The 997,868-nt window shown below is 37.4% G+C and overlaps 1 protein-coding gene, 1 long non-coding RNA gene and 1 pseudogene across 4 annotated transcripts; 2 read left to right on the forward strand and 1 right to left on the reverse strand.

Annotated features, from left to right (window-relative positions):
• Positions 1–93,457: 93,457 nt before the first annotated feature.
• Positions 93,458–912,149, reverse strand: GRM8 (glutamate metabotropic receptor 8). 3 transcript variants are annotated; one of them, XM_055115364.1, is made up of 12 exons: positions 911,679–912,149; positions 901,547–902,367; positions 761,692–761,908; positions 560,220–560,355; positions 559,644–559,798; positions 558,331–558,468; positions 425,318–425,518; positions 266,297–266,433; positions 192,264–193,199; positions 110,941–111,187; positions 110,051–110,087; positions 93,458–103,975 (listed from the first exon to the last, which is right to left on the reverse strand). In XM_055115364.1, exons 2-12 carry the CDS (start codon positions 902,054–902,056, stop codon positions 103,903–103,905), a joined length of 2,787 nt encoding a protein of 928 aa, XP_054971339.1. In that variant the 5' UTR covers positions 902,057–902,367; positions 911,679–912,149; the 3' UTR covers positions 93,458–103,902. The 3 variants fall into 3 exon arrangements, with proteins under 3 accessions (XP_054971339.1, XP_057158738.1, XP_057158739.1); XM_057302755.1 differs by lacking the exon at positions 110,051–110,087; XM_057302756.1 differs by lacking the exons at positions 110,051–110,087; positions 911,679–912,149 and adding an exon at positions 911,011–911,147.
• On the forward strand, positions 874,006–888,766 carry LOC130541673 (uncharacterized). The gene is made up of 3 exons (XR_008955750.1): positions 874,006–874,132; positions 878,087–878,220; positions 887,219–888,766. It is a non-coding gene; the product is annotated as an uncharacterized LOC130541673 (long non-coding RNA).
• A 42,289-nt stretch (positions 912,150–954,438) lies between the features above and the next one.
• Positions 954,439–955,145, forward strand: LOC100987705 (PRELI domain containing protein 3B-like; annotated as a pseudogene).
• The last annotated feature ends 42,723 nt before the right edge of the window (positions 955,146–997,868 follow it).

Consider the following 997,868-nt stretch of genomic DNA (forward strand, 5'->3'; position numbering starts at 1 on the left):
ACCTTTCAGGTTTAATTTAATTTTCCTCTCTAGTGTTTTTATTAGACCATCAAAAACCTAAGAATAATTCTATTTTGCTGTCTTCTTCTAGTTTCCTAACATTTATTATTCAAAAACCTACAGAGTATTTCAACTTTCAGAGTTACTGATGCTTTGCTCTATGGCCTTCTAAGATAACGTCACAGAAGATAGATCTGGCATCAGTTACAGTTTCTGCTCATCTTTACAGAACTTTCTAGCTCTGGAGACATCTCTGTGGAACAGAAACCTAGTTGTATGTAGCCTGTTACCTCTAGCTGATGTGTGTGTTGACATAACCTGCCTTTTTTACTGTGGTATTTCCTGTATGTCTGTTAACTGTTTGTTAAGAGGGAAACCTGGCTCCCTTGGCATATTTTTTTCCTGTTTTTCAGGAGCATAAACATAACCACAGTGTTGGCATATTGTCTCTGAGTCTCACTTCAGTTCATCCGGCCAGTGTATATATGTCTCACCTTTACTATTTCTCATTTGTATTCTTCTACCTTTGTAACACCTAGTGAAGATATTCTGATCTAGGTTATGCTCTAAGGTCTTCCCAATGAGGGTCATAAGTGATAAAATGTTGCAAACTTTGGCATGACTTGGTTTACAGATATAATTTCTTGGCTATATGATGCTGCCTAGAGAATCTTAGCACTGGGAAGGGCTAGAAAACATGTGGAAGCAACAGCTTCCTTTTTGTAGCAAAGTGAACAATGAATGGCCTGGGGAGGATGAATGATTTATATAAACTGACATGCTGATTGAAGGCAGAGGTATGAATGAGAGCCCAGGGAGTCAGAGTCACTTCCACCTTTTCCATACAGCCTCCCTTCTCTGGAACTGCCTCTAGTCATTATTTGATGTTTGAAATGATCAACATTCATACTCATGTTTGTGGGAAGACAAGACAAGAGGCAACCTGACTGCCCTAGACAGAACCTGAAAAGATGTTAGAAACATCTTTCCCTACCTGCTGTGTGATCTGAGCATGGCCAGTAGGATAACCCTGTCTGATTCTTGAGAGTGTGAAGCAAAGGAAAGGGTTAGTAAAGAATTTTGTTATGACCCCTGCAGTGGTGTGGAGAGTCCAGCCTGTGGTGGTAGAGGCCGGAGCGTAGCAACAAGATGTTAACTAGGGATGATGCCAGGTGCGGAAGTGACGGCCAGCCATCAGTGACGTCTGGGTAGACATGGCTCTGCCTCGCTTGGCTCTCATGATAGCCTGTGGCCTCCCTGTAGGTTCTGTAAGGCATCCTCCACACTTCCAACGAACTTTTTCTCTGTTTAAGTCAATCAGGGTTTTTTTTTTGTTATTTGTGAGCAACAGAATAGCTATAGAAACCTATTAGGGATGCGGCTGCTGATTTACTTAGCACAAAGGCAATTTCTCTTTCCCCTTGTCTCTTGACAGATCTCTCTTTTTTTATTCAAATTAAATCCCTTGTGTCTATGTCTCAGCACCTGATGCTGTATAAGCACTAAAACAGTAATCGTAGAAAGAAGAATGAAAGGAATAAAGAAATGAAAGAAGGAATGGGTGAGGGGGGAGAACAGAGATACAATTTGGTAGCCTTCAGCATGTTACAGACACTTAAACCCAAGGAACTAGACTATATTACCTAGGGTTAAAGAGTAGACAGGAGTAAAAGGAGCCAAGACCAGATTCTGGGTTAATTCTTATTTATACTTCCAGGTGAGGAAGTAGATCCCATAAAGAAGCCTGAGAAAGGGCAGCCAGTGAGGTCAGAAAAATAAGACTGTAGGATCCCTGAAGCCGAGAAGAAAGAAGTAGACACCTGTGCCAAAGGCCAATGAAAATTCAAATAAGAGAGAACAGAAAAGTAACTATTGTATTTGGCACCACCCAGGTTATTGGTAGCGTTCGTTAGTACATACATTAGTTGTCTTCATTACTGCACCCTCAGTGGAGTGGTGCAAAGAAAGTCTGATCTGAGTGGGTGGAGGAGAGATTAATAGATGAGTAAGTAGGGGCGGCAACTACAGGCAACTCTTTCAAACTATGCTTCCACAAAAGAGAAAATAAGACAGAGCAGAAACCGGAGGGAGCTGAGTCATTGTTAATATGCTCTTAGAGTTAGATCTTTGTTGTTCTAATGCTACCTAAGCCTTCTTCTATTATCACTTCATTGTTGGTGCTCTCCAGTATTTTATGTGCAGACTCTTCATGACTGATTTCACTCATTTTGATTGCTTTGATGAATTCACACACTTAATTCATATACTTCACTGCAGCTGCCTCCTTTCTTCTGAACATAAAAGTCTTATAAGCCCCTCACATATAACAACTGTCTCAAGCCAGGCTCACACTGGCTCTCTCTTTTGTGTGGTCCTTCTCCGGCCCACAGAAAACACTCAAATCCTTTGTGCTGACAAATCCTGGGGGTGGAATGAGAGGACTCCTTCCCAATTCAACAAGTTTTCCTTTATCATGTTGGTCGTAGTTTATCTCTCCACTTTCACATATAGAAATATATCTTGGCATATATATATATGTATATATATGTATATATATATGTGTATATATATGAAAGTTGTCTGTATATATATGTTATATATATTTTATAGTATTTTATAATATAAAATAAAATGTATAAATATAAATATGAATATATAAACTATATAAAATATATAAGCTATTATATATAAAACATAAACTTATACATATATGTTTGTAAGTACATGTTGATATTATAGGATTAATATATATAATAGGACCAAGACTTTAAGTTCATCGAGTCAACCATCTTCAAGAGATACGTATTAAGTTGTACAAGTGGTCCCTATGAAGCATCCCTCAGCAGACGTAAAGTGAGGAGCTAGTATCCTCCATCTGCAACACATCTTTCTTCTTTGTAGTCATATGGGAAGGTATTTATAAAATATTTCACAAGTTATCCTCTAAAATCCTCCCTCCCAACAATCTCTAAAGCTTGTATACCTAAGTTCCTGAGATGTGGGGAAGGTGCTCAAAAGCCAAGAGACCATTTTTAGCTAAAGCCTCAGAAAATGTGTGACTTTGGCACTTAAAAAAAACTTTATTGAGGTATAATTGATAAACAAAACCTTGTACATATTTAATGTATGTGAAACCTTGGTGAGTTTGAACATATGTATACACCTTGAACATGTGTATACATATGATGAGTTTGAACATATGTATGTACCTGTGGCACAATCCCTACAATCATATACTAAATGTATCCAGTTTGAGGTGGTGGGTTTTGGCACTTTGGCATTTCTTTTTTTTTTTCTTTTTTTTTTTTTTTGAGGAGGATGCTCTCCATTGTATCTCAGCACCTCAGCAAACTTGCTTTGAACATTCCCATGTTTTCTGTTTTAGAAAGCTACATTTCCCATTCCTTGGGAGTCTTGGGCCTCCTCTGAGTCTTCAGTGACGGGCAACAGAAACTGGGAGATGAGAAAAAGCTGAGAGATCCGAGCAAACCCAACTCAGTTAGGAGACTCCCTCCTTTTTCAGCCCCCATACCTGATTAGTTAGCAAAGTTGAACATCCGTTTCTGGAACTTATTCCTCCAATCTGTTCCACCCCCCTCTATCTAATTGTTATTGCCTTTCTTCAGGTCTTCAGCTGGACTGCTGACCATTTTGTCTTCCTCCAGCCTCAACCCTCCAAGCCATTTTAATTAGTTTTCAAAATCATACACCTGGATTACCTCTTCGTTGCTTAAACATCCTTTAATAGCATCCCATTGTCTACTGTATGAACTTTAAACTTCTTCACAAATTAGTCTCTAATTATATTGCCAGAATTATCTCCTGCCAGCTTTTTTCTGGTGTATGCTAATCTTCAGTGACATTGAATTGTAGTTTGCACACAGGGGTGACAGCAGGGTACTTATTAAATAGTTGAAAATAAATAAAATCTCTTAAACTATAAAATTATACCACAATGGAAAAGTGCAGTAATATGCTAAATCATCTTAAAGAGACAGCAATCATTCCTAACACATGGGTCCATCATGCCTACAGACTAGCAGAGGAAGCAAATAATTACTGGCAGTGGTAATTGACTGATTCTCATCAGGTGATAGACTTGTTACTTAATGAAGGACATATGGAGTAGAGAAGTCAGGGATTGATCCACTGTGGAGCCTCTCGGTGCCATCATATCTAGTGGTAAACATAACTGGCCAATTGTAGCAACAACTCACCAAGAGCTCTGATTTCTCAAGAATAGAGACCTGAGGAGTAGTGGAGAATTAGTGAACCTTAACAATGATTGATAGAGAAGGAAGATGATAAACATATTTTTCCTGAGGAACTGATGTTGGTATAATCAAATAATCATATAAGCTGCAGGTATAATAGCTTACCCTACTAAAGTTCTTTTTGTAAGTTTCTTTCTTTTCTTTTCTTTTCTTTTCTTTTCTTTTCTTTTCTTTCTTTCTTTCTCTCTCTCTTTCTCTTTCTTTCTTTTTTTCTTTCTATTTCTTTTCCTTGAGTGACTTCCAACTTAAAGAACCACTGACAGGCTAGATTAAATTTAACATGGATCAAAAGTGGATCTGAGTGATGCAAAGCATTTACCTCCTCTACATTTAGGGCCTCAGCCATCATCACTATCGAATGGCTCACAGACTGTCTGATTCATGACTATCTCAGTTGTGTCTCACCTTACATAATTGTTGCCTTGGACCAAGGAACCTACTTTACTGCTGGGAAGTTAGATATAACAGTGATCACATGACCAGATAATCCACTGGTTCTACCATATTTCCCAACTCCCAGAAGCTTCCAGCCTAGTAGAACATTGTAATGTCTCCTTAAAGGCACTGTTGAGGTACTCGCTTGGGGACTGCATGCAATCAGTCAAGAACTACGGTGATTATGAGGTGTTGTGTCCCTGATAAGTGGAAGACATGGGTCTGGAACCAAAGTGTGGAAGTAAGAGGAAATCTTCTCATTATTATTCCTTGTGATTCTCTTGGGACATTTGTGATTTCCTTTCTCACAACTTTAGTTTTTACCAGCTTAGATATTCAGAGACGGATATGCTTCTACCAGGGAACATAGTAAAGGATCTTCTGAACTAAACTTAAGACTACAGCCTGTTCTGAATCACATCCATCTAATGTCCCCATCCTAGGTCTTAAGGCCCTGATTTTAGCACAGAAGACTAACAAAGACTTTGCAAAACCACTAATTTCACAATCCTACCTGAAACCTAGATTTCAATGCATTCTGCCCTATGATTAAAAAGATAAAGGTCACGGTAAATGCTACCCAAAGACCTTCTGGTGTTCATACTGTTCCTTGAATTAGTAGTTGACTCACCTGAGTCTCTCACTTGTTTTTCTTCCCATGTTTCAATGACACTTAACAACAACCAACTGCCTACACAAACCTTACCATTACCATTGATGTCTCAAATACTAGAGGTATTATATAAGCAATGTATTTTCTTCTACTTTTATCTTCTACCTATATCTCAATGCAGATATATATAAAAGAGGCATGAGGGAACCTCTTAATAATTGTGATACTACATCATACCCACTTGCCATCAACAGTGCTGGCATCTCATCTTGATGATCTGACTAAGGGAAACTGGAGCTTAAACTAGCTACAAGGGCTATAGGAACAAGTATAGAATATATTCACTGTTGTCCCACTAAATAAGCAAGGAAGCAGGAGTATTTAAATACCAGCTCCTGAGAGCAATGGCTAAGGGATGCTCACAGGGACCAATAATTCCCCTTTTTAGATTGCTGTATTCACTAGCAAAATGGACTTCAGAAATCAAAGAAGCCTCTCCAACAAAGAATGCAGGTGCTGGTAACTGGCCACTTTTCAGTGAATAGGGCAGGGTATATGGGCAGGGCACCAACAGCATCCACTACTAGAGTCAAACCTAGAAATGTTGAGGTTTTCAAGATATTCTTTGTTAGCTTTCCTCCCAACAAAATCTTAACTTTCATTAACTCTGTTTTAAATTCCAAAATGATTCTTAGCATTTTCTTGATCCCTCCATGAAATGAATTGCTCCATATCTTTATACATGGCATGCACCAGAATGTCCTCCTCTGGTTCTCAGCCTAGGAAACCATTCATCGTTCAAGGGAATTTAGATTTTCCCTCTTGCCAAAACATTATCTGTTTCCCTGGTTCTCTGTTACTAAGTTGCTCTCATCTTTTTACTTTCATAGACTGTTATGCTTATCCCTCTTATATTTCATATCATACTGTATTGTAACCAAGTGTGTCTTCCCAGTTATGCCAGTAGGTTTTTCATGGCCTTACTCCTTGTAGCTTAGCCTAAGGTCTGGTATATACTGAACAGTTATATCGTGAATTAAACACATCCCTTAACCTTAAGAAGTGTAGCTTTTCTCCACCGGTTTAAGTATCTTAATGAAAAGATGAGAAAGCAGGTCTGATCCACAAGCAAGCAAAAATTAATTTTTTGGAAGCCATTTACCAACTCATCATCATATATTATGGCCATTTTTGAAAGAAATCAAATTATAAGAAAAATATAGAGAGAGAATTGGGTTTTTTTGAGAGAAAAATCTGCAAGCAAATTAAGTTCCAGACCAAATGTACTTGTGGGCTTGGTCTTTTAAATAAAAATATAATTAATTAAATTACTGCCTAGTACTGTTCCTATGTTTTGAATGGGAAGAGAATTATAAAGCATTGGCTTTCAAGTGCTCATTAGCCTGGAATGTGAAATGTAGTTGTCATGTGTGGTAAAATACAGAATTAAGCCCTGCTAAGGAAACGTTAGGTGAGAAATTGCTTCTCTAACTGCCCAATTCTAAATATCAAAACCTTTACTTAAATGATCATTTGGGGTTTACCTGTGTTCAGATATGTATCATTAAAAGTAGCTGAAGCTGGTCTTTATACGAAAGAAGTACAGAAACATCTGTAAGGGAAGTGAATCAGTGGGGAAAAAAGATACTCCCTGGCATATATTTTTAAATGGTGGATTGATGTATTAGTCAGAGTTTTACAGAGAAATCAGACCATCAGGAAGTGTCTATACGTGTATGTGTGTGGGGCAAGGTAGTGCAGAGAGAGAGAAACAGAGATTTTAAGCAATTGGCTGACATCACTGTGGGGGCTTGGTAAATCCAACATTTGCAGGGTAGGCCAGCAGGCTGGAGCCCCAGGGAAAAGTTGAGCGTGAGTTTGAAGGCAGTCTGCTGGCAGAATTCCATCTTGCTCAGGGGAGGTGGTCTGTGTTCTATTAAGGATTTTAACTGATTGTATAAGACCCATGACATTATAGAGTAATCTGCTTTACTCAGGTCCACTGATTTAAATGTTAATCTCATCCAACAAACACCTTCACAGAAACATCCAGAATAATGTGTGAACGAATCACTCAGCATCACAGCCCAGTCAAATTGTTACTAAACTTCGGCATCACAATTTTCCATATCACTTTATCTCCTTTTTTTTCTGAACTCCATTTAAATGGCAGCAATGTTTACACATAAAAGGAGAATGAGAAGAGAAGGACATGAAATCAGGAAGACATAAATGGTTATAAGGGTACTGATGGACTCAACAAAGTAAAGGAAGTTAGAATCTCAAAATCCCTGCAGTGATATTGACAAGAAGTGAGCCAGTTTGCCTTGCAGAGCCCCGAGAAAATTGACCCACACTAATGCTGTACATGAGGGAGCTGACTCCCTGCATTCCCTCTCCAGACAAACAACATGATCACAGGTGTATGGTTTATTTTCTGGAGTAATTAAACGGGAACACTCCATAGTCAGGGATGTCAGGCTCACAGGGTACAGCTCAGGGATAAAATAAGGGACGTTCAAGTCTGCATGCTGAATTGTGGGAGCTTTTCCTTTATCACACCTGTTCCCACAACATTGATAGCCAGAAACACTCTGCATGTAGAATATTGAAGAAATCTTTACTGAGGAAAATAAAAAAAAAATTATTTCAGAGAAAAGATCTCTGATCATGAATATTTGGGAATCCCTTCATGAAAAGTTGTGGTGTGAGAGATCTAAATCTTCCTCTCCCAAGACAGGAAGTGACTGGATAATGCCTAACCTTTATAAATCAAGAAATGAAGTATCATTGAGACCCTTTAGAAGAAGGAACCAGAAGTATAGAGGGAAGTCCTTTCAGGGAAGAAGAATTAGGGAATGAGTAAGGAAATATTTGAGTTTTTTAGTACTATGGATCATGTCATGGAAGGACACTGTCATCCAAATTATTACAATAGCTTCCTAACTAGTCTCTCCTCTTCACTGTTCACCCTGTGAAGAAGTGAAGTGAAGAAACCAGAGCCCATTTAAAACATAGGTTGTAGCCCTCAGTTCCTCCTTTGATTCCCCAGCTCACTCGCGTAACAGCTGATGTCCTGACAAGGCCTGAGGAGGCTGTGCAGGATTGCCCCTCCTCCCTCCCACAGCACTCACTCTCCTGAGCTTGTGTCCTACATTCTCCCCAACTCTCCTACTATTTCCCCTTAACTCCAACCTACTGCACTACTTCCCATTTTTAAAACATGCCAGAAGCACTCCTTCCTGAGAGCCCTTTTAGAACATTTTCTCAGCACCTCCAAGAATGCTCACTCTAGATACTCTCCTAGCTCATCTCTTACCTCCTTCATATATTTGTTGAAATGTCACATTTCTCAGTCTTCCTTGACCATCCTATTTAAAATTGCAACTGTCATCCCCTGTTCCCATCCCCTAAAGTCCTTCTTTCTTCACTTTGCTTTTCTTTTAAGATCTGATAACCTGAGTATCTGAGCCCCAACTAGAATATAAGCTCAATCAGAATATGAGTTTTTATGTTTTTGTTTTGTTTATCATTTAATTTCCCAGTATCTAGAAAAATGCCTGACTTATAATAGGAACTCTAACATTTATTTTAAAAATTAAATAAATTTAACACTTTAATCAGAGTTCATAAGATGCATTACTTTGATTTTAATAATAATGTTTTAAAAAGCAGAAAAAATAAATGGTTAAAAAATGACGTTGCTGTAGACAACATATAATTTGGGTGTTCAAGGGAAGAATTTTTGTTATTTTAAAATTGAAATGGAAATTCTTTCAATTTTTAGAATACAACCAATACTTCAGGAAGTTATTGGTGGAACAGGGGGACATTTTTAAAGTAGCCACATTTGATTGGGAATATCTGAACTCGCACTATGAAATGTGATAAAGAATTATGCATGACTATATATGTACCACCTACACACATGCACATAACAAAACTAGTGCCGCTCGTTTCTAGAAACTAGCATATCTTGTTATAGTGCATCTGTTGAATTCCTCATTCATTTAGAATTATTAAAATCTGAAACCAAAATGACTAAAGGACAATGTTTTCATTTTGTTTTCTCACTGAGGCATGCTCCATAGTGTTCATATAACATTTAATCTACAATAAGATAGCTCCAATAAGTTAAAACTTTCCAAAATTCACACAAGTATCAATTTCTACCTACCATTGTGTGAAAAGCATATTTAAATTATTAACTTTATCAGTTGTAGATTTGTCACTCTATCTCTGTTTTAAATGTATTACCAATTAACTGATGCTAAATTATACTAAAAAACAATCATGACTCTTCAAAAAGGAAGAGAATATTTAGTACAGCCATCTGTTAGGAGAAGAATCTCTTTGTAGGCTACAGTTCTCATCAGTGAATGCCATCTTTGGACAACTTGCTTCTACTGTGAGCTGCAACAATGGGATGGGGAATATAGGCTTTCCTGGCTTGTGACATTAAGTGATTTCTTAGTCTGAAATCCTCCAAAGTTATTGCCTTTATAATGTTTCCTATGTCATACTGTGAAATGTAGCCCTCTGTGTTGTAGTTCAAAATTTTGCAATTAATCACCAGGTATGGATTCCACAATTGTTGCTTCATCCCTTAGTTGGAAAAGAGTGAGGCAAGTTTTCTTTCCAGCTTCATATCCTTTTCATTAATGAAGGAACTTGAGTCTACTGCTCAGTAACATGATGGGTTTTGAGGTAAATTCGCTGACCTGAAGCTACCACAAGTATGAAATCTGCAAGGGGTTTCTGAATTTATCTTTTAGAAGAACAGGAACTATTAGACTCTGGAGAAAATAAATAGCAGCTATAGAATGTATGGAGGACTCCAGGTTGGATTAGAGATGTCAGAAATAACTAAGGTGTTCATTTAAGGGCGACTAAGGGAAAATAAAAGGATTTGAGTTGTTTGTCTTGGCTGAAAGCACTTTAAATGGAGAAAAGCAACTACGGCACTTATTTATAAGCTTAGGTAAGGAATTAAATTGAATTTCATTGGGTACTGTGATAGCTCTTTCCATGGACTTAAAGCCTATATTTTATTGTATTTCATTCTGACTGTCTTTTGACCAAATGAGCTTTTCCAGAATAAAGTATTTCAAAGTCGCATCAGCTCTACCTTGCTCTAAAAGATATCTACTGCTGTTTACTACCATAATGAATAGATACATTTTTCATCTACTCAGTGGGAACAGGATCACACTGCTCAGTTTTATAATAATAATTTCATTTATTGCATGCCCATGTGCTATGCACTGTAGATACATTATATCATTTGATATTCACAAACATTTTGAGAAAGAGGCAATGTTTTCTATAGTTTATTAACGAGGTCATAAAGGTTATAGGACTTTCTTGTGGATAGAAAACTGGGAGGTGGCAAAGCTATTGCTTGAAGTCACAACTGTTTGATTGGGGGTGATTAGTACTTAGGAGTAAGACAACCAGGCACGTACATCAGAATCACATGAGAATTTTTCCAAAACACATAGCCCAGGCAACACCACAGATTTACTTAGGACCAGAATAGTTGTACTTTGTAGAGCTGCCTGTGTGGCTAAAAACCTCAGGTCTAAGGGAGGGATCCAAGTTTCATCTCTCCAATGCTGCCATTCACAAATGATGATGAAGGCAGCACTCCAGGCCATGCATATTTACATAGGATACATGCGGGACCTTTGGTTAGGGTTCTACTTGTATTATCATTGTTCAGTGCCTAATGAGCGTTAATTAAGAAACTCATTTCCCTTACCACCGAGGAGTGGGCAGGACAAAAGGGTTGGGGCAAAGTTTTGTTTACTCTATCCAGGAAGGGAACAAACAGAGTGGAGCAAAAGAAAACACACAAAAGAATTTAGAAAAGTCTTTTTTTTCCAAAAAAAAAAAGGTATTAGTTTTTTTCTTGGATAAAGTTCTGCGAGATCAGAAAATGCTAGCATAGGGCAGGCAAAACTGTATGTCTATTACCTTAGGGTAGTTTTCTGGGCCTGAGAATTAAATTTATATAAGATAGATTAACAGGAGAACACCATACAAATTTATACAAGTTTTATGTGATGTGGGAGCCGTTGAAAGAAAATGAAGACCCAAAGATGTAGCAAAACCTAAATGTTTACATAGAAGGTAGAGGTAATTGTGGGAAAATAGGCTATGTGAAAAGGATAAAGACAGATGAGAATTCTTTTAACAGGGTCTGCAATTGTGAATGGGAGTTCACTCATGATTTGGCTCTCTGTTTGTGTGTTATTGGTGTATAAGAATGCTTGTGATTTTTGTACACTGATTTTGTATCCTGAGACTTTGCTGAAGTTGCTTATCAGCTTAAGGAGATTTTGGGCTGAGACAATGGGATTTTCTAGATATACAATCATGTCATCTGCAAACAGGGACAATTTGACTTCCTCTTTTCCTAATTGAATACCCTTTATTACCTTCTCCTGCCTAATTGCCCTGGCCAGAACTTCCAACACTATGTTGAAAAGGAGTGGTGAGAGAGGGCATCCCTGTCTTGTGCCAGTTTTCAAAGGGAATGCTTCCAGTTTTTGCCCATTCAGTATGATATTGGCTGTGGGTTTGTCATAGATAGCTCTTATTATTTTGAGATACGTCCCATCAATACCTAATTTATTGAGAGTTTTTAGCATGAAGGGTTGTTGAATTTTGTCAAAGGCCTTTTCTGCATCCTTTGAGATAATCATGTGGTTTTTGTCTTTGGTTCTGTTTATATGCTGGATTACATTTATTGATTTGCGTATATTGAACCAGTCTTGCCTAGGAATCCAACTTACAAGGGATGCGAAGGACCTCTTCAAGGAGAACTACAAACCACTGCTCAATGAAATAAAAGAGGATACAAACAAATGGAAGAACATTCCATGCTCATGAGTAGGAAGAATCAATATCATGAAAATGCCCATACAGCCCAAGGTAATTTATAGATTCAATGCCATCCCCATCAAGCTACCAATGCCTTTCTTCACAGAATTGGAAAAAACTACTGTAAAGTTCATATGGCACCAAAAAAGAGCCCGCATCGCCAAGTCAATCCTAAGCCAAAAGAACAAAGCTGGAGGCATCATGCTACCTGACTTCAAACTATACTACAAGGCTACAGTAACCAAAACAGCATGGTACTGGTACCAAAACAGAGATATAGATCAATGGAGCAGAACAGAGCCCTCAGAAATAATGCCGCATATCTACAACTATCTGATCTTTGACAAACCTGAGAAAAACAAGCAATGGGGAAAGGATTCCCTATTTAATAAATGGTGCTGGGAAAACTGGCTAGCCATGTATAGAAAGCTGAAACTGGATCCCTTCCTTACACCTTATACAAAAATTAATTCAAGATGGATTAAAGACTTACACATTAGACCTAAAACCATAAAAACCCTAGAAGAAAACCTAGGCATTACCATTCAGGACATAGGCATGGGCAAGGACTTCATGTCTAAAACACCAAAAGCAATGGCAACAGAAGACAAAATTGACAAATGGGATCTAATTAAACTAAAGAGCTTCTGCACAGCAAAAGAGACTACCATCAGAGTGAACAGGCAACCTACAAAATGGGAGAAAATTTTCGCAACCTACTCATCTGACAAAGGGCTAATATCCAGAATCTACAACGAACTCAAACAAATTTACAAGAAAAAAACAAACAACCCCATCAAAAAGTGGGTGAAGGACATGAACAGACACTTCTCAAAAGAAGACATTTATGCAGCCAAAAAACACATGAAAAAATGCTCATCATCACTGGCCATCAGAGAAATGCAAATCAAAACCACAATGAGATACCATCTCACACCAGTTAGAATGGCAATCATTAAAAAGTCAGGAAACAACAGGTGCTGGAGAGGATGTGGAGAAATAGGAACACTTTTACACTGTTGGTAGGACTGTAAACTAGTTCAACCATTGTGGAAGTCAGTGTGGCGATTCCTCAGGGATCTAGAACTAGACATACCATTTGACCCAGCAATCCCATTACTGGGTATATACCCAAAGGATTATAAATCATGCTGCTATAAAGACATATGCACACATATGTTTATTGTGGCACTATTCACAATAGCAAAGACTTGGAACCAACCCAAATGTCCAACAATGATAGACTGGATTAAGAAAATGTGGCACATATACACCATGGAATACTATGCAGCCATAAAAAATGATGAGTTCTTGTCCTTTGTAGGGACATGGATGAAATTGGAAATCATCATTCTCAGTAAACTATCGCAAGGACAAAAAACCAAACACCGCATATTCTCACTCATAGGTAGGAATTGAACAATGAGAACACATGGACACAGGAAGGGGAACATCACACTCTGGGGACTGTTGTGGGGTGGGGGGAGGAGGGAGGGAGAGCATTAGGAGATATACCTAATGCTAGATGACGAGTTAATGGGTGCAGCACACCAGCATGGCACATGTATACATATGTAACTAACCTGCACATTGTGCACATGTACTCTAAAACTTAAAGTATAATAAAATAAAATAAAAAACAGGGTCTGTTTGTAAACAATTTCCTCTGTCTCAACTTCTTATCCTTGACTATAAAAATGTTGCTTTCCTTTGGTATAGAAAGGACATCTTTCATGTGAGAATTTCATTTCCTGCTTTTAAGAAAAAAAAAAGGTCAGAATGTTTTTCTTACATCTGCTGTTTTTCTAGTGCTTTTAGCTCAAAATAGTCTGTATGGAAAGTGCCATATTTGGGGGTGGCATATTCTGCTAACCTTGACTGGTCTGGTACTTCCTTCCTGAAACCATGGCTGTTAATTAAAGTGGCCCTGGATGGGTTGAATAACGTGGTCCCAGATAGCTGCCGATGCCTGAGCCATGGAGAGGGGACTAGCTAGAAGAAGGTCTTGAATCGTCACAGGGAAAGCCATGGAATTGAAATCTCTTGGGCTGGACTGCTGATAATGAAGGAATGGTATTAAAAAATAGTATAAGCGAAAGACACTGGGTAGTCTCTAGTAGTTTCTCCTGGAGAAAACAATTCCAGCCAGAGGCTGTTTATGTATTTATTCATTAATTAAACAAACATTTACTAAGTATTTTCTCTGTACTGGTACTAGGTCCTATGATGCAAAGTTAATTAATCAGCCTGGTTTTTAGGGAGGGGTAATCTAGTGAGTGAAAAAGGCCTTCAAACAAGTAAGTGTAGCCATCCTTTGCATTGCTGATGATTCATCTTGCATTTTGTTTTTTGTGACTTAGAGAGAAACTCTTCTGTCCATTTCTGGAAGTGAGAAATGTATTATGAAGTAACAAAATAGTGCTCACTCCCATCCAGGATGGAAGGCAAATCTTTCTCCTTCTCAAAACTGGACAATTGTGTTTGTGTTCTGAGAGCTAAGGCCTCTTTATGATAATTGATCAAGATTTTGTGGATGAATGATCAACCCCAAGTAAGCGAGGGACAAAAATCAAATTATAGAAGAAAGATACTGGGTCCCAGAGTTCAATGTTTGAGTTCAGTCCCTGTGAAAGCTCAGAGTCTGTCAGGAGTCCCAGGAAGAAATGAATTCAGTGGACTGGGATGGGGGGCACTATTAGGGTCCTATGTGAGTGAATGCCCAGGAGCTAGAGGATGGACTGGGGATGGGTCATTGAGTAACATCAGCTTCACTCACGGGTCATCCAATCACAAGAGCCAACATAATGTCCTGAACACAGCTCAGTCTCTCAACACCCAGTCAAAGCAGTTCTGGGCAAGGAGACTCACAAGACCTAGAGAACAGCGAGGAGTTTTTGAACCTATACTTTAGGGCTAAATTAGGTAGTAAAAGGACCAGTGAAGGGACATAAAGGAGTGGACACCTCTGGGATATATTATTATATATATAACTCCAATATCAGCATTTTCTTTAAGATCGCTTCCCTCTACTATAGAGTTCAAGAATAGGTGATTTAAACAACGGAAATTTATTTTCTCACAGTTCTAGAAGCTAGATCAAGGTGCCAGCCAATCTGGTTTCTGGCAAGGATTTTCTTGGCTTGTAAACATCTCCTTCTCACTGTGTCCTCACGTAACAGAGAGAACAAGCATTTTGGTATATTTTCTTATAAGGGCACTGGTACCATCAAACCAGGGCCCCATTCTTATGACCTCATTTAACCTTTGCCAGCTCCTCACAGGCCCTGTCTCCAAATAGAGTCACATTAGAGGTTAGGGCTTTAACATATGAGTTTGGGGGGAACACCACATTCAGTCCATAACAGTGAGTCTATGGACATTTAATTTAAGGTGTTAATAGAGCCTCAAGTTTCTGGGATCTAGGTTTACATTTGTTTGGGGATTTTTCTGATTTTAATTCTTTGGTTAGCTAAAACAAATACGATTTATAGAGATAAAACTGATTCAGAGTTATAATTTCCAATCAAATACATTTACAAGGATAGAAATTTTTAATTTCATAAATAAGTGATTCCCAAATATAAGACTCGGGCTAGTAGTTCATGTGTTTTATGAGTTCATGATAATGTTTTCTGTTTCCTATTACAAGAATCAGGTATCAACCTGGGTATCAACTTGCTACTCCAGTTGAAAATAGCATATTTACTAAAGATGCTGTCAGCCTTAAGCCTGTTTGTGAGACATTCTTGTGATTACTTCATGCTCATAATGCATGAAGAGTTAACTCTTGGAATTCACAGTTTGGAAAAATCAGCTGTTCAGTCAGGGAGCTGCTTCAGAGAGTTTAATTTATAAATCTTCTAACTCTTTGGTTTTATAATAACTCAATTATTCTTCATGTTTTTCTAAGAACTCCCATTGTATTCAATTTACCTGAAATAGGAACTCTTAATTCTCATCATGTCTGTTTATTATAGTAACTTTAAAAAAATATCTAATATAGAAAATTCCAAGACCTAATAATTCATTAGAAAGTCCTTAATGCCTTACAACACTATCCAATTTATAGCAGGCACCAGTTGAAGATACAAGTAATAGGCAAAGTAAGGCATATAATGTAACAGAAAACATTTTGAGATTTATTTCATTGAAACTATACTAAATAAGTTGTATTTTATACTGTTAGAATTTTGAAATCATCAAAAAGTAGTAAATTGTTTATAGTTTTGCTTTAAATATTAGTCCAGAAGATTTGAAAGGACAAATACATGCAAGGAGATGAATTAGAAGAGTATTGAGCTGGACTGTTCTAGATGTGGCAAGAGCTTGAACCAGGGCAGTAATATCAGGGGTGTATCATGTGTTAGTAGTATCAGACGGCAGTATCCTAGTTGAATATCTGGGAAATACTCATTAAAAATCCAACAAAATGTTTTATTTCCCCATTATTGCCCAGTTCCATTCCAGGCAAACAATAGTTAGACTTGATGAGACATTGAAAGATGGTAGGCTATGACTGGGACTTTTTGAGATCAAGGTAATAAACCTATTGTTATCATTTAAGATATAAAATAATTATTATTTTTGATGTCCCATCACATGTCAAGAAAAGCACTATGTGCTTCAAGTGTTATTCTATGTAATTTATAAAATACTCATAATCACTTGGCAGTTGAATGTTAAATATTGGGATTTGGAAAGTAACTTGGTGCCAGTTTACTGTTTTATTCACTAGATCATGATTTTCCCAGATTTCTTTCTAATCTAAAGTCTAAAGAATATATACCTTCAAAATAGAACCAGATCCCTGACACTAGGGATCTAGCAAAATATACATAGTTATTATGCATAATATTTTAAATTAAAGCACTGAACATGGACAAGGTACATTATTATTAATAATAAAACTATTAATATTTTAAATATAATTTCTAGGAGAAAAATGTGCTATTCAAAAAAGTGTTCTTGCTTTAGTCATAATTATACATATTAAGCATTCAAATCAATTAAAATTAAGTCAATAAAAAGGCAGATGTGTACTCAGATCTGGAAAGATACTAACATCGATCACACATAAAAAAATGTTTGGGTAGAACAAGAATCTGGACCAAAGTTATTTAAACCACAGATTCAAAATTATCCAGGACATTTACTTGCCTCATTTTTTCTCTGTCAGTCAACTTTCTTCCCTCAGACTACATTTTTCAGCCAACTAAAAAACAAGCCTCTCTGGCAGCTTCCACTATCACATTTTCTCTATATCTTGACCAGTGTGGGAAAAAGTTCTTTTCGTCTAGCAAAGTTTAAATAAATAAACACACACATAAATAAACAGTAACAAACTTATATATGGTTTGCCAGGAGGATGAATATGACCAAGGTAAATCATATTTTAAGCTCTGTGTCTGGGGTGATAGGATACCATGATTATCAGTACAATCAGACCATGACTAGAACCAGGGAAAGACAAATGATTTCCCAAAAGAAAAGCTTGTAGGACAGGTGTGGGCACTGGAAAAAAGGTGGTATATGGGACAGTCAATCCAGTTGTGGTCTACTGAATCTCCTACTGAGTTATATTAAACTAGATTATCAATCCTTTCATAAAAATACAGAAAATATTTTATCTTTTATAAGAGCTTAATAAATATTAATATAATTGATGTAAACTGAAGTTAAATCATTTAGATATAAGCAATATGTTCATTGTTAAACAATTAGAAAACTTGGATTTTAAAGGAAATTATTTTAAAAGAGCATATTAAGTAGACACAAACTTAGAGGCTTAAAATAACACAAATTTATTATTTTACAGTTCTGTAGGTGAGATGTTTGATACATGTCCCATTGGGGCAACTCCAAGTGTTTTCAGGGTTACATTTATTTCTGGAGACCAAGGAGAGAATCTGCTTCCTTGTCTTTTCCAGCTTCTAGAGGACACCCACATTCTTTGGCTCATGGCTCATTTTCTTCATCTTGAAAGCCAGTGACATCACACCAGTCTCTTAGCCTTCTTCAGTCACTCCTTTCTCTAATCACCACTGTGTTCTCTGTCTTTAAGCATTTATGTGAACAGAACTTTATTCACATCTGTAAAGTCCCTCTTTCCATGTAGATCTACATATTCACAGGTTTTAGACATCAGGGCATGGATGTTTTCAGGGGCCATTATTCTGTCTACCACAATACAGAACCATGTGACTAGAATGGTAATCATGCTTTTAAAATGATTATATGTATATATATATGATTACACGTGATATTGTTAATGTTGGTTGTCCGAGTGAAAGAAGGGATGACCTAAAAGCGAGAGAGAGACTTTTTCTTGTTTTTTTTTCATTTTTTGTACCTTTTGAATTTTGAATCATTTAAATATTATCATACAAAACCCACATGCTTAAAGGATACAACCAAGTCTCTTTACAAAATATAAAATGAAGATCAGTGTAGATTGATTTTTTTTACAGTCAGAGACTGTGAACCCTAATATTTGATGAAAAATACATGTGGCTCAGGAACCTCCCAGGGGCCTGTGGAGGAGCGCCCAGTGGTGAGTGAGCTAAGGCAGAGTGCTAGAATGTGGTCACCCACACAGGGCAGGAGTAGCAAGGGTTGCCTCATTGATCTGTTCCCGCAGCTAAGGTCTCCCTGTATTTTTATGTTAGCAATTCTACAAGAGCCTGTAGTGAACCTTGCATTACAACCAGCCACAAGAGAAAAATAAAGAGGAGTGCAAAAAATTCTCCTTGTTGTATTAATATTATCCCCTTCAGATTGTCAGCTGGTGGATGTTCCAATTATGAAAGACAGAACACGGAAGCAAAATAAGAAACATCTGTCCCTCTCTCAAGGTTTTATACTTGAAAATATGACTTGGGGACACAGATTGATATATAACAATAAATACAACCAATAGAGAAGTAAAAGTTTTTCTTATGGAGGTTCAGTTAGTTAAAATTAACTAAAGATATTTTTAAAGACTGCATTCCCAACCAAAAATTCATTAAGAAAATGACAAATAATTGAATAGACAATTGAGCAAAGATGCCAACAGGAAACTCACGGATGTGAATACCTAAATAGCTTAAAAACACATAAACCACTCAGCCATACTTGCACTAAAAAGTAAACACAAATCAAAGTAAAAAGAAATATAATTTTATGCTTAATAGATTGGCAAGTTTTAAAATTTAACAATGCAAAGTATTGATACACATTTGTAGAATCTTTAACTTTGCAATGCAATTTGGCAAAAACTAGCAAAGGTGAACATACCCTATGACACAAAAATTCTACCACCAGATATACACTAATGAAACTATCATCCGTCCACAAAAAGGCATATAAGATTGCTCATAGCAGCATTGATTTTTAATAGGAAAATAAGAGGAAAAACTCGAATGACCATCAAAGAGAAAATAGATACTTGAATTACAATACTGTCTCTAATGGAGTACGGTATTACAGTGAAAAATGTATCATCATGAATTAATCTCACAAACAATGGTAATTAGAGAGAAAGCAATCTGCAGAAGAATACATACAACAGGATACCTTATATATTAAATTTTAAAAACGTAAAACAACGTATGTCAACCTTTGTAGTGAAAGATGAACATGGGAATGGTGAACACTAAATGTAGAATAGTTATTTCCCTTGGAGACTGTGGTTATATTAGATGGAAGAGGAAAAGGAGATCAGCAAAGAGTATATTGAGAAATTCAAAAATATTTAAAATATTTTATTTTTAAAGTTTGGTGGTCTTGAGTATTTGTTATATTATTTAAAATATCTAAAATATTTTAAAATGTATTAAAATCTCAATGCCTTCTATTATTGTGTAAAACTTCAGCTCACATTCTGATTACAGTAAAAATCTATATAAACAAATACAGCTCTTTTGCTAAAAAAAGAAAGTGAAACAAATGTATTGAGATATACTGTATCTTTCAGTGAGGGAAAACCTACAAATGGTGACTTAACAAAGACCAAGATAGAAATGTGTTATATATTATGTATTTTAAGTGTATTAACATTTGCATCATATTGAAGTGTTATAATCTTAAAAATTATATAGTTCTGGTGTTATAATCAATAAACAAATCAGTACTAACCCAAAATATTTTTGTAATAATAATTTTTAAAAATGTATAAAATGAACGTCTACAACAGCAATCAAATATCTGAAAAAATATGCATGTCGCTACCTTGAATAGAAATTTGCCTAATTTTCTATTCAATTATTTGTCATTTTTCTTAATGACCAAACTATTTCCCAATGTCCCTTGCAATTAGGCATCACAATGTGGCAGTTCTGGCCAGTGGCTAACAAGCTGAAATAATATGCTCAAATTTATTTTGAGTATATATAAAAGGAACTGCTATCTTGGTCTTTGTTAAGTCACCATTTGTAGGTTTTCCCTCACTGTAAGATACTATTTTTATATCAAATATTTATTATTCTTCTAGACAAAATTTACAATCAAATTACAAGTCCTTCCTCCCTACACCTCCCATCCACTGATCCCTATATAAATTGAAAAATCACATACAATATCTTTGAATTCAGTTTTTCCATCTTACATTTTAGATGATATAGCTCTGTCCCTATTACTATAATTATAATTCAGCAACATTTTATATTTTTATTAAAATGTTTGATACCTCTTTTTCAACTTTAGGAACACATTACAATTTCTATATGCTTATTTATATTTGACATCTCTCAAAGGTGAAGAACATACTAATTATTCTCTTCCATAATTCTGTTTTGTAAATTTCCTATATTCATATTTGAGCTATACAATTTGATTTTTAGCACACAAAAATTCATTGAATGAATTTTCTCTTTTCAATGTGAAATAAAATTCTTTGTTGTTTTTTAATGCATTTTCCCTTGAATTCAATTTTTTCATAAATTATGGTCATTGCCTATACATTTGATTTATAGGTTCCTAATTAGTTTTTGTGTATTCTTTAATTTCCAACCTCTAATTTTCCTAGATTGTGTTTCTTAAGAGCAGCCTATAGTTGAATTTTTAAAAATATGGGGCTATATTACTTTTATACAGATGTTTCCATAACCTATGTGGTTGGTTATTCTCTCACCTATTTTTTTCTCTCTTTTACTATATGAACTATGTTTTGATTCTACAGTTATTTGTAATTCATGCACTTGAAATATTCAAATGATTTCCTTTAAGTTTCTCAAAAACATGATTCATTATATACTTCTCAAGTTAATCAAAAATAAGTCATCTTTTGCTTATTCTCTAAGACTATAAAATTAGAATGCTTTATTTTTATCCCCTACTTTCTACCACCACACTTTTCTCCCTCCCCCAACACAAACTTAGTGTTCTTACAATAGACTGGTCACTTGTACACAAATAATTGCTATTAAATTACATCATATTATACACTTATTTTTAATGGTTCCATTTTTATAACCATAATTAGACCAATTATTTTAACCTTATGTTTAATCAGTTTCAATATTCTCTACCTGCTTTCTATCTCACGGTATTCTTATGCTTGTGCTTTTAATCTTGCTTTTGTTTTGTTGCCTGAAGTGAGTTTTTCCAAGGTCACTGAAGCCATATATTTCTAAAATACTTTATGGCCAGGATTGTCTTCTATTTCTATCTTACATAAAAGCAATTCAAAAGAATATATAATTCTTTGCTCATAATCTTTTCATCATGAATTTAGACTGATCTCTCTTTCTAAACTTTTTTGGTTTTAAACATCTTTAAGAATTCAGTAAAAGGGCCTCTACATAGAAAACAAGTATTCTATTCAAAATAGTAACAGAATTTTATATGGGCTTTTATAATTCAAGAATTGCCTGAAGCTCACGCATTAATCTTCAAGTAAAGAACTTCTTAATAAGACAGTTCTAAGGTACATATGAAACCAATCTTCCAATCCTTATAGGTAAAATATTTTATTTACCTAAATATGTTATTTGTAAGACTTTCTTTTCATCACAATAATTCAGATTTTTTTCTTTGCTTATGTTGGTTCAAAGTTGCCTTTTGATTTTTTTGTTTTTTTTGTTTTTGTTTTTTCCTAGTGCCCTGGGCCCTGGTAAACTGACTTGGCTTATATGAACCATAAATGGCTTTCTTGTCCTCTGGTTTCAAGCTGGATTCTACCTAAGGGAGGCACCAGTAGGAGACAGGAGGGCAGAAGAAAAATGACTCCAGTTTATTTCCCAGGTTTTCTGCCTCCATGCTGTGTTGCTGGAGGTTGACTGCATCCCTCAATGATGGCACATGGCTCTGGACAAGGGTCACTCACCAGACAGCTACTCTCTCTGGGTTCTGAGTGCCATTTCTCCCTTCCCTTCAGGCCTGAGGTGACTAATGTAAGCAACCAGTTCCTCTGATTCTCCCTCCTTCTCATGACTTCCACTACTTAGTCTTCTGTTGGTACATGCTTTCTACTTACTGTATTTTTCTTACCTGTCTTTTAGCTTCTGTCCTCTTCTTTCTTCTTCCTTCCTTCTGTCTGCTTCTTTCTCCATGTGTCTAATAAGGGAGGACAATAACCTTAATTCAATATTTAGCATGGAACAACCTTCTATCCCCCATCATCCTACAAATGGCTGATATGGGAAACAGGCAGCAATCGCTGATACAATGTCATGAAGGACAGGTGAGTAGAGTCCAGATAGGGTAAAACATTTAGTAAGAAATCCCTCACCGGTGCCCTAAAAACATGGTAGAGATCCTGCAGATGAAGGGACTAGAATACATAATTGTCACATAACTCTCCAACTTTTCTAATATATCTGCTTAAATTATTTTGTTTATCTCAACCAGTATTGATCTAGAAGCTCTCACACTGCAGTCTGCTGGTGGATGGTAATGTTACCTCTATTCTTCTAAGATTCCAAACACTCCTCCAATCACTATCCATACTTCATGGATCCACACATGCATACACACAAGCACACATGTTAACCCCAAGCAGAAAGGCCTCCACTCTTCACTTACTCCTGTTCCCTTAATTTTAAAACTTCTTATTTTCTTGTCTCAGGGAACATAACATTTGGGGGCATAACAGGGAGTGAAATGTATGGGATGTATGAGTTTTTCCATTGATTTTACATGGAAACCAGAGGAGAGTTTAAAAAAAATATTTGAGTGGTTTTGTTTGTTTGTTTTTTTCTTTTTGTGATTTGCATTAGGCTTTTACTAATTGTAACTTCAGTGTTTTCATTCCGAACCTTTGGCTCTCTGCCTCAAGAAAATGTATTATTTTTAGTTGGGTTCCTATTCTCCTTCCTCCAAAACAAAACTTGTCCTCATTATTTTCTTTGTTCCATTTTTGATTTCTTTATAACATCAACTCTGTTGCTTGTAGCTGCCAATGAGGATTTCAATTTTTCATCATTTTTTTTAGATATTTTTCACTTTTTTTCTCATCGTTCCCTTTTCTATCTCAGTTATGTCACCTTTGCATCTTATTTTGCTGATTTTTAAATTTCTTCTTAGTTTGGATTTCTGTGGGTGCACAAAATACAATACATGGTAAATATATATATAATAGGTATATAGGTATATATATTTATGGGGTGCATGAGGTATTTTGATACAGCATGCAATATGTAATAAGCACATCATGGAGAATGGGTTATCAATTTATTTTTTGAATTACAAGAAATTCAGTTCCTTTTTTTTTTTTTTTTTTTTTTTTGAGACAGAGTCTCGCCCTGTCACCCAAGCTGGAGTGCAATGGTGTGACCTCGGCTCACTGCAACCTCTGCCTCCCAGGTTCAAGTGATTCTCCTGCCTCAGCCTCCCAATTACACTCTTTAAGTTATTTTAAAATATACAATTAAGTTATTATTGACAATAGCCACTCTGTTATGCTATCAAATAGTAGGTCTTATTCATTCTTTCTACTTTTTTATACCATTAATCAACAGAGAAATGTAAATCCAAACTACAATGAGATATCATTTAGTTGATTTTTAAACAGATTCTCCCATTGTATTTTATCTCAGTAATTCTTCTATGACTTTCTGCTCCAGTTTCATGGTTGCCTCATCTTCATTAACTTACAAGTCCCACTTTTGAAGTTTATTCTAATTACTTCCTAATAACTTTTAGAATTGTTGTACTGGGTAATTCCAAAATTTCACCCATTTTGTTGTTGTTTCTTGTTTACTTTTCTTCAAAGATAGGTGATCTAACCTCAGAATTTGCCAGCTGAGAGGAAATACGGTTTGCATGTGGCCCCCACTCCTTGTCCACTTGGAACCTGATAAAATTGTGTTCTTAGATTTACAGCTGGAGCACAAGTATTATTCTTAATGGCTTGGCAAGTTCTAGTATCTAGCCAGCTGCATCTCCCACAGATCTACTGGACCTTAATGGAGACTTTCTGGGAGTTTCAATTTCCACAATGAGGCAGCAACTGGAGAAATCAGTTTGGCAATCTTGGGCATCAGAGTGTTGTGAGGGAAGGTAACGAAGGGTGACATGGAACTATTCCCTCCAGGTTAGAAGGATGACTACTCAGCTTTCTCACTGGTATTAATATGTTTCTCTGAATTATTGGGCAGAAAGTACGAGAAGACTAAATTGTTTTTTCTATATTACTTGTAGATGGATGGAGAATAGGCAGTCCACAAATTGTTTTTTCTTCAAAGACTTTCTATCACCTGTAGTTAGTACATTCCTCTGAAACTGTAGGCATTTGGTTGGTTTCCAGAGTTAGTTAATATTTGATTTTTGTTTTCTTCATCTTTGGATTTCAAACAAAAAATTGAGGATTTTCAAACAAAGATTGAGATCTGTTAATTACATATCATTTGAACAGGTATTGAACTAAAAAATCAAAAACAGTGTTGGACAAGCAAGGAAAAAATAAATATAATCTATAATTCTTTCTCCTTGCTACCAACCACTTTTATTTAAATTGTATTTGGCTCCTAAAATTGTAATTCTAGAAGAATGGACTTTGAATATGGCCTAGGGCATGGTATCATGTCAGAATAGCTATTGGTTTTTAAAGTGCCACAGTGTAAGTATAGATATAGCCCACTAAAATTGTTGCTACGTGTGTGTCTTATATCTATAATGTATATGTCTGAATGTGTATACATACATGTCTTATATGTCTGAATGTGTATATATACATGTCTTATATGTAAAGGTAATTTTAGCAATTATAAAAATTGCATAAAATTTATGTTGAATAATCTAAAGACACATGTCTCCTTTTTTATCTTATCAGTAACTAGAAGAGTAAACTTGGATAGTTTAATCTGCAGATTTCTCAGTTCCTCTATCTGAAAAATAAAAATACTTTCAAAATTATTTTCCAAAATCATAATCACATAAAATATAGAGAAATCAAAAAGTGATTAACAATTGTAAACTTGAAGTATTGACTTAACAATCATTTATTTGAGATTTTTTTCAGTGATATTATGTACCAATTTCTTATTTATTTGTTTATTGCTTATCTTTCCTGACTGGAACCTAAACTCTTTCACTGTCTTGGTCTTTTTCATGTCCCAAGACCTAAGGACAGCTCTCAGCCCATAATGAGTATTTGTTGAATGAATAAATAAATAAGCCAGCAGGGTGCTGGAAATATAAACATAGTTTATAGTCCTTGAACTGCTGGGTCTCACATTAGCCTTAACTCATGAATTTGAAGTTTAGAACATTTTGTGTACATGTGTTCAAGTGAAAGTTCATAAAGATAGAGTAAAATATGCTAGTTAAGAATGAATTCAAATTTTGAGAAATAATAGGTCCAAGGTACTGTAAACCAAAAAGTATCTGAGACAGATCTTAATTAATTTAGAGATTCATTTTGTCAAGATTAAGGACCATGGCCTGGGAGGCAGCCTCAGGAGGTACTGAGAAAATATGCCCAAGCTGGTTGGGTTTCAGTTTGATTTTATACATCTTAGGGACACATAAGTTACAGACAAAGACATAAATCAATACATGTAAGGTATACATTGGTTCAGCCTGGAAAGGCAGGACATCTAGCAGTGGGTGGGGCATGCACAGGGCTTCCAGGTCATAGGTCGATTCAAAGATTTCCTGATTGGCAATTGGTTGAAAGAGTTAAGCTCTTCCTGAAGAGTTGAAGTCATCCTGAGTTAAGATAAGGTGGAGGGGATTGTGGAAACCAAGGATCTTGTCATATAGATGAAGCCTCCAGGTAGCAGGCTTCAGAGAGAATAGATATGAATGTCTCTTACTGGACCTTAAAAGGTGTCAAAATCTCCCAAAAAGACCTAGTAAGGGAAGAAGATTCTCTACAGAATGTAAATTTCCATCACAAGAGACAGCTTTGCAGGGGCCGTTTCAAAATACATCAAAGAAATATAATTTGGGGTAAAATACATCAACTTCCTTCAGGGTCTGCTATCTGTCATGTGATATTATACCAGAGTCAGATTGAAATTTATCATCTTATTGCTACAAAGAGTCTGTTTCTCAGTCTTCAGATCTCTGTTTTAATGTTAATGCTGACCAGTTGTGTCTAAACTCCAAAGGGAGGAGGGTGTAGTGAGATACCTCCAAGCCCCTCCCTTCCCACCATGCCTGAACTAGTTTTTCAGGTTTTGAGGGGATCTGCTTGGCCAAGAGGGGGTCTATTCAGTTGGTTGGGGGGGCTTAGAATTTTATTTTTGGTTTACAGTACTTAGGCCAACTTCTTTTTTTTCTTGGAATAATTTTACTTCAATATCGGTTTCTTACCTAAAAGTGCTTGGCTACTTTTTATTTAAAAGAAACATGTTTAACTGGTTCTTGCAAAATTCATGTAACATATCTAAGCTACTAATTTCTTAATGCGTATAATTCTGTTATGCTATAGATCTAAGAAAGGATTGAATTTGAATACCAGACTTACTCATTCCACTTTGAGCCTATAGAGTATGTTTTTTATCTGCGTCCAATTCTCCTTAAATGTGAATAGCTTAGCGTCATTATTATGGCAGAGAATTTACAATTGTCCTTCTCCTGTCTCCAAATCTCCAGTTCTTTAAGAGATATTGGCTTGTTATGTATATGAGGGCTTAGCAGTTTGAGGTGAAAAATTTATCTCAAATTTTAACAAAAATCTTTTCTAAATTGATTAAATAAAAATTATGTTATCATCCAAATAAATATTGTAAACCAATGTCTTAGAGCCCAGTTGCTGAGTTCCTCCAACTGACCCCCACAGTTATTCATCTTCTCTAAACCTCAATTTCCTCATCTGCAATTGGAAATACTGTTAATACTCACTTTATAAGTGCTTTTAAGGCTCAAATGAGAAAATGCAGGTAAAGAACTATAACTTATAGTAATTATATTTTCGAGTGCTTAGTTCCTGCCAGGCACTCTTCTAAGGGTATATATTCATTGAATCCTCACAACCCTGTTAAGCAGGTAGTAGTGTACTTTTAGAATCTTCAATTTACACATGACAAACTTAAAGCACAAGGGTTATAGAGTTTGTCCAAGATTAAATAGCAAAGATTAGAATGTGGGCATCTGTAGAGAGCCATTATTCTCTCTACCACACTTACTGAGGATAAAATGCAAAGTAGTTGGTGACTGATTAGGGGAGAATGAAAGGAGAAAAAGGAGTCAAGAATAAATCCTAGCTTTGTAGCTGGTAGAAATAGCTAAGAGGGCTATTACAAGTGTCTAGGTTGCTACACATAGAGCCATGAAGAAAAGGCTGTGGTATGTCAGAGTAAGACACCACTAACTGCCTGTGAAAACTGCAAAAGTTTTCAAAGGAAAAATGGAAATATCTCTTGGTCTTGTAGGGTCACTAGAAGTTTACCAGACAAAGATGTGGGGGAAGGGTACATTAGAAACCACATGGGTAATGCTAAGAAATATAACCCAAAATTTCAATTCCCTATATAATTCTAATTTTCCATTTAATCTGGTTATGTGTGAGCTATGTTAAAATGGGGTTTAGCTGGATCCTGAATTCAAACCCGAAGCAAATAGTGAGCTATTCCAGGAACTATGAGACCAACATTACACATTCCATATGCTCAGTTTCACTACAAATGAGCAGCTTTATGACCTGACTCCCTTGAGAGTCTTCAAATAGAGATTTAATTAGAAAGCATTAGAGAAACCCATCCTGAAATAACAAAGGCAGTATTAGCCATAGGAAGGCATTATCCTGTTGAGAACTTGGAAGATTAACTGCAGGTACTATTAAGTACATGGACAAATGAGAAAGTTATGTCCGAGGGCAATAATCTTGCAATATGACAAGAGGTATTGGTATATGTAAACTTACCTTAGGATGATAAATATTTTTATGATCAGTTTTATTAAAACAGTTTTTTTAGTTTTTCTATTATCACTGGAAATGCATCAGAAAGAAGATTGTAGAAGATATAGTAAAAACAGAAGAGAGCTCTCTGAAAATGATGATTAATTTTTCCCTAATTATGGGTACTTTGTTATAATTAAAAATTTGCATTATATAAATCACCAGTGCTTATGGTAAATATTTATAAATCTGATCTAAGTTTTTTGATTGATAAATGACTGATATAGCTATTGATGATTTAATCCCTATTTTAATACTGTTCATATAGTTTTCTAAGATTATATGATGTCTTCTGAGCCAAGTATTCATTATGTCAACAATTCTAAAATACATATATGCATGAGGTTGTAATAACTATCTATTACAGAGTCATAGATAAGGTCTATTTTGGGAGTAACTGATTTTTGGCTAACAGAGAAAGTGGGAGATAATTCATTGTTTACATCACTTATCATTATATATATGGCGAAACTTGTGTGTGGGCTATACCATTGTTTAATCCTAGTCCTAAATACTTCTTATCAAGAGTTTTTAATTCCTAAGTATATTTACTTGAATGCTTAAGGTTGACATAGCCCATGTTTGAAGTGATAGTGTTTCTTACCCACTGATCTATCAGTAAAAATTTGAATTTGGAAGGAAAGTAATAGAATACATGATAAGAATTAGGGTAAGGGGAAGTGATCCTTAAGATGGATGATAATACTGAAAAGTAAAGAAAAAGAAGAAAGAGGATGAGGGGGAGCAGTCATGTGCACACACACACACACACACACCACACACATATGAGACTTATTAATAATTAGAAGCTACAAATGACATTTCTTATTAAGCAAATACTAGAGCATCTGCTCTTTGCCAGGCACTGAAGATACAGCAGTAAGCATATGTCCCTGTCTTCACAGTGCTTATATTCTAGAGAAGGGAGACAGATGATAAAAGGAGTGTGATGGTTAATACAGAGTGTCAACTTGATTGGATTGAGGGTTACAAAGTATTAATCCTGGGTGTGTTTGTGTGGGTGTTGCCAAAAGAAATTAACATTTGAGTCAGTGGGCTGGGGAAGGCAGATCCACCCTTAATCTGGTAGGCACAATCTAATCAGCTTCCAGAGAATATAAAGCAGGCAGAAAAACATTAAAAGGAGAGACAGGCCTAGCCTCCCAGGCTACATCTTTCTCCTGTGCTAGATGCTTCCTGCCCTCGAACATTGGACTTCAAGTTCATCAGTTTTGGTACTCGAACTGGCAATGCAGGCTCCTCAGCTTGCAGACAGCCTATTGTGGGACCTTGTGATCATGTAAGTTAATAGGATATATATACATATATATATCCTATTAGTTCTGTCCCTCTACGAGAACCCTGACTAATACAAGGAGGAAATTAGTATTATGAGAAAAATAAAGCAGGCTAAGGGTGGTAGAGATGGAAGCTCTCTCTGATAAAGGGACATATAAGCAAAGACAGGAAGTTGTAATTGCAACCCATGAGGATATTTGAGGAAAGGGCATTGTAGGCAGAGAAAATAGCTAAAACAAACATACAAAATAGCTAATACAAACATCCTTTCTTCCAGAGAGAGTAGCAAATCGAGAGTGCTGGAGTGCAGTAAATGATCAGGAGAATGGAAAGAAATGAGGCCACAGTTTATAGGAGGCCAGATGATATAGGGTCTTGTTGATCATTACTAAGGACTTTAGATCTGTGCTGTACAATACTGTGGCCCTCGGCCAAATAGAGCTTGAATGTGGCTAGTGTGATTGAAATGTTAATTGTATTTGAAATAAAGTAATCTCAATTTTAATTTAAAAATTGACACTTGATTCAGTTATTGGCAAACTGTTAAGTATGTTTTAAACAACTTGGGTATATGATACATTTTTCTATTGTAAATTTAATAAAATCCGAACATGAACTCAGGGTTTTCAATTAAAATCCAGTGCCTAAATTGAGATGGGGAAATATAAAGTACAAACATATCAAAGATTTAGTATAAAAGAGAGTTACATATCTCAATTTTTATATTGATTACATGTTAAAATGACAATATATGTATTTTGGTTTTAAGCCATCCTAATAGGGAAATAAGTATTATTAAATGTGTGAGGAATGAATACTGATACATATCTATTGAGAATATACATTAGAAGATTTTTCTGGAAGATTTTTTGGGAATGCAGAGCAAAAATCTAAAACACGAGTACTTATTTATCAAGCAATTTTGCGTGTAGCTTTATGTTATAGAGATATACATATCACAAAAAAGAACATGTTTATTACAATTTATTTAAAATAGCATCAAACTAAATCTCTCCAAATAGAAGAGATATTAAATTAATCATAGTATAATCATACAATGAAATGTTAGGAAGTCATTTAAATTACAAATGTATGTGTGTTAATATGTGAGGGGAGTCATGAATTTTAAGTTAGAGAAGTTAATAATCAAATGGTATATACCTGTAACATATTATTAAAAATTTTATAAAATACAAGTAATGTATGTTTAAATAAGTTCATAGAAACATTTCCCTAGGTTAATTTATATCTATCTTTCTGAAGCGAGGCATAGACCAAAATTTTAACAATGTTTCCTTTTGGATTGTAATAAAACAGGTAATTTTTATTTTCTACATCTCCTTATACTCTAAAATTATGTACATTTTTGCAATATAAGGTTTTTAGGACCACAATGATAATCAGTAATGTAAAAAAACTTTTATTATTTTATTACTGTTTTTGCAGAGTGACTTTGAAAAATATATATATATATATGTTTCGACATCACAGACCATAGGTAAAGTTTAACGGCCTCCTTTTAGTCTTGGAGATGAAATGTTAATAATTGCTGTCACTGGTAATGATCCAATTTTTTATAGTCGAATCAGTTTTAAAACACATTTTGTTAAATAACTTTTGGATCTATGTCAATGAAGTACCAAGGAAACACTTCTAAAATAATAATACATAAGCAATTATGTAAAAATGTAATAGAGGTTACATTTTTAAAATCAACAAGTTACAGGAAAAAAAACTCACAGGTTTTGGTCCAGTAGAATTCCATGGTGTTGAGTTTGACCTTCAGTGAATGAAAGTTCTTCTAGGCTTGAATAGATCCCATTTTATTTATAACCCATTTTGTTAGCTAGTGCTAGTCCTGCTGTCTCAAAGTTTAAAATGAGTAAAATATCATTATGACTTGCTTAGTGAAAAATAAAAGGGAAAAAGTCATTCAAGATCTGGAGGGTTTTACTGAAGATAAGAAGTGGCAGAAATGAGCAGAGAGAGAGCTGGGAAAAGACGTTAATGAGCCCTGCCCAGCAATTTAGATTGATTGGAAAAGTGTGTGCAGGTAAAAATGGAAACAGCTGATGGAGATTCACAAAGGAACCTGAATGTGATAAAGCTGTTAAAACCATTATAAAAACCTGCAAAGGCACCAGGCCAGGGAAGAGTGTTGAGAGTCTCTTTGATAGTCTCTTAGAGCTTGAAGTGAACACTACTAAAGTCACTGAAATTAATAAGGTCTAAAGATCTCTTTTAGACCTAGGAGTCTATACTTCTTTATGTATCAACATATGTGCACATGCTCATCCTCTATCCAACTTAAAAACCTCAATGATTTTACAATACAAAATGCTATTTTTTATTTGCAGTAAAGCTCTTCTATTGTGCTGGTGATATAGGTCAAGGATCATAAATGCAATGATAGGCTACCCATAAAAGAAATACATGTTTTATATACACAAAGCTTATGCAGTGACCTACAACTTAACCCAAATAATGGGACAGTGAGAATGTTTATATTGGAACGTATCTTTTTATTTTCCTTAGGTAAACTCTAATGTCCATCTTCTAGGGAAAATCCTTTGAGATTTTACTTCAACACTCTTGATCTCTTTTACTTTAGTGATCTTGTAAGAAAAATCACTCCCTACGAAACACTTCCAGTGAGTTATACAAACCACATTTACAGTGTAGGACCGTATACAGAATATGTGAATTACACTAAAAACACATCTTAACCTATCACATTATTAAATTATTTTTAAGATAAATAAATGTGATCGTGTAGATTTCAGTCAAACAAGCAAGAAAATTTGATCTAAAAGAGAACATAGTTCAACTGTTGGTCTTGTCTCATGATATATTTTTATTTTTTATTATTTATTTATTAATTTTTTGAGATGGAGCCTTGCTCTGTCCCCCAGGCAGGAGTGCAGTGGCGTGATCTCGGCTCACTGCAACTTCTGTCTCCTGGGTTTGAGCAATTATCTTGCCTCAGCCTCCCGAGTAGCTGGGATTACAGGTGCCTGCCACCACACCTGACTAATTTCTGTATTTTTAGTAGAGACGGGGTTTCACCATGTTGGCCAGGCTGGTCTCAAACTCCGGACCTCATGATCCACCTGCCTCAGCCTCCCAAAGTGCTGGGATTATAGGTGTGAGCCACCGCACCTGGCCTTTTATATTTTTATATGAAGAAGAGAAGGGGGACAGAAGAAGAAAGAAAAAAAAACCCTCAATCTTGACTATGTGTATCATTTGTATGTAAAGTGCAAAATAAACTTGAAGTTTAAAAGTAAAGGAAATACTTGCTACAGTTTTTGTTATGATATGATACTGAATGAGCCATAGCACAATCCTCACACACACACACACACACACACACACACACACACACAAATACCGAAGAGCACTGCAAGACAAGTCAGAATTTTCAGAAAGCCTAAAGAGATGCTTCCATTTTAAGTTTCTGATATTAAAAATTATCCCTGTCCTTGCAAGCTCTATACAGCTGTGAATTCAATTCTATTGCAGAATAACCTTGTTAACTGCTTGAGAGAGTCGGGTCAGAATCCTCACCCATTCCACTATTAACTTTCGCCCTCACCATGACAACTTAGTGCTGGTTAAAAGGGCTCAAAAGACTTGTTACCAGAAAATTAAGCTAATGAATTCTTCATTTTCCAGGTTGAAGTAGTTCCTAATCAGTCCTCTCAACTATGTCCACTCAATCATATTGTTTTAAATAGATTGTCTATCTCACTCAGGAGCAAACGGGAGTTCAAATGAACTATATTCCTGTTCAGATCATTAATAACAATAAATCCACTGCAATATCAGCAACTTGATATAGATTCTTTTAGTGGAGAAGCATCTCACTTTTGACGAAACACATATCAGCAAAAGATTTGTTCAGAGGTAGCCAAAAAGCCAATATCATCAACATTGCATTGCTCAATGTGTTTATTTTATATATACACCCTCTCTATCTTACCCATCTCATTTAGTGCCTTAATTTTAAGCATGGCAAATATATTCTTAGCATCAAATTTACTCAACTTTTCCTCACATTACATTTTACATTTTATTAAATATTATTAACCCATGTAGATTATTTTATTTTTCAACCTCCTCTTCCAAGAATTTCTGAAATAGTCTATTAGAGAGCTGTGCCCTTTTTTTTTTTTTTTTTTTTTTTTTGAGGCTGAGTCTCACACTGTCGCCCAGGCTAGAGTGCAATGCGGCAATCTGGGCTCACTGCAGCCTCCGCCTCTCAGGCCCAAGTGATTCTTCTGCCTCAGCCTCCCAAGTAGCTGGGATTACAGGCACGCACCACCATGACCAGCTAATTTTTTTATTTTTAGTAGAGATGGGGTTTCATCATGTTGCCCAGGCTGGTCTTGAACTCCAGACCTCAAGTGACCCACCTGCCTCAGCCTCCCAAACTGCTGGAATTACAGGTGTGAGCCACTGCACCTGACTGCCTCTTTTTAAATTCCAAATTTTATTTTAGATACAGGGAGTACATGTGTAGATTTGTTATATGGGGAAATTGCATGATGCTGAGTTTTAGAGTACAGATCCCATCATCCAGTTAGTAAGTACAGTACATAATAGGTAGTTTTTTACCACCTGCCCCTCAAGCAGTCCAAGTGTCTATTGTTCCCACATTTATGTCCACGTGTGCTCAATGTTTAGCTCCCACTTATAAGTGAAGACATGTGATATTTGGTTTTCTGTTCTTATATTAATTTGCTTAGGATTAAGGCCTCCAGCTCCATCCATGTTGCTGCAAAGGACATGACTTCATTCTTTGTTATGGCTGTGTAGTATTTCATGATGCTACAGGTATCACATTTTTTAAATCCAATCTACTATTGATGGGCACCTGGGTTTATTCCATGTCTTTGCTATTGTGAATAGCGCAGTGATGAGTATATGAGTGTGTGTGTCTTAACAAAGAAAAAGAGAAGATTCAAATAAGCGCACTCAGAAATGACAAAGGTAATATTACAACTGACCCCATAAAAATATAAAAGATCCTCAGAGACTACTATAAACAACTCTATGCACACAAATGAGAAAATCTAGAGGAACTGAATAAATTCCTGAAAGGACACAATATCCCTGGATTGAATCAAGAAGAGATTGAAACCCTGAATAGACCAATATTAGCTTCTGAAATTGAATCAGTAATAAGTAACCTACCAACCAAAAAAAGTCCTGGACCAGATGGATTCACAGGTGAATTCTCCAGATATACAAAGAAGAAATGATACCACTCCTACTGAAACTATTCCAAAAAATTGAGGAGGAGAGGCTCCTTCCTAACTCATTCTATGAAGCCAGCATCAGCCTGATACCAAAATCTGGCAGAGACACAACAAAAAAATAAAACTTCGGATGCATGTCTTTAATGAACATAGATGCAAAACCCTCGACAAAATACTAGCAAATTGAATCTAGCAGCACATCAAAACTTAATGCATCACAATCAAGTAGGCTTTATTTCCAGAATGCAAGGCTAGTTCAACATACACAAATCAATAAATGCGATTCACCATATAAACAGAATTAGAAGCAAAAACTATTCGATCATCTCAATAGATTTAGGAAAACATTCAATAAAATTTCACATCCCTTCATGATTAAAAACCCCCAACAGAGTAGGCATCACAGGAGCATACTTCAAAATAATAAAAGCCATATGACAAACCCACAGCCAACACCATACTAAATGAGCTCAAACCATTCCGCTTAAAAACTGCAACAAGACAACTTGCCCACTCATACTATGCCTATTCAACATAGTACTGGAAGTCCCAGTCAGGGTAATCAGAAAGAAAAGGTATTTAAATAGGAAAAAAAGAAGTTAAACTATCTTTGCTAACAACATGATTCTACATCTAGAAAATCCTAAAGACTCTGCCAAAAGGCTGCTTCAATTGTTCAACAACTTTAGTAAAGTTTCAGGATACAAAATCAAGTACAAAAATCAGTAGCATGTCTGTACACCACCAAAGTCCAGGCTGAAAGTGAAACCAAAAACACAATCTTGCTTAAAATAGCCACAAAGAAAATGAGATACCTAGGAATACAGCTAACCAAAGTGAAAGATCTTTACAAGAAGAACTACAAAACACGGCTGAAAGAAGTCTGAGGTTACACAAATAAATAGAAAAACATTTCATGCTCATGGATTAGACGAATCAATAACATAAAAATGGCCATACTGCCCAAAACAATTTACAGATTCAATGCTATTTTTACCAAACTACCAATGTCATTTTTCACAGAATTTGAAGAACTATTAGAAAATTCATATAGAACCAAAAAAGAGCCAAATAGCCACAGCAATCCTAAGCAAAAAGAACAAAGTCAGAGGTATCACATTACTTGACGTCAAACTATACCATAAAGCCACAGTAACCAAAACAGCTTGATATTGAGACACAGACACATAGGCCAAGGGAATAGAATAGAAAACTCATAAATAGGCCAGGTGCAATGGCTCATGTCTGTAATCTCACCACTTTGGGAGGCCAAGGCAGGCAGATCACTTGAAGCCAGGAGTTCGAGATCAGCTTGGTCAACGTGGTGAAACCAAGTCTCTACCCAAAACACAAAAATTAGCCTGGCACTGCCTGTAGTCCTAGTTAGTTGGGAGCCTGAGGAATGAGAAAATCGCTTGAACCAGGGAGGCGGAGGTTGCAGTAAGCTGTGATTGAGGTATTGCACTCAAGCCTGGGCAACAGAGTGAGAAAAAGAAAGAAAGAAAGAGAGAGAGAGAGAGAGGAAGAGAGGAAGGAAGGGAGGGAGGGAAAGAGAGAAAGAGAGAAAGAAAGAAAGAAAGAAAGAAAGAAAGAAAGAAAGAAAGAAAGAAAGAAAGAAAGAAAGAAAGAAGAAAGAAAGAAAGAAAGAAAGAAAGAAGAAAGAAAGAGAAAGAAAGAAAATGAAAGAAAGAAAGAAGGAGAAAAGAAAAGAAAAAGAAGAAAGGGCTCACAATTAAAGCTGCACACTTACAACTATCTGATATTCAAAAAGGCCAACAAAAACAAGCAATGGGGAAATGACTCTCTATTCAATAAATAATGCTGGGATAACTGGCTAGTCATATGCAGAAGATTGAAGGTGGATCGCTACCTTTCATCATATACAAAAATTGACTAAAATAGATTAAAGATTTAAATGCAAGACCTCAAACTATTAAAATCCTGGAAGACAACCTAGAGGAATTGGATAAGTTCCTGGAATCACACAATCTCTGAAAACTGAATCAAGAAGTAATTGAAACCCTGAAATTTCAGCTTCTGAAATTGAATCAGTAATAAAGAACCTACCAACCAAAACATCCTGGACCAGATGGATTCACAGCTGAATTCTACCAGATGTACAAAGAAGAAATGATACTAATCCCACTGAAACTATTCTAAAAAATTGAGGAGGAATTGCTCCTTCCTACCTCGTTCTATGAAGCTGGCATCAGCCTGATACCAAAATCTGGCAGAGGCACATAAAAAATAGAAAACTTCAGACTAATCTCTGTGATAAACACAGATGCAAAAACCCTCAAGGCTAATATCTTCTCAATATTGGCCTTGGAAAATAATTTTTGGCTAGGTCTCAAAAGTAATTGCAATAAAAACAACGATTGACAAGTGGGACCTAATTAGACTGAAGAGCTTCTGCACAACAAAAGAAATTATCAACAGAGCAGATAAGCTACAGTATGGGGAAAAAATGTGAACAAACTATACATCTGACAAAGGTCTAACATCCAGAATCAATAGAGAATTCACCAAGCAAATCACAAGCAAAAAAACTCCAAAAACCCCATTAAAAATGGGCAAAGGACATTAACAGACACTTCTCAAAAGAAGACATGCAAGTAGCCAACAAATATACAAAAAATGCTGACCATCACTGATGATTAGAGAAACGTAAAATCAAAACCACAATAAGATGATACCCTCCTCACACCAGTCAGAATAGCTATTATTAAAAAGTCAAAAAACAACAGATGCTGGTGAGGCTGCAGAGAAAGGAGAACGCTTATACATTATTGGTGGAAATGTAAATTAGTACAGCCACTGTGGAAAAGAGTCTGAAGATTTCTCAAATAGTTTAGAACAGAGCTACCATTAGACCCAGCAATATCACTACTGACTATATACCCAGAAGGAAATAAATTATTCTACCAGGACTGTGCCTCTTAAATAAGAATCACTCTTCTGTCTCTTCTGCCTTTATTCTTCCAAATCAATTGCTTTAAGATGACCACAGTCCTCAAATCCCCTTAAACTAATTTTTACTCTAATCTCTAACACTCCCACAGTAGATTCCCCTCCCACTAGATTTAGTAATGTTCCCCATTTACTGCACAAAAGTTTTAATTCTGAGCATAATTTTTTTCCTATATTTAGTAGCCACTAATGGGTTGTATTCTTCAATTACTTGACATCTGCTTACACCCTCCTTGAAAGCTGATTTGCGCCCTCTGCAGTTCAATTGTGGGGTTGGGCCAGCAAATAAACCCATTTATATATATATACATATATATATATTTATTTATATATATATAACACTTTAATATATATAACCAATTTATATATATAACCAATTTTCATATATATATATAACCAATTTTTATATATATAACCAATTTTTATATATATATAAAACCAATTATTTTATATATATATAACCAATTATTATATATATATATATATATAAAACACTTTAAGCTCTAGGGTACATGTACACAACGTGCAAGTTTGTTACATATGTATACATGTGCCAAGTTGGTGTGCTGCACCCATTAACTCGTCATTAAATTTCTAGTCTTTTCCTAGTCTTTTCAGCAGTTTGATGTTTGATGTCTTCTGACTTTCAGTCAGGTAATAGTTTTTCTGAACAGAGTTTTAGGAACTTATTTTCAAGAAACAGTAATATAGAAGATCCAAACTGTTTCACTAACCTACAGGTAATTGACAGTTTAATGTATCTTCCAAATTTTAGGGAAACTCTATGTTCATTTCGAAATATCAACTTCCAAATACTTTCTTCTATCTTTATGTCTAAATATTATTCTAGAAATGTATACATAAGTATAAAATTCCTTTCATATCTATGTATTCTTTGACATATACTGGGAGTATATAGGACTAAAAACATCAAATATATTTAAAAGCAAGTAGTCCACTAAACAAACAACATTTCATTTAAGGCAGACAATATGTTTGCTTTATTAAGAACTACCTACAGGGTAGGGCATGGTGGCTCACGCCTGTAATCCCAGCACTTTGGGAGGCTGAGGCGGGTGGATTACCTGAGGTCGGGAGCTCAAGACCAGCCTGACCAATGTGGAGATATCCCGTCTCTACTAAAAACACAAAATCAGCCAGGCAGGGTGGCTCATGCCTGTAATTCCAGCTACTCGGCAGGCTGAGGCAGGAGAATCACTTGAACATGGAAGGAGGAGGTTGCAGTGAGCTGAGATCACTCCATTGCACTCCAGCCTGGGCAACAAGAGTGAAACTCTGTACCCCCTCCCACCTCCCCACCCCAAAAAACACATACAGTACCTACATATACTTGAATAAATATGATTGGTTATTCAGGCATCTTTTTGAGTATCTAATTAGATATTTAAACCACTTTCTCAAGCATTTCTCTGGAAATCTTACTCATTTCATAATTTCTAAGTATATAGAATTTATTAAAAGCCTAAACTTCCTACAGATATGTGTGCTGCAAGAATATGTGTTGAAGAAGCAGGGCAAGTCTCCAAAATACATATTTCTTTCTTACAGAAAAGAATAGTTTGAGCTGAAGGCAATTGAGAAAAAAAAAGAATAGAAACTATTGTCAACTTAAATAACGAGAGGAAGACTCTCTAAGAAAATATTTATTCAATAATAGGCATTGCAATGGGAATACATGTGCCATAATAAATTATGTGTCTATTCAGAGAAGTAAAGGGAGACAAAGATTTAAAGGAATAATTAGGAGGATTACACAATTGTTTTGAGGTAATTATCCTTGGCTGCAAGGATCAATAACAAGGGTGGTACCAGTTTGAGGTTGGGCAGGGAGTTCCGGGCAGATGTGCTTACACACAAGTATTTTTTATGTAAGGTGGTGATGACCTTTATACAAAGTTATGATTTTTGCAGAGTCTTCTGTGACGTTTTGGTTTTCAAGCATTTGTGCATGAGGACCCTCTCTTCATGGCCTTCCCTGGCTCTGTTTGTCAGGGTTTGTAACACAAGTAACTCCATTTTGATGCTGATAACTTTCACAATATAAAGCTAACTTTTTATTTTGTTTAGTACATAGTTCGAGATTCATGTTACATAGTTTGTCTACTGAATGAAATTCAGTTATAGCTGATATGCTACTTAAAGATGTTTATCGGCTCAGGACAGGATTGTCCATAGTTATAATTCATCCCCTAGATAAAATTTTAGAAGAGTTGAAGATTCCAACCAACCATTATCTTCACATTTCCTCCCTTACTCTGTCCTTCCACGAATGGTTTCAATGCATATAAGACCTATTAATTTATACATTTTTTACATTCAGAAACAATATTTTGGAAAGTTTAAATGCTCTTTGATGTACTGATAACAGTCAACATATTACTTTATAAAATAGGTATGGAATTTTAAAAATGACTAAAGACTTTAGGTAGAACAAGGAAGCTCTATGAGAGAAGTCTAAGGTTTAGTAAAGGGATCTGGGGCTAGGGTAGGAAATAAAGGAGTTTCCCTACATTCTTGAAACTCCACTTGCATAAGAAACTCCACTACATTTGTGCCAAGCCAATCTCAATCCTACAACCTTGGACATAAAGACTTCTTTATAATAATACTTGAGGGAAAGTTGATATGGTTTGGCTACGTTCCCACCCAAATTTCATCTTAAATTGTAGTTCCCATAATCCCCATGTGTTGTGGGTGGGACCCGGTGGGAGATAATTGAGTCATGGGGGAGGTTACTCCCATGCTCTTGTCGTGATAGTGAGTGAGTTCTCACAAGATCTGATGGTTTTATAGGGGACCCTTCCCCCTTTGTTCAGCACTTCTCCTTGCTGCCTACATGTGAAGAAGGACATGTTGGCTTCTCTTTCCACCGTGATTGTAAGTTTCCTGAGGTCTTCCCAGCCATGCAGAACTGTGAGTCAATTAAACCTCTTTCCTTTATAAATTACCCAGTCATAGGTATTTCTTCATAGCAGCTTGATAATGGACAAATACAAAACTGTTTCACTCCAAGTACATCTTTCATATGTCATGGAAAGATACAGATCACTAAACCATGTCATGAATTTTAAACTTGTCAATTTCACCTAATATCAATGTTTTCTTTTGCGAAATGAGGGTAAATATACAGGCATAGAGTATAGGTTCTGGTATTACGAACATTTCATTAATGACTCTAAAGTGCCATGTTACATAAATGTTAGCAAAGCTTTGTTCACATGAATTGAGCATCTTATTAGCCTAGTGTGTATTTGCTTAATTAAGACGGTATTTGTCTTTTTAGAAGTTTTCTTCCTTTTTCTTACTATAAACTAGATCTCATAAACTAGCAGCATGTTCTCAGTAAAATGAAAGCAAAATTCTTACAATGAAAAATGGGAAATAATGGAATAAAAGATAATTACTTTATGCTTCTTTAATGATACAATACATTACTTGTTTTACATGTGTCTGTGCTAACTCATTTCACATTGCTTTCATGAGAGTGTGGAGGAAAAAGTCCAGAGTGAACTCTAGAGTAACTGAAAATGACCAAGTATGAAAACTTAGAATAAATAACATTAAAGATTAGGTGTTGGAGGAAAACTTCTTGAAAAATAAATTTGCTACAGACAGAAAAACTTGAAAGCCTTGTCTGTGTAATCACTGTAGTAAAGACAGAGTTTTAAGATGGAAGAAAGGATAAATCTTGTCAAATTCAGCAAAGTAAAGGTAAACATTTAAAAATCAAATGCTCTTTAAGATTTGTTATTAGGCAGTCATTAGCTTGTTTGTTAAAGATAATTTCAATGGATGGATAGAAAACATGGTTCCAGAATGACTGGGCTTTGAGGTAATGACTTCACAAACTATCTACTTTTTCCTATTTTTAAAATGAAATAAGATGGAAAGAGGATTTTTCAGTTGAAGAAGAGACTTTTTTTCTACCCCAGGCAAAGGCAGGGAGGAGTTGTGAAATGAGGATTATGCCATATTCCCAGAAGGGACTGTGTTGGCTTCATGTGACTGTTACAACAAATTATCACAAGCCTAGTGGTGTAACACAACAGAAATTTGCTCTCTCATAGTTCTGAAGGGCAGAAGTCTGAAATGAGTATTACTGGGCTGATATCCAGGTATCAACAGGCCCATATATCCTTTGGAGGTCCTAGGGGAGATTTTGTTTCTTACCTCTTCTAACTTCTGGTGGCTTTGGGTATTCATTGGCTTGTGGCCTGAGTATTCACATTCTGCCCAGATACACTGTCTCTGTCTCTCTCAATCTGTCTCGTGTGTGTGTGTGTGTGTGTGTGTGTGTGTGTGTGTGTGTGTGTGTGTGTGAGATCTTCCTCTGCCTTTTACAAGGATACAGGTGATTGTATTTAGGGCTGATCTGCATAAAACAGAATAATCTCCCCATCTCAAAATTCTTCATCATGTGTGTGAAGATCCTTTTTTGACAGGTAAAGTTTTAGGGATTATGATGTGAATTTTTTTGCCTTTTTGGGAGGAGAGGGTACATTTTTCAGCTCACCACAGAGATACATATTGAGATTATTCCAATTCCACAAGGAACCATAAATCCTAGGTTTCTGTAATAGAATCTTAGTTGTTTATTTCTCCCATTTTACCCATCTCTCCTCAGCAGCCATTCCTCTTTCCCCTAGTATGAAGAAGGAAGAGAGAAAGATCCTATCTCTGTCTTTTTTTTCTCATTAGGAGAAAATAAATGTGGTAGACACAGAGTCACATCCCTGTTATACAGCTGCCCCCACTCTTTGCTGAAAGAATCCCAGTTTGGTTCTGGAGCTCATGCACCTGGGCCCAGACATTGAACCATGATTGGTCTGAGCCAACCACAGTGCTGCTCTCTTCCCGCTTTCCCAGATTTCATGCAGCCACGTTTGACCAGCGACATGAGCAAGCCTGTGATCGTCCCTCCGGAAAAGGATTGTGCTTTCCTAGTGACAACTTCAGGCTCTGAATGGGCATGTGCAGGAAGGGGACAAAAGAGGTAGGCAAAGAAGAAAGGGCCTGACATTGAATCATTTTCACTTGATTTGCTGCTTTTCACTGATTAACAGTTTTGAAGTTTATGGCTTAAGGGCATATGATCCCATTACTAGCAATGAATTTATTTTGCTTCTTTTTCTAATTGGTATTCGTTTTATTAGGTGTTTCAATTAAGAGACTATAATCTTAGCTTAACACATCTGCATTTAGCCATGATATTCTGCTTTGACTTTAAATAAATGTGTCTGCCATTCTTTATACTGAAGAAAAAAAAAATACGTGTCTGTGTGGCCTTGTATCTCACCCAGCTTTGGAAATCTGCCTATATGAACACATATAATTATGACCTATGATAAAAAAAGATAAAACAATTTGAATTTTGTACCCAAAGGGCTTTTAAAATGTTAGCTCTTGTAAATCTCATTAAAAATCTGAAAAATGGTGCTAAAATTGAATACTGTGCAAACAGAAAGCTGAGTTTCTAAATAATAATATGTTTGAATATTCACAAAGAAATGTGGTCTTAGTTGTCATTTTCAGAAATAAAAGCAAACAATAGTAAACTAAAAGCTTAAATCAAAATTAAATGCTATCATGGAGCAGCATTGGAGAAACCTAGAGGGTATGCAAACATAACTGTCTTCTGGTGTTGCCCTCCCCAAATAGGATCAAAAATTCCAATTATTGTATATTATCTGTCACAGGACAGCAAAGTCCTATTAGTTATGTAGACTGTAGTTGCTGAAATATAAGTGCTCTAGTTTGTATATCTCTGAAGAACCATGTCTAATTGAACATGCCTGTTTTAGTCTCTGTTGCCTTTAAAACAGTAAAAATCGCTGTCCCTAATGGCAAAAAATCAAGTAGTGCTGAAAAAGCAAAACTGAAAGGACTGGCAAAGTCCAGAAATTGCAAGTGAAATTCAAAAGGATTTGCATTTGCTGTGTGAGTTGGCTGATGTAGCAAATCACATTTAATGCTGACAGCTGTTAAAAATAATGATAAATGGACACCAAAATAAGCAGGTAAATGAAGCAAGCAAACCAGAGTCACTGAGTTCCTAATAGATGACAAAAAGCTCTGACATGGGTTAAAATCCTTTGAATGGTAAGAAATGGGGCAGAGAAGGGGGAAATGCAGGAAACGAATTTACAAATCTTCTGAGTTTGAATCCTGAGTGTAAATATTGTTTTAACATTAATATTTTATCTCCCTACTTCTGCCCAAAATTGTGGCTAAAATGAAATTAAAATACAAATCATATGCATTTTTAGATGAAGATGTGTGGATTTATAAACTTCTAGAAAAAAACAAGTCTGAAAGGGAAATTATTCCGCCACATTTTTTAAAACAAGTACTATAGCAAAGGTTTCAAAATAATAAGCAATTGTTGATGTTGTTTTTCACTCTACCCTGAAAATGCTTAATGTTGACCAAAGGTTGTAGAAAGCTCATCTTATAGGTCTTAACATTAAAAGACTATTTCAAGCCTGATTCATATTAAACCACCTGGTCTCAACATTGTTTCTCGTATATATGGCAAAAAGAAAGATATTTGGGGCATTTGGGCATGGGTATGAATGGTTTTATGAGCCAAGTCAGTATTACAATAGGAATAAGCTATAAGCTTTTCCATCAGTATTACAACAGGAATAAGCTATAAGATTTTACATCAGTTCTAAGTAGGTTGTGTTGCCAGGAGAGTGTATCAAATGATGGTTATACATATGCAGAATCATTATTTTAATCAGGTCTATTTAAAAATAGATTCATTGTGGATGATTGCATATTTCTATTTGCTAGGATAAACATCTACAAATAGTCTATGAAAGCACTTTGTAAGCTTCAAGGTAGTTTATCAATATGAAAGAGCATATGCCGCAAATGATTTATTTGTGGCTGCTTCCCACTGGCCAAAAGCAGCATTTTAGTTGCTAAACAAATATTATTGTTTTTCTATATATGTCATGATGTGCAAGTCAGGGAACAATGGCTAGCCTAGCATAGAATAGTAAGATAGGTCAGTTTTTGTCAACAGATAATGGGTAGCCAGTCCAAGATTTGTCTGAGTGTGCAAGGATGGTCACTGTTACTAATAGGTATAAATATAATTTATTTTGTATGTTGATCTTGTATCCAACCACCTTGTCGAACATGTTCATTATAATAATGTTCTATATCTGATATTGTCTTCTATAAAAATAATTTAATCACATGTGATAACAGTTTTGACGACCTTGTGATTTCCTTAACTAATCATGACATCTTTTTTCTTTGTTTAACTTATGTTACTATTGTTTGCTGACACGTCCAGTAAAATATGAAGTAGATGTGGCAACAGTGGGTATCTTTAATTGTCCCTGACTGAATGAGAAAGATTTCAATAGTGAACAGTTTTTTTTGCTGGAGAATATTAGTAAATAATTTAACAAATTAAGGAAATTTTTTTTCTTCCTAAAAGAAAGCGTTCACCTGAAAATAACATACATCATATCCACTCACATTTTATTGACCAAAGGAAGTCACACAGAATCATGTCTAACTTCAGATAGGGTAAGAAAATACAATTTCGCCACGGCCCAGGAAGCAGCTAGGTCAAAAGATTCAGTGAACAAAAATACTGATTCACGTATTTATTAAGAAATAGTGATTATATGGACTGAGAATGTGGAAGTGATGGATATAAGTGAATTTTAACATGTTTGCATATACAAGCAACAATCTGTCAAGTGATTAAAAAATGAAATACGTGACTCTTCCAATATGACCAGTAGGTGATACAGTCAATTACAGTTTTGTGGATGAGTGGGAAAAAACAGGTTTTATTTTTACTGGGGTGGGAGGAAAATCAACTTCATCTGTAAATACAGAAAAGAAAATTAAAATAATGTGGTATAAAACCTTATATCTATTTTTTATTCTTTATTCTCATTGAGGCAAAGAGAGAATCAGATTCATCAAAATTACAGAACGTAACGCTGAAATAATGGATTATATAGTTCTATATATGTTTTCAGTTCACTGCATCTGCTTTTAGTAGTTTAGATACCTAAAGCTCTCTTATGAACTACAAATAAGAGAGAAAACTCTATTTCCTTAAGTAGACACACGAGAACAAAAGATGTATAGAAAAGGAAAACTCCCCCTATTTTGCCAAGGCCAAACAGGTGTCTGTTGGTTGTACCCTTACTTCAAAGTCCACTTTTTCAATGATTCTTTTACAAGGCTCTTGTCAGTTTAAACTTCCTAGCTGTCAGGTACAATGGTGATGTGCTTCATTTAGCTGTGTCAAGCACATCACTTTATTTCAGTTCCCAATAAAATGATTTCAGATGGAAAGGCATGCTTTGGGGAAGACTTCAAACCAATTAAAAAGTGACTTACCTTTTAAAAAGATTCAAATTAAGTTTGACAGAAAGTATGGCATCCTGGACCATTCAGATTGCAATTAACTTTGACAATGTTCAATTAATTACACCTTTCACTGTGATTATACAGAGATGATATTGCATATTAAAATTTTCTGGACGTTAGCAATTCAAAATTTAGGTCTCCTTTATCTCCAGCTGCAGAGGTGTATAATTTGACATTTGTCATAAAAAATATTTGTTCCTCCTATAAAAATCATAGATGGCTCCACATGCTTAAAGGATAAAGACCAAAACTTTGAGTAAATTCAAAACTATTTCATTGTTTAGCTCAAATATTACTTCCTAGTGCCCTAGCCCTATTTTCTACCATATCACCACATAGACAGACACATACCCATATACAGTACCTCTTAATTTTAACTATACTAAACATAAACAAATACTTTCAGAGTATTCTTAGGGCTTCAGTTCTGTTTCTTTATCATTTTTTTAACCTTCCTATAGGGTATTCAAATCAAGCTATAGCCACTCATATTAGCACTGTAACCTACCATCCACAGGGGTAATATCTCCAATAGCATCTACAAAAAATAAAGGTTTTATAAACCAATATCCAGAAAATATCTTGTTTATTTACCCCAACTAAACCACATGCTTATATCTGAAACATTTGCTGTGTTGGAATGTGGATTTTGAGTCTATTCAAATAAATTCACTGTCAGGAACAGAGAATGGCTGTAGTTAAAATCAGGTCCCCACCCTAATATCATGGCTGAGCATGAGGACGAGAGTTTCACCAAAAGTGATACAATTACAGAAACTGAATACTATCATTTTTATGTCTCATTATCTAGTATTTATATATGTTCAACATACATTTGAAGGGTGAAGGAACTGTGGTCCTTTACCTTTTATACTGTACTAATAGTTGAAGTTATGCAAATAAAGAAAAATGGATAAAAGTCATAACACTGAGATTATAAAGAAAACTTAAAATTTGTTTTCCATCATACTTTTCTCTGTATCTGAATGCACCTTTTCCCCATTCTCTTGTCCAGTGCTTTCTTCTTAGGTTCCCTATTCCCATTAACTCTTTCTTCCAGGTAGAAGGTAACTGCTTATAAAATAAATCCAATGAACGCAAAACATTCCCATTTTAACCAGGGTAATCCAGCCCCACTCTAAACACTTTCTAGCATACATAACCCAGTAACCATGTGCCACATTTCAGCTCCACTGAGCCCTCTTCCAGGACCCTTGTGCAATGAACATTTTGTACTCCTATCATGTTTAGGAAAAATAACTGCCTTTCAACTTCTTAGGATCTTATTCCCACCACAATATTTGCATTTCAAAAGAGAAGAAAATGTCAGCTCAATACCCATTTTATATACACTTTATATACTTTTCCATCTGTATGAGGTATACATATATATCTTTAGTTTATTTAACCAAACTTTTCCATCTCACACAGATGGAAATGAAAGAAATAAAATGTCTTTGTTCACAGACAATAACATCTCATAGATAAAAAATCCTAATGATTCTACTAATAAACTACTATAAATTATAAGTGATTTAACAAGTTTGCAGAACATAAAGCCAATATGCAAAAGTCAATTGTGTATTTCTAAACAACTGTATTGGGGTAAATGTCCTCCACATATTTAATGCATACAATTGGATGAGTTTGGACCTGTGATATACCCATGAAACCATCACCACAATCAAGGTGATAGACCTATCAATTACATCCGAAGTTTTCTTTTATCCATTAGGTTTTGTTGTGTTTGATTTTGTGGTAACAACACCTAACATAAGATCTACTGTCTTAAAAAACTTTAAGTGCACAATAGGCACTATGCTGTATACCATATATGTAGAACTAGTTCATCTTGTGTAGGTGAAACTTTATACTAATTGCACAACATTCCCATGTCCCTCTTCCTCCAGCCTTTGGTAACCACCCAACCGTTCTATTCTCTGCTTTTATGAGCAATTGTTTCTTTATAAACTAGCTATAAATAATTGGAGAATGAAAGTATAAATATGCCATTTGTAATACCATCAAAAAATAAAACTATTATGAAGAAACTTAATGACAGATATGCAAAGTACCCTATGAAGAAACTTAAAGACTCACATGCAAAGTCTCTACCCTGAAAATCACAAAATATTGGTGAAAGAAATATTAAAAACAAAAGCAAAAACCTACATAAATGGTAAGCCAACTGGTTCATAGATGGGTAGACTCAATATTGTTAAGATGTTCATTCGTCTAAAATGATTTTTTTGCAATCCCAAGAGCCCATTTTTGGCAGGGTACAATTGAAAACTTGACTCTAAAAGTTTTATGGAAATTCAAAGGGCCTAGAATAGCCAAAAAAATCTTGAAGTTGAAGAACTTGTACCAGCTCATTTCAGAACCTACTCTGTTGGGTCAAGATAGTGTAGTACTGGTGTAAATAAAAATAAATAATAAGTTAGAAAGTTCAGAAACAGACCCACACTTCCACTATCAACTGATTTTCATCAAAGAAGCACAGTTAATTAAATGGAAAAGTGAATGGTGCCATAACAGATTAACCATATTTTAAAAAGTGACCATTGGCCTCTATTTCTAACTGTCTTCAAATTTAAATTCTATATGGATAGATTTAATCATCAATGATATATTATAAGTCTCTAGAATAATTTAAAGAAAATATCAGAGAATGTTTTCACAACATTGGAGTAGCACTAGTTTTCTTAGAAAGTAAAAAAAGCAATAACAATAAAAATAAAAAATTTAAACATTGAACTTTTAAAGTTTAAAATACTTAATCATCAAAAGACAGACTGGTTATCCTGCCTTTTTAAGGATGGTATTATTTTATTGCTGAGCTGGGCAGCTCTGCGCTTACATGTGTGTTGCCTAAAAGTCTGGTACTGACTTTTGGTCACTATAAGGATGGGATATACTAGCAAATAATTATGATACATTATTAAAAGTTTGAAGCACATCTGGAGACACCTACTATTCCCTTGTCTATGTAGTTTATAAATGTATACACTGGAGGTGTTGTCTTGGTTTAATTAGTTACATCACCTGGCTTTAGCTACTTGACAATGGAGTATAAAAGACTCTGCAGCAATTATGCTTTGCCTCTCGTGAAGCTGAGCTATCTCATGCATATCTTGGTAGTTCAAAATCCAAAGAAGAAAAGAACCTGGGGGACTACAGCTCTAAATTTTCAGGTCTATGGTTGTCTGTGCTTTCCCCTGTTGCGCTTTATTGGATGGTAGGAATGGTAACCACAGTTATTTTTTTCCCCATATGATTAACCAGTTGTTATATCATCTTTTGTTGAAAATACTTTGCTTTCTCAACAAAAGGTGATGTAACTACTGGTTAATCATATAGGGAAAAATACTTTTGTTGAAAATACTTTGCTTTCTCAACAAATGGTGATGTAACAACTGGTTACATCACTGGCTCAGCTTCACGAGAGGCAAAGCACAATTGCTGCAGTCTTTTATACTCCACCTCACACCAGTTAGAATGGCGATCATTAAAAAGTCAGGAAACAACAGGTGCTGGAGAGGATGTGGAGAAACAGGAACATTTTTACACTGTTGGTGGGACTGTAAACTAGTTCAACCATTGTGGAAGTCAGTGTGGCAATTCCTCAGGGATCTAGAACTAGAAATATCATTTGACCCAGCCATCCCATTACTGGGTATATACCCAAAGGATTATAAATCATGCTGCTATAAAGACACATGCACACGTATGTTTATTGCGGCACTATTCACAATAGCAAAGACTTGGAACCAACGCAAATGTCCAACAATGATAGGCTGCATTAAGAAAATGTGGCACATATACACCATGGAATACTATGCAGTCATAAAAAATGATGAGTTCATGTCCTTTGTAGGGACATGGATGAAACTGGAAACCATCATTCTCAGTAAACTATCACAAGGACAAAAAACCAAACACCACATGTTCTCCCTCATAGGTGGGAATTGAACAATGAGAACACATGGACACAGGAAGGGGAACATCACACTCTGCGGCCTGTTGTGGGGTGGGGCGAAGGGGGAGGGATAGCATTTGGAAATATAACTAATGTTAAATGACGAGTTACTGGGTTCAGCACACCAACATGGCACATGTATACATATGTAACAAACCTGCACGTTGTGCACATGTACCCTAAAACTTAAAGTATAATAATAAAAAAAGAAAATATTTTGCTTTCCTATCCTTTAGTCTTACTAAAACCTTGCATGTGGTTACCCTATAGAATCTCACGAGTCTTCTTATTTACCCGATCCTGAGTTATACATGCTCTTTCCCTCCTAAACTACTGAATTTCTTGTTTTAAATCTATAATATTCCACGTACTAGATATGAATGTAGTGGCTAGTTGTTTAAATTTCTTAAGCTTTGGTTTTCTCATCAATATAATGAGAGTAATTATAGTACCAACCTCATGGGGCTGTTGTGAGGATTAAATTAGTGATTATAAGTGAGGTGTTTAGAACTGTGCTAAATGGCTACTATTATTATTTATTACAACCATCATCACTGACACTACTACTCCTGCTACTATTACTTCTATTACTACTATAACTACTATTACTACTACCACCATGATCATTATCTAAACATAGATTTGGGAAATGTTCATAGCAGTGTTTGTTGAAGTTGATGCATATGCTTACTGACGTCTTCAATCTGACACCAATTTGTATTTATGCATTAATTTGCCATTAATTTTTAAAATTCAAATAAAATTACATTTTGAACAGAAATTATTATTCAAACTTAATTACTCTAGCAAAGAAAAAATATGTCTCAGCCTTGTCTCATTGACTGTGGACATAAAATACATAAAAGTCCCTGTCTCATATACAAGCAATTCATTCTAGACTTTCATACCTCTATTTCCAGCTTGGTTTATAACCCAACACTATTTTCAGAAGGACAAACTCTGCACGGTTTAAAATGGGAAAAATTGGACCAGAACAGTGGACCAATTTGAAGGGATAAAAGAAAAATTTCCATATCATATCCCAAAAAAAGGTTAAGAATGTGTCAAAAACAAATGTGGTCTAATTCAAAATAATGTTCTAACATTTTTTCAGAAATAGATAATTTAAAATTTAAAAATCAAAGGATAGAAAAATATATTCTGTGTAAACAGTAACCAAAAGAGAGATAGAGTTTTTATACTGATATTAGACAATATAGACTTTATTAATAGAACACGAAATGTTACAAAGGACATTATATAATGAAAAAGGGTCAATTTATCAAGAATATACAAGCATAAATATACATTTCCCAAAAAAGTGCAGTCTCAATATATATGAAGCCCACAAAGACAAAAGACAGAGTTGAAGGGAGAAATAGATAGTCAACAATAATATTTGGGGACTTCAATACTCAACTTTCAATAACAGATAGAACAACTAGACAGAATATCAGAAAAGAAACAGATGATTCAAACAACACTATAAAGCAACTAAACCCAACAAACATTTATAAAACAGTTTCCATGACAGCAGCAGAATCCACAATCTTCTCAAGTGTACATAAAATCTTGTCCAAAACAGATCATATATTAGGCCACATATTTCGATAAATTAGAAAAGATTCCTTATTTATTTTATCTATTATTTATTATATTTATTATTTATTTACCTGACAGCTATGAAATAAAATTAGAAGCCAATACACAATCTAAAGGACATTTGGGAAATTTACAACTATGTGCAAATTAACAACACACTCCTAAACCAGTAAGTTAAAGAAGACATCACAATGGCAATTAAAACATACTTTGAGAGGAATAAAAGAAAAAATCGAACATAACAAAACTTAAGAGGTGCAGCAAAAGCAGTACCTAGAAAGAAATTCCTAATAATCAACTATATTAAAAAGGACATTGCAAATTAATAACTTAACTTTACACCTTTAGAAACCAAGCAAAGAAGGGCAGGTATAGCAAGAAGAAAGATGAAAATAATAAAGACTACAGCAGAGACAAATAGGATGAAGAATAGAAAAACGATACAGAAAATCAACAAAACCAAAAGTTGGTCTTTGAAAAGATTTTTAAAAGGCAATCCTTTAGCTAAACCTCTCAAGAGAAAAGAAATGAGTAAAATTACTAGTCAGGAATGAAAGTGGAGACATTACCATCAACTATAATGAAATTAAAGGATAGTTAAAGAGTACTATAAATATTAAATGCTGGCAAATTTGATAACTTAGATAAAATAGATGAATATCTGAAACACACAGACTATTGACACTGACTCAAACAGAAGCAGGAAACCTGAAAAGACCTATACAAATAGTCATTGATTTTGTGATCGAAAAGCTTTCCAGAAAGAAACATATAGGTCTAGATGACTTTGCTGAATAATTTACCAAAAATTTAAAGATGAATTAACACCAATTTTTCTCTTCCAAAAATAGAAGGGTAAGCAAACACTTCTAAGAAAATACTGACAAACTGTATTCAGCAGAATATTAAAAGCCTTATGCACACTGATCAAGTAGGATTTATCCCAGGAATGCGACAGTGGTTCAACATACAACAATCAACCGATGTAATAAACTTTATTAATGATTTACAGGAAAAAACGAACACAATCATCTCAATGGACACCAAAAAAATAGCAAAATGATAAAATCACTAAACAAGCTAGGAATACAAAGGAACGTTCTCAAAGTGATGAGGGCATATGTGAAACTTCCACAGCTAACATCAGACTTAATGGTGAAACACTAAGTGTTTCACCTGAGATGAGAAATAACAATGATGTCCAGGATCACCACTTCTATTCAACATTGTACTGGAATTCTAGCCAAGATAATTAGATAAAAAATAAATAAAGGTATTCAGACTGAAAATTGATAGATTACATGATCTTACAGGAAAAAAATTTTATTCACAAAAATAAATTTATAGTTAATGAACAAATTATCAAAATGCAGAATACAAGGTCAATATAGAAAATCAGTTGTATTTTCATATACAAGGAGTGCACAACCCAAAAGTGAAATTAAGAAAATAATTATTTTCATAATAAAATACCAAATGATAAAATATTTAGGAGTAATTTAGTCAAAGAAGTGCAAGACTTATAGACTGAAAACTATATAACATTTTTGGAAAGTAGTGAAAAGCCCAAATAAATGGAAAGACATTTCATGTTCATGGGTTAGAAAGCTTAATATTAGTAAGATGACAGATTGATCTACAGGTTTAATGCAATTCCTATCAAAATATCATCTTGTCTTTTTTTGTTTTGAAGAAAGGGACAAAGGACAAACCTCTAAAATTCATACAGAAATACAAAGGATCCAAATTAGCTAAAATGATCTTGAAATAGTGGAGCAAAATTGAGGGACCCATATTTCTTGATTTCAAAATTAATACAAGGCCACGGTAGTCATAAAGTGAAATATTGACATAAGCACAGATATATAGATCAATGTAATTAAATTGAGATATCAGAAATAAACCCATGTATCTGTGTTCAAGTTGATTTAGACAAAGGAACATACCTATTCAATGAGGAAATAATAATTTCTATAACAAATAGTACTGGGAAAACTGGATATCCACATACAGAATAATGAATCTGGATCCCTATCTTACACCATACGTAAAAAATAACTCACAATGAATTAAAGACTGAAACATAAGAGTTAAATCTATAAAAACACTTAGAAAAAAAGTAGATCTTCATGAATTTAGATTAGTCAATCATTTTTTAAATATGGCAGCAGAATGTTAAATGGATTAACAATATGTGGGTGATCTGTACAGCTGGATATTGTTCATCAATAAAAAGAAATAAAGGAAATACTGATACATGCTATATGATATGGATAAACTTTCAAAAGATTATGTGCAGTAAACAAACTAGACACAAAAGACCACATATTATATGATTCCATTTATGTGAAATATCCAGAATAGACATATCCATGGACATGGAAAGTAAATTAGTCATTACCAAGAAATAGGGTGAGGGATTGATTGGGAGGTTTAGGATTTTCTTTGAGCAAAGTTGAAAAGGTTCTGGAATTAGTTAGTGGTGGTGGTTGAACAACATTGTGAATATACTAAAATCCACTGACTTGTACACTTTCGAATTGTTTTTAAAAAGTCCTATTTCCCCTATTAGAATCACAAATCCCCTGAATTGAAATATTCACAGTCTCTTTAGAAGATATACCTCTCTAGAAGTACACTGTTACAATGAAAGATGCTCCTGTGTATGCTGGTCCATTAAGTCCCATTATTGCAAACATAATCAACTGCCTGGAGTAAGACAACCCTATGACAGCTGCTGTGAGGATAGAGAAATGAAGATGTGGTTAGCCCCAGACACATAATCAGTTAACTTCTGCACAAGGAAAAACTAAAGTAAGTGCAGGAATTAAGACAAAATCAAAGTGCTGCAGAAAGCAGCCTCTATAATGGAAGGAGTATTTTAAAGGACCTTGAAATTTGAGTGAAATAAGGAGAGAAGGACATTGAACGTGGAGGCAACAACATAAACAAACATGGGCAAATGACACAGACTGAAGGGTAGGGTACAGAGGACAGATACTGAGATCAAGCAGCGCAGGTGCAACCTCTCAGAATGGACTATGGATTAATGGGACAAGAATCAGCCAAACAATTAATTTAGATTAAGTGTATTATTATTATAACTCTCATTACCTTAATTAAAGAATACAGAATACCTTAACAATAGTTCTATTTCTCTTTTATAACATCAGTCTTATCTCTGGGGCGTGGTGGGGAATGACACTCAGCTGCTAGTGACTGTTAAAGAAAACTAGGATTTTTTTGGATTAAAGAAGCTTACTTTTATGCTGTATTCAAGTACTTTGATAATTAGGATTCTCATCCGTTTTCAGGAGAAATGCATTCAATTATACTTTCAATAGAAAAAATTACAAGCAGCTGGGCTTTCTTACCTCATACTCATCTTAATATTGACAAGACCATATTATAATCTAGGGAAAAAAACAAATTCCGTGCCTAGTATCATTTGTTGCCTTTCTCCACTCCCCAGCTGTCTAATGTTTCAGAAAATTATTTACCTTCAAAATCAGAAGGAAACCAAATGCCTAAACACCTTGAAAGTTACCCTAAGGAGTTATTTTCCTTACATAATGATATTCAACAAGATTGAAGAAAGTTAAAAATGATATGATGCTACATGTAGATGACAAGAATAACTTAACAATGTGAAATGCTAAATTATAAGACAATACAGGACAAAGAAATCCATTGCATGGTCAGTTTGAGCACTGACAATAAATGGAGGGGATGAGTTAAGGCACTGGCAGTATACATGGAAATCAGAAAGTGAAAGTAGGAGATGCCACACAGGTAGTTTAGTAAATGATGGATGTGGGAACAGCAAAGACAATGCAGTCAAGTTTACAAACCACTGTGTTGGGAAAACGGTAAAACTGTTATGTGAAAGAAGATCACAGGAGCAAAGCAGATTTCAGGAAGACAATTTTGATTCTAAACATGCTCAATTTGAGGTATCAATGGGAAATCCATTTATGGATATGCAGCAAGCAGTTGTTAACTGAGGTCTATTGTTCAGGAAATGAATTTGAAGTATTGTTTTAAATTTGAGACACATTAGTACACAGCAACATTTCAGTCTACGATAGTGGAATTGAAGGAATTTTAGGGAAATAATTCAGTAAAAACAATGTCCTTCCTGATTATTTTAAACCACCTTTATATGTGTATGTATCATAAACTTCTTTTTTTTTTTTTTCTTTTTTTTGAGACGGAGTCTCGCTCTGTCGCCCAGGCTGGAGTGCAGTAGCGCTATCTCGGCTCACTCCAAGCTCCGCCTCCAGGGTTCACGCCATTCTCCTGCCTCAGCCTCCCGAGTAGCTGGGACTACGGGCGCCCGTCACCACGCCCGGCTAATTTTTTGTATTTTTAGTAGAGACGGGGTTTCACCATGTTAGCCAGGATGGTCTCGATCTCCTGACCTCGTGATCCGCCCGCCTCGGCCTCCCAAAGTGCTGGGATTACAGGCGTGAGCCACTGCGCCAGGCCATAAACTTCTTAAACAATAACATCAAGTCCTAGAACTGCTGAAACTATTTCAAGCAAAAATCCTAAACACTATTCTAACTGATCTTTCTTACTTTCATTCCCACTCTGTTTTCCCATGGATCCAAGCTAGTGGATCCACATGTCATTTACAAAGTTTTAGTGTAGGCTTGCTTTTCTATATTTGCCAGATGGAAGACATGACATAGAATGCCTCTCTGATTTTCTTCAAAAATTTAACTCTTCCTTCTTCAATGTAATATTTACTACCACATCTCTCTCTCTCTCTTTCTCCCTCCCTCTTTGAAAAAAGCATTTAAAATGTCATTCATTTTATATGACTGATCATTCTCTCTTAACCCACACCAAGCAAGTTTCTGTTTCTAACAATTAATCAAAACTATTGTTGTCAATGTCATGAACAGCACATTGCCAAACCCAAAGGTAAATTCTAAATGTTCATCTTTCTTGACCTTCTTGAAGCACTGGACATGATTCCCTCTTGAAACTTTCTTTGCTTGGTCTCTAGGAGGAACATTTTGATGTTTTCTTTCTAACTCACTGACCTCCCTTTTTCCGTAGCCTTCACTGGATTCTCCATCTCTTCCCAACCAATATTCAGGTTTGAGACCTCTTGTCACCTATTCACTTCTCTATCTACACTCAATCTCTGCTTATTCCCTTCAGATCTATAACTTCAAATACTATTTGTAAACTGATAACTTTCATTTTTACAATTACAAACCTGAATTCCTCCATAGCTCCAAACTTTATTTATTTATTTATTTATTTTGAGATGGAGTTTTGCTCTTGTCGCCCAGGCTGTAGCACAATGGCACAATCTTGGCTCACTGCAACCTCTGCCTCCTGGGCTCAAGCAATTCTCCTGTCTCAGCCTCCCGAGTAGCTGGGATTACAGGCACCTGCCACCATGCCTAGCTAACTTTTTTATATATTTTTAGTAGAGATAGGGTTTCACCATGTTGGCCAGGCTGGTCTCGAACTCCTGACCTCAGGTGATCCACCTGCCTTGGACTCCCAAAATGCTGGAATTACAGGCGTGAGCCACCATGCCTGGCCAAGACTTTTATCTAATATCCTATTTAATATTTTCACTTGCCTGTATAATAAACTGAAATACATTTGAAACCAAACTCCTTGTTCTTCCCCACTACACAAATATATGCTATACTGTTTCTGACTCACTGTCTCTATGTGAACAGATATCATCAACATTTACCCATTTGCTCAGGCCAAAAACTTTGGAATCATCACTCTTGCCTCTTTTATTACATTCACCATCTGCTCCATTAAAGGTTTTTAGCTGTATATTCGAAATTATATTCCCTGATTTGATCTTCTTACCAAATTTGTTGCTTCTATCCTAGCCTAGGTAATCATTATAACAAACTTGGATAACTTGGGTATCATATTCCACCTTGTCTCCCAGCCTCTATTCTTGCCACATTCACTACACTTCTCTCTCTGTGTGTGTCTATCTCTCCTTCTCTCCCCTCTTCTCTCTCAAGAGTTGACTCTATACATAATGTCCAAAAAGGCCCTTCTAGAATTTTCCTCCTAATGGCCATACCATTCCCTGCAAAACATCCTCCCATGGAATTTAGCATAAAAGAAAAAAAAAATCTTACCATGGCCTCAGGCCCTATATACTCCAAATCTAATTTTCAACCACTCTCTCTCACCACCATAACTAGCTTCTCAAAAATGTGAATATACATTCTTATTTTAAGCCTTTGTTTGTCCTACTGCCTAAAAATATCTTCCTCCAGATATTTACGCTAGTCACTCTCTCACTTAATTCAGGTCCAAAATCAGAATATAGTACCAGAAAAAGCCCTACAAGAATACAATCTTTATCCTCTCCCCTTATTCTGTTTTATTTTTCTCCAGAGTATTTATCAATACCTGACATTTTATTGAATTTTTTTTGTCTTTAAAACTTTACGCATCATGAGGGCAGAGAATTCTTTGTTTTGGCTAACACTTTATCACTAATACCCAAAATCATGTCTACCACAGAGAGGACACTCAAGTACTTTTTGAAAAAAAAAAAAAAGCATGAACATAGGGGAGTTATCAATAGTGTGAACTAATAGAAAAGATGAAATGAGGGCACTCCATTTGACTGACAAGAGGCCTTTGATGACTTCAGAGAGGGCAGTGGTGAAATAGAGGAAGAAATTAAGAAAGTTTGAAGGTATTCTTGTGAACATGTTCCCAGAGTACTTGGAAGAGGAGTTTATAATTTTGAACATGCTAACTAGGCTATTTTAGATAAGATAAAATATAATTTGAGAAAAATGAATTCAGTGATTATTTAAATTTATGATTAGTATGTTTATTGTCATGATAGAATATTACATCTGTAACAACACATTAAAACTTGAGATAAACTTTATCTTGAGGATTTCACATGCTAGAAAATCCATTTTTAAAATTATTACAAGCCTCTCTTCAGTGTAAGTTTGGACACTAATCCAAGATATAAAGATAAAAATGTTAGGTCCTTAGCAACATTTTACATAGGCATCCTTGTCCTTAGATACTACACAGATATTTAACCTACTGTTTTTCTTTAATGAAAGTTAGAGTAGTCACCAGCGAGAATTGAGTGGCTCTATGAAAATATCTGCCACCTCAGAAGAGCAGAGCCAACAGTAGAAATTAGTAAATTAGTTGCACAGGAAGTTAAGTATACATAAGAAGGGTACAGATTAGTAGGAACACATAAACTGTACTCATGTGGATAAGTAAGTGTATTCTGACTTATACTGAAGCCTTTTGCATTGTTTTCTGGCCAGTGCATTTCGACATTACAATGAGTCATGAACTTTTCTTTCTATCATGCAAAATGAGCTTTTTCTATAATCTGCAGTTCCATCCACTGTGAATAAATCCCAGGCCCTTGTTGCCGCTACAGGGAGTGGTAATTGTGTTCATAAATACCTTTCTGGGGTGCAGTGGCTCATGTCGGTATTCCCAGCGTTTTGGGAGGCTGAGGCGGGCGGATAACTTGAGGTCAGGAGTTCAAGACCAGCCTGGCCAAAATGGTGAAACCCCATCTCTACTAAAAATACAAAAATAAGCGGGGCGTGGTGGCACACGCCTGTAATCCCAGCTATTTGGGAGGCTGAGGCAGGAGAATTGCTTGAACCCGGGAAGTGGAGGTTGCAGTGAACCGAGATCATTCCACTGAACTCCAGCCTGGGTAACAGAATGAGACTCCATCTCAAAATAAATATATATAGATATAGATATAAATATAAATATATTTAGATATAAATATAAATATATTTAGATATAAATATAAATATATTTAGATATAAATATATATAGGTATAATATATTTATATAGATGTAAATATATATCGATATAAATATAGATATATATTTATACATATGTAAATATATATGTCTATATTTATATATCTATACATATATATATATCTGGGGAGGCAAAACTGACAGTATGAGGGAAAGAGTATGAGGAAAAGGGATATTTATTTGTTACGACACTGTGACTCCTCATCTATCTCATCGATATATTATTACACACACACACACACACACACACAACTACTGTTAGCAAGAACAATCCTAAGTGTTATTATTGCATTAAGCTAAACAAATACTGACTTTTAAAATAAGTGTATTGATGCATGTTTCAAATGAAGTCCAAAGTATGTGACAACTTACCTTTGTTTTGCTCCTTAAAAACAATCATCATGATTTAGTACTGTTTCTTTGGGCCTTTGATTCTCACCACCATCAACTGCTTGGATCTGGAACACTTGAAATAGAGGTATATCTCAAGCAACTTGGTCAGATGAAAGGCATTTTAAGACTATTTCCAATACAAGAGTATTGCTGCACTATTTTTATATCTGCTCGTCAAATAATATTTTGTTTGATCAGGTACTTCAGATCACATTATAAAGAGTATAAAAACTTGTCATTTTGGAATAAAGGAGGCAAATAATATTGTAATTCAATGCAGGCTGACAGGTTTTAGATCAAAGACTGGTTCCCAGCAATTTTTGTAATTAGAAAATATCTATAAACATGAGGCGTGCAATTCTTAATTTGAATTCAGCATGGACCACTTTCTCCTGGTGAGTATAGAAATGTGTCACTTACTTGTAAATGAATAAACATGACTTTGGTAATTTAGTTCTTGCATTAAAGAAAACATGCTGATTATTCTCTTAGAAATTGCTTATATTTTGGTAAGTTCATTTGGTAAGTTCATGGCAATCATGAGAGTCAGGCACCTAGTATGAATTCACTTCTTTTTCCTTTATTGTTACAGACAATGTGCCTAATCCTGGCTTCTTATTATGCATAATTACCACTGATCCCAAGAAGGATCAGAAAAAAACTTTACATCCTTTTTGTGAAGTGGCAAACTCACCACTATAAAAGGGAAAAAGAGTGAAGATCACTACAAAAAACCAATTCGTGTCCCTAAGCCTGATAAAGTTATTCTATTCCCGTCATGTTTTACACATTTGCTTTTCCTGTTGTATTAGAATGAGACTTTAAGACAACATTGTGAAATGTTTCATTGGGAGAGGATTTTTTTTTCTTCCTTATGTGTTCTTTAATCATAATGCATACTTTAGAATTAGGTTAGAGAAAGCAATGCCCTACTTTCTATTTTCTCCATCTGGTAAATATAGTGTCAACAATTTCCTGAGATGCTGCTATCCAGACCAAGTTTTATCTCCTTTTGTAACATGTATGCAAGGTTGCCAAAAGGACATGAACAGTGACAATAATCATCCAAAGTAACTCTTATTGGACATCTAGTATTTAATGTTTTAGGCTAGTGGGAGGAAATAATCTGTAATTAATTCACCTGTAAACAATATACTCATCCTTATTTAAAAAAAAAAAAAACTTAGACAATAGAATATGACCTCAAAAGGATAGTTCGTGATGCCGGGCTGAAGAATTAACTTTTGAGAAGGAAAATATCAGTTGTAGATGACTTTGAGCTTAGGACAGGGGAGGGAATGAAGAAGTTGGGAAAATCAAAAGATTAGGAACGTAAGGGTATCTGGAGAGCATGGCAGCCATGCTGCATAGTTTATGAATCTCCCCAAAACTCTTTGTAAAACAGTCAAGTAATCACATAGCAAAACCCCAAAACCAATGTACAAAATTTACAATGAACTAAATAACAAGATATACTCCATGAACTCCAAAATACAAGTGGGAAAGGGGAAAAAAAAAAAAAGCACTAACAACCACATGTGCGTTGTGTTAGCACCTGTGTGGGACAGAGCAGAAGAAAGCAAAAGTGTGTGAAGAATCTAAGAACCAAAGAATCTCCTAACAGCCAACAACCTGCATTGGAAAGCACATCAGACCAAAAAGAACAGCAGGTTAAACAAGGAGGGGTTTAGACAAGCCTAATAGCTGGTATGCAAAGGGCTCCGTATAGAAGATGAAACCTGAAATAGTCCAGATGCTATGAACTCTCAAAACTGACCAGCCTGGGCTCCCTTCCTACTCAGGCCTGCACACTGGAGTAGGCCTCTGAAAATACTGTTAAAGTGAAGCAAAGTAGGGATAATAGAGACGAAGGAAGAGAAGGTTCAGATAAAAATAGAGAAGATAAAAATCTGAGAGGCAGGAAATCTTAGAAAGTTATTCTGAACGACATCTTTCTGTAAAAGTTCAGGAAAACTACTTTTTCACAAAACAAATGAGCAACAAAAATGAGCAACTTAAAGTCGAATTTATACAAAGTTATTATAAGAACAAAGAAAATAAGGGACATGCAATACAAATGTGAAAAATAATCTAATTTTCAAAATGAGCTAAAAGACATTAAAAAGATACAAATATGAAAGCAATATAACTCAAAATTAGAAAACAAAAGTAAAGTAACATAAATTCAAAGAATTACAAATAAAGAAAAAATACAGAAATTAAGAAGAAATTACAAAGAATGTAAGAGCAAATGAGCCCAACAGATTACTCCAGAGAAATAAAACTGTGAAAAGCAACAAAATCTTAAAAATTATAATGAAATAAAAATATTAAAATGATTCAAGAAAAAGCAACATGTACTGAAGGTAGACTTAAAAAAAGACTTAACCTATGGATAATACGAGTACCAGAAGAAATATCAAAACAAGAGAGAAGAAAATACTAAAAATTATAATTCAAGAAAACTTTCATGAAATTTAAAAAAAGATTAAGAGAAGATTTCAAAATACATATTCTGTACATACCAGACAATATTGGCCCAGATACATAATCTAGTAAAATGACTAGATTTTAGGGAAAAGACAAAAAATGCTTTAGACATGGCAATAATAGATATTGTGGACTATTAGATGGGGGAGTAAAGAAGGAGGCTGTGAGTTGAAAAACTATCTATTCGGTACTATGCTTATTACCTGGGTTCAATATACTTCTGAAACAATCCTACATATGTACCCCCGTATCTAAAATAAAAGCTGAAATTTTTAAAAAACGCTTTAGGAATCTAGGCAAAAAGAGTAAGGTATTAGTGATAGAAAATTTGATCATATGGTAGATCGCAAAAATGGCCCAGTAAGTCTTGTCTCCATATCCCAATGTGAAGTATTTTCTCTCACACTGAGCCTGTGCTTGGCTATGCAACTTCCTTTGGCTAACATTGATATAAGCAAATGTGATTCAGGCAGAAACTTAACAAATACCTGCACAATGAGGTTTGCCATCGCTTACTGCTTTTTGGAACCCTGCAACCACTGTGATGAAGTCTGGATTAGCCTAATGGATGATGAAAGACACATGACTCAGTCACTTTTATCACCCCAGCTGCCAGCTAGCACCAACAGCTAGACACAGGAGTGAGTCTTCCACTGGCCAAATATGGGACAGTTTTAATTCCAATAAGGATAATAATAGTAATAGATTGAAAAAATGGATTGGAAAATGAAAAAATGGGTTGAAACTCATCAAACGTGTTTAAATCTATGAGTTCATAATGCTGCAAGAAAGAAAAAAGAACCGATTAGCTAGTTTCAGAAGGTGATGGGTAACAAATTTACTATTGTAAGAAGTAGGAAATACAAGGAAATAATAAAACATTTATCCTCCCTTACCAATATTATTGAATACCAAGTAATAGTTGGGGAAGGGCCTCTACTTATAGATTTATTTCAATGAATAAATGAAAAATAAGTGACAGTAGAATATGACCATTTTACAACTCCTATCAAATTAATGGATTTGGTCAAAGCATCCACAGCTGCTTATATCACACGAAAGACAACCAAACAGCATGTACCTTCTAATAAAAGAACATGACACAGCTTGTAGTGTTGCCAGAGGGACGAAGCCTGAGTCTAATCAAACCTCTACTCCAGCTGCCAAGTTGTGGGCAATACAGGGGATAGAAGAATATTAAAATACAGGCTAAATGGACCTAATTTTTCAATGAATAAATTGCAGTGAAAAGTAAGGGATGGAGGGAGAAACTACAGAGTAATAGTGACTTAAGAGACACACCCAAAATTCATCAAAACATAAAACAATTATAAAACTAGACAGGAGCAAGACTAAACAGTGTCTAACAATGCACACTTGAGAATGCAACATCAATGACTTAACTTGTTAAACTAGCACACAAATAGTGTGTGCTATTTGCAGGGCTCTGTTCTAGTTACTAGAATAGTAAGGTAATAAAACTCTAAGGAAATGCAAAAAAAGGGACTAAAAGGAAAGAAAGTGGTTACTTTTGTGGTGAGGGATGTTATTCTGATGGTATGAAGCAATAGAGAGCCTTTGAGGGTTCTGGGCATAAATGTATTCCTTTATGCAAATGGTATAATGAGAATTCATTAAGTTATATGTTTGTTTTGTATATTTTTCTGTATCTCTGTTTATTTACATTTTTAAAAAATCTTAAAAAAGAAACTCAATAGATTAGAAAAAGTTACTCTATGGCCAGATCTAGAAATAAATCTGGGAACTTCCTCTTTTGTTTCCTTGACCTTTCTGTCCTGGGTGACATGGCATGGTCTTCATGTAGGAATCCAGAACTGAGCTCTCATTTCCATGGCATGGTCTTCATGTAGGAATCTAGAACTGAGCTCTCATTTCCAGATGTATTCCTGCTTTTGTTTTCTTGCTATATCTCTAATGACCAAAACAGAAACTAATCCATAGTAGGTACTCAATAAATATTTGTTGAATGAATTTTAAAAATCCCGGTTCAAAGTTTTTACACCTCTTATAATTTTAAATCTATAAAGGCATGCTCCTTTAATACCAGTTGAGGAAAAAACTTCTTAGCAAGATTTAAGAAGACCTGGTCCTACACTTTGAAGTCTTCATAAAATACATATTAAGATGCTTTCATGAATGTGTAGTTCTATTTCTCTGAGGTTTCCAGATCATCTGTATTATATTATCTTTTGTTTACTTAGGTTAAAATGACTAAATCATTGCTTTTGTTAAATTTAGGTACATAAATGGAATTATAGCACGAAATGTTCCTGATTCAAAGCTAACTAAATTACAGCTGAAATCCTGGTGAATAGACACAACATGAGGTCACTAAACATCATTAAACCAATGACTGATGTTATGTAATTACCTAATTTTAAAAAGTGAAAATGTCTAATTTATTTTAATTTCTATCATGGGAAGATTCAGAGTCAAAGCAATATTTTTGTTATCAGTTTCCAGTATCACTTCATATTGAAAACTTATACATGGATATGAGTTTTCTTACCCAGGTGGCATTAGAATTATAGCCACTATTTCTAGGCTATTAAAAGTTAATTTTAAAAACAGCAAAAATTAAGACCTTGATTAAACATTAACTTTCCTTTATATTCTCACACTAAAAAATAGACACAAGACAAAATGTAAGAGGTTTCAACTGAAGTGCATACACTCTTTAAAGCCTTGATTATATCCAAAGTTTCCATTTCTCATCTCCTAGAAATAATGGAACAACGGCATAAATGAAAATTAAATGAAAAATATCAAAGCCAATGTCAGAAAGCATCTCTTCATGAAAGATCAGAAACACTTAAAAAAAAAAGAAAAACAAAACTAACAGGCAAGGTTGTTAAAATCACTAGAGCTATTCGAAAAACAATTATAGGAAATGGCATCCTGAGGGGTTAAGGAGATCTAAACACTAACAGAGGATAAACCCCTACAGGTTGAGCCATCCTCACGTATCAAGCTTTTCCTTATTCTTCCAAAAGTTCATTTGGATTGTGTCAGTCCACAGATCAGGTAAATAAATTTTGCTCTCTACAGTGAAAAGCACACAGCATAAGAAAATACTTGAAGCATACCTAAAAAACCTTAAAATGGCTTTAATTACTTACAGGTGCTAAAAGGCAAAGATGGGCTAAATATAAGACTCTGACCTCTTTCAGTTGTTGCTAGCTTTTGAATTTTTTTTGTTTGTTTGTTTGTTTTTAGATTTTAAGTGAACTTTCTCTTGCAATTGATCTCCACCATAAGTGTCCTAAAAAAGACTAGGATCACAGAATGACAGAACTGGGAAGAATCATTCAAGTCCCTGCTGGGTGACTGATCCATTTAGTAAGTTTCAGCTGTCTGCACAAGGGTATGCGACTTACGAGGTAGAATTTTGCATTCGATCTAGGCATCTCCCTAGTGATTTCTTTCTGGGTTATTTGTTTTTGTAGAAAAAAATGTGATCAGAATTCTATTTTGAAAATTATTAATATGCTTTCTTTACCACAGTTTTCTTTAACCTTCACCTAACGCATCCATCTTTCTGGGGCTTCATTAGGTTTCCCTAAGAATATTTAGTGTTAGAAGTAAAGTAATATTTTGCTGTGGGCATTCAAAATAGGATTTTGCAGTATGAGACAATGGCCCTTTTTTTCTTAATGGCCTTGTTTTCTTCCTATCCCTTTTATTGTATTAACACAGAATTTTCCAGTAATGAAATGGTCGGCTGGGACCAAAAGTCACAAGGCCAGTTGATCAAAGAGAAGAGGAAGCTAAGGTGTATGTGAAAGGCAGGGGGAAAATGATAAAACAGCCTATCACTTTCCTAGCCCTCAAGCAGAGTACACTGTGATTAAAAGTCAGATATGAGAGTTTAGGTTTATTTATCACACACACTGGGTTTTGGCTTAAACACAGAGATGTAACAATTAAATAACTGAGGGAAAAGGAAGACCCTTGATTCTACTCTCCATGTAGAACCTGGAGATGATGCCATCTCCCTCAACCTAGCACCAGAGGTTTAGGTGTAGGTTTAAGATACAATAAATTATATCTCCCTCTTCTTCATCCTTCTCTAGCTAAGCCTCAGGTCAGGGAAAGACCCTGCAGCTAATAATACTCTTATCTAACAGCTTGAGGCAAGTATTTTTAAGATCTCTGAGCATCAGTTTCTAGACTGGCAAAATAAAGAGATTGTGCAATATCCTCTTTAATATGTCCTGCAACTTTAAAATCTGATGATGAGTTTAATTCTGTAGCCTTAGTCTGCCATTCAAAAAAATTGTTTCTGCTAAACCTATATATTAATTTTCTTTTGTTTTCTTCTATTACTTGTACTTTCCTGTTAACAAACAATAGGAGTTAGCTGGATATATTGAACTATAGTTTCATTTTGTCAGAAAGAAAAGATTTATAAAGTAATAAAATTACGATTTATAGTAATAAAGCAAACAACGTTTCTTCAAGGATCTTATAAAGTAGAGATGGGTCAACAAATCATATAGGTTGCAGAGAAAAATAAAATACGATCTCAGCAAAAATTATATAGATTAAGAGAAATGTTATAAATGTTGATGCCTGAACATATTTATGCCTTACCATCAGAAATGTTTTTTCCTCTATAAGTTACATATTCTTTCCATTTTGGGGAAATATATCTCACACGAGCTTTTTGACCATAGTAAAAAAAAAAAATGCAAATTGGATTTCTACATTTTCTTAATATTACTTTCCATTCCCATGGAAAAGCAGAGAAATAGGAAAATCAAATACTACTAGATATTGTGTTATTTTTCCCCAGTCTAATACATTGTCTCAAACAGAGCAGCAGCTTTTTTGTTTCTTAAATTCCCCCACGATTGAATTGTCAGGTCTACCTTCTAATCTACTCAAAATAAGTGATATATTTCACCAAAATTCAAAGAGTTTTTTCTGTAAATATCTGATTTGCATTTAATGAGCTATAAGTGCTTGACATTATCATCACAGCAATAAATGACTTTCTTGATGACTACTCAAATGAACTCGCAGGACAGCTGTAAACCTTGGCTCTAATACAAAGGTATAACTCTCATTCTAATAACCTCACTTGTCCTTCTCTTGGTCCTTGGGCTTTCAAGGAGGAGAAAAAGACATAGCTTTCCTGGGGCTGTAGTTATTTGACTCATACTTACTTAACATAGCACTGTTATCCACCGCTTGTCCTGGTCATAGCAAACATTGATAGAGATATACTTAATTGAAAGAACTAAAGGCTAATTAAGATAAATGTACAGACAAAGTAAATGAAAATTTTATGAAGGAGATAAAGTAAGATTTAAACAGGAAAATCAAGGTCACAATATGAGTGGCTATCACTGAATTTATACTAATAAAATGAAGAAAGGGGAAAAATCAGATAATTGAAATGATACATGTTTTATGGGGAAAATCACATCACAAGGACAACTTTTGGATGATCACCAACAAAGGTAGGGCATATGATAGAAAACCTTCAAAAATGAAATATTTAACTCACAGAAAACAAACTATGTCAAGAAAAGTCACTCATGCAAGCAGACTAAAAAAGCTAATTCAATTGTTTGAATGATTAAGAACAATTACAGACAAAAATACTTGCTGTTGAAGAAAACAAGAATATTTCCCTCATGTTATCCAGGTTGGCTCCCTGCATTAATCTAATTTATTAGATTGATTAATCACTTAGCTTTGTTTTTATCAGCACAGCCTTAGTGTCTTAAAGCCTTAAGCCCTGTGGGGTGTTCTTTAGTCTCATCATCTTCAAACTGAATCTTTGAATCAATTAATCTTAGAATGCATACTCATTGTGCTCCATGTACCTGTGTCTCAAAAATAATACCATTTGTGATTAAACATATTTTTTATGTAAATCAGTATACCAAAACTCAACATGATTGTTTTTCAAAAAATGTAGCTGAATAAATAATGATGTTTATTACGCATCAACTAACTACACGCTCACTCTTTCCTTATTTAATGGCCTTTACCAGAAACTGTTCAGCTCAATTTGTTATTTGTCTGTTTAACCAGATATTTCTCTATAACTCATCCGCAACTTCTCCAGGCTTAAAGGATTATTCTTATAATACCTAAATTGCCTAGCATGTTTGGTCAGAGGAAGCCAAGCCTTTGCCACTTCCAACTTTAGAAAAGCTCCACCAAATGCATTTGTGTTTTATGCAGCCTAAAGGTCACTTAGTCCCTTCTTCCTTCTTCTCTGGCTGTCCTCTGTTCTACGGTCAAGTTAGTTTAAATACTCCTGGTCTCCTACACTATTTCATCCTAAAGGAGAACACAAACTCTTGTCTCAGTTGTCCAAAGAAATTCTCAGACCTGGCTATCAATTTTAACAAAAATTCATCAAAATCTTGGGGACAATAGAAAGGTTAAAATAAAAAGTTAACTAAACTGAGAAAAAAATGTATACTCCCAGTCATACCTCCAGATTCTTCTACTGAATGAAGGTGCTCCCAACCCCCAGGCTACTGTCATTTCAAGAGGCCAGTTCACCCACCACATAGGAGTGACCGACCGCCTCAGACTCCCCTGACAGAAGTCAAGACTCTCACCCTCATGAGGTTCCTAGAGAAGAAACAAAAGCTTTCTTCTGTTGCTTTATGCAACTTTGTTGTCTTTATTTCTCTAAAAGTAAACCATCTCAAAATTCAAATTCATCTGAAAGAAAATAAACTTTTCATTGTTATTCACCAGTATTTTTCTTCTCATGCCTCTAATTATTCCCTTTCAGACTGGGGATATTGGCCTTTACATTAGAAAAATTTTTAAAAATCTATGAATGCCATTCTCCTCTTCCTCAAAGATAAGGTACAACTTCCTCTCAAAATTAAGCTAAAAATGTTGTATTCTAGAGAACATGAAACAACAATTGGCAACTCTAAAGCTGCTGTTTTTCCTCTACGCCAACAAAACTACTTGAATCCTCTCCCGCTAAAGTACTGTTAACACATTGGTATGATTTACTAGCTAGTTATTATTTAGTTATTACTAAAATTAATGGTTATGTGAATAAAATCAGCAGAGAATTTCTAAACCAATTGACATGTGAAGTTTATTACTATGTCTGAGTTTATGGGCATTTTGACAGTGTTCTTTCTTAGACTTACATGTCTGAAACTTGGAAAACACAGGATAAACTGGTTTTAGTTGAATATTGCTGGAATATATGGAGCGATTAGTCAGATCACTGACTATCTGACTCTCACCTTTAAAGCACCATATAGGAATTGTGCTAAACATCTTAATTATTTTTAAGAAAGAATCAAAACAGCTCTATATACATAAGACATTGAATATGTATTTAATCTTCTTTCCCCTCAAAAGGAAAAAGAGAAATCATCTACAACTTTTTGTATAAGACAGACAAATGCAATTCTTGTAAAACCTTAGATACTTTTGGAAAAGATCCAAATATGTTGTCTTATTCCCTGGAAATAGCATCATAATCACACAATATTAAAATTTACCATTTACGTGAAGATAAATGAAGTGTGGATGATTCAGTGGCAAAAGGCAGGATTTAATTGGGTCCTAATCTTAAATTTGAAAATAATGTTTGGTTGGAAGTTCTTTTTACAATTAGTAGAGAGTATGATGGCCAAGCTCTCAATATTCCTGAATAAAATATTCATGAATTGTGAGAACCCTGAACAGGTCAGGGGCGAAGATCATGGGACAGTATGTATAGAGCACTTGCTTTCCATATCATGATGATTAGAAATTTCTTACGAATCAGACTGGGAAAATGGAGAGACTAAGATATTAACAACAACAAGAAAATGGTACAAAGAACAATTTATTTTCACAATGAAGAGTTTTCTATGTTTAATTATTTACTCAATACAAATATATACTTTCCAAATATCTATATATTTGTTTTGATTCTCTCCTTTAGTTTATGTTTAAACACAGCCCAACTCAAGCTTTTCTCTTCTAGCAATCTGTAGTTTTATAATTTTTCTCTCTATGGCTAGTCTTTTCATCTCCTGAAACCCAATTTTCTCTTGAAAATATTTATCCAATCCTGCCCAAACCCACTGCCACAATAATAGTTTATTATTTTGTACCATACATGCTGGGATTATAGCTAGTTTGGTGACAGAGAGCAAGCATCAGCCTCCAGTATTCATTTTCTTCATGCACACATTTATTTATTCACTCAAAAAAAGTTCAATGAGTGTGAGTGATGGCACTGTTGGGCTTATTTACTGTACTCAGAAAATAAACATGAAAAGAACAAGAACGTATCTGCTGGAAGGGGGTCATAATTTCCCAAGTAATTCTCACTGTCTAGTTATAACACTTAATACTTACTGGCCTAAGTATTAAAATTTTTCTGCATTAATTAGAGAATACTGACATGGTATCATAAAAGATGCTAACTAGTAAATGGAACAAATTAAATTATTTCTCTTTGATCTTTCTAGAAATTACTATGATCTTCTGCTATGTGGTCATAAATAAAATAGGTTAAAATAGAGAGAGACATGACTGCAAGGAAGCTGTATTCTCTTACAGCAGGTAAAGAAATCAATATTTAATTGAGATGATCAAACTTTCCTGTCGGATTATCACTGATGTCTGTGAAGATATCATCTTTTTTTTTAAATTATTATTACACTTTAAGTTTTAGGGTACATGTGCACAATGTGCAGGTTAGTTACATATGTATACATGTGCCATGCTGGTGCGCTGCACCCAACAACTCGTCATCTAGCATTAGGTATATCTCCCAATGCTATCCCTCCCCCCTCCCCCACCCCACAACAGTCCCCAGAGTGTGATGTTCCCCTTCCTGTGTCCATATGTTCTCATTGTTCAATTCCCTGAGTGAGAATATGTGGTGTTTGGTTTTCTGTTCTTGCGATAGTCTACTGAGAATGACGATTTCCAATTTCATCCATGGCCCTACAAAGGACATGAACTCATCATTTTTTATGGCTGCATAGTATTCCACGGTGTATATGTGCCACATTTTCTTAATCCAGTCTATCATTGTTGGACATTTGGGTTGGTTCCAAGTCTTTGCTATTGTGAATAGTGCCCCAATAAACATACGTGTGCATGTGTCTTTATAGCAGCATGATTTATGGTCCTTTGGGTATATACCCAGTAATGGGATGGCTGGATCAAATGGTATTTCTAGTTCTAGATCCCTGAGGAATTGCCACACTGACTTCCACAATGGTTGAACTAGTTTACAGTCCCACCAACAGTGTAGAAGTGTTCCTATTTCTCCACATCCTCTCCAGTACCTGTTGTTTCCTGCCTTTTTAATGATTGCCATTCTAACTGGTGTGAGATGATATCTCATTGTGGTTTTGATTTGCATTTCCCTGATGGCCAGTGACGGTGAGCATTTTTTCATGTGTTTTTTGGCTGCATAAATGTCTTCTTTTGAGAAGTGTCTGCTCATGTCCTTCACCCACTTTTTGATGGGGTTGTTTGTTTTTTTCTTGTAAATTTGTTTGAGTTCATTGTAGATTCTGGATATTAGCCCTTTGTCAGATGAGTAGGTTGCAAAAATTTTCTCCCATTTTGTGGGTTGCCTGTTCACTCTGATGGTAGTTTCTTTTGCTGTGCAGAAGCTCTTTAGTTTAATTAGATCCCATTTGTCAATTTTGTCTTTTATTGCCATTGCTTTTGGTGTTTTAGACATGAAGTCCTTGCCCATGCCTATGTCCTGAATGGTAATGCCTAGGTTTTCTTCTAGGGTTTTTATGGTTTTAGGTCTAACGTTTAAGTCTTTAATCCATCTTGAATTAATTTGTGTATGAAGTGTAAGGAAGTGATGCAGTTTCAGCTTTCTACATATGGCTAGCCAGTTTTCCCAGCACCATTTATTAAATAGGGAATCCTTTCCCCATTGCTTGTTTTTCTCAGATTTGTCAAAGATCAGATAGTTGTAGATATGTGGTGTTATTTCTGAGGGCTCTGTTCTGTTCCATTGATCTATATCTCTGTTTTGGTACCAGTACCATGCTGTTTTGGTTACCGTAGCCTTGTAGTATAGTTTAAAGTCAGGTAGTGTGATGCCTCCAGCTTTGTTCTTTTGGCTTAGGATTGACTTGGCAATGTGGGCTCTTTTTTGGTTCCATATGAACTTTAAAGTAGTTTTTTCCAATTCTGTGAAGAAAGTCATTGGTAGCTTGATGGGGATGGCATTGAATCTATAAATTACCTTGGGTAGTATGGTCATTTTCACAATATTGATTCTTCCTATTTGTTTGTTCTTGAGCATGAATGTTCTTCCATTTGTTTGTATCCTCTTTTATTTCATTGAGCAGTGGTTTGTAGTTCTCCTTGAAGAGGTCCTTCACATCCCTTGTAAGGTGGATTCCTAGGTATTTTATTTTCCTTGAAGCAATTGTGAATGGGAGTTCACTCATGATTTGGCTCTCTGTTTGTCTGTTATTGGTGTATAAGAATGCTTGTGATTTTTGTACATTGATTTTGTATCCTGAGACTTTGCTGAAGTTGCTTATGAATTGGAATGGCTTACATCTTCTGTGATTTTTAGGATTTCCAGTGAAAATTCTCTATTAGGTCAAAAAATACATTGAGAATTAAGCTAAAAATAGGAGTGAAGTATAATGTCCTGTACTCTGAGCTATGTGACACACGCTTAAAGGTTATTTAAGAAAATAATGTATAAACCTTAATTTGGGAGTCTGATATTGTTTGGCTCTGTGTCCCCACCCAAATCTCATCTTGAAGCTCCCATAATTCCCACAGGTTGTGGGAGGGACCCGGTGGGTGATGACTGAATTATGGGGGCAAGTCTTTCCCATGCTGTTCTTGTGACAGTGACTAGGTCTCATGAGATCTGATGGTGGTAAAAACCGGCGTTTCTCTGCACAAGCTCTCTCTTTTTGCCTGCCACCATCCATGTAAGATATTACTTGCTCCTCTTTGCCTTCTGTCTTGATTGTGAGGCCTCTCCAGCAACATGGAACTGTAAGTCCAAGTAAACCTCTTTCTTTTGTAAATTTCCCAGTCTCAGGTATGTCTTTATTGGCAGCATGAAAATGGACTAATACAGGGTCATATATAATTCTAATTTGAAGGATACTCAGTGTAAAATGGTCAGAATAGAAGAACAGGGACATTGACCATGAATGGAGAAAATCCTGAGAATACCAATGAGGGAGGATGCTACTGGGCAACTTTCCAGGGGCCAGCAGCACCCAGAGAGGTCAGCCAGTTTGTACTGAAAGGTGAGCACCAAGAAATTCATCCCATATAACATCCTATTGTTATTATATTCTTTTGAATGACATCAGTTGTCTAAATTTTACTCCAATAAAATAAAAGTGGGGTGCCAATCATGAATTTATAAAATATTAAATATGTAAACTTAAATCTATGAAAGAGGATGCCCTGGGATCTGGGTACAATATCAAATATAAGTCACTTAGCTATCAAAAACATTGTCTTAGACTATAGCCAGATACTTACTCAGCCTCAAGAGGAGCTGGGTTTTCATGTTACCGGTCAGAATTCATGAGCTCTTGAAATTAGATAGTGTCATCTCATATTGCACTCTCATGTTAAAGAAAATGGGAAGAAAACATAGTGATTACATTCAGTGTGCTCTTCAAAGCCATAAAAGTTTCAACAGTGTTATTTTCACATGTTCATATGAGATAAAGGCTGCTGACATCATGAGTAGCTGCAAAGCACATCAGGTGGAATCCCAGTAAACAAATAAGCAAAGTGGTAAATTTGGATTCTACTTTTGGTTATTTGAGTCAACGTAGCCTGGACAATAAATGCTAATTATATTTGATTATGTGTTAATATTATATTATATATACATATTTGTATACTATTATATCAAATGCAATAATATTTGATTAGGTTGTTCTTATATATTAACAAATATAGTTATATACTTGTTATAATATGAGTAGATATATTAGGTTTGTTTGTGAGACATAAAAATATAAAAGTGGCATAAATAAGATGTATATAAATAAAATCATTTGTAAACATAAGCTCTCCAGGGCTTGAAGGGTAGCCCCACAATGATTTCTCTCTTGTCAATCTGCTATTATTTAAAGATAACTTTCACCTTCTAGTCCAGGCAAGCAGCTCTAACCATTATATCTGGATTGTGCTTTTTTGTTTATTTTTATCTTTGTTTTTGTTTTGCCTTTGAAATAAATTTCTATTTTATTAACAATATTTTCTGCATACAATTGAAGACATAATATTATAAATATTTGTTTACTCAAGAAATTTATTTAATTGTTCATTTAACTCTTTCTAGCCCCTTTTCATAACTTCATTAACCAACAATGTTTTGTTTAAACGTTTTTGTTTTAAAATAATTATAGACTCAGACTCACAGAAAGTAGCAAAAATAGTATAGACAGGTCTTATGTACCTATCATCTACACACACACACACACACACACGTTTCATTTCTCTAGGATAAATAACCGAAAGTGCAAGTGCTGGCTCCTATGGTAAGTATATGTTTAATTTTGCAATGAACTTCCAGACTAATTTATTGATTGGCTTTATCATTTATGTTTCCACAAGCAGTGTAAGAGAGATCCAGTTTCTTCACAACCTTGTCAGTAGTTGACATATATTTTAAATTGTTTAATCATATTAATAGATATGTATGGTGTCTCATAGTCGCTTTCATTTGCATTTCTTAAGGACTAATTGAACATCTTTTACTATGTTTATTTGTCCCTCGAATATTGTCTTTGATAATATATCTGTGAAACACTTTGCTCATTTTTTAATTGTATTACTTGTTTTCTTGCTGTTGGGTGTAGAGAGTTCTTTAAACATTGTGGATATGAGTATTATGCCTGATACACGATTTGCAAATGTTTCCTCTAATCGGTGGCTTGTGTTTTCATTTTTTAGTATAGTCTTTCCCAGAGCAAAAGTATTTAATTTTGATGAAATTTAATATTTTTTTTCTCTTGTGGATCATGACTTGATGCCATGTCTAAGAATTTTTTGCTAACCCTAGGTCATGAAGATTTTCTCCCATATGTTGTTTAAAAAGCTTTATAGTTTTACATTTTATATCTATTTTGAGTTCATTTTGTGTAAAGCACGGGCTTTAGGTCAAAGTTCACTTTTTTTGGAAGTTGATGGCAATTATTTCAGCACTATTTGTTAAAAAGAATCTCTTTCTTCCATTGAATTAGTTTTGCTTATTTGCCAGCAGTCAGCTGGCTGTTTGTGCACATCTGTGTTTTAAACAGCAGGAAGGTAAAAGAGAGAAGAGAAGGTTCACGGCCACACCATTTGCATGGGTAAAATGAAATAGGGTCTTTGTTACAGGTAGGAATATATCCAGCTAAAAACTGAAGTGCCTGTTACCATATAAGAGGAGGATAATGAATATTCAACAACAATTAGAAGTCTTTACCAGAGCAGCTATCATTTCAAATACAACAAAAACACAAAAGTAAAAAATGAAAATGAAAGCACTGCTGATTTTCCTTCTCACCAAGTTCTGGCAGAGAAGTGGAATGGTTAACATCTCTGGGTGCTCAAGGTCTCCAAGTCCTTTCTGCCTGCCTCACTATGCAAACTTTAATATTTAATGCCAAACCTTTCTCTTCCTTCCTTCTTAAACGCTGACTGTAGTATTCTAAACTTGGACTGGTAAACCACCCTTGATTTCTTTCAGGTGCCTCTGCTTCACTCATGGTTCACGATTTATTTCTCAAAATAAATAACTCTGGTTAATTTCAGGGGATTTCTTTTAAGCTAACAACTCTACCCTAATCTGAATATTTTTGGAACTTGAACATTATCTTGATTCAAGTAAAACATCATAATAAAACTACTGAAATGGAAGAGCACAATCCCTTTCCCTGCACATTGAAAGTTATGAGGGAGAAGCGAGTGATGGAAATGAAAAGTAAGGCTGGAGTGAATCTCAAGCCAAGTACACATTCACACCAAGAAATTGCAAACCAAAGCTACTAGGGCAGTTGAGAGAACAGAAACTCACCCTGTCTCACCTGTATTGGTAGTGGCTGTGTATGGCTTAATGTTTAAATGGTGCCCAAGGCATCTTTGACATTTTTTACTCAGATGAGAAACAGCTAAACATCATTAGAAAATTTGCCCTGTTTAATCATATGCTGAACCCCTTCTAGTTCCAGAGGAGGATTAGTCTGGTCGGCATCCAGTTGACTTGGCATCAAGGTGCAGCTGGAATGGGAGCTTGGCTAGAACAGGGAACGAATGTGATCAAAACATGAATCAGGTTTCCTGAGACCCACTGTGTGAAATATTGGCATTCCTGTTACTTTATTATGTCTCTCCTTCTAAAACTGTTAAATTTTGTAATGTAACCTAGGCTTTTACAGAAGTGACAAATAAAAAGCTAAATCGACACTTAGAATGTTCAAGGGTGCTCTGGAATGATGATTGTAGCTCTTTTTGTGGTACTGTTAATATGAATAGTTTAGGTCCCAAATTCTTTTCACATTACAGGAAACTGAGAAACTAGATCAACCAATAATAATTATATAAGCTTCAATGCTGGTTTGTAAAAATATGGCAAAAAATTAACATGCCTGCCAGCATTGGATATTAGATCTTATCAATTCTGATTGCTACAGATGTATGCAAAAAAAATTATTAATGGCAGATGCATTTAAACACATTTATCATTGAGCTTTGACGTATGTTTAACAGTTAACTTTGACTTACATTTCCCGATACTAAAAAGGTAAGGGTTAGGTACAGGGAAACAGCGTAAGTCCTGCATTTGTGGAATGGGAAGTGATTAAGAGAGTGGGTTTTGAAGTCAGGCAACTGAGTACTTGGCAACACTATTTAAAAGATAATGAACTTTAAACGATTTAAAAAAATCGTTCTGTGCCTCAGTTTACTCACGTGTAAATGAAGATAATATAAATACCATATACAGTAGTACAGCAAAGAAGATAATCCATATAAATTGTTTGAAGGATTGTTGAATATTTTATTCATATCACATGCTCCAATATTGCTTGTTACTTATTCATTCATTTCCTTATTCAACAAATATTTAATTGCTAAAGTGCCTACCGTATACTTATGGTTCTAGTAGCTTAGAATTCATTAGTAAATAAAACAGAAGAAAATCTTTGCCTTTGGGAAGCTTTTTTTTAATGTTTGGAGGTAAGCTTTATATCCAACATTTTTGCTTGACTGATTTATGTTAAAATAACTCATGTTTTACTGCAGCTGAAACATTTAAACTTCAACTCACATATTATCAGTAATTATAATCACAATTTTGTCTCTTCAGAGATGGCCCAGAGAAGTTAGTCTCAATTCCATTACTGGCCTGATTCATTAGGAAAATACCCCTCTTACAAAAGAAAGCTTTTATATATTGTATACTTGAAAATTGCTAAAAGAAGAGGTTTTAAATGTCCTAACCACAAAAAAGTACATGAGGTAATCCATATTTTGAATAGCGTGATTTAACCATTCCACAATGTTTACATATATCAAAATAGCATGTTTTACACCATAAATATGTGCAATTTTTGTCAATAAAAAATAAACAAATAGCTGAAATAATATATTGTTTTTAGAAAGAAGGCCTTTAGAAGGGTGGTTGTCTCTGCAGATTTTAACAGACACAGATAGTAACACCAAATTTTATTCCTTAGCCCTTGGCTCTTCAATAACTTGTTTCTTCTTTTAACATGTTTTTAAGGACATTAGGACAATATGTCACAAGCCACATTCCATGCTGTCATTTATCTTATGCTGGATGATAGTAAATAAACTTACAGCTTTTCTTAAATAATTTAAGAATAAATGTCATTTACAGAAGACTTATTTTGATACACTTTAAAATAACTAAAAAAGTATGACTGGATTGTTTTTAAGACAAAGGATAAATGCTTTAGCCCGTTTACCATGATGTGATTATTATACATTGCATGCCTGTATCAAAGTGTCTCAGGTACCCCATAAATATATACACCTACTACGTACCCACAAAAATTAAAAACTAAAAAAAGAAATTAATTTTAAAAGCCCTCAATGTGCAATGTTAGCTACATGTAACTGTTCAAGTGGCCTATTTTTAGAGAAAACTACCTATTGTTTTATTTTTGATAGAAACAAGTTGTTTCTAGAGCTACTTAATTGTACTGGCAAAATTTGGCAACCATGTGATTTTTGGTTTCCATAGTATCATCTTGGTTTTCTTTTAACATATATAAATAATAGAAATATCAAGTTTTTAATTATTTAATTAAAATTACTGTAGCTTTAATGTGTAATATAACGTTCAGAACAACTTTAAAAATTGTTACTTTTTATGAATCGTTTCAATGACCCATTGAAGTGATCAAAACGATTGCCAAGAGACCCCTCTGTCTTTGTTTTTGAGCTGCACACATATTTTGAGATAGGGTAAAAAATACAGAGAAGATCTTTCCATAATGTTTCAATTGCTTCAGGTAGAATAAAATCATTCAAAGATGCTCCTCGCTTTGAGTTATTCTCTTGCCATATCTATTTTACTCACGGATTTTATTCTTCTTTCCTTGCCTCTCCATTGCTTACCCTCCAAATATAATAAGAAATAAGTAATCAAGGATGCTTAGTTAAAAATAGCAATTCATGTCTGGGCGCAGTGGCTCACGCCTGTAATCCCAGGACTTTGGGAGGCCGAGGCGGGTGGATCACGAGGTCAGGAAATCGAGAGCATCCTGGCTAACACAGTGAAACCCCGTCTCTACTAAAAACACAAAAAATTAGCCGGGCTTGGTGGCGGGCGCCTGTAGTCCCAGTTACACGGGAGGCTGAGGCAGGAGAATGGCGTGAACCCAGGAGGAGGAGCTTGCAGTGAGCGGAGATCGTGCTACTGCACTCTAGCCTGGGAGAAAGCAAGAATCCGTCTCAAAAAAAAAAAAAAAAAAAAAAATAGCAATTCATGGGAAAAGTTTCTTGGTCCTCTTATCTCAGACCGCAAAAAGCAGACATATCTATGACATCAATCACATTTAGAATTGATTTGTAAAATGCTCATCTATTTAATTTTTTTCTATCTTAGCGATATGTTAAAGACCACCTACTAAACATCATTCATTCATAATTAATTTGAACATCCATCTCTCCACTGATGGCTTGATGAATCATACTACTGTTCCCAAAAGAAATACAAGGTTTTGCCTTTTACTAGCAAAGCAAAGCAGAATCTACTGAAATCACAATAATCCAATTCATTAATTCAGATACTCTTGATCCAAGACTTGTTTTAACCTGGACCATTTGGATTGGCTGTATCCATAGCTCAGAGGTGATTAGGAACCTGGGAAGCCCTCCGCTTTGAGAGTAAATATTGGTAAGTATTAAAATTGCTTGTAGTCCTAAGATGTTTTGTTTTGGCATTAAGCAAAAGGGATGGGGGATCAGTGGAGTCTCCAATTTGATGCTCATTAAGATTGCCAGAATATTTTCACTGAAATCAGATAATTTAGTATTAAATCAGCCACACCAATCTCCCTGGGTATTTTCTGCTATCATAGACCAACAAGGAATGAGGTGACATGTGGTTGACTTCATTAGGTCAGATTTTGTGGGTTATAGAAACAGAGCTGCCCTCAGCATTCTAGGCTTTTCTTAGTCTAAAAACCCATTTAGAAGGCAAACGGTCAGACAACCCACTGTTACATTTTAACATGAAATGGTTCAGCACAGCAATATTCTCATTTAGGTTTGAAAATATTGTTATTGTTCTGCTGTAAATAACAGCCAAAGAAGAATGTTGATCAAAGTATTTGAGACATCGTTTCCATCTTTTCCTAAATATTCCCCTATTGTCACTGCTCAGTTCAACCCCCAAGCCTGAGAAACAAGTATCTTGTTTGGGGAGTTCATCATATTTAAGTAGGTGAACCTCAACTTTGTTTGCGTCTACCATATAGCTCTTCTTTGTTATCAAGTATTTAATTTGCGATAAGCCTGCAGTTAGGGGTTGAAAATAAATACATTTTAAGCTTATTAGATGTATGTAATTGTGCTTGAATTTGTATCATTTGAAAAACTGAAGTTAAAATGGGCTTTATAAAACCTTTTTCTCTTTGGAAAACGACAAAGCATACCTTTGAAAAGTACTATTGGCAAGTGCAACCAATGTGAAGAAAAACATACAGTCAATTTTACTTGAATTTGCTTTCACCTTGTTATTTGGTGCTATGTTTTTTTCTTTTTTCCTTTTTCCTTTTTTTTTTTTTTTTTTTTGGCCTTCTGCCATTTTTAGGAAACAGTTCATTTTCTTAAATGAAGAAAGAGATTCTGAGAAGCAGAGATTCCGATTCCAAGCAATCTCCAGAATACAATTTCCAGCTACTGGTCTAAAGTATTTGGCACTTTCAGCCAAGAATTTATAATCTTCCATCAGACCCTGCCATTTGAAATAATCATAGTTTTGTTATTTTACTTTGAAAATTGTGCTCTCTGGGACTGCCATTCAAAGAAAAATAAACCAAAAATATAGATAAAACCAATCATTCTGTCATTCCCTGTTCTGCATCTTAGTAGAGATGATGGTGACAGATGAAAATTATTTGAAAGAAGGATTGCTTCTGTATATCAACCCAAACGTAACTTGTTTTGTATTGTCAGATAACAATGCTGACTGGAGTAATGAGAAAATAAACATGGACAGGGGCATCAGTGGAAAAGTCCATCACTCAATTTCTACCAATAATAAATAAATGGAGGAAAAAATATATTCATTACATGGTTGAAAGACCCAAAGCCCATAACATCTAGAAATGCAATTTCCAAACATCCTGTGAGCATTTTTAGAAGCTGTAGCTGAATATCAATATAGTATTTGCTCATCTCCAAAGTCATATTGTTGTTATTTTTTTCTTCCCTGTGTTTCAGTATGGCATACTTCTTTTACTGATCCAGTAAACATAAACCTTGGCAAGGTCGCAGGTCACAGTTACTATAAAATTGACAAGCATATTGAAGAAGAGAGATATTAGTGAAACAAACTATCTATCATGGGGAGAACCACTTATATTGTGGTCAAACTATTTTCAAACTTTCCAAATAAAACAAGTTGTACTATTGGTCGGTTGATACTGTTATCAAACCAAGATCCCCCGTGTTCTTGCAATCATGGTAACAAGATGCACTGAAGTGTTTTGGAATGATCTATGTCAGAAAAAAAGATGATTAAATCACTGAAAATACTGTTTTGCATTTTGAGGATTGTACTCTGGATGTAAATATATAAATTTAGTGAATCTTTTGACTGATTTCACTAGACTGACCAGTTGGTAGTTAGACCAACAATCAAAAATGGGGAAGTCAGCCTTTATGAACTGAACCCAGTCTTCTCGCAAATCTGGCAACTGAGTGATACATGAATGCAGAATACTTAGTAGGCAGAGTCTATCCTTTCTTTTTTTTTAAATAAGGCCTTTCTCCAATGTGAGGTTATATTTTCAGTTCGTACCTAAAATGAAAATATTTTCTCTACTTAGTGTTTCATTTTCCTCAAAATGAAAACACACAACTTTCAGGAAATACATTGGGTATATAACTTTTCCAATCTTAATTCGTTTATTATTGGGAGAGTATCATTCTCAGGATTTCTTTCGAATTCTTGCTGGCTTTATAACATGGAGCAAAGTTTAAAACAATCTTAAGGTGTATAAGCTCTGGAGAAGTCAGCTGAATCGAATAATTAATCAAGATGCCGCTTTTCTGCTCTCTGGCCTCTGTTTGTGAATACTCCCTGCTATCGTGCTCCCCAAGAATTCTACTCTACTTTGAAGTGAGCTGTGTTCCCCCAAAATTTATATGTTGAAGCCTTAAGCCCCTATACCTCCCAAGGGTTCCAGCTTCAATACCATCATATAAGATATTGAAAGGATAATCATTACTATACTTTTATACTATATCTTCATTATACTTTCAATATCCTACATGATGTTATTGAAGATGTGGCCTTTGGGAGGTAATTAGGTTTTCATGTGGTCATGAGAGCCGGGCCGTCATGTTGGGATTAGTTCCCTTATAAAAAGAAACCAGAGAGCTTTTCCTCTGTCCCCTAACTCTGTGAGGACACAAAGAGAAGATAGCCAATTGCAAGCCAGGTAGAAAGCTCTCACTAGAAACCAAATCAGACAGCATTTAAATAGACTTTCTAGCCTCAAGATCTGTGAGAAATAAATGTCTGTTGTTTTAGCCCCCAGGTTATGAGATTTTTCTGTTGTTGTTATAGCAGCCAGAGCAGACGAGGAAAACCTACCACTAATGTTGAAGAAACCCAACATTATGACAGGTAGGACAAGTTCCACCATATCACCTGTATTAAGGTTTTCCCAGGGCACACATGCTTATGGGTATTGCATCTCACCAACAAGCCTGCTAAAAAGTCATTGGCTTCTTGTCTTGTTCTTGCCACAGAGTAGTTCTAGGCCATCAGCGGGACAATTGGAATTGAGAGTATCACAGAATCTCTTTGCGTGTTATTTTCTTAAGGTCTAACATTAAAAGACCACTATGAAAGCACTTTTCAGATTAGATATAAAAGTAATTACTATCAGAAAGATTTCCACCAATGATAGAAAGAAAAACACAATAATTTTTCAGATGAGTTTGCTTTTTTGGGTTTAAAGAAATAAGTCAATTTAATAAGAAATGAACTGTAACCCCTAAATTCCTTTGGATTAATGTCATGTGTTGTGTATAGATTGCAAGGGAATTAAAACTGCATATACACAAGCAGAATTAGACAAGAAAGAACACTCAGAAATGATGCACTTTAAACTCCCTGCTAGAGGTTAAAGGGATTGTAAAACAATCACTTGAGACAGAACTGGGACTCAACCACATCATTGGTCTCAAGTATGCATATTGAAGATATTTATCAGATAAGAATTTTATTAATTCATTTTCCATTAATCTGAAATATATTATAATTTGACCTGCCTTTTATGTAGTTTGGCTTTATGCTCTCTCTTGAAAAGCAAAGCATAAGGAATATTATAGAAAATATGTTTACCCTATTTGAAAGAAGTGTGTTTAACTGCTTTATCACATTAATTCGTTTTACGTAACTAGATGTTGTTACTTAAAGATCATGGAATCATGGGTCATGGTCTGGAAAGATCCTGAAAGTTCATCTGGTTTCGCCATCTGCCTTCTAACCAATGAAACATTCTTCTACTCATTTTGCAGTAAAATATGCTGATTAAAAGAGGTCAGGCTGTACCTGGAAATATCTTGTCAGCAATTACTTTTGTTGTTGTCGTCATTTCTTTGAGTATAGCAAGACTGCATTCTTAATCGAACATATTCTGTAATTTGGATTTTCTCCCAGATTTGATTATCCTGTCTCCCAATTAGTATAATTTGGAGGAGTCTTACTATGCATGTGCCTGCTTGTACTCAATTTTTATGTACAGAATTTGACTCTAACTTCTGTCATTGCTGTATTTTGTCCATTACATTTATAAACTGTAGTCAATTTTTGTTTTATAAATGATCAAGGCATTTTACTTTTTATCTGATATATTCCTGGGCCATGCTGTTAAATTATATTGTATTCTATATAAATGACAAGTAACATAAATCTGACGTGGAAAACGCTTGTCTATTTACAAGATATACGTTAATGAGATTGATTGGGTGTGTGAATTGAGAATTCAGTTTTATGATTTTATAGCCACCCTTTATATGATTATAGATTTAATTTTTCTCAAAAGTGTTAATCTTTACAGGGAAAACTTCCCTTCAATCTTTTCAGAAACAGAGTTGCTGATAAGTAAATGCAGCAATATGGTGCTGCATAATGCTTTACAATCATTCTATTCCAGGTGAGAATCACATAAATTGGACTGGACTGGTAGAGCTCAGAAATGGCCTTCAAACCACATCAGCAAAGAAAACCCACACACATAGACACACACAGCTGCCAGGAGTATCTATGGTATTTGTTAAATGATTTTTGCTTATTATTCTACATATGCAATTAGCTCCATTACTCAGTTAACTCTCCTTCCATGCTCATCAGTCAGCTGGAGAAAACAACCATCGCTAGTCCGTTGACTTCAAGAAAAAAAACTGCTAATGGGAATCCAGAAATTTCCCTCTTTTTCCTCACCCTCTTTTCACAATTATCTTGCAATATGAGGCAAAAAGAAGGTTGCTGAAAAAATGCAATTGTTTTATATGATACATATTTATCTTGTAAACGTAGGGTGTGGGGGAAAGGGACTGCTAGCACCTCAGTCCTCATTGCTCACTATGTTCTAATTGCTCTGACCCGAAGGAAATCTGAGAAAAGGGTTTAGAAAAAATTGAAAGATATGCTGACCTTCCATGCCTATCAGGTGAATGGTTCCTGGTGCATCACTGGGAAAACAAAAAGACAGTACTGTAAATACAATAAGACTGGGGTAAATAGGAATTGCAGGCAGTTAGTTATGCTTGCTTATTTGACTTTGCCCATGATAAGGGTCTTGACTGTAAAATAAAGGAAGGATGCAGAGAGTAGCATAGGGAGTAAGGTTGGTGGGGAAACAGAGTCAGTGGCTCTCTTCGGTGATGATAGGACAGAACTCTGTTCACAGAGAGATTCTGTGATTATAAAGCTGTGTTCCTGAAACTCCTAATGGCCTAGGGTGCAGGATAGTCTCCTTCTGATTGACCTTCAACACAGAAGCATGTGCCCTGTGTTCAGAGATGCTAAGTGGAATCTATACGTCACATTGTCACTTCTGTGATATGTGACTTATTAATATTAAATGATCACCACACCCTCACCTTTAACTCCCTCTCACACCTCCAGCTGTGTGATGTTCTATATCTGCATTGTCCAGTACGGCAGTCACCAGCCACATGTGGCTACTGAGCACTTTAAATGTGGCTAGTACAACTGATGAACTGAATTTTAAATTTTATTTAATTTTAATATCTTAAAATTAAGTAGTCACCTATGGCTTTGCCTTAGAAGTAGCATTGGTTTGGCCAATGTCACAAGCTATACAACTTCAAACAGTTTAGCAGATTTAAAGTTGACCTTACTTTCTTTCTCTCTTGTGCAGGAGTGACAATAAGAAGTGTGCACTGTGAAAATTGACATTCTGAGTACATAAGAGCTGTCAACATCTAGGGGAAGACTGTGACCTTACTTCGTAGCCCTCACTCCTCCCCAAGGGTAAGACCCTCTCTACCCAATGAGATCAGTTGTTACATCAGGTTGAGAATACTGACTTAAAGCAGCAACCGGTAAATGTGGAGCAAAAAGATAATGGTTACAGTTAATATCTTCATTAATGTCTATAGAACCTGAATAGTAAGGGGACAGGCGATCAATGTCTGCTAACTGCAAATGAGAAGGCTTGCTAGCTAGCTCTCTAACACTCTCCAGTGCATACTGTCTTTTATTTCCTCTCACCTCCATTCTAGGACAAGATTAAGATATTTAGAAGCCCTACACACTTAAGGACTATGGTGCTTCATTCATATGTCATCCTTAATGAAAACATTAGAGAGTAAAATAAATGTAAAGATGTTCAGCGAAGTTTGTCCAAAAATACTACTGCCTTAAGCACAATGGTGAGTCTGCCTTGTGGGTAATCGGTGACTTTTCCATCCCCAGTGCTTTTTTTTTTTTGTCACTCCAACAGCTATTACCCTGGTTTGAAGAGATCAAGAGCAGGCATTCCAAATCAGCAACTCCCTCGGGGCATTGAAGTAAATGGTTTCTTTTATTCTACCTCTCAGTCCTTTTCCTCTAACTTTACATCTACCTTCCTCAGTTCTGAACTTTTTTTTTTTTTTGAGATGGAGTCTCACTCTTTCACCCAGGCCCCAGGCTGGAGTGCAGTGGCTTGATCTCTGCTCACTGCAAGCTCTGCTTCCTGGGTTCAAGTGATTCTCCTGCCTCAGCCTCCTGAGTAGCTGGAACTACAGGCATGCACCACCATGCCCAGCTAATTTTTGTGTTTTAAGTAGAGATGGGGTTTCGCCATGTTGGCCAGGATGGTGTCGATCTCTTGACCTCGTGATCCACCCGCCTCTGCCTCCCAAAGTGCTGCGATTACAGGTGTGAGCCACCACGCCCAACCCTCAGTTCTGAATTTAAAACCAAAGACCTGGGATAGACTTTGGAGAAAGTAGGAAGACCTCGTGACCGTAGTTTATGTTGTTCTTTTAAGTATTTGGTCCTTAAATATGAGTAACGCGTCCAAATCACCAGCAGAGCTCCTTAAAAAATACAGACTGCTAAGCCCCATTTCAGAATGGCAGACTGAGGAGTTCTGAGATGAGGCCTGAGAATTTGCACTTCTAATAAGTTTTCAGGTAATACTTAGATACTGATCTGGGAACCTCACTTTGAGAACAAATATTCTAGGTCTTGCTTTGGAATTTAGGTTTCAACTCCAGCCGGTAAGGGTAATGGTTACTTATTTTGTTTCCTTGTCTCAGTTGTGTGTGAGTGCATGTGTATGTGTGTGCACACATGTGTGTATTCCCAGGGAACTCTTAGAGGAGCCGTTGTGCCTGAGGGCAAGATTCTGCATCTTTGCATCCCTTGAACAAATGCCACCTTTAAAATAATCTTTTCAAGGTACCCAAGAACAAGACCCACATATTACTTCTACTTTCTCTTCTCCCTATTTTTAGGTTGTTATTTTTTATTAACCCTACTCTTGGTGATCAAATGACTTTTCATTTTTTGGGTTATATTCCAAGGTTAGGAATATTGGCTGAAATAGAAGCTAGCTAACCAATGGTTTCTGTTTTAACTTAACCTATACAGGATAAGAAAACAGAACTATCTCTCATGCCATCACCATTTTTTCCGTGCCCATGGGAGAGGCAGAGCCTGACTGAGATTGTGGTTGCTATGCCCATGATAAGTCTATACAGCCAAATTTCTCCCTTTTTTTTTTTTTTTTTTTTTTTTGGCATGGAAAAGTAAGGGTTGAACTGGAGATCTGAAGAGTTGTGGAGAAACGGTATGAGGCTGCAAAATACCATTTCTTAAACAGAAAAATTATGTTACGAACTTCACCTACTCCAATGAATGGGCTGCTCATCAGAGTCCCCCATGAAACTTTCTCCAAAGACATGAGCCTGAAAGTCACTTCTAGAGGGTTTGGTTCAATGGGTCTGGTTTCATAAATGAAGGACCTGAGAAGATTGATTTAATACCACACGTACTGTCAAAGTCAGATTTGAAATTCAGTTGCCTGAAACAACCTGTGCTGTTTCCACATCTGCTGCCTCTCTTTAAAGGTTACACTAATGATTCTTCCAAAAGACAGAAAAATCTACCTTCATCCCCTCACTTAAAAATGGCAGCATTGCTATGGCTGAGACTGCAGGGGAAAAGGAATTTTATCGTTTTTCTGATCCTACCAAGATACTAAAATGTTCAAAAACAGGAAGAGTGTATTATTCTCACCTCTTCTATAAGAGCAGTCTGCTTCTGCAAATAGCCCACAGATCTTAGGGCTCCAAAGACACACTTTATAAAAGTCCAGATGTTCACAGACACTCTGCAATCAATTTCAACCTTGGATAATTGCACTCTTTCTATCCAAGGGCAGTTTCAACAGGATATGATATATTTTGTTTTTGTTTGCTGTAAGTACCAATAGCTCAAGAAGTGCTGTTATAATAACCCACTTTATCCCAGCAAGTAGCTGACCTCCAGGGAGCTCAAAACATTTTCTATGAGGTTCATATTAGTTATCAAAATTGAGGTCTTCCGAAGGAAATAGAAAGTCTATTACTTCCATTTTACAGATAAAGTAGTCAAGGCCCAAAGGATGAATGATTTTTTTTTGTATCCTCACAAAATCAAAGCCCTTGCGTTTCTGGGGTCAGGGGTCTGAGATCTAGAAATAAAAACAAGAACAAAACCCTGCTGTATAAAATATCTATCTGGTCATCTCTTAACCTAAAAGGGAGTGGAGTTTTCTTTCTGGCAAATAAATCATAACTTATACTTGATTCATGGAGCAACAAAACATATTTCTTTCTCCTCTCATTTTTTGTTGTTAAGGTTGTTTTAAGTGGGTTTAGCCATGAGAATGTTAACTATTAAATTTTATGAAGTTTAACCTGTATCTTTCTTTTCTGCAGGTATAGTTTGGAGATATTCCAGGTTCTGTTCCGGACCATTACAATAAAGCAAATATCACAATTAATCAATTCACACAGGTTTGTTGGTTTCCTAGTACATATAAAAGTTTTGTTTATACTATATTATAGTATATTGTGTGCAATAGTATTATGTCCAAAACAATGTACGTAACTGAATTTTAAAAAGTCTTTATTATTTAATAATAATAACAATCATCTGAGCTCTCAGCAAGTCACCTTTATGCTGGTGAAGGTTTTTGCTTCAATATTGATGACTGCTGACTAATCAGGGTAGTGGTTGCTGAAGGTTGCTGGGGTGGCTGTGACAATTTCTAAAAATAAGACAGCAATGAAGTTTGCTGCATTGATTGACTCTTCCTTTCATGAAAGATTTCTCTGTAAAATGTGATGCTGTTTGATAGCATTTGACCCACAACAGAATTTATTTCAAAACTAGAGTCAATACTCTCAAACTCTCCTGCTGCTTTATCAACTAAGTTCACTCAATATTCTAAATTCTTTGTTGTCATTTCAACAATGTTCACAACATCTTCACCAGGAGTAGATCCCATTTCAAGAAATCGCTTTTTTTGCTCATCCAAGGAAACAACTCCTTTTTCATTAACGTTTAAAATGACATTGCAGCAATTCTAGTTCTCTTGCTATTTCTGCCACATCTGCAGTTCCTTTCTCCGCTGAAGTCTTGAATCTTCAAAGTCTTTCATGGCAGTTGAAATAAACTTCTTCCAAACACCTGTTAATGTCGATATTTTGAGCTCCTCCCATGAATCATGAATGTTCTTAGTGGCATCTAAAATGATTAATACTTTCCAGAGGGTTTTCAATTTACTTTGCCTAGATCCTTAAGAATAATCACTATAGCAGCTATAGCCTTACAAAAATGTGTTTCTTAAATAATAAGACTTGAAAATCAAAATTACTCCTTGATCCATGGGGTACAGAATGGATGTTGTGTTAGCAGGCATGAAAACAAGTCTTCTGGCACATCTCCATCAGAGCTCTTGGGTGACCAGATGCATTGTCGATGAGTAGCCCACATTTTAAAAGGGATATTTTTCCCTAAGAAGCACATCTCAACAGTGGGCTTAAAATATTCAGTAAACTATGTTGTAAACAGATATGCTGTCATTCAGGCTTTGTTGTTCCATGTATAGACCACAGACTGAGTAGATTTAGCATAATTCTTAAGGGACCTAGGATTTTCAGAATGGCCAATGGCTTTAAATTGGCTTCAATTTAAAGTCGCCAGCTTCATTAGCTCCACATAAGAGAATCAGGCTGTCCTTTGAAATTTTGAAGCCAGGCATTGGCTTTTTTCTGGCTATGAAAGTTCTAGATGGCATCCTCTTCTAATAAGACGGCTGTTTCATCTACACTAAAAATCTTTTGTTTAGTATGGCCACCTCCATTCATTGTCTTAGCCAGGTTGCCTGGATAACTTGCTGCAACTTCCACATCAGTAGTTACTGCATCACCTCACACTTTTATGTTACACAGGTTGTTTTCTCCTTAAATCTCACGAACCAACCTCTGTTAGTCTCACAGTTTTCTTTTGCAGCTTCCTCAGCTCTCTTAGCCTTCCTAGAATTGAAGAGAGTTAGAGCCTTGTTCTGGATCGGGTTTCAGCTTAAGGAAATGTTGTGGCTGGTTTGATCTTCTATCCAGACCACTAAAACTTTGTCTATATTAGCAATAATGTTGCGTTTTCTTACCATTAATGAGTTCACTGAAGCAGCACTTTTAATTCCCTTCAATAACTTACCCTTTGCATTCACAACTTGGCTAACTGTTGGGTGTAAGAGGTCTAGTCTTCAGCCTGTCTCAGCTTTGAATGTGCCTTCCTCACTAAGTTTAATTATTTTTAGTTTTTGATTTAAAGTGTGAGACATGCAATTCTTCCTTTCACTTGAACACTTAGAGGTAATTGTAGGGTTATTAATTGGCCTAATTTCACTATTGTTGTGCGTCAGGGAATAGGGAGGCCTGAGGAAAGGGAGAGAAATGGGGGAACCGGAGGTTGATGGAGCAGTTGCAAGGCACATTTATCAGTTAAGTTGGTCATCCTATGGGTATGGTTTCGTGGCTGCCCAAAACAATTACAGTAGTAACATCAAAGATCATTGATCACAGATCACCATAACAGATGTAATTACAGTAATAATATAAAGCTTGAAGTGTTTTGAGAATTACTAAAATGTGACACAGAGACAGGAAGTGAGCACATGCTGTTGGAAAAATCATGCTGCTAGACTTGCTTGAGGCAGGGTAGCCACAAAACTTCAATTTGTATAAAGCAAAATATCTGTGAAGTGCAATAGAATGAGGTATGCAGCCTGCATAAATAATCAGCTGGATTCAGAAAAATATCCCTGGATTTGGAGCTTTGTGATGGCAAAATGGGACTTGGAAACTACACTACTCCATTAATTTCATCTTTATTCTGTTTTATTTTTGTGGCAATTGTGGTTTTATATAAATACTGATGGTGCATAGGAGAAGGAAGCTACTATAGGTTAAGTCCTTTCTATTTGTTCTGAGCCTCCCAGGTCTATTTCTAACAAAATACTCACAAAACCACTAGGAATTTCCCTGTTTACTCATCTGAGTTCCTGAAGGGCAGAGATTGTTCACTGTATCATTGTATCCCAAATACATAGAAAGGAGGCTTGCAAACAATAAGCAATGGTCTACTTTATTGAACTCTCTAGACCACCCTCTAGCTTCATACACTGTATTGTGTGCTTTGCAGGCTGACACACATGGAAGCCATCAAAAAGCTCTCTTGGGTTCCGCCAATAGAAGGCATCCATAGGAGATCTGAGGGCAGAAGAAGAGTGAGGTTGAGGTAGGTCTTCCTCTAACTTTCTCCTTGTCAGGTTACTATGGGTTAGCACTATCCATCTAGTAAAATCCACAACAATGTTCAAAAACATTTCATGAAGCTTTGTTCAGAAATAACAGGCATGAGCTTAAAAAACAAAAAGAGAAGAAAAGCATACAAAACAAAACAAAAATAGATCATGTCATTTCCAGAAAGCTGAAATTTATATTAGGCTGACAGTCAGAAAACTATTTAATGTGATCTATGTGGTTTGCTGTTAAAGTACAGATCAATGAGATTGCATTTTAAAATAAATTTTAATGTGCTTATATTTGCATTTTCATGTTTGCTTTTTATTTGTCAGTGAATATAGATTTTATACATGTATACCTGAAAGACATGCATCACGCTGGCATATTAGTCATCCTGAGCAGATATTTAAAAAATAGTTTTCTAGAAACATCCTGTAATCTCCCACATTTACCCATGCCAGTCTCTGCTCATGGTATACTTGTTAGAGGACTTGACTTAAGTCCTCTACTATCTAAGATGATTTTTCTTTTCCAGGCTAATTATAGTTGATAGATTTTGAATCCTATTCAATATCACTCTAATAACTGCATGATGAATCTCAAAAGGGACTCACAAATCAAGAGAATCTTAGCGATTAAACATATCCCTATTGTGAAACCCCATAGGATTTTTTGCTTTTCTTCTAACATCTATCACAGTTGAGAAAACAGACGGTGTCTTTTCTCCTTTGTGTTCCTTGCAGCCCCTAGCAGGGTGATTGGCGCATTGTAGGTAAGCAGCACATGATTGCTGGAATAAACTGAAGGGTCATCTAGTCACACCTGATGGTTTAAAACAAGAAATTTCTGCACATTTCTAAGAGACACTCATATAGCTTCTGTCTGAAACCTTGTAACACTGAGAGACAGTTTTAATATGCCTTATAACTTAACCAAATTCAATCCCTCTTCTAAGCAAGCCCAAGCATCTGGTATTAGTTTTCTCTTGACTTAAGTCTTGTCTTCTAATTTAACATGCTTAGTTCTTTCTATTTTTCCTTCAAAACTTTCTATAGTATAATGATTTCAGTTCATGTTCATCTGATTATTCTTGTTTGTTACTATCTCTGTTCAACTATGACTGCCCTCAGATTTGATCAAATTATTGGAGTAACACTCCAGTAATTTAAGAGAGTTCCTTCAATTCATCCATATAACCTAATGGTTCTCAAATTTTATTGAGTACTGGACTCTCACAGGTACTAGTTGAAAATCTAGAGCCTTATACCCTGAAATTCTAATTTAGTAGGTCTAATTCATCAGGTTTTCATAATCTACCTTAAAAACAGGATGTGACAAACTATTTCTATATCTGATCACTATGCTTATTTTAACACTGAATGAGTTCCATTGCCTTTAAAGAGTATTACATCATACTGACCTAAATGCAAAGACAATTGTTAGCACACATAGAAAACAAAGACAGTGGCATGACAAACCACACACCATTATCCAACTATTCAACTAGGGAAGAGGTCCTTCTCAGAGAAGGTTTATTAGGTTCTGACTTTTCAATAGAGAGAGCTTCTGTTGTCTCAATAGGCTTTACTCCATGTAACAGAGAGGCAAAGTGCTGAGAAAAACACATCATGAGCACATAAGTATTTTTTATTTATGCAAAAATGCATTCCACCATTTTTTAAAAAGAGAGAAAGAGGAAAAAAAACAAATTTGGTAACATGAGGAGGAATATGGAACAAGAAGAGAGATGACATTAAACTTAGGTATGCACACAGGTCAACATTTTAAGGATTCTTAAAGAATAATTTGTAATATCCATAAAGTAGACTCATTATATATTACTATATTGCTAATAGTTAGAATCTAATTGATTTTGCATGCCATATTTACTCCCTAGTGACCCATGACATGACAAACTATGTCTTTGTTTGAGATATAAGAGCAAAATATTGGTGGGACGATGATCCCTATTATTCATATGCATGTTTAAATGCAATTCTACCCATTAGGGTGTGGTGCTGGAATGGGGAGAGTTAGATCATAGGAAAGTCTTTTCAAGTTTACCAGACTGAACAGTAAATGTTATTGGTTCTAGACTTTATTAAATAGAGAATGATAAATCACTACTGTATGGAAAAGACTTTTCATTGAGATTAAGAAGAACGCTGAGATAAAGTCTTCATATCATATAGGAACTATAAAGAGTCTTGGTCATTTAAACACTACTGTAATTTCATATTCTGTTAAAATCTTCGTATATTTACATGTAATCATGATGCAGTACAAAGAATTGATCAAAGTTAGGCTAAAAATAATAAGGTTTAACAGAAAAAAATATATACTTATGTTGCACTGTGTATATAAGAGAGTTCCTTCAACTTATCCCTCCAATCGAATGGTTCTCAAATATATTGAGTACTGGACTCTCACAGGTACTAATTTAAAATCTAGAGTCCTACACTCTGAAATTCTAACTCAGTAGAATTCAGCAGGTCTTCAGAATCTACCTTATAAACCACATTCCAATTAATCCTGATGCAAGTGGTTTTCAGACAACTCTTGGAGAAGTACTGGATTATAACTATATTTAAAGCATTTTCATTTTGTAAGTTTTTTGAAATATTTGTGTCCTATGTACCCTCAAAGTGAACTGCTGGGGCCAGTGGTTACTAATCAGAAAAGAGAAGAAGGGCATATTTATGGATTGTCTTTTAAAACTTTTTATTTTGAACTAATTTTAGGCTTATAGATTCATGCACTATCTTAAAAGGCCTAGTTTTAGGTCGTTCTATGATACCGAGCACGATGAAATGATAACATATGTGTCCACCAGAAACATGAGAACTGAGCTCCCTGTTTGCTCATTACCTATCTTGTAAAATGACTTGCCCAAATATATTTATATAGGCTTCTAATATTTTAGTTTAATCAGCACCATCTGTTGGTATATGATATACATGCTTTTTGTATTTTATGCTTCAAAATATAATGCCAGTCAACTTAGTAAGTGGACCAACCATATCATACGTACAGCATTTATATTAATCCTTTAAAATTATACAATTTTAGAACATACCTTAAATATTTGCTGCTAAATTTTCCATTGAAAAGAAGTATCTGTGCTCTATGCAATCATAAATTGATTTTATCCAGCTACGAAAAATTAAAAAGAAAAATTTTAGCATGCGGGTATGCAAGTGACCTGTGCACAACCTTTAAACAAAATATGTCCATTAAAGATTTCAATTCCATAGTATAGCTGAACTTTGTCATTACTACATGTTTAAAGCAATTTTAAATATTTATTTAGCTTAATTCTGCATAAGCCATTTCATCCTGGATTTTAATACTGACCTCAGAACATATACTGATTGAAAGAAGGAATCATTATTATGTATTAATGGTGAAAATTAAGTTAAAATATATTTTAACACACTTGTGAATTTCTAAAGCTGACAGCAATAAGGAATGTACTAAGAAATTATCTCTTTATTTTTCATATTAAATATACCACTTTTTATATTCTGTAGGCAGAATGAGACCCACAAATATGGTAATTGTATCTGAATATTATATAGTCAATATATTTAGAAATTAAGTATGTTGAATCAGCTGAATTCTTCTCTTATTTGTCACTAGTAAAAAGTAATCTCATCAATAAGAGACAGTTGTCACTGTTAATTAAAAATCCCTACTGTGTAAATTGGTATTTAGGTACTTGCTGATAAGAGGTTTCTGCTACAATAGGCTATTACAACTTCATAATAGTTAAGGCCTAACACTGAAACCTTTCTGTGTTCTGTTTCAGTGACCCACTCCATAAAGTCATTGTGGACTATTGTGCTTGTCCAACAGCCTCAGGGCCCCATTAAACATCTATTTCAGATCTCAGATCCTTGCTGGTAAAAGATGCATGATCTGAAATCTTGGCTACAACATAAGATGGGTCTAACAATGTTCACATTTGAAATTTTTCTTTCATGTGACTCAAACGGGGCCTAGCTTTTGCTTCTTAAAAATCATTACCCATGTTAGTATGTGTGTGTATGTGTATGTATGCACGTGTGCACGTGCTGGGGATTGAAGATGACTGGATAGGACCTAGACTGTTAAAACTTTAAAACATCTAGAAAACCTTTTTGGCTAAGTTAGTTGATGTATCCAGTAAAGGCGTCAGCTAAGTATCCAAACACCTTACCTCTCTCCTGTGACCTAGAAGGTTTAGACCTGCCAGAAAAATTTAGCAAGATTATTGCCAAGTCTGTCTTTTTTGCTCTGCCAAGAGTTTCCATTGCAAAAGACTTCGGGAATGTAGACAGTTTCTATTAACACCAATACTAAGGTTGCGGGTCTAGTAAATATTAGGTAATAACAATGTTCAACACGCAGTGGTGATGGTGGGGTCATGTTGTCCAGGAGAGGAGGTGTTAGCCCAGTATTGTGGATTGTTAGGTCCTATTCTTGGCTCAATTACTGGGAAATGATTTGACATTGAGTTTTAATAATCTTTGGCCCTGATCTTTCTGTTTGGAAGACATTATAATAATAATGTGCATTATGAAGTAGTTGATGCACTAGTTACCCAAGAAACTACTTGTGCCTGAAAGAAACAATCACAGCTTGCCATCCTAGGGGTATAACAAGAGCATACTTACAAACAATTTGGATAAATTTCTGAATAAAGTTAAATAAGGCAAATTATATAACTAGGTTAACTTTTGTGAACCTAAGTTGTAAATAAGTCCCTCAAGTAGTATTGTCATTTTTTCTCATTTCTTTCATATTACTTGAAAAATTTTCAATATAATATAACAAATCATGAACTATGAAAAGAAAAAGGCCTACATTCTGTATCTGGTCTTGTGATGTGCATGGGTAACTAAAAACTTCATATTATGGACAAATCAATAAAAATGAAAACTGTCAAATAAAAAGTTGACACTAACTTGAATTTACCCAAAGAATATTCCCCAACCTAAATCTATTTCCCAAAGCCAAGAAGATTTGATAACTGTCCTAGAAACAGGTTGTAATTCATGAAATGCTGACATCAACAACCAAATCGAAGAATTCCAGGAATTTCTTTCACAGGCTTGTACCTAATTTTCCAGTTGAATGGGAGTGTCTCTGTTCTGGCCCCCACAACATTTTGTTGTGACTCTCATTTGGCACATTTTGTCTGAAACTGCAGCTTTGTCCCAGCTGTGCACTTACGTATGCTATGACCTACAGCAAGTTAGCTAATCAATTTTTGCTTCCAGTTCATCATCTACAAATAGGAATAATAATAGCACCTAACCCATAAGGTGAATGTCAGACCTACTCCATAGCACTTAGCAAGGTGTCTGATATATAAGTGCCTGATAATCTTAACTATTATTATTATCCTTATTATAATCGTTATTATTAGATATTATCATCACTCCCAGTTAGTAAGCTCCTTGTACCTCCACACAATAATTAATATATGATTCTTCACATTGCTTTTATTGTAAGAATGAAAAAGTGAATGATTGAATGGATGAAATAATGAATGGGAAAAAAAGGCAAGCACTTGAAAGACAGGGAGCTTATATACCAGAAGACAACATAAAAACTAAAGCAGATCCTGATGGCAGATCTTTGTTCAAAATTTCCACAGTCTGACCATTTCTCATTACCTCCGCTGCTTTGCCCAGTCCAAGTCATGATCATTTATAACCTGGATTATACAAAAATCTTCTAAGGGAAGACTGTGTTCCTGATATTGGCTTCTTTAAGGCTAATCTCACCTCAGATAATTCAGAAAAACTCAATTAAAATTAATACTTACCATGTTACTTTTCTGCTCAAAATCCTGTAATGATTTCCTATCACTAAGGGTGAAATGTGAAGGTCTTTCAATGGCTGACCAGGCCATACAAGATCTTATACTCCACCCCTAACTTCCTTCACCTTTGTTTTGTCTAGACAAGCTGGTGCTTCAGGGGCTGTCTCCTTGATGCTCTTAGCTTGAAATTCTCTTTCCCAAGACACTGCCTAGATTAACCCCTCATCTTTTTAGACCTGTACTCAAATGTCATCTTTCTTAGCCATCCTACCTAACATTTCAACCCTGCCCTTCACTTCACAATTTTACTTCTTATTTTCCTATCCATCATTTTCCCTGATTTATTTTTCTTCTCAGCATTTCTCGCTTTCTAACATACCGTATATTTGTGTATTTATCTTGTTTACTATTCATCTCTTCTACAGAAATATAAATGCCATGATGGCAGCCAATGCTTTTTTCTACTGTTATATTCTCAGCACCTACACAATGTCTGCTACATAGCAGGTACTCAGTACTTTCTGAACAAAATAAATGATTAAACCATTTTAATTATATTGTTTATTACTTAAAATCCAACTGTGACAGCTTCCCCTGGGGCCTTTGATATGCCTCTATGATATCTGTGTGTGCTGGGAATGGAGGGAAGTTTGACATAGAAAAGTAATTGGGGTTGAATTATTGGAAGAGAGGAAAGTAATAGTGAGTCAGAAGATGGAAACTAGGAAAGGGATCTCTGAGTACCTAGAATGTATACTGAAGATATTGGCCACCTGGGTGACATTGGCAAGAGGTAAAAAGAAATTGGAGAACATCATGAGGGGAAAAAAATCCAAAAAACAGAAAAGTCAATAAGCCACATTTCATCTACTTTATAATTTTGCCTTGTGCTGCCTCATTTCTTCTTCCAGGAGGTTAGTAAAGATCTTCAAAGGGAACATTGAGCTCCAGAGCTGCTAAGATTCTGTTCAGAAAACAGGCTCCCTATGGAAAGGGAGTCCCGTGGCCCCACATTCACCATTATCCTGCTCTGCAGAGCTTAGGATGCCAGACAGAAGTAAGGGATAGACAGAGGTTATTAAATTCTAGGATGTCTATGGAAAAGCAGAGCCCCACTAATCATACCTGTTTCCTCTCCCCATCTTCGATTAAGATGGCTTCTTTCATTCTTGCTTCTCCTGCCTAGAAGTTGTCAGGATTTGAAGACTTTGTTAGGAAGGGCCAGGGTTGATAGCCAATGACAAGTAGAAGGAACTCATGGAAAAAAGTAAACTATCCATAGTTTGTCATCTTCAGGGACACTCTTGAAAAGCTGATTTCCCATTTTAGGGGAATATACTACAAAAGAGGAGAGAAAGTATTCACTAGAGATGGCGGTATGTAGGGGACAAAAGGAATAAGTCATACTTTCAAAAATTATTTGTGGAACTGTCAGTGGTGGTACCTGAAGGCAAGTACACTTTTATTCCCAGTTATTCGCCTTATCATTTTACACAATTCAGTTCTGAATTGGAGATACAGTTAAGATTTGAGATAGGAAAGAGTAATTCCAATAGCCCCATACCAGAGCTTCTCCATTACTGACTTATCTTCATGTAATTTTCGGTGTGTTTGTGATCTTTATTATTCCTATGTTGCCAATGTAATGTTTACAGTTATGGAAAGTAAAGCAATAAATTATCACTCATCACAGAAATTATCCAAAATTTAGCAATAGGCAAAAAATATGAATGGCTGTTCTTTCCGTAGAGGGCTTCATTTGAGTCTATCAACAAAGCTACTTTACAACTCTAGGTATAGGGGTTACTTAGTACAGTTTCATTCAGTAGAAATGCAAATAATGTCTGTCCAATGGAACACATAACCTGAAATGTTATGGTTTATTATTATACTGTAGGATACTAAACAAGTTTTGTCTCTAATCCTCTCATTTATCTCAATATTTATTTATATTATATAACATATAGATATATACATATATAGATATAGATACAACTAGCTTCTCAAATGCTCTTTGGACTAGTTTCAAGATCTTATTTCCTCCTTCATTAGGTAATGAGTTGAATAAAATCCTTGACTTGTTCATTTTACTTTTGTTATAAGAGTTGCTTTTAACTTTTACAAAATTATACTTTAACACTGATATTTTTTATTAGCTCTCAAAATTAACCTATATTCTATTGACTTTACCTAATGGGACATAGTCGATTGGCAAGTAGCCTGATAATGCTTACTTTACAACCTGAAACATTACATTCATCATTTGTCTTTCCTGTTTTCTGTAAACGCATCACCCATTCTTCCCATCCAAGTTATTACATGGTTAATTCTTGGTTTTTCACAGGCCTTGATCCATGCTTGTTACTTTATGACTTTGTAACAAGTTATTTGTAAAAATTAATTTTACCATAACCACCTAAGCAGTAGGCAACTAGAAAAAACACTTCATAGTTCAAATTTGTTTATGTCCATCCTTGTCACTCTTAAAACAGATAGATAAATCAAAATAAAATATTAGACTTTACGGTGATAAGAGACTGAGTTCAACAAACAAAAATATTCTGAATGTCCTTTTTTTAAAAAGGTGCCCAAAAGTAACACTACCACTAAAGATTATAATACGAAAAAATTTGAAAAACTATAATAAAATAGTCATAGAAAATAGGTTTTTTAAAAAATAAAATTATGTGCTGTTTTCTCCCACTACCCCTGTAATATGACACTTACCAAGTGGCAGTCTGCAACTTTCTGAGTATTCATAGACAGTAATTTCTTCTTAAGGAAATATTTTATTTTTCTAGCTGTGGGCAAATTTTTCTACACTATTTTCATCTTCATTAAAGGAGAACAATAAAAAATCAAAAAGAATCATTTCTAAAGATCACTGTATACAGTAAAAGTATTCGATAATTCGGTATTCTCACTCATTCTTGCATGCAGTCTCATTGTTACTTCTGGCCATTTCATTCTAGAAGGTGGATGAAAATACAAACAACCAATTTTTTTTTAGGAATTTATTAGGAGAAACTCAAAAATGAAATGATAAAAATTGGTAAGGTTGCATAATAGGATTTAAGAATGTGATTTCTTCCAATTGCTGACTGAATAAAACATCAGTATTGACTAATATAGTTTAGAAAATTGTTAATATTCTTTCTACACTGTCAAGAAATATTGGTAAATAATATATTGTGTTAAAAGGGGAAGAAAACATAAATGACAAAAACTTCTGTTCCTAGTAAGATTTCATATAATATGGTATTTAATTTTCTAAAAAAGCAAAATCTTGTTCTTCTGAAATGCCACATTTTGTGTAAAAATTTATGATAAACACTAAAAATCGAGTTATTAGGTTCCTGTTCATGTTCAAAGAGTCATCCCTCAAGTTTAAATTTATGAGTAGTTTTGTTTAAAAATAAGATTAGTTTGCGGCATATCAATTATCATTGATTTAGACATTTTTAAATATTAACCATTATAAGCTAGAACTATCTTAAAAACTGAGGTCAGATTTGGTCCAAGGTCACACTAACATATCTCTCCTTGTCTACTAGTGACTTTTGCTGCATATTACCTCAGGCTACATTTTTAGCATTCCCTCTGGCATGTTGAGATTAGATAATGACATTTCTTGGCCAGAATAAAACACAAGGTCAATTCTAAAGAATATAATAGTGCATTTTCCCATGCAACTTTGCATTTGTTTATCTATAGTACACAGACAGTTCATTTTAAAGCATGGGACTTATGATCCACTACTGGCACATACTAAATCCCTCCTACAGGATACCTCACCGCCATTGTCCCACCCTATATGACTACCTCTCAAGCCCTCAGCAAAATCCCTGAGAAAATAAACACAGTGGAAGGAAGAATTCTCCAGCTCCTACTGTAAGAGGCTGAGGGAGTTTATCCTCCCACTGCCTGAAAAAGGTGGTAGTTTCATCAGCAGAATGTTTCCCACTGAGATAATGTTACAAGCCATGACTGGTATATGTAAATCCACAAGAGCTATTATTTAACTTTATTGTGAATTAAATAAGATTTTGTTTAACCCCAAACAAGTATCAATTATTTGTTAAAGTACTTAGGAAAAACAACCCCTTGGTAGGTTGATAGTAGGAAGAAGAATTTTGAAATATCATGAATTATGCTTGGTATTTTATTTTTCTTCCTAAAACTTCGACATTTTTCTTAAGTAACAATAATAATAGAAACCCACATTTGGCCTGAGAGCCAGCTTAGCTCTCATAATCACCCTGTCACATGCACTGAACCTGATTAGAGTCAATTAATAAATGAAATTAGTAAATAAAAATATACTTGAGTTTTGCTCTCTGAATGAAATGCAAGGCTTATATAATTCAAGCAATTTTCTCAACAAAACATATAGATGCTTAGTTAAAATGAAGTAAAAAAATCTTATAAACCACAAATGATCTCCAAAATGAAAAAAAATTGTCAACTTAAAAATTAAAATACAATTATAATTACTTCTTGTATGGCTATTGGTACTGACCTACATGGCGCAATATACTTAATATGCAGTAATGGGTTTATTTTGCTTAGTCTAGGTCTTATCTAGAAAGGCACACCTAGAGGTGGATTTAGGATCCTGGTTACAGGATTGCATTATCAGTAATTCAGATGATCTGAAAACTTGAAAATAATGCCCTTACTCCTTGATTTAAATATTATCTACAAACAACCATTATTATTAGGAGAAACTCAACAAAAAGCCAATAGATACACATTTCCGTCTACATGCAGCAATATGTCTTTGTGCTATCTAGGAAATGTCACTGTATGTTGAAGGAACCTGTGCTATGCTACTTCAACCTTCTCTATTAGGTAAAGTAACTGGGTTGAAGCTAGAGAGCACAGACAGCTCTTTATATCTATAAGGAGTGCAATGAGCCATCCAAGCTAACTCAGCAGAGAGAATATTCACTAACAAAATGATTGTGGAGATCCATTGACTTGATGGATGTCTGGGATTGTATGGCATAGAGGAGCCCATGACAAAAATGGTACAGATTTGAAAGCCATTATCAGCTTTCTTTTATCCATTCTGGCATGGTTTATTAATATGAGACAGGCTCCCTGTTTCCTCTCTCTTTAATGATACTGCTCCATGAACCAATGAATGTTTTCATTTGGAAAATAAGAAAGCACTGATATGTTATCTGAACTGTGGCTTCTTTAGTGGTGCCAAGGGAATAAATATGCTAATTCTCTGCTTTGAAGAATGTACTAGGTAAGGCCCATTACTTCACTGATTTCAGTGATTTTTATGCCCAGGTGAGAAAAGGTTAATACTACATACCACAGGATATTTCACTGTGCAAAAGTTTTGATTTAGGAATGTAATGGGGAATTTCAGTGACATGTTTTGACGTACTTTCAAATGGTAATTTTCATACTCTGTTCTCCAAAGTAAAGTTTAATTCATCATTTGTTAATTAACTCAAAGCAATTTACCTCAAACTATTGCTTGATTCTTCATAAAAGAAGCAGTTACTATGAAAAGCTACCACAGAAATCTTGAAATATTCACAAAGTCTTACACAAATAATGCTTTTTAATATAGGAATAAAAGACAGTCTTCCTCATATGCACACAAATGTACAAAAACACATTCCTCAAAGAAATATTTTCTCAGAACATCAGGGCTTTCATAGAAGGAGCTAAAAAACAGCAGAAGTGCCAACTAGAAAGAAGAGTTTTCCCTAGCTTTAAAACTGGAACGAAACAACTCTCAACATTTGCAAAACATTCCTTTATTATTAGAAATAAATTATTTGTATAAAAAATTGCATGCATCAATCATTGCATTTATTTTTAGCACAACCCAGGGCTTCAATCCGGTCAGCCATTACAAGAAACAGACTCACTGTCTTATACAAGTTAAACAATGTGGGACAGGAACGGGAGTTCTCACAATCACAGAAAAATACTTACAAGAATAACATCAGACATTATTTATTTCAACAGCATTTTTTTTTCACGAGCTAACATTAGTTTTCCTTTTGTGATTTTTTTTTTAACTGCTCATGAATAAGCAACACTTTAGCTTGACACTCATTGGTTTTATTGTATAAAACGGGTTTCTTCACTCCCCGTTTATTGATACTTTTGGCTTACGGCTAATTTTTGTTCCTTACAAGACTGACTATTGATTTGATTGATTGTAGTCTACGGAGATCTCCAGGAGTGAATTTTTGCGGTCTCATGTTCATCATTTAAGATCATATACCACATCTCTTCAGATTGTGCCATTTCCCTGTTTCAGATTGAATGATTGCTGTAACTGATATATGTTGTCTTGGTAGAGGAAGCTGTTAAGATAAATGAGGACAAATTAAAATAGTATATAATAATACATCCTTTTGTTAATATGATTTTAAAATTCAAGTCCTGTAATGACTTTTTAATAATATCCAGTTTTTACAGCATGTTACTCATTATTTTTAAACCATTCACAGTCATTCACAGCACAACGACATTTGAGCTCGACAGCAGACTGCATTATATAAAGGTGGTCTATAATGGAGCTGAAAAATTCCTATCGCCCAGTGAACACATAACACAACACAACACATAACACAACACATAATTCACATGTTTGTGGTTTGTTGTGTAAACAAATTTCCTGTACTACCAGTCATGAAAAAGCATAGCACATACAATTATATACAGTACATAGTACTTGATAATGATAACAAATGACTATGCTACTGGTTTAAGTATTTACTACACTATACTTTTTATCATTATTTTAAAGTAGACTTCTTCTACTTATACATTATAAAGTTAACTGTAAAACGGCCTCAGGCAGGTCCTCCAGGGTTATTCCCGAATAAGGCATTGCTATTACAAGAGATGACAGCTCCATGTGTGTTATTGCCCCTTAAGACCTTCCAGTGGAATAAGATATGGAGGTGGAAGTGATATTGATAATCCTGACCCTGGGGAGGCCTAGGCTAGTGTGTGTGTGTGTGTGTGTGTGTGTGTGTGTGTGTGTGTCTTAGTATTTAATACAAGAAGTTTAAAAAGTAAAATGAATAAATAAAAATAGAAAAAAGTCTATCCTTGAGTAAGGGTATAAAGAAAATATTTTTTATAGCTGGACAATGTGTTTGTGTTTTAAGTTTTTATTACAAACAAGTCAAAATTTAAAAAGAATAAAAAGTTCATAAAGTAAAATTTATAGTAAGCTAAAATAGTATATATTGAAAAAGGAAATGTTTAAAATAAATTTAGTGTAGTCTAAGTGTAGAGTTTTTATAATATCTACAGTGGCCAGGTGCAGAGACTCACGTCTGTAATCCCAGCACTTTGGGAGGCCTAGGCAGGTGGATCATGAGGTCAGGAGTTTGAGACAAGCTTGACCAGCATGGTGAAATCTTGTGTCTACTAAAAATACAAAAATTAGCCGAGCATAGTGGCACATGCCTGTAATCCCAATTACTCAGGAGGCTGAGGCAGGAGAATTGCTTGAACCGAGAGGCAGAGGTTGCAGTGAGCCGAGATCGCGCCACTGCACTCCAGCCTGGGCAACAGAGCGAGACTCCATCTCAAAAAAAAAAAAATTTACAGTACTGCCATGTCCTAGGCCTTCACATTCAATCACCACTCATTCACTTAATGATCCAGGGCGACTTCTAGTCCTACAAGCTCCATTCATAGTAACTTCCCTATTTACACATATGCCATTTTTTATCTTGTATACTCTATTTTTACTGTATCTTTACTATGTTTAGATATGTTTAGATATACAAATATCATGGCGTTACAACTGTGTACACTATTCAGGACAGTAACATGCTGTACAGGTTTGTAGCTTAGATAGACTAGGCTACACCATATTGCCTGGGTATGTCGTAGGCTATACCATTTGGTTTGTGTAAGTACACTGTATGATGTTTGCACAAAGACAAAATTGCCTATCAACACATTTCTTAGAACATGTCATCAAGCAATCCATGACTGTAGTAAAAATTAAATGACAGTAGAACCAAAAATGCTGCAGCAATTTTAATCTATCAAAATCAGTAGCCTCATTTATAGTATATAAATATTTACTAGAAAACTAAAAACATAAAAGTGCTAATCTTTAATATTTTGGTAAAATTTTACATGTGCATATATGTAAAATGAAAGAACAGATCAATTATCTGTCCTACAAAATATAAAAAATATTTTTTACTACCTAAGTCAAAGACCTCAATTCTTAGAGGCTGATGTAATGACCAAGAAAGGTAAGTAATTATAATTAGCTGTCCTATGAGAATGAATACATCTTCCACTTAAAATACACAATAATCTTAGACTCTAGAGGTAAACATGCTAAAATATCAAATATATAGAATAGTAAACACGTGAATTGCCAATGCATATTTATGGTTTCTTTTGGTTTCATCAAAAGGAGACAAATGAAGATAAAATTTAAGAAAATAAAGACTCAAATAAAGAAATGTTTAATTGTTCTGTTGCCAACATACTGTAAAGTAAAACTCATTATTGTAAGACCATTACAGAGATATTATGCCAAATTTATACTCATGCCTAAGCTTCTGGAGAATATAAATCTAAATCCAAATAATTCCTTTGTATTGTTGAAAGATGTGATGCAATGAATCTCTGTCCTAAAATTCAAATGTGATGTCCTATTTTTTCATGTAATTCTGGAATGAATAATCGTAAGATAAAAGATATTTTAAAAAGCAAAGAATGTATGCGTTTCAATATATGAATCCAATTCAGGATGAAACAGATTTTTAGAAAATAATTTATTTATTGAACATTGAATAAGACTAGAAATTGTAAAGTTACTCCTCTGAAATAACTGACAATCAGACTCATTCCATCTTAGTGACACTATTGATGGATTAGACAAGTTCTTACCAGAGACCAAGTTCATACAAAGTTCACAACCACTAAAATTAACTCAGATAGCCCTAAGAAGTGCTACTATAGATGTTTTTTTCATTGTTGTTATTTTTTATTTCATTGAATATTATGAACTTCAGGCTAAAAATAGTTGACATATCTGCTTATCTTATCTACATTGCTTATCCTTCTAGGTTATTATTGTGGCACAGTGCAAAGGAAGTAGACTTTAGACCTGGTTTTAAATTACATTCTATTCCCTGCAAAATGTGTGGAAAAAAAAATCATTGGGCCAGGTTACTGGGCCTCAGTTTTATCACTGGTTCAAAACCTACAATACTGCGTTCCTGTAAGGACAAAAGCAGAATAGATTGGGATGGAACAGCTGCAGTCTGGAAGAACCAATATAGAACCAGCCTCCCTCCCTCCCTCCCTCCCTCCTTTCCTCCCTATCTCCCTTCCTTTCTTCCTTCCTTATTTTCTTTTCTTTCCATGAACCATACATGAGACCTAATGGAGTCTTACTTTCTACTTAACCTTTCCAAAAGGTAAAATATTTGTTACATTTGGTTTGGTGTAAAGTGAAACACAATGATTTTTCTATGATCACTCACTTTTACTTTCTATTTTTAATTTATATAATACTCTCGTATGCCTCTAAATTTCCTCTAAGAAAATAAAATCTGTCCTTCGGTTCTGCTTTTGAAGGACTTTCATATAATCTTCACAGACAAGGTGGAGAAAAATTGTCATAAGAGTGATAAAAATGACTGTTAAAAGGGTCATCCAACTTCCTACACTGTTCAATATTTTCAACAATAACTAAAATGTATGAAATAGTTATAAAATTTGTATATAGCTAGAAAAAGAATTATGGTTGAAATAGAGTAGCAAGAGCTGATAGATCTTGAACAATATAGTTTTCAGAAGATGTCCATTCAACAGATGGCAGTTTGGATTAGATCAGTTTTAAGGATCTTTCTAACTTTGGGGCTCTGTAGCTAATTAAAAATTAACATATTATTTTTTGAACTCTTAAACGTGGTTTCTAGAAAGAAAATGGTAGAATTCTATTGAGAATTGAGAAAACAATTCACAAAAGGACAGTAATGCTAATTTTCCTACTGGTTAGAAAAGGAAGTGTAAGGTTCTGGAATCAGATGATTTAGTCAACATGAAAGCAATGATAAGGGACAAACTTTGTGGATGGCAGATACCTCGCAAGAATCTTTATCCCAGAAGTATTATAGAGCAAAATGAATCAGAGATGTACCAATGAGTTCATAGGGAGATGTTTTTCACGGTGGTGATGAATATGCTCATACGAAAATCAGTTTTTGAGCACAGCAACAGTAAATTAATTTCCTTGTGTGCATCACACTGTGTTCATAAGCTAGAGAAAACAAATCTACCTCCAGCAGCAGCTGTTTTCATGAATTATTCATGAACATAGCTTAAAGAATACTATGTACAGCATTTGTTAATTGGGTACATTTGGCAAAATTCATATATATCAACTTTGTTTCTAACTCCCCTTGCACTCTGTTGTGAAATAACACTTGACCTTTTTTAAAAATGTAAACTATAGTCTGCAAATTCAGCAACTAACACGGCACTCATTGGTTTCCCATCCAGCTTCGTATTACTTATATTTATTCTGTGTAGCTTTTGAAACTTTAAAATCTTGAACACAGATCTACCCTTTCATTGTAGGATGGCCATGTAAGTGAACAAAGGTTAAAAATGGTGATCTGGAGTAGGATTGTGGAAGGATGTGTGAAGATGTCACACAACTTTCTCTCCTGAATGAGTATACTGTAATCACTTTACTTCGGCCCAACTTATTCAAATCTAAATTATACTCCTGTAAAAGATCAATGCACTAAAATCTCCAAAGTACAATTAAACATTTTTTTTCAGGCAGTAACTGATATTATCTTGATTTACTTTTTGACTTTACTTCACCTTCTAAATGTAAGCATCTGACTCCTCCAGAATATTATAGGCTTACCCTCCAAATAGGCCTTGTTTTTGCAATCTTTCATTCTTATTTTAGAGAAAATAGAGAAATACATGCAGGCTATATAATTTCCATTTCAACATTAATAGAAAATAACCAAAGGAAAACAGTATCTGTATGAGATTTACTTCAATAATATGAGATTGGTTCTTATCAATACTGAGAATTTTGTTTTTCAGGGCATGTATTTATTCTTTTAAAGTGGTGAAAAAGTTTATTAAATTTTTTCTCCACCACTTTCCAAAGGTGAGTCCGAATGACTGGTATTTATATCACTATAAGTTTGGTTCTTTTATTTGGCAACCATATTTTATAAAGTTTTCCGGATTGCTGCTAAAAAAGAAAAAAAAAAGAGAAAAACAGGTACAACAGTAGACTCTGGTGAGTCATAGTGAGAAGTGCCAGTGTTCAAATTACATCACTGTCCAACAGCAGTTTATTGGCATCCTATAATAGCTTTCAACTTCCTACACTGATGCTGTCAAGGTAGGAAAAAAGGTAAAATTCTGTCCTCAAATTACAAGCATTCTACTTTGATGCCTTTAATGGCAGTTACAGTATACCTTTTGCTAAGAGCCGAAATAGGTTTATCATTAGTAAATTGCTTATCTATACTCAGAGATGATTGTAATGATTTGTTACTAAAGCCCATCCTTACCTTGCTTCGCATATTTCTTACTTCACAAGGTTTCATGTTTGCAGAAAGGTGAATATGTGGAGGGTGTTTGTGAAATTCTTGTAAGGTTCATTTCTCTACACGTGACTAAATTTGGTATTGGTGACCTGAAGATAATCTTTTTAGAACCAATCTGGCTAATGATTCCAGGTAAGCTGATAGTAACTGAAACCAATATGTTTAATTAAGCAATGCTAATTAACTATCACAGGATAGTTCTGTGTATGGTAAATTAGAGTAGACAATGCTTATCTAGAAATCTTGATAGAAAAGAAGGTTTGTAGATGGAATGTAGACCATAAGTTGCTATAATAATTAAACCAAATAAAATTAATTTTTAGTTTTTTCTTATATTTAGTGTCAAAAGTATGGAGAGTAGGGGATACAGACTGCTGGATGAATATGAGAGGAAGAGAATATTTTTGCATAGGATTTTGTCCTTAATGCCTGACCAGGTGTGGTAACTCACACCTGCAATCCTAGCACTTTTGGAGGCTTAGGTGGTAGGATCACTTGAGCCTAGGAGTTAGAGACCAGCCTGGGCAACATAGTGAGACCCTGTCTCTACAAAACAAACAAACAAACAAACAAACAAACAAACAAAATTAGCTGGGCATGACAGCACATGCCTGCAGTCCTAGCTATTTGGAAGGCTGAGGTGGGAGGATCACTTGAACCCAGGAGGTAGAGGCTGCAGTGAGCCTAGATCATACCACTGCACTCCAGTCTGGGCAACAGAGCAAGCTCCTGTTTCAAACAGAAAAAACAAATATTGAATCCCTATGCTATATTCCAAAAGACTGGAAGCCACTCTAATACAAGTACCTTTGCTTTTCTTTCTTTTTTGATTCATCTGTAGAACCTAGTAAGGTAAAGGTTGTAATGTTTACCATACTCAGCTTCCTGGTATTTTACCATACAAATCTTCAAATTATTTGCCACTCTTTCATAGATACCAAGATGGGCTTCAATAGATCAGTTAAATTCTACTGGTTGAGCACAGATTTCTGTGTATTGTTATCATGTGCTTTTTCCTGGGTGGACTGTAGAGAAGAAAATAGGTAAAGAAAAGAAAAATGGAAAGGTGGTTGTAGAAAAGATTCTATTTCCAGGATCATGAGGCTTTTAAAGAAGAACTTTAATTATCTTAATATATCCAAGAAGGGAAGTCAAGGGAAGCCCTCAGGAAGCCCAAGGAAAGGGGACCACGTGGGAGAAACAAGTATTAACTGTGACTTAACTAAACATATTGGCTAACTAGAGTTCTCATTTCCGTAAAGGCACAAATAACATCATTTATTTGTGTAAGATCTGTAGTGATATTCTGTAAGTATCAGTAAACTATTGATACTATAAAAAGCACCCAGTATTGAACAAGAAAAATTGTGGAATTGTTTCTAAGTACTAAAAGATAATTTTTATATGAAGATGATGCTTTCAAATATCAAGCTTTGTAATGCTTCAAAAGAAAGATCTGAATGTCATGCTTTGTAAAAGAGATTTTGTGAGCAAGTTTGTACTCTGTAGAACAGCCACTCATCTTGAGACCATTTGCTTCGAATGGTTTTAAATGTGATGGTGTCATGGTATGTGAGTACCATCATGCCCCTGGAAACATGTAGCACAATCCCCAAGACTAGGAGAAGAATGTTCAACGTACATCTATTAGGAAGTGCTCCCGCTCTTGACCATCGGAAACTCTACAGATGACTTACTGTTGGTTTCAAGACTCTCACAGAGTTCACTTTTCACCTCGCCATTTGGTCTGTCATTTCCTTTTTGGATCAGTTTGCTTTGCATGGTGGCAGCTGTCACCACAGCCTTGAAGCTCCTCTTGCGTTTTTGAACATTCTGTTCTGGATGAAAAATTATAATATAAACCTTGGGCATATAGAGCATGCCCAGAGACACTGAAGCACTTAAACTCATGGAGACAGTAAGTGTTGTTGTCTGGATGTACATCTGAGGGAAGAAAAAAAAAAGAATCACTGTTGGTAAGCCTAACAGTAGGAGATAAAGCAAATAACATACTATTTTCTAAAATTGTTCCAGCTTCTCTGCTAAAGGCACATTAAAAGGCACTTATTGAAATTGTCCTTAATTATAGTCAACCATTCCTGTGTCCTAACCTGCAAATGTAAATGAGTAAGGTTATTTTTTTATTGAACCCAATTTATTAAAATAAAAATACAAACAACCAAGCTGGTGGAGCTTATTTTCCTTTTTAGATTATAAATAAACATACGTAAGGAAGGGGACCAAACCAGTCTGGCAAAATACTAATACTTAATGCCACACAGAACTTCTTTAGAAGGTACTAGTGGGCCAAGTGTTATTGTAGCAGTAAGTTTAACCCAGAAGGTAAGTATATATAGTGAAAATAGAGTGGGAGTGCAACATTCCAGAACATCACTATTACACACCAGTGCTTGAATAATGCTAGCGGTTGCATCTTCACATCATTACATAATTCCAACTACCAAAAATCACAAGCATGTCATAAGGGCTTGATTTTTTTTAACAGTCCCTCTAAAGAACACTTCCAGAAGGTTCTCAGTGATAGCATCATATCGAAATAAGTCAGGTGCTTTTATAAAATATGTAAGATCTCCTCCCTCCAAGATATATGCACTGGGATATGGTCCCGGTCACTGCATTCTGAAATTCTCCCCCTATGCTCATTGCTTGCCCTTATCCCACTGAAATCGACTGCTCTGATACTTACAGAGAGAGCTCTTTCTGGAAGGTTTTTCTTTCTACAAGCTAGAGGTTAAGAATCTGAAAAAAAAACCAAAGCTAAAATCACTGCTTTGGCTTTTTCTTTTTTGGTTATGGTATAGAAACAGAAACAGCAGTATTTCATTCTTTAAAAACAGAAACAAAAACCTTTGATCTGGTTCCACTTTTCATGTCCTGAGCTCAAAATAGAATTTTCCCCAAATAACTTGGGATACTGAGGCCATGGAGAAACCACATCTTAAGACTGTAAAGAGATTCTCCCTTTGTCATATCTACGACCCTCATTAATAGATCTGTTCACTCTATTTACATCTCTGAATATGATCCTGATTAGTTGGATTTTTTAAATATGTTTTAATCTGTTAGTCTTGCTAACATCTATCATACTAGTTAGATCTCATCTGGCAATCCTCAAGACCAAACTAATTGTGTCCTTTTAAATAAAGAATCAAAAAAAAAAACCAAAAAAACTAAAAAACAAAAAAACCATTCGCCCTCAAGGGTAAATAACTGAATCAGCATTATTGTTGCCTTTTCCTAGAGGAGAAGGTTTCTCTTAACAGATGGCAAAACCTTGAGGTAAAGAACTGTCCAAACCATGAGCAGGATGTGAGGCACAAGTTAAGAAACTGTCTTTGGATATAAAATCATACCATGCACATTGCTGAATTTACTGCCCAGTTCATCTACCACTAAGGCTGTCCTTGCATCCTTGCATAAGAGCTCATTGTAAGTGTGGAAAATGCTTTAACGAGATTTACTACAAAGTTTACAAGATTTACTACAATTAAGACCATCCCAATGAAATAGGGATGTGTACGTTTACAGCTTATGTATCTCCTAAGTTTTGCCATCTACTTTTAAGCAACCTATTATTTTAAACATTCCTAAGCTTCCTAAGTATTGGTTAATCTTTTTTGAATTCCTGCTTATTTTCAAGCTAGCATTGCTGCAAAAACCTACATAGAAAATTGACTGCAGAGAGAGGACATAAAGGTAAGAAAAGAATGTGGCAAAGTACAAACCACACCCATACATGTTCCAATGCCAGTCAAATAGAAAACCACCAGTCAGACTCTTTCAAGTCAATTTAGCCTAAAAACAAACAAACAAACAAATCCAACGACGAAACAGCCATAAAATGATGGGGACATCTATACTGATTAGTTGGATTTTTTAAATGTGCCTTAATCTGTTAGTCTTGCTAACATGTATAGTACTAGTCCAAATAGTATAAAAATATTTTTGTAATAAACAGCCTATACATTTTCTGTATTACCAAAAATATAAATAATAGTCTTCTCTTATTTGGAATAATTTCTGCAATATATAGTAAATTTAATCCTGCCAAATATTAGACATGAAGAGGACTTTGGAATGCTAGCTTCCTCGTTAAATAAATTACCGCAGTCTATCCTTTTGGCAAGCCAACTCAATGAAAGATGTAATAAACACAGATATTAGAATTAAATAGTACCATGGTTAGTGTAGCAAGCTCTTCATTAGACGCTATACTTTCAAATTATACCAAAATGCTGATCTTAATTATGTACTTTCTTAAGACAGCTTCTGAAAAATTTTAATGTGAGTTTAATACAGGAAAGGCATCTAACAAAATCCTTAGCAAACTAACAGAAGAATAGAAAACCAAATACCACTTGTTCTCACTTATAAGTGGGAGCTAAATGATAAGAACACATGGAGACATAGAGGGGAACAACACACACTGGGGCCTTTTGGAGGGTGGAGGGTGGGAGGAAGGAGAGGATCAGGAAAAATAATAACAGGTACTAGGCTTAATACATGGGTGATAAAAATAATCTGTACAACAAACCCCCATGGCACAAGTTTACCTATATAACAAACCTGCACTTGTATCCCTGAACTTAAAATAAAAGTTAAAGAAATCCACAAAATCATACCCTAAGTCCACAACCTTACAGTGGCCTAGCATTTGTTACAGGGCCATGGAAGGAATATGTTCCAGTAGACCTGGGTATGAATTCTGAACCACCACTTAAATACATTTCTTTAAAAGATAAAGTTTACAGAGAAACTCTAGAGTTACTTTCTGGGTGATTAAAGTCCCCAAACCAACCTCCCAGGCTACAATCTAAACTAATCAATCTTCCCTGGTTATTGGACAAATATGGTATCTTATTTTCTTCTCTGAACAGTAAGTTCTTATCTATGTCACAGGGTGGGGTTGGGGGTAATACTTTTCTCATAGAGGAGTTACAGGGTAGCATGATATATTTATAAAATTTCTTACAGATACAAGATAGCTCAAGAAACATTCTTTACCTTACAACTTTGCATCTAAAAATATGCTAACAAAGTATCCTCCCAGGAGTATAGGACAAAAGAAGGACTTATTACACACTTATTCAAACCAGTTTTGTTTAGAGAAGAGCTGATAGCCAGGCTCTGACTATACGATGTTGAGGAAAAGGCCTTTGTAATTTCACTTCAATGTAGACAGAATAAAATTTTGTCCAAATGTGAACTCAAGACCATATTTACTGCCTGGGCCACATTCTTAGAATAATATAACAGCTCTTTATCTCAAAGTTACAGCTCATCAGAATGCAGGAGGGGACTGTATTAACTCCCACTAACCCACAAAAATTCAAGAGATGCTAGCAATGATATTGGATATGTCAATAATAATCTTTTCTTTCCCAGCCTTCTCTTACGTGCTCCCTCCTGGCCCTGTCACTCCAAAATACTAACACCCAGAGGATGGGGACCATCTTTTCTATCACACGCACTGATGGCTTGTTACTTCCTCTGCCTCCATGCCCCATGGACATTTTGAACCTGAAGCAGTCAGATGCCCTGAAGCAGATTTAAGCAATCTCTAGATAAGCCAGGGGTGAGCTGTGACAATGGAGCATACTAATATGAAATCTTTTCTGGGACCTATTACAGTTCCCTCTTCAAACTCTGAATAGGTCATTTGTACATATCAAGGTCTACTCAACGTAGGTCATCATGTGGTATCATTAAAGACTCCAGGAAGAGTGAGGAGGGAGGAGATTTTATTTTTCCGGGATAAAGGTCAGTCTTTTGCTTTCAACCAGCTGCCAGTGCACAGACCACCACAGACTCTGATATCCAACCTGGTATTTTTGCAACCCCTTAGTAACTAAGGTAAACTATTATGAAACCTAACACTCAAAGCAACTTTATGCCACGTGATAAGAAACAGACTCAGTATTTATTCCTGACTATTTCTGTTTTGCCCTCGATGGTTTAATCTTACCACTTTGTTTTAGTCACCAGGTTCTGTTTGGCTGCTTTGCATACCGTTTGACCAGCTAGAAAGCTACACTAACACTGACAGCCTGTATTTCTCTGCTTCTGTTTCTACTTCCTCATCTGCGTGTCTGCCAAAGTGAAACTTACACCAAAAAATGGGTTTTCTTTTGCTTTTTAGCAGCCAATGGACTTCAAAATACCATTTACTACTAGAAGTGATTTTTTTTTTAAAGATGAAGAAGTTTATAGAGAAACTGGAGTTGTCCTGTGGGTGGTAACACCCCAAATCAATCTATCATGCAAAAGTCCAAACTCATAAAATTCCCCTAGCAATTGAGAATTGCAAAAACCAGAGGCAACCATTCAGGTTTGCTGACTGAGCCTGAAACCACTACCAAGCTCATATCAAACGTTTTTATTTTGTTCCTGTCTTGTTTACATTAAATATCTTCCTAGTTTCATTGCTTAGTCTTTTTCTCTCTGTCTCTTACTCGCTTGCTGATCATATTAGAATTACACCCTTAAACCAAGACAAGCTTCATGGGTGTGCACTTGTACACAAGACCCTGTAATAGAAGGGCCCCATGCTTGGTTTAATGCACTGCTACGAATGTTTTGAAGTCTGTAATAATTGTTAAAGAAAGACTCCTGCATTTTCATTTCTTACTGGGTTCCACAAATTATATAGCTAGTCCTCTTTTAAAAATCACTTATATACTGACAAATTCCGGGCTTTTCTTAGGAAAGGCATTTGTCTTTTGGGTCACTCCCTTCGGTGTCTGACAGCATCTGAAACTTAACAAGCCTCTGATTCCCAATCTTCATCCCTAAACTTGATCTCCCAGTGGTCTACCCTATCTCATTAATACCGTGCTTCTAGTTCTTGGGAGAGCAGGTGGACAGGGAACTTGAAATTGTCTTTTACTCCTTTTTTATACTCCCACCCTATCTATGACCATATCCTACTGATTCTATCTTCAAAATTTGCTCAGAACTTTCAGAATGTCTCCACTGGTGTTACATTGCTCAGAGCCATCATCATCTCACATTTGGATCAGTACTGTAACTGTCCTAGTGTTCTCTTTCCTGCTGCCCTTGCTCTCTTCTGTTTGAGCATTTGATTGATCCTAACACAGAAGCTAGAATAATCCCATTATTCATAAACTGAATTAGGTCACTCCTACTCTCCAAAGCCTACTCTCCAATGACTTCCCATTGATTGTATCTTGACAATGGTCCACAAGATCCTCTGAGAACTCCTCTGGTTTACTCTTTTTTTACTCATTCCCTTCCACCCATACTGGCTCCCTGGCTGATCTTGGAACATACCAGGCATGCTTCTACTTTCAGACTTTTATATCTGGTGGCTTGCCTCTTCACTGCCTTCAAGTCTTTACTGAAATGCCCCAGCTCAGTGAGACCTTTCCTGAACACACCATTGAAAATTGTAACCCCCAACCTTCTACCAGTATTCCTAGCTTTATCACACTCCTTAGTATCTAACACATTATATCCTAAAAGTCTATATATTTTACTCATTTAATGTATGTGGTACCTATTTCCCCTAGCTAGAATAAAAATTCCATGAATATTGGGAATTTTACCTGTGTTGTTCACGGCTGTAAACTCAGCACTTAGAAAACTGTCTGGATTAAGAAAATGTGGCACATATACACTATGGAATACTATGCAGCCATAAAAAATGATGAGTTCATGTCCTTTGTAGGGACATGGATGAAGCTGGAAACCATCATTCTCAGCAAACTATCACAAGGACAAAAAACCAAACACGGTATGTTCTCACTCATAGGTGGGAATTGAACAATGAGAACACTTGGACACAGGAAGGGGAACATCACACCCCAGGGCCTGTTGTGGGGTGGGGGAAGGGGGGAGGGACAGCATTAGGAGATATACCTAATGTAAATGATGAGTTAATGGGTGCAGCACACCAACATGGCACATGTATACATATGTAACTAACCTGCACGTTGTGCACACGTACCATAAAACTTAAAGTATAATAAAAAAAAAAAAGGAAAGAAAACTGTTTGGATAACAGACATTCTCTATAATCTTTTGAGTTGGTGTGGGTTCATACTCCCAAATTTGGGTTTTAAGGAACATAACTCATGTATTTCCAAGAAGGAAAAAAAAAAGACAGATACTGAAACTACAAAATATCAGAAAACTGGAGGACTGGAGGATTCCATTCTTTTTCATAGCAATCTCTAGGCTGGGAGAGAAATGTAATCTTGGGCAGATAAACATAATGCCCTTTTAAACAGTAAACTTGGTAATAATGGGCCATTTTGCTCTCGATCAGCAATGAACAGTATAATTCAAAGTCAGTCGTTTTCACTTTGGGAATAGGAGAGCTCTAAGATCTGCCCTCAAAACAAGTTAACTGTATAACTGAGGGTCAGGCACTCACACTACTTCTAAGCTTTCATAGACTTAAATCAAAGGATTTAGTGAGACAACATATATAAACACTGGCACAGAGCCTGGGATATATTAATTAATAAGGGATAGCTTTATTGTCATTATTTAACCTTGACAACCTGTTCTCTATTCATCTTCCTTCATTCTCCACATCAGAAACGCTTAACACTACTTCTCTCTCAAAATCAGCTTCAAGACTTTTAGCCTTTATAGCAGAAACACACACACACACACACACACACACACACAAATACAAGCAAAATGGTTTATTCATAAGGAAATATACTTTATGTTTGTGGGAAACTTTAGAGTCACCACAGCAAAGAATTATAGTCCAGTTTAACTCTGGGAAAAATCACCGTCCTGAGTGTTGTGTTTCTCCTGTCAGGTAGAAATCACAGTGCTGCTGACCCGGCAGCAGGTCAGATACATTGCACTGTGTTTTCATTAGTGGAGGTGGAGACCAGTTGTCTGTAATCCATTTGCAGTCACTTATCACATCCCCTTTTGGCTCAGGACACATATTTGCAACATGAAGAGTCAAATCAAAAGCTACGAATAAAGAATTGTGAAGGAAGACTACAGATGCAGAGCAGGGCTTGTTCTCCCTCCTGTGAGGTCTTTCTGAACCCTTAACCTTGGAATGATTGGGAGAGGTGGAAACCAGCTAAAGAGAATGATACAGCATCAACCAACAAGCAGAATATCAGCTTCTCTAATGATAGGCAAGAACCACGTAAGGAAGCTCAAGATCTGTTAAAGAAGGAGAAAATCTATCTGATTTACAATGACTATAATTAAACATAAGTGATCTTTAATATTTGGATTAGTAAATAATTTGTTTTTATTAAAGCCTGATGGAAAATTTAAAAACAGAGTAAATTTTTAAAACTATGGCATTATTAAATAAAATGTGGTCTTTAATTTTCAATTATTATATATGAGAATTATTTACAGAAATATAGTAAATAAGTAAACTGATGTTGCATTTTCTACTGGGATATGTATATGAAAATTAATACAAGGTGTCTACTCTCTCAGTGCTTATTAATTCCTCCTTTACAGGTATTTTTGCTCATGTTTTCCTTCGTGGATTTCTGCTTCCATGGTAACTTTTGGCCCTTTATCACTGCAGCAGCATGGACAGAACTGGGAATAACAGCAATGGGGATGTCTTTAATTATTATCATTTGAACGGATATCAAAATATAATAATATTTTCAGGTAGAAAACAAATAAATAAAAGTATAAATTAGTTTAGAAAGAAGCAAGGAAGAGGAAACAATTGTTTCAGGAACAAAATTTATCTCTGAACTATATTTTAAAGTATCTCTATCTCTATCTATCTGTCTATAGTTCTAGAAGCCAGGAAAAGAGAAAATATGTTGAATCCTATATTTATCACTGCCTAGAGATGGAAGCTTTGCTAGAATTTAAATTTTAGGCTAAATAATAAATTCAGGTTGTGTTATTTAAGGAAAGTTGGTAAAATTATGAAAATGGTTTCAACTGTAGTTTTGCAAAAGGCACTAAATCTTGGTCAGATAGATATTTTCTCTATAACCCTTTTTAAAGACAAAATAATTGATTCAGTAACTCAGTGCAGGTGCTTTTGCAGAGGCACATGATGTTTTAAAAGTGCTATTTTTTTTTCTGGTGATATCCCTTAATATAGTAAGAATCAAGAAAAATGGTGTTATGGGCTGAATTGTGTCTCCTCCAACATTTGTATTTCGAAGGCCTAACCCCCAGTACCTCAGAATGTGACTGCATTTGAAGACGGGGTCTTTAAAGAGGTAATTAAGTTACAATCAGGTCATTTTGGTGGTCCCTAATCCCATATGCCTGATGGGCTTATAAGGAGAAGAAATTAGGACACAAGACACACAGAAGGAAAATCACGTGATAACACAGGGAAAAGATGGCCATCTACAAGCCATAAGCCATGGAGAGAGGCCTCAGAGGAAAATAACCTTGTTGACACCTTGATCTCAGACTTCTAGTATCCAGCACTATGAGGAAATTGATTTCTATTGTTTAAGCCACCCTGTGTGTGATACTTAGTTATACCAGCCCTGGAAAACTAACAGGAATGGGGAGTTGATATCACTGAAAAAGTTCTGAAAGTTCTGTGATAGTAGTTGGTTGTGGTTAAATATACCAATAGAATCTCAAAGATGTCTGATATTGATTAAAACGATGAGTTTAGATACTGTACAATAACTACAACCATAACATCTATCAATTATTGAGGATCAAGTACAGCATTATGCCAAAACTTTTATGCACTTATTTAACCCCTCACACTAATCCTGTAAGGTAGGAATGAATAAGTCTATTTTTGAGAATTACACAGTCACGAAGAAGTCATTTTTGAGACACAGTCACTTTTGAAAAGTCATACAATACATGAAAATAAAGTGTAGATTCAAACTGAGGTTTCTCTAATTTGAAAGCCCATATCCTTACCACACACCATCTGGCCCCCATAAATACACCGAGAAGTGAAAGAGCAGGATTAATGTGACTTGAGTCCTCTCCAAATCAGAGAAGCATCCCTTTTCTAATAGATTTGGGCCAAATTTCTTCTAAATAATAGAGGCACAGTTAAAGCACTTCAATTAATATTTAGTTGTGCATTTAGAGGGTTTCTGCTATTATTAATCAGCTACTTTCTTCATAAATAAAAGCCTCATGTGGATCCTAGAACAGCTCTGGCTTTCTTATAATTACATCTTGTTAAGCTTGACAAAATAATCTAGCTGAGAATATGGGCCTGAAGAGCTGGATAAGTTAATCTTTTAAATGATGTTTAGCATTGAGTTTGCACTGGGTTGGAGCAGAAAAGTCTCTGATGAACCACTGGCCACCAGAAAGAACAGGGATTCCCTACATGCAGAAGACATTGCTGCATAGGCACCATTCCACCTCTATAGCACCAGAGACAGGCTATTGACAATACAGCAGGCAGGCGAAGGTGGATTCAAATACAGATGAACTGACAACCAAGAATTAGCAAATACTTAAGGAGAATCAAGACACCTTACAAAGAGAATAATATAAACATACAAAAATAGATCCAATAGAGCTAAAGAAGGAAGACTGTGGAATTAAAATTATTGTTATCTTAGAGAAGTTTTGAAAAAAAATAACAAATCCATAAAAATATCAAATAAATTCATATAAGCTAACATTTTAATCATTCAAATAAAATCTCAGTAGATGAAGGACTTCTGATTCTGGCTATGGAGGAGTAGCTATAATCAAACCAAACCAACTTCTGAGAATAACTATAAAACAATCATAAAGTTAAGGGAAAAAAAGACTACTTGGAGGCATCAGAGGAGAACCAAGGTAGCCAGGACTCAGGGGACCAAGATCCTAGTAAGGAAAAAGAAAGCACATTGACATATGTCCAGCACTCTCCACTGCCTCTTATTCCCAGGTAACGTACTGATTCTACATAGGAAAGACAGAAATCTTTAGACAGACCTGTCAGCAGTCTCACGGGACTAGGGAGATAAAATCTGGAATTTGGGGTTATCATTGCAATCAGGACTTAAGGACCCACAATTCTAGGGTACTACAGAGAAGTAAACCGGGTATTTTATACCTTTTTTTTCCCTTGAGACTTTGCTGAATCCTAAGTGTAAGAAAGCAGCAAGCTAAAAAAAAAAAAAAAAAAAAAAATCAAACATAATCTAGATTCAGAGAGAATTCAGTTAGAATTCAGGTCCATGGAGGAGAATGATTACTCATAAAATATCAGACATTTAGCCAATATATCTAAAGGGATATTGCTGAGGAGGAAAGGTAAATCAGAAATAGACAAATCCATAAAAACCTGAAACTTATCCTTGAATTATCCCAATCCCAGATTATATCAAGGTGAAATGTCTTGATATATATATTTCAATTGCCGACTAGTAGAAAATTGAAGCTTCTCTAGAAGGAAATAACAATATATATAACATTTACATTTTTAACAAATGTACAATGTCAGGTATTCAATAAAAGATTACCAGCCAGGCATGCATGCTAGGACACAAAAACAAATGACCAAAAACCGTGGGCAAACAACAACAAAAACTAAACAGGTGACAGAAATGGTGCCACAGATGATCAGAACCAGGCTTCTCAGACAAAACTTTAACATAAATGTATTGAAGAAAATACATAATACGATATTTTCATCAAAGGACTGGAATGTGTGTGTGTGTGCGTGTGTGTGTGTGTATTGAAGTCAAAAATTATAGGAGTGAAAAATATAATAATTGAATTGAATAGATGAGTTTAATAACTAATTAGCTACATGGCAGGAAATGACTGATGAATTAAAGATAAATCAGTAAAAAAAATATCCACGGTGAAGGATGGAGACTATAAATATTTTTAAAATTCAGAAAGAAATTATTGGAGATATATAAAACATGATACAAAATTTGAATAAACATGAATCTTAAGTCCTAGAAAGGAAGGAGAGATATAATAGATAAAAAGAAACACTTAAAAGAGACACTGGACAATAATTTTCCAAAACTTATGAAAAATAATCTATTAAATTGTACAGAAAAAAATTACCAGATGGCCACATTCTGGGAAATCCTAAAAAATTTCAAGGATTTAAATACAGGGTATGCTATTTGACTAATGTGAAATCAGATTAGAAAATAGAACTAGGTTGGAAATAAATAACAAAAGAAAATTGCCAACTGTTTGAAAATTAAACAATACATTTCTAAATCACTCATAAGTCAAAAGAAAAACAATGGAAATTAGCAAATATTTTGAACTGAATAATAAGATACAACATATCAAAAGTCATGGGATATAGCTAAAGCAGACACAAAAGAAGAAATCTTGATATGATTATTCATCTCAAAAAACTAAAGAAAAGGGAGAGAAAATTAAATCCAATCAATATAGAAGGAAGGAAATAATAAAGATAAAAGTCAATAAAATAGAACACGAATGTAACATAAAGAAAATCAACAAAGCTAAAAAAAAAATCTTTGGAAAGACTGTAAAATTAAACCACTCACAAGGTTGACCAAGAAAACAAGAAACAAGACATAAATTACCAATAATTTGGTAATTATTCCTAAAAAGGGAAGAAGATGTGATATAAGATTTTAAAAATATGCCAGCAAATTACTTCTAAATGTTGTTAGCCAAAAAAAAAAAATAAAGTGTATGTTTAAAGTTTAAGAGCAACTTAGAAAAAAATGAAAATAGGATCTAAAACTCCTGAACTATCAAATGAAAAAAAATGAGAGAAAACTTGATCAGTTAAAATAATTTCAGAGAAGACAAAAAAAGAAACATGAGAACATAGTAAAAAGAAACCAGAAAACATTAGCAAACATAAATCATTAATTTTCATTATAAACACTAAATTCCCTATTTAAATACAGATATTATCAGGTTTGATTTTAAATTGTATTCTCAAAAGAGAAAAGCATATATAAAGATTACAATAAGCCAAGTTGAAAATACATTTTCTATGCCAGGAAAATGTAAACAAAGAAATCTGGAAAGTAATATTAATATAGGACAAAATAGAATGCAAGATAAAATCATTAAATTATGCAAAGAACATATATACACACATACAATTAATCCATTATCACAATGTATGTAAGCAACGCATTATAGAAATGCAAGGATAGACAAATCCATAACCATCATGAGAGATTTTAATTCATCTTTTCAAAGATAGAAATTTGATTATACAATATATAATTAAGAATAGTTTGAATAAGTCAGTAATAAAATTATCATTTTCACTGCATTATTTTAAAACATAAATGAGCTTCACAGAGATCAATTATGAATTATGTTATCCAGCAACAAAAATAAAATTTTCATAACAAGAAACATGAGACTATATCCTTTCACCTAAAAAGGTAATCAAATTAAAATTATAATTTATAAATAAATATGAGTTTTTATTTGGAAACCAAATATCATCCCTGTAAGTAACTCCTATAAAAACTAAAGTACAAACTATTTAGAAATTGAATAATCATGAAAACAGTATGTATGAAAACTTGTGGATACAACCTAAGTGGTGCTTGAAGGAAAATTTAAAGTCCAAAATGGCAATCTTAGGATGCAGGAAATCTCAAAAATTAATCATGGAACTAGGTAAACTTTAATAGAAAAAAAAAAGTAAACTCAACAGAGAAAGAAGAAAGTATTTGATATAAAAGAAGAAAGCGATAAGACAGAAAACTACAGTACTCATAAACCATATCATATTTGGTAATATGATATGTCCACATAGAAATGAAAAATAAGATGTAAGTACCAGTACAAATTAGTTTTTTTAATTCTAAAAGCAAATTTTGCATAACTTTACACCACTAAATATATACATCTAGAAAAAATGCAAGATTGCCCAGGAAATAGATATTAGAAGTGAGAAAACAAAACAAAACTATATAGAACTAAAACTATGGTGAGTAAATCAGAAAGGTAGTACACGACTGACAGAATGATGATGACCCTGCCTGAGACAGAGCCAGGGTTCTTTTTACTAAACCATGGAGTGAGAACAAGGAAAACAAGGAAAGTATTCACCCCCAGCTCCTATGCTGTTCCCCTACCTCTCATCCTCTGACACTTACATCAGCATTTTTATTTTGCTTTTCATTGTGTATTAGGTAGGGTACAGTCCTTTTCAGAATTAGCGATGCAAGTGCATGGCAAATATAGTGGCAGAGACAGTTTTTCTGATGTTTAATCTCCTCTTCTAATATTTTATAGTGTCTTGCTGCTATTTGAAAGGAAGAAAATAATGGTGGGTATCTTTTCCCAACGTGCTGAAAAAACTAATTACAGTGGCAATGCAGAGGCTCCACTCACCCCTTATCCCTGGGCTATCTCTGGGGAGCCTGGATATTTGCTAAGATTGGCCCCTTTACTAAGGACAGCCCTATGATAAGGAGAGTTGAGGAAGATGTAAAGGGAACTCTATCTGAAAGGGTGGAAAGCATAAGACAACTAACCACTTCCAACTCCGCCTCAAAGACTCAGAACCCTTTCTGTGTTCCACACCTTGATAAATGGTAGCTTTCACAACTCAAGGATCATGACCTGCCATGATTCAGCAATATTTTTACCTGCTCTTGTCATGTCTGCCTAGATCCCGACAGCCCTAGACTTACTACATCTCTGAGACAATCTATAGGGAGATGTTCCTGGGTATAAGAAAATCTTACTGCTAGGACTGGAGCCTCCAGAAGATTCCCATGAAGGTCAAAGTAGCCAGGTTTCAAGAGAGGAAAATTCTCAGGCATGACATTTAGAACTTTCTATAATTGGTCACTATCATGTCTGATATAGATATATGGGTCTGCTTGGATACTAGCTATGGCTGAAGCACTCCAGAAAATTAAAACTTTATCCATACATATGGTGACCTCTCCAAGTCACTATATCTAGCCAAGATGAAGCATGCACTAATATGAGACCAGTAATCTGCTACAGTGTGTACTGATTACACAAATTGGCACTAAGAGCCCCATGTTGAAGATTCAATTATTTGTGGTAATGACAGCTTTCAGGAAAAGACAAAATCATTTCAAATAGGCCAAAACCTTAAAACACCCAGTAATCACAACCTAAGAAACTGTAGGTCTCAAATAACTACCAGTGAAAGGTGGAGAAGGCTTTGACCAGTACTCATAACTCTAGACCACAGACAAAAAGTCCTCTTCTTGCACATTATTCCATAAGCTCTGTGATGTAAAAGAGAGCTTGGTTGTTGCACAATCTTATCTACGGCTGAAAATCCTCACCAGCTTTAGCAGAGGCATTACTCTGAATAAAGCACCTACAGGGCTTTAAGATTATTACCGTGACCAGGTACCTGAAAGAGCTAAATACAAGAGAGTGAAGGACAAAAGCCTTATGTACAATTTTCAATGAGAAACTAGCCCGAAGTCCCTCCCACAACAGTTTGAGACAGCTTCTAGGACCATTTCATGACAGTCATTACCTTGCTGGTAGCCCTGCAACTGACGTAAGTTCTCAGAACAAGAGAGTTGTGAAGTATGAGCCAGAACCAAGAAACTTGTAAGTATATTTTAGAGCCATTAGTCACTCAGAAGCCCTAGGCATCTAAATCTCCTAGGACAGTGAACTCAGACATCATCTGAAATATCCCTCTTTTTGATGAGCATAGTGCCTTATGCTACTAGTTTCATTAACTTCATTGATGTCCTGGGTTCAGATGACCTATTTTGCCCCCACCCAGATCAACTGGACAACCTTCTTAGGTCCTGAATAGTCCTTAGGTCATTAGCAGTCTGACTGAGTCTTCTCTTACTGAAGCCCTGTGTTCTGTTGAGAATAAGGACAGCAGATTACTCCTCTAATCACCAGTCAGCTCCCAAAGTGATGCAGCTCAGACACAATATTCCACTGAACCAACTAGAATACTCCGAATTTTATTGAAAATCACTCAATTCTTTATACATCTCTCACCTGTAAATCCATTTTAGTGTGCTTTGTACTCCTAACCCACAACCACAACTCCTCTCTATCCCCAGCCTCTTCTCCCTGCCTCTGCCCTTGTGGTCTTAACTGAAACTGCTCTTTCCAAGAGAGTTGTTTCCACCCCAGACTTTCAAGTCATGGTTGTCTTTATTTCTTCAATTCATATTCCTCAGGGAAGATGATAAGGTTGGACCATCCTTTATTCCCCTTTGCTGCTTCCAGGTCATTACAGACTTGTCTTTTTCTCCAATATCCTGTCTTTGAAACTGTCTTAACATTCAACTCTACATCCTCTTTCTTTCATCCTTGTTCCCGTATCTGCCATCAGTTGCCTTCATTCATTGGAGGTTTTGGCTCTGGTACCTAGGCTTGCTCTCAATCCCAAATGATGCTGTTATTTCGGATGAATTCTACATCTCATTCTCATGATCACAGCTAGAATCTTCAATACTGTGTTTAGTTTCTTGTAATACATTCTGTAAAATACTTTTGGCTTAATGTATTGTTTTTAGTAAGAGATTGTTTACATTGCGTTGCATTTTCCTTTAAGTTATTTCATTTTTCCCTTAGAATAAATATAAAGAGTTATGTCACATGCTTCAGTGATGTGAGCATTGTTGTCAAGGAGTGACAGGTAACTAAAAATATGTAGAAGGGATGGATATTTCTCACTTCTCATAATGCATGTTTCCTTATGGAAGTGGCTTGCCAGGCAGCCTTTCAAGGTACCAAAATTAATATAAATGTGTACAGGAATCTTTTGCAATAAAACTAGTTATGACTTGTTCCAAGTATATTTTAAAACTGAGGCTGTTAAGTTTTACCACACTTTACTGTGACAGAATGTGAACTTTTCCAAGTGTGAAAATGTAGGTATTAAATAGGGTAACTTGTATTTTCCTCAGTAATAAAAAAGCACATCTAGCTATTATCAGACAAGGTATGTGCAGTTATAATAGCTGTTTTATATATTATGGTGTTAAAAATTTTAATTAAATATTTTATATTCAAAATGAATCTTTATTTCTAGGATTTTTATGGTAATTACCCACATCACAATAACAATATTTACTACAGTTTTCATTGCAAAGGCCCTGTATTTCAGTTAGACAATTAGTTAGATAGATGTTTATGGATGGCATAAAGACAATTATCACATGTAATATTATATGTATAAAATTATATCTCAAATGCCACCAGTCAATTTACCAGCATAATTTTGGAACATAAAACATTTTTAAGTTGGAAGGCCATCTGGATGCTATTATTAAAACTATGTTCCTAAGAGTAGGAGTAAAGAATTATGTGGATAAATTATTCCATTAGTAAATCTGATAGGCTGAGTTCCAAATATGTCCAAACTACTGATGCTTCAGTTTTCAGAATAATTGCACTCAAGTGAAAACTTTAATTGTCGTGGAGGAAATATTGAGTATTCTTTCTTTTGATGTGATACAAAAAATGGTCCTATACTTTTTTTTTTCCTTTTATTATTTTTACCAAGCAACTTTATAAATGTAGCATTTTACCAAGATGACACTCAGGAGAAAAAGACAGACATTTGTAATAGGGAAAAGGGATGTGGCATAGGTAGCTAACAGGACACCAAAATGTGTACTCCTTCTTCCATTGTATTGGTTTGTTTCTGGGGAGTGCCTGGCCAGTCATCGACTGTTCTGACTACATGTAGTGTGGTTATTTGACTGGTTTTCAACCTATATAATGTGAACAAGATGATAAATGTCATAAAAGTGTTTTACAGAATTAATGTGTGTGCACTTTTCCCTAGAAACTCTTACCTCCTGTTGCTGATTATATTATTTATGATGAGGAGACATCAGGGGATGCAAAGCTATAGGATGGAAGACATAGGGGTTCCTGAATCACTCCATGGAAGAAAATTGCCATTCAACCAGGAACTACCTCAGACTACTATGTGAGTGGGAAATAAAATTGTATACTCAGTGCATATACTTTGAATTATTTTCCTACAAGTGGTGGATACGTATCGTATAACTGGTTAGTCAGCCCCTCTGACTAAGGAACAAGTGAAAACTGAGAAGGATGACAGATAATTTCCATGGCTATGGCAGAAAAATGAAATTACAGTATCCTCAAATGGATTGTAACGATTGACCTTGTGCACATTAATACGATGTTCTAACAAAGTGTCTAGTCTATCAAATATAATCCCAAGCCATTAAATTTATTCCTAGGTTCAGTGACCTCGGTCTTTGGTTAGGGAAAGAAAGTACCAAGCTAGGCTTTTTATTAAATTTTCAAGGAAGAATCATTTCAGGTACTTCATATAGCCTTCAGTACCTGAGGGAGTTTATAGGAAAGGAAGTCTATATAACAGCATTTCCAAAAGGAAGTTGGGCTGTCAAGTTAATAGCATAAAATTCCTACGTCAGCAGCTTTGCACTTGTGCCTGATGTACAACTTTCTCTTTTGACCTCTTTCCCTCAGCTAGTTCAAATCTGACACTGCCTGTAACCAACTTCTTTGTCTCTGGAAACAACTATTGCCAATCTCTGAATATCTAAGAAAAAAAATAACTACAAATTTGTCTTCATTTAAATATAGTGTTTATATATATACTTTTTTATTTTTGCCATTATGCTGTGTTTCTACTACATAAAATATAGTTACAGTTTTAAATTGCAGTTTTCTATGATTAAAGAAGTTGAATTGCTTTTCCTATAATTATTGAGCATTTGAGTATCTTCTTCTGAAAGTGATCAAATTTTTTGCCCATTTTCTATTGAGTCATTTATCTTTTTTCTTATCAACTTTAGCTCCTCCATTACATATTATGGATACAAGTTTCTTGTATGTATAATGCAAATATCTTCCACTTCTTTTACTGTGTGGCTTGCCATCTTTTTATAGTTTTTGTCTTGAAATCTATTTTGTCTGATAAACGTATAGCTACCCTTGTTCCATTTTGGTTCCAATTTGCATGGAATGTATTTTACCATTCCTTTATTTTCAGTCTATGCATCTTTATGGTGAAGTGTGTTTCTTGTGGGCAACAGATCATTGGGTCTTGTAGTTTTTTATTATTTTTTATGATTTTTGAATCAATTCTGTCACTCTTTCGATTGAAGATTTTAGCCTATTTACATTCAATGTTACTTTATTGATAAGTAAGGACTTACTCTTGCCATTTTGTTATTTGTTTTCTGATTGTTTTGTGGTCTTCTCTTCCTTCCTTCCTGACTTCCTTTCAGTGGAGGTGATTTTTCTCTGTTGGTATGTTTTAATTTTTTGCTAATTTTTCATTGTTTATCTGTTGTATGCTTTTTGATTTGAGGTTGCCACTAGGCTTGCAAATATCATCTTATTTTTTTAGATTGATGACAGCTATTATTTTAAACTCATGACAATGTAATGCTTATTACATAAACAAATTAATAAGCAAAGAGAAAACTATTAAAAACTCTAAACTTTAACTTTGTCCCCCCACTTTTGAGGTTTTTGTTGTTTCCATGTATATCTTAGTGTATTGTCTATGTCTTGAAAAGTTGTTGTAGTTGTTATTTTTGATCTTCATTTCTTAGTCTTTTTACTCAAGATGGGTAGTTTACACATGACAATTACAGTATTATAATAGTCTGTGTTTTTCTGTGTACTTAATAATACCAGTAAGTTTTGCACTTTCAGATTATTTTTTCCTTACTCTCCTAGCATATTTTTTTTGATAATCAAATTCTCTCAGCTACATATGTTGAAAAAGAATTTCCACAACCCTCCATTGTGACCATTATCATGAATCAGATGAACATATATGACGGGGTCTGTTTCTCAATTCTATTCCATTCCATTGGGCTATTTTTCCATCCTTGTATCAATACCTGCTGCTTTGTTACTGCATAATTTGATAGCAAACCTCAATACTTGGTAGTATATGTCTTCCAACTTAATTTTTTTCTCCAGACTGTCTTTGCTCTTCTTGGTCCTGTATAATTCCATAAAAATTTTAGAGTCAGCTTGCCAGTTTTCGATACACACACACACACACACACACATCCCTACTGGGATTTTGATTAGGATTGCATTAATGTATAGCTCAATCTCGGTATTTGATATCTTTATAAAATTGAATCTTCTGATCCATTAATTTTTATATACTTCCATTTACTTAAGTCCTCTTTAATTTGTTTCTCTACTATTTTGTAGTTTTCGATGTAGAGGTCATTTATTTTGTTAGATATATTTTTAGTTATTTGATATTTATGCTGTTGTAAATTTTATATTTTTATTTTTATGTATTCATTCCTTCTATATAGAAATGTAATTTTGTATATTGATCTTATATTCAGTGAACTTGTTAAACTTATTGATTCTAATAGTTTATCTGTAATTTCTTTTGGAATATCTTCACACAGAATTTATGTCATCTGCAAATATTGAATCTTACCTTTTCTTTCTAAACTTTATGTCTTTTTTCTTTTTATTGTCTTGCACTAGATAGGAACATCAGTACAATATTGAATAACAGAGATTATTTTCAGTGTGAAAAACAACTAGGCATCTTTGCTTTTTTCCCAAATCCAGGAAGAAAACTTTTAGCAATTCACTGTTAAGTATATCTGCTGCATTTTATAAAGCACTTATTACCAGATTAGATAAATTCTCTTATATGCTTAGTTTGCTAATAATGCATTTTAAGTTATAAATGGATATTAATTTAAGTGAAGTTTAGTTAATTTAAGAAAAATTTGCCTTTTTATACTTTTTCGGTCTTCCTGTCAACAAGTGTGTCTTTTATTAAAATCTTGTTCTCAGTCTTTCAGTGGAATCCTGTAATTTCCTTAAAAAAGGTACTTTTTTTTTAGTTAGAATTGTTCTAAAGAATGTAATGGTTCCATTATAAAGAGGGTATTTTTTAACCCATCACACTTTCTAACAGGTTATTGATAGGATATAAGAGAGATGTTGATTTTTTTCATTTAAAATGCATCTGGTCATTGTATTCCTTATTAATGTAAGAAGCATTTATTTGATGTCTGTTGATATTCGAGGAATATGATAGTTGAAAAAAGAAAGATTATTTTTCCTCTTCCTTTTGAAGAAGTAGAATTCTTGATTCTGTATAATGTCCATATTAGTCAGGGTTCTCCAAATACCAATTTCCTATTGATATATGTATATATTATGGAAATTGGCTCACACAGTTACAGAGGCTGAGAATTTCCATGATCTGCCACCTGCAGGCTGGGGAATCAGAAAAGCCAGGGGCATAATTCAAAGTCCAAAGACCTGAGAACCAGGGGAGCCAATGATATAAGTTCTGGTCCGATTCCAAAGGCCTGATGTCCCAGAGCAGAAAAAAATCAGACGCCCCAGCTCAAGAAGAGAGATGGAAGTTTCCCTTCCTGTACCTTTTTGTTCTATTCAGGCCATCAATGGATTGGATGATGCCCACCCACACTGGTGGAGGGGTGGTCTTCTTTACTCAGTCTGCCTATTCAAATGCTAATCTCTTCTGGAAACAAACTCATAAAGATACCCAGAAATAATGCTTCATTGGCTATAAGGCATCCCTTTGCCCAGTTAAGTTGACACAAAAAATTAATCCTCAGGACATACTGCATTGGCTTTGAATTTCTGGGTAAATTCTAAATAAAATTAAGGAATAAACATTCTTTTATTATTATTATTATACTTTAAGTTTGGGTATACATGTGCAGAACATGCAGGTTTGTTACACAGGTATACACCTGCCATGGTGGTTTGCTGCACCCATCAACCCATCATCTACATTAGGTATTTCTCCTAATGCTATCCCTCTCCTAGCCCCCCACCCCCCGACAGGCTTCAGTGTGTGATGTTCCCCTCCCTGTGCCCATGTGTTCTCTTTGTTCAACTTCCACTTATGAGTGAGAACATGCGGTGTTTGGTTTTCTGTTCCTGTGTTAGTTTATTTCGTTGCTGAGTCTTCAAGAATGCCTCTAGAATCTTATCATTATGAATGGCTTTAATTCTTTAAGACAAATTTTCTTCATTAGCAAATGAGAGCATTTTTCTATTACTAGTTTTCACACCGATTTCTTTTCTTTTAAAAAAGAACAGATATCGAAGGCTTCATGCTTTTTTCATATTCCATTTATAGTATCTTAAGGCTTTTATGATTAGACAAAATAACTAGATTTCCTTGTATATTTAATATATTCTCATTGTGACAGTATTTTAATTCTATTGAATTGTTGCTTCCACTATTTTATTTACTCTTTTACATCTGTATTTATAAGTATAGTTAGTCTAGTTCCTTTTAAACAAAGTGTATACTCTTAATAATGCATTACTACAATAACTAACACGTTATGAATTACTATGTGTGCTTAAAACAAAATACTTAGTGTTTATCTCAGCAAAGGGCAGAAAAAATTAAAATGTATTCTGAAAACAAAATAAAATGTGTTTAAGAATTTTTAAAAATTCCATTGCATATAAATATTCAGGCAAAGGCAGGGGCTTTATAAACATGTCAAAGAATGAGGTCAATATATTTGGTTGTGATACTCAATAAACTTCCATTTACCATTCTCAGAACATATCCATGTGGAAATTGGTCTCATGGAAAATTTTTTTTAAATCATTTTCCAGCCATAGATATAGTGGCAAATGATTTAATATAATCAAACTTCAATTTCCTCATCTATAAACCTTTTATAACGATATCATCTCTAATTGTCTCACTAGATAACTATAAAAATAAATAAGATAATGCATATGAAATTGCCTCATAAACCATGAAGCCCATAAAGCACTGTAGGACATTTTGAATATCTGGTGTTGACCATAAAATTTCAATATCTGCCCTTATTGCTTGCCTACAATCCCAGAGAGACAACTGGTGCAAAAAGAATTGAAATGCTGAATAACAAGAAAAAGACAGTGTACCATTGACATAATATTGAAGGTTTTGTGTCCAGCTAAATCTCTGTCTCTCTCCCCTACTATTCTTTTTGATATTAACATGTACATTGATAGTCCACAGGCACTCTCTTGCCTGTCACAAGGTAAGATGTGCCTTTGCTCCTCCTTCACCTTCCACCATGATTGTGATGCCTCCCAAGCCATGTGGAACTATGAATCCATTAAACCTGTTTTTCTTTATAAATTACCCAGTCTCAGATATTTCTTCATAGCACTATGAAAATGGACTAATGTATCATTTTTATATTCGTTTTATATTCATTGTTCTCTCAGCAATATCTCATACATTTAATTATCTCAGTTTCAGTTGATGTCCTAAAACAATTTGGAATGATTTATTTTCCACATTCCAAAATGAAGTGCTAGATTTCCAACTAAAAAGTATTTGCAAAGGAGGTATTTGAAATACACACACACGTACACACATTCATATATGTGTGTGCATGTGTGTGTGTGTGTGTATATATATATATTTGGAGACAGGGTCTCACTCTGTCACCCAGCCTAGAGTGCAGTGGCAGGATCTTGGCTCACTGCAACCTCTACCTCCCACGCTTAAGCGATCCTCTCACCTCAGCCTCCTGAGTAGCTGGGACTACAAGCATAGGCCACCATGCCCGCCTAATTGTTTAATTTTTTGTAGAGATGAGGTTTCACCATGTTGCCCAGGCTGGTCTTGAATTCTTGGGCTCAAATAATTTGCCTGGGATCCCAAAGAGCTGGGATTATGGGCAAGAGCCACCATGCCCAACCTACATGTATTTTTAATCCTTAGCTGAAAACCTGTGTTCATCCTGAAAAGACTTTAAAGAGTCCTAGAGATAGGCCGTGAGTTGAATAGGGAATTTTCTTGAAGGAAGCTACTATGCTGCTATAGCTTTTTCCTTCCTAGGCTTGCAGGGGAGGGTTTTCCTGCCTCATATAAGACTGGTATGTAAGAAATAACAGCACATGAAATGTATCATTCATTCAGCAAAATCAAGTGGGTTTTATCCCTGGGATGTAAAGATGGTTTCATGTACACAAATCAATTAATGTGATACACCACACTTATAGAACAAAGGATAAAAATTATATGATCATCTCAATAGATGCAGAAAAGACATTTGACAAAATTCAACATCCTTTCATGATAAAAATAATTCTCAACAAATTAGGTGGAAAGATCCTCAACATAACAAATGCCATATAAAACAAAATCACAGCTAATGTCATACTTCATGGTGAAAAGCTGATAGCTTTTCCTCTAAGATGAGGAACAAGACAAGGGTGCCTACTTTTGCCATTTCTATTCAACATAGTATTGGGAGTTGTAACCAAAGCAATTATGCAAGAATAAAAAGATAAACGTCATCCTAATCAGAATGAAAGAAGTGAAATGACTAATGTTTACAAATGACATGATTCTACATACAGGAAAATCTAAAAACTATGAAAAAAAATGTTAGCATAAACAAATTCAGTATAGTTGTAGGATACAAAATCAATATATAAAAATCGGTTGAATTTCTATACACTAAATAACAAACCTTCCAATTAAGAAAAAAATTCTATGTGCCATCACATTAAAAAAATAAAATAGATAGACAAAAGTTTAAGGAGGTGGAAGATCTGTGTACTGACAACCATAAGACATTGATGAAAAAATTGAAGAAAGACACAAAAAAGTTGAAAGAGAGTCCATGTTCATGAATTGGAATAATTAATATTGTTAAAATTCTCATACTATCCAACATGATCTACAAATTCAATGTAACGCCTATGAAAATTAAAATGACTTTTAAAAAATAGAAACATGAAAAAATAATCCTAAAATTGTACGGAACCACAGATAACTCCAAATAGCCAAAGTAATCTTGAGAAAGAAGAACAAAGTTGAAGACATCAGACTGCCTGATTAGAAACTACATTACAAAGCTATAGTAATCAAAACAGCATGGTGCTGAATAAAAACAGACTTATAGACCAATGGAACACAATAAAGAGCTCAGAAATAAAGCTACACATATGTAGTCACCTAATCTTTTACAAGGGTTCCAAAAATATGCAATGGGGAAAACATCATCCAACAAATGGTGGTGGGAAAACTGGATATACACAGGAAAAATAATGAAATTGAAGTTTTATCTTATATCATACATAAAAAATAACTCAAAGGGAATGCATTAAATGTATGACCTGAAACCTTAAAACTCTTTGCATAAAACACAGGGAAAAGCTCCTTTATGTTGGTCTTGGCAAAGTTTTTTTATACAACACCAAAAACACCAGCAACAAAAATAAAAATAAACAAACGGGAGTACATCAAATTAAAAAGCTTCTGCCTCCTGTAATCCCAGCAACTCAGGAGGCTGAGGTGGGAGGACAGCTTAAGGACAGGAGTTTGAGACAAACCAAGTTATGTTGTTTTGAGACTGGGCAACATAGCAATACTCATCTCTAAAAATATGAAAATAAAAAGATTAGCCAGGCATGGTGGCATATGCCTGTAGTTCCAGCTAAGAGGCTGAGGTAGGCGGGTTACTTGAGCCCAGGGGTTCGAGGCTATGCAGTGAGCTATGATTGTGCCACTGCACTCTAGCCTGGGTAACAGAAAGAGCCATCTCTAAAAAGTGCTTCTGTGCAGGAAAGGAAACAGCAAATAAAAATACAAATTGTGAAAATAGAGAAAGTATTTGCAAACCATACATCTAATAATGGGTTATGTCCAAAATATGTAAGAAAGTCATATAACTCAATAGCAAAAGAAACCCCTGATTTTAAAATGGGCAAAGGACCTGAATAGACATTTTTTCAAAGAGGATATACAAACGACCAATAGGTATATGAAAAGACACTCAACAATAATAATCACCAAGGAAATGCAAATCAAAACAACAATGACACATTACCTCACAACTGTTAGATTGGCTATTATCCAAAAGAAAAAAATAACAAATGTTGACAAGGATGGGGAGAAAAGGAAAACATTGCACACTGTTTATAGGGATGTAAATTGTTATAGCCATTATGAAAAACATTATGAAGATTCCTCAAAAAATTAAAAAAAAGCTGCCATACAATCTAGCACTTTGGGTATATATCTAAAATGAATGAAATCAGTATCTCAAGGAGATATCTGCACTTCCATATTCATTGCAGCATTATTCACAGTAGCAGAGATATGGAAATAACCTAAGTATCTGTCAGCAGGAAATGAATTTTAAAAGTGAGATATATTCAATTCTTTAATAGAATATTATTCAGCCTTAAAAAGAAAAGAAATTCTAACATATGGTACAACATGGATGAACTTGGAGAACATTATGCTAAGTGAAGTAAGGCAGACATAGAAAAACAAATATTGCATTATCCCACTTATATGTGGAATCTAAAAAAGTTGAACTTATAGAAGCAGAGACTGAAATCTTGCTTGCCAGGAGCTGGTGGGTGGGGGAAATGGGGTAATGTTGGTCAAAGCATACAAAGTTTCAGTTATACAATAAATAAGTTCTGGAGATTTAATGTGGCAGCATGGTGACTGTTTTGTATACTAAAAATTTGTTAAGAGAGTAGATCTTAAGTGTTCTCACCTGACACACAGACACAAAGATAACTATGTGAGGTGATGAATATGTTAATTATCTTTATTGTGGTAATTATTTCCACAGTGTATACATGTATGAAATCATCATGTCAGATATCTTCAATATATATACTTTTTATTTGTCAATTATGTCTCAATAAAGAGACTGAGAAAAGGAGAAGTAAGAGAAAGAAAGAAAGAAAGAAAGAAAGAAAGAAAGAAAGAAAGAAAGAAAAAGAAAGAAAGAAAAAACGAAAAAGAAAGAAAGAAAAGAGGAAGGAAAGAAGGGAGGAAGGGAGGGAGTGATGAAGGGAGGGAGAAAGGAAGGAAAGAAGGAAAGGAGGGAAAAAAGGAAAGAAATTTTAAAAACTTTTCTACCAAGACAATTTATTTAGAGTATTGTGTTACTTTCCTGTGGCTGTTCTAACAAATTCACACAAACTGGGTGGATAGAAGAAACAACAGAAGCTTCTTTTGTTTGTTTTCAAGTCTGGAGACCAAAAGTTCAAAATCAAGGTGTTGGCCATGCAGTTCTGTCTTTCCCTCTTCTAGCTTCTGATGTCTCCAAGCATTCCTTGGTTGGTGGCTGCATAACTTCAATCTCTGCTTCCATGTCCACATGGCCTTCTCTTCTACTCTAAGGACACCTGTCATTGGATTCAAGTCCCATTTGGCTAATTCAGGATGATCACAGAGCAAAATCATTAACTTTAGATCTGCTAAGGCCCCTTTTCCATATAAGATCACATTTACAAGTTCCAGAGGTTAGGAAGTAGGACTATCTTTTTGGGAGACACCATTTAACACACAACAATTATTAATCTCATCTCTTGCTTTATCCTTTCTTGCCTAAATTAATTTTCTTTTCTTTGTTCTGAATGCCACATTTACTTTTTACTTTAATATTCTGATTTTAAGTATGTATGTATATTGTCTTAAATCCATCTTGAGCAAGGTAAAACATAAATATGAGATTATTCTTTAAATATCCAAAGCTGGATCAGAGACATTACTGGCGTGAGATAAGGAAATCAACGATCACTTCTCTGGTCAGTTTCCATTTTTTTCCTGTTTATCTATGATTATTTTTCTCATAATTAGAATAATTAATACCTAAGAGTAAATAATCTATTTAATTTTCATGGTTTTTGTATATTACTTAGACTCAAAATTCAGAATAAAAGCAATATTTTGCATACTGTTTATTACATTAAAAAATGATTTCTCTTAGAAGCTATAAAATTGTCTTCAAAGTAGCCAAATGATATGAGCATGCTAATTGAGAAATCTAGTTATCATTCTCAAAATTCATGCTGGTAATCACTAGAAAGTATTAGGGCTTTGGGATAAGTTAGACCTAGATTTGAAAACTAGGTCGAACACTAAATGGCTGTGCTAATTTTTAGTAAGCTTCTTGCCCTCTCTACTATTGGGGTTCCTAGTTTTCACCTTATGAACTAACACCAAAATATATTTATGATAAAGAATATGAAGAATCAATACTGCCCTAGATCAAAGCAGAAATGTATGATATAATAGCCATTTTTATAATTAAATATGGGTAAATATGTTTTCAAAAGAGGGGTAGGTGGTAATGGGCTAGATATTTTCACATATTTCTCAGAAGATGATCTTTAGTCTCTACATCAATCATGATATTAACTTTCTTTTGCTTGAAATTTTGACAAACCTCAACTACCTTAGCCTTTTATGCTAAAAATCTACACTAGTAAATATATGATAATATTCTGTTCTTCACAAGCAAATGAAATGATCCTAATCTTGTGTTGGTAAACTGAATTACTTTTAATGTAATGGAAGAGAGTTGTGCATTAAGACATTTTTAAATAAAGTTATTGATACAGAATTCATATATCCACTTAAAGTACATAATTCAGAAGTTTTTAGTATATTCACAGAGCTTTGCAACCATAAATGTAATCTAATTTTAGAATATTTTATTCTCCCTGTACCCATTAGCAATACTCTCCATGAGCCTTCCCCTAGCCCTAGGTAATCACTAACCTACTATGTCTCTGTGTATCTGCCTAAATCTGGACATTTTATAAAAATAGCCTCATACTATATGCAATCTTGTGATTGCCTTCTTTCATGTAGCATAATGTTTTCAAGGTTTATCCATTTCATAGCATGTATCAGTACTTAATTTCTTTTGGTTGCCAAATAATATTTCATCATATAGATAAACCACCTTGTGTTTATCCACCAATCAGCTGATGTTTATTTGGGTTGTTTCCAGTTTTTGACTATTTTAAATAATGGTACTATGAACATTAATGTACGAATTTTTATGTGGACTTTCAAACTTTATCATGGAGATTACAGAGAGATAGACAGACAGACAGACAGACAGACAGATAGATAGATAGAACCACTGTGTTATATAGAAACTATACTTAACATTTTGAGGAACTGCCAAATTGTCTTCCAAAGTAGCTCTATCATATTATAATCTCAGCAATATACAAGGTTCCAATTTCTCCACACTTTTAAACACTTGTTGTCTATCTATTTTCATTTATGACATGACCCAGAGGGAAAAAAATCAACCAGAATGTGATGGCAACCCAAGGTGGAATGCAGACTGTGACGAATCAATCTAACCGTATTACAAATAAATTATATAACTAGACTGAAGTGGGTGAAGAAGAAAGGAAATGACCTGAGTAACTGAACAATGGTGTTTTGGGCCAGGCTCAGTGGTGCACGCCTGTAATCCCAGCACTTTGGGAGGCAGAGGCAGACAGATCACATGAGGCCATGAGTTTGAGACCTGCCTGGCCAACATGGTGAAACTCTCTCTCTACGAAAAATACAGAAATTAGCTGGGTGTGCGGGCGCACGCCTGTAGTCCCAGCTACCTGGGAGGTGAAGCACAAGAATTGTGCTAACCTGAGAGGCAGAGGTTGAGGTGAGCTGAAATTGTGCCACTGCACTCCAGTCTGGTTGACAGAGTGAGACTCTGTCTCAATAAATAAATAAATAAATAAATAAATAAATAAATAAATAAAATGGTGTTTTGACTAGCTACTGTAAGGTTAAAGACAAAATCAGTTGTACACAGAAACTATAATTGGTAAATTTGTTTCTCACAGAGCTATGGGTTAGATTTGTAAGCTACTGTATACATATACCAGGGCTTAACAAATAAAGATATATATTGTATATAAAGGGAGCCAAATTTCTCACTGTGTGAGAAAGAAGGTACAATCAAGAAAACAGGAAAAGTTAGAATGACCCTTGTAATGTTGGTTCAAAGTCAGAGGTATCAGTAAAACGCAAGGGCTTTCAACATATATTTATGTGTACGTGTGTATATATATATAAATAGATGCAAAAATAAATAAATAGGTGACTGTGCCCATGGTTTAGTGCATATACCTGTTTTCTAGCTTTGAGAGAGCCTAGAGACAGTGACACCCCAGTAGTAATGGGCACACTTAGCATCCAGATTTTGATTTCTAAACTCCATTCTCCAGCATCCTTGTAGAAGACATTGATCCCAGGGTTGTAGCAGGGAAAATACAAGATGAACCTGGAACATCTTGGGGTACAAAATTAAAGGAAATAATTTTTACGAAAATGATGGGGCATGCCAAAGGTAAACAGGAGCCATCTCAAAGAGCTCTCAAAGGTCAAAGCTAAAAAATTTGAGTGCAAAATATATGATGATCAGATTGGATTATAAACCAATAAATAAAATAAATACTTATGTGTCCAAACTGACATAAATATTTGAATAAATAAATTGAAGAGAAAGGAAAGCTTTTCCCTTAAAGGATAATTCCAATTAGTGAACGAAAAAGGAATAAGGGAAGTAGAAAATAATCACTAGAACATCATAGTAATAATTGCTATAGACAAGATCCAGTTATGGATGACAAATTTAGTGGATATGTTTTAAGAAGAAACACCTATTTGTACAGTTACAAAAATCTCCTCCAAATAAATATTTATCAATTACCAATGAAAAAATCATAACTTCATAATGGAGAAATCTGGAAAAAGCTACCTTAAGCAAATAAGCAAGGTTCATTCACAAGTAATAAAACATATTACTGCATATTAGTACATAAGACATAAGACATCATATCCTTGATATGATACAAAGATAAGAGTGTATTATTTGTGTGACAATCTTCCCAACAGTATATACATTCAATCTAATCAAGAGAAAAGTGAGGGGTACTTCATGAAGTTAACTGACCAGTACTATTCAAATTCTCAAGTTTATTAAATTTGAAGAAAGCCTGAGGAACTGTCACAGATTGAAAAAAACTAAGGAAGCATGGCAACTTAAGATAACGTGGGATCCAGGGTTAGATATTACGACTCAAAGAGGATATTAATGGAAAAATTGTTGAAATCTGAATAAAGTTGGTAGTTTTCTTAGTATGTTAGTTTATTTGTTTTGATCATTTTACTTACCATGGTTATATGCAATGTTCATATTAGGGAAAGCTGGGAGAAGGACGAAGGAGAGCTTTCTGTGTCACTTTTATAACGCTTTTGTAAGTCTAAAAGTATCTCAAATTTAAAAATTAGGGGAAAAACAAATAATCAAACAACTATATTAAGAAATGGGCAAAGGACTTGAATAGACAATTCTTCAAAGAAGATTATGAATGGCTAATAAGCATATAAAATGATGCACAGCATCACTGATAAGTAGGAAAATGCAAATCATAAGTATGAGACACCACCTGATACCCATTAGGATGGCTACTACTATAAAAACGGAAAGCACATGTTGGTGAGAATATGGAGATATTGGAATCTCTGTGCCCTGTTTGTAGTAATATAAAATGGTAACGTTGCTTTGGAAAACAATATGGCAGTTCCTCATAAAATTAAAAATAGAATTACTATATAACCCAGCAATTCCATTTCTGGATATATGCCACAAAGTATTGAAAGCAGGGTCTTGAGGATATATTTGTATGCCCATGTTGACAGTAGCATTATTCATAAGAGATAAAACCTGGAAACAACTTAAGTGTCCACTGACAGATGAATGGAAAAACAAAATGTGGTATAAACATACTATGGAATATTATTCAGCCTCAAAAAGGAAACTCTGACATACACTTCAACATGAATGAATCTGGAAGACATTATGCTAAGTGAAACAAGCAAGTCACAAAAAAGACAAACATGACTCTGCTTATATAAGGTACCTAGAGTACTCAAAATCACAGACACAAAGCAGAATGGTAGATCCAGGGTCTGGGGGGAAGAGGAATTGAGAAGATATTGTTTAATGGGTATAGAATTTCAGTTTTGTAAGATGCAAAGAGTTATAGAGACAAATGGTGGTGCTGATTGCACAACAATATGAATATACTTAGCATCACTGCACTGCATACTTAAAAATGGTTGAGAGTAAATTTTATCTTCTGTGTAACTTTACTACAGTTTAAAAAATAGAAAAAAATTTTAAAGGGGAAAAACATGGCCATGGGCAAATATCTGTGAGATTACAAGTGTGTTCAGGAGTTTAATCTGGTAAATTCTATAAAGGTTTATGTGACAGTCTCATGATTTTGGTTTTTAAACTTTTTTGACAGGGTACCCACACTAAGAAAAACATTTATATCTTATCCAAGATGTTTATGTGTATACTTATTTTAGTTACATATATATATATGTATATGTATAATTTATTTTAGTTACATATATAACTATATTTATTTTGGTTATATAAATATATAACTAAATATATATAATATATATAATTATAAAATAAAATCCTTCCTTCCTTTCCTTCAACTTCCTTCCTTCCTTCCTTCATCATGATGCATTAAAGAGATTTTATGGTCTATTGAAGGGCTGACAAAAACCACCTATGCGTCCCTAACCAAAATTTGAAAAACAACATTTATCTGGTCTAGAGTATATATAAACGTGTTATCTGTTACTCAAATTTTCATATTTCCTCAACACTTATAACTAGACTTGAGCATCAGTCACTACAATGTTTATCACAGGTACTTTATGTATAACTAAAATAAAATTTAATAAAACATACCCTTAGTATTCACTATTCCCTCCCTCCCTCCCTCCCTCCCTCCCTCCCTCCCTCCCTCCCTCCCTCCCTCCCTCCCTCCCTCCCTTCATCATGATGCATTGAAGAGATTTTATGATCTATTGAAGGGCTGACAAAAACCACTAATGCGTCCCTAACCAAAATTTGAAAAACAACATTTATCTGGTCTAGAGTATATATAAACTTGTTACCTGTTACTCAAATTTTCATATTTCCAAAACACTTATAACTAGACTTGTGCAGCAGTCACTACAATGTTTATCACAGGTATTTTATATATAACTAAAATTAAATTTCATAAAACTTACCCTTAGTATTTCCCTCCCTCCCTCCCTCCCTTCCTCCCTCCCTCCCTTCCTCCCTTCCTTCCTTTGCTGGTCGTGATACATTAAAGAGATTTTATGATCTACTGAAGGGCTGACAAAAACCACTAATGCATCCCTATCCAAAATTTGAAAAACAAAATTTATCTGGTCTAGAGTGTAAATAAACATGTTATCTGTTAATCAAATTTCTGTATTTCCAAAACCCTTATAACCAGACTTGAGCATCAGTCACTACAATGTTTATCACAGGTACTTTTGGAAAAGTGCTTTGCTTCAATAATAATTACCCTATCAGAAGGCCTCAATTTATAAAGCATTTAGTTACTCAGCGCTTATGACGTAAATGTCACAGTTCAAGTACTTGATGGAGAAAAATATTAAATGAAGTGCACTTGTTTTGAAGATAATTTCATTTAGCATCTCCAAAGCAGGGCATAATTAAGTTACTCTGTCATACAAAATGATGGAGGCTTTAAATAAGTAACAGCTGGTTACCCCAATGATGGAGAAACTGCAGGGCAGCCTTTGGCAAGGACAGCTGTGCAAACTCAGGCCACGTGGTATGCAAATAGACCTACATTATGACTAAGGAAATAGCTGAAATGGAATGACATCTAGAAAAGCAAAAAAACAAACAAGACTGGGATCCCTTAGCATGCATTTCAATAGCATTAAGATATAGAGATATTAATAAGAAGTCCTCATCTATCATTTCTGTATTCAAATGTGTTTCTCACGTCTAGATGAATTTAAAGTTAGTCATTGCAGGGCAATGAGCACATTCGTAAGAAAGTACCCTCATTTTTAAATGTAACTACTACTTAAATTACTTTACTTACTACTACTTTTACTTACTACTACTTTACTCCAAGCAAGAAATTAAATTCAATTTATTCATATTTTAACATTAGTACAGTGATTTTTTTTTAAAGTTATGCTAAATCTTTATTCCAAAAGTTTTTGTTTCTTTAAAACCTCTTCCACGGAAATCAAATTTGTAACCGTGACCTTAAAATGTGAGAGCTGGCCTTCGTAAAACAAACGTGCTATTAAAAATATTAAATAACTGACCCCATTTTTGGAAAGCTGGGTAAGGCTGTGCTAGCATGGATCTATCGTTAAACTTTTTTTTTTTTTTTGAAAACTTTTTATTGTCACTCGATCTGCATGTAAACAAGGAGGAAAAAGCGAGTCTGACTTATGTACTTGATTTTGTTTACCAGAATTTTGCTTAAGTCATACTACGGACCTTTCTGACTTGAAATCATTTTCGAGTTGGTTATCAGACTAACTCTCCTAACTAGTATTTGTATTAATTATTTTTAAGCAAGCATTTATTATCATTGATTATGCAAGCATTATTGAGCAAGCAAATGCAAATGCAATAAGCATTTTCAAGCATTAACTATGTGTTAAGCACAAGGTCTCTGTCCTGAAGAAGCTTACTAGCCACTAGACAAAATGGACACAGAATCAAGAAATGTCATAATAATATGGGGTAACACATGACCCAGATTTGGAGTTCAGCTACAGTTTCCCAAGGGAAATGAGTACAATCAAGGTCTTAATAGACAAATCATACATAGGCAGCAAAAAAAAAAAAAAAAAAAAGAGGGGGGGCATGAAAGGCTTTCCAGGAGAGGAAAATAGCACAAGCTAAGGCATGAGGGCACTAAATAGCACAGTGGGGTGTGTCCTCGATCCCCATAAGTAATTGCAATATGTGAAATGATGAGTGGTGTCTGGGGATGAAAGCTAGAGGATCTTCATAGGGGCCTTTATGGAAGTGTTAAGGAATGCTAAAGAGCTTGGCCTTTGAAGGGATTTAAAGAAGAATTAAAATCAGATCTCTCTATTATAGTATAGACAGTGGGTACAAGGGAGACAAAACTGAAGACTAAAAAATCTTCAGTGGTTGCCCCTCTGCCAAATTAGCAGTTGTTAACCTTTTTGGCCTGAGAACTAAAACTACAGTCCTAAGCTCCTGGACCCTCCCTTGGCCAAAGGGACCCCAGAGAAACCTTAAAAAACTGAGTTCCTGGCCAAGACAGAATGGGGACATGCCTCATTATACTCCCTCCTTTTTGCAGTTTAAACACAATTGACCAGCATTAATGATAAACTAGAGATGATAACCAACAGAGCGAACTCTTTTCATGGCAATAAGATAACAAATTATAAACATGACCTAAGGCCATGCAAGGCAAGCATTAAGTCACGTACCTCTACACTTGAAGAATAAACTCTATTATAACTGCCACAAGGTTTTTCTTTTTCTAGTAGGTAAACAAGCCCTGGCCTCTAGATAAGCAATATAATTGCAGCTCATTCATCAGACACTGACCAGTTGAACCCCCCGTGCAACAAACCATAGCTACATAGCTCTGATTGACTAAGAGACTAATTTCAGTAACTTTCTCATGGTAAGAGACCACCAACCACTGGGCTCAGTCTGGCCTGCTCTCAGAGGCTGCACATTTGAATGCCTTCATGCTCCCACCTCACCTTTTGACATATAAGACCTAATTGTAATGCATTTAAATGTCGTTTCCACTCCAAAATGAACATGGGACACATGTAACATACATGTTTGTTCAGTATGCATGTGTCAGGACTCCCTTTGTGAATATCCATAAGACCTCCTCAAACCTGTTGAATATGTTTACTTGGCCAACCTTGTCAGCATATGTCCCTGTCCCACTCTCCCCTCCCTCAAAGTGCCTTCTGGTTTCGCCTGAAGGTTACACTTCCCAGCCTGTCAGAATCACCATCTTGAAGGCTGTAACCATTCGTAAGCTACATATATAGATCTCACAATTTTTAAAAATCTTGATAGGGCTCATGACCCCTTTAAAATCTTACAAAATATCGAGGATACCTCAGTGCTTTGTTTTTTGTGAATTACGTCTGTTGATATTTACCATATTTGAAATTAAAACTGAGAAATATTTAAACAATTATGTATTTATTTATAATAACAAAGGTAAGCCCATTATATGTTTAACAAGGAATACATTTTATGAAAATTAAAACTCAATGCTGGTTATGACCCAATAAAGAGATCTTATGATTTACTGAAGGGCTTACAAAGATTACTAATGTGTCCCTATGCAAAACTGGAAAAACAAAATTTGACTAGTCCAGAGTACAGATAACCACAATGTGTTAGCTGTTAATCAAATGTTCATATTTCCAAAACACTTATAACCAGACTTGAGCATCAGTCACCACAAATTTTATCACAGGTACTACAGACTAGTGCTCTGTTTCAACAGTAATTACCATATCAATTTATCAACCTCAAATTATAAAGCATTTAAGTTACTTAGTGTGCATACTTAGTGTTCTTTTCAAAGCAAAGTGTTATTGAGGAGTGGCTTCTTTTTTTACATTTTTGCAAATATCTTTAGTTAGTGGCTTAATAGAAGACAACTAAATTCTCATATTTTCTTCTAGATTCAATCTATAAGTTGTTTTGGTAAAGGTATATAATGAAAACCCCGCTGCAGACACGCAATATGGTTGAAAAATTGAGATGTATTTTAATTTTTCTAAGAGATGGGGTCTGCAATGTTGTCTAGGCTAGATTCAAACTCCTGGGCTCAAGCGGTCCCCCTTCTCAACCTCCCAAGTAGCAGGGACTACAGGCATGTGCCACCACACGAGATGGAAGTAATATTTTAATAACTTTTTCTGATAATTATAGATTTATTTATTTTGATACTACCCTATTACTTGACTGGGGTAGTTTCTGGAAGGTTAATGGCAGTGTAGAAGCCAAAACAATGTCAATGACCTTTCCCTATACTATTATATTAAAATCCATTGGTCAATTTTGCACTTTAAATGGATCTTTCATCTATGCATCTACTTTTTTCATGATGATTTCCTAATATCATACATTTCTCATCTGGTAAACATTCGTACACTGAGCTGACAGATTTTACTATAGAATATAAAAAATACACTTGTTAATATCATCACCAATCTCACCAAAAAAGTATTTAAGAATGGAAATGCTATCAAGCTCATGGTGATGGAATACATTTTCCAAAATTCTACTTTTTGCTTGAAAGCTCACATTTTATCATTGGCAACAAATACTGTCAGTTTGTTTCTTTGAAGTGACAAGCTTACTCCACTCATTTTCAAGGAAATATCCACCATATGTCCAAGTTTGAATAAACATAATTATCTGTCAGTCATTCCTTCAACTAAAAATGGCATTCCATGAAAAAAGCAACTAGATCAGCTTTCAACCTAACCTCATAAGAGCTTTTCCTTGAAGCAACCATCATACTTTAAGGATTAGAAGTTCTTCTTTCTCATCATGTAGAAACCTGGTAAACTGAGATTTAATCAACTTAATAATTTTCCTTGCTTTATCAATAGCATTCAGCTGTAACTGGACAGAAAAAAAAACAAAAAACAGGAAGTTCATGGTAGCGAAGAACAGAATGACTAATAACTGTTTTGGTGGTAGTGCCAACATTCATATTAACACACTAGCAATTCTGCCCACCAGTACTTTTGTGCTAGCAGTGTAGATGTCAACTCAGTGAAAAAGACAAATGATGGTTTAGTATTATGATGAAAATAGGGTTCATCGTTCTTCACAGTCCCTGAAAATGTCTTTGGGTATCCTGGATGTGTTCAGGTCACACTCAGGAAAATGTTATGCTAAAAGCCTCAAGTCTAAATTCTTATGCCTAACATCCATCCACAATCTTGTTCCACTCTATTGATAACCTTGAGTAAAACAGATTTTTTCACTTTTGTAAAACACACCTTTTTCCCCTCTCATCTTCTAATTTCACATTCTTCCCAATATTTACAATATATAAATCATTCAATCTTCCAGGAGCCAGTCCAATTCATCGCCATTCCAGATCTCTGAACTATTTTCTATACTATTGGATATGTACTCACTTATATACTATTTATGATTTTTCTTTGGGAATTAGAATTATCTTCCAAACTAGATTGTCAGACTTCCAGAGGTGAAGATTTTTAGTTCATCTGACTTTGCTATAGTATTCTGCACAGTTATGCATATGATAATGATGATAATATCTTGAATTTTATAAATCTTAATTTTTTAGTGTAGGTCACAAATACACATGTGCCCCTATTGTATTTGTAGGGAAAACATTTAATATTATAAATTATGTTATCATGTCTTCTACTTTGGGTAACTAATATATATCAAATATATACTTAATATATTATAGAATATCAATTTATAAAGCAGTGTATAATTTCAAGCATACAAATATGACAATGCAGCCATATATAGTGGAAAAAACCTAGGCTAGGAAATAGAAGATCTAAATTTAACTGTCCACATAGTATAGACTTAAAGAAGCATATGGATTTAGAGAAGCCACAAAACATATTTGAGTCCCAGTGTCTGCAACAGTGAAATGCTTATCCCCGTTCTGATATTTAAATGACGTATTTTATGAGAAAGTTTTTTTTTGAAACAATGTAGTAATCAAATGCAATCTTTTGGCATAGCTATTACCCTGAGTCCTGCACATTAACTGCAAATCAATATCAGCTATTAACATAACTAGATGCACAGCATGACAATTAAAAGAACTAAAGACACGCAATGGAGACATCTTTGAGAATTAAATCCAAGTACCTTGAGGTATGCAGTACTTGTCATAGAGGATGATTTGAATATTGGCAAAGTACTATGTGTGCACAGATTTCATATATAATCCACATAAAGCAAAGACGCCTTATTACCTGGTATTAGTAGTCTAACTCTGAAAGGTGTAAAGAAAAACAAGACTTTGAAGACGTATTACAGATTTATACAGGATACCACAAAGAAAGATCTTGTAAAAAATCTTTAGACTTTTCTTTTTCCCTTTAAGGTTTTACCCTCATCCACAGCAACCTTCATTTCTCTGAAAGTTATGTGTCATAATTACTTTTATGTGTCAACTTAACTAGACTTAAGGGATGCCCAGATAGCTGGTAAAACATTATTTCTTGGTGTGTGAGTGAGTGTGTTTCCTGAAGAGATGAGCATGCAAAGCAGTAGACAGAATAAAGAAGATCTGTCTTCACCAACTTGGGTGAGCAGCATCCAATCCAGTGAGGGCCCAAATAGAACCAAGAGGCAAAGGAAGAACAAATTCCTCCCCCTCCCCCCCCGAGCCAAGACATCAGAGTTTCTGGTTCTTGGGCCTTTGAACTCTGAGACCAGTTACTCCAAACCCCCCTGTAGTTTTCAGGCCTTCAGCCTCCAACTGGGAGTGACACCATTGCCCACTGGCTTTCCTGGTTCTCAAGCTTGCAGAGAGCAGATGGTGAGACTTCTCAGTTTCCATAACTGCATAAGCAAATTCCCATACTAAATCTCCTCATATATCTATATCTGCGGCCTACTGGTTCTGTTTCTGTGGAGAATTCTGGCTAATACATTACCCTTACCAACATTTGGGTCTTGTTTATTTCATCTTTCTCCTCTTATCCAAGTTCTCTAATATGACCACCTCTTCATTTCAGACAAGCCCTTGGTAAGGGCACATTCCCTGCATGCTGACAACTGCTGTTCTCTTAAAAATGGTAGCATATTCTGCTGAATAAAGCCTTCCATCTTGTTTATAAAATCTTGAAGCCTTAACAGTGGAAAGACTAGCCTTAGAGAGCTTTGGCAATCAATAATCACAGCATCTTGACAAAAAAGGGTATTAATAAGCATGTGTCATTTCTTTTAAAATTAGGTTAGAAGAAATAGATCCTTAGAGAACAAGAACTATGCCAATGGACAAACATTCTAGCCTCCTATTATTCAGATGGATATATAGAGGAGGTGGTCTCCATGTTTCAGAGGTCTTAGGAGAGTGGAGGCCCCATGGACTCTAGACACACCCTTACACACCTCTGCTGCCTCCCCTGTTTCAGTCACAATGTTTCCTCACAGATTCTTCCTCCCAAATAAACTGCCTGCATGCATGTCTATGTCTCAGACTTCTGCTTTCAGGAAAACTCAGACAATCACCGTCTTTTATGCAGCTTACACTACATTGTAGACTTTTCATATAGGTGATCTCTAATTCTAGAATAATCCTAGTAGCCTCCCATTTTAAAAATTGGAAAAGGTAATTTAAAGAGGTTAAGTAATATGTCCAAGGCATAGTAAATTCTTTACAGAATCCTGAATGTGAGTATTATTTTCGAACCATTCAACTCCAAACTCATACTCTTTCTCCTTCTATGGTAATTTTGTCAATAATAGCCAAAATGAATTGAAAACCTTCTATATGATGTACCATTGGAAAGAAAGTTTCAAGTGATCAGTGAAGTTTGTTGAATCTATAATTACCCTATCCACCATGATGTCTGAGGTTGAATGTTTCCAACCAAACTGGCTTATCTTGAAATTTCAAAAATAAGCACTGTTCTACAACTGTTACTAGCATCTTATGGGTTTCATGAAGTTATATACTATTTCACAGAAACATGATTTTCCTCTCCATAGACCCTAGACAGTTTTCTCAATGTAGCCCATCTTCTTTTATTTTAATGAAACTTCATCCAGGACTATTACAAATGTTCAAAAACAGAAGCGTTTTAAAATAGTGTGTCTATTATCTTCATTTTACAGGGAACTACAATGAAATGGATATTGTTTTTGTCATTTACATTTTCATAAAAACTTTATGTGCTTTTTCAAAGAACTTTAGTTTAAGAAAAAGATTATTCACAAATTTACAGTGCTTGCATTTTATAAGTATGCAAATGTAAATGTACAGAACTTAACAACTTTTACAAATTTTCATACCGTTAGAAGTAATGGGGCCTCATACAAACAACAATGAATGGGAAACAAAGACCATGTGAATTCTCCTGATTCTTTTCTTATAGCTTCTGTGAACCTTTAGCCAATTTATTTTATCTTTCTTAGCCACAGGTGTCATGTTTGTAAAACCATGTTAACAATAGGAAAGGCTGTTGAAAGAATAAATGAGATAATATTTGGAAATAACTTTAGCAATACAAGAAAATAATGAATCTGTGGATGTGGAAAGGATCTCACTGTTTCCTGTCTAGCCTTCAATAAATTTCAGAATATTTTAATCATTCATACAGATCATATATATTTCCACAAGACCTGTTTCCTCATTTATTTGTTTGAATCAGTATCTAAATAGGAAAGTGGACTTCAGAGAAGAATAATAAAAAAGCCATCCCTTCTTTCATTGCATAGTATCAATTATGCTCAATTTCCACAAGCCTTAAAAATTCAATGATTACATAATTAACATTTCTGAATAACTTTTATTTTTCTTTGAGGCAGGGTCTCAGTCTGTCACCTAGGCTGGAGTACGGTGGTGCGATCTCAGCTTACTGCAACCTCCTGGGCTCAAATGATCCTCCTGCTTTAGCCTCCCAAGTAGCTGGGATTATAGGCATGCACCACCATGCCTGGATAATTTTTGTATCTTTTTTAGAGACGGGGTTTCGCCACGTTGCCCAGGCTGGTCTCAAACTCCTGGACTCAAGTGATTCACCTGCCTCAGCCTCACAAATTGCTGGGATTACAGGTGTGAGCCACTGCACCTGGCCTATAAGGAACTGTTTATGTGCTAGGAACTGTACTAAGATCTTTACATTATCTTAATTTAATCCCAACACAATCAATGAGTACAGTGTTATTATTCACACTATATACATGAAGAACTTTAAGATAGAAAGGAAATTACTGACTTACACAAGGGCATGGTCACAGGGTGATTGTTAAAGCTGGCCTCCATCTCAGGTTTTCTGTCTCTGAAACTTTGTTCCTACTAATTCACCTCAAGCCAGTTCTTTATTAATATAGTTGGGTCACAGTAACTATCTGGTAACATTTAACTAAATAGAATTGTTTTCATAAAAATTAAGATTCAACCCATATTTCGAACTTAGGTATTTTTATTATTTTGGAATCACTGAGTTAATAGATAAAGATGTAAATAGGTTTATAGATAGGTATTCCTTATATATAGATTTCAAAATTAAGTAATTCTGTCAGATGGACCTCTTTTCCTTGGCAGAGCTGATAGACAATCAAAATGGTAACATAAGCAGAAATCACAAGTCGACACATGATATATGCATTTGAATATTGCCTGGAAAGCCTCTCCAAGTCCATTAAATTATTTTTCCTAGGGTGAATGTAAAACATATCAGTATGGGCACCAGCACATGTGCGAAGGGAAGAAAGCATTGGGAAAGTTTGTTTGTGTATTGATTTTGTTGGATAAAGTTGAGAATTTTTGTTTGTTGAGCTTTGTTTTGTTGAGCTTTGTTTGTTTTTATTAGAGAACAGAGTGGATAAACATTTTCATCTAGTAAAACTGCTCCACTATGAAATCCCTTTTCCCTTTTTATGGTTAATAATCTTAATTGATCTTAATCTATTCAAGGTGGAAAATAGAGGGTAGAAAGCATCCAGCTTTAAGAAAGCAGGGCTATGTTACAAAATGCAATAGCAGGACTAACAGCAGGAGAGACTGGGGGCACTGTCCAGATACAGAGCACAGAGTATCTCACATGTGGTGAGAGAGGGCAGAGTTAGAGCAAAGAAGCAGAGCAGAGGACAGTGACCATGAGGCTTAGGCGGTTCTGGCTCGAAGAAATTGAGTGAAGTTTCTCTCAGACAGAGAAGAGAGTAGCATGTACCAAAAGATTAATAGGGATGTGCTAATGGAGCAATGATCATCTTTCCCTGAAGAACAGATTTTAACACAAGATGGGACTGAGCTGTTGAAAATTCTATGGCAACCACTATGTGAAAAGAAAATGAGTAGCTGTATGCAATAGCACAGGTCTACAGCTGCGCTACCTTTGACTAACGCAGCCTCCCTAAGTAGAACATCTGAAGCTTTGCTCCATCGGTGACTAGCTCTGTGACCTTGACAGAGTCCCGGACCTCTATCAGGGTGCTTTCTCATTTTCTAAGTTGGAATAATAATGGCTACCCTAGAGTTTTCAACTACCAACTCTATATGCAGTTCTCCCTAATCTGTCTTTTACCCAGACATCTATATGGTTCCCTCTGGAAGGGGGAGTAATTTATCTCATCAGTAAGATTAGACAAAGGCACTAGGAATGCATAACTCAGCCCTGCCAAGTTTATGTTTTTGGGATCAGCTGGCTGTAGAAGGCTGTCATGAGGAGCAGCTTCCCTGGCATGACTGGCAGGGGAAGTCACAGCTCTGTGGAGCTGCTTCCTCTCTCTGATAATGAGTCTCAAGAATCACACTCATGGCCACTGGGGAAGCATGGGGTATTAGGAAGCCAGAGTTCAGCTCTCTAATCCAAGCTCTACTTTCCATCACATATTTACCAGTAATGAAGATGACCATTTTCTCATTCATTTATACCTCCATATTAATTGTGCAATTGGTTTAGAGTCTGTAGGGAGACAGCAGCATGATTGTAATTCTCACACACTAACAACTCTTCTGATGCAAGTAGTGTAAATTGTCACCATTTTTTAAAGTTGCAATATCACCATTAGCTCAAATAGATGCACACACTACTTACTATTATGAAAACAAAACATCATTTCAAACAATCTTAGAGAATGTCTGCAAACCACACACAGGTTGTCAGTCATACACTTAATTCTAATGATTTTCAGGTAACTTTAGTAGCCCTATCATCTATCACATGATAAAGACATCCAAAAATTCAAGTCTTGATGTTAATCATTTATATTTTTATCTCTTTAAATAAACAAAAACAGTAAAATATAAGCCCAGAGAAGAAGCATAGTAACTGATTGCAAGCACTTAGAAAATGCTTGAGGAAGACAGGTAAATCTTTGATACTCTACTTATTTTCTTTTTATTTCAAAGAGCTCCTAGTACATTTCTGCATACATTACACACACACACAAAGACAGAAAGTAACAAAACACTTCAAGTCTTCAAAAATAGAATTGTACATTTGAATGCCATAGCCACTGCCACTGTTAAAAATGCAGAATTTCAAATTGCACTTTTCTTGAAAATACATTGATACTCTGCTGGCTTAGTTTACTAAAATCACAAAATACAACGCTTAAGAGTGTACAAAATACATTCCCTTTGAAGAAAACTGAACATTGGAAAATACTATATACTTGGTTAAAATAGATGACTGCTCGTGAATATGTTCAATTAAGTTCAAAGCAAAATAATTTCCTAAGATCACTTATTAATGGACTTCATAATACCAAAAACATTAAATTAAAAATCAATTAAACAAATAAAATGCAACCCTTACATATTAAATAACTGTTTAATCTTTCAAGTGGATATGACCTATTAATAATAGAAGCATTTGCAAACTGTGCAACAGTTCTGGTACAGAGCCAGGTCCAAGGCTAAGAGGTCAGGAAAAAAATAAGAATATGACAGTCCCATGGCATGAAGTTAGGCATCTGAAAACGTGTGTGCTCCAAAACAGAGGTCAGTTAATGGAAAATTTTAGAAGAGAAAGTTGGGTTAGAGCCAGCACAGCAAGCTGAAATCTGCTTTTACCTAACTGGCAAAGTCAGACCAGAAATACAAGCAAGAATAAGAAAGACACAAATATTTTAGAACTAAATGAGGTAAGTAGACTAAAATCCATTAATTGGGGGATGCTACTGAGAAGACTGCAATGATGACAGTACAGCAATCAGAAAAGATGTGACACATCCAGAAGGATCTCAAGGCCTTGATCATTTTTATTCTAATTTTGATATTGAGCTGAACTTGGAGTAGAAACCAACTACCCAGGAACTTAAATGTAGAATTCTAATTGAGATTTCCAGTTTGGGTAAGGGAGTATATGAATACACAGTGCCTGCTGAGTAACAAGTTTTAAATTATTATTTTTCATCTGGTCCTCATCATTAGGGGTATCAAAAGTTTTGTTTGTAAAGACAGCAACTATCTGGTTAAATTCTTATACTGAGAACGAATGTGTAAAGATCAGCTCAGCCTACTCGTGACAATTGTTGTTAATGAATCCATTAACTCATATCTTTCTGCTTCTTAAGCACATATTTAAATATGCATAAATGTGTGTGTGTTTGGGTAATGATAAAAACTCGTTGGCAAGGTGGCTAACGAAAATATCCAATCTCACTAGGCATACGTGCATGCTGATAAAATTGTTTGCACAATAACTGTTGGTAGATTCAAACAACTACTTCAGAGTAGAAGCTCAAAGCCAAATACTTCAAAACTGAAGGGACTGAATTCAGTGGTCTTCTAACTGGATTCCACAGGGCTCCAGAGTCCTGAGCTACTTGATGAATGTTAGGGTGGGGGTAGTAAATAGGACTCTGACCCTCTGAGCTCTGTTTCTTCTATTTTACACTTAGAGTTTCAGAGAGATTTTATTTTGGAAATAATTTTTGCTACTAAAAACAAAAGGAATGCAGAAAGGAAAGGACAGAGAGAAAGGGAGGAAGGAAGGAAGAAAGGGAGACAGTGTGGAAGGAAGGATGGATATACGGAAGAAAGGAAGGAGGTAGGAGGGAAGGAAAGAAGGAAAGGGAAGAAATGAAAGAGAATCTGCAGATTTTATAGATTAGATAAATGAGGTCTACATACATTAAGTGACATTTCACACATTCCTGACACAGGTAGAACTAAAACTCAGTCTTCCTTATTCTTCTATGACAAGAAGTATTGATGGCTCCATTTGTGCTTTTAGAAGAGAAGTTCTCAGATTTTTTGAGCCAAAGGTTTCAATAGTTCCACTACTGTGAAACCAAGACACATCTGTCACTTCCACTTAGATGCTAACAGACTTTTCTGAACGAGGAAATGTTCACTGGAACCATGTTTTTTGCCACCGTTTTTTACTAGAATATCTAATTTGTCAACCTCTCCCTTTGAAGGTAAAATCATCCAGAGGTCAGTTGCACTTAAACTATGATTATCACTCAATAACTCAGTGGCTTTGGACAAGTTCTTCCCTGTCTAATCAGTTGCAGAACTAGTAGGATGGCTGTAGGAGAAATTGGGGTGATGTAGTTAAATCACTTGAGCGTTTCTCAATTGATTTCTCACATTGTTCCTCACAAAAAAGCCTTTTTAGACATTATTTCCTAATCTCCCCCCCACAGGTGAAATTTAAACAGCATACATGCACTGTATACCTCTTAATGTACTGAATGCATATCTGTGCTTTTTTCATAATAAGAGAATGAGTTTTGGATTTTTTTTTTTTTTTTTTTGCTGCTGCTGTGCAAATAACCAATTTTAATCCCTTTGGGGGCAATAATGTTATCATTGAGAAGGTATGAAATAGGCTAATATTTAATACCATACACAAATAGCAAGGGTTGGGCATAGTGATTATGAGCCAATTTCAGCATGTGGATAGAATGCAGAGTACCAGAGAGCCAACATCCCTCCAAAATAAAAGATGTAGCAGATTATAGAAAGATGATGGGGGCACACATGAGAAATACTACTAATTATTACAGTAATGTGTACTGTACTATGCTTTCAACTTTACATTTGCCAATTCATTCATTTTCTTAAAAGCCTTAAAAACTATTTAAATATGAGGAAACTTGGGAGCAAAAACAGTGGATGGAGGGCCATCCTTCAAACCTGGGTATGTCTGTCTCCAAAATTCAGGGTCTTTTCATTAGCACTCTGACATCTAACTTGGCATTTTAAGCTGCAACTGCCTGAAGTTACTAATTTCTAAAGAGGGATTCACTGGCTATTCTTGTCAAATGACTGGCTGTATATGTAGATATATTCGAAATAATATTAGACGGTCCCAGTTGGAACTGCCCTGCCTGGACATTCTCCTTGGCCTGTTGATGTCCTTGCCCCATTTCTGTCATTATAACAACCCAATAATTGGTTTAACCTCTTAAAATTATTCTAGATGGAATGGTTTTTATCCCCTATGAATACATTACAATCTTTCTGTAAATGGTAAATGTAAAACTTAAGGGCCGCATTGCAACGTTGGGTTAAACCCGTATGTACTGATGTATAAATGTGAGTCTTAAATGATAGGCAGTAGTAACCTATGATGCTGAGAGTGCCCTATTATAAAACGGAGGGAGAAATGGGCATCAGTAGATTAGCCATGAAAGACAAGCATTAAAGAGCATTTGTCAGTAGAGTGTAGGTGGGGACCTCTTGATTCTTGAATGGAACATAAAGTGCAAGGGAATAACCGGAGTGCAACAGAAATACATTTTTAGATGAGGGCTAGAAAATCAAGCCTAAGACAAAGAAATCCCTTGACCCTGAAATATCTCCTAGAGAAGAAAAGGATGGATTCTGGAAACTTAAGGAACTCAGACACAAGTCTCCAAGGGTTAGATAATTTCATGATGAGAGGTGGGCTCTGAAGCCATAAAAATTCTTGGAAATTACCAAAAGACATGGGAGAGCTGTGTATACGGAGGGACAGCTTTGCATATTGAAGCTGCAAGTACTTTAAGAAACTCAATTGTTCTGATGTATATTTGTACCTAGAAAACTGTTTCTTATAAAGAAAGGAAAAAAGAAACATCTTGACTGCTCATGAATGTAAACTGTGTGGGATCAAGTAAAGGAAGATAGTATTAAGGGCAAAAGAGAGGCATAATCTCTTTGTCAGGACCATAAAAGCAAGGGTATTAGCCTTTGACCCCTGACCATTAGTGGGGGCCTCAGGAGATTCTGCTTTCTGCAAGAGTACCTGGTTTCCAGGGTACCATTTTAATAGACCTTAGCATGGGAAGCCCCTTGCTGGCATACCATCATAGACAACTGAAAACGGCTCTACAGAAAACACTCACTCACACAGGAGGCAGTAAGTCTCCAGAAAAGTGGGGGGAAATGTACTGTTGGCTGTCTCTATTGCTTTTGTCTGATTAATGAGCTGGCAATTGATGGTAAATATTTTATAGCATAATTTACTTCTTCACTTTTTCCACCTTACTTCTGCCCTGTGCTATACCAATATATTCAAGCTTCATTGGCAGTACCTGTAAAAGACAAGCTCTAATGGACATAATGTAGCTAATGTGTCAAATTAGGACTTTCATTATGTGAAATTTGATTATGGGTCATAAATTACGTATTTATCTTGCATTAACTGATGAAGGTAACTGGTTAATTAGATGAAGTCAAAGTTATTGACCTATAGTGAATCTCTTCTACATTTATTGTTGGCATAAAATAAAATATCATGACAAGAATACAAATGCATATTTATTTTGTTACTAGATATGTAACATTTTTTAAAAATTCCTGGGAGAACAGATGTGAAATTTGGGAGAATCTATGAGAGATTTACTCAGAATTCATATTTATTATCTTTTCCGTTTATGAAGTTGTTGTCTCTCAACAAACCTCTCCAAATTTGAATCTCTCCAAATCCACTCTTCTATATACTCTGTTTGTGGTGCTGGGGGAAGAGTGTCTGCAAACTACATTTTTTTTTATTTTCTTAAGGTTCTATTTTATTTTTAATTAACAAACCACAATGAGATGTCACCTTCTACCTGTTAGATTAGCTATTATCAAAAGATGAAAGAGCTTAAATGTTGGCAAGGATGTGTAGAAAAGGAAACCCTTCTATACTCACTGTTGGTGATATTGTAAATTAGTAAAACCATTTTGGAAAATAGTATAGAGGTTCCTCCAAAAAAAAAAAAAAACTAGAATTATCGTATGATCCAACAATCTTACTACTAGGTATAGACCCAAAGAAAATGACATCGATATGATAAAGGGATGTCTGCACTCCTGTGTTCATTAAAGCATTATTCACAATAGTCAACCTAAGTGTTGTTTCCATTTGAGTATTTCTACACGGTGAAATACTATTCGGCCTTTAAAAAAAAGGGAATGTCTGTTATTTGTGACAACATGGATGAGCTGGGAGATATGTTAAGTTAAATGAGCCAGGCACAGAGAGAAAAATATCATCTGATCTCACTTATGCGTGGAATTTAAAAATGTCATAGAAGACAATCTAAAGAACTCATAGAAGTAGAGAGTAGAATGGTGGTTACCAGAGGCTGGGGGGAGGTGGGTGGATGGAGAAAAAGGAAATGTTGGTCAATTAGATTGGAGACATAAGTTCTAGTGATCTACTGCACAGCAAGGTAATTATAGTTAATAACACTGTATTCTATATATACAATTACTATCTGTTAATTAAAAATAAAACTAAAAACAACAATTGTATATATTTATGGGGTGTGATGTTTTGATATGTGCGTATATACATATATATGTAGAAAGATCAAATCAGGCTAATTAACATATTTATCACCTCAAGTACTTATGATTTCTTTATGATGAAGACATTTAAAGTCCACTCTTTCAGCCATTTTGAAATGTACAATACATTCTTATTAACTATAGTCACCTTGCTGTACAATAGAACATCAAAACCTAGTCTTGCTGTCTTACTGAAATTTTGTGCCCTTTCATCAACATTTCCCCTTTTCCTGTCCTCTCTCCCCTGCCCCCTCAACCTCTGGTAACCACCATTCTACTCTCTATATAAATTCCACTTTCGTAAGTTCCATCTGCAGGTTTCTTCTTGTTAGTTGGATTTCTGCTTTGTTCTTCGAATACAAGGTGCTAGAGGGAGATGGAAGACAGGAGGAGAGAAGGGATTTTTCCCTTCCAGAGTCCCAGCAACAACCCTTAACCCAACAGCAACTTTTGCTTCTGGTCTTCAATTCCTGTCATCCTTCTAAAGGGTCCCATGTACCTCCCCATAAGAACTGGCACAGTTGGCAGCATTCTTCCTCAGAGGACTAAGCTCTACATCTGGTACTTAGAGGAAAGATCAGAGATCAGAACAATATGTTTGGAAAAGAACAGTAGGAAGGAACACAATGCATGAAAAATATTCAGTTAAAATATTCAGTAAGTTTAATATGTAAAAAATACTCAGCACAGTGTTTGGCATGTAGTAATAAATGTGAATAAGTGTGACCAATTATTATACAGCAGAGGGTCAGCTTCTGTTAGTCATCTATGGAGGTTTTCCTTACATAGCTTTTAATGCATTATGATGTACATTAGGAGGTAATGTATCAACCAAAAGGGGGTTTGACTTTTTAATTGCATAATGTCAAATTAACATAGTATGAATGTTTGCTTATTTTGTAGACCATTAAGCTATTTGCTATTTGTTATGCTCTCCCTTAGTCTTTGTTTATCAAATCACGTTTATTTTTTCTGACCCTTTATAAACTATTTTAGAACAGTCCTTTATTCTTATAATTTTTTAGTGCTTTCTATGCTGCTTACATACAATAATAAATGTACTTATTTGAATTATGGTAAGACTTCATACTCATATCATGTATTTTATGAGTGTATTTCCAAAAGTTCTGCATGAATTACTTACGTTTTACAGCAGAACTAGTTACAAAAGTAAATGCTAATACTTCCATTCTACAGATTTTTAAAAATTAAGTACAGAAGTGGAAAATGATTTTTTAAAAGGCAAAGGATAGTCAAAGGAGCAGGGCTTCATTATGGAGGCACATTGAACATTGGCTACCCAAAAATCAACTTTTCGGTTGATTTTTTCAACCATCACATTTTCTGAATTTTCAAACAAAAAATAGTTGGAAGGGGACACAAATGTGTTCATCACATATCAGACTACTCATATGATCCCAGTTGAGAAAAACCAAGACTCCAAAAGATACCTGCACTGAGACTGGTTAACCATGTGAAGCCTTAGAAGCACCGGCAAAGTGGCAGTCAGTGAAGAAGAAAGAGGAAAAGACAATAGAAGAAAAGGGAGAAGGCTGACAGGTCAGCAACAGTGGCAGAGATAATATTTCTTAGAAACAACGGTGAGTAAACAACATTAAATAAGAGCAAATACTTGTCATTGGGGATTTGGGAAAACTTTGAATCAGGCCGGACAAGTTCTAGAGACTTAGCTAACTCTTCAAGAGATCCAAATCTCAAGTCAGAGAGCAGGTTCAGGCAGGGTGGCAGTTGGTGTCTGACAGTATAACTATCAATGAAGGCTGCTACAAGAAGGGAGAATGAGTGTCAGTGGGGTCCAGGAAGAGTCGGGGCAGGTCTGGGCAGGCCAACTGTCAGCAGTACAGATTTTAATCAGCCAGAAGGACCTGGGTGTAGTGGCAGGGTGCCTATTACAGAAATGATCAATGCCTGGTAGATACAGGTGCTCATAGAATGTTTGTAGGGCTTGATATCTTGATATGATTTACTTTTTTAGAGCAAAAACCAGCAGCAAGGTTGGATTGATTACAGTTACCATATGACCTGTTGGGATTAGATATAAACTTTTGGTCCTAATGGAGAAGAACCTGTCATTATAAGGCTAAGTGAGGTTGTCTTTAAATGTTTGGGATGCAAAGGCTAGAAATGTTCATTCTAAGAATGAAACATAAAAAAGAAAAAAAGACTTGTAATTTAGTGATCACTTGAGAATGGAAGAAAATGACAAACAGCTACCTGTCCTTTAATGTTACACCATCTCTACAGTGACAAGCTAAGTATCCACATATATGGTGGCATGTTTGAGAGGTATGCAAGGGCAGCACAATCAAAACAAATGTAGTTTAGAAGCCTCCCTCTAAGATCTGTTTACAGGAGGAGGGGAGAAAGAAGTTTCCAAATCTATCTGCTTAAAGTGTTACAGATAGATCTGATTGCTTAGTTCTCCCTCTAATCCACAAAAGTGTCTGCTATATACGAAAATATACCAATTTTAGAGAAAAATATGAATATTTGCATTTGACTTGAAAAGAAAGTTTGCTAAAATATTTACAGAAGAGGAAAACATTGGTTTATGTACTGAGATTGTTTCAGTAAAACTCTGCAGATACCTGGTGTTTTAAAATAATTATATAGTACAAACTAGAGCTTCTGGTTCTTATTCCTTATGATTTATTCTTGGTAAATGACTTGAGAATGCTTTTAATTCCACCTTAATGGTTATTTAAAACATTTTAAAAATTAGAGGCATAAAAATGCTGCTGAGTGGATGTGTACTTTATAATACATAATTTGGGGTGTCCAATATGGACTCAGAGTTAAAAGAGTAGACATAACTATTAAACATGATCCACAGACATAGGTTGAAGGGACCTTTCTGTTTCTATGGGAACAGTCCCGTGCTCCATATTCCAGCTGGTTCCAGTGGTGCTGTTAAGCAAAGACTCTTCCTGGATGTCAGCACAGGAATGATCATGAGTCTCAAGCCTTTCATCAGGACCTCATTCCTATGGCAAGTGGGATTGGTTCACTGCTAGGGAATGAGACTCAAACAAGATCAACCAAAGTGATTTCCAGGAATGGAGACAGTATTTATCTTCCTACTAGAGTCACTGAAACAGGAGGAAATGATCTGGGATTGCTAGCCTTCATCTTCTCCTGTCATCAAGCAGCAGCATATCTGGATCTGGGGGAATGAGGCTCACATGATTAAAATAAAATAAAATAAAATAAAAAGCAAAAGTACAGCAAAGAGAGGGACAAGATGGAGAAGGCGGTCATGCCAGAGTACACAAATATAAGATGAATATGAGTTGTATCTCTGGAAAAGCCTGATCAGACGTGAGACTGTTTCTGTAACTAATTAGACTAGTATTTCTTTCATAAACCAAAGTTTCGAAAGCAGAATATCCAAATTACTTATATTTTATGAGGATTAGTTTGGGACTATCAAATATTGACATGAGCACAGGACTAAAAGGCTAGGAAAATCTGGCAAGACTTTTTTTCATTGTTGTTAGCAATTGTTTCATTGTCGTTAGCACTTTGTTGTTAGCAAATCTGTTGTTAGCAGATATTGTGGTACTTTATTAATAAATCTGGCATATTTACAAAAAAGGTTTAAAATCTTTTAGCTTAATGTGTACTTCAGAAATATGCATTATATAGTAAAATTTTAAAATAGTCTGTACATTAAAAAATTCTTATAAAGTTAACATCCATGACAGAGATAGTTGCCACTCACCAAATAGCAGTGTGTATTAGGCCCTCCTTCCCCAGGTCTCATGTAGACAGGGGAGTTGTGTAGCTAGGTCACACCAGTGACATCTGAGCAGAAGTGGCATCTATCACTTACGGGCTGAGGCATTCAAGAGCCACTGTTTGATTCTCTAGCTCTCTGCTTTCACCTTCCAGATGGAAGCATTTCTCATTGCCCATTGATCACATGAAGGATGTGGCTCTGGAAGGTCTCCTAATTCACCGCAGTCTTTGCATGAATTAAAACAAACAAAAAAAAACTTCTGTTCTTATGAGCCACTGAGAATTAGGGGTTGTTCTGTTACCCCTTCACTAACAGTCTATCTTCACTAATATTTTCCTTTTTATTGCCCATCTCATTTTTCTCATGGAGTTTGGTTTGATAATATCTGGGTGAGACACTTTCAAAAGCCGTTTTGGAAATGTACACGTGATTTACAGACACTCTATTTTCACAGAATCATATGTCTTTATAATTATCAAATGTTTTATAATGACTGACTAGTCAAGATGTGCATATTACATTTTAACAAGATACAGCCCCTTATTAAATGTAAAAGAAAACATTTTAAAATTCACTATTAGTTTCCTATTCTCATATTAATTCAGTGTTTCATTTGTTATTATAAGTCAAAATGTCCTTCCTTGAAAACATGGACTTTTTCTACTGATTTATTTATTTCCTATTTTCTACATTTATGGTGATAATGTGTATGTATGGTGCCAGTGTACTGATGACTTTGCTGATGACTTTTAACTTTTTATGTATCAATAGACATATAAAATGAGAACTGAAAACCTATCTACTGGGTACTATGCCTATTACGTGAGTGGTGAAATAATCTGTCTACCAAACCCCCATGACACGCAATTTACCTATATAACAAACCTGCACATGTGCCCCTGAACCCAAAATAAAAGTTTTTAAAAATTACATCTTTAATCAATCAATTCACCAGTTATTTTTCAATTTTTCTGCTAAAATCACATATGCTGGTGATAAAAATAAATGAATATATGACATTAATTGATTGCCCCTGAATATTTTTTCCAGTAACATATTTACCAGTGTTTACACAGGATAATCATGATTGGGTGCCCCAAATTTTACAATATTGCTCAGGAAAAGAGCTTCTTGCCCACTAATTTCCAAATAACTAAATTTTTATTACTAACTATAATACAAAATATCAAAATCACAAGTTAACAAGCATGAATAACTGGTAGTGGAGCCAAGTTATAGAGGTTTTTCATTCCAAGAAGGAAAAATGGAGGGCTTCAATTGCGCAGTTGGAGACATTCTTCAGTTTCAAGTGTTCAAAGTGGAATAGTGAACAGAAGAAGCAATTCTTGTCACCAATTAGGCTACATATTGATGGATGCAAGCAAACCTTCACTAGGACTAAAATGGATTTGGTGTATAAGCAGACTTATAGACATATAAAAACCACAACAGTTCTGCGTTCCTTCTTGCAACACCCAAATTTACTTTAGTGTCTTAATTCTGTAGGCTTATAATAAATCTAACCACTAATTAACATGAACACTAATTAGAATGGCCCCAAGTTAATACCTTAAGTATCTTCTCGAATAGACAGACTTTAGCTCTTTCCATGGATTTCTTACAGAATGTATAAATTCATAAGTGTTTTGCCCCCATTTACACATCCCCAATCTAAAAATGGTCCTTACTCAATGAAGGCTAATTCAGACAAGTGGTGGCCAGAGAACTCCTCAGAATCTAGGACAAGAACTGATGTTCCCCAAACTAAATGGAGCAAGAAAGGAGCAATTGCTCTGCAAACTACTTTTACCTGTACATAGTTGAAGGTAAATAAAGTCCTAACAAGGAAAATTGAGGTAAACAAACCTTAGGTCCAGTCTGCCCTTTCTAGATGTCTCCTGCCCCGCCTTATATAATTTTTAGAAGTTTTAATCTGCTTTTTAAGAACAGCTTGTTGAAGTATAATTGTCAAATAAAAACTGCATATATTCAAGGTGTAAAACTTGACATCTTGATATAGATATACGTTTTGAAATGATCACCGCAATTTAGCTAATTAACATATCCATCACCTAACATATTTAATATTTTCTCTTTTTTATTCCTGTGGTGAGAACACTTAAGATCTACGCTCTTAGAAAATTTCAAGTATATAATAGGTGTTGCTAACTATATTCACCATGCTGTACATTAGGGGTCAAGAACTTATCTTGCATAACTGAAACTTCGCATCTTTTGCCCTGTCTCCCCATTCCTCTCCTCCTCCTAGCCCCTGTCAACCACCATGCTACTCTCTGCTTCTTTCAGTCTGACTATTTTCTATTCCACATATAAGTGAGATCATACAGTATTTGTCTTTCTGTGTCTGGCTTATTTTACTTAGCATAGTATCCTCCAGGTTCATCTAACACTGTTGCAAATGGCAGGCTTTTCTTCTTTTTTAAGGCTGGATAAAATTCCACTGCGTATATGTGTATACACACGTATGATTGTGTGTGTGTGTGTGTAGACATGTGTATCTACACACACACACATATATGTCACATTTTGTTTATCCACTCATCCATCAGTGAGCATTTAGGTTTTCCCTACATGACTTTATGATGCTTCTTTCAAATGTACTCCCTACAAAACTCTTACCTTCACGATGTGGACATTAGATCTACTCCCTATTCTGACTGCAAACTTCCAGAAGGGATTATTCTTTCCCAGAAAACCCCTTCCCACCTCTGAAAATTATACTCATCATTTAAGCCTCAATAATTTATTCAATAAACATTTCCTCCCCAGCACCTTGAGAGGCCCAGGCGGGCAGATCACTTGAGATCAGGAGTTTGAGACCAGTCTGGCCAACATGGTAAAACCCTTTCTCCATTAAAAATACAATAATTAGCCAGGCATGGTGGTGCGCACCTGTAACCCCAGCTACTTGAGAGGCTGAAGCACGAGAATCACTTGAGCCCGGGAAACAAAGGTTGCCGAGAGCCGAGATCACACCAGTGCACTCTAGCCTGGGCAACAGAGTAAGACTCTGTCTCAAAAGAAAAAAAAAAGAAAAAGAAAAAAAGAAACATTTCCTCAGCCTCCCTCTGTGCTTCCTCTGCTAGGCAACAGGGTATGTATGTAACTGAAAGGCAACTCTTCCCTTCAAGGTAATAACAATCTAGGGGTGAAGACACAGATGCAAACTGATATGTAAAATAAAATGCAGTAAATTACATAAGCAGGGCATACAAAATATGTCACAGATATGCAAGGAGAGGGAGCTAATTCAATCTAAAGAGGCTCTCAATGAAGCCTTCCAAATCACCTACAGCCAAATAAGTGGTCCTCCTACTTTTACTTTCCGCAAGTAATTTTCTTTGGCAATGTGCTTTCTGATAAAGAAATGATGTCAGAAGCCAGACAGCATGTCTTCAAATCCCAGCTCTGTCACTCACCTATCTTTGTGACCTCAGGCAAATCACCTCCTTTCTGGAGATGTCAATTTCTTTATCTATCTCATTTATAAAATTGAATAAAAATAGCACGTCTTATGGTGTCAGTGTGAGGATGAACTTGTGTCATGAACAGCAGTGTCTGGCACTTAGTAACTACTCAACAAATATTGGCTACAAATATATCATTTTTCTCATCTACAATCAATTAGAGTTTGTTATTAGTATAACTATGACCTGTAATAAATCATAATTTCTTTGGGTGAATTTATCCATATTGCCAAATTGCAAAAAGTAGAGCTTTAATAATTGATTCTTTACTGGTACTTTTTTCTGTCTAAACTCCTGAAGTCTTCTCTTTCTCTGAAATCTAATTTGTGTTTGCCTTTCACTATTGGCAACATTAAAGTATCAACTTCCCTTTGATGAAGGTCCGCAGCCCAGGGCCTGAATGGAACATCTGCTCTTATTAACAATTCCCTCTTTTTCGAGCTTGTCTATTCTTTTAGAGCAACTTGGCCCTAAATACCCCCTAACACCTCATCTTCAACCCTAATTCCCTGTATGGCCCTCCCCCAAGTTTTCCATGACTTCAGTCTGTTCAACAACAACTCCATTTCTATTAGTCCAATCATCTCTGGGGTCTGGGTTCTCTCTCTTCCCATCCCCTCTGTTCATTTCGAAACCCTCTATGTTTCCACTGTTTTACTCAAAGTAATGAGTAAGTACCTGCACTGGCAGGACAAGTATAGAACGTCAACAAGTGAAGATGTTCAATAAACCCTCACCATATTCATTAATTATGATTGAAGAAGTAATCTACACGTCTAACTTCAGCTTCTGGCCTAAATTACATTTTTATACCTTTGTATATTATATTTTTGTATATTATTACCTCAGTTTGTTTTGTGTTGCTATAATAGAATACCACAGACTGGGTAATTTATCAAAACACACACACACTGGCACACACACACACGCACACATACATTGATTTCTCACAGTTCTGGGGGGCTGAAAAATCCAAGATCAAAGTGCTGTTATCTTGTAAAGGTCCTCTTGCTGTGTCATCACATGGTAGAAAGTAGAATGACAAAAGAGAGAGCCCATTCCTAAAAGCCCATTTAAAAATGATATTCCTCCATTCATGAGGATGGAACCTCATGACCTAAACACCTCCCATGAGGCCCCACATCCCAATACTGTTACATTGGCAATTAAATCTCAACATGAGTTTTGGAGGTGACAAACATTCCAACCATGGCAACAATAAATGAATGAGATTTGTTTTAGTGCAGTAAAATTATTTGTTGTATTTTTCAGTAATATTTAGAGAAAAGCTTATTTCAGCAGAAGCAATAAATGTGTTATAAATGATCCTTCCAAACATTTATAATTGTCAAGCACAGCCATCAAATAAGAGTTGAAAGGTAAATTAGTTAGGAAAACTGGGTTGCCTCTCAAATAAATAATCTAGCATGTGTTTTGAAGAATGAATGACGTATATAAGGAAGAGTTTAGAGGAACTTTTCAATCCTAGAATGGCATAAAATATATGAAGCTCTGTCACACTTCATAAATCAGTACTGTTAGTAGATCCATGTCAGCCAACAACTGTGTTTGCAAGTACCAATGTAATTATAAATGGAGGGCATCACTAGGAGTGGTTCTACACAGATCTAACCCAGGTGATTTACATAAAGGTTGTCTCTCCATAACATATACTTGGATGCAGTCACTTACATTTGCTAATTGCTACTGTTTCCTAATTATTCCTGGGAGCAAGAGGGACAAATGATGCCCAGAATAAATTTGAAAAGCATATTGGAACTCTGAAGACAGGGGCAGAAAAGTGAATATTTTAGGATAAACATTTTTAACACCTTTTTCTTCCAAAAACTGTTAAATTTTCAATATGGTTAAAATATCGAAATAGATAGGTTATTGCTGCAAGAGAATGGTTAGCTTCATAGCTAATATCACATAGTGGAATTTTGATTTCTGGGATGTGGCTTATGACACCAGAAAGACAGACACTTGAGGCAATAAAGGTCATTATTTTTGAGATTCAGAAACTATATATTTGTCCAGGTAATGGCTGATATGCACATAAATAAATTGAACATGGAGAGGAGTGATGAATAAAAGCCCACATTCAGTTGTGAAATAAATTACAAATTGAGCACATTATGAAGACAAATACACTGTAGAAAGCACGTTAAAACAAAGTAATAATAAAAGTATTATTACAAATCAGTGAATGATTACTATATCCCAGGCACTTGAAGGTATCTGATTCAATGCCCCAATATCCCTTTGAGGTAGGTAATTATCACCTCCAATTACACAGATTTTTTTAAATGAGGCTTAATTGATTTAAATCTTGCTAAAATTCTCAGAGCTAGCAAATGGTAGAGATAAAATTTGAAATCAGGACCATCTAATTGCACAGTTCATTATGGTACCTAGACATTTAGGAGAAAATATTGGAGAAATGGGCAGGAAAAGTCCTAAATGACCTCAGACACCTCTACACATAGGACATAGGTAATAAATAAAATAAAATTGTGATGATAACAGGTGAGAAATAGAACTTCATAGATGCAAATAAGACTCTGAAAAATAGGACAATTATTCCCATTGTTGTCATTCTGGCAATACCAGAAGAGGAAGCTTTAAGCACATACACACACATGCACACATGATGTCTATTAGAAAGAAAGGTAAAATTGTCTGCAAGTCCAGATGACATGCACCTGTAGCAATACTGAGTTCCCTCTGGGAAGGATATGAATGAGGTATTCCTAACATGATCACAAAGTTGTGGCATGCTTTTAATCTATAGCTGCACATTTCTTTTGGCAGAAAGAAGACTTTTCTAAATTCTTCCCTAAATAATACAGCAATATTTTATGAGCTTTAAAAAAGTATACAAATGACATTGGACACTATCCATGGCTCAGCAGAAGTACACTTTAAAGACACATAGGTTTTAGCCAAAAAAAAAAAAAAAAAGGAACTCAATATGATTTAAGAGTTGATATGGCTTCCAAATAAAAGATGACGTGATCGTAGTATTCATTAAGAGATCTATCTAATCTAGTTCCCTGAGAGAACTGACCTGTGCTAGTCCAATATCTCTTGGCACACTCTGCTTCATTCTTGTCAAAGATTTCAAGAGGGATTTATTGAACATTTAAAATGGAAAAAACCAGCATATCTGAAGGACTTTTGAAGGAAATAAACATGTTTAAAGTGAAAATAAATTTCAAAGAACCATGGTGGCTACCCTCAAATATGTAAAGAATTGATTGATTGCCACGTGGAAGAGGGTTAGAATTTTTTATGGCTCCATTTGGTATATTTAAAAAGAGATATATTTTAACTTGACTTAAGGAGCAACTTAGAGTCACTGCTGCCAACTATGTTATACATTAGCTTGGAAGATAAAGAGCTTGTAGTTACTGGAGGCATTTAGGCATCATCTGAACTGATGCATCGGTTAGCATCACTTTTTAGTGAGTAATTGGACTCAGTGTCTTTTAAGAGCTCTCTCAGTGCTGACACTGTACTCTGCACATATTCCTTCCCTGCCCTCCATGTGACATTGGCACATATTTGTGAAATATTTTGACCAAAATTAGAAGTAAGTCTTTAGAGATAACTAGCTTGAGGGCTTGCAATAGAGCTACATGGAGATTTAACCAGTGGCCTTGGACTCATTAGCACCACATCCTCCAAACCTGGCTCTTACATAGTCATGGTCAAAGTGTGTTGGTGAAGCAGACAGGTAAGAAGCCATCTGAAGATATTCTTACAATTCATACTCATCTATATATTGAGAAGTCTGCCTTTTCTTTTTCTCTATGGAGATATCTATAAGCAGGTAGTGGGTTGTAGGGAGATCAGTACTGCCAGTAGCAGCTATCCCATGGTCTTCACGTAGTTGGGAGACTCACTAAGATGAAGCTCAGTGAAAATTTCAGGGCTGTGCTGTTTATTATGGTCTGCTATGGTATGATCACCCACCACTTCTGGCTTACACCTATGTCAAATTCCAACAGCTGCTGAGGCTGAGTAAGTCATAAATATAATGAACTTTGACATGACTGAAGGAAAGTTAATTTGAATTATGTCATCTCAGCAATACATCTCCTTGAGAATTTTAGAATAAAAACATCCTCAACAAATCTATAGACAACATGGCAATTTTATATACCTCTTGTGGTTTTCAAATCATTCTTCCCTCCAAGGCCAATTGTGATGAAGGTGACTCTATGGGTTATGTCTTTTATTCCATTGGAGGCAAGTTATCATAAGGCTAGTTACCATAGGAAAGTTACCACCAAGGAGATGAAAAGCATGTGCTTCAATGAATGACTGTGTTAACAGTGTGTTAATCAGATCAAGTACTAGGAAAAGTGGGAATTTAAATGTGGCACAAAGGCCAAGGAATGCACCAATGTAAATTTAGAAAACTGTCGAGAAAATATGTATGATTACTGCTGGAAATAATTCTTCAGCCAATTTGGTAAAACTCTAAGTGTTAAAGTGATGAGAGATCCAATGGGAAATCTCTAGAGTTTGGCTGTGAGTTATAAAGTTCATAAGAATGCCAAAAAGGCCAAGGAAAAATAAAAGTAAAATAAATTAGTTGCACAATCATATGTGGGGTTGGATCTAAAGGAAAGTTGAACACATAGAAGACTGAGTTAAAACAAACTTTTAAGTCCTGAAAAGGCAGAGAATTAGCCAGTATAGGAAGCTGAGTCTCAAAATTAAGGATCTTGATAACTCTATGGAAACAAAAAGTTAAGAAAGGCATTGTCTGCATATAGATTAATAACCAGTATTGGAGGATGAGAAACATAGCAATTCAGATCTGTTTCCCTTCTCCCCCAGCAGAGAGGACGAAAATTGGCCATTGTGTATACCTCCCCAGACTCACTGTATACCTCCCCAGAGGAAGTTAGAGAATAAGATTGACCTGATCAACTGGTATATTCAGCTATGGCTGGAAAGAGAGAGTTCCCAGGCAATCCCATTATTAACTGTGCTGGTGGCTACTTTGTGCAGATTCCCTACAGGCTCAGAACAGACCTCCATATTATTCCTTGATAGTTTGATTCAAATGAGATCCCATATTTCCTGGTAGGAGAACATGGTTAACAAGGTGCCGTATGCCAGTCTGAGCCACACTCTCGACACCTGACCTCTCAACAAATGGTGCTGCAGCCTCTTGTGGCCTCCCCGTTATTGCTCACACCATCAATCCCTCTACGGTATAAAACGGAACCATCCAGTATGTGCTCCAAATCCTAGGCTGTGACTCTGCCTGATGCCCCCAGCTTGGGATACAAACTCCACAGACATCATAATCTACAGCTGAAACACAGGTATAAGAGGCTTTGGACATTTCCAGGCTGCCTCAGCACTCCTTCAAAAGCAAAATCAAAGAATAAGAAAATGTTTATCCTGACCATCCAAACCATGCATATAAGGTTGAATGGAAAGATTTGGGAATAGTGCTGAGATGAATGACTTGGAATTGCTACACCTGCTGGAGTTTATTCCACTCCAAAATGTCTTTATTCCATCAGGAAGGGAACTGCCCTGGAAATAGGTGCTGTTGCTGGGGTCATCTCTTAGGCAGGAAAAAATTCAGACACCAACAAAAGCCAGATTATAGCTCATTGTCTGTGACTTGATAGATTGAAGACAGACCATTATTTTCATGGACCACAACACCAAAAGCTACAAATGGCAGAGCCAATATATCCTTTTGTTTCAAAATGTCAATTATAAAAAGCCTAGAGTTTTCCTATCATTGCCAATTTTCTGGATACCTGTATGTTTCAGACAATGGAATTATTTTCTCTGTAGGCTTTTAAAAATAAGTCTTTAAAAATTGGTCTAATATGTTGTACCAAAGTCTGTCAATTAAGAAATAAAGCTCTTGTTTAAAAAAAAAAAAGAGTCATGGAAACAATTTCTAAAATCCATATGCTTTAAAACCTGCAGTAAGATCATATTGTTTAGAATGAATGTGTGTGGCCTTCTTACCTGACCCTTTGGGTATTTTTTTTTTTTTAAGAATCGCAGGACAAGCATGTGTAGTGATAAAAACAGCAAACACTACACGGATATTTCACCAAAGGCTGGTGAAACTCAGGATAGTTAAACTAGATAGCTTTCATTTCCATCACTGGCTCTACCTAATGTTAGTATATTTCTTAAACCAGGACTTCTGAGGAAGTTCAGTGGGGCACTAGCAAATCTGCACTATACAGCTGGAAGAAACTTGTATACATAGCCACTTTCCAGTCTTTGCTAACACCATCAGCACAATGTCAGCTTATTTTCCACTTCCGGTTGCTCTACTGTCTGTTATCATCATGTTGACACAGCGTACATTTCCCTTCATTATCACCTCTCTCCTTACTTTTATACTTGGGTAAGTAGGACTGAAGTCAGGTGAAACCTGTTTTTTAGGTTATGAAATAAAGAGAGATTAGAAATACTGAGAACATGGGTAGTAAGAGATGGAGGACTTAGAGACCTGTTTGTCTATATTAATTCTCCATCAGCCTAGATAGATTAAATACTGATTCCAAATTGATTATAATCAGAGGTGTATACTACCAAACACTGAATTACTCTCTCTTCATAAATGAAACCTGCCTAATGTAGCTTTTTATCGGAGTTCTTTTTAGGTGTTTCAAGAACAAAATTTTAATCATCAGGTTCTAAAATGAAACAAAGTAGAGAGAACAGAGTCAGCCTCATTTGTGCAATCATGCATTTGTTCATTTCTTCAAATAAAATGTCCTGCTTACCTATTATATTGTCAAGCACAGTGCTGGGTACAGGAAACACAGAGATGAGGAAAATAAGTATCCCAGTGCCTATGGAGATGAGCATTTAGTGACTTAAATAGCCCCAGCAAGTCAGCAGATGCTGGAGTTGTGGTCCATCTGTTTTTGTTTCTCCCATTGACTTGCAATTGGGATACCAACAAGAAATCTGATATTACTCCATGTGAAGGACGATGCGTCCAATTTCTATGTGGTTTTATAGGAGCCTAGTTCAATAAAGCTGTAGTGAATGCTTAAAATGAAGCAGTGGGTATGGCTTAAACAATTTGGACTTTGGAGACTTTAGGCTTCAAAACCAAACTTGCATTTAAATCCCAGTTTTACAACTCACAAATTCCATGAAACTGTTTTACTATCAGAAAAATGGGTGAATATTTATGAAATGATCTTTGTATAACTGTGGTCAAAGTATGCATTAGCATGTGTATTCTTCTCTTTCTCTAAGCTTTTACTCAACACCTTGAGGACAGAGAATGCAAAACTATACAAGATCAGGAATACAGGAAGATAACACACGGCAAGAGGAACTTTGAATATGACTTTCAAACATTTTACACCCGAGAAAATATCAATGCTTATAAAATTAAATAAAAAGTGTATATAGAGATGAATAAGAATATATATTTAGATAATACATTTTAGAGAAAAATGTATATCTCTAGGCATTGTTCATTACCATTCTCATTGTACTAATTAAAATTCTAAATATTATTTGGAGGGGTTAATATTTCTGTATCAACCAGATTCTAAGAATTTTTTAGTATTACATTGAATGTTTGATAGGAATTTATTTCTAGAGTTTAAAAATGAGCTAGCAAACTCAATTTGTATTGTAATAGCAATAGTACACTTATTAAATTATTATAATTACATATTGCAATCCTTATAATCTATTTGTTTCTTTAAAATTATTATATGAAAGTCTCCCATATTTATCACACGAGTATCTGATATAAATGTGTGTGTTGGGGGGTATGTAAAATATACAACTTTCATTTGACTTGTATTTTGGATTTTGTTCTTTTGTTTTTGCAATGGCTATATCTTAATCTCATCATATATCATAATTGAAATTGGCTTGCAAATTTTCTTCAAAGTTATATATCTTCATTTACTATACATGTGATCAAATGTGAATTAGGATGCTTAATGCATAGTATATCAGCTAATATGCCATGTTTCAAATTGTACATTCATATCCTTTGAAAAATGTTTAAGATTAAACACATTTTTAAAATCATCATTATTATTATTATAAGATAATCTTAAGGGATTGTATGTCATGTCTAAAAACAGTATAAAATTATGCAAAAAGTCATCTAAATCAATAATGTACACAGTATTTACTTACTGTATAAGTTTCCTATTGCTGTTATAACAAAATTACCAGAAACTCAGCAGCCTAAAACAACACAAAGTTACTGCCCTGCAGTTTTGGAGTCAAAACTTGGCTCCAAATGGGTCTCACCTGGCTGAAATCAAATTAGCAGCAAGATTGCATTGCTTTTGGAGGCCTTAGGGGGGAACCTGTGTTCTCACCTTTTTCAACTTTTAGAGGCTGTTTTCTGCATTCCTTGGCTCATGGCCCCTTCCATCTTCAATGCCAGCAATGACAAGTTGAGTCTTTTTCAGGTCGCACTACTGACTCTTCTGCCTCCCTCTTCCATATCTGAGACACAACCAGATAATTTAGGATAACCTCCTTATTTTAAGGTCAGTTGATTAGCAGCCTTGATTCCATCTATTACTTTAATTCCTTTTTGACATTTAATGTATTATATTCACAGGTTCTGGTGATTAGAATGTTCACAACTTTGGGAGGCCCTTATTCTGCTTAACACAACTATTTACTGTTGAATTTTATGCCATCTATTCAAGGAACACTGGTCTACTTTATATATTTTATTCTAATTTAAGCAATATTTGTACGATTAATGTTTTTATGCCTTAAATGTGTTTGTAGAATTTTATTAAATTCTTATAGCAAGTATTTCAGTATTCCAACTTTTTGTTTGTTGTTTATGATTCATCTTATCAATCTACTCTTATCAACCTAGAATCCAGTTGCTGGATAAAATACAAGACATCCAGTTACATTTTAATTTCAGATAATTATATTTTAGGATGTCACTTTGTAGGACACATTTACACAAAATAATTATCCATTGTTTATCTGAAATTAAAATTTAACATAACATCTGCATTTCTATTTAATAAGTCTAGCAACCCTATCCTAGGAAACTCTGAACATTGTTCCTCTGGAGAACTGAAAAAGAATTTGTGGGATCATCTGTTAAGACCTCTTATGGAGAACTGAGACCCAAATACAACTGCAGTTGATGTTGGAATGGTTTCAAATAGAAGCAGAAGGTATTTCTTTTTCAGAATTTTAAATGACTCAAAATAAACATTTGGCCAACAGAAATCAGAAAGAAGCATTCTGCTATTGCATGAAATTAAACTAAGCAAGCATCTATGTTTTCCTGACAGAAAGTATGCTTCCAGTAGGATAGCAGCAAGAAAGAGACCCCTTTGGTATAATACCTGATTACATGGCACAGCTTTAAATTAGTGTAATATTCTAAGAAAGAGAACATGGAAGGCAATTTGAGAAATAAGCCATGATTTAGGAATTCATAGTATGAGTGGACCAAATAGAAAATACTGTTACTTGTATATATCTTACTTTATCTAAGATATTTAAGATATCTCAAAGTTAATTTCAACTATGGTTGTTTTGCTCCAGAAAATAAATTGTTTATGCTTTTTAATCAAATATTGCAAATATATGAATTCTTTTAAAAAAATATATTTAAAGATTTCTTGACAGACTATGTTATTAGAGCGTGGAGAATAGAAAAAAAGTCTTATAAACAAATCATGTTATAACATATCTCTTTCTACTTAGAAATATTACGGTCATAAAAATAATTTTACTTTAAATACAAAACAATTTAGTAATTGATATTAAATAATTGGGCTCAATTCCATTAAATCACATGAAAATATGAAACATTTTTTGTCTGTTTAGGGCCAGTTTTACACCAGAAGAATACAATGCTTATAGGTACTATAGTTACCGCAGATTTACGTAACAAGAATATAAACTTAACATTTCTCAAGTGACCAAATGCATCAGCAAAAAAGTAGGGACAGCAGAGTTTAGAGAATGCCAAAGGGATTTAGGTTGGTCAGTATGAGTATGGCAAATGAAGACTCGCTATCTCACGTTCATCACCATTACCAACAAACGAGTAAGAAGAAGCAGGAGTCTTAGTCAATATTCAAACCAATCCTGTGTGCTGAGCATTGTTTTTATTCCCATTTTACAGACACGAGCTGAGGCTTAGAGTGGGAATATATGCCACATCACTTAGTACATGCCCAAACCACAATTTGTGTCAAGCATCCAGTCTCTACATCCATGCTTATAAACACTATACCATGCTGCCTCCATGCAATTAAACTGAATGTGATTGAATTGCTCAAGTTGTTATGTTAAATAGTGTAAAGTTTGTAACTATCACACATTGTGATCAGTTAGAATTGATTATATAAAATATTATGTGTGTTGTGAATATGGCCTTTATTTTTCAAAATAATCAAAACTTATTTCAACTTGCACTAATATCTTCATAGAGCTCTTGGATAACGGCATAAGAGTTTGGGGAATTAAGATTCTGGAGAAAAGCACCTGCTTTTGAAGGTTTCAAGTCCAAGGGAAATAATTATTTTAGATAGATTGCCCCATAGGATTTTCAACCAAAGGAAGAGAACTCGTCACCTATATGGTTTCCATATTTGAATTAAGTCTTAAACTATCATGAATTTATTTTTAAGAAAATTACAGCTTTTCTTGTTCCCAATTACAAAAGTACTTTAAAGCGTTGGCTTTTTCTTAGGTTCCATAGGAAGAGTCAAGAGAAAAAGACATACAAGGGAACTTAACTGGTTCTTGTCACCAACACTTTACAATTTGTCATGACAGGACTGCTTAGTAGACACAATGTCCTTCCCTCTTTTTTAGCCATTGAGGCAGAGCAATTTATGATACTACATTAACTGGCAGTATGAGGAAAATGTGGTAGAAGAGGATAAGGAACTCGCTAATGTGAAGCGAAATAAAAAATGAGTTTCTAATAAGAGATTACTTTACACAATAACTTTTCTGGGGTCACATCAGTCTTCCAGCTTGTGGCTTATGTATTTCCATAAGAGGAAAAACATTTTGAATGACAAACAAGAAGTAATGATGAGTAGAATGTGCCACAGAAAAGTTAGGTAATGTTCAACTAGCAAAATCTGATATACTGAGAGGTATCTGCTGTGGGCTATACTTTTATTTTTGCAAATAGAGAGCAAGAAATTTATAAATTAATGTAAAGTACTGAGTACTGGGCATCTTTTTTCTCTTTCTGCCTAAGATAGCTCATAAAACATAAACATATGGTTATCAATAGATACCCCATAGGGCTCTTTGGAAAAGAAATTCAGATTCTGGATCATACGTTTGTATCATGCTATGTTGATGTGAATGCACTTGATTAAGGTTTATGAGACCAATAATCCACCTTAAGTACATTTATCTTCTAAAATGCTTCCTGCATTAATTTGCATCCCTCACTGAATATGCATAATAATCTTCATGTGCATTTGCTTAAAAATTAGGTCATGCCTCTGAGTAGTTGACCATTTCTTATGTAGCTGGCATTTTTTTTCTAAAATAAGAGCATCTTAGAATTAAACAGACCCTTAGAGACTACCTAGTCAAGTTCTCATCTTACTTGAGGTAAGAGGACAAGATTCAGAGAAGATAACTTCCTTAATCAAGTCCACAGATATGTTAATGAGACAAGAATCTCAATTTCTTGTCTACCAGGCCAATCATTTCCTTTACTTTTAACTTTAACTCACTTTTTAGAACACATTAACTCAGAATTGGCTTAAAAATGTTTATCCTTTTTTCTTTTCTTTTTATCAATTTCAACAAAAACCTTGTACTTGAAAACTAGTTGCAAAGCACTTGGATTGTGGGGCTGGCAAGAAGTGAGAGTTGGGAAGAATGCACAAGAATTATAATGATCTCTTCCTGAGGAATCGCTGAATGGAAATACAACCATAGTTGCATAAATAACTGAAGAACAACACACAACACAAATCTGGAAATGTAAAATAATGGACATCCAGATAGAGCACATATGTGTTTAGAACTTGTATTAATAGGGAAGATTTCATGGATTAGTTGATTTCATAAGAAAATTGGTTTCACTGAAATGAAGAGTGGTATAACAAAATGAAAGTGGTATTAACAAAGTTTGGAAAGTTTGGATTTGAGCTAATAGTCAATAGGAATTAATTTTACTTTAAGAACCCTTAATAGCACCACTGAGAGTACACATAGCAATTTTTACTGAGTAACTAAATTATGCCTTTAAAAAAGTCTCTTCTACAGAATTCAAGCTCCACGATGGCAGGCCACTTCTGGCTCAAACAGTGCTGTTAGTATTCAGCAGAATGACGGTGTTAAAACAAAAATGGACTGATTGAGTAACTATAAAAGAAATGACAGTCTACGGCCATACCACCCTGAACATGCCTGATCTCACCTAAAAGAAGTGACAAAGAAGAAGTGTTGTGCAAGAACTTTATGGCAAAAATCTGGAAGTCACTTTCGAGTACAGTGATCAGTGCTTATGTAGCTAGCAATTTTTTTCTAAAATAAGCATCTTACAATTAAACAGATTCCACCCAGATGTGGACTAGAGATTTGACCTTGGAAGTGAGAAGGAAAAAAATAGATCTAGGAGAAATTTCAAACAAACACTATAATTTGTTGACAGAGTCTAAACAGGGTAAAAAGAAGAGAAGTCGGTGTCAACTTCCAAGTCTGGATCTCTGAAAGACAAAGATAATGTTGATATAGAAAGGAGGAAATAAAATAGACACTGAGCATAACAGAGAAACATAAGGTAGGTTTTAAGCCTGACACCTATGGACAAAAGGAGATTTGACCTTGGAAATGAGAAGGAAAAACATAGATCTAGGAGAAATTTCAAACAAACACTGTAATTTGTTGACAGAGTCTAAACAGGGGAAAAAAGAAGAGAAGTCTAAAACGAAGTTTAACTTCTTTTCTCTAAACTTCTAAAAAGAAGGTTTTATTATTCTAAAAAGTTTAGAGAAAAGAAAATGGTTTAAATATAAATAACATGACCTGGTTTTTGGCATGATAGGAAACATTCAATGAATAGTGACCATTTTAAACATGATACATTTGGGGTTTTAGATAGCTTAATTTCACAATTTGGGTTTTGGATTGCTTTCTGATTCCAGTTTTGGATTGTTTTAGTTCACATTTTTGAACACGTAAAAGGGCAGAGATTAAGAAAGCAGTGAGGAAAGCATGAATGCAGCTTTTCTAGCAGGAGATATGTGAATGATGAGAATGTCAAGGGAATAGTGCCTGGGAGAAAGTCCAAAATCAGGGGCAACTTGAACAGAAGGAAGATGAGATAAAGAAGACAAAGAAACAAAAAGATTCAAAGCAATGTGGTTTCCAAGAGTGCAGGGGAGGGGAAGATATAAAATGAGGACATATCATTAGCAATCACCAATCTATGCCTGCGCTATACATAAAAAATATATAAAATAATAAGAGAGGTGGAAATAGGTAATTTGACGGCCTTCTTTGGAGACATGTACGTTATAATCCTATGGTAGTGACTCCCTCTACTCATTGCCAGTCTTCTTGCAATCTTCTATACATATTCTTCTTTTGTATTTCGAATGTAATTATTTCATGCTTGTTATTGTTGGTTCTTAACAATAAATAGGCAGTGTAACCAAGTGTTCGATAAATTGCCATTTGATTGGACATTTTAGCATGGGGAAAATGTTTTGTTGAAGAAAGGACAGCACTACAGTGATAAGCTGCCTGCTGATGTAAACACTTTAAGGGTTTATGACAGGCTCACTATCTACCAATACTATTTTCAATTCAATTCAATTTGAGTAGATGAGGATTTTAGAGAAAGCAGCTGCCAGGAGAAACATATGACATTTAATCTTATCTGAGAACATGAAATCTTCTGCAGAAGCTATAAGTACATACGTGTGTGTAATTTGAGTCTTAGTGTATATTCAAAAAGGTTATAGAGGAAGCTGTATTCTATAGGATTTAAGCCAACAGACAAAAGAAAATACATTTCTTGGTATTTTTCCCAAGATACACTTGACTGAACAAATAACATAGAGAGTCTAAAATCCCAAGTGAAAACATTCAACTGATTGCAATTTTTGAACTATTTTTTTTTCAAAATGGTAACCTTAATTCCTTTTCTAAAATCCCACAAAAACCTACAATTAGTGTGGATGCTATTTGATTGGTTGAAAACTAGTCCCTGTTAACAGGATTCAAAACACTGCCGAAATACAGAACCCTGCGGATTACCTTATGGACTCAATATATTACTTTAAAAAATGATTTTAAAGAAAAACAACAGAATAATTGAAAATTGACTAATTCTGATTTTATATGCAAGGCACTCAAAATTACACAAAACTGAGTTGTGGTAAAGAAAAAAATATTTAGTGAATTTGGTCATGACCATGACAAGTAGTAAAAATAAAGATTACTCTAAAATTTGCCCAAGCACATTGTAATATAAAATCCATTTAACTTTCAAATTTATATAATAAACTGATTATATAATTAAATTGGATGCATCATTTACAAATAATTTGGCTTTTATTTCTAAGGAGTGTGCCTTTTATTTCAACTATCAAAATTCGTTTCCACATTATTTAGCAGATTTGTTTACTCAAAATCATAATCTACCAGATACTCATGCTGTGTATCTTTACTTTTGCTTTTATCCACACAAATTGATTTTTACCCAATTTTCACTATTTTGAGCCCAAATATTCTTCTCCATACTTGTCTAGATGCAGTCGTTAGCCATTTAAAAACTGGTTTGCTCTTTTAGTCCAGACCAGAGAGAAAGCTATGACTCTTCCTTGAAGTCCAACTGGGTAGAAACCTTGTAGCAGCCCCAAAGAAGGTTGCACATTACAAGCACAATCACATGCCATAAACTGCAAACATCTCATTTTCCATTGTCTTCTGTTCCCAATTCAACTTGAAATGAGTCCTCTCCTTTCCACTTCCACCGCCACATGTCAAACCCCCAATATTTCTTGCCTGGATTTCCTCAACAAACTTGTTATTTTATTTTTTCTTATCCACATCCCCTGCAACTCTTCAGACTCTCCACTGGCAGAGAAATTTCCCAAAATATAATGGTACTGAGAACATATTCATGCTCAAAAAGGTTAAATATACTCGAATCCCTAGCAAATGAAGTACAAACATGGCATAAATCCCTTCATAAAATGACTCCCAATTATCTGACTATCCTTATTTTATAGTAATCATATAATTTTTCGCCCACACTGGAAAATACTTTTTCAGTGGAAAAGGTGTGTTATTAACAAGGAAAAAAGGAATATGTGGCCTCCCAATTCTCCTTGTGGCTATCCTAAACTTAAAACAGGTTTTTGGTCACAGGTTTTACAAACAATGCCCAACTTTCCCTTCTCTGAAAGTGTAAACCCACTATTTCTATTGTCTAGAAGGCTGTTTGCATCTGTTTCTTTCCCTCTTTCAGGCCTTTTTAAATTCCCACTTCCTTCATGGACAGTTTCTTCATCCGTTCACCATCCCTGGTCCCAAGACCTCATACTGTGAACTTCACCTCCATTATCTTACTCTGCCTTGACCAGTCACCTCTGTGCTTGGTATTATCCCCCTGACTTGACCCTTAAAACTTTGATGACTTCTTATTCATTTTTGCATTTTTCTGAATACCAAACAAAGGTTTTTGCATAAAGCAAACATTTAATAAATATTTTTGATGAAATGCCACCATCAGCTATAAGCTGACACTTAAATTGTGGCCATTGAAAAGTATGTATTTAGCAATTGTATTAAACCTAAAGAAGAGGATGTTCAAAAAGGATTTTTGTCAACCAAAGATTTTGAGTCATTTTACAAATTCAAAATCATTCATCCATTCCTGCATCAAAGATTTTCTTTAAAAATTTATTATATATCAAAAGCCCCTAATATGAAAATGTACCTTTATGTTGTCTTAGAAAAGTTTTTCTTGAGACTTTCACTTAAATTCTTCTGTATGCAATGATTTATACTTGAATAATCTTACATCTCCTGATCCCATTGTATAGAATTAATGAGTTTGAATGTTTTTTTGTTTTGTTTTTCCTGTTGTGTAAAGAATGCATTCATATCTCGAGTTACCAATTTTAGATAGTATCTATTGGCTACTCACAGAAAAAGATGAGTGATTCAGTGTTTGCACTAGTCCCCTCTCTATTGTCCCTTTTCACAGACCTCTCAATTTTTTTTTTTTTTTTGAAACAGAGTCTCACTCCGTCACCCAGGCTGGAGTGCAGTGGGCATAATCTCAGCTCACTGCAGCCTCCATCTCCCAGGTTCAAGTTATTCTCCTGCCTCAGGCTTCAGAGTAGGTGGGATTACAGGCACCTGCAATCATGCCAGGCTAATTTTTGTATTTTTAGTGGAGATGCGGTATCGCCAGGTTGGCCAGGCTGGTCTAGAACTCTTGGCCTCAGCGATCTGCCCACCTCGACCTCCCGAAGTGCTGGCATTACAGGCATGAGCCACCATGCCCGGCCAGACCCCTCAATTTTTTAAATTTATATTACTATTTTTGATTTACAGTGTTTGTATAATATTTACATTACTCACATTAGTAGATAATATTTGTTTGTATAATATTTACATTACTGACATTAGTAGATAAATTAATACTTCTCTATTTTGTTTCTAGATTCCTTCTAACAACGTAATATCAATTCAAAAAGCAATTGCTATATTATGGCTACTAAATATTATTCCCTTCAGATTCATTCAGGTAGCATAACTGGACTTGCAGAAAAGGAGTAAGCATAATTATTAAAATCCTGGTTTTTAAAGGATTATGGATATATATGAATATATTGTGAATATATTAACCACCAGGGTCTAATATATCCTTTCTCGAGTTAAAAAAAAAAAGTTAAAAAAAATCCTTCTAGATCATATGTGATTGCCACTGCCTTACTGTCTCATATCTGACATGCCTTTTTTTGGATAATTCATATGTAGATATGTAGGCATCAGATTTTCTGGGCCATTTACATTTTTAGCCTAACATTGATTGATAGTTTGGTTGGCTATAGAATTTTAAGTTTAAAACACGGTTCCTTCAAGAAAGACTTTGCTCAATTCTGTTTAGAATTCAAGGAGGCACATGAGATCTGATGTTCATTCTTTGTAGGTATCTTCTTTTCCCTTCTAAAAGTTCCTAGAATTTTCTGTCAATTAGTGAAAATTTACTAAGATGTTTGGCCCTTTCCATTTTTTCAATTTTAAGAATTTTCTTTCTTCAGTTGTGAAATCTTCCTTCTGTTTTGTTTTTGTATTTAGGTTATTTCCATTCTTTGTCTCTGTTTCCTCTTCTAGGATGTTTATTAGATATATATTGGGATCTTGCATTTATGCTCAACATGTCTTAATTTTTCCTCATATTTTCCTTTTTTTCACTTTTCTTTCTGGTTCTGACTTTTATTTTGCCCTCTAGATCTCTGCTCTGGTTCTATGTTTCAGCACATCTGTTCAGCTTTTTATTTTCACATTCATAATTTTAATTTCTGGGATCATATGCTTATTCCCTGACTGATATTTTCCATAGCCACTTGCATGTGTGTGTATGGGTCTGTGTTCAATATTTTCTTGATTCACTCTTAAAATGCTAGTTAAAATTGTTTTTTAAGAACATTTTCTTATATTTCCTGAATTACCTGTGGGATTTTTTTTTTTTTGAGTTGGTTAATGCTGTTTTGTTTCTTTTTTAGTGTTTTAAAATTCTGCTCTGGGTTTTCTGCAGTTAATCTTGCCATCCTTAGCTGTTGATGTAGAATTATAATGGGAGGACCAGGCTGCATGACAAAGATTACTGGTGGGGCCTGTTTTCTTTGTTTGAGAGGGCTGACTATGAACTTGTGAGTTTAGTGATTGTTTTACCTGGCTCGCTTCTCTTAAAGATGCATGGATATTGGCAAGCAAGCAGCCTGGAACTTACCCCAGGAGAAACCTGTTCTAAGAGTTGAGAAACTTCTATTCTTATCCTAGCTAGAGCTGTATTTCCTATTCCCCCTGGCCATATCTGAAATAAAATCACTTCCAATCCTGCCCTTTCTCTTTCAGTGCCTTATAGGTACAGAAGTCCTCTGTCCTCACATAATTCCCATTTTTTAGAGTTCTTTCTTTTAACTGGAACTCTTCCTACATTAAGGTTGGAGCAGAAAGGGGAAGTGAGGAGCCCAGCTGGCCCATATCTCCTGAAATGCAGTTCTTTAAATATTTCCCTAATGGTCACTCTGATGCCTGCTTCAGGACTTTATGTTGACTTTAGGTTTGGAAATTATTTGGGACTTTTATAGTAAGAACCACTTATGCATCTTGGGTTGTGCTTCCCTTCTTTGAATTTCTCCATAAATCAGACCCAACTGGCTTTTACTTTCCGAGAGTTTCTCAGTTTTACCAAATGTTGGTTCTAACAATATAATGGCTTCCTCTCATTCTCTCTCCCTCTCTTTCTCCTTTCCTTCTAGTCTTCTTTCTTTTTTAAAATCTCATTATTTTTGTCATTTAATTGTTACCTTAGATGGAGGACATACATGTGTCTTTGTGCCAGCCATTATCTTGAACCAGAAACCAGATTAAATTTCTTTTTACATATTTCTTTTAATTATTCAAATAAATCTGTTTTGAATTTATTTTAGATAGCCCAGAATATATATTAATACTTGGTTAAATATTTTTTCCACACTTTAAGGTAGGTGGTACTAACCCATATGATACCACATTTAGATTTTTCTTTTACATTTCTCAACATTAAAAAATATATATATATGTGGTTACAGCCAAAAGGAACTGTTTGCTTGCAATCTGTTCTTCCTGGCACCCTGTATGTTCCATGAGAGATAAGCATCTACTGAAGCATAAAAAGTGTCTTACAAAATCATAATAAGTAAATCAGTCACTACATTCTGTATTATCAATAGTCCTGGGTGTCACTAAGGTTCTGTCTGTATAGAAAAGATTAGGTTTGTGTATATGATATTCTCCGAAAGCATTTTAACATAAAGTCATGGTCACTGAAATCTGAAAATATTCACATTTCAGTCTTAAGCAAATCTAGTACCTCAGGATTTTTCAATCATATTCAGAAAGCTGAACCATTTCGATGTGTTAGCTCTAGCTGTAAGTTCCCAGGCTGAATATCCAATGGTCTAGTTGCATAAATTATTGTAATTTGGGCAGAGAATTCAAACTGTTTGTAAATTCAATTTCAATTGAAAAATACCACAATGTCACTAATAATCAACACTTAAATTAAGTAATCTTCAGCCCCACAGCTTCCTCAGAACCCCCCAAAATAGGATGTGTAATCTAAAAAGATTCATTGAGCAAATATTTATTTGTGCTATCAAAGAAGATGGCTTCCCCCAAAAGAATTCCTCCAAATGTTAAAGTTGGTAATTTTCTGCAGGATAAATATGTAGCACAATCAGAAAAAACAAAAACAAAAACAAAAACTTATATAAGGCAGCATTCCCTAGGAGAGCCACTTGGCAGTCCTGCCTGCATGTGCCCTACATGAGAATTCCATGCTTCCTCTGAATCTTCACAAGCATATCATTTAAATTAAGAGCACAAATGAGGCCACATAAATGCTTTCTTTTCCAGTTTTTTTAAAATTTACTTCCGTCTTCCAGAGCAGATTGCAACAGTCTGGTATAATTGATCTTGTCCACAAAAAATCGACCATAATACATTAAATAGTTCTGTAATGCGGCACCGTTAAAAAGGATCTGCTTCAAATGACTGTGAACTGACAAGGAAAGAAAATGTTATATAGTTGGCTGGGCACGGTGGCTCACGCCTGTAATCCCAGCACTTTGGGAGGCCGAGGCGGGTGGATCATCTGAGGTCAGGAGTTTGAGAACAGCCTGGCCAATATGGTGAAACCCCATCTCTACCAAAAATACAAAATTAGCTGGGCATAGTGGTGCACATCTGTAATCCTAGCTACTTGAGAGGCTGAGGCAAGAGAATCGCTTGAACCTGGGAGGCAGATGTTGCAGTGAGCCAAGATGGTGCCACTGCACTCCAGCCTGGGCAACAGAGCGAGACTTCATCTCAAAAAAAAAAAAAGAAAGAAAGAAAAGAAAATGGTATATAGTTTACCAACAGGTAACCTAAGATAGTTATATGCAGTGATTAACGATTACAAACATACAATGTGGATACTGATAATCATTTTTACTGCCCTCCTTTAAGGAAATGGAGAAATGTCAGGAGACAAGGTACAGCTGAAAATTTTCCTCTGGTTTGATCTATTCTGCAAATCTCTTCCATCATTGTCCAGGTCATTGACACTATTTCCGCAGGATTTTCAGGCTGTTCTTTTCTCATCTGGACTATTCCTTAGAGCAGGAATTTTATTACTGATGTCCGAACTATGTCTCGAATATTAGAATTATTCACATTCCAAATTATAATACAAAGATTTCAGCAACTGCTCTCTGATGATATTTTTTTTCTTCCAGTATTGTCTGCTAAATATTTGAAGGCAGGTACACACTGCCTCAGGAAAAACTCTGTCCTCTCTCCAAATGCTCCAGATTCTTCTCTCCCTCACAGCCCTCTTTAACTGCTGTAATCTGTAAGATCTACTCTTCGGGCAAGCCTCTATGTTTAAGAAAACACTTTCAGGCCGGGTGCAGTGGCTCATGCCTGTAATCCCAGCATTTTGGGAGGCTGAGGCGGGCGGATCATGAGGTCAGGAGATTGAGACCATCCTGGCCAACATGGTGAAACACCATCTCTATTAAAAATACAAAAATTAGCTGGGAGTGGTGGCGTGTGCCTGTAGTCCCAGTTACTTGGGAGGCTGAGGCAGGAGAATCACTTGAACCCAGGAGGCAGAGGTTGCAGTGAGCCGAGGTAGTGCCACTGTACTCCAGCCTGGTGACAGAGCAGAGCAAGACTCCATCTTAAAAAACAACGACAACAACAACAAAAACAAAATAAGAAAACACTTTCAGTTGGGGGTCTGCTCAGATATGGTCTAAATGGCAGGTGAAATTGAGACAATTACTTGGATAAATCAAATCACATCCTCCTACTCAATTCATTCGAATATATTCAGTCATTAAACAAATATTTTTTAAAGAACCTATTACAGACTCAACATTATGCTGAGTGCTGAAGAGAAAATGGTGAGCAAAATCAAATAAAGTCCTTGCCCTCATGGGTAACAGCCTAATGGTGATGACAGCCAACATTTATTCACTGCCTATTATGTGCATGAAACACTTTTCATGACTCCTGTCATGTAACTTTCAGCAAAATAAATATGAGTTATCTATTAGTACAAAAAAACACACCATACAGAGACAAAAGAAGTTGTGTGTGTGTGTGTGTGTGTGTGTGTTTGTATTTATTTTAAATAATCAACCCTCTTCCTGCTTTTCCCCAGAATATATGAACTCAAGTCTTCTCTAGTTCGAGAACAGGGCTGGGTGCGATGGCAGGGGGTTGCTTTACATTGCTTTGTATTGGAATTTGTATTGTCCAGGGGGAACTCATTACCACCTATAGATACACAGCCACTTGCCCATGTTTTCTCAGCTATTTAGCAGACACAGGATTTGAACCCAAGATTTCACATTCAGGAGCTTATGCTCTTTCTTACTCCACTGGCCCACCTGTGTACCCCTACACTCTTCTGCCCCTAAGGTAGATAAATACAGAAAAAGAACAAGAGGGGTGATATGGCAAAAGTATCTCAATAGTTGCATCAATTCTCCTTTGCTTTGTGAATTCTGGATGAAACAAAGGACAACTATAATAATTCTTGCTTACTCTTCTCTTTAAACATGTAGTAGTCCTATTTGAGAATAAGTGATAATGACAACTTTTTAGAAAAAAATCTACATGATCCATCATTAAATGGGAAACCATTTTTTTCAGAAAAAAAGAATTGTTATAATGGAGATTACAATAAGATGCCTACAGAAGATTCCCATTGTGCTATAGTCTAACTTAAATCACAAATATGCATTTATATTATTATATCATTAATATTAGCTCACTGAATAGGCATTTATTGAGAATGGACTATAAGAAGAGCTATATGTTAAGAGACATATTCATTCAGACAGACATTGCTTATTGTCCACAACAACGATGACTTTTAAAAGTAAGAAGAGGAAGTAAAGGGGCAGGAGTGAGTAGAGGGAGGAGTCTAAGGTGACAACCAGCTTTCTGACTTAAGCTGCTATGCATCCTGAGGCCACTGGAAGAAAATCTGGTTTGAGATTTATTGGAGGTTTTTTCTTTTTTCTTTTTTTGCCTTTTTGAGTTTTATTTTCTTTTCCACTTTGAGGGTGTTTTGTTTCCATCGGATGCTCTAGAAGAAGCAGAGTGCTCACTGGAGGTTGACAGTGTCATAACCCTTGTCTGATTATCTCGATTTTATGAGCCCAATCAAGGATGATAAAATATGTGTTTTAGAGATTTCTGCCATCCTTACAGCCCCTTACCATCCCTAAGGATACTTCTCCTGACTATTAATTACATTTTAATTTTTTTCTCTTTTCAGTACAATTATGTGAGTTTGTGTTATTGCATGGCCATGCCTCAGTGGTCTACCCTTCCTTCACACCACTTTTCTATAGGGAAACCAAAGGCGCATTTATACCATAATTTAGTTGAATTCAGCAGTAGTTACAAATGATGTTATTAAAATCTATTGGGAAAAATGATTCATCTTGATTCATTCAAAATGATTCATTCAAAAACAGAGGACAAAGGAATGTGGGGAAGTTAAATGATATATCATTGAATAAAGGCACTTCAGAAAGCTATCTGTCTTCATAACTGCTACAAGTGTCCTTTATAACTTCATTTTACCCAAATGTTTTCCAAAACATCTGTCTAAACTTTTCAACTAAGTTTAGCTGTCATTCTTGCTTCCTGTAATTTCAGAGAGACCTGTACGGTTCGATGCATTCTCTGATGTTATTCTGAGAAGAAACAATTAAATGCATACTGGAAGACATTTTGCTCTTCTACATGTTGTAAATTCGGTGTCACTAATGCACAGTTGCAGAACGCACAGTTCTATTGTTTTCTTTCTCATCACAGATCTGACCCCTCACCATCTTCCCCCGCCCTTGAGCCTGATCCTTTTCTGACTTTGAGCCTGGCACCTTGCTGGTGCCGGCAGGCATCATGAAGGCATGGGCTGGGAGCCAGACTCAGCCTTGCAAAGGAGGCTCAGGGAAGCCGACTGACATGGGCTCAATAATTAGTTCAATGCCGGACACAATGCTCAATAAGGAGCTGCTGGGTTAATGGATGTGTGTGCTAGCTAGCTGTAGTAAACAATTCAAGTTGATAACATGGGGCTGATTGTCTGAACAGTACAAAAGAAAATGGAGGACTGACCAGCTCTTTGGTCCTCCAAGGTCAATACAACATTTAAAGCCTTCTTGTAGAGATATACAAGTTTTGTTCATTTTTAATATTCCTGTCAATAATTTAAGCAATGTGAAAACTTAAACATTCTCAAGCATTTATTTATTTATTTTGGTAGAGACCAGGTCTCACTCTGCTTCCCAGCCTGTAGGGCAGTGGCACGATCCTAGCTCACTATAACCTTGAACTCCTGGGCTCAAACAATCCCTGCTGCCTCAGCCTCCTGAATAGCTTGGACTACAGGTGCACGACACCATGCCCGGCTAATTTTTTTTTTTTTTATTATTGTAGAGATAGGGTCTTGTTATGTTTCCCAGGCTTGTCAATCATTTTATGTATTGTCTTGAATAATAAAAGAAACCTGGACAGAGAATAGCAGGTAGCAAATTTTCAGATGTAGATTTAGGATAATACAAAATTTTATAATGTGAAGTACCTCAGTACCAAAATCTTAGCTATTTATAATATGATAGCCCTTGATGTAGAGCTAACTTCAATTCAACATTTCCATGACTAAATAATTTGTGGACTCTAAAATATTCTCAAAATTCCTAGAGTTAGCATTTCTTAATTGATTTCTTTAGCCTTTTTCACATTCAACTATATTATAAATACAAAATGAATCCATTAACATATTTTATAATGTGTCTTTCAGTGTGCTTCTTAGATTTAGTTTGATTTCAGAAAGCTAAGAAAGAAAAAGGAATTTTGCAAGCCACACTCAATCATATCTGCATAGGCATAGCTATATAGACACCCATAAAATTATGCATAACCCCCAGGTTTTCAAATGAATGAACACCTCCCACAGTCTCAGCAACACAGGGCAACCTCCACCCTCTGGCATATTCATGTGTCCATTTCACTGTGAAATTCTTATCATCTTCATCACTGCTCCTCAGGGGGCATCTACAACTCTGCAATGTTATTGTTCTGAGAGAAAATGGTTATTTTTTAAAATTTTCCTTCAAAAAATCTATTTAATAGAATCACAAGTTTATTCTCTTCAGCAGCAAGTTTGCTGAAGTACATTATTTGTCCAAAAATAGTTGAAGGCCACATTGATTGAAGAAGGGATGAATACTCATACTAATGAGCTTTCTGTCCCGTTGTTGTGGAAATTTTCTGTGAATTTGCTGGGATTTTCTGCTGGGTCATGCAGAACCTCCTTGGAATGTTATAGCCTGGGAAATGTAATTACCCCAGGACATTTCATTTTTCTCACAATTTCTGGTGTCAGAGGATGGAACAATCAAGTCCTCACTCTGAAAGGACTCTCTCACATGCCCATCAGGGCAGAAGGGCTATCATTACAGAAATACAGCATTCTCCTCTGTTTTTCAAGCTGGTTTATCTCCATCCCACTACCCGAAAAGTGGAATTCAGAGTTCCCTTAGTTCTCTGCTTTTCTGTACATAGAACTACAACATCCAACCCGGCAAACACTCCCTTCCTATACAGATATTCTTTACCAGCAGTATTTTATGTGGAAAACATTAACAAGAGATTAGTGACAAAAGAAATTACTTTGGGGGAGTCCATTGATCTTTGCCTTCTAAAATTTATAAGCTGCTTTATATAATTGTCCGTGATTGCCTTCTTTACCCTCATCATCAACTTCCACATATGAAAAAGTAACAAGAATGGGGACTGAGAAGAAATAGTAAGATGGTTCAGACTGAACGAAGCCATTCAGTTTTGGTATGTGTGTGTGATTATTTCACTATAAACTCTGCTTCCATGACTAAAATCATCATAATTACCAAGCAATGGCTTTATCCCAGAGTTACTTTAGAACAGAAAAGAAGGCATTTGTCATGCAGTGGCATATCTTGGGGACAGCTCACCCCTGTGAACCATGTCTGCCCTTTCTTCCTCCTTCTTTTAATTAACATTTGGAAAAGAACAGTGATGTTAGCAGATAGCAGAGCTGGGAAGGGAGACTCAGAAAGTGATGTGAGCTTTGTCAATCTTCAACCTTGCCAAGGAGGACACATTAAAGTGTTTTTCATGGAAAATCAGGTTTTGTCAACACAAATTCAAAGCAATGTGACCTTGATGGATGGAGATATATATATATATGTGTGTATATATATATACACACATATATATGTACATATATGCATGCTAAGTAAGAATAGCACAGACTGAAGCATCTTTAGAGAATATAAGTGAACCAAATAAAAGGAGGAAAAGCATCCTAAAAGAAGATGCTAAATCCGGGAAAAAGTTTTCGAGTGTATTTCCTTCTACTTACCTTTTCTGCTGACTGGGCTGTACCAAAAAAGATGGGGATGAAAGCTAACCAAATGATGCAGGTGGTATACATGGTAAATCCAATAGGTTTGGCTTCATTGAAAGTCTCTGGGACACCTCTCGTTTTAATGGCATAAACAGTACAAGTGACCATCAAGAGGATACTGTATCCAAGTGAACAAATGAGTGAGAGATCAGAAATGTCACACTTGAGCACTCCCCTGGCCTTCTCTGGATCTAGTGTCCGCTGCTCTCCATAGTCAATGATGATGTGGGGGGGATCCACAACAAACCAGACAAACACTCCAAGGAGCTGGACGGAGATGAGGCTGAAGGTGATCACCAGCTGAGATGCTGGACTAATGAACTTGGGCGCTGTGACAGATTTCTTCCCCTGCTCAAATATTCGGTGGATACGGTTTGTTTTGGTCAGAAGGGCTGCATAGCTGAAACACATGCCAAGTCCTAGGAAGATCCGTCGGAAGGAGCATATGATTGTATCTGGTGCTGCAATCATTAAAAACGTGATTGAATAACAGAGAAAAATCCCCGTTAGGAGCACGTAACTAAGTTCGCGTCCTGAAGCCCTCACGATAGGTGTGTCATTATAGCGGACAAAGGTCACTATCACAAAGGTGGTGGCGATGATTCCCAATATTGCAACAAACACAGGCACCACAGCCCAGGGAGAATGCCACTCCAATTTGATGATGGGGATAAGCTGGCAGCCTGTGCGGTTCATGTTGGGTCTCTGATCCAGAGGGCAAAGTTCACAGGACAGCTCATCCACCTGGTAGTTGTAACCTTCACAGCGTTCACAGTGCCAGCAGCAAGGGACCCCTTTCACCGTTTTCTTCCTCTCCCCTGGCTTACACGGCAGGCTGCAGACAGACGCCGGGTGAGTATGTTCTCTATGAGCCCACTGCATGTCTTCCACCTGTGGGTATAAAAAATTAATGAGCCTTCCATTTTTCCCCCATTTATAATATCCTAATCCTAGCCACGGGTTTGTAATGAATCACAGAATGCTGACAGTACAAATACAGTTTACCATAATAAGAGTCTCGTTTTTTTCCCCCTGATATTGACTTTATGAAAGTGTTAAGTGACTGGATCCAATATATCATTCACCTCATCAACTTGATGAGTGTCATTAGTTTCCATTTACCTCCTCATTGCTGACCAATGTGACATCTGGAGAGAGATTTATTGGTCAAAACAGTTTTAAAACTAAAAAATAAAATACAAAAAATTAATAGGAAGCCCTGTAGAAAGATGCTTTAGAGTTAATCACAAATATAAATGCCAGAATCCCTGAAACACTGGGTTAGGATATAAACATATATAAAAGATGATCCATGTCTTTCTACCATACTTAGGGAAATTCAAATCACACTGCATCAATTTTGAAAGGAAATGGCAAAATGAGTTACTTTAATCTCTGACTTTCCTCATGTGTTCATGGAGATAACTATATTAATGTGTTTTGCCCCTGTTTAGGCTTGAAATATCCTTTTTTTCTTCAGTCTTGCATTTCCATGTTGTGCAAAACACCATGCTGAATGAGATAACTTGATGGTAATGTTTTTTTACTGAACGAAAGTGGCCCTATGGTGATTTAAAGCAGGGAAATTAGTACAAATGAGATTTTCCCTACTTTGCTTAGTATCGCTTCAGGGCCTTAAAATCCAACCTTAGGCTTTCAGGTTAAATCATAGAATAACTCTATCGAGATACAAGCAGTTCGTGAAAGAGACAGCACCAATCATTGATCTCTTACCTTTAATTTGTTTTTCTTATTAGACACAGTAATTTTAGCAGAATGCTAATAGGACAAAACTGAAAATTACGGATGATAGGAGACCACTTACTATGAAAAGCAGCTACTATAAAAGGTAAGCTCTATGAAGTGAGTAATTTTTTCACTGGTGTGAACAAACAGTGACTGGCATACAATTTGCCCTCGATACATATTTGTTGAATTCATGAGGGAGAAAGGATGGGAAAGGCACTACAGCAGAGCCCTGAGGAATAAGGAGACAGCTTGGAAGTACTGGGATATGGAAATAGAGGGTACTCAAGAGGCACAGAAAAGGGAGATGAAGGAATGTTTCAGAAAAAAAGAACAACTTATTTTCATAAGTTCGCCTTTACTAATAATCCAAAAGAATTACTATACTGTGTGGTAGTCAGTCTCCACCGTGGCCCCCAATAACCTCACTTCTGAAAATTGATGTACTCCTGTGGCCTGCTCCCACTTTGAATAGGGCTAGTCTGTGTAAACAATAGTATATTCCAGAAATGATGATACGTCTCTTCCGAGGCCAGGTCATAAAAGGCATTTTGGTTTCGGCCTTGCTCTCTACTGGATAATTCACTTGAGTGGAAGCACTCCAGTGTCACTGATGCAGGACAGACGAGCCCCAAAGTGGGACCAAGCCTGCCAGAACTATTGGCTCCACCCAGGAAAGAATTCAAGGGCGAGCTGATGGTGGTTAGAAGAAAACAGCTTTACTGAAGCAGCAATTATAGCTCCATGACTGTTCCTGCAGAGCAGAGTTACCCTACAGGCAGAGAGCAGCAGCTCAGGGCAGTTCTGCAATCGTGTTTATACCTACTTTCAATTGCATGCAGAGTAAGGGGTGGATTATGCAGAAATTTCTAGGAAAAAGGTAATAACTACTGGGTTGCAGGTCGCTGCCATGGAAAGAGGTTGTAACTGCCATGGCAATGGTGGGCATGTCTTACGGGAAGCTGCTTCTGTCCTGTCCCTGTTTTAGCTAGTCCTCAGTTTGGTCCAGTGTCCAAGTCCCACCTCCAGAGCCAAGTCCCTCCTACCTCATCATGAAAACTCTCAGCAGCCCTGTGGAAAGAATGGAGGCCTCCTGTCCACAACAAGCACCAACTTCCCATGCATGTGAAGGAGCCACCTAGAAAGTCATCATCTGGCTCCAGTCAAGCCTTCAGGTGACATCTGAATGACATCTTGAATACAAACTCATGAGAGACCCTGAGCCAGGAAAACACAGCTAACCTGTTCCTGAATTTCTGATTTACAGAAATGTTGTGAGATGATGTTTATTGTTTTAAACTGCTACATTTTGGAGTTATTTGTTCTGCAACAACAGAAAATGAATGCAGCTCAAATTAAACTTAGCTACTTGGTGGCCACTTTCATTTTAATATCAGTGTAGTTATCTATCCAGAAGGCACACCCAGGGACAGCGACTGTATACTTCCAAAGCAGCCCAAAGTATGTAGCTTTAGCAATATTCCTTCATCATTCTTATGGTGGCTTACTCTTTGACAATCAGGTGACTGAAATCGTTGTCATGAACAATTACTTAAGAATGCTTTCCTTTCTTGAATCTAGGGTGAATGGTTGAGGCCAGAGAACTGTAGTCTTCAAGCTCTATCCTTTTAGAGGGCTGTCGAGTCTCCTCAGAGTAGAGACTTTGTGTCTTTAATTTCAGATATCCTCCCTTGAGAAAGTAGATGCTACTTCATCTGTCATATGTCATCAGGGCATTTGAGACTATTAGATCTATCCTGTCAGCTCACTACAAAGGAAATGTAATCTATTATAACCCTCTAGTTTCTTATTGGGTTTTAATGACTTAAAAATATTATATTTTATTTACTTATAAGATTGCAGGAAGAAAGAAATAAAGGTAAATGGAAGCACACAGTGATTTCTTTCAAAAATACTGAGAAAAAAAATGAAATGCTCCACTGGGTGCTTCAGGAATTAACTTTACAACCTAATGGACTCTTATAAGATAAGAAAATACATTTTTGAAGGTTATATTTAAAAGCTACTGTAGAAACAAAATTGCATTTTGTTGGGAACTTCCATAGATTTACAATGTTCCTGCTCAAAAAACACAAAACAAAACAAAAAATGAAAAACAGCAAAAAAAAAATTGGAAACATTAAACTTCAAGAAACCTTAAAGGTCAGTTTCTCTAACCACATGTCGGAAGCTTTAATTCTCAATATGCTTTACTTCTCAGAACAACATAAGACATGTTAAAAAAGAAATGTACCTATACTAGGTAGGTTTCATTACATAGGATGACTATTTATCATTATAAGCTAAATGTGAAATTTTCATTGACAATTTTTTAATGTTTTGAACCAATGAAAAAACGTTTTTCATAAATTAAAAATAAAGTTATAAGAATATGAAAAATACCAGTTTTTTAACAGCTATGAATTTTCTTTAAGTAAAAAAAATAAGCAATATGTGTAACATTTTTATTATAAAGGAGACTGCAATGTTATAGTTTACAGATTATGTTTTAATAAATATGTTAAATATGCATGCTAAATATGCATGACTTAATTTTCATCAAGGAATCTTTGTTAAACTATGCTGTGAATTGATTTCATAGCTAAAGTCTGAAAACCAACTAGTATCCACTTCAAGAAAGGACAAATAACAAATGCTTGAACAAGGATCTTACAAATACAGTAATATTTGAGACTAACAACTTATTTTACATAGTTGCTAAATGATGATTAAAACCAACACTATTTGGACCGGACGTGGTGGCTCAAGCTTGTAATCCTAGCACTTTGGGAGGCCGAGGCAGGCGGATCACAAGGTGAGGAGATCGAGACCATCCTGGCCAACACGGTAAAACCCTGTCTCTTCTAAAAATACAAAAAAATTAGCCGGGCATGGTGGCAGGTGCCTGTAGTCCTAGCTACTTGGGAGGCTGAGGCAGGAGAATGTTGTGAACCCGGGAGGCGGAGCTTGCAGTAAGCCGAGATCATGCCACCGCACTCCAGCCTGGGTGACAGAGCGAGACTCCGTCAAAAAAACAAACAAACAAACAAACAAAACACTATTTGAAAGTGAAAACTGCCTAATTTCCACAACTGTTACAAAGCATAAACAAAGATTATTCAACCCTGTTTATTGCTATATTAACAAATTATACCATCTTTCATTATAAGTATAAAGAGATGCCTTAACCATATATTTTTAAAATTTGCCTTCCTCACCTTTGGTATTATTCTGTTATTAAGACGTTTTCAGTCTGAAATACATGGTATAACAAATGGAGGATAGTTATATAGATAGATCTTCCAGGGACAAAAAAATGGCTCATTCTTATCTTGACGATGTTTACCAATAGTGTTTTATTCAATAGGTTTCAATCCAGTGCATTTCAGAAAATGTAAGTCATCAGCTGGTTTCTGCCATCAAATCCTGTTATTATTGCACACAAGTACACAAAGAATCGTGAAACCAAAGTTTCCGGGTGAGTGTGCTTACATTTTTTAATTTTCAATCTTTTCAGAAAAGTCAACTAGGAATACTGTTTTATAAACTCTTTAAAAAGAATATAATTTTTATAGAATAATTTTCTTCTGTATAGTTTTAATAACTCCTGAAGAAAGGATTACAAGAATGATTACAAGAATGTTGAACAAGTAAAAGCCCCATTATAATTAATAATTTTCAGTCTTCATTACAGAACTCTCAATCTAATATCTCTAAGACAATGTTTTTCCTAAATATCAAGTGGTATTTTGTTAATGTGCTTACCATATACAGGATGTGGGAAAATTTTAAATACAATGTTTACAGATAACTGATACTTAGTCATACCATTCTTAACACATTTCCTCTTGCTCTCCATGTAATAATTTTGTTAACTATTATTAATTAATAATTATTTTGTTGACTAGTTTGACACCTCGATATTCAAAACTCAACATGTCTGACTTAAGTAATGGAAGACTGCACGTGCAATTACTTCCAGAGACACTAATGATTATTTTTAAACCATTACTCATTAAATTTCGTATAAATGCATACAATCTGCATGGGTACTTAAAATTTCAAAATTTAGTATCATATTTTGCATATCACATGATTCACACATGAATGAGTACATGTTGCACAGTTAATTTGATAACAGAATATAAAATTATATAATTATATGTATTATATGTGTCTATATATATATATATTTCTTAATATTCTGCATTTCCTTTGAGTCATGTACAGCTTTAAGTGACCACAAAGAAAACAATATTTATCTCTTCTTCAAAGTGGCCCGTGTCCTTTGAAAAATCTAATATGCTTGAGATGATCCCCAAGCTGAAATCCTGTTTTTTTGTGATGTTCCAGATCTATATAACCTTTAAAAGTGCGAAGACTTCTCCTATTTTAAAGACAATTTAAAATAAAATTAAGGAAAAAATTTCATTTACATTAACACCAAAAATAAAATACTTAGTGATAAACTTAGTAAAAGAAGCACATGACTTATCCAGGAAAAACTACAAAACATCACTGAAAAAAAGTGAAAAAAAAAAGTATAAATAGTTGAAAAGAAATCCTGTGTTTATGAATCAGATGATTTACTATTGCTAAGATAGCAATATTTCCCACATTGATCTGCATACATATTCAACACAATCCCAGTCAAAATCTCAGCTGGCTCCTTCACTGAAATTGATCATCTGATCCTAAAATTTATATGGAAATATAAGGGACCCAGAATAGCCAAAAATTTGAAAGCAAAGAATAAAGATGGAGTATTCACATTTCCTCATTTTAAAACTTACTACAAAGAATGTCATAATCAAGACAACATAGTACAGGCATAATAATAAACAAATTAATGGCATAGACTAGAGAGTCCAGAAATAAACCTCATACACGTTTATAATATAAACGTGTATGTTCACGTTATTTTTGACAAGATACAAAGAAAATTCAATAAAGAATTTTTTTTCAAAAAATGATGCCAAAATAACTGGATATCCATATGCAAAATAATGAAGTTATACACCTACCTCACACTGTATATAAAAATTAACTCAAAAAGGATCCAAGACACAATGCAACAACTAAAACTTAAAAACTCATAGAAGAAAACAGGAGTAAATCTCTGTGACCTTGTGTTAGGCAGTGTTTTTTAGACATGACACCAAAAGCAGAAGCAACAACAACAACAAAATAAATTGCACTTCATCTATGTTAAATAATTGTGTGGGTCAAGAGACACCACCAAGATTGTTAAAAGACAACCTACAGGATAGGCAAAAATATGTTCAAGTCACTATTATCTCTAATAAGGGATTTGTATCCAGAATATATTTTTTAAAAACTGTTAAAATTCAACAGTTAAAAGACCAATAATCCAATTACAAATGAGCTAATAAATTGAATAGACATGTCCCAAAGAAGATATACAAATTGTCAATAATGCATGAAAATATACCTAACATTATTAGCTATCAGGGAAATCTAAATCAAAACCAGTGCACCAACTAGGACTATTATAATAAAAAATAAAGACAATAGCAAGTGTTGATAAAGACATGGATGAAGACATTTGGAATTCTTTGCATTGCTGTGGCAATGTAAAATGGTACTGTAGCTTTGGAAAATTTGACAATTCCTTAGAAAGCTAAACATAGGGTTTTGATATGACCTAGCAATTCCACTTCTAGGTATATACCAAAGATAGTTAAAAACATATGTTCCCACAAAAATTTGTGTATAAGTGTTCATAACAGGATTATTCATAATACCCCCCAAAACCAGAAACAACCCAAATGACCATTAACTGATGAAAGGATAAAAAATGTGGTATATCTATATTACTTAGCAATCAAAAGGAATAGTGTATTGACACCTACTACAAAATGGATGGACCTTGAAAACATTACACTAAGAAATGAAAGCAGCTAATCACAAAATACTAATATTGCATGTTTTTATTTTATATATAACATCCAGAATAGGCAAATCCATTGAATTCCAGGAGCTAGGGGGAAAGAAATAGAGAATGACCATTAAAGGGTATGGGATTTCTTGGATGATGATGAAAATGATCTAAACTTAGATATTGGTGATGGATGTGCAACACTGTGAATATACGAAGAACCACTGAATTGCATACTTTGAAAGAGATCATTTTTGGCATGTAAGTTATCTCTATAAAGCTGTTATTTAAAAAATGTGGAGACTATTTAAGTAGATATTTTCAAGTGGTTTTAAGACTCAGTCCTATAATCCTGTACAAAAACATAGTCCATGCCCATTTTGTTTAAGGCACAAAGTTCAATGTGAGAATTCAACAAGACCAAGACATGGTTCTTGCCCTCCAGACACAATGTAGATGGGGAGAGAAAAAAAACAAAGGCCAATCACAGCTCACAGTGAGTCTCCCTTACAGAAGGATGAGGAAATGGAACTGCTAGAGGAGCACACAGCAGGACCACGAAGCCCAGGGTTCATGGATGTGCAGACAGCAGTCTGGAGGTTGCACAGGAGACAAGGCACAGAAGAGGAGCTCAACAGCACATCAGGCAAAAAACAAAATTACTAATATATAGTTTCAAAAAGCCTTGACAAACTGGAGGAACTAAAAGTATTAAGAATAGCAGGAAGGTAGATAAAAGCAGTGGATGGAGTAGCAAGAAACAGGCCAGGAAAGAGGGTACATGTGAGATCATGAAGGGCCTTGTGAGCCATTGAGAGGAGTTTGGATGCCATCCTGAAGGTAGTTGGGATCTTCCATAGGGATATAGCCAGGATAAAGATGATAAGTCACGTTTTAGAATCTCTGGACTGTAGCGTAGAAAGAAGACTGCAGGAGTCCAAGACTAGAGAGAAGTCAGTCACGCTGAGGCTGTTGCGGAATTCCAGATGAAAGATGATGACAGGAATCTGAGGAATGGCAATGGCCATGGGAAAAATGTGAGTATTCTATCAGCTGCTTCTTCAAGGACCATCTAAATTTGTTAGATACAGATTATCAGGTACAAAGGTACATACAAGAAAGATTCCTGGAGCTAAGAGCTACTTGAGATCGTAGCATTCTAATCACTAAATACTTCGTTAGTGCTAAGGAATTCTGTTATGGGTTGAATTGTGTACCTCCCAAAATTCATATGTTGAAGTCTTATCCCTCAATATCTCAGAACGTGACTGTATTTGGAGACAGAATCTTTAAAGAGGTAATTAAAGTAAAATAAGATTACTAGGGTGGGACATTATCCAATATAACTGATGTTTTTACAAGAAGACAGAATTAGGACAGAGGCACGAATAGAGGGAAGGCCATGAAATGGCACAAGGAGAAAACCATCTAAAAGTCAAGGAGAGAGGCCTCAGAGAAAAACAACTATGCCAACATCTTGGACTTCTGGCCTCCAGAACTATGGGAAAATAAATTTCTGTTATTTAAGCCACCCAGTCTGTGGTACTTTGTTATGGCAACCCTAGAAAACTAATTTAGGCTCTAAAGGGTCGGCATTTGTATTACTAAAGCATAGTCAAAAGATACCTCATTTGTCAGCTAATAAACGTGGATTTTTACTAGGGACTGTACATACAGAAAGGAATAAAACAGTTTCTTCTTTCATAGAATCACAGTCCAGGGAACAGAAAGTCAATTAATCAGTAATGATTATAAAAATTACAAGTGATGTTAAAGAGTCATGCAAAGGATACTAGGGGAACATAGAGCTGGGGCACTTCAGCATCAGCACAGGGGTAAAAAGTTTCTCAGGGGAGGTGAGACTGCCTTGAAAGATAAAATGGAACTGGAGAAGACAAAGAAAGGCATTTCAGGTTGGACGAATCCTATAAGCAAATGTACATTGTAATCACTGTAAGCAATATGGCATGATTAGAACATGGTGTGTATCAATACAAGACAGTCAGTGACCATATAACGAAGGGCTTTGTAAGCAGCATCAAGTTTCCAGACTTTATTCTTTAAAGCTGTGGTGAGTAATTAAAGGACTTTTAGGCAAATATATGACATGATAGTATTATTTTTTAATTTTAGAGAGATCGCTGTGGTGACAGATCAGAGGGAGGATGGCAGAGAAGCAAGAATATGAATTAGAGAAATATTGCCATAATGTCAGGCAAAGCAAGACTTTGCGAATTATGTCTAAGTGGTGGTGATGAAGAAGATAGGATAGATTTGAGATACAGTAAAGACAACAGAGATCATGGTAGAGTAAGGGCAAAAGATGAATGAAAAGATGGGATCTAGTTTTCTGGTTTGACATCCATCCTTAGTGTTTCACTTCTTTCCACTGCATACATAAATCCAATAAACCAGCCTACATGGACATCTATGCATGATCTTGTCCCTGTCTAACTCCCAGACAATGTGCAACCATCATTTAGGAATCCTCCTTAGTCCTTTCAGTGTTCTTCCATGGACTTTTACAGTACATGATTATGTATTTGTTTGATTTTATTTTTATTTTAAAAAGTGGGTTTTAAATTTTAGGTTATATTCCTAAGAATCACTTAAGGGTTTACTTAAAATGCATATTTCTCGTTCTTAGAGATTACAACTCATAGGTTTGAGAAAGAACCCTATGTTGGCATGTTTAAAAGAATCCCTCCTTCCTCTAGTGATTCTGACACATGCAAGTAATGAACTGTACTTTGCTAAGCCACTAATTAAAAGTTTATTTTCCTAAGGAGAGTAGAAGTCAGGTCTGATTTTTCCACCACTGTGTTCCAGATCCTAACATCATGACTAAGACCTAATAGGCATCAATAACTATTTTTGAATGAATGAAGAAAGACTAAAATGCCATGTGAATAGGTAGTGGTATCCTTCACTGAAAAGGGGCTTACAAGGGAATGACTGGTTTTGAAAGGCTGATCATGACTTAGTTCATGGGTTTGTGAGCCAAGTTTGCCTAGAGGTAAAGATTTCAAAGGCACAGGTATATGCAAGGCAATTGAGGTCATGAATATTTATGAGAGAGCTCTCTCCCACAGACATGATGAAAAGTACAAAGAGAAGATGGCACAAATGGATCACTGGAAAGAGTCAATTTAAGAAGCACACTCAGGAAGACCAGTGGAAAACGATGTAAAAACATGATCAAATGGTAACTAGGGAAGAATCTAGTCCACAATGCAAGAGGCCAATCAAATAGTTAATTTCAGGAATGATGAAGTAGTTGGCAATGTATGAAGACAGTAATATTTCATAACCATAGGATTTGAAAATTTAGGGGCCTTGGTTACCTTCATGAGATAAGTTTTCTGTGAAGTCTTCTCTTATCTACTTTGCTCCAGACAGGTAGATATGTTCCTCCTCTGTATTTCATCCTCCTCCAAGACATATTTTTATTGTAACACTTTGGCATTATATGGTGATTATCTGTTGATGTGTTTATTTCCCCACCAGACTGACAGCACATTAATCTCAAGGACCACCCAACCCCTATATAAGACTTAGGACTTAGTAGGAGTTCCATGTTTGATAAATATATAACTTGATTAATAAACAGAACATGTGATAAACTTGTCTATGACTAGAAATTTATAACTTCTCTCTATTTAGTGTTTTGAGTAGGCCTGGCTTTAGGCAGTAGGCAGATGGGAGTACTAAACTTATCGTTTCCTAAATCTGTGTGGTCTCTAGATTATATCATCCGCAGCTTCAGAGAAGATAATTTTGAGGAGACTAAGTACCCTGACACATACCTCACAAGGATGTTTGGAAGACCTAACAAATTAATATTTTGAAAGTTTATTTATTATTATTATTATTTTGAGACAGAGTCTCACTCTGTCGCCCAGGCTGGAATGAGGTGACACGATCTCAGCTCACTGCAACCTCCGCCTCCCGGGTTCAGACGATTCTTCCACCTCAGCCTCCCGAGTAGCTGGGACTAAGGTGCACGCCACCACGCCCTGCTAATTTTTGTATTTTTAGTAGAGACGGGGTTTCACCATATTGGTCAGGCTGGTCTCAAACTCCTGACCTCATGATCCGCCCACCTCGGCCTCCCAAAGTGCTGGGATTACAGACATGAGCCACCGCACCTGGCCTTCAAAGTATTTTATGAACAGATGATGTGGAAGACAGAAACTCTGCAGGTTCCTTTATTAGGACTGAGAGGAGCACTGGAGAAAAGATATCCATGCTCTACCCATCATTAAATACAGCTGGTCTGTCTAAAAATTATATCAGAAGCAAAAAGTCAAAAGCCACCATCTCTGGATTTCATCCAGATCTGCTATTACTTGCTTTTATCGTCCGACAATCTCAGCTCTTAATAATGGTTTCTGATATTTGTTACATGAAGTGCCCCATCTTTCACTCCAGTTCTATGCAGAAAAAGCCACGTAAAAGAGTGCCTTCTCCCCTTAACTCTGAGTCCACGGATGATGGCATCTTGAGTGTGCATGTTGGCGTATGTATTGTGGATGCGGTGGTTTAAGGGAAGGGTGCAGGAAGTCAGACCTGTAATATTTTGGGTAAATGGGATGTAATAACCTTATTATAAGGCTTCACCCCAACACAGTGCATATGCAAATCTGCAGGGCACATATGGTATTTGTTGCAAGACTATTGAAGTAGAATAATCTTTTCCCTTAAATTTTAACTTATGATAATTCTAATTTGGATATCACAGAGTGACCATTTTTAATTGAAGCCATTGAGTTATGTTTTTGTTACTATGTTCATGTTTATATTATAGATGGCCAAATTTAGAGTTTCAAATAATTTCCTTCAAAAAAATATTTTCAGGTAGGATTACTTCATCTGAATGTTTACCATAAAAATTACTATTTTAGCTATTTTAATGTTATATTTTTGTGAATAGTATTTAAAAGTACTATAGTATTCATGTTTTTAAACTTAAAAGTCAGCTAAATTTTAAAATATGACTTAAATGTTATACATAAATAATTACATTCAATCTATATGGTCAGTACTTTATAATAACTAAATCTAATTAAATTGATCCTTCATTGCTAATAAGTAGAAGTTAATAATACTAAAATGAGCTCAGAACTAGTACTCCCTAATGGTAATTCTGCAAATTTTCAGAATATTTCATTTAATTATGTACATTTCTTTTTTCCATGTACTAATTTGATTCCTGCATGCAGAAACTAAGATAATTCATTTTAAATTATTCTGTGATATTTTGAACAACATAGGAGATGTTCTGTTCAGTGCAAAACACTTACCCATTTCAGTGTTAGCCCATATGACTCAACGTTCATTTAATGCAATCTATAGAAGGTTACAGGAACACGTGTCTTCAGAATGTTAAAGATAGCCAAAGAGGTTTGGAATGAATATTTTCAGTGGCAAGCTATTTTATATTAGTAAACAAACAAAACATAAAGATGATAATAATAGTAATAATAATAACATTTATTGAGGACATACTATGTGTCAGATTGTTCTAATCACTTAACATTTAGTGCTTATAACAACCCCGTGAGTTAAGTATTTTCCTCATATTTTGTTTAAAGAAATATAGAACAGTAGTTGATATGCATCACATCACACAGCTATTAAATGATGTCTAATAGATTCGAGTCCAGGGTGACTACTGAATCACATTTTACTGTCTCTCCTCAATGCTCCCGGGGCAGTGCATGACCAATAATAGGTAGCCAAAATGTTTTGAAAACCAACTGTATTAGGAACATCCCACCCAGAAAAGGGAGCAGAGGAGATAGGAGACAGTGAAGTCAGCATAAGGCATTTAAAATAATCGTCCAAGTGAAGGGAATATGGCCCTAGTCAGGGGAGGCCTTAGACAGGAGCAGGGGATGAATGAGTCAGGCCAGGCAATCAGTTCACTGAGAATAGAAAAGAAAGGGTAAGTTTAAAACAGATTTAGAAAGAAGCAGCAAAATAATTTGGTAGTAATTTATTTAAAGGATTGGTTCTCACAGGACACTTAGAATAAGGTAAACGTTTGTTTCATGGTTTGAGAATGCTACATCCTAGTGATTCCTTTTCCCTCATAATCATTACAGTAAGATACTCTCTCCAGCTAGGATTATTCTAGTCATTACATTCCATATGAGGCATCATAATCATTTTGGTATGAATTTAGCATGTTTTATTCAAAGTAACCCTAAATGGAACTCTTCCTACAAAGTAAATCAAGGGGTCTTTTGGATGCAAGGCACCTGGCACAGTTGGTATTGGGATACCATCGTGAAATTAGTTTTACCAAGTAAAAATCTGAATCCTGAGTTTTGAGTTTTCCAGTTCTTTTTTCCCACCTAGGTCATGGAATACTATTAGCCAGCCTTATACAATTAACAAGAGATCTGAAGATTCATCTTTGGGAATTTTTAGATTTAGCAACATAAAAGATCAAAATGTTATGATATTAGGTGATTTTTCAATGAAGTTCTCTGTCAACAGACTCATCCAAGTGCAAAGAGTTTTAAATCAGCGTTATAGTGCACCCTTACATATAAATGGAAGTCCAAAGATCACTGGGCATTTAAAGAAATTTTCTGCCATGCAAAATCAACATTAAACAAATAGAGAGAAAAGTAATTTGGGGAAAATAGTCTTTTTCCCCAATGCATGGAGAGGGAGGCATCTAAAGTTATTATAACTTCAGAGATTTTTTTAAAAATAGATGCATGAAATAGGAAATTTCTATTAAAAAATTCAGAAAGCATAAAAGAATAAATTAACTAGAATTATTATGTTTAATAATATATCTGATACATTATCATTCATTATTATTCATAATAAATTATAATTCTGGATAATAATTATAATTGATTATAATCTCAGAAATGAAGACTCAATAGAATAATTTGAAGGTACAGCTGAGATAATCTCCCAGAAATTTAAGCAAAAAGACATACAGAAATAAATGAAGCAAAAAAGTTAATTAAACATAATTTCAGCATGCCCAATATTTATAAGAATTCGTGGAAAAGCAAATAGGGAGTTGAAATCATTAAACAAAAATATCAAAATTTTTTCAGAATGAAAGTATATGAAATTCTAGATTAAAACATTCTACTGAGATTCCAGCACAACATATAAAAATATACAAACATTAGTTTATGTCTTGCAGAAATGTCAGAATCCCGAGAACAAATAGATCATAAAAGATTCTGGAGAGCGAAAGAAACAAAATGAAAAAAAAACCCTAGTTGATGTGCTGAACCTAAACAAGAAAATAAGTGAAGGAAGAGGGGGAGTTGGCTACAGGAAATAGGAGACACGCCACAAAAAAGATGTGAATCCACCACAAAAAAGATGCGAAGAATATCCTCAGAATGGCAGTCAAGGGAGATCCTAGGATGCAAGCTGTGCTGTCCACCTAGACAGGTACCAGTCTAAATTGGAGAAGCTGGAGAGACTCTCTAAGAACATGAGCTTTAACATCACACACTGGGGCCTGTCGTGGGGTGGAGGGATGAGGAGGGATAGCATTAGGAGAAATGCCTAATGTAGATGGCGAGTTGATGGGTGAAGCAAACCAACATGGCACATGTATACATACGTAACAAACCTGCACATTGTGCACATGTAACCTAGAACTTAAAGTATAATAAAAAAAAAGAACATAAACTGGTTAACTATCCAAATATCCTCTGGTAGAAAGTTTGGGAGAAATCGTCCTTAAGTATATAAAAAACAAACTTTAATTATATAAAAACCAAAACAGAAACAGTAAGTATTTAAACAGATAACTTTAAAAATTACAGTTACTAGCTATAAGGACAACAAAAAAAATTTCCAAGAAAATAAAAGTAATCAAAGCATAACAGGTGACACAGTTATGAGCAGCATCTATATGCCCATGATAATGTAAGGTAAGGTGTAGCTACATTGGGAAGATGATAGGAGAGGAAGTGTAAATAACAGGGTTAAAAGAGATATAAAGGAGATAATTCCTCATTTCCCATGGTGAGAAGTCAATATAAACAAACATAGCAGAAAAGTAAGAAGTAGAAAGTGTGAGCAAGTTATTCAGGAGAGAAGAGTGAAACACATCAAGGACCCATTAATTTAAAAATTTGACTGTAGTTGACTTTGGGCATCTGAAACTAGGGGCAGAAGTACTAGGGGCTGCCATCTTCGAAACGAGCTTAGTGGGACCAATGGACTTTTAAAATCATAAGTATAAATAAATTTAATAAGCATTTTAAAGAAGAGCAAGTTGAAATGAAAAGTTAAGAAACCTAACTGAAAAGGAAGACAGATAAGAAACAAAGTAGGGAGAGCTAAAAGTGAAATGTCAAATTTAAATCCACGTAGAAAACAATGAAGTACAGGGTAGAGTTTGTATAAAATCAAATCATTAATGTAGAAACCACATAAAGCTTCTTCCTCAAACCACTGAAGAAAACAATACAGACATGGAAAATATAATGGAAAATATGGAAGAAAAGAGAAGACAGAGGCTATTGAGAGAATTATAGATGATTAACATTTCTGATGGGGAAATCCAAACAGCTGTTATAGAAAAATAAAATCAAAGATATGAGGAAAGATTTTTTTTTTTTGTGAAGAAACATCTGTGCAAATAGATTGAAGGTCAAAATCAATGGAAAGAACTGACAAAACATAAGATTATTTTGGTGGGGAATTACAAGTTAAAGAAAAGCCCAATAAAATTCAAGCAAGGACCCCCGCCCCCGACAAAATCATCTAGTAAAAATCTTTTAAAAAGATAGTCTCAAGTTTTGATGCAGCCTTCTCATTATCTTTTATTTCTAAATGGTCCTGATTGCACTTTTGACCTGACTTACTGAAAAGTTATTATTTAATTTCTAAATGGTTGTAGTTTATGTTTATACATTTATTTCTAGTTATTCTGCCACAATACAAATGCAGAATAAAAAGAAGCGTAATACTTTTTAGGAGAAACTCTTATGATCACATAATTAATAATATGACAAGGTTTATTTTACATTTGAGGACTAGAGAGAAACTCTCAGATATACAATCATTCAGAAAATATAACATTTAAAGACACTTTACTGGGAAAAATTACCTGAATATGTAATGCAATAAACTAAAAATTCAAACTTGAGAAGTCCAATAAAGGAGCCATAATGTAAAAGAAATGACTGTGATTGCTGAAACATGTGAGAAACCTACAAAAATGTGAGTAAAGTTCATTATAAAACAGGATTACATTATCAACAATAGTTATGAAGGATATATAATGTAAATGTAAGAATATAATAACAATAATCTAGATCCAAGCACCCAGGTCTCAGTGAAAATATAACTTGCATGTTGTTTTATGGGCAACAAAGCAAACAGCAATTTAAAAAAACTGTTAGAAAAATGACAAATTGACAAGTTCCAGAGTTGAGTGAAAATGTTTTTTGTTTTTTTGTTTTTTTGTTTTTTTTTTCCGAGACACAGTCTCCCTCTGTCCCCAGGCTGGAGTGCAGTGGAGTGATCTCGGTTCACTGCAACCTCTGCCTCCCGGGTTCAAGCAATTCTCCTGCCTCAGTCCCCCGAGCAACTGGGACTACAGGCACACGCCACCACGCCTGGCTAATTTTTGTATTTTTAGTAGAGATGGGTTTCACCATGTTGGCCAGGATGGTCTCAATCTCTTGACCTCATGATCCACCCGCCTCAGCCTCCCAAAGTGCTGGGATTACAGGCATAAGCCACCGCACCCAGCCGAAAAAGTATTTTTAAAAATGAATCATAAATTTCTTAATAGATTAGAAGTTTTTTTAAAGAAAACTTTGTTTAGGCCACATTTTCTGATAACTTTGTAGAAAAACTAGAAATAAATAAAATTATAAACATATAATGCAACCACTTAGAAATTAAACAATAACTCTTTCCAATTAGTCAGGTCAAAAGTGCAATTAAGACCATTTAGAAATAAAAGATAATGAGAAAGCTGCATCAAAACTCAAGTGTTATACACAAATCTGTACTTATAACAAAAATGTGTATTATTCAATGTTTTATTTTAAAATAGAAAATAATAAAAATAAATGAACTTAGTATTAATTATAGAGGGTAGGCACAAATGATACATAATACTATAAGAAGTAGAGGGAATAATTAATAATAAAAGACTTAGAAACAGAATAATGGTGAATTAATTAAAAAGAAAATCCAAGAACAGTTTCTATGGAATAGCCAGTTGAAATTACAGATACCTGGCAAGTCTAATTGAGGGAGAAAAAGAGAGGAAAAAACTCAAATACACAGCCTGGACTCTGACATACAGATGTAATTATAAATACAAAAAAGGAAAATAATAAAATACCATATTTATTAAATAAAATAATAATATAACATAATATAATATTGCTGTATTGCTTTTTAAACATCCCTGGTCTCCCATGCCTTGAAAATACCATCTGTGACATAGTTGTATTCTTTAACTGCTGCATTCTTTTTCTTTCTTCACCATACCTTTAGAAGCAATGTTTTATGTCCCCTGTACCATCTTCCCCATGCAAAATAGCTTTTACAATCTATTCATTTTAAAGGCTCACGAGAAAGGTATCAGCATTCAAATCTAATGGCCTCTTTTCTATCTACCTCTTTTTTGAAGCCCTCCTTACTTGAGATCTGAACACTATCACTATTATTTCTCTCTTGTCATGAATGCTGGTTCACTATTCTTGTTGATAGTTCCCCTATGACTGCCCATGGTTTTATCCTTAATATTTTTTGACTTGTCTTTGTCAGAGGTCCCAACTATTCCCTGGCCTTAAACATCATTGCTGTACTTCAATCCTGATCTTGTTACTTATGAACTAGAACATGTCCAATGTCCTGCTGACCAAGGGCTGTGAGATAGAACTAAAGTATGAGACATAAAGCTCATCATGTCTACAAATGGATTCACCATTTGGCCTAAACATTTTCTTCTTGATTCTCTAATTTTTTTCAGCTCAGTTTTATGCCCTGTATTGGCAACCATGTGTAGTTTTTTTTTTTATCCATCCATGGTTTTTTCTGGCTCTGCTGGAACCATTTATCATAATGCCATTCCTTGACTACCACAAAGGAAACGTAGCTAGCTTTCTTTCTCTTCTAATCCATCTTGCACATAGAAATCGGGGCCAGATAAAAATACTCTTAACATTCTCTTTGTTTACTTGTTTACTTCTCTAATGAAAATTTACAACTTCTCACAGGTTACAAAGCAAAATAAACATTAGTAACCTGACTTTATGCCCTCAAACACTCTTTCCCAATCTACCTTTTGAGCATCACATAAAATGCCCATATGAAAATTATATGCTTCACTCAATTTTTGTACTCATCTTCTTTTACATGTCTCTATTTACTCTTGTTTTACCTCTGCTTTGAAGACCATTCTTCCATTCCTAGCTGTCAAAACACTACTATTTCTTCAAGAATTATTTCAAACGCCTCGTCCGTTAATTTGTCCCCGATCACTTCAATCATAAGTGGTCCATCCCTCCTCTCACATCATGCAATTTTGTTGGTATCATTTGTATGATAATTTCATTATGCTCCTATATTATAACGAACTCCTCTATTAGTTTTAAATATTCTTTAAGTCAGGAACCATGCCTAATATGTACCTTAAATATGCCTTATACTTTGGCTCCATATTATTTTACTTAAGCTAGCATTTGCACAAAAAAGGTGCTAATAATACTTTTAATGTATGTACAATCTTGAGATAATATAATCCAACTTTCAATTTTTGTAAGTATTAGGAAATAATAGCATAAACATAATAAAGCAAATATGTGCTATCATTCTTTGGACACTTTTGAGGAATTATACAATACAAGCTAATACTCCAAAATCCATTTCTATATACTTTCTCTTCATTACACAAACTTTCCAGGATTGAATATCCAGTTAACCTAACTCTGAAATATAAAATAGAATGTATAATGGCAAAATTCCTAAGTATTTACTATGTGTTATTTGTTAGCCAAAGCATTTTAGCTAATTACATTTATTTAAAATGGTTATACATGTTATTGGTCTGGTTTATCTTTAAATAGGAAAATCTATCTTTTGTCATTATAAATTTCCAGTTTCCAATAATAAAATCATTCTACATAACTTGAAAGCCATATTGACAAGGCACTTTGAAAATTTTCATCTTTAAATAAACATTAGGTTTTCAAATTAGGTCAGGATTTAAGTCTCTTACTTATAACTTACTAAATGTATTTCCCTGAGCCTCAATTTCCCCGTCTGAGAAAATAAATCAGTAAAACCTTACTTCAAATGATTTTTTAGTATTGAATGGATGAATCCATATAAAGAACCTAGAACAGGGTAGGCATAATAGTCATAGTTAGCAATAATTATCATCATCAACAACCACCACCAATCCCTCCTCCTGTTCACTCACCTACTTATTCTGCCTAACACCATAGCTGCTGCTATTCTTCTTCCTAAAATAAATGTGATGTATCCCCTACTTCCTGCTTAAATTGGATAGAGATTCTATTTTCTATTTCCCATTTTAACATCTCTATAATAAACAACAGATAAATTATTTTTAAAAAATCCCAAATGTTCTCTTCTTTGTATAAAATTTATTCCAGAAAATGTACAGCTCTGGTGTACCATTGCTATAATTTCATTACCATGTAACTGATACATTTCATGTGACATATTCTGTTGGGTTATTTTAATTAAATAAGCACAATGTTGAAGCTCTAATTTTTTTCACTTTTAAAATGGAATGAAATATTAAAATGCCAGCTTTGTGACCTTGTCTTCTCCAAAACAATATTTTGTTTGACCAAAAGTAGTTCTGAAAGGTGAATTCGTCACATGAATGAATAAAACTCAATGTAATACTCTGCTTGGCGTGGATTACAACCTGTCTCCATCTCCCAATGCATAACATGAACCCTCTAGTACATCTAATACATCTAGTTTTGAATATATTAAGAATATCACATGGTAGTAATCTGAACTTAGACTCAGATATTGAACTCTTAGAGGCTAACCCAATACCCAATTGTATTGATTACAATACAAAATATGGTTTCATTGCACTCATCTCAAGAGATTTGTCAGGTGATGATGTTTGTAAAAATGGATATATAGCTGGAAAGCAATTCAATGATAGCTTATCAATCAAAATATAAGAGTACACATAAACATAAGAGGAAAGCTGAAGGCATTTTGGATTTCCAGTGGCAGGGCAGTTAGTTTCATTACTCACCAAATTGCAAAAGATACAAAATGGGATTTGCTCCCAATGTTCATGGTACTCTTTTGTACTTTATTTTATTTTTCATTTTCAACGCCTATCTTCTGCAAGTACATATTTAATAATGTATCATTGTTTCATATTTGGAAAAATATATTCCAATCTTTTCTCAAAGAAATGAAATTTAAAATGAATTAAGTGCTTCCTAAAATTGTTTAAGCTATTAGTTTCAGTGTAAAGGAACAGAAAATGGCACATCTTTAATTACTAAATGTGTAAATACAGACATAAGATTTTTTTAAATTGTAGATAAAAATAAAAACAAAAAGATAAGTTTTAGAGAAACCAACTCAATAATAAATCAAGCAAAAGGGTTATAAGGGAGGCCAGGTGCAGTGGCTCATGCCTGTAATCCCAGCACTTTGGGAGGCTGAGGTGGGCAGACAGCTTGAGCTAAGAAGTTTGAGACCAGCCAAGATAACATAGCAAGACCCAATTTCTACAAATAATAATAATAATAATAATAATAATAATAATAATAATAATTAGCCTGATGTGGTAGCACATGCCTGTAGTTCCAGCTACTCAGGAAGCTGAGGTGGAAGGATTGCTTGAGCCCAGGAGGTTGAGGCTGCAGTGAGTTATGATCGTGCCACTGCACTCCAGCCCGAGTGACAGAATGAAACCCTATTTCAAAAAAACTAAAATTAAAAAGAGTCACAAGGAAGAAAAAAACAAAAGGCAAAGCACATGGTATATAACAAAAACTAGAAATAGTCTGCTTAGAGGAAGAAATGAGATAGAAAGTATAGTTAAACAAAATTATTTTTATAAAAGTTTTCAGAAATAGTTTTTCTTAAATTTTCTGTTTTTGTTTCCAGTCTTCCTTTTTATTGTCATATATGTTATTTTTAGGGCACTAAATTACATAACTTTGTTTCTAATATATTACTAACATCATATGGTTAATATTTATCATTCTTAAAGAACTTCCTGTTTTGTTTGGCAAATAATAGGATAAATGCAAGAAGAAAAGAGTAAGTTGGAATTTGAGATTCCAATTTGTGGCACAGAGATTCCTCTTTTTAGAATGGAAATGATGGATGTGTTGCCTATAACTCAAAATGAAAATGTGAGAGCAGTAAGAATAAATTATGATGTTAAAACTCAAAGAAACACTTAAAAACAAAACAAAGAACATAAATAAAATTATTTAGAACAGAAACACCAATAGAACAAAACAGACGCAATCTATCTTTTTGATAGATTCATAGAAAGCTTAATCTGGTGCATGTGAATAGGGGAGAGTAAGGTACAATTTATAGTCGATCCCATGACACGGTGCTAAGTTAGGTTGCAGAGTGCTCATAGCTGGATGTGAAGAAGCAAACTATGTAAATGATGAAAGGAGATTCATATTAATTGCTCAGGCCAAGAGACTATCTTCATAGCCTGGGCTAAGGGGTAGGCAGAATAACCAACAGTGTATGGTTAAATTTATCTTGCGTCACTACCAGACAATGCTAAGAACAGCTATAAACTAGAATCCCTGTCTTGTCACACAGAAATATGATCCAAACATAAATCAGATCCATTAATTATTGGAAATGAACAATTACCACAAATACCTGCATTTACTATATTTGTTATATTTCATATTCTTATTAATTTGTCCAGTTATTGTTTATAATTGTTCTTATATCAAATTATTTTTAAAGCAAAACAATTTATTACGAGGGTTTCTGCTATTTGACACTTCAGATCAGTAAATGAAGCACCTACTAGCAGTTTGTTACTGTTGTTCAAACTTTATAGCTCTGTTTAGCTCAGTTTTCTATTCAGTGTTTGTTTACTTGTACAGATGCAAATGCTCACTTTATTCTTCCTAAAATATGTGTGGAATACAAATGCTCTCAGAATGAATTCCTCTTTGAACCACACATTTGAATACTGTCTGCTTAATATTTGCTAATGCCCATGAAAAGCAATTTGATTGACTGTAAAAGGACATATCAAGGAAAACTCATATCTCAGAATACTAAAATGAAGTACAATGACTATCTCTACAAAGCACCAAAAACATCCAATTGAAATGTGAACATATTCCCAACTCTGAAAAACCAAAAGCAGCTTGAGCACTTTCTTACCCTTACTTCCCCAAATAATAAATTATCTTGGGGTTGGATACATATAGTTGAAGAATTATCCCCTTGTTTAAAGTTACTTGAATGAGAGACAAAATACTTCGTATCCATGAAATGAAATAACTCATGAAAGCAGCTGCATGTTTGAATAATTTCAGTTCTCAAAGTCAGTCAAGCCTTTAAAACTAGTTATTGTTTTGTGTTTTTCATATTAGCACCTACTATTGTAAAGCCTCAAACCAAGGCTCAGGGATGACACTACAACTAGAGTGACAATGGAGAAGCAGTTCTCCTCTTTAAAAAAAAAAAAAAAAAAAAAAAAAAGTGGGCCAGGTGTGGTAGCTCATGTCTGCAATCTCAGCACTTTGGGAGGCCAAGGTGGGTGGATCACCTGAGGTCAGGAGTTCAAGACCAGCCTGGCCAACATGGTGAAACCCCGTCTCTACTAAAAATACAAAAATTAGCCAGGTGTGGTGGCAGGCGCCTGTAATCACAGCTACTCGGGAGGCTGAGGCAGGAGAATTGCTTGAACACAGGAGGCAGAGGTTGCAGTGAGCTGAGATTGCACCACTGCACTTCAGCCTGGGTGACAGAGCAAGACTCCGTCTTGAAAAAAAGAAAAAAATGTGTCCACAATTTTGATTAGAAAACTTTCCTCTTTTTCACGAGAGAACCTCCAGTCTTGTAAATGTCAGTCATGGTTCAGATTATTTATTTTAAAAAGATGTAATCAAAAGACTCCAAATGTATGTATTTTTGTTCCAAAAATGCATTTTGCCTCTAAAGAGAATATCAGTTCTATTCCATTGTCTTTAGTTTCTTTCCCTAATCAGATATAAATGAAAGACCTATTCATTGGTGTCCATTGGTGTCTTTAGTTTTATTTGTAATTCATAAAACTACTTGAAAGAAATATGGATATACTATTAAGTACTGTTTTCAAGTAAAGGGCCAAGGAACAGCACAAAGAAGAAACACAAAGAAAAAGACAAGATAGAGCCCTATTCTTGCTCCGAAAAATGAGCTGCCTGTGGGGAAGCTGCTCCCCTAAAGAAGGGATCAGGGATATCTTCCTGTGATATTCACTGGAATACTGTCTCCCAACAGACACTGGCAAGTGCAGAAGACCTCACAGTGCCTTGCTGGCAATTTTCTCCTCAATAGAGTATATTTAAGAAGAAAACTTTGAAATCTTAAAAGAGAGCAAAGGCAGCTGTATTAGGGTAAGACTGGATAATGCTCTGGATCCATTACCACAGGGATAGCAAATAACAAAGAAAAGTAAAATGTATCTGACAGAGACGGGCTCAGGTGCTCAGTTACCACCTTGGAATCACTCTTGGTCCATCCTTACTGTCTCTGTACATTTTTCTCTCACACCAGCACAGGGCACTTCTTTGCTGCTTCTGTTTCCATCTTGCCAGGATCCATCTTCACTTTTGTGACAATCTTCCTTTCAGTTTTAGTAAAACCACCACAAGTGGCGATCATAAGAAATTTCTGGAAATTCCCCATTGTTGCTGTACAACCCTTCCTATTATGAAATTCACTGTGAGTAAAGAATTAAAATGTGAAATTCTAGCTAATACCAATGTAATGAGTAGCTCTAAAAAAGTTTTAATGTTTTCTTAGTAAGATCTTTTTATTCATTCATTGTCATATCTTATTCATCTTTGCATGCTCAGAATTTGGGCAAACTGTAAAAATAGAAATATGGCAACATATATGTGTATGACAAAGTATGTGTATATGTATGTGTATATTGACAAAGTCTGTGTATATGTATGTATATTATATATATACACTATATATATGTGCTTGCTAGGCACATGTTGAATACCAAAAAGTAATATAAAGATGTACTTTAAGTTTGTTTTAAACTATAAATTATAAAGGAATTCTGATTTCACAAAATAATAAATCAGAAGAGAATAATTTGAATTAAAATTAACAAATTCATACTAACATATGGCATCTGTTACTGGATTTGAAGAATTTTCACAGATCACATTTATAAGGTACATTTCAACAAATTTATAATTCACTGTCATAAAGCAACTTGAGTAAGTTCAGGGTTAAAAAGGTGGAAGGGTAGGATCAAAATTCTAGGTAGCATTTATGATTTGTGGTAGGTTAGCAGAGAGTTAAGTACATGTAAGTACCACAGTGAAGAGCAAAAATGGCTAATAGCTTACAACTGTGTACCAAGTATAGTTCAGAGTTCTTTTTATGTATTTCTTTATTAATCTTACAACATCCCTATTGATATCATAATTGTACAATTGAAGAAAATTACACAAAGTGAGAAAATCGAATTTGCCAAGGGCCATGTGTATATACATGTATATATACACATAAAGTAAGTGGCAAAGCTGTCCTCAATCCAGGTAGCTTAACCACAAAGCCACCCTCTCAACCTCTGTATGCCTCTGTATGCTGTTTCCAGGACCTTCCAGATGCCAAAATCCATGGATTCTGAAGTCTTTTATATAAGATGGTGTCATATTTGCTTATAACCTACACGCATCCTACTGTATACTTGAAATCATCTCTAGGTTAACTACAATGCCTCATACAATGTAAATTCTATGAAGATAGTTTTTATACTGCATTTTTTAGGGAATAATGATGAGAAAAAAAGTCTTTACATGTTTAGCACAGACACAACCATTCCTTTTTTTTCTGAATATTTTCAACCTATGGTTGACTGAATCCACAGATGTGGAACCTGCAGATACCAAGGGCTGACTGTACCTAAATGGCCTGTACAAAGAGCAATAAGTCATCATTCAATATCAAAAGTGGTAAGGAATCAGGAAAACAAAGATACATTGCAAAGACCAAAGTAGTGAATCTAACTAAAGACCAGGAATAGTTTAGGAATCAGGAATTCAAGAATCAAGCCAGGTGGAGCAATAGCAGCTACAATTAGTGAAGAGAGAGACAGGTACTGATGCAAAGCACCCTCACATGTATTTTTCCAGAGCAAATCATGGCTTATAAGTGGTGTGAGTAATGTGCACAGGGAAATGGGCTCCAGATAGCTGGAAAGTCAGAACAAGTTTGATATTGATCTTGAAGGAAGTGTCAGCTACTGGTAATCTTTTGCTTTTTTTTTTTTTTTTAGGCAGACCCTTGCTCTACGGCCCAGGCTGGAGTGCAGTGGTGCGATCTTGGCTCACTGCAACCTCCGCCTCCCGGGTTCAAGTGATTCTCATGCCTCAGCCTCATTCTCATCCCAGCCTGTAATCTAGGATCTGGGATTACAGGCATGTACCACCACACCAGGCCAGTTTTTGCATTTTTAGTAGAGACAGGGTTTCATCATGTCACTCCAACTGGTCTCAAACTACTGACCTCAAGTGATCCACCCACCTCGGCCTCTCAAAGTGCTGGGATTACAGGCATATGCCACCACACTGAGCCAGCTACTGGTAATTTTGGCACTAGTTGGTAGGCTGTTAGTGCTCTCTGACTTTAACAAACAGATTCAAACCTCATCTCAATTACTGTTGTGCTGGATAATTCTTGAATAGATCACATTGTCTTGTGCAACAGTTCCTTCTAAAACACCTTTGAGATAGCTTAACAACTTATACTGGGAAAAAAGTGGTGGACAGTGTGTTTAGAATCAGAACTAAAAAATGCTCAATTGATTCTGTAAGTCCTTCCACCTGTAAATCTGAGTATAAATTGGAACTTTCAGGAATCCACCTGGTATGAATGTAAACTATTACTTTAAATTGGAACTGAAAATTTCAATTGTAGGCTCGATGTAAGAATAGTCAGTTTACTGCCTTTGAAACTTACCCATGTCTCCATTTGCAACTGGATATATTTTCTCTTTGAAATTCTCTTCAATCACTCTCCAGTCCTGAATAGCAGCATCAGTAATTGTGTCAACAGACATGATCATTTTATGATCTGAGAAAGCTGGACTGACAAATGCATCGCCACTTGAAATCTAACCTAAAGATAGAAAGCTGCATTGTAGAGCAGAAGGCTAAGCTGTACTTACATATCAGCAGCAACACTTACAACCTGTGCTGCCTTTGCTTTATTTTTTAAAGGCATGACCGATTTTCTATTTCAGATGACAGAATATTAAAATGTTGGGCAGTGATGTTTTCAAATCCACATAATTTTTAGTCTATATCAGTGATAATATAAGTCACTGATTTTTTAACTGGAAGTCAGGTTAGCAGCAAGATTTCTAATTATAACTCATTGCTAATATTTCATATGGCTTATAAAACCTATGAATAACATTGATTTATGTAATGGAAACTCAGAAAAGAACAGAGAAAATTATATAAAAATTACTGTATTCTTGGTTCAGAAATTCTAGAAAGATGTTTGTTTGTATTTTGAGATTTCAAGCAGCAGGGGGGAATGCTTTTAGTCAGCCTTCTATTGTTATCTATAAATGAGTGAATAAATAAATAAAAATCTCTGCATAGAGATGAAATGAACCAGCAAAATACCAAAGGAAACTAACACCACAGATAAGATTTACTGATCAAAATTCACTGTTTTTGTGTAGGAACACAGCATGGTAAATAGGCCTTATATAATAAATACATTATTTTCTATAACAGATTTCTCCAAGAAGACCCAAAATGCTATAAAGCAGCACTGCAATAATTCTATAAATATCATTTTGAAGTACTAGCATTCCAATTTCAAGAAAGAATTAAACAATTCTGAAGTTGATGACATTTAGGAATGGGATAAGGACAGTATTGCTATTCAATAGAAATGAATCAAATGCATATTTATCAAGTTGGCTAAATAGGAATGCTAAGAAAATATACACATAAATGATAATCCTTTAATTAATTTCATTATTATAGCAGCCCATGAAATCATGTGAGCTTTTTCAATCCTCTCTTTAATTTGAACTTATTGTAAACATTTGACGTTCAATACTAGAATCAGATCTTTTATCTACGACTTGATTAGTCAACTTTACTTCCTTGTGACAGACACACTACATGGTCTACTAATCCTATCAGCTGTCCACACATTGAAATATATATTCCTGCTCAAATCTTTATTTCACTCAGGTTAACCATAATTGCCATTATTGGCACCTTTTGTCTTGTACTTCCTCAGAAAAAACAGCTACGAAAGTAGTAAAATAGGCCAGGCGCAGTGGCTCACACCTGTAGTCCCAGCACTTTGGGAGGTCAAGGTGGGCGGATCACGAGGTCAGGAGTTTGAGACCAGCCTGGCCAATATGGTGAAACCCCATCTCCACTAAAAATATAAAAATTAGCCGGGCGTGGTGGCTCGTGCCTATGGTCCTAGCTACTTAGGAGGCTGAGGCAGAAGAATTGCTTGAACCCAGGGCAGAGGTTACAGTGAGTCAAGATCATGCCACCACACTCCAGCCTGGGCAACAGAGTGAGACTCTGTTTCAAAAAAAAAAGGTAGTAAAATAAAAACCAATCCAGGATGCTATACCATATTATTACCAAAACAATAACACAATGGTCTGACCAACAGCAACAGCTATAGATTCTCCCTCATTTAAACTTGAATTTTTTATTTTTTTTTATTATTTATTTATTTATTTATTTATTTATTTATTTATTATTATACTTTAAGTTTTAGGGTAAATGTGCACAACGTGCAGGTTTGTTACATACGTATACATGTGCCATGTTGGTGTGCTGCACCCATTAACTTGTCATTTAGCATTAGGTATATCTCCTAATGTTATCCCTCCTCCCTCCCCCCACCCCACAACAGTCCCCGGTGTGTGATGTTCTCCTTCCTGTGTCCATGTGTTCTCATTGTTCAATTCCCACCTATGAGTGAGAACATGCGGTGTTTGGTTTTTTGTCCTTGCGATAGTTCGCTGAGAATGAGTTCATGTCCTTTGTAGGGACATGGATGAAACTGGAAACCATTTTACTTATTTAAAAATTATATTTATTCACTTCTTTCATTTTAAGATAGGAATGTGAATATAGGGCATTTTCTTTTAAGATTAATAAATAACATCTAATTGACACAGTCTTAGAAAACATTATTCCCCAATACCCTGATATCTGAAAATATAATTCAGAGGGTGAATATAAAAAATTAGACATGATAAAACCATAAACTGCTAAGCTGGATAGGTCATTAAAAAGAGTGAACTAAAGTTGAGAGAGATAAAGTGTCTTGCTGTCCAAAGCTTTATGTAGGAGTATTTGGGGAAAACACTAGATAAAGATAAATCACAAAAGATTTACTTGCATCAAAGGCATCACCAAAACCTTGTAATTTTCTGTGATAATAGGAATGTGCACACTCCCAGTTTATTTCAAACTGTTTAGTATGGGTAACAGAATGGCTGGTTGGCTTCCCAGTTAGTTTTTGAGTCTTAATTAACAAGGGAGTCCTGGGATCAGGAATGTCTATTATATTGAGGTTCAAAGAAATGCAATACTAAGTGTTTATTGTTGAAGAAATGCTCAGTTAATGTAAATTAAATAAGAAGTTTCAATGTGGAATATAATCTAAGAATCTAAATTTAAACATGAAATTCAGGTACAATTTATTTTAAAAATAAGCGAAGGTTGCCCGGCGTGGTGGCTCACGCCTGTAATCCCAGCACTTTGGGAGGCCAAAGGGGGCAGATCACCTGAGGTTGAGAGTTCGAGACCAGCCTGACCAACATGGAGAAACCCTGTTGCTACTAAAACATACAAAAAAGTTAGCCGGTGTGGTGGCATACGACTGTAATCCCAGCTACTTGGGAGGCTGAGGCAGGAGAACCGCTTGAACCCAGGAGGCGGATGTTGCAGTGAGCCGAGATCATACCACTGCACTCCAGCCTGGGCACCAAGAGCAAAACTCCATCTCAAATAAATAAATAAGCAAAGGTTTTAAATAAACAAGCTCTAAATGTCAAAAAGATGACCCAAAGATTTACTAAAGAAATATATGGTTAACTAATTATTATAACAAATGTATCCAAGCTGTTTCAGTACTGCCCATTGTACAATATGTGGATATGATGTTTGAAAGCTTAGAAGCCCGTTATAATGAACGTAGTAATCGCATGCCCCTTAGCACTTACGTGTGCTTCCTCATGTTACATTGCACTTAGGCATCTGGCCTTGTATAATACACAGGCATAACATTCTACCCCTCAGTGATTTACGGCATCAATAGTAATTTTAAATTCTTGATATTTTGAACCATTCTTCTTAAGTTCTCTTTTATAATATCAAAACTTCTACTTGCCCTGTTAAGTTTTTTTTTTAAAAAAAAAACCATATTTAACCAAAAATATTCATTATTTCTCATGTCAACAGTGCAAATACTAAGAAATTGTAGTGTAACAGAATGTTGAGTAGGATTTTTCCTTTACCTGGAAATCCAGGTAAATCCTAAAGCTGAAAGGTCTGAGAAGAGCTTCCCAAAAACTACCTTTACTTTACATTCTAAGAGGAGTCAGAGAGCCATCCTGAAGGCCAACCAAGTCATGCCAGAGGCAGCCCTACTTGAGCAAGTTCCCATCCACCCTTCCTCTTAAATCTCATTTTTTTAGGGAGAAAACTGAGAGGGAAGGGCTCAAGGGCATCAAGCTGTAGCTTGTCAGCCTCTGGGAAAGAGCCATGTTTAGGGGAGTGGCTTTGGCTCTTTCCCTCAGAAGGACAGTTCTCCAACTGAACCACTTGTGGAGACTGCTAGTAGCTGCATAAAAAGATATTCTAGGTGGATATTTGCTGACCAACAAAACCTACAGGTATACTTGGGGCTACCACAACAGAGAAGGATGGTAAGATAGTTTATTTTAGAACTTCCTGATGCATGAAATTTATTGATTTCTCACATGTGTGAAAGTGTACATTAACAGAGAAAGTGCTTATCGCTAGAAATTTCTAAAGGCTGCAGAATTTCTGGAGAACTCTAAACCAGTGGTATAAAAATTATAATAGAGTTTCATCAGGTCCAAGGCAAAAAGTTAGGGTGATGGTTATGGTTATATTTAGGTCTAGTAGATGGCTACCAGAACCCTTTGGAGATGAGGAAGAGAAATTAGCAGTTTGGGTGGTCCCACCTCCATGTGAAAAAGAAATGAAAGTCAGATGATGGGCAGGTGCCCTAGTCTTTTCTAGCAGCCACTAGGCAATGAGACATCTTTCCTAGTGAAAGTGTTTTAATTGGGGGTTTTGATCAATAGCAAGGGCCAAGAGATGATAGGCCTGCTGTTTTCTGAAGGGCTCCTCATCAAAGAAGATGCTAGTTGAAGCTGAACTCAACTCAAGGAAGCAAAGCACCCTACTGATTTGGAAACCACCTGTCAGCCATGGTTACCAGCATATGGAACCAGACTGAACCAGCGTGAAGTCAAAGATATTTCCCCATTGCAACTGATGCCAATGAAATAAAATAAATTATAAGAGATTGCTAAAAGCAATTATATTCAGATAAACCAGATAATCTAAAAGAAATGAAAAAAAATCACTAGAAAAAACTTACCAAGACTGAATCATTAAGAAATATGAAGTCCGAACATACCTATAATTAGTGTGGAGATTAAACCAGTAATAAAAAATGTCCCTACAAAGAAAAGTGCAGGACCAGATGGCTTAACTGCTGAATTACACCAAACATTTAAAGATTAAATGCCAACCCTTCTCAAACTATTCCAAAAAAACTGAAGAGGAGAGAACACTTCCAAACTAATTTTTTGAGGCCAGCATTACCCTCATACCAAAGCCAAATACAACAAAGGAAAAGAAAGCTAAAAGCCAATGTTCCTGATGAGTATAGAAACAAAATTCTCAACAAAATACTAGCAAATCAAATCCAATAGCACATTAAAAGGATCATACACCATGGCCAATTGGGATTTTTCCCTGAGTTGCAAGGATGGCAACACATGAAAATCAATTAATCATTAATAAAGGATAAAAATTCCATAATCATCCAAATAGAAGCAGAAAGGCATTTGATGAAATTCAACCACAATTCCATATAAAAACTGACAAGAAACTAGGACTAGAAGGAAAATACCTCAACATAATAAAGACCACATATGAAAAGCCTACAGGTAACATCACACTCAGTGGTGAAAAGTTGAAAGATCAGGACAAACGCAAGGATGCCTACTCTTAGCACTTCTATTCAACACGGTAATGGAAGTCCCAGCCAGAGCAATTAGACAAGAAAATAAAGTAAAAGGTATCCAAATTGGAAAGCAGCAAAATTGTCCCTGTTTGCAGATGACATCATTTTATGTATAGAAAACTCTAAAGACTCAATTATTAAAAAAACAAAACAAAACACTGTTAGAACAAACAAATTCAATAGAGTTAAATGATACAAAATCAACATAAAAATCAATTGTATTGCTATGTATTAATGACAAACTATCTGAAAAAATTGGGAAAACAGTCTCACTTACAATAGCATCACAAATAATAAAAATACCTAGAAATAAGCCTAAGGAGATGAAAGACTTATATACTGAAAATTAAAGAATATTGATGAAAGAAATTAAAGACACAAACAAATGGAAAGACATCCTGTATTTATGGATTAGAAGGCTTAATATGGTGAAAATGACAGACTACTCAAAGTGATCTACAGATTCTATTCAATCCCTATCAAAATCCCTAAGAAATTTTATAGAAGTAGAAAAATCCTAAAATTTATATTAAACTATAAAAGAACCCAAATAGCAAAGCAATTTTGAGCAAGAAGAACACAGCAGGAGGCATCTCCCTTCCTGATTTCAAAATATATTACAAAGCTACAAAAATCAAAATGATAAGGTACTGGTATAAATACAGACATATAAGCCAATAGAACAGAATAGACACCCCAGAAATAAATCTGTGAATATTTGGTCAACTGATCTTCAGTGAGGATGCCAAGAATATACAATGGGGAAAGGACAGTCTTTTCAACAAATAGTGTTGGGAAAATTAGATATCCACATGCACAAGAATAAAACTGGCACTTTTATTATTGCCATATGCAAAAATCAAGTCAAAATGGATTAAAGAACTAAATGTAAGACTTGAAATTATAATATTGCTAGAAAAAAATAGGAGAAAATCTCCATGACATTCATTTAGGCAATGATTTGATGAATTTGACATCCAAAGCACTGGCGAAGAAAACAAAAATAAACAAGAGGCACTACATCAACCAAAAATCTTCTGCAGAGCAAAGAAAGCAGTAAAATGACAATCTATGAAATCCGAAAACATACTTGCAAACGATATATCTGAGAATGAGTTAGTTTTCAAAATTGGTAAGAAACTTCTACAACTCAATAGCAAAAAAACTAACCCAACTTAAAATATAGGCAGAATAGTTGAATAGACATTTATCCAAAGATCTACAAATGGACAATAGCTATGAGAACAAATGCTTAACATTATTTCCTGATGATTTGCATAATCAGGAAAATGCAAATCAAAATCACAATGAGGTATCACTTCACACCTGTCAGAATGACTATTATCAAAAAAACAACCAATGTTGGCAAGCATATGGAGAAACCGGAACCCTTGCACACTGTTGGTGGAAATGAGGAATGGTGTAGTCGCCATGGAATACAGCATGGAGGTTCCTCAAAAGGTAAAAATAGAACTACCCCATGACCCAGCAGTCTCCCTTCTGAGTATTTATCCAAAAGAATTGAAATCAGGGTCTCAAAGAGATATTAGTATTCCTATCTTCACCACAGTACTGTTCACAAGAGTCAAGATGTGGAAACAATCTAAATGTTTATTGGCAGATGAACGGAAAAGAAAATGAGATGCATAAATACCATGAAATACCATTTATCTTTTTTAAAGAGGAAATTCCGCAATATGTGACAACATAAACAAACCTCTTTATTAGCTAAAGGAAATAAGCCAGTCACAGAAAGACAAATACTGCATGATCTCACTCATATGTGGAATCTAAAGAAGTTGGTCTCATAGAAGTTAAGTTTAGAATGGTGGTTACCACTTATATGAGTGGAATCATATAATAATCAAATTCATAGAATGAGAGTGGGATGGATGTTGCCAGGGAATGGGGGCAGGAATAAATGAGAAATTATTCATCAACATTTTAAAGTTTCAATTGAGCAAGATGAATAAGCTCTAGAGACCTACTGGACAACATTGTAGCTATAGTCAACAATAATGTATTGTGCACTTAAAAATTTGTTAAGGGGATAAAAAATGATGAGTTCATGTCCTTTGTAGGGACATAGATGAAGCTGGAAACCATCATTCTCAGCAAACTATCACAGGGACAAAAAAACCAAACACCACATGTTCTCACTCATAGGTGGGAATTGAATAATGAGAACACGTGGACACAGGAAGGAGAACATCACACACCGGGGACTGTTGTGGGGTGGGGGGAGGGGGGAGGGATAGCATTAGGAGATATACTTAATGTAAATGATAAGTTAATGGGTGCAGCACACAAACATGGCACATGCATACATATGTAACAAACCTGCACGTTGTGCACATGTACCCTAAAACTTAAATAATAATAAAAAATTTGTTAAGAGGGTAGATTTCATGTTAAGTGTTTTTAATTATAATACAACAGTTTTTTAATTGTGTATACTTTTAGTGGTAAATAAATTAGCTCTCTGGTGCAAAAAATAAAATAAAATAAAAAGATATTTCCCCATTACTGATAAGCCTCCGGTTAGGTAAGAAGAACTTGGTCTCATGTATAAATCCTCATTGCTCCCACCCAGCTATAAAGAGACAAAAATAAGATGTTATATCCAGAAAGAGAATATCAACCCTGGACCCACCATCATCCTTGCGCATGAGTCCTCACTTATACTTTGATTGGACAAAATAACATCTCTAGTTTACAGTGGAGGATGTAAGGGGTAAGCTTCAGAGAGGATACGAGGATTGCTGTCCTAAATGATGGTGAATTAATTTTAATAGCCAAAAATTATCAGAAAGCTATGGAATCTGCACTCAACTCTTCTACAGGACAGAAAAAGAAGAAATAATATCTTGTTTATATCTCCAACAAATTAAAATTATTTGGTAAACTAGTTAAAATTATAAAAAGAAAAGACATTTGCCTACTGTTTTATATTAGTTTTAGTGAGGGTCTCAAAGTTGGAAAGAAGAACAGAACAGAGATAATGAGGCAAAGAAGGAAGGAAGCTTCAGGAGTGTGTATGTGCCTCCTCTTTACTTAGACCTTTCCAACATGAATTCAATACTCTGTTTAAAGTGAACATTCAAGATATCAAACATATCCATAGTTACGTTAACAGAAAGAAAAATATATATTCCAAAACTAAAATATTTCCACATAAGCCATTACTTTTGTATTTTAAAACTCTATTAACACAGGTAATTCGGAACTGATGTAAGTCTTTAAAACTAAGTTATATAGGGTTACCTGATTAGCATACAAAACATCTGGGTTTCTAGGTTACATTTCTCCAAGAAAACTGCAGAGCTCCTCCCTCTCTCTCCCTCTGTCTCTCACCTCTGCAGACTATTATTTAAACTTCATATAATTGGGAGTTGAGAAGATTTTTTAAATGACTGACTTTGAAGTAAATGATTATCCTAAATTTATATGCAGATCATTAAACTGATAAAAAGTACTACAAAAATTTATGTTGTCCTTCATTTTCATTATAAATGACCACACTAAAGTTTAAAAATATTGATCAAGCTACAAAATAAAGGGAATGATTCTTCCATAAGATTTTGATAATCTTAAAATTAAATCAAAACAAAGGGTGCTGCTAGAGCCTATTTGGTGACTTCAGCATTGTGACAATTGTTTGTAGCTCTTTAATAAGTTGGAAATCATTTCAAAGGGATTTGGGATCTAGCCAAGATGAAACATACTGAGCAACTATAAAATCACTATCAAAGTTGATACTACTGCAAGGAAAATCAAGAAGAAAAAACAATCAGGATACATAATCCTGAATAAATAAACCAGAGAAGAACAATGCCTTTGTCAATCACCTGCTAAACAGCAGTGATTCAGCCCCATACTCTGAAGACTTTTCAAAATTCCACTCTATTATACTTCTTCAAATTGTTTTCTTTCCATTTATGCCCCAAAGTTTAGCTGCTCCAATGAACACACAAAAGATCCACAACTATCTAACAAGAAAAATTTTGTTTCTCCTCTCAAATCAGTGGGCCATCTAAAGACTGGGTAGTTTCTTACTCTAGTTTTGTTTTGTATTTTACATAATGTAGTCACAAGCCAAAGTTTCTCTAATTTGTTCCTTAAAATGAAGCTGGCAAAAGTGCCACATAACTATTGTTTGCACAGAGGTACTTTCCAACCTGGGTATTTAATGACCATGACAGGCTCCGTGTATCCACATGTTTGTTCCCCCAAGACATACTGAACTTCTTCAAAAAGAAACAAAAATGCTGAAAGTGAATTTTATTTTTAATTGTATTCTACTACAGGAAGAAAACGACACTTTGTGTCCACATCAGAGCTGCCAGTCAAATACTGACACACCAGTAATTCTCTAGCAGTGTTAGCACAGAGTCACTAAAATTGGAATGAAACCACATGGAGAACTCAGGGAGGAAGCATTCTGTAGGAACTGTTCATCAGTTTTGCTGTGACAATAGAAGGGGCCAAGTGGTTTCTCTCAGTAATGTGTGGTAAAGCGTGTCTTTTCCCACATCCTGCCAGCAATATAAATTATCCAAAAATGCAGTCTCATCCATTTAGAAAGAAAATCTACTCTATTATCAGCTGCAAGGTGTTAGAACTCTTAAGCTGAATACAGAAAGGCAAATTACAGGCACCTAAGTCAATCCTAGGTCTGCCAGTTTTTCACATCTAAACAATATCATCCTTAGACATCATCCTTTTTAAATTCCAGTCCTTAAAAATGCTTGGAGTTATCAACGAGGGCTTGAAGAACAACTTATCCCCATAAGATGTAATTTTCTTTCTCCATAGTCACCTGAATTGAGTCTATTATTTATCCACATGGATTTCATGACCAGAACATTCTGATTTTCACTGTAACCTTTCCCTGGCTCCAGATTACATCAAGTTTTCTGATTTCCTTGATTCTTAAACTAACTTGATATTTTCTTCTGTTGTCTATTGCCTTTTTCTTTTCCCTAGCTACTTCCTTCTCATCTTGTTTATTTTCAGTCAATACTTTGCCCTATGCTCACTCTCTATATTACATATTCATATGTTCTGGCCTTCTGTAATTTCATTTGTAATTTCAGTTCACCTGTACTTCCCCACTGGGAGACAGTGTAGAATAGTGTTGGATGAAAAATCCTTGCATGAGTGAGCATGAAGTGGGATATGGGTCCTAGACATCTGTCAGGTAGGATACTTCTTAAATTATAACTTTAGGGCTCAAAGCATTAAGCCACTCCAGCTGCAATAGCCTACTTCATTGTATGAATATAAAATAAACTAGAAATTAGAAATTCAAAATATCTCCTGTACTCCTAGACAGCAATCCACCCACTGACAAGAAGTCTCTAAAGAAGTTTTTATAAGTGGTAACAATGAATAATTTTGCACTAGTCCCATTACCCATTTATTGGAAGGTTGAAGACTTATTGAAAAACAACTTCCTTTACCTGTATGCCACTGACACTAAATTATAAAACTACTAAAAATTTCAGGAGCATTCTCTGGCATTTCCCCCATTACCCCTACCCATAGGAATTACAATTACACTTCCCCTGGCTACTCCAGCTCAGGAAAACCAGACTTGGGAAAGAGCAACAACACAATCCAAGGCTCTTTCTGAAAATAGGTGTCTAGTTGATTCACATCTTCTTTCATAAATACCCCAAAAAGTTGAGATCCCCAAACCTTGGCTTTTCAGAACATATATTCAGAACGTCAGCAGAATGAGTTGTGATGATATTCAAATACCATTTCTGTGATGTTTGTCACTTTTTTTCTAAATCTAATTGTCTGCATAACCAGCAGGCAACTACCCTCTTCATAAATGAGGCAACATTGCATGAGGTCACTTTCAAAACACACTGACACAGCTGGCCTAGGACCTGGCTCATGACTTGCTGTTCATCGCTCCAGAGCCCTTCTGCAGTCTAAGTATGCAAGAGAGAATAAAGTCATTAGAGACCATGTAATTATACAAAATGTAAAGGAAATCATTACTAATACAAGAAATTTTTAATAAATATCAGAAATATAAAGTAGAAGTCCATAGGTTGATAGATAAAAATAAGTAGAAAATTCACAAACTGAAATATACTGCAAGACAGCTTCAATTACAATCTATTTTCCCAAAGGGAACCCCATGGAGACACAGCACACAGAGATAGGAAGTAATTTAGATTTTATGAGATTTAAATGAGATTAAATACTGTACTGAAAATAAAGAGTCTAACTACAGAGCCATTGATGATCTATATACAGGACAAGGATGGGAGACCCATCCCACTCAACTGGCATTTACCCCTGGGCAAGAAACCAGAGGGCTCTTCTTTAAGAAAATGAACAAAATTCTGGGAATAGTAAGATTTCTAGTGTGTGTGCTGGCCCTTCCCATAAGAACAAATATCCTCTTTGCCTGCCAACAAGTATTTCCCACTCTCCTTTGATCTGCATAGAGTCTGAATCCCTGGCCTGCCTTCCCCTTCAGATCAGAAATCTAGGGCAAAAACAAGTCAATCGTTTTTCATAGCAGCAGAGGAGACCAATTCCAAATATACAGGATTTTTTTTTTTTTTTGAGATGGAGTCTCACCCTGTCACCCAGGCTGGAATGCAATGGCATGATCTCGGCTCACTGCAACCTCTGCCTCCTGGGTTCAAGTGATACTCCTGCCTCAGCCTCCCGAGTAGCTGGGATTACAGATGCATGCCACCATGCCTGGTTAATTTTTTCTATCTTTAGTACAGATGGGGTTTCACCATGTTGGGCCAGGCTGGTCTCGAACTCCTGACCTCGTGTCCTCCTGCCTCAACCTCCCAAAGTGCTGGGATTACAGGCATAAGCCACCACACCCGGCCCCAGGAATGTCTTAAACCATGTACCACCAATTAGCAGGAGAGGACAGAAGATAAAACGAAACTCTCTGGTCTTGGAAGACACTGAATTATTCCAAAGAAGGAAAATGAACTTTTAAAAGTTATAAGTCATATAGAGATTAGAGAGGAAAATACAACCATACATACAAACATAATGGATAAAATTGAGAACATGTAGAATGCATAAAGCAAAAAGATAAATATGAGAGACAGTGTTAGCAAGATAAAGGATCATCCCACAGAGTATTATTTGGTTAAGAGAATTCCAAAAAATAAAGACCAGAGAAGATTTGTATGGTATAATATCTATAAAATAATACAAAGAAACGTTCCAATGCTGATAGAAAGACATGAATGTCTACATGACAACATCCGATGGCTGCTCTGCACAGGGAATGCTGGAGGATGCCAAGTTACCCCTAGTTTCCTACAAAGGTATTTGACTTATTATTGACAATACTAGGTACTAAAAATAACAAAGTAATACCTTTAAAGTTCTGATGGAAAATTTTCTATTATTGTTTCCAAATCCAACAAAACTATCAATTGAAACGTAAGCCAGAATAAAGCTATCTATAAGACATTTTCTGAGGTAACTTCCTTCCTTTGCACCTATCCTGGGAATTTCTTTTAGGATGCACTCCAAACATGCAGAAGTAAACTAAGAAGGAGGAAAACCTGGAATCCATGAAATGATATTCCATCCCAGAATGGTAGAGAAAGGAGAGAAAGAGGGTAGTTGCCTGGTAAACTAAAAAGCAACCAGCAAAGCTGAAAACAAGGAGACACAGAGGTACAGAAGTGACATCCTAAGGGGGTTGAATGAAGACCCACAAAGATAATGAAGACAGAGAAAGACACAGAGAGAATGCATAACCACAAACAGTGCAAGAAAAACTAAAAGAATGATGATTGGAAACAACATTAAAATTTTTTAAATCTAAATATAAAGCAAGTAAAAATGCATTAGAACGTTAAGCGAAAGACTGAATATAAGAGAAGACAATTCAGGTGACCTTGATGCCAGCAACATCCTCTTTTAAATGGCCCCAGGTTTATGGTGTCAGATATTTTGAAGTGGGAAATGGAATCTTAGTCCAGAACTTAAATAATGTTTACACAGTCATCATAATGTAAATGTTTGTTTTCTCCTATTAGAGTCAACCCAGGAACAAAGAAAAAGAAAATTTTATTATTCTCACAGGATAGAATGCCAGTATTCACAATGGGATGATGTAAAAGTGTGGCTCAAAACAAACAAACAAAAAATAAGTTGTATATGTGAGAAGAAACAGTAGAGCAAAGTATATATATTTTAGCATTTTTTAATGAAACAGGGAGTCAAGATATATGTCAAAAAGCTGTAATCAAAAATAGAGGATTAAGTATACTTTTCTGGGGCCACAAAATTTACTAGAAGAAAAATCAGAATCTCAAAAATATACAAAGCAAGCTTTGGGGAGGGAAGAGGGTATAAAAGACAGCAAAAGTAAACAAATTCTTACCTTTATTTCATTTTATTTATTTTTTAATTTTTTTTTTTGAGACAGAGTCTCACTCTATCACTGAGACTAGAATTCAGTGGCATTATCTCGGCTCATTGCAACGTCCGCCTCCCGGGTTCAAGTGATTCTCCTTCCTCAGCCTCTCAACTAGCTTGGACTACAGGGAGTGTGCCACCATGCCTGGCTAATTTTTGAATTTTTAGTAGAGACAGGGTTTCACCATGTTGCTCAGGCTGGTCTCAAACTCCTGAGAGTAAGGTGATCCATCCACCTTGGCTTCCCAAAGTGCTGGGATTACAGGCATGAGCCACCATGCCCATCCTCAAATTCCAACCTTTCTTATCACATTCTCAGAAAATAACCTAATAGATGAAGAAGTTGAGGTATAATACTTGTAGTTATTAACAAAAATACTGCAAACAATTCAAAAAGGTTGCCTCTCTAAGGAGGTCCAAAGGTCTGGAGAAGTGAAATCAGATATTCTTGCTTTTGACTTAAAGCAATCTTCTAAAATAAAAACTTCAAAAGAAATTAAGAAGTAAAACTTAAAACACCATTTTAAATGACACTGTTACCATCACCCACCTACCCTGGAGAAGAAATGCACATTTCTGGCTTCAGCCAATGAGGCTTGTTCAATGTTCCAACACTGAACCATAGCTATTGGTTTAATAAATATACCATTACATCAAAACTATTACTATAGTTACTGGCAGAACATTGAACTCCTCATCAATGTGGGAGATAAGCAACTCCACTGATTTTGGCTGGAATATAATACAGCTCTTAGATAACCTTAGAGAGTTCCAGCATGACTGACTGCAGGCTTGGCAAGCAGTCCAGTAAGTCTGTAAACAGAGACTAAAGGGATATTAAAAAAGAATGTGATGAATTTGGAAAACCATGTATTCATCATAACACATTCCAATGCTGGATGTAAGTGTCATCTCTAAGGAGTTAGGGATTTTCCCACCTATTAGACGGTCAGTGATGAAGCTACATCTTCAGGACTGAGGTTTGAAATCTTACTACCTGAATCTTCAGATGTGTGTTCCAACTCTCTCTTCACTTTGCTTTTTTTCTACAGAGTTAAGTCTTTGAGTGCTTTGTGATCTGAAATCCCCCAAGGCAACTAACATTCCACTTCTTTTTCATTTTCTTTTTAATTAGACACTCACAGAATACACTGTACTATTTTTTTTTAGAAACAGGCTCCTTTTAATTTTTTTTAGACTGTTTTGCAGACTGGCCCCAAGACTACATCTACTATCTGATACCATTGATCGACCTGACTGTTAAGGTGTGGACTCGGCACTTCCTGTGAAGAGGTTCCCTGATGAATACTGACTCTATTAGGCAAGGGTAGTATAACATGACTCACAGTTTTCTGTCAGCCCTATTGAATTCCAAGCTCTGTCTCAGAACTGGCTCGAATTCTCTGGTGATTCCTTTTCCCTCAGTTAACTTTGAGCAACCATATACTATAAGGGTAGACAACAGATCCTCTAGGGCAGGGGTTCCCAGTCCCCAGGCCATAGACCGGTACCGGTTTGTGGCCTGTTAGGAACTGGGCTGCGTAGCAGGAGGTGAGCAGCACAAGCATTACTTCCTGAGTTCTGCCTCCTGTCAGATCGGCAGAGGCATCAGATTCTCATAGGAGTGTGAGCCCTATTGTGAACTGAGCATGTGAGGGATCTAGGATGCATACTTGTTACGAGAATCTAATGCCTGATGATATGTCACTGTCTCCCATTACCCCCAGATGGAACTCTGTAGTTGCAGGAAAATAAGCTCAGGGCTCCCACTGATTCTACATTATGGTGAGTTGTATAATTATTTCATTATATATCACAATGTATTATAATAATAATAGAAATAAAGCACATAATAAATGTAATGCACTTAAATCATCCCGAAACCATCCCTCTCACCCCCAGTCCATGGAAAAACTGTCTTCCATGAAACCAGTCCCTGGTGCCAAAAATGTTGGGGACCGCTGCTACAGGGAATAAAATAAAATCTGCTACTTGACTCATGAGTTGTATCTTTGAACTTAAGGTAAGAAAAAAAATTTAACCAAACCAACATAATTGAATAATCAGATGTCAATGTGGAACTCAGAAACATTATCCTTGTTTACATACACACTGTTTTTTGAAATTGTAAGCCTGTGATACTCTCGCATTTGTGAGATGCCAACCCCTAAAAAAAAACTGTATTTCCTAAGGCAGTATAATGAGTTTTGCTTTCTTTCTTATATTTGTGTCTCTCTTATTTTGAGAACTTAACTTCCAAGTGCAATTTTTGGTCTTGAACCCAAATATATTTCTCTCATCACCCAATTATTAGCTCTCATCCACTCTTCTCCCAGAATGGTTACTAACAAGAAACATGATGGAGGCTGATGGAGGCAACCACTGTGTAATGCAAACAGCTTTAGTATTGGTCAAGTGCTATAGCTGGAGAGTCATGAGTAAGCCCTTTCTAGTCTCTGAGCTTTGGTTTCCTCATCTGTAAATATGTTTAACATCTGCAAAGTCAATGCCCCATGTAGACTGGTCCCAGCATTATGTAATATTTAAAAACTAAATTTTCACCAACATTTTGAGAAGTGATTAAAATATTTCTTGATGTCACTCACAAATGGCAAAAGAAGACTCAATTCACAGCACAGAGCAAACAAAAAGTCATTTTCCCCAGCTTTTTGTATTGTTCTGTTTTGGTTTTTTGTTTTGTTTTTTGAGGCAGGGTCTCACTCTGTCACCCAGGTTGGAGTGCAGCGATGTGATCTCCACCCACTGCAACCTCCACCTCCTGGCCTCAAGTGATCCTCCCACCTCAGTCCCCCAAGTAACTGGAACTACATGCACAAGCCACCATGCCCAGATAATTTTTGTATTTTTTGTAGAGACAGGGTTTCACCATGTTGCCCAGTCTGATCTCAAACTCCTGAGGTGAAGCGATTCACCCATCTCGGCCTCCCAAAGTGCTTGGATTAGAGGCATAAACCACCACACCCGGCCCCCAGCTTTTAATATCTCTAATACTTGCAACTATCCTTAAATCTCTTTCTTCTGTTAAACCTCTACAGAAATCCTCTATCAGCCCACACTGACTGACTCTCATCTCTTTTTCTCTCTTCCCACCTTTTTGGTATTTTCATTTTCTATTCCTTAAAATGTCAGTGAGGATCCTGAGCTCCTGAGTTTTATTCCTCAAAATGTCAATGAGCTCCAGTCTGACTGCAAAGGTGGGTATTTCTCTCTTCACTATCAAAGTCTAATTATAAACCAGACTTACACTTACAGCCCCCATTGACTCTGTTGTATCCTTTCTAGGTCAGTGAGTTGGTCTTCTTGTCTTCTTCAAAAGCACAGGTTGTGCAAGCTTTTGACTCCAGGAAAACATCCTAAAGCCAAACCGTGCAATCATTCATTTCACTACCAACCCAATGGCTCCAAAGCTTATCGTAGCTGTCCTGTTTCAGTGGGAAATTTTATCCATAACTCACAGTCCTATTTTTCCAAACTTGGCCATCAATTCCTTAAATTCTTAGGAGTACTGGTGGTTTCTAAGTCTAACCATAGGATAAAACCACAATCAGGAGAGCAGAGATTTAGGTTATCACCCAATCTAGGCATGGGTGCCGCATCTCCTTCCTCCATCCTGAATGGTATCTCCTTTCTTAACATAGTTGACATCTTGGGAGATAAAGTTGAAAAGCCAATTTCCAATCTGCAGTTACCTAAAGGAACTTCCTGGAAGTCTTGATTTAGTGTAATCATTTAACACTAACTTTAAAAATAATCCATTTAGTAATCCAATACCAAATAGTAGATTATCACCCCAAAGGGCTACTCTTAACCTCAGAGTAGTAACAAAATTTCCCTCTAACTTTAGTATAATATTTCAAGGACAACGAAATACAAATTTCTGTGAAATTTCCAAAGTGTAAAACACTATGAAGTTCTACTCTAATATATGTCCTAGGTGATGATTTACTCCAAAAAAAAAAGTAGATGTGACATTTTACATTCCAGTACTGTAACCACAGAAAACTCAGCTGCCTCATGGAACTATAACATAATGTCTAAACATCAAAAACTAATTCGAAAGCAACTTAAGTATTCATTGAAATTTCTCAGCAATGCCAAAAGATAAATCTCTACGTAACCCAGTGCAATTTCTTAAAAGCCTTTTTGTACCCTCTTGAGCATGCTTTCTCCATGGAAGGCCTCTCAATTCAAAGCATTTTTTTTCTCTCTCTCTCCTCGCCTCTTTTAATGTGTATCTTTCTCATTTTGCAGCTGCCCCAAAGACTCTCTTTCTTCTTTCATAACTCTTAAAATCTCCCACCAAACCCAACCCATGCTTCTTTCTCTATTCCCTCCTTTTCATCTCCTAAATCTATTCATTTCCTTCTCTTATGTTTTCAGTGTAAATCAATCAAACTGATTTCAATGATTCCTGACTCTCCTTCTCATTCATCAGTCTTATTATGGGCAGCAAAGATGTTTCTTTTTAAAGAGAAGACTAAAGTGAGAAACTCTTACTAGTCTTATATCCATATTTTTCCTGTTACATATAAAAAGCAATACCCATCATAATGGGTTGATTGGAAACTCTATGAAATGATGTATTTACATATATTTCTGACATGTAGGTTTTTTAAAGAATTTTTGGTTAAAGTAATAAAAATAGTAAGAAGGAAAACAGGATATAATTTGTCCTCTCTGGATACAGCTGTTCAGTCTCCCTATCCCATTTCCACTTAGCATCCTAAAGATCGAATGGAAATAACAGAAAAGAGAAGGATAAAAGATGGCAGAAAGGAGATTAGTAGTTTATGTGAGGAATGAGCAAGTGGTGTGGAGAAGAATACAGTTTGACTTAGTGTGTCTGCTAGCTCCATGAGCTGAGCTGTGCATTTGCCAGGTGGTGAGGAGGGCAGAGGCAGCCACAAAGCTCCCGAACAGCTGTTCCTTTCTCTTCTTCCACTCAACATTTAGAGAGTCTGGGCAGTTTAGGGGCAGCCACTAAGGGAGCAGCAGCAGATGGCTGTCATGCTGCAGAGGTGTATGATGCAGAGAGAAGGATGAGGGGCTCCAGTTACAAAAAGCAGCTATCTTTTATGTGCTTTAAAGATATGTGCTAAAGTCTACTTGAAGGCTGTATAAAGGCACATTAATAAAAATCACCATTTTTAATTTGGTCTTTAATTCAGTTCTCTAATTTTAGTAGTATTTTACATTAGATATTAGCTATCGGACAATTATTAAACTTAAAGAGGAAAAAAAAAGAACTTAAAAAAGACCTATTTTTCTCTTCCCATCCTGGCCTCATCCATTTGAAGCAAGGGTGACAACCTTGTTGTCATAACCCTACATGGAAATTTTTCACATTTAACCCACATTTACTGAGAATCTACTCTGTGTGCCAGTAATAGTACCAGACTTTTTCATGGCCATTATCTTACGTAAAGTAGGTATGAAATGGTATTTTTCTAAGTAGAGGTAAAGGATTCTACTCCTCCCACTAAAAATACAAAATAAAAGAAAAAGAAAGACACAAAAGTTACAGAAAACAAAATATTAGAAGTTTGGTTCTGTTTAAATGTATGCAAATCCAATTAGGACTAAATTTACACTTCAAAATATGTCAAAAATTCTCTAACAGGAAAAAAGGACAAAGTTGAATTTTGTTTTCTGTTCTTTTCATGTGACTTTTTGTGACTGGTATTCTTTATACAAAATGACTATGGCTCCCATAAATAATAACCAACAATTCTATAGTATTTTGAAGTTTTCAAAGTATTTTCACATAAAAAAATTCTTTTGATCTTTAAAAACTTTCTATAAACTAAGAATCTCTAAATAATAGGAACTTTCAATTCACATATGAGGAAAGATTTCAGTGCAGTAACATGCTGACTGGAATCAGCCTCAACACTGGAATAGTGACATTTAATAAGTCCATGGCAGGCAATAGACCTGACAACTAGGCTTTGCTCTGATGCATGCATAACATGTCTTCATTGGCCAACTAGTTTTTTTTTTTTTTTTTTTTTTTTTTTGAGACGGAGTCTCGCTCTGTCGCCCAGGCTGGAGTGCAGTGGCGCGATCTCGGCTCACTGCAAGCTCCGCCTCCCGGGTTCACGCCATTCTCCTGCCTCAGCCTCCCGAGTAGCTGGGACTACAGGCGCCCGCTACCACGCCCGGCTAATTTTTTTTTTTTTGTATTTTTAGTAGAGACGGGGTTTCACCGTGTTAGCCAGGATGGTCTCGATCTCCTGACCTCGTGATCCGCCCGCCTCGGCCTCCCAAAGTGCTGGGATTACAGGTGTGCCAACTAGTTTTATAAAGTTTTTATGAGAAGGGAAAAAGTAGTTGGTATTCTAGGAAAAGGAATTTTTACTTGCCTTTCTTCTAGATCGCACCAGGAGTGTCCATAATTTGTCAACTGAACTAAAGCTCAGCCCCAGTGTCTTCTAAATTTGTCCACTAACTCATTCACTTATGCAAAATTGTGGCATTTAAGGAATTAGTAAAAACTAATTAACTTAAATATCTATTTAATACTCTGTTAATCAATGTTATAGAAAAGGTTACTAAGTAAATTTTGAAATGATATATCTCCCTTAAAAGGTCCCTAAATTCCTTAAAATGAGATCAGATAAATATTAAGGAAATACTACAGAATAAATCAGGATATTTGGTAAAAAGAAAACGTGCTTATCCCATATGAAAAAAAAAAGTTGTGGTTAGAACAAATTAGTATTTTTAAATTTTTTTCAGTAAGTTATAAATTAAATACATGCCTATTCACTAATAATTCAAATGGTCAAAGAGCACTGTTAAATGATGGTTTTCTCTGAGGGCCATCTTTTTATAGACATTGATACAGTTAATCTTCCTAATGTCCAGCTGGCATCAGGTTATTTCCTTAGAGTAGTGACTGATAATAGTTATCGGATAAAAGCCATGTTCCAAGTTGAAATCCAAACTCCAAAATTTTCTTTTTAAATAGGACTTCTATGATTTCTCTTCTTAGTCCCTCTGTTTTTCATGAAAATTCCAAGACTCCCTCTTTTTGCCTTTGTGCAATCCATTCTCTACCCCTGGTATTCCCTATCTTCATGTCCCTTGTCCAGAATAGTCTAGATCCATCTAGCTTAAATGTGATCTTCTTCTTAAGGCTTTCTTCTTTTTCCTAAAATCTCTTTCTTCTGCATTCTCGTCTACTTAAGATTGATCATGAGCTCCACCATCTCCTGGTTTCCCATATCCAATCAGTCATCAACTTCTGCCTGATTTCCATTTATCGGTATTCCTGAAAGCACGAACATTGGCATCAGATATATATGCTTTTGAATTTTAGCTATGTCTCCACTAGCTGAATGAACTTAAATAAGCAACTTATTGTTAATCATAGTTCCCTCTTCTATAAAATGGTCATTCAAAGAGTACCTAATTCACAGAATTATAGTAAAGATCAAACGAGTTAATAAATATGTAATTCAACTTAGATGGAAAATTCAATGGAAGCCAACATTTCTCAAAGTAGGTTTAAGGAATATTGGTTCCATAAATATTCTTCAAATAAAAAGGAATTCGTAGTTAAAACAACTTATTAAAAAGTATACCTAATACCCACTTCTCTGTCAGTCATGAAGTATATTAGCATATTAAAGTCTCCAAGAGGTCTTAAAAAAATAGAAAAAAAAAACACAATTATCCTAACATTCCCTAAACTTATTTGACCAGGAAGCCTTTTTATGCATATATAGTAGCTACTTAAAAGCCTGCAGAACCAGTGTTCTGAGGAAGGCTTTGAGAAAATGCTGACCTGGACAAGAACCACAGCTATCATCTTGAAAGTTATTTCAGCCTTAGGTTTTCAAGTTTTATAAAAAAATAAAAAATAAAAAATAAAAACATTGTGAAAGAGACCATCTCCTAATGTTCAGAGTCATTAGAAATTCTCAGAAAATGAATAAAATTCTGCCCTTTGGGAAGATATGCCCAAAAGGGTAGCAGAATGGTATTAGCTTTCCAAGGCCAATTACTTCTTAACAATCTCTTAAAGGATATGAAAAAGTTCTATTTTTCATGGAATGCCCAGTAATTGCTTATCCAGCTGGTAGCAGATGCAAAACTTCATCTCAGGAGGAAAGCTTAACATACAAATTTGTGAAGACCTGATAAAGAGTGAGAAGAACTCTCAGGAGTCTCAGGAAATGAATAAGTTCATGCCTGTGATGAAGACAGAATTGAGACGTGATCACTATACCTGAGGTCTAATACATCTACCTTCAAACATAAAACTGTTTACTGTATACAAATAAAAGGGCAATACAGGTACACCTCACATTACGGTGCTTTTTTTATTGTACTTCACTGATAGCATGTTTTTTTGCAAGTTGAATGCCGAGCAAGTCTCTCAGCACCATTTTTCAAACAGCATGTACCCACTTCATGTCTCTGTGTCACATTTTGGTAATTCTTATATTTCAAGCTTTTTCATTATTATTATATCTGTTTTGGTGATCTGTGGTCCGTGATCTGTTTTGTTACTATTGTAATTGTTTTGGAGTGCAACAGAACTACACCTATATAAGTCAAAACTGATAACTGATAAATGTTGTGTGTTCTGACTGCTCAATGAACCTCCTGTTCCCCCATCTCTATACCTCTCTTTGGGCCTTGATATTCCCTAAGAAACAGTAATATTGAAATTAGGCCAACTACCAACACTACAATGGCTTCTAATTGTTCAAGTGAAAGACACATCTAACTTTAAATCACAAGCTAGAAATGATAATATTTAGTGAGGAAGGTATATCAAAAGCTGAGACAGATAAAAATTAGGCCTCTTCCACCAAATAGTTAACCAAGTTGTAAATGCAAAGAAAAGTTATTGAAGAAAATAAAAAGTTCTACTCCAGGGAACACATAAATAATAAGAAAGTAAAACAGCCTTATTGCTGATATGGAGAAAGTTTTAGTGGTCTGGATAGAAGATCAAACCATCCACAACATTCCCTTAAACCAAAGCCTAATCCAAAGCAAGGTCCTAATTCTTTTAAGTCTATGAAAGCTGGCAGAGGTGAAGAAGCTGCATAAGAAAAGCTCGAAGATAGCCGAGGTTTGTTCATGAGATTTAAGGAACAAAGCAACCTCTATAACATAAAAGTGCAAGGTGATGTAGCAAGTACTCATATGGGAGCTAAAGCAAGTTATCCAGGCAATCTAGATAAGATAATGAATGAAGGTGTCTACAACAATCAATAGATTTTAAATGGAGAAGAAACAGCCTTCTATTGGAAGAAGGGGCCATCTAAGACTTCCATTGCTAGAAAGAAGTCAATGCCTGGCTTCAAGCTTCAAAGGACAATCTGACTCTCTTATTAGGGCCTAATGAAGCAGGTGACTTTAAATCTAATCCAATGCTCATTGAACATTCTGAAAAACCTAGGGCCCTTTAGAATTATGCTAAATCTAGTCGGCCTGTGTTGCATAAATGGAAGTACAAAGCCTGTTACCCAGGTTCTCACCCAGGCTTTGTAGTTTCATGTATGTTGGTTTACAATATGGTTTACTGAATATTTTAAACATATCATTGGGATGAACTTCTCATAAAAAAAGATTCCCTTTAAAATATTACTGGTCTTTGACAAGGTACTTAGTCACCCCAAAGCTCCAGTGGAGATATATAGAGAGATCAATGTTGTTTTCATGCCTGAATATACAACATCCAATCTGTAGGCCAAATATCAAGGAGTAATATTGAATTTCATGTCTTATTACTTAAGAAATGCACTTCTTGCCAGGAGTGGTGGCTCATGCCTGTAGTCCCAGCACTTTGGGAGGCTAAGGCGGGTGGATGACCTGAGGTCAGGAGTTTGAGACCAGCCTGGCCAACATGGTGAAACCCCATCTCTACTAAAAATGCAAAAATTAGCTGAGTGTGGTCATGCACGCCTGTAGTCCCAGCTACTTGGAAGGCTGAGGCAGGAGAATTGCTTGAACCCGGGAAAGGAGGTTGCAGCAAGCCAAGATTGTACCATTGCACTCCCAGCCCAGGTGACAGGAGTGAAACTCTGTCTCACACACACACACATAAAATAATAAAAATTAAAAAATAAGAAAGAAAAGAAAAGTAATACATTTCTTAATGCTGTAGCTGCCATACTGATTCCTCTGACAGGTCTGGAGAAAATACATTGAAAACTTCCTGGAAAGGCTTCATCATTCTAGATGCCATTGAGAACATTCAAGATTCATTAAAAGAGGTCAAAATATAAATATTAACAAGAGTTTGGAAGAAGTTGATTCCACTCTCATGGATGACTTTGAGGTGTTTAATCTTCAGTGGAGGAAGTAACTGTAGAAGTGATAGAAATACCAAGAGAACTAGATTAGAATTGGAGCCTGAAGATGTGACTGAATTGCTACAATCTCATGATAAAACTTGAACAGATGAGTAACTGCTTCCTATGAATGAGCAAAAAAAGTGGTTTCTTGAGACAGAATCTACTCCTGCTGAGAATTTGGTGAACATTGTTGAAATGACAACAAAGGATTTCGAATATTACATAAACACAGTTAATAAAGCAGCAATACAGTTTGAGATTCATTCCAATTTCAAAGTAAGTTCTACAGTAGGTAAAATGTTACCAAACAGTATCATATGCTGCAGATAAATCTTTCACGGAAGAGTCCATTTATATGGCAAACTCAATGTTGTCTTATTTTTTTAAAATTGCCACAGCCTCCCCAACCTTCAGCAACTGTCACCCTAATTATTAGCAGCCATCAACACAGAGGCAAGACCCTCTACCAACAAAAAGATTATGACTCAGTGAAGACTCAGATCATTAGCACTTTTTAACAATTATTATTTCAAAATTAAGATACGTGTTTTTTTAGATATATTGCCATGGCACACTTAATAGACTAGAGTATACTGTAAAGATAACTTTTTTTTTATTTTTTGAGACAGAGTCTCACACCATAACCCAGGCTGGAGTGCAGTGCTGCAATCTGGGCTCATTGCAACCTCCACCTCCTGGGTTCAAGCCATTCTGCTGCCTCAGCCTCCTGAGTACCTAGAATTACAGGCACACGCCACCATGCCCGACTAATTTTGGTATTTTTAGTGGAGACAGGGACTCACCTTAATGTGCATGTCTGACACTAACCTGTAATATCTCTGAGGTATGCCTATAAATGTTTGTTGACTGATTGTCTCAATGTTACAAGCTGAATGTAACCAAATTTTAGATGGCACAGGAGAAATTCCGAAATCATTTAATTTTCTTTTCATGAGAAGCAAAATAAGACTACCTTGCATTTATAGCTCATTTGTGGTCTGCTCTTCTATAAACCATAAAAACTCCTAACTTTACAAACATAGAACTTAACTCTTCTTTCATCTTCATCAAAAAGTGCTTTTCAAACAATTAGCATTTCCCAAATAACGTTTGTCGTTTCCGCTTAGGCCTGTTTTAGTCTACCTAATAGAATAAATTTAGCTTCCCTGTAGCAGAGCCCTATTTTTAAAAGCATCTTTTAATACATGCTGCTGTGAGAGCAAAAAAAAAAAATCATAGTCATTTTTAATAATGTTTATTAAAACAATGGTAAGCAAAATCAGTGGTTATTATATGCTCTCATGTTAGTCTTAGTATTCATAAGCTAAAAGCACTCATCCTTCTTTAAATAAATAACCCAATTGAAAATAAAATGTTATTAATCATATAAAGAAGATCTCTGAATTCTTAAACACTGTGAATTCTTAAACACTGTGAGTATAGCATCGCTTCTATTTATACAAATAAATGAAACCACAAACTTATTAGAGTACCTTTTAACTATAAAAATAAATAGATAAGCAGAAAAATACATTCTAACCTAATTTTCAATATCTGAAAAAAATAATTAGCAAATATATAAGGAAGAAATTTTGGTGAATAACTGTAGCAAATTCCTAATTCTATGAATATGGAAATTGAGGCACTACATATTAAACAATAAGGCATAAACCCATCTGAGGATTAGTGAGAATTAAAAACACATCTCCTAATTTCCAGTTATGCTTTTCATATCATCACAATCTTCATAAGGTTTGTCCATTAAGTTCATTTGTGCCTTAAACAACACGAAATCCACCCGTTACACATTTTATGGATACTATTTATAAAAATCAGCCAATTCTTCAATAAACTAACATTAGAAACAGGATAATTAGTTGCCTAAGTTTAAAAAATTGAACGCAAATCAATAAACATAATCCAGCGTATAAACAGAATCAACGACAAAAACCACATGATTATCTCAATAGATACAGAAAAGGCCTTTGAAAAAATTCAACAGCCCTTCATGCTAAAAACTGTCAATAAATTAGTTATTGATGGGACGTATCTCAAAATAATAAGAGCTATTTATGACAAACCCACAGCCAATATCATACTGAATGGGCAAAAACTGGAAGCATTCTCTTTGAAAACTGGCACAAGACAGGGATGCCCTCTCTCACCACTCCTTTTCAACATAGTGTTGGAAGTTCTGGCCAGGGCAATCAGGCAGGAGAAAGAAATAAAGGGTATTCAATTAGGAAAAGAGGAAGTCAAATTGTCCCTGTTTGTAGATGACATGATTGTGTATTTAGAAAACCCCATTGTCTCAGCCCAAAATCTCCTTAAGCTGATAAGCAACCTCAGCAAAGTCTCAGGTTACAAAATCAATGTGCAAAAATCACAAGCATTCTTATATACCAATAACAGACAAACAGAGAGCCAAATCATGAATGAACTCCCATTCACAACTGCTTCAAAGAGAATAAAATACCTAGGAATCCAACTTACAAGAGATGTGAAGGAACTCTTCGAGGAGAACTACAAACCACTGCTCAACAAAATAAAAGAGGATACAAACAAATGGAAGAACATTCCATGCTCATGGATAGGAAAAATCAATATCATGAAAATGGCCATACTGCCCAAGGTAATTTATAGATTTAATGCCATCTCCATCAAGCTACCAATGACTTTCTTCACAGAATTGGAAAAAACTACTTTACAGTTCATATGAACCAAAAAAGAGACTGCATTGCCAAGACAATCCTAAGCCAAAAGAACAAAGCTGGAGGCATCACGCTACCTGACTTCAAACTGTACTACAAGGCTGCAGTAACCAAAACAGCATGGTGCTGGTACCAAAACAGAGATACAGACCAATGGAACAGAACAGAGCCCTCAGAAATAATAACCACACATCTACAACCATCTGATCTTTGACAAACCTGACAAAAAGAAGAAATGGGGAAAGGATTCCTTATTTAATAAATGGTGCTGGGAAAACTGGCTAGCCATATGTAGAAAGCTCAAACTGGATCCCTTCCTTATACCTTATACAAAAATTAAATCAAGATGGATTAAAGGTTAAATGTTAGACTTAAAACCATAAAAACCCTAGAAGAAAACCTAGGCAATACCATTCAGGACATAGGCATGGGCAAGGACTTCATGTCTAAAACACCAAAAGCAATGGCAACAAAAGCCAAAATTGACAAATGGGATCTAATTAAACTAAAGAGCTTCTGCACAGCAAAAGAAACTACCATCAGAGTGAGCAGGCAACCTACAGAATAGGAGAAAATTTTTGCAATCTACTCATCTGACAAAGGGCTAATATCCAGAATCTACAAAGAACTCAAACAAATTTACAAAAAAAAAACCAAGCCCATCAAAAACTGGGTGAAGGATATGAACAGATACATCTCAAAAGAAGACATTTATGCAGCCCACAGACACATGAAAAAATGCTCATCATCACTGGCCATCAGAGAAATGCAAATCAAAACCACAATGAGATACTATCTCACACCAGTTAGAAAGGCAATCATTAAAAAGTCAGGAAACAACAGGTGATGGAGAGGATGTGGAGAAATAGGAACACCTTTACACTGTTGGTGGGACTGTAAACTAGTTCAACCATTGTGGAAGTCAGTGTGGTGATTCCTCAAGGATCTAGAACTAGAAATACCATTTGACCCAGCAATCCCATTACTGGGTATGTACCCAAAGGATTATAAATCATGCTGCTATAAAGACACATGCACAGGTATGTTTATTGCGGCACTATTCACAATAGCAAAGACTTGGAACCAATCCAAATGTCCATCAATGATAGACTGGATTAAGAAAATGTGGCACATATACACCATGGAATACTATGCAGCCATAAAAAAGGATGAGTTCATGTTCTTTGTAGGGACAGGGATGAAGCTGGAAACCATCATTTTCAGCAAACTATCACAGGGACAAAAAACCAAACACCGCATATTCTCACTCATAGGTGGGAATTGAACAATGAGAACACTTGGACACAGGAAGGGGAACATGACACACCGGGCCTGTCATGGGATGGGCGGGGGGAGGGATAGCCTTAGGAGATAAACCTAATGTAAATGACGAGTTAATGGGTGCAGCACACCAACATGGCACATGTATACATATATAACAAACCTGCATGTTGTGCACATGTACCCTAGAACTTAAAGTATAATAAAAAAAAGAAAAAAAAGTAATGTGAAGTATGAAAAATAATATCTGAAGAGTTTACTAAATTTATGTAATTAAAAATCCCAAGATTAAAAAAAAAAAGAAAAAGAAAGAACAGTCACTAAGTTTAAAGTATGTTCTTAGTAGGGGATTTATATAGCATATGACAACTGCAGTCTCCTCTGATTCCCTTCAGAAAAATCTCACAAAGATGTTGGGTCAGCAGTCTCAAGGACAATGTAATGGCTTCATCTAGAACTCATATCTGATTTTTGAATCTAATGAAATAACCTGAATGTAAAAAAACATATGTACCCATGGCTCTGACAGCTAGAAAAGCAGTCAAATGAGAACTAGTTACAGGCAAGTCTAGAAGAGTATTAGAATAACTTAAGAAAGACAGAGCAGAGACAACTTTAATGAAGTCTTGGATACTCAGTAAGAGTTTGGTTCTAGTGCCATAGACAGTATAATATTGATAGAAAGTTGAAAAGTGTTTTGATTTGCCTTTCTCTGATGATTACCTGTTGGTGGGGATATAAATTATTTCACCCACTGTGAAAAGCAGTTTGCAGAATTCTCAAAGAACTAAGAGTTGAACTACCATTCGACCCAGCAATCTCATTACTGGACATATGCCCAAAGGAAAATAAATCATTCTACCAAAAAGACATATGCACTCATATGCATATCACAGAGCTATTCACAAAAGCAAAGACATGACATCAACCCAGATGCCCATCAGTGGTGAACTGGATAAAGAAAATGTGACACATAGGATTTATGGGAGAAAATGGCAGATGGGAGGCAGGACTAAATTGCAGCTCCCACTCAGACAGGCAGAGCAGCATGTGGAGATACATCATGAACTTTTGCTGAAAGAACTACTGGAGGAACATACCAGGAAAGCCAAAAGAATCCACAGACGCTTTGAAGGAAGCAGATTGCTCCTGCAGGACCCAGGAGACTGGGTCCAAATACTATGAGTGCCCAAAGTATGAAAGTGGGAAAGGGTGAACACACACCCTCACTGGGGAACTCGAAGGTCCAGGTTATGGGAGGATTTGACCCTACCTAGAACTGAGACAATTTAGAGAGCCAAGTGAAATACAGGAGTAGAGGAAGTGCCAGAAGAGCCCTGTGGGCTCTCTCGGTCCCCAGGGAAGCCATTTCTGACTTTGTCTCACAGGGATCCTTGGGGAGGGTTGCCAGTGGAACTGGGAAAAGACCACAGATAAAAAGAAACCTCAAGCTGAACTTTGTAACAATTCCAACCAAACATGCAAAATTTCTTGGACAGAACTTGGGGGAGAGAGTGAATCCAGAGTGCAGACACAGGCAGGCAAGGAGGTATGAAACCTGAAAGTCCTGCTTGCTTTCTCAGCTGGGAGGCTGGTAGCCTGGGGCAAGTTCTTAGCCCTGCTTGCCCACTGCCTAAAAACAAACTCAGTGCTATTGCGGGGAGGCACAGTGAGAGTGAGACTGGCCTTTTGGATTGCATGGGAGCCGGGTGAGGCCTGTAACTGTCGGCTGTCCTCCACTTCCCTGGCAACCTACATGACACAGCAGAGGCAGCCATAATCCTACTGGTAACATAACTCCATTGACCCGGGAACCACAAACCCATCCCCCACAGCAGCTACAGCAAGCCCTGCCCAAGGAGAATCAGCTCAGACATGTCTAACCCTGCCCCAACTTGATGGTATTTCTCTACCCACCCTGGTAGCTGAAGACAAAGATCAGATTCTCTTGGGAGTTCTAGGGCTCCAGCCACTGCCTGATCTTCCCTATACTACCACAGCTCATGCTCTCTTGAAAGTGCCACCTCCTGGCAGGAGGCCAATCAGCACAAAACTAGTGCAATAAATAACAATAATACAACTACGGGCCCTCACAGAATGCATTTCACTCCCCTGCCACCTCCACTGGAGCAGGTGCTGCTATCCATGACTAAGAGACCGAAAGATGGTTCACATCACAGAACTCTGTGCAGACACCCCCTAGTAGGTAAGTACTACATCAAGGGAGCACCCCATGGGACAAAACAGTCTGAACAGAAGCCCTTGAGCCCCAGATCTTCCCTCTGACATAGCCTACACAAATGTAAAAGAACCAGAAAATCACTTCTGGTAATGACAAAACAAGGTTGTTTAGCACCCTCAAAATATCACACTAGCTCACCAGTAATGGATCCAAAGCATGAAGAAAGTCTTGATATGCCAGAAAAAGAATTCAGAAGGCCAATTATTAAGCTAATTAAGGAGGCAGCAGAGAAAGGTGAAGTCCAATTTCATGAAATAAAAAAAAATGATAGAAGATATAAGGGAAAAATCTTCAGTGAAATTGACAGCATAAATAAAAATATCACAATTTCTGGAAATCAAAGACACATTTATAGAAAGGCAAAATGCACTGAAAGTCTCAGCAATAGAATTGAACAAGCAGAAGAAAGAACTTCAGAGCTCAACGACAAGGTTTTTGAAATAATCCAATTCAACAAAGACAAAGAAAAAAAGAATTTAAAAAAATGAACAAAGCCTGCAAGAAGTTTGGGATTATGTTAAATGACCAAATCTAAGAATAATTGGTATTCCTGAAGAAGAAATCTAAAGGTTTGGAAAACATATATGGGGGAATAATCGAGGAAAACTTCCCCAGTCTTGATAGAGATCTAGACATTCAAATACAAGAAGCTCAAAGAACACCTGGGAAATTCATCATAAAAAGATTATCACCTATGCACATTGTCATCAGGTTGTCTACAGTTAAGATGAAGGAGGAATCTTAAAAGTTGTGAGGCAAAAGCGCCATGTAACCTGTAAAGGAAAACCTATCAGATTAACAGCAGATTTCTCAGCAGAAACCCTCCACACTAGAAGAGATTGGGGCCCTATCTTCAGCCTACTTAAACAAAACAATTATCAGCCAATAATTTTGTATCCAGTGAAACTAAGCTTAATAAATAAAGGAAAGATACAATATTTTTCAACAAACAAATGCTGAGAGAATATACCACTACCAAGCCAGCACTGTAAGAACTACCAAAAGGTGCTCTAAATCTTGAAACAAATCCTTGAAATTCATCAAAACAGAACATCCTTAAAGCATAAATTTCACAGGACCAATAAAACAACAACACCATAAATTTTTTTTTTTTAAAAAGGTATTTAGGCAACAAATAGCACAATGAATAGTACCTCACATCTCAATACCAACATTGAATGTAAATGACTTAAAAACTCCACTTAAGAGATACAGAATGGCAGAATGGATAATAATTCACCAACTAAGTATCTGCTGCCTTCAAGAGACTCCCCTAAAACATAAGAACTCACATAAGCTTAAGATAAAGAGGTGGAAAAAGACATTCCATGTAAATGGAAACCAAAAGAGAGCAGATAGTCATTCTTACATCAGACAAAACAAACTTTAAAGCAACAGCAGTTAAAAAAGACAAAGAGGGACATAATACAATGATAAGAGGCCTTTTATAACAGAAAAGTATCACAATCCTAAATATATGTACACTTAACACTGGAGCTTCCAAATTTATACAATGATTACTACTAGACCTAAGAAATGAGATAGACAGCAACACATTAATAGTGGGGGACTTCAATACTCCACTGACAGCATTAGAGAGGTCATCAAGACAGAAAGTCAACAAAGAAACAATGGATTTAAACTATACCCTAGAACAAATGGACTTAACAGATATTTACAGAACATTCAAAGATAAATTTAAAAATTTCTTGAGACAAACAAAAATGAACATACAACATACCCAAACCTGTGGGATACAACAGAAACAGTTCCAAGAGGAAAGTTCATAGCAATAAATGCTTGGATCAAAAAAAGACCAGTCTAAGGTAAACAACCTAACTTTGTACCTTAAGGAACTAGAAAAATAAGAACAAACTAAGCTCAAAGTTAGTAGAAGGAAGGAAAAAAAAAAGATCACCACAGAAATAAATAAAATAGATATTAGAAACTCACTAGAAAAGATCAACACAACTAAGAGTTGGTTTCTGGAAAAGATTAACAAATTCGACAAAACTTAAAGAGACACAGATAAATAAAATCATAAATGAAAAAGGAGACATTACAACTGATACATCAGAAACACAAAAGATTGTGAGGGTACAATGAACAATTACATGCAAACAAATAGAAAAACTCAGAAAAAAATGGGTAAATTCCTTGATGTATACAACTTACCAAGACCAGACTATTAAAAAATAGAAAATCTTAGCAGACCAATAATGAATAAACACATAAACAGACCAATAATGAGTAAGGAGATTGAATCAATAATATAAAGTCTCCCATCAAAAAAAAAAGCCCAGAACCTGATGGCTTCATTGCTGAATTCTATCAAAAACTTAAAGAACGACTCATATCAATTATTTAAAACCTTAAAAAATTGAAGAGGGAATACTTCCAAATTCATTTTACAAGATCAGCATCACCCTGATACCAAAGCCAGATAAAAACACTACAAAAAAAAAAAGAAAAACCTCAAGCCAATATCCCTGATGAACACTGATGTAAAACATCTTCAACAAAATATTGGCAAACAGAATTCAAAGGCACGTGAAAAAGATCATTCAGCATTATCAAATCGGATTCATCTTAGGGATACAAGGATGGTTCAACATATGTAAATTAATAAATGTGATACATCACATTAACTGAAGGGAGAACAAAAAACGTATGATCATTTCAATAGATGCAGATAAAAAATATTTGACAACATTCAACATACTTTCATGATAAAAACTCTCAACAATTAGGTATAAAAACTCTCAACAATTAGGTATAAAAATCATGTACATCAACATAATAAAGGCCATATATGACAAACCCGTAGCTAACATCAAACTCACTGGGGAAAAGTTGGACGCTTTTTCTCTAAGATCTAGAAGAAGACAAGAGTGGCCACTCTTGCCACTTCTTCTATTCAGTACATACTGGAGGTCATAGTCAAAGCAATAGGCAAGAGAAAGCAAATGAATCCAAATTAGAAAAGAAGAGATAAATTGTCCTTGTTTGTAGATGACATGCTGTTATTTATAACAAACACTAAAAAACTACTAGAACTAATATCCAAATTCAGTAATGTTACATTACACAAAATCAACATACAAAAATCAGAGAACAATCTGAAAAACGTCAAGAAAGTGATGCCCTTTATATAACTACAAAAAATAAAACATTTGTGAATAAGCTTAACAAGGAGTTAGAAGATCTATACATTGAAAATTATGAAATACTGGTGAAAAAATTTGAAAGGATAGAAATAAATGAAAAGATATCCTGTGTTCACAGATTGAAAAAGTTGATATTGTTAAAATGTCCATACTACACCAAGCAATCTACAATTCAATGCAATCCCTATCAAAATGCAAGTGCCATTCTTCACAGAACTAGAAAAAACAATTTTAAAATTTGTATGAAACTACAACAGACTTTGAATAGCCAACACAATCTGGAGTGAAAAGAACAAAGCTGCATCATGTTACCTAACTTTAAAATGTACAACAAAGCTATAGTTACTATAACAGCATAGTACTGACATGAAAACAAATGTACCAATGGAACAGAATAGAGAGCCCTGAAATAAATCCATACATTTACAGCAAACTGATTCAACAAAGGTACCAAGAACATACAATGGGGAAATCACAGTCTTTTCAATAACTGATGTTGGGAAAACTGGATATCTACCATGCAGAAGAATAAATTTAGGTAATTTTCTCACATCATATGAAAATTAACTTAAAATGGATTAAATACTTAAATATAAGACCCAAAACTATGAAACTGCTATAAGAAAACATAGGTGAAAATCTCCATGACATAGGTCTAAGTAATGACTTTTTGGATGTGACTCCAAAAGCACAGAAAACAAAAGCAAAAATAAATGAGGGGACTACACAAAACTAAAAAGCTTCTGCACAGTAAAGGAAACAATCAACAAGAGTGAAGAGACATCCTACAGAATGGGAGAAAATATCTGTACATTATACATCTGGCAAAAGGTTTTATTCAAAATATATGATACTCAAACAGCTCATTAGCAGAAAACAAATAACCTGGTAAAAATTGGGCAAAGGACCTGAATAGATGCTTTTCAAAAGAAGACATACAAATAGACAATAGGTATATGAAAAAACGCCCAACATCACAAATCATTAGGAAAATGCAAATTAAAACCATAATGAGGTATCACTTCACACATGATAGGATGGCTGTTATCAAAAAGATAAAAAGTATTAGTGAGGATATGGAGAAAATGGAATTTTGCAAGCTGTTGGTGGGAATGTAAATTAGTGCAGCCATTATGGAAAATAATATAAAGATTCCTCAAAAAATTAAAAATAGAAATACCATATGATCTGGCCATCTCCTACTCGATATATATCCAGGGGAAGTGAAATCAGTATGTTGAAGATATATCTGTGCTATCATGTTCATTGTAGCATTATTCATGATAGTCAAGATGTAGAATCAACCTAAGTGTCCATCAGTGGATGAATGGATAAGGAAAATGTGGTGTATATACATAATGGAATACTGTTTATCCATAAAAATAATGAAATACTGTCATCTGTGAAAACTTGCATGAAGCTAGAGGACATTATGTTGAGTAAAATAAGCTGGGCACAGAAAGATAAATACCATATTATCTCACTCATATATGGAATCTAGAAAGATGCAGAGAGTAGAATCATGGTTAACAAGGGCTTGGGTCGTTGAAGGATGGCAGAATTTGTGAGATATTGGGCAAAGGATACAAAATTTCACTTAGGAGGAATATGTTCAAGAGATATATTGTACAGCATGGTGACTATAGATAATAATATATTGTATTCATTAAAAATGCTAAAAGAGTGGATATAAAGTGTTCTTATCACAAAAATCATGACTATGTGAGGTAATGCTTATGTTAGCTAGATTTAAGCATTCCACAACGTATATATACTTCAAAACATCATGTTGTACATAGTAAATACATAAATTTTATCTGTCCATTAAGAAATGATTTAGTTCAGTTCTGAGACAAGACATCACTCTACCCTGCTGTTCTCTAAATACAATTCAATAAATGCTCATGGCAGGTTTCTTCATAACTATTTTACAGGTGTCCTTTAAAGGGTGGGTGGTTAAACAAACCTTGGTACATTCATCATTAGAGTACTAGTCAACAATAAAAAGCAATGCAGCAACTTGGATGAAATTAAAAAAAATATATGCTCAGTAAAAAAAGCTAAATCCAAAGGCTTACATACTGTGTGATTTGTTTACACAGCTTTGATGAAAATTTTACATTACTTTATTTTTACTTTTATTTTAGGTTCAGAGGTACATGTGAAGTTTGGTTTGTGGATTTTTGTTTTTTTGGTTTTTGTTCTTTTTGTTTTTGTTTTTGAGAAAGGGTCTCACTGTGTTACCCAGGTTAGAGTGCAGTGACATGATCGCAGTTCATGGCAACCTCCCCTTCCCCAGTAGCTGGGATTACAGGCACACACCACCACCCCAGCTAATTCTGGTATTTTATTTTATTTTATTTTATTTTATTTTTATTTTTATTTTATTATTTTATTATTTTATTATTTATTTTGTAGAGATGGGGTTTTGTCATGTTGCCCGGGCTGGTCTCAAACTCCCGGACTCAAGCAATCAGCCTGTCTGGGCCTCCCAAAGTGCTAGGATTATAGGTGTGAGCCACTGCACCTGGTCCAGGTTTGTTATACAGGTAAAGGGTATGTCACAGGGGTTTGGTGTACATATTATTTTGACACCAAGGTAAGAAGCATAGTACTTAATAGGGTACCCATGTTTCTGCAAAGGACATGATCTCCTTTTTTATATGGCCGTGTAGTATTCCATGATGTATACGTACCACATTTTCTTTATTCAGTCTACTGTTGATGGGCATTTAGGATGATTCCATGTCTTTCCTATTGTGAACAGTGCTGCAGTTAACATGAACATGCATGTGTCTTTATGATAGAATGATTTATAGTCTGGCTGGTCGCAGTAGCTCATGCCTGTAATCCCAACATTTGGGCAGCCAAAGCAGCCAGATCATTTCAGCTCACGAGTTTGAGACCAGCCTGGACAATATGGTGAAACCATGTCTTTACTAAAGATACAAATATCAGATGGGTGTGGTGGCACAGGCTACTCAGGAGGCTGAGCCACAAGAATCGCTTGAACCCAGGAGGCAGAAGTTGCACTGAGCTGAGATAGCACCACTGCTCTCCAGAGTGGGTAACAGAGTGAGACTCTGAATCAAACAAAAACCCCAAAAACCAAAACTATTTATATTCCTTTGGGTATATACGCCAGTAATGGGATTGCTGGGGTGAATGGTAATCCTGTTTTAAGTTCTTTGAGAAATCTCCAAACTTATTTCCACAATGGCTAAACTAATTTACTTTCGCACCAGCAGTGTATAAACATTCCCATTTTCTCCATAACCTCACCAGCACCTGCTTTTTTTGACTTTTTAATAATAGCTATTCTGACTGATGTGAAATGGCATCTGATTGTGGTTTTGATCTGCATTTCTCTAATGATTAGTAAAGTTGAACGTTTTTTCATATACTTGTTGGCTACATGTATGCCTTCTTTTGAGAAATGTCTTTTCATGTCCTTTGCCCACTTATTGATGGGGTTGTATAACATTCTAGAAATGACAAAATTATGTAAATAGAGAACACATTAGTGGTTGTCAGGCATTGGGGAGTGAGGCATATGGGAGAGAAATCAATATGGATATAACAAGACAACATAAGGAATCCTTGCGATAACAGAAATGTTCTGTATGTTTACTGTGGTAGCACATACGCAGATATAAATGGTTAACAAAATAGCAGAGAGCTAAATACATAGTATAAGCATATGCACTCACACACACAGAGGAATACAAGTAAAACTAGGGAGATCTGAATAAGATTGATAGATTATATAAATGTCAATATCCTAGTTGCAATACTGTACAATAATTTTGCAAAATGTTATCATTGGAAAAAACTATGTAAAAGGTACATGGAATCTTAATTATTTCCTACAACTGCAAATGTATCTGCAATTATCTCACAATAACATCAATAAAAATGATTTTATAACAAATGAAAGCAATCAAATACTAGTAAAATTTAGTACATTTCTATGTCCTTGTTATATATTTCATCATTTAAATATAAAACAAAGCGAAATAATCTAAAAAGAAAACATTATTTTATACCTCAAACCCCTGAGATTATACACAATTGCATATTTCTGTAACTTCAGTTGAAAATATGGCATCCATAACCATATTAACGTAGTACGGGGAGTTTAGGAGGATCCTAACTTTTGGCTCTCCTCCCTCAGTTAATTATTGGAAGCTTTGAGGAAAGATGTCATGAGAAATTTTTGATTCAGTCAATAAACATTAATTATTCTTTTGTCTTGCTCTTATAAATCACTGGCCTATCTACAATGGGAGGCTACATCTTTTAATTAATATACAATACTTTTCAGTTCTTAGTTGTAATTATCTTGTATGTTTTAGATTTCACATAACGCTGATGAAACCCACTGAGCTTTTAAAAGTACTCTAGGATACAGGATTCACATGTAAATCTACCACAATAAAATGACTTTTTACCAGTTATTCCTCCATCCCAGAGCTTCATTTTATGTTTATAACCTTATTTTAACCTTACTTATTCTACTTGTTATGTTAAAATTGTACTTATTTTACTCCTCCCAAGGTTAAAATAAGAATTAAAATATCATTTATTTTTGTTTTTATTACTTTATTATCTCCATAAAAGTCTAGAGTCACTAGCTTCTTTTATCCATCTTTGGTGCTGGTATAAAAACACATTTCTTGCTTCATGTTATGTCTTTAAGCAGCATCACTTTCTTTGATTTTCCTTTTCCAATTAAACCACTATCTTTGAACTTTTTAATTTTCATGGATACATAATAGTTGTGCATATCTGTGGGGTACATATGACATTTCGATACATGCACACAATATGTAATGATAAAATCAGGGGATTTAGGATCTCCTTCAAACATTTATCATTTCTTTGTGTTGGGAACATTCTGAATCTTCTCTTCCAGCTATTTTCAAATATACAATAAAGTATTGTTAACTATCATCATCCTATAGTGCTATTGAATACTAGAACTCCTCCCTTCTAGCTGACTATATTTTTGTACCCACTACCTAGCCTTCTTAATTCCCCTCCCCCACTCCTCCCTGCCTTTGCTAACCATCATTCTATTTACAAAATATCACGTTCTCAGTCATATGTGGTCTACCTTTTTTGTTTCTTCTCTATTTCTGTTATTTTCAGTTATTATTTAAATAACAAATTAAACTCTTGTGGTTTTTTCCTATTTTTTTTATAATGATAGGTTTTTAATGCCCTATTTCTCCCTGACAAACAACTAGACACCCTGAATACTAGTAGATTGCCCTAGAAACCTGCCTCCAACTGGATCTAATAACTGAATTCAGCTTCTCAAGTCCTAATCAGATTAAATCAGATTTGGTATGGCATAGTTTTGTATATTCTTAAAATAGTACCAAGATTACTTCACCTACTCTACTGAACAGCCTAGATGAATCTATTTGTTATTATTATTGGGAAAATCTAAGTTGAGTATGAACTAAAATTCACTAACACCCTTTATTCCTTCTTCCTAATGTCCTCACTTATTTATTTGTCCTACTGTGATAAATGTATCTTAGTAAGGCCTTTCGAAATATTTTATGAATTAAGGCTGGAACAAAGTAGATAAATAGGCAAGAGAGAATCTATCAGAAAATTAAGTAAAATAGAAAAAAAAATCTTAATTACGGCTTTGACTTAGCTCACGGACTACCTCTTCTCCAGCTAATCTGCACTTTGCTGCCAAAGACATTCTCCTGAAGCTTAAATGTGAGCATCTCTCTATTGAAAAACTCAGTGTAGCTCAAAAATATCTTAAAATGTTCTCATGGTATATGAGGTCTTATAGAATTTAAGTTCAAGCTATCTCTCTTCATTCCCCACAATGTTCTCTGATAAGATGGTCCTCTGTTCTGGGAGCTCAGAATCATACTCAGTCCTGTAAAGAAACTGAGCCTTTATCTATGTATGAAAACCTAGACAACGTCCTCATCTGTATTATTGTACTTAACAACCTGCATTATGAAGTCCTTGTGTAAGCAGAATAGATCTGCCCATTCAATGGCAAATGCTCCTCAAAGACAGTTATCAGAAGTCACTCAGTAACTCTAAGGCCGTCTTCAGTATTTGTAGGTCTGCAAATGGCATGGGCAAGAATAAAAGCCAGTGGTAATAGTAACAACGTGCCCCACAGAATTTTATCTGGGTCACATACATGCACTCCTCTTGCTCCTGTGTGTAACTTTGGACTTTCCCTCAGATTCTATCTGGCCTGATTGCAAGGATCTTTTAACGTGATTATCCATTCTGGAGTTTGTCCTTGATTACCTTGACAATGGCTCCTAGCTCTACCCTTACTACAGTGTGCTCCTCGGTTATACATTATCTCAGTTATCATAGGGTCAGCTCACCTTTTTGGCCTTGTAAAGATAACAGTGCTTTAAATTTTTGGTTTATTAATTTATTCATGAACATTTAGTAAGTCCCATATTATACTAATCATTGAAGACAGAAAGCCAAGTAGAACAGGTTCCTTGCCTCCAATTATCTTGCTTCTCTGAGAACGGAAGGTAAGAGTCAGGCTGCATCTATCAGGCCATCTAACTACTACGGTCTTTTTGACCCATTTGTACTGAAATGTTTTAAACCAGATACACCAACACAGTTCTCTAGTTCCTCAGCCTCTAGACCAAGAGAGAATATGTTTCCTTGTGAATGCTGATCACACTTTGCTAATAATGAATGTGTGTTTAAAGTTGAAAAAGAATAAAGGAACACAGCTGGATGTATTAGTATGGGCTCATGAAAGAGACATATCCTTGGATGCTGAACCCGCATAGTCCTGTTACTTCATGGATGACACAATGAACTGAATCTAAGACACTTCTAAACCATCGCAGCCTGCACTAGAGCATTGGCAAACTGGAGGTGCTGTTTTACAAAATGAATATATGAATGGATGAATGGTGGATGGATGAATGGATGCTTTTTCAATGGCCTATATGTTCTTCCAAATATTTTTGACCATTAAAAGAATTTAAAGTCTAGTTTGAATTTCATCTATGTCAAGAAACTATCCAGTGCCCCTAGTTTAAGGTGATCATTGATTCCTTGAATTCACATTCAGACCACTGAATTCAAATAGTTTATTATTTAATCTGTACCTGTATAATTATGCAATTATTGTAGTTATGAGTATATGGTTGCTTTAATAAATTAGAAATCCGTTGATATCTGGAAATACAGCTGACCCTTGGAAAACATGGGTTTGGAGTGTATGGGTCTACTTCTACATTGGTTTTTTTCAATCGAACACAGACAGAAAATATTGTATTGGCAGATGTGAAACCTGCCTATAAGAAGGCCTGATTTTTCATATGCATGGCTTCTGCAAGTCTGACTAGGGGAAATGATCATGCATAGATTTTGGTATATGTGGGGTCCTGAAACCAATTCCCCATGTCTACATAGGGATGACTGTATATCTTATACCGATGCCATGCCATGGACTATCATCCTGCCTGGCAGGGAACAGTCACTGAATAAATAATCTGTACATGAGTGTACTTCCTAATAGATAATCTTGGATCATCCATCTATGTTCAGTCAATATGTAGAAAAGATCAGCATATTATTCATGACATATTAAATACACACTTATTGAGTACTTATTCTGGGCTTGGCAAGGATGTGGTTAAAATTTAATCACCTTAACACTTGCTCAATGTGTGAATAATATGACTTTACCAAATCATATTGTTACCTTATATCCTGTTATTTTATAAACAGAGATATAAGTAATGACCTCAAAATGACTTTTTGAAAAGAATAAATTAGCATCTAATAAACAAATACACAGCTTTAAAAATCATCTTGTTGCAAGGAAAGGAAACAGAACTAAGTATTTTCATAATCGAGTACAAAGTTAAGAACTAAAGTGGCATTTAAAGTTCTAACAGAATATAGAGAAAGGGCCCAGGGAATTGACTCACACTTATGCTATGTAGGAAAAGGAGTGCTTCATATAATACTTATTTCATAGGGTGAATATGTGTGTGTATATATATATATATGTATGTATGTGTTTGTGTATATATGTATGTATGTGTGTGCACTGACAATCATAGGAAAGAGCATTTTCACATGTAAGCAACTTTGCAAACAGGGAAACAGAGGCAAACAGAAAATGCATGTTTCCTAACTGTCAAAGCACACAAAGGTCAAGTCTTCTCTCAAACCCTGTTTCAACTCTATTCAGTCCATTGTTACTTCAAAACCATTTTAATATTTTTCATTATATAAAAGCTGTTCCTCTATGAAATTAATGAAAGTAATGATTTTTGCATTAAAAAAAAGTTGTTTATCCAGAATAAAAACAAAATCCCTGAGACAAATGGGGAGACTCAGGAATTTTCCCTTTTTTTAATCCAAGCAAGCCAAGGAAGCCGCAGTATACATACATATAGCATGTATATATTTAACTGATCATCTATAGGAAGATACATACATTCAATTAAAATAAATACTATACTATAGGTATGTGGTAAAGACCAATTTAGTGGAGCAAAATTCCATCAGAAAGTTTGCTCAAGTTTTAGTTTTTCCCAAAGCATGTGAATCACAGATGCTACTTTTTAAAATATCAAAACAAATACTTTGGGCTTATTGTGTAGACAGACAAGTTATCATGGTGCATATACCTCTCTTTACAGCTACTCCCTATTCAGAACATCAGAATAAAGACAGAAAGAAGACTGCAAATACAGCTTCAGTTTGATTTCATACTGAAATACCCACTATAGGTCCTCTGTAGTAGGCTGGTTGTACTGGCAAAACAAAACAAAAATTATTATTATCACATTCATTCAATACTTAATATGTACTAGTCAATGTTCTAGGATTTTTGTACATGCAATTTCCTTGATGATCTCAGAACTCTATCAAGTCGGTAGATAAAGAACCTGAGTCTAAGTCACATGCCCAAGGCTATAGAGCTCATGAATGAAAGGTCAGAATTCAAACATCTTCTGTTTGACTTTGAGATCTTTTTCTTGATCACCATATTACAATGCGTTTACTATTCATAATAATATCTATTATCCCACTTAGATGAGAAAACTGAGGCTCAAAGCTCAGTATCCTGTCAGAAGTTTTTCTTCTATGGAGTCATCCACTGAAAATTAAATCAGGTTCAAAATTATTAATTCAGTTTCTCCTTCAAATCACCCTTCCAAATTACACTCTGCCACTAATAATTGGGCAGATTGGGACACCCTTGTGAAGTCACTATTCTTTGTTATTTATCATTTATATTCAACTTATTTCCTTGATTATAAAAAGAATAATATGTTGAAACCAATAAAAACATATGTTTCATTCCTACAGTAATCAAGAAAAAGTGGATCTGGTTGGAAAAAGCATTAAAAAAAGCCCCGAGTTATTTTTGGCCCATACAGCATCCCCAGTACACGTTCTCCCTGTGGACACAGAGCAGCATATGGCTGTTCTTTTCACAGTTCAGGCTGTTTACTCTGAACCTCTAGGTTACAATATGTTTTGTAATCACTAATAAGGACCACCTGCCTCTTGAGAGATTCTGCCTAATAAAATAGAGAGACTCATTGTTCAAATTCACTCTCAGGTAGACAATACACGCCTCATGTGTGGGCCGAGATTACTGAGTAGAAAACTTAAACAAATTATGCTGATTGTAATTGCCAAATTAAGAACATATGTTAGTTTCATAAAAAGAAAAAAGAAACAGTAATGTTTGGAACAATAAAGACAATGCTTTTGAGGAAATGAAATACCTAATATATTTTCCAGGAAAAAGAAAAAGAATAATCTACTTATTTAAAAAATTCATTCAATCCACTAAGAGATATTCAAGGCAAATTTACTGCATTCCAATATGCCTAACCATATACCCTCTTTGTACAAATTTATACTATGGTTGAATTCAGCCAGAAAAACTGGCTCTTTGAAAACAAGCAGAGTTCAATCCAATAACTGACTGATAAATGCTTACCACTGAGAATGTGAAAGCTATCATAAATCTGGTTTAATAGAACAAGAAGAGATGCAGTATATGGATAAGAGTAAATCCTCCTGTCAGTATCCTCCTTTGGCCACAGTGACAATTCCCACCAGAGGTCGGGCCAGATTAGCAACCTCTCTCTAGGCTGCCATTGCAAACCCATATATATATACCTTCATCAGTGCACCTGCTCCATTGCGCTAGAGTGGTTGGTCCGAGTGTTTGTCTCTCCTTCTAATCTGTGAGTTCCCCGAGAACAGGGTTCACATATTCACTATAGTCTCAACACCTTTTAACAGAGTATGAGCACAGACTGAATTTCCCAAATCCATTCAAAAAACAACTGCCTAGGTGATGATATCTATTCACATGGTAGCACAGGAAAATAAATTTATCTTATATAAAGTTTGTTTTTTGAGTGCAGAGGGATTTTCCAAGTATTAAGGCCAATGTCAAAGACAGGCAGAAAGGACTGGCTGTGGGGACAGTCAGCATTTTAAATGCAGAGACTGTCTCTGAACTTTCTCACACAAACTCAAGTCCCTCTTCTAATGGGACCTTCGCTTTGCCCAGTACACTCATTATCTATCAGGTGTCTCACTGACCACATAGAATATTGAGATACTGAATTAATCATAAGTAACATTTATAGATCTCAGGTGTACCGAACACTGGGCAAAGGGCTTTGTTGTATTACTTCATTTAATGCTTATTACAACCATATAAGGTGGGTGCTACTGTTTTCATTTTAGACATGATAAAACTGAGGCAAATAATTTTTTAGTGCTTTGCCATAGATCTAAGCAAAACATTAACAAGTTGGTAGCTTGCCAAGCACTCTACTACTCCACCTTCAAGCAGGTGACTAATCCAACTCCTAAGGATAAAAGTCATTTGATTTGTCCTGATAATCCTCAGAATTCAATTCTTAATTTATAACCTCTCTCCACAGTGCAATTTATTGTTTTTTCTTCTAAGAGATGCATTTTCCATTTCGGTAAAACCCGCAACGCTATCTAGTTATAAATGATCATAATCATGCATGAGAAATAATTCTCACAAATTGTTTTGATACATTTTATGAACAACAATACAGTCATAAACATAAAACTTTCATGCACTGTTAAATGTACATAAAAGAGCAGCTTGAGATTCAATAGGAAGTTTATAACTACATTATGCGTATATGGCGAGATGTGTATATATGTGTACTTGTGTGTAAAATTATGTTATGTAATGGTGTTGTATGTTAGTGTATATATTTCTCAAGCACTGGATTTTGCTGTGTAAATCCCTAATCATCAGAATATATTAATGATAGGCAGTCTGACATTAATAAAAGTCAGATAAAAAGCTTTCCTATCTTAGACCTTGTCAAAACATTTCTGTCTTATTTCATTTCCCATAGGTCCTCTTTCAAAAGGGCTTCTGTCAAAAAGCTATTGATTATCAATAACCTGTGGCATTATCAAAGTTGTGTTTCAATAAATGTCAATATGGATTGCAGAACAATGGATAAGATTTCATGAAGCACCTAGAAGTAGTAAAGTATTGATATGTGGCCTTACGTATCACTACAATAGTTAGAAACATAAGCTGTCTGTGCATTATTAAATGCATAGCTGTAATAATTATGAGGAGAAAAATAAATCATAATCTCCCTAGTTTTGTAATTTCTCATCGTCTAATTTTCTGAGAACTTGGGTGACTGGTGCTGCATAGACATATCACTTTGGGGGACATATTTGGAAATACAAAACAAAAAAATTGATTAAAAATATCAAATTGATGTCTTCTGATTAGGTTCAAACATGAGAAAGCATGTATACACTCTCACAGTATTATGGTAGCTCTGAGAATCAAGAAGAGTAGATGTTTTTTGTTAGAGGAAAGAGTGAATTACACATTAAAACAACAGAACAGAAGAATAATATTTTCCTAGTTTATTTGAAGCATTTTTAAAACATCCTACTGTCTACTGTTCTTTTTTATGGATTTTTTTATTATTATTATACTTTAAGTTTTAGGGTACATGTGCACAATGTGCAGGTTAGTTACATATGTATACATGTGCCATGCTGGTGTGCTGCACCCACTAACTCGTCATCTAGCATTAGGTATATCTCCCAATGCTATCCCTCCCCCCTCCCCCCACCCCACAACAGTCCCCAGAGTGTGATGTTCCCCTTCCTGTGTCCATGTCTACTGTTCTTGTAGTTATTTCCTGGCCACCAAATTTCTGTGAAAAGTCCTACTTTTCTGTGGAAGAGATGCTGGATGAATGAAATCCAAACCTCAGCTGAGACTACAGAACGTGCTCCATACTTCTCTATACTTAAAAAATCCAGTGTGCACTAATATGGGGCAAAGGGCTGTTAAAATGTGAAATAATTCTTCACCTGGTGGTAAGTAGATGCTGCCCTCCCTGCCCTCCCCACCCCAGCATCCACAGCCCTGTGCACTGATTTCCTGGGCCTCCCTTATCCATCAAGTTCAGAATTGGTTTCCTGTTCCAGAGCCCCTTAGGACTGAAGAGTGATGGTACCTAGCAGCTCTCCCCAAATCCCCCAAAGACCTCTGCCCTAAGAGAGCTCCTCTGAGGGAGTGCCCACCAGCCTGAGACACCTGATGAAGTTCCTCCTCCGTACTGCCATCCCCACGTGCTAACCCCACTGGGTACCCATCAGACTCCAGCCGAAAGAAACAGAACTCTGGGTGATGGTGCGGCACCTGGCAGGCAAATGCCCAGGTGCTTTTGGGCACCAATCCCAGGCCTTGGGAACTTGCTTCCGGCTGAGCTCTTCAAGTCGCCCTCACATGGCCACTTGTGGAAACTGCAGAATTAATGGACACTGGACCTGAAGAGTGCCTGCGGCAGACAAAAATATCAGGTAGCTCTAAAGGCTGTTAAGTAATCTGAACATCACCCTTCCCTGGTGTTGCAACTGAAAGAGGCAATATAAACACAGAGTATGATTCACTTCTATCAACCAGATATAGCCAGAAGGTCTCCCCTTGTGATGTGGCAAAGGTGATGTGCCCCCCTTTTTTTTTTTTTCTTGAGACAGAGTCTCGCTCTGACGCCCAGGCTAGAGTGCAGTGGCGCGATCTCGGCTCACTGCAAGCTCCGCCTCCCGGGTTCACGCCATTCTCCTGCCTCAGCCTCCCAAATAGCTGGGACTACAAGCGCCCACCACCACCCCTGGCTAATTTTTTTTGTATTTTTAGTAGAGATGGGGTTTCACCTTGTTAGCCAGATGTGACCTTTTTTTAAGCCCAAATTCATAAATGAGGGCATATTCAGTCGATTCCACACCACCTCCAACACACAGACATACAAAAAATGTACAAAGATTACAACAAATGACTCTTTCATAAAAGGGCAAAATTTATCTAAGGGTATAGTCAATTGCAGAAAAAAAATCAGATCATTCATTAAATTCTTACAGATATCAGGAGATTTCTCTAAAGAGGCTGAAGAATGTCCATAACATTTTTAAATTGAAGAGAGAATCAAGTCATACATTTTCTAAGAGTTTATTTATGGGGAAAACCTCTTCTAGCAAAAGTTATACACTTAAAAATAAAGCATCCCTCCTGGAGAGCTATATACATTAATACATGTTTATAACGATACTTGCTTTTAGATGAAGCTGATTGGTCCAGTGGCCGATGACTTTGTACTCTGTGCTTTTGTTGGTTATTTGATACTGGAAGATATCATAACGTCCAGGAGCATCTCCGTTTTCATTAAAAGTGACAGGAGTGCCAGCACTGCCTATAAAGATTTAGAAAACAATGTTAATAAAGTTTTAGTAAGATAGCCCACTGGGTTTATTTTTCTTTTAGAAGGAATGGTAGATAAAAATATATTGTGTGAAGTAAGTGATACAAAGATTGCAATCCATACAAGGTCATTCTTGATAGCATAATATCTTTTACATGAAAAAGAACCCCAGACATACACACACGAGTATGTACATATTAGAAAGTATTGTACATATTAGAAAGTAAATGATGAGTATCCAAGTTAAGCAATGCACATAACAGCTAAATAAATAAAAGTTGATAGGCTGAATATTCAATACTGGCTACATAGTATGATAGTTAATAGAGAAAAATGTAAATGTTTTGAAGCATGACAGCTATTGTACAATACGAACTACAAACAGCAATTCAAAATATGGCAGTAGAACTTTCTGGCCAGAATCCTGAGTTTCGCTTTTTCCAAACTCTCTAAAGCAGTTAGAGAGCACCGTTCCTGTGCCTCTGCTACTTCTGCCCAAGAGTATATCAACGTGGTCTACTGTTGGGAACCTCTCAATGGGTGAGGCAGTGATCTATGGGAAGTCCCAACTCTGCCCAGATCATGATTGTTCTCCCACTTCACAGTGACAGGTCTAACAGTGGCAGAGCAGCAGGATGCAAGAACTGTAGTCTTTTCTAAACTCCATTCCTCTCGGAAGTTTTCATCTTTTCTCTTAATAGTTTCTGCTCACTTTTACTTTCCCTCTTATTAACTTTTATATAATTACAGGGGAAGAGTAGAAATGGATCACCACCCCAATGTCTTCTTGTTCCATCTAGCTTCACTGTCTATATAGACTTTCCTTTTCTCTAACAGCTTTTAGGCTTCTCTACATTTTTTTATTATTATTATTCTTTCCTGTCTTGAAAAATTCACCTGACACCAATCCCTTTTCTTGGTGTCTGTCTTCCCTCTGCAGGCCTTTTATCTGACTCTCTTCTCACAGGATATTGGATTGAATTTCTAAACTGTGCTAGAGAGTTTCCCCTTCTTGTTATCTCTGTCTCATACTGTATTCTCCAAAAGTATACATAACTAATAGTTATATACGTCAGCTGTACCTATTCCCATCTTATAATGAGTTTCTTATTCTATCTGTAGAGTTGTTTACCTAATTATCAGCCATCACAAAATTCTAAAATATTTAACTTATCAAACAAATCGATGACTTTATCAAAAAAACACAGTAACCTGTAAATAAATGTAATCAGAGTCACATAACAACAATGTGAATACTTTTCCAGTAATTAATGGACAGATGTCTAATATTCTGTTTTCTTGATTCTTCCTAAAATCTAAACATGGTGTGAGTTCTCTGATGAGACTACAGACATCTGGTATCATCAGGAACTGCTGAGGCTGCAAGAGATGGCACCGCATGGAAGAAAGAGCTCTGCTCCCGGAACTGGAAGTTCCATGTCCAGGCTCACTCCATTCCCCATTGATTTCCACAACTTGTGTATGTCCCTTTTCCTTCACTTACCACACAGACTTAACAATAAATATGAATAAATTTTGAAGTCCTAAAAGAGCTGTAAATATGTACATTATTATTACTATTATTATTAATTCACATGAGAAATGACTTTATATATAAATCGATAGATGTACATTACTCAGGGAATAAAATAAGAGCTCTCCAATCAAGCAGTACTATCTTAGCTACTCCTTATATATTCAAGTAGAACCTATTTGCCAAACCTGACCAAAACCTTTCTCAGCTCCTAGTGACCTCGAGCAGGTTAACCTCTTAAATCCTCAGTTTCTTCACCTGTAAAATGGGAGTAATAATGATACTTTTCTCATAGAGTTGTTGTGAGAATTAAATAATCAACACTTGCCAAGTGCTTAGAACAGTGCATGGGGATAAATTATTCACTCCACATTTACTTTCAGTACGCACCAACACATAGTAATAGAAAGGATGTTGAAAGTTCTCTAAGTGATGGCTAGACAAAAGATTATTGAAATTCAAATGAGGAAGATATTTCTGGCTGGAAAAACACGTATGTTGAGAATTTCACATTAACATGATCAATTCCTGACATTTATATATCACTTTGAAATATTTTAATTACATATTCCCTCCTCAATAAAGGGATACTTAATTTTCTCTACTTAAAATCTCCCAAGTTGTCACCTCCTTGACTCAATGACTCCTTATCTTCTACAACAGCAGTTCCCAATCTTTTTTACAATAACAGTACCTAAGATGAAATAATGTAATTTGTATAACACATTACCATGAATATACCCTGAGTTATACATAATTCCTAATGTGTTAGCTGTTTCTATATCCAAGTCAAGAACACCTCTCAAGAGAGCTCATTAGAGAGCCACATTGTCACAAAATATAATAATTTCCAACTTAGATACTTTGAATATCATTATTAAAATCAAGTTACACTAAATTTGACATTGTATTAAGGTGCAATATTCTAAAGCAGTTATAAGTGTGGGTTCTGGAGACAGATCATTGGGTTCAAACGCCCCTCTGTCACTTATTGATGTGGTGTCTTGACTGCATTTCTTAATTTCCCTATATCTCACATTTCTCAGTTATATAGTGGGCTAATAGCAATTCCCACCTCAGAGGGATATATAAGGATTAAATGAATCAATATATATAAAACATAGTACGTCATATTATGTATTAACTATAATTTCTTTTGTTGTTTTGTGGAAATGCTGTGTTTGAGAGCCACTGTCTATATGAGAACATATAAACTCAGTGAGCGTATAAGTTTTCCTGATGTCACTCTCACTAATCTCTGTTCTCTTTCAACACAATGCCACCTATACCTAAAATTCCGGTCCCTAAATTCATTATGCTCTGTCTCACCATTCTGTCTTTGCTCAGGCTATTTTCTCTAATTTCCCATCCTCTTTCCTCCTTACCCCTCTCTATATAATTCCTTCAAGATGAGGCTCAAGGGTCATGCACTTACAGAAGCTTAATCTTACTCCAACCCTGGGGAAGGTGCCCAACCACCTCTTTATGTCCTAACATGCAATATCGAAGCACTCGCAACATTCCACAGACTTACTATCCATCCTGTACCTGACCAAACATTTATTGCACAGATACTTTCTTAGAGCCTATTATATGCTTAACACTGGGTGGATCCTCTGCAATCTTCACAAAACTATGGTCTTCTTAAGAAAGGCAAAAGTATCTATTATCTTTGTAAGCACCGCAGCAAAGACAGTGTTCAGTACTGAGCGAGTAATCAATAAATTATAGGAAAGCATGAAAGAGGCATCCCCTAATGATCCCAAGCAAATCCATGCTTCCCTCTTCAGGACATTATGAACTTCATGTATATTTCCTGTCATCTTTTATATTCACAAATGGAGAGACCAAATAAATCCTCTCACTTTGTTATTCTAATGTGACATTAGAAACCATGGGGAAATTTTGACATATCTGTGAATGGGCTCTGAGTTAATCACCAGTAGCTGAAGTGGTTTTTATTACTGATGACCCTTGCATCTTGTTTTCCTAATGTCATTTCTAGTCTTAAACTAGGCTTGCAGTTGAATTACTTCAACCCTTTTTCAGGAAGAACTGATTCCATTACATATTGACTCATTTCAAATGACTGCCATGGAACTCTAGTCAATGTAGAAAGAGCATCGTCGAGTAGCCATAAGGAACTAACTCATTAGCTGTTTAATAATTCCTACAAGTTTGCCATCTTTTAAAAATATCATTGTTTGTACTGAAACTGGCCACTCTGAGAAACAGAATTAAGTGGTGAATTTTTTTTTTGTCCACAAAAAAATTTCAAATGACAAATGTCTTTTAATATAGTCATTAATTTATCAAGGTTTAATAACAACACAGGTAAGAAATATAACTTTGACAGAGGGGGGTTCCAAGATGGCCAAATAAGAACAGCTCCAGTCTACAGCTCCCAGTGTGAGCGACGCAGAAGACAGGTGATTTCTGCATTTCCAACTGAGGTACCAGGTTCATCTCACTGGGGCTTGTCAGACAGTGTGGGCAGGACAGTGGGTGCAGCCCACCGAGTGTGAGCCAAAGCAGGGCGAGGCATCGCCTCACCCGGAAAGTGCAAGGGGTCAGGGAATTCCCTTTCCTAGCCAAGGGAATGGGTGACAGACAGCACCTGGAAAATCAGGTCACTCCCACCCTAATACTGTGCTTTTCCAACGTTCTTAGCAAACGGCACACCAGGAGATTATATCCCACACATGGCTCGGAGGGTCCCATGCCCACGGAGCCTCACTCATTGCTAGCACAGCAGACTGAGATCCAACTGCAAGGCAGCAGCGAGGCTGGGGGAGGGGCACCTGCCATTGCTGAGGCTTGAGTAGGTAAACAAAGCAGCCCGGATTCCCTCAAACTGGGTGGAGCCCACTGCAGCTCAAGGAGGCCTGCCTGCCTCTGTAGACTCCACCTCTGGGGGCAGGGCATAGCCAAACAAAAGGCAGCAGACCTCTGCAGACTTAAATGTCCCTGTCTGACAGCTTTGAAGAGAGTAGTGGTTCTCCCAGCACGGAGTTTGAGATCTGAGAACGGACAGACTGCCTCCTCAAGTAGGTCCCTGACCTCCAAGTAGCCTAACTGGGAGGCACCCCCCAGTAGGGGCAGACTAACACCTCACACGGCCGGATACCCCTCTGAGACGAAACTTCCAGAGGAACGGTCAGGCAGCATCGTTTGCTGTTCAGCAATATTCACTATTCTGCAGCCTCCACTGCTGATACCCAGGCAAACAGGGTCTGGGGTGGACCTCCAGCAAACTCCAACAGACCTGCAGCTGAGGGTCCTGACTGTTAGAAGGAAACTAACAGACAGAAAGGACATCCACACCAAAACCACATCTGTACATCACCATCATCAAAGACCAAAGGCAGATAAAAACCACAAAGATGGGGAAAAAACAGAGCAGAAAAGCTGAAAATTCTAAAAATCAGTGCACCTCTCCCCCTCCAAAGGAACGCAGCTCCTCACCAGCATGGAACAAAGCTGGATGGAGAATGACTTTGACAAGCTGAGAGAAGGCTTCAGATGATCAAACTTCTCCGAGCTAAAGGAGGAAGTTCGAACCCAATGCAAAGAAGTTAAAAACCTTGAAAAAAGATTAGACGAATGGCTAACTAGAATAACCAGTGTAGAGAAGTCCTTAAATGACCTGATGGAGCTGAAAACTATGGCACAAGAAATATGTGATGAATGCACAAGCTTCAGTAGCCGATTTGATCAACTGGAAGAAAGGGTATCAGTGATTGAAGATCAAATGAATGCAGTGAAGTGAGAACAGAACTTTAGAGAAAAAAGAGTAAAAAGGAACGAACAAAGCCTCCAAGAAATACGGGACTATGTGAAAAGACCAAATCTACGTCTGATTGGTGTACCTGAAAGTGACAGGGAGAATGGAACCAAGTTGGAAAACACTCTGCAGGATATTGTCCAGGAGAACTTCCCCAACCTAGCAAGGCAGGACAACATTCAAATTCAGGAAATACAGAGAACACCACAAAGATACTCCTCGAGAAGAGCAACTCCAAGACACATAATTGTCAGATTCACCAAAGTTGAAATGAGGGAAAAAATGTTAAGGGCAGCCAGAGAGAAATGTAGGGTTACCCACAAAGGGAAACCAATTAGACTAATAGCGGCTCTCTCGGCAGAAACTCTACAAGCCAGAAGAGAGTGGGGGCCAATATTCAACATTCTTAAAGAAAAGAATTTTCAACCCAGAATTTCATATCCAGCCAAACTAAGCTTCATAAGGGAAGGAGAAATAAAATCCTTTAGAGCAAATGCTGAGAGATTTTGTCACCACCAGGCCTGCCCTAAAAGAGCTCCTGAAGGAAGCACTAAACATGGAAAGGAGCAACCGGTACCAGCCACTGCAAAAACATGCCAAATTGTAAAGACCATCAAGGCTAGGAAGAAACTGCATCAACTATTGAGCAAAATAACCAGCTAACATCATAATGACAGGATCAAATTCACACATAACAATATTAACCTTAAATATAAATGGGCTAAATGCTCCAATTGAAAGACATGGACTGGCAAATTGGATAAAGAGTCAAGACTGATCAGAGTGCTGTATTCAGGAGACCCATCTCACGTGCAGAGACACACATAGGTTCAAAATAAAGGGATGGAGGAAGACCTACCAAGCAAATGGAAAACAAAAAAAGGCAGGGGTTGCAATCCTAGTCTCTGATAAAACAGACTTTAAACCAACAAAGATCAAAAGAGACAAAGAAGGCCATTACATAATGGTAAAGGGATCAATTCAACAAGAAGAGCTAACTATCTTAAATATATATGCACCCAATACAGGAGCACCCAGATTCATAAAGCAAGTACTTAGAGACCTACAAAGAGACTTAGACTCCCACACAACAATAATGGGAAACTTTAACACCCCGCTGTCAACATTAGACAGATCAACGAGATAGAAAGTTAACAAGGATATCCAGGAATTGAACTCGGCTCTGCACAAAGTGGACCTAATAGACATCTACAGAACTCTCCACCCCAAATCAACAGAATATACATTCTTCTCAGCACCACATCACACTTATTCCAAAATTGACCACATAGTTGGAAGTAAAGCACTCCTCAGCAAATGTAAAAGAACAGAAATTATAACAAACTATCTCTCAGACCACAGTGCAATCAAACTACAACTCAGGATTAAGAATCTCACTCAAAACTGCTCAACTACATGGAAACTGAACAACCTGCTCCTGAATGACTACTGGGTACATAACGAAATGAAGTCAGAAATAAAGACATTCTTTGAAACCAATGAGAACGAAGACACAACATACCAGAATCTCTGGGACACATTTAAAGCAATGTGTAGAGGGAAATTTATAGCACTAAATGCCCACAAGAGAAAGCAGGACAGATCTAAAATCGACACCCTAACATCACAATTAAAAGAACTAGAGAAGCAAGAGCAAACACATTCAAAAGCTAGCAGAAGGCAAGAAATAACTAAGATCAGAGCAGAACTGAATGAGATAGAGACACAAAAAAACTCTTCAAAAAATCAATGAATCCAGGAGCTGGTTTTTTGAAAAGATCAACAAAATTTAGGACTGCTAGCAAGACTAATAAAGAAGAAAAGAGAGAAAAATCAAATAAATGCAATAAAAAATGATAAAGGGGATATCACCACCAATCCCACAGAAATACAAACTACCATCAGTGAATACTAAAAACACCTCTACGGAAATAAACTAGAAAATCTAGAAGAAATGGAAAAATTCCTCGACACATACACCCTCCCAAGACTAAACCAGGAAGAACTTGAATCCCTGAACAGACCAATAACAGGCTCTGAAATTAAGGCAATAATTAATAGCCTACCAACCAAAAAAAGTCCAGGACCAGATGGATTCAGAGCCAAATTCTACCAGAGGTACAATGAGGAGCTGGTACCATTCCTTCTGAAACTATTCCAATCAATAGAAAAAGAGGGAATCCTCCCTAACTCATTTTATGAGGCAAGCATTATCCTGATACCAAAGCCTGGCAGAGACACAACCAAAAAAGACAATTTTAGACCAATATCCCTGATGAACATCACTGTGAAAATTCTCAATAAAATACTGGCAAACCAAATCCAGAAGCACATCAAAAAGCTTATCCACCATGATCAAGTTGGCTTCATCCCAGGGATGCAAGGCTGGTTCAACATACGAAAATCACTAAACGTAATCCAGCATATAAACAGAACCAAAGACAAAGGCCACATGATTATCTCAATAGATGAAGAAAAGGCCTTTGACAAAATTCATCTGCCTTTCATGCTAAAAACTCTCAGTAAATTAGGTATTGATGGGATGTATCTCAAAATAATAAGAGCTATTTATGACAAAGCCACAGCCAATATCATACTGAATGGGCAAAAACTGGAAGCATTCCCTTTGAAAACTGGCACAAGACAGGGATGCCCTCTCTCACCACTCCTATTCAACATAGTGTTGGAAGTTCTGGCCAGGGCAATCAGGCAAGAGAAAGAAATAAAGGGTATTCAATTAGGAAAAGAGGAAGTCAAATTGTCCCTGTTTGCAGATGACATGATTGTATATTTAGAAAACCCCATTGTCTCAGCCCAAAATCTCCTTAAGCTGATAAGCAACTTCAGCAAAGTCTCAGGTTACAAAATCAATGTGCAAAAATCACAAGCATTCTTATACACCAATAACAGACAAACAGAGAGCCAAATCATGAGTGAACTCCCATTTACAATTGCTTCAAAGAGAATAAAGTACCTAGGAATCCAACTTACAAGGGATGTGAAGGAACTCTTCAAGGAGAACTACAAACCACTGCTCAACAAAATAAAAGAGGATACAAACAAATGGAAGAACATTCCATCCTCATGGATGGGTAGAAAATATCATGAAAATGGCCATACTGCCCAAGGTAATTTATAGATTCAATGACATCACCATCAAGCTACCAATGACTTTCTTCACAGAATTGGAAAAAACTACTTTAAGGTTCATATGGAACCAAAAATAGAGCCCTCATTGCCAAGACAATCCTAAGCCAAAAGAACAAAGCTGGAGGCATCACGCTACCTGACTTCAAATTATACTACAAGGCTATAGTAACCAAAACAGCATGGTACTGGTACAAAAACAGAGATATAGACCAATGGAACAGAACAGAGCCCTCAGAAATAATAACCACACATCTACAACCATCTGATCTTTGACAAACCTGACAAAAACAAGAACTGGGGAAAGGATTCCCTATTTAATAAATGGTGCTGGGAAAACTGGCTAGCCATATGTAGAAAGCTGAAACTGGATCCCTTCCTTACACCTTATACAAAAATTAATTCAAGATGGATTAAAGACTTAAATGTTAGGCCTAAAACCATAAAAACCCTAGAAGAAAACCTGGGCAATACCATTCACGACATAGGCATGGGCAAGGACTTCATGTCTAAAACACCAAAAGCAATGGCAACAAAAGCCAAAATTGACAAATGGGATCTAATTAAACTAAAGAGCTTCTGCACAGCAAAAGAAACTACCATCAGAGTGAACAGGCAACCTACAAAATGGGAGAAAATTTTTACCATCTACTCATCTGACAAAGGGCTAATATCCAAAATCTACAAAGAACTCCAACAAATTTACAAGAAAAAAACAACCCCATCAACAAGTGCACAAAGGATATGAACAGACACTTCTCAAAAGAAGACATTTATGCAGCCAACAGACACATGAAAAAATGCTCATCATCACTGGTCATCAGAGAAATGCAAATCAAAACCACAATGAGATACCATCTCACACCAGTTAGAATGGCAATCATTTAAAAGTCAGGAAACAACAGGTGATGGAGAGGATGTGGAGAAACAGGAACACTTTTACACTGTTGTTGGGACTGTAAACTAGTTCAACCATTGTGGAAGACAGTGTGGTGATTCCTCAAGGATCTAGAACTAGAAATACCATTTGACCCAGCCATCCCATTACTGGGTATATACCCAAAGGATTATAAATTATGCTGCTGTAAAGGCACATGCACACGTATGTTTATTGCGGCACTATTCACAGTAGCAAAGACTTGGAACTAACCCAAATGTCCATCAATGATAGACTGGATTAAGAAAATGTGGCACATATACACCATGAAGTACTATGCAGTCATAAAAAAGGATGAGTTCATGTCCTTTGTAGGGACATGGATGAAGCTGGAAATCATCGTTCTCAGCAAACTATCACAAGAACAAAAAACCAAACACCACATGTTCTCACTCACAGGTGGGAATTGAACAGTGAGAACACATGGACACAGGAAGGGGAACATCACACACTGGGGCCTGTTGTGGGGTGAGGGAAGTGGGGAGGGAAAGCATTAGGAGATATACCTAATGTAAATGACAAGTTAATGGGTGCAGCACACCAACATGGCACATGTATACATATGTAACAAACCTGCACGTTGTGCACATGTACCCTAGAACTTAAAGTATAATAAGAAAAAAGGAAAAAAAAGAAATGCTATTTACATTAAAAAAAGAAATATAACAAATATATTTGATTAAGCAATATTCACACATATTTTACATGATAAATTACGCTTACATTTTCCTGTTTTATTTCTCTCCATCCTATACGTTAGGTATTTCATAAATTTTGATGTGTATTAATTTTGTTTTTGAGGAGGGTGGTGGAAAGGGTCTCCCTGTGTCACTCAGGCTGGAACTCAGTGGTGTCATCTTGGCTCACTGCAACATCTGCCTCCTAGGATCGAGGGATCCTCCAACCTTGGCCTCCTGAGTAGCTGGGATCACAAGCCTGTGCCACCATGCCCAGCTAATTTTTGTAATTTTTGGTAGACATAGGGTTTTGCATGCTGCCCAGGCTGGTCTTGAACTCCTGGGGTCAGGCAATCCTCCCTCCTTGGCCTCCCAAAATGCCGGAATTACAGGCATGAATAAATGTGCCCAGCCAAAAGTGGATTAATTTTTTAAAATGGTTTTCACGCTGGGTGCAGTGGCTCATACTTGTAATCCCAGCACTTTGGGAGTCTGAGGTAGGAGGATCTCTTCAGGCCAGGAGTTCAAGACCAGCCTGGGCAACACAGTGAGACCCCCATCTCTACCAAAAGATAAATTAGCCAGGCATGGTGGCATGCACCTGTACTCCTCATTACTCAGGAGCCTGGGGTAGAAAGATCGCTTGAGACCAGGAGCTTGAGGTTACAGTGAACTAGAATTGCGCTACTGCACTCCAACTCCAGGTGACAGAGCGAGATGCTGTCTTAAAACAAACTTTTTCATCCACATGTGCTAGTGCAGAAATGGAAACAAACAACATGGAGTTGTGAGGTAATGTTTACTCATCAGGTGCTACCCTTAGATGTCACACATCTCCTTGAATATTTTCTGTTCAATAAGAAATGTGTGAAAAAATATATTTTTATTCGTAGGCATCTCAAGCACTCCAACATGGTTTTGTAGGGAAAATGATATATTCAATGAAGATTTTTTTTGCAAATGTTGGCTCTTTTGAATATTGCGCAGGGGAAGAATATGGGCTTGGGATGCAGGGACTAGAGTCTGCTTTCTGGCTCTACCAATTATCAGTGTGATCTGAGTAAGTTACCCTCCTTAAGCCTGTTTTCTCATCTGCCAAGCAGGCGTAATAACCCCAACCTTCCTAAACTGTTACAAGTGTTGCATGAGATGACAGTGTATATGACTGGTACACAATAGATGTGCAATGAACGCAAACACTCATCATCTTCCATTCCGTTGGCTGCACTTATGCCCCCTTAGTATACATTTTCTTGTTTACACCATGCAAAACACAATGTAAAAATAATGCATTCACCTTTATGTGCAAAAATTATAAATCTCTTTATAAGTGCAATCCTCTCAGTTTTTTGTCAAGTTTATTACTTCTCTGCTCCCCTCATGCTACCAAAATCTTATTTTCCTGCTCATCACTGCCTAAACTATTGGAAAAGCAGGAAAAAAATAAGAAAGCTAGAAATGAAATGGGTTAATTTAGTAATTTTTAGCACCCTTAAAGAATAAATATGTGAGATTTGTCATTGACCAAAATGCCATAGGAAGTAGCAATTTTCAACAGTGTCTCAATTATTCATGCTCTCTTTCCTTATCCAATTTACTTTACTAAGTATTTATTACACTTAAATAGATTCACATATTTGAATTAAAATCATATAGTTTTATTATTTAGGAACTTGATTACTCTTACATGTATCAATTACTCACCCCAGTTCTCTGAAGCCTTTAGCATGTGACTTACTGTATTCTCCTCCAACAACATTTCTGTTATCTCTTTGGTGGTAGTATAATTTATTCATCACTCAACATCCTGGCTGCAGAGTTAGACTTACTTATTTCCAATTACCTTTTTTGTTTGTTTGTTTGTTTGTTTGTTTGATTTGAGATGAAGTCTTGTCTCTGTCCTCCAGGCTGGAGTGCAGTGGCTCCATCTCGGCTCACTGCAACCTCCGCCTCCCAGGTTCAAGTGATTCTCCTGTCTCAGCTTCCTGAGTAGCTGGGATTACAGGCATGTGCCACCATGCCTGGCCAATTTTTGTAGTTTTAGTAGAGACAGGGTTTCACCATGTTGGCAAGGCTGGTCTTTAACTCCTGACATCAGGTAATCCACCCACCTCTGCCTCCCAAAGTGCTGGGATTACAGGTGTGAGACATCATGCCTGGCCCCAATCACCATTTAAAAAAAAAAAAATCATTCACGCATCTTGACACATACTGTCATAGTCACTCTCTGGAAGTTGTCTTGTCTAGTAACCATATCAACTCCAAAAGTTTCCTCTTTGGACACCACCTTCCATCCTCACTGCAACAATTCTATGATTTCCTACACTTACCAATTCATTAATCACCCCGTTTTGCCACACTGCTTCGCTCCCATGATAGTGACTCTTCTCTCCTATTCCTAGACATGTTCTATGATCTTTCTAGGGAATACCCTCTATTCTCTTGCGCTTCTCTCTGTCCAATGAATTGCTCTATCAAAATCACAGTCATGATTAAATTCAACTGTACATCTTCTTTGCCTGCACCCAAGAAGCTGAACATTGTTTAATAAAATGATAAAATTTTGTTGTCTGACAAGACCAGGACTAGGCTGAGGCAAATGAGATGCCCAGGGCATGACTCCGAGAGGGAATCTATCTCCCTGAATTTTGCATGCTAGGTGCCTCACTTCCTTTACCTTGTCCCTGCTGTCTGGTCTTACTTTAAATTCATACCCTCAGATTTCACATGGACAATCAGCATTGCTCTGCAATCCTATCACACTTTCCCAGTTGGCCCATTTCCCCCTCGCTTCTAGGTAATATTTGACTGTTTCATGACTTATTCTCATCCCTCACATATCTAACACCTTCCTTCCCCTGTCATTCCGGCTTGCTTCATACGTTTCCACAGAGAAAAGACAGCAATACAAAAACTTCCTCATCATTCCACCACACAATCTACCGCCTACCTGCATCCACACTCATATTCTCCCATCCCTCCTGATGCAACACATATCCCAGGTCCAATCAAAGGCATGTCCTCCCTTGGTGCTGGGGCCCCATCACTCTCACCTTCCATGCACTTTCAGTTCAGTTATCTTTTCTTTCTTTTACATAAACAAATTTAGACTTTTGGCAGAAGTATCCCCATCAATTTTACAAATCAGTTCTAATAGCTCTCAAGAAGAAAGCAACTAAAATCCGTTACTCTATCCCCACAGACTCATTCAGCTACTGCTTCATTTTTCACTCTCCTTCATGGTAAAATTGTGTTCATTTTCTCCACTTTCTTATTTCTCTTTTACTCTTTGACACATTTTAAGTTAAAATTTAACCTCATTCCTCCACTGATGAGTCTCAAATTTATATGTCTAGCCCTGAATGCAGACTTTTCCTATTATCTGTATCTCCACATTATTGTTTGATAATTATCTCAGACACAATGCTTGATTCTTACATATTTCCAAACATGTTCTTCAGACAGTCATCTCCACTTAGTAAGCAGCTTACTGTCCATCCATTCAATCAATTCAAAACCTAATTTAATACCCACATCTATAGCAACACACAGGACTAAATCTTAATGTAAACTAAGGACTTCTGTTAATAATAATGTATCATACTGATCCATTAGCTTTCATACATGTACCACATTCATACAAGATGATAATGGTTGGGAGAACTATGTGTGTGGAGGGGTGTAATATAGAAATTGTGCTCTATGTTCAGATTTTTTGTAAATGTAAATTATTTTCTTAAAAAGTCTAAATTTTTTTAATGGTGACATTAATTTTAATATACTTTATGTAAACTAACATGTGAAAAATATCACATCAAAATATAATCAATATACAAATATTGAGGTACTTTATGCACTTATTTCCTAAGTCTTCAAAATCTTATGTATACTTTATACTACGGCTTATCACAATTCAGATTAGCCCTGTTTCAACTGCTCAACACCCACATGGTTAGTGCTGACCAGATTAAAACAACACAGGTCTAAAAGGCAGATAATTTCAGCAGCCACTGCTCCCTCGCTCCAACACTCCATTCACTGGGGATGAAGGCCCATTGCTGAGCCTTTCTCATCTGGCCTCCTCTTCAACTGGACTGAACCCCCCTTCAATCATTTCTTCCCTAAATGTATGTGGACCAACCAAAGGCTGACGTGTGGCTCAGTGGATGCCAGATCTGGAGACCAGATCCTAAAATAAAATCTAAACTTCTCCAGAGGTAAAAATAAACAAGACCCATATCTAGGCCAGGCATGGTGGCATACACCTGTAATCCCAGCCACTTAAGAGGCTGAGTTGGGAAGATGGCTTGAGCCCAGGAGGTGGAAGCTGCAGTGAGCTGTGATAGCACCACTGCACTCCAGCCTGGGTGACAGAGAGAGAACCTGTCCCTACCCCCTGCTCAAAAAAGCTTACATCTAATGCATGGACAGGTTCTATCTTCAGAACGTATCTAGAATTTGCCCATTCTTTTTACCCCCTCTTGCATTAACCTTGTCTTGGCTACTATAACCTCTCCCTGAACTCTTAGCAGGTATCCTGCATTCACATTGAACAACAACAATCCACTCTCTACCCTGCAGTCAGAATGACAGTGAAACACAAATCAAATAATATCCCTCTTCTTGATATCCTTCAATGGCTTCCCATTTCACTTAGAATAAAACTCAAAGGCTTATTATGGCCTTTAAGTCTCTTATTTATCTGATCTTGCTCATTTTCTGTACTCCTTCCAACCTGGTCTTCTTTCTGCTTGCAAGCACATGAAGGTTGCTCTCTCTCGGGGATTTTCTGTTTTCTCTTTCCAGTGTTCTTCCCGACTTGATCTTCTGACTGGCTTCTTTCATTACTCATATCCCACCCAAAACATCAAGAGAGGCTTGCCGGATCACCATATCTAATTTAGCCTGATTTCTATACCTGTCATTCACTATTACACACATTATTGCCTTCATAGTACTTTTAAATTTCTAAAAATATTTGGTTTATTTAACTGATCAATATAAATCGCTGGATGATATGCCTGTGATTGTGGAAAACATTTCTATCACATTCTCCACCATATATATAGCTCAGACTATTGGATGAGGATCCAAATAAATATTATCTTTTTCCTGGGCACATAGCTAGGCTACCCTTTTCCAGTCTTCCTTGCACTTAGGCATGGCCAAATTATTAGTTCCAGACAATCAATTGTGAGCACACGTGATATGCACTACATAGGAGGGCATTAAAACCCCCTAAGTGGTCTTCTATGGTCTTTTCTCTTCCTAGCTGGCTAGAATGAAAATGTTATGCTGGACACTTTGAGCATCTGCATGTTAAAAATGACAGAACTTACATTAGGCTGGATTCCAGCGTGAGTGCATGAATATCCGTGCTACTAACCTGTTAATCCACCATACCTTTAGCATAATTGTGTGAGTATAAAACAAACTTCTATTCTGTTTGAGTCATTACAGGTTGTCAGTCTATTTCTTCCAGCAGACACCCATAACATCCAAGTATCTAGTGAGTTCTCAATGAATAGTTATTAAATGAATAAGTGAAATCATATTAAGTCTGGAAATAAATGTTTCACTTCATGTCACATTATAAAGCTTCAAGAATAGTGTAGAGTGAGTATCAGACACTGGCATGGATTAATAACTTGTTTCAGATTCTCCTTCAGAGTTAATGCTCATTACTTCAATGTGGATATATGTAATATAAGGTGGACTTGAGAAAGTGTAGTCATTCTTCAGAATTGCACTGGATAAGTATCCACGTTTATTTACCTTGGCTAAAATACACAATTTGTTTCCATAAAAACCAAATATAGAAGTATTAAAAATGTGTGCCCAATTTTAGGTTGAAAATGGCTTTAACTGTTTTGGTGTGTTAAAAAAAAAAGACACGACAAGAAATGTAGTTGAATAGCATTTCTAATTCTCTGAACCAACTCTTCTTCTTGATCTATCAAAAAACTGAGATAACAATAGTAATTTCTCCTGTGGAAATGTCTTCATGATACTTGGATAAAAGGTGCTTTAAGATTGCAAAGTGTCATTGTCATTAATGAATAGCACTATTTGAGAAACAGAAATAGACCCTATAATTGCATTTATAGTACTCAAATAAGCTGATTCAACTTTTAAAATGGGAAAAGACCCATTATTCCGTGATATGCATCTCAGGGAAGCAGATGAATTAGGAGGTTTAAATAAAATCTCTTGTAAGAAAAGTAACCACAGAGACTATTAAAATATCAAATGTTTGGCTAAAGGAAAGAAATAAAAAAGAACATATAATAATTAGGCAAGATTAGGTAATATATCTTAAAATGAATGTGAGAACAAACCAAAATACATTACAATACCCTGAATCTAATATATTTTCATTCTGTAACAGAAATCCTCTTTTCATCTTATGTACTTGAAGCCCCTTATTATTTTTTCTGGGGTACATTAAATACTTTACATATAAAAATGTGTATATATGACTTCCATTATAAAAAGGACTTTGCTTTATTAATCATTGTATCTCTAATAGTGATGATTACATATATGAGAGAAGTCTATGTGTGTGTGTGTGTGTGTGTGTACATATGGTCCAACCTTTTCAAATTTGCTGTACTAGGAAAAGGTCTTTCATCAACTAGTCCATTGTGTTGGTGGAAAAAGAAAGATTCTCTTTCCATCTGGATTTACAAGAGTCACATTTATCAGTCTTTATAATGATGCTCTCATGGCTTGTATAAGAATCTCTTTTGTACCCCCAAGTCTAAAAGTTATTAGTTTACATTTTTTACTAAGAGTTTTTAAATTATGCTGTTGATATTTTCATTTAATATACCTGTAGTTGACATCCCTACCATAGTAGGTAAGGGATATGAGGTAGAAATACAATTTCACTTTTTTTCTATATTGGTAGCCATTTTTTCAGTTCTTTTTGTTGAATAATACCCTATTTCCTACTGGCTGGAGCAATGCTTCCATTTTATATCTAAGATCTGTAAATGGATCTTGTTCTGGCCTATCCTATTGCATTCACCATTTGTCCATCCTTGACACAATACCAATGGTCAATATAAATTACTAAAGTTTTATAATAAGACAAAGCAGTATGACAAGTTTCCTATTTTTCTTTCTTAGAAGTGTTCTACCTTCTCTTTGCTTTATACTTCTCCATATAAAATGTAGAACAATCTGGCTGGCATGTTGGCTCATGCCTGTAATCCTAGCATTTGGGGAGGCTCAGGCAGGAGGATTGCTTGACCCCAGGAGTTTGAAACCAGCCTGGGCAACAAAGTGAGACCTTGTCTCAATTAAAATATTTTTAAAATGTAGAACCGTCTTAATAATGTCCATGAACAACACTGTGTGGATTATCACTGGAGAATTTATAAAATCTGTAAATCAATTGGGAAAGATATAATATCTTTATATTGTCTTCCTAACCATGTGTATTGCTTGCTTCCATTATTTAGACCTTCTTTTATAAGTCTTAAAACAGTTATATAATTTTCTTTTCATAGCACCTAACCATTTTTGTACATTTATTCCTAGATAATATTATCTGATACTATTGTTAATGTTTCTTAAACTACATTGCCTATTACTTTGCTGCTAGTATACAAAATGCAGCTAACTTTTTCTGTATCAGTCTTATAGCTAGCTCAGTGGTTGAGGTGATTTTGTCCCTCAGAGGATATTTGGCACAATGTCTGGAGATATTTTTGATAATCCCAACTGGGAAGGTGATGTTATTGGCAACTAGTGGAAGAGGTCAAAGATGCTACTAAACATCCCACAAGGCACAGGACAGTGTCCTACAGCAGTAAATTATCCAAAATGTCAGTAGTTTCATGTTTCAGAAACCATTGCAAATTCTTTTATTATACCTAATAATTGATCTCTAGATTTTTTATTTCTATGGAAAGCATCAAGTTTTCTGCAAATATTTATATTTTTATGTCTCCCTTAACAGTTCTTGTAGCTTAAATATTTTTTTCTTCTTTTCTTATTGTACTATCTAGGACCTTCAGTACAATGCTAATAAGAAGTGGCAATAGTGAACACCTTTGCATTTTTTTTTTACTTTAAAAGAATGCCTCCCATATTCCTCAGTTAGTATCATATTCATTTAGGCCTTTTATGTGCACTTTTCTTCAGTTTAAGAAAGTCCCTCATATTCTAAATGAACTAATATTTTTATTATGAATATATTTTAAATGCTAGCAATCTTTTTTCCTTTAATCTGTTATCATAATGAATTATATTTCTATATTTCTAAATGTTGCATTATGGAAACATGGAGTGAACACAACTTGATTTCAATAATTTGTATTTTTATTCACTATTGGATTCGATCTGCTAATGTTTTGTTTAGAATGTTTACATTCATACTTATGAGTGAGAAGGATCTGTAATTTTTGTTTCTTATAATGTTCTTCTTGTTTGGGTATCAGGTTATACTGACCTCAAAGAATAAATGGGAAAGTAGTCCCTCTGTTTCTTTTTGTTGTTGTTGTTCGAGACACAGCCTCGCTCTGTCGCCCAGGCTGGAGTGCAGTGGCGTGATCTCAGCTCACTGCGACCTCCACCTCCCAGGTAGTTCAAGAGATTCTCCTGCCTCAGCCTCCTGAGTAGCTGGGATTACAGGCGCATGCCACCATGCCCAGCTAATTTTTGTATTTTTAGTAGAGACAGGGTTTCACTGTGTTGCCAGGATGGTCTCGATCTCCTGATCTCGTGAACCAACTACCTCAGCCTCCCAAAGTGCTAGGATTACAGGCGTGAGCCACTGTGCCCAGCCTAGTCCCTCTTTTCCTATTGCCTGCAAATGTTTGAGTAAACTTGTAATAATATCTTTCTTGAAAGTTTTGTATAGCTCAACTGGAATTGCCCTAAATGCCCACAGGATAGTGAACAAGTCAATCATAGTATATGGTAAATTCATACAATGGAATATTATACTGCAGTCAAAATGGATGAACTACAGAGATGGCCACAAATATAGATAAATCTCAGCAATATATTAAATGAAAAAAGTAAGTATACAAAATACATTTTATAAAGGTGTAACAATTACTTAAAATTTTTTCACTCATTTTGAGAAAGATGCAAGACAAATGTATTTTAAAAGGCAAAGGAGTGTTGTTGGTTATTCAGGAGGAATGAGAATGGGTTGGTAATTTAAATACATGTTTAAATATAGCTTTTTGTCAAAATACTAGCTTTTGGGGACATAAGAGTGTTTTCATAGATGCATATTACATTTTTAAATAACTAACTAAATAAATGAAAGTCACTTTGCCTGGATCAATGATAACTATGTGTCATAAGCCAAACAGCCAATAAATAGAGGGAAAAAAAGCAGAAGAGGGAGGAGGAGGAAAAAAAGAGAGGAAGGGATAATGAAAGAGTGAGGGAGGGAAATGAAAGGTAGAAATAATAAATCAAATAACAAACATTAAAAAAATGGGGAAAATCCACACTAAAACTATGGAAAAGAAAGGTATACTAAACAACAATTCTTTAACTTTCGTGTAACTCTGTGAATTAACTGACTGCTACTTAGGCTTGCTATTGTGCCCATGGAGAATATGAATCCTCCCCGGAGGTCAATGAACCCAGACAAAATAGGTCACATACAGAATTGCCTTTACCCAATTCTCTAAAGCAGCTTTTCTGCACATTTTTAGATTTTACATCAGTCAACCTTCTGTCTGTTATTTCCAGTTTATAAACTATAACTGTGTGGGATTAGAATCGCATTACATTTTTAAGCCAAAAAGCTTAATTCATTTTTTTTCACTTTGTACACTTTTTAAAGAGTAAAATCAGGCAGAAAGTCACCTCTTCCCAGTTGAGTCATTATTTCACTTCTTGCTAAGTTTCAAATTGTTCTTTTATCTTGGGTTATGCATGCCTTTGTAATAATTTATTGTTTGAATAAGGTATAGTCTTTCAATGCATTTAACAATTAATATTTTCTTAATGTTTGCAGAATTACAGTGAGCCAATCAAATACATAGGACTTTATAGGAACAGATGCCTAAGTGTCTAAAGAAATAAAAAAATATCAAACTAGGAGAGATCTACTCATCTCTGACAATAATTTATGGATTTAACTTAAAAAGATAGCAGATAATTTATTTATAATGGACCTGATTTTCTGTAATTACATGAACTGTCAATGAATATTAGGCCACTGTGATAAATGTGAATTGTCTGTGTTACTATGGTGATTTGAGGTGTTTCTATTCTACACTGCATGCATAACAATGTGGAGCATAATTAAAAGACATAGTGAAATATATTTTAAAGTTGCCGTCAATTAAAAAGCAAAACATAGTCTGACTTTAGCATAATCCTTTCAGAAGCTGGCCTATCAAACTGATGAAAACAATAATTATTAGTTAATAGATTGTCTTTTCAAATGTATCTAAAACATTTACAAAAATGATTATTTTCTGCCAAAATGAAATGCTAGCAATCATGATTTTGAAATCTTAGTTCATATTCTCTGACCATTATGTGATAAAACATGAAATTCTTAACAAAAGCCTTAAAAAATTAAAAAGTTAACACAACACCAAGTAAGAAAAAAACAATAGCCTCCAAAGATTTAGAACAAAAACTAAGCACTTATTTTAATTAATTAGTCAAAGAAAAATTAAAATTAAAATCATAGAGTGCTATTTAACAGATAACAATATATCAAAATACCTGAAGAATGTGACCAAGGCTGTCATCAGAGGAAAATTTAGAGAATAAAAAGTTTTATTGACCAGGAAGAAATTGAATCCCTGACTAGACCAATAACAAGTCTGAAACTGAGGAAGTAATAAATAGGCTACCAACCACAAAACGTCCAGGACCAGACAGATTAGCAACTGAATTGGTATCTACCAGAGGTACAAAGAAGAGCTAGTACCATTCCTACTGACACTATTCCAAAAAATTGAAAAGGTTGGATTCCTCTCTAAGTCGTTAAATGAGGCGAGCATCTTCCTAATACCAAAACCTAGCAGAGATACAACAACAAAAAACTTCAGGCCAATATCCTTGATGAACATCAACGGAAAAATGCTCAACAAAATACTAGCAAACTGAATCCAGCAGCACACACAAAAGTTTATCCAGGATGATCAAGTAGACTTCATCCCCGAGATGCAAGGTTGGTTCAACGTATACAAGTCAACAAATGTGATTCATCATGTACACAGAACTAAAGATAAAAATCATATGATTATCTCAATGGATGCAGAAAAGGCCTTTGATAAAATTCAACATCCTTCATGTTAAAAACTCTCAATAAACTAGGTATTGAAGGAACATGCCTCAAAATAATAAGAGCCATAGACTACAAACCCACACAGCCAATATCATATTGAATGGGCAAAAGCTGAAAGCATTCCCCTTGAAAACTGGCACAAGACAAGGATGCCCTCTCTTACCATTCCTACTCAACACAGTATTACAAGTTCTAGCCAGGGCAATCAGGCAAAATAAAAAAATAAAGGGTATTCAAATAGGAAGAGAGGAAGTCAAATTATCTTTGTTTGCAGATGACACGATCCTATATCTAGTATAGAAAACCCTATAATCTGTCTAAAAGACTCTTACGTTGATAAACCACTACTGCAAAGTCTCATGATACAAAGTCAATGTGCAAAAATCACTAGCATTTCTATACACCAACAGGCAAGCCAAGAGCCAAATCATGAATGAACTCCCTTTCACAACTGCCACAAAAATAATAAAACACCTAGGAATATAGCTAACAAGGGAAGTGAAGGACCTCTTCAAGGAGAACTACAAACCACTGCCCAAAGAAATCAGAGATGACACAAACAAATGGAAACTCATTTCATAATCATGGATAGGAAGAATCAATACCGTAAAAATGGCCATACTGCCCAAAGCAATTTATAGATTCAATGCTATTCCCATTAAACTACCAATGATATTCTTCACAGAATCAGAAAAAAACTATCTTAAAATTGATATTAAAAACAAAAAAAGAACTCGCATGGGCAAGACAATCGTAAGAAAAAGGAACAAAGCTGGAGGCATCATGCAACCTGACTTCAAACTATATTACAAGGCTACAGTAACCAGATAGCACGGTACTGGTACAAAAACAGGCACGTAGACCAATGTAACGAATAGAGACCCAGAAATAAAAAACCACACATTTACAACTATCTGATCTTTGACAAACCTGACAAAAACAAGCAATGGCAGAAGGACTCCCGATTTAATAAATGGTGCTGGGAGAACTGGCTAGGCATATGCAGAAAATTGAAACTGGATCCCTTTTTTACACCTTATACAAAAATTAACTCAAGATGGATTAAAGACTTAAATGTAAAACCCAAAACTATAAAACCCTAGAAGAAAATCTAGGCAATACCATTCAGGACATAGGCATGGGCAAAGATTTTATGATGAAATCATCAAAAGCAATTGCAACAAAAGGAAAAATTGACAAATTGGATCTAATTATACTAAAGAGCTTCTGCACAGCAAACAAAACTATCATCATAGAAAACAGACAACCCACAGAATGGGAGAAAAATTTTGCAATCTATCCATCTGGCAAAGGTCTGATAGCCAGAATCTACAAGAAACTTAAGCAAATTTATAAGAAAAAAACAAACAAGCCCATTAATAAGTGGGCAAAGAATAGAAACAGATACTTCTAAAGAAAAGACCTATGTGCAGCCAACAAACGTATGAAAGAAAGCTCAACATCACTGATCATTAGAGAAATGCAAATCAAAACCACAATGACATACCACCTCATGCCAGTCAGAATGGCGACTATTAAAAAGTCGAGAAACAACAGATGCTTGTGAGGTTGTGGAGGAATAGGAACACTTTTACACTGTTGGTGGGAATGTAAATTAATTTACCCACTGTGGAAGACAGTTTGGCAATTCCTCAAAGATTTAAAACCAGAAATACCATTTGACCCAGCAATCCTATTATTCAGTATATACCCAAAGGAATACAAATCATTCTATTACAAAGATACTTGCACACATATGTTCACTGCAACACTATTCACAATAAAAAAGTCATGCAATCAACCTAAGTACCCATCAATAATAGACTGGATAAAGAAAATGTGGTACATACACACCATGGAATACTATGCAGCCCTCAAAAGGAACAAGATAATGTCCCTTGCAGGGACATGGATGGAGCTGGAAGCCATGGAAGATCTGACCCCACCTTGTGAATTTCTCTGGGCTTTGCCTTATTTCCCCTTCTCATTCATCAACTGAATGGGTTTCCTGACCCCACAGGCAAGTGAAACTTGGTTTCTCACTTTCCTTGTTTCCTTTGCATTTCAAAACTTAGCTCTAGACTATTCAATCTCAATGTTATCTTAAACCCCTATAGTATCTGGGGTTTGCTCATATTTGCTACTGGCTGCAAGCTCAAAATTGGTGTACCAGAGTGCTTTCTAACATAGCCCAGTCCTCCAACACACCTAGAAACACACCCCCGCCTACCTTCTCCCACTGGCCTTCCTGCCTTCCTTCCTCCCCGCACCTTTCAGGGAGATTGTACATTTTCATCATCTCCACTGAAATGATTACTAATATTATCAAATGATTATTGGGTCCTTATTTGCAGACATTATGAGTATATAGAAATATAAGTCTAGCCTTTACTTAAGACAATACCTGAGATTTTAGTGATTTTATCTCCAAAGCAGTGATGTTAATGTTTACTTTTAATGATGAAATGTTAAATAATCTCCATGAGGGTCATGACTAGACAACCATCCAAAGAGAGAAGGGTCTAGCAGTAGAAAGAGAAGAGGCTTTAGACTCAAACCTGCCATCACTGTGAGATCCTGAGACACCATCCCTGTGCATGTTCCCTCCTCTTAACGGGGGTGAAAGTCACCCACATCATAGACTGGGCTGGAGAATTAAATGACTAAACATTTACAAAAGTGCTATATGTTGTCAATAATTGTTAGTCTCCCTCCCTCAGTGCCATGTCTATGAAAGTAGAATAAGTCAATAATTTTGTTCAGTCCAATAACTAATTAATTCAAAAAGCTAATTTTATCTTTCCTTGCCCATTGATTTGATCAAGAGTAAATAAAAAATAAACAAGTTGACATTTCATTTTCTTCAACATGAATTCCCATTTGAAAAGAGTTAATGCCTTATAGCTATTTATGCTCATATTGGTGACTAATATCAACTTTCTGCATTTCCCACTATATTTGGCAAATTGAAAAATTGATCAACTGAATCCAACTAACTCTAAAAATATATATTAATTAAGAACATTAAACTCATACGACCCTTTGAGTATTGTTGCCTTCTGTTGAGGCCTAAGTTTATAGAGTTTTAATGCAGTTATTTGTTCCTGAGAATAAAATTAAAATTTGGGTACATCACAAAATGTATTCTTTCAGAAATATAATTTTTACACCACATGCTCTGAGGAGTTTTTTTTTTAATTTCTGTTATGAGTCTCATATTTTTGAACTACCTCTCCCTAAGAACTCTGGTACATTACTGGAATTAGCATCAGTAGGCAAAATTCCCTATCCAAATGCATAACACAGGTGGCATACCTGTTCTTTATCTTACTTGGGAGAGGAAACCTGATCCCTTGCTTTGTGCTGACTGCCACTCAGATCACAGACACACTTGTTAAAGGACTATAATGTGATTCAGCTCAACTATGAATTTATGAGATAATAAATTTACCACTTTATTCAAACAATATTAGATTTCCTAAATACACACAAGCATTTACACATCATAAATTCACCACTAAAACCACAAACATTCTTGTACTAGAAAGCTGATATTACAGGTAAATGGGGCTGGCATTTCACATATATGTATTTTTTCAATTCATAAGGGGATGTTTTACACATTCCAAAATGTCTGAAAAGAAAATAAAAATATTCTTTAGAATTTTTATGAAGCTATATTTTTCTTCCTTTGAAATTGCTAAATGCTTTATGCATTCTGATTTAAATGCCTTTTGGAATTGGGATTTCTGAAGTTTATAGACGCATTTAGCTTTATGACTAAAAATCTCTCAGAAACTTATATAAAATACATATTTTGTATTTTTAAATTATGAGAACAGCATAGGAGAATAGTGTATATAATATGTAAAGTTATTCCCTGGGGTCCAGAGAGGCTTGGTTTCTAGACCTCCCATGGATACCAAAATCCAAGGACACTCAAGTTCCCAATATAAAATGGCATATAACCTATGTACATCCTCCTGTATACTTTAAATTAACTCTAAATTACTTATACCTAATACAAGGTAAATATTATGTAAATAGCTGTTACACTGTATTGTATACGGAATAATGACAATAAAAAAGTCTGTACATGTTCAATACAAATGCAATTTTTAAAAAAATATTTTCCATCCATGGTTTTTTGAATCTACAGATGCAGAATCCATGGATACCAATGATACAAAAGAAGATTCTGCAACCCCCTTTTATCTGAAGGAAAAAGAAAATCAGAGACCATACTTCTAGTTTTTTTTTCTGTCATCTGAAAGCTTGTAGGAATTCATCTAAGTCTGTAGGTTATCTCATTAGTTAATTTGTTCTCATACCCTAACTAAATTCAAACACAAAATAGGAATTTTTATAAAAATAACAAAAGCACAGTAATTGAAAGTGCCTTTAATAAACTGGATGCCTTGTGACATTGTATCTTTCAATAATATACAACTTATTTATATTTATTTAGGTTCTTTTTTCATTTTATTTAACTTTTGTTGCATGGATTTCTAAAGTTCTTCATCATCTCAATAGCAATGATGTTATTAAAAGCTATGCCACATTTAAGGATAATTTGTAATGTTACCTTATAAGAACAAATGATCAAATTATCTCATTGGAGAGGAGGAAAAAATAACACTTTATTGGCCCATTGTCAAGTTCATTGATTGTATATCAACAAAAGAAAACTATTATCTGAGGGCCAATATCCAATTAAATATGCTAGCATGCATGTGAAAATGCATTATCCAGGAGAGAATAATTAATTCAAAGCTCGAAGGAGTCATGACACCAAAAATCTATTTTTGAAATAGTCATACAATTTGGGTGCGAGGGAAGGATATGATAAGCAAAAAAAGAAAATAAAAGAAAACCATATTGCTTTAACTGTACAGAATCATATAAATAAAAATGACTAAGGAACAAAAATAAGGACTCTTGTTCTGGAGATGAGTAGTAGTGATGGTTGTTCAACAAGGTGAATGCACTTCACATCACGAAACTCAAAAATAATTAAAATGACATATTCTGTTATGTATATTTTACTGTAATTTAAAAAAAAGAAGTTAAATAAATAAATAAATAATGGTTCTGGATATTTCCAGATAACAAACCACCAAAAAGCAAATACAAAAATGGCTTAGACATCGTTGCTCTGTTGAAAGATACTTATTTCTCCTTGCACAAAATATTACAGTGTAGAACATTAATGTCTCCCTGAAACATGTGGCTATAAAAGAAGCATTAGCCTGTTGTGTAGGCCAAATTTAATTTGAGTAATTATGTTCTGGCTACCTCGAAGTCCCTTGAAGTCTCTCATAATCTGTGTCCCTTCTATGCTTAATCTATTTACAGCAGTCTGTGGCCTTTCGAGTAATCATTACCATCTGCCCCTAAGGTAGCTGCATTTCTGCAGAAGGGATCATGATTTCTGTATTTTAGAGGTACCCAACATGAACAATTATTCCCCTGAAGGTAGATGATACAAATATATATGAGATCACCTGTGAAATAAATGAAAAATCTTCATAAAAATGGGTCATTTTTAGTAGTGATAATATTAATTTCCCATTCCTCCTATCTCCTGAAGTTTGTTTAAACTGACACTTTTCCATGATGAAGGTATATTTCGAAAAATAAATAAATAAATAAAAGCATTATATACCACACTTTTCTGTAACATGGGTATGATATGATTTTTTTAAATAATACATTTATATTTTTAAAATAAACTTTTATCAGGTGCTAAAATATATTTTTTGTTTAGTTTTGTAAACTGGGTTGCCTAAGTACCACTGATTAATTTTAATAACACTTTTCCTTTCCCTCATTGTGTTTCCAGAAAGAGCCAACTCTATCCACAAAAAGAAGGGGAGCCTCTTGTATGACATAGAAGCCTCCAGATACCTTCCTACTGCTCTGGCACAAGGCAGAGAAATTCCCACTATTAGCATAACTATTTGGATTAACCACAAGATTATGTGTAAAATACAAAAGAATTATTGCTTTGGGAAGTTAACCCACTAATTTGTTCATATATTAGCACAGACAACTTTATCTGTTAAATAACTCAATGCAGGATTCTGATGGGATGGGGCATATGGACAAGTAGGTTTATTTAGAAAGGCAGCCTAGAGTACTAGAAGGGGATGCTGGGTGGACATGTATTGTAGGTCAGCCAGAAGTCACTAGAGAAATGGAATGGAGTACCATAGAGAGGGCCAGCAGGATAAAAAGCAATTGTCAAGTATAAATCACTAGGATGTACCTAAGATAACATTTGCCTGCGATGTAACTTAGTCTATCTTGCTTCTTAGGTGTATTTATAGGAGGTAGGGCACTACAGAACAAGTCAGAAACATCCCAGTCTAGACACCCTGGAGCCACTCATTCTTTCCCTGAATATACTATACCAGGTTCTTCACCAAGTAATTTCTGTAAGTTGTCCCATGTATCTTTCCTTTGACTGTGGGCCCAGTTTCACTGGCCTTCTGGGCACCCCACTGCCACTTTTGTACTCTACTTCAACCTCACTGCATTTTCCACCTCACGTGCCACTGAATCTCACCACACAATCTACTCTAGCCACGTGGTCCACTGGAGCTACACGCTGGCTTCCCCAGGGACATACACTCTCCCAAAATTGCTCAAGCACTTCAAACAACCTAAAATGCGTATCTGTCTTTTCTTCTGCTATGAAACTCTGAATCTTCTTTCAAGTGCTTGTCCAGATGCCACCTCCTTGGCATGCTCTTTTCCTGCCATTCGGAAGTAACTTTAACACTTTGCTTGCATCTCTCTTTAGGGCATCTATTTTATTTTGCATGGAAGTGCATCTACTGACCACATAGTACATATGAGGTCACAAATTGTAAGAGGTAAGGATGTATCCTCCCATCCCCTGGCATAGTGCCTTACCCAAAGCAGATGCTTAACAACCATTTATTAAATTTATTTCCAGCAGTGTGGGGTCCAAAGGCCCAAAGGGGGAGTTATTTGAAAGTGCAAAGGGGCATATAGAAGGGACATGAAGACAATTCCATAGGCTTATCTCTCGGCTTCTTTGTACCTTTCATGATAGTTTTCTTAATTTTCAGTCTCATTACATTAGTAGGGGTCATAACAGTGCTGGAAGCCAGTCTCCAGCAGGACTAGCTCATTCTGGAGTCACAGCCAAGCAAGAAGAGGCAAAGTTAGGACATTTCTTCCCTGCAAGCCTAGGAAGGGTATTGTTTCAAAAAGCAAAAAGTGAAATTAAACTAAACTAAAGTAGCATGACAAAGATTAAAATAGGGGACAACAATATTGGGATTAATACTGATCATGATTAAATGAATAATGTAGCAATACCTGGATTTTCATTAGCCAATTCTGGCAGTAATAATTTTGTGTTCAGCAGACTCAGAAGCTGTGGTGTGAATGAGACTAACAACTAAGCACTCTCTAGTTGGATGATGTGAAGAATCATTAACCACATCTTGCTGAAGAACATTACAGGTTATAAAAATGTCATCTAGACCATGCAGACAAGCCCATCTGTATTTAAGGCTGAATTCCTTTGAAGTAAAAGCACTCCATGTGGTTCAAATGGGTCTGTGATTTCAAATGTCAGAAAACTCTTAACACATAACCAGAACACACAGACCATAATAGGGCAATCGAAGGAATGTGAGATATGAAATCTTTCCAATAGTCTCACTTAGAGCCTAACCCATCAAAAGAGTCCATTTTATACATAAAGAAAAAAGAGAATGTTTTAAGAATTTTGTAACATATCAGTATAATTAATCAGAACCTATGATAGCCTTTAGTGCAATTAATGGCTGGAGTTCTAGTTCATGAGGCGTTAAGAAGGAGAGGTCAAGATATTTATGATTGTCATTGGATACCATATGCCACGTGTGGGAGAGAGGGAGGTGGAGTGTTTTATGAGAATAAACTAGAGTAACTAAGGATAAAATATTATTTCAAACTGAGGGAAAACAAAGCTAGTTTATTTTCTAGAATTATATCAATGAGCTAGATTGATGTTTGAGACAAAATCAACTACTTTAATACCTATGCATATTGATTTATGTATAAAAGTACGCATTTATATATTGATTTATGTATAAAAGTATGCATTTATATTACCAATCTCTCTGTCAGTATGGACAAAGAATATATATTAGGGTGGGTGCAAATATATTTTCTGCAGTTTTTGAGCCTAGAGGAAATCAGGAGTAAAGCTGTCTGGTTGGATTTCTTGACAACGTATGTCTACTCCCCTCCTTCCATCCCTGTCATTTTCTGAAACTAGAGTAGTTGTTCTGGACCATCCCCCCTCCTACCCAATCTTCCTTCTTCCTTTCTGCTCTCTCCCCCTCTCCTGATTTCACTTTCTTTATTTCAGGTGTATACAGGTGGGAAAGCTCATGAGAAGAGCGTCCCCATCTGAATTATATTTTGCTACCCTTCTTGCCATATCAAACCCAAAATAACTGAAAGAACATACTGCTCGGTAATATGTCATTAAAAAGTGAATTACCTCTAACCAAGAGGGTGTTTAATTATCTAGTGTGAATCAATATATTCTACTATTATTAGCACTTTTTAAAGAAAATTGGTATAAATGCACCATAAAATGTCATAATCACCTGCTTTATACACTACTACTTCGGTCACTGACAAAAGCCTGCATAGTTAACATCAGCTTATATTTCATTTTGAATCATATTCTTCAAGAGCTCTGTTAGCAATGGGAATACTTTACTTTTTAAAAGTTTCTCTTGCCTATATTTACTTGCTCTCTTTGTCCCCAGTGCAATGGTCTGTGACTATTCAATAAAATCTTTTAAACTGACCATCTACTGTTCTGAACCCAAAACAAAGGAAAAGTCTGCAAATCTGTGGGATAAATTTAGGTTGGCTTAAGCTCTAGAATAACATATGCTTTTAGTCCAATAAAAAGAAACTCACTATGAGTAAGCATCAGTGACTTCAAGAAGCTTACCTTTATTTGGTAAGAAAGACACAAATACTATTAATCAAAATAAAGAAAAAATAGTATGTGACATGGAGTAAGCATGGTGCAGAGTGGCCCTTGGGGGAGAAAGAGCAAGATCATTTCTGCTGAGCACATGAGAAAGCTTCTTTGAGAAACTATTCACTGTTTTGTTCCAGCTACCATATGGAGAAGCTTTCTTACATTATTCCATTTAATCCTCACATCCCTGACAAGTAGGGAGTTTTACTATTTCATGATGAGAAAAATAAAGCTTAGAAAAATTCATTAATTTAGTGAAAAAAATTACCCATGGCCACTAATCCACAGGCCTCTTTCTACACCACTACATGATCTTGCAGCAGAGACTGGAGGGTGGGTGGGATTTGGAAAGGTAAAATGGGCAGAGTAGACAACATCAGCTGAGGCACAAAGGTATGAGGATCCAAAGCACATGTCTCTTGTGGCAAAATTGTTCTTCTTTATCTGAAAAAAAGAAAACTTCTCCACACTTTAACCACCTGTCTTCCAGTTACACCTCACTGGCAAGACTGTCATGGGAGCTCCTCTAACTAGAACTTGGGTGGGCACACTGCTATCCCAAAGTAAATTAGACTGTATTCAGCCATACAAAATGAGTAGATATTGGGTAGGCACTAGCATCGTCTGTAATAAAGGGTCAGCCACATAGGAAGCACTGAATAAATGGTAGCTCTTCATTATTGTTACTGTATCTCATTAGTCTAAAGAACACATTTCCTACACACAAACATTTCTTAATGAGTATATATTTTACAGTGGTTGTGAGGAGCACATTGCACAACTCGGCTTTGTGCGGAAGGTATTTGATGCTCATCCCTGCGTCACTTTCACTGGAAGCACCACACATCATTAGACTTTACATTTTTGTTTCTAATTGTGATTTAAAATGTCATCAAAAAAGATGATACTGTAGGCCGGGGGCGGTGGCTCACGCCTGTAATCCCAGCACTTTGGGAGGCTGAGGTGGGCAGATTACGAGGTCAGGAGATCAAGACCATCCTGGCTAACACGGTGAAACCCCATCTCTACTAAAAATACCAAAAACATTAGCCGGGAGTGCTGGCAGATGCCTGTAGTCCCAGCTACTTGGGAGGCTAAGGTGGGAGAATGGTGTGAACCTGGGAGGCAGATCTTGCAGTGAGCCGAGATCATGCCACTGCCCTCCAGCCTGGGTGACAGAGCGAGACTCCATCTAAAAACAAAAAACAAACAAACAAACAAAAAACATAATGCTGTAATACAACATTCAAGCAAAGGGTTGTTACACCAAATACGATAGAGATAGAGTTGAAGAAAGCAGATTTTCTTTAAGAGGCAGTGTTGCTAGTGGTCAAAAACACACTTGCTGGAATCAGAAGCTTCCGATCTAGTTCTTCCACTCAAGAGCCAGGTGATTCTGGGGAAGTTACTTTCTCTCCTGTTTCTTATCCGTAAAATGGGGGTGACAATAGGGTAAGTGTAAGGATTACATGAGTTAATATTAATGAGTACCAACAATTGTGTTTGGCACATAGGAAGTGCTTAATAAATGTTAACTATCATTGTTAGTAATACTGTTGGAAGCAGGCCAGGTGCAGTGGCTCAAGCCTATAATCCCAGCATGTTGGGAGGGTGAGGAGGGTGGATTGTTTGAGCATAGGAATTTGAGACCAGCCTGGGCAACATGGCAAGACCCGTCTCTACCAAAATACAAAAAAATAGCTGGGCATGGTGATGCATGCCTGTGGTCCCAGCTACTTGGGAGGCTGAGGTAGAAGGATGGCTTGAGCCCCGTGGGGCAGAAGTTTCAGTGAGCTGAGATTGTGCCACTGTACTCCAGCATGGGTGACAGAGTGAGAACTTGTCTCAAAAAAAAAAAAAAAAAAAAAAAAAAAAAAAAAATATATATATATATATATATATATATATAGTTTGAAGGAATGATCACTGTAGGTAAAAAAAAAAAAAATGTGTATTATCATGTTATAAGTCCAACATCAAGTGGTTTCCAATTTTTAAGAAAGAATATATACACATATAATTAAAACCTTGTGTATATTTATATGTGTGTATATGTCCATGTATATGTATAGCTATTAAATTTAAAAATCACCTAATATGCATGCAAAAGGATAATTAAAAGCAATAGAATTTGTCAAATATCCTGGAATATCATAGGATTTTTAAAACTACGAGAAGTTCCAGAGATCCACTGTGTTTAATTAAAGACTAAAACTCAATTACTGTCAAAAGCTTCCAGCTGATGTTCAAGAAAAACTGTTTAATATCCAGCAGTATCTACTTCTATTATGGAAAATTTAAAACTGGGAATTCAACAAAATAGGAAATGCCAACAAAACCTGGTATTCTTCCCTATGCTTCAACATTATTCTGTCAAAGCTAAGGTAAGTGAAGAGGTCAAGATCAGAAGCACAGGCTTTGGAAAGTCACTCAACAGTGGGTCACCGAAGGTCGTGCAGAATGCACAGACTATATATATGATAAAGGCTTAGACTCAACTTTTGATCATGATACAGAAGAGTCTAGTCAAATAAAATCATTTGAATAAATGTATGAAAAAGTGGGTTTGGTTAAAAGGAAATCATGTACATTTAATGTAGAGTTTCGTCTTTTGCAGAAATATGCTTCTAAAGTCGATGGTGAATCTTACATTAGGTGGTATCTTGGATCAATGTTGTGATTCCAAAATTTGTCCTTCAGTGCTAACTGTGAATCAATCAGTCCAAACTTTATTTGTGGAATGAAGTTTAATATTAAAATATATCATATTTTCGAATTTAAACGTAAAGTTTGAATCATAAACGCCTCATGTCAACAGCGGCCTCATACTTTACTCATAAATATTCCCTCTTTCATTATAATTTGGTTGGGTTTTTGAAAGGAATGTAGACAAAGTGTGAGAACTCACATCATCCCTTGGCTTTTATGCTTTAAGATCTAATTTTCAAGGATTAAATATGTCTGATGCCATGACCATATGGCAGTGTTTTCCATGGACAGAAATGATACATCCCCAAGGACAGAAGTCATGCTGCAAAAGAGGATGGTTTTCCTCCTATTGAAAATTAGTCTATTCAATCAAAATCTCATGAAAACATTGGCTAGTTTTCTGTGTATAGCTCGCACTTCACTTACCAGACTGTTGCCTAAATCTTCCCTATTCTGGAAGACTGTATATACAGTGCAAGTATTATATGATATAACCAATTTCCAAATGCTTTCTAATTCCCACAGTGGGGAAAGAACAACTGGCAACACAGTGAATTATTTCAGATTAATAGTTGATTATCAAGACAAATAACTGGATGTTGTCTGCAGTGACAGCCATGACCAGGGTCCAGGGAACCACACTCAGAAAAGGTCATAATAGATAACCATTTTCCCAAAAGGAAGAATTATTCTCTGTGAGGATACTAATGTCTCCCTGTTCTGAGTTCTGTTCAGTCTACAGTCCATTCTCTACACTCTCCCCAGTGTTATTGAAACTGCCTTTGCAAAATCATGATAGCAAGAGAAGTCTGACAGTGTTGACGCCATCTTACTTCTGACCTCTGAGGTGTCCTTGGTCATTCCCGGGCATAGGCCAAGCTAACTTTTGAAGGAATTTAGTTTATAGTTTAACTTGAAAGCTAGGATGATACTAGTCTCCCCTTAAAACTAACCCTTTCCTTGCTCAGGGACCAAAAACCACCTTTGTTAGACTAATAAAAGGCCACAAGAATAGGATTATGGGAGGAACCTGAACTCTTCTGAGATGTAGGCATGGTTTCTCTAATCTCTTACTGCTCTGGAGTCATGTGGCCAGAAGTCACAAGATCTCTGACTTCTCCAATTGCTCCTATAGATAACATCATTATTGTAGAACCTAAGATTGGTTTTTGAGTACTTTTTCAGATGAATCCCACCAAAACTTGTGACTCATGACTCAACTGGCCCCATGGCCCCACCCAGAGGAAGACTCAGCACACAAAGGCTGTTTTCCACACCCCTATGATTTTATTCCCAACCAATCAACAGCATCAATTCCCTAGGCCCCTGCCCACCAAACAGTCCCTAAAAACCCTAGCCTCCAAGCTGTTAGGGAGGTTGAGTGATAGCTCCAGTTCTCCCACATGGGCTGAACTCATGTCAATTAAACTCTATACTGCAATAGCACCATCTCAATTGATTAATTTTGCCTATGCAGTGAACAGGAAGAACTCATTGAGTGACCACATTACAAGTTTAAAATGTTTTTCTGGTGAGGGAAAGAGAAATAAAACATGGCTTGTCTGATTAGTACTAAGTAGTACTTCAACTTCATGATCATTAATATTCAAAAGACTTCAACACTGCCTGGGAATCTCACTAGATTTCTTAGCCATCTGGCTCTCTCTCACTGGGCTCAACAAATAGTGCCCCTCTTCTACCTCCTACTAAATCTCAGTTTCCATTTGCCTTTTGCCTCAGCTGATGATCTTACCCTATATTTTACCAGGGAAAATAGAAGTCATACACCATAGCCCCTACTTTTATTCCACAACTGAATTTTCAAGGTCTTTTACTCACCCCCTCCCTCTCTGTCTCTAGAGCTGAAGTAGAGAGAAAGTGTTACATTAAGGGTCAATCCCACTGTACTCTGGTCATCATCCCTCCACATGCCCAGGGGCCTCTATTCATATTATGTCTTACTGCTTTCTTAACCTCTTCTTCCCTGCCAAGACTTAACCTATCTGCATTCAAACGCAGATTGGTTTACTTTAGGATTAAAGGAAGAAGTGACTTCAGGGTGGAAGAGAGAGAAGAAGAAAAGGAAGAGAGAAGGAGGGAAAGAAGGAAGGAAGGAAGGAAGGAAGGAAGGAAGGAAGGAAGTTCCTTTGATACCCTGATCCTTCTTCAGCTACCACCGTATCTTTCTACTTTTCTTTTCAGCCAAAGGTCTCAAAAAAGTTACCTAAAAGACTATCTCCACTCACTAACCCATTTTCCTTCATCCTTCATCCCTCTGTAATTTCCCCCCTCTCTCGGCATTGAAACTTCCATTTCAAAGGCTACAAATTGTGTCCATGTTGCCAAACCAGGAGAGGCTTATCAGTTGTTCCTCATAATGGCCTCTCAGCTGTGTGATACCACCCACATGCTTAAGAGAAGGCATTCTGCAGGCTTAGGTAAGTCTGAATCCAAGGCTCATCGCACACTGGATTCATCTATAAACTTTTAAACCTCCTCATCAATAAAATGAGGATAGCAATTATTTTCCTCCGTTGACTTTTTGTAGTGATTAAATGATATAATCCATGTAAAGTGCTTAATCTTGTACTTGGCACATAGCAAAGATTCTACAGTTGTCAGTTTTTATAGCTGGTAATACTATTGGTGTTATTCTTCTGTAATTGTTCTCTTATGTTGCATTTCATTAAACAACACTCTCCAGAGGAAGAGAGATGGTTGTCCCATTTCCTGCATACAATGGCCAGGGCTGGTGCTATATTTACTTTGAGCCATCATGATTTTGCCCAGGGGTGGCAGCAATGTTGTCTTTCTCAGATGACTTTAAGGGGGTGATTCTAGGGCCTTGTTCCCAGTGGGTAATGCTGGAAAGTCTGCAAACTTCACAGTATCTTTTAATAAATCTCCTTTAGGAGCCAAGCACAGTGGTGCATGCTTGCAGTCCCAGCTACTCAGGAAGTGAGGTGGGAAGATTGCTTGAGCCCCATAGCTTAAGGCCAGCCTATGCAACACAGCAAGACCCCCCTAAATCAACAAATGTATAAGCACATTTATTGTGAAGGATTTAGGGGGATCTTGCTCTCTACATAAATAGATGGATAGATAGATAGATATAGATATAGATAGATATAAATAGATATATAAATATATCTATTTATATCTATATATCTTATGAGTTGAATTTGCCATATTTGGCTTTTATTGCTTGCAATGAAAAATTCTAGTCAAATATCTAACTCAGCCTATTCCCTTCTTCAAATTTCAGATTCATATATTCAACTATGCCCCTGACATTCCAACTCAGATATTTCATAGCCATCTCAAATTAAACAATGCAGAAATGAACTATCAAGCTCCCTCTCCTCCATTCCAAACCACTTGCCTCTTAGCATATGGAAACACCATCCAGAGTTGCTTACATGAAGAATCTGGAGCCATCATTGAAAGCTCTCTCTTTATACATTTTCCAAGTGGTCAGTTTTGCCTCAAAATACACTTCAAATTTGTCCACTCATTTCTCTCTGCATTTGTTACCACCCTAAGTTGAATCACCATTATCTCACAAATGCACCAAAACATCTGTTTGTAAAATGTCTCACCCTTTTCCCATGTTGTTCTCTTCCAGTGCATTTTGTTCATAGCAAACTAAATTTCTAGAAACAAAATCATGTAATTACCTTAATCAAAATTCTTCAATGGTGTGCCATTGTACATTGGAAGAAATCCAAAGTTCTTACTATCACTTCCAAAACAATGAACAATTTAGATTCTGGCTAGCTCCTTAGCTGCATCATATGCGCCATCTCACATTCAATTCTCCAGGATCCTACCTCATTTCACCTCCTTAAAACCGATAGGCTTTTCTGTCTTGGGACCTTTGCACAAGCTGTTTACTCTGCCAGGAAGGTGCTGCCCACCTGATGTGACCTCATTGCAAACTTCAGAGAGACCTTTTTATCCTGTCAGTGTCACCAAAGAGTCCTTATTACACTCTCTCAAGCCATCCCCTATATACCTATCATAGTTCACAGAAATCACTGATTTTTAATGTGATTATTATCTATCCTCCCTGTCTGTCTGATTTTCATTAAAATTGTCATTTTAATAAAAATTTTCTGATTTTCATAAGAAATGACAATTGGTCTATTTTATCTATCCCTAGTATTTTATGCCTAATGTAGTGCCAGGTACACAGAGTTGCTGTTCAAAAATATCTGTTCAATGTTTGAATTAATTATTTTCAATCACAACACCCATGATTCCTCTGTGGTCTGTAGTGTTTTCTTTGTGCAGTGTCTTTCACAGCTCTAAAGAGAAGGGTAAGAACAATAGAACTGTCTAACAGGACAGATTCATTAGCTGAGATCCAAAACCAAAAGGCAAATCTGGCTAATTTCTCAGATGACTGGATGCATTTATGCTTTTGGATCAGGGATGACATTTGCTGGTAGATACCAACAAGTTGCATATCTAGAAACTCCATTATCTGAAACATACACACAAACTCAAACAGAAAAATTTACTATGATTTAAATGATATCTTTAAATGAACAAATGCTGAACAACGACACCGATATTAAGACCTATTTATTAGAGCAATATAATCCTTAGATGAAGAATATAGGGAAACACCATATTCCCACCATATTTACTGGAGTAGTTATCTTTACTTCTGTGGCATCCCTACAGTGATGATATAATTTGGAGACTTCATTTGCCAGTCATTTACGAAATGGCTGTGAGAAGACAGTCTCATGATCATAGACTCACTTTTAGAAGCTATGTTAGCTTGGTGCATTTCTTAGTCAAGTACATGACACTATCTTAATCTATGTCTAAAAAATGTGGATCCCAAATGTGAATTATCTATTATAAATGTGATAACAGAGACAAAGGGGGGAGATCCACTTAAGAGGGTATGATGGTTAATACTGAGTGTCAACTTGATTGGATTGAAGGATGCAAGGTATTGACCCTGGGTGTTCTGTGAGGGTGTTGCCAAAGGAGACTAACATTGAATCAGTGGGCTGTGAAAGGCAGACCCACCCTTACTATGGGTGGCCACCATCTAATCAGCTGCCAGCACAGCCAGAATATAAAGCAGGCAGAAAAACATGAAAAGACTAGACTGGCTTAGCCTCCCAGCCTACATCTTTCTCCCATGCTGGATGCTTCCTGTCCTCAAATATCGGACTCCAAGTTCTTCAGCTTTGGGACTCAGACTGGCTTCCTTGCTTCTCAGCTTGCAGAGAGTCTGTTGAGGGACATTGTGATCGTGTGAGTTAATACTCTTTAATAAACTGTCTTTTATATATATATCTATCCTGTTAGTTCTGTCCCTCCAGAGAACCTTGACTAATACAGATTTTGGTACCTGGAGTGGAGTCAGTAGAGATATTCCTTCTAAGGTGAAGGAAAAGTTGCTGCATTTGGCCTCTCCTACAACCAAGAAAGAGGCACAGTGCCTAATGGGCCTATTTGGTTCGGAGGCAATACATTCCTCAGTTGGATGTGTTACTTTGGCCCATTTATCGAGTGACCCAAAAGGCTGCCAGTTTTGAGTGGTGTCCAGAACAGGAGAAGGCTCTGCAACAGGTACAGGCTGCTGTGCAAGCTGCTCTGCCACTTGGGCCATATGACCCAGGAGATCCAATGGTGCTTGAGGTATCAGGAGAAGATACGGATGCTATTTGGAGCCTTTGGCAGGCTCCCACAGGTGAATCACAGCAGAGGCCTCTAGGATTTTGGAACAAGGCTCTGCCATCTCCTGCAGATAACTACTCTCCTTTTGAGAGATAGCTCTTGTCCCGTTACTGGGCTTTGGTGGAAACTGAATATTTGACTATGGGTCATCAAGTCACCACGTCTGCCTATCACCTGAACTGCCTATCATGAACTGGGTGCTTTCTGACCCACCTACTCACAAAGTGGGTCATGTCCACAGCATTCCATCATCAAATGGAAGTAGTATATATGTGATTGGGTTTGAGCAGGTCCTGAAGTTATATGAGGAAATGGCTCAAATGCCCATGGTCCCCAGTCCTGCCACCCTGCCTTCTCTCACCCAGCCTGCACCAATGGCCTCATGGGGAGTTCCCTATAATCAGTTGACAGAGGAAGAGAAGACCAGGGCCTCGTTCACAGATGGTTCTGCACAATATGCAGGCACCACCCAAAAGAGGACAGCTGTAGCATTATAGCCCCTTTCTAGGATATCCCTGAAGGACAGCAGTGAAGGAAAATCTTCCCCTGTGGGCAGAACTTCAAGCAGTGCATCTGGATGTGCACTTTGCATGGAAGGAGAAATGGCCAGATGTGTGATTATATACTGATTGATGGGCTGTAGCCAGTGGTTTGGCTGGATGGTCAGGGACTTGCAAGAAGCATGATTGGAAAATTGGCAACAAAGAAATTTGGGGAAGAGGTATGTGAATAGACCTCTCTGAGTGGTCAAAAACTCTGAAGATATTTGTATCCCAAGTGAGTGCTCACCAACAGGTGACTTCAGCAGAGGAGGATTTTAATAATCAAGTGGACAGGATAATCCATTCAATGGATACCACTCAGCCTCTTTCCCCAGCCACCCCCGTCATCACACAATGGGCCCATAAACAAAGTGGCCATTGTGGCAGGGATGGAGGTTACGCATGGGCTCAGCAACATGGACTTCCACTCACCAAGGCTGACCTAGCTACAGCCACTGCTGAGTGCCGGATTTGCCAGAAGCAGAGACTGATGCTGAGCCCTCAATATGGCACCATTCCTTGAAGTGATCAGCCATCTACCTGGTGGCAGGTTGATTATATTGGACCTGTTCCATCACGGAAAGGGCAGAGGTTTGTCCTCACTGGAATAGACATGTACTCCAGATATGAGTTTGCCTGTCCTGCACGCAATGCTTCTGCCAAGACTACCATCCATGGACTCACAGAACACCTTGTCCACTGTCATGGTATCCCACACAGCATTGCCTCTGACCAAGGCACTCACTTTATGGCCAAAGAAGTGTGGCAGTGGGCTCATGCTCATGGAATTCACTGGTCTTACCATGTTCCCCATCATTCTGAAGCAGCTGGATTGACAGAATGGCAGAATGGCCTTTTGAAGTCACAATTAAAATGCCAACTAGGTGACAATACTTTGCAGGGCTGGGGCAAAGTCCTCTGGAAGGCTGTGTATGCTCTGAATCGGCGTCCTATTATGGTACTGTTTCTCCTATAGCCAAGATTCACTGGTCCAGGAATCAAGGGGTGGAAGTGGAAGTGGCAGCACTCACCATCACCCTTAGTGATCCACCAGCAAAATTTTTGCTTCCTGGTACCGCGACATTATGTTCTGCTCGCCTAGAGGTCTTAGTTCCAGAGGGAGGAATGCTGCCACCAGGAAACATAACAATAATTCCATTAAACTGGATGTTAAGATTGCCACCTGGACACTTTGGGCTCCTCCTACCTTTAAGTCAACAGGCTAAGAAGGGAGTTACAGTGTTAGCTGGGGTGACTGACCCAGACTATCAAGATGAAATCAGTCTACTGCTCCACAATGAAGGTAAAGAAGAGTACGCATGGAATACAGTAGATCAATTGCAGCATCTCTTAATATTACCATGCCCTGTGATTCAGGTCAATGGAAAACTACAACAGCCCAATCCAGGCAGGACTACAAATGGCCAAGACCCTTCAGGAATGAAGGTTTGGGTCACTCCACCAGGAAAAAACCATGACCTACTGGGGTGCTTGCTGAAGGCAAAGGGAATACAGAATGGGTAGAAGGTAGTCATCAATACCAGCTACGACCATGTGACCAGTTGCAGAAACGAGGACTGTAATTGTCATGAGTATTTCCTCCTTCTTTTGTTAAAACCATGTTTGTGTATGTATACACTTGTACTAAGGAAATATGTTCATTTTATTTCCTTTTTCTTTTAACATGTGACATCAGATTTATTGACTTCATATTAGCGTTTAAGTATTGTTAGCTTTATGTAATAGCATTTGGGTTGGGGATTGGTGCATTTCTGGTTGTACGAAGGATAGCTGCATTATGTTACATGTAATTATGACCTTATTATTGTCTTTATTTGAAGATAATGTGTGATCTCAGATGCGTATGGGTTCAAGTCGACAAGGGGTAGACATACAATGATTAATACTGAGTGTCAACTTGATTGGATTGAAGGATGCAATGTATTGATACTGGGTGTGTCTGCGAGGGTGTTGCCAAAGGAGACTAACATTTGAGTAAGTGGACTGGGAAAGGCAGACCTACCTTCATCTGGGTGACAAAGAGGGTGACAAAGAAATCATCTGGTGGGCACCATCTAATCAGCTGCCAGCATGGCCAGAATATAAAGCAGGCAGAAAAATGTGAAAAGACTAGACTGGCTTAGCCTCCAATCCTACATCTTTCTCCCATGCTGGATGCTTCCTGCCCTCGAACATGAGACTCCAAGTTCTTCAGCTTTGGGGCTCAAACTGGCTTCCTTGCTTCTCAGCTTGCAGACAGCCTATTGTGGGACCTTTGATTGTGTGAGTTAATTCCTTAACAAACTCCCTTTTATATATGTATATATATCCTATTAGTTACATCACTCTAAAGAACCCTGACCAATACAGAAGGCTTACACTCTTTATTCTAACAGGCTTAAGGCTAACTCTATATGTCTCCTTCCCAATGTCAGGAATCTCTATAGCTTAGAGGAATAGTTTTCCTCAGTGACATATGTAACTCAGTGATTAGTCACAGGAACCCTGACCTCATCACAATAAAATAGGGATCTCCCTATTTTAAGATCCCCCAAAGGAATAAAGAGCTATGCACTTTAGGGAAAACTCTATAAAATGTGTGAGAATCAAAAGAGTTCAAAAATGGCCAAAACCAGCCAGGCAAGACAGTGAGAATACATCTCTACAGAAACATTTTTTAAATAGCAAGGTGTGTTGGTACATGCCTGTAGTCCCAACTATTGGGGAGGCTGAGGTGGAGGATCACTTGATCCCAGGAGTTTGAGGCTGCAGTGAGCTACGATTGCCACTGCACTCCATCCTGGGTGACAGAGTGAGATCCTGTCTCCAAAAAAAAAAAAAAAAAGGCAAGGAGAGGGTGATCCTTACTAAAACAGGCAATTCAATATTCAATTAGGGGGATTCATTCAAACCATTTATTTCACAGAAATGGCCAAATAAGTGGCCTTGTTAATAAGAAGATAAAACCCTTTCCTTTTTGCATTGAAATAACTGATTTTGTCTCAAATTATATTAAATAAGGTAACTACAACAGAAATAAGAAGAAAATTACATTGATTGTATAGACAAGAATTAGTTTCTGAAAGCACATAAACCTTTACAGAAAATATACTTACTTTATCAAAGTGGTTCAGTTTTCAGCTGCTTCTATGGCTTACAACAAAAAAGGGATTCTGTTACATATGGAAACTTCAAAAATCACAAAGCTCAAATAAAAATAATAGTCCAGGGCAATTAATCTGGAACAAGAATACCCATGAATACTCTGGGTATTTGTTTTAATGCACTTCAGTTCAATAGTGTTGTTTTCTTTCTCATCAAAGAGCAAACTATATTTCTATTTATCATCCTCAGAAGTAGTAACAGAGCCTATCCTGGTAATATGCATTGTGGGGAAGAAGAGGATACAATTGAACACAAGGCTATTTCAAATAATAGAAAAGATACCTTTAATAATTGGCAGGAGATCTTATAACACAAACTATAAACAACTGCTGGATTTGAAAGTCACAAAAGCATAGTCCTAGAGTCCATATCGTGGGATCATAAGACAGTTACAGCTTTCCCTAGAGTCAAGAGGAAATGTCATCCATTAGAATTAAAGTGAACTCTCTATATACCCATTTATAGAAATAACTAGACCCCTAAGCAGATTCAGGTACATTCTTCTTATTGTTCTACATCTGGCCCTGAATTAGGTGAGGTGACAAGTGTGGTTTTTCAGACCAACTCATGGTCTTTCTGGCTTATGGTTATACTGATCGCCCCTGGTGACTTGTGTGTGAACAAACCTCAGAGCATTCAAATCCCTGGGTTCTGCTCTGGCTCTGCTAGTATCCTGCTCTGCAAACTTAACCTCTCTGGGCTTTCATTTCTTTATCTTCAAATTGAAGAAAAATGTGATACTTTATCCTTAAGGTCAACCTCTAGTTCCAAATTCTTAATCAGAAAAATTATGGCAGGCTTATGGTCTACAGAATTAAAATCAAAGAGCCTTGCTAAGGTAAGCGACAACATTTGCAAAGGACAATGTAAGGTTCATTTTCTTCTAGCCCGAATGAATTGTACCCAGTATTTATGTGGACTTGAAAACTATAAGTGTTTTTAATAAATTAAATCTAAAATGAAGGCATTTAAAATTATTAGCGGCTTATCAGCATGAAACACAAAGAACACTGAAGTGGGAGATTTTTCCAGTGAAACTCATCATTAAACTTTCAATAACAATGTCATCATTTCTTTTCCCTTCTGTGATCACACCATCTCCCAGGCACAATTTTAGGTTTAACAGTCTTAAAACCAGGTAAGACTAGGGAAGCTGAGCAGGCAAATCATATGATTAAGTTTTAAAAAGTTTTATAGGTATTTAAGCCTTGGGAAAGCTTAATTAATGAAGAATTTAAAACAGGAGTGAAAATTAAAGCAGTAGGAAATGTTCAAGAAAAAAATTACTATGCCATTGAAAAAATTCAGGAAGAGCCACAGGGAACTAATGCAAATAATCATTGACTGGAGGAAATGTCTCTGGCAAATGCAAGAAGTGACCCAAAGAAACAGAACTGAGAAAATTTGGCCAGAAAAGTAAAAAAAGAACATACATAAAATGGATGGTATAACATTGCTTTTATTTTTCAGGAAGAAAATGTGATTGATTCTGCGTAAAGGTGCTTTTCATAACTTTTATATTGTCATAAAGACAATAATAATATCCTTAGCTCTTCATATTCCTTTGCCAGTCTATCATTCATTCATGTTTTCAATGTAATATTCAGAACCCACTGTATCAGATCATCTGGTTGAGTTCCATACCACAATCTTCTCTATCCACTTATCCTATGAGATCCCAATTGCATCCCATAATCTTTTTAAATATAATGGAAAATTTAAAACATTTCATCTGATATAGTTTGACTCTGTATCCCCACCTAAATCTCATCTCGAATTATCATCCCCATGTGTTGAGGGAGAGATCTGATGGGAGGTGATTGGATTATGGTCTTTCTCTCTCTGTCTCTCTCTGTCTCTCTCTCTCTCTGTTGCTGTCTCTCTCTCTCTGTCTCAGTATCTTTATAGCAGTGTTAAAACGGACTAATAAATCATCCTTCTTGGTCTCAACTACTGGTCATTCATCTTAAACCATGCTTATCTCTGATGGATACTATCTAGAAATAAACACATGAGATGACATTTTCTTGGATATCTCATTACAAACATATTAGGCATCTGAATCAGTATTATTGTTTTAATTTATCAAATAATGTCCAAAATTATGATGGAAACAAAATAGCTGGTCCAAATCTAAAGAAGATATTTTACTTGCTTAATCACAAGGATTATTTAAAACATCCACATGTGATTTAACTGACTCCCAAGGTAGATACATTTCCAAAGCATGACACAAGAGAAAAATATAGCATTAAAATCACATTCCAGGGTACCCATATTTATAGAAACACACAGAAAATGGGCTAATCTTTGCACTTTCTCCTATTGAGAGAAATAGATATTGTACTCAACCCTTTCTTCATAGCTGGTAATGTAACATAAATAATAAAATTTATCTTAAATTGCCTACCAATCATCAAATTCAGGGAACTGTCCACTGAACTTTTAGTATTGGCTTTCTGTTTGTTGGGGAGGGGAAGAGTGGGGTTACAAATTATAGACTAGAAATAATAACAATAAAATAATTCCAAAAATAATTCCAATAAAATAATAATAAAATAATTAAATGCCAGAGTTCTGGGGATTTGGAGATTGGGGTAAGATAACTAGAGTAACTTGCTGACTGTGCCCCACACATCCTTTCCTTCTGGTAGTCAAAACAGTGAGAAATGTGAAGGAGGGGCTTAGGCAAAAGCCAGCCTTGATGGCCTGGGGCATCTTATTGGCATTTGAATTGGTGAGAGAGCTAACAGTTTCCACTCCGCCTCATGTTATTTTGGAAGCAAGACCTACCAAACAGGCCAGGCACAGTGGCTCACTCCTGTAAACCCAGCATTTGGGAGGCCAGGGTGGGTGGATCACAGAAACCAGCCTGACCAACATGGTTTCTACTAAAAATACAAAAATTAGCCAGGTTTGGTGGCACGTGCCTGTAATCCCAGCTGCTCAGGAGGCTGAGGCAGGAGAATCGCTTGAACTTGGGAGGCGGAAGCTGCAGTGGGCCGAGATTGTGCCACTGCACTCTAGCCTAGATGACAAAGCAATACTCTGTCTCAAAAATAAAAAAATAAAAAAACAAAAGACCTACCAAACAGAACCACAGCCACTAAAAGGAGATCAGAGTTAACAGTTGGGACAGAGAGGGGTTATTTCTGCATGTTGGAGATGCTTGTGTTCACAGAGTAGCTGTGTTTATCATTAATAATAATAATAAAAAAATGTTATGCCTCTCATCAGTAAGCATCGCCTTTAAAAGCTAGGCATATTCAGGGAAACAAATTCATCCACTTCTGACATCGGTTGCAGGGTCTTACCTCTGGCAACAGATTAATGCATTAGCAAGGAACCCAAATGAAAAGTGCTTATGTAGACAGCACAATGGCTGTGATTTAGTAATGTTCGTACAGCAATTTATATTTACTGAGTGCTACAATGGTTTCTATTATTTATTCTTCAAGAGAAATCCATGAGGTACTGTCTTCATTTTTTTAGGTGAGAAAAATAAGGCATAGGGAAATTAATATGGAATCACAGAGATCAAGTCAGGTTGTGCCTGTACACACAAAAATAACCTTTTAGAAAGGAAAAATGAGCTTAAGTTACTTGCTTGACATTAAATATTACATTGGTGCAAAAGTAATTGTGGTTTTTAATTGTGGTGAAAACCGCAAATACTCTTGTACCAACCTAATAGAGCAGTGGACACTGACATATTTTCTTAGCAGTAAAAACAACCCCCTCCAAAAAAAAGTCACATACAATTCCAATTTACAAACAAGATAACAATTACACAGCATTAGTAAACCAAATATAAATTTCTAACGTTTACTAATTATTAGGGCAATCAATGCTTTAGGAACATAAACTTTGAAATCAGAGGGCATGTATAATAGTTCCAAGCTTCTATCACTCTCAGCATCTGTGAATTTCAGAACTTCTGAACTCCAGAGTCTGCAGGCTTTAGGAAGAAAGTGTTTGCCTAAACGTAACAGGTCAAAAGTATAAATTCAGTAAAACTACTTTGTTTGCATAAACCTAATGACATAGTGTGTATGCTGGGAATGTACTTGAACCTTTGAATTCAGTTGTTTAATTAGTGAGCCATTGTGGTGGGGGTGGAGTGAGTGGGGAAAACCCACAGAGGAGGAGCCTCCGCTGAGTGATTTGAAGCGTGCAGGAAAGAAGGCCTGTGGCCTGTGTATGCATAGGGGGAACTCCTCCCTAATCCTCATTATAGATTTGTGTTCTCTAAAGCCGGAAACGACAAACTAAAATTAAGTAAAGAGATGCTAACGGTTATATTAATTTTTTAAGAAGAAACAACAGCCTGCAGCTAATGATGTGTTGGCTGGAATGGCCTGAGCCGCTGGGAAAGAATTTAATGGAACTAGAGCTTTTAAAAGTCATATGAGTTCAAAAGGGGAAACAGGAAAAATAAATAAAGAGAAGTAGGCAGAAAGAACAGGTGAGATTCAGCTGAGTGAAGTTGATGGCATAACATATGCTGAGGCCACACATTTCCAACAACAGTCCATCAGCCATGAGCTGAGTTATGGCTCCCAGAGTCATGGAAAACAGTTCTGAACAGAAGCTAAATGTTGGTGAACTCAAATTCCAAAAAGAATAAAGTCATGCTTCTCCAGAGACCAAAGAGAAGATAAAGAAAATGGCCTGGCCTTATACTTGAGGGAGAAAGCAAAATGATTTACAAAGAACAGAACTAGTGATTGGAACCAAAGAGTAGGACTGGATGAGCAGAGAATAGGATCTAAAACTGGTAGTCTTGGAAGGAGCCTAAGAGAGCATCGAATCCAAGAAGTTTGGGGATGATAAATGTGAGGCACATGTATCACCTGTTATCTATGTCCACAGTCCACTCAATACTGCAACCTGGTCCAAGATGAATCCTGTGGCATTGGGTTTATCTGTTAACAGTTTATAAGAAGACCACATTCTAGATCAACTGGAGCAAAATACTTCAACTTTTTACACCAGGAAACCAGGGATGATGTGCTCTAAGGAACTGGAATGGAGGAATACACTTTATGTAAAGAAGGAAGACCAGAAATCCCAATATTAGATTGGAAAAAAAATCCTCTTCGTCTTCTGCCGGGCCGGACCAGCAGACCCTGGCCAAATGACAGATGAAAAAACGTACACAGACACAGGTTTTTTGCCTGGCCGCGCGGCTAGGGAACCGAGCCACTCACAGACATCAAGGAGGATGCCGTAAAGAGTCACAGAGGCCACAACCTTGACAAGCGGCCGCTGCAGTCATTTATTCAGTACAGATATAAAGACAAAGGCCTTGAGGCAACACACTTGTAGGTAATTAATATGGTTGTGCCCCGCCCCCCGCCCCGCCCCCAGGTTCAGAGGCCTAAGTAAACTAACTTACCTTGATCAATTCTCTTACACTTCCTTGTTATCTACTCTTAGAGAATTCAGCTGCCTTCAGCCCAATCCTTTCCCAAAGCTTTTGCAAAACCTCCCAGCCTTCCAGGAAGGTTTCCATCTTTCTATAATTTTTCCCACCACCCTGACTGATCTCCTACAATCTCTAAAATTGTGAAATAGAAAATCAAGCTATTACAAGTGGCAGGGGGAACCTACCTGTGGTAGCATTTCTGTTAAATAATAATGTGTACGTGATTGAGCTTTGTAAACTAAAAATAACTAGAAAAGGGAAGTGATGCTCTGGAGTGGCTTTAGATTTGAGTGTTTACTTCACTATACATACATATTTTTTTCCTAAATACAAACATGACACGTCCATTTAGAATATTTGGAAAACAGAAGGGAAAGATTTTTTAAAGAGAGAGAGAAATATTCAACCATAATAAGCCTTCCACTTAGAACTGACCACTGTTAACAATTTGGTGCATTACATACTAGTATTTAATTCATATGCAGATCTGTGCCTTGTTTATAAATAAAAGTGAGACCCTTTTCCTTTCTTTTTACTTGGCAATACATTGTGTGCTTTGCCATTTCATTTTATTCTTAAAACATTAAAGACTGCATTAAATTCTACTGCTTTTCATCAATTCTCTAAAGTTAAAAACTTAGGTCTTTGTATTTCCACTATTTCAAATAAAAGTGTGGATTGATATCCTTGATTTTGTTTGCATTTATCTCTGTGCTAGTAAGATTAATCATTTTTCATGTTTTGGGCCATTTACACTTCTTTTGTATATTGGTTTCATGTTACTGTCCATTTTTTTCCTAGAGTATTAAGCTTTTTAAAAGACCTCTTTACATTAAATATATTAATCCATCCTCTGTCATACACATTTAAAATATCATTGATTTGTCTTATTTCATTTAACGTATTTTCTTCAAGAGGGGAGGCCTTCAGTTTTTATGTAGCTAAATTTTTTCCTTCATGGTTTTTGTTTTTGGTGAAAAGTCTTGAAAGATCTCTGTGCTGCAGCTACATATACATATTCAGCAGTAGTTCCATTTAGTTCTTTTAATGAGCATTGGTTAAAAGCGTGGGGACTGGAAACCATTCCTAATACTGACCTTAATCTTATGATCTATTCTGCCTCCACTGATCTATGATTAATCTGATCTGTGCTTTAATTTCTTCATCATAAAACTAATAAGTAGTACTAGTATTTGCCTCACAGAGCAGTTAAAAGTAGTAAATTGGATAATCTATAGAAAGTGCAAGGTGTAATATCTGGCACACAATAAATAATAAATGCTAGGGATTATTTAACTCCCTAATATCTATGAATATTATTTTAGAGACTATGATACAAATAAATCTAAGTTTAATTTTCTCCAAATTGGTGCCAACACTATATTTTGAATAAAACATATTGTGTCCCACTAATTTTAAATGCCACTATTTATACTAAATGATTACAGGTGTTTGGATACATGTCTACACTTTTTATTGAAGTCCACTGATTTCCCTGGCTAGTAATATAAGTCTCTTACAATATTAAAATCAGTATGGCTGAATAATATTTTAATTACTTTTAGTGCAATTATCCATCCTTAATTATTCTTTTCTCAGAAAATACCCCTGACTAATCAGGCTGCCAAAACTTCTGGTTAAAGTTCCAAAAGGGAATTAACAAAAGTATATGAAACTGTCATTCTTATAACGAGCACTCCCTCTAAATATTTTTTGGGAAAGTCCAAGGTGAACTTTTCTGCCCAAATTACATTTCACCCCAATCACTTCCTAGTTTCTGTCCAGTAGAGTATAAATGTATAAGGGTCAGTATCAACTGTCAAAACAAATCAGGTTTTTCAACTGAACTCATAGAGATAGAGAATAGAAGGTTACCAGAGACTGGGAAGGGTAGTAAGGGAGATGGCATGGAGAGGAGGTGGGGATGGTTAATGGGTTAAAAAAATAGTTAGAAAGAATGAATAAGACATAGTATTTGATAGCACAACAGGGTGACTATAGTCAACAATGACTTAATTTACATTTTACTAACATTTTACTAAAAGAGTGTAATCGGATTGTAACACAAAGTGTAAACATAAACACTTGAACGGATGGATACATCATTTCCCATGATGTGATTATTATGCACTGCATGCCTGTATCAAAACATCTCATGTACCCCATAAGTATATATACCTACAATATACCTACACAAATTAAAACTTTTAAAAATCTCTTTAGTTTCTTGTAAATGATCTTTATTGAATTTGAATTTTTATATCTTCTAATATAAAACATATGTTTTAAAAAACTCAGGTTTCTAAGTGTACCCTTGTAAAACATTTAAAGGCCAAAAGGAGAACATTGTACCTTCTAAATCACTTTCTAAACCCAGCCCTGGGACCCTCAGGACTCCACTCATTACAGGATGGGGGTCAGCCAGCATGAATAGCCCCGGCTTCATTGGTGATCATGAGGAGCAAGAAAACAAACACCTGAAGAGCCTGAGAATGGAAGCCCAAGCGTCAGTTCTTCCTTGTAGTGCCTCTGCACTGTCGCAAATGGGCTGTGGGGAGACTTTATGTGCCTCACTCAGGGGGTTGGTCATGCCTCCTTCTTTGAGTAGGAAGAGGAATTGGAAATATACAAGCATCAGAAGTGTGACTGCCATACTCTTCCTCCCAAGAGAGCAGATTTAAAATCCACTCATAGAGATGGAAGTAAAAAAGCTCCCTAACAACTTGTTTCAAATCAATATGCCACTTTAATATGAGAAAGTTCCCATGACTTCACAGTGGCCTGATTTCTGTCTTGTCTCATATTTAATGATTCTATAACTGTGTGTGCAAAGCATATGATTTGATACATGACTAAAAAGGTATTGCTATTAACTGTTAAAATACCATGACTATATTCCTACTTTGCTCGGTTTTAATTTTATAATAAATACCTTAAAATTTTCCAAATTGCTCTAAATTTACATTTTGTAACAGGTTCTTCAAGTTTGTTTTGTTTTGTTTTTTATTTTCTCCAGGGATTGGGAAGCTTAAACGAAAGTAAGACTGCAAAGGGATCTCTTAATAGAAATGTATAAATTATGCTGAAGATAATAGAATAAGCAATGAGAAAAACTGCAATTTTTCAAATTAAGTCTGGCCACCAAGTAGATTGGGAGTGTGAAAATGAAAGAAACCATAGGAAAAAAGTGTCTAGGACATCTTAAGCCTCATGAGAGCTAGTGAAAGGAACATTAGCTTTAATCAGATGAATAGAAGCCAGGAAGGGAGGCTTCAAAGAAAAGTCCTAATAAAGGGGAGCATGAAACCATGGCTGAAACTCTGAAATGGAAGAAGGATCAAGAGGTTTATTAGACTATTCAGAAAGAAATTTCAATTTTTCTTCTGCAAATAATTCAGAAAACAAAAAAGGTGGGGGCAGGAAGGCATATCTAAAGAGATCAATAGGAATCTCTGATGACCTCAAATTTCATGAGGATTTGTGCAAATCATAGAAGGACAAATAGTACAGAGGAGAATGTTCCTAAACTGTAGAGTCAGGAAAGCTCAAAAACATAATAAGCTAAGGCTTGAAAATGTATAGACAGCAAGAAAAATATTCTATTTTTTTTTCTTTTTAAAGTGCCATCCAGTACAACAAGAGTCGTAAAGCCAAGGAGCTTCCGTTCATCACAGAGGAAATGGATTATGAAATGTTTAGTGTTGATGGATGGGGTGTTGCTCTACTTCTCATTATTTTCTGTAATAGAGGACAACTGTCAATTAAAGAATGTTGGTGTCAATACTGGCATGAAGCCAGGCACGAAGCTGGACAGAAAGGGATATTGTAAAACGCATTTTCTCACTCTGAAGGAATTAGAGACTCTCAGCCATGTTCACTTATGGGCGACCACATGTCCTCATTTGTCTGAGATATTCCTAGCTTATGCCTGCCTTTCTGACATAGCTATTAATAGACCTCCTTTCCATTTTAAAAGATTTTAAGCACTGAGCAGACCAATATCAAGTTCCAAAGTTGAATCAGTAATACCAACAAACAAAAGCCCCACGGCAGATGGATTCATGGCCAAATTCCACCAGATAGACAAAGAAGAACTGGTACCAATCCTACTGATGCTATTCCAAAAAATGGAGGAGGAGGGACTCCCCTCTAACTCATTTTATGAAGCTAGCATAACCCGGATACCAAAAGCTGGCAAAGACACAAAGAAAAAAGAAAACTACAGGCCAATATCCCTGATGAACATAGATACAAAAATCCTCAACAAAATACTAGCAAACTGAATCCAGCAGCACATCAAAAAGTTAATTCACCATGATTAAGTAGGCTTCATTTCCAAGATGCAAGGCTGGTTCAACATATGCAAATCAATAAATGCGATTCACCACAGAAACAGAATTTTTTAAAACCACATGTGATCATTTCAATAGATGCAGAAAAAGCTTTTGATAAAATCTAACAGCTTCATGATAAAAGCTTTCAACAAACTAGGCATCAAAAGAACATATCTCAAAATAATAAGAGCCATCTATGACAAACTCACAGCCAACATCATACTGAACAGGCAAAAGCTGGATGCATCCCCACTTAGAACAGGAACAAGACAAGGATGCCTGCTCCCACCACTCCTATTCAACATAGTACTGGAATTCCTAGTCAGAGCAACCAGGCAAGAAAAAGAAATCAAAGGCATCCAAATAGGAAAATACATCATCAAATTATCTCTCTTCACTGACAATATTATTCTATACCTAGAAAACCATCACAGACTCCACCAAAAGGCTCCTATTCTGATAAATGACTTTAGTAAAGTGTCTGGATACAAAATCAACGTGGAGAAATCAGTAGCATTTCTATACACCAATAATGCTCAAGCTGAGAGCCAAATCAAGAACATGATCCCATTTACAATAGCCACACATACACACAAATCTAGGAATATATTTAACCTAGGAGGTGAAAGATCTTTAAAGGGACTACAAGACACTGCTGAAAGAAATCAGAGATGACACAAACAAAACAAAAAACATTCCATGCTCATGGATTAGAAGAATCAATATTGTTAAAATGGTCATACCGCCCAAAGCAATCTACAGATTCAATGCTATTCCTATCAAATTACCAATGTTATCTCTCATAGAATTCGAAAAACTATTCTAAAATTCATATGGAACCAAAAAAGAGCCCAAATACTCAAAGCAATACTAAGCAAAAAGAACAAAGCCAGGGGCATTGCGTTATCCAATTTCAAACTATACTTTAAGGCTAAAGAAACAAAAACAGCATGGTACTGGTATAAAAACAGACACATAGACTAATGTAACAGAATAGGAAACCCAGAAATAAAGTCATCCGATCTTCAACAAAGTTGACAAAAATAAGCAATGGAAAAAAGGCTCCCTGTTCAATATATGGTCCTGGGATAACTGGTTAGCCATATGTGGAAGAATGAAACTGGACCCCTACCTTTCACTATATACAACAAATAATTGAAGATAGATTAAAAAGTTAAATATAAGACCTCAAACTATAAGAATCCTAGAAGAAAACTTAGGAAATACAATTCTGGTCATTGGCCTTGGGAAAAAAAATATGAATAAGTCCTCAAAGGCAACTGCAATAAAAATAACAATCAATAACTAGGACCTAATTCAACTAAAAACCCTCTGCACAGCAAAAGAAACTATCAAACTGCAAACTACAGAATGGGAGAAAATATTTGCAAACTATGCATCCAACAAAGTTCTAATATCCAGAATCTATAAGGAACTTAAACAATTCAGCAAGACAATTGTAAAAACCAATAACTCCACTAAAAAGTGGGCAAAAGATATAAATAGACACTTCTTAAAACACAAAAGCAGCCAAAAAACATGGAAAAATGCTCAACATCATTAATCATCAGATAAATGCAAATCAAAACTACATGAGATACCATCTCACACCAGTCAGAATGGCTATTATTTAAAAGTTAAAAATAACAGATATTGGTAAGGCTGTGGAGAAAATACACTGTTGGTGGGAATGTAAATTAGTTCAGTCACTGTGGAAAGCAGTCTGGAGATTTCTCAAAGAAGTTACAACAGAGCTACCATTCAACCCAGAAATTCCATTACTGGGCAGATACCAAAGGAACATAAATCATTCTACCAAAAAGACACATGCGCTTGTATGTGCATTGCAACACTATTTGCAATAGCAAAGACATGGAATCAACCTGGGTGCCTATCAACAATGGATTGGGTAAAGAAAACCTAACATGTATTCACCATAGAATACTATGCAGCCATAAAAAAGAATGAAATCATGTCCTTTGCAGCACTATGGATGCAGCTAGAAGCCATTATCCTAAGAAAATTAATGCAGGAGCAGAAAACCACATACTGCATGTTCTCACTCATAAGGGAGAGCTAAGCATTGGGTACACATGGACATTAAGATGAAAACAACAGACACTGGGGACTACTAGAAGAGGGAAAGAAGGAGGGCGGAAGAGGCAAAAATCTATTAGGTACCATACTCACTAACTAAGTGACAGGATCATTTACATCACAAAACCTTAGCATCATGCGATATACCTAAACATGCACTTGTACTCCCTGAATCAAAAATAAAAGTTGAAATTATATAAAATATAATGTTAAATTATATAAAATAAAACTATCTTTATTTGAATGACAAATTATGTAGTCATCTTTAACATATATCAACATGCCAAGAGTACTGCATGTTTTATTGTTTTCAATAATCTTTTTGATAATCTGAGGAACAGATTATCAAACAGATTTTTGTGATGACTTTGAAAGAGAGAAAGCAAACAGGAAGAGGAAACATGGGTTTTTAAAGACTAAATTAGGTGAGAGCCTCCTTATTTCTTTCTTCATTAGGGCTACTGCAGTACATGTCATGGGATTTCTGTAGATAGATCAAATATGGATTTTAACAAGACCTCAGACAAAGATCTTTTTGATAGTTAGAGTCAAGGAGGGAAATATGAATTGTCATACAGTCTGATGTATTTTAATGAGTTGAATGGCTATTCCAAATAGTGTTGACTAATGTTTACTAATGAGCAATGTCAACTCTGCCCTTGGTACTGTCCTTTTCAATATTTTTATCACCCAATTGGATTAAGACATGCTGATCAAAGTTACATCTGATGCATGGGAATAGCAGATATTGAGATGACAGAGTCAGGATCCAAAATTATCTCATCAGACTAGGAAAATGTGCCAAGCCTGAAAAATTAAATTTCATGGGGAAAAACAATTTCACAGGGAGAAACTTATTTTTCCAAAGACCAGTTGCACAAAAATAATAAGACAAAATATGAGATGAAATAACGAATGTTTTTGCTGATTAAAAATCATAATTGGTGAACTGGCCACAAAAGCATTAATATCAACATTAAGAGGCTGATGTATCAATCCTACTGCGTCCAGCATGTCACACCCAAAATAACATGTTCCACTCTGGGAACCTCAGCTTAAGCAAGATAGTGGCAAACTGAGAACCATACAAAAAAATAATAGGAGAGTAAATTCTAACAGTGATTTAAAAAAAAAAGAATAAGAACAAAAACAGTAACAACACAGATTTGCAATCCCTTATCTGCAGTTTTAAAATCCAAAGTGTTTGTAAATCAAAAATGTTTAATTTTTGTCAAATCCTGACCTGAAATAGAGAAGGTATCTATGCTCTTTATCTATTTCAACTTGTTGTACATATAATTTGCTGTACATATTTGCATAAATATTAATATACTTGATTATGGGATTCTGCCTTATGCTCCACTGGGGATATTACATAATATCACCAGTGTATCTCTGTATTGCCTTTAAGAAAAACCCAATAATAGGAATTTCAAAATATAGCTGGTCTCAAGGTTTGGAGTAAAGGATTTTGACCTAATGCTAATAACAACAATAATGATAATAATAACAGATAACACAAAAATAGCACTTACTATATGTCAGACACTGTCCTAGGAACTTAGCATATATTAATTCATTCAATTTTTGCAATAACCAGAGATGTATATACCATTATTATTATCCTCACTCTACAATAAAGTAAACTGAAGCACAAAGATTTGCCCAAAGCCACATACTAAGATGCTATTTGAATGTTAATATGATACTTCAATAGTTGTCTTCAAGTTGAAACATTGTACGTGGAAGTAGCAGGAAGCAGGATGCCTACAAATGTAAAGCTTAATTGGGGTGTCACTGTAGAATGTTCTTAAAATATTTTGAAGCTTACAGAAATACACCTTGAAGCAAATTATTTTTGCTTGAGTAGTCTTTCTTTGTAATTTTGGAAGGAAAATGTGCCAATTATTCAGGGAAGATCAAAACAGAAAATAATTTTGCAATTGATCAAACCACAACTTCCTAAAGCTACTACAATGCAAAGTTGAACCTTCAGAAGGAAAAGAGAATGAGAATCTGACAATGGACTTCCAAGATTCAAAGCTGAGGAGAAGGTGGAAGGGAAGCACAACTTCACCTTAATGAAAAGGAAAAGGAATGGTGTAGGCTGGTGAGCCAGGCCCAAGACAGGTATTTAAAGGCAAAGCTGTTGGGCACAGCTTCTGACTAATACCAAGAACTGCTCTGGATGCAAGACACTGTGGGGAGACTTCGTGGCACAACAGCTGAGCATGTTTGTGTGAACTAAATATCCATGGTGGTGTCACCATTGCATCCAGACCAGCAGTAGCCTCACCATGGCAGAGGACAGGATGCAAGAGCAACATGTGGCCACGGGAAGCAGCAAGAATAGACTGCCATACTTTTGCTTCGACCTTTATCTGTTGTTAGAAGCAAAAACCACACCCTGTGTGGACTGAATACACCACCAACCTACTGACAGCGAAGGGGTGCCTGGAGAAACTCCAAACAGCCTGCCCATTGGGGTGGAGCCACAGAAGTTCCAGCCCTTTTCAGCGGTGAGGAGCCGGACTCCTCCTCTTCCTGGGTGGAACCTGGGATTCCGACAACCCAGCGGGAAGCGCTCTAGCGGGGATTCTGGCCTTGTGAGAGTCCCTGTTTACCACCCTTTCTTCCTTTTCATCCAATAAAACCCTGCTTTACTCACCATTCAAACTGTTTGTGAGCCTAAATTTTCATAGCCGTAGGACAGACAAGGACCCTATCGCTAGCTGAACTAAGGAAAAGTCCTGAAACATTTTTGGCCTGCAACGTGGGGACTCAAGAAGCAGTGAGTGAAATGGGGACTCAAACTCTTACTGTTCCTTCTAAGCCTTTACATCCCTGGACTTCTGAGGGTGGAGAACCATGCCCCCAACCCCCTGTCTCCCCCAGGCCTTTTCATGCCTTTTCCTTCCTTTTTCGAGACCCACCTGTGAGCAGCAGCTCCCCACCGCCACCCCCATACCTGCCAGCACTGGGACGCATGGCCCAAGGGTCCTGCACAGCCACTGGCTGGTTCGCAGCCAGGCATGCTGCCGCAGCCTTCCACCTCCCTGGTCAAGGGGTTCAGCTCCATCAGACAGTAAATAAGCTTTTCTCTTGGTGGAGGGACCACTTATCTAAGAATAAGAGGTTCTTCCCCAGGCATTTTTAAACTGTTCTTTTTTCTTTCCCCTTCTCCATTCTGTTGGCAGTTAACTTTTAAAGTTTTTTTTTAGATGTTTTACTAGGCCAGGCTTCACCCAGCGACTGGGTTTCCTTTTGCCTGTCTGTGTATTGTGTGTAATGTCTGTCAAAAGAGCTCTAATTATTATTGATGGACATTTGGGTTGGTTCCAAGACTTTGCTATTGTAAATAGTGCTGCAATAAAGATAAAGAAAATGTAACACATATATACCATGGAATACTATGCAGCCATAAAAAAGAATGACATCATGTCCTTTGCAGAGACATGGATGAAGGTGGAAGCCATCATTCTCAGCAAACTAACACAGGAACAGAAAACCAAACACTGCATGTTCTCACTCATAAGTGGGGGTTGAACAACAAGAACACATGGACACAGCAAGGGGAACATCACACACCCGGGCCTGTTGGGGAGTCAGGGGCAAAAGGAAGGAGGGCATTAGGACAAATACCTAATGAATGTGGGGCTTAAAACCTAGATAACGGTTTGATAGGTGCAGCAAACCACAATGGTACATGTATACCTATGTAACAAACCTACACATTCTGCACATGTATCCTGGAACTAAAGTAAAATTAAAAATTTTTTTTAAAAAGTCAACAAGAAAAAAAAAAAGCTGTAATTAATTTGGCCAAAAGAAAGACAATTGCTTGGATCTGATGTTTTTAAAGGGAAGATAAAATCTATGGTACCTTTCAGTTCATGTGACTTTAATCTTTAAGAAATAAAAACACCCCTAAGGACTATTAGTAAAATGCAGGTCAGATGCAAAGTCTTCTAAGTGTTGTGAGTTTACAAACTGCTTTTTGGGTTTTGAGAACTATTTGACTTGCTGGCTTCACAATTGGTAAGGCCTGAGGACTATGGAACTAACCATGCCCCTAATTATGCTATAGTCAAACCTTGGTTGCAGTTAGCACACAATTAAAGCAACTTAACAAGTTTCACCTTAAAGATAACAATTGCTGGGGTTACCATTATAACAGGTAATTGAGACTACTCAAAATAGATTTACATGCAAGGGGTGTAAGAACAGTAAAATGTGCTTTTTCTTTGTAAAATGTTATAAGAAGGCATGGAAATATAAATTTTTTGCCTAGGGTTAAAGGATTGTTTTAAATTAGATAAGAGAAAGCCGAAGGTTCAAACAAGTGGTAGAAGAACTGGGGAAATTAATCTTGCAGAAGAGGTTCTCTGGGTGAACATATTGACTAACTTCAAAAAAGGGTATTATATGGTTTTTCTGTAAATTGAACATTAAAATATAAGAACAACAAGGTATTCTTAAAATGCTAATCTGCTCCTTAACAAAATTCAAAAGGGTTATAAAAGGTATTTGCTTCTTTAAAATTTCTGAGTCATTTTGGCAAAATAAATAATTTATGGTAATCTGGAATTCTATTTCATAATATTAAGTGCTTTAAACATATTTAACAGCTTTCCCAAAATCAAACTTCAGTTTCAAAATTGTCTTCCCTGGCACCTGGTTTTTTGAATACTTCAGAGGGCCCCTGAAGTGTCTAGAAAAGAGAGGTAAAAAGGATTATTTGACATGTTTAGGTATATGAGATTGCCAAAATGATGCTCAATCTTCTTTAGATTATATCTTGGTGGATAATACTAATATATGTTCCAAAATTATATGGGATTTCTAAAATTCTAAGGTCTAAGTATATGCCATAAATCATAATTAAGGTTGTTATGTTATTGTAAAACACAGAGATAACAAAACTTCTTTGTCAATTGTGTGTCTAACTGTAACTACCCTGGACATTTTGTTATTCACAGATGATTGTTGTCTTGTTTTAATCCTTTCAAAAGATGGTTTATAATAAGCTTTACAACTTTAACAGGTACTTTCAAATACAGGCTTCTGATAACTTTAGAGACTGTAACATTGGAATAAAGGAAAAAGTACAGGACTCATAAAGAGCTGAAATGTTCATGAATGTCAAGCAAAACAAGAGTTAAGTAAATGGACTGAACTCAGGAAGCTAAAGCAAATCTTTTTGACTTTTGCTTGGAATATTGCTGATCCTTGCTTTAGTTTTTTTTATAGTCAAGGAAACTTAGTTTGAACTATTTACGACCTTTAATAATTCAGTAAAGTATACACTCCTGTGGTCAAAATTTGGAGCATGTTTGTTTCTCTCTGCCTGGTTCCTCTAGAATTTGGAAACTATCTGTGAGTATTCTTATGGCAATATAGTTGTTTGCATCAGTACAATAAGAATCCATTTTTCTTTTGCAACAGGACACAATTAGAGAACGTAGTTATTTTACCAGGGTTTTGACTGGAAGGGTATGCTTCCCTTTAAGGAGTCAATCTTGACTTGCAGAGCCAATAAAAATCTAGTGGGAAACTGGCCTCATACCCTTGTCCATGTAGTCCCTGTACAGGGTTCTTGACCTATGGTCAGTAAAGAATGTCACTTTCTAACAGGTCCAGGAGCTCCAAGTTTATCTTGGGACCTTAAGAGGAGAAAATCACCCAACTCACGGGTATTTGACAATACAAACCAATGGCTGGGCTTGGCTTTAAAAGGTCTTATCTAAGATTCCTTGGGAAACAGAGTTCCGTGAAAGCCAATTCAAAAGGCCTATGTAGAAATAGTTATTCTTGCTGCACTTTATGCAAATAACCAGGCCAAGTATAAGACTAAAGTCTATTTTGTAAATCATTCCATCATGATGATATTTAACAAAAATGAGGACTTGCAAGAGAGAAATCATGTTTCAAAACTTATCATATGCTTGTCATTAAATTCTAAACTCACCAGTCATTTTCAAGTTTTCACCTACATTTTAGATCAACCCTACTTGTTCCTGTGAACCAACCACCAATCCCCAGCTGCAGCTCAGAAAGAACAAGAGGGATGGGTAATGTAGAAATCTGGATCAATAGTCTGGTTCTGAACAGTTATCCTACAAATCCTGCCAGGTAGTGGCAATAAATAGGATGCCCATAACCCAGAGGTTTCCTTTTTGGGAAAGTAAGACCAACGTAGCTAACCAAAGCTAAGCGTCATCCACCGAAATCCCAGCAAGCATAACTATGGCTACCAGTTATCTGGGTGTGTCACAAGACATCCATTCCTCTCTCTTGTTGGAGGAGAACTCAGCTCCAGTTTGACCTTAGCATTTGGCTTACGACAAGGAGTCCATGCGACCCCCGCTGAGACACATTTTTGTCTGAAACTCAATTCCAAGCTTCAGGTAAAAACCCTAGGAAGGAAAACTGGATCTGAGGGATCCAGAGGCAGACAATAACAGAAGTTAAAAGGCATATAGCACATGTGAGCATGGCTGATTTCTACCGATTAAACCAACCCCAAGCTTTCATGAATAAAGGCCATGTTAATATCCATGGCATAAATGAGGACTAAGGAACTCCAAGGCTACTGACAGTAGCGGAGATAGTGGCATAGGTGAGAGTGGGTAATTCCTATTCTCTAGGTCCTCCCTGCTTCATGGGTGCAAGTCGCTTTGACACCCATGGTGGCATCTGCCGAGGTCACTGGACCCTGGGGATGCAAGGACAGAAGAGGAAAAGAGGACACTCTTCCCTCTCTTCCTCATGTACTGTGGGTATCTGCTAGGAAAAGAAAGGAACCAGGGATGCCTGCTCCCCTTTTTCTAGATGGGTAGCCATTTATATTCACTCTGTACCCCTTTAGACTGCATCTTAAACCCCTGGGAATCCTTTAAAAGGCACCTTCTCTTTTCTCTTCCTCTGGTCTCTCTTCACAAATAGGTAATCATGTCTCTGTACTATTAGACACTTCCCTCTAATGAATCCTCCAAACTGGGAAAAGTTAATTTTCCAAACCTTAAACTTGTTGGCTCAGGATCAAGCTCAGCGGGAAAGGAACCCAGAAGCACAACATGCTGGCAAAAGGGTAAAGTTCCTCTTCCAGTAGGGCTTTTGGCTTCCCTCTCCCTATGCAAACTGGTAAAAGGCCTTGGGATTTTTGAGCTATCCTTACCCCTCCCCTTGTTTCATTTTGATACATGTTTTCTAATAACGTGGTGTGTCTGTTCTTACTTTCAAGCATCAAACTCCAAATACTCCTGTAACCAGAGCCTCTCACATGGCCCCTTCTACTAGGAACCCTTAGATAGGCCTCTGAGGGTGATCTGCCTGCTGTTTCCCCCAAAACAGTGCCCCCTTATCAGGAGGAAGCAGTTAAGATAGTTCTTTGTCCCTATCCTTAATCTAATGGCAGTTAGATGTATTTCTCTAGAAGGTGGTATGAGACAGCCAGGTGGGAGGGGGTGCCTGGAGAAACTCCAAGTGGCCTGCCCACTGCGGTGGAGCCATGGAAGTTGGCACCCTTTGCAAGCAGGGAGGAGCTGCGGTCCTCCTCTTCCTATGTGGAACCTGGGATTCAAACAACCTGTCAGGAAGCACTCTAGCAGGGACTCTGGCCTTGTGAGACTCCCTGTTTCTCCCTTTTCTTCCTTTTCCCCCAACAAAACCCTGCTTACTCACTGTTCAGATGATCTGCAAGCCTACGTTTTTATGGCTTTGGGACAGACAAGGACCCTGTCTTTAGTTGAACTAAGGGAAAGTCCTACAACACTACTTGGGCAATTTAGGGAAATGCTTTCAAGTGGGAGATAATGGATTTAGAGGATGTATACACAGGTGTCTTGCAAAGTGGATCCACTTAAGGTAGCCATGTAATGCACAATGGTTTGAGACAAATTCTATGTTGCCTCACTAGAAATAGACTTTACTGGAGAAAGAGGAAACATGCAAAGACAGGATCAACACACCAAGAACACATGGATTCCCATCCTCCCACTGTCTTTATAGACAGGTGTGTGGGGCCGAGTGAGCTGCTAGATACAAAGTGTAGCTTGCTATGCTTTTTCCTTTTAGAAAGCAAGGTCATGCTTATCAAATTCGTCATGGTAGATGCTGAATTTTAATAACTGATAACTTTTTAGTTGTTATTTTGAGTGTTTTAATCCCTCCTAATGTGCTGCTCCAAATTCTAACATTTATTAGCATGTATTAAATATAAAAGTTAAGGAGATAGTGGGAGAGGTAGACTATATGACCTCTAAGATACTTTCCAACTCAGCGTCTTTAGTTTTATGAGACACTCTGGAGAAGTATTACATATTATTAATATTTTCCCTAATCTTAGTTGGCGTTCGATTAGCCTTCTTCACTGATACTGCACACTGACTTGAGAACTTAAATATATCAATATAGACCTTTTCCTCAATTCTATTAACTGATTCAGTACAATATAAACTGAACTCCAGTTGAACATCATTTCTACCTAACTCAAACACTACAATTCAATCTCTTCCGATTCTTATTCCATCTCTCAACCTGCTGGCCTCTTCCCATTTATTTTCTTTCCCTACTCACGCCACTGATTCCACAAAATCCATACTCCAGCTCTACTGTACTGCTTACTAGAGATTTAATAATCCCCAAATAGCAACTAAGTAGACTTATAGATGTCTGTGTTGTAACAACTGAGGAATATAAAAGGCAGTGTGTTTTTCCCTAGTCATAATCCTTAAATGAAGCTGATAACGTTTACTGTGAACTATTTGAGATTCTTTCTCCCCTAAATAAGAGGGTACGTTGTCTTCCCTTCAGTTGGTACACCCTCAAATTTGAATCTACAGAAACACTCACTGTTTGTGTCTATACTCAAAGCATCTTAATAGCGCTGGTTTCACATTAGTTATCACATTAATAAGACCACTGAATGGGTCAAACTTAGGTTTCTAAGAAATCTATTATACTATAAGAAATATACTGGAGAAATAATTAGTTGTAGGTCTTGGCATTCAAGAACTCACAGTATAAAAATAAAAAATAACTATAATTTAATGAAATAAGTATAATAAAGGAAAAAAGTACAATTGGCCTTCCCAAGAATATGATGTAGCCCCCAGAAAAAAAAAAAAGAAAAATTTGAGTAAGCAACCATGGCAATAAGGCAGGCTTCTGGCCATTTAGCCAAATTACATAGATCAATGTTAGCTGGCAATCACCGTCAGATTTGTACATAGTAAGCACAAAACCTAGATAAGGAAAAATAATAGGGGGAAAAAAAGCATCAGAATTCTGGTCACATTTCTCGTTAGAGAGCTAAAGTACACAGACATGCCATAAATGTAGGAATGGATATGGGCCAAATATTGATCCCTTCATTCTTCAAGGGCTAGGGTGAGGAGAAGAAAGGAACTTCCAGGCAAGTCACTTTGTGTCTCAAATAATCTTTTATGAACTGAACGTTCGTGTCCACCCAAAACTCATATGTTGAAATTCTAACCCTAAATGTAATGCTATTTGGAGGTGGGGCCTTTACAAAGTACATAGATCAAGATATCAGTAGTTATCTTTGGTTTGAAGCAACAACATTGATGCAAACCAAACATTAGCAACATTTAGATTTTACAGGAAGAAACAGAAATCCTGAACAGACCAATAACGCACAGTGAGACTGAACCAGTAATACCTTAAAAAAAAATCTCCCTACAAAACAAAAACCACAATCAGATGGATTCACAGCCAAATTCTACCATATATTCAAAAAGAATTGGTACCAATCCTACTGAAACTATTTCAAAAGATTGAGAAGGAGGGAATCCTCCCTATCTCATTACAAAGCTCATATCAAACTGATACCTAAGCCAGGAAAGGAAATAACAGCAAAAGAGAAAACTATAGGTCACTATCCCTGATGAACATAGATGCAAAAATCCTCAACAAAATACTAGCAAGCTAAATCCAATAGCACATCATAAAAATAATTCACCACGATCAAGTGGGTTTCATCCTAAGGATGCAGGGATGGTTCAACAAACACAAGTCAGTAAATGTGATTCACTGCATACATAGAAGTACTAACAAAAACCATATGATCATCTCAATAGATGCAGAAAAATATTTTCTAAAATCCAGCATCCCTTTTTGGTAAAAATCTTCAACAAACTAGGAATAGAAAGAACATAGCTCAAAATAATAAAAGCCATCTATGACAAACCCATAGCCAGCATAATACTGAATGGGCAGAAGTTGAAAGCCTCACCCCTAAGAACTGGAACAAGATCAGGATGCCCACTTTCACCACTTCTGTTCAACAGAGTGCAGGAAGTCCTAGCCAGAGCAGTCAGGCAAAAGGAAGAAGAAAGGTCATCCAAATAGGAAAAGAGGAACTCAAACTATTTCTGTTTGCTGATGATATAATCTTATATCTAGAAGACCCTAAAGACTCTTCCAAAAGACTCCCAGATTTGATAAATTCACTGAAGTCTCAGGTTATAAAACCAATGTACACAAATCAGTAGCACTGCTATACACTGAGAACAACCAAACCAAAAACAAATCAAGAACCCAATCCCATTTACTATAGCTACAAAGAACAAATGAACCTAGGAATATACTTAACCAAGGGGGTGAAAGATCTCTACAAGGAGACTATCACATGCTGCTGAAATAAATCATGGATGACAAAAACACATGGAAAAACATCCCATGCTTATGAATGAGAAGAATTAATATTATGAAAATGGCCATCCTGCCCAAAGCAGTCTGCAGATTCAATGCAATTCTTATCAAAATACCAACATAATTTTTCACAGAACTAAAAAAAATCCTAAAATTCATGTGGAACCAAAAAAGAGCCTGAATAGCCAAAGAAATACCAAGCAAAAAGAACAAAACCAGAGGAATCACATTACCTGACTTCAAATTATACTACAAGGCTATAGTAACCAAGACAGCTTGGTACTGGTATAAAAGTAAATACATAGAACAATGGAATAGAATAGAGAACTCAGAAATAAAGCCAAATACTTACAACCAACTGATCTTCTACAAAGCGGACAAAAACATACACTAGGGAAAGGACACTCTATTCAATAAATGGTGCTGGGTAAATTGAAAGCCACATGTAAAAGAATGAAACTGGAGCTCTATCTCTCACTACATATAAAAATTAACTCAAAGTTGATTAAATACTTAAATGTAACACCTGAAACCAAAAAGCCTCTAGAAGAAAACCTAAGAAAAACTCTTCTGGACATTGGCCTAGGCAAAGAATTTGTGGCTAAGACCCCAAAAGCGAATGCAATAAAAAGAAATAAATGAGGCCTAATTAAACTAAACAGCTTCTGCATAGCAAAATAATCAACAGAGTAAACATACAACCCACAAAATGCGAGAAAATATTTGCAAACTATACAATGACCAAAGGTCTAATATCCAGAATCTACAAGGAACTCAAATCAGCAGGAAAAAAATGATACCATTAAAAAGTGGGACATGAAGAGATGTTTCTCAAAAGAAGATACACAAATGACCACCAAATATATGAAGAAATCCTCAACATCACTAATCATCAGGGAAATGTAAATTAAAACCACAATGAGATACCACCTATTCAGTCAGAATGGCCATTATTTAAAAAATCAAAACACAATAGATGTTGGCACAGATGTAGTGAAAGGGAACACTTACACACCGGAGATTGGAATATAAACTAGTACAGCCTCTATAGTAAACAGCACGGAAATTTCACAAAGAACTAGAAGTAGGTCTTCCATTCAATCTAGCAATCCCACTACTAGGGGCATCCACCCCCCCCCAAAAAAAAGCCATATCAAAAAGACACCTGCACGCATATAATTATCACAGTACAATTCACAATTACAAAGATACGGACTCAAGAGCCCATCAACTGATGAGTATATAAATAAAACGTCATATATATACACCATGGAATACTACTCAGCCATAAAAAATAATGAAATAATATCTTTTGCAGCAACTTGGATGGAACTATAGGCTATTATTCTAAGTGAAGTAACTCACAAACAGAAAACCAAATACCACGTGTTCTTATTTATAAATAGGAGCTAAGCTATGGGTACACAAAGGCATGCAGAATGGTATAATAGACATTGGAGGCTCAGAAGGAGTTTTGAGGAGGAGAATGAGGGATAAAAAAACTACCTATTAGGTACAACATATACTATTTGGATGACAGGTATCCTAAAAGCCAACTTCACTACTATACAGTTCATCCAGAAACCAAAAACCATTTGTATTCGTAAAGGTATTGAAATAACAAATTAAAACAAACTAACTGTTCACTAAGTTCCCACAGTCGTGTAAGGTCAAATCCCTGGAACAACTCTCATCTCCTATAGCAGCTCTCACTGTTTCCTCTGATGGAATCCCGATTGATAACAAGGGGCATGGAAGAGGCATCCTGGGCACTGGGAACATTCTACTTATTAACCTGATGGTAGTTATGATGGTGTTCGCTTAGTGCAGATCAATTAAGCTTTAAATCAATGTTTTGTTCAATTTTCTGTATGTGTGCTCAATTTCACAATAGAAGTTTTTAAAACTCAAAAAAATAAGATTTTATATTTAGTACTGGAATTTGATCATTTTTCTTTGTAAACTTCTGAAGGTTAGGATTTACACAGATCTAAAAAAAAGACATTCCACTCTTTATAGTTTATTTTTTACATTTAAGACATACCTGCTTTATGTTTAATAGTTGATAAGTAGATATAGACTAGTGTTCTTGATTCAAAGAAAACAATCAAAGAATACCGTGGAGTAATCTGATTCTGAAGTATCTTTGGTCATGTTGTAACTGCTGAGTGTAGCTCAAGTCTTTCATCCATAAAAAAGCCATTGAGTGTTATATTTGTGTGAAGTTGGAAGGAGAAATGTATTGATTCTGAAACATTCTTTTGGGGGACAAGGAGAGGAAAAATTACAATGAAGCAGAATTTTTTAAGAGAAATATCTTTATCCAAGCTTAAAGCACTTTTCAAACAGCAGCTCTCCTCTTTCTGATAAACTAAGAGCACTTCTCAGAAGTACTCTGTCAAAAAAAATTATTTTGTAAACAGTTTTCCATTAAGTGGTACTCAGCTGCCTGGAGGACCCATCTTCAGTGTGCTTGCCACTTCCTTCTTTTTGACAGATATCCAGGTTGGGGTGACAGTTGCATACAGTATCTTAATTTCAGGAAGAGATGGAATTTTCCAAAATTGACTAACAGTGAGGAGTGGGAGGCTCCAATTAAGCACTCGGTCCTCTCTATTGTATTAAATTTAAATGATAAAAATATTGTAACTGGTAATTTGGAAACTGTTTTTAAGTACAGAAATGTCTTTGTCTAAAACTCTTGTAAATCATTAATAAGAAATTAAAACATCCCACTTGAGTACCTTTATCTAATCCCATTTTTCCTTCAAGCTCCTCAGGCTTCTGCCAACAAAGCTTTCCATTGCATTGCTTATTTCTATTTTGCCACCATTTTTTTTCGCTTGACCTCCCTTATTAATTCAGTAAAGACTGTAGGCCATCTTCCAGGGTATGTGCTAGAACTACAGTTTAAAAGATGAGTAAGCATAGTACCTCCCTTCAAGAAGCTTGTGGTCCAATGGAGAATGCTCTGCTAGCCCATTTTTAAATTATTGCAGTTCATTTTTACATGTCTAAAATTATTGCATCAAATGTACATACTGCAGGAAATCTTTCCCACATGTATATTTTATCTACTATTATTTTTGGACGCATGGACAAACAATTCATAATTAAAAGCTAGAATTTCCTCTGATATAAGATTTTAAATGAAGATACATTAAAACGAAATTAGTACAGAATTTAAGGGCTGGAAGAACTCTATAAAGACCTTTTAGTATAATGTTCTTATCTAACTGATGGAAACACTAATGCCTAGAGAGTGAAACAACTTTATTTACTCAACAAATATAAATGGAGCATCAACCATATGCCAGATAGTAAGGTAGAAGTTGGAAATATAGTGTTGATTAGGACCCACATTACTCAGCTGTAATTAGCAAATAATTAAATTATAATTGTAATAATCACCATACATGAGAAGTACAAGATGCTGAAAGAACATAAAATAGGGTGATGAAACCCAATCTGTAGATGCAAGGGCTATTTTTCTCAGAGGGTCTCATTAAAGATGGAACTTAATAGGCTGGGTGCAGTGGCTCATGCTTGTAATCCCAGCACTTTGCAAGGATGAGATGGGCAGATCACTTGAGGTCAGGAGTTTAAGACCAGCCTGGCCAACATGGCAAAACCCCATCTCTACTAAAAAATAGAAAAATGAGCCAGGCCATGTGGCAGGCACCTGTAATCCTAGCTACCCAGGAGGCTGAGGCAGGAAAATCGCTTGAACCCAGGAGGTGGAGGTTGCAGTGAGCCAAGATTGCTCCAGTGCACTCCAGCCTGGCAGCCTGGGCAAGAGAGCAGGACTCCATCTCAGAAAAAAAAAAAAAAAAAAAAAAAGATGAAGATGGAACTTAATAAATAGGAGGCTCACCCCAGATTGCACAATGAGTGAGATGCGCAAATGGAACTGAAGTCAAAGTCCTTATAGCATGAGTGGCATATCTCTGCTACGGCAAGCTCCCAACTGGTAGTTATTTATGGTGCACGAACTATGAGATTATGAATAGAAAACTGTCAATCTCATTGACAGAAGACTGTCAAGAAGAGGTGAGAATATAAGCTCACCTCTAGTCCTGCCTGACCAGCCTGCTCAACCTTCAATAAGAGTGTTGAAATATATAACCCATATTTCTTTGATCAAGAAGCAATTATTAGCACATGTTCAAGTTTCCAAATAATTGAGACTTGCTTTTTAGTTAGGTATCTTTAATGCCCTTTATGCAGCAAATAAATTATTATTATATAAAGTTTGTTTTGCAATACATATTACAGTGGAAGAAGTGCAGTATATTTCTACATTAAATGTGTGAATTTTTCCAATTATTTCTTTCTTATTGTTAGGTCTTGCCTCTCAGTGGCATACAAGACAATCCATTTAATAATGCCAAGTAAGGAAGGAGAGTTTTAGATTAATAACTCCTGTAAGTAACCTATTTGTCACTAATATAACCATTTTATCATTGTCTATCTGCCCTGGTGCACTGCTGACTAACATTATTAGTAGCATGCTTTGCTTAGGAGAATGTAAGAATAACTAATTTTGTGGTTTTCCCAGAAATATTTGTTTTCTCCAGCTTTTATTGGTATCCAGATACCACTCGTTCTAATAAAGCAAAGCCCTCAGTGCTTTTCAGAAGCCCCTGAAGTGTGTGTTTGGTTACGCTTTACGTGATTAATTTTCCCTTGTTAGTTGCTGTTCACACACACACGTATGTATTCACCTGTGTATCACTACCGCCTTTCCCCTGTCCATTGTGTGATTGCTTGAAACAAGAAAAACAAAATACATTTATTTTTAGAGTTTAATAAGAAGTGATTCAGGAACATACTTATAAGTACTTTAGAAATATTTGAAAGAACAGTAAGTAGGTAGAGAAAATAAGTGGTTAGGCAGCCAGCTCTCTGACTCCTTAATCCCTATATTTATTAGACCCCATTTTCTGCATACTCATTCTTGCCCTTTCTGCATTCTCTTTCTTGCCCCATATACTGATGCAGAATAGCTAGCCCACTAGAACTACCCCCTATTATTTTAGGATTCCTCAATAGGTATCTCATGATTTAGCAAAAGTTGTTCTCCTCTGCTCTGTGGCAGCAGCATTTCTTCACCAGCTCTGACCCCCTTCCAAGAGTGGTCCATCCTCCACTCTCCACAATCCCCTGAGAGCTGCCACTGTTGTTGGTGTGCGTGAGAGCTAAATCTACCTAAGGTACTTTCCTCATGACTCCAAAGCTACTGGCCACCTCCTGGCAATGACATTTTAACATAAGATTGCAAACCAGACAGAAAAAGTACTATCCATGCATTATTATCCCCAGAGCTATTCCTCATCAGAGAAAACAAAAGCCAGGCTGAAACTCAACAACTTGGAGATTTGAGGGTTCTCCTTCAGACAGAATCAATCACCAGTGACAGAGCAGGGGCTTTGTCTCATTCCCAAGTACACAGACTTCCAGGCATCACACTGAGGTGTATTTACTTTCAATTGCTAGATACATGCTTTAAGAGGCAGACAGAAGAAGGATCCTTTTCAGTTGATAAATTCAAGAGCACAATAGCTTCAACGATCTCGCCTTCTCTAAACACATACTTTTAATTGACAATGATTATGTATCCAGGCAAGTTTTCCAGAAAAAGAAAATCCATTCTTTAAACTTTGAAGGCTGTTTCCTTCTTATTTACTGTATTTATTATTTACGGTTAATTATCATGGGTAATTCCTCCTCCTTTATGAGTATGTTTTACTTGAATTTGATGAGCCATCCCAACCCAATATATAGAAATAAATTAGCAACTTCTCTAAATATAAAAAGTCTCATTCAAAGCCAGGAAGCTTCAAAACTAAACTAGATAAATGTATATAACCTTAGTAGTTCCCAAAGCATTTCTGAATTACGGTACCTTTCTTAGCACTGATTCCTTACCGTATAAATGCTTATACACATGTTTATTTTCCCTTCTATACTATTTAGTCCCTTTAGATCAGGGATAGAAATTATGTATTATTGTATCCCTACTGTACTAAATATCTAACACACAATAGGCACTCTCTAAATATCTGAATGACTGAATGCATGAATGGAGCGTGAGCAACTAATAATGATAGCTGTCCTCTATTTAAGACATAATACATCTCAGGCACTGTCTTGGGCAATTTTCATAAACCATCTGATTTATTTCTCATGATATCATAAGGGAGGCTTTATTATCCCCAATTTGGAGATGAGAAAACAGCTGCTTAGAGAGGTTAAGTTCCTTGGCAAAGGTTACAGATCTTGTAGATGATAGTTTTAATTTTAACTCAGTTGTTTCCTATGTAAAGCTTACACTCATTCACTAAGACAGGGGTCAGCAAAGAATGGTCGGCACTGTTTTTGCCTGCCAATATTTTAGCAAAGACAGTTTTCTGGCGACTCTGCCTCACCCATTCATTTACCTATTGTCTATGGCTGTTTTGAGGCTACAACAGAAAAGTTTAGTAGTTGCAACTGAAATAATCTAGCCTGCAAAGCTTAACATATTTATTATATGACTCCTTACAGAAAAAGTGTGTGGGCTGGGCGTGGTGGCTCACGCCTGTAATCCCAGCACTTTGGGAGGTCAAGGCAGGCGGATCACGAGGTCAGGAGTTTGAGACCAGCCTGGCCAATATGGTGAAACCCTGTCTTTACTAAAAATACAAAAATTAGCTGGGCATAGTGGCACGCCCCTGTAGTCCCAGATGCTCTGGAGGCTGAGGCAGGAGAATCGCTTGAACCTGGGAGGTGGAGGTTTCAGTGAGCCTAGATCGTGCCACTGCACTCCAGCCTGGGCGACAGAGCAAGAATCTGTCTCAAAAAAAACAAAACAAAACAAAAAAAGTGTGTGACCCCTGTGGTAGGATATACTGAAGAAGCAGACCACAGCAGTCAGAAAAATGGTGAAGGAAAGGCAGGGAAACCTGCGCAAGTGCGAAACTTGTTCTCTACATTTGCTGAACCCACAATTGTTTCCTACTCCCCACCCTAACATAATTGAATTATTGTGGGATTAAAAAGTACCCGGGCAAGGCCTTAGTTTAAATCTAACCAGCCTTACATTAACCTGGTCTGTCTGTGCTGTTGCCTTAGCTCATTTTCTTCTCTGTTTGGTGCTATGACTAACTCATTCCCAATGAAGCCTCTGATATTTCAAGCTGAGAGAAGCTAAGGAGCTGAAACTCTTGTTAAACAATTCATTAGCCTTTCACAGGGTGGAGATAAGGTAATCACATTCTTCAATTCACAACATAAAGTGCAAAAGTATTTCAGACCTAGTGAGCCTTTCTCTTTTTCCTTAATTTTCCCTTCTCCTTTTCTCCTAGGTGTTTCTTTCTCCCCTCCCTCCATCTCTCCACTTAATTGTTCACATGTAAACCTTACTGAAGGTCAATTATATATTGTATTAATTAAATAAAATCCAATGCTCTTTTCTTAACGTGTTTAAATACGTTACATACAATATATGTTACATAAACAAGATATTTTGTCCAGACGGGAGCCTGGAAATTGATTGCTTTTGTTGGAAAGACTTATGGTCTTTGGATGATGTGTGGGTCTTCCTTCCCATAGCTCTTTTCATCCATGAGTGATGAGTTAATAGTAGACTAAAAGGCTCCCGGGAGAAAATGAATTTGGACTGCACTCCCTTTTGTGTGAGATAGCATTAAAACATTTCTGAGGTTTTTAGATAGCCCCAAATAAAGCCAGAAAGGCAGGCAATTGTAACCTCCATGAAAGACGGATCATGTTGAATTTTTTCACTACTGTACTCTACATTGCCTAGCATAATATCTAGCATGTAAATATTTGTGGATGAAGGGAAGGTGAGCAGGAAGGAAAGAAGTAGAGAGGATGGAAGACAGGGAAATAAACGGAAGGAAGAATGTGAGAAAGAAAAAAAATCATACTTAGGGCACGATCACTGTATATGGAGTGGGCAGTATAGGCTGATACTCTGAACCTAGCATCTGTCTGTTGAAGAGGAAGGCTACTGTAGTCACAGCAGACTGGAGCTGATGCTAGAATCCTCTTGGGTCCAAGGACTCAGCTTCAGGAAAGTGGCCCACTTTGTGTATTATCACACTCGGCTCCCAGCGATTCTTGCTGTAACTTGTGTCTTTGTAACAGGACTCTGTGGAAGAGAATATCCTCCTTCACACTTTGATGGACCAAATTTTAGGGGGAGTGGCAGAGCTCTGCACTTGGGACAGAGGTGTCCTCAAGCAATGCACTAGGTTAGCAAGAGAAAGGGCCTTGATTATCTACCATATCTGTAGACCTGTAAGACTTCAAAGGCACCAGGGCTCCATCGGAGGTAGTAAGTGGCCCACCCAAGAGCACCTTCTGAAAAGTCTGGCTTGAATGAGCATAATGGAGTTGCATCTCTCCAGCACAGTGTCATAGATGTGTAGCAAGACAGACAGGCTCAGGATTAAATGTGACCAAAACTGCAGATTCTAGGGATTATCTGGGTAAGGAAAGCCTGGGTAAATTCTAGATTTTCTACTAGTTTAGGAATTGGGAGCCCATACATCTTGTGTTCTGTGTATTTTGTTTGTATTATTTTGTTAGTCACAAGTTGTTGAAGTCTGAAAATCTGGACTTTCATGTCATCCTTCATTACCTTCCACAGTGTGATCTCAGAGGCAAGCAATGCACTACTATCTGGCCTAATGTGTTACTGATGGCAGCGGTGGGCCATCCAGAGCAGCTGTTGCCATTACACCTGCTGCAGCAAGGAGGCACAAGTGGTAGCAGCAGGAGAGGCTGCAGGGCAGCAGTGGTGGCCATGGGACCCCTGTGCCCTGTGTCCCCAAGGCAGCTGACTGCACTGCCCCCACCTTCACGCAGCCGGGCAGTACCCACTCCAGGCCCTGGCCCCGCTTGCCACTCTTGACAGCCACTGCTATGGGGAGTTCATGGGGAAGAGGCGAATAGTCCCTAGGGACTTCCCCTGGGGGACCCCCTGGAGCCTACCACCCTGGGGGCCACCATGATGGGGCCGGGCCAAGTTGCCTACAGGCAGGGGAGCAACGTGGTTGGGCACAGAGGGGTGAGCAGAGAGGGGACTCAAGGCGGAGCCGGGCCTGGGGTGGTACCATGCTTCAGGGAGCCTGCAAGAGCCCTGGACAAGCGGGAGACCCACCCCCTCTGAGTTAGCCAGCTGGGAGCTCCCTGGGTGCAGCTGCAGCTGCTCTGCCCCAACTCTGGACCCAGGCATCTCTGTGTTCCTGGGGGCCCAGGAAGGCCCCTCTGACCCCTGCAGGCTTGGAGGTGCCTGCTTCCACTGCCTGGCTTCTCCTCACTGTCAGTGTATGCTCTGATCTTGGAGTAAGGTTGGGGCCAAGCCTGGGCACTGTTGCAGTCTGGCCAGGGGCACATGCTCAGGGCAGCAGTGACACACCAACCCCTTGCTGCCTCGGCTCCCTCTAAACTTTGGCTGTGGACAAGCACAGGAGGGAGGCACAAGGGGTGCTGAGGACAGCGGGGTACTGGCCTGCAGGCGCCCCTTGGCATGAACGGTCTGGGTGCGATGAATGGTGACAGGTGGCAGACAGGCTCCTGGGCAGAAGGGGGAAGGTCCTCAGTGATGCCCTACCTTCAAGCTGAGGAGGGCCTGAACCCTGGGGGCTGGGAGCCATTCCCGCATACCAGAAGGTGAACTCGTGGCGCTTTTCCCTGGGCCCTCATGGGTGCCCATGGACTGATCAATATGCACTTCCTCCCCTCTGAGGCCCATAAAAACCCCCAGACTCAAGCAGAGGACAGACAGATGATGGGGAGACGACCAGATGACAAGCTGCAGAGAGGAGCTGCCCACCCCAGGGTCTCCTCTCTGCTGAAAGTTGAGGAGACAATGGGATGACCAAATGCAGAGAGGAGCTACCCTCTCTGCTGAGAGATGAACACTCACTGGGATGCCCCGGCTACAGAGAGGAGCTGCCCACTGAGAGTCTCTTCTAAGCTGTTCTATTGCTCAATAAAGCTCCTCTTTGTCTTGCTCATGCTCCACTTGTCTGCATATCTCATTCTTCCTGGACTCAGGACAAGACCTTGGTACCTGCTGAATGGCAAGGCTAAAAGCTGTAATAGAAACAGGGCTGAAACATGCCCCTTGCTTGCCATGTTGTGGGTGAAGAGAAGGAGAGAAAAGCTGTGGCCCTTCAGGGAGCCCAGCTCTGGGAGCTCCCTGAGCCAGGGCAGTGACTCCCTATTTGGGGCCCTGAAGTTCCTGACATCTCCAAGCTTCCAGGAGCTACTGCATTCGCTGGTGCCAGCTGGAGAAGCTGTTTGCAGTCCTCCTGGTCCAGCTGTAGCCTCACAGAGAGCCAGCACCCATACTGGCACCTGGAACTGCCTGCCCTGCAGCAGCAGCAGCCAGTGTGTCTTGCTGTGCACACTGGCCAGACCCCACACTCACTCACACTCACCACTCCACGCCTGACTCACAGTCTCCCTTGGAGGCATAGGATCCAGGCCAGTAGTGTAAGCCAAGTGCACCCTGCCAGGCCAAGTGGACAGAATGAGCCCAGCAGGCCCAGTGAAAATTCAGGCAAAGGTGCCACCAGCCATAGAGGTTTCCAGCCAGAAAAGCGACACCCCATGGATCCTGTAACATTACTATTTCCTTCTACCCAAAGATATGTGAAAAACCAGCCCAGGAATTATTGACCTATCTTGTCCCTCTCAGGGTGCCTATCACCCTACAATTCCAGTAGCTTGCGTCTACCAGTTTTTATCTTTTTATAATGCTTTTAAAATATAAAATACAATACATACACAGAAAACTGAATAAAACCAAACCACATGTCTCAGTGAATTATTACAAAACAAGCACTGCGTGACCACCACACAGGTCAGGAGATGCAATACGGTTGGCACATCCAGGGGTCACTCCCCACCACACATGTCCTCATGTGCCCCGCTATACCAGCTCCTAACCACAAATCTCTCCTCTTGATAGCCACTCTGACTTTTAAGATAAACTTTGTCTTGATTTTTTAAAATCATTTTCACCTAACAGTGTATTCCTAAACCTCTTAGTTTAGTTTTTGCCTGTTATTTTTCTAACTTTACATAAAAGAAATCACTTTCTCTCCACTTGAACTTTATCTGCTAGGCCACTTTTGAGTTTGCTTGTGAGAAGTATCTCCATTGTTATGGTTATCTGTAATTCACTTATTTTCATTGCTGAATAGCATTCCATTGCATGGACACACTATAACTTATGTATCTATTCTAGTATTAATGAATATATGGGTTGTTTCTAGCTTTAGCTATTATGCACATTACTGCTACAAACATGCTTTTATTTATGCCTTGTTGCAAATGGATGTGTATTTCCACTAAGTATGTAACCAAGAATGGAACTGGTAGATCATCTGGTATGCCTGTCTTCAAACATAGTAGATATTGCCTATCTGTTTTACAGGGTGGTTTAGGACACTGCATGCCTCACAACAGTGTGCAAGAATCCTACAGCTTCAGACTCTTGCCAAGACCTGATATTCTGTTTCCTTTAAATTTAGTCATTCTTATAGACAGATGTTGCTATCTTATCTTTAACTTGCATTTCCTAGATTAATAGACCTAGATTTGCATTTCCATATTACTGGACCTAACTTGCATTTCCTAGATTATTAGGACCATTTTAACTTTTCTTCTTTGTATTGGTGAAGTAAGTCCATGTTCAAATCACATGCTTATTTTTTCTATTGGGTTGTATTTTTAATACTCATTGATTTGTAGGCTTTTTAAAAAAAATAGCCATTCTAGACCATATACAAGCATTTCAATCATTATGTATATTGCAAATATCCTATCACATTCTGTGTCTTTGTTTTTCACTGTCTGAATGCCCATAAAATTCTCATATCCAGTAGGAGAAGATACATGTAAATAAAACCTTTGTGCCAGGTTCTCTCATATACATATGTTCAGGGTATTATGAAATACAGAGAAGGAGTTGTCAATTAAATGTAGGAGGGATGAGAATTCAAAAAAATGTCATAGATGGGTAAAGTGAATATTGGAAACATGCATTCATATTTTTCAGGAAATTAAAGGAGCAAGGATCTCTATGCAAAAAAGCACTCTGAGTCCTCTGCAGCCCTATTTATGCAGCTGAGTGAGAGAGCAGTACTCTTGACTAGAGAAATTTTTCAAGGGAGGTCGGTGATGAATAGAGCCCTAAGTATAATTAAGGAAAGGTAAAAGAGGTCTCTGGGGTTTAGAGACATAGTTTCACTTAGAATAAATATTCCCAGTGGTTTATAAAAGGAGTGAACAGAAGTATAGTTGTCTTGGGGTGGAGTAGAGCTGAACTAGATGGCAATGAGAGTGAGTTTAGGAAGTTGCAGATAGAAGGCAAAAAAATACCAGAAGTTTGGCAAGTATTATAGGAAATAGATAACATACCAGCTTTAGAGTCATGGAGATCTTGGTTTAAATTCTGCCCCTCCTTTCCCTATTTTCTCTCTCTCTCTTTCTGACACACACACACACACACACACACACACACACACACACAGTGTCTATGGCATGTAATGCAGACTTTTCAAAAAGTGGCTGGGAATGCTTTCTCTCAGTTCCCTGGACAATAAAATAACTCACAATGAGAGCTCTCGCTTCTCCTCTACAAAAAAAAGGTTCACACCTTTTTTGATGGTGTTACAGTGCTTTATTCACCCGCAAAGGAGCAACTGCATCTTTCCACTGGTTCCAAGCTTCCCAGGCTTTGAGCAGCTGGCTTCCTCAGAAAACTCTGGAAAACAGCTGACAATTATACCTGTTATACAAATAGCCTGTCTGCAGAGTCTCTTCTTCTTGCTCTATAAGAACAGAGACCAATCACAGGCAATGTTGCTTTAATGTAATATAAACCCACTATGTATCCAGCAAGGGACTGGCCCTGGCTTACCTCTCTGTGGGAGGCCAAGAGGCTTCAGGAATGTGTGCCTCTCTTGCTGACACCAGCCTATAAATTTCCCCCAATAAAGCCTGTTCCTTAACCAAATGATTCTGTGGAATTTGTCTTGAGCCCTGTGCACAATGGCAACCTGAGACAAGCAACAACCATTCTTAGCCTCGGTATCCTCATCTGTAAAAGAGGAATTATGCCAACAACAATAAGTTATTGTGAAGGCTGAGCAAGATAATATATTTAAAATGTTTTAGCACTGGTCCTATTTTACATGGCTAATAGAAGAAAATGTACTTATGGCTAAAATAATAAAAGCTGAGTAGCCTCAATTTCTCAACTGAATGATAATGTTATGGCGCTGATCTCAAAAAAATCATTCACTAGATAACTGAAGACTGCCAGTAGAGTGTATGTGTGTCAGGGGTGAGAAGGTTGGGATCTAGAGGGTGGCTGGAAAGGATTTTCCAAAAGAGATTTGTGGAATGAGAGGGACTGGCCAGAAGCAGATATACTCTGCCAATTTATCTCACCAACAATTGTAGATTGCATTTTCACTTGTAATAATGACCCAATAGCTATTTTAATTATGTTTATATATACATATACAGTTTATGTATATAACAAATATATAAGCAGAAGCTTCTGCATGACCATGGGTAAAACTGTTCTTATGCTACTGGACTCATAGAGGCTATATGTTTCTATTACAGTAGTTGGACTGAATAAATACGTTCTGGCGGGGAGGGTCTGTTTTCCTGTGTTTAAGCTGTAAAGTGGGAGATTCTCTATAGAGCAGATTATAAGGAAGTTGGCCCGAGGATGACATAAAAGATAAATTGTGTGTAAATAAAGTAGTCAAAGCAAACTAAGGTTTCCAGGGCTAAACTTCTTGTGTTGGAGCTGGGAATTGCTTCTGATTTTATTCCTACTGCTACTAGTGTCGCAGGATCCTTGGAGTGTTGCTTTTCTGGCTGAAAACCTCTGTGGCTGATGGCGCCTTTGCCTGAGTTTTGCTCGGGCCCGCTAGGCTCATTATGCCCACTCGGCCTGGCAGGCTGCACTCAGCTCGCGCTACTGGCCTGGTTCCCACGCATGCCAAGGGCAAGCCAGGCACGGAGTGGTGAGGGGTATGTGAGCAAGCAAGCGTGGGATCCAGCAACTGTGCACAGCCAGGCACGCTGGCTGTTGGGGGGTGGGCAGCTCCAGGCACCTGCATGGGTGCCACCTCCCTGCAAGGCTGTAGCTGAACCAGGCATACCACAAGCAGCTTCCACAGCTGGCAATGGGGAACGCAGTGGTGCCCAGAAGCTTGAAGACACCAGGAACCACAGAGCCCCAAGAGTGTGTCACATCCCTGGCTCAGGGAGTTCCTTGGTCTGGGCTCCCCAAAGGGCCGCAGCTCTTCTCTGCTTCTAGTAGACCACAACATGGTGAGCAAGGGGTGTGTTTTGGCCCTGTGTGTGTCACAGCTCTTTCAGCCCCACCATTTGGTGGGTCTCCAGTTCTTGTCCCACATCCAGGAAGAATGAGGTACACAGACAAGTGAAGGGTGAGCAAGGCAAAGGGTGCTTTACTAAACAACTCAGAGGAGACCTGCAGTGGGTAGCTTTTCTCTGCAGGCAGGGCATCCCATTGTCTGCTCAGCTCTCAGCAAAGAGGAGACCCATAATGTGTAGCTCCTCTCTGACCAAATGATGGTCAGCTCATCATTTGCCTGAGTCGCTTGAATCCAGGGTTTTTATGGGCTTCAGAGGGGAGGTAGTGAATGCTGATTTGTCCATGGGCAGCCATGGGTGGGCCCAGAAAAAGCATGGCAAGTTCTCACTCCTATCTGCAGAACTGGCCTGAAGGTGGGGTTTCACCGGGGAACTGCCCCTTTCCATCCAGGAGCCTGTCTGCCTCCCATTGTCATTAACCTGCCATTTACAGTGCCCACGGCGTCCAGGCTATTCATGCCAAGGGGTGCCTGCAAGCCAATACTGAGCTGCCCTTAGCTCCTTCTTGGCCTCCCTCTCATGCTGGTCAGTGCCCAAAGTCCAGAGGGGGCTGAGGTGGCAGGGGGCTGGTGTGTTAGTGCTGCCCCAAGTGTGCATGCATGCACCTGGCCAGGTTGCGACAGTGCCTGGGCTCAGCCTTAACTTTGCTCTGAAATCAGAGCAGGCACTGGGAGTCGGGAGAGGCCAGGCAGAGGGAGCAGGTACTTCTGATCCTGCAGGGGCAAAGGGGCTTCCCAGGCCCCCAAAAGCGCAGAGATGCCTGAGTCCGCAGCCGCAGCTAGGTCGCTGCAGTGGTGCCTGGGGGAGTGAGGTTCCTGCCCCTCCAACTTGGAAGGGGGCAGGGCTTCCACCTGTTCCTGAGAGGGCTCAGCCCTGGCCACACCTCCCCTACTGCAGCCAGTGTCATGGCAACAGCCACTCCAGACAGGCCGTTGCTGTTATCATTAGAGCTGGCCAGAAGAACCAACACTTTAGTAATGAGTTAAGACAATATTGGAGGAATGAGAGTCTGTTTGGGCCCACCTGAAGGCATAATACTGGGGCCCCCACAAGGATGAAAGTAAGCATGCAAGCAGGAGGGTAAGAGTGGAGCAGATCAACTTCAGTGTTGCCCTTAATTACAAACATAGCTGGCTGGGTGAAAGAGACACCAACCCCTAAAATACACCTGACAGATCTGCTCACTCAAGGAATTCTACTCAGTGAGAATTTAATCCTGGTAGACTACCTAGATCTTCGGGCCCTTTTAAATGCAAATAACACAAAGAATGACAGAAACCTCATTGTAAACTTACATTTAGGTCTGAGCATGAAGGACTGTATGGAGTTCTTTCTCAATGGCAAGTTTAGGGTAGGATGGAGGGAAGATCAGAGCTTTGGAATTCTGAAGGAGAGGGAAACGGGCTGAAAAGAAAGAGAACTGGAGGGGAAAGCCAGGAATAGAAAAGAAAATGTTGCCCATTCACAATGGGAATTAAGCTTTTCCTATAATAAAGACCTTGACACAGAAGTGAGTGGGCTAACGAACTTTCTCCATCCAACAGTTAGTTCTATGTGTATCACTAAAGTTATAAACACATTCTTGAATACCAGAACTTTAATTTTGATACCACAACCTTTGAAGTTCTACTATAATTGGGTTAAACTCTGGAACAGTAGCAGATATGCTGACTTGCTATAGAATGAGAGTGACAAAGAATGATGAGGAAATGCCTGAGGTTGAGTCCCAAAGTACTCTAAGTGTCCCCCACCAAGGACAGTGATGACTAAGGCCCTCTCCATGTCCTTGATGTCAACATTAGATGATGTGTGTTAAAAATGTTGAGAATGGAGGGGACTATCTTCAGGACATGGCATTACTCTCCACATGGAAGGTGTGTTCAATATGCCATCCTGGGAAGATTGAATTCTTGCAGCAGCACATAATGGAAAAATACTACAGCACTAAGCAGTAAACTGAGAATATATCAGAATCCCAAAGACTACATCTAATATTGCTTAACCGTAGAATGTAGTTATACACTGTTCTGACTGGAAAAAAAAATAAAACACTGCAATTTTTTCTCTTCCCTATTGAGGATGAGTTTTCTAATTTGGAATTCAGTTAAGGTTTAGTTTAACCAAACTATTCCTTAGGGGGTTGATTCCTATCAAAGGTCAAATCCTGAAAGGGTAAAATAATCACCTTCCAAATACCAATCTTGTAAAACAGAAGGAGGATCAGAAAATTAGTAGGTTATACTTTATGGGCAATTTCTCTTCACAACTTAATGCTTTGTTTATTTAACTATCCTTATTAAATTATTTTAGCAATAAGAATGGTGTTGCCTTCACCCCACTTCACTCTCCAAACCCTCAATAGGAAAAAGTTGGCTGGAAGAGTGAATAACATACTAATCGCCTCAAACTTCACTAAGATTAATTGGATATGTCACCTCCTCTAAAGATCACAGCAGTCATTCACTGGAATAACAAATGGCAAGACGGGAAACCAAATTGTCAACATGGGTACAAAGAATTTACTAATTTGCTTGAGGTTAGTGGGTAATAGGCAGTGTTATACTAACATTATTATTCCTTTGTGATACATTTCCAACCAAATTTCTTTTATTAGAAATGCTTTTTTCTGATTATGAAAATAATAAATGCTCCTTATGAAAAATCAAAAAAATATTTTAAAAATACAAGAAAACAATAATAATTAACAATAAGACTGGCAACCACAGATGATCATTGTAATGAATTAGCATTCTTCTTTCAGTGTTTTGGTGTATATAAGTACAATACATTACACCATGTAGGTGCTTTGCATTTTATGTGTATAAGCATGGTCTCATTTTGTTAAATTATTATAAGCATCAATATTAATGCCTGTATTATATTCCAATCTATTAACATTTATATATCCTTTGTTTTCTAACATAAAAAGCTTTTAAAATAGGTACAAATACTTTTTCTAAAAGTTTTACATTACTTCTTAGGGTAAAATTCTTGGAAGTAGTGTTTCTGAACCAAAGAGCAAGAAGAAAATATTTTGCCGAATTATTTTCTAGACAGTTTTCTTTGTTTTATAGTTTGTTTAATCTTTTGCCGGGCATATAAAATAGTAGTCTGATCTCTGTGCCTTCTTATCAATCCAAAATATTTCTTCTGAAAGTATTTTCTATTTCAAAGGATGAAAAATATGTCTCAAGTTATGTTTCATTTATTACATCTAAGTCTTAATCATTTTCATAAATGTATCAGTCAAATGTAGTTTCTTTCATAAATTGTTGGAATATGCCCTTTGTAAATTGCTATTTTAAGATTTTTTAAGATAGGTCATTAGAAATTTGTATGACCATTGTAAATATTCAACGTATTAAATGTTTCTCTTATATTTGAGGCAAATATTTCTCCCAACTATGTTTTTCTTATTTATTTATAAGAAAACAAACTAAACTATATATAGTTATAGTTATTAACTAAATATAAATAGTTAGGTCTATTTATATTTCCCTATGTGATTCTGACTCAATTCCTCTACGTTTAGAAAAATTCCTCCCCCTCTACAGATTAGACATGCACCATCTAAAACATAGTACTTGCTTTTTAATTATTACTGTTAGAATTAAATGAAACTGAAACTTGTTAATGAAATTAGCTAACAAAATTTTCCACTGCTGACCAGATATTATAAAAAACATTGAACCTATCATGTTTAATAGTGCATAGATTTTCCCAAGCTGGATAACTGTGAAATAGAGTGTAACCAATGATTTGAGTGTAACTGTGATTAAACTTTCCAATGTTGGAAGACACTTTTAATGGAAGCTATTATCTATATTTATAGCAGTTTCATTTTTTACTTCAGTTGTTACTTACTCAATTTTTTTCTTCTCTTTTTTGCAATTGATTTGCAAAATATTCCATTAATTGCCTTGTAACTGTCATACGTATGGAAAATTGTTAGCATGCCTTAAAGTGATCAAGAAAGCTCTTGAGTGTTGAAATATACTAAGTCTTATTTTAGATCTACATTTCTCCTCTGGGTTCTGCTTAGGCAAAACTAGTTAGATTTAATGATGCTTTCATGCATTTGCTATTAAATTATATTAGTCTAGGTCAGTCAGAACCTTGAGATACGTTTGTCTCTTGAGGCTCCTTGTCTGGACTAGATGTCCATGCAATTCTTGTTCAGCTCCAAGTCCAGTCAGAGGCATTTAACGTGGCCAACAACAATGGTCTCATGCCTTGATTCTAACATGTATCTGGGGGTCTGAGCTTAAGAATGGAGAAACAGAATGTATGTGGTCCTGTCAGTTGTTAAACTACTCTTTCCCTGCATCCCCAGTCTTGCCTCATAGATATCCTCTGAATAAAATATCATGATTTTTAAGCATCTCAGTTTTGTACTAGGATTGCATTGATGGGTGGCTTTTCCAACAGAGGAGGAATAGAGATGGGAGGGACTGAGATGCCTATATTCAAGAAAAACTATTTCTAGGCAGATAGCCAAATCTTGATCCATCAAAATACTAAATTAGTAATATATTAAAACATTTTTAAAGGGAATTCTGTTATTATTATGAAGAAAATGAGAAAAGAATAATATTCCATACTGATATCTTCTATCATTTGGAAATACCTACTTTCTTCCAATAACTGTATAATGTACTAGAGACATAAGATTAAAAGATACGGTCCCTGTTTCCAAATAGCTCATAGCATGGAGACCAGGCTGACCAGGAAACAGTATCAGCTATGAAACGGAAGTACTGAATTACAAGGAGTAGATGGAATGAATGCCTAGCTGAAACTGCAAACATCAAGAAGAATTCCTGGATAATGTGCCCTATGAATTGAGTTTTAAAGGAAGAGAATCTCAGGCAGAAGAAAGCATATTAGAAGGTCCAATGCTGTGAGAAATAACCTATTTGCCTCCCTGCAAGTATTTCAGCAAAGGTCTTAATTGGTCAGTGACAATTAAGTAAAATGAAGGGCTTAGGAGGTCCAGATGATTAAGGTTTTTATACGGCTTGCTAAGGATTTTGGACTTTATGCTAAGCCAATAAAAAGGTATTGAAAGACTTTAAGTAGTCAAGGATGTATGATCAGATTTGCATTTTAGAAAAATTTCTCTGGCCACAATTATGTAAAAAACAGAGAAGGATGGGGCGGGGGACACATTAGCACAAAAGAATAGTTAGAGGACAATTCTTGGCCATTCAGGAAAGAAATGAGGAGGGTCTTAAGTAGAGACAGTGTTTCTGAAGAAAGATATTAAAGAGCCATAAGAGGCAACATATGATCACTGATTATAAGGTTGGAGAGACAGAGATAAAGAAAAGGGTGAAGGCAACCCAGCTTTCTGGCTTTTACAACCAGGTAAAATGTGATGACGTTCACAGAAACAGGGAGTAACAGTGTGAAAGAAGGCTTGATTGAAGGTAGAATACAAATAGCTTGAGTTACCTGTGAGATGCACAAGTGGATACACAGGGCTGGGACTAGGGTGAAGTGAGTGATGCACGGAATTGGATGCAAAATTTAAGAAACAAAAACTCTTTGAAAAAAATGCATTTTATTTTAAGTCTGGGATACATAAGTAGGATGTGCAGGTTTGTTACACAGGTAAACGTCTGCCATGGTGGTTTGCTGCACCTATCAACCCATCACCTAGGTATTAAGCCCCGCATGTATTAGCTATTTGATATTGATGCTCTCTCTTTCCCTGCCCCCTACTCCTGACAGACCCCAGTGTGTTGTGTTCCCCTCCCTGTATCCACCCGTTCTCATCGTTCAGCTCCCACTTACAAGTGAGAACATGCGGTCTTTGATTTTCTGTTCCTGTGTTAGTTTGCTGAGGATAATGACGCAGTGGTAACACATGGAAGCCTCCTTTCTTTAAGGAACTATTACTGAGAGAGAGGCAGAAGGTTTAAAGGTTGTGTTTTTATTTATTTATTTTTACTTTTCTCTTATGAAATAAGAAACTGGAACATGTTTATTTGCTGAGGCTAAAAGGAACTGGCAATGGAGAAGGGACATGGGAAGGAAGAAATCAGAGAAGATAGATGCCAAAACAAAGACAGACAGAGGCTGAAGAAAAGGAGGCTCAGATGGGATTATTGTAGACAGTTTACTGAATACAGGCCTTCAAAACTGGGGGGCTTCCACCCAGGAAGTGAAACCATATGACCCACCAATCCCTCTTCTGGTTATACACCCAAAAGGAAGTGAAATCAGCACCTTGTAGAAATATCCGCATGCCAATGTTGGTTGCAGCACTATTCACAATAGCCAAGATATGAAAGCAACCTAAGTGTCCCTCAAGGGATGAATGGATAAAGAAAATGCATAATATATACACAAGAGAACACTGTTCAGCCTTTAAAAAAAAAAAAAGAAAATTCTGCAATTTGTGACAAAATGGACAAACCTGGAAGACATTATGCTAAGTGAAATAAGCCAGGCACAGAAAGACAAATACTGTATGTTCTCACTTATGTGTGGAATTAAAAAAAAAAAAAAAGTCAAGCCCATAGAAAAAGATAGTACAACAGTGGTTATCAGGGACAAGGAGGGGGTGGGGAATGGAGAAATGCACGTCAATGGGTACAAAGTTGCAGTTACATAAACAACTGAAATAAGTAAGTCTCAAGAGCTAATGTACAGCATGAGGACTACAGTTAATAATTTTGTATTATATACTAGAAACTGGCTAAGACAGCAGATTTTAGGTACTGTTACCACCAAAAAATAAAAAAGAAGGTAATTACGTGACATGATGGATATGTTAATGTGCTTGACCTTAGTATATTTCACTAAATATATATGTAATATACATTTATCAAAGCATCATGTTGTATGCCTTAAATATACAAAATAAAAGAAGGAAAGTAATGCACTTTTATTGCCTGAACAACACATTAACACATCTCCCCATTGTGGGTCATTTTTTTTTCTTTTGAAATGTTTATAACATTTACTCACATCTTTCCATATTTCTGCCCATCCCCAAATTTAAGGAAATTAGTATGCAATACTTATCTGCCTGTAATCCCTTCTCTTTGGGGCATTAATCAGCAGTTACTAATCTGAAGATTTAACAAGGGAAGAACAAAGAAGCATTAAAAACACTATTTGCTGAAAATATAGAAGGGGTGCCTAAGTGTTGCTCACATCTCTTCAAAAATGCTCTTACCCAACCTTCAGGTGGAAATTATACTCAAAGCTGCAATGGCTGGAACCCCAAGTTCACTGAAATCTGCATCTTGAAGGAATTTTTGCACAAAACAGTTCTTTCATTTCAGAAATAAAATATTTACTAAAAAGTTGAGAAACAATGCAAGCAAATGCAGTAAATATTTGTTCTTCATGGAAGCAAGTTATTCCTTTACATACTCCTATTGTCTCAGTGAAGTTCTGGAGGTTTATACAAATGGAATAGATTGTGGAACTACCCCTGAGAACTACTCTTAAACATGCTACGTATTCAGGATGTCAAATTAAAGGAGTCTCTGAGGCTGCCGCTTCTCTGGTCATCTTTAATTAGGCAATACTCTGGTGAAAACCTCACAATTAATATTAAGAGTTGTTTTTCTTCTACAGTAAGTGGAAGGGGAATTATGTAGTGGCTTGTTCTTTGTTATAATTTTATTGAGAGGGTTGTGGAGGAAGGATTGGAATATAATAGAATTGTTCTATTTTCTACCATTTACAGAAAACTAGATGAATCACAAAATTGAAGAAAAAATTATGCTTATCTTTTAAATATGTATTTTATAAATATTTAACTTATATTAAAATTACTTTCCACATATTACAAAATGCTCTATGCATATCAGTGCATGTGCTACTCATTAAATGTTACTATGCCTTTCTACCACAGAGATTTATTTAGGAGGGAGTTTGTCATGTTATTTCCTATACCTGGAATGACTGACACTTCTGTGCCTGTTAACATTTTATCCATCTGATACAATCTAGACCGTGAAACCTTTCCTAATCAAGCTATTTTTTCATAAATTTAACAACTGTCATAAATGAATTGTCTGTCATGAATGAATGAAGCAACAAAACAATGAATGACTCGGTGTGGGTTGGTTCTAAGAGTTGCATACCTTCGTAACCCCAATAGAGCTTGTTGGGGTGCCTGGAATATTAACAAGCCAAAAAAAATACTTACTTTATTATTAATTATGTAGGCAATGCATAAATTGAAATACATTTATATTTCTCTCAAGAAATTCTCTCTAAATTATATTAGCTTCTGAGGAGAAAGTGTCTTTCTAGTAACCTGGTTTTTAAAACCATCATAGGCACTTTCTCTGTAAAGGTAAATAAACTTTCTTTGGAATGTGGTGAAAGAAGCTGTTAGATAATTTCTGAATGTCTGGTTTTATAATAAGGAGGGTCACTGTCCTCAAAGTTTAGCAATTACTAGACCCTGAGGGACTTTTATCTAATCTTAACCCTGCACCTGACTGCCAGGCAGAGCTAATCACTTAACCTCCCAGTGAATTAATGGGTTCATCTGTAAAACACGATTGCCATCAAAGGGCATGAAAGGAAAAGACTAATGATAGACGGAATGAGGTTAGATTTAAAGATTCAACAAAGCTATCAAAATTCACAGCAAAGCCATTTTCCATTATTTCCCTCAATTGTAACTATACTGCTTTTATAAGAAGTGAATTCGACAAAAATAAGTTTATAAGAGTTCTGTTGTGCTAGTTTTTATCTGCTGGACTGATGCAGTATGTAAGAAAATTCTCTTGTTTTCAAAAATGTAAAATTTAAAGCACATTGAAAATTCATGATATTTCATGAGATGCCTAAGGATTTGAGACTCTGACAGACAAAAAAATCCCCTGTGATTTTGATAAGACTGCTAAATAAAAAAGCAGTTCATACATTTATTTTTATCACCTTCTTCCTCTTCTATTTCCTCTTTCATTTTTCTATTACATTTTGATTTTGACTTTTATGTTCCTGCATCTTTACTTTTCTCCACCCCTGGAGCAATGGGAAGTATTTTTTTGCAGGCTCCAAGGTACCATTTTCAGTGTCTGATGAAGTTCTCCCTTTGGTGTGTGTCAAACAATCATTTCCAGCCTCCAGATAAAGAGACAGAGTGGCCCAGAAATGCCCTAAGCCCACTAGAGGCATGCTTGCCTAAGGTGGCTGCATCTCTCCAGTTGCAATGCACATTTTTTGGGACAATAATAAATACTGGCTCAAAAGAGAATGATGGAAAGTACATTTTTAGGAGATATGAGATCTAGGTCTATTGATGGATAAACTGATTTTTTTCCAGTCACTATAACATCTGTTCAGAGTAAGTAAGCATCGCATCACTGCACAGGGAGATGGAGGATGTTAACTGATATTGGGACTACAATTAGATAGAAGAAAACCAGAACCAAGGCACACACACTGTTCAGATAGTTCATAGGGTTATTTTAATCACTGATTCAACTTTACAGAATGAAGTTTCTCCATTCAATTTCACATCAGTAACTGCAGGTTGTATTATGTCTAAGATTGGTATAGAACAACAGCAATTTCACAATATCTAGACAATGAATGAATATTAAAAATCTATTTCATTAAAAAGCTCTTTCAGATACTGGTATCTGAAAGAAACCATGTTGGACGCAAAATATATCAAGAAATCAAGAACTCAATATGATGAAAATAAGGCTGAAGACTGCAACAGATTTGAATACAGCATGCCTCTATATTCTAGTTATTAATGATTGATTTTTAAGAAAACCTGTTTCAGTGAAAAGGGCAAGTAATCTTTTTTAATCTCACTTTAAAATATTTCCTAGAACTTTCTCATTCACTAGCTCACTTGACTCTCAAAACAATGATTCTCATTCATTAGCTCACTTGATTCTCATATTCTCATAATCCTAAAATAAATATTATAATCTGTATTTTAAAGTTTAATATTTTGAAAGAAATAAATTACATAATTTGATGAGGGTGATAAATTGGGACTCCAGTCCCAATTTAGTTCACCCTGAGCAGGTCCATTCTCACATCAACCTGTTTCATCATTTAAAGAAATAAAAAATGTCTATTACATATATTTTTAAGTTACATTCAGTCAAACAAGCAGCTACCTTAGCACTCAGATGTGTAAAAACCAGTGCAACAAAATTTCAGTTTTTAACAAGTCATCTGAAACAACAGAGGACATAATTTTGTCCTGTTCCCAAGATACTTTGTGTTTATGTTCCTAAATCCTAAATTCCTAAAATTTCATCCTGATAAAGAACAGTAAATTTGTTTCTCTACTATATTTACCATATTGCCTCATTACTTGATCCCTCCTTCCTTCCCTCCCTCTCCCCTTCTCTTCCATTCCTTTTCTTCCTTCCTTCTTTTAATAAATGTGTGTGTGTGTGTATATATATATACATATATATGTATATATATACACATATATATGTATATATATACACATATATATATACACATATATATGTATATATATACACATATATATGTATATATATACACACATATATATATACATAAAACCAATAATTACCAAGCACTTACAGTACACTGGGCAGAGTGCTAGGCTCTTCACTGAAAACACTTCAAAGTATAATAAGAGAAACAGGAAGCAATGAAATGAGTCAGCTAGTTTTGGAATCAGGTTAGTCACAGTTGATCTCAGCTGCAGGCCCGGAAGGTTGGGGGTGGGCTGCCTTGTATTGCAAACACATGCATCACATCACACAGACATCCTGCACGCTGGAGCACAGTAGCCTGTCAGTTCCCACTGCTGAGTCATTTACAGCTTTTACCGTAGTTAATGCCAATGATTATATATGTTAAAAGTACTTATTAATCCTTGTACCAAATATAGAAGAGGGCTCAGACGCTTCTTATCTCATGGTTCTTAAATCTAACCATGCGCCAGACTCACTGATAGTTTTACAAGGAATGGATTCTTGAGCTCCTCTAAAGAAATCAGTAGCTCCGAGAGAGATGTTTTTAAAAATCTGTTTCTAGTAAACTCTCCCAGTGATTGCTGAGTAACCTACTTAAAATGACATTGGAAAACCATACACTAGAACCCTGCTTTTGATTTTTGTTACAAGATCTAGAATCAAGTTCAAATAGTCTAGATAGTAAAATATTGTGAGAATTTTTTTTTAGTTTTAGAAATCCTACAAGAAGTATGAAACTATTGTTATAGTCCATGCAACCAAAATCCTTACCCAACTACTGGAAAATGAAGGAGTAAAAAGAGTTGGCCAGAGTAGAGACATCTGGATCCCTCTTAGGCAACCTAAGAAGATAAGTCTGTCAGAGAATAGTGATTATAATGAGTTAATGACTATATGCCTGGTTTGCTTTAGACAGCCCCATGTCATGCCTTCTGTCTTAGTATAATTATTAATCATGCTACCCATTTCTCTCTCCGAAGTGTCCCTATTTGAGCAACAAGTTATTTGGTCACCCCAACTAAAAGGGAATCTTTTCAGAGACCAATGAGTGTCCTTTAGTGAATATAGAAATAATAAGCAGGCTCTATTTATTCATTTGTTCAACTCAATTCAGCAACACATTTGTGCTAGCATTCGCACATGCCAAGTCCTGCATAAGTGAGGAAAGCCCCCTGCCTTGTGGAGCTTACAGTCCAGCAGTGGAAGACTCATACAGTATACAAATGAAAAACAAATTAAAAAGGATAGAGATTATAATAACTGCTATTATGGGAATAAAGAGGATGATATAATAGGATTTCATGGGATGGACAGGTGGAATGAGGGGAGGCCTTCTGGCAGACCATCATCTGTTTCAACCTCATTTTGCATACCTTCTTGTACTCCAGAAACTGGAAAGCTAAAAGCTATGTTTCATATCCTCCTCCGCAGCTAGGGATCTGGATTTAGACACAGACAACCAGATATACTCATGCAAAGCACTGATTCAGAACTAAATTGTAGAAGGACGACGCAGTGGCAGAGAAGGTGTCTACTTCGCTGGCACAGAAGTCCAGCCTCCTTATTGTCAGACAGCACATAAGATGTGTTCCTGAAGGTAATGGTTCTGACCCCACTTCCTGATCCCCTACTCATGGTTACAGTAGTACAACCCTGAAGCCAGCAGTTGGGACAGCAGTCTCCTAACTCCCCAGCTTCCTGATGAGGCAGATGTAGAGGGCCAGTTCTGCGGTGGTGTTCTTGGAGTCTGGAATAGTTCCACATCAAGAGCTATTCCCAAGACCTTCTAAAAAATTGTAAGCACTAACTTACCATGTTAAGTTCCCTTCTGATTAAAATGGAGTGGTTTCTGTTATCTGTCACAGAATGCTAAGTGATAAAGACCTAAAGAATGAAAAGGAGTCATGTGGCAAATAAGAGGAAGAGAATTCCAGACTGAGAAAATAGCAAGCGTACAGGGTCAAGGCTGGGAAAAGACTTGGCATGTTCAAGCCACAAGAATAAAGTCACTGTTGCTGGAGGAATGAAGAGGTGAGAATGCGGAAAATGAGACACTGTGGGAGTCTGATTAGGGCCATGTCAGTGAGAGACAAGTTCAGATTTTTTCCTAGTATATTGGGAATTCATTGAGGAGTTTCAATCAGGCATGATCTAGTTTTAAGAATATTAGACTAGATGCCTTGCAGAAAAGGAATTAAAGCAGGAAGATTAGTATAGGACTATGTCAGTAGTACTAGCAGGGGTGAGGAAAAGGAGGAATTAAATTCTTGGCTTTCAGCTAGATCAGAAGGTAGATGTGCTGTAATTCATTAAAACAGAGACGAATAGGATAGAATAAACATATGTTTGAAGCGTCAAGAGTTTGTTTTCGTTTTGTTTTTGGGTATCTTTGGTTGCACAAGTCAAAGTTGAGATGCAAACCAGACAAAAGACTTTGACAAGGAGAGTTTTATAAATAAGAATCTGCAAAGGAACAGTCAGTTTTCCATGGAAATCCTCATCTAAACCAGGTCCTAGGGTCAAGACATTTTAACATAAGAGTCAGAAACAAAACCTCAGAGCACAGTGAATCCAAGCACCTTTTTCGTTTTTTATATGAGGTCTCGTCTTTATCACTCAGGCTGAAGTGCAGTGGTATGATCACAGCTCACTGCAGCCTCAAACTCCTGGCCTTGAGCGACCCTCTTGCCTCAATCTTTCAAGTGTCTAGGACTACAGGTGTGCTCTGCCATACCTGGCTAATTTTTAAAATTTTTTTGTTGAGACAGAGTCTTGCTATGTTGCCCAGTCTGGTCTCAAACTCTTGGGCTCAAGTAATCCTCCAGCCTTGGCCCCCCAGCGTGCTGAGATTATAGGCTTAAGCCACCACGCCTGGCCGCCAAAGCACCTCTTTCTTATGTTGGCTCTTACCAAAGCCTATCAGACATTCCCTCTATTAACCCTACAATCACAGACCCTGTCCTTACCTGCAAATTCACGAACACTTCCTCAGGCCCAGGAAGAACTGGACGACTTCTGTCCACCTATACTACCAGCAAATGATTAAGTCAGACTGTCAGGGCGTCTACAACCCTCTTATTATATGTTTCCTATATTCTTTCAACCCTGATCAGTTGTTGGGGGAAGTCAGGGACCCCGAATGGAGGGACTGGTTGAAGCCATGGCAGAAGAATGTGAATTGTGAAGATTTCATGGACATTTATTAGTTCCCCAAATTAATACTTTTATAATTTCTTATGCCTGTCTTTACTGCAATCTCTAAACATAAATTGTGAAGATTTCATGGACACTTATCACTTCCCCAATCAATACCCTTGTGATTTCCTATGCCTGTCTTTACTTTAATCTCTTAATCCCATCATTTTCATAAATTGAGGAGGATGTATGTCACCTCAGTACCCTGTGATGATTGTGTTAACTGCACAAATTGTAGAGCATGTGTGTTTGAACAATATGAAATCTGGGCACCTTGATAAAAGAACAGGATAACAGCAATGTTCAGGGAACAAGAGAGATAACCTTAAACTCTGACCACAGGTGAGCCAGGCGGAACAGAGCCCTATTTCTCTTCTTTCAAAAGCAAATGGGAGAAATATCACTGAATTCTTTTTCTCAGCAAGGAACATCCCTGAGAAAGAGAATGCGCCCCTGAAGATAGGTCTCTGAAATGGCCCCCTTGGGTGTGGCTGTCTTTGATGGTCGAGCTGTAGGGATGAAATAAGCCCCAGTCTCCCATAGCGCTCCCAGGCTTATTAGGAAGAGGAAATTCCCACCCAGTAAATTTTAGTCAGACTGGTTGCTCTCAAACCCTGTCTCCTGATAAGATGTTTTCGATGACAATGGTGCACGAAACTTCACTGGCAATTTTAATTTCGCCCCGTCCTGTGGTCCTGTAATCTTGCCCTGCCTCCATTTGCCTTGTGATATTCTATTACCTTGTGAAGTACATGATCTCTGTGACCCACACCCTATTCGTACGCTCCCTCCCCTTTTGAAAATCCCTAATAAAAACTTGATGGTTTTGCAGCTTGTGGGGCATCACGGAACCTACTGACATGTGATGTCTCCCCCGGACGCCCAGATTTAAAATTTCTCTCTTTTGTATTCTGTCCCTTTATTTCTCAATCCGGCCGATGCTTAGGGAAAATAGAAAAGAACCTACATGACTATCGGGGGCAGGTTCCCCAATAATCAGTAGCCCTGAGACTATAAGTTGAAGTCTGCTTACTTTGCTATAATTACTATCTGGAAAGCTGACTTGCTATTCTTATAAATATAATCCCAGCATTGCAGGATACCATGGGCCATCATGCCAATCTCCTTGCTGCACAAACTTGCTAAGCCCATTACATATGCAAGTTTTATCATTATAATCATAATCATCAATACCATTGTGGCTGAGGTTGATGTTATGATTGCCATACATTGAAAAGTAGCTATGTAAGTCACTAAACAAACATTTTATCTCCACTTAAATATATTTGTTTGTCTGAAATAATTACAGAGAGAATATACATAGATCTATGTGTGGACAAGCCTATCTGTGTACGTGTGTGTACATATATTCGTGCACAGGCCTAAACAAATATATATGTATGGACATATATGAAACTGATATGTAATCAGTTAAAAAGTTAGTTTAATATACATAGGTTAACATGTATGTATATTAAACTAACAGGTTATCATGAATGTGTTATTTGAACTCATAGTCATTAAGAGATGTAAAACTTTTAAGATTTTTCACTGTTGGAAAACATTGGAGAGCCTCAAAATATTTAAATATCTAATCTTTAAGTTGAAATGATTCACACTAAAAGAAAATAAGAATATCTGAGCATATTTATTCAGGAGCAGCAGTAAATTAAGAAACCAAGAGTTTTTTTAATGAGTTTTCACTATATTAATTTCAAGCTATTTATTATGTTATGGGTTGTCTGGTTTGTTAAAGCCTAATTAATGTAAGTAAAGAAGACCCAAGTAATCATTAAATATATCACTATGAAATGAATTTTAGATAAAAGTACCATTACTTTAAGAGAGGAAAGAACACATAATTGCCATGGTTGATATTAATTTTAATGTCATGGAAAATTTATTTAGTAGGAAGATGCTTGCAAGTAACATCTGAATTTTTCTCTTTGTTTCAACATCCATGTAAACCTGAGAGAAATTGCCTAGCAGATTTTAAAAATCTATAGTATAGGTGTTTTAATCAGGGGTCTCCAGAGAAACAGAACCAATAAGCCAATTCCTTATAATAAATACATTTTGATATAAAGAATGGCTCACATTATTATGGTGACTGACAAATCCCAAGGTCTACAGGGTGAGTTGGCCAGCTGGAGACCCAGGAGTGCTAATGGTCTAGTTCCTGTCCAAAGGTCAGTAAGTTTGAGTCTCAGGAAGAGCTTATTTTTCAGTTCAAATCAGAAGGCAGAGAAAAGCCAATGTCCCAGTTTGAAGTCAGTAAGGTGGGGGGAAATCTTTCCTTGGAGAAGGTCAGCCATTTTGTCCTATTCAGGCTGTCAACCGCATGAATGAGGCCCATAACATTAGGAAGAGTAGTCTGCCTTACTCAGTCTACCAATTTAAAGGTAAATCTCAACCTAAAACACCCTCATAGAAATGCTGAGAATGATGTTTAACCTGGGCACTTTGTGGTCCAGTCAAGTTAACACATAATATGATCACCACATTAGGTCAACTCTCAGAATGCAGAATGTTTTGCCTTTACTAATACTTCACGCTAAAGGAAAAAGTGAACATGAGTAGTTACAGCCACAGATAATATAAGATACTGTAAGTCTGGTTTCAAAAAGCATTATGTGAATTCTTCATGTTATTTCCAATGGTCCTCATTATTCAATAGTTTTAATATATACCTGGTATCTGCCATGTCTACCGCAAAGGTAGACAAAATGCTCACTGGGGTCCTAGTCCTTTTTACCTCATGCCTACCTGGCCACCTTATAGCTGCTCTCTCTTCAAGACAATCTACTTTCTACATATTTACTACATAAATATTCCTGGCTGGGTATCGCAGCTCATGCCTGTAATCCCAGCAATTTGAGAGGGAAAGGTGGGCAGATCGCTTGAGTCCAGGAGTTCAAGACTAGCCTGGGCAACATGGCAAAACACTATCTGTATATTTTTTAAAATGTCTAATGAAAAAAGAAATCCTAAAACACTGTTATTATTACAATGCTCCCCTGCTCAGGAACCTACCATGGCTCACCAGAGAAACAAAGGTAGATTAACTTTCACCTCCACAAAAAGACTATAGCTATTATTGTGTACAAGTATTTTTTTTCAAATAAGGCTAAAGTTTCCACACTGACTTTCAGAATTTCAGAGAGGAGTCCAAGTTGTAAGCCAGCTGGAAACAAGATGACTACTATAATGGCATGAGAGTGTTCATTAAGCAAGTTGTATCTTGCCATAAGGTATGTATGTGGGGAAGGGGGTGTATAGTATTAGACAATGCTTCATTTAAATAGACTTTCTTTTCTTCATCAGATTTGTTTACTTCTCCTATACTCTAGGTCTACGCTAGGCTCTAGAGTTTCAACGCATTAAAGGTACAGCCCCCTGATGGAACTAAATAGAGAACCCAGAAATAAACCCATTCATATATGGTCAACTGATATTCAACAATAAGGAAAGAAAGTCTCTTTTATAAATTACGTTTGAAAAACTATCTACATGAGAATGACATTTGCCCTTTATCTTACACCATACACAAAAATCAACTCAAAATGGATTGAAGATCTAAATGTAAGACTTGAAACCATTAAAAGCCTAGGAAAAAAACATGGGGAAAATCTCCTTGACATTGGTCTTGACAATGGTTTTTTGGCTAGAACACCAAGTGCACAGGCAAGAAGAGCAAACAATACCAAGTGGGACTATATCAAACTAAAAAGCTTCTACACAGCAAAGGAAAGAGTCAACAAAATGAAAAGGCAACATGTAATGAGAGAAAACATCTGCAAACCACATATCTGATAAGGGGCTAATATTCAAATTATATGAGAAATTCATACAACTAAATAGTAAGAAAATGAAGAATCCAATTAAAAAATGGACAAAAGACCTGAATAGGCATTTCCAAAAGAAGATATACAGATGTTCAATAGGTATATGAAAAAATGTTCAACATCACTAATCCTCAGAGAAATACAAATTAAAATCATAATGAGGTATCACTACACACCTTTTAGAATATCTATTATCAAAAATGAAAATAAATGCTGTCAGAAATGTGGAAAAATGAAACTTTTGTACATAGTTCGTGGGAATGTAAATTAGTGTAACCATTACAGAAAACAGTAGGGAGGTTTCTCAAAAAATTAAAAATAGAACTACCATATGATCCAACAAATCACTACTAGGTGTATTTCCAAAGGAATGAAATCAGTTTATTAAATAGATATCTGCACTGTCATGTTCATTGCAGCATTATTCACAATAGTGAAGATATGGAATCAGCCTAAGTGTCTGTCAATGGATGAAATGGATGAAGAAAATGTGATATGCATATATCTATATATATGATTCTATATATATAAAATATCATATATAGATTATATATCACATAGAGAGAGCTCCATATATATACATGGAGGCTGAATAGTATATACAGTACAGTACTATTCTAAGGAAATTCTGTCATTTGCAATAACATGGATGAACATGGAGGACATTAAGTGAAATAAGGCAGGCACAAAAAAAAATACCTCATAAACTCAGTTATATGTGGAATCTACAAGAGTTGAACTCATGGAGGTAGAGAGTACAATGGTGGCTACACCAGGGGCTGGAATACTTGGGAAACGAAGGATGTGGGGAGCAGTTGGGGAGATGTTGCTGAGGGGATTCAAAATTTTAGATAGGAAGAATAAATTTTAAGATGTTTATTGTAAAACATGGTGATATAGTTAATACAATGTATTCTACCCTTGAAAACTCCATAAAAAGTAGAATTTGTGTTCTCACTGCAAAATATGTGAAGTAATGAATATGTTAATTAGCTCAATTTAACCATTCCATGATGTATGTGTATTACAAACAATATGTTATACAAAATAAATATATACAATTTTCTGTCAAATAAAAAGTTTTGAAAAAACAAGGAAAGGCTCTGAATAGACATATTTCCAAAGAAAATAGACAAATGTCTAACAGGTACATGAAAAGATGCTCAACATTAATAATCATTAGAGAAATGCAAATTAAAACTGCAATGAAATATCACCTCACACCTATTAAGATAGCTGCTATGAAAAAGACAAGAAGCTAGGTGAGTAGCTAATGCCTGTAATCCCAGCTATGCAGAAGGCTGAAGTGGGAGGATTGTGTCAGCCCAGGAGTTTCAGACCAGCCTAGGCAATATAGCAAGATCTCATCTCTGTTTAAGAAAAAAAAAAAAAAGAAGAAAAAGAAGAAGAGGAGGAGGAGGAAGAAGAGGACGAAAAAGAGGAAGAGGAAGAAGAAGGAGGAGGAGGAAGGAGGAGGAGAAATAATAGAAGACATAAGTGTTGCAAAGGTTGTGGAGAAAATGAATCCTTGTACACTGTTGGTGGGAATGTACTAGAACAGCTATTACTGAAAACAGTACAGAGGTTCCTTTAAAAATTTAAAACAGAGCTACCATATGAACCAGCAATCCCACTTTGGGTATATATCTAAAAAATAAAATAAATATTTTGGGGAGATATCTATTCCTCCTTTTCCATTGTAGCATTATTTACAATAGGGAAGCTATGAAAACAACCTAAGTGTCCATGGACAGAAGAATAAGTAAAGAAATTGAGGTACATATATACAACGGAATATTATTCAAACATTAAAAAAAGAAAACTTGTCATTTGCAACAATGCGGATGAACTCAGGGGACATTATGCTATGTAAAATAAGTCAGGCACAGAAAGACAAATACCATTATGTTCTCACTTACACAGGCATACCTTGTAAACATTGCAGGTCCAGTTCCAAATCACCACAATACACTGAATATCACAATACAGCGAGTCACACAAATATTCTGGTTTCCCACATAAAAGTTAGTTTTATACTCTATAATAGTCTACTAAGTGTACAGCAGCATTACGTCTAAGAAAGTACATAATTTATTTTAAAAATATTTTACTGCTTAAAATGTTAATTATCATCTGAGGCTTCAGCAAATCATAATCTTTTGGCTAGTGGAGGGTCTTGCCTCGATGTTGATGGCTGCTGACTGATCAGAGTGGCGGTTGCTGAAGGTTGGAATTGCGTGGCAATTTCATAAACAAGACAACAATAAAGTATGGCATTGATTGACACATCCTTTTATGAAAGATTTCTCTATAACATGTTATGCTGTTTAATAGCATTTTGCCCAGAGTAGAACTTCTTTCAAAATTGGAGTCAATCCTTTCAAGCCCTGCTGCTGCCTTATTAACTAAGTTTATATAATATTCTAAATCCTTTGTTGTCATTTCAATAATGTTCACAGCACCTTCAACAGGAGTAGATTCTATCTCAAGAAACCACTTTCTTTGATCATCCATAAGAAGGTACTCTTCCTCCATTCAAATTTGATTATGGAATTACAGCAATTCAGTCACATCCTCAGGCTCTACTTTCTAATTCTAGATCTCTTGCTATTTTTACCACATTTACAGTTACTTCCTCCACTGAAGTCTTGAACCCTTTAAATTCATCCATGAGGGTTGGAATCAATTTCTGCCAAACTTCTGTTAATGTTTATATTTTGGCCTCCTTCCATTAATCGTGAATGTTCTTAATGGCATCTAGAATGGTGAATTTTTTTCAGAAGGTGTTCAATTTCCTTTGCCTGGATCCATAAGAAGAATCACAATCTATGGCAGCTATAGCCTTATAAAATACATTTCTTGGCTGGGTACATGGCTCACGCCTGTAATTCCAGTATTTTGGGAGGCCAAGGCAGGTGGATCACTTGAGGCCAGGAGTTTGAGACAGGCCTGGCCAACACAGTGAAACCCTGTCTCTACTAAAAATAGAAAAAAATTACCTGGGCATGGTGGTGCATACCTGCAATCCCAGCTACTCAGGAGGCTGAGGCATGAGAATCGCTTGAACACAGGAGGTGGAGGTTGTGGTGAGCCCAGATTGTGCCACTGCACTCCAGCCTGGACATCACAGTGAGACTGTCTCAAAAACATAAAGTAAAATAAAATATATTTCTTAAATAGTAAGACTTGAAAGTCAAAATACTGCTTGATCCATGGGCTGAAGAACAGATGTTATGTTAGCAGTCATGAAAACAACATTAAACTCCTTGTATATCTTCATCAGATCTTTTGGGTGACCAGGTATATTTTCAATGAGCATTAATGTTTTGAAAACAATCTTCTTTTCTGAGCAGTAGGTCTCAACACTGGGCTGAAAATATTCAGTAAATCATGCTATAAACAAATATGATATCAACTAGGCATTGTTTGCACTGACAGACTAGATTTAGCATAATTCCTAAGAGCCCTAGGGTTTTCAGAATAGTCAATGAGCACTGGCTTCAATTTAAAGTCACTAGCTGCATTAGCCCCTAACAAGAGAGTCAGACTGTCTTTTGAAGCTTTGAAGCCAGGCATTGACTTCTTTCTGGCTATGAATTTCTAGATGACATCCTCTTCCAATAGAAGGCTGATTCACCTACACTGAAAATCTGTTATTTAGCATGGCCACCTTCATCAATGATCTTAGTTAGATCTTTGGGATAACTTGCTGAAGCTTCTATATCAGCATTTGCTGCTCACCTTGCACTTTTATGTTATGGAGATGGCCTTTTTTCTTAAATCTCATGAACCAACCTCTGCAGCTTCCTCTCCACTATCAGCCTTCATAGAACTGAAGAGAGCAGGGCTTGGCTCTGGATTAGGTTTTGGCGTAAAGGAATGTTGTGACTGGTTTGATCTTCTATACAGACGAATCAAAACTTTATAAGAAATAAGACTGTTTCACTTTCTCATCATTTGTATGTTCACTGGAGTAGCACTTTTAATTTTCTTTAAGAACTTTTCCTTTGCTTTCACAAGTTGGCTAGCTGGCACAAGAGGCTTAGCTTTCGCCCCGTCTCAGCTTTCAACATGGCTTCCTTACTAAGCTTTTGACTTAAAGTGATTCTTCCTTTCAATTGAACACTTAGAAGTCATTGTAGGGTTATTAATTAACCTTATTTCAATATTGTGAGGCTTACAGAATACGGAGGCCCAAAGAGAGAAAGAGAGATGGGAGAATAGCAGGTTGGTGGAGAAGTCAGAACACACACAAAATTTATTAAGTTTCCCATCTTATATAGATGAGGTTTATAATGCTCCAAAACAATTATAATAATATCAAAGATCACTGATTACAAGTCACCATAAGAGATGTAATAATAAAAACTTTTGAAATATTGTGAGAATTACCAAAATGTGAAACAGAGAAACAAAGTAAACACATGATGTTGGAAAAACAGCACCCACCTACTTATTTGACATAGAGTTCTCACAAACCTGCAATTTGTAAGAAACACAGTACCTGTGAGGTGCAATAAAACATGGTACACCAAAAGCAACTGGAAAAAAAGCCAAAACTGACAAATGGGATCTAATTAAACTAAAGAGCTTCTGCTCAGCAAAGGAAACTATCATCAGAGTGAACAGGCAACCTACAGAATGGGAGAAAAATTTTGCAATCTATCCATCTGACAAAGGTCTAATATCCAGAATCTACAAGGAATTTAAACAAATTTACAAGAAAAAAACCCCATCAAAAAGTGGGCAAAGGATATGAATAGACACTTCTCAAAAGAAGACATTTATGCGGCTAAGAAACATGTGAAAAAAAAGCTCATCATCACTTGTTGACAGAGAAATGCAAATCAAAACCACAACGAGACACCATCTCACGCCAGTTAGAATGGCGATCATTAAAAAGTCAGGAAACAACAGATGCTGGTGAGGATGTGGAAAAATAGGAACACTTTTACACTGTTTTGGTGGGAGTGTCAATTAATTCAACTATTGTGGAAGGCAGTGTGGTGGTTCCTCAAGGATCTAGAACCAGAAATACCATTTGACCCAGTAATCCCATTACTGAGTATATACCCAAAGGATTATAAATCATTCTGCTATAAAGACACATGCATGTGAATGTTTATTACAGTACTATTCACAATAGCAAAGACTTGGAACCAAATCAAATGCCCATCAATGATAGACTACATAAAGAAAATGTGGCACATACACACCATGGAATACTATGCAGTCATAAAGAAGAATGAGTTCATATCCTCTGCAGGGACAGGGATGAAGCTGGGTACCATCATTCTCAGCAAACTAACACAAGAACAGAAAACCAAACACCGCATGTTCTCACTCATAAGTGGGAGTTGAGCAATGAGAACACATGGACACAGGGAGGGGAACATTACACACCAAGCCTGTTGGCAGGTAGGGAACAAGGGGAGGGAGAGCATTAGGACAAACACCTAATGCATGCAGGGTTTAAAACCTAGCTGATTGGGTTGATGGGTGCAGCAAACCACCATGGCACATGTATACTTATGTAACAAACATGCACATTCTGCACATGTATCCAAGAACTTAAAGTAAAAAAAAAAAAAAAAAGGTATGCCTGTATGTGAAATCTAAAAATGCTGAGCTCATAGAAGCAGATAATACAGTGGCATTCTTCAAAGGCTAGTGGGTGGGGAAAATGAGTAGGTGTTAGTCAAAGGATATAAACTTTCAGTTATAATGAATATGTTTGATGATCTAGGGTACAGCATGGGTGGGGATGGATGTGTTAGTTTAATTGTGGTAACCACTACACACTGTAGTATATCTAATCATCACATTGTACACACTGTACACCTTGAATATATTCAATCTTTGTTAATTAAACATTTTTAAATTAAATAAATAAATGCATAGCCTTTTTCATGAAGCTCAGAAACAAGCAGAAGGTAATTCAATAATGATAGTATTGGCTGGGCACGGTGGCTCACACCTGTAATCCCAGCACTTTGGGAGGTCAAGGCGGGCGGATCACTTGAGGTAAGGAGTCCAAGTACAGCCTGGCCAACATTGCGAAACCTCATCTTTACTAAAAAAAAAAAATACAAAAATTAGCTGGGTGTGGTGATGTATGCCTGTAGTCCCAGCTACTTGGGAGGCTGAGGCAGGGGGATTGCTTGAAGCCAGGAGGCAGAGGTTGTGGTGAGCCTAGATCGTGCCACTCTACTCCCGTCTGGGTGACAGAGCCAGACTCCATCTCAAATAATAATAATAATAATAATAATAAATAGTATCTACCTACAAAGTGCTTACTTTGTGCCAGATGTTGTGCTTGGCACTTTACACATTTAAGTCATTTAATTTCCACAATAGTCCTATCAAGGAGGTTCTCTTATTATCTCCATTTTACACATGGAAAAAACCTAAGTTACAGAAAAGCTGAATAATTTGCTTAATGTCATTCACTAAGTGGTATAACCAGACTTTGAACCAGACAGTCTGGCTTCAAATCCTGTGCTTTTAACCATGAGATTCTACTGTAAAATATATCAAAGAAAGGTTTCCTAGAAGTGTAATGGGAGCCCAGATGAAATGCAACATAGGCAGTGGCTTCGCGGAAAAGATCATCCCCTTTTTCATATATACAGTTGACACTCAAACAATGCAGAAATCTGCATATAACTTTTGGCTCCCCAAAAAGTTAACTACTTATAGCCTGCTGTTGACCAGAAGCCTTACTGGTAACATATACAATCGATTAACACATATTTTATATGATATATATGAGTATATATATATAAACACACTCTATTCTTACAATAAAGTAAGCTAGAGAAAAAATGGTATTAAGAAAATCATAAGGAAGATAAAATGCATTCATAGAACTGTATTGTATTTATCGATATCATAAGCGTATGTCATCTGTTGTCAAGATGAATCTTCTATCTGAAATGGTAGGCAACCACGGCTGCAGATCTCAATCTATGGTACATATCAAGCAAGCCAACTTTTTCCTGTAATGTCATGACTTTTCTCTGTTTCTTGGGAGCACTTCAAGCATTACTACTGGCACTTTGTATGGGTCCCATGGTGCTTTCAAGGTTTACAGTATTGCACTAAATGCAATGAAAAATGCAAGAACGTTGACACATCACTTTTTATTGCTATACACAATTTACTGGAGAGATGAAATTGCTCATGTGGAGATGATTAGCATCACAAGGCATTTTAAGCAGATACTCACAACACTTGAGCTCACCACAATAGCAACAGCAGGTGGTTACAAAATTATTACAGCAGTACATATGTATTACTGTTCATTTCATGCAGTTATGATTTAATGCTGCACCCTTAAGTTTGTTTACATTTCTCTCAACTGTAAATGGCACCATGTACGGTCTGAAAGTGTGTAAGTTTTGATGAACTTTAACTTTTATAATAGATTCATGTATATTTTATGGCAGTAAATAATAAAATAGGCTAGAATCTACATTTTTTACATTTGTGGTATACCTACCTTTCTGATTTTTTGCTACTTCTAAGCTACATAATTTATCTGTGAATTATCTCAAATTGTCACAAATCTCCAAAAAAATTTCCAACACATTTATTGAAAAAAAATTCGTGGATAAATGGATCCATGCAGCTCAAATCCATGCTGTTTAAGGATCTACTGTATTTGTTTGCACCCATCTCTATCTCTCCAACACCAATATTCAAATATAACTAAGCCATGTTTCTATAGCTAAAATTTTGCTTTTGTAGGCTGAGGTAACCTTACTCCTATCTTTTCAAATACCCTTTCTATCACTGCCAATGGCTTTTCTTTCCCATTTCCTTTATGGATAATTCCAACCAAAACTGATTTTATTTTTTCTGACCACCATGTTAGGTTATTAACTGAGCATGTATTTTCACAGTTGCTTATAATGAACTCTGTTCTCTAATTTTTTTTCACATGCATAAGTCCTTTCACCTAAAATAGATTTTATATCACCTAGGCATAAATATATTTGCATCCTCTAGAACAGACAGACATATAGTAAGTGCTTAATAATACTCAGTTTGACACAATTTAATTGAATTAAGAAGCATTTAAATTTAGGCAGGAAAACTGAATAAACATTGAATAAACACTTTTTTTCTCTCTCTCTAAAATGCTTGTCTGGCTTCTTTTTCAAAACAGTTTTTTTTTTTTCCTTACATACAGTCAGGGTCTTAGACTCCTGAATTGCAGTCTAATTGGCCTAATTTAAGACTCATGTTGGCAGCAACAATTTCTGTAACTATCTGGAGTTATGAAGCAGTTAGCCAGAGAAGTATATTTGACAGCTAAGTTATTTCTCTACAGAAAAAAAAAAAGTGTTGAAATTCAGAAAGGGATCAGTTAGGCTTGTAATAGTTACTGCTTTTCTATAACACCCTTTGTTCCCCGTGGCATCTGCCTATGTCATTCTTGGGTGCTGAGGGTGGGTGCTGCTAGAACGTATGACTTCATGATGCATCACTCAGGATTCCTTCCCTAAATTCCCCTATGAAATGTTGGTTTTCACCTCCATCATCCTGATGCATGATCTCTTTTGTCCAAAACTTCTACTCTGTTGTGTATTCTATGTGTGCCTATGCCCAGAAACTTCAAGCGCCAAGGACTTCCATTCTCCCTGAGGATGTTTCTAAGGATCTCGCTACTCTCATGTATGATTTTTTACAATGTTTGTAGGTAGAAAACAAATTATCGGCGAGGAGAGAGAAACTGAAGAAATGGGAGTGATTGAGAGGAAAGCATGAGGGAGAAGAGGAAGAATCATGAACATGAGTGGAGGGGTTATTCTCTAAGAGGCCAGCATGCTCTTCTTCCACCAGTAGGGAGGAATAATAAACATGTCAAGAGGAGCAGAAAAAAGATAAGAATTCCTTAAAATCTTTTGAGGTGGAGAAAAGGAACTACATGAAAGATGATGGTCAAGAGCCTAAAACTTTTCCCTGAAGAAATAGGGAGTAAGATCATTTGCCTGAGAGATGCAGCAGATTATGAAAATGACTTGGGACCATCTTTGTGAGATTTGGGCATCTATTAGAGGGTCATAATTGTGGTGAGTGCCTGAATCAAAGTGGATGGCACAAATGTATTATGGTACAGTCACTGAAATCTATGGCCCTCAGGCAACTCTGGATAGGGAAGAGAGAGAAAGTATGGACAATGGAGCTGATCCCTGAGGCAAATAATTCTAGAAGGGTGGAGATGGAAAGCACTGGTGTGACTGACAGGAAGGTCGAGGTTTGTGGGGTGGAGGGTGAAACAGGAGTTGTGGAGATTTCATGTAGCATGCATGTGAGCCATCCAGGGACACGAGTGCTAGGAGTAAGAGGGCTCACCAAACACAGCCATCCTTCACCCCTCCTTCACACCAGGAGGGCAGCTCAAACATGTTTGGGACATACAACTATGGACAAAGCTTCCCCAAAAAGAGACAATTAGGAAAAGTAATACAGGCCAATAACCATGCTTTCTCTACATACTATTTCAAATAAGTAGACTTTGGAGTGTAACCTGCATTTCTACTTCAAATAATTGTGGAATCTAACATTTTAAAATACATTCCCTTTATATTACATATTACCAATTTACATACTTGTAAAAACATAAAAATTTAGGAGGCAATAATTTATTTACTCAAAATTATAACAGGACTTAAATTACCAATTATTTTGGTTAATATCTGAATAATTTTATGGATAAAAAATCATTTACTTAGAAACCGTGCTAAGAACATAAATTTAACATCATCTAAACTCTTTGCTTATTTCTAGAAGTAACTCTTTCATAAGTACATAGTTAGATAGGTTCCTTAGTTTGAATGGTCATGTCTTTAATAACTTCAGTGTTGGCCGGGCATGGTGGCTCACGCCTGTAATCTCAGCACTTTGGGAGGCCGAGGCCGGCGGATCACGAGGTCAGGAGATCGAGACCACCCTGGCCAACACGGTGAAACCCTGTCTCTACTAAAAAAAAACACAAAAAATTAGCTGGGCGTGGTGGCAGGCGCCTGTAGCCCCAGCTACTCGGGAGGCTGAGGCAGGAGAATGGCGTGAATCCAGGAGTGGGAGCTTGCAGTGAGCCGAGATCACGCCACTGCACTCAGTGTGACAGAGTGAGACTCCGTCTCAAAAATAATAATAATAATAATAACTTCAGTGTTTTTTTCTCTATTTACTCAGTTTTCCAGAAGGAAGGCTAAGCTTGTTCCATATTAGGAGGTTAAAAAAAATGCGTACTTCAGTGACCAAGAGTGTTTATACCTGACTATTTTAGGCTCAAGCTCTAGGGTGGGGGTATAGTTGATTCATAGATTTTTTGGATTTTGATTCTGAAATTTCACATCCTGGGGTGAGTCATTTGCAAGAATTTGTAGTGATGAGCTTTTGTCTCCCTGTGCTAGTGAGTTGTTTTGCTGCTGTGTGGTGGAGGCCAGGACTTTTCAGGGTGATGCCTCCACTAGCTACTTTGCAGAGGCATCATAGCCAACTGAGAGTCAAAGGTAGATGTAACCACATGTGAACTTCAGACTTTCCATTTGACTTGCATCTCCAGCCCTCTAGAATTATTCACTGCAGGGATCAGCTCCATTGTTCATGCTTTCTATCTCTTCCATGTCCAGAACGGCCTGAGTGCCACGAGGTTCCAGTTACTGCACTATTATATGTTCGTGTCAGCCACTTTCACTTGGGCTCTCACCACGATTATGAACTCCTTAGAGATACCCAAATACATTTCTCATGAAGGTAGCTCCAAATCATTTTCATAATCTGCCATACTTTCCAGCTAAATAACCTTACTATCTACTTCTTTAAGGAAAAATATTAGGGTCTGTACCATTATCTTTCATATAGTTACTTTTATATACTTTGGAAATAATTTAATGTATAATCAATACTGCATATTGTGAGACAATGGAATTACCTGGGTTTTGGAGTCAAACACATGTGAGTTCAATTCTTAGATTAGCTACTGAAAAGGTGGGAGGGTTTAGAAAAATTATTAAAGCTCTGTGAACTCCAGATCTTTTTTTACCTAAGTGTGTATTATAATAATAGACACTTTGCAAAGTTACCATAAAATATAAATTAATAAATGAGATAATATTGATGGGATAAAAGTATTTTGCATAATTTTTGGCACACAATCAATAAATTATCACAGCATGCATTAATCGTTTTAACTTACTGAGTGATATAAAAGGATATTTTGAAAGTAGTTGTTATTAACACAAACATAGATTTCACTTTCTAAACTACATTAAGTGGTCAAAATAAAATATTTACTCAATAAAGTATTCATCAGTATGTTTTTAAACCTATAGGAATTCTGCTGCAATCATATTCCAGTAACTGGGTAGGTCTGGTTCAGGTATTGTACTAAAAGGAGTCATAAACTAGTCTGTAAATGATTTTGTCAAGGTGTCAGTCATGTCATACATGAAAGTATGCTGTTGTAAGTCTGTGAGAGTCAACATGTGTGAAAAATAACAATGAAGGGCCAAGGAACCACCACGACACCTTACAGAGGTGTATTATTGGACAGCCCTGTGATAGCTGTGATAGCTGAAGTTTGCCCAGGCTGTGATCTACTAGTTTTTAGCAGGGTAATCTTTCTGTGCAAAAATGCCACACAATTCACCAGGCCTCCAGGGAGCTGGGAAATCAGAAATAGACAGAGACTTGAAGAGTGGGTGGATTTTTTTTTTCTTTAAAGCAGCAGCTGTTAGGTTAAAAGATAGTCTTTAGTCTTGAAAAAAAAAAAAAAGAAATACAAGGTATTTACTGATTTCTATAGCAAGTTCTATATTTTTTCTTTTCCCTTACTTCTTCTAATTCCAATGTTATGTTTTTTAAAGTAATAGTGATAATTTTATCAGTGTCTCTAATTTATAATGTCTCTAGTAAGAGTAGCTGTTATATCAATATACTATAAACATACCCTTTCTTACTTCTCACTCCCTCCTCTCCTTCTGCTTCTTACCTTCCTTTCTTGTCTCTCTCTTCCTGTTCTTCCTTTATTATGTATATTTAACTCATGTTATTCTCACAATTTTTTTTTTTTTTTTTGAGATGGGATCTGGCTCTGTCACCCAGACTGGAGTACAGTGGCATAATCATTGCAGCCTCAACTTCCTGGGCTCAAGTAATCCTCCTTCTTCGGCCTTCTGAGTAGCCGGGACTACAGGCATGTGCCACCAAACCTGGATAATATTTTTAATTTTTTTTTTGTAGAGACAGGGTCTATGTGGCCCAGGCTGTTCTCAAAGTCCCAGGCTCAAGCGATCCTCCTGCCTCAGCTGGGATTACAGGTGTGAGCAACTGTGCCTGACCACAAGTTGACTCTTAAATGAATAGGTGGTTATTAGAGCAGTCATCATTCTTCTGACAGAAAACCTTCCTGACAAGGGTTTCACATGTGAATATAATGAAAGCAAAATTTAACTTTTAACCAAAAATGTTTCAGTATATTCATTTGAAAAGGATGACACAGAAAGGATAAGTAGATTATTTCTGAGACCCCATACACACTGTCTTTACAATTCCAAGATTCATAATTCTAAGAATATACTAATAAAATATTAAACTTTTAGTGTTTATAAATAGACAAAAATACATGTGGATCTCTTATACACAACTGAATTTTATATATTAATACTTCCTCAACCAAAGGTATTTCTTTGTAATTTTTGTCTTACTTTTACAAAACAGGAAAATGAGAAAAAAGTAAACTTTCACTAGACAGAGGTAGAATTTTCATTGGCATCTCTAAGAAGAGTATGGGGAGACTCAGAGCTTTCAGATGGCTTTTGAGGAAACTGCTTTGTGTTTATTTTGCTGCCTTCCTTCACTTTTTCCCTCTAGCAAACACAGAGATTAAAGATCAGTGTGTTGGCCATTCTACTGTCATCACAACATAAAATGTTTTCTGCTCTCTTGAGCTGACATCTCATCAGCACTAACAGCTTGACCCTACACCCCAATGGTATATAGGATATACCTGTCTTTAAAATGTGTGAACGGAATGTTATCTGCAGTGATTTTTCTTTTTATCCTTTGATCTGTCACTATTTCTTCACAATGTCAAAAGCCTCAGGGCTTGGCTTGAATGGTGATCAAACCCAAAGGCACACAATTTTGGGTCTAATCCTGAATCTACACAATCAAAAATCTTTTCAATTCAGACCCAAACACCATACTTTGTCTTACAATACTGAAGTGCAGCCATCACTAAAGCACTGCTTTCCCCTTTGAGCTTTTTAAAGAATGAACATAATGAGGTTATAAAGAAATGAAACATTTCTTTTACCAACTGTACTATAATAATACATGCATCTAAACAAATGCATGCTTCCATGACCTTTCAGAAGATTAAACCCTTTCTTGGTGTTGTTGCCATTGCCCACAACACTTATTCTGAAATTTCTTTGAAATCTACTTCAAAGATATTTTCCCAGGTTCATCAAAAAAATCAAAATGATCAATTTATTTTCACAGAACACTCAATTTACCTAATACTTTCTTCCTTTCATTCTTTCTTTACCTCCTTCTACTTAGACTTGACCTCTCCTGCACTCCTCTGATTGTTGATTCACTTTCATTTAACAAACGTTTATTGAAAGTCAAGCTCTGTCTGTGAAGATGACTTCCCTCTACCTGTATTAAACTGTACTGTCAAAAACTTCCTCTAACTCTCTCTACCCCATTCTCCAACTTTGCAAGGAACAACACTCCTGATGGTGCCTCTTTTAATAGGCCTAATCCTCATCTCATTTTGTAGACCCTCTAGCTGTTCTGATTTTTTTGTTGTTGTTTGCTTTTTTGAAGATTAGGCTAGGACAAGACCTCCTAATCCCAGGATTTGAAAGACAAAGTTGTACCAATGAACACTTAAGCAGAGGGACATCAGGAGGTGACTAATTTATATGCATGTTTCTAATAAAATTATGAACTATGACTGGGTATCATGAATAACTAGAAGATACTGTTCCATCAAATCTGCACGGAAACTCTATTCTTTAACTTTCCTCCTGGGCGTCATAAAAATTTTTAATCTTATTTCCAACTGGACCTCTCCAGAACACTGCACGAGGAACTCAACCCAACATGTTTAAAACTAAATGTATTTTCTCTCTACAGAGTGCCCTTCCTCTTATATTTATTTTAATTAGCAACACTTCCATCACCTAAAGGAAAGTGAGTTAGCCTAGATTCTATTTTGTTTTCCCTTTCATCTAGCCAAGTATTACCAAGTGTCACAGAATCTATCTCCTACATACTTCTTGAATCAGCCTCAGGTTCTGCATCTACTACCACAGCTCTCATCATCATCCACTAGATGAATGTCATAGCCTTTTAGATCTTTCTACCTCAGGATCATCTCTCTCCAATCAGCCCTTCATGGGACTATGAAGATGATCTTTCTAAAAAACAAACTACTTATGTCACTGTGTAGCTTAAAAAGTCTTTCTTGTTTCCTATAGCCTTGAAGATAATTTTCCAAATCTCTGCTACTGCTTATATTTTGAGCAGCTAATGCTACCCTTTTCTCACTAAAGAAACCAAGCACAAGCAATAATTCATCCATGATAACATGTTCTCCCTTCTCATCTTCTGTTTTGAGCAGTCTTCTTACGTATCACAATAATAATTGTGGGTCATTTCTATCACAGCACTGTCACATTATAACTTGTTCTCTTGAATGAACTTTATAATCTTTAAGGACAGGGGCCATCACCCAATATTTGGCACAGTGCTTGTGATAGGCAGAATCATGCCTAATCCTGAGAGCCTGTGAAAAAATATATATATAATTATATATATATTATGTTATATATAACATATAATATATAATCTATGTTATATATAATCTATGTTATATATGTTATATATAATACATATGTTATATATAATATATATGTTATATAATATATAATATATGTATTATATATAATATATAATATATGTTATATATAATATATAATATATGTTATATATAACATATATATTATATATAATATATAATATATATGTTATATATAATATATATGTTATATATAATATAATATATGTAAATATATAATTTACATATAATTATATAATTTATATATATAATTTACTTATATAAAAATTATATATATAAATCAAATCAGACAAGGCTGTGCATTTGCAGGTTTTCTTTGGAGGGTGCTTTTCCCTTTATTAATAAAGAACAGATCACCTTATTTCCTCAGGAAGAGGTAGAAATTGAAGGGCTGTCATAACGCCCCTTTCTCTGCCTCTTCATCTAGATGAAAGCAGATCTAACTGCGGGTGGCATTAAAAAACATGATGTGAAGAGGTATAAGAAATACCTTCTTCACAATTATGCCTCCTTCATGAGCTCTCTTACATTTCTTTATTTCACCTATATTTAGAAATTATGTCAATTAAGAATTCCCTTTTGCTGTTAGCTGTTGGCTTCATTTGAGAAGTTACTACAGATGTAGACCTGCGGCCAATGGAACAGGCCTGGGTGGAGGAAATAGAGGCCCGCAAACTGATCTGGAATAAAGAATGAATAAGCCAAGAATTAAAGACCCCCATGGATGCTGGAATTCAGAACATGACAGAATCAGAACAATGGCTCAAGTATTTGTAATTATTAATGCTCAGAGGCAAACCAAAAAAAAATAGTTTCACTTTAGGCAACAGGACAACCACTGCCAAAGATATCAAGGGAATCAGTGTTCTTGTTAACAGCAATACTTTGGGAAGCTTTGCACTCATAGGTGTGGGCAAATGAAAGTGTAGTTATACTGAAAACAATGGTCTGTAGAGAACTTTGAGAACTCCAAGAGAATTTTACAATTAGCTACATCTTTGTGTGAATCATCTAAGCAAACTCTATGTCTCCTAACATCTACTTAAGTTCGGCCACTCTGGGCAGTGGGTGAAAAGTAAGAATGTTGAAGAATTTTAGGTCAAGGTAAAAAACACAAGTGATCAGAAATAACAAGAAGGAAAAAAATCAGAAACTGTTAATTTTAGTAAAGGCAGCACCTATGCATATGATGCACTCCTGGCCTCCAGGAGTTTACATTTGTTAGTTTCCCTTCAAAACCTAACAACATTTACATAGAGGGCATATATTTTTAAACAGGTGTCTGTGTGAGGTGATTAAGTGATTATGTTTTTATGTTTTCTCTGCTTGGAGATATCGTGATTCACTTGAGTCCTCCTCTCAAGGCTTAGAGGAAGGAAGCCAACTCAGCTACTACTGTGAGTTCTCTTCAATGAGATATGGAAGATTAGCTAATTGTTCACCAAACTGTACCTCTTTTCCTCCTGAGCAGGCAGCTGTATTTCCCAGCATCCCCTGCAGTTAAGCGCAGGCCTGAGTTCTGCCAATAAAATGCAAGAAGTGTTGCATGACAATTCCAAATCTGGCTCTGAAAGGCTTCCTGCTGAGTCTCCCATGCTTATTACCTTCCCTCAATTGACTAGTGAGGTGCAAATATACAGCAGGAAAACTCGAGGCCCTAGAGGATGGCCAAGTCACTGTGTGAAAGGAACCTTAGTTCCCTGAATGATTGCCTGGAGGAAAAGTCCCTCTCAGCCTCACTCACCTGCACTGGACTGTGATAATTATAAAGCAATCAGCCTTTTTCATGTAAATCCACTGAGAATCTGGCATTGCTTATTACAACTGGTTAACCTAACAAATATGTATGGGTATCTCAGGAATGCTTCATAGTGACCCATTTATCTTCTTTATGGTTGTGGAAAGTGTGTAACTTAAAAACACTTTTATGTAAAGCACATTTTAAAATATGTGCCTGAAAAGGGACAGCTGAAAACATGTACATATGTATAATAAACTATTTGCAAAAAAAAAAAATTGGGGGGCTTTGACTGTTTTAATACATCTCCTGTTATCTTCAAAACTGATTTTAAGCAGTACTTTAAAAAGAAGTGAAAAATCACTGGCTTGGGGAAGAGAAGAAAATGAAATAAACAAGACATCCAAAGTTACTTGAATGGATGCACATTCTTATATACAGCTGGAAACAAATAGTACCTTGTGTCAGGTTTTACTGTCTGTGGGTTCTCTCAGATGAGATGCATGCTGTGAAAATGAATTACAAAGGAGATGACAAGAACAGATGTCTGCTCAAGATGACTGAAGATGTTTCTGAAAGCATCAAAGTGTACAGTCTACAAGTTATCAGCAGACAGGTAGATTGTAGCCAACTTTTAGATTTGTATTTTCAGATAAAATTGGCTTCTCTAAGCGTAGTTTTATTATACTTGGTAATGAAAGAAAGTGATCTGTGTGTCACTTTTAACTTAGATTGTGAATAATCACGTACATAAATACATGTGACGCATGTTTATTTCAACCCAAGGCATCCCTCTTTACAACTGAGCAAAGAACATGCCCTTGTCAGGCCCCAGATTGTGATGCTCAAGACCTCACAAATAGAAGCTGGAGGCCCTATCTGTTCTTTCCAAGACTTACACTGCCTAGGCCGAAGGTCCACAATCCCTATGTTGACTAATAGTAAGGCTAAAAGTGGAAGGAATACAGAATAATCCAATCTGGTCCACTCCTACTCTAAAGCCCTGACTGTAACAGAATGTCTTCTGGCTTCCAATAGAAACAAGGAATGACCTAGAAGCTAAGAATATAAGCTTATGAGGCTGACTTAACCAATTATCAGGTTGGACATTTAAATGTACCTGTGTTATAATGGCTGTTCTTGCACTGCTATAAATAAATATCTGGGATTGGGTAATTTAAAAAGAAAAGGGGTTTCATTGGCTCACAGTTATGCAGGTTGTATAAGAAGCACGGCGTCGGCATCTGCTCAGCTTCTAGAGAGACCTCGGGAAGCTTACAATTATGGCAGAAGGCAAAGTGGGAACAAGCATATCACACGGCCAGACTAGGAGTAAAGGAGATTGGGTTGGAGGTGCCACACACTTTTACACAACCAGATATCCTGTGAACTCAAGAGTGAGAGCTCACCTGTTATCAAGGGGATGGCCTAAGCCATTCATGAGGGATCTGCCCCCAGGATGAAAACACCACCCACCAGGCCCCATCTCTAACACTAGAGATTGCATTTCAACATCAGATTTGGGTGGGGACAAATATCCAAGCTACAGTATTTCTCTGTGTTTCATTTTGAAGAAAATGTTAAATGGAAGTAATAATATTTTCTCACAGCATTTTTTGAGAAGTAATATAATTAATACATGTTAAACTCTTTTAAGAGTGTCTGATGAATAGTAAACTCCATGCCATCCACTATTATCATGGTTATCATTCATGGATCAGGTTAAAAAAAAACGTAGAGGAGAGGGAAGTCCCCATTTTAGTGGCAGTCACAGACCCCTTGTTCTGTGATTCTTGGAGAGCAGGCAAGCCCCTACTTCAGTGGCTTGCCTGCTAGATGGACCAGGAGACTTGGAGTCAATAGTTCTTTGATACACTAATCCAGACCCTTCACAAGCATGTGGATCCAGACTCCAAAGGGGTGTTACACCTCTGTGCCTGTGCTGATGAGTGGGTCCCTGCTCTGGCCACTGCTTTGGGATAAAAAGCTTCTCCCAGGCAAGGTGGTCCCAATCCTCCAAGTGGTCAACAATTTCTGTCACTTACTCCCCATCCTGGCCCAGAACAGGGCTTGGGCCCTGGTCCTATTGCCATTATCTTCCCCAAAATCCTCCAGAATCTGATGGCCCTTTTCTACTAGAGAGACAGAGTCCATTATAATTCAGAAAACAAAAGAGGAATTGGAAAGTATCTGCCCCTATCTCCCAGAAAAATCTGCAGATTTTTATAAAAATTGGTATATCTTACTGCAGAGCTATACAAAGATGAAATAAGTGTTTTTTCAAAATCTGAAACTGTAAGCCCAGCAAACCTTCCAATCTAAAGAAAATTCTGACAAAACCAAGATAGGCCACCCAAGATTTGCTCCAAGAAAAAAAACCCATTTCTGGTTTGCATGAGTAATGTGTTATTATTCATAAAAATATTGTCAAGCATTTAATATAAATTTACATATTCTTGATATATCATTTTCCTCTTTAATAAAATAAAATTCACCCAAAGTATATCATAGTTCTCAATTAGCTATGTTCCAATTACTGCATAACTTTTTCATAAATTCTATACATACTTATGTGTATTTAATCATAAAAATAAAATAATTTTAACTATTATCTAAATATATTTAAACCAAATATTTAAGTAGGTAAATGACACAAATATAGAATATTTACATATAATATTAATATATATCAATATATAGGTTCAACAAGACTGCATTTAGAATATTCTATATAATTCTGTGGGTTGGGTATGACACATTTGAGTGCATTAAGAACATACTTTTTAAAAAATGCTGATCATTAACATTCATATATTAATACATGATATCTGTATATATTTAGAAAAAATATTTGATTCCAACTTTAATTGCCTCAGAATAATGTAAGATTTTTAAATATAGTATATAACTACATGGGAATTTAATTAAAAACCTATGCTTAATGAATTGGTACAATGAAGATCTTAACAACTCAATGGGATCAGTTTCCATATAGGTAGATGTCCCAGATACAAACTTTTCTAACTTCCCCCTAAAATAACTATAAACACTAAGGAAAACATAAAAGGAAATACCTCATTTAAAGCAGGTACTTACAGTAAGCCTAATTCCAGGATCTGGAAAGAATTTCAAAATGGCTTAAAGCGGATTTTAAAGCATACCTGGTGGATTGCCCAGAACAGAAAACACTTGCTCATCTGAAATCATACACACACACACACACACACACACACACACACACCCCTAAAAAAACAAAACTATAGGTCCTCCCCTGCTGTCTGCCTCTCCACACCCAATATCTATCTCCCACAATCTTTAAGACATAATAGAATTTTAACAACCTGAAAACTGAGTAGCTGGGCATTACAGCCAGCTGGGATGTGTATAGCAAGTAGTTTTTTACTAGTATTATTGTATGTACACTTGAGCATAATTACATATAAGATTACATTATTGATGCTTACATTCTGATATGATTGACATGCTGAAAGAAAGGGGCGGAGCTACTAAGCCCTATAGACACAAAAGGAAGTGAGTCATGCACGTGAACCTCATTTTAAGAAATGCCAGGAAGAAAATTGTTGAGAACTTGTCTACTCCACAGCCGCTGCTTTCAAAGGCAGCATGAGTAATCTATCTCTGCCACTATCCGCCTCGCACCCTCCCCACTGCCATTAGTGCTATCTTCACAGATCCAGTAGGGGACTGCAGCACATGGGCAGCAAATCAAGGAAGGGAGAAATACATGAACTAAGGCCATTCTCACAGTGCTGTGCCACACAAAGCTCCTCCTGTCTGTGCCCTTGCTGACAGCACTGCTTGGAATGCTGTCTGTGCAGAACCACTAATTTCCCTTTGCTTCCTGAAGAAATATGGACCCCAGCTGGCTGGCTCACAGTGGGAGTAGAAGAAAAGATCCCATTGCAGAGCAGTAATGATGCAGAAAAGGAAAGCCTCCTAGATACTAGGAACTGGGCTTGGAGCTTTGTGTTCCAATTGTCTTCTCAATCTGTGAAAGACCAAACAAAGGAGCAGAGAAAGAATCTCAGAAAAGCAGCATACCCACAATGGCTCTGGAGAGGTGGGCCGTCCACACAAACGCACAAACAAGAAAATAAAAACATACAGTAACTTTGAAAAACACTCGAAGACAAGGAAAACTTGATTCTGAAAAGTCATAGGAAGAGAAGACCTTTGAAAATACTTCAATACAGGAGCCAGATGAACAACTCAGAAAACTGATCAGCTCAACAGGTGACAAGGAGGGACATCATCCATGATCCAGGGGAGGCTTCCTGCTGGCTTCTGGGCCCTATGTGAGGTGCTCCCAGCTGCCTGCCCTTATTCCCTGTTCTGCCCACCCTGTTCTCCTTGCTGTACCTTAAACATGTCAGTCACTCTTCTAGCCGGAAAGTTCTTTCCTGAGATAATCGCTAGCCTCACCACTTCATTTCCTTCAGGTCTCTGTTCACACAGGACCTTTTCAGAAAGGCTTTTTCTCTGACCACACTGCTTAAGTAGCAGCTTCCTTCACTCTTTTTCTCCTCACCCTGCCATAAAGGCTTCACAGCCCTTGAGCGCAATGGCAAGCTATCATAGTGATTAAAGACCTGATTCCGTCCCCTTCCGCCTGTATGAAGTTCAGCTAGCTATTCACCCTCCCTTTGCTTCATTTTCTCACGTGGCACCAATTGTAGCCCACATGATTGCTGCCCCACCCTCTCCTCAGTCACCATTCCAGAGTGCTCTGATGGCTTCACACTGCTAGTACCTGCAATCTGTAGCCAGAAAATGTCATCTGGCCCCAGGAGCATGTTCAACCTATGTGCTAAGCAGGACAGAAGAGCCAAGGAGTCAAAACTCCAGGGAATGGCCTTCACACTATGGTGAGGGGGAAGATAACTATCTCAGCTTCCTTACCGCTTGGGTGGAAAAATTAAGGCCATGTCAATTCCAGAAGTCTGCAGCCAAACTAAGACCCAGTTGCCCATATCCTATATGCCGTGTAATATATTTCTTCTCCTTTCTCTCCCTGTCTTAGTTCTCCGCTCTTTTACCAGTCCAGCACTGGGGAAGTAGCAAGCAGGTAACTTCACTAAGTTCCAAAACATCAATTGTGTTTTCCAGTTGAGAAGTTCTGCATTTGGCAGATACTGGGTAACTGACTAGCCCTAAATGAAGTGACTTTTTATGTGATTACCTTGTGTCACCTATGATTTCTTTTTCCTCATCTAAGATCTCAGAGAGAGGATCTCGAGCTCTGAAATCCCACTGAAGCCTTAACTCAAAATTATTTTTGGGTTTGTAAGAATAAGTAAATGTCTCTCAAGCATTGAGGCAAAAGTAAAGACCTTAACTAAAGAGGAATGGACATCAGATTGTCCTAAGCTACCTCTACTACATTAACTGCTGGATGACAACATCACAAATCTAAAGAGTTCTGGAGCAAAAGTCTGTGTTCCAAGCTAAGATAATAGAAATATAGTATCAGATATGCAAGAGTTTAGAAAGACGATCTTTTACTGAGAAAGTTCAATTGGAAAAACAAAACACATCGATCAAATAAGAGGAGAATCAAAAGTAACAACTTAGGAATAAAGAAGTAATGTAAGAGTAATGTTTGAGTGTCTTCTATTCAGATCAGACTATGATGTAAGACTCATGGAACTAGGAAGATTAGCAACAGTTCCACACATAAACCATAAATTGTGTCAAAGAAATAGTACTAGCAATGCACTGATTTAGAAGTTGAAATAATTTGGGATCATAATGAAGGCTATGAAGCTTGATCAAAGATTTGAAAGAAAAGATGTGTATTTGTATGGATAGGAAAAAAAATAAAATAAGAGCACTTTTGAAGTTGGAAAATGCCTGAGCAAAGATCCAAGATTAAAGATGCTCAAGGTCAATTTTTGCCACAGTGAATACACCAGCTGGACTGGAAATACAGAAATCACTGTAGGATATCAGGATGTAAATTTGGAAAAGTGAATTTGGGGTAGACTGTGGGGGGACCTGGATGTCAGACCAGGAAATTAAGAATATTTTATTTTGTAAACAATGTGGAACTTTTGAGAACTTTGACTGTGAAAAATCAAGTAGCTAAGGGGCACTAACCTGTATCTGTGGAAGAATGAGGCAGGATAGAAGCCTGTCACAAACATTTGAAAAGAGAGAAGGGAATGTGAAAGATATAGAGTGATAAACAAAACAGCAATAGTTGGTAACTGCTTAAATATGAGGCTCAATATGGAGAAAGTTACTACTTTGATGTATCAAAATTAAGATAATGTTGAGGAATTAATTAAATTAAAAATTAGGGAAACAGGTAGTTTAGATACACAGCATAGAAGGAATAATGTTATTTACTATCTACATTTAGGGATAATAGTTGGCATTTACTTAATTTAGTTATCAAATTCACTTTTTGATAAATCTGTATAAATCTCTCTTTTCTCGAATGTAATTGTTTGGTAAACATTACAGCATTTTATTAACAAACCTTGTTAAAAGTTATAACAAATTATACATGTTTTAAGAATTAATTTGGAATACAATTATATGCTTAAATGGACCTCAAAGAATGAAGACTTTAGATGAATTTTTCATATTAAGCCAAATTTGTCAATTGGAAAGAAATGTATATAAAAGATTTTTTTCATCATTTGTCTTCTCCTGGTGTCCCAATGGTAAAGCTGTAATATTGATTAATTAGAAAGAGATCTCATAGAGAAGACATTTTATTCACTCTGATACCCTGGCCACTCTCAGGAGGACGTGAGAGAACCACTCAATATCCTGAGCACTTCCTGTGTAACTGACTTGCCTCTAGACCCAACTTTGAATTAAATATTTGCCCTGGAACTTGAATCATGCCAGAAATTTGAAGAATCACCTTTTGCGTTTCCTGATTTCTATTTCCACCTATTCCCTTTCCTATATTTATCTTTAATTTCTAAATTTTCTAGAAGGAGAAACTGTAGTAATATTGGCCAAATATTCCCAATGGTAGTAAACAAAAGAGAAACAAAGTACCTACCAGAAACTGACCATCTTAACTTGTGCATTCTGTGACATTTTATTACCAAAATGAACTATTTCTACGCATCCCAAATCTCCTACTGACTTCTACAATTAATATATTCCCATATTCCATAATACCACCAGGAATAAGTCAATATTTAGATTAGAATATTTCTCCAGTACATGCACAATTATTACAATGATCATGGTATTATAAATACACATATGTATTCATATAATTTATATCATAAATATTTTTCCAGAGACAATGAGACTATATCATTTTATTATTTCCTCATTTTCTATGATGTCTAATAAATATCCATAAATAGAAAATAAATCTAAGTAATCAATTAAGTATATTATTTGTATTATTAAGGAGTATTTTCCCCTTTTTAAATGAGATGTTCTTAAAGCAATACTGTAAAGACTTCTAACAGATAATACATATTTTCTATTTTGAGGGTATAACATCATTTGATATTGGAAGAATTGCCATGGGGTAAAAACTGTCTAGAAAGTTACCATATTGACAATCCCTCAGCATGCAAGTATCACCAAAACTCTTACTTAAATGTGCTAGTAGTTATTTCTTGTATACAGTCATTAAATTTAGTTTGTAGCCAGAACAAACATTATCATAATATATTTTTTCACCATATTAAATGTTTAATATAATTTCAATAAACTAATTTATACTATACAACTGAAAAACTGCAGGCAGATTATTAATGATGATAAAAGACCAGTTGTAAAAGAACATCTGTTATAAAAGTTAAAAGGCCCATTAAGAAATTATGTAATTAAGTCTTCTATATCCATTCGGAGCAACAGCAAATATCTCTAAGTCATTTAAGAAAAATCCAAAGTCCCCAATTAACACACTCTTTTTATTCTTTTGAATTTTGCATCTTGTGTGAATTGTGCCTTAAGAGTTATTAGTAGAATCTATTCATATCCTAAATTAGAGGAAGACATATTAGTGAGGTCAACCTCTCTAGCTGTAATCACTTAGCATATGAAAGAAGAAAACATATTTTTCCTGTTTCATTAAAAATGTGAATATGGCATATAGAGAGCTTTATAAAGCAGATCAAAAAATTCACTTATCCTTATTTGTGCAGTCCATTTGAGCTAGTAATTTCTGCTTAGGTGAAGGTCTGCTCAACTACGTTACAGCATATCACAAAACCCACATAAGGAAAATACCTTCATTTATCATTGTTAAATTTTCTCAAGTGTAGAATACTTTCCATTGAATCACTGTCCTCTGTACCAAAACTTCAAGATATGGAAAATCTGAATTTTCTTAAGAATAGTTTAGGAATAAAAAAATCCTGTTTAGTTTAAAGGCATATTCAAGCTAAATCAGTTATGTTTAGATCACGGTTGCCCAACCATGGCCTATGGGCTACATGCATGTGTCCCAGGACAGCTTGGAATGCAGCCCAACACAAATCTGTAAACTTTCTTAAAACATTAGGAAAATTGTCTGCAATTTTTTTTTAAGCTCATCAGCTATCATTAGTGTTAGTGTGTTTTACATGTGGCCCATGACAATTCTTCTTCTTCCAATGTGGCCCAGGGAAGCCAAATGACTGGGCACCCCTGATTTAGATCATGTTACTCATCGCTTTTTTTTCTTCTTCGCTAACTCACCTATAAAGAGCAATGTCCTACCTGATAAAGTGATAAAGTGAAAAAAATGTTAGAACTATTAAAGGACATTTTAACACTAATTGATCCATCCTAATGGAAGTTGTAATAAAAGAAAGATTAGCAAAGCACAAATTTTTCTTGCTTTTACTTTGTGAAAGTATTTGTTTACTTTATTATATATAATATACATTAAATTGATAATATAATAATGTATTATGTCAGGCTATGTGTTTGGAAATGAACAGTGTCTCTTTCTTCCTAATTAAAAAAATAAGTGGCTTGCTTGGAAAAAAAAGAGGAAAAAAAAATAAAGCCCTGTAACTAAGTCTCATTTATAAATATTAATGCAAAAAGTTCTCAATAAAATACTAAATATTAAGTAAAATTAAATCTAATATTATATTAAAAAACAATATACAGTATCAAAGAAGTATTTATTCCACAAAAAACAGTGTAGACATTTGGAAAAAAGTGATAAATGCATTAATAATGGACAAAAATATATCATCATGTTGATAGGTGACAAGGCATTTGACAAAATTTATAGTGTATCTATATTTAGTAAAACTTTAAATTAGAAATCATTTTTAGCATGGTCAACAGTGACATCAGAGATCAGCAGGCATTATTTAAAAATTGCAATATTAGAGGATTAGGGTCAAAACAGGAATGCCCAGCATCACAATCAGTATTCCATGTCATTCCAGATGTGCTAACTAATGCAATTAGACAAGTAAAAGAAATAAGAATAAAAATAACTGATAATCTGAAATTCCACTGGAAGCAGTTAGTAAATAAAAGTGCCACTTAAAAATTATTATTTTAAGCATATCAATAACTTCTTAATATACCTACAATTACCTGAAATAATGAGAAAAATTTAATTAGCAGTCATAACACATTAATAACATCAGCAAATATCAAATCTCCATAAACTTAGTGGGTATTTCCCAGAACTACATTAAAAATTATAATATACTACTGAGAGATAATATGAGTTGAATACAAAATGTACACATTGCTCCCCTGTACAGATATAGTATTTTCTCGAAGTTGATCTGTAAGTTTATCCTATTCCTAAAAAAATTCCAGTTAAGTGGATAAATTTTAAAACATGTATTTATATGTTCAAAAACAAAGCCAGCAAAATTTTGAAACCCATTCTAATGGCAGTGGCTTGCCCTATTAGATATTAACATATATCATGGCAATATTTTAAATAATGATATACTAGCACAAAAAAAGATAGCCAGATTAATAAAATAGACAATTCATAAGCAGATCTAGAAAATATAATATTGTATAGTAATATATTCTTAATATTTTATATTCTTACATTTTAATAATATATTAAAGTGTCTTCCACATCACTAAAAAAATTTGATGAGTTTTTTGAGAAATAACTTTGGATACTGGCTATTAAAAACTCAAAAAATTAGATGTCTATTTCATATCTTACAATATAAAATGAAGATGAATTAAATGTTTCATTATTAAAATGAGATCATGAAAAAGCTACAAGAAAATACATATTTTTAAAAGTCCTGAAAGCTTACTATGGCTATTTTAGTTTAAAACGAATTTCCCAGTTCAAAGATTGACCTGTGAACAAGATATAATAGTAAACATGAACTTATCAGGTAAGAGTAAAACAAAATATTTTATTGACATCTGCACTCTGGGAGCAGTGGTGAGAAAAGAGAAAGGTCTTTAGCACCAGGAAAGAGAGACATTTGGTAGTCAGTAATCAAGGGAGGGTTTGCTTATTTATATTACTCTTATTTAGTAGAGAGTTGGTAGTATAAAAGAAGAGAAACCTTTTTGAAAGTTAATATTTTTGGCCAATCCAGGCCTTTCACAGGAGATCTTCCATAGAACTGTTACACATTTCTAGGCATAACATGACAGAAAGTGCAGAGGAGAATCTTGATGGATGGGCCCTCACAATTTGTTTAAATTGCTGTAGGGCAAGTAACACCAAATATGAATAGATGAGTTACAGAAATACAATTGTAAAATATATGTCAGACAACAGATTAATGTATGTAGTCTCAAAGAGATTTTGACAATCAAAAGGAAACAGAGGAATATTCCAAAAGAAAAATAGGCAAAGTAATGAACAGGCAATTTGCAAAAGAATAAATACAATGGCTAATTAGTATACAAAAACTCTAAATCTCATTAGGAATCAATGATATGCAAATTTAAATAATAATAAAATTAAGTTCACCACTGATGTATATAAAGATGAAAAATAATAACACCCAGTTTTGGTGAATGTGTGGGAAGATAGGTAAATTGATCTGTTATTATTATGTATATGACTATGAACAGCAATTTGAGAGTAGCTATCAAGAATCTTAAAGGCAGAGATTACATGCCTAAGAATTTTTCCATGAAAATAATTGAACAAGTAAATTGTTGTCATCTTCTTCATATACAAAGGATGCCATGTTGTTAACGAGATTAAGATAAATTATTTATTTTTTCAGAATGAAAAGCTATTTAATATTGTAAAGACTCTGTCCTCGCAGTAGACTAAAATCAAGAAAACACAAAGACTCTTTTTTAGATGGCACCCACAATTCAAAAGCTCTAATCACAAGAACAAAGAGAGACACAGAATAAAAGAGACAGATGGAGACAATGTGAGTCCCATTTGAGCACCTGCAGGGAATGGGTTCTCTGAACAGTAAAAAGCTGGAAGCAGAAGCAGGGACACCTGGGCATTACCCATCTTTCTTTCCCTGGATGAGAATGAAGCCTTGCTAATGCTAACTTCAATTCAAGAACCAGAAGAGCCCAATATTTTTATACAATACCTTAAATAGAAGTGCACAGATTGTTAATGTTAAGTTCTTCCAGAAGGCTGATGTAAGCTCTGGGTACAAAAGACTCATGGCTCAGCACAAATGGGGCATTTTCCTACACCACTCTAGTTAGTATGGGCAACACCAACAGCAATTCTGTGATCTATTCCAGAACCAGGGGCCAGGAAATCCTCCGATAGAATGTGCCATGCTAAACCAGAAACATAACCTAACTTAACACATATGCATGTATGGTCTCTTCTCACTACCTGGAAATGTGCAACACCTTTACAACTATGTACCTATTTAAATTCTTAAGCCATTTTTATTTTTAATTTCTTAAGCCATGTGCAAACATAACCCCCTGAAAGAGGGATCAAAAGTGCTCTAGAGTTTATAAACGCAATCTGCTGAAACAAGCAAAAGCATTTCCATTTGTCATGCTTGATATACTCAGCCCATCCTGTAATTTGAACAAGGTTATTCATTAATTATGGGTGTCAATGTTATGAGTTTATAACTGGCAAACTGGATGTTTTTGTGTCCCTCTCCTTACATTTAGGGAAAAAAGTGCTTTAAATATTTCTAACCTTTGCTACTGTATTTCCTCTGAGGCTACACGATGCCAAGGTAGCTTAATAGAAATGGAAAAGTGCAGTCAGTACTACTGTAAATAGCTTTTTCATATGAAACCAAATATGCTTATGTTTGTAAATATCCAAAGAGTCATCTCATTGGAAAATCTTTAAGTCAATGTTGTTGGCATCACAGTAATACTGTTGAGTTTCTAGAGATTCAAAATCATCTTTCCACTTAGTACCATTTCAATAAAATACAGTCTTTCTCATTCTCCCCCTAATGATAACCTTGAAACCACCATTGCAAAATTATAACTGAGACAGTGAAAGAGATCTGACCTAACGAACTCCATCTTGCCTCTAACCTTCAAGCTGTCCTGTCCCTTTGGGAGGAACTTTGTTTATAGTTTAAATCAAAGATGATAATAGCCCTTTCTGAAAACAAACCTCCTTCCTGCCTGGGGACTAGACTGCCTTTGTAGGACTAACAAATTAGCCACAAGATTAGAAATTATGGTTTAGGAATCATGCAGCTGGAGACTACAAGATTCCGACCCTCCCCAAATTGCTCCTGAGGGTAACATCACTATTGTAAAGCCTAAGACCAGTGCTTCAGACATTTTCCATACCCTGTACTTGATAGATCAGCTGACACCACCCAAGATGGATAAGCTGGTTCATCTGATCTTGTGATCTCCACCAAGGAACTGACTCAGTGCAAGAAGACAGCTTCGACTCCTTACGATTTCATCTCTGACCTGACCAATCAGCACTTCCAACTTACTGGCACCCCCACCCACCAAATTATCCTTAAAAACTCTGATCCCCAAATGCTCAGAGAGACTCATTTGGGTGGTAATAAAACTCCAGTCTCCCGCACAGCCAGCTCTGCATGAATTACTCTTTAATTACTCTTTCTCTATCGTAATTCCCTCGTCCTGATAAATCGGCTCTGCCTAGGCAGCGGGCAAGGTGGTTACAACCTCTCTCATGATATTAAATTTAATACTAGACTGAAAATTCACTAGTATGTAATTTTTCCATTCCCTTCCTGAGCAATGTCCAGACGTACAAAAAGCCATTTCAAATGCCCATTAAGTTTTTCATTCATTCAGCAAACATCTATTGAACACCTCTTAGCTATGCACTAAACTAAGTCCTGAGAATGTAAGGTCAAGTAAGTCATGACTCCCACCCTCAAAAAGCTGTAGTCTAGGGTGGAGGCAGACAAGTAAATCTGCAATTCAATTGCAGTATGGTAAGTGCTACCTACTGATAAAGGAGCATGTAGGTGGAGCATCAAAATCAGACTAACACTAAGGAGGGTGATCTCAAGCCAGAGAAGCCTTTCTAGAGGTGACTTTTGACCTCAGTTTTGAAAGATAAAGAGTAAAAGGTGAAATGGGGTTTTGAAAAATAAAGAGTAAAAGGTGACATGTCAAAAACAGAAGAGAGAATTATTCAGGAAAAGGAACAACATATGTGCTGTCACAAAGGTGGGCATGACCCATTTCCAGAATCACAAGTCCAGCATAGCCAGAGAAAAGGGCACATACAGTACAAAGACAGTAAGAACCTTTTCAGGACAGGTATGATGTGTTAATCCAAGGAGTTGAGGCAGGATGCTGAAAGCTGCAGGGAGCCATTTCATGACTATAAGCAAGAGGAAAGTATGATGATAGAAGTGTTTTGAAAACAAGCCCTCTGGCTGCTGCACATAGCCCACTAGAGAGAGGGGAATAAAATGTTACTGAAATAATTAAGATAGGAGCAATCTAGTGGGGAAGAACAGGTTTGCAAGATATTTCATTACTGGTGAAATACTAAAAACAAGTTTAGTAGTTTAAACTGGTTCAAGTTTGCTGACTTGGAAGACCAGGTTGGATGCTGTTTAACTCACTAAGATGAGAAACTCAAGAGAAGAAATAGGTGTGAAGTGAGAGTTAATACACCTAATTTTGAACTTGATGAGTTGAACATCCAAGTGAAGGATACAGTTGGAGAAGTGAAAGGTCTAGATCTTTCTAGAGAGATGAGAATCATCTGTATAGAAGAGAAGGCTGAAGCCATAGGAGTGGTCAAGATTACCAGTGTGGGGGGTGAGCGGGGGGTTGGGGGATGCAGAAAGAAGAACAGAGGAACCAGCATAGAGCCCTGGGAAATTCTACGTTGAGGAAAGCATGAGTGGTAGATAGACTATAAATATCTAATTGCTGGAAGAGGAGAAGGAAAAGAAGGAAAAAAAGGAGGAGGGGGATGAAGAGGAGTAGGGGAGGAAGGAAGGAGAAGGAGAGATCCACAGATGTTGATGAAAAACTCCAAGAAGGTTAAGTGTCTCAGATGCTTTAACAACATAACTTAGGATGAGCAACACAAATGTTCGGAGCCTTCAGCAACGTGCAAATCAGATCTGAAGGAAATGTTGGTACAGGGAGGATGAAAAGGAGAAGGAACCAGATTCCAGAAGGCTGAAGAGGGAAATGGGCAGTGTGGCTGTAGTGTAGGGCAGTTTTCCAAACAGTTTATTAAAGAAGAGAAAGAAGAATGCAGACATCCTCATATCAACCACTACATTTAAAAGGACTAATTATTATTATCCAATTCTTTCACAAGGCATATGTTGGCAACATCCTTTTCAAGCAGAAATAAGGTCTTTTTAAATCAATTTTAATGGAAGAAAACATATACTCCCTTTTCCCATTCTAATCTGATGACAAAAGTTCTAACAAAGTAGCAGTAAGAACAGGAGCAGTAGCTGGGAATTAGAGTGAACCACCTTGAGATTCCATCCAAAGTTACTCAAAATCGTGTTTGCACACACACACCACATACAAAACATAGTTTATATTAGTAAAGTATAAATAAATATGTTATATTCGCCTCTTAGCATCTTACATCTTTGATAAGACCATGGTGTTACGTTTAGTTACCTAATATTTAATAGCAGTGTTTTAGATCACTTCTTTCCAAGAGATTTAAATCACTGTTCTCAATTTTCCTAATGCAATCTTCTCTCATTATTCCTTTTTGAGATTGGTGGTGATCCTCCCACAACCCCTTTGTATAATTATTTTCAGTTATTACTAATGCTTGTTTATAACTCTGATTTAACACCAGCTATAAATTACAGTCATGCACCACACACATTTCGGTCAATAACAGACTACATATACATAATACTGAATTTTTACTGTAATTTTCTATGTTTAGATAGGTTTGGATACACAAATACCATTGTGTATCTAATACTAATACAATTGCCTACAGTGTTCAGTACAGTAACATGCTGTACAGGTATATAGCCCAGGAGCAATATATACCATATAGCCTAGGTGTGTAGCAGACTATACCATCTAGGTTTGTGTAAATACTTCTATGATGTTTGCACAGTGACAAAATCACCTAAGAACACATTTCTCAGAACATGCCCCCAACGTTAAGTGACACATGACTGTATCAATAACTATAATGGTCTACATTTATATAGTATTGTTCTGAGAGATCCCAAAGGACCTTTCCAAACAATACATTTTTCACATAAATAAATGCCAGGCAACATTGAGAATGATAAAAGCAACCAGTCACACAATTAACATACTGTTTACCTAGCTCCTGAACAATAAAAATGCTTCTCAAGACTCAAGCTGATATCAATCACAGTAGGTACTCCACTGAACAATATGCCACAAGCTAATATCACCTCTGATTATTAACATGGGGCAATTTTTTATTCCCTAGGAGATAACTTGTATCAAGTCAAATTGAATTGGGTTGTACAAACAGTACGAAGACAGAAAATAAGAACCTTTTCAGGACAGGTATGAAAAGGATCAGTGGCATTTTTTAAAGTCTTGACTAAAATGGTACTTTATGCATAATTTATATAAAATCTTTCTTATACTGAGCTTTTTCTGCTAAACAGGGAAATCTGTGCTGATAACTGAAACAAAAGGTGGTCCCAAGTCACAAATTGAGACTCAAGTAAGCACTCCTTCCCTGACCTTGAACAAATCATTTATATTGTTTACCTCAGTTTCACTGCTTTGGAAAGAAAACTCTATCATTTCTGACATGAACTCAGCAATTCTTGATTTGAAAGGTCATGAAAATGTGCTGAAAGATTCCTCTTTCCACAGGTGGTTTTGGCAGCAGATTCTTGTCTTAAAGATTCACGTTATTCAGGTATGTTTGTCAACCTGCCATAATAAGTAGTAATGTAGAATTTCAAGAATATACCGAAGCATAGACATTTCCCAACGGAGAAACTCTAACAACTTCCTGCAGTAAACCACATAAGATATTAACAATAGAATAACCCAAAATACATCTTCCTATCTAAAACTGATATTACTATGAAAATGAGAAGTTGAAAGTGGGGGAACTTAAGAATTAGTGATAAATAAAATCAATATGGGCAATTAACTATCCTCTATATAGAAAACAATTGCAAGTATAAAACTAATACTTGCTTATATGGCTGTGAATAAAACCAGTGAGATGTGGCTACAGAGAGTAGGCTTTCACCATTACACTCTTCTGGTCTGACTCCACCAAAAAGCTTTTAGAAAATAGATTACTGGCAGTACTCGGGATCCACTGAATCAGAATTCCGTAAATCTGTGTGCGTACGTGTGTGTGTGTGTGTTCAGTGTTCCCGAGTTGATTCTAATGAGGCTGTTTCCAATACACAGAAGTCACTAACCTTGCTTACCTGCAGAAAACAACCACCACCAAAAATAAAACTCTGTTTTCAAACAGAGGAAAGGAATCATATTCTCCAAGCATTTGGTTTTCCATTGAAGGGACTGTCACACAATAGCTTTTAATTCAGAGATGCACATGATATGTCTGCAAGGGTAGAGAATTTTGTAAGCATCAATTGCTCTCCTCTCTGCTTACCCTGGGAACAGGCCAGGATTTTTCCTTGTAACTCTGGTCCTGAATGTGGGAGAAGAACTGAAATGTCTTCAAGAAGACCGGTCTAACACGAGCTGACAGCATGATGTCATGACAAGAACAAAAGTTCTGAGGAGCACCACAAATAGAGACTAAAATCCTAGCTTTGTTATTTATGATAGTATAATAATAAGGGGAAATTATTTCCCTTATTAATCTCCCTGAGCCTTCGTTTCCTTCTTTGTAAAATGGAAATAATAGAAGCCACTTTCACAAGATTGTGAGAAGCAGTACAGCATGATGTTTAAGAGTGGATGCAAATCCCAGTGCTGTCACCTACTTTTAAAAGACTAAGTTCCTTGTCTGTAAAATGGGGATCCCAAGAGTACCACCTTCAGAGAGTGATGAGGAGGAGGATTAAATGAGACAACACATCCATTACAGTCATCCTTCTGTATAAGCTTGGAATTGGTTCCAGGACACCTACCCCCCACACCAAAATCCGAGATATTAAACTTCCACACTTGGCCCTGCAAAGCCACCCACAGGAAAAGTTGGTCTTCAGTACAGGCGCGTTTCATACCTGCAAACCCTGTATTTTCCATCTGCATTTGGGTGAAAAAAAATCCATTTGGGTGAAAAAAAATCCATTAGATCCATACAGTTTAAATCTGTGTTGTTCCAGGGTCAACTGTATTATTATTATGATTGTTGCAGTAATTAAATTAAAATATTGTAACAAAATTGGGCCAATGTTTAAACCTTATTCTCATGTTTTTTAACTTTATATAAGTAGAAAGACATACTGGCTATGCTCAAAAGTCTATACACCACCAGAGAGACTGAAAAGGCAAGGGAAAAGGCAGCTTGAAGGCAAGTTTTAGGACTGCAAAACAGTCCTACAACAGTATCCTATTTCCTTTAATTTGGGACTTTAAAAAAGATCTGGGTAAGCATTTCAAGGATTAACCTCACAGCCCCCACCCCACCACACTTACCACTTCTCCAAGGCCAGCCCACACAGCCACCTCTCCTACTGAGCATGGTGGCCAACTCACCATTAATCAACCACGCCAAATATTTTACCCTCATTGCCCAGACTCTTAGCCTGCCTTCTGCCTGGAATATAACCGACAAACCAAGTCCCCATCCAGCAAAATCTCACTTACTCCCGTAAGACCTGACAAAATACTCCTTCCTCTTTCTCTAAGTTTCTCAGTCAGAATACATCATTCCTTCCACTGGACTCCCATAAAGCAATCATGTGTATACCTAATTCTAGTCACTAGTTAATTACTAATTCTGGTCACTAGTTAATTCTGATGTATTTTAATAATTGCCTATTTATAAGGCTGGCTTTCCTTTAGATTTCAAGTTTTCTGGGGGAGGGGAGTCTATCTTACATATCTTCATTTCCACCACTCCCCCAACAGAGGTTGACCCGCTGTCTGGCATATTGTAGGTATTCAACACAAATTTGTTGAAATCATATTTATGCACTGGGGACTGCAATGAATGGAGCCCAAAGCTCACCTCAATCACTTGGTACCTCCCCTAATGGCTTTAACTCATTGTATGGTATATACTAAGTGAAAGTGCGCTTTGAAAAATAAAGCATAAAGCCATTCATATCTGAAAAGTAGACTAGTGCATAACTGAGCCTAGGACATATGTAGTACGATTTCAGTGAAAGGATACAACTGATTGGCAGTTTAAAAAGTCATGTTCCCATATAAAGGTATTATAGTTTAATGTGCTATAATGCAGGTCCAGTAAAATCCCCACCACTCATTTTTAAATATTTGAAGACTTATAAGGTAATGTCTCAGGAACACAGATTGATTTTCAGTGGATGTGCTATTAAAATGATCCACTTTTCATATCATACCCTATGCTGACCCTGTAGACAAGTGTCTTAAACTATACTAAATTACATTTCAATCACAATCCTATAGCAATAAAAAACAAATAAAAAGAATATGCACCTGGAGTGAAAATGGAACAGAAACATAGCCATTGCTAAATATAACATTTTCTCTATTTTGGTATTACTTTTAAAAACTTAGTATTACTTTTAAAAAATTATACCAAGTGGAGGTATTAAAATTTTCAATCAAAGTAATATTTGAGTTGCTTCTCTAACAGTATACCTTGCTTACATGTTTTTGTAATAGTCTGTTTCTTCTTACTTCATACAATAGTACTTACGGAGAGAAATTATTTAGAATAGTGGCTCTCAGTGTAGTCCACAGATCCCTAGGGGGCCCCAAGACCCTTTCCAGTGATCTGCCAGGTGAAAAACATTTTCATAGCAATATTAAAATTGTATTTGCCTCTTCCATTGTGTTGACATTTGCACTTATGGTAAAAAAAAATAAGAAAAAGAAAAAGCAACAATGGTAAAATCACTGATATTTTACAATGAAGCAGACAGTGGTGCCGAACTACACTAGTAGTCATTATATTCCTCACTGCTACACACTTGCAATGGAAAAAATAAAAAATTGCTAGTTTCACTTAAGAATGGCCAAGATGAAGAAGTAAAATTTATTGATTAAAACCTTGATGTGTGAGTAAAAAAACAGTGAAATGTAAAACTAAAGCACTTCTGTTCCAGACCAAAGCATGACGGTTGACTCAGCAGGGGTCGGGGAGCATTTATATGATTGAGTTGTGATCTGAATTAGCCATCTTTTTAATGGCATGTTTTTTCTTGAAGAAACGACTGACATATAAACCATGGTTATTAAGACTTGGGTGTTTGGAAGATTTTTCTTAAAAATGAATAAACCTAAACTATTAGCTCAAGAAAAACTGACAGAATTTTCTGCCAATGATAAAATTTGGGCCTTCATATAAAAACTAATATTTTGGAAAACTTGCATACTCCTCAAATCAAGTCCAGGTTTTCTGATCAGAGTTTTCTGATTACATTGGTGGTGATATCAACTAGCGTTAATGTTTTGTTATTATACAATAAAATGTTCCAACATTTAAAAGAGATACATAACTCAGTGAACCAATATTTTGCAAATATTTCAAAGCTTCTATGAGAATTAAAATATCTATTTAAAGCACAACATAGACCAATGAATTTTAAGTTTATTGAACTGTCTCAGAAAACTGAAATTAATCTTTATCAAACAATATTTGTCAGATTTTGGTGTAATACCAAAGATTATCTGAAAATGTTATGAAAATACTCTTATGTTACAACTAGATATGCGTCAGACCAGATTTCTTTACATTCCTCACCCAGAACTTAACATGGCAACAGATTGAATGCAGTGGAAGATATAAGAATGCAAGCTGTCTTCTAGTAATCCAGACATTAAAGGGATTTTTAAAATTGTCAAACAATATCACTCTTCTCACAATTTTTTATTCTTTTGCAATGGCTATTTTTCATTAAAATATGTTATTTATTAACATGTAATTGATTATTGTTATTTTTAGAATGTAACTTATTATTTAAAATGAATCAAACACATTTTAAATGTTTCTCACTTTTAATATCTGATATAAATAATCAATGATAATGCACACAAGAGCTTCCTGGACTCCTTAATAATTTTTAAGTGTAAAGGTTTGCTAGGACCAAAATGTTTGAGAACTGCCGATTTAGAATTTATATGTTAGAATTCTCTACAATTTAATAGAAAAAAAAGATTATTTCTCTGGCAATGCTATTTTTCATTCTGTTGAGTTTGATTCTTATCTGTATAGATTCAATGATCTTCATGTCATTTATTCAACATTTTTCAGTCCTTGCTATATGCCAGATATAGTGGAAGAAACCAGGACACAGTTTCTGTTGTGAGGGTACTTACAATTTCCATTGTTATTCATATTAAGACATAGTCATATATTATACTTGTTTCTCTTCTGTGTGTGTGTGACGTGTGTGTCTGCGTCTGTGTGTATATGTCCAACTGCTTCCTAAATATCTTCACTTGAATATTCCACAGAGAGCTCTCATAGGTCCAAAACTGAAATTATTCAATCGCATCTGCTCAATTAATGAAAATGTATTACCTTGTACTTTGCTTTTGGGTTTTTTCCCCCTAATATTAACACTACGCATAAAATGTGAATAGTTTGTCTTTTTCTTTTGTGATGATAAATCACAGCTGTGAAGCTTCATTCTTTTCTATTCTGTTCCACGGTACAACCTCTGCTTGTAAACATATTCTCCCTAAGTCATGCTTATTGAATTTCTTCTTGTACACCGGATTTTCACAAGATTATTCCTCTTATCTTGTGTTTCTCTCCTTCCAAATATTAAATACCACCCTCACCATAAAAAGCTATTTAGAATTACGTGTATCTGTATTCCATTTACGGCATCTCTATAATTCATAAGCAACTCAGATATATAATTTTATATGTACAACAGATATATAACAAATTTATATCTTCTGAAAATTCTCTTTTGATTTGGATATATTTATCTGCCCTAAAGAAAGCTAACAGAATACTGCTTATTAAAGTCACAAAGGGGCCATTATAAAATATTACAACTACAGTTTTAATGTGATTAAAACAAATGAAGTACATTCATTTTTTCAACTCACCAGAGAAAATATCAAAATAAAAATTTAGAAGATTCATATGTATTTAAATATCACATTTCCTGTGAATTAGACAAAAATTATACAAATAAACCTTCAATGTTTGGGCCATGCCAATGGAAACATTTCTATATTATGCCATAGTACTCATATTACTGAAATTATATTCATAAACTACATGAGTCATTGTATGTTCCCTAAGATTATAAATCTTTAATAGTGGAAGACTCTAAATTTATGAATAACCAGGAAATTCATCCATGGTTATCTAGAATATAGAAATGAAATTTTCTGATTCAGATATTATTATTGCTTTATTGAGACCACCATCATAACAGTACCCTAAAAGTTAAAAAATTTTATAATTAGTAACAAAAAGCGAAATTTAAACTTTTTAAATTTAATTTTTAGATAGTATTAAAATGCATTCACCAGTTTTACACATTTATGTTACCTGTTTGACTAGTCCCTCTAAGAAGATCAAATTCCCTGGTTTTGATAAAGAATTTATAATCAAGACCAAACAATCCATTTGATGGTGACTTACTAGAATATAAGCCTAGTAACACATCAAGAAACTATAATGACTCCCTTTTGCCTACACTACCAAATCTAAATTATTCTATTTGGTTTTAATTAAATATTAAATTTAAATTTTTAGATATTTAAATTTAAATATCTAAAATTGCTCAATAAAGCACGAAATGTCTTGATAACAATGATCTTTCATACAAGGCATATGCAATATAAATTATACTTCAATTTTTCAGTTTCATACTTCTATGTAGTTTATAATGACTGAATATAAAAGAAAGAACACAGTAAACCACTGTGTAGTTACTGTGTTGTTAATGGTTTCATGCTAATATGTTTTGCTTATTATATTTAAATGTATGTATCTTAACTCCTACTTGAAATTTTTTTTTTCATATTTAGGGCAAAGTGTTAGTCAAATGTATCATTGGTGCCCTCCCAATACTATTACACTATTTTCAACATAACATATATTCAGTACCATTAAATGTCAAATCACACTTCAATTTACCTTGGAATGCCTGGTTACAAGAGGATAGCCGTATATACAGACTTTACTTTCTCAAAGACAGACTACTTGTCTGTAGTTTGCTATTACTGTTTCATGTTTCATAACTTCAACTACAAAAACATTTTGTTGGACAAAAAAACCACATTTATATTTGAATTTTAGGCATTTAAAGGCATGCATTCCTAGCCACTAGCCCTATTATGCTCTGTGGTCATGCATTCTACCAGTTTTACACATTCATGTTACCTGTTTGACTAGTCCCTCTAAGAAGATCAAATTCCCTGGTTTGGATAAAGATTTTATAATCAAGACCAAACAATCCATTTGATGGTGACTTACTAGAATATAAGCCTAGAAACACATCAAGAAACTACAATGACTCTCTTTTGCCTACACTATCAAATCTAAATTATTCTATTTGGTTTTAATACTATTCATATTCTGATGCTAACATATTAACCAACCTTATTCTCATTACTAACAAAAATATATACAGTATTCACTGTATTTTCTTTATGCTTACCTTTCTCAGGATGCTAATAATATTCTTCCTATTTTCTCCACTTTCATAAATACTACGAATACTTTTTCTTTCAGTTTTGCTTTGAGTAATAAAACCATACAAATACAACTGAAGAATTATAAATTTTCCTTCAGTCCAATTCTTCTCCATCACCTCCTTGCTTTCCAGAGATAAACATTACCTCGGTATTTATTATTCCTATGTATATTTTTATTCACTTTGCATATATGTTTCTATCTACAAAAACATATAGTATGTATTAATGTTCATATATTTTATATTATTTTATTGTGTCATATTATCACACTATTCTACAACTAGCTTATATCACTCATGTTTTCTAGATTTACCTATATTGGTACATCATACTTAATAGTAAAAAATGTAATTATTTCTATGATAAGAAAAAAGACAAGGATGTCTTAGTTTATGTTTTTCCAGTACAATTCAACATTGTAATGGAAGATCTAACCAGTAGCATAAAGTAGGAAGAAGAATTAAACATCAGGCATATTGGAAAGGAAGTAATAAAACTATCTTCGTTTGTAGATAATATGATTAAGTTGAAAGGCCTAAGGTGTCTACCAAAAAGCAGCTGAAAAAATATGAGTTAATAAAGATTGCTGGACACAAAGTGAACATACAAAAATAAGTTTTTCCATTACCAAACTAAAAATGGTTATTTTTTTAAATAATTGCACTCACAAGACCATCAAAAATATGAAATAAAGAGAAATTTAACAAAATATATGGAATACCTACATGCTGCAAATTTAAAACATTGTGGAGATAAATTTTAAAACATCTAAATAGTGGAAAGATAATGTTCATAGATGGGAAGACTGAACCGTAAGATGTCAATTCTCTCCAAATCTGTAGATTCAATGCAATACCAACTAAAATCAGAGCAGGTCGGTTTTTTTTTTTTTTTTGTAAAAATTGACAAACGGATTATAAAATTGATACACAGATGCAAAAGGCATAGAATACCAAAGTAATTTTTAAAAAGAAAAACAAAGAGAATTTACACTATTTGATTTCAATTCCTAATATAAAACTATAATAATCTAGTCAGTGGGGTATTAGAATACGCATACACATATAGACCTTTAGAACAAGACAGCAAATCCAAAAATAGACTTACACATATGTATTCAACTGATTTACAACAAAAGTATAAATATAATACAATGGGAAACAGTCTTTTCAAATACTGGTAGTAGAACAATTAATATTGATATTTTTAAGATAAACCTCAAGCTTCACCTCTTATCATATTTTAAAATTACCCTTCACTGGCTAGGTACCACAGTACCTCACACCTGTAATCCCAGTACTTTGGGAGGCCGAGGCGGGCGGATCACTTGAGGTCAGGAGTTCGAGACCAGCCTGGCCAACATGATGAAATCTCGTCTCTAACCAAAAAATGTTTAAACATTAGCCAGACATCCTGGTGCCTGCCTGTAATCCCAGCTACTCCAGAGGCTGAGGCAGGAGAATCGCTTGAACCCGGAGGGAGAGGCTGCAGTGGGCCAAGATCATGCCACTGCACTCCAGCCTAGGTGACAGAGTGAGACTCCATCTCAAAAAAATAAAAATAATGAAATAAAATCACCTTTCTAAGGATCACAGACTTAAATATAAGAGCTAAAACTATAAAACTTTGAGAAGAAACAATGAAAAAAAACTTCATAAGCTTGAGTTAGGCACAAATTTCTTAGCTATGAAAGACAAGTAAGATTCATTTTTAAAAAGTTGACAAATTAGCCTTCATCAGAATTGAAAATGTTTCTCAAAAGATACCATTATGAAAGTGAAAAGAAAAATATTTGTTAAATATATAAACAAATATTACCTATTTTTATATAAAATATATATAATCATATATTTAATTAATAAAGGTCTAATTTTCAGAATGAATGAAGAGTTTTTACAGTTCAAGGGGAAGCTGTAAATAATTCAGTTTTTAAAAATAGACAAAAGATTTGAAGATACTTGATCAGAGAAGATATAGGAATGGCTAATAAGCTTATAGAAAGATACACAAGATAACTAGTGACCAGAGAAAGGCAAATTAGAGCCACAGTAAGTAATGACTATACACTCACGAAAATAGCTAAAATTAAAATGACTGACAATATGACAATATCAAGTGTTGGAGAGGAGTACAGCAATTGAAACTGTCATATATTGTTGTTAGTGATGCAAAATGGTATGGTCACTTTAGAAAACAGTCAGTCTCTCGTACAGTTAAATGTCTTATTACCATAGAATCTTGAACTTCTATTCCCAAGTATTTAGCCAAGAGAAACAAAAGCATATATCCTCACAAAGAGCTGTACTTGAACTTTCATAAAAGCTTTATTCTTCACGGGGAAAACTGGAAACAATCCAAATGTCCATCAACTAATGAATGAATACACAAATTGTGATATGCAAAAAGGGAGGGGGGCAATGAATGAACTACCAATAGACACAACACAGGTAAATTTTAAAAACTTCGTGCTAAGTGGAAGAAAGAACACAAAATCTGCAAAAGATATAACTCCATTCATATTACCTTTTTTAAATTAAAAAAATCTACTGATAGAAAGCAAATCAGTGATTTCTAAGAAATGGGATTCGGGACATGACACTGCAGAGAGACAGGAGAGAACACTTGAGGTAATAAACATGTTCTGAATCATAACTGCAGTGGTGGTTACACCACTGTATATATTTGTTAAAAAAATGAAACCTCAAATTGTACACTTGAAATTGATGCGTTTTACCGTGTCTATATTTTACCTCAATTAAGCCGACGAAGAAAAAAATAATGGGCTGGAAAGAACCTTAATGTCCACTCCTCAGCCTCAAAAAAGTCATGAATGTTAATATCCAAGCCTCAAATATGACTGTAATAAACTTTCAAAAGATTTACCTTGACTTCATATTTGTTTTAGCCACTGTCTTCCAATTCTTTAAAACAACTCTTTTTTTGGCTTTTGCTCCTCAGTTCCTATTTTCACTTTGCTTCACATAATCTCACACTTAGAGAGAACTAGTCTGACTCTATTAGTCCCAGTGTTCTGTCTAAATTATAAAGGTTCTTTGCTTTCTCTTTTAGACACATATTTTTTTCACTAATAAGTTTTCCCCTGCTTCTACAAAAGCAGTTATCATTAGAGGTGGTATACCTTAATTACCATAGTAATTACCTTAATCACCCTGTAATTAGGACTACAACTAAGGGTGAAGTGATTCTTCAAAGTCACAAATCCTGGCTTCACCACTTAACTTGTATGGGTACTAGATGTATGCTTCAGTTTCCTCATCTGCAGAAATAAGGATAAAAACTATCCCTACTTTACTATATTATTTTGAGGATTAAATAATATAGAAATAATGCCTAGAAATCTACCTGACACATCATAAGGACTCAATAAATGTTAGCACTTGTATCAGTCTCACATTTTCCATTGGAAATTCCAGAAAGAATGAAAGAAAACCAATGTGACTAAATAAGGCCACAAAATGAGATTTTAAATCTAGGAATTTTACTTAACATCAATAGTCAACAGAAGAGTCATTTTCTGTGTCTCTTTTTTGTATGGCTTCTTTTTTGAAAAAAAAAAAAAAGAAAAAATATTGTTGCATTCTTAAGTTTCTGCTCTGTATTACAATGGAGAGGACAATTTAAACATTATTTCTTAGAAGGATATTTCTTATACCTATTACTACCTTTTCTATTGTGTGTGTGTTTGCCTTGTGTATGTATGTATGTACATGTAGTTAAATTTACCTTGTCTTAAAGTTAATTTGGTGCTCTTCAGAGGACTTGCATTAATTGGAGCTGTGTAAGCAACTTGCATTATTTAGACAGAAAAACTAGGAATACCCAAGTCCCTCCTTGGCTTAGCCAATCCTCCTCCTGTGGAGGTCTCCAAGGAAACATACACACAAAAGAGGCAAAGGAAGGCACCATTGCACTTTATTACTAGCTATGACTTTGGCCTGAAACTCCATAGTGAAAATTCATAAACTAGAACAGACAATAGGGAGGGCTCCTTGCCCCTATTTCAGTTAGAAAAGTGACTCAGTTATATAAGCAGGGCCTAATTTTGAGTTGAACTGGACCAATCTGCCCCAGGCCTTCTCAGGCCAGAAGAGTGATCTTTGGTCAGCCACTGTATGTGAGAAAGCACATCCTTAGAAGAAAAGCTAGGAGGCCTCAACTGCTTAGACAGAGCATCTCACTACCTCATTATCACTGGTCCTTTAGGGAATCCTCCAACAAGAGCCTTGCTCACTTGTTTTTACCCAGGTGATGACTCCACCCAGCAGCAAAGAGTTAAACCTCAAATCTAACCCATCCAATTCAACCTCTTCCTCCTTGCATGGAGTGGGAGGAATTCAATGATGATATCAAGTGGAGAGCATATACTTTCCATTAAAAGCTTACAGTAGTCATTAAAATGGCTATATTGGTGGTCACAGTGGCATGTGCCTGTATTCTCAGTTACTCAGAAGGCTGAGGCAGGAGAATCACATGAAGTCTTGAGTTCAAGGCAGTAGTGTACTATAGTATGCCTGTGAAAAGCCACTGCACTCCAGTCTGGTCAACAAAGCAAGACCAAGTCTCTAAAAAAAAAATGACTATGAAAATTAATTAACATTTGACTAGTTGTTATCCGATGTAGTTTGCTATGCTATACTTTCCAGAAGCTGCAATTAAAATCTAGGAGGTATTTGCAAGACAAAATATTTTCAGTGTTCAGTAGTGCCATGTTCACAGTGTGAACTTCAAGGAAACACTTTAAAAATCAGTACTTCCTAACTACAGTAGGGTATAGTACAGACTCATGTAGAAGACGTGCCTGGACCCTAAACACTGTGAGAATAGCTGTAAGGATTTCCATGGGTTTCTACAAAGTGTTTACTAGATGATGTGTCATTTTAACTCTAAAGAGCAAATCATACTTTGAGAACTTCAGGAAATAATACACTTTTTAGCACAAAGGGCTCTGACTCCCATGACAGAAGAGAATTTACTATGATGGTTACACAAATCTCTTTTCTGTCTAAAAGCTTTTGCACCAGCTTTTCCTAGGCTCTTATCCTTCTCACAAATCAGGACTCAGTTCAAATATCTCTATCTTGGTGACACTTTCCTTGACTTCCCTACCTAATTAGTCCCACTATCCTCCTCTGACAATATCCTGTTTCTGCATGGAAATAACTTTACATTTTGTAGTTGCTTGTTAAGTATATGTGTTACTAAACTGCATCCTCCTGAGGACAGGGATTGTGGTTTGCTCATTCAGCTCCTAACAATGCCTAGTATACAGTAAGCACTGATTAATAATCTGTTCAATGACTAGCTTGAGGAATGAATGCAGATTTAGCAATTTTAATTGGCTATCTTCAGAGCAATGTCCTCTTTTAGCTCCTTTGATACTTGGAGCATTGAACATAGAATTGAAAATTCTGGATCTAGTCCCAATTCCTTGACTATCTGTGAGTCTTAAATATAGTGAAGCATGTATCCAGTTCACCTACCTAGTTAAGTGGTAGAGCCAGGATTTGAGCCCTTGAAGAATTACTTAGTCTATATTTAAATTTTATATATATATATATATGTATGTTGTCAAATGGCATAATAACACTCAGTTGCTCTACTACACAGGACAATTAGGGCTAATGACAGAATATATGCGCGCACACACAGGCATATATATATAGATATACACACGTATATACGTATATATACACGTATATATACACACACATATATACACACATATATGTACACACAAATGTATATACACACATACACACACATATTAAAACTAAAAGCATTAAGATGTCTGAAATTTTTATTGTAATTTGAAAAAATTCAAGATGATTAACAGTTAAAATGATTTAATATAGTTAAATTTTATATTTATCATCAAAGAAATTTTCCACTGAGTACTGAAATAAGAAAGCCTGGGGTACTTATTAGGAGCTTATCATCTTTATATATATACATACATTAGTTTGAATATAAATCCCAAATGATGAGATTATTTTCCACCTCAAATACTGAAAGAACGTTTATTATTCAAACATGGGATAGGGAAAAAATACAAAATAGGCAGGCAGTTTAAAGCAATTTATTATTTTTCTAAATGCCATATAGTGTATTTTATTCTACCCCTCCGAATCTACATTTTAAGTGATCTGAATCCACACTGGAATGCATCAATCTTTAGGTATTTGTGATATCATTGCCTTTGCCAGGAAACTATGCAAAGACTTTTCAATCACGGTGATTAAGTATTCATATTCCCTTGTCTACAGAGAAATATTTAAAATCTTAGAGAACCACCGCCGGATAATGATATGGCATTTAACAGTTTTTTTTCCTAATTCAAACCAAACATTAGAAATGGATAGACTAATCAGGTATTATTATTTCAAGGAACGCTTGAAATGCACAGGGTTAATTTTTTATGTTAGATTGAATCTGTGAGCATAGTCCCTTGTGTTATCAAATAGAATCACCTAAACTTGCATATGTCAATTAAACACCTTTCCCATGGGGCCATTCAGAATGCAGTATTTAAAAACCTGCAATAAATCGCTAAAGTTTTAAAATAGCTCATTACATTAATCTGCAACAGTATCATGCCTAAATTATGTAGCTCTTAAAATGTAGTAAAGAAGATAGATGTTGTCCACAGTACTCTGAGCATATTTGATTCTTGTTCAATTCTTAAGATTAAAAACAATAATAACAATATAGGTAGTGAACTGGCTCTGGAAACATTTTCTGTAAATGCCAGCCAAAAGCTAACACAAGCTCAAATGTCATTTGGTTTATCCCAGTCACTGTTCAAAGATATGAAGCAATTCAAAATCTACTTTTACTCAATATCTCTATGAAGTTAGAAAAATTTATCTTGACATTGGCAAGAAAACATATCCTTTCTTTACATATATCATTTTATTCTTTTTATTTATTTCTTCTATTTCTATATAAAGAGAGGTAGCTGTGTGTTTATGTGCACACACTCCATTGTAAACTTAAAAGCTGTTGTTATTATAAATTCACTTTCTAGTTAGACCTGTGGTAGGACTTAAAGCTATTCAGCTGAAACCATTCTGGAGTTTGCAAAATATGCTATTTTATTTTCATAAACATTTTGTGTCTGGAGGCTGCTAGAAAATTTATGGACTGGTTATTTTCTGCTTCAGTACCAGTAAAGCACATTGCTATCATGCTCAAAAGCCAAAAGATGGTTTCAATAATGCTAAAAAGAAAAAAAAAATCCAACACAAAATGGTGTTTGTTTATTCATATATTAGCATATCATTGTCCAAAGTAGTATCATTTAAACTTTGTATCTGTAGCTCATTTGAAAGGTTCACATAGTGCAAAACTGATGAAGCACATAACCCGTAAAGGTATAAAAAGAAAGTATTATGCAAACATTGCAATAAAAATCTCATTTTTTAAAACAATATCTGATAGTTTGTGCCTATGCACATAGACTGTTTAAGATGAAAAGAAAAACTTTCTCATTTAAATCTACTAGTTAATTGCAGTCTTTAACAGTGAAAATGCCTTTCCTCTCCCTCACCCCAAGACAGTTTCTGTGTATAAGAAGTGTCAATTCTCTTTATGGTTTTGGCTGAAGTTTATCTAGAAGGATCAGAGAGAGATACCCAAGTAATTCTTATTTAAATACTACCTGGAAAAAATGCCTGAAATGTCAGTCAAAAGCTTTTTTTTGCAGATGGCTGATGTCATTTCAGAATAAATACGGGGACAGAAAAATCAGAAAGCACTTATTTTTAGAAAAAGGAGCAATGTACAATCAAGAACACTGCAGTTTTCTCAAATGTCTCTTTAGCACTCTAGAATTTATTGACTCTAGTATGTGTGACAACTCTGACAGCTGTCGTTAACAACTAAGTGAAGAAAAGCAAATGTGTTTTCCTCCCTGGTAAAATGAAACAATTACATGCTAAGAGAAAGAAAAAGTTGGTAACCTTATACTGATGTTTTTAGTACTTTGGAACTACCCTAGAGAATTAGCTGGGAGAGTATGATTTTCTTCTCCTCAGTGCCTAGGACAGAGACTGACGGGATTAGATTATTTTCTGATGGTGTCAATTGAAACTGAAACAGATGTAAGAATGCTGTTTCCTAGAAGATGAAATATTTCAGGAATTACATTTAATATCCATATGGATTAATCAGGTGCTCAACAGGCAGCCAATAAATCCTATGCAGTAATATTTTCCATGGGTAATTCTTCAATTCAACCTTATTAGTTTTTATTTATTTCATCATTTAGACAATATTTATGTTCCTTCAGTCCCAACAATCACAAAAATAACAACAACAATGATACATACACACACAATTCTGACTACAAAGAACACTTGACTTCACTTTTCATGACATTTGAACAATTGAGTATGGGCAAAAGTTTCATCCTCAAATCTCTAAGTGAAAAAACAGGATGGGTTCAACAAATAGTGCTGGAACAACTGGACAACCCCATGGAAAAAAAATATAAATAAATCTAGGCACAGACCTTATTCTCTTTACACAAACAAACTCAAAATGAATCATATAGACCTAAATGTAAGAGGGAAAACTATTGAAACTATTAGACGATAATAACATAGAAGAAAGTCTAAATAACACTGGGTATGGGGATGCTTTTTAGCTACAGCACCAAAGGCACTATTTATAAGAGAAAGAATTGATAAGCTGGGCTTCATTAGAATGAAAAACTTCTGCTCTCAAAAAGATACATTCAAGAGAAGGAGAAGACAAGCCACAGACTGGGAGAAAATATTTGCAAAAGACACAACTGATAAAGGACAACTATATCAAAATATACAAAGAGCCCTTAAAACTCAATAATAGTAAGATGAAATGAACTATCAGGCCATAAAAAGACATGGAGGAAACCCAAACGTATATCAGTAACTGAAAGCGGCAAATCTGAAAAAGCTATGTACTGTATAATTCCAACTATAAGACATCTGGAAAAAGCAAAACTGTGGAGATAGTTAAAAGATCAATGGTTCCCAGATATGAGGTGGGAAGAAAATATAGATAGGTGGAGGATAGAGGACTTTTAGGTCAGAGAATGAACCTCAACATAGAACTATGGATACTCCTATACATTCCGCTCAATTTTGCTGTGAGATTAAAACTGCTCTACAAAATGAAGTTTATTATTTAAAAGAATGACGATAACAAAACCAAGACTAGAAGGTTCATGAAGGTAATATTTTCTTTACCAGTTTCAAAAAAATTATGGGTATTGTACTAAAATGTAAACCTTTATAAATTTAAACCTCATTAATAGATATTAAATGTTATTTCATAAAATAATTTCTTCAGCTTTAAAAATTAAATATTGAATGTCTAACAAAGTAAATTTAAATAATTGAATCTAACATTAATAGAGACAGATAATGGTAGAAATATATTTTATCTTTATTAAAAATTGCTGTGAAATGAAGCCAGACATTTAAAAGTACAGATTATACAATTTTATTTATATAAAGTTTAAAAGCAAGAACCCCTAGTCTGTGCTATCAAAAGTTAGGAGAGCGACTTCTTGGCGAGGGTGTAATGAGGAATAGAGAACCCAGGAGGATTTTGAGGTGCCAGCTGAGGATCTGGTGGTTTGTTTTGGTGTTCTGGATTCTGTGTGGGGTGCTTTCAATTTATGAAAATTCACTAAGCTATAGATTTACTGCACTCTTCTGTATGTATTTTATACTTTCTCTAAAGTTAACAACAACGAAAAGCCCAACAAGACCTGGGGAAAACTAGAGCTTTCTTAAGCAGGATTAAGTATACATTGTACTTGCCAAAATGTTCATTTCTATTTGAATTACTTTTTTAAATAAATAGGGCATATGACTTTTAAGTAGTTCTGTCATGCAGAATCCACTTATCTCTGTTCTGTGAGCATGGACAACTGAGTCAGCTGGGCAGTGCTACAAGGACTTTTCTCTGATTGAGTTGCGTGTGATCAAAGGGCAACAGTTTAACTCTGCAAAGGAAGGAGGGTCTCTTTCCCAGGCAACGACTAAGTTTCTGAAGAGACTCTTAAGCTAGGAGGTGTATTATATTCTAGTACACATTCCCTGAACACCTTTTCAACCAACAACCTCCACCTTCTTATCTATCCTATCCTTTTACTTGAGGCCAGATATATTCATATAGGTTTTAGGTCATTTTACTCCCATATCTTACCCTAAGGTTCTAATAAGAAATCAAGGGTTCAGGAGGTGACTGCAAGAGAAAAAAGAAAGGGCAAACTAAAAAGTCTAAACCTTTTGGGAATAGATGAATAACACCTTGAAGAAATAAGAAATTAAATTCAGATAGCACAATATTACTGATTACAGGAGATTTATCAGATGCTTTGAAATCTAAGGCATGTAAAGGAATTTGTGTGGATGGGCATGTATTTGGTGGGTTTTTATGTGTGTATGCTTGAAATTCAGTAAATATATACTGAGGGTTTATCGTCAGGAGCAGAAAAAAATAATAGTTACCATTTATTGCATATTTACACTGTGCCAGGCATCGTGTTAAGTTCTTAAGCATGAATTATCTCATTAAATGCTCACAATAAAGCTATGAGCTAGGTATTATTATTTTTTCCATCCAAAGATGAGGCCATAAAGGCTTATAAAATATAAATAACTTATCCAAGATCTTACAACATTAGTAGAAGAGCTAGGATATGAGCTCATGTCTGTCTCTGAAAAGTTCACGATCCTAGTCTCTTACCACTCTCTCGGTTACTGAGTGATCACAAGGGCAAACAGAGAAATACTGGGGAGAAAGAGGACAAGAGGAGAGAAAAAGAATTTTAAGATATAAAGGAAGATGAAGTAAAAGAAGTGAGAGAACAGAGAAAAAATACAAATGGCACAGTTTGGGCACATAATAGACATTTAATGAATGTTAAATGAGTGTTTTTGACATATGCACATTAAATACCATAAATACATACTTACAGATTTTTTAAATTAAAATTGAGTAATTGTTCACTTAGCTTAGCTACAGACAAGGTGTTTATATGAGTCAAAAGTTATTTTATAATCATTTTTAAACACATCCAAAAGACTGGGAAAATCAAAATCCCAAAAGCATAGTAATTAGGCACAATAATTTAAAGCAATTTTTTCATTAATGTCCCTCACTTTTTCTTTCTTTTCCTTTTTTCTTTTTCTTTTTGAGACAGAGTCTCCCTCTGTCACCCAGGCTGAAGTGCAGTGGCGGGATCCTGGCTCACTGCAACCTCCACCTCCTGGGTTCAAGAGATTCTCCTGCCTCAGCCTCCCTAGCCCCTGGGATTACAGGTGCGCATCACCATGCCGGGCTAATTTTTGTATTTTTAGTAGAGATGGGGTTTCACCATGTTGGCCGGGCTGGTCTCAAACTCCTGACTTCAAGTGATCCACCCACCTTGGCCTCCCAAATTCTGGGATTACAGGCATAAGCCACAGCGCCCAGCCCCTATCCCTCACTTTCAAACTAATTTTGTGTTTAAACCTTGATGTAATTATAAAAGTTAACAGATTTAAAGAGAAAAAATAATCAAGTCTCCATTATAATTTTTGAGTAGATTCTTTCTGAAGCAAAATACCGCTACTGCTAAGAAAATAATTATCCCTAATAACATGGGCATAATTCCATTAAATACGTTCCATCAATAAAAATAAAGTAATATATAATTTTGAAGAAACAAGAAGAAATAATGAGAGAATGAACCCCACCTGGTCCATTCTAGATTCATTAGATGCCCATCTCAGCAGTAAAGTACTTTCCTATTTACCTTAAGAATGTCATAAAAACATTCACATTTCTGTTCCTATATCCAAGGACCTGGCACTGCTGAAAATACCCTGTTGGTTGGTGCTGTGGCAGAAGCATCCTTTCCAACTCCTGCCTTGTTTTCACCTCCCAAACTAATCCTTATATGTAGTACTTTCTAAGTCTGCATCTTTCTAAAGATTCTCAAGTCCTCAGTCCCAACCCACTCATCATTTTTGTAAGATGACCCAAGCATCTAAATATTCTCCATATATTGTACAGTTTATATATTTTTAAGTATTGTCTATGTATCATCACCTTACATTTAAACTTCATAGGAAACCAAAATAGATATAGTATATATATCCTTATCACCTTTTTTTATAAATGAGGAAACAAAAATTTATAGAGGTTTTGTTGCTTGGCCACTATTACAAGGTGTTGAATGTTGTAAAGCTGGATTCAAACTGAATATAAAATTTGTGTTTCTGATCGCTAGAAAAAATACAAACTATTAGACATAAACTCCTTCAGAAACTTTTCCCACCACCTCAAATCCTCTCTGTTCCTACATCTGTTTCCTCATTCTTCATTCAAGGCTCATTACTGCATCCCAGTTTAGACCCAAGGTCAGCCCTCAATTATTAAGCCCATGGTACTCCACCTCTCTCCAGGACTTATCATTCATCCTGCTTTTTTTCAAATGTGATGAAGAAGACCAGGAATTACAAAAATAAAGAATGAGTAAAAGAAGCCCAACACAGTGGATGAAGTTGAGTAGGACTCTAGGGAGAGCTAGAGTAAAAACTGATTTGCTTCAAGCTTTTCTTCAATGCTGGCTCAGTCTTGGCCCACATGTAAGTCCTTATATTTTAAGGGAGAAATAAGAGATTAATAAACCTTGTCCTTCAAGACTATAAAAGAAATCAGACTTTGAAAACCCCACAGTTTAACACCTCACTCGGTTAGAAAACAGAGGCAGGTAGAATTACAGTGCTAAATTTCATGGTGATTTAATGGGTAAGATTAATACTTTACAGCTAGCTTGATGTTTCCTTCATCAGAAACAAAAAAATTACTCGTGAATCGACCTATTCATTTCTAAAAATATTTATAAATTTTTAAAAAGTGAATGGATATACAGTAATATTGATTATATAGCGATAAGCAGAGACTTCAAGAATTACATATTTCCAAATTATTAATTTCCTCAATTGTATTTCTAATGAGACAATTATTAAAGGATATTATTTTTAGATCAACAGATAATCAATCATATTTGACTTTATTTCATTTACTAGACAAGTAAATTTAATCATAAGGAAATTATGCACCATAACTTCAAGAGATGACGTTTTATGTCAATTTTTCCATATAATGAATTTCTGTCTCATTTTCTACTTATAAAAGTAGATGAGGGCGGGCTCGATGATTCACGCCTGCAATCCTAGCACTTTGGTAGGCCAAGGTGGGCAGATTGCCTGAGCTCAGGAGTTTGAGACCAGCCTGGGCAACATGGTGAAACCCCGTCTCTACTAAAATACAAAAAAAATTAGCCAGCTTGGTGGCATACACCTGTAGTCCCAGCCACTGGGGAGGCTGAGGAAAGAGAATTGCTTGAACTCAGGAGGTGGAGGTTGCAGTGAGCCGAGATCGCACCACTGCACTCCAGCCTGGGTGACAAAGCGAGATTCTGTCTCTTAAAAAATTAAAAAAAAAAAAAAGTAGATGAAATAGAAAGTAGTGTCAAGTTGATCACATCAATAGTATATATACTAAAATACTGAATTATCTCCAGTAATGAGGTTGTCACAAACAGTTATAAAGAGAGATCATTGGGAAAGTTAAGATACTTCTTTGGTTTCTAGTCAAAGCACAGTACCTAGAACAGAGTCATCGTTCAAATAATTCTGTATTTCCTTCCTCTATCTTTGACTTCTTTCCATTTCACATGTACCTTTACTTTCCTATTTTAGATACTATTTTCTCATTGTGACTACTGGAACTATCTCTTAAACATACCATCCCTGCCTTTAATCTCACTTGCTTCAGTTTTCAAATTGCTGCCATAGTTACTTTTCTAAAACACTTACCCTAGCACTTCACTGTCCTGCTCAAAAAGCTCCATTCCTTTTTCCCTGCTGTGTCAAATTCAAAGCCAAACTTGGCACAGGTTTCTAACCAGGCCCAAGCTCATCTTACAGTCTCATCACCTGACTGCCCCCACAACCACTGTGTTACATTCTTCCACAGTGGATGCTCAACTTTCTTAGAATGTGAATGCTCTTCCCTGTCTTCAAGCTATTATTAAACTGCCTTCTCTGTCAAGAATACCTTTTCCACATCTTGACCACCAGAAGAAATGTCACTTTCTATTTGTAACTTAACTTAGATGTCACTTGCTCTCTGTGTTGTAATCTTTAAGCTTCCCTTATGTAGTTTCTTAATCTCAACCTTATACCGTGTTTGTAAATGCTCATGCCTCTATCATATCACTTATCAAATTGAATTATTGTTAGTAACAGGTTTCTGTACCTCCACTGCTAAGCTATGAAATTTGACAACTCATAGAACCATTGTCTTAATCTGTGTATTCTCAATATTAAAAGACACAGCACTCTTGTAAAAATTAGGAAACTTAGAAGAGAATCAATAAAATATATGTAAAATAAATAAATGATTTATGAAAGATAAACATGAATATAAACTAAAGAAAGACAATAAGAACACTGAGAGGCATCTATTTTTTTTTGTCTTGTAATGAACGCCTTTGACTTTAAAAGATTATGTAGAGAATTCAGACCTGGAAGAGAACTCAAATATTAGCTCATTTTAGTATAATCTTTCCATTTAAAAGATGAAGTTGAGAGGCTTGGATGGGCTCACAACACGGAAAAATGGCAGAACTAGGGGAAAAAATCCTAGGATCCCAAATACACAGTCAACACCATTATATAGTGTTATCCCAACTTTACTGAGAGTCATACAGCATATTTGAAAAAACAAATACATTTCTTATTTATGGACAGAAGAGCTAAGTATAGGAAAAACGTTAATTCTTTCTGAATAAACCTGTATTCAGGCATGTTATAATTCCAGTAGAAATAACTAGACAGTATTTTCTGGAATTTTAATAGTATTTTAAATTTTAATTATGAGAGTAAATGAGCAAAAATAACTAGAGTGATTTTATACTATACAATATATTGTTGGTGGGTTTTAGTTAAAAACAAAGTGAAATTGTGATTTGTTTTTTTCAATGAATTACTGTAAATATAATTACTGTTAATAATTTTCTTAGAATACGTTTCTAGAAATAAGAAAATAAGAATTTGATATGTACCAAGCAAATGATCTCCAAAAAAACAATGCCGATCAATATAATACATTTTAGTAACTATAAATGTTTAAGTCTTCATAAATTTGATAAGGGGAAAATAGTCTCTCATTGATGAATTGGACCTTCTTTGATTATAAGTGAGACAACATTTTTTTCAAATGTTTATTAACATTTACAAGTTTTGTCAATTGACCTCTTAGAGATTGCATAGTTTATATCAATTCATGTGGCTCTTTTAATATTTAGGATATTCATGTTTTGACACAACCCCCCCCAATGAATCCTTATAATTTCCATTTTGAAATTATGTTCATGATAATTTTTAATATCCAAGTGTTACATTTTTAAAGAATCAAACATGGCATTTTTAAAAATAATTTCTTTTACTGATTTTAAACTTTCCCATTCAAATCAAATAAACCTTCGCCTACATTTTCTTTTATTCTTTTGCTTCTTTTTCACATAATTCTAAAATAAATTTCAAATGGATAATACTTTCTTATGTGGAAAAATCATCTCAGTTGAATCTACTGTAAACTCTTAATCAATAAAATGTTATTTCCCAGTGAGTTCTAAAGCCACCATTATCATATGATAAATTCATATATATATATATACACACACACACACACAATTGTAGAATTATTTACTTATTTATCATCATTCTATGTTTCTGACTATTTCTATTTGGTTTCATTTATCACATGTCTATTTTGGTACTAGTTTCATACTGGATTGATTATTGTAGTTTATCACATGTCTATTCTGGTACTAGTTTCATACTGGATTGATTATTGTAGTTTAACATTATGCTTAAGTGTTAAATGTTTGGTAGGAATATTTTTCCTTAAAATCACTCTAGTTATTTTTGCTCATTTACTCTCATAATTAAAATTTAAAATACTATTAAAATTCCAGAAAATACTGCCTAGTTATTTCTACTGGAATTATAACATGCCTGAATACAGATTTATTCAGAAAGAATTAATATTTTTCCTATACTTAGCTCTTCTGTCCATAAACAAGAAATGTCTCTCCGTTTTTTCAAATATGTTGTATGTCTCTCAGTAAAGTTGTCTTCAAACAGGTTCAATTTATTCCAAAATATTTTAAATAATTTTTGCCAAAGAAAAAAAGCGTTCCAGTTCCCATGTATTAACAATGACTTCTTAATACTATGTAGAAAAGTCTTAATGTTCTAATATTAATGTTACGTTTTATCTTTCTAATATAATTATTGTCGAGATCAAATAATTTGAAAATCATCATGAAGTAATTTTTCCCTTATAGTAATAATCTTTGTCATTTTTGTTTCATGTTTATCACACTGGTTAAAACTGATAGAATATTAATAATAGTGGCTATAGGTTTGATCCATCTCTTGATAAGAGTAACTATAAATATAAAATGTTATAGACTGAGAAAGATGTGCTTTATCATGTTAAATATTTGTTCGATTTCTAGTTTTTTGTTTTGTATTTGTAACATAAATTAGGCTAATATTTTTATCATACGACTTTACACAATCTTATGAAATGTTTATTATTGTCTTATTTGACCTATTAGCATGATTGTAGTATATTTTCTAATGTTAAACTATAATTATTCCTTTCAGATAGCTTAAAGGTATTTTATGCTAACAAATTTCCTTCAAAATCAGACTATAGTGTTCAGAGACTCTCAAATTGTATATTTGGAAATTTTGCATTAACTCTTTGAAATCAATAAGGTTTCTAAAGGAAAGAAGATGCTGATAACTTCTATCTATGTACTGGTCTCTACAATCTAACAAACGTTTCCATATTATTCTTGGAATATTGAGCACTGAAATATTGAGATCACAACTCACTGCTGAGTTTAGGGAAGCTACTTCCTTCCTCTTGGTGTCAGATAATTCAACCCCAATACAAGGGTTTGCATTACAAAATTCTGAAGTTGACCACAGATCCTTCCTGATTCCTGTCTCCCTCAGGCTAACACAAACTCATCCACCTAAAGAAGCAGTGAGATTCAGATACCTAGACATCACCCCTCTCTCAGGTTTCCACCTCCCTGCTTAAGCTTTCCCCATAAGGCACTTATAGAAACTTTCTAAATGTCACCTTTTTCTATAGGGAGTGGTCTGTGACAACCAAGTTTGTACTACTTCCTCCTGTACACTGATAATCTGGAACAGATCTGACATACAACCTAAGTTTGGCTAATGAGATTCAAGCTTCCAAGAAGTTGACATTGAGACTTAAAAAAAAAAAGTTAGTTTTAACCAGTGTCTTAAAGAATAGCTAAATCCTGGAAATGGAGATCCTCTGCTACCCTGTGAACCTAGAAGAAGAGAAAACCAATATAAAGAGAAACAGATAAAGCAGACAGACAGAAAGACAGAGATGCTTTTTTTCTTATAGGTTCTTTCTTTAGACTCGTTTCTATTCCTGCTATGGGGTTTCCTGATGCACATTCACAAATTCTTCATTTCAGCTTAATTAAGCAAGTTTTAGTTGGTTTCTCAAGTTGGTTGGTTACATACAATCAAACAATTCGGATTAATATGCCACTGTGCTTGATCTGCCCTGATATGAGCTCAGCTATAGGGCAAGGGAGTAGGGAGATAGCTCTGAAATTCTATCCAACACTTTCTTTATGATAAATAAGGTTCTCATAGCAACAGAAAAATCTTTGATTCTATACAAGATGTACAGAATTAATATTTTATTGCCTATAGATCAGTCTGGAGTAAGGAATTGACAAGTTCCTAAAATATCTAACCTCCTTTTCTCTATATTTGTTGATAAATCTTAGGGTTTAAAAATTATAGAAATAACATTTTGTTCAGATAGCAGCAATAAAAGTAACCCTAAAAGGAAAGTCTTTGTTTCCTTCTGGCTTCCCAAGTAGATAGAAGATGTTAAGAAAACTTGTAAGGAAAACATGAGTAATTCTGGATACACTATGATTCATAATGTGCTTAAAATACAGATGCAGAAGATGGTTCAGGTACCTTTTTTTCAGTGATTTAAAAAAATCAGTTTCAGTGATTACATTCAATTAAACCATCATTGTAGCTTATGTCTTTGATGCCAATTAGTACTCTACAGTTCAGCAGTTTGACTGAATATTCCAGCTTTAGTTAGTTATTTTTTAATGAAATAATTCTGGCCTGAAATACTAGTCATTTATCACTCTAAATTCTAACATATTCTTTGCTTTGTCAAGTAAATGATACACTGGAAGAAGCACAACCTTTCACATATCTTTAAACCATTGCTTAAGTAAGCATACCACATACCTGGTTACAATGTGAGAAAGATTAAATTTTAAGAAACAAACAGTTCTCTTTATTTTTGTACCAACTGTCTGATGAGCTTCCAGTGCTCTGGCTACTTCACCTTCTGCTCCTATAAACTGGAAGCAGAATCTTCCTCCACACCGATAACATGGTTTTACTATCTCAAACTAAAAAGGAGCATACAAAGAAATGTATCCTGATATCTAATTATGTCAAAAAGAACTAATTTAACAACAATTTTATCTATATAAAAATTAAACATTGGGATAGCCACTATTCAATTTTAAATGGGCATTACTAAGTAATTCCATCTAATGGGTCAATTTTTTAAATTCCTTGAGAGTACCTTTTGTAGCTCACTGATCCTGGCAGACAATCTAGAAGGCCACACTGTACAAACTTGGCAGTTGCCTTTTAAAGCTCATTCTTTGACAACTGGCAATAGCTAGGCTAAAAACCTTCTAATATATAATATTTTTTGTTGTCGTGTATAATAAGCAGCTCTGGTTCTAGTCAAGCACATCTGGGTTCTTCAGAAAATTAAAAATTGGTCCTGAGCAAACCTTGTTTTGGCCAATGGCCTCCTTGCACTTTTGGTGTTAGGGAGGTGGGTCAGCTGTCCCACCAGGTGAGAACACTGGCTATCACCAACATAACCAACTCAACTGGTTTCCAATTAACAACATAACATAGCTGTTTTCTAGGTTCCTAACAGCTAACACAAGCTCCAAAAGTCTACTTCCAGCTGCTATTAAATCCCTGTGAAGAGCAATGATATGTGTGTAAGTCTGCAGATTGTATGTGTGCTTCATAGAGCCACTGGGACTCTTCAAGGTACTTCCGAGACCAGTAAGCAGGACTAAGGAAGTGGACCAGCCAGGGCTATGCCAATCCCTTAACAGTTCTTGTTTTTTTAACAGAATGAAATGTTAGATTTCTGAATAGGATATTTTTGAAGATAGAGTCTTAAAACTAGAGTATAAGGGAGATGTTCTTCATTTATTCTTCAGAGTATGGTACATCCCCGTATCATCAGGGCTCAAAAGAGTTATACATCTAAATCAAGGATGATTATCTTCCTCCTCCTTGGAAACATCTTTAATGAAATATACTTTCAGTGTTATAAGAGTTACATCATTTCTTAACTTTGATTGTGGGTACAAATGCAAAACAGCCAGAGAAGACTTCTGCTTTTGCTGTAAAATTTTGTTAAATAACATTGCTCATTTGGCTGTCAAAGTCGCATATGACACCTTTCTTTTGGAAATAATTTCCAAGAAAATGTGTTCTCTCTTGAAAAATAGGTAAGCTTGCTTCTATCATGTAATGAAAATGTTTTCTCTCTTGAAAAATAGGTAAGCTTGCTTCTATCATGTAATGAAAATTATAAATCACATTGTCGGTCCCTTTATGCTTTGACTGCTTAAGAAGCTCAAAAGTTAATGATTTCATCCTTTATTCTGCTTACCATATTTGTTTCTTCCTCCTTTAGTAGTTTTGATGGTGTACTTTTATTTGAACAGCTTTGCGTGTCATTTTTATCATAAACAGAATGAACATGAATACATAAGTCAATAATAAAATTAAAATGTGATGAATATCCTGGAAATTACTGAAAATCAACAGAATTATGTATTCTATGATCATCTGCTTATCTTCAGGTCTCTCTCTTATCCTGTATTATCAGCTACTGGAACACAACCAAGACTCAAGCCCAGCAAAATCAATCTCCAAAGAGCTCAAAGAGATTGTCTTTTAAGTTCATATACTAAGATTTATTTATTTTCCATAACCCTCATCTGAGATATATGTAGCCTTATATCAGACACAGTTCTATTATGCTCCAATAGGTTCTTGTTGCTTTCGAGATGAAGAACAAACCTTAATAATGGCCTATAAGACCTCACATGGTATACATGGCCCGGCCTATTGCCCTACCCTTATCTCAGACACCTACTCCCTTCAGATTTCATCTGTTCCTAAATCCCTATATTAGGGAAACGTCCACTATTATAAACTCTAAATCCAGAATATCTCCCTTTTCAGCACTCATTGCAGATTACATAATTATATTTTTGTGTGCTTATTTGATTAATACCTAAGTTCTCCAGGAAACTCGAAGTGCCATGAATGTTTTGTCTATTTTCCCCAGTAAAGTATCATCAGCACCTGTCCTAAAAACAAGCACAGCAACAGCAGCAGCAACACTTTGATAATGTAAAAAAAAAAAAAGAAAAAACATTATAAAAAGTGGACAGAACTCAAAGATTATTGGGGTCTAGAGGCAAATCCTTTTAATAGCCATTACATTAAGATATTCTTTAACAGTCTTTAATAGTATCATTATATTACAGGATGGTATAATAATTGAAGTCATCAAGGAAGGGTTAGATTTTGATCTATGGTTAAGATGAAAGACAAATTAGTAATTTGCCTTTAAAATGCTTTCTTTAGTGCTTCTTTAAAAGACTTCCCTGTCTTCTGGAGGTGAGCTTCAGTTCTATGGAAACTTCACTCATCTGTGTTATTCTTCCCACCTCTTAACTAGCAATAATAGATAAAGGAAGTGTTCCCCAACCTCAAGTTATGGTAAACAACCTCGTATTGCAACATTCCTCTTTTGATCAATTTCATAATTGCATAAAAATTATTTTCAAACTCCTGTTAGTGTTCATATTCCCAACAAAAAGATTAATGTTATGTAATGTTTCACAAATATTCTGCCACAGACGATGTGTGTTGAATTTAAACCAAATTCTGTCTTAGGTTGCCTTTAAAGGAAAAATGCAAAAAAAAAAAAATAAATCAATAAAGAAGAAGTTTCCACTTGAATTCTAAATTGAAGATGATCTTGTGCTTTTCTGAGAAACGCTGGCAGCTGAGGTCACTGGAGTGTGTTATGATAGACGGTGCAGTGCTGTGCGTGTCTCAAGGCATGTCCATTGTATGGATTAAAGCCAAACCAAAAGTATTAGACAGCTCAGAGCATTCTATCATTTCATTTGAAAATAATGATCAAAGTCATGGGCAACAACCATTGCAACTCTCATGAAAGAACAGCAGCATTCAATAATTCCATCACTTCAGACAGGCAGTTGGGCTATTTTCAATCAAATACTGTGAATCCAGTATATTCTGTATCAGTTTCTCGTGGCAGTCACAGAAACAACATTTCTGCCTTTACCGTATAAAAATCCTGCCTACATTGTGTGCATCCCTTTGCTTCCGAAGGACTGAGTCATTGAGAAAAACATAAGGACACAGAAAACACAGAAACTTAACACTCATTGAGTATAAATATACAGCAACTCCAAGTCATCCATTTTCTTCAAGTCAACCTACTGTTTCAAAAGCTTAAAATCAGTTTCAAAACAAAATGTCTACAATCTCTTCTCTAATAACGACATGAATAAAACATTTTCAAAGAAATCTAATGTCAATGGTTTCAAATAAGCCTTCTAAGTGATCTCTTCAATAGTGATATTTAAGTAAAACATTTTGATTGACAGAGGCTTATTTTAAACTTTTGCCTCCTTCACGCATAGATTAATGGTAGCATAAAAATATGTTTGAGATTCAAAAGCAGGTGGAAAAACTCACACTTCTAATCAAAGAAGAGAACTGCTTCTAATCCTGTGTTTTCCACTCTGCCTGGGTATCTTCTATATATAGGAGGAAAAACACACCCTGTCGCTTTTAATGTATTTAGACACACACACGTTGTAACTTACCATTAAAATTTACAGCCCGAATATAACCAAGTAGCTCTTTCCCATCAATGGTACTCATTCGTGGACAAAGGCCAATGTATCCAGGGCAGAGATCTTTGTGCATATTGTGCAGGGCGTAAGCCATGGAATATACAGCATCAATTACAAATTGGACCTTTCCTTCCTGTTCATAAGATGAATCCCGAGCAATTCGCTCCAGCCCTGCAAAATAAAAAAGTAAAAACCATCAGTTGATGTTAGATTCCAATAAAAGATGGCATTAGAGCTAAGATTTCCATCATTTGAGGAACACTTAATGAGACACGACTATTTGATTTCACTTCTGATTAATTCTATACTTACTGAGTCAGGTTTTTAAACTGAATATTGAGTTTATTTGGAAAGAGTAAAACTATTTCATTAGCAACAAAAAGATATAAAGTAAATAAAAGATGTACTGTTTCATTATCTTTATTTCCACCTTACTGAGTCCTACTATATTGTGCCTTCTAGTAATTACATAACATTTTGGTAGTGGCTTGATCTTTTAAGTAAAATGTGCAGTGTGTCATTCTTGCCATCTGTCTCAGCTCCAGGAGTATCATTTATTAGTGGCCCAAAGTAAGGTCTTTCACCACCTACCAAATCAGTTCTAATTTTGAATGTGCTCCATTTGGGAGCCTTTTTGTAACTTTTATATGACAATACTCCCTTAAGTGACCCTGGTTATCTTTATAATAATCATTCAATTTGTTTTCTTTTTGAACTCAATTTTCTATTTAGAATTTCTATTAAAAAGATGTAGATACCTCAAAATGAATGTCATTCAGAATAAATGTACCTGTGTTTGGGCATATTTAGGGCTGATCATTGGCACTGGAGATTACTTTTAGGTTGGTGTTTATAATTTAATATGGAAAAGAAATATATTTTAAATGAAATATAAATGAGAGATCAACTATGATCCAACATTATCATTTTGAAAGCGAGGAAACTAAGACTCATGGAGATTATAATTACATGGGGTACATGGGGTACATAGGGCAGGTGTGGGAAGCATTCGTAGGTCTCAGACTGCAAGCCCAATATTCTCTCAATCCCCAGAAAAATTTGGTAGATGGCAAGAATGTTGGGCATACAAGAAAAAATTATGAAAGGGACACCAAGAGTTTATTAAGGGAACAAAAAATGATCTCCTATCACTTCTACATCCCTCACCAACCCTTACACAACTGGTAACACTTAGACAAAAGCAAGTATTTTAAACTTTCCATGGATGTTACTAACCTCGAATAAATTGTATTTAAATTCAACAAATATTTGTTTTCTGAACACCAATGCATATAACCTACATATTTAGAGAGTCGAATTAACGTGGTTTATATTTGTATATTTACACTCTGAAAAACTAGTTTTTTTCTAAACAAAAATAGTGGTCAGTTTATTTATTTTTATTCATCGAATTATTGTTTTTGTTTTTCCTCTGGTCTTAATCACTTGTGACACTCTGTGCTTTTAGATGATCTTGGTTGGTATTCTGGTCTCTGTGGTCTGTCATGATGCTGAATTCTGCTCCTCCCTGTTTGGCATGGGTTTTCCGATTTTCTCATGTCTCAACTTTTCATTCTCCAAGGCTGAGTTTCTTCATCCCCGACCTCAGAATCTGCTAATTGTCAATTTTGTCAACTACTAAAATTTCTACAGTCTAGAAATATAAATTGGACTATAAAATGTTGACTACAGAGTCCAGAACATTAGATCAATTTATAATAATCAGTTTACTTCATTTTGGAAGTTAGCTTTTTGGAAAATTAGTTTTCTAAACCTTTCTTGCCATCTAACTGCTATCGTCCCATATTTCCAATGGCCTACCATATCTCTACGTAGTCTGCTGCTTCCATATCAAACAATATATGTAAAACAAGGCTATCTCTGCAGGGGATTCCCTAAAATATCCTACTGAAAGTTTTGCAAGTTTGCGAGCACAAAGAGACAGGGAAGATTACTTCTCAAAAGGTATATTGTCTCCTTCAATCTACCCCTTAGCTGCATGATCTAAGCTAAGATCCACAAGACATGGGGACTATGTTCTCTCCCTATCCCTAGGTTATACTTTTGTCTCCTGAGTCTTAGAACAACACTGCTTGTTCCCAGAATCATTCATCAAGTTTCCTGTGAAAACAACCCTTTCCACTTCTGCCTAAAATTTCTCTCCCATGGCTTTAACCACAAAGTAGATCATTCATAAATAAATACTGAAGGATGGTTACAGCAACCAAATAGATGCTGTTATTTCCGTATAGATTCTAGTCTGGTAACTATCCCCTCTTGTTTGGTCCAGGACTGAAGGGCTTCTCAGGACCTAGGACCAAAACCTGAAGAGTCCCGGGAAAACCAGGATGGTTGCTTATGAACAAAGAGGCAAGTGACGAGGAAATTTCAGAGAGAAGACTGAATAACAACTTTGAGGATCAGTCCCTAGGTCTGGATGGATATCCCTGTGTTTCATTTATTTTGCATCGCTGAACTTGATAACAGAAAATAAAGACAGTGAGGTTCAGGGCAGTTGTTTCCACACTTGGGTTTCTCCTTAAGTACAGATTTCTCAGCACCACCCCAGACTTGCTGGGTCAGAATCTCCCTACTTGGGACATGAGGGATCTGTCATTTCAACAACTCACCAAGAGATTCTGGTGCAACCAGCTGAGCTTTAGGAAATTTCTGCTCTTCCATACAGCAATCCTCAAAAATACCACTATAGATCGATTGTTTAGAGAATTTTATGGTATTGAAGTATGAAAATAAAAATTTCTTTCATGATATGCACACCCCGAAGAAAATCTAATCAAATTCTTCCCCTTTTCTCACTAGATGAAGAGTCAAAGAACACAATTCCCAATATTTACGCATTTCAAAGCTTCCACCATGTCCTTAGACACACAGGGAGGCCTGGAGCTGATGACAAGGGTAGAAGCCAGAAAGACACGAAAGATCTGCAAATAAGAAAGAATTTCCCATTTCTCAGGATAGAGTTCAGTTTTCTAAGTTAAAATGTCAGAGGGCTAATTTAATTGTCCTGAAATTAGGCATATAAAACTTCTAACATCAATGCAATGATGACCCAATAATCAGGAATTGAATGTGTTCCCCCTGAGAGGGTGGAAACAGAAAATAGAAAGCAGTAGGAAGAAAAAGATACAGAGAGGAGGGAAAGGAGGATGCAGCAACACAGAGAAAGGCTTGAGCCCAAGGTACAATAATGGCAGAGGGAAATCTAACGTTCCAGGTTGTTTGTATTGCTGCTCTCTAAACAACTCTGCTGCAGACACATACAAACACACACACACACCCCTCACATACCTCTTCTGTAAATATTATTTGTTTTTAATCTAATTATTTTTTATTTTGTGGGCTTTAAAGAAAAGAGAGGACTTCCATGTTTCCATTACTGCAGGGTGGTGAAGGGTGGAGAGTGGACACAGAACTGGCAGAAAATGCCTAAGCCAAATGGCTTCAAATGAAGCAATGACCACAAGAGCATTAAGGAATTGGGAAATTTTTTACAACCCATGGAATTCATGTAACAGCTAGACATGTGTAAATGTTTTATAGTTTCAAACTTACTCTATCCTAAAATGTTCTTGATTTAATATATTATTATTTTAGTGCCAGTGCAACCTCAATTTAATATATTATCATTTTATGTTATATATTATCATTATATTTTAATGCCAGTGCAAACTCCCTGTCAATTTATAAAGATACTCCTCAGCATTCAATAATTTCCTGATAAATTATAATCGACATGCTCCAATTTAATACATATACTCTTCCTCAGCATTTCTTAAAAAATAAACAGCCTGGTGTGGTGGCTCACAGCTGTAATCCCAACATTTCGAAAGGCTGAGGTGGGAGGATTGCTTGATGCCAGGAGTTCAAGACCAGCCTGGGCAGCAGAGTGAGACCCTGTCCCTACCAAAAAATAAAACTAAAAATTCAACTTTATATACAATAGGTCTAAATGAACAATCAAATACACATAATCTTATTAAAGAAACATATTTAAAATTTTACTATTCAAATTATTCATTTTCTTTTCCAGTTATAAACTCCAATTATTTTGACTGTTGATTAAACATATTCGACTTTGTACATTTTTGTTCTTTTAAAGAGTTCAGAAGTCTGCCTAGTAACTGGTGCCACATGTGAATCAATGAACACTGTAAGAATCTCCCCATAAATCAATGTAAGCATATGGTGACAAACTGAAAGACTGAATACTATTACCATTTCTAAACTTAAAAGTGGATCATTTGATTTCTTTTCAGGCTGTTTAGACAATGTATTTTTCTGTTCCTTAACACTTCAACCTCATGATGACACTTAAGATTTTACAGCAGCTAGAATTTGCTCCTCACTTCCTATATTTGATTCTCTCATTCATCTAAAAGAGGAGTTTAGGAAGCTGACAGTGACTCATCAACCTAATTGGCTGTAAAATTTCATTATGCTATAGTTTCTAAAGTTAGTGTTAACGTATTGCTATAAAGTGCTAAATATCGTCAAAGGCTTTATGTCAGCTAACCATTTTAAATATCACCGATTGTAAAGTTGTGATGTGTTTTAGTGTATAGCTTAAAATTAACAACATATAGCAAAGTGTTTTCATGGTGAGAGAGGAAGTCAGCCTCCTAAATTTTATGGGAAGATTGTTTTACATCTTCATTAATGAAATCTAAATCTTGTGATTGGATCTCAGGTTCCTGGAAAATAATAAATTCTTACTGGTCTAAGAAATATCACACGTACTTTAGTTAAGGTCTTTCACACTTTGTGGTATATATTCTTGGGTTTTGTTCCTTTTCAGTAAAAAAGGCAAATTGGCTTAAGTTGGCAAAACATTGTATATGTTACAATGTAAGTTCCTAAGGTGAGCCTAAGAGAAATTTCAGACTTTGATGCACTGTGGTTGCAAAGCATTGCTTTCTAAGAATTTCCCATTTCTCAGGATAAAGTTCAGTTTTTTAAGTTAAAATGTCAGAGGACTAATTTAATTGTCCTGAAATTAGGCATATAAAACTTCTAATATCAATGCAATGATGGTCCAATAAGCAGTTGGTCAATTCAAGTAAAAAACAAATGGAAGTCATACCAGTTGCTTAATTCTGGGGAAATCAAACATCCAATTGGTTGCCTTTTTCTTACAACCATCTCAGCTTGGAGTATAAATAATCCCACAATCTAAATTTGTAGATTAAGAAGTATTTTTTAAAGTTTCTCCCTGAATTTTTCTGAATTATGGAGCAACTATTTTAAATAATTAAGTCAGTTTCTTGGAGTTGCTCTGGAGAGAATGGCAAAGAGGAAGAAGGGAATTTGTGAACTTGCTATGAATAAATACATTTATGCATCTAGGCCCAGATTTAAAAGTCATTCTGAATTTCACAGGAGCTTCTCTGCCTATTGATAACCAGGAATAAGACTGTCATGCTTTACATTGTGCTTTTCCCAATGTGACACAGATATATTGTTACTGCATAGTGCAGTGACTTTTAAATCCGTGAGAACCATGCCAAGAACTACATCGCACACTAAAGAGTGAGCGCTATCAAGCTGACAAATAGGTTTTTTTTTTTTTTTTTTTTACTAAATTTAAACTGATTTGGGTTCCAGGATACAATAGGGGGAACATAAGGTAGAAATACAAGCATGTTCAATTATACAGGAATATCTCCAGAGCACTAGGATCCACACATGAAAGTGTGCACCTCCCATACTGAAGACAGATGAAAATATGAACCCTGAGATGAGACAGAAAGGCAAACTGACTGATAGAAGCAGCTGGCTAGGGGAGAGAAAGGATCAGTCAGGTAGATCTGGATCCAGGTCCCAGCTGGACAGCTTAGAAGGCGAGTGGTCTTGGACACCTTCCTGAACCATGTCACTAATCCTGGGCCTTCAGCTGGCATTGCCACTCTTAGGGACCTCTGTAATGGGGTTCCTCATCCCTCCAGCTTCATCTGCTGCACCACACACCTCTCTGCTCCACTCTTAGGTCCTTGAATATTACATAAGATCTCCAAATGCAGGCCTTTATTCAGCTGTTCACTCTCTTCATTCCTTGCCTAGATGTTTCCAAGCCTCAGGGGAGATGTCACCTCAAATTTGTTAATATTTAATGATTTTCTTCCCAAACTTCGCCTAGATTAGATCATCGAGCATCTTAAATACTAGGCTTAAATACTGAATATTGTTCACTTGAAATGGAGAACTATGATCAATATTTAAAATTATTGCTGAGAATAATGTGTAAAATCAATTGAAGCAAGCATAGGTTGAAGGTAGAGATAAGCTGGGAGGCAGGTTATGCAGAAAGTGGAAACAGGATAACCCAGGGAAATGAAAACAAAGGAATGAGAGAAAATATGTTTTAGATGCCAAATTGACAGAATCTAACTATCTGATTAAATATGGCAGTAAATGTCAGGAGGCAATGAACAACTCAGGGTTCTGATGCTAGGTAGTAGAAAATTGGCACCATGAACAGTTTGAAAAATCAGGTGAAGATTTGGTTAATGATATCTCCCCAAGGGCATCAAGACCTCAATTAAAAGGACTGATTTTTAATGTTCTGTGCTATTTATTATATCCTGTAACAGAGTATAGACTTTATATAGATGTTTATTTATTAAAAGAATAAAAGGCCCAAATGTTTAGAGTAATCACATACCAATAACGTGGTTGATCATTTATTTGCAACACTGGCATAATCAAAGAAGCTACGTTGGAGTAGAGCACCTTATGCAGTGTTGCAGTAAAACCAACGGCCTGAGAAGCCAGACTTGCATTCTGGTTCTAACACCACAACCAATTAACTTTGTGGCCTTGGGCAAAACATGATCTCTCTGGCTTTTGGTTACTTCTCGGTAAAAATTAGAGAACTGAACAACATGCTCTGTCAGGGCCCCTCCAGCTCTGAAATTCTGGATTCTAAGGCATGTTCTCTTATTTCTAACTGCTTCCTCCTTATACTCTCTAAGATCCCTTGAAGATTATTTAAGTAATCTTCAAGTAAGTGTGACAGAACAAATACCACTAAACCCAATTCTCCACAACAGTATGAAGTATGCTGTAACTGGGCTACTGCTGAGACCTGGAAATTCTGCACTAACAAAAATACCAAATGTCAACCTGGATTAATTTTTTCCCGCATTCAGAGTTTTGGTTCACTGTGTCACCATATTTCCATTACTCTTCGACTTAGAGCCATTGACCAAATCTGGTTCCTCAAAAAAGAGAAGTTTTTAGGTCTCTTCTTTTTCTGATACGCTGGCTAAATGAATCAATTATGGAAAATAAGGTCAGAGAAGTGAATGGGAAGAGGGAGGATACAAATAATTAAAATGGTAAGGGTACTTCACAAATAGTATCCCTTTAATTCTAAATTATTACTACTCCTCTTGTACAAATAGAAGAACTGAGATTCAAAAAGTCAAATAATTTACCCAACATTGCAAAGTAATGGCAGTAAACGGTAATTTAAAATCAGGTCTACATGACTCAAAACCTCTGCCATTACCGCTATTCCTTCTCCTCTGTGAAATTTCCTTTGATTCTTCCAGTTCAGGTTTATCTTTTGCTTCTCCAAATTCCCCTTTCACTTACACCCACCAGACCAATGATTAGCTTGTCTCTTAAATTAACTGTAAATGCAGGTTCTCTACATGTAATGTGTTCATGCACTTGTGTTAATCTTTAAAGACAATAGTGTAGTAGGAGTCAAAAAATATTATAAAATATAAACTTTTACAGAAATACTGACAATAAGTATTAACAAATACTAACAGAAATGCCAATACTTATATTGAACTACACTTAAAAAGGAAAAAAGTTTCTATAACATTTTAAGCATTTTTCTGAACTGTTAAACAAACAAAAAAAACTTCTTATGAATTTCAGCCATCCACTTATGGAAAAGTTGTCATAAAATGGCTGAAATTCCCAAGCAAAAGGACTGGACATTTGTGATAAAGACCAACGCTAATAAAGCTTATACATTTATCTTTATAAAAATGACTAAAGTATTTTAGTCTTGGAAGGTGGTGTGTCTGAGTCTATGCCTTTATATGATTTTTCTTAAAATATAACATCAAACTCAAAAGAGAATTTCACACCCAAGGTTCTGCTTTGTGGATTCTTCAGCTGGCTCTGTCAAGGACCTGTAGAGACAGATGTATTGGACTAATGAAGTAATTTGAGCCACTACCTTATCTATTTACAAAGGGCAGAGAAAATTAGAAGACAAGGGTCCTTTGCTGAAAATCACCTGCTCTCTATCTTCTTCTGTAATTTAAATGTGGCAGCAAGAACTGAAGGCTCTTAGCTGCCTGAGGACACATGAGGAGACACTTGTAAATCAACCACTGAAGAGCTCTAGATCAGTTCACAATAACATCTCTCCTTTGTGCCTGGCAGGAAATAGAAAGTGCTTCAGGCAGGTGCCAGGTGTCCCCTTCAGGTATTAAAAATTTCCATGCAATGCCCTAGAGTTTCGAAAACACTGAAAAACCTAAGGTAAGTGGCAAATAAGATTAAGAGTGTATCTTCAGGCAAAACAACCAGTTTAAAAGAAAGACTTTCAGAAAAGCAAATTATTTCATAGCTATATCCCTAAGTCCCTGAACAAAGAAAAGCCTGTTTGATTAAATTCAACTATTTGCATTTTTCTACATAATTATCTTAGATCATACACATGAGAGACAAATTTTGATTTAAAATAATTTATAAAACTTGATATATCATAGTTAATGTTTCTCTTTTTTAACGCATATTAAAGACACTCCTCCTCATACAATTCAAATTTGGGCCTGGAAATTCCCACTTCAGCAGATAGGACTTCTAATGCTACCCCCACCCCCAATATGTTACAGTCATTTCAGACCCTATGACTTGGCTCAGGATTTACCTTTTAAACATATAGTCTATTTTTTAAATTACAAAAGTAATACATATTAATACTAGAAATATGGAAAATAAAAGTGTAGAAAGAAGAAAATAAAAAAAAATCTATTAGCCTCCCAGCTTAATGACCATTTGTATATTGGTGTGGCGTCTTACATTTCTTTCTTTGCCTCTTTATTTTTAAACATTAAAGTGATATACTATTTTTAATATGCTATATTCACTTCATCTATAATGAGAATTCCCCTATATTATAGAAAAGCATGGTTTTTTATCTTGTCCTTAATCTTTCATTAAGATTCTTATCTAATATTTAATCATTCAACAGATTAATATTTTTGCAATTAATTCTTTTGTTATATTCAATGTGATATTTGGGTTAAGATAAGGATTATAAGTTTTTCATTTTCCAAATTGTGAACCAATTCTCCCAGTGTTATTTATTACATGTATATTCATTTCCCAAATAATTTATATAACATTATTTTTAACATATCAAATTTTTATATATTCTTGAACACCTCTCTGGATTTTCTGCTCTAGGCCATTTTTCTCTTAATATGCCAATGCTACATTTTTATGATTATTATGTGTTTATGTTATACCATTGGTTCATGGTGTACTCTATCATACTCTTTTAAAAAATTTCTGATTAGTCTAATAGTCTTTATAACTAATTAAACCAGTTCAAAAAGTTAGAACTTTTATTAGTCATATCAATTTTTAAAATTAATTATGAAAGACATAACATAGCTACAATACTAAGCCTCCATTTGCTAACATAGAGTCTGTTTATTCAAATCTTCTTTAGGAATCCTTAATAAAGATATGTCACTCGCACATTTATTTTTAAGTTAATTCTTCAATATTTTATGTTTTGTAGCTTTATAAAATGATTTATTTTCATTAACTGGTATAATTTATAAATTTCTATTTATTTTTAATACTCAACGTTTTTCTCTCATTTAAATTCTACACATACTTGCAAGCCCAGATTAAGTCCTATCTCTTCTACACAACACGGAAAAATATAAAATAGCGTGGGTTTTGAGACCAGATTAAGATTTTAGGCTCTGCCTCCGAGTCTCTGAATTCTTCACTCATAAAATAGGAATTTATGACCTATGTTGCATGGCTGCTGTGAGGATTAAATGAGATAATGTAAGGCATCTGGCACCTTATGTAGCAAATAAATGAACATCACTACTGGATATGTGAGGCTATAAAATACTTAACCTTCTATAACATACAACACTTTTTCAATTATACAAATGAAAGAGATTACAACAGAAAGTTAAACTCAGTATATATTCATATATTCAATTACTAAGCATGAGAAAGGTAATTTAGTTCTGTGATTGAGACCAACCACCCTGCTTCCAATCTGCCTAGGTTCAAATCTCAATACCACCATTTACTAGTTATGAGCTTTGAGTAAGCCCTTTAACCTCCTATGCACCTTATCTGTAAAATGGGGATAACAATAATATCTCCCCCATAGGGTTGTTGTCATAAGTAAATGAGTTAGTGTATATATTAGACAATTAAATGAGTTAGTATATATATTAGGCAGTCAGAAGAGTGTTGAAAAGAATAGGCACTACATAAGATGATATTATTATTATCTTTATTATTATCATTCACTGAGCTTGTGTGATATACTAAGCAGTGAGGAGGATACAATGGTAAACAAAAACTGACCTACTCCTTGCTGTCACAGAGTGACACTTGGACTACGATCTGAAAGATAAATGGGAGTGAATTAGGTGGGCAAGGGAAGTAGAGGGGAGCACAGGATGACAGCAGTGGCAAAAGCCCATTGATGGGGGCAGCAGAAGAGTACAAGGAGTGAGGCTCAGCCAGTGAGGCTGCAGCAGGGGAAGAAGGAGGGAGGCACAGGTGAGGCCTGACGGGGGCAGGGCCAGATTATGGGACAATGCAAATGACCTGGAGTCTATCTGTCTTCTTTCTGTAAAAGCAGAGGGAAGCCATCAAAAGGTAACATAACCAGATTTCCAGTTCTAAAAGAGCACTGAGTCAAGAGAACAGATAGGAAGGAGGAAAGAGTAAATGGAGTAGGCAGATTGGGAGGTGATTTTACAGTTCAGAAAGGAGCATACGGTGTCATGGGCTAAGGTGGTGATGAAAGTGAAGAAATGTGATTGCACTAGAGACAAAACAGAGGATTAAAAACAACAGGATTTGGATATGGGCACTATAGCAAAGAGTGGTACCCAAGGGTGACTTCTAGGTTCTCAGCTTAAGTATCTGGACAGATGCCAGTGGTGCTCAATTAGATGGGCAACAGTGTCTAGGCCAGAAATATCATGTCCTGCCAGCCAGATAATTGCACATTTACCTAATGCATGGTCAACATAGTGAGTTTGTTCCTGTTATGACAGGTCAGGGGAATCCCACTAGCCTGCACCTCCTAAAAATTGTATACTCACTTGCCACTCTGAGAATGTAACCCGCCTTTTTTGTAGGATATGTCCAAGTTCAAGGTTCCAACACTGCGTTATCATTATTTTTATTACTTACAATCTCCCTAGGTTATAAATTCCAACCCAGGAACAGAGAAAGAGACGGCATCGGAATTGTTTTCAAGAATGTGTCATCATTCAACACTGACTTCAATCATTCTATTTGCAAGTTACTAATAGTACTCTCTCAGGTATTCCCTTTTAAACAAAAAGCTGAATAGTCAATGTGATGACCTGCTTTAAATATAAACATAGAAAACTAAAACATTTCCCCTTTCCATTCTCTTTTTAAGATTTTGTCAACAATGAAGTATTATTATCACGGGAACACATGTTATGACACCTTAAACTTGTAATTAATAGAAATGCTTATGTTAAAATAATCTCATCCTATCTGGCTTTTCTAAAAAATTTTATTATTTATTTGTTTATTTTGAGACAGGGTCTCACTCTGTCACCCAGACTGGAGTGCAGTGGTGTGATCAAGGCTCACTGTAGCCTTGACCTCCTGGGCTCAGGACATCATCCCATTTCAGCCTCCCCAGTAGAATGGACCACGGGCATGAGCCACCACGACCAGCTAATTTTTAAATTTTTTGTAGAGATAGGGTCTCCTCATGTTTCCCAGGCTGGTCTTAAACTCCTGGCCTCAAGCAATCTTCCCATCTTGGCCTCTCAGTGTTGGAATTATAGGCATGAGCCACTGCACCCAGTTGTATCTGCTTTTTTCTAAGCTATCATGACCTATTAGTGATAATAAAATCAATGTAGTTGGTCACACACAGCGTATTTCCAAAATAAAGAAAACATGTAGAAATCAAGTTCATTGCAAATAGTAACAGGAAGTATTGTTTCTTTAGTCTTTATTTCAGTTGAGAGGTGGGTTTGTATACTGTGTTGCCATAAACAATATATTATTAATCTGGAGTGAAGTAAAAAAAATTTGAAACTCATTAACCTAGTCCAATTCTAGTATTTCACAAAGGTGAAACTGAGACAGAGGAACTGAGTGATTTTTTTCCAGGTCTGATAACCTGTGAAGAGGCACAGCCAGGAATAGAACCCTAATCACTTAATTCCATGACTCTTGTTTTATATCATGTCTCTTTTCAGCTTCATTTTCTCTCCCATTGTAATTAAGTTCTATTGAGGATAACTAAAACTTAAGGAAATCACTGAATGAGTTTGCCCATGAGGAATTAAAAGCATTGAAAGAATAATGAAGTATGAAAATAAATGAATAACAAGAAAGTATGAGTAATGGGCAGGTTCTCTCTTACTCCAAAGGGAAACTGTATCAGTGAAAACCAACAACAAAGAACCACAGCTTTTGGTTTTGAAAACCAAAAAAATCTAAACACAAACAATTTTATAACAGAAACTTAAATTTGTAAATAAAGGCCCATAAGTGCCTGAAGTTTATGATGCATATCCTTTAAGTGAAAATTTTAGGGTGTCTGTGTGTAGTATTGGACCACCCAAATGAAAAATGAAAACAATTCTTGCCTCTGTACAATGCAGTCAATCCTCTGGATGACTGACTAGGTCTTTCACTTTTCTTCCCAATTTTAGGGGTCACAGCACAGGCATAGGTATAGTGCCAGTGGCTGATTAAAGCAGGTCGCAATCTGTCTGGGAGAGTTTCTGTGCCATTCTTCATAGGGACAGGGACCAGACAAGATGACCTCCCTTGCTGCCTTCCAATTAATTCAATCAGCCTCTGCTTCTATCAGACATCTTCAGGGATGCAAACTGTATACTCGCTCCAAGTCCTCACTAGGAATCAGTAAACACAGAGGCTGCAGACTGTGTTTAATGAATAAGCAGGATTCATCTTTCAGTCATCATTTTTATTTACGGCTTGTTTCTAGGTATTATTTTCTCCCCCAATGATCTAAAATCCCTACGGAAGACTGGGGCCGGATGTAACTTCTCTGAGCTCCTGCTGGGGCTAATCTGGTACCCAAATACATCTTAGGTTAATATCAATGTTGTTAAACCAACTTAACCTGAATTTCTTTCTCAAGAAGGATGTATAAGTAAGATAATCCCAATTAGCTCTCCATAAATCTTTTTGCTTTAATATTCTGTGAAGAGCCACTCTAGGAAACTATTATGAGATACAGTAAAGTACAGTAAGGAAAACATTGTCAAACAAACTAAATCTATACCTTCTATTTCTGAAGGCATATATTTAGTGAGCCACTGCACCTAGCCCTACCTGCTTTTTTCTAAGCTTCATATAGGCCATGGCCTATTAGTGATAATAAAATCAATGTGGTTGGTCACAAACAGTGTATTTCCAAAATAAAGAAAACATGTAGAAATCAAGTTCATTGCAAATAGTAACAAATTGAACACTGCAAATGTTCGAATAAATATACATAAAAGGTAGAGTTGGTATGGGGTGTCTGCTTTTTGTTTCTCTTCACATGGACTGGCAGGATAATTTCCATAATAGAGGAAATAGATCATCTGAGACTAACTATATTAGACAATGTTGGTACAACGGATCCAAGATGAGGTAAGTGCTCACGTGACAGCTCATTTCATACCCCTCATAAATCAGGAACCTGTGGCTATATTTCAACACTTCCTATACAATCAATAAAACATCAGTGTTCATTAGGCAGACCTCATCTATAGCCTCAGATCAAAAACTGTGGCTTTTGACTACAAACCTACCTTACAATAAGAAGGGAGTGAATTTAACACATCTTTTCTTTAAAAGAAAATAATCTAATATAAAATGTGATGTCCTTCAACATTACATATAAGCTAATTATAGCACATGGTTTGTGTGAGCTTTAGTGGGCTGCATCAGGACCTGGAAAACATTCCAAAACTGAAGTGGAATTTTGGCCCAGTAAGAACTGAATCACTAAGGAAAAAACCCTGGTTTCACCTTGAGAGATAATGCATGACCTATTAAATCTCTCATTATTACCCTTGTGTACAAAAACAAAAAAAAATTGAAAACAGTTTCATCTTTAAACTTTCAATGCATGCACATGCAAAAAAAGAATTAAAAATATTTTCATCTTTAAACTTTCGTTGCATGCTTTGAATATCAAAACATATTTTGTGAGAAAAATTATAAATAGAAATTTGATAAATTTAGAACCAATGTGAAAATCATAGCCTGAGATGCACTTTAAACTTATTTCTAACAAATCTGCTTTTCTCAGTGATTTATTTTTGCTCCCCAAATTATGGTACTGGCACCAAGGACTTGGAGAGAAAACAGGTATGATAAAGAGAACATTTAGACATAATGGCGCAAATGTACACACGTTCCTAAATAGCCTTCTTCACAGAAGCTGAAAGGGGAAGACCTAACCATTTATTGGGACCTATTATGAGCCTACCACCATGCTAGACAAGTTGGACAGATTGTTACATAATGCTTGTAATCACTCTATGAGGCAAGTATTATTATTACCGTTTTTTAGGAAAACTGAAGCTCAGGTTAAATAACTTGCCCATTATTATAGATTTAGTAAGTGATAAGCCAAGAATCCCAACTCTGCCTGTCTATTCAAAGTGATCTAACTCTTTTTATTACAACTCAGGTCTAAACAATAAAGAACATGCCCACGTACAGTGTAATGAATTTAGATGAAGATATAAACGTGTTACCAGATCCTAGGAAAGACCAGTTTCAACTAACACTAGTACTGTAAGCACATAGTAACCATTTGGCCTTTGACTTTTTATCACAAGCTTGCATTCAGCTTCTATGAGGTGACTTTTCCAGGCTGGAGTGTAGTAGCTACTCACAGGCATGATCACAGCACACCACAGCCGTGGACTCCTGGGCTGAAGCAATCCTCTTGCCTCAGCCTCTCAAGTAACTAAGACTATAGGTGAATGCCACTGTGCCTGGCTTAACGTGTCATTTTTTAATATGTGAGTTTTCTAATAGTCTTCCAATACTTTTAGGAACAAGACAGACTCGGGTATTGGAGTAATCTGGTAAAACACCCTCTTTCAGTCAAGCTCTTTAGAAGAGCCTTTATGCTTCTACTTCCTTATTGCAATGCACATCTTGGCTGCTGCAATTTGACTTCTATCCCAATCACACACCAATGCTACCTAGGCAGAGACCATTAGTTGTACCTCATACCAATTCACCACTTCTTACATGGTATTAGAACCCATGATTTTTAGGAAGGCATGACTTGGTCAGAATAAAGACTTTATGTTTCCAGCCTCCTTTGCAGCCAAATTTAGCTGCTGCCAATAGGATGTAGGCAAATGTACAGTATGGTAATTTTTTGGAACTTTTCTTAAAAGACCCGGGTCTTTCGCTTCTTTATCCTTTTTCATCCTGTTCTCCATCCTGCCACCTAAATGGCAGATGAAATCACTGGAGCTCTACCTGTCACCTGGAACCAGGAGGAATTAGAGCCACAACGTGGAGATAGCAGAGTAATAAACTAGAAGGAGCCTAGGTCACTACAGCCTGGGTAAAGCAGTGCCGCTGCACCCTTCCTGCACCACCTCCTCTAGATTTTAACAGACACAAAAATGAGGTTTTATCTCATTTAAACAAATGTTATTTCCACTCTCTGTTACTTTTAGCTGGACACAATCTTATATGATATATAACTATGATCTCCTTGTGTCTAAACCCAAGGACACTAAACATACTCCACCACATTTTGACTTTTAATTTTACCAGTCTTTTGAGGTTTTCTGGAGCACCAGGAAAACCATAAAATTTATAAGAGAAATCCCTCCTCTTATAACTCTGTTATCTATGGCAAATAACAACCTCTTTTGCTTTCACTGTCTCCATCTGTGGTGAAAGAGAGAATAATGACCTCCTACTTCAAAGTGTTGTAAGGAATCAATCAAATTAAAACTACAATTTCTACAGTTTTCTTGTGCCCCTTTTCACAGGACACAAGTCACTTAAGATTCAAAATTTTTACATTTGACTTTAAAATACCTATTTACCTGAGTAGCTCTTTTCTAGTTTCACCTACTCACCAAATTAACAAACTTTTTAATGAACCAATTACTGTTTACAAAATAAACAAGGAAAAAATAGAAGCCTTTAAAGATATTCTGTTATTTGTTGTTTCTAAATTCATCTTGCTTTCCTATCTAATTTTTAGACAATTTTGTTAATGGCTCACAAGGGCAGGGATCATGTTTATTTTCATTCATCATTTTATTTCCAGTGCACATGGTAACATCTCAAAAAATGTGAGTGTCCTCTATGCCAACCTTCTATGTCAGCCATTCCTGCAGTGGGGGGTCATTTCCACTGCCATGTTACAAAAAGTTATAAGTAGATTTATGTCCTACCTGTACAGGCCACCTCATGGCATCCCTTTGTCCTTTACTTTTAGTACAATTCTATAACCCATCATGTTCCTTAATAAGAACTAGTTGTTCTACTCTATATTCTTATACTCCAATAATATTATAAATTGATAAGACAAATTCAAAAGTTCTCAAAAGTTATTATAGTTACCATGTATGAACTTTTTGTCCATCAGCTGGATGTGCCGATCTAATTTAGAAGATCTGATTAATCTGACAAAGGGTTTCTGAACTGTATGACTATGTTTTACTCTTAGTTAAGTTCACAGAGTTATTTTCAGCATCATATTGTTTTCATTTTGCAAATGTTTTTCTGGGTCACAATGCTGGCTCTTTTCTGCACCCATGTGTAGTACACATCTAACCTAGTAATGAGGGAGGCTAAATTAGTCTCCAGTGCTTCTTGCTTTTGGAGTTCTAGATCATTATCTCCTCTAAATAGCCATCCTTCTTTCTCCACATCTCTGCCCAACAAGTGCCCAATACCATCAAAAGAAACTGCTTCACACAGAAATATTAATGACTGATAATGCCCGGGTGTGACCACTCTGAGTGCATTTTGTCAACATGTTATCACTTCTGGAATTTATGTCACCAACAAGTTTCATGTGTGTGAGAATCAACAAATTTAGATGGCCATTTATTTCAACTATCCCAAAGTCCCCTTTCTCAGATTTATGGGAGTCAACAAAAAGAGGAGAGGGAGTAATAATAATTCCAACTAAATCCTATAGTGTTACTTTTGTTATCAAAGTAGCAAAGGCCTAGTTTCCTTTTGATACTAGTCATTTGAAATTAAATATGAAAACTCATTTACCCTTAAAACAACTTGCTATGTATTACTCTATTAATGAAAAGTCTTTCTTCAAAAGTACAAATCTTCTATTATAATACATGTGAAAAATATTATTAAATCAATTCTTTCTCAACCTATGAGAAAACATTCTCAAACTTCCTCTATTCCTATTATATTTACAAAGTATTTTCTATTCTCCTTGATCACTTTTCCAAATAGCATCCCATTTTATTTATTTATTTGCTGTTATGTTTCTGTTCTTTTTTACTTCTTCATAACCTTCTCTTGACCTGACTTGCTGTGGTCGATATCTTTTTTTTATTTCTATTTCTGGATATTCAATATCATCTTACATATTTGTAGATCATCATGCCTCAATATGAAAATTCATTAACTAGGGTAAATTCTACTGAAATGTAATTTTTAGTTAATTTCACTAATATTCAGAGAAATTCCTAAAACTTTCCGTTTGTGATCCGTTTCATTCTCTTAGACAAAAAATATCACCTAACAATTAAATATATCACAAATGGCTAAAGGGGAACATCTCCATCTAATTATTTCTATTTGAAAGTACCACATTAAAAAATGCAACTCCTTTATTTTCCTCAGTGAATCTTTGATGAAATCCAACAAAAATGATGAGTTACCTGAAAAATGTAGATTTCTATCATTAAAACAATCTGGCCGGTGCAATGGCTCATGCTTGTAATCTCAGCACTTTGGGAGGCCAAGGAGGGAGGATTACCTGAGGTCAGGATTTTGAGACCAGTCTAGCCAACATGTCAAAACCCCATCTCTAATAAAAATACAAAAATTAGCTGGGCCTGGTGGTGGGCACCTGTAAACCCAGCTACTCGAGAGGCTGAGACAGGAGAATTGCTTGAACCCAGCAAGTGAAGGTTGCAGTGAGCCGAGAGTATACCACTGCACTTTAGCCTGGGTATCAGAGCAAGACTCTATCTCAAAAAAAAAAAAAAAAAAAAAAAAAAAAACCCTTTCAGATATCTTTAACATTTATGCCTTGTTCACTCAAAATTGTATGTGCTTTTTAACACCTCCCATCCTACTTACACTACATCTTCTTTATATTTTCTTTTTTTCAGAGTCACTCAAATATCTCCTATGCCCTAGAATGTGATTCTTCCCCCATCTTTTGAAATGGTAAAATAAAATACAATTGTGTTAAATGACATGAAGAATGAATTCTGTTTCCTCTACAAATGGACTCTATCATAACTTTATAGTTGAACATACGATTAGCAGCAAACCATGAGAGCGTTTAATTAGACCTAGACTCTAGGAGTTGAGTTCGCAGACTGTGCCTATGAGAAAGTAATTAGAGGTAGATCTGGTCAGTTAAAAAAAAAAACCTCAGAGACAGAAAAAAAAAAGGTCCATTGTTTTGTCTTCAGCTGATGTAAATTCAGCCTTAATGAAAGATAAGCTATTTTCACAGAGAATAGATTTTTCATATTGCTCAGAGTGTATTTGAAATCTTATAACATATGGCATTCTAACTTTGATATGACTTTTTCTGAGCTACCTCTATATTATCAAGGAAGAGAAAGGAGAAATAGAGCAAATAGCAAAGACCATATCAAACATATCACAAATGACTATAGACAGGAAAGCAAGATGGTTTTTCTTAGCATAGACTTAATTTGTCTACAGTATGATACATAACATGCAATAAGATAATCACTATAAACATCTTATGTATATTACACTTATTTTGCATTTCCTGCTTGCCAGAAGCCATACTGAAATCCAAGATACACTAATAATGTTCAAAAGACTAACCAAAAAAAAACACACAATGAAGCACAATACAGAGTAATTACTATTCTGTGGAAAGAACAACAAAGGCATTTTTTTTTCCTGTAGCTGTAATCAGTTTATAATTATGGCCCAGCAAACAAGGCAACACATAAAGAAACAGTAAGAAACTCCTCCTCAGCTTCCATGTTATAAATTTATGGTATCTTCAAGCTTTTTATCTTTGCTGCCCTGACAGACGACAGGGACTCCGCAATTCTTAGGCGACTGTTGCCTTCATCAGTACCAGCATCCATAGGTACAGGTTAATGTTCCACAGCCGCTAATTTATTTTTTTTAAATGTTAAAACCCCATAGAGCATGACAAATAACACAGGTTTAAAATAGAAACATCTAAAACTCAGCAACAGGAGAAAGTAGCTTCTTATTTGCCAGTGACAAATAACAAGCCTGCAGAAATATGAAAAATGCTCTCCAAAAAATATATGGATATTATCTGATAATGGTGACTTGGTAAAAATTATTTCATTCTAGTAAAATAGAAAGTGCAAGTTGCTTTTTGCTACTCCATCCATTTACGTTTTCCATTAAGTTCCTTTCTATAGAAGGTTTGCTATATAAGTTATGTCGTATATTCTCAGGTATAGATATATCTGGAAAAGGAGAACAACAAAGACTCTCTTAATTTTTTCAGAGTTGAATCCCTAAACTGTTTTCCAACTGGCATGTTGTACTATGAAATCCAACTATTTTATTTGCTTAATTCCAGAACTGGTCTCTATGTGAGAACACATTCTCTCTCTCTCTTTTTTTTTTTTTTGGACAGAGTTTCGCTCTTGTCGCCCAGGCTGGAGTGCAATGGCACAATCTCGGCTCACTGCAACCTCTGCCCCACAGGTTCAAATGATTCTCCTGCCTCAGCCTCCTGAGGAGCTGGAATTACAGGCGTGCACCACGATGCTCAGCTAATTTTTGTATTTTTAGTAGAAACAGGGTTTCACCATGTTGCCCAGGCTGGTCTCAAAGTTCTGGGCTCAAGTGGTCCACCCGCCTCAGCCTCCCGAAGTGCTGGAATTACAGGCATGAGCCACCACACGTGGCCAAGAACACATTCTTAATGACATTGTTAAAGATATTCTACTTTTTAAAAAATGCATGATACTAGCATAAGTGTGTATTGAAATTTTCTGTCATTTGATAAACATAGAGATAACTCTACTGCCCAAGAAGTTTACCTTCATGTAGCTTCATAAAGATGCAATAGATAATACACCCATCCACACCAACATTTTAAATTAAATGTCAGGAATTTTGTTTTGTATTTGTAATTATTCATGTCATTGCATTAGCCATTGTATTAGCATTTTATTTAAAAGTTTACTTTTTTTCATTAAGGATTATGATTGTAAGTCCTAGAGGTGAATCCGCTTTGTTTTCTTACGGTCGTGCCAAGGCAGTCAGAGGGTGAAGAAGTTTTTGCCAAGTCAGAGACCAGCCCTGGAGCCAGGGCTGCACTTATGATAGCAGGAACATATGATAAAATCAATCCAGAGTCCAAACAAGTGAAGGTGAATGAGGAAGGGCAGCAGCGATGCTCCGTAAAGTGTGGATGCAGACAGCAATGCCTGGTGACTGGGTCGGTGAGAATCCAGGGCTCTGGGTAGGATGACTTGGCATGAATGTCAGAAGGTGCCAACTGCTCTACTAGACTGAAGAATGGGAGTCAGATGTCTTTCCTGCGGGGCAGTTGGTAGGAAATTTGAGATCCTCATTAACTCTTTGATACCACTAGGGGGCCATTTGATAAATGACAGTGCCAGTGTTCTAAATGGAGTCTAAGCATCTGTTGGAATAAATGTACATCCTAAAGTGCCTAGCTTATGAATAGAGTGTCACTCCCACCCAAACAATGTGCAGTAATGACTTGTACATCTCATACATGCAGTTATTACACCAGGGAGAGAGACAGGGACCTATTCAGGCATAGCACACAGTTCTTAAGAATATTACATTACTACATTTTTTTAAAAAACACTTAATTTGAGATGTCATGCTTAGATAATTGATATATCTTCTCTTGCTACTAGCATTCTTTGCCTACCTTTATTTTGTGACTTGCTTTCACAACACAGACCTTCTTTCAGAGTTACTATAATCTTTCTACCTTCTGCACTATTTTCATATTTTAAATGCAAAGCATTGTCTACATTGTCTTATATGAGGCAGCTTTCCCAGACTGGATTTTTTGTAAAGTCCTGCTGTAACCAGGTAGGCTGCCAACTTGAGGTAGTGACTCACACTCTGGGTTCTGCACACATTCAACCACAGAGTAGAGAAGGAGGCATTCTCTCTTTCCCTTGCTTAGGAAATCTGAAGGGGAAACTGACTTGTAATGTCTATTGCAAGTGCAACAGGACTGTGTTCAAAAGCATAGGCCTTAAATGATCTTTCAAAGTAATTTGCTCATAGTCATTATTTTGTTGACATCAGGTGAAGAAATAGCTCTTGGTCACAGCTTGTGGGTAAAAGAACCATAGAGGTGGTTAACTGGATTCCATTTTTTAAAAATGCAACCCTAAAACAGATAAACATCTATTTTAATCAGGCTATTAATCTCTATACTGAAACTGGACATGTACTTGCAGTGAAACAGGTTTCTCGGAAAGATGGAGAAATGGAGACAGATACACCAAACAGGCACACCTGAGCACTCTGTGTTCCTCAGTGAGAACGTGGGCTTACTGATGCTGAGTTTGCTTCTGAAATCAGGAGTGCCTGGTATTTGGAAACATCCTTTCAATGGAAGGTCACAGATTATAAGTGAAATGGTTTCAGAGTGGTGATTTTAAATGCTTGTGGTACATGCAAAATGCTGCTGTTATCCCAGTATCTGGAGAGCAAGGCCCATGGTCCCAGGATGCCCCTCAGCAAAGAATGCTAGAAGAGGTCAGCAAGAGGATCTGAGCTTGCTCCAGTCCTGGGTGGCCTCTGCATGTCTGGTCACTCTTTGTATTCTTGATGGAAATTTAAAAGAACATCACGGTGAATGCTTGTGCTCTCTTTTAACCAATATCTATTGCTCCTGGAAACCTAAAGTAATCAAAGCAGTATTTAAACCAAAAGTTAGCAATGTGTGGTCTCTGTACTAGCAACAGCAGCATCACCTTGTCAGGAAACTTATTAGAAAAGTAAATTCTCCAGTCTCTCCCCAGCCCTGCTTAAGTAGAACCTCTTGGCTAGGGCCCAACAGTCTATACTCTTAACAAAGTGATTCTGATTTCTCCTAAAGTTTGAGGGCCCACTGGCTTAAACTGTAAGCAATTAGGTACTGTTACTCTAAATTACTCTCAGCTTTAATCATGAATTAATCTGAACTTGGTTGTCTCCCCTGACTTCACTACCACAGCCCTGCAATTCAAGCAGTTTCAATCTGCAACACATCTACAGTTCCAGAAAATAAAGCCATTGTTTTTCCAATGAAAGAGAAAAAGGCCTCTGTGGAGGTTACGGGGTGCTTTTTTTCCATCCCAGCCATGAATAGTGTATTCACTTTGTCGAAGCTGTTTCTGTGACTATGGGAAACAGAAGTAGCTGCACTTTCTAACAGTTTTGAACACTTGCAAACCATCAGTATGGTGACTGGCCACAGCAGGATCCCATTTCTTCTTTGGCTCCTTCTGCACCGCCCCTCGGCTACAAAAGATACATGTTCCTTCAACATTCTTTCATTTTCTCCTTCTCTACTGAAGTCCCACTGTAAAGATTGTACATCAGATTCTTCCCTGCAATACAACTTAAACTGCAGAACACTCTTTTATGTTTGTGCTAAGCCCCTGTACCTTCTTTTCCCTGCCAGAAACAGAAAAGAGTTGGAAGAATGTGTTGAACATGATCATGCTGCTTGAAGATTTTTCATGAGTTTTCCTATCAGCTTGTTTACAAATCTTTACTTCATTATGTGTCTTCTTTTTCTACTTGTGATAAAGTCTCCTCTTTTTCTACCTCCTTTCTGATCAATACTTTAAAAAAATTAAGTAATCATTGCCGTGTGAACCAATATCTACCAATTGCACTTTATTGTTTTGCTTAGTTCGGTTTGCTGTAATAAGAGAAGGTTATGATAGAGTGGAAAGGGCACGCGGTCAGAAGGTCCACATTTAAGGAAAAATTCCAGCACTTCCAGACTTATCAGCACAGGCCACTTAAAATTCAAAGCTGGAGTCTCCTGATTTGAAAAGTGGGATTCATGATTACTCCTGCCCTGCAGACCCCACACAACTCTTGAGAGGACCAAATTTTAAAAATGCATGTGAAGTCATTGTGAAAACTGTAAAGAGTTATATAAACCTGATTTCCTAGTTTCTCTGCGAGGATTTACTAGACTCAAAGTTAACAAAACAAACAGAACTAGGACTTGAAAGCAATCACAAGTCTCCTTAGAATAATAGTAGCCTTTTAACCTATAGAGTCACAATGCCACAAAGAATTTAGACAGGTTGATCCAATTGAGTAGCTAGTAAATGTTTGTAATAACAAGCAAATAGTAATTGTTCAGTTTTGCTAAAGCAGAGAAACTTAGAAAATATATCCTAAGTTATTTCCATATTTGAAGGAAATTGGAACAAAAGGAGTAAATACACCAAAGACTACACTAACTAAAAGAACCATGTGAGGTCAATGATGGCATATGGAAATGTCTACTAATATAAAATGGGCTTTGTGGTTAATCAATAATGCCTTAATAGATTATGGGAAATAATCACACCAGTAAGGAATTACTCTGGATCATTAATAGCAGTAGAGATTTCCATCAATTTAAATGGCCCTTGAAAATAACACATAATATTTACTTGCCTGGGTTTTCTTTAAGAAAAATATCGATTTGAAACTCAGAAATCACAAAAACAAAGAGGCTAAAATCAGACAGAATGTCTTTGCTCTATTACTGAAACCACATAAAAAATAAAAGAAAAAAAAAGCCCTTAGCACTAGCAGTGTTAATTATCCACATTATTTATCCTGATATACAATCTTGAAAAAAATCTGCCTATTAACCTTGTGGAATGCATTCTCACAGCCATTTTGCTCAGCAGGAGCTTACAACCAGTCCTAAATTGTTAGTGGCAATTCCCAGGTTTAGTGTCTCCAAAGGTAATTTTCTCCAGTTACCAAAGATTAGAGTCCTCAGAAAAATGGGGTCCTTAAAGTTAACATACTGTCATCACAGACCCATTTTCCAATTCAGAAGATAAATGTATTTTATTTGCTACCTAAGAAATGATAGCAAACAACAGGACACAATTCATATTGATTTTTCTTCCGAAAAACATCTTCCTAATCAATATCATTTATTCTAATATATAAAAATAGTGTTCATACTTAACCAGTGCATTATGCTGTACCCTGGTATTTTATTATTCTGAGTTTTAAAAAATAACAAGACCACAACACTAATTTAAAAATAAAAGAAATAGCAGTGCTTGTTAATATGCCCTAAAACGGTGTTTGTCAAAGTGTGGTGGTTCACACACCTGTAACTAGAATTAACCAGGATGCTTGTTAACGTTCTGTAACTCCATCTTAGTGAATTAACTGGAGGGGAATTTGGAAATTGCATTTTCACAAAGATTTCTGGTGATTCCTGTGCACACTACAGTTTGTGAAACACTACCAAGCTAGCTAGTGGTTCCCAAGTTGGCTGTACATTATACTCACCTGGAAAATTTATAAAAACACCAATGGTCAGACCTCAGCCCAGAGTAATTAAGCCAGAATCTATCGGCCATGGGCAGTGTTGCCAAATAAAATACAGAAGGTATTTCTTTAACATGCTTATACTAACAAAATAATTGTTGTTTATCTGAAATTTAAATCTAACTAAACATCCCATGTTCTTATTTATTACATTTCGCAACCCAAGTTATAAAGCTCAGGCACAACAAGATTTTTAAAAAGCTTTCCTTTTTGAGTCAACTGGGCAGTTGAGATTGAAAACAACTGATACTAAACCTAGGCTCTAAAGATATCGAAAGATATGACTACACAGAAACTCTCAGGCATTAGGCGCAGAGTTGAAACAATCTAGCTCAGAAGCAAAGTGAAGTACCCATCACAGCGCCACTATTTCAAATACTCATTTGTTTTCCCAAAAATTTTACAGGTGTTGACTGATTTTTAGGTAAGTTTATAATAAATGAAAAGTATCAACATAAGACTCATCTTTTTAAAATAAAATATCATTTTTAGGAAATACTTAGAAAATACTAAATAAAACAAGAGTTTCCAAAAAGTTGGTGTCCATGATCAGCTAAATTCTTTTATAATTGGAAAATTGGCTTCTACAGTCACAAATCCCTCTTTTTGGATCACCAGAATTCCCATTAGGAGAGGAGTCATGAGTAACAACCACCTCTCTCAATGCCATTCAGTCTGCCTTGAAGCGTTCACCTGGCAGCAGAAAATTAACAGTATTTCCTCCTTGCAAAAAAGTTAGGAGCGTTTAGACATTATCCAATTGTCCAATGAATGGGGATCCATGTGGATAAACGCAGGCACAAAATCATCCACAGTTTTACACAGTAAGGGAGAAGATTAAGTTTACTGGACGTATGTTGCTGCAGCCAGTGAAGTTAGAATAAAATAAGACTGGAAAAAAAAAAAGCCCAAAATTTTTGGAAAGGCAGAGTTTCCCCATTACAGTCACCCCACATGTAAAACATCAACATAGTCTACACATAAAAATAATTTACAATAAAATAAAACATCAATATATGACCCTTAAAATAACATTTTCTCAAGAAGAATTTCAGCTTCTAATTGTCCTTAATACACATGAGTTAAGATTTTAAAGATGAAATTTAAACAAAGCTGAATTCTAATCAGATAACTGATTTCAGGAGTTACTAAATAAATTTTAACAAGAATATATCTTCGTAACATATCTTTGTAAATGAAGAACACAAATTAATTAATATGAGAAAAGTACACGCCCATTTAAGCCTTTTTTATATAATTTATCTCTGTTGTCCATGATTTCAGATTTCCTAAAATTTCCTTAAAAGGTATATTCCCAGTATCACATCAACATATCATATCATATCAAACACTTAGCCATCATCTTGCTTCTGACAAAAAAAATGAAATTCTAAAACTATCTTGATATCTATTAGCATATAGCTCTAGATTTTGATGATAATTAATCCACTTCTTTAAAATGTGGTGTTTACCAAAGAGGGAAACATAAATGACCAGTGGATGACTTAAATGACCTTCACTGAGTTAACATGGCACTCCTAATGACCATTTGTCATGGCTCCTGGTAAACTATTTCTCACTAATAATGATAGTGGAGTGGCTCATAGGAACCTGGTGATTTAGTGTTTACACACTAAATCCCTTTAAATCAAAAATAAACTAAGCGCAAGATGCCACCTCATTTGAGGTTCACAGTGTGCCCATTCCTCCCTTTTTGGTCTAGGAGAACACTAGCCCTCTGTGAATGTATGACATAGACTCCTCTGGCTAAGATCCTCTAGTTAAAGCACCCTCCAAAAAGAATAGCCCTCCTCTCATGGATATTATATTCATTATTAGCAAATAAAGATCATTATTCCCAGAAACAATTTTGGAGGACCCACTGGGGCTTGTCTCAATTCTAGGCATTATAAAATTCAGTCCTACACCGAGCTCATCATCTTACCTCTCTTTAGGATAAATAAATGTGGGTTGCGAGATTTAATAAATAAATATACACGATGCCCAGTTAAATTCAAATTTCAGGATCAGAAGTGCGCTGTTCTCTCCTTTTGAATGGGAGAGTCTAATTGGACATTTTACAATTATAATCCATTTACTGAAAATAAAAATAAAAGTTCAAACTGAACTCTAGACTACAGAAATGGTCATTAAATGTGAAAGCTTCCTATCCCCACCCTATGAGTTATTATCAGACTTGCAGTTCATTAATTCTTGAGATATTCATGGCTTATAATTCTCCTAGCTTTTCTGTCAATTTAAAGGTTACAACTTAATAAGAGTTACCACGCTAAACCTCTTAATTTTTATAAATACTTCATCTGTGTTGTGAATAGCATTAGTAAAGGTGGCTTAAACTGAATGGCCTAAGAACATCATTTGTGGTTTATCATCTATTATTTACATTTTTAACATTTAATCTGGAATTACAAGCAAAATAGCATATATTCTTGTTATTTTTTAAAATATTAAATCACCAATAACATTTCCAACTCTATTTTTTTTAAAAAATCATATTTTGGATTTCTCTAAATACCATGCCATGCTCCATGGTCCATGAATATATTCATCAGGACTGCAGCCAGCAGTGTGCAAATTTATCAATAACTCTCAAGTAACAGAAGTGAAAGACTGCTCCAATTTGAAGTCTACTGACAATTCTCTGAAGCCAAAACCTTTTAGTCTATCAAGCATGGATTTATTCATGATTTTTAACCTTAAAAACTTTAGGGGGAGAGTGTTGAAAAATTTAAAGGTCTAATAATTGGATAAAAACTACTCTTAGAACATGAAATACTATTCTAAAATCTGTACCTAGGACTAAGATTGTGTAAAACAACAAAGGAACTCAAAATTGACTGCTCTCTCTCTTCTCCCTCACATAGCAACATGAACTTTTGTCTGGCTCAAGCCCAATACTATCTAAAGATATATTTTGATGTTCCCATTAAAAGTAAGATGGAGACAACAAATATTGAGCAAGCCTATTTAATGCATGGAAGTATATCTAACCACTGATAGTATTTGAAAAATGATTTGAGATTGTCTTATTTGGGGATAAGTTTACAACCCCAGGAAAACTGCAAGAAGAGAACGCCTCTAAGAGAAGGGCCAAATGACATCAAGATGCTCTGAATTCTGCACTAAAGAAAGTCTCAGAATTATTTGCCATATTTACACGTTGCCAAGTCCAGTGTCTTCAACTTGTCTTCCATTATATTGGGATTAATACCTTAGAGCATTTTTTTTCCATTGTGTAGTGTGCATTACCTTCATAGGGGCAAAGAGAATGCCCCAAAGCAGATTCAAAGTGTATAACTCAGGATTAAGAAAAAAGGCTTCAACGTTTGCATTTTACCAAGATAGAACAAAGACATCAAGGAGAGTCCTGATGGGCAAAAAGTACAGATCCAGATGAAATAGTCCAGAAGTCTAAGGCAAAGAAAAACTAGGTAAAAATACAAATATTTTTCTTTACATTTAGAGAAGGGAGGAAGACATGGCCATGGCCACCTCATAGTGATAGGGGTGCTTCAATATGTCCTTAAGGCCACACCCAGGATCATTCTGAATCATCAGCACATATCTGAGATAATGACAGGGATGGGCCAGTGAGAGCATCCTGTGCATCCAGTGGGATAGTAAAGAGAGTTTCAGCTTTTGAAATAGGGCTGAGCTGTCTCCATGTCAGCCTTGGCTCTTGCCTAGTAGCGGGCCTGTGTAGAAAATCAAAAGGGAAAATGGGACAGTTTCCTTCAACAAGACGTTTTACTCAACTGAACTTCTCATACGTCCAAGAGTGAAGTTCTGGGACTTGCTGCTCCTGACACATCACTGAGGACAGATGACTGGCATTTGCACAGGAGGTCAGAGAGCAGGAACCATTAGAGGGCTGGGGCTGTTGGAAAAAGCCTTACCTATCAGATGAGACTGGGAAAGTCTCCCAAGAAGTGTCTGTGTTCAACGAATATGGATCAGAAAGAACAACAGTGATAATAACTTGGAGCAAAAGTTCCAAGGCAGAACCTAGGTAGCACTATTGGAGAACACTCCAGAGCCTGGTTTGACTGCCTCAGAGACATTATATAAGGAGCTTGGAGAAGTCATTTGGGGAGTTGAAAATGGGCCAAAGACATAGAGGGACTAAAATGCCATAGTAACTAGTGTAGACACTCTCATCTCTTGCTGCCCGAAGTGTGATCTATGGACCAGCAGCATCAACATCATCTGGGAAGATAGAAATGCAGACTCTCAGGGCCCACTCCAACCTCTTGAATCAGATTCTGCATTTTGACAAGATCCCCATAGGATTCTTGAACACACTGATAATTGGAGAAGTACCACTCCAGCATTTAGTGGAAACACCTGGTACTAAAACTGAAGGCACGCTCAGGAATCTCCATTTTCAACAAACATCCCACGTGAGACAAATAAGAAGATGGCAAATACCAATCAGTAGTGAGGAGCATGTTGGTCTGATGAAGATTAGTAGGATGGATGTAAGAGACAAGCAGCAATCATTTAAAATACACTAACAATAATGTGGACATGATGATATTTATGAGTAAGGTCAGACAACCGATTTTAAACAACCTCTTTGATTCTCAGCTTGGCACACAGGAACACAGGATAGATTAAGTATCAAGAATCCCTCCTTGTACCTAGAAAATTCATTCCAAAGATAGTACCTCCATTCCCTCTTCCTTCCTCCATCCCTGGACTGTAGAAAGCAGATTCCCCAGCTGGGGCACTCAGCTATTAGTAACCGAAGTACTGCTCATAGAGTACAAGAAATAGTGGCTGAAGTGTGGCAGGCATTCTATAAATGTGGTTCATGTTGTTGCTATAATAACAGCAGTTATTACTAATACCTTTGCTATGCCTCCTCACCTGTCCAGTTTGCTCTCTCTAAGTTGGGTTTACTTAGCTCATTGAGACTTCTAAGAACCTGGATGAGACAGGCCTGGATTTGAGGCAAATCAGCACAAAACTTCAGAATCCAGTAATCTCCTCCTTCTCATCCCAAGGAGACTGAAGCCAGGAAAAGGAGCTGATGAGTTCCAATACCTTTTCAGAAGATAGTTAGAATAGGAATAATCAACTTACTTTACAAAATCAGAAAGTGTATACATCCTCTTTTTTCAAGTATGATGACATGGTTATCCTCCAACACAAGCTCTAACTTTCAAGTTATTGTCATTTTTTAAATGACAATGATATTAATAATGATGAATGCTGATGAAAATATTCTACCTTGCCAAATTACTTTGTGGTTCCTTAAAAACCACAAGCTCTACGAATCTCATCATATCCTAATGCATTGCTTTGTACAGACCCAGGAAGGAGACCAGCCTCTATCATTCATCAAAGTGTCCTTCCTAATGCAGTCTACGCTCCCTTTAGAAGTCCATCTGCACACCCATCAGGCTTCCTTCTCACTCCTGTACTATGAAAGTGCTGCCTTCAGTAGACTTTCCCCCCATTTTTCCCATTTAAATATTTATAACTGTAATGCAGCCATGCCCTAGTTCATCAATAGTGATTCTTCTTATATTCAATGACAAAGAAATGTAGAACATTAGTGAGTCAGAGGTTGGTCTCTCTTGCTACATGCTAATTTGTTTCTTTGACCAGCCTCTGAGCTTGCAGCTCACATCATCCCAACTGTGCCACTTGGAGGGCATGAAGTTTCAAAGAATATCCAGCCCTCTAGGATCCTTTATGTGGTATCCCAGCCAATAATTTGGGGAGAAAAAGTGTTCAATCCTTTTCTCAAATGTACACCAAAATAAATTCTAGATTAATTAACTTTTAAAATAAAGTGTTTAAAAGAAAATAGAGCGCTAATATTTCCCTGCCTTGAGAAAGACTTTAAAGGAATAATATTAGTCAGAAGCCTTAAAAAGAATGATTAATATGTTTAACTGAATAAAAATATAAAACTTGTAAAGTATTTTTAAAGCCATGTATTATTAGTACTATTAAAAAGCAAATAAATATCTTGAATAAATATTTGTAATATCTGATGAATAAACATGTAATATTGTATATGGAAAAAGCTGCTTAAAATAAATAAGAAAAATGAGAAATATTTGAAATAAATTTTTAAAATCTAAATGGCCAAGCTTATAAATAGGATATTCAAAAAAGAGGAAACACAATCAACCAATATGCATACGAAAAGTGTTAACCTCCCTTGTATCAAACAAATACAAATCAAAGCTATGCTATAACACCTATTTTTCACCTACTAATGTCCTATATACTGCTAGTGATAGTATAAGTTGATTCCCATTCTCTAGATAACCATTTGCCAACATTTAAAAAAACTTTAAAAATGTGTATATGCTTCATGCCACAATGCCACTTGTAGAAATATATGTTAATTAGGGGTAGAGGTGATGTCTATTAAAGCAACCAACAATAATGAACATGTATATAATGGAGTGCTTTGTGACCATAAAAATTTATGATCTAGATCTATAATTATTAACTTAAAGGTTGTTGTTGATATATTGCTATATCAGAAACAACAAGTTTAATGAATAGTATTTTTCTTATAATTTATTTTGGGTAAAATGAAAATGATGATATGCTTATGTTTGCAGAGGGCACCAAAATAGTCAGTATTACTATGTGGCTGGTATTTAATAGCTTATTAATTATTTTCTTTTCTGTATTATATAATTTTCTATAATATGCATGTATTAGTTATTGTAATGCATGTTGTTTAAAAATAAAAATATGTAAATATTTACAATGCAGAGGGGAGGGAGAGGGAGAGAGTCAGCAAACAAAATATTTGGAAGGGGTCCCCTCTCATAGTAAGAAGGTAAGTAGAGAGGGCTCACCCTTTCAGAGCGACTAGTTGCAGAGGGAAGAGAGGCCATAGTGGGTTGTCTGTCTCCTTTGCTTCGAGTCAGATTTTATTGCTTTGTACACTTTCTCAACTATACAAGGAACTATTAATAAAAAGAGTTAAACATCAACATTGGTCACATTGGACTGCCAGCAAGTGAGTTGCCTAATGGTTTATTTAGCTAACATAAGTAATGCGTCACTATATTACTGATGCAATATTCTGAAGAACAGTGATAGCTCTACGTTTCCCTTGTGATGTTAGAAGCACTTTTTAAAATTAGCAAATAAAAACTATATATTTATGGTGTAGACAATGATGTTTTGGTATTTTATACATTGTGGAATGGCTAAATGAAGCTATTTCACACATGCGTTACCTCACATATGTATGTCTTTTTTGTGGTTAGAACACTTAAAATGTGCTCTACTCTCTTGGCAATTTTCTAGTATACAATATATTGCTTCTAACTGTAGTCAGGGTGATGTACCATAGATGTTTTGAACTTACTTCTCCATATCTAACTTTGTATCCTTTGGCTAATATGCTCCCAATCTCCCTTCTCCCAGACTCTGGTAATCACTATTCTAACTTCCTGCTTCTATGAACTCAACTTTTTAAGATTCCACATAAAAGTGAGATTGTTCAGTATTTGTCTTTCTGTGCCTGGCTTATTTTACTAACCTAAGTGTTCATCAATGGATGAATGGATAAAGAAAACGTGGCATATATACACAAGGGAATGATATTCAGCCTTAAAAAAAAAAGGAGCTCCTGTCATTTGAAATAACATAGTTGAGCCTGAAGGGCATTTTGATAAGTGGAATAAGTTAGAAAAACTTTTGAGTGAACCCCACACCTGTGATTTTTCTGGCCAGCCTCTTCGTTTGGCCTTCCAGAATACTCCATCAGAACACATTATCCTAACCATGCCTATTTTCCTTAAGAGCTGCAGCATAAATGGCAGAATCACTAGAAGCCATGCCACAAACTGGAATAAAACCACAAAATTAAAGTTTTAAATTAGGAAAGAAAAATCTTCATCCCTTAGAAGCACAAAGGTCAAAATGCACTGAGAATATCATGGAGACAATGACCACTTGGTTCAAGGAAATGGTGTTCATTCACATAATCACAGCATCATATAAATAAGCTAATAGACTGTGGGCCATAAACCTGGTGAACAGGCATAAATGTACAGGTCGTTCTTAGCAGGATTTACTGACCTTGAAAGTGAGATGGAGGCTGATTTAACAGAGGCAGGTCAAAGAGATCAGTTTCCAAATAGTCACTTATCTATTCGTAAATGAAAATCATCTTTGAATAAATTAGTGATTCTCTTGGTGCCTGTGAGGCCCCAAATTATTCTGGCTTTTCATTGTAAATGTTTTGGGTGTCATGATTTCATTTCCCTTTAAAACACATCCTTTACTAGTAAGGACTTTGGAACCTTGTGTCTGAAGTTCAGAGAAGCTACCAGCAGGTGGCAATATTGGTTTATTGAGTAACATCACAGGTATGTGTGGGCACAGACTGCGGGTAGCTCCATGGATACTCTCCCTAAGATGTCTAGTTTAATTCTTTCAAAATACAAAACTACTTACAAAGCCTCCAGCACTTAGTGGAGAGGAGGGAACTCTAATCATAAACGTATATACTTATATAGAAAGGTAATGAGAAGCAAGGTTCTCTTTTCAAATATAAATCAAAGTCAAAAAAAATTATAGGTAGTTTGAGTCTCATGGTTAGCTGTCTTATTATTAATGTTTTCATAAATTCTATAATCAGAGCTTACATTCTTCCACATCCTCAGAGATGATCTTTGCCTTTCTTCCAGTCCTGCACATTCTAGTTATTGTGAGATTTAAGCATTGTTCTATGACTCCACAAACCAAGTAAACAAAGTCCTTAATTATCTCTAAGCAAGGGTGCTGACTACAGTGGTCAAGAACTCCAGCCCCAGTATCAAACAGCCATGAATTTAAGTTGTTCACCACTTACTTGGGCAGAGTATTTATTCTCGTTAAACCTAACAGTCTTGCTCTATAACATAGTGTTAAGGATACACTGCCTCATAGGATTAAATGAGAGATCATGTGTTTAAAGTGCTAAGTTTAAGGCAGTATGCCTGGCACATAGTAAATCGTCATTAATACTATTATCATGACTTAATGCAAGTCCCTGACTGATTGAGTACCTTTTCTTTTGTTTTAATGGTCAGATTTTAAAAATGGAATAGTTAACTTACCATTGCTTGTACACTAATCACAAAAGATGCAGAAGGGTAATTATCAAAGGGATGCACTCTCTCTTCTAAAACTGATTTCAATCTCCTCTCCTAACTGTCCTCTCAGTCTGCACTTTTGCAATTACAGCTCTTATCAATGTTGTATTCCATTGGCCTGATTCACCAGCCCCTTGGCTTTCCCTGCAGCTGTCTGGCAGCTTAGCTTTTTTCCCTTATCTCTACTACTTTAAGGAAAGCTCTTACTTAGCAGGATCACTTCTTTTCGTTATCTTTCCAAATATTCCAAACATAACCAAGATATACTGAAATGACTGCACACAATCATTTTATTTTCTACAAATCCCCTCCAACTCTATCCCGCTTCATTGTCTCATTCCTTTGTTTATTCTTCTGCCATAATTGGCCAGGTCAGGCAGCCAGTTGAAGTAAACATTTTGCCATTAACCTATTGACCGCAGAACTTTCTGTGTGAAAAACCTGGCTTGAGAGCTCCCTCCTCTACTCTCTCTTCTCTGCATCCTTCTCCCTGCTTCCACCTTTATCTAACAGATGCAGCTTAAAGAAAACCTAGTTATAATTCCACTTCAAGATCCATTCAACAAAGACACCTGAATTTTATCCTCATTAAGGATGTGCTACAAGCTGAAAACATTACAGCCTGAAATAGAAATAGTGCCCCTTTCTTTACAGCTGATTACAGCAACTTGGTTGTGGTAGTTGGCATGCCTCTGTATGTTTATAACAAAGGATATGAGATGGAATTAACTACATCTAGTTTCTGTTATGACTCACTCTACCTATGCTGAGGCTTGTTAATAATTTGTAGGACTTTTAGAATCTTAACCAACTCTATCTTGCTCTGCTAGAAACTATTCTACCAGAAACTCCACCCTCCCCTCCAAATAAATAAATCAACAGCAGGGTGAAATTTCTTGCCCAGACTGTGGTCCTCTTACCACTCGATATTCTCCATGAGCCTATTCTGACACTTTCCTTCCATCTGAGATGCTGAGTATACCAATCCCGATGGTCAGCCCATAAATAGTAATAGAACTCTAACTCATGTTCCCTATAATAATACGCCTAGAAAGCCAAACCGTAACTCCTAAAGAAATTGGCTCAGAAAGGTCAGGACTTGACCTTCTTAATGACTGTCAGCTTCCCTATTTTTTGTCCCCACTCTGCTTTCAACTTGGGACCAATCCAAAAAAGCCAAAAATGATCCCCCAAACCCATCACATAAGATGCCCCACCTCTGGTTAGCCTACCTTCAGCTTCCCCATGGCAATAATGTCCAATCAGAGCACACCTGGAACTATTTAACATGTATGTATTTGTTGAACAAAGCTTCCGCATCCCCCTGCCTGTCTTGGAATTAGGCAAGTGATGGTGGCTGATTCCCTTGCTGTAGCAAGCTGTGTGTGACTACCTCCACTTATTCTGCTTTGAATAGTCTTTGTTATTCCCCCAGTATTACTAGCGGTTCCACTGAGACATGGTCTACACCGCCCACTGTTTCTGTCCCTAGGTTTCAATCAGGTGCAGTACCCATGGATACCTCTTACAGCTTGCTGCTTGTGGCTTGCATCCATGCAGATGTGGAAAGTCAGCATGAGGTCTGAACTCAGCTATCTTTTCACTGAGTCCCTTGGCTGTTTATTCTGTTTGGTACCCAAGTTTTGTCATTGTCTCCCATTTGTTTGACATCCTTGGCAGGCCTTTCCTACTCACCCTCTTTGCTTTATTTCATTCTTCTGTGTTGGACTGTCTGAAAGCGTTTATCATTAGAAGGAGAATCCCAGGGTACAGCACAGGCATGAGTCCTATAAGCCTATAGTTTGAGCTGGTCTCACAGACTTTCGGTTCTCTCCAGACCAGTTTCCATTTGTACAAACTTTGCTGTGAGTCACCAATAAAACTGGACGAGGTATTTTTTCTATTCTATTTTGTTTTTGGGGTCCTGAAGTTTTGCTTTGATTCAGACAAGAGTTTTGTCCCTCATGTTCAGCCTACTGTGTCCAGAATTGGTGGGTTCTTGGTCTCGCTGACTTCAAGAATGAAGCCGCAGACCCTCGTGGTGATTGTTAAAGTTCTTAAAGATGGTGCATCCGGAGTTTGTTCCTTCAGATGTTCAGATGTATCCAGAGTTTATTCCTTCTGGTGGGTTCGTGGTCTCGCTGACTTCAGGAGTGAAGCTGCAGACCTTCCCTGTGAGTGCTACAGCTCTTAAAGGCGGCACATCTGGAGTTGTTCCTTCCTTCCAGTGGGTTCGTGGTCTCGCGGCCTTCAGGAGTGAAGCTGCAGACCTTTGCCACGAGTGTTACAGCTCAGAAAGCTGGCACGGACACAGAGTGAGCAGCAGGAAGATTTATTGCAAAGAGCGAAAGAACAAAACCTCCAAAGTCCAGAAGAGGAGCCGAGCGCATTGCCGCTGCTTGCGCAGGTGGCCTCCTTTTATTCCCCTATCTGGCCCCACCCACATCCTGCTGATTGGTCCATTTTACAGAGAGCTGACTGGTCCGTTTTGACAGAGTGCTGATTGGTGCATTTACAAACCTTTGGCTAGACACAGAGTGCTGATTGGTACGTTTACAATCCTTTAGCTAGACAGAAAAGTTCTCCAAGTCCCCACCCATCTCAGAAACCCAGCCGGCTTCACCTGTCACTGGCATGCGTCGCGGGACTTTGCGGCACCTAGCCGGCCACTCTGGCAGCCCAGAGGGAGCTCGTCCCCCAGTCAAGCCCAGCAGCGCCCGCCGGCTGTGCCGCTGAGTGCGGGGCTTGTGGAGCCCGCGCCTACCCGGAACCGCGCCGGTGGCCACCCGTAAGCCCCGGCTCCCACCCGCGCATCTCCCTCCACACCTCCCCGCGAGCAGAGGGAGCCGGCTCTGGCCTCGGCCAGCCCCAGAGAGGGGCCCCCACAGCTCGGCAGTGGGCTGAAGGGCTCCTCGAGCGCGGCCAGAGCGGACGCCGAGGCCAACAAGGAACTGAGAGTGAGCGAGGGCTGCTAGCATGTTGTCACCTCTCACTACCAGGGGATATACATTGTCAGGTCTGCATTTATAGGCAGCTGACTTGTTGAGGACCTGAGACATGAAGTACACAAGCATTACTTTTGACTAAGTTTTGGCAGGTCTCATGAGGTTAAGACTAAGTCTTCTCCTCCAAGAAAAACTTCTGCTTCTTTTATGTACTGTCATTGCAGTCGTAACTCTTGAGCATAGCTCTCTAAATGGCACAAGTTCACACACACACAAAAAAAATATTGAGACCAAAGGCTACTTTGACTTGAAAAAAAAATGTTCATTTGAGAGGTGCCTTAGGAAAAAAAAAGGAATAAGATTTCTCAGGCCTAAGGAGCAGCGTTTTTCTCTTGTGCAGAGGTCTCCAAATGAAATTCTGATTTAAAAACTTCTTCACTAAAAGATGCTTTGGTCTAGGCTAACCCTCGGTTTGACAAACCTAAAAATCAAGCGAGATGCATTTCCCTAGTAAATCCCTCCTTTCCTAGTCCTTCAGTTGCCTCCTTATATCCAGGTTTCCCTTTTCCCTCTTCCCCCTTCATTATATTATCTCTCCTGCCACTCTTCCATCATCTCCTCCCTTCACTTCTCCTTGTCTGGACTCCCTACCTTTTCCAAATGATTCTCCTGAAACCCTAAAATCCCAGTTGCCTCTAAAGACCCATCCTTCCTAGTCCCAAGTGGTCCCAGGCATGTAGGCAATTCTAGAATTTAGGCCTCAGATCTGAGCTGAATTAAAAGCTATAATTAAGGATTTTCCTAACTCCACACAAGACTAGCATGTACTCATGGAATAATTTAGACTATTTTGAGTGCCTACAACCCGTAGATACTTGACCTATGACAACTTAAATGTATGTTGGTTGGAACCTCAGACACTAAATCCTAAATGACAAAAATGGACCGGACTGACTCAAAAAGGAGACCTAGATGATCCCTCTTTCTACAATAAACCTCAGGGTAGAAAAAAATATCCTAATCCTGAAACAGCTACAGTAAAAATAGATTGGGCTATAATTCAATCATGCAAACAGAGAAAACATGACACTATAGGATATTTGTCAATGGATTACATGTGAAATTGGAGACTCAATTTAGAAACAGAAATTAGCATAAGAAGTATACTCTTTTACCTGAGTTACAATATCATACAGAACATTTTTAAAGGGCTTCAGAACCCAAACAAGACAAGACCCAAAATAAACTTAGAGACCTGCAGATCAAACAGCTAGGTAGCTCACTTTCTGACCCATCACCTACTGAAAAGGATACTTGCAAGTATTAAAAACAGAAGAGACACTGGAAAAAAGGATTGTCCCATCATGCAAAATAAACACCAAGTCAAAGAAAAATCTCTCAATTCAGATCTGTGAGGGTAATCTGAAGAAAGAAAAAGCACCCAATATCCTACCTTACTGTAAACACTCAAGATGAATTAACTGTAATATAGATGGTCAACCTGCTGGCAGGTACAAGAGCTACTCTTTCTTCATTACACCCTGTCACCTTTGTTCAGCCTCTTCCTTAGAGCAAATATACAACATAGGTGGTAGGTTTTTCAAATAATGCACAGATTGTTCCTATATCTCAATCTTTAACTGTAATCCTTGGGCTCTTGAGTAAAAAACATTCCTTCCTTCTCTGTGATAAAATCCCTGAAATTTTAATAGGAAGTGACTTACTTTGCAAATTAAACTGTAGTATGAAATGCAAACCAGAAGAACTATTTCTTGAGGTTCCAGAGTCCTCCTCTATTCATTATCAAATTGTGTCTGCTCTGGTATATCTTTGCCTCCTCCATTACATTTGATGCCTACCAAAGATAAAGCTCCTGATATATGGATTAGTTTCCTATTGAAGCTGTAACAAATTACCACAAACATAGTGGCTTAAAACAACACATATTTATTATTTTACAGTTCTGTAGGTCATAAGTGCAAAATGGGTCTAACTGGGCTAAAATCAAGAGTCACCAGAGTTGCATTAGTCCTAGAATCTCAAAGGGAGAATATGTTCCCTTGCGTATTTTATCTTTTAAAAGCCACCTAAATTCCATGGCTCATGGCCTCTTCCTCCACTTTCAAAAGAAGCAGTGGGGCATCTTGAAATCTCTCTAACACAAGCCTTCTTCTTCTACTTATAAGGACCACTGTGATTATATTGGGCCCACCTGGATAATGTAAACGTCAACTAATTAGCAATCTTAATTCCATCTACAAACTGAACCCCCCTTGACATATAGGATGACATAGTTTCTGGACAGTAGGAGGTGAACATCTTTGAGGGGCTATTATTCTGCTTACCACAACATTTTACCTGACATTCCATGGGCTAAAATTTCTGCTGATATAGGAAAAATAATTAGAGGGAAATCTATTAAACTTCAGACAGATTCTACCAGACAGTTATCCAAACTCCCCCAATATCCAAAAGCAAAGGAAGGACTTAAACATATAGATAAAAGCCTTATATCAAAGGCCTGCCCATACTCTACACTAGCCTTTGTAACACTCCCATTCTGCCAGTAAAGAAACCAAAGAAGTGAGAATATTGATTTGTTCAAGACCTCAGGGCCATCTACAAAATTATTATCCTTAATTTCCCCATAGAATGTAACCTAACTACCGTCCTCTCATCAATTCCAAATGCCAGCCACTTGCTGCACTGGGACAGATCTCTGCTCTGCCCTTTTCAGAGTGTCTGTAGTGAAGTCAATGCCTTTATACTTTCACCTGGGGAGTGCAACAATATACTCTGACAGTCATGCCTTAGGGGTTCGCTAAAGACCCTCCTATTTTCCTAGATTCTCAAATAAGACTTAAAAGACATAGGTTTCCCTTCTGATTCAGTTTTGATACAGTATGTAGATAATCTCTTACTTTGTTCACAGGACAACAAAGCCTGTAAGAGGAATTCCACTTACTCTCAGTCTTAGCAGAAAAGGACATAACATTTCAAAAAATAAATTACAATTATGCCAAAATAGAGTCAATTATTTAGGGTATGACCTATGTATAAAGGGGAAAACATACTCTCATTATAAAGACAATTCAACTTGTCCTGGCCCTCTAATAAATGACAACTTAGAGAAATTCTAAGTTTAATTGATACTGAAGATAATGAGTGCCAAACTTTTCTGGGATTGCAACATCTCTTTATGAATTGACTAGGGCTTCAATAAAAGATACTCTCCTCTAAGAGGAAAAACATGAACAGGGCTTCCATAATCCAAAGAAGGCTCTTTAAGAGCCTCACCTTCTCTAAGTACCCTTAACTACAAAAAGCTCTTTTATCTGTTTGTGCATGAGTAATCTGGACAGGTTGAGGTTTAAACTCAAATTCAAGAGAAGCATCAGAAACACACTGCTTACTATAACTGCACCCATGACCCGGTGGCACAGACTTAGCCTCCTTGTCTCAGGACAATAGCCACTGCTGCAAAAATTGTCAATACTTCTGCTGAATTAGTTCTTAGCTCCCCACTTGACTTCATGGTTCCTTACACAGTACAGACATTACTACTGACTAAGAGCAAACAATGCTTTTCAGCCAGCTGGTTAACCTCTTATGAGACTCTGTTACTGTCTCCCTCCCACATTACTAAAATTCACCACTACAGTACCCTAAGTCCTCCCACTCTCCTGCTCCTACCAAGAGAAGGGAAACTTTACAATTATCTTACCTAAGTGAAGGAACTTTATGTACCTCACTCAGATTTGTTAGAGATTCCCATTGGAAACTCTCACCTAATATGATTTGTTGGCGGATGTCTCAAAACAGAAACTTGAGGTTATCAAACAGGATATGTTATCCCTCACTAATTCAAGGTCTCCTTTAGAGTACACTTGGCCCTCCACATCTGTAGGCTCCTCAACCAAGAATTCCACCAACCACAGATAGAAAATATTCAGAAGAGATTTCCCTAGGTTTTCTTCAAGTATTGTTATAGTATCAGGTCTCACATTTAAGTCTTTAACCCATCTTGAGTTGATATTTGTGTATGGTGAGAGATAGAGGCCCAGTTTCATTCTTCTGCATATGGCTATCCAATTTTCCCAGCATCATTTATGGAAAAGCGTGTTCATTCCCAATGTATGTTCTTGTAGACTTTGTCAAAGATTGATTGGCTGTAAGTATGTGGCTTTATTTCTGGCTACTCTATTCTGTTCATTGATCTATATGTCTGTTTTTATACTGGTACCATGCCGTTTTGGTTACTATAGCTTTGTAGTATAATTTGAATTCAGGTAATGTGATACCTCCTGCTTTGTTCTTTTTGCTTGCTTTGGGTATTCGGGATTTTTTTTTCCTTTGGTTTCATACAGGTTTTAGGATTTTTTTTCTAATTTCATGAAAAAAGACACTGGTATTTTGGTAGGAAGTGCATTGAATATATAGTTTTGGGCAGTATGGTCATTTTAATGACATTAATTCTTCTGAATCATGAGAATAGGATGTTGTTCCATTTTTTAATGTCATTTACAATTTATTCATTAGTGTTTTGTAGTTTTCCTTGTAGACATCGTTCACTTCCTTGGTTAAATATATTGGTATTTTGGGGTTTTCTGTGGCTATAATAAATGGGGTTACCTTCTTGATTTGGTTCTCAGCTAGATGATTATTGGTGTATACAAAGGTTACTTATTTTTATTTGTTGATTTTGTACCCTGAAACTTTACTGGATTCATTTATCAAATCTAGTTTTTTGGTAGAGTCTTCAGGGTTTTCTAGATGTAAGATTATATCATCAGTGAATAGGGATAATTTGGCATCCTTTTTTTTCTAGTTTGAATGTCTTTTCTTTCTTCTTGCCTAATTGCTCTGGCTAGGACTTCCAGTACTATATTGAATAGGAGTGGTGAAAGTGGGCATATTTGTATTGTTCCAGTTCTTAGAAGAAATGATAGGCAACGAAGATTTTGAAGGGTGGAGGGGTGAGAGGGGTGAAGATGAAAAGTTACTTAATAGGTACAATATGCATTATTCTGGTGAAGGATACACTAAAAACCCTGAGTTCACCACCATGCAATATATCCATGTAACCAAATTACACTTGTACCCCATAAATTTATACAAATAGCTTTTTAAAAAAATTAGAAAAAATAATACAAATAAAAAATACAGTAAACAACCATTTGCATAGCATTTACATATATTAGGTATTTTAAGCAATCATGAGATGATTTAAAGTATAGTCATGCATTAATTAATGAGGGGGGATACTTTATGAGAAATGCATTGTTAGATAATTTTATCATTGTGCGAACATTACAGACTGTACTTACACAAACCTAGGTGGTATAGCTTACTACACAACTAGGCTATGTGGTACACCCTAGCGCTCCTAGGCTGTAAAGATATACAACATGTTACTATACTGAATAGTGTAAGTAATTGTAACACAATGGTAAGTACATAGGAGAGGTACAGTAAAAGTATGGTATTATAATCTTAGGGTATCACTGTTGCAAATGAAGTCCGTCATTGACCAAAACATTGTTATGTGGCCCATGACTGCATACAGGTGGATATGTGTAGATTATATGCAAATATTACATTTTATATAGGAAACTTGAGTGTACTTGAATTTTGGTATCTGTAGGAGGAGTCCTGAAATGAATCCCCAGCAGATACCAAGGGAGGACACTCTATACTCCTCCAACTGAGGTACCATCAGCTCAGGTGGCAGAATGTATTATGCTTACTAGAGCTTACCATCTAACAAAACCCTAGAAAGTAAACATGCATACATAGAGCAGGTATGCTTTTGCAGTAGTACATGACTTTGGGATGCTTTGCAACCAAGGAGGTTACTCATCTCTTCTGGAACTTCCATCAAAAACAGACAGGAAACTTTTATGCAGTCTACCACCAATGGGCATTTAGGTTGATTTCATAGCTTTGCTATTGTGAATAGTGCTGCAGTGAACATTTACCTGTATGTGTTTTTATGCCTACCAGGGGTTGTAGGGTGGGAGGAGTGAGAGGATCTATAAAAATAACTAAAGGGAACTAAGCTTAATACCTGGGTGAGGAAATAATCTGTACAACAAACCCCTATGACCCAGGTTTACCTATATAACAAACCTATGCATGTACCCCTGAACTTAAAAGTTTAAAAAAAGAAACTTTTAGATGCTTCCTAGGGAGGTGACTATTACAAAGGTTGAAGCCCATACAAAAACTGATAGTATGAAAGTTTGGGGAAAATGCTATAGCAGATCATTCTGCCAATAAGCAGGCTTCACCAAGGTTATGAGCCTAATTAAATTCTCAAAGAATAAATCCCTTGAAATATTCAAAAAGGCCGTTATGAAATATCAATGTTAAGTTCCTAAAAAGTCCTAAAAAGGAAGAATGGAAAAACTCTGGTTGCGCATTTCACACAGATCATCTCTGGCACCCCCAATGAGGACACTGGAGACATGAATAACTTCCAATGGATATGAACAAAATTTCTCTATAAAACTACTCATCATGGTACAGACAAATTGGTTACTATCTTAAATCATCATTGGTGGGGAAGATTTATGGACTGATGAGGCTATTTTTAGATCATGTGTCACCTGTCAACCCAACAGCATCTTGGAGAAACTATAAAGGTGGATGTGAAACCTCAAGAACCCTTAACACCCTCAGATAGGTTTTGTCCAGTTTCCATTCTCCATGAAACTTGTATGCCTATTTTCAGGATCGGTTGAAACATTTCCTTGCTGAAAAGCTACAGCCTTCACAATCAGTACAAAGCTCCTTGATAATGCATTTCTAATTTGGGGCATACCAACTTTTATAACAAGTAACCAAGGCTCATGTTTTATGGGAGCCATTGTAAAAGAAATCTGTAATGCATTGTCCCTTACTCAAAAATGGCACTGCCTTTATTACTCACAATTTTCCAGAAAAGTTGCAAGAACCACTAGCATCATTAAAATTAGCAAGCTTTCTGAAGGACGTGAGCCTCCTTTGGGAGGCCAAAGTTATTTCCACCAGCACTTATGGCCATATGGTCCACCTGCTCAGAGAATTACTGGTTATCTATCTATGAACTGGTAACTGGAAGGCCCCTTCATTTATGGACACCACCTACAGTATTAGACTACCCTGCTACACAAAAATATGACAAAAGAGCAAAAGAGGCTCATGTAGTATACTCAGTTTTATCACCAATAAGTTAAGATTGACTTCTTAACTTGTTTACAATCCCTTCCTTCACAGCCTCTTTATGATCTTCAACAGGAGATCCTGATTATTAGAACAGACATTAGAAAAAACTGTTCTTGAACCTCCCCTGTAAGGGACCTTATCAGATACTTTTAACAACAAATACATCATTGAAACTCCAGAGATCAATCCTTGGATTCATGTTTCACAACTAAAGAAGCAATTCAATATTCTATACAACTGGAAGGCTACTCCAACAGAAAAACTTAAACAGAATTCTTAGAGATATTATAGAAATAGTTGGTCTTCAGAAGCAGATGGCTGATCCAAAACCTCCAGAAAAAGATGATCTTGGACAGTAGACAGCTTGCACCCAATATATCCAACCTAAAACCCCTGCATACTTGTTTGTTTTTTAATCTTCTTACCTGTTACCACTCTCCTCATTTTCCATAGAGCTCTGATTATCATCCACTAATAATGGTTCTTTTTCTCTTTTTTTTTTTTGTCTATTATAATTAAGTCAGAACATACTCATTCTAATGCCATTCTTATATTTTTTTCCCCAAAAATTAGCCACTGCCCTCAATATTACAGACTGCTGTATAGGTCAACCAGAATCAGAACCCCTGATAAAAAAACCTCTGAGCAATCCTAGTCTCATCAAATGATACCCCAGCAAATTATAATCAGTGACATTTCCACTTGTACCTACATGGACAAATGACTTTAAACAAATCAACCTAAGACTTTGCTGTTGTCTCTCTATACCAGAAAAAGAACCAATTCTTACTGCCTGTTTATCAGACTCTATATAATTCTAAATTTGAATTCCATAATCTTCACTGGACAATGGGCCAATTACTTGATGCCAGGAAGACAGTAATAGAGATTCAAATAGGTAAACTCAGCTAATGTGAGGCCTTGGTTCCAACCTCATGTCATGAATAATTCTTTTTGTCCATGGCTGTCCAGTTCGTGACAAAAATTCCTGGTCTCATCTGCCTCAGGCTAACACCTCAAGTCTTTTTGGTACACAGAGACCCTGATTCTATAAATCATCAAGGCTGGAAATTCTGACTCAAATACAAGTTCCAAAATGAGGCCACCTTTGAAGCATTCTATCAGGGAGAATTACTGACTCATTGTTTATATGAATAATCAGAACAGTGTTCCCAACACCAGAAATCATATACATAGAAAAGACTAAGAAATTTAACATTAACTCTAACAGAAGTTATTAACAGTACCAACTCTGCCCTAGATGTAATACACATCAGTCTTAACTCATCAGCAGTAGTAATGCATAATCTCATTGCTCTAATTTCTTGTTGGCTAGCCATGGTGGAATCTGTGCCAATAGTAATACTTCTTGCTGTACATGAATTAATAAAACAGGCAAGGTAGAACAGGCTATATGCTACCTTATGAAAAAGCTACCTAAATCTCTAAGGTGATCCTCATGCCCTGTAGAAATTTTTCTCACAGCCTGAATTGGGCAATTTAGGTTCTTGGACCCAAAACATCTTATAAGGACTATAAACTATTCTTCTTTTTGTCATAGTGCTCATGATGCTGATCTGTTGCATTCTATCTAGAGTCTTAGATACTTCTGTGCAGCCACTCTCTTATCAGATGATAGCCATGATGATAACACAACAAAAAGGTCAAGATCTTGGGAAATGATGACTATATGTACAAATGAACAATCCGTAAATGGTGAAGGTCTCAAGCCTTCCATGAGAATGATGCAAAGGTGAGACTGAGACTAAACATACAAATAGACAAAGGCCAGATATTATATATATATATATATATATATATATATATATATATATATATAGTCACAATATATGAAAATAGCACTCTAATGCACAATCTCCACAGCAATGAGCCTGGGAAACCAAACCACAGTCTGCAAGCTTCAGACAGCTTCCCTATATTTTGTCCCTATTCTCAACTCAGGGCCAAAGGAAAAATCCAAATATGCATCCCAAACCAAACATGTAAGATGCCCCACTTCCAGGTAGCTTACCTCCAGCTTTCCCATGCCAAGAATGTCCTATCAGAGCATGTATAGTATCTTTGCTTCTTTTAATTCAATATAAGGCTTTACCACCCTCCTGCCTATCTCTGAATCTCTGAAAAGTGCAAGTGATGGTATGTGGAACTATAACAAACTCTGAATAAATAGTTTGTTATCATTTAGGTAGTTTTAATTTATTTTCACACATCCTTGTACAATGTCCACAGGCAACCCAGAATACTAAACTCTAGCAAGTGTACCAATAATGTAGGAAAGTAAATAGACCTTAAAATCACCAGTTCTGATATTCAATATATATCTAACCTTGGAAAAGATTGTCAATATCTCTAAGTCCTAGTTTCCTCTTCTGAAAAATAAGAGTAATGTAATCACCTAAATGGATTTGGTGTAATGATTAAATGTCATGATGATGATGATGATGATGATGGTTTCTGGTAGTAGCTATGTTCTTCAGATGGGATGGTAACTGTGTCTTGCTGTTTGCTACCTAATGTGAGATAGTATATGATTTTGTGTGTGTGTGTGTGTGTGTAGTGTAGTGTATAATTTCAAGCATATACAGAGGTACACAAACAGTATGACAAATCTCAATATATTCATCACCCAGTTTCACAAATTATCAACTCATGGGCAATCTTTTTTATCCATAGTCCTATTCACGCTTCCATTATATTTTGTTTGAAGAAAATCCCAAACATCATTATTTCATTTGTAATATTTCATTATATATCTTTAAGAAATAAAGACTCTGTTATGAAATATAACCACATTATTATACTCCTTTAAAAATCCTTAATATCTAATACCAATTTCTCATGCTATGAATCTAATATGATGAAAAGTTCAACATTGATTTATATACACTTCAATTGTTTCCACACATTTATGGCTCCTTTTCTTCATTTCTATTTTTCTTTAAAATGGTGTTCATAAAAATGTATGGTTATTAACTGGATTACTTCTATATTTTTGACAAGGGGCAGAATTTGGAATACAACTGAATTTTGTCTCCATTAATACCTACCTTCACTACCTTTGGTGAATATTCCTTATATCTTATAATTTCTTGCTATTTTAATATCTCAACAACCTAGAGTAGGCTGTGTAATATTTACTATTTAGCTCCTTCTAGTACAGTGAAGGGAATTACAATAAAATGATACTATGGAGAATATGCATGGGGCTTCACTTAATCAATGTCATAAATATCCATTTAAATATTTTCAAAATATTTACCAGTTCCCTTAGAAATAATTTACTTGAGGGGTGATGAGTTTTTGCTTGTCTGATTCATTTGTAAGGTTCAGTTTATTTACTGAGGATTATCGATGTACAGTTACCAGTAAATTTAGAAAGTATCCTGTAGGTTGCATATTTACGAAAAGTCCTTCCCTATCATTTATCATCCTCTAAACACATCCTGACCACTTTTGCTATCATCAGTTTTGAGCAATTGATTTTCAGAAGCAGACATTTGAGGGGAGTGGTTGAAGGGGAGGTCGTTTGAGCATTGCTGTTTTATGAGTCAATAACTCACCTCAATGAAAAAGAATTAATTTCACTGAGGTAAGTAAAATGTCCTTTTAAAAGGATAAAATGAAAATATCATACATTCATTCTGTATAGTTACATCGTTAGATTTTCTATTTTTAAAAATTTCCTCTGGACACACTTTATTTTCCCAAACTATAGTAAATACCACAGCAAACAAAAAGTTTTGCAAACCTTACGGAATTAAAAAAACAACACTTAGAATCAAAGGACATTCAACTAGTGAATTATTGCACATAAGTCTTAAACTTCTTTGACTCTTTTTGGTGAACAGCAGGAACAGTGAAATTAAACAAAAAATTATTAAAGGATTTGTTTCCAACAAAGGAAAAGGAATCTTCTAAGAAAACGGTGACTCTTTAACATCTTAATAGAACATATATTAGTCAAATGTAATATTAACAGAAATGTCTCATTTGTACCAGTCAAACAATAAAATTGGCTTCTAGACGAGATATTTTCATTCCATAAATCTTAGGAAACGTAACTTGAGATATTTAGTAAAAGCATGCCCTAAAACCCGTTAAATCTAAATTTAATTTTCTGTGGTATTGGCTAAGGGTTTGATTATCTTCTTTAAGTGAATAAAATCAACTGTTCTGTTAAATATTTTCCAGTAAGGAAAACCAGAAGATATAATTGCAGGAGACAAAGATAACTTCTTCTTGCTTACTGTCATTAAATTAAGTTTTAGACCCTCAATGCAATAAAAAAAATCAAATGTCAAATCTTTCAACTATAATAATTTTATTCTTCCTGGTTTATTCAGTCTGCCTCAGATAAATTCTGTAAAAGCAAAAATGCTCTGAGTCATACATTTAAAATTTTAAAAGTTGTAACCACATCACTCTTACCAGAATTAATCTTGGCACTGTGATGAACCAAGGTAAGTAATTTTTCTCTAGCATTAAGATTCTCTTCTATGCTAAATTCCAGCTATGTTCAAACATAAGGAAATCACATCTAATTATTAAAACTTTGACAAGGAAATGATAGTAGTAAGGTGAATGACTCATTGCCTAATATTCAGCTGTCCCATGTCAGCAAACCCATTCATTCTTGGCAGAACTGGAGGCATACTTCAGTCTACAGGTATACCTTGGAATATCAATCAATTAGGGATTCCTTCCAAATCCAATTATTACCAACCCCTGTCACTTCCACCTTCTGAGAGTCTCTCTAATCCATCCCACTGCTAATACCCCAGTTCAGGCCCCCTTCAGCTCTCACCTGAACTGCAACTAGGGCGGCCATCTGAGGGATCTCCCTGTTTCTCTGTCTACCCAGCCAGCAATTGATCCTTAACTGAACAGGAGATCTGTCTTCCCAGAGAACAAATCTTTGGACGGCTAACAAGCAAGAGAGTCACACACAAAATATTTCACAATTTAGTTTCACCATAGTTTATCATATTATCGTCCCCTCACTCTCCCCTTTCTCACTCCCTTCCTATTCAGACAGACACACATACACACACACACACACACGTGCACGCGCAAACTCCACATTAACCCTAATCTCACAACTTCCCAGATATAGAGCCACTTTAATAACCTTTGAAACCACATTGGACTCATTTTCACATTCCTACAAATACACTCACAAAGCATTGTGAATATTTGTTGTGTCTATTGCCTCTCTGCTAAACTATGAATTTCATGCGGGAGGTAATCGTGTCTTAGTCTTCATCATATTAATCTCTTTGATAAATATTCATCAAAGCGAAACTAATTCTAACAGACAAATCAATGTAATATAATAAATATTCAGTAAATAAACTATGAATATTTAAGTATTCATTAAATGTTAAAGATGCCATTTCGACTTCATTTAATTTTATTGGGATTTATGTTAAAATTTTTAAAATATGAGTAAGACCTTAGCTCGTTCAATACAACAAAATACATTCTAGAAATATTAACAATGTAAATAGATTTTTTAAAAAAACTATAGGAATACTAGTAGGAAATAAAAAGTCACATTTATATCATGTTGGGGAATGGAAAAGACCTTTCTAAGCATGAATCCGAAGGCAACCATCAATAAAAAGAAAGCAATATCAGCTTTTCCAATTAAAAAAATTCCATAGCAAAGTTATAGCAACATAACCTTCAGCAATGATGGAAAAATTGTATAGGTACACTGTCTAATACAGTAGCTTCTACCCACACATAACTGCTGGGTGCTTGAAATTTAGCTAGTAAGACTTCCTAACTAAATTTTTAATTTTATTTCATTTTACGAATTTTATTTCATTTAAACACAATTCAAATTACATTTAAATTTCATAGCCACTTGTTAATGGCTATTTTTTGAACAGTGTGGTTCTATCGGTTTAAATAAAATCTTCTAGAAAGAAAGTAAAAATGCAAACCACAAAACTGAAAATAAAATATTTGAAATACACCTATTGAATAAGTACATTATATCTTTAAAACATAAACTGTTCTTACAAATTCCTCAAAAAATTATCTTTTGGAAAAATAGTTACAGATGATATACAAAATGAGAAATATAGATGGATAATAAATATATGAAAAGCATTCATCACTCACTACTAATCAAAGAAATCCAAATTGAAACAATATACTGACTGCTGTCACTTCTTCAGCACCACCCTATCTTCACCTCATTTCCATTGGTTAGATTTGAGTCTATCCATTCTACCTTTTCTTAACAACATCTTTCTCTTCCTTAATCAATTATTTTTCTGGCACCCACCTGACAAAAACTGAACCTTGGATAAATTCAACAGTCCACATCATGAACTAGAGATCACATAGTAGAAAACCATATGAGACAGTGAAACCACGGATAGGTGTGGTCTTGCCACCTCATTCTCAGCACAGCCTGGACATCCTCTACATGTTCTTTACCAGTTCTTTCTCTCTCTCTCTGTTTCTCCACACTGGCTGCTTAAACCCTTTCTGCTCTCTCAAATTTCCAACCCTGCCATCTTCCTCCTATGAGCTGAAGGCCTCACCACTGCTTCACAAAGAAATTAAAGACCATCCTAGGGCATGGTGGCTCATGCATGTAATCATAGAACTTTGAGAGGCCAAGGTGGGCGGATCGCTTGAGGCCAGGAGTTTGAGAGCAGCCTGGGCAAAATGGCGAAAGCCTGTCTCTGCAAAAACTACAAAAATTATCCGGGCATGGTGGCACACACCTGTAGTCCCAACTACCTCAGGAGGCTGAGGCAGAAGAACTGCTTGAACCTGGGAGGCAGAGGTTACAGTGAGCTGAGATTGTGCCACTGCACTTCAGCCTGGGCGACGGAGCAAGACTCTGTCTCAATCTCCAACCAGTATAAATGACACACAGTTATTACCTTTCTACTGATCCCTTAAACTTCCCCAACTATTACCACAGATGCAATGTCAATATTTATTTCACCATTTGCTGGATTTCACCCTTTGTTTCCTATCTCCTCTTTTCCTTGTATTTTCTATTCTCTTCATCTAATGCACCCATCCTTCAAGCATTTAAATATACCAAATTCTCTCCTGTTTTGAAAAGACACATACTGCAGTGCCTTAGGAAATCAGCCTCAAAATCCGAGCTCTACCACTTACTGCTGTGTGATCATGTTTGGCCCCTGTCATGTTTCCCTTTCCGTATCTACAAAAGTGGAATAACAACAACATTCCATCCATAGTATAGTTATGAACAGGGAATGAAAAAGTTTCCACAAAGCACTTAGCATGGTCCCTGGCATATGATCACCTCTTGGAAAACATCAGCAATCATTTTCACTTTTTGAAATGATTTTGAACTCTCCTCAGCTTCATATTCTTTCCAGCCATCCCCCATCACTCTCCTTCCCTTCAGAGCAATTCTTTTTTCTTAGCTAATTTTAGATTTAAAGAAAAGTTTCCAGGTACTACAAAGAGTTCCCATATTCCCCTTATCCTGCTTCCCCTAAAGCTAACACATTGCATAACCATGGTACAATTATCAAAACTAGGAAATTATCATCAGTGCAATACTATATTAAATTACAGGCCTTTTCTGGATCTGACCAGTTTTTTCATAATGTAATTTTCTATTCCAGAATCCAGTCCAGAATCCCACATTGCAACTGTGATTTCTCCTTAGTCTCCTATAATCCATAGCAATTCCTTTGTCTTTCCCAGTCATGATCTCAACACCTTTGAAAATAACTAATCAGTTATTTGGTAGACTCTTCTTCATTGGGGGTTTGTCTGATATTTATTCATTATTAAATTTTGAAAACTTCTTACATTTTTTAGTAAGAATGCCACAGAGCTGACACTGTGTCCTTCTCAAGGCATCATATCAAGAGATCATGATAGCAGTATGTCACAGGAAAGTGTTTTGTAAGAATTATATCCTCTCACTGACTCCATTTCATTTCCTCTTGCTTCTCAATCTACTGTTCACTGGCCTCAGTCTCCATCAGTCCATTGAAACTGTTCTGGTTAAGGACACCAAGAACTCTCTTGTCATTTAAAGTTTCTTTAAAAGAAACTTGTCAAGCCTTTACTCCTAGACCACATAGTATTTTTGACACTGCTGAGGACTATCTTCTTTACACATGCATTTAGCTGCCGCAACACATTTGCATGATTTACCACTGATTTTTTATTTTATGAGTGCTTACCTGCACTCAGGCCCTTCCTTCCTTCCTTTCCTTCCTTCCTCTTTTATTTTTCTTTCTTTTCCTCTGTCTTTCTCCTTCTCTCCTTCCTTCCCTTCCCTTCCTTGTCTCTCTCTCTTTCTTTCTTTCCCTCCTTCATTCTCTCCCTTACTTTAGAGATGGGATCTCACTATGTTGCCCAGGCTGGAGTGCAGTGTCTATTCACAGGCATGATCATAGCACACTACAGCCTCAGACTCCTGCGGCTCAAGTGATCTTCCTGCCTCAGCCTCAAAGTATCTGGAATTATAGACTCCTATCTCTTAGTGCTTTCCTCAGTCCCCTTTCCTGGCTCCTTTTATGATAAACTACCTCCGAACGTTGAGAGTGCTTATCTCTGACTACACATTCTTCCTAGATTAATGCATCTACATATCTGGTTTTACTTGCTATCCAGATGCAGACAATTCCCACATCAATGCCTTCAACACATTTCTGTCTCCTAGTCTTCATCCCATATACACAACTGTATTCCAAACATCTCTAAGGGATAGCCTACAGGAATTACAAATGGAACAGATCCCCCAACCAACTCTACTATGATTCTAAAGTTGAGCCTTCTAAAATATGATTTATTTTATGCCACCAAACCTACTAAGCCACTTATACATATAAACACAACAAAGTAGACAGTAGGTAAAGAATGTCATATGGTCTTTGAAATAAGATTTTATTAATGCAGTCTAAGCCTGCAATTAGATTTTGTGATAGTCACATCATATAACTGACACATAAGCTGACCACAAAAGAAAAGCTTCTATTTTAAAAATAAACATATAGCCGTAGCTGTTTTTCCAATCCTGTAATTGTATGGGTAAAATTTAGGACATGCTACAACACTCTGTTTAATTTGGTCCTCATTCCAGTCTGACATAATTTGGGATCCAAATGCAGTAATCCAACTAGCTGTTAAATTAAGATACACTGAGCAAACACTACTAGAGATACAGAAGTGAGGCAGAGTATTAGTTGTCCCTTCAATCCATTCTTCTCTTTATCCATAGTATTGCAGTTTAATCTAGGTCCCTGGCCATTATCTAGATGTGACCCTGTCTAAGATAAATGTAATAGGGGCCACATATGTAATTTTAAAATTTATGATTGCCACATTAAGTAAAAAAAGGTGAAATTAACTTCAGTTACATATCTGGTTTAGCCAATACATCCAAAATATTATCATTTCAAAATGTTATCAATATTAAAAATATTTAGATATTATGCATTCTTTTTTTCATTCTACGTTTCTGCAATCAATGTGTATGTTACACTCAGAACATATGTTAATCCAGAGCAGCCACATTTCAAGGGCTCAGTAGGCTCACTTGAATAGTTGAGAGGTAGAGAGACTGTATTTATGGTACAGCAGCTTAAACCTTAACTCAATGTACACAAGAGTTGAACAAGCAACCACATTCCAGGTCCTAAATTTGCCTTCTCTCCTAGCTGCAAATTTGGTGGCTGGTGGATTTCCAGATTTCCATATATAAGATAATGTGTTTGTGTGTGTGTGTCAAAGCAGAGGTTCAGGGAGAGAGAAGGGAATCTCTCTTAAATCTGTATTTGCATAAAAATAACACTTTTGTTTAGATTCCATGTTACCAGTCAATAAATATAGGATATCTAAAAATTATTTTATTCATTTTTACATAAAACTGAAGAAACTGTTATTCATATTAAAATATGGTCATCACTGTTATTGTTATTATTTCTTAGGTTGAGATAAGCATTGTTTATCCCTCAATTAGTCATTTCATGTTCTCCAGTGGCAGACAGCCTGGGTGAATTTATAGCAATGGGATGTTGCCAAGTTTGTTTCAATTACTCCCTTAGCATTGTGTCACAAAAAAAGTATATATTTTTATGTATGTATCAAAGTGCACATGAGAAAGGAAAGAGTCAAAGTCAATGGCAAATAAGAAACCAATAAATAAAATGTACTGTGCTTTAAAACTTTGTTGATCCACTTCCCAGGAAGTCATTAGTGTCTAATAATGGCAGGTTTCTCCCCACTGCCCATTCCTGTTGACTGGGGGAAGGGAGCCTTGTGAGTGGAGAAGAGGGTATGCTACCTACAGAACTGTGTTCACAGTGTTGGTATACTTATGTGTCCTACCAACTGTGGCTAAGCCCATGGCAGGCTCCAAGGTGTGGATCATTTTATCTTTCTATTTGTCAGGTCACAGTCATGACCACTAATGGCACCCATCCCAAAAGTATATGATTCTTCAGGAAATACAGCTTGAGATACCAATGGAAATATCTTTTTAAGCAAAAATAGGAATATAAGATTTTAAAAATTATTTTCTTCACCTTCTTGGTTAGTGACTAATAAATTTTTTGGAATCTTTTGGCTTTCATGAACTGTTAGCAGTCCCATTATATTGGCTCTTTCCTCCCTAACTCATATGTGGTAAAATTAAAGAAGGAAGCAAAGGAGGCTGAATGACCATTAGTCATGAAAACCTCAATATTCCAAAACTCTCTCAAAGAGCCTCTCTTCCTCAGGATAGTAGTTTGAAAACAGAAAATTTGGGAAGGCCACTTGGGATAATGTTTGGTGTCTGTTGCTGCATCAGCGTTTACAAAGTGAGTATCCAAACATGTACTTTTTTTGTTTTTTTTTTTCGAGACACAGTCCCATTCTGTTGCCCAGGCTGGAGTGCAGTGGGGCGACCTCGGCTCACTGCAACCTCCACCTCCTGGGTTCAAATGATTCTCCTGCCCAGCCTCCCGAGTAGCTGGGACTAAAAACGCACACCACCATGCCTGGCTAATTTGTTGTATTTTTAGTAGAGACAGGGTTTCACCATGCTAGCCAGGATGGTCTCAATCTCCTGACCTTGTGATCTGCCCACCTTGGCCTCCCAAAGTGCTGGGATTACAGGCATGAGCCACTATGCTCGGCCCCAAACATATACTTCTTTAAAATGCACAAAAACTCAATGAGTGTTATTTTCCTTATTACTATTGTTATACCTAACTAACAATGAGGAAATCTAAGGTGTAGAGACATTAAATGACTTGCTCAGGGTCAAAAGCTAATAAGCGGCAGATTACCAAGATTTCTCAATTCAAGTCCAGAGTTTCCACCATGAATAGCCTCAGAATATTGCAAAAGGCTATGCTTTAGGAATGGTACTTAATACTGTTAAAGGACTGGGTAAAATAAGATAACCTACCAAGAAAAAAAGTTGTAACTTCAATTGACAACTTACAATATGAAAAACCTAAACATTGGCTAAAAAAAGGAAACTGAAACTCTTTTTTTTTATTATTATTATACTTTAAGTTTTAGGGTACAGGTGCACAATGTGCAGGTTAGTTACATATGTATACATGTGCCATGCTGGCATGCTGCACCCATTAACTCGTCCTTTAGCATTAGGTATATCTCCTAATGCTATCCCTCCCACCTCCCCCCACCCCACAACAGTCCCCAGAGTGTGATGTTCCCCTTCCTGTGTCCATGTGTTCTCATTGTTCAATTCCCATCTATGAGTGAGAACATGCAGTGTTTAGTTTTTTGTCCTTGTGATAGTTTACTGAGAATGATGATTTCCAATTTCATCCATGTCCCTACAGAGGACATGAACTCATCATTTTTTATGACTGCATAGTGTTCCATGGTGTATATGTGCCACATTTTCTTAATCCAGTCAATCATTGTTGGACATTTGGGTTGGTTCCAAGTCTTTGCTATTGTGAATAGTGCCACAATAAACATACGTGTGCATGTGTCTTTATAGCAGCATGATTTATAGTCCTTTGGGTATATACCCAGTAATGGGATTGCTGGGTCAAATGGTATTTCTAGTTCTAGATCCCTGAGGAATCACCACACTGACTTCCACAATGGTTGAACTAGTTTACAGTCCCAACAACAGTGTAAAAGTTTCCTATTTCTCCACATCCTCTCCAGCACCTGTTGTTTCCTGACTTTTTAATGATTGCCATTCTAACTGGTGTGAGATGGTATCTCATTGTGGTTTTGATTTGCATTTCTCTGATGGCCAGTGATGATGAGCATTTTTTCATGTGTCTTTTGGCTGCATAAATGTCTTCTTTTGAGAAGTGTCTGTTCATGTCCTTCGCCCACTTTTTGACGGGGTTGTTTTTTTCTTGTAAATTTGTTTGAGTTCATTGTAGATTCTGGATATTAGCCCTTTGTCAGATGAGTAGGTTGCGAAAATTTCCTCCAATTTTGTAGGTTGCCTGTTCACTCTGATGGTAGTTTCTTTTGCTGTGCAGAAGCTCTTTAGTTTAATTAGATCCCATTTGTCAATTTTGGCTTTTGTTGCCATTGCTTTTGGTGTTTTAGACATGAAGTCCTTGCCCATGCCTATGTCCTGAATGGTAATGCCTAGGTTTTCTTCTAGGGTTTTTATGGTTTTAGGTCTAATGTTTAATTTTTGTATTAATTGAATTAATTTTTGCATAAGGTGTAAGGAAGGGATCCAGTTTCAGCTTTCTCCATATGGCTAACCAGTTTTCCCAGCACCATTTATTAAATAGGGAATCCTTTCCCCCATTGCTTGTTTTTCTCAGGTTCGTCAAAGATCAGATAGTTGTAGATATGCGGCATTATTTCTGAGGGCTCTGTTCTGTTCCATTGATCTATATCTCTGTTTTGGTAGCAGTACCATGCTGTTTTGGTTACTGTAGCCTTGTAGTATAGTTTGAAGTCAAGTAGCGTGATGCCTCCAGCTTTGTTCTTTTGGCTTAGGATTGACTTGGTGATGCAGGCTCTTTTTTGGTTCCATATGAACTTTAGAGTAGATTTTTCCAATTCTGTGAAGAAAGTCATTGGTAGCTTGATGGGGATGGCATTGAATCTGTAAATTACCTTGGGCAGTACGGCCATTTTCATGATATTTTCTTCCCATCCATGAGGATGGAATGTTCTTCCATTTGTCTGTATCCTCTTTTATTTCATTGAGCAGTGGTTTGTAGTTCTCCTTGAAGAGGTCCTTCACGTCCCCTGTAAATTGGATTCCTAAGTATTTTATTCTCTTTGAAGCAACTGTGAATGGGAGTTCACTCATGATTTGGCTCTCTATTGGTCTGTTATCAGTGTATAAGAATGCTTGTGATTTTTGTACATTGATTTTGTATCCTGAGACTTTGCTGAAGTTGCTTATCAGCTTAAGGAGATTTTGGGCTGAGACAATGGGGTTTTCTAGATATACAATCATGTCATCTGCAAACAGAGACAATTTGACTTCTTTTCCTAATTGAATACCCTTTATTTCCTTCTTCAGCCTAATTGCCCTGGCCAGAACTTCCAACACTATGTTGAAAAGGAGTGGTGAGAGAGGGCATCCCTGTCTTGTGCCAGTTTTCAAAGGGAATGCTTCCAGTTTTTGCCCATTCAGTATGATATTGGCTGTGGGTTTGTCATAGATAGCTCTTATTATTTTGAGATACATCCCATCAATACCTAATTTATTGAGAGTTTTTAGCATGAAGAGTTGTTGAATTTTGTCAAAGGCCTTTTCTGCATCTATTGAGATAATCATGTGGTTTTTGTCTTTGGTTCTGTTTATATGCTGGATTACATTTGTTGATTTGCGTATATTGAACCAGCCTTGCATCCCAGGGATGAAGCCCACTTGATCATGGTGGATAAGCTTTTTGATGTGCTGCTGGATTCGGTTTGCCAGTATTTTATTGAGGATTTTTGCATCAATGTTCATCAAGTATATTGGTCTAAAATTCTCTTTTTTCATTGTGTCTCTGCCCGGCTTTGGTATCAGGATGATGCTGGCCTCATAAAATGAGTTAGGGAGGATTCCCTCTTTTTCTATTGATGGGAATAGTTTCAGAAAGAATGGTACCAGTTCCTCCTTGTACCTCTGGTAGAATTTGGCTGTGAATCCATCTGGTCCTGGACTCTTTTTGGTTGGTAAGCTATTGATTATTGCCGCAATTTCAGATCCTGTTATTGGTCTATTCAGAGATTCAACTTCTTCCTGGTTTAGTCTTCGGAGGGTGTATGTGTCGAGGAATTTATCCATTTCTTCTAGATTTTCTAGTTTATTTATGTAGAGGTGTTTGTAGTATTCTCTGATGGTAGTTTGTATTTCTGAGGGATTGGTGGTGATATCCCCTTTATCATTTTTTATTGCATCTATTTGATTCTTCTCTCTTTTTTTCTTTATTAGTCTTGCTAGCAGTCTATCAATTTTGTTGATCCTTTCAAAAAACCAGCTCCTGGATTCATTAATTTTTTGAAGGGTTTTTTGTGTCTCTTCAGTTCTGCTCTGATTTCAGTTATTTCTTGCCTTCTGCTAGCTTTTGAATGTGTTTGCTCTTGCTTCTCTAGTTCTTTTAATTGTGATGTTAGGGTGTCAATTTTGGATCTTTCCTGCTTTCTCTTGTGGGCATTTAGTGCTATAAATTTCCCTCTACACACTGCTGTGAATGTGTCCCAGAGATTCTGGTATGTTGTGTCTTTGTTCTCGTTGGTTTCAAAGAACATCTTTATTTCTGCCTTCATTTCGTTATGTACCCAGTAGTCATTCAGGAGCAGGTTGTTCAGTTTCCATGTAGTTGAGAGGTTTTGAGTGAGTTTCTTAATCCTGAGTTCTAGTTTGATTGCACTGTGGTCTGAGAGATAGTTTGTTATAATTTCTGTTCTTTTACATTTGCTGAGGAGAGCTTTACTTCCAACTATGTGGTCAATTTTGGAATAGGTGTGGTGTGATGCTGGAAAAAAATGTATATTCTGTTGATTTGGGGTGGAGAGTTCTGTAGATGTCTATTAGGTCTGCTTGGTGCAGAGCTGAGTTCAATTCCTGGGTATCCTTGTTAACTTTCTGTCTCGTTGATCTGTCTAATGTTGACAGTGGGGTGTTAAAGTCTCCCATTATTATTGTGTGGGAGTCTAAGTCTCTTTGTAGATCACTCAGGACTTGCTTTATGAATCTGGGTGCTCCTGTATTGGGTGCATATATATTTAGGATAGTTAGCTCTTCTTGTTGAATTGATCCCTTTACCATTATGTAATGGCCTTCTTTGTCTCTTTTGATCTTTGTTGGTTTAAAGTCTGTTTTATCAGAGACTAGGATTGCAACCCCTGCCTTTTTTTGTTTTCCATTTGCTTGGTAGATCTTCCTCCATCCTTTTATTTTGAGCCTATGTGTGTCACTGCATGTGAGATGGGTTTCCTGAATACAGCACACTGATGGGTCTTGACTCTTTATCCAATTTGCCAGTCTGTGTCTTTTAATTGGAGCATTTAGTCCAGTTACATTTAAAGTTAATATTGTTATATGTGAATTTGATCCTGTCATTATGATGTTAGCTGGTTATTTTGCTCATTAGTTGATGTAGTTTCTTCCTAGTCTCGATGGTCTTTATATTTTGGCATCATTTTGCAGCGGCTGGTACCGGTTGTTCCTTTCCATGTTTACTGCTTCCTTCAGGAGCTCTTTTAGGGCAGGCCTGGTGGTGACAAAATCTCTCAGCATTTGCTTGTCTGTGAAGTATTTTATTTCTCCTTCACTTATGAAGCTTAGTTTGGCTGAATATGAAATTCTGGGTTGAAAATTCTTTTCTTTAAGAATGTTGAATATTGGCCCCCACTCTCTTCTGGCTTGTAGAGTTTCTGCCGAGAGATCCGCTGTTAGTCTGATGGGCTTCCCTTTGAGGGTAACCCGACCTTTCTCTCTGGCTGCCCTTAACATTTTTTCCTTCATTTCAACTTTGGTGAATCTGACAATTATGTGTCTTGGAGTTGCTCTTCTCGAGGAGTATCTTTGTGGCATTCTCTGTATTTCCTGAATCTGAATGTTGGCCTGCCTTGCTAGATTAGGGAAGTTCTCCTGGATAATATCCTGCAGAGTGTTTTCCAACTTGGTTCCATTCTCCCTGTCACTTTCAGGTCCACCAATCAGATGCAGATTTGGTCTTTTCACATAGTCCCATATTTCTTGGAGGCTTTGTTCATTTCTTTTTATTATTTTTTCTCTAAACTTTCCTTCTCACTTCATTTCATTCATTTCATCTTCCATCACTAATACCCTGTCTTCCAGTTGATCTCATCAGCTCCTGAGGCGTCTGCATTCTTCACGTAGTTCTCGAGCCTTGGCTTTCAGCTCCATCAGCTCCTTTAAGCACTTCTCTGTATTGGTTATTCTAGTTATGCATTCGTCTTAATTTTTTTCAAAGTTTTCAACTTCTTTGCCTTTGGTTTGAATTTCCTCCTGTAGCTCGGAGTAGTTTGATCGTCTGAAGCCTTCTTCTCTCAACTCGTCAAAGTCATTCTCCGTCCAGCTTTGTTCTGTTGCTGGTGAGGAACTGCATTCCTTTGGAGGAGGAGAGGCGCTCTGCTTTTTAGAGTTTCCAGTTTTTCTGCTCTGTTTTTTCCCCATCTTTGTGGTTTTATCTACTTTTGGTCTTTGATGATGGTGATGTACAGATGGGTTTTTGGTGTGGATGTCCTTTCTGTTTGTTAGTTTTCCTTCTAACAGACAGGACCCTCAGCTGCAGGTCTATTGGAGTTTGCTAGAGGTCCACTCCAGACCCTGTTTGCCTGGGTATCAGCAGCGGTGGCTGCAGAACCACGGATTTTCGTGATCCACGAATGCTGCTGTCTGATCGTTCCTCTGGAAGTTTTGTCTCAGAGGAGTACCCGGCCGTGTGAGGTGTCAGTCTACCCCTACTGGGGGGTGCCTCCCAGTTAGGCTGCTTGGGGGTCAGGGGTCAGGGACCCACTTGAGAAGGCAGTCTGCCCGTTCTCAGATCTCCAGCTGAGTGCTGGGAGAACCACTGCTCTCAAAGCTGTCAGACGGGGACATTTAAGTCTGCAGAGGTTACTGCTGTCTTTTTGTTTGTCTGTGCCCTGCCCCCAGAGGTGGAGCCTACAGAGGCAGGCAGGCCTCCTTGAGCTGTTGTGGGCTCCACCCAGTTCGAGCTTCCTGGCTGCTTTGTTTACCTAAGCGAGCCTGGGCAATGGCAGCCACCCCTCCCCTAGCCTCGCCACCTTGCAGTTTGACCTCAGATTGCTGTGCTAGCAATCAGAGAGACTCCGTGGGTGTAGGACCCTCTGAGCCAGGTGTAGGATATAATCTCCTGGTGCGCCATTTCCTAAGCCCATCGGAAAAGTGCAGTATTTGGGTGGGAGTGGCCCAATTTTCCAGGTGCCGTCTGTCACCCCTTTCCTTGACCAGGAAAGGGAAGTCCCTGACCCCTTGTGCTTCCTGAGTGAGGCAATGCCTCGCCCTGCTTCAGCTGGTGCACAGTGCGCTGCGCCCACTGTCTGGCACTCCCTAGTGAGATGAACCCGGTACCTCAGATGGAAATGCAGAAATCACCCATCTTCTGTATGGCTCACGCTGGGAGCTGTAGACCGGAGCTGTTCCTATTCGGCCATCTTGGCTCCTCTGAAACTGAAACTCTTATAGGCAAATAACATGTCTATAAGTAAATTAGTTTCTCGAATGTTACACATTTGAGCTGTTCAACTTGTTTTCTGTTTCATTTTAAGAGTTTAAATCTCTGAAAGTTTGGTAGAATATATCCTCCATTTTCATTTTCAAGTGTGAAAGCCATATCAATAAATAAGTGCAGACTTATGTAACTGCAAAAATGTATCTTCAAGTATTTATTGTGTACCTACTATGTGCCAAAAGCTCAGTGTGCCTCAAGCTTGGGGGCAGAATCATGACTAGAACTCAGATCATTGTCCAAGAGTTAGTACGCAACACAGTGCCATCTTCCAAAAAAAAAAGAAAAGATAAAGAAAGAAAAGAAAGAAGTGCCATAGTGGACTAGATCCCTTATCTACTCAGGCCTGTGATCTAGAATGACAATAGTACATACTGGAAGAAATGATGGTTTTATGATACCAATTTTATAAAGCTAGGAATGTGCATTCAAACATCGTCTTACTTGCCTTAACAACTCATTGTAAATGCCTTTTCTTTGAATTCATTTAAGCCACACTTAAACCTATTTATATATTCTGTATCTAAACTCACTCTCTATTCAGATGAAGCCAACAAAAAAACACCCCAATATACATAATAAAACACTGTAAAGTTGAGTTAAAATAGCAACTTTTTTCTATACTACAATTAATATGTTTGCCTACTTTTTAAAAATTGTTTAACCTAGACTTACACATTATGTCATCAAACATAGTCATAGTACTAAGAAGAGATTCAGTATAAAACTACTGTTACAAAAAGGGATGAGAGAGTAGCTGCAGGCTTTCATTTTGCTAAACCACGTGACTATCCTTCTCAACAGAATGTAGAAACCTGCACTTTTGGTACTTTTATTTTACACAAAACATTCTTCTATTAGTTTATTTTTCTAAACCATTTTGCAGTTATTCCCTGGCTAATAGTAATAATCAAGAATTAAAAGCTACAGCATATGTTGAATAGCTGTATTACACCATAAATCACATTTACTGCCATTTGTTAACATGCTGTTTTAATTTCAGAAAATTCAATGACAGTTCATGAATTTTGCGGAATCTCAAAAATAATGACATGATTTTATGTTGAAGACTAAAGGGATGTTGTCAATTTTAATGTGTACTAGGAGGTCACATGGTATTCTCAGATTTAATGGTAAAGCAAATTTAGTTAACCCTGCAGAAACATAAGGAGTCCTGAACAATCAGTCTCTTGGCTAGCCAAGGGCAAATGAGGAATGAAGACACTTACAAGTTTAAATCCAACACCTGAGGGTGCTTTGAAAACTTTTCTGCACCAAATGCAGCTGATGGAAAGAGATACTCAAAGGGTAAGGAAGAGGCGGTACAAAGATAGCTGATAAAAGGCAACAGTCACAGCAGTAGAAAAATTTAGACAACTATTTGCGAGAACTTATCATCTGAGTAATCATTCTTTGCACCCCAGGTCTTTATTCCCACCCTCAAGAATAAAGTTAACTCCAGCTATGTCCAGATACAGGTAGTTTTGCCTAGGATACTAGTTATCTTAGTTTGTTCAGTCTGCTATACCAAAATGCCATAGATCAGATGGCTTAAATACAGACATATAATTCTCACAGTTCTGGAGGCTGGGAAGTCCAAAATCAGGGTGCCAGTATGGTCAGGTTCTAACCTGATCTGCTCTTTCTAGCTTGCAGATGGCTGCCTTCTTGCTTTATCACATGAGAGACAGAGAGGAAGCCCGTGTGTCTCTTTCTCGTCTTATAAGCACACTAATCCTATCACGGAGCCCCACCTTCATGACTTCAGCTAAACGTAAACCTCCCAAAGACCTTGCCTCCTAATCCTATCACATTGAGGATTATGGCTTCAACAAACAAATTTGGGATCAGGGAGGACATAAACATTCAGTACATAACAATGGTCATCAAGCTTTAGGGTGCCTAAGAACCACTTGGGGAGATTTAGGAAAAATGCAGATTACTAATCTTTCAACATTTGTGATTCTGATTCATTCCATCTGGGAGGCGGACAGAAAACACTTTCAAAAGCAGTCCAGGAAATTCTGATGTAAGGGTCCACTGGCCACATTGTGAGAAATTCTGTCCTGGCTTAGCTTCAAGCAGAAGGGATTGCTTGCAAGTGCCTGTGCTGTGCCTCAAAGACTGAAAGAAGTGTATTCAGAGATCAGACTGTCCTACGGATGGTAAAAGCCAGAACCAGGAGGTGCCAACAGAGGTGCTCCCACATAAATGTCAACCAAATGGTGCTAGGTAATATAGATGTACTCAGTGTCCAATTCCCATCCTCTTCCCCATTGCCATGGCCTTTAGAAAACTATCTTTGACAGGGAGGCAAAAGGAAAACACCTGGCTAGAATCCTCATATCCAATCTAAAAATAAGATTTTAAGATAGATTTTAAGGGGAAACAATACATGGGAATTCAATTGTGCATATCCTAATGGAGTCACTCTGGCCAATGAGAGCTCACCCTGAGAAAGAGGGCCTCTCCCTTACAATATGATAACAAGGAAAAGTCTTTTGAAATAAACAATAATAGTAATAATAACAATAACAATCCTATGAGGATTATATTGAAGTCCATGTAATGTTTTTTCATTTATCAGTTCCTTTTGTCTTCTGTGATAAACATGAAGGAAAATGTATGGTTGTAAATTGTTTCAACTAACAAAACAATAACATTCAGAAAAAAGTCATCAGGAGAACTGATTTTTCAGTTGTCCTAAAGATAATGCAGTGTAGTCAGATTAAAAACCCTGAATGGACAAGGCTTTAATAGATTTAACTTCTGGGGCTTACTCTTTAAAATACTGAAATCACAAACTTCAACAGCTTCAAAGTGTTTTGCAACAAACATATAATGATTATTTTAAAAACGATTATTGTTTATAAGCTTAAAAAGGAAGCAGCAAAAGAAACAGCATTATAGGCTGGGTTGGGGCTCACACTGTAATCCCAGCACGTTGGGAGGCCAAGCTGAGAGGATTGCTTGAGCTTAGGAGTTTGAGACCCGGTCTCTGAAAAATAACTAAAAAATTAGCCAGGTGTGGTGGTGTGTGCCTGTAGTCCCAGCTACTTGGGAGGCTGAGGTGGGAGGATTGCTTGAGCCCAGGAGGTTGAGGCTTCAGTGAGCCATGCTTGCACCACTGCACTCCAGCCTGGGTGACAGAGCAAAACTCTATCTCAAAAAAAAAAAAGAAAAAGAAAACAGAATTATAACACTGAGAATTAAAATTACTTTTACCATGTAGCGTATTTCCCTACAAAAATTCAAGTTGTCCTTTAAATACAAATACATGAAACTACTGATGTTTCAAGTAAAATAAAAATGAATGTCTTCATAGCACTGTTTGTTATTAAGCTATTTCCATACTGGATTTATGCAAGCTATGTTTTACTAAAAGAATAAGCAAGTAGAAAATAATGCATAATTCCTACAGGCCACTCTTCTTTAAAGATGAGGACCTTCTTGATACCAACTGAAATTGCCTGTGTCAATGATTCCGGTGAAATGTGCCTCAGTAAAGATGGGACTCAGGAAATATAATAAAAATCTGTCAGCCAAGTTCCAAGTGCCTAGGAACTGGTCATCACTGGCACATTGTAGAGCAGTTTGATAAGCATTTAAAAAAAAGTTTGTAGTGATAAATGATTAACTATTGTTGAAATTAAATTGAATACTTACATCTTTAAAATCCATTTAATTTCTTTAAAGCCATAAGGTTTTTCAAAGGTTAAGGTTTATTGTGGATTTTGGTTTCAGGTGATTGGTAAGTACCAGCCTCAGAATGCCATTTGGCACACAAATTGATTCCCTCAGGAAAACTAAAATTATGTGGATAATCCCATCTCTATGTCCTGTCTCTAAAAAACTTTAGAAAATTAATTCAAAGGACAGAAGTGTAGGTTGTTTTCAAGCAAACAACTTCAAAGTGAGTACATTTTTCTCCTTTAAAATACACACAGAAACTCTAAAAGGGTCAGGCCATCTTCAAGGGCAGAGTACTTGTTCAACATCTAGATATAGGCTGCTAAGGCTGATGAATGAGAATGGAAGTAAGAGAAAAAGCTGACAATCAGTCAAGGGCATCATCCCATATTTTAAAAAAATTCATTCTTTGGTCAGTTCATTCCATTTTGATCAAAAGCATCATGCAACCACTTGTTTAACATAAGGAAAAAAATATCTCAAAATATAAGATGAATTTCACATTACTGAAGCTCACAGAGAATGAAATACAGTTTTTCTAGAACCTTATATTAATTTCTTGGCCAAAATTAAGTCCTCTCAAAGGTTAAAAAAAATTGCAAGTCTCATCAGTTATGGCAGCCAACAGATCAAATACTCATTTACTCATTGTATATAAGAAAATGGTGTATTTAAACATTCAACAAATAAATAAAGACAAGAAAACAAAAATTTCCTGGGAGCACCACCAGAAGAATGATGATGTATGTTGGTGATAGCCACTGAACTTGCAGCTGAATACCTGGTTCAAGGTGGATCATGCCATTCTCCTACCTTCTGTGTCACTTAAAAGAAATTCAAATTCCATAACATAGCCCACAATATTCTGCTGAGCTGCCCCCTCCCTCTCTTTTCAGCCTCATCACCTATTCTCTCCTCCTCATTCACATTGGCCTCCCTTCAATCTCTCCAGTTCAGCAAGCTTCATCCTACTTATCTAGCACTCTCTGGCTCCTCCCCTGCCTCGTACTCACCTGCTGTCTCCTGCTTATCTTTCAGGTCTCAGACTGCATGTCACTCCTTAAATTCAGTCATTGCCTGCCCCACATTCTGAATCAGGTGCTCTATTTTCTTTCAGAGTATGCTCTATTCTTCCTTTGAAACATTTATCAACACAGATGATTATACATTTGTGTAATTATTCATCTAATTACTCTTTCCCTCATTAGATCATAAGATTTCTGAAGTCTTATACATGGTAACTAGCACGTAGTACAAACTAAACAAATAATATTAAATTAATGAAATCCCAGTTCTGACAGTTATATTATCTTAGGTAAGTCACCCAATTTCTCTGAGCTTTATTTTCCTATCTATAAATATGGGCATTAATCTAATAATTTTATATATTTTAACATAATAGGAATATATTCACTTTTGCAAATTGGAAAGCACCACTCAGATTTAAGACATTATTTTTTTTTCTTACATCAAGATTATGAACCAAAGAACTTTTAAATTGATCATTATAGTCTTCATTTAGTCGGCATAGGCATATCCAGAAAGGCCTCACATTTAGTACTAATAAAGCTTGGTGTTTAAGGAATATTATAGACAATGAATAACAATGATTCCTTGTAATTTACAACTGAAGTTGATGCCACATCAGGTATATCAAAATCTTCGTTAAGACTATTTCCTTTAATACAGTTTATGCTACCATGTTACATAAAAAGGAATCAACTGGTATTATTTAGTTGTTCTGTTTATATGGACTATTTTAGCAATTTAGAAAAGATGTAGGGTGCATGCCACTTTATATGCAAATATGCCTTGACAACTGTATGAATAAACAAGAAAACTGTAAATATACTTTAAAAGCCAAGATGATACAAATGGCCATTCATGAGTGGACTTACTGTCTAAGTTATTTTTCCAAGAGTGGAAATTCATTCATGTTGATATACGCAATTCTCACTTCATTCCCTCTTCCAATGACAAGGTGAGAAGATCTATGTCTAGAGCACTTTTTATCTAAGTGAAAGGAGCCAACAAGTGCCAGATGAACATGACTGTGGTCTCATCTTTTTTCACCTTAACCCACTGGCCTAATGGGCCTGGACAGCAGAAGATTTGTGATGCTAAAAGAATTTACTTCTGCCTGGATATTTTAGGGATTTGACTCCTGTCAGGTATTGCAACAAAGTCAAGTGATTCAATTTACCAGGCAAGGACAAGAAATGGTTTCAGGAAAAACCAAGGTGATGAACTATTGAGCATCCAGTTCATTAGCTGTCATCCATCTTGACATCTTCATCTTTCAAGCAGTACTGCAGAAAATCAAAGACGTGTAGTGCTTCCCTTAAAAAATCTGAGAAGGAAAACATATCCTCTTAAAGTTAAAGAGACTGTGAAGCCTATTTCAAATGGATTATGAAAGATAACCATTGCCTCAAGTCTGAAAATCTTGATAGATACTCCATTGTAAATACTACCTGTGCCCTTAAACACACTAATCTTAAAAATAATATCATTAAAATATGTACTGCATGAACTGCTAGAGTATTTTTAGCTTATTCTAATTTGATGCATTGTGCATTTTAATATGCAGTAATAGTTACATGACAAATAACTGACCTTTTAGAAATAGCATCTTGAGGGAAAAAAAAGACTCAAGAAAAAAAGTGTTTCCCTGAAACATCAGCCAATAAAACATGGGCAGTAAGACTCCAGTGACATAGCCAAGTACTGGTAATATCACCTTCCTTCTTTTGTTTCTCTGCTCTGCTTATTCAACACTGAGGTACCGAAACTCTGGGTTTTTTGCACTTATATGCAGAGTTTCCTGGAATTAAAGAGTAATGTAAGCAACCAAAGACATTAAAGTGATTCATAACCTTCCCCACCTACTATTCTTTATCAAGGGGAAAGTGTTTTATTTCAAGTTCTTGAAGGCCCCTAGAGGTAAAGGTGAGGTGAAAATTATGCTTTTCTTCTATATCCCACATACTATTTTATTAATGCTAAGAAGCACTGTAATGTTGCCTTTTAATTCTCCGCTTTCTGAAACACTCAGTGAAGATTATTCCAGATCTGTAGTTACTAACAAACAAAATAAAATTAAAGACTCATACATTGTTCTCTCCTGAATTTGCCATTTAAAACATCTAAGTCGGGCTGTGAAAGAAAATGTTAACTCACGGCTCACATCATATAAGCAACTAGACCACAAAACCTAAAAGATTACCATGGACTCTCAGAAGCCTTTGTAGTCTTAAATTATTGGAGGACAACTAAGGAACTATTCAGGTGTACGCTTTGCCCATCAGGGAAAGCCCTAGGTGCAGGTGACTGAATGGCTGCTTCTGAAGAACGGCATTTGGTATCTGAGTAAGTTCCTATACCTAAAAATTACTTGCAAGCCCTTCAGCCTGAAATTTCCCAATATATTATTAAAACTGTTATTATCTCCACACTACTTGCTGCTACCACCACTACCACCATACACTGCATGATTCTTGGCCGGGAACTATACCAGGCACTTTACATAAGGCACACATGTAACACCCGCATCAACTGTAGGAAGTAGGGGCATTATTATATTCAGTTGATAGAAAACAGAGGCAGGTAAGATGTTCTAGGCTTCTGCTAAGCAAAACATGGTCCATGGAATAGCAGCTACAACATCACCTGAGAGCTTGTCTGAAATGCAGAATCTCAGGCTCAAGTCCCTGATCTAATGAATTAGGATCTGGATTTTAATGAGATATCAAGTGATTTATATGCACATGAATATTGAGAAGCAGTGCTTTGGGTAAATGGAATCACTCAGACTCAAACTCAGGGGTCTCTAGCTCAAAGATCCAGATATTAAAATAGTCAGCTCTTCCTGAAGATGCAAGACATCTAAAGAATGTAAAACATTGAATACATTCACATTTAGGACCAAGTTTTTCATCAGCTGAGAAAATCTGATACTGAGAATTACAAATTTGAGACGAGAAAACGATGACCTGGGAATAACAGAGGAAGGAGATACCTGGTAAGGGAATAGAAGAGAGCCACTGGGAAAAGAAATTGGGCTTAAAACACACTTTGTGCATTTTGATTTGTCCATTTCAGTTTGGTTAAGGGAGTTCTTAGCCAAACTGAACAGAGTTTTGACTCTGTTCCCAAAACTCTCGGCTCACCTGAAGTGGTGCTTGATATCAGACAACCTTACTGGGGAGCTCAAGAGTGCTTAATTGAATTATTCACAAGATCACTTTCTCATGAACCAACCACTCCATATCCAGACATCCCTTTGCTGAATGTACATACTTATTCTTCAAGTTCTTACATCAATCAGACCAATATGGAGCTTTCTAGAGATACTAACTGCTTAACTAAGTCTGATAAATGAAAACATCTGTATGGGTGAAATTTTTTTAATGCAATTTTAGTTGTTTTTTCACCACCATATATAATAAATCAAACTATATTAATCCATCAGGTATCCATCTGGGATCAGTTTTGATGGTATTCAAGCCTGATAGGTAATTAAAATGTTATTTCCATGCAAATTGCATCTGATCTTGAAAACAGTTTCCCTTAACCTGAAATTGGCTAAACATTTCTCTGCAGTCTTAAATTATCCAAATTTCCAAGCAAATATTTTTGTTTCCATAATAGAAAGGGAAACTGCAGGTCATTCATGAATCAAGTTATCATAATTAATTAGGTTTAGCTCTATTGCCTTTTTATTTAAAAGCTAACTGGATACTACTATTTATCCTTCCTTTTGTATTACAGTATTTCATAACTGACTTTCATAGTATCCACTCTAAAATTTTTTAACACTTTGATGATACAGTATTTTCATCTTTTATTGGAAAAGAATTTATTGCTACTTTCAAGCATAGTTTTTTTCTCGTTCATTATATTGTTATCATAACCACGTGGCTTATAAAGATATGCAGACACTAATGTTATATCAATACTTATGTCTTTGGACTTTTCATTTAAAAATTAATTGTTGACTATGTATTTTTTTATTGTGCAAACTTTCCCAAATTCCACACCATAGCATGACTTGCTAATGAATATATTTACACCAAGAAAATAAAATGAACTTTGTTTAAGTTTCTAATATAAATAAAAGGGAATACTTACTTTTGAAAGAAAGATAATTTCCTATCAATTTAATAATTTTCTTTCATTTTAACAGTAGAAATTGTACACCAATTTTATGTCACAAAAGAGGTTAGAGCTTGTTTTTATAAACAATGTTTGTTAGATTACTCTTGCCCCTATCAGAGGAAGATCTGAAAATGTTACAAAGAAGATATATTTCATTTTTGTGCAAATAGACATGTATATAAAGATTAAAGGCTCTGACAGAGCCTTAAAATGAAGTCCTTTATTTAATGTACTAGAATAATGCATGCATTGGCAGTATGCCAGCTTTAAAATTGACATAGAATGAGCCTTAACTTCTCCTGCATGATTCACTATCAGGACCAGAAAGCCATTCAGTAATGCTTGTCATGTCTTGCTATATAACAAAATAACCCAAATTTTGTGGCTTATAATAACAACAACCATCTTATCATCTGTTATAAATGTGTGGGTCAAGAATTCAGGAAGGGCCTGCCTGAGAAATTATCTGTGCCATACGGCGTTAACAGAAGTCACTTGGAGGTATTCTGCTGGTGGTTTCGCTCCTCCAGAGAGCTCAAGTCAGCTTTACCTACATTTCTGCAGTCTTGGTGGTAATGGCTAGAAGAATGGGCTCAGCTGGACAATTGACCATAGCACCTATGGTAGCCCCTCTGATATGGTGGTCTCAGAGAGTGGGGTATCTTTTCATAGAGTCTTGGATAGAAGGTATAAGTCTTCTGACTTAGCATCACAAGTCCCAGAATGTCACTTCCACTGCATTTACTGACTAAATGTAACATAGATCCCAAGACAGAAAATGAACATGCATTAGGTAAAAATAAAAGAAATCTGAATGAAGTCTGGCCTGTATTTTATTTTTATTTATTGGATTATTATTATTATTTTTTTTTGAGATGGACTCTCGCTCTATCACCCAGACTGGAGTGCAGTGGCGCAATCTCGGCTCACTGCAAGCTCCGCCTCCCGGATTCACCCCATCCTCCTGACTCAACCTCCTGAGTAGCTGAGACTACAGGCGCCCACCACCAAGCCTGGCTATTTTTTTTTAAATATATTTTTAGTAGAGATGGGGTTTCACCGTGTTAGCCAGGATGATCTCGATCTCCTGACCTCGTGATCTGCCCGCCTTGGCCTCCTAAAATGCTGGGATTACAGGCATGAGCCACCGCGACCGGCCCTGGCCTTTATTTTCAAACAAATGTTGTTGGGAGGAATAAATATGACAGTGTGTAATAAAACAGAAGCTCACACACCTACATTGGCAGAAAAAGTTAGATATGATCAATAAATTGTTAAACCATTTAACGTTTTTGCCAAAGAACACAATAATTTGAAGAAAAAATTTAAATATGGTTTCTCTGCCTATAATAAAATGGAATAGAGAAGAGAATACTCACTAAAGAGAACAAAGGTCAAATAGCAAGAGAAAAATACAAAGGCACAGCCAGCTGTAGATCCAGGAGGACAACAGGATGGTCTTGAGCAGGATACCAGAAAGGGATGTTTAAGAGGCAATAGGATACTGCAAACCAGATGAGTCTTTATAGTTTCTTTAGCTGACCCTGAAAGCAAGTGATTTCTAAGTTACAAACTGCTGAAGAGAAGAGGAACTCCTACCCAAAACTATATAGTAAGAAGAAAAAGACTTGCTAAATACCATTTAACTTCTGAAACAGGAAAGAATCACTACATATTTGTGATAGGCAGACTAATGCCTGCCACCAAAGATGTTCATGTCTTTCTCCCTTGAACGTGTGAATGTATTATGTTGCATAGGAGAATTAAGGTTGGAGATGGGATTAAGATGGCTGATCAGCTGGATTTAAAATAAGAAGATTACCCTGGATTATCTCAGAAGACCCAATATGATCACAAAGCTCCTTTAATGAGGAAGAGGGAGGCAGAAGAGCCAGACCAGAGAGCAGGCATAATCAGAAAGACTCCATTGGTCATTGCTGGCTTTGAAGATAGAAGGTGTCCATAAGCCAATGAATGCAAGCAGCTTCTAGAAGCTGAAAAGGGCAAGAAAACAGATTCTCCCTAGAGCCTTCAGAAAAGAATGCAGTCCTGCTGACACCTTGATTTTCGTCCAGAGAGACCCATTTCAAACCTCTAACCTCCAGAACTGTAAGACAATACGCCTGTGTTCTTTTAAGACACTAAATTTGTGGTAATTTTTTACAGCAGCAATAGGGAACTAATACAATTGTGAAAAATGAGGGGAATTGGAAGGAAAAAAATTAAAGCATTTAATTTGCAAACAATTGTTCAAACATGATAAAAATGATAATGAGACTTACAAAATATCTTACAAATGAAAGAAGATAACTTTCCTGAAAGAAGATAACTATCCATAACACACAATGATTGACATAATCCTGTGAGGGTCATGACAAATATGCTCTATGAAGTGTTGGGATTTCAGCTTCCTGTTTCATTTCATGTCAGTTTTGGCAGATCTGGACTTCAGTAACTAGCAGTGTGCCTAGTACATGGTAGAAGCTCAATAAGGACTAAATCCATTATATAAACTAAAGGGGACTATAAAGTAGAAAAAAACTCATTATCACATATGGCTTGTGAGATTAGGCACATAGCAAAGGAAGGAAGAGAGAAGAGAGCTAAAATTATTTGGAATAAAAAAAGAAATCCAATTGAGATCCAAGTGAAATGCAAATACATTTCTAGTGAGACATTTTTAACCATTGACGAAGCTTCTTAGTTTCAGTTGGGTCTTCATAGCATCCTGCAAAAATGCATGGCAAAGATACAGCTGAACACCCACCAGCTGAAGCTGGGCTGTGATTGTTCTGGCAAACACATAACCCAGAGTAAATATTGTCTTGCACGAAGAAGTGAGGAGGTGGATTAGGCATTGTAATTACCATTTGCTGGGTATTTGGCATTCTTTTTAAAGATTTAATCATTTAGATGAGACTTAGTATCACTAAAAAAGGAGTCAATATTTCTGTGAGCCAGGGAGGAACAGCGCTGCTGTTTTCCTTCTGCTCAGCTGTTACGTGTGCCTACAGAAAGACAACTTCACCTGCTACTTTTTTATTCAAGACAGCACAGATAAAGAATCATGAGCAGTAACTTCTTTCAGTTCTTTTTTCTTCCTGAACACACTGTGTTCTCATATATTATTGATCAGAAAGTGATATTTAAATAGGGTGGCAATTTATAAAATTGCACAGGGATGTTATTACATTATCTTAATTAATTTTATAACCAGCACTCACTCACTGTCCTTTATAGTACATCTAAAGAATTAATGTGCTGATTAACAATAGCCAAGCAGACTCAGATAGTAGCTTTCAGATAAGAACTTCTGTTAATCTTCTGCTTGTCAATTGGAATCTACTGACATAAATTGCTTTAATCTGAGTTCCTGGCATTAAGCATTTATAGAACAACATTTTGAGACACTGATTATTGTACCATTCCATTGGGGCAGTGCCCCTAAATTTTAGTGTACAAAAGAGCATCTGGAATTTGTTAAAATCCAAATTATTTAGCCCTTTCAGAGAGATTCTAATTCTTTAGGTCTAATGTGGGTCCAAGAATCTGTATTTTTAACAAGCATTCTGAAAGTGTCTGAGCCATGGGGCGAGGGGTATGTAACCAAACTTGTTTTGCAATCGTATATAAATATGGACAATATTTTTGCTGAAACTTTTCTTCTTTTCTTTAAATGTCCAAGTCCTTATGTACATGATCTCTTTTAGTCCTCACAATGATCTTGTGAAGTAGGTATTATTATTTCTATTGTAACAAAGAGACAAAGGGTTTAGTCACCTGCTGTCTGTTTGCTCAGGCTGCCATAATAAAACACTATAGATTGAGTGGCTAAAGAACAGCAGTGTATTCTCTAACAGTTTTGGAGGCTTGAAGTCCAACATCAGGATGCCACCATGGTCAGGTTCTGGGGAGAGCTCTCTTTCTGGTTTGCAAATGGCTGCCTTCTTGCTGTGTGCTCACATGGCATTTCCTCTGCACATGCATGGAGAGATAGAGAAAATGATCTCTCTTTCTCTTCTTCTTATAAAGCCACCAATACCATTGGATTAGGACTTCACTCTTATACTGTCATTTAACCTTAATAAGCTCCTAAAAGCCCTATCTCCAAATAGTCACATTGGAGGTTAGGGCTCCAACATATGAACTTATTTGTGAGAGAGGGCGGAATTTAGTCCTTAGCCCTTGCCTATCACAAATAGTAAGTGGGATCCAGGATTTGCACCCTAATTGCCCTGACTCCAAGCCCACACCATCTCTACCTTACCTTGCCCCTCTTGCCCTCTGGGCCATTAGCAAGAAGTAGTGATGGGCTACTCAGCAACAGAGGCATGGAGGTTGGTTAGATGAATATTCAGTCTTCCATTAACTGAGAATTGACTTTAATGTAATCAGATCACTTCATTAAACTTTAAGGGCTGCCTTATATCTGGTGACTATGACTATTTTATTCCTGCAACTTTATTACTAGTGACATATTTGTGCTCATGGAGAAAAATAGTTCACGAAATCCCTTCCAGACAAGGATATTCAGCAGTTTAAGAGAGGGTATTGGACAAGGCTCAGGAGGTTACATATGCTTCTATGAGCAGCTCTTCCATCTTCCCTTTCAATGCTAGATGCCTTAGCTCAACCTAGGCCAACTTAGTCTTATCCTTTTTCTTATCCCAAAGGAGTAAAAATAAAGGATACTTATCAGCATTTTTCCATCTCACAATCTGCACAGAAATGAATCATTCATTACTAAACTTCCTTTACACACCATAGCCTGATAAGGAAACAAATAAAGCTTAAAGAAAAATATTAAAACACATTTGTACAATCTCATACCAATAGCAAGGCAAAGTCAAGTCAAAAAAGCATATATTTAAAGAACCATTTCTTGTGAATGTATAAATATTTGTATCTTTGTTGAGAACTTATATATTCAAAAATAATATACACAACAAAAATTATATTACTTACATAAGATCATGGAGAGAAGGAAATTCCATTAAAACAAGGAACAAATATCTTTTTGTAAGGATGAGTTCCTGTCCTAGGGTTTGAAGTCTAGATATCATGTCAGGGAAGGTATGTGTGGGAGAGAGGGTCAGGGTGAATCCCTTAGAGTGATGTAGAGAAGGAGATGGGAAAAAATGTGCAGGGGAGTGGGGCTAGATGGAGTTTGGGGAGGGTAGATTATCATCACTGATTCTATTCTTCCTATAAAAAATGGAAATAATTAACTCCTATATTTCCAGCAATATAAAATATATATATAATAGTATAAAATATATCTTTCATAAAAATTCCAAATATTGTACACATATTTGGGGCTCAGTAAGATCAGTTAAGTTGCACAAGTCATATAGATACTAAATGTGGAGCCAGGAAATGCAGCAAATTCAGAAGTGGAATATGACATTCTAGATTTAAGAGTTTGTCAAGGAAACTTTGGAAATCTACTGTTAAAACTCAAACTAAAAATTAAACTCCTTCACTCAAAAATGTAACTACATAAGATGCAAAAGCATTTATCAATAAAACCAAATGTAGGAGAAGATGATTCCCTCTCATCCACTGCAAATTCCTACTTGAGGTGACAAAATCATTTCCTCCACAAAATAATCACACAGTGTGAACTTAAGTGTAATGGTATCTTACCTTTAGAACGTTGTCTAAGCAACATTATAGGAGGGAAACTTTGGTTACTGAAAGATATAGCCCAAAGGGCTATGCTATTCTAAGAAAAGAACAAAATTTTCTGTAATGAGTTTTCTGGTAAGCACAGACCTTTGTAACCCTGGAATTGAATAATATGTCCCATTTGTACATAGCTGATATTCAAAGAATTCAATAAGAGATTCAGCTTTGTGGACATTAATACCATGACATTTGACTTCCCAACTATTTATTAACAAAAAATATAAAAATCCACAAATATGTTATAAAGCAAAAAAAAAAAAAAGAAGGAAGAGAGAAGGAAGAAAGAAGGTTAAAATAAAAGAGAGTAGAAACAAAAGACTATAGCAGTTTAGTTCTAAAGGAGAGGGAGAGCTTTATCAATTATTGAGTTCACTCTCTCATGTTACCCAGTGTGGGCCAGGGCCAGAACACACATCAAAAACACAATTCCTACCCTGGTATTTTTCCTATTGCACCACAGTATAAAACGCAAGAAACTATATTCTCCATTTATTAAATATAATTATAATAAAGGCATGACTTATGCCTATTTTTAAAATTATCTCTACACAATTAGTTTGCAGCATTCTTTATATTTTAAAATGAGTTTACTTTGGATGTGCGGTTAAGGTAAATAATATAAAATTGATAGTATCTTTCACAGTTCAGTTGACATTCACAGAAGCTATCCTTACTTTGTCTAATATATCCCAAGCCTCATTTTCTATGCAACACAAGTAAGAGACTAGAATGAGGTGAAAGGCAACTGTTAATCAATTTGTTCTTATAGAACAACACTAGCTTTTTCCAGTTTTTGTATGTGTGTGCCAAAGACTTATTCTTATCACCTTGAGTACATAATGAACCTCCTAGGATTAGGCAGGTGGATGATATACAAAGAAAAAAAGTGAGAAGTGACAAGTGTTCTAGATATCTAATGCTGTGTAACAAAATGCCCCAAACTGAATGAGCAACAGCAAAATTTATTTTGCGTATGACCCTGCAATCTGGGTAGGATGTAAAGTAGATAGATCATCCCTGTTCCACTCAGCATCCACTGATGCCCCTTGAGGTGTAGGGGCTGGTGTCATCTGAAGTACCAAACAAATAGTATTAGAGTTGGGGATCCCTAGACATCTCTGTCTCCAGGTGGTCTCTCCACATGATTTCTCCTACATGGTAGCTTCAGAATAGCTGAGCTTTTTGCATTTTGGCTCAGGGATCCCAAGACATGAGCCCAAGAGAGAGAATCAGGTGAAAGCCATACTGCTTTTATGACCTAACTCAGAAGTCAGGCAACTTTGCATCTGTTTTGATCACAAGCCTTCCCAGATTCAAGGGGAGAGAATATGGACCTCATCTCCACGTAGACAAGTATCAACTGTACGTTGCATGAGGAGAAAATGTGGGATAGATATATTGGTGGATCCACTTTGGGAACTAAAATCTGCACCAATGTCCTTCCAGCAAGACTTAAAGTGACATCATGAAACCTGAAATCAAGAGGGATTTCTCCTGAAGCAAAGCATAAAATGGAGAGGAGATTACAAATGGAGAGACCAGTTAGGAGGTTATTGCAATTGTCAAGGTAGAAATTATCATGGTGAGAACTAGTGTGATGATAGGAACAGAAAGGAGACTTCCAAGAGCACTTGTTCTGACCCTTTTCTCAATGGAAAATGAGAGAGAGGAGAAAATAAAATAGAAATGTAATAAAGACGGGAAGAGGAACAGATCTGAGCAGACAGGATTAATTTGGCTTAGAAAATTTTCAGTTGTTCTTGTGGAATATTGAGGCAGAAGTGTCCAGTGGTCATTGGAAAATGAGAGTCTAGAGCTGTACTGTTCATTAAGACCACATACGACTATTGTGTTATTGAACTGTGGCTGGTTTGAATTGAGAAGTGCTCTAAGAAAAAGTACACACTGAATTTTGAACACTTAGCACCAAAAAATGTAAAATATGTCAATATTGTTTATCTTATTTCTTGAAATAATATTTCAGATAGTTGGGTTAAATAAAATATATTAAAATTAGTTTTACCTTGTGTCTTTTTACTTTTATTAATGTGGCTGCTAGAAAATTTAAAATGACAGGCTGGGCATGATGGCTCACACCTGTAATCCCAGCACTTTGGGAGGCCAAGGGGGCAGATCACTTGCGGCCAGAAATTCGAGAGCAGCCTGGGCAACATGGCGAAACTCAATCTCTACAAAAAAAATACAAAATTATCTGGGCATGGTGGTGCATGCCTGTAGTCCCAGCTATATGGGAAGCTGAGGTAGGAGGATCACTTGAGCCCAGGAGGTCGAGGCTGCCATGAATCAAGATTGCACCACTGCACTCCAGCCTGGGCAACAGAACAAAACTGTGTATTAGTCTGTTTTCACACTGCTGATAAAGACATACCCAAGACTGGGCAATTTACAAAAGAAAGAGATTTAATGGACTTACAGTTACATATGGCTGGGGAAGCCTCACAATCATGGTGGAAGGCAAGGAGGAGTAAGTCACATCTTACATAGATGGAAGCAGGCACAGAGAGAGAACTTGTGCAGGGAAACTCCCCCTTATAAAACCATCAGATCTCATGAGACTTCTTCATTATTATGAGATCAGCATAGGAACAACCTGCCTCTATGATTCAGTTACCTCCCACCAGGTCACTCCCACAACACATGGGAATTCAAGATGAGATTTGGATGGGGACACAGCCAAACCATATCACCCTGTCTCAAAAGAAAAAAACAGAAAGAAAGAAAAGAAACTTTAAAATGATAAATACTTGTCCCATTATAATTTTACTGGACAGTTGGTCTAGTTTTGATGAGAAAGCATATAGGGAATACTTTACCCTAGCTCTACACTATACCTGAAAGCATGGGATTGAATGATGTCTCAAAGGAGGGAATTTTAAAAGGGAAAAAAGAGGAACTGAGAAGATAATCTTAGGAATTCTCACAATTAAAGAGTAGAGAAGGTAATAAGCAGAGGAGTTCATAGCTTCATCTCCTACATTTCCTATTATATGTTTATGTAAATATTTACTGAAAGAATAAGTACATAGAAAATGAATTAATGTTTGCTTAATTTAAGAAAGTTCTTCATGCTGCTCAGCAAACATTATTTCCCTAAACCCCCATCTACTTTCGTTCTCCTAAACAACTATTTCCTTCTGTCTCTTCAAACCTTGAACCTCAAATATTTCCTCTCCTATCCTCACTGTCAGCTGATGGTCTTGCATCCCCATTCTTTAAGAACCAGAAGCAATTACAAGGGAAGGAACCTCTTCCCTAAGCTTTGCTCCCACCCACCTCATCTGCTCTGCATACCTTCATACCCATCTCCTCTCCCTTTACCATGCTCCCACTTAGCCAACCCTTCCACTTGTACAATAGGTCCCAGCTCCATTCGAAAAAGAACACGGCCCCAACAGTACTTTCTCTCCTGCACCATAATGTCCCCTCTCTACTGGATTGTTTGTCCAATCAGTATAGAAAAGTGCTGTTTCTCCCATCTTAATGCAGCCCTCTTTTGATACTACTTCACCCTCCAGTTATTGCTTTTTCTCTTCTTCCCTTTGCATCAAGGTATTTTAAAAGAGTTGTCTATGCATGCCGCCTCCAGTTTCTCTTCCTTATCCTCTCCTGAATCTACATCAATCATAATTTCCACCATCCAGCTGTCCTTGTCAAGGTCACTAATAAAGTTGCCAAATCGGCTCTCAGTCCTTGTCTTATTTGACCGCTCTAAAGCAATTGATGCAGTTGGTCATTTTCATCTACACTTGGCTTCCAGAACAGCATACATTCCTGGTTTACCTTCTATGCCCCTGGCTGTTCTTTTCAATATCCTTAATTGACCCCTTTTCATCTCCCTGTCCTTTATGTGTTGGAGTGCTTCAGGGCCCAGTCCTTAGAGCTCTTATATTGTTTATGTATTTTCTAAGTCAATCCCTTCCATCCAAACACACCTGGAACACACCTGTAGTTGAGAAAGTTGGGTTTATTACTTACTACAACAGGGAGAACACATACTCATACATAGGTAACCATGATAGTTTTAGTAAGATGAGGTTAGAAAGGATTATTACAAGGTTTAGGATTTGGTTGGATGATTTTGGAAAGAGTCCAAGGAAGGGAAGTTTCACTGTGGACTGAGTGCTGTCTGAAACTTCTATGATTATCTCAATAAATCCTATCTATAGAGAAGGGCAGACTAGAGCAAAGCTACAACTGTAACTAGCAAAGAAGCAACAGTCAATAATCAAAATAGGAAGATAGTTGATCTTCTTTAAAAAATATTTATGTTTTGTCTGTGTCTACTTTTTCTTGATCCATTGTGGTCAGAGTGGCCTTGCCCAACGTTGGTGTTCAATGCAATTGTTTATGGGCAACAGGGGAACACCAGGGCTTAGGTGATAGTGCGAGGCAGGCTCCTGAATGTCAGGGGTTGCTTTTGTCTAATCTCATCTAATCCCATGACTTTAAATTCCATCAATATGCTGAATATTCTCAAATTTATATCCCTAGTTCTTATAGCCACGAATGGCCATGACAGCCAAAAAGTCTTCACCTACAAGGCTTTTCATACTGAACATATCTGAATCTAGTGCCCTGATGGTCCCCTCCCATTCTGCTTATTGGGGTACACTTCCCCGTCTTTGTTTAGATAACTCCATCCTTTCCAGTTATTCAGACCCCAAACCTTTCTTGACTCGTATATACTTTATCTATCATACATCTGATATTTGGCAAATCCTGATGGCTGCACTTACGAAATGTACCCAGAATTTGAGAACTTGTCACCTCTCCAGGGCTATCCCTCTGTTCCAAGTCACCATCATGCCCCTCCTGGACTACTGGAATAACTCCTAACTGCCCCCACCCTGATTCTACCTTTTCTCCACTTAAGTCAATTCTCAACTCAGCAGCCAGAATAATCCTGTTAGAAAATAAGTCAGATCATGCCACCCATCTGTGGAAAACCCTCGAATAAGTTCCCATCTCAAAGTAAGAGAGCCAAGAGCCTTTCTATGATGTGCTTGGTCTGGATCTTCTATCTGACCTCATCTCCTGTTATCCCCATCCTAACCCACACTGTTTTAGCTCCACCTCCTTGTTGTCCTTTGAACACCTAGAAAATCATCTATTTGCAATGGTCTTCTCTGCCCAGATGACTGTTCAGGGCCTTTGCAATGGTCTTCTCTGCCCAGAAAATTTCTTCCCCAGCTATCTCCATGTATTCCTTCCTCCATTCCCCCAGGGTTTTACTCCAATGTCATCTCAGGGTGTTCCTCCCCAGCCTTTCTGTCTAAAATGGTAACCTCCCACCCCTGACATTTCCTCTCCAGATTACCCTGCTTTATTTTTCCCCTTAGCACTTATATTACTCTCTAGCTAATATACTATATATTTACCATTTTAGTTAATTGTTTCTCTCCTAACCCCCATAGGGACAGGACTTTTGGTTTTTTTAAAGCTGTATAAAGAGCACTCAGTACGTATTTGTTGCTTGAGTGCTGTATTGCCATGCCAGAGAGAGTAGATACTGAGACTGAGGAGGATGGCTGCCTGGCAGAGCAGTCTGGCCCACATCTCCACTGGCTGGAGGGGTTGGTGTTAAATATGCATACGTGTGATGCCGTTTCTGGTTCCGATCTCATTCGTGGATGGAGATGTCTACCTGTCGTGTATGCTCAAGCTAATGGCACTGTATCCATCTGAGTCATCCCTCCCTGCCCAGAGAGTGCCCCGCTCCAGCCATTCTATGTGCCTGTTTCTGTGTATCCCAGATCCTAGGCAGCCAGGCCCAGCATGAGCCATGACATTGTGCTTTGAGCTAGACAGCAGTGCCTGACATGTTGTTTTTCCTTTCTTAGATATCATTAGACAAAAGCTTAGCTAGGGAGTTGGAGGAATGTATCATTATAAACAAACAAACACAAAAATCGAAGACAGTAGCAGTTCCTCAGTTAGTAGCTGGAAGGGCCACAGGTTGTCAATAGCAGGATGGTATTCAGTAATCATTACCCTTCTCTTTTATCCTAATTAAATTATCCTAGTCCTAACAAAAGGAATAAATGAAAAGAAAGAGCTGACAGTAAATAGGTTTATAGAACTGAACTAGAAAGATTAGAAATTGCTTTTGTGCCAAATTGGAACATTTAATAAACCTTCTTAGAAATCTTAAAATGTATTGAGAGTATTTTCTTTAAGAGAATTTTCAAGTGTTGTATTTGCAAAATCTAGTGATGTGTGACTTATTCCTCACAAAATCCAGCCTGTGTAATTAATCTTTGATCAAAATATGTGTGTGTTATATACTTTCATATATTTATATTTATTTCTGTATATTTATTTTCATATATTTGTATGCTTAAATATATGTATTTGTAAAAAATGGATAAAATTTTACCTTTTTGAGTATTTTTAAGTTTTGGATTGTCCTTGATCATAATAATCATAATAGATTAACATTTTTAATTTAGTTTTGTTCAAATGACTTAGTGTTGCTCCAAGCAGTTTAGAAGTAAACAGTAACTTTGCTAGCATCCGCATTATTTTCAAAGTTCAGAGAAAACAATTTTGTGATGGATGGAATGTTTCATAAATATAGGCCACAAGTCCAGGGTTTTCAAAGAAGGATGTATCAGATGGAATAATACCAGTAGTACTTGCTTCCTCCGTTTCTTTCAGCCATTTTATGTTAACAGTGATGTTACTTGACTGGCCTTAGAGGATGAAAGAATCAGACCACTGGAGACAGTGCATGCTGAATTTGGCATCTGCTTTTCTCTGCATCATCAGTTACTAGTGTTTTGTTTGATCTGTAACATGTAATAACTGATGATGGAGGTCGCAAGGTGGTTTTTTTTTGTTTTTTTTTAAGTCTTTGTTCTCTTTATTTTGCTGTGTTAAATTTTGCACTTACTTTAAGAGGCTCCAGGTCATAGAAAGAACAGGTGAGCCTCTAATGGACAAGTCTTGCAGAGGCTGCCTTCTAGAGACAGGAAGCCTGGTTTCTGATTTAACCTATGAAGCAGTTAGGACTCTTCCTGGACCCAGAAAAACATACAATTGAACCAAGTCCTTTTATGCATGACTCATTCTACATAAGTAATCTTTGACACAGGATTATGTATACATATAGACTTAAATTCGATATCATTGCACCTCGATGAGCAACAAGTAGCTTAAGCAAAAAAGGGACTTTACTATAAGGATACAGTGGCAGTACCTGGAACCTAAGGCACCTATGAATGGTGCTGGGCCTCAGGAATGGGCAGGACCCAGGGGCCATATGCCTGGAGGTGTGCTCCTGTTCTCTCCCACTCCTCTCTTCACTTGCTCTCCAACTTCTCCGTTATTTGCTTTTCCTCTTTCCTCTCTCTCCTTTGCTTTCTCCCAGTTATAAAATCTGCTTTTCACTATGCAGTAAAAAGGAATGGATCCTTATTGGCTCTGGCTGAGTCAGGTACCCATGCTTGCCCATCAGTGGAGGTTGTGGTCAACTGGGAAAACATAGCTGGAAGGAGGCTCACAGCTGTAAAGACTGGTATGTGAACATCAGGGTAGGAGAACTGGGGGTGGGGTGTGGATGCTTCCCAGAAAGGGAACTGGGAAAACCATTTAATGTGTCTACTGTAATTCTTTCTGGTTCAGTGAGCCTTTTAGTGGGCAGAAAATGAGTTGCTCCCAAGTTTTAAAATCTCTCACAGTGCCTTTGTCCCTGTTCCCTAAACAGCCTTTTCCATGGTTCCCCTCTGCCAGTGGAATAAAGCCAAAACTAGCTTAAATGTAACAGGGAAATCCTTCATTTAGATTACATCAACCTAGCTTTTTCTTTTGCCACTGCCTCTCTTACACCATGAAGTCCAGAAAAATTGAACTATCTTCCATCTCCTGAAATGGCTTTATCTTTCCCAGCTCTTACTTTCACTTCGATGGTTTAATCTAGTGGCTATAATTTTAGTATGCATCAGAATCACCTGGAAGGCTTGTTAAAACTCACATCATTGGAAGAATCCACAGAATTTCTGACTCACTAGGTCTGGGGTGGAACGCAAAATCTTACATTTCTCACAAATTCCCAGGTGATGTAGAAGCAGCTGGTGCTGGGATCATGCCTTGAGAACTTTAATTTCTCAGGAGTGCTCTTCCACGCATCTACATTTATGCAAATGTTAAGATTACTTCATTCTTAGCTGCTATGTCTTATTTTGTCTTCCTTAGCTGTTAAACCAAAAGTAATTTCTGTCTTTACTGTGCTTCTGTAGCTAGTTGGAATTCTCTTAAACCATTACCTACCTTGCATTACAATTAATTTGTAAGTGAATATTCCTTATGGGTAATAATAACTTACCTATTTTTGCATTATCCATAGTGCATATCAAAAATATTTTCTAGGCATATCACTGGTGAACAGCAACAATTTTGACTTTCTCTTTACTGATTTGGATGCCCTTTATTTCTTTCTCTTGTCTGATTGCTCTGGCTAGGACTTCCAGTACTATGTTGAATAGAAGTGGTGAAAGTGGGCATCCTTGTCTTGTTCCAGCTCTCAGGGGGAATGCTTTCAGTTTTTCCCTGTTCAGTATAATGTTGGCTGTGGGTTTGTCATAGATGGCTTTTATTACCTTAAGAATATTTTCTATATATTTTTAATTGAATTACAGATGTAGACCATAACCTTAAGAAATATGAATCCTTTCATAAGAAACTGGAGAGTATTTCTTATTTTTTTCTTACTCATAATAGCTGTACCTTAATTCTTGACTTACATGGTCCATGAACTACAGTTTGTGAAGAGGTGAGTGGATACCACTTTTGGATCATCTACATTATGCTAGCTAACTTGCATATTTTATTTTAAATTCTGTCAGCAACCCTGAAGATACATACTGTTAATCTCATTCTACAGATGATAAAACTAAGTCTCAGAACAGCTAGGAAACTTGCCCAAAGTCACGGTAGGAAGTCACAGAACCAGAATTTGTAAAGGGCAGCCCTTATGATTTATCTTTTTTTTTTTTTTTTTTTTTTTGAGACAGAGTCTCGTTCTATCCCCCAGCCAGGCTGGAGTGCAATAGAGTGATCTTGGCTCATGGCAACCTCTGCCTCTCAGGTTCAAGCAATTCGCATGTCTCAGCATCCTCAGTAGCTGGGATTACAGGCATGTACCAGCATGCCTGGCTAATTTTTGTATTTTTAGTAGATATTGGGTTTCACCGTGTTGGCAAGGCTGGTCTCAAACTCCTGACCTGAAGCGATAAACCCGCCTTGGTCTCCCAAAGTGCTGGGATTACAGGTGTGAGCCACCATGCCCGGCCCTCTTATGATTTTTGATATCCCACACTTCCTTCCCATGGAGAAAATACTTAACACTGATCATGAAGTGAACTGCCAGCAATCAAAGAGGTGATAAAGTCCCTGGAACACAGCAGGTGTCCAGGAGAAGATGGCCCAACCAGGCTGCCAGGAAAACACTCCTGGCTTCCTGATGCCATTTGCCATGTGAAGCTGTATGCCAGATGCTGGATTGTGAGAATGGAGAGTCTTTCCTTAAAGGAGAAAAGTGGCTTCAATGATTAAGAAGCATGAACTTTCATCAGCTTTTTGTACTTCTTCTCATATATTACTAAAAATCTACATTTTTTTTTCCAAAAGTAAATTCTGTCTTTTTTTTATTCCTGAACTCAAATAATTAATAAAAGAACAGGCTTATATGCAAAATGTTACAACTACAGACCTTACTGGTTCAAGTAATTACTTGAAGAAATATCATATCTTAAAATATTTCCATCCAGTGCATCCTTTTTATTAGCACTCTATAAATTTGCTGTCACTGTGATATCTGCAGGGAATGCTTATAAATTAAAAAATCAAATAACAAAACTAACATGGCCACATTTTTTTTTTAACAATATGTTCTGAAGGATCTGAGTAGATGCAGTTGAAATATGGACATACAGTTTGAGTGATTAGAATTTATAGGGGAAACAGTACTATTTCTACATGACTTTCATTTGCATTTATTTGTTATTCTCCTAATTTTGTCTGCAGTAGCCTTGGGGATGAGTTCTGTTACACGGTGATATCTTCCTTTATATAACTAAGTTTAGAAGTCAATCAGACCACTGAATAAATTCATAATATCTAGTCCCACGATGTAGATAAAGCAGGAAATATTTTAGCTAATTCACTTGGGGGAGACTTCTTGATGCAAGGAATTGGAAATGGGAGCAAATATACAACCATGCTAAGTCATCACCTAAACCAAGCAATGATAAAACTTTGAAGCCCTTAGGTCAGGGAAAAGTTAGTAAGTTACACATTGCTGTTTAATTCTTGTTATGGGGAATACCCATCAAAGTGACATATTATCCACTGGAAGATTCGTGCATTCTTTCCTTCTGCCCTGTAGGTGGCAGACTTCTTGGCTAGGACAATTACCTCTTCTTTTGTGGCATTTGGGGAATTAGCGTACCTTTCTTCCAGTCCTTTGAGAAAGTTCTCCGAGACTAGATTCTTGATGCAAAGGTCTTAATGATAAAGAAGTTCTTTGTAATTGCATGGTACATTTACTCTGCGGCAAAAGCAAAATAAACATTCTTTTCCGTGAATAGGAAGATCTTTACGCAAAGGATCTTAAAAATTGACCTAATTACTCACTAGAGAAACTATGCCTATTCTAGAAGGGACAAGGGAGAGATTCAAATAATAGGGAAAATTCTGTGTACTACCACAACTAGACAGGAGGGTATCTTTGCTTTTATTAATGCCTAGAGGAGTCTGTCTAAGCTTTATAAAACCTCTTAACCAAATGGTGTTATTGCCTGTGATTCTGCAGGCAGGGGTGGCAGCTGCATTTTAAGCAACCATTTTCCACTGAGTTACCCAGGTAAAGAAAGGAAGTTGAATATCTGACCTCGGTAGAAGACATGTCTCAATCCTTAACCCTCACAATTGCAGTGAGCCATCTTCTCTTGGCATCATCATTTGCTCCCCAAAACTGGATCACTTCCATTCATAAACAAATGTGTTCTAAAAAAAAGTTCATCTTAATAAAAAAAGAAAAGAAATCCTCCCAAGCTTGACTCAACTCCCACTTGTGCCTACAAAATCATTTCTATGCTTTCTCTTGGAGCAACACGTGTCAGGTGAGACGAACTGCCTACCCAGGTCTTCTTTACTTCTCTGTCTTATTCATCCTGTGGTTAAAATAGCCTTTGTATATTGTTGATTCTCAATCTTCATCTCAAGGCTGCACAGTTCCTCTGCACTTTAGACTCCTATGTTCTATTATATTACTGGATGTTTACTAGGTACCTAAAACTTGATACATTGAAAATAGAGAACATCTGTGGTGGCAGATGCCTGTAGTCGCAGCCACTTAGGAGGCTGAGGTGGGAGGATCTCTTGAGCCCAGAAGTTCAAGGCTGCAGTGATGTACAATCCTGCCACTACATTTCCAGCCTGGGCAAACAGTGAGAACCTGTCTAAAGAAGGGGAAGGAAGGATAAAAGGAAGGAAAGAAGAGAGGAAGGGAGGGAGAGGAAGAAACAATTTTCCACTCTCCACGCACTAAAATCTGAGCCTTCCTAGTCTTCCTTATCAAAGAAAATAATAACCCCATTCACCCAGTTATTCAAGCCAAGAACTTGGTAATTAACCCCTTCCCTTCAACCCTACACTGCCAAAGAAGAGGCTGGATCTGAGATATACATTTGGAAGTGATAGAACTTGCAAGATATCTTGGTGGTTTTGACCTAGGGGGACTCCCTATATCTACATTGACCCCTACAGTCCCTTTTCCAAGGATCACTGGGAGTCATAGTTTAAACACTTAAATCAGGTCACTCCTTCTACTCAGAATTTTTAAATTTACTCCTATTTCTCTTACAGAAAAACCCAAATTCCCAAACTTGACCTATAAGCATTGGTATGATCAGACTCCTGCCTGCCCCTCCAACCTTACTGCTTACCTGTCTCCCTCACACAGGATGCTCAAGCCACACTGGCTTCTGTTAAATAAAAATTATAGAAGTCCATTGTTTTGAACTAAGCTCTTGCACTCGGCTCCAACAGATAAAGGGCTAAAAGATAAAAACTCACACCAAAGTTCTGTCACCAAACAACCAATTTCCCAAACAGGCCAGTTTCAATCTTCCATTGGCATGATAATGAAGTTCCCTCTGCTTTAAGTTATGTTTCCACTGTTCTGTCTCCCTACTCCTGCCCTGCAAGAAAAGCAATGCTGAAATGACCCTCTACTTCATGTTCCTTGTTTCTGCTTTTTTCCAGTCCTGTTAAAACTAACCCCCTCTGATCAACTCATTGGAACACTTACATTTTATGGATTCTAGATTCACAAATAAAGCCAATTGAGGTCTTTAAATTTGTTGTAATTTTGTCTTTTGACACTCCTTTCTGTTCCTTGAACAGGACATACTTTTTCCCATTTACCTGAGGCCTCTGCCTTGTTATTGGTTTTCCTTGCTCTTTTCTTGGCAGTCCCAGTCTAATGTGTCCCTCCACCCCCCACCCCACACACACCACCTTCCCAGACCTTCCCAGACCACCACATGATAAAACAGCCTCCCTAAAGGCAGCAGGGTTGGTTTCCATCAGGGCACATATACCTCTCCCTACACATCCCCACACCCCTGTCCCCACCCCCAGTCCCCTGCCCCTGTAATTTAAAATCTCCTTGCTGGTTTGTTTGCTTACTTCCCTCTCTGGTTCACCACGACAGGTCGAGTACCTGGCACAGCTTGTGGCACACAGTAGGTTTTTCATTGAAATTTATTAAACGTGAATAGATAAAAGTTGAGCTTGCCCCTACTAAATTTGACAAAGTGAAGTCAACTCCATGTCAGAAGCCCTTTATCACCCCACCCCAGATTCCCAGGGAATTAACTCATCTTGAGGTATGATGGACCAAGATCAGATCTGTTGCACTTTCCCCAAGCTATTTGCAACTTAATGGAGAGGGAAAGAGAAAGGAACAAGAAGTTTTTGTGTATGTGCAGTTCACATTTTGAAAGTGAAGCAAATGCGCTTATCCAAATGTGAAAAGTAGCCTGGATGATCCTCAGTATCATTCTGTTTTATAAAGGATGTACCATTCATGTTTAAGAGCCAGTGCATGCTAATATTTCAGAGGAGATGGGTACTTTGAGAGTCTGATGCAAGTTTAGACAGAAATCTAAATGAAATGCATATACATAAAGATAATTACATACAATTTGAGTGGGGCATGGGCCTCCAGAAGCCTATCCATTATGCATCCTGAAGATCCTAAACAAATCGTCCTTCTATTTTACTATGTGAACAAGATTCCACTTTCTTTCATGGTAAATCCTGGGTCATTGATTTTGTTTATAGCTCTTCCTAAAGCAATTTGAACTTCCCCACTGCCCTTATAGCTTGAAGAGAATATGTTAATTGGGAAGAGTGAAAGGAAGGAATACTAATATGTGTTAGACACGAATATGTATCCAGCACTCTGCAATATAAGTTCTGAGGAATTTATTTCTCAAATTTAATTCTCATATTTATTTATTACAGAATTAAGTTATCACATTTAACTATAAAAACAATCCAGTAAGACTGTGAGTCCCATTTTTGCAGACTGAAAAACTGAGGGAACAAAAGGACAAATAACTTACAAATAAGAAGTTTATGATGGAGCCTAGATTCCTATCCAGATTATAAATTCATTTTCTGAATCTTATACTACATATTCATATTTTAAAAGTGGCTGATTCATTCTTTCATTTAACTAATGATCTGGACACCTCCTCCTCAACTCTCTGACTTCGTCTTCTGTTGCTCTTCCCTTTGCTACTTTTATCCAAGCCACATTGGCTTCCTTCCTATTCCTTAATCTAAGATCCTTAAGGAAAAGTCTGCTATAGAAGCTATTAATAGACTATTGGTGGTGAGTCTGTAAAATATAATTATTTATATGAATAAGAATCTATACCTTCTTAAGAAATGTATTTTGGTAAAAATTATTTAGAAGATGATTGCCTCTACTAAGATACTTGCAATATAGATATATTTGTGAAATTAAAACATATTATCCATTCTAAAGAAACAATTACTAACTAAAATGGTTACAGGACAAATAGTTTTACAATAAAAGCATAAACAAAATCTCATTAAAAATGTGCTAATATTTTACCCAGTTTGTAGATATTAACTCCAATTCTTTTAAACAGCGGCAGATTTATTTATGGAAACTGCAAGCATAATGAGTTCAAATATTCTACTACATTCTATATAACACATTTACTGGCCAAAACATGGATTTTAAATTCTGAATATTGGAAAAATACTGCACATTTTTTATATATTCATGTCCTTTTGCTTTTTAAAATATACTTCTTATATATTCATGTTCTGTTGCTTTTCTGGAAATAAAATCACTCTCTTGACCTGTGAATATTAGTATATAACTGAGAAGACTTATAAATAATGAAGAATCCATTTCGTATGGTGAACATATTTAAATTGTTGTATGGTTTGTGACTCCCACAATCACTGCAAATCTTTCATGGGTGAATTTTCCTCTGTGGCCTTCAGCCATGCTCAGACGTGCATTTCCCATTCCATACCAGCTAGCTATTCTCCTGCTGTTAGATCACGTACCACCAAAAATTAATTTTCCTACCCAGACATTATTATAATACTGAAGTTGCTGTGAATCCTTCCCTATCCATATTTTTATTTTCCCTCATATGTATCTATTTATAAAGAGTGTATTATACTATGCTTTTATTTGTTTCTATCACCACTATGCTCTCAATATTTGGCCAATGTTAGTACATGAAGATATAGTGCATTTATTTTAACTCTTACATAATATGTCATATATAAATGGTAATCTACATTGTTTCCAATTTTTCACTATTAAAATCAATGCAGCTATTAACATCCATGGCACATACATGAGAATTTCCCTACTATTACTAGTATAGAATGCAAATTTTCAACATTACTAGATATTGCTAAACTGCCCTCTAAAGTAGTTTTACCAATTTATTCTCCCACCACTAGTATTTGATAATTTCCAATTCCCTATAACTTCTCCCATATTTGGTACGGCCAGATATTTTCACTTTTTTTTTTCTTACCTGATGAGACATAAAATTTTACGCCCTTGATTTTTTTTTAAACTTGTATGATCTTGATTACTGGTAAGCTTGAACATTTTCTTATTTATTGGCCATTTTCTTATGCCTTGTTATAAACTCCTTGTTCCCATTCTTGAGTTTTTATTCTACTCAATCAATTGGTTTTCATTTCTTACTAATTCGTTGGAGTTATAAGCCTGGAACCTAATCTTTTTATTTTCATTTGTTTTGTTATATAAAAAGACTCAAGTATATATAACACAATTATCATTTTTTGATCTGTAACTGGCCTTTTAGCTTTTTATTTTGATGTACTACAGCTTTTAAGTAGTTGTGGTGTAGTTAAATTGATCTGTCTTCTCCCTTTTGGCTTGTTTTTGTTTTGTTTTGTTTTGTTTGGGTTTTGTTTGTTTGTTTGTTTGTTTTTGTATGCTTTTAAAGAACTCTCTTGCTATTCCAAGGCAGAATATATATGTATAGATTCCCCTATATTTTCTACAAAATGTAAACTATTTTTGATTCAATATCTATGTGTTTAAATTTGTCTGCATTTTAGTTTGTTTTAAATGTCAGCTACAAACTCAATTTATCTTTGTATTTGTACAACTTATTACTTCAATGTCAACAATAATCTATCCTCTCCTCACTGATTTTTAATGCCATCCCATTAATTTGATGTTTTATATGGTCAGTTTCTGAGATCTCTATTCTGTTTTGTAATAAAGGTACAAAAATAATAACTAGATATCTTATAGGCATGTTATGGCTATTATTGCTACTTTGATTTTTTGAATGTAATATTTTTCTTTGCTTCTGTATTATAAAAATATTCTTAAATGATTCTTGTATACAACAAAATTATTACTTCTAAAATCTGTCAGTAAGTGCTCTTGGATTTTCTATGTACATACTCATGCAACCATTTTGTTCTTTATTTTCCATTTCCTACATACTTTTCTTAACTTTATTGCATAGGCTAGGACCTAGCTACAATAAATATTGACTGCATGCATCCTTGTGGAAGAAAGCAGCATTTTTACTACTAATTTAATGCTTTAAATTATAATATTAGTATATTTAGATGTTCTCTTCCTATGTTGATATTGAAAATTTATATTTAGAAAATTGTTCAGTTAGTCTAAGATTTCAGGTTATTTAGCATAACGTGTTCAAATTCTTCTCTCAGAATTTAAAAATCTTCACTAGATCTGAAATGATATCTTTTTTTATTTCTCATATTGCCTGTATGTGTTAATGTGTGCTGTTTAAATTGATTGATTTTGCCATGGGCTTGTCTATTTTAACATCCTTTCCAAAAATCCATCCTTTGTATTTTGTTAGTAATTTCTCCATTCTTTCTGTTTGCTATTGTATTACTTTGTGCTTCTTCTTGTATGCTTTTCCCCTTCCCACTTTCATTAGAGGTTCTCTGCTATTCCTCCTCTAACTGCTTGGGTTGAACCTTCTTTTATTTAGTTCCAAATGATCTATTTCCTGATATGTACATTCATTTTTGGAAACTTCAATTTAAGTGATCGCTGTATGCCAAAAGTTTTTATATATACTATGTTCACTGATTTAGTTACAAATATTGTTTGATAGCTATTTAACTTCCTTCATTAACTCATGAATTATTTAGAAGTTCATTTTTTAATTTCCAGCTATATGGGGAAGTTGGGGCTATTTTTTATAGTTGGTGCCACATTTTATTAAACTTATTTCATGGAATTTTGTGCTTCTTCTTTTGAAGTCATCTAGAGTAATAATACCAACGAACATTTTTCAAGTATTTACCATGTGTTAGGCACTATTCTAAACAGTTAATATGTTTTAACTTGTTAAAGCTCACAAACGCACAAGGTACTATGATGATCAGTAATTTACGAATGAAGCATCTGAGCCATAGCAAGATAAAGTAACTTAACCAAGTAACACAGCTGGCAAGGGGCAGTGCTAAGACAAGCTTAGTCAGACCCATAGTCTGCTCCTACAACCACCACAAAAAAACCTACCTCTGAATTTAGTGTGCTCGAGAAAATGGATATTTGCGTTTTCAGAGCATGCAGTCATACACGCATCTGTCATATCAGCTTCAGTGAGTTATTGAAGTCTTCTATATTTTTTCTAAATATTTTCATCTAATTTATTAATTTCTGAGGTAAGGTGTTAACATCTCCTATTTGGATAGTTTCGTCTTATTTTGTTAATGTCTTGCTTTGTAAATTCATTTTAGTTCATAATGCATATTTGATATCTTTATTAATATTTCTCTTTACTAACGGTTAACTATAAATTCTATTTTGTCTGATATTAATTTACTATACCACTGTTTTTTCTTTTTGTTCTAATTTACCTGGTATATCATTTTTCATTTTTAATTATATATATAAACATATACAAATATATACTTGGTTAAGTTACTTTATCTTGCTATGTGTGGCTTTTTTTTTTTTTTTTTTTTTTTTTTTTTTGTAGAGACAAAGTCTTGTTATGTTTTCCAGGCTGTTCTTGAACACCTGGCCTCAAGCAATCCTCCTGCCTCAGCCTCCCAAAGTGTTGGGATTACAGGTATGATCCACTATGCCCAAGACATCAGTGTCTTTAAAGATTACCTTCCCATTTCATTCCTATCCATTTCACAGTTTCACTGTGATGTTTCTAAGTGGGTCTGGTTGTTCCTTCAGTCTGGGAATTCACTTCTCTACTACATACAGTTACCTACTTGGCTATTGCCTCTCCTTCATTATTTCTATACTCTTATTCTGGAATTCCTGCTTTAGATTTTTTTTATTCTATCCTCGACAGCTCTATTTCCATATTTCTAGGTCTATGTATTCCATCATGGGTGATTTCTTTATAATTAACTTCAAACTCACTAATTACTTAATTAGCTGTCTGGTCCATTGTTTGTCCAATCTATTGATAATTTTATTTCTAGAAATTTCATTTTAGTTCTTCATAACTGCCTACGAACATTTAAGTCTATACTTATATACATATATACCTATGTATACATACCTATATATATATGCCTGTATAGCTTTAAGTCTATACCTTTTAAGATATCAAATTTATTTTTTAATGTCTCAGATTATTCTATATTTCTAGACTTGATTATTTGCTGATTCTACTTCAGGCTGATTCATTTTCTGATATTGCAATTTTTTTTTACTATGAGCTGTTGTGTTTTTATTTTGTTTTGGCAGTTGTTTTGCATGAAACCATCCCTACAAGAAATCATTTCTATAGTACAATCAGTGGTCTCTTCTGCTGGGACCCCATATATGGTAGCAGTTATAGGCCAAGTTTTGCATTATTTTCTCTGTTTGGGATTCCTACACACTATTGTGAGCATAGTGTAAATTCAGAGCCAACTCTGGTACAGGGCACAGATGTGGTCTTGCCAACCCATAGCCCTGGACAAATAACCAGTTTTCTTTCAGCTTCCTAAGGCTGTGGAGACTTTTTAATACTGTGTTTGTGAGCTAAGCAGAATCCTAGCTCTGAGATTTGTTCAAGGAGCTTGGCTCCAATTCCAAACCCAGCTTCAGCATCCAGTATTGATTTCTCATGTCAACTTTTGATACTTCCTGAGCTCTCTTCACTGAGTTTCTTCTTTGTTTATTAAACTTGGTGATTTATCTTAGTTTTAGCCTTTCTTGGTATTGGAATTTGTAATATCATGCTTTTTCCAGTGTTTATATAATTTTGGCATGGAACAAAGAACCTTTGATGTCACATCAGTTCTTCATATCACTTTTGGTGGTTCCAAAGATCTTCCTTAGGCTTTATTCTTCTAATCAAGAAAGAACTTTTATTTTGGTAACAGCTTTATCGAGATATACTTCACATGTCACACAATTCACCCATTTAAAATGAACAATTCAATGGCTTTTAATATATACATAGCACAGCTCATCTATCAACATAACCAATTTTAGAATGTCTTTATTACCCAAAAAGAAGCCCTATTCCCCTTACATACCACTCTTCAATCATCCTGTTCCCGTCCCTTCACTATCCAACCCTAGGCGATCACTAATTTACTTTTCCTCTTTATAGATGCACCCATTCTGGATATTCCATATAAATGGACTCATAACAGGTGGTCCTTTGTGACTCGTTTGCTTTCACTTAGCATCATGCTTTCAAGGTTTATCAATGGTGTAACATCTATGAGTAATTTATTTTTATTGCCAAATAATATTCCATTGCATGCGTATGCCACGTTTTATTTGCCTGTTCATTAATTGATGGATATTTGACTTGTTTCCACTTTTTGGCTAATATAAATGATGCTGTCATGAATATTCATATACAAATTTTTGTGTGTATGTGTGGTTTCAATTCTCTTGGGTACACAGCTAAGAGTAGAACCGGTGGAATATATGGTAAGTTTACTTAACTGTTTGAAAAATTGCCAAACTGTTTTTCAAAGTGGCTATAGCATCTTCCATTCCTGCCAGCAACGTAGGACATTTCCAATTTTTCCACATCCTTGCCAAAACTCGTTATCTGTCTTTTTTATAACAGCCATCCTGGTGGGTGTGAAGTGGTATCTAATTATGGTTTTGATTTTCAGTTCCCTGGTGACTAATGGTGTTGAGCATCTTTTCAGGTCCTTATTGGCCATTTCTATACTTTTCTTTGGAGAAATGTCTGTTCAAATCCTTTATCCATTTTTAATTGGGTTGTCTTTTATTGAGTTGTAATAGTTCTTTATATTTTAGCTACAACTGCCTTATCAGATATGTAATTTGCAAATATCTTCTCTTATTCTGTGAGTTGTTCTTTCACTTTCTTGGTGGTTTCCTTTGAAGTATGAAAGTTTTTAATTTCAATGTCCCATTTATCTATTTTTTCCTTTTATTTCTTATGCTTTTTGGTGGCATGTCTAAGAAACCATTGCTTAATCCAACATCACAAAGATTTATACTTTTTTTCCTAAGAGCTTTATGGCTCCAGATCTTACATTCAAGTCTTTAATATATTTTGACTCAATTTTTTTTTTTTTTTTTTGAGACGAAGTCTTGCTCTGTCGCCCAGGCTGGAGTGCTGTGGAGCAATCTCGGCTCACAGCAACCTCCGCCTCCCCGATTCAAGCAATTCTCCTGCCTCAGCCTCCTGAGTAGCTGGGATTACAGGCGCATGCCACCATGCCTGGCTAATTTTTGTATTTTTAGTAGAGATGGGGTTTCACCATGTTGGTCAGGCTGGTCTCAAACTCCTGACCTCATGATCCACCCGCCTCGGCCTCCCAAAGTGCTGGGATTACAGGTGTGAGCTACCGTGCCCTGCCTTGACTCAATTTTTATATGGTTTGAACACAGTGGTAATTTTTAAAGTGGTTATCACCTGTAACAGTCTTCTCTAAATTAAAGATCTGACAAGAAAATGACATGATTTGGGGCGTACTATGCATAATTGCTATCACAGCAATATTAGGGGATATGAGACATCAGCCTTCCTGATACTTCAATCTCTTTAAAAAGCATGGAATTATAAAATCTTAGTTCAAAGTCATTGGTCTCTTACATATTTCCAGGTGTGTGTTTTCCTATGGTTAACAGAACTAAAAGGAGACATTATTGTGGCAATTTTGATATAAGGGGTAGTGCTGTCCCACTAAGAACTAAACAGGTCAGCGAGTTCTCACCAATCTGAGTCACTAGTATGAAGGGCTCTGAGGAAATAAAAAACTCATTTACATAGGCTAATTTCTTACAGTGCCCTGATGCAGCCTTGTTCCAAACATTCACTGTTGTGATTTACAAGAAAAGAAAAAAAGTAATAAATTGGGCACTTTCTTACGCAAACCACTGTAGGTTTATTTGACATTTAGTTGTATTGACTGGAGACTTTTATAAATTTCTGGAAATTGATGTCAATATTTTCAAGTAATGAATCACCAGCAAAGAAGAAAAAGCAGAGGTGCTTTATAACATGGTAAATCCCAGTAAGTAATTCTTGTCTGCATTTCTTTCTATATTGCAATATCAAAAAAATGAGACATTAATGGAGGAAGAGAGAAAACGATCCTATCAAAAGGGTCAGTTGGAACAAAAAATAACAATAATGCCAACAGAGAAATGAGAGGAGTGAAAAAAGCAGAGGAAAGCCAGAGAAGAACAGAAATGAGACGACAGAGGTGAAAGGAGGAGACAAGACAAGAAACCCAGGAAAAGATGTTGTCATCTACCTGTTTTAAAAAGTGTACAGTGTTTGAACCAGGGCCAAGGTCTTAAGTGGGATTCAAGCAAAGTAATAAATCCATAATGAATCTAAAAGTATTTATAAAGTACCTCAATATTAGTAACAGCTTATAGCAGAAAAAAATATATGATCAGGACCTAAGGATACTTTCTATCATAAAATGTTAATCAAAGAAAAAATGAAGTGTGAAAATAAAGGTGTGAACTCTAGCAGAGAGCATGGTAAGACATAGAGCTTGGCTGGCACCCTCTGGGCCCCCAGCTCTCAGGCTGGTGGGTGAGCTGAGTGCTCTCAGGCACAGGGCCAGGCTTAGACCCTGATGGCAGCAATCCCCATCCTGCCTGTGACCTCTCCAAGCCAGACCCACTGGGCCCCAGCTCTGTAGGCCACAGCTGAGCCCCCACCATGCCCAGAGTAAACAACACTACTGTGTGAAGGGCATGGAAGGCTGGGAAGAACACGGCAACCCCAACCCAACAGGGGCATCAGGAGTTGAAAGAGTGGGTCAGTGTGGACTCGAGCTCTAGCTGCTCAGCCTCAGGCTAAGGAGCTGTGCAGATCCCAGATCTGAGGTGACCACTGTATCCCTAGTGAACAAGATGCCACTCTGTACTGTCCCTTAAGTGGCCTAGAAAATGAGCTGAGGCTACAAAAGTTGGTTAATCAACACCAGACCTTGATGTTGGAAGAGAGAAATGGTAGAACACTGTGCCACACTTGGCCAACAGGATGTGTCTGCCATCCTTTGGGAAGATTAAGTAGACATTAATAGAAGACCAGTGTATATACACATAACTCAGAGATAGTGCACGTTTTGTTCTAGACTACCACAATAAAGTGAGACACATGAAATTTTTGGTTTCCCAGTATGCATACAAGTTATGTTTACACTGTATTATATTAGTCTGTGATAGCATTATATCAGAAAAACAATGTGCATACCTGAATTTAAAAATACTTTATTGCTAAAAATGCTTTCAGCATGAGCTTCAGCAAGTCACTTTCTGCTGGTGGAGGTTCTTGCCTCCATGTTGATGGAAGCTGAATCATCTGGGTGGTGGTTGCTGAAGGTTGGGGTGGCTATGGCAATTTATTAAAATAAGACAACAAAGTTTGCTGCATTGATTGACTCTTCCTTTCACATAAGATTTCTCCGTAGTATGCAATGCTATTTGATAGCATTTTACCTACAGAAAAACTTTTCAAAATTGGAATTCAATCCTCTCAAATCTTGCCACTGCTTTATCAACTAAATTTGTAGGAAATTATAACTCTTTGTTGACATCTCAACAATGTTCACAGCATCTTCATGGGAAATAGATTCCATGTCAAGAAACCATTTTCTTTGCTCATCCATAAGAAGCAGCTCCTCATCTGTTCAAGTTTGATAATTATATTGCAACAATCCAGTCACATCTTCAGACTCCACTTCTAATTCTAGTTCTCTTGCTATTTCTACCACATCTGCAGTTACTTCAAGATCTGAAATCTTGAACCCCTCAAAGACATTTATAAGAGATGAAATCAATTTCTTTTAAGACTATTTTGCCCTCCTCCCATGATATATTGACTTATTTCCATGAATCATGATTGTTCTTAATGGCATCTAGAATTATGAATTTTTTCTAGAATGTTTTCAATGTACTTTTCCCAGATCCATCAGAGAAGTCACTATGTATGGGAGCTATAGCCTTATGAAATATACTTTTGTAATAATCAGGTTTGAAAGTCAAAATCACTCCTTGATCCATGGGTTGCAGAATGGATACTGTGTTAGCAGATACAAAAACAGCATTAATCACTTTGTACACTTCCATCAGAGCTCTTGAGTGACCAGGTACATTGTCAATGAGCAGTCATACTTTGAAAGAAACCTTTTTTTCTGGGCAGTAGGTTTCAATAGTGGGCTTAAAGTGTTTAGTAAACAACACTGTAAGCAGATGTGCTGTCATCTGGCTTTGTTATTCCATTTATAGAGCACAGGCAGAGGAGATTTAGCATAATTCTTAAGGGCCCTATGATTTTCAGAATGGTCAATGAGCATATGCTTTCACTTAAAGTCACAAGCCGCATTAGCCCCTAACAAGAAGGTCAGCTTGTCCTTTGAAGCTCTGAAGCCAGGTATTGACTTTTCCTCATAGATTTAAAAAAAAAAAAAAAAAAAAAAAAGTCCTAGATGGAATCTTCTTCTACATTGAAAATCTAATGTTTAGTGTATCCACCTTGATCAATGCTCCTGGCTAGGTCTTCTGGAAAACTTGCTGAAGTTTGTACATCAGCACTTGCTGCTTCACCTTGTGCTTTTCTGTTATGTAGATGACTTCTTTACTTAAACCTCACGAAGTAACTTCTGCTAGTTATTTTCTTCGGCAGCTTCCTCACCTCGATCAGCCCTCAAGAAACTGGAGGGAATTAGGGTCTTTCTCTTTATTAGGCTTTGGCTTAAGGGAACATTGTGGCTCGTTTGATCTTCTATGCAGACCACTCAGACTTCCTCCATATCAGCAGTAAGCATGGTTCGCTTGCTTATCATTTGCCTGTTCCTTGGAGTAGCACTTTTAATTTTCAAGAATTTCCCCTTTGCATCTACAGCTTGGCTCTCTGTTTGGCGCAAGAGGCCTACCTTTCAGCCTACATCAGCTTTCCATGTGCCTTCCTCATTAAGCTTCATCTTTTCTAGTTTTTTATTTAAAGTGAGAGATATATGATTCTTCCTTTCACTTGAACATTTAGAGGTCATTGTAGGGTTATTAATTGGCCAAATTCCAATATTATTGTGGCTCAGGGACTAGGAAAGCCTGAAAAAAGGGAAAGCAATGGGGGAACAGCAGGTTGCTGAAGCAGTCAGAACACACACAAAATTTCTCAACCAGAGATAGGGTTCGTAGTGCCCCCAAACAATTACAACAGTAACATCAAAGACTCCTGAAAACAGATCACTGTAACAGATTTTACAATAAAGAAGTTTGAAGTATGTGAGAATTAACAAAATGTGAAATCAAAACACTGAGTGAGCACATGCCATTAGAAAATTGGCACTGATAGACTTGCTTGATGTAGGGTTGCCACAGCTCTTCAATTTGTAAAAAATGCAAAAACTGCAAAGTACAATAAAACAAGGCATGCCTGTAGCATATGAAAGAGATGCACTCAAGTTTCCCCCCATTTTTTGAGAGGAAAACTTATTTTGCTATATCTTGGCCTTCTGTATGTAAAGAAGTTCTAAGGTATGCTAGAAAATCCCACATCTTGTAAATGTCTTATTTAAAAAGAGGAAGAAAGAAGAAATCATAGGAAAGAAATGTCTTCTGAAAATGACTTTTGACTTTTGGATATGGAATTGTGAGACCATCTCTAGAAGTGACACCAAGAGCCACACAAGTCCATGTTCACTCACTGGGTTTTAGAGGAGATGGAAAAGTCCACAAAAATGAATAGAATCGTTCTCTATAAGCCTATGCCAAGCTGGTCACATTTTGAAGATATTTTCTTATTATACTCATTGTTCTGTGTATGCATTTTATTCCTAATAAGTGTACAAATAGTTAACAATGTTAAGCACTTTTTTGAAATACTGAGTCTTTATAGATGTTCTGGAGTGCCTTATACATGTTTAAGGTAGTAATAAAAGAGCACGTTTTATAAATATCCTTGATACAATTCATACGACATTTGTCTTTTGGAAATGAAATAACCAAATCACCTTTCTGAGCAGTGTACATTGTATGTGTGCACTGGTTCAGGGAACAAGGCAGAAGAAAGAAGAGGAAAAGGCTCCATGCCAGTCATTTTATAGTAAGCCAAGATTAGCCGTCTTATCCTGAATGTTCTGTGCATTTTATTTTACTTTGTTCTCTATGTGGTATACATAATGAACAAATGAGTCAATTTTACAACATCTTGTCTTTCTAGTTGTTAAAGAGCCTGCCAATATATGACCAAAGTAGAGTTTGTAAACTATTTTGTACATTTTGCGTTATATGGTAAAGACTGTCTTCTGAAAACAACTTGAGAATATGAAATTAAATCCATCTCTAAGAATTATAGATACTTGTACACATAGTAAATACTAGAACTGTTAAATTAAAAGCAAAGTGTTCAGTAAAAGAGACAACTTTGTGGTTGATCATAAACTAAAATACTTTTAATACATATGATTCATAAGATGTGTTACGTTTGTCGGTTCTAAACATCCTTTATATTTTATCATTTGCATGAAGAATGTGCAGATATTGCCAGCCCACACCCAGGGACCCTCACAGAGTAAACTTGTGTATGTCTATAAGTGATCTGGGTGTTTGGCTTGTGTCTTGGCATGAAAGCTACTTCTGCTCTTGATCTTTGCATGTGCATAGGATGGAAGGAAGGGAAGGGACTCTGCTGTTCTCAGGAGAACTTCAACTCTATGTCTTTATTTTTGAGGATGAGCAAACTCTTCAAAGGGCTGTTCTGCCCTATCTCTTATTTTCTGCTTTCCTAAACTTTCCCCATTTTCCTCTTCATTCTGAAGTGCTAAGAACGTTTGAGAAGCTGGAGGACACATGCTTAGAACCATAGGGAAAAAGCCATTCACATTCCACTGTGTCATCAGCCCAGACCTCTTTGTCTTACCCAGAGGCCATTTCCCACCACCAAAAGGAATATTAGGAGTATTAATTCTTTCCGCTACTAAGATGTTGTTTAGGGTACCCTAAATAGCAGTCATCTAAATAAATGAAGCCTCTATTTTAAAGTTAAAGGGACACTAGCACTTTAAGCTGTTTGGTACAGTGTTTTTAAAGTATGGAAAATAACACTCACCTTCTTTTGAGACCATGTTAACATTTTTGAAACTGTGCATTATTCTTTTCAGTAGATAATACATTTAAGGTCAGAACTATGCTAGAATATCCAGATTCCCTGCAGTTGGTGTTCTGCCACTGAAACCTCAAAACCAGATACTCTCAGCAGTGTACTGCATATATTACACAGGTGCATCAAAGATTTATCACTCCTCTTGGTCCACCTCCGGGGAGCATTTCATCATCGAAGAAAATAAACTCATTTGAGCCGCTCTTTAATTTTTAAAATGAAAATCTATATCCATCAGGCATATGTCATAGTTTCAGAGTAAGAAAAAGAAGATAACTTTTGTGAAATGTCTTTTTTTCCTATAAACACAATTACAAAGCACTCAACTTATAAATAACATTTATTTTATATTAATAAAAAGAATTTAGCAAATTCCCAGTATTATGCTAGGTGTTCATACTCTCTACTACAGTTTAAAACACACACCTGCACATACATACACACACATACAGTTTTAAAGATGCATTTTTCCTCTTCTGGAATGTGTTACTATTGCTTCACCTTTGATAACTTTCATTGGGGAGCACTTTTCAACTTAACTTGTGTCTGCACAGTACATTCAATTTGGCTTTCTGATGAAATTGACAGGTCAATTCAAAAACAACCATATTCATTGCAATTTTTTTCTATTCCGAACATGACCAAATCCACTAAGCATATTAGTTTCCCTTAAAACTAAAGAACTTTTTAAAATTTAGGCTTGAGAGAAGCGAAACTTATTTTAATAACTGAAGGAAAAAACGGTTGATGCTTATAAACTGTGTATCAGATTTTGGCCTAAGTGTTCCATATCTATATTATCTAATTTAACTCTCACACACCCTTAAGATAGTAGGTACTAATATTAATTCCTGCCTGTGTAACCTACCATTCAGAGAGTAAAATAACTTCCCTAAAGTTACCTGAACCCAGGAAATCTAGCTCCAAAATCAAATGCCCAATCCCTATCCTATACAACCTCTCAAGAATGAGCACATGTAGAGGAGAATAAGCAGAAAATATCATTAGTTCAAATTAACCGGATGTAATTGAGGGTGAATAAGCCAAAAATGTGAATCTCTAAGTTCCTGGCTTTACCTTTTCTAGAGTTTTCTTTGTCTTGAGCCATATTCTATGTTCAGGCTCTCAACACGGCAACCTATTGGGCTGAGACAGATAGAAAATGCATCCATGATCTCAAAAAGTAATTGGCCTCACCTATCCCAAATGCATAAAAAATCTGCTAATTATCATGACAGAATTATGTGGACATTCAAATTGTTTTTTAAATTTTATATTCTAAGTCAATATTTTGTAAACATTTTAGAATTAATAAGTAGTGTTATTCTTAATAGGTTACCCCTGCCATGAATATTAGGAAAAATATATATAAATGTAAAATTTGCCTGCATACATTTTTGTTTCTGAAGAAGTGTTAGTCACTTTCATTCTTTAAATATCATTTGTGTTGTCAAATTCCATGTTTTTTAGCTTTGCCCTCTTTCCTGAGTTTCTTCTCTAACTGCCTGATGGAATTCTTCACCTGGATACCCATCACGCTTTCAGAATCAACATTCCTGCAGCCTCTAAATCATTTTGGATTAAATGCATTATCAATGATTATAAAGGAGGTGCATGACTGGGGTAAAATAAAACTTTTTAAATAATAAATTTTCTGACACAAGTTCAGATGTAACTCATATAAGTCATTGAATCCTAACTTCAGTCATCAAATATGGAATTCATCCAGTCTACTAGCTTCATTTTACAAACGAAGAGGCTCAGATCCTGACAGAAACTGTGACTTGTTCCAGATCATCATGAATTTGTACCTGGACTGCAACTAGAATCTTTAATCCTGATTTTTTTAAATAATAATGATTGCTGTTATTTTTCCACTGGGCATACCATGACTCAGATGCCATACTGACATTTTACTTTCATTATCTCATTTAATCCTCAACACGACCCTGTAAGTAAGCATTTTTATTCCCATATTACAATTGAGGAAAGGGAAGCTATGGGAGGTGAACCTATTCATTAAGGTTCACAAAGCTAGAAGAGTCAGAATCCCAAACCATGTCTGTCTCACTCCAAATTCCCTTGCTTCAGTAAGCTTCTCTAGGCCAATGTTCCTTCTGCATTGCCCATTTTCTTCCTATGAATGCAAATTGCATAAACACGGAAGTACATTTGACCATTTTAATTGTTTAACACTCCATGTTGCAGGACCTTCCACAATAGAATCAGTGTATTAAAATGTGTAAATGACCACACATTTTACACAAATGCTATGAATCCTTAAGGTTTTCCAATTTATAAAATATGTCTGCAAAGCATACTTTATGATGCTTTGTATTCTGTCAGCAATTGGATGTCATATATTTAAATTCTATTAAACTGCTTATTAAAATGTCCAGTGCCTCTTTTCTTGCATGGCCACAAATATTGTCACTATAAATCAGCACCTTTCAAAGTTAGTTTCATGACAACTCAAGATACTTTAAACTATTTTAGAAAGTCTCAAAATAATTCAAAAATAATTCATTTAGTTAACATATTTTGTAAATATACATATTCTATATATTAATTTGAATTTGGAGTAAGTCAAGGAAGAGATATCAAATGTCTTTAAAAGGTATTACAACTGTAAGTAATCAAAGAAGGAAAAAAAAACAAACAGAATAAACTGTTAAAGGGCCAGAATACTAGGAAGAACTTAAATAGGTAGTAAGCAATACATACTTCCTCACCTATATAATATCAAAGAGTTTGGGATACTCACAGAAGCGACTGTGAAAACCTCTTAGACCATCCTCCGCATTGGTGTCTCCTTAAATCAATGGGATAAATACTGAAAATCTTGTCAAATAGCAATCCAATTTAAGAAGTCACCATAGGTATGAATAGCAAACAATTATATGTTCCCCATCATGGCTAAATGTATCATGTGAGCCATATGTGAGCCATCTACAAAATCAATTATTCGGCAATTCAGTTCATTTCATTGAGACAATATTAATAAAAGGATCAAAAGAACTATCGTCTAATTATGTCATACACAATAAATCACCAACTATTTATCAAAAACTGTTCTTTCCATTCTACCTCTGTGGTTATTGCCTTAGGTCAGACACAATCACCTCTCACCTGAATTAATGCATTAAGTTTTTAATGGGTCTCCCTATCTCTAATCTCACCAATCCCAGATTACCCCTTAATGATTTCACATTACCTTGAAAATAACTAGGCACTTATTTTTGTGCTCTGGTACAAAAATGCCTTTGTCTGTTGCCACATAGGCCATTATCTCATGGAAAACCTGTTTTCCAGCTGTGTTAAATTCAGTAGTATTCATAGACCCAACACAATCTCTTCTCGTCTTTAATGTGACGTTTATCCTGAAAAGAGTGCTTTTCTCTCACACTCCCTGTATATCTGGTTGGCTTATCCTTGAATATCCTACTCAAACTTTACCTTCCCTGAGCACAGCTTTCCATGGTCTCCTCAATGCTGAGCTGCCCTTCTCTGTGCTCCTTTTGCAACAGCTACCAAGCCATTTCTTACATGGCATTTACTGTTTCCTCTCCCAGAACAACTTCTTGAGGCTAGAAACCATGTCTTAATTATCTTTGTGTCCTAGTATCTGAATGTCTGCAATATGGAAAAAATGCTCCATTGGTGTTTGTTGAAAGGATGAATAAATAAACATTTCCTAAAATTGCCTGATACTAAGAATCGCTCAGGTGCTAATTAAAAATTCAGATCCCCAAGCTAAGATTTATATTGACCAGTATGAATTGAGGCAGAAGATTTTGTACATTTATCAAGTATCCCAAATGATTTTCATAATGAGGAAACTGAGAGAATTTAATCATAAGAGATAGGAAAATCTGTCTTTGCATGAAATTTCTCTGTCCTCTGTCTATGGGTTACTTGTTTTTGAGGTATCCATGAGGATACTCCTCCCCCTTTATCTGATACCTAACTGTGCTGTGCAAGAAAAATAAAACAGTTTTTCGTCATATAAGGGCATGAGGCTAATCTATCCTTAGCTCAGAATATAAACTCAGCAAGGGGCTTAGATATGATTTCAACATTGTTTGTATTCTTTCAGCTAGCGTTTTCAATGTGGCCTAAAAATGTCATGACTCAGAGTACTTATTTGTAGAATTGCTTCAAAATTTTATCTAAACCACTATAATTTCACACCTGGCATTGAAACTACCTAATTTGCCTGCAAGAACTCCACTTACTTGGCAAATATACAGTACTTGCTGAGATTAACTTACTGTGTAATGCTTTATCCTATAACTCTAGGAATACAAACTCTTTTTTTTTTTTTTTTTAAAAAGGCTGTTCCATGTTGCCTCTATTCAGCATACCTTACTCCTAATTTCCTGCAATATTCTTTTCACCTCTACCACTCAGGGCAAACTTTTTTTCTGAAAGTCACAAAGAAGCTCTGAATTACCAAAACTAACAAGTTTTTTTCCCATACCCATTGGCTTCTAACTAACAGTATGAGACAAGCCTTTCTTCAATGCCCATTCCTTGTTGGATTCCTGGCCTTCCTATTTCTCTCTGCAACTTTTTGGTCTCCTTCATAAATGTATTCTTTTGTTTTGCCTGCTTCTAAATATGTTTGTTCTATTTTGGAATCTAAACTTGTTGGCCTAGCAGTAAAGTTCTTCCAAGTTTGCCAATCTGTTTGGATCTTATCACACTAAACTCCTCTCCGTGTATCCTATGGTTTGAGCCGGCACTCGTCAGATGTGGTTTTAAAATGTATACTAATTAAAATTAAATAGAATAAAAAATTCAACTCCTCAGTCATACTATCCACATGTCAAGTGTTCAACAGCCGCTAGTGGCTACCATATTGGACAGAACGTTCATGCAACATTGCCTTCATGGACAAAAGTTCTATTGGACAGTGCTAGTCTAGACAACCAGACTACTTAAATTTCTCATCTCTACACTTTAGCTCATTCTATTCTCTGTCTACCTGAAATGCGGTCCACCAACCATATCTCTTCCTACTGAGATATGACTTGTTCTTCAAGATTTATTCTTAATATTTACCTGTCTCCAAAGTCTTATCACTCTAGCTGAAAGTATGGCAGCCCACTTATGAACTCTCAAAGTTGTTTATACTACTACTCTTCCCCATGTTGTTTTGTTCTGTCATTATTGGTGCAAATGCCTGCTTTCCTTGATTAGAGATATAATGTTTGAAGAGTTGATTGATAGTTGCCAACTGTCATTGAGCACTTTGAACATGTGAAGTTAAGTGCTTGATCATAGTTCTCACATCCTCATAACTCCCCTGTGAAATATATGATGTTTTTTCATATCCACGTTAAAGAAACTGGGATTTACAATGATGAAACATTGGACAAATTAAGGTCTCAGGACAGGAGGTCACGGAGTGATGAGCCCTGAATTACTCTAGGTGGGTTTAACTCCAAAGCCCATGCCCTTACCCAGGGGAACACACTGCTTCTTGAGATCTCATTCACCATGTTACTGACCACCCCCCAACCCCACCACCTAACGCTAGGCATGCTCCATTTGTGAATGAGTGAAGAGATGACTAATACTTTATATGCTTAAGGTCATTTAAAATTCACAAAACTTGTTGACAGCCATACTTGATTTCCATATGATTTCCCCAACATCTCTGAGGCAGCTCCACAGGAAATGTTATCTCCATTTCACAGAGGCTGAGAGAGTTCAGAGTCTCCAGAAACTCACATTGCTATTTAGTAACAGGCATAGACAGGACTTCAGCCTGTGTGTTCTGCCTTCAAGTTCTGCCAGCCTTTCTTCAAAACCCTCTGTGAGTTTGAAACTCATCAACAATCAGCAAAGGCTTAAAGTGTTGTTGTATCTTAATATATTGTCTTCTTCTTCTTCTTCTTTTTTTTTTTTGAGACAGAGTCTTGCTCCGTCGCACAGGCTGGAGTGCAGTGGCGCCATCTCAGCTCACTGCAACCTCCACTTCCCGGGTTCAAGCGATTCTCCAGCCTCAGCCTCCCAAATAGCTGGGATTATGGGCACCCGCCATCATGCCTGGCTAATTTATTTGTGCTTTTAGCAGAGATGGGATAGGGTTTCACCATGTTGGTCAGGCTGTTCCCGAACTCCTGACCTCAAGTTATCCACCCATTTTGGCCTCCCAAAGTGCTGGGATTACAGGCATGAGCCACTGCACCCAGACTTGAGATACTGTCTTCTAAAATTTGCCCTTTTTATTGTTTAAAAAACATGATGAGGCCGGGCACGGTGGCTCATGCCTGTAATCCCAGCACTTTGGGAGGTGGAGGCAGGTCGATCACCTGAGGTCAGGAGTTCGAGACCAGCCTGCCCAATATGGGGAAACTCCGTCTCTACTAAAAATACAAAAATTAGCCAGGCGCAGTGGCGGGCCCCTGCAATCTCAGCTACTCGGGAGGCTGAGGCAGGAGAATTGCTTGAACTCAGAAGGCGGAGGTTGCAGTGAGCCAAGACGGCGCCATTGCACTCCAGCCTGGGCCACAGAGTAGTGAGACTCTGTCTTGGGGTGGGGTTGGGGGAGGGGGAAGGAAGGAAGAAAAAAAAAAAAACATGATGAGGCTTAATTGTTTATGTCTAAGGGAGGTGAAGAGGCAATTTATTCAAGTTTTCAGTGCTTTTAAATAGCCACATAGTTCAATCTTTATCATATTGTTTTTGCCCTAACCCTATTAGGATAACTTGCTTACATTAAACAAAATTCTGAGAATGTTAATTAGCAATTTAGCTATGAATATGCATGATTATTTTTAAGTCCACTAATATTATACATAGGTCTTATCTGTAATTATATCTAAATGTTCTCTTTTTTTTCTCTCCCTCTCTCTTTCTCCTTCAGGAAAGCCATTTAAAACACATTTGGGAAATGTTTGAGAAAATTAATTCTATTACTCTTATTTCCAGAATTTTCTTAAATATTTTATGGCTATATTTTTTCCTTCTCAAGGCAAAGCAGTACATCACCACATACATTATCATATTTGTTTACAAAATATGAGAGTCAAGGAATTAATTTTACACCAGTTAAATAACAGAAGAAAAAGTTATTCTGTATACTAATTTTCTCACATCCTTAAATGGTTTTATATTTTGTGGCTATCTGAAATTATATTTAAGGGCGAGTATTATACTACCATTTCTTTCACATCCAACTTGGAGCATTGCATATTTGTGTATACATATAAGGTTAGTCAGGGGTGAGAGATAGGAGGATTAAACTCATCTAGTTTGCATGCCCTTTCTCAGTCACAATGCAGTCTTTACAAACAATTTTTTCCTTTAACAGAAAAACTGAAAAGGTGTCTAAAAAAATAATTTGCCTTAAGACAACCCTTCTAGGAAATGGCGAAGATCTGTTTCAAACCCAGGCCTGCCTCATGCCAAAGCCTATGACCTTCTCACTATTAATGACCAAATGGTTGAATGAGTGTTAAATAAGTCTCTTGGGTAAAACATAAACATGCCTGGTACCCATTCATTAAAATGTTTATTAGATGAATAAATAAATTGGTGGATGGAGCTCAATATAATCAGCTCATTTGCCTCCACACCAAAAGAGAACATTTTCAAATGAACATGAGGAGGAATACATGATTACAAAAATGCTTCAGCAATGATTTCGCTTTTATAGGATTACTCGTCCCAAGTTCAATAGTCTTAATGCACATGCAATTTGCTTGAAGTCTATAATGCCTTTGGATTTCAAGCTGAGGAGTCTGATCATCTGGAAACTAAAAATTAAGGATCTGAAATATTGTTAACTAAATAGATTGAACTAAAATTAGCCTCTTAGGACTTAAAGTGCTTCCACATAAAGTCCAAGAGCTAGAAACGAGAATGATGTTCTCTACAACCAAATATTGCCTTAATTCCAAATTTAGCTTCTGCCACTTGATCTAATGTTACATCAAGGCATATGGGCCCTCTGCATGTGAAGAGCTTACACCAATTTAAAGCAAATGCATCACATGGGCAAGAATGCAAATTCCAATAGTAATAATGTTTCTTTCACTATTTATTTCATTCCTTATTTTTCATACTTGTTGCCACTTTGTGAACTTGCCTCCAATCACTTTACACTGGCTTATTTTAAAAGCCTTTTAACTGTTCTCCTTACTGTCACCCTTTTTTCCTAATTCCACTGTTCCTACAAATGGTTGCTAGAAAAATCTTCCCCAAACACAGCTTTTATCACAGGCTCAAAAACCTATCACAATTCTCTAATGCCTGGTCTATAAGACTCTTAAAGTCTTTCCCCCTTCTCACCAGCCTAGTCTTTCCCTGAGGCAGATTCTCTATTAAGAAGAAACAATATTTTGCTATGCCCTGTATTTTCTTATCTGTGCCTTTTGGCACGCTAGTGCTAGTGATCCTAATGTAGAGCTTTCAAACATGCTTTGCAAATTATCTTTGATATATTTTCATATGGGTGTAGTATCAGCCTCTGTATTAGTCAGGGTCCCAGAAAAAAAACAGAATTCATCCCAGAGTGTTCAAATAAAGAGATTTTAATAAAGGAGTTATTTGCATAAATTGTAGACAGACTTAAGGAGCAAACAAGATGGCAGGGCACCCAAAGGATGACAATGGTGAGAATATAATACTACCCTTAGGGATAAACAGTCAAGCAAAAGGAGCAGTGTTTCCTTAGGAGCCCTGCATCAGAAGAGGTACAGAGGAGAACAGGGTGAAGGGAGTTATATCTTGAAAGGACATGATCATGGCCAGCGCACAGGGCCGAAGTAGGACATGAAGAAGAAATATCCTGACTTCTTTCTCTTCCTGCCTTCCAATATCCTGCTAGAGCCTTCCATAGGCCCCACCCAAGATAAACACAGAGAGCAGAGTCCCAGTCATGCAAATGACAAGGGTCAGCTTCGCAGAGCACAGGGAAGACATGGAATAGTGTTGAGTGCATGGGGGCATGGCAAATGGAGAACAATTTGCACAGTCTGAGCTACACTGTAGCCTTCTGGAGGATGGCAATTTCTGAGATATCCCACATTTGGAGTAAGAGAACAGCCACAGACCTCACTCTATGTGTCACTTTGAGCAACTTTGCTTAGTTAGAAGCTATTTCCTTACCTTTAATATAAGAGTAATACTCAGTTTGTATAATAGTCCTGGACATCCAATGAAAAAATGTGTATAAAATATCTTGTCCCATAAGTGCTAAATGAATTGTAACTACTGCTGTGACTGACTAAATAAAAATTATATATGTATAAGCATAAAACCTCTTACAAAACATGTAATAATAAAAGAATGAGTCATAAAAGACAAGAATCAATGAGTGTTAATGGTCACCTTTGTTGCTGACCTCTACCCTCCATCCCCTGGCCTTAACAAATATGGCAGGACATCTTCAGGATTTGGCAGGCAGACGATTTTATTTTACACTAGTGACTTGGATGCCATTCCTCTTCCTTCCACTCAGTAACAGACGGTGCCCTGGACAGCAGTGACATCTGCAGCCCCAAGGGAGAAGGGTCAGCACAAATTTTAATTTTGCTTTTGGTTTGGGGCTGTAAGTACACAAACAGGTTTTTTTTCCCTGTCAGTTTGCATCTAGCTTCGCATCTGACATTTTTTAATGCTTTATGTATTTGGATTGACCTAGAAATTTATAGCTTCAGGTTTTTGCTTATTTTGCTCTGTCTCTAATTCAACCTCCTTGATTTAAAAATAAAAGCCAAAATATAACATGAACAAATACTCTATTTGTCTGTATCACTAAGGGGGTAAGGAAGAGGTCACTCTGCTCTTTTTGAGCTACTTCTTATTACAATATATTAACATTTGAATATCTTCAATAACAAGAAACAAGAATACTAGGGATAACCTATAAAAATCTGAGTATAATTTGACTCATCGCTAAAAAAAACTTAAAAGCTAAGAGGAGAACATTTACAAAAATTGTTATGTTCACTGACAAGGCATTAGATTTCAGACTAATGGCTGCTATGAGAAAAATAGATAGATACACACATACATAAAGCTTTATTTTTAGAAGGTCAAGTATCTACACCAAATGTTTCATTCTCCAGAGTTCAGTTTCAGGGAAATCTCTACAATAGGAGAGCCTCCTGATGTTTGTTGTGGCCACATTTGGAGCCATCAAAATTTCCTACTCAGGCATCCCACAGAGAAAAAGCATCTACCCCTAAGAATGTGAAATAGTATCCTCATTACTGAGTTGATTACTCATCAACCTTAATAGTATTTGTAATTCGCCTTTACCCTGGGGCAGTTTTCAAAGGTCACAGGGAAGGCTGAAGGCTGTGTCTATAAGACAGTTTGATCAAAATAGAACTAAAGGCTGGCCTCAGGTAGCTATTTCTGAGTTGGTCAGAGGACAATGTAAACTACAGTTCATGCCCAAATGTTCTCCTTGGTCAAGGGGAGACTGGCTAGACAGAGTCAGATCTTAAGGGTCATTTCTGATTGGCCTCCATCCAGAGTATGACAACAAAACTCGAGAAGCTTCGCAGATAAATAATGATGTAACTAATTTAGGTGTTTAGATAAATGATTCCAAGTCTCCTTTGTCTGCTTAGGCCTGATTTTCCTGGGCTAGGTAAACACCCCGAATTTACAAGAGAATGTTCAGCCTCATTTTAACTATGCAACTGGTAGAAGAAGAAATAGGCCTTCTTCTACTTTGATGCTAGAAAGACAAATAAAATGACATGCATAAGTCATTTAGAGTAGTAAAGCAAATAATCAACAATTCACAGGATTGAATTGTATGATAAGAAGACATATGGAATTTCTCATCCTGGTTCTTTTCTTTGTCCCTTTTGTAAGTTACTTACTCCAATTGATTACAGCTTTTCAATCTGTAAAAAAGGGATATAAGATAAATAATCTCTAATATTCCTTCTAACTCTATAAAAATAGCTATTGTTTTATGTATCAAGACTAATCAAAGTATATTTTTTTAGATTGTAGACCTATGTTCTCATGAGACTGCATTTCAGATGGATTGGAAGCAACCTAATATGTATTCAAAAACCAGCACCAGATGAAAGGACTCAGCCAGAATCATGCAAAGCAGAACAATCAAATTCACAGAGACAGACTAAACTTTTTAACTAAGACTATCATGCAATTATATTGTTGGTATATCCCACGTCTATTGGTTGTATATGTATCCCAAAATTAGGTTTAGAGATGGATGATACACAGATTAGATAAACTGATAATCAATGGAGAAATGGAAAAATAGACATTTTTAAGCACATTTTCTGAAATATCAGATGTATAAAATATGTGTATTCATGAAAGAAATAAAATTAGACAGGAGACAAAACAGAATTTAGCAAGAAGTTATTAAGGGTGAATAATAGTATTCAGATCTATCTGTCGTAAGGCCCTACAAATACTAAAATTAGCTGTGATTTTTTTCTATTAGTTCCCTAGGATTCTGCTAAAATCAGCATCCTCATGAGCACTGGTTAACACTATGGTGTAAATCATTTGCTGATGACATAAATTAAAAACAAAACAAAAAACTATATTCAAAGTAACTGAGCTATAGGAACATCTCCTTAAAAGATGGAGGCATTAAGAGCATTTTCCACAACCGAGAACTAAATGTCATTCACCTGTGAATTAAAAAAAGGCAATCACGGGGGAAAAATGAGCAGCCAGATCAATTGCATAAACCTTTGTCAAAGATACAAATGTTTATATGGGAGTTCTGTGGCTAAACAAAATGCAAACAGCCACATATTTTTTCAACCAACAACTGGATATCAGTAGCTTAAATAAACTCTCATCTTTTTATTTTTTTCATCCTTATCCTTGCTTTAAAAAAATGGAACACAGTATTTGTTGAAGATTTTATGCACATATTGCATCATAGCCCAATTTCTCAAACTCAAAGTCAATTTAGCAAATAGAAATGATAGCAGAAAAAACATATAATGTCCTGTTGGGAAGAACTGTCTTTCATTGTAGTGTGAACTTAATGACTGCATCACCTACCTTGAAGTATTTTTTAGGTCTAGTTATTCATTTAACAAAGGATTATCCAGTGCCTTCTATGTGACAGGCACAGTGGCCACAAAGATAAGCAAAAGGATATGCTCCTTATCTTCATGGAGCTTACAATTTAATAAGAGATAAATATGCATCAAACAACCCCACAAATAAATGTACAACTGTAACTGTAATAAAAGCTAAAATGAGTATGGTGCACTATGGGCATACAGTAGGGAGATCTGACCTAATCAGAGAGTTAAAACAAGTTAGGGGCCTTGTATCCTTTTCCTGGAATCTTGCTCATCAGCAAACAGGTGAAGGAAGTATTTGTAAGGATAGTATATCCTTCTGTACATCCCAAAGTCCTGTCCTGTGCACAGCCACTGACTACATACCTCTGCATCCAAAGCAGACTCAGCTTTCAGCTAGCCTTGCTGAGAGTGAGCCCAGCATATCATGGAAAATGAATTCACCACACTCTGGCACAAACCCCATATCATCCAACAGCTTCTTCAACCAGAGCAGCTCAGTCTTGGTCCTTATCCATGAATGATGGTTGCAGAACCACGCTGGCTTTACAGGGATCTGGGTAGGATCCATTGCCCCCACCCTGAGTGTATTCATAGTGATGTGCTATATGGTTTAGGAGCCTTGGTAAATAAGTCAAGGTAGAACTGTCTCAACCCAGAACTTTCTTCAGGTAAGAAGTATGCTTCCAACAGAAGTTCCTAACAGGAAGCAGCTATTAACATCAAAGGGGAGTACAGAAATCATTCCAAGACTAACCCCCACAGTCTACTCTTTTCTTCCCTATCATCTGTGCCCCTAAAGCAGTCAGGAGAGTTCCCTAGCCAGACCTAACTCAGTACTTAAATATCTTTGATAGGCCTGGGAAACAGAACACAGGAAGAAAAGTCATGGCTTTTCACCCCAGCAGTGGAATCTATTCTTGTTTTTTGTAGCATGAGATGTTTACACCTAAGGAACAGAAAGTGAACTTAAAATGCCTTTAATTAAGAAATTAGGTTTAAATGATTCCATATAACAAATCTGATTTAATTTTAAATTTTTGAATACATTTACTCATTCAAGAATGGTTTCAAACCCTCCAGGGATGAGAGAAAGGGCAATTCTAGCTATCTTCTACCTTCAAATATAACTTTCCTGAAATAAAAACAGGAAATCCAATTTGTAATCACAATAAAGTTTCTTATCTAAATCCAAAGGCCAGTTTTTTTCCCATTGGAAACATAAGTGCCTGAAGCAGGGGATGCATTTTGATATTCTTTGTGGCACTTGGCACAGTATCATTTCTGTGAAGGTGCCTTGTAAGTAGCCTGGGGTGATTATGGTGGTGTAATTTTCATCACAACCACAGATAACCCAGGTAACTGTGCAGGTACAATGATGTTCAGCTAAAGTGGCTTTGTTCCAAACAAGGACCTCTATTGTAAAAACAAAGCAGGTGTTAAAACATAGAGATATTGAAGATAGGGGTGATTTTATATACTAACATGCACTGAAAAGTAAATCTGAGCTTCCCCACATTATTGCCAGGAATTACTGTATACTTAAGATGAATCCATTAAGTACACAACTGGACAAATGATGAAATTTCATGTTAGCAAAATTCCTGACATATTTCACACTTCTTACTCTATTAAATTACACTTTAACAAAGAAAAGCTTGCCTACTTCTACACATTTTCAATTTTTCCTCCTATGTATTTCATATTAAAATTTCAAAATAATTTGATCAGAGATCTAGTGCACGAAGGTGCCTAAGTGAATAATAATCACCAAAAACACTTGCAATGGCTGCAGTAGTGGGATTCCCATCAGTGATGTCAACAGTGATGCCAAGAAGACAAAAGAAGAGGGAAGGAGCTAATAACAAAATCCATAGAATAAACAGGCTTCACTAATTTCTGAACAGGCTACATAAATCCATTAATGCCTACAGATTAATAACATGGTCATATAAATGAAGTTACTGCATACGTGTTTTCTGAAAAACATCATTGCTAATTCATCTTATACTGTCAAAATTTCTTTATCCAAAATGTATATATTTTTGAGTAATATCTTCTCAAGAAAGTAATACTTTCTTGTAATACTCAAGAAATACCCTCAATTCCCAAGTACTACAGTTTATATGTGACCAGTTTTTGATATAATAAAATATATGAAATGTAAAGTTAAACCTTAGATGTCTATCTAGTGCTTATTCTGAGTGGCAATGAAATAATGTAATAGAACACAGCAAAAGGCCGAAAGAAGGAAGAGCTGTATTTTGGGAGTGCAGAGAAGTATTACTTCAGAGAAGTATTACTTCAGAAATGTGTCCAGACAAAGAAAACTCATTCAAGGGACGTGGATAAGGGCCAGGTGGACTAAGGAAGAGGTAGTCTATCTGGGTGTCTCAAAAAGGAAGTTTTCATTCTGGAATCTGAAAAGAGGATGAATGCACCTGAAAATCAAACCAGCAGAGACTGTTTCAAGAAGTAGAGTTAGAGAGAAAGAATCAACTAGAGATAGGTACATCAGACATAGGAAAGGAAACCTGTAGCTAACTGATAGCTTCCATAAAGACAAATTGAATAATAAGACTGTGTATGGTTTACAAATGCAGGCAGTATTTTTCTCAAGGTGTCCTTGTAGTGAATCTACTATCTTTATATTTGCCATGTTAAAGATACTACTGAGCTGCCCAGAGAGCAGTCAAGGAAAAAGATTTTTGGCCACAGGGCTGTGGTCCTTGAGAAATCCTGGAGCTCCTGTGTGCTTAGGAAGTTATCAGAAACAGAACATGCTGTGAGTGTCTGTGTTTGAAGTGAAAGAAGGGAGATATTGAGAACAGCGATGAGTTTGCCCCTTTTTGACAAATCTTACTCTCTGCTTATTTATATCAAATTATCATCATCATCACCCTTATCTCCAGTGATTACCCAAGTCTCTTGTTCACTCTCCTCCAAACTGTCTACATATACCTCCCCCCTGCAATACACACTGAAGTTATTAAGAATTGAAAGAACACATTGTTTGCCCATCCTCATAATCATCTGTCCTAAAAGGTCATTTAAACGTTTAATCAAACCTGCAGTTCTCCAGGGGAACGTGTGAGTCATGCCGTTCATCCCACACGCTCAAGCGGGGCTTTGTGTCAGTCTTAGGAATGATGCAGACTGGTCCCACAAAGAAATCAGTCACAGGGACATTTTCTGTCATTAGGCAGAGAACAAAAAGCTAACAGTTTCCTGGACTCTACTGAAATAAACTTTTGCACCAATTAATGAAACCCCTACAGAAAGCATCATGCCAGAATCCAAGGAGGCTGGCCATGTATTGACATGCAAACTAACACTCCTGCAAAAGAGGGGGTAGGTGAGCATCCTAAGTCAATATCAATTATTTGTTTTTCTGCTACTTTGGATCAGCTATACCACTGCTCCCTTTCACAGGTACAAATACACAAAAGAGGGCTTCTGTTTCATAAAAGTGGCTCCGACAAATGACACTCCTCAGGGTGCTGAACCCAACACTGGCAGCCAGCCCATTCTGTGCCCTCAGCCTGCCAGTACTTTTCACTTCCAAAGCTATCAGCCTGCTTCAGACCTATGCCTTCACTCTGACTAGAGACAAAGAAAAGATCACAGTGGAAATCCTTCTGCGTGCTGCTAATAAGCCTATTTAGAGTCAATGAGAAAGCCTCATTTTGCACCACCAATAAAGGCCTTCAAGAGTACTACTGAATCAGAAAAACCGAAATGTTTCTATGTACTCCCTGTCCTCATTTTACATCAGCCTGAGAGGTGACACTCAGCAAAATATCGAACACGATGACCTCCAAGTTTCCTTCCTTCTCTAATGTCCTCTGGTTCTCTGTTGGCCAGTAGGATTTAAATATTATTTAAATTATCTCATATTCTGATGGATTCTTGAGCCCTTTTTCAGTTTTAGAAAATCTCCCTGTGGTTTGCCGAATTGGCATATCTGGAGTCTGGGATCTCTGTTGGCAAAGAACTGAATATTGCTCCCATCCGACAGCTTAGCTAGCACTGTCTATTTTCTTTCTGAAAGAGATCTGGGTAGGAGACAGGTGTAGAGCATCTTTCCACCTCCCACAGAAGGGCTAGGGAAAGCTTTGTTGTGCATGAACCATGAACAAAAGGATAATTCAAACCAGCAATAATGTCCTTAATAAAAAATAATAATCATTTTCCCAAATGAAAATCTACAATTCTAACCATTTGATCACAGTGATGTAAGCAAACAAGCCTGCAGCTAAAGGTTATATATGGGTCAAAGATTTAATGGAAAGTGATACATGGGTGGAATGACATCACCTATTTGTCAGAATACTAGCTCCTCTACCATATCCTATGTCGGCCCACCGTTGGGGTGTAAGGGAAAGGTGCATAAAGAGATAAGTACCCATTTCTAAACATAATGCAAGTTTGACATTTAAGCTCAATAGTTTAGCTATAGAGCGTTTTGGTAACATAAAAAGAAACCAGAGCAATTTGAGTGACCTTTGTGAAAGACAGGCATAAAGGTAGCAACCACCACTCTCACCACCAAAATCTAAAAACGCGGAAAATTAGCATTTATCAAAATTTCTCAGAGACTATGTTACCTACCCAAGATTCCACAGCTAGGATGCAGTGTTTGAGTGTCTACTAACAAGGCTGGGAATTATTAAACACAGAAAGCATAACAGAAACACTTAGTTCCTCTTGGGTCTTATGGTCCAGTTGATAAAACTTCCAGCACTTTGAACAGATTTTCACTTACTGCAAAGAAAAATGCTTAGCTGAATTATTGTCTATCTGGGTTGCAAGTAGCACACCCCCACCATCTGTAAAATAATATTTTGGTAGACTAGAGGGCATGTTGTTAAAGGAACCCAAAGGAGAATTGTTTTGATAAAGTTAGGGACAATCTCTAATATGTGTGTTTTATAATTCTGCAACTTATGTAGAAATATATCTGAATGAAATGTTGTTAAAAAGCTGTATATCATTTTAATTTTAATAAATCAAATCACATTTTATATTCACTGACTGAGAAGCTGGTACTTAGGAAACCTGTGAGAAATTAGTTTAATAATTTGTGTGTATTGCAAATATTCACCTTCTGACTTAATTCAGAATTTCTATATAAAAACAAAAATTTAATTCTTTAATATCTTAAAATGAGGGATGTTCATGCCATGTTAAATAAATTATTTCCACTTATATTTAATACATTGTATTAGTTAGGATGCTTGCAGCTGCAAATGATAGAAAATCCGATCCAAAATGGCTTTAAAAATTGTTGTTCTATAGGTCTATCACCCTAGACTTCTGCTGTCCAATATGATAGTCATTAGCCACATTTAAATGTAAAGAAATCAAAGTTACATTTACATTTAAGTGTAAAGTAATTAAAGTTAAATACAATTTGAAATTCGATTTTTTCAGTTTGCACTAGCCATATTCCATCAAGTGACCAATAGCCACATGTCACTAATGGCTGCTCTATTAAACAATGCAGATATGGAAAAATCTTCTTCACCTCAGAAAGTTCTATTAGATAGTGCTGGCTTCAAAGAAAAGGAAGTTGTTAAATCAGTAAGCAACAGTATCTGTTATATTCCCTATGTAGCAGGCAACAATCTTTATGCATATTATTTCCTTTAACTTCCCAACCGCTCTATGAGGCAAGTATTATTATAATGTATTAGTCTGGACTCTAGGTTGCTAGCTAAAAATGGGAAAACATAATTAGGAGAACCTTGAACTATCTCACATATCTACAAGAAAAGCCTGGTTAAGGTCCTCATCACCATCAGAACTCTTTCCATCTGTCACCTTTATTCTGTTGCACAAGTCAATATTATTCTTCCAGGTCAGCTTCCCCCTTGTGGTGGAAACTTCCCAGCCTCATATCTCACAGCCTCAAACTACTGCCTCCCACCCCCTGAGAGAGAATAATCCTCCTCCTTTCACTCCCATTTTAGATATTACTCGGAAGGACTCTGATAATTTAGCTTTAGTGAAGAGCTCAGTGTTAAATCAATCAGTTGTGGCTGAAGAGACACAAGGGAGAGGATCAGGGTTGTAGAATAGAGACATGGCCAGAGGGGCTCCACTTATGGACAGTGAAAACAATTTCTACAGAAACTGGAATGCCAGGGTCCTCTCCTTCAACATATTTCTGAGTCCTCAAGGCTCTATCTCAGGCCCTCTGCAATTTCCACTCCACATACTTTCTGGATCTGTCTCACCAAGTCCCATTAATATACTAGTGAGGCCCCCAATTCTCTGTCTCAGCAAGACCTTGTATTCTTAGCTTCAGACTCACATAACCAAGTAACCCTTCCCAGACATCTGCAGCTGTATATCTCATAGGCTCCTTAAACTCAGTATCTCCCACAAAATTCATCATCCTCCTTCCCCCTCTTCCCCAATCATTCATTATATCAGGAATGCTCTTTCAATCAATGACTGAATTTCCCATTCCAAGAATCAAGGCATCATCCATGATTTGTCCTCTCCTTTAACATGCAATTAATTGCCAAGCCCTACATATATCCCTAAAATGTCTTTTTATTAATATTTCCATCTACTTCTGTCCATTCCTAGTACAGTGCAACCATCATAGGCTGGGCCACTATCATATCTGGAAAAGTACTGTAGTATCTCATGGGTCTCCCTTCCTCCAGTGTTATGCCTCACCAATACATTATCCATACTACAGCCAGAATAATCTTTCTAAGATGGTGATTCTATTATTCTGCTTAAAACCTTCTGGTGCCCATTCATTGACTTTCAAAACATTTTTCAACTGCCTCTTGAGGCATATAAAGTGTTATATGATCTGTCCCTTGCCTAGGTCTCTATCCTTACTCTCTTCCTATCCCCCTCTCCTAGTCTCTACAACTGCCATCCTTTCTCTTGCCCACTGGTCTTTGTGCCACCCTCTGGTTAAAATAATAATACTACTGATAACCTCTTTTTCTTAATTCTGCTCATATTTTAGTCTCAACTTCAATGACATCAATCTTCTCCCCTAGGCTACATCAGTTCTCCCTGCTATATGCTGGCTATTCGCTTAACACATTGCATTGCAGGAACTGGGCTAAATTATTCACCTTCCCAATTAGACTGTAAGCCCCATGAGGACAATAACCATTTTTGTTTTGCTCACGAACATGTCCTTGACATCTAATAGCTAGTGCTTGAAAAAGAGCAGAAAATAAGCTGAATTTAATTCTTTCATTTAATCCACAAATATTTTAAGGAAGCCTATTTGTGCCAGATGCCACCCAAGGCACTGAGATTCAGCTGTGAATGAAACAAAATCTCTTCCTATATGAAGCTCATGTTCTTGCAGGGTAAAAAAAAAAAAAAAAAAACCCTAATAAACTAATAATTTTTTAGAAAATGCTTAAATTGTATAAATAAATATAGTTTTAATATTTGTATAACTTTTTACATTTTTATTTTTACTTTTTTAATTTTATTATTATTATACTTTAAGTTTTAGGGTACATGTGCACAATGTGCAGGTTAGTTACATATGTATACATGTGCCATGCTGGTGTGCTGCACCCATTAACTCGTCATTTAGCATTAGGTATATCTCCTAATGCTATCCCTCCCCAAACCCCACAACGGTCCCCAGAGTGTGATGTTCCCCTTCCTGTGTCCATGTGTTCTCATTGTTCAATTCCCACCTATGAGTGAGAACATGCGGTGTTTGGTTTTTTGTTCCTGCGATAGTTTACTGAGAATGATGATTTCCAATTTCATCCTTGTCCCTACAAAGGACATGAACTCATCATTTTTTATGGCTGCATAGTATTCCATGGTGTATATGTGCCACATTTTCTTAATCCAGTCTATCATTGTTGGACATTTGGGTTGGTTCCAAGTCTTTGCTATTGTGAATAGTGCCGCAATAAACATACATGTGCGTGTGTCTTTATAGCACCATGATTTATAGTCCTTTGGGTATATACCCAGTAATGGGATTGCTGGGTCAAATGGTATTTCTAGTTCTAGATCCCTGAGGAATCACCACACTGACTTCCACAATGGTTGAAGTAGTTTACAGTCCCACCAACAGTGTAAAAGTGTTCCTATTTCTCTACATCCTCTCCAGCACCTGTTGTTTCCTGACTTTTTAATGATTGCCATTCTAACTGGTGTGAGATGGTATCTCATTGTGGTTTTGATTTGCATTTCTCTGATGGCCAGTGATGGTGAGCATTTTTTCATGTGTTTTTTGGCTGCATAAATGTCTTCTTTTGAGAAGTGTCTGTTCAAACAAATTTACAAGAAAAAAACAAACAACCCCATCAAAAGTGGGCGAAGGACATGAACTTTTTACATTTTTAAAATTGTATAAATGAAACCTTTTTAAATGACATTTTCCATTATGTACTCCAAGTTGTCTTTTCATTATTCTGTTACCTCATTAGAGGTAGTATGGAAATAAAGTGCTTTCCCCTCAAATAGTATAAGTGTAATTTTATTTTTTTAGAAAAACAAAACACTATGGAGTCATGGCATTTATAATGAAGTAACCAAATATTCCAATTAAATATTCAGGTAACCAAATATTCCAGTTAAATATTCAGGTAACCAAATACTCCAATAAAATTTGACTGATTTTATAGGACACAGGACTATATATGTTTCTAGAATCATATTCCCATTTAAATTAGCATCGCAGTCAGGAATTTAAAGACAAACTATCAGAATAGTACATTTTCTTCTTAAATTACAGTAAAAGCCCTTTTATAACTATGTTGAGCTTTTTCTTTTGTTAAAAAATATCATTCCAACAATTAAAATATTTATCAAATGCATGCCAAGCTAGGCACCATGCATCATATCTACATCACTGTAATGAAGAACAGGAGGACTATCTGGCTATACATTATAGACCAATTAATTAACTTAACAGATATATAATGCTAAGCATATGCTAAGTCCTGAGGATACAGACCCTGCTTACTAGCAACTTACAAACTATTGTCTGACTATTATCTTCCTCACAAAATATAAGCTCCTTGAGGGCAGATGTTTAGCACAATATAGAGTTTAACAAATGTCATAAGTAATTTAAAAAATCAAGACTCTTCGGTAGTCTTGATTTCTCAATTAGCCTTAGTAAGCTCTAATCACACTTAGTCTTAATTTCTCAATTAGCCTTAGTAAGCTCTAATCACACTTTATGTCTCCTTTGCCCTACTGTATCCAATCCTTTGTTCAGCTAGTTCTTTTGTTTAGCTATGTTCCTAAGAGGTTGTGGTAATTCTCTTGTATTTCAGCAAATCATATCTATGAGACTCTCTCAAATCCTCTGAGTTAAAAAGAATCCCAAGATAAAACATAGAGAAGAAATATTATTTTTGAAATATAGTCTCCTGTATTTATCTGCTTTGTATCACTTTTAGAAAAGAGGAGAAATCAAGTTTTCCTGATATTGAATCATCTATACATTGTTCCTTTTTAAAAGTTTGGTTTTAATGAATTGGTTCCCTCAACTGAAGTTTAATAGCCATTTAAAGGAAGACAATTTATCCTAATGTTTCTGTATTTTTCTAAACTTTCTCATCCTCTCTGGCCCAAGCCTTACCATAGTTTTTCAAATAATTGGTGATCAAAAATGCTGAACTGTCACCTGTTTGCCTATATACTCTTTTCCATTTCTGAGTTCTTCAGTGTAATATTCCAGAGATTGTGTTTATTCAGATACATTCATCTTCTAATCAATCAAGCTAATGCCAGCTTCTGTTGTGGGTTTTGCAGAAAGGATTTCCTAGACTCTTGAATTCATTTTTTCTCTCTGTAGGATGAGCATTTTTCTGTTTTAAATTATTTTCTGAAAAAATGTGAGTATTTACGTACTCGAAATTTTAACTAGAATTGCTTCCCTTCTAAAAATGTTAGTTTCTCAGACCAAATGCATCAATCTGACTCCCTTAGAAGTCAGGCGCTTCACAAAGAGGGAATACTTCACCTTAGGTGGCCAAGAAAAAAAACATACTGGCCCATATACCAGGAAAAATAGTAGAATGGGAGAGTGCAACTCAGCCCCACTTTGGTAAAGTTCTTCAGAGCAGGAAAGGATGAAGGAAAGAAGCAAGCATCAAATCAGACTTCAGTCCTATCATCGTTAGGTAGCTACAGGGCTTTAGACAACCAACTTGACCAGATGAGCCTCAATTTCCCTTTCTGCAAAGTGAGGAAACTGAGCTAAATAATCTCTAAGGACCTCTTCAACTCCTCCACTCTATGTGTATTTACGATTGACAGTACAGTTTTCTAAGTGTTCAGAATATTTTTTGTTTCTGAGATGGCAAACTTTACAATCTGCTTTGCAGACTTTGAAGATACAGGTGCATCTGTGTACGTTTCTTTAAATTTAGTAATTTAGTAATTAAGCTTCCCACTTTCAAATTTACTAATGAGAAAAACACGCACACACACATATACATATTACTCTGTCATTATACTTTACTGATTTGAATACATACTCAAGTAAGTATATAAAGCTGGCTACTGATTGCATGTTTTCGCATTGACAATGTATAGGTCAAGTCTTGTTTAGACGATCTTCTGTAAGACACCTTGAGTTTATCAGTAACCTTTAGCACAGTTGAATGTTTATTTTGCTAATTTAGCTTCAGGTGCTATGGCTATCATTACAAACTAACTCTAATATTCTCTGTTACTCAAAGTATACCCTAGAGCTCACCAGGATCCATGTCACCTGGAACTCATCAGAAATGCAGAATGCCTACCTCGAGTTACAAAATCAAAATCTGCATGTTAACAAGGTACTTAAGTGATTTGTGTGCACGCTAACATTCTAGAAATGCTGTTAGACATAGTGCTTCCCATATTGCTTTAAAATAGATTTTTTTCTTTAAGAGAATGAATAAATGAGTAAACTAACTCTAATTTAGCAATGTGAACTGCTATAATTCAATGTCATTGGACTTAGAGTTATAGAAACTTCTAGTTGATAGTTTCTCCTATTTTGTTTTTTGCTTAATGTTGTCATAGGTCTACTCTTATACAAGGCAAGGGGCCAGGGAACTGGATGTAAAGGTTTACGCTGTTCAAGACCCACTAGCAAAAACTACATGTATAACTGAAAATCGATGTAAAGAATATTAAAATATTTACTACTTTATAAAGGATTAGATAATAACCAATATGTTATTTTTGCTTCACTTTATAGTTAGTGATTAAAATTCCAAAATGTATTCCATCACACATAAAGTATCATAAAGAGCAAAACAGGAAAATATTTTTCAACTATGTGGTAAAATGTCTAATATAAGTAAATAATAAATGGAGGATATAAATGTCAAGGACAAATCCAAATAAAAGAAACCAGGATCCTGGCTGCAGCTCTGAGATTAACACTGTGATTTGTCAATAATTCACTTTACTTCTCTGGGTTCTAGTTTCTTCACTAGAAAACAAGAGATTGATTCTTATTTTACATCCCAGCTCTAAATTCTGAAATCTAGTATGTCTGAAATCAATGCCTGTTTTGTCATCTCAGATGGATCTATTGAAATTCAACATGAAATCTCAGAAACAGCATAAATAAGTCATCCTTGGATTTCTGCTTTTTTACTTGCGAAGAACAAGAGCATATGGATGGCTACCTGGTAGTGCTCGCGTAAAGGCATTCTCCCCAAGAGTTTTACTCTAGGCAAGGGGACAAATGGGGATGGCAGAACGCATTTTAATTCAGGGGAACCTACCTGGGTTATCTTTCACTCTGAATCACCAAATCAAATTATGTAAATTCATCCCCCTTGATGACTACCTACTTCCTTCATATGGTCTCTATGCGTCCTGAGTGAATACGGGAGAGCTTATACCTTTCATAACTTCACAAAACAGAGGACTGCTGAGAGGTAGTTATAACTGAAAAGTTACATAGTTAATCTAGCACCAGAAAATAAACTGACAGGTCTTTCAGGGAGCTAATTATTGAGGCTGCTATTTGGTTCACTGACAGGATTGCTTGTTTGTGGGAAGAAACATATTTGCGCATTGCTTTTTCCATTACCGCTATTTCTATCATCATAAATAAGAATCAATAGGCCATTTTGCATAGCATATGCTCACCACTATTTTGTATCTGAGTGTCAGCTGTATGCAGGCTAAGCAGCAGTGCCCCAGCCTCCTGGCTGAGAATTAAAACCCAGCAAAGAAAACACCTCAAATTCCACAAGACAGTGTATATGTCTTTGTGAGCTCCTTGAGAGCAAGGGAGGTCTGTTGTTTGTCTCTTTATCTGAAGCACAGTGCCTGGCACATGGTGAGCTTCAAAATGTATAAACAACTAAATGAATAATGAATGAATGGATGGATGAATGAAACAAAGGAAGGTTTTAAGATAGGATATGGAATCAACTGTATTTACTGGATCAGTCAAGGGATGTCGTTTTGATAAGCACAGAGCTATTTATAATTTGTGATGGAGACAGGAAGGAAAAGACCCGGCCTGAGTCCAGAGGGAGCTGGCTTTTGTTTAGCAGCTTAACCCACATACTCAGGTCTCTGCAATATTCACTATTGGGTCCTCACTATAGAAGACAAGAAATCAGAATGACAGTCATTTAAAAAGTAAAGCAAAACTTCTGAAGAAAGACTCTACTGCCAATGAGAATATTGCTGGACAAAACAAGGTCAAGTAAGGGACTGATCAGAGGAAAGATAGGAATGAGAAAAACTGAGGCAATGAAGGGAGAGGAATTGTGGCAGAGGACTGAGTGGGGAAATAAGTGTGTGAAAAATGTGTAAAGACAGGGAGAGGATGAAGATGCAATTCTCAAGAGAGTCTGTGGGTGTCTGGGTTTTGGAGAGTGGAAAGACATTAAGCCTGAGAGTACAATGAGGGAGGGAGGAAGGAAGGGAGGGAGAGGTCAGATAAAAGTCTATAAAATAACACCCATCACCACTGATAACAAGTATAAAAGAGTCCTTTTTTCTTCTCGAGAAAGACAAAGGGAATTTTAAGTAGGATTAAGTAGTAGTAGCTTTCAGAACTCGGCAGCTCTCAGAAGCAATAATAACTACATAAATAGCTAAGTGGATGGTAGGAATTACCTCACTTGGAATTTGGCCAGCAAATCAAAAGTTAGCAGTAATATTACATCTTTTTGAAAGCTTTCCTGAGATTCTAGAGGGGAAAATTATCTCAGAAAACTGTTTCTACTGAGTAAATTTCAGGAAGAAATGCTCCTCACTGCTTGAAGATGTTCTATCTCTGGAAAACTGGTAAGACAGAAGTCCCTCCCTGCTGGGAAGCACTCTCTCATCCATGTAAATACATTGCCAATTTTGCCCCCAATGGAAGCAAATAATTACGTTCGCAGATCACCGTCGCCTAATGTAAAATGTTACTCAACACATATAACTTAACCTACCAACGATGTTCTGAATGAACAAAAAGGGCCTCATGGATATCTCACTTTCAGAGAGTGCCTTAACTTTTTGACTTATTGCAGGTAGTTAAAATGTAAACTTTTTAAGGCCACATTTTAAAGCACTTTGCAAACGCTGGACACCTCTACTCGTGAATATCCTGTAAATTTTTCCTTTCAAGTACATTTGACCACTAACATGCCAGATCATCTTCCCTTCTCCCCTAAAACAGAAATGAAAACTGGGTAAAATGGTAATTTGGGAGACAAATATCTTCTCTCATCATCTGAAAACTGTCATATGTTGCTTTTTAAAAAAATTAAATTAGTGTTATTTGTTTTCCACCCAGAGACAAGTTATTTTGGTATCACCCACAATGGAATTTGCATGAAAATATGTTTACTGACCCAGTTCCCTAGGGGTGCATTTGCCCTAGCACTTGGAGTAAACACCATTTTCATTGCACTAGAAATAGTTCTAATTGGACAAATTGTTATAATTTTAGCAACACCCAAATAAATCAAAGGAATTGGAGGCAGACATGCCACAGAATCTGGATTCGGCCACAAACCAGTTCAGTATTTGTGCCTGAAATAAAAGTCTAGTCATATACCACCTACAGATGCTAAAGGAACAGCTACATACCTCGACTGAACTTGGAAAATATGATTTTTTTATTGTACTTTAAGCTCTGGGATGCATGTGCAGAACGTGCAGGTTTGTTACATAGGTATACATGTGCCATGATGGTTTGCTGCGCCCATCAACCCATCATCTAGGTTTTAAGCCCCTCATGCATTAGGTATTTGGCCTAATTCTCACTCTCCTTTCACCCTCAACCCCCTGACAGGTCCCACTGTGTGATGTTCCCCTCTCTGTGTCCATATGTTCTCATTGTTCAACTCCCACTTACTAGTTAAAAAAAAAAAAGAAAGAAAATATGAGTTTGGAGAAACTGGTTATTCTGAAAACAGCCTATTAAAAAGTTATGTGACTGGTTAACAGTGTGTGTGTGTGTGTGTGTGTGTGTGTATGAGTCCATCCATTTCATTAACTGGGGTATTTTCACTAATACAGTCTAAATAAGAGGAAATGAATTTAAAGAGAATCAAACAATAACATTCAGAACTCAAAGTTAAGCACAGTGTAAAATACATCTCAGTGGAAAGCATGTAAGTGTCTTAACTCTCCTTCCAAACCCATCTATAAACTGCCACTTTGTATTTTCCATTCATGTATCCTCCTCTCCAAGAAGCTGGACCTTTTTACTGCTGTTCACGCACCTACACGTCACACCCTACTCCATGCCTTTGTCCTGCTGACTCCCCATTTCTTCTCATCTTGGATGTCTTTCCCAAATCCTTCTTGTCATCAAACACTCATCTCCTCCACAGAGCTTTGGATTTTACAATGTGAACTTACATACATTTTCTGAACTTCCCTAATTATCTGTATCCAAATTTAGCATTTAATTATAGAACTTTCCTCTCTGATTACGTATACGTTTGTGTGTACCTTCTTTTCCCCCAACCAAATCACATGATTTAAAGGTAACATTGGTCTTTAATGCCTCTCCTTAAAGTTTCCATCAAGATCCTACTCTGCATTTATTCTCTTTCACTAGTTATCCCTTCTTTTTTTTTTTTTTTTGAAAACATGCTTAAACGTGCCCTATCCTAAAGAAATCTCCAATTCTTTCTCAAGCTCTCCCACCATATCTACTTTCTTTCTCTCAAAACTTCTTGAAACAGCATCCCTTCCTCCACTTCTGTTCTGTTCTCTCTCAACTCCTCTAATTTGGTTACCCAGGCACACCCTTATCTCTCAGCTGCAAGTCCCTGCAGCACTGAAACCTCACGCACCTGTCTTTCTCCTGGAGACTGAGACAACCTTGACTCCCGGTTCATCTCCTTCCCCCAAGCCCAGCATTCTCAGTGTCCTTTCCTGGTTCCTGCCCTTGAATTCTCAGTCATCACTCCTTATCTTTTCTCAGTCTCCCATGGCAATTGCATCTCTGCTTTTGTCTTTAACTTCAAAATCTCCAAGACTTCCTAATCTCAAATTTTAGTGAGCTGTCTGTGGGGTCCCAGACCTTATGCTGCCACCTGCTGGCCAGTTTCATGGGGCTATCTCAGAACAAAATTCAAGTTTATTCCCAAACACCTAACCATTCTATTTATTTTATTTTTCCTCTGTTAACTAATTACATCACCATTTTCCTAGACCTCCCTGATAGAGGTTTAACGTCAGCATCCTCCATGATTTAACGATCTTTGCCCCAGCATCAACCACTTAGCTGGTTGTTATATAAACACAACCCTATATAGCGTTAGGTAAATATAACACTACGTACCAAAGCGTCTGTCCTGTGTGTTACATCCCTAGCTAGCTTTTTGTTTTTTTGTTTTTGTTTTTGTTTTTTTGTTTTTTTTGGAGATGGAGTCTCACTCTGTCGCCCAGGTTGGGCGCAGTGGTGCAATCTCAGCTCACTGCAACCTCTACCTCCCGGATTCAAGCAATTCTCCTGCCTCAGCCTCCCAAGTAGCTGGGACTACAGGCGCCCGCCACCACGCCGGGCTAATTTTTTGTATTTTTAGTAGAGATGGGTTTTCACCATGTTGCCCAGGCTGGTCTCAAACTTCTGAGCTCAGGCAATATGCCCACCTCGGCCTCCCAAAGTGCTAGGATTACAGGCGTGCACCACCGTGCCTGGCCCCTAGTTAGCTCTTCTTAGACCATGATGGCCTGTCCCCAGGATACTGGATGAGTCCTCATTGACCTGCCTCCATTTTCTCCCCTGAACTCCAATCCTCCTCACACTTCTGCCAGGCAAATCTTCTTGAACCGAGTGTCTGAGCAATTCTCTAGATGAAGAGCCTCAAGACATTGTGTCCTACTGGTAGAATAAAGCCCAAATTCCTCAACTCTGGAACTTCTGGAAAGAACTTCAAGACTGTGCATGACCTGGCTCCAGACTATCATCAAAGCCTCAGCTGTCATCACGCTTCCTCTCGTGATATTCACTCTTGCTCCAACCTCCCTGAACTATTTTTTTTCCTTTACTTTGAACAAAAGAGCCTTACTCTGGCGCTAGAGCTTGTCATGCACTCCTGTCATATCCTTACACGACTGACCACTTCTTGTCACTCAGGTCTTATCTCAAATGTCACCTCCTCTGGCGAGGCATACTCAGACCACACAGTCTAATTACCTTCCTCCTCCTAATACCCAGGTTAGTCTTTCACAGTTAATCTGTTGTATTTCTTCTAAGCACATCTCAGCATCTGAACACATCTGTTCATTTATGTTTATTATGGAGTGTCCATCTCCCCACACTCAAATGTAAGCCCGTGAGCATGAATATTGCCTTTCTTCACTCAACCCAGCTCCTGGAAAACTGCCTGGCACATGGAAGCCTGAAATCAGATTCTTGCACAGTGTGGCACCCATTTCCACCTCCTTGTTCTGTCTCTGTTTATATGTCTGTGCTAGCTTTTAGTATATTACATCTTTTATTTGAACAGCTATTTCCAAAGAAAGTGAGGAGGAGGAAAAGGAGGACATATCAAAGTCTGGGGGTGGCGGGGTAGAAGAAGGAATGAATCATTTCTAAAACACACATTCAAGTTGTGTAGTTTTCAGTGTAAAGGATTTGTGCATTTTTGTTAAAATTGACCCTTATATATGTTGTATGTTTTTGATCCTACTATAAGCAGTATTCTTTAAATTTCATTTTCTATGTGTTAGTTTCTAATACGTATATTAAAAATGAATGTTTATATTGACCTCATATCTGTAACCTTGCTAAATTTACTGCTCAGTTCTAAGTAACTTTTAAAATTATGTGGTTTTGGGCCAGGCATGGTGGCTCACGCCTGTAATCCCAGCACTTTGGGAGGCCAAGGTGGGTGGATCACGAGGTCAGGAGTTTGAGACCAGCCTGGCCAACCCGGTGAAACCCCGTCTCGACTAAAAATACAAAAATTAGCCGGGTGTTGTGGCACGCACCTGTAGTCCCAGCTACTCAGGAGGCTGAGGCAGGAGAATCGCTTGAAACCAGAAGGCAGAGGTTGCAGTGAGCCAAGATCGCGCCACTGCACTCCACCCTGGGTGAAAGAGCAAAACTCTGTCTCAAAAAAAAAAAAAAAATTGTGCGGGTTTTTCTTCTATGTGCACAATCATCTGAAAATAAATATAGTTTTAATCATATATTCAAAAATGCATATTCAATATCATTATTTTTAAGCATAAGCTATGGAAAGTAAAGCATCAAAAAATCATACATGTTCCAGGATAGCTGCTATGCAGGATTTAAGAAAATAATAGTATTATAGAGGACAGGGATTAAAATAGTTGAAAAATACTGTCTTATAGCAACTTATCATGACACATATTACATTTTGAACCCCTGGAGAGCAATACCATGTCTTATTTGTCTGTATTCCATCAAACCTAATAAAGTACATTTTCCAAAGTAGACAATAAATGTTTCCCAGATACCCCAGTACTGTATGCATGGTATATGTTCAATAAAAACTTGCTGATCAATTGAAAGAACCAATAAACAAATTTAAGTTTGTTGAATGATCAGGGTATGCTCAGCCCTGAGACACTATAACAAAAAGACACAAAAAATAGAAAATACATTCATCATTATCCATATAGAAAAGTGTAATTTATCAAGTAATGAAAACAAATGAAAATGAAACAAATGCACCACAGGAAACATTTGAGTGGTTACCTGTGCATTTCTTTATATGACTGTTCCTTTTCCCATGTGATCCTAACTTGCAGCCAAAATTCTCCTCCCAAAATTCTGCAAACCACACATTTCTTCGATTATTGGCAAGAGTTCGGCTTCTAAAGTATCGATCAAATCCTATTTCAAAGGAGAAAGGTATGATTTTAATATTCTTTCAAAATTAAATATTGTCAGAACTTCAAATGGACATTATATTCTGATCACTGCATGAAAAGAAAAAAACAAAACACATAACAAATGAGAGAAAGCCAGTAGCCCATAAATAAGGCCTCTCTTATGGCAAAAGTCAAGGAGGACCAATGGACAATCCCCCCACACCACCACCAGTACCCAAGCACCTGGCTCTATGAATAAGTACAACAGAAAAGCCTGGTGTCAGCGTCCTTCTTAAACCCTCTGCTACTCTACTACTCCCAGAGGCAGCAACCAGTGACTTCATGCTGAATCCTGAATACTTAGAACCCAACTTAAACTTCCCTCATTCTTTTCTCTTTCCTAGCATGGATCAATGTTCCAGACTTTCCTGTGTTTCCACATACTTCAAAATTTCTCCTTCCTATATGTTCTGTTTTCAGGTAATTCAATAAAGCAATCATGTTAATGTCATCTTATGGAGTCATGAACTCAAGTGTCAGTTTGCTCAGGTAACTACTTTATTGAAGGGACACCCCCTGGAAATAATACCTTACTCCAGAGGATAATGTTAAGATGGGAATTTCAGTTACTGTCAAACCGACTGGAAAAGATGTTTAGAAGATAGACTGCCTTTCAGGATGCTCCAAGTCTTTCCTGTTGCATTTATTTATCCATAGGATAAGCCCAGCATCATATATATTCATTTTCTATAAATCAAGCATTTCCCTCCAACAATGCTATAACCACCATAAATACCCATGGAAATACGCAAACTCAAACTCAAAGTGCAATTACTAACATAATGGAAATAACCGACTATGGTCTTTTTCTTAAAAAAATATAATGGGTCCTCTTTCCTAAATACATACACACACACACACACACACACACACACACACACTATATACATATATACATATATATATGTATATGTGTATATATATATGTGTGTGTGTGTGTATATATATATATATATATATATATATATGCATATGCATGCTGGTTTAAATACTGGTCTTGACAATTCTGCCACCAAAGCTAAAATTTGTATCAAGTCATCAGTAATGAGTGCATTTCCTCATATTATGATACTCCAGTTTTGCCTTTGAGTTCAGATCCAACTGGAATAAAACAAATTCTCTATGGTGCATTCTTACCATCAATTGATGCTCGTTTGGGCAAAATTGTCACAGCCCCTTCTGCAATCTCCTCTTGCTGATAGACAGGTGCTATTTTGGATCCCCAACTATCTGAGCCAATCCAGAGAAAATGCCCACTTTGGTTTAGTTTTTTTGCTGCTTCCAATATCCTCCTACAGGAATAAAAATAAATAATGCATATCACATGTATTAAAAATACCACAATTATGAATATTACAAGACCAGATTTAGGAAGTTGTATACACTCAGTAGGTCACTGTTTAACAATTAAGACGATCACTCTAACTGCCTGAGTCTTATCATCTCCTAAAAACAATATAGCAGAGACTAACTCCAACATATGTTAATTAGCCTTATCCTTAACCTCATTCACATCATTCTGTCTATCACCTTTGTTTGTCTTATCTCATTTGGTCCCCAAGTTTTACTCTGTAGGTATTTCAGATTTACAAACTAGAAGGCAGTCTGTTATTGGAAGGCAATTACAAGCTTTTATGTTGAACATGAAATATGTTAGAAAGAGGATATGGGACACAAATCTGACCCTACATACAGAAGAAAAGTAATCAGCACCTGATGTCATCCTCATTGGCAAACATAATCACTGCTCGAGCATTAGGTGTTTCTAGCAGGCGTTTGATAATTTTTTCAAATTCTCCAGGTCTTGGTTCACGTGGGATTTTCTGTGACTGAGCAATGCAAACACCACCTATTTAAAAAAGAAGGGAGGTGGTGATTCAGAAAGAGCATTTATTTAATTAGCAAACCCAATTACCTACTTTATAAAAGCACATACTTCTGTATGAATATTATTTCTCAAAATATGTGTCACTCTCACCTATTAAGAGCAATTGTTTGTTTGCATTATAATATATCCACCAAATAAATGACAACAATTATTAATCAGACATGGGTTTCTTTCCCAATATTTAAACATTATTTTTGTGGATATAGCTAAGAAAACCAAGGTGTATAAGATGTGTGATGAGAGTCAAAAGATGGAAAGAAGAAGGGATCTTTTGATTTATGCAACATAAGCCAAAGGACAAGTGACAGAATTAATAAAAGTATGAATATGTCTTATAGTTGAGACCCTTATTAAGTAGCAAAGTCCTTTTGTTACTTTTATTTACTGGTAGACTTCTTTTAAAGTTAATTTCATTGTATAGCTAATAGAACTGCAGCAAGATCCTCACGCATCAGCATAGCAATGTCTTATGAGACAAGTGGTCTTCAAGGCTATATAAGACACAGGCAAACCCCAAAGATGCCAACTTTGGATTGACATACATCGCCACTATGAAAATCGAAATGGCAGAAATACCATCTCATTTTCACTGCAAATAAAAAGACAGAACCCTTCTTTTGGCCTCTCCTTCTTAGGCAATGAAGGACAAAAGAGAAAAGTATAGAAAAGATCTCTGCCTCTGGGCTGGGGTAGGAGGAGAAGAAAGAGGTTCCCCCAATTGCAGTGAAACAGAGATAACATTCTGAAACTAGATGAGAAAGCAATATTAGTAGTAGGTTTCAATTGCATTATGGTATAAACAGTATTTTTTTTTTAGTCAGCTAAGAATTAAATCACCATTTATAGCATTGCTTCAGTAGGCAAAGGCATTTTTACTTCCAAACAATTGGCAATGCACTCAGTCATCCAACTGTTATTGGATGCCATTATATTCTACGCACTGGGCTCAACATTGGAAATGCACAGTCTAATCCAGGAGTTACCACCTAGTCTGGGAAATAGGCATTTGAATAAGTTACCATGGAATAGATAATAACGTATATAATTAATAGGATACCCAATACAATCAGAACACAGAAGAAGGAGTAATTAAAGTGCTTGAGAGAACTGAATTTTAAAGAGCAAATATATATCCACATGGGGACAAAAGTGGAACATGTCTGGTGGAGGCCAAAGTATGTAAAAACCTAGCATGATCATGGCCTATGGTAGAGACTGGCTGGGTTTGAAGTTGGAAACAATGACCAGGTCCAACTTGAGAATGGCTTTGTTAGACATGCCAAATTCTGTAGGCTGAGTGTTCATATGTTAAAACTTAATCCCCAGTGTGAAAGTATTAGGAGATGGGACTGTTGGGAGGTGATTAGGTCATGAGAGTGGAGTCCTTATGAATGGGATTAGTGCCCTTATAAAAAAGACTCCAGAGAGATTTCTTGCACCATCTGCCATGTGAGGACACAGCAAAAAGACACTGAACCAGGAAGAGGGCCCTCATCAGCTCTTGACCATGCTGGCACCTTGCTCTCAGACCTTCAGCCTCCAGAACTGTAAAAATAAATTACTATTGATTAAGCCACCCAGTATATGATAATTTTTATTTTTTATTTTTTAGATATGGGGGTGTCACTCTGTCACCCAGGCTGGAGTGCAGTGGCCAGATCATAGCTCACTGTAGCCTCAAAGCCCTAGGCTCCAGTGATTTGCTCACCTCATCCTCCGGAGTAACTGGGATTACTCTGCACATGCCACCACACAGCACTGGTCTCCTATAATAATTTATTATGGCATTCTAAAGAGACTAAGACATCAAATAACTTGGACTTTATTCTGAAAACAATGGGGATCCATTAGGTTCATCAGCAGGAGAAGTACGTGCTGAGCTTTATGCTTTAGGTAGACTTTCAAAGAAGAAACGTCTGGTAGCCAAATGATAGATTTCCAGGGTGCTGTGATCGGACCTAATATGTACAGCAGATGTATGAGTAACTGGTGCCAGTATATAAAACTATTTTTCTTTTAAGTTAGAGAACATTCAAAATTATGCCTGTAATAGCAGGACTCTTAGTAACCTTATAATTTGCATCCCAGGGGTGGGAATTGCCCATAATACACAGATTGGGCTGTGTCACTACCTGCAGTTAGCTAGTCTACCGATATACTACCACTAGTTGTGATAATTGATTCATTCCTTCAGTAAATATTTCTTGAGTGCCCCGTATCTGCTAGATACTGTGTGGGTGCTGTGGACACAATGGTGAATAAAAGAAATTCTCTAAGTTCACAGAATTCAGAAATATTGTGGGTAAATCAGGCTTAATGCAAACTAAAAAGAAAGAAGAAGAAGAGAAAAAGAATGGAGACGAGAAAGAAGAAGAGCAGGAGAAGGAGGAGGAGAAAGAGGAAGAGGAAGAAGGAGGAAGAGGAAGAAGGAGGAAGAGGAAGAAGGAGGAAGAAGAGAAAGACGAGGAGGAGGAAATGGAAGGAGGAGGAGCAGATGGAAGGAGGAGGAAGAGATGGAGGAGGAGGAGGAAGAGATGGAGGAGGAGGAGGAAGAGATGGAGGAGGAGGAGGAAGAGACAGAGGAGGAGGAGGAAGAGATGGAGGAGGAGGAGTAAGAGAAAGGAGGAGGAGGAGGAAGAAGAAAGGGGAGGAGGAAGAGGAAGGAGGGGGAAGAAGGGGAAGGAGGAGAAGGAGAAAGCAGAAGCAGAAGAGGCAGAAGAAGAAGAAATAATACATAATTATAAATTATAATAAGCCCTGTGAAGAAGAGCAAAGGAATTTAATTTAGATTGAGGACTGCTCAGGGAAAGCCACCCTAAAGTTGTGTAATGTAGTTGAGATCAAAAGGATGAGAGCATGGGAAAGGGCAGGAAAGGGCCAGGGAAGTCAATGAATGAGGGTGAGAGGAGTGGGCAACAAAAATGAGATGGAGATAAGGGTCCAATTGTGTGTGGCTCTGCAGGGCCTGTGGAAGACTATGAATAATTAAATGCTTAACTTTCTCACTAAATGTTTCTATTTCTTCGATCTTTGAGTGGCCCATAGGAATATGTCTCATGTATGAGCATTGCACTCCACGGAAGAAAAATGGATGAGGATCGCTGATACAGAGGGCAGCCTGAAGTGGGATGAACAGGAGGCAATGAGCCCAGCAAGGAGGTATTGGAATAGGCAGTGGGAAATGATGACTGAGCCAGCGCTACTGGTGCTGGGGAGGAGCAGCTGGAGCTAAGGCAGAATCTCTGAGTTAGAATCAATGGGGCTTTGTATTGATTTGATGTAAGTAGGGAAGCAATGGGAAACCGCTAAGTATGACTCCAAGGATTTGGTCTTTGTGACCAGTTATGTGATGGTATCATTAAACAAGTGGGAAATCCAGGAGGATAAGGAGGAGGAAAGAATGATTTTGATTGGAGACAGGTTGTCTTCAAAGTATGCATGGAATGTCAAACTGAAAAAGTGAATCTGGAGCTAAAGAGAGAGAAGGGAATTGTAATACTTTCGTCAGGGGCTGATAGGTTAGGTATTTGAAGTGTTGTGGGGCAAAGAGGTCACTGAGAGAGAATATTTAAATCAGCAATAGAAAAGGTGAATTATAGAACTCTGAAAAAAATCAGGTTTGGAGAAGGAGGAAAGGAGTGATTAAATATTTTGAGAAAACTTTTGGAATGAAGTCTAGAGGTAAGTTGAAGACTATGTATAATTTATTTAAAATGCAAACAAACAAACCTCCGTGAGTGGAAACATTAGGTAACTGCAAAAATGTAACATGAAGTAACACTCTCTAGGGAACAATAGCTGTTTCAAAAGATGACTGCCCTTTTAATTAAATTGCCATGATTACTTAAGCATCCCATTAAAGACATGTTATATGCTGAGTATCATTCTGAGACTGTTACTGACTCTGTAGCCATAAAAAATAAAGTTCTGAAAATTTTATTATTACTGTTTCAGAAGAAGCAAACAAGCAATCCAAACATAGTTTAGTCTGAATTCATTGATTTATTTATTCACCATGGACCTATTAAACATTTTTGTTTGTAAAGAGCTGAGTTAGCTGAGTTGAATTTTAACATAGCTTAAATCCATTTCACTTTTTGCTATTCCCGCACCTCACCTCATATCTTTCAACCTGGTCAGTTTGAATTTTCCTGGAAAGAGGCACTGGACTATTAATCTATTTAAGCTGAACAAATGCTTGTAGAGAACCTGTTCCACATGGCATTGTGCTGTTTGGTGCCTGTGGATATTTTATTAAAGTGTAGATTAATTATTTCTCAAATGATTGTAGTTAGAAGACTGGGATTATTTCCTTAACCCTGATACCCATTCACACTTTCTTTCTTCATATCAGTCAAAAACCAGACAGCTAATCTGTTCATAAGCACTCATGGTCTACTATGTTTCAGGAGCTACAGACAAAGACCGCCGGTCCTCAGCAGTTATGATATAATTGAATGACAATACGTACACATAAGAAATGTCAGACAAGGGTGTAAATTAGGTAACACAGATAACAGCATAAGATATACCACAGTTCAGTCATAAATGACAAATAGGTCATCCCCTAAAATAGTCCTATGACTTCATAAGAGGAAGAGGTTATTATATACTGTTAGAATTTGGTTTAAAAAATAAAATGAAATTCAAAGATTCAGACCTCAAAGATACGTTTTCCATACAATACTCCACATAAATTGCTTGACTTTTTAAAGAGACTCTCTGTCTTGATTTAAATTCCTGGGGTGGGTGGGAGGAAGAGAAGTTGCCCTTCATCAAAGAATGTGTCCACCACATCTATTCTTCCATGTCTCAGTCTGAAAGATTACTAATTGTGTACAATTCAAGGGACTTTAACTTTCCTATTCTGCAGGGGTGTTACTGTTCTGTAATTTTTAAAGCTTAGTACTTACAGGCAAAATGTTGTATGAAGGAATTTATAATTGGCTGTTTTCTAGAATTTCCTGGCTAGTTTCCTTGCAGATTGTGTATTTTTTTTCCTTCTGGTTACTTAACAATAATTTAAAGATCATTTGTTGAATTTAACACTTTATGTATACTTTACAATACACATGATCACTCCTTTCCAGTCTCATTTACTCAATGACACCATCTCTATTCCTAATGGCAGAACTTGAAGGTTTGTATCATGACCATCTTTCTGATAAGGAAAATGAGAAACAGGGGTACCAACGGCTTGCAAGATACTGAAATCCAGGTTCAAAGCCAGATTTGTCTGCCTGTAAGTCTGGACTTCTTCCATCATCTTGCCCATCCACAATTGACTATACCTGTGGCTTAATGGTTTAGTGACTGCAAATGATTGATGGATAAGATAAAGCAAATTTAAAGACTGTGTTTTTAAAACCCTGCCAGTTGTCCCTTGTAAATCTAATTGACAGCTACATAAATACAGTCCTTCTGTTATCCTAAATAAGAGCTTAATTAAAATACTTGGAATCCATGCAGATTATAGAAGTGACTTAAAGTTCTTCAGCATATAGCCAGTCTACCCTCCAAACTTTCCAATTGTTTCTGTTGATGCATGTTCTCAGGAAGACTTTTCTGAGGTTCTTGTCTTCCACTTCTTTCATACTGCAGCAATCATAATAATTTTAATTTTACTTTTTTTTGTTACTTCTTTTTCTTCTTCAGTTAGAAATCCATGAGTATTGAACCTTGTCTTTCAAATTTATCAGTATACCCCAACACGTATCACTGCGTTTGGTACATACACTTCAACAAACATTTGTTGAATGAATAAATGCAAGACTTGTGACAGGTACTGCTAGGATAGAGAAATACAAATGAGACAGTGCTGCTTTCAAAGACTTCTCCATCAAGTAGGGGAACAAAGAGCTACATGTAAATATATGTTTAAAAGTAGATGTCATTAAAAGAAGTAAAAAAAATATTTGGGCCATGACAATTCAGAGGAAGTTGTCACTGAAATGGGATCTGCCTCCCAAAATAGTTTTTATTAGGGTGCCATGAATTAGAATACTACCTAGGCCTTAGTGTATTCATCTGTAGAGTGGCATTAGAATTTCCTCATATTGATACAAGAGCAAATTTGTAAACAATGCCATTTCAGAATTTTTACCTCTTTAGAAGGCTGAGACTTGTGGGTGAGTGGTCAGGTGTCACAGATATGAGAGATAAAAGGCTGGTATGTATTGATTTGCTAGTGCATAGAGATGGTGGAATGAGAAAGACAATAGACTTGTCAGAAGACCTGAGAGTGGCCCCACATAATCTTGAAAAGTCTCTCATCTCTCAGTTTCCTCATCTCTGTAATGAGGTTCATAATAACCATCTCTCAGGTATACTGTGAGAATCCAATTATAAAGGGTAAATTCCTATGCCAATGTAGCATATTATTATTAGTGTTAATAACAGTAATAATCATAGCCAGACAAGAATCATCACCAACACTGAGAGATACTTGACATTCAGCCCTAAAACACAGGTTTTTCAACAGATCATATTTTTGAATCTTCACCATTTTATGTGTAATATTATCAAACATCCTAAATTCTGAAAAGTGATACTTGCTCACTTGCCTGTGCCAATAGATGAAATGACTAGATTTCACTCTTCATCATTGTTGATTACAATGTGATTGGGGCAATTTTAAGGTGAGAGAATGAGAAAAGTTATTTACATTCTTCTCCCATCCCCCAGTTCCTACCCCCAAGAATTAATTCTCCTTTCAAATGGATTCCATAAGTAGTAAAGATTTGGCTCCAATATCTGAGTTGAAATTAGAATTTAACTCTTTAATAAAATGGTTAAAACTATTAAAATATTAATGGGTGCCAATTGTTAAGCAAAAGTTGTTATGGAAACAACCACATGTTCTGTTTCATTCAAACATTTGTGCTACCTTTTTAAGAGGCTGGAATCTAATGTGTTGAGATAATACTGTTGGACTCTCCTAGAAGCAGACCTCAGAAGGAGTTTGAAATGCACAAAATTTGCTCTTGGCATCTACCTGATGGAGGGCTCAGGGGAAGCAGAGAAATCCAGGCAGAGAAATCCAGCTGGCTGTGGCCCAGTGACAGGCTGCTGACACCACAAGAAGTTCTGAGGCTAGAATGGCCTTCAGAGTTGCTTTAAAACAGGCCACAAAGGCCAGGCCATTATACCTCCACATCAATCAGTGCGATGATTCATTTTATGTATCAGTTTGACTGGGCCACAAGCTGCCCACATAGCTGGTTAAACATTATTTCTAGGTGTGTCAGAAAAGATTGGCTGGGCGGGGTGGCTCATGCCTATAATCCCAGCACTTTGAGAGGCCAAGGCAGGCAGATCATGAGATCAGGAGATCAAGACCATCCTGGCTAACACAGCGAAACCCCGTCTCTACTAAAAATACAAAAAAAAATTAGCTGGGCATGGTGGCAGGCACCTGTAGTCCCAGCTACTTGGGAGGCTGAGGCAGGAGAACGGCGTGAACCCGGGAGGCGGAGCTTGCAGTGAGCCAAGATCCCGCCACTGCACTCCAGCCTGGGCAACAGAGCGAGACTCTGTCTCAAAAACAAACAAACAAACAAACAAATAGAGAAAAGATTAGCACTTGAATTAGTGGACTGAGTAAAGCAGATTACCTTCTCCAATGCAGGCTGGGATCATTGAGGGTCTAAATGGAACAAAAATGTAGACCAAGGTTGAATGAACTCAGCCTGACTGCTTGAGCTGGGACATTGATCTTCTGCTCTCAGTGCCTCTGGCTCTGAGGCATTCAAACTATACCACTGGTTTTCTTGGGTCTCCAATTTGCAGACAGAAGATTGTAAAACTTTTCATCCTCCATAATTATGTAAGCCAGTATCTGACAAAAAATCTCTTTGGTTCTGTTTCTCTGGAGAACCCTGACCAATACAATGAATCATCAGACTTGGGCCACTCTGGAAGAGGGGAAGGTGACCTTGGGCAAGGCAGCTCTCTGTAGCCAGGGCATTCCCTCACAGGGTTCAGAGCTGAAGGCTGTCTGCCTATAGCACTCCCAGAAATAGGAATAACAGGTCATGCACTGATGGGATCTTGAAGGTCAATTCACCATATGTACATTAGTGTTAATAGTGTATAATTGAAATTTATACAAAAATGAAGATATCATTTTTCTGAAACAAGCGTAGACTATTGTTTGCCTTATAAGGCAAATAATTAATAGAATGTTATTATTTAATGTTAAAACTTCCTTTCAAAGACGTCTTGTTGCACAAACAAAGGCAATCTATACAAATGATAGAAAACTGGAATTGTAGCCAGCACAAGTAGGAGAAATAGGACCTTCATTCTTTCTGGTATTTCAATAAAGAAGTTTTGTTAAAACAATCTAAAAGGATGAAGAATTATGTTTTTAGTTGTTGCTCATTTATAAGACAAAAATCTCTATTAATAATTTAGTAGGAGAAAAATAAAACAAGAAACAATGTCACAGCACCAAGTTCCAACTGTGATGGAAATTGAGGATTAACTTATTGGGATGAAATTACTTACAAAGCTGTGTATAGAATACTAAGTGTGCTTTTTAAAAAAACAACATGACTATAGTATTATCAGTATCTCAAGTTGGTTCACAATTTCCATCAAATTAAATTCTACATAAATCAACTCAAGTCTGTGGTTATATAATTTGTTAGAGCTACATGACAGACCTTGGTTTTGGTGTACAAATAAGCAAACAAAATTACCATTTTATCAGCTGTTAAAGAGAATGACTAGACTATTGGTTAAAAATGATTAGACTTACAGTTTGACCATAAGAAATTTGCCTAGAATTAAACATCTTTTGATCTAATAAAAATGTGATACAGCCCATCCACCATTATTTATTTCTTATGAACATGCCTTCAGATAATAGCAATGAGCAAAACAAAATAACCAGGTGTTTTTTTAAGGCAATAGAAACACATAAACTCTCTACCCTAAATATCCTTAGCATCATTTATATTTCCATCTTTCTGAAGACATAAGTAAACTAACAATTTGACCTAAAGTAATTGGTCCTTTAGTGGTAGTTGAGTAAAATTTGTTCTATGGTTTAAATAAGTGTAATCACGCCTCCTGTAACAATATTTTCGCCTCCTCATGTGGCGTACAACTGGGACTTATCAGGAAAGTGCACAACATGAAACTGTAAGTTTATCAGCTTAAAGTGTACTTTGCAAAAGAGAAGATTTATCTCACACATCACTGTAAAGAAAAAGTGTTATCTCTACCAACATGGATTAAAAGAGCAAAACTGCACTTATATTTATGTTCATTTTCTCTTTCTCACTTTCAAACATTTTATACTTTTTCCTCTATCAAATGCCATGTGGAATCTTAAAGGGACTCTGAAAAGCAATGCAATGAAGGAATGGTACAGAAGAGGCATGTGCTACCATGCATAGGGAAATAAAGACAATCCACTGTGAAACGGGACTGCAACAGAAGCAGACACTTCTCAAAAGAAGGCATACAGGTGGCTAACAAATATATGAAAAAAATGCTCAACATCACTGGTCACAGAGAAATGCAAGTCAAAACCACTATGAGACATCATCACACACCAGTCAGAATGACTATTATTAAAAGTCAAAAAATAACATGTTGATGAGGCTAAAGAGAAAAAGGAAGACTTACACACTGTTGGTGGGAATGTAAATTAGTTCAGCCACTATGGAAAGCAGTATGAAGATTTCTCAAAGAACCAAAAACAGAACTACCATTCAACCCAGCAACCCCATTACTTGATATCTACCCAAAGGAAAAGAAATTCTTCTACCAAAAAGACACATGCACCTATATGTTCCCCACAGCACTATTACAATAGCAAAGATGTGGAATCAACCTAGGTGCCCATCAGCAGTGGACTGGATAAAGAAAATGTGGTAGCTATACACTGTGTAATGCTATACAGCCATAAAAAAGAATGAAATCTTGCCCTTTGCAGCAACATGGATGCAGCTAGAGGCCATAATCCTAAGCAAATTAATGCAGAAACAGAAAACAAAATATTTCACGTCCTTACTTATAAGTGTGAGCTAAATCTTGGCTACACACAGACATAAAGATGGGAACAATAGACACTGGAAACTCCCCAAGGATGGAGGGAGTGGGGCAAGGGCTGAAAACTTCCTATTGGGTACTATGTTCATCATCTGGCTGATGGGATCAACAGAAACCTGATCCTCAGCATCACACAAGTATACCCCTGTAACAAACCTGCTCATGTACCCCCCCCAATCTAAAATAAAAATAGATGCTTTTTTAAAAAAGAAAATCATAATTAAACAGAAAAGGACCTTGGCACAGAGAGCCCCTCTCCTGCCTGTCTGCAGATGTACTCTCAGAGAGATGCTGTGATCTGGAGGTGGATCGGGTCTAGGTAGGTTCACAGGGTCAGCGTCCACGCTGGGCTCTCACTCAGCCACAAGTCACCACCGATCTAGAGGTCTGCTCAGAGGAACAGAGGAGTGGGGTGAATATGAATCTCGTCTCTAGGGTCAGACTTCCTAGGTCCAAATCCTGGCCCTTCTCTTCTTAGCTATGTGAGACTGGGTAAGTGAGGTGGCTTCTTTGTACCTCTGTCCCTCATCTGAAGATTGAGAAGATGGCACCCAAATGGGCTTTGTGAAGAGATTCAATAGACACTCAACACATTACATTTTCCTCAGAAAACACCTGCTAGTTGTAAATTGTTTAAAATCAAAATCAACAGCCCCCACACAGAAACAGTGATTGTCTTTCATCAAGTGATATTCACCTGCATTATTTCTAGAAACCTCAAATTTCATTCTTCAAGTATACACAGAATCACAACTCATACTAGAGATTCCTCAAGGGGGATATAGAGTCGGCTGCAGAAAGCTGTATAGTTAGAAGAAAAACTTATGCTCACCACAATAGAAATGAATGTCTGATATGTTGCTTCTTCTTACCTCTTCCTTTGAATTAGAAATGTCTAAGGAGACATGGGTACAGGAACTGGGAAAGATTCAGAGAAACAAAGAAAGAAATATAAAAGAAGAGAACCAGGAAGGGGAAAGGGGAGAAGAGAAATGGTGGCGGGGGAGAATGAAAGAGAACAAGAGTAGAAAGAGGAGAGCTGAGAGAGAAAACCCAGTCCAGAGGTATCTATGGAACTGGGCAGAAAAGGAATTCTCTGTAGGGTCAAAAAAGCAAGCGCAGGGTGAGGAACAATTGGAGAAGGAGCACTTGACTAGGTTTAAATGAATGTCATTAATGTGTTGTGTGCATTTGTATTTTCTTTGGATTATTTTTTGGTGAGTGATTTGTGATCTTTATTTTGTTCTATTTGTTTTTGCCATTTCAAATCAGGTTCCCAGGCTCTGCAGCAAAAAATACAACAGGAAGATTTCAAAAGAGAAAACTAACTCCTTCTAAATGCTCAAATGACCAATATGAACAGACTCTCTGACATATTTTCCAGCCCATTGCCTGAAAAAACCATTATGACAAAGACAATATTGAAATCAAAGTGAGCACTGTTTAAATTTCTTACCTGTTCTGGAATTTAAAACAGCATTAGACTTTGAATTAAGCCCATTACAAAATTAATAATTTCATTACGGAATTGCAGCAATTAAACACCCCAGTGTATTTCTAAGTCTAGTGAAGCCTGATAGCTGTGAACACTCATTGGATGTGTGACAAATACGTGAGTTAATAAGAAGCCACTGTTTCCTGATATAGTGAAATTATCTAATAAATAGATAAGCATATCCATGTTTTAAAACCACCATTATTCAGAAAAAGGCAAAGTATCTTGGTATCTGTGTTATATGTGTACATATCATAAAGTCATTTCCAAATACCTTCTGCAGATAGGACATTCTCAACAGTATATCAACAGCAGCTATGAGAGCTTATAATCTATGTGCACTCTTCTACTCAGCACCAAGTAATATCTGATTCTACTTATCAGCATTACCCGAATTCTGCTATGTATTAGCTTTCAAACAGTGAGGGGTCTTTGCTCAAAGCAGCATTTTCAACAGATACAGTGGCTGAGATTCTCAATTTAAGAAAGAAGAAACTGATAGCAGAAAGGTCATTATTATTTTAGCCAAATAACCCTTCTGAGCAAGGGTTGTACAATGACCATGGTAAGGCAGTAACCAAACTAGGAAATGAACTTCAGAGAACAAACATCAGCACCCAAAGCATTTAAAAACTCAGTCTTTCAAGGAAATGCAAGTAACATGTAGTGTTTCCCTAGGTAATGCAAGATCATTCCCTATAGGAGGATTTGATCCATGTGTTTAGTACATAAAAAGGTTAAAAATGCAGTTACGTTTTTAACTTTTTGGATTCAGATAGCACTAAAAAGAAAGGATAGTGAATAGATACGTTTTGGATAGCAAGCCATCTAACATTTTCTTGGGCTCCAGGGATGATCCTACCCTGGCCTCCCAAGTAGCTAGGACTACAGGTGTGTGCCACCATGCCTGGCTAATATTTTTGTTTTTTGTGGAGATAGGGGTCTTGCTATGTTGGCCAGCTGGTCTCGAACTCCTGGCCTCAGGCAATACTACTGCCTCTGCCTCCCAAAGTGCTGGGATTACAGGTGGAAGCCACCATGCCCAGCATAATTCTTTGAAGAACTCTTGTCAAAATACATTTTGGACTAGATTTTATTCAAAATAGAAGACAATTAGTAGCTTGAGATGCAAGGACCTCCTCCAACCACACACACACACACACACACACACACACACACGGACACGCACACACACACACGATTCTATTACCTTTTCCTTAATGAAAGATCTACTTTTAGAACAAATCGCAAATAATAATATATTTGAACAGAAAAATACTATTTCACTAATGTTTTAATATCTAATTTCAGCTTCATAATATCCTAATGCTATCAGGTTAGTAGGGTAAACATTATAAATTTATTTTTACATGGAAAAAACTGTCCCCAAGATCACACAGCTATTGAGGAGTCAAATGCAAACCTTGTCAACCTAATCCTAATAGCAAATAATTACTGTACTTTGCTATTATCTCTCAATAATTGTCTCCTTGGTCATTAGGTTGCCTCAATGTACATAATTAAATACAACATCAACAGGTAAGGTGATATATTCAAAATGTGAACTTCAAAGTTTTACATCATCAAGGCTGCACAGTTTAGATAAATGTTTTTTGGTCTGGTTCAAGTTGGACAGAAATTTCATTGACCAACATCCTCTCAAAAGAGCCTATTGCAAGCTATTTTCTCCATAAACCCGGGTCTGCCTGTCATCACTCATGGAGCATTAACTGAGCTCTTGCTACATGCTGAGCTCTCTGTTAGAATCTGAAGTTACATGAATGAATAAAAAGACACAGTCCCTCATCTTCAGGAGATAACAGTAAACAACACAATATGTAAACAAATATTACAATCTGATGTGAGAAATGCTATCATATAGGGCAGCCTAGGGACAAAAGACCAAGAAAATGGAATTTAGCAACTGTAAGTAAGATTTACTGGTTCTTGCCAGCGGCCTTGGAATTACGTAGCCAGAGAAGCATAAAAAATAGTTGTATGATACATTGATATGCATCAGAATCAACAAGTCAGAAAACATTTCATAAGTGAGATTATGTTTGATTCAGCCAGCCAAAAACCAGAAAAATCTATTTCTAATGGATACTACCAGTCCACAGAGATGCATATTTCCTTTGACAATGTTGTCATTAAATATGATGTAATAAACACCCTGCTTTATGTACAAAAGGAGATTTAATCTAACTTTTCCACAATAAGAAGCAGACAACTCATGTTACTGTAGAAGGAATACAGAAAAAAAATTAAGTTAGCCATTAAAATGACCACTGGAAGAGGAAATAGCAACACATCAATCCTAAGAATGAAGGATTTCAGCTGGACTCAATAAAATGTAATCACAACAGCTATCTACAAGGCTTTATTTTAATGTTAAAACACATCAGAACTTGTGAGAATAGGTTTTTAAAATTTTATTCCTATTATTGGAAATTCTGAAAATGTGCAAGCCAGGTCAATATTGCATTATTTAAAGATGCACTGTCAAACAATCTTTTACTGAAACCAAAAACATCTACATTCTCAGTGTTATAGGAAATATAGCAGGTGTTTTATAACATTCTGCATTAAATGGTATTGTTTATCTAAGGGGGTTCTTAGAAAAGAACGTTAAGCTTTCAACAATCCCAACATCACCCAAGCACAAAAATGAAAACCGATCAGAACTGCAAATGACAAAAGGATAACAATTTGTTACTTCATAAATTTCTGTGATATAATTTCCACAATTTCCGTTCATGCAGTGACTTCTAGGTAAAACTCATTCTCCTTGCAAATGCATTATAGCTTAACCATATATAACATGTAAATATCTACAAGTGAAAAGCAGATTAGCTTGTTTAAAAAAAAAAAAGATCCTGGAATATAAACAGAGTAACAGAAGCACTCGTTCAAGTTCACTCATGGCATGCTATCCTCTTCTCATCCCTGCAGTGGAGCACACCCATGTTCCCTCTGCATGACCCTGGGCAAGATGTGTAACATTTGTGGCTATCAGTTCCTTCATTTGTAAAAAGAAGGGTGCTTGACAGGATGATCTCAAGATGCCTTTGAATTTCAACATTTTGTGTTTCTATGAATATACCACATAGCTGCCTCCCATGAGTACTGTGAATTATGTAAGTTCTAATACGGGAATAGAACATCATGTTAAATACAATAAATTGCTTTTTGAAAAGCCTACAGGAGATGAACTAGAGGGTACATCAGAAAACTTTTCCAATTCAAAATTATAAATCCTGACTTCACAAGTCAAAGCATGACTGGGGATCTTAAAAACTTATTTTTTGTTAGAGTATTGGAGCCTTGGTCAGGTGCTAGGGATCTGATGACCAGTTCATTGAAGCATTATAGTTCTCTTGTCAGTTCAAAAAAAAAAAAAATGAAAGGAGTGTTGGGGATGGACTGAAGATGAAGACAACAATGGCTTCCATTTTACTATTCAATAATAGCCTCGCTTTTCCTCTCCTCGTCCATTTCTCTCTCCTATTTCTTGATCCTGCTCAACTTTCCCTTTCTCTCCCTTCCCTTTCCCTTGTCTTACTCTGTCTTTCCCATTTTAAAAACCTGAAAATGGAGATGAGCCACCTGATACAACACCCTTTCAATTACTTCCATCCTGTTACTCTGAGACTCACTAATAGCAGCAGCAAAAAAAGGACTGTTGCATGGCCTGGCCTCTTGTTGAGCATGGAAAATAGAACACATTCATTTACCTCCATGTTATAAACTGAATGTCTGTATACTCTTAAAATCCACATGTTGAAGCCCTGCCCCTCTGATGTGATAGTATTACCTTTAGGAGGTAATGAGGTTTAGATGAAGTCATGAGAGTAAGACTCCCACATGGGATTAGTGTCCTTAATAGAAGAGGAAAGATCAGACTGATCTCTCTCTGTCTCTCTCTGTCTCCATTCACCGTGTGAGAACACAGTGAGAAGGCCATCGTCTGCAAGCCAGGAAGACAGCCCTCATGAAGAACCCAACCAGGCTAACATCCTAATCTCAGACTTTCCAGCCTCCAGAACTGTGATAAATAAATGTCTCTTGTTTAAGCTACTCAGTTTATGGTATTTTGATTTAGCAACCTGAGCTAAAACACTCTAATTCCTCCAAATACCCAACTAAGTTGTCTACTATAAAAAAAAGCTGGGAAAAGAGGAGAGAAATGTCATCAATGTTTTGAAAGCTGAAAAGCAGATGATTACCAAGTTGCAATTGACTTACCAGAATAGAAAAAGCTCAGTGAGAGCCCACAAGGAGTGGGGCTGGGGATGAGGCCAACAGAAACAAAGCTGGTGTTCTACTTAACATGATGAAGGCCCTGGAGTGGAGGTACCAGAGGCTCCAGAAGGTGGGGTTGAAAATGGAGTTGGTTGAAAATCTCTAAAGTCCCTTCCCTCAACTCCAGTCCCTCTGCACAGAAGATCAGAGAGTCATTTTCTATAGAGGATGAACTCGGGGACATCAAACACAGCTGAAGACATAGTGAGTTTCTATAGAATAAAAGTCTGCATGCTGAATGGATAGTCCCTGGTCCCCTCTCCCTGTTTAGCATCCAGACTGCAGTAGCCTAACTTACCTCCCCCCACCCACCCCTGCCCCCACTAAACCCCATACAGAAAATTGGAAGAGTCTTCTCTGGAGAATCTGGTCCAAGGGTAATGACATACTGATACTTACATGGATGTTTCCCAACTAAATGACCAATTCCACCTGCTGGAGCTAAAGTAAAGCCCACTGGCCAATGAATTTGTCCTCACCTCCAAGGCTCACAAACACCATGTCAGCACCTCACTCTTAATATCACAGCAGACATTTGAGAGGAGCCTTTACCGTGAAAGTCAGGAACCAAAGCAAACAGAAGAGGTAAACTTAGAGGACAAGAAATAAGACATACATAGATAACTTCAAGATTATTAATATCCTCAGAGACAAGAAGTGTGTCCATGCAACAAGAATAGGAGGCTAAAAGAATAGAAACATTCAGAGGGCAAGAAGAAGCTCCTAGAAATTAAAAAGGAGACGATAGAAATATCTCAATAGATAAGGTATAAGAGCAAGTAGAGAAAACATTTCAGAAAGCAAAACAAATGAAAATGACCATAAAATTGGAGAATTCATTCAAGAGGCTTAACTTTCCAATTTTGAAATCCCCAAAAGAGAAAATAAAGAGAGGCCATTACCAAAGAAAAATTTAAGAATATTTCTCAGAACTGAAGAATAAGAACTTTTGGATTGAAAATACTTATAAAATACCAGCAAAAAGAAAAGAAAGGAAGGGGAAGGAAGAAAACCTATATGAAGGAATATTAACACAAAATGTTAAAACACTCGTGAGTAAAAACCAATTACAGAGAAGGATTAAGGCTCAGAATGGTTTCAGGATTTTCACAGCAATAATGTGAAGTCAGAAGAAAATGGAGCAATGCCTTCAAAATTATAAGAAAAAATGAGTTTTATTTGAAATGAAAAGAAAGCAAGTTAACTATATATCAAGTGTGTAGGTAGAATAAAGTCTATTTAAAATATGAAGAAAACTCAAAAAAATCATTTACCTTCCATGCATACCTTTTTTAGGAAGCTTCTCAGGGATGGAAGGAAGCTTTCCAAACCAAGAAAGGAAACAAGAATGAACAAGACCCAGAATCCAAGTAGCAGGGAATTCACCACAGGAGAAGGAAAGGGGATTTCTCAAAGTGATGATGAAGAGAAGCAGAGTTAACAGCCATCAAAGGTCCAAAGATCATCCCACCCAGATTAGAGCAGGGAAATGGAAGCCTCCAGAAGAATCTCCAAGAAGAAAAGAAACTGAATGGATGGGCTGTTTGAGGTGTTTGGATATACTGAAAGGATATGTACAGTTCTGTCAAAGTTTGAGGATGAATTGATAAGATATATAGAAATCTAAGCATATGACAAAGCAAGAAATGATTAATTTCAGGAAAAACAAAATGTTTAAGAATAGAAATGGTATTTTAGTACACTAGATTAACTGCAACATCAAATGCAGAATCATGATAATACAAGCACTGAATACTAATTAAATCAGAATTATGATACAATCCTACTGGAAAGATTGGAGGAAAGGAAGTGTATGTGTGTTCATACGCACATCCATGTGCAATGTGTGTACTGTGGGGAGTTAAGTCATCATCTTCCGTAGTAGACAATCAAAATGAAAGCTAAAAAAAAAATCAAGAAATAGCAACATGAAAATGTTTTGTGAAAAATGGAGACAAATAACAGAAAAAGAGCTAAAGGGGTTGGAAACAATTGTTCTTGGGGATCAAGATTCAAAAGCACAGGGAGGGCAGTGGGTTTCTGTGAAGTCCAGTAGCACTATATACAATATCGCTTGGGTAAAATACATGTTTGGGGCCCTGATTTTTAAGGTCATTAAGTGAAAGTAGGGATGATATGGTTTGGATGTGTCCTCACCCAAATCTCATATTGAAATGTAATCCCCAATGCTGGAGGTGGGGCCTGGTGGGAGGAGATTGGATCATGCCGGCAGAGTTCTCATGAATGGTTTAGCACCATCCACCCTTGCCACTGTACAGTGAGTGAGTTCTCACAAGATCTGGTTGTTTAAAAGTATGTAGCACCTCCCCTTCCCTCTCTTGGTCCTGCTCCTGCCATGTAAGACACCTGTTCCCACTTTGCCTTCTACCATGAGTAAAAGCTCCCTGAGGCCTCCCCAGAAGCAGATGCCACTATGCTTCCTGTTCAGCCTGCAGAATCATGAGCCAATTAAACCTCTTGTCTTTATAAATTACCCAGTCTCAGGTATTTCTTTATACCAATGCAAGAACAAACTAATACAGAGGAAAAAAGAGTTTAAAGATAGCAAGATAATTTTAGTCCTGTATGTTAGGCAAGCATCTTCTGTAACCAGGTTTCTCTTTAAAACATTTCTGCACCTTTATGCCTGTGACTGTATTATCTTATGCTGATTGCTTGTTTGTTTGTTTGTTTTGGTGGCATAATAGGTGCTTGTTTGATATTTTTAGGAACAAAATCCAGAAAACAACCTGCATTGACTAAAATAATAAGAACCACATGAAAATCCATGTTGCCTGGGTTTAAAGCATCTGCTTTTCATGTAAGTCAACACTAACCTACTAATCTGTCCCTAATTGGTCTGATACCCAAATGTCAAAGGTTCTTTTCAGATATATCAGTAATTGGTTTTAATAACAAATAAGACCTATCATTTAACCAAAACCACTACTGACACTTTATCTGGATATTGTTTGCAATATAATATTATGTTTGTTGCTATAATAAAGAAAATAAGAGTCCTCTCACATACAGACATAATTATTACCCAACTAATCCTTTTTAAGCACTTCAAGGGCCACAAGAAAATGAAATTCAGTGGACAAAATGGCTTCAGAGAACAGGGAAACACGTGAGAACCCAGAGGTAGGTATTTGCAGTCATGTACCTTGGCAGAGTTTAGTGTCCTAGCTATGAAGTATGCGAGTTTATAACTTTGGTAGGTGTTCAGTAGTGTTTCATAAGAAAAGAGAGTAGAGTATGAAATATATCAGTGGCTGTCTTCCAACCCCTCCCGATAGAGCTTGAAACTCTGGCATGAGTGCTTTTAGGAAGAGAAGAGGTTTGAGAAAGCTTCTTGGCAAAGTCTGAACTAACCCATTCAGATTGAAACTTGATGAGTTCTATTTGAGAAATAAATCACAGATTCCATTAATCTGTGATTCAAATACATCTACATGTATTTTTTAATGTATGGTAGACACTGAGGCTCTGGAATTAATTACCTCACAGTTCTCCAGAAAGGATCTGAGTGGTTTCTTTTCCAACAGCAAATGGGCCACCTACATCTAGACTCCTTGCTGAATGAAGAGACTCCTTGCTCCTCGTCATTTACACAACAGAAAGGAGAATCAAACATCAGCAATAGGGGGAATGGTCTCACACTGAGGCCCATGCCTGGGGAGGGGACTGTATCCCAACTGACAGATAATTTGGGATGCAAGTGATGAAAGAAATAAAAGGTATTGGATTCATAGGGCATTCCTTCATTTTAATACCAAATAATAAATATTCATTTTAAATCTCACGGATTTCAAACATCACTTGGGCATAAACTTGGGAACAATCATGTAACTCAAAAGATGTTAAGTTATTTTCCTGCATTATGTCATTCTACAACAGGGATTAGACTGCATAATCCCTCTGGATCTCATGGATGTCCCAGATACAGTAACTCGTGCGATATCAGGTTGGCACATTGTCTTCTAGTAACAGGTTTTTCTCACCCTCCACCAACTCATATCCACAATCCTCACATGGGTGGTATTGCTTGCCTTTTTGCTTTTCTTTCTTTCCTTCCTCCTTTTCTTTCCTTCCTTTTTCCTTCCTTCCTTCTTTCCTCCCTTCCTTCTGATTCTCTCTCTCTTTATAGAAAAAGACACTAATCTTAGAAGCTGATGATGTCAGTAAGAATCAGGTTCTTATCTGGCTCTAATTGTACACAGCATCATGCAAAAGAATTTAATGAACTTAGGAGCCTCTCTGAGCTTATAATGTATAAAAGAAGTTGAATGAGGAAAATGAAGGAGAAAGAGGTCACTGGCCCTTATAAGAACCAAATCCATAGGCAGATAAATGCTGCTTCACAATACTCCAGGAAAACAAGTCCCCAGTGAACGTCCTGGAAACTCAGCAGGCAAGACCACAATTTATGTGAGACCAGGAGAAAAACGGGCAAAGAAGAGACACACACACAGAGGAAGAAAAGATATAGAAATGGAGGGAAGGAAGATGGTGGTTAATAACTTCAGGTAGAATGTGACAGAAGAGAGCAAGACCTCAAAACAGGAACTTTTTCTTCATGTTTTCCATTTGTTATTATTAAGCATGAAAAACTCCCCAAAATAGCACTTGATTCATCATTTTCAGAGCTATCACAAGGATTTCTTCTACTTTTCTGCAGAATAGTTAGCATTCAAGTTATTTTTGCATGGGTGCCACAGCACAACATGGGCATAAAACTGTGAAAAATTAAATAGCTCAAAAGTGTAGGTGGGCTTCTGTGAAACTTGTGCTGAATGAATTTTTAGAAAGCAGAATGCAGTACTAGAATTGCTGCACATGTGTTCTATTATTAAATATCTAACTCTTCTAAATTGGGAAGGATAATAACAAGCAATCTGTGGGAAAGTTGAAGATCTAAACAATACAATTCTGAAACCAAAATAAAACTGATTTGGTATTTTTTACTTTTTTAATTGTTAAAACATCATTGTGGAGTAATAGCACAAAGACATAAAGAAAAATTTCTAAAAAAAAATTGTCCATATTCCTATCATCCCAGCATTAAAAATTATTATTTCTTTCAGTCTTTGTCCACAAAAATCCATAAATTATTAATGTGCATGTACTTTTTGTGTTTGGTTTCCCACTGAGCATTATCATGCTATCACAAGAGAAGCAACAGAAAGAACATTTGATTTTGAACCTAAGATGTGGTTTAAGTCTTGGCACACAGTCGTTCCTTGTATAGTCCTCATAGTAATCATTTTCTTAGCTACCTAATATCCCACAGAATTGATGTAACCAATTTTACTTACTCTTCTCCTTCTTCTTGGACATTTAGGTCATGACCAATATTTCACAGTTCTAAATATCACTGCAATACATATTTCCCTGATATAGCTTTCTTCTTATATTCTGTTTTCTGTATCCTTGATATAAATTCATGGCAGGTTGAATGTATTTATAGCTTTTGGTACATAGTGCCAAATTGTTTTCCAAAAGATTTATACCAATTTATACTTTTATTAGAAATATATGATTATATAGCAGACTTGCCAATATTGAATACTGTATGGTTAATGTTTCCTAATGTAATATATGGAAAATGATATCCCATCATACTATGTAAGTGTTAAATGTTACCCGTATTATATTTTAAGATTATTAGTGTAAGCTGTCAGGAGTTCTGAAAGTTAATAAAATTTTAAATTATAGCTCATAGACCTGTAAAAGACTATAGATATTATTTAACCTAGTCTTTTACCCATGGAGAAATTTTTGCAGCAATATCTTTGATGGAGACCTGATAATTATCTTACACCCCTCACTGTGCTTAATTGCCCTCATTCAATGAGTCACTAAGTCCTACTGTTTCAAACCCCAAATCCCTCTCAAGTCTACTCCACCCATCATTATCTTTCTCCTCACTGCCATGGCCTTAGTTCAAGCCCTCCTTACCTCTCACCTGGGTTACTATAATAACCTCTTTGCCAGTATTTCTGCCTCCAGTTCAATAGTTGACATACTGTATGTGGTCTAAAATTTCAATCTGATGGTGAACGCTACTTCTCTGTTTAAATACTTCAATAGCATGTTATTTTCTTCCACGACAAAATCTGAACTTCACGGCATAGCACACAAGGCTCTTCATAATTTAGCTCAGACTTCAGTCTTATCTCACATCAGTAACTCCACAACCATCTGCCACCAACTAATTTCATGCTCTTACAAACCTTCATCTGGACATGTCCTGCAAGATGCCTTTCAAGGGTCCACTCCTCCAGGAGACCTTCCCAACTTCTTGTCTTCCCAGCATTGGTTGGACATTCATAACCTCATTCAAACAGATTATAAACCTCTAATTGGAGCATTTATTCCATTGCACTGTGTTTGTCTAGTTCCACATTTTCCCAACCAGCCTATTGGTTCTTTAAGGTTAGAAATGTGCTTTTAACTCTGTATCTTCAGTGTCCTGCAGAGTGTGAACCCTTAGTAGTGGTAAATACATATTTGCTGGATTAACAAATAAATAAATGAATGCTCCAGTCTCTGTTCAACGTCTTCCACTGGTAGTACCTTATCAAACAGTCCATCTCATTTTTTATTTTTATTATATTTAAAAACAAAAATTTTTAGAAGCAAGGTCTCACTCCATCACCCAGGCTAGAACGCAGTGGTGCTTTCGCAGCTCACTGTAATCTCAAACTCCCAGGCTCAACTGATCTTACCACATCAGCTTCCCAAGTAGCTAGGACTACAGCCATATGCCATCACACTTGGTAGTATGTTTTTTTTTTCTTTAGAGACAAGGTCTCACTATGTCGACTAGGCTGGTTTTGAACTCCTGGCTTCAAGTAATCCTCCCTATTCAGCCTCCAAAAGTGGTGGGATTATAGGTGTGAGCCACCATGCCCAGCCTGTTTATTGTGACTTTAAAAATCAAAGGGTCTTTTAAATTTCTGCTACTTGTGACTGGACAAATGGTCTGTTAAACAAATTTAAAAGAAAAAAACAACCCCATCAAAAAGTGGGAGAAGGGTATGAACAGACACTTCTCAAAAGAAGACATTTATGCAGCCAACAAGCATATGAAAAAAAGCTCATCATCAGTGGTCATTAGAGAAATGCAAATCAAAACCACAATGAGATACCATCTCACACCAGTTAGAATGATGATCATTAAAAAGTCAAGAAACAACAGATGCTGGAGAGGATGTGGAGAAATAGGAACACTTTTACACTGTTGGTGGGACTGTAAACTAGTTCAACCATTGTGGAAGTCGGTGTGGCAATTCCTCAAGGATCTAGAACTAGAAATACCATTTGACCCAGCAATCCCATTACTGGGTATACACCCAAAGGATTATAAATCATTCTACTATAAAGACACATGTACATGTATGTTTATTGTGGCACTGTTCACATTAGCAAAGATGTGAAACCAACCCAAATGTCCATCAATGATAGACTAGATTAAGAAAATGTGGCACATATACGTCATGGAATATTATGCAGCCTTAAAAAACAGATGAGTTCATGTCCTTTGCAGGGACATGGATGACGCTGGAAATCATCATTCTCAGCAAACTAACACAAGGACAGAAAACCAAACACTGCATGTTCTCACTCATAAGTGGGAGTTGAACAATAAGAACACATGGACACAGGGAGGAGAACATCACACACTGCAGCATGTTGGGGGGTGGGGGGCAAGGGGAGGGATGGCATTAGGAGAAATACCTAATGTAGATGACAGATTAATGTGTGCAGCAAACCACCATGGCACATGTATACCTATGTAACAAACCTGCACATCCTGCACATGTGCCTGAACTTAAAGTATAAAATAATAATGTGCAAGGTGCCCAGGCATGGTAACTCACACCTGTAATCCTAGCATTTTGGGAGGCCAAGATGGGTGGATGGCTTTAGCTCAGGGGTTCAAGACCAGCCTGGGCAACGTGATGAAACCCCATCTCTACAAAAAACACAAAAATTAACCGGGTATGGTGGTTTGCACCTGTAGTACCAGACACTTGGGGGGCTGACGTGGGAGGATCACTTGAGCCCAGGAGGTGGAGGCTGCAGTGAGCCAAGATCATGCCAGTGTACTCCAGCATGGACAACACAGTTAGACCCTGCCTCAAAAAAAAAAAAAAAGTGCAAGGCACTGTTAAAGCATTTGCTGGCCTAAAAGATACATAAAATAGTTCATCTTGTGTGACTTACTAAATATAATATGGATACCATCTTTGACATGTACATTAAATATGACGTCTACCCTTATAATAATAGGAGGAACTACAAAACTATTTTAAAAAGAAAGTGTGAACACTTTTAGGGAAAAAAAAATACGTATTCAAGGGTGATGCAGAACCTCAGGTCCAATCTGGCTGTATCAGAGAATCCTCTTGCAGGTCAGAAAAGGTTGTCTGAGGAAGCAAGGCTGGAAGCAGACTGTCCACAGGCAAAGGTGTTGATGCATTTAATGGGCTCTGGCAGCTGCTTTCACACATACTCAGTATGGAAGGAGGAATTGAAGTAGAAAAAAGGAGGAAAACAAAAGGAACAAGAACAAGGAAATTTGCTTGAAGGAATTAATAAGTAAGCAAGAAGACCAAGGGGAAGAGACATTATATCATATTAATTCTATAAGCATAAAAAAGCTTAAAAATAAGATAGTCCAATGCCAATGTGATTTAATTATTATGTTGCCCCATTTGAAAGGAAATACTGCCTTTTGTAATCTGTCTAGTGCTAGCCAGTGGAACTTTCTGCTATGACGACCACATTCTATAGCTGTGCTGTTGAAGACAGCAGCCACTAGCGTCATAGGACAATTGAGCATATGAAATGCAGCTAGAGTGACTAAAAAACTGAGTTTTAAATTTATTTTTATTTTTTATTTTATTGTATTTTTTTGAGATGGAGTCTTGCTCTGTCACCCAGGCTGGAGTGCAGTGGCGCGACCCCGGCTCACTGCAACCTCCACCTCCCGGGGTCAAGCGATTCTCCTGCCTCAGCCTCCTGCATAGCTGGGACTGCAGGCACAGGCCACTATGCCTGGCTAATTTTTATATTTTTAGTAGAGACGGGGTTTCACCATGTTGGCCAGGCTGGTCTCAAACTCCTGACCTCAGGTGATCCACCCCCCTCAGCCTCCCAAAGTGCTGGGATTACAGGCATGAGCCACCATTTCCAGCCTTAAATTTAAATTTAAACAGCCACATGAGGCTAGTGTCTATCCTTTTTGAATTCTGTACTCATACAAGATTTAAAATATAAAGAAACTTAAACTTAAGGAGGACCTAAGGGACAAATTCCCCTGTTTGGGAGATAATTAAATAATATTTGTATTGGTCTTTGCAATTTATACTGTACTTTCATGTATTTCATTGAATTAATAAGAATATAGAAGCTAAAGATGAATGTGGAGTCTCCATCAACAGAGGCCATAAGAAAGGAATCATAGCCCTGTGTCTTCACCAATTAGAATGTGATTCTCATGCAGCAAAGCCCTTACTGAGCTATATTAGACAGGAAGGAGACAACAGTGATTAAGAATGAAGACTCTCAGCCAGACTGCCTGTGCTCAAAACCCAGTTCCTATTTCCTGGCTGTGTGATCTTACTGAAGCTACTTAACTTCTCTGTGCCTGTTTTCTCCTTATTTTAATAGCAATAGTAGTAGTACTGACCTCATAAGAGCTGACATGAGCTATATGAGCTAGCACATGCAAAACAGCTAGAACAGTGGCTGGCATACAAAATAAATTTCTCAGTGTGGGTTAGAAATTAACCAAGGGATCGGCAGTCCTGCAAAAGAGGAAAACCTCTTTTGGGAGGACACACTGCTCTGGTCTTGCCGAGTCCTCCTTCTGACTGTGATATGTTTTTGCCTCAGGAATGTCAGATGAGGTCTCAGACAAGGTTCTAGACAAGGGAAAGCACAATATTAAACAAATAATAATGATGGGTCTTCAACCAAGTTTTCATTTCCTCTGATAATCCAATTCCATCATCCTATCAGCCTAATTGTTATCCTATTTAGTTTTCATGGCCACTTTTCCTTCTAACTTCTAATGGGTTACAAAACATAGTTAAGATTATGAGCTGATAATTCCTATCAATTATTAAATGTTTTCATGTGAGCTGAGTATTATAAGTGATATTCATAGTCAGAATTCTTGGAGACCGCTACTTTTCACCTTGCAACTGAGGTGTATTTTGTATTCATAATCCTTGCTCTTTGCTATGCCCTGGCCTGTTCCTGAACTCTCTCTTTGTCTGCTTTTCCAAGCCTCCTCTATCCCCATCCATCTGGCACTCACATACCCCCTCACCTCTGCTTCCACCTCTCTCCAGCACGCTCACTGCTTGGTGCAGATGGAGAGATACTTTTGAAGTTTTCAGGAAATCTTCTCAAGGGCAGTGAAACAATTTGTCTGTGAGCAGAGATGATACTGAATGCATTGGAATGGAGGTAAAATTTAGAATATCCAAGGGAAAAATGCGTTAGTTAAAATAGAGGATGATTTTTAAAATAATTTTCAGGAGTAATGGGAAATAAAGATTTTCAAGGTGTGCCAGAGCTAACAAACCACAGCATATGACAAGAGCTCCTATAATTGCTAAGAAATAAAATGCAAGAATATATTTTATTCTCTTCCAAATACAAATTCAATGATGTGCTTTGAATCAGTACATGAAAATACTCAGGTTGCAAAGATTCTATGAAAAATGGTAATCTCTAGGGGCTTATGGATTAATCCTTACCTGAGGCATGCTTTTGCATGCTTAGTATAAATTATTCTTTATAAAATTGCACTGAGCATAATAGGATATGTAGCTTGTAACTAGGTTAGCAAACAATAGATTAATAGCATTTCATATCATTCACAGATAACTAAAAAGTCAAAAACCCAAAATATTCATAAAGAATTTAGAAAACATTGCTTCAAATAGAAGTCAAATTCATGTTTTGGAAAATACTAGTATTATCTCAATAATTTCAGAGGGCAGAAGTCTCACCAAGACAACTGAACAATGTAAATATGTCTTTATAATTCTTCATTTTCTAGTTTGAAGTTGTAAAAAAAAAAACTTCATAGGAAGAAAAGCACAGTCTCCTGCAACAATGTGAGTTACTAATGAGTCCACTGCTTCCTCAATCTCACACAACATTCTAGACAAATGCCTCAGCCAGTGCTATTGAGTGACATCAGCTCACATTGCAATATATTTTCTGATATGTATAATAAATTACAAATACTTAATAATTTATCATGGTTGCTTTGAGAGCATCACACAGCACTTAGCATCTAACTCAAAATAACTATTGCCCTTCTCACAACAAATTCCAAAGTCCTCATTTTTCTACTTACTATGCTAATTAACATTCCTTTTAATCTTCTTCTTTAATTTATCCTGTAAATTTTAAAATAGCATCTTAGAAAGAAACTTAAGGGTAATCTTGGGTCAACCTTACCAGTGCAGGAATCTCACTAGCATCTCTAAAAGATGGCCATAAATGATTTTTTCTATTCTCAAGACTGTTTTATGTTGGTTGGTAGGTTGACTACTTTGTTTAGTTTGCCTTTGCTATGAGTCTTTCTTTAGAATCTATTAAGTTAATTGTGGCATTCGGACATTTATTTAAAGGGCAGTGGAAACCAAAGTGTGTAAAGGCTAATACTCCTCAATGCCAAAAGTAAGGAAGTTAAGAAAGGTCAATCAATGATTAAATTGTTTATCATTAGTTAATATAAAATAAAGGATGTATTTTTAGCTGACAAACTAAATTCAAGGTTGGCACTACACAAAAAAAATCACAGACAACTGAATAAAGAATTACCACAGTATTAGTTATTTAAGACACGTTCCTGTGTATCCATGGTTGATCAACACACAGGATTCTGAGAAAAATTATTTTATAAAAGCACAGTGCTCACCTTAAAGAGTACACTATCTTGCTAGAGAAAATAGACATACATATTAAGGCATATTATTGCATTCAAAGGGTAGCAGGTAAATAATATACAAATATGCCTAGAGACTACAAATTAAGTTTAATGAAATGAATTAAGCACTTTCTTCTCTCCACTTTCTTGGAGAGGTTCAGGTCTTACAAATTAGGATATGTGAAAAAAGAATAATAGTCCCTTATAGCCAGGCAGGAGTGAATATTATCAGGTCACACAAAGAAGAAAAATTCAAAAGAACTCTCAGAAATGAATTTATGTGATTCAGATTGTGGAGGCAAGAAAGATAGAGATAGATGGATTCCCTCAAATGTCCGATTAAGACAAGATTGGCTATGAAATGAAGTAGAGATCTCAGGTTGTGGAGTTATATCATATCAAGAAGCAGTAAGTTAAGAGAGCTGTCAGAGTTCTAGTGGCTGAAACCTATCCCTATCCAGGAAAGGCTAAAACCAGAATGAGGATGACTCTGATAGTGAAAAGCCCAAGATTCTTTCTCTAAGGAATTATGTGTGCTGACTCCTAGAAAGACCCATCCTCTCACAGTTACAAGAATGACGCCTTCAGCATCACAAACACAGCTGCAATGTGGCTTAGCCCCCAGCAGAATGCAATTGACAGAAACACATTTATCTTCCTCTCCTCCAGAAAATATTTTTAAAGGGACTGGATTCAAAGCTACAGAAAAGCAAGGGGAGGGCTCCTTTAGGTTGTACAGTCAGGTGCGAAGAGCAATGCAGGCAAATAGTACATCCTGGAAAGATTTAAGAACATAGATTAAGGATTGGATGAATGTTATCTGGAAATTTCCTCTAGTCAGGTAAAAGCTGAACACACCAAGCTCTATGACTTGGTCCAGTCTCTGTTCCGTTCACACTTCACTGGCTACTTTTAACTATTCTCTATGTAGCCTTCTCTGAACCCACATTTACCAGTCCCAATTAAATTCTCACAGCACCTGGTGTTCTTAGCACTAATCACAGCTTATAGGTCAATAACTCTGGACATACTGGCTGATTATGTAGGAGGACAGTGGGGAAGTCAAGGGCTCTGTGCTGTGGAGAGAAATGCTAGGGTTCAAATCTTGGTTCCAACAATTCCTAGTTGTAAATAAATGTATTTCATACCTCATAATGTTATTGTAAAGATTAACAACCAGTACATGTAAAGGATGCAGAAAAATGTCTGTCATGTAATATGTGCTCAATAAATATGGGGTAACATCATCCATGGACCCATGAGAGCAGGAACCATGTCTGTTTCATTCTCTATCACCTCTCTGGGACTAGCACAATGTTTGGGAAGTAGCAGAGCTTAGTGAATACATGTGGAGGGCATGAATACTTAATCACTTCATTCTTTGCTACCCATTAAGCCCTTGATATATTTGTTGATACATGTTTACTGTGTCTCCTTATTCCCCAGTTGCTAGGGGTAAGACATTGTTCCTTTTGTATGCCCCACACAACTCTTCATGATGCTGATACTTAAACTTAACCAAGTTCTTTCCCAAATACTTAAGGAGTCAGATTTAGAGAAATGTGGATGGAGGCAAAATCCCCCGGAGTTCTCAACTGTGCTATCAAGATGCTTCTACATTATAAAATGGATATAAAAATACATAGTTCTAGTATATATTTAAGAAGGCAAAAAAATGGTTTATTCCTCTAACTTATCAACTGAGAGTCTTTCAGCCACAAAATGTAATTATTTAGCCCCACTCTAAATCATTCATAAAAATGTTCAGTGATGGGTCTCCACAGCATGCTTATGACTTTTTAAAATTGATTTTAATAATGGTGTACATGGAGGTTAAACCACAGAGTTAAAAATGAACATACTGGCAATATCTAAGCCAGAGAAATAGCAATACAAAAAAATTGAAAGGCAAATGAATAAAATATATCTTCAAATGACTGGCAATATTAAAGTCAAAAAACATTAAATAGTATGAGGTTACACTTAAGGGTCAGAGACAGAAATCTCAGATTCTTTGTACCTGTAGTTAGGGTCAGAAGAGAGACAGTAAACACTTACATGGGTCAAATGAGACATGGGCAGAAACTAGAATGGTTGGTTGGTAGGACTGGATCTAAAGGAGGTAGTCTTTTCTGTGATATAATTTCTAGCTTTCTGAGAGAGTCTTTGCCTTCATAAGCAATATTACTTAGCATAAATCTCACAGTTAGGGCTTAATTTCTTTGACTAAGATAGTGTATGTTTCTCAAAGAGGAATACTTTGACTCCTTGGAGGTTTGGAGCCATGTGTCAAAAGATTGTGCAAAGCCACAGGATAAACATAGCTTATTTTCCTGCAAGTTATGTTTTTCTTAAATATTGGAAGCATAGGGAGATGAACGTTTTAACTGGTAGTAATTTAGATCATTCGTTTATTTAACAAATGAATAAATTATGCTGTAGAATGCAAATCTTGTACATGTAAAGAATGCAGAAAAATGTCTGTCATGTAATATGTGCTCAATAAATATAGGGTAACATCATCTATGGACCCATGAGAGCAGGAACCATGTCTGTTTCATTCTCTATCACCTCTCTGGGACTAGCACAATGTTTGGGAAATCTCAGTAGAATGCAAATCTTGCATTCTACATTTTTAAAAACAAAGCATGAAACTACAGAGAGGCATCATGCTTGTGTAGATCACTTTAGGGTACCTAGGGCTTTAGGTTGAAGAGGGAAACTTCCATGGCAAAGACGCAAAAACAAGAGGGAAAGGAAATGAAGGACACAAAGACACAGTTCACTGTTTTGGCTGAGACCCAGAACTCCTTAGCTCAGAACTACTAACAGCAAAGGTGGCAGAGATACCATGGTAGAGTCTGCAAAATGCAAACTTACTAGAACTGGCAATCTTCAACACCTAGGCAGGATGGCAGCAACTAAAGCTCACAAAACACTAGAAAAGTATGTTATCAGAGTTGAGGAGATGCTATGTGGACATGGGGGAGGAGAAGAACAATTTCAAGGTCTGAATGAGACAAAGGCCAGAGCATCAGATCTGCAGTTACTTGTCAACTCACTGAATGGTGAGGGATGCAAAGGCACAGGTGTGTACACTAGCAAGGTTCAGAAGTGAATTTTGACAATTGTGTGTTAGAGATGATAACAGTTCAACTGAGATGACAAGGAAATTGCTTATAGATGTCCACATGAACTTACCACATCAGAAAACAATACATATGTATACCTTTGAAACCACATTTTCCAACTCTACTCACTTTCCCAGGCTTGATGCCACCTCTGTGTTTTCCTCCTCCTCTCATCCTAAATAAACCTTGTTCCTCAATATAAACTCAGAAAGCAGTTTCGTCTACAGGTTCAGTGTTTTCAGGGGCAGCAGAGATTCAGACAGGGTAAGCTCATTTTTACCTCTTCATTCACCAGCATAAGTGTGCTTGCTCTCAGACAAACATTACCACTACCAAGCCTGAATTACTCTATCTGGGCTGGCAACAATGGCAGTATTAAGAGAAGATAAAAACCATCTAAATCGTGCTGCTTGGAACTAGTTATAACCACCTTTCCAGACACACAGATACGTTTCCATGATTAAAGTATAATGTGGTTGGCTGAAAGGAACTCAGAAAATGATCGATATTTGAACTTAAAACATTTGATCACTTGTCCTGTGATTTTTTTTCTTAAAACTCAACTCACATTGTATTTGTAAGAACATAGGGAAAGAGCTGAGTAACAGGACCTAGAGGAGATTTTTCTTTCCTATCACTTTTCATGATAGATAGGCTCCTTAGGAAAGAGAAAGTATTTAAGGGCTTGCCACGACTCCAGTCATGTTTTAACCTCATTTTATAACCCGTCAATAGGATTGTGTTACAGACTATCTGACTCCCCCACTATCCGCTCTTCACTCTCCCTTTTAGTTATAGAATTCCCTGAATTTTATTTAGGCAAACGGCTATCCCACTGGAGACTACACCTCCCTACTTCCAACAGCCTTCTTTGCACCTCAGAGTGGTTAAAGGACTAAGTCTTGGCCAATAAGGTATAACTAGGAAGGATGCGTATACCTTTCAGCTCATGTTTCCTAAGGACAATGTTCACCCTCCACTTTCTCTCCCACTTGCCCCTTCCTGCAGACTGGAATGTGAGCAGGATTGTGGGAGCCAGTTTCAGTGCTGCAGCTGAGAGCAACCCCCGGGGACTCAGCAGAGTAACAAACAGAAGGAATCGGGGCTTTCTCTAATCAATGTTGCAGAGCAGAAGTACCCACCCATCCTGGGCCACCCACCCGCCTTGATTGAGACCATTGGGTAAAAAAGAAAGAAATTTCTAGCTTGTTTAAGCTACTTTCACAAATCTCTGTTACAGCAGTTTAGCCTGTATTCTAATATACAGTTTCTACCTAGAAGTGGGTATTGCCATAACAATATCTGAGACCAGGGTCACAGGCTGTAAGGACAGAGATACAGATATTGACAGCTGGAAAGCTGAGGACTCCTGCTAGAAAAGCCAACTTTTTCTGTTCCCCAAACAGTACAAGGTAAGATTGTTGCTCAGAGCATCCTTCAAGAATCTCCTATATTCTCCTAGGCCACACAATGGCAGCCAGTTCAAACATTCAGGTAGGGCAGGCCTGGATTTCCCATTCGAGCCTATTGCTTCAGATGACCTCAAGGAAGAAGCCCTTAAACTGAGGGAGTTAGGAGTGGGCTACCAAACCAATAAATAAGCTACAAAGCCAATAAATCAAAAGGTAGTTAAAAACTACAACCAAAGGCTACTTTAATGTGGAACTGGAAGCAGACAGACTGGAATTTTTGCGGGTATTACATTGCCAAAGAAAACAAAAACCTGGCTGACAGAGCTAGTGACTGTTGAATCACTAAACCAAATCTCAGGTTCCCAAACCTGCACCAGTAGAAAGCAAGCTGTACAAGGAGGGAAGCTACCAATGAGGGCATATTATCTAACACCCACCACAGATGTGGCCACAAAAGACAGAGGCCATCAAGGACAATGGACAGGGAGTTATACCCAGAGAGTGAGTTTGGATTGGCCAAGATGACCTAATAAAGACTGCCAAGTAGTTCTTGCCCAGAGAAATGTAATAACAACAACAACAAAGCGCTAACTCCTACTGACTAGATAATGCTGTTTGCCTCCTCCTCTTTTCCCTTTCCAAGTAGGGATTTCATGGCAGATAACTCGTCCTTTAGTGCCGGGGTCACTGGAGGCACATCCACCCTGATAGAGAGGCCTAGATATATCCCAGAGACCTGGACTCTCAGCTGGGTGCAGTAAATAAATGGGCTTTGGTTTGCCTCTTTGGGAAGAAGGTGGGCATATCCTCTACGTGGGATGAAGGGTAGGAAGGGATACTTAGATGCTAGGGAGACAAGCTGTGAACAGAGACTATTCATTATCTCCCATGTCCATTCTTCTCTTGTCCTTTTAGATAAGGAACTACCAGAAAGGTGGCTCAGTAAGAGCCTACATTTCATAACCCCCTCTTGTAGCTAACTAGACATGGTCATATAACTACATTTTGGCCAATAAAATATGAATTTTAGCCAATGGTATACATGTTTATAAAGGAAATTTTTTGTACTTAACTTTCTCTGTCCCTTCCCCTTCTCTGTCCCTTCCCCCTTCCCACAGGCCAGAATGCAGATGTGAAGGAGGGTGCCACCACTGAGCACATGGATGGGGACAGTTGCCTGGGGGTGCAGAGCAATGAGACAGAACCTGAGTTTCTGGTGACTTCATGGAACCAAGCTGCCTACCCTCCCTGAAATGCCTTCCTAAACAACATCTATGTCGTTTGAAGTATTACATTTTGACATCTAATTTTTACAGCTGCCAAACCTGTACCCTAATTAATATAGGAGAAAATTGGAAAGCAAAGTGGTTTGAGTGCAAAGTCTATATATTGTGTATACATATGCATGAGCTAAAGGTGAGGACCTAGAAACTGTCACTTTAGAAAGAAGAGGTGGTTATAAGATAAAGTAGTAAGTGCATTAAAATCCAGCATTCCTCACCAAAGCATAGCTAAGAAAATCCATTTGAATAAGTAAAACTATATTCAACTTGAAAACACTTTATCTTAAAAAAAGAATCATAAAATTAAGACAATTTTCTTCTTTTTCAATAGTTTAAAGCTAATAGTAAAATATCACTTGATCAACTCAAGAAGGAATCCCATAAAGTTATCTGAATTGATAAATGGTTACATGTGCAAATATTTAGTAACAAATATCAGAAAATAAAATCACATAGTATACAGGAAGTTAAGTGCTCTGATTCTGAAAATAGATGGATCGTTTATACATCCTAGTTCTCCCAATTACAGGCTACCTGACCTTCAGCTACCTACCTAGACTCTCTAAGCCTCAGCTGTCTGTGCTTCAGTTTCCCGTGGATCAAATGAGATAATGTACAAAGCACTTGGGGCAATGCCCAGTTCATAGTATGATTTCAATTAATTTTGTCTAAAATCATTGCCACTTGATTGTAAAAATATCTCTATCAATCAGAAGATGGGCATCTTAACCATCATTGTTCTATGAGACTGACCTCTTTCTCAGGTTGGCAAGCCATAAAATGCCCAGTGCCTTGAGTTTTAATGAAAGACTCCAATTCAATCAGGGCATTCACTCATTTACCATGTGTATTGATACCTTAGCATGAAAAGCATGATCAATGTGATAAAATAAAAATATACTTCTAGGTTTGAGAAGTCAATTCCCATGTCACCCTTATTTAGCTGAGTCCACCTAAATAAGAACACCCAGTCTTTGAATTATCACTCCCTAATTGACTGATATTGGACAAGTCTCCACACATCTTTGAGACTAGGTTTCCTCATCTATAACATGGAAAAACAATATCTCCCTCATGGGTTGCTATGGGTATTAAATGAGAAAATTCAAGCACCTGGTTACTACTATGCCTAGAAAGAGTAAGCATTCAGATAATGGATGATGGAAACTTTATTACTGCTATAGTTATGGCTACATAAAATAGTAAAATACCTCATCATAAGAAAATTGTGCCTGCATGTATTTGAGACCCACTGGTTGTAGGGTAAATGCTTTGTGCTATCTGTCTCATCATACTGATGGCCCATACTGACCACACATATTCATTCTCTCCCAATCTCAATAGATACCAAAATGTTATTTTTGCAAGCCTGTTGTCCAGAGATGGGATGTATTCATGAAACACAGACTTCCTCCACTCTGTGAAGTCAAATAGCTTGCATGAGATTGCATCCACAACATTGTTTCTTATTAGTGTCACATTCTGTTCAACTAAGTTGACCACTCCAGGCTAAGTGATAATTACAGCAATGTGTGTCATCCAGTATCCTCCAAAACTTAATGATTTTACAAACTAAAAGTATATCTGCAAAGAAAATGTTATCTTAACCTTCAGGGAGCTGATTGGGACAATCAGTGTAATCATTTTACCAAACATCCAGGGTGGACCAGGGGCCTTTATCTTTTACCTGTAACATGAAGATGAATCTGAAACTAAAGCACATGCTTGAAACTGAAGGGAAAATGAGTCTTTTTCTTTTCTGGATTAAAATAGAACCTTCCCACTAACCCCCACCTGCAATTCCAATTATTTATCCCATTTCTATCAGGGCAGAAGCTATTTAGCATGGCTTATTTAATCCATTGTTTTATCTTTATTTTTTAAATAATCAATTTTGCCCTGGCTAATGCATTTACAGTGTTTCCTCTTGCGGGTTTCTGATATAGTCACCACCCAGGTCTGACCCAGTTTTCTAAGCTGATTTTTCTCAGCCATGGAGCCTCTTGCTGAGTGGCTTCACAGTTCATCTGCTTCCATTCCCTAATGCCATGGTCCCTGAGACCATCTTGGCCACATATGGTGGGCACTCACTGGAATGGTTAAAATTGCTACCCTCTTCACTGAGGCCTCAGAGGAGTATGTAGGTCCAACTCACACTGCTCAGCAGTGTCAGAGCTAAGACCAGAATCCATCAACTTTGTTGTCACCATGTAGACAAGAGCCCTTGATCCTCCATCACTCAAAACAAAATTAAAGATGAGCTCCCAATTGAAGTGTTCTACTGGTAACCTCATATAGGCACAGACTTATTCCAGAACTCCTGGTTATGCTATAATATCCCTTGCAAAGTTTTGGCTGTCTTCTATGATTGTCATTTGGGGTCAATTTGTTGTTGTTGTTGTTCCTTCTCTTCCTTTGAGGATGCTTTTGGATTTGTCCAGCTGGATTGTTTGGTCCTTGGCTGGTTGTCCCGGCTAAGAGCCCAGCCTGGGTCCAGTGCCCACTGTGTAAGCAATGCAGATGACATTGTCGAAAAAGGGACTCTGTAGAGCATTGTTTGCTCAGTTGGCCCCTTTCTAGCTATCTTTTTGCAACTACCTTGATAAAAAGGTGCTGATAATGAGGGACAGAGTTTTATACATTTTAGTTAATCATCTCCGCAGCAGGTTTTTATACAGGATGGTGATCAATGTTGAAATTCTACCTATCTGCCCACACTGACTCATTAGTCATGAGCATTTGTCATCATACATGGGGACTTCCCAGTGCCCTGCACTGCTTTGGCCATGTGCTTAGGAAACACTGGGCCAAAGGACATCTATCCAGTGGACGTTTTCAATCTCAGCAGAAACAATTCTAATTCTGCACTTCCTGAAATAAAATCTTGCCATAATCAAAGCAAGAAAATTAAATCCCTTCCTAGAAATAAAATATACTTGTTTGAAAGTGTTTCAGGCCAGGCGCGGTGACTCACACCTGTAATCCCAGTACTTTGGGAGGCCGAAGCGGGTGGATCATGAGGTCAGGAGATCGAGACCACCCTGGCCAACACAGTGAAACCCCGTCTCTACTAAAAAAAAAAAAAAAAATACAAAATATTAGCCGGGAGTGGTGGCGGGCACCTGTAGTCCCAGCTACTTGGGAGGCTGAGGCAGGAGAATGGCGTGAACCCAGGAGGCGGAGCCTGCAGTGAGCGGAGATCGCACCACTGCACTCCAGCCTGGGCAACAGAGCAAGACTCTGTCTCAAAAAAAAAAAAAAAAGAAAGAAAGTGTTGAATTAGCAGACAAGTTCGTATCATTTTTTTAAATAGTTAACTTTTACTTCCAGAAAAATAGCAAACAAGATAATACTCAAATGCAACCGTGGTTGCAGAATCTATTATAAACAAAAATCACATCTACCTAGAAACATTTCTTTTAAAAAAATCTGCTGGCAAGTCCCTCCACTCTTACCTCAGGTGGGCCATAAATATTTTCTTCCAAATATATAGGATAACCAGAAACTTTTTCTTTAAACAACAAAAATTGGTTTATAATTAAAATGCACTTTGGCATACCTTTCTGCAATATTTTCCTCACTTGAGTTGGAGTAAAAACTTGAGAGAATTAGCAAAGCCTGTTAACCTCATGAATTGTTTTCTGGGTAGTGAATTTGGCAAGGTGACTTCTCCAGACTTTCAAAAAGAATCAGGCAGGAAAACTACTTTCTGGATATTTTGATTACATGAGCAAGCAAATTTCCAAGCATCTACACTCCCAATAATCAAGTGATAGTATGGAAGGCCATCGTTACTATATTGAGAACGTATCTATTTTTTAAGTGTCAAAACTGCCCGATAATGAAATACTTGCCGTGTGGTCCAAGATAACCACCTGGCAGGCCTACATGCTATTATTTTTTTTTCCATTCTGCATGTCTTTTGTCCTCTCTTCTTTATATCATTTGCCCACTTCAGACTGTGAAAGTTGCTTGAGGGCTGAGCCCATATTGCCAATAATTCATTATAATTGGAAGCAGTGGGTGCTCAAGCACTCATTACCTGACAAGGAACATCACAGTAACAAGCTCAGTTTAGAGGTCAGTGTTAACAAGGCCAAGGTCCTAGACCTGAGATGGGTGGATGTGGACGTTTGCTCTGCTCCATGACAATAAGCCAAATACCTTGGTCTGTGCTACTGCTTGCCCGGCATGCAGCAGGGAGGTGCAGAGCATGAGGAGTATGTGAATGTCCTAGTCCAAGTCCCCAGTGCAACTAGGATTGGAGAAGTATAATTAAATATTGCTCAGCCCAGAAGAATCAGGGTGTGGTCCAGGTCAGAAACAGGCAGAGTGAAGATGAGACTCACCAGTGCTAACCTTTCTTTCCATTGCTAACACATTCAAGTGACAGCCACACTTCCATCAGTAGCACAGACTCATGAGAACTGGCCATTAAACAGAGAGTACTCTCACTGGGCAGGTGAAGGAGGATATGTCCATTATTGTGAGAGGTTCATGTTTTGACAAAAGGATCCTGATACTGATACCCAATACTGAGTTGAAATTCAGTCACGTAGAGCGGCACATATGAATCACTTGGGGATCTTATTAGAATACAAATTCTACTCAATATGTCTCAGGTGGGAGCTGACTAATAAGCTCCCAAGTGATGCCAAAGCTGCTGGGCCTTTGGCTCTCACTTTGAAAAGCAAGATTCTAGATTTTATCAGATCGGCAGGTGTAAGGGAATCCTGGACCCCATGAAACTGGAGGTTCAGAAACATCTGAAGAAACTGACAAATTACTAATGGTCAGAGTCACCAAGTTTTCAGGAATCCAGAGATCACACCAGTCACAATCACTCAAAAGATGCCAGAATTCAGTCCCAACCAGTACCCTGGGTTTCTGAGTCCCTTTTTTCTCTCTCCACTACCCAGAGCAAGCAGCCAGGGACTGTGGGACACATGGCAGAGCCCTGATCTTGTGGGCACAGGCAGATCAAAGTAGCTAAAGATGATGCTAAAGAGACAGGTGTGGTAGGCACCAATAGGAGGCTAGGAAATCAAGGTCCTCCAATCTCAGATCCCTGTCTTAAGGGTAAGATCAAAGGCTGGCACAAAACTTACAGATCATTTTATACAAAAGTTGGTATATGCTTGGGGCCTTGTGGGACATCTTCTCCGTATCAAATCCATTAAATCATTGGCCCAGACTCCATTTGTCTTTAACAGGAAGGAATAGCTCTTGGGGTGATTCAAGGTGAAACCTTATCCATTTCTTCCTTCTCTCTCATTGACACCGTGTATGTGCAAGGTGGTGAGGCAGCCGAAATTAGGACTATAGAGTCCTTCATGTTCACAGAACAAGTGCTGCAAATGGGTGTGAGTCAGCCTTGAGCTCAATCGAGAGTAAACAGACAAATTTACATTCATATATGGATTTAGACATTTGTCAAATATTTGCTAAAAGAGCATTTCACTTGTCTAAGGAAGGCATAGCCTTAATATTTTTCTTTCTTTCTAAAGGACTCGTTTCACCCACGTGCTTGATGAAAGTTTAAATATAAAATGCCTGAGATGAAAATGTATATTAATATTTTTCTGTCTTTCCAGGTAGATCTGCTGACCTCCTTCTTGTGCTAAATCTATTAACAAGCAAATAAAGCTGAGGTCCTTAGATCAGTACTATAGCGAAGAGATACTAATAGTACCCATCAGAATCAGATGTTAAGCCTGTCCAGAGAGCTCCTGGCAACCTGAGAGACTAAGCTGACATGGGCATTCCTCTGACTACCAACAATGGAAAACAGGATCAAACATATCCAAAATAAATCTTATAATGTGATCTGAAATTAAGAGAAAGATAGGAGGTTCTCAGAAGCCATGAATAAATACAGAAGTAAAAGTCAGGAATATGAGGTGGACCTGGGCTGCATGCGACATCCCAAAGGTGTATTTTTCAAGAATACAGGCCCTAGAGGCTGGGCCTGGAGTTCTGGCCTTGGGCTGTGGCCCAGCAGAGAACCTAAACTAGATACTTGACCCATGAGGGCTGCACAGGCTTTGAGGAGAGGATTGGGAAACCCCCAACGCAGCCCAGGGGGCTGAAGCAAAGCTTAGTTTCTACTGTAAATATATAAATTATTAAAGATGTTAAACAGTAGTCAAAAAGAGGTTTAGAAGTGAGATTTGCCAGAATCCATCTTAAATTTCAACTGTTCCAGAATATAGAAAAACAAATTAGCCAAAGTTTCTATTATGACCTCAATATCCAAAAGATAACATAAACTGAGCAAAAAGACAAACCACAGACTGAAAGAGAATAAGTGAATGTAGGTAAGACACAGATAATTAGTCTCCAAAATATATAAAGAACTTACAAAAGTCAGGAAAAGAAAGCCAAACAATCCCATATAAAAATGAACAAAGGATATATATTAATACTTCACTAGCAAAATGATTCTAAAATCTAGTAAGTAGATTAAAAGATGCTCAACTTCAATAATAATCAGAGAAATGTAAAATGACTAACAACGTGATGTCATTTCACATCCACCAGGTTGAGAAGTATTAATAACTCAACTGTGAGTTAAGATATGGGGAAGCTTTTATATCCTTCTGGTGGGTGAGGAAGTTGGTACCAATCTTTTGGGGAAGAGAATGAAAATATCTAGTAAAGGTGAAGATGCAGAGGCCATAGATCTATAAATTACATGTGTAGATGTTTACTCTAAGGAAACCCTGACAAAGGTACACAGGGAGCCATGCAAGAATGTCCCCTGCAGAAATATTCACAATCGCAAAAAAATACAAAACCTAAATATTAATAAATAAGCAATTAATAAATACATGGTGGTATATTCCAATTTATAGCATTTTATTTCTTTATAAAAGGAAAATCTCTATGTTACAAATATTTCTATTACTTAATCAGAGTGATGGATATAGAAGTTTTTATTTGTGTTTTCTGTATTTTAAAACATTATTTTATACAGGTTGAGCATCCCTAATCTGAAAGTTTGAAATCCAAAATTCTCCAAAATTCAAAACTTTTTGATTGCCATCATGGTGTCACAAGTAGAAAATTCCACACCTGACATATGACAGGTTGCAGTCAAAACACAGTCGAAACTTTGTTTCATGCCCAAAATTGTTAAAACATACTGTATAAAACTGCCTTCAGTCTATACATATAAGGTGGACATGAAACAAATGAATTTCATGTTTATACTTGTGTCCCATCCCCAAGATATGTCATTATGTATATGCAAATATTCTAACATCTGAAAGAAATTGAAATCCAAAACACTTCTGCTCCCAGGCATTTCAGATAAGGGATATACAACCTATAATTAACATTTAAATAAAAATATATTATAAAGTCTACCTAGAGCTATACATTTTGTCAAGGGAAGTTGTATCTCCCCATCCCTATGTAGAGATGCACACATAAAGGCCTGGAAGAATACACAGAATTATTAATAGTGTAACGTAGGGAAGAAAGTAGAACAGTAGAAGACCAAAGAGGAAATTTTCCCTTTACTCTGCCTAATTCTGTGTTTTTCACATATTTATGAACACATATTCATGTGTTCAATGTGATTGCAGTGAAGCCTCAATTAATGTCCTTCCTATATCCACACCCTTTGCCCTGTAATTTTGCATTCTTCCTTCTGATTCTGGCTGGCCCTGTGAGTTGGTTTGGCCTATAGAATACAAATGAAATGTTGATGTGCCAACAACAAGGTTAGGTCTCAAGAGACTGTCATGGTTTTCCTTGATCTCCCTCTTGCAGTTAGACTTAAACGCTCTTAGAAAAAGCCTGGACTTGGCTAGGCATAGTGGCTCATGCCTGTAATCCCAGAACATTGGGAGGCCAAGGCAGGAAGTTCACTTGAGTCCAGGAGTTCAAGACCAGCTTGAGCAACATAGTGAGACCCCCCATCTCTACAAAATATTACAAATGTAGCCCAGTGTGGTGCCACCTGTGGTTGGAGCTACTTGGGACACTGAGATCAGAGGATCGCTTGGGCCTAATAAATTGAGGCTCCAATGAGCCTGAGCTGTGTGCCACTGTACTTCAGCCTGGGTGACAGAGTGAAACTCAGAAAGGGAGGGGAAGGAGAAAAGGAAAGAAAAAGTCAAAAGAAAGGAAAGAAAGACCAGGACTTGCCAGCTGGATAGTGATAAACCATGTTCAGGAGAGGCTAGTTATCCTAGCCAAAGCTATTCTATACCAACCTGTAGATACAAGAGTGCCAAGTCATGATCAACAGATCTGCCTACCTGACCCACAGTGACTACAGACCGAAACTGAGACCAGAGAAATATCCAGCAGACCTATAAACTCATGAGCAATAGTAAATGCTTATTATGTTAAGCCATTGAGTTTTGGGATGGTTTTGTTATGCCTCGATAGTTAATTCATACATTCATCAGATGTAAAATTTTTAAGAGTGGAAAACAGGTCCATCCATTTGAGAAAAGGTGACCTGCTGATTCATACCTAGACACAATATATAACAATTCCAAGCCTTTATGATTCATGTCATCATTAGAGTTTGACATCAGAACTTGCTCTATATTGCCCACACACTGTCCAGTTTCTTATCTGGAAGATGTGTCCTTCATCTTCCATGAAGCTGGAGCCCCACTAACTGAGGCTTAAGTGGGTTATTTTAGCACATCTTCTAGCATGGTGTGTCATGTCAAGTACCCTTTATGAGGCTTCATTTACTCTTCATTTACCCTTTGTGATGCTATTCAAATTGATGTAGGAAAAAAGACAACAAACAACAAATTGTCCATTAACTTGTGCTGCATTTGGCAGGAAAGTCCAATAAAGAGTAATCAAAGGTGTTTAATATGTCATTAAGTCTTCTCCGTACTGAGCCAACTGTGAAACAGAAGCTTGGAGAGTAACATTAATACTTTGCCCCTTGTATATACTACCAGTCAATATTATTCAACATATTGATTTAGTTGTAGAGATCAAATGCTTGGTGCAGCAGAAGGGTACAAACTGGAGACTCCAGAGGCTGCATTCTGCTTCAGACCAGTGCTGGGATTTTGAGCAAGTAACTTAATTTATATTTTAAGTATAACTTGTTTATCTTAATGTATATATATCATATATATATGCACACACATACACACATATATATGTATGTGTATATATATACATATATATGTATATATGAAGTAAAGAGGCTATTGGACTTATTTCTTAGGTTCCTCCCAATATGAACATTCCAAGAGCCTGTGACAGTGAAACAAGCCCTGAGGCCTTCCTATTATAAAAACAACCTTTTCATTCCATTTTGGTCTCCATAGATTTCAGTGTCCTTTCTCTCAGTCCAAACCACTCACTTCAAAAACTTGGACTAACATCAAGATTTTAGCCAGAAGCAAGCTGAAAAGTAGTTGCCATCGGAGACTCCTTAATACCTCATTGTTAAACTAGCTAATGGTGCTCTAAGGATGAGCCGTTAGAGGAAATGGTCAAGATCTTCATCTCAAGGGTGAGGAAGCTAAGGTCCTGAAAGGTCCTGCGATTTGCCAAATGTCAGACAGCATCCTAGCAAAGAGGGTAAGTTCTACTTTTAAGTTTTGTGATTCCAGATCCATCCGTTAATCCACTCATGTAAGATTTATCGAACACTTACAGACACTATGCTAGGCGCTAGGGATGCACAGTTCCAAGACAAACCTGTTGCCCTCATGGAGCTCACAGCTCGGTGGAAGTAAAAAATAAGAGAAACACTATTGAATCTTGTCACACATGATTAGACAGGAATTTATGGGATGCTCTGAGAATCCAGAGGAAGGAATACCTTACTCTGCATGAAGAGACAGGGAATTTTTCATGGAGGAGGATATAATTGAGCTGCATTTTGAAAAATAAGGAGTTTTGAGGCACACAATACATAAGAGGAAAGGGCACAGAACACAGGACATGCAAAGGCATTTAAACACACAAATGCACACACAGATGTGTTTGGGAGACTGTAAGCAGCTGGATATGCTTCCATCTAGGATGCAGGCTGGGAATGTCAGGGGGCATAAAGGAAGAAATAGGCAAGAACAGATGATGCCAAGGAAAGGAGTTTTGACTTTTGTCTAGGGAGATGGAGCCACTAAAATACAGGTAACAGGCATGGCTATCCTTGCTTTCAACAGACAGCATGTCCCTAAAGAAGGGAAGATGAGAGGACCCAGTTAGGAAAGGAAGGACAGCAGTGGAAGGTTAGTCCGTGCCTGCTGCTCTTTCCTCTAGTCTCTGTTGGATTTCCTTCACTCCAGCCTCAATGTGCCATTCATCATCAATGACACCATCCCCTGGGGAAGGCACTGTAGACACTCGGGATTCTCAGATGGGCCAGCCCAAGGACCACAGCCTACTGCCACTCATGGCTGGCTCAGTGCGTAAAGGCTGTCCTGAACCCAAGAGAAGCATGAACTTGGGGGAACCCCAGAGACCCACAATAAGATTCAACCACAGATGAGTGTGGTTGAGTGACACTAAGGTAGTAAAGATTCTAACAGATATAGCTTAAATTTCAACAGGTGGTTTACTAACTTGGTAACTGTGTGACTTCAACAAGATTATTTCACTTCTCCAAGTCTGAGGGTCCTCACCTATCAAATAGAGATAACACTAACACCTACCTTGTATCCTGGATTTATTGAAAGAAATTATGCAATTAATTATATTTCATCTGTGCATTCCTGGAACATGGCAAATACTCAGTAATCCATAATTATAATTATTAACATTTAGCATCATGCAGTCAAGCACCTTGCCTATTTCTAGAGAAGCTTGGAACTTGAGACATGGTCCTAAAAGAACTCTCCTCAATATCACACTCCCATTCTCTCCCCTCCAGAGACCTCGAAGACAAAACATTACATTTAAAGTCCTCTTCCCTGATCCACAGCAGCATTTCTTAGATTCTTATGAAGCATATTTAGGTTAAGATAAATAAAATATCAGATCTACCCTTGGAGTAGCTAATAAAAAACTTTAAAGTGATTTTCTTCCTTCTACCTCCAAGAAGACCCTCTTTTAAAAGGTGCAATGAGTACCAGAATCAAAATATATATTACAGGTTTATTTTTCATATGGCAAAAGCAGTATGCCTATCTCTATCCTCGAATATCTCCATGGTTTTGTGAGTTAAGAATTGGTGTTAAGAATGTCCCTTTAGATGGAAATTTTGCTGAAATTTTATCCACTCATTTATTGCCCACATGAGTTTAAAAATGAGAATAAAGCTAGATCTTTTACATCACTGGAAATTTTCTTATGTCTCAGCACCATCCAGAATGTTGGCAATATTAACAGACCAGCAATACTTCTTGCATAATGGAGCCAGAGGAATAAGGAAGGGTGGGGAGGAGGAAGGGAGCAGAGGAGAGCTTTGGGAGACTTTCCCTGACTAATTCTTCTTCAAAACTGTGAAACTTACAATTTCTAAAAACCATAGTCATGATGAAAATGCCTCCTTTAAAACTGCAGCCTTAGAGGAATCCTGTAGGCTTCTGTCGAGTATTTTAGATCAAAGACATGGGTTTGAAGTTGAGGTTAATTCCCTCACTTTGCAGTACCACTAAAATGAACATCACAAACAAAGCCTGAAAAGCAATGGCTCGATTCCTTGAATTAACTCTATCGTTTCTAGGTAAGTACTTGGAAAACACTGCATTTACAAAATATATAGCTGGTTGAGGACCCAGGTGATTCAAACATTAAAATTTACTGAGATTTCTGCTTAGTTTGCCTGTCTGCTTATTCAATTTTGTTTCACACTTGATTAATCAGACCTTAGGTTGAAATAGCCAAATGATCTGATAGAGCTTTCTGGTAAGAAGAATAATACTGCAGAAAAATATTCACAATAAAAATTGAGATGCATGATTCAGGTATGTGGAATATAACATTCTGTTTAAATTATACATCTGTTGTCAAAAGATACATACTTTGTAAATAAGTATAGAAAATTATCTGGAAGAATTGATACTAGTATATTAACAGCAACTTTCTCTGGTTAGTAAAATTGGGGATCATTTTCATTTTATTGTTATCTCTCTCTCAGTATTGCTTTGAAATAAAGACAGCTATTTTTTTAATTCCAAGTGTTTTCAATTGTGTACATAAACCAAACCATCAAAAACTTCAGCTTAGAGTAAAAATTAGTACATTTAAGAGCAATTGGAAACACAATAATGATTATAGCCAGCTCTAGCTTCCATGTTCCATACCCCATGCTAAGCATTTCCCATGGCTTATCTGTAACCCTATGAGGTAGGTATTCTTATCATTCCTATTGTATAAATTAGAGAAACTGAGGCATGAGGATGTTAAATAACTTACCCAAATTCACAGTACTAGTAAGTTGTAAAAGTCAAAAACTTTTGGTGGTCCAGACCATCTGATTAACTTCTATTTTGTTCTACCTGGATTGATCCTAAATGCAGCAGCTACGTGTAGCAGCTTTGTCCAAGTCTTTTTTTTTAACTGTCTTATTCTTGCTTCTTTTATAATAATATTAAACTTCCTTAGTCTGTTAACTGGCACACCTATCTGCAAGGGAAAGTGGTACATAAAGAAGATATTGTTATACATCTCCAAAATGGAGTACAATAATGCTGTAAAAAAGATTAATGAAGATCTCTTTGAATTGTTACAGGCTAACTTCCAGGATGTACTGTTAAGGTAAAAAAAAAAAAAGCTAAGTGCAAAAGAGTATCTATAGTATGTTACTCTTAAATAAGAAAAGTGATTATAAGAAAACACATACATAACTGCCCATTTGTACAAAGAAAATATGGAAGGAACTCACCAGAAACTAAAGAAACTATCTACAGAGGGCAGGTGTCAAAGAGCTGGAAAGAAGACGGAAATGGTTATGTGTATCAAGACAGGATGGAGTGACAGATACTGCCTTGGGTGCATCATTTTGTAAAGCTCTGGCTCTTAGAACCACAGTTATGATTCATATTTTTCACATGCCCCTAAGCAATCAACAACTAAAACTAACAATGATGAGGATCCAAAATGCAATACAAAAATAACAAATAAGCCTGTTACAAATGAGTTACAAAACTACGCTGAAAGGATGGGGAATAGTAACACTAACCTAAATAACTACAGAAAACTTGGTATCTAACACTAACCTAAATAACTACAGAAAACTACATGGTATCTTGACTGGATACCATGAAGCTAAAGACAAATATAAATGCATATGCTAGAATTTAGTCAGTAAATATGTTTCTCGCAGGGGCATGGGATAGAAATTCTAAAACTATGTGTTCACTAGAATCAAACAAAGAAGTAAACATATCATGGAAAATAAGCAGATTTCTCACTATTTGAGAAATAAATTACAAATAAAGACAGGAAAAAGCTAAAAGTGAACCCTGAGTTTACAGTATTTAGTATAAATTGTATGGTACAAATGGCTTTAAATATCTATATAGACATATAGATGAAGAAATATAGAGGTGTGTATACGTGCAGGTTATTTGTATGCATATATTTCCTGGCTCTGCCTGCTGAGAAGGCTTAGAGCAATGACATCCCAGTAGTAATAAGCACATCTAGCATGAAGATCTCAGTTTCTAAACACCATTCTCTGATTAAAAAAAAAGAAAGAAAGAAAGAAAAAAGCTTGGACAAGTGATTGATTTCAGGACTAGAGCAGGAGGAAAAAAATAAGCTTAGAATATAGTGTGAAGCAAAAAAGTATGAAAGTGTTCAAAAAAATAAATAAGGGTTTAATGAGAGAGCACAAACACTAAATGAAAATAAGCTCCTAACAGCCAAAGCTGGAACAAATTAAACAAGTTAAATTATAATATTAGAATATGACCCATAAAACCAAATAAATATCTATAAGTTCATACACATGGATATAAATAATCTATTATCTAAATAGGAGAGAAAGACAGCTCTTCCATGGCTGTAGAATCCCAATTAATACATGTTGAAAGAAAGAAGGAAGTGGAAAATCACCATTAAGCAAACACCATAATAACAATTTTAAGTAGAATCAAAATCCATGGATGTATGCTGAGATCATTTGTTCACAGTCTAAAGAGAAACAGGATTTGCACAGTCTTAAAGCACGTCCCCCAAGATCTTTCTTAACAATAGGAGAAAAGATACTAACTATAAAGTGGAGAACCCAGCAGAAACCACCTTAATCAAGTGGTCATGATCAACACCACCACTAATAAAAAATATTGGCATCACAAATCCCATGACATGATGCGCTGAGAAGACCACATCATTTCTGTGGAATTCTTGCCAAAAACACATAACCTCAAACCAAGCATGAGAAAACACCAGACAAGCCCAAATTGAGGGGAATTTGGCAAAATAAGTATTCTATACTCTTCAAAAATATAAGGTCTTAAAAGTTAAGGAAAGATGAGAAACTGTTACAGATTTCAGGAGACTAAGGAGAAATAACAACAAAATGTGACATGGGATCCTGAACAGAATCCTGGAGAATAATAACAATGAAATATTGATGAAAAAACTGGTAGAATTGGAATAAGATTTTTGTTTAATTATTGGTATTATATCAATGTTAATTTCTGGGTTCTGATAATTGCACTCCAGTTAAGATTTTAATATTGAGGGAGGCTAGGGCAGGGATATGTGAAAATTCTCCGTTCCATTTTTGCAACTTTTCTTTAAAAGTAGTTTGAAATTTAAAGTTAAAAGAAAAGGTATTGCCTTTACTTCAACATAATTAAAAATGCTTTTTGGAAAAGTAAATCTCCTTTGAAGAGAAAGACCAGGTTGGGGGAGAAAAAAACCACTGATGTGAAAATTATACCGGGGAAACCACACTTTGTTAAGTTTCCACTTTTGGATACTTATTATGACTTAAGAATCTATATCAACAATTCTGTCCCTTGAATTCAACACACTGAGGTTTTATTCCTCAGCTATAATCGATCTTAATTTTTCAGTTTCAACAGAAAGACATCTTTCCCTCTTGCAAAGACCGTGGCCTTAAAAAGCTTTTGTCATTTCTCAGTTGTTTGCAACTCCAACAGTGAAATACCGCCACTACATTTGATTTTTGGCTTAAAGAAACTCTATTGCTAAGATGGACAACTTGGGCAGTGTATTTCACTTTTGTTTGCTGATGTGTTGCATTTATTTGCTTTCACTTATCAAGAAAAGAGCCAGGCTTTTTTTTCTTCTTCTTCTTTTTCTACTCCTCCACCTCATTCTCTCCTGTTTAACCATGTGTGTCAGAAGGAGAGCTATCAAAAGGAAGCTATGCAAGTTAATCAGTCAGGGCCTGAGAGTGCCCAGGAACCGTTTGTTACAACAGCAAAGGGAATGAAGCCTCCAAGCAACAAACTAATTAATACCTCTCTCTTCTTTGAAGAAAATGGCCCAATATTGAACTCCAGAGGATTATACAACATTTTAATTTACTATCTGCTAAATGGATGACTACTTTATAATACACATTTCTACTTATTCATTTACTGATAACACCAGTAGTCATTCAAATTGAACCCCCTGGCCAAGGTCTAAGAGAAACCTAACTAGGACTAGAAGATATTTAATATACACTATTATATACTCATGCCTCTTGTTTCTACCAAATGAGATGCTATATGGAAAGAATGTTGCACAACGCTGGCACACAGAGCAGCCAGGAACTTTTCCTTGTTGCTTTCTTCTTCCCTGCCTCTACTTCTCTTCATGTTGTTATTGGTAAACTGTTTCCTAAGATGTACTTTCCAGATAACAATTCAGAAAACAGGTAGGAGACACACACCCTTAGAAATATCAAAGGCAAACTTCCTTGGAAGTCAAGTGAAAAACTGCTGAGGAGTTAAAAAGGCAGCATGGCAAGGTCATAAATCTCACTTTATTGCCAGTCACGGGGACACGAAAATCTGAAGACCCTTAAGCCTTTCCCCTGAATCCTAAGACAGTAGGGCTACATGCCCTTGAAATAACTTCTGGCTCAAAATGGACTCTGCAAATAATCCAATGTGTTCCTAGGGTTGCTAAGTCTAGCAAATAGCAATATAGGGTGTCCATGTCCCAGGCGATATTTGGGACATACTTATACTAAAAATTATTTGTTATCTGAAATTCAAATTTAACCTGTATTTTAATTGGTATTTCCCTTCCCCCTTCTGAGAAATAGGTAACTAATGCTACAATTTAATTTCCAGACCTGGACTTTTATATAGATTCATTACTTTCTAACTGTGCTACTGAAGCAATTTAATGTCCTTACTGTACATGTCCTCATCTGTCAACTGAGATAATAATAACAATAACTTTCTCATAGAGTGGTTGTGAAGAGTAAATCAAATAATCTATACAGTACCTGGAATATACTATGTATTCAATACATGCTTGCTTTTATTGTAATTACTTCAGTATTACTGTTTGCATTAAAAATATTTGTTGAAAGAGGAAACAGGTTAATAAACAAAGTTTAGATTTTATCGGAAAGACAGTATCTTTGCTAAGCAAGGTAGAGAAAGAAGAAGAGTCTGTGAATAAATTAAGAATCTCTAAATTACACTGTAAGATTTTCCTGTAATCCCCAAATAATAATTACTGTCAGGCTTCAGAATGAGGAGAGCTTGCAGAATTTTCTTGCAGTGTTTTACACATTTCATTTTTCATTTCAATTCAGAATAAAAGGCAAAAGAATAAGAGTGAAACAACTAAGATAAGCCCAAACAAAAATGAGGAAAAGGTGCATATGTAAATTAAGAACACATTTATTACTAGCCTTTTTTAAAAAAGGAATGACAGTGACCTCTAGTAAAATATTTCTGTCTAGAGGCAAGATTACCCGTGCCTGGATAACAGCCAATGTTTAAGCTCTTCTCTTAGAAGTGTCCTATCTACCTCTCCCACCTTCATTTCTTCAAGAAGTCAGCTAAGAACCCATCAACACCAATACAAAGGCTGTAAAATAACATTTTCCTCTTGGCTGGATGCAAAAACTAGAACTGCAGAAAAGTTCTCAATAAAAATTGTTTGAATCACTATCAACTCATTCTTTCTGCTGACTAGGAAGTTAAATAAATAAATAAATAAAAGGGACTCCAAGTCATCAGTTACGCCAGCAGTTTGCAAAAACTATTCTCTCTTTCGCAGGAGCAAGGGTCAACATAAATGATTTATTGTCTTTATAGCTAGTACTTATAGGTATTTGAGGGTGTTCCATAGGCTCAAATGGGTTCCTTTTCTTTATCTGGCCTCAAGAGATTAATTATTCCTGTCAATTCAACTCTATCTTCCTGTTAACAAATCCCAATGGGTCTTTTCCCCTACTCAATCAGATAAACTCCAGATTCTAACATTTTAATGATTTTTTTTCTGCATTACAGTGCTGCTTAATTGTATAGCGTTTAAAGAATATGTGGATCTCGATAGGAGTTTTTTTATTTCCTTAATAAGAGAGCCTGACAACTTTGTCAACTTAATGAGTACACACTGATGTTTGCTATGGGGGATTTTCCTAGTGATTATAGGACTTCTTTTCTAGAGATTATATTCCCATTTTAAATGTTTTTTTAAAAAAGAACTTGGATGGTCAAGTTCAAGAGTGAGTAAATTAAATGGCACCCTTTGCACATGTATATGTGATGTGCCCAACAAAAAGCACCAATTTGACGTGTCCAACAGAGAGGGACCAATTTTGGTATATTATCAACTACCTAAAATATAAACAGCACTTTAAAGCTTTGGGAACAAAAATGTATATGTAAAATATTTTAATCTATGTTTATCACTCTAAAATTGGGATACTGTCAGTTTTAAGAAAAAGGAGAAGAAACATGCATATATGACCACCTTTAATGTTTGAAGGTGTCCAAAGAGGCAATGATGAGAAAAAAAGATCATGTATTGTGGAATTACAAGGATCTACTATATCACTTACTATTATTTTATTTCTCTGAGCCTCAGCTTCATTGGAAAAAGACAAATAACCAAGCCTATCTCACCAGTTTTGTTTGATTACACACAGCATTGTGAATAAGAATAGTGTCTGACAGTAGGTATTCAATAAATGCTAAGTTTCAATTTGCTCTTTTTCAACATTCCCTTTTTTTATTATACTTTAAGTTTTAGGGTACATGTGCACAACGTGCAGGTTTGTTACATATATATACATGTGCCATGTTGGTGTGCTGCACCCATTAACTCGTCATTTAACATTAGGTATATCTCCTAATGCTATCCCTCCCCTCTCCCCCTTAAAATGAAGAGAGAACTGAAGAGGCTACAACTTGATTTCTTTATTATTTTCTAATACTTTCATTATTAACCTGACAGGAACATGAACAGGGAAAAACAATAAGCACAAAATAGGAAGAGATCAATAGCTTGTGATGAGAAGACATGAATCTTGTCAGAATTCAGCATAGAGCACATGAGAAGCAAACTTTATTCTTTCAACTTACAAAATTTATCTTTTCTTCTGATAATGGAACATTTCACTCAATACAGAGCCCACTATTACCATGAATTAGTTATAAACACAGATGTAGAAAAAGAAAAATAATATATGCAATGAAAGACCTTCTAATGAGTACATGAATGTTTTTCAACTCTAGATAACAAATCAGAAGCCCAGGGACAGGATCACGGTGTGAACACTTTTTTAAAGTTCCACAGTTGATTCTGGAGCCTAATAAAGTTAGACTACTACACTGGTACAGCCATAGATGCTGCAATGTATCTACTACATTGATGTAGAGGGAGATTGTGCCTGGAAGGTAAGGAAGATCTCAATCAGAGAGTTGAAAAAAAATTAATAAGCACTAAAGCACGGTAACTGAAAAAAAAGTCAAAAACCTTTAACATAAAAGTCTCTTCCACTTCCCCCCAACAATTACATAACCATGAGGTCTCTTCCTGATGGCAGCAGCAGCCTGTCTGGAGCAGCTGTGGCAGGGAGACCAGCTGAGTGGGGAAGGCTCCGCAGGAATAGGTGGGAGCCCCATCCCCTACCGAGTTGGAGTCCCATGCTTCTGGGCGCAGCTGCAGCCACCCAGCTGCAGCTCCAGACTGGGCATCCCTGCTCTCTCAGGGGCGTGGGAATCCCCCACGACCCCCGCAGGCTCAGAAGTGCCTGCTCCTGATCCCTGGCCTCTCTCTGCTCCCAGCACCGGCTCGAGTGCAGAGTAAAGTTGCAGCTGAGCCCAGGCACTGTTGCAACTCAGCTGCGTATGCGTGCACTGAAAGCAGCACTGACATGCCAGGCCCCTGCTGCCTCAGCCCCCTCTGGACTTTGGGCACCAACAAGCATAGGAGGGAGGCTGGGGGATGGGGGTGGCTCAGTGTGGGCCTGCAGGCACCCCTCGGCATGAATAGCCTGGGTACCACGAACAGAGGCAGGAAGCAGACAGGCTGAGAGCAGAAAGGGGTGGGTCCTCGCCCACTTACAAGCCAGGAATGGCCTGAAGCCCGGGGGCAGGGCTGCCCATTCCAGGTGGAGTCCACAGCCAGAAGTGACAACTTAGGTCCTTTTTCTGGGCCCATCCATGGCCACCCATGGACCAATCAGCACACACTTCCTCCCTTCTGTGCCCATAAAAACTCCTGGACTCAGCCAGTCTTAGACAGACATTGGGATTACCAACTGCAGGAAGGAGCCACCTACTTGGTGTCTCGGGTCTCAGGGGTCTCCTCAACTTGTTGAGGTGACCTGCCTGCAGAAAGGAGCTACCCTCCTGAGAGCTGCTTTGTTGCTCAGTGAAGCTCCCCTCTGCCTTGCTCATCCTCCAGTAGTCCACATACTTCATTCTTCCTGGATGTGGGACAAGAACTCAGGACCCACCGAATGGTGGGACTGAAAGAGCTGTACCACAGACAGGGCTGAAAAACGCCCCTCACTCACCACATTGCAGGCAATGAGAAGGTGAGAAGAGCTGCAGCCCTTCGGGGAGCCCAGACCTAGGGGCTCCCTGAGCCAGGGGCTCTGCAGTTCCTAGTGTCTCCAAGCTTTCAAGTGCCACCACGTTCCACTTGCCCAAATACCAGTGCCCACAGCAGAAGCCGCTTGCGGTATGTCTGGTCCAGCCGCAGCCTTGCACAGAGCTGGCGCCTGGAGCTGCCTGCCCCACTGCGGCAGCCAGCGCGCCTGGCTGTGCGCAGTGGCTGGATCCAACGCTCGCTTGTTCACACACCCCCTGCCACTCCTCGCCCGGCCCGCCCTTAGCAGGTGTAGGATCCAGACTGGTAGCGTGGGCCGAGCTCAGCGTATCAGGACAAGTGGGCATAACAGGCCCTGTGGGAGCGAGTAATACTCAGGCAGAAGGCACCACCCACCACTGAGGCTTCCGGCTGGCAAAGTGACACCCCAAGGATCCTGTGACATTCCCTTAAAGAATAATCTATAGGGAAAAGATCCAAATCTATTATTATATTAAGGGTTTTCTCTACTTCTTCCCCGCTCTCAATCTCATGTGCAGATATACCAAATAATCAACACTCTACCCAGTTTATTTCATATATAAGTACATTCAGTAAAGCTGCCCAATGTTATCAAAACTGTGAGGGGTTGTAACCATCACAGAGGATATACTTAAACTCATATTTCATTTTGTTGACTCTCTAACAAGCTTCAGAAATATGGAAAAAATTTAACCTGGGTAGAAGTAAGGAGAAATCTGGAAGATAAAAGGAGATGAGGCCAATGAGCTTTAACAGAGTAACCCTGGGAAAAAGACTGAAGCAGAGAGTGAAGACTATTAGCTGTAATTCACAGGGTCTTGTGAATCCACAAAAATTTTAAGGACTGACTTGGTAGAACCTATAATTGAAAGAAAAACACCACAATAATAAGAGGCAATAAGGACAGTCTACAGAGAGTAGTGCCCAATGCTACAATACTACAGAAAGAAAACTACAATTGACCAAACCAGACATGGAAGTCCCCGAGCTAAAGCCACATTAGAGAACTAGAAGAGAGGGATAGAGGAGTGTTTAGAAGCAAAATTTAGCAGTAGTGAACTTGAGGAATAAAGGAGATGATTTAAAGACTATTTTTGATTGCTTATTTGAGAGATAATAACACTGTACAGGGTTTAGAAGTCATGGAAATTTATATATTCATCATATTTAGCTTGAACAATGGAAATGGGACTCAGCTTTTGCAAGGAAAATGTATACTTTCTGGGGTTGACAGGTGCAGAGATTTCAAGCAAAAAGGGCTACCTTCAAGGGAAAAAAATCTAAAACTCACCTGCAAAAATTTGCTTACCAATTATTACTTAATTATTTGCACACATTTATTTTTTCCTTTAAAGGACCCTAAATTCCTTGTGGTCTTTGCATCCCCCATGATTCCTAGTAAAGCAGTAGGCTCAGATATCTTGAATTTAATTTGATCCTAAGTCATAATTTGATCAGAAGCCATCTGGCCTGGGTTCTGAAGTCAGATAAACCTAAGGCAAAATCAGTTTCATCACTTGTTAGCTGCATGGCACTGAATAAATTAATTATCCTCTCTAAACTCAGCTTCCTCATCTGTAAGAGCCAGTTGTTGCAAAGATTAAAAGAGATAATGTGTATGAAGTAATTATTACAATGCCTATCAAACTGTAAGCATTAGAAAGGGTAGAATTTATTATTTTTGTTATTGAGCTCTTTATTTTTTCTTCACACACACATAATCCATAGCACCTGATGCTACACATTCATCAGCCAGCCAGAAACCCAGGTAAATCAATGAAAAAGAAAACGACACTAATCAATCTTCCAATTTTTCTACTCTGACAAGATTCTGGCAACTAGTGGTGAGGGAAAAAAAGGAAATCTCCTGCAAATATATATCATCTTTGTCATCAAAACAGACTCAGGTAAAGTCACAATTAGCAAAAGTCTGTACAAATGAAAACCAATTTACTAATGCAATACTGTTTTATTCAGGCTTCTTCGAAAATCCAGGGGAAAAAAATACTCCCTCTAAAAAACACAATTCAGATGACTTGGGTTTTGAAACTATGCAGAAAACAGAAAAATAGTTTTCATTATCAAAAGGTAGACAATGTTTTGTTTCAACAAGAATGAACAAACAATAAACTAACATTATGGCCCAAAGACTATACTATTCTTAGAATGTTGGTTTAGAATTGAATAAAACTTATTGTATAAAGTAATATGTTCAAAGGAGATCCTATCAGGGGAGAAGGAGAGGCAATCATCTTTATTTTGGGCAGACATTAGAAAATAATTTTGGAGCCTTAGACTAATACCTAGATTTGGCTTTGTTCTAGACCCAGAAAAACTATTTTTGGATGCTATTTCCCCAGATACATGTAAAAAAGATTTGAATTCAAATATGCAAATGGTATTGGACTATGTCATTTTGAAGCAGTTAAGTTTTTAAAATCCAGGCTATTCCTGTTTTGAAAGCAGTGCCATTTAATTTTGTTCTTTTCTTGCTATTCCCACTTTCTATATGAATTGAGTGGGATCTCAAATCCCCTTGCTAAATGGTTTAGCAATACTTAAAATTCAGCAAAGAACATTCCCACCTTCAGGAGACACCTCTCCTTTATCATTATGGATGACTGACATATAAACAAATGTGATGCCCAGAACTGGAGTCAGTTCTGCTCTTGAAAATATTCATACATCAAACAATTCTCCTTCATTTTCATAAAGACAGTTCTGACCATATTATCATAGCTAAAGGACAAAGTGTATAGCTCTCAAAACTCAATTGATCTTAGTTATCTAAGTCTTACTTTAAATGAAGATAACAGAAATCCTTTCTCTATGTAAAAAGGTTAAGCTTGGGAAAAAAAAGTGAAAGATTTTCTGGTTCATCCTAAATAGGCTTTGGAGAAAGAATTGCTAAGTGTGAAACTCCTCACCTACTGCATTTCATTGATCAAAGGGTTTTGTAAAACAAGCAAATGCAGAATTTTGAGAGGCATTTAAAGGGCTTGTCTTTTGGAAGTTAATACCCTTTGCTTAATTTATCATTGATTTCCATTCTCTTTTCTTCTCTTATACCATCACCGTGTGTAAGTGAATATAACAAGAGTCTCATTTGTCTAGAATAAAGCTTGAATTGTTTATGCTACAGATATTCATGGGGCCTGTAAACTATGGGATGTGTGCGTTCATTCTAGTCCTGTCAGCACCATGGGATCCTACTATGTGCAACACTCTGCTTAAGTGGCCTGCTGCTGGCTCTACTCCTGCCTCACCACAGAGCAGGTACTCTCAGACACAGCAGATCCCAAGAACGGATGCTTTGTACATGTTCTGTTTTCATACTATCTCTCCGGCACCATATGAGTAGAGGCCCAGGAGCCTGAAGGAAAGCACTTGTCCCCATCACAAGCCTCGTGAGAGGAGAGAGAGAAGTGCTTATTTTTTCACACCATTTTTGATTGGACATCTGATAGTCAGGCAAAGCTGAGGCCTGTTCTCCAGTCAGAGGAGAATCACCCAGTACTGCTGTTCCTCCTCTCTCAGCTGTACTGGTTCTAAGTATTTCTCTGTATCCAGCATAGAGAAGACTTGATCCCTCCAATGGCTCCAACTAGAAACGAAGCAGCTTTCTTTGCTGTTGCCATGGGCTCCCTTCTCCCCTCTTCTAACCTTCTTCCCTACACTGTTTCTCTCCTCCTTCCAAACCCTGGGACCAGAAAAATAATATTGTTCATATGTACAATGTTCATTTTAATTACATTTTCTATTACACAAAGCTAACTGTCCTGCTCAGAATGCTTTTCAACCTTGTAAAAAAAATAAAACAACAATTAAGTGCTAAGCAATACATTTTATATTTTCTCCCTTAACATCCCTGTAAGGGTAGGTATTAGGGCCAAGCAAATTGAGGCTTGGATAGATTAAGTGACTTGGCCAAAGTCAAACAATCAGTAGTAGAGACACTATTCAGACCAGGTATGTTCAAATGCCAAAGCCCAGCTTTTTACAATGCCCCCATGCTGCTGCATATGCTCAAGATGTGAAAAGCAAAGCAAAAATAAGATTACAGCACCAGGAATTTGTTGAATACAAATTTGTTTCCCTTCAAGCTTACCAGAAAATTATTTCAATATATTTCAACAAAAAACAAACACTATAAAATTAAAGTAGCTTAAACATTTGATTTGTATTACTGTGAGTAGAACACACAGAAGTTTATGTTTAAATGAATACTGGCAATGGAGTAGAATATAATGCACCATAATTGATTTATAGATACTGTGCCTTTTAATAGCTCAGTTAGCAATTTCCAATTTTAACCAATCCTCTTCAATAAAAGCTTGCCCAAAACACTTAACATTGTTTTCTTTGAATACCTACAGCTAGAGCAAATGTTGCCCACCATGATAACATGATCAGCTAAGCCCGCAGTAAATGTTTTACTACCACAACCCACATATTTGCTCTGGCCAGTGGTTTGCCCTATAGGTCAGATTGTTCCCGTGCACTTACCCGCAGAAACTAAGTTTTGTGCTTAGTACTCAATACGGTTATGTTCTCTAAAGTCTTCAATTCTGTAGTCACCTCTCCACTAATGAAAACTTAGAGATCTTTGACCCTAACTTCTCTTCCTATATGTCTCTGTCCAACTTTGTAAATATATATATGCATTACCTGTGTTTACATCAATGAATTTATTCAACTATTCTGCATGCAAACCAAATAACTCACTGAGTTTTGTTTGTTTGTTTTTCAAGACAGGATAGACTCTAGTTTAGAAAAAAATATTTTTACTTGCCTTATCTTGAGACCATAATGACAAAAATAAGGCTCTCTATATTATCAATTTCTCTTTATTTTGGCCAGATTCAAGTGACTATTCATTTCCAATTGCATATTCTATTTCATTTTTGCATATCTGATACCATACAGTCATCAGTTTATTTCTGTTTCCATAATGAACATTATTTATTTTCTTAGCCCAGTAATTTCCCCAACACATGCAATCAATAACTATCAATTGAATCTGATTTTAAATATACATAACTAGAAAGAGATGACATGATTATATATTTAGAAAACCCCTTCGTCTCAGCTCAAAATCTCCTTAAGCTGATAAGCAGCTTCAGCAGTCTCAGGATACAAAATCAATGTGCAAAAATCACAAGCATTCCTATATACCAGTAACATACAGAGAGCCAAATCATGAGTGAACTCCCATTCACAATTGCTACAAAGAAAATAAAATACCTAGGAATACAACTTACAAGGGATGTGAAGGACCTCTTCAAGGAGAAAAACCAATGCTCAAGGAAATAAGAGAGGACACAAATAAATGGAAAGACATTCCATGCTCATGGATAGGAAGAATCAATATCATGAAAATGGCCATACTGCCCAAAGTAATTTATAGATTCAATGCTATACCCATTAAGCTATCATTGACTTTCTTCACAGAATTGGAGAAAACTACTGTTAATTTCATATGGAACCAAAAAAGAGCCCACATAGCCAAGACAATCCAAAGCAAAAAGAACAAAGCTGGAGGCATCACACTGCCTGACTTCAAACTATACTACAAGGATACAGGAACCAAAACAACATAGTACTAGTACTAAAACAGATATATAGACCAATGGAACAGTACAGAGGCCTCAGAAATGACACCAAACATCTACGACCATCAGGTCTTTGACAAACCTGACAAAAACAAGAAATGGGGAAAGAATTCCCTATTTAATAAATGGTGCTGGGAAAACTGGCTAGCCATATGCAGAAAACTGAAACTGGATCCCTTCATTACACCTTATACAAAAATTAACTCAAGATGGATTAAAGACTTAAATGTAAGACCTAAAACCATAAAAACTCTAGAAGAAAACCTAGGCAATACCATTGAGGACATAGGCATGGGCAAAGACTTCATGACTAAAACACCAAAAGCAATGGCAACAAAAGCCAAAATTGACAAATGAGATCTAATTAAAGAGCTTCTGCACAGCAAAAGAAACTATCATCAGAGTGAACAGGCAGCCTACAGAATGGGAAAAAAATTTTGCAATCTACTCATCTAACAAAGGGCTAATATCCAGAATCTACAAAGAACTTAAACAAATTTACAAGAAAACAAGCAACCCCTTCAAAAAGTGGGCAAAGGATATGAACAGACACTTCTCAAAAGAAGACATTTATGCAGCCAACAAACATATGAAAAAAAGCTCATCATCACTGGTCATTAGAGAAATGCAAATCAAAACCACAATGAGATACCATCTCACACTAGTTAGAATGGCAATCATTAAAAAGTCAGGAAACAACAGATGCTGGAAAAGATGTGGAGAAATAGGAATGCTTTTACCCTGTTGGTGGTAGTGTAAATTAGTTCAACCATTGTGGAAGACAGTGTGGCAATTCCTCAAGGATCTAGAACCAGAAATATCATTTGACCCAGCAATTCCATTACTGGGTATATACCCAAATGATTATAAATCATTCTACTGTAAACACACATGCACACATGTGTTTAATGTGGCACTATTCCCAATAGCAAAGACTTGGAACCAACCCAAATGCCCATCAATGATAAATTGGATTAAGAAAATGTGGCACATATACACCATGGAATACTATGCAGCCATAAAAAGGATGAGTTCATGTCTTTTGCAGGGACATGGATAAAGCTGGAAACCATCATTCTCAGCAAACTAACACAAGAACAGAAAACCAAACACCACATGTTCTCACTCATAAATGGGAGTAGAACAATGAGAACACATGGACACAGAGCGGGGGAATATCACATACCAGGTCCTGTCAGGCGGTTGGGGGGTCAGAGGAGGGATAGCATTAGGAGAAATACCTAATTTAGATGACAGGTTGATGGGTACAGCAAACCACCATGACACGAATATACTTATGTAACAAACCTGCACATTCTGCACATGTACCCCAGAACTTAAATTTTAAAAAAAGAAAGAGGAAACATTTGTACCAAATATTATAGAAAACATAGACACTATCAATTAATTTGTCAGAAAGTATTTGTTAAGCAATTATTTTGTTAAACCCTGTCCCCTCCATTAAAAATATATCTAGACTAGTGTTCCGCAATAGCAATCTGATACAAGTCATGTATGTAACTTTATATTTCCTAGTAGTCACATTTTAAAAAGCTTTTTAACAGGTTAAAAGTTTTCATTATTATTTAAATTTTTAATATAATAAAGTTATTTTATTTGACCCAAGATACCTGAAATATCACTTTAATATGTAATAATTATGAAACTATTATTGACTGGAGTTCCTACACCCTCACTACCATAAGGGTTTTTTCCCTAATATATCTTTATTCCCTTATTTTCTCAAAAAAATTCAGTAAAGTTCAGTATACTCCTCCTCTATGAAGCCTTCCCTGACCACTGGCATCCCCACTGACCCCACACTCTGAGTCACTTGGCACACTGTGGACATTAGTAATTACACATAAGTGTAATTAGCTTCTCATTACACTTATGCATATAAATAAATAAGCAGAAAATTGAGTGATTTTTTTTTTCTTGCCAGACTGTGAGCTACCTAAAGGCGAGTCCATGTCTTTTCATCTTCCTGTCTCCAGTCCCTAGCACAATGTGTGGCCATAGGAAGTATTCAAAAAATATCATTCAAATTATATAAAAACAGAAGAAATAGCACTCTCTAAAACCAAAAGAGAGCCAAAATATATCTCCATAAGAATATAAGAAAGGATTTATGGGTATAGGAGGAGGTACAGAGATTTCTTTTGTTGTTGTTCTTTTTTTTGTTTTGAGGCAAAGTCTGGCTCTATCTCCCAGGCTGGAGTGCAGTGGCATGATCTTGGTTCACTGCAACTTCTGCCTCCTGGGTTCAAGCCATCCTCCCACCTCAGCCCCACAAGTAGCTGGGACTACAGGCATGTACCACCACACCCAGTTAATTTTTGTATTTTTAGTAGAGATGGGGCCTCACTATGTTGTCCAGGCTGGTCTAGAACTCATAAGTTCAAGTGATCCGCCTGCCTCAGCCTCCCAAAGTGCTGGGATTACAGTCATGAGCCACTGCGCCTGGCCAGAGATTTCCTAAAGTTGTTTGCAATTATTTCACCTTAAAAGGAAAGGAAAACAATAGTAGGCATCAGCTTGCATGCTGGAAATTTTCATACAGAATAATATTATGATGACCTTCCCATGAAAGAGAGAAAGAGAGAAATATATATAAAGTGATATATGTATAATGATTTCTATACTTAGATTTAGGGAGTAGACATGTTTTATTCTAATAGCAAAATAATTAAAGATACTGTTATACTGGTCTTTAACTGGCCCAGCCAGAAAACTTTTTATTTACTAAACTCATCTTCTCAATGAAACAAAACAACTGGGCCAACAGAAATAATTTGCTACTCAACTCGCTCCTAGATGTTCAGAAAAAAATGAGTCAATTAAAAACAGAATTGTATTTGGAAAGGATAGTGATGGACCTGAATTGTGATTCTGGTCTGCTCTGATGGACAAAAGTCATGGGGCAGGAACAGCGGTAGAGAGGGAAGGTGAAGCACCCATTGTTCAAAAACTGGGGCTGCTAGCTTTGCAATACAATATTTTAATGTCCCCTTTAGGCCCAACCCCACCTTCTCTGATCTCCCCAGGACAGAAAAAGATAAGAACTTTGCATCTATTGTTAGATTTATTCATCCTGAGAGATAGAATGCCTAGGCCATAACATAACCTATATTAGGATCATGGGTGACAGATGGGTTTCTGGTAGTTGTTGGCACTGCCTTGTTTACTCTGTGTGTGTGTTTGTGTGTGTGTGTACACCTTTCTCCCTTTATATATCATGTATCAAGATTATTGGATTTGATCAAATACATGGTTAGACCAGGAAAGATTTGAATACACTTATAAACTTGACTTAAACAAATTCCAAATCCATTTAACAGCAATGGAAGATGAAATTCTTCCACTTTTTACTTTGTTCATGTCAATTCAGAGACACCACTGGTTATTAAGACTTCCTCCTATGACTCACATCATCAAAGCTACATATTCACACACATTTTTCAAAGGGAAAATAACCCACACTTTATTTCTGTAAAGTTCAATGGATAACAGTAATCTGTGCAAGAATAAATGCCTCACAAGCTTGGATTATGTGAAAACCTCTTAAATCTACATCCCTTGAGAAAAAAAAAAGTACAGCACTCTCAGATGCATTACATGGACCTTGCTTCTTCATTTTTGACTTTCATTAGGAAATCATCTCTTCCATTTGCCCCTAAATGCAAATGCTTCTTCAAAAACATTTTAAAATGTTCAATCACATAAAACAGAAAGCAGCCTTCATGATTAGAAACTTACAAGGTTTCAGATGCTATTTCTTTAATCCAATTCATCAAATCTTAAATAGGTCCAAAATTCATATACAGTCCTAATAAGCTTTGAAAAGAATAGTCCTCGCTTCAAACAGAACAGTACTATTAATATACAACTGGTTAAGTTTAAACTGTAAGTCATAATGAAGCAAAAGTAGGTTTTGAGGAAACTGCCTTAAGCCTCCATGACTTTACAATTCCATATTGAGCACTAATAATAAATCGCAATTCATATGTGTGACTACATAAATATTCATGCAGAGTTAAATGTGCACCTATAAATGTACACGATACATACGCAGATGTAAATGCATTTTATGATTTCAGCTTATGAAAATGTCTTATCTGTTGGTTTTGGAGAAACTATCACTTTGATATCCATTAGATGTAATATATGAGTTTATCATTGTATCACCATCATGTTATAATGCCATTGTCTGAGATTTATCTATTAAACAACTCAGAAGTATGTAAATGCTCTTAAAATGAAAAGAAAATTGTGAAGCTATTAAATCATGGTCAATAAAATATTTCTATGCCAGTCATTATCTAATCATCTGACTCCATCAAGTCTTAACTGCAATGATTTCCAAACCCACTTAAGTACTTTTGCCTCTTCCTCTGCATCCTTGTTATAAGAATGGTAAATTGCTTAGATTAGTTGACTGCTGCTGTAAGGCCAAGCAACAGCCAAGCTTTGAAGCCAAACCAATGATTATGTCTATAAAGTTACCCTAATTAACAAGGAAGCAATCCTAAGCATTAAATGGTTAAGCTTTAGTATTACCTGAGTTCTGCTGTTTACTCAACTTAGGAAGTCAGAACCATGGAATTAAACATTTGTATTTTGATACAGTTTCTTCCATAAAAATCATCACAAAATTTTAGGAGAAACACTCCTAAAAAGCTTTTTCTTATTGCATAAGATTAAGGAAACCATTTGATTCAAAGGCTCAATGCTGATAAGCTTTAGCAGATAATAATAAACTCTCTAAAGAAATTATTTGATTCATACTAATTTGCATTGGTCTTATAAATGGCAGGATATGGATGGTTGTGGGATGGAAGTAGCCTGGACTAGCCAACAGGGAAACTGTTAAGTGTATAAGGGAATGCATATGTTAAATAGCTTGATTTAGTCACCCCACAATGTATACAGGCATAGCTCAGAGATGTCACAGGTTCTATTTCAGACCACTGCAATTAAGTGAATATTGCAATAAAGTGAGTCATGTGAACTTTTTTATTTCCTAGTGCATATAAAAGTAATGTTTAGGCTATATTGTATTCCACTGAGTATGCAACAGCACTGTATCAAAAAATGTACACACATTAACTTTAAAATATTTTATTGCTAAAAATGCAAAGAATCATCTGAACCTTCAGAAAAGCATAATATTTTTGCTGGTGGAAGGTCTTGCCCCAATGTTGATGGCTGCTGACTGATCAGGGTGGTGGTTGCTGATAAATGGAGTGGCTGTGGCAATTTTGTAAAATAAAACAACAATAAAGCTTACTTCATTGACTGACTCTTCCTTTCACAAGAAATTTCTTGGTAGCATGTGATGCTGTTACAGCATTTTACCCACAGTAAAAGTTCTTTCAAAATTGGAATCACTCCTTTCAGACCCTGCCACTGCTTCATCAACTAAGTTTATGTAATATTCTAAATCCTTTGTTATTTCAACAATGTTCACAGCATCTTCACCAGGAGTAGATTCCACCTCAAGAAATTACTTTCTTTGCTCATCCATAAGAAATAACTCTTCATCCATTCAAGTTTTATGAGATTGAAGCAATTCAGTCACATCATCAAATTCCACTTCTAATTCTAGTTCTCTTCTTATTTCCACCACATCTGCAGTTATTTCCTCTACTACAGTCTTGAACCCCTCAAAGCCATCCCTAAGGGTTGGCATCAACTTCTTCCAAACTTCCTGTTAATGTTGATATTTTTACCTCCTCCCATGAATCACAAATGTTCTTACTGGCATTTAGAATCATGAATTTTTTCCAGGAGTCTTCATTTACTTTGCCCGGATACATACAGGTATCACTATCTAGGAAACCTATAACCTTAAAAAAATGTATTTCCTAAATAATGAGACTTGAGAGGTTAAGTTACTCCTTGATCCATGGGCTGCAGAATGGATGTTGTGTTAGTTGGCATAAAAACATTAATTTCCTTGTGTATGTCCATCTGAGCCCTTGGAAGACTAGGTGTGTTCTCAATGAGCAGTACTATCTTGAAAGGAATCTTTCTTTTTTTCTGAGCAGTAGGTCTTAAGAGTGAGCATAAAATATTCATTAAACCATGCTATAAAGACATGTACTGTAATCCAAGTTTTATTCTAATTATAGGGCATAAGCAGAGTAGATTTAACATACTTCTTAAGGGCCCTAGGGTTTTCAAGATGGTAAATGAGCATTGGCTTCCACTTAAAGTCATCAGCTGCATTAGCACCTAACAGGAGGGTCAGCCTGTCCTGTGAAGGCAGCATTGACTTCTCCTCCCTAGCTATCAAAGTCCTAGACAACATCTTCTTCCAATAGAAGGCTGCTTTGTCTACATTGAAAACCTCTTGTTTAACATAGCCACCTTCATCAATGCTCTTCACTAAATCTCCTAGATAAGTTGCTTCAGCTTCTACATTAGCACCTTCTGCTTTACCTGGCACTTCCGGTTATGGAAACAGCTTCTTTCCTGAAACCTCAGATTCTTTTTCTACAGCTTCTTCACCTCTCTCTCTGCCTTTATAGAATTGAGGAGAGTCAGGGCCTTGCTCTGGATTAGGTTTTGGCTTATGGGAATGTTGTGGCTGGTTTGATCTTCTATCCAAGCCACAAAAACTTTCTCTATATCAGCAGTAAGGCTGTTTTGCTTTCTTATCATTCATGTGTTCACTGGAGTAGCATTTTCAATTCCCTTCAAGAACTTTCCAGTTGCATTCACAATTTGGCTGTTTGGCATAAGAGGCTTAGCTTTCAGTCTGTCTCAGCTTTCGACCTGCTTTCCTCACCAAGCTTCATCATTTCTAGCTTTTAATTGAAAGACAGAGGTATGAATCTTCCTTCCACTTGATAACATAGGGACCACTGTAGGGTTATTAATTGACCTAATTCCAATATTGTTGTGTCTCCGGGCATAGGGAGGTCCAAAGAGAGGGACAGAGATAAGGGAATGCCTGGTCAGTGTAGCAGTAAGAAAACATATAACATTTTTCAATCAAGTTCACTGTCTAAACAATCACAATAGTAACATCAAAGATCACCATAACAGATATAATAATAGTAAAAACAATTTGAAATATCGGGAAAATTACCAAAATGTGACACAGAGATACTAAGTGAACACACGCTGTTGGAAAAATGTCACCAATAGACTTGCTCAATGTAGGGTTGCCACAAAATTTCAATTTGTAAAAAAAAAAAAAAAAAAAAACACTATCTGTAAAGTACAATAAAGTGAGGTAAGCCTGTACATATAAACATCATGTTGTACATCATAAACACACAATTTTTAGAGATCCAGACCAGTTTATATATACAGGGACTGGGTGGTAACAATGTTAAAAACAAATAACCAAAGAATAGGAGGGAAATAATAATAACAATGGTAAAAACATGTTGAACTCTATCCTTGCATTAGGCTTTGCTAACTGCCTTAAACATATCCTATTTTATGTTCGTCAGTGTTTCACTCATTCAAATATATTCATATACATCTCACTGAATATAAAGTACATAAGGAAACTGAAGCCCAGAAAGTTACTCCAGATTTCACAATCACTGAATTGTTGATAGGGGCTTCAATTAAAGGCCAGTCTTATGAATGCACTTAACTATTACACTACAATGGTAGCCACCTTCATCAAGGAACTTAGCTGAATCTTCTAGGAGGGCTATGAGTCCATGAGGAGAACTAATATCCATTTATAAGAGATTAGTTAAAATGGAGGTTGTCGGCAGGTTTTGAGTTTGGACAGGTGGTTTGGACTCCCAGTATAGAGACCAAATAGCAACAGGAGCACAGGCAGCAATAAGATCCGGGTGTATAAGGCAAAAGTCCAAAGATTTATTCAAGGCAGAAAGACCCAGGAGGAAATAGCTTTTGGGTATAAATCAGGTAACATTTTGAAATTCAAGCCACACATCAGAAACAGGTATCACAAAGAAAGCATTTCAAGATCTGCAACAAGGCCTTCAATCCCTTTGCCCTATTTATAAGACACCAATCTGCACTAATAAGTGTGCACAATTCCATGGAGGTAGAGACAGGGTCTGCAGGTCACTGTAGCCAAATAACAGGTCCCTAGGCTGAGTAGTGCTCATGCTTCTAAAATTTCCACTTCCAAGTTCCAAATGCTATGCTTTCCCCTTTTCCAATTACCACTATCTTCATCCCCATACATGTCTATTAGGAAAAAACAACAATAAGACATCTACTTAGTTCAGTCATCTGGGAAATGCTGTGGATAATATGGTACTGTGGGTTAAATAACACATTCAAGAACCAGTCAATTTGGTGAAAAAAGAAAAATCAAATTGCTTATTTTGCATCATGCAGAGCAAAAAAATTACTATTTGAATGTTGTGCTTTTCAAATAGTTGTACTGATGTTGAGTAGACACAATCATATTCACCAGGCATCTCTACACTGTCTCTTTGGTATATTATTTTTTACACTGCCTTTTCTCTTCTCGGAATCAAATTTAGTTATCCTTTGGGGATGCTTAATTCCTTAATGTCAATCACCTTTTTTTTTTAACTAAGCAAGCAGGTTCTTTATTTTTTCAACTAAATTCTTTAATCAGCTTTTGTTCAGAAACTGTTTATTTCTATCTGCATTACAAATGCTAGATTTAACCAATCTATCAAACCAGGATAATACAAGGAAGGATATTGTCAGTTCATCCTTTCCTCTTAGGAACAAAGATGCCGTATTTTGTACTTTAAAAGAAAAGAAATAATAGGATTAGACTAAGATTGAGGACAAGAGGATGTCAAACCAAAGAAAAGCATGTGGTCCTTCTAAAGGTCTCCCAACTAGTATGGGGAATTGTAATCCATTCATGCTAAGTGCTTTGACTATGCTCATTATGCAAAAAACATTAGAGCCTAGTATATTTTGTTACCATAGTTCTGCCTACTGGGAACTATAATTAAAGCACATTTGAGCAAATGCAATTTTATTTGTTATTAAGCAACTAAAAGCTTAGTCAACCTTGCAAATATGGCATTATCTTAAGATTACAATATGAGCCAGACAGCTATCCAATAAACTTTATTAGGTCCTATCTTTATTAGCTATGTCTTGTATTCCTATTGCAGGAGCATTGTATGCTGTACAACAGTGGTCTTAATAGTTCTAATAGTTTAGGATGCACCAGAAACACCTGGAAAAGCTTGTAAAAACACATTACTGGGCCCCACTCTCAGAGTTTCTCATACCTTAGGTCTGCAGTAGGGCCCCAAAATTTGCATTTCTAACACATCCCCAGAGGATGCTGATGCTGCTGGTCTGCAGACCACACTTTACAAACCATTGCTTTGCTGTATAAAATAGTGGTTAGAGCTTTGGAGTGAAACCCACCTGGGCTCATGTACTTGCTCTTCTACTAATACGTACATGTCCTTGGACAGGTTACTTCATGTCTCCAAGCCTGTATCTTAATCCATATAGTAGGGATAATAACACCTATCCAATAGGTTGGTTGGGATAATTAAATAAGATTAAAAGTATAGAAAGTGCTTAGCCCAGGTCCTGGCAAGAGAGAAACCAATGAATGTCAGTGATAAGTTTATTATTGTTGTTAATTTTAAAAATATGCCAAGATCTAGGTCAACATATTTATAACCAATGGTGTGCATCAGACTCAACTGTAGGGCTTTTGTAAAATTCACACAGTGAGACACCATCCCCCTAAGAGATGTTGATGCAATCAATATTTCATTGATTCTAAGATGCCATTGATCATAAGATACACCATTATTTTATGTATCACTAAGAAAGATAAGGCAGAAATTAAACCATGATTATTCTCAGTGAAATAAATGAAACATAGAAAAATACTGCATAATCTCTCTTATATGTGGAGTCTAAATAAAAAACGTTAACTATACAGAGAGAGTAGCAGTTAACTAGGATGCACAGGTCCAGAAATATAATGAACAACATGAGGATTATGTAGGTTGAGTATCCCTAATCCAAAGATCTAAAATCCAAAATGCTCCAAAATCTGGAACTTTCTGAGCACAGACATGATGCTACACAGGTACCTGAGATAGTGGCAACACTGCCTTCTGATCATTCAACATACACAAACTTTGTTTCATGAACAAAATTATTTAAGATATTGAATAAAAATTACTTTTAGGCTATATGTATACGGTATAATAAAACATAAATTTTGTGTTTAGGCTTGGATCCCATCCCCCAGATATCTCACTATGTATGTGTAAATATTCCAAAATCCAGAAAAAGGCCCAAATCTGAAACACTTCTGGCCTCAAGTATTTTGGATAAAAGATACACAACCTGTAGTTAATAAAATTGTATTGTATTGGGCATTTGCGTTAAATAAGTAGATTTAGTTGCCTGCTTTTGTCATCAAAAAAGTAACTCCATGAGATGATAGATATGTTAGTTTGCTTCACTATAGTAAACACCTTACTGTCTACATGTATCCCATAACATCACGTTGTAAGCCTCACATATGCACAATAAAATTTATCTTAAAAAACTTTGATCAAACTAATGTAAAGCACATCCAGATTTCAAAAATGAGAAAATATGGGGAAAAAAGTACATACTGGAACTGATGAAATAAGGTAGCTGGAGATATAAGTGTGGGCTTGCTTCCCAGGTTATTGTGATGTGCAATTCTGATTAAAAACCACTAACTTGGCTGGCCACAGTGGCTCACACCTATAATTAATCCCAGCACTTTGGGAGGCTAGATGGGCAGACCACGAGGTCAGGAGATTGAGACCATCCTGGCTAACACGGTGAAATCCTGTCTCTACTAAAAATATTTTTAAAAATTGGCCAGTCATGGTGGCAGGCACCTGTAGTCCCAGCTTCTCAGGAGGCTGAGGCAGGAGAATGTCGTGAACTCGGGAGGCGGAGCTTGCAGTGAGCCAAAATCGCGCCACTGCGCTCCAGCCTGGGTGACAGAGCGAGACTCTTGTCTCAAAAAAAACAAAAACAAAAACCACTAACTTAGTCAATGTGACAGCTGCAAGTGGGACTCAAAGTTCAGATGCCTCAAAGCTGAGAGGGCTCATAGGTTGGAATCCCCATTCTTAGAACAAGAATATAACCCAATATCATAATCAACCACCTAATTCCATAGACTGTTTATGAAACAAAAAATATTTCCTCTTGGTGTAAGAGCACCCACCCTCTAAACTTAGAAGAAGACTTCTCCCACTGAATAGCACTTACCCACATGAACTGGTCATGTTCATGACCAGAACACATCAGTCAATCAGATCAAAGGAGAGTATAGCACAGTTAGAAGGAAGGTGTCAAGCTGTTAGACCAAGATAGGTTTTTCTTCTTAAACATGAATTCCAATCTTGAGATTTGAGGATTATTTAGGGAGACAAAACATGATTTACATTTCAGGGAGAAGGGAGGATGATGAAGGTCACATATGTTACCAGGACGTGGCCCTAGTAGGCTTCTATTTTCCATCTTGAGTTTTAAATTGCAGTTTGTAATTTATTTCAAAACAAAGAAAGTAGATTTTGTATAATCTGTTTGTCTTATCAAGTTTATGGCCACTCCCATTTGCCTTCACTCTGGGAATCTTGGATGAAGGTGGGGAAGGCATGGGCCTACCCTCAACTTTATGCTAACACTCCTGCCCATAGGAAATGCATTAATTCTGTAAGCCATCACAGAACAGGACAAGATCTTATGACAGTTTTATTTGGGAGCTCAGAATTTCTAATAACTTCAATAATTATCTCCGGTAGTCTCCATGCACATGAGTTAATTATAACAAGAAAATAAAATACTTATTTCAGCTTCTAAAAATTCTAAGAATGTAAATCTCTAATGAAGTGTTGAGATAATACATAGCTGTTTTTACAAACTTTCAACTAAGAAAATTTCATTTTAACTCCTGCCTACCTCATGACCACCCAGTCCTCTCTTTATTATTACTTATGTTAATATTAATTTAATTATTATTAATTTTCTAACCACGGCTCAACCCAGATGGACAAACAAACATGAAATCAGGGACTGCCAAGGACATTTCTTCAAGGTCCAAATAGTTACAAATTGTAGTGATAATGAAGTTGAAAAACACATGGATATGGATGACTTTCTCATTTTCTCACTATACTGGAAACACACACATAAACTATCAATGAAATCTATACTTCAAAAAATATATTTTCAAACCTTAGAAACCTCTTCTGGTCCTGGTCCATATTGAATTCCTTTCTAAAATCAGAAATTAAAGCTTTATCATAATACTCTTTTTAAAACTACGATGTTCTTAAATTTTTATGCTTCCAATTGGAGAATGGAAAATACAAAGTATTGGCCGGGTGCAGTGGCTCACGCCTATAATCCCAGCACTTTGGGAGGCCGAAGGGGGTGGATCACAAGATCAGGATATTAAGATCATCCTGGCTAATATGGTGAAACCCGTCTCTACTAAAAATACAAAAAATTAGCTGAGCATGGTGGTGGGCATCTGTGGTCCCAGCTACTCGGGAAGCTAAGGCAGGACAATCGCTTGAACCTAGGAGGCGGAGCTTGCAGTGAACCGAGATGGCGCCACTGCACTCCAGCCTGGGCAACAGAGCGAGACTCTGTCTCAAAACAACAACAACAAAAAAAACGAAAATACAAAGTATCATGAAATTTAACAAAAAATGGTCTTATGTTTCCAAAAGGATAACACTGATTTTATTAAAATGTCTACATAATTTAAATGACTGCACATGTGGAATAAAATTTAATATAAAACTCAGTCACCTGAATAATGACAACTTAGAAACAGTCACACTGGTCATAGAGAGTATCTGTCGACTTGAATGAGAAGGAAGCAGCCATGTCTTTATAGGAAACTAGTTCCTGTTTTACTATAGAGATGACAGGGGGTTGGGGTTTTATTTTCATTATTTTTTTTTTTTTACAGATTTTACCTTGATTTAGTTGCATAATGAATGCAACACCTATTTTCCACATAAGAAGATAAAGACTGATTTGAAATTTTTCAATTCTGTCCGTCACTGTTGTATCCAACTGACTTATTAGCATACACCTTGCTGCAAGGGTTTTATTTTTACTGAGGGATTCTTTGTATGCCTCTTCATTTTCACCAAAATGTATATAAATCTCCTGAATTTTCATGACACTGATGTGGCTAAAAATTTTAAATATTTTCAGTTCTTTGAAAATACAAGAAAAACCTTCAGAAATAAGAATTAGCCATGGTTCAGAGGTTCTGATTTGTTTTAACAAAAACATCAATTATTTCAAGTTCTCTGCTGACTAGAAAATAGTGGATTTCATTTGATATGGCAAAGCAACTTGTTATGTTTTGTGCTACCATAAAATGCATCACAATTTATAGTAATTACCTGAACATTCAATTTGTTTCTGGTACCCTCCTCTCAGTCCTACGTGTCTGTTAGAGAATCAAAGGGTACTGCTTGTCTAAGAAATATGCTAAAGAGAGGACAACACAATATCTGGAGAAGGAAATAAGAATCATCAAATGCCCTTTCCTTCTTTGATATAATTCCTAAGATAACAGAAATTGAAGATAACCTAGCACACATCACCTCCAAAGAGAACAGAAGAAGGTCTTTTAACTTAATCTTGTAGATAAAATGGATTACAGGAGCTGAGTGCCCAGACTGTGAGGCAGATCAGTAACAGTTTCAACAGCTATATTCAAACGGTGTTAACTAGTGCATCAGCATCAACCTAGTTCTAAATCTCAGAATCATAGAATTCTTTTCTGGGTTCCACTTGTTTCACCATGTTACTCAATGTCCTGGAAGAAAATAGAGCGGACATCATAAAATTTGTAGAAGGGAGAGTGGCCATGTGGATGACTGAATGGGGTTGGGAGCTGACAGGCTGGAGACAAGGACTATATCTTAAATTAATAAAAATAAATTTTAAAGTACTTATAGAAATGAAGTATCCACAAATGAAAAGTAATAATAGAAATAAATTGAAAAGAAATAGAAGTAAATGTAAAATGATGTGATTAAGTCCAAAAGGACAATTGTTTTGTACAGAATGGAGAAGATGTGGCATAGTAGCAATACAGGCAACTAAGACTTAGAGATTTCAGTCTACAGAAAGGTTAATGTGAATCAACAGTAAATGGAATATTTTTGAGTGAATGAATAAATGTAATGTATTATAGGAGGGGAGAGGAGGGAAGGAGAAAAAGAGTAGGGGAGCGGAGGGGAGGAAAAGACAGGAGAGGAGAGGAAGGAGAGGACAAGGAGGAGAGAATCTGTATAAAAGGAAGCAAAAGCCCCACTTATCTCTATATAGCCTGGACAACCCATGAAGTACTGCAATACAAGCATGGAGAAACTGAGCACATTCAAGCATGACCTGAGATGTACAAACAATCAAATCAATAATATCCAAGAATTCCTCAAAGTACTTGAGCATATTTACCCTGGAGATCTGATCAGCATGCTCAAATATCCTAATAACTTCACTGGGAAAAAGAATTAGAGGTGTTGTCTTTGACCCCAGTGGTTACAAGTAGGACAGATGAATTAGACTCTCTAAGGGTACCTTGGTGTCAAAGTCCTCTAAGGACAGAATGGCTCAGCTTGGGAGCTACTGATCACTCTCTCTCCTGAAGATGCTGAAACCCTGATTGGATGACCCTTGGTAAGACTTTTGCAAAACCAAGTCAAGTGTGAGATAGGTGGCAGGATTAGATGATCTTTGAAAGTCCCTCCAAACCTTAAGATTCCAATATGTAAACATTTTCCTGTGGTGCACATTAAATCCTTACAAAAGACTTTCTCTCATAAAGACAATGAAAACAAATGGTTAGCCTAAGGGAGGTGAACCAATCTTCAGAAAACCCTAAGAGACTCCCCTATTTTCTTGCTTGTTTGCTCGTTAGAGAACTAATCTCCTATAAAACAGGAATTTATTAATATTTCTTTGTCCTCTGCTATACTGGCTGACTTTGGGAATTTGCACACAGCACACTTTATCTTGCTAAATATAATAGTCTGTCCGGCATTCTTCCTTTGTGAGAAATCCTTATTCACTTGCATAAATTATGTGTAAAGATCTGAAGCATACTTTCCTTTCTTCAATACAGACTATTCCCAGAAGTAGCCTGAAACATGCCAAACATCTGCTCCCACATGCAGCTCAATACATGATATTGATATGTATTATCACTGGGTGAATTCTAAATACAAAGCCAATTTAGCTCACTCCTGAACAATTCCCTCCTTCTCTCCCGGCCAAGCTGCAGGGAGCTCAAGGAAATCAGAATAATTCTAATACTTGCCTAAGCAAGCTATAACCAGGTAAATCTGCTAAAACAAAAACCACAGTATAACATTTCAAAATCTAATAAAAATTAGATACACATGATAAATATAAATGTTCATCTAATTTAATACATAGCTAAATACATAGAAGTATTTTTTAGTATCTGCTATACTTACAGTATTGAAAGACGTTCCTTTCCCCAACTGTGAATTCCTGGGTGTCTTGAGTGTTTGTTAAGCATTTATATGAGCCTAGTCCGTCTTTTAATGATCGAATGCAATTATCGTTCATGTGGTACAAAGAAAGGTGACCAGAATCCCTAAATCTTGAAGTTTTTCTAGTCATCTATGAAAGCCTCTAGTTCTCTAACAGGTATTTTCACAAAGACCTTCAGAGTAAACTCATTTTTACTGCTAACTAGGGCTTTGGACCCAAACACCTCTCTGCTCTCTTTCCCTGGTGAAGGAACCTGGATCTCACATAAGCTTGGCAGACAGCTCCTATCCCTTGGGCTAAGGATTAATAAAACCAGCCCCAGCAGTGAATCCGTTATTTCCTTCCCAAGTCCCACACTGCTTCTGGCCCCTGGCAAAGCCACTGCCCTGGCACAGGTTACACCTGCCCAGAAGAGGCAGGTTTCCTAACTGGTGAAGTCATTATACACATCTGCATTGCCCAATACAGTAGCCACAAGCTGCATGTGGCAATTAGTTCCTCAGATGTACAAGCCACATTTCAACTGCTCCATAGCCATATGTGGCTAGTATACAGAATATTTTCATCATGCGCTACTGGACAGTGTGCCCTAGGATTCCATTTTGTTCTCAATTTGGGCAAACATTGTTCTTGGACTTGGGCAGACTTTATCTCCCACTTAAGGTCAGAGTATGCAAGGGTTTATTCATTTATTCATTCAACAAATATTTATCAATCCCTTGTCTAACTACTGAACATATAACCACAAGTAAAACAGACATGGCACCTACTCTCATGGAGCTTACATTCTGGTCAGAAAAAATTAACGATAAACAAGTCAACACCTAATGGAAATGATTCTTTCAGTTATGAATTTCAGTATTAGTTTGTATCATTTTTAGCTTCATGGTAACAAGATATTTTGGTTTCATTCAAGTGGATCCATCCCCACAGCAGCTGGCCTGCTCTCTCTTGATTTTCTTCAGATGACAGTAACTAATGGTTTTAATATTTACTTGAATCTAGAGTTTCTTCAGCCTTTGTTTTTTAGAACTTTTACTCAAAGCTTAATTCTTGCCTCTGTCCTTGATTCTGTCTTGAAAGGTTCTCCAAACTTTAACTTTTCAATCATCAGTTTTAAATGTAACTCTTAACTATTTATATTCTCAAATAGTACAACAAACTACTAGGCATTCGCCCTTGGAAGATACCACCTCCTCAGCTCCTTAACCTTGGCGATAGATCTTCAGAATTTCTCTTGAACTATTACCTTTCTTTCATTCCCAGTGGGCCATACTAACTATGCTGTCATTTCTCATACATGAATCTCTAAAATAACCTCCCCAAAAGGTTTATTGTCTCAATTTTGTTTCCTTACAATTGGTCATGCACACTAAATCACAACTACTTTAAAAACTACTTTTAAAAGTGCCAGTCATTGCCTCTCTCAACCTTCTCTGCACTAGGGAAGCTCCCTTGCCCCAGTCTTTCACCCCTGAAAATGTACACCTGTGCCAAGTGTGTTCCCACCTTTCTCTGCTTGAGAGCACCTGTCAGGTGCTAAGCCCACCACTCTCTGCAGTAGTTCTCAAGCAACCAGAGACACGAACAGATGAGAGCTTCAGCAGTTTGGCAGCCCCACATCCCCCGACCTCACTTAACCCTAGTCACAGCTTCCAAACCAGCACCACTTCAAGGGATATTGGCATAGCAGCCAAGTTCATTGGGGCTAGGACTTCCAAAGTCAGGACAGCTGGCTCTGGGGCTAAAATTGCAGCTGTGTTTGGGAGCCTCACCATTGATTATGCCAAGAACCCTGTCTGAAGCAACAAGTCTTCTCCTATGCCATTCTGGGGCTTTGCACTCTATATATGTCAGTTTTTTGCTGCTTAGAACATCTGAAAATGGGTAATTTATTTTTAAATAATTTATTTCTTACAGTTTAAGGAGAACTTGAGTCCAAAGTTAAGAGACCATATCTGGTGAGAGCCTTTTTGCTGGTGGACACTCTCTACAGTCCTAAGGTAGTGCATGGTATCACATAGTGAGGAAGTTGAGCATGCTAAAGTGCTAGCTCAAGTCACTCTTCCTCTTCTTATAATGCCACCAGTTAATCCATTAACTCATTAATCCATGGATAGACTAATCTATTCCTATGGACAGATCTCTCATGAGCCAATCACCTCTTAAAGTCCCTACTTCTCAATACCGACACACTGGGTATTAAGTTTCAACTTTGGAGGGAAAAAATATTTAAATCATAGCACCCTCTTAGAGGCCATGGAGTTCTTTGGCCTAAGGGTGGCTTTTCTCATCCTCTTCACCATGTAAAGAAGCTGTCCCCACCACTAATAGTTCTTTCCTCCATGTCTCATCTATCTTGTATGCTCTTTTCCCTATACCTTCTCAGGCAATCTGAGAAAAGTGGTTGGCTCAAGGTTTGACAGAGAGAAGACAAATAAATACTGCATCTTATTAGTCGGGGTTCTCTAGAGTGACAAAACTAATAGGATAAATACATCTATATCTATATCTATATCTATCTATTTATCTATCTAGGGAGTTTATTAAGTAGTATTAACTCACATGATCACAAGGTCCCACAATAGGCTGTGTGCAAGCTGAGGAGCAAGGAAGCCAGTCTGAGTCCCAAAGCTGAAGAATTTGCAGTCCGACGTTCAAGGGCAGGGAGCATCCAGTAAAGGAGAAAGATGTAGGCTGGGAGGCTAAGCCAGTCTAACCTTTTCATGTTTTTCTGCCCACTTTATATTCTGGCCATGCTGGCAGCTGATTAGATGGTGCCTATCCAGATTAGGGTGGGTCTGCCTTTCCCAGCCCACTGACTCAAATGTTAATCTCCTTTGGCAACACCCTCACAGACACACCCAGGATCAATACTTTGAGTCCTTCAATCCAATCAAGTTGACACTCAGTATTAACTATCACAAGTCCACCCCTTGACAACTTGAACCTATACACATCTCCTGAGATCATACATAATCTTCAAATAAAGACAATAATGAGGTCATAATTACACCTAATATAATACAAATATCCTTTATACAACTAGAAACGCACCAATCCCCAACCCAAATGCTATTCCATAGAGTTAACAATACTTAAATACTGACATGGATATGAGGTCAATAAATCTTATGTCACATGATAAAGGAAAAAGGAAATAAAATGAAGATATTTTCTTAGTACAAGTGTATACATGCACAAACATGTTTTTTACAAAGAAGGAAGAAATATGACAATTACAGTCCTCATTTCTGCAACTGGTCACGTGGTCATAGCTGGTATTGATGACTACCTTCTTCTACTACCCATTCTGTATTCCCTTTGCCTTTAGCAAGCACCTCAGCATGTCATGGTTTTTTTCCTGGAGTGACCCAAACCTTCATTCCTGAAGGGTCTGAGCCATCTGTAGTCCTGCCTGGATTGGGCTGCTGTAGTTTCCCATTGACCTTAATCACAGGGCATGGTAATACTAAGAGATGCCCTAATGAATCTCCTATATTCCATGCATACCCTTCCTTACCTCTGTTGTGTAGTAGTAGACTGATTTCGTCTTGATAGTCTGGGTCAATCACCCCAGCCAGCACTGTAACCCCCTTCCTAGCCTGTTGACTTAAAGGTAGGAGGAGCCCAAAGTGTCCAGGTGGCAATCTTAACTTCCAGTTCAAAGGAATCATTGTTGTGTCTCCTGGTGTTCCTCCCTCTGGAACTAAGACTTCTAGGCCAGCAGAACATAATATTGTGGGAACAGGAAGCAAAATTTTGCTAGTGGGTCACTAGGAGTAATGGTGAGTGGTGCCATCAAAAGGCCATCCTGAAGCATCTGGATTGAAAGGATAATAGAATTGCCTTTGGAAGTCAGAATTAAAATGCCAACTAAGTGACAATACTTTGCAGGGCTGGGGCAAAGTTCTCCAGAAGGCTGTGTATGCTCTGAACCAGCTTCCAATATACGGTACTGTTTTTCCCATAGCCAGGATATGCAGAGTCCCGGAATCAGGTGTGGAAGTGGAAGTGGCACCTCTTATTATCACCCCTAGTGACCCACTAGCAAAATTTTTGCTACCTGGACACTTGGGGTTCCTCCTACCTTTAAGTCAACAGGCTAAGAAGGGAGTTACAATGTTGGCTGGGGTGACTGACCCAGACTATCAAGATGAAACCAGTCTACCACTCCACAACGGAGGTAAGGAAGAGTATGCGTGGAATACAGGAGATCCATTAGGGCATCTCTTAGTATTACCATGCCCTCTGATTAAGGTTAATGGGAAACTACAATAGCCCAATCCAGGCAGGACTACAAATGACCCAGACACTTCAGGAATAAAGGTTTGGGTCACTCCACCAGGAAAAAAACCCACGGCCTGCTAAGGTGCTTGCTAAAGGCAAAGGGAATACAGAATGGGTAGGAGAAGAGTGTAGTCATCAATACCAGCTATGACCACGTGACCAACTGCAGAAACAAGGACTGTAATTGTCATGAGTATTTCCTCCTCCTTTTGCTAAAAACATGTTTGTTCAGGTATACAGAAAATATCTTCATTTGTACCAAGAAAATATCTTCATTTTATTTCCTTTTTCCTTTATCATGTGACATAAGATTTATTGACTTCATATCCATATCAGTATTTAAGTATTGTTAACTCCATGGAATAGCATTTGGCTTGGGGATTGGTGTGTTTCCAGTTGCATGAAGGATAGTTGTATTATGTTAGGTGTAATTATGACCTTATTATTGTCTTTATTTGAAGATTACATATGATCTCAGGATGTGTATGGGTTCAAGTTGGCAAGGGTGGACTTGTGATGGTTAATATTGAGTGTCAACTTGATGGGATTGAAGGACTCAAAGTATGGATCCTGGGTGTGTCTGTGAGGATGTTGCCAAAGGAGATTAACATTTGAATCAGTGGGCTGGGAAAGGCAGACCCACCCTTAATCAGGGGTTCACCTAATTAGCTGCCAGCACAGTCAGAATATAAAGTGGGCAGAAAAACGTGAAAAGCTAGACTGGCCTAGCCTCCCAGCCTATATCTTTCTCCCATGCTACATGCTTCCTGCCCTTGAACACCAGACTCCAAATTCTTCAGCTTTGGGACTCGGACTGGCTTCCTTGCTCCTCAGCTTGCAGACAGCCTATTGTGGGACCTTGTGATCATGTGAGTTAATACTACTTAATAAACTCCCCTTTATATATAGATATAAATATGTCCTATTAGTTCTGTCACTCTAGAGAACCCTGCATAATATAGATTTTGTCATTACCCTACTCAGTAATACATTATGACTCCCTATTATCTATGGAATCAAGTTTCTTTTTTATGAAGTTATTGCCTTGAAAAGATAACCCTAAAATTGAAAAATTCTGTTATTTTTACCATTTTACTTAGGAGTAAGAATTATAACCTGTTTGGTTCTGAAAATGATTTTAGACCTTTCAGGTGGATGCACCTTTTGGTTCATGTGATACATACCTGCACATGCCTCATTTTATGTAATTAAAAGTTTCCTGATAATTATACTCCCAGTTTCCAATAAATTATTCCACCACACACACACACAACACACACATACATGCATGAAGTAGAAGAAAACCTTTTAGAGATCATTTACTGAGCTTATTGACACAAATGAGAGTTTTAAGAAGCACAAGCAAACAATTTTAGCATATTTTGGCCAACTTTATATATATTAATATTTCCCATTTCCTTGTCACATGCATGAAGCCCACATTATGTCTTTTTCCACAGGGTATACGGCCCTATGCTCAATAGCTTGAATTAGTCACAGAATGTCTTTCTGTTGGCAACTTTTGGATTAACATCCACAAACTAAAATCAGCTCAACCTCAAACTAAAGTATCTGGTTATCATTAATAACTTCGCCACTGGACAGAATGATAAAAAATAAAAAGAGAAAACTCATTAATTTATTATGATCTCAAACTAAATGTTTTTCTCTTATGTATTTTAAAGATCTGAGAAGCAAAATTACAATTTGAGTTTATTAGTAACTATCTGAGTCCACTTTCTGTTGCTTATAACAGAATACCTGAAACTGGTTAATTTATATGGAAAATAATTTATTTCTTACAGTTATGGAGGCCGAGAAGTCTCCAAAGTCAAGGGACCATGTCTGGTGAGAGCCATCTTGCTGGCAGGGATTCTCTGTGGGGTCTCAAGGCAGTGCAGGGCAGGGCATCACATGGGGAGGAAACTGAGCATGCTTACTCAGGTCTCTCTTCCTCTTCTGATAAAACCACCAGTCACTTCTGATGATAACCCATTTATCTATTAAGCCATGAATACATTAATCAGTTAATAAAGGCAGGTTCCTCACTATCCAATCACATCTTAAAGGCCCCACCTCTCAATAGTGACATACTGGGGATTAAGTTTCGACATAAGTTTTGGAGGGGACATTTAAATCATAGCAGTAACTGAAGCAGAACTACTAAAAGATTGTTAAAATATTCTAATCACCTTTTCAAAAATATATAATTCCTTTTTCATGAGGGTTAAATGTATAAAAGTTCAAAAATTCAAGTCATTTTTTTTTTTAGACAGGGTCTTGTTCTATTGTCCCAGCTGGAGTCCAGTGGTACAATCATCAGTCTCTGCAGCCTCCACACTTCCTGGGCTCAAGTGGTCCTTCCACCTCAACTTCCTGAGTAGCTGGGACTAAAAGCATGTGCCACCACCCCTGACTAATTTTTTTAAAACATTTTTTGTAGAGACAGGGTCTTTCAACCCTGGTCTCAAACTTCTAAGCTCAAATGATCCTCCTGCCTCTGCCTCACAAAGTGCTGGGATTACAGGCTTGAGTCACCACACACAGGCTGTAATCCCAAGTCACTTTTATTATCATAACCTGCTTTAGTAATCAAGAGAAAGAAAATTCTTTTTATCCTTATGTCATATTTTATTATGGTTGAATTAATTCTTGTAGTTAGAGTACATCCTAAATACAACTAAAGAAGTTAACTGATGCTTAAAGTTACTAAAGCCCAAATTATTTTTACTTTTCTTTTCTTCATAATAATGTCTGTTTCTGTTATCATAAATGTAGGGTCTCTGAGAAGCTATGCACTTTTATATTTGTTACTCAGACCTCTTGAAAAATGTTCAAAATTATTAATATACACAAATGTATAGAAAATATCCATATACATTAATATACAGAAATAATTTCCTCTCAGTAGAGGAGACTAGATCATAGTGAATCAATGTTTAACCCATTTCCCAACACCATTTAACATGAGCTTCAGGCCACTAGAATTACCTCCATTGACTTAGAAAAGTACAGAAGACGTAAGTCATATCAAAGACAACAGGAAAATGTTTAATTGTGTTTAAGTGCTTCTATATTTGTATGACAATATTTATTTAACAAACATTGATATAGCACTTGCTACATCAGGCAATGTTTCAAGCTTTTTTTATAAATATTAATTCATCTAATCCTCATAACAACCTTATGAGTTAGGTAATATCATCCCTATTTTTCAAACGGGAAAACTGCGCGTAAAAGAAGTATCTTGCCTAAATCCCTAGAATCAATAAATGGCAAAGTCAGAATTTGAACCTATGAGTCTGGCTCCAGAGTCTGAGCTTTCAAGCACTCCATCAGGCTACCTCTCAGTATTCTAAATCATTTCCATATTTGGAATCTGATTTAATATAAAGGTGTTATAGCTTTTAGTCGTGTAAAAAACTTTTCTTTTTGAGATCTGAAAGTGACTTCAGATCTCAAACACCTAAGGAGACGTGCTGGTAGAGATCTGAAAGTGATTTCACTATGTGGCTGCTCCCACACAAACACCCAATGTCTCCTTGACTCTCATCCCACTAGCTCATGTACCTCCTGCTCGGCATCCACCAAACTCTGTTTTCTCCTATAGCAACACCTACCACAATATTTGTATATTAAGTGTTACGTTCTTTAAGGAAAAGAAGCATATCTTGTTCACAGTTTTTTTTTTTGTTTTTTGTTTGTTTGTTTTTTGAGACAGAGTCTCGCTCTCTCGTCCAGGCTGGAGTGCAGTGGTGCAATCTCGGCTCACTGCAAGCTCCGCCTCCCAGGTTCACGCCATTCTCCTGCCTCGGCCTCCCGAGTACCTGGGAGTATAGGTGCCTGCCACCACGCCCGGCTAATTTTTTGTATTTTTTTTTAGTAGAGATGGGGTTTCACCGTGTTAGCCAGGATGGTCTCGATTTCCTGACCTCGTGATTCGCCCGCCTCGGCCTCCCAAAGTGCTGGGATTACAGGCGTGAGCCACGGCGCCCGGCCTTCTTGTTTACAGTTTTATCTCCAACACATGTACCTGAGCAGACAAAGCATGATTATAAATTACTCAGCAGCCAGAGAGTTAAACTAACTTCTTATCAAATTACAACACCTAAAATAAATAGGTTTCTTCTCTATACCTATGGGAGTAGGTACTCATTCCAATTTTAAAATTAGCATGTGTGTGGAAATAATCTTGTGATTTAAAGAAAATGACACTGCAGAAAACTACATTAATGAATGGTCCTCTCCATCTTGGCACAGAGATTTAAAATTTGGGTGTTTCAAAATTAAAGACACTAAAGCTATTCGTTAAAAAAAAAATGACAACACAGATGCACTGAGCTTTTCAAACTAAAAGTCAGGAATATATACCAAGCTACTATCACAAAACACTTCCATCAAAACCCTGCAGGAAGCAAACAATTGCCAGCTAGCACATCACCCTTCATGCGAAATGACGTGCGTCATTTTGTGCAAAGGACATCAAAAGAACTTGTCAGTTAAACAGAGGATTTAGATATACCATGAGAAAACTTTCATGCACCACTTTACATATTTCCAGCAAAATGGCTATAGAAGCTCTTAAGGCACAATAATTTGAACCTAACTTGACTTAAGTAACCAACACAAACTACTTTTCTAAAATGTCTCCTATTTTCATAAGTGATAGAATTTAGTTATAAAAGTCCTACTAACTCTTGTAAAATAATCTACAGAGACATGGTGATTCATTTGCTTTCATTCAGCAGCATTTGCTTGTAAAATTATTAATTATGTGCCTATTATGTGCTAGGTACTCTATTGGGTGTTCTTGTACAAATCATTTTTCTGCCAGCAAAGCCATATTTTTTTGAGTTAGTAATTCCCAGATTTTTGTCAAATTCAACAGCAATGAGTTCTTAGTATGTACAGTAAGGAAGAGCAGAATTTTAGTTGATGTAAGTAATTCTACATTTTATTTTGGATAACAGGAACATACAAACTATATACATGCAACCTGAATATTCTTATTAACTGTTCATTTTGCATTTCTGTCCAATTTGACCAGTGAATTCACTCAAATAGTCAAGTTGGCTTTGGCATTTAGGTAGGACCAGTAGGTCCATAAAGTGAGAGAGTCAAATGGGTAATGGAAGACAAACTCCCTCCTAGATCACAAGCTCCTGAGAATAAGAACTGTGACTTCTATAGTACTGGGGCCAAATGTATTTCCTGGCACAGACTATGCATTAATATATGATTGTTTGAATGAAAGAATGACCTCACTAAACTTCTCCCAAACATATAAAACTATATCCCATCTGTAAAAATTTCCAGAGGGACCAGACATGATGATGGTCATTTGGTCATTATCCTTATTAATATTAACCTTCCTAAGTACAGAGATCCCATAGAGGCTCTTAGGGTACAATAAATCAAACCTAAGTACATTAATTAACCAATACAAGTTATAACTTTACTAACAGTTATTATTTTCCGTTAAATTTCCTAAATTCTCTTAATCTTTTATCACTGAATCTGTTTTTTTAAACTTTTTTCTTATCTTTTAAATTATTCTGATTATTAAGTTAAAGGTTAACAAGATAATAAATCGTAACTCTGCTTCAAAGCTTGCCAGCTTAAATTCTATTAACGATGCCTGATTATTCAAGCTTATCTCCTTTTTATAACTTTGAAAATAAGCTGAAATCTGCACCTCTAATCACAGTGTCCTGTACCCTTTCAACTATACGTTTGCCTTGCCTTCCACTAAATCCTAAACTAGAGCAGGGGTCAGGTTCTTGTTCCTCTTTCTTGCCATCCTCTCACCCTGACACGCACTACTGTATCCACTTCAAGGGCATGTTCAGGAAAGATAATATAGCACTGCAAAAATGGGCTATTGGGGCTGGGCACGGTGGCTCATGCCTATGATCCCAGCACTTTGGGAGGCCAAGGCAGGCAGATTGCTTGAACCCATATGTTTGAGACCAGCCTGGGCAACATGGCAAAACCCCATCTTTACAAAATATACAGAAAATAAATAAAAATAAAAATAAATAGCCAGGCATGGTGGTGCATGCCTGTGGTCCCAGCTACTCCGGAGACTGAGGTGGGAGGATCACCTGAGCCCAGGAGGTAGAGGTTGCAGTGAGCCACTGCACTCCAGCCTGGGTGACAGAGCAAGACCCTGACTCAAAAAAAAAAAAAAAAAAAAAGGGGGTGATAGGAAGGCAGAGAAAAGCACCCCGAAGCCCTCTGGTGGAAAATTGGATTAAAACCTTAAAGAGAAGTAAAATATTCTCCTTTACTGTCTCCATTTCAGTCATTGCCTTTAAAATTCATACATATATTCCACTAGTGCTAACCTAAGAGAATCAGCATTATTTAATATCCATTGCCTCAGACACTGTTGTTTGGCCAACCATACTCATTCCCAGGCCCCAGCCACCATCTTCTGTGGCTAGGAACACTAAATACTTATTTTTCCTGCTTCTCTTGCAGCTAAGCATTGCCCTGGACACAGTTCTGGCTGAAGAGATACAAGCAAAACCCACCAGAGGGTTCCCTGAAAAGATTTTGCTTTCGTGATTAAAAAAAAAAAAAAGGAGAAATATGGCTGGCATTGTCACTTCTCCCTTCATCATGTCCTGAACATACAATACCTAGGCTTGCATTATGTATTTTGCAACCGTGAAACAAAAAGCATGAAAATGAAAAGCAAACTCAATGGGAATGGTGGAACAGAGGATTAAACAGGATTATTAAGCAACTAAACCTATGCAAACAATCCCCTGTTTTCAGATAGCTTGATGTGGGAATAAAAGATTGTTGACGTTACCATTACTTACAGACAAATGCTTTCCAATGGAGATGCTACTTAAGACAGCCATGGTTTAAATCCTGGTTCTGCCTTTTACTGTGTGACCTTGGGCAACTTAATAAACTTTTCCAAGCCTCCATTTCTCATCTGTAAATGGGCATAAGTGAAATTGCTACAATAGCATTGTTGTGAAAAATATAAAATAATGCATTTCAAGTACTTGGCATTGAATTTGGCACAAAGCCTTTCTCTCAAACATTAAAGGCACATTTTAATACTAAACACAATAGAAATGTTTTAAAAATAAATGTTGCTTTTTTCTCCAAATAATTACATATAAAAATTAAACATTTAGGGTGTTAGAGAAGTCAATTCTTTATTTTTAAAATCATCATTATATATAGTTTAACTGAAGACAATTTACAATAAGAATTAAAATGTATAATGTAAATGTAAAATGTATATTTGTGTAATTAGGCAGTACAAATATTAACTAATAATTGCTATGTGGATTAAATTTTTTATATTATTCTAATTATTGTGATACAAAATAAGCCATTTCCTCCAGCACAAGATAGACTGAAATGACTGGCAGTAACCTCACAACTTCTTGTTGCCATACCACCCAGAAACCTGAGACATGTGAATCTTTACTGTTCCACTTATTAGGTTATTTTCAGGACATTCAATCATTTCTCTTTAATCACTGAAGGAAACAGCAGATCTCTGTTTGTTGTTTCGCTTTGTTTTAGTCAGAAGCATTTTTGCTTCACTTCAACAAGATCATCACTCCAATTGTTTCTCTTTAGCAGCTTATCTTACAAGGCCAGTAAAAGACTGTGTTCCAAAGCCTAGAGACTTTCCATTTATAGCTTTCCATTAAGCCTCTTAAAAGTAGGTATTTATACCAATTAATTATTTAAAAGGTAGGGCCTTTTATGAAATAGCTTTTTTATTAATTCAAAGAGATTATAATTTTTAATCTAAACCTTTTTAAAAAGGATTTGAGTCGACTTACAACAAAAGACATAAATAGATTAAGATTGTTAAAATAAACCAAAACATATGCAAATACTGGGAAAAAAGGATGCAAATAAAAAAATCATGATGGCCACAATTATGCAAAACATTTAACTGTGAACTTCTACTAAAGCAAAAATGGAAACAGAGTTGATTTTTAAAATCTCATTATGTTAGACGGAAAGTGTATGGTCTATATTTTTATATGCTCATACTCAGTGTAGCCTTAGTACTAAAATTTCAGTAGGAATTTCTCTCATGGCCCTTCCCCAAGAAAAATTAAGTTCCATAATACACAGTGTTTTCATCAGTGAGGTTCAGTGGCTGCTTTGAACTTTAATAAAAGTCAATAGCATGACATTATACCAGTAATTTTAAAATGATTTTAAGCTATGGAATCTGAAAAAAATATGCAGCAGCTAAATATATAAAATTATAGATAAATAAGAACTTCTCTAATTGAAACAGAGTTAAAGTGCCTAAAGCTACTATAACCAGTGATTACAGAATCTGAGTAAGGAAAAAAAACCGTAGCCAATAAACTGATCACAGTGCCTTGCTTATTTACAAATATACAAATGCAAATACAATGTCCTAAGCTCTTATGCTCTCCTGACAAGGTTGGGGATGAGGCAAGAATGTCTACTCTCATTGCTCTTATTGAACATTATACTGCAAGTCCCAGTTCAATAAAGCAAAAAGAAAAAATGATACATAAGGAAGACAGATAGGAAGAAATAAAACTGTCTTTATTCAGAAAGAGTGTATTGTGCATGTAGAAAATCTTAAAAATCTACAAAAAGCCACTAAATCTAATAAGTTAATTAAGCAAGATTGCAGGATACAAGTTTAATAGTAAACAACCATTTGTATTTCTATATATTAACAATAGGCAATTGTTAATAAAACAAAATATATTCACAACAGCATCAAAAATCATGTAAAACTAAGGATTAAATCTAACAACAGGTGGGCACAGGCAGTTCATTAAAAATTACAAATTATTACCAAGAAAAAGTAAAGAAAAATTAAATAAGGATATTTCTATGGAGTGAATTTTGTCCCCTTCTCTACTTCAGTTTATATGTTGAAACCCTAACACTCAATGTGACAGTATTATAAATGGGTACTTTGATAGGTAATTAGGTTTACATGAGGCCATGAGGATGGGCCCTCATAATTTAATTAGTGTCTTTATAAGAAGAAACACCAGAGAGCGTGCCATCTCTCTCCCGGTGTGTGTGTGTGTGTATGTGTGTATGTGTGTGTGTGTGTTCACAAAGAAGTCATGTGAGCACACAGTGAGATGGTGGCCACCTGCAAGCTAAGAGAAGGGACTTCAAAATAAAACTTACCTTCCCAGCACCTTTATCTTGGACTTCCCAACATCCATAACTATGAGAAAATAAATTTCTATTATTTCAGCTACCCAGTCTATGATATTTTGTTATGGCATCCCAAGCTGACTAAGACAGAGATATACAGTGCTCATGGATCAGACGACTTGAGGTTAAAATTTAAGATACCAATTCACTCCAGATTTTTCTATAAACTCAGTATAATCAGAAATAAAATCCCACTAGGCCTATATGACCCAGGAATTCCATTTGTAGGCATATACATAATAAAAAACAGGGACTCATACAGATATTTTTATCATTGCTGGATAATTCACAATAGGCAAAAGTTAAAAACAACCCAAGAGTCAATCAACAGGTAAATGGATAAACAAAATGTGGTATATACATACAATAGAATATCATTCAGCCATGAAAAGGAATGGAGTTCTGATATATGCTACGACATAGATGAATCTTGAAAACATTATGCTGAGGGTGGAGCAAGATGGCCAAATAAAAGTCTCCACAAATTGTCTCACCTAAAAGGAACACCACATTTTAACAACTGACTACACACAATAAAAGCACCTTCATAAAAAACAAAAATCAGGTAAGCAATCACAGTACCTGGTTTTAACTTTATATTGCTGACAGAGGAACTAAATGGGTAGGAAAGACAGGCTTAAATCACTGAGACCACCCCTCTCACATTCCCCAGAAATAATTACATGGCATAGAAAGAGAATGTGTACACTTGGGGGAGGGAGAGCACAGTGACTGGGGGACTTTGCATTGAACTGAGTTTTGCCCTGTCACAGTGGAAAGCAAAAGCGTGATGAACTCAGCCAGTGCCCACACATGAAGGGAGCATTTGGACCAGACCTAACCAGAGAGGAAGTGCCCATCTCAATGGTCTGAACCTGAGTTTCTCTGCAAGTCTTGCTACTGCAGGCTAAACTGCTCTGGGATCCTAGGTGAACTTGAAAGGCAGTCGAGGACACAAGGACTGCAATTCTTAGGGAAGTCCTGATGCTGTGCTGGACTTAGAGCCAGTGGATTGGGGTGGCACATGGCCTAGAAAGACACCAGATGGGCCAGCTAGGGGAGTGCTTGTGCAACTCCTCCCACAACCGCAGGCAGGAAAGCTTGCAGCAATAAAAGGACTCCTTCCTTCTACTTGAGGAGAGGAGACAGAAGAGCAAAGAGACTTTGTCTTGCACCTTGGATGCCAGCTAAACCAACATAGGGTAGATCAGTGGGCAGAGTAGTGAGGCCTGCATCCTAGGCCCTACCTCCCAGATGACATTTCTAGACACACTCTCGGCCAGAAGAGAAACATCTTCCTTGAAGGGAATGAACAAGTACTGGCAGAATTCATCACCTTCTGACTAAAGAGCCCCCAAACCCTGAATCACCAACAGCAATACTCAGGTGGTATACCACTGGCCTTGGATAAGACTCTGAGACATGCTGGCTTCAGTTACCAGCTCAGCCATAGTAGCGCAGAGCACCAAGTGGGCTCTTAGGGATCCCTGAATCCAGGAATAGGCTATTGGATGGCACTTATAGACCTGCCCTAGGCCAAAGGGGAGCCCACTTCCCTGAAGAGTGAGCCCCAGGCCTGGCAGCATTGACCACAAGCTGACTGAAGAGCCCCTGGGCCTTAAGTGAATCTTAGTGGTGGCCTGGAAAAACTCCCTATGGGCTAGTGGTGGTGGTGGCAACAGGGAAAGGCTTCTCTGCCTGTGGAAAGGGGAAAGAAGAATGGAAAGAGCTTTGTCATATGGTCTGAGTACCAGCTTAGCCACAATGCAACAGAACACCAGGTAGATTTCTAAGTTTTTTTTTAATTCTAATCCCTGGCTCCCAGATAGCATCTCTAGACCTGCATGGGTTCTGGGGAAACTGACTGCCCTGAAGGAAATGACAAAATCTGTGGCTTCCCCACCTACTGATTGTAGATCCCTAGAATCTTGAGAGAATATAGGTCGTAGTCAGGTAGCAAATATAGTGGACCTTGTGTGAGACTCAGTACTGTGCTGGCTTCAGGTCTGACCTGGGATAGTCCCAGTGGTGGTGGCCACAGGGGTGGTTGAATCATGCCATCCCCAGCTCCAGGTGGTTCAGCACAGAAAGAAAGACTGCATTTGTTTAAAAGAAAGTAGCAGAAGATAACGAGAATTTCTTCCTGGTAATCCAGGGAATTCTTCCAGACCTTATCTAAGACCACCGAGGTGGTATCTTTATGAGTCTGTATTACTCGGCTTGGAACCCAAGTCTCTTTTGAATATCTAGAAAGCCTTCCCAAGAAGAATGAGCATAGAGCATAGACAAGCTCAGACTGAGAAGACTACAATAAATACCCAACTCTTTAATGCCCAGACACAGACAAACATCCAGAAGTATCAAGACCATCTAGGAAAACATGACCTCACCATACAAACTAAATAAGGGACCAGGGACCAATCCTGGAGAAACAGAGATATGTGGCCTTTCAGGCAGAGAATTCAAAATAGCTCTTTCGAGGAAACTCAAAGAAATTCAACATAACACAAAGAAGAATTCAGAATTCTATCAGATAAATTTAACAAAGAGATTGAAATAATTAAAAAGAATCAAGCAGAAATTCTATAGTTGAAAATGCAACTGATGTATTGAAGAATGTCTTAGAGTCTCTTAATAACATAACTGCTCAACAAAAAGAAAGAATTAATGAGCTTGAAGACAGGCTCCTTGGTAATATACTGTCAAAAGAGACAAAATAAAAAGGAATAAAAAATAATAAAGTAAGCCTACAGAATCTAGAAAATAGCTTCAAAAGGGCAAATCTAAGAGTTCTTGGCCTTAAAGAGGAAGTAGAGAAAGAGATGAGGGTAGCAAGTTTATTCAATGGGATAATATAAAAGAACTTCCAAACTTAGAGAAATATATAAATATTCAAGTACAAGAAGGTTATAGAACACCAAGCAGATTTTACCCAAAGAAGACTACCTAAAGGCATTTAATAATCAAATTCGAAGATAAAGAATCCTAAAAGCAGCAAGAGAAAAAAAAAACACACAATAGAACTTTAATGCATCTGTAAGCAGACTTCTCAGTAGAAACCTTACTGGCCAGAAGAGAGTGGCATGACATACTTAAAGTACAGAAGGATAAAAACGTTTTACCCTAGAATAGTATATTCTATGAAAATATCCTTCAAGCATGAAGGAGAAATAAAGACTTTCCTAGGCAAACAAAAGCTGAAGGATTTCATCAATACCAGACCTGCCCTAAAAGAAAGGTTAATGGGAGTTCTTCAATCTGAAAGAGAAGGACAATAAGCAAATAGAAATCATCTGAAGGTACAAAAATCTGATAGTAGAAAGCAGACCGAAAACACAGAATACTATAACACTGTAATTGTGGTGTGTAAACTATGTTTATCTTAAGTCAAAAGACTAAATGATGAACCAGTCAAAAATAACAACTTTTTAAGACACAAACAGTACAACAAGACAAAGAAAAACAACAGAAAGTCCTTACTTGTCAATAACAACATAAAATGTAAATGAACTAAACTCTGTAATCAAAAAGCATAGAATGGCTGAATGAATTTTTAAAAAAAGACCCAATGATCTGCTGCTTATAAAAAACACACTTCAACTATAAAGATACACATAGACTAAAAACAAATAAATGGAATATTTCATGGCAATGTAAACCAAAAAAGAACAGGAGTAGCTACAGTTATATCTCATAAAATAAATTTAAAGACAAAAACTATAAGAAGAGACAACATTATTATACAATGGCAAATGGGTCAATTCAGCAAGAGGATATAACAATTGTAAATAGATATGTACCCAACACTTGAACACCCAGATATATAAAGTAAATATTATTAGAGCTAAGGAGAGAGACAGACCTCAGTACAATAGTAGCTGGAGATTTCAACACCCCACTTTCAACATTGTTGATTTTCTGCCTGGAAAATCTGTCCAAAGAAACATCAGACTTAATCCGGACTATAGAACAAATGCATCTAATAGATATTTACAGAATGTTTCATCCAATGGCTACAGAATAAAAATTCTTCAACTCAGCATCATTCTCACAGACAGACCATGTGTCAGGCTACAAAACAAGTCTTAAAACATTCAAAAACAATTGAAATTGAAATAATATAAAACATATTCTCTGACCACAATGAAATTAAACTACCCATCAGTAACAAGAAGAATTTTGTACACTAAAAAAAAACACATGAAAATTGAATCATATGCTCCTGAATGACCAGTGGGTCAATGAAGAAATAAAGAAGGAAACTGAAAAATTTCTTGAAATAAATGATAATGGAAACACAACATACCACAACTCATAAGATACAGCAAAAGCAGTACTAAGAGGAAAATATATAGCTTTAAGTGCCTATATCAAAAAAAGAAAAACTTAAACAGCCTAATGATGCATCTTAAAAAATTAGAAAAGCTAGAACAAACCAAACCCCAAATTATTAGAAGAAATAAATAAACATCAGAGCAGAAATAAATGAAATTGAAATGAAGAAAACATAAAAGATAAACAAAACCAGAAGTTTGTTTTTTTTAAAGATAAGCAAAATTGGCAAACCTTTAGCCAGACTAAGAAAAAAAAAAAAGAGACGATCCAAACAAATAAAATCAGAGAGAAAAAAGAAGACATTACAACTGATACAACAGAAATTTAAAGGATCATTAGTGACTACTATGAGCAATTATATGCTAATAAATTGGAATATGTGGAGGAAACGGATAAATTCCTAGACTCAAACAACCTACCCAGATTGAACCATGAAGAAACCCAAAAATGGAACAGACCAATAACAAAGCAACAAGATTGAAGCTGTAATAAAAAGCCTGCCAGTAAAGAAAAGCCTGGGAACCAATGGCTTCAGTGCTGAATTCCACCAGACATGTAAAGAACTAATACCAATCTTACTCAAACTATTTCAAAAATGGAGGAATAAATACTTCCGAATTCATTCTATAAATCCAGTATTATCCTGATACCAAAATCAGACAAAGACACATCAAAAAAGAAAACTATAAGCCAATATCCCCGATGAATATTGATACAAAAATCCTCACAAAATACTAGCAAGCTGAATTCAACAATATATTAAAAAGATCATTCATCATGACCAAGTGGGGTTTATCCCAGTTTCAACATATGCTAATCAATCAATGTGATATATCATATCAACAGAATGAAGGATAAAAACTATATGATCATTTCGATTGATGCTGAAAAACCTTTTGCTAAAATTCAACATCTTCTTATGATTAAAACCCTCAAGAACTGTATATAGAAAGAACATACCTCAACAGAGTAAAATCCATGTATAACAGACCCACAGTTAGTGTTATACAGAATGGGAAAAAACTGAAAGCCTTTCCTCTAAGCTCTAGAACACAACAAAGAACTCCAATGTCACCACTGGTATTCAACATAGTACTGAAGTCCTAGCTAGAGCAAACAGAAAAGAGAAAGAAATACATGGTGTCCAAATTGGAAAGGAAAAAATCAAATTGTCCTTACTTGCAGATGGTATTATATTATATTTGGTAAAGCCTAAACACTTCACCATAAAACTGTTAGAACTGATAAAGAAATTCAGTAAAGATGCAGAATAAAAAATCAATATAAATAGTAGCATTTGTGTATGCCAACATGAAACAATCTGAAAAAGAAAAAAAGTTCTTCCATTTAATATAGCTACAAATAAAACGAAATATAAAGGAATTAACTTAAAGAACTGAAAAAAACTCTACAATGAAAATTATAAAACACTGATAAAAGACATTGAAGATACAAAAAAAAGAAGACATTCCATGTTCAAGGATTGAAGGAATCAATATTGCTAAAATGTCCATACTACCCAAAGCAATCTACAGATTCAATGTAATCCTTGTCAAAATACCAATGACATTATTTACAGAAGTAGAAAAAGTAATCCTATGATTTATATGGAACTACAAAAGACCCCAACTAGCCAAAGATATCCTGAGCAAAAAGAACAAAACTGGAGAAACCACATTACCTGACTTTAAATTATACTACAGGGCAATAACAAATAAAACAGCAGGGTACTGGCATAAAAACAGATACCTAGACCAATGGAACAGAATAGATAACCCAGAAACAAATCCTTATTTTCAACAAAGCTGCCAAGAACATATATTGGAGAAAAATCATCTCTTTAATAAATGATGCTGGGAAAAGTGGATATCCATATGCAGAAGAATGAAACTAGACCCCTATCTCTTGCTATATGCAAAAATCAAATCAAAAGGGATTAAAAACTTAAATCTAAGACCTCAAACCATGAAATTACTATAAGAAAACATTGGGGAAAATCTTCAGGACATTGGACTAGGCAAAGATTTTTTGAATAATACTGCACAAGCACAGGCAACCAAAGCAAAAACGGGCAAATGGGATCACATCAGTTAAAAAGCTTCTGCATACTAAAGGAAACAATCAACAAAGTGAAAAGATAACCCACAGAATAGGAGAAAATATTTATAAACTACCCATCTGATGAGAAACTAATAACCAAAATATAGCAGTAGCTATAAAAACTCTATAGGAAAAAATACAATAATCTGATGTTAAAAAGGGGAAAATATCTGAACAGACATTTCTCAAAAGAAGACAAATGGCAGACGGGCATACGAAAAGGTGCTCAATGTCACTGATCATCAGAGAAATGTAAATCAAAACTGCAATGATATATCATCTCACACCAGTTAAAGTGGCTTATATCCAAAAGACAAGCAGTAACAAATGCTGGAGAGAATGTCGAGAAAAGGGAGCCCTGGTACACTGTCGGTGAAAATGTGAATTATTACAACTGCTATGGAGAACAGTGTGAAAATTCCTCAAAAACTAAAAATAGAGTGACTATGCGATCTAGAAATCCCACCCCTGGGTATATACCCAAAAGAAAAGAAATCAGTATATCAAAGGGATAGCTTCACTCCCATGTTTGTTGCAGCACTGTTCACAATAGCCAATAGCCAATATCTGGAAGCAACCTAAGTGTCCATCAACAGATGAATGAATAAAGAAAATGTGGTACATATACACAATGGAGTACTGGAGCCATAAGAAAGAATAAGATCCTGTCATTTGCAGCAACATGGATGAGACTGGAGGTAATTATGTTAAGTGAAATAAGCCAGGCACAGAAATATAAACTTTGCATGTTCTCACTTATTTGTGGGAACTAAAAATTAAAACAATTGAACTCATGGAGAGAGCAGAAGGATGGTTACCAGAAACTGGGAATGGCAGTGGGGATGTGGTGGGGCAGGGAGTGGGAATTGCTAATGGGTGAAAAAAATAATTAGAAACAATGAATAAGACCTAGTATTTGATAGCACAAAAGGGTGACTATAGTCAATAATAACTTAATCGTACATTGTTAAATAACTAAAATAATATAATTGGATTGTTTCTAACACAAAGGATAAATCTTAAGGGGATGGATATCCCATTTACTATGACAATATACATTGCATGCCTGTATCAAAGTATTTCACATGCCCCATAAATATATACACTTACTATGTACCTACAAAAATTAAAAATAAAAAACACTTTAAGAACCATTACACTAGGTGACATACGCCAGATGCAAAAAGAAAATATTGTATGATTCCACTTATATGGTGTATAAATACCTAGAATTGGAAAATTTCCCTAGAATAGGCTCATTCACAGAAATAAAGTAGATTACAGATTACCAGGGGCTGGAGGGAATGAGGAGTTATTGCTTAATATGTACAGAGTTTCTGTATGGGGTGATGGAAAATTCTGGAAATATTGGTGACACGACGATGCAAATGTAATTAATGCCACTGAATTGAATACTTAAAGATGATTAAAATAGCAAATTTTATTTTTTTTTACTATAATAAAACACCCTTATTTACAAAACAAAATCCTAGGAGACTTTTTTATGAAATCTACAAATTGATTGTGAAATACATATTAAAATGTAAAGGATCCACAATAGCCAAAATCATTTGAAAAGAACTAAGTTGGCTGATTTGATCTGAAGACTCACAGAAACGCTACAATAATCAAGACAGCATAGTATTGGTGTTAACCGTAGATGTATTGATCAATAGATGACAGAATGTCAGAAATAGATACATATATGATCAATTAGCTTCTGACAAAGTGCCAAGATAATTTAATAGGAAGAAAAATGTTTTCAACATATTGTATGGAACATCAAGATATGCATATGAATACATAAACTCTGACCTTTCCTCAGATCATATACAAAATTAACTTATCAATTACAGACCTAAATGTAAAAAATCTCCTAAAAGGAGAAAACTTTGCAAAAAAACCCAAAAGTGATAAATTATATCAATTCATTAATATAGAAATATAGACTATAATTACATGTGTTTGTATACATACATGTGTCCAGAACTTAATAACCTGAATCTTAGCAACAAGAGGACAAAAACTCATTTAAAAAACTGTCAAAAGATTTGAACAGACACTTCATAAAAATACAAAGGCCACTAAGTACATCAAAAAATGCACATTTAAACCACATTTAGTTACCATTACAAAGTCATTAGAATGGCTAAAAATTAAAAGGCTAGAACGAATGGAATTCTCATACAATGCTAGTTGCAAAGTAAAATATTGCCACTACTTTGTAAATCTGTTTGGCAGATTCTTATAATGTTGAACACATGTCTGCCATATGACCCAACAATTCCAAGAGTAATAATCATATGCCAACCCTGCCACAATAACCATATCAGATTTATTCATAGTAGCCACAAAACTGGAAAAAAACCCAACTATCCATCAATACGTCAATGGATAGCCCAGTTGTGATACATCCTTTCAATGGAATACTACTAGGCAATGATAAGAGAATAGAGTATTGTTATTATCATTACATGCAATTACATGAATGAATTTCAAAAACATTTTTCTGAGCAAAAGAATATAGGCACACTGTATCATTCCATTTATATGAAACTCTAAAATAAGCAAAACTAATCTGTAATGACAGAGCACACATCATTGATTGCCTGGGGTTGTGGCTGGTAGGAGAGAGGTGTGACTACAAAGTGGCAGAAAGAACATTTTTGGATAATAAAAAGGGTCTATATCTTTATAGTGGTGGTGGTTACATAAGTGTATACATTTGTCAAAACTCATCAAACTAGAATGGATGCATGTTGTTAAATGTAAATCATGCCTCAGTAAAGAAGATTTTAAGAGTAGAAATAAGGATCTATACCCATTACTGAATCTACATTATATACTTGCTGAGGCTGTGACAGAGTGCATCATCAATGCAATATGGCTAAGCTTACCCACAAGTAAGCTGGAATGTGGGTATAAATCAAGTTTAAGGATAAGCAGAATACCAGGTAACTGGCAACACCAGAAAAAATTTCTTCCTCATACCCAGCTGGGAAATATCCACAGTCTTTTCTACTGCAATGTACATATCCCAGATTAAACAAGTTTGAGAGTCAGGAGAACACTATATGACATCTTCCTCCTAAAAGATGACAACTGCTCTTGGCAGTGGGTACTTGAGACAGAATTTAGGAAACCTCTGCCATGGCTAGCTCTCAAGAAGTATAATAATTAGTAAACCACTTTATCTGGGAGTGATAATAAGATTTTGTGCATTTTTGTTACTGCCATTGCCTCCTTGACCAAGACAGTCCACTAATACTCAGTCTTCCACCTCCAAGGTAGTCCTTTAAGAATTTGTTCAGAAACCCCAGGTTTCAGCCAGGAATGATTTTAAAACATTGAAAGCATAACCAAGTGATGGTGTATATATTCCTCTTTGCACAGATATAAATTTATTGTGCAGTTTTTCTATGTTGTTTAATAAAGTTCACTTTCTCTAGTGATCTTACAGGCAACTTCTAATACTACTACTACCATTAATACTAATACTATGGTTCTCAAACACTGCATGTTCTTAAGTCAAATTCCCAGAGGTCTGGGGAATTGGGGTCTAAGATCTGGTCTAACCTCTCTCTGGTGATCCTAGTACAGATAGCCTTCAAACAATTTGAGAAACACTGCACTGTTCCATTGCTCTGCCAGGGACACTTAACTTTTTAGTCCTCCAGTTAGGTGGGAGTGAGTTGACTGACAGGTTAGATAACAACCAAATACATAATCAAAATCAAATGTATCATAATGTACTTGCAACAAGTTGTCCCTCATGAAGACATAGCATGATTATTTTTGCATGGGACACTTTACAACTGATGGTTGATGTTTACTTCGTTAAATGAATTTTAAATACAAGTGGCATTGATTCTATAAACAGCAACATCTTAGGAAAACATCCTGTAAAGAATCTCCACACTTAGCTCCTAGAGAATGGTGACAAGGACTGCTTAAAAGAACATGAAATAGTTTGGTGCTATAGATTAAATTTCTTCTGAGAAAAAGTGTGAACTTTTACAGGTGGCATCCAGATGGAGAATTAGTCCCTTCCCACCCACATGAAGAAAGTCTATAAAACCTCTTCCACAACAGGAGAAGAAAGGGAGGACATTTTGTGCCAAGAAATTTTTGCAATTTGTGCACTAGAAGAGTACTGCAACTCTCTGGAGCACTCCATATTATGTGTAGCTGTGTCGTGTCAAATAGAACAGATACTAAACTACAGAAATTGAGTTAATGAAGAGGTAATACGTCAAAGTCTAAACTTGAACAATGGTAGACAGACTAATTGTTTTCTACAATTATATCTGCTTTTAGTTTTGAAAATGACCAATCCAGCATGAGCCAGCATGGGTCAGCATAGGATACAGAAGATTACTAAATAGATGGGAACTAAGACCATAACAGAGAGATAATCCAACTACAATCAGCTAGAGATATTCTTAGAATCTTGTGGTTAAGGGTTTTACCAACACCTTGACAATTAACTCCAAAACAATATGTAGGTATATCTGTACACAATCTATTTATGAATTTTTCTGTATATATACTTACATTAATTAATTGTTTAGTTCAATTTTAACAGTTCATTTTGCTGAGTGGAGCCCTTCATTCTCAGTAAATCTTTTTAAGGACTTTATAAACACATACATTATTAATAAAAAGTACTCAAACTAGGCGAATCCAATCAATAGTTCCAATTATGATCAGATAAGAGCACTTATTTAAATAGTGGCTCTTACCTTTTAAAAATATTTTTATGAAAATTCACCACAAATACTTTAATAAAATGAGTTATATGGATATGAATTCAATTACTATAGCTCTAGAACCAGGTGATGAAAAAACAAAATGAAACAGAAAGATTGCAGAAGTAATAAAACAGAGTGAGTGGCAAAAGAATATCATTAATAAAATAATAAGATCAAAGAAATGAATAGACAAGGTTGAAAACTAAATTACTCACTAGAGGAAACATTTGAGAAACATCACAGTAATGCAGATAAAAGACACAGAAACAAAAACAATTATTTAAAAGTAATATATACAGAAGATAGAAAAGATAGGTAAGACAATAAATGTGACAGAAAATGTATTAAAAGATATGGTACAACAAAGCTTCACCGATATTGAGGTAAAAAATAAACCTGTATATTGAAAGGACACGAGAAATTCCTGGAAAAATTTATAAATGATCATCTGTAAGAAAGTGCTTTAGTGAAATTGTTTTTCCCCAGCTTTAAGGATGAAGAAAAATAACTTGGCTATCAGTTCTTGCTATCCATCCTTTTACCTATACATATAAACACAGAGAGATTTCCAGAATCATAACCTTCAAAATTATAATGATTATGTCTAGTAGGTGAAATTTGAGTTGTTACATGTTTCTTTGGACTTTCCTCTATTGCTTGTATATTTATAATGAACATATGTTACTTTTATAAAAGCAATACAGTCATTAATTCAAAAAATTAAAGAAGGAAAGAAAGGAATGAAGAAGAAAAGAAGGAAAGAGACAATTATTGATTTGCCTAGATACTATTTTATCACTTTCCTAGTTACCTAATCATTACGAAAGAGGAAGAAAAGGAGGAGAAAGAAGAAGAAGATAAAGAGGAAAAAAACCACCATTTTGTGCTGATCACAGATTACGTATGTGAAGTCTTGGGAATTTCTGCTTATGTCTGATATATTACAACTTTACTGCCAGGAACTTTTTTTTTTTTTTTGGCCTAGTATTTGTCTCTAATTGAAGTATCTGAAAGAGAACTCCATATTTGTAGAGGCCCAACTGTGCTACTGTTAAAAGGGGTTTATATTCCATAAATATTTACATTCTGCTCTACAAGAGCTGAGAAACAACTTGATGTGCCTGTTGTTCCCATTTAAACAACAACAACAAAAATAAATTGTGAATCATTTCTCTACATCTAGTATCTTTTCTACCAGGTCTCTGGTAGAATGTCAATTCCCTGAAAACACAGATTGTGCTTTTGCTTTGTTCCAGACAATATGTGTCTTTTTAGGGTAGAAGTACTAAAAAATGAAAAATAAAATGCTAAGCTAATTGATGGTTATGATATATTGTTTCAATCCCCCTAAGGCCAGGCTGTGAACTATTTCAACCAGACATAGTCTCCACAAAGTTGTAGATCTGAGTGACTCTGCCAAGCATGATTCTATTTGCAATAAGTCTTTTACAGTTATCTACTATTTTCTCAATCACTCCCTTGCATTTAAGGTTTAGCAACTAGTTCACTGTATACCTCTCCACGACTACTCCATGCACTAGCTTTAGTAACTCCAATATTCCTTATCCTCTTTTTCTCCTGTGTTCACCTAGCAAACTGAAACTCTGTTAAAACCCAACTTTCTATCTGCTCCCTACTTGCACCTCAGCACCTGGAAGTAGTCAAAGAAAAACATTCATTTGAATTAACTGATTTTATGTAAACTTTTAGGAAAGAATTTTAAGAAATGCCTTCATTTTCTTAAATTTATGACCACAAATCTTAGAAAGACCTCCCCACCACCCAGCATCCTTCCATGTTTCCATAACAAATTCATTTTCCCACTCTCTCAAAAATTTGTTTTACGTATTTTCCTCTGGCCTCAAAGCCTCCCTCAATACTCCCTCCATCCACCGTTCTTCACTCTCATATGATGACCTTGACTTCTGTTTAACTGAAAAACTAAAAGTAATCAGAAGAACATCTCCTGATTTTCCCATCACCAAATCTTCTAACTTACTTGTAACTGACCCATTCACTTCATTTTTCCTCCTAATATGAGGGATGAAATCTCCTTGGTCCATATAAACCAACTCTTCACAGTGCACTGAATTCCAGCACCAACATTCAAGAACTTTGCAACTGGAATTTTCCCCTCCTTTGCTGCTTCCTCTTCAGTTTTCCTCTCTCAATTGGATCATTTCCATTTGCATGTAAACATGTTGTAAAAAGACTCTCATCTTGCAAAGCAAACAAACAAAACTTCCTTAATTCTATTTGCCCCTTCAGCTTCCGTCCATTTATCTGCTTCTTTGGCAAAGGGTATCTACTCTACCCGCTTTTTTTTAATCCACTCCAATCAGATGTCTGTCTCCACTACTCCCACGAACTGTTCGAATCAAGGTCATTAACAACCTCTATCTTGCCATATTTGTGTCTCAATTATTCAGTCTCTCAAGAGTATTAACTTAATGGAGAATAGCATTGTTGTCAAACACTAGCTTTGCTTGACTTCCTGTGAAGAGTGCTTTACTGGTTTCCCTCTTCATTCTCTGGCATTTTCTTTTTTCCTCAGTTTCCATTACTGGATCCTCCTCTCAATATTCTCCAGAGTTCAGTCCTTGAACGTCTTCTCTCCTTTATACTTAGTTCTCACCAGATAGTCTCAAGTTCCATTGTATTATATGATATATACGCATCCCCTATTTGATCTGTTTCCCTGAGGAGCCCTCACTAATACAATAACCTTTCCTCTTTGCCTCCTATGGAGCTCTGGAATCAACTCAATGTGGAAGATGTCTCACCAGTGTCAATCCTTTCCTTCTTTCTTAGTAACAGTCTTTTATTTTACGTAGCCAGCCTCAGTCTGTCAACTGAAGTCGAGTAGACACTGGGATCCTTGATGGAAGGTGGAACCCATCTTTCCCTAAAATTCTATGTTGGAGAGAAACAATTCCAATTCCTCCCCCTAGCAAAGGCAAAGAGCTGCAAACTCTTTACCCCTTTCTTTCAGGGCCATTATTTTCCCCAGATAATCTCAGAACTATTTATATATAAAATTAATACAAATTGCTGGTTGGCATGGTAGATACAGTACTTGTTTTCACTTATGCTAATGAGTTGCCATTTTTGTTTAATTACCCCTCACCTTTTTAAAACTAGAGAATACATTCATCACTCATGACTGTAGGAGAGATTTTCATCTTAATATGGGGGGTAAAAATATAAGGGTTTCTAGTCTGTTTTATGCTCTACTTCTTTAAAAATTTTAATTCTTCCATAAGAAAACATGTTACCCCTTAGGGAAAAATCCTTGATTCTTCCCATCACTCTGCTTTACTTTATATTAATAACTTGTTTCATTAATTTTTACTATTAACTTTTGACTTCTAGCAATGTTTTATCACTAGTGGATTGTTTCAGACCACCATAGGGTAATGTGGTAAGGATTAACACCTTAATAAAAGATAATAAATTTTTCGCATTTTTTGAAAGTTCAGGCCAAGATAATTTTCATGTAATCATAGTTAGAGAAAGCTTTTTCACCTGGCTTTTATAAAGATGCCAAGTGAAACTCTATATTAAAATATGTTATCAAGTATCTCCTTAACTTAAACTGATACACATAGCTGTTACTTAAGAACTCCAACAGAATTATAGGACTCAGAAGTCAGAGATGCCCCAATCTAGAAGTCATTGTAACAGAGCTCCTGTTAAAGCTCCTAACTTCCAGTAGTTATTGCAGATTAACAATGTTCAGAGCATTGCCAAGCTTCTACATTGCCATAAAACACTGTATTTATACCTAAAAGAGTCAATTTACCAGATCCTCTTAAAATTATAATAGGCACCCAGATCCTGAAAATCACCCACACTACTTGTCAGGATTAATTGTTTCTTTGGCTTTCATATGAAAGTGTAAAAACAATGAAACAAAGAAAGACAAGCAAGCAGAGGAAAGTCAGACTTAAGAGGTACAGTCTCTACCAGTTGCTCCATTTTTATCTTTCTGGCAGAGGCTTTAAATAGGTATTTGATTATATGATACAAAGAGTATAGGGTTCTTTCTAGAATTTCTCACGTAGACCCAAATATCCAGCCAGGGTTGAACACTATCTTTTCAACATTAACATGATAGGTAGAATTTTAACCATAACCCTCATGTTGCACCACTTAGCAACTGACTGATTCAAATAATGAGCTTCCTTTTAGAAAATCTTAGAAACACTTGGATATAAGAATATGAAAGAAGAAGAAAACATGCCAAATTTCAACCATCTATATTTTAAAGTAAATTCATGCTTATAAATACTATTAAAATTCTCCCTCATGCCTCAGGACCTGGGCACTAAATTGTTTGCAATGCATTTGTGAAAAGTATGTGCTGTGCTCTAAATTATTTCAAACTGTTTGTGTTTTTATGTTGAAATTTAATCTCAGTGTTTGTTCAGACAAACTATTAAAAGTAAAACATTTACCTAAGCCTTGTTTTTGTCTTGTAATGGCATTTCTGCTTGATTTAATTTAAATCTGTTATTTTTAAGTCAATTAGTAGTACAAAAACAATATTCAAAAGTTCCATGGCCATTTTAAAAACAGCCTCTGTTCCCAGGATTATAAAGCATCAATCATTGGTCATGACAGTATATTCTATATAGTTGAAGGCTGCTTTCTATATAGTGAAAGTAAAATATATATCTGTTGCTCATCGAAGATGTCAACTGCTTTGACTTTTCCGCTTTTCAAATATGTTTTTATCTACATCAGTGTAATAAATCATTTATAAAATTCTCATTAAGAAGCATTACATAACACATGCCACCATCTTATCTAACATTTCTAAATCATACACTTCATTTGCATTCTTTCTTCTTTTAGTTTGCCAGGCTGTGTTGAGCCACATAACTTTTCCTGTAGTGACAGGGGAAACCAATGATCCAGTTTTTTTTTTTTTCCATCCCTGCACAAAATCAGTTTGACTTTGATTAATGTGACACCACTGGGGGCTTGACTAAATTAACTACTGCTTTACTTGTTAAGAAATCAATTCTTTCAGCTGAGAATCAAACTGATTGTGTTTCAAGTATGACCTAGAGTGATCTTTATCAACATTAAGAGAACCAGTCCAAAGCAATAGCTAAAGAATAAAGTATTTTAAAAATGGCCTAAAAACTCATTAGCTGTATTTACATTAATTTGGAATTTTGATCATTTATACCTATGCTCTTCTGAGTTTGTTCCATAAGACGCTAAAGTGTTAATGAAACACTTTACTCACATGTGTATTGTAACTATGTGGGCACTTCCTAGAATGACATTCTTTACAAAGCATTAATGATACAGAAAGTATAAACCTGACTCAGTAAGTGGTACCTCATAGAAAACCTCAACATTGCTCATGTAACCCACTGAGCAGGAAATAAATGCACCGCAGGAAAATGGAAGCTTCACTCTAACCTATGTTCTTAATTCTGAGTATGTTTTAAAGAAAAGTAAAAATGAACAGAAAATTTTTACTTTATCACAAAAATTACAGAGTGCTAAAATGTCACAAATTACTGCCCTACTGATTTGGAATTGTGAAAAATCTAGATTTTTTTTTTCTTTGTTGAAGTTTGTATTTGATCCAGTATAGAAAGAAGTCATTCTCCTTTAAATTCTTTTCAACCCGTATAGCATGGTCAGAAATAAGGCTTTGTTTAGTATCTATATGTCTTTTTTTTTCTTTTTGCCATGGAGTTGCACTCTGTCACCCAGGTTGGACTGCAGTGGTGTGATCTTGGCTCACTGCAACCTCTGCTTCCTGGGTTCAAGGATCCCCCTGCCTCAGCCTCCCAAGTAGGTGGGACTACAGGCATGCACCACCACACCCAACTAATTTTTGTATTTTTAGTAGTGTCAGGGTTTCACCATGTTGGCCAGGCTGGTCTCGAACTCCTGACCTGAAGTGATCCGACTGCCTCAGCCTCCCAAAGTGCTGGGATTACAGGCATGAGCCACCGCACCTGGCTTATATGTCTTTTATGTTAATACTTCTCTAATATTTGCCAAACTCTCTTTAAGAAAATTTATCTCAGCCTCAATCTCCCTCAAGGCAACAGAACTGGCCAATATTTAATAATGTCATTTTCATCACATTATATTGATTTTTATAGTTGCCTTCTGTTTGCAACAGAGAATACTGGTTTTCTGTTCATGGTACTAATATAAGTTTTCTCTTTAAATGAATTTAGATTGCAAAGTGAATCAATTTAAGGAGAATATTGGGAAATAACCGTACAGGTGGTAAGCAAGTACGTCAAAAAATCATGAAAGTAGTAAAAATGGCTGGATGTCAGGAAGTAACTATATATAAAACCAAACAAGAAAAAATATATACAAAACCGTAAAGAGAAAACCATCTATTTGAACAAATTAATTTCAATCCTTTTCCCAGTATTTGCATAATATCATGTTTAATTCTAAATGATGTATTTATTAAAGTGGGACCATTAAAACCTTTACCCAACAACATTGTGATAGTTTCTCACTCAGTACAATATAAACTCAAAAACTGTAAAATTCAGCTCCTTAGTGAAAAAATTCTGTAATTCAGAAACTTCATTGAACAAATGCTTATCAATCACTCAGTATACCCAACACAGTGAGCCAGATTTGAGGAGGGATAAAAACATTTAGGTATCCACTCATTAATTCAAAAGCTGTTTTTTGAGTAGATATGATATTCAAAGCCACTTGTGTAGGATTTAATGAAAGGAAGAGAAAGAGGAGCAGAAGGAGGAAGAGGAAAAGGAGGGAGAAGAGGAAGAGAAGGAGGAGGAAAGTAATTATTAAATAAGGGTCCTGAACTCAAAGAGATTACCATCTAGTTCATTATTACTTATTATTGTCCTTGAGTTTTACTTATTATACTATATCATTTTCTCACATATTATCTCTTTTTTAAAATCCATGTATTACTCAGTCTGTGGTAATATTTAGGAGACATTTCTTTTGACCATCAGATTCTATGAACCTCAATAACAAATTCATGGAATACAAAATAGCACAACCTTAAAACTCACAGCAATACTTATGAAATTGGACACCCTTGGCCTTTCACATATTCTTTGTGAAAGGGGAGATGCTGCCCCAGAAAAAGTAGTCAACATTCAGTAAAATAAACTCACTGTGGTAACTTGAACATATGCATTTAATGAGAATCCACATGCAAAGCATAACTTGAAGGTTTAACTACATAAATTAAAATTGTTCTAAGCTGTTATCCTTCACAAATATAGTGCTTCCAATTTTTACTAAATTTATACATCTCACTTAGGATGTGCAGTTGTGATCATGATATATAATGTTTATTAAACTACTTGCATATATAGCCGCCTCTTCTTCCTCTTTACTCTGTGCCTGGAGCCTAATGAAGACTTCTACAAAAAAAGACAAAACCTATTGTGTTCTAAGGAATAGTTGTAGTTTTTTAAAATATGAAAATAGATTGTGATGTTCAACACTTAAAGCAAATTTTTCATTTCTGATTCACTGAAGACAGATTTCCAACAAAAGCTTTATACCATATGTACTCACATATCACTATTTTTAAAAATTAAAATCTTACAGAAAGATTACAAGGCTTCCTTCATATCCTAAACTTTGTATGATAGTACTTTCTTACCTTCTCAGCCTAGAATGCCTTCCTTCTGTATTTTAAGTGGATGATGCAACTGGCATGAATGCTACAGCTGCCCTCTAATCCAGCCTCTCATTTGAATTAACTTTGTACCTTCCACACCAAAAAACTTGAGCTGGCAAATACTAATATCAGCCACCTGTGAATCGACATTAATCATTTCATAACTTAATTGTCACCAACAGTATTGAAGGAAAAATAACATTTGGTGTCAAAGAGACTGAACCAGAAAACTGGCCCTAAGGAAATGTGAGTGTAGTGATCCTAGCTGGGAAGCTCTCTGCGCTTAACTGTCAACTCACCTGGATTCTGGGCTAACTCTGTTTCCTCTGCAGAAAATGAAAAAATATGAGATCCAAACACCTGCAACTCCTCAAATCCACCTGAAGCCAATCCATCTGTGTTCCAATAACCCAGGCTTAGGTTTCCTTCTGACAAGACCGATTTCTACTTGGTACTATAGTTCTACTATATGCATCCTTTACTGTCTTTTCTTCTCATTCTGTATACCCGGTGTGCCCAATACTGTGCTAGCAATAAGAAACAAAGAAGAGCAAGTCTCTCAGAGCAGGGATGCACACTAATTCCTAGGATTTCAGTACCTTATGTGACAGCTTTATCTAATTTTCCTTTCCATAAAAGTATAAATATTTTAATTTTTTGCAATGTGAAAAAAATTTAAATACTCCATAATTGCAGGCATTTGGGCCTTCCGCTCTACTTAAATAGCATTTTTACTGCCTTGGATGTCATAATGAAAGCATTTGCTTATTTTTCTTGCAATGTTTTTCCTTCAGTTCACATCACAGCTTCTATGATGGTCTTGGGTTGCTGGCTTCCTTAATGGTGCCATCATATAGAATCACTGGAGTTTCCTGGTAATTGGAAATAAATACTTCAAAATTATTTTACCATGAAGCTATTTTTAATATTCTGTAAGACTTGTCACTTCCCTTTTATTCCTTTTACACCTTATTTAAGGAGAAAATAATATCCTTGCTTCAGGAAAAAGAAAAAAGAGAAGATTTCCATTGTTTCTATCACAAATCCAAAATATTCTCAAGGGTTTAGAAGGTGTATTAGCATCTTATTGTTTAGTCCTACTGCAGCCTTCTTGCAGCCAGAAGGGGAAACACTATTCACACACAGAGGGTGGCAGAGAGGGGACGAGAAACAGCTTGGGGTCATTGAGATCATTGCTAAGACAGTGAACCAGCTCTGGGCCTCTTATTTCTAGACTTTCTGTTAAGTAAATGATAATGATCCTTGTGGTTGAAACCACTTTTAATCAGGAATGCTTTTACCTGATACCCAAAGTTACCCTGATATCCCTATAAACACAGCTTGATCAGTTAACTAGTTCAATCAAGGATGGGTGGGAGGACTCACAGGCTGGAGCAGAGAGGCGGCCAGTTTCAAGTGATGCCCATTCTGGGCTTCCCAATCCAGTTTTCTCTGAGCTGTTTTCTGTAGTTGGGTTTTCTACAGTGAACATAAACTGTCAACCTCTGCTCAGAGAGTCATGACAGCAGAGGCATGGAGACCAGCAGAGTGACCTCACCTCCACCTTCTCCCCTAGTGTAAACACTTGACCCATGGCTACTACCTAATCCACAAAGGGGAAAGGAAGGCAGGTGCCTGTGGACCACATTTCCTATGGAAATGCTATAAACAGGAGTGTCCTGGCTAACTGGCTCTCTGGTGGGGATGGGGGATGGGGGATGGGGGCAGTGGGCAGGGATGAAGAGTTACCCTGATGTGTAGCCCTTCCCAAGTTTTGTGGTATAAGTAATCTTACCATAGATGTCAAACTGCTAACAGATTAGTAACCTGCTGACAATATTCCTGAACATTTAACTATTGACTCTGGAAAGCCAGATAATAATTTAATGAGTTCTTTTTCAGGAGCTGTTTTTGTTTTTGAGAGAATCCTGTGAACTAAGAGGGAACTCTACTGAAGGAATGTCAAGCATAAAACCTATAATCAAATCCTCTCTTCATGGAGCTTATAGTCCAGCTGCAAGTTCAGCAACATGCAATACAGAAGCAAGAATCACTTGCTTATAAGGTAAGATGATTATCAATGCAAATTAATGTAAAGCAAATTGACATATAAGCACCTAAGACAAAGTGCATCAGCCCATCTCATAAGGTGGCTGAAAGGTCCAAATGAGATTGTAGATGAGAAGACTCTTGGTGAGTTATGGGCCACAGCAGAAATGTAAAGGATCATTCCTCTTGGTGTGCAGTGAGGATAATCAGACAAGGCACCATCTGGATTCCCAGAACATGGTAATTGATAATGACAAGGTCAAAGATGGAAAGGCAGAATGCCTGGGGATACTGAGAAGACAGAGAAGCAAATAGGGGCCGCTGGCCTCAAAGACAGTGGAGCAAATTGTGTTCACCGATCCAAATTATTTTCTAGCACACCATCGCTGCCTTTTTCATCCCATTTATTATATAACCATGACCAAGACTTTAACTTATCTAGTACTCAAAAGCTCCACCTGCGAAAGTGTCTTCAAGGGGCTGCTTTTAGGATATTCAGGATGAAGACCTAAATGATCTTCAGAATAGCCTTCTACAAATTCAATGTCTCATCATGGCTTAGTAGGTTAGCAGCATGGCCTTTGGGACTGAATTCTGACTCTGCCACTTGCTAGCTGTGTGCCTTGTGTAAGTAACTTAAACTCTCAGTGCCTCAGTTTCCTCATCTGTAAATGGAGATGGTAATATTTAACGGTTGTGCAGATTAAGCAGACATATAAATATAAATTACCTAGGACAATGCCTAGCACATAGTAAGAACTCTATAGCTGATAGATATTATTGGTATTGATTTTAAGAGTATAACATTCAAAATTTGGCTTAAAATTCTTAAATGGTAAAGAAATTATAGGCAATTAAATTAGTTTTGCCACCTGCCTTTAAATGGGATGGTTCTAAATTGGCTAGGATGTTTTCTTTCTGCCACTTAGAGTGTCAACTTCAACTTAAGTGTGGCCTTCCTGTGAAGGAAAGTCAGTTGACCAGTAGCAAGAACTGCTTCATACTTCAGGCACATCCAACATGGGAGGGGAGAAAGGAAAGAGAAGGAGAGAGAGAGAGAGAGAGAGAAAGAGAGAGAGAAGAAGAAGAAGAGGAAGAAGAAGGAGAAGAGGAAGAAGAAGAAGAAGGAAGAGGAAGAGGAAGAAGAAGAAGAAGAAGAAGAAGAAGAAGAAGAAGAAGAAGGAGGAGAAGGAGAAGGAGAAGGAGGAAGAAGGAAGAAGGAAGAAGGAAGGAGAAGGAGAAGGAGAAGGAGAAGAAGGAAGAAGGAAGAAGGAAGAAGGAGAAGGAGAAGAAGAAGAAGAAGAAGAAGAAGAAGAAGAGAGAATGAACATGAACCAAAGAAGAAAGAGGAAGAGTCATTCTGAGCATCCAATATATGTGTCCTCCTGTTACATCACATAGACCAAACCACTGTGTCCAGAGATTTGTGATATGCTGATAGGATGGAGCTGGAATGTTTCTTTGGGAAAACGGAGGTTCAAGTAGGAAGAGAAAAAGGTAAGGGGATGGATACTAGGCTGTTAACCTACAAATGGCAAGTATAGTTTTAAAGCCATTTTCTGTATTCATCTATTGACCTTAAACCATAAGGTACAGGCTATTCAACAATAGGCATGATTTGTACTTTCACTGTTCGCAATTCCGACCACTACCCTATTACATCTAAAACATGAATCTGGCTGCTTATCCTTGGATTTTCTACCTCCATAAAATGATAAAGAGAATGTTCCTTATATACAGAATACCTGAGCTTTACCAGCACCAGGACTGGTTGTTACTGTATGTTTTTGATAGAGCTGATTTTCCTATTTCATTAGAGTGACATATATCAACATACAGAAGGTTGATGTATAAAAAAGAAATAAGCCCAACCAGCTGAAAGAGGAAGAACTTAATTTATTGCTGAATAGTGACAATCAATTCAAATGATTTTAGTTGAACTGACATTAAATTATAACCTCTTGGTTTAAGACATTTGAGAGAATGAGATCCAAAGAAAAAGATTGGGAATATTTTTAAAAATTCCTTGAATATCTTTTATTCACTGTTTTTGCCATACAAACAAGCTTAGATATTTGACTTAACACTGCCCTAGTTCTCAAGCCTCTAGTTTCTCTTCACGACAGTAGCTTTCTATTATGATAGATGAAAACCCAAATAACATTTATTCTATCCTATTGGAAAACACATGAAAATGTCCAGGGGAGAAGCATCTCTAAAAATAATAAATGAAATACATCCACCAATAAAGAGGAATAGAATCGTGGTCTCTGATCTCCTTTTTGAGGCACTATTCCTCCCACGGGAGTTAGACTGTAGCAGAAATCTAAGCATGGCCCTAATTCCTACATTCCAATCCTTGATACACTAAAAGGACCAGAACCAGGTGAAGTAAACTTAAAAGGAAGCAAAGTCTTTATGCATTCCAAAAACAACACTTTTCTCTGTGTGTAATCCCCATAATCAAATTGATGCTTGAATGACAAAGCAAGAAAAATGATATAAAATCAGGGAAATTAAGAATGATATAATCGTGTTACTGCCTCTGTGCCCTATATATCTAAATATGTATCTATCAAAAAACCTCTCCAACAGAACATGGTGACAGAGATAAATTTCAATTTGACAAATGCACCAAACAAAAAATGAAATGTATCATAAACCATTGCTCTTTCTCAATCCAAACAGAAAAAAATTCCTAAAGAAACCTGCATTCTTTATAATAACTAGGGTAATGTATGATGTGTTCTCTCAATTTCTGAAATACTATGTAAGTCACGAATCTAAAGCCATGCAAAAGTTATACATTCACAATATGCTTGTAGAAGATTCATGTTAAATGTGGCTTTGCTCATAGTTTTTTAAAACTGGTAGTTTTGACTATAAATACTAAAATAAAGTTTATTAAAATTTTTTCACTTTTCAAACAATCATCTTAGTATAGAGACACTGCCTTATTCATTTATTCATTCAATGTATTCAGATAATTCACTATTTTCTATAAAAGAAAAATGCCCATCTTGATTAATGAGATCATCTATGAAGCAATTGTGCTAACTTTCCTAAGTTTCATACCTATTAATTTCAAAAAATTTCCACTAATTTCTGCATTATAAGATCGATTGAATGGGAACATCTAATCTGTCTTTACAAAACCCTTTATTACTGCAACTATAATCTGTACATTTTAATACTGTTTTCTGATATTTTCATCAATACTGCAGAAGTTGTCCATATCTATCACAAAATTCACGACCTATTTTAAGTAGCTAAGTCCTCTTAAATTTTACTACAAAGTAATCCCAAATTATCTAAATTGATTATTCCATGAGTCATGAGCACCAAAACATGGTATATAAATGAGTGTACTGCTTAATGGAGAACATTGATCAGCTGACTCCTGTCACCCTTGATCTTGCCATCCCACATGTACCAGCACCCACAACCCTACACGTTGTACTCCTAGGTGATGGCAATAAGAATACAGAACAGCTAGAGCTATTTGCCAAGCTGCAGAAATAGCCTTTAGTGATATAAATAAATGATGTCACAAATGACACCAAGTTTTCAAGCTTAAGTAGCTAGAAGAAGGTGTCATCATTTTCAAAGAAGAAGGTGTCATCTTTTTCAGAGGCTAGAAAATTGAGATGGGGAGCTGATGCATGTCATTTGGAACTTGTTGAGTGTGGGGTGATGGAGAGGCATTCCAGTTAAAAAGCAGTAGGCAGTCAGATGTGTGATAACTGAAACCTGAGTAAGAAAACTGGGATGGAAATGTAAAGATAATATTCATCTGAGAGAGGGGAAGATTAATCCAGAGAGAGAGAAGCAGGGACAGAGAAATAGAAATATAAATGAATGGATGAATATTAACGAAAATACTTAAATAATGCTTAAAGTGAGAACAGAGTAAGAGGATGAAAAGAAATGCATTTTTTAAAAAAAGAAAAAACAGGAAAGAAAATCCAACAAAATATATTCATTATTACTTTATTCAAATATTTATTGAGAATCCACTTTATCCTAGGCACCGTGTTAGACACTGGGGCAAGGAGGAATATACAGATTCAAAGTAAATATGGCCGCTGGCCTCAAGGAATTTATAGCCTAGTGAAGAACAGAGCAAAGCACTGGACAAATAACACACACATACACACAGACAGACCAATAAGTGTAATTGTAATAAATACGCAAAAAAGAAAAAAATCAAAAACAAAAACAAGGTCCAGGTGCTGGGCATATATAAATGGCAGCTGCCTCACTTTGCCTGGAGTGTTAGAGAAAGTTACACTAAGAAAATGACATACCTGGCAAACAAGTAATAAAAAATAATAATAAGGAAAAGTGATCACCAAAGTCAGAGGGAGCAGAGACAGCAAAACACCAAGGAAGAGAAGAGGAAAACACACAATGGAGAGCAATAAAGAGCCCCCTGAAAATCTTAAAGTGGCTTTTTTTTTTTTTTAACCATTTCCTCCTCCATTTACCATCCTAGTCCGAAAGCCAAGTGTAAGCAGGCAGTTCAGGGCTAGGGTTTGGGTCAGGGTGGACACTGCTAACTTGTTACCCAATACACATTCACCAGTTCTACCTACTAACAGAACACCACATTTTTTAAGGTAGCAATGAGCCTAGACAAATTACTAATTTTGCCGGCCTGCCTTGTAGCTAGGGGTGACTATGACAACTCAGACCAAAAAGTCATATGCAGGAGGCTGCTAAGGATTACCAGGAAGTTTTGCTTTCCCAATGGTAACACAGCCCCTTCCTGCTTGACATCTGATTTTCTTTTTCTTACCTTGAACAACAGGTTGGAAGTGGATCAGTCATCTTGTAACATGAGGCAACCATAAGAATGAAAGCCACGTACTAAGGAAGACAAAAGGGAAAAACAGACGACACTAGAGCTTTGAGGGCATCCTGGAGCCACTGCATCAGTTCCAGACTGTCTAGCTGTACACTTTGTTACGTGAGAAAAGCAGACTCCTATATGGTTAAGTCAGTGTAGACCAGTTTATTTTACTTGAAATCAAATACAATCCCTAGCTGATACAGGGTTGTAGTGGGATGGGAGGAGGAGTTATTATTGTTAAGGAAGTGATCAAAGTAGGGATGACATATACAAAAACAAAAATAGAAACCATTTCAAGTCCCTTTTTACAATATAGACACAGTTACTACACAAACACATGGGATAATCAAACTATACAATGAATGTGTTACCTTATTTAGGATAAGTCTTTAGAATTATAAACGTTATCTCTTGGAAGCTTTGTAGCTTTAAACTATTGAAAACTGGTATATTTAAAGACACAGTTGTCACATCATAACATTGTCCTTAAAAACAAACTTTCTCCATTGCTGTATATGACTCAAGACCATCTGAGGAGGTAATGGGAGTGTTGTTCTGAGGGCTCAGCCAGGTGCTACAGCAAATGGTTAGACATTTAAATAGCATTATTTATCATAAGTAACATGAAAGAATTATCTTACAGTCTGATTCCAAAATGTATGTCAATTTGGCAGTAAACCAGTGCCTTTTTAATTATTAAAGCATAAATAGATGTCTAACATTTTCCTTTTCCTAATTATACACATTGATTTGGCATTTTGCAGGATATGTAAAAATCAGCTCTGGCCAGCTTGAACAAGTATTACAAACACCAAGAATCATTACACGGGCACAGTCTATAACATTGTCCATTGCCGCACAAATTTCACTGTAAGGTGTGTCCAATCTGATACAGCTTTGAAGCCAAAAACCTTAAGATTTGAATCTTATCTCTATTGAATGCTAATTATGTTACCCAAAGCAAGTCACCCAATCTGTCTGAGCTTTGGTTTCCTGAATACCTATATTTTGTGAGTATTAAATGAGATCCTTTATAAACAAACACAATGAGCACAAAGGCCTATCTACACCACTGCAAGCTCTCTGCAAACATTATCTCCTTTCTCTTTTGCCCTTTCTCTACACTGAACTACATTTGAGGAATTTTCATTAAAAGAAACAGAAGTAAAAGCTAGTAAAATTCATTCCTACAGAACAGATCCCAACCTAATTAAGTGTAACACGAAAAGTGAGTTTCTACTTAAATTCTGAGGCAAAGATTATAAATACACAGAAGGCCAAATGTGGCAATTGTGCCTATTATCAGAATAGCATGCAGACCATAAAAAGAATATTTTAAGGACTGTTTCCATTTTCAAAAGGCTAGTAAGTTAGTATTATGTAATCACAAAGCTATGCTAGAAAAGAACTTTCAGCGGTCACTCTCATTTTCCCAAAAATACAGTGTGGGTCATATGCCTGGGCACAGCCCTGAGCAGAGAGAGGCTGCACTTGGGGGTAGTGCTCCCTGATGAATTTACCCTGCTCTCATCTTTCTGTGACCCCTCACATTCACAGCTGTCCATCTCCCTCACCTTGAACCAGCACAGAAATAAAGAAAACAAACATCTCCCCTAGGAGAGCAGCCAGAAGCCCCTGACCAAGCATCACCTCCCTGATGAGTTGTCTTTCTGACTATTTCACTTCTTTTAGGGCAGTCTGGCAGGCAAGGGACAGTAAGAACAAAATGTTTATAACTCTAGTGATAAAACAGTAGCCACAATCATGGATACTTAGAATTCATATTTTCCTGCAGGAACTAGGTGTGAATGGTATCATCATCTTGGCCAAGCTCAAAAATGCCCATTCATTTAATACAAATGTGTTGCCTCACTGGTTCCCTCCTAAGAAGGTGGGGGGAAGAACCATCATCACCTAGCCTTGTAATTATTCAGATTACATTTCGTTTTATGTGACAGTGGTCAAATTTGTATTATTCTTCTGTTGCCCTAATTATCATCATAAATCAGGAAACAAGAATCTCAATGTCCAATTACCATTCAGAATAGATAGAGATAGGAAATTAAAGCTCCTTTTAAGTGGGAGAAAGGGCAATTCCACAGAGCTTCCCTTAGCTAAGGGAATGGATACTGTGCTGAATAGTACATTATTGAAGAAGAGATAAGCGATTGTGTGATGTGCAATTGCCAACACTTTCTATTCTTTCAACTTTAGTTTTAAATGCTTACAAGGAATAACATCTTCACATTTTTCAAAAGGCTGCTACAGGAGAAAGCCACTTATGCTCACTTATATTCACAAGTATTGCAAATACAGCAAATTGTTACTTAAAGAAGAAAGAGGAAGAGACACAGAGGCCAAAAGAAACAGAAAGACTCTGAAGTCTTGGCTTCCACACTGTATAGGACTTTGGCCAGGAATGTTTTCCACTGAAACCCTGCCCTCACTACTATCCTACACCTCCCCAGCTGCTTCCTTTAAGGAACTGAAGCCAGAAAGGTACTGCAGAGGGAAATTTTTTTTAAAGAAATCAACTTCTCAGAAATATAATAAGCCCAAGCCTAAACTGTTGTTTTCTCTCCTTGGTAATTTTTATTTTTCTAATGATAAAAGTGGCTACTAAGTGATGATACTAATTTCCAGCAAGTTAACTATATGTTACTTCTCAATGTACTCATTACAGCTATGTCACTGTAGGTGGTATAAAAAGGTGAGTCAATCCAGTTGTTTGGACAGTTCAATCAATGACTCAAAGTGGTAGATCTTGTAACTCTGTTTAATTACACCTAAATTAAATATCCCTAGTAGACTTTATTCAGAAAAAGACAATACACATCTGTGATGTCACTAGAAAAATCTACTTGCCATGCTCTTAAAACAGGGACCTCAGCTATTGACATAAAAACATTTTTAGAAAAAAGATTTAGCCACACAACTAGTAATAGTTATTAAGTTTGTTAGACTGAATCCAACCATTTTTAAGGTGGTAAATACAAGATTAGATTCAGATTAGAAAGGATACTAGAAAATACAATGAAAAGATATGAGCAATTTTTATGTCTCTGACTTTAGAGGATTTTTTAACAATTTTGTGTCCTTCCATTTCAGTTTCATAATTGAGTTGAATGCCGATGAAACAATATGTCATCCAAACCTAAGCCCTATGTTGTAGGTGATTAATAATTGATGACAATATTAAAACTGCTCTTATCAGTTCTAACTTTTCTGGCTAGGAACTAGCTGGCTCATAGCCCAAACATCACAGTAAGCCATAGTTAAAACTGCCTTTGGATCTTATTAGAATAACACCACTTATTTTCTTCCTTTGAACTGATAATGTTTCTTTTTTTTTTTTTCCAATACAAATTTTATTATGGCAGCACAGGTCACTGTGTGGTAACTGTCTGAACTCTAAGCAATCTTGGAAGCAGTGGTTCTTAAATATAGTTCCAATGTGGTCTGTAAGGATCTTCTAGATGTTTGAAGGATTTGTCCAAAATTTAATTCATTTAAAAATGGAGATGTATTTAAATATATAAATCAGTTTCCATTGCAAATGTCAACTTATAAAAGACAAAATATTATTTTTTTAAATTTAATGACTATAATAATTCTTTACCCTACCCAAAGCACCACAGACCACTCATGCACCCAACCCTGACAGGGGAAGAGAGATGGAGAGGCATGGGGGTGGAGGGAGGAACAGGGTGGGGAATGAAGGGAGAATAAGGGATTTCGTTTCAGGCCAAAAGGTATGTAAGAATAGGTTGGGTCCACAGTTTCCAAGATCATGACTTCTAGGAAGAAGCATATGAATCAGGAAAGAAAGACATCAGAGACAGAAAGAGAATATTTTTTACTAATCGAAAAAATCTCATTAATTGTAATGCAAGAGTATTATACTTGTAATGCAAGAGTATTATACTTTTCTGTACATTTTGTTTCACCAATCACCTAAATTTTACAGCTTTTTACAATAACTAGAAGGCAGTGTAGCATAGTGACTTCAGTCCAAAACCCAGTTCTCCCACTTAATTTCTCTAAGCTTCAGTTTCCCCATCTATAAAATGAGAGCAAGATCTATATTATGAGAACATGTTTTTAAATACCTAGCAAGATGCTCAATTGACGGTAGTAACATAATAAATTAGAGTAAGTGACTTTCTAGAAACCCAGCTGTGCCCCCTCGCCTTAGTCTTGTGTGGTCTAGCATTGGTGTGAAGTAACTGCACACTTCCACTTACAGGGTGATTTTTCTAATACCCTGAAAGGATATTTTTATGTTTTCGGTAGTACTTTGGTTTTCCAAACTGTTTTCTTCATAACGGGTTTTCTCGGCTTTTATCACAGGTGTTTTTTCTTTATTTAGAAGAAAATTTAAACAATTATAAAACGTTGTTTATTCATCCATTATTTATAGTTTATTATTATGGCAAATCTATTTTTAAGGCTTTGTTATCAATTAGTGCCAACAACCCTCAGAACAAAATTTAAACAATTATAAAATGTTCTTTATTCATCCATTATTTACAGTTTCTTATTATGGCAAAACCTATTTTTAAGTCTTTGTTATCAATTAGTGCCAACAACCCTCATGTTATTCATAGAACCACACAGTATGCAAAAGGGACAGACACTGAAAATACTTTCCAACTGTACATAAAAGAGGTTAATTTTCAAACCCGGACAGTGGTATTTAAGGAGAAAATTTGTCTCCAAATAGTCACAACAGCTAGTCATATTCTAAAACCTAAAACCATGATTATTTCTCCTTTAAGTTTTAAACTATTAATTTTACATTTCAAAGGGATGTTAGCTTAGAGCCAAAAGGTTTTGATCATTTCATCAAGTAAAAACTGTAAAACTGAATTCATGGAAACAAACCCCCCAAAAATCTCCTTGGCTGACAAAAATTTCCAATTTCAAATCCACAGTCATCCTTCATTCAGTGTTTGCACAGCTCCATGGAATCTTGTTTGCTCATTAAAGTGAGGCCCTCCATAAATAGAAAAACTACATTGGAACCCACTATGTAACACAAAATTTCTAAATATTAAAAGCCATACCATCTGAAGGGCATTTTAGAAAATGATCAGTAATTTTTCTGAGATGTATTCCTGACACTGCCTGTAACTTCAAAATATCTCTGCATGTAGGGAGGACTATTTCACGTGTTCCTTTTGATATTAAAGTCTTTTCTCCAAGGCTAGGCCTGTAAATAAGGTAATAAAGTAGCTTTTTTTAAAAGAGGGAATTTAGTCAAATATGGAATTGGTTTTACATCACTGCACTGCTACTCATTTGCTTGACGAAATTGATAGCTTGTCAAGTCTTGTATTTGGCTATTAACAGCTGCCACCTCTTCTACAGCATTGCTGGTGCATATTCTTATAAGGATTAAATAAGGTAAGATTAATTAATATGCCTGGCCCAGGGCACGGCACTTAGTGAGCACTGAGGACATGACAGCTGTTAATATTTTAATAGCAATTATTTCACAATTGCTATGAAGCTAAGGGAGACAGAAAGAGATTTGTCCAGCATTCACCATCAGGGGTTTCCACTGTTTTCTGGGGCCTATTCTGTATTCATCATTAACAATGACAACAACAATTGAGATGTTAATACGATAGTCAGAAAATAGAGCTAGTTACTGTGGAACTGGGTCTCCCTGTTTCCACACTCGTCCTGTCCTCTCCATTCTTCATACGTCACTCAAAAGCATCCTTCTAACATACAAGAGACGACATCCCTTTGCTGACTGAAACCCTCCAGAGACTTCACACTGAGAATAAAATAAAATCCAAACTTTCCTGTGGCCCACAAGGTCTCCCAGAAATTGATCCCTGACCTCATCACATATCAGGTCTTCCCTCCTTCGAGTCACACTGGACTTATATTCCTGGTTTTAGCACCTGCTGTTGCCTTTGCCTGCAGAGCTCACTCATGTTTTCACATGGCTGGGTCCTTCTTTTCATGCAGACATCAGCTCCAAAAGGCCACCTCCTCAGGGCAACCCCACCACACCCTACCTAGAAAAGCCTCATCCCTCCCACTCCACTGCCCTGCCCTTCATACGATCTCACCAATTCCATTTTATTTCCTTCACTTCCTCCTATGTTTTTGTTGTTGTTTTTATTTATGTAATAATTTTATGGAAAAATCTCTGCTTACAAGGACATAAACATAAGGCCATTTCCCCTAACAGTGCTATGTCAACTCCCCCTTCCTGAGAGGAATCAGCTCCTTTGTAGAAACTTGGCCAAATCCAATAGCTTTTCAGCCACTTGAGCCTAAGAGCATTCCCACTTTGACATTTAAGACTTGGCCCTATTCATTTTAAAATATCCATCTCAAAATTTATTCAAATCTAGGCTCTTCCTGTTCCCAGAACAAGGTAGATTACAGGGTCTTTTGATAGAGAGTGGAGTGAAATCCCCTCTTTTTACACACTTCTTTTCATAATCTCCTTAAACTTCTTACTCTTCTTTCCTCAGACACTAGACCCTTGGGGACCATCAATACCAGCCGCCATACCCAGGAGAAAAGCTGCATGAAGGAAGAGACTCTTTATTTTCTATTTTGCTGGACTGCTATGAAACAACAATATTGTCCCCCATCCTTTTCCTTCCCAAAGTGCAGTGTTTTAGCTCCACTATGTGCTAGTTTAGAGACTGGGAGCTGCCTCTCTTTTAGTCCCACAGTCCATTTGTTCATTTATTCACATGAACAAACATGTACTGGATGCTTTGTATGTGCCAGGCCCTGTGCTAGGTGCAGGAACAAACATTTCTTGGAGTTTCCTGTATCTTCAATATTTACATTTATTTTTTTTCAAGTTGTGTACCACTCACTGGAAGTCAATATCCTGTCCAGAGACAGTCCACAAGGGAGCTGGCGAAAAGCAGACTCTATTTTCTCTATTAGCTGTATCATTGTCATTCTGAAAAATAGAGGAGCTAGGCTTGCTCCCAGTAGAAGCAACTAGAGCTACTTTAATTTAACAATTAGAATCATATCATTTCTAGGTGATTTATATATATATACTTTAAGTTCTAGGGTACATGGGCACAAGGTGAAGGTTTGTTACATAGGTATACATGTACCATGTTGGTCTGCTGCACCCATCAACTCATCATTTACATTAGGTATTTCTCCTAATGTTATCCCTCCCCCAGCCCCCTGCCCCCTGACAGGCCCTGATGTGTGATGTTCCCCTCCCTGTGTCCTTGTGTTCTCATTGTTCAACTCCCAATTATGGGTGAGAACATGTGGTGCTTGGTTTTCTGTCCTTGTGATATTTTGCTGAGAATGGTTTCCAGCTACATCCATGTCCGTGCAAAGGACACGAACTCATCCTTTTATATGGCTGCATAGTATTCCATGGTGTATATGTGCCACATTTTCTTTATCCAGTCTATCATTGTTGGACATTTGGGTTGGTTCCAAGTCTTTGCTATTGGGAATAGTGCCACAATAAACATACGTGTGCATGTGTCTTTATAGTAGAATGATTTATAATCCTTTGGGTATATACCCAGTAATGAGATTGCTGGGTCAAATGGTATTTCTAGTTCTAGATCCCTGAGGAATCGCCACACTGTCTTCCACAATGGTTGAACTAATTTACACTCCCACCAACAGTGTAAAAGCATTCCCATTTCTCCACATTCTCTCCAGCATCTGTTGTTTCCTGACGTTTTAATGATTGCCATTCTAACTGGCATGAGATGGTATCTCATTGTGGTTTTGATTTGCCTTTCTCTGATGCCCAGTGATCATGAGCATTTTTTCATATGTTTTTTGGCTGCATAAATGTCTTCTTTTGAGAAGTGTCTGTTCATATCCTTTGCCCACTTTTTGATGGTTTTTTCTTGTAAATTTGTTTAAGTTCTTTGTAGATTCTGGATATTAGTGCCTTGCCAGATGGGTGGATTGCAAAACTTTTCTCCCATTCTGTAGGTTGCCTGTTCACTCTGATGATAGTTGCTTCTGCTGTGCAGAAGCTCTTTAGTTTAATTAGATCCCATTTGTCAATTTTGGCTTTTGTCATCATTGCTTTTGGTGTTTTAGTCATGAAGTCTTTGCCCATGCCTATGTCCTGAATGGTATTGTCTAGGTTTTCTTCTACGGTTTTTATGGTTTTAGGTCTTACATTTAAGTCTTTAATCCATCTTGAATTAATTTTTGTATAAGGTATAAGGAAGGAATCCAGTTTCAGCTTTCTACATATGGCTAGCCAGTTTTCCTAGCACCACTTATTAAATAGGGAATCTTTTCCCCATTGCTTGTTTTCATCAGGTTTGTCAAAGATCAGATGGTTGTAGATGTGTGGTGTTATTTCTGAGGACTTTGTTCTGTTCCATTGGTCTATATATCTGTTTTGGTACCAGTACCATGCTGTTTTGGTTACTGCAGCCTTGTAGTATAGTTTGAAGTCAGGTAGTGTGATGCCTCCAGCTTTGTTCTTTTTGCTTAGGATTGTCTTGGCTATGCAGGCTCTTTTTTGGTTCCATATGAAATTTAAAGTAGTTTTTTCCAATTCTTTGAAGAAAGTCAGTGGTAGCTTGACAGGGATAGCATTGAATCTATAAATCACCTTGGGCAGTATGGCCTTTTTCACAATATTAATTCTTCCTATCCATGAGCATGGAATGTTCTTCCATTTGTTTGTGTTCTCTTTTACTTCATCGTGCAGTGGTTTGTAATTCTCCTTGAAGAAGTCCTTCACATTCCTTCTAAGTTTGATTCCTAGGTATTTTATTCTCTTTGAAGCAATTGTGAATGGGAGTTCACTCACGATTTGGCTGTTTGTCTGTTATTGGTTTATAGGAGTGCTTGTGATTTTTGCACATTGATTTTGTATGCGGAGACTTTGCTGAAGTTGCTTATCAGCTTAAGGAGATTTGGGGCTGAGACTATGGGATTTTCTAAATATACAATCATGTCATCTGCAAACAGAGACAAATTGACTTCCTCTTTTCCTAATTGAATAGTCTTTATTTCTTTCTCTTGCCTGATTGCCCTGGCCAGAACTTCCAATATTATGTTGAATATGAGTAGTGAGAGAGCTCATCCTTGTCTTGTGTTGGTTTTCAAAGGGAATGACTCCAGTTTTTGCCCATTCACTACAATATTGGCTGTGGGTCTGTCATAAATAGCTCTTATTTTGAGATACATTACCTCCATACCTAGTTTATTGAGAATTTTTAGCATGAAAGGCTGTTGAATTTTGTCAAAGGCCTTTTCTGCATCTGCTGAGATAATCATGTGGTTTTTGTCATTGGTTCTGTTTATGTGACAGATTATGTTTATTGATTTTTGAATGTTGAACCAGCCTTGCTTGCATCCCAGGGATGAAGCCAACTTGATCATGGCAGATAAGCTCTTTGATGTGCTGCTGGATTCAGTTTGCCAGTATTTTATTAAGGATTTTCGCATTGATGTTCATCAGGGATATTGGCCTAAAATCCTCTTTTTTTGTTGTGTCTCTGCCAGGCTTTGTTGTCAGGATGATGCTGGCCTCATAAAATGAGTTAGGGAGGATTCCCTCTTTTTCTGTTGATTGGAATAGTTTCAGAAGGAGTGGTACCAGCTCTTCTTTGTACCTGTGGTAGAATTTGGCTGTGAATCTGTCTGGTCCTGGACTTTTTTTGGTTGGTAGGCTATTAATGATTGCCTCAATTTCAGAACCTGTTATTGGTCTATTCAGAGATCCAACTTCTTCCTGGTTTAGTCTTGGGAAGGTATATGTGTCCAGGAATTTATTGATTTCTTCTAGATTTTCTAGTTTATTTGCATACAGGTGTTTATAGTATTCTCTGATGATAGTTTGTATTTCTGTGGGATTGGTGGTGATATCCCCTTTTATCATTTTTTATTGCATCTATTTGATTCTTCTTTCTTTTCTTATTAGTCTTGCTAGCGGTCTATCAATTTTGTTGATCTTTTCAAAAACCCACCTCCTGGATTCATTGATTTTTTGAAGGGTTTTTTTTGTGTGTCTCTATCTCCTTTCAGTTCTGCTCTGATCTTAGTTATTTCTTGTCTTCTGCTAGCTTTTGAATTTGTTTGCTCTTGCTTCTCTAGTTCTTTTAATTGTGATGTTAGGGTGTCAATTTTAGATCTTTCCTGCTTTCTTCTGTGGGCATTTAGTGCTATAAATTTCCCTCTACACACTGCTTTAAATGTGTCCCAGAGATTCTGGTACGTTGTGTCTTTGTTCTCATTGGTTTCAAAGAACATCTTTATTTCTGTCTTCATTTCATTATTTACCCAGTAGTTATTCAGGAGCAGATTGTTCAGTTTCCATGTATCTGTGTGGTTTTGAGTGAGTTTCTTAATCCTGAGTTCTAATTTGATTGAACTGTGGTTGGACAGACAGTTTGTTATGATTTCTCTTCTTTTGCATTTGCTGAGGAGTGTTTTACTTCCAATTATGTGGTCAATTTTAGAATAAGTGCAATGTGGTGCTGAGAATGTATATTCTGTTGATTTGAGGTGGAGAGATCTGTAGATGTCTATTAGGTCTGCTTGGCGCAGAGCTGAGTTCAAGTCCTGGATATCCTTGTTAATTTTCTGTCTCATTGATCTGTCTAATATTGACAGTGGTGTGTTAAAGTCTCCCATTATTATTGTGTGGGAGTCTAAGTCTCTTTGTAGGTCTCTAAGAACTTGCTTTATGAATCTGGGTGCTCCTGTATTGGGTGCATATATATTTAGGATAGTTAGCTCTTCTTGTTGAATGGATCCCTTTACCATTATTTAATGCCCTTCTTTGCCTCTTTTGATCTTTGTTGGTTTAAAGTCTGTTTTATCAGAGACCAGGATTGCAACCTCTGCTTTTTTTTTTTTCTTTCCATTTGCTTGGTAGATCTTCCTCCATCCCTTTATTTTGAGCCTATGTTTGTCTTTGCATTTGAGATGGGTCTCCTGAATACAGCACACCAATGGGTCTTGACTCTTTACCCAATTTGCCAGGCTGAGAGATGGGGAGCCTCCTTGTTAGATAAAGTTCCATTTTTAATAGACTTTATTTTTTAGAGTTTTAGTTTTACAGCACAATTGATCAAAAAGTACAGAGTTCTTATATGTCCTCTGTCCCCCAACCTCACCATACAACAAACACACAACCTACCCCATTATCAATACTCAAAAGATTCTTTTTATGTGCCTGGCGAATAAAAGGTGTTCAAGGTTTTATGCTGAGTCAGTATAGTCTTGACCAAGAAATCTGCCCAGGTGAGGAGTGGGGTTTTCTGAAGGCAGCACCCTCTCTGCTACCCTTCCAGGGGGTGGCCATGATACTTTTGCCTTTCCTCAAGTTGAGTGCTTCAAACTCCTACTCCTACACGTTGGTCCAGCTCCTGCACCTTGGCCACTCCCCAGATGCCTACAAGTGGAGCTGCTCTAACACCTGAGGTCTTCTCCCTCATGGGAGGAAAGGGGATAGCTCAGCTCTGAAAAAGCACTCCCCAGAAGGTTCACCCCTCCCAGTCTTCTTATACCGACTGGTGCAGGTGGGCTTAGTGGTAAGGTTGGTTCTTACCCAGTGCCTCTCAATAAATACTTCAAGAGAGCTATTCCAGGGGCCAGTAGCACCTTCAACTTAGAAAAAGGGGCACTTAATTTTCTGGTCCTCAACTTTGAGCCAAAGCCCCAATTCTAGGACTAACGGGGGAATACCGTTGATATGTATCAGTTTACTCTCCGTTTATGTCAACTCATTCTTTTATTAATCTTCACCATCTCAGTCTATCCTCAGCACCTAGAACAGTGTCTGACACATAATAGTACTCATTAAAGATCTGTTAAATGAATTCTATTTGGAACACTTCTAAACCAGGGAATTAACTACATCCTAATGAAACCCATAACATGCTGAATAGTACTGGTAGTTCAAAATAAAAAGAATCTCGTGTCCATTTAGCTAAAATGTGCATCTGTTTAACCTATTTCAGCCAACTTAACAACAGGAAAACTACTTTTTTCCTGCATGACATCCCTTTTAAATGTTCTTGGATAGAAAGGATGTCCCCGACTCCTCTTTTTCACTAGGCTTCTAATGTTACATGGTTTCCAGACCCACTGACCATCTTGGCTGACCCTCTCTGAAGAATTAATATTACTTTTAAGATGTGGTCTACCAGTGAAGAGCAGCTGGACTATAACTTCCTAAGAGCTGGACAATCCTCTTCTGTTAATGCAGGTTGCATTTGCATTAGGTTTGGGGCATTCGTTATATAGGATTAGTTTCTTCAGCAGAGGAACCACACAGTTGGTTCACATCAAGCCAACTGTGTGGTCAACACAAACCCCAGGTTTTCTTTATGTAGATTACTGTCAAATCAGACCTCCACATCCTGTATTGGTTCAAGTCACTTCCTGAAATATAAATGCTGAATCTTAAATTTAGCTCCACTACATTTCTTCCTTTTGTTTTTTTCCCCTTGTTTCAGTATCTAGAGGCTTTAAAAATGTTGGTATCATATTATTTGTCATTATCTGCAAATTTGACAAACATATTTCTCTATGTCCCTACTTATACTATTTTTTTAATTATTTATTTTCAATTACCTGAGAGAATGGAGCCAACCAAGAGCCCTGAAATGTTCTAGAGACCTCCACCTGGATTGGCCCTTTTTGAACATGGCTGCTCCTCCCACTGCAAATCCACCTAAATCCATCTAATGGTGCCCTCATGCAGTTCACATTTTTATTGTATGTCTCTGTAACAAACTCTAAAGCTTTTAAGAAATACTCTGTTGAAATAAAAATACAGTACATCAACAAATTAATAAGATCACCTTATTCTCAAAGGTATGTTTATGTTAGTGCAATATATGTATAGAGTTCACTTATTTTCTTCATAAAAAAATCATCGAGTTATCTGCTAAAGCACTAAAAACTATCCTAACATCAATACTGTTGTTCTGAACTTCCAAAAATCTTTGTACCTTTGTTGAAAATCTCAATACCTCTCCATCTTCAGATTCTTCTTAAGCTCCATAAGTGCCTGCAGAACTCCACCATTTCCAGGGCCAAATCTTCACATTCTTTAATACCTAAGAAGTTCTACATCTGTGTCTGGGGCAGTGATAGTGCCTAGACCTTCTATTTTCTCCTCATCTACCTTAGGAATTAATTAGTTGTTCATATTCATATGTCTTGTCCTCCCTGTCCCAATTTGAAGATTATTAGCTCTTCTAGAAAGAAAAAAATAGAAGTAAATGAAGATGTGAATTGGTCTTTCTTTTCTCCATATCTATCCTATCACACCATCATGTCCAAGTGGTAAACCTATTCTTTTACTATTCCTGTTATTCCAAATTTAAATCTAAAATATATTTCATGGTTCAGCACTTTTCAAAGCTACAGTTTGTTCTCTTTGTGAGGCCCAGTGACACCACTGTGCTCATCCCAGGAACTTAATCCTCACAGACATGCTCCAACAGCTCTCACACTTTCTACTTTAGCGTTTCCTGTAACTGTGCATTGCTATTTCCCTCAGGACTCCTGCTCCAGGACACTGTCACATTCAACTCACTTTCACTGGTTGGGTGACTGTCCTCTAGCAGCATTTCAGAGGAGTGAGCTCTTTTTGCCCATCCGTCCACACCCCCATCAGGTCACACTCCTGGGACACTCAAATTGTGCAGTCTACCACCAAAGAAGACTATTCCAACCATCTTTCTAGCAATGCTCTGCTCCTTATAGAAAATTGAAGCCCTGCACTTTGTAAAGGTTCATTTACTGCCTCAATTTGGGGTACTTAAAAAATCAATAGCAATCTTAATTCCCACCAGAGATAAATAGCCCAAATCTTTAACTATGCATGAACAGGGGAAATTTAAGAAAATATAAAAAGACCACATAGCCCTCAAATCATCCATTCCCTTTGCAGAACTCCAACTCTCCCCAGTATGGATCTCCTCCAGATTTGGGTACAAGAGGGGATGACTAACAGCTTGTGGTTTTTTTCTATAAGATAAGATGGATAAAAGTTTTCTATTTTTAAATTTTATTTTTGCTTTTTTGTTGTTGTTATTTCTACTAAATGCTGAATTGAAAAGCATCTTTTGCTGTACAATCTAGAGAGAGAGGCTTCTATCTAAAACTTCTCCCAAAGGCCATTCTAGATATCCTTAATCAGTGGATCTCCAGAAACTACCCTGAGGCCTTTCGTTTCTTTTCCTTTATTTTTTTTTTCTAACATGGTATCTTGTTTTAATAATATTTTCTTGAGCATAGTGACAAGAATTTTTTCAGATGTTATTTTTGTCTCCTGGTCTGTTGCTTTATTTTTTTAACTCAATTTACAATGTTTCCTCCACTTAAAAATTATAAAAATCTTCTTCTATGTTAACTTCTAATTCTTTTGATCTATAGACCTAAGTAACATATGCTTTAAGCAGATTGAATAGCAATATTCTCTTTCTTTAGCTTCATTTCTCCAGCCTAAAAATCTTCAGCTTTTAATTTTTTTTAAGTTTTTCCCAATGTTCCATATTACAAGCCTTACATTATTCTTGAGACTTACTCCAAATAATCTCTATGGCCCCTATGTCAGATTAGAACACCTATATCTCTAGTAATAATATTAATTATAATTGTAAGTAGTAGAAATATCTAAACATTTATTGAGCACCTATGTACCATGAACTGATCAGCTCATTTTACCTGTACCACTTCATTTAAACCTTACAAAAATTTTATTTTACAGATGAGAAAACTGAAGATTTAAAAGGTTAAGTAGTTTGCTCAAAGTTATAGAAATCATGTATGTTAGAACCAGAATTCAAACCTGGAAAGCTGGGTTCTTTCTCCAAATCTCATGTACCTCATCATGGCTTTCTATTGATTATGCAGAACACTATATACACTTCTCCCACAAACCTTTAGATAGAAGGGACTTTCCTAAGTATTAAACCACAACTCCTATGTTTTAAGAGATATGGAGAACAATCACCCTCATATAAATTCTGGACACATAAAAAGAATAGACTCCATTAATAATGAAAGCTAAAATCACATGTGTAAACACATTGCTTTTAATCTATTCAATTATTTCCCCATAAGCACTAACTGTGCATCACAAATTATGCTGTCTAAAAGACATACCACAAGAGTTAAAGCTGGGAAGATTCATTGTCATTCTCTAATGGAATAGTTTTCTGAAAGAATGAAAATTCTGAATCTCTAAGATGGAATGCCTCCATCCACTGTTTCTTTATCCTGTTTATCAAACTGGGGAAGGACATACAAGACAAACTACACAGTGATATCACTGCATAATTAATTGGTACATCTCTACCAGTTACATATAAATACATTTTCTTTTCATGTACTTTAATTTAGAAGTTGCAAACCAACCATGCTAAGCAGCCAAATTCAGCCTGCAGAAAAGCCTTAATTGTCTTACACAAATGCATGGACAGTCTCCAGTTTGCCATTGGCAATACTATTCCCTATTGTGTCACAGCTGGCCTGTTATGATATGTTTATATAGCTTGGAACAACCACTATAGGCATTTGAGTTTATGACCCTTGAGCAGATCAAATGACTACAGACAGTAAGATAAAAGCCCATATTACAGACCTCATTATCTGTACTACCGGTACACTGCCCCAAAATAAACTTAAGAGGTAAAGCAGCTAATCCACTGCACAAAAAACCAACAGTTGCTCTGCTATACTAACCTTATTCCCCCTGTTCCTTCCCTTTTCCCTCTTCATATCCAGACCTAAATGGCAAAGTTTATCTTTGTGCTTGTTGTTGACTGAAGTTCAGACTAGGAGGCTGCAGAGTCAGATTACAAAATTGGTTATACAATCTATGTCACAGAGGTACATCCCTGACCTTACACAAATTCAGTGTTTTCACTAGTACAAGCTCCAGGGGATAAAAGCAAAATTGTACTCACTTTATCCCTCAAATAACTCTGAACATTGCTGTAGAGTAGATCATGGAGACAAAATTGGTTTTTTGGAAAAGAAAAGAACTAAATATCATTCTTTCCTCCCTAAAAATAGCACTACTGTAGGAAAGCTCATAAAACTCTGAACTTTCACTCAAGCCATTTCAAAAGTGATTGGTTGGGGTGGGCATGAAAAAAAATATCTGCAGAGCTTTAAAAGCAAATATTTTTAAAAGCTAGGAAAGTGAGCATGGTCATAAACGAAAGCAGCTCAGTTTAGATTGGTTGCCAGTAAATAGCCAGAAAAAGAACTTCAGCCTTCAAAAAGAGATTTCAAATACATCTTTGTATCACTGAAATAATGCCAATGTTGGAAATATTTGAAAATATTTGCAGAGCTGTATTTTAGACAACGAATGATACTCCATAAAAAACAATTCTTTTCCCACTGTGGGGCAGAATGTCAAAACATGACAAGATCACTAGCCCAGATCCCCTGGAAAACACCATAGAATCATTTCAAAGGCAAGAGATTACAATGATATTTGCCTTGTTAAGGCTGTGTCTATACGGTGCCAGCAAACACTTGATTAGGTTGATTCACTCAAGCAACCAGTCAATTTCGTGAAACATTTACTCAGGCCTGTGTAGTTTGCATAAATTAACCAAGTGATTGATGGACTGGCTGGTTGGATCAGTTGGATACTTGGCTGGACTTCAACTGACTGCTCTCCCACATCCACTTCAGCCACTTGGAGCGCCCAGCCACAGTAGTCTCTTCCCAATTCCACTCTCCACAAGGTTATTACTTGTTTCTCAGCTTATCTCTCTAACTAAATACTGAGCTCCTCAAAAGGCAGGGGCAGCTTCCTCTCTATCTTCCACCTTCAGCACAGTGATGAGCATCAGACTCCACATAGTGTGAGAAATCAGTCAATGGTGTGGCAACTTACAAGCTGCCCTTTGACATAATTGGAATCTGTGATGTTTCTTAATCCCCACAGATTTCATCATGCCTAGAGGGACCTATTAAAAAATGTTAGTTAATTCTTCCCGTAGAGGAGCCACAGAGGCTCCCATCCCCATACTGCTTCCCTTTCAGATGGCTTTTTTCACTCTGTTCTCCTCTTGAGCCTCTCCCTCTTCTAATTCCACATGTCACGACTTCCACCAAGCATTCCCTGACAATATGACAGGTATTTCTCTCTTCTGACTTCCGCTGTTACTTGCCCCCAACATTTGGGCTTTTAATTACCAACTACTGGCTTGCTCTATATTTATCAGTATTATTGCGTTTCACTCGCCTCAAAGATTATGAAGCCCTTTGAGATTTGGACCAGTATATTTGTTAAGCTAATTCCAGTTGGCTTTCTTGTGAATAATTAACAAGTCATAACTATCAGTTGTCCAGTGTTCTACACTTTATTTCACTCAATTGGTATAAGTGCAGTTCTAATTCTTATACCTACACCATATTAAAAAAAACTGAGGTATAGAGGAGCTAAGGAATCTGCTTATGATACAACTAGTAAATCTCCCTTGTACCCTTCTTAATGGAAGTGGGGTATCTTTCTGTTCAGTCGCATATCCTAACAAAAACTCTTCAGTTTTCCTGCAAGAAAACTGCAACCCTTTCTCCAGCATTATTGTTAAGGCAGATGACTGTTAACACAGAATCCACAATTTTAATGCAAACTCATGGCTACCCAATCTGTATCCTCAACTAGGTGGAAGGAATCCTTTGTATTTGATGGCCTGCCTGGAGCACCTATATATTGCCCAAATACTCTAAACTCTAATGCCCATTTTGCAAGGAAGAGCAGCAGATCCCCACCCTGGGATCCCCATAGTATTGGCCCTAATAGGATTGCTTGTATTGAGTTGCTACTTTGAAAGTTGCCATTTGGTTTGGTCAATCATAGAGCCAAATGTGGGGTTTGACCATGGGTCCATGGCTAGGAGACTGTAAGGATACTGCTTGTTACGCCGCACAGAGTGCCCTTCATTATGATTCTGGGGAGAGAGCCCTGTCTGGTTTTAGTACTAAGGACAGACTTTTCCCAGAGCAATTGTTCTGTCTTTTCTTCTGGATCCTACAGCATTTTCAACTAACCAGGTTTTTCTTTTTGGTTAGAGCTAAATTTATGACCTATCCTAAGCAAGTAAACAGGTTTTATAGTCATCTTAATCTTGCTCCTGATTCTATTTAATGACCCACATTTACCTTTCCTTTTAATTTTCTCCTGCTTTTAATTTAAAATAGACAAACAGAAGGATAAGAGCCAGAGAGACAGAATACTGCTTACCCCTCAGCTTCTCTCAGTGCCTTTGCTCAACCCCACACTTCCTCCCACATAATCAGCTCAAAAAACTGATTTAAGAAAATCATTTTACATGATGGTGAAATGGTTTTTAACCAATGTTTGAATCATAGATCCCTTTGCTAAGGGTATAGATCTTCTCACTAGGAAAAAAATATACAACCCTATCAAAAATATTTCAGGAACTCATGGATCTCTGAGGCTGAAGCCATGTCTATGGATTCCAGAGAACAAACCCCTGCTTGGGTGAATACACAAGGCTTCTGGAATCCCCAATTTGCCTCCCAGGACTTGCTCCAAGCCCAGCAGACTTGGGGGAATTTTCCAAGCTACTGTCACCAAGGAAGAGCCCAGGTCTCTCACCTGTCTGAGCCTCTCCCTCCCCCAACCTCACTTCTTTCCTCCCTGACCAAAGACTGTGACATGCTGGTCCCTCTTGCTCTGTTCTTGCCCCCACTTTATGACACAACTTACCTGGCATTCTGGACACTCATCTGCTTCCTTTCTCTCAAAGTATTACCATCCTGCTGCATCCATCAGCCCAGGCTGCAAACCCCAAAGTTTTGCTGTCTCACAATTTCAAAGGAGGATAGAGGGAGCAAGGAGTGGGGGCTACGAGGACCTTTTAAATTAGAGGACAAAGAGGTTAAAGGAGGAGCCTGCAGAACCACAAACAATAGCGGAGATATCTCAGCCCTGCAGAACACAGGATCACAAGGAGTCATAGCTAGTCAGATGCTGAATTCCAGACATGTGCATGCGCATGCATGCGCATCCGTGTGTGTGTGTGTGTGTGTGTGTGTGTGTGTGTGTGTGTTTAGTTACACTATATATAGTGTCAGGAAAAAAACTGCCAACTTGGATGCTTTTAATATGTACCTCAGAATTAATGAAGAAAAAGTGAAAACATGGTTTGACTATGTAAAAGAAATGCCAATTACAGCTACATATGAAATACATGTATCATTTTTGATTATTAATTCGTATGGCAGTATACATATCTATCACTAATTTTTATTATAAATTGCACTTGATTTGCATACTGAATGTTGTTTTCTGTCAGTTGAGCCTCAAAATTTGCTGCTCACAATTTCCAACATTAAAGGAGACGTTGACAGGAATCATATCTTATACTCCTTTTGTTTTTCCCTTAGCATCTAAATAACATAGCAAGATATGCCTGGAAATTGATAATCTAGCTGTAGAGACCAGAGTTTGTACACATACCTGAAGCCACTGAAGAAAAATATAAGATAATACGTAAGAAAGTTACAGTACACATGATTTATAGAAAAATACGAGAGGAGAGGATGGGCCAAAGTAAGAAACCAACATGAAGAAAATGAGCTTTGAACTTACCCTTAAAGAAAATATAGCATATAAATTTGGTGAAGGGACATTCCAGTCCAGGCAGAAAAATTGTTTTCTCTGACACAGAAGATATTTAAGATCTTAAAGAACTGTTTATTTCATATTAGTGTGCTCATTACATTATAATAAGCTTTGAGTGAACTCATATAAAGAACTTAAAAAGATTATTTTTTAAATTTATTTACCTAGAAGTATATTCTTGACTGTCAGTTAAAAGAGCAAATAAAAAATTCAGAAGACAGAAAACTACCTATAAAACTTAAATAAAAATAATCCATTGTAAAAATGGAGAAATAAAATCTCCACCAGTGAATGACATACAAAACTTTATATTATCTGCTAAAATGGAGTGGTAGGTATTTATTTATCTTCTTGGTTTGAACCTAATAGAACAATGGCTGTATTTGACCAACTAACAACTAGAAATAATGACAGTGGATAGTGAATTCATTTAATCATGGTAACCACAGCCAAACTTATTATAACATATAAAGTGAAATGCCTGAAAGACAAAGTTAAAGCTAAAGACTTTGGGAACCCTCCAAAATAGGTAGGAGGTCAAAGAGAGCCCTCACCCCACAGTCGTCTCTGAGGCTTAGCAAACTTAGTGCACTGCAATCTGAAATCAGAGGGACCCATTATGGAGGCTGGGTATATTGGCCCACTTCCTCTAAAAAGTAAAGGTTAATACAGGATTAAACATGAAAGAAGTTTAGTAGGTGTTATGGGATGCACTAAACATTCATATGTTGAAGTCCCAACCTCCAGTAGCTCAGAATGTGGCTGTATTTAGTGACAAGGTCTTTAGAAAGGTTAAAGGACTAATAAGTTAAAATGCAGTCATTATGATGGGCCCAGTCCAATAGGACTGGTGTTCTTATAAGAACAGGAAATTGGGACACAGACACAGAGAGAAGACCAACCGAAGACACAGGGAGAAAAGAACCATCTAAAAGCCAAACAGGGAGGCCTCAGAAAAAAGCAACACTGCCAATGCCTTGATCTCAGGCTTTTAACATCCAGAATTTTGGGAAAACGAATTTCTGTTCCTTAAGCCACTGAGTCTGTGGTATTTGTTGTGGTAGTCCCAGCAGACTAATTTATTTGGGGGAAACTCCTTGGGGAGGAAATGAGGAGGGAGCCTGTGGAGGGTGGGAAAACTGTGAGTCCACAATGCTGGTCTGTTCTGCTCTTGAGTGAGAAGGGGAAGGGGAAGGAGAAGGGGAAGGGGAAGGAGAAGGAGAAGGGGAAGGGGAAGGAGAAGGGGAAGGGGAAGGGGAAGGGCAAGAGAGGGGAAGGGGAAGGGCAAGAGAGGGGAAGGGGAAGGGCAAGAGAGGGGAAGGAGAAGGGCAAGAGAGGGGAAGGGGAAGGACAAGAGAGGCGAAGGGGAAGGGCAAGAGAGGGGAAGGAGAAGGGCAAGAGAGGGGAAGGAGAAGGGCAAGAGAGGGGAAGGGGAAGGGCAAGAGATGGGAGGGGGAAGGGGAAGCAGAAGGGAGAAGAAGGGGAAGGGAGAGGAAGGGGAAGGGAGGGGGAAGGCGAGGGGGAAGTCGAGGGGGAAGGGAGGGGAGGGGGAAGGTGAAGGGGAAGGGAGGGGAGCGGGAAGGCGAAGGGGAAGGGAGGGGGAAGGGGAAGGGAGGGGAGTGGACGGGGAAGGGGTATGGAGGGGAAAGGGGAAGGGGAAGGGAGGGGAGGGTGAGGAGGGAAAGGAGGGTGAGGAGGGAGGGGAGGGTGAGGAGGGTGAGGAGGGTGGGGAGGAGGGAAGAAGGGGAGATAGGTGGGGGAGGAGGGATACTATAGTCCAGGTCTAAGGCAAGTTTTGCAAGACTATAGAGGAGTCCTGTATCTCCAGGAATGGGCTGCTTTAGTCTCCCTGCCATGCTGAGTCACCAACCAAGAACAGTTCATGGGCAGCACTGGTGATGGATTTCAGAGCAGAGCTGTTGGGTTTGTCAGTTTATTACATTCCAATACCTGAGAGGCACATTCTCATGGCCACCACACTGGAAGACCTCCATCACTGTGGACAGTGCCCAGCAAGGACTTTACACTCAGATGCCACAAATGCCCATCCAAATTTCCACTGAATGAACCACGTTTCCTATTCAGTTACCAATATGAAACTACAGAATCATCTCATTTTCTCTCAAGGACAAATATTTCATGCTCTACAAGAGTAAAACCAGTGTAGCCAAACCCCACTGACTGAAGAATTATAGCTACATAAAAGATAACTGTCCTGCAAGTTACTTCTGTATTCCTTGTGAAAAAAAAAAAAGACTGGCTACCCAAATTAATAATGTAAATAAGGACAGTGATGACCCCACTGAGGCTTGTCCAAAGCAAGGCCCAGTTTACTAACCCCGGAATGGAAAGATCAAACCTGGTGTTGGGAGTTTGGTCCCAAGTTACCACACAAACTCATTCTGCTTATCACCTTTCAAGCCTACCTTCTTTCCTTTGGATGGGGAATCAAAATGCCTCTTTCTTAAAGCTATGAGCTGTCTAACATGCTACATGAGGAAGAGAATGGGAAAAACAAACAGTACATAAATAGAAAAAGGTGCCGGATTTAAAGCAAAAAGATGTAACTAATCTGACATGTAAGTCCAATCCTTGCATCTCCAATATGTAGCATAGTGGTTGATAGCAGGTGTTCAATTCATGTTTGAGAAATAAATAATGGCAAACACATTGAATTAGAGTTTTATAGTGATTAATAATAAATGAAAGTAGTTCCTTGAAACGATAGTAATTAGCATGTCTGTGGTCAGGCAAGGAGGGGGTAAATTACCCAGAGCATAAAGTTGCAGTGAGGCTCTTCTTAAGTTCTCTGAATCAAGGGCCAGTCCCAAAAGCAGGGGAACAAAATGGGGCATAGACAGTGGACTGGGATCAGCAGGTTTCAGGGCAGGGTTGCATCTGTAGGAGAGAGGAGGCTGAGGTGTTCCATTTTACTTCCTTTACAATGCTGGTGCAGGGTAACGTTTAGGCAGGGAAGGCTGAAATATATGACATATGGGCTCCCACAAATCATCATCACCTCAACTCAAAATTTATCAGTGTCTTCCTTGTACTTATAAAATAGAAGTTTCCATTCACTCATTAATTAATTCATTCATTTAGAGCCAATGATCAGACGCTATGCTATTTGGGGAAACACAAATTAACAAAATGTATTCTCTACCATTTAAGAGGAAGATAAATGCACCAACAGGCAATTATAGTACAATGTATGAGATATGCTGACAGAGATTATGTTCTATGAACAAAAGTTCTCTACAGGAATATGGAGGAAACAGACTTTGTTCCAGTGAACAGTTTGGAAATCAGAGAGACACAGCCTGCTGTGTAAAATGAAGCTATGTTCCGGAGAACAATGAGAGTGCTCTGTTTTATAGCAAAACCTCCTACCCAGGTTTCCAGTCAGGTTGGTTTATGCAAATGAACGATGAAAACTAGCTTAGTTCTGGTTGGCTGGCACAGCTGAGTTTTGATTGATCAATACACCTGAGCCCTGCTTGGTTGATACAGCTGAGCCCTGTTTCATCCAGTCGAGTCGAGGGAGCTCTGATTGGTTGAGATCTGCTTGAGCTCTGTTTGGTTTCCAAACCCAAAACCAGGAGTCTTGGCGGATGTTTCTTTCTGGTGAGAGGAGGGGGGATCGGGCCACCATTCATCTTGGCACTAACAATAGGAACTGGTTTAGCTTGATTGTAGAAAGAGAGGTCCTGTGATACTTTTACATCTTTCTGAGAACACAATTACCGTTCCTTCCCCCAGCTAGGACCACCTGGTTCTGTTTTAACTTTGAGAGCCTCAGCCTCAAAGATTCCATTTTCTGTCTGCCAGGGGAATACTTTAGAGTTCAAAGGGCCTCCAGAGCAGAGACAGGGGAAAATACCTGTCTGCAGGGTAAGTAACAGGATTGCAACAGGTTGGCATTTGAACTGGGCCAAGTAGAGCACCAGAGAGAAAGGAAATGGGTTATATATCTAGACAGAAGAGCAAAGAAATGGCAGGTGCCAAGGCACAGAGGGGTCATGGTTTTGATTAAGATGAAGTGGGGAGGTGCAATGGGTGATAAGGTTTTAGGAAGAAACGGAAAAAGAATTTTAAAGATAAAACCCTTTGCAGATAGACAAACCTGACAAAAACAAGAAATGGGGAAACAATTCCCTATTTAACAAATGGGGCTGGGAAAACTGGCTAGCCATATGTAGAAAGCTGAAACTGGATCCCTTCCTTACACCTTATACACAAATTAATTCAAGATGGATAAAAGACTTAAATGTTACACCTAAAACCATAAAAACCCTAGAAGAAAACCTAGGCAATTCCATTCAGGACATAGGCATGGGCAAGGACTTCATGTCTAAAACACCAAAAGCAATGGCAACAAAAGCCAAAATTGACAAATGAGATCTAATTAAACTAAAGAGCTTCTGCACAGCAAAAGAAACTACCATCAGAGTGAACAGGCAACCTACAGAATGGGAGAAAATTTTTGCAATCTACTCATCTGACAAAGGGCTAATATCCAGAATCTACAATGAACTCAAACAAATTTACAAGAAAAAAACAAACAACCCCATCAAAAAATGGGCAAAGGATATGAACAGACACTTCTCAAAAGAAGACATTTATGTAGCCAAAAGACACATGAAAAAATGCTCAATCATCACTGGCCATCAGAGAAATGCAAATCAAAACCACAATGAGATACCATCTCACACCAGTTGGAATGGCGATCATTAAAAAGTCAGGAAACAACAGGTGCTGGAGAGGATGTGGAGAAATAGGAACACTTTTACACTGTTGTTGGGACTGTAAACTAGTTCAACCATTGTGGAAGTCAGTGTGGTGATTCCTCAGGGATCTAGAACTAGAAATACCATTTAACCCAGCAATCCCATTACTGGGTATATACCCAAAGGATTATAAATCATGCTGCTCTAAAGACACATGCACATGTATGTTTATTGTGGCACTATTCACAATAGCAAAGACTTGGAACCTAGCCAAATGTCCAACAATGATAGACTGGATTAAGAAAATGTGGCACATATACACTATGGAATACTATGCAGCCATAAAAAAGGATGAGTTCATGTCCTTTGTAGGGACATGGATGAAGCTGGAAACCATTATTCTCAGCAAACTATCACAAGAACAAAAAACCAAACACCACATGTTCTCACTCATAGGTGGAAACTGAACAATGAGAACACATGGATTCAGGAAGAGGAACATCACACACCGGGGCCTGTTGTAGGGTGGGGGGAGCGGGGAGGGATAGCATTAGGAGATATACCTAATGTTAAATGATGAGTTAATTGGTGCAGCACACCAACATGGCACAAGTATACATATGTAACAAACCTGCACGTTGTGCACATGTACCCTAAAACTTAAAGTATAATAAAAAAATAAAATAAAAAATAAAAAACTCTTTGCAGATAGGTGGCTTTGGAGTCACCTGCAGGAGATGCTGGGTAGCCAAGGGCATGGTAAGGCAATGGACTTCTGAAAGAACAATGACCAAGAGGTTTCTAGAGATTAGGGGGACAGGAGTCCTAAAGGGGGAGCTGGAGAATGCCAAAGACAAACTTGATTTGTTTTACCCTTTTCACACAAGTTACATATTTTTAAAACCTCTTCTTAGGACCTAATTTTCTCAAGTCTTGCTTAATCCCCTGCTCAGAAGGGAGAGGTGAACAGAGGAAGGGGCTCTCCCAGCAGCACTGAGCTGGCTCTCTGATGAAGTGGGGGCACCTGTGGAGGGGAAGCTCAGGGCTCACCAGATACTGCCAACAGCAGCTGCACAGGAGGGTATCTGAGAGGAAGCTACTGTTCCCAGAATAATTAACTCTCTTCAGAAATCACGGGCACACACACACACCCTCTCTCTGAAGCAGAACCAAGCTCAAGGGCTGGAGATTTCCTGTTCCCCACCATCAGGTGGACAGCCCACTCTCCCTACTCCACCTGCCTACAGACAAGGAAGATCAATCTGGGTGGCTAACACACCTTGCCCTAGAGTAACCAAGATTAGAAAGATGCATCTACTTTTCCACATGGGACATGAAATTGAGTCTATTTAAAAGTTCTGGCACAATTTAGATATTAAAAGTAATTTAAATAAATCTGTTACTAGCAATCTACCTAAATTATGCACACAATGTTTCTCAGTAGGTACTCTTTTGAACTACCGTTTAGCTAAAAAAAAAATCAATCACCAAGGAATTTAAGTACCAAAGTTTGGCTTGAAACTTCAAATCCCTCCATGTCAAGCAGGAAAGCAGAGCTAATTTAGAGGGAATGTCCAGCCAGGGATGGTGTCAGGCAGGCTGAGGGCTATATAATGATTTTGCAGGAAGGTAATTAAATAGGGACATAACAGCAATTATAGCAGCAACAGCTAACATACACTGACCACTTCCAGTGGGTCAGGCAACAACATGCTAAGTGCTTTAAGTGTATTATTTTCTTCAATCTTTTTCTTTAGTACGCAAAAAAAAGTACAAAGGAAAATATAGCAAAACCTACATATCCACCACCCAAAATTTAAAAATGACATTTTGTCATATTTGCTTCAGATTTTTTTATTTTAAAAAAGTTGCAAATGAATTTATACTCCCAAATCCCATTTCCCTCTCTGTTTATCCTCAGAAACAGCCACTATGTCATGAATGTGGTTCATATTCAGTGACATTTTCATATTTTACCATATTTATATGTGCCTATAAATATTATAGAGTATTATTTTAGGTTTTTATTCCTGAAATCTTTTATCAACTCAAATGCATGACTTCAAAGTCTATCACTGTGGATTAATTTGTTCCATTGCACTTATCAACTTTGAACATACTGTCAGGGAAGAATTTTATTTTCTGTTTTATTAAATAATGTATAAATAGTGTGGCATATTCATATTCTTTGCCCCTGTTTTCTATTTCATTATCTGGAGTTTTTTTTTTTCAGTAATTTGTAGGAGTCTTTGATCTATCATATATCCCAATATCTTCCACCAGGATGTGGTCTAGCTTTACCTTTGTTTTCGGTCTTCAGTCATTCAAGAGATGCCTAACTCCAGGCAGTCTAATCCGTTATTTTTTCCTTACCTGATATCATAAAAATATCCTTTTGTATCTATATCTACCTATCTATCCTGTAACTGTATTCTACATAGTCATAAAGTCTCCTTTTTTGCATTTGGTCTCTAATCCATCTTCAATTTATTTTTTTAAATGGTGTAGAGACTTAATTATATTTTCATCAACAACAAAAAAAAATAGATTCCATTCTTTCTTCACTAATTGGCAATCCCACCTCCACCATATACCCAGATCCCACATGTGCATAACTTCTCAAGCTACCTCTTCTGTTCTCTCTATTTGTCTATCCCTGTGCTAACTCCAAAGCCCCATGTCATGTACTGAAGCTTTTTTACAAATCAATATATAGGCAAGTCTTTGTTTTTTGCCTGTTTCCTTGGGTTTCACAATTGTCTGGCTACTCTTTCAATTTTATATTTCCATATGAATTATAGAATCTGTCAAATCTCTCACACATACACACCACAACCAGTTGATATTTAATTGGAATTTCACAAAATGTTTTAATTGATTGTGACTAGACAGCTTTTCAATACTGAAACATCCCACATATCTAAATAAGCATAGTATTATCTCTCTAATCATTTCAGACTTTTCTCTCAATAACGTTTATATTTTCTATTTTTTCCTAAGTAACATATAGTTTTAGTTGATGTTATGAAAAGCATTTTTTCAGGTGGGCGGATCATGAGGTCAGGAGATCGAGACCATCCTGGCTAACACTGTGAAACCCCGTCTCTACTAAAAATACAAAAAAATTAGCCAGGCGTGATGGTGGGTGCCTGTAGTCCCAGCTACTCAGAAGGCTGAGGCAGGAGAATGGCATGAACCCGCAAGGCAGAGCTTGCAGTGAGCCAAGGTCGCGCCACTGCACTCCAGCCTGGGCAACAGAGCGAGACTCTGTCTCAAAAAAAAAAAAAAAAAAAAAAAAGAAAATCATTTTTTCTGTTACATTTTTAATGAGCTAGTTCTGGTATAGAAGACAGAGTTACTTACTAGGAATGTCACTGTGGGCGAGCTCTTTATCTCACTGTGCCTCAGTTTTCTCAAATTTCAAATGGGAATAATAGTGCTACCTAATAAAGTGACTGCTTGTGAGAGATAAATAAGTTAACACATGCCTAGTGCCTGGCACATAGTAATTAAATGTAAATGTTAGCTTTTATTATTAAAAGAATATTAATTTGCATATTGATTTTATATCTAACGGCCTTGAAAATTTATGAATTATCTTGAATTTTATTTTAAATAATGATAGACTCTGAGTATGATCAAATTTACTTTCTTCTTTCTTCTTCCTTATAAACATTTCTCTTTCTTGCCCTACTGTATTACCCAGGACTAACAATATCATGATAAATGGAAAAAGAAATAGCAACGTTCCTGTCTTACTCTCTTTAAAAGACATATTCTAAAATTTTCACCTTTACTATTTATGTTTGCTGTCATTTTTCGCTAACTATAATACTATTTATCAGGTTAAGGAAGGCCCCTTGCATTCCTAGTTTGGTGTGCGATTTCATCATGAATAGGTCTTGACGAAGGCATTTGATTTTCTCTAATTTAATCCCTACATTGTAGTCTACACTGAACATTTAGCAACAATATACATTGGGCCAGGGGTCAGCAAACTACAGCCTACGCAACCTGTTTTTGCTGTTAAAAATTTTTTTAAAAAAGTTTATTGGAAAACAGCCACACCCATCTGATAACATATTACCCATGGCTGCTTTTAAGCCACAGTGACATAGTTGAGTAGTTGATACAGAAACCATATGGCCCACAAAGCCTAAAATATTGACCATTTGACCCCTTACAGAAAAAAACTGCTCACCCTGATATACAGCATATTAAACTGCTCTTGTTACAACTTTCACTCTAAATTGAGGTGTTAGTGAATAAGCAGGAAAGGAGGCCAAAGAGGTTTAAGTTTTTTTTCTAACTTCTCCTAATCTCTGTTCCTTCTACCTTCTTTCATGTTTACATTTCTCTCTTCCCTCTTCTCTCTTCTTCCCCCTTTCTTTTTCCCCTTCTCTCTTCTTTTTTTCCCCTTGCCATTCTACACTTTTAAAAAGCAATGCAGTCCAGATGCAGTGGCTCATGCCTATAATCCAGCACTTTAGGAGGCTGAGGCAGGAGTATCAGATTGAGCCCAGGAGTCTGAGACCAGCCTGAACAACATAGTGAAATCTCATCTCTACAAAAAACAGAAACACTTAGCCAGGCATGGTGATTCATACCTATAGTGCCAGCTACTGGAGCAGCTGAGGTAGGAGAATCACATTAGCCCCAGAGGTTGAGGTTAAGGCTGTAGTAAGCAGTGATCACACCACTACACATAGCCTGGGTGACAAAATGAGACCCTGTTTCAAAAAATAAAAAATAAAAAAGCAATGCAAAATATCTTCCTTTGATTAAATAAACAATAAAACTGTCCAACATTTTTTTCAATATGTAGTGATAACCAATATATAGCTAGGTGCTTTACTAAGTTACTTTAAAATTCATTTGCTCAACAAACATCTATTGAATGCTATTTGCAAGGCACTGTTCTAGGTGTCTGAAATATAACAGTGAACAAACAATGATTCCTGCCCTTGGGAAGCTTACATTCTAATTGAGGGAAATGAACAATAAAAATAGAGCAAATAGTAAGTGATGAAAAAAGGAACACACAGAAAATGGTAAGCGGGAAGGGGAGGGGAAAGAACTACAGTTTTGTAAAGGATATTCAGCAGGCCTCTTTGCAAAGGTGCCATCTAAACAAAGATTTCAAAAAGGTGAGAGCATGAACCCCCAAGCCCATGGCAGGAGCATTCCTGGTGTGTCCAGGCAATGGCAGGGAGATTGGGATAGCTGGGACAGATAAAGCAGAGAGAATAGGAGGTGAGATCAGAGAGGTTATGGAGACCAGATTGCAGAGGCCCTGGTGGGCTTTACTCTGACCAAAATGAGAAGCCACTGAAAGATTTTAAACAGAGGAATAAGGTGGTCTGGCAGATTTTTAAAGGCTTACCTTTGGCCATTGTGGTGAGTACAGTTTATAGAAACTGCAAAGCCATTCAAGAGGCCATGGCAGTATTGAGAAGAATTCACGCCATTTAATCTCTCAGCAGTTGGATAAGATATATACTATGCCCTTCTTCCAGATGCAGAAAGTAAGATGTGGAAGTTTAAATAACTTGCCAAGTCACACAGCTAATATAAAGCAGAGCTGGTTTTAAACCTAGAGTCCATCGAAGGTCAAAGGTTGGTATCTGAAGTTAGACTAGTTTGGATTTCACCTTGTGAAAATGCTTCATAAACTATTTAATGTATGATACTATAATTAAGAGTTTCATGATTTTAGACTAATCATGTATATTTTATATTTTATGAATTTTTAGATAAATCATACTTCTAAAATAAAAACTAGTTGGATGCTATAGATCCAGACTCCTGGATTTTGTTCTTGAATGGCTTATGGATAAAAGCCCCTAAGTTTTCACGTATTAGATTTGCTTCAAATAAACCTATAGACTTGGGAATTTATTTACTCTAGCCCTAGGAACTAGAGGCTTGCCATTATATTCTTATTCTCCCATAGAGTTTCAAATTATATTCTTTAAAAGACACTTCATGACTGGAGTGTTGAATCTTCTTTTTTAAGCCTGCTGACTGATAGGTAGATTCCATGTTCAAATTTCATCTTGCACACTGTAAATATCTTCCATCATAATTTTAGTAGGTCTAGAAAAATCATCTCTCTCTCTCTCTCTGTTATACATACACATACACACACACACAGAGGAGCAACATTACTGGCAAGAATGATAATATATATGGAAGGATTTACTAATGAAATATTTCTGTATATTCTTCAGTGACAAACTGGGTGGCTCTATGTTAAACAACATAAAAGAAAGTCATACAAATTTGATCTCCAGTTTATTCGTGTTGAGTTTGTAAACCATGCACACTGACGCAGGTTTACAAGTAAATGATGTTGAGAAATTCAAACACATACATATGTGTGTGCAATCCACATGTGGAAATGCAATAATTTATATCAACCAGCCACAAATATTTATTGCAATTATTAAATGGCCCCTAGGCACAATCTTAGGTCTTGGGGATTCAGTGCTAAGAATAAATGGGCAAGGATTCCCATCCTCATTAAGCTTATAGCCTAGTAGGGAAACCAAACAATAAATACGTAGAAGTATTAGGAGAGCCATGAGAAGGAGGGAAGATGTAGAGCTGTTCTTAACATGGGAGCAAAGCCAGGCCAGCATGGTGGAGGGACGATGGTCACAGAAGACAGCCCCATGGAAGTGATGCTTAAGCTCCACTTGAAGGACGGGTACAGGTTATCAAGGAGAAGAGCAAAGCAGTGAGGGAGGAAAGAACTTCTCAAGGAAAGAGAAGGGCTTGTGCTTGATACAGAGGAGAATCCAATGCCTTAGGAGAAAGAAGAAGTGGGGGAGTCTGGTGTGCGTGGTGGAAAGCAGCACAAGGTGGGTGCCACATAAAGTGATGCTGGAGACAGGCAAGGGCCAGGTCAGGTAGGGCTGAAAGATATGGATTTAACTTTCAGGACAATGAGATGCCACTTAGGAAGGATTTTTAGCAGTAGAATGGCATATTTAGCTCTTATTTTTTAAAGGTCAGTCTGGCCACTATGTGAAGAATGGACTGGAAGGGAACAAGAATGGAGCACATTTAGAAGGCCATTGCAATCACCCAGATGAGAAGTGCAGTGATCTGGACAGAAGCAGAGACAGGGTAGATGAAGGTGAACAGTTTCAAGTCAACAGGGACTGACTGTGCGTGGGGGATGTGTGAACAGCAGGAGCTGATAAGGAGCCCTCATTTTCGGACAGGGAGGGTACCAAGACCATTCAGAAGACTGGAACCATGGAGGAAATGCTACTTCACACCAGGTACGAATCCATTTCAAGTGTGTTTTAGAGGTAGAGGTAGGAGTGAAGGTCCATTCCAGCACCAATTCTCCCTACCAACCTGAATTGTTTATTGCAAAAGATTTTATTTCATTGGTCTCTTTTTACTGAAGGTATAAATGGAGTGTCATCTTTTCAAGGAGAGAGAAACAGATGCCCTTTGAGAAGGGGAGACGGAAGGGGAAGGAAAGTTCTGAAGGCAGAGGTGTCCAGAGAAGCCGAAGCATGCAATGGGAGGCACAGGAGTGAGAGTGAACTTCAATAGACACACACTGACCCAAAAGAGGTGTGCATCAAAGACACATTCTGATAACTCTGCAACTTTTGCAGAGAGCCGACGACATTCTAATTGTAACATTTCCCTTTTTACTTTTTCTTCCTTGGTGAATGGTGGTAAACCTATTGATCACACCATAAAGATAAGAGGGGAAAGAAGGAAGGACTGCTTTTCTCATATAATTATCTTTTTAAAGTCCTTGTCCTGGTTTGCACACTCAAAAAGGAACACAGAATTTGCAATTATAGGGAAGTTATTTCTGAGCATAATTAAATGCTCTCCATCTTTCTCTCACACAAAAGCTTGCAAATTCCAAGCTAGTAGATTTTTGAATCCTATCATTTCTATTTTTAAATTATATTCCAGATTTATTATATGATATACTAATTATAATACAATATTTGCAATAATGAAAATGTATTTGAATAGTCAATTGGAACCCACAAGTCAACTCCTAGATAGATGCCTTAGTGGCTCTGAAAGGTGGTCCCCACTTGGGATTTGTTAAAATGCAAACACCTGGGCCCCACTCTGGGTGTACAGAATCAGAAATTCAGGGAGTGAAACTCAACAGTCTTTTTAATAAGCCCTCCAGTTGATTCTGATACATGTTAAGATTGAGAACCACTTCTTCAGCAGTGTTTCCCAACCTTTTCCCTTCGTGGCAAAAAAAAAACCTGCACACGTACCCTGAACCTAAAATAAAAGTTTAAACAAAAGAGAAAATGATGGCATTTGTACAATACCCCATGTTAAATGGATAAGGCTGCCAGAGGCTTGCCCCAGACCCTATTTGTGTTGGCCTGAGCAGCTCACCGTAACCTTTTCATGATCCACCAGCAGAAAAACTCAGATCTGAAGAAACTCACACCAGTGCAAAAAGAACTAAATATACATTCTTTTTGTTAATTATGGCACCATTTCCAACAATGAAAAATTATCCAAATACAAATTAACAAATTGTGACATATTTGTGCATAGAAATACTACTCACAGTTACAATGAATAAACTGGAGTTCCATGTATCAACACAGAGAAATCTCAAAAACATAATGTTGAGCAAAAAAAAAAAAAAAAAAAAAAGCAGGTTGTAAAACAATGCATACATTTTGATAACATTTATATAGTATTTATAACATGCTGAACAATACTGAATATTGTTTGTGGCATGCCCACATGTAGTAAAATCATAAAGGCATGCATAAGAATGATACATAGTTAGCCCTTAGGAAAGAGGAAGAAGGGGAATCAGGGATGTGTATTCATGGGGCTTTACCCATTTTATTTCTTCAAATATCTAAAGAAAATATAGCAATTGGTTAAGATGTGACCTGGGGAGAAAGGGAATAGTTACACATGGGTTTCTTACATGACTTGATGTATTTTTCTGTATAGTTAAAATGTTTCATGAAAATTTTTGATAAGAAAAAAAAATCAGTTGGAGTCTGCTATCAATTTATCCGAGTTGTAAACCCAATTTTGTGTTAGCTCTTTGGTGTTGGGCAGATTACTTTCTCTCTCTGGGCCTTCATTTCCCATTTGCAAAATAGAAGGGGCTGAGTTCAGTGACCTCTGAAGCTCTCTGCCTCTTGCACCCTCTTCAGTATATATTGGTGCTCAAATAGAAATACTCTTAGCCCCTTCTCTTTATCCCCTCTATGCATAGGCAACAACCTTCTCAGTAGTTGTTCCCTGTCCAGCTGTCTACCTTAATAGCCCCTTGTTTACAATGGCCCCAGCAAATGGGCTGGGGACTAATAACACATCACAAAGCAGGAATTGTAGAATCTGTGTTTGAAGATATATTTTAAGACAAAGAGAATAAAAATAAAACCAGAAAAGTTTGGTACATAGACAAGCAGTGTAGGATTTAGAAAATGACCTTGAATTTGCAAGCAACCTTTCCTTGAAGGAGAATCTTTTCCCTGAGCAATGAATTTCACTAAGTGGAAGAGAATTTCAAATCAACATTACAGCAATGTTCACTACTTTATTCCTACTCTTCAGGCATCACCTCTATCTCCTTATCCCTCACCCCAACATTAGATATGATTCAATACAACAACTAGCTTTTTCAATGAAAGAAAGCTTAGTTTCTCATGTTTAGGAACTGATTCCTTTGATCTTCCCTCAAGTTATGACTTACATAGGCAATTCCCTTTCCAAATAGGCTAGTTTGTAGATTCTGTCTTTGAATGTGCTCAGTCATTTCAACAATATTAACATCATAATATTGATGAACTATGCCTACAAAGGGCGACTGATTTTGACTAATTTATTATTTACTACAAAATATTTCCAATGTACAAAAAATATACTCACCATCAATATGTGTTTTTTTAAGTTTTACTAATTTGCACACTCAAATCAGCAGACCAAGTTAAAATGGCATCTTCTACCTTGTGATTTGTGACACCATATCACAAGCTTGAGGGTTCCATGCTCCTTTTTAGGCACTTGGTGAGTGTGATATGGTAGGAAACATATTTAACGTATGGTTTTAGCTCTAAAATTCACTGACTAAGTGGTTTTAGGAAATCATTCAACATCTCTTGGCTTCAGTTTCCTAATCTATGATATAGACAAAATGGACTTTGTTATTTACAAGGTCTCCCCATCTTTGAAACCCCTTGGTTCTATGGAATGACCCAACAAATCCATTGATCTGGCATTGTGGCCAGTCTCAGTCTAAGTTTTGAACTCTTTTGGTTGAGAAATGATAAACTCATTAATGAGATGCAAGCTAGATTCAATGCAGTGTGTATATGTGTGTGTTTATACTTACTTATATTGATTATATACATATATGTGTATTTCATTTAACAGAAGGGGCTGGATGCAGTGGCTCATGCCCGTAATCCCGGCACTTTGGGAGGCCGTGGCAGGCGGATCACAAGGTCAGGAGTTCAAGACCAGCCTGACCAACATGGAGAAACCCCGTCTCTACTAAAAATACAAAAATTAGCTAGGCGTAGTGGCGGGTGCCTGTAGTTCCAGCTACTCAGGAGGCTGAGGCAGGAGAATCACTTGAACCTGGGAGGCAGAGGTTGCAGTGAGCTAAGACCACACCATTACACTCTAACCCGAGTGACAGAGCGAGACTCTGTCTCAAAAGAAAAGGGGGGGGGGGGATATTAAAAAACTAACTCAAAACTAAAATAATGAGGGCCCAAAATGAGAATTACTTAGTGGGATCCATCCAGACCTTATTCTTATTTAAATAAATACAGTTGACTTTACTACCTGTGAATGACTGACTTTGGAAATTATTTGTGGTACCTATTTTATCCCACTAAACTGCTTAATATATCATATTATGTACATCAACCTCATAACTTTCTTTGAGGGGGTTATTAGTCTGTTTGGTTATAAAATGCAGTCAATAATATGCATTGCATTACAGCAAAACGTCTGACAGAAAACAGAAAACAATATACCCAAACAGAAAAGATGGAAAAATGTAGACTGGATGTTAGGGCAACTAGTAACTCGTTGAACATTTGTACCCAAAAGGCTAGCAAATAAGAGAAGAACCTCAATCTGGAAAAAGAATTGAGCCACAGGATTCTGTTCTGGACCTCCTTCTGTTCTCAAATATTATCAATGGCTTAGATAGAAAACAAGGTCCTAAAAATGCTAAGACAAAAACACTGAGTGGGATAATGAATAGGTTGTATAAACCAAAATAGATATGGTAGTGTACAGATATGGGTCAAGTTGAACAAATCAAAATTTAACAGAGATAATCATAAGATCAAAAATAATAATTCTCAAGTGCAGAATGCTTAAAAAAAAATAGTTGGCAGCTATCTAGACAGAAACATAGAAACTTTGGTTGGCAATAAATTCAATATGAACCAACAATATGGTATGACTACCCATAAGCTATACCACCTTTAGGTACAATAATAGAAACAAGAAATTTCTGTAATAATAGAAATAAAATTTTCTCAGAGAGGTGAGATTATAGGCCTGCTCTCCTTGCCAAAGATAACTTAATTCCATGCTGCAGATGGATTTTGGTGTTGAACCTTAAAGAAACAGACAAACTGGATATTCAATTTCTTATACCAGAAGAAACTTCCCCATGACAGATAAGGGAACATTTTTTTAAATGATGTTTTTCGTCTACAGAAAAGAAAACTAAAGAAGGACATGGCATCTATCTTTAAATATTTTTTAGGTAGTCTATGGAATGAAAATAGTCTTCATCTGAAGGATCCAAAGAGGTCAAATGAGAATTAATACGCTCAAATAAAGGAGATTGTGACTTGGCACAATAAAGAAATATATGGTATGGACTTATCAGAATGTGAGTTCTCCCATGTTGGGTAGAGGGACAAAAGGCTGAACAATCGATTAGTAGAATATTGTATAGGGAATTAAGTCACTAGTGGGAGCTTTGTCTGAATGAATTTTGAGGTCTCTTGCAGACCTGAAAGAAAATAAATCCATAATCTACAAATGGCCTAAAAGAAAGGTGATTGCAAAAGACGTATTCACATTACTAACGGTCTCAGCAAGATATGGTGTGAAGTCCAATCTGCTACCCATCCCCAAATATTTATATACACACACACACACACACTCACATAACACACATATGCTTCTTATCAAGGTGGAAAAAACACCAAAGCCCTCATTAGCTCAGATTCTACTATTTCAAATGTGTAACAATGCAGAAGAAAATAGGATCAAGGTTTGCTATCTCTAAGGGGAAAAAAAAAAGTTTGCGAAGTAAATTGCTAGGGTAAACAAGATTCTGGGAGGAAGCTTGACCTTACAACCAAAGTCAAAAAAAACACACCATTAAAAATAAATAGCTTATGATTTCTGTACAAATAAATCTTCCCAATTTCTCAATGACCCATTCTTTAACTCAGCTCAGGTATGACTGAACAGTTATAAGTCCTTGCTAGCAGTCCTTACTGAATACTATACACACTTGAAAATAATAAAGTTATTAAAATTTTGTTTAATTCAGCTTTCCTTTGAACTAGGCATTCCCCAAGTTTAAATTAGGTTTCATTAATTTAAGTTATTTCAGGAAATTTTTGATGATATGTTGCTCTACATTATTCTTGAGTACAGATAAGCAAGAAATGGCCATAGATCATTCCCAGCCAACACAAAGTAATTATTATCTAGAAAGAGATAAAAGTAATATTATAAGTAAACTATTATCTAGAGAGAGATAAAAGTAAGTAAGTAGTCCAAAACTAACCTTAAAGAAGCAGGAGATCACACAAACAGGCCATAAACTGTAGAAGCACATTAAATCCAAAGCTGCCAAATTCATGACATGCCTGGCAGGTCTGCATGGGTGCACAACCTGAGCAGCTGCCCAGGGCCTGTACACAGAAGGGAGGTACACTTAGCTAATGATCTACTGTCAATGTCTTAAAAGTGTCAATAATTTTTGAACACTGGGCCCCACAGATTATGCAGGTGGTCCTGGAGACTGGCACATAATGGTGACTGAGATATGAAAAGCAAGCAAGTAAAATGTATATACACCGGCAAAATCTAAAAATAGCTCCATTTATTAATGAACAACAATATCCTGTAATCAAGACACAGCCTGTTGGTTAACGTTATAAAGAATTACTTTGCTTGTTTAATGTGTAAACCAACGATAATTCACAAATTTGCTAATTGTTTTTCTGCAGATGTGAGCTGTCAACCGGTGGAGCTTAAGTATTCAAAAGTAATCAACCACCATTTCAAATTCCATCAAAAAGTCATGTATCACTTTCAGGAGACATGAAATTTTGGTACATTTTTACTGGAGTTGCAGAAGGAGTGATAAAGCAAAAGTGAATTTTAAAACAACAAAGCAATCTCCTCACTTCACCACAGAAAATTAAATGTAGTGAAGCAGCTTTGTGACACTTCAGACTTTTCCAGTATTCTCTGGATTGTGAACTGACAAAGCTACATATGAGTGAAAAAAAAAATTTGAACTTTTGCTCAAATTATATTCACCCTAATGTGGATTGTAAAGTTCCTTTCACCAGTGAGAAACATACACCTTTATATCCACATTTACAGAAGAGAAAGAGTTACCAAAACTTTAAATATCAAAAATATTTTTATGCCACTGTCTTATATACTTCAGCATAACTCATTTCTAAACATGTAAATCTAGAAATGAAGCAATCAGAGGGAAAAGTTAAGATGAAGAATCAAACATAAAATCCATCTTGGTTCTAGTCTAACAAATGTTTCCCCACTGGATTTCAAGTTCATGAGTAGAGTCTATGTAGCTCTGGAGAAGGTATTTAATAGTAACCTAGATTTATATAACAACATTTGTTCCAAACAACATTTGCATACATCATATAGTTTGTCCATACAATATCCCTATAAAAATAAGAAAAAAAAAGCATCCTCATCATTTTAAAGATGGTAGAACTGAGGCACAAAACATATAAAGGTTTTTCCAAGATTTCACACATATACAAAGTAAAACATATTTGAAAATCATTTCTCCTTTTTAACACATCTCTATTATTAAAATCTGAGTGCAAGATTATTATTATAAAATGTATGCCCAGAAAAGATATTAGTTACAATGTAATTTCAATTATAAATCATTTTACCTGGCGCTCTGTGAGGTACTAAATAATTTTTAACAAATATGCAAATTAAAAGATTATATTTTCTAAATCTCATTGTGAAATCATGCTTAAATTTAGCACCAGCTCATATCCCACAAAAAAAACCTAATATAGGGAAAACTTGTGATAGAAACAGTCTATTAAATGAAATTATATTTTGATTTCTAAAGCTGCCTTGCAAGAACAGAGGTTACAATTTCTAGAAGGAGCCATATACAAATTTAAAAAGAGCCATAATTCATGCAAAGAAACATTTTCTAACCTGTAATTTATAGTTCAGCTGCCTTTCTAAAATCTCAAGCTTTTAGTTAAATAACTGTAGATTTGTTGCTCAGTTTAAAAACCCTCCTGGAATCACGTCTTTAACTGGCGTTGTGACGTCTTACGTCATGATGTTGCGTCACCACGTGATGACGCTGTGCCATCACAACACATCATCGCATATTGACACAATGTCATGGCATAATATCATCAAATTAAATTCATCAGCACTCCCCACAGCCTGGCCCCAGGAAGGGCAAGAGAGCTTTAAAGTTTCTCTTTGTTCTTGTCAACGCACTCCTGGTTGGTAGGCGAGAACAGCAACTGGACAAATCATTTCCTGGTCTATTAAAACTTCCTAGATCTCAAATTAGGAGAATTTGAAAGTTACAGCTTAGAGTTGGAGGAAATAGTTTTCACGGGGATAGATTTCATGGCTTGTTACTCACCTTGCCCCATAACTAGTTACACTTGAATCCCATTTTAAAGATAAACATTTATAAATGTTAGTTCCTCCTTTTTTTCCCAGGCCCTAAAATAGGATCATATTTAGGCTGGTGAAAAAAAAAATTAATTTGTTTCTAATTTCTTGCCCTCAATGTCCACCTTCCTCAAATTGTTTTCCTTCACCACAACATTCCTCTTCTATAACATTCTGAAATAGCAAGTAATGGAGGATAGGAGGCAGATCCAGTCAATAGTTTTGACTACAGACATTTATATAAGGCTGGAGGGGGTGTTGAAAGCTGTGAGAGAGGGCCTTTTGCCATCACAGGCTTGGTGACAAGCAGAGTCTCCGTGTTAGCAACCATGATAAACCTGGGCATTTGGATGAAACATTTATCTGAATGTTATCTGAATTAACTCATGAACTCTTTCAAAAATATGTAGTTACCAGTTCATTAAACATAATGGGCGGTTTGTGCAGACTGTCAGTGTGTGACCTCTCTTTCATTAGTTCATTTGCTGTGTGCCAGACACTGTTCTAGGTACAAGGGCTCAGATGAAACAGAAGAAACAGTGTCACCTTGACGTGCTCACAAAGCAATAAGGGAGACAAGTGAGCAACAGATTTCAAGACAATCTGCTAAGGGCTCTAATGATGATATGACAGAGTGTTCTGAGGACTTAGAAAAGGAAAGGATAATCTAGGGTTGCCAAGAAGATCCTATAGGGGAGAGAACATATTTCTGTATCTTGAAAAATGAATAGGCAGAGGAGAAAAAAATTCCACATTCAAATGCAAGAATTGGACAAGTTGGACATGTGGGAGACACCAAAGTATTAGACTAACTCCGTCATTTTGTAGATGTTTTCTCAAAATGATTGGTTCATATAAATTTTTTTTTTTTTGCTTTTTTTTGTTTTGTTTTTTTTGAGATGGAGTCTTGCTCTGTCACCCAGGCTGGAGTGCAGTGGCGCAATCTCAGCTCACTGCAACCTCCACCTCCTGGGTTCAAGCGATTCTCCTGCCTCAGCCTCCTGAGTAGCTGGAATTACAGGTGCACGCCACCACACCCAGCTAATTTTTGTATTTTTAGTAGAGACCAGGTTTCACCCTATTGGTCAGGCTGGTCTCTAACTCCTGACCTTGTGATTGCACCCGCCTTGGCCTCCCAAAGTGCTGGGATGACAGGCATGAGCCACCGCGCCCGGCCCATATAAATGATTTTTAAGAGGTACTGACTCACACTCATATTACCATAATCCTTCATCATAATTACAAATAGCCTCTAGATAACTCATGAATACGCTGCATCAATGCAGTGGAGTTTTCTTGTAGGAGCATTTTCCATCCATGAGACCAAATATGTTCCTTCTCTCTTTGTAACCAAATAAAAACTGAAAATCAAAGCCACTTGTACTTTCTTGAAAGCATCTGACTAGCCATGAAAACCTTGGCAACTTCTCTTCTGGTGTGTACATAAAGATGGATTAGGAATATCCCTGCTGCTGATTCACCTTTTAAAACAAGCACTGAAAAAACACTTCAGCCCAGCCAATGATAAGTGGTTATATATTCTGACATTAAGCCCCACATGAAAGTCACTGGTAGACATTTTCTACAGCTACCATAATCCTCAAGAGGTGTTTAGAAACTAGACATAACAAAAGAATAAAAACTGGAGGGGATTTCAGTCCCAAAAGACTTCATCTTTCTGAGAATTACATGACATCGAAAGGCAAGTTTTCAAACAAGTTTCTAAAATGTCACTTTTAAGCTAGACAAACACATATCTTTTTAGAGGTTATGAGAGCAATTATTTAAACTTGATAAAATATTTAATGTATGGCTTCGAATCTTTAATGTATGGCCAAATAAATACTCATATATGATATATACACATATATATTCATTAACATATATATTTTATAAAACAATACAAAGAAGAGTACTAGTACCTACACTCCAAAAGACATGCAATAAGTAATAATTTGGTTAGAGAAAGAGAGAAAAAGTTTTCAAATAACAATCCTTTTTCACTGATAGTTTATACAAAATTTTATCATGAATAGGCTAGTAAGAAACAAGATACAATATGAAATTTGCTTGAATAAATGATATATTTAGTAAATGGAATACATAAAATATAGGCAGAATATCTGCTGAAAATGGGAACCCAATGATATATAAGAGTCGAATATGGAGTTAGTGAACTTCTTAAGATTTGTTTCTTTAAGAATTATAAGTATGGCATGCCTTTTTTAAATTCCAAATCCAGAAGATAAACAAGAATAGCAACATGAGAAATTCCTAGTTTTTGCAGATTTAGTCAGCTGTATATTAATGTACTTTTCATCTAAATAGAATTTAAGCAACAGATGCATGTAGCAAAAAAAAAAAATTTAACTCATTTTGTGTCTTTCAGATCAAAGAATCTTTTGTAGTAGAATAATCACCCATCATTTGCCTACTTAGCAAGTTCAGGGTTCCACATATTTGCTTTTTCAAATAGGGACACATTTGTGCAAATGTGTCCAGTTATATAGTGATAGGGTGGCCCTGAAAGTGGGGCTGAACATGTTCATATGAAACTTGCCTGCCTCCATGTTGCACACCTACCTTGTATACCTGAGACAGGTATAACAAACAACTGCACTTATTCTTTCTGTCCCCATATCTTTTCTTCTACTTCTTTAGGACTCCTAAGATTCACATGAACTGAAGTAAAATATCCACAGAGAGACATTAAACTTTATTTACTTACATGAATAATTTTCTTTAAATCATTGAATTCACAGAAAGGAAGGGGTAAAAGTACTCCTGCTTATTAAGGACTATGCTAGCTACTAGAAATTGTGCTAGGTGATTTACATATGTTATCTCATTTCGTTCAGTTACTTATTTAATGATCTTGAAAAGGAATACAATTATTAACTAATACAAACTACAACATTCAGCTGTTTGAATTAATCTGATAGCTCATCATTTTTAACCAAAAAAATACATTAACATTTTCAAGTGTCTCTATGAACTGGGCATTATTATTTTAAAATTAACCCAACTTATTTTCCCATGGTTACTAGGTGAATGGGCACAGATCAAGCTACCAATTTAATCAATAATTTCTGGCTTTGGGGCCCCTGCAGCAGAATATTCATCTCCACCTTTATCTTCCTTTCCCCCACACCCTTCCTCCCCCTGCTGATGCTTGTGGAAGCTCAAGTTCTATTGTGTTTCCAGATCTTCCTCTACCATCTGGGGTGTTGACTGATATCTCTCTGCTATCATTACTGATGAAAGGACTTTATTAATGTCATCTCAGTGTCTATCTTGTCACTGCTCAATTCAGGCCTGTAGATGCTAAAGTTGGGAAGGATACTTTTCCCACCAGAATGTAAATAGTCTACTGTACTTCCATGCTGGATGTTCTTTATTTTTCACACTATAGGAGAGCCCCAGACTGATTAATTAAAGAATCCTAAATTTAAGTTAAAGTTGGTGAATCTCAATTTTCAAAGCAGCTTCTTGACCTCCTTGATGCTGGATCATCCAAAATTTCCTACAGAAGAAAGGCTGCCAGGCGTGGTGATGTGTGCCTGTAATCCCCGCTACTCAGGAGGCTGAGGCAGGAGAATTGCTTGAACCCAGGAGGCAGAGGTTGCAGTGAGCCGATATCGTGCCACTGCACTCCAGCCTGGGCAACAGAGCAAGACTCCATCAAAAAAAAAAAAAAAAAAGGAGAGAGAAAGAAAGAAAAGAAGACGAAAGCCTAATTCCAGGTAATTCAGACAAAGAGATCATGTGGGGAAAAGGCAGATAGCTAAGCTGGTGAAGCCAGGTGTGCAGGAGGATCCCAGCAAATCTGGGGAAACAAACATGACTAAAAAGGATACACCAAGAGAGGAGCTGGCTTGACAAAGCATGCAATAGGGAGTCATTGCCATTTATAAAAGAAGGAATGGTGTAATAAAAGCAGCACTGTAGAAGGATTCAGGAGGAATTGGAGGAATTCCAGGAGTCAGGGCCACCATGACACTGCAAGCATGAAAGCTGGGGTTCAGCTGGTGTCAGGGGACATGGGGGTGTAAGAGTCCAACCAGAGATGTTTTCAGCAAAATAAATGTCAGGACTTGTGAACACATTGTATATAAGAAATACTGTAGGAATGGTTGGTACTTTTCTTTATATAGCTGGTAGAATTTGACAGTGAATCCATCAGGTCCTGGGCTTTTTTTGGTTGGTAGGCTATTTATTACTGATTCAATTTTAGAGCTGGCTTTTGGTCTGTTCAGGGAATCATTTTCTTCCTAGATCAGTCTTGGGAGGGTGTAATTGTCCAGAAATTTATCCACTGCTTCTAGGTTTTGCAGTTTGTGTGTGTAGAGGTGTTCACAGTAGTTTCTGATGGTTGCTTTTATATCTGTGGGGGTCAGCAGTAATATTCCCTTCATCATTTCCAATTATGCTTATTTGGATCTCCTTTCTTATCTTCTTTATTACTCTAGCTAGTGGCCTATCTATTTTATTAATTTTTTTCCACAAAACCGACTCCTGCTGGGTGTGGTGGCTCACACCTGTAATCCCAGCACTTTGGGAGGCTGAGGCAGATGGATCACAAAGTCAGGAGATCAAGACCATGCTGGCTAACACGGTGAAACCCCGTTTCTACAAAAACATACAAAAAATTAGCCAGGCATGGTGGCAGGCACCTGTAGTCCTGGCTACTCAGGAGGCTGAGGCAGGAGAATGGCGTGAACCCAGGAGGCAGAGCTTGCAGTGAGCCGAGATCGCGCCACTGCACTCCAGCCCGGATGACAGAGTGAGACTCCATCAAAAACAAACAAACAAACAAACAAAAAAGCAACTCCTAAGCCAGGCCAGGTGCCATGGCTCATGCCTGTAATCCCAGCACTTAGGGAGGCCAAGGTGGGCAAATCACTTGAGGTCAGGAGTTTGAGAGCAGCCCAGCCAACATGGTGAAACCCTGTCTCTACTAAAAATACAAAAATTAGCCACTTGTGGTGGCAGGCACCTGTAATTCCAGCTACATGGGAGGCTGAGGCAATAGGATCACTTCAACCAGGGAGGCGGAGGTTGTAGTGAGCAGAGATTGCACCACTGCACTCCAACCTGGGTGACAGAGTGAGACTCTGTCTCAAAAACAAACAAAAAGAAAAAATAAATAAATAAACTCATGGTTTCTCATGTCTCCATTTTCTTCAGTTCAGCTCTGATTTTTGTTATTTCTCATCTTCTGCTAGCTTTGGGGTGGATTTATTCTTTCTCTAATTCTTGCAGTTGTGAAATTAAGTTTTTAATTTGAGATCTTTTTGATGTGGGCATTTAGTACTATGAATTTCCCTCTTAAAACTACCTTAGCTGTGTCCCAGAGATTCCAGTATGTTGTTTGTTCTCATTATTTTCAAAGAACTTCTGAATTTCTGCCTTAATTTCACTATTTACCCAAAAGTCATTCAGGAGCATGTTGTTTAATTTCCATTTAATTGGATGGCTTTGAGTGATTTTCAAAGTCTTGACTTTCTATTTTTATTGTGCTATGGTCTGAGAGTGTGTTTGGTATTATTTCAGTTCCTTTACATTTGTTGAGGATTATTTTATGCCCAATTATGTGGTTGATTTTAGAGTATGTGCCATTTGGCAATGAGAAGAATGTATATTCTATTGTTTTAGGTGGAAAGTTCTGTGAAGGTCTATCATATCCATTTGGTCCAATGTTGAGTTTAGGTCTTGAATATCTTTGTTAATTTTCTGCCTTGATGAACTCTCTAATACTGTCAGTAAAATGTTGAAGTTTTTCACTATTATTGCACAGAAGTCTATGTCTCTGTGGGTCTCTAAGAACTTGCTTCATGAATCTGGGTGTTCCTGTGTTGAGTGTATATATACTTAGGTTAGGTCTTTTTGTTGAATTGAGCCCTTTACCATTTTGTAATGCCCTTCTTTGCCTTTTTTTATTCTTTGTTGGTTTGAAATCTGTTTTGTTTGAAATTGGGATTACAACTCCTGCTTTTTTCTGTTTTCTATTTGCTTGGTAGATTTTCCTCCATCTCTTTATTTTGAGCCTATGAGTGTCATTACACATGAGATGAGTTTCTTGAAGACAGCATACCATTGGATCTTGCTTTTTTATCCAGCTTGCCACTCTGTCCCTTTTAAGTGGGGTATTTAGCTATTCAAGGTTAGTGTCTGACAAAGGTCTAATATCCCACATCTATAAGGAATTTAAACAAATTTATAAGAGAAAACCCCATTGAAAAGTGGGCAAAGGACATGAACAGACACTTCTCAAAAGAAGACATAAATGTGGCCAACAAGGATATGCAAAAAAGCTCAATATCACCGATCATTAGAGAATTACTAATCAAAACCACAGTGAGATACCATCTCATACCAGTCAGAATGGCTATTAATAAAAAGTCAAAAAACAACAGGCTGGCAAGCTTGCAGAGGAAAGGGAACACCTATACACTGTTGGTGGGAGTGCAAATTAGTTCAACCATTGTGGGAAGCAGTATGGCAATTCCTCAAAGAGCTAAAAGCAGAACTACCATTCTAACCAGCAATCCCATTACTGGGTATACACCCAGAGGAATATAAATCATTCTACTATAAAGACACATGCATATAATAAATGTTCATTGCAGCACTATTCATAATAGCAAAGATGTGGAATCAATCTAAATGTCCATCAATGACAGATTGAATAAAGGAAATGTAGTACCATATATACCATGGAATATTATGCAGCCATAAAAAAGAACCAGATCATGTTTTTTGCGGGAACATGGAATAGCTGGAGGCCATTATCCTTAGGCAAACTGATGAAGGAATGGAAAACCAAATACCACATGTTCTCACTTATAAGTGGAAGCTAAATAAGAATTTATGAACACAAAGAAGGGAACAACACACACTAGAGTCTACTTGAGGTGAGAGAGTGGGAGGAGGGACAGATGCAGAAAATATAACTACTGGGTACTGGGCTTAAAACCTGGGTGATGAAATAGTATGTACAACAAACCCCATGACACTTGTTTACCTCTGTAACAAACATTCACATGTACCCCCAAACCTAAAATAAATTAAATGTTTTAAAAAAAGAAATGCTTGGAAGCTAAAAAGACAAGCACAACTCCAAATAATTTGAGGATGAAAGATAAGAAGAGTGTTGGGCTACTGACAAAAATGAGGATGTCAGAGGGCTGTGGTGGTGGAGATGGAAAGTGGTTTAATTTAGATGTGAGCAAGTCAAGATCACAGCAGACTGCCCAAGTGGAATTCTCATTCTTTTGTTACTGCCACAGTTGCAGAGCCCACCAGCGAAGTCTGGGACAGAGATGGCGGGGGCATCTATTTCCCAGCACAAACCTTTTCAACAACTACTAAAATTCCTGGTCAAAATGAACCAAACCTATTCATTCTTTCATTTAAAAAAAATCAACATGTCTTTCCCTGTAAAAAAAGAAATGAATTTTTCTCTTTCTTACTCAAAAACTGATCTTCAGAAAATCATTGAAATCATTCACGATTCTGAAACTTTTGCTGAAAAGCTTTGATGTATTAAAAAGAATAATTACTTAAAAAACAGATCCTTTAACACTCCAGATTGGAATTTGATGACTTTTTTTCCCACAGTGATTCAATTAATTGGTTTTTCTTAATGTTTAATGGTAGCAAAGTCATCACATTGAAGAAACCTTATGTCATTTATCAGCTTCTTCTCCAGAGCCCTGAGAACACCTGATGATTATTTCAATCAAACCAATCACTCACTGAACACATAATCATGAATAATTTAGTAGAGCAATAGATCCATTACTTAATATAGTGCTAACCTTTTATAATGCTTATACCTGGGGAGAGGACTAATATCTGTGTCACAGAATAACTGACATCAGGCCTTGGGTTTTGAAGGTAACATTGTGACTTATGGAATATCTAAACGCATGCAATTATAAACCACATTATGGGAAAATAGTTAACCTTTGTGTAGCATTTAAGAGTTTACAAGGTACTTTCTCAGACATTATCTCATTTGATACTCAAATCAAACCTGTGAGAAAGGTATTCTTTATTTTTTTTAATTTAACTGACACATAATTGTACATATTTATGAGTTATATAGCGATGTTGTGATACATAGAATGTATAGTGATGAGATCTGGGTAATTAGCATATTCATCAACTCAAATACTTATCATTTCTTTGTATTGGAAACATTCAATATCCTGCTTCTATTTGAAACTGTATATTATTAACAGTAGTCATCCTACAGTGCTAGAGAACACAAACTTATTCCTCCTAGCTAGCTGTAATTTTGTAAGCTTTAACAAATCTCTCCCCATGTCTCCTTTCCCCCTACCCTTCCCAGCCTCTGCTAGCCTCTGCTCTACTTTTTTCTTCGATTAGATGAATCATTTAGCTTCCACATATGAGTGACAACATGTGGTGCTTAATGTTTTGTTCTTGGCTTATTTCACTTAACGTAATGAGGTATTATAAGTGAGGACAGCAGGGCTCAGAGAGGCCAAGTGGTTTGCCTAAAACTGCCTAGCTATTAAGTGGCAGAGCTGAGATTCTCCCCCGACAGTCTGTGCTGTCTCTTGTACCAGTATTCACTCTGATGTGATAAAGGCCCAAATGCCAACGGACTTTCTAAAGTAGGCTCTCTCCATTCCACACAGCACCAACAGCCTACCCATGTGAGGGCCCTGTTGCCCTTCATCTTTGTTGACCACCTCCCTCTGGTGGCCAAGAGTTCTCACATGAGAACCTTCAAGAGGAGCATTATAAACTACCATTTCTAGAGCAAAAAAATGCTTGTTTCTCAGGAACCAAATCACACATGAGCATTTCTGCAACATATACCCATCATCCTGTAGCAAAGGAAGCCACACATCTGGTAGTAACAGGTGCCGTATTCTTTTTTAAATGATTCCTGCCATGTGACAGTTCATGTAAACAGCACACAGAATTCTACCCAATCAAGAATTACTCTTTATTTAAAATTCTTAAAGGAGACTTGCCTTGCTGTAAGCTAATTTTGTTAAAGTTTGTTTTGCCCATTCAATATTTAGCTTGATTTCCGAAACTATCTGGAACAGTCTTTACTAGGTTTGTCTGTTTCTCTCTCTGAGACTGCCTATAATAGATAAAAGCAATGCTTTATTTCCATAATCTGCTCTTGAGAGTTCCTCATTATGCTTAAATGTCTCCCCTTTGTTTTAAAGGGTATTATCCTACATTCAATGCAAGAAATTAAAAGTGTCATTAGATAAAACTGACATTTCTTTTATAGCAAAAGTAAACTCAATCCAATTTAGAATAGTATGTCAGGTTCCATCTTTACTTGTTAGATAAATCACTGTTACAATAATCTTCATTTTCATCTTATTATTATTATTTAAATTTTTTACTTACAAATAACAGCACTCCAAGGATCATGTAAAACTTGAATTTAAACAAAGTTCTGGGAAAGGTGGCTAGTGATTCAGGGAGAACAGCAAAGGGAGATATGGTTTATAATTACACCTATTTAGGTAACTGTGCCAAATCCCTTTAGACCAGTGAAAGCACACAATAGAGCAGATCCTTTCCCACTAAATAAACAATAAATAAATAATTTACCATGATATGGTGAGCCTTGAGTTTTCCCCCATTCCTTCCATCCCTCGTATTAGTCAAGGATAATTTCCTGAAATATCTAGTATTAATGAAACTCTTTTATGAATCAAAATTGTAATCATTTAGAATCTGTGCTCAAAAGATGTGGGTGGTTTGATAGTCAAAATCACATTATTTAGGGGAACTTGTAGCCAGCATTCCAAATTCAATTTATTAACTCCCTCATCAATAGCCAGAGTATTTGACAATTTATTCAAAGCTTTCAAACATAGCAAGAGACAATAAGAATGCCATGCCTAGTGCTAAGGGGATTCCAGGCACATTATCAGAATGGGGGCTTGCAGTGTAACTAACCATTTGTGGATGCATGGGACAGCAACATTTCCTGAGACATGGGACTTTTGGTGCTAAACCCAAGACAGTCCTAGACAAACCAGGTTAGTCACTCTAGGGTCAGGTTGAGGGAAAACCTTCAACTAGAACTGGGGCACACATGGAGAAGGATTTCTTCCTAGAAACAGGAGAAAAGCTGCCTTGCTGGAGCCAGAGCACAGGGTCAGAGCTGGACTCAAGACCTTGATGCAAGAGCAACAGGAGTATTCAGTTAAAGCTTTTTACCAACTACTGACTGAAGACAAGATTGGTCCCAGAGCAGGAGACAGGCTGAATCTTGGAGTAGAGATGATTACACTACACAGTGAGGAGGAATATGGGAATAAAATACCCATATTTACTGAGAGGATAAGAAGACCTTATCCTCCTGGCCTGTCTTCTCTTTGTGCTCTCCTGTTAGCTGAATCCAGTCAGCTGTTTTTCTTTCATTTATGCCAGGATGCATCACTTTATACTTAAGCATGTGTGGACAGAGAAAAGCTCCCACTAAAACACTGACATAAAGAGAGGAGGATCGCACCAGAATTATAGGGCTTCCCTGCTTTTGTGAAGGAAAAGTCTTTAACGTTATTATAAACATAATATATGGTACTCAGATTGGGGTTTCTGTTATATTGAACCATTTTCATTGGAAGACAAAGTTTCTCTCCCCTCTTTCCACAGGCAGCCAGTACACATTGTTGTCTCCATTGTAACCATTATTTTATTTTTATTTATTATTTAAAGACAGCGTCTCACTCTGCTGCCCAGGCTGGAGTGCCATGGCACGCTCTCAGCTCACTACAACCTCCACCCTGTGGGTTCAAGCAATTTTCGTGCCTCAGCCTCCCAAGTAGCTGGGATTACAGGCATGCACCACCATGCCCAGCTAATTTTTTGTATTTTTAGTAGAGATGGAGTTTTGCCATGTTGGCCAGGCTGGTCTCTGACTCCTGGCCTCAAGTAATCCACCTACCTTGGCCTCCCAAACTGCTGGGATTACAGGCATAAGCCACTGTGCCTGGCCAATAACAAATATTTTAATTTAAAAAAAAAAAGAAATCACCCCTTTGTGGGTAGGAAATTCTTTTGTAAAGACAGGGATTCACGAGTATGACTTGCTGCCAGGGTGAGGACTGTACACTTAGGACAAAGCAGATGAGAGAACCCCAAGAGGAAAGTAGAGAACTGTTGACATTCACCTCTTCCCACCAGAAGGTTTCTCTCTCAGAACTAAAAGTTAGTGATATTCTATATGCTGATTTATTTTACTAAAGGAGATAAATATTCCTTTACAAATGAAGCAGAAATATGGTGTCATGATTAAGAGCATTTGTTTATTCCACTGGTTAAATGTATGATCCTAGTTTTGTAACCTCTCTGAGACAAACTTTCCTCATTTGATAAATGGGTACTATAACCCACAACTGGCAGGGATTTTCTGAGAAGTCATAAAATAGCAAACGTAGAATGCTATGTCCAACATTAGTAGGTGTTCAACAAATGTTAATTATTTTCCTTCCTTTTTCCCTGCCAATATCCTATCTGAAAACAAACAAATAGGTCACTATCAAATTTGAAAAATTATTCGTCATCACGATTTATTACCAATCTCAGTAACAGGATCATGGGCATATTCAGTTCATTTTCTTTTAAATTTACCTTAGCTTTCAACATCTAACTTGTCTTTAAAAATACCATTCACTAAAATAAGTGGATATCTGGTAGAGACAACCTGATATTTGTACTTGAAATGTTCTAAAATGCACTTGGACAATCAATTCATCCACTCACTTATGTGTGTATCTGTCGACAAGTGTGCTTGTTTCTACATAAGGATCATTATATACAAGCCCCATTCTGAGCGCCTCTGTGTTTGATTGTTTTCTAAGAAAAATCATGATTTCCAGGTGGAACAGTGAGTACTACCCTTTAAAACCTCTGAAGTTGATTTTTACTTATATCACAAACACAGGCATCAAATGGAAGATGACATAAAGTTCACCACCAGCTTTGAACAGTAAAAATGACAGAAATTGTGAGTTCTTTCTGAAATAATGCATAGAAGTCAATACAGCCAATAACTCTTCCTAAACCTTGTCCAAGCAAAGACGCTTCAAGTCACTATAAACCATGATGTGTCCCAGAAGCTCATTGAAAACAATGAGCTAGCACAGGGATTATTTTCCTCAATTTTGACTTTTATTACTAGTGAAAATTAAGAGCTATCACCATGTGTATTCTCACAAGCACATTATATGTATAAATAAATTGGTTTAACTCTCTCAATAATTCTGAACTGAAGGGACTATGATTATCCCCATGTTAAAGATGATGAAACTTGGAAAATAACCCAGGGTTTTAGAACTGGTGACAGCAAAGTTAAGACTGGAACCTGTCTCTTGCTGAATTCAAAGCCCATAATCTCTAGCCATTAAACTAGGTAAGAGAAGAAAGGTAATTTTTTCTTTTTGGAAATATTATAATCCTGCCTAAGAAAAATTCTGAAACAGGCCATTTCATCTTCAGTTTCTAACAGCATTAAATAATGTAACAGAATAGGTACCTTCGTTTTACCTTCCAAATCGTCTAGCTAGTCCAAATATCTGGGTCTGCAAACTGCATTTTCTGAGTCCCAGGTTCCAGATCATCCTTACTATTTCACAGAAAATAACATCACTGCCAAAGAAGTTATTTCTCCAAAGTAACTTCTTAGACTTGACGTATGTAGTTTAAGCAAATGTCCTTTAATGTTCTCTTCATCGTGGCTGGGGGAAAAAAATACCTAAAAAGCTCTGAGTTTTATTCACTTCAAAAAACGGAATCTCAAAAGATTTGAAAAAATGTCCTAGTTTTTCAACTCAACTTTAAAAGGTTTTTTCAAATGGTTAATTTGATATCCTAGAGTATTCAGCAGGATCCCTTAATGAACTTAAAACTGGACTTTTTTTCTACAGACTTGGTGTTCAGATAATGATTTAAGACCTCACCCTGCCTTCTTTGTGCATGGATGTCATTAGACTCAAAGTCAAGCATGAAGGTGAACAGACATTAATGTAAGACCACTTAGAGCTACGTTCTCTGCATCACTCACAACAAGCCTCCATTATTAGCCCCTGACGGGGGATTCATTAGTTGGTCGGACTGGATCAAAAGCTGGGTGGAAATAACCCTTCCTGGCAACTCAGACGTTTCTCCTATGTCTCTTCTTATTTGTAGAGGTCAGTTCATAGATAATAGGAAACACTGTAACTCAAAAGATAATGTGGTCTCTGAATGCAAATCAAATTAATAGATTAAAAATATGGTGACATGGTTGAGGTTCATAGTTGATCTTTTCTATATATACATATTTTTTTTTGCCAGAAATAAATCCAACTGGCCTCTTCTCCACTCAAGATTTTCAAACTGAATATCAGACCCCCAACTGAAATTCAGTATGGTAAAAATAGAAATAGGTATCTTTGCTTTCAGTATTTTCCCTCTCTACTCCCACATGCCCAGCTTTGCTATGTGGAATGCCACTGATACCACTGAAATTACCCCCTGAACTCCAGTTTCTCTCCATTCCCTTTGATTGCTCAGTTCTTACTCAAGCTGTCTTCGGTGCCACTCTTCTTCCCACTGAGACATGGTGAGGTTTATGCTGTTTTCAGGCATAGACAACTAGCTTCCACCATTCTGTGTAATATATCGTGTTTCCTTGCCTGTGCACACCTGGTTCACCCAAACATCACCCTGTACACCCAACTACCCTGTAGTCTCAGCTCAGCAAGCATTCTCCCTTCATTTTCCTCATACTTGCATTTGAGGGTGTCAGAAGCTCTCCCTATCTGCACAAACTCTCCATTCACATTTTACTGAGCCAGTTCTTTCATACCCACAAAGAGTTCTTATGTGCGCCCCTCTTCCAATAGGATCTCTGAGACTGCTAACATATTTCCTAAAAGTTTCCCATTATCTGTAGAATAAAATACGATCTTCAGCCTGGCCTTTAAGGTTCTCCAAGGTCTCACTGTGTTTGTGGATTTTTTTTTCCCAACCACTCCAGATTATATTGATCTCTGAAACTTTTTAGCATTTATATCTGCATCATTTGTTCTCAAACTTATGCTTTCTTCCACTGTTTCATGAGAATTTTATGTCTGTTTGTTGCCCATCCTGCCAGCACTAAATGCTGAACCCTCATATTATACTTTTTTTTTTTTTTGCAGCATCTGGCTCAACACACAAATCGGGGCACTTAAAAATATTAATTCAGTAAGATGGAATGAGTGAATGAGTGAAAATAGAGTGCTACCTAGAAACAGAGAAACACAAAGGATGTTCAATTTGGGGAGAGAAAGCTGTAGGTGTTTTTCCAACCCACATGATACATCTTAAACATTATTTTTAGGGAGTTCTTGAAGATGGGCAAGATAAGGTCAGACACTGTTCTAGTTCACTTTTTTTTATTTTGACAAGGCACCAGGAGAGACAAAGCTAGCCCACCTCTCTTTCTTTTTTTTTTCTTTCTTCAAAAAAGGCCATCCTCGCTTCCTTTTCCCTTTTCCCTTTTTCTTCAAAAAGTAGTATTCTACAGGAAAAACTCTCAGAGGAGGGGAGAGAAAGTGAAGGGGAAATGAGAAGGAGAGTCAGTCATCACCGCCACAGCTGTAGGAAGAACGCCTTCCTCTGCCCAGAAGGCAGGAACAAACACCACCGGATTCCAGCCCACTGAGCAGACCTTTGAGAGGGATCAAACTTCTAAGTACTGGAGGGACCTAGAAAATTGCTTAAAAGCCAGCAAGGATCAGCCACACAAAAGGCATGCAGGGCAGAAGGCCAGTGCCTCTGGATCACTCTGAACCCATGAACAGAAGAGCGGAGTAATGGTCCATGACTGCAAAGGGGGCAGATGAGTAAGTACAGAGAGATGATCTGCGCCCCATCAGTGAAACCCTGAAGATGATCCTTCAGGATGCTTATAATGGTTGCAGGTTTTGAGAAGACAGATACTTTTAGAGGGGTCAGGGATTACTAGCTGAGAAGCTTCCACTTATTCTTTCAGGAAAATGAAAGTACAGGCTCTGTTCTCTGCATCACCCACAAGACTCGTTTATTACCCCCCAATGGTGTGGGGACCTTTAATAGTCAGGGGAATGACTATTATTTTGTCTAACTCCACAGGCTGATTGGCTTGGCTTTCCCAAAGTCTATGAAACTAAAACTGACCCCGCAAATTAATAGAAACAGCATGAGTCATTTGAAGTTCAAGTTTTAGGAGCCACTCAGGTTCTCACGAATCATGAGGTGGGAGCAAGCCACCAGATGGAGGGCTCGAAGAGAGACCCAGCCCCAGAGGATCCTCTAGATTGCAACCAGCTTTTTTCAGACATTTTTATATATATAATAAGACTGTGCTCCTCCAACTAGACAGAAAGTCCTGTTGAATATGAGTCATTGGCTCTTAAATAGTTTGAAGTTTTTGTAAGGAGTTTTTGTCCTTGAAAATCCTCTACAGACAAGACTGAAACATTAATCAAACCTTAGGTAACCAAAGGAGTATCCTTTCATTTAACTTGTGTTTTCAGCATTATAGAAGTTTTAGTAGTGCTGTAATGTTTCACATACAAATTGCTGTAATGTGTTTTGCTTAATAAGACTTGGAAATGGAAGTAGTTGCTACTGATAAGCCCAGATGGCAATACAATAGTATCCTGAATTAATCTGATATTCCAAACAATTTTAAACTTTTAAATAATAGAAGGTAGCAATAAAATAGTATTCTGTTGATTATAATCTAGAACATGGGCAACATTATTGGGGTAGGGGTGGCTACTGGGGACTTCAATGTAAAACTCAGTCTCTTTGTCATTCATGAAAATTTAATTCCACATAGTCAATGTTTTACATTTCCAATTTTCATTCACCCATCACATCTGAGCATGAAATTGTGCAATATAGGCAAAGGACAAGGACAGCAGAGGGTCACAATATGTGTACTGGAAGAGAATGAGGCAGGGTGCTGCTCCTCCTCTGGGGACAGAGCTTCTGAGATGTCCCCACTTGCCCTGTTCTAGGTGATGAGTCTCAGCTTTGTATATCCAGCAACTCAATTTTGCTAGCCACCTTGGAACTGGCTCACAATAACCCACGCTATCATTTGAAATGAGAAGATGATTTTCAGACATGCCTCTTGAGATAACCCAAAGCATCCTTCCCCATTATACAAGTTGCTTTGCCTGTAAGACCAAAATATTTCATCCAGTCTCCTGGCCCTGTCTCCTAACAGTGCTGGATATTAATCAACTGCCTTCTATATGCTCACCACTCCCCCTTTTAAATGCTAGACTGATAATATCTCTTGCTGGCACCTCCTCTTGGATAAGTTAGTGCCTTCCTCCTGCCACAGCTGGATAGTTGGATTCACTGACACAGTCAAGCCCTGTCTAGGGCTCACCCTGATCTCTTGATTGAAAACTTTGGATTTTAAGATACTCCTCAGGTGTTCATCAGTGTCTCATTTACAAGCAGTCTCCCAAGCAGAGTATTCCAACAGAAGACTGGCTTCATCCTTTGTGTATTCTTGAAACTAATTTCATTCTCAGAGTTATAGGTGTGTTTCCTTCCTATAGACAGCCACATTTTATGTAGGAGTCTTACTCATTTTGTATGAAGGCTTATTTTATTTTCCCAGAGATTTCTGTGGTAAGAAATGCTGTCCATAGTTAAGTTCCTAGTAAAGATCTCAGGGGTAAAGGTGGGAGATGGGATGGTGGCAGCCAGGATCTTATAGGTTCACCAGGTGAGGCTTTAAGCTCAATCTATAGGTTACCCAGTTAATCACAGGTAACAAATAGTGTTTTCCACAAAATGTAGCATTACTTTAAGTCCTTTATAATTACATATTTCCCACAATTACTTAGCTAATGGACCACTACAGAAAATTTGGCTACATTCATAGTTTAGTAAAATGGAAGTGATTACAAAAAATAAAATTGATAGAAATACACTAAAATATTTACTTGATAAATGCATTCATAAATTAGTTTTAGTTGGAATTTTAAACTTTTAGTCAGGGCGAAGTATATGTGGGGCAGGGGGTCGGGGGGAGGTACATCTAACAACAGAGAAATCAGGAATAAATAAGGACACTTGTCTTATTATCCATGATATAAATCTACCTTCTTTGGTTTTGAATGGGATAATGTGGAGGGAGTAGTAGTGGCCTACGAAGCCAGCCAAGAAGCTGTTGAATCTAATTTATGACATAGTCCAGACCTGTTTTTGAGCCACCTGCCAAGGGGATTCTTCCCATTATTGGGGGAGGGAGAGGAAGGCATGTGAATAGCCAGCACTAACCACCTGGTTGGGCTAATGTTCACTGGGATCCTGAAAGAAAGAGGGCAAAACAGCCTGCTCACCCATACCTGTCTCCCAAGCTCCCACCAGTTTCACTGACAAGGGTAGCATTAGTTAGGGGAATGACTCCCTATCTTATTCACCTTTATACCACCCAAGAGCACCCAGCAAAATGCCTGACACAGAGACAGTGCTACAATGTTTAATGAATTGAATTGTATGCTGGTCAATATTAGGCTTTACAATTGTTAAAAGATGGTTTGATATGCTTAGTCTTGTCAAAAACATTGTATGTAAGAAGAAGAAACTTGAGAAAGGTGGTCAGTAGAGAGCCTCTTCGACTAATAGACAGTTTGAGCATCTGACAGCTGCATTAGAAGCAGAAATTGGTAAACAACTTGACATAGTATAGCAAAACATTCATGAAGGCAGCCCTGAATCCCAAACAGGGATGGATAACCTGAGGACAAGGAAAAAAAAATGAGGCAAATAGACTTTTAATGCTGTAATATACATTAAACAGAAGCCCTCTGTTTCTGTTCCATGTTCAGATCCATCTTGAGAGCACAGCAAACACTCAGAGTATCTAGGGGAGAAGGTCAGTTTTCATTCATCATTATCAGCAATGAATAGTTACTAAAAGGAGTGAGGCTTTGAGCCCAGGAAAGCAGAAAGAACAGAGAGTCCCCAAGGCTGGGATGAGGCAGGAAGCTGCTCAGGAGGATTAGCGCCTGACGTGGAAGTGGTTTCCCATTCTTTTCTTTTATTCCTAAGTTTCCTCCATTCTTCTCTTTTATTCCTTAAGTTTCCTCCAATGACAACACCCAGATCTTAATGCCCTTTAAGGAGTCCCTGAAGAGCAAGACCTGGTAGGGACCCCTGAGGAATCTGGTGGCTGACTAGAGCCCCAAGCTGTAACAGGGCCATTTGCTCTGCTCTTGGCCATCGTGTCCATTCCAGAACTGGCTTTGGCATTCATTGGGCTGGTCTGGCTCAAACTCTATAAACAAATGTCCTTCTAAGTAAGGACTGCCCAAGTGGAGAACAGAAGTCACGTCAGTTATGCCTTATCATTCTCAGGGATTCACAGTATTTTAGAGCTGTCTGTGGTTAAATAGTGGACAATTTAGGCCAATCAAGCCATTAATGAGGAAGAAACTAAAGTCCAGAGAGATGGAATGACTTCCAGGGTCACACAGAGCCCAAGGGTGAGCCAGTCCAATCCTTCGACCACTACCTGCACCCCATATGTATGTGCCGTTCCCCCTTTATAGCCTTCGTTACTGTGTGTCCCATATTCTTTCCATATTATTTTCCTAAGTCCAGGTCTTCAATGGAGTGTGTGTGCAGATGTGTCTGTGTGAGTATGTGTCTGTATCTGTGCTGAGCAGGGCAACTGTGCTGGAATAAGAGCTTCAAGAGGTCTTCAGAGAGCCCAGGTGTTCACTCTAGCCCTCTCTCTGGTGTTCAGCCAAGCAAATGTCAGGAGTTTTCATAAGTAATATTTCTCTAACTGGCTTGTTCTTTCCCACGTAACCCAGATCTCAACCAGAATCTCTTCCTTCCTTGAAATTTAAACTGTATTCCCCTAAACCTTAATTTGTTCTTCATGTGCATCCATGAACTTCCCCCAAATTGCTGTGATTTCCAGAGCAGTTTCCAGCCTTGTGCTTCTAAGCTCCTTTTCTAAGACAAGTTCTAGTTATAGCCTAGCTACTGGGGTGAAGGTGACATTCTCTGTCCTATATCATATGTGAAAATCAAACCCCTTCCAAAGACTCCTAACCAAAACAAAATAAAAACCACCCACACAGGGCCACTGTGAATACGAGAGTATGAGATATAGAGTCAGTTTGCATTAAAACAAACCACTTCGAACTGACCAGTAGACATGCCCATTTTTTAATTACGTTCTCTGCCAGGTAACAATCCCCTTGGTAACTCAAGTTTTACCATCATCTTAACTTATTTTTACTCTTCTTTCTCATTATCTTGCTCCCCCTTTCTCCTCCTTTCAAGATTGCTTGAGATTCTGTATCCTTCTTGTTCTACTACTTAGAAGTAGCAACTCTCAACTGGAGGGGATTTTGTTCACGGGGGAACATTTAACAATATCTCAAGACATTTTTGGTTGTTTCAGTGAGGAGGTACCGGAAATTGACATGTAGTAGGTCGAGGCCAGGGATGCTGGTAAACATCCTGCAATGCACAGGACAGCTCCTACAACAGCAAATTATCTGGCCTCAAATGTCACAGAGTTGAGAAGGCTGTAGGTTGGGAAACCCTGATCTATAGTGACTTGGCTATAGCCATGTCTATTCAAATACCAACTACAGTCCTAGGCATATCCAAATTCTTTCCACCCTCCTTAGAACGTGGCAATAGTTTAAAATAGCATTTTCTTACTTCGGTTTCACTAACAAGATCCAGATGGAATGTCACCTCCCCTGGCAGCCTTTCCTGGTCCCTCTTTCCACTCCTCCATCTGTGCTTTCATGACACTTTTTACACACCACCGTCCTACCATCCGTCTACCTTGTTAGACCATAGCCGCTTAGCAGCATAGATCATTCCCTTTTAGCTCCTCTAGCACAGTTCCTGGCATAGAATTGGTGTTTAATAATCCTTGTAGAATGAAACTGAATCTTCAGAGCAGCTCCTCCAATCTTAGTATCAAGCCTGACAGAAGAGTGGCGATTATCGTGATAGCTGAGGGCAATCATAACTCTTGTTAGAGAAGGCACAAATGTCATGGGGATGACTATATGATGATGCACGGTACAGCCTTGGTTGAAAAGACCACACTTAGTGTGAAGATCCAAAGATGACTCAACATGGCTCTTAGAGACACCCATTGTCGACAGAGGATATCAACCTGAGAAGATGGTCCCCATCCCAGTTTTCAGTGATGGCATCACAGCTTTCAATTTGCATTGCAATCAAGGCTATTTTAAAGGAAGAAATGTAACAGCCTATCTAAATATTGCTAAAGCACACATAAATGCCAATTTTTCTTGACTAAGGATACGTGGTATAATTATTTTAGAATTAGGAGTAATTTTCCAAAGCTTTGTAAGCACTTCATTAAGTAATGGAATTTCAAATAGTAACTTCTAGATAAACAATCGGTTGGTGAGAAAGAAAAATTGACATTCATCTATAAGGAAAAGGATGTATGAAAAAAATAGGAAATTTCAACTTAACACTTCTAATCAATAATTTTGATCTCATCTTCCAGATACTGTTACATCAAGCCATCCAACCATGATATATAAGCATAATTGAAGTATTAGGCAATGACATTTATTTATATATACATGTGGGCTTTGTGTTTTTCTTTCTTTCTTTCTTTTTCTGAGACAGAGTCTTGCTCTGTCTCTCAGGCTGGAGTGCAGTGGTATGATCTCCGCTTACTGCAACCTCTCTGCCTCCCAGGTTCAAGTGATTCTCCTGCCTCAGCCTCCCAAGTAGATGGGATTACAGGCACCCATCACCACGCCTGGCTAATTTTGTATTTTCAGTAGAGTTGGGGTTTCACCATATGGGTCAGGATGGTCTCGAACTCCTGACCCCAGATGATCCACCCGCCTCAGCCTCCCAAAGTGCTGGGATTACAGGCGTGAGCCACCACGCCCAGCCGTGTATTTTTTAAAGTTAATGACAATCAAACTTTGATGCCTTCTAAGGATAGATATTTCATCATTTCCTTTATTTAAAGATAAAATAAAAACAAATAGAAAACAGCAGTGAGGAAAAGCTAACAGCTACAGAAACCAACTGGATTTTGCATGACATCTTCCCTGCCAAAGTTCATGCCAGCCAATTACCCTTTCTCTACCCTGCCTCAGCTTCAAACAACTCCCCTAGAGCAAATCCTACCTACTGTAGACCCAGTAGCTGTTTCCCCTTTTTTCTTCCTCAGGGACTACTGGTTGGCAGTGGCCATTTGCCTCGGGATACATTGGCCCTGCCAGAGCCCAACTGGTGAATCTCAGTTTAGTTAGTTATACCCAGTATTTATCAAACAAAAAGGCCCCCAATGGAGACTTCGTAGGTATTTTTTTTCCTTAAGTACTCCCAAACCTCCGTCCCCATCCTGTAAAAGTTTAATTCCACAGATACAATGTCCTTTGGAGGAACATAAACGATTGTAACACCTAAGATTATTTTTGTCCCTGTGGTACACAGAAAAACAGCCCCACAAAGACATCCACATTCTAATCTCTGAAACCTGTGAATATGGTAGGTTACACTGCAAAGGAAAATTAAGGTTGCAAATGGAATTAAGGTAGCTATCCAGCTGAATTTGAGACAGGAAGATGATCCCAGATGATTCTGGTGGGCCCATTGTAACCACAAGGGTCCTTAAATTGGGAAGGGGGAGGCAGAGGAGTCATAAATGAGAAAGGTCATCATAAAAAAAAGACTCGCTTGATCATTGCTGGCTTTGAAGATAGAAGGGGACCATAGCCAAGGAATGCTGGCAGCTTCTGGAAGCTGGAAAACAGAGCAAAATAGATTAAGAAAGGAGCACAGCTCTGCTGAATAATTAACACACCTTAATTACAGCCCTTAATTATTGGGCTTCTAACATCCAGAAATGAAAGATAATAAATCTATCTTGTTTAAAGCCACTAGATTTGTGGTCATCTGTAATAGCAGCATAGGAAACTAGCACATCCCCCGTCCCCAAGAACCAATTTTGGTCACCACGGTGGCAATTCTGCCACCACTGAGAATGTATAGTCTAACTCAGTCATTGTAATCTCACTCCTTTCCCAGGTATTAATTTAAAAGTAGGCATGCGACTGAATTCTGGCCAAGGAGATATAAGGGTCCCCTGGAAGTCTCTGGAGGCTTTTTGGCTCTTAAAAAAAAAATGGAGAGATTCATTTTAAGACAAACTTCCCTTTGTTTTTCTATAGATGTCACCATTTACTTGTGATCCCTGGACCTGCTACCAGGAGACAATGAGGGCTGACTGATAAGAAAGACCACATGCTAAGGGTAGAAGCACAGAACAGTGGGAAGGAGCTGGATCCTCGCTGCCTTTGTTTGCAGAGGGATGCAACCAGCCAACACACTTCCAGACTTCTTGCTATATAGGAAGAAAAATGCACTCATTATTTAAGCTAGTTTTGGGATGGCTCTTTCCTGCTTGCCATCAAAAGCAACCTTTCTTCCCTTTACCAAAAATAAACACATTCTATAAACAAAACATTCATCACTCAGTATCCCCTTGTTAGCTCAAATTTAATACGGTCAGCAGAGATATTTAAGGGAGAAGATTTTGGTGTCAGAGAATATAGAAATGAGATTCTAATTAGAGATGTTTAGCAGACACTTAATCCCCAGAATAGCACGAAAGGTCCTTTCTGGGCTAGCCTTTGCCCAGAACAGCCTGTTCTCTCGTACCCCATTTCCCCCACCTGCCTCCACCCTGAACTCCATGTATCCTGTGCCCCAGTCACACTGAACAGCTTGCCATTGCAAACACATGCTTGCCTTCTCCATCCCTGTGCAGTAGAGCAGGATGGTCCCTAGAGCCCTTTTATCTGACTAACACCTTCTCATTATTCAAAATGCAATGCAGATATTGGCTTCATGGAGCCACACCTGGCATCACCCCTACCCAGAGAGAGTGAAACATTAGTAACCTTACTTTACCTGTGTTCCCACAGAACCTTAGGTACATCTTTGCCCTGTATTTTTCAAATTGTCAGAAGTGCTGTAATTGGGTGAGTTAATGCCTGTCTCTCTCCCACTAACCTGGAACCCGAAGGTAGAAACTGTGGCCTTCATGGGTAAACCCCCACACCTAGTACTGTGCCTGGGCCAGAAGGGGAGGGAGGAGGCAGAGGGGAAAAGGGAGAGCAAATGAATATGAATGAGAGAGTGTGAGTCTGGAGCTCAGATGAGACATCAGAACTGAAGATATCATTTGGGGAGTCATCAGCATAGAGACGACAATTGAAACTGAAAGCTTGGATGAGATTGCCAAGAACAGTTCCTTTAGAAATATTCACCATCACGGGTGGGAGGAGGTAAAGGTGCAGAGAGAGAAGCATGGGAGAAGGAATTCTGAGTGCTGATAAAGGAGACAATTTCTGAAGGTATCAGCAGTGCTGGAGGATGCAAAGGGGTCAAGAAGGAAGGAAGCCAGGAAAAGGCCTTGGACTTGGCCTCAGAAAGAACCTCTAAGAAAGTAATAGTAATTTCACCAGAGTGAGTAGAGAGGAAGTCTAGTGGCAGGGGATTCAAGGGAGAGTGAACACAGAGTCAGTGGGTACACACTGAGCCCACACTGCTCCTGCAGATGCTCACCAGAAAAGGAAGAGAACAAACTATACCGCTCTTTGCCTTCTTTCATTCCATATTCACATGGGCTGATAATCCTGAAAACATTTTTATTTAATTAAAAAATACAATGCCTTTATATATTTTGGTCTGTTCAGGAATAAGTTCTTTAGGGATTTTGCCAAAGGGGATATAAAATGTAGTCCACTCTGCCAGGGCTGGTGTGGCAGCCTGGGGACTGGTTATGTGGTATGGATTCAGGGGTGGGCTTCCTTGTTCCAATAGACCAGGAACAAGGAAACCTGAGTCCCTGGTGCTAGTCTTTCCTTGTAACTCACTCTATGATCTTTATTAAGTTATTCATGTCTCCGGGCCTCAGTTTCTCCCTTCTTAACCTGCTTTAGTTCTCAATCCCACTCAATGATACCAGGAAATAATTCGACCAGTCAATGAATATTTACCTATTAGTTCAATGTGCAAAGCATTAAGCTAAGAGGCTAATGGAAGTTTCCATTCTTCTAATGGAAAACTCTGATCCCTATTATGACATAAATCTCTCCTGGGAAAGTAACAATCTTAGCTGTTATTAGTCATTAACACTACTGCGTAAATGTTTCCTCGATTATAATAATAATGGCAAACACTTCTTAAAAGCTTATTGCATGCTGGATCCTAAGCTTACAACTTTACATGGGTTTTCTCTTTTAATCATTACAAAAGCCATAGGAAGTCAAGAACATTGTTAACCTTGTTTACAGATGTGGCAGGTGGGGCTTGGAGAAATCATTTGTCTAACATTGTCACGCAGTGATGTCACCAGGCAAGTGCCAGAGCAGGATCGGAACCCAGGCAGCATGGCCTCAAAGCCTGTTGCTTTAGTCAGGGTTCTCCACAGAAACACAACCAAGAGGAATTCCCTCTTGCTCAGGGAAGGTCAAACTTCTGTTCAGTCCTTCAGCTGATGGGATAAGAACCACAGAAACATCCAAAATAATATTTGTCCACATACCTTGTGCAACTTGGCCCAGATAAGTTGACACATAAAATCAACCATCACACTTGTGCACTTAACAGAACAAGGTACTCAATAATATTTTTTAAAATATTAGTTCACCTCAAAGCATTTCTTTTTGTTTTCCTCACTTTCGTTGATAATATAATTATTCACCTAGGTGCCAAAGCCAAAACTTTGAGCACCATCCCTGCCTCTTCCTTCTCCCTCACTCTGTATACCCCATTGCTTGCAATTGTTTGATTCTACTTCTTAAAGGTCTTCCTACTAGTCACCTCATCTCCATCCTTGCAACCACAGCTTTATTTAGGACCTTGTTATTCATTGCTTGGACTATTGCAACACCCTACTAACTCAACCTGCTGCCTACAGATGGACTGAATCTCTCCATTCATCTTTCAGCCTACCGTCAGAAGGAACTCCCTCAAACACAAATCTGGTCACGCTGCTGCCCTTTATATAATTCTTCAAATGCCCTACCTCCTTAGTTTGGTTTAAAAACAAGGTCCCCCCATCATCCCTTTCCTAAGCCCCCATACTCCTTGCATCCTACCTAACAACAACAACAACAAAAAAAATCTGCTTCCTTGAAATTGCCATAACCCTTCCTTGGTTCTAAACTTTTGCAAATGCTGCCCCCCTCTTTCACAAAAGGAATGCTGCTCCCTTTTCTCCCAAAATCAGCTCAAACACCATTATTGTCTGAAAGTGTTTCCTGATATCTCTGGGCAAAATAAAGTACCTTCATCCCTGTCCTTCCAGAGCTTCAGTACAGAATTTACCAACCACTGTAAGTAACACACCCTCTAGACTATAAATCCCTAGGAGACAGTGCTATGTTCTGTTCATTTGGGGAACCTGAACACCTGACAACATACTACCCGGAAATATGAGAACAAGTACTTCATACATGTATTGGAGACCTTAGCAGAGATACAAACTTCTAGAGAATACATTTGTGGCTTATCTGCTCCCTTAGTGAGGGAAAAAAGTACTTAGTATCTCATAATGTAATACGGGGCTTAAAAATCATTGAAGGTGCCTGAAAATAGCAAGTAGGTCTACTTTTCCTTGGGATGAGTTTTGATAAGATATTTTTGATCTTTTAGGAGTTAAAAAGATGTTTCTCAACCTCTAAACAGAGTTGGTGGCCAAGGCAGAATGGACTGGTAGAATATTAAAAATAGAGCGAGGCTAGGCTGTTCCTTCAAGATATTTGCAAACACTAGAATTTTTAAACACAAAACAGAATAGGAGTTGGAATATTTTAAGAAAATAAGTAAAAATGTAGTCCTCTTACTATCTCCAACAGCTATGCATTTGAGTACCTGAAATGTGGGAGTAGACGAAGGGGCATTAGATACACTATAAACCATGTTTGTTATTATAAATAACACATAAAACCACAGAGCACCTTCATTATAGATTAACGTTACAGTTCTCTGTGGACACAAGACCATTGACAACATGGGGGACATGAGGTTGTAATAAGCCTTAGATTCTATAAGTCAATAAAATTAAGCCATGGCACAATTGTGTCACATCTACAGAAAGGCAGAGTAGATCATCACTGAGGGAGACAGTGATTCTAAGCCTCACTCACCTTGGCCAAGCCTGAAGATCTTGAGAAGTGTTTCTGTCCCATCACTAACTTACCCACTCATACTGGTGGTGTCAGTGCAGGAGTCACTGCTACTGAAGGCTGGTGGAAGGAAAGACCACAGGTTGTTTTTTGTTTTTAAATACTTTAAGTTCTAGGATACATGTGCACAACGTGCAGGTTCATTACTTAGGTATACATGTGCCATGTTGGTTTGCTGCACTCATCAACTGGTCATTTACATTAGGTGTTTCTCCTAATGCAAACCCTCCCCCAACCCTCCACCCACTGACAGACCCTGGTGTGTGATGTTCCCTGCCGTGTGTCCAAGTATTCTCATTGTTCAATTCCCACCTATGAGTGAGAACATGCAGTGTTTGGTTTTCTGTCCTTGTGATAGTTTGCTAAGAGTGATGGTTCCAGCTTCATCCACGTCCCTGCAAAGGACATGAACTCATCCTTTTTTATGGCTGCATAGTATTCCATGGTGTATATGTGCCACATTTTCTTAATCCAGTCTGTCACTGATGGACATTTGGGTTGGTTCCAAGTCTTCGCTATTGGGAATAGTGCCGCAATAAACATACGTGTGCGTGTCTTCATAGTAGCATGATTTATAATCCTTTGGGTATATACCCAGTAATGGGATCGCTGGGTCAAATAGTATTTCTAGTTGTAGATCCTTGAGGAATCACCACACTGTCTTCCACAATGGTTGAACTAATTTACATTCCCACCAACAGTGTAAAGGCATTCCTATTTCTCCACATCCTCTCCAGCATTTGTTTCCTGACCTTTTAATGATCGCCATTCTAACTGGCGTGAGATGGTATCTCATTGTGGTTTTGATTTGCATTTCTCTGATGACCAGTGATGATGAGCATTTTTTCATATGTCTGTTGGCTGCATAAATGTGTTCTTTTGAGAAGTGTCTGTTCGTATCCTTTACCCACGTTTTGATGGGGTTGTTTTTTCTTGTAAACTTGTTTAAGTTCTTTGTAGATTCTGGATATTAGCCCTTTGTCAGATGGGTAGATTGCAAAAATTTTCTCCTATTCGCAGGTTGCCTTTTCATTCTGATGATAGTTTCTTTTGCTGTGCAGAAGCTCTTTAGTTTAATTAGATCCCATTTGTCTATTTTCACTTTTGTTGCCATTGCTTTTGGTGTTTTAGTCATGAAGTCTTTGCCCATGCCTATGTCCTGAATGGTATTGCCTAGGTTTTCTTCTAGGGTTTTTATGGTGTTAGGTCTTACATTTAAGTCTTTAATCTATCTTGAGTATGCATATCAAGAATATTGGAAACATACCTATTGTCAATAGAGCGGGCCCTCTGGATCATAAAATTGAAGTGAGGAAGAAAACAAAGGCATTCATGCCAGAGGAAGCAAAGTTTTTGGTTTGTTTTTGATTGTTTTGTTTTGTTTTTTGAGATGGAGTCTCGCTCTGTCACCCAGGCTGGAGTGCAGTGGCATGATCTCGGCTCACTGCAACCTCTACCTTCTGGGTTCAAGTGATTCTCCTGCCTCGGCGTCCCAAGTAGCTGGGACTGCAGGCACACGCCACCACGCCCATCTAATTTTTTGTATTTTTAGTAGAGGCCAGGTTTCACCATATTAGCCAGGATGGTCTCGATCTCCTGACCTCGTGATCTGCCTGCCTCGGCCTCCAAAAGTGCTGAGATTACAGGCGTGAGCCACCGCGCCAGGCCCAGTATTTTTTTAAACAATTCAGAAAGCTATGTATCCAAATTCCGAAGCAATCTTGAGCAGTCATCAATGAAAGTCTTTAACTCAGTGAAGCACACATTGTCTTAAATGCCTTTATCTCTTTCCCTGGTCTCTGTCTACATGCACCTCCCCTTCCTCCAGTACCTAGCCCAAGCTTCCCCTCCATAAGCCCTCCCATAATGTCCCTGGTTGGAACCAGTCACCTCAACCTCTGCACCTGCATAGTTTATGTGTGTATATCTAGCAATTATTTTCTCATCTTGGCTCTAAACTTTGAAGGGCAACTGTTGTGTCCCTCTCCAATGCCTATCACAGCATTGTGCCCACAGCCAGGGTGCAGTGCATCTTATAGAATGTGACCAAGGGACATCTCCTGTTTTAGCATAAATAAAAGAAACCAGAGTTCTGCTCTTCTTCCACCTTCATTAATCAAGTCCTCCCTCCAGCTTGTTGTTTACCAGCAAGGGAGAGAAAAGCTGAACTCACAAGTTCATGCTGCTGAGATCAAGACCTGAAGCATATGTTGGCCCACAGGGAGGGCTCGATGCCAAAAGCTGGGGAGAAAACTAAAGTTTCTCCAAGGAAAAAATAAATAAGGGTGGAAAGGAGAGCACCTCCAGTTAAGGACAGGTACTATGACACCTGACAACAGGAATGCCTTTGCTGCTAGGTGCTTCCTTAACTGTGACAGGACATTAACACAGGACCTGCAGCTGGGGCAGGAGAAAAAGAGAAAAAGGAGCAGCAGAGAAGAAACCAGCCTCAGTCCCAGGCCCTTCTCCACTGCAGGGTTCCAGCTTAGAGCAACACCAAGCTGTGGGAGGGGAGAAACTTTCAGTTTGGCTGAATTTCAGTTTTATCACACAGGACTGGACATTTTAATAACTGAAATGAGACTTTTCATATATTTAGAAGTGACTAGAGAACGAAGAGTATGAGACCAATATACCTTCCAGATGGGGGTGGGAGAATCCTAGACTTCACTGGTGTAAAATCAGTAGGAAGAGGCAAAATTAAGAAGTTTCCAAAAACAAAACTCAAACCTTGAGGACATTACACTAAGTGAAATCAGCCCATTACAGAAAGACAAGTACTGCAAGACTCCATTTATATGAGGTATCTAAAATAGCTAAGTTCATAGAATCAAAATGTGGAATGGTGGTTGCCAGGAACTATGGGAAGAGAAAAATGGGGAGTTATTTAATCAATGGGCAAAAAGTTTCAGTCAAGCAAGATGAATAAGCTCTAGATATCTGCTGTACAACGCTGCACCCACAGTAAACACTAATGCAGCATGCTCTTAAAAATTAGTTAAGAATAGAGCTTATGTTTAAGACTTTTTACCATAATAAAATGAAATAAAAAAATGAAGAATCTAAAAATTTTAAATTTTAAAATAAAGAAGTGGTACTATGGAGTCTCACCTATCACATATACCAGTTACATTGACATTTTAAAAGTCAGTGCTCAATAATAGGGCTCCCCCAGAGTGCCTTGCCTGCTTCACGATTCACAGTACAAACAAGGCTTCCATGCTTCCTGACAATCACACATGGAATTCCATTTTTTAAATGAGGAAATGAAAAATAATTTAGAAACCATTAAAAGAAATAAAATATTTTCTTTAAAAATAGAGGACTCAGCCATGTTTATGACAGTCGAACAAAATGTCTATTTCTCTCCTTTTTGCCAGGGCTCCTCTGATTGCCATCCAATTAGCTAGTGGTCAGAGTGACCCATTAGTGAGAAGTCCTATTAGGGAAGCCCTTTAGCTGGTATGCAATATGTGCTATTTTCACTGACTGGACTCAATTGGTGGTGGAGGTGGTGAGTGAAGTCTGCATTCTGCCACAGATAACTAATGTGTAGGTAGATGTGGTTCCTCTCAATAACCATGAAGGCCCTGGGTTAATTCCTTTGGTTGCCAACACACTAGGGCTGGTGAAGGCAGCACAGAATGGAGAGCCTTTTCAAAGCTGGGGAGAATGCTCTAGCAGAAGCTTTTTCTTGTCCTTGAAACTGCTTTGTTGTCATTTAGATGAAAGCCAAAACTATTTCTGATGAATATTATGATGCATGGTTACATTTAGATCCTATTTTTCAGGGGAATTTTGGCTACTGTAACTGAATTTAACATATGTTGATAGAGCTCTTTCATGCCCTGGGCACTGATGAATAAGACCAGGTTGCTAATTCCCCTGAGAAAGTTACAGTCTACGTAGAACGCAGTGGTGTCAATGGACTGACACCATACAGCATGTGCAATGGACATCTGTGTGGTTCACCTGCCAGGCAGCTCTTCTTCTTGTTGTAGGAGAGCATCGCACTTTAGCTTTAAGAAATGACACCTCTCTGTGGCTTTGACCATATGTTTCAAGTGGAGCTCACCCCAGCTTTCTCTCCCCAGCTCCAGAAATGGGCATATGTCCCATGCATGGCTAAAGTGAATAACACCTTCCCCAGGCCACAGTGATTGCTTGAGTGATGAACTGTCACTTCTTGTACAGTGGGGGCCAAGCCTTGGACTTCTGCGGACACAAATGGAAGCGAAGCACATCCTTTCCACTAAAGGTGCTGTATTGGGTTGAACTATATCACCCCAGAAGATATGTCCACCTGGAGCCTCAGAATGTGACCTTATCTGGAATAAGGTGTTTGCAAACATAACTGCAGTAGGGAATTCGAGATGAGATCATCTTAGAATAGAGTGAGCCCTAAATCCAATGACAAGTGTCCTTATAAGAGACAGAAAAGGAGAAAATAACAAATACACAGAGAGAAAGGTGATGTGACAATGAAGCCAGAGACTGGAGTTATGCAGCTACAAGGCAGGGATGCCAAGAATTGTTGGCAGCCACCAAAACCGAGGAGAGAAGCATGGAGCAGATCCTCCCTCAGAGCCTCTGTAAGGAGCCAGCCCTGCCAACACCTTGATTTTGGACTTCTGGCTCCACAATTGTGGGAGAATAAATTTCTGTTGTTTTGAGCCACCCAGTGTGTGGTGATTTGTTAAGGCAGCTCTGGGAAATGAATACAGTTACTAAGCTACAGCTGCTGGTGGCCATCTTCCCACCACATGGGCAAAACCTAAGCATATAGCCAGCACACCAGAAAGCAGAGCCCAGAGCTGGAGCAAGACACATTCCTGTAGACTTCATTTTAAAATGTGGAGCTAACCCTGCCTGAGAAGTCAGATTTACTCCTATACTGTTTTAAGTTTTTGTACCCTAAATTGCCTCATAGGCTTACATTTAAGTCCTGTCTGAGACAGTAAAACAAATGCTTTCTTTACTAAAGGTACACACACAGTGTTGCAATCACAGAATAGAGCTCATCTAACACTACTTAAGGGAACCCAGGAAGGCTTCACTAAGGAAGTATCATTGATGCTGAGTCTTGAGTGGAATTTTGCCAGGAAATAATTCATCTGATGTCCCATCTCTGCATCATTCTCTGTGGGATTCTTTCTGGGGAGCCACATAGTCATTCTGCACATGCCCATCCCAATCTAAGGGCTCCAGGACACAAACCGCGGTTAGCCAAGATGTCTTAAATGAGTTTTGTTTCAATGGCATAGATCCCCACAGCATCAAGTGATTCCCATCCTCCATGCCTGGGACCTTGTGACCACTTGTGCCAATACCAACTTGCTTCTGGCCCTCATTCCCACTCCGGTCCAAGCCAATCCCAGCTCTTGCCTGGAGACACACAATAGATTTCTAACTAATCTTCTGCTTCCATCTTGACCCTGCAATCCAGTTTCTGCACATGTACCTCAACTGTACCATATCTCTCCAAATCAAATCCCTTCAAAGGCTTTTACCAGATCTGTAAATTCCCAGCGCCTAACAAGTTCTTGGAACTTCATTTGGGTACCAATTATGTGTTAAATGAATGGTGAATAAGCAAGTTCATCAGGGCCTGGAGTCATGACTCAATAGCAGAAGCTTTAGACCTTAGGACATCTTGCAGTCATGACTCACATCTCATGTTACATACCTGGAACATTCCAAACCAATTGAAAGAGGAATAATATATTCATCAGATTTATCTACTTCTGATTTTGCATCCACTCTATTTGTCTGACATAGCAGATCTCTGGTTCTTAATCTAAGAATGGTAGATCTACTATCTGGTTCTGGTTTTCAGATTCAAGTTTAGCAACCTGGGTGTCAATCCTGCTATCATCTACTTAAGCTACTGCTTCTGTTTCCCAACTGAAACCTGGCCCTAATTCTGATTCCTGGCTCTCCTTCCTTCCCATGTGCCCTCCGGTTGCAGGCACTGGCATGCCCCAGAACCCAGATCACATGTCTCTCAACTGTTGCTAAACAGAATGAGATGCTGAGCCCTGACCCTAGGGCAGGGTCCCATCCTCTGCTACAGAACAATTTTTATGTGGACTGTTAGCCACGCCATCTGACTTTCTCCAAGCTACCTACTTCCTGATGTCCTGTCTCCAGCATGCACTCACCTGCCATGTCCATCTATTCCTTCATTCAACAAGCACTCTCAGATTATCTTCTACACAGTGCAGCTACAGTGCTAATGAAAGATGTCTGTGGTATGCTTTCCACCTCTGAAGAAAAAGAAGGGAGTAATTTAAAAAGTGGTAAGATGTCTGCATGGGACCTCAGAAACTGACTAAGTGTTCACAGTGGTTCACCTCTTACCCTCTTACTTTGCCTTGACAGAACTTTAGTCAGGATTCTCTCCTTCCTACAGGTCCCTGAATTCTACTTGGCCCCAAGCCTGAGAAAGCACTAAACACCGGAATGTGGCCCCCTTATTAGCTTGCACTGAGAATCAGCTGACCACAGCAGGACAATTCCTGTCATACCCCACTGATCATCCTCCCCATCCCACTGGCCATCCCCCAGTTCCACTGATCATCCCCCTGTCCCACCGATCATTCCCCTCAACCATCCCACTGATCATCCTCCCATCCCACTGGTCATCCCCCCACCACCATCCCCGTCTCACTGATGACTGGTCATCCCCCCACCACCATCCCACTGGTCATCCCCCCCACCACCATCCCTGTCTCACTGATGACTGGTCATCCCCCCACCACCATCCCACTGGTCATCCCCCCCACCACCATCCCACTGGTCATCCCCATCCCACTCGTCATCCACCCCATCCCACTCGTCATCCCCCCATCCCACTCGTCATGCTCCCCTGTCCCACTCATCATCCCCCGTCCCACTTATGACCCACCCCGCCATCCCACTGATCATCCTCCCATCCCACTGATCCACTGATGACCCCCCTGCCGTCCCACTGATCATCCCCTCCTCCCACTGGTCATCCCTCCCGTCCCACTGATCATCCCTCCGCCGTCCCACTGATGACTCCCCACCTCCGCGGTCCCACTGGTCATCCCGCCGTCTGGCTGGCGACCCCCCGGCCGTCCCGCCGATGACCCCCCCGCCGGCCCACTCATCATTCCCCGCCGGCCCACTGATGACTCCCCCTCCAACCCACTGATCATCCCCGCCATCCCACTGGTCATCCCCCCATCCCACTGACCATCCCCCATCCCACTGATCATTCCCCGTCCCACTGATGACCCCCCCACCATCCCACTAGTCATCCCCCCGTCCCACTGGTCATCACCTCGTCCCACTGGTCATCACCCCATCCCACTGGTCATTCCCCCATTCCACTGGTCATCCCTCCATTGCTTGCTCCCTTTTACAATTTTAATTAAGCTTTTGCTTATCTCTCCCTACCCTATATAACGGAAACCTCTTTCTTTTTGATTTTGTGACACTTGACAATTTCTGAGGTTGGAGCATTCTCTCTGTGGCAATGGTCTTTCTTCTGAATAAAATCCCTCCTTATCTAAGTCTGGACTTGTTTTCATTTGACAGAATACATAGAAGAGAAATCTAACTTGGGTGGGAAGAGGAGGGGATGAAGATTAGAGAAGGCTTCCTGGAAATAAACTGTGAACAGAAAGAAAATAAAACATTGGCTGGGCACGGTGGCCCACGCCTATAATCCCAGCACTTCAGGAGGCCAAGGCAGGTAGATCTCTTGAGGCCAGGAGTTTGAGATGAGCCTGGGTAACGTGGTGAAATCTTGTCTCTACTAAAAAATAGTAATAATACAAAAAGCTAGCTGGGTGTGGTGGTGCATGACTGTAATCTCAGCTACTTGGGAGGCTAAGGCATGAGAATCACTTGAACGCAGGAAGCGGATATTGCAGTGAGCCAAGGTTGTGCCACTGCACTACAGCCTGGGTGACAGAGTGAGACTCTGTCTCAGGGGGAAAAAAAAAAGAAGGAAAAGAAAATGTTAACCAAACTAACACAGAGGACATGCAGGGATTCCAGGCTGTGAGGTGGCATGCGTGACTCTCTTGCCATGTGGCAGTATGTTCAGGTCCTCACCAAGACCACCATCTCTGATCTGTGCTCCATAAGCCTGAATGGAATTCTTCATGCCACCTGCACCTGGCAATGCTCCCAAAAAACTGCACCTGGCAAGCTGGCCTAGCTCCTTCCTCGGTCCAGGCCTAGCCTTCTGTGTGTGCCCACAAAAACACATGCACACATGTTCTTTCTTATTCAAATGTGTGACCCCTACCCTCAGCATGCCACAGACACCTCAAGTGAACTCTAGCATCTCCAGAACACCCAAGGGGTCAAGTAGTTATTACGATAGATGTAGGCCATCTCTACCTTTTCATGGACTCTCTGTTCATGGCATCTCACTCTGTAGGCTTAGGCAAAATTCCTGTAGCCTAGAGAGATCTGAGACTACAAGGACATGAAAAATGCAAAGAGGGTAAGCTTGACTGGAAACTGCACAAGGACTGGAAGCAGGTCTGACTCATTCAGCATCATATCCCTACCACCTAGAACAAGGCCCCAACACCAGTAGGGGCTCAAATATTTGTTAAATAAAATGTCATATCAGCTCACGTGAATAATTCCATCTATCGCAGAGTTTCCTCTGACACTATCATCAAGCAACATTTTAAAGGGGAAAACAGTGGTTGCCCTCCATGATATGAAACACACAAGGCTAGCAATGCATTCTGAACATCCCTATTTCCCTTAATAGCCCGTTATGCACATGCCAGCCATGATTCATGATGTAAATGTAACTCTAGAGTCGTATGACCGTAAGTACCAATGCCTTGGAAGTGTATCTGAGCTGCTACAAGAGAGATTATTTTTTTCCTCACTGCTACAACTGCCAGAAAATATGTTTAAATCATTACTTGAAATTCCTTTCCCAACCAAATCTCTTCCCAGAGCTGTTAACAAGAAACAAAATGTGCTGACTTGAGTTTCACTTTCTTTCCATTCCTCTGCCTTCCTCTTGTGGGACTCCCAATGAATCATGAAATGGCTTTGGTCAGGTAAGAGTGAAAAAAGCACAGAAAGAAGCCCAGTCTGTCAAACATGCAGATCCTAGAGGACAGAGACTCTGCAGCCCAGTTCTACCAACGGACGTAACCCCTGAAATAATTTGCACCTATTTCAATCAACTATTCATCTGCTAGCCTTCTGATTTTATTATATTATGAAGCCATTTATTTTCAAGGAAACTATATTTGTTGCTTAGTTGATACATGATGAAGTAAACTGAGAAAACACACTCCTAATTCTCAGGCCAACTCTTTTAAGGCCTATAAAAAATGACATAAATAGATTCTGATGTTGCTTCATTTCTGCAGAAGGGTGTTTTTATATTATGTTCTTCTATCAACACAGTAAGTACAGATTGCATCTTAAAGCTCTCATCTAGTGCTGGAGTTTCCAAACACAATGGCTTTAACAAGGAAATGACTTTGGAAAGGAAAATAAAAGAATGTGATTTCTTTGGGGCTGAGCATGGGAGAGAAGCACACTTCCTGTCATGACTTGGGAGGCATGCAGAGACCAGCTGGCAAGGCTCTGATCACAGAAGCTAATCCCTCAGGAGAAAATGGGTAATCCCAGGGCCAAAATTCACCCAAAGAACCAGAACAAATATGGGCTTGGGTCAGACAGAACTTCATTAATCAGGGCTCAATCCGGCAGCCATGATTGGGGAGATACCATGTAAAGAGGAAAGCAGAGATTGAAGTGATGCTTCTACTTGCCAAGGAATGCCAAATATCACCAGCAAACCACAAGAAGCAAGGACAGAGGCTGGAAGAGATTCCTCCTCACAGCCTCAAGAGGATCCAAGCCTGCTGACACCTTGATCTCAGGTTTCTGGCTCCCAAACTGTGGAGGCCAATTCTGTTGTTCAAGCCACCCAGTTTATGGGACTTTGTTACAGCAGCCCTAGCAAACTAATACAGTTGGCAATAGGAGTTAGGTAGCAGGAAAATAATAAATAACTGAAAACAGGGACCACACAGTTCATGTGAAGCTCCTGGCCCTTTTCAAGCATTTGTACAGGAATCTCTGGGAAAGAGATTCAAACTATCACTTGAGGCTAATTCCCTTATACTTGGGAATTCACATTTATTCATTTGTATGACACTAAAAGAACATGAGAAATATAAAGACAACAAGCTAGAGGGGGTCAGGGCCCCATACAATAGCCAGGATTCTGCTCAATGGCTTCATGCATAGTCAAACCTTACCAGCTGTGTGAGAATAAAGGCAGAGGAGGAGACCCTTCAACCCAGTCAGGTAAAGTTGACAAGGAATAGGTAGTATGTCACGGTCCAAAACCAGGAGGCCAGAATACAGGGATGGGTCCATCTCCAAGGATCTGAAGTGTAAGTCAAATGTCTGGTGGGACATCACTGTGAGTTTGCAGTGACAGAGAGGGGCTCAGGGTTCACCCCAGGACAACCATATACAGGGTCCATCATGACAAAACCATTCCAAACCCTGGCAACCTGTGGGTTGATGCTGGGTGGAAGCTGTTGGCCCTGGCTAAGACTCAGGAACTGAACAAAATTAAAATTGCTGCCAAGGGCATGGGTGATGCTGGGTAGGGGTGATCATGGAAAGCAGGGACTAATACTGTCAGGTAAAGCCACACACTGATTGCATGTAAGAGAATACATGACAGCAATCATCAATAGATGAAGAAATAAGAACCGTCAAACACTAGATATTTTACACATATTAAACATTTCTCATATATTACATTACAAAGTTGGCATAATATTCTACATTCAACTTTTTGCATTCTTTATTTCCTTAGGAAACTGTGTTTCTACTCAAGTTGTCTGAATTAATTTAACTCATATGCCACTGTGTACTTCCTTTGAGTTTGGGGTCCACAGCTGTCCTGCTCCACTGTCTCATGCCAGGTCTTTTCATTACATGAACTGCAGGATGCTCTCTCTCAGGCACAGTGTTTTGGGGGCAATGCCTCTAAATGATGCCTCCATTGAGGCAAAGATCACATGAATTTGTAATTGTTTGCATCTCCACCTCCTCTGAAACACAGTGACCTGCTGGAAAGCAAAGACCATGATTTGTCTCTGTAACCTCAAAGCCCAGCACAAGTATCACCTGACACATGCACTATAAATGCTCACTGAATTGATTCATTCTTAAGAAGATTCAAAATGAAAAAGGAAGCAAGCAGATTTGGTGAGCCATTTCTGACTGGTATTTCATGAATTCATGTATCTAACTATGGGCCAGCACTATGTCAGGTAGTACAGTAGTCATGTGAAGAAACAATAAGATTGATCACTGCTAAGGTATAGAGCAAGTTTCAGGAATGACAAGAATGGGCTGCCCTTAATTGAGCACTTAGCCTCTCTGCTGCCTTTTGCTCATTGAGCAAATTGGATATATATTCAGGCCAGTAAGAACACTCATAGGCTACCTGCTGGTGTAGACGGGCTCCTTACAAGATACAAATTGAGGCTGGGTGTGGTGGTTCATGCCTGCAATGCCAGCACTTTGGGAGGCCAAGGCAGATGAATCACCTGAGGTCAGGAGTTCAAGACCAGTCTGGCCAACATGGTGAAACCCTATCTCTACTAAAAATACAAAAACCAGCCAGGCATGGGAGCATGCACCTGTAATTCCAGCTACTTGGGAGACTGAGGTAGGAGAATCGCTTGAACCCAGGAGGCAGAGGGTGCAATGAGCCAAGATCATGCCACTGCACTTCAGCCTGAGTGACAGAGTGAGACTGGGTCTAAAAAAAAAAAAAAAAAATACAAATTGACCATTGTTGAACACTAGCCATGAGCCTCACATTGTTATGTATGATCTCACCCAATTCTTATACAATTGTTATCCCGACTCTACACATGAATAAATTGGGGCACAACATGATTAAGTAAGTTACCCAGATCCCTTTGCTACAATATGACAAATCTGGAACATAAACCCAGCCAGTGAGAAGTTCTTAACCACTCCCCAGTGCTGCCTAAGAGATTAGGGTTGGATGAACCTACAGATTATCAGATTATAGGTTTTGGTATTTGCCAGCAATAAAAACTTGAACTCTAAGTGACTTGACATTACAGTAACCCCCGAAGGTTCCCATGCGTTATCAAAGATAATGCATAAGGCATGGTTGGAAGCAGCTCTGCCCTTTGGTTCCCAGAGGCTGAGCAAACCTTACCCCCAGACTCACATTACTAACACAACTAGAAATCTGGTGACAATGGTCATTCAACAGAAATTCATGAAGAGCCTGTTACATGTCAGGTACTATACTGGATATTGGGGGATCTTTCCACTAAGAAAAAACACATGCTGATAGAAAAGATTGACAGAGAAATCAGCACTACAATCAGAGTGGCAAGTGGTACCACAGAGTTAAGCACAGGGACCCTGGAAGCACATTGCTAAGGATGAGGCAAGATACCCCAAACTCGTCCTCAAATCTCAACCCTTTTAAAGTGGCAACTGAATGGTCACATTCAAGTAGAAGCAACTGTTAGGTGACATGGCAAATAATATTCAATAACCAAGGATGACAAAAACAGGACAGGGTAGAATACTTAGCCCAGAAGTGGGTGGATGGCATTGAGAACTGGAAAAGAGAGGGGAGGTGGTCAGGAGTCATTCAAAAGCTTCCTCTCTGGTCTTCCATGTAGAATCTTAGCCACATATAGTTAAGATTGAAGGTAATTAACAAATCAAGCAAAAACCCTCTGCTATTTCAAATATCCTGCACACCAGGCAACATACCTACCATCTTTATGATAATATACAGCTTTGTTATGCCTTTTGGGGGAAAATCTGTATTATCCCCATTCCTTTCACTAGTAATACCTGATATTAAGTAGCACTTTTGAGTTCATAAAGAACATTCACAAGAATTATATCATTGGATTATTACTGAGCAGACAGGGCCTCCATTTTACAGACAAGGAAATTAATTCTCAGAGAAGCTTGTTAACAAAATCTCATAATTGAAAAAGAGGGATTTAAAGAAGTGCTTTTGACTCCAAGGTTGGTTCTACTGCATCAAACTGCCATTGTTTACTAAAAACTTAACTACAGCATTAGAATCATAGGTTTTAAAGCACTTATTTGAATGCTGTTTGCTGTTTCATATTAACAGCAGCTGTTGCTACTTGGCAGTTACTAAGCCCTAAATATTAGGAATGGCTGGGGTGAAGAACAGCTTTGAAATGACACTATATTTGATCAGCTTCTGCAATAACTGTTAAAATCATATGCATGTCCTTTGGATGCCTATAAAGCTTCTACAGTATCACTGCACCTGCAGTTCCAATTTGCAATTTCCTCAGCCCTCCTTTGAAGTTATTCTTGCCAATTACCTGGTGTTAATATTAATTAAATATGATTTGTAACTCAAAATGTGGTGTTATCAATGGAACTCAGCTGTACAAATATAAAGTAAAATTTTCAATTGAATTAAATTGTTTCCTTTCATTCATAGTATTTTACAACATTAATACTTTTCTCAAATTGACTTTTGCCTGCTGGAAGTCATTTTCCCAAAGCAATGAACATCTGAGGGGAAACACTGCTCTTTATGTATTCTTTCCTTTCTGTCATTGAAAATAGTTTGTTTTAATCTTAAAGTGAATCCATTTCAGTTACCAGAAACTTGCTTCTTGTTTATAACCCAAGAGGGGAAAATGCTTTATTTTAAAACTGTACTAAGATACATTAAAAATATGATCAGTGAACACGTTTCAATTGTACACTAGGGATGAAACTTTCCTTACTTTATTGCTTGACCCTCACAAAAAAAAAAAAACTATCAAACTTTTTGGCAACTGTCATTTTATATACACAAAAAATGAATTAATTAAATTGGTTTCTTACATTAACATTTCAAACAGAATCTGCCATCCCAACAACTCTCTGGTCCCTTCCAACTCTAAGATGTTAATATTCGGAACATGTCAAACAATAGTCAGAAGCTTCCAGCATTTGCAAATTTAGGGGGAGAAAGACACACATAGAATATTTGACAGAATCAGGTCTATTCTGCCCCCTGTAATGTATGCAATGATGACTTGAAGGCCTGTCATCTTCAATAAGCCATTCATAAACATGATGACTGATTAAAGAAGGTGTGCCGCCATACTGTGCAAATCTACAATGAAAAGATATGTTCTCTCATATTCCTTTTATCTTCAAAGATAAAGCTTTAGCTTCCTTGCCCCTTATAATGATAGCAGTAGCATTAACATTTATTATCCTGTCTTCTTTTAAAAATAATATAATAATGTAAGACAAAGAAGGGAAGGAACCTGTCTAAAGACTAAAGGAAGTCATTTATTGAGTCATGAGCCACCAGGCCCAGAGCTTATGATGGAAAAGCATGAGTGAATATTATTAACTCCTTTATTATAATGTCAATGAAACATTATATCAAGGAATTAAAACAAGACAGAAATAGAGGACTGGATCTAATAGCTGAGTGTTGTGTAACACGTAGGTCTTAACCAGCAGCAACTAAGCTATTCCCTTCCCTCAGGCCAAAAGACCAAAAAGGGAAATAAAAATAAATTAGGCCAGAAAAAAATCTCTGGATGTCTGTAATATTTCAGGTGTCATCAAAGAGAAGCTTCTTGGAATTACAAAGTGGGGCAGGTGAACAGCAGGTACACACCTATGTTGGCAGTGTCTATTGTGATCCTACTGGGAGCTCTACCTAGGAAAGCCAGACAGACACTGGGATCCCATCACTTACCCCAGTCTGGAACCCTGAATTATCCATTAGGTTACCTCATTTACCCAAGAATCAGGATTGGGAGAGTAGAATTCCATAACATTCCAAAAGGAATTTGTGAACTCGCTATATTACAGGCTTCTCCATTAACCAAATTCTGTCTGCTTAAGCCCTTCTCATTCTTATTACTAACCTGTTGTCCTCCTAGCCCAAATCCCATCCCTACCACTGGAAGCTAACCTTCTGAGTATACCCTCCTTCACCCTCTGTTAAGAACTGAATTATCTCCCAAGAAAAATACATTGAAATCCTAAACCCAGTACCTCAGAATGTGACCTTATTTGGAAAGAGGGTCATTGCAAATGTAGTTAGTTAAGATGAGGTCATACTGGGGTAGAGTGGGCCTTTATTCCAATATATCTTCATTTTTATAAGAAGAGAAGACACAGAGATAAACACAAGAAGATGGTCATGTGATGGTAGAGGCAGAGACTGGAGTGATGCATCTACAAGCCAAGGAATACCAGGGATTGTCAGCAAACACCAGAAGCTAATAGAGGCAAGGAGGGATTCTCTCCTACAAATTTCAGAAGCAGCCACCTTAATTTTTTATTTCTAGTCTCCAGAACTGTGAGATGATAAATTTCTATTATTTTAAGCCACTAGTATACTATATTTTACTATAAAATGCCTCCTTTCAAGGACCTCACTTCATGTAGGAACCCTAGCCCTAACCCCAACCCTACTGTGCATGTTCAGCCATGCATTCTGGCAAAAGTTCCTGTTTTCTTATGAAACACTGCTCATCATCCTTAAATTTTTTTCTGAGGATCTCCTTTTATCATCTCCCATAATTGAAGTCTTCTTCAAAGGAGACTGAGAGCCCTCCCATGACCATAAACCCATGAAAAGAGAACACTCTACCATACTGTTACCTCCCATTGCAATGTCTAGGCCATTATTCCCACACTGTATTCATCTGTTCTCACAATGCTAACAAAGATATACCCAAGACTGAGTAATTTGTAAAGGAAACAGGTTTAACTGATTCACAGTTCCACATGGCTGGGGGTGGCCTCAAATCATAGTGGAAGGCAAATGAGGGACAAAGTCACGTCTTACATGGTGGCAGGCAAGAATGCTTGTGCAGGGGAACTCCCATTTATTAAACCATCAGATCTCATGAGTCTTATTCATTACCATGAGAACAGTATGAGGGAAACCACTCCCATGATTCAATGATCTCCACCTTGCCCTACACTTGACACACGGGGATTATTATAATTTAAGGTGAGGTTTGAGTGGGGACACAGAAAAACCATATCACATACCTTTATATGAAAACTTCTCCCCATGAGTCCATCCTCATTCCCCTATACTTCTCACCTTAGCAACCACCTTTCCATACTCAACCATCAATTGTACGAGAATGAGCTTTGATCTATATCTCAGTTCCTGCTTGGCTCTAGATCAATGTTCCTTGCTATTCTTCTCCACAAAGCTATGTACTGGTACCTAAAGTTTACTGTGTTCATTTTACTGTCTCTTTTCTGTTTATGGTACCTGCCTTTTCCTAGTTGCCCAGGTATGCAATTTCAAGTTCAACTTTAATTTCTTTCATACCCTCAAGCTCTGTGTCCCGTTACTAAATTCCATAGACTTCACCTCACAAATGACCCCCAAGTCTATCTCCTCTTCCATTTATATTATCACTGCCCTATACCAGGCCAAGATTGTTATTGCAATGGACGCTGAACTGGTCTCCTTGTCTTCTACTTCTTATAGTACAACCTTAAATATACATTCTGATAGATCCCCCTCTCCTCAGCAGTTTCCTCCTGATATAATATGAGTATTTGTCCCTGCCCAAATCTCATGTGCAATTGTAATCCCCAGTGCTGAAGGTGGGGCCTGGTGAGAGGTATTGGGTCATGGGGGCAAAGCCCTCATGGCTTGGTGCTATCTTCAGGATGGTGAGTTCCCACAAGATCTGGTTGCTTAAATATGTGTTGCATCTCCCCCATTCCCAACTCTCTCTTGCTCTTGCTTTCACTATGTGGTGTGCTTGCTCCTGCTTTACCTTCTGTGATTATTGTAAGCCTCAAAAGGCCTCCCCAGGAGCAGATGTTGCTATGCTTCCTGTACAGCCTGCAGAACCATAAGCCAATTAAACCTCTATTCTCATAAATTACCCAGTCTTGGGTATTTCTTTATAGAAATGCAAGAACAGCCTAACACAGAAGATTGGTGCTGAGGGGTGGGGCATTGCTATAAAGATACCTGAAAATGTGGAAGTGACTTTGGAACTGGGTAACAGGCAGAGACTAGAAGAGTTTGGAGGGCTCAGAAGAAGACAGGAAGATGAGGGAAATTTTGTACCTTCTTAGAGACCAGTTAAATGCTTTTCACCAAAATGGTAATAGTGATATGGACAGTGAAATCCTGGCTGCTGAGGTCTCAGATGGAAATGAGGGACTTACTGGAATCTGGAGCAAAGGTTACTTGTGTTATGCCTTAGCAAATAACTTGGATGCACTATGTCCATGCCTTAGGACTCTGTGGAAGTTTGAACTTGAAAGTAATGACCTAGGGTATACAGCAGAAGAAATTTCTATGCAGCAAAGCATTCAAAATGTGGCCTGGCTGCTTTTAATAACCTATATCAGATGTGGGAGCAAAGGAATGACTTAAAGCTGCAACTTATATTTAAAAGGGAAGCAGGGTATAAAAGTTTGGAAAATTTATATCCTAGCCATGGGGCAGAGAAAGAAAAAGTTTCTTCAGAATTCTTCAGAGAAGAATTCAAGCAGGCTGTGGAGCAACCACTTGCTAGAGATATTTGCATAACTAAAAAGAGCCAAGTCCTAATATCTAAGACAATGGGGGAAAGTCCTCCATGGCATTTCAGAGACCTCCATAGCTGTCCCTCCTATCACAGCCATAGGAGGGAAGAGTCCTTTCATGGGCCAGGTCCAGGGCCCCACTGCCCTGTGCAGCCTCAGGACACTGTTACCCACATCCCAGCCACTCTAGCTCTAGCCTTGGCTCAGAGGGCCCCAGATATTGCTCATGCCACTGCTCTGGAGAGTATGAGCTACTATAAGCCTTGGCAGCCTCCATATGGCATTAAGCCTGCAAGTGCACAGAGTGAAAGAGTGATGAGGCTTGGCACCCTCTCCCTACATGTCACAGGATGTATGGAAAAGCCTGGGCACCCAGGCAGAAGCCTGCTGATGGGCAGAGCCATCACAGAAAACCTCTACAAGGGCAGTGCCAGGGGGAAATGGGGGGTTGGAGCCCCCACACAGAGTCCCCAATGGGGGCACTGCCAAATGGAGCTGTTAGAAAGAGGCCACCATCCTCCAGACTCCAGAATAGTAGATCCACCAGCAGCTTGAACCCAGGTTGAAGTGCATTGGTGGAATCTCGGCTCACTGCAACCTCCACCTCCCAGGTTCAAGCAATTCTCCTGCCTCAGCCTCCCAAGTAGCTGGGACAGCAGGCACATGCCACCATGCCCAGCTAATTTTTGTATTTTTAGTAGAAACTGGGTTTCACCATGTTGGCCAGGCTGGTCTCAAACTCCACCTCAGCCCCCCGAAGTGCTGGGATTACAGGCATGAGCCATCACACCAAGTCTGGACTTTTGAGTTAATGCTACAATGAGTTAACATTTGGGGAGACTATTGCAATGGAAAAGGACATGAGATTTGAGAGGAGCCAAGGTGGAATGATATAGTTTGGATATTTATCCCCACCCAAATCTCATGTCGAAATGTCATCCCCAATGATGGAGGCAGGGCCTGGTGGAAGGTGTTTGGGTCATGGGGGCAGATCTCTCATTGCTTGGTGCTGTCTTCAAGATAGTGAGTTCTCACAAAATCTGTTCATTTAAAAGTGTGTTGCACCTCCTCCCCTTGCTCCTGCTTCACCTTCTGCCATGATTGTAGGCCTCCTGAGGCCTCCCCAGTAGTGGATGCCACTTTGCTTCCTGTACAGCCCATAGAACCATAAGCCAATAAATAAACCTCTTTTCTCATAAATTACTCACTTTCAGGGATTTCTTTATAGCAAAGCAGGAATGGTCTAACACACCTCCATTGTCTAGAAAACTAAGGATAAAATAAACACCCTATGATTTGAAATAATCATGTGTCTATGTCAAACCTTCCAATTTTGTCTCCCATAATTCACTAAACAAACTATGCTCCAGTCAGAAAAACTGTGCTATTTGCTGATACCAAATATTTTTTCCTTCTCCAGCAATAATCCTATAGTCAAGAGATGCCTTGGAATGACACTATAACAGCTGGGATATCAAGGGGCTATTTGTCTTTATCAAGTGTCTCCTGGCCCTCTCCCACTCAGAAAGATCTCAACTAGGGAAGAGCCATCACTGAGGTCTGATCAATGACCACCATACACTCATAAACTTCATTCTCCCAGATTTGCAAGGGACACTTTCCCAAGTCTGATTTTTTTAAAATGAAAAACATTCTAATCAAACTGTACAAGCAATTTATCACTAACCCAATTTTCATTTCACCATCATTCCATTATGATCTGCTTGAGTTAATCAGAGGTAAGACAGAGGAAGCCTCAATTTACACTGAAACTTCTTAGCAATCGATGTTGCTAAAGAGAAATTCAGAACAAAGTACAGAAAACATTATGAGTTGGGGAAATATACAATTTTATTAATGGGCAGACACTCCAAAAAAATTGAATGTATACATCTCCTTCTCACTCAAGCTACTGAGGTTTTTTTTTAAAAACACACTACTAACATGGTGACAGATGTCATCAATGTTGTAGTAAGAGCTGCAAATGTTACAGAACTAATGAATTTTCATTAGAGACATCAGATAATTTCAGAATGGGTTAAGTTGCTACCATTTGCCATTCCCATTAACATCATTGTCATGTAAAAGGTTTAATTTTCAGCTATTTTTGTTCTAGATAAAATCTTTGTCATTAAAATGAGGGATGATTTTGATATTTAATATATTCCATGGCATACTCCAGTGTGGTACTAATTTGGCCTTTTCAGTATTCTGCATATTAATTAACAATCCATCCCTCCTCCATTCCCCAGATAAGTGAGAACTGAAATAGAATGGACAACCAATCAAGTCACAGAATACTGAAAAGATCAACACAGAAGAAATGTGTTGCTCTAATCAAGAGCATATACAAGGCACCAAAATTATTTTCTCCCATGCTAATGACTATGATAGAAACAGGAGTAATGAATGGCACCATCTAAATCCTTTTATGTGACAATATTACCAAAGTACAGCAATGCTCCCTAAAAACTAAAAACTAAGTATTTCTTATTTTAGTCAAAAGAATAAAACTGCAGTTTCACTTAACTTTTAGAACAATCCATTTTGTTGGATTCTGCAACAAATGGCAGATTATGTCCTGTTTTGAATTTTTTATAGTAATCTATCTCATGCACACAAAATGTGTCCTCAAGTTGCAGAATGTCCAGGATCACTGTGGAAAACTTATTTCAATACATACTCTATTAGTTTTCTCCTCTTGCTAAATTATCACTCTGGTAAGAACTGACATCAGCTGCTTAAATAATACATTAACCCTGTTTCCAGAAGCTATTGTTTTCATTTGAGTGGGCATTTCCTCTAAGGATAAACTTTAGATTTTTACCCAAGAAGATAATATAATTTGTCATAATTTAAAGATCAATTGAATGTTTTGAATCAGTTTTATAGCAGTAATGATATAAATTCCCAGAGAGCAAAGATTATGGCATAATGCACACTTACAGCAGGTGTGAACAGTTGTCCAATTAAATCAATTAGCCCAATCTGTCCAACAAGACCAGGCCTTTCATACATTTTCTGCAATAGCACAAATGTAGAACAAATGTTAAAGATACTAAATATTGTGTATTATAATTTTCTATGTCCTACAATGTACAGAAAAGCTTGCAGTCATCTGCAAGTCTCTCAAGTGAAAATCCTATTTCAATAACATCAGACTTTTTGTCCTTGGTAATTATGGTTAAGCCCAAATCATTCCCATGATCTTTTTCTGAGTCGAGGCCTCTAAGAAAAACAATAAATTTATCAACATAATGTCTTCCTTCAGGCCAAAATTACTGAAAAAAATCAATAGACACTTTAATTTTTCCACAAAATATTACTCTTATAGAAAAATTCATTCATTCTTAATAAGAATAATAGTACTTAAGTAACAACAACATACTTAATTCACAAAGATACGTTGTTGACAAATCAGCAGTTAAGATTTGTGCTCTAAGTTGTTCCTTTGTTTAGCTCTGTGTTTTTCAAAGTAGTGGAATGGATTTACAACCTCATCGTACACATACAAGATGGTGAAATGCCTAGACACTTGGATAAGCACCTTGAAAAAAAAGCCCAGGACAGACATCAGCAGCACCTTGTTGTAAACAAGTTTTTACATCTTGTCCTTCATCACATCCTAAGCTTCAGAGTTTTAAGAATAAAAACGCAAAAAGTCAAATATGACAATAAGAATATTGCTTAAGTATAGCCTTGGGGGCTACTTCAGCATTGTTTTAAGATGATTACTAGACTTAGTCCCTCTAGTGTTGGATGTTAAATTCCACTGACTTTTTTTAAATTTAATGACTTGCTAATGTAAACTTCCATCTAGAACAATCAAATAGTATGTCATTTATTCAAATTTACAGTGGCTCTAATGTGCCAGCAAACTCCCTTGTCAAAACAGACAACTTTAAAAAATGTTCATGTGAGTCAGGAGTCCTACTTCCTAAATTAGCACCAAAGTGTCACCTTGATAGACCTATGAACAACAAAATCATTTATAATAAACCCAGCTTCCCTCTATAGTGGACAGCCTAGTTCATGCATCTGTAGGAGTTCCAATTATTCCCTACAGATAAGAGAGCACTTGGAGATGCTCAGGCATCAGCAATCTGTCACCTCCAAATACAATCATCTGATAAATATATGCTTACCAATCTCCCTCGAGATCTGAGTGAAGGCCTCCACACCGCTCTCACCATAGTTCCCCTCAGAAGCCAGTGTTGAAACATAATTCCATCCCAGTGCTGTCACGATGTCCACCATGGCTTGGGCTTGGTAGGAGTCAGGCGGAACCACTCGAGAGAAAAAGTCATACCTGGTGTTATCACTTAGCTCTGGGGCTGTGGATGCATAGCTGATTTGAGGTATCTGCAAAACAAATGATGGGTCATTTCAACCCATGAAGAATCTTGAAGAATGATGGATTGTCATATGAGCTAAACAGCCAAGGCTATACCAGAAACCTAGACATATCAACCTGAAGCCAAAATACAGTTTTATGACTACCAATTTAATTGGAAAGTATTTTTGAATGGCCCATAGGCTTACTTTCTCTCAATGCACAATATTTCTAAACAGTGAGAAAGAATTTCATTTTGCTTTAGTTTCCATTGTTTCTGGAGCCAAAGCAAAACATTTGTGCTTTTTGTTGATGTTGCTTTTTTAGTCTGTACATGATAAGCTCTGGTGCAGAAAGGAGAGAAAAATGAAGGCATATACATCAGAAAAGGTCACCTCTGAAACTGGCTTTGGCTTTATAGGACATAAATGCTATACAATGACTAACAGGGAATTTAATATAAGATTTTTTTACACTTGATACCATTTCAGTCTTAAGACTATATTTTTAGTAAATTATTGTAAATATATAGTTTTGCAAGTCTATTGACTGTTTATTGATATAATCAGAGTGCCACAAAAAGATTTGAGAATTGCCAGCAGCCACATATCCTCTCATAGACACATCATTCTAACCCCCTTCAAAACATCACAGAAAAGGGAATCCAGACCATAAATTCTTTAGAAGAGACTATTTTTCTTTTAATGGGGTGAATTGCCAGAAATTCTTTGAAATGAGGAATCCTATGTTATTTCTCAATAATGTGGGAGAGTGAGCTATGTGATTGTGTATAGTAACTCCTCTGCTGCCATGCTGTGGTATGAGTGAAAGTTCAGAGATCAAAGTGACTCCAAGATGCCCTAATTCAGGTAACTTGAAGATGCAGGTTTGACTTGTACATGAAAAAATTAACTTTATGCTACATCACATGTTGCAGCTAATGTCAGTGCTCAAAGAGGATGTCGGAGTTGCAGTTCCATCTTTCCCCACAGGGCTGCACACTCTGGGATCCAATAGTCCCCACTACAGTCTAGACAGATGATTCCCAATCTATATAAACATTTCAACTCCACCCTTGACACACTTGTAAAGCTCTCAACATCTAAATAACCTTCCTAAGTCTAGAGAGTCCTGTTCCCTACTAGTGGCCAGTGAAATGACAGTGAAGTTCCTAAAACGTAAAAGTCACCCCGGGAGCAGCCGCAGAGCAATGTGCTTGGAGCTGTCCGTGGTGCTGACTATTCATTCAGCTTCCATGTAACTTGGATCCACCTGCATTGGCCGTAACAGAGAGTACCCAGAATAGCGTGGCCCATTTAACCCCAAATTCTTTCTGGTTCTGTTCTCCTAGTGGGGACTGTGTTAACTTATTTGTTAACACTGTGGGACCATGAAAACCATCTGACCCACCTCCTCCTGCCCTTTGCCTTCTCTGCCAGATATACTGGCCTTACCTTGACAAATTTTTTCCCTGGTTAGATTTTGTGACTGCATAGTACATGACTACTCGCAAGGACACCCCTCCAAATCTCAAACCACACACCAAATCTTGCCCTTTCTCACCTTTTCTTGTTTGTTTTCAGAGGACCTGGGAAGGAAACCATGGATAACTTAGTGAGATCTACCTCTTACTAGGTAAAAATTTCCCAAATATCAAAAGTATGTGCATTCCTATATCCTAACGAAAATAAGTCAGCCATCTGACTTTCACTTTAGAAGAAATTATATGTATGTGCGAGTAGGGGTTGTGTGGGGGGAAGGGAATAGGGGAGCATTCTATAGCAAAATATATAGCCCTACACCATTTCTTTGTCCTATTTGGATACCGATACTCCCACTTCCTGAGCTATTAAGAGTCCAGCAGTAAAATGACTTACACAACTCCCACCCTGCCTATAATAATGAGCCACCCTTTCTAAAAATGAGCAGAAAGTGTGAAAATTGAGTGTTTGAAACCAAAACTAATTATCTCAAATTACTACCTTCAGTCAGTCACTTCCAGGCTGTTTAATTAGCAGTCAGCCTCATGTTTAGGATTAATTAAACAGATGTAAAGGGTATATAAAATAAAAGTGCAGATAGAAGATGGTTGTTTGATTAATTCAGTAATGGACTTTCTCCCCAAAGTCTTGAAGAGTTTTCTCTTTGCAGATCAATGTGTGGGAAAGCAATGCAAGAGTATGCGTTTGTATTTTTATTTTTTCACTCTACAATAATACACATCAGGATATATGAATAGTATTTAAAGACAAGTTTTCAAGTTTTCATGAAGTCACATCTCATTTTTATTTTATTGTGGTAGACCACTAAGCATTGGTTCATTAAGCATTTTAATTTCTGTCCCAGCATCCCCAGTATTTCTACCTGCCACAAATTAAACCCTACTGGCAACTGAAGTAAAAATTTTTTAAAGACCTGGAATGTTCCTTTTATTTTCCCTACATCAAATTCACTGTAACTACCCACTTAACCTTGGAGGTTTCATCTACCAGAAACACAGCAATGGAAAAAAAGGTGGTGAATGGTGAAGAGAAGCGGAGGAAAAAAATGAAAGGAAAAAGAAGGAAAGCATCCCAAGAAAAGAAGTTGCTAGGAAAAGCACCCATTATCAGTTCCCCCATCCTTTAAAAAAAAAAGTAGTGTCTTTTATAAGCCTCTGTTAACTCCCATGGCCAATGTAAAGGATAAAATACAAACTCTTCGGTCTGGTTCACAAAGATCATCAGATTCTGTCTCATCTTCCTCCCCTGACCTGTACCTTCTCTCCATATTCTCACAGCATCTGCACCCTTCTCCATACCAGGGAGATTTAATGCTCTCCTCTATCTAATGATCCTCTATACAAATTCAATATCCAGCTCAAAAGTCACCTCCATCTGGGGACAGTTCACTAACTCCATCAGGCAGAGCTGTCTTTTGCTATTCCTGTCTTCCAAAGCCTCCACCATCTAACATTAGAATCATGACTCTGCTGGCTTATGATCCTCTCAAGACCAAGCAGGGTCTCTGTTTCTTTATTTGGCATCCCCAACACCAGGCAGACCAAGTGCTCAATGAATGTTTGAGGGCAATTAATTAATTAAACTGCTGCAGGAAATTTAATACAGCTTCTTCCCCACCACCTCCTCCCTTGCATTCCACCAAAATATTGTGCAGGCTATTCTCCATTTGACCCTCCTGATCCTTCCCTATCCTGCCAAAGACCCTAGGAGGCTGCTCTCTATGACCATACTGCCTGGACTTCCTTGCCTCTGGCTTCTAGTTGAGTTTGTTCCGGAGGCACTAGCAGAACATGGGAGGGCGAGGGGCGACAGAAAGAAGTTAGAGTATTTATCCCCCAGTTTCTTTTTCCACTGACTCTGTTTCTCCACCTAACCCCTCACCCACAGCTAAAGCTTTTGCCAGATTCCAGTGACCACTCTGTACCATTGCCCCTGTAAGGTCTCCCCACTGCTGTTGGCTCCGAAGCACTTCATCATCCCTTGTTTTTTCTAACTGTGCCCACACTTACAAATAATCTTTTTGTGAACTGCCCTTTCATTACCCCTGGGTGTGCCAGAAGCCTGATGAACACTCCTCTATGACAAGTCTCTGTAGAAGACAACACTGCTGTGGCTCCCCAATCTCAGCCCTGCCCTAACTTCTTAGCCCTTCTCTAGCCACCTGCCCTTCCAGCCTTCTCTACCACTGTCCTTAGGTGACTTTCTCATTTCCTTTCTTCTTCATTTCCCTAAGGCATCCTACTGCATATTTGAAAACACCTGTCATTTTGTTTTCCTTCATTTCTTATTTTCTTTGTGCTGAGACTTCATAAAAATATCATATGTGCTTAAATAAGGCCATATTTCTATTACTCAAATGAAGCATATTTGAGTCAATTAATTATACAACTCAGGACACTCATCATCCTCTTTTTAAAAAAAAAGTTTTAGATTCCACTTTTCTAACAATTATTTTGGTTAGGAAAAACGCTTTTTCTTCTCTCACTATATTCTCACTTCAGCCCACAGAAGAGGAGATTCCTACCTCCCAACTCCATTCTCTTTGGGAGCTCCAGAACAAATATTTCCTCTCTCACTCTCCGTTCCTTTACTGACTTTCCCCAACATGGAGGGGGAAAGAAATCAAAGCCAGAGTTCTACATTTATTGGGCAAAAGGGGATAGCAGGCCCTCTCTTTATTCTCTGACCTCTCCACATACATCTCAGGCTTCTTTTCTCTATAATGTCATGAGACCATGCTGGGCCTCAATTCTTGGAAAGGAAGCCCACCCTCTTCTCTCCATATTCCACTGGCAACCAGACATTTGAGAAATACTTGAAGTCCATGCTACTCACTGCAAGTGAACTTTAAGTCTTCTGTGCAGGCAGAAGTGGGTCCCAAGGTTGAGATATGGTGCAAGAGTAGGAGGCACAGGTTCAAGCTGAATTATCTCGAACGCAGTTCTTAACAGATAGTCATGTGCCTGGGGAGTTATTTGGTGCTTGCCCAGCTGTTAATAAAGCTAATTACTTAATCTACATTTAACTAGCTATTCTGTGAATATTGGACTTGCAAACTCTGAGAAATTCCAAAAATTTGACTTAGAGCTCAAGATTAAAATTATATTTCAAAAGAAATTCATTTACATATATTATTAATAGGAGTTAGCAGAGATTATTGTCTTCTAGTGTCTGTTCTCCTTCTAGATGAAACCTCCAGTTTTTACCTAACCACCCAGAATGTGACTACATTTCCTGGCCTTCCTTGAAATTGTAAGTGAACTTCTGAAAAGGATCCTTAAAGGGAGAAGGCATGCCTTTTTCATGATCCTCCCTCTTTCTTGCTGGCTAGAATTTGGACATAATGCCTGGAACTCCATTAGCCATCTTAGGCTATGACCTAGCAATGGTGGAGCAAAAAGCCACACCCTAGTGCAAGCCACTGTGATATCTGGATTCCTAAAGCCACTTGACTCTTCTTCATGCTTCCATTCATGCTCTTCTCAAATCTATGCCACACCAGCAAGAAAACTGGTATTTTACAAAGTAGATCTTAAAGGCCGGGTGCGGTGTCTCACGCCTGTAATCCCAGCAGTTTGGGAGGCTGAGGTGGGCAGATCACCTGAGGTCAGGAGTTCGAGACCAGCCTGGTCAACATGGTGAAGCCCCATCACTACTAAAAATACCAAAACTTAGCCAGGCATAGTGGTGGGCACCTGTAATCCCAGCTACTCAGGGGGCTGAGACAAGATAATCACTTGAACCCGAGAGGCAGAGGTTGCAGGGAGCCGAAATCACACCATTGCAATCCTAGGCACCAAGAGCAAAACTCTGTCTCAAAAAAAAAAACACAAAATAGATCTTAGAAAAATCTTGTTTAGAGTCCTTCAATCATTTCCCCATTGCCCTTAGAATATAGCCCAGACCTCCTGTCACAGGATCCTTTGAACTGGCAACTGACCACCTATCCCTCTCACTCACCTGATCCAACTACACTGGCTTCCTTTTTGTTTCACCTGCAGCACTCATACATATCACCACAAACATTTTCCCAAGTAAGTCCTTCCTGGCCTTTCTCAACCTTCAGCCTCAGCTCAACAGACCTTCCCTGACCACCCCATCTAGTGTTGTCTCCTCACCTTCCATTATGACCTCATCACTCTACCTATTTCCTTCCTCTTTCACCACCTGCATTAATTTGTGTATTCTATTTCCCCTACTAACATGTAGATTCCACAGGGTTATTTTCTGCATTGTTCACAGATGTAACATGAGCTCCCATGAGATAGTAGGTGTTCAATAAATATTCATTGAAAGTAAAATGAGCCCATCCATCCATTAATCAAGAACCCCTTTTGTTATTTTCTTCCATGTATCCTAACTTTGAAATATTTTTCTATAAAACTATTTAAGTTAAAACACCACCCATTTCCCACATTCTTTTTTAATCAAAGATCTGTTTAGCTGCAAAACTTCTGATCAGCACAAGGCATCTGTTTTTACCAAGCTGAAGTGATGGAATTCCAGTTCAAATCACCGAAGTGCCGCTTCAGTTGTAGCCTGTGCAGTCTTCTCGTAGGGAAGCTTACAACTGCCACTTTGCTTTTTGAAATGCCAAAAATGGCCATGAAAACTTCATAACTACCTTGGCAAACACCTTGACAGCCCACGGACTTCAATGTGTCATTAAAGAATAAAAATTACGTTTCTAATCAAAGGTCAACATCATAGATTATTTAATCATTTACCCCTTCTTTCTTATCTTTATCTGTAAGATAGATATTCCAGACAGGGAAAAAAGTGCTTACATCTCCCCCAAACCAACTGTGTCTCTCCATGTTGCCTTCACTGAGCCTTACTGTACATGAATGAGTGATGAAATAAAGGGTTTCTGAGGCTCCAAGGGGCTCAGAGACTTTTAGATACCAGAAATACTCTTTTTGTGGCCCAAGGAAGAACAACTTCAGCTGCCTCAAGGTTTCCCACTGCTTGCACATCAAAACATTGCAATAAGCTTGAAACTTGCCTTGTCTATTCAGAATGCCATAAGTTTTGCATCTGTTCACCACAGTTACTGGTTTGCTAAATATCCCAAGGAAGCCAATACACCCCTGACAAGGCTAGCAAAAAGCCACATAAAGCACAGTTTAGAGGAAGCTCCTCTAAATTCTAGGAAATTTCAATCTTTCTGCAAGAAACTTGCATACATCTGAGTACAGATTTGCAGACAGAAGACAATTTAAGACCTGAATCACATATATTTTCACCATTAAAAAGGGTTTTTTTTTTGTTTTTTCCCCCCTGCCAAAAAAGGTTTTTGTTCTCTGCAAACAACCTTGTCCATTGATCATGGAACTTAATTGGTGAAGTAGGTTGGCAGGGTGGGTTCTTGGTGCTACTCAATAACATCATTGGTTTTTTCCAGTGAAAGATCAGCTTGAAGCCACATTCTTCCCTTAGGGGGTAGTGCTTGACCAAGCACTTTTCCAGTGATGGTGGTTAGCAACAGCGGCCATCAGGATGATAGCTTCCTACCACCTGGCCTTGGGGTAGATTTGTTTTTGCTGCAAAACTCAGGTCAAAAAAAAGCATAATTATTATAGCCATTAACTTTGTCTTTTTATACTTGACTGCTCTCTAGTATTAAAACTACTAGTTGCTTGTGGCAAAACATCAGTATATAATCAGAAATTAGATATAAATGAGGAGTTAGGGCTAGAAGTCAATGTCCAGCACTGGCCCAACTCTTCCGACACTGCCCTGAGCTTTCATGCTCCTCCAACCTTCATGAAAACAGGCTAAGGAGAGGGAAAAGAAGAAAGGAAATGTAAAGCCAGAGTGTGAAACAAAAAAGAAGATGGATGACTACCCCAAGTTTGCATCCAAAAACATGAAGTAGTAGTATTCCTTCCCCAAATCAGGACTGGCTCAGAATAATCCTGTCCTCATAGTCGACAGTTATTAAGATTCCTGTTTGTACAAGTTGGTGTCAAATAGGAAATTCAGTCTCTGACCTTTTCTTCTCAGTTGAGTTCCCACAGTTGATTCAGAGCAGGATGTGAGCCTTTGGGTTTTGATGCACAACGGAGTTTAACAAAACCAAAGGAGAGGAAGCCTATTGAAATGGGGAAATCATGGGGTCAAGGAGAGCCAGGAGTACACTATATTGCACCATATTTTTATCTATCTCCCCAACATGAGCTCATTAAGACCAAGCAAAGCTTTACATACACACCTGCACAAAAGGGGCCTATGGTTAGTTAACACAGCTGAGTGTAACACAGTTAGTAGGTTTAAGGTCATGAGTTGAATTCCATTATGGGCCAGGATGAAGACCACACCCCTCACCAGAATCTTCCTCTCACAAACACAGAGCACACTAACAAAGTCAACCAGAGAGAGGAGAGACAAGATCAATCCATTCTCACTGCTAGATGAATAATTCAAAGATGGTTTGCTACTAATGGTGAACCTAAAATTTTAGCAGCAAATCATGAGACACACTTTCTTCAAAACATAGAGTGTGTTTTTGTATCTATATCTGCCTGAAAGTATAAATATATATTACACTTACAAAGTCATATGTTGATTTCAGATAATTCATTTGAATAGACCATTGAATTGTAAAAGGGTACATTTTCTCACCTCCTTTTCATGGGTATTGTATGAGTCATAGAGGGAAAGAAAACAAATGACTCAAGGAGACTAAATAAAGGGACTATTTTCAAGGCAGGAGCAGCATATAGAGAAGGCAGTGGAAAGCCACAACCTAGAAGGAGTCAGAGGTCGAGGTTGGCAGTTGTTACCCATGAGCCCTAAGAGAGAGAGCAGTTACAGAGTCATGAACGGAAGCCACCTTGAGGGGTGCAGTAATCTCTCTAAAAGGACACAGCCAGCCCCTGGCAACCTCAAAAGGAAATTGCATTCTGACCTCTCCCTCATACACACCTCCTGCTGGGTCTCCCTCTGACCAAATCTATTGGAAGCCAGAGAGCAAGAGAACTTGACTTTGCCTGCACAAAGGAACCTTCCACGGCAGCCAGCAGACAGCAAAAGAAAGTGGTTGTGGCAGGCCAAGCAGAAGCTATCTAGCCCAGGCACCATTAATCATTGCTCACTGGACATGTGAACTAAATGTATGGAGAGCTGTGCAGATTTTCAGTTTTCTACATTATATTACTCTTTCATAATTTGATGCTTTCAAATATTTTTGACAGAAAATCTACACTAAGACATTTTGATTTGGCTATTGAAAATCTCAACCCTAAGATTAGACTAATGAAGTCTGGATTTCTTATGGAAAATAAAATAACTAATATCATGTTTTAGAAAGAAATGTAATGATTTTAATCAAATTGGTAATGGCATTTTGACTTCTAACCTGTTTACTTAAAATAAAAGAGAAGCAATCTATGAACATGAAATAATTTACACATAAGCAACCATAATTTTACCCCATAAGATTAATAAACCTTTTTTTTTTACATCTGCTAATTACATTTTACAATAAGAAAGCACAACAGTTCCTTAGGAAAAGAATTGTTCTAATCCATCAAGTCACTAGTAGTGTGGGGATTTTTAAACCTAACTACCCTAAAAGTTTTACTAGCAAGTTGGATTTAAGACCTTCACTTTCAAAGAAAGGGACTTTAGGCTGGGCCCAGTGGCTTTCATCTGTAATCGCAGCCTTTTGAGAGGCTGAGGCTGTAGGATCCCTTAAGGCCAGGAGTTTGAGACCATCCTGGGCAACACAGTGAGACCTCCATCTCTATAAAACATTAAAAAATTTGCCAGGCATGGTGGTGCACCTGTAGCCCCAGCTACTTGGCAGGCCGAGGCTGCAAGATCACTTGAGCCCAGGAATTCAAGGTGACAATGAGCTATAATTGCACCACTGTATTCCAGCCTGGGTGACAGAGAAAGACACTGCCACTCAAAAAATTAAAAAGAGGACTTTAATATTCCAACTAATTTTATAGTTTCTCTAGTTTATAGCATCTCCTTATCTTCAATTTTGCCTTTTTAAAAAATTGAACAGTTTTATTTAAATTTCCATATATTTCAGTACTCTGTGATTCTAAAAAATTATAATCAGTGCATATGCAAAATTACACAGAAATTTAAAAGGCTAAACCAATACATACACTTCTTCTAATAGTTAAATGTTCCTTAATGGTTACTTTTTTATTAATTCATTCAACAAATTAGCTCCCACTACATGCCAGACACGGTGACAGGCCCTGGAGACAGGACTGTAAACAACACATGGTCCTCCCAGCCCCATGGTACATATGACCAAATGGAAAAAGCAGGCATTCAATAAATAATCAACCAAATAAACATTTAACCGCAATTGTAATGGTTGTTGTGAAAGCTATGAACCTGCCGCTAAGAGTTACAGGGCCACTCACCTGGTCCGCAAGGGACAGGGCAAGCTTCCCTGATGAAGTGACATTAAGTTGACACATTGAAAAATGAAGAAGAAAAAGGAATGAACACTGAACACCAGCCACAGATTGCCTCTCACTTGAGATCTCCTTCAGATGTGTATACTACCCAATTTGCAGAAATGAAGAGGACAGGCAGTCTACTGACAGGTACTTAATTTTAGAAAACTTGCCACAGGCTGAAAAATATTAAACCATAGACCACCGTCTCCCATGCATATTACAAATAATGTTTTCAAATACTATATGCATAACTGGGGTTCTTATGCCAGGACTATCAAGAAAATGCTACGTAATTTATCAGCAGAGACTTGCATTACATTCTCACAGATCTCTGAGTCCTGAGGCTTGTAAGGGTAAGGCATGAATAAATGAATGGATAGATGAAAGGTAAACAGATGAATGAAAACAGAAGACACTAAGAAGCAACTTTAAGTCAAGAGTCCAGAAAAAAAATAAATGTATACTTATATTACTTATAAGCTCTAATATTTGTTTCCTTCCTTAGGAAAGTAAAAAATAAGTGATTGAAAAGTAGGAGGAAACTCTCTTCTTTGTACTCAGGCAGTGAAGGCTTTGGGATAGGACTTCAAGCTATATGAGAAGCAGGTTAGAACTAATTCTAAAAGAACCTGGCTTGGCTTTGCTTTGGTTTGTTTCTTTACAAGGTAATATATATTTTCTGCACCTCTCAAGAGGAGGAAAGAGAAATACATGGATCTGTCCACCCCTGGAAACTCTGCTCAATGAGGCAGCATCCCAGGGAGACATGGAGAACTGCATTCCCTGATTTCATTCTTTCTATTTCTGCCAGTTTCTTTGATATCTTCTTGGAAAAGTTTTCAAGCAGTTTGGGATTTCAAGATGAAATCTCTGATTATTCTTCAAAAGAAAAAATAGGGGAAGTTTTGAAATGAGCTGCTTAAGACAGTGAAAGTTTTCTATAAAGTGATTTTCTTACATGAGTACAAAAAATAATAAATTACATTGTGTTATAATAGAAAAACCAAAACGATGCCATGGCACTTTATTAGCATCATTTGCTAAGTTACTTAAAAATTTAACTCTCCCACCCACTCATTCCCATCACTGCTGACTTCAAACTATCACCTAGCATTTAATTTTCCTCTTCTGCTGATTTCCTTACTGTGCAATCACTGCTGTGGTTCAATTTTTCCCCCAAGCATGTCAGCACTAGAACATTATAAAATAAAAAGTCAGTAATTATAACTAACAAATTGAAGTCAATAAACTTTAAGCTGGCAAATATTCCATTTAGACTGGCATTCTGCCAGCCAATAGTACACGATTTGACTCCTGCAAATAAAGAAGAATGTTGATAAGGACGTTTATGCAAATAAGTTTCCTGGCTGGCAATTTCATGGATTTTTAGTGATTATCCGCATTCACAAAATCTTGGTCTTCAAGTCATTATTTATCTCCCAGCTAGCATTCAGGTACTGATTCTAAACACCTAATAGCACTGGAAATTCTCATTTACTTTCTGTTACCTAAGTTAGTAAACTTAGTAGATTAGAAGAAGGTACGCATGAGGTTAAAGGTCTTCATTCGAGCTCCATTTACACAGGGGGAAAACCCACTCCATTTGCAAAGACCAAAAAGCTGATTTCATAAATGGACATCATTGGTAACAGGAAAAGTTGATAAAAGGATGTAAATGACTCAGAGTCCTTTATTCCACTACATAATACAGAATGCAAGGATATGTTCCTCTGAGAAGGCATCATCTTAGTATCCAAAGGGCAATACATTAAGTTTCCCCTAAACAAATTGATTAGCCCTTTCATCCTATGAACATTTTTGGGAAGCCTAGCTTACTGCTCTCTATAAGCCTTCTTTATGTGTCATATTCCATAATGTGTGCGTATGTGTGTGTGCATACACATGTGTACATGTTCATTTTGCCAACATTTATTTAACATGTTATATTGGCCAAGAATTGTGCTTAGTGCTCTAGCTTCATTTCATGAATGACTAAACCATAATCTGGAGAAGTAACTTGCCCAAGACCAAGTAATTTGTAAATGACAGAATAAGATTCAAATCCAGGTAGTCCGACCCCAGATTCATTTCTTAAACTCCTCTACCCTCCGCTACTTTGGGTCCATTTTTAAATCTGATATAATTCTTCAGTAGCTTTTTTTCCCACAGGTGTTCAGCTTCCTCCCCGTTTCCACCTCTGTTCACATCTGCAACTCCTTTGGGGTTGTAAGTCATGGCTTGGCTGGAGCTTGGACATCACCAGCCATTGCCATATATGGTATCACAGTGAATAGGAGATACTAGCATCTATGATCAGCTAAATATTATCTGCCTCCATTGGTTTTCATCAATCCCAATTGCTCCTGTTCCTTCTGGGGAGGGGGGCCTCCTGGCCCAGTTGGGTACCAACAAAATGGTCTGAGACAAGTTTGGGGCAGGTTGGACAGTAATCACATAGGTCAACAGGGGAAGGTAAGTGCAAAAAGGGCTAGCCAAGTTCCCAAGTTCAGAGAGAGCACATCTAAATACAACAGGCGATGGGGAGCAGAGGCAAGAACCAAGAAATGGGGCCAGGCGTGGTGGCTCACACCTGTAATCCCAGCACTTTGGGAGGCCGAGTTGGGATTGCTTGAGGTCAGGAGTTCAAGACCAACCTGGCCAACATGGTGAAACCCCATCTCTACTAAAAATACAAAAATTAGCCAGGCATGGTGGTGTGTGACTGTAGTCCTAGCTACTCAAGAGGCTGAGGTATGAGAATCACTTGAACCCGGGAGACAGAGTTTGCAGTGAGCCAAGATTGTGCCATTGCACTCCAGCCTGGGTGACAGAGCGAGATCCTGTCTCTCTCTCTCTCTCTCTCTCACACACACACACGCACACCCACACACACACACACACACACAAGAAAGAAAGAAAAAAGAAAAGAAAAGGTAGAAGATGACTGAAAGGTGTTCCAGGCAGAGGGGACAGCATCTGATAGAAACAAACCTATGAAAGGCTATAGATTGCTTAGGAAAAGCTAACAATTCAGTAGTCTTGGTGAAAGGTGTTCATGAGCCCAGTTCAGTCTGCTTTCTGTTTGTTTGTTCTTGTTTTTCATTTCAACAAGTATTTGTTAAGCACTTAGGATATGTCAACACTCTCTTACTTGGCCTAAATGAGAACTCACTGTCCAATTTTCCTCTTAAATCTCTATCTCCTTTGTTGGCTATTCTTCCCTTGTTTCATCCTTTAAGTGTTAGCATTCTTTAGGATGTGGCCTAGACTCTTTTGTGTTCACTTCATACCCACTCCAAACCTATAAATGCAGTCTAAATCTCTCCAGTGAGTTCCAGACCCATGTCTTACTTATTTGACCTCTCTCTTAAGTGTCCAACAGGTATCTCAAAATGACATGCCCAAAACTTGTCACGCACACCAATCCCAGCATAAACTGAAGATCATCTGGTGCACCAGGGGTCCTCAAGTCATAGCTGGCCAATTGGCTGGGTTCCAGAATTATGTGAGTGCCACACACTTTCCAATTATGAAGTTTCCAACTATGCAGCTGTCATCTATGCATGGCTTTGGTCTGCCTTGTTTAGCCCTCCCTTTTTTATACCTCTCAGTGGCCAGTTGGCCATCAGAAATGAAGACTCTTTAAAAATTAAATTTAAGGTCCAAATTTCCTCTAGAGGAAAACATATGCTTATATGTTTTGGTATAAAAGATGTGTTCATGTTGCAAAAGATAAATTCAACAGTATTGACTACAGTAACTGTGGCACTAAGTTTTCTCTACAATCTTGCTACTCAGTGCTGTCAGCAAACCCACAGCATCAGCATCACCTGGGAGCTTCTTAGAAATGTAGAATCTCAGGCCCCACCCCAGACCTACTGAATGAGACTGAATTTTAACAAGATCTCCAGGTGATTCGTGTTCACAATAAAATTGGAAAAGCTCTGCTATAGTATGAAACATTGAATGTGTACTCAAGAGCCCTGTTTCCTTTTGAAATTTTTCCATATCATGCTCAAAGGGATTTAAACACATTCATTGCAAAGATTATTTTTGTAGCTCTGGATGTTGTCATCATGAGGAGATATAAAAGCTCCCTCTAATTCACTTTATGAAGAAGTTGATGCCTTGAACATTATGTTCACTTATCCTAGGATGAACATCTCCTGATCATTAGAAATTTCTTTTCAAAAATATTCTGCACCCAAATTTCTGTTTTTAAGAGTATTATGTTTCAGTTCTTGCAACAAATGCTAGCATGGAGTTTATTTTTAGTGTCATGATAAATCTATAGACCAGTGAATATATCATATCAAGAGTTGAGTCAGTAAAAGCTTTTTAAATATATTTCTTACTTATTTGAAAATAACAGATGAGTTTTTGAAAAATAAAAATTTGGCAAAGCCTGCATGATGAAATGCCAAATAAAAGATGCAATGTACCTTGTCATCGATACATTTTCCATAGCATTTATATGCAGCAGGATAATTTAGTAAGACATTCATTTCTGTCTGATTGTTACTGCTTTAGGAGACGGATGAAAAGATTTATTTTCCTTTGCGCCCTCCACATGAGCAATCAAGCCTGCATGTCTTGGCGAATTAGCTCATTTTCAGGAGACTTGGCCTATAGAGGTTATAGAGCTGAATTACTAGAGCAGGGGCATCTCCCAAGGTTTGAGGAGGAGGAATTTGAAATGGAAATAGAGGGAGAGAATAGTACTTCACCAGAGACTTGGGAATGAGTCTTCCCTGGTAGTGCCTGAGAACCCAGGAACCCTCAAAGAAGCTCATTTCCCATGCTTGCCATAGAAGGAATGGAATCCCCCTCCTTTTAACAGCCCACAGGGGCTACAGTGAGCATCTCTGTGGTTATCTCCTCTGTACCTATATTAGTCCACTCTCACACTGCTCTAAAGAACTACCTAAGACTGAGTAATTTATGAAAAAAAGTCGTTTAATTGATTCACAGTTCTGCAGGCTGTACAGGAAGGATGGCTGGGAGGCCTCAGGAAACTTATAATCATAGCAGAAGGCAAAGGGAAAGCAAGCACAGCAGGGGTGAGGGAGAGAGAGTGCACGCAAAGGGGGAAGTGCCACACACTTTTAAACCACCACATCTTGTGAGAATTCTATCACGAGACAGCACTAGGCGGATGGTCCTAAACCATTAGAAACCACCCCCATGATCCACTCACCTCCTACCAGGCCCCACCTTCAACACCTGGGGACTACAATTCCACATGGGATTTGGGTGGGGACACAGAGCCAAACCATATTAGTAGCCTTGGAAACTGAAGGCTAGGTCTCCAAACTGAATATGATTGAATTGTTGACACCCTAGTGAATGTGACTCAGTGTCAGAATTATTTGATATCAAAGAAAAAAGTTCATTTCACTTCAGTTTTGAAGAGCAAATTCATTTCATACACCTACTTTACCTTAGAGAGTAGGCTTATGAGCTGAGGCACTGGGATACACTGCTATTCTTCAGCAGATCCTAGGAAAGCACTTTGTACATAGCAGATAACACATGGACATTGTTGATTAACTGCTTACTAGCGACAGTAAAACAACTCAGGATTCCTGGCTTTTAATATCAACAGTCTACCTAGTAAAACTGCTTCTCAAATCTTCCCACATTTTCGGTGCTTAAATGAAAATATACTTTTCTTTTTTTATGAGTAGCTGAATCCTTTTGCATAGACCGTAACTTAGATATATGAAGACATTTATTGTCTTTCCAATTCTAAATTTCTAAATAATCTAAATATGTAAATGTCTCCATAATGCTTTGCTAGAGACTGTATGTAAATATCATTAGGCTTTCTATTTAAAAAAAAAAAAGGAAAAAGAAAAAACAGGAAAATCTCTTAGGCACGTCTGTCTTTTAAAAAAATACCATTTCAACCTCAAATTTGATGAGACATACACATTGCTTTTTGGATGCCCTTTAATTTTTTTAATTCTAAGAAAAAAATGGAGGAGATTTAAAGTAGTTTGACATTTAAGAATATAATCTAACTTACATTAGGATTGAGGTACTGCAAATGTAGACATTTTCTTTTGTAAACAAATAAATAGAAAGTAGGACAACAAGTAGAATTCAAGGTAGCTCAAAAATGCAGGATGAAAAACACTTGAAAAGAAAATGGAAATACTGAGATAAAAAAAATTCAACACGTCATAAAAAGACTTTTTGGGAGAGGGACTGAGAAGAGTAGGGGGTAGATTAAATATACTGGTTGAGAAACCAGCATTAGAGAAGACTAGGGACTAAGGGTAAGGGGATGAGTGGAGAAGGCAGTGTGGCTTGAGTCAACGTTGAACTTCAGGAACAGGAGAAGAAGATGGGAAAGAGGAAAAGAAAGACTTTTAATCCCCTGTAGCAGGAGATCGAATAAGCAAAGAAGTCACTGTTTTCCCTCCAGACTTCCATCCCTGCTAAGTGGCTACTATTGAATTAATCATCTGTAAATCATCATTCTGGACTGGCATAGCCAGTGTCTCATTTCATCCATATAATAGTCGCCAGGGCTACTGAGTCCCTTCAAAACTAGTAATCAGCCAGATGTCGCAAACATGTCTGTGCCTATACAACTGCTACGGTTTGAATGTTTGTCCCCTCCAAACCTCACGTTGAAATTTCATCCCCAGTGTTGGAGGTGGGGCATAATGGGCAGTGTTTGGGTCCTGGGGGGAATCCTTCCTGAATATGTTAATACCCTTACAAGGTTGGGGGAGTGAGTTCTCACTCTGTTAGTTCCCTCAATAGCTAGTTATTTAAAAGAGCCTGGCACCTTCCCTCTGTCTCACATTTCCTCTCTGTGTGTGACCTCTGCACACTCTAGCTCCCTTTCTGCCTTCAGCCATGAGTGGAGGCAGCCTCAGGCCCTCATCAGATGCAGATGCCCAATCTTAAACTTTCCAGCCATCAGAACTGAGCCAAATAAACCTTTTTTCTTCATAAATTATTCTTAGCCTCAGGTATTCCTTTATAGCCATACAAAATGAACTAAGACAACTTTATTATTCTGCCCAGGTTTCTAATAAAACATTACCAAATTTTCTTCAAAAATTCCTCAGATCTGTTTCAATATGGGTCAAATATTTTTCAAATATTTTGTAGAATGTATCTTTTTCTTCCCCATAAGAAATAGAAGCCATCAGTTAAAGATACCTCTTAATTTCCCATCATCACATGACAAACCTTCCCTTCCTTCTTCCTTTCCCTTTCCCTTTCCTTTCGTTACAAGAAAAAATGTCACCTTTGCTATCTAAAGTGAAGCCTCAACTCTGCTCTGAATTGCACATGCAGCAGCCTTTTTGAGCTTGACACTGTAGATTATTGCCTCTCTCTTTCAAGTCATTAACCACATACTTTCAACTAGGTCCTTTCTACTGGCATTTGTGTATACTCAAGCCTCTCCAATTCAAAAAGAAAACATTTTTAAAAAAGAAAATAAACCATTACTCAACTCCTCATCCAACTCCAGCTCTCAAGCTAATATTTGTCTACCTTTTACAACCAAACTTTAAAATTTCAACTAAGTACCCTCTCCATTGTCTTACCTCCCACTCACTTTTCAGCACTGAGACCGGCTTTTGTCCCAGGGCTGTATTCAAACTGCTCTAAGCAAGATCATAAAACTTTTCATGTCACAAAATCCAATGGTCAATTTGCTGTCCTCATTTCACTTGAATCAGCAGCTTTAAAATCTGGATAATATTTTCCTTGGCTTCTACAACACGCTCTCTTGGTTTTCTCCTACCCCTCTAGATATTCCTTCTTTGTCATCTCCTCTAGTTCATCTTTATTTGCTTACAATTTAAAAGTGAGGTTCCCTGAGGCCTGACCTGAGCCCCAATTTTTTTGCACCCTTTCATTCTCACAAGATGACAATGTCCAACAAGTTTATGACTTTGATCACTGTCAGTATAACTACAGTGCCCAAATTTATCTCTGAAATAGTCAACTCAGACTTCTCTAAAATGCAAACCTACTACCAATTGGATAATGAACCTCCATTTAGAAATTTTAAATTTACCTTAAATTCAACATGATCAAAACTGATTGCACAGACTTGTGCTTCTGGCCAAAACGAAATAACTGGAACCAGATGTAGCCCCTACCCTTTAACAAAATATTAGGAAATCAACCTTAGGAGTATATAAAAAATTAAATAAACAATGACAAGGAATGTAATCAATTCACCATATTAACGGTATAAATACAAAACCATAATTGGTGTAGAAAAAGCATTTGAAAAAATTTAACATCCATTCACAAAATAGATAAATAAACAAATAAGTAAAGTCTCAGCTTATTAAGACTATACAGAAATACCCTCAACATGATAATGGACATCTGTTGAAAAAATACATCTAAAATCATACCTAGTGGTGAAAGGCTCAATGCTTTTCCCCTAAGAGTCTGCAAGACACAAGACTGTCCATTTCACTGGAAATTAGCAAGCTGATTCTAAAATTTGTATGGAAATGCAAAGAATTTACAATAGCTACAATAATTTTAAAGAATAAGAGCAAATTTGAAGAATTCATTAAATGTTTTCTAAACAAACTATAAAACTACAGTAATCAACAAAGCAAAGGACTGGCATAAAGCTAGATATAGAGATTAATGGAAAAAAGTGAAGAGTTTAGAAATGGCCATAAAGATGCCAAGAAAATTCAAAGGGGAAAGGATAACTTCTCAACAAATGGTGCTAGAACTGAATAACCATATGAAGAAAAAAGACACTTGATTCTCATACCATGCATAAAAATTAGTCAAAGTGGACAACTGACCCAAACACAAATAGTAAAACTATATAGTAGTACACGCAAGGATACAAAAATACTAGAAGAAAATCTAGGGAAAACTCTTCAGGACAAAACTCTTCTAGACAATGAATTCATGACTAAGACCTCAGAAGCACAAGAAACCGAAACAAAACTAGATAAATGAGTACTTAATTAAACTAAAAAACCTTAACACAGCAAAAGAAATAACACAGTGAACAGATAACCTGCATAATTAGAGAAAATATTGGAAAACTATGCATCCATCAGGGGACCAATATCCAGAATTTATAAGGAACTCAAACAACTAAAAACACACACACACACACACACACACAAACACAAATAACTATTAAAAAGTGAGCAAAAGACGGTTTTCAAAAGAAGATATACAAAGGGCCAACAGACATTTGAAAAAATACTTTACATCACTAATCATCAGAGAAATGCACATTAAAACCTCAATAAGATATCATCTTACACTAGTCAGAACCATTACTATTAAAAAGTCAAAAAATAACAGATGTTGGTGAGGATGCGGAGAAAAGGGAATGCTTATATACTGTTGGTAGAAATGTAAATTTTTACAATCTCTATGGAAAACAGTAAAGAGATTTCTCAAAGAATTAAAAGTAGAACTATCATTTGATCCAACAATCCCACTACCGGGTATCTACCCAAAGGAAAAGAAATAACTATATCAAAAAGATACCTGTACTCATATGTTTATCATAGCACTATTCATAATCTTTGCTGAAGATATGGATTCAACTGAAGTGTCCATCAGTGGATGACTGGATAAAAGAAATGGGGTATATATGGACATCAGAATACCATTCAGCCGTAAAAATAATGAAGCATGTCTTTTGCAGCAACATGAACGGAGCTGCAGGCCATTGTCTTAAGTGAAATTACTCAGAAACAGAAAGTCAAGTATCCTACGCTCCCACTTATAAGTGGGAGTTAAATAATGTGTACACACAGAGTATAGAACGGTAGGTCTAGTACACTCAGAAGGGTTGGGAAGAGAAATGGGGTGGGTGATGAAAAATTAGTTAATGGGTACAATGAACATTATTCAGGTGATGGATACACTAAAAGCCAAGACTTCACCACTATATAATATGTCCATGTAACAAAATTGCACTTGTACTCCTTAAATGTATTTAAATAATACTACTAATAAAACTATTAGAAAAACTTAAGTGAAAATTTTCACAAAATTGAGGTAAAGATGTTTAGAAAAGACACAAAAAGCACAGTTCACAAAGTAAATTAACAAATTGGAATTCACCAAAATAAGAAACCTCTTCACATATCATTATTAATAAAATATAAGTCAAATCACAGATTGAGGAGAAAATATTTGGGAGCTATATCTGATTAAAGACTTTTACCAAGAATTTTTAAAAAACTCTTACAACTCATAACAATACAAACAGTCCAAATTTTAAAATGGGTAAAAAACTTGAACAGAAATTCAGAAGAGAAGACATACAAATGGATAAATAAAAAGATGCTAAATCATATTACTCTTCAGGGAAATTAAAATTAAAATCAATGAGATATAACTACATACTTACTAGAATTCCTAAAGGTAGAAACTGACAATACCAAGTAGGGCAATGATGTGAAGCAACTTAAACTCTCCTACATTGCAGTTGAGAATGCAAATTGCTACAACCACTTTTGAAATAATTTGGCAGATATATATGTCCCATATGTGTGTGGGGGGTATACACACACTCACAAATGTACATATGTATGTACACTTATAAAATATAAATATATGCATCTACCACATAATCCAGCAATTCTACTACTAGGTATACTTACCCAAGAGATATAAAAACATATGTTCATACAAAGACTTGTACTCAAATGTTCACTACAATTTTATTCACAGTAGCCCAAAATTGAAAACAACCTAAATATCCATCAATAGGTGACTGAATGAACAAACTGTGGTGTAGCAATAAAATAAAATACGACTTGGCAATCAAAATAAATTACTGATGAACACAGTAATATGAATGAATCTCAAAACTATTATACTGAGCAATAAAAGCCAATCCCAAAAGATTACATACAACGTGATTCTATTTATTGAAATTCTAGAAAACACAAATCTAACCTATAGTGAGAAAATAGAACAGTGATTTCCTGGGGCCAGAGCAGGGTAAGAGGACTGTAAATGGCACAAGGAAAGTTTTTAGGTGACGGAAAAATGCTATATCTTGATTGTGACTGTGATATACAGGTTTATATATTTGTCAAAACTCATCAAATACTCATTTACACTAGGTGCATATTATTATATGTAAGTTATTATTTAATAAAGATTTTTTTAAATAATCAATGCCTGGTCTCTCCTCCCACCCCAGCACACACCCTTCAAAAACAAGTCCTCCTTAAGTTATTTGAAATCTTGGTATAATGTTTTCTTACTTCCATATCCTTCAACACTCATGTTCATGCAATCACTATATTCTGTTTACCTTCAAAATATCTCAGCGTCTTGACATATCTTATCTCCACTGGCACCTTTAGGCCTATGCCCCATTAGCTCTTACTTACATCTCTTGTGACATCTCAGCAGGCACTCTCATGGCCTTCCAATCTATTTTCCACCCTTAGCCAAGTGCAGAACCCATTATGACAACCCTCTAAAAACTGTGCAATCCTACCGTGATCAAAGAAAGCCTCATGTGGCCTGGCCCCTGCATGCCTCTCCAATCTATTTCAGTTATCCTCTAGATCTCCACACTCCGGCACAGTGGCCTTTTTTCAGTCCTTGAAGAGACTATGTTTCTTCTCTCTTTAAGACCTTCTCACTTGCTGTGCTCCCTGCTCATATATTCACCCACCCAAACTCTTGCTCATCCTTCTGATTTCTTCTTAAACATCACTGCCCCAGGAAAGCCGTCCCTGCTCCACTCCCCTAGCAAGTCAAAGCCTTGTGACACAGGCTTTCATAATACCCTGAATCTCTCCTTCACAGTATATCTGCTTTCATTGGAATTGTATAGTTATTTTTGTAACTTATTGTTTAATGTCTGTAGCTCCTGTTGGATTTAAACTTCACAAGACAGTGGCCCTGTCCATCTTACTACCACATTTCGAGTAACTAGTATTAAAAGGTTCAACAAACATGAATGAGTGAACGAATGAATATAGCCTATGACAAAGAACCTAGTGAGCCCATAGTGACAATAAAATAGTCAACAACGACCTTCTCCGAGAGTAAGTAGCTTCTTTAATCACTAACATTTTGCTTCTAAAATGAGTCCAGAGAGACCCAGGACTCAGCCTTGAATAAACAAGCCTATAAAATATGAATGTCATTTTATCTTTAAGGACTTATTCATTGTAATCTCTGTTTTAAAATCTGAAAAAGACGGAATTATTACCTAGGATGGGGACAATGTGCATCTAGAATAACTTAAATGAATACAAATATATAAAATATATAATGATTCATGAAGTCATAATAATACTAAAAAAAAAACACTGGTCACCACTGGAACTTGCTTGGGCACCAATTTCTTACCCTGAAAACTGATAATAAATGTGGAAAAAATCAAATATTTAATATGCCTTTTCAGGAGTTTGGAGTAATCAAAATAATTCTCTCTAATAAATGCACAAGGAATCATTTCTATGATGGTGACAAACAAATTTGCTTACTATCTTTAAGCCTAATTTGACTTGGTCTCTCCACAAGGCATTTCAAACAACACATCCTCCATGGCGAAGTCAGAGATGTCTTCCCTATTTCCAAGGATTTTGCAGGTCATTAGATAAATAGACTGAAGTATGTATGAAGAGAGTCTAAACATAGAGGTAGGTTTGGGGATAATTTGTGGAGAATGTTGAAGGCCAGCACAAATTTTGTGCTTAATTTGGTAGGTGGTGGAGAGCCACAGATTTTCTCTCCAACTAATGGTGCAACATTATCAGATCTGTACTTTACAAAAATAAATCTGACAACAAATTTTAAAATAGACTGTAGAATAGAGGGACTAGAGGTGGGGAAAGAGTTATGAAGTTATTACAATATTTAAGGAGGCTGTCATAATGGTCTGAAGTGGGGTGATAGTCGGAATGGCAAATTCAGAAGCCAGAGGGGAAGTACAACTAGACAAAATCTAACAGCTGAAATTAAAAAGGAAAAGCACAAATGTATGAAATGGTATCACGGTGTGATGACTGATGATTGATAAATGACATGATAATAATGTCTGTCAGGATTCAGTTTACAAGTTCTAAACAGCTAAAGATTCACAACATTCTGTTGATAAAATGTGAAATGACTAAGCAATACTACTGCATCAGTCTAATCAAGTAATAGAAACTGCTGGAATATAATAAGACAGAAAGACTCATAATGTAAAGAATTAGTTACATGGGTGGCAAAAGAACTAAAATTCAAAGGACAGTGAGGCAACCTAGACACTAGCACCAAAAGGAAGCAACTACCATGCCTAAACCAGAGAGAAAGAGAGAAGGTAGTACAACTAGAGCCAGGGAGGCCAGGGTCACTCATTGAAAGCTGAAAGCATGACAAGCCAGTACAGTGGGAGCTGAGGCTTCAGGGGAGACACAGCTGCTGCCGGAGATGATTCATAGGCAGAGATGGAAGGGAAGAAATTATTTGAAGTCACTCTCCTTCCCTCCTGCTAAATTTCCTACTAGGACAAAGACCAATTGTAAGCCAGCTGACAGGAGAATCAGAGAAATGCAAACTTCAGGGATCATTCCTGCTACATTACAGCGCAAACCAGAGGATGGAGAGTGGATATAAGAGCAAATAGACTGAGGGCCAGCACAACTATACAGGTTAGGATGAACGGCTTCACATTTTCAGCATAAGACTAAAGAGATACTAGTACAAAATAAAGCAAATTAAGTAAAAATTCTGTAATCTTAAATTTGAGTTGTAAACATCAGTCTAAACTCATGATTTATTTTATTTTCAAGTGTGCATTTCCCCACTGTATCTTCTGAAAGGCTAAATGCAATAACAATGCAGTAGCCAGGAGCTCTCCTGGCACTCAGATTATGGTCTCTAAATACCATTCCCCTACTGAAATAGAGCGAAGTTCTTTTAAGAATCACTCCTATAGATATATAGCAAAATGAACCTTGGACATCTTCTTGTGCCAGAGAGCAAGGACATTATCAAGGACACTATATTGTGTCAAAAGGCACCAGAGCCAATATGAAGGAGTTCCCACTGACCTAAAATGGGACAATGTGCATTAAAAAAATAACTACTGCAATGAACTGGAACACATTAAAATATTATAATCCCAAAATAAATTGAACCTGAATCTAATCAAGCCTCAATGTCAAATTACATAAATTTATATAAAATACAAGAATAGAGCTACAACTTAAATGACACCATGAGAAGACAGTCAAATCCAAAATATGGAACATTCTACAGTGTAAATGACACAGTGTTTCCAACAAATCAATGATATAAAAAAAGAAGAAAGACTTAAGGAATGTATCAGCCAAATGTGATGTGTGGACATTTTTTAATAATGATTTAAACAAACCAACTATAAAAAGACATTTTTGAGATAATTTACACAAAGTGAATATAGACTGGGTTTTAGAGGATATTAAGGAATTACATTAATTTTGTTCACAGTGGAGAACAATGATAGTTATCAAAAAATATAAAAGATAAAGGGTCTTAAAAATAATGTGTAGCTACTCACCCAATGATGCTCAAAGTTGGTTTGAAAAATCTGGGTTTGAATCTTAAGAAGTGGTTTCCAAAGCTGAGTATCAGAATTACCTGGGTGGCTTTTTAAAAATCAGATTTATTAACCTCATATGGAGATTCTAATTCAGTTTGAGGATGACACCAAGCACTTTCTCCAACTATCCTGATAATCATCTAGTTTTGAGGATCATACTACTCTGATGTCAGTGGAGTTACTGGAAGGTTAAGTCTCATGCCAAGACCATCAAGCTGAGTCATTTTATTTATACCACTGTTTCCATACAGCCTGGCAGCTATCCACTAGGAAACCTGCCCACCAAGTAACAGGTTTACCACTCACTCTTACCAAAGTCATCTGTCTTTATCTGAAAGATCCCTTCAATGGTAGTAATTATTGTAATACTAATTATTGTAAACTTTCCAAGCACTTTTATGTATACTATAACTTTTGCAACTATCTTATAAAGCAGATATCATTATCTCTACTTTATAGGTAAGAAAACTGAGACTTGAAAGTTAGGGTCCTTTGCTTACAAACAGCTAATGAATAAGGGTAAGGTTTAAGCCAGAATCTGTCAGATTACAAAGACCACATTCTTTCTGTGATACTATATAGTTTCCCTAGGAATAAGCAGGGAAAAAAATGTTCCCTGTCATATTCACTGCTTCCTTTATATCTACCTTCTGAATTTGTTCTTCTCCAGTCAGCTTTTGGATGGCAGCTGCCACAGCAGAAGGCCCAGCAAACAACTGAACAATAGCTAATATTTGATTACAACAAGGAAGAAAACTGACAGGACAAAAAATAAAACCACATGAATTAAGGTCCTATGGCAACTGCATTATCAATATTAATCATATGACTTCATAATGACTCCTTATTCACCATATCCAACCTGATAAATTGGAATTATTTCTTCCTACGAATAAATGATATGTAGGAATGTCTATAAGTATGTCAAAATTTCATGCATCATGAATTTCATAGCGGGAACCCAGCTAAAGTCAACATTCATATCCTAACATTTTTAATAAATCTATAGAATCAAAGGTATAAACCAGAAAATTATTAGACTTTCAGTTGAGGTATAAACAAGACTGAACACTTTTATTTACCATTCCTTGCTGAAGCTATTAGCTAATAGCCTTACTTTATGAAAAGATATTTATTTCCTTTGAACTGCTTTCCCCAAATCAAGGCAAAAGTACTCAGCATCTTTGAGAAACTAAACTGTTGGGCATAAAACCAAACTTCTTGTTAGTATAATTTTAATCATCACTTTATTATATACTGAAAATATACATGTACTCATGTAAGTTAAATATTCAAAATAACCAAAATCAAATTCCCAAACACTTGTGCAAAACTGCTAAAAATTTCATTTTTCCTCCTCATCTAGACATGACACAGGACAGCTTGCCATGATACGCCCTTCTGAATAAGTGTAAATTACACACAGTAGGGAATTTAATTCCCAGACCATGGAAAGCTAAACCAATGAGAAAAATCAATCCAAAAGACTGACCTTGGCAGCCCAATCGTGAATGTAGTTATTTTCCCTTCAGCCAAAGTCACAGTAGAGATTCTTTACTCTTTCTAGTTTGTCCTAGAAAACTAATACATGGGTCAAACAATAATTTTCTGAATTTGGACTGCTGTTGCAGCCAATCAAGATAATTTTGAAGCTATTCAATCTCTGAGTCATTTCTCAGTAATAGAATTTGTGGCAGGTCAGGAAGAACGATATGGTTTGGCTCTATGTCCCCACCCAAATCTCATCTGAGATTGTAATTCCCATGTGTGAGGGAGGGACCTGGTGGGAGGTGATTGAATCATGGGGTCAGTTTCCCACATGCTGTTCTCATGATAGAGAGTTCTCATGAGATCTAATGGTTTAAAAGTGGCAGGTTCCCCTGCTCTGTCTCCTGCTGCCATGTATGACATGCCTTCCTTCCCCTCCCAATCATAGAAGCATCATGACTGTAAGTTTCCTGAGGTCTCAGCCATGTGGAACTGTGAGTCAATTAAACCTTTTCTTTATAAATTACCCAGTCTCAGGTAGTATTTTTATAGCAGCATGAGAACAGACTAATATGGATAATTGGTACAGGGAGTGGGGTACTGCTATAAAGATAACCTGAAAATGTGGAAGTGACTTTGGATCTGGGTAACAGGCAGAGGTTGGAACAGTTTGGAGGGCTCAGGAGACAGAAGAATGTTTAGAACTTCCTATAGATTTGTTCAATGGTTTTGACAAAAATGCTGATAGTGATATGGACAGTGAAGTCCAGGCTGAGGTGGTCTCAGATGGAAATAAGGAACTTATTGAGAACTGGAGTACAGGTCACTCATGTTATGCTTTTGAAAAGAGACTGGCGGCATTTTGCCCCCGCCCTAGAGATATGGGGAACTTTGAACTTGAGAAACATGATTTAGTGTATCTGGCAGAAGAAATTTCTGGGATGATTGGTTTTGAAATGTGAAAAAGGCATGAGATTTGGGAGGAGCCAGGGGTGGAATTATATGGTTTAGCTCTGTGTACCCACCCAAATTTCATCTGGCATTATAATCCCCAAGAGTGAGGGAGGGACCTGGTGGAAGGCGATGGGATCATGGGGGCAGTTTCCCACATGCTGTTTTTATGATAGTGAGGGAGTTCTCATGAGATCTGATGGCTTTCTCCTGCTGCCATGTAAGACACTCCTTGCTTTCCCTTCACCTTCTGCCATGATTGTAAGTTTCCTGAGGCCTTTACAGCCATGCAGAACTGTGAGTTAATTAAACCTTTCTTTATAGATTACCCAGTCTCAGGTAATAATTTTGTAGCAGTGTGATAACAGACTAATACAAAAAGGTTTTTGTTTGGGAGCAGAATTACAAGAGTTCTTAATTGTCTGAGCATGTGTTGCCCAAGAAACCTTAGTGCAGGAGTTGCATGGAGAAGCAAGTTGTCATAACTGAAAATATTCACTAAGCCACTGACCTCTGAAACAGGCTCCCTCCCAACCTTCACTTTTGTTCCAGGCAAAATTTTTTAATCAACTTCTTGTTGATTGCTTACAATAGCCAAAAGTAAAATGCAAAACAACTGCAAAATGAAATTGGAAATCTTATAAAAGATCCAGAGTTATAGAAAGTCACTGGAAGCAGCATTGAAAACTTGCCAGAATCATGTGCAAAATCATGGACATATGACCTTTGGGATGATTAGACCAAGGGACAGACAACAAAGTTTTCAGAGGAAAGTGGTTTCATAATTTTGTTTTGATTTTTGATATAAAGCCTCAATCAATTTTTTAAACTATTTATCTGGAAAAGTTTATTCCCATTCTAAGTAGAATCACATGTAAGTGCCATATTCCAGGGCCAGGGACTGTCAGATAACGAGGGCTTCCTTGTACCACCTTCTCAATTCTTCTCTGCCTGTGGGGACGCTGGTTTAAGGTATCTCACAGTCCCAAGTTCCTAATTTTCTTATTTTATTAAAATGATAATATGACTTACATATTTTTAGGAAATCAATTTTCCATAATTTTCATTTCTGTTTTTTTTCAACCAGGCTTTAAAGACAGAATTGACTGAACCCATCTACCATAATTTTGTGGTGGGAGACTTGCTGCATGTCTATTATTTCTTGCTATATTACTCTTATAATTTAACATTTCTTCTTTTTATCCTTTGTTTCCTGGAATCTGTTATTTATGCTTAATTATGTTTTCTTCCCTAAACCTATACAGCTCTGAACTCTTAAATGCAAGAGTAATCTGAACAGCATGAACTTAATTTTTAACTCTAATAACATTTTTCAAAATAAAGAGTAGCCATTTAAAACATGTCATTTATTTTGAATTCGGCAGTCTTAAGGAAAAAAATAATAAAGAGGGACAAACTATAATCCATTATGCACCACAGACCAGTCTTCATTATCTATGGCAAGCTACAATCAGCCTTCTCTGGGATACAGCAAATCTGAGGCCTGGATTTGGAATCAGGGTCTTGCTTTGTTAGAAAAAAAAAAGTTAACAGGGACACAGCTGTTTCTCAGAAGATGAAGTTGGGACACCCTTGTTCACTTTCAAAGTTGTCGGACAAATTTGAGATTCACACGCTAACAGAAAATGCTTTCCCCTCTCGCTTGCTGCTACTCATCCCAATTCCTTTGCTTAGGCTATAATGAGAAAGTTACTTTTATTGCATTTTGTTCCTTTTAATTATTTCTTCTCCTTTTCCAAGCTTTCCAAGTCATCCGGTCTTTCATTCATTCATTTCTCAAATATTTAATGAGTATCTGTCACATGCCATTCTGCTCAGTGCTAGAGACACAATAAAACAGACATAGTTCAAGAAGCTTAGGATCTAGTAGGTGATACAGACAACAAATTGACAGAAGCTAATGAAAGCAGTACACTGGAAATAGTGTGTGGGAGAGATGAAAGTGAGGAGGAATCTCACTTTATTTGGAGGGTCAGATAGGCACTTTCTGAGAACATGGCATTTAAGCTGAGATTTGAAGGACAGGAGGGAGCCTTGCCTTCCTGGCCTTGCAAGTACCTGAGGAAGAGGTTTCCAAGCAGGGGAAGAGCTGATGTAATTATGCCAAGAAATGAAAGGGTCTGGGCACTCTAGGACATGCTTCTGTGGCTACAGTGGATGAACGGACAAGAGGAGTCCTAGATGTTCACTGGCAAAAGCAGGGCACATAGCATGATCAGTCCCCAGACCCACATTCCCCAAGTAAAGCCCTTGGTAGAGTAATAGCTGGGATGTTTCAAGAATTTAATTAGTCCCATAAATCTCTACCAACGTTTTAAAAAGCAGATAACAAGCTGGGCACAGTGGCACATGCCTATAGTCCCAGCTACGCAGGAAGCAGAAGGATTGCTTGTATCCAAAATTTCAAAGCCAGTAGTGCGAACTATAATTGTGCCTGTTCAGAGGCACTGCAGACCAGCCTGGGCAGCATAAGACACTGTCTCGGGCCAAGCGCGGTGGCTCACGCCTGTAATCCCAGCACTTTGGAAGGCCAAGGTGGGCAGATCATGAGGTCAGGAGTTTGAGATCAGTCTGACCAACATGGTGAAACCCCATCTCTACTAAAAATACAAAAATTAGCCGGGCATGGTGGCGGGTGCCTGTAATCCCAGCTACTCAGGAGGCTGAGGCAGGAGAATCGCTTGAACCTGGGAGGCAGAGGTTGCAGTGAGCTGAGGTCACGCCATTGCACACCAGCCTGGGCAACACAGTGAGAGTCTGTCTCAAAAAAAACCACAACCCTGTCTCTAAAAAAGCAAACAAAATCCCAGCACTTTGGGATGCTGAGGCAGGCGAATCACAAGGAGATCGAGACCATCCTGGCTAACGCAGTGAAACCCCGTCTTTACTAAACATACAAAAAATTAGTCAGGCATGGTGGCAGGCGCCTGTAATCTCAGCTACTCGGGAGGCTGAGGCAGGAGAATGGCATGAACCCGGGAGGCGGAGCTTGCAGTGAGCCGAGATCGCGCCACTGCACTCCAGCCTGGGCGACAGAGCAAGACTCCCCCTCCAAAAAAAAAAAAAAAAAAAAAAAAAAAAAAAAAAAAAAAATTAATAAATACAAACAAGATAAACTGGCATTTTTTTCACCCTTCTTGGGTTTTTTTCTTTCTTAATTCTCTATAATGTGTATGCTACTGAATGACAAAGTAGTCAAAAAGTGTTATCTTCCTAAAAGTTCTAGCTGACTAAAGGAAAAGTATATTTTTTGGCAGTTCTAGCTGCCAAGAAAAGTATATTTATTGAGACAGATGCACTCATTAAGCACATGAACTTTGGCATCCAGGCAAATTCTGGGTGTGTACACTACTTCCACCGAATTTTATCTCTGTGAGTTGGATATTATCTCCATTCATCCTCATAGGTGTATCCCTTAGCTTCCTCTTTCCAAAAAGTAGGCCTAACTATGAGACTAAATAATACATGTAAAGCATTTGATACAGAGCCTAGTACATAAAAGTACTGACTAGGCATTAGCTGCTATGATTATAATTTCATGTTATTATCATATACTCTTATCAGGCACTCTATTAAGATTTAACTTCCGGGCAAATCAAGAACTTGTTGCTAAGTACATTTGTGCTCAGAAAGTTTCCTTCGTTAAGAAAAAATGGCAAAAATTACTAAAGAAAAGGTGAGAAAATATCTACTATGCTGCAGTAAAGTTGTTCAACACTTCAAATATCAATTTAAACAGTCACATCTTGTTACAGATCTCACCTCCATGAAATATCACCTTGACTTGTTAAATCACTGTTACATGAATTCCAATGGGCCTGATTTACCTTAAAATCTGCAATGATTCAACAAAGAAAGTGTGAGAACCAAATGGGATTATTTGAAGCATGAACTAAAACATTTTGATATCAATTGTAAAGATGGTCAAAATATTAATAGAATTTGAATTGTAGGAAAGGCAAAACAAATTTTAAAGAGAAAAAATTAAAATTAAAATGCAACATTGTTCATCTTGCTACCATAATATTTTAAAACATTATAAATATCAGAGCAGTGCTCACATATTTCCTGGTCTGTTAACTGATAGGCATTTTCTTATATACACAAAAAGTTAAGGTCTTAACATAAAATGTAGGCAAGACATACATCTTCTGGACATAAAAAACATTTTAGCTAAGTGAAAAGTCTATCAAAATTTCACCTAGCTTCCTCCTGAGCTCTGAACATAAGTCTGCAACTTTCACAAAGACCTTTAAAACAGCTAACATTTCTGCAAACTTCATAAACAATTTTTAAAAATGTATTAAACACATGAATAACAGAAATTTAACATGATGAAAATATAATAGGCAAAAAGATTTTTATGTTTAACACATCATTGCTAAAAAATGATGTGTTAAATAATTCTAATCATGAAAATATGACTACCTGTCCTTTTTTTAGATCAATGATTTAGACTTTACTAATTTGGAATTAGAGAAGATTTGGGTTGAGTCAGGGTTTATGTTTTTATCATCCATTCAAAAAGGAAGTTTACTCAGTAAATTCATACGATGAAAACATTTTCAGGAAAAAAAATATTTAACCCATTCAAAAGAAACTATTTTGTGAAATCTAAGAATGCCCATTTCCATATAAATAAATCTGAGCTTTGTGTAAAACTAATTATAAATCTTTTTTTCACTGTTCACTAAAGCAGGTGTACAGAAATCTAACCAAAAATGTTCAAAATTTTAGGTAGTGTTTGAGCTATTATAGATATTTGAAAATAATAGAACTACAATTTAAAATATTTATACAAAAATCAATTCAAGATGGATTAAAGATTTAAACGTTAGACCTAAAACCATAAAAACCCTAGAAGAAAACCTAGGCATTACCATTCAGGACATAGGCGTGGGCAAGGACTTCATGTCTAAAACACCAAAAGCAATGGCAACAAAAGCCAAAATTGACAAATGGGATCTAATTAAACTAAAGAGCTTCTGCACAGCAAAAGAAACTACCATCAGAGTGAACAGGCAACCTACAACATGGGAGAAAATTTTCGCAACCTACTCATCTGACAAAGGGCTAATATCCAGAATCTACAATGAACTCAAACAAATTTACAAGAAAAAAACAAACAACCCCATCAAAAAGTGGGCGAAGGACGTGAACAGACACTTCTCAAAAGAAGACATTTATGCAGCCAAAAAACACATGAAAAAATGCTCATCATCACTGGCCATCAGAGAAATGCAAATCAAAACCACTATGAGATATCATCTCACACCAGTTAGAACGGCAATCATTAAAAAGTCAGGAAACAACAGGTGCTGGAGAGGATGTGGAGAAATAGGAACACTTTTACACTGTTGGTGGGACTGTAAACTACTTCAACCATTGTGGAAGTCAGTGTGGCGATTCCTCAGGGATCTAGAACTAGAAATACCATTTGACCCAGCCATCCCATTACTGGTTATATACCCAAATGACTATAAATCATGCTGCTATAAAGACGCATGCACACGTATGTTTATTGCGGCATTATTCACAATAGCAAAGACTTGGAACCAACCCAAATGTCCAACAATGATAGACTGGATTAAGAAAATGTGGCACATATACACCATGGAATACTATGCAGCCATAAAAAATGATGAGTTCATGTCCTTTGTAGGGACAAGGATGAAATTGGAAATCATCATTCTCAGTAAACTATCGCAAGAACAAAAAACCAAACACCGCATATTCTCACTCATAGGTGGGAATTGAACAATGAGATCACATGGACACAGGAAGGGGAATATCACACTCTGGGGACTGTGGTGGCGGGGGGGGAGGGATAGCATTGGGAGATATACCTAATGGTAGATGACAAGTTAGTGGGTGCAGCGCACCAGCATGGCACATGTATACATATGTAACTAACCTGCACAATGTGCACATGTACCCTAAAACTTAAAGTATAATTAAAATTAAAAATAAATAAATAAATACCATAAAAAAATAAATAAAATAAAATAAAATATTTATAATAAAGACATTTTACTAATTCCAACTGATCTTTCCCCACCTTCCCTCCAGATTTAACATTGTTCTGTAGTTAAGGATGGGAATAGGTGAGAAGAGGCTAGTTAGAAAGTCAGAGTTGACAGCTTAAGAATTAATGAGTAATTTTTTTCATAAACCGGGCATGAAACTGTTACATGCAATTGGGCAGAAAGATTATATTTACATTCGCCTACAATCGTTTTTCTTATTCCTAAGAAAAATTTAAATATGATAAGATAGGTCATTTTCTCCATTTGGTTTGCTCCAAGGAGGTTGTTGATTTCTGGCAAATAGATCTTAACTATTATTATTTCATTAGATAGTAATTTCTAAAAATTGAGGATTATTTTTCCTCTTCAAACCAACTACATCTTGCACAATGCTCTGGATATTGTAGGAGTCCCACAAAAGTTCATCAAATTCAATTGAAAGACTGAAATTATTCAGTAATCTTAGATTCTTCAATACCAAAGCATTAAGATAAAATCAGACAAGAGCACTGAATTCTGAACTAATTCAATAAAAGTCATCAATTATGAAGCACTTTCACTAACACATGGCTACATATGGGCACCTAATTTAAAAATGGCTTAGTTATTAAAGGACAAAAATAACATGAATGTCATAGAATTTTCAAAGGAGCTTTATAATATGTGTAACTTGCTAGAATTGGGGTTATCAAATTTAATATGAACAGCTCTCATCAAATTTGAACTTAATGAATGCAGTTGTGAAACAGGCAAATCCAATACACTGCGAATAGTCTAACTCTTAATTCATTCCACAGATATGATTTACCCCTAATAGCCAGAAGCATCACTTCTAATAGCTCACGTTATGGCAGAATGGATTATGTTGTATTCATTCTACCTCCTGGAAGGAAGCTAGTATCCATAATAGTACCATTCAACTGTGTGTTATAAAGCACAAGCCAGCAGAACTTTTATAACGTAAAATGTGAAGATATTTAAAACATAAATTTAGTAGGCTGTGACAGATCAGAGACTTCTCTCTTTCCACTGAAGGGATATATTTTTTTATTCAGATCTTTCAAATCCTGGTACCGAAGCTCAGCTACAAACTTACCCAGCACTGGAAAAACATGTCAGCATCTGTGCTGTACTTTGAGACTCAACTCACTATTTCTATAAACATGTATGTACACAGGCAATAGACGTCTCTACAAAGAGTAAATTTATTGTTCACTTAACAAGGAGGATGTGTCAGCATTTGAGGATGTTTTGGACACTTACACTTCTTTTTCCGAGAGGAAAGTGTACCAAGCAGAAGGGCTCCAGATTGCTAAGAGCTCAAGCTCTCTTTTTAAATATTCCACTCCTGAGAAAATTCCCCATCAGATATAGGCAATTTCTAAAAGACTTTCAATCTAAGGATATTTACATATATTTCTGAAAAAAAAGAATAATTGCATATTAGCTTGAAAGAATGTATATAAGAATTAAATCCCAGGATAAAAGTCACATTGTCCTGCAAAGGGCATAGGTTTTACGGTCATTCAGACCTCCAAGTTCAAATCTGAATTCTGTTAAAAACCAGCTATGTGATCTTGGATGACTTAATCTATGTAAGCCTTGATTATCTCATCTATAAAATGAAGATAAAAGCAGGACTGTTCTAGGAGTTGGAGTTTATACACATACACACGCATAAACATATACATACACACACACACACACACACACATTCCATATAGTCAGGTCATTAGCACAATGCCAGAGAGTAGGCACTTTGCAAACTGGAGCAATAAATGCCTAGTAATGTGGATACCTCTAAGTTGTATAGGCACTATCTGCTCATGTTCTCACCACCTCACTACATTATGGGCCATTACAGACAGGAACTATGTCATATCCAATTCTGTAATCCCAAGATCTAACACAACACATAGCATATAATAGAAACTAATAAACTGCTACTTATATTTGGTAATCGCAGTTGGCTCCTCCTGTATGTGAATAGATTTTATCAAGTAAATCAAACATAAAATGAAGAGTGTTCATTCTTAACCTATTAAATTTTCTCCTTTTTTAAACTTAGGTAAGTTACTTGGCTATGATAATGAGCTGTTGTTTTTCTACTTAAAATTTAAAATTCTTCCATTGTTTTGCCATCTTTGGGTTTGTCTGGGTCCCTTTCCAAAATTTAATTTGCTTTGCTATTAAAAAAAAATAAAAACAGAACTATGAATCCTGAATACTAGGTGAATTTCTTGTTTGATTCAAAATGCAATAATATTTCTGGGTAAAAAGTTAAATGACAGTTTTGCCTAGAGGCAATCTTCTTCATTTACTGTCCTTTGTGAAAAAGTAAAGAAATTAAAATATTTTTACCTGACTCTAAACCCATAGGAAAGTTTCAATTTAGAGTTTGTACTAATTGTTTAAGCTCCTTTCCTTTTAAAAATGAGATTCTAATTTTTTAACAACTTGTCAAGATTACAGCAGCCTGTTTGCCACAAATCAGATATTTACTTTCTCCCTCTCTCTTCTCTAAACTGGTTCTCCAATCCCAATCAAAAGTATACAAGCAGCACCTGCAATTCCCTCTTCACAAAGAATGTTGAAAACAGATAGCACAAGAGAGGTTCCACAGCCCTTAACGGTTCAGTGCAGAGCTGCAAAGCCCTTGCTTCAATCTACCTCTTCCAAACAAGAAAATCATGTAATCGAATCCTCCTCCCCACCCATTGCATTCTTTTAAAATTTTTTTTTGTTAATTTCATATAATTGGGCCAGTATACCCAGAGGCTCGAATATTCCCTATACACATCATCTCTTAGATAATCAAATCAGTTAGAATCTGCAGAACCTTTCCATTCCCCACACAGGGTCCAGAAACCTGTATTTTCATAAGCACTCCAAATGATCCTCATACAAGAAATACTGCTCCAGCCCTTCACTTGGAGAATATGCAGCCTAGGCAGGCAGATTTTCTTCATGGCTTCTCATTTGTGTAAACAAGCTGAGGGTTCCTGTCATCTGAGTGATCCCAGGGCCAGGATCTGAATGACTTGAGGTTTAATGGGATCACAACATTTCCATTTCATTATAACTAGTATTTGGGTTAATAAAGCATTTGTCTCCTGGAATTTGACCTGCATCACTATAAATTTTAAAAATTGTAACACACACATACACACATATGCCAAGGCAACTTAAGGAAAAACCCAAAGAAAAGAGATAAAACAACTCTCTTTAGTGACAAAAAGCACTGAAGAGTACCCAAAAGCACAACCTACCTGAAATCCAACTTTCAGCTCACCCTCTCTATCTTAAACAAGAAGAAAATCAGAACAAAGAAAGCAGAGTCCAATGCAATTAACAACAGTGATAGTAACAAAAACATTTTTTCTGTCCTTACTAACACTGGCACTCTGTCAAATGAGCCACATATATTATTTAATCCTCACAACAATATTCCTCATTTCACAGATTAGAAACCATAAGCAGACAGATATATGCAACATGCCCAAGGTCTTCTATAATAATAAGTGGCAGAGGTGGAACTCCAACTTAAGTGTGTCTGACCTCTGAGCCCACAAATTCTAACTACTTTGTCGTGCTGACTTCCAGCCCATCAGCTTAGATTGGGTGGACAGCGGAAAGAACAATGTGTTCTCATAGTTTCATGATTGTAAGTTATCCACAAACTTCTCCCATGAACCAAGACACTGCACTTTGTACATTAAGTGTGACAGTATCTGGAACACCTCGCATACCTATTGAGGGCCTCATGTTCTTCTTACCACAGAAAAGAGATAACAAAATGTAACCTGAGCACATCCAACCTTGAGGCAAACTATGACAGTCACAGTACCTCATAGTAGTCACATTAGTGTGGTACCATCTTGAAAAATGGAGCCATGAAAGCAAAAATCTCAGAAAGAAAAGAGCAGTGAGCAAACTGCCTCATAATCAAGTCTAAGTAGATCTATTATTTAAAAAGTAACTGGCATATATTCTTCAAGCAATATTCACTTACCCCAGAGCAAAGACTTTAAGTTTCAGCTTTGGAATCAGTTGCTTTTTTTAAAGTCATCAAACCTCCTCAAGATAATCATCAATCTCTCATCAGCACCCTCCACTGCAAGTACATCATTACGATTGTTTTCTTTTATCTGCACTAAATCTCTGTAGCTCACGGAAAGCCTGTGTTAGAGTAGACCAAGACTGGGCAGTAGGCAGAAATTCATGGAAAAAAAGAAATACACAAGTCCTTAACTTTAAGCTCTTTCTATTGGAAGTTATACAGAGTGAAAAAGAGTAGCTGGAAAGGCCATGTGATCCCTAGTAAACATAGTAAACATTACACAGAATCCCATGGAAGCTAGGTCACAACTGGCAACAATGTGCCACTCATGCTAGAAGCACAGGTTCCCTCACAGGCCCATGGATCAATGTTTTCCAGGGCAGCCCCACTATGCTTGCTGGCTGGGTTGCTCTGCATCTCCAGGGCAGCATATGCCTAGGCTATTTACTCTCTAGTCAAGTCATGTTTTTGCCAACAACAAAGTCAAAACTAATTTATGTGCACCCAGAAATATATTGCATTGCTCATATAAATTCAATATTCAATCAAGACTATGGAGTGGTAATCTTAATCTATTTCAGCTTTTCTCAATCTCAGCACTATTGACATCTTAGACTGGTTAATTCTTTGATGTGAAGGGCCATCCTGTGCATTTTAAGAGGTTTAGTGGCATCCCTGGTCTCTATTCATTAGACAGTAGCAAACCCTGTCCCCAATCCCACACTTGTGACAACCAAAAAATGTCTCCAGACATTGCCAAATGTCCCTGAGACAGCAAATCTCTTCCAGTTGAGAAACACTGTTCTATTTTCTCAATTGTCCCCTATCAATGGTCTTGAAAGGCAAATATAATATTTCTACACTACAATGTAACTATTTAAAAGATATTTCACACCCCAGGTTACTATCAGCCTCAGTGATTCTGACTTATTCTGTCTAACTTCAAGTGCTCTGCCCTTCTCATTCTGGTGCTGTTACCTGTACTTCAAATGCCCTTGGGTGGAGTATGAGGGGCCCACTTCCAGGGCCCTGACTGATTTCCATCTCTCCATTTCCTTTTCTGAACACCTGGGGCCCTTGAACACCACCCAGCTTTAGGGTCACCTCCAATTTTGTCTCTCAAGAACTGATCTTGATTTGGCAAGGAGGAATACGATCCTCATATTCTGGTAGTCAGTGTCAAGTTACTCCTGCTGTTTGTCATTAAACCCATCCTTGTGACTCACTTTTGAAAGCCAGGCATGTGCCTTGAGCTACAAAGTCTCCATTTATCACTCCATGTTGATAATGTAAGTTGTGTTTTTTTCCCTACACTTTCATCATTGGTCTCATGCTGTATGATCCTCTAGGATTAGGACCCTGAATTATTCTTACCAGTCCCAACTCAGAATTTGTGACTGTCTGCATGCTGACAGCAATGTTAACTCAATGTTATTTTGTCTGGCCCTTGGAATTCCAAATATTACCTTCTTTGGAGGTGACCATCACTGAGCTTCCACAATCTGTCAACCCTTGCTCATTAGACCTTGCTGCACCTATATGGTGCCAATGGCTATATTAGGCCACTACCAGCTGCCTTCTCACCAACCCTGCGGCCCTCATCCTTAGCCTGCTGGTCTCTTTCTTTAAACCTAACCCCTCCCTAGTGCCCATCCCACCCACACAACTGAGGGGTTTCCAGGTCCAGATCTTGGCTCATGACATTCTAGATACCCTGGCGAAGCTATGGCACTCAGACCTGAGTAGATGCTAGAATTCATGTTCAATTAATTCTTCTAGATAGTTTACCTTAATTTTACTCAAGACTTAAGCCAGAATATTGCTTTATCTAGTCAGATAATCCAAAAAATTGTTGAGGATTAGAAAATGTACAGAAACAGGATCCCCAGTCCTACTTCACAATGAACCTAACATTTGAATACATTATCCTTTTTACTCTCACATATTTTCTCAGGAAATGAAAGACTTTCACAGTTGTCACACCTATCAAAACACTTAATTGCATCAAGTTCTCTACCTCGTCTCCTTCCTTCTTCATAGCTACAGTGAGCATAAAATTTAGGTACAGATACCTCAAAAATAAAAATAAAAAGAATGTAAAAGTGTTAAAATCCATCAATAATTTAATTTCAGCATCTGTATGGAGAAGAAGTATGCTCATTGTGAGAGAACTTTATAACAGGTTACTGTTTGCAATCCTCTGCCTTTATGGAGATCCACATCCAAACCAGCTCAGGCACAGACCAAGACTAGACTATGGCAATACCCAATAATTAACCATTAGCCTGGGGCTTCACAAAAATAGGACCCACTGGAGTGCAGCAAATGCTTTCAGAACTTCCCAGAAGCTGGTCAAGAACTCCTAAAACTAGTTGACTTGTCTGTTTTTGTTTTTGTTTTTGTTTTAAGAGACCGGGTCTTGGTCTGTCACTCAGCCTGGAGTACAGTGGTGTGATCATAGCTCACTACAACCTGGACTTCCCAGGCTCAAGCAATCCTCCTGCCTCAGTCTCCCAAGTTATAGGTATGCACCACCATGCACACCTAATATTTTTTTTAAAATTTTGTAGAGATGGGGTCTCACTTTGTCATCCAGCCTGGTCTCAAACTCCTGGCTTCAAGTGATCCTCTCACCTCAGCCTCCCAAAGTCCTGGGATTACAAGCATAAGCCACCATACCCAGCTTATACTAATTGACTTATTTTACTAGCATGCAGTTGGTTAGGGTAATATGAGTGCACAAGCTAGTGCATGGACTGGGGAAATACACAAGCTAAATGAGGCACTGTGACAGCAAGAAAAAGAAGTCCCAACGACACAAGCCAATTTACACACAAAGCCAATTTTTCCCAGTGACAAGTAGTGCTTTTCAAATTGCAGATCATAACTCTGAGTATTGCAAAGAATGACCTATTAAGGTTCTCTCCCTCAATAAATATACTCAAATTAATTCAGAAATTTTTTTCTTTTTATGAATATTTGAGAATGCACTGTAAGCAAATAGAAAGCATAAGAATGTTTGATGAAATATTTTTCCAGATAAATTGATAGATATATGATAGATGATTAATAGGCTTGATAGATGCATGGATAGATGGATGGATGGATTGGATGGATGGATGGGATGGACGGACGGACAGATGGACGGATGGACAGACAGATTGATTCAACAACTATTTATTGAGCATTTACCATGTGCCAAGTACTTCTCTAGACACTTGGATACATTAGCGACAACAGATAAAAATCCCTGCATTTATGATGTTTAGTAGAACAGACAGCAGAGAAAAATATATTTATTAGTGTAAGTCATGATTTAAAAAAAATAAATAACCATTTGAAAGCCATTGTTGAGAGTAAGGAGATGCCCCATGCATCTTTCCACCACTCCAAGGAAAGAACCAACCAATAGTCATCCTTCCACAGTGGAAAACCCTAGAGGGGTGACGTGAAAGGGACAGTCCAAGTCATTCCCCTTCTCCCTTTCAAGCTGGCCTCTAAGATTAAGCATGGCTTCCTGAAGCCAAGCTCTCTTTGCTCTGTTTTGCATCTTCCCCTTTAATTTTGCCTTTTTCCTACAGTTCTAATAGGTAAGCCTGTTGGAAGGGAAGGAAAACAGCAAACGAATGAGCTCTTGGTGGATATTTCCTAGTAGTGTAACAGATGGAGAGGATTCATTTTATCCTTAATAAATAGTCACTTCCAATAATGGGCAAACCATTGAAATTGTGATAGCCTATTGTCTTAAGCCAGTTAAACTACACATCTACCTCTGTTGTTACTAAATCTCTTCAGAGATATTCTAATAGGTATTAACTAATATCCAGTGTGATACCTCTCAAAATAACTTGCTTATTTAATTTGTAGCAGCTGTAGCTCACATTTAGGGGTGTCTGGTATAAGCATAAGCCCATCATTGCAGGCTATGTGCTTTACCTTTAATCTTCATGATGACCCTGTGAGGGAGAAATCATTATCTGCATTTTGTAAAAGAAGATACCAAAGCTTACAGAGGTTAAAAAATTTGCCCATGATCACTTGGCTAAGTGGCAGAGCTAAAATTTTAACAAAGGCCATGTAGCTTCACAAAATTACTGATGGTATCCACATTAAGGGCAAAGGCTTATTATATATGGAAAAAAATTATAAATTATTCTCAGAAAACTTATTTTACAGGCCTATGCTTCCCCTTGTTTGCTTTTAATCATTCTTTAATATTTAATGGTCATTAAAACACTATAAACCATTAAGTTTAGAATTGAAGAGTTAACACAAGCACTTTTTCTTCTCTTTGCTGCAATAGGTATAAATGTGTGGGTGCTAAAAATATTTTGATATCTCTTGCACAAAACCTTTTCAATACCCATAAGTAGAGTAGGAGAATAAGAGGACAGATTCTGTCCAGAATATTTGGCCTCAACTCCCAGCCTCACTGCTTATTTGCTATGTGGCCTTGAGAAGTCTGTGCCTCATTTCCTCATCTGCAAAATGGGAATAATGATAGCAGATACAGGATTGTTTTGAGGATTAAAAGGCATATACTTGGAACAGTGTGGGCACTAAATAAAACTACATATTTGTTATGCTCATTATTAATTCTTAAGCAGCACTGGCTCATCTCATTCCACTAGACATTAAAGTCATAAAGTTTATCAAGAAGAAAAAGAAAAGAGTAAGTTCTTTAAACTTGAAGCTCAGTAGGAGCAAAGAGCTATGTCTATTCCATCATCTGTCTTTTCAATCCCCCATGACTTGTGTTGCTGGTAGGGCACACTGGATGCTATTGCTAACCAGTGCTGTTTTGGGAAAGCACTACCCTTCATAAATTATTTGAAAAGGAACCATTTTGCTTTTATACTGATCTATGAGATATCTTTGCTTTTCAAAACACAATCAGCATATGTTTATTTACTAAAAAGAGGTCAATGCCACAGGTTTGCATGAAAAAGAAAAATCATGACCATTGTTAAAAGAAAATCCGAACCAATTTTTCAGCATAGTTCTATATGTTGTTTTAAACAACTATTTCAAATGTTGCTCAAATGAAAAGGTCAAGTATACATCAATATAAAAGAATATAAAGGGTTTCATTATCTTTTAGTCTGTTCTCACTGTCAGTGAGGCAAGAACATGTTTAAAGTGCATCTCCCCATAATCAATTTCTTTACTTAGAAATGTCATTCTGGATGGACATTTTACAGCTGATTAATTTCTGTCCTTCTTTCTCATATGTAAATACAAGACTAAAATGCACTCTTCTGGTAGATTTCCTTTCTGCGGTTAAAGTGCTAATTTCCTACAGATCGGTTATCTACAGTTCTAGCAGAAAAAAATGATCTTTCAAACTATGCTCTTATGTTTCTTTAATATATGCATCTTTTCCCCAAAATATTTGCATTAAGTCGACAAACATTTGAATGTAAAAGGTAGAAGACATTGTCATGGCTTTTGTCAAAAAGTCAACATATTAAGTATGTTGCACACACAAATGTACTCAATTAACATTTTAATTAAGGATAACAAATAATTAAACAGATGACATTTTAATTAATTTCTCAACTGTAAACAGCCTGATGAAAATTGTTAAATCTGATTCTAGTTAAATATCTCTTCTTGCAAACATGGTAACCCCAAACTAATCACGATCAGAAACATTTCCCTTTTATGTACTTACATAGTCATAATGTCATTCGCAAATAAGTTTTTCAAGTTCCTCAGTGTTATGAACCACATTCTCTTTATTATGTAGGATGCAAGTGACAGCATAATTGTATAATAATTGTTTCAAGGCACTTCTATATGTCTTGTGAAAAAGCACAGTATACTAAAGTATTTAATGTCTTTCTACAATTAAAGATTCATGCTTGGCTGTTAAATCCAAATTAACAATTTTGTCAAGCTTAGCAACCCAATTCCATAACATCAACTTTTCATATTACTGAACATCTGTAATACCTGTCTCTGATTTTGTAATACACTAGGGGTAGCTAATTGTGTCAAATGGCATTATTAATTTCTCAAAGCAAAATTAGATATAATTCATTTATTTTTGAAAATAAATATGGGCCATTCAACACTTTGAAGCAGAGTGGCATAATAATGCTGAAAATGATGCCCAGGATATTTAGTCAGTGAATTAACAAGAAAACGGAACAAACCCTGCTCTGAGGATTACTGGATTTAGCAAAACAGAACAAAAACACAAATAAGTTTGTCTTTTGTTTTCTATATTGCATGCAACATACTTACAATAAAAGATTATTCACTGTTTATCTGAAATTCAAGTTTAATTGGCATCATTTTATCTGGCAACCCTACTTTTAAAAAAGCAGTATCTGTAAGATAAATTCACCTTGAGAAACACTTTTTTTGGTCTCTGGTGCAAAGTGGGCTATAGCAAAATGGGAGCAATCTGGTGGTAGAGGATGCTCTGGGCCTCTCTGGGGCCCTGAGAGGGTACTAAGATGAGCCTCAGCCAGTATTGAGACAGCATGTCCAGGAGACAAATACTCTGTGTATTTAGTAAGTCAGATTTGAAGTTTAAAAAGTTACTGATCTATTTTTAAATCTACTCTGCTTTGTTTTTTAAGTGTAATATAGATAGGTCTCACAGGGTAGCCAGCCTCTCTGTTATATTTTCCCCTTTGGAATCATTCAGAAAAGGCATGCAGACCCTAAGGAAATACAACCTACATCAGGGGCACTCTGTCACTGAAGAGAGTGTAGGAGATACTTGTGGCATTCTATGGTCCCTTGCATGGCAATTCCTGAAAACTGTGGTTCCCAGAGCTATGGCTTGAAGAGACTCACAACTGCTCTCCACGGCAAAAGTGAGCCTCAGAAAAAAAACAGTATGGGGGTCTCATGGCTCCAGGAGATAGAGGAACAGGGAAACAAGGGAAACCCAGGGACAAACCCAGGAAAACTCAGAGACAACAAATTCCAAGTTTTGGACATGTAAGTGTTTTTTCCCAACTGAGAATTCTGAAGAATATGAGAACCAGGACATATGGTCTTGAAATTCCTGTTTTAATCTCCAAGATCAAAACAGAATATTTTAGTTCAGTTATCCAGATATTTCATAAAAGATGAGTATCAGCTCTAGTAGGACACAGCTAAGGCTACTAATCCCCTCCCCTTCACAAACATCCCTCTGTTTACCTCCACTTACTCAAAAATCTCATTAAAATTTGGTAGTCATTCATCTTACAGTAACTCTGTACAGTACCTCACCTCTGCAGTCCCATACCTCTTGAGAGGATCTTCCATGACCTAAAAGATGGCCCCTGTCAGCTCTTCAACTCAAAGAAAGGGTCTCCAACTTAAAAAGGGGGTTGCTTAGGGAAAAAAAAGGGGAACAGAAACTAATCACCTAAAACCATTGTCTACTCGCAGCATAGGAAGCTCTTTGGTAGGCATTAGGAAAGCATCTCTCCATAAGTTAGATGGTATTTTTGTGTGTGCTATTATTGCTGTTGCTATTTAACTGCAAATATGCAATTATCACACCTTTAGCATGAGGTTCAGTAGACATAGAGGCACTAGATTCAACAATATTGAATTTACAAATGAATGGTCCAATGAATGAAAGTTGGGCAGCCACAGAAAGCCTCAGAGAGCTAATCAATGTTTCCCAAGAAGTCTGAACCCCACCACCAAACCAAGCAAAGCTGAAAGTAAACATGTTCCGGCCAAAGTACAGAAAGTAAAATGCTTCCTACTGCTGTGGATGAGGGTCCTCTGACAGGCCCCACTGATAGAGAGTGGGAAGCTCAAGTTTACCTTAAAGGACCTTGTTTCCTAATACATATTGTTAAACCCTTCCGTAATGCTCTCTGCAAGCTTGGCTGGGTACTTCTCTGCTAACTACTAATAAGCTACAGTTTTCTCTTGGTCTCTGCTTTGGGCAAATTCCCTCCTATCCCCCCACTCACCTTGCTTCAGCTGTCCCTAAGGCTTAATTCCACCTTCTGCCCTGTACAAGTATACTAACTTAGTATATTTCTAATATCCTCTAATCCACATTTGCCATATCTTTCAAGCTGGGTTCAAAACACCTCTTTTTAGAAGCTTTTCAGAATTAACCAATGTAACTAATGCAACTCAATTTTGCTGTTTTCTCCTTTCATCTATAATGCCTGAATCCTTTTACACTTATATGTCAAGACTTTACCATGTTTTTTATGTTGTTTACCCAGAGAAAGAATATTAGAGCTTTGTAAAATTATTGGTGCCTCAAATGCAGCTTTAAAATGAGTTAAATAAATAAAAATTAGTATAGAAGAGCACGGTAAGCTTTGTTGTTTGAAAAGATAACGTATCTACTATTGCCCATCTTCGAACTCAACTCTTCAACACATTAATGTGGCCCACCCCCTTGCCATTGAACCAGCATCATCTGGAAACTTGTTGAAGATACAGAGTCTCAGGTCCCACCCTAGACCCACTGAATCAGATTCTGTATTTTAACAAGATGCCTCCAGTGATTTGTAGACATGATAAAGTTTGAGAAGCCTTGACCTTCCCCATACTAGGCATGAAATATTCTACAAGGAATATCTCTTAAATGGGTGCAACAGAGTCAATTCAGGTATCTCTACTTCTGCCCAATCCAATCCACCAATTAGAAAGCAACTTTTCCACTAAAGAAGGTTAAGGGATCAATTCATCAAGAGGACATGGCTATTGTAAATATATATGCACCCCACACCAGAGCACCTAAATACATAAAGCAAATAATGGACATGCGGAAATAGATAGCAATACAATGATCGTAGGGGACTTCAATACCCCACTTTCAACAATAGATAGATGAAGCAAAAAAAAATAATAATAAGGAAATACTGGACTTGAATAGCACTTTTGACCAAATGGGCCTAGGAGACATAGACAAAAATTTCTGTCCAACAGCAGTATAATACATGCACATTTTTCTTCAACACACATAGAACATTCTCCAGGATAGACCATATGTTAGGCCACGAAACAACCTTAACAAATTTAAGAATACCGTACTCATATACAGTATTGTTTCAGGCCACAATGGTATGAAACTAGAAATCAGTAACAGGAAGAATCTTGGAAAATTCACTAATATGTGGAAATTAAATAACATGCTCCTAAACAACCAATGGGTCAAAGAAGAAAGCAAAAGGAAAACTTAAAAATAACTTAGGACAAATGACAATGCAAACACAGCGTAGTAATTTTTGTCAAGGGCACCAAGGGAAAACAATGGAGAAAGGTGAGTCTTCAACAAATGGTGCAGGGAAAACTGGATTTCCACATGTAAAAGAATGAAATTAGACCTTTATCTTACACCACACACAAAAATCAACTCTAAATAAAAGACCGAAACATAAGACCAGAAACTATAAAACTTCTAGAAGAGAAAGAGCAACAGCTCATGGACATTGGCCTTGATGACTTTTTGGATATCACATGAAAAGGTCAGGCCACAAAAACAAAAATAAATGAGACTACATCAAACTAAAAAGCTTCTGCACAGCAAAGAAAACAATCAACAAAATGAAATGACAGCCTATAGATTGGGAAAAAAAATACTTGCAAACTATATATCTGATAAGGAGTTAATATCTAAAATGTATGAAGAATTCATATATTAATAGTAGAAAACAAATAACTCAATTTTAAAAAGACCTCAATAGACATTCTCCAAAGAAGACATAAAAATGGCCAATAGATAGATGAAAAGATACTCAATACCATTAGTCATAAGAGAAATGAAAATCAAAACCACCATGATATACCACTTCACACCCATTAGAATGGTTATTATCAAAAAGTCAGAAGACAACCAATGTGGGCAAAGGTATGGAAAAAGGGAACTCATACACTATTGATGGGAATGCAGACTGGTATAGCCATTATGGAAAAGAATATGGAGGTTTCTAAAGAAATCAAAAATAGAGCTACCATATGACCTAACAATCCCTCTTCTGGGCATATACCCAAGGGAAATAAAATCACCACTTTGTAAAGACATCTGCACTCCCATGTTCATTGCAGCATTATTCCCAACAGCCAAGACAGGGAAACAACCTAAGTGTCAGCTAATGGACAGATGGCTTAAGAAACTGTGGTACAAATATACAATGGAATATTGTTCAGTCTTAAAAAGAACAAGATTCTACTTGCCACGACATGGATGGGACTAGAGGGCTAAGTGAAATAAGGCAGACACGGGGGGAAAAAAAATCACATGACCTCACATGTGGAATCTAAAAAATCAGAGATAGAGAACAAAACAGTGGTTATGGGGTCAGGGTGGGGGAATGAAGAAATGTATGTCAGAGGATACAAAATAGCAGGTATGCAGAATGAAGAAGTCTAGAGATCTAATGTACAACATGAAGGTCATAGGTAATAAAATTGTACTCTATATGAGATTCATGCTAAATGAGTGCTCTCACCACAAAAACAAAGGGTAACTATGTGAGATAATGGATACATTAATTTGCTTCACTATAGTAACCTTTTTACTATCTACATGTATCCCTTAACATGTTTTATACCTTGAATATATACAATACAATTTATTTTATAAATAAATAAAATTCTATTTCCCTTGCCTCAATGAAACAGGAAAGAAGACAGGCATAGAATGGAGGGCTCATATGAAAGAAAAATTCTGCCTCCTGGAAAACAATTGCTAATGAATTGGTATTTGACAGCAGAGGCATTGCAATGGCAGGGACTTCAAAAGGAGGCTGGTCACTGAAACCAGTGGCTGTTCTCAAGACAGTGGAACAGGAGCACATGGACATGCAGGAGGGCTCTGTAGAAGCCAGGAGCCACCAGAACCTGACCAGAAAAGAAGACAAAGGCATCAGGCTGTCCAAAGTCTTAATGGGGAAAAACTGGAAATTTAAATCAAAGCCCTACTGGCTCTCTTTTGCACTCAGTGTTGGTGGTGCCCAGTGCTACACTAAGCACTCTACCTACCTCATTGACAATGACTATAATAGACCATAAGTATTATTATTCCCATTTTGCAGACAGGACAACTGAAAAAAACAGAAAGACTGTAAAAGTCACATCCCAAACACACCACTTAAAGTGATGGCATGGGATTCAAAATGAATCCCACTCCCAGTCCTGTCCTCAACCTCTATGCTCTACTGCCTCCTTCTGTTCAAGGAGAGTAGAGTCTGTATGGGTCTTATTACACAGTGTGGGCCCACCATTCTCAGCTGACCCTTGGGTTGGCTTCATAAAGCCCAGAATTAGAGAAACCCTCCAGATGTTACTACACACCTGTATCTGAAGTAGGTAAGCCCTGCCTCAAAAACAAGATTGCTATCATGGTGAGTCTATGAAATGCTGTCTTAAGAAGGTTGTTGTTTTTTTGTTTTTTGCAGTTTGTACCCATCAGGTTTTAGCAGAACAACAGGTTTTAGCTATACACATTGGGTTTTAGCAGAAATGAAGCACTTTCCTTCCTTGGGGAACAACATATGCTGGCATCGCTAAGTGTGTGGCTGCCTGGCTCCTTGGTACACAAGGACTCTGTAGGAGGTCAGGCCTCCTTAGGACAGCACTGGAGACTCTATACTCCAAAAGTCTCTCCACCTGGCCTAGAGGGTATGTTTTTAGTCCTCACAGGTTATGCTATTCCAGATCCTTCTCCAGCCTTGACCTCCATAGAGAAAATCACATGACACACTTCAATAAACTCAACCACCTAAGGGTTCTTGACCATACAGACCAACCACCTCCAGCAAATCTCCCACTAGCAAAAAGCAACTTATCTCTTCCATGGATCTTCCTCGGATTTCTACCATTTCTTATCTAAGGACCTCTTATTTCTTCCAAAGATCTGTTTGTGTCATAAAAGAAAAAACACCCCAAAACCCAATTATGGATGGTTGTGAAAAGCCACGTCAAATTAAGGGGATCATCAACAACGTTTTCTACAGTTCACATAGGAGGCGATCAGGATGCTGTTCAGTCACGCTGCAACATCTGCCTTTCATTATCATTATCGTCCTCACAGAGTTCTTGAGCCCCTGAGTTTATGGTTTTCTACTGGGATTTTAAGAAATACACAGAGATGTATCAAAAGTTGAACCTGTGTATTTACAGAGAATCTCAGAGAAAAATCTCTTCCGTATGATACAAGGCCTAGGGACTTGTACTTTACAGAATACAAATCTAAAGAAGAGATATTATGTGCCTCGAGAGCTTGTTAGAAAGCTAGATGTTACACTTTTCTTCTCTTGGAACTACTGAATGTAGATTATAGTCTATATTCTGAGGTTTTGTAGGTTTCTCTTTTGCATTCCAAAACCTTTAATTCTGTAGATTAAAAAAAAAGTTAATATTAGGTGTTCCTAGTCCCCTTTAAAGTTACTTACGATTTCTCACTTGCCAATTGTTGAATTTTCATGTTTATTTTTAGTGTTGAAAATAGGGAAACTGCTATCTCTCCTTCACTTCCTGCCACCTTAGGGAAAAGTGAACAAAGAGTACAGAAACTACAGAAACAGGGAAGACAGCAAGACAGACAGAGTGGGAAGGGGCCAGAGCATATGTTTTAAGTCATTCAGGCCTAGTTCCCATGTGAGTTTTATCACTTAGTGAGTAAACTTGAGCAAGTTCATTAACCTCTTTGAAACTCATTTTCCTCATTGCAATCACCTTGCAGGAGCTGGTCTAAGGGTATATAGCAATGCAGGTAAAGCACTTGGCACAATACAGAAATTCAAACTATGACATACAGGATGATGGTGGTGGTGGTTAACAGGCAAAAGTGGCAAGACAGGGCAGAGAAGGTGAAGGTAGCAAAGTTAGAAAGAAATACTAGATATGGTTTTCCCTAAAATCCAAATATAAGCATGATTGAGAGTATCTATGGCAAAGGAAATATTCTACCAACCTGATTAACAACTTCATTCTGCTTTGAAAGACACTCAACCTGGATTGCAAATTCCATGAGGATCAGCAGACTAGCTAATCTCATTTCAGTTTATCTCCACAGTAATCAATAATTGATCCCAGGGGAAGGTCAGCCTAGTGTCCTTAGGTGACTCTTCCTTTGCCAATTTGTTTTGAGCTCTCTTTATACAAGAGTGTAGGTATTATGATACAGAGATTATTTCTTTAAATTGGAGATGCATCTGATGACATTTGGAGAAAACCATCTAAAGATCACCAAAGGAATTTACCAAAAGGTAAAACCATGAATAAAAATAATTTTCAGACATGTTTCATAGGACTACAGTTCAACTGTTATATATTACTTATGTTCTTAATAGTTTGGAACCGCTTGTCAGTCAAAATTAAATCATAGGCATTCCATTTGTAGAATAAATTAGTCAATCTTATTTGCATGAATCACAAAATTCTTACAGCTCTTCATTTTCTTAAAGTATTTAACACCCTCCCCATTTTCTCAACGTGAATATCAGGGTACATTAGTCACAAGACCATAACCCAATTACTTAAAGGGTATATTACATAAATGATCACACAACCTGCTGTGAAATACTGTATCTTTAGCATTTGGACCACTTGGGACATTGAGAGGAAGGATTCATTAATGAAGTGTGAAGCTCACTTTTATTTATAGTCCACGGGAAAGGCATATTTCACAGCCATCAGAAGCACTTTTGCAGGCAAGAAGTTACAGCTAATCCAAGTGCTATACCAAGCTAGTACAAGTCCAATCCTGGTGTCCCTGGCAGTCAGAAATGTTGTAAAGGGGAAAGGAATTTTATAAAACAATTGATAGCACAAGGAGTATGAGAATGTAGAAGATCAAATCCAGACCACAGCCGAAACCTTGATAGGAGGGACACATGATGAACTAGCCTATAGGCTGAAAGGTCTGGAGGAAGTTGTGATGGTATGGGTCAGATATCTTCCACTTCCTCTGTGAAGTAGTAGAAAGTCATTTTTTGAGAAAGCGGAAGTGGGGAGAGTGGTGACTTGAAAGAGTCACTTTGGGATATGGTAGAGCAAGTTAATTGGGAAATAGCGGATAATTAGGCAATTTGAAGTTGGTGACTATGAACTTTGAGAAGCATCAAATCTCTCAATCCATTTCTGTCAATTTACCCTACTACTGAATGATTTAATTCATTTTGTGTCACCAGCACCTAGCACAGCTCCTTGCACAAGGTAGATGCTCATATTTGACTCAATTAGAAATGGGAAATATCTGAATTGTCTGAACACAAACAGTAAATGGTAAATAAATACTGGCCTTCTTTTAGGTTTGCAAAACACAATTGATTTGATAGTGAAGGCCAACATATACATAAAGAAAAACCAGAGGCCTCGATTTTACATTCAAGGTAGGTCACTGGTACACAGGAAGCCAGCTGAGGAGAGGTACAAGTGAGGGGACGTGAGGAGCATGGGTGGTGAGTATGAGATGGCTGCCCAGTCACCTCTGCTGAAAACCACCTTTGAGAGTAGCAGGATTCTAGAAACAGGATCAAAAGAATCAGTGTAGCACCATATATCACTGCCTCTGTAAGAAAACTGTGCTTGTCAACCTGGAGTTTGGGGAAAAGCTTTAAAGGAAACCTGTCATTCTGTACTCCAGCTTTCCAACTTTGCAAAAGGCACTTTTCCTTGGAACTCAGGCAGAAAAATAATAAATCACGCCTAGCTCTCTTGCTCAGGATCCAGTCCCGGTTCCCCACCCGTAGTTCCCTCCAGCTGCTTCCTGCTACTTCCATTCCTGCACCTTATGCTCCAGCTATTCCAAAGTACTTCCTGGCTTAAAACACCAAGTGATGTTGTAAGTCCCAAGCTTTGTAAGTGATGTTCTCTCTCACTGGAGTCCTTTCTCTCCCCAGCCCCTTCCATTATAAATTCCCACTCCTCCTCCTCAGATGTCTCTTCTTCTACAAAGCCTGTCCCGCCCCTTTCACAGAGTAAAGGAGCCCACCCCTACTGTGTCCCTGAACGTGGCTTTAGGCATGGAAGAAACTACATTTAACCTTTGTTCCCCATAACTTGAAAAGCAACTGGCACATCATAGATTCTCAATGCATGTCTGTTGAATTGAGTTTTACTGTTCATCTACCTTGCAGACAAATGACATTTCTTAGATATCAATTCTTTTTGATTTCCTTTTTCCAACCCATGGACTATAACTTTTTTTTTAACTAATTTCAGGAACACATACGATGTATGCACTACTGGAATCTGAATAAAATTTCTAAAAAGTAGAAATAATTTAAATGAAAACTGATTTCTTTATTCTATCAGTTTTTGAACTCAAACTGTCTAGAAACAAGAAGGTTCATATTGATTTAAAGATGTATAAAATATAACAAAAGACATGCGGGTTATGGAAATAAGACTGTTCATTCTCCAAATTCACAAATATTAGAATTAAAGGCACCCCTGAAAGCCTGAAGAAGGTGGCTGTAGAATAAATAAAAGGAGTGCCACTTTACACAGCAGGTGGCAAACATGAAACGTTTTATTGTAAGAATTGGTACAGACTTGAAAGTATAAGTACGTTCCAAGGAGGACTTAGCTATAATCTAGGATGATGGTTCCAGCATGTCACTGGGTGGAAATTAGAGCTATTTACTTTGTCAGCAGGGCATGCCCACCCCACACTTACTCACAAAGTGCCACCTGTATCTTTGCCACTGTAGCTGGAGCACCGAGCAAGATACATCCAGTTGGTCTGATCTAACTCAGCACAGCATTTCTGGTGCTTTTATACTCTCTAGAATCATAGCTATGTTGTTTGGAGAAATTTATTTTCTTGAAATAGGATGCAGTTCTTTCTTTGATTCATCCAACGTAACTCTCATCGATCTTTTAAAATAAAATATCTTCCAAAATATTTACTTCATTGAACAAATACATGAGGGAGGTCAAAGAGATATATTGCATACCCCACCCATCTGCATGCTGAATGTCTTTCTAAACCATCAACCCTTGAGAAGGGAAAGGCTGAGTTACCAAGTGGACTGAGGTGGATATGTGGCAATTGGAACCATATTGAACCATGCAGGAAACAAAAAGAAAAGCACAGAAAGAACTTATCTGGAACTAAATAGCAAGTTCGGTTCACGAAAGTTTTATTCACAAGTTTTTCCATGTGAAGACCTTAAAATTCCACTCAATAAACATGTTTATAAAATAAGCACACAAACAGCCTGGAAACACATGTTAGCATTATATAAGAAGTAGAGAAAGACAATGAAATCAGTCCTGTCCTCCTTATGCTAATTTTGATTTAATGTCTCTAGGGACCTGCGCTCATGGAAGAAAATCAAGGAACATCTTAACATGGAAAACAACAGAAGGCTAAACTTGTGGCTCAGCACAGGAGAGGGTAGTAGAAAACCTGGAATTGACGCCCTCTTGAAGGCTGCCAATGTTTAATAACCCCCAGAGCCCATTGTTGTAAGATGTGGCTAATTCTAGCAGTAGTTACTCATAAAAGACAAGGGTATAAATCTGGAAACCTAAGATAAAGACTGTGAAGAAACTCTGAGGAGAAAGAGATTGGTCGTAAGCAAGCGTGGAAGAAAAGTGGCAGCCAGTGTGGAGGAAGGAGGGGCAGTATGTGAGTGGATAGGCTGGGGCTATGCATATGAGTTGTGTTCTCTTTGCTCTGTACAACTTCACTTGCCCTCTTACCACTGGGGTGGAAGAATAGCAGCACCAGCCCACCTTTGTAGCAGTTATGGGGTATATTTGGGGCAGAGCTGGAATCTGGGCTGCATTGGGAGAAGATTAGCCTACCCCTAAACGGTTCCTCCACCTCACTGTCCCTCTCCACAGCCCAAAGCTTAGGACTTGACAACCAAGTAGCAAACTAAGTTGTAAAAAGAGAGCAGGCTCAGAGCAGAGGCATAGACAGTTTTACGTAAGAGCAGAGTTTCTTATAAAGAGGCATCAAATGCTAACCTCAAGTACAGGCTTTGGTGATATGAACTCTGTGTCCTGGGGCACTCCATCACCCTCCTCTTCTTAAACTCACCAGGAATGACAAAGACTAGGATCTGGCTTTGGCTCTTCCTCTACATGACTGATACCTGAAGCAGACAAAGTGGGATAGGGTTCAAGGCAGCAGTCATGACGAGAGGCAATACACTGAACAACTTACACCCAATAAATCAGAACTAATGAAAACGAGAAATCGAGAAGTTAAAATAAGCAAAATAAATGTCATCAAAGAGGGAAGAGAGATTATTGATAACATGAAGCAGGAACAAGAAGTTATAAAAATCTGAAAAGAAAAACAATATATGAAGAATATAAAGTTGAAACAACTTCCTAGATGGAATAAATAGCAGAATGGATACAACCAAACAATGATTGAGAGCAGATGCAGAAATTATCTCATAAGGTATTGGAAAAGAAAAAAGATATAAAGTGTAATAGTTAAGATCTGTGGAATATACAAGTGTCCACATCTTTTTAACAACAGTCTCAGAGGAGAGGATAATAAAGCAGTTGAGGAAATAACTCCTGAAAATTTCTATGAATTAAAGAAAGGGGAAAAACTATAGATTAAAGGTCTAACAAGGAAAAGAAGGAAAAGAGGAAGGGAGAGAGGGAGGGAAGGAGGGGAAAGAACAAGGAAATGAGAACACATAAGGAAAGAGGAGAAAGAAAAAGAAAGAAAAGAGGATGGGGAGGAGAAAGGAGGAGAGAAGAGGACAAAAGAGGACAGGAGAGAAGAGAGGGAAAAAAGAAGTCAAATGTATAGAAAAGAATCAAGGACTAACAGACTACACTGAAGGTTCTTAACTTGTTTTGGTCCCATGAATCACTTTGGCAATCTGGTGAATTCTATGGACTCATTCTAAAATGAAAAAATTTTAAAAATTTTTATTAATTGCATAACACAAAATACATAAGATTATAAATAAAACCATTTATGTTGAAAAATAGTTACCAAAATATTTTTTAAAAAACAAATTTATGATATAGTAATAGGTGTTCTCCCTTATTAATGAGAACACAACAAGACTTAGTGGATGGTCTAATACTGTAATTTTGAAGAACCACAGCCAACCCATTTTATCATGGATGAAAAAAATGTACATTGTTGCTGACACAGAAATGTAAGTTGGTTGTAACTGCAGCCTAACCAAGCATTAATGATAAACATAGCTACATGGATAAAAGTAGAAAACAAAGCAAGATTTATAGTACGATACCACCGATAAAAATTAAAAACACATTCACACGCAAAACAATACCACAGACTTAACAAGGTTACACACATATGTAAAACAATTACATCAAAGACACCAAAGTGAATCCTAAGGGAGAGAAGGGAATTGGAGCAGTGATCAGGGAAGATGAAAGAGAAAGAAAATAAGACAAGAAGAAGGCTTTGCACCAATCAGTGATGGCAATGTGCTCTAAACTAAGGATAATGATTAACATAACTCTCAGTACCTAAGATCTAATTAAAACAAACAACCCCATCAAAGATGGGTGGAGGCTGAAAGTCAGACATTATTGGCATTTGAGAGAATAGAAAAAAAATTACAAGATAGCAACTAAAGATTTTATACAAGTAAACCCAGACTTTATCAGCTCCAATAGTCCTAAAATTGCTGTTTTCAGAGATGTCCTTACCCCATCTCAAGAGAGTACACCATTGAGACCAGGTCAGGCATAAAAGCCTGTCAGCCTAGAGAGGACATGGAATAGCTCTCAGAACTGTCCTACTCTGAAAGGCCAGCCAAATTGTCTTTTCCAGTTCAGACAAAGGACATCCTCACCATCCACTCTCTTGTCAGTGGAGACAGAAAAAAACTCAGGAATCCAATGGTTGTCCAGACATTTGGGTGAAGACATGACATTCCATTTGTCTTCGATCATTACTGCCACTATAATAAAAATACCTTAGTCTGGGTAATTTATAAACAACAGAAAGTTATTTCTCACAGTTTCAAAGGCAGGGAAGTCCAAGATCAAGGCACCAGTACATTCAGTGTCTGGTGAGGGCTTGATTGTGCTTCAAAGATGGCACCTTGCTAATGTGTCACCACACGGCGGAAAAGTAGCAAGGGAGCCTCTTTTAAGGGCACTAATCTTATTCATGACAGTGGAGCCCTCATGACTTAATCACTTCCCAAAGGCCCCACCTCTTAATACTATTACATCGGGTATTAGGTTCTAACATGTGAATTCGTAGGGGGGCACAAACATTCAGACCATCACACCATCTATACCAAAAAAAAAAAAAAAAAAAAAGGCTGAATATGCTCTCCTGGTCTTTTTACTGCCCCCTAGCTATAGGTGGTAGCAATAAACAACTAGTTGTTTTCATTCTGTTTCTCTATCTGCCTCACCACCTCTGGAAGGGCCCTAACTTAAGTTGGAGTGACAGCATACAAAACTCTCCAAGGAAGTCCTCTTGGTCCCCTAACATGCCATGAAGCATGCTCCCCAGGAGAAAGCCTGTATGGAAATTACGCTGATGCATTCCTCCTTGCATTCAGGTTTGGTAAGAGCAGGCTGTGTGCAAGTGGTTACAGCTGCTCAGTGGACCAGGCTGTGGAAAATGAAAACCAAGGCTTTGATTTCATCTCTCCCGGGTATTCTCCACATCACTTTTGTTGTGTGCAAACTAATAATAACAGATCTGATCTACATACAGTTCTTCTTGTCTAAAATTACTCATTTAAATTAAGCATTTTAGTCACTGTTTGATAATAAGATGCAAGGTAAAGTACTTGTGAGCACAGAAAATTAATAGAAAGGAAACACTGAGCGTATGTTGAGTTTAGCCACCAGCATCTATTTTTAAAGATGACCTAATTAATTGTTACATAGAATGTCAGGAGAAAAGAAACACTGGCAAAGCTTTTAGACAAGGCAACTACTAACTTTAAAAGTATGGCACTGCTGAAACAGCTCTATAAAAGCTTGCAGCATGATTTCTACACAGTTGTCAAACATGCCGGAATAAATACATGGCAATAAAAAGCCATGTAAATTTCTGGGAGAAAAAAAAAATCACAGGACTGAAAATTGAACTTTAAAAAAAATTGTAATTTTTAAATTGTGTGTATCTCCTTAAGATAATCCTCATTTAGTAAATCATATTTACAGTCATTTTGCCACAGGCTTTTCTTCCCTAGCTGTACATGTATACAGCACCATGAAGCTTTACACTGTTTTTCATAAGAGTTACGGTTATTTAAATGGCAAATAAACCAAAGACAAAGACTTGGTTTTTATTAAATTACAGCATTCTAAAATTTAAACAAAATAATCCAAATGCTGAATTCCTCCCTGAAAAACTGACATAAATTGCAATAAAACATGCTCGCAAAACTGAAGCATCCTACTTTATTTTCACAAATAAAAGGTGATTCTGAAAACTGACTTTACTTCTAAAGTAGGAAAGCAAAACTAAAGAATAAATACTGTAATGGAATGTAAAAGAATATGTTTAATAGAGAGGTTTTATAAAAGCATTGCCTAAGCATAAGAAAACTAGAAAATGGTATTTTAAAGACTATTAACATACATCTCTTTCAAGAAAACACTAATCTAATACCACATAAAAGGAGAGGTAGCATATATACACCTACTTAGATTAAACCCCAGCCACCAATATACACTCTGAGGTCTTTATAACCCCTCCTTGCAAAAAAGGAGGGTGTTTGATTAGTGAGTTTACCAAATTCACATTAACTGGGAGTGGAAACCTGCCAATGGGACTTGCAGAGTTGGAGGATAGAAGAAACTCACTCATGTCATGTCCCTCTATCCAAATTTAATAAGATAAACAAAAACTAGCAAATAAAAATTAAAACAAAAACTCACCAACAAATAGCAAACAAAGAAAAAGCCACAAGCCAAGGCCATTACCTCAGAAAATAATGGGTGAGGAAAAACAAAGAAGATTCCAGAGCAGAGCAGGGCGGCCTGTGTAAGGGTGTAAGGAGGCTCCACCACACGCGCACACATACACACACACATACCCCTCACAAGTTACACAGCAGAGCTGCAAAATCCTGCACCCTCACATCAATAATGGATCTGGAAAGACGCGAACTTAGTAGGGTGGGCCTTTTTCCCTTTTCTGGGGAGCTGTGGAAGGGATGCTAGGGAGAAAAAAGCAGTTTTCTGGTAAAAGAGAAGCCTCTAGGCTACAGGATGAATTGAGGGAGGATCAGAAGCAAGTGGGGACGCCTCCAGGGATAGAGGTCACCCCCCTCCCCCCGCCCTTAGGTGAACATTTAGCATTACCTCTCTCAGAGGTGAGAATCCAGACTAACTCCTGCACCCACCTCGACTGAGCTCTCTGGCTCCCAGCCTATTCCCAGGAAATAGAAAAGTGGATCAAACACCAAAAAGCAGAGCCTGAGTGGTCTTTTCTTAGTAGAAACAAGAGTTCTCAGATTAGAAGAGAGAGACAGTCAAGGACGATGGTTATTTCTGGATGATGGGATTAGAGGTCATTCTTTTTACTTTCTTCTCTGTACTGTTCTGAGTTGCTTAAACATTCTTTATCATACACTTAAAATTTTTACTTACAACAAAAACAATTTTAATTGAAAGAAGAAACGCGACTATACAAATTTTTAAGAACCATGAACCTGAGGTAGGAAAACAACAAACCACATAATGTTCCTGTCTTCACAAGATAAATCCCACCTGTGTGGCCCTTTGATCTTTGAGGAAGAGCAAAGAAGGAAAAGAGGAGGGAAACATCAAGATTTAGAAAAAACAAGATGCACAAAAGAGGAAGCTGATCTGTGAGATAGGGAGGTCCAGGCTCTACTGGAACAGCTGGAGAGATAGAATCTTTCTTCCAGTCCTAGATTTTCCCTCCCATTTCCAGCCTATACTCCTACAAATTGATTCTTCCATCATCCAATCACCACCAAACCCTGACACTCAGTCTCAGTCAGCTCTAGCTAGGGAAGCAATTGCAGGGGGCTGACGTGAGAATTGCATTACTTTAGTGCATGTGTGTCCATGCATACACTTATGTGTGTGCATGCATGTGTACAGTAGAGCTGCTGAAGCAAAAGACTTATTCCAAACATGAACAGATGATATCTGAAAGAAAATATACCATTCTTTACTTGAATGCACTTTTTCTACCAAAAAAACTATTAAATAACTAATTTCTATAAGACATGAATAAAGACAACTATAATGACAAACAAGATTCAAAGGGTACCCTAGAACTTAAAGTATAATAAAAATATATGTATAAAAAAAGATTTAAAGGGTGCATCAGCAGAAGCACACACTATTCTGTCACTGTTTACCCTATTTCAGTGGATTTAAGGATCACTGATTATACGATGTACGCTTATTTTATGTGCCACTATGAGAGAAAAAAAATTATCAAGTAAATTGTAACTCAGTACTTCCTCATCACGTCAACTGCAAGACACATGCTGATCACAGGGATGTTAGAGTAAACACAATGGAATATTACTCATTGCTCACACACCTGTCAAGATGTGTGATCCTTGATGGGTCCTTTAACTCTTCTGGTTATACGATGTTGAACTATATAGCATTTGTAAGATCCTCTTATGCTCTGTGCTTCCAGGTCTGTTGTTTTCTCCCAGAACTAAGATATTTTGGAGCCCTGGGGCCTTCCAGGCCACAAAGAACAGGAGTTGCAGGTGGGATCTGTGGTTTGGAAAGACTAAGAGGCTCCAAGCCTTTGGGGCAGCCCCTTCCTCAGCTCTAACAAGAAGGCACCAGTGAAAAGACAGCTTTCCTCCCTCAGCCACCGCCTCTCTCTCACCAATACCTCCGTTCAGGGCTTTTTCCCACTTATTCCTATTTCTTGGTTCCTCCTTTCCCAGGCCAGAAGAGAAAGCAGCAGAAAGGAAGATCCCAGGCCTTTTTCTTCCATCTAATCAAGACTTCAGGATGGCTTTCTTGCAGTCAGGGAATGGTTGCCTGGGTAACCAAGTATTAACTATAAGGATCTCCCCTTCTCTCTTTTTGCTAGACTAACCATTCTGGTTTCTCCCTCCTGTCTGAGTAGGGAGTTAATAGTAAAAGGATTTATTTAACTAGGCTCTGGATTTTATAACCCCTGCTGGCTTCCAACAGCAAACTCCAAACTGCCTTTTACTGGAGGCTTGTCTTAAATGAACCAGAACTACTTTTTCTCATCTATTATTTTAAACCTAATTGGAACACAGCAAAGCAAAACAAGTTTGAAAGGCAGTCAGAGTAGCTTCCCTATGCCATGATTTATCAATGTCTGAGGCTAGCATATTAAAATATAGCTCTTATTTTGTACCATCAAGATTGGCTGAAAATAAGAATGCCTTTGGAAGGGAAAGGGCTTTCTTAACCAAAATATCTAACTCTACTCCTTATCACTGTTCACAGAGTAGATTATTGTATTTAGTTAAGTGGATGATGGGTGGGGCCCAAAGAAATAGATCCGGAGTCTGGGGTACAGTGTGGTAAATGCAAGCCTGAAAAGATATCTTCAGAAGAAGGTGTGTAACAGAGGGATAGGGGTTGTAGTAGGCTGTTCTTGTATTGCTATAAAGAGATATCTGAGACTGGGTAATTTACAAAGAAAAGAGGTTTAATTGGCTCTCAGTTCTGCAGGCTGTACAGGGAGCATAGACCTGGCATCTGTTTCTGGTGATGCCTCAGGAAGCTTATCAGGCAGGGGCCATAACAGCCTGCCCTTCTCTCTGGCTTCTTGTTGAGTTTAATCAGTGCAAAGGACTTGCCAGGGATGAGAAAGTAGGAGAGACAAATTGAGTTACGTATAACACCTTCTTTCCCTGCTGGGTTGGCAGTGACTGTTTCTCTGCTGAAGGCCACAGTTCCTGCCTGGAAGAACTCTCCTACAAATACAACCTCCATGGGTTTCAGCAGCTTCTTCAAGCCTAGGTGGTAGGCGGTTCCCCCTGTAACTAGGGCATGGGTGCTTCACCATCCCATGTTGAATTCCCTTAATTCCTTTTATAAATAAATCCTTCCATAACCACTTTCTTCAGAATTATTTATCCATGTATAAGAATGATACTGTGATTATTTTTTCAAGTGGGCTTTACCTTTTAGAGATACATCCTGAAGTATTTAGGGACAAAGTGATATTTAAATGAAGCGTGTTTGGTCATGATTTGATAACCGTCAAAGCTAAGAGATCATGATTTGGTAATCATCAAAGTAAAAGGGTTCAGGGTCTTTATAATTTTCTCTCTACTTTTGCACATGTTTAAAATTTTCCATCATAAAGAAATTTTTTAATAAAAAAAATTTTTAAGCACCCCTTTGGGAGATGCTGTTTCCCATAGGGACCTGGACTGACATAGGAGCAGAGGAGGAATGAGCAGAGAATATCAGCAAGATGAACGATATAGTTTGGATAATTGTCCCTACCCAAATCTCATGTTGAATTGTAATCCCCAATGTTGGAAGTGAGGCCTGGCAGGAGGTGATTAGATCTGGAAATGAATTTCTCATGAACAGTTTAGCACCATCCCCTTGGCACTGTCCTCAGGACAGTGAATGAGTTCTTGTGAGATCTGATCATTTAAAGGGGTGTAGTAACTCCCCCCTCACTCTCTTGCTCCTGCTCTGGCCATGCGATGTGCCTGCTCCCCCTTTGCCTTCCACAATGTTTGTAAGTTTCCTGAAGCCTCCCCAGAAGCTGAGCAGATGCCAGCATCATGCTTCTTGTACAGCCTGCAGAACCATGAGCCAATTAAACCTCTTTTCTTTATAAATTACCCAAAGTCAGGTATCTCTTTATAGCAGTGCAAGAACGACTAATACAATAACAATGGCCTACTTCATAATTTTGCCTGGAGCTAGCCCTAAAAGTAAAGGCTGCAAATGATGTGTTTGTGGTCCTTTCTGAACTGGGACTAGACAGTAAAATCTCAATAATTCACTGTAATTAGGAAAACAATTCAATCTGACTCAGCAAAGATCTGTATTATAAACTATTTCTTAAATTCTTTTGAAACTTGAACAATGTATTCATTCAGTTTGGACTGGCCTTCACACACACAGACTTTGGAGAGTTCCAATCTTATTTCTCAGCACACCTTGTTGGAAATCTTTATAAAAACCTCTTTCATAGCCATCGTAGGCAGCTTTTCCTCACACTATCATAGAGTACCTGGCCCTCTCTCCACTTCAAAACACTCGTCTCAAAATTTAGCTTGTTTCACCTCTCCCTTAAAGTCTGTCTTAACCATATTGGCCCAAAAGGAACTCTTCTTAGAAATTATTATCTCACCTCCACCAATCCCTAGGTGACCTTGGGCAAGTTACTTAGCCTCTCAGACCTCAGTTTTATCATCTGCAAAATGGGACTAATAACAGTACTTATTTATTAGAATTTATATCAGTATTGAATGAGTCTGAGATTGGCTAATACTAGGCATTCAGTCAATGTTAGGTACTATTATTACCATTTATTCAGCAAATATTCCACTATATACCTGGTTTTTTCTAAGTCCTGAGGATGTAACGGTGAAAAACATGAAGCCCCCTGCCCTCATGGAGCTTCCTTTCTAGCAGGAGAGGCAGATAATAAACATGTAAACAGATATTTATATATATATATATATATATTCAGGTTTCAACTAGTGCTAAATGCTATGGCAAAACTAAAATGAGTAAAAATGATGGAAAATATGATTTTTGGTAAAGTGGACTGGGATGCCCTTTCTAAAAGGGTGACATTTTGATGATAAAACACATATTGAAATTAGTTTTTAAGCTCATTTTACTGCCTAAAAAACCCTCTTAAATATATATCAAAAGCTTTCAAATATTTGGGAATGATATATTTTCCAACTCAGTAGCCATGATAATCCAGAATCCCAACCTGGGTTGGCAGACTCATCAGTGGACAAGTTCACATCATAAACCTTCAGCATGCGTTCCAAGCCTGCATTTTCCTTTCATTTTAAATGTTATCTTCCTCATGTTGTCTTCCTAATACTGACCTAATTTTTCAAACACAGTGCTTTGTCATCGCAACTTCTTCACACTGTTGACAGAGTCTTCTCTTGCTGCCTTTTCACAAAGGTGGCCTTTTACTTTCTTCACCTTTGTTTCCTAAGAAATTGCCCACAGCCTGCCTTACACCTTTAAACTGGTTTCATGCCACTGTTCAGCTGTTTTCCTTTTATATCAGAGTCACTGTCACTGAATTATTTCACTTCTTTACTCCCTCTTCTTTATTCTCTTTGCTGCCATATACAGCCAAAGTGAAAGGAGATCCCAAAAGAAGCTGCTAACTTCGCGGAGGTGTGTTTTTGGTACTGGTAGGAGTGGGGGAATCAGAGAAATGTGGGCATGGGAGAGTAGAAGTAACATGATCCAAGAGCTCTGACATCAGTTTTCTGACAATTTCAAAATCTGTGAATAAAATAAGGATTTGTGTTAGAAAGTATCAGGAGAATCAGGAAGATAAATAGGATGCTTTTTCCCAAGGGAAAAAAATTTCTACTAATGAAAATCATCACCAATGACTCCTTTGTAATTGGGTTAATGGAATGATTTTAAAACACACACTCACCTCTAGCTATATAAAATAATACAGGATACTTTAATCCTGAGATCCTGGACTTTTCCCACTGTGAAGCAATAAATATAAATAAATATCTTGGCTTAACATTCCTCTTTACCTCCTGCTTCTTCTCTCTGGTGATTTTTTTTCCTTCTTCTTTATGCACAAGGCCCCAGATCACTCAAGATTAGAAAACATAAAAGGCTCAGAAATTAAATTCTTAAGATTAAGGAATTCACTTAAGCCACATAAATTTAGAGCCTTTCTTTGCCAGCCAGGAACTCAGCAACTCAGATTAATAAACCTGGTTTCTGAAGTTGTGATAAATGAGGGCCATACAAAATCAGCCAGGTTTTCAGTTTGTTGCAGGGTCCACATGAGTGCTGGGATGGAGCCATCAACCAAAGATTGGCTCATGCACAAAACATTCCAGGAGCCAGGAAAGGCGGCGATGGGACTGAACACAAAGCTCTTTAGTATGTGCAACAATTAATGTTTTAAATATTAAAACAAATTAATATGAGAGAGAATGTTGCTTTCTTATAACAAAAACTCAATCTCATCTCACAAGTTAAAATATTACAGAGAAGAAAATATACCTGAAAATGCTAGCTTTTTGTACTCTCACATCCTTATGGAGTCCTCTTATGAAAATATCCTGGATTGTTCTAGTTTAAATTTTTTTAAAGGATCTGAATATTTGTTCTTAAATAACCTGTTTAAACTAGTATTGGTTCACCTTCAAGTGCCCTCTGGTGTAACTTATTTTAATCTTCCAGACAATACTTTACCCTGATCAAAGGAAAGGATTCTTTTTTTGCTCCTTTTGTGCTTGGATTAAAAATTATGATCTGCAAGCATGAGTTGAATTAAATTGAAAGTTTCTTCACTAAGAGTAGGAAATCACTTAACTCTAAAACATCCTTTTAAAATCTGCGCATAGAAGGTTTAGAGTCTGGCTTCCCAGTGTGGCTGAAGGTGGAAAGTGAGGGCAATCTGCAGGCAAAAAGGAGGCACCCTGTCTGTAGAGAATTTACAAACATAACAAACACTTTATACAAGTAATAATGTTTTAATAATGAAACTGACCAAAAACCAGTCTGCTTCTAATCATCATGTACATGCCAACAATTCTAACTAATATAAGTGATAAAATGCTGTTCCCTCCCCACCAAAATTGTGTTGTATAAGTTCTAACAATTGTTGTGGTTACCGTTGGGTTTTAATAATATATATGCAAACTTTAAATTAGCACATTTTTACCACTCATCCTTTTATACAGGCATACGTTTTATTGCACTTTACAGATATTCCATTTTTCACAAATTTAAGGTCTGTGGCAACCTTTCATCAAACAAGTCTATCGCTGTCATTTTTCCAGCAGCATGTACTCACTTGTGTCTCTGTGTCGCATTTTGATCATCCTTGCAATGTTTCAAACGTTTTCATTATTATTATATCCTTTATCGGGATCTGTGATCAGTGACCTTTAATGGAATTATTGTAATTGTTTTGGGGTACCACGAACTGTGCCCATATAAAATGGCAAAATTTAATCAATAAGTTTTGTGTGTGTCATCACTGCTCCACTGATCAGCCATTCCTCCATCTCCCTCCTTCTTCTCAGACCTTCCTATTCCCTCAGACACAAGATTAAAATTAGGCCAATTAGTAACCATACAATGGCTTCTAAGTGTTCAGTGAAAGGAAGCCTCTCACTATAAATCAAAACCTAGACTTCATGAAAGACCTAAAACCATGAAAACCCTAGAAGAAAACCTAGGCAATACCATTTAGGACATAGGCATGGGCAAAGACTTCATGACTAAAACACAAATCAATGGCAACAAAAGCCAAAATTGACAAATGGGATCTAATGAAACTAAAGAGCTTCTGCACAGCAAAAGAAACTATCATCAGAGTGAAAAGGCAACCTACAGAACGGCAGAAAATTTTTGCAATCTATCCATCTGACAAATGGCTAATATCCAGAATCTACAAAGAACTTAAACAAATTTACAAGAAAAAAACAACCCCATCAAAAAGTGGGCAAAGGATATGAACAGACACTTCTCAAAAGAAGACATTTATGCAGAAAACAAACATATTTTAAAAAGCTCTTCATCACTGGTCATTAGAGAAATGCAAATCAAAACCATGCCAGGTAGAATGGTGATCACTAAAAAGTCAGGAAACAGATCCTAGAGAGGATGTGGAGAAATACGAATGCTTTTACACTGTTGGTGGGAGTGTAAATTAGTTCAACATTGTGGAAGTCAGTGTGGTGATTCCTTAAGGATCTAGAAGTAGAAATACCATTTGACCCAGCAATCCCATTACTGGGTATATACCCAAAGGATTATAAATCTTTCTACTATAAAGACACATGCTCATGCACACATATGTTTATTGCAGCACTGTTCGCAATAGCAAAGACTTGGAACCAACCCAAATGCCCATCAATGATAGACTGGATAAAGAAAATGTGACACATATACACCATGGAATACTATAGAGCCATAAAAAAGAGTGAGTTCATGTCTTTTGCAGGGACATGGATAAAGCTGGAAACCATCATTCTCAGCAAACTAACACAAGAACAGAAAACCAAACACTGCATGTTCTCACACATAAGTGGGAGTTGAACCATGAGAACACATGGACACAGGAAGGGGAACATCACACACGGGGACCTGTCGGGTGGGGACTGAGGGGCCAGGGGAGAGATAGCATTAGGAGAAATACCTAATGTAGATGACGGGTTGATGGGTGCAGCAAACCACCATGGCACGTGTATACCTATGTAACAAACCTGCACGTTCTGCACATGTACTGCAGAAACTATAAAAAAAAAAAAAACCTCTAACTTTTAATAAAATGTTTTTTTTATTTCTATGTGGAATAAAAATCAAAAATAAGCCAGGGGAAAAAAAAGCTAGAAATGAGGAAGCTTAATGAGGAAGGCAAATAAAAAGCTGAGACTGGCCGAAAGCTAGGCCTCTTGCATTAAACAGCCAAGTCGTGAATATGAAGAAAAAATTCTTAAGGAAATAAAAGTGTTACCCAGTGAATATATGAATGATAAGAAAGTGAAACAGCATTGTTGCTGATATGGAGAAGGTTAGAGTGGACTGGACAGAAGATCAAACCAGCCAACACATTCCCTTAAGCCAAAGCCTAATTTACAGCAAGATCTTAACTCTCTTCAATTCTATGATGGCTGAGAAAGGTGAGGAGCCAGCAGAACTAAAGTTTGAAACAGAGGCTGGTTGATGAGGTTTAAGGAAAGAAACTATCTCCAAAACATAAAAGTGCAAGGGAAAGCAGCAAGGGCTGATGTAGAAGCTGCAGCAAGTTATCCAGAAGATCCAACTAAGATCACTGATGAAGGCAGCTACGCCAGACAGATTTTCAGTGTAGCTGAAACAGCCTTCTATTGGAAGAAGATTCCATCTAGGATTAACTAGAGAGGAAAGCTCAATGCTTGGCTTCAAAGTTTCAAAAGGCAAGCTGATTCTCTTATTAAGGGCTAATGTGGCTGGTAACTTTAAGTTAAAGCCAATGCTCATTGACCGTTTTGAAAATCCTAGGGCCCTTAAGAATGATGTTAAATCTACATTGCCTGTGCTTTATAAATGGAATAACAAAGTCTGAACAACAGAACATCTGTTTACAGCATGATTTACTGAAAATTTTAAGCCCACTGTTGAGACCTACTGCTCAGGAAAACAAATTCCTTTCAAAATATTATTGTTCGTAGACAATGTAACTGGTCACCCAGGAGCTCTGAAGGAGATATACAAGGAGATAACTGTGATTTTCATGCCTGCTAACACAATATCCATTCTGTAGCCCATGGATCAAGGAATAATTTCAATTTTCAAGTCTTATTGTTAAGAAATATATTTTGTAAGGCTATACCTACCATAGATACTGACTTCTCTAATGAATCTGGGCAAAATATGTAGAAAACCTTCTGTAAAAGATTTACCATTCTAGATGACATTAAAAACATTTGTGATTCATGGAACAGACAGTTCTCAAAAGAAGACATACAAATGGCCAACAAACATGAAAAAATGCCCCACCCACATCACTAATGATCAGGGAAATGCAAATCAAAACCATAATGTGATACCAACTTACTCCTGCAAGAATCACCATACTCAAAAAATGAAAAAATAATAGATGTTGGCATGCATGTGGTGAAAAGGGAACACTTTTACACTGCTGGTGGAAATGTAAACTACTAAAACCACTATGGAAAATAATGTGGAAATTCCTTAAAGAACTAAATGTAGAACTACCATTTGATCCAGCAATCCCACTACTGAGTACCTACTCACAGGAAAAGAAGTCATTACATAAAAAAGATGCTTTCACATGCATGTTTACAGCAGCACAATTTGCAGTTGCAAAAACATGGAACCAGCCCAAATCCCCATCAATCAATGAGTGCATAAATTGTGATACACACACACATACCATGGAATACCACTCAGCCATAAAAATGAAGAATATAATGGCATTTGGACCAACCTGAATGGGACTGGAGATCAGCAGTCTAAGTGAAGTTAAGTCAGGAATGGAAAACCAAACATTGTATGTTCTCACTTATAAGTGGGAGCTAAGCTATGAGAACGCAAAGGCATAAGAATGATACAAGGGACTTTGGGGACTCAGGGGAAAGGGTGGGAGAAGGGTGAGGGATAAAAACCACCCACTGGGTACAGTGTACACTGCTCGGGTGATGGGTGCACCAAAATTTCAGAAATCACCACTAAAGAACTTATTCATGTAACCAAATACCATCTATTCCCCCAAAAACATATTGAAATTTTAAAAATGAATTAAAAAAAAATTCGTGACTCAGGAGATCAAAATATCAACATTAACAGAAGTTTGGAAGAAGTTGATTCCAACCTTCATGGACAACTTGGAGAGGTTCAAAACTTTGGTGGAGTACTGCAGATGTGATGCAAATAGCAAGAGAACTAGAATTAGAGGTAGAACCTTAAGTATGACTGAATTGCTGCAATCTCATGATAAAACTTGAACAGATGAGAAGTTGCTTCTTATGGATAAGCAAAGAAAGTGGTTTCTTGAGATAGAATCTATTCCTGGTGAAAATACTGTGACCACTATTGAAATGACAACAAAGGATTTAGAAAATGACATAAACTTAATTTATAAAGCAGCAGCAGGGTTTGAGAGGATGGACTCTAATTTTTGAAGGAAGTTCTAATGTGGATAAAATGTTGTCAAACAGCAATGCATGCTATAGAGAAATGTTTTATGAAAGAGTTAATTGATGGGGCTAACGTCATTGTTGCCTTATTTTAAGAAATTGCCACAGCCATCCCAACCTTAAGCAACCACGACCCTGATTAGAGTAGCCATCAACATCAAGTCAAGACTCACTGAAGGCTTAGATGATCATTAGTATTTTTTAGCAATAAATTTTTAATTAAGGTATATACATTACTTTTTAGACATAATGCCATTGCACATTTAATAGACTATAATATAGTGTAAACATAACTTATATAAACTGGGAAATAAAAAATTTTGTGTAATTCACTTTATTGCAATATTCACTGCATTGTGATCATCTGGAACCAAACCCACAACATCCCCAAGGTATACCTGTATATATTATAGTCTACAAGTAAGCTAATTCAGAGAAATCCCAGTTATACAGCTGACTCCAGACACATGCAGTCTTGGACACACACATATGTGTTCCATAAGCAAGTTTGTGAAGGTTTGGGAATCATTCCAGCTCACTTCGAAAAAACTTATGATACTCCATATTCTGACATTTAAACAGAAGATTCAAAATAAATAATTATAGGATATTACTTGTAAAAAAGAAAAAGAAACAAGTAAATTCATCACTCCACATGATTAATGGAATTTTTATTTATTTTTAAAAATGTAAAGTGATGAAATGAAGTACAGAATGTGAGATGTAGTATTTTTATTGCTAAGTGTAAACTTTATACATGATTTTGCTAAACGTTAATAATATCTTTAAAATTGATATTTCTTTTGTTATTCTTGTGATTATTTAATAAACTTTAATATTATTTATTACTGTCATAAACCAATAATTGGTTCTTTCCCTTTGTGCAAAAATTTATACTAATGTAATTAAAAATTACCAATCCATTACTTTTTTCTTTTATGTACATAACATTTTTTATGTTTCTTTACTTTTTACTAGCACAATTATATATATGAAGTCCAATAAAAAATTTCCACAATTTGGCTGGGCGTGGTGGCTCACACTTGTAATCCCAGGCCTTTGGGAGGCCGAGGCAGGTGGATCATTTGAGGTCAGGAGTTCAAGACCAGCCTGACCAACATGATGAAACCCCATCTGTACTAAAAGTACAAAAAAAAATTAGCCAGGTGTGGTGGCACATGCCTGTAGTCCCAGCTACTCAGGAGGCTGAGGCAGGAGAATCACCTGAGCCCAGGAGGTGGAGGTTGCAGTGAGCCGAGATCATGCCATTAGCACTCCAGGCTGGGTGACAGTGCGAGACTCTGTCTCAAAAAAAAAAATCCACAATTTGTATTTCCTTTATGGCCATTATTATGCATATTATATATTATTCATATAAAATAATTTTTAAGATAATTTTGTCACCTAAAGGAAGGAGGATTAAAACGTAATGTGCTCTGAGTGCAAACATGCTTTGTACCAACATGCTTTCTGGAGTTTTCTCAGATTCTTTGACTTTCTTACTTTTTGTCTCATACAAGCTTGCATCAAAATTGTGAGCTGGCTTAAGATGGTGGGTTATAGGAAAACTAGAAGAAAACACTTCCTAGAAAGGAATAGAAGACAAGTAACTAACATGCATTTATTCGCCCCTTTATTCATTCAACAAATAACTATTAACCATCTACCACCGTACCAAGCACTGGTCTAGGCACCAGGAATATTATTTCATGCCCTCTGGAAGGTTGCCTTTTAATAGAAAAACACAGACAAATAACAAACATAATGAACAAGTAAATTATGTAATATGTTAGAATGCAGTAAGAGCTATAGAAAAAAAATAATGAATTCAGCATGATAAACGAGTGCCAGGACATTGGAGTTTTAATAGGATAGCTATTGGTTATTGGGAAGGTATCTTTTGATCAAAGACTTGAATAAGTTGAGAATTAGCCATGTGGACATCTAGGGAAAGTGTATTCTGGGCAGAGAAAACCAACCAGTGCAAAGGTCATGGGGAAGGGGCATGCCTGGATCGTTCCAGGAAAAGCAAGAAGGACACGAAGCAGAGAGTGAAAGGGAAAGAAAGGAGTAGTAGAGGAAATTAGAGAGGTCAGGAGGATCAGATTGTACAGAGCTTTCTTAAACCTTTAAAAGGACTTTGTCTTTTACTCTGGGTGAAACAGGGAACCACTGCAGGGCTTTAAGCAGAGGAATGACATGACACAACTCATGATTTTTAAAACAGTGGCCTTAGTATAAGTGGGTTGACTACCTTAAAAGCCCTCCAATCTTCCTGGAGCGATATGGGGTGGCCCACCTAAGACATCTGTCCCCATTCATCACCAAGATTGATCCGTCTGATCTGACTGACCAGGAGTACCATTCTTCCCTGCCTTCTTGCCTTGAATTGTCCTAAAGGCGCACACCTGGTCAACCCTTTCAGATTTAGGAGAGGCATTCTTCAGGTAAGGGTCTAGAGGTGCTACCTGATGCTAAAACTTTGACCATTTGAGATTATTTTTCACCTACTATCTTCAAGACTCTTCTGTAAAACTATAAATTGCTCTTGAATTATTAACCTATGAAAACTGACTTTTTGACATAAATTAAATTAGCCCTTAACTGACAATTAAGCAGATAACTGACAGGTGGGAATGAACACCAGAAACATTCACAGCAACACACATACACACACCCCTAGACCTCAATATTTAGATATTCATCATACATACATTTTCTATCCACAATTGACTACAATGCTAATAGTTCTCAAACATACACAAGATGTACATAATGTCCTGTCCATTTGTTTCCCTCTTTCACTGTCATAACTGAACAGGGATTATTGGAGGATACAGTGAAAAGAAAGGCAAACTCAGATGTTGTGCATGGCAGCCATGCTAGGAAGTAGGAAAAGTAGAGGCAAGAAGACCACTGGAGAAAGATTTGTCTGCCTAAAGTTTGAACCAAAGCCAGCTTCTACCTCAGGCCAACCCATTCTCTGAACAGAAGGAAAGGATGCTTCCTGAGGTACTGACCTGGCCTATGAACTTTACCCTCAGGAGAGCTGACCAAAGGATGTCTCTTGGTAGCCTAATTGGTCCTCTTGGTCCTCAAATTCTCTTTTTTAAAAACTATTACATTCATTCTACCTATGCGTTTTTTCAATAAAATGTATTAATATTTCTTAGTCACAATAGAAGGCTTTTAACTTCTCAATTATTTTTCAGTCTCTTCCAAGGGTAGTACTATCAGAAGCAAGATGAAAAGCATCAAGGTGGGTACCAATTTTTAACCACGCTTACCACCAAAAGTTTAATTTGAAGCTAGGATTGGGCAAATATAAGAATGACTATTTCCTAACCATGTATAAAAAGCTGTTTTAAAAGTTTTCTCTGATGTTCAGAAACATCAAGTATCTTACCAGTAATCACAGTTCTAAGCTGGTAATTTTCCAGCATGTAGGCTTCCATACTTCTGAAGCCTACATGTGAATGCTTATATTACAGATGCCTCTTTCCCTTAAGGTAGTCACTTATGGGAACAGCTTATGGACAAACAGGGAGCTTTTGTGTTGAGTGTAATAGATCAGCCTCTCTTTCATAAATGACAGCTTCTACCCAGATTAGTTTTATAAGGAGATGGCAACTCCCTATTTGATATAATTTTACACGCACTAGAAAGTTTTCCTTGACTCCATCACTCATGAAGCTTACCCACCTAATGAAAAAAATGTCTAATGATAAAATTAGACAACATGGAAGAACAGATGAGTAATGTAACCAAAACTATGAAAAGTCTTAGAATCTAAAGGAGATGCTAGAGATCAAACACTAACAGAACTGAATATGCCTTTTATGGACTCCTCAGTAGACTGAACATGGCTATAAAAAGAATCAGTGAGCTTGAAGATATGTCAATATAAACTTCAAGAACTAAAATGCAAAAAGAAAAAACTATAGTCGAAAAAACAGAAGAATATATTAAAGAACTGTGGGACAATTTCAAAAAGTGTAACATACATAATTTGAATACCAGAAAAAGAAGAAAAAGTGGAGCAGAAGAAATACTTGAAAGTAATGACAAACACAAAACCACAGATCCATGAGGTTCAGAGAAAAGCAGGATAAACACTTAAACTACTTGTAGGCATAGCATATGCAAACTGCAGAAAACCAACTACAAAGAGAAAACCTTAAAAGAAGCCAGAAGGAACAAACACTTTACCTATAGAAAAACAAGTTTAAGAATTACAGCAGACTTCTCATCAGTACCATGCAAGCAAGAAGAGAATGAAATGAAATATTTAAAGTGTTGAAAGTCAAAAATCACCAACCTGGAAATTCTATATCTAGCAAAATTGTTCTTCAAAAGTAAAAGAGAAGGACTTCTTTCATGCAAAAAATAATAATAACTACCCTGAGGGAATTCATTACCAGAAGACCTGTACTGCAGAAATTTTTTTAAAAAACATTATTTAAGGGGAATGAAAATGATATAGGTCAGAAACTCAAATCTATGTAAAGGAAAATCAACACAGAAGGAATAAATGGAGATACAATCATCTGATAACTGTTTACTTAAAATAATAATAGTAACAATGTATTGGTTGATTATAGAATATGAATAAGTGAAATGAATGACAGCAATGTCATAACAGATAGGAGGGAGAAATGAGGGATACTGTTATGAGTAAGAACTTGAAGTGCAGATGCAATGGTAGAGTGTTATTAGAAGCTGGATATAGACAAGTTAAAAATTTATATTGCAAACTCTAGACCACTATTAAAAAATTTTTAAGAAACGTAATTGCTAGGAAAGGAGATAAAATCACATGAAGTGCTCAATTAAAAACAGACAAGGCAGGAAAATACTGGAACAAAAAAAGAAACAAATCCAATTATTATAAAACAGATATGAACATGGCAGATATTTATACAACTACACCAATAATCACTTTAAATGTTAATTGTTTAAAAACACACGGTAAACAAAAAGGTTGTCAGAGTAGATTGAAAAAACAAGGTCCAAATATATGTTGCCTACCAGAAACTAAATATTAAAAACTCAAGTGGGATCATCATGGCAGACAGGAGGCAGGACTAGATTACAGCTCCAGAGACAGCAACGTACAGAAGCTCACACTGTGAATTTTAGCTCCAGAACGACTGCAATTACAAACCAAAAATCCCAAGAGGACCCACAGACCCTCTGAAGGAAGTGGACTGCTCCTGCAGGACCTGGGAGACACCCCAAATACTGTAAGTGCCCTAACTGCAGAAATGGGAAAAGGAGACTCTCCTCTCACACGGCTCTGTGCAGACAACCCCCAGTACCAGTCCAGACCCTCACTGGAGAAGCTGAAGGTCTGTTTGTGGGAGAAGTTTCCAACTTTACCTGGAGCTGAGTCAATTTAGAGAGCCAAGTGAAATACAGGGGAGAGGAAGCAGCAGAAAGGCCTTGGGAGCTTGCTGTGTACCCTAGCAGCCCATTCCTGCCTGGCACCACAGGGATCCATTGGGAGGGTGACCAGAGGAGCAGGGGATAAAACTCCACAGGAGGAAGAAAATCTCTAGCTGAACTTTGTAACAATTTGAAGGGTGGGAAACCTCCTGCTCAGAAGTCAGGGGAGGGTGCAAATCTGGTGTGCAGACTCCACAGGCAGGGGAAAAACCAAGCCCTTTTCTTTCGCAGCTGGGAGGTGGGTAGCCCAGGGCAAGTTTTCTAGCCTGTCACACCCTCCGCCAGGAAACAGACTCGGGGCTATTGGGGGTGGGGGCACAGTGGGAGTGAGACCTTCAGTTTATGTGGGATCTGGATGAGGTCTGTGACTGCTGGCTTTCCCCCATTTCCCTGACAACCTGCATGACTCAGGAGAGGCAGCCATAATCCTCCTAGGTACACAACTCCAGTGACCTGGAAATCTCAACCCCGTCCTCCACATCAGCTGCACCAAGACCTGCCCAAGGTGAGTCTGAGCTCAGACATGCCTAGCCCTGCCTGCACTTGATGGTCCTTCCCTATCCACCCTGGAAACAGAAGACAAAGGACATATAATCTTGGGAGTTCTAGGGCACTGCCCACTGCCAGGCCCTCTCCATACTACTACAGCTGATGCTTTCTGGAAAGTGTCACCTCCTGACAGGAGGCCAACCAGCACAAAAATAGAGCATTAAACCACCAAAGCTAAGAACCCTCACAGAATCCATTGAACACCCCTGCCACCTCCACCTGAACAAGCACTGGTATCCACGGCTGAGAGACCCATAGATGGTTCACATCACAGGGCTCTGTGCAGACAATCCCCAGTACCAGTCCAGAGCTGGGCAGTCTCACGGGGTGGCTAGACTCAGAAGAGAGACAACAATCACTGCAGTTTGGCTCTCAGGAAGCCACATCCATAGGAAAATAGGGAGGGTACTACATCAAGGGAACACCTGTGGGACAAAAGAATCTGAACAACAGCATTCAGCCCTAGATCTTCCCTCTGACAGAGGCCACCCAAATGAGAAGGAACCAGAAAACCAACCCTGGTAATATGACAATACAACGCTCTTCAACACCCACAAAAAAATCACACTAGTTCACCAGCAATGGACCCAAACCAAGAATAAATCCATGATTTACCTGAAAAAGAACTCAGTTTAGTTATTAAGCTAATCAGGGAAGGACCAGAGAAAGGTGAAGCCCAATGCCAGGAAATCCAAAAAATAATGCAAGAACTGAAGGGTAAATTATTCAAGGAAGTAGATAGCTTAAAGAAAAAGCAATCAAAAATTCAGGAAACTTTAGACACACTTTTAGAAATGTGAAATGCTCTGGAAAGTCTCAGCAATATAATTGAGCAAGTAGAAGAAAGAAACTCAGAGCTCAAAGACAAGGTCTTCAAATTAACCGAATCCAAAAAAGACAAAGAAAAAGAATAAGAAAATATGAATAAAGCCTCCAAGAAGTCTGGGATTATGTTAAACAACCAAACCTAAGAATAATTGGTGTTCCTGAGGAAGAATAGAATTCTAAAAGCTTGGAAAACATATTTGGGGGAATAATCGAGGAAAATTTCCTTGGCCTTGCTAGAGACCTACACATCCAAACACAAGAAGTACATAGAACACCTGGAAAATTCATCAAAAAAAGATCTTTGCCTAGGCACATTGTCATGAGGTTATCCAAAGTTAAGAGGAAGGAAAGAAACTTAAGAGCTGTGAGACAGAAGTACCAGGTAACCTGTAAAGAAAAACCTATCAGATTAACAGCAGATTTCTCTGGAGAAACCCTACAGGCTAGAAGGGATTCAGTCTCCTCAAACAAAACAATTATCAGTCAAGAATTTTGTATCCAGCAAAACTAAGCATCATATACAAAGGAAACATACTGTTGTTTTCAGACAAACAAATGCTGAGAGAATTCACCTATTACCAAGCCACCACTACGAGAACTGCTAAAGGGAGCTCTAAATCTTGAAACAAATCCTGGAAACCCATCAAAACAGAAACTCTTTAAAGCATAAATCACACAGGACCTATAAAACAAAAATACATGTTAAGAAGCAAAACAAAAAGCAAAAAAATCAAAGCATACAGGCAATAAAGAGCAAGATGAATGCAACAGTACCTCACATCTCAATACTACATTGAATGTAAATGGCCTAAATGTTCCACTTAAAAGATACAGAACCACAGAATGGATAAGAACTCACCAATCATCTGCTGCCTTCAGGAGACTCACCTACCACATACAGACTCACATAAACTTAAAGGGGTAGAAAAAGGCATTTCATGCAAATGGACACCAAAAGCGAGCAGGATAGCTACTCTTATATCAGACAAAACAAACTTTAAAGCAACAGCAGCTAAAAGAGACAAAGAGGGACATCACATAATGGTAAAAGGCCTTGTCCAACAGAAAAATATCACAATCCTAAACATATATGCACCTAACACTGGAGCTCCCAAATATATAAAACAATTACTAATAGACCTAAGAAATGAGATAGCAACACAATAAAAGTGGAGACTTCAATACTCCACTGACAGCACTAGACAGGTTATCAAGACAGAAAGTCAACAAAGAAACGATGGATTTAAACTATACCTTGGAACAAATAGACCTAACAGATATATAGAGAACGTTTCATCCAACAACTGCAAAATACACGTTCTATTTAATAGCACATGGAACTTTCTCCAAGATAGACCATATGACAGGCCATAAAATGAGCCTCAATAAGTTTAAGAAAGTTGAAATTATATCAAGCACTCTCTCAGACACAGTGGAATAAAACTGGAAATCAACTCCAAAAGGAACCTTCAGAACCATGCAAATGCATGGAAATTAAATAACCTGTTCCTGAATGAGCATTGGGTCAAAAACAAAATCAAGATGGAAATTAAAAAATTATTCAAACTGAATGACAATAATGATACAACCTATCAAAACCTCTGGGATAAAGCAAAGGCGGTGCTAAGAGGAAAGTTCATAACCCTAAGTGCCTATATCAAAAAGATTGAAAGAGCACAAACTGATATTCTAAGGTCACACCTCAAGGAGCAAGAGAAACAAGAGCAAACCAAACCCAAACCCAGCAGAAGAAAGGAAGTTACCATGAAAGATCAGAGCAGAACTAAATGAAATTGAAACAAACAAACAAAAAAGATAAATGAAACAAAAAGCTGGTTATTTAAAAAGATAAATAAAATTGATAGACCATCAGCAAGATTAACCAAGAAAAGAAGAGAGAAAATCCAAATAACCTCACTAAGAAACAAGACAGGAGATATTACAACTGACACCACTGAAATACAAAAGATCATTCAAGGCTACTATGACACATTTACGCACAGAGCTAGAAAACCTAGAAGAGATGGATAAATTATTGTAAAGATACAACCCTTCTAGCTGAAATCAGTAAGAATTAGATACCCTGAACAGACCAATAACAAGCAGTGAGATTGAAATGGTAATTTAAAAATTACCAACAAAAAAATTCCAGGACCAGACGGATTCACAGCAGAATTCTACCAGACATCCAAAAAAGAATGGTTACCAATCCTTTTGACACTATTCCACAAGATAGAGAAAGAAGGACTCCTCCTTAATTCATCTTCTGAAGCCAGCATCACCCTAATACCAAAATCAGAAAAGGACATAACCAAAAAAGGAAACTACAGACCGATATCCTTGAAGAACATTGATGCTAAAATCCTTAACAAAATACTAGCTAACCGAATCCAACAACATACCAAAAAGATAAACCACCATGATCAAGTGAGTTTCATACCAGGGATGCAGGGATGGTTTAACATATGCAAGTCAATAAATATGCCACATAAACAGAATTAAAAACAAAAATCACATGTTCATCTCAATAGATGCAGAAAAAGCATTCGACAAAATCCAGCATTGCTTTATGATTAAAACTCTCAGCAAAATTAGCATACAAGGGACATGCCTTAATGTAATAAAAGCCATCTATGACAAAACCATAGCCAACATAATACTGAATGGGGAAAAGTTGAAAGCATTCACTCTAAGAACTGGAACAAGACAAGGATGCCCACTCTTACCACTCCTCTTCAACATAGTACTGGAAGTCCTAGTCAGAGCAATTAGACAAGAAAAAGAAATAAATGGCATCCAAATCAGTAAAGAGAAAGTCAAACTGTCACTGTTTGCTGATGATATGATCATTTACCTTGAAAACCCTAAGAACTCCTTCAGAAATCTCCTAGAACTGATAAAAGAATTCAGCAAAGTTTCCACATACAAGATTAACGTACGAAAATCAGTAGCTCTTCTATACACCAACAGCAAGCAAGCAGAGAATCAAATCAAGAACTCAACCCCTTTTACAATAGCTGCAAAAAAGAAATAAAATACTTAGGAATACACCTAACCAAGGGGTCAAAAGACCTCTACAAGGAAAACTACAAAACACTGTTGAAAGAAATCATAGATGACACAAACAAATGGAAACACATCCATGCTCATGGGATGGGTAGAATCAATAATGTGAAAATGACCATACTGCCAAAAGCAATCTACACATTCAACACATTCCCCATCAAAATACCACCATCATTCTTCACAGAATTAGAAAAACATTCTAAAATTCATATGGAACCAAAAAAAGAGCCCACATAGCCAAAGCAAGACTAAGCAAAAAGAACACATCTGGAGGCATCACACTACCTGATTTCAAACTATACTATAAGGCCATAGTCACCCAAACAGCATGGTACTGGTATAAAAATAGGCACATAGACCAGTGAAACAGGATAGAGAACCCAGAAAGAAACCCAAATACTTACAGCCAACTGATCTTCAACAAAGTAAACAAAAACATCAAGTGGGAAAGGACAACCTTTTCAACAAATGATGCTGGATAATTGGCTAGCCACATGGAGGAGAATGAAACTGGATCCTCATCTCTCACGTTATACAAAAATCAACTCAAGATGGATTAAGGACTGAAACCTAAAACCTGAAACAAAAAATTCTAGATGATAACATCGGAAAAACCCTTCTAGACATTGGCTTAGGCAAGGATTTCATGACCAAGAACCCAAAAGCAAATGCAATAAAAACAAAGATAAATACCTAGGACCTAATTAAACTAAAGAGCTTTTGCATGGCAAAAGAAACTGTCAGCAGAGTAAACAGACAACCCACAGAGGGGGAGAAAATCTTCACAATCTATGCATCTGACAAAGGACTAATATCCAAAATCTACAATGAACTCAAACAAATCAATAAGAAAAAAACAAACAATCCCATCAAAAAGTGGGCTAAGGACATAAATAGACAATTCTCAAAAGAAGATATACAAATGGCCAACAAACACATTAAAAAATGCTCAACATCACTAATGATCAGGAAAATGCAAACCAAAACCACAATGTGTTATCATCTTACTTCTGCAAGAATGGCCATAATCAAAAAATCAAAAACAGTATATGTTGGCATGGATGCAGTGAACAGGGAACACTTCTACACTGCTAGTGGGAATATAAATTAGTATAGCCGCCATGGAAAATAGTGTGGAGATTCCTTAAAGAATTTAAAGTAGAACTACTATTTGACCCAGCAATCCCACTACTGGGTATCTAGCCAGAAGAAAGGAAGTCATTATTCGAAAAAGATACTTGCACATGCATGTTTATAATGGCACAATCCACAATAGCGAAATTGTGGAACCAACCCAAATACCCACAAATCAATGAGTAGATAAGAAAGTGTGGTGTGTGTGTGTGTGTGTGTGTGTGTGTGTAGACAGATATATGATGGAATACTATGCAGCCATAAAAAGGGATAAATTAACAGCACTTGCAGTCACTTAGATGAGAATGGAGACTATTATTCTAAATGAAGTAACTCAGGAATGGAAAACTAAATACCGTATGTTCTAACTAATATGTCAGAGCTAAGCTATGAGGACAAAAAGGCATAAGAATGATACAGTGGACTTTGGGGACTTGGGGGGAAGAGTGGGAGGGGGACGAGGGATAAAAGTCTACAAATATAGTGCAGTGTATACTTCTCGGGTGATGGATGAACCAAAATCTCACAAATCACCACTAAAGAACTTACTCATGTAACCAAATACCACCTGTACTCCAATAACTTATGGAAAAATTAAAATAAATAAAAGCTCAAATATGTTAAAAGTAAAGGGATTAGAGCACATATCATTCTAATGCTGACCAAAAGGAAGCTGGAATAGCTATATTAATTTTAGACAAATTGAACTTCAGGACAAATACTTAAATAAAGGCATTGCAGAAGGTAGACAAGTATCCACAAAGACATAATAATCCTTAACATGTATGCACATCTTCTAAAGCTCACATGGAATACTAACCAAGATAGAACATTATGGATCAAAAAACACATTAACAAATTTAAAAGAATAGAAATCATACTAAGTATGTTTTCAGATCACAACAGAACTAAACTATAGATCAAAATCAGAAAGACAACTGGAAAATAGAAAAAAATGAAGATTAAACAACACACTTCTAAATAACACATGGAATCAAAGTGGAAGTCTGAAGAGAAATTGAAAATATTCTGAACAAAAATGAAAACATAGCACCAAAATTTGTGGTATTCAGTAAAGTAGATCTAAAGGAAAATTATGGCACTAAATGCATATGTTAGAAAAGAAGAAAGACATAAAATCAATAGTCTAAACTTTCTCTAAAAAAAAAACACAGAGAAAAAGAACAATTTGGAAGCCTGTAATAAAAAGAAACATAATAAAAGTCAGAATATAAATCAATAAAATTTTAAACAGCAAACAATAGAGAAAAATCAATGAAATCAAAAGCAGCTCTTTGAAAAGCTCAATAAAATTTATAAACCTCTAGTTAGGCTAACCAAGAAAAATAGAAGACACAAATTTCTAATATCAGAAATGAAAGAAAGATCATCACTACTGCACATGGACATTAAAAGGATAATAAAGAAATAGTACAAACAACTCTCTGCCCACAAATTAGATAAAGTGAACCAATTCTTCAAAGACACAACTACTAAAAGTCACAAAAGGAAAAGTAGATAATCTGAAGAGGACCATATCTACCAATGAAATTGAATCAATAATTAACAACCATCAAAACAAAAGCACCAGGCTCAAATGCCTTCACTGGTGAATTCTACCAAAAATTTAAGGAAAAAATGATACAATTTCCACTATCTCTTACAGGAAATAGAAACAATTCCTAACTCATTCTATGAGTCCAGAATTACCCTAACACCAGAAGCAAATAAGAATATTACAAGAAAGGAAAACTATAGATCAATATCTCTCATGAAGATAAATGTAAAAATCCTCAACATATTAGCAAATCAAATACAACAATATATAAAAATAATTATACATCATGACCAAGTGAGATTTATTCTAGCTAGGCAAGGCTGTTTTAATATTTAAAAACCAATGAATGTAATTCACCACATTAACAGGCTAAGGGAAAAAAAAGCAATATTACATTACTTGGTACAGAAAAGGCATTTGACAAAATCCTATATCCGTGTATAATAAAAATTATCAGCAAACTAGGAATGCAGGGAAAGTTCTTCAACTTGATAAAGAACAGCTACAAAACACTTCCTTACTTAATAGTGAGAAACCAGTAACTCTCTAAGATCATGAACAAGGCAAGGATGTCCCCTCTCAACAGTCCTAGTTAACATCATACTGGAAGTCCTAATTAAATAAATAAGACAAGAAAAGGAAATAAAAGGTATACAGATTGGGGAGGATAAAATTAAATTGTCTTTATTCACAATTTTCTCTGTGCAAAATCCCAAAGGATAGGGGAAAAAGTTCCTGGAATTAATAAGTGAGTATAGCAAGGTCACTATAGAAGAATAGAAGGTTAATATACAAAAGTCAATTGCTCTTCTATATACCAAAAATGACCAATTTGTATCTGAAATGAGAGAAAATACATTTGCAATGGCACCCCAAAAATGAAATACTTAGGTATAAAGTCTCAGAAAATATGTATAAGATCTATAAGAGGAAAACTACAAAACTGATAAACAAAATCTAAATAAATGGAGGGATATTCCATTTTCAAGGATAGGAAGACTCGATATTGTTAAGATGTCAGTTCTTCCCAACTTGGTCTATAAATTCAAAGCAATCCAAATCAAAATCCCAGCAAGCTATTTTATAAATTACCTGATTCTAAAGTTTATCCATTTAAGTTTTAAACCTAGAATAATCAACAGAATACAGTAAAGTAAGCTTTAACGACACATAATAGGCAATTTCAAAACTTACTATAAAGGCACAATAATCAAGGCAATGTCGTATTAGCAAAAGAATAGACATATATTACTAGATAAATGGAACAGAATACTGAGCTCAGAAATAGACCCAAACAAATATAATCGACTGCTCTTTGACACAGAAGCAATGGCAATTCAATGGAAAAAGAGTATTTTCAACAAATGCCATGGGAATATTTGGATGTTTATATGCAAAAATAAGAAAAATAACTCAGACATAGACCTTATACCTTTAACAAAAATTAACTCCAAACAGACCATAAACTAAAATATAAAATGCAAAAGTATAAAATTTCTAGAAGAAAACGTAGGAGAAAATTTAGGTCACCTTGAGTTTGACAACGAATTTTTAGATACAACACCAAAGCATAATCTATGAAAAAAAATTGGTAAGTTGGATTTTATGAAAAAGTTCATTCCTTACGCAAATGACCACCCATGTACTGGGCTCAGCCAAGTTCATCAGCTCAGGTGTCAATATTGTTTAAGAGAACTTGTTGCATTTGGGAGATTAAGAAGGAAGAGATCCAGGATCCCTGGCAATGTAGCATTCAAGAAATAGGTGATCCCAGCAATAATCTATGTATACAATTTGGTGTGAGTAATCTTTCACTTGGCCACAAAAAATTTTACCCAATTAATCATCTGAATAAATTTCTATCTCTCATCCTCTTTCTCATTAAGTATGCATTACTATCTATTTCACTAGGGTATTTTGTGACTTAATAGTGTGCACTGATTTGAGCCTTAACAGGGGAAAGAGCTAAACAAAATTGTTTATGTATATATTTGTACTATGGCGAATACAGAATCATAATATGCAATAACAGTATAAAAAAAAGAGCTTTAGGACAGACAGATGAAGGAGGTGATGTGGAGAACAGAGACACAGACATTGTATAAACCACGGCTAAAGAGATAACTAGGGCAGATATCTAGGCAAGAAAAACCAGTTAGATCAGTTGTAAATCAAATATATTTAACTATTAATGTCTTGGTGGGGTGAGGGGAAAATGACCTTATATTTTGATTAGACATGGATACATATGAATGTTCAAACCAAGACTTGTAGCAGGTATTGCTAGATATTATCCATTGCCTCTTCAGATAATACTTTCTACCTTGTGTCCAATCTGCCCCAGCAGTCTGGCCTTTATGGTCTACATTAAGGGATCCCTTCACTCTGGCGTCCCAGGAAGGCCAAGTGGCAGGAGAGCAGAAGGCAGGAAGAGAGTGAAGCAAGAGTATTTGTCTTTTAAACTCCCTCCCTTCTGTGCTGTGGTGGATGATGGCTGGGTTCCTTCCCCAAGTTCCTAGCAGATAGCCTCTCCCAGCTGCGTTCTGCTCTTGCACCACCCCTCATTAGCTTTTCTTGACCTTCCCGACATCTTTGAAATTGTTCCTTAGTTTATTTCTCTTCATCTGTTACCTACCTAAACTCTTACTGATAAAAGCATAAAACGTGTACAAAGAGAATATGAAATGTATTAATTTGCTGATAAGAGCTTTTCAGTTGTAATGCAAGAGCTCTTATGGGAAAAATAGTGTAAATAGGATGCACCTGCTCTGTGGAGCCTACTCTGAACCCCAGAAGTTGGTTATGCCTTCTTTGTTCTCCTTGCCCTTTACACATAGCACATCATTATTGTGGGACTGTGGTGGACATGAAAGAACTTAGTCAAAGGGACCTCATGTGGGAAGTGTTTCATGAGGTGAGGGATCTGAGAAATAAACGAATCCCTAAAGTTCTGGCAGTTGGAGTTATATGAACTCAGTCACCTGAGGTTGGCTTCCACAGTTGTGAACAACCAAGAGACGGCAAGTGCTGCACAATTCAGTGAGGCCCCTCTTACCTTCAATGCATCCATCTCCTCAGACAGTGAGAGCAAGATACACATCTGTAGATCTCCTACTCTAGTTGAGAATATACAATAAGAACATAGTGTTTATTAATGAGCCCAGAACTGCCTTCTTCCAAGTGGTATTCCCTGACAAAGACAAGTACAAGCTGTTTAAAAGAACGTCGTTTAATATCAAAACATCTAGGTTATGATAACCCCAACACTACACACCCTGAGACATTATATGTATATGTATATGCTTTTTATCCCCAGTGCCAAAACAAAACTATTTTGAGAGAGGATTTACTTTTTTAAAGAATTCTCATGTCAAAGCAAGCAGGAGTGGTTTTTTAACATCTAAATTGAAATAAGAACTGCATGTCTGTCTGCATAGTTTAAGTGAGTCTCCAATCCCTGAAGTCAGAACATTAAATTCAGGGTTTTTCATACAAATAGCAAACAGGAGTTCACCCAGATAATCTCCGAAGCTACCAGCTAAGAGGCCATAACTGGCACTAACTCCTTTGTCACATACGCGCATTTGGTGTTCTCAGCTCTCCTCTCAATCACTAACTCCTGGCTCTTTCTCTGCATGATTTTTGGGCATGTCCCTCCATCACGGCCTCTGCTATGTCAGGTCTACCATTATAGACCTTGGAGCCCATGGTTCCTGTTCTCACTTCCTTGACTCCTTTCATCTTTCCACCCAAGAATAATTTTTCTCCAATACAATATCTTTATATCATCATCCTGTTCACCAGGTTCAAATGACTGAATGTACTCAGACCTGTTTTCTCATCTGTAAAAATGATACTACAATGGGGCTGAAAAAATCAAAGGTCTCTTTTATCTCTGATCTCATTATTCCTCCACTGAACTCATTTGATCTCATGTAACAATCTTTTTTGTGGTTGGCCCCTTGCTGTCAGCCACTCTTCACACATTCATCTAACAAAATTTACTGAGTGCCTGCAATGGAAGAACACAAGTGCTAGGTTCTAGAAATAAAATTAAAAATTCCTTTCTTTGACATGCAATAGCAGTTATCATTTCTGAGCACTTCTACATGGAGTATTTCAGGAGGGCTCATTGTATCCTCACAATAAACTTATGACAGAAGCATTATTGATAACTCCACTTTATAGATGAGAAAACTGAAACACAGGTTAATACATGGCCCAAGTCATATAACTAGTAAGTGACTGAGCCAAATGTCATTGGTTCTAAATGATTGTGCCTCTGAAATAATTACAGTGAAAAGTTCTTAAAGACATTAATAAAATACTGAACAGGAAGATCTTGGCTTTGCTGCAGTTTCTAGGATGAAGGGCTACTTGAGCTCCAAGAAGCTTTCCACCCCTACCCCATGCCGATGCCATGCCCCATCTGGAGCACTCATCACATAGTCTCAGCCAAGTCATTTCCATCTCAAGCATTGTGCAAAAGACCAACGCTCACCTTGAAAAAAACCATCTTCAATGAATGGACTGCCATCTGTGCTTTATTATTTTGTACATAAGATTGTTACTTTGTACATATACTACATTTGACATAATTTTTTTAAACTTGTTCTCATGCCATGCTTAATCTCCCCAACCAATCTATCAAGAACACCTCCAGCCAAGCCTGGTATAGTGCTTATCAAATAGCAAGCAAAGCTTGTTAATAAATCAAGCAATTCACTTTGTCCAGGGAGTCAAATCCAAACCCTCCAGACAAGTTTGATGACACTCACTCACCTTGACCTGGCAGAGCCTCCCCCATCAATCCACCAGAGCTGAGTTGACAACAATTCTCCTCCAATCAGTTCTCCACACTCCTATCCCTGTGACTTTTATCTTGTATTAAATGATCATATAAACACTGAGCCTCCAAAGCAGTGAAAGGAACTTTTATTTTCTCATGGTTTCCATCTCCCAGCTTCTTCTATTGTATCGTAAATCCAAAACTGTCATAAAAGTTAGAAGCTTCAGAAGTGTCTTTTATAGGAATTTGGATTGTAGTCAAACATCTACCCTCAGTGTTCTCTTTCCAGTGTGGCATTTCCTCCCTACCACCTAATACAAGTATACACAGTATGGTAGGAAGACCTGCAGACCTAAGCAGGTTTGAGCTATTTTTCCATCACTCATCATTACAAATGTGTTTGTGTTTTCACTGTGGGGTATTCTTAAACCCTGCTGCTGGTGATGCTTTCTGTAAACAGTAATTCTCAAGTGCCTTATTGTGAATACAATGAGTCATCTCCAGTGCAGAGAAGTGGCTTTATTTAGGACTGGCCAGAGGGGGATGGGCATCATTATATTCAGTTTGATAGAGGATCTGCAGAATTCTCTCATTGCCCTGTACAGCAGGTCCAGTTTCTTTTTCGTTCTCCTGATAGAAGGACTGTATGCCTAAATATTCAGCACATATCCCCAAATTGATGTTTTACCTAAATTGTTTCTTAATTGGCTCAAATTAAGTGCATTTTGCAAATCCTCCCTCAGTCTAGTCTGTGGTCTAATGACTGTCTGACATAGGAAGCACTAAATGTTTAGTTAATATTTGCTGAACAATTAAAAAAAGGAAAAAATAGAAACAAAGGAAAGGAGGTAAAACTGATAACTGTGGGTGAAAAGAAGTCAAGGTCAAAGCCTGCATCTCTGTCTGGTTCATGAACAATTGAGCCTTACAGGGTTAAAACTATTTTGTGACCCCCAGGAGCCAATCAGTCCCCTCAAATTTATACTATTAGGAGAACCTTTTGAAAGAAAGCAACCAGCTTACAGCAACTCATCCCCACTGCTGGAAAAATACAAGTCAACATATTTTGACCTCTGATGGTAGAGCCGCAAAACTAATGTATCAGATATCTACTTCCATAATAGTACTGCATAACAAAGAGCCACAAAAACCTCAGTAGCATTCAGCAATAAGCATGTATTATTGTTTATGCCTGGGCCAGCTAAGGGCTGGCTAGATGGCTCTGCTAATCTTGGCCAGACTTGTTCATGTCTGCAGTCAGCTGGCAGTTAGCTGATATCAGCTGGCCTTGGCTGGGGCAACAGGGATTCCTCTGCCCTGTTCCACATATCTCTCATCCTCTAGAGAAGGCTATGCAGACATGTTGTCATGGTGATGGAAGAGAAGCTTGCCACTAGAAATACACAAGGGCTCTTGAGGTCTAAGCTCAGAGCTGGTATACCCTCATCTCTACCTCATTCTAGTAGCCAAAGCAAGCCACACAGCAGAGCCCAGGAACAGAGAATTGTTAATATGTCCTGCCTTTGGAGTTCGAGACCAGCCTGACCAACATGGTGAAACCCCGTCTCTACTAAAAATACAAAAGTTAGCCAGGTGTGGTGGCACACACCTGTAGTCCCAGCTACTCAGGATGCTGAGACAGGAGAATTGCTTGAACCCTGGAGGCAGAGGTTGCAGTGAGCCGGGATCGTGCCATTGCACTCCAGCCTGGGCGACAGAGCGAGACTCGGTCTTAAAAAAAAAAAAAAAAAAAAAAATGTCCTGCCCTCAGTGGAAATGAACTGTAAAGTTAAATGGCAAAGGAAGTGGTACAGGGAGAGATGGAGAATTAAGACCAGTGATGCAGTCTACCCCAGGTATATTTACATAAAAATAAAAAGCAGAGTATTATGAATTTATGAATTGCAAAGATGGAACCCATGCATATGTATAGATTCTGAAGTAACCAAACTAAAAGACAGTGCTTATTTTTTCTAATAAATATCTAGCTCAGACATTATTTTTTTAACTCATTCTTATTGTCATTATAATTAGTTAAATATTAGCTTGAGGTAAAAAAAATCATGCTGTGAATGAATTGATTTCTTTCTTTCTTCTATGGGTATTCTTTAGTCAAATGGTCTGGTAAAACAATTTTATGAGCTACTAAAAGCTTTGAACGTTTATGTAAGTCTATGACAACAGTACATTTTTCCAATTTTTACAGAGGAGAATTAAAATATCCTATCTGATATAACAAGGATTATGAACAGATTAAAAAATTATTTCAGTATTTTAAATTTAATACTCTCATTTAACAGGTTTGACAAAATGAAAAGTATTAGATTCTGATTCCTAGATTTGTATTTCTCATCTGATTCAATTATGTAAGTTTATATTTTAGAAATGCCAACTCCTTTACATCAGGGCCAAGACTAAATAACTCTGCAATATCAGAAGAAGCGTCACATTGAAAGAATGCTGAAATGAAATTACATTTCATCTCTACAAAAGTCAGAGTCTCCATTTCTGGGTTCAATGCATTTGACAGTTTAACTACCTACATTGTTTTTATCATATAAAAAAGGAGAGTGTTTTAATTTCAATCCCTTAACCTTCTAGCAATGAAATAGTTCCAGAGAATATAATGAATATAAAAGGGGTCAGTGTTCAAATTATCTTCATTTATAGCTAATTGGAACGTTTCTTTTGTTGCTGAAGACCAGGACCTTTTTCCCGTCTATCTGCTAGTGACTATCACTCTGATGCCTTAATCTTCAAGTGGACATTCTCTTCATTCAGTGCAATTATAGTAACCTGAAAGGTAATGTAGTCTCATAAGAGATATGCCATCATCACACAGATTTATGGGCAGAACCACATCCATAAAATTTAGAAAATTGCTTGTGTACTACCAGCCTATTTTGCCTGTTAATATAAATAATATTTTCAACATTAGCTACCAAGAGGACAAATTTCTCATAACTGACTTTCTGCTTAATTCTGTCAGATAATCTCTGCTGTAATATGATGAAGAATATACTGTGAAGAATTTCTGACAGGCTTTGTTTTTCTAGGGTGTTTTGCTGAAGAGGCCCAATCTGTTGTTTATTTGGGGCTGGTACCGCATTAAATTGATTTAGGGACACCATTTTCCATTCTTCTATCTTCCATGCTCTGTTAACTTATGTCATATTTATTAAAACTCTTGGTTTTGCATGTATGTTTCAATTTGTGGTAGCAAACTGATGAAACACGTTTCTCCCCTTTTTTGTAAAATGGTGTGTAACAACTGCTACTCCCATTAATGTATTGCCACCTTATAAGTAAACTCAACATGAAGAGATCTACACAATATTCTGATTAAGAAATTCTACCTGGGGCACAGAATATATGTGAAATACCTTTTCAAATAAAAACTTGGAGGAAGTAAACAGAGGAAATGCATAAAAGAAGAACATATGTTTTATGCTACCAAATTATGCATCATTATTTTGAATAGCTAACCAAAGTTTGTTACAGATACTAAAGCTTCGTTTAAATTTTAGTCCATTTGCAGTTTGTCGTTGTTTAAAATTCCTCAGGCAGGGGTGTGAGTGGAGGAAGTGACTTCTCTAGGGAGCTGAACTCTAAAATCTTGTTTCTGGGAGATACTGCAATTTGTGCTCTCAGATTCTAGACTATTCCAAAGAAAGCTCTCTGAGCTCCTGTGTGTTAATTTATGACATATCTGCTCTCACCCGATAGGTTTGTGCTTTATCACGAGTCTCAGGGAGCCCATCAGGGCTCACAAAGGAAAGAAGTCTGAGACACATAAAAAATATATGACTCCAAGCCAGGGAGCACTTTACGTTGTACACAGCAAAGGAAACCCTGGTACCACTGAACATGAAGGTCATGTTCTACGCAAGTACAAGGACTGGGCTGCCATCCTTACATTCTTCATGTTATTAAAACAAAATGTCTAATCATGCTTGAAGCTGCCCAAAGCCTTGTTGGAGAAGAGATATCAAGCTGGAACACAGCCAGTCCACACCTTCTGCTTTCACCCACTCCCACTTTCTGTATGTACACTCTGACCCTGCTCTGGCCAGACTGACCTATTTATCCCCTTCCCCTAAAGGTATCTCATGTTTCCCACCTTCAAGCCTCTCCACACCTATATTTTACTCATCTTTTAAGGTCCAATTTCTTAGAGTACTCCAAATCCAAAGTCAGTGCGATCTCCAGAGAGAAACAATACTTTTAATTTCTCTACTGTCCATATAGCTACCATAAGACTTATGTAAGTATTCACTGTTTCCCTAATAGATTACACATTTTCTAAGGCTAAAACCATATTTGAATGTCCAGTTATGCTCCTAAGTGGCTAACATTGAGCCTTACTCAAAGTAAATGCATAACACAAATTTGTTTTTATGCTTTTAATACATGTTGGTATTTTTAATATTTTTCTTCTCGACAAAAGAACACAACATCATCATACATACAACCTTCAAACATAAATGAGAATGTAAAAGCCATAACCTCCATCAATGTCCAATCAAAGTGCTGGTCAATGGAAGAGAGAGTTTACACCATTGACCCAAGCGTATGTTTCAGGCTGTGGTGAAGCTTGAAATTTTCATATCATTTATTTGCTGGATGACCCAATTAGGTCAAAACCTACTTTTCTTTATTGGAATGAATCCCCTAGCAGGTAGGTCAACTCCACAGGACAAAACTTCTAAGCGAATGTGAGGTGGGTTAATTCTCATATCAACTCTAATTTGCAGCAAGACTCCCATGGCATTTCAAGAGGCTTTGAGTCTTTCTGAGGCTTAAAGAGTGAGGTAGTAGCTTCTCTTGAGCAATTGGTAATACTTTGGGTCAAGAACGGTGGCTATGGAACATATCCTAATAATCACCTTCTCAAATGTTACAGAGTCTTGCAAGTGACAGAAAAAGATGGGAAAAAATACTCTCACAGTTTAGGAAACTGCTTTCATAAGCTTTGGCATCTCTAAAAGTTAGATTCCAGCCCATCCAAAGAGCTCTTTCTGCAGTATCTGTTTTCAGGAAACATTTTTATCATTGATCCAAGCATCAGAAAACAAAAACAAACACAAAAATACAACATAAGATCCCAAGAGCATCAGCATTCAATCACTGTCATTACGTGAATTATACTTGAAGCATGAGCAAGACACATGAGGCCCTATCTCAAAGATGAGCCACCCCTACTGGTGATAGAGGGCACCCAGAGAGAAGCAAGACCCTCATTTACCACCAGCTGACCCACAGGCTCTGAGCTCCTCCAATGACTGAGTCCAAAGATGTAGCTTCCCCTCACTCTTTCAAAACTAGTCCTATGTTTTCAATAAGTAGCTTTTCTCTGCCTCAGCATCCTCGAGTATACAACAAAACAGTAGAGGATGATAGAAAAATGTGGGCTTTAGAGTTGGAGTCCAACAAACCAAGGTTATGACCTTGGATAACTTCATCAATCTCTCTTAGCTTTAGTTTCTTCATCTGTAAAATAAGAACAATGTTTGCAGGACTGCGGCGTAAATAAGCTAATACACAGGTGAAAGTAAATGTTAGCTATTATCATTATGAGTACTGTTATTATCAGGGTGTCAGATTAGGTTATCTTCTAAATATCCATTCTACTTCCAAGGCTTATAAAATAGATTTTGAAGAAAGCCCCCATTCAACCTTTAATAACCCTAAAGATTAATTTGCTCCTTCTGCATAATAATGAAAGGACAAGGTACCTTGCGGATCCTAGGGCATATCTGTTGAAGCACCAAATACTTTTTAAAATTAAGAAAATAAATAATACTTGGAAAATGGCCCCATTCCAACAGAACCCTTAATGTTTAATCCGTAAGAAGTCATCTGAACTCTCATTTAACTAGCTTTCCTGATGGACTGATTGTATGGGGGACATGGAAAATGTGAATACCAAGTAATAAGACTGATTTTGGCAAGACATCAGAGAAATCAGCCTAAATTACTCCTTAGTCACACTTACATAGGAAAATCATTTTAAGAGACTTTATATCAAAAGGATTAATAAATACCAGTCAAGTCATGTTTTCCAGGGACTTCCAGGTCACATGGTGATTTACAAACAGGTGTCTAAATCCCCCTTCCCCCACCCCAGATTCCAGGTGAAATATCAAGTAGAATATTAAAACGTTAAAATAAAGTTTCACGTTGACTTCTCTAGTTTTGTCGGGCTATTTATAGGGATCAAATAGCGATCTTATTATAGATCACTCCCACAGCAACTTGGTCCTTGCCCATTTCTCTTTGCCATCCTTCCCACAATGGGTGCTTCAACTTTCATTCCACTCATTGTGTCCGATACATATGTACAAATTCTGTCAGTTAAAAATAAATTTTTAAAAATTTTAGATGTACTATCTATTCTTTAAAATTAGTTTATCCTCTATTACTATTTTAATGTAGATATAGAGAGAAAAACATACCTACACATGCTTACACCATTTAATTTTATATGTAGTTTTCTTTATGGAACATGGGATCAGTCATTCAAAACAAATAATTTTGTCATCTTCAAAAATTCCAGAGTCTAGATATTGTTATGACTACCTGGATGGGGGAAAATCTTAACTAATCAGTAAGTTAAAAATTAGCTAATAATTATTAGAGCTCAGAATGAACAAAACTAGTTAAGCCGCATACCTTACAGAATTCTACCTTGTCAAGTCAGGCCTTTTAGATTCAGCAACCCTAATTATCCATTTCAGACCTGTTGAATTACTTAAAGTACTCAATGTGGCCAGTTCTATCCCCTCCGGACCTATGCACTTTCACCTCCCTCTCCTGTCAACTTAGAAGGGCCTTCCCCACCATTTTCCCAGGAACACTTCCTACTCTTCCTTCCAGACTTAACTCAGGTGATTCCTCTGGGCCTCCTTTATGAGCCTATCCAGAAAAATGAGGTGCTCTTCCCTCTGCTCCCACCAAACCCTGAGCATCTCTCTTCACAGCATTCATGCCACTGTTTTGAGGCTACTTGTGTACTTGCCTATCCACCCCCTCCCGCAAAATGCCTGGTTTTTATCTTTAAAGGTAGGTATTTGTTTTTCCTTATACATCTTTGTCTTCCCCGGCACCCAAATACAGCCTGGTGTAAACTACCAGCATTTAATAAATATTGAATAAATAAATGAATGGATGGAAAATAAACAAAAAGCTTAAGTCTCTCTCTACATTATTATAACCTCTTAGTGAAGGATATATGAAATGACATCACCTACAAGTATTAATGGCAAAATAAAAACATAGATAATGAGCACTTTAATGTGCTTTCATTAATTTATTTATGAAGAAATAATGTGACATTCAAGTTTGGGGGGATTCCTATACCCTAATATCTACCATTATTACATAATAGTTTTCAGTCTCTGTCTACATAGTCATTATATAACAAGAACACATGCCCAGCTGGGCACAGTGGCTCATGCCTATAATCCCAGTACTTGGGGAGGTTGAGGCAGGGCAGATTACTTGAGGTCAGGAGTTCAAGACCAGTCTGGCCAACATGGTGAAACTTCATCTCTACTAAAAATATAAAAATTAGCCAGGTGTGGTTTGCATGCCTGTAGTCCCAGCTACTTGGAGGCTAAGGTGGGAGAATCACTTGAACCCAGGAGGCAGAGGTTGCAGTGAGCCAAGATCACACCACTGCACTCCAGCCTGGGCAACAGAGCAAGACTCCATCTCAAAAACAAACAAACAAACAAACAAAAAAAAACAAGCAAAAAACCACACATGCCCCTACCAGCCAAGTATCCTTTAGATAACATATTATTCTGCACATGCTTCCACATTGTTACACTTCCTTCATAATTATCTCTAGTCTTGCCAAATAACCTGTTAATTTATTCATAATTTAAAGGCAATAAAGCAGAGCCTTGAGCAAGGCTGCCTGAGTTTAAATCTGGACTCTCTCACTTTTCAAGTGTTTGATCTTGGATAAGTCACTTAACTTCTCTGTGCCTCAGTTTCCTCATCCTGTAACATAGAGATGATAATAAGAGTGCTATCATATGGTTTTGGTGAAGACTAAATGAGCTAATACATTTAAAGTGATGATAAGAGGTGGTTTTGTTTTGAGACTGGGTCTCACTATGTTGCCCAGGCTGGTCTCAAACCTGTTGGTCTCAAACTTCTGGGCTCAAGCAATCATCCCATCTCAGCCTCTCAAGCAGCTGGGATTACAGGGAGGCCATCTGGAAGAGTTCTTGATACATGGTACATACGCTCTAACTATTAGCTATATATTTTTATTGTAATTATGAATTCACTAATATTGGTCTAGGTTGTTTCTATATTATTTGCATCACACTAGCACATTTAAGCATATGGATTTGAGGATGGTTTCTTGGGTAGTTGGTTTTGTTTCAAATTCTCAAGATTTCGAACTAATTTCCAAAAGGGCTTCTAATCTAGTTTTTAAATGCTCATGTAAAAATTACTTAATTTTATATGTGTAAACTACTTTTTAAGAAGATACTTCACAAAATCTCGACAACATACACAGATAGACAATTGTCAAAGAAGTTGGAAGGGGCCAATATTTTAGTTTGTACTTGAAGCTTTTCATCTCAGAGGAGTTGCTAAGTTACTATCTCTATGCACATCCTAGCAAGAGGGAGAGGGTTGTGACCAAAGAAACAAATACTTTTTTCCTAATGTGCTTCACAACTCAAAATTCATTGATTCGTATGTATATTTTGTTTTGTTTTGTTGTGACTAAACAATCCTAGTTTCTTTCATCTCTTTCAATGAAAGGAAACATGTCTGTCAAAAAAAAAGGGGGAACAGCAAAGGGAAAACTTCCCTCAGAGAAAGGAGTGAACAATATAAAGGTAAACAAACCAGGGATTTCTTTGATATTGCCCATTTGTTTGTGAGAACAAAGTAACAAACACTGAAGGAGAACCAAGTATAGATTAGGCATAAGGTAAAAGGGAGAACATTATTCTTCATTGTTCTTATCTCAGAGGCATCTACTACTAAATGATGTGGGGCAGAGAAAGTGGGCAAAGGAAACACTTTTACTCTATAAACTTACCTCCTCTGGGTGTACACCCAGTGCCGTTTCTTTAGCAAAACGTATTTGAAATGCAAACCCCAAATCATGTTCATACTCTATGTCTTTTGCTTTCTAGACGTGGAATCAAAAAAAAAAAGGACCTTTTGGTTTATCTAGGCCTAATGAGGTTGTCTTTGATTCTTGATTATCAAATAGTTCATTTGTTTAACCAATATTCATACTTTTGTATTTTTGATATAATTGTACAAATTTGGGGAATACATGTGATATTTTGATACATGTATATAATGTATAATGATCAAATCATGGTAATTGGGATATCCATCACCTCATTTATCTGTGTTGGGAACATTATAAATTTTCTCTTTTAGCTATTTTTAAATTACATTATTGTAAACTAATTTCCTTACTGTTCTATTGACTACTAGGCACAGATCACAATAAGATGCACATAAACTGGACAAAAGTCTTTGTCACCACGAACACAGATATGTACTGAATTTGAGTCCCAAATCTGCTCTGTGGCCTTAGTCAAGTTACTGAACTCACCTGAGCGAGTTTCCTATGAAATGAAAATGACAGTAATTGTGGTGCATCTCCTTGTACAGCTGCTGGGAAGGCCAAATGGGCTAATTCTTATAAAGCACCCTGTGCATAGTAAGCCCTCAATAAATGCTAGCTACTGTTGCTATTGTTTCTTTCATTGAGAGATGTTTTGTGGTGGGTTTTTGTTGTTTTGTTTGTCCATTAGCCAAGTCAGAATATGACCTCTGGCTTGTATTGTCCAGTGCTATTTTTCATAGAAATGAATTTTTTTTTTTTTAAAGAGACAGGGTTTTGCTCTGTCACCCAGGATAGAGTCTGGAGTGCAGTGATATGATCATAGCTCACTGTAACCTCAAACTCCAGGGCTCAGTGACCCTCCTGCCTCAGCTTCCCAAGTAGCTGAGATTACAGGCAAGCACCACCATGCCTAATTTTTTTTTTTTTTTTTTTTTTTTGAGACAGAGTTTTGCCCTTGTTGCCCAGGCTGGAGTGCAATGGCGCAATCTCGGCTCACTGCAACCTTCGCCTCCCAAGTTCAAGCAATTCTCCTGCCTCAGCCTTCCTGAGTAGCTGGGATTACATGCATATGCCACCATGCCTGGCTAATTTTGCATTTTTAGTAGAGATGGGGTTTCTCCATATTGGTCAGGCTGGTCTTGAACTACTGACCTCAGGTGATCCATCTGCCTCAGCCTCCCAAAGTGCTGGGATTACAGGCATGAGCCACCGCACCCGGCTTTTTTTTTTTTTCTTTAAGAGAGAGGGGTTTCACTATGTTGCCCCCAGGCTGACCTCAAGTGATCCTCCTGCCTCAGCCTCCCAAAGTGCAGGTGTTACAGGCATGGGCCACTGGCACCTTTCCTAGAATGGATTTTCAACTCTGTTTAAAGATGATTGCTAATGCACAGCCAATTGAATGCTTATTAAGTAGAAATTAAACTTGCTTTCAAATAATGAGAACGTATGTCACAGATGAAGAGTTGGTCCTATTGCAAGTTTACAAATAAAAGACAACCTTTCAGCTATTGTGACTAGTTAGTCCCTTCTTTTACAGATGTGCCCATCTGTGTGACAAAAGAAGCAAGGCCTTTTCAAATCTTTGCAGAGATGGCACATGATAAAAGTCAGGTTCCACTGGCTTGGATGCTGATTGCCCCTTCAGGATTACAACCACCCCAGTTCCCTGCATTGTTTGTGCTATATCATGAGAGAACAGGGGCACATGAGGACAAGATTTCTTTTCATTTCACCTTTCAGCAGCCTTGTCTGAAACCACACTGACTGTTGTTTAAAATGATGCAAATTGTGCCTCCTTTTAGAAAAGCACAAACCATTCTCCTGTTTTCCCCCAGTCCAAGAACTGTACAGGACCTTCATTAGCTAGAGGAACACGATGATGGCAGTGCCTATTTTAAGCAGAAAGATGCTCTAAAGGGAAAAACCTAAAAGGCTTCAGACAAAATACTATTCAGTTTATTATACTATTGATTTTTAGAATACTCTTCAGCTTTGCTTTTTTTGCGGATATACGTCAAATAACCAGCAGTGCTTTAAGTTACTTGTAGAAGTATTTATCATATATATTTTTTCTTAGAGAAGTAAAGCTTTGGTATGGACTAACCCAAAATTGTTTGGGAGGTAAAACAAAACTTTCAGATCAGTTATGTGGCAATAATCAAGACACCCAACATGATTTTAATTTTAAAAAGGAGAATTCCATTATAAAAATCTACCAAGTTTCCTCAGGCTCATCCCCACACATACCTTTTCTGGTCTATGTAAGTTCACCTGTTTAGCAAAGGGATGGGATTGACTAATTGGACACTCAAAGCTTTCCCCCAGCTCTGAGTTCATCCCAGCTTCTTTAGATTTTTTTTAAGAACAAAGAAAAACCAATATTTTGGGAACTCTTACATGTAGATAATGTCAGAATTAATTTCCACTTGTGGCAGGATTTCAGTAAAGTTATAAGACCTCATATACTTTTTGTCTAAGTTAAAGCAACATCTTTACATCACTTTAAATTATACAAACTTCTAACCAATAAAAACAGGAGAAGTATGGTGTGTATTTGTTTCCATGGGCTTCCATAATGAAGGACCTTCTTGGGTGGCCTAAAGCAACAGCAATTTGTTATCTCACAGTCCTGGAGGCTGGAAGTCTGCCATCAAGGCATCAGCAGGCCCATGTTCTCTGCAGGCTCTAGAGAGGACCCTTCCTTGCCTCCTCCAGTGTCTGGTGGTCACTGGCAATCCTTGCCTCCTGGATGTATCACTCCAATCTCTGCTTCCATCTTCACATGGCTTTCGCCCCTGTGTGTGTGTTTTCTCTTATAAGGACACGAGTCATTGGATTAAGGCCCATCTTAATGTGGTATGATCTCACCTTAACTTAATTAAATATGTAAAGACCCTATTTCAAAATAAAGTCACATTCTCAGATTCCAGGTGGACATAAATTTTGGGGAACATTATTTAACCCTGTACATATGGAGTGCAAAACTACTCACCTTTCCTTTACCAAGGAATTTCTAAGGGAGTCAAATTAATTTAAAATCTTCACCAACTTCTCAACAGATGCAAGTTTATATCCAAGATCATAAAATCTGTCATTTTCCTTGCTTATGTTGATATTGTGCTTTATATTTACAAAGTTTTTTCATATTGCTTCATTTGATACTCACAAGCACAAATACTCATTCTCACACAAGTAGGCAGGGTGACTGGTCTCTTTTTACAGATAAAGTGAGGGAGAAGGGAAGGAAGCTTACCTTTTATCAAATAACTACTCTGTGCTAGATACTGTCACTAGTGCTTCATGAGTTGTCTTATTTGATCTATATAAAAAACTCAAAGGTTACTGTAAGTAGTATTATTCCCATTCTGAAGTAGAGTATAGCATAAAATAGCACTAAATAACTTACCCAAGGTCACACACAGCTAGTAATTAACAGATCTGGGGCTGCCGCTCAAATGCACCTGTGTTCTAAGTCCATCATGTTTCCATTCTTCCTTCTCAATTAAGCCTTCTTCCTAACAAGTCTTTAACTTTGTTCATGGTTAGAATTTGCTAAAATATGTTTGGTGGTTGAAAGTCATGACAAACTCAGTGATCTCATTAAAGGATCAACCGGAGAGATCTAGGCCACTTAACATGACACATACAGGGGACTATGCTTTTTGTAGTTATCCTTCATGTTGCAATAAAATGCAAAATCTTCCTAACTTTGAAAATAGAGGAAGAATTGTGGTGGTAAGAATCGTCAGAAATTTACCCACTTTTGGAATAGCCTCAAATAGAGTAACCCTCTAGGACTTTCATTCATTCTTCTCTGTGAGTACCAATAGGGTGAAGTCAAAAAATGACTCCACCATTCTGTGGATGGCCCAAATCATGAGAACGAAGGAAAAGAAGTTATCATAACCTTAAGAAAGAATAAGTGGGAAAAACCATTGTTCCAAATGTGGGCTTGAATATGCTGTAATGTTTCAAAGCAGCAAGTAAAGTATACTTGTTAAGGATACTCTACCCACCTATGAACCATTGGAGAAAATGAACTATTTTGATGCTGCCTTTAAAGAGTTGTATCTTCAGAGAAGCCAAAATTCACTGCTGAAAGATTCCTTCTTGGATCTGTCTCAGAAACAATCTTGGATTTAGAATGTGTATGTATATACTTGTGTATGTGATTATACTTAACACCATCAGTTCTACCTTATATTATAAATATACCATGATAACAGAACTTTCTTTTCAGATTGTGTCAAAAAAGAAAAAAAAAAAGGGCCTCACTCTGTCACCCAGGCTGCAGTGTAGTGATGCCATCTCTGCTCACTATGACCTCTGCCTCTCAGGCTCAAGCAATTCTCATGCCTCAACCTCCCAAGTAGCTGGGATTACCTGCGTGTGCCACCACACCTGGCTAATTTCTGTATTTTTAGTAGAAACAGGGTTTTGCCATGTTGGCCAGGGTGGTCTCGAACTCCTGGACTCAAGTGATCTGCCTGCCTCGGCCTCCCAAAATGCTGGGATTACAGGCATGAGCCACCTCACCCAGACTATTTTCAGATTCTTAATGCATTCTACGTATTTACAAATAAATATTGCTAATAGCTACCATCTATTGAATACCTACTGGGTGCCAGGCAGCTAAGCACTTACTGTACATATTCCTAGTTGTCACAATAATCCTACATGGTACTTTTTACTGATCCTCATTTTACTGGTAAAGGCTCTGAGACTGAGAAGTTTAATGTCATTCAAAACCTACTAGATGGGTGAGCCAGAATTTGGACTCAAGTTCACATAATTCCAAAGCCTGCCACCACACAAGGAAAATATCCATTTATTCACTTATATAAGATTGTGGACCTCTTTAAATATGCCGGTTTCATCCTAATCCTCTAAAAAAATTAGTCATTCTCATCTTTTGAAGTCCCTCTGACCTAAGGGTGATTCACAGAGGATCAAGTAGGTAGGATCAAGAATCCTCATCTTCCAAATACATTCATCTTTTTAGCTTGATAAAGCCAGAATGTTGGGGCCTAAACTACGTAGACAATTTCCTCATATTTAATTAGAAGACAGACCTAAGACTTGTCTTTGAGGCCAAATGCTACATACCAAGTTTTCACCATGAATTATGTTTCACGAGAACATGGTTGAATCCATATTAATACTGGATATCTAATAGAGATCATGTTATAAATGAAACAATCATTTATGGATAGGTAAATATTATCAAGTACATGTTTACATTTTCATATTACATAGAAAATCATTAGGAAACCAAGTGATTAAATTTGGGGTTTTGATGGGGTACACATGGATGTAAAAATGGAAACAGACACTGGGGGTTATAAGGGGTGCAGGCATAGGGCTGAAAAACTACCTATTGGCTGCTATGCTCACTACCTGGATAACAGATTCAATCACACTCAAAACTTCAGCATCACACAATATACTCTTGTAACAAGCTTGCACATACACCCCCTGAATCTAAAAGTTGAGGCCAGGCGTAGTGGCTCAGGCCTGTAATCCCAGCACCCTGGGAGGCCAAGGCGGGTGAATCACCTGAGGTGAAGAGTTTGAGACTCACCTGGCCAACATGGTGAAACCCTGTCTACACTAAAAATACAAAAATTAGCCAGGGATGGTGGTACAACCCTGTAATCCCAGCTACTTGGGAGGCTGAGCCAGGAGAATCGCTTGAACCAGGGAAGTGGAGGTTGCAGTGATCCAAGATTGTGCCACTGTACTCCAGTCTGGGCGACACAGCAAGACTCCATCTCAAAATAAAATAAAATAAAATAAATTGAAAAAAATAAGAACCAATTGTTGAAACCTCAAAAAAAAGCAGGGGTGAGGCGGTGGGGGGGAGTTTTGAAAGGTTTAACTTTGCATGCATTGGTTTACCAAAGGAAGAAAAAGGGAGTGGGAGAGACAGAAGAAAGAGAAAAAAAAGCTCCATAACTAGAAAATAAACGCCTGCATTGTAGAACTTCTTAAATGTTATTTTCATAAAGTTATATAAACGTATGTCATGCAAATAAGGACAGGTCAAATTGAAATGTTTATAAAATATGCTAAATTTAAGAGTTGTAGTCAAAATGTATTATAGAATCTAACTGTGGAGTTTATTAATTTACATTTTCATGGCATAAAAATAGCAGGACTCAAGCCATGCAGTTAATGTACACAACATTCACTGAATTGTAGACACAAAGAGGCTAAACACTAGAAAGCAGCTTTTAATATTCTGTAATGTTCTTTATCAAGCTGTTTGTACAAGACTTTATGAAACACAGCACACGGCTTAACAATCTCCAGTGCATTATCATACATATCTAACTTTTGCCTTCGGATACTCCCAGCAAAGGACAACAGCTTCTCAACTTTACTGTACCAAAGCAATGTGGTCAGGAAAGCAGCTTCCCCGTTCTGCAGCAGCTAAATGTCAGAGAGCCAAGGGTTCCACCAAGATTTCCCAAAGCACAGCAGTTGCCATTAGAAACTTCCTAGCCCTCCAATGTTCACTTTACAGAGTGTTCGGAGGGTGATAAACAGATCTTTTACTTGATTTGCCATCTGTGAATTTTAAAGCTGTTAAGGCACTTTTCTGTCTTTATTTCCATGATGCTCCTGATCCCATTTGCTAGTTAGATGCACTCACTAATATATTATTCAGTTCTATTGAGAAAACCATACTGAGGCATCTCCGATTTGACATTACTGTCCAGTTGCTTTTTTTTTTTATATATAACATATCAGGTAAAATAAACCAGCTTGAAACCCTGGCCTTTTTTAGTGCTTCAAATAATTCTTTTCATTTCTTTGTTACTGAGAGCTCACATTAGAAAGCTATTAATACATTTGAGTACAATTTATGTTTTCAATGCAACCCAGACAAGAAATGAAAAGGCATGGAGAAGAAACATGGCCTTCCTGGACAGCCTGAATCAATAAGTCGTTACTCTTCACCAAATGTAGCTTATGTACAAATGGCTTCATTTCCATTCCCCTTCGCTGTGGGAGCCTCAAGAACCACAGTTATAGGAGCTAGAGGATGATGCTGACAGCTGTCACACAGGCAGTACCCACTCGTTTCAATAGCCTTCGCCTTTTCCATTTGTTGGTTTGCGGAAAGACAAAACTGCTGATCCTGATTGTATGAGACAAGAAAATCCAGCCAATTCTATTTTACGTGGTGCTCTTGCCTTAGTTTCTTTTTCAGTGAGAACAGACGCGCCACTGCCACAGCTGGCCCTGTATGTTATTTTTTTCTAGCATTAGTAATGGAGTCATTGATTCAATCTATATGAATGGAGTCCCTACTAAGTGCCAAGCATATAACAGTGAACAAAACAACCTCTGGCCTCATAGAACTTTCATTCAAGGCGGTGAGATGGGAGGAGCCACCAACATACGAAAACAAATGTAGTCACATTTACATTAATGCCTGAATTACCAAGACTCGGGCTTTCTTTGAAGCCTTCCCCAGCCAATTTGAGGGCACTATCAGATGTCCTGTAATATGCACAAAACCAACCACTCATTTTCCTCCACTTTGGCCTTCTTGCTAGTTGTCTCCTTGTGGGGCAGGTAAGAGACCTGGCACACTGCCACATCTACAGGGCTACCACCAGGTCACTGACATAAGAGTCAGCATCTCCACCACTGTTCGCCACTCTCTACCGCTCTGCAGAGGCCACTGGAAGGGTCCAGGGTAAGAAACCTCACCTGGGGTCTATGGCAGGATAGAGAGAGAAAGCTGGAGGCTCCCCCACTTGCTAATATTACAGTTGGTTACCTGGGCCCTATGGTTCGTTTGTGCCCAAACTTTCAGATGGTCTTTCACAAACACGACTTTTTCCCCTTCTGACCTTCACCTTTCTCTCCACCCAGGCTCCATGTATTCCCTTGTATTCTCATCTCTTTCCCTCATCTCTCTCCAGGCACCTATCCACAAAATAGGTTCCTCTTTTTTCACCAGAAGCAGAAATGTATATGACCATTATCTCTTACAACCACATCCTCATAGGGATGACTAACCTGATGCTCAAAGAGCCACAGTCCACCTTGGACTCCGTTAGGAAGCCCTGCCAGGTATAGATGGGAGAACCGAGCTACCAGCATCAAGGACACCAGCACCAGAACCAGTCTTTGAACTATTCAATTTTATTTCCTAATGAATGTATTTCTCCACCCAAATGTTGTGCATCCCAGGCTCTTCCTCAACCTCTACCTACAGAGAGGATGATCAGCTCTTGTGGGTGAGGTACAGTCACACCAGTCCAGCAATGTGCTTTGCGATTCCTTGCCAGGCTGGATTCCCTAACCATTCTGGTAAGCCTATCAATAAGCTTGCCCAAATGCGGTGAAGACCTCTCTCAGAACAGCCGGAGTATATTAATCCATTTAACCTGGGTTTTCCTAATCAATATGGAAATGTTTAGCCTCTGAATTCTGAAGGATTGATTCCATACTCCTGTATGGCATTCCCTGGCTATCAACTGCCCTGAGTAGGTTAGCCTCAAGATACGTGTGGGCTTTGCTAAATAAACTTTGAAAAAATAAATAACATTTTTCTTATATATATGAAAATGGTTTTCTCATCTGTGTTGGACTTTTCCACAGCTACATCTCCTGTTCTCATGAGAAGTTGTACTTCCTCAGAATTAGTGTGCCTCCGTAACACAAAACTTCAGAAAACTCCCAGGCACGTGCATGTCAAATGCATGTCCAAAAGGCTTCCACAGCAATCTTCTCATCTGTAATTCACCCAGGGAGGAAGCAAGCACCTCCAGTGTTCTGCAGACTCACAGTAATCCAAGCTGCTTAAATCCTTCATAAATCCTCTGTGCAAACACACTAAAGAGATTGTCAGCAGGAAATTCAACCACTGGTTACCTTGGACATTCCTAGAAGACTTTTCCTTAATTATCAGCCAGAGCACTATGTCATTAATGCAGACAAGAGTTGACAGCAGCTGGTCTAAGGCAGTAATAGCAGAGACAGACACACAAGGCAGGTTCAGAAGCTAATCAGGAGATGAAATGGGACATGGCTTGTATGACCACAAACATGAATGCGTGTGAGGAATGAAGGAAAAATAAGACCCAGCAATGATTCCCCAGGTTTCTGGCTTAGATATTTGAGAGGATGCAGCCACTTTTTATTAAACACAGGAGGAAGAGCAGACTTGGGGAGATATATGGTTAACTGCACACTAATTTATATTTGCAAAATGATGAAGCACATGGAGAGCAATTTTTTATTTTTGTTAAATTGCTGATTATGTTCTTAAGAGAAAATATTTGTATTTACTATCTATGCATTTGAACCATCAGAACCCTTATTTTCAGGACCCTTATTCCCAAGTTTTCTATGTGTCTCGCTAATTCATCAAATAATATTAACCAGCAAGGGAGGGAAGTAATTAAGTGAAGATGAAATTTTTATTAAAACACTAATCATAAATGCTCATTTACTTATTCGACAAATGCTTACTGAATGTTGGCAATGAGCCAAGTACCAATGTGAACGACAGAAACATAGATAACAATGATACTGAACACATAAGGAGTACCAGCCACCACAATAAGCACGTCATCTGCCATTGACAATCCCCATCATAATCCTGCTAGGAAGGTGTTATTACAATGACTATTCCATAGATGATGAGAACTAAAACTAAAATCCTAAACCCCAAACTGGCTGAACAAATCCCCTCTTGGTTAAGGGGACCCCAGAGAAACCTTAGAAACTGAGTTCCTGGCCACGGTGCAATGGGAAGCCAGACCCGTCTCATTACATCCCCTCCTTTTTGTGGTTTAGACACAACAACTGACCAGCATTAATGTTAACATAGAGATCCTAAGACTAACAAAATGGACTCTGTGGCAATAAGATACCAAATTATAAAGATTGCCTAAGGCCATGCCAGGCAAGGGTTAAGTCATGCACCCTCCACACTTAAAGAGTAAATTCTGTTCCAACTGCCACAAGTTTTTCTTTTTCTCTAGCAGTTAAACCAGCACCAGCCTCAAGATAAGCACTACTGAAACAACTGCAGCACTCTCACCACCAGATGCTGACCCCCGGCCGATTCCACAAGCCATACCCACATTTTTTATTGGAAAAGAGACAGCTATGGTTCAGTAACTTTCTCCTAATAAGAGACCATGGACCATGGACTGATCTGGCTGGTTTACAGAGGCTGTAAACTTGAGGGCCTTCGTGTCCCTGCCTTACGTTTTGCCATATAAGGCCTAATTGTAAGACACTTAAATGTTAAGTCTCCACCCCAAAGTGAATATGGGATGCAGGTAATACGCATGTTTGCTTATCACACATGTACCTCTCCCACTTCATGAATATTCATAGCTCCTCCTGTAACCTATTGAATATGTATACTTGGCCAACCTCAGCATAAATCCCTGTTCCACCCCTTCCTCCCTCAAAGTGTCTGTTAATAGCCTCTGCAAGAGGCTACACTTCCCAGCCTTCAAAAATGGCCAGCCTGCAGGCTATAACCCTTTATAAGAAATAAAGTCTCCTTCACAGATTTAAAGATCTTGTGATTTTTCCGTGATGAAACTGACATAGCAACATGTTGAGTAACTTGGCTAATGAGTAGGAAACCAAAGTTTATACCAAACCCTGGGACTCTAGAGCCGGTCTCTGCCATGCCTCTTCCCTCAAGGAAGTCAGGATCCTCTTGGGAGGCAGACCATACATGTCATTAGAAAGCTTTTACAATGATCACCTTGCTTGTTCATCTCAACTCTCGCAGATCTGCCACTTTCTTCAGTGCTCTAACCACTTGATTCGGTACACTTGATGTGATCTAGCATTACCAGTCTCTCCTCCACCTCATGCTGCCTGTAATTGTAGCAGTCACTTGTTTTCAGTCATATCATTACAGAGCAGCATTGAGTTTTCCAGTTTATAAGCAGCCCAAATTTGTTTTCCTGTTGAGCTTTTGCCTTGAACGTCTGGCTTTTCCTTGGGGATACATAGTTCCCAGTTCCATTTCCCACAGGAGCTTTACTCTGGAATGTCTAATAGTGTGTGTTTGTTTCAACATCGGGGATATAAATAGGTAAAATGAAGTTCTGCTTGGTGCTGCTGCACGGCTGCAAGAACCAAGGGCCAGCCAATCATGAGCTGAGGGACTTACTGTGTTTGTTTAAATATAGTTCAGGTTTCTCCCTTCTCTCTACCTCAACAAGATTTAGCACCTAGAACAAGACACTACACCTTTAGTTTGCACTCTGAAATTGCTAGGAAGTAAATCCATCTGGAAACTGCACTGGATAAGGAGCAGGGATACACAGCAGTGGCTGGAAAGAAATTACTCAAGTACGAAATCAGGAAGGAACCTCATTAACACCCCACCACCTTTTGTAAAGTCAAGAATACACTGTCCAGTATGAAACCCAGCCAAGATCTCAGCTGTTGACTGTTCAGTGAAAGAGGAACATGAAAGTGACAGAAGGACATTCATTCCAGAAACCCTGAGAATCCAGCAGCCCCTACCTGGTCTCCAGCTCCACGACTTGCCACCGCCCTCACTGCTCCAGTCTAAATTCCACACCTTCAGAGCTAGAGTCAGAGTTTCCAGGGTGGCAGGAGTGGAGTGAACCAGGGGGATCCCAGCATCCTCCTCAAATGTAGGGACTAAGACTGGCGGGGAAAAGGGGCAGGGTCCTTTGGGGATTGTAATGCATCCAAGGGGAAATCCCAGAGATCCAGGTTCAGTCCTCTGGCCCTCCCCAGCTAGCCTGATGTAGCTCCATCTTCACTGAAGTTCCTCTGGTGATAACACATCATGTTGAAGAGGATATTTAGGGCTTCCTGAGACAAAGCTGTGCTAAACACATGAACTCTCAGCAAATACTAGCGAGTGAATTAAGAATGAATGAATATCCTATAAAACAAAGCAACAAATCAGAGACAACCCCCTACCCCCGACCCCATGGCTCAATGAGAGCTCCTGGACCTGCAGCATCCCCACAACATATAATTCACCCACTACCCCATACTAGAGAAACCTAGGAGGCTCTCGTGTCCTGGGGAGCAAGCTGTTAAGTAGAAGTGGGAGAATTCCTAACCCTGTTAAGAGTTGGAATGTTAAACTCTAAAGATAAGCCTGAAAACCAGCTTTAAAAAATGTGAGCATTCCTAGTTAACCTAGAGAGGCAGAATTCTTTTCCCTCCTATCAAGACAAACCCACAGTAGCTCAATGCCTGGATTATGAGGCCACATCACAAAGATGTTAGTTTTTTCAGTTTGGGTTGTTGCTGAAAAGAAAGTAAGAATTTAGGCATTACAATTCAGACTAGATCCATTCATTAGGTCCACACCACACCAGTAAACAGTGATACAGATTTGCATAGTGTTTTTTTAAATTAACATTTAATAATGTTTTACTTCCCAAGCCCCTTATGAGCTGGGCATTGGCTAAAAAGGTTTTGGCTCAGTACAAAGAAGAATGTTCCACGCCTGTGAAACACCAAACAATGGAGCAGTGGTGTTGTAAGGGAGTAGCCTCTGGCCCATTCAAGTCAAAACTGGATAATTATTTCTTGCAGATGCTTTAAAGAGTTCTAATAATTTAGGTGTGAGGTGAGAATAAATAATCTCTAAGATGTCTTCCAATCCTAGCATACATGATAAATTTTTTCTGTGGAAAAAGCACCCAAACAGAAAGTGACCAGTGACTTTCCCTAGTCACACAACCAGACCCTCCAGCTTCTAGCCTAACACTCTTTCCACTGGATGGTCTTCACCACCACCAGTGCTCAGCCCCAAGACACCAGGGGAACACTGGCACTGTCCCTTTGGTTTCATAGAAAATAAGCACAAATAAAAGATTCAACATCTGACCGACATGCTTTCCCATATTTTATAAGAAGATCAATTTAGTACCATATAGGTACCAAGGTACTATAGGTACCACATAGGTACATTAGACAGACTGTTTTGTAAACTTCTGAAAGCCAATACAAAGAACATCTCAGAGTTAGTATGGTAGAACCTTCTAGAACACTTGTCATGGCCTGAATCTTCACGTCCCTCCAGAATGCATATATTGGAACTTGTATTAGGGTTCTCTGGAGGGACAGGACTAATAGGATAGATGTATATATGAAGGGAGGTTTATTAAGGAGTATTGACTCATTCAACCACAAGGCGAGGTCCTACAACAGGCCATTTGCAAGTTGAGGAGCAAGGAAGCGAGTCTGAGTCCCAAAACCTCAAAAGTAGGGAAGCTGACAGTGCAGCCTTCAGTATGTGGTCAAAAGCCTGAGAGCCCCTGGCAAACCACTAGTGTAAGTCCAAGAGTCCAAAAGCTGAAGAAGTTGGAGTCTGATGTTTGAGGGCAGGAAGCATCCAGCATGGGAGAAAGATGAAGGCGGGAACACTCAGCCAGTCTAGTCATTCCGCATTCTTCTGCCTGCTTTATTCTAGCTGTGCTGGCAGCTGATTAGATTATGCCCACACAGATGGAGGGTGGGTCTGCCTCTCCCAGTCCACTGACTCAAATGTTAATCTCCTTTGGCAACACCCTCACAGATACACCAAGGAACAATACTTTGCATCCTTCAATCAAGTTGACACTCAGTATTAACCATCACAGAACTTAACCCCCAGGGTGATGTTATTAAGAGGTGAGGACTCTGGGAGGCCCCACCTTCATGGCTGGGATTACTGCCCTTTTAAATGGGTTGAGGGAACAAGTTTACCCCCACTTTGGCTCCTTCCACCCTGTGAAGATGCAGCAACCAGACACCATCTGTGGAGCAGAGGGCAAGTCTTTACCAGACACCAAATCTGTTGGCACCTTGATCCTGGACTTACCAATCTCAAAAACTGAGAAATAATTTTCTATCATTTACAAATTACTCGGTCTAAGGTGTTTTGTTATAGCAACGGGAACAGACTAACACAACCCTATACTTCAGTATTTGGGATAATTGGATTAAACTAATAATTTCACTATTACCCCATAATCAAACATAATGGCAGCATTTATTTGGCTGAGTTTCATGCTTAGAGTATGGGAATAAGAATTGTTCCATTATAAAGGTCACAACCTTACATAATGATCTCCCTTACATAATAGTCACACCCCTATTTTTGGACCGGCAGAGCCAGCATAAAAAGTGTTATCATTACACAAATACAGCACTTTAGGTGTTTTTAAGGACAGAAATATATTTTCAATTCTATTACTATTTTTCAAACAGCTGAGGCTAGACAGAGATTCCAAGTGCCCTGATTCGCTGTTTTTGAGCTGTCAAAAAAAATGAATCAACTGACTACAGTCACGTATCTAACACAAACATAGAATTTCGCAGGAAGTCTGAGGTTATTTGGGTCAAGTTCATATGGTATTTGATCTACAGCCTGATAATATAGCTTTTGTGCTATATGAGCACACTAGGACATGGTGTTATTTTTTAACTGAGACATAAAAACCAAAGTAACAATCTACTTGTATTCATTGTTAAGTTTTCATATCCTTATAGCCAAAGAAAGGAAAACCACTTCCAACCAGCCTGCTTCTATTAATACACACAGTGATCTTTGATGTAAATGTCACACATGTTCACTTTAGGCTTCTGGTCAAATTTGCATGAGGCCAATTAAATTCTGAGGTCCTGAATCTCCTCTGTAAATTCAACAGATAGATTTCTCTTCTTGTACTAAGCTATTGTTTGGTATTGTTCTGAACTACTCAACAGCTGTAATTCTGCAACTCACTGGATGTTGAAGGGTATAATAATTGTACCGAGGGATATGAATGTGTGTAAACCCAAAGCCCAGTGCTGTCTCTACGGTGATACACTTATCCACATTCCTCCCACTGTCATGACACAGTCCTCTTACTTCAACTGGCTCACTTCTCCGAATGCCTGGAACTTCACTCAATTTACCTTCCCTTATACACCTTAGATGTCACCTTAGATAGTGCACCTTAAATGTGCACTATTATGGTAGCCACTAGCCATATGTGGCTTCTGAGCACTTGACATGTGGCTAGCCTAAACTACTGAGATGTGCTGTAAGTACAAAATTATATACTAGATTTTGAAGACTTAGTATGACATATGTAAAATACCTCAATAATTTTTATATCAACCTGCTGAAATATTTTGCATGTATCAGGTTAAATAAAAACATACATATTATACACTAGAAAATTTTAAATTATGTGTGTAGCTCACATTATTGGATAATATTGAGTTGGCTAATTTTAGGCTCTCTTTCCCTGACTCCATTCTACTGAGCTCTCTTCAATTACACATAAATTGGGTCTTCTAATTTTATCCTTTATCTCTTAATCTCCTTTTCTATCCTTTTGTTTTTCCTGTGCTGCATTCTGGGTAATATCTCATATTTATCTTCCAAATCACTGATTCTTTCTTCACTAGGTCTAATCTGTTGTTAATCCATCCATCCATTACATTAGGTTTTATGTTTACTTTGTTTTGATGTTTTGAATATGGTTTTGTTTACTGAACTTCCAGACAAGATTTCATCTGGTTTAGAAAAATATTGGAAACCATTAGGCAATTTCTACTAATGCTGAATACATGCATACTCTGTCACCAGCAATTCTACTCCTAGGAATAAACCCAACAGGAAAAAACGATAGCCCAAAACTGAAAATTACCCAAATGCCCAACAGCTGTAGAATGTGGCATATTCACACAATAGAATACTAAATTAAATAAGAAAAGTATAACTATATGGAAAAATATGAAGTTCTTTTATCCTTTTTCATATGTTGAGAGACAAAGGTCATATACAAAAGATTATATAGTATATAAATCCATGAATAAAATCTTTTTAATAGGCAAAATTAAAATGGTATAAGAATTCAGGATACTTGCATAATAGTCACACCCCTATTTTTGGATACTGGTTGACCTTGGAGTAATACTAGTTGACCTTGGAGTAAAAGATTACATGAAGGGAACAGAAAGGGGGTTTATGAGATGCTGGTAATGTTCTGTTCCTTGATCTGAATACTGGTTACATAGTACATTAATTTATGGAAATTCATCATGGTATATCCTTATGATTTTTAAACTTTGCATATAATTTAACAGTATAACAAACTCAAACTCTAATCAGTGATTTTCAGAAAAATATTTGGATGTTGTATTAGTCTGTTTTCACACTGCTATAAAGAACGACCTGAGAGAGGGTAATTTATAAAGAAAAGAGGTTTAATTGACTCACAGTTCCAAGTGGCTGGGGAGGCCTGAGGAAACTTACAATCATGGCAGAAGGCGAAAGAGAAGCAAGTCACGTCTTACATGGCGGCAGGAGAAGGAGAGTGTTGAAGGAAGTGCCGCACTTTTAAACATCAGATCTCATGAGATCTCACTATCACAGAACAGCATAGGGAAAATCTGCCCCCATAATCCAATTACCTCCTACCAGGTCCCTCCCCTGACAGGTGGGGAATTACAATTCGAGATGAGATTTGGGCAGGGACACAGAGTCAAACCACATCAGATGTTAAAACCTTTTTTTTCCTTTTTGAGTTGTCAGTTTTGAATATAATTATTTCAAAAATTTCATTTTGTTTCCTTTTCAAATTCTGCCTAGACATTTTTAATAGCATTTTGCTTATGTTTTCAAATCCATCTTTTATTTCTAGAAACATTTTAGGACATTTCATTTATATTCTGACTGATAATTCTTAAATTCAAGTTCTTGGGAAGTCTAATTCTACTGTTTGTTGTTTCCACTGATGGCTTGTTTACTCTGTGTAACTGGAAACTTTTCATTGTGAAGTCATATGTGGTTGATTTTAATCTGTGAGAATTCTAAAGAGCCCCAGCTGTGGGAACATTCCTACAAAGCTGATTCTCTTCCGATTCTGCTGGAATCCTGAGTCTCTCTCAAACTGGAATTATCTTAACAATTCTTTTGCTTGAGGTTTCCTGGACGGCATATGTGGATAATGTGAGTTTAAGCCCTAAACCTTCATGAGTTCAGAATTCTCAGCAGAGACATTTCCCCACCCCCAGCCAAGGCCAGAACAATTTCTCATAGCAGTTTTTCTTTGCCAAATGGATTTTTCTAGTCCATCTTTTCACTGAGGGTGTAGATCTTCAAGATTCCTGGCTTTTGCAGACTCTTAATCAGTTCAGTTGACCTTGTAACAGCGCCCAAGTCCTCATCTCCCATTCCACAGTGCACCCCTCCCTACTCATCCCTGTTGTATGGCAATTAAAACTGAAGCTTTCAGTTTCTGTTATCTGCACACACTCCCAAGGCAGCCCATATCTTAGATCCTCACTCACCACCCTGGTGTCAGCTCTCTCTCCATTTTTGCCTCTGTAGAGACTTACATTCAATTTTTATGAGCTTAGCTACATATTTAAAAGGTTGTTTTTTATATTACATTCAGCATTTCTCAGTGTCTGTAATTGGGAGAGTTTCTCCAAATATCTATTCTTCATAATACTAGAAGCAGAAGTTCAACAGGCCTTCTCTATCTGATGCTTAAAAGCTAGCGAGGCAGTCATTTCAGGGCTTTGGAGAGGTCCTACTCTGTTACCTCCCAGCTTAGTTACAACTGAATTTTCTAGAACTAAAAAAAATGTTTAACATGAGCAGAGGTGAGGTGAGGTGTCAACCAATCCATTTTCACAATATGCTACCACCTACCATTCAGTGGACTTGCTAAAAAGTCACCTAGCAGAGAGAGCCTTGCCACTTTGTTATGCCAAAGGATCAAATAATGCAGAAACCATTCATTCATACAATAAATATTCACCAAGAATCTGCTCTTTGCAAGGTACAAAGTGCTAGGCAAACAAAAGTGATTAAAACAGGAACTTGGCCCTCAAAGAGTTTAGCTAGAATGCCTAAAAATTTTCTTGCCTTAAGTGCAAATTGATCAATAAGTAGAGATTGCCTGGAGCATTGTATTAAGAATCTGAGGCCAGGCATGGTGGCTCACGCCTGTAATCTCAGCACTTTGGGAGGCCGAGGCGGGAGGATCACGAGGTCAGGAGATTCAGACCATTCCAGCCAGCACAGTGAAACCCTGTCTCTACGAAAAATACAAAAAATTAGCCGGGCATGGTGGCATGCACCTGTAATCCCAGCTACTTGGGAAGCTGAGGCAGGAGAATTTCTTGAACCCAGCAGGCGGAGGCTGCAGTGAGCCAAGATCGCACCACTGCACTCCAGCCTGGGCGACAGAGCGAGACTCCGTCTCAAAAAAAAAAAAAAAGAAGAAGAAGCTGAGGACAAGTCTAAACTAGTGAGTCAACTGTTAAAATACAAACCCCACTATGCCATTTCCCTGTTGAAGCACCTCTAATAGCTTCCCATTACTCCCAGGTTGTAATCCAAACTCTGTGGCCTACAAGGAGGTCTTCCCAGATGTGGCCCTGCCTGTCTCCCAGTCTTCCTCTTGTTCACTCCATTCTATCCATACTAGCTTCCTTCTGCTCTTCAAAGGTGCCTAGTTCATTCTCACTTTAGCTCTTTTGCACATATTCTTCCTCCCACCTAGAATATTCTTAGTTCTTTACATGGGTCCCACTTCTCATCATGAGTCTCAGCTTAAATGAGACACACTTTGAGAGGGCCCTTCCCTAAAGACCCTGTAAAAAGGATCTCTCCCACCATATCATTTATCTGTCACATCACCCTTTTTAAATTTTCTTCATAGTCCATATCAGTATCTTAAATTATCAAGTTATTTGTATATTTTCTCATTTATTCTTTACTTTTCTCTATATTCTCTAAATGTACCTGGCATATGTAATGGGTGCTCTGTGGTATACATATGGATGAATACATAAATGGATAAATGGTCAGTGATGTCTGCAAGCATGCAAAATAGGAGGGTGGCTCTACTTGTACTACCTAAGTGCATCAGAGGAAAGGTGACAGTAACAAAAAACATCAACTAAGTGCAAAAAATGCCATTAGGTTCAGGAGTGATGAAAGGGGACATAATGAACTCTGTTGGGAGCAAGTGAAGGACACAGGCAGGGAAACTGTCCCTGAAAAGGCAGCTTACCAAAGACCCTAAAGAAAAGCTGGAAGTTACTGGCAGGCATGGTGGAAAAAAGCATCCAGACAGAAAAAGCACATGCAGCAACAAGCAGGTGTGAGATTCCTCCTTACTTCATGCTATCACCCTGAATTCAGGGAATCAGAACTTCCCAAAGGATTCCAGTTTTGGCCTCTTGTCCAGAGATGTCCAGGTGGCCAAATATCAAAGTCCTGTTTCAGACTTTCCCATTAACTAATCATATGGTTTCTAAGAGAGTCGTTCTACCCCTGGGGGCCCCCACCTTCAGCAGCTATAAAACCAGGATGTGGCTCATAGGTCTCTCATATCCCTTCCATCTCTGCAGGTCTGTTAGATACTCCCGTGTTTGCTCCAGCACACATTCTGAATTGGCCAGTACTGGAACTGTAAAACATATTGATTCCTTTTGGTGATTTCTTTTGTGCTGGTTTTTGTTAATGATTAAGAGATAGTCTACAGAATATCAGTGTTCCACTCTGTCACTCAGTTATAGCTAAACAAATCAATTATAAAATTAAGCTCTGAATTTTGGTAAATTCCAAAGCCTTGCACGTGCCGCCTCTGGCCAGTCTGAAGTCCACCGCTCCATATCACTGAAAGCCCTTCTTTAGAATGCAGGTGACTGGGTCCAACCATTTACCATCCAACCCCCCAGAGCCACTGAATTAGCATCTCTCATGAGTGGGGCCCAGAAATCCACATTGTCAACATTGGTAATGCCCAGTTAATTCTTTCTTATTCACCCTCAAGGAGAGAACCACTACCTCTTAGCTTCGCTCTGTTCCAGGATAAAAACAAAACAATAACCAAAACACTAACAGTGGCCAGCATGCGTTGAGTGCTTCTTATGTGTCGTGATTTGTCCCAGGCTTCTGACTTCCTTTCTTGCCCCAACAGTGTTGAATCACTTGCCCAGGTTCACATAGCAACCAGCTGGGGAATGAGGATTTGAGTCCACGTTCTTTGGACTCCAGCATCCATGTTTCCAACTGCTAACTACACTACAGCAGGGTACAATGCTTAAGAGCCTCATTCAGCTCTAGCATCGGACTTGATGAGTTCAAATCCCAGCTGTACCATTTACTAGCTGTGTGGCCTTGGGCAAGTTATTTTGCCTCCTTCAGCCTCAGTTTCCTCAATGTAAGGTGAGGATAATAAGCATTGCTACTTCATAGGGTGCTTGGTTGTGAAGGACAACTGAGTAAAATGCTGAGAAGGGAACCTGGTGCATAGTGAGCGTCAGCCATGATGATCCAGCCTCCCTTTCTCCAGGCTTGGGCTCCTTGGGGCCTGGTACTTGTCCCAAAGGAAATCTCTGTCAAGCATGAGTAGACGGAACTGAAAAAAATCCATCCTCTCTGCTGGAAAGCAACCCACAGCCCATGGTCCCATGGTCTACTGACAGTGGGTCAGTAGTGTTGTCTTTGGAGATAAAGTATGGCACATTATTTGAACTTGAATGTTCAAAGGGCATCAACTCCTTTCTAGCACACAACACTTTCAGCCTTGCTGCTTCTTTTTCTTTCATGCCTCCTAATGGTTCTGTCTGTCATTATGAACCTTTCAGCTCTGCTTCCACAAAGCACAAAGGGATCCCATCCTTTAATCCTCAAAATAGTTTGTCTTTATAGTTTGGCAGGTAAGAGTTGGTTGCAGCAGTAACTCCTGAAACCTGCCTCTCATTATGCCAAGAACTGCAATGTGTTTGCCACATCAAAGCATGAGTGATAACAAATGCTTTCCGATGGTGAGAACTGCTCTTTATGGCCTGCTTTCCAAGTGCCCTCTTGACATAGAAGAACTTTTTTTTTTACAACATCAATCATCATTAGTAGCAAATGGTGATATCTGTATCTGTCCAGGTGACATCTCAGCCAAGGAAGGAAGCCACATCCTGAGAATGTCAGCTGTTACCTCAAGACTGAAATACAGCAATAGTTATCTCAAGATAGAAATATAGTAAAGAACTTTTGTCTTTCATGGCAGAAATTATTCCGTAAGTCATATTTTTACTAAATCTTCTAAGGAGGTACTTAAAATTACTTTTTCGTTGTAAATAAAACTAGTTTTAGAGTAATGCATAATATTTTATTCTTTTATTTTTGAGACAGGGTCTCACTCTGTCACCCAGGCTGGAGTACAGTGGCATGATCCTAGCTCACTGTAGATTCGAAATCCTGTTCCAGTGGTCCTCCCACCTCAACCTCCTGATCAACTGAACTATAGGAATGCACCACCAAACCCAGCTAATTATTTTTTTGTAGAGGTGGGGGTCTCACAATGCTGCCCAGACTCTTCTCAAACTCCTGGCCTCAAGTGATGTTCCTGCCCAGGCCTAAAATTTTAAGTAAGTTCCTATTTATGACCACAGATATTTTGAGAGTCCATTGCCACACTAGCCTTATGCAAATTCAGCGATGCACCCATGAACCACTATACCCATCCCAAAAGCTCCACCCAGGGGAGACAAGGCATCTGAGGGGCAAAAGCCCCAGCAGACCACCACGGATCTGCTGACCTGGGAGCAAACAGACTCCTCCTCTTAAAAGATCCACCCACTCAGCAACACCTGAACTTGGCAGGAGCCAGCAAACAAGCACCTCACTCCTTGGTAAGACTTTCCTTTTGCTGCACCAAACTGGAATCTTCCTACCGCCCCAACCTACTGAATGTATACCATTATTTCAGCAAGAGAAACTCAGCAAAACATTGACTACTTGTGTTAGAGAACAATGAAATATTCTCATCAGAAACCCTATCCTAGAGAAGGAAACTGTCTGCAGTAGAGGGAGGAGCTCCACTAACTTCGAACAGCTCCAGGACTGACATTGCTAAGGTCTTCCCAACTTTATCTTTTCTCACTAGCCCCCAGAGCTGTCCAGTTCCAGCACATGGACATATATGAAAATACAATATCATATGCCTCCTCCACTGACCAGGGCAAAAGCTGCAGTAAAAGAACTATCAAGTCAAGGAATTATCTTAAAATATTACTAATAACATTACCAAATTACAAAAAAAGGATCTTTAATAAGCCTTCCATCTAATGAAGAATGGAATGAAAATCAAGAAAAAATGTTGACAGAATACAAAAAGCTGAAGTTCAGATGCTGAACACATTCTTTTAATGTTTTATTTATTTATTTTGAGACAGGGTCTTACTCTGTTGCCCAAGCTGGAGTGCAGTGGCGCAATCATGGCTCACTATAGCCTCTACCTCCCAGGCCCAAATGATCCTCCCATCTCAGTCTCCCAAGTAGCTGGGACTATAGGTGCATGCCACCATGTCCAGCTAATTAAAAAAAAAAAATTGTAGAAACAATGTCTCAATATGTTGCCCAGGCTGGTCTCAAACTCCTGGGCTCAAGTACTCCCCCTATCTTGGCCTCCCAAGTAGCTGGGATTACAGGTGTCAGCCACTGTGCCCAGCCGCTGAACATATTTAGTCAAACTTCTTACCAGAGTAAATCCCATTGTAACCACTTAGGCAAGCTTGGCTCCTCCCAGAATCTGCTTTCTAGGCTCAGTCCTTCACATGGTCTTCCTTCTTGTCCCCTTGGTCACCAAGCCATGCAGCCCTTCCACCCTTGGCCCATGCAGGTATAATTCTTGTCCCTAGCCCCCAAGGTAAGGAAGCCTCTTCACTTCCAAGTCCCCAAAGTCACCTGCCTGGGCCACTAGCCATGCAGCAGTAACTTCATACTTCCCTCTTTTGCTCTTCTTGAAGGTTCCTATTGTCCAACCATAGGCCAGGAAGCCCTGCTCTTACTAAATCAAGTGTTCTCAATCAACTCACCTGAGTCAAACAGGCCTTAAAAGTCTACCTATGCCAATCTTGTCATTTACATGTAAGGCAGAGAGGCTGAAGGACTTGCTCAAGGTCATAAAGAAAATTAAGGAGTACAAGCCAAGCCTCCTGTTACCCAGGCCAGTGGTTTTCACATGGTACCACTGATGAAGCCTGGGGCTGTAGACCCCGTTGAGCCCTGCCCAGTATTCCTTTTCCACCTGTCACCAGTGCTACTGCTAACCTCACACCTCTAATCTTCTCAAGAGAACCACTCTTGGGTGATACAGCCACCTTGCCCAAGTATGCCTGGGAATTATCACTTAGGACCAGGTTGCCTGTAGCTCAAGACTGGTTGATGCAAGGATACAAAATTCCTACTTTCCTGCCTCAAGGAAGAACACACCCTGCTATGATTGATGCTTCAGAGCATCCACAGGATCAGGCTCAGAATGGACCTCACCTGAAAGTGCATCCTTTCTCCTGAGAATGCTCGTTAATAACTCATTTTGCTAAGATTCTCTTCTATTCAGCTCTGCTTCTAGGTAATCTAACCTGACACTGGGGTTCTCTCTGAGCATTCCAAGCAAGTATACTGGTCCAGGCCCCACAGTGCTCAAATGGCCTCCATGACAATCTTTATCCAGAGCCCATCAACATTCAATCCAGTCCCTCAGTCAGGAATATCCCCCTTGTCCCTTCCAGCCTAGAAGTCCACTCTTCCTCCTGAGAGAAGCACCAAGTCCCTGCCTCCTGCCCTCTCAAGCTCTCACCTGACTTGTAGTTAGGATCTGAAAGAAACTCTGAAGTCAGTGAATCATCAAGCTGAGGTTATCAGCAGCATAACACTCCTTAAAACATTTAGTCTTCGGTGCTCCTTAGGGAGCAGAGAAATGCCCCCACAGTGTCCCTTAATTTGCTTCTTACATGGTGAAATCTCTTAAACAGAGAATGAGGGTTTTCATTACAGCATTAACATCACCAACATGCAGTGGCTCATGCCAGTAATCCCAGCACTTTGGGAGGCCAAGGCAGGTGGATCACTTGAGGCCAGGAGTTCAAGACCAGCCTGGCCAATGTGGCAAAATCCCATCTTTGCAAAAAATATATAAAAAGTAGCTGGGCGTGGTGGCACATACCTATGGCCCCAACTATTCAGGAGGCTGAGGCATGAGAATCCCTTGGAACCGGGAGGCGGAGACTGTGGAGAGCTGAGATCACGTTACTGCACTCCAGCCTGGGTGACAGGGTAAGACCCTGTCTCAAAACATAAATCACCAACAAGCCACCCATTGCTTTTGAAAATACTCTACCCTACTTTCTCAGAGGAATCACTGTTCTTGCTACATGTTCTAACTGATGTTCTTATCTGGATACAAAATTAAAAAGGTTTGTCACTCTGGAGGAATTATTTAACTATGACTTGTTTACATAAAACAGCATCCTAGAAAATGAGTTTGCACTGGTTTCTTTCACAGCAGAGATCAGATTATTGACAAAATATCCGGAGAACTTATAACCTGCTTCGTAACAATAATGGCTATTCATGTATAGTGCCCAATATGTTCCAGGCACCAGAAATATGTCCCTTCTAATCCTTGCAACAGGTGGGGACAATACTGGTCAGAGAAGTTAAATAACTTGATCAAGGTTAAGTAACAAATACATGGTAGAAACAGGATTTGAACCCAGGTCTGTCTACCCACAAAGCAAGTGACTGGGCCACTTCACCACCTCTACCTCCTGTTCTCCAGTGCTTGAGACTGGTTCTACCCTGCAGCAGTTCCTGTTCCAAGCTAAGCTTCGTACAAGAATTAATGGATGTTCTCAAAAGTACACCCTGTTCTCTGACCTTGAGAGAGGAACAAGAAGAGCATCTGGTGTAGACAAATGTAAGGATCAAGAAGGGCTTTGACAGGAAGGCAGAGTAAATGTTCTCTTCCCTGTTTCTCCCATAAGTCTAGCTAAAAACTGAGCACTAGATCTAAAACAAGCATAAGAAGACACCGAAAGGTGGGGAGCTGCCAAGTGGGTTAAGGACCTCAGGACCCAGGGAATGACATGGCAACGAGTTCCTGAATTTTCTTTTTCCCTCATGTATTTCCTCATCTATACTTGAAAAGCCAGCAACCTGGAAACACCAATACACATAGACCAAAAACAAATAAGCAAAAAAAGCTCCTCTCTTTGTCCAAAGAACCAGGAAAGGGGCAGCCTAGCTTCTTTTAGATTGAAGAAAAAATGAAAACTTTTAGATAATAACCACTCTACTCGAAACACACCACACACACACACGCGCGCACACGCACACACACGCACATACACACACACACACAAAAAAAAACTGTGGACCCACCCATACAAGCAAAGACCTAGTGGGGAACCTAGACAGTAGTGAGGAGCCCCAACACCTCCACCAGGATAGTTTCTGAGAGGCTGAGTATGGAGGCTGGCCTTTCATCTCTGCTAGGTGGCAATGTGGTTGCAAAGGTGTCAGAAGTGGCTGGTGGAGAATCAGGTCTTACCCGCCACCACTCAGCAGTAATGAAGCCATTCCAACCGTGGGAGTGGAGGTCACATGGAGAACCATAACAGGACCCCTCCTCCTGGCAGCCAGATGGATATGGGTTTCAAAGAGCAACTATAAATGTTCTTGAAACAAAAAACTACAAAGAACTAGCAAAGTAATGAGAAGTATCAGCAAAGAAACAGAAGATAGAAGAACCAAGTAGAAACTTTGGGACTGAAATATATTATAAATGAAATGTAAAAAAAAAAAAAACTCAATGGATGGGTTCAACAGCAGAATAAAGAGAACAGAGGCCAAAAAAATCTGTGAACTTACAGATAAAACAATTACCCATAAACAATCGAAATAAATTAGACTGGGGAAAAAAATGAACTAAGCCTCAGAGACGTGTTGAACTACAAAAAAAAGATGTTAAAGGTAGGTCATCTGACTCCCAGAAGGAGAGGAAAAAGAGGGTAGGGCTAGAAAAGCATTTGAAGAAATAATGGCTAAAAACTTTCCAAAGTTGGCAAAAGACAGAATCAAGAATCTGAGCACCAAATGGGATAAACCCAAAGAAATCCACACCAAGATGCATCACAGTCTCACAAAAAGACAAAGGAAAAAGCCTTGACAGTAGCCAGAGAGAAATGATGCATGAAGCCATAGGGGAAGAACAATTTGAATGACAGAGGATTTCGCAAAATAAACCAAGGAGGCCAGTAGGAAGCAGTGCAACATTTTTTAAGTGCTGAAAGAAAGAACTATCAATCCAAAATTCTATATCCAGAGAAAATATTCTTCAGGGATGACATTCTCAGATGAAGAAAAACTAAGAGGATTTGTCACTAGGAGACCTGCCCTAAAATAATGACTAAAGGAAGTTCTCTAAACAAAAAGGAAAAGATAAAAGAAGGAATGTCTCAGAACATCAGGAAGGAAGAAAAAACCATGGCAAAAATATAGATAAATACAATCGAGTTTGCTTTGCTTCTCCTCTTGAGTTTCCTAGATTCAGTTGATGATTAAAAAATCATAACACTGTCTAATGCAGTTCTCAAGGTATGCAAAAGAAATAAGACAATCATATAATTGGAAGGGTAAAGGGAGGTAATTTTCTTTTTCTTTTACTTTTTTGTAGCAACAAGGTCTTGCCATGTTGCCTAGGCTGGTCTGAATTCCTGAACTCAAGCAATCTGCCCGCCTTGGCCTCCTAAAGTGCTGGGATTGCAGGTGTGAGCCCCTGTGCCTGGCCCATGTCTAGGTTTCTATACTTCGCTGGACCTAATAAAATGACAATAATAGTAGGCAATGATAAATCATGCATGTCTACATGTTTAAAAAGCCATGTCAAAAGATACACTCTAAAGCAATATAGATAAATCAAAATTGGATTCTATAAAATGCTCAAAGAACCCACAGAACAGCAGGAAAAGGTCCAAGGAGTAACTGAAGAGGAGGAATGGAGGCATCTGCCCCTCCTTCTGCCAGGGTCACTTTAAAACTAGACCCTTTTCACAAGGTGGGGAGCACAGTCATTTCTGCTGTTCTGGGGGTACATCTAGGGTGGGACAGGGATGAACCCACCAGGCTTTTCCACAGAGCTTTGCCTTGCATTGGTGAATGTGTGCCCTGGTGCTTATGGAAGGCTCTTCTCAAAGCCCGCAGGCTGACCTGCCAGCACACCCAAAGTGGCTCCTTGTCAAGGCTCAGGGTCTCAGCTCACCTTCAGCATGGTGGAGTTTCCCTCCTGGGGGAGAACAGTACATTTGCACTCTGTTTACAAAAAGCCAAAAGCTATGCTTTGTGTGCAACCTATCTGCTGGAAAAAAAAAAAAATGGAACTAAGGTGTCTTTGAGAATGATCTGATGCAGCTAGGTCAGGGGGAAGAAAGAACCGCAACAATTTGGAGCAGTGCCCCAAACACTTAAATGAGCTGGGTACAAATCAGTCAGCGTTGGTAAACTCTACCTATAGATAGATATAATATCTATTTTATAATAGATTATATATTTATAATATATATACTATATATTATATAGATATTTTATAATAGGCATTTTCTGACTTAGAAATACTAAGACAAAACAGATACTAAGTTCCAGAGAGCCTCCCTTTAATTTTATTAGGGACAGGAGTCCTGAATCCTTCCAGGCAAGAAGATAGCCCCACAGTCTTGTAGTAAACTGTGTGTTGCTCTGTGTTTCTAGACCCTTAACTTTGTACCTCCTAGAAGAATGCTTCTAAAAACTTTCATTACACTTGTTGATAATGTTTACACTTTAAAAAATACATATATCTGGGAAGGTATTTGTACACGTCATTCATTATTCCAAATATAAGGGTATTTGTACATTACATGTCATTCATTATTTCAAATGTAATTTTAATCAGATCAACATAAAAGCATCTTAATATAATCAGTAGTGGCACTGGTAACTTTAAATATTAAAGTCTACAATAGGGAAAAAGGAGCTTTGATTCATTGTCTCTTTTCAAATTAGCACAATCAACTTAGCACACACCTCTAATCTTTCTTTCCAACCTCTCATGTTCTTTCTGCCTTTTCTCTTGCTTCTCACTCCCCCAACCCATGATATAACAAAGAGAAGGCTGTAGAGGGCAGAGTCAGGGCTGACAAAAAACAAATTCCAATTATTCCTTCTCCTTGCACGTATTCAAAAACCTATAGCCTTTTATAAAAATATTTCGATTTTTTCCCAGGAAATCTACTTTTTATGTTTGCCCTGTCTTTAGCCAACTCTAATAGATTTTTCTGTTGAGTTCTGATCTGTACCTGAGATTCTTAAGAGGTATATTTGCAGACAAAACCAGGAAGATTTCCCTGAATTTTTTGGAAACAATCTTCCTTACACCAAAAAGTAAATTGCCCAAGGAAGCCTCTCCCACCTAGGACTTCCTAAGAGCATAACTGGCACTTGTAAAAACTCAGGAAGGTTGCAAAAAAATTGGAAATGGGGTTCCATGGTTTCAATATAACGTTAAATTTGAAAATTAACACCTCAAGTTAATTTGGCTCTTTCTGCCTTGAACTGATTAGTGAACACTAGATTTCATGCTAGAGCTCCCAAAACATTTGCCTGCAATGCAGGGCTCATGTTCCAAATTCTGCTTTTTGCAGTAAAAAATAATATGCTCACATCATTTCATGACCGTGGTGCTACAGTGTTTCTACCGGCTTGCACGCCTCCTACGGGTGGGCTGTTTATTGTATTAGCACATAATGCTGCAACTTTCCACTGGCACACAAAGCTAGTGGTTTTCTAAAGCAGTCCTGGAATTCATTACCATGGAAACAAAAGGTATAAAAAGCTGTTTTTATCTAATAGGAAAACTTACAGGAACTCTAAAAAAGATCAAAAGTGTTTTCAAAGTAAAGGTAGAGTCAAATACATTAAGTTTAGGTTAAAGGAGCCTCGGAAAGGAATCGCAAGGGTTAACAGAGGAAGGAGGCGGACTCTGTAGTGATGGGAGAAAACTCAGCAGCGCCACTGGGAGGCTCTGAAACTGGGACAGGGATGGATAGGTCAGGCTGCCGACCAAGTCTACCCCCAAAAAAGTGGCTGAAAGAACCCAATACTCTTCCTCTGCCAAGGTACAGGAGACATGGTTAGAACTCCAGTCTCTCCCCACAGGTGAAAATGAGTAGTTTGTTCTTCGGACATAAATAATATCATACACACCCTGGTCCTAATACATCCATCCAACCATTCTAGACTCTAGATTCTAGACATGGAAACGAGAAGTAAATGAAAAGCTTAATACAAATATGTTCATTTTATCAACTCATGATTTGATCTAGAGCTTGATCTCATGTGTTCAGGAAATGCTGTCACAGGTCCTATTTTAGTTTGGGAAAGGAGTAAGCGCAAACCACAAGTATTTATTTTGGTGTTTACGGTGTTTTCCTAACATCCAAATAAGTTCACCACATCCTGCCATCAGCTTCAAAATAGAATTTTGGATATATTCTTCCTTCCATGGAAAACTTCCTGATACATAAACTGCTCTGACCATCTGTAATAATACAAACTCTTATCCAGTATCCTCCTCAGAAAACATCTGGAACAATAGGAAGCTCCCATCAATGCTGCTAAAGGAACACGTTTCTGGAAGCCATGTGATCATTCCGGCAGCAGGGAAGATACACGGGGTCACGGGCAGTCAGACTCCATCCTTATACTGAGGCCACTGCCCACCATGGGTGTGCTGGCCAGCCCATCTGCCATTCTAGCCAGCGATATACGGAGAGTATGAGGCTTACAGAGCTGAAGTCTTCTGCATTAAAAGGCTTAATTTTCCTGCTCAAAGGCAGTCTTTTAGAATAGCAAGGAAAATTTTAACTTAGAATGGGGTTAAACTAACAGCAGGACTGTGTTTAGAGAAAGGAAACCATACAGAAATAATTTGAAAACATACCATCTAAAAGGCAGTAAAAAGCAATGGTTGAAAGCATGGACTTTTGAGTCCATCAGACACATAGGTTTGAATATCACATGCCCACTTACTTTCCATGTAACCTTAGATAAGCCTCAGTTCCTCATCTGAAAACCATACCTATCTGACAGAATTGTTGTAAGGATCCAATAAGATCAGGCGTGTTACATGTTTAGCATAGTGCCTGGCATATGGGAAGCTGTCAATAAACATTACCTCTTGCACTGTTTCTGTTACAGGGAGCAGGTGATGTTTAGCCTGGAGAACTGAAGGCTCAGGAAGAACGGGGTCTTCAAACACCTGAAGGACTGTCTCATGAAAAAGAGATGCACAAGACAGGAGAATTGAGCAGAGAGATGTTTAACTCAAATCGAAGAACAAAGACAGCATTGAATCACCACCTATCAAGGGTCTTACTTGAATAGACTTTGGTTTGGATGAGAGACTATAGAAGAAAACCTCAAAAGTCTCTTCCAATTCTAAGGTTTCATGATTCCAGGCATTTGGAGAATTAGGAAAAATAATCACTTAAAAAAAAAACTATTTAGTGCCAAGCTTCCTAAAACATCTTTAAAATGTCCAATATCCATGAATCATAGGGTATTATCCATTTTATTTGAAAACCATGGAACTCTACTACTAGAACTTTATTCTAGGTTGCTTAAAACAAAGTACAATGCAAAACTGTCTTCTTTCATAAGAACCATTTTCTAGATGGGCATAGATTCTTTGAGGGAATTCTTATCATGCAGATATTTTACTTCAAAATCTAAACTTGTACCACTTTACTGGAATGAAATATTAATGCTATTAATTTAAACATCATAACATTTTTAAAAAATAAGGTGTTAAAATAATATTTATTCATCAATCCTATACCACTACAATATTTTAGATCAGTGATTTAATATCTGAAAAAATTTATCACATACTATGCATACCACTGATCAGCAGAGGCTGAAATTTTACTGTAACTTCAGTCCAAAGATACAGGTTTTAATTTGAGTTCTCCATAATTCACAGAAATATTTAAGGGTAAATATGAGTCTTAATTAAAATCCCTATTCTCCCAGCATGTGCTAAACCCACCCTGCTTCACATGCAGACCCTTGGCCCCAAACAATCCCAAGAGGATGTTGGCTCAGAGCAGCAAGGAGCTGACAGATGGGGCATTCGGTAAAGGAGTGGTGCTGGGTTTTTTCATTTTTGTTAGAGACGAAAGCTGTGGGAAAAATATTCTCCACTTAATCTATTTTATTTTCAGCAAGGTTTTACCTGTAAATATTAATTTATACACCAGCAAAACTCACTAGATGCCTGGGCTACATGAATATAAATGAAATAAAGCTATCCAAACTAAAAAATGAAATTTCCTGTATCTTCCTTTCTCAGGCAGAGGAAAAATATCCAAGGATTTAAAATTCTATCCAGTGGTTTCAAAGGCAACAAAAGATCTCACATTGAGCTCTCATTTAAATAGGTGGGGTTACCAGGGTAGAAATTACAAGTTAAAGTGCTGCAGCATAAAGAAGAAAAATAATCATTTATGCCATTTTCAATACAGAACTTATTTCCAAATCAAAACCCTTTACACTTGGAATATTGTCAAATCTCAAATTTTTACCTTGCTGAGATCTACGACCACCTTTTGAAACTGAGACAGTGTAGGTATGATTACTCCCTGTATACTCAAGGGTTAGGAAAATGGAAAAGAACCGTGAGCCCCTCAAGAATGGTGGCTTTTCTTATTGGAATGAAGTAAATAAAATAAATTCATTGGCAATGCATTTAATTTCTCTCTTAGCAATTAATTGTGTATCTACATTGAATGATAACCGTGTAAACAGTCAAGATATGCATGTGGCAAATGAAAAATAAAGCAAAATGTTTTATCCTGAGTTACATGGATTCCCAGAGTGCAAAGGATGGGGAAAGGGTTGGGGGGAGGGATTCTCCTAGGTTTGATAACACTTTCTAAATTCAACAGCAATTCACCCCTGTTTAGCTGTTCTACAATGCTGATTAAGAGGGTACAGCATTGTGCCCTCTGGGTGCTCTGTGCTCACTGGCTTGGGTTTTTACTGGGACCCCCAGTTTTGTGTCCAATGGAAGTTGGGAACACAGCACTCCAACCTTCCCCATTTTTAATCCTCCTAGAGACTCCTAAAATAATCCTTTGAAGTTTTGTCATAGCAGAGAGATGCTGTGAGAGGGAAAGAGGTTTCCACATACTTCCACCCCCACATAGCTGAACATGAGCTGGCATCAGGTAAAAGTTCACAGGATTCCCAGTCTTGGAAGACTCTTCCTCCTCTCCCGGCCTCTCAGTTTGCACACTCCTATCCATTCCTTTAAGCCCAGCCCAGCCCAATCCCATATTACTGCATGAAGCCTTGTGCTATGGAATGAATGTGTATCCCCCACCAGAATTCATGTTGAAATCCTAACCCTCATTGTGATAGTATTTAAAGATGGCATCTTTAAGAGGTAATTAACTCATAAGCGTGGAGCCCTTGTAAGCGCCCTTACAAGGAGAGACAGGAGAGAGCTTTTCTTATCTCTTTCAGCACCATGTGAGGATGCAACAAGGAGACAGCATCTATAAACCAGGGAGAGGGCCTTCACCAAGAACCCACCAAGCTGGTACCCTGATCTCAGAATTCCAGCTTCCAGAAATGTGAGGGAAAAAAAGGCTATTGTTTAAGCCACCCAGTCTAAGGTATTCTGTTGCAGCAGCCTATAACAGAGCTGATTGAGAAACCTTGGCTGATAACTGCAGCTTCCTTGGATGAAGTCAGCCTCTCTTTTAAACCCCAGGACCACACTGTAGCCCTTTTTACACAGTTTTATATTGCTCGTGGTTATTTTACAGGATTTTGGTCATTTCCCCTCAACTAGAGTACAAGTTACATTGATGGCTTAGAGTCTTCTTTTCTTTCATATTATCCACTACAATGTCGAACATGCGGCATATACCTATGGGATGCTGCATAGACCTGTTGGTGGGTTGATTGAATATTACCTGCCTACCTGTATTACTAAGTTACAGAAGGAGAATAGGTGGGTTAAATGCTAGCATCTCTTACACTATTCTACTTCTCTTGATGGGGGAAAAAAAAAAGATTTAGCACTTACTGGGTTTAGAAGCTATACCAGGCACTGTTCAGCACTGTCTCACAATGCTAGGAGAGGACTAGACCACATTAACTCTGCACTGATTTCTTTCCCTGTGAAGTCCTTTTACATTTGAGCAAATTATCCATATTTGATTGAAATGAGAATTTACTAGGGCATAATTGATATGTTTGACTGAATTAGTCACATTTTAAACAGGTGGCACAAGATAGGTCATAGTGTGAATCAGAATACATTTAGTTCCACTGTTTTTCTGATTGTCCTAAAATGAATGTGACTTCTAGAACAAGTACTTCTGAAGCCTTTTAGTGCTTTCATTTCTGACATTTGTATCAGAGATGATAAGAATTAGTGTCATGTCAGCCATCTCTGGCAGAAAAAAAAATTCTTCCCTCAACAAAAGGTAACATTCTTCATCTGGTGCAGGCCTGTGTTTCTGTCCTTACCACACATGGAAAAGAAAGGGAATTCCAACCCAAAGGACAGGCTTGAGGGCTGCCACCCACCCCTGGGGTTATTCAGCTGTTCATGCTCAACCACAACTCCACCATTAAACCTGTGGCCTCTGTAAGCCAGAATTGGTGATTTTTTTCTTTTTCTTTTTCTTTTTAAACAATTGAATCCTAAGGGTATTTTTCTTTTGGCGCTGAAACAATATTAAAATTTACTGCAACTTTATTTAAAAAATAGAAAACTAATGTTTCTCTGGGTTTTCCATTTTTTGAATAAAACTGACTCTTACCACCCAACACATGGATTTGGAAGGATAGCAGTACACCACCTTCTTAGCTCACTTGGCTGGAACATGAGCTGATGAAGTCCTAGTCTCAAGTTTGGCCTTCAAGAAAACTAGATAGGCTTGCCCTATGCCAGAGCCAATCTAGACCTGCCATCAGTTGTTTCTTCTTTGTGTGTGTGTGTGTGTGTGTGTGTGTGTGTGTGTGTGTGTGTGAGAGAGAGAGAGAGAGAGAGAGAGAGAGACAGACAGACAGACAGGGTCTCACTCTGTTTCCCAGGCTGGAGTGCAGTGGCATGATCATGGCTCACTGTAGCCTCAACCACCCAGGCCCAAGTAATCCTCCCACCTCAGCCTCCAGAGTAGCTGGAACTACAAGGGCATGCTACCACACCCAGCTAATTCTTGTATTTTTTATAGATACAGGATCTTGTCATGTTGCTCAGGCTGGTCTCAGATGCCCAAGCTGGTCTTGAACTCCTGGGCTCAAGTAATCCATCCACCTTGGCCTCCCACAGTGCTGAGATTGCAAGTGTGTGCAACCACACCTGGCCCATCAGTTCTGTTTCTTGACCAATGACTATACCTTTAATGCTAATCTGCCTTTGTTCACAAAATAGGGCAAGTCAGTCTGAATGGCTGAGAATCTGGAGGACAGGTACCACTCAAAATGAATATCCTCTTAATAGCAAATGTAAATATCTTCCTCCTCATTATCATCATCACAACAAACATTTATGGTGCCTCCTATGGAGCAGGGATTTTGCTTAGGACTCTGAACTATATCTTACTTGTCTTCATTAAAAACCTTATGAAAAAGGTACTATTATTAACTGGGGTTTTTGTTTTTGTTTTGTTTTTGAGACAGAGTCTTGCTGTTACCCAGGCTGGAGTGCAGTGGCGCGATCTTGGCTCACTGCAACCTCTGTCTCCCAGGTTCAAGTGATTCTCCTGCCTCAGCCTCCTGAGTAGCTGGGATTACAAGCACACGCCACCACACCCAGCTAATTTTGTATTTTTATTAGAGACGGGGTTTCACCATGTTTGTCAGGCTTGTCTTGAACTCCTGACCTTGTGATCCACCTGCCTCGGCCTCCCAAAGTGCTGAGATTACAGGTGTGAGCCACCGCACCCAGCCTGGGTTGTTTAACAGATAAGAAAGCTTAAGAATTAGAGAGATAAATTATCTTGCTTAAGGTAACACAGTTAACAAGCATTAGGTCAAAGTTTGAACTCGGGCAGTCTGACTACAGAGCCCAACCTATTTCATATAATTCATATTAATCTATTTTACTCAAGAGTATCAGCACCACTAGATAAATACGTTAAAATAATCTATAATTTGAACAGACATCTCCTGATAACAAACATAATATCTATAAGTCGCAAATATCTAAGAAATTTACATCAGTATGACATGGTATTTGTTCTAGAAATAATATAAGTTCAAACACTCTGAGATGAGACGATAAATCACTCTGAAAACTAACAAATAGAATTGCCACAAAGTAAAGAAACAGTACAAGCACTAGTCAAAGCTAGAGGTCACTCTCAATCCATGTGAGAGGAAGCAAGAGTAAGACACTAGAGCAAGAATAAGTCACCATCCACATGTCCCAAAGGAGCCTCAGTGGCACTGCAGGAGATACAGAGACAGATCCATGGTGTCCCTGAAGCTGGGACTAAGCCAGGGCTGTATTACACCAAGGAAACCAGCCTCCCTAATCCCAGAGGGAGCCTTGAAGCGTCTTAGAGGGAGACTAATGGCCAACATTGAGAACACATGTCTATTAGCTTGCTGAGCCTAATGAAGTAATACAGCAGAGACTGACCTCATTCTAGAAACAGATAACAGTGGCTGTGCACAATGCTATGCCTAGACCCCTACACCTTGCCAGCCTGGTGTTCCTTATGTATTCAAGATACATAAAGATTAGATGTGTAGACGCAGGTTGTGAGGACAGTGTTTGGGGATAGGAAAAGCCCCCAATTACAGCTAAAAGAGATGTCCTTTTGCCAGAAAGTGTGTTATATCAATTAAATGGGTAAATAAGCCCTTTTCCCACTGTGGGGAAGCAAGGGCCTCTTGTGACCCTCTATTGATTAAGACTGCTGTGGAATGTTATTTGCAATCTCATTGCATAATGGAAATCAGGAGGTAGCTGTCATGGTTTCTGAAGACAAATTGCTGGTAGCTGAGACAAATCATAGCCTCTTTCATCTTTTACTGTTCTCAATTCCCAATTAATGTGTATCTTACAATCTAAGTTTCTTAAATCAGTCTGCTCTACTGTCTCAGGTAGTAAAAATGTGTAAAATGGTAATCTGCCTGACCCTACTTTAAGAAATTGTGTTTAAGTGACCATTGCACTGATCATTATTCATGAGCTATGCATTACTTAATAAGGAACACAACTCAAAAATGAACACAATTAAAAATAAATCCACACAACAGCTGCTGTGATTATGACCAATATGAACAGAAATCCAACCAGGTGTGTGTCAAAAGAAAAAAGCTGCTGCCAGACAGAACACTGTTAAATCTCATTTTTGTTTTGCACACTTTGACTTGCTAAGTCAGCCAGCAAGCAATTTGTATGGAGCAGTGCTTCCAAAGTGTGATGTGCAAAAGAGCAGCATCAGCATCACCTGGGAACCATTAGAAATGGCAGTTCTCAGACCCCACCCCGGGCCTCCCCGGACCCACTGAATCAGAAACTCTGCAGGTGGGCTCAGGAACGCGTGTTTCAACAAGCACTCTGGGTGATTTCTCGCATGCCACAGTGTGATAACCATTGGACTGAGCACAGGACAGCCTTCAGATTTTAAGTCTTCCTAGGAAGGCATTACCTTTGGTTGCAAAAAGCTATGAGAAGAGCCCAGGAAGACACCTGTGTTAAAACCACTGCAGTCTTCAATTGTGCTGTGAACCTAAAACTGCTCTGAAGTGAAGTCCATAAAATTTAAAAACCTGCAGTCTCTAGGGTGAATGGGTAGAAAGAGCACAGTACTTTCCTTAGGCAGATTTATTTACATAGACCCTGACTTATTCTAGAAAGGTTTTCAGACAATTTTGTAAACCAAAATATATAACATCCAGTCACAAACCATTCTTATGTAAAGACTTCTCACTACTTTTCAAACAACCTCATTATTTAAAACACCCCAAACATAGGCATTTATCACTAAAAGCACGCTCTTAAGATGTCTTCGATATTCACTTCAGGATTTCAGGCCATTTAAGGCTAGGGGAAAGAAAAGAAATTTAAATTCACCAAGTTTAAAATGTGCTCCGCCCAAGAGTCATGGTGCTCCCTGAACTGTCTGAGCATATGACCACCATGCTGATTCTAAGTTATTGCATGTTTCGAAGAGACATGACTTGGAATGTTGTGTCCTGTGACCCTGTCTTACAGCAAGATGCTTTCAGCAATTCACTCATCTGGCCCCTTTGTTGGTCCAAGAAAGGGCCCTACACCACCAAAATTCATTCTAGAGCTAATAGTATTCGGATGAGGCTCTAGCATTGTTTCAACTGTTTTTCAAAAAACAAATTTGAAGAGCAAAGGGAAGTAACTTGTTTATCAGAGATTTGTAAAATAAAGTATGGTCCATCCATATGATTAAAAACCAAGCAACTATTAAAAAAATAAAGTCCTGCAGTTCTCATTCTTGACCAAACATCAGAATCACCTGGTGATCTTTTAAAACATACCAATGCAGGGCTCTACACCAACCAATTTAACTGGTCCTGGCTAGGGTTTGGGCATCCATAATTTTTAAAAGCTATGCTGGCAATGCTAACATGCAGCCAGGATCAAGAATTACTGCAGTACATCTGTATTAACCAACATGGAAAATTTTCCCAAACATATTAACTGTAAAAGAAAGTCATAAATCACATATCTGTTAATAAAATCATGTATGCACGTGTTATTAACGGATTTATGCATTTGGAAGTGGACTTTCCTTTCATACTATGTATTGCTTAAACCTTCCAAAATGAGAATGTGTTCATATATTTTGCTTAATTATTTTACTTTATTTTTGATTGACAATTTATATGTATTTATGGGGTACAATGTGATGGTTTATGTTTACAATATGGGGTGATTAAATTGGCTGATTAACAAATCCATCATCTCACATTTTTTTTTGGTGTATGGTAAAAACATTTAAGAACATTTAAATTCAACAATTTTGAAATATACAATGCAATTTCTTAATGTTAAAAATACATTTAAATGGAAATTTGTAGGAAAAAGAGAAAGCACATGAAAATAGCAACTCTCAAAATATAATCATGTTTCCTTCTTTCTCCGCTTCTCCCTATTAGTCTGCTTTCACACTGCTATAAGGAACTGCCAGATACTGGGTAATTTATAAACGAAAGAGGTTTAACTGACTCACAGTTCAGCATGGCTGGGGAGGCCTCAGGAAACTCATAATTATGGCAGAAGGCAAAGGAGAAGCAAGAAACCTTCTTCACAAGGTGGCAGGAAGGAGTGTGCCAAACAAAGTGGGAAGAGCCCCTTATAAAACCATCAGATCTCGTGAGAACTCACTCACTATCACGAGAACAGCATGGAGAAAACCACCCCCATGATTCAATTACCTCCACCTGGTCTCTCCTTTGACCTTTGGGGATTATAGGGATTACATTTCAAGATGAGATGTGGGTGGGGACACAAAGCCTAAACATATTGCCCTCCTTTTTCTAAAGGAGTATACAAGAAAAATAAACAAAATTATACTTCTTTCCTGTCTATTCAACACATATTTCCAACATTGAGATTGGGATGAGGGAGAGAGTAGAGAGATATGATTTATTCATTCATTCATTATTTCTCTGACAGGCCCATGCTAGGTGCTAGGAATACAGCAACAAACTAGATAGACATGCCCCTGCCCACATGGTGCTTACAGTCTAGTGGGGGATGCAGACAAGTAGGTAAACAACTACAACCCAGTGAGAGAGACATTAAGGAGAGGAAGCACAAGCTGCTTGTTACTTGTAACAAAGAGACAATCTAGTCAAGGAAAGTGAGAAAAGGATCCCCAAAGTGGAAGTGGACCTTCATCCTGGGTAAAACCCTAGCCATTAAAGAGTTTTAAGAAGGGGAAAGAGATTACCAAGTCTCCATTTTGAAAGATCTCTGTAGCTGGGAGTTTAAGTGCTACTTACCAGTCCTCTCTCACCTAAGGAGAGTGAGCTCTTTTCAAAGTTAAATGAAACCCTGCTACAGTACCAAAGAGTTGACTGAAGAAGTCCATCTCCCAATATTCCATTATCTATTGCCATCAAATGAGATTGAACATGAAATTTACCTCCTACTGAGTTTACTGACTGCACTCATTTATGAGTTCATCTCTAGATGAGCCCGGATATGGCAGATTTACCTATTCAAAGTTTTGAAGCTAATAAAACCCATTGGATGCAATAAATAACTCAAAAAAATGCTTGGCTTTATAGAAGTGGTTGCTACAATTGGTGGAGTCTCTTGGAAGAAAATATATCTTCATAAACATAGCAAGGTAGGCGAAGACTGCCAGGGAAACAAGCTGCTTCTCAGTATTTCATTGACTTCACATGAAGATCAATTTTAGCCATTTATAATCAGCACACTTCCACATAGGGTGAAATTATCTAGCCCACCCACAAATGGATTTCTATTTAAAAGTCTCATTTGATTGCTTTGGGAAGGATACACTACAGACTATCTAACCCCTATCCTTCAAGGGTAGAAAATTAACAATCCAGGTAAAGTTAACTAGAAAAACAAAAGAGAGAGGAATTATATTTGACAGTGTCCTCTTACAACCCAGTGCATCTTTGTGGACATTAATGTGAGTTACCTCCAGCATCAATGTGCTATTTTTAACTTAGAATATTCAATCTTTGCTCAAAGTAAGACATATGATTAGTGTTTGGAGTAATCAATTTGCTTTAATTTAAAGGAGAGCAGAGGAAATGTTCTAGAAAGGAGAAAAAATTTGAGCTCTTTATAAAACACAAATTTATGGGCTTCTCAAACATTTCCAAAGACCCTCTCCTTTTAAAATTCTTTCCAAACTACACAATCTCTTATGGGGAGCTGGACCCCTCTTTTCACTGGGTTGTCTGCAGTACAAAAGCCCCTGAGGTGTCGTTTATACCTCTGTATAGGATGGAGCTGTTCTGGGTCTGCTATTCTACCGTTACATGTCACATTATCCTAATTGATACTTCTGTTATCTAAAGCCATTAGCATGTTATATGAGTGAAGCAATCACCTAGGTCTGCTCTGCCCCATGTTAGCTGATATACGATGTGTGTGTGCATGTGTGTGTGTGTGTGTGTGTGTGTTAGGGTACACTAGTGCATCTAAAAAGTTCAGATCATTAAATTCTTGTTCTGTAACTCTCAAATTTGTTTCCACTCCCAACACACCTGAGGGATATGAGACACTCATCTCAATAAAAATAGTTCCCAGAGAGGGGCTTGGGAGGCACACATCATTCACTGGATCCTGCCATTCGAAAAGCCTCCCAGGTAGTTTTAATAATGCAGCCCACACCCCTTGTGGGTGAGGCAACAGCAGTATGAACCCCACCGTACACTCGAGGTTGAGTATCACTAATATAGTAAAGCATTCAGTATCCTATGGATCTACGCCACATGGCATCTTCTGTTCCCAGGTTGTGTCCAGCTCCAGGCCCTTATTCGACCCTCTTCTAAAGTTAAAGAGGCCCATTTTTTTCATTTGCTTCTGAGCTTGGATAAGAAGAGAAACAAAGATAGGATGACACCACTTCCCTCTAGGTCAGATGAGCAGGGCCACCTGTATTCCAGCAGAGGAGGTGGCTATCCACTAAGTGCAGTCTCTGTTGGGGCTAAATGAACCTCCCCAACTGATGCCAGCATCTCCTTTGCAAAGACAAATCCCATTTAATTCCACAATTAGTGATCCTGAAGGAAATAAAATGCTCCTCTGACTTAAACACAGACATACTAACATAGAGATAGCTGACAACACCTAGATCCCTTGCATCAGGTTTTGATTAGGAGAACACTTAGGAATACAAGGACTGGAGAGGCTGACACAGGAGGAGCAAGACTGAAGAAAGTGGTAAATGGGGCTGCATGGAAGATGTTGTCTCCTTCACATTTTAGTTCAGGAAGATGCTGCAGGTAAAATACATGGCCTTCCTAAAGTTGTCCAAAAAAAGGAAACTGAGACATTTAGGGATCACTTCCAAATTTGGCCCAAATATTTTCCATAAAATTTTAAACACATCGCAATCACATTCTTAAAACCCCAATTTATGTTTATTGTTGAGTAGGACAGTGAGTAAGTTCATGAATTAAGACCCTGTTTGTATTCCTTATGATCAAGGTTCATTGCATGTCTTCAGTGGAGATGCTCTACCTTCTTTAACTCCATTATCTGGGAATAACTAGCAATACATTAATTTCTGGGCATATTTTTAGATTCTGTGGGTCTTTTGCTACCCTGAAAGGGCCTAAGCTTGAGAAAACTGCCCTAAAACTTACTTTTACTCAAGTCATAACCTTTGGAAAATTAGTATTTAAGAAAAGTATTATTTTTCAAAAAGGAGCTATATGCCAATCTCCAATGCATTAACTGCTAATCATTCCTCTGATAACTATTCTAATATTTCATGTCCATCCTAGCATATATGTATAAACAGAAGTCATCCATACATAGAGTAGACAATTTTCTATCCCAATTGCTTTATAATTAATACTACAAATGGAGTGCTTCCTGAAAGTCACATAAAAATCAAACTAAAGTAGCATAAGTTGCTATTATCTAATTCACATTCTTATGGTTCCAGAATCACCTGTAAGATGGACTAGGCACTGACATCTCACTGATGGACTTTTGAATTACAGACGATTTTCAAGTCCAGTAACTTGGTTAATAACTAGATTTGCTTCTGTAGGTTAAACGCGCACTCTGGACCAGTGAACCGATCGTGTTAGTCATGACATCTACCATAACAGCACCCCCTCCTGGCGATAAGTGACCCACCCACTCCCTGCACTTCAGTTAAGGGTAGCAAGAGCTGCCCTTTCATGTGTTGGTGGGTGTCTCAAGAGATGGCCTGGGGCATTGGACTCTGCCCAGAGAGTCAGTAGTAACCCCCTCACCCAGTCAGATGGGGTCCCTCCAGAATTACCCAAGAAATTAAAAGAACTAACCAGTCAGTGAGGGAAGAATAGAGAAGAGAGAAGCCAGATCCCCACTGCATAAAAACAAAACACCCTCTTGCCTTCAGGTGGCCTGGAGTTTCCTTCAATAGCCCAAAAAACCAAAGGACATGACCAGGTCCTGATGGAAGCCTTCCTGCATTTTCTCATTAAATATACCCAACAATCTAACACAATCTTATTATTCCCATTTTGCAGATTAGCTGATTCTATGGCAAAAAAAAAAAAAATGCAAACAAGCTTGGAAAACCTCATATGAATACCTTATCTCCTCCACCACACTCCTCAAATCCTTGCCCACTTTTGGCTGGGCACCAGGCTACAGGAAACAGCCAGGGTTCACAGGAATTACAATGGTATTGGCAGGAACCCGAATTGGTTTATAAGGGGAGGGAAACCAAAAGGAGAAGATTCTTAGGAAACTTTTCCTCTCCTCTAAAAGTGATGTTTTTGAACCACAGTTGCTAAGTTAAAAATAGAAAAGAGATGCCTTGGAGCAGGTGAGGAGGGAGTTCAAATCAGAGAGAAGAGTTACAGAAATGTCTGAGCTGGACACCAACCCAGAGCAGAAAATGCCATATGGCACAGAACCGGGGTAGCTGGGAGGAATCCTAGATCCCAAGATGTGGGAGGAAGCCTGGAGAATTCTGGTTCCACATCTTCCCTCTAAGCAAGGAGTCCCTCTTACTAAGAGAAATGGTTAACAACTGCCTAGTTTCCCTTGAAGGTTTCCAGAAATGGAGAACTAGAGCAACTCTGGCTACATGTTTTAATTGTGTCCTTCTCACTGTCAAGAGGCGCTTCTTAATGTCCTGCTCAAATGTCTCCAGCACACCCTGAAGCCTGTTTGTGCCTCTTCAGTACTCCTTAGACGCAGAGAGCTTCTGCTTAGCATCCTCCTTATTTGAGAAAATTTCATCTATCTGAAAATAGCCATTAAGTTGCCTCATAGCATTTTCTCTTCTAAACTAGGGAAATCCATACAGAGGCTGCACAGCCACTCAAGGGGATGTTACAAAGAGGATTCCAGTGCCATGAGTGGGCCAGACTAGATGTGCCTCTGAGATATCTACCAAGCCAGAAATCCTTTGATTCAATTCCTTTCATCTTTTGTGTGACATTTCCCATCACTTTGTTCACATTTGTCACAATACCTGTCATCTGTCCAACTTCTCCATATTCTTTTAATATTTCTAAATCTAATGTGCATAGGACCTTTTTTTTTCTTTTTTTTTTTTTTTGAGACAGAGTCTTGCTCTGTTGTCCAGGCTGGAGTGCAGTGGCATGATCTCAGCTCATTGCAACCTCCACCTCCCAGGTTCAAGCGATTCTCCTCCCTCAGCCTCCCAAGTAGCTGGGACTACAAGCGTGTGCCACTATGCCGGGCTAATTTTTTGTATCTTTTTAGTAGAGACGGGGTTTCACCGTGTTAGCCAGGATGGTCTCAATCTCCTGACCTCATGATCCGCCCGCCTTGGCCTCCCAAAGTGCTGGGATTACAGGCGTGAGCCATTGCACCCAGCCAGGAACCATTTTTCACAATATAAAACAAAGGCTCATTAATTCAGATTAAGTTGAAAAATTCATGTCCCCCTGAGTAAGAAACCAGAGTGAAAGTATTTTCAATTAAACAAATTATGTCTATTACAAAAGACTACATATTGGTTATTAATAAATAAAATGAGAAAGTTAATGAAAATGGTGAGTTAATAACTTTATTTTTACTGCACTTTATACTTTTCAAAGTATTTTTACATATATTATTCCATATTTCCAATTTTATTCAGTATGTAAATGCAACATATGGATAATAGATCACAAAACCTAAATCAAAAAGTCTAATTTATCCTGCTAAATTTGAACTTTTAATGCAATAAGAATTATATATAATTATTCCAAGTCTGTATCAGAGCAGTCTGAATTAATAAGGTTCTGCTCTATTGTAGTTATAATAAGCCTGACAATTTTATGGCCATCTCATCTCCCAGAGTGTCACTCCCATCTACACATTAGTAATAAATACTGTTTCTTCATGAACAAACTTTTGTCATAACAGAGCATCCCACCTTAAAGAAGTTTCACTCAGTAAATTAAATAGCTCAAATACCATAGAAATGTTTTCCATGATAAATGCGCTGAGTTCATTATTCTCTTCAAAAATGCTTGTTTAATTTAAAATGAGCCTAATAAAGAGGTCATCCCAAGATGACAAGGACCCAATATATCACAGAACTTTTCAACTTTCTCTTCGTTCAGGAAAAAAAAAAAAGAGTCAAAATTAATCCAGTTAATTGTAAGTAATGGAACTAAACCAATACATGTAGAATGCCCCATATAGAATGCCCCATTTGAGGAACCTGGTAACACCAAAAGGGTCTATGAGCACCTTCACCATCTTCACTTTCTTCTTAAACCTGCAGTAGGAGTCATAGCATTTCATTGTTCTTTCACAATGGTCAGAAAGACAATGCCTTTACCTACCTTAAAAAGTCTTAAAATGTTAGCAACCATGATGGACACGGAGCTTGCTGCAGCACCTATGACGCCAGAAATCTTGTCGGGCTTGGTGAAAATGGGTGGATCTCCATTAGCACACTTCACATCCGAAGCATCTTTCTCTATTAATGCCTGCACGAATGTTAGAGACTGCTCCAAAGCATAGGTGTCCCTAGAGCACGTGTCGAGGATGCGGACACCCAGAGTGATGTTGGAAAGGAGATCAGGGTCCTTGTTAATCTGGTCAATTGCATAAAGCATGGCCTCCAGTCTGTGAATCCCCTTTTCCTTCTTCAGCTCCCCACAAGGCACCCCTCTCTCTCCCTTTGCGTGGACAGGGAAGAGACCCCCCAAAATAATGTCCCCATCCACCCGTATGGAATGGGCATACTCCTGGCTGTGAGTTCTTTGCATCATTGTGAGGATCCAGTAGAACTTGGCGGTCAAGAGGAAGAAACAAGGGCAAGAGGCTGATCGCTTTCCCTCGCATACCATTTTCTCCACAGGTGGTATTGCAATCCAAGACCCAAAGTTTATTCTTGCCACAGAAGAAAGGGCACCATCTGAGGCTGCACCTTCTGGAGGCTACCATCAGGGCCCATGGGGAAAAGGCTCTGTGGGCATTAGCAAGTTTTCTTGATTTGAATGTCACAGTGAATTTCCATCAGACCCCTAAGGTTCAATTTTATTTCCTTATAAGATCAACTTGCCTGGAATGGTGCAAAAATTAGAACATCTGAGGTTCTGATGTTGGGATGAGGTCAACAATTCATGTCCTTGAAATCAGCCTTGTAGCAGAATTATTCCTGGGAAGAGGGGAAAAAAAGGGGTTCAGTTCAGTGGGTCTACATGCTTCACATTTTGCAGCCCTGTTTACGCCAGCCTCTTAAAAAAAATCCCCTATTCAGTAAGAAACTAATTCTTTTTGTCCCCCTGTGATTCTGAACACCTGGCTGCACTGCATCTAAACAGGGAGATTGACGACATTTTTGGAGCAAGAGAAACAGAACAGTATCAGGAAGTAGGTTGATTCTCCCAAACCAGAAAGCACTTTTATTTATCATCTTATTTCAATAAACCTTATTTCCATGAAGGTAAAAATCCTGCAACTGATGGCACCATTTCTTTTCAAATCTGTTTTTTTTTTTTTGCAGCTATCTGAATTTAGCATTCTAATTTTGTCAACAAAATCATAATAAATATTATTTTCTGTGATGTATTCAACAAGCCAGTCATCTGTTAATGACTTTTTTTTTAGTGCCTCAAATTACCCAGTAGGAAAAAGTGATTATTCAATTACAAAGTGAAAGAGAGAAAGAAATCCACCCAAAGAGCTAAAAAATGTGTAAGTTTTGTAGCTTGTGAAAAAAATTAACATAGAAAGTCAGCTATTTCGTATAAATTGTCTTATTCTCTGGTAAGAAAACAAAGACTTGAAAATGAAACACGCAGGGAAGGTGACATGTGAAGATATTCCTATTACCATTGTCAGGGTTTCCAATTAATTTGTCGGTGTGGGAGCAATGGGTATATTAACAGTTCTGAGGGAAACATGCCTTGATCCCAGAATCACTAGGAGCAAATCAGAGTTGGTGATCAATTGAAGAGCTGCTTAATTTTGTCTGACTCAGTGGGGAAAAGTTCATCAAGACTAGAAATAACTTGAAGTGAAAAAGGCTACACGCAAATCTACAGACAAAGCTTTTTTCCTACGGCCTTCACCCTTAATTCCGTAAGATTTTTTTCAAACGACTTTTGAAGAGATGTGACTGAAAATGAGAACTGACTTAACACAGGGAATCTGAGATTTGTAATGTACCGCTAATTAAGAGAATAAACAGCACCAATTTACTTTGGCAGGACGGTTAATCTAATGCTCATTTCTAACCTATTTATATATGGGTTTGAAACCTGAAATTTGGACAGTTCTCCTGTACCCTAGCCAACCAACATCTGCTTGTATTTTCCATTCACTTGTTCAAGTTCCAGTTCATAAAATTTTCTTTTTATCCTTCTTGCCCCGAAAGGAAAGATGGTGCTTCCCTGGGGGATAACTGAAAATATGCCCAAACACCTTCAAAGAAAGCTGCATTTTTTGCACTTGCAGATTAGAAAAGAGGGCTCATAGCAGCCCACTGCCCCGTATTTCTGAGCAAACACCTGGCAGCCTAGCCAGCCAATGGCCCACTCGGCTGAGATAGTTCTGTGCAGCCTAAGACAAGTATTCCCTGCCTCCGGGCACACATTAAGCCTTAGATTTCCTCTGTGCTGCCCCCAAAATACTTCGTCCTTTCTGATTTTTCTTACCACTTCACTGTTTAGTCCCTCACACTGGATTCTCCTAGCAGCTGCTTTTCCCTCAGAAAATCTGTGATTCAATAACAGCCTGACCTCAGGCATTCCACAAAAGGAAACACTCAGAAAGTCAACCTGATTTTCTGGATGAAACCATTTAAGTGATAGGCCATAAATTACACCGGCCACCCATTAAGAGAAGTAAGATTGTGTTTAACAGTTTCACAAGGAAAACCAGTCACATGATAGTAAAACCTCATTAACTCCGATCACTAGTTGAGAATTTGAGACCAATTCCACGTGGCTGGGCTGACCCTTGTTCTGACAGAGTACAGACTAAATGAATAAATAAGGTGAAGGAGAAATGTCTAGGGGGAGTGGATGGGTCTTGGGCCCACCTTTCCTCTTTACACCAAGCCATCCCCCAAGTACTTAAAACACTTAAGAGAATAAATGGTTTTCAATTATAGACGAACATACAAACAGCCCATCTGTTCATCACAATGCATCCTTACCTATCCATGTGGCATTAACCTAGTTCCACTTGCTGTACAGTCCAGAAAGTAATAAAATTGAGTCGCTTTTAAAATTATTGGTGATTGCAATATTGTTTACTCTCTTTGGCATCTCATAGCTTTGTTTGGAGCTTTAATTTTTAAAAAAAGATTGGGGGATGAATAGCAGTGAGGCAGGAATCAGTTTTGTTTAGTGGTTGAATGCACTGAAATGGAAAACGAGAGGTTCAGTTTTGGTTTCATTTCAGTTTCATTTATTGGACAGCTCACTTGAATTTTTGCTGGAGTTTCCGTCTCTGGAACATAGAATTAATTGCATGTAACCTCTCTGAAGCTTGCTTTTCTTGTCTGTAAAGGGGTGATAGAACCTGCCACACAGCACACATGGAAAGCATAGTATCTGGCTCATTAAACAGGAGTTATTGTTGCTAACTTAGTCTGTAATTCATTTTCTACTGGAGCAGAGCAACTCTTTCTGTATTTGCCCAGTTGGTGAGCTTTTACTGAATTTCGTTTGTCACTTTAAAAAATAAAATCAGAGCTACTTATAAAATATTTAAATCTTCCATTTATTTCAAAATCTGATACATTGTCATAAAAATCAGACTCCACTGCCAGAAGGTTTAGTTTCCCCTTTTAAAAAACCTAAGGAAAAATATATTTGAAAGTTTGTGAGAAACTACATCAGTTAGGTTTCATTGTATAATCTTAAATTACTTATCTTGCTCTTGTACAATTCTTGTGAGCTTTAATCCAAACTCATCCTAGTGGAGTCTGTGAGTTTTAAACAAATCACAATCTTTCAGAGCTATAGATCCAAATACCTCTATTGTATGTTTTGTGTTTGATTTAAAGTATAAACAGCTCCTCTCTCAAACTGACCTGCCTCTGACATGTGGCAGAAGCGGGGACTGTGCTGGACTGTTTCAAGGACGCGTGAGGTCTGGACTCCTGAAACCAATCTCAGAGGGGGACAAATCCTCTCAGCACTATGTCTGGGCCCACAGGGAGAGGCCGTGGAACCCTTTGGGGAGGCTTAACCATGAACCCTCATAGCCCTTCCTGTGCACTCCCCCGCCAGCCCACCCTTACTTACAGGGCACATCATACATCATTCGGCCCTCCATGGGCAGTCCCCTGGCCTAAGACTCCTGGAAGCAGGCACCCTGGCTGGACCCCGAGCCTGTGTCCCCCTAAATGTGCTCTGTTTCCTAAAAGGCCAGAAGGATACCTCCTCACTGGCCAGAGCCCAGAATTCTGCTTTATTTTCTACGCACCTTCTCTGTACCAGTGTCAAGTATCTAACATGGTATCTCCATAAATTTTCATACACCAGGCATTAGCTCTTGTATAAATGAGAAAAGAAGGCTCAGAGGGATTGAATATGGCCCCAACCCCTGAGAGCCTGAGCTGATAAGTGGCAGTGCCACCAAAGTCATCTGTCCCAGAAGGTGGGTCCTGTCCTTGGAGAAAGGCCCCAGTGCTGCAGGGACTCACTGTGGCAGCACAAGGAAAGGGAATGGCCCTGCCCCTCCACTGCAATCTTTCAGAAAGGTGCACATCTTCGATGCTTAGCTCTGGAAGAACAATAACATATTAATTAGGAAGGGACAATCTGGGGGCATTTCCAGGGAAGTGATTTCTGAATCTCTCAAAGGGCTGAGAAGATCCAATGTGGTTTGTCCAAACACTTCTGCTCCAAATGAGGTCTCCTGGCCAGGTTGATGTCGAGGTGATGTCAGGTGGAACACACCCACCAACGCATGCAGGGTCTCTGTGGGTCTGCCATCACAACTTCCTTGGGCATTTAGCAGGTATGATTAAAATATGATAGGGTAAAATCCTCACTGAGGAATAACATTATCCAAGAACTGTAATTTTTTTCTCATAAAAAGGCCAAAGCAGCATTCCTATGCTGCATTCCATTCAGCTCTTTAACAAAAAGGTTAAGCTGAATATTCTCATCAATTCATATGACTGCTCACACTTGGAGCTCTTTTGGTTGTTTTGAAAATGCATCGTATTTCTGTATCATCTCCCATGCTGCAATATGTGTGCATGTCTATGGATTCTTGGTGGGGCAGAGTGAGGATGGGGAAGACAGAGCTCTCCCCTGGCAACAGACGCTTGGAATCGGATCTTTGTCTGTCAGTCACTGGCTGGTAACACTGAACATGTCCCCTCACCCCTATGTGCTTCCATTTCCTCCTCTGTGAAACGAGTGAGATGGACCACGTGATCTCTAAGGTGTCTTCCAGCTTCCTATTCTGAGATTCTATTACTTAATAATAAGGGAATATGAGATTATGCTCAAACATCAGAGCAAGGCTTTGCCAACTGAACACAATAACTGATTTTGTTTGCAAGTTGAGTGACTTTTTTTCATCAGTGAGAGGATTGTGAAAGCTCCTCTACACAAGCCAGCCTCATATTTTAAAAAATCTGATACAGGAGAAGCTCGACTTACTAAACAGATAAATTGGAAAGTAATTATTTGCATTACAAAAGAATTCACCACAGGTTTCCTTTAAATAGCTAAATCCCAGGCATTTAAAAAAACAATCTGATTTAGGAGAATTCAATTTGTGCCCTTATTTTTCCAATAACACAGCTATTGCACAAAAAGACCATATTTAAAGTAATGAGAAGCTACTTTTTATAATACGTATCAGATAAGAAGAGAGAAAGTGGGTGACATCAACACTTACTGATTGCCTGCAGTGTGCCTGGAGCTGCAGACACTATTTCATTTCCCTCTAAAATACAACTATGAGGATGGTATCACAGCCTCCATTCAGGATCTAAGGAACCTGAAAACAGAAAGATTATATGACTGTGTCTAAAGTCTCAGGCGAGAATTCAAATGCAGGACTGCCATTATGTTCCTTCCCTTACTCCATGCCCCATGGGGGCAGGAGGCCATGCTGGATCTCAAACTAACCCTGATTTGATAATGAGGACTGGGAGTGAGATGTTCTAGAGTCCTAGGAGACACTGATTCTAGTCTTACTTCCCCCAGTACTCACTGTATAGCACTGGGCAAGTCACTTAACCAGATCTCAGTTTCTTGGTTTCTAAAATGGGGAATGATTTTCCCCCATCTCCCAGTTTGTGAAATCCAACAATATAATGTGTGTCAAAGTACTTTATAAACTGCCAAGTGCTATAAGAATGCACAGGGATACTATTAGTTTAACAATCTGTCCTAGAACTCAAATATGTTACTGGTGTATTGTACTTAGAAGATCTAAGAAAACCACTTTCTCATCACGCTTGGGTCTAGTCAGACCTTAACAAGGGTCACAGGTCCAAAAAAAGTCAACCCTGGCAAGCCTATATGGAGAGCACAGAGCTTGAAGGAAAACTGGAAAGGACGCAAGAAGAAGTCAATGGAACTACCATGCCTGACCTGGAAAACTAAAGGTCATGGACACTGAGCATCTAAATCGCTATTCTGAAGAAAGTGGTGACAAGATAATCTCCTGTTGTGAAAACAAGACAACCGGAAACCTTCCTAAGTTGTAGGTACAATATAATGCTTCTACTGCTGGGTCATGACCACTGGAAAAGTCAGCCAATAAATAGCCAGCAGCTTTCTAGCTTTAGGCATAACCCTGCCTGGAAAAGTATGAAATTGGCAACACATGTGTCCAACAATCTATACTCCTCTGAGGCCTCTCCTAGACATTCCCACTTCTGTTCACCTCCTGCCCTGCCCTGCCCTGCCCTGACCTCCCCAGAACTAGGTCTCTTCCTTCCCTCAGTGCCTTTGTTCTTTCATTACCTTGGCCCTCCCCAGGGAGTGAGTGGATTCATTAGCAGGTATCAAAGCCTGAAGATGCATTACTGTCATCCCCAAATGGAACATCTGCATTCTCAAAATGATTCCTAGGAGAGCCATAATTTATTTACCAAAGAAATATCACCATTAATAATGGTTAAGGCTAGCAATGCAACAAGCCAGAGCAGGGAGCTAGGAGTCAGGAGCGTCTCAATAGTACCTCTCAAATCATTCCAACAGCAATGCCCACCACTGAGAAAGGGTGTCCTGGGATGAGACAATATTATGCTCAGCGTCCCTCCCAGTGAGTGGGTGAGTTTGTCGCAATTTGTCAAATTACCAAGTAGAAATGAAAATCAAAGAAAAAAAAAGAAGAGAGAAAGCCCAAATCTAAATTCCAATTCCTAGCAGAAAGAAAACCCTCTCTTGAAATGGAAACAATAAGCCAGCCAACTCTCAGCTCATAGCCTCTCCTGGGAACAACATGAAGTGGCTGTCCCTACTGAATGAACCACATTTGTGAGTCTGGGGATGCCCAGTCAGAGTCTATCAAGAAAACAGCAAGTTTCCTGAACCTCCGCAAGCCAGCCAACTTGACAGACACGGAGATGTGGCCAGGTCTTGGCTGTGGGTCCAGGAAGAGAGAAATTCAAGCAGCATCTTCTTTTAAGACACTGGGACAGAGCAACTCCACTCCCCCCAACTAAAGCAAGGTCATCTTTATGATGGGCATTCTAACTACCTGAGGAAGGTGGTAGGAAGGAAACTTGGAAGGAAAAAAACATGTGTGTAGTGTGCTGTACATCGTGCCCTGAAGATAATGGAACATTCATACACAAAGATTGGCACGCAATTGCCAATGTGAATGTCAGACGGGTTATTTGCTGCATAAATACCAATTAAACAAGCCCCGCAGCAGCTTCAACCTGCTCAGCCAACTTTGAAAAGAGCACATCTCTCCAGACCTCTAACTTTCTCCTGCACTCACTGGAGCTCAGCTCTTCCTTTTCTCTATTCCTTTTGGATGTAGATGTTTTTAGAATTATTCAAGCAGCCATAACTTTCGAAGGGTGCATAACAGGGCAGAACTAGCTAGCACAATCCAAACAGAACAAATTGAGCCTAAGGAACAGTATAGAGCTGTGTTCTCAGTATCTTCTTCTTTATTCCGGGTCAATTGTCTCCTACAAAGCCTCCCGTCATCTATTTCTCCCCATATCCCTTATTCAAAAGCAAGAATTCTCTATCTTAGACATGGTACAACCTGTAGTTGACTCTAAAATGGAAAAATTGCATTTTAAAAAACCTTGGTTCATTTTCCCTGACGGAGGAAGCTTTTCTTTTCAAAATTATCAAGCCACACATTTTCAAGAACCAGAGAATGAATTGCACACAGCTGATTCTGCCTCCTACCGAGATCTTTCACGGTATTATTCACAAGCAAGTGACCAAGGTAAACTAAAGTGGTTTCTGTAGCCATTTGCAATTATTGACAAACAATTTCATAACGGAAAGTGGAAATTACAGGCAAGTGCAATAAGCTGTTTATCCACGATCTACCTGCTGGTGGCTCTTTTTCTCTATTTTTCTTTCAAGCAAAATACAAGCTACCATAGGAATGCTTTTCTCCCGTTCATGATTTTTCTTGTATCTCCACCACCAACCCTGTTTTCCAGTTCTGTCAGTTGGCAGGATTTGTATTCAATCGCGGTAGTAGCCCAGACTCTAGTGTATTCTTGGGTGTTCCAGAGACTCCCGCACCTTCAGGTTTGTGGGAAAGGATCCCCCAAATGGCAAATAAGGCATTCCCTCCCGGGGTGGGACTTGCTTAGGGGACTTAAGGGTTTCTGCAACCGGCGAGGGGGTCTGTTTTCACCCCCGCTATCTTGGGTGCGCAGACACCCTCTGACACCAGGCTTCACAGTTTGGGCCACGGGGGAAGTAATTCCCCAGGGAACCGCGGGGGTGCGGTTTTGCGCAACTGGGTGACTCGCGTGTCCCTCCGCATTTCATTTGCACCAAGGGAGCGCGTGTCAGACGAAGGGAATTTTTTTTTCTTTTTTGGTGATTCTGTTATTTTTTCACCAACTGTACGAAGCTCAAGGGATCTCCGAGCTTTCTGGCTGGGCGGATGGGCTTCGCGCTTGGCATGGCTGAGCGGTCCATCTCTACCTCTCCGTTTCTATCTCTACCATAACAGCGACCACTCAGCACGCCAGGAGCCCCTGTTTCCCAGCGCAGGTTCCTTTTTCTTCTCAGTTCCTTGGGCTGTTGAAGCCGGGTTCTGGGTAGATAGAGACTGGGGCCGTGGGGGGAGCGCCAGGCTGCTTTTGCCTTTCCCGCGCCCCGGGTCATTCCGGCGCCGCCCGGGTGCCCCCGCGCGCTGGGGATGCAGCCTCCGCCCCCGCCGCACCTGGCCGCCCGAGCGCCCGCGCCCACGCCCCGCGCGGGGCCGCCCGAAACTGGGGCCACGCCAGCCGCGGGAGCTGCCGAGGAGCTGTCGGGGTGCGTTTGCCTTTGCTTTTTAAACAAGATCCCCGAGACCTTTTCTCCATCCCCCAACCCCCAACAGGACACGGAACTCCGGCGTTTCTCGAAAGCCACAAAAGAGGGGCACGGAAATCCCAAGCTCGCCGTCCTAACTCGGAGAACGCAAACTCGAGGCAGAGCGTGCGCCGTGCGGGGATGTGGGTGTCGAGGACCCCGAAGCGCCCGGCTTCCCCCGCGACCCCCATCCTCCCTAGATCCTGGTTAGACATCCATCCAGCCCACGCTCAGAGGGCGGGGGTTACCCCGACTCATCCCGGAAGCCGCTAACTTCGGAAATCCCTCCTGTTAGGTTCGCGAAACGAAGGTACCTCGTCATCTCGGCGGGGCAAGTCCGGATTCCACCAGGGCAGGTCCAGGAGGTCACCCGGGGCAGACGATCCGAGGCAGAGCGCTTTAAAATCCTGCCGCCGCACGCCCCGTCAGAGCGCCGAGCGCGCCTGCCCCCTTCCCGTCACCCTTCAGTCTCCCATTCGCCGACTAAACTTTTGGGGGATCACATCTCCAAGCCTTGGGAGTTCCGGGTAAAGTCTCCCTCTTTTCTGAACCTCTTTACTGTAATGTAATCATGGGCAGACAAGAGGGGTGGCTGCCTTGTTCTTTGCAACGTAAAATCAACAGACACCCAATCAAGCTCCAATGCCCGGCCAGCCCCTCGCCCCCTGGTGCCCACTCTCCTTCTCCCCCCATTCCCGTCACCTCCGCCCGCTATTTCTCTCACAGACTACGGACATGCAGGGCCATCTACTTGTGCTCAGGAAAAACAAATCACTAGAGTGATATGAGAAGGAATGGTGCACCTGGCTGTCCGCTGAAAGGTTTTAGAGAAGAAAACGGAAAGGGGAATAAAACGGGGGGATTCTCCTTTTCCAACAAGCAGGGCGTTTGGGGGAAGTTTGGGGGCCGGGGGCTTTTTGTCCCGTGGTTCGGCACTTGCTTTCCTCGGAGCCGCTTTCTGCTGCCGGGCGGCGAGTCTTACCCTGCTCCCCGCAGAGGGCGCGGTGAGGAAGCCCGCCGGGGGCCCGCAGCTCCATGTCAGCGCCGCCGCCGCCGCCGCCGCGTGAGGCGAGCACAGCGGCCGCACTTGTGGCTGATCTCTGGGCTGAGGGGGCTGAGCTGGCCTAGCAGGCGCCAAGTCTCTTCCATGTGAATAACAAATACTCCCACCGGCGGCCGCGATTGGTCTGCGCCCGGCGCCTCCCGATCCTCCGCCCGCGGCCATTCACCCGGCGCGGCGCGGGGAGCCGCGGCCGGGATCGCGCCCGGGATCGCCAATCGCTTCGCGCCAACCAGTCACCTCGGGAAGCGGGAGGAGGAACCCCCGAGGGGCGGGAGCCTCTGGATTTCGGTGTCACCCAGCGGCCCTGGCGCGGGCAGGGAGGGGGACCCTCGGCCCGCGGATCCCCCTCCGCGCTTCAGCCTGAAGCGACGAGGAGACCAGAAATGTCAATAGTTCTGATTTTTAAAAATCATCCCCCCTTCCCCGCCCCCAAGAAAAAGGGGAGGACCCAACTACAGAGTGAGAGGGTGGGAAGAAGCGGGAGCGGTAGAAGGAGGAATATGGCTGTGGAGGAGCCCAGCGGCTCCGGCTGCCTGGCGAGCCCGGGACCGGCGCGGAGAGGCGCGACGCCCGCCCGAGCACAGCGGGCAGCACCCGCGAGCCCGGGTCCCCGGCGAACACAGCTCCAGAAAGCGTCACCGAGAATAACACATGGTAGATGACAAGTGTCCCGCCACATGCTTTCTTTTCGGGAATGCTTAAAGTAGAGCCGGCAAGCCGCGCGGTTCCCCTGCAAAGTTTGCCTGGCGCCGCGCGGTGGTTCCGCCATTTGTCCCGCCCCGCGGCTCTGGCGATTGTCTCCCCACTCCCCGCCCCCGAGGGTCTGAGGGACGCGTGCTACAGAGTCCCCAGGGCTCGAGGTACCACACAGCGCGGTCCGCTGCGGGCACTGCGCAGGAAGGGGCGTGGGTGGCTACCGGGACGGTCATTTTATTGAGATGATTCAAGGAGCCGCAGACGCGGGGCAGGAAACTCCGGGGGAGCCGTGCTCGGGTTCTGCAGGGAAACCTCGGGATTCCCTTCGCATGCCGCATGCGGAAACCTGCCGGGCTCGACGTGCACAGTCCAGCGCTCCTCCCCACTAGTTACTGCCCAGGCCCCCCGATCCTGCACCCGCCGGAATGAGAGAAAGTAGCCCCTCGCCGCCCAGCTCCCGGGTAGCTGCTCCGGCCGGGCCTTGCGTTGGTGAGAAAGTTCCATCTAGAGGCGGCCGCGCGCAACTGCAGGCGGCGCCCTAGGCCCGGGCGAGCCAGGGAGGGCGGGGCGCGGGGGAAGAGGGGGCAGCCCAGGAGATAAGGAGGTTGGAGAAGGACGGGAGAGACCCCGAAAAGGCAAGCTCTAGACCCCCGTTCGGCATCTCTACAATGAATTTTAGCTTCCTAAGCATCATGAACTTATAAGCATTATGTCAGGAATCTTTCATTAATTCCTGTATATATCGCCTGTTCTGTTCGGGTTATTTTAATTTTCACATCAACTCTGTGAGATGGTCAAAATTATTAAGCCCACTCTACAGATGGAGGCAGAAGCCGAGGCTTAGAGACACGGCTGGAAAGTATTACAGCCAGAAATCAGTGTCTGGCTTCAAAACCCCATAGCACTGCCTCCCTGGTGGTGTTGGCTTTTCCCAAGGCTGGTTGTAATGTGCAAAGTTTCGATTGAGGAAACAGCTGTCTCTCTCCAAATTTCAAAAAAGGACCCTTGCCCTTTGTCAGTTAGAAAAAATCTACAGGTTTTCAGCCCAGGGCACCTCTTCCCCTTTCGTTCCCTTCCTTCTCCCATCTCATGAGAGGCTCTTTGATTGTTGAATCATTATTTTATAGCCGCAACCACAAAAGAGGGAGGGAGGAGGATTTGGAGAGAGAAAATGGGCTGGGTCCTCTGTCTGAAAACCTTTCTGCATAGGGAACCTCAATTCCCTGTGAATGTCTGGTGCAGCTCTGAAGAGGGTGATCAGTGTCCGGTGCCACTTGGGACAAGGAAGGTGGGAAGAAGGAAGAGCTCCTAATTTATGCGGAGATGGGGCTGGGTGGACTTCCTGGTTGCACGCCTGCGTGTAAGACGCTTTAAAGATTTTCTTTTCTTAGGGACTGGAAGAGATCCCTCCTCCCCCAGAAGTGTAAAGTAAGTGCAACGGCCTGATTTCTATAGCAGGAAGCCCACTCCACCCCAAACTCCAGACCCATGATCCCGGTCTGAGCAATGATATCACAGATAACGTAGAGGTATGAATAAGTCCGTTTTAGACCATTTACTACGTGTGCATTAATAAATTTGAGGGGAAAAGAGACACGACGGAGGGGAAAGGCAGAGGAGGCCCGCAAATACGTTGGGCATCGACAACTGCTGACCACACATCGTCTTCAGGGTAGGCTAGAGGCCAGCTGCAGGGCCAGTTGGGTCGTTGCCTGGCATGAGCCAAGAGGGCAGCAGCCTGGTGCTCTAGTGGGCCCATTTTAATAATAAGGGCAATAAGGCTGGCTGTGGCTTTGGAAGCCTAAGGAGGCTGAGTGAGCCTCTTGGGGAAGAAATGCCTAATGAGCTGCCTTTCTCCTTTCCCTATTGATCATTACCTGCAGAGAACTGATGTCTTACAGGCACATCGCTGCCCTTTTTGGTGCAGCCTTCTGCGAGAAAACTAGACTTGATCTCTCCTAAGGAAAGTGCAAGTCCGATGCTTCGTTTTGCATCATCTTTAACTCTTGATACTCAAAATAGAACCATCACTCAAATCCTACATGGAATCTGGTCAATAAGAAATAGAGCCCTTCTATATATTCTTCAGTGTTTCCAATGGCTTTATCTAGTAGCCCCTGAGCAAGTGACATAGCCTTCTGTACAGGTTATAATTTGCCCATGTACAGGTTATAATTCGCCCAGACTGATAGCAACACTGGGACACAGGAAGAAAGATTGTCTCCAGGAGGGACTGGTCCCTATCAGTAACATTCACAGGAAAAAGTTATTGGCTGTACAACCTCTATTCGTCAGGGCCAAACACCATGATGCTGCTTGCTCATTGCTGCAATCTGAGTCAGGGGAGAGTGTCTGAAGACCAGGCCGTCCAGACATGCAGCTTATTCTAGAGTCATCCACCTTGCCTCCCCTTGGGCTCCCACCCTCTGCAATACACACTGTGTCTTTGGAAAGTGTCTGACCTCATCCTCCATCCCACCCCAAATGTTTATTCAAACCAAGTATATTTCCTAGTAGTTAATCCTCCAAGAAGATTTGCCTATAATCTTCTCATTTTCAGTTGATTTAAAGTGTGAGAAACTGCCCATGTGTTAGAAAATGCAAAAAACAATGCCATATGTTTGGGGTCCATTTAACTCAAGCTGTGATACATATTCCACACATGGAGATTTATGCCACAATTCCTGCTTTGGGGTAACCATTAAGGCTGAGAACCTTTGCAGGCTACTCACCCAAGAGAAATATCAACAGCATGATGCTCCCACATGGAGCAAAGCTGACAGGGGAAAGTGGGAATGGGATTTGTTTCTTTTGGAAACGAAGACAATATTTTTCTTGCTAGACCATCTGCACATGGCAGTGAGTGTACCATGTGGGTTTTGCTCAGTTTATTAGACACTGGCTGCTAGAAGCAAGATCAGACATGTTAGACTGACAGATAGAGCCAATGAGGTTCATGACACCAATGTCATGAATGAGTGTGTTCTGCACTTCCACAGTCAACTCATACCTGCATACAGGAGTCATGGGAAAGATTCTTTAAGAATTTCTGACATATGGTATATGGGCATCTCTACTGGCTTCATTTGGGTTCCCCTAGAAGCACAACCTGAAACAAGGATTCAAGAGCAGGTAGTTTAAGAGGTGAAGGGAATCCCAGTACTCAGGTGGGGAAGTGAGCCAATAAAGGGTGCATTATCAAGCTAGGTACCACTGTAGGCACCTGGTACCTAATCCCAGTGGGGAACTCTGGAAGTCAGTGTAAAACACACAGCAGAGAGTGGGTCCAACTGAGGGATGAGGGAGCTGGGGTATCTATACACCAACACTTATAAGATGTTAGTTAAGAACTGCTACCAGATGATGTTTATTCTCTGGCAATTCTAGCCTATCACATGGATGGCAAAGCAGCCTCCAGAGATCATGTAAAGACCTCTGGGAAAAAAAATGCAGGGGCTGTCAGTTAGTAGGCAGGTGATATGTAATCAGGGGTCAAGGACAAGACAATAAGGGCAGGTCACAGTTAGCCTCTGCAACACCTGTTTAGGCAAACCTCATAAAACTCGTACTAATCAAGGCAATGCCTCTCTGTGTGTGTTGCAAGGACCACCTGCCTCAAAATCACAGGGGTGCTGATTGTAAGCACAGATTTCTGGGCCCTATCCCAGAGCTGTTTGAATCAGACTTGCTGGGATGGGGCCTGGGAAGCTGCCTGTTTTGCAAACATTCCAGGAAATGACGTTCACTAAAATTTAAAATGTACTACATTCAGGAAATCATTCTCCTCACAGGCAGCCACCAGGCAGCACATTTAAATATATGAATACTTGCTTGCAATGCCTAAGGAGGCAGACCTGAGAAATGAGGAGCCCAGGGAAGGGGTGCCTATCTGCTCATATCTGTCCATGGCCACAGAAGCTCTCTTTTCTCTCTTTTACTCCACTCTCCCTTTAGATGGGGTTTAACACTGAGAAGGTTCCATCGAGTATTTTCTGGGGGGAAAAAGAGGCTGAGTTCCACCCCTAACTTTGCCATTAATAAGTCATATTATCTTGACCCTTTCACATTTCTATACTGCAATTCCTGACCTATAACATGTGGTTGGCAAAAAGACACCTGTCCAGCCAAGGTTCATGTTCCCCTTTCAATAATGTAGAGTTTTTACTGGAAAGAGGCTGTCCCCTCTGCCACACACACTCAGGAACTACATATCCCTTCCCTCCCTTGCATCCAGATGGAGTCAAGTATCTAGCTCTTACTTACAGTATGAACAGAAGTGATGCAGGTCGCTTCTGGGCCAAGGAAGTCAAGAAGCAGACACCTCCTCACCCTTTCTTTCTCCTTCTGCCAATGGAGATAGAGATTAGCAGCTCAAGATGCAAGGGCCTGGGTCCTCAAATTTCCAAGCTGAGGAATGCTGCATTCCTACTAGAAACATCCACATTGAATTTTTGGGTGAAAGAGAAACTTTCACTGTGTCGAGTCACTGAAATTTGGGAATTCAATTGTTATAGCACCTAGTGTTATTAATAACATGGACATGGTAACATCCGTCTCCGCTAACGTAGGAAACACAGGGGGAAGATGTTCCTGCTTCTCGAAGAACCAATTGAGGTCAAGCTGTAATCATGGTCGTGTGCCCTTCCTTGATAACATTTATGACTCAGAGGATCAGGGCCACATTTGTCTCCTTCCTGAGCCCAGTCCTCCCTATCACTGGCATAGCCTAAGATAAGGCAGCTCCTCTGCCTCACTGTAGTGTTTGCCTCTTCACTGAATAGCCACTCACTGAGACCAGGGACATCTTCAGGCCAAGGCAGAGAATTGCTTTTCATCTCTTCTTTTATCACCTCTCTCAAGTATCAAAAAAAAAAAAAAGATTCTTTTGAACTACCTGAGAAAAGGAAGTTGTGTTTCCCCAAGCTCTGAAACACACTTACTTTCTTCCGTACCCATCCTTCTCAGATCAGTTTAGTCCTATCTTCTCCTCAGAAACCTTCCCAAACTTCTAGAGCATCCTAATCATACCCACACAGTTCAGCTGTTGGTTGTTTATTTTCCTACATTTCTCTATATTGCTGCACATCTGTCAAGCTGAACTAGACTGTCTTATGGTGTACTGGCTGTGACTTCATTTGGGTCCCTGAGCACATAGTAGCTAATCATGAGTTATCTGATGATTAACCTGGAAAGAGTCAAATAGCCACCCCACCACCACTGCTATCACCACAACTTCTGCCATCACCACCACCAATGATATGGTTTGACTGTGTTCCCACCCAAATCTCATCTTGAATTCTAGTTCCCAAAATCCCCATGTATTGTGGGAGGGACCCAGTGGGAGATAATTGAATCATGGGGACAGTTACCTCCATGCTGTTCTTGTGGTAGTGAGTGAGTTCTCATGAGATCTGATGGTTTTATAAGGGGCTTCTCCCCCATTTCACTCTGCACTTCTCCTTCCTTCCGCCATGTGAAGGACATGTTTGCTTCCCCTTCCACCGTGATTGTAAGTTTCCTGAGGCCTCCCCAGCCATGAGGAACTGTGAGTCAATTAAACCTCTTTCCGTTATAAATTAGCCAGTCTCAGGTATGTCCTTACAGCAGCTTGAGAACGGGCTAATACAACCACCGTCACCTTCACAACTACTACAATCACCAAAACCACCACCACCATCACCATGACCATCACAGTGACCACCAGCACCACTTTCACCACAACTGTCACAACCACCACCATCATCACCACCACTGCCACCATCACCACCACAATCACTACTACCATCACTACCACTACCACAACCATCACCACCACTACCACCATTACCACCGCCATCACCACAACCACCTTCACCACAACAACCACAATCACTACCACCATCACCACCACCACTGCCACCACCACCATCACTACCATTATCACCACCACCATCACCACCACCACTACCCCCACCACCATCACTACCATTATCACCATCACCACCACCACCAGCTTCACCACAATCATCACCATCACTACCACCATCACCACCACCACCACCACCTTCACCACAATCATCACCATCACTACCACCATCACCACCACCACCACCACCTTCACCACAATCATCACCATCACTACCACCATCACCACCACCACCACCTTCACCACAATCATCACCATCACTACCACCATCACCACCACCACCACCATCACCACCACTACCACCATCATCACCACCACCATCACCACAACAACCATGACCACCATCACCACCATTCCTTCTACCACCACAATCACCATCATCGCTACCATTGTCACCATCAACACCACCATCACCACTACCACCCCTCACAAACACAGCGTAGCTCCCTTTGAGGCCAAAAGGTGACACTAAAGAAAGCTTACTATACATCATATTTGGAAATCACTTGGTAAAAATTGCTGGATGTCACTTAATCCTTAATGTGACTTTGATTCATACATTTATCTCATCTCTTTAGGTTTAAAAATTATTTAAACCTTACATTATTTTATATTTCATTAGATTTTTAATCTGAATCTCAGAAACCTGAGTAAGAAAAGCAATTAGAACAATGTTCAGCAAATAGAACGTAAACGTTAGCTGCTAGCTGATATTGTCCAGAAAACAATCTATATTACATTTCATATGAGTTTAAGTTCATAACAAAAACTTCTTGTGATAATCTTAATGTCAGAAATGAGCAATAATTTCATGAGACTTCTAGTGACAGAATTCTCTGGCTTGTTTTGCTACTGCCTTTCATCTGACCAGGTAGTAATAGCCAAACAAAAGGATATAAATGAGCATGAACTCAATAATGAGTCCAGCCAAGCTATTTGATTCTTTCGCTCTTGAGCACCCGTTTGGCTCAGGGACCCAAATGAGGTCATAGCCACTACATTATAAGACGGTCCAATTTAGCCTGACAGATGTACAATCATATAGAGAAACTATAGGAAAATATACAACCAACAGCTAAATTATATAAGCCAGATCAGGGTGCTCTACGAGTTTGGGAAAGTTTTGAGAAGATAGGATCAAGCTGTTCTAGGAAGAATTGGTAGAGAAGAAACAATGAGTGTGTTCCGGTGCTTATGAGAAACAGTTTCCCCCTTCCCAGGTAGTTCAAAAAAATCTTACTAAAATATCTTCTAGATGCAAAATGTGACTTAAGGTAAGCAAATCATGAATTCCACCTAAGGGTATTGAGATACCAAAAAGGACTCTGCTAAAGGAATAGTTCACCTAAAAGGCAACATAATAATTATCTACTGCTACATAACAAAGTACACCCATAACTAACAGTTTTACACTGTACATATTTATGATCTTGTAGTTTCTATTGGTCAGGAATCCAGGCATGGCTTACCTAGGTTTTCAGCTCAGGTTTTCTCATAAGGCTGCAATCAAGATGTTACCTGAGGCCTCAGTCATTTCAAGATGAGTCTTGAAAATGGGCTGGGGTAGAATCTGATCTGCTTCCAAGCTCACTCAGTGGTTGTTGGCAGGATTTAGTTCTTTGCTGGCTGTTGGGTGGAGGTCATCCTAGTTCCTTGCCACATGGGCCTCTCTCTAAGGCAGCTCATAACATGGTAACTGCCTTCATTAGAGTGAGCAAGTGAGAAGGAGAGCAAAAGAATATCAGCAAGATGAAAGTCACCACCTTTTATAATCTAATCTTGGAAGATTTGCCACATTCCCATCACATTTGCCCATATCCTATTCATTAGAAATAGGTATCTAGTTCCAGCTCACACTCTATGGAAAGCAAGTGATTACACTACACAAGGACATGAATGCCAGGAAGCAGGGCTTATTGGGCCCCGCCTTAGAAGTCTGCCTACCACAGGTGGGTCTACAGTTGGTACTGTAGACTCTGTTACAAGGGGACTTGTAAAGCTTTTAACATGACCACCTACAGTTAGATCTCTTGAGCAAGGAACAGCATATACCATTTATAAAGAACTCTAGTTAATGGAGAGTTAATACGTTATTGCATTTTTTCAAACAGGGAAAAATAAGTGTGTGAGGTGAAGAAGTAACAGTGGGCAGGGATCCCACTGGTTTTTAACAGCTTTAATTTTATTCTTTTATTTCTGGGTGGTCACAAAGCACTCTAAAGGATTTCTCCTGCAGTACCTGACATCAATCTTATTTTTCCCTTTCTTCTCTTCCTACTTCTTTCTCACTTCTTCCACATTCATACTTAGCGGTGACTTCATTGAAGGGAAGAAGAGTGAAAGAGGATAATTTGCAGGAGTTATTGCACTTGCTAATTTTCCACCCATTTCAAGCTGAGAGGAGAAAGAAAGAGAAGAAGCAAAGAAATCAAATAAGGAGGAAGGAAAGGAGAAAGAGGAGAGAAAATGAAGGCTACAGAGAAGACTCTAGCCATCTGTGTCTTTGTTGCCTTAAATTAGAAGTGAGGGAGAAATCCCCAGCTCCCTTCTCTGAGCTAGAAAAGCGGAATCCAGGAGGATTGCCAGGAGCAAGTTCTGGGTGCAGTTTTTGGAGTGGGGAAGTGGTGGTAGAGCTGAGGCAGGTGCAGGCTGGTGGGAACGCTAGGGGCTGCAGGCAGGAAAACCTGCCCAACAGCATGGGGAGCAGTGAGATCACAGGGCAGTGGACACATAAGGGAGGAAAGGGAGCTGTGCCCAGAACAGCAGCTGGAGGGCAGATCTGGGTCCAGATTATGAGTTATGAAATATGAAGACTTGAATGAAAGGTGGAAACTAATCTTTCCCCAAAGACATGGTACTGGATGATCAAAATTGGGAGGGGTCTTTAGGCTGGCCTACAGAAAGACCCCATTTCTGTATTCTGTGCCTGCTTACTTCTCTCTCCCTTCTTCTTCAGGTTCTTCTCCCCTTGTCTCCTAACTCTACCCTTTCCCTTTCCATTTTCCTTTCTTCCATCTTCCTTTTTCCATGTCTTTCAGTTCTCACTCCTTACGTGAACTAATTATAGGATAGAAAGATATTATATGTTTTACTTCCAGAATAGAATTTCCTGTTCCCTTTTCTAAATTTAAAACCTTGACAGATGTTTATTTGTTATAAATCCTTATGTTTTAACTCCATTAAGTTATTTTTCATTTGTGTGACCCTCAATAGATTTTTCTCTCCTGTGACCCTTGATGAAAAAGAATTTTCATGTCCCTGCTCAAACTATAATTGTCAGATTCAGTGTCTGTATCATGTGCTTGGCTGTTAGGATAAAAGAGCACCTTTTTAGCAAATCCTTCCTTGATGAAAGAGATATTTTCAAAAATAAAAGTTCAAGGTTTCCAATTGGAAACTTTCAAATCTGAACTAAATTTAAAATCTCTGCAGATGACCTGTGGATTGAAGATTTCTTACAATAGATAGTCAGTAAAAAACAGAGGCTTTCACTGTTAAACTGGTTTAAATAGTCTGTATTGCAAATCTGTTGCCGCATCCATTCTTGACGAATGATGGTCAAGAACTTTATTGCCAGCAGGGAAAATAAAGATGTTAAGCAACAATTTGATCTCAGGCTTTGTGGAGAAAAAAGGCCTAGCTCTTAAAAGCCTAAAATTAAACATTTCACCTCAATTATGATACTGTTTTAGCAGCATGTGGAGGGCCTCCAGCTGCTGCACTCTGAGGTGTGATCCTGTCACTGTCACAGCTTACGGACTATGTCACAGCAGTGCCTTGACTAGGAAAACTCCCAGAGACACCTGCATGTCCCTGGATGGTGCTCCAGCCACCACAAGGCAGGGCTGCACTCTTCCCCACTGCCAGGCAAGGCCAAAACATCCCCTCACATTGGTGAATATTTCAGGCAAACCCAGTGTCCTACCATAAAGACGTTTAGATAATACAGTGTGTGCAAGGCTAAATCAGGTGAAAATTTTGTAAACTCCTGAGTAAACAGATCGGCAATACTATCGTGTCTTCAGAGACTGCACTGTGCACAATCAGCAGAGTTCATACGCTGTCATCTAACCATCTGACAAGACCAGCCATTTTGCCAGCATTGTTCTCTCAGAAGAATTGTTTTCAGATAAATGCATTCAAGCACATACATTTGTGAAGCTAAAATTAACCACATAAGGTCTGGGATTCTTTTTTATAAAGGTTCAAAACTGTGAGAGGAGGAAGTTTGAATCTTCCCTCTATCAATGAGGACTACAACTTCCAACTAGGCTTGAAAGAAGATGAAAGAGAAGAAAACAGAAAGGGAAGAAGAAAGGGTAGGGCAGCTAAGGCAGGAAGGGAGGCCAGAAGATTGCTTTGGAATGAAGGAAAAGAATGAAAGTCACCCCCAAAACAGAAGAATTGTTTCTAGAGAACTTAAATTTTGGTCACACCTAGAATCCATAAGCTAGAAAAAACTATTGAGTGATCCTGTCCTAACCCGTCATGTCATGATGAGAAAACCGATGATGCCCAGAGCAAGGAAGCAATTTGCTCAAAGTCCCCTGGTGAGTTATAGAAAAAGATGGGAATAGAAGACTGACTTCTTGATGTTGGACACATCCTTTGCACACACAAGGACTCTTAAAAGAGCCCATGGTTATTGGACTTGGCATTAGCCATGACTGTAGTTGGACTCTTTTGTGGCAGTTACAGCAATGGTTTGAGTCTTATGCATATACAGAAAAAAAAAATATATATATATATGTATGTATATGATGCAAATTTTAACTATAGTTAAGCATGTATACATAATATATATGTTTACAGTATTACACATTTCTTTGATTATTCTATGTAATGTATACTTTACATAGAAGCAATAATATGTTTTCTACTAAACCATGCTCTAACGTTCACTGAGTTTTTTAATTCACCTGACCAAAAGTCTTCACCGCAAGTACATTCGAATGGAGGAGACAGATAAAGAAAGCAAATATGGCAATTTATTTACATTTTCCAAAAGCACGTGTTAAACATTACCTCCACTTTAGCACAGCATTATCCTAGCAACAGCTTTTATTTCGATCTTATTTTCAAGACATGTGAATAAAAGGGATGGATCCTATAACAACTTTGACTCCTCCCTGAGAACAGGATTAATTCTAGGCAATGCCAACAAACTGACAAAGATTGCTAAAGCTCCTCTTCCTCAGCTAATGTGACCTTAGTCCTTAGTCTTCCTCTTGCCAATCCCTCATACCCTGTCCCCCAGGAGTGAAATTACGAACATTTTAACACAGTGGCATCATGGAAACTCTTAATGCTTAACATACGCAGACTATTTCTTCTGCGTATTAAAGAGGACTGTTCAGATCACTAAACTGTGTCAAACCAAATAACTAAATGCTGAAAGCAGCCATATACATATTAATTAGACAGACAAGGAAGTATGATTTTCTAGATTTTGAATTCAACTAGGGTTAAGCTACTTGGCTTCTCAAGAATGGCTTCTAAGTGTCTTACCATGCAACCCTGGCGGCATGTTTAGTGCCTATATGTACTAAGATGATGAAGCCCTCTGCATTTCTAGAACTTGTTTTTTCCACCTGCCTTACTCTCACTCCCCCAATCAGGGCCCAGGTGGTATTTCTGTGATGTCCTTCTCTCCCTTCAATTCTCTTCTGTCTCTCCTTAACCAACAAATCAACCAACCAGCAAATAACCAACCAATCTTCTTCTGTCCAAAACAAACAAACAAACAAACAAAATAGAAAACTAAACAACTTCACAACTAACTCTCGCAACTCTCTCATATATTCCTAAAATGACTGAAACTCCATCGTCGTTTTTCTTCCTTCCTTCATTCAAGAGGGTTCCTCTTCTTACCCCTTGAGTGTTCAAATGCCTTCACAGTCTCTATCCCAAAGAAAAAGCTACTCTTGAAAAATCCTACATTAATATTTAAGTGACTACCAGCACTGTAGAAAGATAACATCTCCCAGGGAAGATCTTGCCTTTTAGCAAAGTTCTGTGAGGTTGTATTCCCAGTGCCCATCCAGTTCCCAGGGCAAAACAGACTCTAAATTTTTGTTGAATTGGCATATGGTTCTGTGGGCAAAATTAAAAATTTCCCAATCAAACTCTGCTTTTTGGAGGGATAACTCTATTATAAATACTAATTCACTTTGGATAGGGCCAATCTTGGTTGACCAGATAGGTATTCAAAAAAACTATTGGATTGTGACAATGATAAATTTTATTATTTTAGTCTTGGTGAAAAAAAAACTCATAATTTTCATGGATGGTTTGTCATACCAACTAGTTTATAAACTTGAATTCAGAGAAGGTATGAATATGATGTGTTAAGGATTTATTTTCCACACCACCTAACACATGCTTTACCTGTAGTCAGGGTTCAGTAGATACTTGCTGAATAAATGTGAAAACAAATGAATAAAAATTGATGGAAAAATGAATGGATGGAAAGATGGATGCATGGATGGATGATGGAAGGACAGACGGATGGATGAAACAAAAGAGGAGAGTATTAGTTGACTGAAAGGGAAGTCACAGATTAAATGCCACAATTCACTTTCACCCAAGACAAGAATTACGTGTAGTTTCAACTAGAAGGGAAAATACATATTAAAGACAGAAAAAGGTAATAAAAGGATGAAGAAAGGGATCAGTGCAAGAAGTAGACCTGGAAGTAAGAGATTCATGATGATAAGAAAACTTTAGCACACCACGGTGTCAGAAAATTATCTGAAACTTGGAAATAGGCAAAAGGGGATTACTGGGAACCTTTTCAGTCAAGTGCTGAGCTTGGTTGGCATTTTATTGCCAAGGCCAGTTTACAACTCTGCAGAGACAGTGGTTAACCTGTAGATTTTTGCTTGCTACAATGGATAACCAGAGAAGTTATGGTTTATGGTTCTATTGAATATTAACCACTTTTGTATCTAATCCCTCCATCTTATTTTAGCATTGCCTATAAATTCCTAGCAACTCAAAATGCTCTTGGAACCACTTTTAAATGTCTTTCAAGTTTCCTCATTAATTAGTGAGTTGAATAAAATCTTTGACAATTGCTCATTCTATATTTGCATGAGAGTCATGATTTTCTCTTTACAAAATGTATCAAGGGTCTTCACAACACATCCTTAGAGAAACATTAGGTTATTTAGCAAATAGAACTTTCAACTGCGGTTCTACCTGGTTCTCTGACCCCAAAACACACGAAGACATTTGGCTAGTCCCTTGCAGTTTGGCTTCTCTCTGTGAAAGTCTTGATGACTAAAGCAAATAGTTGTGCATCCTTTTCACAATATGTATTCAGTACCCATATTACACATTTCTGTACTAGGAAATATGGGGAAAATGTACTTTTTGAAAAATTCAATGTACTTTTGGATAAAATTGGGACATGAAAAGCCATTGCAGTTTTTCACCAAATGAAAAGAATAAATAGTGATTTCCTTTCTGTTTGAAAGTAACTAAAGTTTGAAATTTTTTTATTTATTCTTTTAACTTTTATTTTAGGTTCAGGGTACATATTCACATTTGCTACATAGGTAAACTGTGTCATGGGGGTTCGGTGTACAGATAATTTCATCACCCAGGTAATAAGCATAGTACCAAATAGGTATTTTTTCTGATCCTCTTCCTCCTCCATTCTCAACCCCCAACTAGGCCCAGTGTCTGTTGTTTCCCTCCTAGTATCCATATGTTTTCGCTATTTACTTCCCACATATCAGAGAGAACATGTGGTATTTGGTTTTCTCTTCCTGTGTTAGTTTGCTTAGGATAATGGCCTCTAATTCTATCCATTTTGCTGCAAAGAATTTGATTTGTTCTTTTTATGGCTACAAAGTATTCCATGACATATATATATACACACACGCCATGACATATTCATATATATATATACATTTTCTTTGTTCAGTCTACTGTTGATGGGCATTTAGGTAGATTTCATGTCTTGCTATTGTGAATAGTGCTGCAACGAACATACGCATGCATGTGTCTTTATAGTAGAATGATTTAGATTCCTTTGGGTATATACCTAGTAATGGGATTGCTGGGTCAAATGGTGATTCTACTTTAAGTTCTTTGAGGAATAGCCACACTGCTTTTCGCAATGGTTGAACTAATTTACGCTCCCACCAGCAATGTATAAGTATTCTCTTTTCTCTGCAACCTCGCCAGCATGTGTTATTTTTTTACTTTTAATAATAGTCATTCTGACTGGTATGAGATGGTATTTCATTGTGGTTTTGATTTGCATTTCTGTAGTGATTAGTGGTGTTGAGCATTTTTTCACAGATTTGTTGGATGCATGTATGTCTTCTTTTGAGAAGTGTCTGTTCATGTCCTTTGCCCATTTTTTAAAGGGGTTGTTTGTTTGCATGTAAACTTGTTTAAGTTCCTTAAAGATTTTAGATACTAGACCTTTGTCAGATGCATAGTTTGTAAATATCTTCTCCCATTCTGTAGGTTGTCTATCTGTTGATAGTTTCTTTTGCTGGGCAGAAATTCTTTAGTTGAATTAGATCCCATATGTCAATTTTTATTTTTGTTGCAGTTGCTTTTGGCATCTTCATCCTGAAATCTTGGCCAAGTCCTATATCCAGAATGATATTTCTCAGGTTTTTTTCCAGAGTTTTTATAGATTTTGGTTGTACATTTAAAAGTCTTTAATCCATCTTGAGTAGATTTTTATATGTGGTATGAGGTAGCAGTCCAGTTTCAGTCTTCTGCAGATGGCTATCCAGTTACCTTGGAACTAGGGAGTCCTTTCTCTATTGCTTGTTTTTGTCAGCTTTGTTGAAGGTCAAATCATTGTAGGTGTGTGGCCTTACTTCTGGACTCTATTCTGTTCCATTGGTCTATGTGTCTGTTTTTGTGGCAGTATCATACTTTTTTGGCTATGGTAACCCCCTAGTATAGTTTAAAATTGGCTAATATGATGCCTCCAGCTTTGTTCTTTTTGCTTAGGATTGCCTTGGCCATCCAAACGCTTTTTTCAGTTCCACAGGAATTTTAAAATAGTTTTTTTCTACTTCTATGAAGAATATCATTGGTAGTTTGATAGAAATAGCATTGAACCTATAAATTGCTTAGGACACTATGGCCATTTTAATATTGATTATTTCTATCCATGAGTTGGAATGATTTTCTGTTTGCGTCATCTCTGATTTCTTTGAGGAGTGTTTTATAATTCCTGTTGTAGAGATCTTTTACTCCCTAGTTAGCTGTATTCCTAGGTATTTTACTCTTTTTGTTGTCATTGTGAATGGGATTGCATGCCTTATTTAACTCTCAGCCTGTTTGTTATTGCCGTATAGGAATCCTCGTGATTTTTGATTGTTTATTTTACATCCTAAAAGTTTGCTGAAGTTGCTTATCAGCTGAAGAAACTTTTGGGCCAAGTCTATAGGGTTTTCTAGTTATAGAATCATGTCAACTGCAAACAGTGATAGCTTGACTTCCTCTCTTCATATTTGGATGCCTTTTATTTATTTCTGTTGCCCGATTGCTCTGGCCAGAACTTCCAATGCTATGTTGAATCGGAGATGAGAGACAGCAACCTTGTCTTGTGCTGGTTTTCAAAGAGAATGCTTTCAGCTTTCACCCATTGATTCTGATGTTGGCTGTGGGTTTGTCATAGATGGCTCTTATCATTTTGAGGTATGTTCCTTCAATATCTAGTTTATTGAGGGTTTCTTAACATGAAGTGATGCTGAACTTCATTGAAAGCCTTTTCTGCATCTATTGAAATAATCATGTGGTTTTTGTTTTTAGTTCTGTTTCTGTGATGAATCACATTTATTGATTTGCTTATGTTGAACCAACCTTGCATCCCAGCAATAAAGTCTACTTGATTATGGTGAATTAGCTTTTTTCCGTGCTGCTGGACTCAATTTGCTAGTATTTTATTGAGGATTCTTGCATCTATGTTCATCAAGGATATTGGCCTGAAGTTTTATTTTTCAGTTGTGTCTCTGCCAGGTTTTGGTATTAGGATGATGCAGCCTCATAGAATTAGGAAGGAGTCCCTCCTCCTCAAATTTTTGGAATAGTTTCAATAGGAATGGTACCAATTCTTCTTTATATATCCTGGTAGAATTTGGCTGTGAATCCATCTGGTCCTAGGCTTTTTTTTTCTTTTTGTGGTTTGTATGCTTTTGATTACTAATTCAATTTTGAAACTCATTATTGCTCTATTCAAGGATTCAGTTTCTTTCTGGTTCAGTTTTGGGAGGTTATATGTGTCCAGGAATTCACTCATTTCTTCTAGAGTTTCTAATTTGTGTGCATAGAGGTGTTTATAGTAGTCTCCGATTTGTTTTTTAAAAAAATCTCTGTGGTATCAGTGGTAACATCCCCTTTGTCGTTTCTAACTGTGTGTATTTGGTTCTCTGTCTTTTTTCTTTATTAGTCTAGCTAGGGGGGTATCTTATTAATTTTTTCAAAGAACCAAATTCCAGACTCATGTTCTTTTGTATGGATTTTCATGTCTCAATTTTCTTCAGTTCAGCTCTGATTTTATTTCTTGTCTTCTGCTAGCTTTGGAGTTGGTTTGCTCTTGCTTCTCTAGTTCTTTTAGTTGTGGTGTTAGGTTGTTAATTTGTGATATTTCTCACTTTTCAATGTGGGCGTTTAGTGCTATAAACTTCCTTCCTAACACTGTCTTAGCCGTATCCCAGAGATTCTGGTGTGTTGTATCTTTGTTCTCATTAGCTTCAAATAATTTCCTGATTTCTGCCTTAATATCATTGTTTACCCAAAAGTCATTCAGGTGCAGGTTGTTTAATTGCAATGTAATTATACAATTTTGAGTGATTTTCTTAGTATTGATTTCTATTTGTATTGTGCTGTGGTCCAAGAGTGTGGTTGATATGATTTCAGTTCTTTGAATTTGCTGAGTATTGTTTTATCCGATTGTGTAGTCAGTTTTGGAGTATGTGCCATGTAACAATGAGAAGGATGTATATTCTGTTTAAACTGTGAAATTTCATACCTACAGTAAAAGTATGGCTTCAGAGGGGCTAATGCTTTTCTAAGAGAGGAAATAATTTCAAAACCCTGTCACCAATATTTGAACATTTCAATAAAATAGAGGTAATGAAAACTTTTGGTAATTCTTAGACAAATTTCACTAGCTGGAGTAATTAGATTGAGATCTACACAAAGCAAGCATTGCTTCATTATCCCTCTAGTAATGATGATGAATGGGACCGATCATCTGGGATAACCCCCACAGACTGGTTCTCTTGGTTAGAATGCTGTGTTAAAGAGACCAGGATAATAGATTGTCCTCCCGGGTAAGCTAGTTAGTTGTCAATTCTACAGTTCCCATATCTCCTGTTAGCCATAGGAATGTGAGGCCGTGTCCATAGCTAGAAGGCCAAAGGACTGGGATTTTTAGTCAAGATTTTACCACTCGTGGGCTAGATGACCTTCGGTAAGTCACTCTGATCCTCAGGATCATCCTCAAGATGAAGTCCCTAATGGAGCACATGTTGTCATTATTACTATATTTAATTTAGGCAGTTTGAAGATAAAATTAGGAATCGGAAAGTAACTTGATAAAATGTAGCAATAAGATGAATTATTAAATGTTGTTTAAGTAATGTTATAATAAAACTTTGAGGTAATTGATAAAGGGGTCAAAAGTAACAGGATTACCAAAATAAATACAGTCACATGCCACCTAATGATAGGGATACATTCTGAGAAATGTGTCATTAGGTGATTTCATTGTTGTGTTAACATCAAAGTGTGTACTTACACAAACCTAGAGGGTATAGTCCACTGCACACCTAGACTATATGGTATAGCCTATTGCTTCTAAGCTACAAACCTGTACCGAATGTTACTGTACTGAATACTGTAGGCAATTGTACCACAATGTTAAGTATTTATTTATCTAAACATAGAAAAGGTACAGTAAAAACACAGTATAAAAAATTTAAAACTGCTACACCTGTCTAGGTCACTTACCATGAATAGAGCTGGTTCCATGAATGGAGCAACAAGAAAAGTTACTTTGGGTGAATCACTGAGTAAGTGGTGCGTAAATGTGAAGGCCTAGGACATTATGCAACTGTAGACTTTATAAACACTCTACACTTAGGCTACGCTAAATTTATTTTAAATTTTTTCTTTCTCCAACCATAACATTTTTATTTTATAAACTTTTTAATTTAAAAAAAACTTTTTTACTCCTTTGTAATAATACATTTCTTGAAACACATTATATAGCTGTACAAAAATTTTCTTTCTTTAATCTTTATTGTATTTTTTTCTGTTTTTAATTGTTTTCTATTTTTTAAACTTTTCATTTTAAACTAACACAAAAACACAGACAGTAGCCTAAGCCTACACAGGGTCAGCATCATCAACATCACCGGAAGGTATTCAGGGGCCATAACACCCATGGAGCTGCTGCCATCTCCTAGGATAACAATGCCTTCTCGAATCCCTCCTGAAGACCTGCCTGAGGCTGCTTTACAGTTCACTTTTTTTAAAAGGGCAAAAGGAGTACCCTGTAAGATAACACTTAAAAATATAGTAAATACATAAACTGGTAACACAGTCATTTACTATAATAATAATAATAAATGTATTAATATTATATACTATACATAATTGTATGTGCCATACTTTTATATAACTGTCAACACAGTAGGCTTGTTTACACCAGCATCACCACAAACAGGTGAGTAATACATTGCACTATGAAATTAAGATGTTACTGAGCCATAGTGTCACTAAGCCTTTCACTGTATAGAACATTCCTAAACAATAGGAAATTTGCAGCTCCATTACAATCTTATGGGACCACTTATGTCGTCTGTTGTTGACCAAAATGTTGGGCAGCTCCTGACTATACATGTAACTTCAGTTCAGAAGAAAGAAAAGAGGACCCTAAATATAGTTAACCAGAACTTATTTAGACAAAAATAGTCCTAAGCTGTAGAAAGCTAACATGGCAATATATAAGGCTAAACCAAATATTATTTTAGCAACACCGTATTTCCTCACTCTTACTCGGTGGTCCCCAGGCAGCATTCTCAGCAACAGCTGCCAAACCATCCAAGAATGGACTGCTTATTCAACCAGCTGGGGGAGGTGGTCCTTCCATTGCAATTGGGTACACTGGGATTCCTGTTTAAGAAAGCATTCTATGAATGAGTGTTGATTTAATTAACCCTAAGAAAAGTTAAGCTTCACGAAGTGACAAATTTAATTTCATGACTTTAACAAATGAAGCTCTCACCTTGAGATAGATATCTTTCCAAAACTGTAACCACTAAGGTTCTACTTGAAACAAGCAGCCAGCTATACCCTTACCTCCAATGAGAGTACATGTGTAGGGCTTTAATCAGAAATTAGTTGTAAACAGGGAAAATGCTATTAGCAAACTCATTGTGTAGGCTTCCCTTTAAACATGTCTTTGTGGAGGCACATCTCCCAACTACATGGTGACAACAAAGAGATATCAAGAAAAAGGAAGAATTTTCTATACCACGAAAGGCATTGATTCAATACTTCCACTTCTCCAGCTACCTCATAAATTGTGGAACTTGGGAGAACAGCTTAGGGACATAAGTACTTAGGATGTTAACAACTAAACTTAACTATAGTCATAAGAATAATTGCTGTATTCCATTTATTGAGCTCTTCAGGAGAAGTTGCAAACCACTTGGATTTTAAGTCAACAAATATTTCCAGAAAACATCTTGCACGCAGGGACTGTGCATTCCAATGGCCACCCCTTCAGTAGGTTCCAATCACTAACCAGCCAAATGGCAAAGGTTCCTTAGAGGGAGCAGTTAAGCCAATTTCAATGTCTTAATATGACGCAATCCTCCATTATTAAGGAAAAAGATAAAAACTGAAATATTGAACATCTTAAGGACTTGACAAGTCCCTCAAGTCACTTACGTTGTTTTCACTTATGAATCTTAGGGCCAGATTTCTGGTGTGATCTCTGGGCCACCTGCTTTGAAACTGCTGAAGATCTTCTTGAGAATGCAGACTTCTGCTCCACAGGCGTACTAAACCAGCACTTCTGGAGTGGAGCCTAGGAATCTATATTTTTAATATCCTACCCAGGAAATTTCTTTTCTTTCTTTTTTTTTTTTTGAGACAGAGTCTTACTCTGTTGCCCAGTCTGGAGTGCAGTGGCACAATTTTGGCTCACTACGACCTCTGTCTCCCAGGTTCAAGCAATTCTGCCTCAGCATCCCCAGTAGCTGGGACTACAGGTGCAAGCAACCATGCCCGGCTAATTTTTGTATTTTTAGTACAGACACGGTTTCACTATGTTTGCCAGGCTGGTCTCGAACTCCTGACCTCAAATGATCCACCCGCCTTGGCCTCCCAATGTGCTGGGATTACAGGCGTGAGCCACTGTACTTGGCTATGCCCAGGAAATTTCTAAACACAGTCCAGTTTGAGAGACACTATCTTAAGAGATGTTTACTGAATAGGGACCTAAAAATCAAAACCAAAGAGAATGCGATATTGCTTACTGCAGATCCTTTTGGACCCAGGTCTAGTCTCTCCCTTTTTCTCTAGATTAGCGTATTTTACGTGCAAATTCAAGAATGTGTAATTCAGCCTTCTGGAATCATCTCCTTCTTCTTAGTCCCTTCAGGTTGCTATAACAAAATATCCTAAACCGAGTGGCTTCTAAACAATAGAAATTTATTTCTCACAGTTCTGGAGGCTGGGAAGTTCAAGATCAAGGTGCTGGAAGATTCATTACAGTATCCAGTGAGGGCTTTCTGGTTCATAGATGGCTCCTTCTAGCTGTGTCTTCATGTGGTGAAAGAGTGAACAAATTCCGTAATTTTTTTTTTTTTTTTTTTTTTTTTTTTTAGACAGAGTCTTACTCTGTTGCCCAGGCTGGAGTGCAGTGGTGCAATCTTGGCTCATTGCAACCTCTGCCTTCTGGGCTCAAGTGATTCCCTCTGCCTCAGCCTCCCGGGTAGCTGGCATTACAGGCACCCACCAACAAGCCTGGCTAATTTTTGTATTTTTAGTAGAGACGAGGTTTCACCATGTCGGTCAGGCTGGTCTTGAACTCCTGACCTCAAGTGATCCACCCGCCTTGGCCTCCCAAAGTGCTGGGAGTGCAGGTGTGAACCACCACATCCATGGGTCTCTTTTAAGGGAAGAACACCAATCCCATCCCTTAGGGCTGCACCCTCATGATCTAATCATCTCCCAAAGACCCACCTTTTAATACTTTGGATGTTAGAATTTCAACAAATGAATTTTCGGGGAGACGTAAGCCTTCAGACCATAGCACCCTCTCTCTGATCCTCAATCCCCTACCCTAAAACCTCAAAACTACAGGAAGGGTCATGTTCAAGCCCAGAATCACAAAAAACACAGGCTTCCCTTGGTTTGTATGGGGTCGCCTCTGTCATGTTATGACAAAACATAACTCAGTCTGTTTTTATCTATGATAATCCTACTTGAGAGGATGTGAGACCAGCACTGAAGAAAGCACACTGGCTTTGGTGAAAAGCAGACCTGGGTATAAATCCTGTCATTAGCTCTTGGTAATCCCTTTCGCTTTGGACAAGATAATCTAGCTGAGCTCCAGTTTTCTCACCTAGTAAATGGGAATCGTAGTGCTCAGGATTGTTAAAGATAATATCTGTAAGTGGTTGTTCAATTAATTCAATCATGCATTCAGCAAATACTTACTGAATGCCACTGTTCACTTAGGACTTTTTTCTGGTCCCTTGGGACCCATAAGTGAGTGAAACAAAGATTCCTGTCCCCATGGAGCTTAAAATTTTAGAAAGAGGAGCTAAATGGTAAACAATAAATAAGATCAATAAGTAAATTATACCATAGGTTAGAAGTGTTAAATACAATGAAAAAAGGGGGGAACCGGGTAAATGAGATCAGGATAGCAGGGTGGGAAAGCAGAACTAAGTGGGCCTCTTTGAGACAGTGAGATTGAAGTTAACTTGAGTGGGGAGAGAATGAGCCAGAGGACAAGCGTTCCAGGCAAGGGAAGAGCTGAAGTGAAGGCCTCAAGGTGGAGGGAGGGAAGAGGAAGCCTTGAAAGGCACTGTGAGGACTTTAGCTTCTACATTGGGTGAAATGGGAAGTAGAGTTGACCCTTGAAAAAAATGTGTCTGAACTGTGCAGATCCAATTATACGCGGGATTTTTTCAATAAACATTGAAACAAATTTTGGATATTTGAGACAAATTGAAAAAACTTGCAGACAAACCACACTGCCTAGAAATATCAAAAAAAAAAAATTGAAAATCAGCCTGGACCATATAGTGAGACCCTGTCCCTACAAAAAATGTAAAAATTATCCAGGTGTGGTGGTGCACCCCTGTAGTCCCAGCTGCTTGGGAGGCTGAGGCAGGAGGATCACTTGAGCCCAGGAGGTCAAGGCTGCAGTGAGCCATGATCACACCACTACACTCCAGCTTAGGTGACAGAATGAGACACTGTCAAAAAAAACAAAAAGTTAACAAAATGTTAGTCATTAATGTGTAAAATATATGTAGATACTAGCTTATGTTATCATTTACTATCATAAAATTTACACAAATTTATTATAGGAAGTTAAAATTTATCAGAATGTATGCACACAACACAAAGACCCTACGTGGTACCATTCACAGTTGAGATCAATGTAAACCAACATAAAAATGCAGTATTAAATCATAACTGCATGAAATTAATTATAGTATAGACTGTAATAATTTCATAGCCACCTTCTATTGCTACTGGTGAGCTCAAGTATGTGCTTAAAATGTGACACTAATCATCTCCACATAAGCAGTTCATATCTCTAGAAAATTGCATATTTCAGTAAAAAGTTATCTCATGCAGTTCTTGTATATTTTTTATTGTGTTTAGTGCAATACCATAAACCTTGAATAACATCATGAGACCCATACAAAGTGCCACTAGTGATGCTGGAAGTGCTCCCAAGAAAAGCCATGAGAGAAAAGCCATGCCATTACATCTGCTTGATATGTACCCTACACTGAGTTCTGCAGCTGCAGGTGCCCAACATTTCAAGATAAATGATCCAGCATAAGTACCATGGTAAAAAAAAAAAAAAAAAGAAAAAAGAAAGAAAATCTGTGAACACATTGCTGCAGCTATGCAAGCATGCACAGAAACTTTGCACATTTTGAAAAATACCTTTTTATCTCATATTGAAAATGCAGCTTTTATGTGGGTGCAGGATTTCTATAATAAAGGCATACCTATAGACTCCAGTATGATTCAAGAAAAAGCAAAGTCATTATATGAGAACTTAAAGCTAAAAGAAAGTGAAGAATCCAAAGCTAGAGAATTTAATGCCAGCAAAAGATGAATTGATAATTTTAGAAAGAGATTTTTGGCTTTAAAAATGTCAAGATAACAGGAGAAGCAGCTTCTGCCAACCAAGAGGTAACAGACATCATTAAGAAAATCATGATGAGAAAGGATATCTGCCTGAACAGGTTTTTCATGCAGATGAAAGTGCCATGTTCTGGTGAGGAGAAATGCCACAAAAGACATTTATTAGTAAGGAAGAGATGTAAGCACCAGGATTTAAGGCAGAAAGGGATAGTCTAATTCTACTGTATTATGCAAATGCATTTGGGTTTATGCTCAGGACTGCCCATATCTATAAAGCTGCTAACCCCTGAGCCTTGAAGGAAAAAGGTAAACACCGACAGCCAGTCTTTTGGTTGTACAAGTAAGCCTGGACAGGGAGAACCCCTTTTTTCTGAATTGATTCCATCAATGCTTTCTCCCTGAAATCAGGAAGTACCTTACTAATAAAGAAATGCCTTTTACAATACCATTCAGGACATAGGCATGGGCAAGGACTTCATGTCTAAAACACCAAAAGCAATGGCAACAAAAGCCAAAATTGACAAATGGAAACTAATTAAAGAGCTTCTGCACAGCAAAAGACACTACCATCAGAGTGAACAGGCAACCTACAGAATGGGAGAAAATTTTTGCAATCTACTCATCTGACAAAGGGCTAATATCCAGAATCTACAATGAACTCCAACAAATTTACAAGAAAAAAACAAACCACCCCATCGAAAAGTGGATGAAGGATATGAACAGACACTTCTCAAAAGAAGACATTTATGCAGCCAAAAGACACATGAAAAAATGCTCATCATCACTGGCCATCAGAGAAATGCAAATCAAAACCACAATGAGATACCATCTCACACCAGTTAGAATGGCGATCATTAAAAAATCAGGAAATAACAGGTGCTGGAGAGGATGTGGAGAAATAGGAACACTTTTACACTGTTGGTGGAACTGTAAACTAGTTCAACCATTGTGGAAGTCAGTGTGGTGATTCCTCGGGGATCTAGAACTAGAAATACCATTTGACCCAGCAATCCCATTACTGGGTATATACCCAAAGGATTATAAATCATGCTGCTATAAAGACACATGCACACGTATGTTTATTGCGGCACTATTCACAAGAGCAAAGACTTGGAACCAACCCAAATGTCCAACAATGATAGACTGGATTAAGAAAATGTGGCACATATACACCATGGAATACTATGCAGCCATAAAAAAGGATGAATTCATGTCCTTTGTAGGGACATGGATGAAGCTGGAAACCATCATTCTCAGCAAACTATCGCGAGGACAAAAAACCGAACACCGCATGTTCTCACTCATAGGTAGGAATTGAACAATGAGAACACATGGACACAGGAAGGGGAACATCACACACTGGGGCCTGTTGTGGGGTGGGGGGAGGGGAGAGGGATAGCATTAGGAGATATACTTGATGTTAAATGACCAGTTAATGGGTGCAGCACACCAACATGGCACATGTATACATATGTAACTAACCTGCACGTTGTGCACATGTACCCTAAAACTTAAAGTATAATAAAAATAAATAATAAATAAATAAATAAGAAATGCCTTTTAAGCTTCTTTTGATATTGGACAATGTCCCTGGCCACCCAGAACCCCATGAGGTCAATGCCAAAAACGTCAAAGTGGTCTACTTGTCCCCAAACACAATGTCTCTAATTCAACTTCTAAATCAAGGGATCATAAGGACCTTTAAGGCTCATTACACATGGTACTCTATGGAAAGGAGTGTCAATGCTATGGAAGAGAACCCGGTAGGGAGAACATCATGAAAGTCTGGAAGGTTTACACCATTGAAGATGCCGCTGTTTTTACAGAAAAGCTCATGCAAGCCATCAAGTCTGAAACAATAAATTCTTGCTAGAGAAAACTGTATCCAGACGTTGTTCATAACTTCCCAGAATTTACAAAAGAGCCAATCAAGGAAATTATGAAAGAGATTGGGGATATGGCAAAAAAGTTGGGGAGTGAAGGGTTTCAAGATACGAATCTTGGAAATATTCAAGCGCTAATAGATACCATGCCAGAGGAATTAACAGAAGAGGACTTGATGGAGGTGAGTTCTTCTGAACCAGTGCTAGACAATGAGGAAGAAGATGTGGAAGAAGCAGTGCCAGAAAACAAATTGACATTAGACAATCTGGGAGAAGGGCTCAGATTATCCAAGATTGCTTTTGATTTCTTTTATGACATGGGCTTTCTATATATGGGCACTGAAACTAAAACAAATGGTGGAAGAATTGGTACTAAATAGAAACATTTTGAGAGACATGAAAAAGCAAAAAAGTCAGATAAATTACCACATATTTTCCTAAAGTTACACCAACTGTGCCTGCCTCTGCTGCCCCCTCTTCCACCTCCTTCACTTCCACCTCTGCCATCCCTCAGATAGCAAGACCAACCCCCGTCTTCCTCCTCTTCCTCAGTCTGCTCAATATGAAGACAAGAAAGATAAAAGTCTTTATGATGATTCACTTCTACTTACTGAACAGTAAATACATTTTCTCTTCCTTAGGATTTTTTAATAATATTTTCTTTTATCTAGCTTACTTTGTTATAGGAATATAGTATATAATACATGTAGCATACAAAATATGCATTAATTGCTTATGCTGTCAGTGAAGCTTCCACCCAACAGTAGGCTATTAGTAGTTAGGTTTGGGGGAAGTCAAAGGTTATACATGAATTTTTCACTGCCTGGTGCATCCATGCCCTTAATCCTCCCATCGTTCAAGGGTCAACTTTGGTTTTGACCCTTGAGCAGTGATGAGGATTAGGGACACAATGCAGGATTTTGAACAGAGGCATGACATGAGCATTATGACTACTTACTTATCATTAGAGATGATGTGCTTCAATTATACATTCTGGGATCTTACCTTAAGTCCGAAAAACTTTTTAGTAGATTAGTCCTTTTTCAAATATTCTGCTCGGGTTTACAGGGATTATTTTTTACAACAGGACTTTAAAATAGGACTAAATTTGCCAAGGGCCTCTTCCATGTTCACAAAACCACCTTTAAATATGACATCTCTGGAGAAGAGTGTGTGCGTGTGTTTGTGTGAATGTGTCTAAGTGTGTATGTGTGTGAATGCATGGGTGTGGTGGTGAGGGTATGCATACATGTATGTGGAGGGCTTGGTGTGTACATGTATGTGCAGGCACACACTCACACGCTCCCAAGCTAATACCTGAATGCTGCTGCCATCCTACTGGACTCATGCCAAGTCCCTTCCCACTCTGATATTTTAGGTGCAAACCTGTGTTTCTGGGTGTGGAGCAGAGTCTGAGAAAAAGTAATATCCCTAGGCCTGTAGTCATGGGCCAGTATGCCTCTGCAATAAATGAAACTTCAGCTCTAGATACACACAGCTCGGGCAACTTGACATCTGCGTGAAAGATTTTGTAAATTATGCATTTTCTTCATGCTGCATAGTTAAATGAGAGATGATAGATACAATGTTAGATCTTGTGCAGGCATTTAGAAGGAACCACATCATCTTCAGTTGGCTGGGAAACAGCTAGCAAGGACAAAAGAGTATTCTTTCACATTGTATTTTTCCACAAAAGCCCTGTCACCAGGCACCACGTATTTCAAAGAAATTTTACTGCTAGAACTTGGTGGTACATTTTAGGGTTTCTAGCAGCAAGGGCATTAACTTCTCATATTTTGCTTCATTCCTGATATCTTTATTGAAAGTTAATTTTTCTTTACAGGTCGTTGTACTTGCTAATATTGCCTGAATAAAATGTAATGGTGCAATAACGTAGAATTTGTCCCATGGAACAGATAAACGTGAGGCTATTGAATAGGGACCTTCAGCTTACCACCCTTTGTTTGCTGTTCCAAGTGCCTCTATGATAAGCTTAACAGATCCTTTAACTATTAAACTTTCATATCCAAAAGGCACTCTATTAACATATTTATCTAATAAGAGAGGAGTGCAATATTACCCCATATTAATTTCTTTTTTAAAATTCATCTAGAAAATTGAATTACACCAATTCAAATCTTCTGATAGAACATGCAAGCCAATAAACTTTCTTCTCTGTCTCCCTTCTAACTGTCATGTAATCTAAATGCTGGCACTCAGTAGTTTTGTTAAATTATTATTTGTCTAAGGGTGTTTACATCAATATTCAAACCGAATGGTAATCTTCTGAGATGGAAAATATGGCAGTTTAGATGTATTCTTTTGCTGATACAGTCAAGGAGAGCATGGACCCTGGAAGTAGCCTGCCTAGGTTTGAAGCCCAGGCCTGAGCCCACTAATTTTGTAAATAAGGTCAAGTTATCTAACCTCTCTGGAATTCCATTTCATTATCAGTGAAATGGAAATAGCAATAAGGATGTCAAGAGGATAAAATGAATTCATATATGAAAGCACTTAGAACAGTATTTGATACGTGATAAGTTGCTATCGATAAATGGAAAAATATTTATGACCTACTCTAAAGAAAAAAACTTGTGAGGTGGGGGACATGTAAATTACTGCCTCTACCTCTAGCATTATTTTGCTATAGACCAGCTGGTCCCATTAAATCTCTAAATCCTCAAAGATATGGGGCCCATGCTCTCTCCTCCTTGCAAAGATAGTATTCACACAGGTGATTCTGAACATGAGGCCAAATTGCCATTCTCATTTCTTCTCTTCTTTTTTGAATGTTCTCGTTGATTATTGGGGAAGAATATCTTGAGCTTATCTCTGTGAGGGAAGACCTAATATGCTCCTTCCCAGGATTATTGGTGTTTATGGGGGCAATACGGAGTGGCAAGGCCTAAGAGTATGAATAATATAACCCAGAAATGGTTTTAGGGATTCACGCTCCCTGGCATTCTGGTGAAATGCTGATGCTGCCATCCTTCAGGGATGCAGATCAGTGTCGAAGTGAACCAGAGAGAGTGTTGTGCATTATTTCCTATACATGCCCCCCCACACACACACTAACATGGCCCCGGCCCACACAGTGATCATTCACTCAAAAATGGCTTGTCCTTCCACCCATCTCCCTCCTGAAGGTTCTGCGTTTGTTCCCTCCACCCAGAATGCTCTGGTCCAGCCCATGTGTTACTTCCTCAGAAAGGTTTTCTGTGATCAATCAAGGGGCTGGAACAGTAGCTGGCACATGATAGACACTCAATAAATAGTTATAGATATATGAAGGAATGATCTGTGTTTTCACAAAGTCAAACAGTATCTAGCCAAAAAGCTACAAAGTCAAAAGACAGCCTTTGTCACTTTCTTTTGAGGGGATAGAAGAGTTAACATATACACATGGTTCAAAAGTCATGTAGTGCAAAATAATGTACAGTGAAAAGTCATCTATTTTCCTGTCCTTCATCCATCCTGTTCTCCTCCTAGATACAACTGATGTTGTGAATTTTTTGTGTGTCCATACATATTTTCCTTTTGTCAACCACTATGTGTGTATGTGTATAGACATACCTATACAGCTATACATATGTATGTATAATCTGCCCTCCCCTCCCAATTTATAACGATTATAAACAATCTTTGTTGTCTGTTTCTTCCCAGAACTCTTCTGTCTTTGCTTTGTGTTTTGTCTGTTTTGAACACCTAATATAGTTGAGCTTAGAGAATTACCAAATCAAATAATAATTATTCAAGTTCTTTAAAATGAGAGCTATTTCACTGAGAATAATGGCCTCAAGTCAAACACCACATGTCCTCTCTTATAAATGGGAGCTAAACAATGGGTACACATGAACATACAGGTGGAATAATGGACACTGGAGACTCCAAAACATGGGAGGATAGGAGAGATGGGGGCTGAAAAATTTCCTAGTGAGTACAATGTTCACTATTTGGATGAGGGGTACACTAGAAGGCCAGACTTCACCCGTGTACAATATATTCATGTAACAAAAATGCACTTATATTCCCAGATATATAAATGTTTTAATTTAAAATAAATAAGTAAAATAAAATGAGAGCTCCTCTAATGTTTAAAAGTCATCTTGTTTATAAAAATTTATTTTGGGCCAGGTGTGGTGGCTCACGTCTGTAATCCCAGCACTTTGGGAGGCCAAGGCGAGCAGAACACTTGAGGTCAGGAGTTCAAGACCAGCCTGGCCAACATGGTGAAACCCCGTCTCTACTAAAAATATAAAAATTAGTGGGGCGTGGTGGTGCATACCTGTAATCCCAGCTACTTGGGAGACTGAAGCAGGAGACTCGCTTGAACCCGGGAGGCAGAGGTTGTGGTGAGCCGAGATCGTGCCACTGCACTCCAGCCTGGGCAACAAGAGCAAGACTGTCTCAAAAAAAAATAAAATAAAAAAAAAAATATATATATATATATATAGCAACTCATTTTTTAGAATACTATGTGTTATATAAAACAAAATGTAAAATCTACAGATAAGTTCATGAGGAGATAACCTTTCTATGGCATGGGATATATTAGGAGAAGGCTCAGGAACATATCCTATCAACATAGGATATGTAGTATTTTTATATTTAACATTAGTGTGAATGTGATTTTTAAACACAGAGGGATTCTGGTAACAAATTAAGCATTTTTATCCTTTAACAGTTTTTTGGAACGACTTACATACATAGGTTAAAAATCTCCATGTCCTATGTGATCCATGTCTAGTTATGTTGTTTGGGCCTCTAATGCTAACATTCCTTTATTTTCTACCCACTCAACTGCATGAAGCCATGACTTCTGCCTTTCCTCCTTTCTAGAACATTTTATTTTACTTGTCATCTTACATCCCAGGGGTAATGTACAAATTTCTGCCCAACACAAATATCTACTTACTTCTTTTTACCCCCATTTTCAAATTTTCAGCTCTTACAAAATCTCTTTGAGGCTCACCCATAGCTAAAAGTGATGAACTATAGAATAGGTTATGACCAGTGCTGTGTCTTAGAAATAGGAATCGTTTCTAAATTCATTGGCTTAAAAGCCAATACTTTCCCACTATGAAGCCTATTATGGAAATGAATAAAACTGTAAAGTAATGAATTAAAGGTAATTTCGCATTGTAAACCATTTGCCACATTTGACTTACAAATTTCACATTTAAATAAAAGAAGTTGGGGTTGAAATAAAAAGCTGTTACACAAGGAAAAAAGAAAAATACTTAATAGAAATTCATGATCAATATTTCTCTTGAAAGAAAAATAGATTAGTTTTGATAAGAGTTCAAACAAGTGACTCATGACAATATTAGTTATACATTTAAATATAAATGCATGTGTGTGTGTGTGTGTGTGTATGCACAGACAACAGTAAATTTCTCTGGCAAGCTTGGGTTCTTCTCCAACCTGTGGCCAACTGAACTGAATAGCATCCTTGGAACTTTATCTTCTACCACTAATAGGCTATATTTCAGACAGACAAATTGAACAGAAGAATGAGAAAATGTAGCTGTAGAAGTTTTTTTAGAAAAATTTATTCAATATTATGTTTTCAAATACAGAAACTATATACATACAAAAATATAAATATGTGTGTGTGCATTTTTCATAATAAAAACTACAGAAAGCAAATCAATACTTGGCAACATTTTCTTGGCTGGAAGAAATATGCAGAATGTATAGTGATTCTCAAATGGAGGTTTACATCTGGGGAGGTACTGAAATCTCAAAAAAAGGGAAAGATGCAAAATTTTTTTATTCCACTACAAGCAAAGAATCTGAAGCGTTACAAAACATGGGTATGTGGGAGATAGAAAGAGGGTAAGTGACTATAGTACTGCTTGGACTAAAGAAAGAACTATTCTCTGTTTGGACTCTGGCCCCAAGTTCATAATCATGATTCTAACAGCCAGCATTTTCTGGCCATCACTCTGAGCGCCAGGCACCGGACTAAGCACTACCTCATTTTATCCTTCCCTGACCTTCATATACACACTGTTAATACCTCTATTTTATGGATGAAGAAACAGATGTCTGGAGAGCTCAAGTAACTTACCAAGATCACACAAATAGTAAAGTCAAAGTCAAGATTTGAAACAGGACATCAATGCTTTACTTTTCTTTTCTTTCTTTTTTTTTTTTTTTTTTTTTTTGAGATGGAGTCTCTCGCTCTGCAGCCCAGGCTAGAGTGCAGTGGCGCCATCTCGCCTCACTGCAAGCTCCGCCTCCCGGGTTCGCGCCATTCTCCTTCCTCAGCCTCCTGAGTAGCTGAGACTACAGGCACTCGTCACCAGGCCCGGCTAATTTTTTTTTGTATTTTTAGTAGAGACGGGGTTTCACCACGTTAGCCAGGATGGTCTGGATCTCCTGACCTCGTGATCTGCCCGCCTCAGCCTCCCAACGTGCTAGGATTACAGGCGTGAGCCACCGGGCCTGGCCAGGACATCAATGCTTTTAACCACTGTATACTATGCTACTCTATTCTATTCTACTCTACTGGAAAGAAATGATTTTTGCTTTTCACTAAAACATTCTCATTAATGTCTTTGCTGTAGTTGACTATGATTACACCATATAGTCTGTTCTCTTAAACCATATCATTTCCTAAGAGCTATATTCCAAAATTATTTGGATATTTAGCATAAATAGATGGATTGTACTGGGATTCAATGGTTGAATTGCTGGCTTCCTACAAATTTGTTCTGTGGTGAGGTGCATAATAAAAGCTCTTTTGTCTAACAGGAATAATAATAGCTAATGATTTTTGAGTACCATGTGCTAGCTGCTATTCTGAGAGCTTTAAGTTTATTAACTGAAAGAGATTTAATCTTCATAACAACCTTATGAAGTAGGTGCTATTATTATATCCAATTTATAGATGGGAAAACTGAAAATGTGCTTTTTGAAGACCTGTGAACAGATATAATCCCTAAAAAGATATGAAAAGCAAGCTGCAAAATTAAAACAAATGCTTAATAAAATGTCTACCATACATAACATTATATAGGTTCTATTAGTTATTGAATGTAATATATGTAAAGTCTTTATTACATCTGAAAACAACTTGTAGAATAGATTTTTCTCACTCGCAAGAATTCCTGAGTATTCACTGTGCTTGCTAAGAAAGACGTCTCAGCCAACCTTTAAATAAAATGAGTATTCATAGCCAAAGAACTCAAAAGGAAAATCATAAAAATCTCTCAAACATTTTCACTGAAAAAACAGAGAGAGAGAGAGAGAAAGAAAGTTGAGGGGTTTCCCAAAGAAAGGGAAAGACTTTTGAAGGGGCTAAAATGGCCTTGGAAATGCTAAGGACTTTACATTCATCTTGTTCAAGTTCACTCTAAGTTTAAGATGCACTAAAGAACCATGAAATAAGATTTGAAAGCTGATGATCCTGCTCTGCTCCCCGCTGGCCGTATGACCCTGGGCAAAGCCCTTAGTGGCCCTGTTTCTCATCATCAAACAGTACAGTTGTAAAGATTAAACAAGGTTGTGTATTGGAAAGTGCTTTGCCAACCATATATTTCTACAGAAGTAAGATAGAGCTGTTAATTCCAGCCATTCAGTTTTTCTCCTATTGAGAGAAGAGCAATTAAAATTCTAAGGTATTTTTAAAAGAAATTTTGTTTTCTTTATTATTAAGTAAATGTAATAATGCAACAAAATGTTGTCAAGTCACTCTCTGTCCTTGGGAGACTTCTTTCTATAAATAGCTAAGGTTAATTAGCCTATTGACTTTCTGTAAATGAGCATTGCTTAGATGCTGGAGAAGTTTATTTATTTAAGTAGTCTCAACATACTCTCTGAAATATTATTTATGCCTGCCAGTGCTCATCAAGGTGCCCTGAGCACTTTTGCAGCCACCAGCCTCTGGGTAAGGTGCTGCTGAGACCCACAAGGCAAATGTCCACTCTGTTTTCTCAAAAACCCAAGTCCCTGCAGCTGCCTGTGGGGCTGCCCTAAACTGCGTGAGGGCTGCAAGGCACCCTTTCTCTCACTCAAGGCCTGGGCTTGAGCAGAAGAGATAAAGAACTTCTTTTCTCATGTTCAGTGAGGAGATGGCTCAATCTGCCAGCCAGACTTTTCCCTCCACTTCAGAAATTTAAGGAACCCTATGCAAGGGGACCTTGCAAGCCCGTCTTGGCACAGAGGTCACTAGAGACGAAATAAAGAGAAGCAGAGAGAGAAAGAGGGGAATGATGGAATCCCACAACTCTCTCCAGCTACCCAACTATGTGCCAATTAATTTTCACAATATTTTCACCTGGCTGAGTGGAGCCTCAAATACTGAGGACAGCCAAACCTTCCTTCCCCCTTCTCTTAAGCTGTGTCCCCACCCCAGCACCTGCGTCCCTGCACTCACAGGCATATGCATAGCATTATGTCTTCTACCTGGGAGAGACTGGGGTGGGTGTAATGAAAGGGGAGGAGGATTAAGAAGACAAATGTAGAGGAAGGGGCAAAGGGTAAGGTAACTACTCCATCTCTGTCCCTCACTCCGAAACTGAAGCGTTTGAGAGATTTAGTGCAGCTCCAGAGGAGCAGAGCCACCTCTTGGCTGGGGGAACAAAGGGCAGGGCAGCAGGGCCATTCTCCCAGCCCCTTAAAGAAGGCGGGAACACCTGAACTCCGGAAGCACTGGAAACGTGGAATCAGCCCAGACTTGTCGCAGGAATTCTTGTGCTGGGCGCGGCAGCAGTGAGAAATCACCAAGTGACATTCCCACATCAGAGTTAGAATCTGAATCAAGGGTGCACTAATCACTGCTGCCAGCCTGGTGCATAGATGTGCATAAAGCACCCTAAAAACAACACCCGGAAATAGTGCAAGTGACCTTGAGAGGCCACCAGAGTCAGACAGGTGGGGGTTCATGCTATCATGGCTTACTACCTAATGACAAATGTGGCCTGGGACACCTTGGTTACATTCCCTGCGTTACTCCTCTCACTAATCCATCCATGTGTCTTACTGTCCTGACCCACATCACAAAGCTCCCCTGTAGATGGAGTGGGAAGCCTTCAGCTCCCAATGGAGAACCACTTGTGGACTCGACAAAACTCCTTCTCATATAAAAGTTCAACTAGGTTTTTGACTCTTTATCAAAAATTCAAACATGGGACAAATTAATAAAGTTTACACCTGTCAGTGAGACAAAGATGATAACAATTAGGCACAAAAACTGACTCATCCCATGCAACTCTTGCACCCAAGAGGGCTGTGTAACAGGTAGTCTGAACTTGCTGCATATCATGCCTTAAATCTTTGTCCAAAGAAAGACAGCACTGAGACAGGCTTACACTGAACCTAATGAGTTGCTCTGGTGGTCTTCTCAAGCTTGAAGCAACTATTTCCGTCTTCCCGGGACTGAAGTGGTTATGAATCACTGTTTCTGTGTTTAAATTTTGATTTCTTATGATTTTCAAACATAAATGTTGCTACTTTTAGCTGCTCACAGATCTAGAAAGACATGGATACATACCTAAAATTTGTGGCTGTATTAGATACAATCTCCTTTCACAAAATCTTGCGTATCACACTACTTGCAAAAGGGTGCCTTTTCCCAGCTGTATGGCAGGGAGTGGGAGGAAATTTCACTTTATGTTAAAATGTCAACTTTTGATGGAATAAAACCTGAAAATGGAGAGACTATCACATGAATAAGAGAAGATAATATTGTCCATTTACTACCTAGGTAGATTTCACTGTTTCTTTTTTAAAAAAAATGTTTGAAATGGAAAGGAACTTTTAAAAGCCAAATTAGGCACCAAAAAAAAAGTTCTTATCTAACTCTGATTCCCCCTAGTCCCATTCACCTCTGTCTATGACCCAAAGCATTCTAGGGAGAATAATAGGAAGAGGTAAAAGGAAAAGAAGGTAGAGGATGAATAAAATTGTCCTCCAAGAAAGTGGGAGACACTAAAAATTAGGGAAAAGGATTCAGAACTTCAAATGAAATTGCAGAATAAAATCTTACATTTTTGCTCCAACATAAGCATGATTTCTATGCTCACGAGTTACATTAATATAAGATGTAATTTAATGGGTCTTCATTTGCCATTTGAAATCCGTTTGAGTTGCTCTATCTGGTTTTATCTACTTTAATTAATGTTTACACTTCTACTCCTAAATCTAAGGCATCTTCAAAAAGGGTATTGCCTAAAATTTTAAAATAATACAACTGTTACTCTAAATAGTCATTTAGTCTCAATCCTACTTGGGTCTATTTGCTTCTGGCTGGAGTACAGTGGCTCCTTCATAGCTCACTGCAGCCTCAATCTGCCAGGCTCAAGTGATCCTCCAGCCTCAGCCTCCCGAGTAGCTGGCATGTGCCAGCATGCCTGGCTGATTTTTTATTTTTATTTTTAGTAGTGATGAGGTCTTCCAATGTTCCCCAGGCCGATCTTGAACTCCTGGCCTCAAGCAATCCTCCCGCCTCAGCCTCCCAAAGTACTGGGGCTACTGCACCCAGCAAGTTTAAAATCTTTAATGGAACAAAGGAGAGTCACTATTTCAGGGGAACACTCCTTGCTACATGGACAAAGGATGCAGGAGCTGGAATCTAGCTTTTGTTTTTGTCCTCCTTCGCTGAGCAGCAGGAGCAGAGGACTGAGCTAATTGACTTCCATAACTCATGGCGCATTGCTTTACTTGGTCCTAGGAAAGTCTCTCTTTTATTTTACTTTCGAATTTTGTACTACTGCCTATTCCTTTTCCATCTCCCCCTCCCCAAACTGGCTTCGTTTCTCATGTGTTTGATATATTTTTCTTTTATCGGACCACCCTTATTCTATACTCAAGCCTCCCCCTAATCTTGGCACCCACTCTCCAGAGTCTTCTCCCCATCTATGGTCATGCCCTGATGTCAGCTTTAGCACCCTGGGTTATCTGTCCCTCTGCCTCCTCACTCACCATTTCCTTCCCTGCTGGCTTGATGTTGCCATGACTGTCCAATCAGTAACCACCCTGCTAGGCTCAGGGCTGCAGTTCTCAAACAAGGGCAATCTGCAGGAATAGCCTGGATCTTCCAGGAGGCCTTTGGCTTGCCAGAATCTGCTGTCAGGGAACCTCCATCTAATACATAACCAAAAAAAAAAATAACTCTCTTGGAACTCTAAGGAGTATGTGTCATACATACTCCTAATTCAGAATTGGAGAACAAAAAGTATCTTCATAATGGCATTGAACTCTACTTCAGGGGAATTTGGAAAATATGAAAGGGACAAAATACTTGTTTGTGTCTGCTCTTCATCAGTGGTGGCCTACTATTCAGGATTTACTAGGCAACCATAATGTTCGAGCATTGACTAGCTACCCAGAATGCAGACAATGTGTGTCCCCAATTCAAAAGAAGCATAAAGGAGAAAATATTATTGTGTTTATAACACAATAAAGTGATTGAAAATGAGCCATGGTCCACCAAACTAACAATGTTCAGATTTGTGCTACTGTTCGAGGCCTGTTGCCGATCTTGGACTCCAGTAGACCCTGCTGTAGGCTGAAAGAGTTCTTAAATGTCCAAGAAAACTCTGGTCACCCACTGGACACACCATTCTCTTCGTGGGATTTACCACAGAAGGCCCATCAGAGAGGTGGCTTAGTATGGAAGACTGTTATTAATTGTGTTCTTTATGAAAAAGCTTTCAAAATATGCAATGCAATGGAAATTCTTTGAAACTCATTTTAAATCTTCAATCTGGCAATGTCAAGCAGACAAAACATGGAGCAGCATATGTTTCTAAGTATCTCACAGCTGTCGTCTTAAAAGCTGTAGACAGCTTTAGTTCAGCCAACATACTCATTTCCTGCAAATAAAAAGTTGAACAGATAAATACCCATATCTCTGCACTCAAAATGCATGTGCTTGAATATTATTCCTCATTATATATAGCACTTTTTATTTGTAAAGCACTTTCTAATTACTCTGGTGACTTACTCTCTAAGACAATCCTGCGAATGGCATTTTCAGAGTTGATAGACAAGAGAACTAAAATGCTGAGACTGTGGCACAGGCTGAGGGCCTGTGCCTCTTAGGTTCTGCAGCTCCATGTGTTGGGATGAGGAGATGCTGAAAAATGTGAGGTGCATTTAGAGACTTCTGAATCACTACTTTCTGCCCTAAGTGGATGTTCTTGGGGCAACCTGTTATGTGGTGAGATCTGTCCTTGGCAATATGAAAGTAATGCTGGTTTATACTTTATGATTCTTTTCTCCTAAGTTACTTAAAGTGCTTTTCAGGTAATAACTCACAAATTACCCTAGCATCTCTATGATACATGTCTGCGGCAGATATTATCTTCATTTTAGCAATAAGAAAGAAATGGAAGCATAGAGTCATAGAACAACTTAGAGCCTCCCCTGGCTCCCAGCCAGCAGGCTGATTTAGCAAAGAAGCATGCAAGTAAATTCAATGAAGATCATTTTTCTTTGAGACAGGGTCTTGCTCTGTTGCCAGGCTGAAGTGCAATGGTGCAGTCATAATTCATTATAACCTCAAACTCCTGGGCTCAAGCTGTCCTCCCTCCTCAGCCTCCCAAGTAGCTGAGACTACAGGTGTGCACCACCATGCCCAACTAAAATTTTTTAAGAAATAGGGTCTTTCTATGTTGGGCAGGCTGCTCTTGAACTCCTGGCCTTAAGTGATCCTCCTGCCTCAGCCTCCCCAAGTGCTGGTAATACAGGCACGAGCCACCATGCCTGGACTCAATGAAGAACATTCTGATGGAAAAGACTTCAAACATACTTATCTATTAGCAACAAAACTAAGAAATAATTATGTGGTGAGTCTGAAATAGGGCTCTTTGCATTGATGATTCACAAGAAATATTACATGACTGCAGCAACAATAAGAATCTGCTTGTTCTTTGTTTAGGAGCTGATTGCAGACCCACTTTGGCCATTTAAACTTCTTTTCAAGGCCAATAAATTCTTATCGAGGGATTTTTTTGTTCCCCTCTATTCAGAAAATAGAAGCCCCTTTTGCAACAGAAAATGTTTCTCTGACAAAAAATGTTTTTAAAACTTTGTGAAATAAACAGAAAAAAGAAATGGAACAAGTATAGTTCCTGCCATGCATAATTAACCGGGTAGCTCTTAGCATGTGTGTGTGTTTATTCATCTGATTTTCCAGCTCTTTCAAGGATCCAAATGTAAAACGGAGCACTTGGGAAAAACTCACAGATTTATAAGGCACTCTGGGGAATGCAAGGTCTATAAACCCACACATTAGCCTCATCCATAGCTAGGGTATGAAGTTCTTTTACTGCCACAATATGGACCGCGATGTTTCTAATCCAGAGATAATTTGGTATCAGTAACCAATATAACATTGGCACTGAAATGTCCTTCATTTGCCTTTACTGCTTCCAACCTACACAACGTGAATGTAATTGAGTGGAAATTGCTTTTCAAGGAGATGTGTCTGCACTAGAACATGAAACAAAGGATTGAGAGTCCATCTCATCTCCTCAGGCCAGCTACCAAGCACTTTTATATTTGAAAACTTAACAGAAAGTTCATATGGTGGCTTCTCATGCTGAATTTATATTGTTTAAGTAGAATTATGTACTGAATACAGTTTTCACAAGCCAATAAACAGGAGTGCAAAAATAGAACCTTTACTTTTCTCTGTAATCAAGCTAAACTTCTATCTCAACCTCTGAGTCTTCTCTGTAGCAGGAAAGTTAATCTTCCCGATTTAAATTAATTCAAATTAGTGGTTCTTCAGTCACTTCGAGAATAAAATTAGACAAATTCAGGGTTTCATGCTTTCCCTTTCATTGTTTTGGGATGTCAGTGCAGTTCTGTGGGAACTGCATGCATCATGCTGCTGAGAAGTGAGGCAGCTTCTTCACTGGCATCTGATGACAGCACTTTCACCTGCTGGTCTTTGGTCAATAGTCTCTATCTCCATAGCATCCTCTGTTGGTGTGCTTGGGTCCACCATGGCCTCTGGCTTTTCCATGCTGCTCCTGACTGGAAACCCTTGTCACAACCTCTCTCAGCCATGTCCACAAACCACTAGGGACATTGAAAATTCTTGTGGGCTCTTCTCTAAGCTGCAGGAGTCTCAGAATTGCCAGAGCCCTTCTCACCTAGATTTGCCTCATTGTCCTCTCTGCTTTGCTACTGCTTCAATGTGCCCATGAGGTTCACTGGGCCTTCAGGCCTCACCCACAAAGCAAGCACAATTCTTCTCTGCTCTTGGAACCCTCCAAGTCAATCTGAGCCTTCTCTCAACCTCACCCAGGGATTGGTCACTGCTAAACAAGGACTCTAGAGTCAAACTTGCAGAGTGCAAACACTGGCTCTGCCACTTACTAGCTATGAGACTTTGGGCCAGTCTCTTGACTCCTTTGTGCCTCAGCTTTCTCATCTACAAAATGGGATCTACATCGTAAGGTTGTTGAGAAGAGTAAATGGATTAAAATATGTACACTTGGAATACTGGTTGGCACATAGTAAGTACTACATGAGTTGGATATGATTATTGCTGCTGGTCCATGGTGGAGGCTGAGGATGGGGCACTTCTCTCAGAGCCATATCAGCATCTCCCTCCAAGCCCGTTGAGGGGAAGAATTAGCTGTCACATTGCACTGTCTTCTCATTCTAATGTCTATTGTGTAAACATTGTGCTCTGAATCCTTCAGTCTCTTAGGCTTTGGGAAATCAAAACACCTTTTCTCTTTCAAAAACCTGAACTTATCCAATTTCAGTCTTTGACTCTGCTATAGACATCAAGAAACTATTAAACTGTTGGAAATTAAAAGTCAAGAATTTGTCTTCTTCACTTGTCTCTCCCCTAAGGTAATAGCCCTGATCTCCCTGATCAGGGGGAAAGACTATAAGTTACAAAGTTAGCATTTCCCTCGTTTTTTGTTTTTTTTTTTTTGGATGAGGAAATTAAGTTTCCATCCTATTATTTTTTTCTTTTTATTCCTTTTACGGCCATCGGAAAACTTCAGAAGAAAGAGAGATAGAAAATAGGATATTATGGGGATAAAAAGGGAGAAGGACAAGATGGCTGGCTGAATCCAGCCAGGAAGAGCTTCTCCCACTAAGAGAGGCCAGAGTAGCATGGCATATTCCAAACAGATCTTATGAGAGAATGCACTGAAAGTGGATGCAGAAATGATGCAGATACTGGGGCTGAAGTGGGAGGAAGCTGGGAACCCTGCACAAGGTTGCCAAGTGCTGGGTCTCATTCCTGCCCCTGAAAGCTCCCAAGCAAGAGTGAGTGAGGGAATTGCAGAGTGGCTAACTCTTACCATGGACTGCTGGGATCCTAGCTGCAGGAGATCGCATGGCCCCCATGAGCATTTAAGTTGGCAGGGAAAACTACCTGGAGAGTCAATAGAGACAGAGATCCAGTCTGCAAGGAACCTGGGGAATTTGGTGTACAAAGGGGTGCAAAGGAATACGGACATACCACAAGGCTTGCCATACTTCTCTAGGTGGCTCTGACCTTTGTTAACTGCTTGACCTGGCAAGCAGGGCTGTCTTTTCCATGGGACCAAGTAAAGTGTGATCTACACACACACACACCCATCCACTGGTCCCTCCCCGGGTCCCTGCCTGGCCACTTCCATGAAATCAGGCACACAGTGAAGCCTCCCCTGCTCTGCCAGAGCACTTTTGCCAATCACCAACACCATAGTGCTATTACTGGTGGCCCCTGCCACCCCACCATAGCACTTTCACTGGTGGCCCCCACTGCTCTACTGGAGCACTTTCACCAATGGCCCCCCAACTGTCTTGCTGGAGTGCTTTTGCTGGTAATCCCTGATGCAACACTTTAGCCAGCAGCCACCAACAGAGCACTTTTGCCAGTGGCCTAGAAGCACCTCAACCCTCCAACCTCAGTATGGCCAGTGCTCAACCTAGAGGGGCCAGAGGGCAAAGGCATGGGGATGGTCCCAGCCCCCTAGGGCTAGAGGACACAGCTCAGGAGTGCTATACTAAGGCTTGTCCATCTGAAAACATCCATAACTCCAACTTATAGTTGAAGTCAATCAACTATATTCAACTTAAATGATCCAAGAGTTGAAAGATGATATAACCATTTTAAGAAAGATTTAAACTGAACTTCTAGAATTGAAGAATTCACTACAGCAATTTTGGAATACAATGGAAGTATTAACAACAGAATAGTCCAAGCTGAGGAAAAAATCTCAGAGCTTGAAGATTGCTCCTTCGAATCAATGCAGACAAAAATATAGAAAAAAGAATTTTAAAAAATGAACAAAACCTCCAAGAAATATGGGATTATGTAAGACCAAACCTATGACTCATTGACATTCCTGAAAGAAAAGGAAAGAAAGTAAGCAACTTGGAAAACATATTTCAGTATATAATTTTCAAAAATTTTCCCAATCATGCTAGAGAGGTTGACATGCAAATTCAAAAAATTCAGAAAACCCCTGCAAGATACTATACAGGATGACCATTTGCAAGACACAGTCATCAGATTGTCCAAGACCAACAGGAAAGAAAAAAATCTTAAAGGTAGAGGAAAGGAGCCAGTCACTTAAAAAGAAAACTCCATCAGGTTAACAGTGGACCTTTCAGCAGAAACCTTACAAGCCAGAAGAGACTGCGGGCCTATTTTCAGCGTCCTTAAAGAGAAGAACTTCCAACCAAGAATTTCATATCCCCCCAAACTAAGCTTTATAAACAAGGGAGAAATAAAATCCTTTTCAAACAAGCAAATGGTAAGGAAATGTTTTACCACTAGGCCTGCCTTACATAAGGTCCTTAAGGAAGTGCTAAATATGGCAACAAAAGAAAGATTTCTGCCATCAAAAAAACACACACACACATACACACTTGCAGATGTGGGGGGCGGGGGCCGTGTAGCCTCTGTGCCTCGTTCTCCCTAGCACCACCCGGACATCGCTCAGGCTGACGGCACCATGAAGATCTGGACTTCGGAGCATGTCTTTGACCACTCATGGGAAACTGTTACAACAGCTGCAATGCAGAAATACCCAAACCCTATGAACCAACTGTGGTTGGAGTTGATGTGTTGGACAGACATATAGATCCCTCTGGAAAGTTGCACAGCCACAGACTTCTCAGCACAGAGTGGGGACTACCTTCCATTGTGAAGTCTCTTATTGGTGCAGCAAGAATGAAAACATATGTGCAAGAACATTCTGTAGTTGATCCTGTAGAGAAAACAATTAAACTTAAATCTACTAATATTTCATTTACAGATATGGTTTCAGCAGATGAGAGACTTATATACAAACCACGTCCTCGGGACCCAGAAAAATCTATTTTGACTCAAGAAGCCATAATCACCATGAAAGGAGTTAGCCTCAGCAATACTTTGAAGAACTGATGGCAAGTATGATATCCTCAAACACTAGTAAAGGCTGAGAAGCAATAGAATGGGTAATACATAAATTAAATGCTGAGATTGAAGAACTGACAGCCTCAGCAAGAGGAAGCATAAGGACACCAATGGCAGCAGCAGCATTTGCAGACAAGTGATCATAAAAGTTGGTAGACAACGTTGGGTAGCCCAGGTCTCTCCAAGCTGACTACATATTTATTTGTTATTTAAAAAATACAACTATATTTTAGGTCGTTTTTTAAATAAACTGGCATAAGGCTATGTGATTTTTTATCAAAGTGGATGCAGGGCCTCTAAATAAAAGGGATCATCTGAAATTAATGTTGTTTGAAATTACTATCTGATGTTGAGGGTTCCAGTCTTTCTGTGAAAATTCAACAAGAACTCCTTGGAAATTGGTATTAATATTGAATCTCCTTAAGGTAGAATTTTCAAGCTTTTCATATGTGGGAACTCCACCTCACTTTGGACCAACCCCAGAACAGAGCAGAGCCACCTCCTATAGATGCCCATTGCCCTGCTGCTGTACACTTCAACAGCTTGCACAAGGGAACTCACTTAAAAGGAGAAATTGTGTAGTTTTAAAATATATTTTGTGTAAAATAACTTGCCGTGCTATAAACCACCGTTCAAAACCAGTGTTTTGATTTGGTACTTAAATATTTTTGGAGTGAAAATTATCACTAAAGTAACATGACTCCAACAAAAGTATGGTTTCATTAAAGAATACTGTATTGATTTGCCAAAGTTTTGTATCTTAGTAAAGGTATTAACTTCCTTGGATTTGTACTTTGTGATTTTGTATGCTGTACCATGGGCTGGTTATGTTTACTGAAAAAAATAAAGTCATTACCTGGGTTTTGCAGCGCCCTAACTTAAACAGAAGAACAGCCGTTCACATCTTTTAGCATTTCACATTTGCCTAACTTAAACATTTTCATGTGTCAAAATCACGGTTTTGTAATTGCTAAGGTATGATATGTCAGATTATTTTAATATAATTACTTTTTGAAGTAATTGTGATCACAAAACATCTTTTTTACATGAAGGAGCTGTATATCATTTGAAATTACTCAGCTGATGTCTTGCTCTGAAGCATAAACCCCAGGTACTTGATGTTTTTAATAATACAGGGCCACTGCAGGATTTGGGGGCAGTGGGGAAGAACGAGGATAATGGTGGCGGGGAGGCTTGGCCTGAAACTAACTACTAAGTGAATTGCACTGCAGCTTTATTTATGGGGATTCCTTATTTGAGATGTCAGAGGGCAACTTCAAATTGAAAAACAATTCAGTAAATGTACTTTGTTTTACATTTTGTAGCAGGAAATTAACAACCACTAAATAATAGCTTTGACATTTGTAATTGTTGCATAGAGAGTATTTTCGCTAGAAGATGATTAGCTCTTGCCTTTATTTTACTGTGCCTAATGTGATAAACTTCTAGTCATGTTTCCTATCAAAGAGACCAGTTAATATATGTATGTACACCACAGAAATAGTATAACAAACTATTTTTAAATTATCATTTTTCTACATAAAAATTGTTTAGCTTAAGAATTCTTAGAACATTTGTAAAAGCAGGTTAAATTTAATAAGTTTTCTGATTCTTCTTTGTAATCAGAGATAGTTTTTACACGTGAAATAACATTTCAGCTAAATAAAACATCACTAAATAATTGATATTTGATGAAAATCTGCCTTGTATAATTTCTGCAAATTACAGTTGTTCTGAAAAAGGTGTAAGGCCCTAATGATAAGAGATTTTTAAACAAATCCATATCCTTTGATTTGTTTAAACTCTGATCTAATGATAAAATTCTATACATTTTCATTTTCCAGTGTAGTTAGTTACCTTTTTTGAAATAGCTGGTAATTGATAGCTTTTACCTGTTAAACATAAATACACAGCCAGCAAATGTATTTAAGAGGACTAAACTGGAATAACTGTTCATAAATGAAACCCTTGGACTATTTAATACTAAAGTTGAAATGTAGACTCTGAAAAACTTTTGTTAATAAAAACTGTCTTTTAAGTGAAAAAGAAAAACACACTTAAGTACATAGCCCACTGACACTAGCAAGCAACTACACAATCAAGTTTACGTAACCATCAGCCAACAACATAATGATAGGATGAAATCCTCATATATCAGTAGTAACCTTGAATGTAAACAGGCTAAATGCCCCATTTAAAAGATGTAGAGTAGCAAGTTGGATAAAGAAGGAAGGCCCAACTGTCTGCTGTCTTCAAGAGACCCATCTCACACAAAACACCCATAGGCTCAAAGCAAAGGGATGGAGAAAGATCTATTATGCAAATAGAAAACAAAAAAAGAGCAGGGGTTGCTATTCTTCTATCAGATCAAAAAGACCTTAAACCAGCAATGATCAAAAAGGACAAAGAAGGGCATTACATAATGATAAAGGGTCCTACACGAAGACTCAACTATCCTAAATATACATGCACCCAACACTGGAGCACCCAGATTCATAAGACAAGTTCTTAGAGACTTAAAAAAAGACTTAGCCACACGATAATAGTGGGAGACTTCAACAGCCCCACTGACAGCATTAGACACATCATCAAGGCAGAAAACTAACAAAGATATTCTGGACTTAAACTCAACACTTGACTAATTGGACTTAATAGACATCTACCGAATACTCCATCGAACAACAACAGAATTACATTTTTCTTATCTGCCCATGGCACATACTCAAGATCAACCACATGCTCGGCTGTAAAGCAAGTCTCAATAAATTTAAAAAAACTGAAATTATACTAACCACCCTCTTAAACCACAGTGCAAAAAAAATAGAAATCAATATCAACATCTCTCAAAACAATACAATTACATAGAAATTAAACAATTTGATCCTGAATAGCTTTTGGGTAATAAACAAAATTAAGACAGGAATCAAAAACTTTTTGAAATTAATGAAAACAGTGATACAATACACTAAAGTCTTTGGAAAACCATTAAAGCAGTGTTAAAAGGAAAGTTTATAGTACTAAATGCCTACATCAAGTAGTTAGAAAGATCTCAAATTAACAACCTAACATCATATCTAGAGGAACCAGAAAAACAAGAGCAAACGAAACCCAAAGCTAGCAGAAGAAAAGAAATAACCAAAATCAGAGTAGAATTGAATGAAATTGAGATTCAAAAATCTATTAAAAAGATCAATGAAACCAAAAGTTTGGTTTTCTCAAAGAATAAATAAGAATGATATACCACTAGCTAGGTTAACAAAGAAAGAATGAGAGAAAATCCATATAAGCACAATCAGAAATGACAAAGATGACATTACAACTGACCCCACCAAAAAAAAAATCCTCAGAGACCATTACTAACATCTCTGTGCACATAAACTAGAAAACCTAGAAGAAATGGATAAATTCCTGGAAACACACAACCTCCCAAGAATAAACCAGGAAGAAACTGAAACCCTGAACAGACCAATAACAAGTTCCAAATTGGAATCAGTAATTTAAAAAACCTAAGAGCTAAAAAAGTCCTGGACCAAACAGATTCACAGCTGAATTCTACCAGACATACAACAAAGAGCTAGTACAAATCCTATTAAAATTATTCCAAGAAATCAGGGAAGGGGGGACTTCTCCCTAACTCATTCTACAAGGCCAGCATCATTCTGATACCAAAACCTGGCCCAACAAAATGCTAGCAAACTGAATCCAGCAGCATATCAACAAGTTAATTCATCATGATCAAGTACGCTTTATCCCTAGGATGTAAGGTTAGATCAACATACACAAATCAATCAATGTGATTCACCATGTGAAGAAAATTAAAAACAAAAATCATATGCTCATATCAATACACACAGAAAAAACTTTCAATAAAATTCAACACCCCTTCATGTAAAAACCCTCAACAAACTAGGCATCAAAGAAACACACTTCAAAATAATAAGAGCCATCTATGATAAACCCACAGCCAACATCATACTGAATGGGCAAAAACTGGAAGCACTCCCCTTGAGAACTGGAACAAGACATGGATGCCTATTCTCACTACTCCTATTCAAGATAGTACTGAAAGTTCTAGCCAGAGCAATTAGGCAAAACAAAGAAATAAAAAGCACCCAGATAGGAAAAGAAGAAATCAAATTATGTCTCTTTGCTGACAATATAATACTCTATCTAGAAAACCTCAAAATCTACCAAAAGGCTCCTAGAACTGATAAATGACTTCAGTAAAGGTTCAGGTTACAAAATCAATGTACAAAACTCAGTAACATTTCTATACACCAATAACATTTAAGCTGAGAGCCAAATCTAGAACATAATCCCATATATAATAACCAGAAAAACAATTTTTTAAAAAAACTTAGGAATACAGCTATCCAAGGAGGTAAAATTTCTCTACAATGAGAATTACAAAATGCTGTTGAAATAAATCAGAGATAACACAAACAAATGAGAAAACATTACATGCTCATGGATTGGAGGAATCGATATTGTTAAAATGGCCATAAGCCCGAGGCAACTTACAAATTCAATGTTATTCCTATTTACCCCAATGTCATTTTTCACAGAATTAGAAATAAATGATGCTAAAATTCATATGGAACCATAAAAGAGTCCAAATAGCCAAAGCAATTATAAGCAAAAAGAACAAAGCTGGCAGCATCTTACTACATGATTTCAAACTATACTACAAGGCTACAGTAACCGAAACAGCATGGTACTGTACAAAGACAGACACATAGACCAATGGAACAGAATAGAAAACCCAGATATAAAGCCACACCTATAACCACCTGATCTTCAACAAAATTGACAATAAAAAGCAATGGTAAATTGACTTATGTTATTTATTCAACAAATTGTTCAGGGATAACTTGGTAGGCATATGCAGAAGATTGAATCTGGACCCCCACCTCTCACCATATACAAAAATTAACTCAAGATGGATTAAAAACTTAAATGTAAAATGTAAAACTATTAAAATCCTAGAAGAAAAACTAGAAAATATCATTCCAGACATGGGCCTTGGGAAATAATTTATGTCTAAGTCCACAAAAGCATTTGCAACAAAACCAAAAATTGACAAGTAAAAACTAATTAAAGAGCTTCTGCACAGCCAAAGAAATTATCAATAGAGTAAACAGACAATGTGCAGAATGGGAGAAAATATTCACAAACTATGCATCTGACAAAGGTCTAATATCCAAAATCTATAAGGAACTTAAAAATTCAAAGATCAAAAAACAAATAATCTCATTTAAAAAGGACATGAACAGACACTTCTCAAAAGAAGACATTCATGTGGCCAACAAATACATGAAAAAACACTCAACATCAGCAATCATTAGAAAAATGCAAATCAAAATCACAATGAAATACTGTCTTATGCCAGTTAGAATGGCTATTATTAAAAAGTCTAAAAATAACACACACTGGTGAGGTTGTAGAGAAAAGGGAACACTTATACACTATTGGTTGTTATGTAAATTAGTTCAGCCTCTGTGGAAAGCAGTTTGGAGATTTCTCAAAGAACTTAGAACTAGCATTTGACCCTGCAATCTTACCCAAAGGAAAATAAATCATTCTACCAAAAAGACACACACACAAGAATTTTCATTACAGCACTATTCACAATAGCAAAGACATAGAATCAACCTAGATGCTCATCAATGGTGGACTGGATAAAGAAAATGTGGTACATACCCACTATGGAATACTATGCAGCCATAAAAAAGAATGAAATTGTGTCCTTTGCAATAACATAGATGAAGGTGGAGGCCAGTATCATAAGCGAACTAAGGCAGGAACAGAAAATTAAATATCACATGTTCTCACTCATAAGTAGGAGCTAATATTGAGTACACTAGGACATAAACATGAGAACAATGGAAACCTGAGACTACTAGAGCGGGGAGGATGAGAGAGTGAGAGGGGGTAAAGGTTGAAAAATTATCCAGTACTATGCTCCCTACCTGGCTGATGGGATCATTTGTACACCAAACTCCAGTAACATGCAATTTACCCTTGTAACAAACCTGCACACGTACCTACTGAACCTAAAATAAAAGTTGAAAGAAAAAACAAGAAAACAGAATGAGAAGGAAGAATTGGTGCAATCCACTGAAAATTCTTGTTAGCAAAGTGATGGTCCTTGGGTCAGAAGTTAGAGAATACGGCTTGCTCATTGGTGTGTTTTTGACATCTTTCTGCTTTTGCCCTCTTCTCTCTACTTTCCAATGATGAGAAGTGGAGATTTTATTTAATAGTAGGCAGGTGAATTCAACTAAAATACTGCAAGGGCTGGCCTTGTTTTCCATGCCACAGTACCTCATTCAGCAAACAAGCTGGTGGTTTGCTAGGAAGCATTTTCTCTTAATTGAACTGCTAGTCTGATCATTTGTGGGGATACGAATAAGAAGGTGGCTAGGCTGGCCACACCTGTCCCATGCTTCAAATATTTCCAGAAGTCTTGAGAGCAGTTAAACACTATCCAAGGCAATAACCCACTAAATGAATGACTTCAGGCAACTCATGGAAAAATGTGAAAAATACACTAAAACAAGTGTGACAGTGTCATCTGCAACAGCACAAAATCAACCCGTATCACCAGGACTCAGCTGCTCTATGATTGGAGCAAAGATGCTAATGGTTATACTAAAAAATTAAAATTAGTAATAATTCTGTTCCCACAAGAGCTTTGTTCTGTTCTGAGCACAAATGGCATCAACATCTTGGAAGCTGACGGTTAGCTAACTTGAAGCAGATCCTCTAGAAATTTATTTGTTTATGTATTTATTTTAGAGACAGGGTCTTGCTTTGTCACCCAGGCTGGAGTGCAGTTGTGCAATCATAGCTCACTGGAGCCTCAACCTCCTGGGCTCAAGTGATCCTCCCGCCTCAGCCTCCCAAGTAGCTGGGTCTACAGGCATGCACCACATGCCCAGATAATTTCTCATTTTTGTAGATATAGGGTCTTTCTGTGTTGCCCAGGCAGGTCTTGAACTCCTGGCCTCAAGCAATCTTCTCACCTCAGCTTCCCAAAGCCTAAGATTACAGGCATGAGCCACTGCGCCCAGCCTAAACATTTATTAAAATCATGGGGTTTCCCACTGGAATTTTCATTTTTAGCCCTAAATATGTTTTTGGTTACTGAACCAGATCTTCCAGCATTAGAATACATCCCCTGTGCATACTCAAGAGATATATTGCCTCTTCCAGGCCACTACCGGAATATTTGATGAATTATGACCCAGGCTATAATAGGAGAACATTACTCACACCGAGTCCCTGAAAGCATCTGTTTAGTTCCACAGGCTCAAATGTTACAGCTTAGTCTTCAAAAACCTTTTTAAGAAACAGCTAAATGACACCACCAGGCATTTTCAATCAACCCACATTCATTTGAACTTCAAGTGGTCAAACTTTGTGTGAGAAAAGGTAACACCTTTTTCTCAATAGTCATGTGCTACCTCAATACAATGTTCTTCCACCCTCAGATTAGCTCCATCCATGGTTTTTAAATGTCAGCTTTCAGGCGCTAATGAATCCACAGCTTCAGCTCAGTGGTTACAATGGAGTTAATTATGATATATGAGATGCAGGAGCCTTGAGAATGCCCCAGGTGGGGAGCTTTTAAAATCTCAGATTCATTTATGTACGTAATGGAGGCTGTTCCATGTTTCTGTAAAACCACAAAATTATTGATCATTTTCATTGGCATCACTTTCATCCTAATAGTCTCAGACTGATATTAAATATATAATTAAATGACTGCCCCATTGTTTGGTCTCAGATAATAGTAATAGCTCACACTTAACAGAGGGTTTATTATGGTCTACTCACTGTGCTAAGTTCTTTACTACAAACATTGTCATTTTATATAAGCCTCAGGAAGGTTCAGGAGCTTGTCTAATGTCACACAGCTCATGAGTGGTGGCACTGGAACTAAACCCAGGTTGGTCTGATTTCAGAGCATGAACTCTTTACTCCACCAGCCCCTCCCACTGCATATACTACATAATTTAATCAAAAATAGAGCTTCTCTATTTTCAGCCGCCAAATCAGAGCCAAATATGATTTTGACTCTGAATAGATATTAAATTTTCCTCCTTGAACTGTCTTTCCTTTTTTCCTTCTTTCCTTTTTAGCGTATCTCTTTGCGTCCTTTCACCTTAAATCCCTGCCCCCTTTTAAATGCCAAGAGTCTCAAGCTCCACCCTCACAGAACGCCCCTGCAATAACACAGCATATCCATTAGGGTCTAGAAGTCACTTGGAAAATTAAAGCAAAACCTCACAAAATATGATCATTCTTAATTCTTAAAAAATTAAAAACAATTAAACTGAACAAAATATTTTGTCATAAAAACTTGTACATTTGTACTGATATCTGCTTCTTTATAGCCCATATCTGAAATTACAGTCATGCACCACACGATGATGTTTCAGTCAGCAATGGGCCACACTGCCAGTCTATAAAAGTATAGCACATGCAATTGTGCATAGTATATAACACTTGATAACGATAATAAATGACTATGTTACTGGGTTATGTATTTATTAGACAACACTTATCATCATTTTAGAGTGTAATATGTCTACTTGTTTTTTAAAAAGTTAACTGTAAAACAGCCTCAGGCAGATCCTTCAGGTGTATTCCAGAAGAAGGCATTGCTATCATAGGAGATGGTAGCTCCATGTGTATTATTGCCCCTGAAGACCTTCTAGTGGGGCAAGGTGTGAAGGTGGAAGACAGTCATCCTGACAATCCTGATCCTGTGTAGGCCTAGGCTAGAGTATGTTTTTGTCCAGGTTGGAGTGCAATGGTGCAAGCATAGCTCACTGAGCCTCAAACTCCCAGGCTCAAGCAATCCTCCCACCTTGGTCTCCCAAAGTACTGGGATTACAATGCAAACTGCCACACTGGACCCCTAAAATTTTTAAAAATAGAAAAAAGTTTACAGAATAAGGCTATAAAGAAAATACTTCTGTACAGCTATATAATGTGTTTGTGTTTTAACCTAAGTGTTATTACAAAAGTCAAAAAGTTAGAAAAAATTTTAAATGTATGAAGTAAAAAACATTACAACAACTTAAGGCTAACTTATTATTGAATAAAGAAAAATAATTTTTATAAATTTAGTGTAGCCTAAGCATACAGTGTTTATAAAGTCCACAGCAGTGTACAGCAATGTCCTAGGCCTTCACATTCACTCACCACTCACTCACTGACACCCAGAGTAACTTTGAGTTCTGTAAGTTCTGTTCATGGCAAGCGCCTTAGGCAGGTGTACCATTTCTTTATCTTTTATACTGTATTTTTACTATGTCTTTTCTATGTTTAGATATGGATGAATACATAAATACTTACATTGTGTTCCAGTGTCCTACAGTACTCGATACACTAATACGCTGTACAGGTTTGTAGCCTAGGAACAATAAGCTATATAGCCTGGGTGTGTAGTAGGCTATACCACCTAGGTTTGTGTATGTACACACTACGATGTTTGCACTATGACAAAATCTTCTAGTGATGCATTTCTCAGAAGAGGATATCTCTGTCATTAAGCAATGCATAACTAATCTAATTTAAAATACCCCAAAAACTTAATTTAGACTTCTTAATTTTTCATTGTACATTATACTTAGATTAATTGTTAACTTACTGTCACTTTCATCCATTTTCTAATCATTCATAATATCATGTTTAAGTAGTTTATTTTTACACCATTAAAATATAGAAATACTGTAAATCAGTATAAAATGACACATAATTTTGTTAAAACTTACATAGAGTAAGTATGTATTAGTCTATGTGGTACTCACAATAATTAATTTCATCATGGGGAAAATTATAATCTTTAAAATTATTACATGAGTATAATCTAAATGATAGGGTTGCATTCTGTGATCTGTTGTGCAAACACGACATGGACACCACACGATACAAATATAAGATAAGATTTTTAGGAAAAAGCAGTCAAAGAAACATCAGAGGTTATGAGCTCCATCCTCTTGCTATCCTGCAGTGAGGCAATCTCAAGTCAAGAATATCCAGGCATACCATGGAAAGCACATTGGAGGAAGGACCCCACACCTGTGCCACTTTACATAGTTATCAAAGCATGGAAAGGGGCCAGGAAAGCTCTAGATACCTGTAAAACCGTGGGAACTTCATGGAAAGGAGATGACCTTAGAAAGGGGAACTGTCCTGAGGTCAGCCTCTGGATAGCCTACTCTTCTGAAGAATCAGCTTCTTTCCAAGCTTGTGAAAAAGCAGAAGGGATGAGCCTCCAGAAAAGTCTCTGGATTTGTATCTTCTCAGCATCTAAGCCAATATTTTTAGCGTGTCTTTATTTCAAATGGGAACAACTTAAAATATGTCAAAAGGACACAGCAACCAACTTAGAGGGGCTCTCAATGGTCAGATTTGAGGAAATTTAAGTAACAATAAGAAAAAATTATAGTAATGGAATACGACCCACAGACTAAAATAAGAAACCAAGGGCCCACAATGATATAAATAAACAAATAAAATCTTCTCACAGTAGGCTTCCAACTTATAGATGTTGGATAAAGGAATGATGAAAATGGAAAATCAATTTGGCAAATATCACAGTAATCATTTTTCTTCAGACAAGGATAATTGATAAGTTCTTAAATTTCTGAGTGAAAGTTTGATGAGATACAGAATAGTTTACTGAGTCACAAAGTATCTTTCCATAAGATGCATATTAATCACCATGGAAAAAGAATAACTTTTTGGAAAAGCCTGGTAGACACCTTCTTAAGTGGTTAAAAGTTATCACCAGTAATGGAATAAGTTAATACCATGTGCTTCTCCATATAATGCACTGAATACCAATTTTATGATCTTCTTGCCAAAAGGGTGCATAACCTAATTTGAATCATGAAGAAACATCAGAAAAATTCAAACTGAGTGACATCCTTCGAAATAACTGGTCAGTCAATACTTTTCAAAAAGTGTCAAAGTTGATGGAAGATAAAAAAGACCAAGGAACTAGCACAGATTAAAAGACCCAAGGATACATGATAACTAAATCCATCATGAAATCCTGGGTTAGGTCTTGGACCAGAAAGGAAATTCATGGAACGGTTGCTGAAGTTTGATATGCATTATTAATAGTACTGTATCAATGTTAATTTCTTGATTCTAATAATTTTACTATCATTAGGTAAGGTATAAGCTTTTGGGAATCTGGGCAAAGGGCTTGCAGATATCCTTTGTACTGTTTTTACAACTTTTTGTAAGTGTGAAATTATTTTTCAGTGAAAAGTTAAAAAAATGAGCAATGATTGTTAAAACCCTAGTAAACTCTGAAGTAAGTACTTTTAGTATTTAAATATTTCTTTGTTTTACTAATTGTATATTTCACTCTGTAGTAATGTATAATTTGATCCTACTATTAAAATAATTCTAAATTTGTTTTGTGTACATTTGTGAAATAAAGAAGAAAGACAGTGCACATTATTTTTTTCTATTGTCAGCAGTTCTATGTCCTTTGCTCTTCAACTTCCTAATTTCTCACTCCTTCAAGACTTGAAATATAGCTTACACTTCCATTCTCTTGACTCTTCACAAATCTACAAAACTTCTCTCTTAAGGGTCACTAGTGACTTCCTAGCAACTCAATCCAAGGGTATTTCTTAGTCTTCACAGTCATTATGCTTCCGCAATGTGACAACATGGGTGACTGCTTTTAAAAAAATAAAAGGTGTGTCAACAGTTATTAACTCATGGACCATCTTGTTTTACCTAGTCCCATTCCCACTAGATTTTTGTTTTTGTAGAGATGGGGGTCTCATGATGTTGCCCAGGCTGGTTTCAAACTCCTGGGTTCAAGTGATCCCCCCACCTCAGCCTCACAATGTGCTGATATTATAGACATGAGCCACCATGCGTGGCCACCCACTAGATTATTCCAAAGACAATCCCAGACATGCTACCATTTCATTCATAACTATTTCCTTATACATCTCTAAAGATAGTATCTCTTTTTAACATAACCACAATACCACTATCAATTTGAAAAAAGGTCAATATTTGAATTTCCCCCCTTGGTTTATATCTTATACTGTTGATTGGTTTGACCCAAATAAATTTATAGGTTATGGTTGGTTGATATTAGACCTTAGCAGTCACCTAACAAAATCCCAGTCAAGTTAAACCAACCTGTGCACTTGCTCAACGCACCCAAGCGACCCATGGAACAGAGCTGTAGAAAACGATACATAAAACTGCCCTCATTTTAAATGTGTGACAGTTGCAGAGGAAACCTCTTCTCTGCAGATTCATGTTTCCATGCAGAGGAAGCACTGCAGAGTAACGCTATTGGCCTTTTTTGCCCCCTACCCTCCATTACTCATTCGTCTGCTGTTCCATGAGGTGGCCCCACTGCAGACTGGGTGGAGGGCAGTGGTGGTATGGTGCTCAGTGCAGCTTGTGTCTAGATGGTACATCTGCCTAATTTTGAGGCAAGACATTAACAAGACCTAGAGCTTCATTCTCCACCAGCTGTATCAGTTATGAAGCTAACATTTTGTTTTCTATCAGTTGGGTTCCTGGGCTATTTCTCAATAAGTCTGAATCCGGACAGAAAGGAGATAGCATTATTTATTAGGAGGGTGGCTATACTATACACTTCATTGCCCAAACAGAGACACTTTTAAGAAAGAAAGGGAACACTCCAGGAAAATCAGGACTTGTCCCCTAGCAAACCAGGTTGTATTAGGCCTGGCTTGTGCCTGAGCTGAGATCTTGAAAAATAAACAAAGAATGGAATCTGAGGAAAAAGTAACACTTTGAGATTGAGATGAGGTAAGAGACAGGACTAGACTCTGAAGGTGGGGCTCAGACACTGGACCAAGCTGAGGATTAGCTAAAACAGACCCAGGGTGGAAGCACCTCCCCGTAAGATACATCTATCAGTATGCCATGTCAGTTTCCCATTGCCATGGCAACACCCAGAAGTTACTGCCCCTTTCCATGGTAAGGGCCCAGCAACCTGGAAGTTACCACCCTCATCCTAGAAATTGCATAAAATGTCTCTTAATTTGCATATAATTAAAAGGGGGTATAAATATGAGTGCAGAACTGCCTCTGAGCTGCTACTCTGGGCATCTACTGCCTATGAGGTAGCTCTGCTCCATAAGGAGCAGTACCTCTGTTGCTGCTATACACTGCCACTTCAAAAAAAGTTGCTGTTTACCACCACTGCTTAACCCTCAAATTCTTTCCGAGGCAAAGCCAAGAAACCTCACTTGCTAAGCCTCAAATTTGGGGCTTGCCTGTCCTTCATCAGAGGCTCCTGGTGAAGTTTGATAGGATGGCTTAGATTTTAGAAAGCATAGCCACATGGAATTTCCTTTACCATTATATTATAAAATAAAACGGACACAGAAAATAGCACATAACAAATATATAGCTTAGTGAATATTATAAAGCAAACACTCTTACAACCAACCATGACACAGCTCAATAACTTGCCACATGAGAAGAATTTTGGAAATTATACAAACACGCAGAAATTAAACAATATACTCCTGAATGAACAGTGGGTCAGTGAAGAAATTAAGAAGAAAATTTAAAACTTCCTTGAAACAAATGACAATGGAGACACAAAATACCAAAGCCTATGGGATACAGCAAAAGCAATATTAAGAGAGAAATTTACATCTGTAAGTGCCTACATCAAAAAAGAAGAAAAACTTCAAATAAACAACCTAATGACGCACTTTAAGGAATTAGAAAAGCAAGTGCAAACCAAACCCACAGTTAATAGAAGAAAAGAAATAATAAAGATCAGAGCAGAAATACATGAAAATGAAATGAAAAAACAATGTAGAAGATATTGACCGAAACCAATGAAAAGTTGGCTTTTTGAAAAAAAAAGAAAATTACAAACCTTTAGGCATACTAAGAAAAATAGAGAAGACTCGGCCAGGCATGGTGGCTCATGCCTATAATCCCAGCACTTTGGAACGCTGAGGCGGGCAGATCACGAGGTCAGGAGATCAAGACCATATTGGCTAACATGGTGAAAACCGGTCTCTACTAAAAATACAAAAATTAGCCGGGCGTGGTGGCGGGCACCTGTAGTCCCAGCTACTTGGGAGGCTGAGGCAGGAGAATGGCATGAACCCAGGAGGCAGAGCTTGCAGTGGGCTGAGATCACACCACTGCACTCTAGCCTGGGTGACAGAGTGAAACTCTGTCTCAAAAAAAAAAAGAAGAAGACTCAAATAAATTTTTAAAAAGAGGTAAAAAAGGAGAAATTATAATTGATACCGCAAAAAATCAAAGGATTATTCGTGGCTACTATGAGCAACTATATGACAGTAAATTGGAAAATCTAGAGTAAATGGATAAATTCATAGAGACATACAACCTACCAAGATTGAACCATAAAGAAATCCAAAACCTGAACAGACCAATAGCCAAGTAACAAGATCAAAGCCATAATAAAAAGTCTCCCAGTTAAAAAAAGAAAAAAAAACCCCAACCCAACCCTGGACCTAACAACTTCACTGCTGAATTCTGCCAAAAATTTAAAGAGGTAATATCAACCCTACTCAAATTATTTCAAAAAATAGAGGAGGGAATACTTCCAAACTCCTTCTGTGAGGCCAGTATTACCCTGATAACAAAACCAGGCAAAGACAACATCAAAGAAAGAAAACCACCAGCCAGTATATCTGATGAATATTGATGTAAAAATCCTCAACAAAATACTAGCAAACTTAATTCAACATTGCATTAAATAGAGCATTCATCATGACCAAGTGGGATTTCTCCCCAGGAATGCAGTAATTGTTCAACATATACAAACCAATCAATATGGTACATCATATCAACAGAATGAAGAATGACAACTTTATAATCATTTCAATTGATGCTGAAAAGGCATATAATAAAATCTAACATCCCTTTAAGATTAAAAAAAACCTGCAAAAAAACTGTGTATAGATGGAACATATCTCAAAATAATAAAAGCGATGTATGACAGACCCACAGCTAGTATCATACTGAATGGGGAAAAAACTGAAAGCCTTTCCTCCAAGATCTGGAACACAAGGATGCCCACTGTAACCACTGTTATTCAACATAGTACTGGAAGTCCTAGCTAGAGCAATAAGACAAGAAAAAGAAATAGCAGGCATCCAAATTGGAAAGGAAGAAGTCAAATTATCCTTGTTTGCAGATGATATGATCTTATATTTGAAAAAACCTAAAGACTCAACCAAAAAAAATGGTTAGAACTGATCAATAAAATCAGTAAATGTGCAGGATACAAAATCAACATACAAACATCAGTTGCATTTCTATAGGCCAACAGTGAACAACATGAAAAAGAAATCAAAAACAATAGCCACAAATAAAAATGCAATACCTAGGAATTAAACAAAGGAGTGAAAGATCTCTATAATGAAAACTATAAAATACTGATGAAAGAAATTGAAGAGGACACCAAAAAAAGAAAGCTATTCCATGTTCATAGGTTGGAAGAATCAATATTGTTAAAATGTCCTTATTGCCCAAAGCAATCTACAGATTCAATAAAATCCCTATTTAAATGCCAAGGACATTCTTCACAGAAATAGAAAAAAACAATTGTAAAATTTACATGGAACCAAAAAGACCCAGAATAGCCAAAGCCATCCTGAGAAAAAAAAAAAAAAAACTGGAGAAATCACACTATTGGATTCAAGTTATACTACAGAGATATAGGAAGCAAAACAGGTATAGGAAGCATGGTGCTGGCATAAAAACAGACACATAGACCAATGGAATAGAATAGATAACCCAAAAACAAATGCATATGTCTATGATGAACTCATTTTTAACAAAGGAGCCAAGAACATAACTGGGGGAAAAGACAATCTCTTCAATAAATCATGCTGGGAAAACTGGATATCCATATTGAGAAGAATGAAAGTAGACCCCTGTCTCTCACCATATACAAAAATCAAACAAAAGGGATTAAAGACTTACATCTAAGTCCTCAACCTATGAAACTACTACAATAAAACATTGGAGAAAATCTCAAGGACATTGGAATGGGCAAAGATTTCTTGAGTAATACCCCACAAGCACAGACAACCAAAGCAAAAATGGACAAATGGGATCACATCAAGTTAAAAATCTCCTGCACTGCAAAGAAAACAATCAACAAAGTGAAGAGACAACCCACAGAATGGGAGAAAATATTTGCAAACTACCCATCTGACAAGGGATTAATAACAAGAATATATAAGGAGCTCAAACAACTCTGCAGGGAAAAAAGTCTGATAATCCAATTTAAAAATACACAAAAGATTTAAATAGATATTCCTCAAAAGAAGACATACAAATGGCAAACAGGCATATGAAAAGGTGCTCAACATTATCAATCATCGGAGAAATGCAAATCAAAACTACATATCATCTCACCCCAGTTAAAACGGCTTTTATCCAAAATACAGACAATAAAAATACTAGAGAAGATGTAGAGAAAGGGAACCCTCATACACTGTTGGTAGGAATGTAAATTAGCATAACCACTATGGAAAACAGTTATTTTTTTAGCTTTTTGTTCCTCAAAAAACTAAAAATAGAGCTACCATGTGATCCAGCAATCCCATAGCTGGGTAGATAATCAAAAGAAAGGCAATCAGTATATTGAAGGGATATCTGCAACCCCATGTTTGTTGCAGCACTGTTCACAATAGCAAAGATTTGGATGCAACCTAAGTGTCCATCAACAGATGAATGGATAAAGAAAATGTGGTACATAAACACAATGGAGTACAATTCAGCCATAAGAAAAAATGAGATCCTGTCATTTGCAACAACATGGATGGAGCTAGAGGCCATTAAGGTAAGTGAAATAAGCCAGCCCCAGAAAGACAAACATTGCATGTTCTCACTTATTTGTTGGATCTAAAAATCAAAACAATTGAATTCATGGAGATAGAGAGTGGAAGGATGGTAACCAGAAGCTGAGGAGGGTAGTAGTGGAGTGGGGTAGAAATATGGGAATGGCTAATGGGTACCAAAAAAAAAAAAAGAAGAATGAAAGAGACCCAGTATTTGATAGCATAACAGGGGGGTTATATTCAATAATAATTAAATTGTACATTTTAAAATAATAAAAAGGGTATAATTGGATGGTTTGTAACACAAAGGATAAGTGCTAGAAGGAATGGATACCTCGTTTTCCATGATGTGATTATTATACATTGCATACCTGTGTCAAAATGTCTCATGTACTCTACAAATGTATACACCTACTATGTACCCACAAAAATTAAACGTAAAATATTTTAAAAAGAAATTGCCCTTTGCCAACCATTCCAGAAGCCTTCACATGTTCTAATCCCAATCACAGCTTCCTCCCTCCCTCCAGAAGTAACCTCCATGTTATAATAATCACTGTCTTTTGTTTCTTTTTGTTTGTTTTATTGCCCATGCATGCATGTATCTTTGGACTCAATAGTTTAGTCTTGCCCATTTTGAATATTTTATTTGTTCTTTTAAGTCTCTTTTAATCTACAGATTTTCCCTTCCATCTTTTTCTTTTTCTTACATTTTATCTATTTGAGGTCATATATTATTTGACTTGGTTTCCCACAGTCTGGATATCACTGTCTCTATCACAAGAATAGAATGCAGGAAATCATACCCATGATTCAATTATCTCCACCTGGTCCCTCCCATGACATGTGGGGATTATAGGAACTACAATTCAAGATGAGATTTGGATGGGGACACAGCCAAACCATGCCAATGCCCCATGTAAAAGGCACAGAGTGGCAAGCTGGATAAAAAAACAAGACCCGATGGTATACTTTTCAAGAGACCCATCTCACAGGCAGTGACATCCATAGGTTGAAAATGAAGGGATGGAAGAAAATCTACCAAGCAAATGGAAATCAGAATAAAGAAGGGGTTACAATCCTGATTTCAGACAAAACAGACTTTTAACTGACAAAAATCAAAAAAAGACAAAGAAAGGCATTCATTACATAATGGTAAAGGTTTCAATTCCAAAAGAAGACCTAACTATCTTAAATATATACACACCCAACACAAGAGCTGACCCAGATTCCTAAAGCAAGTTCTTAGAGACCTAGAAAAAGACATACTCTCCCACACAATAATAATGGGAGACTTTAACACTCCACTGACATATTAGATCATTGAGGCAGAAAATTAACGAAGATATCCAGGACCTGAACTCTGTGAACCAAGTGGATCTGATAGACCTCTACAGACCTGTCCACCCACCAAAAACAGCCAAGCCGAGAGCCAAATCAGGAATTTGGACCCATTCATAAGTACCACAAAAAAGAATAAAATGCCTAGGAAGACAACTGACCAGGGAGCAGAAAGATCTCTGCAATGAGAATTACAAAACACTACTCAAAGAAATCAAAGATGACACAAACAAGTAGAAAAACATTTCATGCTCATGGAGAGGAAGAATCAATATTAAAATGGCCATACTGCTCAAAGCAATTTACAGGTTTCTATCAAACTACCAATGATATTCTTCACAGAACTAGAAAAAAACTATTTTAAAATTCATATAGAACCAAAAAATAAATAAATAAAAGACCTTGAAGAGCCAAGGCAATTTTAAGCAAACAGAACAAAGCTGGAGACATCACACTACCAAACTTCAAATTATACTACAGGGCTACAGTAACCAAAAAAGCATGGTACTGCTATAAAAACATACACATAGACCAATGGAACAGAATACAGAGCCCAGAAATAAGGCCGCACACCTACGATCATGTGACGGTCAACAAAGCTGACAAAAACAAGCAATGAGGAAAGGAATCCCTAGTCGATAAATGGTACTGGGATAACTGGCTAGCCTTATGCAGAAGATTGAAACTGGACCCCTTCCTTATATCACATACAAAAATCAACTCAAGATGCATTAAAGATTTACATGTAAAACCCTAAACTGTAAAAACCCTGGAAGATAAGCTAGGTATAATACCATTCTGGACATAGGAACTGGCAAAGATTTTATGCCAAAGACAGTAAAAGCAATTGCAGCAAAAGCAAAAATTGACAAATGAGATCTAACTAAACTAAAGAGTTTCTGCACAGCAAAGGAAACTATCAGAGTAAACAGACAGCCTACAGAATGGGAGAAAATATTTGCAAACTATGCATCTGACATAGGTCTAATATCCAGAATCTATAAGGAACTTAAATTTACAAAAAAAAATTATTAAAAAGTGGGCAAAGGATATGAACAGATGCTTTTCTAAAGAAGACATACATGTGGCCAAAAAGCATATGAATAAAAGCTCATAATACTGACCATTAGAGAAATGTAAATCAAAACCACAGTGAGATACAATCTCATACCAGTCAGAATAGCTATTATTAAAAAGTCAAAAGATAGATGCTGGTGAGGTTATGGAGAAAAGAGAATGCTTATATATTGTTGGTGGGAGTGTAAATTAGTTCACCCATTGCCGAAGGCAGTGTGGTGATTCCTCAAAGAGTTAAAAACAGAACTTCCATTCAACCCAGCAATCTCATTATTGGATATAAACCCAAAGGAATATAAATCATTCTACCATAAAGATACATGCACACATATGTTCATTGCAGCACTATTCACAATAGCAAAGATATGATATCAACCTAAATGCCCATCAATGGTAGGCTGCATAAAGAAAATGTGGCACATATACACCATGGAATACTATGCAGCCATGAAAAAGAACAAGATCATATCCTTTGCAGGGACATGAATGGAGCTGGAGGCCATCATCCTTAGCAAACTAACACAGGAACAGAAAACCAAATATCTCAAGTTCTCACTTATAAGTGGGGGCTAAACAATGAGAAAACATGGATACTAGGAAGGGAACAACATACACTGGGGCCTACTTGAGGGTTGATAGTGGGAAGAGGGAGAGGATCAGAAAAAATAACTAATAAGTACTAGGATTAGTACCTGGGTGATGAAATGATCTGCACAACAAACCCTTGTGACATGAGTTTTCTATATAACAAACTTGTATATGTACCCCTGAACCTAAAATAAAATTTTAAAATAAATTAAAAATTTAAAAATAACAATGATTTTTAAATTTTTAATTTATTTTAAAATTTTATTTTAGGTAAATGACTATAAATCATGCTGCTATAAAGACACATGCACACGTATGTTTATTGCGGCATTATTCACAATAGCAAAGACTTGGAACCAACCTAAATGTCCAACAATGATAGACTGGATTAAGAAAATGTGGCACATATACACCATGGAATACTATGCAGCCATAAAAAATGATGAGTTCATGTCCTTTGTAGGGACATGGATGAAATTGGAAACCATCATTCTCAGTAAACTATCGCAAGAACAAAAAACCAAACACCGCATATTCTCACTCATAGGTGGGAATTGAACAATGAGATCACATGGACACAGGAAGGGGAATATCACACTCTGGGGACTGTGGTGGGGAGGGGGGAGGGGGGAGGGATAGCATTGGGAGAGATACCTAATGGTAGATGACGAGTTAGTGGGTGCAGCGCACCAGCATGGCACATGTATACATATGTAACTAACCTGCACAATGTGCACATGTACCCTAAAACTTAAAGTATAATTAAAAGAAAAAAAAGAAAGAAAAATTGAGTTTTACACAAACTTTCTGAAAATGTAAAAAAAATGTGTTAATATGATATTTTATTAAATTTTTATTTTTATTGTATGAAAAAAATAACAATGAGATATCACCTTATACCTACTAGGATGGCTACAATAATAATAAAAAGAAAATGACAAGTGTTGACAATATTGTGTAGAAATTGGAATGCTCATGCTTATGCATTGCTGGCGGGACTATAAAACAGGGCAGTGTTGTGGAAAACAGTATGGCAGTTTCTCAAAAGGTTAAATACAGAATTGCTATATGATTCAGCAATTCCACTTATGGGTGTATACACAGAAGAACTGAAAGCAGAGTCTCAAGGAAATGGTTGCACACAATGTTCATAGCAGCACGATTCACAAGAGCTAAAATGTGGAAACAACCCAAGAGTCTATCAACAGATAAATAGAAAAACAAAATATGTCCATACGTATGATGCAATATTATTCAGACATAAAAAAATAAAATTCTGACACATGCTACAACAAAGATGGACCTTGAACACATTACAGATTGTGAAGTGAGCCAGACACAGAAGGGCAAATATTGTGTGGTTCTACTTTTATGAAGTCCCTAGAATAGGCAAATTCAGAGACAGAAAGTAGAATGGTGGTTGTCAGAGGCTAGAGGAGGAGGGGAGAAAGGGAGTTATTGTTTAATGGATACAGAATTTTCTTTGGGAATGATGAAAGTTTTAAGCATGGAAAGTGGTGATGACTACACTGTGAATGTATTTCATGTCATTGAATTGCATACTTACCAATGGTTAAAATCAATATTATGTTTTGTTTTGTATATTTTATCACAATTTTGAAAAGCACATTAGAAAAAATAATAACAGGTTCCTTACAAGCTCTCAACTCTATCCTGTATTCTGAGAGGCTTTTAGAAAAATTCAACGATACCCTCTAACTTTTACTTTTTTAGGAGAAGAGAATAGTAGGAGGACAGAAGGAGAAGTTTCTTTCCAGAACATTGCAAATTCAGGACCTATTGATTCCATAATTCTATGGCCATGTAGATGGACAGGAAGACCAAGAATAATGGATTCTTTTTAAGCTTTTGCTTCCTCTTGTGGGGGAAGCTAAAGAGGCAACCCTCCATGTGATGGGGCTTTTATAGAGTAGGAGTAGGATACTCTTTGATAGAGTCAGAGTATGGAGTATGAGTGGAGAGGATGCAGACAAAGTGGGGACTTTACCCTACTCTAGGGCTTCACATTTATGGGAACTGAAGAGCAGAAGCTCTTTCCTCCTGTTACTAGAAAAAAGATAAATAATAATGTCAAAAGTAGATGCCATCAGTGTTTTCAAGATGGACTATAGCCATATGTCAATTACTTAAATAAAGCAAGAGACCAGGTGTATCTAGAGAAACAGAACTAATAGGATAGATATTTATATAAAGGGGAGTTTATTAAGTGGTATTAACTCACACGATCATATAGTCCCTCAATAGGCTGTCTGCAAGCTGAGGAGCAAGGAAGCCAGTCCAAGTCCCAAAGCCAAAGAACTTGGAGTCTGGTGCTTGAGGGCAGGAAGTATCCGGCACGGGAAAAAATGTAGGCTGGGAGGCTAAGCCAGTCTAGTCTTTTCATGTTTTTCTGCCTGCTTTATATTCTGTGCATGCTGGCAGCTAACTAGATGGTGCCCACCCAGATTAAGGGTGAGTCTGCCTTTCCCAGCCCACTGACTCAAACGTTAATCTCTTTCGGCAACACCTTCACAGACACCCCCAGGATCAATACTTTGCATCCTTCAATCCAATGAAGTTGATAGTATTAACCATCATACCATGTAAGCATTTAGCATTTTTTTAATGAAGTGCCTTGTTATGGATATTTTACTGCTCTGTGAAAAGCTGTGTGATTATTGGCCTTCTTGTCAGAAAACAGTACTTTTCACTCCCTAGTATATGGTAGTCATTCAGTGCATTAAACATAATAATTTTCTGTGTTAAAGATAGTTTTTAGGAAACTTCTGCTTCTGGGAATATATAGTAGACATACTTTTCCCCGTTTCTCCAATGAGTACTATGAAATGCCGAGACTTTACTTATAAAACAAACACAAGAAGACTCTGAAAAGTGAAGAGACAAAATGTGCTTCTTCAGATCATGTTTAACTGACACTCTGTTTCAAGATTCTCTTTGCAGTACCTTGTTCTGTATGTATTCATTTAATGTTTCACTTTGCCCAAATAATGCATTTGGGAAATGTCTCTGTCAGATAGCTCAGTGAAGAGCATTTCACCACAGGACAACCTCACCGCTTTTTACTTCTCTCCCTGATGGACTTGAACTAAGGAAAAACAAAACTTTAGAAGCACTCAAATGGTTGTAGAGTCACAGCTGTGTATAGGTATGAATCTCATTATGTGGCCTGATCTCTGGTTCATTCTAGGCCGATAAGTCCCAGAGTAGAAGTCCAAAGAAGTTTCAAAGAAGTCTCAATGAATTCTCCTTTCAGTTCTTAACAATAACTAACTTTTATTGAGCATCAACTGTGTGCCAAGCATTCTTCTAAGTGCTTTAAATGGATTAACACATTTAATTCTCACTCCATGAATTAGATTCACTCCTTTCTATTTGGGAAACTGAGGCACAGAATGGTTGTATAACTTGCTCAAAGTCATACAGAAAGTAGAAGAAGCAGGATCTAGACCTCAGGAAACCAACCTCTGGACTTCTCCAGCTTTGGAGGCTAAATGCTTAAAACAGTTTTTCAAGTTTGGTCCAAAGCATTTGCTTCAAGATCGTGCAGATCAAGTGCCTGTAATCCCAGCACTTTGGCAGGCTGAGGTGGGCGGATCACGAGGTCAGGAGATGGAGACCATAGTGGCTAACATGGTGAAACCCCGTCTCTACTAGAAATACAAAAAATTAGCTGGGCGTGGTGGCACGTGCCTGTAATCCCAGCTACTTGGGAGGCTGAGGCAGGAGAATCGCTTGAACCTGGGAGGGGGAGGAGGTTGCAGTGAACCAAGATTGTGCCACTGCACTCCAGCCTGGGCGACAGAGCAAGACTCCATCTCAAAAAAAAAAAAAAAAAATTATGCAGAGGGAGTGCTTGTTATAAAGCTGATTCCTGGGTCCCACCACAGCATTACTACATCTAAATTCTGCGGGTGTGGTCTAGGAATCCAGATTTTCAACAAGCACCCTAGTTGATTTTTATGTGAATCAAAGCTGGAAACTCACTGGCCTAAACAGAGCATGCCTCAGCTCCTACAGGAAAAACTCACAGATTTCTGAGAGAACCAGATCAAGCATAGGTCCCTCTTGACGGCCCAGTGGGTCCCTCACTATCCCAATATGTGAAAATGGAAACCAGAGTGAGCAGATGCATCTAGCAGCTCCCGAATGAGGATCCTGGAGACTGGCGCTGTGTGGAGGTTGTACACAACAGTGTTTCTTTTTTATTCTCTTTCTTTAGAGCTTTAGTCCAAAGCTTAGTGGCAGCATTGTCTTCCCACTCAATGAACCATCCATTTAACAGTCAATGCACTTCATTAGAAAAGTCCTGATATTTTGCCTGCTTGTTTAACTGAAGTTTCTACTATACTTCTGCCCAAAATTCCAGACCACAATTGTCATTTGAAAACAAAATAACCAATTAACTGAATGAATAAAAGAATGAATGGACAAATAAATAAACTTGAAATGTACAGATCATGCATCGAAATTGCTCACAATTTCCCATTCACTTTAACAAATATCTCAAGGTACTTTCATTTACAAGCAGCATTACTCATGTTAAGATACAAGCTATCACGGTTTATTTACCTAGGTAGCATTTGTCCCTTGAGCAATGTAACTGTGGGTGCCCTTTATGATGTAATGATTCAAAGCTGACCATTCTTCATGATAAAAACTGACAAGATTCAGAAGTGAGTAGTGGGGGAAGCATTATAAATGTTGGACTAAAGAAATTAAATGTGTGTCTACTGTGTAACGAGTATTACTGAAGTAAATCTAGCCATTAATATCGAAACATCAGTGACCCAATTAAAAAAAAAAACCTAAAAAGAAGTGTGACTAGCTTTCTTTGGGTGATGTTTATAGATAATTACATAAACCTGTTTGATGGGAACATGTGTTTGCCATAAACAGAGGCTTAAATTAGCATTTAAAGAATTAAGAGTTGGTCAGAGGGTCTAAGAGGATGGATAGGTAATAGCATTTAATAGAATGGGGCTAGCATGAATTTTGTGAACCAAGTAGAACAGGGGGGACTAGTTTTTTCCCAAAGAAATGGTAAAATACTTCTATGCACTGGAATCCAGTACCAGATTAGGCCATTTGGACCATCCAAGGTCAGAGACATAATAAAAATATCATGGACTTTGGAGTCAGAAGGTCCTAGATCAGAAGGTCCTAGATTCAGATCCTACTTACCAGCTATGTTCACTTAATCCAATTACATAGTTTCTCAGAGTCTCCTTCTACTCACCTAAAAAATGGGGATACTAACACATATTCTACAAAACTATTGGGGGTAATAAATGAGATAACAAATACTAAGCACCTAGCACAGAGCTCAACTCATATTAGGCACTCGATACATGAGAGTTCTCTTCTCTCTCCACCGTGCAAGTAGCTACATTACCAGAATAAAAATAAAGCCTAAATGATGGCATCTCTCACTCTCACATAAAGGACTCCATTGACATAAACTCAGATGCTAGCAATATGTGGAAGCTGGACTTGCAAGGATTCATTATATATTTGTCATTCTTTTTTTTTTTTAAGTAGAATAGAAGGTTAATGTTAACCTCCTAGCTAGTCTTTTAAAAAACATACCTTTAAAGTCATATGATTAGTGCTCTGTTTCCCTAGATTAATAGAAATCAAAATTGTAGAAAGAATAGTTAAAATATTACAGGCTTTCTTCTGTTCCTTTCTTGTTTTTAAATTTGTATCTTCTTAAAAAACTGTTATGTACATACAGCAATCCTTAGTTGCAACACAGCAGGGCTTTTGTAGTTCTCTGAATTATAGGTAATAATGAAACTCTGAAACTTCACTTTCCTCCCAGGCTGGTGTGGAGCTGACATGGCCAGGGGAGGTAGCTTAGCTGTGTGAGTCGGTGGTAAGGTAGGAGGTGATGAATAAAGCAGAAAAAACAAACATGAAGAGAGCAGGGCTGGGCTTTTCACAAACCCAGGCTGCAGGCTGAGCAGTGCTGAGCTTGGGTGCTTTTGCAGAGGTTTTGTAGAAAGGTGATTGTATCGCATCATCCTCCCCTTTGAAAAAGAAACATCTGACAATGTGGTTTCTAATAGGTAAGAAGGAGATCAAAGGTTGCAAGTAGGCTGCTGTCTGCCCTATCCTGTTTGCACTTTTAATGCGTCCCTTAGTGAGCTTCCGAGGCTGTAACAAGCCCCGTCTGTCTCTGTTGATGGCTGTTCCTCCATGAATCTCACACAGCTCATACCTGTGTCCAGAAAAAGCCTGCATCCTACGGCATGTTTCTCCTACAGGGCTGCTTCCCAGAAGCCAATGGTCACGTCCCAAGGCTTGATAGGCTTATACAGAACTTCAGCTGAGACAGGACCACTGTGGTGGTTCTTCACTCTTGGTCCAAATCTGTCCACTCTGAACATATTTGTGAGACTTAGCACAACGGACGCCCCTCCTGCCATCCCACCGGCCAATGGCACTTTACCTTTATCCCTAGATGGCGTCTCTCTCAGTGCCTCTCTCCCTGCTCTGCTAGTTCAGCAAGTGTGGAGAATCATGCTGGTTTCTTTATCTATCTCCCCCGAGCCAAGAGCTGTGGTTCCTCATCTTTTCATCACCAAGATCTCTTTTGCCTGTGCTGAAACATCATGCCCAGCATGAATGGAGTCAAATTCCCAGCTTTGAGTTCCCAATTAGAGCCTCGATAGCTCTGACTTTTCATTTTAAGAGCCAGGTATTTGTAAAAGGAAATACTTAAGGGAAGTGGTCAGACAGGATGGATTTCCAGATCTTAGCTTGAACACCAAGAACTAGGCCGAGAGAACTGCAAGCACAGCAATTCAACAACAATCCAGAGAGTGGGAAATGGTGTGTGCTGATGTAAGTGACAAGTTTCCAACACATGAAGAGCAGATTCTGGGCTGGGGAGAGGAGCCTGGAGAGGAGAAGAAGGGTTTCCATACTGGCTAGGGCACCTGGGCTACCATTTGTCTATGTGGTATCTTTGTGTGAATTAGAAAAAAAAAAAAAGCACTCCTTCCTCAAGATACGTGACTTCTATTTTCCAGAAAATCATCAGAATAAATGTACAAATCATCAACGGCGTCTATGATGTGAATAGGGTTCCCTCAGGTGTGCCGCTGTCTTGCAGTGGATAATAATTTCATGAAGGCCCTAGGGGCACACACTGTTCCTTGCCTGCTCCCTCTCAGCTGTAGAGGGGAGGGAGTTGAAAATTTTTAGTAGATTGGGGATTTGAGACCAGAGGGGAACTGTGCCCTGCTTGCCATCAGAGATCTCGGGAAGGAGGCAGCCTCCGTGCACTCCTCACCAGCATGCAGCTGCAGTAGCATGGACCCTGGCAGCTGGCCCTGTAAGGAGAGCTAAGTCAGAGATGAACATCCCTCTCCCACCTCGATTCTTGAGGCCTCCAAGAAATCCAGAGAGGCATTGAAGGCAGCTGATGATTGAAAGCCAGCAAAGCTACTAAGGAGTGAATGGTTCCAGGTGAGCAGACTGATAGCTGAGGCTGCGGATGGACCAGTAGGGCCTGGGAGGATGTTGCTGACCCCCAGAACAGCAAGTGCCAACCAGAGCCATGGTTAGGACCAAATCTGGAGAGGAAAATGCTGAGCTTCTGAGCAACACTCGCCATGTGTGGTCTGTGCTTAAGAGAACAGATGCCACAGGGAAGCAAGACAGCTCTGGTGTCCAGGGAGGGAATCTGGGCTGTCTTGCTCCCCTGTGGTATCTGTTCTCTTAGGCACAGACCTAAGAGATCTAAGTCCCTGGGGGTGATGGGTAAGACCCCCTCACTATCAAACAGAGTCCTCCTTCCTCTTCTCCTCCCCTGCTCCCTGGCTGTGATCTGAGTCCCTAGGGCTGGTGGGTAAGACCCCATCCTTGTCAAGCAGAGTCCTCCTTCCTCTTCTCCTCCCCTGCTCCCTGGCTGTGATCTAAGTCCCTAGGGGTGATGGGTAAGACCTCCCATGGACTTAGATCACAGCCAGGGAGCAGGCGAGGAGAGGAGGAAGGAGGACCCTGTTTGACAGTGATTGCACTACTTTGAATTGGCAAGAATATATTTTTTTTCTAATTACTTTGTTCTAGATTAAAGAAAATTATTTTGGGTTGACCACTTGAATTCTGTGACTATGTGAACATCATGCCTGCCACAAACAAAACACTCATTCGGTATTTATCAGGTGTCTCCTTCTCTTCACTTTTCACCTCTCCTGCTGCTGCAGGCTCAGAATTCGAATTTCACAGTTAGCCCCAAGAGGAACAGTTAACTTTGTAAAACTTCAGACATTTGGGTTTTAACTGTGGGCTTCTCCCATTTATTTTATCCTGTTTGTTCTCATAGAATAACTAATGGTAAAAATTTTTAGATACAACACGGTTATTTAGGAAATTGGAATAAAAGGGATTAGTAATCAAGTTACGTTCCTGATCTATAGTGGACAACAGAGAATCTTTTCCCAGCCACATGCCCAATGTGGCAGTGAGGAAGAGTCAGGCATGCAAGGGAGGGCACCTTTATCACAACAGTTCTGGGGCTCAGAACCCTGGAGATCTTAATGGTGGAAGGATGAACTTCTCCATTGAATATACTTTTCCAAAGGTAATGGTGATCTGGATAAAGTATGGAATTTATAGTGTGTACTGTTTAACTTAAGGAATAAAAGATGAAACGTTTTCTTTCACAGGCAACATTTAATATCAACAACTATATTTAATTTTAACAACTGCAAATTTTAGATTCTTTCTGAAATGAGTTTAACTCCTTTTTCTACCCAAGCAGTGGCTTTGACACAATTCGGCACCTTTCATGTCACCTTTATTCTTTCATATAATCTAACGCTGACATCATGCTCTGTGGGATTGTGCATGATAATAATTGTTAACATTTATTGAAGATATAATTATGTCAGGAGATAGTAATAACTATATAAATTAGCTCATTTAATTCTTGCAACCCTATGCAAAAATTACTATTCTCATTGCACAGATGGAGCAACTGAGGAATATAACTTACACCTGTTCAGTCTCCTCAGAAAAGATGCCGCAACCATTCTGTATCCACTGGTGCATAGAACTAAGGATTTGCAGCCTGGAGGCAGCTGCTAGGCTCTTGGGTGCCATCTTCACCTTCCCCTCCTCCCCATGCTTTCTTTCTACCCAACTGGATCTCCTGTGCTCAGAGAGCCTCAGGGTCTGAGTATCTCCCAAGTTGAAACACAAGCTCTCTCCCAGCCAAGGAACTTCTGTGCCAGCCTGAGAAGACCTAGGTAGGGGGCCAGGAGCTGGCTTGCTTTAAACTGGCCTTTCCTTGCCATTAGTGGTGAGACCTGAGATTTTAAAATGAGCTTAAAAGAAAGAGCGGTCTTTCTGCCTGCCTTAGTACACACTTCACAGATGCTTCTTGTAGAAGCAAAGGAATCCTCTACTCTAAGGTTTTACATTAGGATTTGGAGTCACAGTGCTAACAAGTGTACATTTGCAGGTTCTGTCCTCTGCGCCCATATTTCCCACAAGACCCTCAAAGGGATGGCAAGATGCTTCAAGACAAATGTTATATATATCAGGGACTTCTGATCAAATACTCTTGTCTTGTGTGTAATCATGATTCTAGATTCCTAGCATTCTGAAATAATGTATTATTGTTTATGTTATAAATATAACTCAACTTTGGGGTTAAAAGTTGTACTCTCTGGCTTCTAAAAGTTCTAATTAAATGCTTTGAATTAGTAGAGGATATTAGATTGCTAAAAGCATCCTATGTCTTATGCTAAAATTATTTTTTAAATATTGCATTTATCTAATGGAGTTAATGTTCTGAGTTTTTGTGACTTTTGTTTTTGTTTTTGTTTTTAAGAGTGAAAAGAAAAAGGCAGAGATCCTGAGAGCTGAAGCTGATGGGTATTTGCCTGTATGTCCATGGATTGATTCCAATGGGATTAGACGTTCACCATCAACAGCCCGAGGTGATGGTTTAGTTCTTAGGAACTAACGACATCTCTGATGGTTCCATTGATCTTCTGCTCACACCATCCTCAGACTATTCTTTACTTCTTAATAACAGTTATTTTCTCTTTCTTAGGAAGAATTGATTTTTCAGTTTAGTCCTTATGATTTGCAGAACAAAGAATATGAAGATTGTTGCCTTTAGAAGGTGAAAGATCATGAAAAGCATGTGGAATTAAAACGGATCCTTATTTTTAATATGATATCCTTCCTGAAAAATCAATATGGTTTTTTAAAAAGCACACTCCCTAAAGTTACTGAAAATACATCTAAGCAATTCTAAATCAGAGAGAAAATATTTAAGTTCACTTTATTTAAATGGAAAAAGAATAACAATAAAGGTCTCTCCAAGAGAGAGAAAGAAACAGGAAGCCCTTGGAGGACTTCTACAGCTAAATATATTCACAATAGCCTTTCCAGGTTATTCTCATGGTAGGAGTAGCCGTAGCAGAAGCAGCAGCAATAGTATTAACAGTGGTAGCAGGTAGCATTGGGAGCACACTCACTGTGTACCAGAGCCTGTGCTGAAGTTTTTACATGCTTTGTAAATAAGCACAAATACTACATTGTTAGTATTATTCCTATTTTGCAGATAAAAACTAGATTTTCAAAAAATATGAATAACTTTGCTAAGACCAATAATTAAAAAGCAATAAAACAGGATTTGAACCCAGAACTGATCTAAACACCTGGCCTCAGATTTTTAAACTAAAACAGTCCTTACACAGTCTCTACTCCAATCTCTCGTTTTCCAGATTTAGGGGCTAATGCCTAGAGTGCAAATGATTCACCCAGGGTTGTATGACTAGAGTTAGTAGAAGAGCAGGGCAAGAAAACAGTCTCCTGGCTTCTGAGTCAGTGTCCTTGACACTATAGAAGGTTAATATGACAGCCCTTATCTCTTGTGGGATAAATATTCCAATTCCTAGAATTAAAAAAAAAAAGCACCCAGCACCATCAAGCACACACATATACATCCATGAAGAAGCGGCATTGGATAGACCAAGCCACCAGGTGAGTACCTTGTTCTTCCCTCCATGCGCCATCTTAGGTGGTGTCTATGGATTGTGGAGGCAGGACCATCCCAGGCAGGCTGGGAGAATTCAGAAGACTTGAGGAAACACAGGTGAGATTAGGTGAGGACAGGAATTTGAGTAGCCTAAGAAACTGTCATCAATAACAGCTGAGAAGCAGAGAGGCCAAGACAGAACATTCGAATTCTGCCTAATGTGTAGGAAGTAACTAGAAATCAAACCCCCAAAACAAATGGAAATAGAATAGAACTGTCTGGGAAGAAGGAAAACTGAGGAGGAGCAGGCCTAACTGGGAGTTGCATGCCCTGACCTCTCAACTTTAGGAAGAGGAACACACCACTAGACAAGTGCGAATATGCCATATTTCCCCATCTTTCTACTACAGAAGTTTTCAAATATACAGAAAAATGGGAAGAATTGTACTATGCACACCTGAATTCTCCCACCTAAATCTGACAGTTAATATTTTACTACATTTGCTTTATAATATATTTATCCATCTATCTATCCCTCTAATCATCTTTTTTTGATCTTTTACATTTTACTACATTTACACCTTACACTTTACTATAATTTCTTTATAACATATTTACCATCCATCTATTCATCCTTCTATTCAACTTATTTTTGATGCATTGCAAAGTAGGTTGCAGACATTAGTACCTGTCACTCCTGAACATATCAGCATGCATATCACCAGCTAGAATTCAATATTTGTCTGTAATTCTTTCCTCTTTTTGAGATTAAATTTACATACAGTGAAATGCACACATTTTAAGTCATTCATTATGTTTTGACAAATGCACTCACCTGTCTAATCCAAACTTCTATCAAAGTTTAGAACATTATAATAATTCTAGAAAGTTCCCTCAGGTCCCTCTTCAGTCAATCCCTATCTCCCACACCAGATATAACCACTGTTCTCATTTTTTTTTTTACCATAGATCAGTTTTGCCCATTCTAAAACTGTTGAAATAAAATCACACATTATATACTTTTTGTGTAAAGCTTCCTTTACTCAGCATGGTGTTTTGAGATTGATCCATGTTTTTAGGAATGCCAGAGGTCCATTCTTTTTATTGCTGAGTAGTATTCCATTGTATGGATACACCACAGTTGGTCCATTCTCCTCTTGAAGAACACCTCAGATGTTGCCAGTATCCAGCCAGCTATTAGAAATAAAGCTGTTATGAATATACTTGTACAAGTCTTTGAGTGGACATATGCATTTATTTCCCTCCGATAAATACTTAGTGATACAATTTTTTTCTTTTCTTTTTCTTTTTTTTTTTTTTGAGGCAGAGTCTCGCTCTGTCACCCAGGGTGGAGTACAGTGGCATGATCTCGGCTCACTGCAACCTCCACCTCCAGGATTCAAGCAATTCTCCTGCCTCAGCCTCCCAAATAGCTGGGACTACAGGCATGCACCACCAAGCCTAGCTAATTTTTGTATTTTTAGTACAGATGGGGTTTTGCCATGTTGGCCAGGCTGGTCTTGAACTTCTGACCTCCCAAAGTGCTGGGATTACAGTTGTGAGCCTGGCCACAATTTCTGAGTCATCAGATAGATGCATATTTAATTTTATAAGAACCTTCCAGAATTTTTTCCAAAGTAATTTTGCCACTTTTCACTCCCAGCAACAATGAATATAGGAGAATCTAGTTGCTCCATATGCTCGCCAACATTTGGTGTTGCCAGTTTTTATAATTTTAGCCAGTCTGGTGGCTAAAATTCATTCATATAACTTTTCGTCTATTTTCATCTCCCATAATTTAGAGAGGGAAAACTGATTCCTTCTATATTTAACAATCATTACAACATTCATTGGACACTTATAATGTGCCAGATACTGTGCTAAGCACACACCTCCATTATGTGGGAGCTACTTTATTATTATCCTTTCACAGAGGAAGCTACTGAGACTTAAATAATAACTTCAGGAAAGCCACTTGTGAAGTCAGTGGTACCACCTGTCCCTGCCTGACTCCTCCAAAGCCCGTAGTCTTAGTCTCTCTGCTATACTCCATTCTAAAGCTGGTGCTAAGACAGAAAATAATTCACATCTAGAGCTACTGCCTCTCCTTTCTTCTACATAACTAAAGTCTCTTCCAATGTGACACACATGTCCTCTTTGGTTAGTATGTGAAATAATGGGAGCATTCCAAGCATAATAGGAATCCATACAGCCAGTGATAACCCACCTGAGTTGAGGGAAAAAAATTAAACTATGAGTTTAGTCAAAGTGGCAATGCTAATAAAACCTAGGTGTTCTTTGCAAACTTCCTGAGTGCCCATGTAAAAAGCATCCCATTGCAGGGTGCGCTGTGCCATTCATTCTGCCAGCAAGTTAATAACCTCTTACTGAGCTCCCCCAGGATGATGGTGCTGTGCTAGACATAGGATTCCAGAACAAGTCATGGTATCTAAGGTGCCACTCATTTATGTACTACTAAGAAGTAAATAACACTGCTTTCTTGTCTTTTGGAATTTTTATTTTATACTTACTAAAACAATTGCTTTTATACTTAGAGACAGGCTTACAGTAATCTGTGCTAACCTGATCTTGATCCTGTCTAGCACCTTTGCATTGACATTATAATTTCAAGACACATCAAAGAACACCTAGGTTTTACAAGAATTGCCACCTTGACTAAACTCATGGTTTAATTTTCTTCCTCAATGAAATCACATGTCACTTGAAGTTAAGGAGTGTCTAGTCAAAGATAAGCAGGAAGTCTGCAATAAATTCATGTTTGATGCCTTAACGATAGAGTTACACCAGGCATGGATTGATCCCACCTGCTTCTCTCTTTGCTTTGAAATTCTATTACCTATTCTGAGAGATGTGGCAAGTTCTTCTGTTTTCAGAGGTTTTAGTTGGGCTGCAACAGGCTGTCCTTTTGCCTATATCTCAGGAATGAAACATACCACACCTTCCTTTGCTTGTAGAGACTTCCTTTCTTAGGTACCTTAAAACACTTAGTTTTGAAATGAAGTACGGAATTGAAGTTGTTCTTCCAACAATGAATATCCGATTCACCAGTATCAAATGTATGTCCTATTGCTCTGTTTCTGTGCCTTTCCTTGTACATAGTAACTTTTCAATGCTGAACCACAGTGTATCATTTCTGAAGACTTTTTTCTCAGTCAGTGAATTTGTTGTCTTTTCCAAAAAAAAAATCTTCATGGAGACTTGGGATTGTATTGGCCAGTTTAGGCCTGTACCTGAACTCTGAGGAAACTGGCTACCTTCTGAACAACCTGATCTTTCTTCCAGACAAGGCAGAATTTAGGACAATCTACCTCCTTTTTAAGCTTTAAGTATCTTGTTAGAGACTGGATTCTCTCTTGCAGTAGCACTGAGACAAAAGAATCACCACTGTCACCAGTGTCAGGAATCTTAAATGTAAAAATAAAAAATGACCCATCTAAAAATGGAAAACTATGGTAAGGTACAGCCCTGATTTCAGAAGCATTAATACCAGGGCTTATCTCCTCTGAGTACTCTGAAAGGATTCAGCTGTCATTTCAGGAATCATTTTTACACATAAGTGAAAATTATCTTTAAAATTTTCTCTTTCTGTTATACAACTAAAATGAGAATACATTTAATACAGGTAGAGCTTAAAGATGAATACCAATGTGCATTGCTAGAAAAAACAGCAGGCCATCATTAGGGTTGTTCTTCTAACAAGAAAGAGGACTTTTTTTAACTTAAAGGACTACGTAAAATGTGGTTTCCAGTGGTAGCCTAGAAAAGTACTGATGACTTGCATTTCCACAATACAAAAATGTGAAACTCAAATCTATGGGTAGACATTTAAATACATCATAAATTACTTCAAGTTTCTAAGTAATTAAGGGGGAAAAAGCCTTACCTAAAACAAATTTAAAAATTAGTGTTGAAATCACTGATCATTAGAGAAATGCAAATCAAAACCATAATGAGATACCATCTCACACTAGTCAGAATGGCTATTATTAAAAATTCAAAAAAATAGCAGACGCTGGCAAGGTTGAGGAGAAAAAGGAACACTTACATATTGTTGGTGGGAGTGCATATGAGTTCAACCATTGTGGAAGACAGTGGGGCAATTCCTCAAGGACCTAAAGACAGAAATACCATTCGACCAGCAATCCAATTACTGGGTATATACCCAAAGGAATATAAATTGTTATATTATAAAGACACATGCATGTGTATGTTCATTGCAGCACTACTCACAACAGCGAAGACATGGAGTCAACCTAAATGCCCATCAATAATGGACTGGATAAAGAAAATGTGGTATATATACACCATGGAATACTATGCAGCCTTAAAAAAGAACAAGATCATGTCCTTTGCAAGGGAATGGATGGAACTTGAGGCCACTATTTTTAGCAAACTAACTGAGGAACAGAAAACCAAATACTGCATGTTCTCACTTATAAGTGGGAGCTAAATGATGAAAACACAGACACATAGAAGGGAAAAACACACAGTGGGGCCTATCAGAGGGTGGAGGGTGGGAAGAAGGAGAGGATCAGGAAAAATACCTAATGGGTACTAGGCTTAGTACCTGGGTGATGAAATAAGCTGTACAATAAACTCCCGTGATACAAGTTTACCTATGTAACAAACCTGCACATGTAGCTTTGAACTTAAAATAAAAGCTTTTTAAAAAAAGATTAGTGTTGAAAACAAAGTATAAACAGTACCTTAACTCCTAGATTCTAGGTTTCCTTTTCCTTTTCCCAGCTGTGAAGGCTAAAGCCTTCTTTCAGGCTTTGACCATATACATAAAATAGTTAAACTTTCTATACCTCATTGTGTTTTAGGAGTGTTTCACTTGTATTAACTTATGTTTTCCAGGAGCACTGAGTTAAATGAGTTCCATGTATTCCACTTTATTCAAAACCTAGAAGTCAGCATCAAAAGATAGAATAGTGTCTGTGACCAAAAACGATTAGATGTCAGATCCATGTTCCAAAGCCCTGCTTATCCCATCAAGTCACACTCTCTTTCAATTTGTACTTCAATTCTCTGTATTCATTTCTATTAACTCATTCAATCAAAATGATCTGAGTTCTTTGGATGGGGACTCCAGAACAATGACAGCTCAAAAGCAAATCATTTCTCTTCTTTTTTGTTCCTTTGTCATCTTTTTCAACTTACATGAGAATGCAGAGGTCTAAAAGAAAAAATAAATAAATAAAGCGTAACTTTTTTAAAAATATGATTATCCTAAAGCATTTGCTTCAGCCAGAAAATCAGTCCTTTCAAAATGGATTTTCTCAAGTAACATATCTCTAGTTCCTCATTTAGTTCCTTTGATTTTCTGTATATGACATGGTGCTGATGTGGGCAACTACTAGAAACGGTTATATGCAAGAGGATGATCGTTCTATTATGTGGAGATATTTCCTGGGCAATTAACCTAGAGAAATAACTTCTGACATTCTATTGAATTTAATATGCTATTTTACATTTTAACAAGTCAGCAAATAGCTACATTATGAACTATGAATAGGAACATTTCTGAGATCTGTGAACTTTAAGTCTTGCCCTCATTGTTCTTTCTTTCTGAACCTCAGCCTACCCTTATTAAATACAGAACTTCTACTGACTTTAAAGAAATGGAATCTCCACTATAATAGCTGAAGTGCTTTCAGGAGATTAGCATTAGGCCATTGTATTTGATGTATTATGCACAATGATAAAGCATCATATATTATGGAGTAGTGAGAGTCAGTTGAGTAAAACAATAGCAAACCGTATTTTCCTTTAAGTGTTGCTTTATCCTAAAAAAACTTGGGTTTGCATATATTATTTTCAGATTTCTGCTAACAAAAACCTACAAAGAGGGATAAATGACATTATTTGAATGAAATCTAATTTCTACAAAGCACTTTACAATATTTGGATTTTAAAAGTGTCAGAGAAAATAATTAAAACCATCAAAGAAGTGGAATTGCTAACTGCATATCCCTTTTACTTAGAAACAATTAATGATGTTAAAGAATGACATAGAATATCCCATGCTCATAGATTAGAAGAATTAACATTGTTAAAATATCCATACTACCCAAAGTGATCTACAGATTCAATGCAATCCCTATCAAAATACCAATGACATCCTTCACAGAAATAGACAAAAACAGTCCTAAAACTCATATGAAACTACAAAAGACCCTGAATAGCCAAAGCAATCCTAAGCAACAAGAATAAAGCTGAAGGTATCACACTACCTGACTTCAAAATATACTATAAAGCCATAGTAAACAAAAAAGCATGATACTGGCATAAAAACAGACACATAGACCAATGGAACAGAAAGACAACCCAAAAATAAATCCACACATTTACAGCCAACTCATTTTCCACAAAAGTGGCAAGAACATGTGCTGAAGAAAGGATAGTCTCTTTAATAAATGGTGTTGGGAAAACATAATAACCGTACGCAGAAGAATGAAGCTAGGCCCTTATCTCTCACTGCACAAAAACAAATCAAATCAAAATGGATTAAAGACTTAAATCTAAAATCTGTAACTAAGAAACTACTGGAAAGCAATATAAGGGAAATGTTTCAGGAAACTGATCAGGACAAAGACTTTTTGGATAATATCTTAAAGGCATAGGCAACAAAAGCTAAAATAGACAAATGGGATTGTGTCAATCTAAAAAACTTCTACACAGCAGAGGAAACAATCAACAAAATGAAGACACAATCTACAGAGAGAAAATATTTCATCAGAAAAGAGACTAATAGCCAGAATATATAACAAACAATAACAACTCACTAAAAAACAAATAATCTGATTTAAAAATGGGCAAAAGGCAGAAGTTCCAGACCAGCCTGGCCAACATGGCAAAACTCCATCTCTACTAAAAATATGAAAAAGTTAGCCAGGCGTGGTGGTGCATGCCTGTAATCCCAGCTACTCAAGAGGCTGAGGCATGAGAATTCCTTGAACTCGGGAGGTGGAGGTTGCAGTGAGCCAAGATCATGCCACTGCACTACAGCCTGGTGATAGAACGAGACCCTGTCTCAAAAAAATTAATTAATTTAATTTAAATGGGCAAAAGGTCTGAATAAACATTTCTTAAAAGAAGACATACAAATAGCCAACAGATATATGAAAAAGTGCTCAACACCACTAATCACCAGAGAAATGCAAATTAAAACCACAATGAAATATCATCTCACTCAAGTTAAAATGGCTTATCAAAAAGACAAAAAATAACAGATGCTTGTGAAGATGCAGAGAAAGAGGAAGGCTCACACACTGTTGGTGGGAATGTAAATTAGTACAGCCACTATAGAAAAGAGTATGGAAGTTTCTCAAAATACTAAAAATAGAACCGCCATATCATCCATCAGTCTCACTGCTGAGTATATAGCCAAAAGAAAGGAAGTCAAAATATTGAAGAGATATCTGCAGTCTCATGTTTATCACAGCGCTATTCGCAATAGCCAGGATAATCAACCTAAGCGTCCAACAACAGATGAATGGATAAAGAAAACGTGCTATATACACACAATGGAATATTATTTGGCCATAAAAAGAATGAAATCCTGTCATTTGCAGCAATATGGATGGAACTGGAGGTTATTATGTTAAGTTAAATAATCCAGGGACAGAAAGACAAATATTGCATGTTCTCACGCATAAGTGGGAGCTAAAAAAGTAGATCTCATGGAGAGAGAGAGTTGACTGGTGGTTACCAGAGGCTGGGGAAGGAATAGGGGGTGGGGGAATGAAGTGAGGTTGGTTAACGGGTACAAAATACAATTAGAAGGAGTAATGTCTAGTATTTGATAATACAGTAAGGTGACCATAGTTAATAATAACATATTGCATAGTTCAAACTAGCTAGAAGAGAAGAACTAAAATCCTCCCCACAAAAAGAAAAGATAAATGCTTGAGGTGATCGATATTCCAATTACCCTGATTTGATCATCACTTTTATGCATGTATGCAAATATCACGTGTCCCCAAAATATGCACAGGTATTCTGTATCATTAAAAAAGTAAAACTGCAGATTTAAGTCTTGTAATTTTGGAAAGCTTTTTCATTCAGTTCAACATTGGTAAACTGCACATTAAGGACTGGCAGTTAAGCTTGAGGCTTTATTTCTTTTTCCACAAAGAGCTATGAAGCTGCTTAAGAGAGAGTTATGCCAAGGTTCTAAGCACCAAGCAGTTTAAAAATGAAACTGAAATCTGACCTATGACAAGTCAAAGTAGAGGGACTTTAAAGGACCACTCAGATTAGTTATTATGCGTTCCTTCAAATTTGAGGCTATAGTGAACTTCGGTCATAGTCTTGCTTCTATTAGTTTCCCACTACTGCTATAACAAATTACCACAGTTTTAGTGGGTTTATTATCTATATTTTTTTGAGAGCAGGTCTTGCTCTGTCACCCAGGCTGGAGTCACCTTTTTGTCACCTTAAAGTTCTGGAGGTCAAAGCACTTTGGGAGGCCAAGGCAGGTGGATCAACTGAGGTCAGGAGTTCAAGACCAGCCTGGCCAAACATGATGAAACCCTGTCTCTACTAAAAATATAAAAATTAGCCAGGTGTGGTGGCACACACCTATAATCCCAACTACTTGGGAGGCTGAGGCAGGAGAATTGCTTGAACCTGGGAGGCAGAGGTTGCAGTGAGCCAATATCACACCACTGCACTCCGGCGTGGGCGACAGAGCAAGACAGTCTCAAAAAAAACAGTTGTGGAGATAAGAAGTCTCCGTTCATCCATAGATAAGATCAAGGCGTCAGCAGGGCTGTGTTCCTTCTGGGAGCTCTAGAGGAGAATCACCTCCCTTCCCTTGCCCAGCTTCCGAGGCTGCTGGCATTCCTTGGTTTCTCCCTCCAGCCTCTGCTTCTGCTATCCACATCTTCTTCTCTGATTCTCCTGGATCCCCTTTTACTTAGAGGAACCTTTATAATTACATTTGGGACCACCTGGATAATCTGAGATCATCTCCCTGTTTTAAGATCCTTAATCACGTCCCTATCGCAGAGTCTTTTTTGCGATGTAAAGCAACATGTGTTCATTGGTTCTGGGGATTAGACATGGACATCTTTGCAGGGAACAATTGTTCTGTCCAACCACTCCTGAGGAGCACCCACTGGCTAGCAGCTGGGCAGTGAGCCATGGGAGGATGTCTCATTGGGCAACCTGTGCTCCAGGGCCACATCAGGGCAAAAGATGCCTTAGTGTTTTCCATGGATCAGAAGTGGACAATGAGAGAGAGAGAGAGAGAGAGAGAGAGATTCCGTCACTGTGAGAGCAGGCAAGCCTCAGAGGAGAAAAGCCAAATATCACCGTCTCCCAGGCATTAGGAAACAAGGGAAGGAGCAATGAGTTAGATCTGTGCTCTTCATGTAGGGCACGAGGATCAGGGCTGGTCCACTGACTGTTACTTGGTCTATGGTGGGAATAGTACAGAAATTGAAAGTAAGCTTTGCTTTGTTGTTGTTGTTGAGACAGGGTCTCACTCTGTCGTCCAGGCTGTAGTGCAGTGGTGTGATCTCAGCCCACTGCAACCTCCACCTCCGGGGATCAAGTGATCCTCCTGCCTCAGCCTCCTGAGTAGCTGGGACCACAGTCACAGGCCACCACAGCTGGCTAATTTTTGTATTTTTAGTAAAGACAGTGTTTTGCCATGTTGGCCAGGCTAGTCTCAAATTTCTGAGCTCAAGTGATCTGTCCACCTCGGCCTCCCAAAGTGCTGGACTTACAGGCATGAGCCAGTGCGCCCATCCCTCGAAAGTAAGCTTTTAGAAAATTTTATAGCAGCTTCACAGTAACTTTATGTCTATTCAATGTGATGATTTAAAATGTGGGCTTCTATTTTGTACGACTTTTTTTCATTTTATCTTCGCAGTAACTCATTTTTACTATATGTTTTCAAAAGTATCAATCCATGGCAAAATGGAAATTAGAACAAAACAAAAACAAAATCCCTTGGTTCTTTACCACAGATGGTTTTTCAAGAAGTCCCAAGCTAGGAGAGAGTGTATTATTCACAAAAGGGAACTCTAGGTAATAAAGTTCCCCAAAATATCCAAGAGGATAGAATCAGCTTTAAATACCTGCCAGGCACAGAGTTCCGTGCCAACTCACTACACTATCAGTCTATGAAGAACTTTCCTGGCGCCCTTTCCCCTACTCCCGCCCCATGCTCCAACCCCAGAGGCTTGGCAAGCTGGGGAGGAGTTGGGGCACTGGGCATAGAAAGGGAGAAAAAGCCTGCCACTCCCGCTTCCTCCAGCGCAGCCTTCCCCATGCCAGGGGAAGGGAGAGGCTCCACTTTAAATCAAGTTTATTATTATTATAGGAGGCTAGACATGCTAATTACTGAATTGAGAATGTACTCTGCAGTTTCAAGACTTTTTTCATTGTGTAATAGTGACCAGAAAATTCATGAGGCCTGTCCAAGTTTTCAGCCAATAACAGGTCAAGAACAAACCCCACAGAATCATTTTAAAGGAACAGTTGAAGACTGGAATGGAAGTTACTTTCTGGTTTTGTCCCACAAGTTATGATTGTTTAACCTAATAATTACATTACTCAGATATAGGGCAAGTCTTCATGTAGAGCCACTCAAAGTATGATTTAGGGCAGGGTTTTTCAACCTCAGCACTATTGCCATATTGGGCTAGACAATTCTTTGCTGTGAGGGAGCTGTCCCATGCATTACAAGGACAATGACCTCTAGAAAATCCACTCCAAGTTTATGACAGCCAGAAGTGCCTCCAGACTGCCAAATGTCCACTGGCGGACTAAACTGCCCCTAGTCAAGAAGCACTGATTTAAGGGAAGCAGTGTCTCTTCTTCCTGCCCTTCCTGCACCCAGTAATTACCTCCCTATCAAGCCCCAAGGCATCTGAAATTCCAACATTCAACACACTCTTTGCCCATTCCAGAAATACTGTTTTTAATTCAACATCCTCTGAGAAATGACATTGAGCTGTTATCATTGATAGGTTAGTGTGAATGGGATCATCAGATTTCTCTCTTACTGATTGGCCCATTATTAACTTACCAGTTGTATGAAGCCAAGCTGAGTGAGGCACAAAGATCTGGGGAAGCCTGTTGGTTTCTTCCATTGGTGAAACATCTCTTGAGACCATCTTCTCCCCAACGGCGCCCCCGTACCAGTTCTCTCATTCAGGGACTCCACCTCTCACCTATATAATGGCAATTTTTACTATGTCCCGCTGCACCAGTTTCAGATCCCTCAAACTCATCCTCCACATTTTTCTAGGAATGATCTTTCTCATAGTCTTTAAAGACTTGCCATCACCCATACAAAAACATCCAAGCTTTTTAGCAAGACCTTCACCCCAGCCTCCGTCCATACTGCATTTTTCTATCCCCTAAGTTTTTGTTGTTGCTCTTCCCTTTCCCTTTCTCTTTCCTTCAACACCCATTTTTGTCCTAGAAAGCTCCCACTCAACTTCCAGGCTCAACTTAAGCACTCAAGTTCTTGAAAATCCTTCTCTGATTCACTCAGCAATATTTAAGTGCTCCTTTTTCCATGCTCTCAGATAACAGTGAGTAGATCTTTAGTGCAGCACTTACCTCTTTGAATTATTTTCTCATTAGAATTTTGTCTCCCACTAAACCATGAGCTCATTCATTGAAGGTAAAAATCGTGGTCTGATTATTTTCCTAGAGAAGTTCATGATGCGGTTTATAGAGCACCATGATGTGATAGAGCATCATTGTGTCATTCCTCTTCGTCTCATCCATCCACTCTCAGTCTTGCTTTCAACTCTCAAAACTTGCAGGCCTCCATTTAGTTCTAATTCATCCTGCTCTCTCCAACCTCCAACCTCCCCACATGATCTTCTCTCCTATTTGCTATGCTCTTCTTCTTTTCTTACTGTTAACACTGTCTCTGAAAACTCTGCTCATTTTCTACCTCTTAGCTAAATGTC

This window comes from Pan paniscus, chromosome 6, assembly GCF_029289425.2.
Source record: "Pan paniscus chromosome 6, NHGRI_mPanPan1-v2.0_pri, whole genome shotgun sequence".
Lineage (NCBI taxonomy): Eukaryota > Metazoa > Chordata > Mammalia > Primates > Hominidae > Pan > Pan paniscus.

Excerpts from the sequence above, each read along its gene's own strand:
- GRM8 (XM_055115364.1), bottom strand. The coding sequence starts at position 902,056 with ATGGTATGCGAGGGAAAGCGATCAGCCTCTTGCCCTTGTTTCTTCCTC. Across the intron at positions 560,356-761,691 it reads TCAGATCTCGAGGGAGATTG|GTGGTGTTTGCATTGCTCAG; the intron begins GTAAGCATATAT and ends TTTTTTAAATAG. Across the intron at positions 266,434-425,317 it reads TCGGGCTGTAAATTTTAATG|GCAGTGCTGGCACTCCTGTC; the intron begins GTAAGTTACAAC and ends AAATCTTTATAG.